The sequence below is a fragment of the Chelonia mydas genome, chromosome 1, assembly GCF_015237465.2.
Source record: "Chelonia mydas isolate rCheMyd1 chromosome 1, rCheMyd1.pri.v2, whole genome shotgun sequence".
NCBI classification, from domain to species: Eukaryota; Metazoa; Chordata; order Testudines; family Cheloniidae; genus Chelonia; species Chelonia mydas.
In genome coordinates, this window is record NC_057849.1 from 99786705 (window position 1) to 100925970 (window position 1139266).

General features: G+C 42.0%; 4 protein-coding genes and 2 long non-coding RNA genes across 11 annotated transcripts; 2 read left to right on the top strand and 4 right to left on the bottom strand.

Moving 5' to 3' along the window:
* The first annotated feature begins 10503 nt into the window (after positions 1-10503).
* On the top strand, positions 10504-265175 carry ITGBL1 (integrin subunit beta like 1). The gene is made up of 12 exons (XM_007066259.4): positions 10504-10703; positions 12512-12825; positions 14308-14519; positions 124515-124661; positions 131765-131887; positions 137378-137518; positions 139239-139379; positions 144294-144440; positions 237997-238113; positions 250794-250940; positions 256210-256323; positions 257799-265175. Exons 2-12 carry the CDS (start codon positions 12728-12730, stop codon positions 257888-257890), a joined length of 1479 nt encoding a protein of 492 aa, XP_007066321.2. The 5' UTR covers positions 10504-10703; positions 12512-12727; the 3' UTR covers positions 257891-265175.
* On the bottom strand, positions 58812-80634 carry LOC122463739. The gene is made up of 3 exons (XR_006287345.1): positions 80624-80634; positions 66843-66850; positions 58812-59046 (listed from the first exon to the last, which is right to left on the bottom strand). It is a non-coding gene; the product is annotated as an uncharacterized LOC122463739 (long non-coding RNA).
* FGF14 (fibroblast growth factor 14) lies at positions 261095-879194 on the bottom strand. 3 transcript variants are annotated; one of them, XM_043535197.1, is made up of 6 exons: positions 463488-464462; positions 417494-417604; positions 405396-405499; positions 268830-269028; positions 265706-265828; positions 262271-262730 (listed from the first exon to the last, which is right to left on the bottom strand). In XM_043535197.1, exons 1-6 carry the CDS (start codon positions 463678-463680, stop codon positions 262576-262578), a joined length of 885 nt encoding a protein of 294 aa, XP_043391132.1. In that variant the 5' UTR covers positions 463681-464462; the 3' UTR covers positions 262271-262575. The 3 variants fall into 3 exon arrangements, with proteins under 3 accessions (XP_037752372.1, XP_007066301.1, XP_043391132.1); XM_037896444.2 differs by lacking the exon at positions 463488-464462 and adding an exon at positions 878330-879194 and having other exon boundaries at positions 261095-265828; XM_007066239.4 differs by having other exon boundaries at positions 261095-265828; positions 463488-464458.
* LOC122463738 lies at positions 533507-625656 on the bottom strand. Its single transcript, XR_006287344.1, has 3 exons — positions 625382-625656; positions 534044-534083; positions 533507-533619 (listed from the first exon to the last, which is right to left on the bottom strand). It is a non-coding gene; the product is annotated as an uncharacterized LOC122463738 (long non-coding RNA).
* Positions 879195-989313: 110119 nt separating the features above from the next.
* On the top strand, positions 989314-1069993 carry TPP2 (tripeptidyl peptidase 2). Of its 4 annotated transcripts, XM_007066240.4 has the most exons (30): positions 989314-989729; positions 1000949-1001077; positions 1002190-1002285; positions 1002554-1002658; positions 1003978-1004102; positions 1004931-1005094; positions 1007214-1007368; positions 1009312-1009388; positions 1009963-1010090; positions 1013098-1013197; positions 1016629-1016777; positions 1016958-1017073; positions 1018234-1018402; positions 1023129-1023286; positions 1024922-1024998; positions 1025686-1025792; positions 1030810-1030964; positions 1031933-1032049; positions 1033609-1033709; positions 1036675-1036771; positions 1037075-1037212; positions 1039464-1039708; positions 1039966-1040044; positions 1042179-1042217; positions 1053117-1053268; positions 1053472-1053568; positions 1056336-1056466; positions 1057901-1058108; positions 1067575-1067694; positions 1069086-1069993. In XM_007066240.4, the coding sequence occupies exons 1-30, from the start codon at positions 989568-989570 to the stop codon at positions 1069173-1069175; spliced, it is 3786 nt and encodes a 1261-aa protein (XP_007066302.2). In that variant the 5' UTR covers positions 989314-989567; the 3' UTR covers positions 1069176-1069993. The 4 variants fall into 4 exon arrangements, with proteins under 4 accessions (XP_007066302.2, XP_037752390.1, XP_037752396.1 ...); XM_037896460.2 differs by lacking the exon at positions 1042179-1042217 and having other exon boundaries at positions 989403-989729; XM_037896462.2 differs by lacking the exons at positions 1067575-1067694; positions 1069086-1069993 and having other exon boundaries at positions 1056336-1056477; positions 1057901-1058071.
* A 57-nt stretch (positions 1069994-1070050) lies between these two features.
* Positions 1070051-1077911, bottom strand: METTL21C (methyltransferase 21C, AARS1 lysine). The gene is made up of 4 exons (XM_027828529.3): positions 1077758-1077911; positions 1074715-1074857; positions 1071325-1071442; positions 1070051-1070788 (listed from the first exon to the last, which is right to left on the bottom strand). Exons 1-4 carry the CDS (start codon positions 1077909-1077911, stop codon positions 1070394-1070396), a joined length of 810 nt encoding a protein of 269 aa, XP_027684330.3. The 3' UTR covers positions 1070051-1070393.
* Between the last annotated feature and the right edge of the window lie 61355 nt (positions 1077912-1139266).

The following is a 1139266-nucleotide window of genomic DNA, read 5'->3' on the forward strand; positions in this document are numbered from 1 at the left end:
TTTGTGGCTCAGGAAGCAGTTAAAACTTCAAGAAAGTCATATAGGCATGTGTTCAAGCAAAATTGTTAAATACAAATAACATAGCTAAGTCAATTTTGTAATTTGAAGAGACTATCAATCAATGAAAACTAGCTATATGACAATTTAGAATATTTAGGGCCAAAGTCTGGCCTCTGATTCATGCATACAACTCCCACTGACATGTGGTTAAGGGCAGAATTTGGGCCTTAAACTATTTTTCTTACTGGAATGCAGAAAAGGTTAGAAGGTTGCTTTATACTTGCCCAACTCTAGAACAGATAAATGAATTTGCTCAGTCTTTCCAAAAGAATTTCAGCACTGGGCTGAACCTAACCACGTTGAAGCTTCTGCTCTAAAGGAAAGTTTGTGAAAGCTATAAGAAACTGAAAATAAGAGCTTACAGTGGGCTTCTCTTCTCAACCTTAGCCATAGCTTTGGGGCCAGGGATGCTGTAACATGATCTGCAAGTCACACTGGGACCTTTCTGGGTGAAAGGTATTTAATAAATCAGTGTTTCCAAGGTTAAACCATGCCCTAGAGCTGTCTATCCACCTACACCGGGGAAAAGTAGTGGGCTCAAAGCACCCACTTGGGGCATGCCTAGTTGCAAGATCTGGATAGCCCTTAAAGGGGCTTAAAGAGGTGGAGGAGTTCTTAGTCTCCCTTATGCTGCTTTAAGGCATGTAGTGTAGTCCAAGGCACAGTTCTGCGCTAAATGATTACATTATCAAAGAGGAATATGATTCCTGGTGGTGAATGACACACTTAAAGTGTCAGGTTTGCCTCCAGGCTTAGCTACACCAGGGATCTTCAGGGGCAAGCACATGATGAACACCTGCTCTGTCCCTTCCCAACCAAAGATAACAATAGTTGTATAATGACAGGTTTCAGAGTAGCAGCCGTGTTAGTCTGTATTCGCAAAAAGAAAAGGAGTACTTGTGGCACCTGTCTCTGCGGTGCCACAAGTACTCCTTTTCTTTTTGCGAATAGTTGTATAGTCCAGTTTGGTCCACTCATATTTTGGACCAAAACCCATCCAGTTTCATAAAAATCCATTGTCACTGTTCCTTTCAATGACATCAGTATAAATATGCATGTTTCCAGAGCAGAATGTATATCTTAATTATCTCATTCTGGTTGAAAATAGGTAAAGCTGGGTCAATACTGCAAACACTGTGTGTGAATATTTGTTAGTGCCAAATCCTGAGCATAAAGTGGTTTGACGTTGTATGAAATGTCACAATCTCTCCAATATTTGACTTTCCTTCAGTCATTCATTATATTCAAAAGTAGCATGGCAAGATGGCTGAAGACCATGCAAGGATAGACAAAAATACCCCAGCACACTGTGCTCTCTCTGTCCATCGACACGCAAAGGAGTTCATCCCCTGACCCTACCTTGCACCGTCCCTAGGGCTGCCCCAGAGATTTGTGGATTTGCAGGAATGAATCAGATATGGGAACTTCATTACATGGTGCCTGGTTCGATAACATTATCTTAATAGACTGTGTGTGTTTCATTAGATTTATTTATTTAATTCAATTTACCTGTGTTTGTACCTCACTTGTTTTAATTTTTCATTAATATCTGTGTGATGCAGTTTTAATAATACAAATGTTCATTTTATAAAGTATTTGTTGTTAAATGCTTGCTCAGCTCTAAAAATAGATCTTATAAAATGTCATTAAGAAATTTAGAACTAAGTGGCCAGGATGATGCTATTGTAGAACAACAGTATAGGTCAGAGATCTGCTGCTGTTTAATAAATCACAAATAAGATCAATTCATCTTCACAAGTAATTTGGATTGATATACAATTGCCAAACTTGCGTGCCTAAAATCAGGCTCCTAAATCCGTATATAAGTACCTAAATAAAAGACCCAAGCTATGATTTTCCAAAATGGATACCTTAAATCAGGGTTCTAATTCTACATAAACCTACATATGTGGGCTGATTTTAAAAATGCTGAGTACCCAGAAGCAATGTAATAATGGATTCTGGTGGTGGTTGTTGTGTTTGTTCGTTTTTTTTAAATCACTAGGCAGGCCAGTAGGTGATGTCAAAGTACTGGAACTGTATGAATGGTGATTGCTCTAGCTTGGTGAATCCAGCATCCATATGTTCAATAGCAGTTTCAAGCATTAGATCTAATTTATTATTATTTTGTCTCTTGAAACCCAGGAATGTTTATTTCTTTAAATATACCATTCCTTCGGATGAATATTCAGAATTAAGGGCTGGAGCAATCTTCCATTGCCAGGAGCTCCAGCATGGCATTTGTAGTAAAAAAATTTAAATGAATTTTTCATGATTTTTCCTAGTTTTTGGCTAGCTTTTGCATGGCCCCAAGAAAAATTAGATTATCCCTTTAAAAAGCAAGAGACTTCAGTCACAATACTGATTAAGGCCATCCTGAAAAACATGTGCCCCAAAATTTACTTTACTTGTTGTCTTTAAGAATACACCTTACTTAGGGTACACCAGACCCTCACTCACTTTCTGAAATGAAGAGAGAGCACCCTCCGACTTGCCTCAACAGCATGATCAAGAGTGGTACATCATTACCATTGTATTAAATAGTAAAATATCTTTCCTCTGCCCACTCCCCCATCAAACTCTTAAACATAGGGGTAGTCTTTTCTTTGGCAATGACAATTTAATAGCTATGGTTGATGCAATACACTACAAAAGCACAACATTTTGACTAAATTTGGCCTGCAAACCATTTGAATATCCTATATTCACTCCTATATTATTGAAATTCAGGCCAACCAGTTTTGATTTGAGCTGTTCTGCCTTGATCTCCATAACTCCTAAAGGTATTTCTATTCCCTATATCAAACCATCAACTGTTCCAGTTTCCATGTCATGTCAGCAAAGAGAGTATAAGGTGTCCTATTCTGCACACATCTGACATACATCAACTCCTGCTAAACTACAGATCTGTCAGCAAGCACAATAATAACTCTAGCATTCTGTATACAGTTTTGAGCCACTTCATTAAGAAGCTTTTTAATTGTTTCTATAAAGTTTTCACTCCATGGGTATTAATATAGTTTATACTAGTTAAGATAATTCATGACCATGTAATTGGGAGACTATTTTGTAATCTCTAAAACCGAAATCATGTTTAGCAACTGCATTGGTGGAGATAAATATGTTGGCAAATTATTGAATCACCTCATTTTGCATTTTATGGAGCAATGTAGTAAGAAACGATATTTGAAGACTGACATGCTTTCTGCTTCCATGCATTTCAGGTTAACAGCAGAGCAGCCACGTACATGTAGGGAATGAGTTGTAAAGGTCTTACATCCACTTACAGTAGGTCTGGCCTTAATATAGAGCTTCTTAGATGCTTTTTGCCAATTACACAAGACATTTTACCTTTCTGACATGAAACCCATGGGTACTCAGCTTTCCATGAATTCTGGAAAGTGAGTTCATATCTCAGTTTGTAATATTTCTCAGTATACACTTCTTTACCATATGGTCTACCACGTGGTGCATTACCCTTACTTGGCTCAGGACATTCAGTATTATTATTCTGTAAACAAACTGTCTGGCAGCCCGCCAGCAGATTATCCTGACGGGCTGCATGCGGGCCACAGGTTGCCCACCATTGATTTAGGCTAACGGTGCTGGTAGGAGAGTTACCAAAAAGAACCCAAGAGGATTTTTGAAGAGTTCTGATATTTTTCAGCTATTTTTTAAGTTAACCACTTCTCTGTGTGTGTGACTTTTTTACAAATAGTTTGTGAGTCAGATATGAGTTTGCAAATTAAGCTACCTGGTCCTGGGGGCAGTAAAGTTAGCTGGCAATTGTAACGCCGTAAAAAAATATTAAAGAGGCCATCTGCCTCCTAAGTTCAAGTCAAGTTCTGTTTTGCTGCACAGAAAGTAATAACACTGTATGTTATTTTAGTACAAAACCTTTTCTGACTTGGATGGCAAGTTAAAACCTTGCTTGCCTTTTTGTCAAAAATAACAGCCTTTAAACTACCTAACCTTGCCCTATTGTTTGCAAATCTTATTCTCCCTCTTAAAATTAAATCAAACAGCCTTACAGCTATTGCTAAATTTGCTAAGCTCTAAAGGTTGCTATAGAGCTTTCACTAGTTTGGTTAGGAAGTTACTGCTTCCTTTGCTAGGAAAGATAAAAGCGTTTGAACTACCTGACTGTAGTTGCAAGGCCCAGACCCAGTATGTCTACACTGGCAAGTTTCTTCAATGTAAATTATGCCACTTTTATTAAAATGCTGGAATTAAACCGCTGTTGCGTGTCCATCCTGTGCTCCTTGTGACACTGGAGCACATCCACATTAGCAGCTCTTGCAATGGCAAAGACAGCAGTGCATTGTGGTAGTTATCCCACTGTGCAGCTGGCCACAGGGTGCTGTGGGAAGAGTTTGCAATGCCTCATGGGGCAGGCACAGAGTCACATGATGCAGGTTTTCCAGGCCCACTGTTCCATGGGCATCATACTACACTGTCAGCTGGTGGGGGAGGGAGGAGGGTGTGTGACAGGGTGTGAGTGACAGGGAGTGTGTGTGTGTATGGAGCAGGGGTGAGAGACAGTGTGTTATGGGGGACAGACAGTGTGTCAGCAAGCAGTCTTGTAAGTTCAGACAGCGGCAGGAAGCAACCAGTCCTGAGGCAGGGGGAGAGGGAAACCCTGGGTTCTCTGCACAACAATCTCTCTCTTTCTCACACACACACACACACACACACACACAGACACCTGCCTCTTTGTTAAACAGCATGAGCATGCCACATGAATGGTTTGCTTTGTGTCCCGGAGCAGATCAGCACAGCACGCAAGGGCTGTCAGAAACAGTGCTTTGAAAGAGGAGGGGCTCATGTCTCCAGGGCAGACGAGTTCAAAACAATGAGCAGAGCAGTCACTTGAGGCATTATGGGACAGCTCCGGAGGCCAATTACAGCGCAGAAAGCAATCAAGTGTCTACACTGGCAATAGAACGCAGGAGCCTCTGTGCAAATAGCCTTACGACTCTCGTTGAGGTGGTTTTTTTGCAGCGCTGCAACTGAGGAGTTTCTGTGCACTAAGTGGCTTGGCAGTGTGTACATGTCCGCAGTTTGAGCACAAAAAGCTGCTTTACTGCGCAGAAACTTGCCAGTGTAGACAAGCCCCCAATCTCCCACCATCTCCCACCACAGACCTCTAATCAGAGAACTAATAGACAATACTTTCAAGCTAAGGCTCATCCTCATGTTCAGCAGCATGCTTCTTTCTTGTCCCGTATCCTTATCCAAGACATTTCTTGTGTGGCTGACATTGATAGACCCGTTGACCTCCCTTTCAAATGGGTATCAGCTATAACAGTCTGTTCCACCTCCTTCCCTGTGACTGGCAACTGAGTTCTATTGCCTCTTTCTTTCTGTTCCCTCTGACAGCTCAGTCCAACTGCCCTGTTCACCCCTTCTCCTCAAACGGCTCAGTTATGAGTTCTCTGCTCCACTCAGTTCCTCTGGTAATCCTCCCCTGAGATATAAACAAAAAATTAGGGACAACTTTAGCCATCTGTAATAAACAATTTAGGGATTATCTACATGGGAACATCCAAGAAAGTTAATCCAAACTACCTAAAGGTGTGAATTTGAAGTGGATTAATTAAACCACATTAAACCCCTATGTGAACACACTAATTCAGAATCTAAGTAACATTTTTTTGGTTTATTTTAATACACTTCCAGAGTGAATTAAAATAAACTGAATTAAGGCCACTTTAATTCTAAATAACGGCAATCACACAGAGGTTTAATGTGGTTTAATTAAGCCACCTCAAATTCACACATTTAGTTAATTTGGATTAATTTTCCTGGCTGTTCCCATGTAGACAAGCCCTTAACCTCAGCAGTGACCACAAAAATTAAAATGCTTCACTCTTATTTATTCAGTAGCTGTAGCCATAAAGAATTTACAGAAAATACTGTGACAGGGTCAGGCCATATGGCTACAGGAGAGTAATAGAAGGCAGATATATTAGCTCCAGGCTAAGTAGGTCCCTTTTTCCTGGGTAAGGTAACAGGGAAGGTTCCGGAACAATCAGGAACCTTCTGGAGACAATTAAGACAGACAGGCTGATTAGAACACCTGCAGCCAATCAAGAAGCTGCTAGAATCAATTAAGGCAGGCTAATCAGGGCACCTGGGTTTTAAAAAGGAGCTCACTTCAGTTTGTGGTGTGCATGTGAGGAGCTGGGAGCAAGAGGCACTAGGAGCTGAGAGTGAGAACGCATACTGTTTGAGGACTGAGGTGTACAAGCATTATCAGACACCAGGAGGAAGGTCCTATGGTGAGGATAAAGAAGGTGTTGGGAGGTGGCCATGGGGAAGTAGCCCAGGGAGTTGTAGCTGTCACACAGCTGTTCCAGGAGGCACTCTAGACAGCTGCATTCCACAGGGCCCTGGGCTGGAACCCGGAGTAAATGGCGAGCCCGGATTTCCCCCAAATCCTCCCAACTCCTGGTCAGACACAGGAGGAGTCGGCCTGGACTGTGGGTTCAGAAAAACGGCCAAGCTGAGGGCTGCCGTGAAGCTCCAAGGCGAGCAAATCCGCCAATAAGCGCAAGACCCACCAAGGTAGAGGAGGAACTTTGTCACAATACATACTTTTGTTATTTAATCATGCAATTAAAAAAATTAATTGTGATTAATCACGCAATTATCACACTGTTAAACAATAATAGAATACCATTTATTTAAATATTTTTGGATATTTTCTACATTTTCAAATGTATGGATTTCAATTACAACACAGAATACAAAATGTACAGTGCTCACTTTATTTTTTTTTTTACAAATATTTGTACTGTAGTGCAATATCTTTATCATGAAAGTTGAACTTACAAATGTAGCATTATGTACAAAAAAACAGCATTCAAAAATAAAACAATGTAAAATTTTAGAGCCTACAAGTCCACTCAGTCCTACTTCTGGTTCAGCCAATCGCTCAAACAAGTTTGTTTACATTTGCAGGAGATAATGCTGCCTGCTTCTTCTTTACAATGTCACCTGAAAGTAAGAACAGGCATTCACATAGCACTGTTGTAGCCAGCGTCCCAAGATATTTACGTGCCACATGCATTAAAGATTCATATGTCTCTTTATGCTTCAGCCACCATTCCAGAGGGCATGCGTCCATGCTGATGATGGGTTCTGCTTGATAATAATCCAAAGCAGTGCGGACGGACGCACGTTCATTTTTATCATCTGTCAGATGCCACCAGCAGAAGGTTGATTTTCTTTTTTGATAGTTTGGGTTCTGTAGTTTCCACATCGAAGTGTTGCTCTTTTAACTCTTCTGAAAGTACATTCCACACCTCTTCCCTCTCAGGTTTTGGAAGGCACTTCAGATTCTTAAACGTTGGGTCGAGTGCTGTAGCTATCTCTAGAAATCTCACATTGTTACCTTCTTTGTGTTTTGTCAAATCTGCAGTGAAAGTGTTGTTAAAACGTACAACATGTGCTGGGTCATCATCCAAGACTGCTAAAACATGAAGTATAGTATATGGCAATATAGTAATGTGGGTAAAACAGCAGGAGATATGCAATTCTCCCCCAAGGAGTTCAGTCACAAATTTAATTAACACATTTTATTTTAATGAGCATCATCAGTACAAAAGCACATCCTCTGGAATGGTGGCCGAAGCATGAATGTTTAGCATATCTGGCATGTAAATACCTTGCAATGCCAGCAACAAAAGTGCAATGGAAGCCTGTTCTCACTTTCAAGTGACATTGTAAATAATAAGTGAGCAGCATTATCTCCCATAAATGTAAACAAACTAATTTTTCTGAGTGATTGGCTGAACGAGAAGTAGGACTGAGTGGACTAGTAGGTTCTAAAGTTTTACATTGTTTTGTTTTTGAGTGCAGTTATGTAACAAAAAAAATCTGTTTGTAAATTGCACTTTCATGATAAAGGGATTACACTACAGTACTTGTGTGAGGTGATTTGAAACATACTATTTCTTTTGTTTATCATTTTTACAGTGCAGATATTTGTAATCAAAAATAATTATATAAAGTGAGCACTGTACACTTTGTATTCTGTGTTGTAATTGAAATCAATATATTTGAAAATGTAGAAAAACATCCAAAACTATTTAATACATTTCAGTTGGTATTCTATTGTTTAACAGTGTGAGTAAAACGGCAATTAATCACAATTAATGTTTTAATTCGCGATTAATGTTTTTGAGCTAATTGCATGAGTTAACTGTGATTAATCAACAGCCCTAGTTATTAGTATTATTTTTTACATTACCCAGAGGTTCCAACCAGTTTTGGGGCGGTATTGTGGTTGTGCTATTTTGGGGGTTGTATTGTGCTATACGGACAAATAGTAACAGACACTCCTTGCCCCCAAAAAGTTTACAAGATTATGTCCTAATTCTCTTCTCCAAGGTATTTAGGCTCCTAACAGGGTCTTAAGTATCTAACTACCTTTTAAAATATTTCTGGGAGCAGGGACTTCAACCTTATTTTCCCACAGCCCAGGTGAGTGCTATAACCATTGGGCTATAGAATCAATCTCTCACTGCTTCTTGCTTGCTCGCTCGCTCTAGCACAATGACTACATTATTATTTATATTCAATGGAAGAGCTTCAACAGGGTGAGACAGAGATTTTCCCCAGTCCAGAATACCCAATAGCTTGGTGGTGAGATCATTCACCTGTGAGATAGGAGACCAGCATTAAAGTCCCCGCTCCAAATTAGATAGAGCAGGGATCTGAAAACAGGTCTCCCAGCTCTCAGGTGAATGCCCTGGTCCCTAAGTCCCTTTATGTTTGTGACCTATAAGCCCTGTCCTTTCCTCTGCATTTCACTCCTGAGTAGCTTAAGCAGCTACTTGCTGGCTTATGAGGATCCCTTTCTTAGTCACCTCTGACTATGCAGTACATGGGGTTCCTGGGAACCTAACTCCGGACTGAAAATTTCATAGGGAGGCAGGGCACGTAGGAGTTAGGTGTTAGTGAATCTAGTCCTTAGGCCCTGCTCCTGTGCTTAATTTGCATGTTACTCATGTGCTTAATTTTCCACACTGCAAGTAATACTGTTGACTTCAGTGGTATTACTCTCAGTGCATAAAATTAAGTATATGTGTAAGTATTCATAGGATTTGGGCCTAGGCCCTGAACCACAAAGGGACTTAGTCCGTTAGAAAATCTCTCACTGGTTTTTGAATGTTATAATTCTGGACGTCTGATTTGTGTCCATTTATTCTTTTACGTAGAGAGTGTCCAGTTTGGCCAATGTACAAGGCAGAGGGGCAAGAATTATAACATTCAAAAACCAGTCGGAGAACACTTCAATCTCTTTGGTCACTCGATTACAGACCTAAATGTGGCAGTTCTTCAAAAAAAAAACTTCAAAAACAGACTCCAACGAGAGACTGCTGAATTGGAATTAATTTTCAAACTGGATACAGTTAATTTAGGCTTGAATAAAGACTGGGAGTGGATGGGTCATTACACAAAGTAAAACTATTTCCCCATGTTTATTCCTTCCCCCCCCCCAACTGTTCCTCAGACTTTCTTGTCAACTGCTGGAAATGGCCCACCTTGATTATCACTACAAAAGGTTCCCCCCCACCGCTCTCCTGCTGTTAATACCTCACCTTAAGTGATTACTCTCGTTACAGTGTGTATAGTAACACCCATTGTTTCATTTTCTCTATGTATATAAACCTCCCCACTGTATTTTCCACTGAATGCATCTGATGAAGTGAGCTGTAGCTCACGAAAGCTTACGCTCAAATAAATTTGTTAGTCTCTAAGGGGCCACAAGTACTCCTTTTCTCTTTGCGAATACAGACTAACACGGCTGCTACTCTGAAACCTGTCTTCCCCTTCTTTGTGAATCACTCTGGGTCTTAGGTGGGAGACTGGCATATGTACTCAGAGTGAGGCAGCAGTGGGCGTGCCCAGAGACAGAAACTTAGATACTGAGGGAGGTTTTACCTTGAAAACTTGAGTTCAGGTGCTTACAGCATTCAGCTTTGTAGCTCACAGTGGAGCCTAAAAATGGATCTGAGGCACCTAAACCCAGGACTTAGGAGTTGTCTGCACTTGTAATGCAGAGCAGGCTTTAAGGTAAATGAGAATCTGGCCCAGTTGTTCTACATTCTTTAAGACACCATGTGCCATTTAACACAGATCTAGTGTATCTGTGTCCACAAACCTCTCAGGCTCAGATCATAGCATTTATATGAAAAGAGCAAAGGCTAAAGAGCAGCAATGAAGCATCACATTTGGAATCAGAGATACGTACATATGAAAACAATTATAAAGCCAGTGCTCTAGGGTGCATGCACATTCTTGATACTCCACCCTCAGGCTGTATAACTACAGTGTCTTCTCCAAATTTAAAATGTCCGGAGTCAAAGACTGCACACTAGTTTATGTGAGGAGAATGGGGGAAGGTTAAAAAAAAAAGTGGGAGTGGTATGGTCACTGTATCAGGACAGTATTTTTTCCCAGATATAAGCCATAGATTGCAGACTACATGAAGCTCTTGGACACACACATGCACACACACACTTGGACGCACACACCCACCACACACCCACCAAGCCAAAGGTTGCAGACTGCATGAAGCTATTGGACACACACACACACACACAAACACTCAAAATTTAATGGGAGAGCTCAAGGTAAGTTAAGTCCAAATGATGGAATTTCCATCATTTCAAATGTAATGTTTCCTATTCATTTTACCTGAACTCTGAATTTCCTGGGTTTCTAACAGTTGTATTTTGACAACTACAATGTTCTTGTAATTTTTTCTCCTTTCAAACTTGTTGCTTTTGTTTTTCTCCAAAACTACAAATTAACTTTTAAAAAGTATTGAAGAAATATAGCACTTAGTTCTGCATTAAGGATGGGATTTAAAGTAGAGGGCTCTGTCTATTTTTAAAGGCCCTGATCCTGCAATCAGTACTTAACTTTTTACCCATGAACAGGCTCATCAAGTGAGCAAGGTTAACACAAGCATAACTGCTTGCAGGATTTGGTCATAAAGATCATGTTCTCAGTCTTTCAGTGAGATCTGCACAAACCTGGGATCTCATTGCAGGATCAGGATCCATATTACCATCAGTGGACAGTCAATTTCAACATATAATGCTATAAAATGAAGTAATAATGTGTTAAAACTTATTCCTTAACATAAGCTAAACATGTACAATTATGTAACACATTTCTACAAGTGAGTGTCATGTCTATATTGTTTCATGTCGATATGTGTCCTTTCGTTTTATAATTATTTTTAAAAAAGGTAACATAAATTACAATAGCAAACGTACAAAATAAGTTTGAGCAGTCAGTCTGGGGTTCCCTGGTAGAAAAATTATTTTGAGGAAGTAGGGGAAACAAGTATTGTTCCCAATAGGTACTGATTCTTTATAATTTTTAGGGATATAAGGAGATCAGAGGGTGATTGTTGACTATTATGCAGGAGAGGTTTTCAACACATTGCATAGATTGGTAAAAGTATTCATCAGCATGAATGGCAAAAGTTTGGATTGTTTTTCTTTCATTTTTTAGGAATAATCACATTGTATACTGTCTGTACTGTACAGCTGCAGTTTTCTTAAAAAAAAAAATTCTTCAGTTAGAAAGAGTTGTTGAAAACCTTGGTCCACAAACTAGGAACTCGAATCAATAAAAGCTTTTAATGTCAATAGCATGACTTCTTGGTTCAAAAATTGGAATTGTATTATTGGGGGAAGAAAGAACATCTACTAGAACACCCATATTCTACTAATGAATTTTCTTCTGTGGTATAAGTTTTAAGTTTTTCTAATACCATTCAGGCTCAGGGATGTGTTGGGCAATTTGTGATTCTCCAGGACAATCAGAGGGATCAAAAACTGTTAAAACTTCTATGAAGTATAAAGAAATGTTATGGCCAGTCCTGCCAAGTCACACTCATTTGGAGGCAGACTCCCTCATTTTGGATTAATTTTATGGTATTTCCAAATATCTAACTCTTGGGGTGAAAGCCTGAGCTGAGTGTTTTAATGAGGCATTTTAAAAGCTAACTGATATTTTTGAAATTGCAGTCACTCAAACTGTCATAGCTTGACAGCCCTGAATGTCACACTGTAAAGTTTATAGGACGTAATGTTTGAGAACCACGGGGAAAATGTACCCACATAATTTTAGTTCACGCTAAAAGTATAAAGCATTTACCTGACTGCAGGCAATACACTCAAATACAGTTGGAAAGTATTGTTAATGTCGTCTGCCAAAACTGACAAATGTACATTTCCCCAATCACATTACTAAGATTATCTCAAACATCTATTAATCAAAGTTAACTCAAATACACTTTCCTCAAATATTTATAGTGCTTGTATTTCAAGACTGAGACAGTTTGTTCAATCTGTGAACAGGACACTTTTTATGTCAAAATAAAACATCTGGCTGTACAACTGTTTCTAATTAATTTCCTGCCTAGACTGTGAGCATTGGGGTTTGGCACCAATCTTCCTCCCAGAGTGCTGCCCAAATCCAGCTTCCAGGCAGCTAATCAAAGGCACTTGCAGCACCGGGGGAAGCAGTGTTGAAGCCGGTTTTGGCCAGCTTGGGGTTTTGCAAGCCCAGTGGGTCTGTCTGTCCATGGGACTCTCGTAGAGAACATCAAACTTCCTCAGTCACTGCCTGCAATCTAAACATGTGTGCACAGGGGTTCCTCAAGTTGGTGCTGCTGCTGGCTGCTTCGCTTCTAACTCTGCTGCCTGCAACTCTTCAAACTTTCTCCCTGGCCCTGCGGTAAGTTTGTCTTTTAAATTAATGGGTTTATTTAGCAATTGCTTTATAGGCTGGACTTTAACTGGTAACAAGTTGCAACAAGCAACAAAAATCTAAAATCTTATGTATACCATACAGGCAAGGATGGAGTATTTTCAACCTGTTGCTATTATCTGTTGAAAATTAGTCACATAATGTATAATACCCACACACATTGCGTATATATCTAATGCAAAGTTATGTGTGCACTATATTGTAGTTAGGATCACAAATGTGTATAGTATAAACTACATTGGATCACATAGTTTATGTAGAAATGTATCTTTCCTTATACATGCAAAACTTAAAACAGGTATCTAGGGGGAAAAGCTAAAAGATAGCTTCTGCTGGATCCTGATGATTTTTGTACCCAACTCTCCAAATTCAACAGGCTAAATAGACAGTAAATCCAGCCACTCCTAGTGCACCAAACATCCTGGATCTGGTTACATCCTGGAGCAATGGCACAACCCCCCCCCCAAAACTGACCCACCAACAGCACACAACCCACCCACCAGATCTAGAACCTAGCTCCTGCTGGATTCAGCAAAATTTTGGCCTCAATGCACATAAATTCTAATGCCTGAGGACAAGTGCAGATGCTATTACTGCACCAATAAATCTGGACCTCCAAATCATCCTGGTCTAATGGTGCTGCCCATGCCTATATCTCACACCTGGGTCTGGATAGGCTTTTATCCCAACCCTCTACCCCAAAATCCTAATGCCACCACAGGCAACATGTTTAGATACCCCGATGCATCTTAAAAATCCAGACCCTGCTGCACTCCAGTATGACAGAGCAGCAAAAATTCAGATTTGACATCTGGCTCCTGCTGGATCTTGCCAAATTTGAGCCATTAACCCATAAATTGTACCATTCAATTAAAGAACAACTTTTACTTCAGTTATTTAAATAAATAAATTAAACAAATCTGGACCCAACATATCCTGGTACAAGGAAGCGTCAAAAACCTTAATTTGGCATCTGTATCCTACTATTTTTTGGCTTCATGCCCTCCAGTTTTAATATCTCAAATCCACCAGAATAATCCAAATCCAAATGTAATCCATCATTTAAGCGGGTATATCTACCAAATCTATCACAAATGTGTGATCCCAATGTAAGTTTGCAAAGGGGTTCCCAGCCTTTTGCAAAATAATTAAAATTCAATGTAATATGTCCCAGTGGGTGGCACACTGGATTAATAATAACCCAGCTGTTGATCCCCAGGCTCTCAAAGGGCAAAAATCATGGTGCTTTGAATTATTAGCCTCTGTGCTGCTATTATATGCTAAATAAATGGATGTAAAACTGCAGGTAATACAAAAATAAAAGAGTTTTAAAGTAATGGGTAAATCCACTGCAACAGTAAGGATCTCTGTCCCAACTCTGATCTCATCCACTCTGTGTAGGAGCACCTGACTTTGTCTGCAGCTCGTTGTCTTTGTTGTCCTCTGCAGGAGTGGCTCCCGCAGCGTCTCCTCATGTAGACTGTCCCGTGCTGAATCGGAACGCAGGTGTCATGTCCCAGGGGGAAAGTTGTGCAGTGGCAGAGGCCAATGTGACTGCGGTGTCTGCATCTGCCAAGTGACTGAGCCAGGCAAATACTACGGTCCACTGTGCGAGTGCCACGAGTGGGTGTGTGAGACTTATGATGGCGAGACTTGTGCAGGTAAGGAAGCCACAGTATTCCGGGAGGCTTCCCCAGTGTGATGAGGCTGCTGCCCATTAGCTGGCATGCTCCTGGCATCTCTATGCACATCTTTGCCCGTTAGCAGGCTGATAGCTTCTCACACCAGTGGCAACTCTGTACACTACAACTACTGGTATGTTAGGGGACATAGCACAGTTCCATTTTTAGAGTGTAGACAGGACTGTAAATGTGTTCCTGGCCATGGCTTTTGTCTGTTCGCTGACACATCAAAGCTTTTAGTGGGGCTTGGGAACACAGTTAAGGGATCATGTCTCCCACAAAATTATGTATATTATAACTGGATCCCCTTGACTGGTTGTACCTGTAGCCTAGACAAGCCCATAGGAGGTTCCTCATGGTGGAGGCATTGCAAATCCATTTTGAGTCAGATAAATGAGCAGATCCTGCTTGTGTTACACATGTGAGTAGCTCTGTTACTTTCATTGGAACTACTTATGTGAGGAAGGAGAACTCAATTTGAGCCCCCATGGAAACTTTCCCAGGGCCGCACAGAGGTTTTTGGCAGCCCGAGGCAAAATCTGAAACTGTGCCCTCCCTTCACTGTACCAAAAAACCAAGTGTACAGAAACAGGAAGGGGCAGGGTGGTTGGAGAGTGAGCATACCCTGCACTTACTCTACAGCAGCGGGTCCTGTCCTAATGGGCTGAGCCTGGCTTGCCACTCTTGGTGTTTCCACCTGGTGCATAGGATCACAGCACCACTTAGGTTTGGCCCGGCTGCCCCTCCTGACCAAGAGGCAGCGAGGCCACACCTGAGTGGCTCTGTGATCCTGTCACAACCACATTCGGTTTGGGGACCCTCTCAAACAGGGGCCCTGGGCAAACTGCCCCTTTTGTTGCCTCCCTGGGCAGCCCTGCCTTTACCTAGGGCTGTAAATTAGTTATGAGCACTGCTTCACTTGTTAGTTCTGCTTGCTTTCACCCTCCAGTGGATACAGAACAGCAACTTTGTAGTTGGGGAAAGACCACTATAAGAGTTACACTATGGCTGTGTACCCTAAAAATGCACCTGCTTTTATTATTAACCATCTGTATGTCTCTCTAAGTATACATGTGACTTTACAAAATATGAACTAAGGCAGCATAGGCAAATTCTGCTTTTAGATACATGCACATTAATTCCATTGACTTCAATGGGAGACACATGCATATACATTTCTGACGCATAATGTGGGCTCGTGATCATAGGAACATGCTCAAATGGTTTGCATCTAACTTTGTCACTTTTGCATCTTTCCAGCTGTCTTAGTTTAAGTTTCTGAACTGTTTTCATCAGATCGGGGAATTTTTTAGCAGCTGCAGAATAGGATGTGAGAAAAGAAGAGAAGGAATGAATGTTATCTCCTCATATTCCTAAGGGGATGCACCCTGGTGATGCACCTTGATGAAAGAGGAGCCACAAGGGAAATTCATTTCAAGTGTCTCTGCCTAAACATCTTAAGCAGCTTTGCATAAACGTGTCATCTTTTCAGGCCAAAACCCACAATTAGGTCAGTGGGAATGTTACAGGAATTCTGTTAGTAACATGATAATACAAATGCATTCCAGCAGTGGGTTTGGCAAATTTTATAGGAAAAAAAACTTATTTTAGCAACAGCGTAGTTAAGAATAAGAAGTCCAATAATAACATGAAAAGATCAAGAGTGGTGTTATAAGAAAAATATTTGTACTTGGCACCTGAGACACAAGTTTCATGGAGAATGTGCTTAATATGCACCCTGCTCAGCAGTGCAAGATTAGTTATGCAAGTAATTTAGGGGAGCACAGGTACATTTATTACGTGGTTTGTTCTCTCCAATCTAGATCTTCTGATGCATCTTTATTTTTAAAAAGCTGCAGCTTGGTATTGCAACATCACTAAATGTAGAAGTGGGGTGGTCGTTTGGAATGAAAGTGAAAGCTACTCATATTTTAAGATTTCATTCCAAATCCAACTGCTCTAAAGTTTTATTACTGTTGGCTTCCCCTTTGCCCCCCACCTGCTAATGCCACCATCAGTAGCTGAGAGCTTCATTAGTGGTTTAGTTGGAAGGGGAGAACCGAGACTGAGATACTTCTAATAATAAAAATAATACTTAGCACTTATGTAGCACTTTACATGTTCAAACTTTAATTCATTAATCATCAGAAGACCTGACAGTGGCCTTTTCTACTCTGAGCTGTGAGAACTGAGATATGAAACTATTTAATCGCAGCCCTCTGCCTTAATTGCAGTATAGATAGGACAAGAAAGGTGAAGGGCCTCATCTTCAGAGCTGCTGAGCACCTACAGCTCCCGCTGACTTCATCTGGAGTTTAGGGTGCTCAGAACTTCTGAAAAGCATGCATGAAAGATTTGCTCAATGCCAAACAGCAAGTCAGTGGCAGAGCCTTGATTATAATTCTGGATCTCTGGGTTTCCAGTAATGTTCTCAGTCCACTCGGCTACACTGCATTTTTATCCAGTTAACTTTTTGTGTGGGTTTTAATAAAGATGTGATGCACACATGGTCTTTACTTCCAGTCCAAGTCACATGACATGGGGCAAGGTTGTATAAGTGTATAGCCCTGTCACTTGGCAGGTGTCAGTATATACTCACTCCAAAAGCTACTGTTACATCTTCTTTAAAAATAATCAAATGTAAATGAAACATAGTATGAATCAAAACCAATAACCAGAAACTAATGCATACTAATAGGGGTACTCTTTCCGGCTTAATTCAAATAGATCTATACCAACCTTGAACCAAAGATGATAAATACTCTCAAGTGTACTTCGTCTGTTCTGTCCTCTTCCTATAAAAGTTAAGGTCTCTCTGGATATGTCATAGTTTCTGCATTTGGGCCAAATGATGGAAACACAGTGTTGTGATTCTGACAGACACTCATTTGTTTCTCAGGATCTCATTCGGAGGATAATTTTGTTTTTAAAAATGATTGAAGATTGACTGCCACAGCTTTGAGGAAGCTCTCTTTGAGGAAGTGATGGATTTTTAAAAAGTACCATAATAGAAAGAGGAGGTGCACTGAACTCCTTGGTGCTTCAAAGGGATGGAATATGAATCTTGAAGTGATAGACCAGGGATCGGCAACCTTTGGCATGTGGCCCATCAGGGAAATCTGCTGGCAGGCCGGGATGGCTTGTTTACCTGCAGCGTCCGCAGGTTCGGCCGATCGCAGCTCCCACTGGCTGCGGTTCACCGTTCCAGGCCAATGGGGGCTGTGGGAAGTGGCGGCCACCACATCCCTTGGCCCACGCCGCTTCCTGCAGCCTCCATTGGCCTGGAACGGTGAACCGCAGCCAGTGGGAGCTGCAGACTCTGCAGGTAAACAAATCGTCCCAGCCTGCCAGCGGATTTCCCTAACAGGCCGCATGCCAAAGGTTGCCAATCCCTGTGATAGACTAAGGTTTCAAATTAGACACTTGAATACTTTTGGGAAGTTTGTTTTTTCTCAGCTACTTTGAGAAATCTGGCTATATGAGGGTGAACTGACAACAGTCCTCTCCTATCTGAGAGCAGATGATTGAATTACCACATGTGCCTCCAGGATGCCGTCAATAAAGGCCATAGACAGGCTGCCCTAAAGGAACTGCAGAATGGAAAAGGTGTAGATTGCCTTGTGGTTAGTGCTTCTGTTTGTGCCCAGCCTATGAAATGACTCCATGTAAATGAAATGTTTTGGATATGAGTTGTTTCCTAAATATGAGAAGACTGAAAAAATAGCCAGTTCTTCTCAACTGGCTTTGTTCAGCATCCATGCTGTGAAGTTTAGGTGTTCAATTTCCTCACTTGAGTGGACATTGTGTTAGCAGGTCCTTGAAGGGTAGTAGATGAAAGGACTGTCATGAATGATGTACAAGGAGGAGATGGAATTGGAATCAACTGTGTGCTTACTGCACCCCTGTTGGATTTTTTTCCCTTGAGTCCCCAGGAGGGCCGAATGTCCCTTTCAGAGGAATTCTCTGAGGTGAGATACAGAGGAAATAAACTATTTTAGTACCCCTTTTGCATGTCTTTTTCAGGGTTCCTTTGCTTCTTTCACAAAATTATTGCTGGAAGGAGCGTTAGGTGTGACCCTAACCAGATCCAAGCTGCTCTCCTAAGGGAAAGAGAGACTGAGGGGCAGAGGAGATTCCAATTTGCTTACCTAGGACTCTCCACATCTGTATGATCACCTTGGCATTGTAAACAGAAAAGGGAATTGCCTGAGGAACTGAGCATGGGATGTAGTGCAGACGAGAAGCAGCAAGGGGCTCTGTTCCATTATTCTCTCTTTTATGGCCTTTTTGTGCTTCTAAGAGAGAGTATTGTGATGCCATAGTTGCTCTTGTTCCCTGTACTTCTTGCTGCCAGTGAGGCCTGCCTCTTTTATTGGTCTTGTATTTGACTGTGTGGCAGACCAGCTGCAGTTTCAGAGATGCTGCTCTGTTCTGGGCTACTTGGAGAGCCTGGCCTCTTCAGTTGGCTCCTCTCACACCAGCTACACCAAGGTGGGGCAGAAGAGGTAGGAGTTGTGTTGCAGCATTGAAATTGCAACTGCACTTGCAACATTAGTGATGTTCCTGTGTCTTCTGTCTTGTGCACCTGACCTGAGAGGCTCCTTGGCTGAGGGAGTGCGCTTTGCGCTGTGGGAAGGGATGGGATAAGAGAATTAAATAGCAAAAGGCTGAATTAAAAAGCAAAGGGTTTGACTGCTAGAAAATAAGGATTTTTGGAGATGTAAGGTAGAGGCCTTCTTAGTTGCCTGCCTGTCTCCTCAGCAAAGGCAGAAACTTCTGTCATGGCAGTTGACAGCTACCAATGAGTGAGGGGACCTGACCTACAATATGTAGAAGAATTGTGCGTGTACCTTTCAAAGGAAAGCCACTGTTCAGTGTAAAGGGAAGGGATTTCATGGAAGTAGGAATTTTACACTGGAAACATAGATACTGAAAGGAGTCTCTGTTTCCTAGCAAGAATTTTACAAGTTTAAGATTATTTCCATGTGGTGCTAAAACACTAACTGTGTTTATGACTGTTACCCTAAGATTTAGGTGCCAATTACATTACCTATCAAATTGTCTAATTTAATAAAAAAGGGTAATCAAGGTTGTGGTCCGCCCTAAAGGAATGCCAGAGTATCGCCAGGGTGCTTGTCTCTGACCTGCAGAGGGCTCTGCAAAGCAAGCTAGTCTTGCTAACTCCTGAAAGGACACGGATACAGCCTTCCGATCAAGGATAGACACACACGCAGAAATTCTTCAAAAACAGAAATAATATTTATTTAAAAGAGATAAAAAGTTACAGGAGATTTAGTAAAGGAAGAAAGAATGCATGAAACATAAGAAAATACAATAGAACTACATGCAGCAAAACAGCACAGCAAAATAAAAGGCACAGACTACATAGAATAACTTATCACATATAAAAAATACAATAGTTTCAATGTAACATGCATATAGAGATCCCGCATATACAAAGGCTTTTAGTTCTAGTGATACAATTGATTACAATACGATGTAATAAGTGAGGCTTCTATATACACATATGAGCACATTCACAATTTAAAACAATTACTTAACATTAATACTTAACATTTAATACTTAATACGTTAATACCTAACATCAATTACCCACATTAATATTTACACTAACATCCTGTGAGGGCAGAGCTCGGGCAGTCACAAAATGGGTAGGGGAGATCTCATTCAAACCACTGGCATCTGGCTTTATTTACAAGCAAAACCCATACATTCCTCAATAGTAAATCAAAGACTACACTTACTTCTACCATTCTTAAATCCCTCTGTATCGTTGGTATGGTCCTTCTGTTCTGTCAAGGTTTACTGCTGCTTGTTTGGTGTTTGAGAGCAATGACTGCTGCTAAGGAGAAAGCTGCCCTCTGGTGACAGAGATGGAAGCCTGTGCTGTCCAAAGGCTGCCGTCTTCTCCATTGGCTGGGTTGCTATGATAGCCATTACCAGGGCAACCTCAGGGTTCTGCTGCTGCTGCTTGGTAGATGCTTCTTAGGCAGCTGTTTAAAGATGTTTGATTCTTCTTCTCAGGTGTCTTGCAGCTCTGTTCTTCTTAGGAACCCCAAACCCACTACAAGTTCAGCCTAATGGGGGCTGCCCTTATATGCTGTGTGCACTCTCGAGGTTTGATCCTTTCAGCCAATCAGCTTTCAACTTTCTAGCTCCTCCCCGAGCCCTTCCCTTGTGAGGTTAGCTTTAAGCCCCTCCTAGTCACATGTACCTACATGTGACCTATCATCCTTTTATGATATCATCTTTAAGCTCTGCCCCTGAGGCCATCTTGGATGGTAGGGTGTTTTGCTGAGTCATTCCCCACAGGAAGTGGAAGTTCCTACTATCTCACAGGAAATTGAATTTCCTACTAGGTCACACTGTGTCTCTCAGAAATGAAATCTCCCACTATCCTCTACCTATATCCACCATTTTGATTGGCCATGTTGGATTTTCTAAATTTAAACTATCATTAATTTCTACTTAATTAAAGCCTTTATCTTAAAACTAATTACTATTTTATGCAGCCCAAAGGGTCCTGATACTGTTACCACTCTAATTATTTCAATTTGGGGGAAGTGAATTTTATAGCATTTTTAACCCCCTTCCAAGGTTTTTCTGCAAGGTGCTGCAAGGCATTTCGAAACAGCTAAAGCAAAATCTCTTCCTACATATCTTGCATCCTGTATTGCAGTTAAACACAAAAGGATTCATGGAACTAGGAAGACACATATACAGATCTAAAGTGGCACTGACCTTCTTATTGCCGCTTCAGAGCCTCATCTAGATTCTTCCGCTACTATCCACTTGTAGTTAACTGTTCACATCATAGTCACCTCTCTCTTTGTGGTCAGTCTTTTTACTAATCTATGTAATAGAATCCAACTTTTCTATACTGAAAGGAAGTTTCTGGTTAGCACAAGCCACTGTCACATGTACAGTACCTGCTGTCGAGATATATTAGGCAAAACGTTTGTAGTTATGGTGATACATGCAAATAAATGGCAACAGTTTTGGCTTCATGTATCATATGAGCTCAGTGCTTTCTTACAAGAACACATTAAATCTGTGTTATATGAAAAGACCAAATGGCATAGCCTTAATTTCTGCAGAGGATCGATTAGATTCCTGTTTTTTCAGTAGTATTGTAGCACACAGGAATCTCAAATTGAATGAGATTTTGTTCATAATGAGTGAAGACATTTAGTTAATATGTATGTCTGTGATTAATGAAGATCACAAAGTTTAAATAAGCATGAATTCTTATGGCCAACTACAGTGGAAACACTGTAGATAATGCAATAAAATAGATCACAGAAGTTGTGTCCAGTGAATCATGAGGCAGCAAAATTTCTTATCACATGGAATATTACGCTACCATTACTTAAAATCTATTGTCTGAATTTACATCAGTATAAATAAGAACCAAATTTAGTCATGTGTAAACAGAAAAATGAATGTAATAACTTATTTTTTTCTATACTGGAGTGCTGTTCAGTAGGTGTAAATGAAATTATCATGAGTGCTGCAGGGGTGCCATTTAAGGAGGGCAGGGGGGCACCTGGCCCCCTGAGTTTCATACCACAGCAGAGCAGATTTTGGTAGGTGTAACACACACACCCCCACCCTCCTTAAATGACGCCCCTATGGGCTAGCTCCATGGCACAGCATGTCAGGCTCGTGCTGTCAGACCCTGTACCCATTCGCGAGGGAGTGGCACCAGCAGGGGCTGTGCTTTGCAGAGGGAGAGCTGATCACAGTGCTGCAGGTGCTGGAGGTTGGATGCCGGCTGCTCTGAGTGCCTGTGGGGAGGGGGCACAAGGAGGAGGTGCAGGGGGCTAGGGCCATGAGGGAATGCAGGGCTTCGGGGAGAAGGGGCACAGGACGGGTTGGGGGAGTGCAAGGATGCAGGAGGGGCGTGCAGCAGTTAGGGGAGAAGGGAAACATGAGCATCAGCACAGCTGCTAGGATGGTAAGGGGTGCACAAGTTGGGCCAAATGTGCTAGGTGCTATATGGATCTGGCACTCATTGTGCTCAGCTCCATGGAACTGGGGAGTCCCAGGCTGGAATTCCAGCTGAGGGGTCTGGTGAAATGATGGCCCTGTCACTCTCAAATGGATTTCTGATTTCAGATTACAGTGGCCAGCTTTTATTTGACCCTGTTCTATTCTCTAACAACCCTTTCACGGCATTGAACAGCTCATTGGGCCCTGGGATGGTGCAGGAGTAACGCAGGGAGGTACTGCTCTGTTGTGACAGCTCCACAGCCTGTGGGAACCGCCATGTGTCACTGTGCTGCACACAACAGCCTTGGAGAGCTTCACAGCTACGGTGGGTGCCTGTAGCCTGCACCAAAGCACAGGAACCTGATGCCTGAGCTAACAGAGAATCTCTGCTACCTGTTAGCAGTGTAGGGCCCATGACCGCCAGGGAAACCACAAGAGGTACATGGTGCAAATACACACCAGCCTGTTCATTACACACTTGCCTAGATAGACATAGCTTGCCCTCAGAACCAGCTGTTCAGATGTTACTTCTGACATCAGCGTAAAAAGTCTCTGTGCACCAAATGCTTTCACCCCGTACCTTCCACAGTCTTTGCTTGGGCTTGTCTGATATGGGATCTGGGGACCTGTCATTCCCAAATCCAGAATTCTCCCCCGAGAGCAACAGGCCCCTCAGTGACTGCAGCATCCCTGCCTCATATAGGATTTTATCTTGGCTATGGGGATTGAAATGGACTCCTTCCATTCCCAAAGCACAGGCTCCTCCCCTCCACCAACTGAGCTGAACAAGGGTCTTAATAGTTTAATGGCAGGACACAGCCAAACAGTTCTGACTCCACCTCAAGGCTCAGGATTGGGAATATCTTGCTGTATTATCTCCTGGCTTTAATTGGTGTCTGTATATATAGTTTTCTTTCTTTATATAGGAATTAGATACAGTGCTCCCGTCAGCTAATTTCTAAGTTACTATCTGCAAAAAACCTAGAGTTTTCAGGTACCTAAATAGCCCACGGAATCACAGTGAAAGTTGCGCTCCCCTACCAAAATCTGAAATGGTACCTCTGAAGTGTTAAGCCAAATTAGCCACTGGCATGAGCAGTTGCTGCTTCACTGAAAATCAATGGAGTTAAAATAGACAGGTGCAGATAACTTGCATTCAAGAGTTTTAAAAGATCTGGCTGAGGAGCTCACTCAACCATTAATGTTGCTTTTCAATAAGTCTTGGAGCACTGGGGAAGCTAATATTATGCTAATTTTTAAAAGGGTAAATGGGATGCCCTGGGTAATTATAGCCCTGTCAGCCTGACATTGATCTGGGGTAAAATAATGGAACAGCTGATATGGGACTTGATTAATAAAGAATTAAAGGAGGGTAAGGTGTTTAAAGAAAATCAACCTGGGTTAATGCAAAATAGATCATGTAAAATTAACTTGATTTTTTAATAAGATTACAAGTTTGGCTGATAAAGGTAATAGTGTTGATATGATATACTTAAACATCGCGAAGGAGTTTCACTAGGCACCACATGATATTTTTGTTAAAAAACTAGTATGATATAAAATTTAACACATTAAATGGATTAAAAACTGGCTAACTGATAGGTCTCAAAATGTAATTGTAAATGGGGAATCATTACTGAGAAGGTCTGTTTCCAACGGGATCCCACAGGGATTGGTTCTTGGCCCTGTTCTATTTAATGTTTTCATAAGCGACCTGGAAGAAAACATAAAATCATCACTGATAAAGTTTACACATGACACACAAAGTGGGGGAGTGGTAAGTAATGAAGAGGGCAAATCACTGATACAGAGTGATCTGGATTGCTTGGTAAACTGGTTCAAGCAAACAATATGTGTTTTTTAATACTGCTAAATATAAATGCATACATCTAGGAACAAAAAATATAGGCCATACATACAGGACAAGGATTCTCTCCTGGGTAGCACTGAGTCTGAAAAAGATTTGGTGATTGTAGTGGATAACAACTGGATCGGTGCTTCCAGTGTAATGCTGTGGCCAAAAGAGCTAATCTGATCCTGGGGTGCATAAACGGGGGCATCTCTAGTAGGACTGGACAGATTATTTTACCTCTGTATTTGGCACTGTTGTAACTGCTGCTGGAATACTGTGTTCAGTTCTGGAGTCCACAGTTCAAGAAGGATGTTGATAAATAGAGTGCATTCAGAGAAGAGCCACGAGAATGATTAAAGGATTAGAAAACATGTTTTAGAGTGATAGACTCAATGAGTTCAATCTATTTAGCTTAACAAAGAGGAAATTAAGGGGTGATTTGATTACAGTGTATAAGTACTTACATAGGGAACAAATATTTAATAATGGGCTCTTCAATCTAGCAGAGAAAGGTATAACATGATCAATGGCTGGAAGTTGAAGCTAGACAAATTCAGACTGGAAATAAGGTGTAAATGTTTAATGGGAGAGTAATTAAAATTTACCAAAGGTTGTAATGGAGTCACCATCACTGACAATATTTAAATCACAATTGGATTTTTTTTTTTTAAATATAAGCTTTAGGAATAATTTTGGGGACATTCTATGGCTTGTGTGATGTGGGAGTTCAGACTAGATCATCACAATGATACCTTCTGGCCTTGGAATCTATGAATCTAGTAGTTGCATTGTGCTCATTTATGCCAGCAGTAGATTTGTCTCTTTCTCTATAGTTGTAGTCATTGTGACTAGAGTGAGTAAATTCAATACCTTTTTTGAGGATGATTTAGCAACTTAAATTATGTTGCTTATAATAGACTTTAACATCTGCAAGTATTGGTATAGCCACATGCACGAATCAAAATGATAAACTTTATGAATATGACATGAGAACTCCTGATTGTGAGCAGTTTACAAGAAGAACAAAAATCCATGTACTTATATTCAGAACTTAAGGATTTAGAGGAGCACTTAGAGGAGAGGAAAGTGATCAGGAACAGTCAGCATGGATTCACCAAGGGCAAGTCATGCCTGACTAATCTAATTGCCTTCTATGACGAGATAACTGGCTCTGTGGATGAGGGGAAAGCAGTGGACGTGGTATTCCTTGACCTTTAGCAAAGCTTTTGACACGGTCTCCCACAGTATTCTTGCCAGCAAGTTAAAGAAGTATGGGCTGGATGAATGGACTATAAGGTGAATAGAAAGCTAGCTCAATCATCAGGCCCAATGGGTAGTGATCAACGGCTCCATGTCTAGTTGGCAGCCGGTATCAAGCGGAGTGCCCCAAGGGTTGGTCCTGGGGCTGGTTTTGTTCAATATCTTCATTAATGATCTGGAGGATGACGTGGATTGCACCGTCAGCAAGTTTGCAGAAGACACTAAACTGGGAGGAGAGGTATCATAGAATATCAGGTTTGGAAGGGACCTCAGGAGGTCATCTAGTCCAACCCCCTGCTCAAAGCAGGACCAATCCCCAATTTTTGCCCCAGATCCCTAAATGGCCCCCTCAAGGATTGAACTCACAACCTGAGTTTAGCAGGCCAATGCTCAAACCACTGAGTTATCCCTCCCCCAGGTAGATACACTGGAGGGTAGGGATAGGATACAGAAAGACCTAGACAAATTAGAGGATTGGGCCAAAAGAAATCTGATGAGGTTCAACAAGGACAAGTGCAGAGTCCTGCACTTAGGACAGAAGAATCCAATGCACCACTACAGACTAGGGACCGAATGGCTAGGCAGCAGTTCTGCAGATAAGGACCTAGGGGTTACAGTGGACGAGAAGCTGGATATGAGTCAACAGTGTGCCCTTGTTGCCAAGAAGGCCAATGGCATTTTGGGAAGTAGGGGCATTGCCAGCAGATCGAGGGACGTGATCGTTCCCCTCTATTCGACATTGGAGAGGCCTCATCTGGAGTATGTGTCCAGTTTTGGGCCCCACGCTACAAGAAGGATGTGAAAAAATTGGAAAGCGTCCAGCGGAGGGCAACAAAAATGATTAGGGGACTGGAGCACATGACTTATAAGGAGAGGCTGAGGGAACTGGGATTGTTTAGTCTGCAGAAGAGAAGAATGAGGGGGGATTTGATAGGTGCTTTCAACTACCTGAAAGGGGGTTCCAAAGAGGATGGCTCTAGACTGTTCTCAGTGGTAGCAGATGACAGAATGAGGAGTAATGGTCTCAAGTTGCAGTGGGGGAGGTTTAGGCTGGATATTAGGAAAAACTTTTTCACTAGGAGGGTGGTGAAGCACTGGAATGGGTTACCCAGAGAGGTGGTGGAATCTCCTTCCTTTGAAGTTTTTACAGTCAGGCTTGACAAAGCCCTGGCTGGGATGATTTAGTTGGGGATTGGTCCTGGTTTGAGCAGGGGGTTGGACTAGATGAGCTCTTGAGGTCCCTTCCAACCCTGATATTCTAAGGTTCTATGATTTAGGAATAGTGGAAATTAAACTAAACAAACTAATGAATGATAAGAGATAGACAATGGACTTGATTATAAATATAAAAATAAATCTAGTTTAATTTGTTACGATATGTGTAGTTATGTATCTATACAAATATATATTAAATGGCAAAAAACCCTTTTAATGCAGAGTTAAGTTTGCTGGGTGGTATGTTGTCCCCTTGCAAGAACAGTGAGTTGAGCAAAACTCAAAACGTCTGAAAACCAGGAAATGCAGAGTTAAGGTTGTCGATGCATAATTCATAGGTAAGGCTGTGAGTCTGTCACAGAAGTCACTGATTCTGTGGCTCCATGACTTCTGCAGCTGCAGTGGGCCCGGGGGGCCTCGGAGCAGCGGGCGGTAGTCAGTCCCTGCCACAAGAGCAGGGGCCAGCGGTTGGCCCTAGGGGTCCCCCAGAGAAGTGGCGCCCCAGGAGCTGCTAAGTTTTAGTCAGGGGTATTTATAGTAAAAGTTATGGAGAAGTCATGATCCATGGATTTTTGTCCATGACTTTTACTAAAAATACCCATGACTAAATCTTAGCCTTATTCATAGGTGCATTAAAAGACAGTGTGATATTCATAAATGTACTCCAAGCACAACACAATTCCTAATAGCCCCCAAAACTTCAGGCCCAGGTACAGCACAATCCAACACACCATGTTACCGTGGCTGATTATTAAAGTGGTCTTTCAAGACCTCCTTAAGCCACATAGCTCTGTCCTGAGCTCTTCTAAAGGCCCTTGTGTTTGGCTGCTTAAACTTGCTAGAGAGCTGCTCCACCTCCGCTCTCTGGCAGCAACTTCCCCCTCTTTGCCTCCTGATATTACGCAGAACACAACAGGCAGTTATAACCACTTGGATATTTTTCACACTGAGATCATCTTGTGAGTAAACATCCCTTCAGTCCAGCAGAAGCACAATCATCTATTATTCTGCACCTGCTGAGCTGGTAGTTGAATTTTTCCTTGGGGCTGTCAGGGTGGCCGTTCTATAGCTTCATAAGCCAGGGGATCAAGGATTAGGTTGGGTCCCCAGAATCACTACTGGAATTTCAACATTGCCAATGGTAATCCACTGGTCAGCAAAGAATGTCCCTGCTTGCAGCTTTGTGAACAATCTTGTGTTCTTAAAGATGTTCACATCATCCATCTTCCTTGATCAGCTCACACTGATAATGGTGAAGGGTCCCCAGTGATTCACCAACACTTGCATAAGCATAGAAAAATAGCCCTTTTTATTGATGTACTCTGTGGCAAAGTGGGATGGTGCCAAAATAAAGGTGTATATGCTGTCTATTGCCCCACCACAGTTCAGGAACTCCATTGCTGTACATCCATCAATGTCCTTCACATTGCTGAGAGTCACAGTCCTGTATAGATTAAATGATTAATGGCCCTAGACACTTGCATGACAATGTCCTCCACTGTGGATTTTCCAAGTGCAAAATGATTGCCCATTGACTAGTAGCAATCCAGCACTGCAAGTTTCCTCAGAGCAATTGCCACATGTTTCTCAATTGTTGGTGCAGCTTTCATTCTAGTACACATGCACTGGAAGGCTGAAGTGAGCTTGGCACAAAGAATCAGGAATGTGGCCTTTTGTGTCCAAAAGTTCTGCAGCCATTGCTTATTGCCCCAAACTGGCATTAAAATGTGATCCCACCGGTCAGTGCTCATTTCTCGGGCCCAGAAGCAGCACTCCATCATCTGCAGCTGCTCCATGAATGCCACCAACAACTCTTGAATTGTTTTTCTCTGTGTCCCTCAGAAAATTGTCCTTCAAGAAATCCCCGTTCCCCATTGTTGCAGTACTTCCTGTGACTCTGCAAATGCCTGTGTTTGCAACATTTATGACAATAGTGTAGAGCTCTGCAGGCTCCATACAAAAAAAGTGTGAAAATTATGGGATATGGATGGCATTATGGGATTGAGAAAGTTGCATGATGGGAAATTGAACCCTTGCTCCTTGTCACTCCTGAATGACATCTTTCTTCCCATCATGCACTGCAAATTTTCCCCAAAAGACAGTGTGCTGGCAGAGCCATCCCATCCATAGGATGGACCAGGGCAACTGCCCTGGGCCCCATGCTTTGAGGGGTCCTGCACTTCAGAACGTGGGATTCAGGGCAGCCTGGTGGGTTAGCGGGGGGCCTGGCTCCCTCTGCCCTGCTGGCTCCCAGAATTGCTCGGGGGAGGGGGCGGAAGCCGGAAAGAGGTAGAGTGGGGACTTGGGAGAAGGGGTGGAATGGTGGCAGGGAGGGGTGGACCGGGCAGGAAGAGGAGGGGCGGGGGTGGGAAGAGGCGGTGTGGGGGCTTGGGGGAAAGGGTGGAGTGGGAGTGGGGTCTGGGCCAGAGGTGGGGGGTTGTCCCAGGCCCCACACCCCCCTAGGGATGGCCCTGTGTGCTGGGCAGTAGCAAACGGCACATTGAGATACCTACCCATGGTTCAACACACTGCATTGATATAAGCAATCCTGGTGAGTACACATGGCACTGACAGAAGCAGCCAAGTATGCAAACATATGAGCAATATATTAACTGTGGCAGCTTTACACCAGTGTGACTTACATTGGCCAAAGTTTGTTATATAGATATGGCCTAAGCGAGTGAGTGTACACCAGCATCCGGAACCTCCTGAATTTTATAGTGCCAAGGGCCAGTGTGAGTATGTCCATATTGAGGCACTGCTCCAAAATGGGCAACTTTTTCCCCCGCTCACATTTTTGTCCTTTAATAGTGTTTGACGGAATCCAGTTGGTGAGAGAGGATGAGTTGTAAAAGGAGGCAAAGACCTTGTACATTTCAAAAATGGTGGGGTGGCAGAATAAAAGTATGTGTATTATTGGGGTATACTGGGGCATTGCTGAAGAGGTCAAGTTAAGGATGCATGGGGAACCTTAACTCTGCATTTCCTGGTTTTCAGAAGTTTGAGTTTTGCTTGACTCAGCATTCTGCAAGGGGACGATATAACACCAACAACCTTAACTCTGCATTAATGCAGTTTTTTGCCATAGAATTTCCTAGTTTTTTAAAACAGCAAAATATATGTTGTTGATAGGAGTTAGTAGTCATTTAGGTAGTTGTCTATCATGTCCCACAGCCACAGTTAGCATACCAAGCCAATCACCCCTCTCCTCCCCCACATACAGGGTGGTTAGGGTGCACTGGCAGAACTGGGGGGTGATATGGATCCCTCATCTGAGCCTCTAACCTCTCTCAGCTCCCCTACCATACATCCCTATAACCCCCCATTCCTCACTTCAGCCTCAACCCCCTCTCTATTCCCTGCACCTCCTAATACCTCTCCCCTCCCAAGAAGCATTCACATATCTTATTTTCACCCTTCAATAAAATTGCTGCCCATGATATGCAAATTGTAGCAACCTCCAGACACTCAATTCAAAACTCCTTTTGCCTTAGGTGGGGCTTGAAATTAATTTATCCTTAGTTACATTAATGGAAGGGTGAGTTCACAGCAGCCAAGAGGTCTGTGATTCAGCCAGTCGTCTGTACCCCTCTCAGCTTGTCAGCAGAAGGCAGCAGAAGGAAACCCTTTTTGGTGGGGCCTGCATCTCAAGAACCCCTTGGTTAAATGACCCCATCTTCTACAGCTACCCCACACCCGAATGAGGCACTCAAAGCAATCTGAGGCTTGATCTACACTAGTGACTTATGTCGATATAACTATGTTGCTGAGATGGTGTGGAAAATCCATAGCCCGGAGTGATGCAGTATACTGACCTAACCCCCAGTGTAGACAGGAGGGCTTCTCCCTTCGACCGAGCTATGGCCTCTCATTGAAGTGGATTTCCTACATTGATGGGAGAAGTCCTCTCATTGGCATAGGGAGCATCTCCAATGAAGCGCTACAGCAGTGCAGCTGCACTGATGCAGCATTTTAAGTGTAGACAAGCCTTAAGTAACTTCAGATTTTAAAGCACTTACAAAAGTCAAGTTTAAAGCATATAAAATGGCAGGAATGGAAACCTTCTAGCCATTTTCCTGTATCGGTGCAAGTTCATTATAAAAAATGTACATTTTCTTAAATACTGTTCTTGCTTTGGATCCCCCAAAGATTTAGTGGGTGTCATGCACTACCTTGGATAAAACTTGACAGCAATAGTTTGATTTCTAGCTCTGGACAAAAAAAGCCCCAAACACAGAATTATTTTAAAAATGGCAATTTTTAGGGGCTTATATCTCCAGAACCCCTGGCTCAAATCACTCCAACTATTAATGTTACCCCGCACCTTTCTGAGTTACACCAAATTTCAAAGAAATCCAACTAAGCATGTCGATTTTAGAGGGCTTAGAATGGACAATCTTTAAACAGATGTTGTGATGCAACATTAATTGGTGCTCCCATGCCACTATATTTGTCCTCCCAAACTGGTAGTTGCCCATATGCTGACAACAAAGTCCACAATATCAACTTGTCTAGATAGCATTGTTATAATCCACATTATTCCTGAATGCACACAAATATCCTCAAATGGAAGCCATGCACATGTATTGAAAGGAGAATATACTGTAAGATTAAACTCAATAAATTTATGGAGGAGAGGGTATGATGGGATAACATGGTTTTGGTAATTAATTGATCTTTAAATATTCATGGTAAATAGGCCCAATAGCCTGTGATGGGATGTTAGATGGGGTGGGATCTGAGTTATTACAGAGAATTCTTTCCTGGGTATCTGGCTGGTGAATCTTGCCCATATGCTCAGGGTTTAGCTGATTGCCATATTTGGGGTCGGGAAGGAATTTTCCTCCAGGACACATTGGAAGAGGCCCTGGGGGTTTTTCGCCTTCCTCTGTAACATGGGGCATGGGTCACTTGCTGGAGGATTCTCTGCTCCTTGAAGTCTTTAAACCATGATTTTAGGACTTCAGTAGCTCAGACATAGGTGAGAGGTTTTTTGCAGGAGTGGGTGGGTGAGATTCTGTGGCCTGCATTGTGCAGGAGGTCGGACTAGATGATCATAATGGTCCCTTCTGACCTTAGTATCTATGTACCACTGTATCACGGAAATGGATATGAGGGAGAAAAGCACAATATAGCATTGCATCACCTGTATATTCAATTAGAACACATTGTTGGCTTGTATACAAGCCAAGCAGCACCCATAAATGTTAGTGTGAGTTTCATGGGTCAGGCCCCATGCATAGGTTTAAGGATAGCATGCTCAAAGGAGGAGGCTTGGTGCTTTCATGAAAAAATGGGGACACCATTTTTTGCTGGTTGTTGATAAAATCACTGATCGAATGTGGACATCTGCTACTCAGGTGCAAATGGCTAACTAGGTATCTAAATGGGCATTAATGCATGCATAATCACAGTAATTGCAGACGGACCTCAAGACACCTCCTTTAAAAATGTGGTCCTGAGAAGTATATGTTACATATACAGCTGTCTCTGCTATAAAATTTTGGACCTGACACTGCAGCGTTTGCATATCCAAAACTCTCAGTGAATTCCGTGGGAGTTTGAGCTGTGCCATAGCTACAGGATTGGGCTCTCGATATGAGAAAACAATGTTGTGATACAAGTACTAACTCTCACCAAGCAACACTTAGTAAGTGAAGGATATATTATACTATCTCATCTCCCCTTTTGTTCTATGTGTATGCAATGCTGTGGGGAGGGTTAGTATGAGTTGCAATGTCTTCAGCATGCCCACGACACCCAATTTATATTCTATATCTTTAACTGCTGTGTCAGTGAAATGACTTACTTGGCATATAATAGAGACTGTGGGGTGTATGGGAATAACTAGCTGAGATTCAGTACAAAATGGGCTAAGGTATGTTTGTAAGGTGGGGAGGAATAAGGTGGAGGAAGCAAATAGACACAGCCTTTGCCACAGTTATGTATGTCGTTGTCACCCTGCCTTTGAATTGTTGCAGTGTCATTCTCCATGGGAACACATCTGGAAACTGCAGCTAGTGCCAAATACAACAGGCCGTATAGTGAGCACTATTTCCGACAAGGAGCACACTGTACCGTTGCTCTGGGAACTTACTGGCTGTCAGTTGATTAGGGACAAAATTCAAGGAATTGGTTTTGACCTAAAAGATTTGGGTTAGGGATGTAAATATTGGTTGAAAAAGCTAACCAGTTAAACGATTAAAATTATATCGTTTAACCGATTAACCGTTAACCGAGGTCACTCTAGGCAGCCGGCGCAGGACAGCCAGGGTTGGGGTCATGCTGACTCCTAGCATCATCAGCTCATGCACTATGTGGGAAAGAGGGGGGGGCACTTTCTGACTGAGGGAGACCGGGAGTCTCTGCCTGGGTGGCTAGGATGAGCAGGAAGTGGAACGGGGTCCCTGCCAGGGAGCAGGGACTGGAATTGTGCCCCCCCCCGAAATGTCTGAACTGGTGTAATTGCTGCAGACCTTTTAAAGCCAAGTGTTCAGAGCACTGTAATCGAGAAGGAGCACCTGCTTGGGCAGGAACAAGGCTTGCTGAGGGAAGCAGGTTATAAAAGCTCCCTGTTCTTAGTATGAGGGTGGAGCTGGTTGCCAGTGGACTCCCAAGCATGAGAGGAACTAGGGGAAAGGTCACAGCATTGAGACCAGAACAGATGAGTGTTCCTCTGCATCGGGCCTGCGCCTGGAGTCCAGTGCAGAAGCAGGGATTGGGTGCCACTGCACTACAGTTATTTTGCCTGATTGAACCTCTGCTGCATACTGGGGGATATGGCAGGATTATCAAACCTAGGGGAGGGATAAAGAAATTGTTTGTTTCATTTAGGACTTTTGTTTGTGCCCATAAGGAGAAGACTTTTTTTGACTTTTACTAGAGGGTCCAAAGTACCAGAGCAATCTAATCACTTGCAGTACATTGTTGTTGGAAGTTAAACTGAGGCACGGACAACTGAGGCACGGACACTACTGGACACCAGAGGCATATGGCTGCACCCTCACAGTCAGGTACTAACCTTTTGTATTATAGGAAGAAAGAATTGTATTTCTTATAAACAGTAGTTCCTTCCAGAATGACTTTGTTCAGAAGCCTCATTTGCAGCAGGGTGTATGTACTAGGCTGCAGGTGGGAGGTGAATTGGCCACAGCTCCTTCAGAATTTGAGTTCTCCTAAGAAGAACACAGCTTTAACAGACCTGCAGCTTAGCTGTATTTATTTCCCAGTGCCTCTCTCCCTTCTTGAATCACCACTAATGTCCAGAAAGCTCCTAAAACTGCTTATTTTCTGTCTGCTGCTTGGCCATCTGAAGTAGCAGTGAGGCGTATCAAAGGGCTTTGCTCCTGTCAGTGACATCAGCAGAGGCAATCAGAACTTTCTGAGGTGTATCTGGGCCAGTGTATGAGAGAAATAACCAGCACTAGAAACTCTGATTACACTATTACGGTATGTGGATTTGAAGGGAACTAAATAAATGACCGCAAACATTCTAAGGCTGGGCTCATACTGCTGCCAAAGCAGCAACAGCAGACTCAGTACTGGGAATGCCACAGAGCTAACAGAGTAGCTGTGGCGGGAGGAAGAGAGCTGATCTGGGGTCCCTCCAGTCCCTGACCCTGCATGTGGCCCAGGGCTTATGGGATTACCACAATTCTGATGATGTAGTGTAGAGAGAAAGGGAGATGGGTCAGGTTCTGCACAACCCACCCTATGGACCTAGCACATGGCTCCAGCAGCTCACCTAGGATTGCCAAGTTTCTACTCACACAAAACCGAACACCCTTGCCCTACCCCCACCCCACCTCTGGGGCCCCACCCACCTCAGAGGCCCTGCCCCCTCTGAGGCCCCACCCCTTGCTCCCTCCATTGCCCCCACTCACTCGCTCATTTTCACTGGGCTGGCTCATGAGGTTGGGGTACAGGAGGTGCTGAAGGCTCCAGCTGGGGGTACAGGCTCCGGGGTGGGGCTAGGGATGAAGGGTTTAGAGTGCAGGAGGGGCTTTGGGCTAGGGAAGGGGGTTTGGGTGGGGGGGTGAGGGCTCTGGCTGGGGGTGCAGGCTCTGGGGTGGGGCCAGGGATGAGGGCTGGGGAGAGGGTTGGGGTGCAGGGGGTGAGGGCTCCGGCTGGGGTGTGGGCTAGAGGGTGGGGCCAGGGATTAGGGACTCAGGGCTGGAGCAGAGGGTTGGGTGCAGGAGATATAAGGCTCCAGCTGGGGGTTTAAACTGCCTGCTTGTTTCATTTGCACAATGCAAACTGGATATTTGAGAAGACTAAGATGGGTACTAATAGCTCTGTAGTGGCTGAAGGCACTAGCTTGTAGAAATGGACAGTGAGTGACATTGGTCTGTTGCCAGAAGGGATATATATCCACTAAGTTTTAAAGCATTATGCCAGTGGTGATTATATGAACAAACAAAAAAATTTACTTGGTTTTAACCTTTTCCAGTTGTGCACCTATCAGCTGCTTGACTCATCATATAAGAGAATAGACATTGCTCTGTGATTTTTAAGTTAATACCAAAACCCAAACCAAACAAAATACTCTACATGTATAAATAGTTTCTACCACACAAAATCTATTACTGTTTTACGCCCAGTCAAAAAGGGACCTTGGCGGCTCCAGTCAGCACAGCTGACCGGGCCATTAAAAGTCCAGTTGGCTACCCACAGCAGGGCAGGCAAGCTCCCTACCCGGCTCTGTGTGGCTCCCGGGAAGCTGCCGGGATTTCCCTCTGACTCCTAGGCGCAGGGGCGGCCCCTGCCCCAATCGCTGGCTCTGCAGTTCCTATTGGCCAGAAATCGCGGTCAGTAGGAGCTGCAGGGGCGGCACCTGCAGACAGGGGCAGTGCGCTGAGCCACCTGGCCCCGCCTGTGCCTAGGAGCCAGAGGGAGATGCTGGCAGCTTCCTGGGAGCTGCCTGAGGTAAGCACCATCTGGAGCCCGCACTCCTCACCCCCTCCCACACCCCAACCCCCTGCCCCAGCTTGGTGAAAATGAGTGAGTGAGCGAGGGTGGGGGAGAGCAAGTGACGGAGGGAGGGGGGATGGAATGAGTTGGGGGCGGGGCCTCGGAGAAGGAATGGGGCAAGGGCGTGGCCTTAGGGAAGGGGTGGGCCAGGGAGCATGGCCTCAGGGAAGGAGTGGGCCAGTGGGCGGGGCAAGGTTGTTGGGTTTTCTGCAAATAGAAAGTTGACAAACCTAGCATAATGTGGGGCCAGGCCATGGCACTGTACAATAAGGCACAATAGCAATAAGTACATGTTAACAGTATAAGCTGTAAATTTTACCCATTCTTTTTTTGTTATATTTGTTAACTTAAAAATGGCCGAAGTCCATTCTAATACAATTTTTTAAATGTTCCTTCAGGCTGGTAGCTTATGTACCAAATTTCAGCCAGGAATGGAGTTTTTAGGACTGTTTTTAAACCTCATAAAAAGAAGAAGTCTAGCTGGTGCTATTATAATATCTTGTAAACAGTGATCCAGAAAACACTCCTGCAAATGGTTATGCCACATAATTTAGCTCAGGATTAATGGGGAAAGCCTGCCCCCTCCTGCAGGAGTATGCAAGGCTTGAAAGGCAAGGGCATAACTGTGGTTGTGAGTGTGCTTAGGGAGGGGGCGGGGAAGAGGCATGGCTAGTCAGTCCATGAACTACTGGGATTTTCTGGCCAAGCACTCTGGGTTGGGGGTGTGTAACAGTGTTCATCCATTACAGCAACCCAACACTTGAAATAACAGCCTGTGCCTTTCAACCCCTGTGCACATCACCTGTACAAAGCCCACCTACCCTGGCTTTCATGGCTCCTGAGGCTTTCACCCTAAGAATCCATATAGAAGATGTCTGTGTTCAGGTAATTTTTAAAGTGAAGAAAAGACTGGCCATCATGCAAGAGTACAATTGGAGCCTTTTCTTCAGTCATAAGCTTGAAGCTCTTGTGCAAACACATTATAGAAGGAAATCCCTTATGACAATGTTTTATTAGTCAAATAAAGTCAGTTGTAATGCTGGTGCATAAGGAGAATGAATAAAAACATAAAACTGACTTGAGACGTGAGATTAGGATACTACATTGTGCATTTAAAAACTGGGACCTCTGGCACTTCCTCTTGAGAGAATTGCATTTCATCCTCATTTCAGTTTCAAGTCACAGATAAGCCACATCACAAACACAGCAAGCATAATGAAGCACTGTTTCTAGTTTGTGCTCAGGGAGAGGTCCAGGTGAGAGCTATCATTGAACCAAAATTGATTGTCACCTCCAGAGAGGGCAGTTTCTCTAGGTAGGAATTGAGGATGTAGGAGCAATTCCATTTAAAGTTAACAATTCTCCAAATAGGCAGATTCATCCTGAAGTCAGCATTTGGAGAAATTCTCACATCATCCTAGTCAGTTGTTTTTCCATTGCTCATAACAACACAAAACTATCACATTTTCTGAGAGAGGTTGATGCTGCAAATACAATCTATAACTCAAGAGCATGACCTTTCAAACACAACCATCAATCACAGACTACATTGCTATTAATTACAAATGACATGTTGTCTTCTATGTTGTTGGAATCGTGGATTCAAATTCTGCCTGCAATGAAGTATATTAATCACAAAAGCATCCCTTTTTTCTGTTGTACATGTCTTCAGGGTATATGATATAAATAAGCAACTACAATTATTAGACAGACGTATATACATCTCAGTGAAGCTTTGCCTGTTTCCATAGGCTGCCAAGTTGCTACAGAGTCCAGTTTCCTTAAAAGGGATTTAAAAAAGAAATTAATCCAATATCAAACTGGATAGACTGTCATACAACTTCTTAACAACTAGAAAAAGAAAAGTCATAATGTGTGACAAAACCAGGCTTTCCGTTACAATGAAAATAAAATACACTTGGCTATAACACATAACTCCCGCTTAAAGTGAAGTAGGTAAAGTAGGTGTTTTTATGTGTGGGAATTGCAATTTGCACAATGCAGTGCATATAAATCATCTCAGAATTCACATTCTATTTCATTGTGAAACTAAATGGAATATTGCCATATCCAAGTTCTCTAGAAGCTCACTGGTAGTCTCTCACTAGCCTTCCTAAAAGATGCTGGCTACCAGCAGTCTGATGTTTAAAAAATGTTATTAGAATTTTATTTTACCAGTGACCCGCCAGTTTGTCCCTGAAGTTTTGCCCTTTGATATCGTCATTGAATGTATAGTCTTGATTTCATGCCTGCGCTGGTGCTGAAACCACTACTGAGACAGAGGGGAAAGAAATGCATCTCTTATCTCGGGCTGATTTAGCCCCCAGAATGCGTCGTTAGGGAAACCCTCAGAGATTCCCTAACAATTATTGTGCCTTGGGTATGATAGACTTTGTGGGCATTGTGATTGCAGGGGAATAGCCAAGGGCATAGGAATGTCCGAGCCATGACTATTTCCTGCCCTGCCCAACCACCCTGTAGGGTTCGGGGGGAACAAAACCACTTCTGCACATGCCAGAGAGCCTTTCCACTAGAGGTATTGTCAAGGGCAGGATGGCAGGCAGGAGAGCCTTGGGGCTGTTTTGTGCTGAATTTGTCAGTTCTACTAGTCAGAAGTGTCCATGGGGCTTCCCTGAATCCACCTCACAGCATTGCTAAATCCCTGACACTAACTTTAACCTGTTTTTCTTTCTTTTTTGGGGTGTGTGTGTCTGTCTTGTCCCTAATGTTCTCCATCAAAGAATCACATCCCTTTTGTGCATTGGGGTGAGAGTCTACCCCCTTCCCTGTTTATTTCTTGGGCATGGGGGAGGATGCTATGTGTGCCTGTCCTGGGGAAGGGAGGGCAAATGCTTCTCGGTATCTGGTACAGGGGAGGTAGACTACTTGCCTCCATTGTTATGCAGGGGTTGTGGGGGAATGATCCTGTCTCCCCATTCCCACCCCCCATCACTCTCAAACTCCCTATCTGCTGTAAAGGAACCTCAAGCTTTAATCTTTAGCTGCTGGGCGGCTGCCTCTTGCTGCTACTTTTGGTAGGGAACTCAGGGGAACTCCCTCTCATATGTCATAGTTGGGGTAGGACTTATTCTCTGAAACCCTAATTCTGTCCTTCTCTCAGAAATGCATTAAAAATTAAAACACATGTAGCATATCAGGCTAAAATGGACTTTAGTGAGGGTCAGGAAAAAGTGAGGGCAACAGTCTGTCTCTGAGGGATTGCCCCATTGATGTCATCAATGAACTTTTCAGTGAGCATGTTCTACTCCTGAAGGAATTCTGCATCACTGCGCGTGCACAGAATTCATGTCCCTTGCAGGTTTCTTTGCTTCCCTGCAGAACAATGTCTTCTGACGGAGAAGCAAAGGAAAAAGCACAAGAGCAGTCATGCGCTGATCCCTGGCTGCACAGGCAGGTTTGTTTGGGCATCCGGAGCAGCTGGTAGAGAAGTAAATCACCACCGGGAGAGAGTGGGCAGTCATGTGTGTGTGTATTTGTGTGTGTGTGTGTGTGTGTGTGTGTGTGTGTGTGTGAGTGAGAGAGAGAGAGGGAGAGAGACTGTCCCTCTCGCTCACTATTGCAGTACACTTTGCATGGAGGGGAAGGGCTTTGGGGTGTTTCTGAGGTGGTAAGCGTGTGGCAAGCTCTGTTCCCCTCAGAGCAGAATGTAGCAGGGCTTAGTGAATTGTTCCCATTGTCTTTGTGAATTCTCCAGGAGTATAAAACAGGTGTAAAAGTTTAAGGCTCCTTTACGTTGCCAGAGTGACATAAAGGACAGTATGGCCTTATAAATGCTTATGGTGCTTTAGTGATTAGAACTGGTCTAAATTTTTGGACTGAAAAAATTTCCTGTTAAAATGTGCTCCATGAACTGTTTGCTACTGACCTTTCTGGAGATGGTCAGTAGCCAATATAAATTGTGAGTTTGATTCCCCAGCCCTCACTTGCTCTTCAGTTGCCTGTGATGTAACACTGAGCATATGGCTGCATGTATCTGTTGACTAATAACTAGAAATAAAGGGTTAAACCTAGCTACATTACTATTAGACAAGAGGGTTTGGGGATTTCCTCCAATGCTCCCCACTCCTGTTCTCCATCGTACTGTAGTTTAAATAAATTGCCCAAAAAATTGAAACCAGAGTAATTATATTGCATTATTTTGACAAATAAAGTATGCAGAATTTTAAAATATTTTGCACATAATTTTTAATTTTTGGCGCAGAATTTCCCTACGAGTAATGTTCAGATTTGTCACAGTCAGATGTCTGCTGAGAGGGAGGATGTAGGCCCATGTATTCTGGCAGTCTGTGGAATTTGCTGCAGTGTTCAACTTGTGTTGCACAATTGTGTTCCAGAATCTAAGCTTTTGTTTATGACATCCTTGTTAATGTTAATTAAGGGCTTTCGTGATTGAAAAGAAAGCTTTTAAAATGTTAATGGTTGCAGTGTTGTCTTCCTGCTTCTAAATACCCCTCATGGCATGAACATCTCACTGGATTGTTGACTCTGAAACTTAAAGATGACAATTTAAATGCCAACATCCTTGGCTCTTTTACTGTTTTGAAGATATAAGCAGAAACAGTCAACTAATATACTTATCCTAAACCATCTCAGGTGCTCAAAGGCTCAAGCATCTCTACCCAGCCGCCAAAACCGGCAGCTTTCTTCCCTCTAACTCTTGTCAAGTTGTACAGTGCAGCTATGCATTGTCAATAGTAAATCTGTAAGATATTGAAAGCTGAAAGGGTGAAGACCAGTCAGAATTGAAATTTAAAATAAAAATATGTAACTCCTGGGGCTATTGTACTATGGATTGTATTATTCATGGGAAATAGTGTATTTTTGCATCTCTTCAACAGGGAGAAATCTGTTTCCCTGCTGTTCTACCATATATGAGGCACTGAGGCTTAGGAGTAGTTTCACTGCTGGCATAAACCATTCAATTTGTTAGCAGTGAATTTGTCTCTGTCTCTTTCCCATTCAGTGCCAAGTGCAGTTCTTATGTTCGTACTCGCTGTATAAAACCTTTTGACTGTTCGTGAAAGATGCTTGTTTGACAGCCCCAGTGAAGAAATTCCCTAGCACAAACCAGATTGTAGCACAGGAGGTGGCAAGGCAAAACTGGGTAGCCTCATGACAGCGTCTTACTTAGTCAACACACCATGGAGTCTCTTCTTTATAAAAACCTAACATAATTTTCAGAGAAAATTGCTGATTGATCTCTCATAATACACTGGATGTTGTGTGTGGGGGGGGGGGGAGGGGGTACTAATTTTATTAGCATTTCTTTACTCTGGCAGTAGGTGTAGCAAATGCAAAGATTGAAACATGCATTAGATGTAAAACATTACCCCTCAACCAAAAGAAATTAAACACTAAAATAGATGTGACTTGCATTGTACTCCAAAGATCCCTAATAATAGGAAGACATAACAGTCCATAAGGAATCATATTCATAAGGTCAAACTCTCAGGAGGAAAATGGTAGAACATGGTAGTGGCATGCTGAAACTACTATGTAAATGAGGGAGCACGAACAGAAACTACCATGGAGTACAGATGCTAACAAGAAAGGCGTATGCACGACCCCATGGAGCCTATGCATGCCCTTCTTTAGTTCTGTGCCACATTGGGTACATTTGACAGGTGAAATTCAGGAGGAGGGAAATGTGAAAGATACCAGAATCAGTTCAGAAAACACTTCAGTGTTGCACAAAATTATTCATGTTCTTTTCTGCTAAATACGGCACACATCAGAGACTAATAAATATTAAGGTAGAGTATTTGACCCTTTAGATGTCTGACAGTAATTGTAACTAAGCTTAAACATATACTTACTGGGCAAAGGCTGTCTTTATTTTTATGTACTGTAATAGTATTGAGATCATTGTTGGTATTTGTGATAGGGGATACTCACCTCTCATGAACACCTCCTGTCAGTCAGGTACGAACCTGCACTCTCTCTCTCTTTCTGCTTGTGATGCCCCCTGTCAGCTGTTGCCCTTGTCAGGTAGCTCTTCAGTGGCTCAGCCATCTGGCTAAGTCATACAAAATCTAAAATGGATGACTATCACTCTGTCCTTGTTGGTGTCTGTGGCCCTGTCTCTGGGCTCGATTCTCAGCCTCTTCTAGGCTAGCTTCAAGTCCACCCCTGCCCTGTTATATAGCAGTGTCCCCAGGGCTTCCTCCTGGGAGACTCTGTGTCCTCAGTGGTTCTCACTGACACAAGCTCTCCAATCAGGTCACTTCTCACATTCAGTCCCCTTCCAGGGTGGGCAACAAAGTTCAACAAATGCTTGGCCTTCCCTACGGTCTTCAGCCCCATCCTTGAGCCCTTTAAATTCTAGCCCTTTTCTTAGGCTTCTTAATAACACTTGTCCTCTTCTCAGGGCTTTGGCCCCTCAGCCAGTTTCGGGGTAGGGGGGACCCGGGCCCACCTACTACTCCAGGTCCCAACCCAGGGACCCTACAAATAGCAGCCACATGCCGCTTCCTTTAATAATTATTACTGCTATTCCCTGGGCCACTTCTCACATAGCCTCTTCCGCTCCACCCTTACCTCAGGGCTGAAGTTCTTCCTCACGGAATGCCAGTGTCACCAGAACCCAACCTCTGGTTCTCCCTTGAGCTCCAGCAAGAAGCACCATCCTTGCTCCTCTGGCCCCCACCAGCAATGGATCTGCTCAGCTCCGTTTAACGGGTACTGCTGCGCTCTGATTGGTTACTTCCTTGCAGCCTCTCTAGGCAGGCCTGGAGGACCCACCTTCACTGCTCCTTTTCTGGGCAGGGTGTGATTGACTGCGAGGCCTCCAGGAGAGGCCTCAAAGAGCCTGGTACACCTCATCACAGCATTCAATAAGTAATAACATTAATCTGAGATGTTGTTGTATTAGTCATTCAAATATGGAAAATGCTTCAGGATTTGTGTAGTTCCTTAAAGTATTCTTAACTGACATTAAAAGGCTGAGCAACCACCCCCTTCCGCACCCCAGACTCTTGGTGCCACCCAGGATCACTATAACCCTCCGGGCTCCGGGGTGGGGCTGGGGATGAAGGGTTTGGGGTGCAGGAGGGAGCTCTGGGCTGGGGCAGGGGGTTGGGGTGCAGGAGAAGTTTCGGAGTGCAGGAGTTTGGGAGTTTGGGTGCAGGAGGGGGGTCATGGGTGGGGCAAAGGGATGGGGTGTGGGCTTCGGCGGGGCAGTGCTTACCTCAGGCGGCTCCCGGTCGGCAGTGCAACGGGGCTAAGGCAGGCTCCCTGCCTACCCTGGCTCTGTGCTGCTCCCTGAAGTGGCCGCCATGTCCGGCCCCTAGGCGGAAGAGCCAGGGGGCTCTGCGTGGTGCATGCTGCCTGCACCCACAGGCACTGGATCGCAGTTATAATTGGCCATGGTTCCCATCTAATAGGAGCTGCGGAGTCAGCGCTGGAGGCAGGGGCAGTGCGCAGAGCTTCCCTGATCGCCCCTGCTCCTAGGGGCCACAAGGACATGCCGGTCACTTCCGGGAGCTGGAGCTAAGGCCAGCTTCCCCCCACAGCGGGGCTATCTGGCGCTCACGGCTTCAGCCCCACTGTGGGACGCTGAGGCTCAGGGCTTCTGACCCGCCCGCGGAGACTTGCCGCGGGCCAGATGAAATGAAGCAGCAGGCCGGATTCGGCCCGCAAGCCATAGGTTCCCCACCCCTGATCTATGTTAATAGGGTAGTTGGTGCAGCTACATAGTGATGGGGATCATACTGGATAGTTGTATTTCTTCTCAGTGTGGTGTACTGGAGCCTGATTTTCAAAAATGATCACTGCCGTTTTGCTCCTTTCTTTGCTGCACAATGGAAGAGAACATGGGCTGCTTTTGGAATGTGATACAAGAACCTTATAGAATAGGATAGTATTAATAAGTCCAAGATGTTATAGACCTCAGTTTTTGGCTTGTCTCCTTTCAAATGCTATACATGATGCTCATGCACTCTCAGAGAGGCTGCTAGGATACGGTAATCAACTCTTCTTGCCATATCTAGACCTTATAGGACCAAGATCCAAGGTCTCCTACATTGTTGTGCATTGAGCTAACATCCCTTGTTTTAAGTGGGCACAAATGTTCATTGGAAGCTTGACAACTTTAAACACTCTATTACTGTAATGTGTTGAAGGAACTCTTAGTAAAATGGAAATGTTTGGCTGTGTTTCTTTCCTAAACATAGGATTAAATTCTGTGCCGTTTTAACTCCAATGAAGCCAGTGGAGTTATGCCAGCAAAGCATTGGGCCCACAATCTTTCCTTCCATTATTTGAATTAAATCTACACCTTTACACCTGTCAAAATTAAGACACCAACATGCAGACCACATCGGTTGCTTGATTAAATGATAATCAAAGTTTCACAGTTTAGAAATGCTTTTACTCTTGACTAAATTCTACTTGATTGACTACTCTTTTTTCATTCTACTTTAAACCGTTAAGAATTACTCAGCAGTAGTTTGACAGGACACTTACCAAAATAATTTTTTTTCAAACAGAGTTGAAGTGAAAAAAAATTAGAGATTTGTGTGAAAGCATTCCAACAATTCAAAAATACAGTTCTTTCAAAGCAAGTCATAGGTGCAGTGTTAAGCCAATAAGGGAATTGAATGTGCTGACAGGTAAATCCAAAGTTTTATTAAGTGACCTGTTCTATGGGAAGTCGGGATGATATTGAGAGATCAGAATTGGATGCGCAAGAGATTGTTCACAGCATTTTTCCCCTTCCACTTGAGTTATCTGGAGAACTTCTCATAAATCAGAACCATCCATCTTACATATCCATTAAAGAATTTTGTAACAGCCATATATCTGCTACACTCATACAAGTGCCATAAGACATTTCATCTTCAGTAAATGCCCAGAGTAGAGTGCAATCAGTCTACAGTTAATTCTTTGATACTTTGTCATATTACAGGATTTTTTTAATGGAGGTATTGCAGGGTGCAGTCCCAGATCATGCCTCCCCATGGTGTGATACTGCGGTCACTCCACCTCAGTTCCCCTCTTGGTTCTCTATCAACTTCTACATTGCCAAGAATTTTAAAGTGACATGCTTCCTCCTGGCATCTGATTTATTAAGCCCTTACAAAATAAACACTCAGTTCATTTGGCCCTTCCAGACTCAAACCCTTCCTTCTTCCCTCAGGGCTTTCCATTTCCCCTTGTTTAAGAGCTTCCGTCTCCAGCTCTCTCTTGACTCACTGTCCACTCTAAGTAGGGGAACTGTCAGTCCCACTCTGGACCTCTGGCCACTCTGGCCTTTTCCTAGCTATGGTCTTGGGGCTCAAACTCCTCCTGCCCTTTGGGTAGGGTCTCTACATCCCTCCTTCTTGGGACTATTCTGGAATCCTGGCAGGCTTCCTCAGCCCACCTTCATCCTGATTCTACTACAGAAGACAGGTTTCAGAGTAACAGCCGTGTTAGTCTGTATTCACAAAAAGAAAAGGAGTACTTGTGGCACCTTAGAGACTAACCAATTTATTTGAGCATAAGCTTTCGTAAGCTACAGCTCAATTCATCGGATGCATTCATCCGATGAAGTGAGCTGTAGCTCACGAAAGCTTATGCTCAAATAAATTGGTTAGTCTCTAAGGTGCCACAAGTACTCCTTTTCTTTTTACTACAGAAGAGTTTCCTGGAGGTCTCTCTGAACTCTAGGCTCCAACTGTTGGAATTAAAAGCCCACTTACAGCCCTCAGCAAGCGTGACTTGTGTACCTGGACCCATTCCCAGCTTGGTCCAGTGAATCTTCCTGGAACTATTTGTTCTTAAAGATGCCTGTTTGTGTTAATTTTGGTGGAATAAATGGGCCCCTAAAGTCAAATGTGTTAACGTGACTGTCACTGTGCAATATTAACAGTTTTAAATGACGTTCAGGATTCCGAGTACAGACACTTGGTACTGCTCAGCCTGCTTAGTACCCTGGCAAACACATTAGGAAATTTATGCCAAAGGTTAGAAATTTATTGATTGAAACACACAAAAGGAGAAGAATCAAAACAAGGCAAAAAGCGTAGAAAGTGAAATTGAGTGATTATATACAACAAACTTAACCAAGTCCTATCAAAGTCTCTTTTTAAAGAGAGCGAATATTGGTTAGAGTGTCTTATTCTGTCAAGCAGCCCTTGTTAGTGGGGAAGAAAGGAGTTAGTTCTATAGTTCAGTTTTGAGTCTGGATTGATAATCACTTTCCTGCTTTTTGACAAAACACACAGGCACAGAAGGGAGAGAAGAGATAGGATAGTAAAATATGAGGGTAATACACCTTTTGTTGATGTTCTTAGGATATAGGCATAAGCTTTCGTGGGTAAAAAACTCACTTCTTCAGATGCACGCATGAAGAAGTGGGTTTTTTACCCACAAAAGCTTATCCCCAAGTAAATCTATTAGTCTTTAAGGTGCCACCGGACTCCTTGTTGTTTTTGTGGATACAGACTAACATGGCTACCCCCTGATACTCAGGATATAGGGTGGCTGGTCAGTCATGGACAGACACTTTGGGCTGGCAGGTCGGCCACAACTGCTGTTTCCCTGACACCCAGCTTTCCACTCCAGTCAGGGCCATTATCTGGTTGGTCTGATCAGGACCCTCTCCTTCACTGGTCCTTCTCAGGCCAAGCAGAGCTGGATGAGCCATCTCGTCTCACTGTGCTGGTGCCGTGCCACGCAGTTAATTTCAAGATCAGGTGAAAAGACAAGAAAGAGAGAGAGGACAGGAGAAAGATAGTGGAGGATGGAAAGGGACACATGAGGGAGGGAAAAAGAGAACTAGATCTCACGTGTATAAGGCTGGGGGTCCTCACTGGTGCAGCAAAGATGGTCAAACATCCCCACTGGTGTGTCAGTGTTTGGATGTCACAATAAAAATTCTTCTTCCATGGCAACAATAGTGGTGGTAACAGTTCATTTTCTTCTCCAAGTTCCTTTTTGCAGGCCCCCCAAAGCGGGGCAATGGGCAGAATAGCCCAGCCTCTCATTATCGTGTTCACCAATTAAGTCTAATTTCTGAAGCACCAATTTTGGTCCATTGATTACTGGTCTTGTACTCCTCTTGTTTACCAGTCATAATCTTAACCCAGGCCTTGGGTGGTATCAGTAGATCCTCTCTGTTTAAATTAGTTCAGTCTTTCTGTGTCCTCCTTACATATTTCTTAAACAATTTTATTTAACAGAGCATTGTGATAGTTCATGAATCTTTACCCATTTCCACCAGTTAGGCTCACAATTAAAGCAGGCCTGCTAGGCCACAATTATTACAAGAGGCCTTAGAATAGGGTTGGATGGCCCCACGTCCCACTACCCTTAAAGGGGACAGACTGCCTTGTTACAAGATGCAAACACAATATATCTGTTGTGTGTCAATGATATTAATTATGGAGGTCTTGGTAGTGATTCCATGGTTAGGGTTGCAACCTAAAAAGCACTTGAAATGGGGCATAAATTCCTGTTTTCTCCCCCCAAAATTATGTGGCTAATCAGTGAAATTTCATAGAGTTACTTTTATGCTCTTTGATTTTTCTGTGTAGCTCTTTTACTGTAGACTGGTATCCAGAGATGGACAGGAGTGGGAAATCCTGACAACTGTGCAACCAGCTCTCTGGACCGGTATTCTGATTTAGTAAAGAAGATCCATTGTAATTCCATGGATTAGAGTGCTACTAGGATTGCCCACAGGCACTGCTTGAAAGTCACTGGTTTTACACTATTAAAATAATGTACATTCAACTCTTGCACTTATTTATGAAACCTGAGAAGCATAGTTAGCCACTCAAGAATTCATTTTTACCGTGTGGACCATATTTTCCAAAGGGCCTCAACCCAGTCTTTTAAGCAAAAGATGAAAAATAAGTGAGAGGCTCTCGGGACTTAGTTATCTATTTAAATATATAAGTACATTTTCCTTATAGTTAGAAGCACACAGCTCATGCTCATAGATCTAGGTGATGGATTTACATGTGTAAAGAATTAAGAAACATTTTAAATTGCTCTGTGTGCAATGCTTTGCACTTCGTTTCCTACAACTCCAACTATTGGGGAGTATAGTTGATTGTGAACATATTTAGGCAACATTTTCACTATTATATTTTAAAATTTGCTTTGCACACTCAGTCAATCATTAACCTAACCGACATCTGTGGCTAAATGCATGAAACAGCAAAATACAAATCAAAAGTAAAAACTAATATAAGACAATGGAAATCATGACTGACGAACTCAAGAATGATAGAAAACCTTTATCCATGTTAGCTTCACTAGCACCGATTTATTCAAATAACAAATAACTTATTTCTGGAGTAAGACACGAATTTGTTCTGCCTTTCTCAGTCCAAATGAATATAAAATGAATTGCCAAACCCTGATAATCTTGTGTTTCATCATATATTTGATAAAGGGGGAAAAGATACAGAGAGAAAGTGGTGTTACTTAGCTTGTAAAACATATAGACAGAGGACTGAAAGTGTAAGTGTTATAAACTGTAACTTAAGATCTGTAAGCCATAAAAACAGTTGAGAGGAAAAAATGTTTCTTATTTTATTAAACAACAATTCTGCCATGGCATCATTAAAATAAAAGTTTCAATTAGTGCGACAGTAGACTCCCTTTTTGATAAAGAACATATTTCTGGAGTGCACTAACGAGCACAAATTGGAGTTTTGTACAAGCAGTTGGGGGAGATGTGTGCTCATCTAGCTGCACAAGATTATGCCCACTGGGGTGGAATTATTCTCAGCTGCGCTATGTGCTTCAGTGGCTCTTCTGAAAATAATTCTATTTCTTTGCATACGCAGTTTTGCAAAGCATTGCCTGTAAATGCACGTTTCTGAAGCGTACACTTTGAAAAAATGTACTACTTATTTATATTCGAGACTATCATTACAACTTTATAGCATACCTTTTATGTATATTCTATGGAGGAATAGCTTCACCATCCCTGTATCCTAGAGTCACCCGGTATAGGATTGCTTTGGTGCACAGAAGACAAGCTACTTAAGAGCCAACAATTCACCTGTTACCTACTCAAAGCCTTTATAATCAAAAGTGGGAACCCTCCTTCTAAAAGTTCTAGGTTTCTTTCTGTAGGCACTATTTTTTCTGGCATTGCAATATATAAAAAATACTCTGTTTAAAGGAAAAAAACCCCTAATCTTTTGTTAATGTTCTCAACTGTTTGAATTTTTAAGTCCTCTGTGTGACACATCAGAGCATTCATGGCCTCATGCCTCAGAACACACCCAAAGCATGCACTGATAGCCAAGAATTTCATACCCTGTTGTGACTTATTGCTTCATTAGAAACAGAATATAAATGTGTACAGGGAGCTTAATGTGGTTGTGGGAGTGAGATGAAGATGGGGGCCAGAGGGGCAGGAAACAAACCTGAGGAGTTAATATATGAAATTACAGGTGAAATGTATGAGAATGTATAGTGCTGCACAAAATGTTCTTGATCAAAGGAAAATGTAGAAATGTTATTATAGCTGCATATGAAAAAAATAAAATAAAAGATAATCCATTTCATGACACTTCTTGCCTGATGATTTGTGCAGTATTTAAGCCAAGGAGGTAAGACCCTTTCCAGTTCTCAAGATCGGGGGTTCCCATACTGTGGAATACATACCACTGATGGTGTTTGAACTTGATGTTCCATTGATAAACTTCATGACAATTTATGAAGAAGGTGGAACATGAAACAATAAAGTTTGGGAACTGCTGCTCTAGACTACACACAAGGCAAGCAGTTGCTCTATGGAAAGGGGATTGGGAAATTTAAAAGACAAATGCCAAGGCTTTGTGGGGAAATACTAATGTCTTTCTAGCAATGCAATGAGGTGGGAAAGTTCTGCTCTGGAAAACAGATGATCTAATAGACAACCCAGTATTAGCATTTCTAGATAGGCTTTAACATTTTATTGTAATGAGCAGGGGCATGCACAGTAGTTCAACAGCTTTGCTGCTTGTCTGTCAACACCTTCTTCCAGTAGTGTTACAGCGGAATAGCACTTTGATTCACTTTGTGATGACATAGAATGAACTAGAAATGTAACTTTTAATGAAAAGCTTATATTCTGCAAAAAAGAGAAGCAGAAACTAGGACACACAAAATGAACAAAAGTATTCTAGCCTAGGGAGCACTTAATCATTTTCACAGCCGGGGAGGATCTGATCTGTCTCCCAGCTTTTACTTCTGAGGGAATCAGGTTCCCCTTAGTTTCCAGATACCTGGTTACTTAGAGGACCTTCAAAGGCAAAGGGGTGGCTTAGTGGCCTGAGCAGAATGTTTGAAGCAGCTAACCTCATAGGAATCAAGTTATTACAGGGATGACTCAGTCCTTCTGAGATAGGCAAATTGGGTTCTCTGTGTTTCTGAGGGGTTTGTATGATTATAACTTTTAAAAACAATAGTTTCTTTGGCTCTGTGCGGACTTTAAAAATCCCACAATCTTTTTAGGTAGGATAGGGGTTTGTCCTGGTGTCCTTTGAATACAATTTCCCCTCCTTTACATCTTGTACAGTGTGCTGATTGCTAACTCCCACCCCAATAGTGTCTGCATTTTGCTAAGATCTACGAGAAATTTCTTTGGTGAAACAAGTACTAACAGAGTAAGTCCTGTTGATGATTTGTTTAAATGTGGTTTATACAAGTGCATACAGCATGAGATTACTTTTTTTCTTTGCTGGAGACTATTGTAGTAAACAGAAACATTTTCACCATGTTTTCTTATCCACCCTGCCTCTAGCGAAATGGGGGTTTAAAAATATTCTTTATTTGTTGTTGACACATTACAATGTCTTGTACAGATATTTAACTCCATAGAATGATCTCAGATTTTCAGCAGGTATTTTCTATTAGTTTCCAAACACCTTACAGTAAAGCATGCTGCAGAGGGCGCTCTGTGTATTACAGTGTAAGACAGTGTATTACAACTAATACGTTGATATCAGTCCAAACCCTCAATTCCTTTTTTCTCTCTTAAATATATACCCTCATGTAATTACTGTGCTGGGAAATCTAATAGCTTTTGCTGTTTTGTCATTAATGGTAAATAATATACTTGTTTAAGTTAATAAATATTGGTTTATGAAATGTGATTCAGAGCTTTGCAGTGTACTGAATAAATTTTGGTGTTCTATCCATAAATCTGTTGTGAATTTCTAAGAACATTTGTAAGCATTTGAGTAGTGACATATAGTTCTCAGGGTTCCATAAACAGTGATATAACTTTAGATGAATCTATGAAGAATAATTACTTGACAGTAACATTGGTTTTGGAACAAAGTAGATGTCAGTAATGAAATACTGTTGCAGAAAAAAAAAAGCAAATATCATTCTGGGATGTAATAGCAGTTCTGTCGTAAGCAAGATGCAAGATGTAATTCTTCCATTCTACTCAGCCCAGATGAGGGCTCAACTGGAGAAATGTGTCTGGTTCTGGGCACCACACTTTGGGAAAGATGTGGAGAAATTAGAGGAAGTCCAGAGAAGAGCAACAAGAATGACTAAAGGTCTAGAAAACATGACCTGTGAAGAATGATTGAAAACATTGGGTTTATGTAGTCTGGAGAAGAGAAGACTGAAGGGGACATGATAACAATCTTCATGTATGTAAAAGGTTATAAAGAGGAGGGTGATAAATTGTTCTCCTTATCCACTGAGGACAGGACAAGAAGCAATGGGCTTAAATTGCAGCAAAGGAAATTTAGGTTAGACATTAGTAAAAACTTCCTAAGTGTAAGGGTAGTTAAGCAGTGGAACAAATTACCTAGGGAGGTTGTGGAATCTCCATTACTGGAGGTTTTTAAGAGCAGGTTAGACAAACACTTGTCAGTGATGGTCTAGATAATACTTAGTCCTGCCTCAGTGCAGGCGACTGGACAAGATGACCTGTGAAGGTCACTTCCAGTCCTACATGTCTATGATTCTATGAAATAGAAAAAAGGTGTTTTAGGGCAGATTTTAGTATGAAGGGAAGGGGAGATGAGATGAAGAAATATAGTAAATAGGCATAGATGAAGCTAGTAATAGCCATTGGAATCAACATTTGTATTGCATCATTACTTTGATTTCCTGCAAAACAATCTATTTAAAAAGCATATAAGTGGAGAAAATGCATTGATTGTAGTGAAATTAACATATATGAAAAGGGCTTAGGAATGTCCATTGGTTCTAGCAACAGAGGATACAAAGCCATTTCAGGCAGCAGAAGTGGCAGCATTCGGAACATTAATATCAGGAATATTAGCACAGGCTGTGGTGGGCAGCTCTTTCAAGCCCCTCATATGCTGATGGCAGCTGTCCATCTGTGGCATAATATCATGTACACTGCACATTAAGGCTTGCACTCTTCCCTTACATGGTCAAAAAAGGGAATCCCCATGCTCATCTTTGAAATCCCCATTCACATACATAATCTGCCAAAATCCAGCAGAGATCAGTTCTTTTACTTTGTGTTTTGCCAGAGTACCATATTGCTAGGGCACCTCTCCTCTTGAGCAGAAGATCCACTAGAGACCAAAAGAATGTGTACACATACATTTTAAAAAAGGCTGAATCAGAGCCTGTTTGCTATATACCTTTTGCTATATACACAGTAATCTATTTTTCTATATGGGTATGCTCCATAAAAATAAAAATTAGCATTCACAATATTGTGCCTAGGCAAGCAAGTTCAATGTGAAAATTGAGATACCCAACTGAGATACCCAACAATAATTTAATCAACATTGGATGACTTGTGAAAACAAATAGAGAGCTGACAAGTGCAGATTCCACCCCCTCAATGTATCACAGGCAGTAAGCTAAATGCCGCCTATGTGATGAGGTCGATAGTTTCAAAGGATACTCAAATACAGAAGTAGGCCACTAAAACAGCATTTAGTTCATCTGACTCACTGGAAAAAAGATAGAAAGCTTTAAAAATTGTATTGGACAAGATTGAAATCTTGGTATGGTGATAGGTTATAAAATCAAAAATTTCTTCAGCTGTTTTGCAAGTTGACGTTATTAAGAAGTATAATAATTGTTATTACTTCACTATTTTAGTTCTTTTATAAAATGTGGTGTAGACACAAGAGCAGTAAAGAAAAATCTTATTTCAAGTTGTCTTTTAGGGAAGGGCTAGATATTAGGCTTCTTTTATCTAGTCTCCACCATGCAAAAGCAATAGCTTTTCCCCAGCCGCCTTTCTTTCCTCCCTCTGTGACTCTCACTCAGACTCTTAAGACTTCATTGCAGGTTCCAGCCCATCTCCCTCTTTCTTCTGGGTATGTGCCAGCTAGTCAATTCAACTCTTCCTGTGTTTCCCCAATGAGATGTGGAATGAACTGTGTGGCACATCTGATGGAAAAACCCTAGACAGGTGTGCAGTATGGAAAGATTGGTTGGCCCTAGAGCAGCAGGGAAATGGAGTTTTGCTTAGTCCTGCAATAACATTTTGTTGAAAATAGAATAGCCTGAAGGACATAGTTTGTGAGTCGAAGCTTACAAAAGGGATACAGAGGAAGGAATGAACAAGAAAATTTCTCTCACTCAGACTTCAAAAGAGATTTCCATCTTGCTTTTTTGTTTGGGTTCATAGATATATATTTTTTTACTACTATTGAACCCAATCGTACAAAGTGCTGAAAGAGGTAAAAAGGATACTTAGCACCTAACAAGATGTGATCAGCAAATGTAGGACTGTGCCAATAGTCCATAGTCCATGTTGTATCTTTTCATTATATCAGGTTGGGTTATCATTAGGCATTGAAGGCCTGTTCTTCAGAGAGGCTCAAAAACCTTGGGTCTCATTGACTTCAGCTGGAGGTGAGTTTTCAGCACTTCTGAAAGTAAGGCTTTGGTCAAACTGTGTGCTGACTTACACCCTGTGCAATCCCAACTGCTTCACTGGAGATTCATGGTGTTTCCTAGTGGTTAGAACATGGGACCAGGAGTTAGGAGATCTGGATTCTAGTCAACACTGCCACTGGCTCACTGTGTGACTTTGGACAAATCACTCGTCTTATCCTTTCTGTGCCTCAGCATCCCACCTGTAAAATGGAGATAATACTTATTAACCTTTTGTAAAGTTCTGTGAGATGTTTGATAGAAAAGAACTATAGAAGTGCTCAGTATCATAGGTACTTAATATGTCATTGCAGGATGTCAGAGTAAACTGAAAAGACAGACATCAATAATAATCTACTAGCAAGCAGTCAGAAAATCCCTCATAAATGACCTTTCACTCTGTTCATCCGGTACTGGGGGAGTAAACAGTTTGTCTGTGATTGCCTGTCTCACTTTTCTATTATAGTCTATTTGTTCTAGCTACCCTGTAATTACTACACTGGATCTGCTGAAATCATCCTCTGATTCACATTCTAACTATCTGCAAGAGCACAATTTAATTCTTCCTTGATACTTTATTGTATAGTTTATGTGAAGTGAGGCTCATGGCTCACTGTATAGTGTACTTTTCAACAGCATTGAGAGTTTTTTGTTTTAAAAAGTGTAAATCTGTGAGAGGTTTCAGTCTGACAGCCTGGGAGACTGACTTCCTGGAGAGACAGGACCCTACTGGCATAGGCAGCATCAGTAGAAGCCTCCTCATACTGTCCCACCAATTTGCTCCACTCCTGGCCCAAAGGCATCATCTTCAGGGGGTGACAGGGTAATTTGATATCCTTATCCATTGTGACAGTTTGGGAATCCATGTGAACTTATGAATTCCAGCCTGACTTTTTGAACTCTCTATATAATTATACCCTTATATCTTTTACTGTATCCTTACATCATACCTCTTGGTTTAAGGAAGGGGAACTGATAGCTAGATGTCTACCCTTGAATGGGATTTATACTAAGGACCATCAACAATTGAATAAACTTGCCTTAGCAGGACAATGGAAATTCCCTGGAACAAATATTGATTTGCTAATGAATTTTATTAGCTCCAACCCCCATCACCCAATTCTGTCAGATAAAAGGGGTTGTGCATGTGAATGCAGCATTCCTGAGGAATGTGGTACGATACTGGGACTCATGTCCAAACCCATGCTTATCAGCAGGAGAACTTGTGCGTGGGTTATGCTCGAGCAGAGAGACCAAAATCAGAAAATAAGAGTAGGTAGAAGGAAGGGGGGTGAAGAAGAATCCTGGGCTCCCTGAAAGATATGAAACATAAAGGCCTATCAGGAAGGGTGAGGAAACTGAGGCAGGGTATTGCATGCAGGTGTTTGTTGTTTTTCCATAGATCCGTATATCTCTTGTGCTTTCTCTAAGAGCAAAGCGTATGTGTTCAGAAATTCCTTTTCAAAGTCTGTGTTACTTGCACGGGCACATAGCTCCCAAAGAGGGGAAAAGTAAACCACAGCTCAGTGGAACTCTGGGAGACATGGCAAGCCAGCACTATTTTCAGGGCCTAGGCACTTGGACCATAGGGTCCCCACTGCCAAGAGGGGTGTCAGACACTGCCTGCACCTGGATTGTGTGCCTAGAGGCCCAGAGACAGTGCCGCCTAAATTCTGCCCAGGCCCAAGGAGCCAAGAGTACATGGAGTCCAAAGATTGTGTCTGGTACAGCAGCCTCATAAGTGTTCTCTAGTAGGAGCTTATGTAGGTTCTTTGTCTCTGTAAGGCACCTGACAAACAGTTGTGCTGTGGATATCTATCTGTACACCAGGAACTGGACTGAGTCCAGCAACTCCTGTTATCTAGGCCACTGAACAATAATTTGGGTCGCTATCTGCAACAGATTTAAACCAGTGATGTAAACATCAAAGGCTTTAGAGCCCATTTCCACTCTGAGCATTTCAATTCCTTTGGGAGCTGCTTATAGGTTTTTGCTGTATTTCCTCTTTTTTTTCCTCTTCCTAATATTTTGGTACATAGTACTAACCTCACTTTAGCATTTTTGAAATTATGCTGTAATTTACTGCTAGAACTGACAGGCTGCTCTTTGGGATTTATATGTACAGGAGTTTGGTCTAAAAATAACATACTAAAAGGTTAGCGGAAAAAATAGAGCAAAACCCTAACCAAAATCATTGCTTTTGCTTAGCTGTGGGGGGACGTAGAACTATCTTTTGTACCTACCGTATAATATTTTCCTAACTAGATAAGAATACTGTTTGAATACGACATTTTGAGTCAGTAGAGTGAGACAGACTGAATAATACATTTTCTGCACCATCCCTAGGGAAACGCACAATTCCCTAGTATTCCCAGAACCTGCTTCAGTCAAAATAAGAGAACATTTATTAGTGTATAAATAAAAATGAACCTCTTTATGTATTCCTGCATATCTGCTTTACAAATTCATTCTTTTGCAAATGTTGAATGAATGGTAGAGCTAATACAAGCTTTTTATAGTGTTTCTGGAAAATATGCATCATGGCTGGAAAGCATGAGTAAACAGCAATGAATTTTTACAGGGCTGAAACAGCATTTAGAGTTGCTAGGGAAACATTTCTCAGAGTAGCAGCCGTGTTAGTCTGTATTCGCAAAAAGAAAAGGAGGACTTGTGACACCTTTTTGTTAGTCTCTAAGGTGCCACAAGTACGCCTGTTCTTTTAGGGAAATATTGCTTTGCTTTCCTTTTAATTATATATTTTTCTTGGCTTTCTCCCTTAGAATAATAGGCATTGACACGATGTATACTCTCTTGTCCTCATCATTTTCAGTCTCTTCTCCTGAAGTACATATAAATTGAAATTCCCAGCACTGCTGACTTCTGCCTCGTTAGTTTCCTTTTAGAGACACTTTCTCCTTGCTTTCACAGAGCTGGGTGTCTTCATCAGACAATAGACTCCTTCATCGTGAATCTTGTCTGTGGTGCTAGGGTCTGGGCTACTGCAAGGAGTGGTACCTTATGCCTTCGTGCACAAACTTGTTCAAACAAAGACCATTTTATATATAAAAATGGAAAACGATGTACATTTTTTAGAAACCTGTTACTAAGTAACAAGTCTAATTCTTTTACAAGTTGATAATAAGAGATTAGAAACATTTAATATTTATTATAACCAGATAACTGGTATCCAACAGGATACAAGAAAGGAAATTTTATTAGTCATTTTATAATCTCACTTGAAGTGTAGTTGTGCTCTGAAAAGTAACTCTAAAGATTGCAGTGGGGGTTCTATGTTAATTACGTTTCAATTATTTCTAGATCAACAGATAACAAATAGATAAAAGAAGCAACAGAGAGCAATCAATATAAATGATAACTTATGGAGCATAGAGCATTGATAAGTTCACAGAAAAAATCCACAGGTGGCAGGGCTGAGGACAATAAGAGGTTTTATAGTATATAAGAAACAAAAGAAATCCTAATAATACTATAGGCCCAGTATTAGATGGAGATGGTAAAATTGTTAATAACAATGCAGAAAAGGGAGAAGTTTTCAATAAATATTTTTATTTAGTATTTGGAAAGAAGCGGGGTGTACTCATATCACATGAAGATGAGAAAGTACTTGCCACTCCATTGGTAACTAAGAAGGATGATAAATAGCATCTACTAGGGATAACCATTTTTAAATCAACAGGCTCAGGTAACCTGTGTCCAAAAGTCCTGAAAGAGTTAGCTAATGGGGTCTCTGACCTGCTGATGTTAAATCTGAATAAATCTTAGTATAATAGAATAATCCCAGAAGATTAGAAAAAAAGTGTTAATGTCATGCAATATTCAAAAAGGAAATGTGGGATGACTTGGATAACTACAGGCCAGTTAGCCGGACATCAATCCTGGGCCAAATAATGGAAAAGCTCTTACAGGACTCAATCTATAAAGAATTAAAGGATGAGAAGACAATTAAGGCCAGTCAACATGGTGTTATGGAAAAAAGGCCTTGTCAAACAAACCTGATTTCATGTTTTGATAAAGTTTGAGTGATAAAGGTAACTACATATATGTAATCTGCTTAGACTATTGTAATGTTGCTGTAGCCATGTTAGTTCCAGGATATTAGAGAGAGACAGTGAAAGAACTCTCTGTAGCTTGAAAGTTTGTCTCTTTCACCAACAGAACATGGTCCAGTAAAAGATATTACCTCACCCACCTTATGTCTCTAGACTATTGTAAGATGTTTAACTTAGTACTGCATGACATTCAGATTTTAAAATTTGCACGATACTATGTCAATAAAACACATGTTGAATGGATTAAGAATTGGAAAAGTGGCAGATCTCAAAGAATAGTTGTCAATGGGGAATCATTATTGAACGTGGGTATTTCTGGAAAGATTGGTACTAAGCCCACTGCTCGTCAATGTTTTAATCAATGATCTGGAATTAAATATAAAATCTCTGCTGACTAAAATTTGCAGATGACACAAAGATTGGCAGACTGGAAAATAATGATGAGGACAGGGCAGTCAAGCAAAGCAGTCTGGATAGCTTGGCAAGCTAGGCCTTGTTTTTTTTTTAAAAAAAAATTAATATAGCCAAATGCAAAGTTATACACGTAGGAACAGGGAATGCAGGCTAGACCTACAGAATGGTGTACTGTATCCTGGAAAGCAGTGACTCTGAAGAGGACTTAGGGTTATAGAGGACAAGCAAGTCACCATGAACTTCCAATGTGATGTGAGGCGAAAAGGGATAATGCAATTCTTGGACGTATAAACAGGGGAGTAATTAGTAGTAGGGAAGTGATTTTACCTCTGTGTATGGCATTGGTCAGACAGATACTGGAATACCGCATCCAGTTCTGGTGCCCACATTTTACAATGGATGTTGAAAAAAATGGTGAGTGTGCAGAGAACAGCCACAAAAATGATTCAAGGGCTGAAGAAAATGCCCTATAATGAGAGACTGAAGGAGCTCATTTTGTTTAGCTGATCTGAAAGATGATCAAGAAGTGACTTGATTACAGTATATAAGTACCATCATGGGGAGAACGCCAGGTACTAAAGGGCTCTTTATTCTAGCAGAGAAAGAACATTACAATGAACATAGTGGGTCAGCCAGTGGTCCATCTAGCCCAGTATCCTGTCTCTGACAGTGGCCAGTGCCAGATGCTTAAGAGGGAATGAACAGAATAAAGCAATTTTGAGTGATCCAACCCCTGTCATCCAGTCCCCGTTTCTGGCAGTTGGACATTTAGGGACACTAGGAGCATGGGGTTGCATCCCTGACCATCCTGGTTAATAGCCACTGATGGACCTATCCTTCAAGAACTTATCTAATTCTTTTTTTGAACCCAGTTATACTTTTGGCCTTCAAAACATTCTATGGCAACCAGTTCCACAGATTGATTTTGCATGTGTGAAGAAGTACTTCCTTGTGTTTGTTTTAAACTTGATGCCTATTAATTTAAATGGGTGATCCCTAGTTCTTGTTATGTGAAGGGCTAAATAGGACTTCACTAGTCACGTTCTCCACACCATTCATGATTTTAAAGACCTCTATCATATCCCACCTTAGTTGTCTGTTTTTTAAGATGAAGAGTCCCAGTCTTTTTAATCTCTCCTCATATGGAAGCTGTTCCATACCTCTAATCATTTTTGTTGCCTTTTTCTGTACCTTTTCCAATTCTAATATATCTTTTTTTGAAGTGGGACAATCAAAACTGCACACGGAATTCCAGGTGTGGGTGTATCATGGACTTATATAGCAGCATTGTGATATTTTCTGGCTTATTATCTATGCCTTTCCTAATGGCTCCTAATGTTCTGCTGGTTTTTTTTTTTTTACTGCCGTTGCAAACTGAGTGGATGTTTTCAGAGAACTGTCCATGATGACTCCAAGAGCTCTTTCTTGAATCATAACAGCTAATTTGACTCCATCAAAGGCATAATTTTCAATTTCTGAACGTTAAAAATAGACAAATTAGAATAAGACACATTTTTTACAGAGAGGGTGATTAACAATTGGTGCAAAATATCAAAGGACGTAATGGATTCTCCAACTCTTGATGTCTTTACATCGATTCTGGACGCCTTTCTGGAAGATGTAGTTTAGTCAAACACTTGTGATTGTACCCAATACGGGGGTAAATGGGTGAAATTCTATGGATTGTGTTATACAGGAGGTCAGATTAGATGGTCCCTTCTGCTCTTAATATCTGTGACTCTATTAAACATACTCAGTTTACAAGTAAAAAGTGTTTGTTTGTTTTTACTGTGCATCCTGCAAAGTCAACCTGGAAACTGAGGGTAAAACTGGGTTCTTTCATTTTCATGTGCCATCCTGGGAAATTTAAGTTATACTAGCCAAAATTAGGATCTCAGTGGCATTTGTACAACACCATTGTCTTCTAACTGTGACATCAGTGATATCTATAGAGCCCAATTGCCCTGACGGGTTTGCACAAGTGCATCTAATTTGAACCTTGTAAAGAATTCTGTTGATAGACAAGAGGAAATAGATTCAAGCTCAGTCTGAGCTGTGCTGTCTTTGAAGTATAAAAAGGAGTTAAAAAAAAAAGAAACCCAGAAAAAAAGTACTTTTGTTGCTAAATTTGGAGTATCTGATTCTTCATATCTCCAGAAGCCCAGTTGAGGAAGAAGGTGCTATTTTTACTGAACTTCCCTTTTCAAAGTAAGGCTGTGCTTTAAACCATGAGAGACATGGCGTCATAAATATAAAGGGAAGGGTAACCACCTTTAAATCCCTCCTGGCCAGAGGAAAAAACCCTTTCACCTGTAAAGGGTTAAGAAGCTAAAGATAACCTCGCTGGCACCTGACCAAAATGACCAATGAGGAGACAAGATACTTTCAAAGCTGAAGGGGGGGGAGGGGCGGGAAACAAAAGGTTCTCTCCGTCTGTCTGTGTGTGTTTTGCCGGGACCAGAGCAGGAATGCAGGTCAGAACTCCTGTAAAAAATCAGTGAGCAATCTAGTTAGATATGCATTAGATTCTGTTTTGTTTAAATGGCTGATAAAATAAGTTGTGATGAATGGAATCTATATTCCTGTTTTTGTGTCTTTTTGTAACTTAAGGCTTTGCCTAGAGGGATTCTCTAGGTTTTGAATCTGATTACCCTGTAAGGTATTTACCATCCTGATTTTACAGAGGTGATTCTTTTACTTTTTCTTCAATTAAAATTCTTCTTTTAAGAACCTGATTGCTTTTTCATTGTTCTTAAGATCCAAGGGTTTGGGTCTGTGTTTACCAATGCAAATTGGTGAGGATTTTTATCAAGCTTTCCCCAGGAAAGGGGGTGTGGGGCTTGGGAGGATTTGGGGGGAAAGACGTTTCCAAGCAGGCTCTTTCCCTGTTTTATATTTCTTAGACGCTTGGTGGTGGCAGCAATAAAGTCCAGGGACAAAAGGTAAAATAGTTTGTACCTTGGGGAAGTTTTAACCTAAGCTGGTAAAAATAAGCTTAGGGGGTTTTTCATGTAGGTCCCCTCATCTGTACCCTTGAGTTCAGAGTGAGGAAGGAACCTTGACACATGGCCAATGTGTCAAACATCATAGGTATGGCCCTACCAAATTCACAGTCCATTTTGGTCAATTTCATGGCCAGAGGGTTTTTTAATTGGTCAATTTCATGATTTCAGATGTTTACATCTGAAATTTCATGGTGTGTAACCATGGGGGGCCCAACCCAAAAGGGGATCATGGAGGGGTTGCAGGATTGTCACCCTCACTTCTATGCTGCCTTCAGAGCTGGCCACTGAACTTCTGCAGCGGGAGGAGTCTCCTGTAAATGGAGGTGAGTCTGATCTCCTCATGCTGCTGAGAGTGCCCCATCTATGGGTTCCTAGATGCTAGCCCTGGCTGGCAGGGGAGGGACAGGGCTTGCTCTTCCCCTGCATGGCCCCTCTGTGGGGGAGATCAGATCCACCATCCAGTATCTCCGCCAGCTGCAGGAAGCTCTGCAGCTGGAGGAGATTCCAGGAGGTGGAGGTGGTTCCGATCTTCCCTGTGCTGCTCCTAGCTGCTAGTCCTGGCCAGTGGTGATTAATGGGTGTCCTGAGCCTCGGGGGCAGAAGCCCCAAGCGCAATTCCAGGGATGATGCAGCAGTGAGGGTGTACCCTGCACTGCCTCTGGAGGTGGGTCTGATCTCCCCACTGAGTGTGGCCGTGCAGGGAAAGGACAACTCCTCTCCCTCCCCATCCTGTCCCGGACTAGCAGCTAGGAGGTGCTCCCAGCAGCAGGGGGAGATCAGATTTCACAGGGAATGGCTTATTTCATGATCCATGACTCGTTCTTCATGGTCGTGAAATTGATTGGGCCCCAGCCATAAGAAATCAACATTTCCAGGGAATGGCCTTCTGATATAGCAAAGTCTTAGGGACTATTGTGAGTACCTCAAAAAAGGAACTCTTAAAAAAAGTAACATTTGTAAATAATCAACATAGTAGCAAATGGGTTATTGTGCCTTATTGCTGTGCTTTCTCTGAATTCTTCAAAAATGTTATTGCCATTACAGGCTAAGAGGATGCAACTACATGGAATTTGCCTCTACTTTTAGCTGCAGATTGTCAATAGGTATTTGGTAAAATCTTTGTATTGGAAATCAGTTATGAAGATGCTGAACCACAGAATAGAAGAAAAAAAGAGTTGGGGGATTGAACATTTCTCTGAAACTGTAGAAAAGAAAAATTAGACTTAGACTGAAAGCTTCAAAATAGAAAATGAATATGTGGTAGAGTACCATAAATACCATTACTTATTCATTTGCTTTTTAGTTATATATTTTAAGTAGTTTGATAAGGACAGTCAGTAAACTTTCTGATTTGGAGATGTGTTTAAATTAGTAATGAAGAACAATGCCATCTGACAGATTATGGAAGGATTTAGATAAATTAAATGGATGGGTTAATAGATGGTAAATGCTACTGACTCCAGATAAATGTGAAATATGCATAGGAGTAAAGAACAAAACCAAGGAATATCTGTTAACTGGAAGTGTGCTTCAGAATACTGACCAAGATAGAAATAAAGTGATGTATTAGAGAAACAAAGCATTAAGCTATCTATTCAGCAACAGCAAAAACAGGAAACACAATCCTGAGATGCTTTTGCTCCTATAATTTAAAATAATCACTTTCTATGGCCCAGTTGCTCCCAAGTACAGGTCAGCCAGAGGGAGACAACTGCATTTTCAGCATTCTATACCAATTGCATCATCTCTTACCCAGGGTTTTTAGAACCCCCAACAGGGACAACTTAATTATTTCACTCCAGGTGGTGTAAAGAATAAATCATCAGGAACACAGCAATTCCATCTGATAAGATTCATGCAAATAAGCATGCTCTATCTAAAACTGCAGTTTTATTAGATTTAAGCACACACAAACATAAGCAATAGGTTTAGAACATCCCAGATATTTACCTAACGTCTGGAACGGTATTGAGTAATTAACAGAAGGTTTGCAGTGGCCAGTCGCTCACCCACCGGGGAGAAAAGGTGTCAGGAAAAACATCTCTCAAGATGGCTTCAGAGGACTAATACAAAATACACTCTATTAGCTAATCTTTTATAACAAATTTCTACAAAACACATAGGTGAGACTGACCCCTACTCTATCATCACTTTTCTAACTTTCAATAAACTTTTAATATCAGAGGTATCTAGACTCAAGGTTTTCCAACCGCCAAGGTTTTTAGTCTCAATTGTTTACATATTTGTCCCCTCCTCCCATTCTGATTCACAGAAACTGTACCTAGTTTTGACCTTGCTTCTGAAAATCTGTCTCCAAATTAACTCTTAACTATGTGGTGTTTTATTTAATTAATTCATGGTGGCTGAATGCACATAATATGGTTGCAATTAGCTTGATCACATGCTGGGGTGTACACACCTCTCAAATCCAGGGCAACACATCCACCCTTTCACTTTCTCATATTTAAGCTCTGCCTTAGTTGAGTTGTCATGGATATTCTCTTCAACAATGAGGAACTATATATATTTAGATATATCTATGGACATATCTATATATCCGCAAAAAGAAAAGGAGTACTTGTAGCACCTTAGAGACTAAATATATATGTCAATGATACCCAGACCTCAGTGGTCCAGGAGCCAAATTAGTGATTAACATTACCCAAAACAGCCAGAATAGTGTGAGTTCACTGTTTCATTTACGATAGTACTATATAGTCATATTTCAACAGTATGATAGGGGAAATATTTAGTTTTCATATATGTGTATGAAAACTAAATATTTAATATCAGTGATGAGCTGCCAAAATCTTAACAACGGGTTCCCTCCTCACCCCACTAGGGGGTCGTTGCCCACCCCCTGGGACTCCTGCCCCATCCAACCCCCCACCCCCGTGTTCCTTGACACCCCCCCCCAGGACCCCTGCCCCATCCACCCCCTCCCCTGTCCCCGACTGCCCCCAGAACCGGGCAGGAGGGTCTCGTGGGCCACCGTAGTGGGTGCCCACCCCACCCCACCCCTAAGAGCCAGAGGCACCTGCCGGGGGGCGAGGTGGGGAGTCCCGGCGGTGCTTATCTGGGGCAGCTCCCAGGAAGCGTCCGGCAGGTCCCTCTGGCTCCTAGAGGCGGGGGAGCATAGCTGGGGGGGAGCAGGGGGAGCGGCCGCTTCCCCACTGATCACATCAAAAGTGGCGCCTTAGGTGCTGACTCCCTGGGTGCTCCGGGGCTGGAGCACCCACAGGGAAAATTTGGTGGGTGCAGAGCACCCACCGGCAGCTCCCCGCCCCGCGCCCGGCCCCAGCTCAGCTCTGCCTCCGCCTCCTCCCCTGAACGTGCTGCCCCACTCTGCTTCTCTGCCCCCTCCCCTGGCTTCCCGAGAATCAGCTGTTCCGCAGGAAACAGGGGAGGACTGAGAAGCAGGCGGCGGCTTCACACTCAGGCCAAGGGTGGCGGAGGTGAGCTGGGGCAGGGAGCGGTTCCCCTGCACCCCCCCCCCCCTCCGGGTTACCTGCTGCGGTGTGGGCGGCCCTCCTCACTCTCCACCCCGCCCGAGCTCACCTCCCCTCTGCCTCCCTGGGCCTGAGCAGGAAGCTGCTGCCTGCTTCTCAGCCCGCCCTGGCTTCCCGTGTGAACAGCTGATTCGTGGGAAGCCTGGGGTGGGGGGGCGGAGAAGCAGAGCAGGGCGGCGCGTTCAGGGGAGGAGGCAGAGGCGGAGCAAAGGTGAGCTGGGGCCGGGGGTGGGGCGGAGAGGGCTTCTAAATTTAACAACCAGTTCTAGCGAACCGGTGCGAACCGGCTCTAGCTCACCACTGCTTAATGTACATAAAATAAACTATAATTGGTTAATAACATAGAAAAAGCATGTGGGTTGGTTAATAACTTAGATTGGTTAATAAATAAATCACACTGTGTATTAACACCATGTGCTGCAAAGAGCTGCAGGAGACACATTAAAGAGCCCCTTGTGGCTCATGAGCCTCAGTCTGAGTGTCACTTGTAATATATGATCATTTAAAAAAAGAAGCATCCATAAGGAGCAAGTGCTCTGCTTCTAGTTCCGTTCTTCAGTCTAGCAGCAATTTTTGGTGTAATTGACACAAAATGGTCTATGAGCTTCCCATTACTGGCCTTGCTTCTCAATCCATCCCTGACTTCCCCACAAAAACATACTAATCAAACTGAAATTTCACATGCAACATCTCATCCCAGGATAGAATCTTTCTGGTAAGGTAGTTGGCGGATAGGTGGGGGTGCGAGGAGGGGAGAAATCATTGAACAAGGCTTAAAGATATGAGGCTAGAATCTTAGCTATGTTCAATGTGGAGGAATCTTAGCTGGCCAGATCTGTTGGTTTTAATGCATTTGTCCCCTACGAGGAAGCTGTAGCGAGCCATTGAAGGGTTAACGGACCCAAAAGTTTGGTGTTATTTTTTAAAAAGTCTCTTCTCTAGAGTGCTATGATTTAGAAGCCTGTTTTAACACTAAACACTCCAAGTGCTATTTTGCAAAGTGTTATTACAACACTGATTTGCTTTGGAAAGCACTTCTCATAAGGCTTTCCGCAAGATGCCAACTGCTTGAATAAGATGTGTCAGGGCTCAGTGCCTGCACAGTAGTGCCTTTCCCACAACACTGACTACAGAATAAAACTGGCTCATTATAATTTAGCTTGGCAGATTTGATATTTTCTTATAACATCAATGTATATTTATTTTTAAGTATTTTTTATCTTTTAAACTTTCATCATGATAGGAAATTATGGGGTGTGTGTCAGACAATGGGGTTGGGGCGGTTAGACAATAATTATTTATTAACGGTAAATATTGAGATGCAAAAAAACTGTTAAAACACAAATTGTCAACATCACACATCAAAATATACAAAGTAAATTTCCTTAAATAAAACTCTAATACATTCTCAAGCAGCATTTTTCTTACTTTGCCTATCTGTATATTGTCATGATCATCCATGGAAATGCTTTTGTTCATCAGTTTGTGTATGTACAATGAAATCAATGTTTTCTGACCAATAAAAATCTAGTCCCTTGAAGCCTAATTATAACATTAAACAGAGTCCATTTCATTCTGCGGGTCAGCACTTGAGACCCCAAGCTACTATTGGTGTGATACTTTTCATTTGCAAAGGCCTTAGTTCTAGGTTTTTTTAATAATTTAGATGTTGCTGTCGATGAGATTTAGGCTCCTAAGTGCCTAAATCACTTTTGAAAATGAGTTTTAGTCTCCTAAATTAGTTAGGCATTGCAGCGCTGAGCATAGCAACACCTAAACACCTTTTAAAAATCTGGGCCTCAGAGATCATGATAAATGGTGGTTGGTGGGTAGGGAAGGACAGAGATTGATTCAGATGAATAAGGAAGCAAGAGACAGAAAAGCGGAGAGAGATGTGACAGTTCAGGAGTTTGGTAACTGATCACAACCCTTTCATTTCAGAGTTACATACAGGTTGGTAGTGACCAACAATTCCTTGGCCAAGGGTGAAACAGGTATGACCTCTCCCCTCTCCTGCCTCATGGGCCCTTATGTCAAGCTGAGGTACAATAGCAGGACAGGGTGTAGATGTGTGTACTCTGTTGTTTATTGGGCTGTTTGGTGGATGAACAGAGGATTTCAGCCTCCACAGTTGTTTGTACAGAATGTTTCATGAGAACTAAATTCACTTGATTGGTTTTAACAAAAAATATTCTATATAACTTTCATAACAAAGTTAGTAGTGGGCTACTCTCATTTAATAATTACAGTCGGCTACCAAACAGTAAACTCTAGTAAAGGATTTTCTAAAGGGTTCAATCTGATCCTTAGGGATCTGTTTTCTTTTCTTCCAGTGGGAATATGTTAGGCCCTGATCCTGTATTAAGCTCAACGGGACTACTCATGTGTAAAGTTAAGCCTATATATAAGTGTTTGTCGGATCAAAGGCCTAAGTATTTGCATTAACAGAATATTAAGGAAAGATCCATCTCAATCACTTATTTGTTTCTCATATGTATTGATTAAAAATGAATACATATGTATTCTGTATAAATTGGAAAAATCACATTAGGTGGTTGGAATGTACTCTTGGGGGAGATTTTGAAGATTGCCTCAAAAGCCAAAGCGCTCCTAAATCCCATAGGTGCTTTCGAATATCTTCCCTTTACATTTTCATTTTGTGAGTTTAAAAGTAAACTGCAAAGCTAAAATGAAAGTTGTTACTCGTTATTTATACAGCTCTATCGGTGTGCATGGAAGTAGAGAGACAAATAAAAATGACAGGTTCCTGTTCAGAAGATCTTAATTTATTTGAGCTTGTAACACAGCAAAGAATGAAAATAAAGTAAGTGTGGGAGGAGGGAGTGTAGAGGAATGAGCATTAGAACTGTGAAGGACTGAGGTGTTTGGTTTTACACACAGGTCTAGATAGTTCCTCTTTTAATCTGCATTTGTTAAAATTTGTAGACAGTGTTTAGACTGAGGGCTGCAGTGTTAGTCAGCAAAGGAAAGCTAAACCTCTGGAACTGAGTTTGAAGAAGGGAAATGAGGTTGAGTAGTGCATGGGATCTGGGAATACACGCCAGAGGCAGAGTGAGGAAAAAGTGCAGTCATTTGAAAATTAATTCCAGATTTATGTTCTTTATGCACCTATTTACCAGGCTGGGTTATCTATGAACTAGGGAATGTAAATGCTTTTCCAACAGCGGGAATAAGAATTTAAAATAACAAGAGTTAATACTTGTTGGTTTGCTGAATGCTTCCTACTGCTTGCCTAGTCAGGACATTCAGCACATAAATCTGGAACTCAGGGCCTGATCCCACAGCTTATACTGACACAAATAGTCTTTTCATATGGATAGTGCCGGGGCTTCAATGCAACATTTTGCAGGCTCAGACCTTTAGTTTAAATTTAATTTTGTTGTTTACCTTTTAATGCAGATCTTTCCTAAATTTTAAGAAATATATAGAAGCTAATCATATAATTCCCTTGAACAGCAGTTGAAGTTGAGTGAATTCATCTTCCCACAGTGCTTTCAAAATGAAAGAGTTTATATTTCTTTTAAAATGTCTTCCATTCTGAGTAAATGTCTCCATCTTGGGTCTAATCCAAAGCCAACTGAATGGGCTATGTTCCATTGACTTTAATGGCTTTGGATCAGGAAATGTGTATCCAGCTGGTAGAATCTAGGTATAAGCGAGGAAATGGTCCTGCTATCATGGGGAATTTTCCTGGTTTCCGTATTACCCTGGTAGAATTGGATGGTGAAAGGTGGAAGGATCTGAGTCCCTGCCCCAGTTCCCTTTACTTGGATGCCTGCCTGATCTTGAGCACTCGTCTTTCTCTCTCCCATGTGGTGGAGTCCTCATAACCTCAGTAAGGCTGGGTCCAAGATCACTGTGGAGCTTAACTCCCAGTCTTGTTGTGGATCACTCAGGATAGAGGTTAGGACATCCCCACTCTCCTCAGTGGCCATTTCCCTGACACAGTGATCACTACATTGAGTACAAACCACATGCAATTTATTAAACAGCCACTGTAAACAAATAAGGGAAAAACTGAGAGGGTTAAAGGATGAAGAAACCCCACACTATAGGCACGGGGAACACCGTAAACAATAATCTCGGGCACCGAAGGAATTTCACAGCCTATTCCTTACATGTCCTGGATGTTCTGCAATGATACCGCAGGTAAGACATCTGCTTTGGTGGTGGCTACACACCCTCAGGCTCCGGGTGGCAGGAGCCTACTCCCCAGTATTGACCTCCTGTCAGGTTCGTGCCTCCCTCCCCCAAGTCCAGTCTTTGTGATGTCTCTCTCCATTGGGCCCTCACTGCCCAGGATCCCCACCTCATTCTCTCTAGCTGCTCACCACGCTTGTCACCAGTTTACTTGTTGCATGGTAGCTTATCTGTTATCCTGGCTCTGGTCCTGTGGCTTCCCATTGTAGCTCAGTCCTGGCTTACCACTGGTGCAGCTGGTCTTCGCTGCGCCAGCTCCAGGCTGCTCCTCTGGCTTCTGCAATCTCCCTGGTTCTGCTCTGGGATCTAGTTCCTCAGCTCTGGGCAGCTGCTCGGGCTGCTGCACTCTCTCTGGCTCTGCCTTACTCTGCCCTCTTAGCCCCAGCTCAACTGGAGGACTGATCTTGGGCTCTCAACCCCCTTATTGGCCTGCCTATTGGCCTCTGTCAATCTAACTGACCTCTCCCTATTGACTCTGGGGACTTGTCAGTCACAGGATCCTGACTCCTCTTTGGCCCTTCCATTTTCTCCTGGTATTGGGGAAGGGCCAACCAAAAAAAAACAAAACAAAAAAAGGTTCAATAAGAAGCCAACAGGCCTCTTACTTTTAAAAATGGATTTGTGTTGTAAGTGTTTGGTACTGAAACAGTACAAATCCAAATTAATCATTAAAAGATGACTTGTCTGATTATTTCTTAGTGTTGGCAACACTCCCATCTCTTTATGTGTATACATGAACTATACTGCTGTATTATTGAAATATCAATAGAAAGAAAGGCTATGTTAGAACCGGGACTGACATTTTCAGATCTGTGAAAGATCAAAGTAATCCTACATAGCTGCTTTTGAACAAAAGCCCATTTATTCCTAATACATTAGAGCAATTATTCAAGAACATTTTAACTATGTGAAAATACGTCCCCTGTGGTGCTGTCAAAATCACTGAGACCTTAGCTTAACTGCTTCAAAAAGTGCCTGCCAAACAACTGAGTGCAGCTTTAATTTACTTCTCTCACTTTTCAAAAATTGTAGACAAATACATTCATATTGCCTTAGGCTAATTTGTCTTCTTTTCCTAACGTGTCTCCGCCATTTTGGGCACAGGCACTTCAATATGAATGAATACTCCTGATGAATTAACACAGTTTACGCCAAAGTTGAGTACACTGAAAAGGACAGAACTGTGTAGCTCCAGTTTTTTGCTCAAATCAAATGATAATTTGAGGCTAGTAGGTAAAAGCAGATTGTGTTCAGCATGTCTCCTTCACATGAAGAGCTTGACACTTTAAGTGCAGTTCAGTTCTGGAAAATGACTATAAAATGTGATTTTGGGCTTCTGTATTTGTCTGCTAATGATTTTTTTACCACCGTCTGTGAGGAAATAGGGCAATCTCCTGCAATCTCCTGAATAACCTTTATTTAATTAAGTTAAATCTTATTGAATTAAGTTTAATACCTTTGGGGTCCATTGTATTAAAAATACAATTGTTTATTCATTATTGTGGAACTGTATGTAACCCCTCTAGGAGATGTGACTAATGTAAACCTTGAGAAATGTTAAGAACTTCAAAGGACTTTTTGAAACAACACGAACTTCTAAATTTAAGTGAGTTTCCCAGGAAACCTCTAGGAAGAGGGGAATATGCTAATGTAACTCCTTCAGTTAGGCAAGAAATTAGCCGTTTGAAGCTTCGCCCCACAGATGGTATCCATTGTCTGGGTGATTATCCAGTTTGGGGTCTTTGAAGAGACCATGAATAGGTAAAGCACTCACTTACAAATTATATGGGTTCTTGCTCTGAGCAAAGGATGTTATGAACTTGAACCCACAAGAAAACCCTTGGATGGGGTATGAAAGACTGCTCACCTATCGAACCCATGTTGGAGTTGGAGAGATGTCTGGTAAGCTTATTAGCATATGTGCAGGTTGTTTTATTGTTTTTAATGTATTTTCTCTGTAATGCTTTTACCCTAAGAATAATATGTGCTTGCTTAGAAAGAGCTGTATGGTAGATTAACTGTGATAATTACCTGATAACCATTTCTGAAGAGAAGGCAAAAAAAGCCAGCTTAGGCAGCCTTTCTTTTGCTGGGAAAGCACAGTGTAGGCAGGGAGCTGTGCAGCTTGGAAATACCCTTGTCAGAAGGGAGAGAGATGCATATTTCTAGCCAGGAGAGGTAATGGCTGGGGACCCGGAAGCCTAAAGTGGGTGCCCTTGCTGGACCATAGAGGGGAATATAGATGCAGTTCCCCTAAACTGTGACACCATCTGCTCTACATAGTCTGTATAGTTTGCATAGTCACCTCATTCTATAACTGATATATATACTTACAGGTCTTGAGCCTGATTTGCCTTTTTTAAAAAAACTTCATTTGCATGAGAGGGGTCTCTCCTGTGCCTAGTTATTGGATGGAGACCATTGAGATTTTCTGCTTTGAAAATAATGGCAGAGCTCCTATTGCCCAAACTGTCCTCTTTCCCTACATGGACATAATTTTTTGGAGAAAGAAATTTTCAGCTTCTTGGGTCCTTTTGTCCTTCCAAGTAGAACTACATAATAAATCTATTAGCCAGACAGATGTGATAGCAAGACTATACAATACTATATTTTCTTCTATGACTGCCAAAGAGTCAACCAGAAAGAACCTCCTCTGGTGTCAAGCAATTCTGGAACACATTACTCCATGCATCCCCTGACCTCAGTTCCATGAGGTCAATTTGCTATGTGTTGCAATTATTTGGGTGGAGTCTCAGGGCATGGCTACACTGGAAACTTCAAAGCGCTGTCGCGGGAGTGCTCCCATGGCAGCGCTTTGAAGTGTGAGTGTGGTTGCACGCCAGCGCTGGGAGAGAGCTCTCCCAGCGCTCCTGGTAATCCACCTCCACGAGGGGATTAGCTCCGTGCCCTGGGAGCATGACTCCCAGTGCTGGGAGCCTGTTTACACTAGTGCTTTAAAGCGCTCTGATCTGCTGCGCTCAGGGGGTTGATTTTTCACACCCCGGAGCCAGCAAGTTAGAATGCTATAAAATGTAAGTGTAGCCAAGCCCTCAGACTACATAATCAGAAATGGAGCAGGTTTTGGTGGCTTTTTAAGAGGCATATGAGGGAATAAGAAATAGGGAGCAAGCACCACAACTGTGAAGCCCATGAAGCTTTCAGAACCAATAGAGGCATAGAACAGGGTGCTCGGAGGACTGGGTGACCTAATGAAAGTGTGCCTGACTTCCTGCCCTTGCTTCCCTGGCAGAGGTGCTTCAGCTCTTAAGGAGGTAGGGGGACCTAGACCCTCCCTTTCCACTGGGTTGCAGCCCAGAGCCCTGTGTGAAGCAATGCTGCCAGGGTCCCACCAGCACAGAGTATAAATCCACTGCCCTGGGATTTACTTCCTACCTTTGTCTTGCATTTTGGGGCATGGCCCCTATAGACCAAACAGTCTGGTGTGGTTTGACTCAAGTAGCGCCCACTTGTGGACCTTTTGTAGCGTACGGCCTCAGGTCTCTCTGTGTTGGGTGGTGGCTGTAAGACTGGCAGGGCCTAAACCCACAATGTCTCTATAGTTAACTCACACAGTTCAATCAATGTGGCGTGGTCCTTGGTCAGGGATGTAATAAATTTTCCCCAGTGGCTGTCTGGCTCCTAGTGATGCTCCACTCACGTAGGGAAGCAGCTGGCCCCTTTGCTAGACAGCCCAGAACTGAGCAATGTTCTCTCCTTTTCTTTTCCCTCCAGGCCTGGCATTGGCTGCAGGGATAGCGGGGCAGGGTTATCTGGGCCCATAGGCCTCTTTAAACCTTTTCATGCTTTTGTGAGGTTTCTCAGCTTCATCCCAAGACATTTTTTGGAGTTGAGAGAGTCCATTTAATGTATTTGTGTATAAGTAAGGGATCACTCTCTCAAGTCCAGTTTTTTTCTATGTGCTTCTGCAGTAAAATTATACTCATGTGCTTATTTATTTTGGGTACCTATCCTTCATCGTACACATCATATTCAAAATTATGTGTCACATCTAACCTTTTATGATGTGAGAAAACCACAGGTGTTGGCTCCACAATGGGGAAAGGTCAGCCCCACAGTAGAACAGCCAGGAAAAGAAATTCAACTGAACTCTGGAAAGTTGCAAAGCTGATCAAGAGAATTCATGTAAATGAACTTTTCAGTGCTGCAACTAACAATTCTCCCCTCCAAATGTATGCAGAAGTGCTGCGATTGGTAAGAAAGTTAAAAATGTACCAAGAGCGGAATCTCGAGGAAATAACTTCTTCTTTGGTGATCTGGTCTCTTGCCAGTCCAGACGTAAGGAGAAACTCCTAGAGGATTTCTTTCCTCTCTTGATCACTGGCCATTGTTTAAGGCTTCTGTCCTATCAATAGTAATAATAATTATTAGCATTTAAAAAATTAGCAATACCATTGTTTACTAACATAGGACCTGCTCCTGCTTTCGTTGACTTGAATGGGAGCAGGATTCAACCCATAAATAAAATACACCCGCAGCCACAAAGCTGTTTACAGTCTAAGTAAAACAAGGCAAACACAGGGCAAGATAGGTTTCAGAGTAGCAGCTGTGTTAGTCTGTATCTGCAAAAAGAAAAGGAGTACTTGTGGCATCTTAGAGACTAACCAATTTATTTGAGCATAAGCTTTGGTGAGTCTCTAAGGTGCCACAAGTACTCCTTTTCTTCTTACAGGGCAAGATACACATCCTTGTAAAAGTGTTACCTGTTTTCCACCTACTGAAAAGCCACAGAGGCACAAACCATTAAAGCAAGGAGCGCACACACATACACACTCTCACTCAGTCTCTGTTTCCCCACTAATATTTGTAAAATACAGTAGGTAGTGCAGGATTTGAGACCATTTGGTAAAATAAAGCAGCATTGCTCTTCATAAATAATTCCTAGAGTCTATTTTAACTTCTCATTTTCCCCATTAGTCAAGACGCAATTAACATTTTTGTCTACGTGCTAATTTCTAGTTTAATAACAGTCTAATATCGGGTGATATTTCTCTGAGATGGGAACATACTGCGATATGATATTATTGTATTAGCATGATTATAAAGATAGTTGGGGGGAAATGCTTTACTATATGTTTCAATTCAGTATAATGATGAAGTAATACAATCTGGATTTCTAGTAGGCATGGAAATTTGTTTTCTATCAGGAATGTAACTGAGAACATAGAGGCATATATAAAACTGAATATTGTATTTTATATCTTGGGAATCTATTTAGGAGAACTATTAAGTAGAGCTGGTTTAAAAATAAAAGTTCAAACATTCTACTGTTTTTGAAATTTCAAAAACTGATATTTTTTCAAAAATTAGAAAATGTTGGTTAGCTCTACTACATGGTTTTGGAACGCTTTTCTGGATGCTTACCATCTGCCCCCTCCAGCCATCTCACCTCATTGTCTTCTAATTATCACCTAAGTGACACTCCAGTGCTGTCAGTGGTTTTGCATAGTAAACTGCACACTAGTAAAAACTTTTGACAATGCACAAGAAGGAACAGAAACCTTCCAGTTCACTCTTTATTTTTGTTGACTCAAGTCAGACAATAGAACTCTGAATGCACACAGGGAGTATGGAGCTGCTGGGTAAGAAGGCACTAATTTTACAGTCAATTTTCAGAGCAGAACCACACTTTTTAAGCCTCCTGTGTGGGAATGGCTTAATGTAAATTGTTCTCATGTCATAGGCTGAGTATTTATTGCAAACATTTACAGGAGAACTTTTGTACAACAGCAAACTTTTAAATGAGAATACATGTAAAGTCAAAAAAGTACTTGGACATGATTTTTTGGCATTCACTTTGATATTGGGCTCTAGAGTAGCCATGTAAGGCCCCATAAGCTACCTGCACCGGTACCTAATCTACTCCAGAACATAGGTTAGCTAACTGTGCAAGGGGAGACTGTGTGTGTGTCTGAGGGTAGATTGAAGATGCCTACAATTTCTAGATTTGAAAAACCACTAAACTAAACATAACAAACATAACGATAGCATCCAATGACCTTCATACCTCTTACTCCTCTAGGGACAGCCTAATCTTGTAAGAGCCTGCCAGGGCTTCCACTCATGATCACAGTCTGGTTCCCTCATCCCCTCTGTGATCCTGTCTCCCCAGGAACCAGTCAAGGACCTTCAAAGTCAATACTCCAAAGTCCCAAATGAGCAGTCTGAGTGGAGTGTCCATCTGGAAGTCCAAGTCTCTGTGTCTCTGTGCACCTAGCATCATATAGATAGATAGATAGATAGATAGATAGATAGTTTTCATCCCCCAAGCTACCCCATCAGACAATTTCACTTATCCTATGACAGCATCTCATATCAGATCAACATAGTTCTTTGTCCACAGAGAGTTACTATTATTTATGATTGTGACAGTGGGTGACTGGCCAGTCTCTACAAGACCCTCCTGAAGAGACCCAAAGAGGCTGTGAAAATAAATGTAATTGTTCTCTGTTTTCCCTTTCTTTCTACACTGCCGCATCCTTTTTTACAGGAGCAAAATATTAGCTGTAGACCAGAAGCACGAGACAGATCTGGATTTTTTGACCCTTTATTAAATAGCATAGTTAGCAAGGTTATATTTCATTAACTACATGAACTAAAGCTCAAGATGGACAGAAGCCTGGATGCTGTCAGCTGGGACTTGTATTCTGGACTACCACAACCATTTTTGTTACCATTTGACTAATGTTCAAATAATACCAAATTGCTCATAAAAAAGTGACAGTATGAGAAACTGCCAGATTTGATGTTTGCAGGTGAAAATATTGCCTGCGAGCATTAAGTTCCATTCCTTGCTCGTGAGGAGAGCTTGAAATAACGAGATGGCAAGTGTCTTCTTTTTTAGTATAACTGCCCAATTCTCCACCACCACCTACAATATTCTTTTTTAGAAGAAAAATTATTTGAGAATAAATGACAATCTCAATTGCAAATGTGTGAATTTGACTGCATTACATATTCAAAAAGATGCATCTGTGTTGCAATCTGCAGGCAATTGTCCACCTAAATGGTTTGTAATTGCATGTGCATACACTTTAATATTTCTAGCAGGTTGCTCGTAAGAGCACAGTAGCAGGTTGCGTGGACCCAGACGCTTACCATCTGTTTAAGCATGGAAATACATTTTCAACATAATTGGGCCACCCACGTTTAATCAAAGTACTTACACGTGTAAGTGATGATGGCTTATTTAAAAAGCACCATGTAGTGCTTTGTTTTTCATTTCTTACAAATGAAATTATTAGAAAGTCTCCAAAGCAGGGGCTATGGGTGAAATCCTGGCCCCAGTGAAGCTAATGGGACTGTAGGCATTGACTCTAAAGGAGTGAGGATTACATGCTAGTTTTGGAGGTGTTTGTACAGTGCCTGTTTCATGGGGGACCTGTTTCCTGACTTGGGCCTTTGGCTGCTACTGCAATAAAAATAATTATTATAAGAATAAAGGCAGGCTAGATCTGAAAAACATTTTCAAAATTTTGTTAATTTCTTTTGAATTAAAGCTTTGTGTTAAAAAGCACTGGACAAAGAACAGGTGAGAAACTGGGACAAAATGCAACAGAATAATATAAAGCATTCAAAGATACTTTACTTCTCTACAGCAATTTCCCATCCATAAAATATGGATAATAATATATACCTGCTGTTTTCCACAGGGATGTTGTGGGAAATAACTTAATTATCTTATTAAACACTTTGAAGATTAAACATTCTTTAGAATTGCAAAGTGTTGTTATGATGCAAGAAAATCACTTAGAGTGGCCTAGACTCATGCATGCAACTCCCATATCAAGGGAATGAAATGATTTATAGCTACAACAAACAGACCATATCCATGTCTAATCAGTTTAATAAATATTTATATAAATAAATTTTTCTTAGAAAGAGAACCCCAAATTCAGCTTGTAGATTGAGCAAACGTAAACAGGCTTCTAACGTTTCCGAATGGTGTATAAATCCCAGTGACCTCATGTGTTTTCATTAGAGATAGAAATTCCCTGAAATTAGCAGGAGAAGAAGGCCACAGGGAGAGGCAAGTATGCAGAGGACGCTACTCAATCGCCGGTAAAAGCTTCTCCACATTAATGCGAACTAGATGGGATGCTGCAATTATAGCATGATACGTTGATGCAGAGCTAGGGAGACACTACTGTACAGCATGCTCTCCTCTAACACTGGTGGATTTGTGGGTGGAAGTCCATGCCATTATTACTGCTGTTCAAATTGGCATTAATTTCCCATTGCTGCTTCTTTCAGTCCATCCACTTCAGAGAGAACAGAGTAAGTTTTGCAGACACAGGAAAGAAAGTTAGTAACTCTTGACTGGAAGAGGATGGAGTCCAGAGAGCTGCAAGATGGATCAAGGCCCCCTCTTATGGATGAGCCAAGATCTATCTATAGGGCGAAATGCAATGATAGACACCAGAATATGACAGAATTGTATAAATATGCTGAAAATAGCCTCCCCCCAAAACTGGCAGAGTGCCCCCCATCCCCCACAAACACACACACCTCTTCAAAAGCATCCACCTGCAAAAACAAAATTCGGCGCCTATGCTCAGAGGTGTCACAATAAAGAAGGAAGCCTCTAGGGCCATATGACCAAATGATACTTCAGGAAAACAAACAAATGGTTAAATTCACATAAAAAAACCAAACCCAATAGATGCAGTTTTATATTAATTGATCTTAGTTTGTCAGCTGTACATTCTCTTTATGTATTACATATGAGACCAAAAACCATGAAAATGAAAAAAAAAAATATTGAAATATATTTCTAAAGTTATTTGACTTATTTTAATTTCACTGTGTATCCTGTGATTATCATCAGATACTGCAGCTGCACTGAAACATACTTTCATGGTAACTACAATTTTATTCCAGATTTTTAATGGCTAAGTATTTGTCAGTTTCTTTGGTTTGTTGTAACCTTGCAATGTTAAGTTCAAAGTAGAATTAAAGGGCAGTCTCGGGAGTTTTGCCATTGATTTAACTGGGATCAGGATTTCACCCAAGGCAAGCTACTCATGTAATATAAGTGGGTATGATGAAGATATATTATCAGTTGCATTGTACATTTTTCTAAATCTTTCTGGATTATAGGAGAAGATTGACATTGTGTATGAAACTGTAAGGGCAGTGACTCTTATGCTTCAGAGAAGGAAAACCTAGTTTTTTTAGGACTGCCTCAGTCAAGTCTTTTGATAACCTCAGTTTCTTGTTGTTTAGTGGCTAAATGCTGTACTTCAGTGATTATGTGGGAAGTCCATTATCTTCAGTTCACTTCAAGATCATGCAAACATTAACTTTGCTTGGATGTTTTGCCTCTAGAAAGGTTACTGTGTGTAGTTCTTGTTCAGAGCTCCCTAAGTGAGTTGTACAGTGTAGCGGAAATGTCCTGTCCTGACCCTCTTTGCCAGAAGTAGTGAGAGAGGAAGATTGAAGATTCTGGTTAAGAAAATAGATTGGGAGAGGGGGTGAGGCAGCCATTATATTCCTACTCATAGTACAGTGAGAAAAACAGCTCCTACATAACTGTGAATAATGTTTCATCAGAAAGTCAGAGGCTACCGCAAAGACAGATGGTACAGTTCAAATGATCGGTTTCAGGAAGTGATTCATTATTGGAGTTTGAATTTGATTCAAAATGGGTTCCAACACAAAATGTGGATCCAGATTTGTACATCTAGCACTCCATAGTTCGGGGGTGTTCAACTGTAGGGGTTTGACTTGGCCCATTATCAAGATATAGACTATAAGATTTTCTTACTGGAGCTCTAGATTTGAGTTCTGATTTCAGATAGATCAAAACATTTGGATCCAGGCTTTGATGTGGCCGCTATTTAAGAATTCTAGTGAAGAACAGTAGTGGCTTAAAGTTTTAAAAGTAATATTAGGGCTTTGAGTACAGAATTAATTTCTGTTAAATTGTGGGTCTGTATATGGAACTCACTATGAACCAATTTGAAAATAAGACCTTTTCTGCAATCATTAACAGTTAAAAATTACTAACTCTGTATGAGTGGTCTCCAACCTTTTTATGCCCAAGATCACTTTTTGAATTTAAGGGAAACCCAGGATCTACCTGTCCCTTCCCCAAGGTTCCGCCCCTTCCCCGAAGCCTGCCCCGCTGACTCCATCCCCCCTCTCTCCGTCACTCACTTTTCCCCACCCTCACTCACTTTCACTGGGCTGGGGCAGAGTGTTGGGGTTCAGGAGGGCGTGCGAGCTCTGGGCTGGGGCCGAGGGGTTTGTAGTGTGGGAGGGGGCTCCAGGCTGAGCCTGGAGCAGAGGGTTAGGGTTCAGGAGGGGGTGAAGGGTGCAAGCTGTGGGAGGGAGTTTGGGTGCAGGAGGGGGCTCTGGGCTGGGGCAAAGTATTGGGGTGCAAGAGGGGATGCGGGGTGCTGGCTCTGGGGTGGGAGTCAGGGCTGAGGCAGGGGCTTTGGATGCAGGAGAGGGTTCGGGGTGCTGGCTCTGGGAGGGGGCTCAGGGCTGGGGGGTTGGGTGCGGACTCCTGCCAGGCGGCGCTTACAATGGGTGGTGCAGAGAGGCTAAGGCAGGCTTCCTGCCTGACCCAGCCCCACACTGCTCCCGGAAGGGGCCAATATGCCAATGTGGCCCATGGGGGGAGGGCATGTGGCTCCATGCACTGTCCTTCTATGCCAGCACTGCCCCCTCAGCTCCCATTGGCCATAGTTCCCCATTCCTGGCTGCGGGGGTGGTGCAGTGTCCCGTCGCCCTTCCCCCCCCCCCCAATGGGGCCATACTGTCTGCTTCTGGAGCAGGCAGGCAGCAAGCCTGTCTTAGTAGTAGCCCCGCTGCGCCACTGGAAATCGCAATTGACTGGGAGAGTCTCCAGCATCGACCAGTCGATTGTAATTGACTGGTTGGTGACCACTGCTCTATGTTTCCCTTACTTATTAGCTTCCTTAATTTGCCTTACTACACAATTTAAAACAAAATTTATATTTCATTTTAAAAAATCAGCTTTCATTTTGATTTCAAATGCTCTTCAGATATATATAAAATATTAGAGAAGTTGATTATAAATTAATATAAGTAGTATATGTTCCCTTTCCCTCTTCTCCTTATACCTATTCCAACATGCATCTCACTTAAAGAATCCAGAGCTGCTGTGCTACAAAACTAAAATAGAGGCAGAGTAATTCCAAGTGGAGACAAAGTACATCCCAATCTAACAATCACTCAGGACTTGATTCAACTGGAAAAATCATGGAGCAGGTCCTCAAGGAATCAATTTTGAGGCATTTCAAGGAGAGGAAAGTGATCAGGAACAGTCAGCATGGATTCACCAAGGGCAAGTCATGCCTGACTAACCTAATTACCTTCTATGATGAAATAATTGGCTCTGTGGATGAGGGGAAAGAAGTGGACATGTTATTCCTTGACTTTAGCAAAGCTTTTGATACGGTCTCCCACAGTATTCTTGCCAGCAAGTTAAAGAAGTATGGGCTGGATGAATGGACTATAAGGTGGATAGAAAGCTGGTTAGATCGTCGGGCCCAATGGGTAGTGATCAATGGCTCCATGTCTAGTTGGCAGCTGGTATCAAGCGGAGTGCCCCAAGGGTTGGTCCTGGGGCTGGTGTTGTTCAATATCTTCATTAATGATCTGGAGAATGGAGTGGATTGCACCCTCAGCAAGTTTGCAGATGACACTAAACTGGGAGGAGTGGTAAATACACTGGAGGGTAGGGATAGGATACAGAGAGACCTAGATAAATTAGAGGATTGGGCCAAAAGAAATCTGATGAGGTTCAAGAAGGACAAGTGCAGAGTCATGCACTTAGGATGGAAGAATCCCATGCACTGCTACAGACTAGGGACCAAGTGGCTAGGCAGCAGTTCTGCAGAAAAGGACCTAAGAGTTACAGTGGACAAGAAGCTGGATATGAGTCAACAGTGTGCCCTTGTTGCCAAGAAGGCTAAAGGCATTTTGGGCTGTATAAGTAGGAGCATTGCCAGCAGATCGAGGTATGTGATCGTTCCCCTCTATTCGGCACTGGTGAGGCCTCATCTGGAGTACTGTGTCCAGTTTTGGGCCTCACACTACAAGAAGGATGGAAAAATTGGAACGAGTCCAGCGGAAGGCAACAAAAATGATTAGGGGACTGGAGCACATGACTTATGAGGAAAGGCTGAGGGAATGGGATTATTTAGTCTGCAGAAGAGAAGAGTGAGGGGGGATTTGATAGCCGCTTTCAACTACCTGAAAGGGGGTTCCAAAGAGGATGGAGCTAGACTGTTCTCAGTGGTAGAAGAGGACAGGACAAGGAGTAATGGTCTCAAGTTGCAGTGGGGGAGGTTTAGGTTGGATATTAGGAAAAACTTTTTCACTAGGTGGGTGACCTAGAATGGGTTACCTAGCACTGGAATAGATTACCCGGGGAGGTGGTAGACTCTCCTTCCTTAGAGGTTTTTAAGGTCAGGCTTGACAAAGCCCTTGCTGGGATGATTTAGTTAGGGATTGGTCCTGCTTTGAGCAGGGGGTTGGACTAGATGACCTCCCGAGGTCCCTTCCAACCCTGACATTCTATGATATTCTATATTCTAACTCCCAATGAAGTAGCTGGAAAGACATCTGGATTAAAATAATTGTGTCTCATTTGGGTATTTGGTAATCTCAATATAAATAAGGGCATTTTACACAAGGATGAAGTTTGTAATGTATTTTATATTATGCTCATAAATATAGCACTGCAGACCTGTCAAAAGTACATGTGCTTTTGACAACTTTCCTGTCTTGGTTGTGCTGCTATTTTAACTCTAATAAGGATATATTTTTCAGAATTTGCATCACATGTCATTACTTGGAATAGTATTGCATCATATAAATCTTTCAAAGTGTGTCAAAATTGTTCTAAAATTAGGTACACTTTGAGGATTTTTCCCCAATAAAGGCCTGTACCAGTAAAAAAAGATATTTCCAAGAACTGCTCTTAGACCATAACTATACCCAGGACTAGACACATTTTTATTTGTTGTTTTTTGCACTTCAGATATGGCTCATAAACTCGAATATCTGGCGTCCTCTTCTGAAGCACCGATTAAAAGCATAGCCATTGGTGTTGCTGCTTCCATACCAGAATTATCCATTTGAAATTTCTAGGGAGGGAGAAAGGGAGCAGTGGTCCAAAGGAAGTCACAAAGAGAACTCAGAGAAGTTGCTGCACAAGACAGTGCAGTTTCACAATAGAAAATAGAGGTTGTAACTTTGTATAGTATTGGAACCCTATATTTTATATTTTCCTGGAGACACCTGTATTTTCTAATGGAACTGTTGGGTAGCCTCTGATTTTTGAAATTGAGAGCGATTAACACGTAGTTGTCATTCAGTTTGTTAGCACCTGCACACCCGAGTGTGAAAGTGATTCATCTGATGAATGATGGGGGCATCCAAATTATGTTTGAGAGGCCGGATAAAACACCACAAGGGGAAGCTGCAAGAAATGAGAGGAAATTATGTGATTCATGAACAGCCATGGAAGACTGTGTGAAATGATTTGTTCAGTTCTGGTGTAAATCTGTTGTGTAATATTCCTGGGAATCTATATCAGGAGAATTTTTCTCCAGGGGCAAGAGCTTTATGATGAATGATTCTAAATACTTCACAGCAAAGGGGAATGTTAGAGGGCTATCTGGGGATGATTCCACATATATTTGCTTGAACTGTTCTTCGGGGTGTGCTGAACTTTTCTGATAGGATGAGAGTGTTTGTAACTCCAGTAAGACCAGCCAATATGCAGGTAACTTCTAGAAATCAGTACGCCTAATTGCAAGACCTAGAGCAAGTGAGATCCTGGTTGATTCCTGCTTTGGAGAGAATGTCGGCAGCAGGACAAGAGAAAGGAGAAAAGTGTCCAGCTTGCAGAACTCTTCTTCTATGCCTTGCTGTGCATGGACCTCACTGGCTAGCAATCATGGGTCCAGGTGAAAGAGGATAATAATAATAATAATGAGCACTTATATAGCACAAATTATAGAATACATGTCCAGCATGTTGAAATCATAACTTAATTCCTGATCCTACGTGGCTCTCACTGTAAGCACACCTCCCACTATTGAATTCAGATTCTGTGTGGATACAGGGGTCTGTCCATGAAGATCTCATTGCAAGATTGATGCCTTATTCAGGACTGATCAATGAACTGCTTCATATGCTGAGAAAAATCATAGTTACTCTGCATGTAAGACCATGGATGGACAGTACTGTGTAGATATATGTTAAACTTTATATTTTATTATTTACGTGTACAATGGTTGCACTTTCAAAGTATCTTCTAGGTTACATGATAACCATTATATTTCTTAGCATATGCGCAATGTGCCTTAGGTGGCATGTGACCATGATTCATCACCGAATTTGGTCCGCTGGTTGGATCATTAGCTTCCGCAGCATGGCCCGGATACTGATGGGGAGTGCTCCGTGAACGCTGATCCATGTTCCCCACTTCTTCACATGGAGAATACTGATGGAACCAGTAATATTTCAATGTTGCTAACTCTTGCAATTTTTTGAGAATCTCACAATATCTGATGTCTTTCTTAATGCCCCAGGTCCTGTAGTCATGTGATTATGTGAGAATAGCAGCTTTCATTTAAAAAAAAGGAAGTTTGTCAAGAAAAGCTGAAAAATGTGGACTCCACAGGCTCAAAAACCAGAAGGCAAATAAAAAGGACCCCAAATGTGGTAATGATTTTCCAGGCAATCTCATTATGTTTTTCGGGCCTGACTCATGAGTTTTGAATATATGGGGTGGGGAATACCAATTTCCCCAAATGCAAGACTTTTTCAAGTGATGACAACTATATTCATCTGTTTCATAAATTTATTATTCTATTGTATTATTGTTGCTGCTTTTTGCAATGCATCTATACTTAGGCAATGATTTTTTTTTTTGAAGTAACCTTCCCTTGAAAGTTGAAGCAATCAATAAAATCCCTTCTCCATACTCTAGCTTTAGTGATGGCCTTAAGTCTGCCCCTTCCGCAGCAACCTGCCCAACCTACATTTCTCTATATTCCTGCAAGTACACTTTGTGCTAAATTAAATATTTTAATTAAAAATGATATTTAAACAGTACAAAAGAGGAATTGTCTGAAAAGAAGCATCTGAAAAACAAAAAGGAAAAACGTGTAGCTTTCTTGAGTTGTTCAGAGTGAGGTGTAACAGTCAGCTTCTTTTTTTATTAAGTAAATATTATACACTCTTTTCCATCAGACACCCATGGAGAGGATGAGAAGCAGATAATTGTATTAATTAAAGTTCAGTGTGGGAGATTTTACAACTGTGTTCATCATGCTTTTGTTTATTTTAATGTAAATGTCCAGCTGCAGAAGTTCTATGGAAACTTATGTTTTGGACTTCATTGATTAAAATAGATATCTCATATAATAGATCTTACACATGATCCTCCAGCCCCCCAGCATTTAAATTAATGCAAACAGTGTTGGCAATTTCCAAATTTAGAAAATAAAGCACCTTTGCTGGCAAGATTGAATTCTAAATCCAATAGCTAAACTAGAAATCTCTGGGGGGTAAAATCCTGGCCCCACTGAAGTTAGTGGTATTTCACCTTAAGCATTTTACTGGATGTGTTAAATTTTAATACATTTATTTAAAATCTGTTGGGGTGTATTAATTTGTTAGAATCATGTTCATGAAGATATAGATGAAAAAATTGTATCTGGTTGTAAAGGGTAAAAATTTGACCATTCTTTACTCCAGTTTGGTTCATAACTCTTTGTGCCTGCATCTTTGGACTAGTCTTCTGTTGCATTCTCTCCCCCAACCCCATTCCCTTAAAGGAGCCATTGACTATTTTCTTCCTCCTGGCATGACAATGCCCCCCCACTCCTAGAACATTGTAAAGCTCCCTTTATTAAAGCCCTTTGGCTTGTGTTAACTCATTTTGCCTTTTCTGTTGGACTTATGTTTTATCTCTTAGTGGATTCTGAACATTAATATTTGGTTGCCTCCACCCTTAATTTCCATGACTGGTTTTCTTCTTCAGATTATTGAGCAGCATCTTGTGAAGCCACATTGGCCAATTCTTATTTTTCCATTCTTCATTTCTAGAAGGATTGCACCTTAATTATGGTGTCTCTTACAATTCCCCAGCTCGTTCCCACACTGATGAATTTTAATATTTTTCCCATTGCTTTTTATTTATTGCATTTCTTCATTCCCCAAAATCATAGAACAATAGAATCATAGGGCTGGAAGGGACCTAGAGAGATCATCTAGTCCAGTCCCCTGCACTCAAGGTAGGACTAAGCAGACAATCCCTGACTGTTTGTCTAACCTGCTCTTAAAAAATCTCCTATGATGGAGATTCCACAGCCTCTCTAGGCAATTTATTCAGTGTTTGACTACCCTGATAGGAAGTTTTTTCAAATGTCCAGCCTAAACCGCCCTTGCTTCAATTTAAGTCCATTGCTTCTTATCTTATCCTCAGAGGTTAATGAGAACAATTGTGACAACCTTTTATGTACTTGAAAACTGTTATCATGTCTCCTCTCAGTCTTCTTTTCTCCAGATGAAACAAACTCAGTTTTTTCAATCTTCCCTCAAAGGTCATGTTTTCCAGATCTTTAGTCCTTTCTTGTTGCTCTTTTCTGGACTTATTCCAATTTGTTCACATCGTTCCTGAAATACGGTGCCCAGAACTGGACACAATACTCCAGCTGAGGCCTCTAATCATCATGGAGTAGAGTGAAAGAATTACTTCTCATGTCTTGCTTACAACACTCCTGCTAATACCTCCAGAATGATGTTTGCTTTTTCTGCAACAGAGTTACACTGTTCACTCATATTTAGTTTGTGATCCACTATGACTCAGGCTAAGATTTTGTCATGGATATTTTTAGTAAAAGTCACGGATAGGTCACAGGCAATAAAGAAAAATTCACGGAAGCCTGTGACCTGTCCGTGACTTTTACTAAAAATATCCATGACAAAATGGAGAGCTCAGCTGCAGGGTCCCCATACCACCCCGAGCAGCTAAGCAGTTGCGGGGGCGGCTTGGAGCTCTGGGAATGGCAAACTGCGTCCACTGGGAGACTCGGGCAGCCATGCAAATGTAAACAAAGTGTCTTGCGGCCCGCCAGCAGATTCCCCAGATGGACGGTGTGTGGCCCACGGGCCGCAGGTTGCCCACCACTGATCTAGACAGTATCTCACTAGTTTGTTTATGAGAAGGTCTTGTGAGACAGTATCAAAAGCCTAATAATGTCAAGATATACCACACCTACTGCTTCTCCCCCTCCAGAAGGCTTGTTCCTCTGTCAGAAAAAGCTATTAGGTTGGTTTGCCACAATTTGTTCTTGACAAATCTGCTGATTGTTACTTATCTCCTTATTATCTTCTAGATGTTTGCAAATTGATTGCTTAATTATTTTCTCCATTATCTTTTTTGGGTACTGAAGTTAAGTGGACTGGTCTGTAATTCCCAGGGGTGTCCTTATTTTCCTTTTTATAAATGTGCACTATATTTGCCCTTTCCCAGTCCTCTGGAGTCTCTCCTGTCTTCCATGACTTTTCAAAGATAATCTCTAATGGCTTAGATATCTCCTCAGTCAACTCCTTGAGTATTGTAGGATGTATTTCATCAGGCCCTGGTGACCTGAAGACATCTAACTTGTCTAAGTAATTTTTAACTTGTTCTTTCTCTATTTTAGCCTCTGATGCTACCTCATTTTCACTGGCATTTACTATGTTAGACATCCAATCTCTACTAATCTTTTTGGTGAAAACTGAAACGAAAAAGTCATTTGGCACTTCTGCCATTTCCACATTTTTCTGTTATTGTTTTCTCCCCGACCCCCCATTGAGTAAAAGGCCTATCCTGTCCTGGGTCTTCCTCTTGCTTCTAATGTATTTGTAGAATGTTTTCTTATTACCCTTTCTGTCTCTAGCTAGTTTAATCATGTTTTGTGCCTTGGCCTTTCTAATTTTGTCCCTACATACTTGTGTTATTTGTTTATATTCATCCATTGTAATTTACCTAGTTTCCACTTTTTGTAGGACTCTTTTTTGAGATTCAGATCACTGGAGATTTCCTGGTTAAGCCAAGGTTGTCTCTTGCCATGCTTCCTATCTTTCCTGTACAGTGGGATAGTTTGCTCTTGCTCCATTAATAATGTCTCTTTGAAAAACTGCCAACTCTTTTGAACTGTTTTTTTCCCTGAGACTTGCTTCACCTGGGATCTTATCTACTAACTCCTTGAGTTTGCTAAAGTCTGCCTTCTTGAAATCCCTTGTCTTTATTGTGCTGTTTTTCCTCCTACCATTCCTTAGAATTGTGAACTCTATCATTTCGTTATCACCTTCACCCAAGCTGACTTCTACTTCCATATTATTAACCAGTTCCTCCCTATTTGTCAAAATCAAATCTAGAACAGCCTCTCCCGTAGTAGCTTTCTCCACCATCTGAAATAAAAAAAATGTCTCCAATACCTTCCAAGGACTTGTTAGATAATCTGTGCCCTGCTGTGTTATTTTCCCAACAGATGTCTGGGTAGTTGAAGTCCCCTATTACCGCAAAGTCCTGTGCTTTGGATGATTTTGTTAGTTATTTTAAAAAGCCTCATCCACCTCTTCTTCCTGGTTACGTGGTCTGTTGTAGACCCCTACCATGTTTTTTACCCCTTTTATCCTTACCCAGAGATTTTCAACAAGTTTGTCTCATATTCCCAACTCAATCTCAGTCCAAGTGTATATATTTTTAATATATAAGGCAACACCTCCTCCCTTTTTTCCCTGCCTGTCCTTCCTGAGCAAGCTGTACCCTTCTATACCAATATTCCAGTTATGTGCATTATCCCACCAAGTCTCTATGTTGCCAGCTGCGTCATAGTTGTGTTTAGTAATTAGCATTTCAAGTTTTTCCTGCTCACTAGGTTAGCCAGTCTGTATCCAAATATGCTCTTCCCCTTCCTTGATAGGTGAACCCCATCTCTGCTTAGCAATTCTTCTTCCAGGAACAGCATCCTGTGGTCAAGAAAGCCAAAGCCCTCCAAGCAAAACTATCCTCACAGCCATAAATTCTAATATTCTAGAATCTAATTTCCTTGTACTTCTTAATTCTCCAATCCCATTCCATATATTTAAAATTCAGATATCTTGTGGTTCCACATTTCCCTATTGTCCTAAGATTCTCAGTAATTTTCTTTCCCTATCAGAAGTAGATCCAGGATGAACTCTCCGGTTCGGGATGAAAAATGAAGTTGTCTTCAACACAACTGAGGAACCTCATCTGATGAAACCTATGTTGATGCGTACATTTTAAACAAAAAATACAAGGATAGATAAAAATCAACCATGTGTACAAAACCTACAGCTTTGAATACTATGAGAGCTGGTGGAGGAATTTTTTACTCCCCTTTTCTTGGGCCAGATAACCTGTATGATAACTTACTGTTTTGCACTTCATTCCTCATACCCTCATCCAAAGAATTTCTCTGCCACTCTCCCAAATTTTTAGATTTGTATCATTGTGAACACTTTTGATGGGCAGTGCCTATCCCCTCCAACTTTTCTCCCCTTTCTGTCTTGCCTATCAGACTAATCTCTTCTATGTTGACATTCCATATCTGAGGAGAGTCCTACTTTGTTTCCCCACCTCATCATCTGAATATGTTGATAACTATTTTATTTTTAACTTTTGAGGCTTAATTTTTCATGTCAGAAATGGTCTTTTTCCTAAAATGTGGTGATTTCCTGATATTTAATCTACCTGCTTTTTTCTTTGAGTGATGCACTCCTCCCAAATCCACAACCGTTAAAAAAATTAAGGCATCATTCCATCTATACAGATACAGAAAACAATAGATACTATGTATAATGTACACCTAACATTACTTTCATTTAGATTTTTTATGTTCTTGGAAATCTTATTGCAAAACACATTCTGTGCAGCTCTTTCTGCATGCTTGAAGGGATTTATGGATTGCTCCTGTGCAAAGTGTGCCAACCAACATAACACTTCAAGGTAATCTACAAATGTCTGGCAACCTAGCTAGTATTAATCCTGAAATGCTTTGAACACAGGTTGTCTCAAACATATTTCTATAATTAATGTAGGCTAATGCACTCCATCTACCTCCTCCCCACCACCTTCTTTTAGAGGTCTGCAAAGCCCCAAACCCCACTGCTTCCATGTGACTGCCAGCTCCGTAGTGCATAGAAAATAAAGTATTAGGGCTTTATCCTGGGAGACACTGAGCTCCCTCAATGCCCCTTCATTTAAGTGGGGGTTGAAGAAGCTCACAGGCATTGCTGAACAATCCATGCAATCTGACATGTCTAAAATAAAACCTTTATTACAAATGTACAACACTGGGGATGAGGTACATGGAAGTGGGACTTGGCTTTTCTCTAGAGAAAAGGTCCGGTGTTCACTTTTGTTCTACAGTATGTTGAGGCCTCAAAACTGAATGGGAGCTGGATCTAGATTTTGTGTGGACTGGAAAGAGTATTGGAGAAAATAATTTCCTTTAGAAATGCTCCTTAAAATGCTAGCCAACAGGTTAGCATTTAATAATGCTAATATAGTATTTTTTAAAAGAAAGATATTTAAAGTACTTCTCACTATTATTTGATAGATTGAAATATGTGAATTGACATGTATCGTGGAGAAATAATATATTGTGGTGATGGGAAATCTACAAATAGTTAGAGGCATGCATTACAATGTATATTGTCTCTGCATGTTGGCTTTTAAGTCTTCATAAGATATAGTATAAAATCAACTCTCTAATCTGGAATAAACCAGTGTCCCTATTAGCTCATTAAAATGAACATTTTTTTTATTAAACACACCTCACACAGACAATTTGAATAGTACCTATAACAGACAGCACATTCGATTAATCATATTCAATTAAAGAATAACGGTTGCTGTATTTCACCACGGGCTAAATCAGTTTTCCCTCTTGGATTTTTATGTGGTAGTTATTTTCCAAAGATTCAAGATATGTACATTTTGTAGCTTTGATTGGCAACTGTAATATAAATTAGACCATGCTTGCTCACTAATTGCTCATGCAGGCATCCACTTTGCAGGGAACATGTATTTGAAATAATGGCAAGAAAATTAAACAGTTCTTCTCCTGAGTTGTTAATTCTAATCATCATAAAGCCCTTTTCCTGCGGGAAATTATATTCTTTCACACTGCATTTGGGAATCTCCTCTGCAGAGCCTATCTCAGCTCTTCCTGTGGCAGGACCTCCTCTCCATGACTGACAGATGCAACTCCTTTTGGCCCAGTGGATTTTCTCCATTTCTTTCAGTTTTCTTCCACAGATTTTTTTTCTCATCTCCTTTCATGTTAGGGTGGAGACATTTTTTTAATACTATTGACTCTCTCCTCTCTCTTGCTTTGCCCCTTTGTTTCTCCTTTCATTTATGTGCTCTGAATCTCTTCCTGTGGCCCTGTTTCTGCTCTCTTTGCTGTTCACCTTGTACCTTCAATCCATCCACTCCTACCTTTCTTCTCTTCCTACTTTGCCCAGTTTTATCTCTTGGTCTGTATCCTTCAACTTCCTTTCCCCCTTGCTTCTAGGTTTCTCACAAATGCTATATCCTCTCCCTTCTTTTGCCTGGTTCAGTTGGTGTTTCCACTTTGCCCAAAAAAGCTACCTTGAATTATTTGAGTTATTTCCTCTCCTATCCTGTTCCCTGGTCCCAGCCAGAACAAACTGATCACAGATTGTAAATCCTTAAGGAAAAATTATGTTACTTTATTTTTATTTTATGTTTTATCTCAAAAGAACATTTGTACAATAATTAACATCTTGTACAGTCATTTACTTTTATTTTCAGGTCTAAGTCTTCAAAGGCAGACTTATCCATATTTATAAGTTTCACAATGTTGACAGAGATTTGTTGACCTTTTCTAATATATCTCTCAAATTGATCTACTTCCTAGAACAAGTAACATATCCATAATAAGCAGCCATTATTAATTTCTTTGATAATTGATTTTTCACAGAGTGGTAAAGCAGTGTGTGTTGTAGATTCAAAAGCTTTGTGAAACAGGTCTTTGCCACCAGCAAACAGAATTTTGAATTGCTTCTTGCATTTGACTCTAAATACAGTTTTAACAGTGAACAATTTTGTTCTTCTCATTCTTGACTAAATGTACAAAATTAACTTTTAGTTACATTTTTGTCTTTTCTTTAAAGCTTTATTAATAAACATTATTCTCTGACTTGCCATGGTCTCCTTAACTAGATGAGCTTGTTCTTATGGCATGCTTGAAAAGGTCTGAACAGCCAGTTGACCTGAAAAAACATGAGTACAAAACAGATTGTGTCAAAATTCCTGTTAAGTGTCTCACAGAAAGTGAATAGTAATACTGCCTTGCTCTTATTCTTGGTTCCAGAACTTTCCCTATCATTGTCTAGCTAGGGCTTCGACCTAAAGGAATGTTTCAAATGTTTGACAATTAAGAGACGGCTCAGAGGGGAAACTGAAAAAAGGGCTTCTGTTTGTGCCAAGGCCAGGTAACATAGTCTGATTAAATCTCTCTGCCTTTTTATGTCATACTTCTTATTCATCCATTCTCAACTATTTTGCATGGTGAGCTCTGAAATAGTCAACATCCTCAGCTCAAATTCAAGTGAGCAGGAGCAACCCCAAGCAACCAAAGAGGCTCAGATTTAAGTGGGACTCAGGGACACTACATAAATGATTAACCCTGGAGATGTCTCTTGCTCTTTCTTTCTCCTAACTGATTGTCTCTGATAGCTGAAGCTTTTGTGATACTGAGGTAGAGAATCTGTTCTGTTCTCTTCTCTTCTCTTGGCAAACCTGAGAAAGCACCTCCCCACTCTAAAAGAAATATTGTTGGTAATGGCTCTTCATCCCTACAAATCTAGGCTAAAGCAGTCTTCCCTCTTATTTTTCTGGTTGAGGTTTGCCTTCTATTCTCATTGACTTCTCCATTTGAAGAGTAGTGGAGAGACTTCAATTTCGTAGGCTTGGGCACTATCACATTTGGGGTGAAATCCTTCCTACTGAAGTCAACAGAAGTTTTGCCATTAACGTCAATGGGGCTGGGATCTCAGCCCTAAATTCTGTTTTCACAGCTCTGCCACATGTTTATTGTATAATCTTGGACAAAACTTCGGTGCCTCAGTTTCCCTCACTGAAGAAAAGGAAATTAGTACTTAGGAATGAAATGCAGGATGCCCCATGTATCCACAATCACTTGAGTTTCTTCTTTACTGTGACTAGACTTGATCTAAAGCTAGTCAAGATGGACTCCTAATGATATTTTCACAATACTCAAAAAGCCTCTGGCTATCACGAACATTATATACTCTTCTAGACAATGAATGTCAGAGAGAGGTGGATAAGTGGATAAGTTCTTCCACACACTGGCTAGCAGAGAGATTGTAGCTGCCTCACAATGCATACAGGGCTGACGTCAGGTCCTTGACACTCTTGAAGTCCATCACTTCATGAAGCAAGCTGAGAGGAAGGCTTGTCCAGTGGTTAGAGCATTAGCTTCAGACATGGGAGAGCTGCGTTCAAGTCCTTGTTCCTCCATAGATTTCCTATCTGACTGTGGGCAAGCCATTTAGCTTCTCTGTCTCTGAGTTTTCCATCCGTAAAATGGAGATAATCTTATTAACCTACTTCATGGGTTTTATGGCTAAATATACTGTGAGATGCTCAGAGACTGTGGTAATGGGGGCCATATAAATAGCTAAAATAGAAAGATCTAGAGACACAAGCCAGTTCAAAACTTTGTGATGTACTTTGTACACTGCCAGTCATTAAAAATGTTGTTCAGTTGCTCAACCTTTTGAATTAAATTTTTGCTATAGTTCATTACTTATTAGCTCTGCACTTAAACGTACATCAAGGAGAATAACAACATGAAGGGACTGATTAGCTCAATTACACTGCCCACACCTAGATAGCGTCTTTTTAGACTGCAATTCTGAAACATGATGTTTTAGGAGACAATAAAACAATCTGTCCCCTTTCATCTATTATGGTCTCCTCGTTTAAGAGGCTTTTGTGCTTTTTTTTTCAATCCAAGGAATAAAAATAGAGTTAATGTTGGTTTGCCATGCGCTGCAACCTCTGGTATCTTAAAACTGTATAATACATGTGCTGATTACTCTTTGTTTCAAAGCCTGGTAATCTTTGCATACCGTCACAGTTTGAGACTTGCTCCCACCTGCTAGCTATTTTCTCCCCATCTCTCTAGCGGAGTTGGGGTTTTTTTTCCTGCTCTTCTCTAAGCTGTATTATTTATTTTGTGTCTCTGACATCAGTACATACTCTGTAAAGATGACAGATTTGTCTATCTGTTTCTATCTATATGTCCTCTAATCTAATATTTTTATACCATGCTCCTCAGAGTGATGTGTGAATGCCTTCCATAAATTATCAATGTACAGTGTAAAGAATCTTCTGAGATCTAATGTGGTTTCTTTCTTCTTTCCCAGTAAACATCTGGAGAGTTTTTTCGCCTTGTTTGTGTCCCCGCGTCTCCTCTTTTCATCTAGTTTCTTTTCCTTCCTTTGTTCATATTTTTTATTTTTGTGGAAAATAAGTACTTTACGTTTTTTCTGAAAGCAGTCAGATTTAGTGGTCATTCTCACCTCCTCTGTAACAGTGACGTGGTTTTAATTGAACTGCCAGTAAAACTTTGTTTGCCACTCTCATTAGTTTGACAGTTTCATAGATCCTGGGAAAGTAGCTGTCCAGGGGAAAAAATGGTGTTTTCTTAGTGTCTGGTCTAATGACATTGAAAGGACTTAAAGATGAGAACTGAGACCTTGAATTTGACTCTGGATTCTGTGAGGTGCCAGGGTAGCGAGCAGAATATTGGGATTCTGTGAATTGATGAGTATTCCTTATGGGACTATGGGTTGCTGTGTTCTGGCCCAGTGGCAGCCTTTTTAAGGATGTTGTACTCATTTTTAAATATAGTGAGTTGCAGTTGTCCAGCCTACAGGTCACAAAGACATAGATTACACTGTAGGTAAACACATGCAATTAAATAGTCAGTATCAACAATTAAAATATGTCCCAATGTGCAAAGTGAATAATTTAATTAACGGAAAAATTGGACCTTCCTTAGAATAGGCTAAATTGGAGGTCTGTATCATGAAGTGGCAATGTTTGGATGTCTCTGAAACATGTTGTCATAAATATAAAGGGAAGGGTAACAACCTTCCTGTATACAGTACTATAAAATCCCTACTGGCCAGAGGCACAATATTCTTTTACATGTAAAGGGTTAAGAAGCTCAGGTAACCTAGCTGGCACCTGACCAAAAGGACCAATAAGGGGACAAGATACTTTCAAATCTGGGGGGTGGGGGGAAAGGCTTTTGTCTGTCTGTTCTGTGTGCTTGCCAGAGAGAAATCAAGTAAGCAAGCAATCCAACTCCATTAGAATTAGTAAGTACTAGCAAGGAAATGCGTTAGTTTACTTTTGTTTTGGCTTGTGGTGTTCTCTGAGAGGAAGGTGTATTCCTGGTTTTGTTTTTGTAACTTTAAAGTTTTTGCCAAGAAGGAAATCCTCTGTATTTTAAATCTGATTGCCCTATGAGATTAGCTTCCCTTCCAATTTTACAGAGGTGCTTCTTTTACCTTTTTTCTTCCTAATAAAGTTCTGTTTCTTTTAAGAGCCTGGCTGATTTCTCTATTGTCCTAAGACCCAGGGGTTTGGGTCTGTGATCACTTTGTAACCAATTGGTTAGGATATTATTCTCAAGCCTCCCTAGAAAAGGGGGTGTAAGGGCTTTAGGGGATATTTTGGAGGAATAGGAACTCCAAGTGGTTCTTTCCCTGATTCTTTGTTAAATCACTTGGTGGTGGCAGCGTACCCTCCAAGGGCAAAAAGTTTGTGCCTTGAGGAAATTTTACCCTAAGATGGTAAAAATAAGCTTAGGGGGTCTTTCATGCGGGTCCCCACATCTGTACCCTAGAGTTCAGAGTGGGAAGGGAACCCTGACACATGTCCTTCTGAAAAAGAATATGCCCTATTTCATATTGTCTCCATAAACCTTTCAGTTACACCATTTATTCTTTAAATAATACATCCTAAGTTATCCTGAGGTAGTGTCACATTGGTGATTTTCTACATATTCCAGGTACATCTCTTGCTTTTGAAATTAAAGAGAAGCTGATCCAAATCACTGGATTTTGAACATCCCCAGTCTTCAGTTATGTTCAAAATCTAGATCTGAATTTTGCAGCTTGAGACCATCTTTACTTGAAATATATTTTCATTTTCTATATTTGACATTTGTGGCTAAAACTATCCAGAAAATTTAAACAATAGACTTTTGGAGTTCACATCATTTTAGCCACATCTCAAAGGCACCACCCCATTCGAAAAAAACTGGCAGCCTCTTTTGAGAACATTTCCAGAATAAGAGGAGTGTTGCAGATGGCTTGGCAGCACTGTATGTATAAAGAAATGTACATCCTGTGCCATTCTTACACGCTGTTTGCTTCTAGACAGAAATACCAGTCTTCTGTTGCTGAACTCTAAAATTCTCCAGAAACTAAAACAAACAAACAAACAAATGTATGATGTCATTTAAAAGAATCTTAGAGAAGTTTAAAAGTACACAAAGATTTATCGTTTCTGAAAACACAGAGAAAATATTAGACTGAAAGCAAACAGGAGGGTAAATTTAAATGTTTGAAGTGGCTTATAAGGACAGACTAAACATAATATCTAGCCACACAGTTGGGTAAAAAGAATAGCGAAAGTAAATGTTGGGAAACGTATTTTTCTAAACTCTAGGCACTGCCAAACAGAGTGGGTAGTTTTGGACATGCTATTGCCTTACCCCTTTGGAATTATGTTTCTGGTTTCATCCAAGATCTCCCTTGGAATGTTTGGGTACACCACTATTGATGTGGCCTGGTCTGATTTTTCACACTAAGGCCTTATCTAACAACCTTTGTACCCATTTTTCAGCAGTAGGGCTATTGCTACTCTATACAGACCTCAAGTGTCTTTATATCGACCTAAAGTGTCACAAAAAACTACGGATACTAAAAACACCTGAGCACTTTGTAGGAAAGATAATGTATAAAACAAAACTTAATTGAGCAACTGCTTAGTTGATTACCCATACTACCTTTCTTGGGGTTCTTTTAATTTTGATTGCTTAACTAAAGACGAGGACTCAAGAGTTGAGCTTAGTTTTGTAAAGTTTTATTGACTACTGTATCTTTAACAACAGCACAAATAGTATAGGATGTAAGAAGGCAAAAATGGTATTGGACTATGATTTGGCTAACACAAACTAGAAATGTGGCCGATATAACCATTCAAATTTTCAAAATCAAATCACATAACCAGGGTGGGCAGGAATGGTGTCCCTAGCCTCTATTTGCCAGAAGCTGGGAAAGGGTAACAGAGGGATGGATCACTTTATGACTACCTGTTCTGTTCATTCCCTTTGGGGCACCTGGCATTGGTCACTGTCAGAAGACAGGATACTGGGCTAGAGGGACCTTTGGTCTGACCCAGTAGGGCCATTATTATATTCTTGTATTCTAATAGGAAATAACACTTATACTCAATTACTATCTCGTGGAGGTGACTTTGTTTAGTTTTGATTGAGTCCCTCAGAATAGGGCTTCACTTGTGCCAATTGGTTATCAACTCTGCTGTTGCTAATGCAACAGAGGAAAAACAATCCCAAACTGGATCACAGTAATTACATGCCGATTCATCAAGGTCTCCTTCCCAATGGAGCTACAGTAGTCAACCCTTGTAACCTATTTCCCAGTGAATGATACTAGCCCCAGGACCTAACAGTCCGAACTACCTAAAATAAACTCATACCTTTATGACAGACAGTATAGACTGAGTGAAGTTCAAAAAGCTTGCACACTTGGTCTCATTATTATATCTGTATATACCTAGAACTTAAAAGGCAGTATGAAATCATTAATGACAGCAGACACTTGTACCATTTTCTACAGTCTTGTTTAACAAGCGTGACTTGTTCAGTTTTAAAGCTACTTTAGAACCTGTTACAAAACAAGCACACACACAGTAACTCTGTGACAATCTTTAGAACACATACCTCAGCATGTACGTTTCCTTTATAATTTGGTTCCAGTTTCAGGAAATGGTCAATTGACTGATTTGGGTTGTCATCCAAGAGAAAGTCTGTGTATTACTTATCACCAGATCTTTGCTCAGGTGTCAGCTTTCAGCTCAGTTGTCATTCACAGCAGGCGTTGACATGGCACCACAGTTGGAGCAAAGAACGGACATGATGGTAGTCTTTTCTAAGTGTGCTAGCGGGTAACCCGAATTGCTGGAAAATAGAAAGAGACAGTTAAAGGTACCTATCTGAGACAGGTACTTGGTGTCACCAGAAGGACTCCCAGGTGGCTGACCCAGGACCTCCGTCTTCTCCCTTCCAGGAGTCTTTGGGTTTCAGGAAGTGATGTGCTGAAGGGAACAGGGTGTTTTACCTATTTCTTCTGGGTGGTCCAACTTGGTTCCTCTTCTTGGAAGTGCTGGGGCAGACCAATCAGATGGTGACCCATACTTCTGCTGAAGATCCAAAATGTCCAACAAAATGAGAGTTGTCCTTTCTCACCATGCAATGAGCGAATGAGACATCAAATTTTGAGATATTGCAACCGGGACTGGAATTTTCCAGTATCTTTGTGCAGTACATCTTCCGTAAGACAAATTAGGTCATAAGTCTTGATCTTTGATCTTCCTGGCACAGCAACTGGTTTGCTGCGGTCAGTAACTTACCTCTGCAAGTCACTGTCCCTGGGCCCCTTGGCAGTGCCTTCTTTCGCCAACTTTGCAGTTATGCTTGCTCAAGCAGCAGTTTTCCAATCAAGGCTGTGATAGCTGCTGCAATGACCAGTTTAAAGTTCATATAATTTACACAAAGTCTCTCCATATTTTTTGACACTCTTTAAACTTGCTTTAACAGTCTATTATACAGTGCAAAGTCACTGTACTTCTTCCTTTTATAACTTTAATATGAATACAACCCCTTTCTTTCCTAACAGGTTTGCCCACAAAGTAAACCCTGTCATTAAAGATTACAATATTTTGCCCAAAGCTGTATCTCTTATAATTGACTTCCCCTTTATACACATTTTAATTATAATACTAGATTCCATGAAGGTCCCTATTTTACTACTGTATCTGACATATCCTATAATATCAATGCTTGATATACGTGGAATATGATTTTAATTTGTTTACTTATTCACAGATGTAGCGGGGAGGGGAAGTCTCTGTAGATGCACTGGGGATATACTCTTGCACAAGGCTGCAGCAACTCTGAGTTTCCTCATGCTATTGAAGAAATCTAGTCATTAGGTCTTGGGTTTTTATTCTCTTAGTCCTCTGTTCTTTTTTTTCCAAAAGGCCTTCTTTCCTGGGCAATTCTTGAATAGTAATAACTAATAACTTTGGGGCTTTAGTTACCACAACCTGAGTATTACCTGCACTACACATATACCATTGGTTGCAAGAGTGCAGCAGTGCTCTTGCTGAAAATCGGGTACCAATTTTCCCACTGTGGACACATCCTAGTGTGGAAAATTCAGAATTTCAACACAGCTAAGATATATGGACCATAAGTAATGTTCTAACTTTGCTGTGAACTAGGAGGTTGAAAAATATTATCACAATTTAAATTTGAGGAAACTTGTAGCATCTTTATGCTTTTTTGTTGAAAAGCTGCTGTGTGAGGCACCCACAGAGTTTATCTTAAATTATGTTCATTAACAAGTAGGAAGGACAATATGCAAGAACATCCTTTAACTTGCTATTTAGATAGTGGAACCATTAAATAAAACTGTTACTCATTCTAATACAATTATTTCCTCCTATAAAATCACTAACTTTACTTGGCACTAAGATTAATAAAGAAATAGTATATAATGCTATAACATTTCTTCACATACTGCATAGCAAGTTTAATACTACATTGAATAGATGGTACATGTTGTAGTCTAAAATTATTTAACTAAAAGTAATCTCTACGATAGGTAGGTATGTATGCTTAATTGGATAGTATTTGTTTGAAAAAGTCCCTGGATGGTCTCTTCTTGACTCTTCAGATGTAATTCTTGACCCTGATGAACTGTGGAGTCTGTAGCCATTCTGGAATATCAGTAGTTTATTTTTTCTCCATTTCCCAATCCAAGGGAGAATTAGTATAAATCACTAGGTTTGTGTTGCATCCCAGTTGATGGTGGTGGTCTTGTAATAAAGGAGTCTGTGTGCAACAAGTTGGTTAGAATTAGGTATTGGCTCTGCCACATCCGGCTGATATAAATGTGTGTGCTAGATTTTGTCATCTTTGACCTTTGTTGCATGCAACTCTGGACAAAAGTGTGATATAAATGGTACCTAGGACTCAGTTTTGTTCTCCGTAGTACCGTCATCCCTAAATGTATGCAGCAGGAATGTGGTCTACTAGCTTGTTTAACTTGCTTCTTATAAACCGATCCTAGAAGGTTTGGTTTTGGAATACATGTCAAAAATGAAGGTTATATTGCCCCCTAAAAAATAAATTAAACAGATGCTGTGTGGAGCATTTCTGAATGAAAATAATAAGTAGGTCAATTTCTTTTCAAAGTGTCCTTTTCTGTTTTTTATAGATTGTAATCCTGTTTTTCACATTTGAACAAACTGTTCAGCCAAGTCATTGAAGACGGTTGTGGAAAACTGTGGTTACATGCATGATTCCATTTCACTTAATTAATTCCTGAAAATCTGATTCTGTAATATGTAGACTGTTACTGCTGATCTGCTCTGGGATACCAGTTCTTGCAAATATAATGCAGAGTAATTCAGGGTTATGCGCGGTTACTTGTATGACAGAAGACATACAAAATACCTCCTGCCATTTTGAATAGACATTGATTATAAGGTAATTTTGGACCTGGAAAGGGTCCATGAAATTCATTCTGTATTATGCACTGTCATGGTACATGTGGGCACTCCTATGGGTAGTATGGTACCTTGTCTGGTGTATTCTGCAAAACGTGATACACTACATTCTTTGGCTAACCTTCCAATTTGGCTATCAATGCTTGGCTTCCAAACTTGGATATTTTTTGTTGACAAATCTTTCATTTTAGCCACCTATAGATGTCCTAAGTGCTGTCTTTCTGCACTGTTGGTTGTCGCATCCCAGTCATGACTATTTAAATGTGCCACAACCAGGCAACCATCATTAATAGCAAACGTATTGCTCTGACTATTCCCATTCTCTATACTTGTGCTCCCCTTCCATCCCATGTGCCTGTGCTACAAGAAAACTATTCCTAGTTGCCCTTTTCCAACTCACACAGCTTACTGGTTACACCGGGAGTGAGAAAAAGTCCACTATATTTAGGCTGCCTACCACTTTCTCTGTTATAAAGGCCACTTGAGGACCTTCTGTCTGAGAAGTTCTTACACCTTCATTGTTTGCAGCAAGTCTTTAATATTCAGCAAGGGAAATGCCCTAAAGCTAACAGAAATATTTTTTCTTCGTTCCATGAAATTCTGTCCAGCGTTGCTTAGATATAAACAGTTAAAATTGTCATTTCCTTTCTCTCATATATATTTCCCAGGACATTTTCTTGGCAGCCTACCAAAATAATAACTAAGAACATGAACATACAAAGTGCTGGGTTCATGCTGCTGCCGAAGCAGCAGCAGGCACTGTACTGGGAACACCTGCTAACTACTAAACATGTGGAGGAGAGAGAGGGAGTCAAACTGCTCTCCCCTACTGAACCTTTCACATGGTCCCAGAGGTCTATTTACCCCCCACTCAGTGGGCACCACATGGATCAGGAGCTGCTCCTTCCATGGGGGAAGGAAAGACAGAGGGAGAATCAGATTGGGCTACCCCTATGCCAATCAATGCCATCACCTGATCCCAGTGATCCATCTCCCTTCCCCACCCCCCATGGGATAACATCCTGCTAATAGCTAATATTGCTAGCCCTATACCTGCATGTGCTCAGGTGCTGAAGGTTCAGGGTTAAAACATTCGCTGATGATGGATGAAGGGGGTGCTGTTATGGTTTTTCAACTTAAAAAAACTCTAGGAAATTACTTACGAAGACTTATGTTAAAACAAGGTCCTTTGGGTTGTAAAGGCAAAAACTCACAAGTTAGGAAATGACAGATTTATGGTTTCCTGTGCAACCTGAATTCAGCCACCTTGTACATACGCATTAGGATACAGCCTTAAACTGTATGATCACATAGTATTTTTCCAGGACCTTCCCTGCCTCATTCACTGCAAAGATTTGACGCAGAGTGGGGCAGCATTTAGGTTGTGTGGACAATTCTAAATCTGGCATTTGAAAACTTTTGAGTGCTTTGTTTTGCCATCTAAATAACATTTTTCTAACACAGGTTTTTTGTATGTAATATTAAATAAATCCACAAGTCTACACTGGAAGTTAATAGTCCACTATTTAGAGGTGCTCATAAAAGTCCATCAGTACTTGAATGCCTTGCTGTTTTCAAATCAATTTTATATTAGTAAAATGACAGCTAGGGACACAAGGAGAAATTCATGGCTGGCTGAGTTAAAGACAAGGAGAAGGGTTTTTTAAAGTATATTAGGACCAAAAAGAATCCTAACAATGGTACTGGTCAATTATTAGATGGAAATGGTGGAATTTTCAATGATAATGCAGAAAAGGCAGAAGTGTTAAATAAATATTTCTGTTCTGTATTTGGGAAACAACAGATGATGTAGTCATACCATATGATAACAGTTTTCCACTTCCCCTAGTATCTCATGAGGCTGTTAAAGAACAGCTACTAAAGTTGGACATTTTAAAATCAGCAGGTCCAGATAACTTGCATCCAAGAGTTTTAAGAGCTGGCTGAATGGCTGATATGGGACTCGATTAATAAAGAATTAAAGGAGGGTAATATAATTAATTCCAATTAGCATGGGGTTTTGAAAAATAGATCCTTTCAAACTAACTGGATATTTTTATGGGATTACTAGTTTGGTTGATAAAGTTGATAAACACTAGAAAGATATAAAATTTGGCACACTTTAAATAGATTAACAGCCGGCTAACTGATAAGACTTAAAATTTAATTGTAGATAGGGAATCATCATCAAACAAGTGTGTTTCTAGTGTGATCCTGCAGGGATTAGTTCTTGGCCCTACACTAATTAACATGTTTATCAATGATCTGGAAGAAAACATAAAACCACCACTAATAAAATTTGCAGATGACACAAAAATTGGGGGAGTGGTAAATAATAAAGAGAACAAGTCACTGAAACAGAAGGATCTGGGTTGCTCGGTAAACTGAGTGCAAGCAAACAATATGCATTTTAATATGGCTAAATGTAAATGAACACAACTAGGAACAAATGATGTAGGCAATACTTATAGGATGGGGGACTCTATCCTGGGAAGCAGTGACTCTGAAAAAGATTTGGTCAGGTGGATATTCAGCTAAACATGAACTCTCTGAGCCAAAAAATCGAATGCAATTCTTGGATGCATATACAGGGAATCTCGAGTAGGGGTAGAGAAGTTATTTTACCTCTGTTTTTGGCACTGGTTTAACCACTTCTGGAATAGTGTGTCCAGTTCTGGTGTCCACAATTCAAAAAAGATACTGATAAATTGGAGAGGGTTCAGAGAAGAGCCAGGAGAATGATTAATGATTAGAAAACATGCCCTATAGTGATAGACTGAAGGAGCTCAATCTGTTTAATTTAACAAAGAGAAGTTTAAGGAGTGACTTGCTTACAGTCTGTAAGTACCTACACGGGGAACAAATATTTAATAATGGGCTCTTCAATCTAGCAGAGAAAGGTATGACACAATCCAACGGCTGGAAGTTGAAGCTAGACAAATTCAGACTGGAAATAAGGTGTTCATTTTTAACAATGAGAATAATTAACCATTGGAACAACTTACTAAAGGTTGTGCTGGATTCTCTGTCACTGACAATTTTAAAATCAAGAGTGGATGTTTTTCTAAAAGATATGCTCTAAGAATTATTTTGGGGAAGTTTTGTGGCCTGTGTTATACAGATTAGATGAGATGGTGACAATGGTCATTTCTGGCCTTGGAATCTATGATAATGAGCAGCGTCAATTCAGGAATTTATTTTCTGGACAGCACATTGGGTGGTCTTTTTTCTCCCCCATGCACCTTACCCAACTGTTCTAAGGAATGGAGTGGGATAGGGGGAGAATAGAAGGCACACAGCAACTGCTTACTTCAGGATATCCACACTCAGGGTCTGAGTCGCCCATGAAGGGACACAAAGGGGATATTACACCTTTTAATCCCCTGAGTGAGTATATAATCCAAATCACTATGTATCCCCAAATATTCCCATGGTATAAATGAATCTATATGGCATTAATTAAGGAACATCTTATGATTTGGGAGTATAAATTACTGTTATGTATTTTGGGAAAAACAGATAATTTTAAAATTGATGCCTTTTTAATGCTTAGGGTCCTAATCTCCCCTTTAACCCATGGTATCAAGAGGATCAAAGTGCAGTAAGAATGTTGAAGGGGGTAAAAAAACCACAGAAGCAGGAAAGCAGAGCAGCCACAGAATTCTTCCCTAAGCCTTAAAAAGAAAAGGAGTACTTGTGGCACCTTAGAGACTCCTTTTCTTTTTGAGAATACAGACTAACACGGCTGTTACTCTGAAACCTTCCCTAAGCCTTGTAAGTCCTCAACAACACATCTTTATAAATAGGTACCTTAGAGCTCCAAGTGATATTGGGGTGTAGGGAATGTGTGTTGTGGCTGGCTAGATGGTGGGATGGAGTCAGGGAGTAGTTTAGGCAGCATGATCCAGTTACAGACATGCAGAATATTGAGCAACACCACCTGGAAATTAATGCCACGCTGAGTTGTATAAATTTTTGATCTGCAGCTTTTATCCTGCACTCATGAAGAAAGAGGTGATGCACAGCATCCAGACTGGAGAGCCAATCAGCTCCTTTCATTTGAGGCTCCACCCCCACACCCGCTGGAGCCCTGAGACACACCGGCCTCCACTCCGCAGCTGGAGGAGCCTCAGCCCGCCCGCCTGAGACACCCTGGCCTCCCCCCAGCAGTGCTGGTCTGCCCACTCCAGCCATGCTGGCTGGTACCCACAGTGCTGGCCCCAGAACCATGCCAAGTCACCAGCTGGCCCCAGCATCAGGCTGGCACCAGAGCTGCTCCAGGCCGCTACTGACCGTCGGTGGGCCCAGGCCAGCTGGAGTTGAGAGAGCCCCCACCAGCTTCAGGGTAGAGGGGGAGAAAGGGCTGGGCTTCGGGGCAGAACATGGACGAGTCTGGGTCAGGGGAAGCCTAGCCCTCTGAGGCCATTCTTCTCTTTGCCTCATAAGGCAGCAGTATTAGGTTCTCTACACAGTGACAGATGTAAAGTTGTCCCCTTCCTTTCCCCCTTCTACAGGTTGCTTGATGAAAAGGGATTATTTGGGCCTAAGGGTGTAATTTATTTTTACTGTGTGGGAATATGTGTACATAATTGTCTGTGCAGCAAGAAAAAGTATACTAAAAAGAGATCTCCCCTACCAAAAAAAAAAAACATTTTAAAAGTAGCCTTGTCTGCTAAAAGAATTTCCTACTTCAAGCTGTTCAAAAATAACCTTTAAAAATTAGAAATCATTCATTAATAAGGTAAAAGATCTTTTACAGAACCATTGAATTGTTAACTCAAGCTTTGACTCTAAACTGTTTTGATGGATAAAGCTAATTTATCTCTGTCTTCCTGAGATATTTATGTCATCTGTCTAAACAGCATGAATCACATTTAAAATTGTATCAACTTGTGCCACCTCCAGTGTAAGAAACTGGAATTGAATCAATTTAGTGTAGCTTTCTGGATTCCTAGTCATTCAGAATATCCAATTGATTTTTATTACAGTTTAGTAACTTCACTTTAGAGAAGATTTGTATTCAAGTCCAGAGACAAAAAACAGAAATGTAACTTATTGACAGTATTTTCCAACTTGATTACATTTTATATCTTTTGAAATACAGGTACTGGAGGAAAAAAATAAGTGCTTTTGAGAGGCAAGTATAAAAAGTGTGTGTGTGTGTGAGAGAGAGAGAGAGAGAGAGATATTTTTCCTTCTATTTCAGTTAGTTTTCAAATCCTATATTTGGTATTTCTTATTATGGGGATGCCAGAGTGGCTGCATAGTTATTGAGATTTGTAATTAAACCTCTATGGGTTGTTTTAATGAAGAATTCAATGTATCTTCCCCAAATTTACAGAACATAGTAATTGGTGAGTAAAGATTTTCTGAGGATTTACAAATAAATCTGCTTAAATAGTTTGTGGGATAAAATCTAAAAGTACTTTAATAAGATTTTTGGGATTACTATTTCCTTTGTAGACTGTCTATCTGAACAACCACAGTTCCCAGAAAACCAAAAATTCTCATTCTCTCTGTTGAATAGGCTACATTTGAAGAAACTAAGATGTAACTAAGAAAAATTATTAGCAATATTGTCTCTAATTATTTTGATTATACTTAGGGCCAGCGTATTCTGAAGTAATGTTATTGTGACATCAGAAGTAATTCAGCCAGTCATTGGCATTCTTCTCTAGTTCATTTGAATGCTGCAGTTGTATTGTTTATGCAGCTGCAGCAGGAGAAAGGGCAATACTGTGTGGAAATGGGCTCAAATTTCTAAAAGGCCAGTAGGCCTCAGATCATTTACAGTGCTATGTCTAATCCACATATATTTGTGTCTGCCATCTGTCATAACTAAAACTGGTCAAAATTTGGAATTTCTGTTCCATGGGAAATTCAGAAAATTTCAAAATTTGTTTTTATTCAGAATCTGAACAAAAAGGGGAAAAATTAAATTTCTTGTTAAATTAATTTTTTGATTCAGTATTTTATTTCTGATCAATCAAAACATTTGTTTAGATTCTGAATGCATTTTAATTTCTTTATTTTAAATTATATTCTATTCGAATTTGTATCAGTTTTATTTGTTTTTCATTTTTATATCATATTTTATAAAATACAAAATAAAGTAAATTAGAAAACAAAACATTGTTTCAAAATCAAAATGTTACATTCCAGTAAGGATGAAACAGAATGTTTCAACCTTAATGACATGCTTCATCTTGATTTCTTTCAAAAAGAAATTTCAACGAAATCAACACATTACCATGAATATTTCAGTTCTGACAGATTAGAATTTTGTGATGGTGGACAAATGTTGTGTCAGAAAACATTCAGCCAGCTCTAATCATAACATAATTTTCTACATAACTTTTCCCCCCCAAAAAACCTGGGAAATCCATAAACTAAAACTCCCTTGTGAGACAGTTAAGTTTGCTATCCTATATGTTAACATTACTACCAAAAACACTTCAAACTCCCCCTCCCCAGGAAGTGAACGATTAGATCATCATTTAATCTATATCCAAGCAGAGATGTCAAATGTAATGCATGTTCACCCACAGAACAAATTCACTATACAACAAACAAAGCCCCAAAATCCAAACAAAAACAGAAAGTACAACCATATCTCTAACCACAGTGGTGATAGGTATAAGACTCCAGTGGGGAATGTGTGTGTCTTTCTGTTGTATGTATGTGTCATGAATATTGACTGGAGTCAAGGCTGCAGGTTCTTTATGTAGTTACATTGTTAGGACAATAGGAGATGAACTGAGAATCACAGGACATTCTTCCAATAAAAGGAACTGTCAGGTGTCATGTGGTTTGTGTGGAATCTGTGACTGCATTCTAAGGAGAAGTTAGCTTTTGGCAGCTGTGGGATTCAGCATTACAAGATTAGTTCCAATGTGGAAATGTTGGGTAGCAAGAATACGTAGCAACCCCAAAGACTTCATAGCCTAGGAGGCCCATGGACCAGCTAACTGTGTAGGCAAATCTGAGCTGCACTGAGCCCAGAACTTTGTTTGTCACATATGTGTAGTCACAATACAGAAAATAAGGAAATTCTTGATACAATCACATTTGCAAAGTCAAAAAGGAACCATACCTTACCTATATCTAACATAATCCATTTTCCTTTTAACAAGAGACTTACTGCGGACAACTACAACTTAAATACTTTCTTGAAACTTAGGGGACAAATTCTGCCTTTACAGACCCCCACTACTTTTTCTTTGTAGTAGTTTTTCAATTTGAGGTCTTCTATATTAGTAATATCTCTACTACATAGAGTTGACAATGTTAGCAAAGCTTAATAAAATGTATTTCTGCTGTATACCCCAAAATAAAGAAACACAAGGCCATATTGTGTCCTGATGGGCATCTATTATGGTCAGTGGAGTTAAATAGGGGTCTAGTAGGACAGAATTTGTCCCATAGTTCTTAAGAAAGCATTTAAATTGCAGTGGTCTTCAATAAGTCTCTCGTTAAAAGGAAAATGGACAATGTCTGTTATAGGCAAGGTCTGGTGCCTTTTTGACTTTTCAGATGTGATTGTATCAAAAAATGGTGTAGTCTGTAACAATTTTATCTACATGTATTCCTTACTGAAGTCCAAAATGAATTATAACTATCAGTTTTCTCCCTTTGGATCATTCTCAATGTCCTCCTTCTAATTCAAATTCCACATGTTTTTTCTCACTTGAAAAATAGTCATGTATCAATACTCTCACACTTCAATCCTGGTTATTTATTTTTTCTAGATGTTTTTTAAAGTGACTCTGTTGATCATGTCAATCCAGATTGACAGCCCTGGATACTCAAGGTCTATATTTGTCTACTGAAAATGCTCGGCTTTGGCAGCCTCTGTGTATGCTTCAGCACTCTGTCCCACCAGAATATCTCAACCCCACTTTAAAATCTCCACTTCTAGGCGAGAGGGTAGTCCAGTCTCCATGCTCATCCAATCCTTGGTGCATCTGCTGTCGAAGTGCCAGCTGTGATGGGGGTTTTGAGTTGTGGACACCTGTCTGAAAAGGACTGGAATGCAACTACTAAATTTGGTATTTTGATATAGCCAAATGCAAGGTAATACACCTAGGAATAAGAATGCAGGCGATACCTACAGGATGGGAGACTGTGTCTTGGAAAGCAGTGACTCAGAGAAGGATTTGGGGATCTTCATTAGGACTACTTTTATGTCACGGAGGTCATGGAAGTCATGGAACCCGTGACTTCCAGAGACCTCCTTGACGTTCTCTGCTTCAGCCCCAGGGGCTGCGGGATTCTGGAGCAGGCAGCCAGTGGGGCCCTGGCAGGGTTCCTGTGACAGGTGACAGACTCCTGAGGGAGCCCTCCTCAGGGTTCCAGCAACGGGTGACAGCCTCGCGCAAGGCGGGGAGGGAGATGCCTTGGGAAAGCAGCTGGGGGTGTCCCATTTTCTCTTTGGGAAATATGGTCACCCTGCAGCTCTCAGGCACTGTGGGCAGGTGGGGGTGGGGGGGGAGGAGAGAAGGGGGACTGCAGCTTCCAGGGGAAACTATGGAGCGGCAGCAGCAACAGTCACAGACAGGTCCTGGCTTCCATGAATTTTTGTTTATTGCCCGTGACTGTCCATGACTTTTACTAAAAATAACCATGACAAAATCTTAGCCTTAATCATTGTAGATAACTTAACATGAGTTCTCCGTGAATATTGTGGCAAAAAGGGCTAACCTGATCCTTGGAGGTATAAAATGGAGATGTACAAAATGGGGATGATCAAGTAGAAGTACGGATGTGATCTTATTTCTGTACACAACATTGGTAAGACTGCTACAAGAATACTGTGTCCAGTTCTAGCGTCCACACTTCAAGAAGGATGTGGAAATACTGGTGGAAATTTAAAGCTTATCAAAAAGGTGTGAGAGGTGAATTGATCACATCAATCTTAGTTTTACTCAAGTTATTGGGCTCAGTGTAGGGGTAACTGGGTGAAATGTAATGGCCTTTGATATACAGGAGATCAAACTAGATCATATTATATCACATTGATAACCGTGAGCATAATTAACCATTGGAACAATTTGCCAAATGTTGTGGTGGAGTCTCCATTACTTGCAGTTTTTTAATCAAGGTAGGATGTTTTTCTAAAAGATGTGCCCTGGGAATTATTTTGGAAAAGTTCTATGGCCTGTGTTATACAGGAGATCAGACTAGATGATCACAATAGTCCCTCCTGGCCTTGGAATCTATGAATCTATGATCTACTGGTTGCTTCTGGCCTTAAACTCTATGAAACTATAAAATCCATCAGGAGGTGGTAGCAGATATCCATCAAGAGGTGGCAAGCGTCAGTTGTCAAAACTGGTTACTGGGAAATGAAAGTTTCATTACCAATTTCCATTCTGGAGCCTATGTAAAGTTCTGTGCATAAAGTTCTGCGTGCAAGGGTCTGCACATGCGTACACACATTGAGTTTCTCATGTTTTACACTTATGGCAGTAGTAAGCAAAGTTGGCAAAGTATAGTGCTTGGTGTTTGGAAGCCAGCTTTTGGATGCTCTTGCATAGTGTGCAGGTAAAAAGAGTGAGAAAGTGCAGGGAAACCTTTCTCTGCCTTTGGGCAACTGTATGGTGACAGCCAGAATCCTGGTGCTTGTGCTGCTTGAACCCCAGGTGCAGCGAGTTAGTGCACTCAGTGACATCACATGTCCCAGTAGGGCAAGACTGTATGGAGTGAAGGTGATGCCATGGACCAATTCCTCTATTCACAGATTGAAATTCGTGGCTGGCACTTGGCAGTGCATCTTGTTCCTCCAAATAGGCAGTGGAAGAGCTGTTCCTGAGCATGCTCGGCCAAAGCACTGCAGGCAGAATATGTTCGGCCACTGCTGCCAGTGTGGTGCACTTCTGCAACCCTCTGTCAGGGAAGTGGCCATGTAAAGCCATAGCAGAACTCAAGCTGTGTATGCTTAAGCATATGAAAACTCTGTTCTGATATCTCAAGGTACGTCTATTCTGAAGGGAAAAAATGTAGCAGAGAGTCTCAGAGCCCAGGTCAAACAAGAACTGATGAGAAAGTTGCTTCCCTTTCACTCCTGCCTCCAGCAAGCCATTGTTGTTGGTCCTGATTCCCCTCCAGCCCCCAGCAGAGCTGGAGCAGTCTGGTTAGCAGGCTACCAATCCCATACAGAGCCTTGGAGGTGCCAAAGAGAGGAAGGAAGGTACTTCAGTCAAAGCCAAAAGAAATGTGGAATGCATCCGATGAAGTGAGCTGTAGCTCACAAAAGCTTATCCTCAAATAAATTTGTTAGTCTCTAAGGTGCCACAAGTCCTCCTTTTCTTTATGCTGGGAACAGGAACTCTGCTCTGTACTCTCGACTTGTTCTCTGCTGCAATCTGACTCCACACTTTGCTTAGAGAAGAAACATATACCAACCAGACCGGAAATGTGACAATTAGATGGCCCCTCACAGACACACACCCTTCTTATGCCTGAGGGCATGAATGTAAAATGGGACAGCTCTATTAACTCACTCCCCACTTACCAATATGTAGACCCTGGTGGCCCTCCCTTCCGAGAGCCAAGTGTCTGAGTCCCTTGTCCGCCAAGGCCTGAGAGGAGGGGTGAAGATCCTTGTGGCTCTGCCCAGCTTCCTTTCCCCAACAGGCCTGCGAAGGGTGGGGAAGTACCTGCTCCCTTTCAGGTCTGAAGGAGAGGGGAAGTTGCTCATGGTCGTTCTCTCCACCACTCCTGCAAACCTGAGGGGAGAGTGACGGACCCCAAAGCCCTCCCACACTTACAGGCCTGAGAGGGGCTATGAGGATCCCAGTTGCCCTGCCTGTGCTGAAGGGGGAGTGGATATGTTCCCAGCAGCCCTGCCCCTGCAGCCTGGAGCAGAAGCTGAAGAGTAGCCCTGGAAAAACGTCCCTGATTTTTGGGAAGAACCTCTTAGAGCAAGGGTAACATGAATTGATTTGGGAGGACACGTAGGTTGATTGGAAATATGTTTCAATCTCAAACTTCCCAATTTATTTATGATGATGACAAATACCTTGGTTTTAAAAATATTTTAAAAATACATTTATTTATCTATGTGTTTTAAAAAAATATATAAATTTGCTGTAATTTAAAAAAAACAGTCTGTGCAGTTGAAATAAAACCGTCAGTTCATGGTAACTATATTTTTAATACTCCCAAGCTAAATGTAAAATTATGCATTATTTGCTATTCTATCTCTACATACAGATGTAGCTGAGTCTTTTGGGATAAAAAGAGGATAATTAAAATCTCAGTAGTGAAAACCATTCCTCCTTTATTTGCACTCATTTAAGGAAACTAAGTAAGACAATATATTATGCAAATTCTGATAGTTTTATCCTACAATGATGAAGTTTTGTTTCTACCAAATCTTGTACAATATTTTTAATGTCAGAAATATCCTCCAGAGGGCAACATTTTGACTTTTTTTATCAGTAATTTGACTTTTTAGTGTGTTACTGTTTCTAAAGCTACTGATTTAGAATATATTATGTGATCCAGATCTTCCCTCTGCTATTACTATAATAAAACAGCAAATACTGGATGTTTTCCCCTAAAACGAGCACTAAACGTTACATACAATGTACAGCATTGATGTTAGCCTTAAGCAGTTTCTTAAAATAATATTATTTGGTAACAGCTAATATGTAACAAGGGCTGGCTCTTCTAGAACAACGATCTTTTCAAGTGAAATAATTTTGTATAGCGGTATGTGATTAGGTGATTTTGAAATTGCTGCTATCAATCACACTGACCATAATTTATATAGAAACTAGCAAAGTACTTACTCCTTACAGCAATATGATGAATAAAAGGGATATCACTTGTAAGAAATATTTAGATGATATTGTGTGTATGCTTATATATGTGCATATGTATGTGCATATATGTGTGCGTATGTATGAATGTGTGTATAGAAGTATATTATATATAAAAACTATCATCATTTAACTTTTCTGTCATTTATCATAACAGTTTAAAATCTGATAACAAAATAACATTGGCAGTACTGATTTTTTAATTTATTTCCTGAGGGCATATCTTAATATTTTTAGATTTGTTCTGACTGATTCTCCATTTGGAGCTTTATTGAATGGTATAGCACAGGGATGGGGAACCTTTTTTCTATCAGGGGCCACTGACCCACAGACAAAGTCAGTCGCGGGCCACACACAGCCCCATGTGGGGACACGGAGGCTCAGGGCTTCCCCTAGGCTCCAGGGTGGGGCCAGAAATGAGGGGTTCAGGGTGCGGGAGGGGGCTCCACGCTGAGGCAGGAGCTTGGGGTGTGGGAGGAGATGAGGGCTCTGACTGGGGGTGCGGGCTCTCAGGTGGGGCTGGGGATGAGGGGTTTGGGGTTCAGGAGGGGGCTCTGGCCTGGGGCCAAGGGGTTTGGAGTACAGGGCAGGGGATTGGGGTGCAGAAGGAGGTTTGGGGTGTGGGCTCCGGGAGCGAGTTTGGGTGTGGGAGGGGGTTCCAACCTGGGGCTGGGAGTTTGGGGCATCACTTAACTCAGGCGGCTCCCAGTTGGCAAAGCAGCAGGGCTAAGGCAGGTTCTCTGCCTGCCCTGGCTCCCTGCTGTTCCCAGAAGTGGCTGCCATGTTTGGCCCCGAAGTGGAAGGGCCAGGAAGCTCTGCAAGGTGCGCATTGGCTGCACCTGCAGGCACTGCCCCTGCAGCTCCTATTGGCCATGGTTCCCAGCCAATGGGAGCTGTGGAGCCAGTGCTTGGAGCGGGGGCAGCGCTTGGAACTTCCCTGATCACCCCTGCTCCTAGGGGCCGCAGGGACATGCCGGTCACTTCCAGGAGCTGCATGGAGCTGACTGGAGTTTTAATGACCTGGCAACCCCAGCTTCCCCCTGCAGTGGGGCGAGATGGTGCTCGCGGCTCCAGCCCTGGGTGCAGCGCCGAGGTCCAGGGAGACTTGCCATGGGCCGGATGAAGTGAAACGGGTTGTAGGTTTCCCCACCCCTGGTATAGCGGAAAGAAGGTAATTCAGCTTCCATCCTGTTTAATCCTCAATGCCTCTGTTAATACTGCTAATAGAGTCAACAATTAATGCTATTTATAATGGTGGTTATTTATTGTTGTTGTTATTGCCCATCTGTTAGACGCTGGGACTACTGTGCCGCTTGATATACACCACTGAGCTGTTTGAAGATATGAATTTCTAGTCCCTATCACTCTGTGCTGGCTTCAAGTGTTTGAATTCCCCTAATTTTAGGTGTCTTAAAATTAAAGGACTCCATATTTCAGGAACAAACCATTGTGGATTAATAATAATAATTAATAATATTAATTATTTATTGTAATAAAAAGACAGCCTTTTTTAACCAATCCATTTAATAATGTCACTTTCTGTTAGTGTTTTAGCCTGTTAAAATACATTTTGTATAGCTTTAGTGGAGAAAATTAAGTCACTAAAACATGGCCGAAAAGAAAAGGCAAAAGCTGCATTTCACCTGGCACAGCATAGGCCCACCCTGGAACAGCAAGAGATTGTGAGTCTCAGGCCTGGACTACACTACAGAGTAAGGTCGATGGAAGCCACCTTGAGTTGACCTGTTAATGTATTCGTCTACACTACTGGTCCTTTACGCTGACCCAAGTCACCTCTAATGTTGACTTCTGTACTCCATCTCTGCGAGAGGTGTAGCACTTAATTCGATTTTCATGGGTCGACAGCGAGGTAGTGCAGATGCAGCGTTGTGTAATTTGACTTAATTGGCCTCCTGTTGGTGTCCCACAATGTTCATCTGTGATCACTCTGGAGATCGTTCTCAATTCAGCTGCACTGCAGCCAGGTATGTAGGAAACAGCACCTCCCCTGCTAAAGCCCCGGGAACTTTTGAATTCCCATTTCCTGTTTGATTAGCATTGGGAGCATGCCAGCACAGCTGATCATGGAGATTCCATGCCCCAAACGTGCTCCAGCCTGGTCTGCACAGGAGGTGGTGGATCTTATTGTTGTGTGGGAGAAGATTCTATACAGGCAGAGCTCTGATCCAGCAGAAGAAACGCTGACATCTATGCCAAGATTGCATTGGGTCATGGGGGAGAAGGGCTGCACGAGGGACACAGAGCAGTACCATGTGAAAATAGAAGAACTTTGCCAAGTGTACCAGAAGGCAAGAGAGGCAAACAGTCGTTCTGGTTCTGACCCCCACAAGTGCCAGTTCTACAAAGAGCTGCATGTGATTCTTGAGGGTGACCCTACCAGTACTACCAAAAGCAACGTGGACACCTCTCAGATATGTGAGTCTAGGGACAAGAAGGAGGACAATATGGTGGATGAGGAAAAGGAGGAGGAGAATGGGAGACAGGCAAGCGGTGGATCCATTCTCCCCGAGAGCCAGGAAATATTTTTAACCTTGGAGCCCTGTGGGTCGCAGGATATCATGGTAGCTGACTGTGATGCTGGGGAAGACACCTCTGGTGAGTATAAAGTTCCAATCAAATTCCAGTTAAACTTTAACGGGCGCACACATTCAGTTTTATTGCAAGTTTACTATGAAGAAAAAGCGAGGTGCAGTAGGTCTCTACTTCCAAGAGGCCACTCCAGCTACGCAGAGGGTGGCCTGTGGAAAAGACTGTTTATGTAGACTGGGATAGCCCGGGAATCCTCCAGGGAGATCTCTAGAAAACTTTCATGGAGGTACTCTGCAATCCTTTGCAGAAGGTTTCTGGGGCGGAGAGCCTTATTTCTTCCACCATGGTAGGACACTTTCCCATGCAACTCCTGGATTCATTCTGCTGGCATCATTGCAGTACACAGCATAGCAGCATAAGGACCAAGTCTATACACAGACCTTGCAGCATCTCCTTCCTTTCCGCATCTGTTATCCTCAGGAGATGATATCATATAGGGTTGCCTAGAGGAAACAGTGGAAGTTTTCATTAAAAGTGCTCGTACAACAAACAATAGAGCATGTAGACCCCCCGCTCCCTCACCACCAAATTCTGCCACTAATGTGTCTTTAATGTGCTTGGCATGTAGTTCAGGTGGCTGATACAGGACTGGGGTGGGCTTCCTTTGTTTTTCTCCCACCCTTTTGGAGGTACCCCATGTGAAATTCCAGAATTTGGGAGTGAAAAACGCTCCCCCCCAATTCTTAAACAACAGCACAGCATTATTGCCTCATATTTGGCTGCTCAAAGAGAGCTACCTACCCATCTACCTCCATGCCTCACCCCAGCAGAAACTATTCTCCCTTTGCCTCACAGACATTATGGAGCTCACAGCAGGCAGCTATAACCATGGGGATGTTTTCTTCACTAAGGTCCAACCTTGTTAGTAAACTTCTCCAGTGCCCGTTTAAATGGCCAAAGGCACATTCAACCATCATTCTGCACTTTTTCTGTCTGTAGTTGAACCGTTCCTTACTGCTGTCCAGATGGCCGGAGTACAGCTTCATGAGCCATGGGAGCAAGGGGTAGGCTGGGTCCCCCAGGATTACGATTGGCATCTCAACATCATCAGTGTTCATTTTGCAGTCTGGAAAGAAAGTTCCTGCTTGCAGCTTTCTGGAGTTCCTAAAGACTGGAGTTCCTAAAGATGCGTGGGCCATGCACCTTTTCCGACCATCCCATATTGATGTCGGTGAAAGGCCTCCTGTGACCCACCAGCGCTTGCAACACCATTGAAAAGTATCACTTTCAGTTTATGTACTCTTTGGCAGGGTGGTCTGGTGCCAAGATGTGGTTATCTGTTCCCCAGCGCAGTTAGGGAACCCCATCGTGGTAAAACCATCCAGTACGTCCTGCACATTTCCCAGACTCACTACCTTTCATAGCAGAAGTTGATTAATGGCCCTGAACACTTGGAGCACAGCAGCTCCCACTGTTGATCTACCTCAGTGATGGGCAACCTACGGTCTGGCAGGCCGCAAGACAGCGTTCTCCCAGTGGCCGCGGTTCGCTGTTCCACGCCAATGGGAGCTGTGGGAAGTGGCGGTCAGCACGTCCCTGCGGCCCACGCTGCTTCCCACAGCTCCCATTGCCTGGGAACGGTGAACCGTGGCCACTGGGAGCTGCAGGCGGCCATGCCTGTGGATGGTCAATTTAAACACTGTCTCACAGCCTGCCAGCAGATTACCCTGACGGGCTGAGTGTGGCCCGCAGGCTGCAGGTTGCCCACCACTGATTTACGTACTGCAAATTGATTCCCCACTGACCAGTAACTGTCATAATAATCAAAAAGTGACATCATAATCAAAAAGGCTGACAAAGGAGGTGCTGTCGTCATCATGAATAGGTCGGAATATGAACAAGAGGCTGCTAGGTAGCTCTCCAACACCACTTTCTACAAGCCATTACACTATGATCCCACTGAGGGTTACCAAAAGAAACTACACCATCTGCTCAAGAAACTCCCTGAAAAAGCATAGGAACAAATCCGCACAGACACACCCCTAGAACCCCGACCAGGGGTATTCTATCTGCTACCCAAGATCCATAAACCTGGAAATCCTGGACGCCCCATCATCTCAGGCATTGGCACCCTGACAGCAGGATTGTCTGGCTATGTAGACTCCCTCCTCAGGCCCTACTCTACCAGCACTCCCAGCTACCTTCGAGACACCACTGACTTCCTGAGGAAACTACAGTCCATCGGTGATTTTCCTGAAAACACCATCCTGGCCACTATGGATGTAGAAGCCCTCTACACCAACATTCCACACACAGATGGACTACAAGCCGTCAGGAACAGTATCCCCGATAATGTCACGGCAAACCTGGTGGCTGAACTTTGTGACTTTGTTCTCACCCATAACTATTTCACATTTGGGGACAATGTATACCTTCAAATCAGCGGCACTGCTATGGGTACCCGCATGGCCCCACAGTATGCCAACATTTTTATGGCTGACTTAGAACAATGCTTCCTCAGCTCTCATCCCTTAATGCCCCTACTCTACTTGTGCTATATTGATGACATCTTCATCATCTGGACCCATGGAAAAGAAGCCCTTGAGGAATTCCACCATGATTTCAACAATTTCCATCCCACCATCAACCTCAGCCTGGACCAGTCCACACAAGAGAGCCACTTCCTGGACACTACGGTGCTAATAAGTGATGGTCACATAAACACCACCCTATACCGGAAACCTACTGACCGCAATTCCTACCTACATGCCTCCGGCTTTCACCCAGACCACACCACACGATCCATCGTCCACAGCCAAGCTCTACAATACAACTGCATTTGCTCCAACCCGTCAGACAAAGACAAACACCTACAAGATCTCTATCAAGCATTCTTACAATTACAGTACCCACCTGCTGAAGTGAAGAAACAGATTGACAGAGCCAGAAGAGTACCCAGAAGTCACCTACTACAGGACAGGCCCAACAAAGAAAATAGCAGAATGCCACTAGCCATCACCTTCAGCCCCCAACTAAAACTTCTCCAACGCATCATCAAGGATCTACAACCTATCCTGAAGGATGACCCATCACTCTCACAAATCTTGGGAGACAGGCCAGTCCTTGCCTACAGACAGCCCCTCAACCTGAAGCAAATACTCACCAGCAACCACACACCAAACAACAGAACCACTAACCCAGGAACCTATCCTTGCAACAAAGCCCGTTGCCAACTGTGTCCACATATCTATTCAGAGGACACCATCATAGGGCCTAATCACATCGGCCACACTATCAGAGGCTCGTTCACCTGCACATCTACCAATGTGATATATTCCATCATGTGCCAGCAATGCCTCTCTGCCATGTACATTGGTCAAACTGGACAGTCTTGATGCAAAAGAATAAATGGACACAAATCAGACGTCAAGAATTATAACATTCATAAACCAGTCGGAGAACACTTCAATCTCTCTGGTCACTCGATTACAGACCTAAAAGTCGCAATATTACAACAAAAAGACTTCAAAAACAGACTCCAACGAGAGACTGCTGAACTGGAATTAATTTTCAAACTGGATACAATTAACTTAGGCTTGAATAGAGACTGGGAGTGGATGGGTCATTACACAAAGTAAAACTATTTCCCCATGTTTATTCCCCCCCCCCCCACACACTGTTCCTCAGATGTTCTTGTTAACTGCTGGAAGTGGCCCACCTTGATTATCACTACAAAAGGTTTCCCCCCCCCACTCTCCTGCCGGTAATAGCTCATCTTAAGTGATCACTCTCCTTACAGTGTGTATGATAACACCTATTTTTTCATGTTCTCTGTGTATATAAATCTCCTCACTGTATTTTCCACAGTATGCATCCGATGAAGTGAGCTGTAGCTCACGAAAGCTTATGCTCAAATAAATTGGTTAGTCTCTAAGGTGCCACAAGTCCTCCTTTTCTTTTTGCGAATACAGACGAACACGGCTGCTACTCTGACACCTGTCTGGTGTTACAAGCTTCCAGACAGCGATCGCCACTTGCTTCTCCACTGTCAGAGCAGCTCTCATTTTTGTGTTGCTGAACTGCAGGGCAGGGGAAAATTCTGCACAAAGTTCCTGGAAAGTGGTCTTAGGCATTCAAAAGTTCTGCAGCCACTGCTCGTCATCCCATACCTGCAAAATGATGCAGTCCCACCAGTCAGAGCTTTTGTTTCATGGGACCAGAAATGGCGCTCAACCATGTGCAGCTGCTCTGAGACTGCCAGCAGCAACTGTGAATAGTTTTTTTCAATGGTTTGCAGCAGGGCTGCTTGCAGGACATTGCGCAGCGGCCCCTATCTTGGCTCTGGAAATACTGCAGGAGAAGGTGCGAGGTGTTTGAGATGCTCCCAGCAAGAGTGCACAACTGAGCAGGCTCCATGCTTCTTCAGCTATGGCGTACACGTGGTGGTTTCAAAATAAGGCATGAAAACCACTGGGATGTTTGCCATTGATCTGAGGGAGGGAGGGCAGTGCATCATGGGAGGCCAATGCAATGTTCCCATTCTCCCCTGCGACAATGTTTTGGTCCCACGAAGCATTGGACCAACTTCCCAAAACACACTGCAGCAAGTTGCACTTTGGGATAGCTACCCATGATGCACTGCTTTGTGCATCAATGCCAGCACTGCTAGGGAGGACGCACTCCACTGACACAACGAGCATGGTGTAGTCACGCACAATCGACTTAATTAATTCGGAGGCTTGAGGTCAAATTACATAAAGTCGATTTTATTTTGTAGTGTAGACATGCCCTCAGTCTCCCTCTCTGGCTGCTGCCAGGTGCATCACGAAATGTCTTACCTCTCTTACTCTGGTCTAGTTCACAGACTGGCGAACTGACCCATAATAAACAGAAAAAGAGAGAGGCTAACTTAAGGACTTCACACTCAGATTTTTTTCAACTTTAAGAGCCATTATCAAAATATTTTCAAATGTTTGTTTTTCTAAAATTTCTGCATTCATTTCTGTTCTTTGGAAAGTTCTGGGTGAGCTATGTGGATAATGGATCTCCTGTTTGCTAACAATTCTGAAAAAGTAGGAAGAATAATTGCTTTAGGTCAAACAAAATGGTTTGTTTAGATTTTGACCGTTTTAAAATGCTCATGATTGTTTTTTAATAAAATTATAAGAAATTGGGAAAAGTTTTTTTTTTAATTGAAAAATTTAAATGTTTCATTTTGAACATGTGGCAGCAAAAAGGTTTGGTTTTTTTAATTGTCTTTGTTTTTTTAACTGCACCAATGTGGCAAAACCAACACAAATTAGTTACTGAATCTGAATTTTTTTGCTGGAAAAAAATTACAGACAATTTTGTTTTGCCCACCTCTTATCCTTATTGAACTCAATGGGAGTTTTGTCATTGACTTCAGTGCGGCCAGTATTTCACACCTGGTATGTAACAGCAAAAATTTCAGAACATCTCTGTGCTATATTTGTGGCATCAACATTTAGAGCAGATTCTTCCCCTTGTTTTTAATTTGGTTTGGTGGGGGGTTAGATTTTTCTTTTGTCCAAAAATGGTTTTTTTTATCAAAAAGAACCAAAACTATTTTGTGAAAAATTGAGTCTTTTAAAATATCTTTTAAAAGATATTTATGGACATGGTCATTGAATTCTTTCATTTACTGAAAACCCAGTAAACTTTAAAATTTGATAATATTTTCAATACATTTTTGAAAAAGATATAGAAAAAATTAGAAATTTCAAAAAAGAACCACAAAAAATGGGTGAGTTTCAAAGACTGAGAAACTAAAACAACTTCTGAACTGGTATGGATATTAGAACATCTCCTTTTGAAGTAACATGGAACAATGTTTTCTGAGGTACACTTGGGTCATTCTTGCATATTCTGGTTTGCAAATGGCTGAATGGAGGAACATAGTATGAAAAATATTAATGTTCATCTCTGATGTCAATAAACAAAACAAACTAGGTTCTTATCGTATTTACACTGGCATCAATCTGGAATAATTCCCATTGACATCAGTTAAATTACTCTGGATTTGTATGGAGTAAAAGATCAGAGTCTGGCCCAGGAGCTATATAAAAGAAGCAATATATCAAAGCCATCCAACTGAGAAGATTTAAAAACTCCATTTGTGCTGTGTCAGTATGGATCATAATTGGAGGACAATATTTTTTAAATTCTCCCATCCTCTAGATTTCTCCCTTTGCTTCCATATCATCCTTCTGTCTAGTGGCCCAATTTAAAGAGGGATCCATAACAACTAACTCATCCTATTTCTTCATGTGCTCCATGAAGTGTGTTTCAAATTTTGAAACGCACTTCATGGATCACTCAGTAGTTGATAAAAAATTAGTAATAATGAGCCCAATTCAGTTACCATGGCCGCTGCTGATTTTTCTGATGCCTGACTTTGTGTTGTAGGAAGGAATCCTGATGCTAAGTCCTTTCACCTGCCTGCTTGAAATTGATTTCATTTAAAAATTAAAGCATTGGGTACTGCCTCTAGACTGTGTTATCACAAATAATGGCTAAGTTTTTAGTTATCAAAAGTGAGTGAAATCCTAGAAGTAAAAAAATTGGAAAAAATTACCTCCGTCTGAAAGACTGGGAGATTTTTTGGGAATTGTTTTTTATTTGTTTGTTTTGAAGATGATTTGTCTTGGAATAAGCTGGATCTCAAATGTCCAGTAGTAGAATATGCCTATAACCTTTCCCCCCCCACCTTGTCATTGCAGGTTATTCCTCGAAATGTAGATTGAAATTCCACCAGAGGCAATATATCTAATGTAGTTGCTTAGTGAACCAAGAGATTTATTTAAGAACTTGGTGCACTGCAAGGTCAACTTCTCAGTACAGCTTTAAACTCAGGGCCTGATGGAGAGTGCCTCAGAAAAATATAAGAAAAATGATTTAAAAGACAGCACAATTCCTTATACAAGAATGGCCAAACTGGGTCAGACCAATTGTCCATCTAGCCCAGTATCCTGTCTTCTGACAGTGGCCAGTGCCTGAATCTTCCGAGAGAATGAACAGAACAGGGTAATTATCAAGTGATCCATCTGCTATTGTCCAGTCCCAGCTGTTGGCAGACAGAGGTTTAGGGCACTCAGAACCTCAGGTTGCCTCCCTGACCATCTTGGCTAATAGCCATTGATAGATCTATCGTCCCTGAACTTAATTCTTTTTTTAACCCAAGTATACTTTTACCCTTCACAACATCCCATGACAATGAGTTGCACAGGTTGACTGTGTATTGTGTAAAGAAGTACTTCCTTATGTTTGTTTTAAACCTGCTGCTTATTAATTTCATTGGGTGACCCCTAGTTCTTATGTTATGTGACGGGTAAATAGCACTTCCTTATTCACTTTCTCCACATCATTTATTATTTTATAGACCTCTATCATATCCTCCTAAGTCACCTCTTTTCTAAGACGAACTGTCTCTCCTCATTTGGAAGTTTTTTTAATCTCTCCTCATTTGGAAGCTGTACCATACCCCTAGTCATTTTTGTTGCCCTTCTATGTACTTTTTCGAGTTCTAATATATCTTTTTTTAGCTGGAGAGACCAGAACTGCATGCAGTATTCAAGGTGAATGCATACCAGGGATTAATATAGTGGCATTATCTGATATTTTTGTTTTTATTTTCGCTTTCCTAATGGTTCCTTATTGTTTTATTTTCTTTTCTAGATGGCTCTGATCATCTGTAGTATCTGAGAATCTCACAGACATTAATAAATTTGTCCTCCCAACACCTTTATGAGAAATGGGAGTATTATTAATCCCCACTTTTACAACTGCAGGATCTTAGTGACTTGACCAAAGTCATGTAGACAGTCTGTGGCAGAACCAGGAAATGAACCCAATCTACTGAATTCCAATTTGGTGCCTTATCCACAAGACCAGATCTGTTCTGTAGCTTTCTTTTAGACCAGGGATCGGCAACCTTTGGAACGTGGCCCAGCAGGAAAAGCTGCTGGCAGGCTGGGATGGTTTGTTTACCTGCAGTGTCCTCAGGTTCGGCCGATCGCAGCTCCCACTGGCTGCGGTTCGCCGTTCCAGGCCAATGGGGGCTGTGGGAAGCAGCATGGGCCGAGGGATGTGCTGGCTGCTGCTTCCCGCAGCCCCCATTGGCCTGGAACGGCGAACCACGGCCAGTGGGAGCTGCGATCGGCCGAACCTGAGGACACTGCAGGTAAACAAACTGTCCCGGCCCGCCAGCGGATTTCCTTGATGGGCCACGTGCCAAAGGTTGCTGATCCCTGTTTTAGACTGTAAACTCTTGGGAATGAGGACTATATTTTTGTGTCCTGTTAGTGCTCAACAAATACAATAAATACAATAAATGAGACATGCATATACAAATACACTCTTCCAGTCTTACCCCTCTTACTCTGGTCTAGATCACAGACTGGCGAACTGGCCCATAATAAACAGAAAAAGAGAGAGGCTAACTTAAGGATGTCACACTCAGATTTTTTCATGTTTAAGTGTGATTATCAAAATATTTTCAATTGTTTGTTTTTCTAAAAGAGACATGCATATACATGTACAGTCACACTCTTAGGTTTTCTCCTTTGTGCACTAATGTATGTTGATTAGTGCCTATCTGCGATGACTGAGAAAGATCAGTGCTGCCAGACCAAGTAAGGGAGAGTATGCAGCAGTTGCCACTGAGTTGCTGTATTTTTTAGTTAAAGGAACAACAGCGAAAAAAAGTATTTCTCCTTTTTATTGGAGCTTCTTTTCTTTACTAGCAGAGATTGAGCCAGTAAATCAGCAGGGAAGCTGGGATGGAAGAAACCTTAGCTGCTGTCCGGAGTATTCTTTAAAACAGAGAAGGAAATGGCTTTTAGTTGTTTGTTTTATTTTGTTTTGATTTAGCTGCACTAGGGCTTATCTTCCTTTACCAGTGTGGGTTATGCCATTAACCATCACTGAAGCAGGAAAATGTTATATAAATATTGCGTCCCCCACTCTCTTTCTTCTGGCATTCACCTTTTTCATGTGCAAACAGAGATCATATGAACAAGTCATGAGACAAGTCTTTAGCAAAGTTTTTTTATTTATTTGCTTGATTTATTTATTTAAAAAGAACTGAATAATGATGTTCTTTAACATGTCCTTTAATTACTGAACTGTGTCTCTGGACCACCGGAGACAGCAAATACAAAATGTATTTAATTAGCAAACAAACTGGTTTTACATCATGAAAGCAATTTATTTACAATAGCTTATTTAAATTCCACTATATCAGCAGAAGGTGTGTTGTACTTTAATGTTGTTGTTTCTGACCGCAGACAAATTGGCATATTTAAAATCAACTGTGGTAAGATTTTATTGATGAGAAATTAAGTGACACATTTAGAATGCTCACCTGCCAATTAGATAGATGCCCTTTGTGTGCAACTGTTTGAAGCCATATGTTGTTCTTGATAGAATGGTTTACGAAAGATCATACATAGTCTAAAAGTGTAAAGAGGAAACTGGAAATTAACTGACTGTAATTTATGCTTAATGATTAATTTGGAATACAATGATTCAACTGCATCATAAATGAACAGAGCAATCAGTGATCTGGTCAGAAATCATTTAAGACATTTAAAGGATTTGTAAAAACCTATTGGACCTTGTGTAAAGAGAAAGTAGTCGAAATGACACACTTTGCTCATGGTTCATATGCATATCTTTGCCGTGAGAGACATTGCAAAAGACATGTAGTGTACAGATCTCCACTGATATACACCATGCCATCTATTGATGGAAGAAGCAGTTGGATTGGTCCTTGAAGCTCTTGCAGTGCTAATCTACCAAGCAATGATATTCACGCTACTCATGAATATGCATCCCATTGTCTTTAAACATTATCACAAGCTCTCGCTATCATTTCATTGAGATAATAATGGTTAGCAATTAAAATACTAAAAAAAAAAAAAAGATTTTCAAGCTATAAATATTGTTTATGTACTAGTAGTCTAATTCTGTAATCCTTTTTAAAAATAGCCATTCAGGACTATCAAAATAATGTACTCTGAAACTAAAGTTACATACTTTTAAAATCTCTCTTCAAAATTAATTTAAACTTTTTCTAGCTTTTAGAATAGAAGTCATGTTTATAACTGTGCAAAAGTGACTTAAAGAGAATCTGTTAAGGATGTCAACTTTAAACTTTTTTGATGCAACTGTAGCTTTTTAAAAAAGTAGATTAGAAAAGATGAGTTTGAATGATAAGTGATTTTGATACTGTTTCCTTAAATTCCTAGGCCATGGAAAGTGTGACTGTGGGAAATGCAAATGTGATGAAGGCTGGTATGGTGATGCTTGTCAGTACCCAACTATTTGCAATCTTACACGGAAGAAGAGCAATGAAATGTGTAAGAATTCTCAAGATATTATCTGTTCTAATGCAGGTAAGAGATTTTCCTTAATGGTTAAAATTCTTTCTGTGTTACCTTGTATATCACGATGACATTTGACATGGTTTAATTAAAACTTCACAGAATATGGTTTTAAAGATTGATTAGTATACTTAAGGAGACATGCTAAACTTCTGTGAAATTCTATTCGTCAGCATATGTGTGTGTAATGGAAGTCAGATAACACAATGAAAATAAGTCAGCAGGCTGAGTCTTTCCTTTGAAATTGACATGGACTCCAGCTGTTCTGAATGACTTCTTCATCCAGAAAAATCAGTGGAAAAAAATGTAACCTAAACTGTAGTATGCAGATTGCTAGACACGATATGCAATGCTCGTTTAAACTTTTTAGAAGGATTTATGTGAAAATATTTTTATGACTTTTAAATTACCTGTAAAGTGTACTCAAAATGCTTTCTTTAGAATTCTGGCTCATCCATAACTATATTAAATTGATGAAGACTCCAGCTGTGCCAGATGTTTTACTCATCAAAAGGATGTGATAACAACATTAACACTGAGAGGGGGCTTAGATTTTTTTGTTTTGGTCAGATGCAAAGGGGGCATTTGCAAACATCCTTTCTGGAAATTTATACAGAAGCTTTGACATTGATTATTAAATATTACTGTCCCAAAACATTTGCCATGTCATTTTGGTTAGGGAACCTCCAGCCAAAACCCTTGTACGAGCTGTTGTAACTCTTTTTATCCTTTGTTTAAGTTTTATGATTCGTGCTAACCTCAGTGGGAATTACCAAGTAGATAAACAGGGGAAGATACAACTGTCTTGAAGGTCCAGCTGCACAGCCTTAAAATTTTGGTGGACATTTGCAGGCAATCTGAACTGAAATCAGATTCTGCTGATTAACATTCACAAATGTCTATGTGAATCTGGCAGTGGGAGGAGTTACCAAGTTCACACTTTTGCCCAACATTTCCAGTATTTTAATTTACATTGAAGCCCATACACGTATGTAGCTTTATACTTACAGGATAGTTCTCTTACTCATTGTGTCATCTTGGCACTAAACTAATGACTAAGCATTGTCATTCCTTTGCTGGAGATAGCATAGACTGCAAAAAGAACAGGAGTACTTGTGGCACCTTGGAGACTAACAAATTTATTAGAGCATAAACTTTCGTGGGCTACAGCTCACTTCATCGGATGCATAGAATGGAACATATAGTAAGAAGATATATATATATATATATATATATATATATATATATATATATATATATATATATATACAGATAAATTGGAAGTTGCCATACAAACTGTGAGAGGCTAATTAGTTTAGATGAGCTATTATCAGCAGGAGAAAAAAACTTTTGTAGTGATAATCAAGATGGCCCATTTAGACAGTTGACAAGAAGGTGTGAGGATACTTAACATGGGGAAATAGATTCAATGTGTAATGACCCAGCCACTCCCAGTCTCTATTCAAACCCAAGTTTATGGTATCGAGTTTGCATATTAATTCAAGCCCAGCATTTTCTCATTGGAGTCTGTTTTTGAAGATTTTCTGTTGCAAAATTGCCACCCTTAAATCTTTTACTGAGTGGCCAGAGAGGTTGAAGTGTTCTCCAACTGGTTTTTGAATGTTATGATTCCTGATGTCAGATTTGTGTCCATTTATTCTTTTGCATCAAGACTGTCCGGTTTGGCCAATGTACATGGCAGAGGGGCATTGCTGGCACATGATGGCATATATCACATTGGTAAATGTGCAGGTGAACGAGCCGCTGATGGCATGGCTGATGTGATTAAGTTCTATGATGGTGTCACTTGAATAAATATGTGGACAGAGTTGGCAACGGGCTTTGTTGCAAGGATATGTTCCTGGATTAGTGTTTTTGTTGTGTGGTTGCTGGAGACTGCAAAAAAAATAGATCGCAAAAGTACCAGGAATTATCTGAGTTGAATCTAATCCATTTTTGATATGATACTTGTTACTTGACTATAGGCAGGAGAGGAATTAAGGCAGGACTGGTTGGTGAAGACTCAATCAGCTGCTTTAGGGTAAGACTGAGAGCTCAATTATAAAAAGGGAGGCAGTTCATGTGGAGGCAAAGTTCTCATTAAAGACTAGGTTTTCTTGTAACCAGAGCTGGACTCTCTTTCCTTTTGCTTTTCCGTTTATACAAAAAACTTTAGTTTCCTCCACCTCCTTCAAGTGGTGCACCTTAAAACATGACAGTAAAACCCTGATTTGTGGAATTCTCTTTGGGAAAGGTATCTGGTTACTGGACCTAGGTTTGTTCTATAAAGTCAGTTTATATTTTGTCATGTTTTGGTATTCTCTTCAATGCAGTAGTGAAACACTCTCTGACAGCTTGTCAGATATTGAGATACTGATGGGCAAAGGGAAGTGTTGAACAATAGAGGATCATTATCAAGTCTTACACCAGAAATGAGCCATGATCTAATGTGTCACAGAGAGAGAGAGAGAGAGAGAGAAAGTACATAAACAAAGTAACTGAGTTACCACTTTGGACAAGAGAAGGACCACATCTTGGCATAAAGTTACATCCACACAGCTCCCTCTATGCTAAACATCATATAGACCCAGATTAGGGGACTGGAACACATGAGTTATGAGGAGAGGCTGAGGGAACTGGGGATGTTTAGTCTACGGAAGAGAACAATGAGGGGGGGATTTGATAGCTGCTTTCAACTACCTGAAAGGGGGTTCCAAAGAGGATGGCTCTAGACTGTTCTCAGTGGTAGCAGATGACAGAACAAGGAGTAATGGTCTCAAGTTGCAGTGGGAGAGATTTAGGTTGGATATTAGGAAAAACTTTTTCACTGGGAGGGTGGTGAAACACTGGAATGCGTTACCTAGGGAGGTGGTGGAATCTCCTTCCTTAGAAGTTTTTAAGGTCAGGCTTGACAAGGCCCTGGCTGGGATGATTTAATTGGGGATCGGTCCTGCTTTGAGCAGGGGGTTGGACTAGATGACCTCCTGAGGTCCCTTCCAACCCTGATATTCTATGATTCTACGATTATCAGAGGTGGCTCGAGCAATTGTGGAAACATAAAACATACACACGTGTTTAAATTAGACACACAAATAACTCACGTATATGTGTAAATGTTAAGCAGAGCGTTCTTCTGTGAGATGTTCCAAGATCTGCACTGCCTACCTGTTTCTTTCTGGGTGGAGTTTAACATACTGTTTTTGATAAAGATCTAAATGAGGATCTGGCTCTCAATATAAGACATTATCAGTTGTGATCAGCTGAAATGCATGCGCTGGAGCCCCTGCAGGTTAAAAGAGAGGATGCTGCTAGTAGCACTTTCTCCATGAGGGCCTCTTTCCTTTTGAATTCACTCTCCCGCATCTCTTGGCTGGAGATGGCCTGAGTCTGTTCATTTCTGGGATTCACTGAAAAGCCCAACTAGTTGAGCAGCCATTTGAGGTGGCTGAGATTGGAATGGTTTGGAATAGGTTGTGGGATTTGAAGCAGGAATGTTTTTGTTTTGTAATGTCTTTTGTTTACTGGCGATGATTAGTGTTGTGTGGGTTTGGCCACTGGGCTGCTACTATCATTTTGTTTAGTTAAGGACTATGTTTTTAAATTATTGTCAGATTGCCTAGCACCTGGAACAGGTATCTGATATATGTGTGACACTGAAGTAACAAGTAAATCATCATGTATTTATTGCAAGTACTTGCCCAGTTAGGCACCAGGTCTTTCAAACAGGGAGTTGGCCTTCATTGCTTTATTCTTAGACTCTAGGGTTCAGATCTGAAGCAGAAAGAAATATATATATATTTTTTCAAAAACACAAGCCTAGCATGATGATAGGAGCCCAACTGCCCAATGTATTTTCTATTAATGCATGCACACAATTGTACATAAAGCTGGTTGAATAACTTTTAATGAATACATTTTCTCTCCTTTTCTGTTTGTGAATCATCTACTGAGAAATTGGAGTTTTCTTGAAGTTTTTCGTTACCTAACAATGCTCGCAAAGTAACTTCAGCAAATAATTTTAGATCTGTAGTTTATTTGTAATCAAGTTCTTGTCATTGTTTTTAAATTTAAGTTGTTTAGCTTGGACATATAGGTTGCATGGCAGGTTTCTATTCCCGGTCTGAATGAGTATGACACTCAGTCTAATTTCCATTATAAATACAAATCTGAATTTAAAAATTGATATCTGCAATAGTATTATGTATTATTAGCTTACATGTGCTGCTTTGGATACCAGTTTTTTATTCCAGTAATCTCATCTACTGAATTTTTGTGGAAAGCAACTACACAAGAGGCATGAACACAGCTGAAGCGAACTCCTAGATGACTTAGGAATGCAAATTGCTGATTTTCTTATGTTCATTCTGGTAGTGCCAAGGGCAGTGGTTCCCAAACTTGTTCCGCTGCTTGTGCAGGGAAAGCCCCTGGCGGGCCGCGCTGGTTTGTTTACCTGCTGCGTCCGCAGGTTCGGCCGTTTGCGGCTCCCAGTGGCCGCGGTTCGCTGCTCCAGGCCAATGGGAGCTGCTGGAAGTGGCGCGGGCCGAGGGACGTACTGGCCGCCACTTCCAGCAGCCCCCATTGGCCTGGAGCAGCGAACCGCGGCCACTGGGAGCGGCGATCGGCCGAACCTGCGGACGCGGCCGGTAAACAAACCGGCCCGGCCCGCCAGGGGCTCTCCCTGCACAAGCGGCGGAACAAGTTTGGGAACCTCTGGCCTAGGGGCTAACCAAGAACAGGGTCCTACTGGGACAGGGAACGTACAAACATAGAATAAGATAAAGTCACTGTCCAAAAAAGCTTATAGTCTAAATACACGAATACGATTATTATTTTTATTATCATAGCACTTAGGAGCCTAGTCATAAACTAGGGTCCCATTATGCTAGGAATTGTACAAACACAGAACAAAAAGACAGTGTCTGCCCCAGCGAGCTTACAATTTAAGACAAGAGACAACAGATGGATGTATACAGACAGATGGGGGAGTACAAGGAGGCAATAAGACAGTATTGTCCAGCATGATGAGCTGTGGTCTCAATGCACCAGCAGGGAAAAGGCAAAGGATATAACATATGAGCAGAGTCCTCAGCGTGATGATCAGCAGATGTTATGCTAGTTCCACAGGTTTTTGTTTTGTTTTGTTATTTAAGCCCTTTCAGACAATTTTTGCACTATTTGTCAAGCTGTATTGCTGTGTCAGCTTACGAATAACATGCATGTTAATAAATCTGTTCACTTTCAATGGAACTATGTCCTGCTTTATGAGATCCATCACAAACAGGGGAAATGTGTCTCTAGAAGTCTATGCTGTATGGAGGAAGACATAGTCTGGGAACATGAAGATATTATCATGGATGTAACCAGCAGTCCTTCAAATGCATTAACTAATCCAGAGTTTGAAGGTCCCCAGTCAATATCTGAAGGGGAAAAATGAGCCCTTTGTATACAGGTGGCAATGAAATAGTGAAAAATAGTGTTGGGCATTTGACCAGTTCAGAAATAATTGGCCAGCTGACCAGTCAGATATAGGTCAAATGTTGCCAGAAAATGTAAAAAACAGTAAAATATTTTGAAGCACTAATTTATTAGAACAATAACATCAGTTAAAAAAAGACTTTATGGTCTCCACTAGGCTTAGGCTTAGATACTTATGCCTAATGACAAAAACTAAGTTGCTTAAGTAAGTTATTTTAACTCAGAAAAATGCAAAACAATGAAATTAAGATCTAAAAAAATGAAAGAATGGCACCATGATGCCATCAAAAGACAGATTGCCATCTACATCAGGGTATTCTTGCTGCAATATTTTACAATATTTGACCATGACCAAATAATAGGCAATCAATTGACTAGTCATTTGACATTATTTGAACTGTCAATTGACCGGTTTGCCAAGCCTAGTGAAAACTACATTAATGGGTCAAGGAACCTTCCCTCGTAACCAAGGAATGTCGCAGAAAAGTTTAAGATCAGTGAGTGAGGGATCAATCCTTCAGTCTTATATCAAATATCCCTGGAATGTACATCCTTGCAGAAAAAGCTCACAGTTTTATTAGACATTTCTAATTACATATTGGTAAAGTACTTACTGTTTGTTTCACATTTTCACTGCAATTAGCTAGTCAGTTGGCAAATTCAAGGTATTGCTGTGATAATTACTATCTAAAGTTGAGTCCTCTTCCCTGACATCTGCGCATGAGTTCTTACTGCAGGTGGTGCTCCCCCAAAATTAGTTCAGACTGATTTCTTGGGTTTTTCTCCATCTCACTACGCTGGCACCACATTCTCTAAATTATGATTATGTAGGAGATTCATAGATACTAAGGTCAGAAGGGACCATTATGATCATCTGGTCCGACCTCCTGCACAACGCAGGCCACAGAATCTCACCCACCCACTCCTGCGAAAAACCTCTCACCTATGTCTGAGCTATTGAAGTCCTCAAATCATGGTTTAAAGACTTGAAGGAGCAGAGAATCCTCCAGCAAGTGACCCATGCCCCATGCTACAGAGGAAGGTGAAAAACCTCCAGGGCCTCTTCCAATCTGCCCTGGAGGAAAATTCCTTCCTGACCCCAAATATGGCGATCGGCTAAACTCTGAGCGTATGGGCAATTAGGATGTTGTGGGACTCTCTAAATATACTGAGGGAATTCTTCCAATATTATTTCTAGGATCTCAATTATCATGTCATGTTTGTCTGTTGCCATATGGCCACTGAGCTGGACAAAGTCAGGTTCCATGAGAAACTGGCAGCGTAGAATTCAGCGTTCTTCCTTCATGAGAGAAAGAGAATGTCTTCCACTGTTGCATTCATGTTTGTGGATTTCATGATGTCTTTGGGGTAGCTGTTGACAGACAGCCCTGGAGGTGAATTTTACAGGGTTCTAGAGAAGTATGATACTTCTTGTTATGGTTCTTGATTCTTTGTAGAGTTAGACAGTTAAAAACATCTATTTACACTTCAGATGGACTCCCCTGACCCCCTGGGTTATCTTAAGTTTTGAGTGAGCTCAGCAATAAGGTATATAAAACCACTGTTGGATTAATTAAAACAGCAACAACTATTCTTTCTATGAACTATAATCACAAGAGTGTTTTTTTTAATGTTTACAGGCATATGTCAATGTGGCAGATGCAAGTGTGAGAATTCGGACGGGAATGGACTGATCTATGGTAAATTTTGTGAGTGTGATGACCGAGAATGCATAGATGATGAAACAGGAGAGATCTGTACAGGTAAGTGCATTAGTAAATAAGCACAATAAGAAGATCAGTCAAAGGTGGTTGAGACATGCAATGGAGTAATACAGTATTTCAGATTTTTACTTATTGGAATTATAAAATGACTTTATTGCATGCATGCATTGAGAGACAGAGATAAATAGCATGAATACCACTGTGAATGGTGAGTAGAAATTTCAAATGAGCAAGTGGCCTGAACAATAAGCTGTGGAACATAGCAGCCCTGAGCCACTGTCTCCTTTTGTGAAGAGAAGCAGGAGCCAGGGTGCATAGCACCACAAAGCTGCTAATTTTCTAACGAGTGAGGTACATGGAAGTGGATCTGTACGAGGATGGAAGAAAGAGGGAGAGACTGAGCTGATACATTAAAAATAGAGAAATACAGTATTGAGACAAGTGGGATTAGAAAGGAGTAACACACACCCACATACACAAGGGGACCCGATTCATCCCCATAATACTGCAATTTTACATTGGTGAGTGTGTGTAAAATATGTATTACTATCTGTATTTATCCATGTGTGTATAAAGACCAAAATAATTTCTATTTGTTTAACTCTCCATGCTGCTCTTGGGAGAGAAAAGAACTTTAGTTGTACAGAATAAGTTGGTTTTTAAAATGATGATAGTAATATGATCCTCTGAAGAAACCATATCCTGGGAATGCTGGCCAAATTTATCAAATAATTGATCCAAGTAAAAGCTGGGGAGGGATATATGTCAGTGATTCAATATATATTTTATTTTACCAAGTGTGAAGAGAAAATGCCACACTTTATTACATTTGATAACATTTGACGTTTTACAAAACCCCATTAAACTCTCCTGTTGCATTTTTCTGTGTATCCTTTCTCATCAGTGCGGTGTCTCATGATAAAGTTTTTTCCTATTCCCTACCCTTGTTTCATTCAGTGATGCCATAATCCAACTGGGGACTAGATTTATCTCTGTAAAACTCCAATTTTATGTTGATGTGCCTGTTGAATACTAGAAAAGATAGGATGCTACGCTTAGTAGCGAGATATCCCTGTAGTTGTTGCAGTCACCCTTTTCACCTTTATTTTTATACAAAGTGGTGATGTTTGCATCACAAATCTCTTGTGGTACCTGACTCTCTTTCCAGCATTTAAGTAGCAGCTGATGAAGATATAGTAATAGGCTGTCTTTCCTGCACTTGAGGATTTCCTCTGGGATGCCGTCTTTTCCAGGAGCCTTGTCACTTGATAGCAAATCAATGGCCTTGCTTAGCTCTTCTACAGTGGGCTCCACATCTAGCTCTGGCATGACCTGTAGAATTGGCATTTGGTCCAGTGATTCACTGGTGATGTTTCTTTTTTGTGTGTATAGCTCTGACCAGTGTTCAACCCAATGGGACAACTGCTTGCTTTTATCTGTAATGATTTCACCACTGTGCGATTTGAGAGTGGCAACTTTGTTGACAGTGGTATCTAGAGCTTTCTTCAGGCCATCATACATGACTTTGAGATTTCCTGTGTCTGAGGCTGTCTGTATCTCTTCACAGAGCTTGATCCAGTAATGATTTGCACAGCATCTGCTTGCTCACTGCATCTTGGTTTTTGTATGTTGAAGTCTCACTTTTTGGTGCTCTCTGTTGGCTTCTTGTTGTGTTCCAGATAGGCTGTGTTCTTAATATTGATGAGAGGTAATAGTTCCACTTCATTTTCTTCAAACCAGTCCTTTTTTGATGGTCTCTTTCACCAAATGTAGCCAAAGCTGTTTCATGGATTGTTGTTCTTAAATCCTCCCAAAATTCCTCTGCCTTCTCTGGTAATGATTTCCCATGCATGCTAAGTTCAAAAGCCTGCACAAACTCCTGGCATTTCCTCTGTTTTTTTGGTATTAACAGCATTGATTTTGGGCTTGCTCCTAGGTTTTGCTCTATGTAGTTTCTTGGCTGTAATCTTGACTTTGCTAATAATCAAGAAGTGTTCAGTGTCACAATCAGCGCTGTGAACGTGCAAGTGTTCTGTACTAAGTACTAGGTCTTTCCTCCTGACGATAACAAGGTCTAATTGGTGCCAGTGGCGTGATTGTGGATGTCGCCAGGACACTTTGTGGTGATCTTTTCCTGTAAAATATGAATTGGTAATGCACATTTGGTTTTGGGTGCAGAATTCAAGAAGTCATTGGCCGTTCTCACTCATCTTGCCAATGCCAAAATGTCCTAGACAATCTGGCCATGAGTTGTTGTCTGCACCAACTCTTGCATTAAAGTCACCAGGAAGGAAAAGTTGCTCAGTTGATGGTATTCTTCTGACAACTTGATGCAAAGAGTTGTAAAATGTATCCTTCTCCTCAGGGCTAGATTTGAGTGTTGGTGCATAGGCACTAATGATGCTCACAGAGCCGATGGTTGTCTGAAGTCTAAGTGAAATGATACGCTCTGACTTATCAATGGGAGTTTCTAGGAGCTTTACTCACTTGTTTCTCAAAGCCAAACTGACACCGTGCAGAGGATTTTCTTTGCTGGTTTTACCTTGACAAAAGAAGGTGTAATTGGCCTCTTGGACAGAACCAGCATCTGCAAGTCTTGTTTCCTGGAGTGCTGCAATGTCAACATTGAGTTTGTTCAGCTCACAGTCTACCAAAGCTGACTTCCTTATGCTGCTTGTGAATTGTAGGTTGTCATTGTCTGTCAATTTTGGACACATGGTACTGACATTCCAGCTGCCAAGCCAGAAAGTTCTTGGTTTCTTATTTTTGTCAGGTGCAAGGTTTCTATCTGCCATTCAACTTTTGGTCTAGCCTCACACACCCCATGAGGAAGGCAGACTGTCGCGGGTCAGCATGTAACTGTCCGCGGGCAGCCCGGCTTTGTGGTGGGTAGTGGCTGACTAATGGAATGGAGTGATTGCTCCCACCATTGTCACTTCTGCTCCAAGATGCATGTTGTCCCAAAGGATACAGCATCCTCTTCAGGACACAGCCCTCTGGCTATGTCACACTCTGTTCTCTCCCCTTTCCAGGGAAATGGCAGTCCACTGTTCAGCCACTTCCTCGATGGTGAGTGGCAGGGGGGGACCCAGGCCCTCCCACTACTCTGGGTCCCGGCCCAGGGACCATGTAGATGTCAGCCACATGCTGCACCCCCTACAACCCCACAGTCTACTTCCCTGGACCACTTCCCCGCAGCCCCAGCACCTTCTCCACCCTTGTCTCAGGGCCCTAGCATGTCAGCAGTCAGCCAGGAGCTCACTCTCACTCCCCTGATCCTGCCCAGCACTGCTCTGTCCAAGATGCTAGCTGCCCTCTGCCTGCAAGGCAGCCAGTCCTCCTCCCTCCCTGAGCTCCAGGGAGTGACTGGCCTGCTCTGCCCTGCAGCTCTTCTTACATGGGCCTGCCTGGCCCTGATTGGCTGCTCCTCATAGCCCTCTCCAATTGGCTTTCTCCCTAGGGTCCTCTCCCATTGGCTGTCTGTTGTGCAGCCTCCCTAGGGTTCTATTAACCCTTTATGGGCTAGTGTGGGGCAGAGGCCCCATCACAGGGGCATTAGCCATAGGGATTTCATATTCAGTTTCAGCAAAGATACGGCCTGATTTTTAACATGGACCATATGATAGCTAACTAAACTCTGATCCTGCAATTTGTTGTTGTGTCCTCATAGAACAGCATTGTCTTCAGTCAGGAACCATAGATCCACTCCAAGATAATTGTAGATTAAATTATGTAGTTCATACTAGTTCTGGGTATCTATGAGTATGAGGGAGACAAGAAGAGGTCAAAAGTGGTTGTTATCCTTCTTGACCAAAGATGATGCTGACAATGGTTTTACATCTTGTGAGCATAGTTGTGGCTAAAAAGACCACTGCACGAGTGGCAGTCCTTTCCAAATAAAGTGCTTAGGTAGTCTGATGCCAAGGAAGGGATTACAAATTATGCCTGCCAAGACTGCTGCTGTTTATGTCTCAGCCTCTGTGCCTCAACAGCCGTAAGACAGTTAATAAAACTTTACCCTGTCATCAGAACACATGCATGACTTGTTTTCAATGGTGATGGTTTGTGTTGCGCCATCCACACTCGCTCGCCTATTCATCTGTGCTCTAGTGGCACACAGTCACAAGATGATTGGCAGGGGGTGCAGTCTGTAGCCAATGATGTGGAATCGTTCCATGAGCCCTCTTTAGTCAAAGATAGAGATGGTCAAAAAATGTATAACAATTTAGTTCACAAATTTAGCTTCCTTTCTACCAGTGTGAAGTGTCTGCAAAAAATTGCCTAGTTCTCAAATGTATTTAGTTTTAGAAATTATTCACAAATTTGTTCGGAAATAATTCTTGATCTGCTTTCATGAACAATTCATTGTGAATATTTGAAATGCAAAATTTGCTCTGGCTTGGTTAGTTACATAAGTCACACAGAACTGTTTCTTTTCCCTTATTGGTTGACAGCTGTGGAAATGTCATGTTTGACTGTAAAATTTACATTTCACAATTCAAAATTTGCACTGTTGATAGTAAATGAACATGAGATATTTGAGGACAACAGGTGATCCAGTTCTTGCAGAGACTGCTGGGGCTGTTGAGTCTGACACTCAGGGTAAAGTGAGAAAGGACTTGACCCTGCAAGGTCCTGGCTCTGCTCACCAAAGCACTTAACTATGTACTTAACTATAAGCCCATGAAGAGTCCCACGTGCTTAATGTTAAACACTTGGGTAGTCCCACTGAAGTCACTGCACTAGTCACCTGCTGAAAGTTAGGTGCTTTGGTGGATTAGGTCAGAGGGCTTAAGTAGAGTTTGTAGGATTAAGCCCCAAATGACCAAAGGCAGGACCTGTTCAGGATTTTGAAGGTGGGGGAGGGATATTAGGTGAATTTGTTAAAGGTTTGTTTTGATTCATGGAAGGGATTGATCTTCCAGCTAGCTCTTAATTTTTAAGAGCTGATTTGTCTCTGTCCATAATTTCCCTGTTTAAAACAGATACAAACAAAAGCCATAGTCCTGCAAGCTGCTCAGCACAGGTGGAGCCCTCCACTGGCACAGAACCCCCTGGAGTGAATCTTGCAAGGGGCCGAGCTCCCTCAGCTCCTGTTGTTTAGAAGTTGCAAGTGCACAGTACTCTGCAGTTCATGAGAGAGATTGAGCCACAGTAGTGTATTTAAAGTTGCTCTTAACTTTTTCTGTTACATTCACGATCTACCAAATTTACCCATCCATACTCAAGAATTAAGTTTAATGACTGCTTAAAAAATAAGTTTAAATTTAATTTTATTATTATTTATTGATTTATGTATTGCAAATGAAGAACATTTGTAAAATAGGTTTATGGAGGTATATCAATATAACATAATTAATTGCTTTTGTAGAAATTTTATTTTATTCAGAAATCAAATCTGTCAGCTGCTTTAGTTGTGATCATAACACTGCAAGGATGAAGAGGAAAATTAGTAAAACTGGTTAGATTGTTAATGCTCTTTTAAAAACTTGTCTTTTTCTCACTGTATAAAATTTGCTTTGGGTTAAGGCCATGGAAAGTGTTACTGTGGAAACTGTTACTGTGAGGCTGGTTGGCATGGAGATAAATGTGAATTCCAGTGTGACATCACCCCATGGGAGATCAAGAAAAGATGCACATCTCCAGATGGCAAAATCTGCAGCAATAGAGGTGTGTCATTCACATATTTTATATGTGCATTTATTCTGCACTAGGACAAAGGTCATAATTTTTGGAAATAGTTTTTGGTTTTGCTCTCCTTTCACTTCTCGACATGAATCTTTAAAATTTGGCATCTGTGTGTATGTGTGTACACATAAACATACACTTATGTGTGCATGTATGAATATGTTTGTGTATATGCATACACATATTTCCTATTATATACATATATGTGTGAATATGCCTATGTAAAATATGTATTTATAAGATGAAATTGACCCAAGAATGGGAAGCCCTTTTCACCTCTTGCTCCTACAATGAGACTGCACTGGACGGGTAATGGGCAGATAACTCATCCTGAGTTCCCAAAACCCCTGAATATGGGCTATGAAAGAACAGTGGTCATTATTTCATCTCATAACCTGGAACAGCAGCCAAAGAGGGCCTGCTCATGGCCTTGGAAGATCAATTTTTTTAACTACATATAGTTCTTTGCACAAAGTCCAATCACGTGAATTTCATCCATAATTTCCATTTAATTTTGCCAATTTGGGAAGAAATAATGAAAAAAATGAGATTTGTATTCACCAGCTGCTATACTTGGCTTCAGTGAACAAATAGTTCAAAGTGAGAATGTTATTCCTTTGGCTGCAGTCCAGAACTATTACAGAAGAGCAAAAGTGCAAGTCTCAAAGATACCTTTCTTAAATATATCTCTACTGACAAAACCTGCTATAGTATGAGCACCTAATTAGCCTGAGAGCATTTAGAAAACTCTCTCATCTTAATTATGGGGAAATTGAAAGCTTGGCTCAAATACAGAAATAATGTAGGCTCATTTAATGTTTGGGCTTTAACTATAAAAAAAACTTGTGTAATACAGGAAAAAATAAATATAGAAACATTATGTGTCAAATTAGATGTTTTATTTGCACTGTAATAGTGATATCTTACCAAAGGGAATTTTAAGATGTCTTACCTAGCAAGCATTTCTTTATCCTTATACTGGAGCAGTGCAAATGAGTGTAACTGGTACCCTTAATAGCTGCAAACTTCTGCAGGATGCACAAGCGAACTACCTGCCCAATACTATTTCCAGAATTCTTTTTAACTTTCACGTATTTATGATTTTGTCCACATGAAACTTCAGGATGCCTTGACTTTATAAAGCTATTTCCACTCACTTTATTAATGGGTTTTTGATCAATGTTCCCAATTTACATATTTTGATATATACTAAATATCTAGGGCAGCTGATGAAAAGTTACTCTAAAAATTTACTGTTTGGGGATTACACCATCATTAAATAATTTATCCACTCTAAGAGTTTAACATTCTCTTCACTGAATGAACGGTAAAAGTGTCCATAATATTGATTCATCCAGCCCAGTTCTCTTCAAATACATCATATTATTGTAGTGGAGAGTGCTGGTGGCTGCCAGCAAACTTGACTTTGAACTGTGGGCAATCACAGACCTCGCTGAAACTGATGGATGTACTAGATGACCTTCATTCAGACTAAATGGAAGAAGCAATTAAGCTCCTTTATGAAGTAAGATAGCTGGAGACAATGGAAGCCACTGCATACATTTTTAACTAATGAACATTGGAAATGATGACCCTGTGCTCACAAAGCTTTTGTGAAGGCAAAATAGCAAGTTTCAGTTTCCACACTGATTCTTATTCATGCCCATTGGTAGGCCCATTTCTGCTCTGTTTTTTTTCTTAGGCACGTGTATATGTGGTGAATGCACATGCCATGATGTGGACCCAACTGGTGACTGGGGAGATATTCATGGAGATACCTGTGAGTGCGATGAAAGAAACTGCAAGGCAGTGTATGACAGATATTCTGATGACTTCTGTTCAGGTAAGGGGCATATGTAAATGTAAACAAGATGTCTGAATTTAATTTTGGAAGAAGGAATGTCCAGTTGGCTTGCTCTTACTCCTCATTCTGTTTCTTTAGTGTAATTTTTGCTCAGCTGACACTAGGGCTCAGACTCTAATTATTTTATCGGAAGTAAGTAAATTTTTTTTAAATAAAAAACCATGCTATTTTGTGAAACATTTAAATGAAATGAAAAATCTTTCATCTTTATTTTTTCCACAAAACATACTTTTTGACCAGTTTTTCTAAATATGAACTAAGGAGCCCAACTGTAAGCACTCATTTGTGTTATGCTAAGTACATTGTGTTCAACATAGCACAAACTGAACAATTTGAAGAATGACTGAAGCTGTTAATTGTGGATATACTCTACCACACAGATTGAAACTTGAAAATGAAGACAGTGTGGGGGAAATAAAGGAAAAACTAAAAGAATCCACATTTGTTATAAATGCAAGGTGGTTGGTAGAACATAAAAAAGTGGTATGGTAGTGACTATAGCATCAATACAGGAAATGTGTGTTCTTATTAAATGATGTTGATTCTACCCCTGAACTGTACCTTGCTGCCCCTCAGAATATTGGATCCAAGATACTCAAGATGCCATTCAAGAATGCAGGGTATAACAAGAAGGTCTTTGCTATTTGCTAAGATAAGAAAATAAAATGGGAAAAGATGAGAGCATTTCTGAGGAGCAGTCATCTAGAACTTCAGCTGTATGGGTGCTCAGCACATTATTTTAATTGTTGTTGAAAAAGATTAACATCTAACTCAATCCTAGCTCATTTCTGGAGGTTCAAAAATTCTTCCTCAGCTACCAACATCCTCATGGTATGTTGAGTGAAAAAGAACTGATGCCCCAGCTTCCCAGTGACACTTGGTGGAACTCTGGGGAAGATGATGTATCTTCATTTTTATCCGACTACCATAAATACGATGAAATTAGCACTAAGCATGAGAAGGACTTTGACTAAAACATTGCATGCGTTTTGTGCACCAAGGCACTCTACAGAAGCACACATCTTGCAAAAGCAACTGAATGCATCTTCAAAGGGACTTGACAGATTACAGTCTGACACTAATATTGCAGTGTTCTCTGGAAATCTGACTTGACCTAATTAAGAAAAAAATTTGGAACCACACAAGAACAAAATAATTTTTAAAAATAGCTTCTGAAAAGTTTATAGTCCCACCTCCCAGCATGATTGATCCCAAATCAAAAGATCATAGAAGGAGCCTAAAACAGTAAGAGGAGGCTGAAACTGAGATGGTGAAATTAACCCTCAGGTCCTTTCTTCTCTACTAATGATAAATATGAAGATCCAGGTTTTTTAACCACAACTATGTTTGAAAAAGAATGTTGGGACTAGAACTGGTCAGAAAAGGAGAAAAAAAGATCTGTATTTCTGAAAATGTTTTATGACTTTTTTTCTTCCCACTTTTTTGGTTGAAATTTTGATCAGCTCTAAGTGTTTAACACGTAAACAGAAAACAGGACAATTGAATTCAGGATATTGTCCATTTTTAAAACTTACTACTATCAGCATCAATTGACTTTTACCGCAGTGGGATTGATTTGATTGAACCTTTGTTATATTCCACTTGTAGAAAAAAGCAAATGATTTGTAAAAGCGTATCAGTAGCTAAGGTAAATACATAAAGAGGGTTATGCCTAACTAGATTACGGGTTTTGCATTTGTGTTCTTATATTCAAGGCCTTGTTTACACAAATTGTGCAAACCCCTAGCTTAGACACAGTGCACCAGTGTAAACTGACTTTCAGTAGTGTGACTTACCCCAGTTCAAACGAGGGTACTTTGCATCTGTGTAAGTCATTGCCAAAACCCATAATGTGGGAAAGCACTTAAAAAATTCAAGCTGTTAATTTTGGACAATATATTTACTGTTTTATGTCTGCAGAAAAACAGCGCTTACAAAGTGAATCACAAAGCATATGTGCTATGTTTCATTTCAAAATGTTACTCTTTTAGGTTTTAACAAGTTTTTTTTCAGTGTTTTAGTACAAAATCTACTGGGGTTTATTTAGATTGGGGAAAATTCAGGCAAAATGGCAAACCTGATAGACAATAAAGGGAACTGAGCTGGTTCAAAAGTTTCTCGTGTTGTTCTGCTGCCTAATTGATAAAGGCAGGAAACCTTTCCTGTCCAGATTAGTGGACTGGAATCATAGAAACCCTGTTGCAGATAAGAATTTTACTCTGACTGAATGAAATGCCAACAGTCATTTCAAAGACTTTATACCATTGGAATTGGGAGCCCCGCTGCTAAGGCTTAACATCACAGAAGGGTAGCTCCCTTCAGAGATTTCACATTGCCTGGGGGTGATTGGCAATTTACAGTACTTCAGGTTGCCAACTGGATGTCCTCTTTTAAAGAGTTTAATGCTGTTTGGTATCTAACTGCATGATCTTCACTTAGAGGTATTCACATTGTCAAGGGACTGTCCTCCTTTAAAGATAATCATGTTAACATCCTGATATAGAAAGCAAAAACCAACAACAAAATGAGCCTTCCCATAGGAAAACATCCATATTCACGTATAGACTATGTGCTGCTGTCTTGTTCGCGCATACACAGCTGTTTTATCAGGAGAGAGTCAATAAGTGAATTAGCCTTTCAGAGATGCACATCTGGGTCACAGGGGCATATGGCCAATGCCCAGCCTGCCAGCAGGTGCACAAAAACAACAAAGGACCGAAGAGCGGCCTTTGGCATTTTTAAATGAAAAACAATTAACAAACATAAAGAAAAATCACCTCCTGTGCACCTGCAGAACAGCAACTGGTCTGCTGGCCTTCCTGGAAGCTTAGGGAGCTCCGTGCCCCCCGCCTCCTCCAGTTTTCTGCATATGAACTAGTAAGTGCATAAATTTTAGACTTATAGTATTTGCAAGTGTGAATATTTCAATGTAGTCAGACAGGATCTATAAAACATATGTGCTTATAGTTTGCAAGAAGAAAACCAGGATGGGACCGTGGACAAAAGAAGAGTGGGTTGGACTTAAAGCAGTGGGTGGTGACTGGCTGAGGTTCTTGGGAGCAGAGCTGGCTAGGGAGCTAGTCTAATGAAAAAAGCATTTATGCCCTCTTTCAAACTTTACTCTGCTGCTGAAGAAAGATTTTGCTGATTGTCACGGGGCTGCAGTGTGTAACGAGGGGGTTGTCCCCTTTTCAAATCATGACATCATATCAGACACGGCCCACTGAGTCTCCTCTTCTTGCCAGGACATCAGGTCTCATGGCAAATAATCCTCTGTGCTGTACTACTTCTGGCTCCACTCCTGGGGGTGGGGGGGAAGCAGAACAGACAAACAGTCTGGAGCTCTTAGCCTCCTGGCTGGGGCTGACAATAAGAAATCTGAGGCCCTTGGGGTGGGGCAGAGCAAACCAACAGTCTGTATCAGTGATCCCCAGTGGTAACACCTAGTGGCAAGTGCAGGATGGGGGTAAGGGAACCTGGGCCTATCCTACTCCTCTGGATTCCGACCCAGGGCCCTATGAAGCCAGTGATATCCTTATTGAGAATTCAAGTGTCAGCTCCCAACACATTCCTGGGTCACTTCCTACCTTTGAGTCTCCTGAGGGCTTGTCCTCCACGGGCAGCAGCTTGGTGTCTCTGTTGGCCTCCGTAGCTGGGGGCAGAGGTCCCCTGTACTACTATCATCTGCAGTCTGAGGAGCTGATGGTTCTTCAGCAGGAGACGGCTGCTCCCGTCCATCCTCCTCTTCAGCCAGCCCCGACTGAACTGACCAGTTGCTATTTATCTGTTCCTTTTATCGGTAGCATGTGCAGCAGAGGCAAGAGGGCGTGGCCTCTGCTGCCAAAAGTGATTGGTTAACCCCCCGCCCGACCAGTGTGGGGTTTATACACCCTGTCACTCTGATGCTCAAGCTTTCTTCACCCAATGCTTAGAATATTTTGTTCTGTCAGGCGTCTGCCCCTTTAAGTGATTGGTGGAAGAAGCTAGAGATCAAGTTAGAACTTTCTCTGCTGGATGTGCAGAGGAGATTTAATTGGATCTTCAGTCTTGGTCCTTCCCTCCAGGCTTTCAGATAGCCCATGATGCTGATCACAAATGAGTGGTTGATATAGGCCAGGGCAAATTGTATTCAGCATTACATAATTTGCATGTCAGTTTTTTAAAGCAGAATATATCATAAAGTAGATCTACTTTTTGAAAATAATTATTTAAATATACTGTAGAAATGTGTGGTTTTGATAAGGGATGAAATGTTGAGTATGCCATGAACTTCATATTCTTTTTCTGTGTGACATGGTATATAATATTGCAATTGTCAGTAAATTGGAAGTTCAGAGTAAGGGTCTTGCACTGCAGTGTGATTTACAATGTGTTTGTATGTGCATTGTGGGTCACAGTAGTGTTGAACTGAAAGTGAGTGCAGAACAGAAGGTGTGTGCTGGTAAGACAGAGTATTCTGACGGTAGTGAGATAAAGCGTGGAGAGTGGTGTTGTGTTGAGTGTGAAAGTTGTCTTATGGTTGCCTTGTTGCTAAGGGTTTGCGTTGTTGTCAGAACATACATTTGAGTGTCTTTACCTCTTTGGTTAACAGTCTTGTGTATGAAGATTTATACTATAGATCAGAGCTACAGTATTTTCTAAGAAAGGAAAAATGATTCAATGGTCTAGAAACTATATAACACAAACAGCGTGGCATCCATTATTATTATCATACAGGAAATATTGATTTTTAGGTGCAATGACTTGATTACATTGAACCTTCTTCCATGGTAATTATTTAATAAAAATTGAGTTTTAGAAATTAGAGACTGTGCTTATTATCATTAGACTTTAATGTATCTATTGCCTTGATTGTGACTGACTTAGAAGACTTTAATTCTTTTCATTGTAAAGGTCATGGACAGTGTAATTGTGGAAGATGTGATTGTAAAAAAGGATGGACTGGAAAGAAGTGTGAACATCCACGTTCTTGTCCATTGTCAGCTGCGGACAGCTCTAAGAAATGCCAAGGAAGCTCTAATTTACCTTGCTCCGGAAGAGGTAGGTGAAGTTTGTTAGAATCTTTGTCGTGCCCTCATAATCTACTCCTGATTAAAATTTTTCTATTCATATATTTCTTGTTTTAAAGAGCTTGAACTTTCCTCGTTGTGCATGAGTCATGTCTGCATGATTTATATGGTAGGGTGAAGGGAGAATAGGAGAAAGAGTACCTGTTTTTTCTGGCATCTGCTGCATTATACTATATTTCATTTACTTCAGTGTGTTCAGTTTTTGTAGAGGAGATTTCAAGATCACTGCTATTAGTTCTTTGGTGAGGATATATTTGGAGTATGGGCCTATTCTTGCACCCTCTGCTTGGAGAAAACTCCCACTGAATGAAAGTGTCACGTCCTCAGCTTGTGTAAATTGGTATAACTCTATTGACTTTGATAGACATACTCAGATATGCACCGGCAGAGGATCTGTCCCAGGGACTGCAGGATTGAGCCCTATATAATAGTTGTTCTTGATAGCCATTTTCTAATTGCCTGCTCACTTTTCAGTTGCCTTTTCAAAAGCTTTGACTAAAACCATTATTTATTAACAGACTTTTATAAAATTAAGTATGGAGTTTCAGGTATGCAGTTGGGACAATATAAACATAAATAACATGCAAGAGGGAAAAATCATCTAAAACAGAATGGATTCCATTCATTTTGACTTATCAGAATATGAAATATGATTCTGCTCTCAAGAGACTAGAATGGCAAATATGATATAGACTTTTTTTAGAATTGGTAATTGAAGTTGTTATGAAGTCTGCCCTCTATAGCATTTGCTGGAAAAGGACTAATGCTGTTTTTGAATTATTACTCAAACCTTAAATGTCATTTAATTTATGATTGCTTCTTTCCCTAATACTGTCTGCAATAATCAGGGTCAAACAAAGGTCATAAGCTATTCACCCAAGTTAGCAGTGCCACATTGACATTTGCCTATGTTTTTCTTTCACAAATGTATCGCTGTTAATAACAGTCCTTGTGCACAACTAGTTATCTTCTACAAGAACTAGGAATTATCAGCTGCTTTTTATCAGGCTAGGCTGGCAGAATGTTGACCTTTTAGCAGAGAAATAGCTGTCACAAGAGGAAGTGCCTTTAGTCGTGCTGGGAAAAAATGTTTCCATTTGGCTGGGTTAGGAGCAGGGCCGGCTCCAGGCACCAGCGTTCCAAGCAGGTGCTTGGGGCGGCCGTCAGAAAGGGGCGGCAGAGTTTCTGCTGCGGCGGCAATTTGGCGGCAGCTTCTCTCTCCCCTGCCATCTGTGGCGGCAATTCGGCGGTGACAGGTTTTTTCACTGCTTGGTGGCAAAAACGGTAGAGCCAGCCCTGGTTAGGAGTTTTGAATATTACTAATATATTACACATGTGCAGTCAGTTAACAGAAGGAATGTCTATACTGCAATTAAAAACCCACAGCAGGCCCATGCCAGCTGACTTGAGGTCATAGGGCTGGGGCCAAGGGGCTGTTTAACTGTCGTGTAGACATTTGGGCTTGGGCTGAAGCTCAGGCTTTAGGACCCTATGTGATGGTAGGGTCCCAAAACTCGGGCCTATCGTGACCTCAGTTTCCAGTCTGTAAACTGGGGTAATAATACTTCCCTACCTCACAGGGGTGTTGTGAGCATAAAAATCCATTAATGATTGATTGTGAGGTGCTCAGATACTGCACTGAAGAGGGGCATGTAAGCATATAGATAGAATAGAATAGCAAGAAAGAACTAGATGCTAGAAGGTGCATGGGAATATGGAGCCTGTAAGGAGGTTTTATGGATGTAACCGTGGGATTGCCCATATCATGTGGTAAACTATTCCTGAAATTTAAACGTTATTTTGCTAGAGGACCTGCTCAAACATCTTTAATGTAGCGGGGCTGCTTTCCCAACCCCTTATTGGTATCAGTATGTGATTTAAAGGACACGGTTTTCCTGGAATGTGATACCTTACAAACAATTTAGTTTTTTGAGTAAATTTCTTCTTGAGACCGGGTTGAGTTTTAAGAATATTCAATTTTAATTTTTTGTTGGTTTCTCAATCTGTCCCTTTTCAAACTGGATTTTTTAATCTTGCTCCTGATATCATAGATATCCTGACTGGGATTTTCAGTGGAATCAAAAAGAGTTAGGCACCCATTTCCCATTGAATTTCAATTGGACTGGGGCACCTAAATCCCTTAGGCACCTTTAAAAATCCTTGTCTTTGTTCATGGTGTCTGTACATTACTATTTTGGTCCCTTTCTTGTAATGTTTCTCTCTTAGCTCGGATACAAGGAGAAAAAGAATAAATGTGCACTGCAGTATGTAGGAAATTATGCATACAATATTATAATTTAATGAGAATTTTGTTTAGTAAAACAGTTTATCTCTGGGTTAGAAGAGGGGGCTGGGATTCAGGAGATGTAGCTGCTGTTTGTTACAGTGCCACTCGCTGTGTGTCCTTGGAGAATCCACTCTCTGTGCCCCAGTTTCTCTGTTAGTCAGTGGGGATCATGATACTAAACCACTTGTTATAAAACACTTTAATATTTTTGGTAAGAGGTGCTAAATGAGGACAAAATATTATGGTTATTCTTAATACCACTTGTACCACACAGATAATTTACTCCTTAGCCATAACATGTAGAAAACAGGAAGCAGAAAATTGTAATTCATACCCCTTTCACCTTTTATATCAAATACTGATGTGTACTGAGAGTTTCAGGTGGAGAATGTTTAAACATGAGACATTTTGTCATGAGGTTGGATTCTTAAGATTGTTCAACTACTTTCTAAGTGGTATTCTCATGATAAATATGAAATGTAAGTTAGAAATGTTTTATAATTCTTCACTTCAGTAATTGCCAAAGTAAACTCAGTTACTGGCTGAGGAGGCATTGAAGAAACATTCCATAAAAGCTTTGGCTGGCCACCTTGAGGTTTTAGCTTATTTTGCAAAACTTTCTGATTTGAAAATAAAAATCATAAATCTTCCAGAAATTCAACTTTGAATTTTTAAAATCTTGTGTAAAGGGCACACACAGTATGGGCCAGTCCAAGAAAAAAAAGAAAGAAAGGGAAGGGAAGGAAAAAAGCCTCTCATAACCCCATATAAAGAGAAAGTACATTGGCTTGACATTACTTTGTCCGAGACTAATATTCTGCAGGTTTTTAAAAAAATATGTGTATTGTGTATCATCTGTATCATATCATTTTATTTATAGTAGCTGGAAAAAAATGGGCAAAAATCATCCCTTCCACAAGAATTACCTATGTAAGGGAATATAAATGTTCCTTAGTGGGAGTGAGGTCACAGTCTCTTTTCATTGAGGGAAGATGCTTGTTTTCTCTTATCGGTTTCCCCTCCTATAAAATTGGGATATTATATCTCACAGGGATTAAACCAATAATGTTTGCTGAAGTGTTTTGCAATTTTTGAATGAAAAGCAAATTCAAAGTCTTATGTTTTATTTATTATAGACAATTGTGATATGACTATGCCTATTATGACATGCTTTGGACCAGAGTGGTAGCCTAGGGGTGATTATCTGGGCTGCCATGTAGCTGCCCTGAATGTGATTCCTGTTGGTCGTCTCTCAGCTGTCAGTTTTTCAGTTAAGTGAGAAGGCTCCTCAACTAGGGAAGGATGATTATCTGTTTGTCTTAGGAACAGCCCACACTGCTACAGCTTATATTGCAACACTCATACATTTCAGGGAGATTTTTCCCTAGGAAGTGGTAACCTGCAATGAGGGGTGGTGATCTTGGGCTCATGTGGATTTATTTGTAATCAATTAAACATAGACCATAAAACTCATCCAAGATTACTTTTATAACTCATTGCTAGTTGGATGATTCAGTGGGCCTATATATTTAGTATGTATATTAAAAAAACATGTTTACATACAGTGTAGGCGGCTTTATCAAAGGAGCTTTGATTTTGTTTTTTTAATTCCAACAGGTCTAAGTTTTGGGCTAAGCGTGCACACACAAAAACACACACACACAAACACACACACACAACTTAGTTATAGCAAACTGCCATTTTTATTATTCAAACATAGTGCAAGTTATTTTCTTGAGTGAGCAGTAATAGAGAGGGCATCAGCTGTACAAGATAAGAGAATTCAGCAGCGCTGAGGCATCTCATATGCCTGACACATTCAGAATTTTCAGAATTTAAGCTTTTATTTAATTATAAGGATTCCTATCATCACAATAAGAGAATGAAAGAAAGAGAAAAAGAAGCACAATAAAAGAAAAACTTTTAAGCATCTGGAGTAAATAAATCAGGATCTCCCTCTTTTTCCCTAAAGACACCAAGGAAGGAAAAAGGAGTTAAGAAGGAAAATTAATAAACCACAGTTTGATAATTAGACTCAGTAACACTGATGTACAATTAGATTGTAACATTTCAATCTGCCCTGCTCTGTCCCAGGAGCAGACCAGGGAAAGAACTATGACTCTGAGTCACAGCTCCCTTCCTGGCTTCCCACTCACTCTAGGGGGAAGCAAACTGCTACTGGAGAACTGGCTGGCATGTTGGGAGAGCAGACCAAAGACCACAATTATTCCTCACCGGTGTCAGTCCACTTCTTGCCTACTTCTGTAGATATGTGGGGGAGCAGCAACTCCATGATTCTCTCCCATCTGTGCTCTGACCTGTGATACAGATAACTTGTGCTAAGGAGTAAAGGGGCATTTCACACCCTCTACATCCTTGCATGCTACTGTAAGGGCAGGTCAAAATTTTGCCCTGGTAATTAGATATCCTCTCAGTTACATCAGCCTGATTGTTTTCAACTCCAATAGATCCTCTCAGATATAAAAGAAGAAAAAAAGCAAATGATAGTATTGGAATTTAGACTTACTAGCACTAACTTCTAAAACTCAGGTTTCAGAGTAGCAGCCGTGTTAGTCTGTATTCGCAAAAAGAAAAGGAGGACTTGTGGCACCTTAGAGACTAACCAATTTATTTGAGCATAAGCTTTCGTGAGCTACAGCTCACTTCATCGGATGCATAATTAAAGTGGAAAATGCAGTGAGGATGTTTTTATACACACAGACCATGAAAAAATGGGTGTTTATCTCATCCTCACTGCATTTTCCACTTTAAGTATGCATCCGATGAAGTGAGCTGTAGCTCACGAAAGCTTATGCTCAAATAAATTGGTTAGTCTCTAAGGTGCCACAAGTACTCCTTTTCTTTTTTCTAAAACTCAGTCTCTCAAATACCTCCCTTGCAGAGTTATGTCACAGAGGATTTAGTCTCTAGCTGGCCTTATTCACACAGACTCAGTAACACCTCTAATGTTTTATTCACAGTAGCATTTTTTTATTTTTGGCAAAGTTTCTCAGTGCCAGGGTAATGCTTTTCATAATAAGAGGTTGCACTTTTAAAGAACATTATTGTACAAGGCAATCAGTGTCTGAGTTAAAGGAGAACACATTAAAAAATGAAACTCCATGTCGTAAGGAATGTCAGCACTAAAGGAGGCAGCTTATCCCTATCAGCTTTCTAGAACAAGACTAATGACTTTCATAACTTTATACTGGGGAGCACTCTGAGCTTCTCTCTAAGGTTAAAAACAAGTGTCAAAAATAATTTTAAAAACCTCACAGAAGAGAACTGAAAGCAATAAGGGAATTAGCTTATTTCTGAGGAAAGCAGAGGAGAGCTTCTTTATAATCTGTTTTCTCTAGTCAGTCATCGTGCATGAGGGCAACCATCCTGGTAGTCACCCAAAGACAAACACCTAAGCTTCCTCTTGATATTATCTTTTACCATTTTAATCCCTGTTCTGTAATTATGTTTATTTACTTTAAATGCGTGGTGAAAGAGGCTGTTTGTCTTTATAACTGCAAAAGTCTCCCTCTTGCCTTTATACTGAATTGGATGGCTGAAAAATTAGTTTTCTTATTCAGGAGTACAAAATAAAATAAAAAATAATTATATCAGTTACATTTTCAAAACCCATTTTCAAAAGTTGAAAATCAATGGAGATCAGGCCCTTTTTTTTAGCAGAATACAAACCCGCATATTCTGAAATAAAAGTTTAGGGTTAATGGTCAGTGAGTTGTATACTTTAAAGCTATGATGATATACTGTAGCAACTTTCCAGGGTAGGAACAACACCTACCACAATGAAGATCTGATCCTGATTGGGGCTTCTCAGTAGTAACATTGCATAAATATTAAATGCTAGTACCGCAAATAACAATAACAGCCTTTCACAACTCTGACACATGTATCACCAAAGGTTCAATTCATTTAAGATGTTCTGCAACTTCCAATGAGTTTTACAGGGCATAGCATTTTCTGAATCATCTCCATACACACAATGATATGAACAGATTTATACTACACTGGAAGCAGATGCAGTTATGGAATTGACTCTTTTGAACTTTGAATAGGTGATCTGCATTGATGCTTGCAAGTATTGTTGCAAATGAGGCAAAGTGATTGCCACATGAAAATATAGGCTAGATCCTCAGTTGGTGAAAGTCGAGAGTTGTAACGCCATTGCAATCAGTGGAATTATGCTGATTTACACCAGTTGAGGATCTGGCTCAATGTATTTACAATTTTTTCCACAATTTTATCCATGCCGACAGTGATACAGAAATAGAAACTTATCACAGTATCTTAACGTACTCAATTTAATACATTCAGCTTGATGGGATACAAATGTTTTTATAACATCATAACATGTTTAACATTAAAAAACAAATTTATACATTTGGTGAAATTGTGGAGCTCTGCATAATATAGTTAATTTATGGGCATTTCTATGGCACTCATTCTTGTAGTGTCTGAACATGAATTAAATCTGACCATGCCTCTATGAGGTAGGAAAGTACCATTATCCGGATTTTACAGACAGGAATAGAAAGAATAAATATCTTGCAAAAGTTCACAAAGAATAACTGTGGTAAGACCAGCGAGTTGAACCTGAACCACTTTGAACTCCCGTTCTGTGCCTGAACCATGGGATTTATTCTATTCTAAACCTACTTCTGCATTCAGATCCTTATTAAAGAATAAATAAAGGTAATGTTTGTACTTTTGCCCTCTTTGCTTGGGTATTACCAGATAAACAAAAATCCCAGACTAATAAAGTCTCAGGCTGTCAGTCCCGCAAGGTGGGGCTCGGGCTGTCAGCCCCAGGCAGAAGGGCTTGGGCGAAAAGCGACACCAAGCAGCTTGGGCCAGCCCTGCGTGCGGCTGGCCCAAGATGACTGGTGTTGCTGATTACCCGGTGTCCCATTTTCAGTTTAGGTGAAATATGGTCACCCTAATATTACTGTGACATTCTATACCTTTGGGGAGCATCCTGGAACCCCCATATTCCTCATTTTTATATAATCATGATCTTGCATATAAAGCATGCCTTGTAAGGTACTGGAGAAAGGTTATGATCTGCTGAAAGTCATTTCTCTATCCATATATGTGTATCATTAACGCATATGAAGTTATGAGAACTGTGTTGTATAGTGGTCACTAAAACATGCTGTAAGTTGGGGAATCAGGAGGATATTAGCTCCCCAGAGGCAACAGCAAGGAAAGTAGCCAACACCCGGATGGGGTGTTAAACAACCCATCAACAGCCATTGTCCAGCAAGGGAGCAACAATTCAATGACTCACGGGCATGAGGTCACACCAGCGGAATTGCTCAACCTTGCCTGGAGACTCAGCAATGCCCCCAGACATGCCTGGACTTGTGCTCCCCAAGCACATGGGACTGAGGCTATAAAACAGACACAGTGGCCACATGCAGGTGCCTTTCTCCTTCACCCACCTATGCTGCAAGAAACAAAGACATTGACAAGAAGACTGAAGACTCCAAAAGACGATACTGGCCCAGATTTAAGGGACAAATCTGTATATTAAGGACTGCTATATCCAGTGGGGGTGAGAAAAACTGCTTAATCTAGATGTTGCCCAGCCTAATAGGGTTGAGAGTTTAGACTGCGTGTTTATATTTTATTTCTTTTGGTAACTAACTCTGACTTTTTGCCTATAACTTAATATCCCTTAAAATCTATTTTTATAGTCAATAAATTTGTTTAACTGTTTATCTTTACCAGTGAGTTTGCATGAAGTGTCTGGCAAATCCGCTCAGGTTTTGCAAAGGCTGGTGTATTTCCACTTTCCACTGATGACGTGGTGAACCAATTAATAAATGTGCACTACTCATCTTGAGCAGTGCAAGACGGTATATTCCTGAGGTACAGTGCTAGGAGTTGGGGGGATTTGGCTCTGATGCCTTTCTCTGTGTGATTCATGAGTGGCTCTGGGAGCATTCATTCAATCTTGCTGGCTGTGGGGCTCCACACGTTGTTGTGCTGAGTGATAACAGCACCTGGAGGGGTTTGCTGCTGGGCACTAGCAAGGCATTGTGAAAGATAGCCCAGGCTGGAGAGAGTTAAGGGAGTACAGCGGACCCACAGACCCAGGCTGCATCCCAGGGATCCTGTCACAATTACCTCACCTAACTTGTCCCTCTAATATCTTGGGACTGACATGCCTACAGCTACACTCTTCTTTCAACAGCTGGCTTCTGAACACAGTTTATTCTGTAATCTAGCCCTGATAAACTATTCTTAACTCATATCAGGCAGTTAAAATCAGTAGGAGACTCCACAATTGTTGTTTCCTAAATGTTGATTGTTCCATGATTACCAGCAGGTCTTGTGCCATGATTGGCTCTCTCATTTGCGCACACTGCTCAACAGTTAGCTGAACCATGGCGTCCTGTCAAAACCAGGCAGAGAGCTGCAGAGCACAATACAAAACATATGACAAAAACCAATATGTATTGTATTTGACACAGCTTTGATGTAAAAGAAAGTGTCAACACTTATTTGACATATGGCACAGATGTACAGTCTAAGTTTGGCATGGTATTGTGCACTTGTACACTATGGGTAACATTTTCAAAAGTGCCTAAACACAATTTGACTTAGGGGCTTTTGAAAAATCAGTACTGTGTTAATACAGTATAATAGCCCACAGTCTTATGCTGGCATTATAGCCTCTGTAATCTGTGCTGTTTACATTTGAAAGAACATAGTTGGTACTCAAAAACTCAAGGCAAAGATTCACATAAGTGGATGCTGCAAGTGCTATACTTGGAAGCCAGACTTGCAGTTTTGGAACATTTCCCTGTAGTGACTTGCTATAAATATCATAATTGCCATTACCTAATCAAAGAGTGGACTGACACTAATTTCTGTTAGACTGCCTTCTGAATCCTTGACTAGTCTGTCTCTTCCATTTGATTTGATAGTGAGCTGAATATAGCTGTGGAATACTTCAACATCTTTGATGGATGGTGGGTGCTTGCAGTCTAGAAGAGGAGTATATTGTTGAGAATGTTTAATTAAAAACTGTATTTCATTGCAAGCCTCCCACAACCTAAAAACATTGTTACACCAATGTTTTTAGCTTGTGGGAGGCTTGCAATGGAGTTTCTTTCCTTTCGCACAGAATGTGCTATAATGATTTAGGAGTACTTATGGCACCTTAGAGACTAACAAATGTATTTGAGCATAAGCTTTCAGCTTTCAACATGGGCTGAAATTGTGGAAAAGCAGCACCACTTGCCCCATAACCTCAGCCATGCAGAACACAATGCCATCCACAGCCTCAGGAACAACTCTGACATCATAATCAAAAAGGCTGAGAAAGGAAGTGCTGTCGTCATCATGAATAGGTCAGAATATGAATGAGAGGCTGCTAGGCAGCTCTCTAACACCACATTCTACAGGCCATTACCCTCTGATCCCACTGAGGGTTACCAAAACAAACTACACCATCTGCTCAAGAAACTCCCTGAAAAAGCACAAGAACAAATCCGCACAGACACACCCCTAGAATCCCGAGAAGGGGTATTCTATCTGCTACCCAAGATCCATAAACCTGGAAGTCCTGGACACCTCATCATCTCAGGCATTGGCACCCTGACAGCAGGATTGTCTGGCTATGTAGACTCCCTCCTCAGGCCCTACGCTACCAGCACTTCCAGATATCTTAGAGACACCATTGACTTCCTGAGGACACTACAATCCATCGGTGATCTTCCTGAAAACACCATCCTAGCCACTATGGATGTAGACGCCCTCTACACCAACATTCCACACACAGATGGACTACAAGCTGTCAGGAACAGTATCCCCTATAATGTCACGGCAAACCCAGTGACTGAACTTTGTGACTTTGTCCTCACCCACAACTATTTCACATTTGGGGACAATGTATACCTTCAAGTCAGCGGCACTGCTATGGGTACCCGCATGGCCCCACAGTATGCCAACATTTTTATGGCGGACTTAGAACAACGTTTACTCAGCTCTTGTCCCCTAATGTCCCTACTCTAATTGCGCTACATTGATGACATCTTCATCATCTGGACCCATGGAAAAGAAGCTCTTGAGGAATTCCACCATGATTTCAGCAATTTCCATCCCACCATCAACTTGAGCCTGGACCAGTCCACACAAGAGAGCCACTTCCTGGACACTACGGTGCTAATAAGCGATGGTCACATAAACACCACCCTATACCAGAAACCTACTGACCGCTATACTTACCTACATGCCTCCAGCTTTCATCCAGACCATACCACACGATCCATTGTCTACAGCCAAGCTCTACAATACAACCCCTCAGACAGAGACAAACACCTACAAGAAGTCTATCAAGCATTCTTACAACTACAATACCCACCTGCTGAAGTGAAGAAACAGATTGACAGAGCCAGAAGAGTACCCAGAAGTCACCTACTACAGGACAGGCCCAACAAAGAAAGTAACAGAATGCCACTAGCCGTCACCTTCAGCCCCAACTAAAACCTCTCCAGCGCATCATCAAGGATCTACAACCTATCCTGAAGGACGATCCCTCACTCTCACAGATCTTGGGAGACAGGCCAGTCCTCGCTTACAGACAGCCCCCCAACCTGAAGCAAATACTCACCAGCAACCACACACCATACAACAAAAACACTAACCCAGGAACCTATCCTTGCAACAAAGCCTGTTGCCAACTCTGTCCACATATCTATTCAAGGGACATCATCATAGGACCTAATCACATCAGCCACACTATCAGAGGCTCATTCACCTGCACATCTACCAATATGATATATGCCATCATGTGCCAGCAATGCCCCTCTGTCATGTACATTGGCCAAACCAGACAGTCTCTATGCAAAAGAATAAATGGACACAAATCAGACATCAAGAATTATAACATTCAAAAACCAGTCAGAGAATACCTCAACCTCCCAGGACACTCAATTACAGACCTAAAAGTCGCAATTATTCAACAAAAAAAACTTCAAAAACAGACTCCAATGAGAAACTGCAGAACTGGAATTAATTTGCAAACTGGATACCATAAAATTAGGCTTGAATAAAGACTGGGAGTGGATGAGTCATTACACAAACTAAAAACTATTTCCCCATGCTAATTTCCTCCCTACTGTTACTCACATCTTCTTGTCAATTGTTTGAAATGGGCCATCCTGATTATCACTACAAAAGTTTTTTTTCTCCTGCTGATAATAGGCCACCTTAATCGATTAGTCTCATTAGAGTTGGTATGGCAACCCCCATTTTTTCCATGTTCTCTGTATATATATATCTTCCTACTGTATTTTCCATTGCATGCATCTGATGAAGGGGGCTTTAGCCCACAAAAGCTTATGCTCAAATACATTTGTTAGGCTCTAAGGTGCCACAAGTACTCCTCGTTCTTTTTGCTGATACAGACTAACACAGCTACCACTCTGAAAGCTATGATTTGTGAATGAGACTCTTACAAGTAGGACACTAACATGAGTGCTTCCTGTTGGAGAAGATCTCCCTAAGCTTAATTTAAAAAAATAATAGTGCATTAGGTTTGTATAAATGCTTGATCCTGCTTCGGCTCACTTAAGAAGCTCTACCTGGCTTGATGTCAGGATTTATAAACATCCTGAATAGTTTCAAAGATACAAGAGTGAAATAACCCTAAGACTGAAATATCCTTTAGGATAAGAGGAAGAATTGCTCAAAGGTAGGTTTATGTGTACCCCTTGTGCCATACCAGGTATTCAAATTAAAAGAGGCTTTACACTCGTTTTAAGTGCTGTCCATCTGGTGGGTGGCTCACCTGATGAAGAAATGCCTGAGGTATTTTTGGTTGGCTCACATAGTACAAGGCATTCCAAAAGGAATGAAAAGCAAAAAGCAAAAAAACAAACAAACAAAAAAAGAGCGAGTGAGTGTGTGCACAAACACATTAGCTAGATTCCAATTAATTACTGCAGCTCATGGAAAATAATAAATGTATTCAACATGGTATAAAACTGTTTGGTTCTATTTTACATCTAAACAAGGGAAATAAAGGATCATTTTTTCAAAATTTGTTTCCACATGCACTTGTCTATTTTGTGGAATCAATTTGGTTAACAATTATATGAGGAAACTTGCATGTGCAAAAGCAAAGTTGGCAATTGGATGTGCACAGCTTAGTATTTTTAAGTGCAAGTATGATTTTGTACATGAAATTACCAGCACTGGAAAAATGAAGTCAGATCAGTCTGTTAAATCTACGTGCAAGGCAGTGCATATCTATGCCATCGTCATCACAAGGGGATGTAATGGATATACTACATATTATAACATTTTACCGCATTATGAATAAAATGAATAGAGAATATTTGTGACCTGGAATGCCTGCTGGTGTTGTCCGAATATAAGTCCTTGTACTGAACATCTTCTTACTTTATAGAACTAACCATCAGGTTTTCTAGAGCTATATTGGCCATATCCGGCCCTGTAGTGTGTTGATATGGCATTAAGAAAAGAAGTTATAGGAAGAACCTCTTCACTCCTTCCTCTTGTACAGCAGCGAGCAGGATACCTAACTTGCTCTGAAGAGGAGAGGTGTGGCCACACCAATCTCCGTGTTCCCTAGCCAGTTAGCACATATGCTGTGGCCTTTTCCGTGGAGCAGCCACGGGTGAACCACACCATGCATCCCTCCAGCATTCTAGGCCAGCAAAATTCTAGATGCAGCAGACACGCAGGGTAGTGACTCTTCTCCCATTCATAGCACTACCCAGAGCAGGATTTTACTCTATATCTTCATCTTCCTCCTGCTTAATCATTGCTTTGAAAAGGCATATTAATTTTCCTGCTTTCACTACCCCCAAACCATTTCTTATAATAACTTAATAGTTTCTCCTTAAGAGAGTACAAGGTTTACCACTTCAACAAATTCTACGTCTAGCTAACAAGCCAGAGAATTCCATCATGTAAATGCAAAAAGAAAAGGAGTACTAGTGGCACCTTAGAGACTAACAAATTTATTTGAGCATAAGCTTTCATGAGCTACAGCTCCGATGAAGTGAGCTGTAGCTCACGAAAGTTTATGCTTAAATAAATTTGTTAGTCTCTAAGGTGCCACTAGCTAGTACTCCTTTTATTTTTGCGAATACAGACTAACATGGCTGCTACTCTGAAACCCATCATGTAAATGGTTCACCTTCCTTTATAACAATGGCAGCAAACATTCAGGAAAAGGTTCAGCTCCATCCCCGAATCTGATTTCGGTTAGCATGACTGAAGAACAATTAATAGATTCCTAAACTACAGCAATAACGGGAGTAGAGGTGTTAATCCTGAAGTCCTCACTAGAACAGGTGTGAAAATCAGGGCCGGATTAACCTTTTGTGAGCTTGGTGCCAAACTTATTTTTGGGGCCCCATTTAGTTGTTATGGGTTCCTTCTGAGTGTGAGGCTGGTGTGGTGGTGCCATTGACACCATAGTATACCTGGTACTAAATCTCAGAGACATTTTTCATTTTGATCACACACCTCTGCAAGACTATCTGTGCAACCCTTCTGCCAGGCCAAGTTGATAGCAGCAAGGGCCGGGTTCAGTACACAGGGGTTCCCTCTCATCAAAGCAAATGCAAAACTGGCTCGAGCCCCCACCCAGTGACCTGGGAAATCTTACACACTCCCTGGGCGCCTCAAAGAGGCAATACTTCCCCTCTCGCAAGCACAGACTCTCGGTGTAGCAGAGAATCTTTAATAACATGAGGTAAACGACATCAGCATTAAATTGGGGAAACACCACAACTAGTGTTCATTAACCAAACCATGAGCAAAGACCCACCCCAGCAAATTGGGCCACATCCTTTCCCTCAGGTTCTTGAGTCCCAGAACCCAAACGTCTCTTGAGTCCAGCAATCCACAAATCACCCAAAGTTCAAAAAGTCCAGTCCCAGAGTTCAAAAGTTCATCTGCAGAGCGTTACTCCCCAGTCTGGCTAAAATGTGCCTGTGTGTGGGGGAAAGAGGTAAGGGGCACCTTACGTGTCCTGAAGCTGACTGCCCCACAGGGTCTGCTCTGCTCCGCTCCGCTGTCTCACGACCGGCTCCGCTCTGCACAGCTCGCCATCTCACGAACAGCTCTGCTCAGCTCGCCGTCTCACAAACGGCTCCGCTCTGCACAGCTCACCTCGCCATCTCACGAACACTCCACCAGCCTGTCCACGAACAGCACCACTGCACTCTGGTTCTTCCAGCTCCCCACTACTTGACACAGTGCTCAGTGATTTCAGCTCATAGTAGTGGGAGCCTTAGTGCTGGTGCACCATAAGGCCAAAGTGAATTCAGCACAATACCTGTAGCAAGACTCTTAATAGACCCAAAATTAGCTCTGACGTTCCACAGTGGAGAGAGACACAGGTGCAATTGGTGTTTCAGGCCCTCACAAAGGGGCCCACACCACCAGGTACAAATACCTGTCTCAAGCCTCTCTCAATTCACAGAGTTTAGGAACCCATGTCCCTTGCCTAGCGAGTGCTACTTAGTTGAGGGTGAGTCCCTCCATCATAACAAAAGGCCAAGTACAGTTCCAAGCACAGTTCCCATAATCAGGGTAATAACAATTTATTCTTCCCGCCCCAATAACAGAGACACTGGGGATCCCACAACAGCCAAAGTGACCATTTGGGCAGCTATGGCCTCATTCTAGGCGGGGTGGGTGTGCCTATGCAAATGAGATCAGCCCCTGAAGTTCTTTTCCACAACTTGCCACACCTCACCACCAGATGTCAGGGTGAAGCTCATCCTCGCTCTGCTTACATCTGTATTGCCATACACAGCTTCCTCAGCCCCCAGGTTTTCTCAGTGAGCTGTACCTATGTGGGTTTACCAGTGTCCACAGTGAGCAGAACTTTCAAAATGATCAGGGGAAACTCCCCACAGATTTATCTTCTTCCTCATTCAGACATTCTACAGCCATGTCTCCAGTATCACCCTATGTCACCAGTCACTGTATGTGGTCCTGGCCTCAGCTCAATAAAGTTCCACAGCCAGCAGATATCTGATCAGTTCTGAGAAATCCCTCCCCAACCCCCATCCTGCCATTTGAGCAAACCACTTGCAAACACCATTTCCCCAACCCTGGCTCAGTGAGCACTTAGTCCCCTGGGAGCCTGAAGTTACCAGCCTTTCTCCCTGTGCTCCCATCTACATGCTATTCCACTACCTGGTTACCAACACCTCTCCCCATGCTTGTTTCCCTTCTACCTTGGATGTGCTCCCCAGCCAACTGGTCCTATTCTCCCCCTGCAAGCCTGACCTGCTTCCTCTTTCTCAGCTCCCCTTGACATTCATTTCCTATTGGTGACCTCTGTTCCTTGAGGTTAACTCCAGTTTCTTTATCTGTAACTTCTCTGGCTAGAGCCATGGCGCCAATTGCCAGAGGCCAGCCTTAGACAGCTGCAGCTACTAGCTGCGGGAGGGGTGGCAATTCCAAGACTGAGCATGCTTGAACCTTGCAACAGCACTAGGAACTCTCATTCCTCAGCACTGGCCCTAGGAAGCTGCAGACTCTGCAGTTATGTGCTTCCCTATTCCAGAACATGGCTTTAAGTACCTGAGATGTCCATCACCTGCAGCAAGGGCCCCCAATTCCCATGCACCTCTCATAGTCATGCAGAAGGTCCAGCCTGGATGATTTCGGAGTCTGGGGCACCAGGAGGTTCCCCATCCCTGAGCAGCAGCTCTGTAACAAGCTCACACCCCACCCCTCTGCTGTGGGACCAGGACCCTATGAAGACAGTGGAGTTACCCCGTGTATAACTAATTCCACCCAAAGCCTGTTGAAGTCAATGGGAGTCTTTTCATTGTCTTTAATGGGCTGTGTATAGAAGCAAAGGACCTCATTCTAGACTCTAGGAGCACAGTGCATCCTAAAACTATGCTGCACTGGTTTACTAGTGTAAACAGAAGGGTCTCACATTACCTAGTGAACAATCAACACCTCCTGCAGCACGTAACTGTTTCTGAGAGGCCTCCCACCCAATTACTAAATGTAAACCTGCTTAGCTTACAAGGTCTGAAAATATCCGGTGGTATGGTTACAAAAGCAAGGCACGTCTGAATTCAGTAGGAATTTTGGATGTGCACAGAATGCAGGACTGGTGCCTGAATGGTTATAGAACTGCAATAAAGTTCAGTTAGCGTGACTGGAGGATATCTGGATCCAGATTGTAAGACTGTCCCCCATAATGAGGAAAAGTTGAGGTGTCTTTGCTGTTCTTTTGTTCCACTCTTCGTTTCTGTGAGGAACTTGCCAGTGCAATATTACTGTCATTTTCTTTTTAAACAAACAAAACTAAAAAAAACAAAACAAAATGGTAATGATTGTTGAAAATAGCAATTCCAGTCCTACTGAGCACTGGGAAGATGCCAGCATTTGTCGCTCAATTTTATCCTACTTTTTCTACAGCAAATTACAGTGGATCAGTATTTGATCTGGGACAAATGAAGTAACAGATAGCAACCCAAATTGAACTTGAGCACTCCTGAACTTTGAGGGTGTTCAAATCTGGAAGGCAGGTGCTAGATTCCCTTTCTGAGTATTAGATAAATCTGGAAAGGAAAAGACAATTTCTGCTTCCATGGCTCAGAAGTGGAAATTGAGTCACATCCTCCCGTGTGCCTAATACGGTACCTAAAGCTGCCCAGATCCTCTAGTACAGCCTTCTCTCCCTTCCTTATCATTTTAACTTCTCCTGGTGGGGTCCACATGCGTCCCTTGCGAGGCTTCAGATAGAGGTGCATCGTCCGTTCATTCCACCCAATTCCTTCTTTGGGGCTGCCAGCCGTGGCCACCAGCATCCCTAATCCAGTCTGGGGTAGTCTTCTGAGTGTGATATCTGGGCCAAAGCCTTCTACTCCTTGTGCATAGATGTTCCCCATTCACAGCACCACCCCCTTCTAGCAGCCAGCTCCCCATTCACAGCAAGCCCGGTGCATCAGGTCTCATGAGCCCTGGCAGCTTCCCCACTCCCTCGCCGTCCCATTCCTGTTGATAGCTGCCAGGGGAATGCTGGGAAATGTTTTTCCTTCCCTGCTCCAGGGCTGGATCTCCAGGCAGAGAGCGGACCAAGGAACTAAAGCTCCCGGGGTCCCTTGGGCTCTTGGCTCCTGGGCTGGATTCCTGCAGATAGAGGATGAGAGCTGGAAAGTCGTTGCCTTTCTCTAGGCACAGCGTGGGGGATACAATGTATCAGGGCCCTGGTACAGTGTATTATACCCCAGGGAAGGGGGGTGACTGGCGGTCTGCCCACCCTGGGGCTGGCCGGGCCTGCAGCGGGGGACGGGGGTAAGTGTTCTCTGGGGCTGGAAGCGGGGGACTGTGGTAACCAGGATGCTGCTCCTCACTCTCAGGGCCTCTTGTAGCACTGCAGGTGGGGAGGAAATGGGTGTTATCGGCCCCTTCTGAGCGTGGGCCCGGTGCCACAGAGCCATTGGCGCTGTGGTAAACCCAGGATTGCTGAAAATATTTGTTTAGGTTTTTTCCCTGTGGAAAATTTTGAGTTTTCATCAAACACCTAAAACTTGAATTTCAAAAAACATTAAGGGTTCAGTCAGTATTTTTCAGGTTTTTTAGTTTTCTGACTACAAATCAGATTTTTTTTTCAAGGAAAGCAGATGCTTTCTTGAACATGTTAGTTTTAATCAAAAGCCCAGTTTTCCATCAAAAAAAGGTTTTTTTGATCAGCCCTAGTTGTAGCCAAATTTCAACCTGGTTAATTCTAATCTTTTCTAATTGCCTCAGAATTCCAGTTGGAGACATTAATTACTTTCTCTCCTAAAAATCCTGCTATGTAGTGTTTTTGGTGCAAAATGAGTTAGCCCATGTTCACTGCAAGGGTGGTTGCATTTCATTACAGAAAGCCCTAAATGCAAAGCATTTTGAGATCCTTTAGGATGAAAGGTGTTACCAAGTTAAGATAACTTTATTTTTAACTAATAGAAAAAATATTATTGGGTGTTAGTTTTAGTGATTTAGTTTAGTTTAATCCTAACATTGTAATTTGGTGTTACTTTTTACCAAGCGTGAAGGTAAAGAATTGTCAGAGATACTTATTTAAAAAGAAAAAATATGGAGAGGAGGGAGGAAAAGGAACAGACCAACATCAGAAAATAAATGGCAGCAAATCATCAAGACCAGTATTTATCTGAGAGTTCTGAAGAAATTAAAATGTAAAGGAGTTGAGTTGCTTCCAAAAAATAAGTAATTTGTCTTTAAAAATAGCCATTATGCAAGAGGATTGAAGTCTGACTAGAGTTTTCCCATCTTTTAAAGGCTTGTCTTTCCCACTTTTATGCTGAGTAACATAATTTAACATCAATGTACAAACATTCTCCATTTACAAAGCTGCTGCAAGCACAAATTCTGGCATATGATTCTGACAGCAGAAAGTGACTTCAATCTCCTCTATTCCAGGGAGCCCAGAGGGAGTCATCACAGCCCAAAAATTAGGTGACACTGGCTAGGAAGATGATGTGGTCAGGATAGTTATGGGTTGTACTGACTCAGTACATCCTTCAACAACCTCTACTGGTGAGGCTCATAGAGCTGTAGCCACAAACTAAAATTGTCCCTCCCCTTTTCCTTCATGGAAAGCTAAAATAACATCACATTCAGGCTTCTGCTTTGGAGGATTAGGGTTTACACACCACAAAACTTACTGTAACAGAGAGCTTGCCCATGGGCTGGAGAGCATAGAGCCAAGCCAGCCCTGATTACAGGATGAGCCACACCTGGGTTGAATCAGGTGATTCCTAAAAAGATCAGGAAATTGCAGTAAAAGGGGAAGTCCAGAAGACTGCAGTGAGCAGGGCCCAAAACCAGCAGGGTAAAAGCTAAAAAGCAGCACAGAGTGGGATAAAGCTCTCCAGGCAGGGAGTTCTGGGAGAGACCCCGTTGAATCAGGGGAGAGACTGTAAAGGCCAGCTGGGCTAAAGAAGATATGAGTTTGTGCTTTGTATTATTTGGACTAATTGAGAGAGATACTGAATGGGCTTTGGGCCTAGAGCACCTGTATGCACTGGTGGACTCAATAAATTGTTCCCCATGAGGGAACTGTTTGAATTATTGTGGAATTGAGTCAGTTCTTAAAAGGGCCCTGAAGAGGAGAGTGGAAAATGGAGGCAGGGTGCTGCCAGGGCATGCCGGATATGAGGAGGCAGCTGCCCATGTTGAACTACTAACTTTAAAACAGTTGGGTTTTGGGTGGGGATTTTTTTTAACTTGACTTTTGTTGGATACCGAATGGTTGGTTGTTTTATATATTTTTGTTTTGTGGTGTGGTTTTTTTTAATATATATAATGCAAAACTCAAATGATTGCTTTGGTTCCATATAGAGACCTTTGTGGAAGTGCGCCTTCTATTATAAGTGCATACAAGTACTTTTTTTTTATGGTAAGAATGAACTAACTAACACTACTATATATATATATATATATATATATATATATATATATATATATATACACACACACATACACACATACACATATAGTTTGTATAGTAAGGCAAAGTTAAGATAAGGTGGTTATCTGCAATTCATGTTTAGGGAAACCTGAAGGATTGCCTTTATCTATCCTTCATACATGCCAATAACATCTTGTCCTGCTCTCTTGCAGCTTCTTTCTCATACTGCAGGCCTTGGTCTCACTCCTGATGATATTATTTTGCAGGTGGTCCAATAAAGTTACCCCTCTCACTGCCCTCAAATATTTCATTTCAATGGCTTCAGGTCTTCTCAAGTGCTTCTCTTTGGTGACACATGTTTCTGATCCATAGAGATGAGCTGGTCTTATCATAGTTTTTTATAGTTGACCCTTAAGTAGTCTGGGCATCTGTTTTATTAGAAATCACTCCACTTACCTTGCGCCAGACTTTTCCCGCTCTGAGCAGCCTTGTTTGCAGTTCTCTGTTGATTTCTCCATTTGCTGCTAACCAGCCCCCAATGTACTTAAACACAAAAAGCTGGTTTACGTGCTGGCCCTTAATGTTGATATTCATCTGCCTGGGTTCTGGACTAGTCACCCACATGACTTCAGTCTTTTCTTTACTCAGTTTCAGCCATAGTATGTTAGTTTTCTGTTCCAGTCATCAATTGCCTGGACCAAATCTTCCTCACTAACAGCCATCAGTGCAATATCTTCTGCATAGATCAACTTTGCACCACCTTCCATTCGGATTTGGAACATCACAACATAAATAGTAATAGAAAAGGCACTGATTCCTGATGGAGCCCAACCTTCACCTCTAAAGCCTGTCTGCACTTTTGACATAGAACCATCATTCAAATCCATCGCCATCCGGACCAGGTCCTCCAGTTTCCAATAGTATCATAGCAGAGGCACCAACAATCACTAGGTACTTTGCTGAATGCTGTCTAATGATGAACAAACCGTCTGTCGTCCCTTTTAATTTTCTAAAACCAAACTTCTCCTTTCCTATAGAGGCCTCTACTATTTGATGAATGTCATTATCTATTATTCACCAGGCATCACTCTGGTGAGAGGAATGGATATCTGTTATAATCCCCAACCTGTCCCTCATCGCCGACCCCACAATTTGCTTGCCTGGTTTTGACCTGCCCTGTTGCCAGTAGTCCCTGTGGAACAGATTCCAGACCGGGCAAGGTCTCTGTGCAGCCAACCAGTATTGCTGGGGCCTTCGTGACAGCCCTTTGTGCAGCTGCGGCACAACGCAGGTGATGATGAACAGTGTCGATGAATACCTGCTGACTAGGTTCAGCGGTGGCCTAGAAGAACTGCATCATGCCACTGAAGATGCCATCGCTTGGCTAGACAACTATGCACATGCTAAATAAATAAATGCATCTGTTATTAACAGCTTTGTGCAGTGGGACAGCACTTAATTCCTTAGTACTTTGTTTCAGAGTAACAGCCGTGTTAGTCTGTATTCGCAAAAAGAAAAGGAGGACTTGTGGCACCTTAGAGACTAACCAATTTATTTGAGCAGAAGTGAGCTGTAGCTCACGAAAGCTCATGCTCAAATAAATTGGTTAGTCTCTAAGGTGCCACAAGTCCTCCTTTTCTTTTTAGTACTTTGTATGTCACCTTTTTGTTTGTATATCAGTACTAGCATGGGCTTTCTCCATTCTTTTGGGATTTTATTCTCTTTACAAATTGAGCTCAGGACTTGCATGAGCCAGGTGTACACCAACCTCCCTCAAGGTTTTGATAACTTCTTCTATCACTTTGTTCAGGCCTGCTGCGTTTCCAGGTATCATTTTCAGCACTGAACCCTTCATGTCTGCCTCTGACAGATCATCGACATCCATAATTATTGGTTCACACAATGGTAGTGTAGCATCTAAAGAGTTCTCATAGTTAAGTAGACCCTCATAGTATTCTCGCCATTGGTTATGTACTGCATTTCTATCACAAACAGTGGGCCCCCTGCATTCTTTATGATTGATGTGTTCATTCCATCTTCCTTCCTTTTGTTTATCATCTGTACAAACATATATCTTCTTGCCAAGCTGAGGGCAGTTGTTCAACTCCTTATACAGATCATCTAAAGCTAGGTTTCTCACCTTTCTGACTGCTTGCTTGGTGCCTCTGTAGGTGGCAACTGATTCTTCCAAAGGGTTATTTTCCATCCCCTTTCTGGGTTCTCTCAGATTTCATACTGCTTTCTGCATTTCCTTGTTCCCGCACTATTCTTCATGAGATAGTGGTCTACCCAGCTTAGTGCAGCCACAGCTTCTTGGATCAAGACGTTCTTAAACATACACAGATTGGAATAGCGAAAGAGGAGTGTTGTATCTCTTGGTGCAAACCTTGTGACTGTCTACAGTCATGCTATGCAGAGTCAATATCCTGATGTGGGTGTCACTGGTGAAAAGCTCATGCTCTGTCCATTTGCCAGTTGTGACCATTACCACCAAGAGCTTTTGTTGGGATGCAACCATTTCACTCATAGTAACCTTACAATCCTTAACCATTTTCCTTTGGTTCATCCTGGTTAGCTACGAATCTATTTGTGTGCTTATGCCATCGCTTTGGTATGTGTAAAGATTGCTTTCTCTTGTCTTAAATCAAGTGTTGTCAGTCACTCACTGATTGCCTCAACACATCAAGCAGTATGGCCTTCTCTGGATTCTGTGAGCTCAGTATCCACTCATAGTCTGATCGACTTGATCCTGTATCAGTGCTGAAATCTCCCCAAGTGAGCAGTAATTCCTCTGGTACAGCCATGTCTGCTAGTTTTTTTCAGGTTCTGCTTAATCTCTTCATTCTCTTCTATAGGCTACACCTGAGGATATAGGTATTTGATAGGTGAGGCACAGGTATAAGTAATGTAGTGAGTCTACAAGCCTCAATGCCTATAAGACAATAAGATCCAAACAAATGAAGGCAAAAGGCTCAAAAAGCCTTAACATAAGTAGCAAACCCAGAGTAACTCTAGAAGATCACAAGATAAAATGCTATAATGATTGAACTGCCAGCAGGTAATCACAAGATGCTAGTTTACACCAGCTTGGGATATTTTTAGTTTAGGACTTCAGCAGATATCTGACCACAAGGATGCCATGGAACCTAATTGACCTAAGGATGCCATGGTAACCAGGGCCAATCAGAGGGGGAGCCAAGAGGGCCATTTGGCCTGGACCTCAAGCTCAAAGAGGGCCTCAAATTTAGACACTCGTGAAACTTATCAAATGCCAAAAAAAAATAACAACTTGTTTTTATGCGCATCCCTATCAGACCAAAATGTGCAACACACTCTCTCAGCTTAGAGATGCAAATTTTAAGCAAATAAGAGATGTGATTTGGTAAAAGACATAATTTTTTTGTTAACTGGTGTAGATTTTGTCATATTAAAGAGTTAAAAATATTCTCTGGACCTCTGAGAGGGCCTGATGGTAATTAATTGACTTAAGACTGAGGTAAAAAGATTAATAACTTATGGGAGAAGTAAGGTGAGGAACTACAAATATGGAAAAAAGACAAAACCTGTGCTGAATATCCATTACGCATAGTGGCATCAGTGTAACACATTATAGAAGTTGTATCCCAGCCTGTGTGCTTTGAGAGGGAGAAAGGCATCTCTTGAGAGATGCCAGGGTGACAACCACCGGCGATTGGTGAGGGGGAAGATGATAACGCTTCAGATTGTTTTGCAAGGGATGGTGTAAATAGATGAGTGCTCAGCTCATTCTGTATTATCTCTACTTGCCTTGCTGGGTTAGAGAGTTTTGTGAATTTGCAAACTGTATTCATAAAACTAGTATAAATATTGTGTGATTTCCTAAGTGAGAATGTTACCGTACACACTGGGGCTCCCAACTAAACAGTAATTTTGATAATACAGGGCCTGATATTGGGACAAGACCGTACCAGATTTCAGAGTGCTAATTGAGGAAACTAAATCAGTAATATCAATAAATCAGGCAACACAGGATCACCTTGTTATGGGGTATATATTGATACCACCAATAATGCACCCTCCTTTGTTTGTATTTGGACAGTCATTCACCCTTCTGATTTCCTGAATAGTTTTACAAAGTTTGTTGCAAACAACCATTCTACACCATTTCTCCTTCCACTATTGCCTGCATGGTGTGTACACAGCCCAGATTCAGTTTTGTGGCTGAATTTCCTAACCATTTCCCTAAACATTTTAAAAGTATTTCTTTTAAAGAAACTGTCCTAATTTTTCTATCCTAATAGGGGTCTGAGTTCACCCATGCTGTGCTTGTTCTATAAGTCTCCATTTGTCCAACACCCAGAATATTATCAGCCAGACTGCTTTTGCCATTTCTATTCAGAATTATTTTTGCGTGTGTTTAAGTTTAAGCTCTTCTTTATTGTCTGTCTGCAGCCTCTTCTGTCTGTCATCTAAATCAAACCATAGAATACCAATAAAACAGGACATGATTAGCAAAGCTAATTACCTCTTATTAAATCATAAACCTTGTGAAATTTACCAGATTCCCACTTCTCTAGTTTTAATATTAAAAACTTAATGTGAAAAACCTCTCACAATCCAGAAGCAGTCTGAAAAAAGTAAATACTACATCAAAGAAGCTGCTGTATTAAAAATATGAAGAGGTGCTTAATCTAGCACAGGGATCAGCAACCTTTGGCATGCAGCCCATCAGGGAAATCTGCTGACTGGCCAGGACGGTTTGTTTACCTGCAGCGTCCACAGGTTCGGCTGATCGCAGCTCCCACTGGCTGTGGTTCACTGTTCCAAGCCAATGGGAGCTGCGGGAAGCAGTGAGGGCCGAGGGATGTGCTGACCGCCGCTTCCTGCAGCCCCCATTGGCCTGGAACGGCAAGCTGTGGCCAGTGGGAGCTGCGGTTGGCCGAACCTGCGGACGCTCCAAGTAAACAAACCATCCTGGTCCACCAGCGTATTTCCCTGGCGGGCCACATGCCAAAGGTTGCTTATCCGTGGTCTAGCAGCTGAGATGCAAGGGGCAAGAAGGACAAACAGACAGCAGCAGTTATCCTCATTTGTCTTAAATATTGTTATTGAATTTTTAAAGGTACAATATCAGACTATTTATTGTCCACATTAATAAAGACAGAAAACATCTAGCTTCAGATAAACTGCTTTGTATACAATCCTTCCCCTGTCATGTTGCATTAAGTTAAAGGAATTCCTTGTCACTTTAATCGCCCTTCATAAATCTGTCCCCGCTTGAGTTTCACAGATGGTTTCAGAATATCATTTTACACCAACTTTATACAGGAGAAAATGGCTATGCAAATAGCAAAGCAGTGGAGATTGAAGCCCTTAGATGTCAGCATCTACATTTAATTTGTTTTCTACAAATGCAGCTAATGTAATCGGTTTTCTTTCCTGGTCTACTTATACGTCCCACTGAACTGCATCTTTTGCCTCCTTTATGCACTCCAACTTTGTACCACCCGATCTGCATGGAACATCCTTTCAATTAATGTGTACTGCTGTTTGCTTGGTGCATATTACACAATTCAGAATGCTGTTAGGGTTATAATAATGCAAGAAGGACTGTATGAATATATATGGTCATGAGGTATATCCAGATACCAACCAGGTATGTTTTGCTATAAGCAGACCTGGACCAAGTTGTCTGAGTTCACAAATAATTAACAAATAGAAAAACTGGAGAGGGGCCCAAAATAAATCCCTTGATATAAACAGCATTGACTTTGCGGAAGTCTCTGACACAGCTAGACTTCAAAAGCCATTTGCAGTGCGTAAAGTGGTAACTTCACTGACCTACTCACTTATGAACATTGCTACATATTCTTATGTGCCAGTAGATTTTTTTTTTTTGCTTTTTATATTAACTAAATGTCTAAGAGGGCAGAAGTATTTCCATGGAAATATTCATATAATTTGATTTTAAGAAAAAATTTTGTTTCAGTTCATCATAAACACAATTATTTCAATTCCAAGCTAGTCAAATTGAAATGACATATATTTTGAGGGAAGGGGATTGACACCTTTCTCATGACATTTTCATAAGCAAACTAGGGAAATGCGATCTAAATGTAATTACCAAAAGGTGGATGCAAAACTGGTTGAAAGAAAATACTCAAGGAGTAATCAACAGTTTGCTGTCAGACTGGGATGGGGGGGGGGAACATTTCTAGTGGGGTCCTACAGAGGTCTGTCCTGGGTCTGGTATTAATCAATATTTTCATTAATGACCTGGATAATGGAGTGGAGCATATGTTTGCAAAATTTGCAGATGACATCAAGCTGGGAGGGGTTGCAAGCACTTTGGAGGACAGGATTATAATTCAAAACAACCTTAACAAGTTGGAGAATTGGTCTGAAATCAACAAGATGAAATTCAATAAAGACAAGTGTAAAATATGATACTTAAGATGGAAAAATCAAATGCACAACTACAAAATATGGAATAACTGGCAAGGCAGTCATACGACTGATAAGGATGTGGGAGTTATGATGGAACACAAGTTGAATGAGTCAACCATGTGATTAAACTGCAAAAAAAGCTAGTTCCATTCTTGAGTGGCTCAACAGGAGTGTTCAATATAAGCCACTCTACTTGGCACCGATGAGACCTCAGCTGGAGTACACTGTCCAGTTCCGGGTGCTATACATTCAGAAATATGCAGAGAAATTGTGGAGAGTCCAAAGAACAGCAACAAAAATGGTAAAAGCTTTAGAAAACCTGACCTGTGAGGAAAGGATTGGGGGGGAAAAAAATGGAGAACTCTTAGTTCCAAGAAAAGAGACCTGATAACAGTCTTCAAATATGTTAATAGCTCATAAAGAGGATGGTGATCGGTTGTTCTCCAGGCCCACTGAATAAAGGACAAGAAATAAACTAATACAAAATTTACCCTGCTGGGTCTTTCCTCTTGCAAGGCAAAATCCTTTGTCATCTAGGGGGTGTGATGGACTCGGACCAGAAGGCTATAAAAGAGTAGTGGAAGGCAAATATATCAGCCTCAGGATGAGCAGGTCCCTGTTCCCTGGAGGGCGTGAACGATAAGTCAAACAATCATTCACTGCCAAACAAAGGCTACTCCAGGCCAATCAAGTCACCTGACGCCAATTAAACCAGTTAAGGTCATTAGGCTAATGTAGGCACCTGACTCCAATTAACCAGCAAAGGGTCAGTTAAGGCTGTTAGGCTAATGGAGACAGCTGGAACTAATCATGGTCCTACTCATACTGTTTAAAAGCTCTCCCTCCAGTTCCCTCAAGAAAGCCTAGGTGAAAGGAGCTGGGGGAGAGGAAGCATTGCTGAAGCCTGAAGTAAGGGTGAAGCTGGGAAAAGGGGATCATGGGGAAGGGGCCCAGGGAATCAAAGCAGCGTCAGTGGTGAAGGGGAAGCTGCCAACAGCTGCTACCATTAGGGTTCCTGGGCTGGAACCCAGAGTAGAGGGTGGGTCCAGGTTGCCCCCTTGCCCCCATGCTCTACAGAGTTCCCCTTGAGAGGGAAAACAGACTTTGACTCAAGTTCCCCTTGAGAGGGAAAACAGGCAGGAGGCCGAACTGCACCTATTGAGCTCTAAGGATCAACAGAGACTGTGGGTATTCCACCTCCCATACTAGCCTGTGATGAAAGTAGCTCAATAAGCTGTGACCTTTGCTGCTGTACTGAGAAAGGAAGGTCACATTGAGGGCCTTCGTGAGCTTCTGAAACCACTGAATCCGCCTGGAAGCATGGGACCCACCAATATAGGCTCGGAGCTTTGTCAAAGGGGCATTAAAGGCCCTAAATGCAGCACAGGCCTAATGGTCTGTACCAGTGTGTGCTGTGGAAGTAATGCTCAGCGGTGATTTTCAGCATGGCACTGCAGAGAAATTCAGTGTAAGAGCCAGGGGAAACAGGTGTTTCCAGTATGTCCATGGCTGTGTGGTTCTACTGGCCAAAATGTCTAGGTGGGGGAGTATAGGCAATGGGCGGTACTCCACTAACTAGAGAAATAATTCCATTTGCTCCAGCTATCATGGAGATAGCATCTGTGCAGGGTATTTACTTAGGACAAGGTCTTGATGTCCTTTCTCATGCTGGGTAGTACCTTGCTCCACAAGCAGTTGCACTGATTTTAATGTGCTACTTGAGAAGTAAGATATTACTCAGTGTGAGTAGGGGTAGCAGAACATTGCCATAAGGCATTGCACAGAGGCCCAGGCTTTGCTTCATAACTTGCAATAGCTGGACCAAAACACTTTGACACTATCACCAGTTTTTCATTGCTTCTTATTAACTTTCATAGAATATCAGGTTTGGAAGGGACCTCAGGAGGTCATCTAGTCCAACCCCCTGCTCAAAACAGGACCGATCCCCGACTAAATCATCCCAGCCAGGGCTTTGTCAAGCCTGACCTTAAAAACTTTTAGGGAAGGAGATTCCACCACCTCCTAGGTAACGCATTCCAGTGTTTTACCACCCTCATAGTGAGAGAGTTTTTCCTAATATCCAACCTAAATCTCCCCCACTCCAACTTGAGACCATTATTCCTTGTTCTGTCATCTGCTACCACTGAGAACAGTCTAGAGCCAGCCTCTTTGGAACCCCCTTTCAGGTAGTTGAAAGCAGCTATCAAATCCCCCCTCATTCTTCTCTTCTGAAGACTAAACATCCCCAGTTCCCTCAGCTTCTCCTCATAAGTCATGTGTTCCAGTCCCCTAACCATTTTGTTGCCCTTTGCTGGACTCTTTCCAATTTTTCCACATCCTTCTTGTAGTGTGGGGCCCAAAACTGGACATAGTACTCCAGATGAGGCCTCACCAATGTCAAATAGAGGGGAACGATCCTGTCCCTCGATCTGCTGGCAATGCCCCTACTTATACATCCCAAAATGCCATTGGCCTTCTTGGCAACAAGGGCACACTGTTGACTCATATCCAACTTCTCATCCACTGTAACCCCTAGGTCCTTTTCTGCAGAACTGCTGACGAGCCATTAGGTCCGTAATCTGTAGCGGTGCATTTGATTCTTCCATCCTAAGTGCAGGACTCTGCACTTGTCCTTGTTGAACCTCATCAGATTTCTTTTGGCTCAATCCTCCAATTTGTCTAGGTCCCTCTGTATCTTATCCCTACCCTCCAGCGTATCTACCACTCCTCCCAGTTTAGTGTCATCTGCAAACTTGCTGAGGGTGCAATCCACGCAATCCTCCAGATCACTTATGAAGATATTGAACAAAACCGGCCCCAGGACCGACCCCTGGGGCGCTCCACTTGATACCGGCTGCCAACTAGACATGGAGCCATTGATCACTACCGGTTGAGCCCGACAATCTAGCCAGCATTCTATCCACCTTATAGTCCATTCATCCAGCCCATACTTCTTTAACTTGCTGGCAAGAATACTGTGGGAGACCGTGTCAAAAGCTTTGCTAAAGTCAAGGAACAACATGTCCACTGCTTTCCCTTCATCCACACAGCCAGTTATCTCGTCATAGAAGGCAATTAGATTAGTCAGGCATGACTTGCCCTTGGTGAATCCATGCTGACTGTTCCTGATCACTTTCCTCTCCTCTCCTCTAAGTGCTTCAGAATTGATTCCTTGAGGACCTGCTCCATGATTTTTCCAGGGACTGAGGTGAGGCTGACTGGCCTGTAGTTCCCAGGATCCTCCTTCTTCCCTTTTTTAAAGATGGGCACTACATTAGCCCTTTTCCAGTCATCTGGGACCTCCCCCGATTGCCATGAGTTTTCAAAGATAATGGCCAATAGCTCTGCAAATCACATCCTCCAACTCCTTTAGCACTCTCGGATGCAACGCATCTGGCCCCATGGACTTGTGCTCGTCCAGCTTTTCTAAATAGTCCCGAACCACTTCTTTCTCCACAGAGGGCTGGTCACCTCCTCCCCATGCTGTGCTGCCCAGTGCAGTAGTCTGGGAGCTGACCTTGTTCGTGAAGACAGAGGCAAAAAAAGCATTGAGTACATTAGCTTTTTCCACATCCTCTGTCACTAGGTTGCCTCCTTCATTCAGTAAGGGGCCCACACTTTCCTTGACTTTCTTCTTGTTGCTAACATACCCGAAGAAACCCTTCTTGTTACTCTTAACATCTCTTGCTAGCTGCAACTCCAGGTGTGATTTGGCCTTCCTGATTTCACTCCTGCAAGCCTGAGCAATATTTTTATACTCCTCCCTGGTCATTTGTCCAATCTTCCACTTCTTGTAAGCTTCTTTTTTGTATTTAAGAGCAGCAAGGATTTCACTGTTAAGCCAAGCTGGTCGCCTGCCATATTTACTATTCTTTCTACACATCGGGATGGTTTGTCCCTGTAACCTCAATAAGGATTCTTTAAAATACAGCCAGCTCTCCTGGACTCCTTTCCCCCTCATAATATTCTCCCAGGGGATCTTGCCCATCAGTTCCCTGAGGGAGTCAAAGTCTGCTTTTCTGAAGTCCAGGGTCTGTATTCTGCTGCTCTCCTTCTTCCTTGTGTTAGGATCCTGAATTCGACCATTTCATGGTCACTGCCTCCCAGGTTCCCATCCACTTTTGCTTCCCCTACTAATTCTTCCCAGTTTGTGAGCAGAGGGTCAAGAAGAGCTCTGCCCCTAGTTGGTTCCTCCAGCACTTGCACCAGGAAATTGTCCCCTAGATTTTCCAAAAACTTCCTGGATTGCCTGTGCACTGCTGTATGGCTCTCCTAGCAGATATCAGGGTGTTTGAAGTCTCCCATGAGAACCAGGACCTGCGATCTAGTAACTTCTGCGAGTTGCCAGAAGAAAGCCTCGTCCACCTCATCCCCCTGGTCTGAGTTTCAAATGAACTCTGACAGTAAAAGGAATTAATACAGGTTTGGGATGTTGCAAATATATGAAGAATATTAACACTTGGACATTTTGACGAAATATTAGTGCTTGCCTACATTATGTCTGGTTATGATTTAATTCCTCATAACATTCAAATCAAACTGGACTTCAGCTGAATTATTTATTGTGGTTAGCAAACAAGATTTGACTGGCTTGATTTTCCTCAGTTCATGTCTCCATCAAAAATATAGGAAAACTGTTTGTGGCTTATAATTAGTGAAATGAAACATAATGTGCTTCCTGTCTTTTTTTTTTTTTTTTAAATCATGGATCCTTCCATTCAAAATTTTATCTCTGACTGCATATTATTTCAGTTTATTGCTGAAGTATTATGATATATTTTTATTCAATTCAACTTGTTTTGGTCTGATACTTAAGGTTATTTCCTGTTTACTGTGAGAAGTTTTTTTTTTTTCTTGCATCAATACGTGTGATCCAAGTGAGGCTGTTACTCTGAAGGCAACATTCACCTCAGTGGACAATACACTTTAGTTGGAAAATATTTACTAAATTTAGCATTAGCTTCATTTATTATTTCATATTTTTAGATGTGGAGATATTTGTCCATACCTTTCTGTGACCTCTGCTGCTGACTCACTAGCAACTTTAACATTAGGTGCCATTGATTTCAAACGCTTGCATCATGATAATAAATATCAACTGTGGGTCATAATGTTCTCTCATATATGATTGATTGACTCCCATCATTGGCCTACACTCATCAGTGACATCTAACTACTTTTAGAGAGCTCCCATTCTGGATCACAATATCATGGTATCTGCTTACCTCTTTGTGAAGATACAGATGAACAGTGATTGGATTATGAACCTCTAGTGACAGTTCTATAACATTTCAAGTGATCTGCTAAACCAAAACAGAAAAAAGGAGGAGACGATGAAGAGATGAATAAAAAAAAGTGCAGATAAGGGGTTTTTTTGTATTGTAAGTTTTAATAACTCTTTGAAGAATGAGAGGTGGTGATGGCAACCAAACAAAAGAAAATAATGGAGCTGAAGAAAGACTACATTATATTACACATATAAATGGATTCATTAAAATTAATTTTTCTAAAATCTTAAAATAGATGCTTAACTATGAGCTGTTGCATCAAAGTAAATTTTCAAGAATTGGTGTCTTGTGGACCTACTTAGCATGGGGAAAGATTATTTAAATATTAATAATTCCTCACTTAGATTAGCTCAGTGACTCCATTGGTAGCAAATACCAGGTTTGAGAGCAAATTTGTGACTCTTGTTCTTTCAGGTAATGGTATTTGGGGCTGTCATGGAGATAATTTCCATTAGTCTTTGAGGTAGGGAGATTGTGTTGTACTAGCCTTCAGCCATACAACTATGAGTCGGGATACCATCAGATAAATGGGACAAGGCTTTTGTAAAGCCTGGGAGAGTTTAAATAGGCATGTGTTTGAGGGGGAAGGTGAGGGGGGAATGCACCGTGAGAGCCAATCTGCTAGCCTTGTCCCCCCAGCTAAAAGGAAAATGGGGAGGTACTAGCTGCTGTCGTGCCAACCATGTGCTCTCATATCTTCTCTCCCCCTCTCAGGCACTGTGTTACATCCCCTCCTGCCCTGTCAACATCCTCCTCCCCTGATCGGTCTGCAAGTGTGTGTGGGGGGCAGGGGAGATTCTTCAGCTCTTCTTTATTGCATATTTGTACAGCATCTGGTACAAGGGGTTCGGCTCTGGAATCAGAGGAGCATCTAGATGCTCATGCAATACAAGTAATAATAACCAGTCAAACTAAAGCCCAAATTGTTCCAAATGAGATCTCACAATAAGTGACTTCATGAAAACAGTGCTCACTAGTGTAGACCTGAATGGTGACTGCCATTTTCACTTGAATTCAAAACTGAATTTAGTTGGGTCTTGCTCTTGCTCTTTTGGAGTTCACTTTCTCTGAACCTCTGAGTGATTGAGTTTTACTTTCACAAAGACGGACAAAGTGAATTTTAAGCTTGCAAGCACAAGTATTTGCACCATAATTGGTATATTTGGTATAAGCTAGGACATGGCTTGATGTACTGTGGTGGCAGAGTTCCTCAAAATCCTCCCCAGAGTCCTAGCAATTAAATAAGCCAGACAAGGACCTGAATGCACCCTGTACATGAAATTACGCTGTCAATAACACATGCCACTAAATGCAATACACTTAATTTATTTAATAGGGACACTGCTTTGGGAATAGTGTTCCCAAAACCCAGAGGCAATTTAATGAGCCAGCCATGGATCTGAGCACATACTTCACAGCAAGAAGCATGCATGCACAGTTGCTCTGTGTGACTGCCATAAGTGAAAATTAAACCTATTAATGTTAAAATTTATGAATACAACTTTTTAACTCTGCACCTGTCTAATAAATCCTACAGCATTCTAATTTTTCTAGAAAAGTGTGAACCAGAACAGATACGTTTTGTAAAGTTCCTTAGTCCTGCTCCTCTCTCTCTCTCTAAACTGCTTCCAATTTTTAGGAGATTAAAAATCCCCTGTAGTTTCCGATGAGCTATGCTCATCTAGTCAGGAAACAGAGAACACAATTTCTGACAGAACACAACTGGTCACAACTAAGCAACAGTGTTTTAATTACAAGTATCAGAGTATAGCAAAGTGTTTCCACTCAGTCTATAGAGAAAAGAACTCCTCTGAAAAAGGGTCAGGTAAAATAACATAAATTGAAGGAAATCATGATCTACTCATGAACTTTTGGTGAGCTGTAAACATGGCTAAATTCATTGAGTAACCTATTTCTTGTGAAATATTTGCTCAGCCCTGCTAGAGATGAAATTCTCCATAACCTATTACTAATTCCCAGAGAGATTCATTCTCTTTTACCTGGTCAGTGTCTGTGAGTTATCTGCACATTTTCAAATATTTTTGGAAAATTTTCTCCCAAGATTAAATTATAATTGTTGGTATTCATGATCTAAACTAACATTTTTTCCTTCCCTATATCAAATCTGAATTTGTTATTTTTAAAATGGCTTGGATTTTCTTGGATTTACTCATTTTTGTCCAGTTCTATCCCACACAAACCCCAATGTAAGTGATTATTTTTTAAACAAATAATAAATTATAAATTGTTTTCCTTCAAATCTCTTAATATTCACCTCTGCCATAATGCCTGAAAAACACTTTGATAGTGGCTAGACTGTGGGCATGCTGTGACTCTTGATTACAGTTCAAAACAGAAGTGTTTCATTATGACTTTGTCCTTCCCTTCTGTCTGTCTTTCTCCCTCGTTGTCTCTATCATACGTTTTGATTATGAATTCTTTGAGGCAATGACTGTCTTCTTTAGTAAACTGCCTAGCACAGTGTCCATGCCCTGATCATGACCCCTAGATGCTACCACAAGATAAATAATTTTATAAACCTCAAATAATATGAAACCCAAGGTTTGACCCATCGTGAGGCTCAATCCAATAGACTTAAATTCAAAGCAGAAATTGAAAAGTATAGCCAATCAGCATATTATAACTATATATAACTAAAGATCTATCTATCTAAACTGTATAACCTTTTATTTCTTTGCTTCTGTGCATTTGAGTCTGTATGTAAATTTTCTATTTTTTTTATGCATAAGTATAGAAAAGGCATTGCGTAGAAGTGGGGGTAAATGCAGTTGCCAACGAAGAAGATTTTATGTATCAGCAGCAACTGAACATGAACCCTTGACTTAAATTTCAGGACAATATATTGCACATGAACCTTCATATGACAGGCTCCGTGCACAAGATTTATAGGCGACTCCCATTAACTTTCTCTGACAATCATTTTCTGATCAATTTTCTCCTATGATAAATAACTGCCAGATCCCACCTGAAATCCACTTTTTTTTTTTTCACCAAAAAAATTTACTCAGTATACGCTTCTTTTCCAGATTTTATAGAGATCTTGATCAACAATGAATGGCTGGATTGCCCAGGAAAAATTTCAGAAACAAATTATGAATTGAAGCCAAACCAAAACTGCATAAAATATTCCAAGGCCCTTGTCAAGGCTGATTCCACAACTCTGGCAGTTTGAGTGCAGAAGCTGGGGGCCCTGCAAGGATTCTAAAAATTAATACTGGCCACTCCAGGCCTATATTAAACTCCCCAGGTTACAGCTTTTCTCTGACCGTGGATGGGTAGATGCTGCCACCACCCAAGTGCAAAACCCCTTTGAGAACCCAGGAAGGAGCACTTGGGAATTCCTTCCTGTGGGGTACCCTCAAGGCCCTTCACCCCGCTCCAGGGAAGAGCTGAAAAAGAAAAACAAAGGAAATCAGCTGTTGCCACCAGCTAATTAAACAACATATGCACAAACCTCTTAGGACACACAAATCCAATTCTGTTCTAAATGGTAAGTTTTATTTAAAAAACAAAAGGGAGAAAATACATCTGGGAACTTAGGCTATTGCTAGATTTAAAAAGAGCAAATACGAGGACTAAGCATCAAGAATAACTTTCTTGAGGTCCACCTTAAAGGTTACAAGCAAAACAAAAGCATTTGGGATTAGCACAGGGGAGTCCACAAGCCATAAAGAAATAAAAGGAGATAAACCTGATCATGTCTTCCTAGACCTTTCCTGATCTTCTTACATTTCTGGGGTTTCAAATGAGTAGTTTCTAGGTATGATACTTAAGGTTTTTTTCATAGCAGGCCCCAAGCTTCTTACAGCATAGTTGCAGCCCTGTCTGCCTTTCTCTGGAGAGCAACAACAGACAGATAAAAGGGGAGTCTTGTTTCAATTTTCAAAAGTTCTAGCCTTCCCATTGTCTCTTTTGGCCAGGTGCCCACTTACTTCCTTTTAGCTATGCATTGCAGTGAGACTTTTAACCCTTTACAGGTAAAGCAAGTAGAGAACAGCTACAAAGAGGGATTTTATAGCTGGCTGGCTGGGTGCCCATAACAGGGAGCTACCTCCCCCATGACACCCTTCATTTATCACAGCCCTAGAAATGTTCTGAGAAATTTCACACCAAAAGACTTTCAGAGGAAAAACAGGGATTTTGTGCCCCATTTTTAAGCCCATTGTAGAATGCACCCCTAACTATGGAGGTACTATCTAGGCACTTGCATTATATTGTTTATCTGTTCTAGTCTTTTATGTTTGTAAATTGCTATGTAACTGTTAAAAGAAAAGGAGTACTTGTGGCACCTTAGAGACAAACACATTTATTTGAGCATAAGCTTTCGTGAGCTACAGCTCACTTCATCGGATGCATTCAGTGGAAAATACAGTGAGGAGATTTATATACACACAGAACATGAAAAAATGGGTGTTATCGTACACACTGTAAGGAGAGTGATCACTTAAGATGAGCTATTACCAGCAGGAGAGCGGGGGGTGGGGAAAGAAAACCTTTTGTAGTGATAATCAAGATGGGCCATTCCAGCAGTGAACAAGAACGTCTGGGGGGGGAGGGGGGAGGAGGAGTAAACATGGGGAAATAGTTTTACTTTGTGTAATGACACATCCACTCCCAGTCTCTATTCAAGCCTAAGTTAATTGTATCCAGTTTGAAAATTAATTCCAATTCAGCAGTCTCTTGTTGGAATCTGTTTTTGAAGTCTTTTTGTTGTAATATTGCGACTTTTAGGTCAGATCGAGTGACCAGAGAGATTGAAGTGTTCTCCAACTGGTTTATGAATGTTATAATTCTTGACATCTGATTTGTGTCCATTTATTCTTTTATGTAGAGGCTGTCCAGTTTGGCCAATGTACATGGCAGAGGGGCATTGCTGGCACATGACGGCATGTATCACATTGGTAGATGTGCAGGCGAACTAGCCTCTGATAGTGTGGCTGATGTGATTAGGCCCTATGATGGTGTCTTCTGAATAGATATGTGGACACAGTTGGCAACGGGCTTTGTTGCAAGGATAGGTTCCTGGTTAGCGGTTCTGTGGTGTGGTGTGTGTGGTTGCTGGTGAGTATTTGCTTCAGGTTGGGGGGCTGTAACTGTTGATGTACAACCCAGGAGAAGAATGACACAGACCTTTTGAGTTGAGCTGTATTAGAAACCAATATTTGTCAAACTGAAAGGGCAACATTGTTAGGAATTTATAATATATTGCTCAAGACAGTATTGCAAGCGACAGTCAGACAATCACAACTATGCCTAACCACTTGTTAATGTCCCTCTATATAAGGAACTGTGACTTGCCTCTCTTTAGTGGTGTTAAATCTAACCTTTGGTACTGTTTGAACACCACTACTTAGGATTTCTAATTTTTATGATGTTACCTATCACTTGAAGTCTTATGTCAAGACTGGATGTCAGTGTTAAATATATGCTTTGGTTCAACCAGGAGATGGGGCTTGATGCAGGAATTAATAGGTGAATTTTATGACCAATGTACTGCAGGAGGTTAGATTAAATGATCATAATAATGGTCCCTTCTGTCCTTAAAATCTATGAATCTGTACTCAGCTAGCAATTAAATTTTCATTGTCCTCAATATCCATATTAATCTTGGCCTTTAAGTTTCACCTCAGTTAGAATTATCCTCTTGCTGTATTAGTTACTTATCTCAACAAATATCTATTGTATTAGTGTTCAGTATGTATTATACTTCCAGCTGATTGACCCTGGAAGGACACTGTTTTAGTTCTGAAGTTTGACTAACCTTTATATAACTTTTTTCTGGGTCCTCCCCCAAAATCTCCCCAAAATAGTAGCCTTGAAAGGCTTTGTCATAGTTTCTATTTATTTCCCTGTTTAACAAATATATTACTGGGTTATAAAATCTCACTCTGGTCTTAAACTGAACTATTAAGCAATAAATAAATGCATTTACTTGTTTAGCTTATTTTCAAATAAATTCATTTCCTTAAAGTTGCTTTTTGTTTTTAGAAAATTCAAACACTTCCATTTTACAAACTAATTTGGCAAGTTGTTACCCATAACCATCAGATTAAGGGTTATTGGTACTTTGAATGCACTGCCAGGGTGTTTCCTTTTGACTAGTTAATACTATTCTTGCAGAGTAAATATATTTTAATATATAGTCAATATATTCACTAGGCATGCTCTAAATGAGTATTTATTCAAAGATATCTGATTACAATGGAGAAGTAGTGACTGGCTGTTCAGTTCCCATACACTTTCCTGTCAGGTTTTGTCCACTTATCCATCTGCATTTTTTTCTTTTTCCTTCATTAGCTGTTGTTAAAATGAGTATATCTACACTACCGAGACTATGCTGGCATATCCACACAGTATAGATGAAGTCAATACCTAAACAAGGGTTTTTTCTGTCAATGTAGGAACTCCACCTCCCCAAAAAAATTAGGGCTGGTCTACACTAGAAAGATAAGTAGACCCAGGTGTGTTACTCAGGGGGTGTGAAAAATTCACACCTCTGAGAGACATAGTTAAGCCGACCTAAGCCCCACTCTAGACAATGCTAGGTTGATGAATGCTTCCATCGACTTAGCTGCCACCTCTTGAGGAGGTGGATTTACAGCAGTGATGGAAGAGTCCCTTCCGTCACCATAGTAAGTCTCTATACTGAAGTGCTGCAGCTGCGCCACTATAACGGTTCTAGTGTAGACATATGCAGTGTCTACACCAACACTGTCACTCTGACTACATTGCCTTAAATGGTACACCTCTTGTCAACATGGTTTTATGAGGTCGGTGTCGCAGGTGACTTAAAGCGGTGGAAGGAGCATTGCACTGTGTACACCTCCATATTTTGGTTGACGTAAGCTGCCTTATGTCAACTTCGTAGTGTAGACAAACGTATAGCCTTAACTATGTTGAAAGAAGCCACCTTCTCTCAATATAGCTGTATCTACCCTGGGGTTTTTGTTTTCCTCCTGCTGCTGGGTCAAGGAAAACAAATGCATGGAAGAAAACCTTTGGGAGACAGGCAACTATATGACATGTATCTTCCTGTCTTGCTGCTGAAGTGCCACTTTCCCCTCTGTAGGAAGCTCACTTGCATAGAAGGAAAAATTGCCTGGCCAAGGAGGAGCCACAGAACAGCCTCTCTGAACAACATGTTTTCTTTCACTGTGGATGAAAATCCATGCTAAAGGGTTAGGTGAATGGATGGAACATTAACTAGCCCTCCCTAGCCTATGACTACCATCAGAAGAGTCACACAGAACGTCCCATGACCACATAGTCAGTAGTAGCATGGCCAGAATATTTAGTTGTGTGGTCATTGCTATGTGTTTTGAGTGAGTCTGGTTATGGAAAGTGTGTGGGACCAGCAGAGCTGGGGACAGGGTTCCTTGTAGCGTTCCAGCCTCTGTTGACCCATTATTGGAGATTTTTAAGAACAGGTTGGGCAAACACCTGTCAGGAATGGTCTAGGTATAACTGGTCCAGTCTCAGCGCAGGGGGTTGAACTACATGACCTCTCTAGGTCCTTCCAGCCCTACATGATTCTATGATTATTAAAATGTATAATGATAGTTATTAAATTTATTTTCTGTTGCTGAGTTTTATACTAAATGGGTCTTTATTTTCTTCGTAGTGATATCAGTCACTAAGGTTACTTCCATTGTATTGTTCTTAGTCTGTTCAGTAGCTTGCATAAATTTTCTGCTTAACTCTATCATGATAGTCATCTAATAACTGATGTAAAATGTAAGGAGAACTTCTAGAGCGCACACTTACCAGTTAAAATCAATATCTTAGTTTCCTTGAGTTACAATTCTGGTATCTGCTGGAATTTTGTGACTACTTCAAACTTATGTAGACTTGCACACTTACTTTGAACATTTTTCATAGACATTGCAAAGTGTCAGTGATGTATTCTTAGGGAGTCAAAGAAAAAAGCCAAACTCTACTGCAGCTACTATACAGAGTTTAAACAGAAGGTATCTAAAATGAAAGGGCAACAGTAATGATGATTTAGATGCATTTGATTCATCTCATTGAATAGACTGGTTTGTCCTGTGGAAGACTAAATTTCCTGTCTACCGAACACTTACCATTTATTCAAGACAAGTTTTACAGTATAAGCAAGGTATTTTGAAGGACAGGTCTTTTTTTATTTTACATGCTTATATTTTCTTTAAGTGAATTATGTATTTTCCTTTCTGCCTTTAAAATTAATATTGATCTTTCTGAACAATAAATCCTATTGCTGACCTCAGCAAGTAATCTAACAATAGCTTGAAGCATTCAGATATAGGCTGCATACACGCTTTGCTTCCAGCATCATATTTAGTAAGAAACCTTTCCTGAAGTTACATACTGAGGCTGCTAAGAAAACAGAAATTTATTGCAAACTGCATATAATATTCACTCTGTTTTAAATGAAACTGATGATCAGAAGTGGAAGATTAGCCCTGTGGAAATTGCCAGTTATGACTGAATAGGGATAACCCAAACATGAAGGGGAGGGAAAAGATATCAAACCCTGCAAAAATGTCTTGGTTTTGAAAAGATGGAGATTGTGCTGATCTCATGTACAGGCTGTAACAGATTTGGGAAGAGTTAAAAGATTTTACTGCTTAGACACAAATTTGAGTTCAAGGTGCCCAGCACCCCACATGATAGAATCCAGTATAAGGAGCCAGTCCATTGTTTTATTATGAAGATCTATACAAAATATAGGGCCTGAGTCTCTCTCTCTCTCTCTCTTTTTTTTTTTTTTTTTTTTTTTTTACTTACACTGGTTTAAACCCAGTGTAACTCTCCACTGATTGCGGATTGACAGCAGCGTAAAAGAGAAGAAAACAATATTAATAAACAATATCTAGTTCTTATAGCACTTTTCATCAGTGTTTCCCTTCTTCACCCCACATTTTTAAGAACATGATAGGGGAAAAATTCTTCAGTGCCAACAATACACGTGCACATTCATAAGTTCCTGGAGTTTAAGGCCAGAAAGGCTATTAGACCATCTAGTCTGAACTCCTGTGTATCACTGACCATCACACTTCACCCAGTTACTCCATATTGAACCAGTAACTTGTGTTTGATTAAAGCATATTTTGTTTTTTTGGCAAAAGCGTATCTTCTAGAAAGGCATCCAATCTTGACTTGAAGATATGAATAAATGGAGGATCCACCATTTCTCTTGGCAGTTTGTCCCAATAATGAATCACCCCCTGATTAACCAGTTACACGAGGACCCATGGAAATTCTTTCCTCTACTTTCTTCTAGATTTTTTTTAAAAATAAAGTATGCATACAGGTGCTATTGTCCTCAAATACTTAACTCCAAGAAGTATTGTGAGCATTAATGTGATCTATCGCACTGTTCATTATATGTGCTAATTATTTTTAATATTAGAGATAGTCTGGGCACCAGATGGATTAATGCTTCAGCTGTTGTGCAGCTTTGGCAGTCTGTATCAACTCAATACTCTTACGTACTGTGAATTTTGTTTTCTTACTAGAAAAAGTAGGGAAGTGTTTGTTTGCACAATTTCTCATGAGTGATAGATTTATTTTACCAGAAGGGAAAATATTTGAATTCAGTGCTACATAGGAGGAAAAAAAAGACAAATTCTGCTTGGATGGTGATAGTCTCCTTGTAGAGCATCACAGCTCTCAACATTGCATAAGTCAGGTTAAACTAGAGTTTCATTCTATAGTTACTACAGATGTAAAGCTTTATATAATGACTATCCAGGAAAAAAGAGCCCCTCTCAAATATCAGACTTTCTTGAGCCCCAACATTCAGAGAACCATTTCAGCATGATGACTGAATGCAGAAATACGTACCCAGGGAATCTAAACATTTAAACTTACCCAAGCCTGGTCTGTGCTACAAAGTTAGGTCAACATATATTGCCTTGCATCATCTTAGTTTTGCATATGTCAACAGTCAAATTTGTCTGCTGCTGTGCTGCATCAGATATGAACAGAGGGCCTGGAGGGTGAACATTGTAGACTGTATGGTGAAGGAAAGAGAAGACAGGAGAAGCCCCAGGGCATAAATGGGACTCATCTGGCAACAAAGATGCTGCAACCTCTTGTTGACTTACAGGCTCACCTCTCTTTGCAGTCAATGGAGAACTCCATTTTAGCACCTCCCAACATTTCACATGGCATTGGAAGCTGCATAGATACCACTCCAAACCAGGGGACAGTGAGGATAACCACAGCTTCACACACACTGACCTGTGAGAGCTTCAGTTCCTGTATGTGTAGGCAAAAAGGACTGAAGTGGACATGAATTGTCTTTCCCCTTAAGTTCTGTTCCACTAATTTATTTCAGAAGTTTTTATTGTATCTGTTTTTTAATTGCACATTTGTTTTTTGGCACCAGTTTTGGTACTCAATAAAATTCTATCTTTTTGGAAACTAATGCATCTGTATTACTTCACAGCATATGCTGCAGACTGCCAAGTGTTACTGAAAGCACCCATAACTTGTGATTGTACAGGGCAATGGAACTCATAGGAGCCATGGCAAATGGAACGTAATAATTATCAAGGTACAGCAAGAAATGCAAAATAGGTGCATTAACAGACAGGGTTATGTTCATAAATGGACACCCAGTGGCACACAGTTCCTCACAGCCTTCAAAACTTGAGGCATAGGGAGAGTGCAGTTCACTGCACCACATTACATTCCTGTGGCTGGCTGTTAAAGTACTCTTCCAATGCTTCCCTCGGCCACATAACTCTGTTTTGGAGCTCTTCAAATAGCCTGTATGCCTGGCTGTTTGAACTCAGCAGACAGCTGCTCCACTCCTCCTCATCCCAAATCTGCATTATGATACGATCCCACAAGTCAGGGCTCATTTCTCGGACCCAGAAGCGACTGTCCTGCAGCTGCTTCATGAACACGACCAAAAACCATCAATTGGTTTTTGCTATCTCCCACAGCCATCTTTCCTCCATTAAATAGTCATGTCCCCCTCTCCTGCAGTTCTTCTTGCAGTTCTGCAAATACCCGAGGATTGTTTTGTCCTCTGTTTGCAATGCTCATGACAGTACTGCAGGGCTGTGTAGGCTCCATGCTTCAGAGATGGCAGACCGTAAGAAGTGCCAGGCAGTTGTGTGGGATCTTTTAAAAAGGTACAAATATTATGGGTTATGGATGGCTGTAACGATGCTGGTTCTGGTGGGACCCAACTGAGAGTGCCAATTCAGGACAAATTGCTTAAAGCAGGGCAGCTACAGCCCAAGGCTAGGGTTTTTCTACCTCTAAGGCAAATCAAACCAGCCAGACAGAGAGGACTTTGGTTTTACCCCACTGGCTAACCACAAGTCACACAAGCAATTCCCTTAGACACTCCAATTTCCCAGTATCACCACCAATGCCACCCGTTATGGGGACAGATGGTTATGAAAACCAGTAAAAGAAAAAAGGTTCTCCTGATCCCCAAAGATCAAGCCCCAGACCCAGGTCAATATACAAATGAGATCTTACTCACAAATCACGCTGTTGTCAATCCTTTAGAATCTAAAACTAAAGGTTTATTCATAAAAGGAAAAAGATATAGATGAGAGCTAGAATTGGTTAAATTGAATCAATTACATACAGTAATGGCAAAGTTCTTGGTTCAGGCTTGTAGCAGTGATGAAATGTACTCCAGAGACGTGATTTGAACCTGCAGTCTATCCACAGCTGGGATAGGTTTTTCAGTCCTTGGTTCAAAGCTTCAGTGTAGCAAAGTCCCTCCAGAGGTATGAAGTAGGATTGAAGACAAGATGGAGGAGCTGCAGCAGCTTTTTAAATTCTCTTGCCATGTGGTCTCTGCTTTCTTTGTTCCAAAGACAAGCTGTCCCATCACATGGCATGGAAAAACCTCAGAGTTCTGTCCATAGGCATGTCCCTGCATACCTTGCTGAGTCACAAGGCTTGTCTGCCTTCTCTCAGTGGGTCAGTTGTATAGCTGATGGTCCTTAATGGGCCATCAAGCAGGCTAGGTAGAGCTGACACCAACTTGTCTGGGGTGTCACCCAGAAGCATGGCATAAGTTTGAAATACAGACAGTATGGAGCCAATATTCATAACTTCAGCTATCATGATAAACACATATAGACAGCATAATCATAACCAGCAAATCATAACCTTGTCTTAGACACCTCATTTGACCCCCTTTATATAAGATTTGCTGCCACTGCAGGACCTTGGTTGCAACAATGATCTATATGGTTCCAGATTATGTCAATAACATCACAATGGCATCATGTAATGAAGTTGAATGATGAGAACTTGACCTCTGGCGCCCAGTCACGCCGCGTGACTCATTTCTGCCTCACTGTGCTTTGCCACAATTTCTGAAAAGTGCCAAGTGGTGTAATGGGAAATTGCACACTGGTCTATCTACCCAGGGTTCACTCTCCGTGCATCAACACAGGCACTCCTGGTGAGCACTTGCAGCACTGATGCAAAGAGCCAACTATGCACATACACACACAAGTTGTATACTAACTGCAGGTTTCAGAGTAGCAGCCGTGTTAGTCTGTAAATAAATTTGTTAGTCTCTAAGGTGCCACAAGTCCTCCTCTTCTTTATACTAACTACAGTGGCTTCATGCAACCAGAGCTTACATTGGCCAAAGTATGTACTATAGATTGTGTAAGCTTTTATTTTTTTTTTTTTTATTTTTTTTTTTAAACCAATGCCTCTGTTCAAGCAAAGCTCAGATTTCAAGCAATTCTGAGGTGGCAGCTTTTTTTATACTCACCCCAGGTGTAAACGACTACATATGGTGCTTAGAGCTAATAAAATCTATAAAGATGTTACATTAAACTTATGTCTTGTCTTGACTAAAGGGAAAAGTTGATCTAAGCTATGCAATTTGAGTTACGTGAATAGCGTAACTCAAATTGATGTAGCTTAGATCTACTTACTGCGGGGTCCACACTGTGCGATGACTCCCTTACTTGTCTCGATCCAGTGGAGTACAGGAGTCGATGGGAGAGCGATCAGCAGTCGATTTAGCGGGTCTTCACTAGACCCGCTAAACCGACCACCGATGCATCGATCGCTGCAGCGTCAATCCTCCGGTAAGTGTAGACAAGCCCTAGGTATAAATGTGTTAACTTCTCTGGGCTTATATATTCTCTGAGGGAAGTAAATTTAATTTTATTTCCTTTTTTCTCCTTTTCTATTTCATAGCCCAGGGATCGGCAACCTGTGGCACGCAGGCCGCCAGGGTAAGCCACCTCACAGACCGGGCCAGTTTTGTTTACCTGCCGTGTCCGCAAGTTCAGCCGATCGCAGATCCCCCTGGCCACGGTTTGCCGTTCCAGGCCAATGGGGGCTGTGGGAAGCGGCGGCCAGCACATCCCTCAACCTGCACAGCTTCCCGCAGCCCCCATTGGCCTGGAGTGGTGAACTGCGGCCAGTAGGGGTTGCGATCAGCCAAACCTGCAGGCACAGCAGGTAAACAAACTGGCCCGGCCCGCCAGGGGGCTTACCCTGGTGGGCTGTGTGCCAAAAATTGCCGATCCCTGTCATAGCCCTTTAAAAATATTACTTTATTTTTAGAAAGCCTCCTGTGTTCCAGGTCTTCTTCTGTTCTGATAGATTTGCTCAGTGTTCTCTCAAACAATGTCTCCTGGGGTTGAGTCAGGCAGCATGAAAAAGAGATTGGAGGGGTCAGTTCTACTCCTGTTGAACATATTGGGAAAACTCTCATGACACAAGTAATGGTCAACAGCAGAGGTATAATGGAACAACTGAGACTTATAAAAACTATTCTTACTCTTTTTGGCAGCAATATCTTTGTAACTAAAAGCAAAATGGTGAGCAGATATTCAGACTGGTAGTGATTCAGGGAGTAGCACCTGTTCTCCTTTCCAAAAGGCTGAAGATTTTTAACTCAATATAAAACCAGGTATATCAGTCAAATGCTACATTTTGTTATTGGCAAGCAAGGCAGTGAATTTGGTGGAGAAATATATCACTGGATAATTTTGCAACTAATAGCTTTAAAATCGTATTTACCTCCACTTACCTCAGTCTGTAATAAATTATTATGTTTAGAGTTTAATCAAATCATTCTAGTGCTTGTTTTCAGAGACATCAGGTAGTAGGGGTAGGTTAGCTGAAAATTTATGACCATGATATGGTGAACCATTTTAAATTCTCTTAATGTGTGAGAAGGGAGGCGTGGAGTGGGATGATAATGTTTGTAACAGTCTAAATGTGTAATATACCAGGAAATAAGGATGTTTTTATGTAATATATTTAACAATTGATTATGGGCTTTTTTCCAATTACTAATATTATGCTATTGCAGGAGTGCCTAGAGGCCCAAATCAAGGATCAGGACTGTGTTTTGCTAGCCACTGTGCACATATATAACAAAAGATGGTTCTTGCCCCCCCCAAAAGACTTACATTCTAAGTAATGAGAGAGATGTCTATTGACAATGAATATTAGAAAAGGGGAGCAAATGTATTTCCTTGTTGCCCAGAATGTGTATTCTGCTGTTTTAATCAGTCTCATCTTTCATAATCTCTGTTGTTTTTTTCCCCTCTACATTGGATTTAACAAGCTGTACATTTTACAATTAAAGCCTGACATACCCCAGTCAGGGTAAATAATTAGGTAATAAGCATCTTCAAGGTGGGTGCTGGAAAAAACAATGAATGTACTTGAGGAATTATTCAAAGCAGTCAGAGCCTTATCCAGGAGATGCTGAACACCATCTGGGTTAGGGAAGGGTTTACTCCTCTCTAAAGTGCTTAGCACCTCACTGGATCAAAGATGAGTGTTGACAAAATTATTAAATGTTTTAAAACCACAAAGGTGCACTAGATTGCTTTATATATTTTTATTTGTATATTTGAGTTTTTAAAGCTGCTAATATGAGCTATCAAGGGAGCTAGGACAAAGGTTGATAAAGTTCTGACTGTATTGACATTTCTATCAGGATGTCTTTTTGACCGCTTTTAAGACAACATCATTTAATCCTTAATTAGTTTCGTGGAAATAACCAAGAAGGTCAGAGCTGGGCAACCAAGCGGCTGTGTTGACTTAAGATTCCATCAGGCTCATGTGGATGATTTTTATTCACAATTTGAAAGTTTCTGTTGGCTGCTTCAAAGAGGGGCATTGGGGATGGTGATGGGGGGTGAAAAAGAAGAGAATTCTCAAAAGATGTTATGTGTATTTCTTTAATCTAAAATATGTTTGTCAAATACTGATTATTTTAATCACAACTGAATTTCAGACCAGACCAGTTTTACTAGATCAAAATGGAGCACTGAGATTTAGTTAATAGATTTCAGTAAAGAAATTATACAGCATCAATTAATTCAAAACCTTTTAGAAGAGTGAACCTCTCATTCAAGTTCATAGCAATACCTGTCATTGTGGTTGCATGATCATTTGCATTCTAGGGAGTCACTTAAAGCTGCTTACAACTTTTTTTTCAACTTACCTTGGGTCTGAAAATTGGAAAACTCATTTTCAACTCAAGCTCTTTTTTCTTTGTTACAGTAAAAATGTTTCAACCACTTTTGGGAATGAAATGGGTGGACAAGGAAATATACTTCTTCCATTATAGAAAGATATGGTGTCTTCCCCCCACATCTGTAACCCTTTGGTAAAAATTTGAAATTTTGCAGAGATTCCCTATATCACAGAGGTGAATTTCTGTGGTCTGGTGAAAAGTGGTTGTAACCTAAAGCGATAAACATTTTCTAAAAGGATTGTATGCATGGGTAGTGAATTTTTAAATGTGGTCACTTACTTAAAATTCTGACATTTTACTGGGTTTGTGCATGTGTGTATAACTTAGGAAAACTAGTAGGGAGCTCTGCCCTTCCATGAGTGAAGGTACATATGGAGGAGGGCCTGGTTTTGTAAGAAAGTTTTGGACACTTTCCTTTGAAGCATCTGGTGCTGACCACTATCAGAGATGAGATATTGGACTAGATGTACTACTACTTTGACCAGTATGGCAATTCCTATATCATTCTGTTCTCTCTGTGTGTTGTGGAGAACGTAATGCTGTTTGTTAGAATCTGTGATGGATTTATTTTAAACTAAAATCTGTAATATGAATATTACATGACAGATTGCACATCTTGATTTTTTGATTTCCAATTCATATACAGTGTAGCAGCAAACTGTTTTCATTGTCATCTGTAGAAAAATGACACCTTGCACTGTTCTGTGTCATGAGAATGTACTCAAACTGTCTCATATGCTACTGTTCAAATAGCATCCAAATTCCTTCTCAGTATCTGTCTTCAATTTTTAAAATAACACGATAAACAGGAAGCAAAAGATGCACATACATTCACCAGTCAGGCTGCTGGGCAAAGCAAATACACTCAGTCACAACAGAAAAGCTGAAGTTATGTCTACACTTCAGTTAGACACCCGCAGCTGGCCCATGCCAGCTGACTTAGGCTCACAGGGCAAGGGCTAGAGCTTTTTAATTGTGGTGCAGGTGCTCGGTATCCAGCCCAAGCTCTGGGTCCCTCCAAACTTGCAGGGTCCTAAAGCCTAAGCTCCAGCCTGAGCCCAAATGTCTATACCACAATTAAACAGTCTGTTATCCCAGGCTCCACAAGCCCAAATCAGCTGGCGCAGGCCAGCCATGGGTTTTTAATTGCCGTGTAGACATACCCTTAGTGTTTACGAAAAAGCAAACTGTACTTCCAATGTGAAGTCCATGGTTACCCTCCCAGCTATTTCACATTCACCCTTCATATATTGTGACACTCGACACCTCGGGGGAGCACCCTGTAACCCACATAGTTCTCATCTATATATAATTGTGATATTGCATATAAAGCATGCCATGTGCAGTATCAGGGGAAAGGTTATGATCTGCTGAAACCTATTGTTCCATCTAAATATGTGTATCTTTAATGCATATAAAACTATAAGAATTGTGTTGTATGGCTTTCACTAAAATATGCTGGGGGTTTGGGAAGTGCCCAGGTACTAGATCTCCAGAGACAATGACAAGGGAGGTAACCAACGCCTGGGTGAGTGCTGAACAGACATCACCAGCCATTGTCCAGCAAGAGAGCTACAATGCAATGACGCATTTGCACAAGGCCACACCAGGGGAATTGCTCAACCTTGCCTGGTGACTCAGCAATGCCCATCAGACATGTCTGGATTTGTGTTCTTCAAGTACATGGACTAAGGTATAAAACAGAACACAGTGACCCCAAGCTTGGCCTTTTCTCCTCCCCGCACCTACACTGCAACTAGCAACAAGGACACTCAGAAGACTGTAGACTCCAAGAGAGGAGACTGGCCCAGGTTTCAAGGGTGAAACCTATGTACTATGAACTGCAATATCCAGTGGGGTAAGAAAAACTGCTTAGTCTAGATGCTGCCCAGTCTAATAGGGTTGAGAGTTTAGACTGCATGCTTTTATTTTATTTTGGTAACTATTCTGACTTTTTGCTTATTGTGACGGGTTGGGTCACAGAAACCCCCTTGGGACTGCCACCTGATGTGCTGAGACTATCTCTAAGGCCATTTTCCCTGGCAGCTTAGGACTTCAGTGCCCTGCCTGGTTGTGCCAGACACACTAGCCTGCTACAAACAGACCTAGGTCTGAACCATGTCCCCCAAAAGCTGCAGGTTTAACTGAAAACAGCTTAAGAAGTGCTACTGTCTCCAACACTCAGATACCCAGTTCCCAATGGGATCTAAACCCCAAATCAGTTTTACTCTCTCTAAAGTTTCTACAGGGTAAACTCATAAATTGTTCACCCTCTGTAACACTGATAGGGAAATATGCACAGCTGTTTGCTCCCCCAGGTATTAATACTTGCTATGGGTTAATTAATAAGTAAAAAGTGATTTTATTAAATATAAAAAGCAAGATTTAAGTGGTTCCAAGTAATAACAAACAGAACAAAGTAAATTACCAAGCAAAATAAAACAAAAACACATAAGTCTAAGCCTAATACAGTAAAAAACTAAATGCAGGTCAATCTCACCCTCAGAGATGTTCCAATAAGCTTCTTTTACAGATTGGACTTCCTCCTAGTCTGGGTCCAGCAATCACTCACACCCCTGTAGTTACTGTCCGTTGTTCCAGTTTCTTTCAGGCATTCTTTGGGGTGGAGGGGCTATCTCTTTAGCCAGTTGAAGACAAATTGGAGGGGTTTCCAGAGGCTTATATAGTCTTTCTCTTGTGGGTGGAAACCCCTCTCTCCCCCTGTATAAAATCCCTTCATAAGATGGAGGTTTGCAGTCACCTGGGCAAGTCACATGTGTATAAATGATTCAACTTTTTGCAGGCTGACGCCATTCTTTTAAAATACAAGCATAGAGCCAACGCTCATAACTTCAGATATAAAAATGATACATACATACAAATAGGACGAATACATTCGGTAGAACATAACCTTTGCAAAGATATGTTACATGTCATATCTATCATAAAACATATTTCAGTTATGTCATATTTACATTCATAAGCATATTTCTATAAAGCATTACAGGGTGCAATGTCACACCTATCACTTAAAATCTATCTTTTGTAGTCAATAAACTTGTTTTACTGTTTATCTTTACCAGTGAGTTGGTCTGAAGTGTTTGGTAAATCTACTCAGGTTACAAAGGCTGGTGTGTATCCACTTTCCATTGATGAAGTGGTGAACCAGTTAAAAGACTTGCACTGCTCCTCTTGAGCAGTGCAAGCAATATATTCCTGAGGTACAAGGCTGGGAGCTGGGGGGGGTGCGGTTGGCTGGTACCTTTTTCTGTGTGATTCATGAGTGGCTGTGGGAGTATTCATGCAATCTAGCTGGGTGTGGGGCTCCACATGCAGTTGTGATAACAGCACCTGGAGGGGTTTGCTGCTTGTCAGTAGCAAAGCATTATGAGAGACAGCCCAGGTTGGAGAGTTAAGGGGGCACAGTGGTCCCACAGTCCCAGGCTGCACCGCGGGGATCCCGTCACATAGATATTAGTAATTAGGAGCCCAACGTCAATTTAATTCCCTTATTTCTCTCCAGTAATTTTTTTTGTTTGTGAAGTATTTTGTTTTTCATTTCTATAATACATTAGTGCAGTTTTATTTAGTTGTTAGATCATCCAGTTTTTGGAAAGTCAGTGTACACAACATGAAAAGAAATGAGTCATTCACCCATTTCCAGTCCTTTGTTTCTTTTGCTGATTGAAGGGTTCAATAAATTACTGTGGTTCATAATGACTATAAAAGTTAAACACTATTTTTATCTATTCAGCTGTGTTTTAAATACAGCATTGGGATCTATCATTCTGTCATGGGCAGAGGCTTTGGAAATACTTGACAACTTATAATTTTTCCTCCTTCACATATTCATGAGAGGGAAAGATTATGCATGCATGCAAGCAATAACTTTACACATTAATTATTGAGTCAGATATCAGGAAGACTACAGCTCCATGAAAGACAGTTCATAGAAATACTTTGGAGAAGAAGAAAAGAGAGGGAGAGCTCCAGGGCAAAAACCAGAGGGTTTAAATAACAATGGATTATGTCATTGAGGGCTGTTTCCCCTTAATGCTAGATTAGGCATTGTGGAGTCTAGATTAGGCATTTTGCATAAACTCCTGACAACTGTCAGGGTTGGTGTATGGCTGCAGCTCCCCTGAGGGACTTCAGAGGAAGTAAGTGTCAAAGGCATAATTTCTTGTTGGGCTATCAGTGTACATGGGTGGTGTATGCTTTATATCCATTAGGGTGGCACACCTTGCTTCCCGCAGTGCATCAGCCTTGACCCAGCCATTTCTCTCCCCCTTCCTGGGCAGATGGGGCAAGGAGACAGCAGACTTCCATTTTGACTGGCTTTTGCACATGCCACACATGGTGGACAATGGGGTTCTTGCACTTTTTCCTCTCTCCTGTATGTCCGTCTTGCCTGCTTTACTTCTGCAATACTCTCATCCTTGTGTATGATAGGATGGGTTCAGGGCTGGCTAGGGGAACACATACTATATCAGTGGTTCTCAAACTTTTGTACTGGTGACCCCTTTCACATAGGAAGCCTCTGAATGCGACCTCCCACACATAACTTAAAACCACTTTTTAATATATTTAACACCATTATAAATGCTGGAGGCAAAGCAGGGTTTGGGGTGGAGGCTGACAGCTCGCAACCTCCAATGTAATAACCTCACGACCCCCTGAGGGGTCCTGACCCCCAGTTTGAGAACCTCTGTACTATACAATGTATGCCCTCTGCTGGCTCATGCTGTTGACTGCAGCAAGTATGATGGCTATCTTTGGCCCCTGGCCATATTCCCTGCTTGGAAAATCATACCTTCCTCCTCTCGCCTTACTACAGATCATGGTGCTCTGGTGGCCCCTTCCAAGTGTTGTACAGAAATCATGCCCTCCTGCTGAGTGGATATGCTTGGAGAAGGAGGGGGAAGAAGCCTTCTAATAGCCTTTCATCTACATACTAGTGCGCCAAAGCAATACAATGCAGGATTTAGCCCATGATCTTGAGTTATCTATCTTAAACATAAGAGAGTCATCTTAAACACAAAACTCTATATTAATATAAACTTAGGGTAGATGCATCCCCATTAACCCTGTGGCTGAAAATTTTGACTGACTTTGAAGTGAGTCCAGAATGATGGTGGCCATAACCCTTAGTCCAGAATGATGGTGGCCATAACTGGGAGTCTTAAACATGGGGAGTCTCAAAGTAAAATCTCCAAAATAAAAATGTAAAGGCTTAAACATAACCCCACAAAAGCATAAATATTCCATGCCGAGGCCTTTGAGATTTAACTCCTTTTACATTTGATGAATGAAAGTTATACTTCTTCATACACAGTATGATGATACTCATTCATACACATATACTGAAACACAATAGCAATGAAATATTTTTTCAATGGTGTGGAATGATGCCCAACAGTGTTGGGACCACAGTATGCCTTGGCACAAAGATGATTGGCCGGATAAAGGCCTATGCATAAGGGACTATATTGAGAGTGCTGTGGAAGCTTTAATTAAGAATTCTCTTGCTTTTGTAGATTTATTTCCCAATGGTATTATAATAAATATTTTGACAACATTTTTAGGTAAATTTATTTTTTCTAGTAATAGACTTTTTTGTTTTTAGTTTGTCAGTGCAGCTTAGTCGCAATAGCCTTCCGATATTGCTTCATTTCTTTTTGACATCTACTGTCTCTGCAGACTAGATATACATTGGCATCATTTTAACATTGTTTTGGTGTGATGACTCATCCCTGAAGAGTTGCATTGATGCTGGTTTGTTATATCATAACATAATCTAAAAACTTGAAATTACATCGCTGTATAACAAAGTTCTCAAGATGAAGTTCCTGTCAAGTAAGCACAGAAGAGTGTACTCTTTAAAAATGTATAGCGGGTTCTTAACATTTAATAAACTCCAAAAATATTAGTTGACTTGCATATCAATTGTATTCATCCATCTGTGCATCCATCCAGTCCATTCAGTTTGCCCTGCCAGCTGTTTGTGTACATGTAACACGTCTACTAGAGTTCTACCACTGGTTTCCTGTCTTTTAGCATTGATTTCTAGTTTTTAATGTGTGCTTTTCAAGCTCTCTGCTTTGTTGTGGTAGAGATCATAATCAGGCCACCTGTCGTCTTGTATTTTTTGTAAAATAGGACATACCTCCATGGCATTTTAGGAAGAGTATTTTAACGATGAGCCAAATCCTAAGTTACTTTCTCAGTCCAAAATTAAACAAAACTCCACTGCATTCCTTAACACTATTGTGGTGTTTAGATGCTGCTTGTAATTATTAGAACTGGGAGCACTGGCTGTTGGGAGTCTGAAAGGACAGGAAACAGGAAGGGGGGAGTTGAGGAGGTGGAGTGAGAGCTACTGAGGGTGCAGCAGCAGCTTGGTAAAGAGGTTTCCACTTTAAAAAAAAATAAAGTTGAAGTTTGTTACCTTGCCTGGTTGCTACAACATTTTGGCGATGAGGATGGATCTTCTGCCTCTGAACCCATCTGCACCTTTTCTGCAAAGCCCAGGTGAGTCTCCAGTTGCTTTTACTGCCTGGGTCCATATGTTTGAGACTTATCTGCTTGCAATCACTGCTACAGAGATTTCTGAAGTAAGAAAGCATGCTCTGCTAATCCACTGCCTTGGACCAGAAGGGCAGCATATATTTTACACTTTTCCACTTGTAGATGATAAATATGAGACTGAACTCACTACATTAAAGAACTTTTTTGTGCAAAAAGTGAATGTAGTAGCTAATCGCTACAGATTTCGCCAGCGTGAGCAGAAAACAGGGGAGACTATAATGCAGTATATTGCTTCCCTGAGGAGTCTGATTGTAACTTGTGACTTTGGGAATATGGAAGATGAGATGATTAGAGACCAGCTCATTGAGAAAATAACCATGCTTCGTGTAAGAGAACGCTTACTTCTAGAACCACAACGTACACTAGAAAAAGCAATAACCATTGCTACTCAGATTGAGTCAGCTACAGCTGAAGCCAAAATAATGAGCATGGATACAGGAGGCACAGTCCAGGCTGTGACTCCTTTGCAGAAAAGTTCACTATCGCTGCAGACAAACAATTACAATAGGAAAACTAATGGAAAACCACCAAATCAGCAAATTCAAAATACAGTAAAAGCATGCTTTTGCTGTGGATCTCCACAACACCTTGCAAGCTACACAGGATGTCCGGCAAAAGTAGCTCAGTGCAATCATTGCAAAAAGATTAGGCATTTTGCTAAAGTATGTTGCAACAGCCAGTTCAGTCAACAGGTGCATGTAGTTACAATACCAGATGTTACTGTGCTGAGCGTGGACAGAACAAATAAAGTGCACTGTAAACGTTTCTGCCATACCCTCAGGCAAATCACACTCTATTCAGCTAATGTTGGACACTGGCTCAGCAGTATCTATACTACCTGATTCCATCTATCTGCATTACTTTAAAGATGTGCCTCTTACTGAACCTAAACTTCACTTGGTGTGCTATTTGGAAAACCATATTCCAGTACACGGCTGCCTGCCAGCAATAGTTACTTTTGGTGATTGCTGTGAAACTGCAGAGTTCTACATTGTCCACAAAGGCACTCCTGTCCTTGGCAGAGATTTATTGGCTGCTTTAAATCTCCGGGTAGTTAATGGATGAATTGATCTTCCTCAGCAAAGCACTCTTGCGGCATACACACCAGTTTCAGCTGGGACCCAACCCCAGGTTGAGGAGAAACTTGGCTGTGCTTATGGGTTTCTGCATAAAGTTAAAATGCGGAATAATGTGATGCCTGTACGACAGAAGTTACGGTGCTTACCATTTTCAGTCAGGGAAGCTGTTTCAGAGGAACTTACAAAACTTGTTCAAAAGGACATTATTGAAGAGATCGACACCTCGGAATGGGTTTCACCTATAGTAGTGATGCAGAAGAAGGGTGGAGGCATTCGCCTTTGTCTGGACTTAAGGGAGCCAAATAAAGCTATTGTGATTGACAGCCATCCTCTTCCTCACATAGAAGAAGTATTTGCAGAACTCCGTGGAGCAAAGATGTTTTCTACTCTTGATTTGCAGGGCGCATACTACCAGGTTATGTTGCATGAAGATAGCAGAGACCTCACAGCATTTATTACACATGAGGGACTATTTCGTTTTAAACGTGTTCCATACCGTCTCACATCTGCCCCAAGTGCCTTCCAAAAAATGGTGTAATTGATTCTGAAGAATCAACATGAAGTTCAGTGCTATCTGGATGATATTATCATGTTTGGAAATACTTCTGAGGAGTATGACAATAACCTGCAGTCTGTACTAAACTGCATCAGCAAAGCAGGTCTCAAGCTCAATAGGTCCAAATGCAAATTTAGACAAACTGAACTCTCCTTTCCGGGGCATACAATTTCACAGACTGAACTAAAACCTGATCCAGATCATATCCTGGCAATTTCAAATGCTCCTCCTCCAACAGATTTGGAAACCTTATGTTCCTTCTTGGGTCTTACCTCCTGGTATGCAAAAGTCATTCTCAATTATGCTTCTGTCATTGAACCATTACGAGAATTATTATGGAGAAATTCAACTTTAGTGTGGACAATGGATGCACAAGCTAGTTTCGAAAAGGTGAAAGACTTGATTGTACATAGTCCTGTACTTGCACTATTCACTCCTGCATTGCCCACAATTGTAACCACTGATGCTTCTGATTATGGACTTGGGGCTGTCCTCACACAACTTCATGAGGACAACATAGAGAGGACTGTTGCATTTGCTTCAAGGACACTAAGTAATGCTGAGAGGAAATATTCTACAGTCAAAAAAGAAGCACTTGCTTGTGTCTGGGCTACTGAAAAATGGAGAATTTACCTGTGGGGCCTCACGTTCAAGTTGTGCACAGTCCACAGCCCTTTGATGATGTTGCTCACCACGAAAGGACTGGGAAGAGCAGGATATCTTATTGCTAGATGGTCTGCAAGACTACTCTCTTTCAATTATGAGCTGGAATATAAGCCTGGAAACCAAAATGTGGTCGCTGATTGCCTTTCTCGCCTGCCTTTGCCTTCACCAGATGGATGAGGATATAGTAGTTGCACTTATTACAAGCACTCTTACTGCAGTTACAAAAGAACAATTTCAAGCTGCTTGGTCAGCTTGTCTAATTCAACAAAAACTACGGGAATTTCTGACAAAGAGATGGCCCAGTAACCCTAAAAACCTTGACCCAGTTTTGCTGCCTTATTTTAGAGTTTGAGATGAACTTTCTTTGCTTGATGGTTGTGTGTTACAAGGTTCATACCAGCTACTTGTGCCAGAAGAATTACAGTCAAAACTCATACACCTGGCACACGATACTCATCAAGGAATTGTCAGAACCAAACAACGACTACAGGATCTATATTGGTGGCCAGGGATGGACTCTCAAACTGAAGCCTGTGTCACTTGCCAAATGCATGATAAGACAGCAGTGACATGTACCTCTCCATTACAGCCTGTTCCTCTTCCTGAATCTGCATGGGAAAAAGTGGTGATTGACATTGTAGGACCCTTTGATATTGCTCCAAGTGACTGCCATTATGCCATCACCTTAATAGACTATTTCAGTAAATGGCCTGAGGTAGCGTTTACATCGCAAATCTCTTCTGCTACAGTAATTAAGTTCCTCTCTTCAGGTTTTTAGAAGGGAAGGTGTAACCCCAAAGAACTAGTTTCAGATAATGGTAGTCAATTTACTTCCGTGGAGTTTGAAACTTTTCTAGCAGAGAGGAACATTTTACACAGAAGGTCATCCCTATATTACCCTCAAGCCAATGGGGAAATCAAACGGTTTAACAGAAGTTTGAAAGAGTTTGCAAATGGCTAAACTGGAAGGGTGATTGTGGATAACCTTCACTACTGATTTCTTGCAAGCATACAGGGCTACACGACATGCCACAACGCAAAGATCACCCGCAGAGTTACTGCATGGGAAACAGATGAATACTAAACTGAACATTGCTGGATTGTTAAAGGCATGACCTGATGCCCCAACCGAGGATGATGTGAGAAAAACAGTTGAACAGAACCAAGCAAAGTCTAAATCTTTCACAGACAAGTGGCGGGGTGCTAAGGAACCAAAGTTTCAGTGTGGTTCCTTTGTTAGAATACGAAAACCTGGAATTTTACGCAAAGGGGACCATAAATTCACAGCTCCTCTTAAAATCATAGAGAAGAAAGGCCCTTACACCTATCGACTTTCTGATGGGCGGGTATGGAACGCTTCTTATCTTGCACCTGCCTATGCACCAAGAGGAGATTATGCCAACACCCAGTCTGCATTGGATGACTTCACCGTAGTATCAACACAACAAGACATTGCACTGGAACCGGGGCTTGAGAGACGGCCTGTCAGACCCAGACGACCACTTGTCTGGACTAGAGACTGTTATGTAGTATCTACAGTGTTTTCAGTGTAATATTTCTGCCAACAGTATAGTGTCTTTTTTCATATTTGTTCCTGTGGTTAGAACAACAATGTTTGTTTTTAACTGGGAGAGTTTCTTAAGAGAGGAGGGAATGTGGTGTTTAGATGCTGCTTGTAATTATTAGAACTGAGAGCACTGGCTGTTGGGAGTCTGAAAGGACAGGAAACAAGAAGGTGGGGGGTAAGTTGAGGAGGTGGAGTGAGAGCTACTGAGGGTGCAGCAGCAGCTTGGTAAAGAGGGTTCCACTTTAAAAATAAAGTTGAAGTTTGTTAGTACCTTGCCTGGTTGCTACAACAACTATAATCATTAAAAGCAACAGAAAACCACTAGCTAAGCCACATTTTGCATCCACAACAACCTCAACTTGCAGGCCTGACTTCTTGCTGATTCCTGACACTTGCTGATTCCTGAGCTCCACAGCAAATCCTCCTCCACTTTCAACATGTAACAAGCCATAAAGCACACCTCCAATTCCTCACAAACTGACCTCTGACCTCAGATCAATGAAGCTAAATCACCACGACACATCTGTTTGTAGGTAAAGGCTATACACATAGTGGAAAAGTCCATCTTTTGGAGGTTAACTCTGAGCTCATACTTATTTTTAAGGTTAAGTGATTCTTAACCTTGTGGGTTTCAGTGTACTCACAGGGTGGGTACCCCAGCTCTTTTTTAATGTACATGCTGTTCTGTGTTTATATTAGAGAAGATGGATCAAAGAATGTGCCTTGCATGTGAAGCCAAAGGTGGGAAGGTTTCTGATGGCCCATAGTTCCCGTGGAGGTTCATTCCACAGTCTTGAACCACTAAGAAAGCTCTCTCTCTCCTGCACAGATCAGCTTTGTCCTTGTGGTAGAAAGTTCCATTGTTCCTGAGCTGCAGAGCTCTAGGCTCTCTTAGGTATCCTGGGCCCAACCCTTGCGTGCTATGAAGACAAAGACCGTGACTTTTATGTCATTGTTACTGTGAGCCTTTAGAAAAAGGAGCCAACAGAATTTGAGGCTCTCATGATTAAATAAACATTTTTTTAAAATGTTTTCTCTGAAAAGTTTAGTACATTTTTGAAGGAAAACTATTTTGAAAATTCAGTTGGTCTAGGAAGAGCTGTTATGTTAAATATGAATACTAATTTCAATTTAAGACTGAAAAAGAAGGAATTCAGTCCCACTTTAATGACTAAATCTCAATTCAAACTTAACTATAAAGTTTCTGACACCTTCACAAAAGAGCAACATTTAGTTAAAATTGTTAAGTATATTCTTTTAGATATTTGAAAGCCATTACTATGTTAATGGTGGTTGTCTGAATACACTTACCAGAATTAAACTTTAAAAAGTACTACTCAGAATCAATAAAACAAAATATATTTTGTCATATTATTTTATATATTGGTAAACTTCATATTCTGTTAGCTAAAGTTCTGTTGTATTTGCAGAATGGGCACATAGGATGCTCTGACTGCATATGTAAAAGAGTGCAGGAAGGAGAAGTTTTCAGTTCTATAAAACACTCAATTTCCCAAAGCAACTTCTGCCATAATTTCTTCAAGGGTCAGAAAGTAGAAGATATAATTCCACATTATCATACATTTCTCGATCAGAAATTTTCTGAAAAACAACCCCGCCCACACACGTTTTTTCTGGTAGAGTAAGGACTAGGATGCTCTAATCAGTCTCTTTAATTTCCAAATTTTATGATTTTCTGGGTAATGAAAATACAGTGATTAGTAAATGCCATAATTTATCTGAAGGGAAAATGAGGAAAGTAATCTATTATAGTTAAGAGGGGAGAAAAAACACAAGCAGTGATTTTCTTACATAAGCACAACTTTAAATTGTAGTTGCCACAAATTTCAGCACTTCTATTGCTTTTATTCTGCCAGTGGCAGGTACTGGGCTCTCCACAGCAGGCTCCATGAACTGCTGCTCCCTGCCAACAAGGAGAAAAGCCCAGCTTGAAATGGTACTGCTGTGTTGCAACCCCACAGTAATACCCAATGCATCTAGAACCCAGGCCTACAGAACTGCCAGGTAGTCACATGGCATTTTAGGAAGAGTAACGATGAGCCAAATCCTAAGTTACTTTAGTTTCTCAGTCCAAACTTAAACAAACTCCACTACAGTCCTCAACACCATAATCACTAACCAGCTTGCGCTTCACTTCCCTTAACCCACTGTGGACACAACCCACGGGAAGTCTCTCCTCAAGGATTGGACAGGCAGCAGCTTCTTGGCTCCTGATTGGCTCCCCACCCTATATAAACCCAAGGGGCGGTACAGGAAGTGTTCAGGCAACAGGGCTGATCTCCTGTAGCTGCCTACAGGATTCCTATGTTTGAATTCCTGGCTTTGGCCTTGGCTTGATTTGGATTTTGCCTCCTGCCTTGGACTCTGACCCTTGGTATGGACCCTGGCCTGGAACCTGACTTTGAATTCCTCTGCTACTCCCAGACTTAGGTTCGCCCCTGCTCTGAGCCTTGGCCCAGACTGCCCTTATTGGGATCCTGACACACCCGTGCACCAGGTCGCAACCCCACTCACTCAGTTGCCTGACTGCCCAACCGGCACACAGGGTCACAATGCAGGGGCACCATTTCAAGCCAGGCTGTTCTCATTGTTGGTTGGAAGCAGAGGCACATGGAGCCACCGGCAGAAAGGTCAGTCCCTGCCACCGACAGCAGCGTCCAATGGTGGGTGATGCTGAAATGAGCCCCCCAGCAGCCCAGCATGGCACGGAGCTGCAGTGCAAGGAAGGGGCGTGGAGAGGGGCAGCCTGTGACACTACTGGGGCAGGGGTGCCCAGTCTGTGTGCTCCAAGCTGTGATGGCAACTCCCTCCCAGGGTCAGGGGAGCAGGGCTGGATGTAGGGCAGAGGTGTGGTTTTCATGTGAGCATACCCAAACCACAACTTTTAATAAACTGTGCCTGTACCTTTTGAACAAAAATTATTGCAGCTTTCTTCCAGCCTTAACTATAGCAGTGATTGCAAAACAATACCCTGCTTTCACACCTCCATCTAAATAAAACATTACAATGATGTATATTACATTGAGAAAATTGAATCATTTCCAGTGTTTGATAGTTTAAATGATTTTCTTTGATTGTGGGTGTTCATAATGAATGGTACAGTCTCAAATCCAGATGATGTCCCTGGGTACGAGGCTTAATATTTGATTTATCCGAATGATATTTAAAAGTCAAGCAGTCACTCAGCTTCCCATTGGCTAGGTCTACACAAGCTCATGTAGACAGGTAATTCCAATTGTCAATAGTAACATACTTACTAATTTGCCTACCTTTTAAAATGTGTACTACATGAATAACTTTTTTCTTGATCTAAAACCACACGTTTGGTTGGGGACAATCTGCCATAACGAATGGCTACAGATTCACACATTTTGAAGTATGGTTAGCAGGTCGCAGGTGCTCAGTTGCTGCAGTGATGAGCATACTAAAAAAACACCTCTAGATTAGAATAGAATATTTGTCTGTCAACTTACTACTTTTTTTCCCATCCATATTCATGGAGTATATGGATCTGAGGCCAGAATTTGGGAGGAGTTGCATGAGTTAGTGGTGAACAGCATCTTCACGAAGTGCGGAACCCCTACCTGCAACCTGTCTACCTCCCAGTGCACCATTTACTGTTCCCGGGGAACTCAAGGCCAGTACTCTAGAGGTGATGCTCTTCTACTCCCTTGAATTTGAACTATGTCTTTTCTCCTATCCTGCTGCTACCCCCAGTTCTTTGAAAAATTTGATTGGACAGAGCACTCAAATGGCCTGGACAGTTCTCCTTCCCAGATCTCCTATGTGTGTCAACCTGTGTGACCGGCATTCAGATTTCTTGACTGAAGAGAATGGCAGAGTCAGCTGTATGTTTGATGCGTCACATGTCAATGAAGGTTGCTTTCCTCGTTGTCATCACCTCAGCCAGAAGGATAGGTGAAGTTGGGGCCCTAATGGCAGAGCCACCATTACCAGTAGTCTATAAAGACAAAGTCTTGCTACGACTACACCTGAAATTCATTGCTCAGGTAGTTTAATAGTTTCACACAAATTAGATTATCCACTTACCTGCATTCTTTCCAAAGCCCCATGCTCCCAGCCTAAAGAAGAGACTTCATTCCCTCGATGAAAGACAAACATTGGCATTTTGCCTGCAGAGAACAAAACAGATCAAAAAGTCACCTGGACTGTTCTTTGCCATGGCTGAATGACTGACAGGACAAGCCATTTCCCCCCAAGGGAATCTCCAAATGGATCTCTGGTTGTATCCTACCTTATCAGTGGGCACGACTTCCTCCCCAACATGGGGTAAGGGCTCGCTCTATGAAAATCACAAGCAGCCTCAGTAGCATCACTTCAGGAGGTATCCCTATTTGATACTTGCAAGGCTTCAGCATGGAGTTCCAACATTAGTTCACAAGACATTATGCCTTGATCTAAGCCTTGTCTGCTGATTCTACCTTTGGGACAGCAGTTCTGCAAGCAGCCATATTGTCTGCATCCTCAGTCTCCTCCTTTCTGAGTGTTGCTTGTCAGTCACCCACAGTGGAATACACTCAAAGAAAGAGAAGTTACTTACCCCTTTGTAACTGGAGTTCTTTGAGTTGTGTGGTCCCTACCTGTATTCCACTGTCTAGCCTCCTTCTCTGCTTTGAATCACACAGAGAAGGAACTGGAGAGGTGGTCAGTATGCACTGTTCCTTATGTCCTTGGCATGGAGCACGAAGAGAGCATGGGCTCAGGCATAGACTAACAGACACTACTTACAAGAACTCTCCAGTCTCAGGTACTTGGAGCACATGCATATCCACAATGGAATACAGAGAGAGAGACACATCTTGAAGAACTCCAGTTACAAAAGGGTAAGGAAATTCCCTTTTTTGTGTGTGTGTGTGGAGAGAGAGTGCATGTGTATGCGTGCGTCTGACCTTAGGAAAAATACATGTTTCTTTTTGTTAATTACAACTATAAATAAGGCATTGAGAATAGCAGTTAGAAATTGGTGATCTGGTTATTGTTGGGATCTTGTGAGGCAGGACAGATGAATGAATCCTTTATTTCAGTACCAGAGCTGCTAATAAAGGTTTCACTGTGATCTGTCTGCCCTCAGGCTTCTCATTCCTGAGGGGGAAGCCTCAATCTATCTCTTTTTGCTGTAAAGCGCTCTGCTCTGTCAGTCACCCGCAGCTGTTGCAGTTGCTGATCTCTTTCCTCTTCATAGCTTCTGAAATCCAAACTGTTCCTGTGCTAGGTGAATAGAACTGACCTCCCTGGTTTTCCCAGTGTGATGGATATACTGTAATTGCTAGAGCAGATGTGTCTTTTGCTGGGGAAGGAGCTACGGATTGATTTCTTTCTTAAATAAGTGTAAATACACTTTCTAATGTGTGCCCTTGTATGTATTTCGAGCCATGCATTTTCATGTTACTGATGAGATGATAAACACGTTTGCTGATTATTTCGTAGGTAATGCTCCACTACTCCTTTCTCCTAACATCTGAATACAATATCCTGCCTTTTGCTGAGTTCTACAATTACCTCCCCCATCACTTATGCCCACCCCCCACCATTTTACATATTAAAAAAAGGAATTCTTGGTCATTAGTTTGTTGAATTATCTTCATCCTTCCTACTCCCTCAGTCACACAATCCTTATGTGCCAGCCCAAGCACTCCTATAGCTGCAGTTCACAGGGCACAATAAAGTAGTGTGTGACTTTACACAGATTAGAGTAGAAGTAAAGAAACTTTACTTTGCATAGCCATAATTCAAATCTTTTAAAATTATTTGTTGCATGAAGATTCTGCTCCTAGCAGTGACCTGGCCATATTTTCTCCCACTTCATCTGCACAGAGTTATTTATGAACTACAGTGGCCTGTGACAGTGGTACTGAGAGATGGCACACTTGGGAGGCCACAGTATCAATAGCCAGGGAGAAAAGATCAACCTCTGGGAAAGCACAGCATTCTAGCTAGGTGACTCAATTATGCCAGAGTATTCTCAGCGTGGACACAGGTATTCCCACCTGCTCATTTTCTATCATCAGAAAGGACATCTTAGCAGGAGATGGAATTCATTTTGAAATGGAAAACCCAGGGTATGATAATGGGCAATTATTTATCCATCTCGAGTGCTCTCATGTGCTGGGCACCACAGGGTTCTGCTCTGTCCCTCTCCCCTTTGTTCAATGAGTATATGATGTTTCGAGGAGGGCTAATAGGGACAAAGTGTGTGCAGTAGATGGATGATATTCAGATGCAGATGTCCATTACCACCAACCTGGCTGCTGAAGTGGAATGGATGGCGTAGGGCCCAATTCTCATTTACACTGATGCCATTTTACATCGATCTGGCAGTGTAATGTGACATTAGTGTCAATGGTAATCAGCCCCTAGTGTTCAGAGATAATTCTGTTCTGGATGAGGGCTAGCTAGCTGAGGCTCAGTTTGAAAAAGACAGAGATGATGTAGTTTGCTTTGGGCAAGTAGCCAGTAAAATTGGTTAGAATAACAGCGCCACTCATTGGCAATGTGGAGGGATTATTTGTGAATGGGGTCAGCAATTTAGGAGGCTTATAAGAGCTATGAGTGCTAGCTGATGCTTGAGTAGCAGTCATGTCAGAGAGCATGCTTATCCATCTGTGCTTGGTAAACTTGAGGTTTTGAGGCAGACTTCATTGTGCTTATCTAGCCCTTTGTCATCTTGAGATTAGACTACTTTAATGCAGTCTATTTTGAGCTACAATTCAGTAGCTCATATATTAGGCTGAGCTTTACATCAGGAGCACAAAATATATTGCTTCAATAGCTGCATTCCTTTTTGTCAGTGGCTTCTGGTTGGAATTCAAGGTATTATTGACCTTTAAAGTGTTAAATGGTTTAGCCTGGGTTATCAAAGAGGCTGCCTCTCCCCTTGTTCCACATTGCCACATTTGTGGTCAGTGGTGATACTTGTGCTGTAGAGATGCTTTTCTAGAGAAGAGGATGGAGCTGCCTTCAGGACACATCCCAGTAGGGCACCTGGAATATGGACCATGCTTGGCTTTTTCTGGTTTACCAGAGTCTGGATTTGTTAAAATTCCAGACATATTTCAAAGCTAATCTCTCTGTCAGCCATTTGAGGAGGGGAGGGATGGGACAAAAGAGTTGGTCAAGGTTATTTGTCTGTAAGGGATAGCTCTGGTTCTGATTGTGGGCACTGACAGGATTTAAGATGTTTAGTTTTATTCCTTGAGTCCCAGCTCCGCTGGTGAAGAACAGATGGCTAGTTCTTCCTCATAAACAGATTAGACAAATTCACAGCAATGAGGGGGTTTCACTTTGGTGTGCTCCACCTGGCCAGTCTTTGTCCCCTTCCACAGCTCTCTGCAGTCTTTCTCTTACCTTACTGGTTAAAAGTGCTGTACTGTAGCCTACTGTCTTTGGGGCAGTAAAGTTTGCCTTTTACTTGCAGGGATGATTTTTTTTTTTTTGGCCTGCAGTTCCATTTTTTCATAATAACATGTAACTCAATATATAATTAGGAGTTTGTTCTATAGATGGTACTGTTTGTACTGTCTTTGTCCTTCATTGAGATCACTGAGATGGTGGCTATCCTCCAATGTATTGGGCAAGGTAATAACTTCAGATGTACTTGCTTCCAAAATCAGAGGGGCAGAGATATTTTTAAAACTTTTTATAAAATTCTCCACTATACCCATCAGGTATTTTTAACAATTCAACAGTATCCTCTATTGGATATTTTGCTGATTTTTTCATAAATTGTATAGTATCCTTTACTTCTGAAATTTCTATAGAGGATTGAAACTTTTCTGTTTCGGCTTCATTTGACTTTGGAATGCTTCTGATTTATTCACAGATTTTGAAATTGTCTTACTCTTACCTGACTCTTCCACTTCTTCTTTGAATAAGGTTTGGTAAAACATAGCCCTTGCTTCCAAAAATTTCTTTGTGACTGTGCATTTTAAAGTGTGCGTGTGTGTGTCTTTTAAACAGTGGTTCTCAACAGGGGTATGGGTACTGAATATTGTACACTGAAATGTAAATACAATATTTATATTACAATTGAATTATATGGTAAAAATGGGAAAGGAATGGTGTGCTGTGATATTTTTGTATTTTTTTCTGATTTTGTAAGCAAGCAGTTTATAAGTGACGTGAAACTTGGGGGTACACAAGACAAATCAGACTCCTGAAAGGGGTACAGTAGTCTGGAAAGGTTGAGAGCCACTGCCTTAAAACAACAGAACTGCAATTCAATTTGAATGGATTGGATTTATAATACATTTTATTTATACTTAATTTTGATCATTCCTTCTCAAAGGCACAATGTCCCAGGTGGGTTTTCAAGTGGCTGAAGACTTTTCGGTGCCTGAATCCTCCATCTGCTGGAGGACTTTGTGCACATACGGGTGAATTTAAGGGTATGTTCCTGGAAAGATTGAAAGAGAAAAGACATTATATATCCCTAGATCTTTCTAGAATGCTTACGCTGCACCTGCAGCATATGAGGTTTTAGCAGGACCCAGATGAATGAGGAAAAAATGTAATTCAGCTTTGTCAATCCTTTGCTTCTGGCCATCATTTCTAGGCATCTCTTTCTCTCCCCACCCATAGATTTCCCTTTGGCCCTTTCCCCTTCTCATGCCCCTTGGGTGGGACTGACTTCCTTTTGACCTACAAAGGGTGTAGCTTCCCCAGCCATAGTTACTGACTCTCCTCTGTTTTTGAATGGGACTCTCTCCCAGGGAACAGTCAGGTGTGACTGTCAGAGGCATGGGGCCCAAACTGCATTTTAGATGGAGGCAGCTGGGCGAGGTACTTGTGTGCTGCTGCTGCTTTTTGTGGACCTATTGCTGGGACACAGATAGAGAAGCAAGTTCCCCAGGGGACTGATTTGCAAAATGCAGGGCAGTCCCAACCGAGGCAGGACTTCTGGAAGCGATGTGTGATTTGTGTCTGGTGGAGTTCCTTCTCCCAGAGCAGTTGGGCCTCTGCAGGATGTCAGACTGCTGTTTTCAAAGCTGCTGTCAACTTTCATGCTGCCAGCAACCAGTTCAGAGCTAGTCTAAGGAGTTCAAGCTCCTTCTCATAACAATGGCTCTGCTTTTAAAAAAACAAAGCACAAAGCCCCACAGATACTGGTATTCCAGATGATGTTTGTCATATCTGTAACAAAGATTTCCATTTCCTTCTGGGTTACTAGATACCTTGTTCAGGTGTTTTTTGAGGAGAAGCTTGACCCTATAGAATGATCAGTAGAGTTCTTAGCAGGCTTTCTTTAACTCTCAACTGACAGTCTGATTAAAATTATTGCTCTCCAGTCCTCTTGTGTTCTGTACATCCAAGGAGACCTGCAACAAAGATTCGAGTAATGAGATTTGAAATCAAAAGAGGAAAAAACAAAACAAAGGAATGTAATTTTCAGATGATGTTTGCTTTCCAAAAGCAGGCTGATCGTGCCCTTTAATTCCTTCATTACACGTTCCGTTCTCTTGAGAACACTACCTTTCAGAGTCAACCTTCTCAGCTACCAAAAAGAAGTGTTATCTCAAGAATAATTGTAGTTGGTGTAAAGCAATTGGGAGCTGTGGCTGGCAGTCCCCTTGTATTAGACAGGTTTCAGAGTAGCAGCCGTGTTCGTCTGTATCCGCAAAAAGAAAAGGAGTACTTGTGGCACCTTAGAGACTAACCCATTTATTTGAGCATAAGCTTCTGTGAGCTACAGCTCGCTTCATCGGATGCATGCAGTGGAAAATACAGTGGGGAGATTTTATATACACAGAGAACATGAAACAATGTGTGTTACCATACACACTGTAATGAGAATGATCAGGTAAGGTGAGCTATTACCAGCAGGAGAGGGGGGAAAACCCCCCACCCTTTTTTTGTAGTGATAATCAAGCTGGACCATTTCCAGCAGTTGACAAGAACGTCTGAGGAACAGTGGGGGTGGGGGGAATAAACATGGGGAAATAGTTTTACTTTGTGTAATGATACATCCACTCCCAGTCTTTATTCAAGCCTAATGTAATGGTGTCCAGTTTGCAAATTAATTCCAATTCAGCAGTCTCTGATTGGAGTCTGTTTTTGAAGGTTTTTTTTGTTGAAGAATTGCCACTTTTAGGTCTGTAATCGAGTGACCAGAAAGATTGAAGTGTTCTCCGACTGGTTTTTGAATGTTATAATTCCTGACGTCTGATTTGTGTCCATTTATTCTTTTACGTAGAGACTGTCCGGTTTGACCAATGTACATGGCAGAGGGGCATTGCTGGCACATGATGGTATATATCACATTGGTAGATGTGCAGGTGAACGAGCCTCTGATGGTGTGGCTGATGTGATTAGGCCCTATGATGGTGTCCCCTGAATAGATATGTGGACAGAGTTGGCAACGGGCTTTGTTGCAAGGATAGGTTCCTGGGTTAGTGTTTTTGTTGTGTGCTGTGTGGTTGCTGGTGAGTATTTGCTTCAGGTTGGGGGGCGGTCTGTAAGCAAGGACTGGCCTGTCTCCCAAGGTCTGTGAGAGTGATGGGTCGTCCTTCAGGATAGGTTGTAGATCCTTGATGATGCGCTGGAGAGGTTCTAGTTGGGGGCTGAAGGTGATGGCTAGTGGCGTTCTGCTATTTTCTTTGTTGGGCCTGTCCTGTAGTAGGTGACTTCTGGGTACTCTTCTGGCTCTGTCAATCTGTTTCTTCACTTCAGCAGGTGGGTATTGTAGTTGTAAGAATGCTTGATAGAGATCTTATAGGTGTTTGTCTAAGGGGTTGGAGCAAATGCAGTTGTATCATAGAGCTTGGCTGTAGACAATGGATCGTGTGGTGTGGTCTGGATGAAAGCTGGAGGCATGTAGGTAAGTATAGCAGTCAGTAGGTTTCCGGGATAGGGTGGTGTTTATGTGACCATCGCTTATTAGCACTGTAGTGTCCAGGAAGTGGATCTCTTGTGTGGACTGGTCCAGGCTGAGGTTGATGGTGGGATGGAAATTGTTGAAATCGTGGTGGAATTCCTCAAGGGCTTCTTTTCCGTGGGTCCAGATGATGAAGATGTCATCAATGTAGCGCAAGTAGAGTTGGGGCATTAGGGGACGAAAGCTGAGGAAGTGTTGTTCTAAGTCCTCCATAAAAATGTTGGCATACTGTGGGGCCATGCGGGTACCCATAGCAGTGCCACTGATTTGAAGGTATACATTGTCCCCAAATGTGAAATAGTATGGGTGAGGACAAAGTCACAAAGTTCAGCCACCAGGTTTGCCGTGACATTATCAGGGATACTGTTCCTGACGGCTTGTAGTCCATCTTTGTGTGGAATGTTGGTGTAGAGGGCTTCTACATCCACAGTGGCCAGGATGGTGTTATCAGGAAGATCACTGATGGATTGTAGTTTCCTCAGGAAGTCAGTGGTGTCCGAAGATAGCTGGTAGCTGGAGTGCTGGTAGCATAGGGTCTGAGGAGGGAGTCTACATTGCCAGACAATCCTGCTGTCAGGGTGCCAATGCCTGAGATGATGGGGCATCCAGGATTTCCAGGTTTATGGATCTTGGGTAGCAGATAGAATACCCCTTCTCCGGGTTCTAGGGGTGTGTCTGTTCGGATTTGTTGTTGTGCTTTTTCAGAGAGTTTCTTGAGCAGATGGTGTAGTTTCTTTTGGTAACCCTCAGTGGGATCAGAGGGTAACGGCTTGTAGAAAGTGGTGTTGGAGAGCTGCCTAGCAGCCTCTTGTTCATATTCCGACCTATTCATGATGACAACAGCACCTCCTTTGTCAGCCTTTTTGATTATGATGTCAGAGTTGTTTCTGAGGCTGTGGATGGCATTGTGTTCTGCACGGCTGAGGTTATGGGACAAGTGATGCTGCTTTTCCACAATTTCAGCCCATGCATGTCGGCAGAAGCACTCTATGTAGAAGTCCAGTCTGTTTCGACCTTCAGGAGGAGTCCACCCAGAATCTTTCTTTTTGTAGTGTTGGTAGGAAGGTCTCTGTGGGTTAGTATGCTGTTCAGAGGTGTGTTGGAAATATTCCTTGAGTCGGAGATGTCAAAAATAGGATTCTAGGTCACCACAGAACTGTATCATGTTCATGGGGATGGAGGAGCAGAAGGAGAGGCCCCAAGATAGCCCAGCAGAAGAATCTGTCCTAAGAGTATAGCTGGATAGATTAACAATATTGCTGGGTGGGTTAAGGGAACCACTGTTGTGGCCCCTTGTGGCATGTAGTAGTTTAGATAGTTTAGTGTCCTTTTTCTTTTGTACAGAAGCAAAGTGTGTGTTGTAAATGACTTGTCTAGTTTTTGTAAAGTCCAGCCACAAGGAAGTTTGTGTGGAGGGTTGGTTTTTTATGAGAGTATCCAGTTTTGAGAGCTCATTCTTAATCTTTCCCTGTTTGCTGTATAGGATGTTGATCAGGTGGTTCTGCAATTTCTTTGAGAGCGTGTGGCACAATCTGTCAGCATAGTCTGTGTGGTATGTAGATTTTAATGGATTTTTTAACTTCAGTCCTTTTGGTATGATGTCCATCTGTTTGCATTTGGAAAGGAAGATGATGTCTGTCTGTATCTGTAAGAGATATTCATTAAATTGATGGATTTCCACTCCATACGGCTAAATTCAGTGCCTTGCATAATGACAAGTTTCAGAATAGCAGCTGTGTTAGTCTGTATCTGCAAAAAGAAAAGGAGTACTTGTGGCACCTTAGAGACTATGGGTATGTCTACACTACGGAATTAGGTCGAATTTATAAAGTCGGTTTTTTAGAAATCGGTTTTATATATTCGAGTGTGTGTGTCCCCACAGAAAATGCTCTAAGTGCATTAAGTACATTAACTCGGCGGAGTGCTTCCACAGTACCAAGGCTAGAGTCGACTTCCAGAGCGTTGCACTGTGGGTGGCTATCCCACAGTTCCCGCAGTCTCCGCTGCCCATTGGAATTCTGGGTTGAGATCCCAATGCCTGATGGGGCTAAAACATTGTCGCAGGTAGTTCTGGGTACATATCGTCAGGCCCCCGTTCCCTCCCTCCCTCCGTGAAAGCAAGGGCAGACAATCGTTTCGCGCCTTTTTTCCTGAGTTACCTGTGCAGACGCCATACCATGGCAAGCATGGAGCCCGCTCAGGTAACCATCACCGTATGTCTCCTGGGTGCTGGCAGACGCGGTACTGCATTGTTACACAGTAGCAGCAACCCATTGCCTTGTGGCAGCAGACGGTGCAATACGGCTGGTAGCCGTCATCGTCATGTCCGAGGTGCTCCTGGCCACGTCGGCCAGGAGCGCCTGGGCAGACATGGGTGCAGGGACTAAATTTGGAGTGACTTGACCAGGTCATTCTCTTTAGTCCTGCAGTCAGTCCTATTGAACCATCTTATGGTGAGCAGGCAGGCGATACAGATTGCTATCAGTCCTATTGCATCATCTTCTGCCGGGCAGCCATGAGATGTGGATGGCATGCAGTCCTTCTGCACCGTCTGCTGCCAGCCAAAGATGTAAAAGATAGATGGAGTGGATCAAAACAAGAAATAGACCAGATTTGTTTTGTACTCATTTGCTTCCCCCCCTCCCCTGTCTAGGGGACTCATTCCTCTAGGTCACACTGCAGTCACTCACAGAGAAGGTGCAGCGAGGTAAATCTAGCCATGTATCAATCAGAGGCCAGACTAACCTCCTTGTTCCAATAAGAACAATAACTTAGGTGCACCATTTCTTATTGGAACCCTCCGTGAAGTCCTGCCTGAAATACTCCTTGATGTAAAGCCACCCCTTTGTTGATTTTAGCTCCCTGAAGCCAACCCTGTAAGCCGTGTCGTCAGTCGCCCCTCCCTCCCTCAGAGCAACGGCAGACAATCATTCCGCGCCTTTTTTCTGTGCAGACGCCATACCAAGGCAAGCATGGAGGCCGCTCAGCTCACTTTGGCAATTAGGAGCACATTAAACACCACACGCATTATCCAGCAGTATATGCAGTACCAGAACCTGGCAAAGCGATACCGGGCGAGGAGGCGACGTCAGCGCGGTCACATGAGTGATCAGGACATGGACACAGATTTCTCTGAAAGCATGGGCCCTGCCAATGCATGCATCATGGTGCTAATGGGGCAGGTTCATGCTGTGGAACGCCAATACTGGGCTCGGGAAACAAGCACAGACTGGTGGGACCGCATAGTGTTGCAGGTCTGGGACGATTCCCAGTGACTGCAAAACTTTCGCATGCGTAAGGGCACTTTCACGGAACTTTGTGACTTGCTTTCCCCTGCCCTGAAGCACATGAATACCAAGATGAGAGCAGCCCTCACAGTTGAGAAGCGAGTGGCGATAGCCCTGTGGAAGCTTGCAACGCCAGACAGCTACCGGTCAGTTGGGAATCAATTTGGAGTGAGCAAATCTACTGTGGGGGCTGCTGTGATGCAAGTAGCCCATGCAATCAAAGATCTGCTGATATCAAGGGTAGCGACCCTGGGAAATGTGCAGGTCATAGTGGATGGCTTTGCTGCAATAGGATTCCCTAACTGTGGTGGGGCCATAGACGGAACCCATATCCCTATCTTGGCATCGGAGCACCAAGCCGGTGAGTACATAAACCGCAAGGGGTACTTTTCAATAGTGCTGCAAGCTCTGGTGGAGCACAAGGGATGTTTCACCAACATCAACGTGGGATGGCTGGGAAAGGTACATGACGCTCGCATCTTCAGGAACTCTGGTCTGTTTCAAAAGTTGCAGGAAGGGACTTTATTCCCAGACCAGAAAATAACTGTTGGGGACGTTGAAATGCCTATATGTATCCTTGGGGACCCAGCCTACCCCTTAATGCCATGGCTCATGAAGCCGTACACAGGCAGCCTGGACAGTAGTCAGGAGCTGTTCAACTACAGGCTGAGCAAGTGCAGAATGGTGGTAGAATGTGCATTTGGACATTTAAAGGCGCGCTGGCGCAGTTTACTGACTCGCTTAGACCTCAGTGAAACCAATATTCCCACTGTTATTACTGCTTGCTGTGTGCTCCACAATATCTGTGAGAGTAAGGGGGAGACGTTTATGGTGGGTGGGAGGTTGAGGCAAATCGCCTGGCTGCTGGTTACGCACAGCCAGACACCAGGGCGGTTAGAAGAGCACAGGAGGGCGCGGTAAGCATCAGAGAAGCTTTGAAAACCAGTTTCGTGACTGGCCAGGCTACGGTGTGAAAGTTCTGTTTGTTTCTACTTGATGGAAACCCCCCCGCCCCAGTTTCACTCTACTTTCCTGTAAGCTAACCACCCTCCCCTCCTCCCTTTGATCATTGCTTGCAGAGGCAATAAAGTCATTGTTGCTTCACATTCATGCATTCTTTATTCATTCATCACACAAATAGGGGGATGACTACCAAGGTAGCCCAGGAGGGGTGGTGGAGGAGGGAAGGAAAATGCCACACAGCACTTTAAAAGTTTACAACTTTAAAATTTATTGAATGCCAGCCTTCTTTTTTTTGGGCAATCCTCTGTGGCGGAGTGGCTGGTTGGCCGGTGGCCCCCCCACCGCGTTCTTGGGCGTCTGGGTGTGGAGGCTATGGAACTTGGGGAGGAGGGTGGTTGGTTACACAGGGGCTGTAGTGGCAGTCTGTGCTCCAGCTGCCTTTGCTGCAGCTCAACCATACACTGGAGCATACTGGTTTGGTCCTCCAGCAGCCTCAGCATTGAATCCTGCCTCCTCTCATCACGTTGCCGCCATATTTGAGCTTCAGCCCTGTCTTCAGCCCACCACTTACTCTCTTCAACCCGCCACCTCTCCTCCCGGTCATTTTGTGCTTTCCTGCACTCTGACATTATTTGCCTCCATGCATTCATCTGTGCTCTGTCAGTGTGGGAGGACAGCATGAGCTCAGAGAACATTTCATCACGAGTGCGTTTTTTTTTTCTTTCTAATCTTCACTAGCCTCTGGGAAGGAGAAGATCCTGTGATCATTGAAACACATGCAGCTTGTGGAGAAAAAAAAAGGGACAGCGGTATTTAAAAAGACACATTTTATAAAACAGTGGCTACAGTCTTTCAGGGTAAACCTTGCTGTTAACATTACATACATAGCACATGTGCTTTCGTTACAAGGTCGCATTTTGCCTCCCCCCACCGCGTGGCTACCCCCTCAACCCTCCCCTCTTCCCGTGGCTAACAGCGGGGAACATTTCTGTTCAGCCACAGGCAAACAGCCCAGCAGGAACGGGCTCCTCTGAGTGTCCCCTGAAGAAAAGCACCCTATTTCAACCAGGTGACCATGAATGATATCTCACTCTCCTGAGGATAACACAGAGAGATAAAGAACGGATGTTGTTTGAACGCCAGCAAACGTACACTGCAATGCTTTGTTGTACAATGATTCCCGAGTACGTGTTACTGGCCTGGAGTGGTAAAGTGTCCTACCATGAAGGACGCAATAAGGCTGCCCTCCCCAGAAACCTTTTGCAAAGGCTTTGGGAGTACATCCAGGAGAGCCGCGAATGCCAGGGCAAAGTAATCCTTTCACATGCTTGCTTTTAAACCATGTATAGTATTTTAAAAGGTACACTCACCGGAGGTCCCTTCTCCGCCTGCTGGGTCCAGGAGGCAGCCTTGGGTGGGTTCGGGGGGTACTGGCTCCAGGTCCAGGGTGAGAAACAGTTCCTGGCTGTCGGGAAAAGCGGTTTCTCCGCTTGCTTGCTGTGAGCTATCTACAACCTCCTCCTCATCATCATCTTCTTCGTCCCCAAAACCTGCTTCCGTGTTGCCTCCATCTCCATTGAAGGAGTCAAACAACACGGCTGGGGTAGTGGTGGCTGAACCCCCTAAAATGGCATGCAGCTCATCATAGAAGCAGCATGTTTGGGGCTCTGACCCGGAGCGGCCATTCGCCTCTCTGGTTTTCTGGTAGGCTTGCCTCAGCTCCTTAAGTTTCACGCGGCACTGGTTCGGGTCCCTGTTATGGCCTCTGTCCTTCATGCCCTGGGAGATTTTGACAAAGGTTTTGGCATTTCGAAAACTGGAACGGAGTTCTGATAGCATGGATTCCTCTCCCCATACAACGATCAGATCCCGTACCTCCCGTTCAGTCCATGCTGGAGCTCTTTTGCGATTCTGGGACTCCATCATGGTCACCTCTGCTGATGAGCTCTGTATGGTCACCTGCAGCTTGCCACGCTGGCCAAACAGGAAATGAGATTCAAACGTTCGCAGTTTTTTTCCTGTCTACCTGGCCAGTGCATCTGAGTTGAGAGTGCTGTCCAGAGCGGTCACAATGGAGCATTCTGGGATAGCTCCCGGAGGCCAATACCGTCGAATTGTGTCCACAGTACCCCAAATTCGACCCAGCAAGGCCGATTTAAGCGCTAATCCACTTGTCAGGGGTGTAGTAAGGAAATCGATTTTAAGAGCCCTTTAAGTCGAAATAAAGGGCTACATTGTGTGGACGGGTGCAGGTTTACATCGATTTAACGCTGCTAAATTCGACCTAAAGTTCTAGTGTAGACCAGGGCTAACAAATTTATTTGAGCATAAGCTTTCGTGAGCTATGGCTCACTTCATTGGATGCATGCATACACACTGTAACGAGAGTGATCAGGTAAGCTGGTAATAGCTCACCTTTCCTGATCATTCTCGTTACAGTGTGTATGGTAACACCCATTGTTTCATGTTCTTGGTGTGTATAAAATTTCCCCACTGTATTTTCCACTGCATGCATCCAATGAAGTGGGCTGTAGCTCATGAAAGCTTATGCTCAAATAAATTTGTTAGTCTCTAAGGTGCCACAAGTCCTCCTTGTATTAGACAGTGGTGTTACAGAAAGCCTGATAATGAGAGGTTAGTGCCTAATCTGGTGGGTTGGCTAAAAAAAAAAAATTGCTTAGAAATGGTGGTTAAAGGCATTTTAACTTGGAGCAAGTCAATAGAAATGATGTAGTTGCTAAGTAATGTCTTTCATTTCTGGAAAAAATCTTGTTGAGGTGAAAGTTAATCAATAAGGTAGATACACAGTGTGACATCATCTGTTGCCATGGTTTCTGAACTCAGCCATCTGTTATCTGCAACTAATATTGATGGTTGCTATGCAGTCAAATCATTGCATATTATTGTTTTGCCATTACACAGCTGTTTTAATCTTGGCTGTTACTTCAAAGATCAAACTGTCTAGTGGTTTAAACATTTTAATAGAAATCCTTGTATTACAACCCTAAAAAATCTTTAAAATCTACAGCCTAATGAACAACAAGCTTCAGCAGGAAATGAACAAGGTTAACATATTGGTGATTAAACTTCCACAAAGCAGTTGACATTTTCTAGTAAATTAATCTGCAAATTAAATATCTCTGTGGAATTAGTGCTGTGACTCATTACATGGCAGCGCGTGTAAGAAAAAATGGGTAAGCAGTCAGTCCTCTGGGTGATAAAGGTAATCAAATGAATTAAACTTTAGGATGACTCGAGCAATCACAGTTTCTCCAACAATGTCCTGGTGTGTCATATATCTTCTTCTTGTTTTAAACATCTAATCGCTTCCCCTGTGTTGTGCCGTTTTGTTATGTTTTCTCCTTTTCTTGAAAATATTTTTATGGAAGCTTATGTTAAATATCAGACATTTGGAATGACTGAAAAGGCAATGAGACGAATTTGTCTTGATAGTTGTCAGCGTGAAGCAACAGTGTTTCATATCATGTCCTTTAAATCAAATATAATGTTTCATTTTTCATATTTCTACTGAACAGACATTAATTTTAGTGGACGGCAGTGTGCTCTTTACTTGATTTATTGGCGTTACCTCATGGTGGCTTTTTCTTGTTACTTTCTGTTGTTGAAAGCGTCTCAGAGGAAATGGTTACAGAAAGGAGACGCTCAGCGAGAGACGGTGGAGGTACTCTAGGGCACTGGTTTTCAAACTTTTTTCCCCTTGACCCAGCTGAAGAAAATTGTTGATGTCTGTGACCCAACATAATTATATCTTTTGACTAGTGTTTTCATAAAATCATAATATTGCAATACATTCCAGCTTAATCCACTTTACATAACTAACACTAGACACTAGCCTTAGTAAGCCTATGGTAAGGCGTGTGGGAGGTGGCCCAGTGTAGGGCAGAAGGTGGAGTGTGGGGGTGAGGGCTCTGTCTTGGGGTGAGGGCTCTAGGGTGGACCTGGGGATGAGGGGTTCAGGGTGCAAGAGGGGGCTCAGGGCTGGGGCAGAGGGTTGGGATGCAGGGGTGAGGGCCTTGGGGTGGTGCTAGGGATGAGGGGTTCAGGATGCAGGAGGGGGCTCAGGGCTGGGGCAAAGGGTTGGGATGCGGGGGAGGGGGTGAGGGCTTTGGCTGGGGCTGCGGGCTCTGGAGTGGGGCCAGAGATGAGGAGTTTGGGGTGCAGACAGGCTGCCGCAGGGATGGGGCCAGAGGACTCCCCCCAGGCCTCTCCCCGCTGGCAGCAGCTAGCTCCTCTCTCCCCACCAGCAGGCTGCACAGGAGCTCCGGAGCTGAGGGAGAAGCCCACAGCAGCCCTGCAAGTCCCAACTTGCTCCCCTCCCCAGTTCCCGCCACCCCCTACCTCTCTCCTTTCCAGGTCCGCTGCCCTAGGGTGATGTCGGGGGGGGGGGGAGGGAGTGGGGAAACAGAAAGTACCCATATGAGGAGGCATTCCTGGATAAGAGAAAGACTTCCCTGATAGAGAAGGCAGCTTGGCGTGGGGGAGAGAGAAAGAGAAGGAAGGCTTAATGGAAGAAATTCTCTATTATACCCTGGGGATTTGGCTCGATACCTGTCCTCCCTTTTTCTGCTTCTCAACCCACTCTCCTAATACCTCCCTTCTTCGCTGTCTCCACAGCTGTTTTCCCTATAACAGTGCCTTCTGTCTTTTTCTTCACAAATGTTTCCTTTGTGGGGTGGCTTCTACTAACACCTTCTCTCCTTGTTAGAGAAAAGAAAATTGTCCCAGTGATGGTAACTGGCCGCAAATCTATAGTCATTGTATTTGAAAGGGTATGTCCCAGAGCAGAAACTATAGAAGGGTTTAACTAGGAAAAGTAAAATGCATGACTAAAGGTCTGTTTTTTCTAAGAACTATAGCTTGATTAATTCTTAAGTGTAGCTCAGTAGAAATTCGCTCTACTTGCTATATAACAACACAATTACAGCCTTCAAGAAGTCTTGCCTCAAAGCCCTGCTACTGAGAGCAGACAGATGGCGGAGGCGTGCAGTCTTGATGGTGATAGCAGATGTCAACAAGTTAACAATCTGAAAAGCAAAGTAACAGCACAGCAGTGGTTCTTCCACAAACTTTTTTTAAACATGGGAAAGATACAAATCAGCACCACTAATCAGCAAGAGCTGCAAAAGACTATCTGACGCTGAATCTGTTGAGTAGCACTGAGTGGATCTGTGGCGAGAAGAAAAAGTTGTACTTCACTATTAGTCTATCACAAAGGAAAAGAGTTTACCTCAGATGCCGTATGTCAACTGTGCAATTAAGCTTCCAGACACAGTCCCTGTATAAACTATTGCAGGGTGCTAGTCTCAAACCACTACTGTTAAGGTTGCATAACACTTTCTATCTAACTCCTAATTTTCACTAGCTTATAACTTTTTGAAAATCTCACCAGTTAGGCTCAAACATTCCTTTTGAGGTTCTTACCAACAGTAATTGTTTAGAATTCTGAGTAAAAGTGTAAGACGTTTTTTGAGAGAGGGAGATTTAAAAAAAAAAATCCATTCTTCTTGTTATGAAATAAAGCAGATAAAAAAAAGGACACAAAAATTCCATTCAGAAAAAAAGTCAGAGTCAAAGCCACCGAGGTTTAAAAGTTTAAGTTTAGCATGGAAAATAGTTCTTCCTGAACTGAGCAGTGCACGGCTGCTGGGCCAGATTAGCTTTCCTGTGATCCCAGGGCTATTAGATTTTGTGGGGCCCCTGTATACAAGTCTTTTTCTTGGGAGGGAGTTTGGTGCAGGAGGGGTTTGGGGCAGGGGATTGGGGTGCAGGAGGGGGTGCGAGGTCTGAGAGGGATTTTGGGTGCAGGAGGGGGATTCTGATCTGGGGCAGGGAGTTGGGGTGGAGGAGGGGTTGTGAGGTTCAGGCTCCAGCTGGGAGGCACTTACCACATGTGGCTCCTGGCCGGTGGCACAGCAGGGCTCAGGCACGCTGCCTGCATGCCATGACCCCACGTCGCTCCAGGAAGCGGCCGGTTGCTGGCATGTCTCTGCGCACCCCTGTGGGGGAGGGGGACAGTGTGTCTCTGTGTGCTGCCCGCAGCCACAAGTGCCACCCCTGCAGCTCCCAATGGGAGCTGCAGGGATGGTGCTGGGGGAGGGGGCAGCGTGCGGAGCCCCCTTCCCCACCTCCGCCAAGGTCTGCAGACACATGTCAACATCCAGCCGCTTCCGGAAGCAGCGTGAGGCCATGGCATCCAGGCAGCCTGCCTGAGCGCTCGGCTGCGACAAGGGACTTTTAGGAGCCCAGAGTTGGAGATCGCTACCTGTGATTTATTTTTGTGGAGGCCACCACTTGAGCCGGGGCCCTGGGCTGCAGCCCCTAAAGCCCCTGCCTTCATCCGGCCCTGTGAGCCTAAGTCATTTGACCCAGGGTCTGAGACTTAGTGCTGCAAGTTTTTCTTTGGAATGAAGACATACCTTAAGAGACACTCATATAAATGTGGCTACTTTCCTAAATATAGAAGCATCTACTCCACTATTTATCATTGTCATGATGGCAGATCTCTGAGTACTTCCCAGATCAATCTCTGTCTAGATCTTTAAGGTGGTCAACTTAAGGGCTGTCCATCATTGACTATCTTTGGCACTCATGTGATCACCAGCTGCGTAGCAGCATTCCTTGGTACACACGCTGCAGAATTTGTTGGTGTTCCATTCTAATAATGTGTCTATACCATGAAAGCTGCAAAAACTGAACCAGTGCTGGTGGGGGTGGTTGCTGGGTTTGACCTGGTACTATAGAAATAACATACTTTCTCTAGGCTTGTCATTGAATGCTCGACTCGGATGACAACAGAAAGTGCTTCCATTAGAGTGGGTAACAAAAACATTTTGTACTCTTGAAATGCAAAGCAGGAAGAATGAGTGCTGTATTAAAAATCTGCAGCCAAAAAGTTACTCAGAATGGTGTGGAGTCTGGAAAGAATGCTTTAGATTTATTAAAGCAATTTTCATTTCATCTGAGGCTGTGTGATCCAAACAAGGTCTTATCAGGAGCATTTATATTCCTAGCTGGGCACTTCAGCTTTGGTATTCTTGAGGTAGTCATGCTGCCAGTAACTTTTTATGAGTTGTTTTCAGGCATGTTTTCATTTTTCTGATTGATTTTAAAAAACAAGTGACTTCCTAATCAAAACTATAGTATGTAGTTATACCTCCTTCCCTACTACCCCAGGGGTCTTTGTTAGGGGATCTACATCCACTGAACTGTGCGAGAGGGTGTGTCTCTCTCTTCCATCCAAAGAGCATCTTGTTGAAATGTACTGACTCGATTTACTCACTCATTGGAACTCTACATCATCTGCTGCTTTGATACATCGGCCTTTGGGTCGTGCTTGGCTGAGGAGGGTTCTCAAATGACTTCCCTGGTTAGGGAGGGGAACGAATTCCAAAAGTGTTGGAGGAGAATAGGGAAAACTCACAAAAGGAGAGGGTGCACAGAGGGGTGAGTTAAAGGTCAGTAGAAAAGAGTAAATCCTTTACTTTTTTTAAGTCTTCTAAATATAATATTCATTTAACTAAGTAAAGAGGCACATTCCACAGTTGGACAAAAACTTAAAAATTAGACTCTTGTCAGTGAATTTTTTATTCATGGTCCCCAGACTCTGACTCATAGGGTAATTTGGCCCTCCCCACAGAATAAGTTTGATACCCTGAGTCTATTTCTTACGTTGCCCTTCGGTATTTCTTTTTCCGAACATAATTTTCACTTTCTGTTTATGATGATAAAACATCAATGCAGGATTTGACGCTCACATCTTTACTTTCTAATTTTGCACACTCATTTAAGAGGAGCTGGGCGTAGAGTTTGGTGTTTCCAAGTGTGCTACAGAAAAAAAAATGTGATCAGTGAATGAATTTTAAAAGGAGAGCAATCTTCTCTCCACCACCTCTTAAAAAATTAACCAACCTAATTTGCAGTGCTGTGCACATGAGAGAATCCTTCTTGACCCTTGTAGCTATTGATCTGAGCCCTGAAACATCTTATGTTTCCAGGTGAAAGGTGCTTGCTATAGGGGATAGGAAGGACCTTCTTCCCATGTGAAGCACTACATCGTTGATTAGGTGCATTATGGGGAGATTTCACTTTCCTTTGAGGCATGCTGTATGGGCCACTGCCAGAGTCAGGATACCAGGCCATTTATATGGTTTCATATAAGCATATGTGCCCATCATTGTAGCATCGAGCATAGCATAGATATCAGTGACAATCTGATATATTGTGATGAATACTATGTGCCTCATTCACACTGGAGGTGCAAGCAAGGACCTGCAAACCAGATTTGGAGATCTAATGTTCTTTACTGCAGGAGGGATTGTTCACACCCAAGAGCTGAATCACATTTTGCATGCAGCAGTTGAACTCCCCAGACTGAGCAGCTGGCACTGGTTGTGTGATCCGTTTTTCCTTACCGACATAACGCAACTCACTGAATCTCAAACTACAGGGTGAAAATCCCTTAGTGTCACAAATCTTCAGGCACAGCAAAGCATTTGAAACAAACTGAACTCTGCTGAAGCATGTTCATGAAATATTTGCAAAATGGGAAAACTATGCCTTGTTCCAACATGCCAGGAGAGAGTACAGATGACATTGTTTACAAGTTGCCGGCAGAAAGCTACCTCCCAGTTGTCCAGAATCTGCATAAAGAAATAAGTCCCAGTTTTTCATCTCTCAGATGAGATGAGCCAGACATTCAGCTGTTTAAAGAACCATTTTTGCTCACCATTTTGCTTTTGAAAATGTTGCTATGTTCTAAGCATCCTGAAGAGATAGAATTGAAAAGCAGGATTCAGTGAACACATTTAGCATGTTTTGCGCTTCTTTTCCCAGAAGTTCAGCAGCTGAACTTGTTATCTTTCACAAAGAAAAATAACAGTTCACGTCCATTTTGTGATTTATGCTGAATAAGTAAAAGCAGCAGGGCAAGATTTCTTCCTAGTACATGGAAGAATGGTAGGAGGGAGCCGTAATGTCTGCCTAGACCTAAGGGGTAGGAGGTTGTGACCTCCCAGGTAAAGGGATAATGACTTCAGTTTTTTTCTTTTGTTTGCAAGTGTAACCTACGCAGAGGAGAGGTAAACTGTGTTACTTTACTTACCAGTTCTGCACTACAGAACTCTTCTATCTGACTTAAAAGTATTTGCACAGACCACTAATTCATATCCTTCTTAGGAGACTATAGCTGGATTTTCTATAGGAATCCTCCAAATACTAAAGTGAAAATTATAATAGGATTCACTTTCTTTTCTTCTTAGGAATCCAGTACTAGGCTTTACCATAAGCCAGTTACATGCACCCACAATTACCAGTTTCCAGTTCCTCTTTACTGAATAACACTCCAAAGATAAACTGCTACAGCACAGCAGTTACAATGCTCCCTTGCTAGAGTAGCATCACTAACTAGAGATTTGTGTAATGCAGCCGATGAAGTGAGCTGTAGCTCATGAAAGCTTATGTTCAAATTAATTTGTTAGTCTCTAAGGTGCCACAAGTCCTCCTTTTCTTTTTAGAGATTTGTTGTCTTCCTTTAAAATGAAATGAAGAATATAACATTATAGCAGCTCATCTTACTGGTTCATGGAAATAGCAAATTTTAATGCATTTTAGAAAATATTCATGTAAAGCAAATAATGAAGATAGAAATATGAGAGCTTGCAACCAGAAATTTGATTCTAAGCGTTTTGGTCATCCAGCCAGGAAACATGAACAGTAACCATGCTTATATCAAAACTAACAATTAAAGCTTGAATATTGAATACTCATTATAATCTTTTTTGAACAATGTAGGGACCAAAACTTAATTTCTATGAATATCTATTAAATAATTGCAAAGAGTGAACAAACAGAGGCTTTTTTTCATACATTCATTTGGGATGTACTATTAACTTGGCTTTAAATATTAATATATACTACTTTCTATACTTAGAGCTTTGGTATTTCAAAGCAAACACACAATTTTTCTGTAAATAAGGAGAATGTAATCATGGTACTTTACAGTCCTCTGGGTTCTGTTTATATTTGCAGCCAGATTCTGAGCAATTTACTGAGAACTCTAGAGTTTTCCTTGCCGATGGGAGGAGATAGACTTCTAGGAGGTGAGGCTTCATTTCAGTGCAACGTTCCAAATGTATACACTGCATTTTTTCTCTTTTCTGCGGGCCAAATTCTGAAGTAGTTCTTCAGTGTTCTACCCTTCTGCAAACTAAACTCCCATTCGCGCAATAGAAGTACATCAACAGTATTGACGACTCTAAATGTTCAAAAATCATGTCAGAATCAGGCCCCTCCAAGATCATGAGCATTAATAAAGGTGCTTTTTTTCCTCCCCATTACTTTGCTTTCAAGATTTCAGGGTGGACTCACATCACTTTAAAACTTTTCTCTAAGGGCATGGCTATACTTGCAGCTGTAGATCGCTTTGAGTTAAACCTGCCTTCAGAGAGCGCAGTAGGGAAAGCGCCGCAGTCTGTCCACACACACGGCTGCAAGTGCACTGGCACTTGCACCGGCACTGGGAGCAGTGCATTATGGGCAGATATCCCACAGAGCACCTCTTCCCATTCTATGGCGCTGTGGCTTCTGGGAAGGGGGCAGGGCATCCTGGGCCCTGTCCCAATGCCCTGTGATGCATCGGTTCGCATCCCAGCAATCCTTGTGCTTCCATCCACATTTGGTGCCATCTTTCAACGTTTTTTGTATTGCGTGCTCAGTCTTCCCTTTCAGTCTGCGGGGATGGAGCCTGAACTGCTGAGGAGTATGCTGATAGGTTTCTCCAGCACATCACGTTTGGCAGTCGAGTTACTCCTCATGATCCAAAGTGACAGTAAGGGCTCCGACAATGATATCAACTCTAGTAACGCATATGACATGAGTTTGCTTGTGGCATTCACAGACATGCTCACCACCGTGGAACGCCGCTTTGGGGCTTGGGAAACAAGCACTGAGTCCTGGGATCACATCGTCATGGAAGTCTGGGATGAGGAGCAGTGGCTGCAGAACTTTCGGATGAGGAAAGCCACTTTCATGGGACTGTGTGCTGAGCTCACCCCCACCTTGCGGCGCAAGGACACGAGATTAATAGCTGCCCTGCCGGTGGAAAAGCGGGTGGCTATTGCAATCTGGAAGCTGGCAACTCCAGACAGCTACCGATTGGTCGCTAACCAGTTTGGAGTGGGAAAGTCGACTGTTGGAATCATGTTGATGCAAGTTTGCAGGGTCATTAATCGCATCCCGCTCAGAAGAACCATGACTCTGGGTAACGTGCATGACATTGTGGATAGCTTTGCACAAATGGGTTTCCCTAACTGCGGAGAGGTGATAGATGGCACACCTATTCCAATTCTGGCACCAGCCCACCTAGCCTCTGAGTACATTAATCGGAAGGGCTATTTCTCTATGGTTCTCCAGGCAATTTTGGATCACCATGGGCATTTCATTGACATTAATGCAGGCTGGCCTGGAAAGGTGCATCTTTCAGAACACTGGCCTGTTCAGGAAGCTGCAAGCTTGGACTTTTCCCCCAGACCAGAAGATCACTGTAGGGGAAGTTGAAATGCCCATTGTGATCCTTGGAGACCCCGCTTACCCTTTAATGCCGTGGCTCATGAAACCCTACACAGGGAGTGTCAAGGTTCCTTCCCGACTCTGAACTCTAGGGTACATATGTGGGGACCTGCATGAAAGACCCCCTAAGCTTATTCTTACCAGCTTAGGTTAAAAACTTCCCCAAGGTACAAGCTTTGCCTTGTCCTTGAACAGTATGTTGCCGCCACCACCAAGCATTTTAAACAAAGAACAGGGAAAGAGACTGCTTGGAGACGTCTTCCCCCAAAATATCCCCCCTCAAGCCCTACACCCCCTTTCCTGGGGAAGGCTTGATAATAAGCCTCACCAATTGGTACAGGTGAACACAGACCCAAACCCTTGGATCTTAAGAACAATGAGAAATCAATCAGCTTCTTAAAAGAAGAATTTTAATTAAAGAAAAGATAAAAGAAGCACCTTTGTAAAATCAGGATGGTAAATACCTTACAGGGTAATCAGATTCAAAACACAGAGAATCTCTCTAGGCAAAACCTTAAATTACAAAAAGACACAAAAACAGGAATATACATTCCCTCCAGCACAACTTATTTTACAAGCCATTAAACAAAAGAAAATATAACACATTTTCTAGCTAGATTACTTACTAACTTTACAGGAGTTGTAAGGCTGCATTCCTGATCTGTTCCCAGCAAAAGCATCGCACAGACAGCCCAAACCCTTTGTCCGTCCCGTTCCTCCCCCCCGCTCCAGATTTGAAAGAATCTTGTCCCCTCATTGGCCATTTTGGGTCAGGTGTCAGCGGGGTTACCTTAGCTTCTTAATCGTTTACAGGTGAAAGGATTTTGCCTCTGGCCAGGAGGGATTTTATAGCACTGTATACAGAAAGGGTAGTTACCCTTCCCTTTATTTTTATGACAGGGAGCCTTGAAAGCAGCAAGGAGTGGTTCAACAACAGGCTGAGCCGATGCAGAATAACTGTGGAGTGTACTTTTGGCCGTTTAAAGGGCTGCTGGTGCTCTCTGTATAGGAAGCTGGACCTGGCCAATGGCAACATCCCCGCGGCTATATCCGTGTGCTGTACCCTCCATAGCATTTGTGAAGGGAAGGGTGAACGATTCACTCAGGCATGGAACTCGGAGGTTCAACACCTGGAGGCTGAATTTGAACAGCCAGAGAGCAGGGCTATTAGAGGGGCCCAGCGTGGGGCTGCAAGGATTAGGGATGCCTTGAGGGAGCAATTTGAGGCTGAAAGCCACCATTACTGTCTGGTGCCCGGCACGGGAGTGAAGTGCAGTGATTCCAATGTTAGTAGGAATCTGTGTTTGCTATGCTGACTTGCAGTGCCTGTTTCTTTCCTGGGCTAAGGTATCTTTTACTTTATGCAATAATAAAGAATGTTTTCAAAGCCAAAAAATCCATTTTTTGAAAAGAAAATGCATTTATTGAAAAGAAACACAACTGCTTGGGAAACACAAAGGGCAAGGGGGGCAGTGGGAAACAGTACAATCACAGATTTGCGTATGTCCTGTTATCATACTCAGCCTTCCTGTCTGGAGTGCTGTGCAATGAGTGCTGGACTTCAGGATCGCTAAAATGCATGGTGATGAGGGTTGAGTGCAGTGGGTAAGGGTCATAGTTTTCAGGGCTGGGTGGTGAAGCTACAGGTGTTGGAGGCAGCTGCTGGCGGTAAGAACCCGGATGTTGGGGAAAGTGGGTTGGAGGTGACATGAGGGCACAAGGAAAAGAGTTTTGGGATAAGGGCTGCTGCGGGGGGGCGGTACTACTCTGCCTGCATGGCTACAAGCGCCTGGATAGAGTCCGCTTGGCGGTCCATAATGCTTATCAGCCGCTCTGTGCTTTGCTGCCAGAGCACTGTGCTTTTGTGCTGTCGCTCCTCAGTCTGCTAGTGGATCCTCCTTTCACTGTCCCGCCACTCCTGCACTTTTTGATTTTCATTACTTGAATGCTGCATTACTTCATGCAACATATCTTCCTTGCTTCTACATGGCCTCGTTCTGATTCTTTGGAGTCTTTCGGCCGGTGATCACACAGATGGCTGAGATCTCAAGGTTGCATCTGTAAAGGCAAAGTGCAACACTTAACAGAGGCAGCATTGTTCACACCAGACAGAGCAATGATTCCCCCATACTTGAGGGCAAGCACAGTCTACACAATAGCATAATTTGCCCATCCCAAAGCGAGCGCACATAACCCACAGGAGCCCCAAAATGGTGAGTAAGCACAGGGTCAAGCATGACTGATTCTTTCATGGCTGTACTGTCCTCTGGGTTTCTGTGCCTTGGGGAGAGCCAACAGTGGCAGGGGGCCCCTATACTGAACACTGTCCCCACATTTTCCACAGGAGTTCGTCCTGGAAGATATCTCACTGCTGAGGGTGATGATCTGGGAAGCAAGGCAGGGTCTTCTACTGCAATGCGGCTTCTGCCCTGGCCCATATGCAGCTTGCCTGTGTGCAGCAATGGTCCCCCCGCCCCTCATGGCACAGTGGCACGGACAAGTTAGCCTTACTGGGGCAAGGACCACAGTGGCTCTCCTGAGAAACCTGCGCAAGTGCATTGCCCAAGTTCTGGATGAGACCTTTGAAGAGATCACTGAGGCCAATTACTGCAATGTGAGAGAGCACATCAACGCCCTAGTCCGCATCTAGGCATGCATGCAGCCCTAACCCTTCTTGCCCCAAGAGCCTGCACCAAATAACTTCCTTCCCAAAATAAAAGCCACTTACCGGGAACCTCCTCTGGTGTTTGTCCTTCCCCAAGCACTGGCCACTGCGACTGTCTACCTTCCTCCTAGCTTGAGAACAGCTCCTGGCTGCATGCATCTAGGGATGCCGGGGTGTCTTCCTCCTCCTCAGCACCCTCACTCCCGCTTTGCTCCTCCTCCTCCTGCTGCCTTGTTGCACTGGGGTCTGAAGTGTCCATGGTGGTCCTCAGAATGGAGGTGGGGTAGCCCCCAAGTATCACATCCAGCTCTTTGTTAAAACAGCAGGTTGCAGGGGCAGCACTGGAGCAGTGGTTTGCCTCGCGGGCTTTGCGATAGGCATTCCGCAGCTCCTTCACTTTAACCCTGCACTACAGTGTATCCCGGTCATGGCCCCTTTCCAGTGTGGCCCTTGATATCTGCCCGAAGGTATCGTAATTCCTACGGCTGGAGAGCAGCTGGGACTGGACAGCTTCCTCCCCCCAAACACTGATGAGGTCCAGCACCTTGCCATTGCTCCATACTGGGGATCGCCTGCTGCGTGGAGGCATGGTCACCTGGAAAGATATGCTGAGAGCACTCCATGCCTTGCTGAGAAAACAGGAAGGGGATTTTCAAAACTCCCAGAGAATTTAAAGGGCGGATCTGATGGTTGGTCACCTGAGGGCAGGGCAGTAGAGTTCAAAATGATGACCAGAGTGGCTAGCACAGGCATTGTGGGACACTTCTAGAGGCCAATCGGAGCGTACTAACAGACCAGGGCATCCATACTGGCGCCGCGGTGCTCCAGCGGGGGTGCACCAAAAGTTATTCCACTCGCCGAGGTGGAGTACCAGGAGCACTCTAGCTGCGGAGTCAGAGCACTCTACATGCCTTGCCAGTGTGGACAGGTAGGGTAGTGGGCTAGTGCGCCCGGGGTCCTTTAATGCGTTCTAACGCGCAAGTGTAGCCAAGCCCTAAAACCATAAGAGCTAGAAATTTACTTGTTATCTGGGAGTTAGGACCACCTGCTAGCACTGCAATGGCTTTAAAATCATGAAAGTGGGCAAAACAGTGGAGTAAAAGCTGATAAGGAACCTCAGGACTTGTCTATGTGGAAGCAATCTTTAGCCCTGCTGAGAACAAATGCTAGGGGCTAAATTGAGACAGGCTTTATCTTGCAGATCTGTTCAGGGAAGGAGTATGGAAGGAGCCTAGCCACTGGCAATACCTTCACAGCGTCCTGTCACGATTGCCGTCCCAGCACTTGCAGGGTCTTCTCCTTTGGTAAACCCCTGGGGTGAACAGTGCTCCAGTGATGGCAAGGAGCTGGGGCCGTGGTCCTACTCACACACTAGCCAGTAGAGTGAGCTGGCCATACCAAGAGGCAGAATGCTGCTTTATCTTAAAGACATGACCCCTCTTCAAGGGACCATCTCCTATTTTACACCATCCTTAAGGTACTGTTCCTCCCCATAGCATGGTATGGTTCCACCAAAGCCGGGCTTGGGCCAGAAGCTAATTTTGCCGTTTGGCTTCAAATGCTTTACATAAAGCCAAATTAATCATTTCGTTTCTTGTTCTTGTATAAAATGCCTGAATTCACAATAAAATGCACAGAAAAAATGTGTGCTCCCTATGGAAAGGGAAAGGAGATATTTCTGAAGGAAGACAAATTTCTTTTATTTACTGTTCACTTTTACCTTGTTGCTCTATGTTCTGAACCTTTCTGGTGTTTTTGCAGGCAATAAAAGGGCAGAAATCTGTTTTTCTACAAATTACATAGTTCTAGCACACTGTTTTGAAATCAAAATTGCCTGTACGAAAAGAAGGTTCAATTACCTTCTGCAGGCAGCTAAAAATTGCTTCAAATTCATGATGCTAATGGTCACAGCGAATTGCGTGAGGGGGCAGATTTAATATCACACTGGGCACTACTCACTTTAGTTATTCTTTTTACAAGCACTGGCTGGACAATAGGAAATGAAAAGGTGTGTATAGTAAGTGGTGAGTAAAATTAAAAGGGCTAAATATTGGAAGTCCTTATTCAGTTTTCAGCCAGTACTTCCTCAGGTAAAACTCCTATTGATTACAGTGGGAGTTTTGTCTGAGTGAGGAAAGCAGGATTGTATAGAAATAACAAAAAGAATGACTGACTGTCAGTGCTTGGAAATATTAGGCTCCTAAACAGGTAAATATGTCTGTGTAATTATCCTGGTATTCTTGGGTTTGGACCCTTGTCCCTCACAAGTAAATATTGGATATGTTAGGCTTTTTAATAGCATCACAAAGCCTCCTGGATCTGCAGTCACTGTACAGCTCAGATTTCAGAGTAACAGCCGTGTTAGTCTGTATTCGCAAAAAGAAAAGGAGGACTTGTGGCACCTTAGAGACTAACCAATTTATTTGAGCATAAGCTTTCGTGAGCTGCAGCTCACTTCATCGGATGCATACTGTGGAAAGTGTAGAAGATCTTTTTATACACACAAAGCATGAAAAAATACCTCCTTCCACCTCACTCTCCTGCTGGTAATAGCTTATCTAAAGTGATCACTCTCCTTACAATGTGTATGATAATCAAGTTGGGCCATTTCCAGCACAAATCCAGGTTTTCTCCCCCCCCCTCCCCAAACCCACTCTCCTGTTGGTAATAGCTCATCTAAAGTGACCACTCTCCTTACAATGTGTCTGATAATCAAGGTGGGCCATTTCCATCACAAATCCAGGGTTTAACAAGAACGTCTGAGAGGGGGGGAGGTAGGAAAAAAGATGGGGAAATAGGTTACCTTGCATAATGACTTAGCCACTCCCAGTCTCTATTCAAGCCTAAGTTAATTGTATCCAATTTGCAAATGAATTCCAATTCAACAATCTCTCGCTGGAGTCTGGATTTGAAGTTTTTTTGTTGTAATATCGCAACTTTCATGTCTGTAATCGTGTGACCAGAGAGACTGAAGTGTTCTGCGACAGGTTTATGAATGTTATAATTCTTGAAATCTGATTTGTGTCCATTTATTCTTTTACGTAGAGACTGTCCAGTTTGACCAATGTACAATGTGTTGGGTCATCCTTCAGGATAGGCTGTAGATCCTTAATAATGCATTGGAGGGGTTTTAGTTGGGGGCTGAAGGTGACGGCTAGTGGTGTACTGTTATTTTCTTTGTTAGGCCTGTCCTGTAGTAGGTGACTTCTGGGAACTCTTCTGGCTCTATCAATCTGTTTCTTCACTTCCGCAGGTGGGTATTGTAGTTGTAAGAATGCTTGATAGAGATCTTGATGACCCAACACTCTCACAAATCTTGGGAGACAGGTCAGTCCTTGCCTACAGATAGCCCCCCAACCTGAAGCAAATACTCACCAGCAACCACATACCACACAACAGAACCAGTAACCCAGGAACCTATCCTTGCAACAAAGCCCATTGCCAACTGTGCCCACATATCTATTCAGGGGACACCATCACAGGGCCTAATAACATCAGCCACACTATCAGAGGCTCGTTCACCTGCACATCCACCAATGTGATATATGCCATCATGTGCCAGCAATGCCCCTCTGCCATGTACATTGGTCAAACTGGACAGTCTCTACATAAAAGAGTAAATGGACACAAATCAGATGTCAAGAATTATAACATTCATAAACCAGTCGGAGAACACTTCAATCTCTCTGGTCACGTGATTACAGACATGAAAGTTGCGATATTACAACAAAAAAACTTCAAATCCAGACTCCAGCGAGAGACTGTTGAATTAGAATTCATTTGCAAATTGGATACAATTAACTTAGGCTTGAATAGAGACTGGGAGAGGCTAAGTCATTATGCAAGGTAACCTATTTCCCCTTGTTTTTTCCTACCCCCCCCCCAACACGTTCTTGTTAAACCCTGGATTTGTGCTGGAAATGGCCCAACTTGATTATCATACACATTGTAAGGAGAGTGGTCACTTTAGATAAGCTATTACCAGCAGGAGAGTGAGGTGGGGGGAGGTATTTTTTCATGCTTTGTGTGTTTAAAAAGATCTTCTACACTTTTCACAGTATGCATCCGATGAAGTGAGCTGTAGCTCACGAAAGCTTATGCTCAAATAAATTGGTTAGTCTCTAAGGTGCCACAAGTACTCCTTTTCTTTGTACAGCTCAAAAAACATTGGCCACCCCTGTGTAACAAGAGGCAAGGGAAGCCACTTGATATTAAACGTCTGGAGTCAAGTTGTTTCTCTTCAGCCTCACAAGGTGTAGTGCGTGCTTTCCTGGGTGAAAAGGTGCAGACTATTATAGTCCTCAAGTGTTTAATTGTTTCTATATGCCCTGGAATTTTAAAGAGAGTTTAGGATGTATTTGGTAGTAGCTTTTCCTCCATAATCAGGTTGCTATGGTAAATCTAGTATTCGAGTCAAAGAAAGAGTATGTAAGTAAAGTGCTGATGTCTTTTTGGTTTCATGTGAGCCTCTAATTACTCTCAAACGATTGAATTTGTACTGCATGTATGGTTATCACAATAAGAAGTAAGAGAATAAGGTCATAGAGAGTGTGCCTGCTGTTATTTCTGTGCAGATGCATTTGATAAAATAGTATTCTGGCTTGGATTATCTCACTCTGGGTTCTGAAAATGCTCTCTGCTGATTTTTCTGGGGAGGCATCTTTTATGTGGTGACCTGAAATTTAGTCCTCCTCAGCATGCTAGTCATCTGTCTTTCCTTTGGTCTGTCTATCTGAGGAATTGGCTGTCTTGAGGATTATTTATGTATTTGTTTGTTTATAAATGTGAAAATTGCTGGAGGTCACTTGAGTACACCCCGGTTGAGCAGGGGAAGAAAACATTCAAAACCTCAGATCCAACGATCATTCCGGTTCTTTGAAATGTAAACTAAAAATTAAAATCAAGTCACTGCTCTAGCAACACAGCGCCATTTTTACTAATGTAGTCAAAAAGGTAGAAAGGAGTTACTAATGTAGTCAGAAAGGTAGAAAGGAGTTATATGACAAGATTCTGGAACTATTTGTAAAAGGAAAAAAATGCATGAGTTAATTTGTGTAAGATTCTTATTTGTCACCACAATAAAAACATTTTTTTTTTAAATGTACCTTTTAAAACATTTCAAAATCACAGCAATACATATTTGAATCAACTCTTAACCTTGAAGAGTTCAAAATAGCTTTTGGGGAAATTTCCCTAAGGTACTTTTAATATGTCTACACAGCATTTTGGAGACAGCAGGTGTGACCCTCCCAGCCCAAGCTGAGAGAGTGGGCTAGCAGAGCTCATGCTAGTATTCTAAAAACAGCTCTATAGACAGTGCTTGGAAGTTGTGGCTCAGGCTCTGAAGCCTAGGGGTAGGAGGTGGGCTTCAGAGCTTGAGCTTCAACTTCAAAGTGCTGTCTATACAGCTATTTGTAGAGCACTAGTGTGAGCCCTGCTAGCTCAAGTCTGCCAACTTGAGCTGGGTTACTCACTCCTCTGGACTCCATAATGCTATATAGACATTACCTGAGTGATTTAGGGGACTGTGTGTCCCAAATTCAACAATGATTTTTCAAGGAGACTTAGTCTAAGTGCCTAAGGCACTTTTGAAAATGGGATTAGCTTTGATTCAGACTAGTGCTTTCTCTGGTTAAATTCTAAATGTCTTGCACATCATAATAATTTTTGCCATTAGCACCCTTTTCCTGACATTTAATGTAAATTCTCAATTGCATTGCATTATTCCTAGATATATATATTTGTAGCACCCTACAGTGTTATTGCATACAAAATACTACATTAGACGAACATTAAGGTTGCAAAGTCAAGCACTGAAAAATTAGGAAATGCCAGGATTAAGGTTGCCTGGCAATTATGTTTTATGAGTTTGTTTTTTTAAGAGCGGAAAAACTGGTCAAGTTGAGATTTCCAAATCAAATCCATTAGGAGATCCCATCCATTATGATAGTCTTTTCTTACATGGTCACATACTATATTTCCAGAGGCCCCTGCCTCAGTCTGTGCTCATGAGGTTACTGGGGAAGAGCATCTGTTGGAGCATGGCTGGCTCCATTATCCCTTCTAACTTTATGGAGTCCCAGTATAGAGAGGACTAGTGAGGCTGGAAGAATATTGCAGAGGTTGCATTTCACCCTGCTGTGTCCTTCAAATCCAGATCCGCAGGTGCAGACTCACCTCCATTTAAGAAAGAGGATAGGTCATTGGAGCATTAATTCTTTACTTTCCTATTATTTGGAATTTGTACCAAAGTGTTCGAGTTATGCTACTAGTATCCCATACTAGAAAGCTTTCCTGGGCCACTCTGTAAATTACTTTTCTAGATGATTTCATTTTAATCGCATCCACATCTGGTGTTCATACCACACATACCAAATGTTTTGAATTAGTTTGGAGAGTTAATTACATAAGGAAACATATACCATAGTTCAGCTATGTAAAGGCAGGGGCTATCATGTGATAAAATTCCCATGAATACTGACAAGAATAAAACAATAAAGAAAATTAATGCCATTCCCACCAGCAACATGACATTATTTTGTTTTCAATAGTTTTTCTTTCTTACAAGTGTTTACACTTCAGCTAACATAGACTGACTTGTGCTTTATGTTTTTGTAGGAGCAGAACATTCCCCCCTCTCCCCCGGTTTTCATCTGTTAAATCTTGATGATGCTGTGACCCTAACAACTGTGTTTTCTTACAGGGAATTGTGAATGTGGCCAGTGCACTTGTTTCCCTCCAGGAGATAACAGAGTTCATGGTAAAACCTGTGAATGTGATGATCGACAGTGTGAAGATATGGATGGCAATGTCTGTGGGGGTATGTATTCATTTCAATAAGCAATAATTCTGTATGGAATTGTGGCTTTCCCTGTTTCCCCGGATTTTGTTACAAAAGAGCATTAATGGAAACTATCCGCAGCAGTAGATTGTAGTACATCTATATCTTAAAAAGAAGAAACAACAACAATCCCACAAGCCTCTGAACTGAATATTTTAATTAAATATATCAAAATGTCTGTCTTTAACAGTGAGGCAGATCACATGTGCCCAATAATATTTTACACGGTGCTGAAGTTCTTACATAGGTATCATCAAAATGTATCAGAAATCTGTGCAGATATTTAAAGGAAAACTATGGAGGAAATTATCTTATTTTCACTTTTTGACTTTGATTGAAGATTTACCAATGGTATCACGTTTTCCTTTTTTGTTTTTTTAAGTTAGCAATGCTCAGCAATGTGTGAAATGGCTTTAACAGCTGATATTCAATGACCATTGTGTTTTAGTATCATCTGGTACACCTACAGCAATCCCACCATATTCAATGGCCCCACGAGCTCTCACAAAGTAACCAGCATTAGATTGGGCTGATATTTAGACCAGGGACCTGATTCAAGAAGCAGTGCTCTTCTCCCAATCAATATTGACCCAATGGCCCAGCACAGCATTAAGAGCCATTTTCCCGAAGAAGGTATCTTTTAAATTAGACATGAAAAATAGTGTCTCTACTGATGACTTTTGGTCATTTCATAAATAAATTAAAGATCCAATAGCATTCTTCATAAGAGTGGAAGTGTTAAATGCAGCTGATGTCCAGTACATTCTACCACCTGCCTACTTCACTTTCCCTGCATAAGCTGAACTCGTCATGTTTGCCCCTAAATAGTTTTGTAATGTGTAGTGTTGTTGTGCATCATTAACAGTTCACACACATGCCCACCAAAGTTCCTTCAGTGGTGTATAAAGTGATCATTGGTGTATAGGAAGGGACTTCGGGATTTTTGGGGATGAAAGGTACTATAGATCATTATCATTAATAGAAAAGACTCAAATTATCAGCAAAAGCAAGGAATCGGAATTTATTTCCTAAATCTTACAGAATCTAAGCACACTGCAGATTTCGTACTATATCATAGCTACAAATAAATTATTTATTCTTATGTCAGCTATATGGAAACTCTGTCATTGATTTATTTTTCTGTCATGGAGAATAGTATTATGCAGTACTTCAAATTCTTTTGAGAGAGAGAGACAATATTTTAAAAGAAATTGTGATAATGTTGCTCTAAAGGTTGCTATTCTATTTGACTGATTTTTCTGAAATGACTCTGGTTTTAATAGTGATTAGTATGAACACAGACACATTTTAGGACATAGCTTTCTTATTTTCATGCATAAAAATTATATACAAAAATGTATGGGGGTTGGGGCTGATAGAAAATATTAGTGTGAAGGTGCTGATCTACAGAAAGTAGTTATTTGACAAAATTGTAGTGAAAGTCTGGTTGTCATAAAAATAAATAAATAAATCAATTAAATAAAATAGCCTAAACAGGAGTTATTTAAATTAAGTAGCCACTCAATACAATATGCATCAAAAAGAAGTAATTTGAATGTCACCTGTTTGTGAAAGAAACGAGAAAGCAGCAGTTAAGAGAACGGAAAAGGTCAGTCTTATTGAATTTGATACATATATATCAAAAACAAAACTAAGCATCTTCTGATGACTAGAATACCCTGTCTATTCTTCATAATCAGCCAGTGTCTTGGTGATAATACTAAGTAAATTGAATGCCCTCAGAATTCATAGACAAACATTATCAATACACCTCCTTACAGCTAACACAGCTACCATATTAACTTTTATCTTTGACTGGAGAACTCTCTCATTAATTAATGGAGAACTCTCTCATTAATACTCATATGATGAAAGAAGAATAGTAATTGGACAGAGTCACCTGACCATTCTCGTTGTGCAAGGGATTACATTAAATCTGTACTATTATCCAAACAAATCCGCATTTTCCCTTTGGTCTAAACAGTTCTATGTAATGGGAGTGCCAAAGATTAATCCATTCATTAAATAATCCACGTTTTGACTTATTTTGACTTAAAGAAAAACAGGTAAGCATACAAAAGCTTATGAAAGTACAAACCCAATGTAAAGTTGAATCCAAATCTTAGCTCAACTTTTCTGGTTTTATTTGAACTGGTAACTTAATCATTAACATTTTGTCCCCAAATGAATAAGATTTACTGTTATGGGTCACTGGGAGTGTACTGAGAAATGATACAACTACATTCGCACCCTCCAATACATTGTTTTGTAATTACAGAAATTTCTCTTCTCCTGACATGGGTGGCCAGACCAAGATCTAAAGAATAAGAAAATGTTATTTGCGGTCTAAAATAAGCTTTTTCTAGTTTCTGCTGCTCTTAATATAATTTTTATATCAGTGAAACAATCCAAGTGCCAAAAGCCTTCTCTGAATCTTTCTCTGAACTGCCCTTAGCTGGGATTCTGTAGCAGCATTCAGTGCGTAGAGGATTGTCCTATAAGTTTATCTGAAAGTACTTGGTTAGAACCTTACCAACAAAATCAAGTGTAATGCATTTGTACTCTCCTTGAGCCTGGTTTCCTAGTCTGCAGTAGTTCTGTTTTCCTTGTTAGCCACTATGTGAGTTCAAGTTTCCTTTTTTAGACTTCACCAGCCGCATTTAGCTCTTTCTGCTTATACTTCTTTATTTTTCTTTTATCTTATTCCTTCTCTGAGAATGAAGAGTCTGTGGGTCAAGTTTGATCGTTTCTGGAAGGAGAGACCTGACATGTCCTAGAAGGGGCAGGATAGCACTTAATTTCAGCAGATTTCAGAGTAACAGCCGTGTTAGTCTGTATTCGCAAAAAGAAAAGGAGTACTTGTGGCACCTTAGCGACTAACCAATTTATTTGAGCATGAGCTTTCGTGAGCTACCAGCAAGAGGATGAGTTTGTGTGTGTGGGGACAGAGGGTGAGAAAACCTGGATTTGTGCTGGAAATGGCCCAACTTGATGATCACTTTAGATAAGCTATTACCAGCAGCAGAGTGGGGTGGGAGGAGGTATTGTTTCATGGTCTCTGTGTATATAATGTCTTCTGCAGTTTCCACAGTATGCATCCGATGAAGTGAGCTGTAGCTCACGAAAGCTCATGCTCAAATAAATTGGTTAGTCTCTAAGGTGCCACAATTTCAGCAGAGGGATCAGTAGGATTCTGGGAACCAGCAATATACCAGTGAAAGGCTGGAAGGAGATGGCAAAGTGGGGGTCTGCCACAGCTGTCTTATTGGCCGTGACTTAATAGTAGGATTCAGAGTAGCAGCCATGTTAGTCTGTATCCGCAAAAAGAAAAGGAGGACTTGTGGCACCTTAGAGACTAACAAATTTATTAGAGGATAAGCTTTCATGTGGTAAGTTACTATTGAAATCAAGGCCGTCCCTACCCATACGCAAAGCACACAGCTCCGTAGGGCACCAGGAAATGTGGGGCACCACATTTCCTGGTGCCTTGCGCAGCTGCTCCAGCCCCTGCTCCGGCTCTTCCCCAGCCCCCACTCCTTCCCCGCCCCCACTCCCCTGAAGATTGCAGCCAGGCCCGACCCTGCACTCACCATGTGGTAAGTGGAGTGACCTAGCCCCAGCTTGCTCCACTCCCCTGGCTCCCAGCTGCGCAGCCGGCAAGTGCTGAGGGGCGCTTTCCCCCCAAGCCTGGGAGCCAGGGCAGCAGAGCAGCCTGGGGCCCCAGGCCCCGCCCCAGGCCACTGTGGGGGATGGGGGCTGGCCACTTCCTGCGGGAAGTGGAGTGACTCAGTCCCAGCCTGCTCCGCTCCCAGGCTTGCGGAGAGGGGGGAACCGCGCCCCAGCACGCGGCTGAGAGCCAGGGGGGCTTAGCAGGTTGGGGCCGCATCACTCCACTTCCCGCAGGAAGTGGCCATCCCCCCGCGGAGGCTTGGGGCCCCACACAGCCCCCCGCAGGAGGGCTGCGTAGGACACCAAAATAGCTAGGGATGGCCTTGATTGAAATTCAACATTTCCCTTGGTTTTGTTCTTCCCTCTTGCAGTGTGCTGGCTAATGGTTTACATGCAGTTCCTTCTGCTGGTTGGATTGTCAGACATGCTCAAGTGTCTGCTATGAGGAATTCAAATGGTCGGGGGCTGTATTTTTGGAGCAGATGGACACGAGCTCTGTCACTACTTCCTGCTTTAAGGGCTTGTCTAAACATAAAACACTTTAACTATACTGGAACAGTTAGAGCAGAACAACACCCCTAGGCCAGATGCAGTTATGCTGGTGTGAGTTTATATCAGTATAGCTTAGTCCTGTGTGGGAAGAGACTAAACTATCCTAGCATAAGGCACCAATATAACTCCATCCATACTAGGGGGCTGTACAGCTGTAACTATTGTGATTAAATAACAAACAAAATACCCTGTCTGAAATAATTATACCGGCACAACAACTGTGTGTAGACCAGACCTAAGTTTGTATGGTGACAACTGAATTCCTGGGTAGCCCTGGATTCATTAATCTTTTCCTTGTTCCCCTTGTATTTTCTTTACAGGCCCTCAGCCTGAGTGTTAATGAACCAGTAAAATATACCATTATTGCCATATTATTTATATCCTAATTATAATCTAACTTTGACTGAAGAATTTGTATTAATTTTAAATAATATAAATTGGATATTAATGTATATTAATATTAGAATAATACATATTCATGGCATATTTTTAATAAGACATACAAATGTGTGTTTACCAGAATGGGCACTGTTTGAGTTCACCTACTCTGGTTTGATTTTCTAGAAGAAATTCTCTGCAGAAACTCTATGCGCAGCCCCACGGCCCATTAGCTGATGAGCTCTATTATTGCCCTCCCCCTTCAAAAGTTCAACCTTGTCTAGCATTTTTTTGGCCACATCGTGACCTGGAGAGGCAAAAATAAAGTAGTGCAGACACAGCTTGAGCTAGTGGAAAATGACCCTTTCCGGGAAACCAAACGCTTGCCAGGAGGAGGTGGGTTCTGGTGCTAATGAAGCCATAGGATAATTTGTTTGGATAACTGTGAATGCGAGTGAACTCTTGGACAAGCTGGCTGTGTGGATTCAAAAAAATAAACAGTAGCCAAAATTAATTGATTTAATACTGTCTCCTTTATGAGATGTGGCAGAGAGGTGTCCATTACAGGTCCACCTATCTCTTTGTGAGCTGAGTTAATAGAATATTTAAAAGGGGGATTTAGAAGACCATGCTGTCTCTCTCCTCAGAGGCTGTAGTCACCCATTGCCTCAAAGGCAGAGATTCTTTAGCAATACAATAACTTATACGGGGAACTTTCTTGTGTTGCAAATGGTTTCCTTTTGTGCAAGTCACTTGTAAAGACACAGCAGCTGCAATCCAGGATTGTTTTTGGTTGACATCTAGATCAGGTGGCTGGAGTGGTGATTTTGAGTGACAACCATATGTCTTCACGGCAGAGTTAACTGGCATTATCTACACTTGAGTTACACCTCAACCAGACGGTGAAATAATAATATTCAAGCTGTTGTGTCCATACTGGCACTGTACTCACTTGTGTATGGGTATGTCTTTCCTGCAGAGTTAGCCTGGATGAGTGGTACCCTGGTCTGAATACCCAGTGAGCCTAACCTGGGTGTGAATAGCCACATTGAAATGCACTGTCCAAATTACTGCATCCTCACTGCTGCTGCACTCCCTCATTGGTGTCGCTATGGCGTCTGGGGGCATATCGCAGGGGGTTTTGTGCTGCAGTAAGCAGAGACACTCTGATTCCTTTCCAGTGAATTGTGGGAAAACTTGTCAGTCCTTCTTGGCATATGGGAGGAATTGTGGGAAGACACTGGAGGACTAGCAGTATTGTGGAGTGGGCATGTTACCAGTGAACACATTTTAGCCAACCTGAGTTTAAAGCATCAAAATGTTCTAGTTGAGGGACTGGACTGGAATCGAGTCAGAGTCAACACTTAAATTATGACTCAAGTTAACTTTGCAGGGAAGAAAAGCCCATAGTCATGGTAAATAATGCAGTGTGTTTGCAAAGGAGTTACAGATCAGCTGGGACAGTGTTTTGAGACAAAGCATTTGGCTAAGAGTTTGGGTCTGGCTGTTCTACTGGAGTCCTGGAAATTCTGTACTGCAGCTGTTCTGCTCTTGACCTCTAATATCCCTGTTCAGTAATTTACATCCTTGTAAATAAAAGAGTGGAACTTAGTCTATCTTGTGTCTGTGCCAACCCATATCTCTGCCAGTCAGAGTCTCACCCGTCCTGACCATCACGGCAATATTGGTGCATTCTGAAGGAGGTGTTTAGAGTTGTGTAGCCAATCTATGGAGAAGGCTACAGAGCTCTCTGAGGAAAATAGTTGGAGTCTCATACCAACTCCCAAACATAATTTCTAGGAGTGATAGTGTGCTGACATCCTGAATCCCAAAGGTGTTGCTGGACAGGACAACCTCAACTTCATACCATAATTTATCAGCGGCAGGTGTATGCTAATATTGTTATAATATGCTATGTTTGTTCCTTAGTCAACACATGTTGCAGATGTTTGTCTTCATTTAAAGCCATGGGTTCACTCCCGCTCCCTCCTCTCCACTCACTTCCAACATTGGCTTCCTCCATTTCTGGTCCCATGCCACTGATCACCTCTGGGGACTCCACAGATTTCTTTCACTACAAATGTTTCTTTACATTCACTGCTCCACTGCCTCCCATGTGAAGTACACTGAGACCAGGCTAACAAAGCAAATTGCTTATTTGTGATTTTAATTCCCTTCTTCAAACCTTTCCCCTTCCTGTGGTCTCTTCCCTCCCTTTTCAGGATCTCTCCAAATTCTTCAAGATCATCCCAGGCCACTGTGGTCTCCCTCCTCCCCATTCTCAGCACCTCTTTCTTTATTCACCTGTCACTTAGAGAGAGAAAATGAGAACTCAGAGTAATCTCTCCATCTGTGCCTTTGTCCCCATCTCCTCCTCCTCTGCCAACCTTTTTGGTCCCTTCATCACTCACTCCCCCTCCTCTTTAATCTCCCCTATTCTAAGTACAAGAATGCTTTCATTTTCCTCATCCTCAAAAAGCCAACCCTTGACCCCAGCTGTCTCTCCACTAGGTCCCTCTTCCCCTTCCCCTTTAAACTCATGTAATGAGCCATTTACAACTGATGCCCCTCCTCCTCCTTCATCCTCCAGACTGGCTTTCACCTCCTCCACTCCACTGAAACTGCTGCCCACAAAGTTTCAAGTAACTTCTTCCAGGTCACACCTCAGGGAACTTATTCCATTCATATCCTTCTTGCCCTCTCCACTGCCATTTATCACTTCACCCTCCTTGACATCATATCCTCCCTTGACACTTTGTTGGACTATTTTTTTGCTTGGTTCTCTTACTATTTTTCTGATCTCTTTTGATGAATTCTATTCCCCAACAGTCCCACTCTAGGGGATCATATAGGGCCGTACCTTCAATCTCATTCTCTTCACTTGCACCATGTCCCTAAGTGCCCTTATGCACTCACAAAATGTCAACCATTATCTTTGTGCTGGCAACTCACAAGCCAGTCTCTTTTCTCTTCGTTTGTTCCTCCTCTGTTTAATCTTGCATCTCCGTCAGTTTCACTGACAGTTGTTGCTGGGATGTCTTGCTGAGCTCCTTATCCTCTGGCTTTTCTTCTTCTCTCCATTGCTCTGTTGACCTAGGCAATACCATAACCTAGGCAATCACTCTCAGGGGACATGTGATAATGTGGAAAGAATAATCATAGCACTCCAGCTGCAGAGAATGGAAAGCTAAACCCTGTGACTGAACAGAATCTGTTAAAGTGAGAGCGGAGTGCTTCTGAGCATGAGGAAGGGAGGCTCAGATTGTCATTCACATTTCTCATTTCAGCAAGCATCTAATCCTGAAATATCAAAGTGATTTGAATAAACATTGTCACTAGCGTTCTCTGACCAGCACAGATTGATTAATAGCTTGCTTTCCAGACCAGCTGCCCATGTGTCGGTAGGTAGACATAAGGGGAAGGATGTGATAAATGAGGGTATACCCGACTGAGACCCTATTACCATGTTTCTGCATGATTAAAATGAGACACTTAAAATTCAGCTGTCCATCATCACAGTACCAGGAATAGAGCCATGATGCGTTCATTCAGACAGAAGTTGTAATAGGACCTGTCATGGATTCCGCAGCGCTCTTTTAATAGATACAGACTCCCATTCTAGGCTCTATGCCCTGGCACAAAGGCACAACATGCTGGTCCCAGAAGAGGATGGCTAATGACAACTTTCCTGATATATGTAAGCTGCATTCTAGGAGCAGTTCTCTAATGTTCAGGTCCTGTCTGAGGATGGAGGAATCCTGGATCATGACTGGCTCTCCAGTAGCAGCAGAACACTAGTGCTCTTCTGCCCCTATTACTTATTATATTTTTTTTCAGCTCACAGATGCAGCATGATCAGCATTGGCTGGCCCACCTGGGTAGATTGATGATTATCCTGTACTTTATGCTGTCTTTCAGGGTTGGAGGCAAGCAGTGTTTATTAATAATAACAACAGTAAAGCAGTATATGATGAGACAGTATTCCTAACTCCAGTATTGCCTCCTGTTCTTCATAAGGGACCATGACTGGCTCCACTCGGAGCTTTGCTTACAGATGTCTCAGCAAATCAACTTCTGGAGGAAGCATCTAAAAGCCCTCCTGGCTTCTCTTTGTACTACCAATTGGTACAACATGAGCTGTCTTGGACATCCTCACAAACTGGTCTAGGAAAAAACATGGTTGAGATCCCACTTCATTTGTGCCATTCCATGGTCAGATGGAATAGACAACTCAAAGCAGTGCCTCTGCACCTGAGAATTGAGCTGCACGCAATATATTGGCACTGTATTGCCCCCCCTCACCAAGGCTATGTACCCCCATAATGCTATTTGAGTGATGCTCAGCGGTCTGTACTTCAAATAGGGCATTGCCTATGGTAATGTGGTATTTAGCTTTGAGTCAAGTGAGACCATTGGCCTCCCATTTTGGAGTCAACCTTGCCCTCAACTCCTAGGAGCAACCTAGTTCTTTGGTTACCCCAGCACTGGTAGCATCAACAACAATGGACTAACTCTTGGACTATCTAAAACAGCAGAATACATTGATAGGCCTGATCTTTTCAACCAACCAAATTGCTTTGATGGAGTCTCAGCTGTTTGCAGTGATCATGGCACATCAAAGTAGTGTTTTGACATGGAAGTTGGTAAGCACCAGCAGTGAAACAGATGCCATGGGCATGTCAGATCCTTTATTCTTATCTCATACTTTAGCCGGTTTCTCTGATGCAGCTAGAATTGGTCTCAGGGCTTATGTTTGGGTGTAGCCGGCGCTGGAGGAGGCAGTGCAGTCAGTGTCAAGACATGGTCCAGCAATGCAGACTGTGCCTTGAAACTCTAGGGGGCTCCTGGGCACAAGGTTTACCACTCTGCAGTGCTAGTAAATCACCCCGGGAACTCCTTGTATTTCATGAATAAATATGAGTTTAAACTGTGGATCCTCTCCCCCAGATAGTAACAAGAGATTTAAAAAAACCCCAAAACTTAACAGTGGGTGTATGGAGACCTCCAGAACTCAAGTGTAACTATTCTGTGATGTCCAAGCTGCAGCATGAAGACAGCTCTCTCCTTCACTGATATTTGAAGGCTTGCATGGCTGCATGAATCTGAAGTTAATGTAGAAGTTTGAGGAGCTGCTGTATGCCAAAGGATACCTTTTGGGGAAAAAGACAGAGGCTAGTATCATGAAAGCCAATGTGATGAGTAGTATCCCTTGTGTTCTCACTGCTCCACCAAGATAGCATTGTCCTTTCTCCCACCGCTAATGATTAACATGTGGCAATCTGAAAGCAGCTATAAATGGTGAAGTAAACTTCTTAAGAAAGAGACCTTTCCACTTCAGGATCCTGTCTGGTATGTAGAAGGCAGAGAATGGCCACATCAGCAAAATTATTGCACAAGTCCCATTAAAAAACAACAAAAAATCTTTCTAACCCAAGCCAGAAGTTACGATACTTTTAATTGGATTTGTGCAGTAATTTTGCAGATGTGGTCATCCTCTGCCTTCTTTAAACCACAGAGAGGGCATTGGGATCAGTGTGAATCACACATTCACTCACTTGTGCTTGCAGGAGTACAAGTATTTGCACCTCTAAAAATAATTTTCCTGTATGTGAGTCCTATTCAATGTATTGCATAGTCAGTTCTTCAATATTTGAAATATTTTAAAAATTTAATCCATATTTTACAAAAGAAAACAAAGTGAAAGAGGCAAAATACCCTTGGAGAAACTTGGCCATGATGAGAAAATATAGAAAATCATATGTTTTTACCCATATCCTTATGCAATCTAAACTATAGCAGTATATGGGAAAGTACAGATGGCTGCCATCCTTAGCCTTTTATGGTATGTAACACAAATCTCATTGTTACCCAACTTAAAATGGAAGCTAAAATGTTACAGGACTGCTTATTATTTATGGTTTACCAATATGTAGTGCTTTATATACATGTTAAATGTATATAGACAAGCGATATTTGTGAAGGCGAGTGCAGAGATAGACATGCGTACCCACCATACCATGAAGCATGTAGGTATTGAGCATTTAATGTTTTACTCTTATTAGGATCCAAAATGAAGAAATAATCAATGAATGGTCTAGCAATTGTTACATCACTAGACTTCAAATATAGATCTGAGTATCTCCATGTCTGTGAATAAGAACAGCTCAAAAACATCAATTAATACAGTAGTTGGGTATCACTGAAGTGCTGAGGAATTCCATTTTACCTGGTTTGTATCTCCTTTGTGTCTGCCTCCCATGCTACTTCAAGATTTATTATGTTAAGCTGCATCGTTGCCTTGGGAGCTGTGCCCAAATTAGCGGCATAAACGTGTTGGTATGTCCCTCCTTTTCCCACAGCCCCACACTCTGCCAGAATGATCCTCATGCTAGTTCCCCTCTGCCCAGCCCACCAACGCAATCAGCCCTAACCCCCTTCCTTTTCATTGCCTCTGCCCTTATAATAGTTATGTTATAATAATTGCTTACAATGTACAGAGTCCATCTTCAAAACACTGAAAATGTATAAGCTAAGGAATTCCCTTTTCTGCTATGCAAAGGCAGGGAAGTCTCGAAATGTGAATATATTCAGTATAATGTACTAAGCTTTCAGCTTTGTGGCATTTCTTGCTTCTTTGCATATTTTCTATTTCTTTTGTCCTTTGTCATCATCTATCTGCTTTCAGGTTTTCCCATTTGTTGCTTCCTTTCCCTTTCTGGCTTGTGCTCTCAGTTTTCTATTCAACTGTCTGTCTCTCTCTGTTCCCCCTCCGCCCTGAACAAATCAAGCTTCCCAGTCTTGCGTCTCCCTTGCTTTCACACATATTCTGGTGTATTTCCCTCACTCGCCTGTCCTCTTTTATTGACCGGCCCTCATTTTCCATCCGTTCATTGTCCCCGTTTCCTCCCTATTTTGTTTCCCTGTTCCCTATTCTCCAGCCTTTTATCCTTTCTTCCATCCCTCTCTTTCTCTTCCCCAGTATCCTTTGTACTGCTGTTTAATCAGCCACCTCCGAGATATATATATCCCGAGGGATCGCTAGTGGATTCCTGTTCTCCCTCGCACCCTCTTCTGCATGCCATCTGCCCTTAGGACGCCTTGCCTTAACTCCTGCAGTCAGGCCCAGCCACGCCTGTGAAAGGAATCCATTGTGACACCTCGCCATTTGCTCCTCATCTTTGTTATAACAAGACAGCGTGAGGTGTCATGCAGTAGCACAAGCAGCAGCTGTCAGACTTCGCACTTGGATGCCTGTCACTGGTACTGATGGGGCTAGTGTGAGTTAACAGCTGGGGCTAGGACTGAGGACAAGACTGTGCCCATTGCTCTCCTCAGGGGAGGGATTTTCAAAAGTTTGGAAAGAGACAAAAAGTATTCCCAAGGCCTGTCCCCAAACTCCAGATTTCTGGCCTTCCTCACCTACCTCCTCTCCCTGACCAGCTACCATCCTACTCACTCGCTCCTAAGCAGGCAATCACGTAGTTATCTGCCTCACCACCTTCTCAGTTCCTACTCTTCCCTTTAAGAACTGTGGAACATAGGTGCAGCTGCCTGTGATGGGCCCTGCACGTTCCCTGCCGGCCTTATCCGTCGGTTCAGATGACTCTGCCAAATGTCCACCCCTTTCTGCCAGCCACTTATTTTGTTAATGCTGTACTGTGCTGTGGCATATGGATCATCCCATCCCAGAGAGGGAGAGAGCTCTGTGGTATGCCCAATGTGCTAGCTGGTACGGTGGGACAGGAGCCACAGGAAGCGGAGGAGGGCAAGGGCTCTTGCAAGGGAGAAGAGCTGGGGATAGGGAACTGAGAGGCCAGAGCCCAGCCATTCTTTACATCACCGGGCCACCTTGCTTAGCACAAGGCCAGGATAGCTGAAGACGATAATACTTCCTGTCTCGTAGGCATGCTGTACCAGTACATTCTGACCCAGAATGAGTAAATGCCTGGGGGTTCAATTAGGCAATTCCATGCCGAGCTGCCTCAGTGTTTTCCTCGGCTAGAAATGTAGGTAATTTCTCCTGTCTGTGTAACATGCTTGCTCCCCTGCTGTCATTACAGGCCATGGCCTCTGTTCTTGCGGTCGATGTGTTTGTGAGGATGGATGGTTTGGACAGTTGTGTCAACACCCAAGAAAGTGCAACATGACAGAAGATGAGAGCAAAAGCTTTTGTGAATCAGCCAATGGCATATTGTGCTCGGGAAAGGGTAAGCAATGCATTGGTAGCTGAGCTACCTTACATCACTCTTCTGGAAGATTAAAATGTATGGATGTGGGTTGTTGTTTAGTAACACTTTCTTCCAAAGTCACCCATTGTTAGAGGGCTGGTATAACTGGCTTCATAATGCATCTAACCTTGTTATCACACCCACTGTGTCAAACGCTCCCTACGTGCACACGCATTCAGCTGCTTTGCTCTCCAGTGCCATTTGCTAACAGCAGGGGATTTCACAGAGCTGTTTTTGTCTGCGTCTGTCTTGGGTAGTTGTATCCTATGAACTAAATTCTGCTATTTGATTGAGTAGTGCTGAGTGGCAGGGGCTGCCTGCAGCACGGCGGTGCTAATAAAGGAGAGCAGAGTGCCGCAAGTCGCACTGTGGTGTACATGTTGAGCAGCAGCACTTGCTATGCCTGTCCAAAAGCCATGCGAGGGGAAAGCAAGGCCTTGGCAATACCCACAATCTCCCTAAGACTTCTCTCCCCCCGCCTTTAAAAACATTTTAAAACATATTATCTGCACTGTTGTGTTTTTTCACATCTCCAGCTGGAAGTCCTGGCTGCCTTCATGTGAGTCCAGCTGTACAGGTTTGGCCTAGAGAGAGACATAATTATTAGATGCTTCTGAAATATAACTAAACTAAGCTCTTTCGGGGTGTTCTCTCCCAGGCTTGGAACAATTTATTTCACTGGAAAGAGGATTTCTGGCTCGCTATGGTGTAAACCACCTACATAAAAATATCTCACACTCACCCCCCCTTCGCCCCCCCCCAGCAGACCAATGTGGGAGACGAAACATGGTTCCAAGCCTACATCCTGCCGTCTTTGATGCTGGGGCTAGCAAAGTGGGGGAGGTAGGAGGCTGAACCAACCTCTGGCACAAGTTACAGCAGCCACCACCAATTTATGCCAACTGGAATGGTCTCCTGGGGACGATGCTGCTGGCTCTGGAGTGCAGTACTTTCTGACCCCACCTGCTCCAGTCATGCCACTACTTCTTCCATAGCCTCCCCAGTGTGGACAAGGAGCAGCAGCAGCTGGTGTAAAGCTGGCTGCAGGGTTCCTCTGCATCAGGCAACTCCCTCGTTGCCTCTTTTTGGGAGTTTTAACTTGGTGCAAAAGGAATGTAACCAGGGCTAAAGAGCTGGTCCTCTCTCTTTAGGTAACATAATGGGTCAGAATTCTGTTCTTGATTATTGTACCAGGCTCCCTTCACTGCTAGGGTGCCTCCTCCTGGCTGCTCTGAGGATTAGCTCCTCCCTTTTCTGTTGCTTGTTCGTGCACCCTGCTGCCCCATCTCTCTCTCTCTCTCTGCAACTCAGGGTGCTCTCTCTTTGTGGCTTGGCCCTCTGGCCAGCTCGCTGTGTGTTTTCCCCTTCCGGGAGTTATCAAAGTCTCTCCATCCAAAATGACAGTCTTCTCCCCCACTCTCCTGATGGTGCCACTTCCCCAGTGGCTGGTAGGGGAACCGGGGCCCACCTTCTACTCTGGGTTCCACCTCAGGGACTGTCCAATCATCAGCCAATGTCTGCAGCGTCTCAATTTGCTGCTGTTTCTTGGAGACCTTTCCTAGGCTTTCGCTCCACCACCTTCTGGGTAAACCCTGCCTTTAGGGCTAGATCCCTGGAGGTATCTACTCTCCCCTGGGTTTCCTTCCTTCCCACTCTAGCACCCAGAGAGTGGCTGCAGACTCCCTCATGGCAGTCCTGCTTTGTTACCGACTTCCTGGCTTTATACTAGCTGTGCCTGTTTCTTCTCAGAGGGGCTCCATCATCCCTCTGGGGTTACTTAGGCCACATAATTCCCTTCAGTTGAGACCTATTCATGTAATTGGCCCATTCCTAAGCTAGTGTGGGATGAACACCCCATCACAGTTATACTGTTTATTTTCCCATCAACAGTCCCAATACTACAGAAAATGAGGAAATTCTACCCACAGGCAAAATGTTGAAGAAGGAAATGACACAATTTCACCATTGTTTCGATCAAACATAGCTGTCATTACCTTGAAACGTGTACAGGAGAGCAATGATCTTTGGGATTTACTTCATTTTAACCAAAGACTAAAATTCTTCTCTGCACAGATGTGGTCTCAGGGTAATTGTTATTATAAATAGTTAGAGGTGAACTGAAATGATTAAAACAAGCCAGTGAGCAATTTATGATCTTAAGTATAAACAATTTTTTTGTAACTTTAAAGGCAAAATAATTGAACAGCTATTCCTCATTGTAAAGATGGCAGAAAGCTGTCATTCCCAAGCCCCATCTCCTGCTCTGAGAACTCCTTAGCCAGACCCCACAATCTGACCCTGCAGCTTGAACTTTTTAGTTTGAGGCCAGATCTTCACATCTGGCCACGCTGCATTTGGCACAGAACCAGGGGGTGGAAAGACAAGATGGTATAAAGCCACCTTTGACCACCCTGATGCTGGGGCTGGCCAGGTATCTGTCTGGTCTCCCATGTAAGTTGGAGCAGCCTGAAGGTAAGTTATACTCAGTGGTCTATGGCCAAAATTTTCAAATCCGATTGCCTAAACTAAGGCTTCTAAATTGCTATTTAGGAAACAAGGGTGAAATATCTTTTCAAAAGCGGTTTTGATTTAAGAGCACAACTCCCACTGACAGCTTGAAGTATGTCTACACATAAAATTTATACCACTTTAGCTATACTGGCATAGTTAAAACAGGACAATCCTGCTAATGTGGATGTAGTCATATCTGTATAAATATGCTTATACTGGTGCAGCTTATTCCTTTATGGGATGGGGAATAACTAAACTGGTATTGCCAGTAAAACTGTGTCCACATTAGGGCTTTTGCTGGTATAACTAGATCAGTAAAAATACAATCAAAATAAAGTCACCCCCCCCCCCCCATGGAAACAATTCTACTAGTAGGTAAAGCTTGTGAGTGTAGACCAGGCGGTAGGCACTTCTGAAAATCTCCCCCTGCATGCCTAAACATGAATTTGGGACCTTAACCTTATGCATGCAGGTTTGTAAATATTGTCTGTAGCTAGAGTGAATGGCAGGGTCCAGAAGTCCTAATGTAAGGCCAAATGTTGAGCCAGTTCTCTGCATACCAGTGCTGTTGTTTGTGAAATAACTGGCTTGTCAACAGTGAGTACCTAGCTTCACAGCTACTAAATCTTTGCAGGAATTCTGGCCAGCATTTTTGCAAAGTGACAACTGATTAGGGGAAGCCTCAGTGTTTGGATGTCAACTTGTGATACTAGTTTTCACAGGGTGACTGCTCAGTACTTTTTGAAAATGAGGCCACTTTAACATACATCAGGCGTTACTAGTCACTTTTCAAAATCTTGGCTCGCCGCCTATAGTAAATATTCTTAACAGTGAAAACAGAAACACCCACCATGCTGCTGCTGCTTCAGAAATAGCTGGAGGGCAGCAGATGGTTGCTGTGACTAGGCTGGACTCAGGTTAGTCAATGAGACAAAAAGGATCTGGCCAGAATTACAGGAAAACTACCCTAACTAATTAGACTATTTTTAATTAAAGTGAGGAGGCTCCCAAGGCAGGAAAGAGATTTTGTAACATACTGATGCATTATGGAACCTGATTTATTTAAGGTTTCAGAGTAGCAGCCGTGTTAGTCTGTATTCGCAGAAAGAAAAGGAGTACTAGTGGCACCTGAGAGACTAACCAATTTATTTGAGCATAAGCATGAGCATGAGCAGCCGATGAAGTGGGCTGTAGCTCACGAAAGCTTATGCTCAAATAAATTGGTTAGTCTCTAAGGTGCCACTAGTACTCCTTTTCTTTCTGATTTATTTAAGTTCCTTTTACATGTTACATGTATTGTATTGTCTACAAAATACCTTTAATAAGTCTTGGTTAGCTGTGAGTTACAATACTCTGCTTTCTTCTTAATGTTTCTTGCTAAAATTCACATCCTGTTTGGCTCTTCTTGGCATCAACAGGTGTAGCTGTTGGTGCTTTGTAGTTGATTTGGAAATAGAAACACCTGGCTTAAATCAATCTCAAATACATAATGAAATATAAGATTGGCCAGTACAGTAATCTTTAAATTATCTTACTGTATGTGCTTTCCTCCATTGCCTCTTTGTGCACTGAATATTTTACCCTCAGTTAAAAGTGAATATTTCCCTATTTGCATAGTTTAATAGGCAGCATGTTAATAAACCATAGAGAAATTCATGCTAAAGTCTCTGTTCCCAAGTATAAGTCCTTTATTTGTATATTACAGTATGTTATAGTTTAAGACAATTTATCCCTACACTAATGCTGTAAATTAACTCTGATCAACCTACAGTAATTCAGTGACTGTTACGTTTTTAAAGAGGGTCAGTACCTGTGCTACTTTGAAGTTTTTAATTAATAGAAATAGATTCAATTGATAAATAGTACAGGGTTTGTTGTGGAGATTTTTCTGGGGAATGTTCAATTGATTTACACAGCTCAAAATTTAAAGGAAAGTTTCCACTTTGAGTTTTGACTGTGAGCCTGAGCAAAAGCCCTCTGAACTTAATGGAAAGATGCAAATTTGACTGCAATGGGCTTTAGATCAGGCCCTGTATAGATTTCTGTGAATTAAATATCTTTGTCTAAGGTACATTGTACATTCTCTGGGGCTGGATCATCATGTGTTTCTCTGGTTTGTACAGCACTGAGCACCTTGATGGCTCCCTACTGTAATAAAGGAAAGCCTCCTGAAATGTGGGAAAGAGTGGGATTTTTAAAGTGTCCACGTGACTTAGGAGCATATCCTATTGAAAGTCAATGTACCCTGTACTCCTAAGGCACTTAGTGTTTTTGAAAATCCGACCCGTAGTGATCCAGAACAAATGGAAAGAAAAGGTCAGAGAGCAGCAAGGTGCTATTTGTGTGCCTTAAACAGTATGGGCCATTTTTCATCTCAATGCAATTTTATTGACTTCAATAAGGTTGGACCAGGCATGATTTTGATTCATCTAGCCACAAAGCAGAACAGCTCCTGGGAAGAGTAGCCTTGATTGTGATGCTCTGGAACAAAAGCAAAACTTCTAAATGTGAGTCCTGAATAAATAAAAGAAGCAAAATCAAGGCATTACATAGAACACCACTTCATACTCAGGCTGACCTGTAAAGGATCATTTTATTCAATAAGCTTTTAGCTTGATGATCTTCTTTTAGACAGTAGCTTGTTAGATGGCAATTTTGCATGGGTCTGAGATGTTATATCCCAGCCTGAAAAGTGCTGGTGCCCTATGATTGCAAGTAATAATCTTTGTGATTTCAGGTTCCTGTCACTGTGGAAAGTGCATCTGTTCATCCCAGGAATGGTACATTTCAGGGGAATTTTGTGAATGTGACGACAGAGACTGTGACAAACATGATGGTCTCATCTGCACAGGTGCAGTACTGACTAATCCTTAATTGCTCTGAGAAGCAGACTGTGCATAAAGGCAAATTGAAGTTAGACAAAACCCAGCAAGTTCTCTTTGTTCATTGATGGAAAGGAGAAGCACTTTCCTATTAATAAAATCACTTTAGCTGTTAAGAGAGTGTTGCTTTGTGTTGTGATGAATAATCAATTTCACACTTTGCAAGGAAAATTGAAATCCAAAGCATGAATACCAATAATTAAATCACTTGTGAAATTCATCCAAAAAGTAAAATGCTTTTGTCTATCACCTGTTCCTGTACGGAAATGAACATGTATGAGAAGGTTGCGATTCAGTGGTTTCTGTTGCTATCACCATCTTTACTTCACTTTTTATGATGAATGTATGTAATGCATTTAGAAACCATTTAGTTTGAGAATCCTTGGTAATGCAGCAGGAGCAGGTGCTTATATTATGATGAGGGGAATAGTCATGTTTTTTTCATAGACTTCCTTGGCATCAAGACAACTCTCACTGGGATGCTGAGATGCCTGACAGTCTTTTTTATGACATGTTGGATGCTGACTAAAGTCTTTTGCACCTATCTCAGGGTTTAGATGGCAGATGCAAAGGGAAATGGGTAGACTGCCAACACTTGCTTTTAACAGAGAAGGGAGAAAAATCTAGTGACAAGCAGGAACATGTGATCTGTTTGATTAACTTGCTATGTGTTCCATGATGAAAATCTTAGAGGACAATCTCTGCATCTTTCCATCTAGAAAAATCTTTGCTTAGCAATATTCTTCTATTAGCCGGTGGATACAGAGGTGGCAAAAGACAGAACTATGTGTCTGCTTAAACAAAGAATAGGAGGAAGGGTATCAGAGCATGATTCACAAATCTGCAACTAATTACTTGGCTGACTAAATTTCCAAAAGCATTCACTGTGTTTGAGTGGCCAACTTGAGATGCCTGGGGCCTGATTTTCCACCACTCCGCTTGAGTTTGTCACCCGCAAGTGATGGAGGGGTTTGAAAATATTGGTCTTAACCTCTCTGTGCCTCAGTTTTTCAATCTGAGACTATTTTTTGTCAAACACTCTGAGCTCCTCGGCTGAAAAAGGTGCTTTTCAATTTCAAAGGTTTATTCCTAATACTATTCTCTTTGCAACAGTTTAACTTCAGCTAAATAGTTCTAGTTTTTCCTTACATCTTGAAGTATAGTGGGAACACTAAGACAACATAGAAACAGCTTGGGTCCAAACCATGATGGCATAATTACAATAATTATTATTCTGCTGATGGCATTGCTGTAAAGATGCCATTAATTATTTGAAAATGTAGGGTTTTGGTGGCTGCTTAATCAAATGTAAAGTGCTCTCAACAAAAAAATATGTAAAGGGACAGTAAAAATGTTTTATTATGGCTCGTTTCTTCCTATAACAACACAGTTTAATGCAGTACATTTCAATTATAGTAATTATCTCCTGTTTGTTTTGTTCTAGGCAATGGTGTATGTAGCTGTGGAAACTGTGAATGCTGGGAAGGATGGAATGGGAATGCTTGTGAAATCTGGCTTGGCACAGAATACCCTTAATCATAACATGGAGCATCAAGGACTGAGGGGTTTGGTTTGGTTTTTTAGGCTGCTAGAACAATTAAATGCAAGGCAAACCACATAGAACCACCACCAGAAATATTCAAATAGACCAATGTAAGTTTCTGTGTTTCATAACAACCAACTGCAGGTCTACTCCTGCTCCTATTGAATTAATTTACCACACTCACATTGACTTCAGTGGGAGTGAGACTGGCCTTAGAAGTCTTAAGGGTTGAATTCCTGGCTCCACTGAAGTGATACAAGAAAGCTTTATTGCATAGTTTAGCTTGTTGTCAAATCTCGACACCATTACGTAACGAAATGGCATTCATATAAAAGAGTAGAGCTGGCTGGATATTTGTCAAAAAAGGTATCTGATGCTATTTCTGGTATCTGTCAAATACATTATTATTTGGCTGGGTTTTTTTCCTTCCAATTCTGATTATTTCCCTGCTCCAATAACAAGAGAAGCTGTAAATTGCTCCTCAAAACTAATTATTTTAACTTTTGTCAGAGATCTGCAGTTGTATAACTGAGATCCAAATACCTAAACAACCCCAGAGAGTAGGCCAATGACCCAAATTATAAAACCAGACCCCATTGCTAGAACAGAGCAATTAAAAAAATAAATAAATCTTGATTTCTGTGGTTACAATATCATTAAACTGGTTATTTAGTCTTCATACTACACTCTCAAATACATAACCTGTAGGATAAGATTTTTTTTTAAAAAAATCCTGATAAATGAGTTGCTATATTTAATAAATATCTTATAACTTGTATGTACTTTTACCATAGTGTTATGTATGTACACTTACCTAGTCATCTTAAAAAGAAAAGCACATGAAAATGTATTAGGTAACTTTTAGGATTCCAATTCTGTATGCTATTAGGACTCACTATTTCGGAACAGATTACACTGTCACACACGATATTCACTGTATCTTATTACTTTTATAGAGGCTGGGAGTCCGACCGTCAACTGAATTAGAAAATCAGGTACATTGTACTGCACACTGCTGTCAATGAAAGATGTTCCAATGGTGGAAACAAAATAATTGAATTGCAGTTTTCGAACAGTAAATACAAACAGTGCAGGGGTATGAACAAAATTTTTATTTCTTATCAATGGTGAAATGCTGCTCAGTGGGAAATTCACATTGAATTATGAAAGATGCACAACTATCTTGGGACTTCCCTAAGTTATTTACATTTGAATCTTTTTTCCCTCCTACGTGTAGGTTTGGCAGCCCTTTAATTCTTCAGAGCGAAAAAAGACGTACATTTTCTTTTCAAACGTGATTGACATTTTGATTAAATCACAAAACAAATCAAACTTTGATATTGTTATGTTGTGATGTAGGTGTCAAGTTTCAGGCTTTTAGTTTGATACAAGACTAAGAAATAAGGAACCTGTGTATCAACTGAAAAATGGTATTTCCATTATTACACTAGAAATTTGTTTTCTTATAGAAAGGACATTGATTATTTAAATTGGAAAATACACCAGTACAGAACATGTAACAGTTATAATGTGAAAACTTCAGGTGCGCGATGGAAAGGTTTTCAACAATCATTCCCCCCCCCCGCATTTAGCTTGCTCTTGCTCTGACCTCATTTTCTTTTTAAACATAAATGTGCAGCTTTTCAAAGCCCATGTTCTCAGGGAGGCGTAATCCAGTCACCTCTAAATGTCTGTGCATAACTTATTCATGGGAGTTCTGCACATTCACAGAGACAACTATACCCAAAAGCTGCTACTGCCTCTCCTTCGATAACCAAAATATCAGGCAGAGTTCTCAAATGTATTGATGCAGCATAAACAAACTTTGAAGTAAAACAAGTTTTGAAATCACATTTTATATTTTATGGTTGTAACCGTTAAACTGTACAGAGATTAGGTATTTCACTGTGTCATTTGAACATTTGCTGACGCTGGTCTTTGACTGGTGAACACAAGCTTGTTGGTTTTATTTCTATATAAATTAACACAGATCTGAAGTCTCTTATTGTAATAAATGTCTTACAGATGTGGGTACTTCTGAGTCAATGAAAGAGAAAAGGAAATCAAGCTTCATTATGTCTCCCATGTATGTACAGTACTTTGTACAGCTAACAAAGTAGAAAATCAATGTTGTTTAGATTGAATAGATACTTGGTATCATTTAAACAAACTAGCAAACAAAATACTGTATCTTAGCTATGATATTTCAGGCAGCCATATTCCTAGACTGGAAAATGATTCTAAGGCCATAAATTGCTGGATATCTGTGTGTCATGTAATATTTGATTGATGTATTTTATTTTACTGTGTGATTTTGTTTGTTTTCCTTTTAAGTTTGTAAACTAAAAACATAGAAGTGAGTCTAATTTCTAGTAAGACAAACTTTTAAACACTTCCATAATAGGTTTGTTTTTTAATTTTCAGCTACTGGGGTGGATTAATATCGCCTTATTTAAAAAAAATATTTTAAAATTCTCTTTGACAAAACTAGTGCCTGGGATTAAGTAAAATATAAAGTATCAAAGCAAAACTGTGCTATAAGCCATATAGTATTTACTAAGACTGCTCAAAATGTAATGGATATCTATTTTCTTTTCCATTTTTTGTTCTTTTTTTGTGTGTGTGGCTTGAACAGCTTTTTTTCCCACACTGAGGAAACTAGTGATATGAGTCCCAGTACATCTTCTACGCAACTTATTCCCTTGCTTTAAAAATAAGACTTGAAGATAAATATTATTGTTCCATGTATGTGAAAATACTGTCTGCCTAAATTGTAAAAGTAAAAAGAGGTGCAAGGGAGTGAAAAATATTTCCCATCTAATTAACATACACTAATTATGTCACTGCTTCCAGGTCTCGGGCAAACAGTAATTACAGAAAGAGAAAGCTGGTTAGATAAGTAGGGAGTTTGATACTGAACACATATACATTTCTCCATTCTTGTGATAAAAAGGGCACCATCTGAAAAGTGCTGAATACTACTTCTGAGCACTTTCAGCACTTTGCAGGATTGTGGCCACTCTATATAACTTCTTTTTGGGTTTCAGACATAAACTTGTTGTTCACTGTTTTGCTTGTATCCATGATTTAGCAAAGGGAAAGGATTTCTGGGAGGGTAAATGGTCAAGCTCTCTTTCAGAGGCGTGTAGCTGGAGATTTGATCATGTACCCCTGGCTTGGTGTTTTTGATGCACTGCCCTCCTTCTTCCTGGAATGGTGACTCACTTTACTTCTAAATTATATTTCGTACTGTAGTCCAGGGACAAATAAAACTAAGTTGAATATTTTTACAACTGGGCTCTAGAACAAAGATTTTGTTACATTAAAAAAAAAAAAAAATCATAGGACTTGCATTAGACATCCTGAAAAAATCTTGAAATGTATTGCACAGATCACAAATTTATCCAAAGGAGCATTTAAACAAAACTATACTATGTCTAATTTTCCTATGTTTTCTGACCTGAATGGAGTTGAATATTTCTACTTTGTACCACAGAACAGATGGATCAACAAGACACACCTTTAATACATGGGTCAATCTCTCTGTCTACTCGACTGACTGCTATAACACTACAGCAGCAGAGAATTTGTCCCTCTGTGTGTAAACAATTATGAGCTTTACAAGATTCTTTCAAGTAAATACACTGTGAAAGAAGGTCCTTTTATTCTTTTGTGGGTTAATTTTGTTATACAAATCATATGGATGAAAAAATGACAATACATAAACATGTTGATTTGAGCATTTCTTAAAGAATAGGAGAAGAAGCAAAAGAGGTGTTAAGTGAGCTACCAACCACTTGTGATATTTCTGGAGAAGCTACTGTAGTTTTTCATAAACATGACCAAGCTGGTAAGGGTTCATGTGAATCTATAAAACGCTTTTTAAGCCCAACTAAAATAGTGCTTTATTCAATTTGTACATAGCTACCAAGAACTGTGTTTCAGAGTAACAGCCGTGTTAGTCTGTATTCGCAAAAAGAAAAGGAGTACTTGTGGCACCTTAGAGACTAACCAATTTATTTGAGCATGAGCTTTCGTGAGCTACAGCTCACTTCATCGGATGCACAAGAACTGTGTGTGTATGCGTGACTGATAGTTTGCCAAAATTGTTGCTGAAATAAAAATGAACTTTTTGTTTCAGAGGGAAAATGAAGAGATAATGCCCATCTGCATTATTAACGTACCTGTGCATTAGTGAGATAGACAGTGAAGAGATTGGGATTTCTTTTTTGGACCACTGTGCAAACCACGCTCTCTGGGATTAAATAAAAAGAAAGGAAGGAACACTACAAAACACAGCATGCAAATGTCTGGCATACTGTAGAGTCACATACATTGCTGTACATGGAAATACAAAACACAAAATCTGTAAATATAAATTAATTCATCAGGTTTACTATACAGTACTTTAGTAGTAACAGACAGTTGAAAATAGTTTTCACTTAACAGCAAAATTAATTTTAGAGGGAACAAAATGGCGAAGTCTTATCCTGGAGCAAGAGAGGTAATATATCAAGGAGCTAAAATTTTCTTTGGCATGGTAAAGGGGGAGAATTGAGTTTGCCAACCTAGCTACATGGTTTCACTATATTGTGGCCAGTGCAATGTTATTTTGCACATTCTGCTTGTTAGATAAAGTTGTTTTGTTTTTCAATATGCCTTCATATAAACATTTTATTCAATATGTTGCCTCTGTGTATACAACAAATGATAATAAACACAAACTGTACAATGCAAACCAACTCTTTGCATATATGTATGTAAATTTAGTAATACATACCAACAGTTCTTGATACGCATAGCCTACTACATGCAGTTCATCATTGCCATCCTCTTCCCATGCAACAGATGAGACAAGAGACAAAATTAAAGGAGTGACCAAAGCACAAATAACAAAGACCCCTGTGCTCTATGTTTAAACAGACTTTAGAAGAAATTGTTTTAAGACATCCATTCACAGGATTAAACATCCTTACAGGCAACCCCTGTAAACAAAAATAAAACTGGTGATACATTTACAGTACATACTAGTCATGTACAAAAATAAATTCAGCCTTAATTGTAACTAGTCAACGGGTTGGCAGAGATAATAGCTGCCTGAGATGTCAGGTTTAAACGTGACAATGGTGATGTATATGGCCGTGGGACACCAGTTCCAGAGAGCTGAAATTCAGAGGACCAGCTTGTGCTCTCTACATCCTCAGGGCACACCTCAGGCATTTCTGTGGCACTTTCTCACACTCTGGACCCTGCAGAGCCACCTCTGTGCAGTCCAGGGTCCAAACTGGGCAGGCTGGAGACTGAGTGGGACAGGGCAAGAATGCACATAGGCTCCCTCACCAGCTCTGTGAACATTAGACACAAAAGATAATGCAGCTTTTCCGCATAACCCCCTTCCCCAATCCCAAGAGGCGCTACAGCAGAGGTGAGGGGGACGGGGAGGTCATTGAGGCTCCAATGCCAGGACGCCACCAGAGAGCCAGGGCAGAGCTCTACTCTGGTAGTCCTGGTCTCCTACTGATCCACCAGGGGAGGCTTCATAGCCTTTTTTTTGGCGGGGGGGGGGGGGGGCCCACAAGTCCCACCCCTCTTGGTGGGATGAGATGGGAGGCTCACCACAAGGGGTGTCTCATGGAAATTTTCTCCTTTAAAGCCACCAGAGGAGGGGATGATCTGGGCCAAAAGTTACTTTATGCACATTTTGTCACAGCATTAACGTAGCTTTGTCTTTGTTTAAATACTTACAAACAAACTTCACTTGATATGTTTCACTCGGCTCTTTAAAAAGCCCCAAACTTTGTCTGTTTTACACAGTATCTAAACAAGGAACCTAAAACTGTCAAAAGACTCATAGCAGCATTACAATAACCTACTTGAACAATATGCTGGGTTACTTATTAAAATGGAACCCCTCCCGTATGACAAAGCATGGAGAGTTAATGTAGACTGAATCAGTATGCAGCTAAACAGGCCAGCAATTTGAAACAACTGGTGGCCTGTCACAGAGCTCTGTGTAATGCCATGAGAAAATTATTTTTTTCAGTAAATACAATTGCTCAAAAGGGAAGGATGAAGTCTGTCTCCCTTAAACATGATAACAGCAAGAGGCCAATAGAAGGTTGTCACACACAGTTTGCCAAAACTCAGGTACTTGTTGCCCTTTCTGAGAAGCAAATGCCTATTAAGCACACACAGAATAGCCTTATTTCAGTCTTTTGAAAGTATGCGACTAAATATTTGAAACTCATTACCTACAGTATTTAACACTACAATGGCATCTTTGTTGTACTGTCTAAAGCTTATTACCCATTTTATTTTTTTCTCAATTGGTTTCATGACAGTTAACTGACACCAGTGAAATGTCACCAATATTTTTCATGAAGCAATTGAACATGATCCAAGGACTCAATCTCATAATGGGTTTGATTTCCGCTAGTTAGAATGTATAATATACAGAAAGCAAGGCAAGGCACCGTTTATCTAGCAACTGGGTGGGAACATCCTAAAAAGCTGGGTTAGAGGTATGGGTTACAGGGTGAAATACATAGGACTGGACTCTGCATGCTGAGCTAAACATTTTTTGTTAATGTTTTCTAATAGACCCAGTTTAAAAAAAAATTAAAAGTATAATTTTAAATATATTTAAAGTATAATTTGTAACCACCCTTTGCATTGGTGCTGCTAAAAAGAACACAACATCATCCTTGCCCGTGCTTTGCTGAGGAAGAGTGGGAAACAGCCAAAATAATGATGGCATTAAATTCAGTTAATTAAAAACAGGAAAGGATTAGATCTGAACTGGATTTAGGTAGCGCAATTCTTGTTAGTCTTAATTATTGTTTTTCAAACAATGATGATTAGTAGGTGAAAAATGAGCCTTAATTCAGGCCTACAAGGCCTACAGAGTTCTTTGGACCCACTTTCCCAAAAATGAGTGGGTCTTGCTCGCTGGGCAAGGCAAATGTTACCATTACCAGTAAGCCTGTGATATGTATAAAACACACACACAAAAAGAAACTATAGGGAGATGTCAAACACTAGTCTCAAAAATTTTTCTACTGGTCGTGTTTGACACTTTTCCCACCACAATAATGCCAACCTCAGGAGCATGGTACTGGTTACTAAAGTGTATTCACATTTATCAATATTCTACGTCGGAGACAATGATCCTAGTCTTCATAGATATAATTCATAATAATAGGTTTTTGAAGGCTTCCTGATTCCCTGATTGCTTTCAGAACTAAGCCACCTGCAACATTTAAGTTTAGAGAACCACAATCCCTGCAAAAGGTCACAGACAGTGGAGCAAGCAGCCTTGTAAAAAAAAGGGAAGAAGAGAAATCCATAACAGCACAGGTTTACAGCGTCTAACTAGAAATTACTTGATATTATCTGTGTGCTACAAAATAGAACTTAAACACATGGATTTCGCTGAAACTGGACTCAAAAAGGGATTATGGGTAACTGTCAGCAGGCAAGGTATCAAGTGTACTTGTGAAGTATGTCATTCACATGAAGTGTCACAGTCACAGAAAAGATATTAAAAAGGCATTCCATATCTGGTAGGGCATTCCATGGTCTGAGTTTAGCTGGTTATCCAGGTGTCTTCTTGTTGTGGGAGGAGCTACATGTTGAGATTTATCCACTTGCAACAATTTAGTTCAGAAACAGCAAAGAGCAAGTATTCACTTGCCTCAAGCTGATCCACAGACACTGAAGTCGGAGAGTCCGGCAAGGATAAATTGCTCAACTGTACTCAGGGCTCAATAAGTCACAACACCTGTGAGGATCTGGCTATGTCGTCTTACTCTTGTTCACTGGTTTGCCTCCATTCATTATTGCAGATGCACTTGTGCTTTTACTTGGAGTTACCCCAGCCTTTGGCACTGTTTCTCCAACATCATGCAAGGATGGTTCTCGATACATGGCAACTAAAGGAAGAAGGGAAAAAAAAAACTTCAGAAGGATTCATTTTCATAGATTCCAAGGCCAGAAGGGCCCTCTGTGACCTACTGTATAATACAGGCCATAGAACTTATAAAAATATGCTCTACAAATTATTTTGGGTATCATCCTTACGAGAACAAGTGTTTTAATCGTCTCTCTGTTCCTTTTTGTGTGAAGGAGATTAGCTACTTTGAAAGGGACTATTTTAAGCCACTAATATATTTTCCACACAATCCAAGTATCTTTATTCCTCCGTCACCCCTGACTTACATGCACAATAGGAAATTGTCCCTTTGTTTTTAAATGGATAATGTGACTTGTTTATAGAAGCTTCAGAAATGAAAAGCAATCGTTCTATCTCAATTTGTACAATATGGAAGAATGAGCTGTACAGCAAAACCCCTCGGGCTTTGCACAGTCTTATTAAAAAATAGGTCAGTAGTCAAAACTGAATTTTCCGATTACATTTTAAGGATTCTTGATATTTACTGGTGTACATCATTAAGTTATTTCTTTATCAAATGCCACGAGGATCTTATTTTCAGCGTCAAAAACTAGAACGACGATATTAGAATCAAGAACTTTTAACTTTCATGAAGGAAAATCATTTAGTTAATCATTATTTAATTTTTCAAATTCCTCTTACAGCCTGGTTAATAGGTGGCATTTATTTCCCTCCATAAATGGCTCACTGATGTATTCGCAAAAACTAAATCGCATAGAGCATTTATATAAAATTAAAACATGATGAGATTAGATAAGACTTGGTGTTTATTCATCTATACTGGTGAACTGTTTGGGATGGTTCCAGACAGCACACAGAACAGCCACTGTTCAGCTAGTATTCATTTCTTTCTTTTTTCCCTAGGATGTCTTGTAATACATGGGCAAGAAACATTCCATAGTCACTGATCTTTGCTGGAATTTTGAAATGCAGAAAACTCCAAAACTAAATTATTAACTGAATTTATGGAAGAATTAAGAAGAGCACACTGGGATTCACTAGGGTCGTAACCATTTTAAATCACTTGAGGAAAATACACTTGTTCAGTTACAAAGTACCTGCATTGAGCCGCCTTAATGATGAATACTGTTCGATAATTCAATTTCATTTTCCACATCACTGAATCAGGTAATATTTTACTTACACATAACTTGGGGGTAGCATTTATTTATATCACACGGGTGTTAAAAAAGAGAAGTCAAGCAGTCAAAAGAATGAATCATCACACACAAAATCTTGAAAAAACTATGTGAGAGAACAATCTCTTCTTCCCTGGACTAATTAAAATAGGAGGCAGTAGCATCAAAGCACTGACCTTGATCTTTAATGTACAGAAGTTTCATAATAGATATGAAAGGCCCATAACATCATTAACTAATCAAGTACTTAACTTGTTCTAACATTTGCAATGACATAATCTAAATCTTTTTATGGCTTTTGAAAGTTTGAAATTAAATTTCTTCTCGAGAGTACATAATGCTGGGGATGATCTATGTCTTTAGAGTGCACACCCATAATTGTTTTTAGGACACTTCTGTTTGCTGATTAATTACGAACAGGATGAAATACCAATGTGACCTACAAAAATATGAAGGTAAGCACCATGAGATAGCAATATAAAATGAAAGAATTACATAGTATAGCTGTAGTCTTTGACGACTCTTCTGGGCAACATAAAATAAGTTGTTTCTAAGCCTTACCTAAACCCTTTTGATAAAGAGTCTGACCACACAAATATTAATTACTCTAATGGAAAAATCACATCTTCCCTAAGCTGTGTGTACTGCGATTGCTTTTTAAAAATATTCTGGCATTTTTCCCAATAAAAGTCTTAAAATACATAACTTTTAAGTTCATATATAGGGGTTAACACATATAGTGCAAGTCTTGTTGAAACACTGGGTAAGTTTTAAAGACCAGTTGAACTGTGGAGCATAGGAAAAAAATAAATCAGTGTAAACTAAGATGTGATATTAAAGCCAGTCACCTAGGGCTGGTAAGACTCTCTTCCTTTATGTAATGAAAATCTAACACATTTAACACATGATTTAGAGTTGAAATTCCTCAAAACCTTCCACACCTTGTAATTCTCGGATAACTGTAATGTTAAAAAACATGACACTGCTGACAAAAACATTACTCAGAAAGGTGTGGGGTTTCTTTTAAGATGTTAACTAATGAGACACTTTTCAGCATTACTGAGGTGATGAGCAACAATCTGGATCAAAGTGAATGAGATTTGGAGTGTAAATAGGACAAAACAACAAAAAAGCCCGGGTGAAAAAGTCTTGTAGAATGAGTAGGAAAAATAGACAATTCCACATTCAAGACAAAAAATTTAACACATTTTGCCAGATTATGCAGGATCATTTTAGTATATAAGGTTAGCATGACTAAAGGTATTATTTGTTGTTCCCCTTTCCTAACCTAGCAGAATAGCTGACATATACAAAGGGGCACCATACATCAGCTGACTCAATAGTGCAGTTTGATTTAGTCTATAATAAGGGCTTTGAGTTTTGTGTTGGAATGCTCTTAAATTGGAATGCTGACATTTCATCTCTTCCATTCAGAACTCCAATTTCCTTAAGTGTACATTATTGTTCAGAGCCACTCATGCTGGTTCATGAAAGGAAGATTTTCTCACTGCAATACTGACACCAACTTTTTGCTTCTACCAGAAGAAAATTTTAAAAAGCAGCACAATGCATTTTAACAATAGGTTTTCTTCTAATAAAATGACCTCTTAATCCCATGAAAGAGCATTTTACATATGCCCTTTCTAGGACACACTGTGGTGAAGCACAAAACACTCATGAATCCTAGCAATTTTCATATGGAATGGCCAGTGAGTGTGTGCCAAGTGCATTCTGAAATGATATGATAGGACCCATTCCCCCCTCCTTTTGTGGTATTACCATCTCAAAGAAAGACATGTTTTAAAATTTCAGCATATCTGGCTGTGATGGCCCAAAGCTCACCTTCCAATGGCTTGGGTAGAAAATGAGCTGCTGGTTTTGTTTTCTTCACTCTGTTTCCTTTCATGACCTGCCCTTCCTTATTAAGCCCCAGGAACCAGGCCCTACCCGACTCTTGTTGTCTGTAGAGCATGGATGAGTAGATTACATAATAATTTTCATAAACCGACTCCTTAAACTTGCACTCCGGCGTAAAAAGTTCCTGTGGGAGAAAGAGTAAAAATTAGAGCATACCCCAAAGGAGCCATGGCTGGTGGTGAGAGTTTTTCCTTATTTTTCCCTCCAATAACGCACTGGGGTTAGTATGGGAGATGACTGTGCAACTGAGCCTTTTAATTCTAATAGTTGTGGTGTCCATAGTCAATAAATAATGGTTTACAGGCTGTGAAAAGTCTTATCTGTTAGGCATACAACTAACATCCTTCTATCGCTAACATTTCTTTCCCAGCCATTTACAGAGTAGTACATTTGTACCAGCATGCAGAAACTATAAATGCATTTTCTATAAGAATCATAAACAAGATATAGGAAATCCCTAGGCTGCTGCTTCTCTTTTGCCACAGGATTCCAGACTTCAATCAAGCCGTTCCAAGAATTTAAGAGGTAGCTGTTTGTGATGCCCTCCCTTCTTCTTTCAGCGATTCCAAGTCACAGACAAGGAGAAGCAAAGGCAAAACAAAAGACAGGTTGAAGTGCTCGAGGAAATGACTATTAAACACTTGTGCCATTCAACATACTATTTGTATCATACTAGTCATTTTTCTAGGCTGCTGGAACAACAAAGGAAGATAATCAGGAAAGCCAAATGGAAGTTAGGAGCCAAAATACTGTACCTTTGACGATCTGGGATGAAATGCCTACATAATACTGCCAATCACTTTCTTGAATATGCATGCCGTTTCCTTTGTTTAAATAAATAACACAACCCCACACACTGCCTCCCTCCCCAATATCCTGCTTCCCTATAAACCTAAACCACCAGAAAACACTACCATTTGTTTCTGTATTACAAACCAATATATTTAATCTTTGCCACCTGTTGCTCCCCTTCACCGAGGAAGAAAAAAGGATCTGAAACAGGCTTGGCTGAAAAATGCTGAAGAGAACTTTGGGTGAGGGGTTTTTTCTCCCCCCCCCCCCCTTTTTTTGTTCTTTTGTTTTTAGGCATGAGGTTAACCTTTTAAGCTTAGGCTTTAGAAAGCATTTTGTTCTACACGTAACCGTTTGTTTCCAGTATTATTACTCACTATTACTTGAATAGCTATTCCTTGATAATAAATGTAGTCTTGTTTTCACTATCAATATATCTCAGTATGTTAATGTTAAGCAAAGTCCTGGTCTCGAGTTGAATCTTGCACGCTGGTGTATACCCTTCCTTTGTGGATAGTAGCCTGGTACTTCTGTGAGTGGTCAGTGGATAAGGGGCTGAACACTGCACTGTACTGGATACCTGTACAGACAGAGAGAGGCCTGTGGGGGGCTGGAAGGCAGTGCTTGTGCCAGATGCTGGTGGTTTCAGGCATGCTAAGGACCAGTAGTATTGAGGTGCCTCACAAATCTGGGCACCCCTAGAGAGTGTCACACATTCCTAACTAGGCTTTCAGGTATTCAGGTGATTGACAACTTTGTAACTAAATAGAAACTGCAAACTGCTTGGATTCAGGAGACCTGCATTCTATTCTCGACACCGACGCTCACTTGCTGTGTGGCCTTAGGCAAATCAGTGCCTTTTAAAGTTCTTTGAGATCTTCAGAGGAATGCAAGTGCAAAGTACAAATTGTTATTAATTTGTATTATAGTGGCACATAGATGCCCTGGCCCCACGGTGCTAGGCACTGTACACTCACGCATAACAAAGATACAGGCCCTGCCTTGAAGAGCTTGCCTGCACTCTACATGTAAGGCTATAGCCAACGGACAGTTTAAAGAAATGATGGGGGTGGGGAAGGAGCACAAAAGAAACAATGAGAAGATGCTGGTCAGCATGAAAAGTAGCAGTCATGGAAAAATCACGCGCCCAACCATTGCTGAGTTTTTTGTAGGCACCATGGTAGAAACGAGTTTTAGGAGGGATGTGTAGGAGGGCAATGAGCCAGTGTTGCAGCCCTTCCTAAGCATAGGTCTGGCACAGGAGAAAATGTTAATGTCTTTATTGAATTTTTTTTAAAATGGGCAATCAAGCCAGGCATCTTTTGTGGAGTGAAGATGGGTTTGACATCTTGATACCGTATGAGAGATTAGAAGTATAATGGGGAATAGACTGAGAAGGCCCTTAAAAATGAAGACAAGTAGTTTGTATCTGATGCAGTGGAGAGACAGAAAGGGGGAGTGTGACATGGTCAAAATGGTGAGCCAGGAAAAGATCTTTCCACCAGCACATAAATGGACCAGGATAGGATTTAGCAAGGCCAGAGAAGAGGATGTTGCAATAGTCTTTATTATAAAGGATTGGTCAACCTCCTGAACAACCCCACCCTCACTAGGATCACCTACATCTGGTCTGGACAAAGCTTCAGTCTTTTTGCTCTCACCCAAGTTCAGACCTTGGTTATTCAGGGGGAAAGTAAAAACCACCTGGGCTGATATGAAAGAGAAATCTAGAGCTACATGCTAAGGGCATCATTGCTCAGATTGTCTCACTATCTCCCCTAGTGGCATCCTGCACATTAAACCAGAGGCAAGAGAATACATAGGACTCCACAGGAGAGAATGCTTGGTACAGTGAAGTAATGCGGTACATCTGTAGAAGAAAAGGGACGAATCATTCAATAGCATTCTTATCTATCTTAGTGAGGTTCACTGACACTTCAACTGCTGGAAGGGTCATAGGACTAATTCAGTAGTCCATCCCTAATCAGGAAAGCCTAAGTACTTTGCTGAGCTGGTGCCTAAAAGAATCAGCATGGAGACACAACTTCTGAACAAGAAATCATGAACAAGTGAGAGAGGCAGAACTTCCATTCTGTGTCCAAAGCTGTCTGCCGGACTGTAAGATATTGAGGCAACAGGAAGATTCCCATAGATTCAGAACTGCCTTGCTGCTTCTCAATGACTTAATGACTTCACCCAAAAAGAGAGGGGTAGAGACAAAGCACTAACTGGTGAAACTGCCAACATTCAAAGCTTACGTCTTCAAGCAAGAGCCTAACTAACACTCCCTTGAGAGAAGCTGGCATCCTGGACTCCCATAGGGAATTGACCAGTCATCAGCAATGGACCCAGTACTTCCCTACTGGATTTTATTAGTCAGAGAATATTACAGATAATCCAACGTTTTTTCTGCTGGTCAGGAGATCCTGGGTTAAATTACATAAGTAATCTGCCACATGGATATTGAAATTGCTTAGGATAACAAGCATTGGTGTCTATTTGGACAAATAATAATAAAACTTATTTCTTATATATTGTTTTTCATCAGTAGATTTCAAAAAGCTTCACAATCATTAACACATTTATCCTCACAACAGCCCTGTGAGGTAGGGAAGCATTATTGTCCTCATTGTACAGATGGGCAACTAAAGCACAGACTGGTTAAATGACCTGCCCAAAGTCACTCACAGGAAGTCCATGGCAGAGCAGGGAATTGAAACCAGGCCTCTGATATCCTAGACCAGTGTCTTAACCACTGGACAATCCTCCCCTTCCCTGGGACAAAAGCCCAGGAAACTAAGACAGGAAATGCCAGGTCTAGAAGGGGTGTCAGGATACATTTAAACCACTGTCTTTTGTTAATTTTTACTCTTTTAAAAAGACCTGATGACATAAATACTTAAAGTACATAAGAGCTGCGACACTGGGTTAGCCCATAGTCCATGTTGCCCAGTCTCCAACAGTGGCCCATACCAGAGCTTCAGGAGAAGTGTACATAACAAGGCAATTATGGACTCATCCACCCGTCTTCCACTCCCAGCTTCTGGTAGTCAGAGGTGTAGCGTTGCCCCAAGCATGGGGTTGCATTTCTGATCATCCTTGCTAATAGCCATTGATGGACCTGTCCTCCATTAACTTCTCCAGTTCCTTTTTGACCCAGTTGTACATTGGTCAAGGCAATGAGTTCCACTGGTTAGTTCTGTGTGGTGTGGAAAAAGTACGTCCTCTAGTTTGTATTAAACCTGCTGCCTATTAATTTCATTGGGTAACCCTTGGGGTTTTTTATATTGTATCCACTTTTTTCACACCATTCATGATTTTATAGAGCTCTGTGATAGCCCTCACTTAGTCACCTCTTTTCTAAAATGCACAGTCCTAATATTTTAGTCTCTCCTCATATAGAAGCCCTTCCAAAATCTTGGTAATCTTGGTTGCCCTTCTCTGAACCTTTCCCAGTGTCACTATATCCTTTCTGACATTGGGAGAACAGAAGTGCACATATAGTATTCAAGGTGTGGGCACAACACGGATTTACATAGAGGCATTATGAAAAATAGATTATTTTCTATCCCTTTCCTAATAGTTCCTAATGTACTGTTAGCCTTTTCGACTGTTGCTACGCACTGACTGGATGTTTTCAGAGAACTATCCACAGTGACTCCAAGATCTCTTTCTTCGGCGGGAACAGCTAATTTGGAACCCATTATTGTATATGTATAGTTGGGATTATTTTTTCCAAGCCTTTTGCAAAGTGAGCTGCTTCCTGGTAACATGCAGGGTGAGCAGTAAAGTTTCCCACAGTGCTAGGGCTAGAGTGGGACTCTGGGATGTGGTTACTTTGACTCGGATCTCTGCACTGCAGTGTGGATGCCAGAGCCCTAGGTTTGAGCAAGAGTCAGAAAATTTTTAACATAGGGTTAGAATGCAGTGTAGAGGTTCAAGCCTAGGATTCCCTAACATGGGTCAGCTGACTCAAGTCCCAGTAACCCTGGGCTTACATTGCAGTGCAGACATACCATAAGACAACAATAACAGGACTTATATGCATTATAGGCAATGTTTGCTTGTGCTACAGGGAAGAGATTTTTCACAGAAAACAGTAAGCAATCTGGACTGTCTCACTCAGTCACTTCTACTCAGGCAACCCTGCTTCATCAGCTTGTAGATAACACCATGTTCTATGCTTGCAAAGGTCAGTGCCAAGGAAAAATAGGTCAGCACTAAGTTCACAGGCCAAAAGGAAAGACAAAGGAAATATCTTCAGGAAAAAGCCACGAAGAGGAGGAGAAGGAAATCTCATTCAGGGTACATCTACCCTGCAAACCCAAAACAAAGAAAGACGCAGCAGGGAGTCCGAGTCCTGGTGTCAGACTCATAGACTTTACGGCGAGATGGCTCACACTACAAGGCTAAAAATATCAGCGCAGACATTCAGGCCTGGGCGGGAGCCCAGGCGCCGAGATCACCCTCCTCGCCAGATGTCAGAGTCCTGGTGGGAATGTCTACCCTACTAGTTTTTGCTCCGTAGCGTGAGCCTGCCAAGCCGAAGTCCATTGACGCAGGCTCTGAGACTTGCTCCTGCAGGTTTTGTTTTTCTGTAGACTTACCATTACCCATCCGTTTAATAGTTCTAACTACAGTTAAGCCAAGTTGTACAAATTTAGATTAAACTCAGTTGTGGAGTTAGACCTTCCAAGCGACAGCAGAATCTGTTACACAATCTTCTACAACCATTTGCAGCCATTATTGTATACCTACTCTTCTGACAATGCCTTAAATAACATTAATTGCTGTGAAATGGGGCAAAGCATTACAAAAATGACTATAGGAATTGCCAAACATTAAAGGGAGCCATTTCCCAGCTGTTCTTACTCTGCACCGTTAATGGGATTTCGGCGCGTGCTCATCTGTGTCACATTACAATTTCTGTGGGCTGAGGAAAATTGCACCTACATTTTGCAACTGAATTACCTTTACATTAATATTATTAGCCACTGCTGGGTGACATGACATAGTGTAGTGGATTACATGAAAGTATGCATATGGAGCCAAAGCAATGCAGAGACTATGGCACTGGGGGGTGAGGGGGAATTGAAAAATATGACCAAGCTGGGGCAACCCCCAACCCCCAGCACACTCCTAGAGTGACTATATTCCCCAAAGGGAAAATGGGACAACGTGTGGAGCTGGTCCGAGCCGCTCGCCCAAGCCCTCCACCCTCCCCCGTGCGTGGGGCTGGCCCATTCCCTGCCTCCCTTTTCCACCCCTTGCACATAGGGCTGGCCCATGCCCTGCCTCCCCTCCAACCTGTAGGAAGAGAAGCAGCAGCCAAAGCAGGGACTTTTGCACATTCAGAGCATGCTCTACAGTTCTGACTGGACTTTCTCTTCCCTGTGCTGATTGGCTGTTTGCTCCAGCCAGGCCTGCTGATGAGGGGGAGGCGCAAAGGGGCTAACTACCCAGGGGCCCAGGCGATTTAAAAGGGCCTGGGAGCCCCCAGCCACCACAGTAGCGGTGGCGGGGAGCCCCAGGCCCTTTTAAATCTCCCAGGTGGGCCACAGGGCTCCTAGGCGCGTGAGACTGCTCCGGGGCCCATGCTTTGGGGGCTCCCGCGGGCCAGCGTGATCGGCCAGCGCAGGCGGCCCTGGAAGTGACAGATTCGTCACTTCCGCCTCGGGCTCCGCCCCTCCAGGGACGGCCCTGGCCTGGAATTTCCGTTGGTGGGCCTGGCTCCAGCCCTCCCTCTTCCCCAAATTCCTCCATCTCAGCTTCAGTCTCCATCTTTCCCTACCCCACCTTCCTTCATGCTTAGCTGATTCCCTTCTAAGCAATACAATCCCTCCCTACACACACACACACACACACACACACACACTTTAAAAATATGGAACTAAGACTATGTCTATACTACAAATTACTTCGGGGTAACTTACGTCACTTGGGGGTGTGTGAATAATCGTAAATTATTCACACACCCCAAGTGTAATTACACTGACCTATGTGCCGGTGTGGACAGCGCTATGCCAGCGGGCAGCTTCTGCTGACATAGCTACCTCCTCTTGCAGAGGTGGGAGTTATTAAGCTGACTGGAGAGCTCTCTCCAGTCGGCTTAGAGCACCTTCATCAAAGGTGCTGCAGTGGCTCAACTGTGTCTGTGTCGCTGTAGCGTAGACACAGCCTGCCGTGCCATTTGCTGCCATCACATTGCTCACTCTGTTTGTGTTATATCCCTTTCTCCATTGTGTGTCTGTCTTGTCTGTTTAGACTGTAAACTCTTTGGCAGCAGAAATCATCTATTTCTCTGTGTTTCTCCAGTGCCTGGCACAGTGGGGCCCCCGTTCCTGGTTGGCCTGCAGACACAACTGCAATAAACATGATTAGCCTGCAAATAAATATTATTAGTTACAGTAAGGAGTTTTGCTAATCTAGCAAGCCTTAACCATAAAGAGTAGCCCAACTTCAGGGGCATTTTGCAAGATGGTGTAAATTAGACATTCATAGCCCTACTTATACCCACTAAGTGATGTGTGAATTTATGTAACAGTCTAAGTTCATATAATTTACAAGGTGAGGAGCTAGAAGAAGGTGTAAGAATGTGCAAGTTCAAATAAGGAGTGGCCTACTTTATCTTACATATTCTTACCTTTGTTAGTTGCTTTTCGTGCTACATCCCTCCTTCTGGTCCCTCAGTGCATAAATTACGCTAGTTTAAGAGTTAAACACTCACTCAGTAGATATGAATCAAGATGTGTCTAAGTCATTGGCAAAAGAATCCTTCTGCCAATATAGCTTATGTCATTCAGGGATCTGCTGGCAAAATAACTCCTTCTGTTGGTATAAGCTTCATCTCTACTAGAGGTTTGCTATCATACCTATACTGGCATAGCTATGCTGGCAAAGGATCTCTAGTGCAAGCCCAAAGATTGGTGTAATGTACCTATTTGATTGGCTGGGAAAAGGTGTACATTATATCAGTGTAGGATCCCTTGTGATTCATCTCAGTTTGACTACCTAATCAGACAAGCTGCTGATGGCGAATAGTCTTCAGTGGCGGGGGCCTTCACTCGCTCCGGGTCCTCGGCAGCATTTCGGCAGCAGGGGCCTTCAGTGCCGCCGAGGAACCGGAGCGCCCGGTGAGTACAAGCGGGTGGCACCTTTTTTTATGTCCGCTGTCCCTGTTCACTCCACCTAGCTATGCCACTGCCAGCAGTTAGTTACACATTTCAGAAGAAATTCAGGCATCCCTTGTGTCTGTTATTGTCTCTCTCTGCCTAACCTTTAGCTGCTGACAGTGAAGAGCTCTTATGGGTATTGGACACATCTCCCCCACTTCCTGTGACACACTGTCCATTTTCAGCTCCAGGGCATTCTTTGGGCTGGGGGCCAAGTCCCTACATTGTCCACCGTGCTTGGGGCCAGCTGAGCTCAGGAAAGCAAGTAATGCACCCTTTCCCCATGAGGCAGCTATATGCTGGATGACTGCTCCCTCCTCCTGAACTGGAGAAAACGTGTACCCTTGAGAAGACCAGCTTCTATCCTTTAAAACCTTTAGTACCATGTGAGGTGACTCTTCCTCTGCCAGCTTCCTCACATGAGCACAGACCCCTGTCAGGTGACTTCATTGTCAAGATGTCCCCGCAAAACCAGTTCTTCTGGGCAGGGACCAGTTCTGTCTAAAGTGACTAGATGTCCAACAATTGGGTACTTAAGAATCAACTGCCCTATATTGTTATTCTTTTGCCACCAGCTTTGGAATTCTCAATCCAGTATGGAGGTAAAAAGAGCACAGAGAAGGCAGAAGGTTACACATTCAAAATGGAGTTTTCAGCCTGACACAGACACATAGGGTTCATGATCTCACACAGAAATCAATAAATTGTACAGACATATTCCCCATTCATCAAAGATACTCATTAACTGTCCTAGATAGCAGCATATTGATCTTGGAGCAGTTTGATTCTATTTGCTAGCAGCCTAAACCGAATGATAAGAGATGCACAATCAGACTTTAATTTTTTTAATTTACATCTGAGGAATGGTGGCTATATAAGAAAAGATGGTGGTTTCTGGGTTTTTTTTTTTAATCTGTAACACTTTAATACCAGGAGTCTCTAAATAAATCCTATTTTTTTTCAGCACAATTCAATATACAATACTGCATGCAAATACATTTTTGCAAACAGGCTTAGCTGTGGTGAGTGCATTTCAAAGAAAGCAATGAAGTTTTGTACGAGATTAGTTCTAGTGTTGCCTGGCAATGAATTTACATCACCTATATTCCTGAGAAATTGACGAGAAAACAAGTTTAATGTATGTCAACCTGACATTAAAACAAAACATTAACTGTGGACTTGAGTGGTTGATTTCAAAGATTAATTGAGCCAGAAAATATATCACTATAGAACTGTATGTGTAAAATTCTTGTAGGTATAGAATGAGGGTTAAAAAGAAGCCACCGTTTCTAGTTCTGCACAGAGGGGTAAATCCAAACCCCTCTTCTTCAGTGGCAGAGAAAATACAGGTACAAATAGATATGTACCCCATATTGACATGTAGTCAAGGAAAGCTGTGCAAACACTTGGCTGCAAGGAGACAGTTTTTGCCTATGAAAAACTGCCTGATGTTATATAAAATATAAAAATGATGTGAAAATGGCAAACGTTTGGATTTCAAAATCCATTGAAAATACAAATCTTAACCAGATTAGCCAAAGTTGAGAACCATTTTGCACTGCCATGATAAATATATGCACCAAGCACGCTGCCCACAGACAAAGAAATGGAAGGAAGACTGGACGGTTCAGGAGGCAGGTAATAAGATTTAAAGTTTTTCACTCCTAGAACATTGGTATATATTTAACTCAAGTCAGTGACTGAAAGTTGGCACCTTCTGATATCTGCTTATGATCTGTGAAATTACTTTGATGGTCTCAGTCGCCTTTCCAAAGAACAGATACATCACAAAAGCCAGCCCCATAGTTGGGACTAAGTGACAATTCTTTTTTGCAGTGTCAGCCTAGAGACAAAGGACTGAATGGGTATTGAGTATGAAACACTGTGGAAAGCTTCTACTGCCTCTACCTGTAGAGTACTGGTTCTGTGAATAGCAGAATTCACTCCAAACTGGTCAAGACTGCATCTTTCACAAGGAGCAAATTCATGCATAACATTGTTTGCTTCTTTTAAATGACACCGTAATAATGTATAAGAAACTGCTCATGTATGACTGTAACATGTCTCTACAGGTTAATACATGGAATCTTTCCTTCACAAAAGATAAATCAGACACCCTTGAGGTGTGCAGGGCTTTTCCCATAAATGATACCTAACCATCTTTTACAAGAGGTATTAAAACCAATTGAATTAGTTTATCAATTTTCTTTATTTAAATAATTCATTACAAATAACTGTTTTTAAACAAAGTCTCAGTGAAAGGAAAATATTTCCCTGAAACAGTCAACAAAATAGGAGAGGGCACAGTCCTTGGTTATGCCTGATCAAAAATTTTCTTCCCAGAGATTTCAAGTTGTGTTTTGCAGAAGTGATTAAACCCCCGTGGACATGAGGGGTTGTACAGGTCATACAGACCCAGATCATAGATTTGTCAGGCCACTTATGCCCAGAACATTAGATACACCTGAGCTCCAGTCAGCAGACCTGACAGGGAGACAAATATGGCTTTTCATTGGGGCTCCCAGCCTTACTGGTGCTCAAATTTATGTCGATTTGTAATTACCCCAAACGGGATCGTGAGAGTTTAGCATACTCCAGCCATGCCCTCTCCCACACTGACGCATCTCCTACACTAGAGGGTGAACATGTAAAACTGGCTATTCCCATTATATATGTAATTTATACCTGTTATAAGGTCCCTTTATACTACCAGAGAAGAACTCATACTACCATGAGTGTGCTTTGCAGCCATTGGTTAATATGTTTCTAATAAAATACATTTAAAGAGCAATTATCAAACTTGTATGTATATCTAACTTAAGGATGCCAAGTGTGAAATCTGGACCATCAAATCTTTAAACAGAAAGATTCCTCCAAAAATAAACAGGAATAATAAAGCTATAGTAGTGCACATATACAAGATGAATAAAACAACAGATTCATGCCATAATGTTCAACTGACATGTCAACTTTCAGATTCAGTATTTTGCAAAGTATCAAGAGGACAGAGCAGATCATGATATTTGGAAGCTTTCACAGAGCTCTGGTAGACTGTCAATAACAAACTGTCATTCTAGGGGAATGTATGTAATAATCAACATGCTCAGAGATGGAGGAGAATCACAGGTTTTACATTTGCATGCTGTTTTGTCAGCGTTCAGAAAATAAATTTTGCTCTTTGGGAAATCGATCAATAAATCAGTCAAAACTCTGTTCTGGGAGAATGTAGCAATTAAAATGATTCCACCAACAAGGATCAAAATCAGAGGCATCAGAGTGATTTTTTTGCTTCAGCCAGTCACAAATCTCAGGGAACAGATTTTTAGTCTCTTAGATATTGTGTGTGATTCACATCAACACGGAAACTGATACTCAAAAAAAAAATCTTATTCACATTTTATATAGTGCTTTATGTCTTCAAAGCTCTGTACACAGATTAATTAATGACTCTCCCCGAAACCTCTCTGAAGCAGGTAAATAAATTTTATCTCAAATTTAGAGATGGGAAGACCTGGGACAAAGAGGTTAAGGCCAACATTTTCAAAAGTAGCCCCTAGTTTTTTTGTCACAATTTTATGAGATGACTGGGACCATATTGTTATGCTGAGGGTTACTGGTGACTTCATCAGATGAATGGAGTGAAAAATACAGTAAGCAGGTATAATATACAGCACATGAAAAGATGGGAGTTGCCTTACCAAGTGGGGAGTCAGTGCTAACGAGGCCAATTCAATCAGAGTGGATGTGGCCCATTCCCAACAGTTGACAAGAAGGTGCGAGTATGAACAGAGGGAAAATTACTTTTTGTAGTGACCCAGCCACTCCCAGTCTTTATTCAGGCCAAATTCGATGGTATCAAGTTTGCAAATTAATTCCAGTTCTGCAGTTTCTCACTGAAATCTGTTTTTGAAGTTTTTTTTGTTGAAGAATGGTCACTTTTAAGTCTGTTATTGAGTGTCCAGGGAGACTGAAGTGCTCGCCTACTGGTTTTTGAATGTTACAATTCCTGATGTCTGATTTATGTCCATTTATTCTTTTGCATAGAGAGGTCCGGTTTGGCCAATGTACATGGCTGAGGGGCATTGCTGGCACATGATGGGATATATCACATTGGTAGATGTACAGGTGAACGAGCCCCTGATAGTGTGGCTGATGTGGTTAGGTTCTATGATGGTGTCCCTTGAATAGCTATCGGACAGAGTTGGCAACAGGGTTTGTTGCAGGGATTGGTTCCTGAGTTAGTGTTTTTGTTGTGTGGTGAGCATTTGCTTCAGGTTTGGGAGCTATCTGTAAGGGAGAACTGGCCTGTCTCCCAAGGTCTGTGAGAGTGAGGGATCATCCTCCAAGATAGGTTGTAGATCTTTGATGATGCGCTGGAGAGATTTTAGTTGGGGGCCGAAGGTGATGGCTAGTGGCATTCTGTTACCTTCTTTGTTGAGCCTGTCCTATAGTAGGTGATTTCTGGGTATGCTTCTGGCTCTGATTGCTGGGTGGGTAAAAAGAGCAGAGAGTCTGCAGGCACAGTAACGGATTCAGGAGTGGAAAGGGGAAGACAGAATGGTGGTCAGGGAAGAGGCTGAAGAAGCAGGAAGAAACAAGAGCAGAGAGGTAGACGGGGTGGAGCAACAGTTGCAGGACGAAGTTTCAGTGTGATGCGCAGAGCCAAGAGAATTTAACGGCAAGGCAGTGAAAGGATACAAAAGGGAAAGGTAATGTGGTACCAGCAATGGGAAAGAAAGGCAATGATCCAGATCATGTCCCTATGTGGAAATACCTGTGTAGAGGCCAGCAAACTCTTGGATTCTCATTGCAGTTTCTTGTGAGTTTTTCTATCAGGGTGGGGTTTTCCCCCTTGAAGGGAACAGTGTGCTTGTGCCACAAACCCTGCAATCTCAGGGCTATACCAGCATACAGGGCTATCCATGAGGAGGCCCTGCTCCTCTTCATCAGCTTTGACCGCTCTGTGGCTCTACCCCATCTCCTGGGCAACATGGGTTTCTCTAGCTGCCGACTGGTCCTGCCCTTCCTTCCCCTTTAATATGATTCCCTGATGCAGAAGGGGACTCCACAGGGAAGTTAATACAGCCTCTGATTCCACTGGGTGGAAGAAATGTGGGGACAATGCAAGTCTTCTCATTTCCCAACCCTCCTCCCACCTTGCAGAACTCTGGGCCAAAGGACAATCCTGGGAAAAAAGTAGTCTGTATGCTTAGCCAATGGCTAAGCTAGCATGGGAGTTTTGCAACTTGTGACTTCATCTTTCAGGGAGAATTCTGTATAAATTACTTTCCATAATCTTTAAAGTGCATAGCACATTTGCTTATGATGATATTCAGTGAAACAGCATTCGCTCCTACCCTTCATCTGATCAACTCATACTATGACAGCTATTTTAAAATTAGAAATAAGTTTTAAAAAGCATTCATGCTTACTGAGAGGCCGGGGGGTGAGTGGGGGGGAGACCCAGAAACTTATTTGATTTTTCCACCAATCACTGCCTCCTGGTATTGTAAGGATGAATATAGTACCAAGAATCCGCTAGTAGGTATTTCATTTTCTGCTCTTATCAACAATAACAAAGAAGTGCAATATTTTAGAAAAAAAATATCCTTCCTCTACCCACATAGTGTCTATCTCTTGCCTGACACTTAAAAGGCTCATGACTTTTACAACACCCACAGTCTGCATACCTCTTACTGAAGAGTTCTCTACTGTCTCCGTTTATATCTCTGAGAAACATAAGCTTGACTCAAATTGAATTTACACAGCATTACAAAAAAGGATAGAGATATAATTCTGAACTATTATTCCACTTAGAATATCAAAATAAAAACAAAAAACACTTAGGGTGCTTACAGAGGGATTATAATTAACATTCTAATTACTCTATCCTGTATTTCAGTTTTACCAGAATTTTAAGGGAAATGGAGTCCTTAATTAGACTGCAAATGTTGCATTGATATGGACCAGTGCAATTCAGGTGAATAATTACTCAGGTATGTGGTTAAAATCTCACCATAAACCTATCAGTGAATACACAGTATGTTCCTCTTGGTATTCAAATCAGCGCAGTTACAAGGCACTAATTACCCAAAAGTGATTGCCTGGGTTTGGATCAAGTACTGCTTCATCAACTTTCAGCATCCTTTAGGGGGAATCGATAACACCAAAAGAGGGGGTAGAAAAGGGAAGCGCTAAGGAGGAAACAGGTTTCTTAATTTTATCTGATGGAAGAAAGAGGATTAAAAAAAACAAGCAGTGCCGCTACTTACACTTATTGGAAATATACATCCCTCCCAATTCATTTATATTTGTATCCATAAGAACATATGTCCATTGCATAGACTTCTGAGTGTCTGTGCCACAGATCAGTTAAAATAAATCAATTTAAAACCAATTACAAACTCCAACAACTGATCAAACATGCCCCCGAAAAGAACAAAGCTGCCATAATGCCACCACACTATAATAAGGACAACAACCCAACTGCCTAACTTAATTCTTCTCAGCCAGGCACTCCTTCACATCAGGGCTACCTCAGCCAAGAGTCTAAGTAAACGGATGGGCTTCAACCAAGCCCCGAAGAGCCACAAAGTCACTGGTGAAAAAACAAGGGAAGTAAGTTAAAGAGTCACAGACCTTCTACTAAGGGTCCATCTACAGTAGCGACTATACATGGTTACATGTGCGTTGTTGTCCCATAAACTGCCAATTGTTTGTACCTTAAAACCTGAAGCATGTTCCTAAAAGACGGAATAGTGCACAAAAGCTAGCATGCATGAGGGTGTGGATATGGACTCACCCCTGCTGTGGCATGGCCCCGTACCCATTCTACAATGCAGTGTGGACAGGGCTCAGGGCATATATCAGGGGAGGGATCTTAACAGTCCTCCAGAACCATTCCCAAAACACATTAATCACTTTGCTGCCTGATCCTTACCCAAAGATATAAAGGTCCCTGACCCACACATTGCCAGCGATATTAGCCACTTCTGCTGAGCACTGCAGAACAGTTCTGTGCCAAAATCTATTGTTCAGTACAGTACATGGTCCAAGAGCAGCCGTCTGGTCTCTGGAGCACTCACAGGTGCTGATCAGTGTGTGGTCAGAGTACACTGTCCTCCATGACTTTGCCCGTGTCAGCGGGAACATTTGCCCAAAGAGCAGGAGCAGAACCACATCATCATCACACACTTGTTTCATGTTTCCAATACAATTGGGCAGAAGGGAGAAATGACCGGAAGCTGCCATTGCCAAATGTGTGAAGGCGATGTGCAGTACCAGCGTCACGCAGCAGGTGATTCCCAGAGTGTCTCCTGTGATGCACAGGCCTCTGGAATACTGCCCCTGAAATGGTAGCGCTAGGTCATGTACTGAGAGAAGGTAGTGTGGATGCGGGTATAAGCCTGTGTACAGCATATCCCCATACCTACCTCAACATATCTGGGCACTTGGCATGGGTACGGGATACATGTGCTAGCAATACATAGGCAAGTACCCAGGGAAGCATGCAAGGGTAGATGTAGCCTAAGAGTGCCTGCCTATTCAAATCCCTGAATATTCAAATCTATGGACATCTTCACTTCTGTGCAAGCCTCCTGCTGATGTCAGTGGGAGATTCACAGTGCATTGTGGGGAGTCTATAGTCCTGAATTTATACCACTGCCCATGGATCATAGTTAAACATGGACTTTTGTCCTCTTCTCCACACAATTTTGACAGCCCTGGCCTAAAAAGAGGAAGAGGTGACTTATATATACTGATATCTAGGGCCTGATCCACAAAAGCACTTAGGCACCTAAACCCTAGATTTAGATGCCTAATTCCCAGGTTTAGGTTTTTACCAGAGTTGCCCATTACTTTGGGGTATGCTCATTTATTAGGGTTATTCTTCTGCAGGGGTAGTTCTGTAATTCTATCAATGTACTGCTTGTGTTTTCATACGGAGCTCTACTTCTCCCTTCTGCAAGTTCCCTCCCAATGGATCTATCCTGCAGGACCTAGGTTCCCCAGGGTTGGGTTCCTTCAGCCCCAGAATCAGATGAACACACACACACATATTAACAGAGGGCGTCTGAGAGGACCGGGTCAATCAGCACTCCCAAGCTGACCCCTTATACATCCCTGGACTTAGCTGGCTGGTTCGAGCAGCACTTCCAAGCTGCCACCCTCCTATGCCACAGGTTCAGTATGTCCCTATGCCCACTTTCACATTACAATTGTTCTGGTAGTAACCCATTTGAATAGCAAACCCCCACAGGATTTTTGGGCACTACAGGGATCTTTAGCTTAGGTAAGAGGAGTGTTGCTGCAGAGTAAATGGGGAAGCGAAAAACACTAGGGCTGGGGGGAGCAACCAGCTTAACCATAAAAGTTATTTATTGCCAGGTAATAACCATACAAGAAGAGCCAAACAAACAAAACAGTTACAGTATTAAATCTAGCTTAAATTTGATTACAAAAGTCAGGTTTAGAAAACTATAACTGATCACACAAGTCAGGGTTAGAAAACTATACCTACAGTAGAGAAAAAAAATCAGAGAGAGAGAAGTGGGTTCTCACCACTCCATGAACCTTAAACTGGTCAGGCTTCCCAGGTGATGGTAGCTGAGGGTTTGGAGTGCTGGAGACAGGCAGAGCCCCGAGCACAATCAGTCAGGAGAAGAAGACCCAATGGAACTGATGCAGATTTTGGATCCAGGCATCAGAACACTTACTTGAGCATGGGTAGTGGTTTTTGTAGGGAAACAACAATGGTTCAAGGGAGAACACTCGACTTGTTTATGGGTAAACTGATGGCTCAAGGGAGTATACCAAAGTTGTTCTGTTCATGCTACACAATAGGAACTGATCATTCCTGACTATGGGCGGTGTTCCTTCCAGGAGCTCAAAATGCAGTTAGGCAGCTTCAGCATTTTGTATACCAATAAAGGATTTATTACTAGAAGTGGTCTGATAACAACTGAACTGGGTGTGTGCAGGTGTGGGTTAATTAACATCTGGAGCAGAGATCCCCCATCAGGCAGTGCTACCCTGCTTTTCTGGTCCCAGAGTTCACTGCGGCTCTTGCCTTGGAATCTCTGTTCTCCATTCTGTACGCTAATGGGGATGCCCCCCTGTCCCATTTCCAATGCAAATGAGGCTAGAGGAGTTACCTTAATCCTGTCACCCTTGTCTGGAGGGGTTTAGGTGGGTCTTCCACTGCCTTTTCATTGCTTTTTGTATGTCTTTCTTCTGATCAGTTTTGGTTCAAGCAGAGGCTGGTGTGGTGGGTCCTTTGTGAGTCAGACAGGCTGGATACTGCACCCTGGTTCCCCAAGAACACAGCTGACAGGTAACAAGGTGCCACTGTGATCCACACAGCTCCCATTGGAACCTTGCAGGTACTTAAACTCACTCAGTGCCTAAGTTTTCAGAGTAAAAGTTCCTGCCTCTGGACATGCACATTGCTGCCTCACACTAGGGATCCAGACGCCAATCTCCCACCTAAGCCCTAGAGTGATTCGCAAACTGGTGGAAGAGAGGTTTCAGAGTAACAGCCGTGTTAGTCTGGCATTTCTCTGTCGAAACTGCATGTAGAGCCCAATCAGATTGGTGTGCTCAGACGCCACCTTTGGGAGTGGGCCCCATTCAGAATTTGGCTGCTGCTGCCCACCTTATAACTTGTAGCCTTGTGGCTAGAGCATTCACCTGGGATATGGCAGAGCCAGGTTCAATTCCCCTTCTGCATGGGACAGGAGGAGAGGTAGGATTTGAACAGGGGTCTCCCATCTCTCAGACGCATGCTCCGCCCACTGAGCTGTGGGATATTCTGATGGGGAACTCCCTCAGTCGCTCCTGTTGATGCTGTTCCACTGTAGATAAATAATTAGAGAGTGATTGGAGGAGGGGACTGGACCCTGGTTCTGCACCTCCCAAGTGGGTGCCCTAACCACTGGATTATGTATATACTCAGGCAGCTAGTTTGTCTCATTGTTCGTGCGCCCATGGCCACATTGCTATTTTTAGCACACTAGCTCAATCAGAGCTAACACAGGTATATCTATCAGAGCTGGAAATTGCACTTCCAACTCCAGTGTAGACAAACCCTAAGATGTTGAGATTGGAATCAACAGGACTGTAGACTACCTCAACTCTGCCATGCATGCTTAGGTTGCATAACTGCTCTCTGCCTCAGTTTCCCCATTTGTAAAATGCGGATCACCTCATAAACAGCACTGCAGTCCTTTGATGAAATTGCTAACAGATTGAAAACTGTTCATATACATGTAGTATTATTTCTTCAATAAATCTAAAATGTTAAATGGGAGCACAATGTTCAGTTGTAGTTAAATCCTTAGTTTAAATTTATTGTAGTACATTCTGACTTCCACATCGCCCTCCTTCAGATCCTCTCTTACAACTCGCTTATGCCATGATGCCTACAAAAGTCTTGTTAGTGGTTAGTTGGTGTGCTGTGACCACTGCTTATCAGGGTCATCAGAATTGTCTCACTGTTACCATGACCTGTCCGTTTGTTGTGTCCATCTGTCATCTCTTATCTTATACTTAGATTAATAGATTTTAGGGCCAGAACAGACCATAATAATAATCTATTCTGACCTCCTCCATAACACAGACCATAGAGTTTTACCCAGTAATTCCTGCATCAAACCCACAACTTCTGGTTGAGCTAGACTGGAGCATATCTTTTAGTAAGATAGCCAGCGTTAATTTAAAAACTTGAAATCAGAATCCACCACAAATGGTTAATTGCCCTTGCCATTCACAATGTGTACCTTATTTCTAGGATGAATTTAACCAGCTTCCCCTGCCAGACATTCAATCTTTATCTAACTTTATCTGTTAGATTAAAGAGCCCTCTACTGTCAGAAATCTTCTCGCCACACAAGTACCTATGGATAGTGATCAAGTCACTTTTGAAGTATTTCCTGGATACTCTAAACAGACGGAGTTTCTTTAATCTCTCACAGGAAGATTACTTTAGAATATAAGAACTTTGTGTGTTTATACAGTGCCTAGAGCATCATGGGGGATGAAGTTTCTAGGTGTTACCACAATACAAAATGCATAATAAATAATAATAATGAATATTTCATAAAACAGACTTAATTTTTCACATATTTTGCTGCTGGAACGAGACAGCAGAAATTGCTGGGGGTGAACAGAGGACAAAGAAACAGGGAAACAATATTCTATTTTACTATTTAGTTCTAATAAATGTTTTTGTATGTGGTGCTAAAAGCTGAGCAAGTATAATGAAAGAATTATATGCTAGTATTTAGAATAAAGTCTTCTATATTATAATAGTATTAATATTTTCTTACCTGCTTAGAACCTCTACCATGAGTCTATTCTCAGTTCCTATGAGCAGGATGGCAAATTGATGGTGTATATTTCAAAGCTGACTAAAAGCACACTTGCATAATTTATAATCATGAATGTTTTATTTGTCTAAATAGAATATTTATTACTTTCATTTACAAAAGTACTTAATGAAACGTAAAATGTTGTGAACAATTTATTTTATTAAAATGAAAGTCTAGAACATTCAATTACTGTTATGGATAGGCTAATTTGAATTCAATCACTGCTACTGGACATTATCTAATTCTTTCTGAAGCGAAGAAGCTACAAGTACTGAAATTACTTATAGAGCAGTATTGTTTTTAGTGAAGATCAGAGAGCACCTACAGTATATTTTCTCATCTTACAATTTTATTTCTCTTTGAAACACAAGTTTTATAAAAAATGTCTGAAATCCAAATACCAAAAGGAGACCAAAATAGACTTGGGGTACAATTTTTTTCCTGCTTGTAAAAGGAATCTGTCAAATGCTCCTTCACACTTGAAATGCTACACACAATGATAACCTCATTCGTATAAGCCTTGCTCTGCATGAATAAGTTACCTATACACAAACCAACCTAATTTCCTTCTTTGAAAGGATTACTGGCCTAGTAGATAAGGAAAACACTAGACATGATATATCTTGATTTTAGTAAGGCTTTTGACACAGTCCCACATGACATGCTTATAAGCAAACTAGGAAAATGTGGTCTAGATGAAATTACTAGAAGGTGGTTGCACAACTGGTTTGAGACCGTATTCTAAGAGTACTAATCAGTGGTACCCTGTCAAACTGGGAGGATGTATCTAGTGCAGCCCTGCAGGGATCAGTCCTGGGTCCAATACTATTCAATATTTTAATTAATGGAGTGGAGAGTATATTTTTAAAATTTGCCGATAACACTAAGATAGGAGGAATTGCACGCACTTTGGATAACAGGATTAGAATTCAGGATGACCTTGACAATTTCGAGAACTGGTCTGAAATCAACAAGATGAAATTCAATAGGGAAAAAAGCAAAGTACCACACTTAAGAAAAAAAAAAATCAAATGCACAACTACAAAATGGGGAATAACTGGTGAGGTGGTAGCGCTGCTGAAAACGACTTGGGGGTTATAGTGGATTGCAAATTAAATATGAGCCAAAATGTGATGCAGTTGTGGAAAAGACTAATATTATTCTGGGATATATTAATAGAAGTGTTCTACGTTAGACACCAGTCGTATCTGTCCCACTCTACTTAGCATTGGTGAGGTCTCAGCTGGAGTACCATGTTCAATTCTGGATGCCACACTTTAGGAAAGATTTGGATAAACTGGAAAGGGTCCAGAGGAGGACAACAAAAAGATATTTTTTTAAAAAAAAGTCAGACCTATGAGGAAAGGTTACACAAACTGGGTATGTTTAGTCTTAGAAAAGAAGACAAAGGGAGAACCTCATAACAGTCTTCAAATATGTTAAGGGCAGTTATAAAGACAACGGTGATCAATTGTTCTCCATATTCACTGCAGGTAGGACAAGCAGTAATTGGTTTATCTGCAGCAAGGAAAATTTGGTTAGATATTAGGAAAAACTTTTTTAACTATAAGGGTAGTTAAGCTCTGGCATAGACTTTGAAGGGAGGTTGTGGAATCCCCATCAAGGGAGGTTTTTAACAACGGATTGGAGAAAAGGGATGGTCTAGGTTTACTTAGTCCTGCCTCAACACAGAGGGATGCACTTGATCACTTCTTGAGGTCCATTCCAGCCCTACATTTCTTTGATTCTATACATAATGTGTGAGACAGAGAATGGAACCAACTCAGCTGTTCCTTAATAAATCAGAGCTATTAAAGTAGTTGCTCCAAGATTAGAATCAAAATAGCATAGTAAAATCCTAAAGCCTCAGGCTTTAAATCTTAAAAGTCCCATTCTATAAGCCCATTCTTATAGTATTCATATTTTTGCTCTGTTCTGGCTTTCTTTCTTTCATCAGGCAATGCAATTTTGTTCCTAAGTAAGAGATTTATCCCATTCCCACTGCAGTCAATGGCAAAAATTCAGCAGTCTTCAATGGTTCCAGAACTGGGCATTAGCTCATCCAGCAAGTGCATGAATTTAAGCATGTGAATAGCCCCACTGAAATAAATGGGTCTACTTTCATGCATAACTCTATGGACATGCTTAAGTGCTTTGCTTGATCAGGGACTGTGCAGGTAGAGTTAGGGGAAAAGAGGACAAGCAAAAATAGAGATTCTTAAAACTTTCAAGGAATCCTGATACACGTCAGCAGTTTAGTTCCTTTAAATCTTAGAGATAAATTGTTCACATACATATTTAGATTTGAAGCCTTCTCTGATTGATTAGTAGATATCATTAGACAAATGAATCACTGTGTCTAATCAGACGATACAAAATTAGTCGTAAAATGAGTTTATAATTTGAATAAACTCCGAGTGCCATCATAAAAAGTTAATTAAGTTCTAGACTTCCTTCTTGATTTGGCAACAAGGGGCTTTTCCATTCCTTCATTTAGCCGAGAAAAAAAAACCCACAGGCTTCTAATACACATAATTTTATTGTATGTAGACACAATTAATACACCTTCAATTTTTTTCTTTTATTCGTGTCTGAATGCTACATTGCTGATATAAAAACCTTAAAGGGATACTATTAAATTAACAATAATATCAATACAGTGTCTTATCTGTATTACTAACACAACCTAAAATTATTGAAACTGATTGTTATTTTCACATGTTTTTAACATGAACTTCTCTGTTTGAAGCCTATATTTATTTCTCACCACTTATACTGTTTATTTTTTGCACTTGGACAATGAAAATAGACTAGTAGTTTCCCTTTTGCTTATAATCTATTTCTGGCCAGTTCACTTTCAAGTTCTCATGCATAAACAAAATACTGTGATGTTTTGGGTTGCCAATCATGAAGGACAATGTCTTAGTCCATGCAAACATCTGTTTACTTTGGGGGGTGGGGAGGAAGGAAAGGATGGGAGATTTAAAACAAAACTAGGCTTGTGGATCTAAATTACCTAAAAATTAGGTCAGTTTCTGCCCTCAAATATACATATACTCTTTCTGCTGACTTCACCTCAAGTGGTGTGGGCAGAATTTGGCCCAGCAGTCTTAAAAACGTAAACATGGAAAGAAGTGAATTACTTTCCATTTTCTTTCTTTCTCTTTTAGTGTGCATAGTTGTTGGAAGGTTTTTTCCCCTAGCGGTACCAGTCAGGCTGGCTGTGGAGCCCCCTGGAGTCACGCCTTGATGGCGGTGTATATAGGTCCCAGCTGACCAGTGCCTCTTCAGTTCCTTCTTGCCAGGTCCTCCGACAGAGGAGAGGCTGGTGGGTATTGGCATGGACAGGAGCACCACGTCTTGAAGAACAACAGTTATGAGAGGTAGGTAACCGTTTTTCTTCTTCAAGTGCTTGCTCATGTTCATACCAAGTAGGTGACTCCCAAGCCTTACCTAAGAGGCAGGGTCTGAGTTCATGGAATCGCTGATTGTAGCAACGCTCTGCCAAATGCTGCATCATCTCTGGCCTGCTGTGTAATGGTGTAGTGTGACATAAAGGTGTGGATCGACAACCACGTCGCTGCCCTGCAAATGTCTTGAATAGGAATTTGTACCAGGAATGCCTGTGCCCTTGTGAAGTGTGCTATTAGCATCAGGGCAGGAATCTTTACCAAGTCATAACACATCTGAATACAGGACATGATCCAAGAAGAAATCTTTTGAGACGAGACTGGAAGCCCCTTCCTCCGCAATTGCAATGAAGAGTTGAGTTGATTTTCAAAATGTCTTAATTTTTTTAAAGTAGAAGGCTAATGCTCGTTGCTCTTCTGACATCCAGTGAGTGAAGCATTCATTCCCTGTTGCTAGTGTGCGGCTTATGAAAGAACACTGGGAAAAATGTCCTGGTTCGTGTGGAGAAAGGCAGGATGCAATCACAGCTGCACCTTGTCCTTATAGAAGACCGTGTATGGGGGCTCCAAAGTTAAGGCCTTAAGGTCAGACACCCTCCTGGCTGAAGTTATAGCCACCAGGAAAGTTACTTTCCAGGAAAGGTAGAGGAGGGAGCATTTTGCTAAAAGCTGGAAAGGAGGTCCCATCACTCTAGAGAGCACCAGGTTGAGATCCCATGGGTAATTGGCTGTCTTACTTGAGGGTACAGCCTCTCTAGGCCTTTGAGGAAGCGGCCCACCATTGGGTTCGCTTAAACAGAGCAACCAGCTGCACCAGGGTGGAAAACAGAGATAGCGGCCAGGTGCACCTTTACTTACGATATTGACAGATCTTGCTGTTTCAGACGCAGCTAATAGTCCAGGATAATGAGAATCGACGCCTGTAAGAATTGAGTGTCTTTTTGTAATGCCCAAATAGAGAATCTTTTCCACTTGACCAAATGGTGGATGGCTTTCTGCTACCAAGGAGGACCTCTCTAATAAGGTCTGAGCATATGAGCTCCAAAGGGTTTAGCCATGGAATTTCCATGCCATGAGATGGAGAGACTGCAGACTGGGATGCTGGAGGTGGCCGTGGTCCTGCGTGATCAAGTCTGGGACTAGGGGCAGGGTTATCGGCATATCCACTGACAGGTCTAGAAGTGTGGTGAACCAGTGCTGGTGTGGACATGCTGGTGCTATTAAGATCATCCTTCCCTTCTGACCTTGAGCAGGAACTTGTGTACAAGTGAGAAGGGTGGGAATGCGTTTAGTAGATGGTCCTTCTGAAGGAGGAGAAAAGTGTCTGGGATTGAGCCCAGACTGTGATTCAGGAAGGAGCAAAACTGGTGACACTTCCTGTTGTATTTTGTTGCAAACAAACCTATTTGGGAAAACCCCCACTATTGAAAGATGTTGATCACAGCATCCGGGAGGAGGGACTACTCATGATTGTGAAATGACCTGCTGAGATGATTGACCAGTTTGTTCTGGGAAACCTGGAAGGTATGATGCCTCTAGATGTATCGAATGGGCAATGCAGAAATCCCACAGCTTGGGGGCTTCCTGGCACAGGGGAGAGGAGCGAGCACCACCCTGTCTGTTTACATAGAACATTGCTGTTGTACTGTCGGTCAACACCTGCCCTCTACGTCTGCCCTCCAGGTGGGCCTGGAACATCTGGCAAGCAAAGCGGACTGCTCTTAGCTCGTGATGTTGATGTGCAACGAAAGTTCTGACTGGAACCAGAGGCCCTGAATCCTGAGTTCTCCTAAGTGTTCCCCCCCATCCCATTGCCAACCCATCTGTGATTAGAAACATTGAGGGTTGGGGCCTGGAGAAGGGCACTCCCACGCACATGGGGGACTTGGTAACCAGAGGAGGAAGTGTAATTAACTTGTCTAGGCAGTCTCGGCATGGCCTGTACACTGAGGTCATCCAGGCCTGAAGAGGCAGGAACTGAAGTCTCGCATGCAGTACTACATACGTACAAGCAGCCACGTGACCGAACAGCCTCAGGCAACTTCGGGCCATAGTCGTGGGGTATCACCTTAGGTCCTCCATGAGGGGGCCCATAGTTAGAAAACAGGACTCCGGAAGGAATGCTTTGACTTGACCTGAGTCTAGGAGAGCTCTGATGAACTCTATCCTCTGGGTAGGGGTTAGAATTGATTTCAGCACATTTAGTATTAGCCCGAGCTCTTTGAAAGTTGATCATATGAGGTTCACATGCTGTTCCACTTGGGCTTTGATATGTCCCATGACAAACCAATTGTCTAGGTACAGGAAAACTTGTACCTGTCACCTCTTCAGGAAGGCAGCTACAACTGACATACATTTAGTGAACAACCAAGGGGATGGCGATAGCCCAAAGTGGAGAACCATGAACTGATAATTAGCGTTGTTGACCATGAAGCGGAGGAATTGCCCGTGGGATGGCACGATTGACAGGTGGAAGTATGCGTCTTTCAAGTTGAGGGTGGCGTACCAGTCCCCCAGATCCAGGGAGGGAATAATGGAAGCCAGAGAGATTATGTGGAAGTTCATCTTTTTCATGAATTTGTTGAGGTTCTGCAGGTCCAAAATAGGTTTTAGCTGACCTTTGGTTTTCGGGATTAGGAAATATCAGGAATAGAAAACCTTGCCCCAGAACTCCTGAGGGACCTCTTCTACCGTTCCGGCTTCTAGGAGTGCTTGCACTTCCTGCATGAGAAGTTGCTCGTGAGAAGGGTTCCTGAAGAGGGACGGGGAAGGGGAGTGGGAGGGAGGAGGGGAACAGAATTGGAAAGAATATCCCAATTCTACCGTGCGCAAGACCAACTGGTCTGAGGTGATCTGGGCCCAGGCCTGGTAGAAATGGGATAGACGATTTACAAAATGGGGAGAAGATCCCCCTGCTGAATAAACAAGGTGAGAGTACTAACCTTGGGGTGAGTAAGTTTCTCTTTCAGGTTATTTTAGTTACTGTATCAGTTGGGATTGCGAGTCTGGGGACTGTTTGAGCCTCTGTTCCCTGGATCATCCTTGATCATGTTTGATCAGCTGATCAAACAGCCTTGTGATCACCCTCCCCCGTGTGATTAATGAGGGGGTAGGGCTGACTTAGGAGAGAAGGCCTTAAAAGCCAGAGGCTAAGTGACCAAGGGGAGCTAGCAACCAGGTGACCGCAAACAGGGGAGTTTGAGAGGGGGTTTGTGGGAGGAAGTTGTAATATAGTCACTATGGTTAGGAAGGGCCACATAGCCAGTGCCAACACTGCTCCTGTCTCCTCCACTTGCACCTGTATCCAGACAGACAACCTAACCATGGATGCCTCTACCCAGATCCTGGTGTGGATTTGCAGAGACTGTGGCCTGCATGTCCCACTCACAGAAAGCCAGGCTGGGGGGACTAACCAGTATGAAAAGGTGCCTGCTGGTGGAATCTCTCAGGAAGCAGGTAGGAGAGCTACAGGAGGAGGTGGCCAGGCTAAGCAGCATCCATGCCTGTTAGGATATAGTATTCAGGCCTGTCTGTAAAGGCCTAGACTCTAAGAATTTAGGTGTATTCTTATCATTTAGCTGGTTATAGAGGTATGAAAGAAGAATCAAAATCATCATCTGCCGGTGTAAGGGCCTTCTCTTACTGTGACAGTCTGAGGCCCTGTTCTTAGGCTAAGGCCTTTGGCTAAACAGCAGAGGCAGCCATAAGCTAGGAAGTGTATGGTCACATCCTCACATTTCAAACTAGTCACATTGAAATAAGGTGCTATTGGGCTGTTAGGCATTATCAGGACAGGCTTGTATTCCTATCACTTCCATTCCTATCACAGAGAAAGGGAAGAGCCTAGAAAATGTAAAAGGGAACTTAGTTTGATAGCATCCTGTCTGGCAAGAACACACTTATCAATAGCTGCGATGTGAAATCCTCATTTCTTTGTTGTTCTATAACTGTAGTCCCCATTTCCCTATTGTTTGTCTGTATAATCTCTGTCTGGTTCTGTTATTGTTTCTGTCTGCTGTATAATTAATTTTGTTGGATGTAAACTAATTAAGGTGGTGGGATATAATTGGTTAAATAATCATGTTAGAATATGTTAGGATTGGTTTGTTAAATTTCAGTAACATGATTGGTTAAGGTACAGCTAAGCAAAACTCAAGTTTTACTATATAGTCTGCAGTCAATCAGGAAGAAAGGGGGGAAATGGGAACAGGGAATGGGCGTGGGGAAATTGGAATCATGTTTGGCTAAGGGCAGGAATGGGAACAGGGACACAGGTAAGGCTCTGTGGTGTCAGAGCTGGGAAGGGGGACACTAAGGAAGGAAACTGGAATCATGCTGGCCGGAAGTTCACCCCAATAAACATTGAATTGTTTGCACCTTTGGACTTCGAGTATTGTTGCTCTCTGTTCATGCGAGAAGGACCAGGGAAGTAAGCGGGTGAAGGAATAAGCCCCTAACAGCGCCCATGAGGAATTCCTCGAGAGTATTCATATGGAGACATCCAAGGCTGAGGAAGCTATCCAGCCACAGAGGAGTGCTGTCACACCGTCGGGGGAGGGGGATATGGCTCTGTCACAAGGAGGACACTGGCTGCTGGTTACTTCTGGCAGCAGGCAGTGCTGCACCCCTACTCCCAACCCACCTACCATGGTGATGGAAAATCGATATACTGCCCTGGCAATGAGCGATGAGGAATCACCCCCAAGGCTCGGAGGATAGCAGCCACCACTCCCAGGAGGAAATGTAGGGTAGTGGTGGTTGGAGACTCTCTTCTGAGGGGGACAGAGGCAAACATCTGTCGCCTTGACATGCCATCACAGGAGGTATGCTGCTTGCCAGGAGCCCGTATCTGAGACATTACGGAGGGATTGTCAAGGATCATCTGGCCCTCTGACTACTACCGCATGCTACTCATCCATGTGGACACTAATGATACAGCGAGGTATGACCCTCCGCAGATCAGAAGTGACTACAGGGTTCTGGAAGTAAAGGTGAAGGAGTTGGGATCACAGGTGGTGTTCTCTTCGATCCTTCCAGTCAAGGGTAGGGCCCCAGACAGAGACAGATGCATCCTGGAGGTGAATGCCTGGCTGTGAGAATGGTGTTGTCAGGAGGACTTCAGCTTCCTTGACCATGGGATGCTGTTCCAGGAAGAAAGACTGCTAAGAAGAGATAGGGTCCACCTATCGTGGAAGGGGAAGAACATATCTGAATACAGACTGGCAAGCCTAGTGACGAGGGCTTTAAACTAGGTTCGAAGGGGGAAGGTGACCAAAGCCCACAGGTAAGTCAAAAACATGGAGACTTGGGAGAAGGCTTGGAATTTGGGGGGATCATGGGCTGTTATAGCAGGGATAAAGGAGAGAAGACAGAACTGGGGGCAGGGGGAATCAAATCAGTATCTTAGATGCCTGTATACTAATGTGAGAAGTATGGGGAATAAGCAGGAAGAACTCGAAATGCCAGTAAATAAACACAACTATGACATAGTTGGCATCACAGAGGCCTGGTGGGATAATACACATGACCGGAATATTGGTATGGAAGGGTACAGCTTGCTCAGGAAGGACAGGCAGGGAAAAAAGGGAGGAGGTGTTGCCTTATATATTAAAAATGTATACACGAGACTGAGGTTGAGATGGAAATAGGAGACTGACTTATTGAAAGTCTCTGGGTAAGGATAAAAGGGGTGAAAAACAAGGTTGATGTCATGGTAGGAGTCTACTACAGACCACCTAACCAGGAAGAAAAGGTGGAAGAGGCTTTTTTTAAACAATTAACAAAATCATCCAAAGCACAGGACTTGGTGGTGATGGGGGAATTCAACTAATCAGACCTCTGTTGCGAAAATAACACTGCAGGGCACAGATTATCCAGTAAGTTCTTGGAATGTACTGGAGACAATTTCTTTATTTCAGAAGGTGGAAAAAGCTACTAGGGGAGAGGCTGTTCTAGATTTGATTTTGACAAATAGGGAGGAACTAGTTGAGAATTTGAAAGTGGAAGGCAGCTTGGGTGAAAGTGATCATGTAATGGTAGATTTCATGATTCTAAGGAAAGGTAGGAGGGAGAACAGCAAAATAAAGACAATGGATTTCAAGAAGGCAGACTTTAGCAAACTCAGGTAGGTTGGTAGGTAAGATCCCATAGGAAGCAAGTCTAAGGGGAAAAACAACTGAAGGCAGTTGGCAGTTTTTCCAGAGAGACATTATTAAGGGCACAAGAGCAAACTATCCCACTGCATAGGAAAGACAGGAAGTATGGCAAGAGACAACCCAGGCTTAACCAGGAGATCTTCAATGATCTAAAAATCAAAAAAGAGTCCTACAAAAAGTGGAATCTAGGTCAAATTACAAAGAATAAAGATAAACAAATAACACATGCAGGGACAAAATTAGAAAGGCCAAGGCACAAAGCAAGATCAAACTACCTAGAGATATAAAGGGTAAAAAGAAAACATTCTACAAATACATTAGAAGCAAGAGGAAGACCAAGGACAGGGTAGCACTGTTACTCAATGAGGGGGGAAAAACAATAACAGAAAATGTGGAAATGGCAGAGGTGCTTAATGACTTCTTTGTTTCGATTTTCACCAAGAAGGTTGGTGGTGATTGGACATCTAACATAGTGAATGCCAGTAAAAATGAGGTAGGATCAGAGGCTAAAATAGGAAAAGAACAAGTTAAAAATTATTTCGACAAATTTTTGCCTTCAAGTCACCAGGGCCTGATGAAATGCATCCTAGAATACTCAAGGAGCTGACTGAGGAGATATTGAGCCATTAGTGATTATCTTTGAAAAGTCATGGAAGACCGGAGAGATTCAAGAAGACTGGAAAAGGGCAAATATAGTGCCAATCTATAAAAAGGGAAATAAGGACAACCTGGGGAATTACAGACCAGTCAGCTTAACTTCTGTATTCAGAAAGATAATGGAGCAAATAATTAAGCCATCAATTTGCAAACATCTAGAAGATAATAAGGTGATAAATAACAGTCAGCATGGATTTGTCAAGAACAAATTGTGTCAAACCAACCTGATACCCTGTCAAAGAAAGCTAACAAGTTTTGTGGATAGGGGGGAAGTGGTCGACGTGGTATATCTTGATTTTAGTAAAGCTTTTGATACTGTCTCGCATGACCTTCTCATAAACAAACTAGGGAAATGCAACCTAGATGGAGCTACTATAAGGTGGGTGCAAAACTGGTTGGAAAACTATTCTCAGAGAGTAGTTCACAGTGGTTCACAGTCATGCTGGAAGGGCATAATGAGTGGGGTCCTGCAGGGATCAATTCTGGGGCTGGTTCTGTTCAGTATCTTCATCAATGATTTAGATAATGGCATAAAGAGTACACTTATAAAGTTTGTGGACGATACCAAGCTGGGAGGAGTTGCAAGTGCTTTGGAGGATAGGATTAAAATTCAAAATGATCTGGACAAACTGGAGAAATAGTCTGAAGTAAATAGGATGAAATTCAGTAAGGACAAATGCAAAGAACTCCATTTAAGAAGGAACAATTAGTTGCACACAAATAAAATGGGAAATGACTGCCTAGGAAGGACTGCTGCAGAAAGGGATCTCGAGGTCGTAGTGGACCACAAGCTAAATATGAGTCAACAGTGTAACGCTGTTGCAAAAAAAAGTGAACATCATTCTGGGATGTATTAGCAGGAGTGTTGTAAGCAAGACACGAGAAGTAATTCTTCCGCTCTACTCCGTGTTGATTAGGTCTCAGCTCAGTATTGTGTCCAGTTCTGCGTGCCACATTTCAGGAAAGATGTGGACAAATTGGAGAAAGTCCAGAGAAGAGCAACAAAAATTATTAAAGGTCTAGAAAACATGACCCATGAGGGAAGACTGAAAAAACTGTGTTTGTTTAGTTTGGAACAGAGGAGACTTACAGTGGACATGATAACCGTTTTCAAGTACATAAAAGGTTGTTACAGGAGGAGGAAGAAGAATTGTTCTTCTTAACCTCTGAGGATAGGACAAGAAGCAATGGGCTTAAATTGCAGCAAGGGAGGTTTAGGCTGGACATTAGGAAAAACTTCTAAACTGTCAGGGTGGTTAAGCACTGGAATAAATTGCTTAGGGAGTTTGTTGAATCTCCATCATTGGAAATTTTTAAGAGCCGGTTAGACAAACACCTGTCAGGGGTGGTCTAGATAATACTTAGTTCTGCCATGAGTGCAGGGGACTGGACTAGTTGACCTTTCAAGGTCCCTTTCAGTCCTATGATTCTATGATTGTGACTGGGGCGTCACCCCCGGGCGCACCTTCAAAAGTTTTGCTTGGGAGCTGAAGACTGCCTCATCGAGCTCTGGCCCTGGAAGAGGGCTGTGGAGGCCTTTGCCTATTACTCCTACCCCACTTCCTACTGTAATCTTGTCTCGGCTGAGAGGGCTAGAAGCGTGGCAGGGGCTGAGGCTTAAAAATGCTTCCTTTGTGGGGATAGCATATGGAACCCCTGGGATTTGAATGTTGCTCTGAAGCAGAAGAGGTCGAGCCTTTTGCCTCCTTAGATTTGGCTGCAGGACCCTGATGCCCTGGTCTTTCTTTTGCTTTCATCACTGCCACAACCAGCGCTCCCGGCTGAGGGTGGGTGAAAAGGTATTCATACCCCTTGGAGGGTACAAAGTATTTTCTTTCCACCCCCTTGGCCATGGGGGGAATGGAGGCAGGAGTTTGCCATATGGTCTGGTGGTATTCTGGATGGTCCTGATCAAGGATAAGACCACCCTTGAAGGACACTCAGGCATCAGAATGGGATCCGTTTCTTCTGACACCTCCTATGCCTGGAGGCCTAGATTTTGTTCTACCCTTCTCAGTAGCTCTTGGTGGGCTCTGTTGTCCATGTCCGGCAAAGTGGCAGATAAGCCCACTACTGCCTCATCTGGGGAGGAAGTGGATGATGCCCTTAGTGGCACCAGGTCCTCCTGACCCTCCCGCGCTGATATCTCCTGTGCGGTGGAGGTATGGTACCAGTACTGGTCTCGGTGCCAGGCTCAATGTTGGCCTCAGTCACGGCCTCGGTGCCGGCTTGGATGCTGGGCTCTGATCATCATGGAGGTTCTCACACCATGGAGGATGATGGGGGGTCCCTGCCTGTCTGAGGCGATAGATAGGGATCTGGAGCTTGGCCCCTGGGCTTGATGATACCTCCACGGGGTCCAGAAAGGCCACTGCATGGGCACCTGCCATTGTGGTGGCCAGGGAATCATGGGAACTTGCTGCCTGTCCTCTCGCCTCAAATGGTGACGAGAGTGGTGCCGGCTCCGTCTGGAGATGTACAATTCTGGCTCTGACCCCGAAGATATGTCCGACCTCAGTGACTATGGCGGTGCCGAGCGGGATGGTGTTGGAGTGCGGTGCCGAAGGGAGGGCGACTGGTGCCGCATCATGGCCAGTTTTCCCTTAGAAACAAGGCTCCTCTTTGCAGTGCTGATGCTGCCGGTTCCGGGTACTGTGGAGGCGTCATTGCTATGAGGTCTCTGGCGGCCTCAAACATGTCCGTGTTGGATGGAAGATCCAACTCCCCCCATTTGGCTCTCCCGCACTGGGGAGACCAACGGGACCGGACTCAATGGACCTGCCTGCGAGGCCGGAGTCAACGGTGCTGATTTCACCAGAGCAGGGGCTGAGTGTCCCGGCATGGGATGCACTCCATGGGCACCTTCGCATTCCATTGCTCTCACTGTGGGCAAACGCCCTCTCTCAGCTTTCTTCTTATTTTTGTGAGGAACCAGCGAGTGTGAGGAAGCCGCAGAGCTCATTTTCAGAGAGTGGCGGTGCTGGGGGCCTCTAGACCCAGAGTCCTTTGTTGGCGCTGCAGCCTCCCTCACTGAGGCTGGTGCGCTCTGCACAGAAGTGCTGGGCTTTGGACCTGACATGGGCTGTGCTGGCTCGGGATGAAGAGCCGACTCCATAAGGAGAAGTTTCAACCTAAAGTCCTCTCCTTCTTGGTTCCTGGAAGGAAGCCTCTACAGATTTTACACTTTTCAGTCTGGTGGGCTTCCCCCAAGCACTTTAAGCAGGAGTCCTGAGGATCTCCCCTGGGCACAGGCTTCTGGCAGGACCCACACAGTTTGAAACCTTGAGACCGAGGCATGCCCCAGTCCCCGGGAAGGGAGGAAAAGGTGGGTGGGAAAATCCTCACAGAAACTTATCTAACTATCTTATACTAAGAACACTAACTAACTCTAATTAAACTACTTTTAGGTACAAATAGAAAAGTCCACTAGGGGATTGCTTGCTGTAGCAAGAGAGAGAAGAAGCTGTAAGACAACCATCACAAGCTGTAAGAAGGAACTGAAGAAGCAGCGAGTCGGCATGAAGGCGCAACTCCAGAGGGCTCTACAGTCGACCCGATAGGTACCACTAGGGGAAAAACCTTCCAATGACCGTTCACGTGGTGCGCACACACCTACATGGAATCGACATGAGAAAGCACTTGAAGAATAAATTGTGCACTAAATATTCCCCCTTTACCTTCAACAACTCGATTGATTTACTGTATTTTAATTCAATGACCATTTCACTGGGTAATTACTTTCCTAATTAATTTTTTTAAGTAAAAAATTTGTGAGGACTGCAAAAAGCCAACTAACATGGCTTTTGATTAATACAATTTTTAACAAAGGTCAAATCAATTTGCATTAGAACTCAATTGCTCAGAGCTAATTTTAAAAACTGAGTTTTAAAACCTGAAAGTAGGATCTGTTTTGTTCCCCTGGTCGCTGGAGAAAGGACCCTCCACAAAGGGATCCTTTGATTCCCAGCAAAGATTCTCCAGAGAAGATAATACAGCCCAGTGTTATATTATCTTTTCTGCTGCCGCCCCCATTTCCTTCCGGCATTTTAGGGTATATCTACACTGCAGCTGGGAGATGTGATTCTCAATGCAGGTAGACAGACTCACACGATCTCATCTTGCTTATGAGTAATCTACTTAACTCACCCAATTCTATTCCATAGTAGCATTTAAGTATTTCCTGTCCATAGTCATCCAGATTATATGCAGACTTTGAATGAATCAATGGAGTAAATAATGCAGTTTGAGATCTCATCATTAAGCTTCAAAATAGGGAGACAGTTCTTATTGCCAAGAGCTTTTAACATAGAACTCAGTCACGAAGGTCATTTTAATGAAATAGCATGATGTCAAATTGTTAGTGTATAGAGCCCCAGTACAGCCAACCATAAAAGTTCAAAAATCATCATGATTCAGGCCCCAGAAAATCCTGAGATTGACTTAAAACCATGAGATTTTTAAAAAATATATAGACTGGGGGTTCTTTTTATTTGCCCGTTGGTTTTTGAGCCTTCAGCGTGAACTCTAGTCACATTTTCAAGCTCTCCTCTACAGTCATATGGAGAAAACTAGGCACTTTCAAACTAAGTTTAAAAAGGTGAGATTCTCCCATTATCAGAGGATTCCAGGGCTTGAAAGAAAAAAAAAGAAGCAAATATTGCAAGACTCTCATGAGAAATCATGAGAGTTGGTAGCTCTGCAGATCTACTTTATTTATGTAAAAAAAAATATGTATGTTTAATTTCTCTAACAGACTGAAAGGTTCCGTGGACAAAGGGCACTCACTTAATTTTCTATAGGGTAACACCAGGGTGTATCACCAGGGTGTGGCTGGTGGAACACACAGCACGCATAACTCATCGGAGATCACGTGCAGCTACGCAGTACATCCATGCATTATTGACTCATAAAAAATGAAAATTACCAGCTCCACGAAAAAGAAAACAAAATCAAAATTTAGGGATTTAGTGTCCCTAAATGTTGTGAGATTGGGAGACCACAGCTGTAGTTCCCTATTTAACCACAGAAACGCAGCACAAACAGTGGCAGCACCAGCAGTGCTGGATTAAGGCCAAGGCACTATTTGGCACCTTACAAATGTAATTTCTAGCCATCATCGTTGCAAGGGAAAACTTTAAAATAAGCCCTGAGTGTAACTGATGCAGTGAATGATTCCCCTGACCCTGCACACAGCCTGAAACAAAATCTCTGGGAGGTATAATTATAAACTGAACCATGCATTTCAATGTGCTGTTAACTCCAGCAGCACCCCAGAAGAGGCATCTAGGTACACAGAGATTAAAATTGTGAAGGAGGCTCACCACTCCCACTCAATCATGCAAATACATCACAGCTATAAGGGTAAGAGTAAATACTGGGGGCTCCCTACTGCCACACCTGCTGCTCTGAGGGAAGAGAAGCCTCTACAGGCACTCTTGGTGGGCAGGGAAACAATCCCATACCACCATCACTTCAAGGGGACAGTAGGACCACAGCACAGGAGCACGGCCATGATGTAGGTATGGCACCATAGGGAGCTCTATGTCATGGTATATCTAGGGCCACAAAGTGCATCAGTCTGGCCTTGAGTGAAAGCTTCCACATGTTAGGCTATTAGCTTGCTTAAAACTTGAGCTGGTGGGATCATTTCAAGGGAGGGAAGGATATTTCAGTCTCCATGTTCATTCAGTCCTTGATCTGAGTGCATGGGTGGCAGATATAATAGGTCAGGGAAGGCTAAGCCTTCCCTAACCCAAGCCATGGCCCTCTCCACGCTTCTCTCCAAGGCCCCACCCTCACTCTTCCTCTCCCCTGAAGCTTGGGGCTTGGCCAGCTGGCAGCTGGGGATGATTCACGGGTTGGGCTGTGCTTGGGCCAGCCAGCAGCCCAGGGATCGGGGCAGCTGGGGAGGGTGAGCCGGTGCTCGGGGCAGTTTGCCCTGGGCTCCTCTGGCCATGGTGCGGGGAACAGCTCAGGGCTCCAGCAGGGGAGCGGGGAGGCAGAAGAGGTAGGGTAGGGGCGGGTCCTCAGGTGGAAGGGGCTGGGCCAGGGGCTAGCCTCCCTGAAGTGGGGTTCACACACCAGCGATGCCTGAGTGTCATGACTGACAGCAAGGGTGCCAATCAGTGCCTATTGTGACAGATTTTTTTCTTTCACAAACTAAATTTGCTTGTTTTACACATATGGGTAGAACTACTGAAGGCAATAGGAATATTTGCAAGAGCAAAGCAAGCTGAATTTGCCCCTTCATTTGCACACTGATTCATAAATTGTAAGGACAGAAAGGACCATTGTAATCATCTAGTCTGACCTCCTGTGTAGGTCATAGGCCTTTGCTGAATTAATTCCTATCTGAACAGAAGCATATCTTTTGGAAAAAACATCCAATCTTGATCTAAAGAGTGCCAGTGATAGAGAATCCACAGGTTTCAGAGTGGTTGCTGTGTTAATCTGTATCAGCAAAAAGAACCATAGAGATTAACAAATTTATCTGAGCATAAGCTTCCATGGGCTAAAGCCCACTTCACCAGATGCATGCAGTGGAAAATACAGTAGGAAGATACATATATATATATAAATATATATACAGAGAACATGAAAAAATGGGGGTTGCCATACCAACTCTAACTAGACTAATTGATTAAGGTGGGCTATTATCAGCAGGAGAAAAAAAACTTTTGTAGTGATAATCAGGATGGCCCATTTCAAACAGTTGACAAGGTGTGAGTAAGAGTAGGGGAAAATTTAGCATGGGGAAATAGTTTTTAGTTTGTGTAATGACTCATCCACTCCCAGTCTTTATTCAAGCCTAATATAATGGTGTCCAGTTTGCAAATTAATTCCAGTTCTGCAGTTTCTTGTTGGAGTCTGTTTTTGAAGTTTTTTAGTTGAATAATTGCGACTTTTAGGTCTGTAATTGAGTGTCCAGGGAGGTTGAAGTGTTCTCCGACTGGTTTTTGAATGTTATAATTCTTGACGTCTGATTTGGGTGCATTTATTCTTTTGCGTAGAGACTGTCCGGTTTGGCCAATGTACATGGCAGAAGGGCATTGCTGGCACATGATGGCATATATTGCATTGGTAGATGTGCAGGTGAATGAGCCTCTGATAGTGTGGCTGATGTGTTTAGATCCTATGATGGTGTCTCTTGAATAGATATGTGGACAGACCCTTAGTAAGATGTTCCAATGGTTAATTGCCCTCACTGTTAAAAATTTGCATCTTATTTCTAGTCTGAATTTGTCTAGCTTCAGATTTCAGCCATTGGATCTTGTTATATTTTTGCTGCTAGACTGAGGAGCACATTATCAAATTCTCGGTACCTACGAAGATATCTGTCCACTAGGAACTAGAGACAAGCAGCTTGTTTTTGCATACGCTGTATTGCCAACTCTAGGAATTTTCCTAGAAGTCTCATAATATTAGAAGTTGGTCTTCAAGCCCCAGCTCCTGGAGGCAAGTGGTTACTGGAAAATCTGAATTTTAATTAAATAATAAGCTTCTGGCCTTCATGGTTATGGAGAAAAGCCTGAAAATGCAACCAAAACACTCAGAAACCACAAGACAAATAAAAAGGACCCAATATTTATTACTTTTGAAAAATCTTATGATTTTTGTGTAATAACTCATGATTTTTAAATGCTTGATCTTGACAATACTGTATACATCACCAAATGGCCACAACCTTCAGCCACCTCCAATTTAGATCAGATTTGGATTAGTAATTTATAGCTGAAAGTCACTGGAGCCTATTACCAAACTCTAGAATGGAAACCCCTTCTTCAATCTATGTGAAATTCTCAAGAAAATGATTAGTAAATTTCATCTTGAAGGGTATGCTTGTGTTCATTTTAAACAAAATGTGATTTAGAAGGTACGTATGCATAAAGAAGCACGCTGTGGCTCACAACCCTAGGAACATTCTAGAGAAGGCCAAGAGAAGGGGGGGTGAGCTCAACATGTGGAGTGGAGAAGTATAAGCATGTGATGAACAAATCCATATATGGAAAGGTTAAATTTGGTTGGCTAGAGGTTTGTGTTATGTAACTTGTTATGTAACTGCCATGTGGTATAAAATAGCAAAGGGAGGGGCTCCTTGCTGGAGGGATTCTGGCTGATTTTTGTACCAGGGTCTTTCCCTTTGTGCACAGTGAATAAAGTCTTGTTGAATTGAACTGAATAAAGTATCAAAGACCCTTGATTCTGCCCGGCATCTGACTCATTTGGTTATTACTGGGAACCACAAAATCCCAACAATCTCTGATTGATGGGCTAGTGATTCATCAAGAAACAATGCTGCAGCCAGCAAGAAATTTAAGCAAGATCTAACAATAACTGAAATTCAATAAAAAAAAATTCTAGTTGATACTAACTGAACTCATTAATGCAAATCATAGCAAAAAAAATACAGAACGTTATAAGCATTTTTGTGGCAACACATATTATCAACATTTCTGCTAATGCTTCTTAGGAGAATCAGCATAAATCTAATTCTTCATCAACAAACAGCACATCACACCTTCTTTTTCATAAAACTTGTTGCCTGAATTCATTTTATAGCATGAGAGTGAAATTTTTAGTATTTAAATAAGTAGTGACAATAGTAAATAAGTCATTTTCTGCACATTGCGCTTGGCTTTTTTTGGTTTGCATCAGATTCGTATTCAAGTTTTATAACTCCTACTTGCCATATTGTTACTTCCCTTTACAGTATCATCAGAAATACAACTAAAGAGAAAATAATCTACTGTTCCATTTTCTAATCAGTTTCCAATTTTAAACAAACAACACATGGATAAAACAGGATAAACTCCAAGAATTATATCTGCTGAGCAAAATGTTACAACAATTTTGTTCTTTTTCTTTTAAATTCTGTATGGGTTACATAAACATTTATTACAATGTAGCACTCTGCTCCATTTCAATAATAAATAATACTTAGTACTAATGCTGTGTTTTTCATTCTTATATCACTAATTGGTAAGCATTATTATCCCCATTTTACTGCTGGGGGGGGGGAACAGAACACAGACAAGGGAAAATGTAATCCTAAGAACCCAGTGTAGAAGTGAAATGGTAGGGACCCCCCCTTTGGATTATGAAATATCTGCTAAGCAAATACTGCACAGGTTCACTCAACATGACGCAGCTAAACCTACTTTCCTTGCCCACTCTTCTGTTTACATCACATCTTCCTTTCTCAGGACCCTCCCCTACTTTCCTTCTCATTCTGGTCAAACTCTTTAAAATCACGTTTAATGCTCTGCACAGCGTTGGAGACTTGAAGGTATTGCAGCTCCCAAAGTCCTCCAGGTCTGGATGAAACAAGTAGCTAGGACTGCAGCTGCAGGGAACCCCATTGTGGGAGTTGAAGGGGATGTCTTACCCAAGTAGAGGATGACATGTTTCATCAGCCACAGACGTGCCCTGGGGCTGTAGACTTGGAAACCAGCCCTATCAACTCTATGGCAGAGATGCTTTCTAAAAACACTATTAAAGCTTTTAAGGGTTTTATTTTGCACTGTTATCTGTCTGGTTTACTTTCTAGAATGTAATAATATTTACCAACAGAAAACCCACACCCTGAATTAAAAGCTTACAGAGCTAATAATGGATACAGAAGAAAAATACCTCTCTTTATGTGTCAATCACTTCATTTCAGTCTCAGACATGGGGCTAGGTGGGAACAAACTGGAGGCCAATGGGTAGTGGAAAAGGCTCCACATACAGGATTACTGAGCACAAAGAATTCTTCAGTCTCCCCAATCCTTCCCACAGTCAAATAAGTCACTGCAGATATTGCTGATTTGCAGATATGGGATAGGGAGCATGATCAGGACTTACCACTATCAGTAACATTTTCACTATACAAAGGAGTAACCTCAATATTTACTCACAGTAGGAGATCTGGTCCATTGTGGACCTTTATAATAATTTTCCAAAGTGGCAAAATGGTCTTGTTCCTAGGGAATTTACTCCACAGAGAGGCGAGCAAACCAGCTTAGCTTTCCTCAAGAGAAAAGGATGTGTGTGTGTGTGTGTGTGGGGGGGGTACTAAGAGAAGCAGTTTTCTGAAGGGTTGGGAGGGAGGCAGAGGCTGACATGAACTTCACTGATGTGGGCACATGGATGAAGAGTTCTGAGGTCAATAGTCTGGGTGAAGGGATGTATAGAATGTATATCTGAATAAATAAAATAACTGTAGTTATTGTGCAAATTCGACATTCTCAGCCAAACAGAGTACAGGGATTTGTCTAAAAGAGAAAACGCACCATATGCAGTGCATCACTGAGCACTCTCATCCTTTTCCCGCAAAGCCCTTACCCACGTACTTAACTTCAAGCACATGGGATCACACATATGCTTAAGTGTTTTGCTGTATTGGGTCCAGATTGCTCAGCATCCTGTGGGATTGAGTTCCATAAGATTTACCACATGTATCAGTAACTGTAAAACCCTGTATTCTGGCTACCATTCCTTTTCAGTGTAAAACATATTAATTCTACATTACTAACATAGTGTGTCATGTAAATTTGATTCCTCACTGGAATGCTTTGTTATTAGACAGCTGCATTGTGTAAGTATAAAGATTCTACCTCTAGCTGATGCATTTAGAGATTGCTCAGATATCTAAATGTAGACAGACCAACTTAAAATGAGTATTAGTCAAAAAATGTTATCCAGTTTCTCAGACTTGCGATGAACCATTGCACTATTAGCAGGTTTCCACTGGTTGTAATAAAACTATTTCCCAAATTCAAAATGTGAAAATTAGCAGGATCAACACAGTGGTTAACACTGACTGTAATAAGCTCTTTCTATTATGTAACTTTGGAAATGAAATTTACCAAACACATAATCGGTTAAAATCATCTATTTTGAAAGCCTTTTGATATTTTCCCTCCTATGCAGACAGTTTTAGTTAGGATTAAAAATGATTAACTGATTGCTCAGTGACTCTCCATACTGAACAATACATTCACGGAATTATTGGAGCAAAACATTTATATGCTGACACATTTTATGAGATACTCGATACTCAAGTATGCTGAAAAAATAAAAACAAAATATGCCATTGTTGGACTTCTTTTCTTATGCTAATCTATGCCACTTAGATGACAAATGCAAAGCTGAAAGACTGACAGTTCTTATAAAAAAAATAAAATCTTGGGGTTCCCAGAAGTGTGGATTCACTCTTGCTGAGCTGCTGTCTGATGAATCATTCTCTAGCTGACTGAAGCTTTCAGCAGCAGAGGTGTAAAGAACATGCCACAAATAAAACGTTTTGGCTGTGCGACCTTGCTCTAAATGATATTCTGATAATCACAACACTTAGGGAATATGCATTAAATTTAATATTTTACTTATATGTTAATATCAGACACCTGTTGGGAGGCCCTGAACGGCGCCAGTTTCATTCAACAACATAATTGCAAATGTCACATTTCCTCAAACCAGATCTGCATCAGACAATTTTTCCTTCTTGTCATTTTTTCCTCACATGCCCCGAGGACTAATTTCCTCCTAGTCAGTGACCTATATTATGGCAGACTTGCTGCCACAGCTGCAGAGAATACCTTTTGATGTAGTGTCAACCCTCCTCATACTGAGCTCTAGTCTCTGGCTGTTATTTCTCAAGCAAAGTTTCTTGGAACCCGCCAGTCTCTCATGAAAGGATCCAAGTCTAAGATTCTTATTGCCAGGGAGAATTGCTCTTCTTCATTAAGAAAAGAAGTCAGTTAAATTTTATCAGTTTCATCCGAAAGATGGCTCACTCACACGTGTGTGTGCATATGCATGCGGAAAGAATTTTTCTTCCAATCCAGGGACTTACAGCAGAGAGGCACGCATTCTACTGCCACTATTGTAATGTAGTGAGTAGGCCAGCGGATCAATGTAGGGGTCACTGGGAACCCTGCTTCTCCCGGAGAATGCCCACAGACACCCTACTTCATGTTGCCATGGAGACATGCACCTCTGAACTACATCCAGAGTGGCAGGGCATCTCCCTTTATGACGTCTCTGCAGCTTTTCTCCCCTGCAGCAGAACAACGACTATTTCACTGTGCTCAGAACCTTCTACATATAAAGCATTTGGGCTGTGGGAAGGGCGGCCAGCACAACCCTCGGCCCGCGCCGCTTCCCGCAGCCCCCATTGGCGTGGAGCAGTGAACCGCGGCCAGTGGGAGCCGCGGTCGGCTGAACCTGCGGACGCGGCAGCTAAAAAAACCGGCCCGGCTCGCCAGGGGCTTTCCCTGAACAAGCGGCAGACCGGCTTTGAGAACCTCTGTGCTAGAATATTAAGATTAGGGCTCCACTCTCAAGATTATATTGGACCCATAAGTCCAAAAATAGAAAAGGCCGGATTCTCTACAATGTTACTCCAGTTTTACACTACTGTAAATCCACTGATTTTAGTGGATTCACACTGGTGTAAGATGGATTAATACAGCAGAGAATCAGGCCCAAAAAGTTTTACCATCCAGGCAAGGAATATTTCTGTATTTCTAAGGATACAGACCTCCACCTCATTATATATATATTAAAATGTTGCTGTCTGCTGTTTACAAAGTTTGACAAATTCTGTCTGAGAGAGTACTGCAAAATAAAGATTGTTAACACTGCTACATTGTAGATGAGGGTTCTCTGGACATCTTCTAAACTAATTAAAGATGCCAATCATTTTTTGAAAGGATATAAAAGCAGACTCCACAATGAACCACACAGTGATATTATCTTCAGTGTGTAAATTCTACAGTATATACACGTTTTCTGTACACAATGTGACTGCATATAAGCCAGCAGTAATTGCTGTGACAACTTGCATTTGCCTGCTGAGATGTGACCGTGGTTTTCCCAATAAGACAGGATACAATGCCTATCATCCCTGTCTCCATATAGCCTTTGGAAAATTGGATTTCCAGGGTAAGAGCAGAGAGTGCACTGATATTTAATTGAAAATAAGGAACATGTAAGAGACAGTATTTTTAAACTATTTTTGTCTATAAAAATATGGTTTAAGATGATCACTTTTTTGTGCTGTACATCTGAGTTTCTGCTTCAAATGGTATTACTATGAATGAAAAAGGACCTCAAGATTTGGCTCAATAACTATAAAGGTTCAAGCTGAAAAAGTGATGAGTCTTAAGGTGGCAAGAACAAAGTTCTTTCAGAATGTATTTACAGTAATTCACTTTTCTTAATTTATGTTTGGCACTCAAATATTACAGCAACTGGCATCCCACAAATACCTTACATAGATAGACAGGAAGGTATGACACAGCTGGTGTCAAAAGTCCTGTGAATTAGAAGCATTGCTGATGGTTAATATCCATCCCCACCACATAAGAGTTGTAATGATAGTATAGAAAAGAATACTGTGTCTGCGTCCACTCATTTCTCACCTAGAAAGAAATTACCCATTCCTAAAATCCAAATCTGTCCTGACCTCTCAGAAGCTGTGACAAAACTAACAATCATGTTTCAGGTTAATCGCTCAAATGTTAGTTAACCTGAGAGGAAAGGTAGTGATGCAGTCTTCAGTCAAACAGGGTGAGTTAACTAAATAAAATGTGCAAGTTCCTGCTTGTTCCAGTTTACCAGTTCCAGTTAATGTGTAAATAAATATATCAAACTATTATTCATTTAGCACAAGTCTAGATCGAAGACCTGTTTGGTATTGACTTGAGTTACCAAAACCGTGTCTCTGTGTGTGCATAACCTGGGGGTTCTCTTATAAATTTAAAGAAACTGATTATCAAGAAGATATATTTTAATGAAACATCATTGACCCTAATTCTGCACTAGATACTCATGGGCGGACCCCTTTGCTCAGGGGCACCCCATTAACTTCAATAGGACTCTGCATGGATGCACGGATCTGCCCATGCAGATCAAATTGCAGGATCAAGGCCAATATGCATTATAAAACCACAAAAAGAAAATAGTATCCTTTGGATTGTGACAGGTGAAGTCCAAAAGAGGACTGGCTGATGTTTTAGAAGACAGATGTAACAGTCTTCAGTTAGCTCAGACACTCTGCTGCTATCCTGTGCCCATTGCCATAGTAATGGGAGGTAGTTATGAGAGGCTAAGAGCAATTAGGTTTCAAGGAAACGTAACATAATACTACTGTTTTTAACATTTTCCCCTAGGTAACCAACTTCATAAAAGAACATACCAGATCTCCCCAGGATCCCAAACATGGCATGTAATTATTAACATAACTGATTTTGTTTAACTCACTTGATGTTAAAAGTTTTATTTAAGAAACCAAAAAGTGTCTGCAGTAGTTAATTTTTGGCAGGGGTGGGGAATATATTTGACATTTCAGAGAGAACAGAACTCATCAGACATTAGGCAGGTAAAAATGGAGTGAATGACAGTCTGGTTACTGGTTGTGGGTAAGGAGAGAGCCATACGGCATCTACTCCCAAGAGGCACCAGTAGAAACCTGACAGTACATTCAGTGAAATGACCTGAAGCTAACAGGTATCTTCTCATAATCCCATTGTTCCTGATCCTGCCATGTTAGATGCAGCAAGTCAATAACTCAAACAGCACATTAGCAGAAAGAATAAAAAAATTATTTACAGAATTTCAGGATGTTAGGATCATATTTCTCTGCATTTTACTAATGTTTTTACCTGATTTCTGACACTACTGGAAACCAAAGAGAATCTCTCTGGTTGAGATATGAAATGTTAGTATTCTTATTCTTGAAACTGAACAACATTCTAACCTTTCATCAGCATTAGAAACAATAATAACTAACATGATCACTGTAGAAAGCCTCATTAAAGAAACAACAACCCCTATGAATAATTAAACACTACATTATACAATATTGCAGGAAATTCACATTGACAAATGTCTACTTTTTCAGAGATCCATAAAATTCTGTGACTTTATCATAACCTAAGTTCCTTAAGGGCACAGAATTTGTCTTCTTGTCTATAAAGCACCTAACAATTGATAATGGATACATTATAATTTAAAATACAGTAAATGGCTTCCAGGGATTGAGAACTGTTGACAGATTTGTATTCCTCACCAAAACATTAGGTAAATATTTATGTTTGGTTTTTCTCATCTGGTCTCTGTTCCTCTATTAACCCTTTCTATGCCACTCATTACATGTTCAAGGAATGCACGTTAGAAATGTGGATGCTTTCACCCCATGTTAATCCAGGCTTATGGTAGTGTAACTCAGTGAACAATTATGCGTACAGAATCTTACATCTAGGCTTGTGTGCATAGTTACTGTGATTGGGCATCCAAATAAATATTTACACATACATTGTTTGCATATTTCTGAAAAACAATCTCACAATGCACAATATTCCACAGGTAGGGTAAAAGTGTCTATCTTCCTGCTTAATCAGAACTCCAAGGTATCTCCCCAGGTACTAAACGGCGTGCGCCTTTTCTTATCAATTAAGCTGTCTTCAATGTCCCACCACCATTGTTTCTCCTAAATTTCTTTTATGATGTTTAATTTAATTAATTTAATTAAATTAATTAATTAATTTAAATGCCTGACCTTCTGTAAGGATTGTTATTTCACTTGACCTCGGTTATCATTTGTAATCTCTTTTCAAGCCTTTCATCATGGGGTACTTTTCTTTCCCTCCTACCTTACAGTTATCACAGCCAGGAACTCAAGTTATCTCCACATTATTTCCCACTCCTTGCCTCCTGTTACCACCACTCTTAAACATCACACAGTTTTGCCACTGCTAATCCTTTACTTGGTCTTCATTTATCATTTTAATCTTTCCCAGCTTCAGTTACCACCACTAATTTGCTCATCTGTTGTTCTACTGTCTCCTGGCCTCGTGTTTCTGCCATTAGCGTTTTGACTGTTTTATTATTATCACCATTAAATCTTCCTTTGTAAAACATTGTTATTTATAAATCTGAGAACGTTACAATAATAATACAGAACAAACGTAAGTGTAAAGCTCAGTTGTAGCCAAGAAGCCTCGTTCAGATATTCAGTAGTAATTTAATAGCCTAACAAAAAAATCATCTCAGTCAGTCCGCCCTTCAGGAGGGGTGAGGGGTCAGATGTTCTGGAACAAGAGCCTAAAGAAAGTAATTGACTTCTGGGCTAACTTCACATATTATAGTCCAAAACAGTTCAAATGCTATTTAACTGCTGTCTACCTACATTATTACTAGTTTAAAATAAATCCACCAACTAAATTCCACATGGTTAATTTTAACTGGACTTAGCTGAAAAGCAGAAAAAAAAATATCCTCTAATCTGAAAGGAAGAGCAGTGGGGCCACAGTTCATCAATTCCCACTGATTAACATGGGAGCTAAGGGTGCTCAAAATCTCACAGGATCAGGTTCAAGCTATAGGAGAGTAATTAGATAGACACCATATAAATTACATATAACCTGGATATATATGCAGATATAGAATATTATGCATGCGTGCATGTATGTTTTCTCTTATATAATGTGCTATATACACTATGTAGGATCAAACAGTGCCTGTGCCCAGCTGATATCAAATCGGTATATGCAGTGATTTAAAGCAGCTATGGATTTGGCACATAACATCCCTACAATCAAAAACATTGTCGGTTTGCTTAAGAAGCACCTCTAACTAACGCAAACACAACACATAGACCACTCTGCCTTCTCACACTGTTTAAGTCCAAATGTTAACTTGGAGCTCCGGAATAGGCCAATGATAGACAGCTGCAGACTGAATAAACGTATGAACGATTACGTGCAGAGAGAGGTAGCCGGATATGGTACTGTCTGAGCGCATGTGGACATTTCTTTATATACTGTTGGTGAATAGCATGTATTTCTGGAGGCAGTCAGGTGAATTATGTTAATAAGATTGTTATTTGTGTGTATAAGACCCAGTTCTAGGTCCCATTACTGGAGGAACAAGTGGGAATTTTGAGGCCCCCTCAAAGTCACTATTTAAAAAAGAGAAAACAACTTTGCAGGAGTCCCAGGGTGTAGTAGGTCAGGCCCACCTCTGGGTCCCCACCAGACCATGAAAATTGAGCTGCTTACTGAGTCCTTCCTCTGTTTGTGGCACACAAGGGATTATCTGAATAAAAAAACACCCAAACAAGTAGAGAGGGAGAATCAGAATCTGATAGTTTTATCTCATAGTCCTACCTGCCTAGCAACTTCATATGGACCATGTTCCAAGGCCAGGAATTTTGACGTGGCTGAGGGAAGCAATAAAAGGACCCAGTCACCCAGGTAGAAATCCCATAGTCTCGCCCCTACATAATAATTTTGTTTCTGTGCATGTTGGGCCTTTCTTAATGTCTCACTGATGAACACAGGTAGGTCACTCCCGTCATTCCCTTAATTGTAAGACGTACTGGGTTGCACTCAAGGCACTTAGGTGCTCTTCCTTCCAGTCCTCTTGTAGCCAGTCCAGAATTCCCTGTTGGCAGCCACAAAGTAACTAGAAGGGAGAGAACCCCGTAGAGGCATGCAGGTCCTCCCTTATGGCAAGCAGAAGCAGCAGGAGTAGTGCTTGGGGTCATCTCTAACAAAAGTGTCTCAGCATTCCCTTCAGAGTCTTATTTAATTCCACCACGAAGGTCATCTGTCTCCAGGTGGTACACCAAGGTTTTCAGGGACTTGACCTTCAGAACGGTAATTTGCACATCAGCTGGTCCCTTGATCCGTTTGGGATTTCCCCATGAAATACTCTCACGAGAACAGCTTCAGGAGCTCTGGGGCTATCATCATAGCTTTTGCAGAGTGAAGGGGAACAGACTCCAGATACCTGGTCACATAATCAATGATCCCTGATATGTACTGGTGCCCAGATGCAGAAGAAATAGGGACCAAGGTGCCTTAGGAGTCCATTTGTTGCTGGACAGCTGGCACTTTGGGCAGAAGTAACAGTATTCTCTCATCTCCTGATGCATGAGTGGCCAGCAGAACTGGGTTAGTACCTCTGACATTGCCTTGTCTCTTCCCAAGTGTCCAGCACATTATTCCTGGGGTAATTCTGCACCTCTGTGCAATGCAGAATTTCCAGAAATTAACGTGCACACAGAATTTCCTTTCCCCCCACAGAAATGGGCTGCAGTGCTTCTACCTGCCACTAGGGGCTCCTGGATCTGGCAGAGCCCAGCTTGCACATAGAAGACAACTGCTGGAGGGAGGGAGAGGGAGCTAGAGGGTTCCTGGCAGCCAGAATTCCCAGCATGCCCTGAGGGAAGGAGAGGGCAGCATGCAGGACACTCTGTGCAAGCCTGGGACTGAGCATCAGGCTGTTTGTCCCTCTGGAGCCCTGGGCTCAGGAGGGGATGACGGGTGGGGTGTCTGGGCTGGGGGGCCAGAGAGGGTGTGCGGGTGTCTGGGCTTCGGAGGGGAACAGGTGTGGGTATCTGGGAAATGGGGGGCCCATGGCTGGGCTCTGGGAGGGAAGGGGTGTGGGTATCTTGCTGGAGGGGCCCCGCAGCTGGGCTCTGGGGAGGGGGAAGGGGGCAGAGAAACAGGAACTGGGTTGTCATAGGGGTTTCTTCAACTTTCTACTCCTGGAGGGAATTTTTGTTTGTGATTGTATTGTTGCAGACATATTGCTGACAGGCATTTTGAAATAAATTACCAAAATAATTGAAACTGGTATGATTATGTAGTGCTATTTTGACAAATAAAATTTGCAGAATTTTAAAATATTGTGTGCAGAATTTTTTTATTTTTTGGCGCAGAATGCCCCGAGGAGTAGCACAGGGGATATCATGCATCAGCTGCAACGCTTCCCAACAGCACTTGTGTGGCACCAGCAGCTGATTCTGTTTTGTTGATCCCTTTCAATTCGATACAGGTGCTCTCTTTTAAGCACAAAGTGTGGATACGGCTGAACTCATTCTGTTACTTCCTCATTTACAGATGCAGTTGGTCATATGCATGGTTAAGTGTAGAGTCATTTCTCTGTTTCTACACAAAATGCCTGTCCCATAGGAGAGCTTCTAGGTCCAGACCGATTGCCTCTTCTGTCTCTGTGGGGGTCAGTGTCCATGTTGCTCAAGACTTTCCATCCTCAAGATCTTCAGGTTCCCCAAAGTTTACCAAGCTCTGTGGAACCTGCAGCAATGATCAATCTGGGTTCCTGTTTACTGGATGGACCTGTTTGTTAATGACTTGCCCAAAAAATTGCCAGTCCTGGCCTATGATTATTGTAGGCCAATTTTGTCCAGTGCTACTATCATAACCCCACTGTCAGTTATAAATGTTGGCTGGGGTACATTTGCACATCACCGCTTATACATTGCAGGTGGACTGAATTTTTAGGGGTGTCATCATCTTCTATTAGGGAGGCCAGGACCACCATCCCACTACAGCCGGACTCAAGAGTCCTTGAACTCTTTCCTTGAACCATCACCAGCACCATCAACTTGGGGGAGTCCTTTCCTATGTGCGGGTTTCTGCAGTCCAGCCCTGGATATATTCAGATTCCATAGAAGGGCGTTCTCTCTTTATGTGCCCTGTCTGCCCACAGGACAGCAAATTATCGGGTTGGCGCTGCCTGTACCTTTCCTATGTGGGGGTGAACTTGGTCATGAAGCAGAGGCTAGACCTACGTCTACTTCAGTTGTTTGAGGTGCTTGGTGGTCCTACTGGCTGTGTTATGTCCCAGCCCATCCCTCTTTCTCCCCTAGACTACCCATGGTCTAAGGGGCAGTCTGATCATCTGGGAGGACATCTTTGGGGTTGGACCCCTCAGAGTGGATGTTACTCATTTGAGGTCACCCTCCTGGGTCTCTCTCCAGTCTGTCCCACGCACTGCCAAGACTTTGGTGGACTGCATCTCTAGTGACCCTTCGGCTTCTACAAAGTCCTCCATTAGCTGCACTGCATCTGACAATGTCCCAGGGCAGAGCTGTAATACCCATTCTTTGCCTTGTATTGGTAATATTTTTATAAATTGTTCTGTAACAATTGCCTCAGCCACTTAGACCTCTGACTGTTCTTCCAGGTGGAGCCACTTTCAACAGCAGCATCCCCTCTCATGCTGCACCACTGTCCAGGCTCTGGCCCCCTTGAGGTAGGTCTTGGATCTAAACCACTGGCAGTGGGTTTCCTCGGAAATGTCCAAATAGTCCAAAATGGCAAACTCTACTTGTTTATAGTCCTTAGCCTATAAGTCCATGTTATGGTAGGTTGCCTGTGCTGGACCTGTCAAATATGGGGCCAAAATCAAATCCCACTGTTCTGAGGGCCACTGAGATGCTAGTGCCACCCTCTCAAATGTCACTAAAAAGGCCTCAGGATCATCATCATCTGGCTCCATCTTGGTTATCTTCACAGGCACTTTGGTCCACCCTTCTGTGTAAATATGACCCACTTAGACTTCCTGGGGACATAGGGACAGCACTATCTGTTGTATCATTTCCTTGTGAAACTGCTGCTGCTGGGTCATCAGTTCCCTCAGCAGCTGTTGCATGGTTTGAACTTGGTGTTGGGTAGTCCAATGCTGCACCAGCTGCTGCTGGAACTGCTATTGCTGTTCCATCTCTGCTTGCCATTTACACCACCGCTCCGGTTCCAGCTCAGAGCTGCTGAGCTCTATCCCCTTCTGTGGTCTTAACAACAAAATAAAACAAAACAAAACAAAAAAAACCTACACACCCTTGTATCAGGCATAGTTATGCCCACAGACTCCATTACTTGTGGTGGGTGCCTCCACCCCCAAGTCCCAACTAGACCACGATTTGACAGTCATTCGCTATTTGTGGCACAGAAGGGATTCTCTAAACTAAACAAAGACACAAATGTCCTTTTCCCTCTCCTTCCTTTGAAATAGGGAAAATCCGAGTAAAAGAAAAAAGACAAGGCGGTCAGTCTCTTAGGCAGTCTTTTGGTAACCCCTTTGGAGTTTGGCTTGTCTGCTGATTATAGTGTCCCTGATCAGGGTTAGAGTCTGCCTGCAGCTCCTCCTTTTCGTCATCCCGGCTTTATACCGGTGCTATGCAGTCTCAAGTGTGGCAAGGTCTGTCATCGTTGTTGTGGTTGTCTTCTTCTTTGCTGGTATGTCCCTGTAACCAGGAGTCTCGGAGGTACAGCAGTCTTTCCCTAGTCACCATCCCTTCCTGTAGCAGGCTTTCACTTCCTCCCTCAGCGCAGAGGAAGCCTTACAGGTGAGTTTGCTTAGAACTGGCTGAGCCCAGAAGAGCTTGTTACCCTCCTCTCTACTGGAGTGAGGGTGTGCCCCTCACAAGGGACTGGTTAGATCCGTGGAAAATCTTAGATTTTAAGAGTTTTTTAAAAAGTAAAATGTGGCTATTGTGTCAATCTTTAGCTATTAGTTATATTTCATGTAAAGGATGAAGACTCTGCAATCTGCTGCTGTTCCACTGCTTAACACTGGAGAACTTGGTACATATTTTGGCTTTTTGGACAATAAGTTGAAGTGCCTTGAAGATCATTGGCAGGGGGCAAATTTACATTCTAGATCTTGCCCCTCTGAACACATTAATGTATATTTTTGCATTCATATTATACATATATAAACATACATATATTCATATTATACATATATAAACATATTATACATACGTATATATGTTATAAACATAAAAGTATCAATTTTTTATATATGGCAAATATTTCTAAGGCTTTAGTAAGTATAATTTAGAAACAGATTTGTGAGCTAGAGCACGTTTCAAACATCTTTTCAACAAACTGATCTATAGCTCTAAGGTTGTAATTAAAAGCCATGTTTGACATCTGAATTTAACTGACACCCATATATATATATATATGGCTTGATGCTAGTGTATACTGCCATTCTGGTTTGAATAAAGTTAATTGAAATGATTCCCTCAAAGGGAAATTTTTTGACAGAAGTGAGTAAACAGCTTGGATTCCAATCCCCTTCAGTCACTCTGATTATGTGGTATGGCAGATAGTGATTTTGAATCTAAACTGCCACTAAAGATCAAATCTCAAGGTTAAAAATAAGAGAGAAATGGATATTTGATGCTTCTCCCATGACAAAAAAAAGTGCATGCAGAATATTAATTTAGTTATATCTGAGCCAATCTGCAGAATGAGTAAGCAATGTTGGTGATAGTATTTATCCTCAGAGGTATAAAGGTGGCATGAAAACCTGACTGGTGACTAAACAGATTGCTTTCCTCAGGTGGCAAAACACAAAAAACCCACAAGACAACTAACCGAACATATCAAAAACCCAACACCACCAATGTTGATGGACTAAAGACCTGTGCTGAAGAGGGTTGGTTGAATCCTGATCATACTAGAGGAGGTTCAAACAAGAGTTCTTCATCCTGACATGGGCTGAACAGATTCCCTGCTCTTGCTGACAATGTCAGAACTGTATTGTTGCCCTGGAATCTTGACAGTCCTCATACCTACTAAGGGCTTCTCATTCACAAAAGGGCTTAACAGTGTGTTAACACAGCTTTTTTCATTTAATTACCTTCATTTTTTATTAAACCAAAGGTGAAATATTGGTTGTAATGTTTGGGTGTATGAGCTGGGAGGAAGTCTTTACCTCAGCTCCAACTGAACTGGTTCAATATACAATGTTTTCTTTCCACTGTAGACAGGAACTTACCTGCACTGAGCTTGTCCTCCTTGTTCTGCACCAAAATTGAGTGCCTTCTACTCAGAAACTACGCATAAGCCGCTATTGGCAGCAGGAACAATGAGTTCAGGGGCTTTGGGGTAATTTCCAAATAGAATTGTAGGACTGGAAGGGACCTCAAGAGATCATCTAGTCCAGTCCCCTGCCCTCATGCCATAGGAAGCACTGTATTTTGGGACAGAATTAGGAAGACATGCTGGATGCTTATGATTCCTATCTATTATGTCTCAGGTGCCTCAATCATCCCAGAAAGGACTGGTGTGACAAAATTAGAGATGCCCTGAAATAATTTATGAATATTGTATATCCATCTGGTCACTGGGATGTTTACTGTGTGAATATATTAATTTAATTTAATTTAATAGGAGGCTGTTAGAAAAAACAAGCAGGAAGAAAACAGAATAGCTCAAGATAAGCCACTTCCCCAGAAACATTTGAGAGGGTTAAGAGGAAAGACCAGAACTGTTAGCTTTGAAGTTTTTACCTCGTCCCTTGCCAATCTACAAAACCAGTTTTGTCCAGAAGGGCCAAAGGCCTGAAAGCCAGAAGATCAAAAAGACTATAACAGTTTAAAAAGGAACACTTTCTCAAGAGGGGGAAGTTGTTCGGGGGAGGACCAGACTAAGATGTCGGCACCTGTTGAAGTGGTTAGTCTCTAAGGTGCCACAAGTACTCCTTTTCTTGAGACCTACCTAAGTTACCATCAAGGGATGGGAAGAGAGATGTGCGTAGGATGGTTTTTTTTTTTAAATCCTTTTTCTTTAAATGTTTTGTTCCGACTGTTAAAATAAACAATACTTTTGTTTGAGGAGGCTGCCTGGTCTCTGTATTCACCAATGGTCACAGACTCCTGAAGGGCAAAACCACAGACTCCAAACCCAGTTGGACTTGCTGGGCAACTATGGTTGATTCACAGGGTAATGTAGCCAGAGGCTCAGTTCAGAATCAGGAGAAGCACATGATTCCACCCCAGGGAAGGTAAAATATGAGGCCTGGTGCACTCAGTGAAACCATAAAGGGGGGAGAGGTGCAGCTAGCCTGGTAACGATGACAGTCAGTTGGTACAACAGCAATAGATGATTCCAAAAGGTTTTGTCATATGCTGTACTCTTGCAAAGGCAAGCAACGCAATAAACTATTTCATGCAATCAGCACCCTTGTAATGGTTTTCTAAAGCCCTGATCCTGGAAGTCATCTTGCACAGATGCAGGAGTCTGCCTGCATTGAATAATCGGCCTGTGTTCACCTAGGCTACAGTCATACCACAAAAAGAAAAGGAGTACTTGCGGCACCTTAGAGACTAACAAATTTATTTAAGCATAAGCTTTCGTGAGCTACAGCTCACTTCACGAAAGCTTATGCTCAAATAAATGTGTAAGTCTCTAAGGTGCCACAAGTACTCCTTTTCTTTTTGCGAATACTGACTAACATGGCTACTACTCTGAAACCCGTCATACCACAGAGTCTTGGTTGTTCTAGTCTTTTTGGTTAACAGACATCTCTTAGGATAACCTTGGTTAAGCAGTTATTAAAATAGAACCATCAGAAATGAGAAGATATTAGACAAACTGTCAATTTTCACCCTTTACAAAAGATTTATTAAAATTAATTCAGAATTTGATTTTAAAGTTTGAACAAAGAAAAAAAAATCTATATTATCTCAATTATGATTGGTTCAAGAAACACAGTTATACTGGATTAATGCAGCTGATCTGAAGATCCAAGGAGACAACAAATTAAAAAAAATAAAATACAATAATAAGGCAGGAATATATCAACTGTGTTTAGCAAGCAGCAGTTATTCACAACACTTCAGCAACAGCAAATCTTGCAGTGGATTTAGCAGTTCTCCCCAGCATACATATCTTAAACACCATATGCTGTGGAGTATTTTTTAAGAAACCTTCATGCAGACTTTATGTGAGAACAATTTTCATTAGACAGATGTCTCCATCTACAGCTGAAGTACTGGAGCAAGTTAGCCAACCTGTATTTTCTACTTTTGTTCTGACAATAAATCAGAAATAAGCTTTAAACTGGGCCTCCACAGAAGTGTATCTACATCACTGACTTTTAATTATCTGTGTCCTGCTTTTGGAATACAGCTATGCACAATGTACACTTTTGTTTTTACTCATCGAACGGAGAGCAGGAGGTAGCTCCAAGATCGCACAGGGTTAAACAACTAGGCATCTGCGGTTTAAAATAATACATTTTTCTCCAAATGCACACTTGCATAATCTCACAAAGGCTATTCTAAGCATGGGATTTGCCCCCAAACTATTTTGACATGTCATCTCAGACACTTTTGATGTTATGCAGTAAATGCTTCACTGCCCGTGCAACTAAAACTGCTGTAACCACCATTTTCAGCCTGGGGGGGGAGGGGAGGGCAGGGGGTTCAGAGTAAATCTTAGAATTCTTAGCCTTTCACTGAAGTATATTGTTCACATCAACCCTCAGTCAGGGTGGTCACACAGCACTAATTTCTGAAAGGTCAATGGGAGTTACATGTGCTAAAGCTTCTCTCTAGGTCTGACCCGTAATGGGTACCCTTCCCTAGCCTACTAGCACTTGGGATAGAATGAGGAATGGCAGCAAATAAGTAGGCAGAAAGGTGAGGGAATAGGAACCTACTGTACTCTCACAGGGTAACTGTTAATGTTTCTTATTTCCTTAATGGAAAAATAATTTGGCATTCCTTGAGTCCCATTCGAAATATCTGTGAACTGCTGGGAACCACTCCACATTTTGGTTCAAAATATGTTTGTTTCACATGGTATGTGATGAAGATGAAATCATCCTAACACATAAAACAACATTTCTTTAGAACTCTACTAGGTATGGTAATCCACCTAGTTTTAAATGTTTTGAATGGTATTTTTTAAAATAACTGGTCCCCTAACTCAACAGTTATGTACCAAATGTACTGCACATTTGAAACATTACACCCCTTCCCCAAATGCGTCTCCATTCAGTGACTGCATGATCCCCATGATGGAATCTGCAGGTCAGGAGATATATCATTCTTCATCCTCCATCAGGGAGTCAGCAGAGGCCCCACACTTCAGGCTTTTTCCTCTGGACTCCCACTGGCCAAAAAAAAAAAGCATTGATATGGGAGGAATATACGGCAGCTATTCTAGAGTCATTAGATAACTCTTGGAGCTGAAAGGAAGTATCATCTTTTACCTGGCAGAACCAGGGCTTTATAACAGAAAACGCTGCCTGGAATACATTTCCTGAAATGTTATTTGATATAGTAACCTCGACCACTGAAATAACCGACCACTGGATGTCACTGTTACTCCACACCAATAAAGCAAATACAACTCTGAGATAACCACTAGCCATGTGATGACTAACTGCCCAGTTCTAACTGCCTTGGCAAACAAGTAAATCTTTAAACATATAATGAATTTAGGCCAGGATCCACAAACAGATGTGATGCTGAGGACTTCAATGCTTAAATTTTAGGGGCTTGAAAAATCACAGAAACAACGACAGGTTTCAGAGTAGCAGCCGTGTTAGTCTACCTAGGTTCCCTGTACAATGAATGGGGAGAGATAGGAATCTTACCAAGCGACCTACAAAAGCCAGCATGCTAGGCAGGCAGTCATTTCTGCCTGCAATCTACAGCCAGGAACCCCTCTCCTGGAGTCAGGAGGCTTAAGTGCCAAAGTCATTTCTTGCAAGAATGATTGATGCAAGCGCATAACTCCTCCTTTTGTGTTGAGGAGGTGGCACCCACTTTATAAAAGTTTTAGTTTGGTGGTTAGAGCACTTGCCAGGTTCATTCCTGATGATGGGGAGAAAGGATCTTAACAGGGGTCTCCTATGTCTCAGGAGAGTGCTCCAATCACTGAACTATGAGATACTCTGATTTGTGGCTCCCTCAGTCTTTCCTGCTGACGATGTTGCACTGTGGATAAATACTGAAAGAGTCATTGAGCCAGAAAGAGAGAATAACTTATGGTTAGGACACCCACCCGGGGGTTGGGAGACCCAGGATCCAGTCCCCCATTCCAATCACCCACCTCCTCCAGCCACATTTTGAATGAGACCCAACCTGCTACACTGCTGTAGCATTTAAAATGTAGACAAACCCTAAGTAACAAACTTGGTCCTGCTCTGGGCAGGGGGTTGGACTAGATGACCTCCAGAGGTCCCTTCCAACTCTGATATTCTATGATTCTATGAAACTAAAGAGGACTGTAGGGCAGATTTAGATCCAATCCCCTTATTTTAAAAACACTATGTTAAAACTCAATGGCTTTTTTGAGGTGGGGCGGGGGGCTGGCAATTTCTCAAAAGTAGAAGAAAATACTTCACACTGCATCACATTAAAAAAACACAACAGTGTTTTTATTGATTTTTATTCAATGGATATCTAGTTCAGAAAAAATGCCATACAACTGGAAAAAAAGCCCAGGTAAAGTGTGAAGGTACACTAGACTGAGAAGTTGTCAAAACACATTGAAAGCAGTGGACGTAAACAATAACTAGCTACAGTAAAAAGTAGCCTTTTCACCAAACAAAGCCTTTTAACTAAATTTGCTACCGTCAGATGAGAGGAGTCAGAAAAAGAACAGACATTTACTGACTAGTGTTGTAGCCATGTTGGGCCCAGGATATGACAGAGCAAAGATGGGTGAGGTAATAGCTTTAATTTATAGGACCAACTTCTGTTGAAGAGAGATAGAGACAAGCTTTCCAGCTTCACAGAGCTCTTCTTTAGGTTTGGAAAAGGTAGCTAGAGTGTCCCAGCTAAATACTAGATGGGACAGATTGTTAAGCATGAAGGGGTGTTCTAAGACTCCATTCCTTTTCTGTTCCTGGCCAAAAAACAACACACAGATCGAGAGAACCTTTGTTTCTCTCCCCCCCCCCCTCCAGCTTTGAAAGTATCTTGTCTCCTCATTGGTCATTTTGGTCAGGTGCCAGCGAGGTTATCCTAGCTTCTTAACCCTTTACAGGTGAAAGGGTTTTTCCTCTGGCCAGGAGGGATTTTAAAGGTGTTTACCCTTCCCTTTATATTTATGACACGCCCCCCAAATCACAGCTAGGGTGAAACGCTGGCTGTGATTTCTTCCTGGAGCTCTAGGAGAAAACAGAGTTAATAAGACACATGCACCTCTAAATACACTACCAAGTATATAAAGACTAACAATATTTTCCACATCTCAAGGACAATTTTAACCAGTTGATTCTGGGAAACTTTCACAGGAGAGTGCATCAACCACTTTGTTAGAAGCTCCTGAGATGTGTTGGATGTCGAAATCAAAATCTTGGAGAGCTAAACTCCACCGAATAAGTTTTTTGTTATTTCCCATGGCGGTATGAAGCCACTGTAGCGCAGCATGGTCAGTTTGCAGGTGGAAACACCATCCCCAAACATATGGGCGTAGCTTTTCCAGAGCATAGACAATGGCGTAACATTCTTTTTCACTGACGGACCAGTTGCTTTCCCTCTTCTTTCCAGCTTCTTGCTGAGAAACACTACAGGGTGGAATTCTTGATCCGGTCCTTCCTGCATTAAAACTGCTCCCACACCACGCTCGGATGCATCTGTAGTTACTAGGAACGGTTTGTCAAAGTCTGGGGCCCTTAGTACAGGGTCAGACATGAGTGTCGCTTTAAGCTGGTTAAAGGCCTTCTGACACTCTTCGGTCCACTGAACGGCATTTGACTGTTTCTTTTTGGTTAGGTCTGTCAGTGGGGCAGCGATTTGGCTGTATTGCGGTACAAATCGCCTGTAATATCTGGCCAAGCCTAAGAAGGATTGGACCTGTTTCTTTGACTTTGGGACAGGCCACTTTTGGATAGCATCCACTTTGGCCTGTAGGGGGTTGATAGTTCCTTGACCCACCTGGTGTCCAAGGTAAGTCACTCTGTTTAAGCCTATTTGACACTTCTTAGCCTTAACAGTTAGTCCTGTCACCCTTATGCGCTCAAAGACATTTTGTAGATGTTCCAGGTGTTCTGCCCAGGAATCCGAAAATATGGCCACATCGTCAAGGTAGGCGACTGCATATTCTCCTAATCCCGCTAGGAGACCATCTACAAGTCTTTGGAAGGTGGCGGGTGCATTCTGGAGCCCGAAAGGGAGTACATTAAATTCATACAGCCCGAGATGTGTGGTGAAGGCTGACCTTTCCTTGGCAGATTCATCTAGCGGTACCTGCCAGTACCCCTTGGTTAAGTCCAAGGTAGAGATGAACTGGGCCCGTCCCAGTTTCTCTAATAGTTCATCTGTGCGTGGCATTGGATAGTTGTCTGGGTGAGCTACAGCATTTAGCTTACAGTAGTCCACGCAAAAACGTATCTCCTCATCTGGTTTGGGAACTAGAACCACTGGAGATGCCCATGCACTGCCAGAGGGGCAGATTACCGGGTGTTTCCTCAAGCTAAAACTGCTATAGAACGGGAGATCCAGGATATGCTACAGATGGGGGTAAGGTTGGGCTTTAATTGGGTGAATATTACCTGTGTCAATGGAGTGGTATGCCCGTTCAGTCAGTCCTGGGGTGGCTGAGAACGTCGGCGCATAGCTAGTGCACAGCTCCTTGATCTGCTGTCGCTGCATACAACCAAGGGTCATGGAGAGGTTCACCTCTTCCACGTTACCAGCACTCAGCGTCATCTCCTCCCTGGGCTGTAAACTGACAAACCTTTAATCCTCTGGATCTATTAGAAGAGCTGAGAGGCGGTGGGTTGCTCCGGGCTGCCGTCCAAGCTCTCTGGAGGCTTTCATCTGCTTCCTGTTCAGTCTGGAACTGTTCCCTTGATGCTGGAGACATCAGTTCCTCATTGGATTGTGGACCTAGGCTTGGTCCCTCTGGAAGCGATGTAGGGGATGGGGCTGTTTCCGTTGACTGTGAACCGCTCTCTGCTGGTGCATGATGTTGGGGTTCAGGCTCCGGCTGAGCCTCTGGTGTAGGGTTATTGGCTGCTGCTGGTTCAAGTTTGGTGGGGCCCTCTGGTGTTGGGGTTGCAAGTACTGGATTCAGTGCTGGCAATGGGTCTGGTGCTGGTTGTTCTGCCGGTTCTGGTTCTGGGACTGGCTCTGTCTGGGTCTCTGGGACTGGATCCACTACGGCTGTTGCAGACATTGGCCTGGGGTCCGGGTCCATCACCTCTGACCAGGTCCTGGTAGAAGTTTCCGGAACACAGCTAGGCATGACGGCTTGTTTAGCCTGGCTGCAGGTGACCATTCCCACCCTCTTGGCTAGCTTCACATGATTGGCCAAGTCTTCCCCCAACAGCATGGGGATGGGATCATCATCATAGACTGCAAAAGTCCACGTTCCTGACCAGCCCTTGTACTGGACAGGCAACTTGGCTGTAGGCGAATTGAAAGAGTTGGACTTGAAGGGTTGAATTGTCACTTGGATCTCTAAGGTCCACTAAGGAAGCATGGATAGCCGACACTTGCGCTCCGGTGTCCCTCCACGCGGTGATCTTCTTCCCACCCATACTCACAGTTTCCCTCTGCTCCAAGGGTATCTGGGAGGTATCTGGGCCTGAGGACCTCTGGTGTGATTCTGGTGCAATGAACTGTAATCCGTTGGGGTTCTTGGGGCAGTTGGTCTTCACGTGCCCCGGCTCATTACATTTAAAACATCATCCAGCTGACAGATCACTGGGGCGAGGTGGATTGCTGGAGAATGGTGTGGCAGAACAATAAGGTCTCTGGAGTATTCCTTGGTGTGTAGTTGGGGCCTTGGGCTAACCCCGGTAGTAGGGTGTGGTCTGAGGGTGTCCCTTCTGGTATCCACTCCAACTGCGACCAGGGTTGTTCCTCTCTCCTCCCTTCACCCATTTTGTTCCAGCTTGCTCCACCCCTCCGGCGGTCTGGGACTGCTCGTATCGATCAGCGTAAGAAGCAAGACTTTCTGCTGAGACCATTTCCTTATCCCAAAGACACTGTTTTATTTCCTCCTTGGACATATTCAGGAATTGCTCCTGAGCTATCAAATCACACATTCCATTAAAGCTAGTGACACCCCTTCCTTGGACCCATTTATCTAACAGATCCTTCATCTGGTTTAGATAAGCCACATTACTTAGTCCAGGCCCTCTCTTAAGGGTTCGAAATTTTACTCTGTACGTTTCAGATGTAATTTGAAATTGCTTTAAAACCAAATCCTTGAACTTATTATAGTCAGAAGCCTCATCAATAGGCATCTTATTGAATATGTCCAGAGCTCTTCCAGTCAATTTTGCGACCAATGTGGTTATCTTGTGAGCTTCAGGAATTTTATGGAGAGTGCACAGTCTCTCAAAGGTGAGAAAATATTCAGCAATATCACTGGATTCATCATACTATGGACATAGTCGCTCCCATTTGTGGATTGTTGGGGAAGGATTGTTAGGGTTATCTAGTAGATTCCACTCAGCCCTTACTTTCTCCATCTCCAGTTCATGCTTCCTCTCTTTTTCCTTTTCCTCCATTTCTTTTTCCTTTGCCTCCATAGCTCTCCTGTGAGCAGCCTCTTGGTTCTTTTCTACCTCCATAGCTCTCCTGTGGGCAGCCTCTTGGTTCTTTTCTGCCTCTATAGCTCTCTTGTGGGCAGCCTCTTGGTTTTTTTCCTGCCTCTTTCACTGCCTCCATTTCTTTGTCCTTTGCCTACATTTCTTTGTCCTTTGCCTCCATAGCTCTCCTGTGGGCAGCCTCTAGGGCTTTTTCTGCATCTTTCGCTGCCTCCAGTCTGGTTAACTCCAATTTGTGTTATGCCTTGGTTTCTGTCGTCTTAGCCTCTCTGTTTTTAACTAATTTTACACCCGAGAGTTAAAAAAACCAAAAAACTTGGCTTGTAAAATTTTGCTGTGCTGTAACCGGATACCTATGTTCTCTGATAGTGATTGTCAGCCTACAGAAAAATCCTTTAAAAAAAAACTAACACCTTTGTCTCCAGGCAAATAGACAGAAAACCCCTCTAGTTGCTCTTAGGTAAAAAGCAACTTTAGGTCTGTGAAGACTTGTGAATTTCCCTGCAGGAGGTTAACTACCCTGCCTTTAGGTAGAGAAAACTCCAACTCTGGCCCCCCAAGCAGAGACAAAAAAAAACTCTAACTGCTTTCAGCTTAACACCTGCTTTCCAGCAGCCCAAAGGAAAACAAATATTTCCTTTTAAAAAAATCTGTGCTTCTGGTTCAAAAAATCTCAAATTGATCTCAAAATGATTTCAAGTTAATCCCACGACTAACACCATGTCAAGGTTCCTTCCCCACTCTGAACTCTGGGGTACAGATGTGGGGACCTGCATGAAAAACCCCCTAAGCTTATTCTTACCAGCTTAGGTTAAAACTTCCCCAAGGTACAAACTATTTTACCTTTTGCCCTTGGACTTCATTGCTGCCACCACCAAGCGTCTAAGAAATATATATCAGGGAAAGAGCCCACTTGGAAACGTCTTTCCCCCTAAAATCCTCCCCCAAACCCTACACCCCCTTTCCTGGGGAAGGCTTGATAAAATTCCTCACCAACTTGTATAGGTGAACACAGACCCAAACACTTGGATCTTAAGAACAATGAAAAAACAATTACTTTCTTAAAAGAAGAATTTTAATTGAAGAAAAAGTAAAAGAATCACCTCTGTAAAATCAGGATGGTAAATACCTTACAGGGTAATCAGATTAAAAACATAGAGAATCCCTCTAGGCAAAACCATAAGTTACAAAAAGACACAAAAACAGGAATATAGATTCCATCCAGCACAACTTATCTTATCAGCCATTTAAACAAAACAGAATCTAATGCATATCTAACTAGTTACTTACTAAGTTCTAAGACTCCATTCCTTTTCTGTTCCTGGCCAAAAAACAACAGACAGATCGAGAGAACCTTTGTTTCTCCCCCTCTCCATCTTTGAAAGTATCTTGTCTCCTCATTGGTCATTTTGGTCAGGTGCCAGCGAGGTTATCCTAGCTTCTTAACCCTTTACAGGTGAAAGGGTTTTTCCTCTGGCCAGGAGGGATTTTAAAGGTCTTTACCTTTCCCTTTATATTTATGACAAGGGGTAACACATGTTAATTGCCCACTTCATTTTAAGTGGTTTCTTGCAACATGTGTGAGCTCCCTTATGCTTAACAATCTGTCCCACTTTGTTTTTCGAAGAGACATTCTGGTTACTTTTTCCAGACCCAAAGAAGAGCTTTGTGAAGCTCAAAAGCTTGGATCTTTTCCACCAACAAAATCTGGTCCAATAAAAGATATTATCTCACCTACATTGTCTCTCTGATTTACTGAGTAGTCCATTGAACTTAACTTCTCTTTGAAGCCAGCAGACCCAGTACTTTGCAAAGCATTCACAGTGACTAACAATGGTATTCAGCATGGTCACAAACTACATAAGATTATAGCTGTGATTAATGATGTACTGCACTGCAGTTATTAGTGAATTTGTTAAAACATTTGGCTCAATTCAACTCATGTAGGTACAGTAATATATTTTAAAATATAGACAGTAATATGTGAAACCATATAGGTTTGGAATTCGAAGCTGGGCCTTGAATCTTTTATATTATGCCTCAGTGGCAACAATAACGTCTGTGAAGACAAGCTGTAGTTTTACTTGTTTGATTTTTTAACCCATCATGTGAAATAGTAGTCAGCAATAGTGATGCTGCCATAAATGCCATTTTTAACTTTGACTGAAAGAAGCAGACCAAATATTGGAAGTTTCAAAAAACAGAAACCTCTGAAATGTCTTTCTATTGTCTTTAGACTGGTTTCAGAGTAGCAGCCATGTTAGTCTGTATTCTCAAAAAGAAAAGGAGTACTTGTGGCACCTTAGAGACTAACACATTTATTTGAGCATAAGCTTTCGTGAGCTACAGCTCACTTCATCGGATGCATTCAGTGGAAAATACAGTGGGGAGATTTATATTGTATGGTATTTATATTGTATTTATATTGTATATAAATCTCCCCACTGTATTTTCCACTGAATGCATCCGATGAAGTGAGCTGTAGCTCACGAAAGCTTATGCTCAAATAAATTTGTTAGTCTCTAAGGTGCCACAAGTACTCCTATTCTTTTTGTCTTTAGACTGTTATGACAATCCAACTTATTCTTCAATGACAGGAACAGAAAAAAATAACTGGTTACTCGTAGACTTCATATTATAGATTACCAGGCAATGAAAGATATTGAAATTCTATGGATGGCAGCTCAAGGCAATTCCCTGTCCTTAGATAAGCTCTGGTCTGAAATTTCTTGCCTTTAATCTACTCTCTCTGGCTCTAAAGGATTCCTTCTTTGATGGACGGTTGTTAAGCAGCTCCTTGTGCTGCCTGCCACACAGAAATTCTGACATTGAAATGGTATTTTCTCTGATGAACAGTAACAAAACAAAACCTGATATCAGGTTGCACTGTCTTCAGCCTTTATAACGGGATAGTTCATTAAATGGAAAGTAAACATATCAACAGTAGAAAGAAAAAGAGGACTTGGGGCACCTTAGAGACTAACAAATTTATCTGAGCATAAGTTTTCGTGAGCTACAGCTCATTTCATCGGATGCATGCAGTGAAAAATACAGTGGGGAGATTTTATATACACAGAGAACATGAAACAATGGGTGTTACCATACACACTGTAATAAGAGTGATCAGGTAAGGTGAGCTATTACCAGCAGGAGAGGGGGAAAAAAACACCTTTTGAAGTGATAATCAAGGTGGGCCATTTCCAGCAGTTGACTAGAACGAGCCTCTGATAGTGACACTTTTCAATTTAATAGAGGACAGATGTTGCTCACCAATAAAATCAAATGACAAGACAAGGTTATCAGAATCAGGATTATTATTATTATTACTTTGCAGTACAGTGGTTACCTTTTGAAAGTCAACAGCTGTTAATAGGTAACAGAGAGTTACCAGTTATTTCTTATTCTCAATGAGGTGAAAATTTGCAGAGTCATATCATACCAGTCGGGTGGTACTTGTTGACAAATATTGACTTTTTAATATTGACCACTGTTTAGATGGTTTCAGAGTAGCAGCCGTGTTAGTCTGTATCTGCAAAAAGAAAAGGAGGACTTGTGGCACCTTAGAGACTAACAAATCAGAGGCTTGTTCACCTGCTCATCTACCAATGTGATATATGCCATCATGTGCCAGCAATGCCCCTCTGCCATATACATTGGCCAAACTGGACAGTCTCTACGTAAAAGAATAAATGGACGCAAATCAGACGTCAGGAATTATAACATTCAAAAACCAGTCGGAGAACACTTCAATCTCTCTGGTCACTCGATTACAGACCTAAAAGTGGCAATTCTTCAACAAAAAAACTTCAGAAACAGACTCCGACGAGAGACTGCTGAATTGGAATTAATTTGCAAACTGGACACCATTACATTAGGCTTGAATAAAGACTGGAAGTGGATGTGTCATTACACAAAGTAAAACCATTTCCCCATGTTTATTCCCCCCTCCCCCCCAACTGTTCCTCACATGGTCTTGTCAACTGCTGGAAATGGCCCACCTTGATTATAACTACAAAAGGTTTTTTGTTTTTTTTCCCCTCTCCTGAGGGTAACAGCTCACCTTACCTGATCACTCTCATTACAGTGTGTATGGTAACACCCATTGTTTCATGTTCTCTGTGTATATAAAATCTCCCCACTGTATTTTCCACTGAATGCATCTGATAAAGTGAGCTGTAGCTCACAAAAACTTATGGTCAAATAAATGTGTTAGTCTCTAAGGTGCCACAAGTCCTCCTTTTCTTTTTGTTTAGATGGTGTATTTGCAACTATATCACTCACACACACACACACACACACACACACACACACACACACACACAGGGAAACAGTTCCAATTATGAAAGTGGCAGGCTTACAAAACATTTAACTATTACATATAAGGCCTGATCCTGCAAACACTATTGAGCATAGATGCTTATTACAATGAAGTTACTGGAACTACTCAAGTGAATAAAGATCTTCATGTCTAATTGTTTCTAAGATTGAGGTCCACAGGCTTGCACAAGGAGACCATTACACCCACATGATGGAATAGGTGTTAGTGTCCACCCAGGAAGATCCTTTTGCTAGATCAAGGCCATTTTGTGTTACTCTACAAAATTATTATTATGATATTGACCATAGTACTGATTTGTTTGCTGTTTAAACAAATACAGCAAACCTGACAAAGAAATATAATACTAAAATAATAGAATAATAAAAAGAACTTCAGTGGATTAAGATTTAATACAATCCATTTTCAAAAAGATTTTTCTCTACAATAGAAATAACTTTTTATAGAATTATTATAAAAAAACCACACATCTCCCGTTTATAGACCACATTTCATTATTTGTTTTAACTGATTGCAGAGTGAATCTTTTGAAAAGGGTACTTCTGCCTTTTATTTGTCTGCGTATGGTTGCTCATTCAGAATTCTTGTTGTTCACTCTAATCTGTCTTTTAGACACTCAGATTCCAGTTTACACAGAGCCTGAAAGACTAAAGGACAGAAAATTCATATCACTGTCTCCATGTGACAATGATGTGATGTTTCCGAAGTCTGCTTTCTCCCCCTGCAGGATTTCCATGAAGCTCATTCAGCAGAGAATGGGGTGCCTTGCAGGAGTTTTAGAGAAGGCAAGTACATGCAACATGAGAGGCATACTTGAGTGCTAGATCTGATCTCACTGTTTTTATAGTTAATATCTGCAGAAGGAATGCAGGGAAAGATGATGCCAGACAAAATTTGCGCTAATCTGCTCCTCAGATGTAAGAATTAGACCAGCGGTTCTCAAACTTCATTGCACCACGACCTCCTTTTGTCAACAAAATTACTACATAACCCCAGGTCGGGGGGGGGGGGGAAGAAAAGGGGGAAGGGGAACTGGGGCTTCAGGTTCAGCCCTGGGTCCCAGCAAGTCTAATATTGGCCTGGCGACCCCATTAAAATACTGTTGCGACCCACAGTTTGAGAACTGCTGAACTAGACAATCAATCAATTCCACAGTTAAAAGTAGCTCTTAAACCTGAATCATGTTATATTCCTCTAGTTAGTACCAACAGGCATATGTTGTGACCAATATTTTTGACTAAAACTACCCGGTGCACATTTATTCTGAGAAATTTCCATTTTGCCAATGACGGAATTTAAAGAACATTATTTTAAAATACTATTCCAGACTAGATCTGGCATATTCCTCATCATTTGACAAACTAATTATCATGCTCCTTTAATATTCTGATGCTAAGTCATAAACCAGTTTCACTTTGAGGCTAATCTTGCGTTCACTGTGCATTCAAATCTGCCCTAAAGTCAACAGACAATTTGGGTGTGTGAGGAATGCCAGACAAGTTCCTGTTTGGAACAAATGCGGGGATCTCACTTTGGTACAGTGTAAATATAAAGCCCACCACAGACCCAACTTTCACAGAAGTCGAACCATACAAATGACTGCAATTTGTCACCAAATTAAACTCATAATAAATTCACAGAAAAATAAACCTGCTTTCAAATTCTAGACATATAAAATGTACAAACTCCTGTGGGGTCTTGTTGGCTGTTTGACAGCTAGGGAGACAATAAATGCTCAAGTGGGTCCCAGGCCCAAAGACACAGAAGCCAGATGACAGCTCTGAAACAAAGCTGCCAGGCAGGCATGACAGTAGCGCTCACTGAGCCAAAGACACCCCATTCTCAAGGGAATAAGGGTAGGGAATAGTGTAGGCTTCCTGAAATCATGCATAGTCACCCCCCACTTACGTTGTGGGGGAGGTTTCTGACTGAGCTCTCCAATTGATGGACCATTTATATCTGTCCGCAGGTTGCTCTGCAGGGGCTGCAGCAGCTCTATAGTCCTTGCTCAGGAGAGAGAGAGAGAAAAAACAGGATCCACCACCCATACATGGGTTCCTTCTCAATAAAAGCATCTTATAACTTGTAGATTTGACATGCAGTATACGTATGTGACTATGTGTGGACTGGTTGCCTGTATCTGATTTAGATTATAAAATAATTAAGTCAGGAACATTGTCATCCATGCTTTGGACAGTTGTGCAGAGCTCAATATCACTGTTCAACAAGTCATAAATAAGGCTGTGGGTTTGTCATGGAGCTCACAGATTACGTGGCTTTCTGTGACCTCAGTGATTTCTGCAGCAGCCAGAGCGCCTGGCTCAGGCAGCCCCTGCACCAGTCACACCGGCCAGTGTTGGGGCAGTCTCGGGCCACCAACTGCGGCCAATGGGAGCTGCAGGGGCGGTGCCTGCAGGCGGAGGCAGCGCGCAGAACTGCCTGGCCATGTCTCCGCCTAGCAGCTGAGCAAGGGGGATGTCGCTGCTTCCAGGGAGCCCCCCAGGTAAGCGCTGCCCAGAGCCCGCCTCACCCCATCCCATGTCCCAACCCCCTGCCCCCTCCCACACCCAAACTCTGCTGCTGGGGGGGAGGTAAAGAGCCAGGTAGGGAGCCTGCCAGGCCCGCCAACCCACCCCTCCCCCCCACAGCACCAACAAGGGTCCCGGGCTGCCGCTGCCCTTGCCCACCTCCCCCGCACCAAGTTTTAGTCACGGGTATTTTTAGTAAAAGTCATGGACAAGTCATGGGCAGTAAACAAAAATTCACGGCCTATGACCTGTCCATAATTTTTACTAAAAATACCCGTGACTAAAACGAAGCCTTAATCATAAATAATCATCACCATAATTTGGGGCCAAACTCGAGTTAACAGCCCACAAGTTTGTAGAACTGTTGAACATCATCCTCACACCAACATTCCAAATCCTATTTTAAACCTGAACTGGATCCAGATGGAAACAATGCCCCTCCTCTGATCCAATTACCCTTCATAAGCTTGTCATCCAGATATATGAGTGCCCGTTGAACTCTCTCTAGTTTGAAAATGAGAGGTCTTCCAGCTAATTAAGTTCTGCAGCCAAAGATCTTCACTGTCATCAGTAAACCTAAGAGGGCTTTTTTTCCGCACTATTGAAAAATGTAATTTTTTCAAAGTGCTCGATCTCTTTGTATTGATGGGATTTGCAGTTTTAAATTTGATAGCTCCTATTATAGCTTAAACTGAACTGAAAAGCAGTTATGCCATGTATTTGTTATTAACAGTGTCTTCTCTGGACACACTTGGGTCAGTCTCCTCTCATTTACGTGGGTGCAAATGCACTGAAGAATTGGAGGTTTTCTGGTGGAACCAGAGGTGAAAGTAAGCTGGTACGGTCACACAGCTGACCATACCGGCAGGGCCGCTGATGGGAGGGGAGGGGGGCAAAAAGGGCAGCTTCCCCAGACCCAGAAATTTAAAAGGGCCTGAGGCCCCTGGGCCCTTTTAAATTGCTGGGCCCAGGGGCTCCCGGCCACTGCTACCAGTACCATGGATTTAAAGGGCCCGGGGCTCCTGGCCACTGCTACTGCTACTGCGCCAGTGGCTGGAGCCCCGGGCTCTTTAAATTGCCACCAGAGCACCGGGACTCCCAGCTGCTGCTGCTACCCCAGGGCTCTGGCGGCCATTTAAAGGGCCTGGGGCTCCAGTTGCTGCCGCGGTAGTGACAGCGACGGCTGGGAGCCCCGGGGCTCCGACAGCGATTTAAAGGGCCCAGGGCTCTCGGCTGCCGCTACTGCACCAGCAGCCAGTGCCCCAGGCCCTTTAAATCGCTGCCGGAGCCCCGGGCAGCACAGGCTGGGCACCACTAAAGGGCTGGCTGGGGAAGTCTGGCCCCAGCCCCACCCCTTCCACCTAAGGCCCCACCCCTTCCAGGGGCCCAGAGCCACTCCCTACACCTTGCTCAGGACCTCGGCCACCCTGCATACTGGTAAGTTCCTTAAGGTACTTTCACAAATTCAAATTTTGTTAATGTGGATAACATACCAGTTCAATGTCTAGTTAAGACAATTATATGATAAGGTATTTTCTTTACATTATGAAAGCTGTAGACTTATATTCATCAATATACTATCTTGGTTTCAATTACTATCGTACCTGAGGTCTGGTCTACACTTTAAAAAGTCAGATTAACCTACTATGTTGCCCAAGGCTGTGAATAATTTCATGCCAAGCCCTGTAGTTAGATCGACCTAAGTCCCAGTGTAGATGCAGCTAGGTTGAGAAAAGGATTCTTCCATCAACCTAGCTACTGCTTCTCAGAGAGGTGTTGAGGGAATGTAGGAAGCGTCTACACTGTGGCACTACGGTCGCACAGCTGTAGCGTCATAGCTGTGTGGCTGTTATGTAGACATACCCTAAGTGTCTCAGAAACTACTGAATTCATCCTCATCACTCCTCCGAGAGACGGGGAGTATTATCATCCTCATTATAAAGATGGGAAACTGAGATTAAGTGATTTGCTCAATGTCATATATAATGCCTGTGGCAGAGCCAAGAATAGAGCTCAGCTCTTCTGAGTCTTACTCCAGGGCCTTAATGACAAGACTATTTAGGAGTTTGTGGTTATTCTAATCTTTTGATTAGCACATCTTAGAAATCTTATTATTCACTTTTCACAGAAGGAAGGTGTGTTAAGACAATTTTTGTGTGTGTGTGTCATTGGCCAACTGATGGACACGCTTATCCTAAGAAACAGCTTTCAGGAACAATTAGGAAGATGTATTAGTACCTGTATTTTTTACCCACAATAATGCAATGCCTAATTTCTATTATTGTTCTATTGCAAAAATTATAAATAAGAAAAATAAATACTTTCCATTGTAGTGTTGCTGCACAGATACAATATTCTGAATGCTACCCTTTGACTCCTACCATGAGAGACTAAAGCTTTTTGACATGCAGAAATCTGTTTCTGGAAGCTATTTCACAAAGCACATCAACAAGACTTATCATCACACATTGTACCATGGAATCAGGAAACCTTTCAACAATTGACACCATACACACTGACAAATGCACTCTGAATAAAACTCCGTTCGAGCAGGCATGCACTATCTGGCCATCCCGGAAACCAGAGCAGCTCAAAGCTTTGCCAGGAACATACTGATGTGATAGTGGATTGATGTTTAAAAAAGAAAAATTCAGCCAAACATACTGCGGCAGATTATGTGAATTATTTTCACTAAGAAGAGAGGAGGTACGACTACCTGAAACTTGTATTGTTTTTATCTTTTCCCGGTTCCCTGAGTTGATGAGTCTGCTCCCTATGCTTGGGTGGACCACAGAAGATGTTTAGTCGCAGAAGCTGCATGTAGTGCAATATGTTCCCCTCTGGCTCAACCAGGATAGAGGAGCCATTGGAACCTCTCCTGAGGGAAATAGTGCCACCCCACAGAACACTTCTCCCTTCCTGGAGAAGCTCCTCCAACAGAAATCAATGGATTTTGTGTTTTTTAAGGGGAGGAAGCTCTTGTGAGCAGCATACTCCTCTGCTGAGCTCACAGAGAGTTGGTCAGGTGTTAACACAAGTTTCAGTCAGCATGAATACCTGTGGACACTCACTTCCATGCCTGCTGCTGCATAGTGACTGGGGGTAGTAGCAGTGGAGTGAAGTCAATCAACAGGAGTGAAGCCAGCTGAGCAACAGTGGAAGCACTAATCATCTGTAGATTTCCTAAAATGTATTGAATGGAGAGCTCTTCAGCTTTTTTTCAAGATCGGTTCATGAACTCTCGCCTTAAATTGGGTCTATCAGCCCTTCAACTCCAGGAATTGGAGTCTCTTTCTTTCTCTTTGTTGCTTTCTCAGAGGCAGCCTGGTGCAGGGCAGTTGTCCCTCTGCTATCCCAGGCATTTCTGCCTCCCTCTCCCCTTTATAGCAGGGCTTTTTTTCCTCTATTGGTCACAGCTCTGGGTACCTGTCTCCATGATTGGCAGTTCGGGCAGTGGTGTGGGGGTGTGATCAAACTGATTGGCTATAAGCAAGGAAGACTCTCCTCTCCCTTCTGCCTATGCTCCCTTCTGCCTGGGCTCTGCAAACCCCATTACACAAGGGAATGGGGACAAACCAACGGGCTGAAAGGGGAAGGGGGACTGAAGGGAACTCAACTGCAATGGTGAAACAATAATACATATGGTTGCCAACTTTGGTTGGACATATTCCTCGAGGTTTCCTCAGATGACATAATCTTTAATTAAAGATTAGTCTTTAATTCCTGGAGATTCCAGGACAATCCTGGAGGGTTGGTAACAATCCCTTCCCCCACCTCCAGAGTTGCCCCAAACCTTTACCCTCCACCCAAGGTCTCTAATCCCAGCATTGATGCACACAGAGCTGAGATGCTAGCCTGGTGGCATGCTGATTGGTGCTGCTCTGTCTGGGCCTCCAACCTGGTAGGGTTGCTGCTCCCCAGCTATTTGGCCTTCATTTGGGTTACACACAAGCCTACGTCCAGAGTGCTTACCATCAGCCCCAGTCCAGCAGTGCACATCACAGTCCCACTCCCAGGTTCGCATACACATGCACCCAGGGCAACACAGTCCTTCCTCCTTCCACAGAGGCCCTCCCACACACACGCTATTCATGCCAAAATGGCACTCACCCTCCGCTTCTCCCAGTTGTCCTGGAATCCTCTGGCTTCTTGCCCCTCTAGGCCATTGATCCTCCAGGACTTGGCTGCTCACATTTAGGCTCCATCTGCTGGCTTATTCTAGTATTTAACAAGCAGCTATCCTTACCACTGTAACTTTGGGCTGTGCACAGCAAATGGAGATGCAATGTTTTGTCCCTTAATACTAAAAGGTTCACTTCTTAGAGGCTAAAATCAGCAAAAAGGTTTTATTTATGTATTAGCTGCTGTGTTTGAGACCAGATTCTGACCTTCTTGCTCATATGGAATATTATTTCATGCATGATCTCACTGAATACCACAGTATCTATACAACTAGCAGGCTGGTGCTACTCCAGAGTATCTGGACTAGGAAGCAGTGGGAAGAAGCAGATGAAGCATTCCCGTGCTTCTCCCTCACAGGGTGTTTTGGATGCTGTGGAAGACATACTGGCCACACACTTGGCCACTTGCACCACCAGGCAAAGAGCTGCAGGCATATGGTGCAGTCATAACCAGGAATGGTGGTGTTTTGAGCACCTTGTCCCTATAGTGTTTACACAGATTACTGCGTTGTCCTGGTTTCTTTAAGACTGGCCACCAAAAAGCTTCAGCAGAGCTGTTGGAAAAATGTCAATTTTGGGGTGGAAATTTATTATTATTAATTATTATTATTATTTCTGGTGATTTTTTTCATTTTTTGAAAAAAAATCATAAAAAAATTGAAAAGAGCACAATTTTTGAAAACTGTTCTCTCTCCCCCACTCTCTCCCCAAGAAAGGAAAATTTTGATCAACATGAATATTTTCATTTTGGTCAATATAACTTTGGTCAATAGAAATTATAATTTTCTATAAAAATATGTGAATGAAAAAAATTCAAGCAGCTCTCTCTACTAGCCAGCTGAACAGGTGAAAATGACAAGCTGGCTGCATGCATGTACACCTCAAGGATCACATCCACCAAGCAACCATACCAACATATCCACCACGCAACACATACCAACACATACCAACACTCTGCCCTCCCCGAGGGCTTCCCAGTGCCCCCCTTCCCTCCCATCTCCCGCTGTACATGTACTTGAGTCAATCTCCTGATGGCAAGGGGATGAGCTAAATGGGACAGAGTCAAATCCACAGAGTGGTGAAAGAGAGGGATATGTGATTACTTGCCTGGAGAGAGTGAGGTCCTTTTCTCTCTAACTCTCCTATGAACAGTGTTGTGATAATTGGGCACATAAATTTACTTCAGTTGTGAACTAAACTCTAAAAAGCACATGAAAATTCATAAAATGTCACAATAACCTCTATTTAAGGTCCTACTTAACTTGCAGTATTTTGGATTCCTCAATATTAGGCTTCTACCACAATTTTGACCACAGGAGCCCTGCCACGCACAGGGCTGACAGTGGGAGCCCTGGCTGCTGACATCAGGAGCCCCCGCTCTCAGACCTGGGTGGCCCACAGCAGGAGGCCCTGCTCTCAGCCCTGCGTTCCCGCTGTCAGCCCTGGACCCCTGCTCTCAGCCCCAGACTGGTGACAACAGGAGTCCCCACTCTCAGCCCCGGGAGGCTGATGGCAGAAAATCGCAGAAAAGTAGTAATGGACTTTACCACCACAAATAATAAGATCCATTACTACTTTTTTACAATTTTCCATGGCTTGTCCACAACTCAGTGGCCGTTTTTTGACAATCATCCCACAATTCAAGTAGGGCCTTACCTATAATTACAAATGTTGATGGACAAAGGTATGAAAAGGAGATAGAAAGACTGAATTAGCCTAAACAAAAGGGCCTACTGATATGGCTCAAGGACTGTGTTGAAATAATGCCTGGGAAAACCAGGAGACGTGGAACCAGAAATTAATGAACCAAAATTGGCCTGTTGGATATTAGGCCTAATTGGCAGACAAAATAATGAGGAGAACAGACAGAGCTACAGGTGTGAGCTTCACCATCATGGCTGCCCCTGGGCCTTTGTCACACTGATTATGAGAAATCCTGACCGGATTGGGTGAGAAGAGGATCCAGATGACGTGGCCACCCCAACCTGCTCCAGCTGAATCCTGACTACTCCTGAGATGAAAGGGGATCAGGCTTTAACAGCAGCAGCAGCAGCAGCAGCAAATCCACCTCATCTCAACCAAGGCTATGTCTACACTGCACTTTTGTCGTTAAAACTTTTCTCAGTAAGGGGTGTGAAAAAAACACAGGTGTGGACAGCGCTTTGCTGGCGGGAAATGCTCTCCCATTGACAAACCTACCGCCCCTCATGGGGGTGGTTTTAATTTGTCGGCAGAAGAGCTCTCTTCTGCCAACAAAGAGCAGCTACACTCTGTGCCTTACAACAGCAAGGCTTTAGCGGCACAGTGTAGACATAGCCTCTCTTATTCTCCTTTCCCCTAGAGGACAGTTATTACCATCTTTAATATCATCTAAGAGACTGTCAAACAAGGACGTTTTCCTTCTAGAACTCTCTCCAGCTAAAGGGAAAGGAAACAAGGGATGTGGGTAAAATGAAAGCCTTACTTAATATTTTACATTTCAAATGCTTTAATTGGTTTTTCTTCTTCTCTGTATCCTTGATAAAAGGTTAAATGGATTTTAAATGGTGTGCTTGCCATGGTGCTAAGTAGGCTCTGTATCTGGTCTCTGTATACCAAGCCCCTGACCTTGTTTAGCATTCTTTAATGTTGGACAGTGAGTGGGTTATGGTAATACCTTTGGCCCGTATACTCCATCTAAATTTATACAACACCTTCCTGCTAGCTACCTAAATTTCCCCTGGAGAACTCAGACCTGCTTTGACAAATGCCTCAGTTTTAAAAACTTTGTAAACATAGCCATCATCTGCACAGAACAACTACAGAGTGCAGGAAATCTGCATCAGGCCTCTATTGCTTTTGTATCACTGGCTGCAGATATACAGCAAAGTCATTTGGGCCTTAAACGACCTAGTAGATTCATGTTTTTTCCTATTTCCTATTCATTATTCCAGTTTCCATGTGGAATTAAATAAACTTTCGTTAATCTATGATTAGAAAATTACATAAAATATCAACCTTACAACACAACAAAGAAAGTGATTTTTACTTGCTGTAGCATGCGTGCGCACACATTTCAAAAGCCCTGGAGAAACTAGACACACCTGAACGCTGAAGGAATGAATTCCCTGATTTTATCTGCAGGATTGGCATGGACAGAAACTAGATGGTAGCCATTTTTAGGTAATTCAACAAAAAATTGTTTTTAGACTATTGGCATATATGAGCAATAACACAACAGGTGTTTTCTCACCAGTCCATAAGCACAGACTTTAGTGTGCTGAGTCACAAGAAATAGCTGAGGGCCTGAACATATCAGACTCTGAATACTGACTGACAAATGGACTCCCTGTTCTAGTCCTTTTCACATTAAGCATATTTATTTATTAGGGAAAATCATTTATTAAGATGCAATTCATGGACCTCCCCAACATCTCAAATTCTGTCTCTCTCTCTTTCTCCAGCTTTCAAAAACTTCCTTAGCTGTATACCAAGGGATCAGTGAAAGGTACTGCTTCCATCTGATACTGCTCTATTGGGGAGACAGGCCTACCAAAAAATGACAGGGAGAAAAGAGAGGACATTCTTTCATTCCTCAGGCTGCTCCCATCTGCTCTCTGCTGTTCTCTAGCACTTTCAGTGATGCATGAGCCGAGCCCAGTCCTCTAGAGTCTTCTCCTCTTCAAAGAACTCTTGTATTGCCAAGCTAAGTTGGATTAATTTGAAAGACGTCCCTCCCTTCACAGCTCTGCTGCAAGATGCGTCACAGTAGTAAGCAATGAAACAACAAAAGCATGACTTCTCAACTGTTTAAATTATGTAAATGCAAACAACATTTTAAATAAATGAAAGCTGTTTTTCAATGCTTATTACTGACTGTGCAGTAGAATCACATCAGTTTCAAAGGCTTCTGTTCCCCACACAGGACTAAACAGCCACCAGAATGCCCTTTGAAGAAGACCTACCACCAACGGGACAGGAAGATAGGCAGCTTGGGGGCCACGCTCAGACAATCCCAGAAGGACAATGGAGAAACAGAGGACATCTAAAAGGAGGAAAATCTAGGCTGACAACTACCTGACGAATTAAATTGTGAGCAGTTTCCCTCCCAGGAAGCTATCAGACTGAGTGACAGTGGTTGGAGTTCACATGGTATTGAGCTCAAACAGGGAACATCAGAGGAGAATTAAAGGAGAAGGCTTAGACTGACTGACAGCAGCACTAACATTTAGAAATTCTGTAAAAAAACCTTTTTAGCTCTGTGTTTGGCACTGGTGCAACCACTGCTAGAATACTGTGTCCAGTTCTGACAATTCAAGACGATGATGAAAATTGCAGAGGGTTCAGAGAAGAGCCATGACAATGATAAAAGGTTTGGAAAATATGCCTGATAGTGATAGACTCAAAGAGCTCAATGTATTTAGCTTAACAAAGAGAAAGATAAGGGGTGACATGATCAAATCTGTAAGCACCTACATAGGGAACAAATATTTGATAATGGGCTCTTCAATCTAGCAGACAAAAGTATGAGATCAAATGGCTGGAAGTTGAAGCTAGACAAATTCAAACTGGAAATAAGGTGCAAATTATTTCATAGTGAGAGAAATTAATCGTTGGAATAATTTATCAATTTCTGTGGCAGATTTTTCATCACTGACAATTTTAAAAGTCAAGATTAGAAAAACAACCAAAGGAGATGCTCTAGTTCAAACAGGAATTATTCTGGGGAAGTTCTATGGCCTGTGTTGTGCAGGAGGTCAATGTGTTCCTTTCTGGCCTTAAAATTTATGAAGGCCTCCCTGTGTTACATAAAGTGGTTAAAAAAAACCAGCGCAACAAACAAACATGGCATGAGGTAGCACAAAAGAAAATAGTTAATTGTAAAATACAGCACAGAACTCAGCATTTAGGCCCAATCCAACTCTCACTGACATCAAAGGCAAGACGCTATTGACTTCTATAGCTGGATTAAGCCTTTAGTACTCCATAGTAATTTTGACAAGTCATCTGCCATTTTAAATATATTAAGATACCATACAATACCTATACAGGTAAATGCTGAATTTGTAATAGTATCTCTTGTATATGTGTATTTACCCAGTGAAGAGGCTATATAGTCCCAATCTTTATGTTCACCGGGAGATAATTATCTGGGTCATAGCTCTCATTCCAGTCATTTTATAATGTGCTATACTGAACTCCCAGATGCTGAAAGTTTTCTGGTAAAACATGTACAAAATAAACAGCATCAGATTAAGCTACATTACAAATATTCAGCTCATCTCTGCATGATTCCTGGAGAGTTTAATAATGGGAAAATATGCAATTTTTATGTTTCATTAACCTTCTTATTCCCTCAGGCATAAGTGAACTTTACTCCATTGTATATTTAAGGGATAGAAAACTCATGGCTAAAGGGAAGTCTAATACAGATAGATACATTTTAAAAACATGAATATGTTTAGTATAGAGTGGTGTGGTACAAAGGGTTTAATATGCATGAGTTTGGGATGACTATGTTACTCACAACTGACCAACCCATGGATGAGTTATTTACATCACCTTAAAACAAATACTGCTAAAATGTTTGATATGTGGCACATGAGTTACAGAAAAACATTTTTAGAAATGTTTTAGAAAGTTTAAAAATTTATTTTATTGGGACTATGTTTTGTATTTCTCTGCAAAGCCAGGTACCTTAGTTGCCCTCTAACTACACAGTATTCTCTAAATTTGATTTAAAATAGCTTTTCCATATTTAAAAATGCCACAATATTAAAGTCCTTACAGGCTAACAGTGATTGTGGTGACTCAGTGATAATTTGGAACTCCCTTCTTTCCAGCAGTCAGTAGCCCTGCAGGGTTGCAACATACAGGGCTTCAAAGGCATGGCATTTTAATATTCAGAAAAGTTACTGGTCCAGAAGTCACTCCTGGCTGTCCTAGAGCTGAGGCATGTTTTGAGGACAGCAACCATTTATTTGACACACAGATTTAAAAAGAAAAATCAAAGAGTGGTTGGTCTGAAGCCTCTCAGGGAGTTTGAATGTTTGAATAAATCCCAGGGAGAGGACAATGACAGAATGAAGTGTGTGCTAGATGTTTCACTTCTCTGCCACCATTTTGTTCCAGGCAGATGGGAGGGAGGAAAGAGAAAGGAGACTCTACTGAGAAAAATTTGTATTCAGAAACTTTACATCATTTCCAATGGGTCAACATGGATTCCATCTGCTGGTATTCTATGGTACTCTCACTATCCCAGCAGCTTTACTGGTTACGTACAGTGCTCATGTTGAGATTCCTCACCAGGAAAAATCAAGCAAATTGCTAGATAGGAACAGTCATGTAAACAGCATTTATTTATGTTGGGTCTACCACACCCAAATCAAAATGATCTCTGGAGAAATCCAGCCATTTTTATAAAAAGAATCCCCAACACTCTCACAAATCTTGGGAGACAGACCAGTCCTTGCCTACAGACAACCCCCCAACCTGAAGCGAATACTCACCAACAACCACATACCACACAACAGAACCACTAACCCAGGAACCTATCCTTGCAACAAAGCCCGTTGCCAACTGTGCCCACATATCTATTCAGGGGACACCATCACAGGGCCTAATAACATCAGCCACACTATCAGAGGCTCGTTCACCTGCACATCCACCAATGTGATATATGCCATCATGTGCCAGCAATGCCCCTCTGCCATGTACATTGGTCAAACTGGACAGTCTCTACGTAAAAGAATAAATGGACACAAATCAGATGTCAAGAATTATAACATTCATAAACCAGTCAGAGAACACTTCAATCTCTCTGGTCACGCAATCAGAGACATGAAGGTCGCTATCTTACAACAAAAAAACTTCAAATCCAGAGTCCAGCGAGAAACTGCTGAATTGGAATTCATTTGCAAATTGGATACTATTAATTTAGGCTTAAATAGAGACTGGGAGTGGCTAAGTCATTATGCAAGGTAGCCTATTTCCCCTTGTTTTTTCCTCCCCCCCTCCCCCCCCCAGACGTTCTGGTTAAACTTGGATTTATGCTGGAAGTGGCCCACCTTGATTGCCATGCACAGTGTGGGGAGAGTGGTCAGTTTGGATGAGCAATTGCCAGCAGGAGAGTGAGTTTGTGTGTGTGGGGGGGGGGCGGGGGTGAGAAAACCTGGATTTGTGCTGGAAATGGCCCACCTTGATTATCATGCACATTGTAGGGGGAGTGGTCACTTCGGATGAGCTATTACCAGCAGGAGAGTGAGTTTGTGTGAGTATGGGGGTGGGGGAGTGAGAAAACCTGGATTTGTGCTGGAAATGGCCCATTTTGATTTTCATGCAGGTTGTAGGGAGAGTGGTCACTTTGGATAGGCTATTACCAGCAGGAGAGTGAGTTTGTGTGTGTGGTTTTTGGAGGGGGGTGAGAGAACCTGGATTTCTGCAGGAAATGGCCCACATTGATTATCATATGCATTGTGAAGACAGTGGTCACTTTGGATGGGCTATTACCAGCAAGAGAGTGAGTTTGTTTGTGGGAGGGCGGAGGGTGAGAAAACCTGGATTTGTACTGGAAATGGCCCAACTTGATGATCACTTTAGATAAGCTATTACCAGCAGGAGAGTGGGGTGGGAGGAGGCATTGTTTCATGGTGTCTGTGTATAAAATGTCTTGTGCGATTTCCACAGCATGCATCCGATGAAGTGAGCTGTAGCTCACGAAAGCTCATGCTCAAATAAATTGGTTAGTCTCTAAGGTGCCACAAGTCCTCCTTTTCTTTTTGCGAATACAGACGAACAAGGCTGTTACTCTGAAACCAGCCATTTTTATGTTTCTTAAAATGTGTCTTCCTAAAATCAGGTCTTAAAACTACAACCACTGTCTCATGAATCTGAGATGATTTCCTAAGAGATATGATTTGGTGTGTCCTGGTTCCAGGTAGTATGTGAGGAAGAAGAGAGGCTGTTTTACTGTGTGTGATAGCTTAACATGCTAAGAGGCAGACATCTGGGACTGTTAAATTGATTTGATTAAAACTACAACCACTATAAATGAGAACTTGGATATGCATTCGCAGGTTTCCTGGATGGCAGAGAAAGTCTGTGTGTAACTTAGAATAAAGTGATAGTGAGACTAGAATTAAGCAGAACCTCACTATTATCCCAACTTCTACAGAAGCAACAGTGTGTGCTGCCATCTCTATAGTAATAGAAATGGTAAAGGAATTCAGGCAGCAAGATAAGGCTAAAAAGTGAAAGTCAGTTTGCAGTATTTCAAGTACTGCACATGTCTTGAATCATAAAGTAATACTGCATTTTTGTGAGGGATCATGGGCCTAGTGCGCAGATCACAGATGCTACCCAGAAGCATATGTGAATGACTGGAGAAGAGGATCAGTGAAGCTCTAGTTTGCAAAGGGCCCTGCCCACAAAACCCCTAGCTGGGGGAGACATCCAGCCCCACCCAATTGGCTGGGAAGCTCTGCTTACACTAGACAAAGGCGCAGGAAATCGTCTGAGCAACTTTGGGAATCCTTGGTTGGCTGGTACTATGGACCTTGCCTACTTGCATGATCCCTGTCTTCCCACCTGTTCTTGCTCTCCTTATCCCAGACCCAACTGTTCTTGCTTTCTTGCCATGCTCCAGGTCCTTGCTTCTATCCCTGATGCCGACTCCAGCTACACCCTACCTCTTGGCTTGACTCCTTACTCTTTCTCCAGCTCTGACCTTTGGCTTAGCACCTGAATCTGACTCCAGCTCAGACCCTTGGCTTAACTCCTGAGATAGAATAGATAGAACTTAACCTGAGATAGAATACCCAAGTACTTTCCCAAAGAATCTCTTCTCTGACTCTTTGGAGCATTGCTGTGTCATTATTGTAGGATGATTACTTTGTCTTCACTGACATTAGGTCTTCTCTAGAGCTGACCTTCACAGAAGGGCAATGAGGACTTTCTCAGTTTGGTACAGAGATACACTGCTCTGTGGTTTAAGGTCTTCTCTGATTTATTTGACTGACTCTTTTACAGGGTACATCTGGTTCTGGATAGTGATGTTTATGGTTTATTACAATTATAAATAAAGATACTGCTTGTATTTTAACCTTTCCACTCATTATTTTGCCATCTAAGATCCACTTAAGACCTTTGGCATACCTGCTTTTTCTATACTGACAGTATGTGAAAGGATTTAAGATGAGAATTAATTGCACTGATATAAAGCTACTAAGAGACATGGCTGTGTGGGTTGCTCATTTGCCCCATGGGATAATATGCCAGAAAAACAGCAACAGCACCAGCGTATCAATGAACCTAATGTTTCTGAAGCTTGACACATTATACCAGTAAAAGATATGGAACCCTGTAGTTCAGTCACAACACAGCATTGTTTTTAAATCAGATTTACAAGTAAAACAGAGTTGTATTTAGGGATAACTGATAGGGTTGCCAGTTTTGGTTGGACCTATTCCTGGAGGTTTCATCACATGACAATCGTTAATTAAAGATTAAGCTTTAATTCCTGGAGACTCCAGGACAGTCTTGGAAGGTTGGCAATCCTAATAACTGACAATGAAGAGACTACTATTCTAGTTTTGCATTGCGTTCTGTTAAATAGTAGACAATTTAAAATCAATGCAGAAGAAAAAGAATATGCTTAAATGGCACTGCAAGTTGTGACAACCTATGCAAAGCAAGTAAATTGGAGGTAAAGGTGAACGCTGATCTTTAAATTGTTCCTTGGGTCCAGATACCGACATTTCAAATCAATTGACATGAAGCTCCTTCAGTACCTATGGAATATGTGAAAAAGAAATTATTTTAATTTTGAAATTTTGAAATTTCAGTCCTTCCTAGTTCAAGGACTCCTGAACTGAGAAGCTATAATATTTTGAATCATTACAGCCAACTGTCAGTGTGGCTTCCCTGTATATGCACATTTACATCTTTAAAAATCTTTGTGAATTGTTGAACAAAACTTTGTTCAGTAGCTACTTTTTCTGAATCAAGTAACTATCATTTTACATTGTTTCTAAAATATCCACTAACCCACATAATTAACTAAAGGTCTACAAAATTGTTGTTTAAAAAATATCATGTAGAAGAAATGTATGAAAGCATGAAATTAGACTTTGTTTTTGTATTTTATAAGATCTTATATTGGGGGTTTTGTTTGTTTTCATAAGTGAGTTAAAACTACAAATGGGCTTGAACCAAAATCCCACATCCAAACATCAATGGTGTTTGAAGTGATGATGTGGTGGGCGAGGAATGCAATGTTTAACATATCATAGAATCATAGAATATCAGGGTTGGAAGGGACCCCAGAAGGTCATCTAGTCCAACCCCCTGCTCGAAGCAGGACCAATTCCCAGTTAAATCATCCCAGCCAGGGCTTTGTCAAGCCTGACCTTAAAAACCTCTAAGGAAGGAGATTCTACCACCTCCCTAGGTAACGCATTCCAGTGTTTCACCACCCTCTTAGTGAAAAAGTTTTTCCTAATATCCAATCTAAACCTCCCACATTGCAACTTGAGACCATTACTCCTCGTTCTGTCACCTGCTACCATTGAGAACAGTCTAGAGCCATCCTCTTTGGAACCCCCTTTCAGGTAGTTGAAAGCAGCTATCAAATCCCCCCTCATTCTTCTCTTCTGCAGACTAAACAATCCCAGCTCCCTCAGCCTCTCCTCATAAGTCATGTGCTCTAGACCCCTAATCATTTTTGTTGCCCTTCGCTGGACTCTCTCCAATTTATCCACATCCTTCTTGTAGTGTGGGGCCCAAAACTGGACACAGTACTCCAGATGAGGCCTCACCAGTGTCGAATAGAGGGGAACGATCACGTCCCTCGATCTGCTCGCTATGCCCCTACTTATACATCCCAAAATGCCATTGGCCTTCTTGGCAACAAGGGCACACTGCTGACTCATATCCAGCTTCTCGTCCACTGTCACCCCTAGGTCCTTTTCCGCAGAACTGCTGCCTAGCCATTCGGTCCCTAGTCTGTAGCGGTGCATTGGATTCTTCCATCCTAAGTGTAGGACCCTGCACTTATCCTTATTGAACCTCATCAGATTTCTTTTGGCCCAAACCTCCAATTTGTCTAGGTCCTTCTGTATCCTATCCCTCCCCTCCAGCGTATCTACCACTCCTCCCAGTTTAGTATCATCCGCAAATTTGCTGAGAGTGCAATCCACACCATCCTCCAGATCATTTATGAAGATATTGAACAAAACCGGCCCCAGGACCGACCCCTGGGGCACTCCACTTGACACCGGCTGCCAACTAGACATGGAGCCATTGATCACTACTATATACACTACTATATGAACCATGATCTCTATCATAGTAACAACTATGGGGGCTACTCTGCTCTTAAAGTGCATCCAGATTACACATGTCTAGGGAATCTAAACCTAGTTCTAAATCAAGGCTTGCACCTCAGTGTAGACAAGTCTGCTATAGAGAGAGTCAATATCTCTGATATTTCTCAAATCTGAAATAGAAAATTTAGCTGGTGAGACAATGGAATAGCTAATAACAGAGAGCAATTCTCCTAATCTACAGTTGTAAACAGTTCAAACTGCACCTTGAAGTCTTTAAACCATGATTTGAGGACTTCAGTAGCTCAGACATAGGTGAGAGATTTATTGCAGGAGTGGGTGGGTGAGATTGGATGGCCTGCATTGTGCAGGAGGTCAGACTAGATGATCATAATGGTCCCTTCTGACCTTAATATCTATGAGTCTATAAGAGGGTGTTTCCAATGATGGTAAGATTTTTGTCTTGCACTGCAAGAGTGATGTCATCAGCATAAATGAACTTATGCAAAGCTTTGTCAGGTAAATCACTAATCTACATATTGAATGGTAAAGGCACCAACACGAATCCTTGAGGTAGACTTGAATATGTGATTTGCTGACCTGCCTGCTCAATATTATGGACATGAGTTATGCTAGTTAAGAAATCTCAGAATGTAAGAATTCATTGTGGAGTATGAGCCTTTAAAAATGAACACAGCAGTTTTCCTCCAATGTATTAGAAATGTCATAACAGAATAGTCTTTTATTTTCAGGTTGGAAGATTGCAACATTTGTACTTTTTGCATGGAATAATGAAAAAAGACAGTATTTACAATGTATATGTTGTATACTGTTACAGCTGAAAAATGTTGCCTTGTACACATTGAGGGATTTTGTAGCAAACCAAAGCTATCTTGAACACATTATGCTCTCATCTGTAGCTGAGGATCCCATGGGAAAATCTCCCTCTTATGGTTGGCACTATACAATATATAGACTAATAAGAGAGAATTCAAATTGGGTTTGACAGCTATACTTTACTCCTTGCTTCTTATAGGCAGTTGTCTGTACCTTACCAAAATATCTGATTATTTAAACTGAATTTTGGTCTGTCTTTCCTCTCCTGCTTTGTTGATTCAGTATTTGTACAGATTGGCTGGAACACAATGTTTCTGTCTGCTTTGACTTATTGCACTTTTGTTCCTTCAGATGTTTAGCTAGTAAAGTAACACATTATTCCAGTATATTATTAAAAATGTTGGATGAATGTACAGAAGGTCTGGGTGGCGGATGCCTCAAATTATTAAAATTTGTGAATATGTCAAGTCACATTATAGCAGAACACATGAAGAATCAGACCATGGCATCTCAAATAAAAAAAGGTAGCCTGCAGCCAGAGATATGAGCAAGTTATTATCTCTTATTCTTTTCGGCACAGCTGTAATGGGGACTATGAAATTCTACAGTTATAAATTTTAACATAAATTACTGTACATACAAATGCTACAAGCTATAGCATATATGCTTAATGAATATTCAAAACTGATGAACAGCCACCCATATAAGGGAAGAAATGGTTCAGTGTTCCATCAACCTGTACTAGTGGCAATTATCTCTCCGGTTTAGCTGAAATGTGATTGTCTCTATTTCTTGTGATTAAAGAACAGTTTGCACACACAACCCAATATTATTTGTGCCTGTTATCTTCTATCTTTCTGATGGCAGAACTCGCTAGTGGGTCAAACGCTGGCAGCGTCAACTCTGTGGTGCCTTAAGTGGGAGCAGAGAAATGACCAGGCTATAAACCCAGTATCCCACTCCAACCTTCTCATGATGCAACCCTGAAGGCACAAAGTGATATCGACTGTCCCAATTCATACCAAAGCAGATTATCTGAATATTTGTCAACATATTGATTTATAAACTATCTGAATGACAAGCTAATGAGAAAAAAGGAACTGGGACACAGACAGCTTTGAATGTTTACTTAAACAGAAAAATAAGTGCAAATTATCAAATGGAACCATTAAATATGTATACTAAAAGTAGAGATGGGCCCCAAATCTCAATATTTTACCCAGCCCTCTTCTCCTTGAACTTTGATGGTTTGTGTAAAATGGATCTAAAACCACACGCAGTTTCACTTTTGCCAGAATCAAAGCATGACTGACAATGTTCTGCAAAACCAAAACTAAACACATCAAAAGTTTGTCCCTTAGAAAAATGGAACAAAACCCAGTTTGTGATGTAGATAACATGAATCTGAACTATCCCAGCTTTTCCAAAATCAAAATCCAATAAATGAGGTTTTGCTAAACACAAATCCAAATACAGGCTCCAGGACCAACCTCAAGTGGAAAACAAAAATCAGAAGAAATATGGACTTATGAAAGAGGATGTCTGCCTAAGTTCCATGGGAAAGCAGCATATTTTGGACCAAATATGCGGTGACATATGTACCTCGTGAAATATCTGAAAGCATTATTCTCAGATGTAGTATATTACAAAATAACTCATTCCACTGCTTTTAGACCTAGATTTACCTTCATTACTCACATAGTTAGTGTTTCAATAACACTTTAATATATCACATTATATATTTAGATTTATTAGGAACTGGGGAAACTTTTGGGAAAGGGGGAGCAAATACAGGAAGGATGGGCTTCACCTAAATCAAAATGGAACCAGATTGCTGGCACTTAACATTAAAAAGGTCGTAGAGCAGTTTTTAAACTAAGGGCTGGGGGAAAGTCGACAGGTGCGGAGGAGCACCTGGTTCGGACAGATCCCTTAGGGAAGGATCTATTAATAGAGAATCTCTATATCCTAGTGAGGACGAGAGGATGGAAAATGATAAAATACAGGCAGGGTCTGATCAGAAACAGTCAAATAAAAAAGAGTCCCATTCAATTACAACATGTAATGGCAGACAGCTAAAAGGAGACAAGTTTTTAAAGTACTTATATACCAATGGTAGAAGTCTAAATAATAAAATGGGTGAACTAGAGTGCCTCGTATTAAATGAGGATATTGATATAATAGGCATCACAGAAACTTGGTGAAGTGAGGCTAATCAATGGGATACAGTAATACCAGGGTACAAAATATATCAGAAGGAGAGAACAGGTCGTGCTGGTGGGGGAGTGGCATTATGTGTGAAAGAAAGCGTAGAATCAAATGAAGTAAAAATCATAAATGAATCAAACTGTACCATAGTATCTCTATGGATAGAAATTCCATGCTCTAATAATAGGAATATAGCAGTAGGGATATATTACCAACCACCTGACCAAGATGGTGATAGTGACTGTGGAATGCTCAGGGAGATTAGAGAGACTATTAAAATAAAAAAACTCAATAATAATAATGGGGGATTTCAATTATCCCCATATTGACTGGGTACATGTCACCACCTCAGGACGGGATGCAGAGATAAAGTTTCTTGACGCCTTAAATGACTGCTTTTTGGAGCAGCTGGTCCTGGAATCTACCAGAGGAGCAGCAATTCTTGATCTAGTCCTAAGTGAAGCACAGAATCTGGTCCAAGAGGTGAATATAGCTGGACCGCTTGGTAATAGTGACCATAATATAATTACATTTAATATCCCTGTGGCAATAAAAACATCACAGTGGCCCAACACTGTAGCATTTAATTTCAGAAAGGGGAACTACACAAAAATGAGGAGGTTAGTGAAACAGAAATTCAACGGTACAGTGTTAAAAGTGAAATCTCTGCAAGCTGCGTGGAAACCTTTTAAAGACACCATAATAGAGGCTCAACTTAAATGTATACCCCAAATTAAAAAATATAGTAAGAGAACCAAAAAAGAGAGACCATGGCTAAATAACAAAGTAAACGAAGCAGTGAGAGGCAAAAAGGCATCCTTTAAAAAGTGGAAAATAGAAAGGAGCATAAACACTGGAAATTAAGTGTAAAAATACAATTAGGAAGGCCAAAAAAGAATTTGAGGAACAGTTAGCCAAAGACTCAAAAAGCAATAGCAAATTTTTTTTAAGTACATCAGAAGCAGGAAGCCTGCTAAACACCCAGTGGCGCGACTGGATGATCGAGGTGCTAAAGGAGTAGTCAAGGACAATAAAGCCATTGCGGAGAAACTAAATGAAATCTTTGTATCGGTCTTCACGGCTGAGGATGTGAGGGAGATTCCCAAACCCGAGCCATTGTTTTTAGGTGACAGATCTGAGGAACTGTCCTAGATTGAGGTGTCATTAGAGGAGGTTTTGGAACAAATTGATAAATTAAACAGCAATAAGTCACCAGGACCAGATGGTATTCACCCAAGAGTACTACTAACTGTAGTCTGTAACCTATCATTTAAATCAGCTTCTGTACCAGATGACTGGAGGATAGCTAATGTGATGCCAATTTTTAAAAAGGGCTCCAGAAGTGATCCCGGCATTTACAGGCCTGTAAGCCTGACTTCAGTACCGGTCAAACTGGTTGAAACTATAATAAAGAACAATATTGTCAGACATATAGATGAACATAATTTGTTGAGGAAGAGTCAATATGGTTTTAGTAAAGGGAAATCATGCCTCACCAATCTGCTAGAATTCTTTGAGTGGTTCCACAAGCATGCGTACCAAGGGGATCCAGTGGATATAGTGTACTTAGATTTTCAGAAAGCCTTTGACAAGGTCCCTCACCAAAGGCTCTTATGCAAAGTAAGCTGCCACGGGATAAGAGGGAAGGTGCTCTCATGGATTGGTAACTGGTTAAAAGATAGGAAACAAAGGGTAGGTATAAATGGTCAGTTTTCAGAATGGAGAGAGGTAAATAATGGGTGTCCCCCAGGGACCTGTTCTGGGACCAGTCCTATTCAACATATTCATAAATGATCTGGAAAAAGGGGTAAACAGTGAGGTGGCAAAATCTGCTGATGATACAAGATTACTAAAGATAGTTAAGACCCAGGCAGACTGCAAAGAGCTACAAAAGGATCTCTCAAAACCGGGTGACTGGGCAACAAAATGGCAGATGAAATTTAATGCTGATAAATGCAAAGAAATGCACATTGGAAAGCATAACCTCAACTATACATATAAAATTATGGGGTCTAAATTAGCTGTTACCACTCAAGAAAGATCTTGGAGTCATTGTGGATAATTCCATGGTACTCCCACATCTTGAATACTGTGTGCAGATGTGGTCGTCCCATCTCAAAAAAGATATATTGGAATTGGAAAAGGTTCAGAAAAGGGCAACAAAAATTATTAGGGGTATGGAACGGCTTCCGTATGAGGAGAGATTAATAAGACTGGGACTTTTCAGCTTGGAAAAGAGACGGCTGGAAAAGAGGGGAGATATGATTGAGGTCTATAAAATCATGACTGGTGTAGAGAAACTAGATAAAGAAGTGTCGTTTACTAATTCTCATAACACAGGAACTAGGGGTCACCAAATTAAATTAACAGGCAGGTTTAAAACAAATAAAAGGAAGTATTTCTTTACACAACGCACAGTCAACCTATGGAACTCCTTGCCAGAGGATGTAGTGATCAATGGCTCCATGTCTAGTTGGCAGCCGGTGTCAAGTGGAGTGCCCCAGGGGTCGGTCCTGGGGCCGGTTTTGTTCAATATCTTCATAAATGATCTGGAGGATGGTGTGGATTGCACTCTCAGCAAATTTGCAGATGATACTAAACTGGGAGGAGTGGTAGATACGCTGGAGGGGAGGGATAGGATACAGAGGGACCTAGACAAATTGGAGGATTGGGCCAAAAGAAACCTGATGCGGTTCAATAAGGATAAGTGCAGGGTCCTGCACTTAGGACGGAAGAACCCAATGCACAGCTGCAGACTAGGGACCGAATGGCTAGGCAGCAGTTCTGCGGAAAAGGACCTAGGGGTTACAGTGGACGAGAAGCTGGATATGAGTCAGCAGTGTGCCCTTGTTGCCAAGAAGGCCAATGGCATTTTGGGATGTATAAGTAGGGGCATAGCGAGCAGATCGAGGGACGTGATCGTTCCCCTCTATTCGACACTGGTGAGGCCTCATCTGGAGTACTGTGTCCAGTTTTGGGCCCCACACTACAAGAAGGACGTGGATAAATTGGAGTGAGTCCAGCAAAGGGCAACAAAAATGATTAGGGGTCTGGAACACATGACTTATGAGGAGAGGCTGAGGGAACTGGGATTGTTTAGTCTGCGGAAGAGAAGAATGAGGGGGGATTTGATAGCTGCTTTCAACTACCTGAGAGGTGGTTCCAGAGAGGATGGTTCTAGACTATTCTCAGTGTTAGAAGAGGACAGGACAAGGAGTAATGGTCTCAAGTTGCAGTGGGGGAGGTTTAGGTTGGATATTAGGAAAAACTTTTTCACTAAGAGGGTGGTGAAACACTGGAATGCGTTACCTAGGGAGGTGGTAGAATCTCCTTCCTTGGAAGTTTTTAAGGTCAGGCTTGACAAAGCCTTGGTTGGGATGATTTGATTGGGGATTGGTCCTGCTTTGAGCAGGGGGTTGGACTAGATGACCTCCTGAGGTCCCTTCCAACCCTGATATTCTATGATTCTATGATTCTATGTTGTGAAGGCCAAGACCATAACAGGGTTAAAAAAAGAACTAGATAAATTCATGGAGAACTGGTCCATCAGTGGCTATTAGCCAGGATGGGCAGGAATGATGTCCCTTGCCTCTGTTTGCCAGAAGCTCTGTGTACGACAGGGGATGGACCACTTGATAATTACCAGTTCTGTTCATTCCCTCTCGGGCACCTGGCACTGGCCAATGTTGGAAGACAGGATACTGGGATATATGGACCTTTGGTCTGACCCAGTAGGGCCATTCTTATGTTCTTATTAGACTAATACAAATCTGTCATGATTAAAATATTGAATCACTGAACTAAATATCTATGGGAGGGAAATGTCTTCATAATATAAATCCCAGACATATTTTTGCCAGGTGCCAAAGAGAAGAAGCAAACAGAAAATAACTGCTCTTATATGTCCATTTACTCATCTCACTGCATCGTGAGATCAGTGAGATCAGCTTTACAAACACTTCAGTGGTTCAAGTCAAACACAACAAATCATTTTTATTACACTGATTTGCAAATTTTGCTCACTGAATTGCATGCTGGATTCAGCCTTTAGCCATTTGAAATGAATGTGATCACTACTAGTAATAATGGTTTCTTTCCACAACACAACACTCTCACTAACCCCTGAGCAACTCCAAGAGCCATTTCAGATACTTTAAGATAAATCTGTCTCCTCCACTGGAAAAATGAGGAGAAAAAGAGTTCAACACAATCAATGTTTGCAAAGACTGCTTAGTAAGTCAACGTTATCATGAAGATCCCAAATTGAGAATCAAAAGGACTTTTCTCTACCCAAAGGGCTCCCTGCAGTACATTGATTTCCATATATACACAGAGCGAACATTGATTTTTAGATTAGTTTAAAAATAACTGTTCTACTTGTTCTGTAAGCTGGTGATTTTACTTTTGTGGATTAAGTCAATTCCTTACACATCCCATTTTTTATTTCAATTGTCAGCCAGTTTAAGATAAAACAATTCAGACTATATGGAGGGGGATACGTTTTTAGGATAGTTTAACTTATTTTATTTTGATGCATTTGCTTCTGTGTGTGTAAAGAAAGAAATAGATGACAGATATGCTAATCAAAGTTCCACCTCAGTTCTTTTATTCCTTCCATTTTATGTTTTCAGCAGAAACTCTTTATTGTGTCAGAATGAGTGATATGAACTACTCATTGAAAACTAAATCAAGGTCATCAAAACTCATTTTATTTGTGGCTCTCATCCTTCAGGGTCAAAGATTTGACTAACAGTTCACTGCACTCAAATATCACACAATAAAAACACTAGTGGCGTTACCAATTGGCAGTTTTTAGAAATATTAATACAGCATATGTTGAAACAGAGTCATAATTACTGAGCTGCAGTTGATATACGTGCCTGTAAGGACACATGTCTATATATATAAATCGTTCGCACTACACACACACACACACACACACACAGGTCACTCTTAAAAACTTGCCAACTACCTTAAATAACAAAGTAAGGTTACATCAAAATTAAAAGTATTTCCTATAGTAAATCAGTGAACAAAATCTATGTATCTAATATGCTTTATATATTTATTTAATGTAAAACAGTGACCACTGGCTGTGCATGTGTGGTTCCTCTGTGCTGAAGGAGGCATCATGAGCAAAAACACCTTTTCCATCCAGTTGTTATTGGTCAGAAAATTGTGTCTCATCTGTCTTGTCTACCTGCACTTCCAGGTGCAGATCTGGCCATCGAGACCCACACATTTGTGACTACTAGGTTTGACTCTGCAATTCACATCTAGGAATGAAGCAACATATCCTGAAAAATCCAGTACAAAATACAGCAGCCTGTCTACCTAGCATCACAGGGTTGCCATGAGTATATCACCATGCTGCTCTGTCTCTGTCCTGGCTCTCCTTTGATTAGAAAGTCCTGTTCAAGGTCTTTGTCTTGATAGTCAAAACCCTCCAGGATAGTGGCCTTAGCTACCTGAAAGACTACCTATTCCTACACAACTGTGACTTCACACAACAGCTTCATTCCACCAGACTATTGACACTCTTGATCAATAAAGAGCGATCTTTGAGTGTGGGAGGCACTGTACCTAACCTATGGTAGTCACTCTGCAAGAGAATTAGCCACTTTCAGAACTAAGTGCAAAGCACTCCAGCTTGGCTTGTCCCCAGTATCATCTTCACACAGACACTCACAATTTATAAATTAGTATAGCTCTAATTTCACTGTTGTAATATAAATAAACGATAGTAGCACTATTACAATCTGTGAGGGGATATGGGGAGATTTCTATTTGTTAAATATGTGCGGGAGAGAAGTATGTTTTAAAAGTCATTTAATAAATTGCTCTGTACAGCAATCCACATCTATGGAACACTCAACGTTTTTGTAAAGATCAAGGGAAGCTTTTACGAGAATCGGTACAGGTTAAGATCCAGTCTATTAGATATGATTATAGATTTAGCACCATGTCTCCAGTGAAGTGCTGCTCCTGCTGAGCTTAAAGGGCACAGAAAATTCTTGGCCATAGCAGAAGGAAATAAACGAGCTCTCTAATAAAGAGCACAGTTTAAGAGAACAGGTACAGGGACAGCTGAAGTTATGGCAGAATTGGGTAGCACCCACCATTAAACCAAACCCTCTTTCCATTATCTTTCCTCACTCTCCTCTCATATCGTTATCACACTTGTCTCTCATCCAAACATAGGCTCCAATCTCACAATACACAGCATAAATACAGAACCTCCTTGGAGCCCCACTGAATTTAGGGCTCTGCATGGGCTCACAGACTCCATCCTTGCAAAACAGATTGCAGAATCGGAGCCTTATATTGTAAGCTCTGGGGGCCAGAACCAATGTCTCCCTATGTGTTTGTATAGCATGCACATATGGGTCCCTTAACCTGATTGCAGCTTTCGGGCATGACGACAATACAAAAAATAACTAACAATGACACCAATGTTGGGAAACAACAGGATCAGAGCGCAGGAGCATATTTTGTTTTTCAAATGGCACATCCTGAAAAGTACCATTCTTCTACTAAATTTTGATTCGATAGAGTGTAACTTGGTTCAAAATTAATCAAAATGAGTTTTTCCTACACATACAATTTAATCGTAGGAGAATCTAGATCTAAATGACCATGTGTAAAGTTGGGGATTAGAGGGGTAGGAGAAAGGTGCTCACCACAAATAAATAAAATGAGAATCATAGGGCATGTAACCACACTATGTTTTCTGAATGTCAGAAAGTTGCTTTCTCTTAGCACTTTTTGTGTAAGGGTCATGACCACCGTTTTAACACAACATTAGCAAATACCATTGTAATATTTTTATTGACATTTACCTAATAGAGCCAAGTATTACTATGAAATTAAAACACTGCAAGTAAAGAAAAAAATTCTCTGTGAGAAAAATCATCTTCCTGTGACCTTGCAAACTTCCTCTGCTTACAGGTCTAGCCAGGACATTGTGGATATAGAAGAGGAAGTTACTCACCTTGTGCAGTAACGATAGTTCTTCATGATGCGTCTCCCTATGGGTGCTCCACTGCACTGCTGATGGGAGAACTTCGGTAGCAGCGTCCATTTGGCCTACACATACACTGTCCCCATCTCGTGCTCTGTCACAAGGCTAACCAGCACACACGGGCTAACCCCCCTCAGTTCTTTCTCTACCCCAGAGTCCTTGACAAGAACTCTGACATAGAGGGGAGAGGGTCACGAAGCCCCCATTGGGACACACATCTCGAAGAGCCATCATTACTGCACAAGCTAAATAACTTTCTCTTCTTTGAACAGTATCCCTATGGGTGCTCCACTGTAGGTGACTCCCGAGTTGTACCCCCAAAGGGAGGCGGGGGCTTTGGTGTTGAATCTGTTATGGATGACAATGCTGCAGAGCTAAAGATAGCATCACAAGCAAGGTCCCTAGTAATTGCATAGTATTCTGCCTGGATTCTATTGTTCTCCTATTCATCTTGCCGACACGATCGCCACCAGGAAGGTTGTCTTCATAGACAGGTATGTGAGTGAACAAGTAGCCATGGGTTCAAAGGGTGGCCCAGTCAGGCTCATTAGTACAGTACTAGGTTTAGGTCCCATGTTGAGGTAGAATGTCTGGGTTGGGGGAAAGGGTTTACTATACCCCTGGAGAATCATTTTGTGGTTGGGTGTGAGAACACTGAGTATCCATTTACTTGTTCTTGGAAGGCTGCTATGGCTGCCGTGTGAGCCTTGAGAGAACTGAGAGATGGTCCTAGATTATATACTGACTGACAAGAAATCAGGACTATTTGGAGAATAGCAGATGTCATGGAAATTTGTCTGGAATTACACAAGAGCAGAAACCTGGTTCACTTTTGCAGGTATGATGGGTAGCTGATTTTTTACTATGTAGTAACACTTCCTATACCTCTTCAGAGCAGGATCTTTCTATGCATTGGAACCATGAAGGAGATAGGCCTTGAGTCAGAGTATCCACAGATTGGGATGCAGAGTGCATCCTTCGTTCTATGACAGGAGGTATGGAATGGATTGGAAAGAGATTGACATCACATCGCCAGTTGTGACAGGTAAGGATACCAGATCTGTCTCGGCCAGGTAGGAGCAATCAGTATGACATTTGCTGTCTCTCTTTTTAGTTTTAACAGGACTTTCAGTAGGGGTGACAGGGGAAAGGCGTAGATAAGGTCCTTGTCCCACAGAAGAAGGAGAGCATCCCCCCAAGGAGTGTTGTCCTATTCCTGCCCTGGAGCAGTAGCGTGGACATTTCTTGTTCAGATAAGTGGCAAACAGGTCTATAGTTGGTGTCCCACACCACCTGAATAGGCCATGTAGTACTGCTGAGTTTGTCTCCCATTCGTGGTCATGTGGGAACTTGAGACAGACTGTCCGCTATCAAGTTTTGTTCTCGGGGAAGGTAGGCCGCTGACAGTGTGATGCGGTGGGAAATGTACCAGTTCCATAGCTTTAGTGCTTCCGCAGAAAGAGAGGGTGATCTGGCACCTCCCTTCCAATTTATGTAGTACATACATGCTATGATGTCTGCCAAGACTCTCGTGTGTGTACCTTGATTAATGGAAGGAAGTGGGCGCAGGCACTCTTGACCGCTCTAAGTTCGAGGAGGTTGATGTGAAGAGACATCTCCGTGGATGACCTCTCGCTCTGTGTCAAAAGATTGTTGAGAGGTACACCTCACCCTATGAGGGATGTATTGGTGGTGAGGAGTTTGGGGGAGTTTGTGAGAAAGGGATCCCTGTGCAGACATTTGCTGGATCTTTCCACCAGTCCAGGGAACATTTAACTTTGATGGGCAGTGATAAAGGTTTGTCTAGTCTGTCTTTATTGGGCCCGTAGAGCGAGCTGAATCACATCTGGAGGCACCTCGCATGAAGTCTGGCACGGGATATCACAGATGTGCCTGCCACCGTAAGTCCCAAATGTCTGGCTGATATTTGAGGGCTGATTTGTACCTGCCTCTCTGAGTGTGGCCAAGGTGTGGAACCTGTGCTGAGGCAGGAGAGTCCTCACCTGTAATGAGTCAAGATTGGCTCCTATGAACTCTGAGCACTGTACAGGGGTGAACGTTGATCTTTGGATGTTGATCTGTAGACCCAGTTCCATGAACAAGGCTATAGTAGTTTGGTAACCTAGCAGACCTCATTGAAGGAGTGTGCTCTGAAGAGACAATCATCCAGATACGGGTAGATCATAATTCCCTGGGAGCTTAGGTGAGCTGCCACTACGAAGAGGACCTTGGAGAATACTCTCAGAGCTCATGAGAAGCCAAAGGGGAGTACTCTGTATTGGTAATGGTCCTGGCCCAGGGTAAATCTGAGAAATCAACTGTGGGAAGGTAGGATCGATATGTGGGAATATGCATCCTGCAGGTCAAGGGCCAAAAAACCAATCTCCCTGTTCCAATGCTGGAATAATCGTTGCTAGAGTGACCATCTTGAATTTGTGAGCTTTAAAAAAACTTGTTGAGTGCTCTGAGGTCTAGTATGGGTCTCCAACCTCCCTTCCTCTCAGGTATTAGGAAATAATGAGAGTAAAAACTTTTGCCTCATAGATGTTGAGATACAGGCTCTATGGTTCCTAGATGGAGAAGGGGATGTATTTCTTGTCGTAATAAACTCTCATGAGAAGCGTCCCTGAAGAGGGACAGGGAAGAGCATTGGTGAGGGGAGGGAGGTGAAGAGGATAGAGTACCCATTGTTGATGATTTCCAGAACCCATCGGTCAAATGTTATTCATTCCCAGCTGTTGTGGAACAAAGCAAGGTGATACACAAATGGGTGCGATGGGTTGGTCAGCTGCAGTTGGTGTTGAGGGGAGTGGTCTGTCAGCACCCAGACCAAAATGTCAAAACTAATGTTTTGAAGTGGATGGTTGTGACAAGGAAGACTGGGGAACGATGGTTTATGTCTGGAAAATCTGTATTCTTTCCTTTGAGGCTCATAATAGCTTGGAGTTGGAAAACATGGAGTGTGGGATTTATACTGAGATTGCAGATTAAATTTTCTTTTTTATTCAGGTGCATAAATTCCTAATGATCAGAGAGTGGCCCCGGAGTCTTTAAGTGTATGAAGGGATACATCAGTCTTCTCGGCAAACAATTTGGTGCCTTCAAAGGGAAGGTCCTCTACTGTAGTTTGCACCTCCTTAGGGAACCCAGATAGGTGCAACCAGAATGCTCACCATATAACCACTGCTGTAGAGATGGACCGGGCCATTGTGTCGGCTGCATCATTCGCTGATCAGAGTGCTGTTTTGGCCACCAGTTGTCATTCATTAACAAAGGTCCAAAACTGTTCTTGGTGTGACTCTGGGAGCTGATCAATAAATGTGTTAAGTTTGGTGTAATTGACATAGTCATATTTTGCTCTCAGAGCTTGATAATTTGCAAATCTGAATTGCAGTGTGGCAGAGGAATAGGCCTTTCTCCCAAATAGGTTGAGGTGCTTTCAATCCCTATAATAGGGGCTGGACTTCATTTGATATTGGCAACCCCGGGAGCCTGCTGCGTCCACAGCAATGGAATTAGGGAGGTATGGGAAAAAGGAAATTCCATATCCGTAGCCATGATGTAATATTTCTTATCAGCCCATTTGCAGGTAAGCATGACAATGCTTGAGTTTGCCATATAAGTTGGCTGGGTTCAGAAGGGCCTTGCTGCTGGGGAGATCTATTCTGGAGGAAGAGAAGGAATGCAAGACGTCTAAGAGTTTATGATGGGTGTCTTTCTGCCACCCTTTTAGCTAGATCTTGAAATAGCCTGAAGTTGGCTAGGAATGGCAGGAGAGGGCATCACTGCTTTGTCTGGGGAGGAAGAAGAAATGTTGATCTGTGGTGTAACTTCCTCCTCAAATCCATCCTCCTGTTCCTCTGTGATCTCCTCTGAATGTTTGGAGGATCTGGATGCCGGGCTGAGGGACAGTGCCTCAAGGGCTCACAGTGGGTCACACTGGATGCTTGGGAGGCATCGAGTCTGTACGCCACTCAGGGATCCCAGTAGGGCCACTGGGGCAGTGGAAGAGGTCATAGAGGTGGTGCCCATGGTTGGCCATACCACGGTGTTTGAGGAACAGGCACAGGGTATGACTGAGGGGGCCCAGGTTGACAGCGGGCACTATAAAGAATGTGGGAGGAGTGGTCAGATGACCTCCTCCTGTTCGCTATCTGATTCACCACTGAAGAATGGAGGTGCATGACACGGTGATGGTGAAGATTCCCATGCCTGAAGTAAACTCGGTACCAGAGCCCCAGTACCGAGCAAGGGAGACTCTTGAAGTAGCAGATGATATGGTAAGTTCTCTAGAGTGTCTGAATTCCTGTGGTGCCAACCTAATTGATGCAGATGGGGCTTTCTCCAGGCAGCAGGTACAGTGGGAATGCTCATTTGCTACAGGGATGGCCTCCTTGTCTGAGAGGCACCTCTTAAAGCCCCGTGAACCAGGCATACCTGGGAAAGGGGAAAATAAAAAGTTTTTTAAGAAAGAGAAAATAAAGAAAGCTCTACAACTAAGAGAAAAAGGATTAACTATTGATGTGGTAAGGAAGAGATAATGGTCTAAAGAACGGACTGCTAATAGCTCCATCTTTAGCGTGGGCGGTTGAGAAGAAACTGAGGGGGGTTCACCCGTGCACACTGGTTAACCTTGTGGCAGAGCATGAGGGAAGGAGAGTGCATGTGCCGGCCAAATGGACACTGCTACCAAAGTTCTCCAATCAGCAGTGCTGGGATCAAGTGCACCTACCAGTGGAGCACCCATAGGGATACTACTCGAAGACGAATGAGCCATTCCCTTAGAAGAGGTTGCAAGCAGCCTACTGTGTGCAGAAATAAAATTTAACTGTTGCTTCACATTGTGCAGCATCATGGTACAGTAAGTACATTGTATCCTCATAAGACAACTGTAAAAAATAATTCCATGTATGTACATTTAACTGGCATGTTGATAGCCAATATTAACTGGAAGCTGTATGTGTGCGTGCGCACATCTTTAAATAACTTCTCCCATCTTGTGCTCCATAAAAGGCATAAAAATACACGGTGCATGTATTTCAGTTACTGCTGGGGTAAGCTTTCTCAACACATGAGTAGTTTTAACAGCACAGTACCTGTTCCTTGAAGATGCCTTGGATATTTATGGGGCATCATACTTCCATGGTAATTATCCAGCCTGAAAGATTCGTTTTGGATCAGCATTCTATTAACAATCTGATGAGCTAACTTATGTTTTGGACATGCAACTGTTGAGATACAAATGTTTTCAAATATAATTTGTCAAATATGAATGGAGAAAGGGATCAGTGTGCTGAACTGCTCGTAAACAGCTTAAATCTCTTTGTAATCTGACACTAATTACAATACAGACTTCTACCAAAAACCATCAAAACATTTGGCAGATTGTTGTGTTATACTGCTTAATAGTAGGCTTATGTTAATCAGTTAACATACTGAAGGTATGGCCATACACAGAGTGTATAACTATATCCTGCAAACAGTGCCCCATTCTGCTAAATGTATTGTGACAGGGTCGGGCCAGATGGCTACAGGAGAGTAATAGAAGGCAGATATGTTAGCCCCAGGTTAAGTAGGTCCCTTTTCCCTGGGTAAGGTAACAGGGAAGGTTCCAGAACAATCAGGAACCTTCTGGAGACAATTAAGACAGACAGGCTGATTAGAACACCTGCAGCCAATCAAGAAGCTGCTAGAATCAATTAAGGCAGGCTAATCAGGGCACCTGGGTTTAAAAAGGAGCTCACTTCAGTTTGTGGTGTGCGTGTAAGGAGCTGGGAGCAAGAGGCGCTCGCAGCTGAGAGTGAGAACGCATACTGTTGGAGGACTGAGGAGTACAAGCATTATCAGACACCAGGAGGAAGGTCTTATGGTGAGGCTAAAGAAGGTGTTGGGAAGAGGCCATGGGGAAGTAGCCCAGGGAGTTGTAGCTGTCGCACAGCTGTTCCAGGAGGCACTCTAGACAGCTGCATTCCACAGGGCCCTGGGCTGGAACCTGGAGTAGAGGGCCGGCCCGGGTTCCCCCCAAACCTCCCAACTCCTGGTCAGACACAGAAGGAGTTGACCTGGACTGTGGGTTCATGAAAATGGCCAAACTGAGGGCTGCTGTGAAGCTTCAAGGCGAACAAATCTGCCAATAAGCGCAAGACCCACCAAGGTAGAGGAGGAACTTTGTCACAGTACTTTACAGTAACTCCTCGCTTAACGTTGTAGGTATGTTCCTGAAAAATGCGACTTTAAGAGAAACGATGTTAAGCGAATCCAATTTCCCCATAAGAATTAATGTAAATGGGGGGGGGGGGGTTAGGTTCCAGGGAAATTTTTTTCACCAGACAAAAACTATATATATATATATATATATATATATATATATATACACACACATATATATACACACACAGAGTCTAAGTTTTAAACAAACAATTTAATACTGTACACAGCAATTATGATTGTGAAGGTTGGTTGAGGTGGTGAAGTTAGAGGGTGGAAGAGGGTGGGATATTTCCCAGGGAATGCCTTACTGCTAAATGATGAACTAGCATTCAGCTGAGCCCTCAAGGGTTAACACGTTGTTAATGTAGCCTCAGACTCTATAAGGCAGCATGAATGGAGGGAGGGGAGACAGCATGGCAGACAGATACAGAGAGACACACTCTGTGTGTGGGAGATAGAGAGAGATGCACATTGCCCCTTTAAGTATGCTGACACCACATTCAAAGTACATTGCCTTTAAAAAGATCAGGAAGTTGAGACAGCAGCTGTGGCCAGCTCGCTCCATCCTGAGCCCTGTTGTGTCTCCCCCCTGCTCTATATGGAGAAGGGGTAAGCGGGGGGCAGGAGTAGGGGGGAGGGGATACCCTGACATTAGTCCCCCTCTTCCCCCCCTCCCCTTCACAGCAAGCAGGAGGCTCCTGGGAGCAGCTCTAAGGCAGAGGGCAGGAGCAGCACGTGGCAGTGTGGGGCGGGACAGCTGAACTGCCGGCAATTGGTAGCCTGCTGGGCAGCTGCCGCACAGGGAACTCAGGGGAGCGGGGAGCTGATAGGGGGCGCTGCCGGTCCACCCTGGTTCCAAGCCCTCACCAGTTAGCTGCAACAGGCTGCTCTTCCTGGACAAAGCAGACGGCTGCCAAACAACGTTATAAGGGAGCATTGCGCAACTTTAAATGAGCATGTTCCCTAATTGATCAGCAACGTAACAATGAAACAATGTTAACCAGGACAACTTTAAGTGAGGAGTTACTGTATTTAGTATGTTCTGACAAAACTTCTACGCATTTAGTAGAATCAATACCCTAAATAGCAGTAAACACTATCACAAAGGCATCTAGCACTGGAATGTTAAATTATGGCATATTTAGACCTATATGCAAGAAGACCGAATTCATACCCACAGTTGTTCAGTGGGAGCAACCATTACAGCTTGATTTTCAGGACTGTGGGCCTGATTCACCTCTTGCTAATGCCATTTATATACTTTAATGGAGTGACTCCTGCTTCATACCTGTATAAGAGAAGAATTGGCTCCTGAATACTGCCCATTTTACACATCAGGCCAAGGTACAGTTTTTTGGGGGAGGAGAAGGATGTAAGAGGCAATAACACATTTGGGAGAAAAAAAATGAAACAGCTTTCCATTGGCAGCCCAGAATACTGGTCTGGTTAACTCTGGCCTTCCAGAAGAAATTTAAGATGTTGTATTGACCTTTAAAGCCCTAAATGGCTTGGATTCTAGTTACCTGAGAGATCCCTGCTCCCCGTGCCATAGTAAAACTTCGGTGGTAAGCACAGGTGTTTGAAGTTGAATTTCCTCAGTACGGAACAGGGGGATATGCCAGCAAGGTATTCTCCATGTGGGCGTTTTGCCTCTGGAGTATGCTCCCTTGCTCTCTTTGGTTCACCAGAAACAGAGTTAGTAACTTTCACTTGGAAACTGCAAAGTTCATCTTTTTTTCTTAAGCATATGGTAGGGGACATGACGAGTGGGCAGGGGTCCTTATTGGTATTAGTTAGCTATGGTGTGGGGACAGATCTAATTGTGACTGAAGTAGCAGTTCAAGAGGGTTTAAGCAGTGCAAGGTGATCTTTTTCTAATTATTATGAATTTTAAGTCTTGTAAGGGCTGCCCAACACCTCTTATTATCTGTGGTTTTTAAAAGAAATAAATAAAAATGTACATATGAATAGGTAAATATGTGTATTATATACACATGCACACACAAATCTTTGTTAAATAACAGTCAAGGCTAAAAGTGTTTCAGTGGAGTTCAGCTAACACCCCAAGCCCAATTCTCGTACAGATTATCTTGAAACTTCCTCATTTAGAGATATCCAAAAGAAACATTTAATGTATGGCACCGTCAACAAATTAGTCACTAAGTCATCTACTTCAGCGATTTCATTTACTTATGAACTGCTCATGTCTATGAGGTTGGACACTTGGAGAAAGGGACATAATGACCATGAAACTGAAGATGGGAATTTGTGTAGAAGAAAGGGTGGGGGGGGGCTGAATTATGGAGGGATGGGAGAGAATTATACTGTATTTAACATTTAAAAAAAACCCAAGCAAATACATTCGTCATTAGTAAGACATGTGCTTATCACCATCCTGAGCACTTCAATGGGGCTGATTTATTGAGTAACACCTTACTCCAAAGAGTGAAAACAGCACAACCTATCCCTTTGCTTGTGTATTACGTCCCCTTGCACCAAACTTCTTCTGTCTTTGTATGCTCATTGGGGTGATGACTGTGTCTTATCTGTGTTTAGAAAGCACACTGGATTACTGAATAAATGGAGCACACTCGTCAAAAATTAAGTTGCTAGGAAACTCCCACACTCATTTAAAAGATAAATGATATACTCTAGTTCAACCACAAATTACTGGGCTTAATCTGTGAAAGTCTGTGGCCTATATTTTGCAGAAAGTCAAGCTAGATTGTTCCTTTCTGTACTCAAAAATCTATTAATTTAAAGCAGATGAAAAGAGTGAGCAAGAAAGAGGGAAAAGAAATACTACCTCCCTCTAAATAATCAGAACGTGATGGGATGACAGGAAATTATCCTGAAGCAGGAGACCTACAGCTTCAGCTAAAAATGATGGCCCAGATCTTGAGTTGGTATAAATTTGCATAGTTCCATTGACTTCAGTGAAATTACACCAGCTGAAGAGCTGCCTTACCATGTTGTTTGAAGAACATGCATAAATACAAAATGGGGAATAACTGGCTAGGTGATAGTACTGTTGAAAAGCATCTGGGGTTTATAGTGGATCACAAATTCAATATGAGCCAACAATGTCATGCAGTTGCAAAAAAGACTAATATCATTCTGGGGTGTATTAACAGGAGTGTCGTACGTAAGACATGGGAGATAATTTTCCTGCCCTACTCAGAACTGGTGCAGCCTTAGCTGGAGTATTATGTCTAGCATGGCACCCAAAACTATACTTTGAGAAAGATGTGTACAAATAGAAAGAGTCCAGAGGAGAGCAACAAAAATTATATGAGGTTTAGAAAACCTGACCTATGAATAAATGTTATAAAAATTGGGCATGTTTAGTCTTAAGAAAAGAAGACTGAGGGGGGACCTGATAACAGTCTTCAAATATATTAAGGGCTCCTATAAAGAGGATGGTGCTCAATTGGTCTCCGTTTCCATTGAAAGTAGGACAAGAAGTAATCATCTTAACATTCAGCAAGGGAGATTTTGGTTGACTTGCTTTGGGGACATCTATATCCCCCTTAGAAGTCCACTAAGAGTAGAAACAGTGCACCAATCAGTGTAACAGCTGGTCACTGCACCTTCTTTCCAGAGGAGAAAGGCCCCGGCTCAGCAGGGTAAGCTGCTTATGTACACATTACGTTACTCAAGGGCTAGAACATGCAAAACAAAAACATAACAGAAACCAATTTTGCAGCAGCACTAAAGCGGTGTGTAATACGGTAGTGGATCTCAGTGTGCCAGCTGTTACAGTTCTTTGGCTCTTTAAAACAGAGCTGTAGTGGTGGGTCACATGCTTGCTTCTAGTCAGGTGGCCTAGGTGAAGTAGCCTATATGGTTTTGGTGGTCTTAGACAAAGGGGCAGACAGGAGAGACTCAGGGTTAGGGAGGATCTCATAGGCTACTCCCCACACCTGTCAGGCAGAAAGCCTGAGTGGGAGACACCTGCAGGGGGCAAGGGGGGAAAACCACTGCTGGGGAGGCTGTGAAGCCCTGAAGACAAGGGCTAAGACGTTATCCTGAGAGGTACTGAGAGTGCTTTGGGTTGTTGTTTTTGTTTTGAATTTTGGGAATAAAAACAGTCCTCAGAAGAAAACTAGAGCTGTTCCACCATTCAGAACATGAAGTTCACCTTCTCTGCCCAGTGGATCGGCCCACCAAAGCACATATTGCCAATGAAAAAATGTGTACAGTGCTCAAAATCTGCAGCACTATGGCAATATCTGGAACAAGCCAGCAGCATTTAATTAGAGTGCTAATGCCTTGCAAGTAGGGCACAAGTAAATTATTCTGACATGAGAGTCCAAGTTTTTCCTCATAAGTCAGAAGCACTGAATCCTGAATCCTCAGAAATTACCTCACTTCTTAAAGGCCCCTCCACTGTTAAACTTATTGGCATTCTCTGCACCTGATAGAATAAATGCAATATCCATGTGAAATCTTCAAAGAAGGAGGAAACAAGGCACCAGACACTGCACCATACTACTGACACTGGAGTCTTTTCTGTTTATGGAAGGGTATGCAAGCAATTTGAGTGAACAGAGAGAACCAAGTTCCTTGACCCTCTAAGTCTGACTTCAGTAAACCTCCTCATAGCCTTCAGGAAGTTATATAAACCAGGAAAGAAAGAAATAATTAAAACACTCTGTATAGATACTTATTCATTTATCCTTCTCAATAGGAAGTATTCAATAGATTCTAAATAGCAATTCAGAAATTATTCCAGCTTCAAGACATTTATCGAGCTAATAAGATCATTCACATTCGTTGAATAAATCACCATGGGAAAGCACACCTAGCAGTGACTCAGAACCCTTTATCTATTCTAAGTGAGATCAAGCCCAACCATCAGAGTATTATTGTCCTTAATAGAAACCATGGCAACCGTTTACTAATTTTTCCAAACCAGTTCTGGTAAATGTATTTGAAAGCACCACAGTTTTCAAATTTCTGATCAGCTGGCTATACAAGCAGGGACACACTGTCCAATCTCCTACTACCTTTTCCACTCCTCTGGGACTCACCTCATTTACTTTCTCTATAGTTCTCCATTGAGCCAGGAGGACTTACTCAGACAAGTACATTGTTTCTGATAGAGTCTAATGGATGCAAAAGTCACTGTTTCAGTCCTGATGGCTTGATTTTAAGTACAGCAGCCCGAATGTCAGTAAAAACCACCTATGATAATGAGATAAGGTGTTCCATTACTGTTAATCATTACTTATTGTTTGTATTGTCAAAAGAAAAGGAGTACTTGTGGCACCGTGAGCTACAGCTCACTTCATCTGATGAAGTGAGCTGTAGCTCACAAAAGCTTATGCTCAAATAAATTTGTTAGTCTCTAAGGTGCCACAAGTCCTCCTTTTCTTTTCGCGAATACAGACTAACACGGCTGCTATTCTGAAACCTGTTTGTATTGTGTTAGTGCCCAAAGGCCCTAATCCAAAACAGAACCTCGTTGTACAAATACATAATAAGAAGATATCCCTGCCTGAAAAAGTTTACAACTCAGCAGCTAGATCCTGCAAACGGATCTCCTGGGTATATGCCTGCGCCTACACAGAGCCGGATTCATGCCCACTTCCATGCAGAGCCCAATGGAAGTCAATGGGGCTCCGTGGGGACCCAGGGATGCAGCTGAGATGATCCATTTGCAGAACCTAGTCTTAAAATGACAGAAGACACAAGAGAGCATGACAAAGAAAGAGGGAAATGTGGAGGCAGGATGAAAGTAATAGTGACAGGAACATATGGTTATATGCATTAGCTATGTGATCAATTTGGGGGGCACATGGTATGTCCTGCCATATATATGATACAATGAGCAATGTATAAGAACAATTGCTGAGTTTACAAATATATATGAAAGATTGAAATGTGTGTTGCAAAGGAAACCTCCCCAGGCAATATTTACCTATAGTTTTAATCTAACAATATTCTTTCACAGAATTTTTAATTTGCATCTTGTATATTCAGTGAATTCATTTATCCAGAAACACACATTGTAATGAATGACTATATCTGTGGAAAAAATTGCTGTCAGATAACTGTCATTAAAAAAAATTAAACAAGGAAAATAAAATAACTGACCTTTCAATTTTTGTCTTGTTATAAAGCACAACACAAATGCTCAGATCCCTTAGTTATACTTATCCCTTTATTTGTATCATAATAAAATGAAAATAATATAGTCAAAGAAACAAAAACAGAACATTAATTGAAGAAATGTAATTTTCTCCAGTGACTTTTAAAACTAAAAATACTGTTGCATGTAGTTTTAATACTCTACAGCAGACCTTGAAATATAATAAATATACAAGAACATTTTCATTTTTCTAAGTTCTATCTAAGGAAATAATTTCTTCTGATTGATTCCACCTTTATATAAATAGATGCTCAAATTAGAAGAACCGAAAAGGAACAAAACATCATATTGAAAAAGAAAACATTCATACTGTCACTTTGAGTGACCAGTTCTCAAAAGTAATATGTCATTTTGTTCAAGCTGCAATCAGTATAGATGATGCATTTAATCAACTATTGAGTGGATTAAAAAAAAATAAAGGGAAGTTAAAGGATGCATAGAATCTTATGGATATATTCTTTCAGTGACATATAGTATGCAGGATTTACACACTTATCTTCAATTAAGACTTGCGGGAATTAAGGTAAATGTAACATAAGCTCAGAGAAGAATAGAATCATGTGAGAATCATGAAAATTGTAAAAAGAAAAGGAGGACTTGTGGCACCTTAGAGACTAACAAATTTATTTGAGCATAAGCTTTCGTGAGCTACAGCTCAAGTTTATGCTCAAATAAATGTGTTAGTCTCTAAGGTGCCACAAGTCCTCCTTTTCTTTTTGTTGATACAGACTAACACGGCTGCTACTCTGAAACATGAAAATTGTAAACATTCTTGCAATGTTTTATTTAAATGTTAGACAGAAAATAATAGGGATCAAGTCTGACATTTTCTGTTACACTCTCTGTATAAAGAACAAGAGATAGATTCACCATAGGGATTACAAAAAGTACAAATGCACCATTTCAAAAACTCTGCTTCCTGAGAAGAAAAAGCTCTTTAATTTTCTAAACAATCAAAAAGGAAAATTTCTATAAGGTACTGAATTTGCAAATGAGATTTCCTATTGATATTGTAAAATTATATTCTATAGTTCAAATACCAAAATATCCTTATATTTTCTGCAGTGAGAGTACAATATAATTATTAATAGCTTTTGCGTAACATTTATCTCCAACAATGGATTTCATTCAGTATGCTTTACTCGTGTACTTTGGGGCTGCTTCTAATTTCACAATAATCTTTCCAGCAATTTGAGTGTGTTGTTTATTTGGGGAGGTGAATAGGGATGTTTGCTTTTAACCACTCAGAGAAAATTATCTGAGAGACCATCAGTGAGGTGCATGCTAAACTTCTCCTTTGAAAACCAACTGGCAGATTTTATTATGCTCAAGGCTTAGGGTAACTCAGTGCATAGTCTCTTGGTCTTCTGCTGGCCAGCAGTAACAGATTGGAATTTGGTAACCTAGAATACAGGCTTTTCAAATAAAACCTGAATGAATAAATTAACTTTCCCATTTTCTGAACTCCAGTTTATTCAGAGGTTTCGGATGGAAGGAGAGAAGCTATAAATATAGTCATTATGTGTGTGGCCTTGTACAGTGAGAAATAATTGGGAGTGTGAATATTAGTAAAAATAAAATCAAAATCCAAAAGAAAAGTATTTCCTTCCAGAATAGATCATATCATTTGAAGTATAGGCAGTTTTTGGACCAGTTTCAGTCTGTCGTTCAATAGAACAATACTTATTGGATCGGATTCGTTTTGTTTTACCAGTGTATAACCTGTATAAGAGAAAAGTCAGGCCCAATAACTTTTTCTTCATTCCACTGATGTCTCTTAGACATAGTCTAAGAAACAGAATTTTCATGTTCTGGTTTTAGTTCCAAAACAGCTTTGATTGCAAGGGATACAGTGGAAGGTGAGAACAAAAGATAAGAGCACAGGAGGTAGATGATGTGAAAATAAGTTCTTGTTGCAAGTTCTAGTAGTCATGTCCTAGCCTGGAACAAGCCATTACAGCAAGTAAGCACTGGAAATAAAAGTATATTTGTATTTAATGTTGCTCTACAACTGCAGAGAGATGACATCAGTTCACCTGTAGGAATCCACACATCCACCCTCATGTATGAATGTCAACGTTCTCTCTGAACATGATCAGTTTAGTTGATATAATGTCATCAATATGAGCCACTTTCCCTACATGGACCTATAGCAGATGACTGTGCTTACTCCATTCTAGCCAGAGTGCCTTAGTAAAAGCCCACTTTAAAGATGAATTATGATTTGGCTTGCACTGACTGATTGACATTAAGCATCATGACTAAAACAGAAGATATTGACTTCTGCCTGTGTGGAGACCCTGCTTGATACTATCACCACAGTAAAGTGTGTCCTATTTAAAAATAGATACTATAAAGATACATGGTAATCCTTCAATGGTTCAACAGAAAGACAGTGTAGTCTAAATGAACTGAACTGAGAACTGGATGCTAGGACTTCTTAAATGTTAATCCCCGTTCTGCAGCTCATTTATAGTATGGACTTGGGCAAATGGCTTATATCAAGATTTTCAAAACTGTTTACTGATTTTGACTGCCCAATGTACAACACTTTGATCCTGATTCTTGGATGTGCTGAGCACCTGTAACTCCCAATGAAGTTACCCCAGGGATGGAATTGGTCCAACATGTTTTCAGCATAGTTAACAGTGCTGTAGTAAGGCATCAGTACAGCAGGATTGATGGCTGACTCAGTTATCTGATGCACTGAAGTGTGATTATATCTTCAGTTAATTCTATTTGCATAATTTATTAAGAAGGCCGGGGGCGGGGGGGGGGGGAAGAGGGAGCCCATATTCCTGTTGGAAGAAACCATGACCCTTCTATAAATCCTCTGGAGATTAAGGTGTCCTGTAGGTGAAACCACAGGAGCAAAGTCTGTATAATTCTTATCAGAGTCAGGCTAAGTTTGCTGCTAGTCATCTTTCTTCTTATGTTAATGCCAGGGAGTCAGGCTAAGTTTGCTGCTAGTCATCTTTCTTCTTATGTTAATGCCAGGGAATAATAAAATGGGTTTCATGAAAGCTCTAAGAGAAAGGTATTTTTACCTGTCAGATTGGAATTTCAGGATTTTCAAATGCAAAGCATTATGAAATCAGGGAAATTACGGAACCATGGTCTATAACTGTAAATAGAAAAAACACAAATTTCATTTAATTAATACAGTTGGTCTTTTTCCTTGGAAGGCCTACACAGCATTCTGTTGCAGAGATTATATGTTTTTTTCTACTTACAGACACAGAAGTCCTCTAAAACACTAATAGCTCTAACAGAAAAGTTCTCTGGGTTACTGAGCTATAAAATCAATCAAAGCAAGTGTGAAATATTGCCACTGTAAGCAGCTCTGTCCTCACATCATTTTGTCTGATGGACAATTTAAATGGGCCAAGGATACAAAGATTTTGGGACTACTTTTAAACATAAGATTCACAAATATGTTTAAAAGTAACATCTATGTTTTATGGAAGTCATCTTATATGCAGATTTTCAAACAGGAGAAAACGTGTAAGAATTATGTGGGGATGCTTCCAGATAATCAGAATGATTACTATGCTACAGTTTAATAACATTTCACTACTATTGATCACAATACTTTCAAAACAAATAAAAAGCACTATTTTCATGGTAATAAAACTCCCCCATGAATCAAACTTGCATCTTCCAGAAGTACAGACCCAGTGTGTATTAGCCAGCCAATGGCCTGACACAAGTGCCTCGTCTCACTGACAACAATATTCATCCACCAGTTTGGATGGGGATCAAACAATGTAGATCGTCACAAGTTCATTAGTATAACCCTATATTAAGATACAATAAGGACACCTGGAAGCAGGCCTATAATTCATATAGCTTCCTTACTGTACACAGAGCTTTAGAGGTTTAGGAAAACAAGGTCTCTATCCCAAGTAATTTAAATACAGTGGACTGATCCTGATACATGGCAAGCACCCACAACTTCCATAGAAATCAGTGGAGACTATGGGTGCTCATTACCTTTCAGGTCCTGACCCTGAATTAGACAAATTACACAATGAATAACAATACAAAGGAGAGAAAAGGCCAGTGAAGAGACAACAGTAAATAACACGAAGGAACTACAGCTTCTAGGGAATCACCACAATTATTTTCCAAGAGAAGCTTTGTTTTTTCTTGTCAATTTTTTTTTTTTTTTTTTGGTTTAGTTTTGTGCAAATAGCTGACAGTAATCTAGACATTCATTTTTTTCAGGGAATGCTAAACTGAAAATGAATCATAGCAAGATCACTAAAACTATGGGAGACAGGTACTGTGATGATGAGCAGCTACTGGTAGCATTCCAGTTTTCGCCAAATATGTTTTGTTTCACATTAATTAATCAAGTTAAATAGAGACTGCTGTTGTGTTATTTTGCTAAATGTTTGAGAGTTCCACCTGGAAAATCTCCAGAAACTGTGCATTTGATAGAACCTATGGATAGCACACAGTTGGCTTGGCTATTAGAGTCTCCTTTTTTCAAGAAATTGACTCTACAGATATTAGTGCAGTCAATGGCAAGAGAATTAAATGTGCAATTTAAAAGAAAACACCAGAACAACATTCTGAATTTCAAGCAAAGGGTCAGCATTAATTTATATTAGCAATCTGTGTGGAGTTCACATTGAGACAAGGCTGTAGACAGTAGCAGTACCCTGGCAACATGCCTGATGCAGGCCCTCCTGACTCGCATGTGTAGTATTTACACAGGATATGTCATGACTAGAATGTTAGGTGTGTTGTTAGAAGGTGTTAGCTAACTTGTTCCAAACAAACACGGGGAGACTAAGTTTCAAAGTAACCAGCTAGCATATGTTGAAGTCTACTCTGCTTTGCCACACTAGCATTTTAGAATGTGATGATTAGAACAAGATAGCTAACATGTTCTAACACCACACTTTTATGCAAGTCAAGACAAACCCAACAGGACTTCTGCATGGTGCAGAGGAAAGGATTAGCATGCTGTAAATTTTTTCGCTACTTTCTCTGGTCACATCCACTGCCTTTCAATCCCATCTAGTTACAAAGTGAAGGGCTTCAGAGTAGCAGCCGTGTTAGTCTGTATTCGGAAAAAGAAAAGGAGGACTTGTGGCACCTTAGAGACTAACAAATTTATTTGAGCACAAGCTTTCGTGAGCTACAGCATCCGATGAAGTGAGCTGTAGCTCACGAAAGCTTATGCTCAAATAAATTTGTTAGTCTCTAAGATGCCACAAGTCCTCCTTTTCTATTAAAGTGAAGGGCAGCACTTACCTCTGAGTCTCTCAATACTAGTATATTTTTTAAATTGCAGACTTTTATTTTAGGCCAAACATTCCTCCTGTCCTTTAAGCCAACCATGAGCAGAGCTCGTAAATGTGTTTGGCACAATAAATACATTCTTAACCAAAACTTTTTGGCATCATCGAAAGATCCACACTGAGTTCCTCAAGGGCAGAAGCCCTGACAAGCTAAAGGATTAATCATGCAGACTACTGTGTTAAGAGCTGCTGATAGAGAAATATACAACTAAGTGCCTCAAATAAGGTAATTGATCTAAAAACCAATTCATATTTTTGTTTCACCCTTTAAGAAGAAATTATTTTAATATAAAAAGATACAGGTCATTAATACACTAACTTTAGATTCAGCCTACAATGTGACATTATTATGTCATGCCTTGGGCAACACTTAAAAGTAGGATGACCTTTATTGGATGGAAATAAGGGAAAACCACATGAAAAATAAGGAATAGTGCTTACATTTCCCTTAGCATATCATGTATTTTGCTCTCAAGTGCACATTTCTACACTCTTTGACTATACAATGAATTTATCATAAACTGCAATTCAATGTTTAAAATGGTCAAGAGATATCCCTTAAAATAAGAATTGGGTGGTCACCCTACATAAAAGGAAATGGGACTATTAATTCTAATTCATCAAAATGAAAAATTTTTGTCCAATTTTATTAATATAATCCTTTCAACCATGAAAATTAAACTCTATGTGCCTTCAAAGACTGTTCTTCACTGTGAATTGAGAAGATTGTGGCACAGATTTTTAAGTCTAAAGAAGGAAGAGGATTTAAAAAAAAACCACCTTGTCTTTATGTTGCTTAGTAAACATGTGAGAAAATACAGGAAAACAGTGTTTAGTAAATTTGTAGCAACTTTTCAAACCATATATGATAACAATGAAGAGCTCAGGCCCAGATAATGGTGAAACCAATGGCATCATGATCAAAAGCCCTTAGCATCTTTTATTATTTCATTTTGTAGTTTCCCATAAAACCTTAGGTAATATGTTGCAATGTTCAGGGACCCTTAAATCTTTATGGCACCAGTTCAAGTACTCTTAATCTTGCCCATGAAATGATCATTATGATATCTCTAATCTGTTTTGTTACCCTTTTACTACTATTTCTTTGCTGTAAAAGTGGAACCCAAACCAGCAATATTTTATATAGTCTCAATATTTTATAGTGTCTTTTTGAGAAATATTGGGAGATATTAGGCCCAATGGCAGCCTTACGTGATAAATCAGCAATGCAGATGACATCCTATTCTAGCAAAATTGGGGAACTTTTACTACCAGAACTGAGACAGAGAGAGAGTGGGTCATGAAAGTCAGATTTTACACATAGCTTCCCTACATCACTATAAGCATAAAACTCCTCTAGGCCAAATCCTATCTCAGCCCAAGCATTCAGGGGAACGAATTAGTTAACTGAACCAGCTCAAGGTAAGAAACTGTCACTAGAAATAGACAGGAAAAAAAAAGAGGGATAGAAATGGTCCTTCTTAATTGTGAACCTGAGGTTCTAGCACACAGCAAGCAGTTGTAAGGTGCATTTGTTTTCTCGTTATTCTGTTACTGTTTATATTCTGGGGAAGAAGGGGAAGGAGTTGGGGGGGTTCAGAGAAGTTACACTTGAGACAAAAACAGAGGGAAGATAAGTATCATCTAATGCAGTTTTATAACTAGGTTGATGATGGATCATTGACAAAAGTTGGCATGTTTAGCTCTCTAAGTAATACAGTGTACAAACAGATCTTTTACAAAAAGTTTCACAGATTAGTTCTGTACCATATTAATCACAAGGCCTGAGTCTACGATGCCACAATTTTAGAAGAACAGGTTTGCTGAGCAACAAAAGACATAAAAAGAAAAGGAATGATAACCTCCTTCACTCTTGAATGGGGTTGAATTCAGGGATAAAATGGTGGGGGGGATGTTAATGAATTGTACATCTGGGAGCTTTCTAAAGAAGGCCTGTGGAGAAGCCTGGTTTGGGAAAGTCTGACTGAGGAAGCTACTGCATTAGAACAGAGTGACGGGGGTAGGCAAGGAGGGAAAGGGAGGAGCAATAAAGGGAGTGAGGAAGGCAAGCGGACACTGAGGGGCAGCATCTGCTGGTCACAGAAACAGCATGTGAACTGGAATTGGCTGGAAGAAAGTGAGCAAGCCCTGAAGAGGAGGGATAGGGACATGAACCAAAGGGCCAGCTAAGGAGATCTGGGTCTATGAAGAGAGGGCTTAGGAGCACTGGAGTGTTTCATTCTCGTGGGGTATGTATACACAGCCTACAGCAGTGAGCCTCCCAGCCCAGACTTGGGCTTGCGGGGCTCAGACTAGCACTCTAAAAATAGCAGCGTAGACAGTGTATTGAAGTTGTTGCTGGGGCTGGGGCTCAGGCTCTGAAGCCTAAGGAGTGGGGTAGGATTTAGAGCCAGGGTTGTAACTTCAAAGTGCTGGCTACACAGCTATTTTCAGAGTGCTAGCATGAGTCTCACTAGCTCAAGTCTGTCATTCTGGGCTGGGAGGCTCACTGTAGACGTACCCATATCTACTCCCAATGTATGGTATCATTACAGTGATACAAAGAGGGGGCCCCAAAACTTTTAGAGCCTACGGGTACTCAAGAATTGATCTGGCCCTGGGCACAATTATTCTTTTCAGACTAGATCTACACCAGAAAAGTATTTTTATGCTGATATAACTGCATCCACACTGGGGCTTTCACTGTTATGGAAATATCGCATAAAGATCACCCCCCTAACCAACATAACTACACTGGCCAAAGGTTCTTATGTAGATCTGGTCTTACTCCATTCATTAAAAAAAGATATTACTACCAACTTCTTGATGAATGGTAAGAAAAGCTTGTACCCATGTTGCAACAGATATGAACTTTCCCCCTGTAATTCAACCACCCTGCAAACAGGAATAAAAATGAAGGTAGTTGAACCATATCACACAGAACTGTCAAAGGGGAAAATGTAGAGGCTGCTGCACAGTTTAAAACAAATAAGTCATCCTTCCCACTCATTATACTTGGGTGACGTCAGTGGTGTTGCACTAGTGTAACAAAACCACAGCAAGCCCTCTGGGTTCTTGGAGCAGAGTGTAAGTGGTTTGGGTTGCATTAGTCATTTCTACTCTGTTTTTGCTGCCACCAAAGAGAGTGGAGTGACAGAAGAAGTCAATGTGTGCAGTTATCTGGTCCAGGAAACTAGAGGGCACTCACGTGATCCTACCGCACACAAACATGATGCCCCTGACACCATATGTGGAGATGGAAGGAAACCCCAAATTGCCAAGGCTATACCTCCTTTTGGTAAAAATGGTGGAATGAAAAGAAAGACCACTCTTAATGAGTATAAATATAAAAGTAAATTATAGGAGAATTAGAAATGTATTACAAGCTTTCACTGTTTTACAGAATCTATAGAAGAATTTCAGTGTTTCTTGGTCCCATATTCAAATAAAACACCAGCCATTTTACTCTGCCCAGCCAAAACTCTACGTAAAGAAAGAAACCCTTCCCGTCGCTGAGAATAGGAAATAGACAATTGGATTCCTACATTCTTTTTCCCACTCTGATAACTTCTCTCCCTGTAGCCGTGGGCAAGTTATTTTGCCTCTCTATACCTCAGTGTCACCCTCTGAAAAATCTAGATCAGATAAGGATGACTATTCGCCTTTGTACATTGCTTTAAGATGGTCAGGTGAAGAATACTGTTGTTAGGAAATATCTCTGAAAATAAATTTTAAATTGCAAATGGCATTTATGAATATATAGCACTGATTTATTTATTTATTTATTTATTTATTTAAAAAGGTGGTTATCTTGTCACAGAGGAACTCAGTGTAAGTTTGCAAACCAAATTCCATGCTGCTTCAATGCTGGTTTACCAAATATTGGAAAATAAAAATAGTAAAAGATTTAAACTGTTTAATTTTTAAATACAAGTTCTTTACTAATTGTAGTAAGAATTTTCGAAGAGGAAGGAACGGGATTTACAATATTTTGAGGTGGGGGGACTGAAGAGTGGGAATCAATGCCGTCTGTGTCACAAATTAGGGATTTTTTGTTTTGTTATTAAATAAATGAGAACCATAATTAGTAGGATCAGAAATGAGAAATTGAATTATTTTTTATTTTCAATCACATATAACTGATTGTCCATGGCAGTTTCCACTTTGTGTTTTTAATTTTATATGATAAAATGTGTGGCTGGGCAAAGCAGGACTTCAGTGGGCTAGAATTTCACCTTTGGGATCTACTTCTGATTCTGCCATAGACTGTGTGTGAGAGCTGGGGTCACTTAACCTCTCTGTTTAACAGGTTCCCCATCTGAAAAATGAAGGTGGCAATACTTGCTAACACCTTCAGGCACCTCACATGAGTTGTGAAGATAACTTAATTAGTTTTTGTAAAGCCCCTGGGGGTCCTCATATGGAAAGTGCTATGAAAGTGTAAATTAAGTCTGTGCCAGCATTTTAAATCTGAAGTTACTATTATGGCTCCTTAGTTGACATTACTTAGGCCCTGGTCCTCCAAACACCTATATGCATGAATAACCTCATTCATGTGAGTATTCCCAATGGGACTACCCATGACAGTACGGTTATGCACATGGTTGTGGGCTTGGCACCTTTGTTAGTAGAACACAAGGTAAGCATTTTACCTAGCTTTCCCTAGAAATTCTGTTCCTCCTCAATACTTTAAAGTTGATATTTAGAAATTACTTTTCAGAGAAAAATAAGTAAATAGATTCACTTATGTTTATCTAATCCTCCTTAAAATGAACAAGCCTTTATATTATATATTGATTTGTTATTTATATTTTGACTTGGTATACCGATTTACATTATAAAAACAAGAAAATATGTCACCTTCATAGGGGCCTCTCCAGTGGATTCTGTTTTCCAGGTCATTCCAATAACACAATGATATCAATTTGGCATTAACAGAAAGACAGTATTCACCATCTTTGGCATAAGATAGAGAAACCCCTGCTGTCTGCCAATGAAGGGAATTGAGTTAGAAACCTTTTTAAAAACCAAAAGCAAAACAACACAGCAGGCAATGAAATGCCAAATAAAATTCCTTTTCTACTGAGACAAAGGGAAAGAGTACTGGAGCACTTTAACAAATAGATTTTGACAAATAATAATAAAAAAAACCCAGAGTGGGCATTTTTCAATAGCTTGTTGATCTGCTGAATGGAAGAAAGGTTTTTAAACTCAAATAAAATAATCTTTTCTATCAGACACACCCCAAAAACAGTTTTAGCAAACATCTGAAGCCAATTCAAATGGAGAAAGTAGTATCCAGTTTGGTTGCATCAAATAACAGTAATATATAGTAGAAAATATAGGTTTCTAATGTTCTATTTACACATTTGAGGAAGACATCATCATACAACTATTTTTACTCCTGAGGGAATTCTGCACCACTGCACTTGCGCAGAATTCATATGCCATGCAGAACTTTTGCCCTCCACAGAAAATACATTCTGCCGGAAAGGTGCTTCAGTTACTCCTTTTGCCAAGCAGGGGCCACTGTGGCACCAGAACAGAGAGAAGCCACTCCCAGGTGGGAGCAGTCCCAGCTGCAGATAAAGAAGAGAAAGAGGCTGCCTTCCTCACAGCACCCTGCCTGTGTGGCCAGATGAGGAGGCACAGGATATGGGGAGATGGGCAGCGTTGAGCACATGGGCCTTCTGGGGATCACAGACTGGGGTTCAGAAGGGCTAGTGGGGAGACAGACTTGGGGGGGCTGAATGGGAGTGGGAGCATAGGCCACATGCGGGAGGGGATGCTGGGATGGATGGGGCGGTGCAGGGACACATGGGGACAGGGGCAGATGTGCCTGACTGAATGAGAGAGATTAGGGGTCAGCCAGGGTCTGCATGGTGGAAACTTCCTGACAATTCCTCCCCACCAAACCTCCCCCCCTCCACAAAAACCTGTTCCATATTTCTCCCACTCATACCGATAACCCTCCAAGTTTACACCCAGGCTCCTTCCCAGAATTTACTTCCTTCTCCCTCAGCTCTGCAGTTATCCCGGACTCCTCCAAACCTTTGCACTGCTTCTGAGGGGCGCTGGAAATACCTTGCTGTATTGTAGTTTCAATGAATTATTACTCAGAGTTCTGTATTTATATGCCTAGTAAGGAATCTAATTGTGAAAAAAACAGTTCCTAAATCTTTTTTGTTGTCTGTACTATTACAGACGTAGTTGCTGACAGGAATTTTGAAATAAATTACCAATATAATTGAAACTGGCGTGATTATATTGTGTTATTTTGACAAAAAATATGCACAATTTTAAAATATTGTGCGCAGAATTTTTAATTTTTTGGTGCCGAATTCCCCCAGAAGTATATTATGTAGCATGTTTGTATGCTCTTATGTTCAGAAACACCTCATCTTTGTCAAATAATACTATGGTAATTATTTTTAATGTAATCCAGATTCCTTTTCCAATTCAATTCTTACTGTAGTCTAAATAATTTGGATAGTTTGGGAAGTGTGGCAACATTAGTATCAGTTCATTCGCATAACAGGGAGGGTTTTAAATTTAAAATTGTGTTGTTTTTTTTAAAAAAGTATGAAATAACTTTGTACAAATGTATATTATTCTTGATATTTAAGGTAGTGATGTGTTTTTGTGATTTTTTTTTACTGCTGCTTTCTATAACTGCTACTAGAAAGCCAACATCCATTTAGGGTCGTTCCCCCCCCCCCCCCCCGCAAATTAGCACAAATAAGGTAAAACAATGACTAGCTTTGGTAATTTTAGCACCATACCTTCCATTTGTAAGCAGAGCTCCCCACTGGTGTGACTGCAGAGCTCTGCTTAAAAGATGTCATTTTATGGATTTCAAACTACATTTTTCCCAGACAAGGCTAGAGTCCCTGGAATTTGCAACCCTCTGCTCAAATGCTTATGAAAAAAAGTGAGAGAAATTCACCCCAATATTTATTAGTTATTATTTATTAATTTAGATAATACCTTTCAGTTTACCTAGTACAGAGTCCAGCTGGAAAGAAAGGGATTAAAAAGTATAGTTTTCTGCTAACAAATGAAGCTGCTGTTTCAAGCACAAAACCAACCAAACCAATCACTCGTTCCTTCTCCTATTAAGACTGATCAGAAACTGGAGTTGCTGTTGAGTAACTGTAATCTTGCACCATTTAGTCATCTTTTGCTTATTGGAAGAAGAAGAATTAAGGGCTCTGAGTTGAACTTTTTGATTAAACTGCATACATATATATTTTCTTTCTTTAGGTCTCCTACAGGACAGGTACTTTGGCTACGCAAAGTTCTGCAAAAGGGACATCTATTAATGTGGGCTCCTGTCCATACAAAATACTTAGTTTAAGTTAACGGGATTTATGAGGGTGCAGGGGTTTGTGCTAATGTATCTATTTACAGGATTAAGACTCCACACATTACTTTCTGGGTCATTTTGGCATGTCAATAGAGTCAAATATTCCCCTTCATAGTCCCCAAAACCTGTGATTTGCATGGAACGGCTTTAGGCAACTTTAACACTAACACTATCAATAATAAGTTGTGTTGGACTTCCTGCAAGATATCATATGACTCCACCCTGTCCCTCTCTCTAACTCCCCTGCCCTTCATCTATTCGTCATCTTCCTCCTCCTCCTCCACTCTTTGATTACTAATCTTGTGAGTGAGGCACAATATCTCAGATGCAACTATTCTGAACTTCCTAGGTGGGAATCTGCCCCCCCCCCATGTAGGTAACTGGGATGATTTGATCCATGGAAATTAGAAATAAATCAGATCTATTTTTAGTCCACTCTTGATAATGCACAGGAGAGCGGATTTTGAATACCGGGATGGAAATACCATACATTTTTAAAAGACAAAATGAAAAATTGAGAATGTTTATAAGCAAGATCAGCTTTATACAGTATTCTGTTTCAAAGATGCTGCTACCCTCAGTGCACAGTACTCAGAGAAACTGTTTCGATTAATGCAAAAGGGGTGGCAGAAATGCCTCATTTGATGCTTTTGCAGCTGTCACTTTTGATGCCTGAAAGCCTGATGCTTTCATCTCTTGTGCGACTGGTGCCAATATACACCCATGAAAGAAGAGACAAGGGCACACACTGGATCTTCAAATGTCAAGGAGAAAACAGTCAATCCCAGCCCCCGCCCAAGCAACCTAACTGTTGAGAAAGAGCATTAAAACACTTCCACTTGCTATGTCACTACAGCCTTGAAAAGAACTCACAAAAAAAGCAAAAGAAAAACAAACACAGTCTGTAAATTGGAACAAAATCTTACATGCTATTTATCTAGTAACAGGGAATATTGTAAGCCTGACATAGGAGAACTCTGGTGTGAAAGAGGTTAATGGATAGAGCAATTCTCCTCACAATGGTTTAAGAAAAAAAGGAATGGAAAGTGATGTTCACACTTGGTGATGAAAAAAAAGAATCCCCTTTGTGTCCAGTATATTACAGCCTAATCCAAATCCCAGTGGAAAGACTCCCACTGACTTCAGCAAAAGTTGCTTCATGCCCTTAGCGGCGAGAAGAGAATAATCCTTGTAAACATGTAGAATTACCCCTTGCACGTGAGACTGGGGCCTTCTACAACAAATTCTGCAGTTTATACCTTCCTGGAGGTAACTATAATTTATGCTGATAATTCTTCAAAAATTTCTAAGATAAATTAAATTTTACTTCTTTGGGCTGGCTTGTCTGTCCCCAATCTCCTTGAGTTATATATCCTCTCAGTTCCTCCCCCCCCCCGGCCCCACCTTTCCCCTTGGGACTGTACCTGGTATTGTACATTCCCTGAAGTGCACAAAAGAGATCTAGGAGATAAATTACACAAGGCTGGTATTTTATTCTGATTGCCATAGAAAGCCCCTCTTCTTTTTTTGTTCAAATTCCACAAAATTAGAACGATCCACAGCAGAAGTACAGCCATCATCAAACACTACTGTGCAATAGTAGTAGGGTGAACAGTTGCATAAATAGCAAATATTAAACTGATCACATTTTATGCTTCTACCATGTATTTAGCTTTTTTTAAAAATCCTTTAAGAATCAAGCCCTTCCCTTTTAGTACTCTCTTTCCTGGAGATCTGCAGTGTGCTCTGATTATAGCCTGTAAGCCTGAATGGAGAAGTGACAGTGTCTAACTAGCTAAGGGATATCAGTCACAACACAGAAGTCAGACGCCGGCCAAAAGGACACAACAAACAGAATGAATCACGTGTTGGAAGTGTTGACTATCTTTTTGTTTGGTACCAGTGGTATAAACCCCTTTCCCTATCTTTTTAAAATTCTGCAGCTGGTAGGCAACTCTGCAGTAAGTAAACAATTCCATGGCAAATTGGGCAATCACGGGGTTTTTTTGTAGAAAACTGAAGGCCTCGGATACTGTACAGCCAACAAAAATAAATAACAAAATCCTAATGTTTATTTTTATTTTGAAATCCTTTGTTTTCATTTTTGAGACTCAATTACACTAAAGATGTAGTGGCAAAGTAAGTAAAGTCAGTCCTAAAGACGCATTCACTACCATCCCATTAATAAGCCAAGAATATCCACTATGTGGCATGCTAATTAGAAAAAAACATGTATAAGTGAGATCTCAATCCTCAGCTTTCTGTTATTTGCTGCAACTGCAGGGTTTTAGCACAGACCCTGCATATTGCTTCAATGGTCTGTGCTTTGCCAGGTATTGATATCATGTCACTTTTCATTACAAAATTCATGGTGGTAAATGTATCACTAGGAAGGAATTTAGAATAGATTCTCCCATGCATTTACTACTGAATCCCAATATGACAGTGGAGTGAATCATCTTCACCCCACTTCCTTACCCCCTTACATCAGGTCGCTAGTATGACTACATGTGCTCTGCAGATTTCTGATCCCATTCAAAATGCCCTCAAGAAGAGTCATTATTTCCCCATGGCTGTATTTGTATTCAGCTAAAAAAATCAAGAACCCTTGTAAAGTCAAGGGAAATCAGTGAAGAGGGCTTCTGGTTCGACAGTGAATGGAATATACTGAATAAACATTACTCTGTAAGCCTCAGTAGTTTAACCCTATGGAATGAGATTTTCCAGTGTGTTCTGTGTTAGTCCAACTCTGCTCCCATTGAAGTTACCTCTTACTTCTATGGGAGCAGAAAATCCCCTCCTCAGAACACAATCTAATTTCCAGGGGCATAACACCTGAAAACCGAATCTTTTCTAAAGCAGTGGCTCTCAACCTTTCCAGACTACTGTACCCCTTTTAGGAGTCTGATTTATATGATTTGTGTACCCCCAAGTTTCACCTCTCTTAAAAACTATTTGCTTACAAAATCAGACATAAAAATACAAGTGTGTCACAGCCACACTATTACTGAAAAATTGTGTACTTTCATTTTTACCATATAATTCTAAAATAAATCCACTGGAATAGAAATATTGTACTCACATTTCAGTGGCTAGTATATAGAGCAGTATAAACAAGTCATGGTCCGTAGGAAAGTTTAGTACTGACTTCACTAGTGCTTATTATGGAGCCCGTTGTAAAACTAGGCAAATAGCTAGATGAGCCGACGTACCCCTTAGAAGACCTCTGCCTACCCCCAGTTGTACACATACCCTTGTTCTAAGGCACAGACATTGGGATTGGATGGGTTCTGCAGCTGAGGAAAAGATTCGGCCTAGGCACTTCTGAGAGGGACAATTCACCAGCTGGTGGTGATGGTGGTTAGGATAACTACTGACAGCGGATGGCTACATCACGGTGTGGAGAATAAATATTTCTGACGCGGGAGGTTGCCAGCAGGGTGGTTGGGGGTTGAGGACGGAATGCTTTTGACATGAGGAACTGAGAGGGAGATGCTTGGTGGGGATTAGTACAGAAGAGCTTGGCTGCAAGCAAGGTCATGGTCAGGATGCTTGTTGTCAGAGGGGATTCTTAGACATCCAAAGTACTCCTGGGGGGGGGGGGGGAGGAACTCTGCGCAAAAATAATTAAAAATTCTGCAACATTTATTTGTCAAAATAATGCCATATAATCACACCAGTTTCAATTGTTTTGGTAAGTTATTTAAACTACAATACAGAAAAAAGTCACAAGAACTATTCAGCGTAACATGAAAGTCAAGTTACAAAGACTTGGTAATTAATACCCTGCATTCCAGGGCTGCATTCCAGGGCAGGCCTGCGCTGCCGGGGAAGAGACGCTTGTACCCCCGCAGATTTCTTTTGAGTTTTTCTGCACAGGGAACACAGAAATATGCAGGCAATATGAATTCTGTACCCCCACATGGGCGCAGAATTCTGTCGGGAGTATATCCAAAGCAACAACTACATAAAAAAAATTACAGATCAGTTGCAACATAACTTATTAAATTTTAAAAAGCTACCAATATACATATTTTGCATCTTGCTGGCAAATTACACTGCTCAGGACCATTATTCCCCTTCACTCCCATCCCTACCATGCCCTGTTGTGCCTTATTTTACTGACATTGTAAATTCCTTGGTGCAGGCCCCTTTGTTTTCTCTTTCAGAGAGAACACACTCCCATGGAGCTATCTACATACAGCAATAATATTTGGAGATCTCATCTCTTAGGATGGACAGAGGCTGTGTTGTCAAAAGGCAGGGAGTTGGATTTTTCCCTCAGATTGTAGGTGTTACACACGGCTGGATAAAATGCTCTCTGTGGACCATTTCTTTCTTTCTTTCTTTCTTTTTAATTAATGAATGAGGTGCTAAAGTATTTCAGCAATGATGGATTTACAACTCTTACCCTTGTTTTTCTTTTTCCTCCTAGGGGCATGATTCTGCCACCTTTTACACACACACACACACACACACACACACACACACACACACACACACACACAGTATTCCTTTATAGTTTAGTCCGTGAATTGTTGCATTGGTTTTATTGGAACTCTTTGCAGAGAAAGAGGGTAGCAACAGGCTCTCTATTAGTAAAAACTTTTAGTTGGGAAAATAAATGGGGCAGTGGCCTAAATTTTGATGGGATCAAGGTAAAAGGAAGGAAAAATCAAACTTCCAGAGTTTCGAATTTAAAAAATGAATAGAGAAGCTTTAACTTATCCACCTTACTTTTGATCATGTAAGTTATGCTCTGGAAGAGAGAGGGAGCAGTAAACTGCTTGTTAAATTACATTACTCATATTTTTCCTCTAGCCCTTTACTGGAAGATACACATACGCAAAGTGTCAATGGATGTGAGCTGTGTATCTATTCTGAGATGATTTGACGATACGGGAGTGCAAAAAATCAAGTGAGACAATCACTTAATAGGCCCTCTCACCTAAATTAATGAGAACACTCATGTTCAGGAATATGTAGAGCACATTTGAAGACAGCAGCACAACTACTGAATTACATTATCCTTTCAATCAATTCTTTAATGCAACACTTCTGTATGCAAAAAAAATATATATATATTGATTTTTGCCTGACCATCAGGACCTATTCTGATGGTAGGAAAGGAAGTCAGGCAGCAGTGAAAATGCTGACTCAGAAATACTGGAATTGAACTAAATGGCTGTATAAGACTTACTTGGGATTTTTTTGCATGAGAGGTTGTAACAGGGAGCATTTTAGTTTTACTGCTGGGGAGGATGGTTAACTCAACTCCTCCTTGCCCCCCCTAAAACAAGCAATGGTCACATAGGGCACAATATAAGCAATTGCAGTGAGATTTAATTAAACAGACAGAACTGAATTAAATTTTTCAGCAGAAACTTTTGAGGGAGGGGCAAAAATGCAGATTCAGCAACACTGAAATGTTCTGCAAATTTGGGTGAGTTTCAAATTGTTCCTGTTGGAAAACTGCAAACAACAGTTTAAAAAGTCAAAATGTTCTGATTCTTCAGTACAAAACAAATTGTTGTTTCCAAATTTCCTTCAATTTATTAAAAATAAAGGAAAATGCTCAAAATCAAACCAAAATATTTTGTTTCAGGTCGAACAAAATGTTTCATTTGATTATTTTGTTTTTCAATAAGTTAAACAATATTTTTTTTCAAAACTGCCAGTGAACCAAAAATAATCAGTTATTCTTACAGCCTGTAATGGGCTGCACTCAGCTCTCACAAGCACCCCTTCTGGTTGGGTGTGCCTGCAGTCTTTAAACAGTCCCAGCCCTGGGACTGGGCCGTACCCCCAGGGCTTCCTCCCTGGAGGTAATGGTTTCTCTCTCTTCATCTGTTCTGGCCCCACTCTCCAGCTGGGCCTCTTAACAGTTCAGTGCCCCTTCTGGGGATTTCTCTCTGTCCAATTGTAGGCCACTTCACCAGTGGCCTATTGTGGGAGATCCAGGCCCACCCACTACTCTGGGTCCCAGACCTGGGACCCTAAGAATAGCAGCCATATCCCTTTAACTAGACTGCTTTCAGTTCCCTGGGCCATTTCCCCGTGGTCCCAGCCTTCACCGATGCTTCACACTTAGGTAACAGCTCTTCTGTGTTCAGGCCCAGCAGCCAGCCAGGAGTTCTTTCTTGCTGCCCTGTTCCTTCCAGCACTGAGCTGTCCATGGTGTTGAAGTTCCCTTTGGCCAGCCAGGAGCACCAGCTGTACTCTCTGGCTCCAGCAAGGAACTGCCTGTCTCTCTCTCTGCAGCTCCTTTTTATATGGCCTTTCTGGGCCCTAACTGGCTGCTCCCTGCAGCCTCTCTGATTTGGCTAGCCCTTTGCAGCCACCCTAGGCTGTTCAGAGGACTTAGCTCCTCTGCTCCTTTCCTGGGACAGGTGTGGCAGGCCTCCAGCAGGGGGCCTCCGGGCCTAGTCCATCCCATCACACCGCCCTAGAATATGCTGTTTTACAGCTGATCAAGGATGTTCTGTAGCCAGGAACCTGCACCAGGGTTTTCCACTGCACAGTTCTGATAAATCCAGGATGAATCTAGCCCTATAAGTATAGAGTAAATGACTTCTGCTTACTGAATGGATCTTCCCTACAGACTATCTAGCTCTGAGGAAATATGGCTCTCAGAACTGAAGGTTGAAGACATTTTTTTTCTTCTAACCTCAAGATACAGTTGCCTTTTTGCCAAGAAGAGTTCTGAATGAGGCTAGTTACAAAGCTTTCCTCATTTCAGAAAGCTTGTGGATTACTTTTCAGTAATTACAGTTGAAATTTGTTGATTAGAAAGATCATTTTTAGACATTTTATTTTAAAAACAGCATATAGAACTAGTCCTTAAATTTATCATGATCATTTGTTGTGCAGTGTTTACAAATTAATGCACATCATGGGGAAGAGAGGCCGCAGTCTGGGCACCAAGAATCTTGTCCTGTTCCCATTTGTTTTAGTGGAGCTGAATTGTGCTATTGAAACATGGGCCCTGTGCTGTAAGGTACCCTCTAAAGTATATATTAATTAATTATTAGTTGCTGGTTTTTCCCTCAAAAGGTTGTGTGGTAGAGAAAGAGAATCACTGCTTACATGAAGTGTGCTGAGTGATCTGTTGATAATTAATACTCAGTTTTTAGCCAGCCAGTCCCAGTATCCCACCCCAACTCCCAGTGCTAGTTCCCCTCTCCTGCCCCCCTCCTCCCAATCTCTAGACCAGAGATCAGCAACCTTTGGCATGCGGCCTGCCAGGGTAAGCCCCCTGGTGGGCCAGGCCAGTTTGTTTACCTGCCACATCCGCAGGTTCGACTGATCGCAGCTCCAGGCCAGGCCCACGCCGTTTCCTGCTGCCTCCATTGGCCTGGAGCGGCAAACCACGGCCAGTGGGAGCTGCGATCGGCAGAACCTGCGGACACGGCAGGTAAACAAACTGGCCCAGCCTGCCAGTTTACCCCTGATGGGCCGAGGGACAAAGGTTCCCAATCCCTTCTCTAGACACAGTTTCCCCCGCCCAAACTCCTTTTCCTTATCTATGCCCTTTGTCCCAGGTCCATCTCTTGTCCCCTCTCCATTTCTACTGTATGTTGCTTGGGCCCAGCAAGGGGAGCACAGACAGCACACAAACACACACAAACTCTCCATTTCCAGATCTTACGCCTGGATCCAGCCCCTGCCTGGCCCACAGCAGCCCGGAACTGCAATTGTAGGGAAAGTCCTGCTCCACCCCTCTAGCTCCAGCATGCTCTTTGTGGGCAGAATCTCTGGAAATTTTATCTGTGATGCTCTAAGAAGTCTCTGCTGAGCATGTGTGAACTATGATTTTTCAAAGGCTTATAACTTGGCCAAATTTTGGTGGATTTTCGCAGGGGCAGCAAAAGGCACATACCTGACAAAGATCATACTCTGGTGCAAAGTATGGGGGCACTAGAGCTGCTCAAACAAAAGGCTGCCAGAATTTTTGACAAGGGAGGAAAAACAACACTTTTCCTATCCTCATTCTTGAAAATGGCTGAACCATTTTGACTGAAATTTTCCAAATATATAGTACAGCCTCAGGATGACAAATGGGATAGAAAATTGTATTCCAGATGGTTACTTTGGCAACCTTAATAATAAATGGCACTACCAGTCCTGACTATAATACATAATAATAATGGCTTTTCTGTGATGGCTCACACAATGCATTAAGGTAATGCCTTATTTAGGGATAAAATTATTCCCTCCTATGCAACTGCAGAGAGCCCTCACCTACTTGAACCAGTTTAATTCTACACTGGGCAGGATTTTTGAATCCCAGATAGACTCCATCAACAGTGTAGTTGAGGGTAAACAGAGCTTACCCATCTCTCATTTGGGGAATATGGGTTTTAGCTCAGGCTAGTTTACCAACTTATTTTTTTACTACTACAAACTGGTCACCATGTCCACTGCACATCCCTCCCACTTCTAATTCAAATATTTGACCTTAAAAGAATAAAATTCTATATACCCGAAGGTTTATCCACTTCCTTCCTAGGAAACATGATGCATTTCCCTATGCCTGAATATTACAATTATCCACAATTATCTAATAATAAATTAACAGGTAGCTACTTTTTTTTTGTAGCAAACTTTCAAAATGTATAAAATCTTTCGTGAGATGCAATTATCATAGACTAAAGCCAAAATTTTCAAACTTCGGTGCTCAAAGTCAGACACATAGCCACATGGATTTAGCTCCTACAAATATGGTCACCTACACTCAAAATGTTTTGTGATGCTTCAAAAATTAATAGGAATTTTATTTTACTATTCATTTCTGCATGATAATGTTCAGTTTTTCTTAGGTAACAAAGAGATACCTTTGCCTAAAGCAGTTCTTCCGTATGCCAGCACGGTTACTTCTACATGGAAGCATTTCCACAAAACAGAATTTAAAATTAAATCAAGATTCATTGTTTATTATTCATTGTTTAGTCTACCCCTACAGCTTTTGTAGATCTACAAAATAGATGTCTGAAACTGAAACTACACTAGATAAACAACTAAACCACTTATGGGACGATGGTACAATTTCCTCTCTTTATTCTATTACCGTACCCCACCTTACAGTTAACATTTGCCTCCTCTCCAGGAAAACTTGAGAGCATTCTTGGCCTTCCCTGCATTTTTAAAGATAAAATTTGTTACATAATAAAAAGAACATATTGTAAATCTAGTTATCTATATACTGTAATGGCAGTTATCTTCAGTATGTTCCTTGCTAATTCACCAGTGTGGAATTGGGACATTTACAGCTTTTCCCAAAAGTTCATCCAGGAAGCCGTATATTTTTGGTAGCTACATTGTAGTATGTTAATATAGTATGAGAAAGCTTAAAGTCATACACTGAAAATTAGAAAGTCTCTAATAAATGGAACCTAATAGGCTTGTAAATAGACAGTTTTTTGTATTTCTGTTATTGCTGAAGTACAAAAACATGATAAGAAAGAGGCAGTAGAAGAGTACGTAATAAAAAGCAAGCTATCTAACATTTAGAAACATAAATAACCTAAACCCCCCAAAAGTAACCAGATGGAGAATAACTAAATGTCCAGAAAAGTGTAAGTGTTTTTATGTAATATGAGTAAAGGCCAAAAATACAGGAGTAACATGAGAGAGAGAAGTGCATAAAATTTGACAGACCAGATTAAACCATTGGTCCATCAAGTAAGTGCCCAGCCTTCGGCATTGGCCATTACTTAGTGCTACAGAGGAAGGCAAAACCCCCATAAGGCACCCACTCAAATAAGAAATGCTATACACTGAGAAAATCATTCCTTCAACCCCTGTGGCAATCAGTTTACTCCCTGAAGCATGAGATTAGATTACCCTTATTTTAGCATGCATAACTACAAGTGTTATTTCTTGTCATAAAGTTATCCTGTCCTTTTAAAAATCCCAGTAGCTGACTCTATGACCTTGTGTGGCAGTGACTTCCATGCTGTGTGTGAAGGACAGGAGACCAAAAGGCATAGAAGAGGAGCAATTTTTCCCCTTGCTCTATCTGCGTAAATCCCAATAATCTTAAATAGAGGTATGTGCATGCAAGAAAAAGTCTGCAGAGATAGTGTGTATGAATGTAAGAGAGAGAGGTAGTGAATGAAGGAATGGAACCTAGGGTTTTCAAACAAACATAGTTAATAATTTATATACATCTGAAAGGGTATGTTAAGAATCTGGTTTCAGTTAGGGATTCTGTGGACCTAAGTAAATCAGACAAGGTGTGTGTACATGATATGAGTGTCCAGAAACACCTCACTGGAATTTCAGGGTCAAATTCTGTTCTCTTGTACACTGATCAAGTGGAACCCCATAAATGGCAGTGAGGTTGAACAGCTGCAAATCGGGGCAGAATCTGATCCACTGTAGTCATGCATGATGTGAAATATATTATCCTTTACACTATAATCTATCCCTCTGCTGTACACAAAGATTATTTCTTTGTGATTTCTTTTTTAAATGAACTTTAGTCCAAGGAGGAGCTACCATTGGCTGCCAGAGAAACTCAAGCTGGCAGGAGCCAGCATCCTCAGCAGAAACTCTGTAAGCTCTAAACTCCTTTCACTCCTCTCTCACCTCACTCCCGCTCTACTTGCCCTCCATGTTCCCCTTCCGTCCTTCCTGCTTAGCCTCCACCCTAGCTCCCATCTGCATTTCCCTCCCTTCTTTGTTCGCTCTTCCTTCCTTTGTCTTTTCAGTTAGCCAATCCCATTCTAATAAAACTCCCAGAAAATATAATAAGCATAACCCCCTGTAAAAGAACTGTGGTGCTAACATGTCATTTGCAAAACAGCACTCTGTTCACTGTGCATATGTTATATTCCTTTCCTCTACATTGTGTCTGCCATGGCTTTGCGGTAGGGACTGTCTCTTACTCTGTGTTTGCATAGCACCTAGTACAATGGGGCTTTGTTCATTAAATAATAGTGAAAGATGCTAAGACTGACAGCTTTGGATAATGAAATCCTTTATACTCACAGAATAGGTACAGAACAGAGAGAAGCAGTGTAGTCTTCGCCCCATTCCCTACCAGTATGTTTCAACCATGAACAGGAGGGACCACCTCTGGTGTGAGCAGGTATTTTATCCTTCAAGCTGCTCAGTCCATAGACCCTACCATGGGATACCCAAGAAGAGTGCTAATTAGTATCCTGGGTAACATATTTTTGCTCTATTATATGTCCACTGAGATATTACTGAGAAGACAACCACTGAGTAGGCATATAAAGCTCATAAGAGCAGAACCACCACCATAATGGGTCAGACTAATGGTCCATCTAGCCCTGTCTTCCAACAGTCGCCAGCACCTGACGATTCAGAGGGAATTAACAGAACAAGGCAATTATTGAGTGATCCATCTTTTGTCATCCATTCCCAGCTTCTGAGACTTAGGGACACTCAGAGCATGGGGTTGCATGATGTGTAACACGGCATATACGAGTAACCTTTCAGTAGACACACAATAAAAGAAGACTGTGAAGAGGAGATCCACCGAAATAAAGGCCTTCAGCAGCTAACTCTTAAAAAAATTACTGGATGGAGAACATTGTTCAAAATGTACATATTTACACTCTTTCCAGAAATGTTACTACAAATTTAACTATTTTCCAGGAATTTGTAACAAGTGATTTTGTATATTATGAATTTGCTAAACATGTTTTTACCTGATGACATCCATCTAAAACACCTCCTAACTTTCATAAACAACAGTTTCTGAAATGAAAATTGAATTTTTAAAGACGTAATTGTATACATCAAAGAAATGTATAAAGAAATGTATATCTATGCTGTCCATCACCCTAGTATCCAACTGTTTCCCATTATAAGTCCTTTTCAGGTTTGCAAAAGAGCTGGAGGAAATCTGACATTGACTTAATGCATGTTTTATGTTTTACCTGGGTGCAGTTCCTGTATGTTACCAAGTACTGCCTTTTAAAATGTAATATAAACTTTTATAGAATTTGAAAATAAAGACTCATTGTTCCATAATTTGTGAAATGCCAATCATGAAGTTAATTAGATCAAGATTGGATTTGCTGCTTACCTACTTTCCCATTCTCTAAACTGTGCCAAACAAGTCCAAACATGTCAGTCTTATCTATATAGATAGTAAACTCACCAGGGCTGATTCTTTATACAATGACTAGCACAATGGGGCATGGATCTCAGTTGGGACCTTTGGGTAATACAATAATACAAATAATAACTGTGAAAAATATTATACTTGTAATATTTTGTCTCAGTGTCGTACTAATTTTTGAGGTTCTTCATCACTATTATTATTATTATTCCAAAGCACAAAGGATCTAAGGAACCAAAAGTATATTTTTTTTACTTTGATTTAGATACTACAGAAAATTATCTGTAGAATATTGATTACTCTCTGTCTCATTCTCTTCCACTGTGTGCTGTCTACAAACCTATGTCCTGGAGGCTGCAAATTGTTCTTTTCAGACAAGTCAATTATGGGCACTTAAAGAAACAGTGGCAATTTCAGCACTGGAAAGCAGCTGAAATGTCAGAAGAAACCCTCCATGCCAAAGATTCTTCCTACTGAGAGTTGCTAGGGACTACTGATATGATAAACTCACATGCTGATAACATGCACTGACATTTTCTCTAATTCCAGAAAGCTCCAGTATAGACTATTATCTTACAACCAGCAAAGTATTATACACACAGCTTTTGCGCAAATTAAAACTGTGTAATGTAACACAGATTAAATCAAATTCACACTTTACAGAAAGATCATTCTAGAGAGAAAAACATGGACCACCTTTGCTTTTGGAAATATGGTTGGTTTTATAAAAACTTTTGTATTTCTAGTAATGTGTCTCTTTTATTCATTTTAATTTTCCTACTAACATTCTCAGTTCCTGAAAAAGGGGTTGTCTATACAGGGCAGTTACTGTGCAGTAAGCCTGGGTGTGAATTTCAAGCGCACTAGCTACTTTGCACTAACTCCCTGCAGGAACACTTTTACTGTGCACTAAAGGTGCCCTCAGGCAGTTTAGCTTAGTACACCTCCAAACATAGTAAACTACTGTACACAAAGGCACTTTTAGTGTGCAGAAGAGTGTCCATATGGGGAGTTAGTGCAAAGTAGCTAGTGCCTACAAGCAAGTGCACACTAGCTACTAGAGGATTTTTTTCCCCGTGTAGACAAGCCCTCAGTGTCTAGTCTAATCACTATCTTGGGCTGACCTGCAGCCTGAGATTAGAACCAATTCCATCTTTAGGCAATGGCCAGTCCTTGGCAGCTCACGGACCCAGTGAAAGTCTAGTGTGCAGGTTACTGACCCCACTAAAAGTCCCTGGAATGAGTCATGATGACACTAACTACTGCCACTGATACTGGCCATGAAGCATCCTTTCCCATTTCATTCATAGACCTACCTTCTTCCCCAATCACCTGCAATAGAGGAAATGGGGGAAAAGACTCAAGGGCTTGTGCCAGAAAACAAACAGATACAGACAAGCTCCAGATCTATGAATTTTTGTTTTCCTACACTCTGGCCATGGAAGAACCAAAGAAATCCCACCTTTCTCCCACTATAGTAGCCACTAAATAATGTCCTGCTGAACTATTCTAAACAGTGAATAACCTAGAATAACCACTCAACTCCGGAACCCAGTACCCTGCAACGAACGTGCAGACTACTTCTTGGAGAAAGTCACCTGAGGACATCCAAGATGACTTGTCAGGACACCAAGAATCATAAAATGGACATAGGTGCAATAACACAATACAGTCCATTTCTGAATTGAGCCTATTCACATACCAGGAAATCCTAAAAGCACAACAGAAAAACTGAGCCACCTTCTTCAACTCTAACTTAACTTTTTTGAAAGAGAGTTGAGCAACACAGATTTTCACTAATAGCAACATTTTTCACTTGTTTATTCACTACCCAATGTAAAACTATTGTCCAAAATGCAACCCCAGATTTGAATGTGCAACATCCAATAAAGGCAGTGAGAATTGTGTGTGCATAACTATGAGCAGGATTTGGCCAAAATACAAAGGAAGTGTAATAAATGTCTCTGTCAGGCCCTGCATTACCATCTTCTTACTGCAGGCTTTGTGTATCCTTGCAGGTCTGGTGGGCTATCCAACAGCAGTATCCTTCTAACCAGTAATTTAGGGATCCGTTCGGCTCCTCTTGACTTTAATAATGTAAGATCTAGTCCCATTATAAAAATAATGTAAGTTTTAGATTTTTTAGCGTTTGAAGAAAGTGTACTCAGACTTAAAAGCAGCAATGTGAGCTGCTGGAAATTATAGTGCATTAGACTACAACCACCAGTCAGCAGAATGCTGCTGAATATCTCATTAGCCCATCACAGAGTCATGAGCCTTCAAAAAGAAAAGATAGAACAAAAAAGTATTTAGGGAAATTTAAACCACCGGGAAGTAGCAAGATTTTTGGGTTGGTAATACAGGATGTTCTTGTGTGGAAAAATCCTTTTTTTCCATGATAGTGAAGAATTCAGACTAAGATCCCAACATTCTGTGAATCTATGAAACATCTCTCTCTCTCTCTCTCTCTCTCGCTCTCTCTCTGGTTTTGTTATATATAACAAAGTATTTGTAAGTATAATTTTTCAAGGTCAGTAACCTGTGTCTACAATCAGGAGACTGCCACTAAGTCCAGACACAGTACATTCTAACAGCACTAGACTTGTGCCACAAATCAACAGAAACATAAGAAATGAAAAGTTCACTGGTTACTATGTTAAGGGATATATATAAGTTTCTAAATGCTTTTCCCAGTTTTTGAAGTAAGCCTCCCCCTGCTCTCCCCAAGCTGCAAACAATACTTTGTTCCAGTTGTTTATATCACACTCCTGGAGGGAATAAGGTGGTGGAGTCTCAAAGAAACATTTTCCCCTAAGGAATCCTCCAACGCTCTCTCAAAACTCTAAAGAATTTCCCCCCTTTTGACTTAGCAAATTTCAACTGGTGTGAAGTAGGAGTTTGATTTGTATAAGTATGCAAATGATAGACAGCATATCTGAACTGCTGGAGAGGGTTCCGATTCCAGGTCTATCATTTAGTTAAATAAATACTTACCCAAGCAGTAGTGAACCTCAAAAATACTGTTTTTTGTTCTGGTTTTTGTTTAAAAAAAAGGTCATTCTAAACCTACTTTAGCTTCCTCATCCTATGGCCTCATGGCAGGTCAATAATTCTTCTAGTTGAGAAGGACTTGACATAAGTCCCTTCCAGTCAATGCTGCTGCTTACCTGATGAGAGGTGATGTGAAATAGTCTCACCACATTTCCCAAGTTAATCAAACCAAGCCTTCCCTCATGGCAACGTAGAGCACTATCACATAATCAGCAATTTGGCCCAGTTCATTTTTGCTTGTTTTCTATTTGTTATATGTTATTTCAAATTAATATATTTCCATCAAAGAAATATAGTTTCTAGTCCAACACCTTAATAACATATTTAGCCAGGATTTTTGTTAAGCTGAAACAAGAACTGCAGACACAACCATAACTTCACCTGCATGAGTATTGCTGCTATAATATAAAATATAACTTCTGTATATTGAGATCAGTAGGTGAAAAATATTGCCAAAAGAATGCAAAACTCACCAAGAAGATTGTAATACATATTGTTTGCTTCACAATTATGACAACAATATTCTTCCCCAGAGAGTGATATTTCACAGCTTCTGGGCACAGTATATCTTCATCTGGATCCGAGGGCAGATACACATATAAATCCCCTATCCAATGAAATGAGGACAAACTCTTTTTTCTGAAGCAGGTGCTCTCTTCCACATTTTTATTTTTTATTTTCAAATTTATTAGTCTCTACTCTCAAAATATGTAATTCCTATTAATGAAAACACAATAATAATTCTTACCCCCAAAATATTAATATGAACTTTGGCATGGACATGAGTTTTTCCAATGATATATTTTTAAAATCACCATTCTTAAATCTTACTTTAGATTACCAAATATCACAAACTAACCTGTGGAACTCATTGCAATGGGATGTTGTGATGGTAAAAGTATATCCGGGTTCAGAAAAGAACTGGATAAATTCATGGAGGATAGGTCCATCAATGGCAATTAGCCAAGATGATCAGGGATGAAACCCCATGTTCAGGGAGGCCCTAAAACTCTGATTACCAGAAGCCAGGAGTGAAGAAGGGGTGGATTGGTCCATAATTGCACTGAAGTATATACTCCCCCTAAAGTTCTAGAACAGAGCACTGTTGGAAACAGGATACTGGGCAAGATGGACCATGGTCTGACCCAGTACGGCAGCTCTTATGTTCTCATCTCTATGAAATAAAGAACAGTCATTTTCAGATAGTTTTTGGCATGTGTTAAACCTAAAGACTCTTCTACTGCATGCTGTATTATTTTCGTTTATCTTTGCAAATGATGGTTTTCCATTTGATTTCATATTTACATGAAAAAAGAGTAAACAGTACTTTCCCAACACAATATGTATTGTTTCCCTTGCCTTACATAAGGAAGAGGGACAAACTGAGCCACTCTCCCTAAGGAATATCAATGGAATAGAAAATGGTAAAAAATAAAATAAATGCACACACAGTGGCATGCAAAAAGCAATTAATAAATGTTGTCAATAACAACAGAAATACCCATGTAAATCGTAAGTTCTGAAAATCCGATTAATATAGGGTATATAGTGGGCCAACCTACAAACCTTTACACATGCCCATGACTTTACTCATATGACTAGTCTTGTTTAAGTCAATGTGACTACTTATACAATGGGACGACTTATACACATACACAACTTTTATTAGCCAAGTGTTTTCAGGATTGGGTTCAAAGTTACTAAGATTTGGATTCTGCCATCTTTGCTCATGTTGATTAGTACCTTATGTAGCAATTAGTCACAGTGATTTCAGTGGGACTATTTTTGGAGTAATACATGAACAAAGGGTGACACAATCCGGCCACGTAGATTTCCCCACTCTCCATAATTACAGCCTAGCCATTAAACTGCTATATTTTCTGAAATGAACACATCGTCTGGAAACATTCTTTAGCGTTCACTAGGAAGCGATGAGAGCACTGTGGCGTTACTGGTGGGCAGAAGCATATTCATACTGCATTGTTACCACATGAAAAAATAATCTCCATGACATGAATTCCATATACATGAAACCTTAAGGAAATGGGAGGCCAACAGTGCTCTAGTCTTCACTGCAGGGAGATATTGCATGTTGTGTTATATTTTTCTGTGACACACTAAAGAAAATAAATCTTTCACATCACATTTGTTGGGGTATCCCAGAGACAAACTATGATTAGACATTTTTCTTGGTGTTGACATTCAACATTAGGAAACAGTGTTTTCCTTCTAATTAACTTTTCAACGACAGTCACATATTTAAAAGAAATAGAATACTTTCCTTCAGGGCATAGAAACAAAATTTGCCTAATTTCCTCTCAAGGCACAGTGGAAACAAAGCATTATATTTTAACTCAGTGTGGACTGGAAAATCATCTGACATAAGAAATGTAAAGAGCATGAGATACAGTGTGAAAACAGCATCCACTACAGTGGGGAAAAAAATTCTTAAACACCTGGTTAATACTGTCATTAAGTTAATCCTATATAACACTGAGGCTTTTCACAGCTGTACCACCACCACACTTTGACTGATTAGAATTAACTTATTTGAAATATCTTAAGATATTTTATTTAGCAGCATTATTTTGCCTGAAAGAACTTTTTTAGCTTTGGCCATTTTGCAGGGCTGTATTATTTCATGCAATTCTTACCGAGCAATTTTTCAAAATCCTTTAAAATCATATGATAATATTTTTATTAATGCAAGTGATGTTTCAATTCTAATATTCCTAGCCATTAGGAAAAAAAATAGTGATACACACAATGAAAATATATTGATATATAACAGGAATGTAAATTACATTACAGAAGTACCTTATTTTACTAAACATTAATCATTCAACTAACTTTTGTAGCAAGTTTTAGATCCTGAACAACATGCCAGTAATGAAGGCACTGAAGATTTACAGAAAAGTTCTAGAGTCTTTAACTGAAAATATAAACCCATCTGTAGTTTTACTAAACCATCCCACAGATTTCAGTAGCTAAATATATCCCTGTTATAGAATTCTACAGAATGTTTTTCAGAAAATTCTACAGCAAGGATATCATTTTCTGTTAAATTCTATAGGTTTTTAGAGCAATTTTTAGAGACTCTAAAAACATATTGATTTAATCTCTATTAATTTCTATAGGACTTATCGTAAGTGAGATATGTCTCATTACGGTACAGATTTCTGTTTTGGATACGTGTGTCAAAAGAATTCAAAATATCCACAGCATGCTACTTACTGATGTGTAGAGGAAACCTTCTCCATTTAGGGCTATATACAACCCTGTCTTTACACCCTGGATAGCGACAACTCGTAGTCCCACTGGTATAAGGTTGAATAGTGCTGTAAATATAAACATGATCTGTCACAGATGGGCACTGATAAATAGAGTATTTGAATAACCAAAATCAAGAACAAAGAACAACTGTTACCGCCTTCACAAAAAGCTCTGATTTCAATAAAATTTTAATTAAGAAAGCATTGCTACTGGTTAAGTTAGTATTTCAGCTTTATGTTGCAAATTTAATTGGCAATTATTCCTGTAGCATTTTAGTATTGGCACAATAGCTAGCAAATAAAAAGAATATCTCATAGGACTGCAAAGAGCACAATAGCATCACAATTTCAATGAATGGAAAATGCTGTAACCATATAGAGGGGGAGGGGATAGAAACAATCTCTAAGTATAACATTTTGTCATCTATTGGTTTCACGCAGAAAGTGAGAGTAACAATCAGATTATTTTGCAGAATGAAAATCTTTCCATTTTGCCCACAGTGATTTTTTTTTCCTTAAACACTTAAATGTTATTGTACTATGAAGCACCCCCAGTAAAACTGCTTTCAGCATGGCTATGGCTCCAGAACTGAAAGTGCAATGGCTATTTTTGTTGAGAGCATCTTTGATATAAGCAATGGTACACAGACTCAGTATATGGGAAAGCACTTAGGCTTCTATGCAGAAAAGTAATCAAGCACAGATTTGAATGGAACTTAAGCACGCACATGTACATGAGCTGTCCTGAAAAAGTATGCTTTCCTAAACTGAGGCTTTAAAGAGAAACAGCTAACAACAGCTGTAGTAACAAAAGTACATAGATTTAACATAAAAAGACAGCAATAATGTTGATAAAAGGCTGAAAAGAAAACAATATAAAGGCGCAAGTAGGGGAAAAAAGAGTTCAAAAACCTCAAAACAAAATCCACAAAAACCAAGAGAAAAACAGCATGGCATTAATTTTATTGCCAACATTTAAGAGCCATCAGGATGGAGATGTTGTTTAATGATGACATAAATGAACAAGAAGGTTTAGAAATCTGTTGGCTGCAGTTCAAATTGCAAGTCCAAAATGGCAAGTTGCACTTGTGCTAAACTACATGGGAAAGATGGTAAATGCCATTTTATGACTCATGCCCAGCAAAACACCTGGCAGAGAAGATATCCTTGAAAAAGACTTTAGTGTTCTGACTGACCACCCCTCTATTTAAAAATGAAATAAACAAGGTATATAGAATATTAGTTTTCAGGCAAGTGAGACATGGACCAACTTTTATGCCAAATTACACCAATAAGAATGCATACGTTTGCTGGCCTGGATTATGAGATAAGATGCAAACTGTGCATCACTCAGGGTCAGGGGAACAGCCCCTGAGCCAGAGCTCATGCTGGACAGCTTTTAAGCTCTGCATGATCTAGGTAGTGGGAGAGGTCCAGCCCCTTGGATGAAAAGCAAAGTACAACCTGTATGTACACTAAAGACACATAAGCCCATGGTACCAGCAAGTTAAGTCTCAGGAGGTAAAACTGCATTTCAAAACACCCACAAAAGGTGTGGTGGGTTATCCAGCATTTGAAAAGGAATGTCATATATATGACAAGAAAGTATGCTTCATGGTACAATCCCTAGCTAAGATCCCAGAATTCAAACCCACATCAGAAAAAGGGGAAATGCATTCACAGTCAACAAGGCAGACATGTAGCCTAGGTGCAAGAACTCCAGGTTGGTCAGGCAATGGCTACAGAGATATAAAGGAGACAATATTGACTCAGAGGAAGCTAACCACATCTACATAAACGGAGTAGAGTATATCACCTGCTAGAATGGTAATACCCTAAAATATTCTCTCAACATATACCAACAACATTATCAGGAATATGCTCCTGCAATAGAAGAATACATGAAATGTGATCCTGTTAAGAAGAAATATAGCGACAGTGAAAAAGTTGGAAGATGCTGTGATAAAGCAGCCTACTTCCTGCAGCTTCAGAATGAAAAGAAAGCGTATAAAAAAGAACTCCAGAAGGTACAGAAAACAAATTGATGGATTTATATAAGAGAGGTGCTACACAGAAAGTTATATCTAAGACAAAAATTAGCATCAATATGTATTATTTGTATTGCTGTAGCTCCCAAGGATCTCGGTCAGACTGGGGGAGGTCTTACTGGTCTCATTACCATACAAACATACAGTAAATACATGTATCTAATCTAATCTGAAACAAGATACCATGAATGTGACAAAGACAAGGAAGGAAGGGAGATGGGGAGTGCAACAGGTAATGAAAAAAAAGGGATCATAGAAGTATCTAAGTTAGCTATTGCACAGTTTGATGGCTTCTGAAGGTTCCAAATCATCTGAAAGTTTTAAAATAATAAGTAACGTCAGTTACCCCCAACTGTCACACAGCAAAGACACCATTATTTGGATGGCTTTTTGTTAGGTGTCACAGCAAAATTGGGTCTTGGGTAGGGTTCTGAAGGAGGAGAGACTTTGGAGGAGGATTAAGCCTTTCAAAAGAATGTAAGGATATTATTCCATGGCTAAAGGGGTGCATGAAAAGAGCAAGGATGTATTCATGGAAGAAGCAAGCAAATGAACGTTCAAGACTGAGATCGGAAACTGTAGGAGGAAATCTGGATGTGCATTAACAGCATAATGTTGGTACAGTGCCTAACACAATGAGGGGGTCCTGGTCCATGACTAGGGCTCCTAGGTGCTACAGTAATACAAATAATAAATAACAACAACAACAGAGAGAAGAGGGCATACATATCCTGTCTTCTATTTCTGGTCATTAACGGGCACCGGTAAAGAAATCAAACAACTTCATTAAAGAAAGATGCACAAAGACACAAAATATCCAGGAAAACTGTTAATAATAAATGACTCCAGATCACAGAAGTCTCTTCAAAACTTTTGGAAAGCAAACTTCTGTAACAACATTTGAGAAAAAAGAAACAGGACCAGAGTCAGACAATGACAACCTATGAAGAAGGTTTGCAGCCCTGAAATAATTAGTGTTTTTATGCAAATGATGAGAAAACAAATTAGAGAGGTTTATGTTTATTAACCTCTAGTGGTTTAAAAAGCATTGAGAGAGAGATTTAATTATGTGTCTTTTTAAGGCCACCAAATTATAACCTTAGATCCTCAGCACTGAAGGAATTAGACTAGTGCATGAGCTGTTAAAATGGAAAGGAGAATGCTGGAACTCTGCTAATAAAGAGCATTGAATCATACAATCACAGAATATAAGGGTTAGGAGGGAGCTCAGGAGGTCATCTAGTCCAACCCCTGCTCAAAACAGGATCAATCCCCAACTAAATCACCCCAGACAGGGCTTTGTCAAGCCTGACCTTGAAAACTGCAAAGGAAGGAAATTCCAGCCCCTCCCAGGTAACCCATTCCAGTGCTTCACCACACTCATAGTGAAAGTGTTTTTCCTAACATCCAACCTAACCCCCCCCACTGCAACTTGAGACCATTACTCCTTGTTCTGTCATCTGCTATCACTGAGAACAGTCTAGATCCATCCTCTTTGGAACCCCCCTTCAGGTTCAGCAGCTATCAAATCCCCCCTCATTCTTCTCTTCTGCAGACTAAACAATCCCAGTTTCCTCAGCCTCTCCTCATAAGTCATGTGCTCCAGCTCCCGAATCATTTTTGTTGCCCTCCGCTTGACTCTTTCCAATTTTTCCACATCCTTCTTGTAGTGTGGTGCCCAAAACCAGACACAGTACTCCAGATGAGGCCTCACCAATGTTGAATAGAGGGGAACAATCACGTCCCTCGATCTGCTGGTAATGCCCCTACTTATATAGCCCAAAATGCTGTTAGCCTTCTTGGCAACAAGGGCACACTGTTGACTCATATCCAGCTTCCTGTTCACTATAACCCTTAGGTCCTTTTCTGCAGAACTGCTGCCTAGCCATTCGGTCCTTAGTCTGTAGCAGTGCATGGGATTCTTCCGTCCTAAGTGCAGGACTCTGCATTTGTCCTTGTTGAACCTCATCAAATTTCTTTTGGCCCAATCCTCTAATTTTCTAGGTCCCTCTGCATCCTATCCCTACCCTCCAGTGTATCTACCACTCCTCCCAGTTTAGTGTCATCTGCAAACTTGCTGAGGGTGCAGTCCACGCCATCGTCCAGATCATTAATGAAGATACTGAACAAAACCGGCCCCAGGACCGACCCTTGGGGCATTCTGCTTGATACCGGCTGCCAGCTAGACATGGAGCCATTGATCACTACTCGTTGAGCCCGACAATCTAGCCAGCCTTCTATCTACCTTATAGTCCATTCATCCAGCCCATACTTCTTTAACTTGCCGGCAAGAATACTGTGGGAGACTGTATCAAAAGCTTTGCTAAAGTCAAGGAATAACACATCCACTGCTTTCCCCTCATCCTCAGGGCCAGTTATCTCATCATAGAAGGCAATTAGGTTAGTCAGGCATGACTTGCCCTTGGTGAATCCATGCTGACTGTTCCTAATCACTTTCCTCTCCTCTAAGTGCTTCAGAATTGATTCCTTGAGGACCTCCTCCATGATTTTTCCAGGGACTGAGGTGAGGCTGACTGGCCTGTAGTTCCCCGGATCCTCCTTCTTCCCTTTTTTAAAGATGGGCACATTAGCCTTTTTCCAGTCTTCCAGGGCCTCCCCCAATCACCATGAGTTTTCAAAGGGGGGGAGGGGCAGGAGGCTCCAGGCAGGCACCCCCACCCCCCATTGGCTGGGAGTGCGGAGCCGGTGCTCAGGGCAAGGGCAGCACGTGGAGCCCCGTGGCCCCCCTGCCTGGGCGCTGGACCTGCTAGCCGCTTCCGGGGCGCAGCACGGTACCAGCCAGAACAGGTAGGGACTAGCCTGCCTTAGTGCCACAGCACTGCCGACTGGGCTTTTAATGGTCCAGTCGGTGGTGCTGACCGGAGCCGCCTGGGTCCCTTTTCAACCGACTGTTCCAGTCAAAAACCAGATATCTGGTCACCCTAAGGGAGCTGTACAATCTGCCTTAGCGAAGCACAAAGCTTTCCAGTGTTTCTCAGCATAAACAGTTATCTGCATAGGGGGATGGAGGTGGAGCCACAGCTCTGCCTCCTCCCCACCCCTTCAAGGCACAACGAGTCTGTCTGAGCAGTAGCTGCTAGCGAGGGAGCAGTCCTGGATTGCTCAGAGTTCAGAGGCTGCAATTCTGCATGGGTCTTACTGAGAACATTGGAGCACCCTCCTCCCATACTGCACACTTACATAAAGGCCAGGAAGAATTGTGGCTCTACGTAAGACTTGAGAAGTGCAGACAATTAAACAGTCCAGTCACTGAAAGAGCCCTTCTGGCTCACAGACTGTGCATTTGCCCCTTAACTAGGTACTCTTAATCCTTTTCATATTTTGTACGGCATCTTAACAGAGAGAACACCTCTTGGATTATCCCCGTCTCTTCCTACTTATGATTGCACAGTCTACCTTCCCTCACATTTGCAATCACATAACCCCACAGTGGCAACTACAGCAACTGCTGACACATTTTTCTTAGAAAGTTTTGTAATATTCTCTAAGCGGTTTTAGAAACAGTGCATTGGCAACATTCAGATTTGGGTTTCGATGAGATCCAGGGTGATGTACACATAAACACACTCCACTATGTATGTGTGTGTGCATGAATATGTATATTATTTTACATTTATGTTTTATTTTATAAAGTACACACACACACACCCCTGCATGGTTTGCTGCAGTAACTTGAAATTTGAAATCCCTGGAATTAGAGAGGTGCTTTCTGAAGTCTCCATGAAGGTCTGTTCGGATATGTCTGATTTATAAGATGCCCCATCAGTATTTTCCTCAGTACAGCTTGCTAGAGACAGGTTGCTAAAACTTGCGAACATCTGTCTGTATTACACATGCACTGTCCCAGCACTATACATCATCATGCTACACAGTACAGAACCTCTGGTAGGACAGAGACAAAAGGACTCCACTTTTTCTTTGAGCTTATGGGAGGAGACAAAAATGGCTCCTCCATCAAAATACCTTTTGACTTCGGAAAAGGAACAGAGTAATGAGAAGGCAGGGAGAGTTTTTCAAAGGCACAAATGGCAGTCAGGAACCCAATTCCTGGCAATCAGAAATCCAATCCTTCCACTTATGGGTGTTAATAATTTTGTGCTCTTCACAACCCTTATTATTGAGCAAGCCCTTTTACCTGACCGAGATGTTACACAAGCAGGGATTAGAACCCAGCTCTCTAATGTGGCAGGCCTAAATCTCAGTCACTTAGCCCGGTCTCTCAGTCAAAGAATCTGCCACATCTACATATTCAGCAGTATCTAAGTTTATAGAACAGGCCTTTTCATGTGTATTAGAATTTGTTTTTTCTGTTAAAAAAAAACAAAAACAAAAAAAACCCTGGGAAATTATATATCATAAAACCTCCACCCATAACTAGGGCCCTACCAAATTCACAGTCCATTTTGGTCAATTTCATGGTCACAGGATTTTAAAAATAATAAATTTCATGGTTTCAGCTATTTAAATCTGAAATACCATGGTGTTGTAATTTTTGGGGTCCTGACCCAAAAAGGAGTTGAGGGAGGGGATAGCAAGGTTATTATAGAGGGGTTTGTGATACTGCTACCCTTACTTCTGCGCTGCTGCTGGAGGCGACACTGCCTTCAGAGCTGGGCGGCTGGAGAGTGGTGGCTGCTGGCCGGGAGCCCAGCTCTGAAAGCAGAACCGCCACCAGCAGCAGTACAGAAGTAAGGGTGGCATGGTAGGGTACTGTCACCCTTACTCTGCGCTGCTGTCTGCAAAGCTGGGCCCTCAGTTAGCAGCTGCCACTCTCTGGCCGCCCAGCTGTAAAGGCAGCAGCTCAGAAGTAAGGGTGGCATGATATGGTATTGCCACCCTTACTTCTGTGCTGCTGCTGGCGGGGTGCTGCCTTCAGAGCTGGGCACCTGGCTAACAGCCGCTGCTCTCCAGCCACCCAGCTCTGAAGGCAGTGCAGAAGTAAGGGTGGCAATACCACAATTCCCCTAAAATAACCTTGTGACCTCCCTGCAACTTGCTTTTGGGTCAGGACCCCCAGTTTGAGAACTCTGGTCTCCCTAGTGAAATCTGTATATTATCGAGTAAAAACACACGAAAGACCAGATTTCACAGTCCGTGACACATTTTTCATGGCTGTGAATTTGGTAGGGCCCTACCCATAACCCTCTCTTAAAAGTGTATAACTCAAGTTGCAAAGCCAAGCACTCAAAAATTAGGAGCTGCCTGAATTAAGGCTGACTGTGCAATGTAATTCGTTCCCCTGCTCTTTAATTACATGATCACATACTATTTTTAACATGGGACCTGTGTCTCATTCAGTACACAGTACAGAGCTGCTCTGGGAATGAATCAGGGTTGTGTAGTGAAGGAGCCTGTTGTTTGTAAGATCCTTTCCTTAGCTGCAGAAGTTGGGAGGTGTATAGTAATGAGGCAGGGGGGCTGCAGGAAAAGAGAAAAAGGATGGTCTCATCTTGAAGGTGACTGCATGCCACCCTGGATAATTGTGTTCTATCCTTGCCTTTGTCACAGAATCCCTATTTGATTCTGGGGCAGTCAGTGGTTTTTATTGTATTCTTGCATCATACTCTTTGTGGCAGAGACAGGGGGACTGGTACCTCGGTATCTGCCTCCAAGTGGAACAATCATTGAGGATTATCAGCAACTGAATAAGTCTCATCCTAGCAGATCAATGGGATGGCTGCAACCTAGGTAAAATCAGGTTTTCAAGTCTGGATTTCAGGTGGGTAGTAATCAAGCTACAGACCACTTGTGGGGGGACCTTCACCACCTGAGGGGTGGAGTTTGAAGCTGACCAGGAGGGTTACATGAGAGAGGGGACTGGAAATTATAAATGGACCAGGTTTGGAAAACATAACATTTTAAATGTCTCCAGGACCATAGTATAGAAATCTCCTCCATTACTTCTTCATGGTTTCTATATTAATCACATCATGTGTCAGATCCACTTTTCAAATTAACAGTGGTCTGCCCTGTGGAAAACAATTAAAACTCAAACTGTCCCAAAAGGAAGTTTACATCACACTAAATGATACTGGGAACATTTTTGGGGCCCACGTAGGTTAGAGGCTGGAGTTGGACAGCTAAACTAAATAGTACCACAGTGTTTGAATCTACAGTACTAGTCAGTGTTATTTCTGTACCAGCCTCAAGCCAGCTCAGAAACAGAGTGATACACCAACTGAGGGGAGAAGAGAAGGACAATATAATATAGGAGGAATATTAAAGAAACTAGCAGTATTGGAATAAAACCTATTTGGCATTCCCCGTGAAAGGTCAGCAAATAAAGGACTCAATGTACGAATGATGGTTTCAACAAATGGCCCCAATTTTATGATGAAAAATGGGAAAGCTCATTCTCCACCATTATCCAAAAGATGGACTAGTCCATACCTCTTCAGCCAATGTTATTAACAGGTCCCAGGATAGATGAGTACCCCAATGGAAAACAGCTCTGAACTGAAATCCACCAAATTCTGTTCAGTTCAGGCTCTTGTAGTATGCCCATCACCACAGTACTGAGCACCTTCCAGAAGTGCATTAAGTGACATAGCTAGTATCTATCACATGTGATCCCTTCTTTCTTACTTCCTCTCCCCAATCAGCCCTTCCTCGTGCAAAGAATTGGGTACAAAAAAGGGGTGCTTCTAATCTGTACTAAACGTAAAAAGGCCTCCTGTGTAATTTACTGGTTACTGCATCGCCAGGCCCACTCATTCTTGGCCCTATGCTCAGGTTTAAGATAAGCTGTGGCAGCAATATGTCCTATTATTGTTGAGGAATATTGCCCTTGTGAAACTGCAGGGTGGGATTTCAAAAGCACTCTGCATTAGTCTAACTCTGCTCCCATTGAAATCACTGGTAAAATTCTATTGACTCCAATGGGAGAATTAGACTAACATGAAGTATTTCTGAAAATCCCACCCATTATAAATAGCTCGAAGCTTTAATTAAAAGACAACTTTTGGTGGGACTGTAATGGAAGCATTAGTTATGCACATACCCAAACTGAGTAACTACAAGATCTTCTTACAGTTACCCTGTATTGTTTGTTACTCCTATGCCTTGAGACATATCTAAAATTAGACTGTCAGCTTTTGGGGGGCAGAGATCATACTTTTTTATTTATTCTCTAGCTGCCTGGCACAAGTTTGGACACTCTATAAATAATAAATAAGAAGCAGAAGAAAAGGCTGTGTGACTCAACCTCTCACAATGCTTCCCTGTCAGGAACTCAAAGCACTCCCCCTTTCATCCATCCCTCACTAGCCCTTCCCCGGATGCTCAACGGAAGCCAACTGCTGAGCCAAACCGTGGGTTGGGGAAAATTATTTTCTGTCATTCAGTGCCAATCAGCTGTAGTGCAGAGCATGATGAAAAGCATGGCAGAGGCACTATAGTCCATGCCACCCTCCAACATTAACCCAACAGTGCTTTCATCAACCTCAATCCAAAACTATTCTCAAAAAGGACAGGAAGCTCCATTCTCCCTGTTGGGGACAAAAGTGCTTTCCCTCCCCACCTGACGATCAATGTATCCCTACGCTCCTCACAAGTTGGGGACAGCTGTTAATCAAATAGACAAGGTGTAAACTCAACAGTCAGAAAAATTCTCATCCCCACTCCAAACCAATCAGCAGCAAGATAAGGTAAGGATGAGGGTGAGGTTGAATGCTGAATACTTCTTCCACTTCTCACCCTTAGGGCCAGCCAAACCACATCCATCAGTAAGACTGGGGCTTGAATTCTCAAAATAAGGAGATTGCAAAATGAAGGGCAAATCAAAAGAGTAAAAGCTAGTTCATCCACGAGAAACATTCATGTTTTTTTTTAAAAGGGGGAATAGCAAAAACAGGATTAGAGCATAGGAAAATGAAAGGAAACAAAACATACTCCAGACAAAGACTGGGGAAAAAAGACAAAGAACTAACAGGAAGGACTGGCAACAGCGAGGAGACAGAGACTGATAGCTGTTCCTATATTCCTGAAAGTGCCCAAGTGGTGACACACATTATCTTTCTGATTTGCAAGATAGTGTTGGCATTGATATATTATTTATATTAAAAGTTTAAAGTGGCAATATATGCATTTGGCTGGTAACATTTTTAATACTATATTGCATTTGCCACCGATCCAGACATTGGGCCCGGTTCACACTGTGTTACTCATGTTTTACAATGGTGTAAATCCATTGATTTCAAAATGGCTACAGGATTAATGCAGTGCTGAATGGTGAATCGTGCCCATTTTTTCCATAGCAAATAATGTTAATTTTGTGGGAAAACTCACAGCCTAATCTCTAACTCATGCAAATGTAAAATATAACAGGACCCACGATTATTTATCTTGAATATGAAATATCTTTATTTTGCACAGGCTGTTTTTGGACAAGAAAAATTATTCTGCATTTTGGAACTATGGGGGAGAATGAGAGAGCAGGCAGACAGATAGAGAAAGAGAAAAAAAAAACACTGAGGGAGAAAAGATGGGAGATTTTAAAAAGATGGCAACAGAGAAGAGAGGAAAGTAAGGGGTTGTGGCCTATATTTTCAAAGATTTCAAAGTCCACAATTAGGTTTCTAAGAAAGATTTATTTATTTAGATGTATTGTAACAATAAAAAGGACACCCCTGCACTACTGCCACTAGACCTCTCCCCAAATGAAGGCAGGGGAAGAGAAACAAAAAACCCCACACATCCTGCAGGCCTCATGCAAGCAAAATGCATTCCTATTGAAGGCAATGGGAATCTTGTTTCTGCACAGCTTGTGGTACTGGGCCAAAAGAGAAGGGGCATTAGAAATGGACGTACTTCAGTGGGAGAGAACAGAAAGACAGTTATGAAAAACAGGGAGATGAGAAAGGAACACAGAGAAATAGGAGAGAGAACAGTGATATACACAGTAATTAGTTTGCTACAATCTGAAAAGTATAACAGTCAATAAAACAGTAACAATATCTGTGGATGAAATACATTAAGGACACATATTGTGTTAACAGCTGTAGTCTCAATAACAGAAGATCTAACAAAACAAAAACAGAGCCTGCATCTCCTGCAGCCTAATTTTAACCAGACATATATTAATATATGAGTAATGAGTAAATAAATGTCTTATAAACAGAAAATAAAAATGAACCTCAGAAGTCTGCTGTGCTTTATGAACATTATTAAAATTGAACCATTCGAGAGTGAGGGTAAGTCTGCTTACCCACCACTTGCAGCTCAAGTGGTAGAATATATATGCATTATCTGTATCAAAATGTTCAGCAATATTATACAGAAAGAAATAACACTGAAAAATGATCCATAAGAGATTTGAAAAGTGACACCAGTTTTGTTTGGATAGCTTTTCAAATTGTTTCCAGTTTTGCAGTCCCCGCACTTGCAGAAATCCTATTGAAGTCATTGGGAATCTTGTAGAATCAGTCTCTTTAGCCCAATTCAGCCCAATTAGATACTTAAGCATATGCTTCAATGGGTCTAATAACATGCTTACAGTTATACATATGCTTAATTACACTGCCTTGGTTGTCAGCGTTCCAAAGATATTTTCCTTTATTCTTTTGTCTATATTTATTTTTCAAAGATAAAGGAAAATGTTGCTGATAAATGTTTTACGGTGGATTTTTGAAAGTGCTCAGTATTGGCCTAACTTTCCTCTCACTGATTTCAACTGGAATTTTATCATTGTCTTCAATGGGAGTCGAGTTAGACCAACGCTGATCACTTTTGAAAATCTGAAACTTAATGCCAGACACTAACAAAATGCATAATTGCTTCTCTCCTGGATACTTTTTCACACATGCAGTAGTGCTAAGGATTCTTTAAAAGGCATGCTAGTGTTTAATATATTTTAAGTTGACAGAATCTTTTTGCCAAAATACATTAAAATTCCTCAAAACCCATTAAAATAGTGTTTGCACGTATATATTTGAATGATTACGTCTGCAATCTGTGTTTGAGATTAATACATTCTCCTAGAGCAGTCACTTACTAGAATTACTGCTGTCATCCTTGGTTCCATCGAGAGTTCCATCGGGGTGCATTTGCAAGTAGTAGCCTTGCCTGCAATATAACCTGGTCACTATACCCTTGAGCTGGGGATCTGAAAGACAAACATATTTTGTCACTAGCCTCAAAACTTTTTCCAAGAGTTATCCCTATTTCTCTCATTGTAGAAGGAAGACTGTCTCAGTAGTACTAAACAGGACAATATCTGTTGGAGATGAAGAAAGAAAATTTCTTCCATCAGAATTTTACTACACCAGTTTTATGTCCTCTTTTCTCCTGTGAACATTCTTGATGGTAATTAACAGAGATAAAAAGAGCTGAACTACTGTATGAAAAACTCTAGTTTAAACTACATTAGCCCCTACAAAGACATTTCAGATTACAATTAAAAGTGATTTAAAGGGAAAAAAATCATTTCTAAAAATCCTGTTCATATTTCATATAATTTAGATTTAATTACTATACTTCACTAGTCACTCTTAGGGACACTCACTTGAAAAAACTGCCTTTGTTGCTTAGAGTTCATCTGGTTTGTTTTTTTTTCTTCATTTTATTCCCTACCTTAAGTGACACATTTTTTGTGTAATATTTAATAATAGTTGAACGTGGAAGGTACCAAAGTGCTTTATAGACTAATAAACAAGTATCACTAAAAACCGCAGCTCTCAAAAACAGCCATGCCTACAGCAGGACATAAGAGTTCTTCACTAGCAACAGCATTTAGGAGGAGAACTGAAAAATATCTTACCCAGTTAAATGTAAAAGGGGAATTTTAAAAGGATAAGTGCATTCTCCCTAAATTGGAATTTGGCTAGGACACCAGGCTTAACATCTCTACTTTCATGAGAATTGCCACTGGATTGATTAAGGACCACAGAGCTTCAGCGTTATGCTTTGTCTCAAAGATGGTGCCTCATCATCACCCATTAACATCTTGCTGGCAAATTAGTTCAATCCTCCAAGGGAAGAATGCCACCTGCCTGCAGAAGCTGAGTTTTACTTAAATGTCTATCATCAGAATACATACCAGGCCCAAATCTGCCTAACAAATTAGAAGTGACTGGCAAGCAACCTGTTGGGATACAGCAATAATTTTGTGTTTATGACATCATGTTCATCTCCATAACGATTAACTAATATCAGAAAGATTTTATTAGAACTTCAGATGAGTAATTAGTAGGATGAATAGATGAAATCTTGAGAAATACAGACCCTGTTTTCATGCAAATACTCTTATTTAGGGCCAGATGATGAACCCCTTACTCATACTGATGAACTGTTACTCTCATGAGTAATCCCATTGACGTCAATAGGATTACTTGTAATATGGGTAAGGAGTTCAACAGCTTGGTCCTTAATGAACAAGGAGATTGAATATGGAAAATAGTGGCATATAAACAGAATTATTCCTAAATAGAATGTTTACAAAGTTTCCCAAAAGGTGTCACCTAGTTCTGATGATCTACATAAATGATTAACTTGTCAGGTTTTTTGCAATGTATTTGCTATTCATAAAATGTGTAACAAGTCATTCTTTAAACAACCAGAACCATTTAAATTTACTTTTTCCATTTTACACTGTAAACTGTAAATATTTCAGAGGCTTTTATTATAAAGACTACAGTACAAAAATGTTCAAAGTATTATGAAATATAAGCAAATGTTCCTCATATATGCCGTATTAGTCAGTCTTGCAAACCTGGCTTTTCATGAGTGACTCATAACTGGACTACTTGTATAAAGATTATTTATGTCAGCAAGGCTTGCAGAACCCTTACACAGGAATAGTTTGACAAGTCTTCTAAAAGTACTGGAGTATACGGTCTTCCTTGAACTACTATCTTAATCGACATAATCTGGATACTGAAAACCATTTTAATCACTCAAAACAAACAAACAAACAAACAAAAAAAACCCTGATCAGACTGGCACTACGCATGTAACAATTTTATTTTTATATGTGTTTCTAAATTGATAAGCTTAAAATTAATAAATCATTCTTAATAAATATCAAAACTGCCAAAATTGCAAGGATCAGTAAGGAAATATTTAAAGCTAACTTGTTTGACAAATTCATGAAGCATTTTAAGAGAAGGAAAAAAGGAGAAAATACAATGTTAGTAAAGATGTAGGTGGTTATGTCTATGCTCAAAGCTGAAATGAATGCAAATAAGCTTTCAGCTAAATGGAAAAGGTACCATTTTTAATTTAAAACAATCACTGTCTCCTAAGAAGGCTCAATTAAAGTCAATCATTATCAGAAAACGTTTACATCTAATGTGCTGATTGACAAAGTTGAAATTTAGAGTAGACCATCAAAATTACACTTTAATCATCTTTTTAAAAGCAATTTTCTTAGCTACTTAAAAAAATAAACTCAACTTGCTTTTTTAAAAAAAGAAAACAATTGTATTGTTGCTCTTTTATTTTAAACTACCTCTGGTTTATTAGCTATACAAAATTACACGTGAGTGAAAATAGTCTTGTGAGTGAACACATGTTAAGCCAGAATTTTGGGGTGGGGGCTTGTGTGCTACGTGGCAGTTCTTTTCCATTTAGCATTTTCTTGCCAAGACTCAAATACTGCAAAGTAATGGCTATAAGGCAGGCCACATTCTGTATTAGTAGTCTAGACGTTGCATGTAGTGTGCATTAGTAGGCTAGAAATGCGTGAGTTGCATGAGTTGTGAATGCTTTCAGCTATCAAAGATGTATTCTAACCTGGCCAATTGTTACGTGAGCATGACTCCTTCATTTGAAGTTTCATTTTTAAAATTATTGGAATTGATTTACATAAAACATATGCTTCCATTATGAAAAGTAGTTCTTATAAGACAGAGAAAATAATGGAAGAAAAAGGATATAAAACCTTCCTGTTACAATTGTCTGTACTATCAAAAAAATCTTTATTTTTCATTTTCCTTTTATCTATAGATTCTTAGGACCTCCTTCTCCCATTCCCTTCATGCTCCACAAGCTGAGGTGTCCTACAGAAAGTTTAATTTCAATTTTCCTGTTGGAAAATTATGCCAAAAAGCTCTTTCCCCCTAGAAAACTTCAATCTCGGCAAACCTCTTTTCCAATAAGAAAATGTTTAGTTCAGAATATTTGTGATCAGCCCTAAATAGTAATACTCAGTTCTTGTTTATTGTAACACTCTAGACCTTCAAAGCACTGTAGAAACATGAATTAATTAGTTAAAGGAGTGCTCAAATGACTAAATTGCTCAATGAATTGGTAATGAGAAACAAAGCCTTTCATCTTTGTGTTATCAGCTCAGATAGTGACCAAGGTTATTGATATTTGAGGGTGTGTGAAATGATTTGTTAATCTCAGTCTAGTTCACAAGGAGCAAGTGTTCACCTCACAAAAACTATGAAAATTAGTCTCATGGTCAGCATCTTTAGGAAAGAGATGTAGGGATGACAGGGCAGGGATGCTGAATCTTATCCTTGCAAATATATAGGTGGCCTTCCAGAACACAACTGAGACACACTGACAGAGAAACCTACTACTGCCTGTATTATAGCTGTTCGGTGGCTAAACAGCAGACTTCATTCTCTAGGAGTTCCAATCTGGTACCTTCCACAAGCACTACAGACATTTAAAAGTATTAGAGAAAGTACAAGTCTGTTCAGCTTCAGAAAGTTTCAGAACCAGTCCCAAAGGGCCTTACAGCATACACAATTAATTGTTTTATGTTCTTTAAGAAGAAATAGTTGCCTAATAAGAATGGGATAAAGAGTACTGCTAAAGGACTGATGTTTATTACCTGTGCACGCTCACATGAGAAGTGTCAGGGTTAAAAAGGTTATACTATATCCCAGTAATATGATAGGCATCAGAATTCATGGACTAGTGGCTACAATTCATCATACTTCCTGTCCCCTCACTCCTCTGCCCTTTGCTCCCGCCTAAACTAAACACACACACAAAAAATATCCACCAAGACCAACCACAAAGAAATACAGTCAATGAAACACACAAACGAAGAGGGTGAGGGCAGATGACCTTACCTCAGTACCTCAACTACTGTAATTTTATCATGTCCTGTGTTATTTCTTTTTCTTAAAGCCCTACCCCCTAGTGTCAGATGAGTACGTGAGAATTTCAGCTTACATTTAAATAAAAAAGTTTCTAGTCTTCATGACTGTGCAGAAAAACTTGAAAAGATTAATTCCAACAGCTATAAAAAAAAAAGCCCCAGAGGACACATTTAAAATATCTATTTTTAAAAATATGATTTTGGTGTCCTGTCTTATGATTTTTCAACACTTGTGACTGGTAATATTGTGACTCCCCCAACAAATGAGGGAATTATTCTGACTCTTCTTGGACAGCTGTCAGTACTATCTTTGAAACTCAATGGCTTTTTAATTACTCAGCCACTTCATCTCAAAACTGTTACTTCTACCATGGCCCGTGTGACACCATAGGTGATTCTGCCACTTGGAGACTGGGTTTGATATTCTTCATTGTTAGTGATACTGATAGCAACACTCTTGGGGTCCTCAAGAAAGAAAAGGTGAGTATCCTCTTTGTTTTGGTTTGTTTTTTTCACATCTTCTCTTCTTACAGGAGGGCTGACCGTCAGGTGCCACAAGTGTCAAACCCAGGCCACCAAGACTATCGAGTGGGAGCGTTATTCTCTGTGCCACTGAGCTGCAAGGGCTAAAGAGAGAACTGCTGGTGAGAAGCTATACTTGCTGACTCAGCAGGGTCAGATGACTAACAGCAGACTGCTGATTGGACACTACCACGTAGAAGGCTTCTTATTCCTGTCCCATTCCTTGTCTGAGCAACTAGTTGCTAGGCCTGTTGCTGCTCAGACTTCTGAGACCAAGTCCCTGCTTCTTCACCTGGTTCTTGCTGCCACGCCTCATCCCTGCTCCTGCTTCCTCGCCCTGACCCACAGTTGCTGATTCTGGCTTGACCTTTGGTGTGACTTCTGCCTCTACCTCTGGTTTGACCCCTTAGCATAACTTCTGACTCCAACTCAGACTTAACTGTTGGCATGACTTCTGACTCTGACCCCAGATTGACTCCTGGCATGACCACAACCCTGACTCTACTCCTGGGTCCAACAACTAGGTCAGACAGCCCATGTTATGAGCCCTGACAGCTTGCTCAGACCACCCTGGTCTCCTCATATTTGAACCCCTGGACTGAATATGGACTCTGCCAGGGCTCTTGCCCCACCATTGTTCCAGGGCCCTGAGAGAGCTCAGGAGCAGATCACTGCCCTTGAGGCAGAAAACCAACAACTGAGGGACCCAAGTACAACAGCTTCAGACAGGAAATCATTCCTTGCAGGAGCAAACTACGGAACTCGTAGCGGTTGTGGATAACCATTCTGCTTCTCTTACAACACACGCTCGGTTGACCTGCCCCAGAGTTCCTTTGCTGGAGAGATATGATGATACCCTCAGTAAGTTTCGCGGGTTCATTATCAAGTGCAGGCTCCTGTTTATGCTCCAGCCTCAGAACTATGTCACAGATCAAGTTCAGGTGGGGCTGGTACTGAGCTTCCTTATCGGGAAGGCCTTGGTATGGGCCTTTCTCTTTTTAGAACAGAATCACTTGGTACTGACCAACTGGGACTCATTTATGCAATCCACACAGCACAGACTGCCATATGAAAGCTCCAGCAAACCCTGTGGTCAACCCCTTCCTATGTCAGTCATGTTACCTGTCATCTCTGTGTTCTTGGAGAACCAAGATACAGTATCCAGCCTGACTCACAAAAGACCTTCCCCTCCCCAGCCTCTGCTTGAACCAAAACCAATCAGAAGAAAGACTTACAAAAAGCAATGAAAAGGCAGTGGAAGACACACCTAAACTCCTTTGGACTAGGGTGACAGAATTAAGGAAACTCTCCCGGCCTCATTTTCATTGAAGATGGGACAGGGATGCATCCCCATTAGCATACAGAATGGAAAACAGAGATTCTAAGGCAAGAACCACACGGAACTCTGGGACCAGAAAAGCAGGAAAGCACTGCATGATGGGGGATCTATGCTCCAGATGTTAATGAACCCATGCCTGCACACACCCAGCTCAGTAGTTATCAGACCACTTCTAGTAATAAATCCTTTATTGGTATACAAAATACTGAAGCTACATAATTGCACTGTGAACTCCCTCGAATAATCAGGAATGATCAGTTCCTATTGTCTAGCCGGAACAAAACAACTTTGGTATACTCCCTTGAGCCATCAGTTTACTCATAAACAAATCTAGTGTTCTCCTTTGAACCATTGTTGTTTCCCTACAAAAACCCCTACCCATGCTCAAGTAAGTGTTCTGATGCCTGGATCCAAAATCTGAATCCGTTCTATTGGGACTTCATCTTCTCCTGACTGATCATGCTGGGGGCTCTGCCTGTCTCCAGCACTCCAGACCCTCAGCTACCACCACCACCTGGGAACCTTGATTGATTCAAGCTTCACGGTGTGGTGAGAATGCAGCTCACTCTCTCTCTCTGTAGGTATAGCCTTCTGACCCTGACTTGTACGATCAGTTATAATTTTCCAAACCTGACTTTTATAATCAAATTTAAGTAAGATTTAATATTATAACTGTTTTGTTTGTTTGGCTCCCTTGTATGGTTATTACCTGGCAATAAATAATTTTCATGCTTAAGCTGGTTGCTTCTCTCTCTCTCTCTTTCCCCCTTATGGGTGTTTTTTGTCTTCCCCATTCGGTCTGCAGCAATGCTCCTCATACCTAAGCTAAAGATCCCTGCAGCGCCCCAAAATCCTGTGGGGTTTGCTCATTAAGTGGGTTACTACCAGAACAGTTGCAACGTGAATGTGGGGATACGGACATGCTAACCTGGAACATATGAGGGTGGCAGCTTGGAAGTGCTGCACGACCCAGCCTGCTGAATCCAGGGACATATAAGGGGTCAGCTTGGGAGTGCTGATTAATCTGGTCCTCTCAGACGCGCTCTGTTAATGTGTGTGTGTTTTCGTCTGATTCTGGGGCTGCAGGAACCCAGCCCTGGGGAACCTAGGTCCTGCAGGATAGCTCCATTGGGAGGGAACTTGCAGAAGGGAGAAGTAGAGCTCTGTATGAGAACACAAGTGACACAAGAAGTACATTGATAGAATTACAGACCACCCCCCCACCCCCAGAAGAGTAACCCTAATAAATAAGCATACCCCAAAGTAACAGGCAAATCTGGTAACAGTCAGTTCAAACATTTGACTATAGATATTGCCTGGAATGATGCTCCACTCCTCCATCAGTTTCACCTTGGCCTTGGAGAAGAACTAAAAGATGAGCTGGCATGGGTGGATCCCACCACCAGTTTAGAAGCCTTCATGGACCTGTGCATCTGGATAGACACCAGGTTGCACAAACTGGAATGTAGGAGGAGTCTACCAATCTCCCTCACTTTACCTAAATCTCCATCCTCAGGCCCAAGCAAGCTCGACCTCAATCAAGTCGATACCAGCTGACACTGGATAGCCCCACCTATCTCCTGAAGAACAAGAGAGCAGAGGACAGGAGAACTCCTGCTTCTATTATACAGGAATATGGCATGCAGTATCGAGGTGTCCTCTCAAAACCCCTGCTTACCTGATGACAGGGAAGAGACTAACCCCACACCCAGTCAGGGACCCGAGCCTGGGTACCACCAGGGATAAACCTCAGGATTATGTTAACCCAGGAGTTCCCCATCCATCTCCACTTCTACAGATTCCTTTGCAATTGTGGATCCCGCAGGTAGAGTGAGCCTTTCCCATACAGTAGGCCTTGACTGATTCAGGAGTAGGGGAAAATTTTATGGATTTTTCCATGGCCTGGGTCCTCAGTCTCCCAATACCGAATCCAAGGTTACCGAAGACCTGGTAGAAACAGTAGATCGGTCTCCACTGGCATTGAATCCAGATACATAGGAGACCACATGGAAGTGGTGATTGGGGAGTACCAGGAAGTCCTACAATTCAACCTTATTTCCTCCCTGCATTTTGCCCTGATTTTAGGGGAACCCTGACTCATTTGTCATGAACCCCATATCCTATGGTCCCAACGTGCCATTACCTTTCCATTGAGCGTCTGTAGGGAGAATTGCCTTCTCATTCAAGAACTCAATATCCTAGAAGCCAAGCCAAAGGATTCCGCTCCAGTAACCCAGATGTTCCCCCCCATAGTGGCAACCATGTCAGACCTACAAATGCATCCCTGCATGATGGCTCACATCTTCCTGTGAAATACCAAGACTCCCACAAAATCTTCAAAAAAAGAGAAAGCAGACTCACTACCCCCGCATTGTGTTTACGATTGCCCCATTGACCTTCAGCCCAGAGCCAATGTTCCTTTCGGGCATATATATTCTATGTCTGAACTAGAGCTAGCAGCATTAAAGGAGTACCTCCAGGAGAACCAAAGGTTTTATCCACAGCTTTGCAGGAAACATGGCACTTTTTCTGAAGAAGAAAGATGGCTCTCAGATTCTGAGTAGACTACAGGGCACTGAACCAAATTATTATACATCAGTGATACTCAGACTGAGGCTTGTGAGCCGCAAGTGGCTCTTCGATGTGTCTCCTGTGGCTCTTTGCAGCACATGATATTAAAACATTGTGTGATCTAATTATTAACCAGCCTAAGTTAGTAACCAATTCACATGCTTTTACTATGTTGTTAATGAATTGTAGTTGATAAAATAATAATATTTAGTAAGTCATTTTGCAGAAGACACATTAAAGAGCCACTTTTTGGGGGGAGGGTGGGTTTCCATCCTGTAAGCAGAAAGTTTATTCATGGACCCTCAGAAATATCTGCAACTCAGGATTAAGCTGAACCCTAGAGCATGAAAGACATCCAGGGGTTCATGGGATTTGCCAACTATTACAGGAGATTTACTCCAAACTTTTCAAAGGTCACAGCTCCTATAACTGCCATCCTCTAAAAACCATCAAGGTTTCATGGCCCCTGGAGTCCCACCAGGCCTTTGGACACCTGAAGCTAGCTTTCCCGTCTGTCCAGTCCTGGTCCACCCTGATCCTGACTAACCCTTTTTCCTTCAGGCTGACACCTCTAATGTAGCCATCAGGGCAATACTATCCCAAGAAACAGGGCACCAGCACAAGATGCATCCATGTGCATATTTTTCACAAAAACTCAACCCAGTCAAATGCAATTATGAAATAGAAAAAGGAGTTACTCGCACTCAATTATGAAATAGAAAAAGGAGTTACTGGATTGTGGACTTGGCATCACTACCTTGAGGTGGCCAAACACCTCATCCTACTCTTAACTGACTATAAGAATCTAGAATACCAATAATCTGCCTAGGTGCTGAAACAGGAGCAGTTGCATTGGGCCTTATTCTTCTTGACATTCAATTTCACAATCATGTATTGTCCAGACAAGAAGAATGATAAAACTGGGGTCTTCATACAAAAAGGAGAATACTATACAAAACTCACTCATGCCAAAGAACCACCACCAAGCAAATTAAAATTACACCATGTCGTTTGTGGGTCCGTAGTCACAGACTTCCTTACCATGCTTCCAGTTGCTTTCTCTAACGATCCCTTCCTTAAACTCATAACTTCATCCAAGGAAGGTCTCCCCAGTACAACCATATGCCACTATTCTTAAGTCAATAACCTCCTTTACGTCAATGGCCGTCTGTAAGTCCTCAACAGTTCCACAAGGCTGGAAGTGCTGCCCATACACCATGATACCCCCGGGGAAGTCACTTTGGGCAATCCAAGACTGTGCATATTGTAGCCACCATCATTCTGGTGGCCACAAATGCGGGATGACATTTGGTCCTATGTCAAGCCCTGCGACACCTATGCTCGAACAAAACCTGCCTAGAGCAGACCTTTCAGTCTCCTCATGTCATCAAAGACCCCTTCCCAGTCCTGGTCACACATAACCCTTGATTTTATAGCAGAACTACCCAAATCTGAAGGCTACAATACCACACAAACTGTTGTGGACCAGCTTATCAAAATGACCCATTTTGTACCATCCTTATGTCTCCCTACTGCAGAAACTATTGCACACCTTCTGGTTACATAGATCTTCTGCCTCCATGGCCTCCCTGACCACCTTACCATGACCATGGCTCCCAGTTGAGGTGTTTCATGTCCTAGATGTGTGACCCCCATGCATCCACCGCACAGCACGCTCAGATGGACGGCCAATCACAATAGGTCAGCCAGGCACATGGACAATACCTGTGCTGCTTCCTGAACAGCTGCCAAAACAATAGGGTTGAATTACTTCCATTTGCTGAATTTGCAACATTGAACACACCTCTATCTGATCCAGTCCCTTCTACTCCGACTATGGTTTTCATCCTCATTTCCACCCTTCTGTCCCTTTATCCACAATGGTTCCTGCTACCTCTGATCTGGTACAGACCATTCAGGAAATGCAAGCCAACCTAAAGGAGCACCGGAAGTAGCCAAGGTGGGTATACAAATATTCGAACCCCTTGGCTGGGACAAAATACTTTTTCTTGGCCTTCTTGGAGGTGGGAGGGGTGGAAGGAGGAGTTTGCCAAAGGGTTTTTGCTATTTTTAGGACTCCATAGTGTACTGGTAGCGCAACATGGGCAGGGGTCGAGGCCGAGAGCACACTGAACGGGGTTTCCACCTGTTCGGCCATCTCCTCCACTTCCAAGCAGGTCCTGATGTTCTTTGAAATTGTCCAGTGGGCTGGCGCTGGAGGGGCCTGCCACGGCCTCATCCGGGGACGAGGACGATGACTGGGTCACCGGGAGAGGCCCCGAGGGATCATCCCCTGTGGGGGAAGAGGGTTTTGGGGTGGGCCCTTGCTCCTCTGCCCTGGCCTCTGAGTGCACCACGTGTACTAAGCTTGGTGCCACCGATGCCATTGGTTGCTGCTATGAGGCAGTGGCTGAGGAATGGATTGACTGGGACATCGGCATCACAGTCATGCCCCACGCACTCCAGTAGGACCACTACACCGGCCACTGGCCTTGCTGCCACGATGCCATCACGGAGGTCGACGCAGCCTCAGGTGCCCACCCACACCGGTGCTGTTGCGGTGAAGGGCTAAATTCCCTTTCCAAACTGGAAGAAGCACCTTCTGGTGACCATGGAGGGGCCGTCAAGCTTGCATCTCATGGCTAACTGTTGCCACAGGAGACTGGTGCCTCAAGTAGGAGGATCGGTGCCAGAGGCAGGGAGATCGTTACCGTGACGCAGACTGTTCCCATTGTGGGGATCTGCGCTGAGGAGACAGCCAGCAGAGGATGATCGGTGCCAGCGATACGGTAACTGGTGCCTTCCTCTAGGCAACCTGCATCGAGAGAGCAGAGACCATGAGCATGGTGCCGGCTACGTAGGACGTTCCGCAGAAGACAGAAACCTGGCGTGTGGAAACTGACAGCTCTGTCTCATCTCCAGAGATCGGCATCATTCGCCCACCCTCTGAGGGGTCTTTACAGCTGGCTTTCCCTCACCTGGAGCCTTGCCATGACCAGCAACGCATGGGGTGCCAGGGGCGCTGGAAGAGGCCTCTGCTCTCTGGGCACCAGGAAAGCCTAGGAAGGCATCGGCGTTGCCACCAGTCTGGGTCCTCTACCTCTCCCTGGAGTTGGTGGCAGATCCCTCAGGAGGTTAGGGGATCCTACTGGGGGGCATCCCCATGTGGCTCTGGTGTGGGCTGTCAGCCCAAACTGGGTCCTTTGCCCTTCTTGCTTAGTGCCGGGGAGTCACTCTTCTTCAACCTCTTCTTAGGCACTAGTGCCTGGGAGTGGTGCAGGGTGGAGACTGGTGCCACGGGTGTGCTGCACACCGAGGCTGAGGTGCTCAGGACAGAGTCCAGCCAGGAAGGTTCAGAAGCAGGAGGAGGGTAGCCTCCATGAGGAGGACCCTCAGACGGATGTCTCGCTCTTTCTGAGTTCTGGGATGAAAGTTCTTAAATATGCGACACTTCTCCTTCACATGTGATTCCCCCAAGCATTTGAGGCAGCTGCTTGGGGGTTACAGTCAGAGCAGGGCTTAAAACTGGGAGACCAGGGCATGCCCTGCCTGGGGTGAAGTCCCCACTGGGACTCTATCGCTAACTACTCTCCTTAACAACTACTTATTAACTAACTACTGTAAACAAATTATTTACAAAGCCTTAAGGCTCAAAGAGTGAAATAGAAGAACTGCTAGCCCTTGCGAGGCAAGGGAAAGGCATTCCGACTAACCACCATGGGCGGTAAGAAGGAACTGAGTGGGCGTAGGACCGGTGGCGCCTAATATACCGATGCATGGGCATGGCACTCAAGAGGGTGCTACAGCCGACCATATGGGTACCGCTAAGGCAAAAATCTCTGACAGCTGCGCACGTGGGTGCACGCACATCTAGAATGGAATCAACATGAGCAAGCACTTGAAGAACTGCTGTTAACATCCCACCACCAGAAGCTACACGTGCTGACTCATCAGGGACAGATGACTAACAACAGACTGCTGATTGGCTTCCTGTTCCTGGCCCATTTCTCATCTGAGCAACTAGTCACTAGGCGTGTTGCTGCCCAGATTTCTAAGATCAGGTCCCTGCTTCCTTGCCTGGTTCCTGCTCCTCGTTCCTGATAACATGCCTCATCCTTGTTCTTTTTACCATGCCCTGTTCCTTGTTCCTGCTGTCTGCTTTCTCACCCTGACACCAGTTGCTGATTCTGGCTTTGACCCTTGGCGTGACTTCTGACTCTTGCCCTGGCTTTGAACCCTGCTGTCACCATGACGCCAACTCTACTCCTGACACCAAACACTAGTTCAGATAGCCCACATTACAGGCCCTGACACTGTTAGAGTGCTTATGATATATCACATTGGTGGAGAGGATGTAGCTGTTACTTTAGCATGTGCTAGTCACTTTCTGTTTGAAAGTAACATTCTCTTCGATTTACAATAGGAAATGACTTCAGCATTCTTTTAATCTATTCTAGTTTCCTGGCATGTAGTTCTTAAGCAACTTTAGGATCTACTGCTATAGGGTTAGGAAGCACGCTAAATGTTGGCACCAAAATTTTTGTCTTTCTTTCTTGCCGTAGGTATCTGAATTGGTGAGCCTAATAAAGTAATGTAAAGTGTGCGAGATATTCTAACAATGCTAAACATGGATCCCTTTACTCCACTAGTTGTTCTTTTAATTGAGATCTTTGACATTTGTACTGATTTATCCACTAACCCATTAAACTATACATAGAAAGGGCATGTCTGAGTGCTTGAACTACTGAGGTGAGCTGCTGGTGAACTGCTCATCTTCTCATGATATGATATTACATTGCTTTACAAAGTGTTGTGCAACAACTCAAATTAAAGACAGAGTAGCAACTTACAAATTAGAGGTAACCTTTCCCATAAAATTCAAATTGATCTGCACCAAACTTGGACTAAGGATCTCATAGGTTTCAAGGTTCTTTTGCATTCTGTTGCTAGCATTTCTTGCAGGTTTTGCTCTTGGATACCTTATCTTTGATGGCAGCATTTATGCCTGTCCAGAATAGAACATCTCAGGATCTGTTCTTACACTTCTTAATACTCAGATGGACACTGTGGTAACATTTCTTATCTCATGCTCTGAAATATCATGACATAAGATTCTTTGTACAGAAACATATGCAACAATCATACCTCAAAAGTCCCCCCCCCTTTTTTTTTAAATGTTCAGATGTGCCTGCATTTTTTTTTCCTTCACCATCTATCTTGAATTATTCTTTCAAGCTGGGTCAGAAAGGGGCAGTACTTGACCTTTATTTCAAATGGTTTTTCCTGCATCTTATTGCTTTCACTCTTTATAGGCACTTTTGAAAGCATGTATAACATAAGAAGCTCTTTATTGGGCCTCTCTCACACACTTAGCACTTCTGCAATTTCATAATCATTTTCGGACATCTAGGCGGTACTATGCAACATGATTTCTGTAATATGGCTTCTAACTGTTTATGGTCTGCTTCTGCCTTGACTGATTTCTGCACATACACATAATCAAACCATTCACAGTTAAACACTCTTGAGAGTATTTGTTTTTTCCAATCTGAACATTTTTCTATTGTGTGTTAGTCAATGTTTTGGAAGCATTTACCACTGGGTGATCCTTTTGCAGACGGACATTTTGGAACCCATGTGAGCTTGCATTGACAAATTCTAGGATCTTTGCTAGTCTTTAAATATTTCAGTAGAAATGTTTCTGTGACAACTCTTTTTTTTAATTCCCAAAAGCTTTTATCTTGTCGAGTATGCTAGTGCCGTTCTGTGCTGTAGTGAATGGCACACTAACATTATGCTGTCTGTCATTATGAAGTTGGTCTTTTTTGGCCCAAATCAGCAGATTATCGGCAATTATTCTCATACCATCCAAACACTCAAAAATCCAGGATTTCATGCTTCAGTATGCATCAAGTGCTGAGACAATCCCAAACAAAATATGTATCTATGCAAAGGGAAGTTCAAGATGCCGAGTTTTGCACTTTTTGTAGACTTAGTGTGCATCTGTGACACAGAGACCCATTTGTAGTTTTCTACTCGTCATCAGCATCTCTTGTCAGGCCAGACATACTCACTTCACCTCACATATTGGTGTCATAATATTTATTTTAAAAGTGGCATGTAACACATTGTTTCAAGTGTAATAACACACTGGTCATTAATGTCACTGTGAAATGTTTGTAACACCTCTGTTGGTGAAATTATGGATACTCTCCGATATTATGCTCCGGAGACTATAAACAGACAAAGGTGACAAAATAGTTTTCTCCTACATAAAGAGGAAAGAAAATATGGTGGCAGACACCTTGCCCAGAAAAGTGGGCACTGACTTGCTACCTCTGGGCAGCCAGTTGCTAGCCATCCTGCAGCTTTGTAAGACGGGAGCAGTGTGACCCTAACAGTATCCCAATGCAAAAGGGCTCACTAGTATAAGGAAATGAGTTACAGCTGGCCTGACCACTTCAGTGTACCCCAACTCCTTATAGTTATAATCTGTATCTAAAACGTGTCATGCAATATGACACTGAAAAACTAATAACTCACTGATCATTACAAGGAGTATATCAAGCGTTATAGATATATATTGGGATGATGACTAAATTGTGTTTAAACCAGGCATATTGGGGGAGGTGGCTTGTGGTAAACGGGTCTGCCCTAAACAAAGGAATATGTATTTGTTTCTCTGATCAGCCTGGTTGTCAGGCAAACAGTGAAGGTCCATTTACATGTTAGGGAAACAAAGTTATCAAGATAAAAAGCAGGGAAGGACACAGCTTTTAAAAGAGAAGAGAAACTTTATTTGGACTGTGAAGACAGAGGTTTGAACCTCAAGTGATAGGCAACTGAATCAACTGATTGTATACAATATTACTGTATTATAAAAGTTTGTTGAGTGAGGTTTTTGATGAAAGCCTATGACACACTGGTGATTAATATAATCATAAAATGTAAGTTTTTAACACTAAATAAGGAATTGTGGGTATTCACTGATATTCGGTTTTACAGGCTGTGACCAAACAAAGGGAGAAAACAGGTCTCTCCCAGAAAGGAGGGAACATCACAGCTATCTACCTGTCTCCAATGAAATTAAGCAAGTTATGACTAGAAACAATGGAAACTCCATTTACACAAATATTAGCAGGGGGATGGGAGGCCCACAGGAAGGGAAGAACAGCATAAGGTTACCTTTCCTCTTTAAACAAGGTCACTGAACTTTTGAAGATATAAGTAAAGACAGAAGCCATCTTTGGCATCCATCACTAGACAGACAATGGGAACAGAGCTCTTGCAAGCTGACAAAGGTGGGTCCTTTAGCCAAGGGGGAGGGGTTTGAAGTCTGTGGAAACTGAATATAGGCAAGAAACCTGCTTAAGCAAAGATCTTTCATTTAGGAAGACAAGGGAAACCAGTCTCTTGTGCTTCTGTGGAAGGTCCTAACTGAGAAAAAGTCAGCCATGAATGGAAAAAAAGATAGACTGGTAAGAAATCTACCTTGAACAAAGACAGTAGCTTGTTAAGTTAAGACTTAGCCACTAGAAAGCATAATTTGTTTTGTTTTACTTGTAACTTTCTATCTTCATTCCTTATTCTTGAACTCACTTAATCCTATGCATATTATGTTAATAAATTTGTTTTTATTTTTACTATAAACCAACTCACTGCTACGTTTGAAGGGAAGGGTGTATCTATCCCAGAAAAATTAATAAGCTGTAATGTGCTTTTGTCTCTTGAAAGGAGTAAATAAACCTTATTATTTCTCTAAAATGGTCCAGGAGGCCACTAGAGATAGAATTACCCAAGCAAAGGGAAGCCACATCAAGGGAAACCAGAAGTTGCTGATGCAGCAGGGACACCATCAGCAACTATTAGAACAGCCCATGTGAAGAGCTGCCGAGATACTTGTTACTAGGTGTCTAGAGTCCTTGATGGCTTGAAAAAATACAGTTATTGGACTCAGGATATGAAAAACATCTGCTCCATGGAGAACACCCAATACTGAAAAGAGAAGAAAATTTGTACTGCAGGAGTTAAATTGGTGACTACTGATCATCAGCCATTGCAGACAACAGCAGTTTTCAATAGACAGTCTGTCCATTACAGATAGCCCTGACCTGGAGGACGTGAACTGTGCACCCTCTGATAATCCAGATCCAACTATGAGTGATGTCTCCATGACTGAATATAGGACTTGAGTGGGCAGACTCATACAGAAATCTGTGTTCATGGCAGATTTCCTAGAAGTTACTGTTCAAATTCGTATTCAGCTAGAAGGGATCGGTGCTGTATATTTATCTTAGTTTTAAATTGCCTTGTATGTTGCTATGTTGTTGTATCTGATCTGGGGGGTTTAGCAGGAAGTCTAGTTCTGCCCTTGTGTCCTGGAGTTAGTACTTGGAATGGTCCAATAAATCCTTTGATTTCTATAACACAACCATTGCATTTTGAAGTCTAGACATGATCTCGCCAACTGTTCTGATGGGGTAATACTCGGATTTGATGGCCTTAGTCAATTTTTTCAGTCTATACACATCTTTAACTTATTATTTTAACCATACTGTTAACCCAGTCAGCTGGTGTCTGAATTTGCTCAAGAACATCTAATTTTACCATCTGGTCATGTTCAGTTTTACTTTATGTGTCTCAGTGCTAACGGGACTTTATATAGTGTATGCATTTTTAGTGGGACACTGGTTTCTATACCAACGTGATATATTATCTACTTAATACACCCCAGGCCATTAAATATCTAATCAAATTGTCTATGAACATTTTTGTATCGTACTGAGAAGACAAGTTATACACCCTTTTGATGATTTGCATTTGCAAACTGTTCCTTCAACCCAAGCTCACAAAAGATTTCCCATTCCACTGTTTTATATTCTTATGAGTAGTATCTGCCTTTATACAGACATGACAGTATTGCTGTGTCACATGGGTTCTTTTTGTACCTATTATATGAGACAGTCACTTATTCGTATTTGATTACGTTGCACTCGGCTCCAGTATTTATTGTGAAATCCACTTTTTGCTCATTTATTTCCAATGTCACTGGCTAATCTCTTGTACACCCTTACTCTGTAAACATTAAGAGACCCAACAAAGAATTGTGTTTCTGCATCATCATTACCATCAGCGCTTCAAGCTCTGTATTGATGAGATTAATTTTGCTTTTGTATTCTTTTGCAATTTGCACTGAAAATGCCACACTTTTGCAAAATGGCTGGTTTTGTTGCATGCATGACATCAAACCCCTTGTACTAGCATCTTTGCATTTATGTGATGATTGCTTCCATATTTATTGCAAACAACTCTGGTCTCTGCCATTTATTTTGTATTGTGTCTTTGTGTCTTGTTATGCATTTCTAATTAGGTGCACTCCACTTCTTGTAAAACACTCATTTTGGCAAGCACAATTTTCATTAGCTAACTATTGTTTGAAAATCAAGGTTGTCCCCCTCCACCCACAATGTCCTTGCTTTCACCTGTCTCTCAATTATACCACAAATAGTTTTGCTTCTAATTAAATCTGTATGTTAACGGTTCAAATTCACATGATTTTACTTTATTAGACAGGTCTGTAAGCTAATGATCAGTGGTGTTATTTCACAGCTAGTTTTTTATTTAAACAAATGTGCCATTCTCAAATTAATTCTTGCATGGATCAGTGTTCTTTAATTTCTGTTATTTAGTTTGTCTACCAGATTGCATCCCTCTTCCTGTTCCTATTGATCTGTATTTTAGTTCTTCAGTGCTCTGAGCCTGCCACATGAAGCACTGTGGCAGATTGCATACTCGCTGATTTCTCTTCGATAATAGTAGCTTCCAGGATAATTTGCAACCTCTAGCAATCTATAGCTACCTCCTCCAGTTCTGTGTCATGTTCCCTTTCAGACTATGGTATTCAAGTACCTTTCTTTGTTCAATCTTCACTTGTTCAGTACCTAACTTATTATGACCCCATGTAATAAGAGTATGAGGCACAAGGATCCTGGGAAGAGTCTGGTCTTTATTTCCTGGCTACGGTCAGCTGACACTGATCAAGGTTATATAAAAGATACAACTATTATTTGGCAGAAGTCAGCATCCACTGATGCCAACAGCCCTGCTGCAAGTTGCATTCACTTTGTTGTTTCTCAAAATGCATGCACATGCACTGGTTTAACTTTTCCTACTACAGTATTATTGTTTAAATTGTACCCGCTTTACCATTCAGTTTTTAATTTGTGTTTGTTTTCTCTTTTATACACAGATAGAAAAAGTGTCCTGTTTATGATAACAAGATTCAATCCACACGTTCCAGTATGTTGGTTTGAAGTTCAGGATGAATACATTGCATCTGTTTTTATGACTGTCTGTCCACTGAAACAACTGTTGTATTTTCATTCATCTAAATGACTGTTAATATAAAGCGATATAAAAATTCTAATAATACTCATAAAATATTTTGTGTTTCTCTTTAAGACATAATGCAGTAGCATTTCTTGGGTCTTGGGTACATCTTCATTGTTTTGCAGTACTTGCCACCCAGCTTGCTTTTGGTGAAAGAGTAGACTCAAATTTATTTCACTCACATCCAAAAAGTACTGAGACATCACAAGGTGAAAGACTATTACCATCTACCTATATGTATCAAATTTGACTAATGTGTGATCTTTTGAATCAGTAAATGGCTTTTAAGAATAAGATTTTCTCTGGAGCTGTCACTGAAAATGGAAAGTACAATAGGATGGAAATAAATGACCTTTTCAAATTTTAACTGCATACATTTCACATAATAGCTAACCGACTAAAGAATGAATTGAGTTGACTCTCTTCTCTGGAAGACTTCATTTTGAGAATAAAATGGTGAAACCTTTTGTATGTACAACCTAGATTATTTGTCTCCTTGCATATTGCACCACAAAGTAGAGCTATATTTGAATTCAATCCATATTTCTTTCACAATTTCCCTTAGAATTTTAATTTGGAAAGCACCTGAAAAAAGCCATAGATAATAAAGCATTCCAGATTATCAAAGCATGGCTCAGTGGAAAAAGAACAGCAGCTTAATTTGCAATGCTAAGTATTAAGTTTTGAACCACAGTCAATTTTCTATTGTTGTATACAGGAAGCTTCTTCTATAATGCAGAGTGGCAGGGGTCCTTAACTTGTTATTAAGTTCATTTACTCCTTGCCAGAATACATAAAAGCATATGAAATGAAGTATATTCTTTCTGTTTAGATATGCAGCAGCATCATTCTGAAATGCTGCTGCAACATTCATAGAATGTAGTCCATTATATTTACTCCTATTTCTTGTTAACGTCAATTGCACAAAATATTGAAAGAAACCATTTTCATTACTTTTGAGAAATTTTACATTTACTTCTATCGACTAGCAAAAACAGGGCAGACAAACAGAAAAATTGCACTGTCAATGAACTGACACAAAGGAAATTTTATCTGTTTCCAAAGTGATTAACTAGGAACTGCAATATATGTCACACCCAGACATCATGCAGCAAACAGGCTCAAAATACATTTTTATTTGGTGACGGGTCAAAAGGCTTTACTGATCTCCCATGCAGCAAGTTCCAGAAATCCAACAATAATCTTCATTTCCTTTTGCCACCACCATATAAAAAGCAGTCACTCAAAAAGTATATTAGAATTTACAAAATACTCAAAAAAATATTATACCCCAAAGCTGTCATTTACACATTAGTTGGGGTGAGTGAATTGATTAATGCAGTTTAAAAACATAAAAAATCAAAGACATATTTGCCCACAGAATTACTGATCATATTGTCAGTCTATGGATTTGTTTAATGAAATAGCATTTTTACCATTTGTTCAATTTCACCTGAAGTTACAATTCACACAAAAATAAACTGATGGGTGTATACTTCTTTACACTTTTATTCTCTTGTAATAAAAACTGTTTGATAATTTGAAAAGAAAAACAGAACTCAAAGGAAACATTTGCAAGGAACAAGAAAATTTATAAAACAGATTTCTGAATGCTTTTCATTTACTATAAAACATTGCCCTCTATAACATGTTACAATATATATATTCATATGCTACAGTAGCATGTGGTGTCTACAAAGCTTTTCTTTATATCTGATAGAGAATGTATACTATGTAAAACATGGGTTGGAATAATAACTTCAGAACTTAATAAATGTCATGTGTGTGTACACACACCCCTCTCATCTGAGTATACAGTCATTTAGGTGACAACATTTAACCATTATGTTTCTGCATAAATCCTGACTGCCTTCACATACACAAATATATGGACACCCTCCAGATAGATAGATAGATCTGTTTACAAAGACATACAATGATGGGAACTCCACACACCAGTAAACACAAAGTGCATTTCAGCCCAAATCACGATGGAGTAGTATACCTGGAGATCATGAAGTGGGCTCCAGAATACACTCTAGGGACACCAGGTTAATGTGTAGTGATAATTCATTACCCCAAGGATTGTAAACACAGCTATTCTTTCCATTTTTATTATTATTATTATTGTTATTTATTAAGAACCAGTAATCTCCTTGGTGTGGAATAAATCATGAAGACATGGTCTGGTCCCAAAGGACTTAGCTAAGCATTGTTAATATAAATTTAATTATGTTAAAATATAAAATAAAAAATGAATTTAACATTTTTATTTAACAAACTATTTGAGTAGAAATAAAGGAGTACATTGGCATGAATTCATATGTAGGGAATGGCAATATTTGGGTTAGAAATAATTATATAGCATAGTCCTATAAGTAAGTGTATATGTGTTAACATCTGTAATTCTTTCATACTTTTTACTGCATTCCTTTGCTCTTTCTGAAAGGATTATAATTTTCATTTGGATTTCCTGTAAGAAGTGAAAGAAAAAAGAGATGGTATCAGGGCTACAAGACTGGCAAAGGGCCTCTTGAAGTCCTCCATTAACTTTTTTGGGGAATTAGAAAGCTAAGTTATGGCAGATCCTGAAGTCCTAAGAAATAGGTTACTTACTAATAATGGAACTAGGAGATCAAATCAGACTGACTATATTTTAGTACCTCTAGTTCTTTGACATTTGCAAATGGGATGGCGGAGTTATTCTGGGGGGACTAACAAGGATCTAACTGGAGAGGTAACAGACTTTGATTTGTAATATGCTTTCTTACTGGTGATTGGTATTGTGCATGTCCATTTGTGTAGCTGTACAACTTTGGGGGGTGGAGGTGGGGCGGATGGAGGAACGTGATCAGAAGAATGTGTTGCTGTTTTGCTTTTGTAAGGCAAAGTCCCCCTTGAGATCTCACTGTGAGAAGGAAACAGAGCCCATCCACTCTCACTAAGGACTACAAATGCCTCATAAACCATGGTATCAAAGACAGCTGACTGACCCAATTGCCATTGACCAAGGAGGCTGGAACATCCAGATACTTTGAGAGTTGCCAATACTTTTTCCACAACCTTAACCAAAAATGGAAGATTAGATACTAGTAAACACATGAGTGATTTTGAGTGTCAGTGTCAGGAAATGTATTTTGAACAATGGCTGAGCTCTTACCACTTTCAAATCAAATGTCACCCTATCTTCCTTAAAGGAGGCATCCTCTTGTCTACCATATGATAGCAGATGTTGGGGCCTTGCAGGACAGCTTCCAGTTAGAGGAGAAATCAGTGATGCAGAGTCTGGGTTTATTCTTAGTGCAACTTGTTCATTCTGAACTCAGTATTGTCAACCCCAACCGTTCAAAAGCCTTGAGTCTCATTCTCTGCACAACAAACTTTTTTTTATATAATAAAAGTTGGGTTCTTTTCCTTTGCTTTCTAGTTTCTGAGGTTTCTTAGGGATCACTTGGGACATATTTTCAAGTTGTTCTTTGCAACCACAATAGCTAGAAACTTACTTTGTATATAAGAGCAGAGATTTTCATGTGATCGCTTGACTCCAGGAGTTGAGGCTTTAAGAAAGCCAGAAAACATTGAGAGAGACTCATGATAAAATTCTGAACATTGGCAACACTGGCACACCTGTCGTTCAACAGAGATGACCACAAATCGCACACAGGTAGCCCCCTCTTTCAGGGATCTTAGTCTAAACATCAATGCAACTCTGTCTCAAGAACTGGCTCTAGTAAGGGAAATCAATGCAGAGAACTAAATCTCTTCCTACTATCTACTACTTCCCACACAAAAATTTAACAAAAAAAAAAACCAAAACACAACGCCAACACATTTATCCAAAAGACTAAAAACTTGCTCTTATGCTAAGAAAGAGATAATGTGTAACAGCACCATCTGGTAACCAGAATTTTCTTCATGACTGGAAGGACTCACATCAGGAACAAGTGGAAACAGTCCGGGCTGATTAGGCTGTAAACCACATGCAGCAAATTCTCTTGTTTGAATTTTATAGTGGAGGCACAGCCACATAAGGGCGGAAAAATCTCAAAATCTTTATAATGCAAATGAGCAGCCTCAGACCCTGGCTCCCATTACAAGTGCAATAACTGTCTTCCTTACTGAACGTTATCTGCAAACTATGGTGACTTGTGAAGATGAAGCTAGGAGATACAGTACGTGGGGGCCACTTTACACACACAGTGAAATACAAAAGATTATATAAGCTTATCAAACCATCAACAGAGCGAGCTGTCAGAAATAACATAGTCTACCTCAGAGACCTCTGGAAGCATTTAGGTTCTGTTAGTCTCTGAGAACAGACCACAACAGGTCTCATTGCCCTGACAGGAAAGATGGACATCAACTTCAAGAGGCAATGATTGGTCCAGAACAGAGGAATAACATCTAACCCTGCAATCTCTAGGTATAGTCACCAACAGTGCCTCCAATGCCACAGCAGTGAGGAACTTTATCAGCTCATTCACGAATTTCGCAGAGCAGTGGGTTGATCTGTACGTCAGTACCAGTTCCGACTTTACTTTGTCCCAGGATTCACATAACAAATTGACACATAATATCAGGTCTAGTTTTTGGCCAGATCTCTTAGACCAGTGGTTTTCAAAGCCGGTCCGCCGCTCGTTCAGGGAAAGCCCCTGGCGCGCCGGACCAGTTTGTTTATCTGCCGCGTCCACAGGTTCAGCTGATCGTGGCTCCCACTGGCCGCGGTTCGCCGCTCCAGGCCAATGGGGGACTGCAGGAAGGGCGGCCAGCATATCCCTCGGCCCACGCCGCTTCCCGCAGCCCCCACCCTGAGCCTTTCAGATCCTTGGGTCCTACACCAGCCACCTAACCCAGAGACACTCACTCTCAAGTAGACACAGAGCTACCAAGGTCAGGGGGAAAGTAAGAGTCTACAAAATGCCACAGCCACTTGTGGGTCTACCATATCAGTGCCTATCCTCTATCCCTGTACAAATTAGGGGTATTTAAGTTAGGCACCCAAACCTATATTTAAGCAATCTGTTCTCAGAGGTTCTAAGTGTCCAGAGGCTCAACACCTGTGAAAGGCAGGTCAGCTATTTAGATGCCTAACTGTGGATTTAGGCACCCACATTGGAACATTTTTTCACATATATTTAATATTTGTACTGTATTGCACTACCAACATCATCGATTTGCATTGCAGTAGTACCTAGAGGCCAGAGTCAGAAATCGGGGCTCCACTGTGGCAGACACTGTACTCGACATTCTGAATGAATGTGTTTCCTAAGAATAACTCATATCCTCCCATGAATACTGATATTAACACACATTAATTCCCACATTTTTCCTGCATATTTTTAAACAGACAAATTATCTATTATGCAAACCTAGAACATTAAAGATAGTTTCATACTTCCCAATTATCCCCTGGACTTTCACTAGCAATTTCTGTCAGCGCCCAGTGACATCCCAATGACAGTACTGGAATTAGTGGGTGTTAGTGAGCAGCTGTAGCAACTGCTGCAAATTTAACACACTACTGACTTCTTAATGACCAGTCTCAGACTGAATTTTCCCATCAGCTTTCTATAGCCTATCAACCTTCCCCTTCAACTTTCAAATGTAAAGTGAGGAGCAATATTACTCCTTTGGAGTTCAGTTCAGGATATATAGCTGCAAGCCCAAAGTACAGTACTGAACTCAGACTGACACCCTTTTGACTGCCTTCTGATCAGCACAGTAGCACACTGGCATACTTAAAACACTATGCTGACGCAACATAGTGTAAAAATCATTGTCTGGCCTATTTTCATTTTCATGGTTCATATTGTTCCTATTTGGATTGTTTCATGCACAATGCAAGAGTTATTCTACAAAACCTCAACTACAGATGTCGCTAATGCTCCAGCTATAATAGTGGAGATAAACCAACTATATAGTTTAACATTATATGTTTACTGAACCACATTTATGTTTACCTCATAAGTAATGCAATTCAATGTTTATAAGAATAATGCATTGTATGAGACAGTAAAAGTGCTAACCCTGAAACAAAATCTCTCAGGCTTAAAACTGGCCGAAAAATAAGGTTTTCTTAACCTACAAACTCAACCAAAACAAAAATATCCTGGGCAGTAAATCCTGTGTTGCATATAAAGCCCATGTTTCTGTTTCAGAGGTTTTTGATAGAACATTGAAGATAGAGTTTCCAAGCGCTTCGTGTGCATTATAATAAGATTAGTTAATCTTGCTGAACAATCTTGACATACTATCAGCCAAATTCTAGCTCGTGCTGGGAAAGAAGCATTAACCAACACACACACACACTCCCTCTGGCCCCCTACAGAAACAAAAGGGAGCACATATGATCTGCAAAGCAACAAAAGCATGGGCCTGTAATTTGACTGTGAACAACATGAAGAAAGCTCCCCTACACAATGCGTTCTCTCCCTGAACAGAAATAAATTGTAGGAGGGTTGTGCATAGAGGCCATGGCTAGGCTGGAGTGACTATGCAAACATGCATGTAGACAAAGGCCCTTCTCCGTGCCATTTTTGCTCCTCTTTGAATTTTTTTATCAAAGGCCCTGCAGGGTAGGCTGTTCTTTATTTTCCTAAGAGAATATTGTTGCCCTGCAAAGCTGTGTGTGCGTGCACACAAGCCAGAATCTGGCTCTTTATATTCAGGGATCACTTCACCCATCACTAAATTGCAGCCATTTTCTAGAGCATCCACAACCTTGACACAGTATTTCAGCAAAGGAAGTGCTCTTCCTGGGTTTTTCTGTAATTTTTAAACCTAAGAGCAACAAAACCTTTCCTGATAAGGTTGGTTTTAGGGTTTTCCCCTGCAAGACTTTGTCTCGCCCCTCTGACTCAGATGGGCCCACAAAGCGTTTTATACTACTGGGTTCACACTAATGGGACCTGCTTGATTTGGCTGCCAGTCTGGGCAGTAGAATAGACCTGGATCTGTGTGTGCAGAATCCTAGAACCTGACAACAAACACTATGCCTAATCTGAAATATAATTAAATGTTTAGGTGACCATAATGTTATCACCAATACCAAAATACCAGATGCCAGAGTTTATACCCCTACTTTCACTGAAGAGTTATGGACTCAGGGGGAAGACTGCCATCTACTGAGTTTCCAAACACAATTTCCTGCAACACCTAGGAGGGTCCAAATTCAAGAATAAACTAACTCTGATTAGCCTTTGAGATCTGACAAAATCACAGCACAAGGTAGTATTGGTATTTCTGGTTTGCACCTGTTTATGTTTAGAATATAATCAGCTGGAGAAATAGTCTATCATTTTACCAACTAATACTTAATACCTTAATTATTATGATCTTTTACTGCATTTTATGATTCAGATTTGAATTGGGTCTGAGAGTTAACAGCAAGCAGCACCATCTACGAGTATGGCAAAGACCAACCTTTTTAAAAAAATTTTGTGAGGAGGAGATGTTACTCAGAAGTGCTAAAGCAAGTGCAAGGATTTTATTTTGTCTTCAGTGCTTAAAAAAAAGGGTATGTTTTAACCACAGGATAACTAATGTGCATTACCTAATGTAAAAACACAGTGGAGACAAAGCACTGTAGTTTTACCACAAGGTAAACTAGGTGAGGTCAACCACAGGCAGGGGTATAGTTTTGACCTAGCCAACCACATCACAGTAAAAACTACTGGTGCCTTGTCTCCACCAGGATTTTACAGCAAATAACCACTGCAAGTTAATTATCTTACTGTAAAAAACCCACCTCTTGGCAATCAAGCTGTAACCACTGAAAGAACATAAATTCAGGGCTGTCACTGGACAAGTACCTAGTATTCAATGTGCACAACACAACTTCAGTGACATGTAATCTGCGTTTGAATTTGGCTCTTAATTGTGCAAAAGTTGCAGTCATTTACAACTCAAAAGCTTTGAGTATTTAATCAGGGAGGAAAAAAAGGGAAGGAGAGAAAGCCTGCTATTGTTAATATGGTAAATGGATGACAGCAAAAACCAGGCACTGCTTTTACAACAAAGAACAACCTTCTATCTGTGTAACTAAATGACATCTTATAAAATTAAAAACATTCACTGAAACCTATAGTACTTAGAGTAAGACCAACTTTACCTTATAATATTTAATTACAAACCATCTATGAGCAATTAAAAACCAAATAATTACCTATCCTAAGATGATATATTGGATAATACATGACAGGTAATGGATTTATATACAGTATGTAAAACGCTATGTGCAATTACAAGGATATAACTCTATTGAAAGAATTTATTCATCTTATATATTTTGATGCTATCATTTGTTATTTTATACCATAAATAGATCCAAGACCTTATTCATGACATTACTTCAGTTTTATGGTAGTGTAATTTTATTGAAGTTAATCAAGCTATAGCAACATGAAACTGAAGTAACACAGTGATGAATCAGAACTGTAATGTGAAAAACCTGTTTAAATACCTAAACACCTAAAACAACTGAAACATGTATTGATGAAGCTAACAGCTTCAACTATGTTAGAAAAGATTATAATGATTAACATACTGTGAGAATAAAAATGAACACATTAAGTCACTCTCAGCCTCCATTTTATGGTCAATTCTTAAAACTATACACTGATAATGGCATTTCCGATTATTCTACAAACAGAAAAATCATAACCCACAGGACTGACACCAGAATTATGAGTAAGTTGTACTACATGGTGACAGCTACATATTTTATACAGCAATTATTCTGTTAAAGGTTTCTGATGATCCAATACATGATCACAAGGAAGCTTGAGTTCATTGAGAAGTCAGCCATAAGCAGTCTTCAAACTCCTGTATCCCCAGAAAATATCCTAGATCCCTTACAATCTACTTTTAGGCTAGGATATGGACAAAACAAAGCACTGGTGGCCCTGACAGATCTTTTGCTATCAACAGATAATGAGCAGACGTATATTCTCAAGAATCCTGAATCTCTCCACCCCTTTCAATATGATCATCTGTGAGAGATGGCTGAGGTTCAAAGAATGCATGAAAATAGTTTGTCTTTCCTGAAAGACCCTTGGAACACATCTTGAAAACTAGTGATAGGAAACTGCACCTCTACCAATGGATCCTTCACCTGTGGAGTTCCACAAGGCTAATTTTCTCCCAGATCCTATTTCATATTTATAGGTAGACATTAAGAGAAACTATGAGAGGTCATGAGCTCTGTGACAGATACAGCAATTTCCTGAGATACCCATGAAAAGCCTTACTGAATTAAGCTGAAGTATCTTTGGAGTCCATTGTATTAAATGAAAAGGCTATGTAGTATTGTGGGCAAGGATTGTACGTAACCTATGGTTGCCAACTTCTAACTGCACAAAACTGAACACCTTTGCCCCGCTCCCTGCCCTGAGGCTCCGCCCCTGCCCTGCCCCTTCTTCGAGGCCCCACCCCGCTCATTCCATTGCATCTCCATTTCTGAAGAGAAAGCAAAGGGCAGACACTGGCAGTCTGGGTTGCTGGGAATATCACAGTGTAGGTGGGGAACTGTGCAGCCTGAAAAAACTTCAATCAAGAGGAAGAGCGAAGTGGGTCTTCACTCAAGAGAGGTGATAACTGACGAGCCAGGAGCCTAGAGGGGGAGCCATTGACAAAGCACAGAGGGGAAATACAGATGCAATTACCCTGAACTCTGACTGACTCCACTACCAACAATAAACTGACTCTATCCTTCTGAATCTACATCACCCCCACCGCCACAGGACTTCTAACTAGGCCAGTTTATGGCCAAAATTTCTAAGAGCTCGAAGCCACAGTGCAGTCCTGAGTAGTTGATTCATGTTGCCAAAACAATCCATGGAACAGATATTTTTCTGGATTCCTTGCTGATATCGAGCTTCCACATCAGCAAGTTATAATGTTCTACCATCTCCAACTGGCTAAGAAACAGCATCCCAACCTCATGGATGATATCCGGGCGTCAGCAATCCATACCTTAGTCACCTGGTGTCTGGATTACAGCGGTGTAGTTTAGCTGCACTTCATAACATTTGCTTTGAGAAAACTGTAATTGGTACAGAACACAGCAACTTGCTTCTTCAGCAACATGGGTTGCCATAAGCACACGATCATCCTTGTATTCTGCTCAATCTACTGACTCCCAATATAATATCTAACCGAGAACTGTCCTCACTTTCCAGGTGCCAAATGTTACCTCCATTTTTAACATAGTGCAAATACACCTATAACTTCAGATATTACAACCATAAAGAACAACAATTTACAACAAATTGCCACTGCATAACCGTTTTGTCTCTAAGGGCTATCTCACTCATTAGGATAGCACCAGACTGGTGCTACAGTACCAGCAACAGAAAATAAAATCTGAAAAGGAAGGGTATGCTCATCTCCACACACAGTGATTATTCCATCACAAATGTACGAAAAATAGTTACCCTAGTACAGGCCTTCATGCTATTCACTCACAATACAGGACCCTAAACTAATCCCAGATTAGGGTGAAACAGTCCAAGTAATCCTAGTGTACATTTCCTTCTCACACTTTGCAACCTTCCCTTAAAATATTAATCTATGCCTCCATACAAAATCATAACTGGATTTTCCAGTTCATCAGAATTATTGTCAAACTTAATAAGTTACTGTGCCTCAGCACCAAAAGCTTAGTGTATGGGGTGAAGACATTTGAAAGTGTAGCCTTGCCAGCGAAACAGCCCAAGCCTGGATGCTATCATACTATGACTCAGTTCCACAGAACATCCAATGGATCTTCCACAGGGGAACGATTTAAATTATATTTCAATCAAGCCTTGTGCCTCATGAGAAGAAGAGACATATAATTAGATCATTAATAGAAAACAACAAAGCTTTCAATCAGTTCCAGCATTTTTCTGCAGCATGCTTGAACAATTTAATGAATTAGCATATCCTCTCCCCCAGAAAATTCAAAGCCAATGTTAATTTAAAAAGAGTCACCTCTTCTTTTCAAAGTCTACTAGTCCACTTAATCAATACTTCTTAAAAAGGAGACAGACCACACAGGTCCTTGTTCAGCAATGGATTAAAATAAAAAAAATTGCTCTTCAAAGTGCTATTTTTAATATGGTGATTGACTATGTTTCATCATGGATTATGCCTATCAATGTCGGCATATATAATATAAACCAGTATGCTAATATATACGGTGGTATCCATGAAATAAAGCATTTGTCATGCCTCAGTTACACTTCTGATCACTTCTTATTCTCTGCCAGGTCTATGGCTAATGTTTTAAACCTCTGTGCAACTTTCAAACAAACAAGGGGCTTTTGTATTTATTTTCTTAAATACCTGTCTAGTATGTTTTTCCCCATATGTAGAAGTTTCCACAAAGCTTACACAAGTCTAACATGCAGGATGGACAATATTCAGTTCTGGACCAACGACAGATTGAAAGTCCAATATCTTGTGATTTTCAGGTCTAGAAACAGGTGCTCTATCCCTTTCGAGAGAATTATCCTCCACATTTCATAGTGCAATGTATTTGTTTTATCCTCAGCAGATTGCAAGATATGACATTAAATTTGTAACATCATAAAGAAAAATTGTTTTAGCTAATTTCTAATTTTTTTAAAAATATATTAGGTATACATTTTCCTATCAGTCTATACTGTTGGATATATGATACTGAAGGGAGCCTGGTTTTATAGGTAGAAAAATATAAAAATTACTACTGATACTTCCCCTCCCCCCATTCTCTAAAATCAACTTTCCTTTAACAATTTTGACATACGCAGAATACATAGTGGTGTAGAGGATAGAATATACCTTAAAATGGAAAGAGAGACAACCTCTCCATTCCATCAACAATATGTATGGGGGGGAGGGGGTAGAGAGGTGTGGGCGGGGAAAGGTGGTGGAAGGGGTCTGTAAAAGCCTGAGAATCAAACGATGTTGTGAAAAAATGAAGGGCATCCATTACAAGTGTTTAGGGGCTTGCCAGTGTTCCCAACTCTTACCTCATATAGGATTCCACTAAACCCTATTGACCATACATGGGAGATGCTAAAACCTTAGGATACATGATTAACTTCATAGCTGTAACTCCCGACGGGTGCAGTTCCACCAGTGGTAGCAACAATGGAAGCTGTAAAGTAGGCAAGGTTCAGGTATAGGTGTAGGTGTAGAGGACATGGTAGTAAAAAATTCCTGAGCCCTGACTATGCTAAAGTTTCCACTAGTGAAGCTACACAAGTGGTGTATTATAGTTATGAAGAGAGCTCGTGCAGCCAGGGCCAAAGAGACAGACTTCATCAATATTTAATGCATAGGAATATGTTGATTTCATAGTGTGAAGCGGAAATCTGTCTCATCACAGTCAATTAAAACTTATGCTCCTGACAGTGCCACTTCTAATGTCCCAAAACTTGCTGGTTTTTTAACCTCTGCTGTTCGTGCCAGTGATGCACTCAGAAGAACAAGGGGCACCTTCTGAAACTTCATATACCAAGATGAGACTATATCTCACTTCTGAAAGAAATAACTGCTGGTACGCAAAAGAAATGGGCTCTTGCTGCTGTCAAGGTTCCTTCCCCACTCTGAACTCTAGGGTACAGATGTGGGGACCTGCATGAAAACCTCCTAAGCTTATTTTTACCAGCTTAGGTTAAAACTTCCCCCAGGTACAAACTATTTTACCTTTTGCCCTTGGACTTTATCACTGCCACCACCAAACGTCTAACACCAGTTACTGGGAAAGAGTCCACTTGGAAACATCTTTCCCCACAAAATCCTCCCAAATCTTACACCCCTTTTCCTGGGGAAGGTTTGATAAAAATCCTCACCAATTTGCATAGGTGACCACAGACCCAAACCCTTGGACCTTAAGAACAATGAAAAAGCATTCAGTTTCTTAAAAGAAGAATTTTAATAGAAGAAAAAGTAAAAAGAATCACCTCTGTAAAATCAGGATGGTAAATACCTTACAGGGTAATCAGATTCAAAACATAGAGAATCCCTCTAGGCAAAACCTTAAATTACAAAAAGACACAAAAACAGGAATATCCATTCCATTCAGCACAGCTTATTTTCTCAGCCATTTAAAGGAATCAGAATCTAACGCATATTCTAGCTAGATTACTTACTAAGTTTTAAGACTCCATTCCTGTTCTGTCCCCGGCAAAAGCATCACACAGACAGAGAGAGAGAGGCTTTGTTTCTCCCTCCCCCCAGCTTTTGAAAGTATCTTGTCTCCTCATTGGTCATTTTGGTCAGGTGCCAGCGAGGTTATCCTAGCTTCTTAACCCTTTACAGGTGAAAGGGTTTTTCCTCTGGCCAGGAGGGATTTTAAAGGTGTTTACCCTTCCCTTTATATTTATGACAGCTGCAAAGTACAGGTCCATATTGGAACATTCCCAAAGTTCTTACAACTAATTTGCACAGAGCCACACAGAAATCTATGCACAAGCTGGCACTGGTAATCAGGGGTCCCTGCCTTCTAACCCCAAACTGTCTCTGTAGGAGAGTGAAATTAGTTCAAGTTATGTTTCTATCCTGAAGCTGTACAGTGGGATGCCATAATGCACATTGAGAAAAATAAACAAACAAAATAAACTTACTCATACTAGGGAGAAAGTGAAAGTTCAGAGTTGTTTTAGTTCGTTTTCAATAGACCTTTATTTTGTTTATAATGAAATTTCAATCTGCTTACAGTGAAGTATGACTGCTGTAAATTAGGTTCCACTGAGATAATCACCTAACTGATGTTAGGTACTGTATCATAAGGGAACTATCACTCCCCACAAACCTTCCTACTCAAGATATAGGGGAAAATGTAAATAGCTGACTCCTGGCCTTACTAGTTTTTCTTTTCTGGGAGTAATCCACACGCTACAAGTATCACAGCTGCTAGACTTCCCTGAAGTCCCATGGGGAAGAGGAGGAGATCTTTTGCAAAATAGTACCTCCTCCCATTAATGAAATTAGTCTTCAAAAATGATACTATGAAAACCAGTTCACTGATGTTTGTGCTTCATTGTGCTCTATGTCTGAGCATGTGTCTCAGTTAAGGAATATGATTAAAGTCACAGCTACACTACAAGTTTCAATAATTTTTATAAAGTAAACAGGGCCATGCTGAGCTCCACTGTATTTGAAGAAAGTAAACTGTTTCCTGCACTGGATTGAATAAATGTCTGCATAAGAAAAATGTGATATATCAAGATGACATGCATGTCTATGTTCAAAGGAAGTTTGCGCATAGGAGCAAGACGTCATTAGCCTTTCACATTTGAAGACATACTTTGAAATTCTGTTCAGAACACAACAATATGAAGTGGGGTGGCCTCAACTTAGTTCCTAATTAACATCTATCCATTCTAGTACACAATTTTAAAAATAGCTACATGTCAGTCTCTTCTCAAAAAATGACTATGTCTGAAAGTGCACAGGATAGTTTATGACTACATCAAATGGACAAAGATGTGGTAAGTTGCTTGCCTACACTATACTGGACTCTGTTTAGTGTTGGTTTCCCGTGTTCATGATCACCAGATTCTCCTCAAAATGTTTTAACCCTGATTTCCAACCAGAAATGGTATTGGCAGCCACTGAAAATCCCACAGCACTCTTATGTGCTTCTGACAAGAATTTCTCTTTAATAAGCAGGCCACAATATTCTGCACCAATTGCGGATTCTGAGTGCTTTCAAGGTATAGCTCTATATAACATGCCTTCCAGCAAGCTACTCTTGAGATGGCATGGGCATAGATAATTGTGGCCTGGTCTACATTACAGAGAGAACAGTGGCCTGGTCTACACTCTTCTTACCAGATGCCAATGAAAGACTGCATTCTTGGCCACAGCAGTTACCTGGATATCCAGAAACATCCTTAGAATCTAATGTCACACCTACATTGCACATGTGTACTACAAATTGATCACACCCACTCAGTGGGGAGGGGGGTTCCAATATAAATTCTTTCAATCCTTCCGGTTTCCTCCCTCAGCACTATCTGTCTTATCCGATTTAAGTTGAAGCCAAGTAGTCATCCAAGCCCAAACATCAGAGAGACATAGATTATTTATTTCACTGCTCTGGCTGGGGCAAATTGGATGGAGACTTATATTGGCTGATATCAACATACTGAATACATGGTAGTCCACGTCTTCTCACTAGCCTTCCCTTCAGCCTCATATATATTGAGAAGGAAGGAAGGGCAACAATATAAATCCCTGTGGTACCTACAGGAGAGTGTCCTTATGGTATAGGAACAAAAGCCCACAATTACATTTTGGGTTTTCTGAGAAAGTTAAGACTGGACTCATTCAAGGACAACTCTTTCCATCTCTGCTAGAGCTCCTAAGCAAGTCAACTAAATCTCATGATCAAAAAGTATCAAAAGGGGCTTTCAGATGTGAAAGAATCAACATGGACACATTTCTTTATCCACTGGTAGGAAGAAACCACCTAATGCAAACAGCACAGTTTCCATTTTATACCACGCCCACAACCTGAATGACCCCAGTCAAGAAAACCTTAGATCTCAACCTGAGAGTTCCTTACCATCACAATTCTCAATAGCCTTCCCCAAAACTGGGAGATAAGGTGCCAGTCAATAGTCACATTGTCAGTATCAGGAATTGGTTTATTGAGAAGTGGCCTCACAACTGTTCAAGAACCACTGGTACACTGCCCCCTGTAGGGAAACAATGAAAAACATAAAAAGCAATGGACCCAGTACTTCCCTGCTTTCTTTCATCAGCTAGAAAGGACAAGGGTCCAATTCACAAGTAGCATGAAGCTACTCCAGCACCTCTCAAAGTTCAGTAAGTGAAACAGGATAAAACTCAAACAACAAAGATTTAGAGTTTCTCCCCTAAAGCCACAGTTCTTGTTTCCATGCCAGTAGACAGTGCAGTCCAAATCTGAGCAATTTTGTCTGAAAAGATAACATGAAAATTCTTCACAGGGAGAAAAACCTCAAGTCGATACCAAATGGACACATACAGGATTCCCTGAGCTGTCAACGTATCAGACCCATTGTGCAAGACTTCGTAGATATTATGGTGGAAGTGAAAAAAAATATTTCTTCACTTCTCACACAGTCCTGCCATATAATATTTTTTTAAAAAGCCTGAATGTCACAATGAATTGGACTCAGCATAAGACTTCCACCAGCAGCACTTTAACTGTCCCCATTCTCGCTTCATCAGTTGCAGGCCATTTGTGAACTATTTGGGTATATAGACAAAGCACAAATACCTTGCACAACTGCATACATTTAAGTGGAAATCATATCAACTTAACTGCCTAAATAGTCTTTGGGCTAGAGAGCAAGAATGACTAGATAACCTGATGGTTGGGGGGACAACAGTTGGGTTCCAGTCCCTGCTTCAGTTAATAATTATTTATATAAATTGGAACAGCAAGATCAGACACCAAATATCTCTGATGCATTGCTGTATTATAGGGAAAGCTTGTAGCAAGCCCTATATTTAGGTTGCCTAACAACTTCCATTGTAAAAAAATCTGGTGACATTTTCTTGAGAAGCTCTTACATGTCTACTGTTTGCAGCAGGCATTTGGAATTCAGGAGTGGAAAAGCCCAACCAGGCTTGAGAAGTCCCTTTTCTCAGCCATGTTAAATTCTATTCAGGTTTAGCTGAGTTATAAACTGCTAAAAATCACCACTTTCCTTCTCCTGCGTGCATTCCTCAGGAAAATTATAGCACCATGTCTAAGTAATAATGGAACATGAATATTTTAAAGAGGTAGCCCCATGTCACTCCCAAAGCACCAACAACCACCACTGCCACACTCACAGCGATACACTTTACACTGGCAATCTCTGGCAACTGATAAAACAACTGTAGCAGTGGTAGACTTTGCAACATAATTAATTTTCTTTAAACTTAGGCTTTTGGTATGTGGTTATATATTATATACACAGTGAGAGAGACTGTATGTGTTTCAAAATACTGCATTACACTATTATTTCACAAAGGAAAACATTTTACATTTTAAATAAATGTCGGACTCTACCATTTATCTAATCTAATTATTGCAATTAAAGGGCCCAATCCTGATTTTTATGTAGACCAGTGTAATTCCAGTGATTTCAAAGGACCTACTCTTGACATACACCTGTAAATAGAGCCCTTGGAGGCCGAATGGGTAGCACATCCAATAGCACCTTTTAAGCTTCCTCTCCAGTTGGAGCATGCTCTGCAGGTCTGGAGGGGCAAGGCTACCTGGACCCAGTACTGTCCTTTATTTCCTGTGAGCCAAGTGTGGGGTTTATACACCCCATCACAACATTCAAGTGAGAGATTAAAATCACAGAGACTAAGGAAATTGTTAAAATACATCTGTTATAGAAAGGAGGGAGAAGTGTTCCCCACACACTAGCTGATTTGTTCCAACTGTGTTGGAGTGATTATGGAAAGCCTATTAAAAAGCTGAAACAATACATATCAGGATTATGTGGCTGCATGGTCACCATTTTACAAAACTAACCAAAACTTGATCCTATACGCAGAAAGCCTTGTTGGTTGGGTTTTTGTGTTTTTCCTTTTTATATACCACATCCATTAAAATCTTATATCATGCTTGCTGCATCTACTTATTTCAGCCTTATTTTTGTTAGCTCTTGCTTTAAATACTTAACCACATGCTGAACTGCATGTTATTTGGGGCGTCTTGATTTTCGGTAAAAATGGATGAATATGAAAACTTGCATTATAATTCAAGTAAATGCCAGAATTTTATTCAAGCCATGAAGAAGAGCATGGTCTAGTAGTTAGATCAGTGGATTGGAAGTCAAGACTAATGGACTCTATTCTTCTCTGCTACTGATTTGCTGAGTGGCTTTGGCCAAGCTTCTTATGGCTAACTATCAAGTGACTAAGCGCAGCTATGCTAATTCACGCCAGATGAGCATATGGCCTAGGGGAGGATCTCCAGCTCCATGGAAAAACCTGTGGGAGGGGGGAAATTCCAATAGAAAATCTAAGTTTTGACTCATTAGGTTTTCCTCTCATTTACCAAATAGGTGGGAAATCTAAACTCTCACATTCTGAAGAGAGAGTGGGTTGGAAACTATGCAGAGCCCTCAGGCGTTGCAGGAAAATCAGGTTACTGATTCACAGATTTTGGACTTACACTGCAGGGATCCAGACCCTTCTTGACTTTCCCATCTGCTTCCTCCATCGGAGCGTGGAACATTGTATAGATTTGTATTGAGAAATCCACCTGGTTAACAAGAGCACAACTTGGGAAGAGCAAATGTTCAATTCCACCTCACTCACTTTTGACATGCAGACACGTGCCACTTCTCTCCACCCATACCAGTTCCACCTTCTGTTAAGCCTGCAGAGAAGATCAGAAGGGCTTGTGGTAGGGGGAGGAAGTATGTTATGGAGATGCTGTTCCCTACCATGTGCCCTCTATTTCTGCTGGCTTTCGCTCCCCTCCACCTGTGCACGTGTAATGGAGGATCAAACAATAAATGCCTGTTTACTCATATGAAAAAATGGATGCTATACGTCACAGGGGTAGTGTGTGTCTTAATGAGTGTACAACCATTTTTGAAGTGATATTTCAATATTTAAGTTCGTGTACTGGTGTAATAGCTGCACACCCTGTCATCTATGGTAAGCTCAACTTCAGACAGAACTAAAAATCAGTAAGACGGGTACCCAGAAGTCACCTACTACAGAACAGGCCCAACATGGAAAATAACAGAGTATTACTGGCCATCACATACAGCCCCCAGCTAAAACCTCTCGACCGCATCATCAACGATCTACAACCTATCTTGGAAAACAATCGCCCGCTCTCATAGGCCTTGGGAGTCAGGCCGGTCCTCACTTACAGACAGCCCCCCAACCTGAAGGAAATACTCACCAGCAACTGCACACCACAGAAATACTAACCCAGGAACCAATCCTTGTAACAAATCCCGTTGCCTTCTCTGTCCCCATATCTACCCTAGCGACACCATCATAGGACCCAACCACACCAGCCACACCATCAGACGCTCATTCACCTGCACATCTACTAATGTGATATATGCCATCTTGTGCCAGCAATGCCCCTCTGCCATGTACACTGGCCAAACCGGACAGTCTCTACGTAAAAGGATAATTGGACACAAATCAGACATCAGGAATGGTAACATACAAAAGCCAGTAGGAGAACGCTTCGGTCTCCCTGGACACTCAATAACAGATTTAAAAGTAGCCATTCTTCAACAAAAAAACCTTCAAAAACAGACTTCAGAGAGAAACTGCTGAGTTACAATTCATTTGCAAACTTAACACCATCAATTTGGGCTTGAAAAGGGACTGGGCGTGGTTGAATCACTACAAAAGGGAGGAGGGATAGCTCAGTGGTTTGAGCATTGGCCTGCTAAACCCAGAGTTCTGAGTTCAAATCTGTAAGGGGGCCATTTAGGGATCTAGGGCAAAAATTGCGGATTGGTCCTGCTTTGAGCAGGGGGTTGGACTAGATGACCTCCTGAGGTTCCTTCCAACCCTGAGATTCTATGAAAAGCAATTTTTCCTCTCTGTATTGACACCTCCTCAACAATTATTGGGAGTGGACCACATCCACACTGACCTAATTGGCCTTTAACATTGGTTCTCCACTTGAAAGGTAACTCCCTTCTCGTCATGTGCCAATATATATTTATGCCTGTTTCTGTAATTTTCACCCCATGCATCTGAAGAAGTGGGTTTTTTACCCACAAAAGTTTACGCCCAAATAAATCTGTTAGTCTTTAAGGTGCCACTGGAGCCCTCATTGTTTTTGTGAATACAGACTAACACAGCTACCCCTCTGATACTTCAGACAGAACTGGCATTACTTGGGAATCTAAGGATATATCTACACCAGTGGTTTTCAACCTTTTTTCATTTTCAGACCCCTAACAATGTTGAATGATGGTGCAGACCTCTTTGAATCTTAACTATAGTCTGCGGACCACCAGGGATCCATGGACCACAGGTTGAAAACCATTGGTCTACACTATGGAGCCCATGTCGGCATAGCCCCTTAGTGTAGATGCAGTCTGTACCAACAGAAGGAGTTTTTCTGTTGATGTAGGAACACTGCCTCCCTGACTGGCATTAGCTACGTCAACAGAAGCCCTCTTCCATCAACACCATTGTATCCACACTGAAGGTCTTGTTGGCATAGATATGTCGGTCAGGGATGTGGGGGGTTTCATACCCGGGACCAACATAGCTATGCAGACATAGGCGTGGTCTACATTTAAAAGATCAGAAAAAAAGAGCAATAGCTCTTCTAGATTGTTCAGAAAGTCTTTTAGCTGATTTAGTGTGCCACCAAAGTAGACAATGTAAAACGTTTTATGTCAGTTACCCATTGCACAAAAGTTAAATGAAAAAATGCCAACCATTTTTTTGTCTTTTGGATTACTTAATTTTTAAATATTATCTGGTGAGAGAGAACCAATTAACTACAAATTCCAAACATTCTGCAGTCCATCGTTTTTAAAATATAAGGCCTGAAAAATCATGACTCAAAAATGTGAACTTTCTTTGAGGCCCCATTTTTAATTCATAATAACTCAAACTGCTTAGCAGGTTTACTTCAAAATATTCAGAAAATTCAATCTCTACTCATAGGTTATGTGCTGTAAGTTTGGGAAGATATACTTTATTCTTCATGCAAAACAAAGAGGTTGAATCCTTTGTTTAAATGCAAAACAGAACTCAAAATTAGCTGTCATTGCTACAGCTCTTCCATAATAAGTCAATAACAGTGTATAGTAAAATTTCCCTTAGCATCTCTATTAGCCAGATTCTTTTAAATTCTATAATAAACTTTAATAATTACCAGGCCTGGCATATTTTTAAAAAATTCCTTGAAATTTAGAGTCCTTAAAATGACTATTCATTTCATATTTCAGTATTTAGGCCAGTGAAGGAAGGCATAAGTTCACAATAAGAGAAGTAGATGTATGAAGGATTTTGTTTCCCAGGCAAGTGGACATTGCACAGACTTGAAGTGTCATCCAAGTCATGATCAAGCATAATGGTCACATGACAGTGTCTTTTTAACTAATGGGAAGCCTGAACTGGTACTCAACTGGATCCAGATTCTCTAAACTTCAGGAGAACTCAGAGAGAGTCAATCAACCACAATGTCGTATTTGTTACAAATGAAAAGTTAAATCAGCAGTTGTAGGGAAGAAGGAAGTGAAAGAGAATAAGAGTGTAAGGAAGAGGACGGTATTTCAGAATGAGGTAATTCTGAAATCTCCTTTACTCCAACTGGACACTCAAGATTGCTGGTATAAATAGACGTGTTCCAGCATACACGAAGTCAGAAGAAAGGAAAAGACAAGAAACATTACCACATACTGGCAATTTGCAGACAAAGGGAAAAAGGGATGCCAGCCAAATATAGATTTTTAAAACCTGAAGTAACCTTTGGGAAGGTCCAATGAAGTCTAAAATTTACTAATATTTATCAAACACACAATGCTAAAATGCTTCTATCTTATTTCTACTTTAACATAATATTTAAGACTGTATGATAATTATATTTGTCTTTTTGTTCCTGAGTTATATTAATAATATGAGATGTTTTGTAATCATATAAGATACTTGATCACTTGCACGTTAAATGGGCACAAAGAACACTGCTATCGTAAGTCAGGATTTAAAGCCCATTTTGATGTGAAACACTGCTGTAAATCCTTTATCATCTAAAATTACATTACAGTTTTAAAGGAGGAATTAACTTTTTTCATTTCCTTCTCCTTTTAAAATTACATCCTTGACTCAGCACCATTGTTAGATCCACCAGAAACAGTTCAATACAAGGGACGTTATAATCCCTCCATACTCTCAACCAAGTTGTTTGCATTAACTCACATTCAGCATAATCAGCTTTAATATAGTTTTGTTACATACCAAAACCCCTTTTCAATACCACCCTTCTATTTAAAGAAGAGCTTCCCACTCTGTGGGAAATGTTTTGCCTCGGAAAGGCCCTGATACTCAATCTAAAACTAATTGTAGCAAAATACATTTTAAAAAATGAAAATGAACATACCTACATTGGAGCAACATATTTGTATGTTTTGTGTTTGCAATAATCTTATAGATCTTCAATGGAATATTTAGCAGCATTTTAAAAGAAAAAAATGAAATTGATCTTATACATATTTTATTACAAAAACAGGCTTACAGTGCCTGTCACCTTGACAACTAGGCACTGCATTTAAAGAGATTTAAACACAGTTAAAAAAAAAAAATCAGTCAAACACTTGGCAAAATAAATGGGTCTTACAATGTATATGAAAGATTGCTAAATGTGGGTCTTAATGGGCGGACAAGAAGAATGAATTCCTAAGGTGAGACCCTCCGTTAGGAAAGGCAAGCCAGTTTGTACTAATTTAGGAACAGCTTCCAAACTGATCTTAATTTCTTAGGAATTCTAGATACAAATGGAGTGTTCTGATTTGCAGGGAATGAAATAAATTAATTTTCATGTGTACACATGAATGGGTCTTGCTTTCAGCTCTACAAAAGCAAAAAAGACACTTCGGGTATTCCATTTCCTGAGAATTATTTTCCTTCTTAGGTTGTGAAGTCACTCCCCATCCGCTTCATCAACCCCATCTGATGTACACATTAATTGTCCCAAAAGGCACTCTTTCAAGTGATATACTGCTGTAGTACATTCACAAAAAAATAAACCTAGAAGTCTAATAGTCATGTCTTAATAACTGAAATAAATATATTCTTTGAACATAGTGAGATAGAGACAATCTCACTGGTATTAGCATAAAAAATTAGAAGCCAAATCATTCCAAAATTGAGTAATATAAGTTGGTATTAATATACATATACACATTTATTTTTTATACATTTGAAATGATGAATACTACACAATGGAACAATCTGAAGAGAACCTATTAACCAGACTACAACTTTGGGGACCAATAGTTAAAATATAGGTTAACTAGAAGCTAAGAATGCAACAGGGACAAGTGGATGGTTTGAAATCACACACTTCATATGTAATGTAATTGCATAAACTAAGGCATAGGAATTTATTTTCTGCTTTTCATTGCATAGTCTCTGGTTATAGTCAGGTTTCACGCCCCATGAAGCCTTCAAAATTCGTATCTGTCAGTCCTCTGTGTAACTGTTGTATTGCATTAACTGAATCTGGAGAATAAACAGAATTAAACTATCTTGTTCTCTAATCCAAAATGAAAAAGTTAATATTGATACGTGTTTGGCATCAAAGCCAGGGCACAGATATTGGCTTCAAGAGTATGAGGAAATTAATGCCAGTGATTTCTTCATCAGGTGGCAGTTAGAATAAATTAAAGCTATTATAATATTAAAACTAAACATCAAAGTTGTCTGATACATAATTGTGGTTTGTCCACACACTAGCTTATTAGGTAATTCTCCCATAGAAATCAATATCAACTACAGAACAAAGACACATTAATCAAAACAGTTGGGAAAAAATATCTGAAACAAAACCACAGTTACATCTGTCATTACGGCTTTTATACCAGTAAATGTAAATAAGAATGTTCACCTTTTCTTCCTCTGTATCTTTATAATATATACTACTACAGTATGTCCATAAAGGGATAACCCTGGGCAGAAAATGAAACACAACTATAGAGAAGCACCAATACAGTAGAGGATATCTAGCTTTTAATATATGATGTCTTCAAAATCACATAATTTGTTCACAGATCAGCACCAGCCACCCAAGAAGCAGTATCAACAGGCATTTTAGGAAAAAAGCAGCATCCCTCTCAGCTGATTTTTATTACTGTTTGCTGTCTGTTAACTTCAAAGATTTATGGACTTTTGTTTTCCATATACAGTATAACCTCTTTGCAAGAGTCAGAGTTACGTTTTGTTTGGAATAAGTGATGTACTCTAGATTTCACTATCAATAAATATCGAACAATTGTTGCATACTTCTACTCTGATATTATCATACATGATCAATCCAAGGAGCCCACTTGTCACATCTCTGGCTCATTTTTCACTCTTTGTTCTCATCACACTTTGTACATCATTTAGATAAGATTTATTTGTAAACTTCCCATTGCACACATCTGACAACAGATGTTTGGAAATTCATCACATTTTGCTCTTATTTCATGGTCTCAACATTAAGTTTCAATGAACAATATGATGACCGATGGCCATATATTCTGACGAATCAGACAAACAGCAATGGAACTTCCTTGATTTTCTGCTTCGTATAATGATCATTTAATCAATGAACAGAATGAACTGCCTATTTGTTTCACAATTACATAATCTAATTTTTTCTATGCCACAAGATATGTAAGTGATTAAATTTACCCTCCACTTTCCACCCTTTATCTCTCCCCACTTTATCTACTTCTTGTATGTAACTTTGAATCCACAGGTACACCAGGCAACTTATGCATCATCACCACCACGGCCCTCACATACAGAAAACTGATTTTTTTCAGTATAAAGTTTTACGGATGAATAATGAATTTGTGCTGTTAACATGCAGGACTGGATAAATATGCCTTTAAAAAGCCCTTAACATCGACATAAACAAAGGGCCTGATCCTGCAACCTTCACTAACAAATATTCCCCTTGAAACCAATAGTGCTAACATGAGTTAGAGTTTAGGTTATACTCCAATTTAGTTTAATTATGATCAGTTTCAGGAGCATTACTAAATACACTATGAAAAATCCATGATGTTGAATACAGAACTTTGCTGGAGGCATCTCTTAACTGTGGAAATGCTTGGCATCTAATGCTGTGAAGTGGTTATCACCCTCAAGTCTCACTGAATTCAGTAAGAGTTTTGCCAGAATATGAAACTCAGAGCTGGCCAAAAATGATCTTTCAGTAAGTGAATGTATTAAAGGAAGCCCTAGTAAACTTGTTTCCATCAACCAACTATAAAAGATAAATTCCATAATCAATTATTATAAAACAGACAATCTATCTGGTAAAAGTCAATTATAGATCTATATTTAAGAAATTACTCAGTCTAAAAATTAGTCTTACAAAGATTTTGTTATTAATACACACACACTACATGCTCAAAAAAGAAGTGTACAGTAATTTTATGCAGCCTCCATGTTAACTTTTAAAGTATATTTCAGAAATTAGTTTTCAGAAATAAGAAGACAAGTTGTATACCACTTTGCAAATAATGGCAACATTTAGGTTGTATTCTACAATAAAACAAGAAATCTGAGGTTATTGTATCTTTATTGCTTCTTTTCACTGGATTTGAGACAACTGAAGAATAAGAAATAATTCTGCTACAAATAATAAAGCCAGAAAAAATAAAATGTGTTAGATCCTATCAAAATATGCTATTTTAAATATGATATACGGAAAGAAAAGGAAAGATGGATCAGACCAGGTAAATTCTTATGTCTTAGTTATTCATCAACTATAAAAATAGTTTATCAACAATTCTAACTCTCTAGAAAAAATTAAAATGCAAGTACACTTCTTTCCACACACTATATAGACTAAATTACAGCACAGGATGGAAGAATGATTCTCTAATCTATTCAGAAAGAATGTGGTTTTTACTACAGTAAGTAGTAGATACTGTAATATCTTTACTGATATTCTCCTTGCTTTTGAAGATGTTTATTTAAAATCTTCATCCTTTAAAAAATATCCCTGTGTTTTAAAGCTATTTGCCTTCTGGGCATAAGTATGAGATAAAGTAAACACCAGTTCTAAATTCTGGAAGTATTACTCTTTAATTGGGCGATAAAATTAAGAAAAATTATAAACGTTCTTGTCTTTTTATATAGTTTTATCCTTTTGTTTACACTCTTTAAATACAAAGCATTGAAAAAATGCAATCATGCTACTAATGTAAATTTGGAGACCTCTATTTATTGAGTATGCTGTAATCTATGGGAAGAAATTATAATAATCCACAGATTGTATCCTTTATATTAGGGACCCTAACTTAATAAGCAGTTAAAATATATATGTATATAATTGCAGTGTACACAGTATGTGATAGTACCCCTCGTGGTCCTTAAACATGCTAGTATGATACACTTCCTACTCTCAGAATACTGGAAATAAAATGATTCTCGCCTACTTAACTATTAAGAATGGGAGTCTAGAATAGAGTGCCTATACGGTGTGTAAAATGAAGCACATAGCATAATGAAACGAACCATTAACGATAGTTTGCTGAGGTTGCTTTGTCAGACACCGATCATTTAGAAGCTGTACAAATCGTTGTACTATTTGTCCTTTTAAAAAAAGGTTAATAGGATGTGGCTATTAGAGCCCTTATTATGTAGCCAGTAGTTATCAGCATCACGTAATGCACTTAACTCTATCACCACCTCAATTAAAAGATTGTTTTCACCCTTTATTGCCTTGTGAAAACTAAATCACGAAGTCGCTGTAGGCGTTGCTTTATTCTTCTGACTAGACTAGCGTTTGAGGAAACCTTTCTATACACATTACATCCTGAATAGTACAGGGCATTAACATACATCTGAACTACTGCTCATCTGTTTCAATGCTGCCTATAAGGCGCTTTGTGAATGGGAGCGAAATACAAAAGACTTTGCATTACCCAGGAAGGCAACTAGTACAGGGGAAGTAAAGAGGAAACCACAGCTAAAGCCTCTTTGAGGGATACTACTAGACTCTATTTACTACAGCTAACACCTAGGGAAAGTGTTATTAGGTGCCATAGTGCATTATATTACCGAGGAGGCGTATTCTTTGAGTAAGAAACTTCCCGGGCCAACAGCTGGATAGATCACACTGTGCCACCGGTTCTAGGAACTGTTGACTCTGCGGTCTCCTCTGGCTAACGTGTACATGTCTGTGTGTATTTCCCACCCAAGGCACTAGATCACGCAGCTAGCGAGGGAACAGAAACGCCCGGAGATCAGGACGGGGGCAGGCACTAGCTGGGAGATTGCATTAGCCGCCAGCCCAGCAGCGAGTTTTCCGCGTGTACCTCGCCCAGCTGCTGGCCCGGCAGGGGCCCCGCTACAGGTTGTCCCCACTCCCGGGGACGGACGGACGGACGGACGGACAGACAGAGACGGGGGCAGACACACACACACACACACCTTGGCGCCGCAACCTTCTCTTCTTCAGCCCGAAGATGCGGACCTTGGAGAAAATATCCACCAGGTTGCCATTGCAGAGCCCCCGGTTCTTACTGGGGCTGCTCCGCCTCCTGCTGGCCGAGGGCCGGTCCCAGTGCTGCTCCCTCGCTTGCCGCTTCTGGCGGATCAAGCCGCTGGCGATGGCCGCGGCCATGGCTGCTCCCGGCGGGCGGCTCCCGGCTCACCGGCCGGCCGGAGCGGAGACAGGGGCTGGGCGGGCGCTGGGGCTCAGCCGCGGCGGGGACCCATCCCCGGGCGCCACCGACAAGCGAGACCCTCCTCCGGCTCCTCCAGCCGCAACTGCAGCCTGGGGGCACCCGCGGCTCGGCGCGGTCACCGCATGGGCCCCCGCCGCGGGTGCCACCTGCCGGGGCTCCGGCGCCGGGCGCTCCCCTCGGCCGGGCGCCCCTCAGCAGCCGGCTCCCATTGCTGCCGCCGCGGCTACAGCCGCCGCCTCCAGGCTCCTGCCTGGTGCCTGCCAAGTGCTTCCGAAACCAGCATCTGGAGAGAGAGCGCGGCAATCGCAGCCGTGCCACCCCACCGCGAGTCCCTCCGCCCTTCCCCCAGCAGAGCCGGGGGCTGGTGCAATGGGGGTTTTTTTGGGTGGTGGGGGGATTGCTAGTTTCTAACGGATCCCCCAGCAGCCGCCGCCGCCGCCTCTGCTCCCAGCTGGGGTTCCCTGATTGCAATGCGCGGCTCGCTCGCCGCTCTCCACAAACTCGCCGCTCTGCTTGGAGGGCGAGGCGCTGCCCAGCCGGCCCAATCCCCGGCGCAACCAAAGCCCCGGGGTGGCTGGAGCTGTGTCTCTCTCGCGCGCGCCAGCCCCTTTGCCCCACGCCCAGTCCCAAGCCGGCCGGCGCGGGGAGCGGCGGCTCCTCCGCTTTGTCCAGCCAGCTCAAAGTTGCAGGGATCTCTCTTCCCTTCCGGAGGCAGGCGCGTCATTTTTCAATGGTGACACTAGGAGGGAGGGGGAGCCCGCGAAAGGGGAGGCGAAAGAACGTGGTATAAAAAGACCCCTTCGCCTCTCTGCCGGCTGCAGCGGCAGCACAGACACAGTGTGAACGCGATAATCCGGAGGGAAGCTAGCGAGCAGGGGGACAGCAAATAGCGGCTAGACACACACACACACACACACACACACAGAGTACCAAACCCAGCTTCCCCTTGTGCCTCCAGCAGCCTGGGCCAAAGCCGGGAAAGTTGGGGGTGTAGGAGGAAAGGGAAGGAAGGAGAAGTCAGCGAGCGTCCAATGTAAACGCCCACCCTCGCCCCCCTCTATACTGGACGCAGGGCTGCTTTAGGTGAACCGTGAATCCCCAGCCCCGTAGGGAGCGGTGGAAAGAGAGAGGAGCTTTCTGCTCCGGTGGGTGCACACAGATCGAGGGCTCCCAAGCCACACCCGAGTGGGACCCATCATGATTTCCTTTTTGTCTCGCTAGTTGGAGTTCGGAAGTGAAAGCCCAAATATTCCAGACTGCCCATCAGGCACGGCCTGGAAGAGGTTGCTAGGCAAGCCGATTCCCGTCGGAAAAAAACCACTGGGCGGGTGAATGATTTAGAGCTGGATAGAAGGAAACATGCCTACGTATCTTAGGGAACCTTCCAACTAAAACCAACACACGCTCTTTGTCTGAGAGAAATAATACAACCAACATACTTTTAACCGAGAAGATAAACCACCTAGTCTACAGGGCTTTATAACCACTGAATGCTTTTTGTGCTGCGCCTACAAACACTTGTATGTGGGCGGCCGGTGGATGTATTGATCGCCCTCCTAATGGGCAATTATTATTATTTGTATAAACTGGATGTGTTCTCTGTTGGGTACTGACAATATGTACCAGGTACAGAAGATCCAAGAAGTTTTCCCCAAGGAGTTTATAATCTGAAGTAACTAAACAAATAAGACGACACAATGGGTTTCACAGTCATTATTATCCTCTTTTCTGTAAGCATGGATTTTGGACATCCCTGTCGGGTCTATTAACTTGTTGTTGGTCCATCTAACTCCTGTAGTGGTCAAATCTCAGAGGTACTGTACCGTGTACATAGTTAAATATATTTTATGCTCAGGTCTCCTTGTGTGTATATCTCCACTGTACATACTTTAAAACTTGTTATTTTGCTAGTCCTCCTTTCAAATCGCTCTATTTCCCCTTCAGTTGCTATTCGACTCAAAAGACAGCTCTTTCCAATAGCACGTTTTGAAGCTTAAACACTCCCTTGCAAAATATACCACTTCGCAATACAAAGCCTAACATGCTTAGTTATTTGAGCAGATAGTTCAGTTGCTCCAGTTTCGACCATTATTTCCCTAAATCCTTTAATCTACAAAGGACTATTTTCACATCGAGGGCAAAAGCTTATGGAAGCATCTCCCTTACACACATTTTATGTTAAAGCTAGAGCAAGGCGGAGGAGTACACGCTCAATTAGATCTGGATAATACGTTTTAATTCTGTTTTATTTCACAGTGGCTCTAAACAGATTCAGCTAAAGCATTCAGATTGGATTCTCTGTCTGGCGGTTTCAACAGTGCAACAATTTCCATACAATAGCTACAATTACCCTAACTAATGCAATCAGAGGAGTTTTTAATTTGATTTTATTGTGGTAATTTTGCCTTCAACTTTCTGTTTTCACGCTGTATAACCGACGTTGCAAGACTACTTCCTTTCCTCAGATTCTTTAAAGTCTGGGGGAGGGGGGTTAGTCCACATTGTCTTCTTACAATGGAACCACGCCATCCTGCGACAGGACAATGAAATCAGACTTAGTGCTAAACTTCAGCATTTGAAAAGTGGGGCGTTTCCCTTGCTGTTGGAAGTGCCAGGACCAAAAAAAAAAAAAAAGCCTCCCTCAAGAAAAGGAGCGTGGTTGTTTATGTAAGTAGGGAAAACAGATGCTCTAGGCGACGGAAAAAAGCAAGGACCCCCGACCCCCCACTACCATCTGCCTTTAATTGCCACCGCGTTGCCTCCTGATTTAGCCAGCCCTATTGCCTTAACAACTGCAATTCTGAGTGCATAGGATCCATATTCCCTTCACTGGAAGGACCTTTCTAAAACACTACATAATCGACAATTACAGCTCATTTTATCGACTCTCTTTCTCTTCACCAAAACTTGTGAAGATAAATTAAATTTGTCACTCTAAATCTGAGATGTTTTGCTGTGGGGTGGGAAAAGGGAAAGTGTGTTTCCTACTCCAGAGATCAGACATAAAAAGCTCTTTGCTTGCATCTCAGAAATGCAGGGTAGTTGTTTACAGCTTTAGGTACACCAAAGAAAACTCAAGGGAGCCCTCTGCTGTCTTAACCTGTGATAAAATGTGTGCAATTCTAGTCAAGAGTGAAGGTTTTGCTAACAGATGGATTTTGGAAGTATAGACACATTGGTCGTCTTAAGGTCTACTAATTACACTGTGTTTAGGAGAAAACTTTAATTTTTGCTGTATTAAAAAAAACCTATTTTCTTTCTGATTAAGAAAAGTCTGGTTATCTAAACACACCAAGAAGGTGGGCAGTGCTAGATTTTCAATATTTCCTGTTTTCCCATCTATTCATTTCTAACTCCCAACCTACTGGTTTTCTAGGAACAGTTCTCAAATGTAAAAAAAAAAAAAAAAAATCAAAATCTGTAAATTATGTGTTTTGTTATGAGTGTTGTAAATTCCCACTCATTGTTTAAAATCTAGGTAAAAAGCTTCCTATATAATAGACTTAAAGTGCCTATAAATAGTGTCTCAAAACAAATTCATTTTGGGCTAGATGCATCTGGCTATGTAATAAAACAATGTCATACAGTTAACCATATGAATTATTTCGAAGATTAACCTAATTCTAAAGTGTCCCCTTTAACTTTAACAAAACACTTTTATATCATGGGTTTCTTGTTTGATGATGTAGATTCCATATTGCCTTTGTACTCTAGCTTGAGGTTACCTAAAGCCTAAAGCCATTTTTTTTTTAATTACAATGTACAAGCTTTAATAGCTACAATCTTTTCACCAGATGTTGGTATCCTTTCATATTGACATTAGACTAGAAGGGATTACAGGCAGCAGTCCAGGTCTTTGTAAAAGCGCACAGAGAATACACAGTTATTACTTTTATAGATCAATTCAATAAAGGCATCTGAGGAAAAGTTAGCTGTACAAAAGAGTGCTAGTAACCAGTGTTTCCAAAGGGAGAAACACCAGATTACAGATTGATAATAGCAGATGGTTTGGTTTCATGAGATCTAGTCATTTTTTTTTATTTGGTTTGCTTGCCAACAAAATGTACACTGAATGGTTTCTTGTCTTATTAAATAAACTAAACTATTTATAAATCCACAATAATAATTATTTCAGGATTCAGAATCTAGATATGAATAGAAATTCTCCTAGACTATTAGGAGTTGAAGGTCATTTTATATATCATTGCAAAGACAATTTCTTCTAGATTTGCAATATGGTCCTCAGATTTAGCTTAAGCCTCACTCACAATGTAAACAAATACATTATGCAATTAATATTGCTTTTTAAAAAAGAAATTAACATTTTAACTTTTATAGCCAGATTCTACCAATGTCACTTGCATTCAGTAATTCCATATCCCTCAAGTAGAAAGGAACTACTCCTGGAGTAAGGTGTTATTACTCAGTGTGAGTAAATGTGTCAGAATCTGGTCCATAGTAAGAACTTATTGCACATCTCGGAGAAGATAGCTTTGTAATGACATATGATCTCCCTGTCATCTCCTAATTCTGATGGATATGACCAAACTCAGTGGGTCAGATTTAACTCAGGGTTCCATTGTCATGTGCCAGTCTCACCCCAGAGGCAGACAATTTGCCCTCAAACAGTGCCTCTGCTATGGGCTTCAACCACCTCTTCCAATGGGTTTCTATATAGCTGCCCACTGCAATTATATCAGCCCTTTCCTGATAAAAACCCTGGGGGGGGGTGGGGAGGGGGAGTAAGCAGTAGTAATCCAACTGAATTTGGATCCCTAGGGCCTATCCCCTTTAGGAACCAAGCTGGAGCAGGTAGATATAATTTACACATGTCCAAAACACGCTTAAGAGAATCTGGCCCAATGCTTGTACTCTGCAGGGTTTTATACATACCCCCCAAAAGGTTTATCAACATTAAAAAAGTAATATTTCATATGAATATACCTGTACGAACATACGAAGCTGAAGATTAGAAATCCCTTTGCAGACAGCTTATGTGCACCCTGTGGTGAGAATAAAAATAAAAATCTGGTTGTGCAATAAGGTTTAAATACATTTGAAATTACTTGTGTTGCAGGCATTCATGACTGCTCACCTGGAAATCAGTCTCCTTATGAGTTACTGTTACTTATCAGAAGATGATGATTTATGCTGCTGAGCATTTTAATTCTATATTTTGTTTGTGTACTATGACAGAAGAATGAAAGTATCAGAGATAAGAAACAAATTATTTTCTTCATTCAGACATTTCCAGTGTAACACAGAAAGTGAAAATGACAATTTAAAAACCTAAATTCACCAACATAAAAATCAGTGGATTAGAATCAAATTTAATAAGTGCAGACACTTCAGCATGTATAACTACACATTATTCACATTCCATCTATGTTGAAGACACCCACAATACAATCAAGGAGCCAAATTCATACTTGTTGAACTGCACTGACTTTAATGGATTTACCTCATGGATGAGTTTGGTCCAAGATGTTCGGATGTGCAGTATGAACACCAAACCCTGCTACACATTACTGTTTACACAGTAAAGGAAATGTTGTTAAAAGAAATGTCTGACATTTTAATTAGTTTTATATATTTATATTTTTTCAAAATTAATATAATTCATAATTGCTATCAATGAGAGAAGGGGAGGAAGCACATGAAAACAATACACATTAGTCAAGAGGGCCTGATCCAAAGGCCATCCAAGTCACAACAGTCTTCAAGTCTTCAGTGGGCTTTGTATCAGGCCCTGTTGAGTGACAGGTAATGTTGATTTCACACTCTCTTTCTCCCTCCCCCCCGCTTCTCTCATTGATAGTTTGTAAATTCAGTTTACACATTAAAAAAACACCTAGCTTAAAATAAAGTCCAAAAAAGAATTTGACAAAATTTAAAAGAAGAGCATGTCTACACCACACATTAAGCCTGGGCTCTGACTCAGGTGTAAGACCAAGCTCCCCCACCCCCCGCCCTTCCATCCATACACAAATCAGCCTGACTCGGGTCAGAAAGCACTTGGGGCCCAGGTTCTAGGACTTTTGTAGGGGGTTGAGTCAGAACCCAAGTCCCACTGTGATGCAGATCCAAGCCCAGCCATTTTGCAGTGTGGGTGCAGCTCAAGTTGAAAACCTAAGTCACAAAGTCTGCGTTGTGCAGTATGTACGCATTAGCACAGCTCTGAGACCTGGGTCCAGCAACTGTAAATCCAGGTTTACAATTCACTGTGGATGCTCAAGGGAAGCCCACAAGCCCAGGTTCCACGGACCCAGGTTTACAACGCAGCATGAACATGCCCAAAGAAACAAACAATTCTACAACAGGTTCATCCGTCACACATTAGTGTACAAGATTGATAAACTTCATTAAAGATAAAATTCTCAAGGATGAAAAGGTCTTTAGGGTGGGCTGAAATTCTATAAGAGTTGGGTGCCCAGAGTCTTTATCACTCCTTTACTATTACTATAGCAAAGAACATGTAAAATAGCACAAACATTTTATTTTACATAGACCACTTACAGAATGTTGAGTGTGGCTTTTTTCATTTCCTCACAGCTTCATTTACATTTTCTATATTTGTTACTGTAATAGGGCCTGATCCAGAGTCCACTGACGTTAATAGACATTGACTGCAATGGGCTTTGAATGCAGCCCATGTACATCCCAGATATATTTCTGAAATTTAACGCAGACCTAAAGCCAGGGATATTAGAGTGGGTAGTTGTAAAGTACATTACTGAAAATAAAGTCAAGAAGTAGTTCATTTGTTCCTTATTTTGTAAAATGTTCTTCACTGTGAGACTGACCCTGCAGTCCTCATTCAGGAACTGAAGTTAGGTAATAGTTTTACCTAAGTGAAGTCAATGGGAATGGGTCTATTGTAAGCAATTACTTGAGAGTTTAGGTATACACATTTAAATTGACAAGTGAGTCTGTGAAATAAGACATAGAAGCTTTTGAACACATATTGAGGTGGCAAAGGTCTGCAACTAATCTGGTTATGCTACTTCTCCAAGCTGTTTTCTAAAGCCTACACAGTTTTGTCAACAAAAGTCAGGTTTGGTTGACAAAATAGTGGATGTGTCCACACAACAATACTCCTCCAGCCAATTTAACTCTCATGCTATGCTAACATCATAAAACAACCTTGATGAACGGCATAGAGCTTTTTGCAACAAAGCTAGAGACACGCAGTTTCAGCATAGACACTGCACTTGCTTGTGGCACCCTAACTGGCCTCCAGGAGGTGTCCCACAGTGCCCATCATGACCACTCTGTTAAGCAGTTTCTACTCCACTGCCTCGCAGCCAGGTACACAGGCATGCACCTCTCCCCCTTTAAAGCCCCGGGGATTTTTGAAATTCCACTTCCTGTTTGCTCAGCATGGACAGCTCACATCGCATCTTCCCAGCTGACCATGCTGACTTTCCACAACAAATGCGCTCCTGCCTAGAGTACACTGGAGTTGCTGGTCTGCTGGGTTTGTGGGGAGAGGAGGCTGTGCAGTCACAACTCTGATCCAGCCATAGGAACTTTGACACCTATGAGCAAATTGCTCATGGCATGAATGAGAAGGGGCACGAAAGGGACACACAGCAGTGCTGGGCTAAGATCGAGGAGCTGAGGCAGGCGTACCAGAAGGCAAGGGCGGCCAACCATTGCTCTGATGCGGTGCCAAAAACACGCCGCTTCTACTAGGAGCTGCATGCCATCCTCAGCGGTGACCCCACCTCCACTGCCAAGAGTCCTGTGGATACTTCGGAGGGACAGGAGGCAGCAGCCAGCAGAGTCAAGCCTAAGGATGAAGTGGTGGACAAGGAGGTCAAATTGAAGGAGGATGTGGGACAGGCGACAGGCTCGTCAGTGGTGTGGCAAGCCAGGACCTCTTTTTGGCTCCAGAGGGGTCTAGCAAATCCCAGCAGTCCAGCTCTGGCATGCCTGAAGCAGGAGAGGGGAACTCTGGTTAGCACTCATTTTGCTTTGATAGTGCAGTTACATGAGGTTGAGGTGTCCTTTATTTTGTTACATGGTGCACATGGGAGAAGGGATCGAAATTAACAACACTAGGTACTGTTTGCATCTGCTTCACATTCCCCTGTGTAGCTATGCAGTGGGGGCCCTGCAGAAAAGTTTGTTAATCACACTGAGATTTCCCAGGAATCCTCCAAAGAGATCTCTAGGAAATTTTCCTGCAGAAACTTTGCAATCCTCTGCTTAAAATTTCTTGGCAGAGCTGCTTTGTTTCTTCCCCCATTGTAGAAAACTTTGCCATGCCAATGAGCAATTACTTCTGAAGGAACCAAAGCAGCACACAGCGAGCAGCATACAGACCCGGTCGGAAGCCGCATGCATGCAGGAGATGCACCCTTGCATCTTCGGTTACCCTCAGTAGTGTGATTTCAGCTTTGATCACCTTCGCCTGTGGAAAATGGTGCCAGTGTTCAGAATAGTGTTCATAGGCACCTGTACGGATACCCCTCAGAAACCACGCAGACCCTTTGCCCCACCTTGCATCCTCAGGCTGAAAACTCCATGTTGAGTGTTCTCACTGTGCTTGCCAAGGGAAAGTGGGAAAGAGGTGTATGTAACTTTTATGATTCAAGGCTGTGAGTGCACACAAAATACTGACTCTGTGTATTGTTTCTTTTGTTTATGCAGATGTGCCCTTGAGGACCAGCTCCTACACACCGGCACAACACCTCCGTTAAATAAGGAGGTGAACGAGGAGGAGTAAGGACAACATGTTTTGCGAAGTACTGCAATCATCAGATGAGAGTGATAGCGAGCACAGAGTGTGGAGAGAGACAATAAACAAAAAACTAGAAATGGATAGCCAGGAGAAGAGACAGGGTCAGGAGCGGATAATAAAGCTCATGGAGGACCAAAGAGAGATGCTGAGGTCCCTGATTGCACTACAGGCAGAACACATGCATGCTTGACTCCCCCACCAGGCCATACAGAACTGTCTTCCTTGCCCTCTCCAAGCTCCTCCCACACATTCCTCTCACGTTCCTGGCCCACTGCAGTACCCCTTGCACTCCACCCCTTGAGACATTTTCCATAACAACAGCTAGATTTACACACATCTGTGAGATCCTCACTTCAGAGAGTGCTGCTCACTGTCATGCCCCTTGTAAGAAATGTTAATGTCTGTACTGCTGTTTAATAGAAATTTTGGCTTGCACAGACCGTGATTCTTTATTTGTGACCTACAAAGGATGGTTGCAACAGAAATTTATACATGGTGGCAATCGGCACATTTGCAGACTACAATTAATGCTCAGGCAGAAATCATTACAAGGGTCATTCAATGTGGTAAGTAAACAATGTCTGGCTCATTTCATTACAGACACATTACTGAGGCTCATTGTTGAAATGCTGCTTCAAAGTCTCCCTGATTCAAATAGCCCCCAATGAGCCCATCTAATAGTGCTGGTGTCTGGCTGCTCAAAATCAGCTGCCAGGTAATCCACTTCAGTGCTCCACCCCTGAGGAAATGTTTCCACCTTGGCTTCACAAATGTTATGCAGAGCACAGCAAGATGTTATGACCATGGGAATATTTTCCTCATTGAGGTCGAACCTCTGAAAAAGGCAGGACCAGTGACCCTTTAATCTGCCAAACACATTCTGTGGTCATACTGCACCTGCTGAGTCTGTTGTTGAAGTGCTCTTTGCTGCTGTCAAGGTTTCTAGTGTATGGCTTCATGAGCCATGGGAGTAAGCGGGAGGCTGGGTCTCCCATCATCACCATGTGCATTTCCACATCTCCTATTGGAATCTTTTGGTCTTGAAAGAAAGTCCCTGCATGCAGCTTTCTATACAGGCCAGCGTTCCTGAAGATGTGTGGTTTCAGAATAGCAGCCGTGAGTCGTGCACCTTCCTTGACCTCCCCACGCTGATGTAAATGAAATGACCCCAGTGATCCACTAGTGCCATAGAGAAGTAGCCCTTTCTATTGATGTACTCCATCATAAGATGGTCTGGGGCCAAAATTGGAATATGCGTGCTATCTATTGCCCCACTGCTGTTAGGGAATCCCATTGCTGCAAAGCCATCCACTATGTCCTGCACATTGCCCACAGTCACAGTCCTTCGTAGTAGTAGGTGATTAATGGCCCTGCACACTTGCATCACCACAACCCCCATGGTGACTTTCCAACTCCAAACTGATTCGCAACTGACCAGTAGCAATCTGGAGTTGCCAGCTTCCACACAGCGATCACCACACATCCACTGTTACGGCAGCTCTCATTTTGGTGTCATTGCGCTACAGGGTGGGGGCAAGCTCCACACAGAGTTCAAGAAACGTGGCTTTGCACATATGAAAGTTCTGCAGCCACTGCTCGTCATCCCAGACCTACATCACAATCAGATCCCACCACTCAGTGTTTGTTTCCCAAGCCCAGTAGCGACGGTCCACCATGTGTAGCTGCTCCGTGAATGCCAATATCAAGCTTGAATTGTTTCTTTCCATGCCACACAGCAGGACAGGCAGCACGGATTCCTGTTCAGGTTTACAGCTCATGAAATACTGCAGGATCAGCCGTGTTGTGTTCCTAACACTTATCACAGGACTAGTGAGCAGTGCAGGATCCATGCTTTCAGGCAGAGATGGGGGGCACAAAGTTTACAGGAGCAGTTGAAAAATGGCATGAAATGTACTTGGAAGCCCTTGGAATTATGGGGCAGAGAAAACTGCATTATGTGGGGGTGATTCCTCCCCCATGATGCACTACGATCCACTCCCAGAACTCCTAGCAGAGGAAGGTGATGATCTGCACAACGGGATAGCTACCCATGGTGCACTGCTCTATCTGTGAGTGCCAGAGCACCAACTGTGTACGCACTCTGCCAACACAAGAAACATGCACAAGTGATGTAATTACAGTGGTTTATGATCATCAACATAACTTAAATCAACTTGACTCTGGAGTGTAGACATGGCCTAATACACTTTTAAATGATTGCACGTACTTTAGCCCATTCCCGCATAGGCATACAGGCATGTTTAACATTACTTACTGTGAACAGTCCCACTGAAGTCAATAGAACTAATCAAAGGGCATATGTATTTGCAGGAGCCTGGCCTTTGCAGTTATATGTTAGTTCACCTTTAGAAGCAAGTCCTTCCCTTTGGTGTCTGTCCTTGAAACTATGGAAATCACAAGCTAAGATACAAAAACATAGAAATCTAAGAATTATCATACCAGAGGTCCATCTAGTCCAGTATCCTGTCTTCTGAAGTGGCCAGTACTATCTGCTTCAGGAGAAGGTGAAAGAAAGTCTACGAAACACAACTATCAAATAACCTGTACACAAGGAAAGTTTCTTCCAAACCTCTTTTAATTAGAGGTTGGCTTATGCCCTGGAGCATGAGAGTTTATATCACTTCTGAAACTCTTTGGTTACTTTTCATTTCTTACTATAATTTTGGATAATCATGTTACCCTTTTTAACATCTAACCCTTTTTAAAATGCCGCTAAACGATTTGCCTTAATTATATATTGTGGCAATTAGTTCCACAGACTAACTGTGTTTTGTCTGGAAAAGCATTTCCTTTTATTGGTTTTAAATTGCACTCTCAATTTCATTGAATGTCCCCTTGTTCTTATATTATGATAAAGGATTAAGAAGCTCCCAGAATAGATTCTCTATGCCATTCATTAATTCTGCATATCTTTATCATGTTACCTTTTATTCACTTCTCTCTAAAATAAACAGCTCCAACCTTTTCAATCTTTCTTCATATAGGAGTCTTCCCAGGCTTCTAATCACCCTCAACTTTTGTCACTTTACCCTCTCTATTTCTGCTATAACTTTTTGAGATGATGTGACCAGATTGGAACATTGGTACACTGTTACCTAAAATAATGATTTCCATGAAGGCTTTCTGACCCCAACCTTAATTCCCAATTCACAGAGAGATAATTGAAGAAAATGAAAAACCAGCACCAAACCACCTTAATTCTGCCCCCTAACAAAACACTCATAATAACTAAAGTATAACTGACATTTCTTTCACATAGTTTTTCCCCTCACAATTATACTTAAAACTTTAATCACAAATTAGCACTTTTAAAAATTTTGCTGAAGTGGTTTTTGTTTTTTCAGGACATGATACACTTTACATTCACAAATTGGCACATGTGTTGTTTGATCTGCTTGTTCAAACACAGGGAAGAAAACAGTGAGGGTTTTTAAAAAAAACAACAGAAAACAATAATAAAATCATAGGTTTTAAATAGATCCCTTTCGTGGGAGCCTTTATGCAAAGATACACACTCAAGTTAGCATTTTTGTAAGCTGTCTTGTGTAACATTACTCAGTGGTCCCTCAAACTCCCCAGAACTACTCCACCTATTTCTATTCCCTTTCCCCCCACCACAGTTCAAATTCTCCCTGACTCCTTTCATTCATTGCTCAGTACTCCCTTCTCCCTTCCATGGCCATCTATCCACAATATCTCACCTCTCCCCACCATAGTCTCTAGAAGCTCCTTGCTGGGATCTACTCCCTCAGGAAGTCTAAATGGTCTAGTTACTCCTCAAAGAGCCTAAATAGTTTTGCCAGGGACTAATAAGCCAACTAAGACTCATGGGGCTGTAGGAGAGGTCTCCAGAAAATGCCAGCTATCCAAGTTCCATCCCACTCACCTCCCACAATATTTCCCCAACCGAATGCCTTTTAACACCCCCGGGCTCTCTCCACATCCCCTGCAATACTCTTTCAACACCACTCTCACGCAACACTCAACCAATTTCTTGCCACCAACCAAAATGTTCCACCCACAATCACTCCATCAAAAGACTCTGATCCCCACTTGCCCATTCTGCAAAACCACAGCCACCCCCACCTCTGCTTTGTTACCTCTTCACCCCACCAAGGTCTATGGGAGACTTCAAGGGAGGCTCCACTCTGAAAAGGTTAAATAGGCTGGCAATAGCACTTTCTGACTTTCATGGGGGCAGAGGTGTAGACCCCTTGCAGGTACTCTGCTCCTGGACTCCAGCTATCAACAGTGACTTGCTGAAGTGTTAAGGACTTTTCTGAAACTACCAGGATTCTGGAGGGGACTGACAGAACTGGGTGAGTTGTGGGGCACTGAACCCAGGGAATCTGGAGGAGATAATGGAGGAGATAATGGAGGGGTAGGGAAAGGGAGTGAAAAGGGGAGTCACTGAGCTCAGGTATACATGCACTTTCAGCAAATGTATATCTGCTATGGTTGGATGGAGCAGGGCTCCCCCCATGGTAGACCTCACTTGAGGAAGTCCAGTGGACTGGAGAAACACAAAGACAGCCAGGGAGTAGGGCTGGCTGCAGAGTGGAGATGGGCGGTGCTAGAAAACATGGCTTGGCTGGAAAATGGAGACGGGCAGCGAAGAACATCTGAAGAACCCAGAGCTAGAGACTGCCTGAAACTCTGGGGAGCTGGCCTGGGCAGGAAGTAGGTTAAACAAACCATCAGAAGTGGTCCAGGAAAAATCTTTGCATGTCTGTTAAAGACAAATCTAACCCACTAGTTTTCATCCTGTTCCATACTTTTTACAACAGAAAAAAGTTTCAAGCCCCCGCTCCCATGTAGCCATAAAGAAAAGGAGAGTGGTCAAAAATCCCCTGAATCTCTTTTCTGAGGGGATTGTGCTTTCCAGGATAAGAATGCAGACCTTACCCATCACTCAGGCTTACACCAAACTATACACAGAGCTCTTCTTCCATGAGGCACAGTAGAAACCTGGTATTTTAATAAAAACAAAGAGTAATAAAATAATTTAACAGAACATTTGTTCAATTACAGTAAAGGCTGCTAATTCAAGAGAAGATTAAACAAACAGCACAGAACAAATTAGAGCTGGCTAATAAATGGAAAAATATGTAAAGTTTTTGGTTGTTTTTCATTAAGATTTCAAAAAGGTTGGTCGGCTTTAAAACAAATTCATTAAAAATAATTAAAAAGCTGTGAAAATGCCAGGTCAGTCCCAGATTCTGCAAAGACTTACACACAGGTTTAACTTTACACACTTTGAGTAGTCCTACTGGAGACAGGGCTGGACAATGGTGAGGCAGAGACAATATAGATCTCCTTCTGCTCCCAGTAAAGTTAATGGGAAAACTTCCTTTTGATTTTAATGGCACAGGATCAGAGCCTTCATGCCAGTGCTTTGGTCCATGCTCCTGAAGTCCCATGATGAAATCAGAATCTAAACTTTCATTTTAAAAATGTACCATTTCTAGTCCACACACATCCACAGGCACCAACTTTCCAAAGTGCCAGGGGGTGCTCAACCCCCAGCTCTGATTCAGGCCCTGCCCCCACTCCACCCTCACCCCACCTCTTCCCACCCCCATCCATCCCCGCCCTGCCTCGTCCTGCCTCCATCCACTCCTGCCCTGCCTCTTCCCACCCCTGCTCCACCCCCACTCCGCTTCTTCCTGCCCAGTTCCGCCCCCCTCTCCCAAGCACACTGCGGCCTTGCTCCTCCCCCCTTGCTCCCAGCCTCCTGCACACTGCGAAACAGCTGTTTGCAGTGGGCGGGAGGCAAGGCCTGCCGGAGGGTGGGAGGCACTGGGGGGAGCTGATAGAGGGGCTGCCAGTGGTGCTCAGCACCCACCATTTTTTCCCCGTGGGTGGTCCAGCCCCGGAGCACCTACGGAGTCGGCGCCTATGCACACACATCATGCAAAGAAAATCTTAAAGATTAGGCACCTGTAAAAGAAAGTGAACAGATTTTCAAAAGTGCTGCGAATTCAAAACTACAATGAAGTCAGTCTTTGTTTCCCCCCTTCCTAATCTAGCCAGGGCAGGATTTAGTCCACAATATTTATCTTCTTGGATTTCGCCTCAGTTTTACAAACTGTGACAGAATTTTTGTTATTTTTCCAAGTAATTGAAAATCACTCTAAAATGGATTATTGCTCAAGTGTCAAATTTATTTTTGCAAGCAACAATAAGGATGCCTTGCCTCAGAGCAGAAATCTGGTCTTAATCCTACAATGAGCTTCCTCTAGAGTCAGAACAATTGGCAAAGCATGAAAATATGTAAACTCTTGTACATAGATTGACTAGTATTCTCAAGGGAAGGTTTTTCTAGTCACCACGAAATCGACAAAAAGATAAGAGAAATTGTAATGAATGTATTTGCATTCTCTAGCTCAGATTCATCACAAATCTGAGAGAAGAGCTAATAAAAGGAAGTTTCTTTTGGAGTGATACATGTTGCTTCATAATTCATAAATGCTAGTAAAACAGCACTGTACTGAACGCTGGAATGGTGACAGGAAGATTCCCAAAACAATAGTTGATGTGAGAGAAAAGAGATAGCCTCCTCTCAGCAGTGGCAGCAAGCCTTGCTGAAGTATATATTTCTAAACTACATGAAGAGATACCCACAAAATGTCAGCCTCTCATATAAAGGAGATAAGGGAAATATTTGCCAGTATATCTGTAAGGAATTGTTCTTTTTGGGACAATAGGAGAGAATACTTACTATGTACTCAAAGTGTCCATTTTACATTCATAGGCATATTATTTTATCATATGTTTAGATACCTTTAATCCTTCATACCATTTAAAACAATGTGTAAATACATGAAATGTATGTGAGTTGCTAAGAAATGATAAAATCCAGGGAGATTCTAGGGATGTGGATATTTTTTTAAATGAAAACCAGACTATACCACTGAATAAAAACAAGTAGTCTGTCTGCATGTCACGATATTCATACATTTCCAACTGGAGTTTTACATTTACAGTTTCTGTAATGTTAGTTTAATTCACTGAGAACGGAAGATCAGCCTACTTTAGATGCTTAAGGAATCCAGGTCACACAAAGCCAGAGGTGTTACCTCTTCTACATTCTAACATATGCATACTAATTAATTGTGTCTGGGAGAGTCATAGCCACCCATTTTAGCTCAAAAGAAAATGGGAAAAATCCAATTTCCTAGCTAGGGTGAGAAAACAAGTCACTGAAGCTATGTCTACATTACAGCCTCTGTCGGCATAACTTATATCACTCAGGGGAGTGAATAAACCACCCTCCGAGCGACATAAGTTACACTGACCTAAGTGCTCATGTGCATAGTGCTATGTCAGTGGGAGAGCTTCTCTCGCCGATATAGTTTCTGCCATTCACGGAGATGGCTTTTTTATGCCAACCAGAGAGCTCTCTCCTTTCAGCCTAGAGCACCTTAACCAGATGTGCTGCAGCGGCACAGCTGCATCAGTACAGCTGGGCCGCAGCAGCGCTGTACGTATAGACATGGCCTTAGAATGTACACTCAATACACAGCGGACAAGATCAAAAGCCAGTGTTTGAAAAGGACATTTTTATAGGAGTTTTCCACGGAGGCTGCATTAAAGCAAATGTGTGTGTATATATATATATATATAATGCCAAGGAAATTGCACTCTTTGTAACTGTGTCAGCTGCAAACAAAAGATAAGATACCTTTACTAAATGTACCCAGTAATCTTAACCTCAGGTCTTGTCTACACACAAAGTTGCACCAGTTTAATTAAAAGCATATTTAAAAAACTGATTTAGAGCTTATCTACATGTGGAATTAATCAGGGCATTAATAAATTAAACACATTTTAATCAATACATCACAACACTGTGTGGAGACTTGGGGTTTGTCTACACTGAGCCCTGGTCTACACGGGGTGGTGGTGGGGGAATCAATCTAAGTTATGCAACTTCACGTACGTGAATAACGTCGTTGAAGTCAACGTACTTATATCGACTTACCGTGGTGTCTTCACCGCGGTGAGTCGACTGCTGCTGCTCCCCCGTCGACTCTGCCTGCTCCTCTCGTGGCACTGGAGTACAGGAGTTGACGGGAGAGCGCTCGAGGATCGATTTATCGTGACTAAATTCGACGTGATAAATCGATCCCCACTGGATCGATTGCTGCCCGCCGATCCGGCAGGTAGTGAAGACATACCCTGAGAAACTTCCTGGCATTAATATACCAGTATAATTATGCTGCTATACTGGTATAACTCCCCATGTGGACCCTCTCATTCCTAATAACAGTGGTCCTTTTGGGGTTGGCTTATGTTACTTCTAAATGGCCACTGTTATCACAATTCAGAGTGTTCACATGGGAAGTTACACCGGTATAGCTATAGCAGTATAATTATATCGGTGTAGTAATGCTGGTACATTTCCCCATATAGACAAGCCCTTGGTTTCAAATGTGAAGCAGCTGAAACTAGTGCATGCACAGCACAGTGTATAATCTTACCTTGTTTAGTTTTATCAGTTTATTTACATAGCTATAAATTATGCTGGTGTAACTTTTGCACATAGACAAGGCTTTGCTGACATATACTATATGGGTGTAAACCAATTTTAAACTGATATGTCCCCACAAAGATGTTCTCCGTGGTTACCTCAATTTTTAATTGATTTTTAAACTGATTTTACTTAAATCAGCGCAACTTCTCTGTGTAGACAAATTTCTGAAGTTAACAGTCCTACTTGGTTGAGAACACAGACATTCTGCTTAACATAGTCCTTGTTCTTGAGGGGAGAAGTGTGATCAAGCTAGAGAGCTGAATGTGTCAGCGGGCACTGTAAAAAGTAATATAAACATTTTATTATTTTTCTGAGCTTATTTGTAACTCAAGATTTCAGCCAGCAGGAAATACAATATATCAATATAACATAGTACTGGAGTTAAACATTTTCAATCTTTTTAGTTTTCTATATTGTATATTGTCACCTCCTTAATTGCTTTGATTTATCTCATTTTCCCCATATGAAAAATGAGAATGTAGGACGAGTGACAATTATCCATTATATTTTACAGAGGTGGTGGGATATTATCTGATGCTCTTAGTTTATCCATTATATTTAAGACTATAAGGAAAAGAGAAAGCAAGGCTTTTTGGTTATCACATAGTCCCAGAGTGGTAAATACCTTCTCCTGGAACACAGAATAGGGTCATTGAGGGCATTTACAACACAGTGGCTCATCATGCCTTTAAGAGCAAATAGGCACACAAAGTACCAGCCTGAGGGTCTCTGTAAGTATGTTAATTGATTCTCACCTGAACATCACAAGGTGAGCAGGAAGGATAATTTATTTAAAGGCACAGACACAGAAAAAACACTGTCTGGCAGGATACAAGGGCAGGATGCTGTGCAACTGACAAAAGGGTCAGAACACTGTTTTTTTCTGTGAATCATGCAATAAAATAATAGAAGAGAAAGCAATTGGGTAAGACTGCATTCTAACTTTGGAAGAGTGAATCTAGATATTTTTATTTAGACAATCATTTATATGTGTTTAAAATCCATCTCTTTCTATTTTCAAATAAACGTTGATTTACAAGTTATGTGGGTCTATGTTTCAAACATCCACAATATCCTTCCTTCTCTGAAGGAGAAAAGCACCTACACTCCTTGCTTGGAGGGGCCAGCAAGGTGAATAGTTCTGGAACCTAGGCCATCTGCTCTAGTCTTGGTTCAAGGGCAAGGAATGAGGGACCCTCTCCCAGCAGTGTTGCAAATGGCAATGGCAGGGTGACATTGAGAGATATGGGGGAAATGCTGAGAGATGACGGAGGAACAACAAAGAGATGTGGCCCTTCAGATTGGCACAGTTCAAGGCAACTGCACCTGTCTTTCCCCTACATGGTCCCCCAATGCTACCTACTCTAGGCTTCTGGCTTCTCAGCCATCACCTCTCTTGGATCTAGCATTTCTCTTTCTCTCCTGACTGGGATTTTTCCAGGCTGCATAGTTCCCTGCCTACATTGTGATATTCTCAGTAAGCCAGACTGCCTAAATGGACGAGTGTCTGTGCTTTGCTTTTCTCTCTCCAGGAACAGACAAGTTACCACACAGCTCTTTATAAGCCAGTACATTTATTCTAAAGTGAAAGCATTACAGAGAAAACATAAAAACTATAAAGGTTCATATAGGCATGCTAAAAAGCTTACCAGAGGTCACCCAGCAGTCTTGTGGGCCCTCAGTAGGCCAAAGTCCTTCCAAACCTTCCCAGAAAAGATCGGGCCCCCCTTGGACAGAAGGTCCTGTCTGGTTGCTGGATCAGAAAGCAAGCCCTGAGTCAGTTTAAACTTGGGCTATTTATCCCAAAGCCCTTTCTTTATCTGTTGGATTCTGAACCAGAGCCTCTGCAGGTGGTGCTACCTCTCTGAAGGTGTTATAACCTGAGTTAATTTTCCTAATCACCCCCATCCTCTTAATTTCTGGAAGAGCCATGGTTACCCTTCGCCATGAAATTACATACAATCCCTGGCCCACATGATACATAAACATAACAGCGTAAGATCTCCCAAAGATATTGCAGGAAAATGCCATCTCTGTCACATAGATGGTAACACAGAATATTTACCTACTTCACAGCTGTGCTCCCAGTAAGGCAATGTCTAAATTCTTAAAGCTGTAATGCAGGATCCAGCCTTTAATTAACAATAGTAAAGCGCTTTCCTCTAGCCCCATGTATAGTGTAGTGTATAGCTGCATCGTCCGAGGAACAGGTCAGAGGGCAGATTGTGTCTGGGGGTCAGATTTTTAAAGCTATGTAGGTGGCTAAATATGCAACTAGGCAATGAGCGGGGTTTACTAAAACACCTACGTGCCCAAATACTTTTGAAAATCCCACTAAGTGCCTATTATCTGCATCTTTAGGAACCCAAATACTTTTACAAATCTGGCTCAGTTACACAGTCATCCTCCCCTGCCCTCGCCCACTACAGGGACACAGCTCAATACCTGGGGCAATGTATGTGCCTTTTGCACACCAAGATCAGAAGAAGAGCTCTGTGTAAGCTCAAAAGCTTGTCTCTCTCGCCAACAGAAGTTGATCCAATAAAAGATATAACCTCACCCACCCTGTCTTTCTAATTCCTTCGGACCAATACAGCTACAACACTGCAAACAGTCTTGCACACCAGCACAGTTACACTGACATGCATTGGTGAAAGGGGGTGAAGCCAAGTCTCAACTCACTTGGATGGGAGGGGAAATAGCTGTTCTGCAAAGCTTGTTTCCTCCCCTCATGCTTCAATCCATAATGCAACAGGGCAGGGGAGTAAAGGGGTGCCTTATGGCCCCTTATAGTCCTGCATGGGTACACAGAATGGGCCCCAATCTGGCCCTTCAAAATCTTTTCATACAGCAGTGCAACTAATATTTAAATACTGTGGTGACTGTATATTTGGTTAAGTTTTCAAATATTCTGTCTTGTTCACTGATGGAACACTAGAGCTGGTCTTTAGTGATGGACTGATCCTGCAAGATTCTGAACGGTTGGAGAAGGAGTTGGAAATATGTGTGCTAACCTCAAGGTGATGAAGTAAAATTGTGGTTACAATCTGAGCACTGTGTAAGAGGAAAGATCAGAAAGTCAGAGAGTCCATCACAACATGTAATGGGCAGTTGTTTGATGGATGAAACAGACACATTTCATTTGCTGGTTTCAGAGTAGCAGCCGTGTTAGTCTGTATTTGCAAAAAGAAAAGGAGTACTTGTGGCACTTTAGAGACTAACAAATTTATTTGAGCATACGCTACAGCTCACTTCATCGGATGCATGCAGTGGAAAATACAGTGGGGAGATTTTATATACACAGAGAACTTGAAACAATGGGTGTTACCATACACACTGTAACGAGAGTGATCAGGTAAGGTAAGCTATTACCAGCAGCAGACTGGGGGGATTACCAGCAGCAGACTGGGGGGGAAGGGGTGTGAAACGGGGGAACCTTATGTAGTGATAATCAAGGTGGGCCAGTTCCAGCAGTTGACAAGAACGTGTGAGGAACAGTAGCGGGGGGGGGGGGGGGGGGGGAAATAGTTTTACTTTGTGTAATGACACAACCACTCCCAGTCTTTATTCAAGCCTAAGTTAATTGTATCCAGTTTGCAAATTAATTCAAATTCAGCAGTCTCTCACTGGAGTCTGTTTTTGAAGTTTTTTTGATGAAGAAGTGCCACTTTTAGGTCTGTAATCGAGTGACCAAAGAGATTGAAGTGTTCTCCGACTGGTTTTTGAATGTTATAATTCTTGACGTCTGATTTGTGTCCATTTATTCTTTTACGTAGAGACTGTCCAGTCTGGCCAATGTACATGGCAGAGAGGCATTGCTGGCACATGATGGCATATATCACATTGGTAGATGTGCAGGTGAACGAGCCTCTGATAGTGTGGCTGATATGATTAGGCCCTATGACGGTGTCCCCTGAATAGATATGTGGACTGCTGGAAGTGGCCCACCTTGATTATCGCTACATAAGGTTCCTCCCCGTCCCTTCCGGCTCTCCTGCTGGTAATAGATCACCTTACTTGATCACTCTTGTTACAGTGTGTATGGTAACACCCATTGTTTCACGTTCTCTGTGTATATAAAATCTCCCCACTGTATTTTCCACTGCATGCATCCAATGAAGTGAGCTGTAGCTCACGAAAGCTTATGCTCAAATGAATTTGTTGGTCTCTAAGGTGCCACAAGTACTCCTCTTCTTATTTCATTTGCTGACACTTTCAAAGCTTTGTTTATTTTTAAAACTTTTAGGAGCATTGGGGCAGATTCTAATCTATATATCTCCAAATTAGTAGATTTACACTGGTGGAACAGATTAGAATCTGTCCCATGGTCATTAATTGATGTGTTATTGTGGGTTACACTGGCATTAATTAGAATTGTGCATCCAAAGTGACAACACACTTGATTTGTAGCCCTTCTTCTGGCAGCTTTGCAATACTCTGGCAGTGCAAAAAGGCCAGGAAACTGTCTTAACAGGGTAAGTAGGGATTCCTCTAGAACCTAGAGCTACACTGTCTACTCCCAGCTCCATTCCTTCCCCACAGCATTGAGCTCATGGCTGGAAATTCTTGCACTCTGGTGATGGCCCCAGGTTGCATGATGGGGCAGTTGCCACACAACACAGGTTATAGCAATCCCAATGCTGCTCAAATTTACAAGGGCTGATCTTGCCTCCAGCTGTCTTCAGGATTGGGGGAGTTGAAAAGCAGTTTTTCATCACCTTTCTTCCCACCCTTGAGAACCAAAGATAACTGATATATTTCCTAGGATCTGCATTTTGTGCTTTTCTTTGCTTTAAAGCTGACTACTTACTCCTACTGGGTGGTATAAAATGATGAGACAGATCAATATTTTAAGTCCCTTTCTTGCTTTAGAAATAACAAAGCTCCTTCCTTCATTAAGTCAGTAGATATTCAAAGGCATGATAAGACACATACTTTTATGTATAGGAGCCTGTGAACAATTACATATTATTCCTTCAAATGTTTTTCCTTCACCTGCCCCCAATACTTTATTTGAATTTATATTATTTTCTGTGACGGAAAGCTCACATCTCTTTAGGTTTTCATTGCATCGTCATGCTAATATATTGTGTTTGCCTGTTATTGCTTAGTGAAATCTATTACAAAGCCCATAAGAAATACAATTATTAAAATCAGTTCTTTGATCCTCTGCTTAGTTTCCCTTCCTCTATAATCCCTTTACCAAGTCCTGAGCTGCATCAGAGCTAGCTGTAAATTTTAGCACCCCATTGCATTTTCCCATTTATATTTTTTGTCTGAATTGTAACACCAATTTCAATTATATTTCACACAGACTTTAGACTTTTTGGTAGAAATAACATTCACCACAAATAGCGTAGCTCATGCTGGAAGCTTTTGGAATTTTAACAATTAATACTATGTAGTGAATTTCTTGGTTGATATGTGAGATCTCCTGCTTGCCTTACTCACTACTCCTGTAAATAAGGAAGCAAAATGTAGTCCACAGTATCTGTCCTGTGTTCTCTCTCAGTCTTGAAGATGTATCAGTATAAAAGTCCTGACCAATACAAGCATATTTAAAGTGTTAAAAATCAGCCCTGTGTTTTCTAAAAGTAAAGAGTACTCAGAGCAGGGGCTGTGTTTTACACTGACATATTGGTTACTGGTTACTAACCTTTATAATATTTACTATTACCAGTGATAATAGCATGAATAATCTTAGCTCAGTGATCTGATTTCTTACCATCATCCTAGAAATCTAAATTAGAAAGTATTTGGTCATAAAGATCAACTGTTACTCATCACAATTGTTTGTGATGAGTAACACAGCTCCATAACTTATAGTGCAATTATCTGATTTGCCAGCAGTGGACACTGTTTCACTAGTTATCAACTAAGACATTGCGAGAAAGTCTGCCAGGCAAGTTGGCAAACTTCTGCTTTTACTTCTAAAATGGTGCAGGAGCCTGGATTACCTGTGCTGATCAAAACCTTGGAGAGATTCTGATTTTTTTTTGAATTTGTACGTTATCAGACAATGTGAATTTGGTTTTTTATTATATACTGTCTTGTTCTGATAGAAATATTTCTTCAGTATTTTCATTTTAAATCATAACACATAATGAGTTCAATACTGGCTGTGTGGCACAAAGCGAAAGGCCCCCTCAAAGAAGCATGGGTAGCTAGGGAAGCTGTAATTCTTACAAGTGTCCACTTTGTATTGCTTTTATAAAAATGTTTATTACATTTGACGAAGTGAACTAATGGGCTCTATCCTGCACATGTACACCAGCAGTCAGGACCAACACTGATCAGCCAATATGTTTCTTTCTTTCATAATGCCATTACTCAAAAGACAAACGGCACACTCTTCCCAGGTCACCCATCCTTTCAGGCCAGGCACCAGCAGGAAGAAGACAATCAGCTAGAAGAACATGTCTGTGAGGCATCTGGAGAGATCTGAGACAGGCAGGGAACTGATGACAGAGGCCCGGATTCAGGAAAGCATCCCTAGTCAAGCAAGCACTTCAGCATGTTTTGGTGCTTCCCTGAATCCGCCTAAGTGTACAAGTGGGTAAGGAGAGGAAGTGAATCAGCTATGACAAAGAGGGTGATTTTGGGGCACTCTACAATGTTTTGGAAGGATTAGCTAAGGATCAGCAATTGGTAGGGGGCTTTAATGCCTGCTGGGGGGAAAAATGTGGAAGAACTGAAGAAGAGCACTGTAAGGGTTTCATCGCAGATTATATGAATTATCTTCTTAGGAAGTATTACAACATTTAAGGAAATCATCTTCTAATCTCAACATTCAAATAACACTTTAAGCTCCCCACATACATTTCCATTCCTCTATCGAGACTATTATATACATACAATGATCATTACATAGCATGTAATATTTTACTAGTATAATAGTCTGGCAAAAGTGACTGAAGAGTTCTCTCTGTATATCTTAAAGGTCTGACAAAAATGTGTGCAAAGGAGATATCCAAAAAGTCTGCTGTAATAATGCTTTCTCTATTCCAATAGATTTTTTAAATATCTATTTCACACATACTGTACCCTCGAAGTCTGACAAAGAGGTACTTTTCCCAGTCATTTTGAACATTTTAAATTCCATTTCAACATTACATTGCATCATATTTTTGTTATCCTCTTCCATTTCACCCCATTTACACGCTTCAGTGTCTCCCTTTTCTCTTTGCATTCTTCCAACTTCCCCTCTGGTTTCTCTTCAGTCATGTTTTTTTTTTTTTTTAATTTCAAAACCCACCACTCTGTCTTCCTCTCACAAGTCCTCATCACTGTATTTTGAAACCAGCCTCTCCTTTATCTCCTTCTCTCAGCATTAAGGTGAGATCTACACTACAAAGCTATATCAGTGAGAGGTGTGAAAAAAACATATCCTGTTGCCAAAGTAGCTATGCTGGCGAACCCCACAGTGTAGATGCAACTATGCCAACAGAAGAGTACTTCTGTTAACAAAGCTAATGTTGTTCAGGAAGGTGGTGTTACCATGCCAGCAGAACTACTTCTGTCATCATACACTGCATCTACACTAGGGGGCTCTCCTGTTATTCTTGTACCAGTTCAGCTCTACTGGAAAGGCATCTGTAGCATAATAGACAAGCTCTCCAAACTACCTGGGTACACTTGTGTGTGTATATATATACATACACACACACACACACACACACACACTCACTCTCTCTCTCTTTTGGACAGAACTGCTGTGCACAGTTCTTCTTTTCATGAAAACACCTTCAGTAGAAGAGAGGTATTTCAAGAATGTGAGAGAAATCCTGGACCCATTGATGCCAATGGCAAAACTTACTGACTTCAGGAAGCCAGGATTTTATTCCAGATACACAAGAATTTCATGTGGCACACACAACATTTTTTAAAATAAAGCATCAATTGCTCTTTGCCACTGTCAAGGACTGTGGGCACAAAACAGAACCTGTGTCTTTGAAACTTTGCCTGTAAAGTCCACCTAATTATTTTTGTTTTATCTACCTGCCTTATAGAATTTTTCAATTTTTCAAAACAGCACATAATTCAAGAGCAACCTCACAGTAGTAAAACAGTTTTTTCTCTTCCAATTTTTCTCTTCTGCAGATAGCATGGCCTGCAGTGCGTGCACACACACATACTTCTCCTTGTCTTTCACTTCAAAAGTATTTTATTCACTATTTCCCTTTTGCTGTCATCCTTCCAGAATACCACCTCAGACTGGCCTATACACATCCCACCCTCCCAACTTTCTATCCAGAGACTCCTCTCCACCATATTGCTTCCAGTCCTATTCCATTCCTATACATCTACCAAAATATCCATCTAGCTCCTAGCATCCATCAAAACGCTGCCTACACTGTGACTCAGTTGTGTTATTTTATTGAATGACCTCAGCCCTGAACAGCAGGTAGGCAGGACACTGTTCCATCCTCTAGGAGCTTTTGCTCATTTATCTCAATTCCCACCTGGGAACCTAACCTGCAGCTACTCTTCCTGGGTTTTCTTTTTTTTCTACCTTCTGGGCATGTCCCTTTGAGATGTATTTGCTGCTACAGTTCTACAACAATGCCACAGCAGCAGTTCCACAGGGAGATTTTGAAAGGCACAGACTGAAGCTACTGAAAGTAACTGTGAGTTGGGTACCTAACTGCCCTTGTGCCTGTGAAAATAGCTCCCCAAATCTCAAGGCTTCCTGAGGTGTTTCCAGCTTTACTCTGTAGTGAAGCACAAACTATTGGACTGAGGCCTTGACTTCAGCTGCAGACCTGGAGTGGGTAGAGGAATTGAATGAACACTAGGAGTGGCATCTGATCAGCAGAGGCATTTGATGAGCCAAAAAAAAGAGCTCCAATCCAGAAAAGAGAACCAGGATGCGGCTCTGACCACTTTGGAATGAGTTACTATAAGGATAAAGGGAGCTCATTAGGAGAAAATATCTGACAACCATATAAGCATGAAATATAGCTACTCAGTTTTCAGTCCATGATGGAGTTAATGCTGCCCCCGCCTCGGCAGCCTTTAGGTGTCACCTTTTCCAGCATATTATGCAATTGACAAAAGGAGGTGTACGCAAAGGCCGTTCTTGGCATAGGCAAGTAGGGCAGCTGCCTCAAGTGGCAGATTTACAGCAAGTTAGAATGTGATCTACCCCATAACAGCCTGCCATGGTGTGGACAAACTGTCCATGTGCACCCTGACACGCATTAACAGTTCCTCAATGCGCTTTGATCTAGACATCTTTGAAGTGGGACTAGAGCAAACCACATTAGCACACTGTTAATACACATCAACAGGGTGCACATGGTATGTTCCCTGCATGCACACATTAACACACACTCAGTGGCCTTGGCATGGACCACATGGTTGGAGGGCCCAGCCTGCAAGGGAAGCCCACAGCCTGGCCTGACACCTGCAGACTGTCCCTGGACGATCCCGAGGACAAGGGGCCTCCCAGAATAGGCAGTGACCAGTAAGTTGCACCCCCTGCCTCCCATCTCTCCCTGCCCTAGTCCTCCTGCCCTTCTCCACCCCACCATTCTATCTACCCCATCCAACCTCCACTTTCTCCCGCGTCCTAACCCCCTGCCTTAGCCTTCCTGACCCCCATCTCCACCCTGTGTCCTAGCACTTCTTCCACCCTGTGTCCTGTCCCCCCATGTATCCCACCCCTTCCCCAGGGTCCTGCCCCAGCATGTCCTCCCCCCACATCTGCCCCTCAGATCCTGCCCCCCATGCCACTTTGCTCTAGAGTCCTGCCTAGGATGACCAGATAGCAACTGTGAAAAAAACGGAAAGGGGGTGGCTGGTAATAGGCGCCTATATAAGAAAAAATCCCCCAAAATGGGATTGTCCCTTTAAAAACAGGACATCTGGTCACCCTAGTCCTGCCTCATCTGCCCTGGTGTCCTACCTACCCATGATCTCTTTCCTGCCCCCTGCTTTCCTAAACCCACCATCTGCCCCCAGTGTTCTAGTCCCCCCATCCCATTTCTCCCCCACTGTATCCTGAATCCCACCCCATCTGGCCCCTGTGTCTTGGCCTCTCTCCAGGTCCTGGTCCCATCCCCACCCTGAGTCCAGACTCCAGTCCCTCTGTACTATCCCCCGCACTGTTCCACCCTTGTATTGCATATCCTCCCTCTCCTAGCCTCATGTCAGGCCTCTCCCCCACCCCCCCAGCCCGGTGCAGCTCCTCCTGCACCTTAGGATGCCATTTGGATTGATACCCAGAGGAGTTCACTCGGGATGGGGGCCAAAGCCCAACTGGGGTGGGGGGCAGGGAAAGATGGAGCCACCACTAGTGATCCATCTTCCCTAGTTGCAAAACTGGCTCTGCAACTGCTTTTAGTCCAAGAACAGCAGAATGACACTCATATGACCTGTGACATAGGTTCTACTATGTCTTACTGTCTATTGTCACTTATTGAAAAACAAACAAAAAACGCCTCCACACTAATGTGGCCTCAGGCATTGAATAAAGGGCCAGGCACATAAGGTGTTAGTAAGTAAAACACATTCTTAAAGCTTAGCCCACCTGTTGAATGTAATCCCATTTTATAATATTTTAACAAGTAACAGTACTTTGATGGCGTTCAAATTTTTAAACTGATTGCTACAGAACACTGTGCACTCAAAATATCCTCAGCATTATGAAGGTTGCATATCAAAATATTGCAGCAAATGGAGGCTGAGCAATTTGCCACCCAAATTAGTTCTTATTCATTTATCATTATTTTGAATTTCATAATAAAACTCAGCCATGGACCAGTATTTTATGGAAGGCAGGAAAAGGCAAATATTGTATGTAGCTATCCAGGGAAAATACTGATCCACTGATCTAAGAAGATCCACTTCACTATTTGAAAATCTGGCAGATGCTTTAATAAAGCATTTGCCTGTCATCAATGAAGAACCACAGAGAAACACAAGAAGGAGCTGAGCAATCTGAAATAATAATGTTACTTTGTGAAATTCAAGCCACTTTAGTGCTTTAAAGTCAGCTGGGTACGGGCCGGTACTGGCGGCCACTTTTTACCAGTATGCCATCCTGGCCCGTACCGGCTAACTTTCAACCCTGAGTATAACACTGTTGCAAAAAAAGCAAACATCACTCTGGCGTATATTAGTAGCTGTGTTGTAAGCAAGATACAAGAAGTAATTCTTCCACTCTACTCCGCGATGGTCAGGCCTCAGCTGGAGTATTGTGTCCAGTTCTGGGTGTCACATTTCAGGAAAGATGTGGACAAATTGGAGAAAGTCCAGAGGAGAGCAACAAAAATGATCAAAGGTCTAGAAAACATGACCTATGAGGGAAGATTGAAAAAACTGGGTTTGGTTAGTCTGGAGAAGAGAAGTCTGAGAGGGGACATGATAACAGTTTTCAAGTACATAAAAGGTTGTTATAAGGAGCAGGGTGAAAAATTGATCTCGTTAACCTCCGAGGATAGGAAAAGAAGCAATGGGCTTAAATTGCAGCAAGGGAGGTTTAGGAAGGACATTAGGAAAACTTCCTGTCAGAGTATTTAAGCACTGGAACAAATTGCCTAGGGAGGTTGTGGAATCTCCATCATTGGAGGTTTTTAAGGAGAGGTTAGACAAACACCTCTCAGGAATGGTGTAAGTATTACGTAGTCCTGCCTTGAGTGCAGAGGACTGGATTAGATGACCTACTGAGGTCCCTTCCAGTCCTACACTTCTATGATTCCCCAGATTTAGTAATTTCTCCAGCTCCTGTTTTTGATTCCTTAAAGAATACTGGATGCAATTCCCATATGAAGTTGCTTTCAATCCATATTTTAAAACATGTGGGTTAGAGTGTGGCATTTAACTACAGCTATGAAAATTCGACAGCCCTGAGAAGGGGATGGTGTGTAGCTGCTCTACCCCAAGAGGCACTCCACAGGGATTGTGTGCAATGTCTCCTAAAGCTTCCTGGCATGAAGAGGGAGTTTGCATACTGAACTATCCTTTGGGATGGTGCCACCTGTCCTCTTGTGACTGGCCAGCTCAGTGGGTCAGTTTGGGTGGGGAAGAAAAATGATCCCACCTCTTCCCTGCTTCCCTTAGGGCTGCACATTTGGGTTGCAAAAAGGGAACAATGCAGGATTGTCAAATCCCTGGCCATTTAGTTGGGAGGGTACAATGGGGCGGGAGGGGTAAAGGCTGCTTGTACACCCATGCTAGCGACCAGAGCAATCTGGTCCTGAAAGTTCAGAATACTCTATATAGCATACACCTGAGAGATATGTTATCAACATTAATACATGTGCAGGAAAGGCTACAAGATTAAAACAGGGTTCCCATTCAGAAGGTGGGCAAGGTAATCCAATAGCTCCATTCCACATCTACTGTCTATGATTGTCTGCCTGTATTTGTAGTTTCTTCTTCCCTCTTTGGCTGTTTTTCTTTTTTTTTTTTTTGAAGGAGGGCCTAAAGGAAGTATTGATCCTAAGTAACTGCATATATGAAAGTCAGCGAGGAAATTCTTTTCAAGCGTTGTCAGTGCCTCTCAAACTATTCAAAAGAAAGAGCTATTACTAGCTTTCAACAATTATTAAAGCAGTGCTTGAGTATTTTAAAACCAAGCAAGGAAATCCAAGATATTGCAGGTGATATAAAAATAGAAAAGCCTAGTTTACATTTCTTGGAGATTATTAAGCTGTTTGAATTTTGTCACATACCTTGCAGTAAATAACAAGAGCACTAATTAAAAGATTATGTAGAGTAGTTCTATTATGCAGGTCTTAAAATGTTATGAATTATCAAGCATTACTGACTTTGACATATGGCTTAGGTGTCAGTATATATAAAATGTAACTTCACATGTTGCAACTAGTAATTTTTCCTGAGCATTTGGTGATGTTATGGCCTTCAGAATATCTCTTTATATGGATTTCATCTTTCTTCCTGTTGCACTTAGTTCAGGATTCTGATATACTAGAAACTCAAGGTTCTGAGCAGGTACAGTATGTACCAGATATTTGTTAAACAAACAACAGGTAAAAGCTAAGAGCAAACACTAGACAGTAAGAAGCCCATATGAACCAATAGAAATCTACATTTAAGTGACAATGACAAAACTTACCGAATCACAGAGTAAAAGAGTTTGCTGTGTAATTCATCAGTCATTTCTCTATAATAGATAATTTAGGTCTAAGGTTAACTTAAATAGACAATACTCGTCAAATATTCACTTATCTCATCTTAGCCACCAATACGGTATAAATGGAATTTACTATTTCACAGATAAAAAGGACAAATTAGGGACAGTGGGGAACAGTTCAGCCATATTTAAAAAGAAAGTGTGATATCCTCAAATACAGGCATGTCTGAATTGGTTAAAGGACCCCATCCTTCAGTCCTAATTCAGGCAAAAGTCTTGTTGAAGATGGAAATTTTGCCTGTAGGATCGAGCTCTATAAACCCTGGGATACATGTCTAGAAATCCTAGTGTCAAACATGTGTAACTGCAGCATCACTGTAGATGCAGGTACGTGGGGTATGGAGTGTGTGCAGCTCTGCAGCATAGACTCTCAGAGGCTGGCTTGGCTAACATGTGCCCCTGGGCATGCAAAGTAAGACATGAGTGCACATTGCTCTATAGATGTCATCTAAGTGGTCAAGAGAACTAAAATGTTATTAGGCTGTTTCGACACTACACTACTTTTTCTTCCAATTTAGTGTAACCTAATCCTCTTCAGAAGAAGTCTAGATGAAAGAGTGGTTAAAATGGCCTCCACAGATCTGCTAATACTCCCACCATTGCTACCATTGGTGCAGCTGCACTAGTGAGAATTTTTTTTAAAACAAGGCCCGCTCTCCACAGGTTTATGAACCCACACATGGAAACTCTGAATTAAGGAATGGGGAAACATATTTAATATGGTCATTCAAATGACTAATATCTTTTCATATAGTTAAGCTATGTTTTTTTCCCTACGTTTCTTCTCCCAACCCCCATTCCCACCCCTAAACATATGCAATATTTTGGAGCAGATTTCTAAAGAAATAAGAGACACAAGAACTGATAGAAAAAAAGTGATCAGAAATGATGAGAGAAGCAGAGTATTAACAGTATTTCAACTCACTGTCTTTGAAATAAGAAATAAAGGCTTTATCTGCTATATTATATAGTTTTTGATTAACAGTAATGAAAAGTATTGTTTTGGCAACCACACATTCTTTACATACATAAAAGGCTAGGATCCTTTTTTCATAGAACTCCCATAGATCAATGTCAGGATATGGCTCTAATTTTTTTGTAATGTTTATATAGAGATCTGAGATGTTACAGGGTGAAAAGTACTGTTTAAGTGTACGACATTTTCTATTAATGCAATAGAGACAGGCTGTGAATATAAGGCATACAGATTTTCAAAGTGTGTTCCCTAGTTCATACCAAGATCTATATTAAAATGCTATATAATTAAAATGCACTTGTCCTTTTTTGCAAGTACAGTGCTTCAGTCCTTTGTACGTAGCTGCGATAACTGTGTTAATTGTAAAAGTATTTAATTATTAATTACAAAAAATATCCAGTAGAACTCAGAAATCTTCAGCAATAAAATGTGTGACACACAAAAGAGCACCAAACATTAGAACACAGAGTTAGGGATGTTACCTTCTTCCTCCTCCCACATCCAACAGGCAAGCGCGTTCATTTGCCAGTATGGCTTTGAATACTATCTTCATGTCCGTGGCTCACAAAGTTACCTCTCTGCTCAACCACATCCAGACTAAAATCTTGGCCTGTCTTTCTGATATGTTTTTGTGGATGTCTAGCCTCAAAATGAAACTTTATGTGGCCAAAACACAGCTGCTGATCTTTTCCCTGGAACTCTCTATTTTCCTCTGTTGCGGTGGACAATACCACTGTTCTCCCTGTCACTAGAATCCATAGTCCTAGCTTCAACTTTGAACTGACCCTCTCTTTCCCTCCTCTCCCACATCCAGTGAGTATAAATCTCGCCACTTCTTCCTGCATATCTCCACGATCAATGTTTCCTTTCTATCCACACTGCCAAAACTCTTGTCTAATCCCTCATCATCTCGCACCTTTACTACTCTGAGCTCCTCTTCTCTAGCCTTGACGCCTGCAACCTCACTGCCCCTAAGCCCATTCAAAATGACTGCTAAAGTCTTCTTCCTGACTCAGTCTGTCATTCCTCTTTTACGTCCCTCCACTAGTTCCCCCTCTTGTAACTCAGATTTCTTGTCCTTACTTTCCACACCCTTCACAGTTTAGCTCGGCCTGGCCTATCTGACCTTTTATCTTAGCGCAAGGTAAACTGCCACCTTCACTCTGTTAATGATGCCAGCCTCGAGTGCCCTGATTCTCTACTTCTCAACAACCATTTTCACACTCTATCTCATCCTGGTCCCTACAAGTGCGAAAAGCTCCCAATACAAATCCATAAGGCCCCCATCTTATCCTCCTTCGGGTCCTTTCTGAAAACTCACCCTTTTCTCCAATGCATGTAGTAAACTGCAACCTGACAATAAGTCAAGTGTCAAGTTGTGTTACTGCTCCTCAAAGGCCAAGAGTTGTGCACATCCTTTTTTATTCTTCACCTCACCTCAACCCATTTCTAATATCTTGTCTTTTATATTCTAGGCTCTTTAGAGCAAGGCCTGTCATTTTCAATATGTTTGTACAGCACAATGGGTCCCCGATCTCATTGGCCTCCAGGTACTTCCACAATACAAATGTTAATTAATAATTCTTTATAATTATAAGGTGGGGATAGGGAGAGACAGATCAGGAAAACAAAAAATAAATTTAAAGCTGTCTGAGAAGCACATTTTGAGTCTTTTGATTCTCCCTTACTATTTGCTGCAATCATTGGGACATTCTTCTGTATGTTAAATGAAAGAAATAGATACCTCCAGGTATGTATGTGAGAGTTAGAAAAGACAGAATAACCTGTTGCTACATTTCAAAATAATCTCTCTTCCGGGTACGCTAATGTAAATAAAAGGAAAGTAATGGTACATAGATTAAATAGAACCAAAATTAAGGGCCAACTTACTCAGAAATTTAGGAGTAAGGCATGTGAAATGTCAGCCTCCTCCCCCTCCACACACACTAAACACCTGGCCGCAGAAACAACAGTGACAGTCTTTACACTCCAAAAAATGGCATTAGTCTCTGGCACAGTTCTCTCAATAATTATATTAAAAATGTGTCCCTTCTCTTCTCTACAGCACGGATTCAATCCAAGACCCAAGACTGTTAACATTCCCCATGCTTTCAAAAGCCAGAGGTGCAAATAATCAAATATTTATTTCCCCTTGGATGAATGGAATGTATATTCCTGTTTTTGTGTCTTTTTGTAACTTAAGGTTTTGCCTAGAGGCAAATGTTGAATCTGATTACCCTGTAAGGTATTTACCATCCTGATTTTACAGAGGTGATTCTTTTACTTTTTCTTCAATTAAAATTCTTCTTTTAAGAACCTGATTGATTTTTCATTGTTCTTAAGATCCAAGGGTTTGGGTCTGTGTTCACCTATGCAAATTGGTGAGGATTTTTCTCAAGCCTTCCCCAGGAAAGGGGGTGTAGGGTTTGGGAGGATTTTGGGGGGAAAGACATTTCCAAGTGGGCTCTTTCCCGGTTATATATTTGTTAGACGCTTGGTGGTGGCAGCAGTAAAGTCCAAGGGCAAAAGGTAAAATAGTTTGTACCTGGGGGAAGTTTTAAGCTGGTGAGAATAAGCTTCGGGGGTCTTTCATGCAGGTCCCCAGATCTGTACCCTAGAGTTCAAAGTGGGGAAGGAACCTTGACATAGTGTGGGGCCCAAAACTGGACATAGTACTCCAGATGAGGCCTCACCAGTGTCGAATAGAGGGGAACGAACACGTCCCTCGATCTGCTGGCAATGCCCCTACTTATACAGCCCAAAATGCCATTGGCCTTCTTGGCAACAAGGGCACACTGTTGACTCATATCCAGCTTCTTGTCCACTGTAACCCCTAGGTCCTTTTCTGCAGAACTGCTGCCTAACCATTCGGTCCCTAGTCTGTAGCAGTGCATGGGATTCTTCCGTCCTAAGTGCAGGACTCTGCACTTGTCCTTGTTGAACATCATCAGATTTCTTTTGGCCCAATCCTCCCATTTGCCTAGGTCCCTCTGTATCCTATCCCTACCCTCCAGTGTATCTACCTCTCCTCCCAGTTTAGTGTCATCTGCAAACTTGCTGAGGGTGCAATCCACGCCATCCTCCAGATCATTAATGAAGATATTGAACAAAACCAGCCCGAGGACCGACCCTTGGGGCACTCCACTTGATATCGGATGCCAACTAGACATGGAGCTATTGATCACTACCTGTTGAGCCCGACAATCTAGCCTGGTTTCTATCCACCTTTAGTCCATTCATCCTTCCGTGGCCTTGCACCCCAAGCCTCCCCTGGGGCAATATCACACCATGCCATTCCTACTTCTGCGCTGCTGCTGGCAGTGGTGCTGCCGGCAGTGGTGCTGCCTTCAGAGCTGGGCACCCAGCCAGCAGCCACTGCTGTCCGGCCACCCAGCCAGTGCTTAATTTGTGCCAGGGCTGAGCTCCAGCATGTCTTTTATTACACATTAAGCACTAGGGCACCCCCCGACCACGGTCCCCTGGGCAGTTGCCCATGTTGCCCTCCTCTAAAGATGGACCTGAGGGTAGTGAAATAATATATTTTCACAATTGAAAGTGGTCAGTCCACCAGTTTCACTTTTCAGTGGAATACCAAAAAGTAAAACAAACAGAATTAAATGTATGGAAATCTTTAACAGCAAACATGTCATTCGTAAAAATAAGGTGCTGGTAAGGAAATGTTTAATTAACGTATGATTTTATACTGACAATATACTTTTAGCTTTCTTTGCCTCTGTGCTTCATAAAATGAAATATAGTTAGGCTTTTATGCATATCAGGGAATGGTACCAAAGTAGTGGTGTTTTGAAGCAAGATATTTAAAGTTTGGGAAATCATGTCATCTGTAAAGTCCCAAAATGTGATCCTGAGTATTGACAATCTTTCCTGGGAATTAGAATTTTTATTTACTTAGGACAAAATCGGACAAACATTACATTTAAAACAGAAGGAAACATACAGTTCAGTATATTAAGCAAATTACAAACTCTGGGTTCAATTTGTGGTTCTCCCATGCCAGCTTTGGTGTTTTAAAGGAATGTTGAAGCCACCTTAACTAGCCACAAGGAAATGCCTCCAGTATAGGGGGTGTCATGACATGGCTGTACCTAGCTCTACATCAACCGCCCACAACTGTCCTTGACAGAGAGGGCATTCCTGGGGAAATGAGCTCTGGGTGGAATGCACTCTGGCTGTCCACAGATGCCAGACAGTTCCTTGGCAGCTAGGGGCCAGAAAGGGCAGCTGTGACTGTTCTACACCAGGCCCAGAACAGGGGAGGGAAAGAGGTGGGATAAAGCCACCTTTGCCCCCCCCCAACCCTGGTTCTCCTACCAAGCTCTGGTCAGTTGAAACAATGACTTGTGCTCTCCATTCCCAAAGAAAACAGAGGGAATGTGGCTTTCATTAACATAGTACATTTTATATTTTTAAAAGGTCATAAATCTGTAACCATCCTCCGCTGTGACTGTTGATTAAATTTGAGAAGCTTCCTTAAAGAGGGATTCATAAAAGCACTTAAATTTCGCTCGTCACTTCTATTTTAGCTAAATAATTCTTTGTTGAAACTGTTACCTTTCAGTCTTTCAGGATGATTCAGTCTTTAGAACATTCAGAAATGTGAGATTTAATACAGGATAATAATCTCTTGAAGGGCAATGAATAATGATTTTACTGAGTATCCTGAGCAACTGGAATGATGTATAATTGCTTGAAGATTAAAAGTTCCCTTGTTTGATTAGGAAGTACTTCACCAATCTACTCAGTGAGCAATCTTGGTTTGTCAATGAACTGAAGAAGGTTATTCTTAATAGAGATGATGAAATCTACTCCCTTTCTCACTCTTCTTTGTATTCAATTCCTCTCTCTTTCTCTTTTTCTCTCTCTCTCTCATCCCCACACTACTTTCTCCTTACCTTTCCCTCTCCTTTACAGCTACATTTATATGATCCCCAATCCTCCCTCTCTCCTTCCTTCTTTGGAGTATAATCAGCTCTCTGGCTGGAGCTAGTGTATTCCATTGTTCATCCTGCCCCTATGCTCCCTACAATATTTCCCCACTCTTCTCACTGAACTTCCTCATATGATATTCCAAAATGCACTGGGTACCTCTGACCCTGCAACATACAATTTTAAGACACAGGGACTGACCCAACAGATATTGCTGACGAGTTGTGACCACAGTGGAGCTTGAAAGTTAAAACAGAGCTTGAATCAAATATGTATGCTACGGAGAAGGGAGATGAAGTTAATTAACTAAACCAGTGGTTCTCAACCATGGGTCGGCGCCCCCTTGGGGGGGCCGCGATCATGTTCCAGGAGGTCCACCAAGCATGGCCAGTGTTGGATTCACTGGGGCCCACGCAGAGGTGAAAGTAAGCTGGTACGGTCTGGTACAGCGTACCGGCAAGAGCCAGTATGCCATGCTGGACCAGCTTCCCCAGCGATGATTTAAAAGGCATGGGGCTCCAGCGGCTGCAGGGAGCCCCAGGCCCTTTAAATCACTGCCGGAGCCCGGCCGCTGCTACCCCAGAATAGCAGAGGCAGGGGTCCTGCAGAGATTTAAAGGGCCCAGAGCTCTACGGCGGCCGGAGCCCCAGGCCCTTCAATTCGCTCCTGAGCCCTGGGGCTCTCAGCCGCCTCTGCAGCTGGTAGCTCCGGGATGATTTAAAGGCCTTGGGGATCCCAACCACAGCCGGAGCTCCGCCATTTCTGGTTGAGGCCACACCTCTTCAGGTTGAGGCCACGCTCCCCTCAGGACTCCGGCGTTCTGGTAAATCCTTTAAGTTACTTTCACGCCTGGGCCCACGGCAGAAAGCCAAGCCCCACTGCATGGGGCTGAAGCCTGGGGCCCTGAGCCCTGCCACCCCGGGCTGAAGGCAAAGCCTGAGCAACTTAGCTTCGCAGGGGCCCTTGTGGCATGGGGCCCCAGGCAACTGCCTTGCTTGCTACCCCATAATGCTGGCCCTGTCTTTTATATACAGAAAACCAGTTGTTGTGGCATAGGTGGTGTCAAGGTTCCTTCCCCACTCTGAATTCTAGGGTACAGATGGGGGGGACCTGCATTAAAGACCCTCTAAGCTTATTCTTACCAGCTTAGGTTAAAACTTCCTCAAGGTACAAACTTTGCCTTGTCCTTGAACCCTATGCTGCCACCACCAAGCGTGTTATACAAAGAACAGGGAAAGAGCCCACTTGGAGATGTCTTCCCCCCAAAATATCCCCCCAAACCTTACACCCCCTTTCCTGGGGAAGGCTTGAGAAAAATCCTTACCAATTTGCATCGGTGAACACAGACCCAAACCCTTGGATCTTAAGAACAATGAAAAATCAATCAGGTTCTTAAAAGAAGAATTTTAATTAAAGAAAAAGTAAAAGAATCACCTCTGTAAAATCAGGATGGTAAACACCTTACAGGGTAATCAGATTCAAAACATAGAGAATCTCTCTAGGCAAAACTTTAAGTTACAAAAAGACACAAAAACAGAAATATACATTCCATCCAGCACAACCTATTTTACCAGCCATTTTACAAAAGGAAATCTAACACATTTCTAGCTAGATTACTTACTAACTTAACAGAAGTTCTGAGGAGTTCTGAAGAGCATTCCTGATCTGTTCCCAGCAAAAGCATCACACAGACAGACAGACCCTTTGTCCCTCCCCCTGCCCAGCTTTGAAAGTATCTTGTCTCCTCATTGGTCATTTTGGTCAGGTGCCAGCAAGGTTATCTTAGCTTCTTAACCCTTTATAGGTGAAGAGGTTTTGCCTCTGGCCAGGAGGGATTTTGTAGCACTGTATACAGAAAGGTGGTTACACTTCCCTTTATATTTATGACAGGTGGGCTGTGGAGTTTTTATAGCGTGTTCGCGGGGGGCCTCAGAAAGAAAAAGGTTGAGAACCCCTGAACTAAACCAAACCTTCTAAAACATTTAGTTCAGTTTTTGGGCTGAGGGGTTCAGTCTGGTTCTTATTTGGTAATCGCTAGTTTGCTCACCCCCTGTAGAGTTCCTGAGAACTGCATAGACAAGATCATCAAAGCCACACAGAGAATGAAAAATGGGCATGACTTCCCAGCAAATTAGTCATATATATATATATAATAAATCAATTGGAATATAAATATTGTACTTACATTTCAGTGTACAATAATAGAATATAAAGGAGTATAAACAAGTCATTGTCTGTATGAAATTTTAGTTTATACTGATTTTGCTAGTGCTTTTTATGGAGCCTGTTGTAAAACGAGGCAAATAGCAAGATGAGTCGATGTACCCCCTGGAAGACCTCTGCGAACCCCCAGCAGTACGTGTATTTGGGTAAATATTCATTATCCTGGGAGGTAATGTGTCCAATCCTTTGGGATTGGTAGAATATTCTTATATGATGAATAAGATTTTCAGTAATCCTCATCATATTTGACTTGGGTGTCTGGGTGGAGGCCTAAGGCTGGATTGCTTTAAAGGAACTGTGTTGTTGGTGCTGGGTAACCAGTAAGGTATTATAGAAGCTGTTTTGTGCTGGTTTGGTAAATCTAAGTATCAGAATATCCACCAGCTTTGGGCATTGTCTGCCCCCTTCTTTGCAGTTTACCCTAATTGAGTAACCTCAGTGTGGCTCCCCTGGGACTCTGGTCACACATACCAACAGTGACATGGGGGATTTAAGCCATATTTAACACTACCAATGAATTATAACAGCATTACAAATGACACCTTCCAGGCACATATACCCTCTACAGTGCCTAACTCACACAACTGTAACAACTTAAATATGGCCTGCTATACTAATCTTAATGGTGATTTAATAGTGGTATAAATTACACATCAGGTGTAAATGGGAAAGTAGTGTAGTGATGTAATTGGCTCCAATTTGTCATGAAAAACAACCTCTTTCAAAGGAGCTCTAGTGAGTCCACACCTGGAATACTTCATGCTGTGGTGGACACCTCAACACCAAAAATATACAGGCAAACATTTTCAGAAGTAGGAGTCTAAAGTCCATATTTAGGCACCTGACGGTGGGATTTTCAAAAAGCATCTAGGGGCTTGTCTTGATAGTTAGTGCACTGTAAATCTACAGCACGCTACACACTAGCTGTCCATGTGGACCCTGACACACACTGAAAGTTCTCTAGTGCACTTCGCTTTACTCCACTTTAAATGGTAGGAAACTTTTAATATGTGCTAGCTTGGGTCCACATGGATAGTTACTGCACAACACATTAGTGTGCTGTAAATATATCCTCCAGTGTGCCGCACTCTGTTTGTCTACACAAGTCCTAAGTGACTTAGGACTGGAGCTCAGTTTCCATTGGATCAACAGCTGTGCAGTGTTGCTGTATTTTGTTACAACACGTGCAATGTTTTGGCAGAGGTGATTGGGCAGCATTCATGTTGAAGCAATTCTTGTGTGTCTAAAGTTTACAAACAATTTTGGGATCCTTTACTATGAAAGAAATTACTGGTACAGAGGTATATGATGCTAGTATTCTATTACAAAGTTTAAACAAGTATTTAGAATGTTTAAGTAAAAAACCTAATTTAATGAATGAAAGATTTCCTTTTACCAAATATAAAGAGAAATATCTGTCACCGTGGCATATGCAGGATCTCTTTAAAAAAAGGCTTTGAAATATTCATTAAGGATGAATGAGTGCTTCACTGAACCTGTCCTCTTGGTCCATAGGAAGAGATTCACATTTTATTAACAAGTAAGAATGTTTGCACATAAACATGGGTTTGATTTGTTCACTGAACAGTTTGCTCAATTATTTTGAATATTGGAATTGGATAATCAAATTGTCTGGGAAACCATGGACGTGGTTTGCATGCAAAGGAAACATATTCATGAGTAAGAACAGCTTCCTAAATTTTGTGTTATTGTTTTTGAATGTTCTTTCATGACAGCTTATTATATAGCAATTATCATGACAGCACTTGCAGTTTATATATGCTGTAGTTTAAAAAGGGCCCAAATCTTGTCCTCATAGATATTAATGGCAAAACTTCCACTGATTTTGATGCAACCAGGATCAGGCCCAAAGTAACTAACCAGCCCAGTACTTTGAATTCATTACAGCCGCTTTTTAAAAAATACCTCTTTTGACCTGTGATACAGCATTTTCTTTACATAGCTTGTTTTGCTAGTCATTTCAGCATATTAGGAGCTCACCAATTTATCATGCCAACAAAGCATTTGAAGCAAATCTAGTGAAGTACACTGTGTTCCACAGTTTGTTTTTGTGATTTTCAATAAAGCATGTTCTGTAACTGAGTCCATAAAAATGGTGAGAAAACTGCATCCAAAGCTTTATATACTCTTCTAAGCATCTGTGAGACATACAAGATGGATTCAACAATAAGAAGATTCCCTAAACAAAATATCTTTGTTTCAAAAACTAGTTAGAGCTATTAATGACAATAATGTACTTAACTATTGGACATCATGGACAGAAACCCAGGAAAGAAAGAAAGGAAACATATAGCTAAGGACATCATACTACACAACTAAATACAGTAAGTGCAGTTCTTAGATATGGGAAAGGAACACACAACACTCCCCAGGAAGTGGTGTGCAAAGGTGACTGTAAGCCACCTTTGCCCACTGGAGCCTCACAAATTGAAGGATTGGAACAAAATTTGATTGGTTCTGTGGACTAAATTGCAGTTTGGCCACAAGTCCAAGATATGGGGCAGCGCATTACTGTGCTGCTCCAGGAGCAAACCATGAAGCAGATTCTGAACCAGAGAGTCTCCATCTGTATCTCAATTCCCCACCTTCTCTGAAGAGAAGGGGAAAGGAGTGGGAGGTGTTCCCAGGCCTATACCTGGCACAGTGTATATTCTCTAGCACAGTTATGCTGCTCAGTGCATTGGGGCTTTGAGCCAAGGCTCTGCCAGTCCCCATGCATACCTGCTTGCCCATGTGAGAAGGGGTATAGAGGCTTTGCAGAATCTTCTCCTTCCCTACTCACTGCTATCCATGATGTGGCTGGCTGGTGCAGGAGCATAAGGAGCACCTCACTCCTTTTACTTAGTGCTGCCAACTCTCCCAGTAACATTGCGAGTCCCACAATATTTGATGTTTTTCTTAAAGTGCCAGCTCTTGGAGTCACATGGTTACATACGATTCTCAACTTTTATTTAAAAAAAAAAGTTTCTAGCCCCTACGGATGCAGACAAAAGCCTGAAAACTCAAACCCTAAAGGCTCAAACATCAAAAAGCAAATAAACAGAACCCAACGCTTTTAAACCAATCTCATGATTTTTGAACACTTGGGGATAGCAATACTGGTTGGAAGTGCCAAGACTTTTGTTATTATGGGTACTACTTTATAAATATGGAGGGATAATGCCAGCTTTCTCTCCCTGGGGAGGGGGGGTTTGGAAATCCATGCAATATTTTATAAAGAGATAAATGTGCAATGAATTTCATTTAATTAGGCAAAATTGCAAAACGGCAAGATTGCTATTTCTGATTACTGTACTGGGATAAGTCATCTAAACAAACAACAAAAAAACTACCACTCTAGTTATTATTCCACTTAACTTTATTCACCTGTTTAATCTGTCATTACTTGGCATTTGGACACGAAGCCAAAATTTAAACATTTAAAAAGATGACAATGACCAGAACTCAGGATTTCATAGTCAAAACTGGCAAATATAGGAGTCATTCAAGAGAAGAGCTAGAAGCCAAACCCCTGATGTAAACAGCTCTGAAATTTGGGGAGGGGTGAAGGTATGGAACCCAAATAATTTCTTATGCTCTTTATGCTGAGCAAGCTGTTCCCCCTCCTATTTAGCTCTGACACTGAGTACCTTTCCCAGACCTGAAGAAGAGCTCTGTGTAGCTTGAAAGCTTGTCTCTCTCACTAGCAGAAGTTGGTCCAATAAAAGATATTACCTCCCCCACCTTGTCTCTCTAATATCCTGGAACTAACATGCTGAAACAACACTGCAAACAAGGATTAATAGTAACAATTTTGCATACTGCTGTTCTGTTTTGGCATATTTGAAGCTTATTAAAAACTTGGTAATTGATATTAAAATGGTGACTGAGTACACGGACAGCTGCAGTTTTGCCAAAAGTTAGCTTTTAAGTTTAGGAAGCTTCTGGTTGCAGCAGTTTTCATTTTCCACCTGGCATCAGTTGAACCTCCACCTTATTACGTGAAGCGGAGCTATTATAAATTACCAAATACTGTCTTCTAAAGCTGCTGAATTAGCAAGTTCTGTTACAAGTGCAAAGCATGAGGAGTTTGGGTCTCGCTGTATATTTTTAATGTTATGCCCAGTGATGAGCTGCCAAAATCTGAAGAACCGGTTCCTTCACTGGCTCCGGGTCTTCGGCGGCACAGAGGGACCCGCCACCGAAGTGCCGCCAAAGACCAGGAGCGAGTGAAGGACCTGCCGCCGAAGTGCCGCTGAAGACCCGGAGAGAGTGACAGAGCCGCCGCTGAAGTGCCGCCGAAGACCCGGAGCGCCGCTGATGAGGTAAAAGGGATTCTCAAGGGAAGCCTCCCCAGCCGGGAGCTCACGCAGGCCAGACAGGATGGTCCTGCGGGCCAGATGTGGCCCGCGGGCCGGAGTTTGCCCAACCCTTTAACAACCGGTTCTAAACCGGCTTCTAAATTTAACAGCCGGTTCGCGTGAACCGGTGCGAACCGGCTCCAGCTCACCACTGGTCATGCCTATCATAAGCACAGCTTTCAGACAGAAGTATTTTCAACTATTTCTCAAAAATTCTCACTGAAGCAAATTTTCTTTCCCCAGTATAAATCACTACAAAGGACAACATTGCCATATTAGTTATATGTCATTTGTGATTAATGCTGCTGTTTCTGTGAAAGAAGGCATGTAAAAGGTATTTACTGACCTAACTCTAAAAAAGAGGAAAGATTTGTTTGTATTTTGTTTATGGCAATAATTAGAGTATAGGCCTGTGACGGGTGTACCAACCCTGCACCAGGCCGCTGGGGGCGGACCGATCATTGTGGGCCCAGGCGACCACGTCCCCTTACCCCTGCTACGCATGCTCCAGGTGGAGAAGCCAGAGAAAAGGAGGCAGCCCAGCTCAGTTGGGGCGGGTGATGGAAGAGGAAGGATGTACACTGCTGGTTCCTGCAGGGGTGCCTGCGATGCCCCTGGCGGTAGAGCCTCAAGACCTGGACTACGCTCCAGGTCACTCGCTGACTGCGGAGACTGCCAGGGAAACCAAGCTGCCGCCTGCTGAGGAGGCTGCTGCCTGCTCTATGTCCCAGCCCAGAGGGAAGTTAGGCCTAGAGACTGTTTGTTTGGCCCCACCCAGGGGCTGCAGCCTGCTTGCTGCTTTGCCCTGCCCAGGGTGGCAATTCCCCAAGTGCCACTGCTGCCCTCGCCAGGAGGCTGCTGGGCTCTAGGCTGTTTGCTTGCTTTGCCCTGCTCAGGGGTTGCAGCCTGATTGCTGCTTTGCCCTGCCTTGGGGACTAATTCCCCCAGTGCTACTGCCTGCCCTAGACTGTTTGTTTGGCTTCCCAGGGGCTGCAGCCTGATTGCCGCTAAATACTATTGTCTGCCTCAGCCAGGAGGCTGCAGGGCTCCAAACTGGTTGTTTGTTTTGCTCCAGCCAGACTGTTTGTTTGTTTTGCCTGCTCAGAGACCACAGACTTATTATGTCGAGGGGGAGAGCTCTCTCCTGTCAGCTTGCAGAAGCTACACGAGTACTCTTACAGTGGCACAGCTGTATCGATACAGCTGTGTTGCTGTAAGCTTGCTAGCGTAGACATGGCTTAAGAAATTAGAGATAGGAATGGGTGCATAAGTGAGAGAGAGAGAGTAAAATGCCCTTCTGGTTTTTCTCCCAAATCAAAAATAGAATGGATGCTGAAATCCATCTGGATGTTACAAAAAACTGAAATGAGAAAAGGCAAACCAATCTCTGAGGTGATTTACCATTCCAACCAAAGAACTGCTTGCTAAATAACTCCAATGATTTCACCACAGTGACTTGTTTGGAACATCAGACAGAGCTATGAAGAATAATGTGTTAATATATCACTTCTGATATGTGTTTCATGTTGGAATCCTTTTCTAGTCCTTTAAATTTGTGAACCAAATTTTTTCAAGCATGAAAAAGGGGCTTGTTCTCCCTGAGGAATAAGTCCACGGCAAGTATGAAGCTCTAAAACTAACTCATCTTGAACCAGCAGAGTGTAAAAAAAGTGTTCTATTTTTTAAGGGGCACATATATATATATTTTTTAAATCATGCTCCCGTAACACAAAACAAGCTCCACCGATTTTCTTGAAACTTTCCAAATAAATTCAGCTTTGGGTTGAGGCCAAGCATAAGAAATGTCATACCCCAAAGATACGTTTTAAAGACAGTTATCCTTACAACCAGCCTAATGTTTCTCAGAGTACCCAAGCCATTATCGCTGCTCAGATACCTCCATAGCTGGAGGAGCTAATTGAATAAATGTCATGAAAACTACAGTGATAATTACAGTAGAAAATAATGGCTATGCATTTCTATTGTCTGGACTTTAAAAAAAGATGACTTCTTCAAAGATGACGAGTTCAACTTTAGGAACTTTCCCACGAAAAAGTCCTTTACATGCTAATAAATTATTATCCTTGCTGTAGAATAGTATAGGATATTTTTAAAAAGAATCTACAGAAAGGAAATCATTCTCTATTACATTTTATAGATTTTAAAAGAAATTTCCAACAATACTCTTTCTCACTGCAGTCTTACGACAAGAGGCAGTGGCTTACCCACCTAGTTATAAAGGTATTTATATGGCTCACAGCATCCAAGTGCCTCACAATCATGAATGGATTTATCCTGACAAAGCCCTACCAGGCGGGAAGGATGATCATAATTTACAGATGAGAAACAAAGTAGACAAAGAGACTTTTTCAAGGCCACATAGGAATTATGTGGCAGTGCCAGGAATTGTACCCAGGATTCCCAAGTCCCAGTCCAGTGCCACTACAGCATATTTCTACCCTATTGCTACAGGAACCACTTATCTCTCAGAGACTGTCACATTGACTCCCTATGAGGCTCTGAGAAGAGACAGGCTTCTACCACACTGGTTCAAGTTATCTTTCCAAATCAGGATAGGAGAGTTCCATCAATGGCTATTAGCCAAGATGGTCCAGGATGAAACATCACGTTCTGGATGTCCCTAAGCCTCTGACTTCCAGATGCTGGGAGTAGACAGCAGGGGATGGATCTCTTGATAATTGTCCTGTTCTGTTCATTCCGTTTAAAACACCTGGCACTGGCCATTGTTAGAAGACAGGATACTGGGCTAGATGGACGTTCTTATCACTCAACTTGGTGCCGGTTTAACATTGCCTTCCATAGCATTAATAGAGACATGTTTATTTTTGCTTTATATTATAAGATCTCTACTAATGTACAATTTCAAATAAAATATTTTATTACAACCTGAATGGAATATGTGAACTGTTTTATGGGGGCCATTATTGTCTTGATCAAGGATCGGCAACCTTTGGCACGCGGCCCATCAGGGTAAGCCCCATGGCAGGCTGGGCTAGTTTGTTTACCTGCCGCGTCCTCAGGTGCAGCCAATCGCAGCTCCCACGGGCTGCGGTTCGCCGCTCCAGGCCAATGGGAGCTGTGGGAAGCGGCGCAGGCCGAGGGATATGCTGGCCGCCACTTCCCACAGCCCCCATTGGCCTGGAACGGTGAACCGCGGCCAGTGGGAGCTACGATCGGCTGAACCTGTGGATGCGGCAGGTAAACAAACCAGCCCGGCCCGCCAGGGGGCTTACCTTGGCAGGCCATGTGCCAAAGGTTGCCGATCCCTGGTCTTGATGCTCTCTGTGAAGGAGCAAAGTACGCTGAACTCTCACAAAATAGACAATAGACTAGGCCTGGCTCAAATTGTGATCTCTTTCCCCATAAGATTGAATTAATAGATAGATTGAAGACATAATAGATTGAATTGGTTTAAACCACATAAAAAAGCCCAGAGGAAGATCTTCAGAACACTGTCATTTCTTCTTTTCTTGCAGCCACAATGGGTATTTACATATAAAGCAGACTAATATCCCTAACTAAGCTGCTACAGTATAGACTATTATGGATGAAGAGACAAGCACAAACATTTCTACATAATGTGTTTGATAAGGGTCAAGTAATGCAGATGCATTTTTCACCTTATACAGACAAATACTCCCCCCACCCCCCCCAAGAGATACAGTACATGACAGGAGTTGCTTTGGGAGTAAACATCAGTCATGCAATGTGAAGTTAAAAATTCAGTCTGCCTACAAGATAGCATTTGTGCTGTTGCCTAGGGCTATTCAAATTACCTTTCACTCTCTCTGTCACATAATATTTAAGTCCTGGCTGAAACTGTGACCTCAGCAGAAGCAAACAGCACAGAGAATTTGAATATATGGCTTTAGACATTGGTCATCAGCCTCATCGCCAAGAACAGGTAATCCATAAAAAGACAGCATGAAGAATGGAACTCAAGACCTCCTGCTCCAAACCCCCAAAAGACTAGATTCTTTAGCTAACAGAGCTTTGCAAGCTAATTAACCTTCAAATACTTTGTGAGCCAGCTACATTTTATTACCCTAGTTTTACAAACAGGGAACACCAGGTAGAGATTGACAATGCTTTCAAAAGAGGTGGATTCTTTGGTTAGTGGGTGCTCAACTTGACACACCTAGGGATCTCAAACTGGGCAACCAAAATTAGTCAACACTTCTAAAAATGACAGCCTAAGTGATTTGCCTAAGACTATCGTGGTAATAAGTGCTATAGCTGGGGTAAAGATTCAGAAATTCCTGGTTACCAGCCCCTACTTCCCGTGCTACCTTCCTTTGCTTTTCATGAAAAACAACTATCTACCAGCTGGCCATCAGCTGAGACAAAATGCATAAAATAAACTTGTTTATTGAAATGGGAAAGTTCAGCATATCACTTCGATCCTGCAGCAAATTTAGGGGGGAAAACACCCCATGCTTGACCTTTACAAGAAAAAAAACTGCAAGTTTAAATTTGGCCTAAAATTAAGATTTTGCAAAAATATGGTTTTAGAAAACCTCAGATCAATAGAAACATTTTAATTAAATAAATATCCACTGGTAATAGTTTTCTTTGTAAGAAATAGTCCTCTGCTGTATTTGCAACACAAACATTGCATCATTATGCTAGTACTTGAGATGTGAAAAATTAAATCGACTACAAACTGAATGAAAACAGAAGTCAAACTGGCCACCTTAATTTCATTGTGGAAGTAAAACAGTGTGTATGGGAACACCCATTGTTTCATGTTCTCTGTGTATATAAAATCTCCCCACTGTATTTTCCACTGCATACATCCGATGAAGTGAGCTGTAGCTCACGAAAGCTTATGCTCAAATAAATTTGTTAGTCTCTAAGGTGCCACAAGTACTCCAACTCTATCAGTGTTTCCTAAATGGTGGGTTGCACTCAGGAAGATTGTAGATGGGTCATGGGCCTGGTGCAGAGGGGAGACCCTGGGGAGAGTTGGGGGGTTGGAGAGGGAGCCCACCCCACACGCACCCCACAGTGGCAGCTCCAGTTCCACAGGGCTAGGCCAGGCTCCCTGCTCTAGGCATTGTAACCTACTCAAGTTTGGTCCAGCCATCTCTCTGTCATGAAGGAGGGGCAGCCAGGCCAAACCTGAGTAGTGCTGTGATCCCCTACATTGCCTGAAGCAGAGAGTCAGGCGCAGACCCATGGGACAGGAGAGCTGTTGGGCTCACTCTCCAAACCACTGGGGTTTCCCCTATGCATTGGGACACGATTAGGGTTGTGGTGCTGGGTCGGAGGGTGGTGCAGTTGCAGGTGGTCGGTGCCCCCTCAGTGGGGCAAGGAGGATGCAACAGCAAAGAAGAAGGATGGGGGCCTATGATTTGGGCACCCCACCATGAATTTAGACCTTGGGTAGGTCACAAAAGAAATAAAATGGCATTGGTGGCTTGCCTTTGTAAACAAAAATTTGGGAACCACTGCTCTATGTCATCCCTCCTCTGGTCAACAGCTCAGGCAGGCTCCCTCCTCAGGGTATGTCTGCATTACAGGCAGGGGTGTGATTTGTAGACATAATGAAGCTTGCTTTAATCTAGCTATCTCACTGAAAATAGTGGCAAGGATCCAACAGGCACAGGTTTCAGCGCAGGCTGTGCCAGCCCATCTCACCCTCTGGGTATGGCTGCTGCTTCCCACAGCTCCCATTGGCCGGGAACAGCAAACCGCAGCCACTGGGAGCTGCGGGCAGCCGTGCAAATGTAGACAAGCTGTTTGGTGGGCCGCCAACGGACTAGCCTGACAGGCCACATGCGGCCCGTGGGCCGCAGGTTGCCCACCACTGGCCTAGAGGCTTTTCTACTTTAATTCTGTAGCTATGGATTTAAAACATCTTGCTGAATGTTGTGAGTAGACTTAAGCTGAAAGACTGCACAGTATCTTAAACTAACACTTCTAGAACACATAATGAACTCTAGGCCTTTATAAATTTATCTCTCTTGCACCCTTACTAAAAGAAGAATGGCTGGCTATTACCAGATGTGAACAGCTGCATGGACTTGCAGGTTCTGTCAACATCTGTGAGAGTTTCTGCCTGGATGGATGCCTATGCCTAAAGTTAAAAATGAGGGATAGAGAAAAAGAAGTGGACTGTCAACCAGCACCAGAGTTAATCTAATTCTTTCTTTTCTTTCACTCATTTACTTTTATTTTGATCTGTCTGTTTCATTTCATAATTAATAGGTGTGATTTTGATAAATGGCTTTGATTAAGGAAGGTTATTCTAATTGAAGTGTGAGCAGATGACATCATTTGTGTTTTCAAACTCCATTACAGAATGAAAAACAAAATTGAGGTTCAACATCAAAATAAACGGTGTTTGGAGTACACTAAAAGCTGCTATATCAGCCAACTATCATTTGGCAAACTAGCACAGCGTGTCAGCTGGAGCACATTAGCCGTTCCCAGCGATCAGAACAGTACATAGAGAGAGCTGATTTCTTAGGCAGCTAAGATCCAAATACAGAACCAACATAGGTGCCAGTTATACTGCTAGAGTTCTGCAATTGTCCCTGAACAACAGATGAGGGCACTGTAAGCAAAAATAAATCCTTGAAATACAGTCAGTGCAAATGCATTTAGGATAAGAGATTTTTTTTTAAAGGCATAATAAAAATATGCAAACTGGTATTTATGATTACCGAGAAGACAGTTGCTCCCAGTGGTGAGCTGGAGCCGGCTCGCACCATTTGAACCGGTTGTTAAATTTTGAAGCCGGTTTAGAACCGGTTGTTAAAGGAGTAGGCAAACTCTGGCCTGCACCGGTTGTTAAAGGGGTGGGCAAACTCCGGCCCACATCTGGCCTGCGGGACCGCCTGAGCTCTTGGGTCTTCGGCGGCACTTCAGCAGCACGTCCTTCACTCGCTCCGGGTCTTCGGTGGCACTTTGGCGGCGGGTCCTTCAGTGCCGCCGAAGACCCGGAGCGAGTGAGGAACGTGCTGCCGAAATGCCGCCGAAGACCCAGAGCGACTGAAGGACCCGCCGCCAAAGTGCCGCCAAAGACCCGGAGCGACTGAAGGAACCGGTTCTTCAGCTTTTGGCAGCTCATCACTGGTTGCTCCCCTATTGAAAAACTGACTAAGCCAACAATAAGAAGCTAAGACATTTTCTTCAAACATTCTATCCCACTTCACTTTTTCACTCTACAAGTCGATATATTTCACCCTTATAGATTTATATGCTATACAGACACACTTTATATAAAGACTACAGAAAGAGAAAGTCAAGTTTGTACAATTAAGCACTCATACATCAGGAACTGCCACAGCCAAGATTGCTCGCACAACCTTAAATCTGCCCATATGTGCATATGCATCATAATACAGTTGTAAAGTATATGATCAGATACTATTTTTCAATCATCATGCACTGTTTTCCACAACATTGTCCCCCACACATTAATTCTTAAACGAATTTAACTGTCCCAGTATCTATATTATTACTGGAGGATCTCAAACCGTTTTGCAGAGGAGAACACAGTGTTGTCTAGAGAGTGTATATTTATGGTTTCTTCTTTAAATAGGCCTGTGATGTAGACGTACAACTATTTTGTGTTTTCATACCACCTGCCCTCAAAATGTCTCAAAGTCCAAATACTGGTTTCTTTCTTTCAAAATTGTCAAATCTATTTAAAATCTATTTAACTGTTTAGTGAGTGAGATTCTGGTACAGAATTTACAGTATTACTTTACTGTATTGAAATACAATTCTAATTGGGCAACTACATTGATTTTTCTATAAGTTAAAATTGTATGTTTCCAGGTTGAAAGTGTTATTACTAGATTAAATTAAATAATGGCCATATTAAGGCACTTAAATAAATGACCTGATTTCCAAAGGTGCTTAGCACCCAACTGCTCCCATTCAAGCCAATGTAAAGTGGCTGGGTACTTGAAAATCAAGTCACGGAGTACATGATCGAAAGCCTCCCATTAAGTGGGCTTTATATAGGGCCTTTATTTACGGGTTTAAATGTGGAGTTAAGCTAACTTTAGCCACCAGTTTTTGAAAATCTTGGCCAATATAATTTTCAGATAAATGACATTCATAGATCTTGACTGGTATACACACAGTAGAACACAATACTACAAGATGCTACGCACATATATAACATTTGAGAAAAATGGTTTATTATATTGTATTTGAGATCATTAAAGAATATATCACAAAGCACATGCACAAATAGTAGGATTGCACATACAACCTCATGTTTAGCGTTTTCTCACCTCTGGGTCATTAACAGAGAACCCACAAAGAAACCCTGAGAATATTAAGAAAACCAATAAATCAATGATGTTATGGAAAAGAGCATCCAGCTCACACCATGCAAATTCCATAAATTGAAACAATTTGGCTATGCTCCGTGGGAAAACTGCCATCCTTGACCAAAGCACTAGAACTCTGAGGCTACAGTCAGACCTCAGAATTTCAAGTGTTTAACACCTGATAACTCCCTATTAAACTACTTGGTACTAGCTTAGTTTATGCTCATCTTGGCAGGTAAGAAGGAGACTTAGGGCTTGTCTACACTGGCACTTTACACCGCTGCAACTTTCTCGCTCATGGGGTGTGAAAAAACACCCGCCTGAGCGCAGCAAGTTTCAGGGCTGTAAAGCACCTGTGTAGACAGTGCCCCAGCGCCGGGAGGTGGTTCGCTCTGCCGCAACTGCACAAGCGCAGTGGCAGCGCTTTAGACTAGCCCTAAGTTAGTTTCCTGTGTACACTGTGTTCCAATGAATGAGTACATACTGTAACATTGTAGCTGTATAAGCCTATTTACATTGCAGTTGAGAGGGTAAAATCCAGGCCCCATTCAATTCAATGGCAAAACACGCATTGACTTCAGTCGGGCCCAGATTTCACACCCGATGCATGCCTAAGTCAGTGATTTTGTGCTCATGCACGCACACCTGTTTGAGCACACACAGCCCTGACTTGTGTGCTCATCAGGGCTTATGTACCTACAACAGTAAAAATATGGAAAAGTACATGTGAACTTAAGAAAAATATGAGGGCCTTTAGATGCAGAGAACCTTGTAACACTGAATATGAGCAGCTTCTGAGAAGAAGTGCACCAGTAGGCTGCTGCCCAAGGCACTATACAACAGGTGTAGGAGACACATTTTGCACAATGGTAATGGGATAAACTTTAAACTTTTACTCCTGGGAAACACATCATGGATTGTAATGCCCACACACAGTGAACAGAGCTTCAGTTAAGGCCTAGTTTTTAAAGAACTTACAGCAAACTGCACGGAACTCACTGGAGGATGAAGATCTGAGTCAAACTTGCTGGGGAAACTAAATGTAAGTGGGGGAATAGTCCCGCTATTGTGGGGAACTTTCCTGGCTTCTGCACTACCCCGGTGAAGTGGGCTAGAGAAAGGATCTGAATCCTCGCTTCCACTTCCTTTACCCAGTGACCTCCCTGTCCTTGAGGACTCCCCTTCCACTCTCCTGTCTGGCAGAGTCCTCGTAACCCCAACAAGGCTGGGCCCAGGATTCCTGGGGGGCTCGACCCCCAACCCTGCTGTGGTCACCTAGGACAGGGGCTGGGGTGTCCCCACTCTGGGGTACTCTCTCTGCACTGGGCACTTCTCTGACCCACTGACCATTACATACAATTTAAAGCAAATGCAAGTTATTTAATCAACAATTAATTTTAAAAAGAATAAGGAAAAATGGGAAAGGTTAAAGGAAACACATCAACCCGCTCTGTGGCAGGGAACATCACAAACAGTGTCTCTGGAATGTCAGGGCAGTTCACAGTTTGTTCCTTGGAAGTCCCAGGCCTCCTTCTCAAGCCCTGGCCGTGCTGCAGGGATGCTGTGGGTTGGACACTTGCTCTGGTGGTGGCCACACGCTCTCAGGCTCTAAGTGGTAGGACCCTTCTTCCCAGTGTCGCCCCCGCCCTGTCGGGGTTACGATCCAAGCCTGGCCTGCAGAGCCTCTTGGCTGAGGCATCTCCCTGTGCTGGGCCTGCTGCCCAGGGTCCCCCTCGGTCTCCCCAGCTGCTCACCGCACCCAGCTCCAGACTGCTCCAGCCCCAGCTCCTCCACTCTGTCTCTGCTGCTCTGCCTCCAGCTCCCTGGGCTGCTTCTTTGGCTCCTCCGCCTCTGGTTGCTACAGCTCTGCTCCCAGGACAGGTCTGCTCTGCAGGCTGCTTCTGTGACTCTGCTCCCAGCACTGACCTGCTTCCTGGGCTGCTTTTCTGGCCCCTCTGGCTCTGGTTGCTGCAGCTCTGCTCCCAGGGCAAATCTGCTCTCTCTGGGCTGTGCCTCTGGCTTTGGGGCTGCAGCTCTGCTCCCAGGACAGGGTCTGCTCTCTCTGGGCTGCTTTTCTGATCCCTCTGGATCTGGCACAGCTCCGCTCCCCAGCTTAGCTTGGGCCCCCGCTTTCTCCTTAGCTCGGCCCCACTCTGTCTGACCCAGGCAAATCCAGCTCATACAGAGGATGGGACCTCCCTGGCCTCCTGACTCTCTGATTAGCCTGCCCACCCTGTCATTCAGGCTGACCTGGAGCATTGGCCTCTCCCCATTGTTCCTGGAGACTATCAGTCTCAGGGTCCTGGTTTCCCATAGACCCTTCCCCTTTTAGTACTGAGAGCTAGCAACTAAAACACCCCCACTGAATGTTAGTAAGGGGGCAACAGTCCCCTGACATAAACATTTCAGAGCTGATGTTTAGATCCACTGAGCCATCCCCAACAGCAGAGCCTTAAAGCATTGCTTCTTCATGTACCTTTTCTCTCTACAGAAAATTGTGCAAAACATTTCACCTCCCAACGTGTGCAATCCCTTCTCTAGTTGTAAATCCTGAGAACTGAACTTTCTAACCCAGTCATTTTGTGCAGAGACAAGGTCAAAGAATTTTTTTTCCCCATATAATGGGGAAAGGGAGTTTTAATCACTCTCTTCATTGTCGATAATGGCTAAACAGTTTTTGCCCAAACTTTAAGAAACCCCAAAATAAATAATAAATTCACATTTGGGCAGAGACAAAGGCTGGGAGATTCTAGTATCAAAGGTTAATGTTTCAGAAAATTAGGAGAAAGTGATAAGAGGGTCTTGTAACAAAAGCTGTTATGTAATCTTAACTACAATGGGTCAGAGCTGAAGCTCCACCTTTTTATTATGGATGAAATCCTGGCCCCACTGAAGCCAATGGGAGTTTTTTTCCTTTACCTCAGTGTGACCAGGATTTCACCCCATATGTATTACTTACATACACAAATATATATATACACATATCCATCTACTTTCTAACTGCAACGTTTTAAAATAAATCCCATACTCAACTATTAAATAAGGACAATTTAAAGAACACTTTGATGAGCAACATACACAACTTCAGTCATAGCAAAATTATCCAAGACTTCGAAGACGAAGTCATTTCATTTTATCTTAGTAAAGCTTGCATTTTAAACTAGAAAATTTTATAAAGCTTCATACAGGGAGTCTATATTTTCTTCCATCTCCACTCAGAACAGAAATATTAAGCAAGATGACTGGAAACATTTAATTCAGAAATATATTCCTAGCAGAAAATCAGTTCTAGAAAACGAAAAAAGGCTCTGAATCGTACATTAGATTAAGTTAAACAAGTTGCTACGCACAGAACACGAGACGAGAGAGAACAGAAATGATGCATTAAAGCAAGAGAAGAATTAGAAGAGCACTGGAAATCACCTAGTAAAGTAATATCTATTTCCAAAGGATTAACGTGGTAGCACCCAGTTTGTTGCTATAACTGACGTGTATATATTTGTATAAAAAACTTACCCAGCAAAAGGTTGATTCTGAGCGAGTACAACAAGCCCAAGCAGTGTACTGCAGAACATGTGACACCTACAGTTAAATTCTTCAGGGGCCCCAGTCGATATCCATGCACAATGGGGATTCTAGTCCATGATGACAAATAAATAATTAACAAAATCTAAGACTGATGGACAAACTTTTAGTTTAAACTCAACAAACACAAAGACATTCAGGCTTTTAGTGGTAATTTTATAGAGCCCTATTTTAGTGTTACACTAGCAACATTATTTTGTCAAGGATGCAATTACACTTTCATTCTAAACCATTTTCATACTGATATTTAATATGAAACAAGTCTCTTACTGTCAAAACAAGTTTTAAAGATTCATAAAGAAACTCCTCCTTATGAGTAAATGGCAAAATAAGAAATCTCATATACTTGATATTGCTCTTGGTGACATATAATTTATTTCACAAAGGGTGCAAAACTCACAGCAGAAGGGAAGTCGGCTCTCCAGTTAGAGTTCAAAGGCTAGAGCTGATTAAAATACTATCCAATTTTTGTTAAAGGATTATAGCAATCATGAAAAGGAATGACAGAATATTTCATTTTATAATGCTTTTAATTTATTCTTAGAACCGGCAGAAACTGTTCAGATTTACACGTCGCTGTGCCTAAACAGTGTCATGGATGAAGCTCCTAGAAATGAATGGGTACTTCCGCTTCATCACAGAAGCCAAAGATTTGTGGATATTGTCTGTGAGACTGGCAGACCAGGTGTCAGTTCATGTCAAGGTCCCTATGTCTCAACTGAACACTGACAAATACCTAGCTAGAATCAGTCTGGCTCAGCTGTGTGTTAGTAATGTTATAATTGGTATAAGAATTATAATAATGTGTTTAATGTTTACACTTTATTAAATACTTGTGAGTTGCTGCATGCATTAATCGCACTTATAACATCTATATCCCATATTGTAAGGTAATATTTGAACGGTTGTATTGTGAACATCTGTGGCTGTGTAAAGCACCAGACAGGAGAGAGACATTAATTAGCGTGAAGGGCTGATCTGCAACAGAAGGTGTTGTTCCCTTCCCAAAAGGAAAGGTCCATCAATACCAGATGGGCTATTGTGGGACATTGCAACTGGAATTTCCATCAACAAGAAGATAAAATACTTGTCCTGCTCTCCTCCCCATGAAGATGCGTCATGCAAGTAGACTTTTCCCATCAGCTGAGTTTGCAGGTCAGAGCACGTGGCAGGAAGGGGATAAAAACCCCAAACAAAAAGAATTTGGTATCTCGATGCTGCTTGGACTCTGGGGGCCAAACTGTTTCTAGGCATAAAGCGAGAGATCCCCAGCTGCTTAGCCTGGCTTGGTCCTGAAGGACCTATAGAGCTTGCTGATAATAGAAGCTTTTATTACCTTTTGAAATTTAAGATTATAACTCATTTGAGTATCTATGTTTATCTGCTTTAACCTTGTACATACCTCTGATTTCAATTTCCTATTTAATAAATCTGTATAAAATTTATTATAGGGTTGGCGAGAAGCATTTCTTTTGTGTGAGACCTAAGGTGCAATTGATCTGGGATAAGTGACTGGTCCTTTGGGACTGGGAGTAACCTGAACGCTGCTGTGATTCTTGGTGTAAGGGAACATCTATCAAAAAGGCATGCTCACCTGGGTGGCAAGATAGATTGGAGTCTGTGACTCCATGTTAGGCTATTATAGTGACTGAGGAGTTTACACTTGATAGTTGGTTGGTGAAATCTACATATAGAACTCACAACCAATTTGGGGTTTTTGCTCTGGTTCCTAAAAGTCAGCCCTGAGGTTGGTGCTCTTGCTTTTGAGTCACTTCAGGCAGAGTTACCTTGTTAACAATGTGCCAATTAATGCCAAATGAGGTGACATTGTTTGTGATATGGACACTTGATCACTGGGGAATAGTCTAAGGCAACCATCTCATTTCATGCACGCATCATGCAGCCATCAAGTGGGCCACTTTTATTAAGTACTGGATTAGATTCATTCCTCTGACTTAGAAGGAAAAATCTTCAGAATCCAATTCCAATTTCCTGATCACTGAAGTCCCACCTAATATACTATTTGATTCAGTCAGACATGCATTTTGTTCATTTTGCTTGTGTTTGCAGGCCTGCATGACAGATAGCACAGTATTGTATTGACTGTGCTGTATTATACAGTATGAATATATGTATTGTTCCATTGCAAGAAGCAGCGGCAATCATTTTACAACAATACATTTTACAAATTAAAATGAATGTAAGAAAAATGTGTTATTTTAATATGAGGCTACATTTTCAAAAATTTGTATATTATAATTAAGTGTGCATGCAAATGATTGTCCTCAAAAGTCACAAAATTTAAGACTAATGCAAATCTATGAGGAACAACAAGGTGGGTGAGTTAATATCTTTTATTAGACCAACCTCTGTTGGTGAGACAGACAAGCTTTTGAGCCACACAGAGCTCTTCTTCAGGTCTGGGAAAGGCCCTCCAAGTATCACAGCAAAATGCAAGGTGGAACAGATTATTTAGCATAGGTGGTTAATACATATTGTAAGAGACCATTCAAGGTAGAATGACCCATTAACACCGCTGCGGTCATAGGACAAAAAAGGTGCAGGGGGGTGGTTAGTGGGTTACAGATTGTTGTAATAAACCATAAATCCAGTATCTCTGTTCAGTCCATGATTTTTAGTGTCTAGAAGAGTAATGAATTTAAGCTCCCAGGCTCATCTTTTGAAGGTGTTGTGCAGGTTTCCTTTGAGAATGAAAACTGATAGGTCACTGATATAGAGTGATCACTTTGTGAAAAGTGTTCACCCAAAGGTGACTGGGTGTTTTGGTCTTTCATCGTTTTTCCTGTATAAGTTCATTCAAGATTGTCTGGTTTCACTCACATAGTTATTACTGGGCCATTTAGTGCACTGGATGAGGTACACCACACATTGTGATAGGCAAGTGTAGGATCCATGGATCTTGAAAGGTGTGTTGTGGGGGATGTTGAAAGCTTGTCTCTCTCCCCAAGAGAGGTTGGTCCAATAAAAGATATTACCTCACCCACCTTGTCGCTAATATCCCATGGCCAACACGACGACAACTACCCTGAAAATCTATGGGCAAGTTTATGCTCATGTGTTTCTACATCACACACACACACACACACACACACACAGAGACATCAGTAATGAATGGTTGGAGTAATAATACAGTTGTTAATTTATGATTATAGTCCCCTTAGAGTTGATTTGCCCAAGCACAGAGTCCCCTACCCCACAAGCATGGCCTACACATTCTCTGTTCCTGTGGAAAATAAGGAAGAAAAAAATGAAGATCAAGGAAGTATATTTGCACTCCATGTTGTGCAATGAATGGTTGGATACTTATTTCTTTATAATCTACTCAACCACACAGGTAATATCCACTTTGAGAAATGTGCACAGGAAAAGCTATACAAAAAGACTTTTTTTCTGACCAAGCTGCATGGAAAGAAAGGTTATGTGTTATTAGAGAACCTGCATAGGTGAATTTTCAAAGTGGCCTTTGAGGGGATATGATAAGTGGAAAGAGCTCAACAAAATCTTGTAGGAAAGTAGGCCATATGTATTTTTCAATTTTGTTCCAGTGGAAAGGGAGCCATTACATGTCTCATTAAAAGACCTTAAGCAATGGAAGCTGTTTACAACTTGAAAAGGAACCTATAACTGAGGGTACCCTGTGAAAGACACACTTCAAGTTCACAGAGGATCTGTGTAGCAGATACACAGCTGTCCATCTAGGGAGAGATGCACAAACTTAGACAACAACCTCCAGTGTGAAATCCTGGCCCACTGAAGTCAATGGGAGTTTTGCTGTTGACTTCAATGAGGCCAGGATCTCACCCCCAGAATGAAAGTTTTTATTCCCCAATTTATCCCTACTGAAACACTAAGTCTTTGGCATACTTAGGTGAGACAGTGTGTAGTCTTAGCTACAAATATGTTTGGTACTTCTTATTTTTAATTTTATAGAAAATTAAGAGAAAAATAAAACTTGTTATTTAAGACGCTCTTAGTCTTGAACTGTATTTGGGATCTTTACTCTGGTCCAGTCACAAAGTCACAGAAAAGAGACTACTCACTACTGGGAGAGATAGAAGAGGTAAAACATACCCAACCTGGAGCACTTGCTCAAAAAAATCAAACTAATTAAATTTTAGTATTATTAAATGCAGCAACCAAAACGTGACAGAAATAGAGAACAGAAGATTACAGAGCTACATTTGCTTTTCATTAGCAAGTGGAATATGTATTTAAATGTGTTGTGTGTGTGTATACACACAGACATATATATTTAAAGGTTAAGAGCAAAACATTTTGATCCAGGAGAAAAAGGCAGCAAAGTTGCTAGCTTCTCAGTTTCAATGACAAAGAGGACGATATAGGTTGTTCCTTTAAGGACCTTTATGCAGTATAATTACATAAAGCTAAAGTTCTCATATAACATTTATAAAACCACAAATACTCACACCCTCTCAATATTGTAAGCTGATGTTATACAGATGGATAAGTGATGTAGATGCTGCAATAAAATACTGGTTTTTATAGATGGCTGAGGTAGCTTCATAATAACACCTAATATACAGTGAATTAGAAAAACAATTTCAGATTTGATTCCTCATCGAAGGAATTTATTAAAGGAAGAGCAGAGATACATCTGAGAAGTATTTGAAAAGTCTCACATATAACACTGAATAGAAGAGGAACAGATACCCTGGGTTCTTTCAAACTTTCTTTATTTCACTACTTCTCTTTGATGCTTTTATTCTGAAACTTGAGCTTCCTTTTAATTTGAGCTTGCCTAGTATTGAGCCTAAGCACCGAATTTATGTAATCTTTAATATTGCTGAAATGCAGAACTAATCTTCAGTGGTAAAACACTTTATGATTGAGGCATAAGTAGTCTGCATGGTTTCCTTAGGAGATTTTGCAAAACACCAAAATCTAATTAAATATGCTATGCTATGTATATTCATGAGAGATATACATGTCTGAGTATTGCAGTTCTTTGAACTGCATATATTTGTTTGGTTCATGTAGCAATGTCTGTAAGATATTTTAATTTTCAATGAAAAATATAAGAAATTAGAACTACAACTTCTGCTTTGTAGGAAAACTCTTACTCTTTCTCTCTTCTTCTAGAGCAGTGGTGGGCAACCTGTGGCCTGCGGGCCGCACGCGGCCCGTCAGGGTAATCCGCTGGTGGGCTGCGAGACAGTGTTTACATTGACTGTCCGCAGGCATGGCTGCCCTCAGCTCCCAGTGGCTGCGGTTCACTGTTCCCGGCCAATGGCAACTGCAGGAAGCAGTGGCCAACATGTCCATGGAGCCCACGCCGCTTCCTGCAGCCCCCATTGGCCGGAAATGGCAAACTGCAGCCACTGGGAGCTGCGAGCAGCCATGCAAATGTAAACAAACTGGTGGCCTGACAGCGGATTGCCCTGACGGGTCACGTGTGACCCGCGGGCTGTAGGTTGCCCACCACTGCACCACATGGTCAGGCTGGTGAGGAATGAAGGGAAGAAGATTTGGTCCCAATGGTAGGGGAAGGGATGCTACATTGCAACAATACCTTTGTAAATTGGTGGCCAACCTCCCCAGACCAGGAAAGAGCCAGAGCCCATGCCTAAGTCAGTTTCAGGCCTTTGCCCCGGGGCACAAATTATAGTACAATGTGCAAACACAAAACAAAACAATTGTCCTGACCAACAGAGGCTGCAGTTCCCACAGGCTTTTCCCTTGCCTCTCTCAGCCCCCAGAAAGGGGACACTGCCTTACCTTATGGTCATTGCTAGGTCACATGACAGGTAACTTTAACCCTTTCCTGACTGTTTTACCATATCATAGCCTTCCTTTACAACAAGAAGTAATGGATGACTGCTTCTGAGAGAAATCTTGTTCCCACCCTCCAGCCCAGGGTACCCTTCTGGAAAAATTCTGTAGAATTCATTAGGGGTGAAACAAATTGGGTTCTGTAAGAAGTACTTTTAAAAACCTATACCATTTAAGAAGGGATGACATCCCTGTCCTGGCAGATAATGCACAGTGTCCAATGCTTACCAAACCAAAATATAGTCGCTTAACCATTACCCCATACTCCACCTCTCCCCTCTTCCAGTTTATTTCTTTTGTCAACCTGTTATGTCTCTTGTAACGATAAAGATATTCAGGGCAAAGTCTGTCTTTTTTCTTTTGTGTTTGTGTGGTATCTAGCACAATGGGATGCTGGATCCCTGACTAGGATCCTTAGAAACTACCATAATACAAACATCAATTATTATTAATCATAATTAATCCCTGTTATAGGATGTTTCAAAAATATTATAGAAAAAATGTCATGCTCTATTCAATTTTATAGGGAAAAAGGGCCAGGACAGGGTGAAAGAGAAAGGGAGAACAAGAGTGGGCAGAGAGCACATAGAAATAAGTATAGACAGACAGCCACTGTGCTCAGATTCCTGGGCAGCCAGCAAAAGGAAGTTGTGACAGGGTTCTGTCTATATTCTACTTAACCATAGCGCATTCATTTTGAGAAGAAAAATCTATCCAAAAATTACTATTTTTCATAGAGCTGTTCCTTTAATAATGTAGCATAAATTAATGATATGACATATTTTAAATGTATTTCATTTTGAAAAGCTTCACATCCTGTTACTATAGTAACACAACTCACATCCTGAATGCATCTTCGTTAGCATCTCTTAATGTAGTAAAGCATCCATCACCATCTGGCATTGGCAGCTTTGTTGCTTGAGTGAAAATGGTACTGAATAATAAACACAAATGGCCTGCTTTTCAGAGAGGCTAAGCCTCCCCAGCTCCCATTGATTTCAGTTTCAGGTGCACACACTGAGTCGGAATCTCTGCAAGTCAAGTCACAGGACTCCAATGACTTAACCATTTTTAGGTGGACATCCTTCTTGCACAAAACCAATCCTATTCTCTGAGTTTCCAATTTGTCAGTTCCCCAGCTGCCTTTAAGTATGCAGGGATTCTTTTTCAAACCCCTCAAAAGGGTGAAATTTCCCCCCCCCCACACACCTTTATTTGCATCAGACTTTGCATACACTAATTCAGTCATAGCAAACAAATGGCAAAAGGTTACATTGTTAAAAAGACAGAAAAGTTTTATTGCCAAAGATATCACATGTGGGGACTGGGAAATTTTTGGCTTTCATTTTAGTTTGGGAGACAATTGCCCTAATGATGCATGAGATCACAGCCTCAATACACCAGATGGAAATAATGAAATCATAATTACTGCTCTACTTTCAATAAGATAAGGGCACTCAGCAGAAGGAGACAGACTGAGTGTTGCCCAATTCAGACCTCATCCCTGACAGTCTCAGTCTGGAGACAAGGATGAACTGGGCATCCTCAGTGGCGGGTGGGAGAAGATTTGAAAAAGTGTGTATCGATCATACCATGATATGATATAATGAATACAATGAAGATGAGCCAGACTGGACTGGTGTGAAAATGAAAGAGTTACTCCGATCATATGGATCCGTTCTACATAAGCACCGAGTGATTGTTTTACTATCCCACAATCAATGGGTCAGATTATATAGCTGATGTATTTAGTTTACATAAAAAGTGCCCCCCATTTAAGAAGCCATTAACTTGGCGAAGTGTGTTTTGACCTTCCAGCAGTTTTACTTTAGTTCATTTTGAAGTTTCTGAAATGAAAATTTTTCTGAATGTTAATTTTACAGGAAAATTTCGACTTTTGTTCTGATTCAGGATAAGGAGATATTTTGAACTGACTCAGAATTTCCCCCAGAACAGCATTCTCAGTTTCAACCAGCGCTACTTTGACTGTCTGATCTTGAATTGAGAAGGTGTTCTGACATCACCACTAGAGAAGAAGTGGCTAGTAAGTTACTGACATCACAGATTCATCTTGTCATATTTCCCTATCTGCCACTAAGACTTCTGCCTCTACACATAACACCACAACCATCACAATCAACAGAGTTTCACTCAGGGGTAAATTAAATCTAGGATCTAATAATTAAAAACAGTAAATTTACTAGTAATTTTTGTAAAGCAATAGATTTGCAAATTTGTTCAAGTGTCACTGAGTCTATGTCGGTGTTTACCAAACTATCCATTCATGCCTTCCCTTAAATTCTCGGACAATTTCAAGAACGTGAATTCTGGTGTACCTATCCTGCCTGCCTGAGCTTCACTCATGATATGATTGATACACACTTTTTCAAATCCTCTCCCACCCACCACTGAGGATGCCCAGTTCATCCTTGGCTCCAGACTGAGATTGTCAGGGATGAGGACTGAATTGGGCAACACTCAGTACATAGATAGAGAATATACCCAACAGTACAGAGCTCTCTAATCTAGCAGACAAAGGCATAACAAGAGCCAATGGCTGAAAGTTCAAACAAATACAAACTAGAAATAAGACACGTTTTTTAAAAAACTGTGAGGATAATTAACCATTGGAAAGTTTCCAAGGAAGGTTCCCTACCTTCTGAAGTCTTCAAAACAAGACTGGATGTCTATTGTCTAGGGATAAAATTTTCAAACGTGACTATGTGATTTAGGAGCCTAAATCCCATTTTTAAAAGGCACTTGGGAGTTCAAGTTTCATTGAAAGTCAATGGGACTTAGGAGCTTTTGAAAACTGTACCCTTGTTGAACAAGGTGTTGGGCTTGATGTAGAATCACTGAGTGAAATTCTATGGTCTGTGTTATGCAGGAGGTCAGATTAGATTATCTTTAAGGCCCCTTCTGGCCTTATAAATATATGAATAATTCTAGATTGCATCATTGCGTCTGAGAACGTTGATAACTCCCAGCTTGAAGGGCAGCTTGAAGAGTAGGGTTGCCATTTTTGGTTGGTCCTGTATTTTTGGAGGTTTCATCACGTGAAAAAATCTTTAATTAAAGATTCATCTTTAATTCCTGGAGACTCAAGGAGAATCCTGGAGGACTGGCAACGCAACTGAAGTCTCCTTTTATGGACTTGCAGGATTGAGCCAAATCTGGGAACTTCACTTTACAATGCCTGATCCCATGCCGCCAACCATAGTCATTCTGGCCAGTGCAACGGTCCTCAGTATACTATGCCCATTTGACTGAAGTCTTCTTCCTGCTGTCAGCATGGTACAAAGAGGATTTAGCATGGGCCAAATCTGGCCCTGTATTAGGCGCACTTTATAAACAGGCATCTATTATTATTTTTGTATTTGCTAAGTGAAAAAAGGCAATGCCTGATGGAGGTTTTGGTTGTAATGTGTCTTTATAACCATTCAGGCCTGACACACTGTTAAGTGGTACATTAAGAGTAGTTTTTATAAACAAAACTCCAATTGCAGTTCTGGCTTTAGAGAATTGTCCTGTCTGGCTGCCAGACAAGCTGGTGCAAGACTCCTCCTCAGTGTCAGGCAACACACAGCTGCAGCTCCTTGCCTGTGAGGGCTAGACAAGCCACAGCTTCCAACCAGCTGTGTCATCTGTCACTGCCAACTCAACTGTCTTCATGCAGACTGCTCACCCGCCCACCGGTTGCTATTGATTTCCCCATCACCCTTGAATAGTCAGAAAGCTGAGCTGAGATTTAAACGGTGGTTGCACTCTAAAAACTGACTATGTAAAATGGGCCCCTTTTAATCTAAAAGTCACACCTCCTGGCCTTTGGTGGTTAGTGAATACATTTTAATAATGTCAGACTACATGAGCCAACAGTTCTCTGGGAGCGTGAACTGGATTCTTTTCTGACTCAAATTACCAAGAGAATTGTTAAAGTTTCAATTGCAGGACCACCTGTGAAACCCAACTGTCTTCACATTACACGCACAGACTGAAGTTGTAACAGGTAACTATGGCAGCATTTGGTGTGCAGAGTCTTTACTGATAGTGATAATAGTGAGCCAGAAAATACCCAGCTTGACTCAGATCCCAGACTGAGTTTGCAGGGTTGACAGCCACTAAAAACATCTTTTAAACTAAGCACATTTAATGTGGAAATCACTGAGACAATAAGGGTCTGATCCTGCAGGATTCCAAAATCCTTCAGTTCCTTCAAATTAGATTCCTTAAGGCTCACTGTCACCGGTAATAAAGATTTTATAGGTCCAATGCTGCCCTATGATGGATTTCAGTGAGAACCAAGAGTGCTCAGAATCCCTGAGGTCACCTTAAACAAGGACCCCCATAGTGTGATAATTGACTTACTTCTCAAAGTATAATTGTACTTTAAATTGCAAGTGCTTTTTTCTATAATGCACCATTTCATATTCTGAAAATATATTAGAAATTAATAAAATATGAGTTAAAATTTTGCTTAATAAGGCTTAAGGAAAACTTCCTGCATGAAAGGTTTCAAAAGTAATGTTATTGTAAAAGTATTTTGAAGGCCTTTGAAGAGGAGGCAGCGGCTTTGGAGTGGAAGCTGGGAAGAAGTTTTTTGCAAGGTTAGTAATGATCTTGCCCAAAGACTATCTAATTTGCTATCTGGGAAATGCAATAAGATACTTTAAGAACAGGAAAAGGTCAGCAAGATCAACACGCTTCCCTTTGCCTCTTTTTCAAGAGAAAGAAGTTTCTCTCTGTCTCTGGAGATCATTTATCTGCTCTTTGCTTTAGACACCATTGGTGGTCATTTTTCCAGATTTATTATCCTTGGTGTGTAATTAGCTCATTTTTAAGATCATATGGATTAGATTCATAGCTCTTTTCAGTGGACACATTGTGGTCTCTTCTATTTAAAACACTTCCTTCCACCCTCCCTCTCCCCCTTGACATATTTTATAAAGAAAAAGAAAATTAAACAGGAAAAGTCACAATTCAGAAAAAAAAAACGTTAAAATAACATGGACAAGACAGTCAATACACTAAAATCTACACATTTATTTGGATGTGAATAAAATAAATTAATGATGAGTTAAAAATAAGCTAAAACCTCAAACAAACAACCCCCCCACCATCTCTTATTCCCAAACCTCACACTCTGACCATATTTCCAGCTGTGAAAGGTTGAACAGAAGACCCTTCTGAGACCATCAACTCTGCTTATTATCTGGTATAGGTGTTGAGTGATGCAAGAGGCTCCCTACAAGGAATGATATTTACATACATTCCATATACAGTTTGGTCATGTTGGGTACTATTTTCACCTTGCTAATTATAAAACATTTCATCATCGCCCTAAAGCTACAACTAAGGTTATGGTACTTTCTGTCTGTCTTATTCCATGCTACACTGCAGTTTGAGGTACAAAGGATAACAAATTGTCTTCTGTATAAACAAGGAAACACAAAAATCAAATGCTGAGTGCCAGATAGGTCAGGCCACTGTAAGCATGCTGTTTCTGAGACATGGGTTGAGCCCATCACCTACGCACTGTTTCATTTCTATTGAAGAGAAATCTATGACACAGTTAAGATGCTATTTTCCTTCAAGACAGTCAAGAATAACTCAATTGAAATCAATGAAGTTCTACCTGTTTTTAAAATAATGGTCAGAGACAAGAATCAGGCTCTGTTAGTTTGGGATGCACTTCTCTGAGTATCTAGCACGGCTTTCTTCCTGCAGACACCCAAAGAGGTCCTAATATGTTGATGGTTTACCCTTTCTTGGACAGAAAGTTGTGAAGGTAATGCACTGCTCCCAAATTAACCTCTCTGCCATTTGACTATCAAGCCTAGAGCTAAGGGTTCTCTGTCTCTACAATTGCACAGTAGTGTTTTTAAAGGGCAGTGTGAAGGAATAAGGGATAGTATTACTTTGGGGTTAGGAGCCTGCAGCTTGCTGGCTAATTAGCTTCCCCCCTCCCTCTGCACCTGGGAAAAAGAAGGGCAACTTAATTGGCTGATCCTCATAAAAGGAGGAGCAGGAAATGGGAGAGGAGGCAGCAATACTGGCCAGAGGCTGGAGCAACTGCTGGGAAGAGCCGCTCCAAGACACAGAGGGACAGAAGGGAGATGGGGAAAGTCCTTTTTAGCACAAAGGGCTCTGAGGTAAGAGTCAGGAACATTGGAATGGTGAATTTGTGGGGTGAGAGACAGACTTGGGGGAAAGGACTAACTTGTACAGACTTTGTGGAAAAAGGCTGTGAAGCTTTGATCTTGTTTTCATTAAGAAGACTTGAAACGAAATCCACAGCAATTAATCAGATTGGAGACTACCCTGCCTAGATGGTGTGAGAGGGCCCTAGACAGTATTTCTCCAGGGAGGGAACTGGATCTACAAGCACCAGGCTGGGTCCAGCCCCTAAAGGGCACTACAAGGTAGGCCCAATCCTTCACAGACAGCCACCAGAGGAATCTTCCTCTCTCCCCGTTTATTAATTAGAATTATAAACAGCACAGAAAAGGAGAGGGGAAATGGAACTAATAAATCTATTAAGGCTAAAAGACGAAACAGAGTTAGAAGTGGTTGAAAGCCACTATGCACTATATTCCCAGTAAAACAAAGATGACACTTATACAGGACAATTAAAATTATCAGTAGGTAAAATTAGCTATAAGTACACCTCTGACAACCAAAAGTTGCATAAACACTATCTCTCATCCTGTCTTGTAACACTCTTAGATCAGCCTTCAGGTTTCTTTTCTAGATAATTTGGACTATTTCCCTCCTCTTGCTTATATGTTGAGAGGAGAATTTAGCAGTCAGGAGAGTCTAGTCCAAAAATTCTGGACACCTTAAAAAATGTCAAAACTTAAATATCCACCCTCAAACCCCACTCTTTCAAGTAGTGACTTTCACTAGGTGGAATAGAAAAGTTTATAAAAATAGCACATGGTGATTTGTGCATAACATATCTACATTTTCTCTTCTAATTCCCTGTTTATGTCCTGCAGAATTTTTTTTAAACAGTAGTTTTAGTCTCAGCAGACCATCACATCACCCCCTCTCCCGACGAAAATTCAAATACATCACAATTTAGCATGCTGTGTCAATTGCTCTCTAAAGAAGATTCAGAGACACAGCTAGTATACCACAAGTATTTTGCAACATCCTTCTGACACAATACTTTCATGTTCCAATTGGACTAAGACCCCTTTATAGTGAAGCCACCCACACTTAAAATACCATTTATCTATATTGCTTATATACAGAAATGTAGTGTAGCACTAAAAGTCAGAGATGGTCACCACTTCCCTATAAGGTAAGGATTACTTTTGACACATTAATGTTGGGAAATTGAGAGAGACAGATCTCTGTACCATTTGTGGAAAAGAGCACTGCCAAACCTTCATGTCCTGATTTTTAGTTAAATGTCCAACCTTCACATCAAAGAATAATAACTACAACGATATAACTCTTGCAGATTTACTCCAGAGTGAACATGTTTCCCCTAGGGACTGAGAAAATGTGATTTTTCTTGACTGCTTTGCAAACCCATGTGTTTCCTTTTTAGCAGACAATTCTGTTGAACATTACAGTGTCATGTCTGTGCAGAAAAATTATTACAAAAAATAATGATACTGTTAAGAGCAGTGGAATAAAAGTAATTAACTTTTCTCTAAATGCCAGCAGGAAGAGTCATAGATATAAAACTGCTCGATCTTAATTAGCTCTCTATTATATTATTTCATATTTTTCTACAACACCGAGTCATTATCTAATTAAAATAGTTTTAGGGACTGATTTTCTAGCATGATGCGACAGCTTTGCTCCACACTGCAGCGTGTACTTGGCCTTAAGCCACCACAGCTGGCCCAGAAAGGTCATTCCATTGAAAGGATGATCTTCCGATGGTATAAGCTGGTGCAGGAGCACTTCCCTCTCCATATTGATATGGTGGCAGGGAAAAAAGTGAGATTGTCCAGGACACATCTATACTATGTCAATCCATAAATTAGAGCAAACCTCAGGCTGGTCTATCCTGCTACAATGGGTCCAGCCTTGAAGAGCGGCAGCACCAGAATTGGATGAGTGAAAGGATGAGCTTTAAGCCAGATTTGCACACACATGCTCCGTATGGATCAGTTGGATGTCAGGATCTGGCCCTTAATATTCAGTTTTCAATAGGAGTACAAGCTGGTTACTGACTGACTTTTTGTTTTTTAATTGTACTAGAGGAAGATTCTGTGTGTCATGGAAGAAGTAATACGATTTTAGTTGGAAGTGTAATGTCAAACTTTGACATTACACTTTTGTAACTAAAATCTTATTACATTTGTTCCATAATTCATCAATGCAATATTGAATTTGAAAACATTATGACTTTCTGTAACTTATTCATGCAGCCGTACCACCTTGAGCCGTGATCTCATAAGCCAAGCCAGGTCAAGTCTGGTCAATATTTCGATGGGAGGTCACCACGGAATACCTACTGAGTGACAGAAAGGGGTGATGATTCACTGGATGGCAAGCTTACTTCTAAGTTAGTAGTGAATCAATAACCCAGAACAGTGCTGGAGGGGAAAACTGCTTCAGAAGACGGCATATTTCAGATCCAAGGTCTTGACCACATGTGGTCCCCATGGCACACTTTGCTAAGTGCCCAGGCTAAATTCCAGTTTTTAATTATATTTTTGCTTACTTCATTTCACGTTGAAGTTTAAACCTGATAAGGTATTTTCCACTTTTTCTCCCCAACTATGATGCTGCCAATTTGTACCATTTTAATTAGGCGGTGACAGAGTAGTGATCCTCATGGATGTAAATATAGATAAGAACATCTGCTGTGCGATGTGGGAAACTTCGGATAAACTGTCAGTTCACACACTACACAGCAGTGTGCTGCACAATGCTGTTCTATTCTGAAAATAAACCACTGAAAAAATTGCATTGTGAGGTTCTGTGTTTATTGTATCTCGGTGGCTCCTGTATCACAATTTTCTCAGTTTATCAGTTAAAAAAGGGGAGGAGTTCCCCTGAACTTCTAGCCTGCAAGCAAACTGTAGTTTGTAAAGCTGGACTCCTTCTGGCCTATGCATCATCACCACTAGTCAAGGGTTTGCAACCGGAGTTTAGGTCACAATTCTTCTTACATTACTTGAGCGGGAATAGAATCCAACTTGTTCTTTCATCGTTGTCTCAGCTATGCAGTGCCACCTGGTCATAAAAGTAACACTCTGATTGCATCCAGTAGTTTTGTTGAATAAAAAAGGTGATGATTTCCCCCCAGTTATTCTCTATCAAATCCAACTTTTTGTACATTGTATAAAAGCTAAAAGGGAGGACTGAATGGCTCTGATCACTGGTAATGGGATTCAGACCTCTCTCATTTAGTTCACCCTTCAACTTCAGCTCAGCTAAGCAGTGACCAAGAATCACTACCATCCGACATAACTTTGTTTGGTACATCATCTTTCATTCAAACTCTTCCCCAAAATACTTTACCAAATTAGACAATATGAGACCAGAAGGTAATGTTAGTATAAGTTACAGCAAACAGAAAGGTAAGACATTATATTATACCATCAATTATAAGGCTAATAAATAGGGAGAGACAAAGGAGAAAGGGAAAATTACATACCACTATTTGTGGTTGTTGTAGTCCTTCCTCTTCTTCCTTCCTACAAAACAAGATTCCATACAGCAAGCGTTATAGCTCTACCTACTGGGAAGCAGGAGGCAAAAAGACTCTCAGCACAGAATGTATTTTTATATGGTAATATTCCACTCATTCCACCCTTAGTCACTGAAAAAGTAAGGCACAAACTTTGCAGAATTAGGATGTATATCATTATGTATAAAGCCAGGATTATGTAAGAGGGGAAGCAGGGAAGAAGGTAAAATGGGAGAAGAGAGACTAAGACAAACACAATTACTAGTATGTAATTTTGCATTTTTGTATGCCCCCTCTTCTCCCATCCTACAAAACAAGAGTCCATACAGCAAGCAGATGTGGCAAAGAATGAAAATAAGGAGGTGCCTTCGTTTAAGTGGTACTCTTCAACCAAAATCATCTGTGTAAGAATGAAGCAGGCACCATATACCAGTCCTGCATATATCAGACGTTGCCGCCTAAATTCTGTTTGCCCAGGAGACTGAAGTGTCTCTAGTACACTGTCCAGAACAGAGACTGCTTACATTTTGGTTGGGATTATTGAGATAGTCTTCACTGCACCACACAACGCTTGTTATAAAAAGCTGCTAAAATCTTATTTTTTTCATAGCAGCAAACAAAATTTTCTTAGAATTTCAAAGAGGCTTTGTCTGGGATAAAGAAAATTTCATAGCCCTCTTAAATCTAAATAACAATCAATGCCCAGTCTGGGTCTTGGGAAAAGGGATTTACATGAGAGTCTTACAACTTAAGGGATGAAGTCCAGATGTAACTCAAACAACTTTGTCTGGAAATATCTGCAAATAAGTCACTTCAATAAACAGTGAACTCCATCTATGTATCTAGCAGAGAAAGTGGCAACTAAATTAAAGCCACTTAAGTAGAAAGCAAATGAAAGCGCTCAAAATGAGGCCTGGAAGATATTTTCAAAAGAAGGCAGATGTGTGAAATAAAGAATATGGGACACTGGAGAGTGGAAATGGAAGTGCTGAGTTCAAGAGCCTTCTTGAATCCGGAGACCTTTTCTCAGGGAGAGAGGGAGGAGAAAAAAAAAAAAGAAGAAATCAGGAGCTTATTGAAAAGAGTAATTAACAAGCAAGATCTTCTTCAGAGACTACCTGTTAACACAACTGCTCTAAACAAAGAAGCACAAAAACCAAAAATAGGCAAACTATAATGCCTGGCAATGGAAGATGACATGGCATTGGAGAAATATGATAGAATTACTATAAACCAACCAGTAAGGACAGATTAGGTTTTAGAGGTGGCCAAGTAGCACTATACCTAAAAGATTCCGCAAAATCTAATGAAACACATATTTGAATGGAGAGGACCACATACTTACATCTGTTTAGAAACAAATTCCAAATCATAAGAACACTGACGTACAAGCACAGTTCTACTATTAGTTTCCTTATCAGAAAAAGACCGAAGAGGTAAGTAAGCCTAATAAAACAGTTAAAAGGGGAACCTTCAACTCCTCATTTATAAACTGGTCAAATATCACAGCAAGACAAGGTCTAGAGAAGCAATTTCTTGACATTTAAAAAAATTGCCCCTTGGAACAGCTGGTTCTAGATCATATAACAGGAGAGGCTACTCTTAATAAAAATCCTAAATTACTCACGGGAATAGCTGTTTACCATTATTATAGTGTGTGTGTGTGTGTGTGTGTGTGTGTGTGTGTAATATATAAAAATATTAACTATAACAAATAGGACTATTTAGTAACTATGCCACTAACAAATAGTAATTAAGTTCAACAGCTTTGGGAGAGAGATTGTAGCAAGAGTTAGCAGTGAGACACTAAACTTTAGAAAGGGGAATTAACAACAAAAAAAGGCGGGGAAGGGAGGGCAGGGAATGAAAAAAATGACCCAACAGTCTAATGCGAGGAGTTAGACTCCTTGTGAAAGCTACTTAAGAATACTACAGCTAAGTCATACCTGTAAACAAAAAAACAAGCAGGAGGGCTAGGGAGAAAAGCAATACGGTTAAAAGGCAAGGTTCAAGACATTGTTTGAGGAAAAACAGATATCCCTTAGAAAATGGAAATTCAAGACCAGTAAAGATAATAGGAAGGAGAAAGCAAAACGTAATGGAAATGTGGCATGTTAAGAGGCAAGCTGAAGAGTACATAGCCCAATATATAGAGAAAAATCTCAGAAATGTATCAGAAGCAGGAAGGCAGCTGCAAGAGAATCAGTGTATCCTCTGGAGAAGGAGTATTTAAGTACATTGCAAACAAGCAAAATGATTTCTTTGCCTCAGTGTTCACTACAGGACATGCCGTGGAACAACTCTTTTCAGATAATAAAGAGCAGTGAGGGGCAACCTGCGGCCCGTGGGCCACATACAGCCCATCAGGGTAGTCTGATTGCAGGCCACCAGACTTTTTGCTGATGTTGACCATCCGCAGGCATGGCCCCCCGCAGCTCCCAGTGGCCACGGTTCGCTGTTCCCGGCCAATGGTAGCTGTGGGAAGCGGTGGCCAGCACGTCCCTGCGGCCCGCAGCTCCCATTGGCTGGGAATGGCGAACCACAGCCACTGGGAGCTGCGCAGGGGCTGTGCCTATGGATGGTCAATGCCAGGAAAATGTCTTGCGGCCCACAATCAGATTACCCTGATGGGCCACAGGTTGCCCAGCACTGATATACAGGAATTACTTCCAAGGATTGAGATGTCGAGAGAGACTTGTTGAAACAAAATAATAAACTATGAAGTGACCAGTCACTAATTTAACTGGAGCCATTAGGGAAAAAGACCTGGGCATCATTGTGACCAACTCAATGAAAATATTTGTGCAATGTTCAGGAGTGATTAGAAAAGCAAACAAAATGTAGGGTTCCTAAAGAAGAGGACAGAAAATATTGAAATTATTATACTATCATATACATCAGTGGTACGCCCTTCCCTGGAATACTGTGTTTCATTCTGGTCATGCTCTCTCAAAAGGAATATAACATAAAGAAAGGAGGTTCAAAGGTGAGGGATGAAAATTATCAAGGCATGGGAAGACTTCTGTAAGAGAAGAGACTGAAAATTTCAAAACTGGTTTAGTTTTTACGGAAAGGAAATGATTAAGATATACTTTATAATAAATAGTACAGAGAAGGTAAATTTACCTTTTCTCATAATCCTAACACAAGGGGACATTCAATGAAAAGGAAAGGCAACAGATGTAAAACTGATCATGATTTTTAACAGAATCCATAATTAACCTGGGAAACTCATTGCTGCAAGTTACTCTGGAGGCCATGAGCTTAATAGGCTTTTTAAAATAGACATTTATCTGAATCATCAGAACACCCACAGCTACATTAGGATACTTAATATGAGCATATAATCCCCCAGGGGATAAACCAACAGCTAAGTGATGGAAATCAGAAAGAAACTCTCCTATGAGCAGGTTATTCCATAATTGTGCCCAGAAGGAGGTGCAAGAAACCCCACAGAAGCCCCTGGGACTGAGCACAGGCAAAGAGGATACTTGACCAGATGAAACACTGGGTTAGCAATCCCAGTGCTCCAAGTGACCAATGTGTAACACTTCTTGCTCATGTCCAGATATTGTTACTGAAGGTAGAAAATCTTTGCTCAGAAACTAGCCTGTAGCACCCTCGAAGCCAAAACAAAATAGATGGGGCTGTTGAAGGGAATGGACTGTGGAGCAGCAGATCCAGATGAAATGTGATTCTTCATGGAGAGGCATAACTTCTCTGCTTCAGAGTGAAGATGGCTGTTCATTGTACCCTCTTGACTGGTAGCATAAGCTACAGCATCACAACTATCACATCCAACTGTACGACTACTATGTTCACTTGAAGATGAAATGCAGGACCTGTACAGGGTTCATTTTCTGTTCAAAATGCAAAATAGCATAATAGATGCAGGACACTGGAACAGGGTAGCCAGAGACAACTTGGGAAAGGGAATAACAGTTATCAACCTGGGCAGATGAAGGTCCCTGTTCACCTAATGCCCAGTCCTGCTCCCACTGAAGTCATTGCCAAAATTCCAGTTGTCTTCAACAAAGAGGATTGAGACAAAGAAGAGAGAAGGAAAATCTACCTCCCCTAAGAGGAAAGATCTCAAGGAAACTACAATGTAGCAGAGAATCTACATGTAAGAGATATCTCAAGTGCACTAAATGTGGAGAAAGCTTAATTTGGAGTTTAACTCTTATTAAGTATCAAATACTTAAGACAGAAACCGTAGCATCCTGACTGCATCCAGGATCACACAGAGACAGAACAACCATTGAGAAGGGATTATACACAAATTCTCCTTGTGACAGAAAAGAATTGATAGGAAAAATGAGAGAAAGAATATGCAAAGTCACAGGCAGACTAAGTCCTGATAAAAAAAGGAGCCCAAGTAAAGTAGAACAATAAAATTGGTGGTGTGTGTATGTGTGTATAAATATATAAATAAAATCCTCTTCTGGCAAAGGAGGGTTGTCAGTCTTGCTAGGACTTAGTAAAGACTTTGGAGGCTGATGGCTGGCCAAAAAGAAGGGTCAGAATTTGCATTTTTGTAAGAACTTGAAAGAGAAAGTTTGATACTTCAGTACTAAATGTGTCTGTGATAGGGTGAGGGAAGTTATCCCCTACCAGCATGGATGCTGGAGTCACTGCTCACACAGAGGGGAGTGGAGAAACAACAGGGACAGGTCCATGCCATATGGGGACAGGTTCTTGAAAACCAGCAGAGACTGTGGGAAATCCAAATGTATATACAGGTCTATTTGCTTTTGGTGTAGGGACAAGGGTCATATCAAGAGGCATTGCCCCCACATGGAAAAGGAGGAGAGCCAGGAAAAAAGGCAAGGGACTGAGGCAAGAGAGAAAAGGAGAACCAGAGGCCCATAAGGACCCCATAAGGAAGGTAGAGAAAGCCACGAGGCAGGTGAGACTGGGGGGGCGGGGGGGAGGAGAGGGGAGGAGAAAGTCCCTGGATTTCTCAACTTCTTCCCTGGAGTTCTAACAGTGAGATGAACCACAAAACAGGAGTGAGGGTGCTAGGGGATTCAGGGGAACAGGTGAACCAGCTGGCAGAAAAGATATTAGCTGCAGAGCATAAGAACGGCCATGCTGGGTCAGACCAAAGGTCCATCTAGCCTAGTATACTGTCTTTCAACAGTGGCCAATGCCAGGTGCTTCAGAGGGAATGAACAGAACAGGTAATCATCAAGTGATCGATCCCCTGTCACCCATTCCCAGCTTCTGGCAAACAGAGGCTAGGCCTTGCAAGGGGTCATGAGGGACCTAGAATCCCAGAGAGAAAAGTTTAGAAGTGGTATGGAGGAATGGGACAGGCTGAAGCTTATGGTCAGGGGCCTAAGACAAGAAAGGGATGACCTGAGAGTCCAGCTGCAGCACATGTGGGGTAGGTGATTTAGAGTAGAATACCTGCCCACCCCTGGGTTACAGTCTTGAGGGGAAGGGTGTGTGATGGGGTGACCACAAACAGGGGTGTCGGCCTTAAGAGTTAATCCCCAGAGTGACCAGGAGAAGGCACCAGCACAACAGTGAGTGGAGCAGCCTGTGACAGTGGCCTAGACAGTCACATATTCTCACTCCCCTCAGGAGAATGGACTGCAAACTTGCTGAAATTATAGACAGACCCACCTAGTAAAGCAAAGAAAGAGTTGAACAGGTTATTTAATTACTAAGAGGCAGGCAGAATTGATGAAATGTAGTCAGACAGAGGCACTATTTCCGCACAACTAACCTTTATGGAAGCAGATGATTCATTAGCATTCACTTCCTTCTGTTGGAAACCCAAACTAGAGCTGACATTTGTGGGGGGGGGAGAAGGAAGCAAGCTCTTAGATAAAAGTACACCTGGGATTGCAGCATGGGACTGTATTTCTTGTTTCCAGGGCAATGGTAATGTTGACTCTGATGTCCCTGACCTGCTTGTAAAGTCTTTCCTGAAGAGATTACAGCCATTGACAGTAGCTTCTGATTTCTCACTCAAATTCCCTTTATTTCTACATATCTGATTTACCTTGGATATCCCAGTAGACCTAGCAGTCAGGCTACATCACAGATAATAGCAGCTTTCTGTCAAATACTTGATACCTGCCCAGATTAATCATAGTCAGGGCTGAATGCTACAAATACACAATCTGAAAAGAAGGCCAGGTTTATCTGCATAATTTGGCTAACATGACTACCAATTCTAAGGGCCACAAATAAAATGTCACATTGCATCCACCTTACCTCCAACTGGACCCAATTCCTAAGGCATCCTGAGAAGATTTGCTGAAGGTGAGAGCCATATTGCTAAATTCAGGGGCTCCCATCTCAGATTTAGGCAATGGAAGCTCTATTTTAGGAGTTGCCAACATTCTGGATGTTCAAAATCACTAGAATTTTCACTAGGAAGTTCCTTCAGAACAAAGCTCCCTCGCACAGAAATTACCTCCAGACCTATGTGAAACTGTCATCCAGGAGATCAGATCCTCAGGATCACTATTCCCCCTAACATGGGTCCCACAGGGATGAACAAGGAAGGTAGTTAGGAGCCCTGAACCAAAAGCAAGAGAGCAGGAACAGGAAGTTTCAGAGGAACAGGGATGGATGGGTAGGGATGGTGTCCCTAGCCTCTGTTTGCCAGAAGCTGGGAATGGGTGACAGGGAATGGATCACTTGATGATTACCTGTTCTGTTCATTCCCTCTGGGGCACTTGGCACTGGCCACTGTCGGAAGACAGGATACTGGGCTAGATGGACGTTTGGTCTGACCCAGTATGTCCGTTCTTTTGTTCTTATGAACAGGAATTATTTGTCTGAAAGGGAACCAGAATTTCAGTCACTAGAAAGCCTGTTCTAAGGCTGGGGCACCATCCAGTTAGCAGGGAATTAAAGGGCACTGGGAGGTGCTACAATATAGGAGACCAAACAGTCATAAAAGCTAAAAGGAGAGAGAGCCCAGTAGGCACATGCAGGAACAACCTTTTGCTGTGGAGAGCATGGCATAAGTCAGAACATTAAAAAAATAGTCATGATCTTGTGGTGATGACAATGTTACAGATGAACCTTACACAGTGGCCTAAGTGAAAAAACCAGAAATTCCTCGTATAGAAACAGTGTGGGGGCTTCCTGAGCCTGGTATTTACAGTTGAATGGAGGGAAGAGGACAACCCAAGTTCCATGCCCTCAACTGAAGAGAAATGTACAAGGTAATAAAGGAAACTTGATTTCCCCAAGACCAATACTGTGAAGAAGGGAAAGAAAAGTGTGAGTGCAGACCTGCAGCTCCTGGAGGAGTTGGAGACAGCTACCAGATTTAGCTCTATGCACTAATTTACTGGGCTGTATCAGGGATTAAGCAACACCCACATTTTAACTACCCTACAGAGAAGAAATCTTCAACGGGCTGGAATGGCAGGAGGTTCCCAAAGAGACAGGTCACCCTGTGACATGGGAGCCAGTATCAGCAGTGGATGTTTCAAAATTAATGTCCCCCCCCCTCTAATTTAAGGGATTCTTTGCACTTTCTTACTCACCGACCCCCCAACATGTATGTCCTCCTTTACTTCTTTCTTCTTTTGAGAAACAAACAGGCAAAATAGGATTAGTCACAAAACTGCAGAGAACTGAGAGACAATAGGCAAGAACAGACTGAAGTAATATGGAGTCTGACTATTTATAGGTTTCAGAGTAGCAGCCATGTTAGTCTGTATTCGCAAAAAGAAAAGGAGTACTTGTGGCACCTTAGAGACTAACCAATTTATTTGAGCATTAGCTTTCGTGAGCTACAGCTCACTTCATTGGATGCATTCCACCTCCTTGAATGACATTTTTTTGTTACTGCTACAATGCTTGCTGTATGAAATAATATTTTGTAGGAGAGGAGAGGAAGACAGACACAAAGGTAAAGTTTTAAAATGAGATTGACAAACAGAGTAAATGAAGTGAATGGGAAGGCTGTTTGGTTCCCTATCTATCCACCAAAGATACATCATGGGCAGTGATATTCCAAACTTCCCCAATATCATCCAGATATATTTTCACTAGCTGGCGGGACTACACCTAAGACAGAAAATGAAGTTTTGCTCTTCAGTCATTGACCTCTGTGCTGATGCTACCAACAAAAATTCAATTGACTGTCTATTGTGGTGGTAGCTTTTATGATGTGAAATAAAATTGAAACCAACACATTTCGTAGAGGACACCTAAACAGCCTTCATGTGATCAGACCTATTTGTTCCCATTATCATGAGCCCGATTTTAACTGGTAACCAAGAGGTGAAGAAGACTCGGTATCCCATTATCAACCTCTTTTGCATCCTGACTTCTACAGCCTATTGCTTTTACATGCAGATCTCCAGAAATGATTTTGCATTATCAAATCAGTGTTCTGCTACGAATCCAGGATTATATCGACATGTGCAAATGAACGTTTTCTATAATGTTCAAAATGAGTATATCAAATAATGTAGACATAATAAGGGACCAAATTCATTGATGTTAGTGGAGTTACAGCCTGGATGAATTGGGCTCAAGGACTAAATTTACAGTGGCAAGGATTACAATATGTGTATTTTACCATATCATGGAATGTATGTACTATATAGACATTTCACAGTTGCATTAAAAAGTGTACTGAATTATTTTGGACCCAACAATTTTAGTAGCTATCCAATTACTAAAATACACTTTGACATAAACAATAGTAACATTACTAGGTATATGCATATATGGTGGCATAATTAATAAGTATTTCTTAGAGCAATTGAAATAATCATCCATTGTTCTGCAAACTGGCATGGCCCAACTAACTATATCGTCTGTAAAAGGAAGTAATTTAATCAATGTCATTTATTTTCTTTTTGCTATTCTGTACTGTTATAAAGCCAGTAAAGAATGGGGGCTAATTGCATCATAAACAGTCACATGTGGAAAAGATCACATTTCTTATTATCATGCTATCTTTGTGCTTGGTGCTTTAAAGAGAGGGAGCAAAACCCACCACGCCCTTTCTAAAGAGTATATCTAGGTTAACTATGACATGACACTGATATTCGGTGGTGAGATGTGTGGAGTTTTACAAAAATAAGATTGTGCATATTCATAAAGCAGGCTTAACCGGGAAACGTCAAGATAAAGCTCTCTCAATAGATTTGTTTTATATGGCTACTTTAATGAAAGAAACATGCTACAATGACCAATGGGAAAGAGATGAACTTTACTTGTCCGATTTTATGAGCATAATGATTGCCTTTTGTTGTAAGTTTGTACAGTGCCTAGCACTATGGGGTCCTTGTCTATGACTGGGGCTCCTAAGTGCTACCCCAACACACACAATTAATAAGAACTCACAGATTTCATTTTACAGTTTCTGCTATTGTGGACCTCCCTCTCATTTCTATGAAAAAGCACAAGTTGTTCTAAATTCTGCCTTAATGTAAAGGTATTTGGATTATTATTTTCTTTTGTTAATATGCCATAGCACCCTTAAGTTAAGCTAATGTTTTTGTTTGAAAATACACAAAGTGTGAAATTCTTCCTAGAGCAAAGGCTCAGCACAAAGCCCTCTGTAATGCTTAAGCCCCACGTAGGATAATGGCCAGTGAGAGAGACGAAAAAGGGAAAGCAGAGCCAAGGCCTTTGTGGGAGGGCTTTTCTGTAAGGAGATATTTTAGTATATTTTAGTAATGTGCCACTTTTTCATTCTTCCTTCTCATTTGGATTTTTCTCTCCTTTCACTCCACTTCTGTTTCTTAAACTGTCACACTACGTTATATAACACCCCCCACACCCTAATATATACTGACAATCTTTGTAAATGTCAGTTTTTCTTCATGTGGCTCCCTGATTTCCACTGCCCCTACCTTTTGTTAGGGCAGGCTATGCCAATTAGGGGATATAGCTAGTTTGGCTGGTGTGGTGTTTTGATGTTGCTTGTAATTATTAGAATTGGGAGCACTGGCTGTTGGGAGTCTGAAAGGACAGGAAACAGGAAGGAGGAGGGAGGAGTTGAAGAGGCTGAGGGAGAGCTACTGAGGGTGCAGCAGCAGCTTGGAAAAGAGGTTTCCACTTTAAAAAATTAAGTCCTGTTGAAGTTTGTTAGTACCTTGTTAGTACCTTGCTACTACAACAGCTGGTTCTGCTGGTAAACAGTCTCAGTTCTACAGGGAAGTAGAGCTGTAGGCTACTTACTTTTGGGGGTTGATTCAAGTTTCCTTTGATCATTCACTCAAACTATTTTTTTACTCCAAAAACTCTCAAACACATTATGTTGTACCACAACAATCTGGATTCAGGATTGTCATTTTCTACCCTCCCACTCTCTCTGCACACCAGACAATGTGTAACAGGCCTCTTTAACTTAAATATTTGTGGGTACATCCAGTTTACAAGCAGAAGTCTACACAATTACATTATTCCCAATCTTCTAAATAGTTGCTGCTCTTACCTAGAAGTCTCCAGAAGGGAACTATAGACAAAAAAGAAACTACTTTTAGGCGGTTTTCAATGGAAGTTGGGGACCTACCAGCCATTTCTGCCTTTTAAAATATCCCCTTACTGTTTTTAAACAATTAAACAAAAACTGCAACACTTGTAACAGCATGACTCACTTTTGTAAGAGATCAGAGGGGTAGCCGTGTTAGTCTGGATCTATAAAAGCGGCAAAGAGTCCTGTGGCACCGTATAGACTGACAGACATGCATCTGACGAAGTGGGTATCACCCACGAAAGCTTATGCTCCAATATGTCTGTTAGTCTATACGGTGCCACAGGATTCTTTGCCACTTTTGTAAGAGACTATTTAATACTCAATCTACTATAAAATTGTAGTGGCTTTGGGCCAGATTTTGAAATCCTTGTTCACACCATTCTATTAGAGTGGAAGGAAAATGGATTCTTATATAGGCTGTTTCTGATTTCTTTGAAATAATAGTCACATTCCTACAGAGCAGTGAGTAGGGATGCTAAAACATTTTAGATTTTAGATGCTGGACCAGATTGTGCTCACCAGGATAAATTCAGAATAATACAATTAAAGATCTACTAAAAGCAGAATGTGATCCACAGTAATTACCACGTGTGCAAACAGAACATACTTCTTCCTTTGTGCAGCAAGAGATTAACCCAGATCATCTCTAATCCATTCAGGAAAATCCTTTCACCTGCTTGTCATTACTGGTTATATTACTTAGGCTCAGCCTCATTGTTTGGAGGAGTAGTCTCATTTCAAACCCATTACCTCATTTTCACAGCCCTTGATCGTAAATGTATTATGTGAAAAAGCCTTTCGTATTAAATGATCCCCAGATGGAAAGGCTTAAAAAGCACAAAGTGGCTATAGGATCTCAGACCCCCCAATCCTGCCAATGCTGCAGATTCAAGTTGCCAGGCACACCAACGTGATAACCACACAGAGTCTAAACTAACTGCTGCAAAGTTGTTGGGAGAAGGAGAACCAGACAAATGAATACTCCATTTACATGATTCTTGATTCTCAGGAATATCACTCACACTCCTAGGACTATACATCTTGTGGAATTTCTACATTGTTAGAGAACCAGAAACAACTGTGGACACACAGTTGGAGGAAAAGTTCCAGGCAATATTTAAAAAAATATATAGACATATGTTTACTCCGGAGAGTTAAAAAGGAGGGAATAATATTACACCCACCTCACCCAGTCCCTAGTTTCTAAAGTGGTAGGACACTTGCCAGTCTGCTTCAGGGTCTGCACCCTCCCCTTCATAAACTTTCTGAGGGGGGAGAAGAGGAGAGAAGTATTTTTCCATCTCCATTGCTAACCTGTCAACTAGAAAAAGCCCAATCACTTCAGCCCGGAGCCTCATTCAAATTCTTCCAAGTGGTGAATGTTCAGTCAGGCAGGGAAGAATCCATTACTGAGTTCAGATGTCAAGGCCTCTGATACCATCCCGAGAACATGACTCAAATAGTCTGACCTTGAGAAGAACCTAGCTCTGGATTTAACACAGCATTCTATAGTCACTAGAGGGGAAAATCAACCCCTCTGAAAGTGAAGCAGTCTCTTGCTGCCAAGCTACCATGAACCAGTGTAATTTTGCTTGGAAAAGGATGCAAGTTACACTTACATGTTTCTAAAATCATTGAGCCAAATCCTCAGCAATTGAGAAGAAATGCTCAGAGTCTTGAAGATTCAGGCTATGGAGATAAAACCAAGGCAAAGCACCACCAGTTCTAGTCACAGAGTCTCAAAGGGCATAAAACTTTCCAAAGTAATTCAGCACATTGCCCAAAGGCAGAAAACCCCACCCTAAAATCATTGCATTCTCAACTGTAAAAACAACGAGGAGTCCTTGTGGCACTTTAGAGACTAACAAATTTATTTGGGCATAAGCTTTCATGGGCTAAAACACACTTCATCAGATGCATGGAGTGAAAAATACACTCCATGCATCTGATGAAGTGGGTTTTAGCCCACGAAAACTTATGCCCAGATAAATTTGTTAATCTCTAAGGTGCCAAAAGAACTCCTTGTTGTTTTTGCTGATACAGACTAACACGGCTACCACTCTGAAACTTCTCAACTGGGGAGCCATGAAGATGCAGCAAGGCTGAAGAATGTTTAAAAACCAAAGGTTTGCCAGTTTATAAGTAAAGCGATGAAATAAAGAAAAACATGAGTAAAAAATAAAACATTTATCAAACAATTGCAAGGAAACAAGAACCCAGACTGTAAGCCCTTCTTTCTATAAATAATCATTACACAAATAATCTCACTGATAACAGATGGATTACTCACAGGAGTTAGGATTTGCAGGATTAGAGACCTAGTTTATTATTTTCATAACACACATACGCCACCCTGCCATTTTCTCCTCTCTTTTAATTCAGAAAATTGAGGCACACGATTGGAGCATGTTTAGAACTAAAGTTCTTTTATTACACACTACATCCAATATAGTTTCTACCTCAAACACAGTATGTGTTTGGGTTTTTTACACTTGCGCAAAGATTTCATCAGGACTTTCATCAGAGGCACACACATTCCAGATCATCAGGAGTAACACTGAACTTGTAAGGACAATGAAAGCAAGTAGACTACAGACTGAAAGGTAGCACTAATTAATGCTAAATTGTAAGCAGTTCTTTAGAAATGCCATTACATATTGAACTATTTTTTTAATGGAGTTGACAGTGATATTCTGCTGAATAACAAAAGAAAAAGTAATAATTTGTCAACACCATCTATTATTGTCAACCGATATACAGTTTAATGAATAGCAACGGACATCAGGTCACAATTCTAGCACACACTGTCTTAATTCAACCCTGTTGACAATGCAGTATGTAATTTAGTTAAATTATTCATTCAAAATTTACCATCTTTCCCTCTAGAAAATATGAGACTTCCAAATTCCACCTTGTTAGCCATTTTTCACAACGTTCTTGATGAGATGAGATAAAACATTCCCAGTTTTTATGGTAGCATAGATTTAAATCCATTCATATTTGCTTACATTGCTTAGTAAATTCCTTGTTTACTAATGCTCATTCTTGAACTTGTGTCTCTGAAATGGCTACGATTCCAGTTAAGAGACAGTATTTGAGACTGTGGCATGACGAACATGTGCAAAGTTCTCAGTCCAAAGGCAAAACGATTAGCTTATACATAGCCATCTGCAATCCAAGCAAGTTATGTGTTTGCCTACCTCTGCTTTGGCTTGCTTTACAATTTCTTCCTAGGCAACTATCTATGGATGGTATATGATAGAAAAGTTGGCCATCTCAGCTGTTGTCAGATTGTGTAGCAGGACACCCTCCCACCTTGGGTGGCACCAAGGCACCTGCCAACTAATGGCAGCCTTTCCTTCTTAGGAGGGATGCTATTGATCAGTCCTTATGCTTTTAAGTGGGGTCAGGCAGGCAGGCCATCACCCATAGAAGGTGGTAACAGGCTGAAGCAGGCCTCTTCCTTCTCAACCTCAATCCTGTCACTAGCAGAAGCGTGTTGTACCCTTGGCAAGTCTCTCCTCACACTGTCATGCACATGGTCTTACTTTAAGTCCCCTCTTGTGCAAGGATGCTCATGCTTTGATGGCAAGGTTTATACTTCTTTGTATGTAACCTGCAAAGTGAAGGCCCTGGCTAGAACTTGGAATTATGTAGGCCAGTAAGGTCCTTTAGTGAAAATAAGCTTATTAGGCCTTGGACATTTAGGCTGCTCTGGAATTGAGCATGGGCAGGGGGAGGGGAAAGGAGGCTAGTGATAGGTCGTCATAGAGGTTCACCTCCCTCCTTCATAGGTTCCCAGCTGCCAGAACGAGCCGTCCGTCAGGGGTACCTATTTTGTTATCTTAAGTCATAAAGTTGCAGCCATTTGGCCAAATCTCATGGCCTTTGTTGTCTTCGTTGGCCTTTGCTGTTCACAATAAATAGTACAGGTAAAACTATTTATTGTTAACAATTAGTCAGAGAAGTGCTGATACTGCTACATTAAATATGAAATTTACTCATCCCAAAATTAATATTCAGGTGCACATTTATTGCAATTAGATTTGTTTCCAAAGCTGTAGTACTTAGATACATTTTGATAAATTGCAATTAAAAGTAGAACAAATGTAAATTGGCAAGTCTCTGTTTGGGTACCAGGAGTTTGCCAAACAACATTAAAAGTAATACAGTATGCTACCTCTCAAGGGGAATCATCTATAAGGAAGAGATTAATAAATCAAACAAAAATTCAAACTCAGTTTTTGTCATTATTTTTAACTGTGATGCCTCTCCTCTTTTCAGAGAAGATGGAGCTCTTATAGCAGCAAGAAGAATGACAATCAGATGCAGTTCTGGATCGAGATGAAAAGGGATCTATCATTAACTAAGAGGCAGTTGACCCAACTCCCCTAGAACTTGTATATCTAAGGCTATGTCTACACAAGAAGCAGTACAGCAGCACAACTGTTCAATGTGGTGATTCACTACAGCTAAGAGGTGAGAACAACTGCTGTAGTTAATCCACCTCCCTGAGGGGCAGTAGCTAGGTCAACAGAAGAATTCTGTCTACACAAGAGTTAAGTCAGTGTAGCTGTGTCACTCAGGCATATGGATTTTTCACATACCTGAGTGGCATAGCTGAGTCAAATTAACAGTGGCCTAACCTACTGTAAACCTTTAGTACACAGTATAACTCCATGGAACTAACGCAGCCCAAAAATAAAATTACAATACAGTAAATCAGCTGAAATAGTCCATGAAAGTAATTCACCATCCCTCCCTAAAGCATGGTTAAGGGAACCATTATGACTAAAACCTCTTTGGAAGATCTGAGCAGAATTTCCAAAGCCGATAGATGATTACAGCAGTTGGTCAGGTAACACAATATTTGTATTAATTACAAGAATATTGCAGATTTTAAATGGAAACCTGACTACTGGCCATGCATTGCTGAAGAAATCATTGAGTATTCACAAAAACTTGCTTTTCCCTAGATATGACTTAATAACAATTGTATGATCTGTAATGAATGCCTCTTTCTCAATTGGTGGGATGGAACCTATAGGTGTAAAATGTTCTGCATCGGCCAATCTACCTTAGTGTGAAAAGAAAAACAATGAATCTGTTTTTTTAGACTAGAGACTGGATTGCTCTCCCCCGTAGGATTATTCTAGGAATTAATCATTGAATTGATTTACCATGAACCACCATCTCTTGCCTTATTTATTAAGTGCAACCCGAAGAAACTGAAATCATCATAGAACACTTCACTACAGCTTCCTGTTTTCATACATATGAAGCTATTTTAACTACATGGACAAAGGTATTATAGTTTAATGCAAAATCCAAATGTAGATGTTTGAGTGCAGTTTAACTCAAAATACTCAAGCCATGATGTGCCTATATTTACCATTACTGAAATAAAGATACAGGTATTATTCACGCACTGGGACTGGTCATAAAACAGGTTGCAAATGAAGACATGTCTTCAGTGGAGTATCAGGATGTGGCTGCCCACCAGAAAAATGGTGGAATAAAGGAGAAGAGAAATGGAAGGATTTTTCTCGTTCTAATGCAAAGAGTTTATTACAACACAAAGACATTAAAATAATTAAATACACACACAAGCCCTACAAAATTCAAAGCAACATGTCACAAGAGTATCCTCAGCGTGGTAGTTGTTAGACACTAAATAGACAGAGAGATGAATTGCTCCTGTTTATCTGCATGCTAGTGCTTTGGTTTGGCTTCCAGGAGCTTATTTTAGCTAACCATCTCCTAGTTTTGTGTCATTGTCTCTTCAGCTACCCTTACCGGGAGAAGAGGCTTCATTTAAGTGCCCCAGATTCTTTTGTTTCATAAGCATTCCCCTCCCCTTCTCTGATGCCAGAGTGATTAAAAAGCCTATGTTGACTTACTCTTCTCCCTGCAGAGCTAGCCTGCTCTGCACCATGCCCCACGTCCTCCATTTAGGTTAGAGCAGTGAATTTCTCAAGACAAGCTTCCTGGTCTGCCTCCACCAACACTAAATAATCCCAATCTTTCAGTAATAGGGTAAAGAGGAGCTTTGAAACGCACACGTTAGAATCTAGTCTTGGGCCCCTAACACCTGGTTACTGCCTGGATTATTCTTTGACTGACTGGTAGCAAGGAATCATTTGTGTATGATTGGTTGACATGTACAGCATAAGTCAAATAAACATGAAAGGACTCGTAACTATTTTCCTACTTCTGCTGCTGTTTCTCTTTTTACCTTCTTCACCAGTTTTTAAGTTCTCCTCCCCACACTTGCTCTTCCCTGCCTCTTCTGCTCACTGCTGTGGCTTTTCTATATAGCTCTGTAAGTTCTCTCTGATGATCTCCCCTTCTTGCTTCTGCTGCTTCTTCATCTCCTCTTTTCGCTTCTCCAAAGCTCTTCTGCTGCAGTGACTCTTCGCAAAGTAAAGGTTCCTGTCAATCTTATTAGTGGAACTAGTAATATTGAAATTATGTTTTTGTTGGGAAAGAATAGTGAAAGCTGGCAGATAAGATTCTCCTTTGAATACAGAGGTTTATGGCATTCCTGCAATGGTAGTTTAGGCCTGCTTGTGCTGTGCACTCTTGCAATCTATCAGTTTTGTAAGTATTTGCATCACTTCTTGTGACTATTATTTATACAAGAATCTTCTTGTATAATTCTGTATTTAAAAAAAAATGCCCACAGAAGTTGACAGGTACCCACTTTCTATATATCTTTTCGATTATTAAGTGTTCAAAAGCAAAGTAGTTTTGAAAAAAAGAATGCACCTTTGACCCCACTTGCTTGTCCAACTACCACCCTATTTCCAGTCTCCCTTTAATTTCTAAGCTTACTGAACACTCTGCCTACAGTCACCGCCTGGAATTCCTCTCCTCCAATTCCATGCTAAACCTCTCCAGTCTGGCTTCCACCTCTAGTACTCTGCTGACACTGCTCTCGCCAAAGTCTCTATTGATTTCCTTCCCACAAATCTCAGAACCAGTGCTCCATACTCTCCTCCTTGATTTATCAATCACCTTCGACATGGTCAACCGTGTTCTTCATTACATCTTCTCCTCCTTTGGTTTCCATCACTGTCCTCTCCTGGTTCTGCTTTTCCAATTGCTCCTTTTCCCTTTACACCTTATCTCTGGGTCCTGGTCCATGATTGGGGCTCCTACACACTGTTGTAAAAATGTAAATATTAATTTTGGAAGATCCTCATTCCTGCCTTTCTGTGTTGGTTCCATAGGGCTCTGTCCTTGGTCCTCTTCTCTTCTCCCTCTGCACCTTGTCTGTGGGTAATCTCATCTGCAAACACAAATTCAACTAAGCTGAAGACTCACATCTCTACCTCTTTACTCAATACATATCTCCTTCCATCCAAACTACAATCTCCACTTGTCTCTCTGACAATCCCTGGTGGACATTAAGCATCAGCTCAAAATCAAAGAGGCTAAAACTGAGTTCTTAATTTTCCTCTCTGAGGCCCCCTCACCTCCTTTCTTGATCACTGTGGACACCACCACCATCCTGCCCGTCACTCAGGCCAACAACATGGGTGTCGTCTGCACCTTGAAATTCTTTAGCTTCTTACATCCAATCCCAGGGCGGATGTAGCCAATCAATTCAAAGGATGCGCTGTGAGGTCATTGCCCAGCCTTGGGCAGCTGGTGAGCGGATGAGGGGTGTTGGAGAGGGTCCAGGCCTGTGGGGTCACTGCCCTCTCTTTGAGGATGGGGGATGAGAAGGGGGTCAGAGAGGGCCCACATCTATGGGGGGCTCTGCCCTATGCATGGCCAAGGGGCTTCTCCCAGTCTTGCCTCTCCCTGAGTTCCAGCCCTGCTGCTGTTGAGGGTGGTATTCCCAATTCCTGAACCCACTCCTACTTCTGGGCTCTCAGCCCAATGAGTTGCCTCAGGCCTGGCACAATGATGCCAGCGGTGACAAGATCTGGGTCCCATTGGTGTGGGCAAGTAACTTCCTGCATTATTGATGGTGGGTGTCAAACCTGAGTGGCACTGCAATCCTGAGATCAATGCCACTCACTCAAATTTGGCCTGGCCACCTCTTTGTCATGACAGAGGGGTAGTGAGGCCAAACCTGAGATGGGAGCCTGTGCAAGTGCACCAAGTGCATGCTGGTTGATCCAGGCCTGATTCTGTGACTGCAATTATACCCATGGAGTCCAGCTAGACAAGAGCCACCCTTGTCCAAGCCACGTCTAAATCTTGCCGATTCTTTCTGCACAGCATGTCTAACACATGGGCTTTCCTATCCATCCACACAACTAAATATCTTGTCCAGGATCTCATCATCTCATGTCTCAATTGCTGCAACCATCCTTCTCTCTACCCTTGATAAACATAATTTTGCATCTTCCCAGCTTGTCACTTTAACCATGTCACCCCACTCTTTGTATCCCTCCACTGTCTCCCCTTTCTCTATTGAATCAAACATAAGCTGCTTGTCTTCACTTTCAAGGCCCTTCACAGCCTATTCCCACCCTTTCTACCGTGTCTCATTCACTTTCAATATACCAACAACCATCTCTAATTGGCCCATGATGCCAGCCTCCAATTGCCTTCTTGTTCAAACAAGCACTTTGTGCTGTCTCCCACACTTTCCTGATGCTTGGGAGGAGCTCCCCATACACATCCACAAATCTAACTCATGGTCCGCCTTCAAAACCCTACTTAAAACTCTCCGTTGCTGTGATGCCTGTAAAAAACTTGAGACCAGTTAGGCTGTTGGTGCACTGATACCACTGCCTATTACGATGACTGATATTATCTCGTTGTTTCCTTGTTATCCATGCCCTGCCCCCACTATCACTCTCTCTGCATCTACCTACTGTCTCTTGTGTTAGACTTAGATTATAAGCTCTTTGAGACAGGAGACTCTCTTTTTGTTCTGTATTTGTACAGGGCCCTAGCACAATGGGTTCCTGGTTCATGACTGGGCCTGCTAGGTACTATGGTACTAATAATATAGTTTTGTGTGCAAGATAAACAGTGACAGGACCCCACATCTCAAGGTAGAATCTAGATGAAGGTGACTTCAGTGGGGCTCTGTCCACATGGAACTCCTTGAAAAACTGGAATTTAAGATTGTAGATGCTCCAGTCTTGTGTTTTTGGACTGCTAACATACCACACTGATGACCCAGATAGTTTTCTTAAGTTAAACAGGGTTAGGCTTGATATGAGGTCCCAAAGGAACACTGAAGAACTTCAGGAAATGGTGCTGGTAGGTAGGTAGCATTCCTGTTGAGTCTGGAGAAATACCCTGGGGATGATATAGGGGACTATGCCCCTTAAAAATACAAATCACTCTTACAAATCCAAATGTTAAAAAGAAGATCTAGACCACTTGTAGTCATTAAGGTCCTACTGGCATTTTCACCAGTGCCCAATTTGCAATGGAAACTGATATCCTGACCAAATTTAAATGTGAATAGTTATTCTGTCCACTGAGATTTCCTTTCAATTGGATACAGTATTCACTTCTTACCATATGTTGCTGTGTGCTGATAAACACTCACTGCGTTTCACTCCAGAGGTGGTGCCCTGTAATGGTGGTCTCTTTGATGAATGAAGGAATCCCTGTGTATATTATTCTGGTAAAAAACTGCGTAACACTTTCATTCTGAAGAATAAGAGGCTGTAAATAAATAAGTCATTATACTGTGTCCACACACTATAACACAATTGCACTGATCTGTGAAATTTTTACTGTACATGGAATCTAATCCATAGCATTTGATTTGTGTTAATGGAAAAATGTGTGAAATGGAAGGGGAGATAGAATTCTAAACAAATAACAGAAAAAAAAACCCCATGAAGCTAATTATAACTGAGCAGTTTGTTCCAATTACTTAATGGAGCAGAGATCTGGAAAGAGTAGACAGAAGGCTATTATACTGTTATGGTTTGAGTTAAATCTTGGTATGGGTCAGACGTGATCACCCCCTTATATTCACCACTGTAATTAGGTGGCTAAAACAATAGCAGCACCACCCCAAAACACAGCAACATGGAAGAGAGATTTCAAATGGAGGAACTAGAGCTTTGACTGGAGCAGCGATTCTTAAATTGTGGGTCAGGAACCCAAAGTGGGTCATGACCCAGTTTCAATGGGGTCGTCAGGGCTGTCATTAGACTTGCTGGCACCCAGGACCTGAAGTCAAAGGCCAAGCTCCACCACCCAGGGCCGAAGCTCTCGGGCTTCGGCCCTGGGTGGTGGGGCTCAGGTTATAGGCCTGCCGCCTGGGGCTGAAGACCTTTGGCCTTGGCGCTTCTGCCCAGGGTGGTGGAGCTCAGTCTTTGGTCCCCGCTCCTGGGGTTGTGTAGTAATTTTTGTTGTCAGAAGGGCGTCACAGTACAATGAAGTTTGAGAACCCCTGGACTGGAGGAACTGTTTTTGGCCTGTGTGTGTGTGTGCCTGTCAAGGTTCCTTCCCCACTCTGAACTCTAGGGTACAGATGTGGGGACCTGCATGAAAAACCCCCTAAGCTTATTTTTACCAGCTTAGGTTAAAACTTCCCCAAGGTACAAACTATTTTACCTTTTGCCCTTGGACTTTATTGCTGCCACCACCAAGCGTCTAACAAATATATAACAGGGGAAAGAGCCCGATTGGAAACGTCTTTCCCCCCAAAATCCTCCCAAACCCTACACCCCCTTTCCTGAGGAAGGCTTGAGAAAAATCCTCACCAATTTGCATAGGTCAACACAGACCCAAACCCTTGGATCTTCAGAACAATGAAAAAGCAATCAGGTTCTTAAAAGAAGAATTTTAATTGAAGAAAAAGTAAAAGAATCACCTCTGTAAAATCAGGATGGTAAATACCTTACAGGGTAATCAGATCCAACACATAGAGAATCTCTCTAGGCAAAACCTTAAGTTACAAAAAGACACAAAAACAGGAATCTACATTCCATTCAGCACAACTTATTTTATCAGCCATTTAAACAAAACAGAATCTAACGCATATCTAGCTAGATTACTTACTAAGTTCTAAGACTCCATTCCTTTTCTGTTCCCGGCAAAAGCATCACACAGATAGAAAGAACTTTTGTTTCTCCCCCCTACAGCTTTGAAAGTATCTTATCTCCTCATTGGTCATTTTGGTCAGGTGCCAGCAAGGTTATCCTAGCTTCTTAACCCTTTACAGGTGAAAGGGTTTTTCCTCTGGCCAGGAGGGATTTTAAAGGTGTTTATCCTTCCCTTTATATTTATGACACGGAGGTGATTCTTTTACTTTTTCTTCAATTAAAATTCTTCTTTTAAGAACCTGATTGCTTTTTCATTGTTCTGAAGATCCAAGGGTTTGGGTCTGTTTTCACTTATGCAAATTGGTGAGGATTTTTCTTAAGCCTTCCTCAGGAAAGGGGGTGTAGGGCTTGGGAGGATTTTGGGGGGAAGGACATTTCCAAGCAAGCTCTTTCCCTGTTATATATTTGTTGGATGCTTGGTGGTGGCAGCAATAAAGTCCAAGGGCAAAAGGTATAATAGTTTGTACCTTGGGGAAGTTTTAACCTAAGCTGGTAAGAATAAGCTTAGGGGGTTTTTCATGTAGGTCCCCACATCTGTACCCTAGAGTTCAGAGTGGGGAAGGAACCTTGACAGTGCCAAAGAGAAACACAGGACAAGCTGAAGCACCAGAGAACAAGGAGAAGTGAGACAGAGAAGCAAAAGGAAAGGCAGACACTTAGCCTGAATGAGTTTGGTACTCTGAGCAAGGGAGTTGTCTCCCGTTTTAAGTTCTTCCAGTGTTAGAAGAAGCAGGAGTTTGTTCATTTCTTGTAAATAAACAAGAGTCCATCAAAAAAAACCTCCCACTCTATTGTTAATTTCTCCTCCCAACTGAAATAACCCAACCCACAGGGCCACAAACTCTGGCTAGGAGCTCGGCTCGAGAGGGGTAAGAACACCCTTTGAAAGATACCTTACAGAATGGAGAATTGGTGAACTTGAGAATTCACTGGAATTATTTACAAAAACAACAAGGAGTCCGGTGGTACATTAAAGACTATCAGATTTATTTTGATACAGACTAACACAGCTACTCCCTGATCCTTGAAATTATTTAGAAACTATTATTTAGTGAAAACAACTGCCCCAAAATATACCATGGATGTAATGCATTTTAAAAGTATTTCGTATTGTAGATTTTAAGTCAAATGTATATGTCATAATAATATGTTAATATTAAATCAAATGTACTTAAGCCATAATAATAAGAGAATAATCAATAATTCTTCTGAATAGCTGGTTCACATGCTCAGTATTACTGTAGGAGTTCCTGCAGCTGCTGTCCTCTTTATGACATGTGCTGATGTTATTCTTCATTTTACTATTATTTCAAATGCCAAATGTATTACAGTATCATAGTATTTCAGCAAACCAGTGAGATACACAGCTACTGCCATGAAAGCATTACCACCACACACGAGTAGATAACTGTTTGTTTCTAAAAGAAGCAATTGAACCATGCACTGGGATCTTTTAATCTCACTCAGAAAAGTAATATTGAGGTACAGGTGAGATTACAGCTCCAAAGCTGCCAATACTACATTTACATTTTTGTTTAACTGCTGTGCTTGTCTCAGAGAGATGCAGTTATGAATACAGATATTAGATTAACAGGAAGCTGCTGAAATTATTTCATTGTTGTATAAGTCATTTTTTCTAGTTAACAATACTATTCAATTATGTTAAAATCCTGCAACTACTAGTAATGGACCTGAACAATTCATAGCTACATTTTAACCTTGTAAAATTTGGTGGTTTCCAATTATTTTGTCCAGCGCATGGAAGAACCAGCTATGAAATTTTGGTCTGGTTTCAGATTATGAACAACCTTCTCTGACCAAAGTTTAGACATGTTCAGTTTTGGTTTGGAAACATATTAGATATGCAAGGCCAAATTTTTGAAGGCTCTCCCAAACTGATTACATATTTATTGTATGTATTTTGGTGGAATGACATAATGCATTTTTGTACATTTATTTATCAAAAATATGTATATCATCCTTGGATGTAAAATACATCATTTGTCTTCCAGATTTTCATATACTCTCTCTTTATAAAGAGGCATTATTTCCATGGGCCAGGCCTTTTTTCAACATGTTCTGACACACTTTACATCTAGGATATGATTATTTATATAGCACAATCTGCTACTCATTAATTCTATTCCAGGAAGATGAAGCATCTTCTATGGCCAACAGATCAGTAGTAAATTACAAGTAAATTGCGATTCTCTTACCAAAGGACAGAAATAAAACCTATATGCAGTCGAACTGTGAGATGCACAAAAGTCATGCATTTACATTACTGAAATTCATTATCATGTCAAGCTTGTGCCAGAAGCAAACTTAAAATGCTGAAAATACCCTGACCAGCACAAAATTCCATTTATGGACACGGTCCAGTGAACATGCTTTTTCTGTTTTCATTCATTAGATGAATTAAAATCAACTGGATTTCCTGCTCATTAGTTATGCAGTCAATCCGATGTTGAGGAATAAGAAATCATAACCTTTCTCTAGATATAAAACATTCTTTTCATGCATTTCCGAACCAGGAGGGAAAATCCAATAGTTTGAAACACAGTTTAGTTTATATCAATGGAAAAAGTCTGAGGCTTTATTTTACAGTGGATGGTTATCAGCATGCCATTACTCAGATGACACGTCTGTTCATTACATTGAAATGAAAGTGTTTTAAAACAATAATGGCCTCTGCGAGCAATCTGTAATACAGTTTGTCATTTAACTTTATTAAAAAAGCCATATAGTTAAAATGAAATGAAACAGTTTTATAAACTGGATTAAAATATCATCACCGTGCATGCTTTGTGTATATGATGCTACCCCTATTACTTGATCTTCCAAGTGAGACCCCAATTTGGAAGTTAAAGATCTGAGGTAGTATCTTCCAACGTGCCTGTGTAACTTAGGCACCCAACCTACCTCACTTTCAAAAAGGACACTCAGGCATGGAATCATAGAATCGTAGGACTGGAAGGGACCTTGACAAGTCATCTAGTCCAGTGCCCTGCACTCAAGGCAGGAGTAAGTATTATCTCCTCTCGGTCTTCTCGTCTCCAGACTAAACAAACTCAGTTTTTCCCTCTTCCCCAATAGGTCATATTTTCTAGACATTTAATCATTTTTGTTGCTCTTCTCTGGACTTTCTCCAATTTGTCCATATCTTCCCTGAAATATGACACCTAGAACTGGATACAATAGTCTAGTTGAGGCCTAATCAGTGCTGAGCCCAGCAAAGCATAAATATCTTTAAAAATCTGGATATTGATTTGTAACGTCAAACAATTAGGAAAAAAACCCTAAGTAGTAAGTGTGTCAGTGTTGGACTTGAGAAAATAAGAGTAATGAGTTAGCATAAGCACAAAGGTTTTCTGTTCACTCTCTATTCTCTTCTTTGATCAATGCAGTTAACATTCCACTATTCTTTTATCCATTTCCTCTGGTACACGATATCTTGGCTGGCTGGATCTGGACCAGTTTAGTACACATTCCTGCACCTCAAGAAGTCTTTTTGTATTGTCTTCCAGCTTTTCAAGCACAATTCACTGAGAGCAGATAGGCACTCTTCTGTTGTCATCGTAAGGAAACACCAGGGTATGGAAGTGTGTCTGACTGGCAACTGGAAATCACTCTTCTGCCTCGTGCTTGGCCAACTTTGAGGACTGGGAAAAAATGAATGGAAGAGGTAGAGGCAGCAGGAATAGTAAGAGTTGCAAATGGTGCTGATGGAAGCAATTATGCCATGCCAATAAAAAGATGTCTGCATGGCATAACTACACTAGCCCAAAAACTAGCCCTGATGTTGGTTAGACTGTACCCAGGCTTTTGCTAGTTTCTTGGAGACTGAGCTATTCTGATAGATACATGCAGTCACCATCAACCTATACCTAGCAAGTTCAGTCAGCCATCCTTGGAAGCAAGCACGGAATTCAACACTTGCTTATCTACCAATCTAGCAATGTTCTGAATCTTAGATTTTTGCCTTCGTGCAGAATGCATGGAATCAGATGGAAAAGTATTGCTCTATCTATTTTACAATAGGGCAAAAATTAATAGGCATATGTTGACAGCAGGATTTCACAAGATATTGTTTGGTGGAGATGTGTGTGTATGTCTGAGAGAAGCAGTAGAAATCATAAAGGAGCTGAGAGAGAAGCAACAGAAAGTCAAGGACACAGCCAGAATCAACACTGGGAATGTGGTTCTGAAAACAGCCTTCAGAGAGTGCTTTCGGGCTAAATGTTGGTTAGGAAAGTGCTTGGAACTGAGCAAAGAAATTGTTTCCTGTTGTTTGATTCCTGCTGTGTTCAGAGAAACAGGATTTAATTTACATATTCTTTAAATGAACAGGATTGCATCAAAGAACACCTGATTCTATCAACAATTTTTCCTCCTAACAAAAGAACCTGGGAGACACTGCATTTTGGCTAACCACTCAGGTTAAAAAGTAGTAATGTTATGTTTAAGGTACACAAGTTAAATACACTATATTTTATCTGCATAAGCCTTTCAGAAGGGAGAAAACTTTTATAGGAGTTTAAATTAGTGTTGACATACAAATCACTCTGTACAACTGTGTGTAACAAAATAAGACAAAGAACATAATCTACAGGAGATGATTCACATCTTTACAGCGTATTCCTGTCAGATTCACACAGAGCAAACAGCTACCATATACCAAAGAAATACCAATCTTATTTAATCTTTTTATTACTGACCTCGGCACAAAAAGTGGGAGTGTGCTAATAAAGTTTGTGGATGACACAAAGCTGGGAGGTATTGCCAATTTAGAGAAGGACCGGGAAATCATACAGGAAGATCTGGATGACCTTGTAAACTGGAGTAATAGTAATAGGATGAAATTTAATAGTGAGAAGTGCAAGGTCATGCATTTAGGGATTAATAACAAGAAATTTAGTCATAAGCTGAGGACGCATCAATTAGAAGTAACGGAGGAGGAGAAAGACCTTGGAGTATTGGTTTATCACAGGATGACTATGAGCCGCCAATGTGATATGGCCTTGAAAAAAGCTAATGCGGTCTTGGGATACATCAGGAGAGGTATTTCCAGTAGGGATAAGGAGGTATTAGTACCGTTATAAAAGGCACTAGTGAGACCTCACCTGGAATACTGTGTGCAGTTCTGGTCTCCCATGTTTAAGAAGGATGAATTCAAACTGGAACAGGTACAGAGAAGGGCTACTAGGATGATCCGAGGAATGAAAACTTGTCTTATGAAAGGAGACTCAAAGGAGCTTGGCTTGTTTATCCTAACCAAAAGAAGGCTAGGGGAGATAGGATTGCTCTCTATAAATATAGCAGAGGGATAAATACCGGAGAGGGAGAGGAATTATTTAAGCTCAGTACCAATGTGGACACAAGAACAAATGGATATAAACTGGTCATTGGGAAGTTTAGACTTGAAATTAGACGAAGGTTTCTAATCATCAGAGGAGTGAAGTTTTGGAATAGCCTTCCAGGGGAAGCAGTGGAGGCAAAAGACCTATCTGGCTTTAAGATTAAACTCGATAAGTTTATGGAGGAGATGGTATGATGGGATAACATGATTTTGGCAAATTAATTGATCTTTCAATATTCATGGTAAATAGGCCTAATGGCCTGTGATAGGATGTTAGATGGGGTGGGATCTGAGTTACTACAGAAAATTATTTCCTGGGTATCTGGCTGGTGAATCTTGCCCATATGCTCAGGGTTTAGCTGATCGCCATATTTAGGGTCAGGAAGGAATTTTCCTACAGGGCAGATTGGCAGAGGCCCTGGGGGTTTTTCACCTTCCTCTGTAGCATGGGGCACAGGTCATTTGCTGGAGGATTCTCTGCTCTTTGAAGTCTTTAAGCCACGATTTGAGGACTTCAATAGCTCAGACATAGGTGAGAGGTTTTTCGCAGGAGTGGGTGGGTGAGATTCTGTGGCCTGCGCTGTGCAGGAGGTCGGACTAGATGATCATAATGGTCCCTTCTGACCTTAATATCTATGAATTTATGAATCTATGAAATCACAATATTACCCACAAAAATCTATGGAGGAAGACAGATTACTCTGTAGGAAAAAAGGAATAAAACCAGAATATGACAGGAAACTATTGCATGCTACATCTATTTCTAATGAAATGTCTCTATCATTGATTCAGCATGTATAAGGTGAACTGAGAAAAAAAAAGAACTGTGGTAAAAATAGTTAATGGCAAAAATCTGAGTGTACCAAGTTAAACAAGTGCCAGCATGCCCTAAATTGTTTAATATTGGTATAATCAACAAAATGATGCCATAGTTAAGGTTACAACTACAGTTCCACCATAACCCCTGTTTCTAAACCCTTTCTCTCCACATCTGCTCTGTAACTTGGGCTAGAATGTTGTTTTGGCCAGGTGACTGCCAGATTTTCCCTGAAGGCAAAGATGTTTTTCCTACATAGCTTGAAGAGTTTTTGTTCAAATTGTTCTAAGTTAGAGTTCACCAAAAATACCAAATTAAAATTTTCTGATCAATGTCTAACATTACTTAGAGCTCCTCTCCTCAAAACTAGTTTGTTGTTACTCCTTCAAATGTTTCATATACTACCTAGAAAAGTAGACCACATGCTATATTTGAAGATTTTAATTTGTAAATACATACCGCTGTTAGCAATTGTTGTATCTTATTGTCATTGCGCATGCAGGCGCACACGCTGCCCTCTACCAGCTTGTTGTAGGTGAGAGCAGAGCTGAGCAGGAAATGGTTTTCCCATCCTGTGAAAGTTTGAGATTTCAAAAAAAATTTTCTAATCCCAAATTAAGACAGTCAAATCTTTAAAATTTTCACAAACTGATAATCTGATAACATTTTCAGATAGAAATTATCAAAATGTAACCTTTTGACAGATCCAAAGTGTTTGTTTCAATTTTGACCTTTTACATTTTTTAAAATATAAATTAAGTAAAATTTCAAAAAGTAATTTAAGATCAGAAAAGGAAACTTTTCATTTAGCAAAATACCAAAACAAGATATTTCAATAATTTTGGGGTTTTTTTCAATTTTCTTTGAACTGGGAGATTTGTTGGAACTGACCTTTTCCTGTGAACAGTTTCGGTTTCAAGAAATTTCAGGGGGGAAATGTTTTGTTGGAAAACTCTTGACCAGCTCCAGTTTAGAGAGCATCATGATTCTTTTACTGCTTATGGCTAAAAATCGGCTCCTACTGCTCGAGCTAAAGAAGCCTATCCTTCTTGGTTGGAAGAATTCTATTGTGAGATTGGGTGTAGTTTCTGTACAGAATGTGTTGGCTCATCATCGCAGGGCAGTTCCCAATAGTTTTTCTGCAAAGTATAGGGGAAAGTTGTCAAACTCCTTTTCACTGATAGTTCATCTCAAATCAAGGTTATTTTAAAGTGACATTTCACTGGGTTGCTTCGGCTCAGTATATGCCTTATAGCAGTGACACTCAGACTGAGGTTCGTGAGCTGCAAGGAGCCCTTTAATGTGTCTCCTGCTGCTCTTTGCAGCACATGTGGAACCAGTCTAAGTTATTAACCAGTGCTTTTACTGTTATTAACCGATTGTCATTGATAAAATAATAATATTTGGTCAGGTTTCAGAGTAGCAGCCATGTTAGTCTGTATTCGCAAAAAGAAAAGGAGTACTTGTGGCATCTTAGAGACTAACCAATTTATTAGAACATAAGCTTTCGTGAGCTACAGCTCACTTCATCACATGCATTCAGTGGAAAATACAGTGGGGAGATTTATATACATAGAGAACATGAAACAATGGGTGTTACCATACACGCTGTAACCAGAGTGATCACTTAAGGTGAGCTGTTACCAGCAGGAGAGCGGTGGGTGGGGGGGAACCTTTTGTAGTGATAATCAAGGTGGGCCATTTCCAGCAGTTGACAAGAACGTCTGAGGAACAGTGGGGGGTAAAGGGGGGGGGGAATAAACATGGGGAAATAGTTTACTTTGTGTAATGACCCATCCACTCCCAGTCTCTATTCAAGCCTAAGTTAATTGTATCCAGGCTGTAAATCCATGTTTATTCCCCCCCTCCACTCCCCACTGTTCCTCAGACGTTCTTATCAACTGCTGGAAATGGCCCACCTTGATTATCACTATAAAAGGTTCCCCCCCCCCGCTCTCCTCCTGGTAATAGCTCACCTTAAGTGATCACTCTCGTTACAGTGTGTATGGTAACACCCATTGGTTCACGTTCTCTATGTATATAAATCTCTCCACTGTATTTTCCACTGAATGCATCTGATGAAGTGAGCTGTAGCTCACGAAAGCTTATGCTCAAATAAATTTGTTAGTCTCTAAGGTGCCATAAGTACTCCTTTTCTTTTTGTGAATACTTGGTCAGTCGTTCTGCTGTGAGAATAGTGTGTGTGTGTGTGTGTGTGTGTGTAAACTAAATATTTCCCATCATACTATTTGTATAGTACTATTGTAAATGAAACAATTAATTCACACTACTGTGGCTCTTTTGGGTAATGCTGATCACTAATTTGGCTCCTGAATCACTGAGGTCTGAATATCACTGCTTTACAGCATCCCCACCAGGAAAGAGAGTGTGGAAAAGAGGGATCCCTGCTGAGTCACTAAGCTCTACGGGCAAATTCAAGAGAGATAGAGCCAAGACCAGAGAATTTGTAGCTCTCCAAAGCTCCACAGGGCACATCTTAATTTGTGTTGCTGGACCCACAATTCTAGAACTAATGACCTGTACAAGGTCTAACATCTCACATGACTTCAAAGCTACCACTCATAAGAGAGTTCTTCCAGGTCTCCAAAGCGATACACATCATTTGTCTCGCTGGTATTTAAGATATAAGACCTTATTCCATTACAAATGTTTACAGCCCTCTTCCAAGCATTGCCTTCTCACAGATCCATTCATTACCTTAAAGATTTTTAAAAAGAGCTTCAGTTGTTTCACCCTGCCTTTTCACCCTGTTACTTTCCATATGTTAGATAAATGATTTGAGCATTCTCTCACAGGGATGAATTCCTAGTCCCCTATAATCTCAGAGTCATTATTTTTAGAGATTTCGCAATGAAACAATAAAATGTGATTGCAGTAGCTTGACAGCTAAACAGGCTATTCTCATTTGCTACACTCGCTTGCAAATTGAGGAGACACATAAAGCTCTATATTCCTGACTTTGAAATGCCCAGGCACTTTTATGCAGCCTCATCAAATAATTCTCATAATGTTAAAATGCTGGTGGTAGTTCTGTAATCTCTTATATACTGGCTTTCTAAATCTATTACTGATGATAGCACAAAAGGAGGAATAACCCACTTCGGCTTTCACATCTCATGGAAAGTTTGCATGGCTAGAAGCTAGAAAACCCATCTTTTTACTGGTAAATGGACCGAGTTTAATATGGAGTCACAGAGATAAAATATGGATCCCCAACCTGCAGACACACAAGTAAAATTGATATACTTCACTGTCTGCGTACTTGAACAGAGGGCAGGGTATTTGAATAATACATAAAAAAGCATTGTTGAATCACATGAAAATATAAATCATGACTACCTGGCAAAATAGCCCAAGTAAACATAATAAAGACACTTAGAAAAAATACAATCACTAAAAGAAAGAACAGGAATAATTAATCTTGAACATACTTACGGTTAAATGGGATTTATTGTAATAAACAAAAAAGCAAGACATTTATTTACTTCGTGCAACTTCGTGACTCCTTCATTCTGTATGTACATACAGTTTAATCAATCAATAAAAAGTTGTTCTATCTAAACAGACCTGAAAAATCCAATTTCTTATTAACTTCCAAAGCTTTGGTCAAGGGGGTAAGATGGGCATTTGAGCTGGAGATTTGTAGTGAGCCATATTTCTAGAAAAAACATTCCCTTTATTTTGTTCTAAATTCTCTCTCAGTACAAGTTACAGAATTAAACAATTAGAAGTAATGCACAAAACCAAACTATCTATATGCAAAGGCAATGAGACCATCAGGCCTAACACACCTGAAACAGGTTTCAGAGGTTCAGCTGTGTTAGTCTGTATCAGCAAAAACAACGAGGAGTACTTATGGCACATTAGAGACTAACAAATTTATTTGGGCATAAGCATTCGTGGGCTAAAACCCACTTCATCAGATGCATGGAATGGAAAATACCGTACTTTTAAGTCTGTTATTGAGGGTCCAGGGACACTCCCTGGACCCTCAACAACAGACTTAAAAGTGGCAAATCTTCAACAAAAAACTTCCAGAACAGACTCCGTTGAGAAACTGCAGAACTGGACATCATCAAATTAAGCTTGAATAAAGACTGGGAGTGGATGGGTCACTACAAAAACGAATTTCCCCATGCTAATTTCCCCATGCTGTTACTCACACTTTCTTGTCCACTGTTTGAAATGGGCCACCCTGATTACGTTGACCTCATTACCACTACAAAAGTGATTTTTCCTCCTGTTGATAATAGCCCACTTCCACTTTAATTGAATTGTCTCATTAGCACTGACCCACAACTTGGTAAGGCTCCCATGTTTTCATGTACTGTGTATATATATCTGCCTACTGTATTTTCCACTCCATGCATCTGATGAAGTCGGTATTAGCCCACGAAAGCTTATGTTAGTCTCCAAGGTGCAAAAAGTACTCCTTGTTACATCTAAAACAAGAATTATTGGTTTAGATGGGAAGATCAACATATTCATCAGAAGAGCTTCTCCTGGAAGTAAGGCAAATCCAGATCATCAGAGCAACAATCTATACATTATCTGAGAAATATTATTTTTGGGCAAAAGAAACATGAAAGAGCACATGGATGATACTGAAAAGAACATACATACAATATTGAAGAAGCCAGAAATCCAAAGAGTTGTATTCTTTGTTTAATGGGGTGGAAAAGGTAACAATGCATTGCTACACTAATTCAAGTCAAATGTATAGTACATACAGAAGACTTTTAGTCCTCTCATAGGAATTGATTTGATTGGCTTTCTGGAAAAGCAAGATCTGGTGCTTGACATAGAAGATCCATTTGAAGCCAAGTATTTTCAGGTCCCAAAGAGGGGCAAAAGAATAAACATGGTACTAAAAAAGTGTTCATTTTTGGGGTTTAAAAATAGAAAATACTGTAGTTGCCAAATATAGAGATGGAAATGCTTTCGCCAGAAATAGAATGTGGGATGGTGAGACAAAATGGAAATTTTTTGTAATATTTTTATGAGGCCAAAGTGTGCACCAGTTTCCTCCTATCCTTTGCATGGCTACCCAGTTGTGTGGGGAGTGGGAGAGAGAAAGGATTAAGTTTGCTCTCAGGGCAGACTAAGACATAGGTGTGTGTGCCTGGATGGAATGAATAGAATCATTAAGGAACTGGCATAAATCGACCCAGATCAGCAAGAGGTCCACTGAGACAATGCAAGCTCCAGTGACTCATGGATCGACACTCTCAGCAGGGAAGCTGAGCAGAAATCCCAGCACAAAAACTAAGGACTGAGAGGTGTGAGGTAGGGGTATAAGTATGGGCTCTGGAAGAGGCTGGGAGCTCTCACTTGGGACAAAGGAAATCAGAAACCAAACCTGAAAATGGAGTTCACTACAACTTAGCTGGTGAACTGTGAAAAAGAGAATGGCTATATTAGATCAGACCAATGGTGCACCTAGCCCAGAATCTTGACTTCCGATAGTGGCCAGTGCCAGATGCTTCAGAAGGAATGAACAGAACAAGGCAATTATCAAGTGATTCATCCCCTGTCGTCCAGCCCCACCTTCTGGCAGTCAGAGATTTAGGGACACCCAGAACATGGCGTTGCAACCCTGACCATCTTGGCTAATAGCCATTGATGGACCTATCCTTGATGTAGTTATCTAATTCCTTTTTGAACTCAGTTATTATTTTGACCTTCATAACATCCTCTAGCAACGAGTTCCATGAGTTGACTGTGTGTTGTGTGAAGAAGTACTTCCTTATGTTTGTTTTAAACGCGTTGCCTATTAATTTCATTGGGTGACCTGTGATATGGGCAAACACTTCCCTGTTCACGATATTATAGACCTCTACCATATTCCCCCTTAGTTGTCTTTTCTCAGCTGAACAGCCCAAGTCCTTTTAATCTCTCCTCATTTGGAAGCTGCCCCATACTCCAATCATTTTTGTTGCCCTTCTCTGTACCTTTTCCAATTCTAACAGATTTTTTTGAGATGGGGGTGACCAGAATTCCATACCACAGTCAAGCTGTGGGAGTACTATGGATTTATAATCAGTGGCATTATAATATTTTCTGTCTTATTATCTATCCCTTTCCTAATGGTTCCTAATATTTTATTAACTTTTTTGCCTGCCACTGCACACTGAGCAGATGTTTTCTATCCACAATGACTCCAAGTTCTCTATCTTGAGTTGTAACAGCTGTTATTTTGTAAGTATCATTGGAATTATATTTTCCAAAGTGCATTACTTTGCACTTATCGACACTGAATTTAATCTGACATTTTGTTGCCCATTCACCCAGTTTTGGGAGATCCCTTTGTAACTTTTTGCTGTCAGCTTTGGACTTAACTATCATGAATAATTTTGTATTGTCTGCAAATTTTGCCACCTCACTGTTTACCCCCTTTCCCAGATTGTTTATGAATATATTGAACAGCACAGGATCCAATACAGATCCTTGGGGGACCTGCTATTTACTTCTTTCCATTGTGAAAACTAACCATTTTTTCCTACCCTTTGTTTCCTACTTTTTAACTCTATGAGAGTTCCCTTTTATCCCATCACTGGTTACCTTGCTTAAGACCCTTTCCTGAGGGACCTTGTCAAAGGCTTTCTGAAAGTCCAAGTACACTGTATCAGCTCAGTCATCCTTGTCCACATGCTTGCTGACACCCTCAAAGAATTCTAATAGAGAGATGAGGCATGATTTCCCTTTACAAAACCTGTGTTGACTCTTCTCCAACATATTGTGTTTACCCATGTGTCTGATAATTCTGTTATTTACTAGTTTCAACCATTTTGCCTGATAGCCTTAGCAGCCTGTAGTTGCCAAGATTGCCTTTGGAGCCTTTTTTAAAAAAAAATCAGTGTTACACTACCTATCCACCAGTCACCTGGTACAGAGCGTGATTTAAGTCATAGGTTGCATAGTGACTTATTGCTGTTTAATTTATCAGTTTGTTTCAAAATCTCCTCTACTGACACCTCAATCTGGGACTGTTCCTCAGATCTGTAACCTAAAAAGAATGGTTTAGATGTGGGAATCTCTCTCACATCTTCTGCAGTGAAGACTGATGCAAAGAATTCATTTAATTTAGCTTCACTTCAACAGCCCTGTCTTCCCTGAATGTTCCTTCAGTACCTTTATCATCTAGTGCAGGTATCGGCAATCTTTGGCACGCAGCCTGCCAAGGTAAGCCCCCTGGCGGGCCAGGCCAGTTTGTTTACCTGCTGCATCCACAGGTTTGGCTGACTGCAGCTCCCACTGGCCGCGGTTCACCGCTCCAGGCCAATGGGGGCTGTGGGAAGCGGCGCGGGCCGAGGGATGTGCTGGCCACCGGTTCCCACAGCTCCCATTGGCCTGGGATGCGGCCAGTGGGAGCCGTGATCGGCCGAACCTGCGAACGTGACAGGTAAACAAACCAGCCCGACCCGCCAGGGGCTTACCCTGGCAGGCTGCATGCCAAAGGTTGCCGATCCCTGATCTAGTGCTCCCACTGATTGCTTAGCAGGCTTCCTGCTTTTGATGTAGTTAAAAAAATGCTGTTTGTTTTTGTCTTTTGCTCTGGAAATTCTTTTTTGGCCTGCCTAATTATACTTTTACAATTATATTTGGAGTTTGACCAAGGACTTTAACCTTTATTTCTCTGTGCTAACCTAAGGATTTAGAATGCTGTGTTCCAGTTGACTAATAAGTCGTATTCCATTTTGAAAACACTTCTTGTGTGGTCACTGCAAATACTTGCTGGTGTGTATTTGTCTCTGAAGAATGTACAGCTCTCTACCAGGAGTCTCTCTCAGTTGGACTCACTAAGTAGAGATCATGGCATGAAGCATGAGTGTTGGAAGCCAGAAGCTCAGACTAGGAGGTGGTGAGGCCATGTGTCCTACCTTTAAAGAAGAGTGGGGCTCCTTTGGCATCTGGAAAGACTAAAGGGGTTCCTCCAAGAAACTGTTTAAAAGCTGGGGTGTAGCATTGCTCCTGTAACAGATGGAAACGGCCAGGCTCCGTTTCCATCTGAAGGAGTTTTCCTCGAAGAAAAAGAGGGTCATCATCCTGTTAAGTACAGGGTGAGACAACACATGAGACCTAAATACATTTTCTGAGTGCTGGATTCAACTCATCAACTGGACAAAATTAAATCACAGGTCTTCTGGAATTCAGGCTATGAATCAGATTAAGTCTCTTGAAAATGTAATAGCAGAAATCTTTGTCTCTCTCCTCACGTATTTTGTCATCTGTTAATACCGTAGTCCTTCCGTCTGTATGCATTTTGTAAATGTTATGACAATTTTAATATTCATGGTTGGATAACACTTTAAATTATATTTGCTTGCTGATTTTACCTTCAATAGCTCTGTAATTTCAAGAGCAATGGAACTCTTAAGAGTCGGTAGGTGTTCCTCCTTAAAAGCTATTACAATTGCACATGATCAAGGATTTTCCTATCTTTAATAATCTAATGTTATGTTTTCTTATCCTAACGTTTATGCATAGCAGAATTTGAGAGTAAATACTGACATTATGTCAAATCTCAATACAGAACTGTGCTTGGGGCTTTCTGGTTCTTCTAATCTCATGTGTGCACAAACACGATGTACGCACTTTTGCTACACAGATCAGAGCTAGCCTTTATTTTTTTTGTTTGTTGGTTTCCCCTATTACTAATATTACTATCATCCTTTTCTCCCCTGTCCACAACAGAAATGGACCTTAGACTTCAGTAGTTAGCTAAGTGACATGTCTAGGTTCATGTGGGCCCAGATTTTTAAAAAGAGCTGAGCATCCATAGCTGGGACCTGATTTTCAAGAAAGCTCAGCTCCCATTGAAGCATCTAAATAAAGCAACCAGGTTTTCAGAAGTGCTCAGCATCCAGAAATTTCCACTGAGAACACTCATTTTGTACACCTTCTGAATGCCAAAAAAGTGAAATGTTTATTATTTACACTGTTTTCTCTAACCAACTTACCCCAGCATTTAAGTCACTATTATTAATGCCCACCATGCAGTGTTTCAAAAAGCACCACTCCAAAATGAATCTGAATTTCTGTACACCATTTTGATTATCTACCTGTCCTATATACCGTTGGATTCTGAACATTTTCAGACAGTTAGTAAAAAATGCTTTGGTCAGTAGATTTTAAACATATATGAAAAAGAACAGTTTAATAAGCTTAAGTTTGTTTTCAGTTCCGTATTTTTATGTTTCAAAAAGTTAACAAAAATGAAATTTTTATTTTAATCAAAAAAAGTCTTTGAAATTTTGAGTTTTTATTCAAAAACTGAGCATTTTCAATTTGGGTATCTGATGAAAACCTGAAAGTTTGACAAACCTGACTTATTTGTAAAAATTGGTTTAACCAAAAAACAAACAATTTCCCATCAAATAAACATTTTGATAGAAAAATATTTGATCAGCTCGACTCTGAAAGTTATAGTTCCAAAATATTGTGAGCTGATTTCTCAGCATTTCATTCTAAACAAGAAAGATCTAACAATCATCTGCTTTCTCAAGATTTCTGCAATTTTGGCTGAAAATTTTGATAACAGTCAAAACGGAAGAGAGACTCCCTTCCAATTTTATATTGGATCAAAACATGAATCTGTTGGTAAACCATACGTCCTCTGGATTCAAATCTGAAACTCCCCCCCCCGCATTTCAAAATAGCCTAGATTTGGGGTTCAGTCTTTATTATTTACAATAGATTTAATTGGAAAATCTTACGCTGCTATGACAACCCTTTATTTCTTATTGCTGTTTCTACTTAACATACTTGTATTGCTGCTCCAGCAGAGAGAATTTGCATTTGGGAGTATTTCCTACTGGTTGCCCGGAAATATATTCAAATAGGTACAAAATGTGTCATTACTTTTGCTTTGAAATCACAGCATATGTCATATAAGATAATTTTAAAACACTTACAATTGTATTATCTGACCTTAGTACTGTTGTTTCTTTTCAACCCTGAAAAAGTAGTCCGACTTGGTGCCCTGGGGATGTTCCAGTGGGCAGCAGAAATGGGTCATTTCTTTTGATGCAATATTGCTTGCTTACAAAGAATGTACAAAGTCCTGTGTTTCTGAATGCAGAAGGAATCAAACAACAGGAAACAGTTTCTTTTGCTCCAATGCAAAGAACACTCTTCCACCTGCATCCCTGACCCAAAAATCTCTTCCCAGGTTTCTACCAGTCAGACACCATGCGTGCTTTCAGCTGCTCCTTCTGGTTTTTTCTGTTGTTTTAAGTCATTCCCAGTTGTCTGTTTTCTGCCTTCCTCCTCCCCTCCCCACCCAAAAAAGAAAAGATACTCAGCAAAAAGCCCCTCCACCCACACAATCCAAACTTCCTGGGCAGGCTCTATCAGGCCTTGTTTTAGGTGTGGCTCCTTAAGTGCCTCACATCATCAGTTTCAGTGAGGTTTTACCTCAACCATACCAAGGTTTAAGCCAGCTCATTACAGTAATATGCCATTAGTTTATAAAAGGCAGCTATGAAACTTTCATTTTAATGGTTCTCTTAACACGGGAAAAATGCATTAAAAGTGGTAGAATTAAACCCTATTGTTAATTGCTAAAAAGAAAAAAAAATAGAATGCACTTTATTGTGATGCAATGGTGCAAAGTCATTATGTTTTTGGTGAAAATGCATCATTGTTTTGATATACCGTGAACTATATCTACAATTCAACTAACCAGAATAAGACAACGTTCAATCTGTCCTCATTTGCTGGATTGTTTCATTGTTATAAAATGCAGAGAATTATAATGTTTGTGTACATTTTATGGTACTTTTGCTTAGAAATTAACAGGGATATTTAGAAATCAAAATAAATAAAAAGTGATGACAAAGAAGAGTCAAGTTAGTGACATTGTCAATATTTCTGTCCTGAAGTAATGTATGCACCAGTACAGTGTTAAAATTGAACACAGTTGAGAGTAAACCATAACTTTGAGAGTTCAATAAATCTTTAGTTAGATAAAATTAATTCATTTTAATTATTTTAGCCATAAAAAACTGTGTCAAAAGCAGGTTCAGGGCATACTGAAAGTTTGCCAATGATGAATTTTAAATGGAGGGGTATGAAATCAGAATTATCTTGTCACATTAGTAACTGTTAGCTCACACACTGAATGCCTATTACTGTGTCTATATAAAAAGATACATACATTTAACCGTCACTTAATGGTGTACTAAGTAAGTCTGAAAATGTGCTATTGTTGATTTTATAGCACTATACTCAATGCAAATATATATTGTAATGTGTTGTTATACTAATTTAAAATCTTATTGGATAGTGATCTTCTGTTTATTGCAGTATTAATGCCAAAACTACTGCAGCATAACCCTCCCATAGGAAGGCTGCGTTTTGTACTTATAATTACTATATGGAGCATGATGTTAATTTTAAAATGTGAGATGTAAATATAATTTGTAACTGAGCATACAATGAAAGCGGTACTTAAGAGCCTGTATTCAGCCACTTAGCAAAAGGCAAAATTTATTTAAATACATTACACAAGAGTTTTCTGTAGCAGTTGCTGAAAAACAGCCATTACTCCAAAAAAAGGAAAGTTGATCCTTTCTTGCTCTGTAATGATGAAGCTAAAAATCTACGCCACATGCAAATAATGGGGAAAAAAGTGAAAAGGAGGACTACTTTAATCGTATTTTAATAATATATAATTTAGACCAGATAATGTGGCTTCTCATTTCAATTAGACATACCAAGAACAAATACACTCAGATTCAGTAAACAGCTTATATTTCAAAAAGAGCTACCATTTATTGCCTCTCTCACCACAATCCAAGTACTACTGTTGATTAATGTTAATAAAGAATTCTCTAAAAAAAACCTGGAAGACTGTCCAATAAATTTATATTCAGTTTCTCTTAAAGTATAAAGGATAATACTCATAGTTAAGGCTGCAAGTCTGTCACAGAGGTGACAGAAGTCGTGGATTTTGTGACTTTCTGGGACTTCTGGGTCTTCCGCAGCTGCAGCGGCTGATCCCAGGGCTGCTCAAGCAGCTGGGGCAGCCCTGGGGCCAGCCACACGAGCTGCTGCTCTGGCGGCCCCAGGTAACTGATCCTGGGCCCTGCCCCGGAGCAGCAGTCTGGGAGCATCAGCGGCACCCCAGGCCACTCCCCGCCCGGAGCAGCAGTAGTGGGGCCACAGGCCGACCCCCGTCCAGAGCAGTGGGGCCCCAGGCGGCTCCTCGCAGGGAGCAGTGGCTTTGGGACCAGGGGCTGCCCCCCCTGGCCTGGAGGAGTGGCAGCGGGGCCAGAGTCTGCCCCCTGCCCGGAGGAGCAGCAGCGGCGGGGCCATGGGCCCCCCCCCCTCCCAGAGCAGCTCTGTCCTCTGGAGCACACCACCTCCCTCAAAACCTAAGATTTAGTTGGGGGTATTTTTAGTAAAAGTCACGGCAGGTCACTGGCCCTGACTTTTTGGTTATTGCCCGTGACTTTTACTAAAAATACCCATGACTAAATCATCGCCTTACTCATAATTGCATTATATATGTATTATCTAAACGACGCAAAGGGATAGATTCGGTTTATATCAGTGCAAATTTGAAGTAACTCATTTGGATCTAATTAACAGTGGGGTATTCATGAAGTTATAATCTAGCACGAGGTTCAAGTAGAAGAGAGGATTTAAGACCTCTGGTTAGCTGTCATATCGTTGAAGGTCTCAAAAACTCCAAATGAGGGGATAGCCATCTACAGAGTTTCAAGTAGATAAGTGCAATGACAACCAATATGAGATGTGCTGGAGAATCATATGAAAACACTCAGATCATTGATAAAAGATAGTAATGTCTCCACAGATCATTGGTCTGACAGGGGTCTCAGTAATCACCTTTGTCTCAATATATATATTTAAGGTTTCTTTAATCCATTGAGTACTAACGAACATGCGGCTGTTTGTTTAGCATGCCAAAATCCTTATGCCAGTGTTGTCTGGCAATGAAAACAGAGTAATTTGATTTTCAAAGCTTTATATTTTGAAAATGTTGGATATGCATTATATTAACACACAAAATACACGCATCAACAAACATGAATGATATGTAATCCTTTACAGCACGAATGACTTGATGATTACCTGTTCTGTTCATTCCCTCTGAAGCATCTGGCATTAGCCACTGTCGGAAAACACGATACTGGGCTAGATGGACCATTGGTCTGATCCAGTATGGCCGTTCTTATGAATATACGCTGGGGGAAGGGGGCAGAAGCCAGCTGTGCAGGGGAGTGGGGGACAGTCTCTGGGCACTGAGAATCTAGAGCCAGTTGAGTGCTGGGGGCTGAGGTCAGGAGCCAGCTGTCTGCAGGGGAGATGAGCAGGAGAGAGGTGCTGTGGATGCTGCTGACAACAGGTGCAAGCTCCCTGCAGCATGGTGAGGGAGTCCCGCACCCCACTGCCAAATGCCTTGCCCGCCCACTGAAAGCTCTGTGGCGGTTTTGCCAAGCCCAGGCCTGTGTGCGGAGGGGAGAAGTTGGCAACGAGTCTCAACAGCAGTCAGCCCCAGCCTCTGCCCTGCACCCTGGGGAGGAATCAGGTGTCTCCTGGCAGAAATCTGGGGGATACATGACCCCATGTGCCCTGCCCACACATCTCCTCTGCCCCAGCCTGCGCCCTGGAGATGAGTCAGGTATCTCCGAGCAGAAATCTGCCCATCCGCTGATTGGCAATTTCAGAAATGAAGAGTCATTTTGGAAAGAACTGCAGCAACAGCAGCAATTTTCATAAAACACCAGCCCTACTTACCCTACTTACGAACATTTTGATAAAAGGAACTTTGAAAAATATCACTTTTGTGTGAAATGCCTACAGTTGTTTCAAACAACACCTGAAACTATTGAAAGCGAAATGTTACTTTGTTCATTTGTCAGCATTTTAGGACTGATCCGAAGCCTGCAGATGTCAAAGAAAAGACTCAAGTGAACTTCAGTGGGCTTTGGATCAGGATCTTTTTCCATAGTAAACTTAACTGTTTTCCCTGAGTAGTCAGTTTCATCACACACACACACACACACACACACACACACACACACACACACACACACACACACACACACACACCCCCCAACAGGAAAAAGAAAAAAAACTCTTTATAAAATGGAAAATAAGACTTCAAAATCACTAAAGTTGGCAGGAGACCTTAGAAGCAGGTGTAGTGTCTGAAGCGACTTACTTTAATTTATTGGATTTTGAGTTGGTGTCCCTTTAAATTAATTTCTATATATTCACAGTCATCTGTTTGGGTAGTAAAGCAGTTTGACTAATTTTATGTATGTAATACCCAAGACATCAAGTCTGTGTCACAACACTTTTAGCTTAAAATTCTGTACTTGGCAGAGAAGATGCACAATTTCAAGAATTTAAGAGTACAACATGTGAGGAGCTCATCCTACAATTCAGAAATACAGGGAAAACATTTAATCCAATAAAAGAAACACACTCTAGAGACAGTTCCATTTTCAGTCCATTACATCTGTGTTTAAGTTGTTGATCATTCAGCAGGGAGGTGCGCCAGTCTTGTACAAATCCTCTACATGTCTTGGCTCAACTTCATTATGCATCTAGTTAAAAATGTCATGCATCCCCAGAATGCGCTCATTAAGCAATGCGTTAATGCTAAATTATCTTTGTCTTGAAATATACCCTGCCTTTAGGCAGGGGGTTATTACTGCATTATAAATATGTACTAATTAGCATTACCACCACCGGAAAGCCTAAAATGATAAAAAGGCTAACTCACAAAAAGAATATTTCTTCTCTCCTATCCAACTGTCAGTGTCTAATAGAGGCCATACAATAGAAGCCTGGGTATTTATCATAATTATTTATGCATATTCTCTCTCAAAGCTTTTCAGAGGCCATAGCTGCTCAGTATAATTTCTACTGAGCTCTTACATGTTATTGGGAAAATAGGCACATTCGAAAGTGGGAAAACATGGAAACTGTCTTTCCAGTCTCATAAGACTTTTGGGTACTTGATATCAGCACTTCTTGAATTTAAAATTAGAGGTGTTTATGCAACCTACTTCACATGGGAATACTAGCCCCTCATAACACATTCATGATTATCACAACACAATAAGATTCCGTAAGACAGCTTATTGGTTTGGATTCATGACTCATTCTCTAGTCACATACAAATATCTGTGTCTCCATTATTGACAATGTCACATCAAAAGTGCCAATCAGGACAATTGCATATGTTGCATATCCATTACTGTGATACCATTAAGACCCATGACTTAGAACCACACATGGAGGGGACCCACCTCATGCAACGTCCCATGCCTGCAGAGAAGTTGAGGTAGCTGCCTCCATGGCATCATCTCCCCAGATAGATAACATTTCACAGGCACAGTGAGGTTTCAGAGCTAGCTGAACCTCTGACACTTTCTCCGGTTTCCCAGAGTGCTCCCCCTCACATTTTCACTTCCTTTAGTGTGCAATACTGCAATTCGCTCACTTTCAGATCAGGCCCTGGGCTACAGGACCGCATGTATCAATCATTGCTTACCCAGCAGGTCTGACTGGATTCAGGTATCTGTGGTTCTTCCCTTTGGGAGTTTGTGAACAGCAGCGAATACAAAGTATTGTTTAATCTTAACAGTAAGCACAAAATATAAGGAAAAGGATTTTTAAAACACAGTCTCTACACACAGCTGTCTTACCTAGAGCCCTTACCCAATACCACTAACCTCAGGGGGATCTGGGTCTCAGTTTGATTCCCTCCCCACTACCTCGAGTCTTGAGAGCCTGTTTTTAAATCCTGCCAAAAGTTCTTTGTTCTCTCAGCACAGATACTTCAACTTGCTGCTCAAAACCAGCTTAGTGAGGTCCACAGGGGATCAGAACCAGAACATCGAAGTGAATACTCTCGGATTGTCTCTCAAGTATATACCTGGGTGAAATTCCTCACCACCTTGCTGTTGAATTAACTCAATAGATGCAAACAGCAGACATCACAATAACACAATCAAGATACTGTAAAACCCTGTTACAACTATGAGACAAACAAACAGAATATGTAGTACTCAAATTATTTCAGGCAGCTGCAAATAAGTCACAGGGTCCAGGGTCTGTTTGGAAGGACAAAGAAGACACAAGGGCCCTACATGAATGATGTTTTCCTTCTCCTGTAGATCCCTAGGGTTCTACAAGAGTTGTTCATCTCCTTGATGGAAATATCAGGGGAAGAAGTCAGCAAGAGGATTATGTGGACATTATCTCCCCACAGAGCCTTGTCCTACAGATTTTACTATCGGAGGAGATTATCTCAGTTTGTGTCAAATTCATATTATTAAAAATTCAGTAGGCTACCATCAATGCCATATGGAAAGCATCTATTAAACTGGCATCACTATCAATACCCATTAGTGACAACCACAGCACAATTGTCCCTTAGTAAATATAAAAATAGCTTTTCTGGGAAAAATATGTTACCAGTAATGAAATTACTTGGTGAGATTTAAATGAGAAAACGAGTCTTCCTAAATACAATCATTATTTTTATATATATATAAAAGTATAAAAGTTCCCTTATTCGCATCTGGGAGAAATAAGACTTCAATCTTCTATTTGACTGCTTCAACATTGGAGTCAAAACAGATAATAGCTACAATTTCAGCAACATCAGTCAGCCTTATTTGTTCTAAACCTTGTGTAAACAATAACGAAGAGAAGCAAAAAATCAAAAGCTAGAAATAATCTCCTGTTCTTTGAAATCCTTTAAGGGGGAAGCAGGAAGGACAGAGAACGAGCACATCAAAAAGGATACATGAATACTGTGTTCATGTATGTGTAGGTTCTATCTGAAAACTAATTTTTTTAAATATAGATTGCTGATGAGCAATGGTAAAGACCCCCCTTTTCCCATGCAAGATGATATTATCTGAACAGTAGCCTGCTATAATTATATTCAGAATGGTATTCAGATTTTGAGTTTACCTACTGTCTCAGACACACCTTGTCTTTTGGCCATTCTCACTGCCCATGATGTAGCACTTCAAAGAGCAAATATAACTAATGACTTTCTTTTAGCTTCCAATATTTTAGGTCACTTGAATAAAAAAAATTTCTTTCCAAGGTTGTGCCATTTTGGATACTCTTCAATCGGCAAATAGGCTGACACATTTCTGAACTTTTTACCTAGTGCTACCCACTCAACCATGTAATGCAACTGGCAGCAACGACCAAAGAGTATGCTTGGTTTTGGAAACGTGCACTGTGTATAGATTATTTATGGTTTTCCTTGTGTATGTTGTATGACACAGTCTGTCAACTAACACCAAAATATAGAAGCAACAGAATTAGCTCTGCCTGTAATTTGGAATCTATAGTATAAGGTTTCTGGTATGTGTTTTTAAAATGCATAGCCACAGAATAAAGAGGTGCAATAGCATCCTTCTCTCCAAACAGTTGTTTTCACCATAAAAATATGTATTTTTTCTGGTCTGTGTAAACATAGAACCCACATCTGGCTTCAATACTCAGCTGAGTTTTTCATGGTTGCTTCAGATGGATAGTCAATTAGGCACTTTTCCCTACTCCCATCCCTTAGCAGATTGCAGGGCAAGAGATGGGGGGTGGGGGCAGGAAGCTGGGCTGCAGTGCAGGCAGTTCCACAGTAACTGCCAGTCAGTGGCAACCCTCCTTAGAGAACCTGTGATTTTTTGATTCGCAACATTTTTGTAAAGCGTTGGCTGGTGAGGGCCAAGAGCAGTCCATAAAGGGGACACTGGGTGGAAGCAGGCCTCTTCCTGAGCTACCCACTATATCACTGGACTTTGAAGTGACCGCATGGTAAAATTAATTTGTCTTTGATGCCTAGAATCACAACTTTAGGTGGTTAGTCCTGGCAGAACACATTAGGGGGAACAAAGTTAGTGGGCAGTGGTGACTGGTGCTCCTAACACTGCCCATTTGGTACCAACTGGAAGAGAGCAAAAAGAGTGCATTGGGTTTACAGGGATCCCCTGGGTCTGATATCTATATAACAGTTTCCCAAATGCTGACAGGCAAGGACTCTACCGAGAGCCAGTAGCCTGCTGGTCATCATAATCACTGCAAAAATGTATGTACAGATAATATTTTAAAAGGTATGCATCCATACTGAAAATTATGTTTTTAAGTTAAGGCAGGTCAACAGGAGATGACATGCCAGGTTCCACCAGGCAGGAAGTAATAGACATTTTTCTTTGGTCATGTGTGTGTATAGTCTGCTTCAAAATGGGGGCATATTTACACTACTGAGCCTGATGCTAATGAAAAGATTGCAAAATCACTTGAGAGAAAGTGTGTAGAAAAAAACAAAACCAGCAGGGGTATCCTGTTAACAAGCAAAGACAACTGATGTGGGAGGGGAGATACACCCTGTATCCCTCACTGAGGAGATGAATGGTCAGCATCTTCTGGCTTCTGAAAGGAGTGTCACAGCCAAAACACTGTAAGGACTTTGGGGGGGCTAAATTTTATTGGACAGGAAAAGTGTATTGGTAATTAAGTCTAGGCTCTAGAATGCATGTTATTATTTTATTTTGCATGTAACCGTGTTTCCAATACTTTTACTTGCTACTTCTCAAATTGCTATTCTTTGTTGTATAAACTTACACTAGTTTTCCCTATAAACATATCTATGTGCTATGTGTTAAGTAGAGCAGAGACCTAAGGTGGATCTGGTAAGCTGAAGGACATTGTTCCTTTGGGAGCAACAAATCTGTAAATTTTGAGTGTCCAGTGGAACAGTGGCTGAAAACTCCAGAGGGAAAGTTGGAGGAACCGGGGGTTGGAGCGTGCTTATTGCTAACCTGCAGAGGGACAGCAGAACCTGCATAGGCTAAAAAAGGAGTGCTTGTGTTGCCTGTGACTGGTGAAGTCAGGGAGATGACACACAGCAGGCACAGATAAAACTTCCTCACACTAAGGGCAGGTGGTGGCAAGGTGCTTCAAAACCCTAGGTACTCTGAGGAAGCGTCACAACTCCAAATCCCAAAATAAACACCATCTTCAACAACAATCCCAAGTTAACAAAAGGTCTTTTGCCACTCTTGGGTTCAATTTGCAGTTCTTCTCACTCTTATCAGAGCACTGATTCCCCAAGCTATTCCCTGCTAGAAGTCCAAGTACAACATAAACCACAATGGTGTTGCCCCATCTGCTCTTCCCTTCAGTTCCCTGTTCTTCTTGCAGAACACTGGCCCCAGGACTGCCTCCCTGGAGCCTGGCTTCTTGTTCCAGAGTTTGGTTCACTTTTGTGGCTCAGCTCTCCAGCCACAGCCCAGATCGATTAGTGTCCTTCACAGCCAGACCTTCCTCTGCTCCTTAGGAGGCTCACGTGTCTAACAGAACATCACCTAGCTCTGCCCCCTCTGGTTGGGAGACAGTCAGTCAATCCCCTACAAGTGGAGCATGTCTCTAATTCAGGTTTTTTCCCCCTTCTCTAGCAGATGATGTGGGAAGACCTGTCACAAAGGCCTTGGAGACACCTGTAACACAGACAGGCCCAGGCACGTGTGTGTCCAACTATCTTCTCAATATTTCACGAAAGGAGGTTATGTGTGGTCTCTGTCATAAGCTAAGAACTAGCTGATGGTCATGGTTATTGTGAGATATGTATATAGGACACAATGTTAGAGTTATGTAAAATGTAGGGTATTATGTTCCAAACCTGTCACCTGACAAAGGGGCCACTGAGAGCTAACACAATCAATATGAGAACAACAGATATCCACAGAGAAAGCCTATGTTTACAGTCTGAATTAGATGTAGGCTGGAGATTTACAAAGACAAAGGAACCCCAGCAGAGTTCGTAGAAAAGCACCCCACCCTGAGCTAAGAAACAATAGCTTCTGACAGTTGAAAGAAGTTGAAACGGCCCAAATGGTTATCCATTACAGAGGAAGGACTTCCATATGAGGAGAGATGAATAAGACTGGGACTTTTCAGCTTGGAAAAGAGACGACTAAGGGGGAATATGATAGAAGTCTATAAAATCATGACTGGTGTAGAGAAAGGAAAATAAGGAATTGTTATTTACTCCTTCTCATAACACAAGAACTAGGGGTCACCAAATGAAATTAATAGGTAGCAGGCTTAAAACAAACAAAAGGAAATATTTCTTCACACGATGCACAGTCAACCTGTGGAACTTCTTGCCAGAGGATGTTGTGAAGGCGAAGACCATAACAGGGTTCAAAAAAGAACTAGATAAGTTCATGGAGAATAGGTCCATCGATGGCTATTAGCCAGGATGGGCAGGGATGGTGTCCCTATCCTCTGTTTGCCAGAAGCTGGGAATGAGCAACAGGGGAGGGATCACTTGATGATTACCTGTTCTCTTCATTCACTCTGGGGCACCTGGCATTGGCCACTGTTGGGAGATAGGATGTTGGGCTCGATGGACCTTTGGTCTAATCCAGTATGGCCATTCTTATGCCAGTGGGAGTTCTCTCATGAAAGGCGGATCCCAGGTTTCTGAAATGGACAAGTGTTGCAAGAACTAAACCATAGGTGAGAACTACCTCATTAGACAGGAAAGGAACTTGGTATAGATCATGTTTTACGTTTTACTTTTAACTGTAACCTTATGCTCCCAAATCCTTGAACTTGACTTTATTTTAAATATCTATCTTAAACTCTGTTAAATAAACTTAAATTTGGTTTTACTATAAACCTGTGTAGGTGCCTAGTGCTAAGGAGAGTGCTGAATTGAGGTGAAAGCAGTGAATTGGGGTGCACTATTTCCATAGAGGCAGCAGACTGGTGTCCAGGATAGGTGTCAAGAAGATAGGGGATTGGGCACTTGAATGGAACAAAGTAAGATGTGTAAATTGCTTGCCTGCGGAGGGAAAGAGTGGGGCACACAGAGCTCAGAGTGGAGTACCTGTGTTGCTGGTGGCTGGGGAGAGTTTTGCTCGTGGGGCACAGACAGGGCTCCCTGTAAGGAGGTGGTATTCATACACCCGGACATGTCAGATAAACTGAAAATGGTGTCATGGCATAGAGTAAATCTATGTATGCATCTTAGTCTTTGACTGGTCAGCTGAAAGGAAGGTGCACTTTGAGGGCATGATGATCAGTGAGCTGCCCACTGCAAGGCGAAGTGGGCTGACATTGGCAATAATTGTACAATGAACTCTATGTGCTGCAATGTAAACCATGCCAACGAGGCTGTCCATGCCCCAAGTAAACTGTCTTCTGGAGTAAAAACCACCCCACTATCTTCACATAATTTACATATCTTATACCCCAATAGTTCATGCCCTAAGTGACAGCCGACATCTGGAGAAGGATTCTGGTTCATCTCCCACAATATGGGGTGATTTCAAATCAGTGGTTTCTGTACCTGGCTGCTCTAGAAATATCTAAGAACTTGACCAGATAATCAAAAGGTCCACTTTACAAGCAGCTTTCCCTACCAGACAGAAAAAGAAAACCTTAAGTATGGGCAGAAGGTGGCAAAGAAAACGAATTATGAGCAAAACTGCTGAGCCTCATGTCAAACAAATATTTAGTACTAGATTTAAAAATAGGAAGGTAATTATCTTGGCTGAAAAACATGATTTAATATCCTTTAAATCACCTGTAAGTGTCTGGTAAATTCATACATTATTAGCTATTCATTGAAGTAGAAAGAGGAGAGAGGTTAAAAAAAAATCACACACATCTGGGTCACAATCAGGGAAAGACGGGAGGGAGCAAGACCCGAGCATATGCTAAATAGCATGACCTGGATTTTTAAAATAGTATTAGGTGCTCATGTACCATGGTAAATGAGCAGTGTAAATACTTAGACACAGCCAGACTTTGATCCATTTCACCTGTTATACAGCACGATGTACAAATATAGCACTACAGAAATGATTAGCTACAGAGTAGTTTTCCAAACATATTGATAAAGGTAATTTTCTATGGCTAGTGGGCACCAATGGAACCTAGAAGGCATCATGTCCAGCTGAGCCTGTATCATTGCAGTGGGTTGGCTCTTGCATATGGCCCTGAGGCACATTCTAAGGTGCAGTCTGGGGGAATGACCTTCTAATTTTTGAGATCAAAATCTATTACTGGAAAAGAGACAAATTTCTCTTCTCAATTAGTGTGAAGGTCTGTGGCAGCTGAGCCAGGAATGGCTGCGGTACTTCTAAAACTACTTGGAATTTTTATTATAGGATCTTCAAAGACAGTAAATTTTAATCAGAATTATAGTGCGAGATAGTAAGATGATAGTTTTCCAATCAATTATAAACTACATTAGCCGGAATACTTCTGGTATCAGTGGAAGGCTCTTTCTGAAGAGCTTCCTGATAATAAATTAATTGGCAATTTAATGAAGATTATATATTTAATTCCTTTATCATGCTCTTATCAATAACTTCTTTCAGTGCTTTTATAAATCCTCATAAAAGATGTTCCTATATAGAAAGTTACTTTGAAACTAACAATTATTGTGATCTTATTTGCCCCATTGAGCTGTCCTATGCTGGAAATACTTTTTTTAATTTAGAAAATAAGCCAGTTTTTAGCATGCAAGACTTATTGTTTGGAAATAATTATAATTCTTTTTTCCCCAGACTTTCCCCTCAGTATTTTAAACTTTTGTACTAGTTCTATTTCTGAAATAAACTGAACACTCTAATAATCAAAATGGTTATGCTCATAGAATTCTGCCTCTAAATTTGGGCATGAAAAAAAGTATAGAAAGATTGAAGATTTCCTATAGTGAGTGCAGGAATGGATCATCCTTAGCCATAGGTGTGGTCCCTAGACTGGGATGGAGGCCACAGAACCCACAGAATTGGATTGTATTTAAGAATCCGTGAGGCATCATCCATCAGAGAGTGCTGGGGTCTGCAAAAGATGCGGGGGAGCAGGAGGGAGCAGTGAAGGGAGCACCAAGTACGACAAGCATGTTTGCAGAGGTGGGGCCTTCTTTGATTTTCATGTCATTTATTTTTCTGGGGGCTCTATTGCTGGATTTAGGGCCCTGTGACAAGACTCAGAGCGGCCCCTCGCAGCGAGACCTGGCGTTGTGGCTCTTCCCCCTCAGTTTTTCTACAACCAGTGTCAGCCGGCTCCAGCCCTAGAGGTGACTTGGCCTTCCAGCCAAGCCACTTTAAAGCATTCAACACCTACCAGGGTCACCAAGTCCTTTATCTGAAGTCCAACAAAAACACAAAGGAATCTTCAGCAGAGCTAGGCTCAACATCCAGCCCCCAGCTGCAATGGCCTGTCTCAATGCTCACTCACAGGCAGCGAGGCTCTGATCAACCCACTAATCTAGTCCAGGCCCAGCCTCTTACAAAAGGGGCTGTCCAACTGCAGTCCTCAGACAATCCTAGCTCTCAGCCAGGCCTCTTGCCCCCAGCTCAGAGCTGTATGTCTGCTCTCCTTCCCAGCCAGCCCTGAAAAGTGACCCTCCTCAGCCTGGTGAAAATGAGCAAGTGAGTGAGGGTGGGGGAGAGCAAGTGACAGAGGGAGGGGGGTTGGAATGATCAGGGCGGAGCTTCAGAGAAGGGGCGGGGCAAGAGTTTTTGGTTTTCTTCAGTCAGAAAGTTGGCAACGCTTTCTGCTACACCTTAAAGTCAGGTGTAGCAGAACTGGGCTAAGTGAATGGAACAGACTGGCCCCAGGCCTTCTGGCTCTTAACGGCGTAGGCCAGCTTGTTACAGGCCCATTTTACTCTTAATCCATCCATGGTTGGAATGCCATGCAAGTTTCTTCTGGTTACATAGTTTTTACTGGTTCTGATATTGGCTACAGGTTCTGTTATTGCTATCATTATTTGACTCCCATTGGCCTAGGTTTTGTACAAACAGGGGGCAGTGAAGGGTGGGGAGATGGTCCCTCCCAAAGAGTTTAGCAATATTTCCCAATATATGTATAGGGAAATCTCTTTCGGACTGGTATGACTTTTTTAAGCGTACCCACCACATAGCAATGCTTCTTAAAATAAGAGTAAAAACATTGCATTTTCCTCCCTATTAACAGGAACAGCTTCTGCAGTAGGGGAAAAATAACCTATTGAGTAGGTACACATTAATCTAATGCAGCCTGCCAAAGAATAGTTGACCTTTTAATCACAACAGCCACTACCAGATTATAAATCACACAAGTGATAATATCTCAGATGTTGGAGGCCACTCTCAGGTCTGCGGGTAGAGTTACAAATGTTAGGGGGAGTTTAGGTACATAGAGACTCATGCATTACGGTGAGAACAAAGAACCTGAGTTCAGGTACATAGAGACTCATGCATTACGGTGAGAACAAAGAACCTAATGAATGTGTCGTCAGCTTGGTGAGCAATAGTTAAGTCTATTAATGTTTACATTAGATAGTGTAAGTGTACACTTTACAAGAAATCTGAGCAGACAGTGTTCCTGCCCCCCAAAAGTCTAAATTATTTAATCCTACATATAGACCCGAATTCATGGGAAAAGGAATGTCAGCCTTCCTGCTTAAAAACTGTGCACAATGGCTGCAGAGACCATAAAGAATTAACATATGTGCTTTTGCAAAACCCCAGAAGCCAAACAGGGTTTTTATCAATAAATGAGGCTATTTGGGTAAATTTTCAGCAAGACACAGAGGTGTTTAGGGCTTGATTTTACTGAAATGTATGCATGCACTGAACTTTACACTCAAGCAAATAGAACTCCCTGTGAAAACTTGTGTCAGAAATGAGGCTGGAGCCCAGACACTGAGGTGATGGATGCATTAGAAATGAGAGGGAAGTTGGCAGAGGAAATGGGAGAGAGTTGACTAACACACACACTTTTAAAAATGAGAATAGCAGCCCTGCTCCTAGAGGCATTCACCAGAATCTCTGAAAATTAGTCCGTTACCATGGTAACCTAGCTAGTGCTGGCTTCTATACTGAAGACATTAAATCCCTTACAACATACATGGAAGGGAATAATTCACAACCATGGAGCAGATGAGATGCCCCCCTCCTGATTTTTCAGAAGTGGGAGGAGGAGGAGACTATCATGAACGTTACTTAAAGCTGTAGTAAATCCCAGACAAGTATGGGGAGAAAAAAAAGGGGGAAAAAAAAACAACAACAGAAGAGAGAGTTGCAGGAACCGTAATAGGCCGTCTAAAAGAAGGCAAAGAGGAGACTGAAAGCTAGATCTTCATATTGCTGAAGTTTAATATTTGACAGAATATGAGAGTTACGCCTGTCCAACCCCACTGCTTTCAATGGGCTTTCAGAAGTGCAACTGAAAACTCCTAAAACATTCTTTTGATGATGCTCAATAGAATTCAGTTCAATATATTTCAACAGTAAGGATAACAGGGAGTGTAAAAAGAAAACAAGGACTTGTGGCACTTTAGGGACTAACCAATTTATTTGAGCTATAGCTCACGTATCTTATTTTTGCTAAAGTGAGCTTGGGACTCAATATAAACAGGCAAGCAGATCTGTTGAGAAAGAAGGTATCCTTTTAACAGTCACTCCTCAGAGAAGAAACCCAGACTTTTTAAAGGCTGGGGTCCTGGTAGACATCTGCATTTGTAAGGTATTCAGAAGCCACAGAGATGAGCAAAATGTAAATACCTACACAGGCAGAAATATGGGTACAAACACCTACTTTTTCCAATGTAAATGGTCTGTGCCTAATCTAAGTTTTGTTAATCAGATTCTCTGGTCCTTCTTAAGCAGGAGCCCTCAGCTCTCCTCTCTGGAGCTGAGTTGTGGATTAGCCAACTTCTCCCTCAGCTGAGGCCTTTTCCTTAACTAGTCTTCAGAATGCTCAATAGGCCAGCCTTTCCTTGCTGATGCATCCAGATGTATGTTCAACTATGAGGGAGGACATAGCATTTATGCCGGTCCCCTTCTGCCAACTTATGCCAATTGGTTGAGCGAGAGAGGAGCCTTGCCCTGCCTGCTCTGCAAGGCTTCTGGCCCCAGGACCTTATAGCAATGGGATTTCCACCCTATTTCCCAATATCTCCCAGGTCATTGTGTATATATATATATAATTAGCCCTTTCAAACTCTTAGAGCACCATGCCACATGATGGAGTGGGCTGACCATTAGGACCCGCTACTCTCAAAGGCAAACTACTGTCACAAGTACATTTCTAAATAAGTATCAACTAGGTTTTTCCATCATATTTTAATTGTAATTATACTATAGAGCTCCCCACTGAGTACTTATGTTATACCTGTGTAAAGGAACTTCAGTACTCCTACCAGGATGGATGCTTTCCTTCCAGCCACCTCTCCATTTCTGAAGGGATAAGTTTGAGGAGACATCCATCCTAAAATGATCACACACTCTTGGTTGGAAGTGTAGAGGGGAATTAAAAAGTCAAAAGACTAAAAAAATATGGTCTGATGACGTTTTTAAAATCTCATATTTTAGGCGCTCATTCATGATTTTCGATCGCTAGAAGTTGGTGATACTGATGTTCTTCTCCTGTTACAGAATTCCTTCTCTACCATAGTGTATATCAGAGAAAATTGAAACCATATTGGATTTAAAGTTCTGTTACTTTTTTCCTGTGTTTAAATTTGTTTCTGATTATTTCCATACAAACTAGATTGCCTGTGTGTCCACAATAATCAGGAATTTGTCTGTTTTTATAAAATTATGCAAATGTTGGCCACCACAAGGAAGTCACCGGATAGCTGAGCTGAGAAAACTGACATCAGGCTGGCAAGATGCATTTGCGTCTCCAGGACCACACCCTACAAGTCATGTCACCATGTCACCTAGCTTCCCTCCTTTCTGCATGAGAATTTGAATCTGTTATCACTTCTATGTAGTTTCGCCCAAGTGGAGTTAATGATTTCCAGATTCTAAGCAGTGCTGTAAGAGGTGAACTACAGGCAGTTCAGCTACACTGCCATGATCTACAAATGACTACTAATCTAGGGGACACAAGGTACATAGTAGATTTTAGCAGGTAACAGCTGGTCTAAAAGGGTGGGCTGAGAGATGAAAAACTGAAAGCAAATAATTCTGAAGAGAAAATTGAGCATAAGAAAGAAACAGAGATGGTGCATCAGAGGGCAAGAGCTAGGGAAAGAAGAGGAAAGAGGTTGTAGATTGTAGGATGAGGAAAAGGAAGAAAAAGAAAGACAAAAGCATTGAAAATATAAAACCAGAAAACCTGGGGGAGGTGTATGTGGACAGACCAAAGGAGAAGAACACTGTAGAGCTCACAGCAATCAAGTGTTTATTTTTAAAAAATAAACATGAGAGTCAGTGGTGCTTTTCCCACATTGGTATAATTTCAAGATCAGGGCCATACTTTGCACTTGTTTGGGGCCTTCCAGCCAAGGATCTCTGATCTTTACCAAAACATTTACATTAAATCCTACCACTGACAGAAAGAGCCAGACCAATTTTGAGCCAACCCAGAGCCCAAATAATAGTTCACAATTTAAATTGGAGATGTAAATTCCAAGCGTGTATGTTGGATATTTCTCAGTGTCCTACATAGTGGTAAAATTCTCAAAAAGTTAATTTTGTTTTCCACCACTGATGTGATACACTTTTAAAATCCTTAATTCCAGAATGATGGATAACATTGTTATTCAGCTGTAGTAATACAATGTCTGTTTTTAACTTTGTGTTAAATACAGCACTGTTCACACACACAAAGCTATAGAATGAAGTTATAAGTTGTTTCCCTTTTACATATTAGTCTCATATTAATCACTCACTGTCACACATCTGAAGATGAGCAGCTGAAGTATTTCTTTGGTGAATAATTCACAGGAGAGAATGTTTTCCTCTTGAATAATGTAAATAAGAATTAGAAAATGCAATGATCTGTAAACCAGGACGAGCAAACTTCAAATATAAGAGCCCTGAACCTGTAATTGCTCTTAGTTTGGGGAGTTCTTCAAACAAAGTGGGAGTTTCTCTACCCAGAGACAAAGCCCACTGGAGCTGATGGAGAACTCATTCAACTGCAATGGGCTTTGATCAGGGCCACAGACTACTTACAGGTTTGAACCTAGAGCTTGCACACCCTAAGACCTCTGACTTAGTGCACTGTTAGCTTTCCCAAAATCGACTTACTAATGTTTTGAAGTATTTCCCAATAACATACACAATGGTATTGTAACTTTTTAATGTTGATGGGAGCTGCTGTCATGCACTGGAGGGAATTAGGCGCGCTCTCTCTCTCTCACATACACTCAGGACACTATTAAAACCTTAACATTTACAATAATTAAAGTTAACATGGTATTTGCCGAATTCCCTATGTAAGTGTAGGCAACACCTCATGTACCATAGTAAAGGCAAAAACTATGGCATGGTAAAAAAAAAAAAAATCAAGCTTATAATGGTAGTCCACTATGTGTGTGTGCAGGTTGTGACCCAGGGCCTCTTGGTGCCAATGGGAAGAGGGCACAGGAAGAGGGCACAGCGTTTTACAGATATCTCCTGGGTCAGATTTATGCATAATAGCTCATCGAAGTGTGGCATGTGAGATCTCTACCGCGAGCCAGTAGCCCAGTGATCATCATTATCATGGGGAAATATATGTACAGATAATATTTAAGGAGTTATGTATCTATACTGAAAAGTATGCTCTTAAGGCCTTGAAGTCATCAGTAGGTGACATACCTCAGAAACATTCTTTAAAAGAAGGAGGTAATGGACACCTAGCTCTCTGTCTGGCAATTTGTATATTGTATGTCTCACCTGCATGCCTATATGCTAAATAAGGCAGTTGTGAAATTAGAGATCCTGAAATCTACAAGATGAAACAAACAGCTGAAAGTGTCCTGTTTATGAATAAAGGGTGGGGCTGGGATATCTTAAAGGGGCAAAGAAACACACGGAATCCTTCACCGAAAGCAGAAACTGACAGTGTGTCTGTCTCCTGGAAGGATGGTCAAAGCCAACCTGGCTTAAGGCACTGCAAGGATTTTGGGTGAGCATTATTCTACAAGACATGAGAGTATCTAGTTAATTAAATCTAGGCTCTAGAATGTGTTATGACTTTATTTTATATATAGCCATATGTTTCCAACTCTTCTACTTACTATTACTTCAGTCTCTACACCTAGTTAACTAAACTTATACTTGATTTCACTATAAACATACCCAAGTTATATGAGTTAAGCAGTGACCTAAGTGAAACTGGCAGCTAGGAAATGGTTTCTTTGGAAGAGCGAATCTGTCAAAACTGTGAGTGTCCAGTGGACCAGGGGCTGGCCACTCCAGGGAGATGCTCAGAGGGCTCAAGTGTTGGAGTGTGCCTATTGCTAACTTACAGAAAGACAGAGCGGGGCCTGTGAGGTGTAGAGGGGAGTGGTTGTATTGCCCATAGTCAGTGGAATTGGAGAGCTGACCCACCGTAGGTGGTAGTGAGGTGTCTCACAACCTTGGGTATCCCCAGGAAGCGTTGCACAGGTCTAAATAAGCATATCCAGACCACCCATAGATACACATAAGTATTTTAATGTTCTCCAGAGTCCTCACTAGCCAAATAAATGCCAGAGGAGGAATAGGATTTTGTCTCCAAAGGCAAAAACCACCTACAACTGCAGCCTGTATCTTCTGAAATAACAGTCTCCTTTAATTTAATCAACAGAGACAACAAACCCTGGAGCAGGTCTAACACAAACACCCAGTTGAGGGTAGTGGTACACACACACACACACACACACACACCAGCATACTACAAAGTAATGCACATTGGAAAACATAATCCCAACTACACATATAAAATGATGGGGTCTAAATTAGCTATTACCACTCAAGAAAGAGATCTTGGCATCGCTGTGGATAGTTCTCTGAAAACATCCACTCAATGTGCAGTGGCAGTCAAAAAAGCGAACAGAATATTGGGTATTGTTAAGAAAGGGATTGATAATAAGATATAGCCTCTATATAAATTCATGGTACGCCCACATCTTGAATACTGCGTGCAGATGTAGTCGCCCCATCCCAAAAAAGATATATTGGAATTGGAAAAGGTTCAGAAAAGGGCAACAAAAATTATTAGGGGTATGGAATGGCTCCCAATAAGATTGGGACTTTTCAGCTTAGAAAAGAGATGACTAACGGAGAATATGATAGAGGTCTATAAAGTCATGACTAGTGCAGAGAAAGTAAATAAGGAAGTGTTATTTAATCCTTCTCAAAACACAAGAACCAGGGGTCACCAAACGAAATTAATAGGCAGCAGGTTTACAACAAACCAAAGGAAGTATTTCTTCACACAACGCACAGTCAACCTGTGGAACTCTTTGCCAGAGGATGTTGTGAAGGCCAAGACTATAACAGAGTTCAAAAAAAAATGAGATAAATTCATGGAGGGTAGGTCCATTAATGGCTATTAGCCAGGATGGGCAGGGATGGTGTCCCTAGCCTCTGTTTGCCAGAAGCTGGGAATGGGCAACAGGGCATGGATCACTTGATGATTACCTGTTGTGTTCATTCCCTCTGGGGCACCTGGCATTGGCCACTGTCAGAAGACAGGATGCTGGGCTAGATGGACCTTTGGTCTGACCCAGTATAGTCATTCTTAAAGTCATATGCAAAGACATCAGAGCATATGTAGTATTAGGTAAAGATTACGGTCACTCATATTAAAGTGCTCTGTAAATAAAGTTAAAATTTAGCATGTTTGCTTCGAGGAATTACATGTAATTAGTTGTCAGTTGCTAAACGAATTGGGCCCTCTGTGACTTAAAAAAAATAGTATTAAGCCTCAATCCTGCAACTGGCCTTGCATATACACCTCTCTGTATTCACTGACTGGTTTTAATGAGGCTCTGTGAAGTACAGCTATGCATCTATGCACCATAAATGGCAGGATTGGTGCCTAGTGAGAGCATTAAAACAACAATAATTGCACTCCTTAGGGATGAAATTCAGTCTTTCGCTCCTATTTGAGGCTGCCAATATTGATGTTAACTAGCACCAAATGTGACAGTGGTACGTAATATGGACACCACTTGAGGCTGGACTGATCAACTCATTTAACATAAGTCACTGTACAGCCATCAGACAGATTCTGGGTGGATTTGAAACAGTTCTCTATACGTAAATTTGAGTTTATGTGCATATTATACAACTTAAATAAGGAAGATAATGACACTTATTGGACAGAAGTATACATATTGTGACAGGGTCGGGCCAGATGGCTATAGGAGAGTAATAGAAGGCAGATATATTAGCCCCAGGCTAAGTAGGTCCCTTTTCCCTGGGTAAGGTAACAGGGAAGGTTCCAGAACAATCAGGAACCTTCTGGAGACAATTAAGACAGGCTGATTAGAACACCTGCAGCCAATCAAGAAGCTGCTAGAATCAATTAAGGCAGGCTAATCAGGGCACCTGGGTTTTAAAAAGGAGCTCACTTCAGTTTGTGGAGTGCATGTGAGGAGCTGGGAGCAAGAGGCACTAGGAGCTAAGAGTGAGAACACGGACTGTTGGAGGACTGAGGTGTACAAGCATTATCAGACAGCAGGAGGAAGGTCCTATGGTGAGGATAAAGAAGGTGTTGGGAGGAGGCCATGGGGAAGTAGCCCGGGGAGTTGTAACTGTCGCACAGCTGTTCCAGGAGGCACTCTAGACAGCTGCATTCCACAGGGTCCTGGGCTGGAACCCGGAGTAGAAGGCTGGCCCAGGTTCCCCCCAAATCCTCCCAACTCCTGGTCAGACACAGGAGGAGTCGACCTGGACTGTGAATTCAGAAAAACGGACAAGCTGAGGGCTGCCGTGAAGCTCCAAGGCGAGCAAATCCGCCAATAAGCGCAAGACCCACCAAGGTAGAGCAGGAACTTTGTCACAATATTTTAATACACAGGCGTTCAGACAAATAAATTCTCTCTTTAGAAGCAGGATATCTAATATCTGAATTAACTATCCTGCTACCATTCTGCTGACATACAACAGGAAGAGTTATATGAAATAACAGAATAAGTCTATATAAAACATTTCATTTTTCCTCTTTTTGTTAAATTTGGAATTTGTAGCTATAAATCACACACCAGCTAAAGGTCATCTAACTTCCTCTAAGTTTTCTACAGAAAACAAAAATTAGAATGGCTGCTGTCAGCCCATAATTTAAGGGAGACAATTAAGGTGGAGCATAATAAGAAGTTTTGATCTTCAAACCAGACAAATGCCAAGACATAGTTAATATGACCTGGGCACCTTAAATTCACATTGTGACAGTCCAGCGGCTAGTACCTTGCCAATTCCTAACTAAACCAGTTCTGTTCACTTTGTGGATTTTTTCCCCCCTTCTAAAATGCAGCTGTCAAAAGAATTCTCCATGGAGTGGCAGAAACCCACGAAGTATGACTGAAACAGCAATAATCAGAGTAACCCATGACACAGGTGTAAGCTCTGCTGTTGGGTGGGACCTGTGGCAGTGCATGACATCTGATCCAAAATGTTGTGCAGAAAGCATGAAAAAGAAGCCTCTGCATACTGCGAACCTCGCCTGCCACGTGTGCAGTCAAGCAAGACATTCTCCTGGGAGGCATCAGCCCAAGGCTGGTCAATTATCCATTTACGGGGATGCGGTACAGGTTTTGGCACAGCATCTGTTTCATGTTCAGAAGCATTTTTCCCCCCAGAGAGCAACGAGTCCCATCTGTAGCAAAACGCATCATTACATACAGTTCTGCTTTCTTCCCTAAGAGGTACAGTACATGGCTGTTGCAATTCACATCAGCATACACAAGAGAAAACTGTTTTTCAAGTTGCAAGCTCGGAGTTGTATGGTGCAGACTGGCATACTGTCATCAACAGGATAATTTCCTTTTCACCTCCCAGCTAAGACATTTTCACACGTAAAACAGGAGTGGACGATGAATCATATCATTTGCATTTTATACCCATTTTCAGGAAATCGGGGTCCCTTGACATTTCAGTTCAGGGCAATAACTAGTTTCTACATGTGCTAAACCAAGACTGTCTCCTGTACTTTGTTTCCACTAACGTCTTCTATGAGGCTTATGCAAAACTATAATTTATTTGAGATGTTTGCAACATTAAACATGGATTTCATCAGGCAGCACACAGTACTGAATAGTACAGCCATCCGAGAATGAGATGATTTCCAAAGAAAGCTACATTAAGCTTACTTTTGCAGAATAAATAATTCAATCTTCACGGTTTATATTTAAATATTTATACAAATACACTGCTTGTCACAATTAGTCTGATTAAATTGTTAAGAAAAGGCACTGTGCATGAAATGAGACTTCATCCAGGAAGAGGGGTTATTTATATAGTTCAGCTAATTAGGCAAAATTACTGAAGCAATAGAGGTCAAGAAACAGAGCTCTATCAAAAATCTTACCCCTGTTCATCCAGAGCAGGTTTATTCTTCAATGCTTTTGCATTTAGCTGCCAGTAGACCTAAATCTCTCTATTTGCCTCACATTCCTGCTTCCCCATGATGAAATATTTAAAATATTCACAGACTGATTATGCCCTGTAGCTTAAGATTGTTTTCTCCGTTTACGATTTTCTTTCACAACATACTCACTAGACAAGCCCTCATTACAGAAAGTGAAATATTAAGGCCAGGTTTTTCCTTTATTCCAGGGACACTTTTCAAGAGATGACAAATCACAAGACTGCTTAGGAAACCCTGATCCTCACATTCTGTTCATAGGATAGACTCAGACTTTAAGGCCAGAAGGGACCATCATGATGATTTAGTCTAGGGATCGGCAACCTTTGGCATGCGGCCTGGTGGGGGCTTACCCACCAAAAACCCACGTCTCTGCTAATCTGACCTGGGGGGAAATACCTTCTCAACACCATATATGGTGTGATCAGTTAGAGCATGAGCATGTGGGTAAGACCCACCACCAGACACCTGGGAAAGAAACCTCTGGAGTAACTCACAGCCCTCTCCATCTAGTGTCCCATCTCTGGCCATTGCTAATAGCTGTCATGGATGGGTCATATACCATCGTAGGCAATCTCATCACACCATCCCTTGCATAATGTTATTAAGCTCAGACTTAAAACGAGCTAGGTTTTTTGCTTCCACTGCTCCCCTTGGAAGGCTGTGTAACGATGCTTGTGGGACCCAACTGAGAGTGCCAATTCAGGACAAATTGCTTAAAGCAGGGCAGTTACAGCCCAAGACTGGGGTTTTTCCACCTCTAAGGCAAACCAAACCAGCCAGACAGAGTGGACTTTGGTTTTACCCCACTGGCTAACCACAAGTCACACAAGCAATTCCCTTAGACACTCCAGTTTCCCAGTATCACCACCAGTGCCACTCGTTATGGGGACAATGGTTATGAAAACCAATACCCCAGTAAAAGAAAAAAGGTTCTCCTGATCCCCAAGGACCAACCCGCAGACCCAGGTCAATATACAAATCAGTTCTTACCCACAAATCATGCTGTTGCCAATCCTTTAGAATCTAAAATCTAAAGGTTTATTCATAAAAGGAAAAAGATAAAAATGAGAGCTAGAATTGGTTAAATGGCATTAATTACATACAGTGATGGCAAAGTTCTTGGTTCAGGCTTGTAGCAGTGATGGAATAAACTGCAGGTTCAAATCAAGTCTCTGGAGTACATCCACAGCTGGGATGGGTCTTTCAGTTCTTGTAGCAAAGTTCCTCCAGAGGTATGAAACAGGACTGAAGACCAGATGGAGATGGAGCATCAGCCTTTTATGGTCTTTTCCAGGTATAAGAACACCTCTTTGTTCTTACTGTGGAAAATTACAGCAAAATGGAGTTTGGAGTCACATGGGCAAGTCCCTGCATACTTTGCTGAGTCACAAGGCATATGGCCTTCTCTCAATGGGTCAGTTGTACAGTTGATGGTCCTTAATTGGCCATCAAGCAGGCTAGGCAGAGCTGACACCAACTTGTCTGGAGTGTTACCCAGAAGCATAGCGCAAGTTTGAAATACAGATAGTATAGAGCCAATATACATAACTGTAACTACAAAAATGATACATACATATAGACAGCATAATCATAACCAGCAAACCATAACCTCTCCACAGACCCCTTACCCGACAACCTTTATACCATATTTGCTGCAAATATATAACAGTGGTCGCAACAGTGATCTATACAGTTACAGATTATGTCAACATCACAGACTGTTCCAGAACTTCACTCCTCTGATGGCTAGAAATCTTTGTCTAATTTCAAGCCTAAACTTATTGATGGCTGGTTTATATCCATTTGTTCCTGTGCCAACATTGTCCCTTAAATAATTCCTCTCCTTCTCTGGTGCTTATCTCTCTGATGTATGTATAGACAGCAATCATATCATAGAATCATAGAATCATAGAATATCAGGGTTGGAAGGGACCCCAGAAGGTCATCTAGTCCAACCCCCTGCTCGAAGCAGGACCAAGTCCCAGTTAAATCATCCCAGCCAGGGCTGTGTCAAGCCTGACCTTAAAAACCTCTAAGGAAGGAGATTCTACCACCTCCCTAGGTAACGCATTCCAGTGTTTCACCACCCTCTTAGTGAAAAAGTTTTTCCTAATATCCAATCTAAACCTCCCCCATTGCAACTTGAGACCATTACTCCTCGTTCTGTCATCTGCTACCATTGAGAACAGTCTAGAGCCATCCTCTTTGGAACCCCCTTTCAGGTAGTTGAAAGCAGCTATCAAATCCCCCCTCATTCTTCTCTTCTGCAGACTAAACAATCCCAGCTCCCTCAGCCTCTCCTCATAAGTCATGTGCTCTAGACCCCTAATCATTTTTGTTGCCCTTCGCTGGACTCTCTCCAATTTATCCACATCCTTCTTGTAGTGTGGGCCCCAAAACTGGACACAGTACTCCAGATGAGGCCTCACCAGTGTCGAATAGAGGGGAACGATCACGTCCCTCGATCTGCTGGCAATGCCCCTACTTATACATCCCAAAATGCCATTGGCCTTCTTGGCAACAAGGGCACACTGCTGACTCATATCCAGCTTCTCGTCCACTGTCACCCCTAGGTCCTTTTCCGCAGAACTGCTGACTAGCCATTCGGTCCCTAGTCTGTAGCGGTGCATTGGATTCTTCCATCCTAAGTGCAGGACCCTGCACTTATCCTTATTAAACCTCATCAGATTTCTTTTGGCCCAATCCTCCAATTTGTCTAGGTCCTTCTGTATCCTATCCCTCCCCTCCAGCGTATCTACCACTCCTCCCAGTTTAGTATCATCCGCAAATTTGCTGAGAGTGCAATCCACACCATCCTCCAGATCATTTATAAAGATATTGAACAAAACCGGCCCCAGGACCGACCCCTGGGGCACTCCACTTGACACCGGCTGCCAACTAGACATGGAGCCATTGATCACTACCCGTTGAGCCCGACAATCTAGCCAGCTTTCTACCCACCTTATAGTGCATTCATCCAGCCCATACTTCCTTAACTTGCTGACAAGAATACTGTGGGAGACCGTGTCAAAAGCTTTGCTAAAGTCAAGAAACAATACATCCACTGCTTTCCCTTCATCCACAGAACCAGTAATCTCATCATAAAAGGCGATTAGATTAGTCAGGCATGACCTTCCCTTGGTGAATCCATGCTGACTGTTCCTGATCACTTTCCTCTCATGTAAGTGCTTCAGGATTGATTCTTTGAGGACCTGCTCCATGATTTTTCCAGGGACTGAGGTGAGGCTGACTGGCCTGTAGTTCCCAGGATCCTCCTTCTTCCCTTTTTTAAAGATTGGCACTACATTAGCCTTTTTCCAGTCATCCGGGACTTCCCCCGTTCGCCACGAGTTTTCAAAGATAATGGCCAAGGGCTCTGCAATCACAGCCGCCAATTCCTTCAGCACTCTCGGATGCAACTCGTCCGGCCCCATGGACTTGTGCACGTCCAGCTTTTCTAAATAGTCCCTAACCACCTCTATCTCCACAGAGGGCTGGCCATCTCTTCCCCATTCTGTGATGCCCAGCGCAGCAGTCTGGGAGCTGACCTTGTTAGTGACAACAGAGGCAAAAAACGCATTGAGCACATTAGCTTTTTCCACATCCTCTGTCACTAGGTTGCCTCCCTCATTCAGTAAGGGGCCCACACTTTCCTTGGCTTTCTTCTTGTTGCCAACATACCTGAAGAAACCCTTCTTGTTACTCTTGACATCTCTTGCTAGCTGCAGCTCCAGGTGCGATTTGGCCCTCCTGATATCTTTCCTACATGCCCGAGCAATATTTTTATACTCTTCCCTGGTCATATGTCCAACCTTCCACTTCTTGTAAGCTTCTTTTTTATGTTTAAGATCCGCTAGGATTTCACCATTAAGCCAAGCTGGTCGCCTGCCATATTTACTATTCTTTCGACTCATCGGGATGGTTTGTCCCTGTAACCTCAACAGGGATTCCTTGAAATACAGCCAGCTCTCCTGGACTCCCTTCCCCTTCATGTTAGTCCCCCAGCCTTTGGGGCCCATATCTCCCCTCAGCCTTTGTTTAGTTAGGCTCAACAAGCCAAACTCCTTTAAGTCTCCTCTCATAAGGTAGGTTTTTCATTCTTCGGATCATCCTAGTAGCCTGTCTCTGTACCTGTTCCAGTTTGAATTCATCTTTCTTAAACATGGGAGATCAGAATTTCACATAGTATTCCAGATGAGATCTCACCAAAACCTTGTATAGTGGTAATAACATTTCCTTCTCTCTACTGGAAACACTCTGCCTAGGACTAGGACTGCATTAGCTTTTTTCATGGCCACATCCCATTGGCAAACATCTTGTGATTGACCAGTACACCCAGGTCTTTCTCCTTCTCTGTCATTTCCAACAGATACATCCCCAGCTTCTAGCAAAAACTGTTGTTGTTACGCATGACCTTGCACTTTGCACTATTAAATGTCATCCCATTTCTATTACTCCAGTTTCCAAGATTGTCCAGATCTTCTTGTAAGACATTCTGGTCCTCTTCTGTGCTGGCAATACTTCCCAGCTTTGCATTGTCCACAAATTTTATGTGCACAGTCCCACTTTTGATGCCAAAGTAATTAACAAAAGTGATCACAAGACTGATCCTTGAGGGACTCCACTAGTAATCTCTCTCCAGCCTGATAGTTCACCTGTTGTAGTCTCCCCTTTAACCAGCTCCTTACACATTTTCAGGTTTTTTTTTAAATCTAATTTAACTTATAATTTCCCAAATGGACCTGTATGTCACAAGCCAGAAAGGTCAGTAGGATGAAACTCTGCTCACTCTGCAAGGGAAAAGCTAGTTCTAGCAAATGCTTATTTTTATAGATTATAACACTGCTTATCTTTAATTCTACATACTGCATTTTGTTGCTTTAATTGGAATTTGTTTATGTTCCACTTGTACAAATGATAATGGATTTTTAGGATAGCCATACTCATGAAAGGGCATACAAATTGTGAAAGATATACCCTGGAGTAGGTTGGTCACACTGAATTTACAGGCAGTGGATTCTGGTCTGGGAATGGAATTCAAGGTCAACAAGGACAGGGTACCGGGCATTGTCCTAGAGATCAGGAGCTCTATTCCTGGGAGCAGGGACTCTCTCCAAGGGTCCTGTTTTGCACTGAGTTCCCCACCTGGAGATTCTGAACCCTGCATACGGCAATTCTCTGGGAGCTGTGTCAGCAGTGGTGCAGAAATGACTTAAGAGAAAGGCTCAACCTCACCACCAGCAGCAAAGCAGAAGCAGATAGCTGCACATTAGAATGGGACCTGGTGGTGTAGACTTCTGTAGACTGGAACAGAGGGAGAAGAGCCACCCTCTGATGCTCTCCTGACTATCAGTGAGTCTTAGTAGAGCCAGCAGTGGCATTTCAGATGGGTGGGAATTGTTCTCTGCCTAAATTCTGGCTTGTTGAGGTCCAGACAATAAATACTTACAGCTGTAGTACTGACTATACTCCTGACACACTGACTGGGTTTTGCTCATTTCTTTGTATGTAAATATATATGGTTATGTTTCTTTTGTTCCCCTTTCCACCAGATAGAAGGTATTTATGGTTCCATGTTTCCAAGGGCAGCTGAGTGCTTGCAAGTGGGGAAAAACCGCCTAGAAAAAGGTGACCAGGGATGTTGTATTTTAAAGTAGCCAGAAGGAGGAGTGTGGCTCTAGGTGGGGGTTCAAGCCACAGTTTTATTTATTTTAGATAACGGCAACTACACAGAATGAAGCTGACCCTTGTCGCTGCAATTGACAAAGAAGGTTAGATGTTATTGCATTCACATCAGATGAGTTACACTAGTGATGGATCTGGCTCAATCTGCACAAGTTATTCTTAAGTAAAAATGGTACACAGGTAAACTGACTGGCAGGCATGATAGTTTCTCTAAAGTCTGACAAGGAAGAGAGTAAGATGAACAGTCAGGGGCAGCAAACTCCACCTTTCCCCTGCAGATAATGTGCTTGCAAAGATCATGAAGCTTGTTATACAGATCCTGGCTTTGGGTTGTGCCATAGCAGGTGTTGAAGTAGCCCCTTACAAATCCTACGGCGCTGCAGGTGGTAAGAGAAGGGCAGGCAGGTAAACCCATACACATCAACTCCCTGCTTATGCCCCGAACAGCCCCATGTGGACCTTAGGGGGGACAGTAGGAGCTGCTGCAGCTGTTGCTACTGCAAGGAGGTGAGGAGAGGATGGCAGCATCATGGACTCCACACCCAGGGAGGATGGAAGCGTTAGTGCGCATATGGAATGTTCAACCATTTGCATTTTTCAGGGGTTGGGGTGGGAGATGGCTGCTAAGGACCCTCGCTTTCTCCCCTGTTACTTCTCTACCACCACCCTTAGCTCTCACAGTGCAGAAAGTGGCATCAACCACTACTCCGTCAGAGCGGGATACTGCAGACAGCAATGGTACTATGTTTAGTTCCGGCTAGAGAGGCTGGCTCCCATCATTCAGCTGAAATGGTAGTTCCTGGATCAGCCTGGAAGAGGACAGAGCCTCAGCTTAGATCTATCCACTTCATAAAGGCACAAGGCATGGCAACCAGAACTTCGGTGCTTTAAGGTATTTAAGGAGAGTAAATCAGCTCCAGCAGTACAGCACTCAGGAGTAAACCCCTATAGAAACTGGAGGGCATGCCTGATGGAAGATGTGCATGGGATGGGGGGCAGGGACAGGGAATCCCAGAAGAAATCTCTAAAGAAATGTACTTTGTCTAAATTCTGAGGGCCAGCCCTATATAAGAAGAAATAATATCACTGTATTTCTAAAACTTTTAGCTGTGCATTCAGCACTTGTGAAAGGGGCTAGTTTGACAGTGATAGACATTGGAGTCCTTTGTTTATCCACTGTACTGGTACAACAACAGTCCTAACTTCCCCACCAATCTCTCTCAGCCCTGACCATTACTTCTAGGGAATAAGAAGGTAGTGCAGTCCCCATGCTTGTTCAGTCATTTTCTGAATTTGCTAATAAGAGAGCCAAGAGTAGTGCCAAGGTGTTAGGGGGACTTTTGTAAGGAACACAACTCTCCCCGAGGAAATGAACTGACTGATCACACAATCATCATCAGAGGGTAAGAAGTATCAATTCCTACTGACCCAAGCAAAATTTACATTGGAAATCTGAAAGGTCTTCACAAAAAGACCTTGGGAATTAGGGCTTGATGCCCTCTGTAGCCAATCTACATTAAGGTGCCTATTCAAAATCAAAAAGCTCTTAATATGTTGTAGTATAGTTTACAGTGAAGCAAGAGCCTGATGCTACAGACAGCCTCTTATTACACAGATCCCTGAAAAGACAAGTAGGTTATGGAAACAGAAAGGAAAGGATTATGAGATTTTTCTTCTTTACAAAGGATTATTGGCAAAAAATAGCCCATTAGGCATAAACACAAGCTAAACAGACTCACAGGAGCTAACATTTTAAAGTTCAACAGAGCATAAATGTTATTCTTTAAAGACACATACTCTGGTAGGACCTGAGGGTATGTCCGCATTACAATGTAAGCCCAGGGTTAGTAGAATTTGAGTTAGACCCTGGATTTGTTAACCTAGACCATGAGCATCTACACTCAGTTGTAATCCTAGGTTAAGAGCTGTTGAAACCTGGGTCCAGTATTTACACAGCATTATGCGGGCCTGAGTCCAACCATCTACATCCCAGACTTCCTAGCACCCTCCCAAAATGTGGCCACTCTAGCCCTTTGTTTGTGGAGCTGTGTGGGAAAACTTGACTGTCCAAAGGACAAAAAAAAGTCAGCCTGTGGGATTGTGGGATACTTTTGGCAGACTCCCAGAGCACGAGTCCAGTGGCGCTGCATCTACACTGCCAAGCAGCAGGGCTTGAACCCTGGATCCGAGCTGGACTTAGTCTCAGACCCTCCACCCCTGTGGGGTCTTGGAAGACTGGGTCTCAGCCCTGGGTTAGCGCCATGTGTGTGTAGACAGAAGAGGGGTTAGGCCTGAGCCTGAGTTTGAACCTTGGGCTTATATTGCAGTAGAGACATACTCAGAGACTCCACGTCTGATTCTCCACTGCCTCGTCTTTTGTATAATCATTTACACCAGTGCAAAGTAATCGTAAAATGCTCCTATTCTGATCTCATAGTATTGTGCATCCCCACTGCACAGTTAGAAACACCTACACTGCCCTGCGCTTCATGGAGAATCAGGCTCTGTGATTAGAATTTTTGGTCTAAATTTTGTTGGGTATTTATTAAAACAATTCTTTGCTGCTTAATTAAAAAGAAAAAAATAGTTTGAATCACAGCTTCATTCATTGCTTTTTTTTTTTAATGCCAAAAGGTGACTTTAGATGGGAAGTTCTGTGACTATGGCTAACCGTCAGGCAATCAAGGCGTGATTTGATCAGCCAGAACGTGAAAGGACATTCAAAATGATAATCTTATTCATTGTTAGCCGAGATGGAGGCAAAATAAAAAATGGACATTTTGAAAAGCTCTTTTTAAAATAATTATCTTCATTTCTTTGATTTGCATAACAAGTAGCTCTCCAGCCCTCACCCCTTAAACAGAAGGTCTCCTACATATTTAGGAGACCAAATTAAAAGCAGATCCATTATAAATCAGAGGGGCAGGTCATTGAGCTAAGTGCATGGAGCCATACGGTGCTAACCAACATTCTCTCCACCAAAGTATGGAGGCAAAGAGATTACATTCTTAACAGAAGATTTCTGAAAATATATGCTCATCTAGCTGATAGCATTTTCCCTGCTATAAAAGCACAGTATAATGTACAGAATTTAAAAATATTATGTTACATGGACGGTTAAGTACGAACAAGAGGTTCCAAAATTATGGGAGCCTCATTCTGGCCTCATACACATGGGCCTACGCAGACTGATCCCTCATTTTCACCAGTGTAAGCGAGAGCAAAAATTAGGCCCTATGGGTATATGGTCATGAGCACAATAGGACAAGAAACAAGCGTGTATCTGACATAAGTGATTCAAACCAGCAGCTTTTAATCATCTGTAACAAGTAAATAGGACTGTTATAAAAGGCAGAAGAATAGAAGTTACTAACTCATTACGAAGAGCTGAATACATGGAGGAATCCAAGTTCCTAGGGCTTTGCTCTGCCTTAAGCAGGACAGGTGCTTGGAGTAACGCAGAATTAACACGCTCAGTCACTGAGGTTGATATCGTAAGCAACTCCTCCAAGTAACTCAGAAGCTGTTTTGACAGACCCTGTCCAACTCGGCCAGAATGACCTCACCTCCCTAGAGAGGGCCTAGAGGAAGTAGAGAATATTCAAAGAGCACTGCAGATGCTCCTCTTAGTTCACAACTACTGCTGGCCACATAGCTCAAGAGGGGAATGCATAACACTATTGTATTTCACGAGGCGTTTCCTTGCTGTAATTCCCCAACTTCTTAGACAAACTGGAGGAAGTATGGAGAACAGCACAAAAAGCTTGAAGAAAGAATAAAAGAACAACAGACGTATCCCATTATGTAATTGGCTAAGGGAGGCATAACATTTTATCTATATAAAGAGTAACTTCTATGGAGGGAGAGGAATTAGGGCCAGACCAGAGGAAATAAGTAGTAGAAGAGCGTGTAACAATAATTTAGGATGAGTATCAAGAAAGATTTTCTGATAGTGGGTTGCTGAATTGTGAAATGCTCTGCCAAGGGAAGCAGTGGAAATCTCAGCAGGCATTTAGAGAGTCTGATCCTGCACCCACTGGAGTCAATGACAAAGCTCCTATTGACTTCAATAGTGCACAACAAACCTGTTAGAGCTCGCATGGACAAAGCACTAAAATCACTCAAGTGAACAATCCTGTACTAGGAAATCCAATAGGCCTTTTCCATTTCTAAATGTCTAAGTCCATGAAGTGATTTCAGAAACAATTGTTTGTGATAAAGCAGTCTAGTATATAATGCCGGCAGAAGTCATAATATGTCATGACTGAGCCTTGAACATGTTATACAGCATATCTAATGCACCCCAGAGAGCATACAAATTTACCAAGGGACACAAAGTCCTCTTGCACCCTTAGGATCTCTTTCTCACCAAAACAAAATGTGTTCTTAAAACTTGGAAAGTGATCTCACACTTGGGTTTATCGAGTTCATGGTATAGTAATGTTTTGTATGGATTACAGGTATCTATTTTACAGAGGATTTGTGTAGTCATTTTTCTTTTGAGAAGTTCCCAATAAGGCCTTGCTGAACAACCAGGAAAATGTATGCTCTCAGCATTTCAAGGAGAACTCAGCACTTTGATCATCATGTGCTAAAGCTGATGGTTGGGAAATACGAATTTTGTTTTGCGTTCTGGATAGTTTTTTCCATCCCTTCTTCCAGAAAAAAACTCCAATTTTTTCCCACTGCAATGAAAGCAATATTGCTCAATGATACAGTCAATTAGGCCTAGATGACTAATTAGGCATTTTCCCTTGATCATTTAATTGGCCCTATGTGACCTCTATTGGATTCAATTAAATTTTCTCAGGTGGAAATAATGACCTATTTCATGTTTCTGTTTCCTAGTATTTTAAAGGTATTGAAAGGGGGAAGAGGGTGGAGGGCAATGTTTTAGATATTTCATTTGTTACAAAATTACTTAGGTGCATATTAATGTTAGCATCTATGTGACTGGTTTGTGACCACTGACACCTGTTAGTATTAAGAAAAGCATGAGCTAATTTCTGATATTGTCAGTGCTGTAGCTGAGATATAATATGTATAATTATTGTGATACTAATTTTCTCAGAAATCCACTGAGAAGCTGGGGCATGACTAAGCATGCAAATTCTTTCATTTTCAGCAGTGGTTCGTGTCAGTGACACTCACACAATATACTGTGAAATGATACATCATGGCTAATGGTATGAGACATGGTGCTGTAACTAAAAAAATGCTTATAATAGAAATCCCTATGGATTCCACAAATTCCATTTTGTTGAGCTCAGTTTATTCTAATGATACTGAACCTCCATCATAAAAGGTCTGGTCAAACAAGCATATGACTTGTCAGCCTCTGGACAGTCTCTGGCTGAACATTTTCACTATAGCAGGGGTTACACAATGGTTGAGTGGTTCCTCTCCTTCAGCACTCTGATATTGATCAACAGGAAAAAGAATGTGTTAATAAATACCTAACTATTAGAGAAAATACTGTCCCCTCTGCTGGAGTCACTCTCACCTACTTCAGTAGATGGTCCATAAAAACCTTTTTACAACACAATCAACTTCATTTGTGATGAAATGGTAATTTCAAATGGACTATTTTCTTATTTCCCCCACATGCTAAATGTTTTCCTTATTTATTGGGAACACTAGTGAGAGAGGAGTTATTCTGACATGATATCACGTTGCACAATGTGGCAGGCACCAGATCATACACGGCAAAATTATCATGTTCAACTGAGACCATTACGAATATAAAATTTAATATCTTTTCTACTGTTTATTACTAAATAACTTGTATTTAATATTCAAATACTTTAAATTTAGGTAATTTTATTAACTTCAGTGGAGTAATAAGCAAAAGCATGAGGGTCCTGATTCTAATCACATGCAAGTTTTACAATGTATATTGGCCTTAATGGAGTTACGCCTGACTTACATCAGCATCTGACCAGAATCAGGCCTAGCTAGTACAGCACTTTATAGAGGCACAAACTCTTCATATAGAGCTGTTAATGGTAAATTCCAGCTGTGTATTTTCAAACTTTCAGGAGACTTTTGAATGCACTTAAGGGATTTAAGAGGACAAGTCTTATTGAAAGTCAAAGTGATCTAGAAACTCAAGTCCCGTTACGGGCTTTTGAAAATCTCCATCCTTAATGTTATAGAAGAAAGTAACATCTCAGTGTGTGGAGTTCATTTCTAAAATGATTGCCCTATCTGGGAAGTTGTGTTAGGGAATTTCAGACCTAACTGAAGAAAAAAGGTGACTAGAAAACACAGGGCATCTATTTCTCCAACCAGCAAATCCAGCATGTAGTGTTTTACAACATGAATGGCATCAATTTAGGTCTTTGGATCTTCCTCATCATCATTATCAGGAGTACCACAGCTTGGTCCATCTATGCCATACATTCACAGTTTTGGCTGATGGCTAGTAGCAAAACTGCACACAGCAGAACCGCAGTTCTGCCTTAGCATTCCAGAAAATAGCTACTGATGAGAGAAATATTTTTAAGCTATATCTGAAAAGTTATTTTTGTAAAAAAGAGTCTGAAGCAAGATGCTTTACTGCAGCTTGAGGGTATCTTCTATGACAGCAGATCGTTTGCTGTGGAAAGTAAACATAACATCTACAATGAAGATTGTTACTAAATACTTGATGGTGCAGTTTTGGGATTTGAGAAAGGACTGCTTGAAGTGACCAGTTACCGTCTCCTGCTAGCAGTAATAGTCCACGCTGCTTTGTCCAACAATTACAGAATCATGGATCATTTTTTCAGAGTTGACACTTTATTTGCTTCAAGTAAGTAGCTGGCTACAGATTTGTATAAATAACAAAAACTAATCTAAAACTAAATGGTTTATTCCTCGAGCAATGAAAATATTTGAGTAGCTGTTATACTGTTTATTTTTTTAAAGGCAGTCTGTCCCACTTTTGATCATCACAGCATCCTAAGAGCTTAGATAGGAAGAAGCAACAGTCCCTTACTTCCACGCTCAGAGACTTTAAAAATAAAAAGATGAAAATGTACTTTAAAGACATAGCAATATAAAACCTAATACACTGGCAGACAGCGGATTATATATTTCACTGCAAGTGCTAAAAAAATAAGCAACTATAATTCCAAATAAATACGAGACAACGAAGTGGGTTGTCACAATCATATGTGATAATTCTTGTCATTCATGTGAAATAAAACTTTGTCAAGAATTTGACAGTTGGCGAAGATCAGTCTAAGATACTGAGATTTCTCAGGTCTATTTATTTTAGTAAGCATTCAATTTTGAGCTTTTAAGCAAGCTCAGAGATGAAATGACAACAGGAATTACTACCTGTAAATTGTATTTCTCTGGATTGTTTCACATTAGTCCACACTTGATTGGATTTTGTGCACACCACAAATGGACAGGCTACATAGGCAATGAATTGGAGAGAATTGAAATGTATCAGAAATATTCTGCAGAAATCGCACACGCTAGTCCAGTAAATTTCACTGTGCAGCTAACAGCTTCCTTAGCGGTTCTCAACTGTTTATACAATGTGCATATATAAACTGATTGCTGGTGACAAGACAAAACCATTCCCAGAATATACCCTCAATGGATGTTTTTGGCTAGCTATTTTGGGAGAGATTTAATAAGGGCACAGTTCTTATTTTTTATTCCAATCCTAAACAATAAGTATGTGAGCATCTTCACACATTATTAGTTCCATTGATGTCAGTGGGACTAATGCCATGAATACCTGTTTGCCTACCTTGGTGCATATTTGGTTTGTATTCTTTTATGAATGTACATTCTGCACATTCATTTATCTAGCTAGCTATATGTGCCTATCTGCAGTTCTGGGCACTCAAACCAAAGTTACCAAAATGCAAACACAGGATATAAATCATGCTCTATTTATACAGTCCAAAATCCTCCACTGAGGGCTTACTTTACTCATTTCTAAAATCAGCAGCATTACTTGATCTACAACAAATTGCATAAACCACTGCTCTGCCCATGCTCCTTGACTATCAGTGTCATTGTGAATGTTTGCCCTCATCTTATGTATTGATTAGACCTTTCAGTTTTGTATCATTGGGCAATTTCATCCCCCAACTTCTCACTTCTCTTTCCTGGTCACTGATAAAGGTGCTGAACCAGAACCAGGTCAGACCTCATATTGATTCCTGTGTCACTCTGCTCGTTAAGTTATTTCATCCAGAATTGCTAACACTTACAAATATTTTCTATCCTCCACCGAAGCCAATGACTTTACCGAGTAGTTTGCTCCTTAAAATAAGCTGCCAACCATTTGTGATTAATCTTTTGGACAGTATTGTATTGGAAGCTTTCCTCAAATCACAGTAAATTGTGTGGCTCTTTTTGTTTCTGCCAATTTAATCAGATGGGGAAACAGTGATTTGCCAGGATAATAATAAGAGAACTGTGGATTAGGTGGGAGAATGAATTTGTAGACCTGGGTTCTAATCCCAATTCTGTCCCTAGTGTGCTGAATGACCTTGGGCAAGTTATTTACCTCAATTTCTCTATAGTTATCTATTGCAAAGTGCCCTTCATGAATGGCCTTTAGCATATTTTTTCTGAGTTCAAATGGAATCACAACATGCTTACCGATTAGAAGGACACCATCAGCCAGGGACTGCTTATGTCCGAAGGGAACATACTGTTTAGGCATGAATTGCTTTTCCATCCAGAGTATAGAGTGTGACTCATGGACTGCAGCATCTCATCCTTCACTGTAGGACTTTTTTGAGCTGTGGCCACATGTGAGGTGAAATGGGTCCTGAGTATTTTACCATGTTGATGTGAATATCAATGTCAGATTCAGTTTCTGGATCCTTGGTTCTCTGAATTTCACCCCAGAGCGAGCATCTGCCATGATTAAACAATTTCCTAGAGTGAATTCGATGGTATAGTCATTTTAGAAGCTTCATTAGAAGTCTTTGAATTCTAGGCAGTGCCTTCCACAGGTCTCTCAGTAGATACGATGGGTGCGATGATGCAAAGCTGCAGATCGCTAATCAAAGAATTTCTTAGGGTACGGCTACACTGCAATTAGATATCTGCCGCTGGCTCATGCCAGATGACTCGGGCTCATGGGGCTCGGGCTGCAGGGCTGTTTAATTGCAGTGCAGACATTTAGGCTTGGCTTGCAGCCCAAGTCTGGGACCCTCCCACCACGTAGGGTCCTAGAGCACAGGCTCCAGCTCAAGCCCAAACATCTACACCACAATTAAACAGCCCCTTCTCCTGAGCCCCGTGAGCCCAGGGCAGCCAGAATGGGTCAGCCGGGGTTTTTTAATTGCAGTGTAGACATACCCCTGGGGCCCAAAGTTTCCAGATTGGCTTTCATGCTTCAAGTCTGTGGTGTAATCCTCAATGCCTTCATGTTCCTTATGCACTCTTGTATGGGAAAGGAATCTTTCCTAAGTTTCATTCTTTCTAGCAGTGCAGTGAGTCTCAGATTGTGCCAAGACCTTATCAGAAAATTCACTGTCCTTGGGGCAGAGCTGGAAGCTGTTATAAAGAGTTAGAACTTCCCCACTAGCTATGGTTAGTAGTAAGGCTCCGTTCCAGGATCCATTCAAGGAGCCTTCACCTATTGCCATGATGTATAGCAAAAAACACTGTTTAAACCTCTTCTAGGATTCCCTGTGTTTCTCACTGACCTGAGTTCTGGTGGTTGCTCTATGCTATTATTTTTCTTTTTCTTTTCTTTTTTTTTGTCTGCATTGCAGAGGAGGTGGGTTTCTGAAGCAAGGAGGGGAGCTTCTCTGATCTGCTCTCTGGTATAATGGCTGATTGAAACAGTCCCTCTCTCCTTTACAGGCTGCCTTTAAATGTTTTCCAAACCGTGCTCTCCCCTCTGGCACCATGTGTTGCTTTGCTCCTTTATGAAGCACACGCTGTTTTCCACAAAAGATTTTTATTTAACACTTGAAATATAGCAGCTGAGAACTCCACTGTGTCCTGGCTCTGTGTTGCTTTCTGTTTCTGCAAGATGTCTGACTGCCAGTTCCTAGGTTTGAGACTCTTCTATGCATATGCATTAATTCATTGGCACACTCAGCATGGCTACTGTACTCTTTGTGTGAAATAGTCTTATTGGTTGTACGTAAGGAGACAAAACTTATCTTTTTTTTAAAACAACACAGAGGTAAGCAATAAAATATGAAATGGTAAGTACGCAGGGACATGACTAGTCTGGGCTTAACGAAGGAACGGGACAGGAATGAATGGTGATGCTGTACTGCTCCCCGTGTCTGCAAAGGTGCTCTGGGATGACACTATGAAGTTTAAGATCAACAAAAGGCATAAATGTACATTACAACCACAATGTCCTCAGTATCATTACAGGATCCTCAATATCATTATAGGGTCCACCAAAAAGTACTTATAGTTCTAAATTTTAGTGAGAAAACTGTAGAGGGGAACCCAAGGCTTAAAAAGAAAGAGCAAAAACTGATCCACCACCTCAGCTAGCTCCATTGTTAGCAGTGTCTGCAGAGCCCGACAACTTAATGGCCACAAAGATTGAGCTACCTTTTCAATCTTACAGATGGTTCCATCCAGAAAAACAAATGAGTGCAGAGAAGCTTACACAATGATTACCTATGCTCTTATGAGATTTCAGTCTCTGGCGTATTCATTCTGGCACCAACACTAAAAATTAAAAAAACTCTTTCGAAGAAGAATTGAGTTAAAAATTTAAGAGCACATATTTTATACCAGGGATCGGCAACCTTTGGCACATGGCTCGTCAGGGAAATCTGCTGGCGGGCCGGGACAGTTTGTTTACCAGCAGGTTCTGCAGGTTCGGCCAATGGTAGCTCCCACTGGCCGTTGTTCGCTGTTATAGGCCAATTGGGGCTGCGGGAAGTGGCGGCCAGCACATCCGACAGCCTGTGCCACGAAAACAAGCGGATTTCCCTGATGGGCTGGGTGCCAAAGTTGCCAATCCCTGTTTTGTACAAAGACATACTATATTCTGTAAAGGACAAAACATGCAGAGGCAGGAAATATAGTTTAAGTTGCACAGTACTTGAAAAACCTTTTTACATGTTGCTGATGACCAGTTGACTAAGACACTCAGCCCACAGAGCTGCATTTCCAGTACTTTCTATCTGCAGAAGTTGCAGATGGTAGAAGAGTAAGATGAATAAGAGCCAAAAGAAAGAGCACTTATCACTAAGGCTAAGATTTTGTCATGGATATTTTTAGTAAAAGTCACAGACAGGTCACAGGCAATAAGCAGAAATTCACCTAAGCCTGTGACCTGTCCCTGACTTTCACTAAACATATCCCTGACAAAATGGGGAGGGAGGAGAGTCCAGCACCAGCTACTGGGGCTCTTGAGTCCCTGCTGCTGCCTGCGAGGTCCCCTCCCTACTGGTGGCTCGGAGCTCTGGGGGACACCCCAGTACACATAGCAGCTTGGCACCTGCTGTGGGTCCCCCCCGCTGCGGCTGGGTGGCTGCGGAGCTTCTGGGGGTCCCCTGCCATCCCCAGCACCTGGGAAGCTGACAGCTCCAGCCTAGCTGCCCCAGGACTGAAGTGCAAAATGTCACGGAGGTCTCTGAAAGTCACGGATTCCGTGACATAATCATAGTCTTACTCATTACACAGCTATTTTGTTTCAAATGGTTTCAAACCTATGTCCTGATGTGATTAATCTTATAAAAAAAAGTTTTAATATGAAATGTGTTTTTAGATTCCTCTTTCTCCTCTGGAACTTTTGCTAACCATTTGTAATAGGGTAAGCTGGTGAAAGTAGACAATTTGAATTTGCAATATACACTATGTAGCTAGCTTGAATCTGAGAAATACGTTCAGTTTCTTTTTAGTAAACTATATCCTATACAGCATATCAGCATTAGCAATTTGCCTGACTCCTGTTTATGTTGTTACTCCAAAGGGTTTAAAATCTTCTCCTCAGCTAACATGTTAAAATCTCCTATTATAAATTTTATCTCAGAACTAAGTGGAAGTAGTAAAGGTGTTTTGATGTCCACTTATAGTCTGGAGAATATTAACTTTTCAAGTCCTGAGAAAGTTAGTGCCAAATTAGAGATACAGTATTTGTTTTCACTGTGTGATGTGTAAAAGTGTCATGTTAATATTGTAACAAACGCATCTTTCTGGTAGCCACCTTTTCCCCCCATTCACCAAACCACTCCTTAGCTAATTAAAACTGATATTGAATCATATAAGATGCCCTTAAGATTCTTTGACCAAATGAATGAATTTGATCCTTTTATAGGGTTGGCAACTGATGCTGATTCTTCAACAGCTACATAAAAATAATTAATGTGTACTGGTTCAACGTCACTTAATCTTTCTGTGACTTAATACATCTCTCCTCCAAAGCAAGATTATTCAGAATATTATAATGGTGACAGCTGCAGGAAACTGGGCTAGTCACCAGAAGTATCCAACGGATACTTTAATATTTCAGTAACAAATACACAGAAAAAAAAAGAACAAGAAGCAAGATGGTGCCACTAATAATACCACTCAGCACTACACGCCTAGTCAGCCGAGGTTTGCAATGTACTAAATAAGTTGTTACTTAGCTAACCTTTATTTAAAAAATATGTAATAGTGCAAGTACAATTTGCTTTAGATTGAATTTTCAAGACTTAAAATTTCTATTTTTTCATCTCATCATCCAGAAGGAATTAAAGACCTTCATGGAATCATAGAACTAGAAGGGACCTTGAGAGGTCATCTAGTCCAGTGGTTCTCAAACTGGGGCCGCCGCTTGTTCAGGAAAAGCCCCTGGCGGGCTGGGCCAGTTTGTTTACCTGCCGCGTCCGCAGGTTTGGCTGATTGCGGCTCCCACTGGCTGCGGTTCACCACTCCAGGCCAATGGGGGCTGCAGGAAGGGCGGCCAGCACATCCCTCAGCCTGCGTCACTTCCCGCAGCCCCCACTGGCCTAGAGCGGCAAACCACAGCCAGTGGGAGCCGCGATCAGCCGAACTTGCGGATGCGGCAGGTAAACAAACTGGCCCGGCCCACCAGGGGCTTTCCCTGAACAAGCGGCAGCCCTAGTTTGAGAACCACTGATCTAGTCCAGTCCCCTGCCCTTGTGGCAGGACTAATTATCTAGACCATTCTTGACAGGTGTTTGTCTAACCTGCTCTTAAAAATCTCCAATGATGGAGATTCCACAACCTCCCTAGGCAATTTATTCCAGTGCTTAACCACCCTGACAGTTAGGAAGTTTTTCCTAATGTCCAACCTAAATGCCCCTTGCTGCAATTTAAGCCCATTGCGTCTTGACCTATCCTCAGAGTTTAAGAACAAAAAATCTTCCTCCTCCTTGTAACAACCTTTTACATACTTGGAAACTGTTAGTGTGTCCCCCCTCAGTCTTCTCTTTTCCAGACTAAACAAACCCAATTTTTTCAATCTTCCTGCATAGGTCTTGTTTTCTAGACCTTTAACAATTTTTCTTGCTCTTCTCTGGACTCTCTCCAATTTGTCCACATCCTTCCTGAAATGTGGCACCCAGAACTGGACACAATACTCCAGTTGAGGCCTAATCAGAACAGAGTAGAGCAGAAGAATTACTTCTCATGTCTTGCTTACAACACTCCTGCTAATACATCCCAGAATGATGTTCGCTTTTTTTTGCAACAGCATTAGACTGTTGACTCATATTTAGCTTGTGGTCCCCTATGATCCCCAGAGCTCTTTGCACAGTATTTCTTCCTAGGCAGTCATTTCCCATTTTGTATGTGTGCAACTGAATGTTCCTTCCTAAATGGAGTACTTTGCATTTGTCCTTATTGAATTTCATCCTATTTACTTCAGACCATTTCTCCAGTTTGTCCAGATCATTTTGAATTTTAATCCTATCCTCCAAAGCACTTGCAACCCCTCCCAGCTTGGTATTGTCTGCAAACTTTATAAATATACTCTGTATGCCATTATCTAAATCATTGATGAAGATTATTGAAGAGAACTGGACCCAGAACTGATCCCTGCAGGACCCCAGTCTTTATGACCTTACAGCATGACTCTGAACCACTAATAACTACTCTCTGCGAATGGTTTTCCAACCAGTTTTGCACCCATCTTATAGTAGCTCCATCTAGTTTGCATTTCCCTAGTTTATTTATGAAAAGGTCATGCGGGACAGTATCAAAAGTTTTACTAAAATCAAGACACACCATGTCTACCGCTTCCTCCTATCCACAAGGCTTGGTTACCCTGTCAAAGAAACCTATCGGTTGGTATGACACGATTAGTTTTTGACAAATCCATGCTGACCATTACTTAACACCTTATTATCTTCTAGATGTTTGCAAAATTGATTGCTTAATTATTTGCTCCATTATCTTTCCGGATACAAAAGTTAAGCTGACTGGTCTGTAATTCCCTGGGTTGTCCTTATTTCCCTTTTTATAGATGGGCACTATATTTGCCCTTTTCCAGTCTTTTGTAATCTCTCCAGTCTTCCACGACTTCTCAAAGATAATCGCTAATGACTCCGGTATCTCCTCAGTCAGCTCCTTGAGTATTCTAGGATGCATTTCATCAGGCCCTGGTGACTTGAAGACATCTAATATGTCCAAGTAATTTTTAACTTGTTCTTTCCCTAATTTAGCCTCTTCTGACTTTCACTGGCATTCACTACATTAGACGTCAAATCACAATCAGCCTTCTTGGTGAAAACCGAAAAAAAGAAGTCATTAAGCGCTTCTGCCATTTCCACATTTTCTGTTATTATTTCCCCCTTCCCCTCTCTCCCATTAAGTAACGGACCTACCCTGTCCTTGGTCTTCCTCTTGCTTCTAATGTATTTGTAGAATATTTTCTTGTTACCCTTTATGTCTCTAGCTAGTTTGATCCTGTTTTGTGCCTTGGCCTTTCTAATTTTGTCCCTACATACTTGTGTTATTTGTTTATATTCATCCTTTGTAATTTGACCGAGTTTCTACTTTTTGTAGGACTCTTTTTTTAATTTTTAGATCATTGAAGATCTCCTGGTTAAGCCTGGGTGGTCTCTTGCCATACTTCCTATCTTTCCTATGCAGTGGGATAGTTTGCTCTTGTGCCCTTAATAATGTCTCTTTGAAAAACTGCCAACTGTCTTCTATTGTTTTTCCCCTTAGGGATCTTACCTACCAACTCCCTGAGTTTCCTAAACTCTGCCTTCTTGAAATCCATTGTCTTTATTTTGCTGTTTTCCCTCCTACCATTCTTTAGAATCATGAACTCTATCATTTCATGATCACTTTCACCCAAGCTGCCTTCCACTTTCAAATTCTCAACCAGTTCTTTCCTATTTGTCAAAATCAAATCTAGAACAGCCTCTCCCCTGCTAGCTGTCTCCACCTGCATATTCACTGCTGCGGTCATACTGCCATGAGATTTAATTTTTCCTGTGTTTCTCATCCATCACATTTCAAGATTCTTGAAAGAAAATAATGCTTTTTTACTCTGATCTGTCTCATTGTTTCCTTTTGCTTACAACCCCTGACTGTTTGTTGTATCCAGCTGTTGTCTTATTCTTAGACAGAAAGATCCTAAATGCAGGAACTCTCTTTTTGTTATGTGTTTGTAGAGTTCTTAGCCGGTGGAGTCCTGGTCTCTCACTGAGGTCCCTAGACATTATTGTAATTCCAATAATTAATGCAAATAATTAAAACCAAACATCTCTATAAGAACAAAAAACTAACTAAATGTGGGATAATAGTGCAACAGTTATGCTGAAAAGAATCTATCATAGTAAATATTAAACATAATCTTCATAACCTTGAGCTTACTCCTGTACTCCTATGGATATTTTTATTTCATCCCTATACTCAGGTAATTAGTGGAAACCCAAGGAATGATTATGTTAAAAATACCAAAATAATGACAAAGTTCACTTAAAAATCAACTGTTTAATTGCAAAACAAGGGGAGCTACTTTTTTCCAGCTACATATTACCACAACCATTTCCTCCTAATCTAGGGAGAATTCAGAGCTGACCTGACAGACAAGCGTTCAGAATACACACATCAATACTTGGAGGAGGGTAGGTAAATTCTCAAATGGAAAAGTTTCCCCAACAACACAGGGGGCCTTAAGGCATCCGTTTCTGCAGAACTGTAGCTTTCAGTTTTAAGAGTTTCTTGCCCTTAACATATGGGAGCTCCCCAACAGTAATTAATGTACTGGGGTTTAACCAAGTCTAGACAAACAGCTCTAGCCGCACTACTCATGATTTTCCCAAGAAGCAGCAGAGTAAAACTTATTTAGCTCTGCTCTCTTTCACTGATAGAATTTAGAACTATGACAGCAAGAATCATGTCTCTTCACTCTGCTGCTGCATTGGAAGTCCATGGAGCAGGGAGATAGGACCCTCCCACCTCTACACGCACCAGAAAAAAAAGGGAGACTGGCGGAAGGATAGAGTGCTTAGTAAATAGGGTACTAGCTGAGGACCTGGCTTCAATTCCATGCTCTGACACAGACTTCTCATGTGACCTTAATGTCATTTAGACTCTCTGTGCCTCAGTTCCCCAATCAGTAAAAGCAGAATAACAGTCCTTCCCAATCTTACAAGGGTGCTGTGAGCAAAAAAAGATTATGAGGCACTTCATAATGGGAACAATATAAGTACCTAAGAGAGGAGAATCCCACCAGCAAGGTCTAAAGCAAATTGTTCATATTGATTTCTGGCTAGTCGAGTTTAGCTTTTATCTGACTAGTAGATGTAAAGTTTAAGTCCTATCCCAAGAGCTTCACTTTTTGTATTACTTCATAAAGCGCACAAGCTGCTCACAGACTATATATTATTACTGAATCTCTGTTTTCCCCTACTCCATCCTATTCATCATTAGCTGCTGCAGTTGCCTTCTTTTAGGGGGTACCTCAGTGCCTGTTGCTTTTTATATGGCTATTTTATCCCCACAAGCTTAGCAACCATGAAAAACAAATTCCACAGCAAAGTAGTAACCAATATCCATCACACATGACCTCCAATGGACATGATTCCATCACCTTTAACCATGAAAAATACTGTTTGGATTTCCAAGACAAGGTAACACATCTGACAGCGCACACATGAAAGAAAACAGCACCAAGTATGGCTTTTCATGGTAGGTGCCGTTTTAAATGATTATACACAAATGTTTTTTTGCATTTACATTTCAGGAGTAGCTCTCGGGACCATACTCAGCAGATACTGTTCTCACTGACAAGAACATATTAATGTTTTCAAACCCTAGTAAATTAGTGTTGTGCAGAATACGGCTGGGGGTGGCTAACTCATTCTGCAGAGAGGTCTGCATTGTTGTTAAATACACTGCGTGGGATGGGTTACAATGGTAAGGCCATATATTACCTTTGGATCTCCCACTGATGACAATGATCTGAGCTGTGTGCCCAACTGCACGCCTACATTATTTCAAAGTATGGAACTCAGCACCTATACAGGTGCTGTGAAACTATATTAGTGTGGGACACGTATCAAAATACTACATCTTAAATAGCACATTAAGGTTTTTTAAAAATGAATTTTAAGGAGACCTTGTGGGAAGAAGGCAGAAGCCCAGAAAATCATCAAGTAGGTGAATCTGCACATTGGCTGCTCCAAGCTTTTGTCAAAGATCACAAACACAGCTTTGAAAATGAAGCCTTTGAAAGCAAAAAGGAAATTTTTGTAACTGATCCTGTTTTGTGACAATATGTGAATGCTTTAAAAAAAATATAGCTACAAAATACCTGCTCAGAATTGTACCGATTGTAGATTGCCTTAACACACTAGTAGCTTTGTTTCATGCTGCATCAATCTGCTCCTCCACCTCGTCACCATACTTTTCTGAATGCTGTAACTTCTGAGCAGGCGGTGACATTCATCCACAGTCTTCAGTAGGGGGAGGTGCAGAACTACACTTCCCCTGGGCACCTGGGGGATGTTTGTGCCTCAGATGAAGTGTGCAAGTTGCCTACTTGTTACAGTGCAGCCTGCTTTTTCTTCAGCCTAGCATGACCGCTCAGCTCTTCCGAGGAGGACAAGGACACAGCAAGCCTTTTCTTTTCCCCCTTTGGAACAAATAGCACCTCAGAGTGTCGGGGGAAAAAAGAGTCCCATTGTCTCTGCCAAGCATAGGGGCTGCTTATGAGCCCCAGGACTTTGTGTAGGGTCCACGGAGTGGGAAGGGATGCAAGGCTCAACCCTCCATTTTGAGCACCTCACTGCTGGCCCTGAGCCATGACAGCTCTACTACCTGGTGTACTTAGGTAAAGCATCTTTTTTAAAGGGACAGGACATTGAAGAGGGGCAGTAATAATCAGTATTAATCTAGAAAATTAATAAACCAAACACTGGAATAAAACACAACAATGTTTATAAGTTCTATGTATAAGGTACTCACAAACTATAAGTAAAAAGTATATGTTAAAAGCTCTACTATGCTTTTAAGTACCAGTCTGTTTAATCAAAAATAAAATTGTCCAATCTGTTCAAAGCAGTTCTCTGTCAAGGTGATTAGACAGATTAAAAGTAAAACCTGTGAGGTACCAGAAACCCGAAAAAGGTGTACTGAACTCAGCTCCATCTTTATTGCCGTGCAACCAAACACTGCTGCTCAGGCAAAATGACTAACTAGTTAAAGACCTTTTGGACAATGGCTCCACTGAAACAAAAAACTCCTGCGTATTATGCATGTTGTACTCTAGAGGGCACTATAACAACTTCAATACATTAAAAAACCAATCTTCAAGAAAGCATTTTTTGGGCACTGACTTTGACTCAATTAATGCTATTTTATGAAAAATGTTTCTAAAGCACCGTGACGTTGTGTGGATAGCTGAGTCAATCCAGTTGCAGAAGATTACTGATACATCTATTAGTTAAGACAGTAACAATTCCAGAGCTATTAGCAGCTGGATCATTAAATGAATAATCCCCCCGCCACCGCATAACTCATTACACAATGAAATAACCTCAGCATCAGAAGAATGACACATCATAACCCTTTCCCAAGGTTCTTAAATAGAAAATCAATCCAGTAACATGAAAATTCAGATTTTGTATTAAATGCTGCATACATTCATTATATGCAGAAAGTGGTGGTTTCTAGTGAGCTATTTTTATTGGCTATCTTATAAACCTTAGATCAATCCTACGTGCTGTCTCTACCTTTCTATATCGAAAATACAAAAACATTTTTTCCAAATTCAATTCTATATTACAAGTTTAAAGAGGCAGATCTTTTCCCTCCTCCCCTCCCACTCACAGAAGTTTTAGTAAATCTCGGTCTCTAGTATGCAAAATTCCTACGATTTCAATGAGTTAGATGCCCACAAACACTGATTGATTTAGACCTTCTAGATAAGTTAGAATGCTTTTGATCATAATTTATGGGATGCATATGACAGAGAGGTACAATGGTCATTTAAAATTATGACAGGTTTCAGAGTAGCAGCCATGTTAGTCTGTATCCGCAAAAAGAAAAGGAGGACTTGTGGCACTTTAGAGACTAACAAATTTATTTGAGCATAAGCTTTTGATGAAGTGAGCTGTAGCTTATGAAAGCTTATGCTCAAATAAATTTGTTAGTCTCTAAGGTGCCACAAGTCCTCCTTTTCCTTAAAATTATGGCTCCCCAGCCTACTCATCATCCTACATCATTTAAATCTTGGTTAGAAATTATCATTTGGGCAGTGGGAAGTGTTCAGTTAGAGGTTAAAGAACAGGTTAAAATACACTTGAGATGATGAAATAAACTCAAGAGACATTGCTTAAGCAATTTACCTTTCCAATGCCATTACCTAGGTCTTTTAGAAGTTGGCTTTACACCCTGATAGCGATGTATACTTTGACATTAAGAATCTCAAGTAAAGAAGAATTCATCTTCATAATATGATAAAATACCAGTTATTTCTGGCAGCAGCTATTCCTGGCATAGATACTGGCTCACTCGTTGACAAAAGTCAAGGTGTTTTCTTTAAGCAAATCGTTTCTTTACAAGTGTGAAAATAAAAGGATGAGAGAGGCACCTTCTTTCTCCATTCCCAGAGCAAAATAGATTTAGACAACAAGCCACTCTTCTTCTGCAGCCTATTCTTATCAGGGATGTATTTTAGCTAGGTACAAAAGAATCATCCACTTAAGAACATCAAACATGTACATAGTGGCCTTGGATCCTTTGGCACGAACACTTACAAACTATGGCCCATTGACGTAAATGAGAATCTCTACCAACAACAGTGGGTTGGGGATCAGGACCTACCGGCCTTATTCTGTCCTCAACACCATTTATTTCCCATGCATCTGAAGGGCATTACTACCTTCCCACTCATATACTGACAGGCATCACTTTGTTACTAAAATGCAGCCAGATTTGGGGTAGCTGGGGAAGTGGGGGTTGGAGGAGTTATGCTTAGAATACTGAATAATGAAAGGAGGAGAAATTTTGGCCAAGACCAGTGAGATTTTTAGCAACTATGCAGCGAATGTAGATCCAAAGTCACCTAATTGAACGTCTTTTTATGCAGTCAGCCACTAACTACGCATATCACTGGAGTGACCCACTGGACACACAAATCTTTTTTTTTAAAGCATCTGCAGAGAGCTTAGATTTTAAATGCTAACAGAATAAAGTGGGAGATGACTGAAAACATTCTAACATCTGCATAAAAAATGGATATGTTGTAACGTAATCATTTCTTTATTTTTTTTATGTGAACACTCCAAAGATGTCACTCCAGAATGAAAGTTCCTTGTAATTTATGTTTCCCAAACAGCAGAATTTAGACATTTACCTAGATATGTAATGATGGGGACCTCAACTTAATACAAAAGACAGAGTTGGAGATGTGTATGTCCTTAGATAATTATGACTACAAATGACAGCCTGTCACACTCACATTTGTTTTAACAGTACAACCCATACTCTGTTTGTATTGTAGCTATCATCTAAATATACATAAGATAAACATTAATAAAATGGATAGTATTGTTTTATAGAGAGAGATCTCAAGAGTTTAAGGGAAACAGTCTTCCCCGAAATATGCAACTCACTTGGGCCTTGATCCAAAGCTCATTAAATCAGTCTTTCCACTGACTTCAGTGAACTTTGGATCAGACCCTCCACATGAAATTATGTATAAATATTTACCAGAGATTATTTCACTTTAGCATTTTAGGGCCCAACTCTCCAAGAAATTACACTGGTGAAATCCCAGTGAATCATATCAATATAATTTAGAAAAGAATCAGGTATGCTGTTATCTAGTCAACGTGTCTCTACATGGAGAAAATGACATTAATAATAATGGGCTAACCCCTTGTGTGCGCCTAAAGTGTCGAAGAGCCCCCCTTCTCCCCAAGCTAGTAATGTCAGGAAAACTGTACTCCAAAAAGGCCTCTGGTTTCAAATTGCTTTTTTATTATTATTGGAAATGGAGTCTGGTTTTTTAAGTTCCTTGTTTTCGTTGTGATAGTCATCTTACGCAGGGGAAACGACAATATGACTTTGAAATGCAATAGTCAAACAAACAAATAGTGAAAGCAATCCGACTGTAAACTGACTCGTCTGTTTCACTTGTGATTCTAATGCAATCGCACAAAGGGAATAATGGTAGGGGTTTACTTAAATCCAAGAGTAGATTTTCACAGATATTTTTAAGAGAGTCTATTTAAAAATCCCTCTGACAGGAGAGCCAAAATTAGGAGTCTAAAACTAACAGCATCCCTCTAAAATAGAAAGTTATGTTTGGAAAAAATATCCTCTAGCAGTATGGATGCTGTATGCCTACCACATTCCCTCCAGAGAAAAACAGCGTTTCAAGTAAAGAACAATGAAATCTTAATAGGAGGTAGATTACACTTCATTGGGTATTGTAACTATAGGGTTTTGCTGCATCTGAAGATCTGGCACAATTTTCCTTTTATTTTTAGATTACCTTCATGCATGTTTATTGTCTATTGCAGGATATGCAAACACTGTGATATGAACAATGTTTATTCAAGATGATATTTCAGTTTGCTGATTTTAAAATATATGTCTAGACAAAAACTCATATGCACCTCTCACCAGCTACAATGCCTCTATAAGGAAAGTATAGGTGCATTCTTAATAAACAAAACTGGGATTAAACAATGTCTTATTTTACAGGTTTTTCATTTTTATAAAATCCATCATATTCTAATTAAACCAACCCTTTCAATCACATACTCTACAACTGTGATATCTTAAGTAATCTGTAATATAGTGACATAAGAAATGTTCATTTCAAATTCACCTACGCATATACACATTGTTTCTGTATATCCATTTCATCTCAGATTTTTCCTTTTCTTTTTGAATAAAAAGCACCTTGGGCATCTGTATTACACTGAGATACTTTACAGAATAAATTCTAGCTCAGCACAGAGGATAATTTATAATGTAGAGCCCACATTGTAGTCCTTATGTGCACCCGACAGAGACAGTAGGAGATGGGTGCCAAGACACTGTGGTTCAGAACTCTAATCAGAGGCGCTATTGCCTTAGCATAGTATGATTTTTTTTAATGTGAAAAATACTTGGAAGTGATGTAAAAAAACAATCTCGCAAGCAGAGTAAATTATGCATTGAGAAATCCACAAAACATGCATATGGAAATACAGTATTGTTCAGCCTCTTTATATTGTTTTAGTCAAGAGATTTAGCTGATTATAGACATGGATTTACTGCATAGATTTTATTTTCTTATATAGAAATTCACTGAGCTGTAACACATCATAGAGGATTCAGAGTAACAGCCGTGTTAGTCTGTATTCGCAAAAAGAAAAGGAGTACTTGTGGCACCTTAGAGCCTAACCAATTTATTTGAGCATAAGCTTTCGTGAGCTATAGCTCACTTCACTGATGAAGTGAGCTGTAGCTCACGAAAGCTTATGCTCAAATAAATTGGTTAGGCTCTAAGGTGCCACAAGTACTCCTTTTCTTTTTACATCATAGAGGAGAGTCCCTAGAAACTAGTTTGCTGGTGGTAGTCTTGTAGGATTAGTGAACTCCATTGAGAAGTTCGCTGAGAGATCAGGGTAGTGCCTCTGGTCGGAGTTCTTACAGTAGGTGCCAACTCACACAAACAACACAGATTTAACGTGTCAAGTTATTTATTTGAAACTATGCCTACTAGTTTCTGCACACCGGGAGAAATGAAAAGGGTGATACTCTACTAAAGCTGCTGGAAGTTGCAAGTATCAGTCAATACAAAATTCTCATTCTTTCAAAACTTTCACTAAGATTCTTACAGAAATATTAGGGAGCTGTGGGGTTTTTTTTAATTTGTTGCCTTGTACCAAAATGGGACAAGGAAACCAACTGGCTCAAATGAGATTTTACAACTATTTTTTAAAGTCAGCAGGAGCAATGTATATATAAAGCACTTCCAGATTGAGCATTAATTCAGCCCAGAATATAAATTACATAAAAATGGTTACTAAAAATAGGGTTGTTTAATAGTATTTCATTTATATTCTAATAGTGCACTCAAAGTTGCCTTGCCTTAAATAGTTTACATGAAGGGGCATGACCTCTTAAAAAAAATATATTGCAATGATAATTAGTATTCCTTTGATGCATGCCCCTCAATTTCAGAAATCAGTCTTCTATTCCAACTCAAGAGATTGCCCAACTTGATCTACAAAGTGGACTGGGATTGCAAATCGCATGCTAATATACATTGTCTACAATCGTGACATGTTGGCACAGCGCACTACCGTCAGCAATGGGTCCTACTAGGTAAATAATTAAAATATAGAACCCCCCAGCAACCTACTAGGCAGGAAGCCCAGTAACTGCAGCAGATAAAAACACATAGCTAATTATCAATTGAATGGAATTCTATCAAGGAAGAGAGCTGATGGGCCTAACATTTCTAAATGCTGCAGTATCAATGTGAGCACCAATGTCACCAGCTTTGCTGCAAACATACTCGTAACCAGGTGATGTGTGACGAAACTTTATCAAGAATACTTTTGTTTAAGGTAGATTCAATGTCTATTGTAAAGCTTTCCAGTCACCAATCTGAAATTGGTCTAGAATGATAGAGTTTCCCACCGATGCCTCAAGAACAGTTGTGAAAATAATTTAAAAAATAGTTAACTAGTTTGCACACAAGTTTTATCTGATAATAGTTATCAGGTTCTAAGTGATTGGAGTGGTGTTCCCACATGCCCTATGTTTCTAGTAATAAGCCATTAAAGGGACACATACTATAAGAGTTAAATATTACTTCAAGAGATTACATAGTCATAATGCTCTGTCCCATAACATGACACCTCACTCTAATCCCAAAAGAAACTGGGAGTAGGCGATACAATTATCTCTGTCGCTCTAGAAAGACCTCTTTGGTTGTCCTACAAATGATAGTGGGCTCAGAAGGATACTTAGCCAGCCTCCATTTTATATAACAAATGGCTTTGAGTGTGCGTGTGTGTATACAAAAACACACACACTTTATTATTTTATTAAAAAAAAAAACAGAAGGAGGAAAAAACAGAATCTGCATTAGAAGAAGAGGGAGTCTCTGTGCTTAATGTTCCAGTCTCTCTTTTTACCTTACCCAAGTAGCACCAGCGCCTGTGTAGAGAAGCTTAAGGGAAAACACGTCCTGGTTGAAAAAAGTTGACATCCTGGAACCCACAAAATTTCCAAAGAGCTGTAATAGCTTTATAAAACTCGCCAGCCTCGCAAATAAGACTTGAATGAAAAACAACTGAAACCATTCCAGATGAGGTCTATCTGGAAAAAAGCAGATAACAACTGCAATCATTACCAAAGCTAACTGGCCGAGCATTAGAGATTTAAAATAAGAAAAGTTGATTGTGGCTAAAAACACCTAAACTTTATTTCCAGACCTAATAAACCACAGCTGCATACCTGCCCCTCTGTGGCAAAAATATGATCTCACTGCCATGTTCATTATGCTTGTTTTGACAGATTATTGCAGAACTCTGATTCTTCAGTACCAGATCTATTCACAAGTATTTATAGATTTCCTCCAACCCCTTATCCCCTCTTTTTCTCTAGCGGGGCAGGATCTCCAAAAGATGATTAACTAGTATAGAGAACATAGGCATACTTACAATGAATTACAGCTGTTTGTAGGTTGCCAACCTTATGGGTTCACAGAGAGTTTCTCTAGTACTAACAGTTTTGCGAAGGAGCCATTGATCTTGTTGGGGGAGGGGGCTAGTGAAGAACAAGTGATATTGAAATACTTGGGAAAGCATCTTCATTGAGTGATTAGTGAGGCACTTTTTGCAGCCATACAAGCTGAAAACACAAAAGAGGTGCTAAGAGGGTTTTGGTGAGTTTGTAATTAGCAGATCCCACTCCCAGATTCAGCTGTGGCATACTAAACAAGGCGCCACGATCAGAATCCAAATGCAAAGTAAAAAAGCTCCTAATAGCTGGAGTTTCAAAACAGCAGGAGAAAAACAATAGGAATGTAGCTTCCCACTATCAGATAATTTTCTACAAAGAAGACAGCATGCTCTCTTTGCAGTCTTTTAGTCCAGAAGTTGATCTCACCTGGGCAGAGTTTCTAAACCAAAACTAAGGCTTTCCTGTCTCCATTGTCTGTCTTCCAGTAGCCAAAGTCATCTGCTGAAATGCAGTACAGTGAGTAGCTGCCTTCAACACAACCCAACTCCTTATCTTATGTAGAGTCAATCCCTATGTTTGGTCCATTTGATAGCAGAGAGACTGACTAAAAAAAACCTTCTTTTCCTCCTTTCTGTTGGGTAATCGTTGCCAGCTACCCCTATCTCCACTCACTCACAGCTAGCTCCCAATGCAATCAGGATGCCTGTGGATCCCTCCTTGCTTGGAAGAGAGGTGGTTTTTGCCCTCCCCATGCCAAACACTGCATGATATCAATACATCTAATAATAGGTGCAAATAAACATGAGCATTTTTATATTTCTTCTGTTGCATTCAAATTTCCTCAGTGATTTTTGTTAACCATAAATCAGGCAAATTGGCAAGATCATAAAATATAACACACACATGATCCCATCATTAAAGTCCACAGGCCCAATCTTTCTCCCCCCCTTCTCTCACCTAAAGAGATGGCAACTTTCAAAGGCAGAGGCAAACCTAAATAAACTTCCTGCCCTTTTCTCAAGATCCTAGACACTTGCACACAAGCATTTAAAATACAACCATAAAAAGAAAATTTCTTGGTTTTAAGCAAAATGCAAGAAAATTAAAGTATAGCACGTGGGTGCCAAAACTTCCCAAACCAACTGATGTTATAAACAACAACAACTGATATAAATAGTGACTGAAATTTTCAGTTTAAATGTAACAAAGAGAAAAGCAGTTCTACTCACCCAGAGCCACGGTGCATTCATGACAATATTGTCTGTGCAAATGGTTGTAACTTCATCGGTTGTGGGAAGAGCACATGGCCAACATATGCAGAGGAGGCTGGCGATTCAATCCCACAAAAACACATACTTTGGGTGATCTGCCAATGGCCAGGCTGCTCCAAAGAGAGGCTCCTTGCCTCCACTCTGCCACCCAAGGGTGTGCCTCCTTTGCCTTCCATGGACAGCACAACAGTTGCAAAACACACACTGCTAAGGGCTTCTCCAGTAACAGGTGATCTACAGCATGGAGAGGAAGCACAGGAAATCATTTCAACTGTCTGCAGTAATTTAAGATGCTTCTCTCTCCATCCTGTGGCGCCTTGCGCTGGCTTCCCACTGCTTTGTATGAAGTGTGTAGAGAGGATCCCGTGTTGATATGGCAGTCTTGCCCTGGCCCATCCAAATCAGTGGAGTCAAGGTTGTGGGGCTACCCTCAGGCTGGAGAAGGAATAACACTTCCAATACTGTAGAGGAAGCATTAACCATTTCTAGGCCCCCCAAAACCGGATTCAGTGAAAGCAGTTTTCTCTTAGTACCCATATGTGGAAGGAGTTTGAATGGACTCATCTTGTCAAATACTAAATCCAATCATCAATATGCTGGAACAAAATTTGTTTTTCCTTTCAGAAACATTCAAACCCTGTATCTAATGTTCCACAATTATATAGCTCTACCTGGCGTAAGTGATCAAAAGATGAGCATCTTAGAAGCTAATGGTGCACAGCTCAGAAATTAGAACTCAAAATAGTCAGATTGACATCTGCTCAGTCAGGCCACATATTATCAGACAGGGAGAACTGTGTATGTAGTGATCTGATCTGCACTGCGTCCGGCTCTGTTGTGGTTTTAAACTCCTGGATGCAATATTTATAAGGATTTAATGGCATTGCCTGTCTTTCCACAGCAATCAGCGTATCTTAATTGACATAGCTACGCTGCATAAAGTTCGTGACCCCTGTGATGCCATGAGAAAACTGAATCCACTGCCAAGTATGGTGGTTCTCAAACTAGGGCTGCCGCTTGTCCTGGGAAAGCCCCTGGCGAGCCGGGCCAGTTTGTTTACCTGACGCGTCTGCAGGTTCGGCCGATTGGGGGCTGCAGGAAGGGCGGCCAGCACATCCCTCAGTCCACGTCGCTTCCCGCAGCCCCCATTGGCCTGGAGTGGTGAACCGCGGCTAGTGGGAGCCGCAATCGGCCGAACCTGCGGACGCGGCAGGTAAACAAACCGGCCTGGCCCGCCAGGGGCTTTCCCTGAACAAGCGGCAGCCCTAGTTTGAGAACCACTGGCCTAGCACCAATATCTCTGAACATCAGCTAGCCGTGAAAGAGCTCACCACTTTAAAACAAAACAAAAAAAAAATCAAGACAAGACAATCACTTAAGAGTTGAGATTCAAGGACTATCCCATCTGACTAGAGAAGAATACCAGGCAAAATAACACCGTTGGTAAGAACTGAATAGATCTGACTGATGGAAAACAGGCAAACCATCAGCAAGTCATCAGCAGCTTTGAGGCGGAATTTTTAAGTTTGCCAAAATTGTGCTCTTATCCAATGTCTAAAACTGAATTGTGCTGTTATCCAATGTTATCCAATGTCTAAAACCAAAGAATATTTTACTGTTATGCTGCACATGTCTACGAGTGTGCTAAATAGTAACAGAAGTGGCATGGTATGGTCATTAACACAACCTTCTGGTTGGTTTTTATGGCACAGAGTTAAAGGCGAAATACCTCTAACTCACAAAGAAATGAATGCACAGCCAGCAACACATCTCCAGGAGCCTTTTAATGGTTTTTTTTTTAATTATAGAAAAACCTCAAAAGGTGAAAAGTAATTTTAACTGAATGTATATATATGGGGAAACAGTTCATCAAAAACAGTTGAAAGTAATGAAATGTAATAAATCTCATTGTCATAATAAAATTTCAAAGAAATGTAGCTGTGTTGCACACCTAAAATTTCCAGCTGTGTACATAATGGGACATTTTAGCAGTCACTACAGGTAGCACTTAACAGCTATAAAACTCCTGCAAGTCTAAACAGTCAAAATCATAATACTTTTCACTTCTAGAGTGCATTTTGTCCAAGAGACCCAGAGCACTTTTCCAACATAAATTTAGCCTCACGACAATCCTGTAAGAGCCCCAAACCACTGCTACCGAAACAGAAATAAAATTGAACTGCAAATGGGAGCACAAATAAAGGGAAGGGTTCCCATCTGTTTAAGCACAGAAAACACACATTCAATATACTTCACTGCTTAATTAAGCACCAAAGCTTGAAGTGATATATTTGGATGTGCAAGCAATTATGATTTACTTAAAAGCATTCCATGCTTTGTCCTCCAATTCCTAAAGATTGAATTACTGAAGGATCTGTTTGATACACCATTTGGAAATTTTTCTCATGTCCTTTTTATTAGAAAAGTGACAGAATATGTCAAAATAAAAACAAACCCCCCAAATTAAGCATCATAGAGTGAAAAAGCAGTAACATAATATCACATAGAACATTAAACATTACATACCTAACAAACCATCCTTTATCTTACTTCGATCCACTAATAACAAGGGAACAATCAATCACTGCTAAGGCCCTTACTGATGACTAAGGGAGGATATGATACAGGTCTATAAAATCATGAATGGCGTGGAAAAAGTGAATAAAGAAGTGTAATTTACCATTTCACACAATACAAAAACTAGGGGTCACCTGATGAAATTAACAGGCAGCAGGTTTAATACAAACAAGAGGAAGTACTTTTTCACAAAATGCACAATTAATCTGTGGAACTAATTGCCATGAGATGTTGCAATGGGCAAAAGTATAACTAGGTTCAAAAAAACTGGGTAAATCCCTGGAGGACAGGTCCATGAATGGCTATTAGCCAAGAGGGTCAGGGATGTAACCCCACGCTTGGGGCGACCTGCAATCTCTGACTGCCATACGCCAGGAGGGAAAGACAAGGCAAGACAAGGCTTGTACATGCCTCCTGAAGCTCTGGCACTGGTCACTGTTGGAAGTGAGAATAGTGGGCTAGATGGACAACTGGTGTGACCCAGTATGGCAGTTATGTTTTAATTAGAGGAGACATGAATATTTATGAGCAATCGGATTGAGCAGAAGTGGAGAGGAAAGACAGGCCTGGCTCACCCCCGTGGTGGACATCTGGAACTGATGGCAGGGATGTGCTTCTGGAGGAGTTGGGCCTTTTTATATTGTACCTCAGACACATACTTCAGTAAGTCATGCTGGGCTGTATTAAAGGCCGGGGGTGGGGCTAATGAAGGCCTGCTTTGGCTTCAAAGTGTCCAGTACCACTACTCTCAGCACATTCGCTGAATGAAATGTTTTAAGTACTTTTACGTTTTCCCTCACATGCACTACTTCCCTTCTTCTGGAACTCCTGCTCAGGCTCCAGAAAGCTCACCATCATCCACTTATTTATGCACTCCACCTCTCATCCTCACTGACAACTGAACATCTTCCCCGGACTCCATGACTGTGACTACCTTCTCTATTTACACCATCTTCTCCTAACCTTAAAGTCTTTGGTATTGGCACTGGACTCTTCTACTCCCCCTCTGATTGATCACGGCTGTTCTCCCTTCTCCTCTTTTCTCATCGAAAAGCCACATACAAGATCAGAATATTCTTCCCCAACTCCCTCTGCGTGGCAGTCAACTATCATCCTGTAGAACCTGCCTCCAACATTTTCTCTGGCTTGGCTCTTCCCCCCTCCTTCTCTTTTGTGGGACTGGTAATCTTGTGGGGATGACTAAATTAGCTTTTTTCTTATACAGAACACAAATCCTGAAAGGAATACCTCCATGTTATAAACCCGGATATTGCACATTGAGAAATCCAGACCTTAAAAAAATTAATTAATTTCCACAGAGGCCATTAATCTAGATTAACTCATCTCTGGAATTAAAAAAAAAAAATCCCTTTCAGCTGATACCCACATCTGAAGAGATACAAAGAGCTTCTGATCTATCTCTCTACAAATGAGTCCACCCACAGTTCCTTAGCAGGATCCATTAGACCATATTCTAAATGTAGCTCCTTGGCAAGTGTCCATTTGCAGGTGCTAAAGAAATTGCCATTGTATAATTCAAATAGAAGGAAATCTGAGCCTCATCCAACATGAGCCATCTGCCTAATCATGCTGTTTTTCTAATGTTGTATCACTCCCTCTGCATGGAGCATGTATGTGTTATATTCATAGTCCTCGGCCCATTTCTTGCACCTGCTGCTTAACTGTGATGACATTGGGAGTGGTCAATTTCATAGAAGCAGAAAAACAACCTATTTACCTTTCACTGGGAAGAATCTAAGGCCAGGTCTCCACTAACAAGTTTGGTCAACCCAGTGACGTTGCTCAGGGGTGTGAAAAATCCACACCCTTGGGCAACAGAGTTAAGCCAACCTAGCTGCCGGTGTAGGCAACTCTAGCTACCACCTCTTGGGAAGGTAGACTAAGTACAATGACTGAAGAAACCATCCCACCACTGTAGTGAGTGTCTACCCTGAAGTACTACAGTGGTGCTGCTGTAGTGGTTTAAGGGTAGACATAGACTTCCGTGCTTTTGCAAATTTAATCCGATCTATCATTTATATACATGGATGACTCAGCCACCAAGGAAATGCAGCATTCTCTCGAGTGGAACACAGACTTTATAACCGCACAAACCAGCGCACTCACAATTTAGGACAGGAAGCAAATATCCTAATCATTGGAACCATAGGGAGAATTTAAATAGCTAGGCAGAACATAATTATGCACCTTAGAATTTAGTCGGGATACTGGGGTTAATGCTTCTTGTGAGAAGTCCTATAGGATCTTTAATGTCCAAAATGGACAGAAATTAGGCTTTAAATATGAGGGGGAAAACAAACCCAGTACCCTAAGCACCATGATGAACCATTGATTTAATGCCCCACCTCCCAGCACAAGCAGGTAAAAGTAGATAGACACATATTTGCTCTGCTCGAGCTAGCATGCTAAAACTAGCAGTGTAGCCAGGGTAGCAAGGGGGGAGGCTCAGGCTAGCTACATAATGAGGGAGTCTGCGGGGTTTGTGCTTAGGTGGCAAGACCAAGCCGCCACCCATGCTACCCCCAGCCACACTGCTCGTTTTAGTGTGCTAGCTCCACCAGAGCTAGGGTGTCTGTCTACTCGTACAGGGCAGCGCACCCCCAGCTGCAGTTCGGATGTACTCTTGTCACCAGCCCTGCTGCCTCGCAACACTCTGCAATGTTCTTGAAAGTTGCCCATGTAAATATTGACTAACTCCAATCTTGCTTAGCTTGTGAAAACTGATGATCCCACAGACTGAGGTTGCAAGGCTGCAGGATGAATCAAGCTATGCCAAAGTATCAGATCGGTTGACTAGGAAGCTGGCCTTCCTCCTCAATATTTTATTTCAAATATGGAATCTATTATCCAGTTCATCTGTTCAGCAAAGTGAGAACCCACACCAGGCTTTGGGTTGTGCCTCTTAAGAAATGGAGCACAGAAGCCACAAACCATAACTGAGAGAGGGAATGCCTTTTTCGTATCTCCAGGATTCAGAACAGAGGCTGCTCTAACCTATGGTGGTTGCTCACAGCCTACAACAGCCAGAGTGCAAAATGCTCCAACCACTCCCCTTCTAATACCCACTTACCCCTCCATTAGGCCCAGGGGATGCATGGGGGCGGTGGGGCACTGGAGGATTAGCGGTGCCATCCTGTCACTACCACTGTCCTGAGACCATTTCTCAGGGGCCAACAAAGCCAGTTTTGCAGTCTTTTCCACATACTGAACCTGCATAAAACTGCTACTCTGAACCTGCATAAAACGACGATAGCTGAACCTTCAATCAACTCCTGCTCATCTCTAACATTCACCACTCCACCCCTTCCTGAAACAATAGGACTATGGGGTGGGTACATGTAATGCAGTACCACTGCATCAGATATCACTGTCATGATATTATGACTGTGATTCCTCCCCTCAGAGGGTAGCAGGCTTAGCTGGCCATGTAATTCCAGTTTAATCATGACACAGCCACTTCTGAAAGAAAAATTACTCTAGAAATAAGGAGCAGCATCTGCAACGGGCAGTTGTTGAGGCAGATTTGGACTGGCTGAAACTCTACGGCTGCTGGCAAGAATATAAACGGTGAGAACGGTACCTTGATGGGAACTGAAACTTTGGTAATGTTCAGGAATTTCAATAGAAAGATCTGTGAGTAAACTGGAAAGTTTTCTTTAACTTTTGATTACTAATCCATTTCAGGCTTATCACCTGTGATGTAAAAGTAAAGAACTAGGTGCACAATTAGTGAAGCGCCTCTACTGACATATAAAAAGCAAGTGATGAATTATATGTGAAATGTTGGCACTCTTGAAATCGATGGGAGTGTGTCATTGACTCCAGTAGGGCCAGGCTTTCCCCCTGTGTGTTTATAAGTTCCACCATTTGCCCTCACAAGTATCGACATTGCACATCCACAAACAGATCATATTTTAAAATTTTCTCTATTATTAGTTATTATTTGTATTACTATATGTTGGATCTGAAATACCTCAAATCCACTATACCTGTAGGTAGTGGGAACATACCTTCTATGTACAGTGCCTAGCAGTGGAAGAATCCACCATGGTAGTGGTTGTATGAACTGTAGAGATGTTTACTCTTTAAATCACTTATGCATGTTTGAATATCCCACCCTAGATAAGCTTCTGTTTAAAATTTAATTAATTAAATAAAAAAACGTGGCTAAATTTCAGCCAACCCCACAACATAAGCCTGGATCCTTTAGTCTTTTCTCATAGAAATTGCCTGTTGACTTCAACAGTGTATGTAGGTGTTGGAAGTTGAACGGACGCAATGGCTTCTCCTCTCCCATAACCATCTAACTTTTTACAAGACGCTTTTGTTTCTGTAAGTCAGAGAGAAGCATAGAAATTATTTTTTTCTTCTCATCTGACAAATGCAGTTTTCCCCATAACTGTCAGGAAAGCTAATAAAACATGACTGACATTGCCACACAACATACTCTCAGCAGGATCCATCAGCCTGGGGCTTTATAAACATGGATTTCTTAAAAAAAAAGAAAGAAAGAAAAAGAACAAGAAAAAAGGTAAGTAGACCCTTCTGGGAGTATGCTCTGTAAGCTTGTTGTGGTTTATAACCAGGTCAGGTGTAAAAAAGTCAAACCAAAAATTCCCATAAAATAATATACATAAAACACACCGTTTAGATTTTATTGGCCTATACGTATTTGAACTCAGCTACAACAGTTACTATACATGCCTAAATGAAACTAAAAAAGTATTAGCTGAATGCTTTTGCAATGTCCTGGAAAAGCCCCATCAGTGGGCCAAATTCTGATAATGTAAATGGACATAGCTCCATTGCATTCAATGAGTTTCACCCTTTCGCATCAGCAGAGAATATGTTCCAAATTCTGGCCATGATTTTGGAGCAGTCAAAGCAGAGAAAAACCGCAAATAATGAATTCCAAGTTTTACAGGTTTTATTCGAGACTTGGGATAAAATACATGGGAGTGGGTGTTAATTAATTTGAATTACAGTATATATCAGTCTAAGGTTGGATGTATTCAATAAAGTTGTTACCTCTTTAGATTTATAGTGAATTTGTGATTCTGATCCTTTAGGGCCTAATTTTTTAGTGCTGTGCTTACTATAAACATGAAGCAGTGGGGAGGAAGAGACAAGGGCCAAGTGGAGTAGCAGCTGCTGGTCTGTTTATTAACCAATTCAGAACCCCCTGATTCCATTGATTTCTGACCTCAATATTTCACAATTAGTGAATTTTCAGCTCCTCAGGCCACTCCCACTGAAGCAATTTGTCTTTTAGTTCCCCTGCCTATCAAAATGGTTTATCTGGTTTTCTCACCTAGCGCCACCATTTCACATCCTCCCACATCTCAGGATTTCATCCTCAACCCCCTTGTCTCATCCCAGTATTTAATTACCTGCTTTCCCCACACGTTTAGTTCTCTACCCTTGTATTTAACTAGCAATCCTCCTCCCACACTTGAAGGATTTAATTATCTATCCTGCCTATGCATTTCCTCCTGATTGGTGGGCCTTGCCCATGTAGCAAGGGAATGGGAAAGAGCCAATCAGGGTGGATCTCCTTAGAGATGAGGAGACCAGACCCATAGAACAGTCTGAAAACCCACAGTCTATGCAGAGAAACCATAAAATTGACAGGGCTGTAGCTAGTCCTGACAGAAAGAACTTGAAGGCCATTCTGTTTGTTGCTTTGAATAACATGCAGATGCTGTTAGAGAATTAGTAGCACTATGTAACTGTGTCCTTGTTAACGAGTAAGTGTTAAGAACGGAAAATTCGTATGTTATTGAAGAATTGCTTCAAAAGCCTTTCAAGTAGCAAGTCTTTCTCTGTGAAAGCAGAGATTTTTAAAAAATGAGATACCTTGACCTGCCTTGTTTGGATTAAAATGCAAACGAAGAAAAGAGAGAATCTTTAGACATTTTAATGTAGCTTAGTATGATAATATCATGTGGCTATCAGGAAATGAAAAGCTTGGCAAACTCTAATGTTGGCCTGGTTTGCTGTTTGGCAATGAATGCTGGATCTGGACAGCTGACGATCCACAGTATGTCCTTTTCCACACAACACCACATGCCCCTTGCTGCCACCCTCCTGAATTTGTCTTACCGAGACAAACGTTGACACTATTGTGACGTTTGTGTTCTCACTTCTCCATGCATCACCACCACAAAGCCCAAAATAAATTTGAGATGTTAATTGTCGTATCTGGGACGTGCAGAACGCAGCAACAAATATCAGGACTGCCAGACTGTCGTTCCAGTTTCAGGATACGTGGCACTGCTTTTAACTTCCTATTTTTCAGAGGAAAAGCTAAATCTGAGAATGACTGAGGGTACAGACCCCGTCTAAGGATTGGCATGTAAATGGCTAAAAATCTCTCATGAGTACACTAATGAACAAAGGGGTCTCAGTTTATTGCCAGGGCATGCACTGAGCCCAACCATGAAGGAAATGAGGGTAAGGTCAGATAGTGAAATTACCCCATCGTGGGGCACTGAAAGCAGTGCCCAAGGATGCTCATGACTGAGCTCTTAACATCCAGCAAAGTCACAGGAGTACTCTGGACCTCACAGGACTAGCTCTAAGAGAGATGGAGTCAGCAAGGAACCAGATACCCCTTCCCCAAAAAGAAGGGCAGAACCCTGGCTTCAAAGATCCCTTTATAAAACTATTTTTACAGGCATACATTGGCAGACGGGTCCACGGACCATGCCTTTCAAGTGAGCTTTGGCCACCGGTGTTTGCAAAGGAGTCACTTATACTAAATCATGGTTCAGGGATCCAGGGGGAGGAGCTGCCACCACACACTGGGGAAAAAAAGCTGATGGCCATTGACTTCCCAGGAATAGGATCCCAGTTTCAGGTAGTGAATCAGCGATCCCCATCCAGGTGATTTCAGAGGGATGGCGTGAAATGGGGTGTGCTGACGAACTGGATATAGCCAACCCTGAAAGGCTGAGGAAGGGTCAACTCCCCAGCAGTTCTGTCCCTTGGTCACAGTACCGAGACTCTTGGGACCCAGATTCAGGGGAGGAGTTCGAGGACAGTGACAGTCAAGGGATAGCCAGATATGAATCACCCTCCAGCAGTATGTGCAGAGGACTGGAACCCTTGAAATACAGGGTAACCCAAAGGGAGTGCCCAGAAAGGCAGTTCATATAATCATGCCAGATATAGCTCCAGCTATGTGCAGGCAAAGGGCACTGGACACAGACCCCCAGCACGGGTTGGCAGACTAGCTGACTCTCTCGGTCCTCTCATGGTCAGAATGCTAGGGACCACATCTGGAGCAGGTAATCCCACATCAGAGGAAACAGCAGTTTTAACACGTATGGGGCTGGGACGAGCTACCACAGCAGGCCCCCTAGAACACAGGGGCATGGGATAGGCCAGCTTCCAATGACACCACCAGCCCCAAGTAGCAGTGCCTGATCATGTATGGGACCCGACAAACCACCAGAAGCACACTTACCAAAAGCGGTTAAAGCAAAGCAAAGATTTTGAGAGGGAAATACACTAAAATCTTCACCCTGCTTTTAGAGATGATGAGGATGCGGATGACAAAAAGAATATGGAAAGAACAAAAAACAAAAGGTGGCTAAGATCATAGATAATTGGACCTTGGCTTTTTACATATTGACAAGTATGATGTGAGAATGAAGCCCAGAGCAATGTATTCCCCATCTCAAATCTATAGGTCTTATAGTGTGTGGTCAGCAAGGCACGGTTGAGATGTGACAGTAATTTAGAAAGAGAGGTGGATGATGGGATTGTGCTATGGGGAAGGAATGACTAGGATTTAGCCTGAATGCATGATCCTATACTGTTTTTTAAACAGATGGTAGGTTACCAGCAGTGAAAACTTGGGTAAGAAGAGGAGATGGCAAATCGAATGCATGTTTCGATCTGAGTGAAGGAAAGAAGTGTTTTTGCTCCTTTTCTAGATGTGAGCATGCATGTGGGACGTGTGGGGGTGGGGGAGGGCAGCCAGGAGTGCAAGTAGGGCAATACCCTCTGGTACCCCGTACCTGCAAGAGATTTCTAGCCTGTATGGGGTACCAGAAAGGTGTGGGACTAACCCGCCCCCACCACCAGAGCACACGGCTCGGGGAGCGGGGCTGCACTCTGGTCCTTAAAGGAGCAGAATGAGGCTAGGGAGGGCATTCGTTCTTTATGGTTTTAGCAGCACAATACATATGCTAACAAAATTAAACAAAGGCTTAGTTTAAGTTTGTTAGCATACGTATTGTGCTGTTTTACATTGGTCAGCAGTCCTTGAGGGGAGGGATGGGAGGGACAGAAGGTGTTTAAATAAAATAGTGTTTTTTATTCTGTTTTTCCCCATCGGTCTGAATTATCTATGACATTCATACTGCATTACATCAAGTCCAAATCACTAGAGGAATGCTTTTGCTTGCACTGACCAGAGGATGTTTGGATTCTGATGTCAGCCCAGTTCTACAGCCTGACAGGAATCAGTGGTGTCCGTTCCCAGTGTAAACACAGAATTCTTCTTTGCAGCCAAACTAGTCTAACATGCATTTTGTTACTGGAATTGGAGCAGCAAAACAAAGAAAACAAAAGCCTCGTTTTCCAGCTTTGTGGGTGAGAGAACTATAAGTGGAGATTATAATGCCGGACACTGATGGCCTTAAACCAGCTGCCTCAGGAATCTGCCAAGAACTTTGCTGAAAATATGTTCCTCATCTTAGCAACGGAGCTAATACATCTTACCACACATCTGCCCACCTTTATTCGAATGAAGCTCCTTCTGATCTGACAGCTCAGGCATTGTCAGTTTCCTCCAGAACAATTTACAAACTTGGAACCTAATCTGGTAAATGCTTAATCATTTGTGGACTGGTAAGACTTTCAGGAGTCTGTTCCTATAAAGGAAGTTGAGTCCTCCATTGAAATACAGTGTTTGGGTACAATACCATAAAGCAGTTTGGGTTACAGTTCTACTTAAAATTTGTCTTTTAATAAGTCATACATATGCTGAAATGGCTCCTCACCCAACTCCCATAGTCCATATAAACAGACTGAATTCTACATACTTAGGGAGAAAGTGAGTAGTAGTCAAGCATGTTGATGTTTTTATATACAAAGGGGAGTGTCAGAGGGGACGTGGAAACAGCTTAGCAAGTGCTCCTATCTCCAGCACCCAGATACCCAGTTCCCAATGGAGTCCAAACCCCAAATAAATGTGTTTTACTCTGTATAAAGTGTATACAGGGTAAACTCATAAATTGTCCACCCTCTATAACACTGATAGAGAGGTATGTACAGCTGTTTGCTCCCCCAGATATTAATTACTTACTCTGGGTTAATTAATAACAGTGATTTTATTAAGTATAACAAGTAGGATTTAAGTGGTTCCAAGTAATAACAGACACAACAAAGTAAGTTACCAAGCATAATAAAATAAAACACGCAAGTCTCAGCCTAATACATTAAGAAACTGATTACAGATGAATCTCACCCTTAGAGATGTTCCAATAAGCTTATTTCATAGACTAGACTCCTTCCTAGTCTGGGCCCAATCCTTTTCCCTGATACAGTTCTTGTTAGCTCCAGCTCAGGTGGTAACTAGGGGCTTTCTCATGACTGGAACCTCCTTTGTTCTGTTCCACCCCCTTATATAGCTTTGGCACAAGGTGGGAATCTTTTATCTCTCTGGGTCCCCACCCCTCCTTCTAAATGGAAAAGCATCAGCTTTAAGCACCATAGCCAGATTTAAGATGGATTCCAGTACCAGGTGACATGGTCACATGTCCTTTGAGACCCCAACCTTCATTCTGCCTGGTCTGACTCACAGGAAGGCTTGCAAGTAAACGGAGCCATTTACAACCAGTTATCCTAGTTGATGGGAGCCATCAAGATTCCAAACCACCATTAATGGCCCACACTTTGCATAATTACAATAGGACCTCAGAGTTATAGTTCATATTTCTAGTTTCAGATACAAGAATGATACACTTATACAAATAGGATGACCACACTCAGTAGATTATAAGCTTTGTAATGGTACCTTACAGAGACCTTCTGCATGAAGCATATTCCAGTTACATTATATTCACACTCATTAGCATATTTTCATAAAATCATATGGAGTGCAATATCACAGCCCTGTAACCTGCACTGGAACCAATTAAATGCCTGGTACCTGAGAGCTGGTGAGGGCAACGTAGTGTGCCTCCCCCAAGGTATAATTTATAAAGTTGCAGCCTGTTGTTTAAACCCATCCGATATGTCTGTCAGTCATTCACCTGCTTGTCTTGGGCAATGACTTAGGAGGATTTTGGGTCAGACCCTAATTCAGGAAGGATCTCCTTACTTAATTGTATTTTAACTTTGGGCAACTAAGTAACTGCAGCAACTCAGGTGTCCTTAGATCCCATTTCGTCTTAAACCCATTTGAATGTAGCAGTTATTTGAACAGCAGAAGCAGTCTATTCTTTTATGTAGTAAATTCTTTAAAACTTCTCTTGCTAAGATGGATACAGAACTAAAACAAATCCATTCACCACATTTCTTTCAGTATAATAGATAATTATTTTTATCTGCCTTACACTACTTTTTTTCACCCAGTGTTGAAAACAATAGATATCTTGAAATACTGGATTAGTGAAAATTTAACAGCTTCCTGGAAAGCAATCTCAGAGACACAGTAACTTTCATGAATACAAATTTCTGCCTGATGCAGCTACCAACTTTTATGGTCATTTGCTTTCCTGGAACTGTATTCTGTAAAGCAATACGGTACTTTATTTAAATTTCATACTTTATGCAAACTCAGATTTTAAATGAAAGTTTTTGGGTGTAACATGAATTTAAAGTATGAAAATGTGCAGTTTATAAAATAACAATGTCCATAAATATATTGATAAGCATTTTAAATACCAAAAGAGAGAAAAATAGAATAAATAAATTAGTGATAGTTTATTTAGTGCGGGGCGGGGGGAGCGCAACATCATAGTTCAGGTTGACACTAGTATACTGTTTAACAGATGATATTTCTGGGTCCTCTAAAATCCACAAGCTTACTTGGACTCTTGAAAATTGTCATGCTTTGTGAAGGTCTAGGGTAAGGTTAGTGTTTCAATTTAGTGGTAGTTTGAGCAAGGTGGCCTTGGCGGAAACACTGCAGAGAGGAGTCCAGAGCCGTAACTAGGGGATTTTAACGCCTGGGGTTAGCAAGCATATTTGCATCCCCTACCATTTTTTCCCTTTATTTCTTTGCCCCATTTTTTTGCCCCCTCAGCTTTGCACCCTGGACAGCTGCCCCACTCATCCCTACCCTCTGGAGGAGCCAGCCAAGGACTACAGTGGTTGGAACAGAAGCAGCCAAAGCAGGGACCTTTGCACATTCAGAGCACTTTCTACAGCTTTGACTGATCTTTCTCTGACCTCTGCTGATTGCTCCAACCCTCCCTCATACCTTAGTTTCACTCCACACCTACCCCTCTTCTCCCATTCACTGCCCTTCCTATGTAGCTTACTCCCTCTTAATTAAACCCACCAACCCTCTCCCCCCACCTCCCAAAAAATCATGGAACTATCATGCCATTTGCTGCCATCACATTGTTCACTCTGTTTGTGTGTTATACCCCTTCCTCCAGGCTGTGTCCGGAATATTTAGATTATAAGCTCTTTGGGGCAGGGACCATCTATTTCTCTGTGTATGTACTTTGCCTAGCACAATAGGTCCTCATTCTTGGTTGGCTCTTTGGCACTACCATAATAAACATGATTAATAATCCGAGACACAAGCCCCCTGAAAAAATCATGTCACAGCAACATGTAGCAATCCTTATAACTTTTTTTTTTGCACATAAATGAGGCTCAAACTATAGCTCCAATTCTCCCCAATCACCCACTCTGGATAGATCTCAGCTAGCATCTGCATAAAATGATAGATATATAGATAGATAGATAGATAGATAGATAGATAAAATAAGAAAAAATTACATCATATTACATGTACTATTTGAGCAAGTGGTCATATGATTAAAGACTATAATGCAGCACTTCTCAAATGCGGCCACAGACTCCTGGACTATGATTGAGGGGGTAAAGTAGCAGCCCTTCCCTCCCTGTTGCTCCTGGATGTACCGCCTTGGTGTTGGTTGCTGGGGCCACCAGCAGGGGTTGGGCCCTGCCCCCCTCTGGAGACACCTGGGGCACAACACTGGAGGAGCAGGCAGCCCGTGATTTCCCCATCTTTCCAGGGGTGGTGGGGCTCAGGCTTTAGCCCTGCGGTGGCAAGCTCTGGCCAGGGGGCTTCGAGCTCCATCCCCAGGCTCCGGCTGCACAGTGGCCGGTCCCAGGCTCCAGCCACATGGCTCCAGGCTCCATCCCCAGGCCTGGTCCCCTGGCCATGGGTCTTCAGGCTCTGGCTGTGGGGCTTCAGGCTCCAGCCCCCTGCTGCTTCCCTGCCCCCCCACATCCCCATTGGCCCCTGCTGCCTCCCACAACCCCCCATCCGGGGCTTAATTTGTCCCTAGGCTTGCCAGGACTGAGTAAGTCTGCTGTGAAAAGTGATACTTGTATGTTTGTTAATATCACTTTTCACAAAAAACTTACTAGTTAGCAATAAATAAATTACAATGATTTGGACGTGTTTATGTGGATATTTATTTGTTTTTCCTAAAGCTAATTAAGTATTTTAGGGAAAAAGTGTGAGAGCAGCCAACAGCAAGAGTTGGTGGCCTCACTTTGAGGGCACCAAAAAATATGTCTTGGGAATCCCTGCAAATGGCATGCATGAATGGGGCCCAGTTAAGGTTTCCTGGCTTTTGAGAGCTTCCTGGCTTTTTTGAGAGCTTGAGGATGAGCTCAGTCCCCCATTCCTGGGGTCATGTAGCAATTTTTGTTCTCAGAAGGGGGTCGTGGTGCAATGATGTTTGAGAACCCCTGTCCTAAGCATATGCCTACACTGCAACTGGAGCTGTGACTGCACCTTGGGTAGGCATTCCCGTGCTAGCTTTAATATAGCTAATGCAGCTACAAGTAAGTGAGGGTGCAGTGGCATGGACTTCAGCATAGGCTGTCCAAGCACACCAGGACCCTGGGTACATATTTGCATTGCTAGCCTGCACTGAAGCCCATGTTACCATGCCTTCACTATCATTTGTATCCATGCTAGTATAGGTAAAGCTAGTGTGGGTATGGCAGCCTGTGCTGCCATCACATCTCTTTTGCAGTGTAGACATCTCCTGAAAGGCTACTCGCTGGAGTAAGAGGCCCTTGTGCAGCTGTGGTCCATAAGACTGTGCCCTGTGTCTTCATTCACTGGAACCACACTAGTTCCACTATTTTCAGGACTCTGCTCACCCACGGAGTGGGAGAGCGTATCCTTAATGGTGGGAGATTCTCAAAAGTCCAAGTCACTCCGAAAGCCAATGGGACTTATGCTCTTCAGTTTCTTGGGGCTAGTCTACATGACCGTGCTACATCGGCGCAGCTGCACCACTGTAGTGCGTCTTGTCTGTAGTGCGTCTTCACTATGCCAATGGAAGAGTGCTCTCCTCTCAGCATAATTATTTGACCTCAATGAGAGGCAGAAGCTATGTCAGTGGGAGAGCATCTCCTGATGATATAGCATGGTGTAGACATCGCTCTAAGTCGAAGTCACTTACGTCACTCAGAGGGGTGGCTTTTTCGCATCCCTGAGCAAGGTAACTTACAACAATTTAAGCAATAGTTTAGGCAAGCCCTTACGTGCTTTTGAATATCTCACCCTAAAGGCTTGATTGTCAGTTACACTAAGGCTCCTTGCACTGCTCTGTCTTCATAAAGCAGCCTTAAAATGAGCATCAAGGTAATTCATGACCACTTCATAGTGCCAGTGTGGTGCAGAGTGGCCTCAGCATAAACAAAAATCTATCTCTCGATATTTAGAGGTAATAACAGCAAATTCTACAGGAGAAAATTTGTGCTAATAATGGTATCGCCATTACTCTGCACAGAAGGTAACTCCAATAATCCCATCTGCTTATCAAAGTCTTAACAATTCCCAATTTCACCTAGCATTTTGTTCTTCTTTTCACCTAGGCTGTTCCATATAACAATGAAGTGAAAAAAGCTGCTCTAGCCTATTGATTATAGCTATGTCACAGGGTATTCACTTGCTGTGGGTGCATCTCCTTCTAGCAGCTCTGGAGAATAGCTCTCCAGTTTCCCAGGGTCCTACTCTTTCTCTGGGTTCACTCCTTCGCTCTCTACTGCACAGAGAGTGGCTGTAGACTTCCTCACTGCCGCCATTTCTGTTATCGGCTTCCTGGCTTTATACTAGACCAGTCCCCACCTACTCAGCTGAGCTCTGTCTTCCAATCAGGGGTTTCTTCTCCAGCCTAAACCCCTCAAGTGTGACCTATTTCATTAATTGGTCCTTTCTCAGCTTCCTTAACCATTTCAGGTGTGAGGCAAACACCCCATCACATGCCACACAGATCAAACACAGGACCTTTCACACTAGAAGCACAGGCAAACTGAATGGGTCCCAGTACTGTGGGCACCATCCAAGCCATTGCAACCAGCAGAGGTGCGGACTACAACAAGGCAGTCAAAAAATTACAAGGGCAATGCAAATGAGAAGTCACAGGCCCAGTGATTTCCAAAACACACAAGGGAAAATATGTTACCATTGTGGATCTACACAACACACTATGGACGAGACAGGCTATCCTGCAAAGAGAGCTTGGTGCAACCACTGCAAAAAGATCAGACATTTTGCTAAGATATGCTGAAGTGACCACCATAATCAGCAACTACATGCAGTTGCTATTATGGTTTTGAGTGTGGGATGGAAGCAGCTCCACATGCATCGCAGATAAATAATGTGTACTGTTCATGTTTCTGCTACAGCAGGAGGCAAGCCCCAGGTGGTAGAACTAATGTTGGACACTGGCTCAGCAGTTTCTAGTTTACCTGAATTGATTTACCTGCAATAAGCTTCGTTCAATAAGTGGCACATGTCCAGTGTGCTACTTGATGAACCACATTCATGAGCTTGGTTGCTCACCTGTAGCTGTGACTTTTGAGACATGCATAGAATATGGAATTCTATATTCTGCATAAGGGTACTTCTATCCTAGGCAGAGATTTGTTTGCTGCACTAAACATGCAGGTAGTCAATGGACACATTGCTTCTACCTCACCCGGCACTTTTACAGCTCAAACTCTACTCTCTGCTCTTAATGAGGAAAGTACAGAGGAGGCCTCTGGCTGTGCATTTGGACTTGTTCACAAAATTAAACTTCAACTTAATGTGACACCCATACAACAGAAGTTGTGCCATCATACGTTCTCAGTCAGAATGCTATATAACAAGAGTTAAAAAAATTAATACAGAATGGTATTATTGAAGAGATTGCATCATTTGAATGGGTCTCACTGATAGTGGTGACAAAGAATAGCACCGGAGGTATTCGTCTTTGAGTATACGTAAGGGATCCTAATAAAGCCATCATAATTGACAGCCATCCACTCCCACACATAGAAGAAATATTTGAGGAACTCTGTGGCGCAAAGATGTTTTCTACTCTTGATGTACAGAGTGCAGATCATCAAGTTATGCTACAAGAGGACAGCAGAGATCTCACAGCATTTATTATGCACGATGATTATGCACAAAGATTATTCCACTTTAAACGTGTGCCATACGGATTTGAATCAGCACCTAGCACTTTTCAAAGAGTGATGTCAGTGATTCTAAAGAACAAGCCCAGAGTTCAATATTATTTGGATGATACTATGTTTGGGAAGACTACCAAGGAACATAAAAAACATCTTCACACAGTACTACACCACGTCCAAACAGTAGGATTGAAACTGAAGTTGGACAAATACCATTTCAGACAGAGTTATTTCTGGGACATATACTTTTGCAAACTTGACTCAATCTTGACCTGGACCATGTCATGGCAGTTACAAAAGTGGCACCTGTGAGATATTTACAAACCTTTATGTGCTTTCTTAGGTCTTACATCATGGTATGGCCAGGTTTATTACAAACTGTGCTTTCAGTCATGGAACTGTTATGAGCACTATTTGGGGGAAACTCGAGCTTGGCCTGGACGACTGTTGCACAAGTTAGTTTAAAAAAAAATGAAAAATTTTATTGTAAACAGTTCAGCATTTACATTGTCTAACCCTGCATTACCCACAATTGTGACTATGGATGCCTCCGACTGTGGACTGGGAGCAAGACTTACTCAAATCCATGATGACAACATGGAGAAGGCTGCTGCATTGGCTTCAATAACATTTACAGAAGCTGAGAGGAAGTATTCAACTGTTGAAAAGGAGACACTTGCATTTAGGCTTCAGAAAAATGGAGAACTTACCTTTGGGGCTGTATTTCCAAACTGTGTACAGATCACAACCCTTTGATAACACTGTTAACATCTAAAGGACTTGGACGAGTTGGAAGCCAAATTGCTAGGTGGTCAGCAAGACTACTGTCTTTCATGTATGGCAGAATACAGGCTGGGAATTAAAAATGTGATGGCCTATTGATTGTCCTACCTGCCCTCGTCTTACATACAGACAGATGATGAAGAAGTATTTGCACTTATAACAGGCACTCTCGCAGACATTATACAAGAACAATTCAAAGCTGCTTGCTTTGCATACCTGATTCAACAAAAATTGCAGGAGCCGACAATGATGAAATGCCACACAACCCCAAATGCCTTGATCCAACTTTGCTACCTTTTCATAGATTCATAGATACTAAGGTCAGAAGGGACCATTATGATCATCTAGTCCGACCTCCTGCACAACGTAGGCCACAGAATCTCACCCACCCACTCCTGCAAAAAACCTCTCACCTATGTCTGACCTATTGAAGTCCCCAAATCATGGTTTAAAGACTTCAAGGAGCAGAGAATCCTCCAGCAAGTGCCCATGCTACAGAGGAAGGCGAAAAACCTCCAGGGCCTCTTCCAATCTGCCCTGGAGGAAAATTCCTTCCCGAACCCAAATATGGCAATCAGCTGAACCCTGAGCATATGGGCAAGATTCACCAGCCAGATACCCAGGAAAGAATTTTCTGTAGTAACTCAGATCCCACCCCATCTAACATCCCATCACAGGCCATTGGGCCTATTTACCATGAATATTTAAAGATCAATTAATTACCAAAATCACCAAAGCAGAGATGTTTCAGACCATCCAACTGGTTCTGATGATTTTGCATTGCTACTGACAGTTCAGAATAACCGACAGGATATTGGGCCTGACAGACGTGCTATCAGAGTCTAATGGCTACCTGTATGGACTAGAGACTATGTTATGCAATTGTTTAAGAAAACGGGGATTAGTCCTCAGTTATAACTAGAATTCTAATTATACTTACATAAGCATTTCCTCTTAGTTATTTTTTATTTGCTAATTACTTAATTACTGTTCATTAATATAGTAGAAAATTATTGCACTGTAACTGTTTTAAGATTGAGTTTGTTCTTAAGACAGGGAGAAATATGATGTTGCTACATCCAATATTGCATGCTGGGAATTGTAATCTTTGAATTTAGAAAAATAACAGGAAGTGTAAGTGCATCTGTGTGTGTCATGCTGGGACCAGGGATGACTGCTGCTGCTGCTGCATCTGCTTCTGGAGCTATAGGATTGTTGTTTTAATAAACATTGGAGGATTTCACCTTTTTGGTCTCGGTCTCCGCTAGTCAATACCGACATACATAGCCTGAGCTGCCACGGCCCCACTGCTATTTTAGTGCACTAGCTCAAGCAGAGCTGGCGCATGTCTGTTTACCCATGCTGGGAAGCATTATTCCAGCTGCTGTGTAGACATACCCTTAAGGTGTGTCTTCACAGCACAGTCAGCTCAAGTTAGCCCACTTGAGTTAACTGCGCTCGAGCTAGCCGAGCTCAAGTGAGAGCAACCACATTTCAAAATGCTGGAGTCACAGAGTGCTTTTATTAACAGCACCAAGTGAAGGGATTAGCTGCTCAGGAGTTGCTGTAACTCAAGCTGTTGAATCCCCACGGCATTACTAGCTTGAGCATCAGCATCGCTGATGCTTCAAGCCACCCTCTGACAGGCCAGCTAGTGGTGAAGACATACCCTTAGCTGCAGAGCCACAGCCCCTATGTTCACTCAGCTCAGTCTAGCCTTAACTCCAAATTCATCTTCTGTGCTGGGGCTTAGTGGTGTGCATGTCATGCAGACCATCCTCTCTTTGCTCACTGCTGTGGAACCGCACCGGTTGCGATGCAGGGAGGACTCTCTGCACCCTCTGAGGGGTGATCCTGGAACTCAGGACCTGATCCAGTGCCCATTTAAGTCAATGAAAAGACTGCCATTGGCTTCAGTGGGCTTTGGATGAGGGCTGTAGTTCCAGAGCCGAACTGGGGTACTTCAGGCTTGGGAAGACTTCCAGGGAGCCCAACACAAAGAGAGCAACCATCCAGCATGGGAGCAGCATCCTCCACAGCACCACAGAAGCACAGTGGGCTGTCCTGGATGCCCTAGGCACAGTCGGTCTTGGCAAGTGAGCCACTCCACACCCGAATCTGTTAAATTGGCTCCAGAGTTGGGGTGGGAGCCCAAAGAAACGTAGCAGTTCATCCAGCCAAGTAATGATTGACAGTTCCTGGTAATGGCAGCATCTCTCTCCCATTCCGTCTACCACAGTGTGCTGGTGATGTTATCAGCTGAATGGAAAGCGTGCAGCACTATCCAGATAGGATTTGTACTATGTAGTCGGTGGCGGGCTACATCCCATATATCCCTGAACAGCGGCAAGTGTGGCATTTGCTGCGGCTTGGTGATCAGTTTATTGGCTGCATTCAGATGCCAGATGTTAGGTGACAGAATATCGCCTAGGCCTGGTAATCATGTAAGTTTTGTTGGCTCCAATGTGCCTGTGATAAGTCTCATGGTATGATTAAGCTGTGTGTCTATTAGTCAAGTGTGGGCAGAGTTTGACCAAACTGAGGTACAGCTGACCAGCAGAGAGCAAGCCCCGAACTATGTTTTATTTGCACATTAGCTCCCCAGGTGGACCCTGCTAGTTTGTTCAGGAGCCAGTTTCTTGATTTCTTGAGCTACTTTAGTGAGATGGTATATATAGGTGAGCATGAATCGCGTGCCAACTACTGACCATTCAGAAATATGTTAAACTCAAATTAGCTCTGGGCATGGCGGTAGTGGAAGCCTATTGACACGGTCTTTGGTGTACTTGGTTTCAGTCTCCATTTCTTTCACTAATCACCTACAGCAGACACATTACTGATTGGGTTCTCTTAAACCTTCAGGCCAAGCAAATATAATGGGTGTACATGAACCACCTGGAGGTGTTCAGTAGGTCATTGGTGAATACATTAAATAAAGTTGGTGCCAGCACCAAGCCTCACAGAAGTCCATTCTTTTGGAATCTCCTGGGTGCTGATTCTGTGACTCAGAGTCACCTGAAAATGTCTACACTGGAGCATCAGCTCAGTTGCCATGGCAAACCAGATAGGAAAAACTCTTGACATCTTGTACAGCAGATCAGTGTGGGAGATGGTGTCATAGGCTGCCGGAAGGTCAAAAAAAACAGCTCCAATTTGCTTCTTAGAGATTTGGAACTGGCAAAACTAGCAATCCTGTCTTGACAAACCCTCAGATCTTATGTCAACAATGTAAGTATGAAGTCCCAAATTTAGTGTACAAGTCTGTAATTTAACATTAGGATTTCATATGCGGTGCTGCTTGAACTCTTACAGTTTATGAACTAATAACAGTCCCTTCAGTAAAATCACAGGCTTGCAGAGTTCTGCAATACATACAACATTCTCGTCTATAATACAGAATATAAAAGGCAATATACAGCAACTCTATATTTTTAAGCCAGCCACTACAGATACCTAGAGTACATAAGTGTTTACGCTTCATAATAGCTAAAGCTCAGACGGATCACGAAGTAGAAGTGTCACAGGGAGTAGAATTCCTCCCTAGAGGTGTGAACATCTCACTCCCAAAACAAATTTGGAGTCCCTCTCCCTTTTTGCGGGGTTCAAGCAGCCATGTACTATTGCCTCCTTAACTCGAGCCTGGTCCCCTCCCTACCAGTGCTTCCGTTGTCCTTTTGTTCCTAGCAGACTAGTGAACCCAGTTGCAAATGTTTTATAACCCTTTCCTTCCCTGTCTGTCTGTACATTCCTGCAGAGCTGACAGAGAAAAGGAAGGTTGAGCTGAGGCCCATTTGCCTATGGGCCTCACAGACCCATTCAGTGGTGTCTCCATTTTCTTTTCTTATAGCTGCTTTGTTTTGTCACTGAGGTAACAAAGGCTGTTTCCTTTAGTCTTAGCTATATTCTCCATGCTACTAGCCACAAGCCACCTTTATATCAGCAATGAGCTGAAGCAATTTAAAAATGAAGAAGCAAGTGACTCATGTTCTCACTCATCCCCTGGGCAAACCCTTTATATTCCCTTAACTTAAAAGATCGTCATTTTGTCTTAGGAAATAAAGCCCTTGGAAATTAGCATTCCCTGTCTTCTGAGTTGCAGCATGAAGAACCAGGATTCTTGATAAAGTCTTAAAATACTTTGCCTTTGTGAATATGAATCTAGGAAACTGTAAAACTGTGAATGAACATTTACAACAAACTGTCAGCATCCTGCTGCGACACTCACACACAAACAGGAGGCAAGAAGATAAAGAAAGGAGATGAATTTTTTTTCTAGCAAACAGCTGCCTCTAACAGAAGAAACTAAAAAGAAAACAGTGTATGAAGAGGCCCAAAGCTGCATTCATTACCGTATTTTTAGATGCTTCCAGCACAATTTTGATAAACACTCTAAACTGTGTAAAAATGAGAGTGTCAATGCAATTAAGTCTTTTTCTTGGTGCATCACCATCAATACACGTGCCTGCTGAGACTGTATTTTGGTCTGTTCGGTGCAGTTACCCTTTGATTAATGATTCAAGGCAATCAGTAGGGACCATGAACACCTGGGGATGCCACAGCAAGCAATACAGTGTCATCATTTAATTTCTTCTCTTGACCTACATTAGAGACTGAAGATGCATTAAATATTAAGGGCCAAATTCTAGCCTTGGTTAAGCACAAGCAATTTGCATTGAAGTTGGTGTTATATATTAATAGCTAGGGACAAAATCTGGTGCTGAAATGCTCCCTGGATGTTATCTTAAAATAGCACAAACAGGAACATCATGTTGAGGCTTAAGCTTTCCTTTTAATGGGCGTAGCCCTCTGAGAGGTGCTACATCAGGTTATTCTATCCGTCTGGCTTTGGAGCATTAGATCTAGCAGTGTTGCTACTGGTTTAGCTAGTGTATGGCTAATATTAATGAGAGGCTCCATCACCCTCAGGGACTGATATGCTGTCTGCACTTTGCTCTCACACAAGGAAATGTAGAGGGGAAATCTAATCACTATCTTAGATGTCTATATACTAATACAAGAAGTATGGAGAATAAGCAGGAAGAATTAGAAATACTAGTGAATAATCACAAGTATGACATAATTGGCGTCACAGAGACTTGGTGGGATAATGGTTTAAGTGCTAGTGCAGACAGAGCTAAACAGTTTAAGAGAAGGTTAGATAAACACCCGTCAGGGGTGGTCTAGATAATACTTAGTTCTGCCTCAGTGCGGGGACTGGACTAGATCACCTATTGAGGTCCCTTCCAGTCCTACATTTCTATGATTCTTCTGACTGCAAGCAAGGGACTGAGTTCTGAACCAAACTCTGGTCCTTCCATGACAATGTCATATTGCTAGTCCATTGGGCCAGACATTAACTTTCATCTTGAACTTTTCTTACTGAGTAGAACAAACGCTCACAATTGGTCAATTCAGTCCATAGTTTTGGAGTGCTCCTGGATACCTCAGTGACACTAAGCTCTCCAATACAATCATCCTTGATGAGTAATGCTTTCTACCACATACGATTGACTCGGATGCTCCATCCCATCCTGGCCTGGCCTTATTTATTCACACCTGGTCTCAGTTATTCACACTTCATCACCTCTTGGTTGGATGACAGCAATGCAATATACCTGGGCATGAAGACCTTAGCTCTTAGAAAAGTCCAACTAGGCCAGAAGGTTGCAGCATGTCTCCTCAGCAACAACAGGTTATGATGAGCATACCAGATCTGTCCTCTGCTCTCTACACTGGCTTTCCATAGAATGTCTAATCAAGTTCAAGGTCTCGGTCCTTATCTTGGCATCCAATATCCCAAACCAAGGGATATCTACAAGAGCCTAAATCTCCAGGATAAAGACTCTGGTCAACAACGGTACTCCTCAGGTACAACAGAATTCTCTACAATAAGAGGAAAGCTTATCTGTGCAGTGGCTGGCCAAGACTGGAATGAACTTCCCCAGAAATAAGGGCCATTGCAAACCTCACTGCCTTCCACTCTTAGAGCTTGTACACACTAGCGCTTACTTGAAGATAACTTATGTCATTCAGGAGTAGAGAAAAGCCACTCCCCTTAATGATGTAAATTACACTGACCTAAGCGCCAGAGTGGACAGCGCTAAGTTGGTGGAGAATGTCTCCCACTGACATAGCTACCGCTACTTGGGGAGGTGGACTAATTATGCCGATGGGAGAGAGCTCTCCCATTGGCATAGAGCATCTGCACATAGCTGTGCTGTTCTAGCATTGCTAATTGATTCTAGTGTAGATTAGCCCTCAGTGTAAGGTTCATTCTTTGATCTGCCTTCTTTAACAAATATATAGCAACATGTGTGTGTGTAATTATTAACAAAAAAAAGTCCAAAACAAAACCCTTCACTGCACATACTTCTCCCTCTGGGGAGAATAAGAGAACATGTAGTTAGTCACAATGTTAGTCACCTTGCTTTATGTACTAAAGGAAAGTGCTCAGAAGCTATGGTGAGGAGTGTGTGGTATAAGAACCGACATAGAATGGAATAAGAATGCACAGATAGATTTGATCATCAATAGGACATGGTTTGAGTTTGTAACACTAGTTATCAGCTTAAGAATTCTAAGCTAATGCCCTGGGCCCAACACTGTCAGGAAAGGAATATATGTACATACTATTGAAGTTAATGAGTGCAACTCCTGTGGCATTATACCTTATTTAGCAAAAGATACTCTTCAAAGTGTAAAAAAATTCCAGTACTTTACAAAGTGCTTTTGGAAAGCCGGGGTGAGCACTTAACTATGTCTCCATATGTAAACTACAGCTTTAACATGTTTGCTAAATTACTTTACTCTAAAATTGCTTGGGTTAGGTTTGGCTTGCCTGCACTAGCGTATGATATACCCACTGTCAGCAGCACCACTGGGTGACAATGGTTTAAATCAGGGGTTCTCAATCCTTTTTCTTTCTGAGGCTCCCTCCTCCAACGTTCCATTAAAAAGCGCACGGCCCACCTGTGCCACAACAACTGTTCTTCTGCGCAGATTAAAAGCCAGGGCTGGCGTGAGGGTGTAGCAAGTAGGACAATTGTCTAGGACCCCATGCCACAGGGGGCCTGTGAAGCAAAGTTGCTCGGGCTTCTGCCAAGGAGTCATCTGACTGATATTACGAATAGGAATGCTGGGAACTGTAGCTTAGTTTCCTGTGGCTGAGTAACTAGGACATTGTTTCTACGCTGCCCACCAAAAGACCTTGTGGGATAACATTATTTAGCAGCACTCTCTAAAACCATCCCATTAAACAATAGAGAGAGAGGATAAAACACTCACCATTCAGCAACATGAGCCCCATTAGAAAACCTCTTTAGGGATCTGATTCTAAGTTCTGTGAAGTCAGTCGGAGTCTTTCCATTGACTTCACTGGGCTTTGGATCAGGCCCTAGTAGCTAAGATTGTTTAAGGATGCTGCCATAGCTACAAAAGATTAATTAAGCCACATTAAGCCACTCAATCCCCAGCTGAGAAGACAGAACACATACAAAAGACAAACCTAAACCTCAGCCAGACCATGCTTACTAAAAACAGGTAATCCCCATAAGTGTTAATTTACCACACTCCTTTCCCTTCTCCCACACAGGGTTGCTGGTTTCTGAATAGTAACTTTCAGCTTTTTGCTTTTCTCCTGCCTATGGTACTAAAGACCCCAAACTTCAGATAAACTGTTTAAGCATCTGAACTTTGGGTTGCTTAACTGAATGGATTCGTTACAGCAACATTAGCTTGTTTCATATGGCAGATAGAAATAGAAAAAAAAATGCATGCTGTTTCTTGTTAGGAGTCAGACCTTCAGTGAAACGCAATTCAGGCTGATTACGTCACTGGAGCTATGCCAGTTGACAATCTGGCCCATAATCTTTTCTTTAATTTTTTTTAAAAAGTTGATGCTTTCTCTTAGGAAAAAGTTTTCTACAGCATCCAAAGAGAAAAATTCATTCTATGCTCTGTGTGGCCATTTTTTGGATAATTTCCCTCCCTCAGCCAAACCTAGAGAAATACTGAATATTGTACAGGCATGGCCTTGGACATGAGCATCAGACACCAACAAAACAAGGGAACACACAACAAACTAGAAACTAGACTTTCTCTCTAATCTGTTGGCATGGAGTCTCTCCTCTCTGGCTGATTTACATGCCTAGCTCCCTTTGAAGGCAGTTAATCATGCTCTGTCTCACTAAAGCCCTGATTGGAGACAACATCCCTGTTAAGGAAAGCATTTAACTTTAAACACATACTTAATGGGACCTCCAGACATACTGAAAATGGAACACATGCTTAAGTTCTGAATTGGTATCTTAGTGTGGGGTATGTGCACCCAAATACAGGTACAACGTGAAAAACCGGGGTCATCCTAGCATCCAATTAATCTCCAGACTGTTTTAGAAGAGTTTTACAATTCTATGTGGGAAAATGGTGACATGTAAATGTATTACACGTGGTGCTGAATAAATCTCCTCTTTAAATCTCCTTTATTCATCTTATTAAATCAATAAAAAACATGAATTCCTACAAACCTGTGACACACTGTCCCGCAAAGTAGCACCTTGGAACCCCCATATTCATCATGGTGATATGATTATGACATGTTTTTTACAAAATATACCTTGTGAGGTATCATTTTAAAAGCCTTGATCTGTTGAACAATAATAACCTGTTGGACTGTATGTGCTAGCATTGTATGTGAAGTTATGAAGTATTACTGTGTGTGTTACTGAAATATGTTGTATGGTTGGGAACACCCACAATCCGCCTTTCAGTTGTAACAAAGGAATAGCCATCAATAACCAGACGGTATTAATGGCTCATCAACACACAATCCACTATCCTAGAGATTTTTTGGAAGAGGCATGTACGCCTTGGGGGCGGACTAACCCACGTCACAGCAAAGATCTTTCCAGCAAGCTGGAAGAAAGTATAAAAGAGAGGCAGGGACATCATTGCTTGGCCTCTCCCTTCCAAACTCAACATCTGGAAGAATATCTGGAGAACAAAGACTTTGAACTGAGGGAGTTTGTTACCTGGCTGAAAGGGTGTCCAGTCTGTGTATTGAGGAACTGTAACCTGCTTATAACATCTGAGAGGGTGAGTAAAGCTCTTTGAGTCAACACTTGCTTAAATTAAAAGTTTAGGATTTAGAATGTGTGTTTACTTTTTATTTTCTTAAGTTAACTATCTGACATTTATGCCTACCACTTATAATCACTTAAAATCTATCTTTCTCTAGTTAATAGATCTGTTTTATATTTTACTTAAAACAGTGTGTTTTGGTTGAAGTGCTTGGGAAATCTCAGCTCAGTTTACAAAGGCTAGTGTGTGTCCGCTCCGAATTGAGGGGGTGTTGAACTATTTAATGAACCTGCACTGCCCCAGGGAGCCTTGAGCAGTGCAAGACTGTACTGTCCTGGGGTGCAAGACTGGGGAGCTAAGGGGAATTGGTGGGAGCCTCTCTACTGTTGGTTCATGAGTGGCTGAGAGATCATTCATGTTACTCAGTTGGGTTTGACCTTGTATGTGGATGTCTATATAATTGCAGTGCCCGTCAGAGGTTTGTAGCTTGACATCAGCATCACAGTGTGAGAGGGTTGTTGCGTTTGGAAGGTTCAGCACTCCCACTGTTCAGGTTGCACCCCAGAGACCCCATCACAAAGCGATAACCATTTTACCTTGTTTATTTCTGTAATTTTATTTGTCAAATTTAAAATTAGAAATGGATGAACCAGTCCAGATAAAATAGGACCAGATTTGAATGTTTCACTTGTATCATGGATAGTTTACTGCAAAGGAAAGATTAATTTGTGATGAGTAACAAATGAAGGGAAATTAGATTTATGCATTTGAAATAGAAATCAGAAAAATAAACATCCCATCTGGGTAATAGATGAGAAGAGAGACTGTCATCCAGTGAGCTAATCCAAACATTATTGTGTACTGACCTTTGCCATACCAGTTTTTCAGACCCCAAATAAGAGAGAGAAAGAACGAATTGTCTAGAGAATAGGGTGTTTTGGGGAAGAAGTGTTGTTATACAAAGCTGACAAGCTCAACCAAAGGTCAGGTCCCTGGGACAATCTTTCCAGTAACTTTTGGTATCCTTCTTCCACGGCTTGCAATAGACGTTTTAGAGCCAGCCTTCAGATGCTTACACAAAACAAATGTTAAGTAATTTATTGTAGGTTCTCTCTAATCTGTAATGCCTGTCAATGCTACCATTGGTTTAAATTAAGCTGATTTGTCTCTCCATATATTTATGTATGCAGTGGTTACCACCGTGGTGCGATCTGAAATATTAATCTTTGATGCACCTAGAAAGAACTGAATTCTGATCCCAAAAGGAGGCAAAGAGATTAAAATGACCATCAATGTACTGAATCAAAGGCATGGAGAAGGTTGCAGTATTGTCATCCGGGGCAGTGGCACACAATGGCAAAGGATTTCTGTGGTACAAGGTGACCATTACATAATCTAGTCCAAAGAATTATTCGCTGCTACATTCATCCAGAAGTCACAAAGCACATAAAAAAAACCTATGTATGACCAGTGCTAAAAAACACAGGAGTAATTTCAGTTATTCAGACCTCCTTAGCAATAGGAAGGCATAGAACCTCTTTATCATTATTAATGGGACAACAGTCGTAGGGTGAATTCTCATGCAAGCTATTGAAAGTTTACTCTGTTGTGTTATTCTAGTGAAAAAACAACTTAGATTATATAGACTGTATTTGATCTAGAACCCATTCGTTTTGTTTATCGTGAACTGGACTGGAGTTACACAACTTTTCTTCAAGCACCATCTCTTCACTGTGGATGCTCACAGTTCCTTCTCTTGACAGGGTCAAATGCTGGCCATGCCATTCTGAACTGTGTCTTTTGCTGGAACTCCCCTGTTAACAATGCTTTCAGTTTTAGAGGTAGCTGCTTTCTAGTGTTTTTAGCCAGAGGGACAAAGATCTACAATGAAGTCAGAGTGATCACTAGGGGCAAAAGAAAACAAAAACAAAGCAACCCACTGTCCCCCCTCCCTCCCCCACTTTCAGCCAGCATCTCTTTCTCCTCTCTGCCCTGATCTTTTTCAACAAGATAAAGATTACTTTAAATGAGGCATATATAATGACAAGCGCCAGCTAGTTGTCCTAGAGACTTTCCCCAAAGGAAAGTAACTATTTGAAAAAAATGAGCCACTATTTTCTATGCTTTCCAAATGATTAAGTGTCTTGAAGACACGCAGTCCACCAATACACAGTATTTTGCCTTTATACTATAGAGCAGTGAAAGGAGGATAGCAACACTAACTTCGGTTTTGGCTATTCATGTTAGATTTTACTGCTATATGAGATCCCTTTATTTCTGAAAACAGTGATCAGTTTGAAAGAAGGACAAAATTTCCAAAAGTAGGTGGATTTATTATAAGAAAGCTGGTACATACTTCTGAAACTAGAGATTTTCCCACGACTTTTAGTTCTGGGTTCAGTATTAGATTTCTATATGGATCTGGATCCTCTATTAGATTTCTATACCCTCCCCCACCCCTAAAAATTAGATCAGTAGAGATGAGGTTTGGCAATACATTCAACCCACTGTAGCAATATATACTGTAATGGCCCACTGGATAGGGTACTGGGCCAGCAATCAAATGAGCAGGATTTTATTTCCCACTTTTCCACTGATTCACTCATTATTTGGGGCTGGACAGAGTCAGGTTGGGCTCAGTTTTTACCTAAAAGTCGAATTTTGTGAAGTTACATAAACTAGGTTATAATGAAAGGATAAGAGAGCAGCAGGGAGGGCATCAGACCAGAACATTTAGAAATGTGGCACTTCAGAGTTATTTTATGCATGAAAAAAGATATTTCTTATAAGAAATATGGTGCCTATAACCTTTTGTGATAATTATAATTTGAATCCATTCTTTGAAAACTAAAGCAATTCAAAATTTCATAACCATATGCTACTAATAATGAGCATATATTCTTTCTTTCAATCAAACACTGAACTCTGAATAATACTTACAGAAATTAAGTGCACATATCCCAAGGAATGCTATCACCCCCCTCCAGAAAAGTAGATGAAGGCAATGTTGATAATATGAAAATAACTTAGCAGTGTAATTAGAAAACACACACACACAATGAAACAGGCAGGAATTTCAGAATTAATATTAAACTTATAAGAAATCCTACAATTTGAAAGTATGGAAATTTGGAAAGTCATAGCTGAGGTACCTAACCTATCTTAACTCCCAGCTGCCAACTCCACTTCTTTTGCCTTATATAGCTAGTTATGATATTTTTTTGGCTAAGACGTTTTTGTAAGAACTGTAAGAAGTCCACAACCTACCACTTACATTTTGAACAGCTACTGTACTTGGTTGATAACTGTATTTATATCTTCATTGTAGGCACTTGCTCTATATCCAATCTGGATCCATTACTAAAATGATATATTGAATCATACGGGAATACTCCTTCATAGCACATTCCAGGATGGGGCCCTGTAACAAGGTGGCTTGACCCGTGGGCTGGAGAGCCTGGGGCTAAGCCAACCCTGATTACAGGAATTATCAGGTGATTCCAATATAAAAGGAGCAGGAAGCTGCAGTGAAGGAGAGAGAGCCCAGGAATGTGTGGCAGAGTCTGCAGAAAAGGAGGAAAGCTCTCTAGGCAGGGAGGATTAAGAGAAACCTTGGGTTCAGTGGAATTACGAATGGACTTTGTTTGGGTGGTTTGAGTTTTACAATTAATTTTATTTTAATGAACACAGTCCCCAAGGATGTGTATTTTTTGACCAAGAAAGAAGCCTGAAGTGAAGTTTATTTGAACAGTCCAAGATGAGAAACGAAAGCAGACTGCCTGTAGCATGACCCTAGGTCATGAGAGGTTGCATGGGCAGCAACTGGCCCCATTACAGAACCTTACTGGGGGGTGGGGGGTTGAAATGTCTTCACTATACTATCTGTCTAATCAACAATTTATAAAGTGAGTTTTTCTGTCTCTCCCAGGCTGCTCCTCAGGCAGTGCAATAAATGCAATGCCCCTTGCTCAAGGTTCATGGCAGGCAAAGCCATGACTGAGCTGTAAAATAAGGGAAAACAAGCTTTAGCCTAGACTTTCTCCATGATGGGCTCTTCCTAGGGCTTCCCTCCAGAACTGTTGTCACAGAACTTAATTTCCTTTCCCCTGAGAAGTGTGCTCCAAATTCTTCACTGTCCTGAATGGAGCTAATTTAAAATCAGCCTTCTAGCATGATTCAGCAATGATTCCTCTGCGCTTTCATTCAAGACCTTAGAACAAGATGTCTCAATAGAGGAGCCCTGCATCCCAGTTTAGGGGTATGGAGTCTGCCACAATATACATAGAGATTTTTTAAATAAGGATTACTGAACTCAGACAAGAGCTATTAAGCACATTTTTCTTAGTTTGCAAATCATTGGCTTCACTGATCATCAAGGATTTGCTTTCACTGTAGATGCACTGAAAGCAAGTCTGAGTACAATAAGGGACTTCCCAATGATTAACTGACTTATTTTTAATATTTTCCTCCAAAGCAGTCAGAGAAGGACACAGGCTCACATTATTGACTGAAATCTTGCAAAGTGTTCATTTTAAAAAAATAAAAGAAAAGCAATGCAAAAAAACTTTGGGCATAATTTATTTTGCTGAGGTTTTCGTATACCCGTTATTATAGAATATAGGCAAAACATTTTTATAGGAAAATTTTTGTGAAAATGTTGCAAATCTTTTAAATGATAATTTGCTAAATTTCATTAGAGATTAAAACCTGCTCCTGCTCCCACGAGGTCAATGGCAAAGCTCCTACTCACTTCAGTGGTGCAGAATCAGGCTCTGCAGTTTTACGACTGAGTCATAAACCCCTGGAAAATAAAGTGTAGTGAAAATGCTGATCTAATTTTAACAATGGTCTTGAGAATATACCACTAGAGCACTGTCATTTTTAAGACAAGAGAAGCAATAGTTACCAGCATGTGATTTGGGCAGTTGGCGAACTGCGGTATTTGCCAGTTTGCAAAAACACTGACCCTTGTTTGCTTTGCTTGGATTTACTGTGTGTTTGTTTCAACAAGGATGGAAAAATAAATTATAGTAAATATCACATGGCTCTAGAGCACTGATGGGCAACCTGTGGCCCATGGACCGTATGCGGCCCATCAGGGTAATCTGATTGAGGGCCATCAGACATTTTGCTGATGTTGGCTGTCTGCAGGCACGACCCCCTGCAGCTCCCAGTGGCCCTGGTTCGCCGTTCCTGGCCAATGGGAGCTGCGGGAAGCGACGCAGGCTGCAGGGACTTGCTGGCCGCCTCTTCCCGCAGCTCCCATTGGCTGGGAACGACAAACTGCAGCAACTGGGAGCAGTGCAGGGCCCTGCCTGCAGATGGTCAATGTCAGCAAAATGTCTCGCAGCCTGCAATCAGATTACCCTGATGGGCCACTTGCGGCATGTGGGCCACAGGTTGCCCACCACTGCTTTAGAGTCAACAAGAGGAGATTTTTATAACTAAAAAAACAGTTAATGCAGAAGATAACTTCAGTGATCAGTTGTGCCAGTTTGGGGTAATTTGTTGTCAAAATACACTAAAATAGGAATTGGAAAGACTTCACCTTACCCAACATCTTTACATAGCATATAACTCAATACAGCATATTTTTCAGTTCCTCATTCTGTCCACTAATAGGATCTTTATTGGTGTCTAAGATTTAAACTTTGGTAACTGAGCAGGCTTTGGCAAGAGTGGTTTTGTGTAGGCTCCATGAGCAATGTTTCCCTGAAACAGTTTTTTCTCTCTTATTGCTAAAGGTTTTGAAAGTTTGAATCAAACATACCTCTTTAAATCAAAGGTTATAAATACTCAGTGCATAGTGCAACTGAACTAAACTAAAAAGAAAAGGAGGACTTGTGGCACCTTAGAGACTAACAAATTTATCTGAGCATCAAATGTCTCTAAGGTGCCACAAGTCCTCCTTTTCTTTTTGCGGATACGGACTAACACGGCTGCTACTCTGAAACCTGAACTAAATTAAGCAAATTCAAACTAAATGAACAATAGTTATGGGAAGTCTAGCTACATTAGCAAAGGTGGTATGCAAACTTTGAGCTTGTATATCAGATCCAGTGCACAAAAACAACAATATATCTGACAATAGCTATGAAGCTAGAAAGAATTTTGATAACAATAGCCAGTACAAGGAATATTTAGACCAATTTGATCTTTAAAAATCCAGTTCTGCAAGGCAGCAAGCCTCAACTCCCATTGAGTTAATTAGGAGCTAAGGGCTCTCACAGGAGTTGGGTGTCATTCTGAGATGAGACTCGCTACATGATTATAGCCTGAAAAAAATTAGGTATCACTTTTTGGTGAAAGTCCAAAGTACTGAAGTCAAGGATATGGGCAAAGGTCCCAGGTGTGTGAAGTGCTCAGCACTTCCTGAGCGTTACTGAGAACCATCGCTGCCCACAGAACTACCATTATGACATGGGACTTACTTGGGTAATATTCCTGCATAGGTAAGTAAAGATGTCATTTTCTTCTTTCACATCTACTGTACCCACAAATGGGTTGGACATAAACAAATGCACAATCCCGTATGCTCGTATACTGGCTTCTCATTACCCCTTTATGATATAAGCCTTCAACCACCACTGCTTTAGGAGTGCCCAGAGTAAAGCTGCTGTGACAAATGTTTGCCTAGAGATGAATAATCGGTAGAATCATTTCTGTTTGATGATAAATTTTAAAGCGGAGAGTTTAATGTAAGTGGCACGTCTCATAGAAAAGATATCTATGGACACAGGTTAAGAATAGGTTGCCTATTCACAACACTTTATGTCAAGTCTGTTTAGAGTACTAATTTATATGCTAACATTAAATAAAACCACTCTGAATGACAAATCAATTCTCCTTGCTGAAATAAAGAAAAGCATGCTGCTATAACAGTGGCCACTGGAGGCAGCAGGTACTCATTGCTGCAGCATCATGTGATGGGGGCATTAACCTTATGTAAGCCAGACCCACTGAGCCCAAGAAATAAAGTTCAGTCTCTTACCAGCATCCTTGTGAGTCACTTCTGTTACAGGTAAAGCTGAGAGGCCAATGATCTAGCTATGCTGTAATTAAAGCCGCAATATTCCTGTCTATTTGAGACATCTCTTCATTCCTTGTGTGCCACTTTGGTATGAGCAAAATTATTATTTATGTGGAATAATACCCAAAATGTCCTAGGTACGTCACAAACCTATAGGACAGCACAGTCCCTGCTCCAAACAGTTAACCATCCAACAGATCATTGACTGAAATGAAGCTGCAGAGATGCAGTGGCCTTTGAGTGTGGAACATGATGAAAGATCATGGCCAAAAAAAAAAAAAGGCAATAGACAAGGGTTGGGGGATTGGGACAAAGGGATAAAACATTCAAGGGTTTAGCTTTGTTTTTTTTGTGTGTGTAAGTACTAACAATGATCCCGTACTCCCCATCTTTGCGCCATTCTACCCAGTCATCATTGGTTGGCTAATTTCAGCAGACACTCAAGGCAACACTTCCTAGGGTGTATTCTCAGGGTAGCAAGGTTTTTTCAGTGAAGGACCCTGAGCTCTGGAATTTGCTTCCCCAACTAGACTACCCCATCCAGAGTCTGTGGCCTTCAGGGCAATATGCAACACCCTTCTCTTTTCCCCAAGTCCTAAGAAGATTAATTATAGAGTGTTATTTAGTTTTAACAGCAGACCCTTCCAATGCAGACATTATTTAACAAGTTCTATGTCCTATTTTGAAATATTGTCTAACACCCACAGACAGTCTGATGGGCACTTTTACAAATTAAAATGGTTATTGTGAATGTGTGGCTCTAATGATGTTTGGGTAAATTGAATACATCTTGATAACTAATCTCCAAAGTAAAAACAGATGTTTACCAAATTAAAGTCTTCACCTTTATTACAATATTTGTTGTATTCCCTATGCTTATAAAGGGAATTACCTCAAATACCACTGCAAATGTATCATTGTGGGAATAGAGGCCAATTTTCAATGCCACCCACTGTACCTCGCTCCTTGTCTGAACTCCCCTGTTTGCTGCTCTCCTCCTGTCCACTGATCAGAGGGTTCACTGAGTCACAGCTTTTATGCCTGCCGGAGCTTCTGGACAACCATACATTATCAGCAATGAATCACAATACTCTGGCTGCTCTCTCAGCCCCCAGACAGAGCTCCCAGAACAAACGAAGACAGCCCACAAGACAGCTCTTCTTTTCAGCCACTCATCCTTCCAGGTACAGTATTAGTAGTTGCTTCTCCTTATCTCAGGTGAATCTGCCTGTTTGCTGTTTGTTTGTTTTTTACTGGATTCATCAGTTCTCATCATGCATTCTATTTTTCTACTTTAGGATTATTTGGGGGGTCTGTAGAAGTTTTTATTCTCTTCAGGAAGCTGGTGCTCAGCTCTGCAGCAATTATTTCTTTCAAATAAAGGTTAAAGAACAATAGAAACCAAACTTTGAGAATTCACTGCAGAAGACAGAGTATGAGGGCAAAGAAATAACTGCCAATAGGAAACACACCTTTAACTGGAGGGGGGAACCACAACAGTTTTTATAAGAAGTTCTCACCCTTTCCCCTCACCTATCGCCAAATATCCTTCACCAAAAGGAGGGTATGACCTACACATTTAGTATTAGAACTAAACCAGAATTGAGCATGGAACCTGTATCAAATAACATAAAAAAAGAAATTATCTGTCACAGAATTATTCTCAAGTTACACATACAGTCACACTAATCCAAAAATACATTGAGTGGAGAAAATATATATATATGTGATAAAGGTTAAAGAGAGTTATACCTGAAAGTATAATGTAAACCTCAAATACAAACATAGAAAAATATTATTCTTTGGCATTACAGGACCTGCAAGATAGATTTGACACTGATCCCAGGAAATATAAACAACCTTTCCCCTACTTTATGGTACCTCACCAGGCAGTCCAGAATAGAAGTCTACTGAAAACATCTAAGTAAAAATTGGCTGTTTGAATTCAACAATATTTGAGAGCTGTGAATTCACCATGTAAGACTCTAGTGAGCAGTATGGTCACAAACTTTATGACGAGATGATGTTTCAGCACTCGAATAGGAGATCCGGGAGGCACAACATCCCCAGAAACTGGTCAGCATATGGAGCCACTGTGCCAAACCTATCAGCACTACTTAATGTTTGAAAGCTATCCTAGCATTATCCATGGCAATTACATTAATTGCAATTCCTACCTAACCATGGTATTTATTCACTAACACGTTCAACATGACTGTGTTTGCTACAGAACGTAAAAAGAGATGTTCTTTGACTATAATTTTCCTTTACATTTCTACAGAAAATCCCAAATGGTAGTATCAGCAACTTCCTCCCTTATCACTGCAAATAACTTGACTGAGAGACCAAGTTCTGAGAACTCTCTGGAGACAGATATCTAATATTTTTGGCAGTCTCACAAACCATTCACTTTAACTCACTTTTTAAAGGGAGTTAGAGCTTCCACTCAGAGTTCAAAAAACCGATTCAGATTAGTGTGCTGATGAGCATGACCTTGAATTCCCAGACCTTGTCAGTCAAATCTCACTACTGATCATTTTTAAAAATAAATTTTAAAAAATCATTGTTGCATAGCTTCTCTACTTTTATGGATATTTTTACTGAATGTAAGCATAAAAGAATCTACATTTTCCTCATTTTTACTGTTTACCTTTCTGTTTTAAAAATTTAATGTAAAATCCAGCTTTTTTTACAAAAGCCTGAATACAATGGCAAGGAGGAGTATGAAGAGGAGGAGGAGGAGAAAAAAAGAAAAAACTCAAACCTAAGAAATAAAATCCTAGGATGGCATGTGCAGTGTCCAATTTAATGCTTACGGCCTAAATCCTGCCAACACTTAAGCACATGCTTAACTTTACCTTAAAATTAAGCATGTGAATAGTCCCAATGAGACTTCTCACATGCTTAACGTTAAATATATGTGTAAGCATTTGCAGGATTAAGTCCTAAAACTGAATCCTGTGCCTAGGTACCACAGCAATTTATGTTCTATAAATAGGAAAATAGATAGATTGCCATGTAACTTCTGTTTTTCCCTGTAAATACCTCAGTAATATTAATTACAGAAAAGGTAAAATTGGAAAGATTTCAGTATTGACCACTGAAATAAAATGAAAATAGTTTTTCCCCATGTTGAAAAAAAAAACAAAACAAAAACAAACAAACAAAACAGATTTGCCACATATAACGAGGCTTGGCAGATTTCAATTTTTTTGAAAATAATTTTGATGGATAATATCAATGTTTATGTAAGCATTCTTCTCTATTTTAATCAATTTAAATTTCCACAGTTGTGGGAAACTTTGGGGAGTGAGGTGATGGAGTGGTCCTTTTTGGCCTTCAACTATGAGTATAACAATAATTTAACAGTAGACACTGAAATTCAAAAATTTAAAACTAGAACTCTGTTAAAACACAGACTGTCAATATCACATGTAAAAATGTAAAAATTAAATACCCTTAAATAAAATGTTAATAAGTTCTCAAGCAGCATTTTTCTTGCTTTGCTTAAGGGTAATTTTTGATTATTATCAAAGGAAATATATGTGTTAGTTTGTGTGTGTATGGTGAAATCAATGTTTTCCAACATATTCCATTAAAAATCTAACCTTTCAAGCATACATGTAACACTTTCCTTCACAGAATTAATTCAGGGGCACACTCCTCCACAATTAAACCTTTCAAAGATCCTTGAGTAAAATACTCTTTCCTCTGGGTTACAAAATCTCACTTCAGCTTCCAAATTAACCTGTCATCCTTGAGTTTCTCCTATTCATGAATTCAACATCTACTTTCAGATTTGTTGGCTAACTGTCTCTTGGTTAAATTCCTGGACTGAACTGCAAACTACATTTTGTTTGCACTTACAGTTCCTATAATTGGTACATAAGAAAGGCCATACTGGGTCAAACCAACGGTCCATCTAGCCCAGCATCTTGTCTTCTGACAGTGGCCAATGCCAGGTGCTTCAGAGGGAATGAACAAAGTAGGCAATCACTGAGTGATACGTCCCCTGTCGTCCGTCTAGCAATCGGAGGCTATGGACAGCCACAGCACAGGGTTGCATCCCTGACCGTGTTGGCTAATAGTCATTGATGGACCTAACCTCCATGAAATTATATAGTTCTTTTTTTAACCCTGCTATAGTTTTGGCCTTGACAACATTCCCTGGCAATGAGTTCCACAGATTGACTGCGCCACCGTGTGAAGAAGTACTTCCTTATGTTTGTTTTAAACCTGCTACCTGTTAATCTCATTGGGTGATGCCTGGTTCTTGTGTTATGTGAAGGGGTAAATAACATTTCCTTATTCACTTTCTCCACACCAGTCACGATTTTATAGACCTCTATCATATCCCCTCCTAATCGTCTCTTGTCCAAGCTGAAAAGTCCCTGTCTTTTTAATCTCTCCTAATATGGAAGCTGTTCCATAGCCCTAATCATTTTTGTTGCCCATGGGTGGTGCATCACATAGGCTGGGGAAGGCTGTGCCTCCCCAAACTGCCCAGCATGGCCCTGCCCATGCTCTTCCCTGAAGCCCGGCTTGCCCTTTCCCCTTGGTCCCAGCCCAGGCAGGCTGCTTCTCTTCAGGGAAGCAGCATGCTGGCGCTGGGGCTAGGGCAGCCGGGACTTGGGGTGGCTAGGGCCTCCCAATGCTGGTGGGCCCCGTGCATTGGGGCCATGACGCCCGGCACTTGGAGCAGGCTGGAGCTGCCTGCCCTGTGCTCAGGAGCTGAGGGGGTGGCACACACTGCGCGCCCAGCGCTCTGGGGCTAGGGGGAGACTTGGCAGCCATGGGGAGGAGGGGCTCCAGCAAGGGAATGAGGACAGGTCCTCAGGTAGGGAGGCGGGGCCAGCAGGGGGCTAGCCTTCCCCAATCAGTGGGTCACCAGCCATCAATGTTGTTGCCCTTCTCTGTACCTTTTCCAGTTCCAACATATCTTTTTTGAGATGGGGTGCCCGGAACTGCACACAATAAATAAATCCATTTTAAGAAATGAAGCCATTTTGACACACAGCAAATGCCATGTTGAATGGCAGAAGATTGAAGTGAGATTCTTAAAAGAGGTTCTCAACCAATTGGCACTCAGGTCTGGCCTACACTTAAAATTTAGGTTAACATAGCTAGAGTGCTCAGAGGTCTGAAAAAAATCCACACCCCTGAGTGCTGTAGCGATGCCAACCAACTCCCCAGTGTAGACATAGCTACGTCGATGGAAGAATGCTTCTGGAGGTGGTGCTCCTGCAGTAATGGAGAAACCCCTTCTGTTGCAGTAAACTGTTTCTACACTGGAGTTATGCCAGCATAGCTACGGCACCGTATACTCCTTGTAGTGTAGATGTGGCCTTACTGAAAAGGAAAAGCTCAGCAAGGGCCAGCTATTGTAACCTTAATACTCTTTTAAACATGACTCTACACATACTGTAGCCATATGCTACCAAATTGACTAACATTCAAAAGAGAAGGTAAAGGGAAAAGAAATGTTCTTGCCTGTTAATTAAGATGGAACAGAGGTTCTGCTATAACTGTCCAAAAAAGTGGCACATTGGGTTAAAAACAATATTGGAAACTAATCATTACATGAATGGAATGCATGGAAATCTGAGATCAGCACAAAAGATGTCTTAAGAGATTGCAAATGTTGGTGAGGAATTGTTCTTGCAGAGCCAGATCAGCTCATCTCCGAGTCATTAATCTGTTGCTCATGGGCAGTGGGTGAACCACGGCTCCAGGAGGCTAGCCCCCTTCCCCTGCTGAAACCCAGAGCCCCCCCGCACATGGCCAGCAGCCTCCCGCCTCCAGCCCTAGGCTGTCCGAGCACCTCCAATCCCGGATCGCCGGCTGTGGTGGCCCCAGCACCCCCAGTCCTGGAGCACAGGGCAGGTAGCCCCAGCGCCTGCAGCCCTGGAGCGCCAGGTGGTACAGCCCCAGCACCTGGGGCCCCCCAGTGCTGGGTGGCCACAGCCACCCCAAGTCCCGGCCACAGGCCAGGCCCCCTAGCCACAGCCCCAGCATGCTTCCTGGAAGAAGAGCAGCCTACCTGGGTGGGGCCAAGGTGGGAAGAGGCAAGCAAGTGGAGGCCTCGGAATGGAGCATGGACGGGGCTACGCAGGGCTGTTTGGGGAGGCATAGCCTCCCCCAGTCTACGATATGCACTGCCCATGCTGTTGTTGCTTATTGTGAGCTTTTAAAAACAACAACAACAACAAAATAGCTGTTCTACATGAGGAACTGGTACGTGTCTTCTCTTTGTATGCATTAATTCTGCCATGCATACATTTATAACCAACTTTTTCCCATCCATTTTACAGAGGATCATGTTAATTTTGATTGGCCAAAACTGCTCATAAATACAATTACATTACAAAAAATGACATTAAAAGGTCATTATGGTTGCAAAGTCAAGTATTCAAAAGTTGAGAAATGCCAGAATACAGCCTACTTGAGCATATGCACTATGATACCATCTTTAATGACACGATCAGAGAACCCTTGCCTCATTCAATGCCAGACACCCCAATGGCCCCTAGCTGCCCAGACAACCAGCTGGATGGACAGTCATGTTCAGCCACTGTAGCCCTTAAATGCAACATGTTCAGAACAGATGGAATCTTCAGCAAGCGGAGTTGTCAAACTAACAAGTGTCTACTAAGCATGTCCTCTCCATGGATCACCACCTTGTAATAGTGGAGAGGCTTGCGAGTCTCAATGACCCCGAGAGCGATGCTGCCTGGAGTCATGTACTTCCTTAGGGCTAGCCATGGCAGAACGGTCAAGGGCGAGGTTCCAGACAAAGTGTGATCCAAGAAGTCCCTAACAGCAGAACAGACAGAGGATACCTGCACAACGGAAGTGAAACTGTTGTATAATGTTACGACTGTGAAGGTGGATGAAGGCTGCAGCAAATAGAGAATCTCCAATCGTCATGGAGCCCATGCCATCAGGTTCTCTATCTGTCAAGGATAGCGTGGTGACTGTTGTGCACCAGTCTCCCCACTTTAAAAGAAGTTCACACAGGCATCCTTCCAGTTTTTTGGAAAAATAATATTGCACAAATCAAAAGTCCGGTGGCGACTGGTGAGTGGCGACGGGAACAAGACAGTGAAATCCGGAAGTTCCTAGTTATAGACCGACACATAGGCAGTGGGTGTGTGATACAGTCGTCTTGCTTGAGGATTGAGGCGGGTCGAGCATCTCGGCAGCTGCACGCACGACTGAGCAGTCCTTTTTAGGATCCACTCTGCTCACTCCACATGGGGAGGGGGTTAGAAAAGGTACCCTAAAAATAGTCTTGCGTCTGTTTTTCCTGGCTGGATAGCCGCATCCAGCAGGATCACCACCTCAGCGGTCAAAAATGTAAGAAACTCTTCAACTTTGGAACTTGAAACGTACGTCCCCGATGGACAACTCAAACAGTGACCAACTAGAGTGACGTAAAGCCTTTATTGCTCGTGAATTAAGTCGGTTTAACATCGATATTGCTGCTTTGTCCGAAACTAGAAGAGCTGATGAAGGACAGGTGAGGGAGGAGAAAGGAGCATACACCTATTTCTGGAAGGGAAAAATCTATAGATGAACCCCGATTGCATGGAGTGGGCTTTGCTATAAAGAACAAGCTCGTAAGGTGCCTCTCTGAGGTACCAGTTGGCATCAATGAGCAGTTTATGACACTCTGATTGAGGCTCACCAAAAATCAACAGGCAACTATTGTGAGCGCCTATGCACCAACACTGGATGCCGATGAGAATGTAAAGGAAGAGTTTTATTCTCAGTTGGAAACCATCTTATTGGAGACCCCTACAGAAGACAAAATCATCCTTCTGGGGGATTTCAATGCACGTGTGGGACGGACTCAGACCTGTGGAAGGGAACAATCAGGAAAGAAGGAGTTGGCAAAAGCAATTCAAATGGAATTCTGTTCCTGACCAAGTGCGCTGAACATGAACTTATTATTACGAACATTCTCTTCTGACAAAAGGAAAAGTTCAAAACATCTTGGAGACATCCACGGTCAAAGCACTGGCATCTCCTCAACTACGTTATTGTTCGTGCCCGAGATCGTAGCAACATACTTCTCACAAGAGCAATGACAAGTGCTGATGACTGTTGGACTGATCATCGCCTTATTCGATCCACAATGAAAATTAAGATTGCTCCCAAATGGAGGCTGCAAAAGAAGCAGGTCAGGCACAAGTTGAGGATTCAAGATTTGAAGGACCCTATTAAGTGTGACCACTTCCAAGCAGTCTTAGAAGAAAAGCTCCCATCAGAGTTTCCAGAAGAAAATGAGGAACACTGGAGCCAGCTGAAAGCAGTAATCATCAATGCCTGTGAGGAAACCATAGGCTACCAAACCAGAAAACATAAGGACTGGTTTGTTGAGAATGATGCTCAAATTGAACAACTCATTAATGAGAAGAGAATGGCATTTCGTGCTTGGCAGAATGACATAAATTGGAATATAAAGAGAGAAGCCCATGCCAAGGCTAGGGCGGAAGTCCAACATAAAACCAGAGAACTCAAGAACTCAAATGGTGGACTGAGAAAACACAAGAACTCCAACATTTCGCGGATATCCACAATACATGTGGTTTCTTTAGTGCCACCAAGGCTTTTTTATGGTCCAATTTGCCATGGTATGAATCCTCTCTAAGGATGAAACCACACTTCTGAAACAACAAAGCCATCAATTCTTGCTGGAAAGAACATTTTGAAGATCTCCTTAACCGTAATTCTATGGTTGCAGATGAAGTCCTTGAGCAAATCCCTCAACGACCATTTAGGGATGAGCTTGGAGACCCTCCTAATTTGTCTGAGGTACACAATGCCACCAAGCAGATGAAGAACAACAAGGCAGCAGGTCTAGATGAAATAAACTCAGTGAAGAATCATATGGACTCTACATGAAGTCAAAGACCTGGAATAGTCTAACTCTAATGCAGAATACAATATTTTGATTTTGATATATACAAAGTCTGAATCAAAACCTTAAAAAGTTATTTAAAATGTATAAAATATCATTTATTCAGAAAACAAAATTTCATCCCTTTTTCTATCTCACCTCATCAGCACTACTGTTTATCAGTACAGCCATTCAAGGTTTGGACTCACTGGTTTTATCTGAGCAGGCTGGAAGATCTTACAACAATTTCAAAATCTCAGACAAGCTTGTATTTCAAAGCATATTCCTCCACATACACACACACGTCCCTGCCCCACAAAATCTTGCTGGAGTAGATGAGGAGGCAGGGCCAGTCCAGGGGACTTCTGGAGGTTTGGGGGTGAAGTGCCCATTTGAGAATACACTACAGATATTGTAATAATAAAATACAATTTTCTGTTTTCCTTATCATCTAATCTACCAGCCTAACAATTTTCCACTTCAAAATTTCTAAACTCTTCAAGTCAGTTCTTTTAAGTCTATCTTTTGCTTTGCTTTTCATTTCAATGTCACTGTTCCCCACCATCACCTACTCTGTTCTATGTATGGCTATCTATTATGCATAATGTATAAGCTGTTGGTTATTAGGAGATTACTATAGCCTCATGTTGAATCTATACAGCCATTTATGAAAGCAAGCAGTTGATCAATATGAATGTAATAATTATTGTATTATCTCAAATTGTTGTTTTTATGCATTTTTAATTATGTGTGGGTTTGCTGCTGTACCAAAGCCTTCCCAAACTCATCTATCCTTATGGCCTTCATTTGACACGTGCACTACTGGGGCTGTCACATTTCCTTGCCTTGTGGTTTATCCTACAACCCAAGATGTAACAGTGTAACCTATATGAATGCTGCTGATGGTTTTGAAGAGCCTGGTCTGCCCAGAGTTAACTGAACGAGTCCAAATCATTATGGCTTAGAATGATTGTCTCTTTAGAACAGAGTCGACAGTGAGGGGTTCTGCATACCTACTCCAGAGAAAGAATGGCAGCTCAGGGTTCCATAGTTAACACCATAATGTGTTAAATAATATTTTCTGTGCAATTTGTAGATAGGGTAGCAGAATAGCTTCACTTGCTTTCTGGATATGACACCAACACATTTTTATTTTGGGAGGAGGATGCTAGGCTAGGGGGCTTTATTTTGAAGCTGCTACCTCATTGCTTCAGTGTTGTAGCAGTGTTCTGAGCAATTCCAGGTGTCAGCATGTTTATGGTTTAATATTTTATTCAATATAGTTGTTTTTAATCCCTGGGTAGTCTTAGAGTGTTGAAAATAGGATTGGGGCGGGGGGGAATCAATATAAATAAAAAATGTTCTGGTTCTAGTTAAAACACTTCTTTCCCTACATGCTTTAATAAAAACACTTCCTTTTAGCTAATCTAAGTTGAATCTGACTGCTCTGTTTGAGGAAATACTGCCTGTTACTATTTTCGAAGAGTATTACAAACCTGTCTTCAGATCAAGAGGGGGGAGGTGAGGGGATTTCAATGCGGATGTGGAGAGCATCAACATAACAGAAATTGTCTGGCACGGCCTTGGGGTAGACTGGGGAAGAGGCCCAGAGCAGTAGAGCAAGAACAGCTAATCCTTGACATCTGTGTTTCAACTTTCAAACAACAGAGTGCACAGATTAAGAGTGAGGGTTCATTCCTCACGCTGACAGGCTTGAATTGTAGGTTAACTTATTTACCATTTTCCCCACTGTTGCTCACATGAGCAAGAGATTTTAGTTAGAAATAAGTAAAATGCTAAGTTCCTTACTAAAAATAGCTAAAACAAATCTTAACAATCCAGGCTCCGATTCACTATTGCACTAGTGCCACGCTGCAACTGCTAGACACAAAAAAGAGTCACAGGACAGGCATACTTCCCACCACCAGGGATACCTCCAGTGCTGAACTGTCTCCATTCGCTCTGAACTACCTCCACAGCAGCCCTGGGTGCAGGTGGCATTCTTGTGGGCACAGTAGAAGCATGTCTGGGTCGGGAGAGAGGAGGTGTTCTCAGGATGGTCCTGCACCCCAGCAATTCTGCATTCTTGGAATGACCTATACATGGCATTGAAGCAGGGGTGTAATTTAGGGCAGCCTCCTGGTTGCCTTAGCCTTCAATGGATGCCACACCAGCCCCCAGAATTCCTGGATATGGAAGGTGCTCTTACATATTCTCTCTACTCCTTACCTGAAGCAATGCCAGCGTTACCTTTGATTTTACACAAAGCACTATGGGAATTGTTTAAAGAAACTAAAAGACATATTGAATATCATTTCTTTTCAGAAGGTGTTTTAGTGCCTTGACATAACTTGACAGCCTGTAAAAACGTGATTGCTTCATATATTTCAAAAGTCTAAACAACAAATTAACTAGAACCCTGAGTTGGATGTGGCACAGAGTGTGTAATTCTATGCAGCACTAGCTCCATTTGAAAGCTGAAGTCATTGTTCACGTAACATTTTTACACACATGAGTAAATAAGCCAATTCAAGATATTCTGCACCTTTTGTCTCACAGCTGTGCAGGTAACTCTCACTAATGTTAGTGGAAGCTATAGACATTCACTAATGGAAGACTGGACCTCAAAACCTCTTCCTAGTACCTTCAAGCACACAGACTGTGCTTGACTATTCACCAAAGTAACACTATGTATACAGTACTAAACCTCTGGTACATCTACACATTTGTCACTACCGGCTACGTTAATCAATCTTTCCTATATTTATTCAAGTGCTAGGTAACTCAGAATGGAATCACCAACCCCTTATCTGAACCTTTTTGTTTCATGGACCAGACTTGCTTCAGTAACTGACCAGGAAATCACAGTCACAATATTTTTTCCTTCTGAGTTGCAGGCAATAACCCTGTCATTGAAATAAAAGTTATATAACCATTGCTACTTTCTAAGTCTGAGACTCCAGAGGAAAGGTTTACATGAAATAAACAGTTCTGATTAAATATTCTAGACTCTTATCCATCAGCAGGAATATGAACAGCTTTCCAATAATTGAGATATTTGGTTACTGCATGTTAACAAATAATTTGAGTGTATTTTAAAAGAATCTTTACGATTAACAAAAACAGATCTTGAGAAAAATCTCGTTCACATTTCAGCAGAGGTGACAAAGATAAGCAAAGACAGTTACATGCCCCCCAATTCCCTCCTGTTTAATATTTACTACAAAAGTAATTAAAGTAGCCCACATCATAGACAAACTCATTATTTTTAACAAGAACAAGACATGCATATTTCAGTACACAATACTTTCTCAGCTGTTTGGAGTAACTTTGTAATGATGTTGCCATGCCAATAAAACTTTTATGCTACAACATATTAAATATATTTCATATTGGTCTATATCAGTGGTTCCCAAACTTGTTCCACCGCTTGTGCAGGAAAAGCCCCTGGCGGGCCAGGCCGGTTTGTTTACCGGCCGCATCTGCAGGTTCAGCCGATCGCGGCTCCCAGTGGCCGCGGTTCGCTGCTCCAGGCCAATGGGAGCTGCTGGAAGCGGCGTGGGCCAAGGGACGTACTGGCCGCCACTTCCAGCAGCTCCCATTGGCCTGGAGCAGCGAACCGCGGCCAGTGGGAGCCACGTTCTCCAAACCTGTGGACACAGCAGGTAAACAAACCGGTGCGGCCCACCAAGGGCTTTCCTTGCACAAGCGGCGGAACAAATTTGGGAACCACTGGTCTATACACAGTTGTTACAATTTTTCCTATATACTTCTGTCTTGTTTACAAGCAAGCTGTGCTTTGGACTTCTGTTAGTCTACAGCCCTTATGTGACAGTCACAGGCCTAGCTTCTTTCACCTCTCTCACTGGTGGCTCAGCCACTCAGACTGGACCTCAGCATGGCAGCCCTATTTCTCAATCTCTTTAACATGACAGGCCCAATTGACTTTGGCACCTGAAACCCATCTTCCTCTGTGAGCCTGTGACAGCAGCTGATTCAAGTGACTCAAAAGCAGTTTCTTCAAAACAAAGGATTATTTATTCACCCAAAGGTACATAGCATGCAGAACAAAGGGATAAAACAAAAAAGGCCTATAGGCATATTTCGCCTTACATACAGCTTAATTTTTCCTTGAAAGCTTTTTAGTAAATTCCATTCAACCCACTCACGTCCATCTCTGGGCTGCTTACTCAGTGTGTCTGTCAGCTTTTCCCCATTGGGCAGCTGCTGACAACCTACTCAACTCTCCTTCTTCTGTAGGCCCAGCATCTTTAAGGTTTGAGAATCCCCTTTGATCCTAGGCTCAGGTTTGGAAGAATAAATCTTAGCAGCAGAGCTATAGCCTGGTAGGGGGTGTTTCCCAATCAATAGCTTCCCCTTTGTTCCCTCAAGGACTCTTGATATTCTTTGAACTGTACCTTATTTTTGCCATTGCTTCATTTCCTGTTTGTTGCTTCCCTAACAGACTCCTCTCATTTAACTCCTGTCAGCCAGGCAGGATAATATCAAACAGATAAACTGAGATGGATCTAATCTTCCTAAAAAAAAAAAAAATACTCAACACCCTCTTATTCTCCACAGTTCCCCATTAGTGTTACATTATTTAGTTATCTTAGTCAAAGACAAGTTTTTAAGTTGACCACATAGTCATGCTTAAAAACTTGTCTTTGACTAAGATAACTAAATAATGTTATATTTTAAAATATGTGAGCAGGTGCCTTTCCCAGCTTCTCAAAGAATCAACACATTGTTCAGAGTCCAAAATTCATTTCTTTGTTGGGGTTTGGCTTTATTAATAAAGAAATTAACAATAACACACATCAATTCAAGGCTCTCCTCAAGATTCTAGAATTCCAACCTCAAGAGTGCTCAGCCCACACCGTAGAAATCTGAGAGAAAACTCCCTTATATCTAGAAGCCTCAGTGAGTCAGAAGAATACTTAAGTCTTTTCCAGGGGAAACATCATCTGCTACAGAGTAAATTTTCCAGGCAAAAACTGCCAGTATGTTACAATGTGGCAGTAATGATCATGTGGTATATCACAGAATCATGTAGAAAACCCACATTTATGATGTACACCTGCACTCTGCATATTAATCCATCTCCACCAAGTGTATTTCAAAAATTCTCAACTTCTGACCTTCAAAAGCCACCCTTTCTTTTTACATCAAACTGCCAGATACATGTTTCTTTCTCCCTCCAAATATGACCTTTTCCTTTCAAAATCTCTCTGGCCCAATGCTCAGCACAGGCAATACCAGTCTTGAAAAAGGGTCAAGTTTAGAGTCCAATATCTTACAACCCTGCAAGGTGAAAAGGGAGAACAATGACATTTGAATGATCACAACATATTGGGCTTTAGGTTTGTTTGTTTTCTGAAGTATAGAAAATCCGTTTAGGTCATGTTTAGAAGTGTTTATGATTTCCTCTGTTGGATTCAAGGTAACTAAGGCAGTTCATTTTACAGATAAGGCTTACATCACTCCAGAAAGGCTGAACGAACAGGGTCATTCTTTTTCAATCTTTGGTGGCCATCTTTGGCCTCTCTTTCCTCTAATTTCTATAGAACTTGGCTTCCAGATTTAAAAGTATGTTTTCTCCAGTCTTTTAAAGAGACTCTTTTTGCCAAGATAAATTCTCTCAAGCAGATTACTCCCAGTTAATTTTCTCTGTGTGGTAGGTCCAGAAAATGCTATCCAAATACCCTGTTTGGTTCAGCAGTCTGAAATCAGGGGAGACATTTAAAGAGACAGGATCCTGTGCTGTTGACTAAAACCTCCAGGATCTGTAGAGATGCCACACTTCCTATACACCTTTTATGCTGTCATTAATGTCCTGTGACACACTGCCTGTTGGGGATAGAAATAAAGAAGTCCAGGACTGGGCAGTCACAGGCTGCAGCTACACAGTACCATTGGAAGTGTGTTACCTCATTTCTGTACCTAGTTCTGGTCATAACAATGGGTTTATATTAACACCAACCTGCTTCTCAGTAAGCTATTGCATGGTACCCGGAAGTGCAATACATTTCCAGGCACACTGAATGTATTCATTATGTAGTTTAACCTTGTGCTGGTTTTAGTAAGGTTACGTGCACACAGCCCATACTGTACTCCTCTACACTGTTGACTAGGATGGAAACTAATTTAGGTTAAGTTTTCAGAGGATAGTTTGGTAATTCATTCTTTTTCTATAAACTGCTCAGTGAATCACCGTACAATGTACATGATCAAAAAGGTTAAACATATGCAATGCACCATTGGCATTGAGGATAAAACAGAACTGAAGTTATATATGAAAATATCCAGGAGAAAAATCTATTAACTTTGTATCCTAATAATTTGTGACAGAAAGCATGTAAAAATTAACTAGGGCACAAATATCAACTTAATAGTCAATAAAGAAAAACGATGCTGGGGAGAAAAGAAAAAACTGTTAATGAAACAAGTGGAATGTACTCACAATTCTGTTTAACACAGTAAATTAGATACACAGTAAGTTAAACATCAGCTTGTAGCAGTACTGCAGAGAAGGGATATTCTGAGGTGCGATGGTTCTATCAAACTCTATGCCTCATCCTACCCAAAGGATATTGAATTGTATTTCTCCACATCTAGCAAACACCCATGGTGCTTGCAAGAAAACAAGGACAATATTTTCAGATTATTGCTGCCAGCTATCAGCTTTCCTAACATATTGTGGCAACTGCCACTTTTTAAATTATTAAACACCTTGGAAGAAATAGTGACAAAGTTTGAGATGTTATAAGAAAGAGCACTAAAGCAATCCTACTATGCAAGCAATTCATTACTACAGTCTGCATTCACCTACCCTGTGCTGTAATTTAAAGATCAGTATCCACTTAATGAAGTTAACTACCAGGGAAATTATGATATTACCCTTTACAAATAGCATAAATATTTAATGGGTCGAAAGTAAAATCCTTGTTAAGAGCAGTAGCTGCCAATAACTCCAATTAGGATAATGTTCACCTTTTAGCTTTTTTTTGCCAAATCCTTATTTTTGTAATCAACAATAATATTTCTCGGTATTTATATTGTGGTGTGGAGAAAGTGAATAAGGAAGTTTCAGAGTAGCAGCAGTGTTTGTCTGTATTCACAAAAGAAAAGGAGTACAAGTGGCACCTTAGAGACTAACCAATTTATTTGAGCATAAGCTTTCGTGAGCTACAGCTCACTTCATCGGATGTGTTATTTGTCCCTTCACATAACACAAGAACCAGGGGTCACCTAATGAAATTAATAGGCAACAGGTTTAAAACAAACATAAGGAAGTACTTCACACAACACACAGTCAATCCGTGGAACTCGTTATCAGGGGCTGTTGTGAAGGCCAAAAGTATAACTGGGTTCAAAAGAGAATTAGATAAATTGATGGAGGATAGGTCCATCAATGGCTATTATCCAAGATGGTCATGGATGCAACCCTACACTCTAGGTGTCACTAATCCTCTGACTGTCAGAAGCTGGGACTGGACAACAGGGGCTGGATCTCTCAAAAAATTGCCCTGTTCTGTTCATTTCCTCTGAAACATCTCACACTGGCCACTGTCAGAAGACAGGGTATTGGGCTAGAATGGATCACTGGCCTGATCCAGTGTGGCCATTCTTATCTTATACTTATGTTCCCCTACCTCTCAGCCTGTGGCAATGATAAATTAATTAATGTTTGTGAGGCACTCATGCTATTGTGATGAGTGCTCTAGCAAAGCCTACACAGAAATAACCCTGTAAGTTACCATTGCTGCTACTGGGGAAGCCATATTTATTTTAAAAATGTGTGACTCATGAGCAGTCAAGGGAAGTCACTCTATCCCTGATAAGTTTTCTTTTCTGATCTTAAGTGTCTTTCCCCACCAATCATTAATTTGCACTGCGAAACTTTGAGAGGAATACTCGTCTTAGACCTTTTGTCCCTAATTTTCCCACTACTCTTGCCACTGCTTCAGCTCTATTGGTAGCAAAAAGAGTGTGAGTGCTAGTGTAGACAAGGGGCTGGCAACCACCAGTATTTTTATTACCACATCATTTAGACCTACCTGAGCAGGGTTAGGCAACACTATGCTACAAACACTGGTGACCATGTGATACTTGTCTATACTAGCATTCACATCACTGGAATGAACCAGTCCTAAAAATAGCGGGTAATTTTCAGCAAAAAAAAAAAAAAAAAAAAAATCTTGTGCAGATATTATTTTAGGATTTACCTCGATTAGCATTTAGAGTTATGTTAGCTAACATGTTTAAAAGTCTAGAGTAGACATTTCTAACACATGCAATGCCGGTCACATTAAATCTGGGGGAGAAGGGGCTCAATAAATCTGGGGGAGCTCAGGCAAACTCAACAGGTTTAGCATGTGTTAAAGATTACACTGCTTTGTCTGCACTAGGCTACTAACACGTTAGCTAACACATTCTAACAACAGACTTTTAAATCCTAGTCTACACAAGGCGTTAGTCACCATAGTAAAATGATTTAGTACAGTGAAAGGTAGCAGATCTCTCCAGTGATAAGAAAGAAATGAGGAAGAAAGAGGCATTCCTTATAGCATTTGAGTAGAAGCATCCAGAACAGAATGGAGACATCCATCTCATCACTCCCACTGCACTGATCAGACAGTCTGAGCTTGATGGATCTTTTATGTCTTGAGCAACAAAGAATGGAGGCAGAAAAACAAATCTTTGATATGTTAACAGGCAACTCTCTTTTTCAGTGGCTTACTCAGGGACAGGACTGACTGATGTTCTTGTCCATGATGTTCAGAGACTTACTTCAGCCTAAAGAATGACTACACCAAGCTCATCATGTTAGCAATCTTACAGCCCATTATTCCTCCCAAATAAGATGAGAAATGTGGCATGCTGTATTATGCATGCAGACGTACTTAGGGTACAAGAGTGATATAGCAGCCTTATTTCTATGATGACAAACTTAGAAAGACTCTAGCCACCTTGTTTCACCACAAGCCCCATTACTAAGATGTAAGAGTAGGAGGGCAGAGCTTTGAAGATAGCTTGATCATCACAGATTCATAGATTCCAAGTCCTGAAGGGACCATTGTGATCATCCAGTCTAACCTCGTGTATAACACAGGCCATAGAACTTCCCCAAAATAATTCACAGAGCAGATCTTTTTAGAAAAACATCCAATCTTGACTTTAAAACTGCTAGTAATGGAGAATTCACCGTGACCCTTGGTAAACTGTACCAACGGTTAATTACTCTTACTGGTAAAAATTTATGCCTTATTTCCAGTTTAAATTTGTCTAGTTTCAACTTCCAGCCATTGGATTCTGTTATAACTTTCCTTACTAATTTGAAGAGCTTATTCTTAAACCTTTGTTTCTCATGTAGATACATACAGCCTGTAATCAAAACACCCCTTAAACTTCTCTTTGACAAGGTAAACAGATTGAGCTCCTTGAGTCTATACTATTAGGTAGGTTTCTAATTCATTAATCATTCTTGTGGCTCTTCTCTGAACATTCTCCAATTTTTCAAACACCCTTTCTGAATTTTGGACACCAGAACTGGCCAATCTGCCCATCATATATTTTTTTCTTAATGAACATTGTGCTTTATCATTACTTCAGAAGGACTGGTGAAAGAAATTTCATCTATTGTTAATGAGAATCTGCATTCAAACATTCACAAAAAGAAAAGGAGTACTTGTGGCACCTTAAAGACTAACCAATTTATTTGAGCATAAGCTTTCGTGAGCTACAGCTCACTTCATCGGATGCATACTGTGGAAATGATAATCATACTGTGTATGATACTGTGTATGATAATCAAGTTGGGCCATTTCCAGCACAGATCCAGGTTCTCTCCCCACCCCCCACCCCACAAACCCATGGGGAGAAAATCTGGATTTGTGCTGGAAATGGCCCAACTTGATTATCATACACATTGTAAGGAGAGTGATCACTTTAGATAAGCTATTACCAGCAGGAGAGTGGGGTGGGGGGAGAGAAAACCTTTTGTAGTGGTAAACACCCATTTTTTCATGGTTTGTGTGTATAAAAAGATCTTCTGTACTTTCCACAGTATGCATCCGATGAAGTGAGCTGTAGCTCACGAAAGCTTATGCTCAAATAAATTGGTTAGTCTCTAAGGTGCCACAAGTACTTCTTTTCTTTTTGTGAATACAGACTAACACGGCTGTTACTCTGAAACTTGTCATTCAAATATTGTATAATATAACTTTTATTAGACAGGTTTTTGAATCTTTTGAAAAAGAGCAAAGATTTTTTTTTAAATGGGTACCTAAAATTGGGCTGCTAAATCTTTATTTTAGCACCTAGATAAGTAGTCTTGCTTTCAAAAGTGACCTAATGCCTCTGACTGATTTAAATGGGAGCACTTTTGAGAGATATGTATGTCATAGATCAGAAGACCATTATGATCATCCAGTCTAACCTCCTGCATGACAGTCCACAGAATTTCTCCCAGTGATTCCTGCATTTACTCCAGCTACTTGTGGTTGAACTAAAGCACAGATAGATATATCTAAAATCTGGTCTTTTATCTGCATGCCGAGGAGCCTAGCTTTAGGCACCCTGTTTTGAAACTATTGCTAAAGATCTACGGAATGCAACACTGTTCATTCTTCATAAAAATATAAAGTGAACTATAACAGAGAAAAGGTATTTTAAAAGATTTTACAGAGTAAATCCTTAATATTATTCACTTAGGAGAATGACCATATTGCAATGTATTAATATGAATGTATGTAGAAGTGTAATACAGAAGGATTACTTATCACAAGGAAAAGTATGACAAAGTAAATATAGGGGAGTAAAACTTCCATGTATGTTCCATGAGAAATATATTATTCCATAAACACTAACATATGTTTAGTTGCTGAATCTTTGGCAACATAAATTTTCACCTTCCATTGAGAATGTCAAACATGCCTCATGCTAATCACTGGAATGAAAAATGAGGGGTTTTAACACTGTAGTGATTGTTTTGAATGACTATTATGTTGGAGATTTTCCTCCTCCACCTCCCCACTTCTTTCTGTTTGTGTAGGCTTAAGTGTTCATGAATTTGAGGGATTAATAGCACAAGCTAGAGGAAAGCAATGTGAAAACAGGTGCTGTACAAGCTCTTCAAAAACACCTCTCTCCAGATGTATATAATCACTGTATTCCAATCCTGGGCTTCTCTTGAGAAGAGATCATTAACTGTGGGTTGGTTTTGTCCAGATGAGACCAAGGTAACAACATTTTATCCCTCAAGAAGTGAGAGAAAGTGAACCTGGTGTGCTACAAATATCGCAGATGTCTGCAGGACTGGGGGAGAATCATTGACTTTCCTCTCCTTCAAAAATAATGAGTGATGTCCTCAAGAGGCAGCTGGTGAAAGCTCCTGGGCTGGAGCAAGCCCTAGTATTGTTGGGCAGGCTGAGGTGAGCCTACTTCTCTTTCCCTTCCTGTATATTCCCTGGTTGGAAGACTTGGCTTGTTCAGATAAGCTGTTAATGGGGCAGGAGATTTTGGATTACATTAGTTACTTGCAATAATTAACTGTTTCCTGAAGAGCATAGTCCAGTTTCTTCATTCGCCCCCCAACCCCCAATCATTGTATGGCTGGCATTCTTCACCATCAAGCTCATTTTCACAACTAGGATTTACACCTCAGTTTCTCAAGGCGGAAGGCTAGTGGATTATCCCACTTGTGTCATTTAGACCAATGTTTCTCAACGACCAGTCCGTGGACTGGCGCCAGTCCCTGAGATCTCCCTGACACAGTTTAGGGAGGTAGCAAGTTGGTTCCTGGTGTCAAAAAGGTTGAAAAACACTGATCTAGACATCATTAACAGACTCAGTTGAAATTGGAGATGGCCTGATCCAGAGTGCCAGATGCAAACACACTTGGATTTTTCAGGAATTTCAAATCCGGGTCTTGGGCCAGTCCGCTAGTTAAAACGTAAATATTTAGTTACTTGTATCTATAAGTTTTCAGAAGCACCTACCCTAAACTCTAGGCATTTTTGCTAAGAATTAAAAACACAATAGCATAACAAAGCCAAAAACCAAAAACCCCCAAACAGAAAGGGGAAGCGCTACCCAGACGAACTATAATTTATATACAGCCATTTTAAAATCTGCCCTTTCCCCACCCCCTTGCCTCGATGCATGCCCCTTCACTTCCTGAACACAGCTCCAGATGCCTAAAATTATAGGAATAGCACAAGACCAACTGCATACACTGTGTAGTACTTTTAAAGAGAGCATTACCACACTCCCATTTACCTGCTCCAAAAAGTCAAGATGTGCAGATTGCAAAGCAACATGAAAAGCCAGTCAATGTTAAGCTCAAATCCACCTCAAAATTAGCATTAGCCTCCCACCCCATACCTTCTTTTTTGTGTGACAGCATCGTGAAATAAAGGTGAAATGGCCTCTGAAATTAGCTTTCAAGAGTACTTACCTCTAATGGAACTCTGTTCTTCTGAAAGCAAGTTAATGACCCTCTTGATGCCTATATTGAATACTCCTTTTCTATTCTGAAATAGAAAAATGTGCTTTTGCATACTAATGATAGCTTTCTTTTGACCTCAGCGGTTGTTTTTGTTACCCTATTACCCTGTCTTGTGTTTTATAGCCTAGTATGGTGCCACTTTAATGCTGGCTAGAGAAAAGCTTCCATCATGTGCAACTCTGGTTAAGGCGTGTTAACTATATTTTGTTTCAGGAAAATACATTCTAAAAAGTAGTTCTATCAAAAAGGGTATCAATTCAAGGAAAATTAACAAGCTTGAGATTTCCAGGTTGGCATTTGGGTGAGGAAGTTAATTATAAATAAGGCAAGATATGTACAGTGTGTCATACATCGGTTCTAGGGTGACGAGACAGCAAATGTGAAAAATCGGGATAGGTGGTGGGGGTAATAGGAGCTTATATAAGAAAAAGACCCCAAAATCGGGACTATCCCTATAAAATTGGGACATCTGATCCCCCTAATTGGTTCCTATCATTACAGAATGCTACTCAGTGCACAAACACCATTTAACAATTAAGACAAACATAGCTTGGCATAACCTCATGTCTATATATTCTGCAAATATGACAACTAATAAAAATGAAAGTCATCCCTCATTACTGAATTTTCCCCCGTAAGTTCATGTATCACTTTGTCAGGTTATGAACAGATCTGGAGAGGGAAAAGAAAATGTGCTTAAAATTTCAAACACACACACAACAAAACAGACTATTGTTACATCATTATTTCTTTTAACATTTATTAAATCAGGGGCAATTCCTGTTTTCTGTGGTGGATCCTCCACCCAGGTGGCAAAAAAAAAAGTATTACAAGTACCAAAAGTATTAAAAATAGCTGACACTTCCATGTACTCCTGGCTACCATCCTCCAGTAAGAGTTATGTCTAGGAAAGATAACTACTGGAAAGATTTTTCTTTACACAGGCCTTTTCTCCTGAAAACTAAAGTGAAAATTTAGTCCTGAAATTCATTTAATGAGGAAAGTCTTCCCTCCATATGCCAAGTTCTCAGACTGCACCAAATTCTAGTTAATTCTAACTAGACAACAAAAGGTGAAATTTGCACTGACAAAATTCCTATTGTTTCCAATTTAAAAAAAAAATTCTGCCAGCTGTACAGTAGGTTGAAAAATTGGGGGTTGGAGCAGGGAGATTGATAAAAATGAATGTGTGACTGCTTTTAAAAATGTATTAAACATTAAGGCCTTGATCCTGCAAACATCTATAATGGGACTACTCATATGCATAGGTGATGGGAGGATAAGGACCTAACATGCCCCATAAGGGCCAGACACATGGGTTATTACTTGTTTCCAATACCCTCCCTCCCTCTCCCCTCCCCCCCATACCCATGTGCTAAATGATAAACAAACACAAAGAGAAGAATGGTTCCTGCCCTGAAGAGTTTACACTCTTAAACAAAAAGTTAAAATATTTTCTGTTGAGCAAAGTAGCTGTTTGAGAATCCGCATGATTGTGCCACAGTAGCTAATGGATGCTAGATTTGTTCTCCTGACACAGCTCTGATTTAATATAATGGAATGCCAGCTGTAGACAAACCTCACCATCCAGATCCTCTAAAATACCTGTGATCAGCAAGGAGTTAACTCTACCCATCTGTCAGGGTTCCATCCCCACTCTGAACGCTAGGGCACAGATGTGGGGACCTGCATGAAAAACCCCCTAAGCTTATTTTTACCCTTAGGTTAAAAACTTTTCCAAGGCACAAATTTCGCCTTGTCCTTCAACAGGATGCTGCCACCACCAAGTGATTTAGACAAAGAACAGGGAAAGGACCACTTGGAGTTCCTATTTCCCCAAAATATCCCCCCAAGCCCTTACACTCCCCTTTCCTGGGGAGGCATGAGAATAAACAAGATGAGCACAAACGAGCCTTGGATTTTTAAGACCCAAAAAACCCAATCAGATTCTTAAAAAACAGAACTTTATTAGAAGAACAAAAAAAGATAAGAGAACAACTCTGTAAGATTAGAATGGAAGACAATCTTACAGACAGTCAGATTCAAAACATAGAGAATCTCTCTAGGGAAAACCTTAAGTTACAAAAAGACACAAAAACAGAAACACACATTTCCTCCAGCACAGCGAATTTCACAAGCCAAAACAAAGCAAACCTAACGCATTTTCTAGCTAGATTAATTACTAACTTTACAGGAGTTGGAGGGCTTGCATCCTTGATCTGTTCCCGGCAAAGGTATCGCACAGACAGAAGCCTTTTCCCCCCCGCCAGATTTGAAAGTATCTTGTCCCCTCATTGGTCATTTTGGGTCAGATGCCAGCCAGGTTACCTGAGCTTCTTAACCCTTTACAGGTAAAAGGACTTTGCCTCTGGCCTGGAGGGATTTTATAGCACTGTATACAGAAAGATGGTTACCCTTCCCTTCATATTTATGACACCATCCTATGGTTAAACCCAGCATGTTAGTATCCATTCTGGCAACTTAGTACTAACCTAATTTTTAAAATAAGCAGGTGTTTTAAATGTTTTGCAAGTGACTCACAGACATGAAATTACATATCTTTGTTCCACAAAGATTAAATATTTTTTCATTAAAAAACATTTCTGGCACACTGATCTGCTTTTAGTCCATTGGCTTTTGCTAAGATTAATGTCATTTAAAATAAAAACCATACAAGTTTGTTCTTGTCACAAGGTGGCTGGCCCCTTATGGGGAGATGACAAGCTTAACTCTGACAAGCTTAACTCACTGGTGAGAATGAAGATCATATGATGCGGGGAGTCAGGTGACCCAATCAGGCCTCCAGGAAGGCAGAGGCCTGGGGGAGAGGCTGATGTGGGAGTTGTGAACATTCCCTTTAGGGAGAGAAAGCTGAGGGTGCCAGAAGCCTGGAGAGAGATAGCTGGGTTGTGGAAGCAGCTGCCGGGGAGTGCTCCTGGGAGCAAGACCAGCTCTTGTAGGGAACAAAAGGACAGTTTGAACGGAACCCACCTTTGGGAGGGAGGGAGGGAGGGATGAGGACTCCTGATTCCAGGAGAGAGAGAGAAAAATTGAACTAAACTGAACCCAGCTCCAGGATGGACAGCTGGGGGCTCCGGATTCCAGGAAAGGAGAGAAACTGAGTAGACCCTGGGAAGAGCTGAAAAAACTGTAATCAGTTCAGAAAATCAGGAAGGTGGGGCACTGCCCAGTGTGAGACTGGGATTGAAGAGACTTTACTTTGAGTTAGAGAGGTAGTGTGGCAATTCAGTCTTGTGTGGAACAAGCAAATTTTATTAATATAATTGCTCTATCTCTACCTGTTCAAAGTTAAAATACTATTGCAATTTTTCCATGCAGTTTTATTTCATGGACTAAGTTTTCGCTATACTTAATGGACATATTTCAGTTTACTTCGAAGAGTTTACTTGTTAAGAAGATTTTAGACTTACTTAAGATGCAGATGAGAAAACAGACCTCATGGATAGGCCCAAACCAAAATCTACTTAATTATAGATTTCAGAGTAGCAGCGGTGTTAGTCTGTATTGGCAAAAAGAAAAGAAGTACTAGTGGCATCTTAGAGACTAACCAATTTATTTGAGCATAAGCTTTCGTGAGTGTTAGCCTGGATCAACATATAAATAAACTGGTTAGTCGCTAAGGTGCCACTAGTACTCCTTTTCTTTTTACTTAATTATAGTGACTATAACTATCTTTGGAAGAAAATAAATCACACAGCTTGCCTTTGAACTTTTCCTCCTGTTTAGTCTGGATTCCAGCACAAGTTCTTTTTATTTTAGTTTCAGTGTACAAGTAAACAAAAATGGAAATGACAGATAGAAGAATCCTTTAGATTGGTGATGTCATGGATGGAGCAGTGCTTTTTAACCAACACACACAACAGCAGGATGGATCTTAGACTTAGCACCTGTCTGTTTTTTGGCAGGAAATCCGTTTTTTCATCTGCATTCCAGTGCTCATTTTACCACCAGTTTTCTGTTTCATCCAGTCAGCATGAGGTTTCCTCTCTCTTCTCTGCTTGAATCTTGTTGCCTGCTGCTTGGTCATTCTGGGCTAAATTCTTTGTGTAGCCTCACTGAATGTAATCTGATTGCATGGCTGTAAATCATGGCAGAACTTAACCCACTCAGAACGACATCTGCAGTTTCCTCCCGGTCTGTTCCTGCTGGACGGTGAGACTTGGGATTGTGTTAGCCTGGATCAACATGCAATGTCACGTGACATAATTAGATGGGGAGAAAACTGATATGGGCAGATGGAAAAGAAAATTGCTCCTTTTAGTCCAAATAAAAAATAGCGTCAGTTGGAGATACGTCCAAACCAGAATCCACACACTGTTGGTTTTCGGACGTGGTCAACTGGTAGAATTGAAGCCAGCATTGAATTTTGTGGCTCAGTCCTATTTACAATGCCAGACCAGTCTTTTGGTTAAAGTTGCACACAGATTAATATGATTTGTTGGGGAAAATGGATTTTATAAAGGGAAATCATGCATCACCAATTTACTAGAATTCTTTCAGGGGGGTCAACAAGCATGTAGACAAGGGTGATCCAGTGGATAGATCTTAAAATCCACTTAGATAAAATCCACTTAGATTTTCAGAAAGCCTTTGACCAAGTCCCTCACCAAAGGCTCTTAAGCAAAGTAAGGAGTCATGGGATAAGAGGGAAAGTTGTCTCATGGATCAATAACTAGTTAAAAGATAGGAAACAAAGAGTAGGAATAAATGGTCAGTTTTCAGAAAGGAGAGAGGTAAATAGGGGGGTCCCCCAGGGGTCTGTACTGGGACCAGTACTGTCCAACATATTCATAAATGATCTGGAAAAAGGGGTAAACAGTGAGGTGGCAACATTTGCAGATAATACAAAACTACTCAAGATAGTTAAGTCCAAAGTTGACTGGAAAGAGTTACAAAGGGATCTTTCAAAACTAGGTGACTGGGCCACAAAATGGCAGATGAAATTCAGTGTTAATAAATGCAATGCAATGAACACTGGAAAACGTAATCCCAACTATACATATAAAATGATGGGGTAAATTAGCTGTTACCACTCAAGAAAGAGATCTTGTAGTCATTGTCTATAGTTCTCTGAAAATATCCACTCAATGTGCAGCGACAGTCAAAAAAGCGAACAGAATATTTGGCATCATTAAGAAAAGGATAGCTAATACGACAGAAAATATCACATTGCCTCTATATAAATCCGTGGTACGCCCACATCCTGAATATTGCATGCAGATGTGGTCGCCCCATTTCAAAAAAAGATATATTTGGATTGTAAAGGTACAGAAAAGGGCAACAAAAGTGATTGGGGTATTGAACAGCTTCCATATGAGGAGAGATTAATAAGACTGGGACTTTGCAGCTTGAAAAAGAGACAACTAAGGGGGGATATGATAGACATCTATAAAATCATGACTGGTGTGGAGAAACTAAATAAGCAAGTGTAATTTACTCCTTCTCATAACACCAGAACTAGGGGTCACCAAATGAAATTAATAGGCAGCAGGCTTAAAACAAACAAAAGGAAGTATTTCTTCACACAACACACATTCAACCTGTGGAACTCCTTGCCAGAGGATGTTGTGAAGGCCAAAACTATAGCAGTGTTCAAAAAATAACTAGATAAATTCATGGAGGATAGGTCCATCAATGGCTATTAGCCAGGATGGGTGGGGACGGGGTCCCGAGCCTCTGTTTACCAGAAGCTGGGAATGGGCGACAGGGGATGGATCACTGATAATGACCTGTTCTGTTCATTCCCTCTCAAGCACCCAGCATCGGACATTGTGGAAGACAGAATACTGGGCTAGATGGATCTTTGGTCTGACCCAGTATGGCCATTCTTTTGTTCTTAAGCACTATTAATATGAACAAGGGCTTTTGACATTTTTCCCTGTTCAGCCATAATTATCCAAAATGCACCCATCTAAATAAACTAAAGTTAGATTTGTGTTTAAAATCACATATGGAAACAGCTTATGTTAGATTTCCAAACCTATCAGGGAGCCAGGGCCGGTGTTAGACTCATGGAGGCCCAGGGCAGAAACTAAGGAGTGCGTCCCCACCCCACCTCCCTTATCTGTTCACACATTGGATTTCTGTAACTTTTCTGAAGCCAAAGCCTGAGCCACACCATGTGGGGCCCTGTGTGGCCTGTGGCCCCGGGCAATAGCCCTGCTTCCTACCCCGTAATGCCAACCCTGCACGGAGCTGTCTTAATGCCAACTAAAAGATAATGTCAAGCCTACTTGGTGCCAAAAAAAAAAAAATGTAAATGAGTTTTCAGTTTTCAAGTTCATGTAATTACAGAATAATGGAAAATACAAAAGGGCTACCAATCTATCAGTGCCAACATGAACCAGTGATAGAAATCAGCATAATTGCTCCTCCTCAGTGAAATCAAACTGCTGCTGTAGGCCTACTGATTTTCTTATTACTTTTCCCTTTAAATTTAGTTATTTAGAGGGAGATTTCCAAAGGGCCAAAGGAGACTTTCAGAATGCCCAATTCTGACTGACTTTATTCCTTTTAAAATCTCCTCCTTATGATAGTAGTATTTTCATCCCATTCTAAATTTGGCAGATTGGTTATTAAGTCTTTTCAAAGCATGAAGCTCTCTGACTGTACTTACGTCTGCAGTAAAGTACCAGCACTCTATGTTTAAGTGACAATGAAGCTACTCAGAAATCAGTTATGACTAGATTTCTTCAGGCAAACACCCAGATGGTCGTTGACTGATTTAACCTTACTGCTTTGCTTATCCTTGAGATAAGAATTGTCACTCTAAAAAAGTGTCACTTATGGGAAGAGTTTATAGCTAGTTATGGCAGGGAGCCTATGCACTCCCCAGAATATAAATCGTTAGGAGTACACTGGACATTTTTTTAAAATTCCAAATAGCACTATGCCTGTTTTGTTCCTAAAGAGGTTCTACTACCTTCTTGATGCTGCTTCTCCTGTTACTGATAAGGACTACTCAGCCACAGCATTATTTAGAATTCCTTAAACTCTGTATCAAAGGTTAGAACTATGCCTCATTGGTCAACATGCATAAGATGAGCTATTGCCATTGTTTTAAAAGTTTCGGTGGTCCAATTAGGGAGCAGAAACAACACCATGTGACTTTGGTTAGCAATTGCACACTATGAAAGGTGACTAGTGAAAGGGTGTAGTTCATGAATAACCCATAGATTGAAATGCGTTCAAACACTGTTTAGGTAAAGTCTGTTTTCATGCAGAAAACAAAAACTAAACTTGTCATATAACTTACTCACAACGAGTAAGCTGATGTGTTACTGTTCAGAGTCCTACTTCTAATGTCCTTGATTCTGTGTTCAAAATATGGCTTTTTTTTTTTGCTTTTTTTTTTTAACGGTTTTGAGTGAATTGCATTATTGACCAAAATATCAGACTGTCTGACAATAGCCATAGATCAAAATGGATGAAAAGGAAAGAATACAGCAATTGCTAAATGAAATGCACACTGCAATCAACAGCCTATATGCAGACAGTTCTCACAGTTAACTTCAGCTTTGTCTGCAACACACTTGCTTTGCCTTTATCCATTTTATAAAAAAAACAAGCTACATTCTAGGCAGAGTGTCAGGTAGAGGTCTAGGCAGCCTTTATAAACTATTTTATGTATGGTTTTATATCAGTTTTCTTGAATTCTCTCTCTCTTCTCTAATGAATTTTTAAAAAATCTTATCAGTGTTATCCAGTGTTAGGTTTCCAGTATAGGGTGGTGTTTATGTGACAAGAGCTGAGGAAGCGTTGTTCTAAGTCAGCCATAAAAATGTTGGCATACTGTGGGGCCATGTGGGTACCCATAGCAATGCAGCTGATTTGAAGGTATACATTATCTCCAAATGTGAAATAGTTATGGGTGAGGACAAAGTCATAAAGTTCAGCCACCAGGTTTGCCATGACATTATCGGGGATACTGTTTCTGAGGCTGTGGATGGCTCTTAGAACAACGCTTCCTCAGCTCTCGTCCCCTAATGCCCCTACTCTACTTGCGCTACATTGATGACATCTTCATCATAGAAAAGAAGCCCTTGAGGAATTCCACCATGATTTCAACAATTTCCATCCCACCATCAACCTCAGCCTGGACCAGTCCACACAAGAGATCCACTTCCTGGACACTATGGTGCTAATAAGCAATGGTCACATAAACACCACCCTATACCAGAAACCTGCTAACCGCTATTCCTACCTACATGCCTCCAGCTTTCATCCAGACCACACCACACGATCCATTGTCTACAGCCAAGCTCTACGATACAATCGCATTTGCTCCAACCCCTCAGACAGAGACAAACACCTTCAAGATCTCTATCAAACATTCTTACAACTACAATACCCACCTGCTGAAGTGAAGAAACAGATTGACAGAGCCAGAAGAGTACCCAGAAGTCACCTACTACAGGACAGGCCCAACAAAGAAAAGAACACAACACCACTAGCCATCACCTTCAGCCCCCAACTAAAACCTCTCCAACGCATTATCAAGGATCTACAACCTATCCTGAAGGACGACCCATCACTCTCACAGATCTTGGGAGATAGGCCAGTCCTTGCTTACAGACAGCCCCCCAACCTGAAGCAAATACTCACCAGCAACCACACACCACGCAACAGAACCACTAACCCAGGAACCTATCCTTGCAACAAAGCCCATTGCCAACTGTGTCCACATATCTATTCAGGTGACACCATCATAGGGCCTAATCACATCAGCCACACTATCAAAGGTTCGTTCACCTGCACATCTACCAATGTGATATATGTCATCATGTGCCAGCAATGCCCCTCTGCCATGTACATTGGTCAAACCGGGCAGTCTCTACGTAAAAGAATAAATGGACACAAATCAGACGTCAAGAATTATAACATTCAAAAACCAGTTGGAGAACACTTCAGTCTCTCTGGTCACTCAATTACAGACCTAAAAGTGGCAATTCTTCAACAAAAAAACTTCAGAAACAGACTCCAACGAGAGACTGCTGAATTGGAATTAATTTGCAAACTGGATACAATTAACTTAGGCTTGAATAGAGACTGGGAGTGGATGGGTCATTACACAAAGTAAAACTATTTCCCCATGTTTATCCTCCTGCACCCCCCACTGTTCCTCAGATGTTCTTGTCAACTGCTGGAAATGGCCCACCTTGATTATCACTACCAAAGGCTTTTTTTTCCCCCTGCTCTCCTGCTGGTAATAGTTCACCTTAAGTGATCACTCTGGTTACCATATACCAGTGTATATGGTAACACCCATTGTTTCATGTTCTCTATGTATATAAATCTCCCCACTGTATTTTCCACTGAATGCATCCGATAAAGTGAGCTGTCGCTCACGAAAGCTTATGCTCAAATAAATTTGTTAGTCTCTAAGTGCCACAAGTCCTCCTTCTCTTTATATGTGATGTAACTTATCAGTAATTTTATCACTATATTTCATAATTTAAACTAATGCAATGATATTACTTAAATGTTATTTACATTTAAAATTTTAGTGTTAAAATATACTGAAGTAACTTAGGAATCTACACAATCTCATATGCATGGCTGAGTCTATAAATAGTGGCTACTATTTTGGATCAACCTGAAACTTTTGTCTACTCACTCTTAAAATTGACACATGCTGTTGCTGGGATAAGAGGCTGCAGCTTTCTCATTAGCTATAAAAATAGATAGGAAGCAGTGTGTATGTGTGTGTGTGTGTGTGTGTGCGCGTGAGAGAGAGAGAGAGAGAGAGAGAGGGGGGAAAATTGATTTGTGTCACTCTACTATTATCTTATTTCCATCATGTGGTTACTTAAATAAAGGTAAGCAAGACATTAGTCTTTCTTTAAAAAATCTGTAATTAAAGCAGATTTTCTTTTGGATTTCTTTAATACACTAACATTTTATTCTATGATCTAAGTTATCTTTCTTGATTTAGCTGATCGAATAGTAGATCCAAAAGTAGGCTAATCTCTATGGCCCCATCCTGCAAACACATAGTATGTGCTTAGGTTTCAGAGTAACAGCCGTGTTAGTCTGTATTTGCAAAAAGGAAAGGAGTACTTGTGGCCCCTCAGAGACTAACAAATTTATTTGAGCGTAAGCTTTCGTGAGCTACAGCTCACTTCATCGGATGCATCAGTATGCATCCGATGAAGTGAGCTGTAGCTCACGAAAGCTTATGCTCAAATAAATTGGTTAGTCTCTAAGGTGCCACAAGTATGTGCTTAGTTTTACTAACGCAAGTATTTTTCTTGACTTCAATAGCGCTACGTGTGTGATTAAGTATATGAATGTTTGCAGGACCAGGACATTAGGTTGGGGAAGCTACATTGTCATGTCTTACAACATGAGTCTTTTATGCTACATTGCTTTTTAAAAGTAAAAATTTGTGGTTTAGTACTTGAATAGCCTGAGAGTGAGGGCAATTGCTTACCATTTTTAAAAATGTTGTTGAAGAGTGAAAGTCAAAGGCTAATAATAAAAAACAAAAATAGAGTAAAGTAGATTTTTTCACATCAGAATATGAAAATGTACAAAAAATATGAATTTATGCAGATTTTTTCTGAATTCTGTTAATAACATAGTTCACTATCTTCATTCACTACTAACACTGGTGACACTTTCAAAAATTCCCTAATATCTACATACTGTAAATTTAAAAAACAAATATAGAATGGTATCCTGACCTAAATTCATTCACTTTCTCCAGCCAACTCCCTTGTATGGATATTTCTCCAAGCTCCTACAGTAGAAGAAGGATATATGCCAAATTTGGCTTCAGCTGAACTTAGAGAAATTGCAACAATTCCAAACTTGTTTTCAGGACTCTGAAAAGACATACAAGTTCTTTACACTTAAGTCTTAGAAGCAGAATGATAAAGTCACATTCATGTTTGTACAGATGTATACATAAGGAGTAGTTAAGATTATAGTGAATGGGAACCTGGGAGGCAGTGATTTTAGTGGATGGGAACCTGGGAGGCAGTGTCCATGAGATGGTCAAGTTCAGGATCCTGACACAGGGAAGAAAGGAGAGCAGCAGAACACAGACCCTGGACTTCAGAAAAGCAGACTTTGACTCCCTCAGGGAACTGATGGGCAGGATCCCTGGGAGAATAATATGAGGGGGAAAGGAGTCCCGGAGAGCTGGTTTGTATTTTAAAGAATCCTTATTGAGGTTGCAGGACCAAACCATCCCGATGTGTAAAACGCATAGAAAATATGGCAGGCAACCAGCTTGGCTTAACAGTAAAATCCTTGTTGATCTTAAAACTCAAAAAAGAAGCTTACAGGAAGTGGAAGATTGGACAAATGACCAGGGAGGAGTATAAAAATATTGCTCAGGCATGCAGGAGTGAAATCAGGAAGGCCAAATCACACTTGGAGTTGCAGCTAGCAAGAGATGTTAAGAGTAACAAGAAGGGTTTCTTCAAGTATGTTAGCAACAAGAAGCAGCCAAGGAAAGTGTGGGCCCCTTACTGAACGAGGGAGGCAACCTAGTGACAGAGAATGTGGAAAATGCTAATGTACTCAATGCTTTTTTTGCCTCTGTCTTCACGAACAAGGTCAGCTCCCAGACTGCTGCACTGGGCAGCACAGCATGGGGAGGAGGTGACCAGTCCTCTGTGGAGAAAGAAGTGGTTCAGGGCTGTTTAGAAAAGCTGGATGAGCACAAGTCCATGGGACCGGATGCACTGCATCCAAGGGTGCTAAAGGAGTTGTCGGATGTGATTGCAGAGCCATTGGCCATTATCTTTGAAAACTCATGGCGATCGGAGGAGGTCCCGGACGACCGGAAAAAGGCTAATATGCCCATCTTTAAAAAAGGGAAGAAGGAGGATCCTGGGAACTATAGGCCAGTCAGCCTCACCTCAGTCCCTGGAAAAATCATGGAGCAAGTCCTCAAGGAATCAATTCTGAAGCACTTAGAGGAGAGGAAAGTGATCAGGAACAGTCAGCATGGATTCACCAAGGGCAAGTCATGCCTGAATAACCTAATTGCCTTCTATGACGAAATAATTGGCCCTGTGGATGAGGGGAAAGCAGTGAATGTGTCATTCCTTGACTTTAGCAAAGCTTTTGATACAGTCTCCCACAATATTCTTGTCAGCAAGTTAAAGAAGTATGGATTGGATGAATGGTCTATGAGATGGATAGAAGGCTGGCTAGATTGTCGGGCTCAACGGGAAGTGGTCAATGGCTCCATGTCTAGTTGGCAGCTGGTATCAAGCGGAATGTCCCAAGGGTTGGTCCTGGGGCCGGTTTTGTTCAATATCTTCATTAATGATCTGGAGGATGGCGTGGACTGCACCCTCAGCAAATTTGCGGATGATACTAAACTGGGAGGAGTGGTAGATATGCTGGAGGTTAGGGATAGGATACAGAGGGACCTAGACAAATTAGAGGATTGGGCCAAAAGAAATCTGATGAGGTTCAACAAGGACAAGTGCAGAGTCCTGCACTTAGGACGGAAGAATCCCATGCACTGCTACAGACTAGGGTCTGAATGACTAGGCGACAGTTCTGCAGAAAAAGACCTAGGGGTTACAGTGGACGAGAAGCTGGATATGAGTCAACAGTGTGCCGTTGTTGCCAAGAAAGCTAACGACATTTTGGGCTCTATAAGTAGGGGCATTGCCAGCAGATCGAGGGACATGATCATTCCCCTCTATTCGGCATTGGTGAGGCCTCATCTGGAGTACTGTGTCTGGTTTTGGGCCCCACACTACAAGAAGGATATGGAAAAATTGGAAAGAGTCCAGTGGAGGATTAGGGGGCTGGAGCACATGACTTCTGAGGAGAGGCTGAGGGACCTGGGATTGTTTAGTCTGCAGAAGAGAAGAATGAGGAGGGATTTGATAGCCGCTTTCAACTACCTGAAGGGGGGGTTCCAAAGAGGATGGATCTAGACTGTTCTCAGTGGTACCAGATGATAGAACAAGGAGTAATGGTCTCAAGTTGCATTGGGGGAGGTTTAGGTTTGATGTTAGGAAAAACTTTTTCACAAGGAGGGTGGTGAAGCACTGGAATGCGTTACCTAAGGAGGTGGTCGAATCTCCTTCCTTTGCGGTTTTCAAGGTCAGGCTTGACAAAGCCCTGTCTGGGATGATTTAGTTGGGGATTGGTCCTACTTTGAGCAGGGCATTGGACTAGATGACCTCCTGAGGTCCCTTCCAACCCTGATATTCTATGAATCTTAAACACTGCATTCTAATAATATTAAAATAATACATACGAACGATAGTAAAAGAACATTTTTAAGATTACAGAGTCAAGTACTCCAGTGTTAAGAAATGCAGTGATGTAATAAATAAATAAATTCAGATTTTTAAAATTTTAATTAAATATAGGTTTATTTTTAAAAAATAAAGCTATGTAAAATTAAATTTGAGCTTGACAACATATGTTAAAGCCTAAGATTACTATAATCTGTTAAAATCATTTAAATTTAATACAAAAATAAGCATTACATGTTTGCTGACAAGTCTGAAAGAAAGACAAACCACTAAACTGGCAGAAGTCACTGGCTAAACACCTGGAACTAAAGTTTGCTGAAGTGCTAAACTAGCTTTTGACAGCAGTAGTCTCTTCTGCTGATGCAGAAAGAATATTTTCTTTATTTCAGTTTATTTAACTAGTTCAGTTCAGTGATTAGTTCATTCAAAGTTAAGAAACCAACTGGGAGCTGAAAGAGGAGGAAAACTTGTTTTCCTCTCCCAATTTATGAATAAAAACTACATGTTAGAGGATGAGACCTACTAGTTCTAAACTCTGGAAGGACATGGTAACCAGAAGCAATTGGTTCAGTTCACTAACTGCAGACAATAGCACATTTGTTTAATAAACTAGCTAATTTTAAATGGAAAACATGTTTTGATACAATTTTCTTATGTATCCAACATATTTAAGGTAGATTTATTTACTTACAAAAATGCAGTTTTTGTGCATTTTTAATTGATTTTGAATTCCCATCTGTCAAGGTTCCTTCCCCACTCTAGGGGAACTCTAGGGTACAGATGTGGGGACATGCATGAAAACCTCCTAAGCTTACTTTTACCAGCTTAGGTTAAAACTTCCCCAAGGTACAAACTAATTTTACCCTTTGCCCTTGGACTTCCACTGCCACCACCAAACTTTATCTGGGTTCCTGAAAAAACATAGTTTGGACACATCTTTCCCCCCAAAATCCTCCCAACCCTTGCACCCCATTTCCTGGGGAAGGTTTGGTAAAAATCCTCACCAATTTGCATAGGTGACCACAGACCCAAACCCTTGGATCTTAGAACAATGAAAAAGCATTCAGTTTTCTTACAAGAAGACTTTTAATAGAAGTAAAAAAGAATCACCTCTGTAAAATCAGGATGGTGAATACCTTACAGGGTAATTAGATTCAAAACATAGAGAATCCCTCTAGGCAAAACCTTAAGTTACAAAAAAGACACACAGACAGGAATATTCATTCTATTCAGCACAGCTATTTTCTCAGCCATTTAAAGAAATCATAATCTAACACATACCTAGCTAGATTACTTACTAAATTATAAGACTCCATTCCTGTTCTGTCTCCAGCAAAAGCATCACACAGATAGACACAGACCCTTTGTTTTTCTCCCTCCTCCCAGCTTTTGAAAGTATCTTGTCTCCTCATTGGTCATTTTGGTCAGGTGCCAGCGAGGTTACCTTTAGCTTCTTAACCCTTTACAGGTGAGAGGATTTTTCCTCTGGCCAGGAGGGATTTTAAAGGGGTTTACCCTTCCCTTTATATTTATGACACCATCCAAACAGAGCTTGACACAAACCCCAAGGGAAAAAAATCATTATCTACTAAATAGAAAATGGGGAATGATGCATTTCTTAACATAAATAAAAATGTAAAAATTACAAATCTGAATAAATGCAGCTAAAATGTGTGTATATTGTGCACTCCTGGTGAGCACAAAAAGCAGCACCAAATTTAGTATGAAGGCTACATTTAGTTACAAATCAACCTGTTTTAATGGTTACCAACCAAAGAGACTCAGCCTTTCTTAGGAAAATAACTAAAGTACAAATGCAAAACAAGATTTAAATCAAGGTTTCCTGTTTGCTGATTTCAATCATGATTAAATCAATTCAACACCAAACTCTCACAAGTCTCTACTGAGCATGGTTTGAACTTTGATTTTCAGAGGCTCATAATTTAGCCAAAACTGGGCATATTTTCATGCAGTTGACAAAAGAGTGACACCCAAGGAAGGCATTGCCCACTCACCCCCTAAATTTCAAGCTCCAAAGGATGGAGATGCTAGAGGTTAACGCAATGCTTTTAAGAATTTTTTTAAGTGGGCAAAACAACATTTTTTCTAACTTCATTCTTAGAAGCAGCTGAACAGTTTTTGCTGAAATTTGCCAAAATAGTCATTTTGAGGAAGACACCTGCCATGAAAAATTTCAGCACAAATGGTTAAAGTTTGGCTAAGTTATAAACAAGTTCTTGCAGTGGAAAGGTAGGGCAACTTTAAAGGAATCACTTCTTGTGTCTCTACAATTAGTACATACAAAAAATTAATTTGGTTGGACAGTTAAGGTTGCATCAAGACATACCTGAGACACCCAAATATTGAAAGTATGAAAATAAGAAGAGAAAATAGGGGAAAAGGCTCAAGCATTGCTTGCCATTTTCATACCTTCAGCATAGTCAATAACATTCCAGAAGGCATTTGCTTTCATCTCTAACAGATACTGAAAAGCAATGACAGGTTTCAGAGTAGCAGCAGTGTTAGTCTGTATTCGCAAAAAGAAAAGGAGTACTTGTGGCACCTTAGAGACTAACAAATTTATCTGAGCATAAGCTTTCGTGAGCTACAGCTCACTTCATCGAATGCATCCGATGAAGTGAGCTGTAGCTCACGAAAGCTTATGCTCAAATAAATTTGTTAGTTGCTGCGGGAAGTGGCGGCCAGTACGTCCCTCGGCCCACGCCACTTCCCGCAGCCCCCATTGGCTGGGCACAGTGAACCGCGGCCAGTGAGAGCCGTGATCGCCAAACCTGCGGACACGGCAGGTAAACAAACCGGCTGGACCCCCCAGGGGCTTTCCCTGCACAAGCGGCGTCCCAAGTTCGGGAAACACTAGCCTAATGCATTAACAAAGGGCATTTCAAAGGCTGGAACCCAAGCAAATCTTAGCTCTAACAACCTTTCTTTTTAAACTTAAATTATTTAGTTCTGTATTACAGATACCAAATGACAAGTAAAGCCCCAAGAACATACACAATGTTAGTCAGTACAAAAAATTAATCTATAATTATCAGTCTAAGGGAGCAGAAAGACGGTTTTAATTTTAACATCACCCCTAGAATCAGAAATTTATTTTATTTCTCTTTCTTGAAGATGGAGGCGGGGGAAAGCCAGATATACGATAGTGTTGAGACAATTCTAATGGAGCAAGATGATTCGGGGGAATTGCATGGAGAACTGCTTTTAGAATATATGTCTTCCACAGTAACAATCACCACAGTGAGTGGCTGCTGTCATTAATATTTTATGATTAATAGCCTTTATGTAAAAACAAACAAATCCATAACTATGACTTACACACCGTGGTTCTGATTTTTAAAGCTACACTGTGGGAGGGAGAGAGGGAAACCACATTCCTGCATGAAGTACCATCGAATTCAGGTCTGCCCATGTGAAGTAGCTTGCAGAATCAAAGCCTGGAAGCTTTTATGGTTATTATCAGAGTTTATATATCCATAAGTCTTATGAAAAAAAGAAATTCCCAAATTCCCATTCTAAGCTTTATGGTACCAAAAGATGTATCTGTAAGGATGGTAAACTAGTAGATCATATATATTTTTAAAATTAGATGTGGTCATGATTTCCAGCTTCTAATAGATTTGTTTCAAATTTTAATGGTTCACTTTTTCCTGAGATCAGGTGACAAAGTGTTTCAACTATAAATACATACATAAATCTCACTGACAAAACTGCTGAACTCTTGTAAATGGGCCATAGATTTAAAGGGAGGCCATAACCTTGACAATTGCATTTACACTGGAATTCTTTGTATCTTCTATTATAAAAGGGAACAAATATTATAATTGGAAAAAAAGAGAGAAAAACTTTTCTAAAGGAATATTTTTAAAAAATGTATAGATGTTCTTTAAGGGTTTCTCTGTCAGAATCTTGATTTTGTCACCTTACATTTTAAAAATAATAATAAAAAAAATAAGTTGACAGTCCCCAGCGCTCGTATTCCTTCTCTTCCCATTCTCTATGCTTTACTATGGTTCAAATCCCAGAGGACCAGTTGTCTACTAACTCATCAAGTAATCGATTTCAGAATTCAAGACAGGATAGAGCCATATTCAAGACTTTGAGTTTGGCCTACATAAACCAGTTCTATTTTATCTGTTCAGAAATGAGTCATGTACATGAAACAGAGCCCATAGATTGAATTACATAATGTCGTTTGCTTTATTTGCCAAGCCAGAGGGTTAGTAATGCTAACATCTCTGGGGTATACTACTTTCCCCCATATAGACACAGAGAAAGCTGTTACATATCGGTACTTTAAGAAATCCCTCAGCTGTATATCAGCCATCTAAAACTTCTTTTAATTTAGTTAGTTTGTATGCCAGTGTATTTGAAGTACAAGTAATACTTGAAGTGACAAACATTTATCAGTATATTTTTCATTTTCATCATATTTTGGCCCTGATCCTGCAACATGATCCATAGGGGTGAATCCTTATTGCCATACAATATTCTAGTGACTTCACTGGGACTCTGCGTTGGCATAAGGATCCCCCTGGTTAGATGCCTTTCCAGGATCTCGATTTAATTTCATCTGAGTTTTAGTTCCAAACTTATATTTGGGGAAAACTCCAACAAAATATGTTATATAAAAAAATCTGCCCATTACAGAGAAAGGAACAGCATGTTACCTTAATACATGAGACTGCAACCTAATACATTCCTAAGAAGTGGAAAGGTACAAATATATAGTCATTTGAAGAAGAAAACAAGGACACATCCTTTAATTTACTATCTGGACTCAAGAACATGTGGTGGGAAACAGTAGAAAATGGCAGACATACTTCTCAAATGTAAGGACAGTGTCTCTTCAGTAGTGACAGCTGGTACCTAGAAGTAGTAAAAGATTCCATTTTAAGATCATACAATCCAGATACTGAATTCCACATGGAAGCTAATTTGTTCTAGATTATTCAGGTAATTTCATTTAAATGCCTTCCAGTGAGTGACCACATTCAAGAAACACCTATCATAAACATTTGCATTCTACCATTGAAATCTGCATAAAATACAGTTATTGCTGTCCGGCGGTGATGTAACTTAAATACAATGTATTCCCCAAGATTCTTAAACATTTCAAGTAACAATGCATGAAATCAGTTAAGCTAGTTCTTAAACTTTTTCTATGTTATACCCTGTTCTGGCTTTGGACATACTCATGCACCCTCTCTTTCCGTCAGCTCTCCATCCTTTTCTTTCACTTTATTGAGTAACATCCCATATTGCACGGAGAGATTTCCAACTTAATGTATTTTAAATAGGAGATGCAGTGTGCTGTTTTTATCATTTGTTACACATACATCTAACATACGTGAAACGTAACATGATTTGATGTAGACTCACTAAGCCCAGATGTTTACACTTTTAAAATTTCAAAAGTAGCAAATGACAACTGATATGAAAGGAATTTATTCTGTTTTACTCAATTAATCTGAACCTCTTCTACATTTTAGGAAAACCTTCCAACTGCTGATCTATTGTGAATTGTTTCTCCACCGCACATCAATAGACCCTAACCACCTGTAACTAATGGCAAAATAGCATGACCTCTGAATCATGGTCACTATCTCTACTTCTTTGTAGCATAAGCTTTCCTTTCAGACAGAGACAATGAGGGAAGATGGAGACAGGTTGCTGAAGGGAGTTTCTAAGAGGCAATTGTTCACTTCTGCCTGATGTTCAGGTTACAAAGAGAATCCACTTTTCTACATAAGTGCGCATCCAAAACAAAGAAGCTGGTTTCATTTCTTGAAGAGTATTAATTTGAGAAGACAGCTTTAGACAAAGTAACCATTTGCTATGATTATTGGCATCTGTGCACCATACTCCACTTTCCTGTTGATGTTTCAGGCAACCACCATCATAAATACATCAGGTTTCAATTGATCAGGCTAATGTATTCTCAGGAAATGAAACTAATAGTGTCTCAATATCAAAGTACTGTCTAGTAAGTCTTTTAGCAATGTGATACTGTTAAGTACCCTCCAATGGCCATATGCTAACACCGTGTTCCAACCACTAAGTATGTATCTATTAATGTTATCTATCCAAAGGGAATATCAGTAATGCTATTATGAGTTTGTTTTGAGTGTCCTTTCAAGTGCTGTGTTGATACCACTAATATTCGGCCAAGAAAAATAAAGACATTTTCTTCAGCCTTTTTATCTTGTACTGTTGATTAACACTCCTTGCTTGTAGGATGGGAATAAAAGTATAGAATGAATAGGCACATTATCGTGTCTTTCCTTCTACTTCAAAATTCTTCATCACATCCATGTATGTGTTTGTGTGTGTGTGTGTGTGCAAGGCTTAATCTGATCCAATTACATATACAAATATAATTTAGTAATTTAAAATGTAACTATTTACAACTGCAAATACAGTATCCTGCTTAAATATCTCCAGGCTTTCTCCCACAGATTCTGAGAGGCTGTGTTGAAGTCATGCAACATCCAGTATCCCAATCATTTGATAAAGACACAACCACCAAGAGGACAGCAATGTAAACCTTGAACAAATGAGCTGTTTTCAATTCTATAAATGAATTGTGAATGGGTTTTTTCAACTATTTGCTATTCAAACCAACATCCACTTTTGCTCCTGCACCATGTGGCTGAACGTCTGTGAAGAAAGTCACATGAGCATGCAGACTTCCTCCACTACTGATCTGTTCCTTCCCCTTCATTTCTGCCATCCTCTGGACCACGTATTACTTCTGCTCCATCATTAACTGTCACATGCACAATTTCAGGCACCTGTTCACCATCTTTGACTCCCTGCTATGGCCTTCCTCCAACAACAGCATCTTCCACTTCCAAGTAGGATCTTGATACTTTTTTTTAAAAAAAGAAAGGATTGACAAGATGCACCATACTCTGCTCAGTATTTGTGACACTTTGTACCTCAAAGTAGCACCCTGGACCACCATAATCACTGGTGTGATATGGTTATGTTATGTTTTGCACAAAGCATGCCTTATGAGGTATCATTTAAAAAGTCTTGATCTGTTGAACATTAATATCAAGTTGAATTGTATGTACTATCATCGTATGTGAAGTTACAAAGTATTGCTAAGTGTTTGTTATTGAAATATCTGGTATGTGGGAAATGCCTACAGCTGACCTTTCAGTGGCAACAAAGAAGCAACTAACAAGATGGATTTACACCAGGACCAACCAGACATGTGTTGATGGCCCATTAAGGGGAATCCACTCTCCTAGTGGTCATCCCAGAGACTCTTTGGAGGACACGTACACAATGCAGGTAGCCTATCTCACGTAACAGCAAGGATCTTTGTAGCACCTGGACAGAAAGTATAAAGGAGAGTAGATGACATCACCATTTGGCCTCTCTCCTCCCCCAACTCAACACCTGAAAGGTCATTTGGAAGACAGACTTTGAACTAGGGAGATTGGGCCCAGGCAGAAAAGAGAATTCAGCCTGTGTATCAACAACTCTAAACTGCCTGGAACATCCGGTGGGGTGAGCAAAGCTGTTTGATTCAAACTTTGCTTAGTCTGTTAAAAGCTAGAGTTTACATTGCAATTTTAATTTTATTTGTGCACCAACTTTGATCTCTATGCCTACCACTTAAAATCGAGCTTTCTGTAGTTAGAAATTCTGTTTTATATTTTACCTAAAACAGTGTGGCTTTTGTTGAAGTGCTTAGAGAATCTCAGCTCAGGTTAACAAGGGCTGTTGCATGTCCACTACCCTTTGTTGGAGTGGCAAACTAATTAATGAGCTAGCACTGTCCAAGGGAGTCTTGAGCAATGTAACACGGTATATTTCGGGGCTACGAGGTTGGGAGCTGGGGAGATTTGCTGGTGTTTCTCTCTATATATAGTTCATGCTTAGAGAGCATTCATGCAACTCAGCTGGGTGTGTGTCTCCACATGTTGATGGCTGAATAATTGCCGCGGTAGAGGGGTTTATTGCTTGTCACTGGCAAGGCACTGGAAGAGACAGCCCAGGCTGGAGAGGTAAGGGGGCACAGCAGTCCCACAGTTCCAGGTTGTACCCCCGGGATCCCATTATAGTATTGCCAACCCCAAAAGTTCAAAAAGTATCAGTCAAGTCCCCAAAATCATGAGATTGGCTTAACAATCATAAGATTTTTTTTTAAATATACACTTTGGGTTCTTTGTATTTGCCTTCTGGTTAGGATGCATTTCAGGTCACATTTCTCAGCATTTCTCCACAACCATGAAGGCTTAGAAACATATTTTAAAAAAGAAAAAATTAATGCTGAGATTCTGACATTCATTTGATGCCAGCAGCTGCATATTTAAGAAAAATACCAATAGCAGGAGACTTGTGATAAAATTGCACCATTGTCACAACCTGATTTGGCTCGTCATAACCATAGGGGTAGCCTAAATTCCTCCTTACCTGTAAGAGGTTAAGGAGCTCAAGTAACCTGGTTGGCACCTGACCAAAGGAACCAATGGGGACAAAAGTCAAATAGGGGCGGGCGGGGAAGGAAGAGAGGTTTTGTTTGGGGTTCTTTGTTTTTATGTGACGTTTGCTCTTGGGACTAAGAGGGACCGGACATCAAACCATGTTCTCCAAATCTTTCTGAACAAGTCTCTCATATTTCAAACTTGTAAGTAACAGCCAGGCAAGGCGTTTATCTTTGCTTTCCCAACTTGTGAATTTTTCCTTTGCTAGAGGGAGCTTTATCCCTGTTTTGTTGTAACTTTGAAACTAAGGCTAGAGGGGGTTCCTCTGTACTCTTTGAATTTTCTGATACTCTGTAAGGCTAACTACCAGCCTAAGTTTACAGAGGTGATTCTTTTACCTTTTTCTCTTTAAATAAAATCCTTCTTTTTAAGAACCTGACTGATTTTTCCATTGTTCTAAGACCCAGGGGTTTGGGTCCCTTTGTAACCAATTGGTGAGGATATATGCTCAAGCCTTCCCCAGGAAAGGGGGTGTAGGCTTGGGGGAATATTTTGCAGGGAATAGGACTCCAAGTGGTCCTTTCCCTGATTATTAAATCACTTGGTGGTAGCAGCGATCCCAAGGCAAGAAAGAAATCTGTGCCTTGGGGAAGTTTTAACCTAAGCTGGTAAGAATAAACTTAGGGGGTCTTTCATGTGGGTCCCCACATGTGTACCCCAGAGTTCAGAGTGGGGAAGGAATCCTGACAACTCCCCTTTGTGGACTGACACCAGTCTGTTGTGTTTGGATCCAATTGCTGGATCCTACGTGTTTCTAATCCCACATGGGTCAGGGCAGTGACCGATCATTGTTCCTTGCCTTGAGTCTCTTGCTTTGCCTAGATTGTGCCTTTGGTAATGGGTCTCTGCAGTCTGGCTGCTCAGACTCTGGAACCAGTGCCTCAGTCCCCTTTACACCTACCCCAGTAGCTAATGCTGTGGAATCTCTTCTGTTTAATCTCTTCAGGGACACACCGCAGTGAAGCAAGAAACACATAAGATTTGTGCAGGAGTTCTAAAACTAACTTTTAGCCTCAAAGTATGCATCTGTTACTGATCTTTAGATAAAAAATAAAAACCTATACCCTCTGCCCTTTGGGGCTGGGTTCACCTCGGATCCTGTGTTTGAGGTGGGCAGGCCCCTTCTGTAGTCCTTCTGATTCTTGGCAACGTTCAACCAGTGGGACAACAGAGGAGAGCAGCTCTTGCTCTTAAATAGAGTTTTTGCGCCCTCTATCATGTGACCTACTGACTAGTTTCAAATCCCTAGTCAGGTGGCTAAAGTCCTAGCACCTTAGAGACAAACTGGGAAAACTAGTTCCCCTGGGCTGCAGCCAGTGGCATCAATTCAGAGGTGGGGAGCATGTCCCCCTCCCCAAGATTTTTGCACTTTCTCAAAGTTCCATAGGCCACGGAGCGGGTAGGGGGAGCCGGGGACAGCCTGACCACTTTTAAGCAGTGGTCCCATACTAAACCAGTATGGCTGTTGCTGGAGCACTCCAGAGTGTCACTTCAGCTGTGTGGTTGCATCGCCACTGTAATTTGACCTGGCTAGCCCGCCCTACAGACAGACCAAATTTCAGAGAGTGTTGCTGCAACCTAGAGCACAGTGTCCCAGCACTTCAAAAATTTGGCCCAGCCGCCCCTCTGTCCAGATGGAGGAGTGGCTGGACCAAATGTTGTTGAAACCAGCATGGGGAGTCTGTTCCTGTGATGGTGCACAGGGGAGTTCATCAAGAACTCAACTCCTGGCAGCACCGGCTCATGCACTGTGTGGGTAAGAGTGAGGGGAGACTCCGTGGCTGAGGGAGACGCGGGTTCCCAATGGGTAGGGTGGCAGAGTTTGTGGAGCAAGGACTGGAATTCCTCCCCCCACCAGAAATATTTGAATTGGTGCCACTAGCTGTAGCCAGCCTATTCTAGGCGAACACATTTGAATGGAGGATCACAAGGTTGATGACTTTCCAATTGTTAGCCTGTCTACTCTGTGTAAGAGTTTTTTCCAAAACCTCCTGGATGTCTCAGCCCAAGATGGAGGCTACGGCGCAAAAGTGAAGGGTCCAGTACAGATTACAATCAAAATGGCATTCAAATGCTGCCAACCTACATGATTTTTTCCCCATGAATCACTAGATTCCTGAGAGGGCTGTAGCCACCCTCACCATGAGAGGAGAAACTCCAGCTCGGTCATGAATTTCATCCCTGCCTGGGGGAAATCCCCCTCTGATTGGCTGCCTTCCCCATTTGCCCACCTCCTAGGAAAGAACAGCCAATCAGAGATGCTGCAGGAAGCAAGCATCTTTCCTCTCTCCCCTCTGGAGCTGACACCATTCTTACAGGAGGAGAGCAGAAAGAGCACAGCAGCTCACGGCAACCCTCCTCCCCTCCTGCTGCAGCCCTTTCAGGCCCGAGAAAGAGGCATGAAGAATCCCCTCTAGCTGCAAAAGGAATTGAGATGAGGCTGGGGTGCAGAATAGATGTGAGGGCAGAATTGATGGGGGCCTAAGGGAGTGGCAGATGTGGCAGCAGAACTGATGAGGGAGCTGGAGAATAGGTAGAACTCATATGAGGGCTGGGGAACAAAACTGATTTGGGTGTTTAGGAACAGGCAGATTCGGGGTGAGAGCTCCTTACTCATAAGAATATAAGAATAGCCATATAAAGTCAGAACAATGATTCATTTAGCCCAATATCTTGTATTTCAATAGTGCCTGGTGCCAGATGCTTCAGAGGGAGTGAACAGAACAGGACAATTTATTGAGTGATCCATCCCCTGTTGACCAGTCCCAACTATTGGCAGTGAGAGATTTAAGGACATCCAGAGCATGGGGTTGTATCCCTCACCATCTTGGATAATAGCCATTGATGGACCTATCCTCAATAAACTTATCTAATTCTTTTTTGATCCCAGTTATACTTTTGGCCTTCACAACATCCCCTGATGACAAGTTCCACAAGTTGGTTGTGCATTATGTGAAGAAGTACTTCTCTTTGTTTGTTTTAAATCTGTTGCCCATTGATTTAATTGGGTGACCCCTGGTTGGTGAGTTATGAAAAGGGATAAATAACACTTTCCTATTCACTTTCTCCACACAATTCATGATTTTATAGATCTCTATCATATTCCCCCCCCCCCCTTAGTCATCTCTTTTCCAAGCCGAACAGTCATAGTCTTTTAAATTTCTTCTCATATGGAAGCTGTTCCATACCTAATCATTTTTGTTGACCTTCTCTGTACTTTTTCCAATTCCAACATATCATTTTTGAGATGGTGCGACCAGAACCGCACACAGTATTCAAAGTCTGGGTATACTATGGATTTACAGAGTGGCATTAAAATATATTCTCTCTTATTATTTATCCCTTTCCTAATAGTTTCTAACATTGTTAGCTTTTTGGACTGCTACTGCACTTTGAGTGGATGTTTTCAGAGAACTAGCCACAATGACTCCAAGATCTCTTTCTTGAGTGGTAGCAGCTAATTTAGAGCCCAACATTTTGTATGCATAATCAGGATTATGTTTTCCACTGTGCATTACATTACATTTATCAAAATTGAATTTCACCTTCATGTACCACAACCACCGGTTCCTCTCCAGCACTGCACATAAGCCTCTCTTGATGTCTCGGGAGGTCCACAACCTTTGTTACTTGCAGGCAATAAACCATGCCATTCTCCCTGTCATCACAAACCCAACTATATCAGGGGTCAGCCCGCTGCCAGTCTAGGGTTCCGTCTGCCAGCTCCTGCCAGCCAGGGTCCCAGCTGCCGGCCCCGCTCAGCCTGTTGCCAGTCTGGGATCCCAGCCCTGCCCGCATAGAGTGGGTACCTATTTTCTCCCTGGTTCTAGCCCATTCTCTTCCTCTCTCTCTGCACTGAGCTGAGGGTGGGAGTGCACTGAGCACAGGGCTGGGGGTGAAGGAGCAGGCTGGGGGTTGGGGTGTAGGGTCTGGCCAGGAGCTACAGGAGGGGGCTCAGGGTTGGGGCAGGAGGTTTGGGTGTGGAGTACTTACCTGGGCAGCTCCCATGTGGTGCGAGGGGTGCAGGTAGGAATGGGGGAGGGGTGCAGGAGCTCCCGTTTGGTGCTCACAGTGGGGGTGAGAATGTGGGGGGTGCAAGAGTCAGAGCACGGGGTGTGGGGGGGCTGGGTATGTGAGGGGGTGCAGGAGTCAGGGCAGGGGGCTGGGTGTGTGTGAGAGGGGTTCAGGGGTCAGGGCAGAGGGCTGGGGATGTGGGCTAGGGTCGTGGGAGTGCTCCCAGCCCCCTGCCCAGAGCGCTTCACGGCAGGGGGCTGGAGGGGATATGCCCTGATTCCACCCCCCATCCCCACAGCCCCGTCCCCACCTCTTCTCCGCCTCCTCCCTGGAGCAGCAAGCGCGCTGCGGCTTCGCTTCTCCCCATCCCTCGCAAGGGCCATCACCTGATCAGCAGCAGGGAGGGAGAGGAGGGGCAGGAATCCAGCACGCTGGGGGAAGAGGCAGGGGAGGGGGGAGCTTGCCTGCCCTGCAGCAGCAGCTGGGAGGACCAAGCTTCTTCACCCTGCCCCCGCGTGGCGGGGGGACGGAGAAGAGTGGGCCGGGGCGGGCAGGATCTTTAATGGCGCGCTGCTGCCTGCCGGGGTCCCGGCCTGGGTTTGGAAGCGGGCTGAGCGGGGCCGGCGGCTGGGACCCGGCAGGCAGCAGCGCGCCATTAAAAATTGGCTCGCGTGCCGTCTTTGGTACGCGTGCCATAGGTTGCCGACCCCTGATCTATATTTTTAATAATTGAATCCCCCATTACTGGTACCTGTCTCTTCCTAATAACTGGGTTCCCTCAGTGTGAGAGGTCACCATGACATCATCTGGAAGGAGGGTCCCAACTATAGGACATTTCCCTCCACTCCAGCTTGATGGTCTCCTTCCCTGAGACTTTCATCCTCCTAAATAGCACGAGATTATCAGACTGGGTGTGGGCCACTCTGCTGTGTCCTGGAAAGTGTCATCTAGGTACTTCTGTCTCCCTTAGCTCCTCCAATTTAACCACACTGGTCTCAAGAGCCCATATTCGGTCTCTGTGGGCCATGAATTGCTTGCAACCAATGCACATATCTGCCACCTGCCCACATGCTGCATTCTGTGCAATAAACTGAATAGCCCCCGCTCTGCTGCTGGATTTCTGCCTGTATTATTTTTATTCTTGCAGGATATTTTGTTTTTTGGTCTCTATGGGTTTTTTTTCCCTTGGGGGTGTGGGATATTGGCCAAAGTTTAGAGAATGTTTATTAGGGTTAACTGGCTCTCATGCTGCCTCTCTAAACTCCCTTGCAAAAATCCCATTTGCTAGCTTCTCTGGTTGTTTATGAGCCAACTTTTTATACCCCTGTTCTCCCTGAGTTAGCCCCACCCCCTTGTCAAGGGATCCCAAAGGGATTAGGGATCAAAGGCTGGCAAACTAGAGCCTCATTAGGAAGCTCTCAGTCTTACCAAGCAGGGTGCTAGTCTCAGAACACAACCCCTCCCCCGCCCCCTCCGCCCCCCAAACAGACCACACTATAAACTTCAATTAAGCAGGCACACGCAAGTAAGCACACAGCAACAAAGAAACTGACAGATAACAAAGTCACCCAAGGGGCATATCGGTGCTCCCTCCTTCACCTGGAGAACTCCCTCACGAAACTCTCCCGTTTGCTGCTCCTGTTTGCTCGCTCCTCTATAAATTTGGGAGCACTGGCACCACTAATTGTCTCACAAACATTAGGGGTAGAAAAAAGGAGTCCAAAAGCCAGGCCCCAAAATACACAATTTATATATATATACACACACATACATACATTCTCTCTTTCACACACACACATATATGTACACATACAAACAGATATTGTGTGTGTGTGTGTGCGTGTGTGCATGTGTGTGTATGAGAGAGAGAGATTTGGGGAGGGTCTGACTCATGATTTTTGAACCTTTGGGGCGGGTAATACTATGTTCACAAAAAAGAATGGAGTTTGCAGATTGATACAGATATATACTATTCCATCATAACCATCTCCTTCCACTCTTCTGTATCGGCAGGAGTGTTGTAAGCAAGACACGAGAAGTAATTCTTCCGCTCTACTCCGTGCTGATTAGGCCTCCGCTGGAGTATTGTGTCCAGTTCTGGGCGCCACATTTCAGGAAGGATGTGAACAAATTGGAGAGAGTCCAGAGAAGAGCAACAAAAATGATTAAAGGTTTAGAAAACATGACCTATGAGGGAAGATTGAAAAAATTGGGTTTGTTTAGTCTGGAAAAGCGACGACTGAGAGGGGACATGATAACAGTTTTCAAGTATGTAAAAGGTTGTTACAAGGAGGAGGGAGAAAAATTGTTTTTCTTAATCTCTGAGGATAGGACAAGAAGCAATGGGCTTAAATTGCAGCAAGGGAGGTTTAGGTTGGATTTAGGAAAAACTTCCTATCTTTCAGGGTGGTTAAGCACTGGAATAAATTGCCTAGGAAGGCTGTGGAGTCTCCATCATTGGAGATTTTTAAGAGCAGGTTAGACAAACACCTGTCAGGGATCATCTACATAATACTTAGTCCGGCCACAAGTGCAGGGGCTGGACTAGATGACCTCTTGAGGTCCCTTCCAGTTCTATGATTTTCCCATAAACACCCTTTCCTCATCCCACTACTATTCCAAGCAGTACTTCTGCATTCCAGCCCTTTCCTGTAGCCACTATTTAAAAATAATTATTAAAAATCTGAAATGTGTTCAAACTCATCTTTACAGAAAAAGTCCTTTAAGGTGTGTGCAGCCCCAGTCAAGGCTCAATGGGTTTTGTTCTTTGACAGTAACTATTTGCATAGATAAATCCAATTTTTCATCTAAGCTAAAGGACCTCTATCCCGGCAGTCAATACACATCAGAAGAATGGAGGCGTTGGCCAGCAGAGGCCTGAACAGATTTTTGAAATGTCTTAAAAAATCCTGGCCATTTACTGCGAATGTGTGTGACAGAATGTGTGTATGTGCAAGTATGTTTTATGTATTTTTCCCCCAGCCACAGCTATTCCTAAAATAATGGATCAGTTTCAGAAAAGTGTTTATATTGTGTGTTTCTTGTTGGATATAAGACAGAAAGCATTTTAAGGCTAAGCTGAAAGTCCTCCTTAAAATTACCTTCCCAGTTTTCCATAAAGCAATATTATCCATTACACTGCTATTTTACAAAGGGTAAGCCTCAAACAACAGCTTTGCATTCCAAGATTCAGATACACACACACACAGAATTCCAACTGCTCTGTGGCTGAGGGATTTAATTCCTCCCCAGAGACACTGAATTATTTGCTAAGACTGCTTATTATCCTCTTAGGACTTTTGTCCCCAGCTGCGTGAGTCGAGTATAAATCAAGAACCACAGAAGAACCAATGCCTGTGGGTTTGTCCTGGAACTGGGCAGGTTTCTCAGCAACTCTGCAACATAACAGGATTTCTACAGGAAGGTAATGATGCTCTCTCCTAAATACAAAGTCTCACACGTCCAACAGCTGCCTGTGAAATATAAAGTAATCTATTATCCTAACCAATTAGCTAGACTTGATATTTAAGTGTATATGCAATGGTTGTTAACTCCTTTTGAAGTTCCAAATTCAGATATTTCAATTGCTACTAGTTTAATATTTTACCACTTTTGTGATACTAATGTACTACATGGCTATATACAAACTCAAAGAAGAATTAGAAGTAGCACTACATGGAGATACCGATCCCACGGATTTAACAAACTTGGTTGGAGGAGTCTCATACCTAACATGTCACTGAAGTTGGGTAAAAAGCAGTAGATGACAGATGGAAAGGGAAGAAGAGGTGTTTGGGTGGTGTTTTATGTTAAAAAAGGAGATAATTTTGATACTCTTTGAAGGGATTAAGGGATTTTATAAATATAAAAAATAAAAAGTACTAAAAAGAAAGCAGGCATAATTAATAAACGAGATGAGGGATTAATTTAACAATGTCTTAGTAACGGCTGAAATACCAAGCTCCTATTTTAAATCTTTCTTCATAAAGCTAAATAAAAGCTGTGTGGATAATTAGGAAGTAATGAACATCTTCTAAAATGAGCTATTGAGAAAGTAAAAGAATGCTTGGAATATTTGAGCACGTATAAATTAGCTAGTTTAAATGAAATGCATCCCAGAATACAGTAATAATGGAGCCAATAGCTAATCAATTCACTGAACCAATGACCATTGTTTTGGAAAAGGCATGGGCAACTAAATAGTGCTGGAAGATCAGAGAAAACTTCCTACCAATTCACAAACAGAAAAAGAGGCAAAATTCATCAAATCCATTATTCATTCAGAACCACTCATGCAGCTCTATTATTTATGAATTTGACAATTAAAATAAGAAACACAGAAAAATTACACGAATGGAAAGACACCACATACAAAAGGCAACACTGGTACTGTATCTCCAGGATAATTTGTGCGTGGGTGGAAGGATGCAGGTAATGTCCCATAAAGATCTTATTAAAATTTTTAAAATGTCAAAGCAGAAGAGACCTTGCAACTGAGCACTTCCACTACACATATTTCTGAGAAAATACAGAGAACAGTGATTATGCTCTGTGAGTTTTTCTTTTGTAAAAACAAAATCACTCTAGTTTTTAGGCAAATGTTTATTTGTATTTATTTGTTGTTCAGTGTCTGAGATATCTGAAGACATCCAAAGAAGAAGAAAATGACAACTGAAAATTACTGTTCCTGGTCACTTACAAAAAGCCCTCTCTCCTCCCTGAGGCAAAACCTGTTAGAAAAATGCACAGCAAGGGCAAGTCAGCCCATCCAGACAGTATTTGAGTACTATGTCTGCATAAAGTGTTCAAAAAATCCAAAAAGTCTTGTTTCATTTAACTATAATATGATAGTAACTTTAATGCCAGACAAAGGCTGGAAAGATCAGGGTGAAATGAGTTGAAAATAAAAAGGGAAAAATGAACATTTAGTTTTTCATCACTGCCCTGAGTACTATAAATATTTTTAAAGAAAGCTGAGATTCTGATATTATCACATGGCTTCAGAAGCCAGGGATATAGGCATGTATCTATTGTGTACATGTCTTAACCCAGCCCTGGTGCATACACAGAGTACGATATTCTGCTGCTTCTGTAGCTAACAGTAAAAAACTCCAATCAGCATCAACTGGAATAGGATTGGGCCCCGAACTATCCATATTGTACATAACTTTTTTTCAGTACAACTTATTTTCTTCCAATATAGTCATCACATGTGATTTCGTGGACATTTAACTTGGGACGTTTGGAGGAGCACCAAAAGGGGATAATCTATAACTCAAAAGCCATTTGTTTCAAAATCTGGGGAAACATTCTACTTTGCTGCTGAAGTAAATCCAGCAATATTTATGCCAAACCAATTTTCCAATCCAAAATTGTAGGCAGGCAAACCTAGGACTTGATCATAAAAGTTGATTCCAACTTTAGGCCTCTTCCTACATAATTTTGTGCCTGTAAGTAGTGCCATAGATTTTAAGGGTATGCCTACGTGGGGAGAAAAACCCAGGGCTGGCCTGGCTCCGCTGACTCAGGCGCCTGGGGTTCAAGCTCCGGGGCTGAAAAATTGTTCTGCAGATGTTTGGGCTCAGGCTGGAGGCTAAGCACTGGGACCCTAGGTGAGAGGACGGTCCCAGAGCTCAGGCTCCAGCCCGAGCCCAAACGTCTACACAGCAATGTTTAGCCCCACAGCCAGAGCCCTGTGAGTCTGAGTCAGATGACCCAGGTCAGCTGTGGCCGTGCCACAGAGCTTTTATCCCCGTGTGGTCATACCCCTGTGTAGTAAAAAACCCTGTGCCAATCCAGTGAAGGACCTGGGCTAGTTTCTCATTTACACTGGGGCCACATTACACAATTCTAAACAGTGCAAAGCAGGTGCAAATATAGTGTACTCCCACTTTAAGGCCCTTTTATACTGCCAGAGTGGTGTAAAGGGGCCTCAGGTTAAATGGAAACTGGCCAATTATTATATAAATGCCCTTTTTATTTTAATATGTGATGTTATAAGTCAGATCTTTCTTGTGAAAATCAGCCCACATATATAGGTGACTAAATCTAGACCTACGAGTCTATCTCTAAACATCCAGTTTTAAAAAACTTGGCCAGGATGAATTACACAAAGTAAAAACTGAACATAAGGGCTACTGTGATCAAACAAAGGCTGTTCCCTGTTTTGTATGCAGACCTACGTGCTTGCAAACTTTAATGCAAATAAGACTTCATCTACTATATTTTGCTTCTTCATTAAAAATGAAAGTAAAAAAATTATCTACATTTTAGCACACATTTTCCCATAAATAGGGCACCTGCTAGAGTGATATTTTTGGAACTCGATGGTAATTATGTCTGTGCCAACACAAAAAAAGAATAAAGCTCCAGTGCTCACTAGGAGAGGAAAATGATTTTTTGTGATAGTATTTTGGATGGAGTGGAGTGGATTGAGGGGGCGGAGGGGAGATATAGGGAGGGCAAAGAGGAGGAGGAGGAGGAAGCAGGTGTGAAAGTGAAAGATGACCAAAGTACAGACAGTAGTTTTTAATTGTAGAGATTGAGTGGAAGCGAGAGATTTTACAGATATGAGAGAGTAACTTTTTTGGCAGGTGGGGGTTGGGGAAGTGGAGGGGTGGATTAATATTGTTTACCTTTTTCTTTGTCTTCTTTTAAGCTTGTTGTAAGTCCCTACCATGGACTCTCAAAGAAAATGTGATGTTTAAAAAGTGAAGCCAACATTTTCAAACACGGATTTTTAAACTTACATATCAACATATGGCAGCTGTCAGTCTCGAAAAAGATGGCATAAGTGCCAAAGCAATTCAGTTACTGTGTCACGCAGCAGCATCGCGGGTAGCCAAGTCCAATTCTCATGTGACAGTCTGTGCCACAGACAGTCCAGGCATATGGTGCAGGGCCAGAGGATAATCCTCCACACTTGCCAGCTCTGGAGGCCTGCTGGGCTTTCCTCTTTGCTCTCCTCTTTCTCAACCACCTCTCTTCAGCCTCTAATGCCCCAGTGCAGCACAGTCCTCCATAGTAGTCTGTTGCTAGCTGCATCCTCCCACCTTGCTGGGTCAGTATTGAAAGTTTTTGAGTCCCTCTTCAAAATGTTCTTGAACCTGAGCATAAATTAGCCCAGTAGCCTTGGAGCATCCACAAGTTTTTCATACAGGAGATCCTTTGGAATGCTCCCATCATCCCTCCAGTGCAGATGACCAAGCCAACAGAGACATCTGTGTTTGAAAACAGTGATTAGATTTGACAATTTTGCTTTCTCACTGGAACTTGGGTGTTTAGAACATGGTAAAGACAGCGGGAGTGGAAGGTGTTTAGCCTTCTCTTGTGCCTGCCGTAGGTAGTCCAGGTCTCACCTCCACATAGCTGTGTGCTCTGAATGCATGTCTGGTAGAACCACATCTTGGTGTTCAATGTCAGTTTCCTTTTATACCATAGGCTTTTGTCAATTGGTCTCTGTCATCACCATAGTCTTAAAGTTAGGCCCTTGAATAAAAGTGGCCTGATTTTCAGGTCCTCAGGCCCCGCAACAACTCTGAAAAGGCACTTGCTGCTCAGCACATATGGAAAGTCAGGCCCCTTATTTAGGTCCCTAAATTTAAGAATCCATGTTTGATCATTTTGGCCTTCTTTTCACATTTACCTGTAAAAGTAAAAAGTTTTGCTACTCCTTTTTTTTCCTACATATAGGTTTATTGCAGACGTTTAACTATTGTTTACTACTTTAATGCCTGTGTATGCTACTTTTACCTCTTTTAGCTTTTTTATGCAGAGGTCACTTTAGTCATTTCCACATTTGGTGATACAATGAAGTACAGAATTGTGTGAAGGCCATCGAATCCACAGTTAAGGAGTGATTAGTGCTTGCTTTGCATTTCATTAATCCAAAGGGCTACTCCCCCTAATCTAAAATGTTTCTGCAAATGAAAATTAACTAGAACTTATTTCTTACATAGACTATTTGAAATTTCGCTCCCCACTGTCTGTCTCTGATAAAATTCATTTATTTAATTCTCTGAACCCTAAGAAGGAAAATTAATCAAAATACTTATTTGCAGTGTTGTTGTAGCCATGTTGGTCCCAGGATAGGAGACAAGGTAGGTGAGGTAATGTCTTTTATTGGATCAATTTAAGATGGTTTTAGATACTTCTGACATGTTATGGGGAATTTAATATAACCAACTTAAATGGGTCCAGTAAAAGATATTACCTAACCTACCTGGTATCTCTTAAAATACTTAGACAGAAACCCTTTCAATCCTATGATTTACTGACATGTTTATAAAATGAAGTGTGTTTTAGAGTATTAAATACCCCATAACAAAAATAAATTCTACAACTTCAAATAAACAGAATTTCTTTTAAGAAGAAAGGAAGAAAAGTCAGTTTTGTAAAAGACAGTAGATTTTAAAGAACCAAGTACAAACATAAACCATTGTAAATTCACATTTTTAATCGTGAAAAGAAGAAAAAATATTTTGACTGTGCTTATTTCTTCCTGGAAATTATCAGTTTAAACAAGGCCCTATAAAAACTACTACATGCAATGACTGATGCATTTCATTATTCAGATGACAGTCAGAAGATTTCAGCAAATGATGCAAAAAATGCCAGGTTGCAAGGCCTTAAGATTGCTATTAATAACAGAGACAGCAAGTAAACGAATTTTGGAATATAATATAATTGACAACCCTAAAATATATATATATTTTATTTATATTTTAATTGCGTGACTTAACTGTGATTGACAACCCTATATATATTTTAGGGTTGTCAATCACAGTTAAGTCACGCAATTAACTAAAAAAATTAATAGCGATTAAAAAAATTAATCATGATTAATTGCACGATTAATCATGCTGTTAAACAGTAGATACCAATTGAAATCCATTAAATATTTTTCGATATTTTCAAATAGATCTATTTCAATTACAGTACAAGAATACAAAGTGTATAGTGCTCACTTTATATTATTTTTATTACAAATATTTGCACTGTAAAAATGATAAAAGAAATTGTGTTTTTCAAGTCACCTCATACAAATACTGTAGTGCGATCTCTTTATCATGAAAGTGCAACTTACAAATGTAGATTTTTTTTTGTTACATAACTGAATTCGAAAACAAAAGAATATAAAATTTTAGAGCCTACAAGGTCACTCAGTCCTACTTCTTGTTCAGCCAATCACTAAGAGAAACAAGTTTGGTTACATTTACATGGGATAATGCTGGCCGCTTCTTATTTACAGTGTTACCCGAAAGTGAGAACAGGCATTCGCATGGTACTTTTGTACCTGGCATTGGAAGGTATTTACATGCCAGATATGCTAAACATTTGCATGCCCCTTCGTGCTTTGGCCACCATTCCAGAGGACTTGCTTCCATGCTGATGATGCTTGTTAAAAAAATAATGCATCAATTACTTTGTGACTGAACTCCTTGGGGGAGAATTGTATGTCTCCTGCTCTGGTTTACCCATATTCTGCCATATATTTGATGTTATAGCCATCTCAGACGATGACCCAGCACATGTTGTTCGTTTTAAGAACACTTTTGCTGCAGATTTGACAAAACACAAAGAAGGTACCAATGTGAGATTTCTAAAGATAGCTACAGCACTTGACCCAAGGTTTAAGAATCTGAAGTGCCTTCCAAAATCTGAGATGGACAAGGTGTGGGGCATGCTTTCAAAAGTCTTAAAAGAGCAACACTCTGATGCGGAAACTACAGAACTCGAACCAGAAAATCAACCTTCTGCTGGTGGCATCTGACTCAGATGATGAAAATGAACATGCGTCAGTCTTCACTGCTTTGGATTGTTATAAAGCAGAACCCGCCATCAGCATGGACGCATGTCCTCTGGAATGGTGATTGAAGCATGAAGGGACATATGAATCTTTAGCGCACCTGGCACATAAAAATCTTGCAATGCCAGCTACAACAGTGCCATGTGAATACTTGTTCTCACTTTCAGGTGATATTGTAAACAAGAAACGGGCAGCATTATCTCCTGCAAATGTAATCACACTTGTTTCTCTTAGTTATTGGCTGAACAAGAAGTAGGACTGAGTGGACTCGTAGGCTCTAAAGTTTTCCATTGTTTTATTTTTGAATGCAGTTATTTTTGTATATAATTCTACATTTGGAAGTTCAACTTTCATTATAAAGAGATTGCACTACAGTACTTACATTAGGTGAATTGAAAAATACAATTTATTTTGTTTTATACAGTGCAAATATTTGTAATAAAAATAAATATAAAGTGAGCACTGTACGCTTTGTATTCTGTGTTGTAATTGAAATCAATATATTTGAAAATGTAGAAAACATCCAAATATTTAAAGAAATGGTATTCTATTATTGTTTAACAGTGCAATTAATCGTGCGATTAATCGTGATTAATTTTTTTAATCATGCAATTAATCGCTTGACAGCCCTTTATGTATATACTGTATATACACATGCACACACACACAATCATAGATGCTTTATATATGATGGCCAAAATTGTTCGTCTGTAGTTAGGCACCTAGGCCAAGATTTTTGAGTTAACAAAAGCCTTACTTAAGTGCTTAAATGGGTGGCCTGGTTTTCAAAAGGAATGAGCACACAGCAGCTCCCCTTGAAGCCAATGCCTAAATATGAATTAATTGCAGTGGTGCTGGAACAGTTTGTATCATGGGGGTGCTAAAGGCGGAAACAATGTATTTGGGTTGTTATAACTACTTCAAGCCAGCACCCCCAGCACCCTAGAATGATAGAATCATAGAATCATAGAATATCAGGTTTGGAAGGGAGGTCATCTAGTGCAACCCCCTGCTCAAAGCAGGACCGATCCCCAATTAAATCATCCCAGCCAGGGCTTTGTCAAGCCTGACCTTAAAAACTTCTAAGGAAGGAGATTCCACCACCTCCCTAGGTAACGCATTCCTGTGTTTCACCACCTTCCTAGTGAAAAAGTTTTTCCTAATATCTAACCTAAATCTCCCCCACTGCAACTTAAGACCATTACTCCTTGTTCTGTCATCTGCTACCACTGAGAACAGTCTAGATCCATCCTCTTTGGAACCCCCTTTCAGGTAGTTGAAAGCAGCTATCAAATCCCCCCTCATTCTTCTCTTCCCTAGACTAAACATCCCCAGTTCCCTCAGCCTCTCCTCATAACTCATGTGTTCCAGTCCCCTAATCATTTTTGTTGCCCTCCGCTGACTCTTTCCAATTTTTCCACATCCTTCTTGTAGTGTGGGGCCCAAAACTGGACACAGTACTCCAGATGAGGCCTCACCTAGTTCCAGCACCTATGATTAATTGGCTAACTTTAAGAAAGCAAGTTTGAAAAGTTCTGGCCCACAGATATTACACATCAAAAATATCTATTCGATCATCTTGACTACATGAGGAAGGACCTGACTCTTACTACACTGCAAGCAACTTTAAGTGTGGTTCCTAGCTTGCATACCTATACTTGCGCTATGAGAGCTAGAGCAAGAATAAACAATCATTAAGCTGCTGGTAGCATGGGCAACGGCGGCGCCACATAGTAGTGCCAATTACAATCCTGCCTGAACCCTGTGGTTACATATTCAAGACGGCGCGGCTTCTGCTCTTGCCACTGGTGGCTATACTACTATATATATCTCACTAGCCTTCATGAAACTAGTGTGAGTATGTGTATGCAAGCTGTGAATCACACTCCTAGCTGGTAGCAGAGATGTAGCCGTAGGTTACTACAGCGTTGTGAGCAAACCCTCTGTCTGCAACTACTGATTTTGCTGGTGATAAAGGCCCCGAGCCCACAAAGACTCAGCACTTGCAAAAAAAGATTAGCAGGGTCAGAGCCTGAAACACTGGTTTTTGTAAGTGCTATTATATAGTACAGCCCAATATCCTCCAAAATGGATGAAACAAAATATTGCAAAGCCCATTATTATGATATATTCATCACCCTATACTAGGATGTAACCATGTCTTTCATATAATAATCTGTAATAAAGAAAATGGTACATGCTTGGATTTTTTTTCCTTTAAAAATCAATTAGAACACACTGACCTCCTAAAGTTTATACTATTTCTGCAAATCCTGCCCTCAGCTGCCACCAGTATGTTCACCAGCTAGTTTGCAAGCAAATAATTTGCAAGCAAAATAAAAATAAAGTGAAAGTGGGAAGAAATTAAATTCAACAATCCACAGAAAGCTTAGCACCATCTGCTCTGGGGTGCAGTCATGAAAAGCAGCAGAGGCCAGCCAAGAATTAATCATGAAACGTAAAACTCAGAACCCAATATATCCTATATCTGGTGTGAACAGGAGGGGGAGAAAGGGTGCTAATTCACAACCAGGTGAAAGGAAGATACTGCATAATGACAAAACAAGTCAGTATACATGGCTTGATGTAGCATGGTATTTATGCATACTCTTCATCTAGACCTATCACTACCGTAGGTATTACGTTATTACATATGCTTGTTGATCTTATATTTAATTTCAGAAACTATAACACTGAGCTGGTGAGAGTCCAAGCAGCTAGTTTTGAAAAGAAGAAATGCAGTGCTCTATTTCCACTTATACATGACAATAGACAAACAAATTGCAAGATTAATACACAAGTTGAACATATCTTGCCAATATGCATTATTAATCTGATTTGTGTAAGACTATGTGATGCATGAGACATCAGTAAAATGCTACCTCAGAGGGAGGAAAAAGTCCAGACATCTGATGTTTCCACATAGAGGCCCTTAGTCTACAAGTATCTATTGTATGATTTGGAAGAAATGTGTAAGTGGAGGGCTGCTACTAAATGATTAAGACAGAGGCTTCATTGAGAGTCATTTGACACCTTGACCAACTATAATTTCTTTAGGGGATGAAGAGAAGTTAATACAGTAAGATAATAAGTGGGGAATGAAAGGACCTAAGAAGACAAACAAAATGAAAAGCATACTTGAAGCACTGCTCAAACACACTTATTGAAAACTATTTTATAGTACTAAGAAATGGTTGATTCAAACAGAAAAAGTTTGCTCAGTGGCCCCTACTCTCTCTGAAAGAATTCTGCCTCTAGTTAGATTTATGTATTTTGCTTTTGAATAAAGCCACCTTGTATCATCATGGCTTTCAATGATAAAGTGGATTAATAAATAAATAAAATAATAAAGTATAGTAGATTTAATGTAATAAGGAAGTGTCTGCAGCCTGAGAAATGATCCTTGGGATGTTGTTTGCAGTCTGTTGTAGCCATGTTGGTCCCAGGATCTGAGAAAGACAAGGTAGGTGAGGCAATATCTTTTACTGGACCAACTTCCTTTGGTGAAAGGGACAAGCTTTCAAGCTACATGGAGTTCCTCTTCAGGTCTGAGGGAATAAGCAGAGTGTCTGAGCTAAATACAAGTTGGGCCAGATTGTTATGCAGAATCAAAAAGAGTTGGTGTAAACCCATGGCATTCTGCAGAAACATGTTCTATTGTACTTCAGGACAGACTGCATCTCTGCACACAACTGGGTCTCATGAGAAAGATCCCGGAAGAGGTATAGGGAGATGTGTTGGGAGGCAGCATGGAGAGAAACTGAATCACATAACCCAGTTAAATGAATTAGGAGCCTAAACTGCATTTTCAAAAGTGGTTTAGGCACATTTCATTTATGGGAGTATGTGATGGGGAGGCAGTCCCTCACTGGCAGAAAAGGGGTTAATAGAGCCCTAGGGAGGCTGCACAGGAGGCAACCAATCAGAGAAGGGCTGAAGGGACCAGCTAATCAGGGCCAAGCAGGCCTATATAAAAAGGGAGCTGCAGGGCAGAGAAAGGCTGTTCTTTGCTGGGAGCCCAGGGAGGAAGGACTGTGGTTCTGGAAGGCTGAGAGAAGGGTCAGCACCCTGGACAAAGCAGTGCTGCTAGCAGGGACCTAGGGAGTGAGAAACAGCTTCTGGCTGGCTGCTGGGGTTTGTGGGCTGAGGCCCTGAGGCAAGGGCAAAGAGGATGCTGGGGCCATGATGAAATGGCCAGACAAGTCCCTGCAGTAGCCACTAAGGGAAGTGGCTGAACAGTGGACTGCAGGTCCTCCTGAAGGGGGGAGCGCAGTGTGTGGCATGGCCAGAGGGCTGTGTCGCTGAAGAGGTCCTTGGAGAGACGTGGGTCCGAGAGCAGAAGTGATTGTGGCGAGGCACCACCCGAAGAGGGTGCACGAACATGCAGAGCTAATTCCCAAGACAGCCAGAAGGAGGCACCAGAGTGGTGAGCAAACCCCATTACACATTGTGGAAAATGTGGGCACACGGTCACCCCTGAGATAAGGGGAGGAGAGAGGACGGTGGGGATGATTGCCCGGGTACAAGGGGGTTTGAGAGACTAAAGGAGAGATATTGAAGGTGGGGATTATGGATCTGGAGTATAGAGAGGTCTTCTTTGTAGAGGGTTCTTGTGCCATCCCAGGCTGGACCCCGCGGTCAGTACCCCAGCAGAAAGGGACTGACAGACAGCAGGGAAAGCTCAAGACCCTGCTGCAGGAAATCCTGGAGAACCAAGAGAAGCAATGGGTGGCACAGTGGTACCTCCAGACTTATTTGGGACAGCTGATTAAGCAAAGCAGACCCTGGACTATAAGGTGGATAGAAAGCTGGCTAGACTGTCAGGCTCAATAGGTAGTGATCAACGGCTCGATGTCTAGTTGGCAGCCAGTATCAAGCAGAGTGCCCCAGGGATCTGTCCTGGGGCCGGTTTTGTTCAACAACTTTATTAATGATGTGGATGATGGGATGAATTGCACCCTCAGCAAGTTTGCAGATGACACTAAGATGGGGGGGGCGAGGTAGATATGCAGGAGGGTGGGGATAGGGTCCAGAGTGACCTAGACAAATTGGAGGATTGGGCCAAAAGAAATCTGATGAGGTTCAACAAGGACAAGTGCAGAGTCCTGCACTTAGGAAGGAAGAATCCTATGTACTGCTACAGGCTGAGGACCGACTGGCTAAGCAGCAGTTCTGCAGAAAAGGACTACAGTGGATCAGAAACTGGATATCGGTCACCAGTGTGCCCTTGTTGCCAAGAAGGCCAAGGGCATACTGGGGTGCATTAGTAGGAGCATTGCCAGCAGATCAAGGGAAGTGATTATTCCCCTCTATTCGGCACTGGTGAGGCCACACCTGGAGTATTGCGTCCAGTTTTGGTCTCCCCACTACAGAAGGGATGTGCACAAATTTTGAGACAGTCCAGCGGAGGGCAATGAAAATGATTAGGGGGCTGGGGCACATGACTTATGAGGAGAGCTGAGGGAACTGGGGTTATTTAGTCTGCAGAAGAGAAGAGGGAGGGGGGATTTGATAGCAGCCTTCAACTACCTGAAGGGGGATTTCAAAGAGGATGGCGCTAGGCTGTTCTCAGTGGTGGCAGATGACAGAACAAGAAGCAATGGTCTCAAGTTGCAGTGGGTGAGGTCTAGGTTGGATATTAGGAAACACTATTTCACTAGGAGGGTGGTGAAGCACTGGAATGGGTTACCTAGGGAGGTGGTGGAATCTCCATCCTTAGAGGTTTTTAAGGCCTGGCTTGACAAAGCCCTGGCTGGGATGATTTAGTTGGTGTTGGTCCTGCTTTGAGCAGGGGATTGGACTAGATGACCTCCTGAGGTCTCTTCTGACCCTAATCTTCTATGATTCCATGGTAAAGCTCCTGTGGAGAGAGTTTAATAGAAGCTGCAGAGAGCATGAGGAGAAGCCAGGCTCCAGAACCAGGATGCCGGTGGCTGGGCTGATTGATTTTTATGCCTGCGAGCAGCAAGGACTGGAAAAGAGATTGCCCCTACTGGGATTGGGGACTGAAGCCTCAACCAATGAGCGGGTATGTTGGGCCTGTGGGAAACAGGGGCACCTACAGAGGGAATGCCCTTACATGAGTTGCAGAGTCAAGGCTAGCCCAGGGGGAGGGGCTGAACCAGGGAAGGACAATGGGAGTCCCATGGCCAAGGAGGGGGAAAGGGTTTGCTTCCAGTGCCATATCAAAAGGCACTGCCCTCTTAGGAGAAGGTAGAAAAGGGTAGGAACCAGGAACCAGGGTAGGCTAGAGACTGTTAAGGTAGATGTGGCAGTGAGGACTAGAGACTGGGCAGAAAGCCATCTCCTATGCCCAGCAGGGAACATTAAGGAGGTGGTGGATAAGATGATGGGGATGGGGAGAGGACCCAGGCAGACAAGGGAACCCACACCGAAGTAGAACAGGCTGCAGTAGGGACTCAGATCCTGGAGGAGAGGATGCTGGGGGATCCAGTGGGCCAGGTAAATGAGCTGCAGGAGAAGCTGGCAGCTGCTGAGGAGGCCCCGCAAGTAGCTGAGGGGAACTTAAGAGTTTCAGAGGAACCAGGCCCAGAAAGAAAAAGAGAAGAGAAATGTGTGTTTCCTGCTGGAAGGGGCAAAACAAGACAGGGATGACCTGCGAATGCAGCTTAGACAGGTACAGGGCAGGAGACATCCCTACCCCAAAGAGCTGCACTCTAAAGGAGGAGGGTGTGTGATAGGGCAGCTGCCCCTCACTGGCAGAAAAGAGGTTAATAGAACCCTGAAGACGCTCACTAACATGCAGAGCTAATTCCCAAGAAAGCCAACAGCAGGCACTTCAGTGGTGCGCGAACCCCATTACAGAGTATCACAGATTATAAACATAAATAAGTCTTCAGTGTAACAAAACTGACAAATCCCCACTCCTATCTTGTTCTAAGTAATAAACAGACTTGACAAAAACTTCTTTCTATGGTATAAGGAGATGTCAGCACTGAACAGAACAGTTAATTGTCCATGGATTTTTCTCAAATTCATCTGAAATGGAAAGAACCTCTTTTTTCATACTCCCATTGATTAGGTACTAATTCCTTTACGATATGGCCTGGCATCAAATGGGGGGAGAAGGGAAGAGGTGGTACCTTACCGAAGCTCTAGACATCACTACAGAGCAATGGTTCTGCTAAAGCTATCAACGATGAAATAGTTAATGTAGCCTGGCATTACTGAGCACAAAACAACTTGCAGCAGTGAATCCAGCCCCTAAATTATCATCCATCTCTTATTAATCCTCTGCAAGATCAAGAAAATGGGACTGTATGCAGATGTATTAGGTTCCAGGGACAGTGAAAGGTATACTTCCCTCTAATCTACCATCTGCAAAGCTACTTTACGGCCTCTGTTACAGCCTTTAGATTCAATAACCAATGAGACAGGAGCCACTGAGAATCTCAGTCACTGAGAGCGGGTGCTACTTAGGACCATGGAAAATGAGGCTGTCACTTTCTTTCCAGTTCTAAAAATCTATCTGTAAATGGAACAGTCAAAACATGCAGAAAAGAAAATCAGCTGTGGGAGATTTAGATGGGAAAAGTGAATTGAAAGAGTGAATATTGTTGCAAAGCAGACCGTTTTCCGCGGAAAGTGTTCCCTTATATTTAGATTTCATTGGCAGGACAATAAATGTTTTTAAAAATTCCCAGCACTCTAATCCTCCAGAGCCCTTCACTCAAGCAATACTCCCACTGAAATCGATGGAAGTTTTGCCTCAGGATTGGGCCCTATTAAATGGCACAAATATTGCTAGCCATAGCAAATGATGTAAAAGAGAACGAACTCTATTGTGAAAATTCATCTAATAATGAAAAGCACCATGACACAGTTCCTTTGAGACTTTATTCCGTATTGTATTTTGTGAATGATTCCCCTCCACTGACTTCTAACAACATAGCACTGCATTTACTGGTTAAAAGAAATCTCATCAGCAGTAACAGTGTATTTGAGAGTCAGCACAATGACTGACTTTACTGAAGCATTTCAAAACAATAGCCAAGCATCACATGGCAACACTAAAAGGCATCAACAGGTCATCAAAAAGATTAAGATTTTTGCTTTTAGTCATCTTGATATATTTTTTCTTGAATCCACCTGACCCTAGAAATAACCCCTACTGCATTTAAACATTTTCAAACAAATCTTAGTATAGCTGTACAATGTACGTTTATTTGAATTTCGTGTTATGATTGCCCTAGTCTTTACTGAGTTTATACATGCCATTCATACAAGCCAATGTGATCCATTCCAGCGCCACACCTCAGCCAAAAGAGACAGAGGAAAGTAAAACATGGTTTTCTTTAAGTCTCTATGAGAAGATCCTGTTTGCATCCCAAGTGTTTACTGGAACATTGGACTTGTACATCAGGAGATTGTCTCAGATTTATGTTGTAGTGCTTATGAAAGGTGTCAGCATGACATGTAGCCACAGAAAAGGCGATTCCTCACACTGCCCCCTAATGGGTCTCAAACTGGACCCCTTCTAGGCATGAGGGGATGGTTCATTCTCCACTATCCATTCAGACTTTGGCCTCTGTGAATATGCAGACAAATTTGTCAGTGTTGGATGTAGACACTTTTCCACTGAAAACTGGACTGAGAACACCACATTTCACATAAGACAATGAACAGCTATCAGATGGTATCAACTTTTGGTCACTATTAAGTTGTCTGAATCTGAACTGGTAAGCTACAGGGGAAAAGCTCTATAACTTGCTATCACTCCTCCTCAGCCAGCCAGCCTCCTCTTCTCCCCCCCCCCCCCCGCATAAAAAACCCTTACAATTTAAAACCTTTGACTGAAGACTAATGTGTTTTTCATGAAGTGGTGTTAGTGCAACGCTGACAGATCCCGGATGTCATCGGGTGGGAATGAACCTTGGACCTCTGGAGCTAAATGCGTGAGCCTCTACTGCATGAGCTAAAAGCCACGTGCCTATTAGCGAAGGCTGTAGCAGACTCATCAGTTACTAGGTGCCACTCAGGAGGGACAGAACACCACGCTCAGCAGGCATGGGTTACATTATGACAGTTTATGCCCTGTGATACTACTATCTCTACAAAATATTCAGAACCCCAGCAGGGCCACCTGATTCTTCTCTATCTCAATGGTTTTCCTCTATTAACCTAAATGTAGAGGGGCATTTCAGCAAACAGCCAGGTGTCCTTGCCACTGCCAATTATTGGGATGGACTATCAATTTTATTTCTTGTTGCATTTAGCCATTTAGTAGGCCTTTACAGGAACTTAGCATAACTCAGGCAAACTGAGGAGGGAGGGGAAGGGGATAGCTATCCCATGAAGTGAGCTTGATGCTACACCCTCTCTGACATGCTGGAGCAAATGTCTGTGAAAAACAGGAAGTCTGGATATATTTTAGGATTGTAGTTATGGGGAAATATAACTGCCAGACTAACAGCTCAAAACTGCTTGCTTAATTTTTTTTTTTTTAAGTGACATGTTTTTGTAACTCCTGCTTTTGCCTAATGGTTAACGTTGTTTGGTCAGCTATGTAATAGTTTTGATTGACATGTCTTTGTAACTTTTTGGGTATAAGAGGAGAATTGTGGGTTTGGGTCAAGCGGATCGCTTCGTGGACACATCGAGAAGATCTCCAGCCACAGACAGAAGGCTGGCCACCGGAAATCTGTGGCTGAATCACCTGCATACTGCTCCAAACTCCTGAGGGGTAATTATCCATTTGGGGTGCTTTATAACCTATTGGATTTGTGTGTTCTTGAGACCAAACAAAGCAGTGACTGCGTAAAGGCATTCTAGTGGGAGGATTGGAGACTAATAAAGTACTGGCTTTAAGTACTTTTGATTTGTTTGTGTCAGACACATAGCAGACACAAGTGCTGCATCTCCCTGGGTCTGTCCTGATACCACCTCATGGACAGTGAGGTTACCGAGAGCTTTGGTTTCGGGGGAACCCTGGGTAACACTAAACACTGATATCTGGGAGATATGGGCATTTGGGAAATGCCTACATACAGAAGCAAATAAGGGACATTTCTATTCCCCTAATAAATAAATACATACATGCATAATTACAAATATCTCCATCAAAACAATAACTTAGCATGCTCTTCTTACTTTCCATAACTCAAGTGGTGGTGCACTGTATATATTATGCAACAGAAGAAGCAAAACTATATGCCCTGTGACCATTAGTAAACCCACAATACTTGCTGGGGGTGGAGGGGAGGGGAAGCAGCTTAGTGTTAACTGATAACATCTCTCAAAGTTTTCCCAAGAAACTTTATTTATACACATACACAGCTGCGAAAAGGCTTGGGTAAATGAATACATCTTTCTACAGGCCCAGTCCAGTTTTAAACAGAGCGCCTGCAAACATTCTCCAGTCTTCAGGGGGAAAATACAAGCAGAGGGAAACAATGCAGCATCTGCAGGTTGCATCCACAGCAGCAAACCATTTGGAATGATTTAATAAACATTCAAACACATATCTGCAGGTGTGAAAGTGGATATCTATTTTATTGTCCTCAGCTCCATGTCTCCACATTTACAGAATAAAAGACCTCTGCACCGTTAGCAGGCATTTTTTTAACCAGAGAGACATTACAGCAGAGGCAACTCTTGCAGAGCAACTACGCTGCACCATCCTGTTACTATTATTTGTTCTCTCAATATGCTTCCTAAGACAGCCTACTGCACAGTGAACAAACAAAATCACGCCATTATCTTCAAAGCATGAAAATGATACTAAAGAGAAATACAATTCAAAGGATGACCTTTAGGTGCTGTTATCTGCAATGCAGTAATTAACTTTATCTGCCATACACAAATGAGATGAATAGCAGCGTTTTGAAAAAAAAAATACCAGAAATCATTTTACAATACAGCCTCTTTTGTTTCCCTTTATGGATCTGTACACTAGGGGTAAAAACAAAAGAACGATAGCTAGCAACCCCTTGTCTGCGCAGTAAAGTGCTCGCTTGCGTGTTGTGAAGTGTTAGAATGAATATTTTTGGCATTCGCTGCTGATAGAAGCTTGATACCAGCAGTGCTTCATTTAACATGTCATACGATATAATGAAACCAAACTTGAGGGGGAAAAAGAGAGCTGTCACCGCAGTTTACATTTTTAGATACAAATAAAACAGATTAGAAACTTCAGATACCAAAAAATAAAATGTGAAACAAATTCTGCAAGCTTTCGGCCCAGTTCTGTTACTCAGAGCAGCACTTTACTTCAGGAATAGCCACACTGATTTAGGGAGGGAACTGCTCACGGAGTAGGGATTAGTGGATGTTAGGGTGACAAGATTTGAGCTCTTAACCAATACACTGGGGCGGGCACCAGGCTGACCGGCAGCTGTCCCTGGTCAGGCTCTTGTGTTCAAGTGGCGCGCATGCCCCCAGACAGCTGCGTGGGAGGGATGCGGGCCAGGCTGGGGGCAGTACAGCCACGCCGGAGGAGCTGCCAGTGCGCGGCACTGGCTCCTGGGAGCGGCAGCCCCTCATTCTGCTCCTTTCCCCACTGCGCTTCTTGGGAGAGCCCTGCAATTCCGCAGGTACCGATTTATATCTGCAGATATCCGCATCTGCGGATATAAATTTTTACCCCTGCAGAGCTCTACTTGTCAGTTTTAGTGATTAATCTCTTAACCTGTATAGTAGGTTGGTAACAAACACCCCTTAAAACTATACACAGAGGTTAATTTGTTACATTACACATTTTAATTTGCCAGCATCACATGCATTAGACAAATTTCAGCTACTCCAGCACACTCCCAAGGTAACAGGTGAATCAAATAGTGCACTGCACATTCCCAAGTAAATCAGCTGTTCTCTGCACTTTCACAATGTCATGATGTTAGATTTGCAATAACATAGCAATGATAAACCAGGTCAGTTCTCAGTTCTCTCTCATGCCCCCTTTTGAAGGGAAGTTGTGGCTAGCTCTTTGAGATGCTCTGGGTAAATTAAGGCTCTTTACACATATTTGTAAAGCAGTGGAATTATTTTTAATTAAATGCCCCCAATCCTGTAGTGTGCTCTGTGCTGGCAGACTCCTAAATTCCCATGCAGCTCATTGCACGACTGGCATCGAAGTGATTATCTGTACATTAGGTCAATGATCCTTGTCAACACTTAATGGGCACTGATCACTCCAATATGTGTATCAGTATGTTAACTAAGCCAATCACTGAAACATATTATAGCAAGATTCAAGGTTCACAAACCTGTAAAAAGATTACTGAGGTGTCAAACAAGAACAAAAAATGGAAGAAATATATTTGCTCCACCTTAAATAGACGATGCACGTTTCAAAGTGAACAGGTACCCACAGGACAGGAGCTAAAATTTTATCAACTTTACAGTTTTGGTTTTTTAATGTCCAGAATTGGATTTTTCATTCATGACTACATTTCTACAGCTGGGAAATCATCCAGAAACAAGAACACGCAAAACTTTCTAACACCGTGATTAAAAGTTGTGACCCCCAGAGTTAAAAGTAAAGTAGCAAAGTCCAGAATTTAGTGTTGCCAGCTCTTGACATTTTATTGCGAGTTTCATGATATTTGGTCTTTCTCAAAGCCCTAGACTCAAGAGTCACGTGAATACACCAAAACCTCTGTGTCAAGCTATCTGGATTGGCTCACGAGTGTGAGTACCAGAGTATGAAGAAGCAGGGAACAAACATCAAACTGGTTGCGAGTTTACACTTAGTTCTCACCAAACAAGTATCAAGTGTGAACTCCTCAGTCACTATAACAGCCTTAACATGGAGTTGCAGACAGTCCTCTTGGGTATTCTGACCTATCTTGCTACCCAGGCAAGCTTGCCTTTGTGACAGATGGTGCCTTACAACAAAAATCACAACCATTTCGGGGCACTGCCAATCCCAAAGGAGTAGTCACATACCTCAGGTCAATTGCACCTCAGATCCCAAACCAAAGAAAACACTTGTAGCCAATCCGACAATAAGCTAACTAAAGATTTATTAACTAAGAAAATGAAATGAGTTAAAGGATAAAGCAGGTAAACATGCACACACAAATGAGTTAGAGCATTAGGTTCCAAAAGGTAACAGAAGCTGCTGTAATATGCAAACTCTCTAAATCCTCTAGGGCTAACCAGGCTAAACAGCTGGGGATCCCTTGATTATGCTTCACCCCTCTGAGTTCAAGAAATAGAGAGAGATCAATTTTCTTCTGCTCAGGGATTTTTATTCCCTTCCCCCAGAGTTCAAGCTCTCGGGATGAGTCCTCATGCACGTCTCCTCTTCATGAGAGTGGGAGGCAGCGATCAACAAATTCTTTGTTCTTTGATGTTTCAGAATGGCTCTTTTGGTTTCAATGGATTTTCTTGTGTGCAGGACCTAGCACCTTCTGTACGAAGCCAGCATTTTACATTATTGAATCCTTCTTTCCTGCTTGATGAGTTAAACAGCTACAGGGGCTTACAGTGCAAACACTCAATATAACCTTATAACATGGGGTACAGATGTTACATGAGATTAATACATGCAGCATCCTACAAACATTTCATAAAGTCCAAACACATTTTTATAAATCTAATACCTATTTTAATAATACTAACAAACAGGTATGCATTCATCAGTGTTCAGTTTGGGCCCAGGGGCCTTGGAATGAGTGGGCACCTTATCTGCCAGCATCACACACAGCTTTAATTTTGTTTAAAGTAAATTTCTAGCCCCATGGTTATGGCAAAAAGTTTGAAAACATGAGCCATAAAGACTGAAAAGAAGGCAAATAAAAATAATTGCAAACATTTTTAAAGCCCAGAACTCTTAAACTAATCTCATGATTTTGCGGGGGGCTGACTCAGGATTTCAGAAAGCTTTGGGTTGCCAATACTGGTGCATACACACAAACAATAAATAAAAATAAAAATAGTGAGCACTTTTATATCACTTAGCATCTACAGATCTTTAAGGACTTTACAAGGCAGGGTAATTAATCATTACTGCCCCCATTTTACAGATGGGGAGGCTCAGGCATAGACTGGATAAGGATCACAGTTTCAAAAATGCTCATTCATTGTGAGTACTCAATTTGAGATACCCAGGACTGGATTTTCAGAGGTTTTGGACACCTGCAACTCCCATTGAACTCCCTGGAGCCCCTTTAGTACAAGAGACAGAAAGCTGCCAGCAAGACACGCTTCACTGTAGGCTTTTAACATTGGGTATGTCTACACTGCAATCATGAGATGGGATTGCAGCACACATAGACATCAAGCTAGATCAAAGCTAGTTTAAGTAACAATAGCAGTGAAACAGAGGCAGTAGAGGTGGCTGTCATTCGAGTAGGTACCCAGGATCCTAGACAGTTGGGGCTGGCCACTGCAGCTGCCCGTGTTGCAGCAGCTTCACGGTTTTTGTTACTTGAGCCAGCTTTGATGTAGTTCAGCTACATCAAACCTACTTCAGGTACATCTATACGTGCTGGTATCATACTTCCCGACTGCAGTGTAGACACACTTTTTGGAATTTCCTCCCCATATTGATCCAAAATACTCTAATTTGTTGAAAGAAAAGGAGTACTTGTGGCACCTTAGAGACTAACCAATTTATTTGAGCATGAGCTTTCGTGAGCTACAGCTCACTTCATCGGATGCATACTGTGGAAATTGCAGAAGACATTATTATATACACAGACACCAGCAGGAGAGTGAGTTTGTGTGTGTGTGTTTGGGGGGGGGGTGAGAAAACCTGGATTTGTGCTGGAAATGGCCCACCTTGATTTTCATGCACGTTGTAAGGAGAGTGGTCACTTTGGATAGGCTATTACCAGCAGGAGAGTGAGTTTGTGTGTGTATGGGGGTGGGGGGGTGAGAAAACCTGTATTTGTGCTGGAAATGGCCCACCTTGATTTTCATGCACGTTGTAAGGAGAGTGGTCACTTCGGATAGGCTATTACCAGCAGGAGAGTGAATTTGTGTGTGTGGTTTTTGGAGGGGGGTGAGGGGGTGAGAGAACCTGGATTCCTGCAGGAAATGGCCCACCTTGATTATCATACACATTGTGAAGAGAGTGGTCACTTTGGATGGGCTATTACCAGCAAGAGAGTGAGTTTGTCTGTGGGGGGGCGGAGGGTGAGAAAACCTGGATTTGTGCTGGAAATGGCCCATCTTGATGGTCACTTTAGATAAGCTATTACCAGCAGGAGAGTGGGGTGGGAGGAGGTATTGTTTCATGGTGTCTGTGTATATAATAATGTCTTCTGCAATTTCCACAGTATGCATCCGATCAAGTGAGCTGTAGCTCACGAAAGCTCATGCTCAAATAAATTGGTTAGTCTCTAAGGTGCCACAAGTACTCCTTTTCTTTTTGCGAATACAGACTATCACGGCTGTTACTCTGAAACCTGTCTAATTTGTTGGCCTTTCAGTGCATGCTTCAAGCCGCATCTTTTCCCACAGACGCTTGGCTATTGAGGGATGCATACAATAAGTGCTTATGTTTGTGTTTTACAGGGTATTGGTTGATTAGTTATCACTGGCTGGTTATTTATTCTAGGGGAAGCTGTTGGTTTTATGTTGCTGCACCTTTAAAATTAAGTTATGTGCATGTGCAGCCCTAGATAGCGCTTCTATTTTTCTTTGTGTTATAAAGCTAAGGAGCAGATTTTGTCATCCTCGTGCCTTTGAGTAGTACCTTTCTCCGCAAGTAGTGCCATTGGTTTGAAAGGGAATTTTCATGGAGTGAGATATTACTCTACTAAGGAAGACAGAATATGGCCCTAAATAAACCAAATAAATACAGGGCATTCAAGGATTTAACGGGTATTAGTATGACAATCTGGTAGGGTGACCAGATGTCCCGATTTTATAGGGACAGTGCCGATTTTTAGGTCTTTTTCTTATATAGGCTCCTCTTACCCCCCACCCCCGTCCCGATTTTTCACACTTGCACTCTGGTCACCCTAGGATCTTGTTAAATGATGCACTTTCTGAGAAACACATTTGACGCTGTACATTAGAAACAGTCGTTTTTTTCCTAGTTAATAGGGATGTGCTAATTACAATATATTTCCCCTGTCACTGCTGTGTCCTTATTAATGGGCCTCAGCTGTATTTTCTTTACTTCCCATTTAATTTGTTAGTTCAAGTTTATATTTTGCACTGTTTTAAATGAATCCATTGTGTAATTCTGTCACTTTTCCCCCCATCAGCATGTAGACACAAGGGTGATTGCCTAATTAAACAGCACTGCTACAGGAAGCAAATTAGCACCAAACCTCTTTAGATGAAAATTGCATAAAGAAATAATTAATCTGTTAACAAAGTAATAGAAGAAGTCAAAGGAAACAGCCTACAAACAAAGATGCATTACTGTGTGAATATGTCATCTTGTAGGGATATTGCTTTTAAAGGAAGTCTCATTTGAGACAAAACATTTTCTGCTTTCATAAGATAAACTTTACTCTGTTTTCAAATTGCTGTGAAGCAAGTCATGAGGAATTACCATTAAAAGCAAAGAGATTCTCTCTCTTTCTTGCTATTACCAAGACATGTATTATATACCAGTTGGATATTATTAATTTAGACTATAGTTTTAGTTGCCTCTATAAAGCCTGATATTACTTTGGTATTTTTGTCAGCGGAAGTCTCCCACACCTAATCAGAATGGAAAGGGATAGTCATGTTGGCCCTTGGACTTTTCTGAGCTCAACCAATTATGACTACTATGTATTTTGTTATTATGGTAGCACCCAAAAGTCCCAATCAGGATTGCAGGCACACTGTGATAAGCATTACTGTATACTATCACAAAGGTAGACTATGCCCCAAAGTGCTAAAACCTTACTTTTAACGCGATGCAATTAGTAAGTATGACAAAGAATAGGAGGGAAGAGGAGGATGATAATAAAGATAGTGAAATTATCTAGTTTAGCAATTAAACATCTTGATGGCTTAGGTTATCAGAAAGCTTTTCTTATGAAATAAATAAAACCAGTTTTCTCTGACTGTCACACAACCTACCCATCATTGGCTGGATGGTTTCTTGTAGGCGTCACAGATTAATTTAGAGGAAGCAACCCATGCTTAAGGGACAATGTCATTAAAAGCATTCCAAAGGTATAGACAGAAGACAAATACAGATGTATAGCTAGAAGAAAGATGTAGACAGAATGAGGACAGAAGGAAACATAGCTGATATCTACAGTACAGAGGCTTGGTTAAAGTTCATTTTTAATATAAATAACATACAGTTTTGTCAAAGGCAGATAGACGCCTATTAGCTAAAAACAGTTATAGGAGAGAAAAATAGGAAAGAATCCCAGACATCCATTGAGAAAATAATACAGCAGGGCATAGATCATCCAGGACATTCTTAGAATGCATTGGAAAACAACTTCTTATTACAGAAGGTGGAGAAAGCGACTAGGGGAGAGGCTGTTCTCAATTTGATTCTGCCAAATAGGGAGGAACTGGTTGAGAATTTGAAGGTGGAAGGCAACTGGGGTGAAAGTGATCATGAATTGATAGAATTCATGAATCTAAGGAATTGTAGGAGGGAAAACAGCAGAATAAATACAATGGGCATCAAGAAGGCAGATTTTAACAAACAAAGAATTTGTGTGTAAGATCCCATGGGAAGCAAGTCTAAACGAAAAAAGAGGTTGGCAAATTGTTAAGGGCACAAGAGCAAACTAACCCAATGCATAGGAAAGATAGGAAATATGGTAAGAGGCCACCCCGGCTTAACCAGGAGATCTTCAATGACCTGAAACTCAAAAAAGAGTCATACACAAAATAGAAACTAGATCAAATTAACAAGGATGAAGATAAAAAAAAGAAACACCACAAACTTGTAAGGAAACATTAGAGAGGCCAAGACACAAAACGATATTAAACTAGCTAGGGATATAAAGAACAAGAAAACATTTTACAAATACATTAGAAACAAAAGGAAAACCAAGGACACAGTAGGCCCATTATTCAATGAGGAAGGAAAGAAAATAACAGAAAATGCAGAGTATTTTGTCCAGTTCCATGCACCACAATTCAGAAAAGATGTGGACAAACTGGATAAAGTCCAGAGAAGAGCAATAAAAATAATTAGAGGTCTAGAAAACATAACCTGTGAGGAAATTTTGGGTTTGTTTAGTCTGGAGAAGAGAAGACTGAGGGGGGACATAACAGTCTTCATGTGAGTAAAAAGATTGTTATGAAGAGGAGGGTGATAAATTGTTCTCCTTATCCACTAAGGACAGGCCAAGAAACAATGGGCTTAAACTGCAGCATGGGAGGTTTAGGTTCGACATTAGGAAAAACTTCCTAACTGTAAAGTAGTTAAGCACTGGAGCAAAATTATCTGAGGAGGTTGTGGAATCTTTGGCACTGGAGATTTATAAGAACAGCTTTGACAAAAACCTGTCATGGATGGTCTAGACAATACTTAGTCCTGCTTTGGTTCAGGGGACTGGACTAGATACATTCCAATCCTAAGTGCCCATGATTCTAGATGGATAATGAAATATACTTTGATCTTGTTTTTTTTAATTTTTAATACCAATAAATGTCACAGGACCATAGCTAAAATTTTCAAAAGTGCTTAAGTTACTTAGGAGCCGAAGTCCATTTTCAAAAGTCACTTAGGCACATAAGGCCAGATATTAAAAGGTATTTAGGTACCTAAGTATGCAAATAGGCACTTAGAGAGATTTTCACAAGCACTAGGCACCTAACTCCCATAGGGATTTAAAACCTGACACTTAAGCCTCATTGAAAGGCAATGGGACTCAGGAAGTTTTCAACATTTTCCCCCAGGGCTGGAAATGGCAACTTTTGGTGAAGATAGTCTGCAAAAACTTTCTAGGCACATTATTTCTGATAAACCTAGAAGTTTACAAAGACATGCAAACTGATAAAATCAAATGCATCTAAATGTTACATCATCATCAGGTCTGATCCTTGATGCTGACAAATCTTAGTGGAGATCTAAAACCAGTAACTAAGTTCAGCCTCTATATTAAAGCAAGTGCAGAAAGAAATATTTTGTGCTCATTAGTATGACATCAAGCCAGTTAAGGAGTATTGCTGTTGGGTTACTAATGAGCACACAAGAGAGTTCATCATTTGTTCTTCAGCAGGAAGTCCCATGCAATTTTCCTCTTAAGATGGTGGTGAGCCCTGAGGTTTACGATTAAAAAAATTATACTTGTATAGTATCATCAAATTTTGGTGCACTTTTAAACACCCTCGTAAGGTAGGTAGGTGTTGTTATACCCATTGTAAGAAAGTGTAAACTAAAGCACAGAGAGATTACGTAACTACTCCAAGGTCACATAATAAGTCAGTGACAGAGCTTGGAATAAAATGGAAGAGTGCTGACTCCCAGCCACTAAACTATACTATATTATACATACATGAATTGTTTGGGCTCTCACAGGAATAGAGAGGACATCAGTACCCTTTCTAGGAAAAAGAGTTACATTTTACTCAGGACAGTTATATTCATGGAGAGGGAGAAATGGGGTGTTTTCAAGCAATGTCTTGCAGGATAGTGGCTCCTATGACTTATACAGTTGTCTCACTGAACCATCCAATAACATATCAGACTTCTCTTACTTTATCTTGGAGCTCCTGTTTCCAGTGCTTTGCACAGAACAGCACTCAAAACACACAAGGCTAATAATAATATCAGTGTAAGCAGAGTCAGGATGAGCTCCACCCTGACATCTGGTGGTGAGGTGTGGCAAGTTGTGGAAAAAAACTTTAGGGGCTGATCTCATTTGCATAGGCACACCTACCCCGCCTAGCATGAGCCCATAGCTGCCCAAATGGTCACTTTGGCTGCTGTGGGATCCCCAGTGTCTCTGTTATTGGGGCAGGAAGAATAAATTGTTATTATCCTGATTATGTGAATCAAGGACAGTGGAACTGTACTTGGCCTTTTGTTATGATGGAGGGACTCGCAATCAACTAAGTACCACTCGCTAGGCAAGGGACATCGGTTCCAAAACTCTGTGAATTGGGAGAGGCTAGGGATAGGTATTAATGCTTGGTGGTATGGGTCCCCTGGTGAGGGTCTTACATGCTAATTGTGCTTCCTCCTCTCTCCACTGTAGAATATCAGAGCTAATTTTGATTCCATTAGGAGTCTAATTACAGGCTGCTGAGCTGAATTCACTTTGGGCTAATGGTGCACCAGCACTGAGGCTTCCCTACTACAAGCTGAAATCACAAAGGAGCTAAACTTATTAAGAGCTGAAATCACTGAGTGTTGTGTTAAGTAGTGGGGGAGCCTGAAGATATATGGTAGAGCAGTTTGCGGGATGGCGAGCAGAGTGGCTTGCGGGACGGCTGGCAGAGCAGAGCAGAGCATTGCAGTTTGCGGGACGGCGAGCAGAGCAGCTGGTGGAGCAGAGCAGTTTGTTGGCTGCCTAGAGCAGCTCATGGGGCGGTTGGCAGAGCAGAGCCCCATGGAGAGGTGGGGCCAGCAGCTTTGGATCATGTAAGGTGCCCCTTAAATCCCCCCCCATCTCCACCCAGGTTGGGAGATAAAACTCTGCAGATAAACTTTTGAACTCTGGGGCTGCCCTGACCAGGGACAGAGACTTTTGGGTCGTTGGGCTTTTGGGACTTTGGGTGATTTGGGGTTGCTGGACTCAAGAACCAAAGGGAAAGGACATGCCCCAATTTGCTTGGGGTGGGTTTTTTGCTCATGGGTTGTGTTATGAATCCTGTTGGTGGTGTTTCCCCAACATAATGCCACATTGTTTCTCTTTTATTAAAAGGCTTTTTGCTACACTCAGACTCTGTGCTTGCGAGAGGGGAAGTATTGCCTCTTGGAGGCACCCAGCGGGGGTGGTATATATTTGTCCAGGTCACTGGGTGGGGGCTCGAGATGGTTTTGCATTGTGTTTTTGGAATGGAACCCCTAGATACTGAACCAGGCCCTTGTTGCTGCCAACTCTGACAGGCAGAAGGGTTACACTAGTACTCAAATGTGGAGAAACAAAGAGCACAAATGCAGGAGATTAAATTAAATTGCAGGAGATTTGATAGTATCTTTTCACCATACACAGCTCTTCTGGGGATTGAATGCCAGACACTAATCTAATGAAATCCAAGATTCCCAGAAAAGCAAGTGTTCTGAGCAACTTCTATTAGTCATTTTCAGGTAGAAATTTCATCCATTTCCTAAATTAATATTATTATAAACGTAACCCTAGTGCTTAAATATGGTTCTAAAATATTCTACACTTGTTATTGCAAATACCTGTAAAAGGAGAGGAAATGTGAAATTAATTGCCAAAAGCTGTTCCGATGGCAACTGAAAAAGAAGATAGTAGATAGCCAGAAAGCAAAAACCTAGTGATCCATTTCTCAGTGAACTGAGTTGTTTTCCAAAATAGAAATGTTATCTGGTAATTATTTTTCTCCATATCTTAACACAAATAAAGAATAGTGGAGCTACAGCCTTTTGTATCACATAAAGGCAGGAGCAACTTATTACCTGTAATGAATGTAGGTGCCCCCTAATGTTCTGTTCTTCTAGGAGGCTATTGTATCCTGTGGTCAACTGATGCTTCCAGAGCCGCATGTTAACTCCTACCTACATAGATTCCCAACCTGAATAACTTCAACTAGTTTTAACCTTAACTAGTGAATGCTTGTCAATGCCTTGGAAATGAAAAGGCACTATACAAGCGCTGAGGGTTATTAGCTTTAAGGAATATGTACTTGAGCATAAGATAGGAAAGTTTCAGTACAAACTGTAGTCCAGATTAAAACGTTTCCCACCAATTCTAGGGTGGCTTGTTCCAAATGGATGTGATTAAATGCATAAAAACAATTGCCACGGTATAAAAAATACAGTATTTCTGCACCCTCACTTCAATCTAAAAACAAGTAAGCAATGACATGGTGTGATGGGGTGTTCACCCCACACAGGCCTGGAAGGGGTTAAGGTGGCCCGGCAGCCAATTAACTCCACAGGCTGCACCTGGAGGAGGTGCTCGGCAATAGGGATTGATTAATCAGACATGAGGCACAGCTGGATAGGAACTGGAGGGGCCTGTGTAAAGCCAGGTAGCTGGCAACAGGAGGAGGCTGCAGGGAAGTAGGCTGCAGTCACTTCCTGGGAGGAAGGTGTATTCAGGGCTATCAATGGCAGTCCACAGTTACTTCCTGAGAGGAGGGAGTTGGAAGGCTGGCCATAGAGGCAGGAAGGTAGGATAAGAGCAGAAAGGAATGGGAGTGCAGACCTATGCTGCTGATAAGAGGGCCCTGAGCTGGAACCCAGGGTAGAGGTTGGGCCTGGGTTCCCCTACCAGCCACTGGAGACGTAGCACAGACCAAGCAGATGTCAGTGGGCTGCCTGGGACAATTTGTTCTGGAAAGACCACTCCCTGGAAGGAAAACCATGTAGTAACCTGGCCAGACGGCTGACTCACAAAGAAGAGAGTGCGGTTCTTGGAGCGAGAGGGGTCCGCAGGATGAGAGGACGATGAGGAGACACTGCCAGAGGAGGGTGCAGTACCTGGCCAGAGCTAATCCCCAGGATGGCCAGGAGGAGGCAACACTAGCAGTGAGTGAACCCCATGGCACATGGAAATATCTAAGAGAAATCAAGGAAAGGAGTGAGCCCTATATGGGCATGACTTCCCTAAGAATCCAGTGAGCAGGGGCTATACCTGCAGAAACAAGAAGTGTGTCAAACTTATAATGCTGGGAGAAAGAACATAAAGGAGGACTTCAAAGCAAATTTACGTAACTCCTCAGCTGCTATATCATCTGTTCAACCCAAGAGGTTACAGCATGATAACTGTGCAATGTGACAATTTTCCATATGTACGGGATTCCTGTCTACAGATCTGTATATAAAAATCTAGCTATCATGTTCTTCTCTCTGTTAACATGACTGACCACCCTTCCACAACAGAAAAATGTCATTCAGAGTAGCAGAAATCCTTACTGAGAACAATGTGATCCAATAGTTCCCTAGCATACATAAATTCAATTATTCTGTCTATGCAGGGTCAGGGGGGAAATTGCTGGTACTTTTCAAAGTTCTGCCTACAAAATATGTCCCGCCCATGTGAGTTGCCGGAATGAGATGCTGCTCACAATAGATTATACAGATATTCAAAATATGGTTGTGTGTACTCTGATCTCCACTGGGCTTCTTGAGCTTACTTCCTTTTTGATTGGAGAAAATAAAGTGGTGGTTTCTCTCACATGTCACCCACTTGTGGCACAAAAGTTATATGTCACTCATAGTAAATTTTACAGATCTGTGATCCTCCTTCTACTTTATTATGAGGATGAAATACACTTAAATCATCATCAATCATCTGAGTTAACACCTTACTGAGATGAAGGGGGAAGTTTGCTATTATTCCAGGCTCTCTGCAGATTCTTTTCTGCTTCAGAGACACTTGGCTCACATTTTTGAGGTTTTCTTTACAACTGAAGCACTTGAGACACTTCCTTTAAAAAAATATGAAAACATATTCTGGAGAACGAGATAATAGCTTCAGAGGTACTGGTGCAGTGTACGGATATGTACCAGCTATTTCCAAGCCCAGTATCTATGGTCAATAGTATTTCAGACCTCTGAGATCATCAGGCAGATACCACTTCTTTTCTAAGGTCTTGTCTTCACTAGGAAGAGAGATGTTGTCTTACCTCAGGTAAGCCAACAGGTAGTAACCAACACAAAGTAAAATTCTAATAAAGATACGGCAGTTTTAGTTTAAATATGTGTTAGGAAGTCGAGGTAAACCCTAGGACCCACACAATTCTTTACCTTGACCCGATACCGTGTGAATGCTACAAACTGCCTTGTCTTCACTAGCATTTCATTTCATGTTAGTTACTACATGTTCGCAAACGTGAGGTAAGAACACACTTATTTTCTCAGTGTGGACACACACTTGGTAAAAATTTGGGAAAGGTTAGACAACTGACCTGGTTAGTAAGGATATGAAGATCACTGGGACAAAGGCAGGGATCATTAATTTCACCTTAATTTAGTGATGGAAAAGATTAGGAGAATAAGGCTACATGGTATGTGACCTTTCAGACTGCAGATATGACTATCCAAAAAGAACTTCCAGGATACAAAACAACAATGAAGAGGGGGTTGAAAGGAAACAATGAAGAGGGGGTTGAAAGGAGGTTCACAGAACTAAATTTAGACTCCAGTGGGTGCTGTATTTTGATACTGCTCAGAGGATTTCTACCCAACCACTCCTAGAGCGCAGCAGGACTGGGTAGGGAAACCAGAGCTTCCCTTTACGGCATGTCTGCTCTACAAAGTGAAGGTGAGATGACAGCATGGTTAGGTATGCCCACACTAACTTTAATCTCTAGTGCAGGTAACAAGAGTGAAGATGTGGTGGCACTTCAGCATGGGTTAACACAGCCAGGAATACACACCCAGGACCTCAGCAGGCTTGTACTCGGATTGCTAGCCCGCTCTTAAGTCTGTGCCACCACATCTTCACAATTATTGTTACCTGTGCTAGCTAGATGAAAGCTGGTGCAAATATGCCTACCCACAGTATAAGCACACCTTCATTTGCTGTGTAGACATACCCTTAGAGTCACACTGCATGAGACCTGACAGACCTGAACTAGTTTAAGGCTCCCAATTCCATTTCTTAGAAATTTATTGGGGAGGGGAAAGGCTGGGGAAGGGATGGAGATAAGGTGAGTGTAGGGTAGAGAGAGAGATGGCTTAAAGGGGGGAAAAGATAGTTTTAAGCTGTACACTCTGTTCCTGCTCGGCCCAAATGCCTTTTCATCAGCAGTTATTGGTCTAACAACTACTATCAAGTCTTGCTTTCTACTGAAAAGCTAAATTAGGCACCCAAATTTAATTCCCAGTCAAAACAGTGTTCAGAGTTGTTGCTGGAACACAAACTGCTGCTGAATGGGGCATTCAGGCTCATGGGAAACATGGGGTGGGATATGTGAGATTTCTAAGTCCAGAGAACCTAAAAGTGCATAGGGAATTAAATTAGTGTGACAATATATTCAAAATATTAAAGAGAATCTTGTTTAGAACTTGTCCTCACTTTTCTCTTATCCTTTTACTACTAGGAATGACTAATGGAAGGATGTGTTGCATACAGTCCACAAAATTGCTTTTTTGAAAGACTGAAAAATGTAAATGAATAATCCAGACTCTAGGAAAAATATAGCACTCCAAGGTGTGTATTAGTGCACTACTGGTGCATTTCTCAATTGGTGGAACACACCCAAAGTGTGTCCCAAATACACACCCTGGATGGCATATTGCAATAATAATACATAGCACTGAGTATTTTTGTACATTCAAAGCACTTTAAAGACATCCTCTAATTAATGATCACAACACACCAAAATGGGTAGGTAAGAGATAGGTAAATGTTCATTTCAGTTTAGGGGCCTCACTTCTGAAATCAGTCTGATTAAAAAAGTATATAGTATTCTGTCCTGATACCCAAGTGAAGTTATTCATTATTTTTACCCCTAACTTCTGAAATAAATGCCTTTCTTCCAAAAATGAGGTTCAAAATTGGCAGATAAAAGAAATCTTCAGGAAGAAGCAGACTTGTAAATTCAATTGCTTCTATGACGGTAAACAGAAAGGATTATGAGACTCCAGTTCTACTAGAGTTGAGGAGCTGTTTTTGAAATCCGAGTGCATTGAAGGGAACGAGGATGAGAAAGCAGGAGACAGGATAGTGACAGGAGAAGTGATCGGAGAATTTCTTGCATGTGTTTTCTGCATACTTCCAAAGATGAGGTGGGGGGGATTCCATTGTTATACTACAAACTCTGGTGGTCTGAATAAAATTTAACGCAGACCAGACCCAGCCCTGGTATTGGTTTGCAAGACCAATATCAAATTGATGAAGATTTGCAGATCCAAAACCAATCTCTAATAGAGTATCTACCATGAGGAAATTACATAATCCTAAACCTATAGGTCAGGACTTCTCAGGGTCAGCAGAATGTTTCCTCAATATTCTGTAAGTACCTAGATAAAAATGGAGCACCAGGAAAAGTAGGCTTGCTAGCAATAATGATGTACCTGAAACTCAGTAGTTGATTCAATGTAAAAAAAAAAAAAAGTGGGGGAGGGGGCAGGGGGCAAAATACTGGATGCTTTCCACCTCTCCAAGTGGTGCTAAGATCCAAACCTAACATCAAGACAGTGCTAATATTATACAAGCTTGCTGCACTGCACCAAACTCACAGAACATACTGCACTACTTAAAACACTACCACACTCCCTTCACAAGCAGACTGACACAAAAGGGACTCCTAAGTGATTTCTAACATTAAGCTACTCATCCATTGGAGAAATGCACTTGTTTAATCAGCTTAAAAAGGTAGAACATATTGCTGTGTTAGCCAATAATTGATCTGTGCAGTGTAATACAATGGCATGTAAAACAAACAACCAAAATCATTGGGGGCAGGGGTTTCACCCGTAGAAGCTGCTATGGCTAAGTTTTATGAGAAAAAACGTTTCCTTCCCTGCCTCATTCACTCTGGGCCCACAAATACTTTCTATTGTATAAGTAGGCTCATGGAGTTAAACACACGATCAGTGGGGGCAATAAATAGGATAAATGCCATGTTAACTTCAGGAACAGAATAAGCACTGAAATATTTATTATGCATCTATCAACTGCTGTACAATAATGAGAATTTAAATCTGCTTAATCCTAGATTAGAGCATTAGTTCTAGAACTAAGAGCAAAAACTTTTCCCAGTGTATTCATAATTTTTTTCCTTCTCCCATAAAACTAACAGTTATCAGTCAGTCCTATAGTGGGTCTAACTTTCAAGTCTTACTCAAGTATCTCATGCCCACTGGGCCTACATATTGGCTGAGAATACAGAAAAATCAAACAAGTGTAAACATGTGTCGCACATATACCTTTCACAGTTTTCCAGCTACAGTGTCTTTGGATTATTCCCATCTAGCTCTTGAGGTGCCAATTTACCTGTATATTTGGACTTCATTAGCATCATCCTTAACCTGAAGGCAGTACAACTTCAGCCCAACGTTTGAATCTGATAGTGGCCTACAGCCCAAGATGCAGATTTAGCTAACTTACTTTGAGCATGTCTGCTCTGTCTATCCAATATAAGGAAGGTCACTCACAAACCTTTAATACAATTTTTTTCTAAATGCCAGTTCCCTGTTTTCCTTAATAATTACTGTAGATCTGTCCGGAACCTGCAGATTGTCTCAGGAAGGGCACTGCGGACCATGCAGATCTGCTGGAAGCAATGCTACTTCCACAGACTACCATGTCCTTCATTTTAAGATTTAAAACCAATGCCAGATGCCAGGCCAGATCGTTCCCCCTTAGGTGCACTGAGGTAAGTGCCAGGGTCAGATAATTTTGTGCTATAAACTGGATAAGGGGCATGACCTAATTATAGCATATGTACATTTCCTGTGCCAGAAGTATCTCCAGTCATATTCCTCGCTGTGTCCCATATGGCCTACTTCTGTTCTCATTGCAACATGAAAACATTGCTTGGAATCCATACATCATCTCCAGAGAATGGTCCGATATTTTAAGCTGTTCTGTGACTTCCACCAAATTGTCATCTTCTCAATCACCTGCATGAAAGCTGACATGTTTATATCTGAATGGGACATAAAATGAAGTTACCTAAATAGGTGATTTTTTTTTAAAGCCAAATAATATTTTGTCAATGATTTCCCATGGCCATAAAAATAATGAGCACAATAAAACATTGGTTTCTTTTCTAATTTTAATGTCACACAACCATTTTCCTTCAGCTTATAAATACCTTCAGATATAGTAAACAATACTGGCAGTACTCCATAGACTCTTCCATAGCAATGAACTTGCACTGCCAAAAGCCCTTTTTCAGCTATTAGGGAATGGGAAGAATGTTTTTGTAGAGCTGAACACTGAGGACAACAATAGAATAGAACAGCGCGGATGACAAGACTAAATGAAAAGGGAGGGTACTGAGCTGAAAGGGAAGATAAAAGCAGGAGAAGGGGAGAAGAGAGGTGAGATAGAATGAGAAAGAGGGCCATGATAGTGTCACACTACAGCTGTAGCATGGAATTTGTAGGCCATAAAGTCATTGTTCATTTAGGAGAAGGGCAGAAAAATCAAAAATCCATTATGTATCCTAAAACAGGGTATTTTTGGATTGAAAAGCGCATGGCTTACACAAGTTCCAGTCACATCATTCAGTTAGATAATTATAACCCCTTCCAAAGACCCGGTTTTACTAGAAAATGCTCGCTTGAGATGAGCTTTTGGCCTGAAATAGCTGTGGGCTTAAGTGGCTACACTGATACGGCCAGAATCCTGCTGTGCTCCAGAGATCCCTGCATAACAGCCCCCTTGGGGAATGCTATAGCTCGGGGGTGGGCAAACCTTTTGGCCTAAGGGCCACATCTGGGTATGGAAATTGTATGACGAGCCATGAATGCCCGGTGAGGGAGGGGGACTCTGTGGGGTGTAGCATGGGGGGGCTCTATAAGGGATGTTACCGAGGTGGGGGGAGGAGGGATTCATGGGGTGTGGCACAGCGGGGGCCTCTACAGGGGCGGTACCGGGGATTCCTAGGAGCCCTGCCAGCAGTGACACCAAGGTGGCCGTACCAGGCACCATCACGGGCGGAGGCACCCTAGCTGGGAGGGGTGCAGCCCCTGGGCGGTTTCGAGACTCCAGAGGGTGGGGCCGTAGGAGACTGGGAGGGGACTGGGCATGCTGGCACGTAGTTGGGTGCTGCCGCGTAGAGGCAGGGTTCCGATCCAGGAAACAACACTGTGAAGTCATGCCTGCACAGTGTGGCTCTGTGTGCCGGAAGATGGTGCTCATCAAGGGCGTTGAGAGTCGGCGCCTGGGGAACACCGGGTGGGCGGAGCAGGGCAAGCCCCGACCCCGCTACCCAGTGGGAGTTTGAGGACTGAATAAAAACGTCTGACAGGCCAGAAGCAGCCCGCAGGCTGTAGTTTGCCCACTCCTGCTATAGCGGAACAATATGCAGCAGCCTTGAAGCTATTCTACGTTAGTCCCTGAGTCTAAACCAGTCCCCTGCAACCTGAGGATCAAGAAATCACAGCCACCTTTATGGTCCCATGAGCAGCACCAGGCACTAAACAGCTGCTGCGAACCTCTCTCATATGTGGTAACGGAAATGAAACAAATTATACTTTTTTAAAATACAAAAAATTGCAAGAAAGGGAGAAGTACTTCCCCATCCACTATCGTCACCACTATTTTTTATCATTTGGCTCCCAGTCTCCTTCCACTGCCAGTTTATAGCCTTGGTCCAAATCGTCAAAGTAATAAATGGCTCAGGTCCCAGCTACTTGAGAATGCGTCTCCATCTGTTAACCCCTAGACAGTTGCACACCTCTGCAGACCACAAAGACAAGAACGAAGCACAGCAGAGACAGAGGCAATGCATTCTGAGTTGTGGGGATCTGGCTGTAGAATGAATTTCCAGTGGAAATTCACTGAATCCAGACTCTAACCACCTTTAGGAAACACTGCAAAACCTTTCTGTTTGATAGATTTTCCACATAACAAGAACAACATTTACACCATCCACTTCTTTCCTGCTCGCCCCAAAAAACCAAAACACTTCTATAGAGCTTTATATAACTTGAAAAGGCAAAAGTGACAGATATTCTGATGTCCTCTAGGCAATCTAGTGTATATGGAAGGCACTCATTCTACAGTGAAGGGCAGCAGTATTACATACTAGATAGCATATAGTAGCACCCAGGTATCCCAATCAGGGATAAAGGCCCTACAATGGGAGATGCTGTACAAACATGTAGTAAAAAAGACAACCCCTACCCTAAAGGGCTTTCATTCTAGGTTAACGACAAGATACAACCAGTAGATAAAATAAATGCACCAGAAATTTCCAGGATTTCCATTATTAGTTATGGGTAAAACTTAAAAGAAAATAGCAGAAACATACTAGCCTTGAACACTGGGTCAGTGGTTAGGGAACCAAAAGAGTATTGCCTAAAAGGTGCTGTGACAAAGCTGGCTACCGTCAGTGCGAGTATGGGTTGAGTCTAAATACAGAAGGTGTCTGAAGCCTAGTTACCAGGAAAAGGAAACCGTGAACGTGCTAGGTGCTGACCAGTTTCCAGCATCAGTGAAGCCTTCAATTTCTTCTACTGTACATATGCAGTCAAGGGACTTACTGTCCCAGTCAGGCTCATGTAATGTCCTTGACATTATCACCAAAAATCTCTGTTTGCTATGGGACCAGAAATTGATGTGATACCACAAAGCATCCAAATGACTGGCCACTTTTAACACTGTTATGGCCTCATCGCTTCAATACAGATGCCAAAACAAGCCTGGCTTTTTAGTTTTCCATAGCCTGGGACAGACAGCCTGTGGGCGCTGCATATAAAGGTACAGTAACACAAAGCACATCTAGAAAAAAAGATGGCTGGTTATCCAAGAAGAGAGATCTGAAACTGGAAAAGAAAAGACTTTTTGTAGTTTTCCATCATTTTTTAAATGAAGATAAAAATCTTTTAAACTGTGGTAAACTTTTTTGCATTTTTAAAAACAATGCTGAGTCACCAAAATGATATTGTAACCTCTTCTACAACCCCCCCAGTCCCCCAAGAAGAGTAACGAGAATGCGGACTACACGAAAGAGTTACGCCCTCTGCTGTTACCGTTATTACTAAGTTAACAAGAAACACTCACTAGTTATTACACTCAATTACTGTATTCAATAGTCAAATATTAAAGGGAAAATAACTTCAAAATATCCAAATGGTCTCTCAAAGTTCTTTTAATGGTAAATTGCTTTAAAAACAAAACAAAACATTGCTTATGGCCCTCACTCCCCCCTGTTTTTCTCCCTACCCCTTTCTCCTACCCTTCCTTTTTATAGCCTTCATCATCCTGCCCTCTTGCTTCTCCTACAGGTCAGAAAAGCTCTTGAGCATAAAATAGCTACAACAGATTTTGGTGTACACTGGACTGAAGCCACAGCTGTGGCAGGCTCACATGCAGCTGAGGAGAGAGAAATGTGTATCTAACCTTCTGACAATCATTTCAGCTTCAAGCAACCTAAGGTTCATAGGAACCGCGGGGCTGGCTGATGGTCAGATGGAGTGCCATGTACACTGGCCCTGCCGCGCCCCTCCCTGCCCTGACATGCTCTCTCTGCAGAGGCGATAAGGGAGAAAAGAGTGGACATGGCAGCTTTATCCCTCCCCCACCCCCACCCCGAGGAATCTCCTACATTCTGGGAATCTTTGGTACTCTTTAGGGATTCTCTCGGCATAACCAATATAGCTATACATTCCTGAGTGTTTCAGGAGACAAGAGTGTTGCTGGACTGTAGAATGGGTATGGGAAGGAGAGAGGAAGGAGGGAAATGAATTAAATATTACAATTATTTTGTTTTAAAGAAAGCTCTTCCAGAAGTTCCACAGCTCTGGTGCCCTCAGTCCTTCTCTTATGTATATTTTGGAGATTTTTTTTTCTTCGTCTAAAGGGAAGGAGAAACCAAGGCAGCACCTCTGCTGGAAAACAGCTTGAAAATTCTGGGCACAGGAGCCAATCAGAGCAGAGTGATTTATAGAGCCAGAACAGAGAGATTTGCATGTTCCCCCATTATGATTAATGAAAATTAATGACATAAATCCTTATAATTCACTAGACTAATCATGGCTTTTAGCGAATCAGAGTTCAAGGATTTGCATTCTGTACTGTTACTGAAAAATAACTAGAGCTGGTTGAATAATAAAAATGTTAAGGAATCACTTTTTGTATGAATGAAAGTGGGAGGTTTGTGCCAATATTACTGGCTCTAGAATAACTGGATGGCTGCCAGATATTCCAGATGATGTTTCACGAAGCCGCAAAATGTCCTGCGTTTTAGTATTAAAATGATTTAACACAAAATCTGTATTGAGTGTGTTCGTTATTATTATTATTATTATCATTCTCCTTTTTAAAAGAGTTTCAGTCATCCTATCAAGGAACATAAAAAACAACAAGATTTAGGTGTCCAGTCTCACACACTACAACCTCCATTCAACATGGCTCTGCAGGGGCAGCGGGTTCCCCCTGCCAGGCGCACTCTGCAAGATTAGAACCTAAAAAAACCACATTTGCATAAACTCTTTGGCAAATACACAGACAGTGAAGATACTTACAAAAATCAGGATCTGCATGTAAACAATTAACAAACAGGAAAAAAGAGAGATTTGCATTCAGTATTATTCATGATTAATTCAATCAACTCTATAATAACCATACAGTAACTATGTAAATCAGCAATGCAAACCAATGAGAGTGCAGGAAATTACACAACTGGGAAAAAATTTTATAGCTATACAATCAATAATGGTACAGCATTGCTACACTCTAATTGACTGTGTCTATTCCATTTCAGGTTTCAGAGTAGCAGCCGTGTTAGTCTGTATTCACAAAAGAAAAGGAGTACAAGTGGCACCTTAGAGACTAACCAATTTATTTGAGCATAAGCTTTCGTGAGCTACAGCTCACTTCATCGATGAAGTGAGCTGTAGCTCACGAAAGCTTGTGCTCAAATAAATCTGTTAGTCTCTAAGGTGCCACAAGTCCTCCTTTTCTTTATTCCATTTCAGTAGAATATGCTATAATTTATACCACAGACAGTTAAAAGATGTTTTTAAATATTTACCTCCCACTATGTAGCAAGCAGGTAAAGGCAACAGGGAAACTAACAATAGAGACAATACATACTGAATTTATTTCCTATTTTTCTGCATTTCATTTGTTCTCTTTTCTCTCTTCTTATGGGAGAAACAGAATAATCATAATTTTTACCAGTTCAGCTTGGTTTTTTTTAAATGTCCCTTGAAATGGAACCTTTAGATAAATTGCAACAAGTCCAAACTGCAAATGTTTATCTTTCCCTCTGCACCGGAACACTGGAGCTCAGAGTGCAATCACTATGCCCTCTTCAAACACAACAGAATGAAAAACAGACAACCTTAGTGTGTGTGGTGTGCACAGAAGGTGAGAGGGTTTGTTTCATCTGTTTCAGCTATTATTCTGAGGCCTTGTCTGCAGCACTGAAAATTTGTTCCAATTACAGCCAAAGAGCGATCAGCAACCAGGTTAGCTACAGCAGTACAACCCTTAGTGCAGACAAGCAAAACCACCATTTGAGCTGGTGGAGCTTAATCCCGTTTCAAACAAAGTAAATCCTACTGGAGCACATACTGGCTTTGCCTGTGTATGCTAGGGATTGTATTGCTGTAGCTAAAGGCTAATCACCAGTGGCTGTAATTGGAGCAAAACTGCAGTGTAGACATGGCCTAAGGATTATTATTACTACATCTGAAACAAGACCCATATAAGAAAGAGGTAAAATTTTCAAAGGTGTCTAAGTGAGTTAGGCTCCTAAGTCTCATTTTCAATTGTTACTTAGATGGTCAGAGACATATCTGAAAGGTATGTAAGTGTCTATTGATGCAGATAGGTGCTTTTGAAAATCCCAAAGGTGCACTTAGGTGTCTAACTCCCATGGATTTCAAAGGAATCATTGACAAGGCCCAGTATCTACACTAACCACTCATTCTATGGCAACTGCCCAAGAGGAACATGTCAACATTGAGAACAGACGATTCGCCACACTATTTTGCTGGAGTTTTTGTATGTTTCTGATAGGAGTGGAAAGATCTGCATCCCACAGTCTCTCTCCCCTCACCATGACCTGAATTTCTGTGCTGCTAAATTCTTAGGTTCTCTTCTTTGATAAGCGGCAGGTGGTAATGTACTTTATCTCAACAACACTTGAAACTTAAGATATGTTTACATTTTGGTATGGATTTCATACAAGAAATACCAAGCATATCAGCAAAATATCCAGTCAGAGCTCTGTCTCCCTTCTGGTAGCTGAATTAAGTAGGGCTGTGTTATGATAGGATGGAAATTTGACCTTTATCTTGTTGCATTATTTATGGTCACACATTTGAAGTACATCAAAAGAGTTCTTTGGTTGTTGCTAGTTCTTCATTTATAGATGCAATTTAATGCACAGTGGAAACTAGGAAGCATGGAAACTGTCATTTGTGTCTTCTCTTGAAATGAACTATATTTTATTATTCAAAAAATCTGTTAGTTTCCTCCGCTCTATTAGTTCTAGGAACTCCTACCATAAGTTCCTATTGTAAATCAGGATAAGATAAATCCTGATTTTTCTAAACAGTTTATAGTACATATTTTACATGTGTGTCCATGCATCATATGTTGTTTTTGTGTACAAATCCTGCAACAGCGAACCAAACTGCAGTAGAGGAAAAGGGAACCTCTTGCCTTCCTCTGAGTCTTTGAAATGATAGAAAAGCTTAGCACTTCCAAGAATGATGCAAAAGCAGATTGCTATTATAGGGAATAATTTATGTATTGTTACATGAATTCTAAAGTATATTCTAATTCCACTCATTGGGCAAGTTGGACAAGATTCCTCAAGCTTCATTCCCCCCCCCAGTTTGCCCTATGGGTGAGAGTTTGCATAATTGTCATTATGCACCATAAGCAAGTGTGCTCCACTAGGTTTATATTGGCGGCGGGGGGGTGGGGAGGGGATCGCAAAGGACAGTGAAACTGTCTGCAATGCAGGGGCAGATTTACCATTGAACACACCGTGTGGTGGCATGGGGCCCCCAACAACAGGGGGGGCCCAAAATGCAGCAGCGTAGCAGAGCTAAGGCAGGCAGGCTGCCTGCATGCCGTGGCCAGGGGCCCAGTGCCAGCCCCAGAAGCGCCCTGCTGCTGACACATCCCCACCCCAGATAGTGCACGGAGACCCACTGCCCCTCTCCCCCCAAGGGGCACGCAGAGACATGCCAGCAGCAGGGCTAAGACGGCTCCCTGCCCGTTCTACCTCCCTCCCTCCGGTCCTCTGCTGGGAGTGGCCAGTGTGTCCCTGCGGCCCCTGGGGGATGGGGGCGAGGATGCCTCCGTGTGTTGCCCCTGCCCTGAGTGCCAACTCCGCAGCTCCAAATTGGTCGGGAACTGCAGCCAATGAGAGCTGTGGGGGCGGCACCTGTGGGCAGTGGCACACGGAGACCCCCTGCCCCTCCCCCCGCACCTAGCAGCTGCTGCTGGAGGGGTGTATGTGCCGGTCGCTTCGGGAGCTGCGCCGCCTGAGGAAAGCACCACCTCCCTGCTCCTCTCCTGCACCCCAACCCCCTGCCCCACCCAGAGACTGCACCCAAACTTCCTCCCAGAGCCCACACCCCTCACTCCCTCCCACACCCCAACCACCTGCCCCAGCCCAGAGCCCATATCCCTCCCACACCCCAACCCCCTGCCCCAGCCCAGAGCCCGCACTCTGAACCCAAACTTCCTCCCAGAGCCTTCATCCCTCACAACCTCTTGCACCCTAATCCCCTGCCCCAATCAAGGTACCTCACTTTATTTTCATTCACTTCCTATTACTTATAGTATAGGAGGAGGATGAAGAAAAAAAGAATGAAAAACGGGGGGAAATAAGAGAGAATGTTCTTTTTTCTTGGCCGGGTCCCGGGGCGGGGCAGGCGAAAATGAAGCTGTCCACAGGGCCCCACTAACTCTAAATCTGCCACTGCTACAATGGCCTCTTTGGCACACTGTTTTCCCCTCTTTCTAGTTGATAATGAAGCATTTCCCAACACTTCTTAAACTGGTAACAATCTCAGTAGAGCAGCAAAACTGTATGCCTGAAGACTTTCCATTTTATAATATACATTTTATTAGCATTGAAAAATGTGGTCTCTTTTCCTTTGCCAAAGTGATCTCTCTTAGACAAAATGAGAAGATGTTCCAGTGTCATTTTAAAAATTATTGCTGATATTACATCAGCACTCAACACATTCTCAAGGGACAAAGAAATACTGTGGAAAGTTGTCATATATCAGCTGGAGACTTTTTACAACGCATTAGTCACTAGTCCCAAGACTACCTGAAATTCTGAGCCTTCATTGGAACACATCCCCAGCAATCCATTCCATGTCACCAGAAGCCACAGAGTGGATGACAAACTTGGACATCAATCTTTAATGTTGCCTTTTAAAGAACCGTAAGAGGGAAGAAGATAACATTGACATAACTGTAGGGACCTGTTACCATGCCCTTCACTCCCAGTTGGGTACCATGATTTGTTTGGAAGGCTTGTAGCCACAGTTTTAAAAAAAGTTTTATATAACATTTTAAAAGGTACATTGTTCAATACACAATTAAATTAAGGGTCACATTTCACATAAGAGTCAATATCATTAGGGGAGGAGGAAAAGAAAAGCATTTAGAACCATGAAAAACCTCAAGAAAACCTTACCTTAGGACAATAAAAGACAAGATATAGAAATATTTTCTTTAAATATATGGCTAACTGGATATATAATTCCAGAATTTACCACTGATAACACTTCAAAAATTAAGAGGTTGTCTAACAGTATCTAATTCTGAGATCTTTAAAAGTTTATTCAAACTCACATTGCTAATTTCTAGCCAGAAGTGGTGTTTGTTACAAATATTCATAGATTCCATGGCCAGAAGGGACCATTGTGGTCATCCAGTCTGAATAACACAGGCCATAGAACTTCCCCTGTTTACACATCCATATTTGCCGAGTCCTGCCTTGTGATGCACGTGCTTGGACCCCTGTGCCTTCATGGGGCTCCGTGTGTGCACAGTGGCCCTCTGCATGGAGACCCCATTGCACAACTGGGGTCACTGTTAGTATTTTCAATAGTTTCATACTAGGTAAAATTGAAGTACTGGTGAGCTGAACAACAGCTTCTGTACCTGACTCACTATTTTCTTCAAAAATCAGTTTACTAGACAGAAAAGACTTAGCTCTGTCAAAATTTAAGAAAAAAATTGTTCTTCTCATCCTTACTACGGTGAGGTTTGGAAGAGAACAAAAAGTGAGGACTTAAAACCTAAGGATAGAAATTCTGCTCGTGAAAGTGTAAATGCCAGCTCGTGTGGGCTTGTTGATCTATCAGCAAATAAACTAACCTTTTTGTTTACCAAAATATTTTAAAAGTTTTTTTTTTTGCTTTTGCAACAAATAGATTGCCCACACAAAAAGAGAATTCATGCATGTGCTGGGCCTTGCTGAATGCAGTTGCAATACGCTCATTAGGAGTATAAAACAGGTTAGCTATTTGAAGGGTGGATTCAAGTCCCAGAAGGAGTACAATCGTCTTAGTGAGTCATGGATGGAAGTGCAGCTGCTAGTGTAGATGGGTCATGGACCCACTGATGGCAATAGCCCTTTAAGGACAGAAGGGGAAGTCTCTGAGGCCAGGTTACCTCATTCCAGGGATTCTGGGGCAGACAGAAACCCAGGGAATGACAAAGGCAGAAAGAAAGTAGTCCCAGGGTAACAGATGGTGTCTGAAAACCACAAGCTATTGTTCCTTTTAGAATACGAGAGCATTGTAATTTAGGACAAAGCAGGAGGCAGATTATATGCTGCCTTCCTCCTCTCTCAACCAACCAGGAAAAATTCTGGAGAGGAGGAAGGCAGCATATAATCTGCCTCTTGCTTCTTAACACCAGGAGATACTGGTAAGAAGAGGAGAGCTGGTTATCATCTCCCAAGCTAGGGAGAATGAGACTGAATTGTTTTGACTCTGTTGCCAGACTGCAGAGGATGAGCATTGGGAAAATTGCACTGAAATAGAGATGCTTGGGGAGACAGTGATGTTCTGTTGTGAAGGGTTTTGTTTCAAGCTTTGTTTATTTGAGATGCTTTGCAGTCAGTCTGGACAGAGCTGGGTGGAAGCAACTTCAAGGGCCAGCTGAAAGCAGCTGCCTCCAGGTCTCAGCATGATTCAATGGCTTTGATGATGAGAATTGATGTCTTCTGTAAAGCTCTCAGGAGCTGATGGCTGTTGTCCACTGAGGACAGTGAGAGTACTATAGCCTCTCACTCTCCCTCGGACCGGAGCAGGGGTCCTCTGAAGCTGGTGTATGGTGGCTATAAATCCTACACAGACACTCCCTGACGTCTCTCTTCTTTTTTTTATATAAAATGGGTTATATTTATAGTATATAATTTTCAAAATATTCAGCTAATTAAAATGAAGTAGCTTTCACTAGGGAGAGACTACTGATCTGGCTTCTGTGATGATAAAATTACCCTTCCTCCAAATGAATGAAATCAAATTAAATACAGACCAGAACAGATTAGTTGATGGAGCTCTGTTTCTTAAAGTACTTTACTTCTTTTTTGCAATGTAAACAATGTAGTCAGTGAAAGTAGCTGGCTCCATCAAATGCTACCTTGATAACTGTGATCCACACAGCTTATTGTATTTACAGCCATAGGCTTCAAATGTAGAATTGTGTTTCCAATCTAAGATTAACTCACTACAACAATACTTTCTGTAATCCTCACTTCTGAACTATGCAGAGCTGGGAGGGGGGTAGGAGTGGGGACGAAGGGTGCCAGTAATCTGTCAAACGGAAATGGATATTTAAGTGCTATAAATGAAATAAGTCTTGACCTATTTGGTTATCATAATTGCAATTATCTGACTTGCAATAGGCAAAAGGCAACATGCAGCAGCTCATCTAGAACTCTTTTATGGCAGAGAAACTTGTTCTACTCTTAAATGCTAGGGTAGCCAACACGGGGTTACCATATGTCCAGGTTTTCCCTGACATTGCCTCTTTTTTGATCCTCTGCTCTCTATCTGGGCCATTTTTTCAAACAAGAGACAATGTCCGGGCTTTTTGCGGAACAGACATGCAACTCAGAAACAGCCCTGACTGGTCCGCTTCCCGATTGGTCCCTCCCCACATTTGATTGATCTGTTGCAGCTGCCAGATCCCACCCACCCAGGCCCCAGCCCTGCCGAGGGGGAGAGCCCCACAGGGAGGCGCTGAATGATGGGCTGTCACTGCGTCCCAGGTCTCTGCCAGCCACCCTATCACCATGACAGGAAGAGACACTGCTCCCCCACCTCAAGAGTGAGGCTCCAGATTACCCCCCCCAATACCTCCCCCCAGGGAAAGAACCATATGCCACTGGAAAGAACAAGAGCAATTTTTAAAGCAAAGAGAAGGAGATCTGCTCTGTCTTATTTTTTCTTTTTCCCCTGGGACCTTCTATAAAATAAATCAAATAAAAAAAATACCACCTACCAGGTCACTGTAACATTACCTCTTTATTATCCACTTACCACTTTTCTACCCTCTTTCTATGTTTCCTGTGCTCCTCCATTTTTCCAGCCTCATTTATATCTACTAACATTGCTAATTAAACATTTCAGACACCCAGTTAAGTAACCCACCAAAGAGCAATCATGAACATAAAGTCAATAACGTGACAATTAACCTATTGTATTAATGTTGGTTACCTACATGACATTTCTATCCTTCTGGTATGCTAAGAATTCTTGTTTGTAGTCATTGTTATGGCACCTGAATTCATTCATTTCTTAAAACAAAGTATATTGGAAATGTTTTAGAGATGACTTTTTAAAAATGTTAGACATTATGTTTAGTACCCCTCTCTCTGTAAAGTCAGTGCCTTATTTATTCTGAGTTCAGCTGTACACGGCTAAGAGGCAGCCACAAAAGCTTTTTAAAGTGGCCTAAAATAGCTAATCTGTACATTAAAATATCACAGTATTAAAGTTCAATGTCATGGGACTTTCCAGAGATACATGCAAGTGCTGCATGTCCCACTGGAATGCTTCCATTCTATCCCTGGAGAGATTTAATCTCGGACCTTAACTCTGTCACTGATCTTGTTTTGAATATTGTTTGTAAACACAGCAGGTCAAGTTATTTCGGGAGGGGGTGTGCAGAGGGAAAATTCCACATTTTGACAAAGGGTAAATAATTTCTGGCAGGCTGACAGTTAAGTGCCAACTAAGTGAATCTGCTCAAAGGTTTGGTGAGTCAGTACTTCTAGCAGACATGGATTAGTGGGCAGATGAGATGGTCAAAAGTGCATAAATACAATTCATCACATGCTTCTGACAACTATCACATGGTATCACATCCACACATGTGGTACATCTACAGATGTTTACTTATGCACTCTCACACAATTACATATAACTCTTATCATCAGGGCTGCTATTCAGTGGGTTACTTAAATGAGCATCTGATGGTTAGTTACAAGTGGTGGTAGAAAGAAATGAGACAGAGAGAAAATGGAGGAACACAGGAAGAAATTCAGCACATGAAAGATAGAAAGAAAAAGGGTAGAAATGAGATAAGTATACTGAAGAGGAGAAAGATATTGGCATACTGGTTAATCACTCAGGATAACTCTGAGCCACCAATGTGATGCAGCTGTGAAAAAGGCTAATGCAGTCCTAGGATATATCAGGCTAGGTATTTCCAGTAGAAATAGGGAAGTTTCATTACCATTATATGAGGCTTGGTGAGACCTCATCTGGAATACCGTGTGCAGTTCTGGTCTCCTGTGCTTAAGAAAGAAGAACTGAAACTGGATCAGGTGTAGAGAAGGGCTACTAGAATGATCTGAGGAATGGAAAATCTATTTTAACCCAAGAGGGGATTTAAGGAGCTTGGTTTGTTGAGCATAACCAAAGGCTGAGGGGAGATATGACTGCCCTCTATAAATACACCAGAGGGATAAACAACAGGGAGGGAGAGGAGTTATTTAAGTTAAGGGCCAATGTTATCACAAGAACAAATGGATATAAGCTACCCATCAACAAATTTAGACTTGAAATTACACAAAGGTTTGTAACTATTAGAGGAGGGAAGGTCTGGAACAGCCTTCCAAAGGCAGCAGTGGAGGCAAAAAAAAACTAACTGGTTTCAAGACTGAGCTTGATAAGTTTATAGAGGGGATCATATGATGAGACTACCTACAATGGCATGTAGCCAATATGTAACTGCTAGCAACAAATATCACCAATGGCCAGAGATAGGACACTAGCTGGGGAGGCCTCTGACTTATTACACAGAATTTCTCAGGTGTCTGGCTGGTGAGTCTCACCCACATGCTCAGGGTCTAATTGATCACCGTATTTGGGGTTGAAATGGAATTTTCCCCCAGGTCAAATTGGCAGAGACCCTGAGGGTTTTTTGCCTTCTTTTGCAGCATGGGGCCAGGTCACTTGCAAGTTTAAAGGGGAGTAAATGGTGGATTCTTTGTAACTTGAAGTCTTTAAAAGAGAGGTGGGCAACCTCCGGGCCATCAGGGTAATCCAGTGGCAGGCCGCGAGACAGTTTGTTTACATTGACCGTCTGCAGGCACAGCTGCTCGCAGCTCCCAGTGGCCGTGGTTTGCCGTTCCCGGCCAGTGGGACCTGCCGCCGCATGTGCAGGAGGTCTAAGCAGATGATCATGATGGTCCCTTCTGGCCTTAGGAGTCTATTTATGTAGTATATATTGCATTCAGAAAAGCCACCAGACCTCTGATGCAAGAATAGAATTGAACTATGCTGTCTCAAAGACTGTCCCATTTCTCAATAATACTGTCATGAGTTGGATGAAACCTTGTTATTGATGGAGTTAAAACCTCGTTTCAACTAATATGTGAATGCACAATTACAACTATCTTAAGTGAAGAAACACTTATGGGGCCACACCTAAAACACGGCCTACAAGAGTTTGCTCAAAAACTAGTAGCACAAAGACAGAGGGACTTTTTTTTGCTGAGTATTGTCAAAGGTGAAGTGTGGGGAAAGAGAGAGAGAGAGAGAGAGAGAAAACAAAACACACAGAAACTGATAACAGACAAGAAAAGAGAGAAAGGCAGAGGAAAAAAGCAAGAAACCCAAGCGGAATCTGGTGAGCACAGTCTGAACCTGGAAAAAGCTAGAGAGAGAACTTTTAGGTGTAATGTTGACTAAAGAGACTTGGGGCTGCAAACTAAGAAACTGCTCATTTGTTTTGGTTTCTCCTGTGTTTGGAGAAGCAGGACTTTGAATATTCTTTGTAAACAAACAAGATTGCATCAAAAGAGAATACCAGACTACCACCAATTTCTCCTAACTGGAACATTCCCATGACCCCGAACTTTGACTAGTCACTCGGGTCAAAAAGGTGCAACAATATACTATACCTTAATGTGCTGAACTAACAGGAAACCTCATACAGGCCCTGCTCAAACCCAGAGGAAGCTAGATAACCACAAGGATAGGGACAGTGGGGTTAAAAAAGAAAAGAGAAGGGGATTATAACTACTTGAATTGCCATTTTGTTAGTTTGGGTTTTTAAAATGCTTAACAACAATTAATACAGTAGTACCTCAGAGTTACAAACACCAGAGTAACGAACTGACCAATCAACCACACATCTCATTTGGAACCAGAAGGGAAAGACCAAAAAAACCCAATTATAGTACAGTACTGTGTTAAATGTAAACTACTAAAAAACTAAAGGGAAAATTTAAAAATAAGATTTGTCAAGGTAAGGAAACTGTTTCTGTGCTTGTTTCATTTAAATTAAGATGGTTAAAAGCAGCATTTTTCTTCTGCATAGTAAAGTTTCAAAGTTGTAAAGTCAATGTTTGGTTGTAAACTTTTGAAACAACCAACTTAATGTTTTGTTCAGAGTTACAAATGACCTCCATTCCCGAGGTGTTCATAACTCTGAGGTTCTACTGTAATAATAATAAATAAATAATAATAACATTAGGCTTATGAAGTGATATACTACTAATTGACAACACAGATAGGCTAGACCAAATCTGCAGCTTACGCCCATCTCCAAATAATTATACAATGCTTATTTGAATTTCTAATAATGGAAACAGAAATCTGTGTAATTATACACAGAATTTCACACACTGGAAAAACAAAACAAAACAATTCAATTTATCTAATTAGATCAAATAAATCATTCAAAATGCAACCTCTCCCAGTGAGAAATGAAGTCACAATAAGTAATACTGACCTTTATGATGATATGGAATAGCCTCGTCAACTATGAAGGCTAAAGAAATACCATGTGATTTTGACCACAGTAACAATCCACTCTCGCCCAGTGCAAACCTTGACATGCACTACACAAAGCAGCATGAGCATTTTTGCAGACAAACTGGGCACAGCTTGGACAATATTTTTCACTGACACAAAAATTTCAAACAAATAACTATGTTCACCAAAACAGCTCACTCTTTAAAGTTTTTTCTTTTAAAGGAAATACTGCACACAGCACTCGATGCAATCCTATTTTGGCTCAAGCCCCCGGGGTTGAGGACAACTGTGCTAAATTATGTCATGTCCTGAGGCATTACATCAGATAATAGTTTTGTGTAACAGAGCTATGCAATAACAAATTGAGAAGCCCTTTAAAAAAAAAGCAGCAGATCCAATGAGTAGGAAGCAGAATTATTCTTCCTGACTCCTAGGTACATAAAAGATGGTCCCTGTCTCATTTACTGAGCTAACTGCACCTTTAACTTCTCTAAGTCTCTTTGAGTGCAGGCTTCAGATCATCTCCTTTGTCAGGGCAGGATCATGTAACCTTCTCACTCCCACATCAGACCTTGGGCAGAAGTCCCCTGCAATCAACCGTGACTCCCTCAGCAGGTCTGACTTAGCTTCAGTACCTACACTTTTCTTCCTTCCAGGAGCAATAGTCACCAGGGCCGACTCTAGACCAAATGGCCCACTGGGCGAGGAGCATCTTCGGCGCCCCTCCCCTCCATTTGTTAAATCTTAGAATACCTCATTTTTTATTGCATTTGTAGCCCATTTCACGACTTTGATGCATGATTTGCATGCATGATTTATCTAGGGTTGCCAGGCGTCTGGTTTTCAACCGGAGCACCCAGTTGAAAAGGGACCCTGGCGACTCCTATCAGCACCACTGACCGGGCCGTTAAAAGTTTGATCGGCAGAGCAGCAGGGCTAACACAGGCTCCCTACCTGCCCTGGCTCTGCGCAGCTCCCCGGAAGCAGCCAGCATGTCTGGTCCCTAGGCACAGGGGCGATCAGGGAAGCTCCACGTGCTGCCCCTGCCTTCAATGCTGGCTCTGCAGCTCCCATTGGCCCTGGTTCCTGGCCAATGGGAGCTGTGGGGGTGGCACCTGCGGGCACAGGCAGCGTGCACCATGCAGAGCCACCTGACCATACCTTCACCTAGGGCCCAAACATGAGGTAAGCACTGCCGAGCCAAAGTCCACACCCCAAAGCCCCTGCCCCAGGTCGGAACCCCCTCCCACACCTTAACTCCCTCCCAAACCCAGCACCCTGAACCTCCTGCCCCAGGTTAGAACCCCATCCCGCACCCAAACTCCCTCCCAGGTCCTGCACCTCCTCCTGCACCCCAACCCCATACCACAGCCCTGAGCCCCCTCCCGGTGCCCACACCCCACACCCCCTCTTGCTCCCCAACCTCCTATCCCAGCCCTGAGCCCCCTCCCACACTCCAATCCCCTCATCTCCAGCCCCACCACAGAGCCCACACACCCAGCTGGAGCCTGCACCCTCTCCCACACCTCAATCCCCTGCCCAAGCCCTGAGCCCGCTCCCACACCCCAAACCCTGCACCCCCAGCCCCACCCCAGAGCCCGCACCCACCGCCGGAGCCCTCACCCGCTCCTGCACCCCAACTCCCTGCCCCAGCGCAGTGAAAGTGAGTGAGGGTGGGGGAGAGCGATGGAGGGAGGGGGCTGGAGTAAGTGGGGTGGGACCACGGAGAAGAGGCGGGGTGGGCCCTCAGGAAAGGGGTGGGGTGAGGGTGTTCGGTTTTGTGGAATTAGAAAGTTGGCAACCTTAGATTTATCCCGGTCATATAAGATGATAAATTTGCATGCTAGGATCTGTACATTTGTATTTATTCATGCCCTATATAAGCAAATAATTTCATTTCCTCTCAGTTTATAGAAACTTTTTATTTTTAAGAATAACTGAAATGTACTAACATCAAGAAATTGAACCGTGCACCAACCTTGGGTGGACCAATATTAAACATTGTTACAGTAGGTTACAGCCTTAGAATGTTAACCTTAATCCTTTAATTCAAAAGGTCACTTTTCACGCCTTTGCCCTCATGAAGTGAAACACAGTGCCAGGGAGATCCAAAGACTGGCCAATGGCATTTGCAAGCAAAATAAAATAGCAAGTGATGTCAGTCTCTCATCAGCCATCATCCATCAAAGATATGTTTTAATGAGCCTGAGCTTCAAAAAGATGCATTCACCACTTGCGACTGTGACTGGCAGAATCCTCAAAGCTATCCATACATTAGGAAAAGTGTCCTTCAGATCTGCATTATGAATGAATTGGCGAACTGGGAGTGGAGAGTGCTTCTCGTGTTGCAAGATGCGGCCGTTATTGTCCAATTTGACATAGAGGTCTTTATCACTGACATTCAAACATTCCCTATGTGTCAGCATCTGGCAAAGGTCTGTATAATTGTTCAAGAATGTTTCCCTGTCTGCTAGCAGTTTACTAACATACAAAAAACCCAGGTCTTTTCGTGGTGCTTCATTCGTCCAAATCTTTCTTCAGTGGACACTTTAGCAGTGTCAATGAGCAACCAAAAAAACTCCCTCTTGAATTTTTCTTCCAAGCTTCCCATCTCTGCCCTCATAACAAAACTGTCTCTTCTTCTGATGATTACTAGTTTCCTAAGTTTTCCACCATGTCTTTGGCAGCAGTGATGGCATCTTCAAATCCATTGTGTCTGTAAGCCACAACAAAAGCAATGCAGCTTCTCAAAGTAGCAGTGGTCATGATGTCCATCAACTGAGTTTGTAATGTCTTGTTTACAACATTTACTTGGAACAGGATATTGTGCCAAATCACAGTTGAGACCAGAAATTTGAAGTCGGTTTGCCAGGCTTTGTGCGTCGTGGCAGATTCTGGCCTTGGCTTTACTTGACTCCTCCCGTTCCATCAGGGCATTGTGACACTCTGTACTTGAAAGCAGCACCCTGGAACCCCCATATTCATGCTGTCATATAATTATGATATATTTCATACAAAGCATTCCATGTAAGATATCATATAAAAGGTCATGATCTGCTGAAACCTGTTGTTCTGTCCAAATATATATCTATAAAATTACTGTGCATGAAGTTATGAGATTTTTCTGTATGGTTATTACTGAAATATGTTGTAAGTTTGCTAGTGACATACAAAGAAGACAAACCACTCCCAGGAGGGTACTCAGCAATCATTAAGCACCACACAATGGGGACTGCTCAACTCTGTGACGCAGCAAAGCACACCAGGACATGTTTAGGCAAATGTCATCTAGGCACATGCACATAAAATAGAGAAAAGTAGCAGCATGCCTTTGTCTTTGTCCTCCCCCACCTACGCTGAAAGCAACAAGAATGCTGAGAAGATGAAAACTTCAACTGAGGAGACTGGTCCAGATTTAAGAGGAAAACCTGTGTATTATGAATTGTAACATCTAGTAGAGTGAGAAAATTGCTGATCTAAATACTGCCTAGTGTAAATAGGTTTAAGATTTAGATTGTGCATTTATCTTTTATTTTCTTTGGTAACTATCTTGGACCTTTTATGCCTACCACTTATAATCACTTAAAATCTATCTTTCTGTAATTAATAAATTTGTTTTATACTTTACCTAAAACAGTGTGGTTTGGCTGAAGTGCTTGTGAAATCTCAGCTCAGGTTGCAAAGGCTGGTGCATGATCTCTCCACACTGAAGAGAGGTGAACTGGGAAATAATCTTACACTGGTCAGGCTTCTGACCAGGGCAAAACGGTACAGCTCTGGGGTGCAAGGCTGGGGAGCTGCAGGGAACTGGCTGCTGCTTTTCTCTGTGTGATTCGGGGAGGAGGGATAGCTCAGTGGTTTGAGCATTGGCCTGCTAAACCCAGGGTTGTGAGTTCAATCCTTGAAGGGGCCATTTAGGGATCAGGGGCAATAATTGGGGATTGGTCCTGCTTTGAGCAGGGGGTTGGACTAGATGACCTCCTGAGGTCCCTTCCAACCCTGATATTCTATGATTCTATGATTCATGAGTGGCTTTGGGAGCATTCATACAATCTACCTGGGTCTAGGGCTCCACATGCTGTTGTGCTGAGTGGTAACAGCGCCTAGAGAGTTTTGCTACATGTCACTAGCAAAGCACTGTGAGAGAGCCCAGGCTGAAGAGTTAACGGGGCACAGCGATACCCTATTTCCAGACTGCACCTTGGGGATCCCGTCAGTCACTTGGTACCTCACTGGCCTTACGCTGTCAATGTGGCTCTCCCAATGTCACTTAGAAGCTTCACAGTCAGATTTGTAACATTGTCTATGAGGATCTTCCACCTGATAGTTGATGCTGAAAACAGGAGGTAGATCCTTTGCAGTACTCCGAAGAGAGATACTGAATCTAAAGTAGATGACGCTGCATCAGACACACCCAGGCTGAGGGAATGGCAGCCACCAGGCACAAAGAAAGCTCTTGGATTTTCAGCACAAAGATCCTTGTCTGGATGCCACTGTTTCTCCCCTATGTTTGCGCTGTTGTTGTAGCCTTGGCTGTGGAAGTCCTGAAGCTTTATTATAGTCTCATTCAAAACATTCATAAACAGTTCTGCTAGGCCTTTTCCAGTAGAGTCATCCACAGATTGGAACCAGATAAAGTGTTCCTTTACTTGGATACAGTCATCCTCCTCGACAACAAAACTTACTATAAATGACATCTTTTCACTGTGACTAATATCAGGAGTGCAGTTGATTATTATGGCACAGTACTTCATTTTGCTGAGCTGCATCAATATGTTATCAAGCACCTTACTTACCATAAGGTCAATCAATTTGTTTTGAATTGTTTTGCTGCAGTAATGGTCCATAGTTTCTTTATGAACTACTTGACATAGGTGCTTAGGCATGACATCATTGTATTTCCTAAGGAGCTCTAACAGACTGAGGAAATTACCATCATGTTCAGTGAACAATTTATCCAAAGAGCCCCGGAAAGAAAATTATTCTTTGCAATGAAGAGGGTAATTGAGATCAGACACTCAGGCATGTTACTTGAATGCTGGGTTTCTACATTAATAATGCGCTGGTTTTTTGCATCTATGCATTTATTCAGCTTTAGCCTAGACTCTACTTCCATCCATTTGGAGTAGGCCGCAAAATGGCCATGTGACTTTTCATGTTGCTTCAGAGCATCAGCTAAGACATTCCAGTAATCGTACCCGGAAAGCACAAGCAATGATTTGGCATTCTTGTCAAATATTTTGCAACAAAACCAGAACGCTTTGTCAGCTGATTTTGAGTAAACTAGCCAACGCCGATTCAGTTTCTCACAATTCTCGAGCACTGTTTCACAGTTTGACTTTGAGAAGTGTCACTTCTGCTCATTTACTGGAAACATCATATCCTCAATTTTGCCTTGCCCATTCAAAATTGTACTATATATATAGTCCTTTTAACTATTTAGTCTCCCTTTCATCTCTAGGCATATATATATATATATATATATATATATAAATATAAAAAGCAGAGTTTAGGATTGCCAGCCATCAAGCAGGATCTTGATGCTTATCGATTTGTGGTTGCAATTTTTCTCACTGCTGTTCCTGTCATCATGCGAGGCTGATTCTTCTTTATTGTTTCTCTCCTTTTCATGTGAGCCACATTCTTCTTTATCATCACTCTCCTTTACACCACCAGAAAAACTGGACAATTCTTCATCACTTTTCTCACATTTCCATTCCTTATCTTTAGGTAAATCTGCTAATTCCTTAGTAATTTCTTCTGAACTGGGACGATCACTACTGCCTAAAGTCCGGTCTGTGTTGTTCTGTTTCAGATATTTTCCCATCAAATTTGCTCCTTGCTGCAAACTAGATTGTAATTGAGCTTTTCACTTCCTATACTGAGCTCCTGAAGACTTACTCGGGGGCATCTTTTATTTTCTCCAGGGGAAAACAGACAATATTAGGGAGAGCAAAAGTCTATATTCCGCAGTCTTAGAAAGTCATCAAACATTACGTGTTATGCATGGGAAAAGAAGTAACAGTATTTCTTTTATATTGTTGCATAGATAGAGGTTCAATAGATATCGCTGGCATCCTGTTAAATTATTAGTCACTACTTACACTCTTCAAGTCTTAAAACACAAGAACACCTTCAGAATTACACAATAAAGTTCACAATATCACAGCTGGGCTCTCATTTTGTTCTTATATTTCACTGACTGACTGGCAACACCCGCCCATTAAATACCTGCGAGGGAATGGCTGACAACATTCTAGGAGGTTCAAAGAAAGTCTGGAAGGTTCCACAAGATTCTACAAACATCCAGAACATTCTAAGAGGCTAGTGGAAAATGAATCCACATACAGAATACCTGAAACATTTTATTTCAAACACTGTATTTTCCCTTTTGTCATTAACAACAAAAACAGCAACCTGAGCCTGGCACACACACACAGCAAGCCTGGAACCCCAGGCAATCACCTGCCCCTAAATCCAGTCCTGATGGTCAATGTATTAACCACAGGTCAAACAGCCTTCTTAAAGCAGAGCATCATTTTATTTACAACCCATGCATTTCAGAGAAAACAGATATGAAGACAACAGACCTATATGCTTGCCTGACTTTCCCTGAGTTTTACCATTCCCTGGAAGCCGGGAAAGCCCCAGCTGCCTTCAGGACACTCCCACAAGACCCTGTGCCTCTCTTCCATCTCAGTCTGTTCTCACCAGGAACACTCACAACTCACTTCTTCTTTCCCTCCAGAGAGTCCTTTTAACTATTTAGTCTCCCTTTCATCTCTAGGCATCCAGCCTTGGCAAGACAGCTATAACCTGTTTGGAGTACAGAAGTAGGCCATAGGCTTGGAATTGCCCCCCAGCTGTTTGTTGGGAAGCTGCTAATCTACAGCTATTGTGTTGCTTTCCTGCTTGTTTTTCCAACAGCCTCCTAATAAGCTACATCAATTCATTCATTTAGAACAGTCTGATAACCTTCCATAGTGATACATTAACTTCACTTCACTGATGAGGTCACATACAGTATTTACAGAATTATTACATAGAAGTATTCTTAGATTATTACATAGCAGCTCCACATCCACCAAGTCCCCCTCTTCAGCATGATTCATGCAGGAAAGTGACTTTAGGCCTTAGGTTTGTAGGAACTCTCATGAACTGCAGGGCCACAGCAAGCTGGATAAAGGGGACTGGACTTGGTACAGGGAGTTATGCTGCGCAGGAGGTAAAGGGTTAATTTAGCTAAACTCTCATTTCCTTGAGCTGCTCCACAATTCCCTGTAGAGCTGTTCCTTTCTCCTCTGGGTCTTGCAAAGCTGGTCAGTCTTTCCCTGGTACAGGGTCTATCTTCTGCATAGCCAGCATCGCTAGACTGCAGAGATTTGGGCACCTTGGAAAGTCATGGGTACATTGGCACAAAAAGAGGTTTCACAACTGAACTGAGTCCATGGAGTAGACCAGGGAAGCTCTACCCCAAGTTATTGCATGGTAAAAGCCCTGTAACCCACACTCTAAGCAATTAAAAGTCTGGTACATGAGAGCTGGTGAGGACAATGTAGTGCCCCTCCCCAAAGTATTATTAATAAAGTTGCAGTCTGCTGTCTAAACCCATCCCACATGTCTTTCGATCATTTGCCTGCTTGTCTTGGTCAATGCACAACAGAAAATTACATTCTGGGTGCCCTCCAAGAGCACACAGCTTGGATTTGTCCTTCATCCACCTGCAGTACATGCTTCTTCCAGTAAGGAAACGCTGCATATCATCTTCAAAAATGAAGTCTATGATATTAATTTGTAGTAACCGGAACAATTTGGTGACCCATTACTTGAACAAATGTTTTGATGGTGGTGTTATTTACCAACTCTTATGATACTACACAAACCAGATTCTTTTAATTCAAGTTCACCATGATGGATCAGATTCTGTGCTGAGATACAGCACAGAAGCCAAGGCCCAGGGAGCACAAGGGCAGTGCTGGCTTTAGTTACCTTTGCACCCTCTAGACTTTGAGCGCCTGAAAGGGGCTGACATGGCCCTCAGCATAACTGAGGCTGGTTTAAAGTTATGGCAGCCTCCATGGTGCTGCCTATGGCTTCCACCATAAGCCATAATGGCTTTAGTGGCATATGCCATAGCTTTGCATCTCCACTCCTCAGATCTTCCTCTGGAATACCCTTATGTTAGGGACCAGTGGGGGCAGTGTAAGGCTATAGAGGCCCAATGCACTGCACTGGTGTAATTTTCCCACAGCCGCTTATGGACTATTTATGGCTGTTAATACCACTGCCCCAAAGGGCAGAATCTGATCAATGTGGAGATGTACATTTCACTCACTTACCATACAAGGAACAAAAACTTTTAACTATACACATCCATACATAATATCAGAAAACAGTAAATCCTATAAACCTGTATTAGGTTTCGTGGCCTTTTTTAGACCAATAAAATTAAAATACTCATATGATCTTAATGCAAGAGAGCTAGTGAATTGATGAGAAAAACAAGAAAGTTGCATTCGCTTCAAAGGAGAAGGATGAGAGAGAAAATAAAAATAAAGTAACTAATTTGGATATGTGCAATATTTTGTCTTCAGCATGGTTTCCTTTGTAGAAATGATATATAATAAAATAAAATAAAATCCCAGAATCCACACACACAAAAATGGACATTTGCACTTTCTTGTACTGGAGTTTGTATAGAGGGAAGTGAGGTGCTAACAATCTAGCACATGCACCTTCAAAAATGTTCCCTCATGTTTTGACTCATTAACAATGGCCACATTAACAATCTGGAATATCAAATTTAATTAGAAGCATCACATGACCAAAGAGATAATGACAAACGGGAGAGAATACAGAGAACAGCAAAAATGGTCATAGTGTTAGATAGATTGATTCAGGAATAAAGATTAAATAGACCTAAATATGTATAGCCAGATTATACAGTGTGAAAGGGAATGTGACAACAGTCTACAGGTATTTGATCAGGTGGATACAAATTGATAACTTTAAAAATAAATAAAATACATTAAAAATTAGATTTTTAAATTTAAATTAATATAGGTTTATTTTTTAAAAATATACATATTTAAAATTAAATTTGAAATTCTTAATTTATGTTAAGGCCTGAATTTATTATAATCTACTATAATCGTTTAAATTAAACACAAAAATAATATTAAGTAGTAATTGTGCCAATTTTTTCTTCAATCTTTTAAAACACTGTACAGTACTCAATAGCATATGCTGTAGAGAACAATCTTTCATTGTCATGGAAATGTGCTGATAATCCAATGGGTCTTTCCATCCTTACATTCTATATTTCTGTGATAGTTGTGTGTGATGGGACTGCCTTCTTTTGATAGATGGCTGTTCACAGTTTGGGCAAGACAGAATTGCTGATCTTGTTCAGTAGCACATTTGCTCTTACTTTTACTGTTTCCCAATGACCCTTTGATATCAGAAATTACATTGTTTACTGCATATACTGACAAACAAACGTATAGCTTTCTTTTAACAAGCAGGCTTAGGCCAAAGAACTGTATATGCTGTTCTATATCTAACAAATCCCCAGATGAGTTTTCTGTTAATTCATGCTGACTGAGTCCATACAAAACCATGGCCTAACTGAACAACTACCAATTTAATCACTTAGGGAAAATGAGCTTCATTATGTATGCTACTGAGGGCCAAATCCTGTGCTACTAAACTGAGCAAGGATATGCAGAAATAATGTTTGGTATGTTCTTATCACAGGGCAGCCTCAACTGGAGCACCCCCTTGAAACAGGCTAAGTCATGACAGGCATGCCTGACTCAGTTTCCCCTTTCAGAGTCCTCAGAAACTTCAGTCAAGCCTATCCTCTAGTCCAGGTTTGCTACCACAACATAGTTCAAATAGTCCCCCACAAAAGTCCCAGATATAGTCCATTTCTCACCCCCGGGATAGGCAATCATTAAAACTCAAGAAATCTCATCCCTTGATGCTCCAATTACCACACACTGGTGCCTTTGGCCAGAACCAGATTCTCTATCAGTCCTCTTCTGTCCCTCTGCCAGGACAACAACTCCAGCCCTTCCAAATGGAGTGCAACCCCATCCTTCACAGCAGGAACTCCCACAGCCTCTCTGCTGGGAGATCAACTCTACTAGGGGAGCATTCCTCACTCCCCCTGTCCTCTGACTGTTCCTTCGGGTCCAGCTCTCCAGCCCTGGAGATGTCAGTAGGAAGCTCCTCCGCTGCTCCCCTCCTTCAGCTCTCTGGCTTAAAGCCAGCAGGCAATTCCATCTGCAGCTTCCTGGCCTTTAACCCAACCCTGGCTCTCTGACTTGGGGATGCAACCTAGCAAACCCCTCTCTTGCTGCTCACCTGCCTTCAGCCATCCCCCGGGAACTGTGCAGTGTCCAGGCTCCAGCAACTCTCATTTCCTGACCTTCTCCTGACTGACCAGCCACCTTTGACTCACAGGGTCTCTCCTTGACCTTTGATAGCCCTCACGTGCTACCCCATCCCTTTTATTATCCAAAGAGGTAGCACCAATTCTGGCACAGGGGAGCCGGACCTGCATTTGCAGGGGCCAACCACCTGTGCCAGTCCTCTGCTGCAGAAATCTTACATGCCGGTAACCGGTTCCCCTGGTTCGCCATGGTGACACATGCTGCTTTTCTGACAGAAGCACCATATTTCCATGACTACTCTTGTCACTGGATACTGAATATACTCCCAAAATGTCACCCCTTATGGGAAAAAAAGGGCATGGGCTGGCAAGGATGCATGAGCCATCCTTCTCTCCGATACTATATGGAGAGATCCTGACATACTGCTTTTGTGTAGAAAGACAGAAAAGGTTCTTGTCACAGGATGCGCTGCTCACTGCCGGTCTGGCACCTCTTCCGGGTCATTCTGGGGATTAGCTCTCAAGGCCAATGCCCCCGTCCACAGTTTGCACACCATCACTCCGATCTCTCCCTCTCTGGTCTGCAGCTCCTCTTGCTCCAGGACTCTCAAATGTCTCCTTCGTGACTTAGGCTAGGTCATTCATCATTCCCGTTTCTGGGGTAGAGTCCATCAGCAGTCCTAGGCAGTCTTACCATCATTGCCTCAATTCTAGGCAGTGACCCTCAGCTCAGCTGTTCTGGGCTTCGTCTCTCAGCCCTCACTGCTCCTTCCCTGGACGGCTTCCGACCACTCTGGTTCCCTTTCTCTCTCTGGGTGTACCAGCTCCAAGAGCCCTCCTCCTAGGGAGTAACTGTAAACCATCTCCGTGCAGCCCCCAAACACTCCTTCCTCTTTCCAGGGAGTGACTGCCCTTTCTCAACAGCAGCCCAGTCTGTAGCCCTACCTAGCTTTATAAGTCCCGTCTGTTCCTGCACAGGTGAGCCTCTCTCTAAATAGCTGCCTCCATCCTAAAGCTCCCCAGTCTGCAGCCTCATTAGCTGATTGAGTTAGTGTGGGGAGCTCACACATCACAGTTCTCTATGTCCTTTTCCCAGCTTCCATACCAACACGGCACTGAACAAAGCAGGATATAGCAATCATGGTGGATTAACTTACCTATATTAGCAGCTCAAAGGACACCATTTTTTAAAATCGTTTTACTGAACTGCTCAAGTAACTAGTCCTGAACAGATGGCCTAGATACAGACTCCTGTAACTGTATTGACTGCCTCACATATCAATGAGTGATCAGGCCTGTACCTCATCTTTTGATCTCCTGTCAGCCAGAGCAAAGAAGCAAAAATTAATCAGCAATTCTCTTCTAAATGCTGTGTGTATGCCCCAGTTATTTCATAAAATACAAAATAACATGGTGACTGTTTGGTAATCCACCAGATAAAAAGGTCCCTTCACACAACTGATGTTAATATAAGAAAGAGTAAGTTAATGTTTCTGAAAGGCCATTTTGTCAGTGATTATAATCTTGGTGTTGTTGTAATGCCAAAGCAGCAGCAAAGTCCAACAAAACAGTATTTACTTGCTTCTGGACACTTTATGTCTTTTTTGTGAACGTATCACAATACTCGTTGGAATGATGACAAGTACTATTTACTTATTCAGTGATTACAGTACAGAAAATCAGTGATCATGCTAGATACTTTTGCAGCAAATATGTTGATTTACTACCTTCTGGTAGCTAAAGAGGATTATATTTGTTGTCTCATGCTTCTTACTTTTTGAAGACATGCACAATATTGGAAAAGCGTGTACACTTACCACCTTACAAAACTGAAGTGAAGGCCCAGCTATTCCATTCATTATGTGTGGCAAATGTCAGCAAATATGTAGAGTGATAATACAAACCTAGCGTTGTCAGCAATCCAGCAGGATTTCCTTTGTGTTCAGGGCCCAACTCCAAGAAGAAATGTATTAAATACATGGATGTTCAGACATAGGACTGCTGGTGCTGTTAACTGAAACAACTGACTTTCCTGATCCTGATCCTGATCCTGACATGCGGTCACTCATATGTTCAACATTCAGTTTGGGTTATAACCTGCAGTACCATATTTTTTCCAAGCCTTTCTCTAGGAGAATCTGTAACCTTCTGCTGTGACACAATTACTTTTTTGCTCACCATCAGCGTCAATTAGCAGTAGCTTTTTAAAAAGAAATCAGTTTCATTTGAATTTGAGTTTTCCCTTAACGGGACTAAATGTGGTAAAAGTTTTATAGCAATCACATTATTAATATATAGGAAGATGTTTCTCCAATATCACCTAATGGATAGCCACTTCCAAACTAAGCTTCCAAAACTGCTGCTACAGCTCTAGCATTGCTCGAATTACTGATTTTTACCTCCAATATCCTGTAAGAGGAAAAGTAACTAACTTGGGTGGTTTGGAATTGGTTAGAACTCAGCCTCAGATTAAGGGTGGCTTTTCTTACCTTCATATTAATGTTTTCTCTGAAGCCTTCATGAGTATTGATTTTAAATTCCTTTACCCAGACCTATCCTCCTAAACCCATACACATCCAGCCACATCCTCAGCTGTTGAAAATCAGCATAATTCTATTGACAGCAATGGAGCTATGCTAATTTATGTACACTTGTACTTAAGATTTGGTTTCTTTGATGTAAAACTTGGACATAAAAGATTTTCTGCACAGTTGTTCTTGTACAGACGTAAGGTTGTTGAGGTATTATGGCACATATAAAGGGTCCTTGAGGGATGAGTTGTTGGTGCAGAAAGAAAAACAAAATTCAATTTGGAAAGGTGTAAGAATATTCTGTATGTCTGGTGGAAGATAATCTAACAGAACCATTTAATAATAATACTTTGCCCTTCATCAGAGGGTCTACTATGCTTTACAGAGATGGGAAAGTAGATCTGTTTTACAGATGAGGAAACAGATACAAAAGTATTTAATGATTTGCTTAAAGTCACACAATGAACCAAAGCAGAAAAATGAAGGTAGCACAGGGTGGATAAAAATTAATGATTTAAAAAATTGTTTTAATTTAAATTAAAGTGTATTTTCCTTTTTAAAAATTAACTGATCTAAAAGTAAATTTAAAATTGTGATATCCTGTATTAAGGTCTAAACTTAATATAATCTATTCAAATAATTTACATTAAAAATGATGATATTCAAGCAGTCTGTGTTTGCTGACAAGATTTTAAAGAAAGTCAAACAAATGAGGTGATGAAAGTCATTGGCTAAGCATCTGGAACCAGAGTTTGTTAAAGTACTAAACCAGCTTTTGACAGCAGTATCCTCTTCTGCAGGTGCCGAGAGAATAATTTCTTCATTTCAGCTTATTCATCTACTTCACTTCAGTGCCTAGCTCCTTCAAAGTTAAGAAATCGATTGGGAGTTAAAAAAGCAGGAAAGCTTGTTTTCTTCTTCCAGGCTATTAATGAAAAATGAAGTATGAGGATGAGATCTTCTAGTTCTAAAATCTTGAACGACATGGTGACCAGAACCAATCACTTCAATTCTCTAACTACAGATAATGCATCTGTTAAATAAATCAGTTTTAAATGCAAAACAGTTTTAATAAACTTATTTTCCCCTCTCCTGAACACATTTAAGGTAGTTTTAAACTCATAAAAATAAAATGTTTTTGTGCATTTAATTGAATTTTGATTTCCATCTAAATATACCTTGACACAAATCACAAGTAAAAAATTAATCATCTAGTAAATAAGAAATGAGTCACTCACCATTTTCTAATACAAATAACATTGTAAAAAATAAGAATCTGAATAAATGTGTTTTAACCTATACAATTGCCTCAATAAAGTCACATAGATATAGTGTTTCTTCCTGGTTAGCAAAAAGCAGTAGCAAATTTAGCATAAAGACTATATTTAGTTGCAAATCAACCTGTTTTAATGGTTACCAAGCACTGAGAATCAACCTTTCTCTAGGAAAAGAACTAAAAAGTACAAATGCAAACCAAGATTAAAAGCAATTATTTAAATCAAGGTTTTCTGCTTGATGATTTAAATCCTGATTAAAACTGATGATTTAAATCACGTTGATTTAAATCAATCCACCCTGAGATAGAATGAGAAATAGAGCCCGTTGAATAGTGGTGCAGGCAGGAGCATTGCCTGGAGGTTAGGGTAGACTAGGTGAACCTCCAAGCCTGCTGAGAGGATTATTTGACATCCTATTAAGCTAGCTGTTAACCTTCTGTGCTTCCTTCTTCCCTTTGGGCTAGTCTGTGACTCAGACTATGTCCCCATACAAGAGAGTGTGAGTATGTCTACTGCAATTACAGAGTACGATTGTAGCTCTGTAGACATAACTGAGTTTGCTTTAATCTAGTTTGCCAACGTACCGGAGCAGTGAACCCCCAGCAAATTGGGCTCTACAAGCCTGCTCAGAACCCTAGGTAATTTCTTGGGTGGCTAGCCCAGGCTGAAGCCCATGCTGCTGTGCTTTCACTGCTCACTGCTAGCTAGATTGTAGCACAAACTGGGTAGTACACCTGGTGATTGCAGTCTAGACATACCCTTGTTGAAAGGAGGAATCCCCCTGCATCCCAATGAGGGCCCTACATCTACATGAATCTGGGCATACAGGAGTAAGCAGGTGATGTGTGCCCATGTAGTCTCTCCCTCGATAAAGTGAGAAGGGAGGGGCAAGGAAAAGACATCTGCCAGGGTACAATGTGGATCACACGGCAGCTGTGCCCCCTTAATTCTCCAGTCTGGTGTGCAGTGTGCCGTGCTTTGCTGTGTGAGCTGCCACTCTGCCCATTCACCCCAGCCTCTAGAATGCAAGCCACCCCCGGACATATACCTCAGTGCTATGCCCAGCCACTCTTAAATTATATATAGGGTGACACCCGCACATCTCTAGTCCCAGTTTTGAACTCCAGAAATGTGCCATCTTGTTCCATTCAGTTACTTACTGAGAGGTACAAGCTAATAAAGTCTGTCATTTTAACAAAGAGAATGATCACGCACCAGCCACTGTAACCTGAGTAGATTCCCCGAACCATTCAGTCAAAAACACACTGGTTTAGCTAAAACATTAACTACAGAAAAAAAAAGATTTTAAGTGATTATAAGTGGTATCGGTACAGAAGATCAGAATTGGTTACAAAAAGAAATAAAAGATAAAAGCAGCAAGCTGTTTCCTAAACTTTACCAAGGCTAATAATTCTAAGAACAAAACAAGTTGTCTCACCAGAAGATGCAATACATTTCACAAACTGACTTCTTACAGCCTGGGACCTTCCCTTCCCCCACACCCCACAGTTCAAAGATGTCTCCTTTTGTCTTCCAGACTATCTTATTTCCTTGTGTAGAGATGGGGAAGGAGAGGAGGTCCAGTGATAATGTCATTGTCTCTTATTTATACTCTCCTCATTGCTTTCAGGAATTCTCCCCCATTGGGATGCAGACAATGAGTGTGTGGTATACCTCAGATTCCCAGTATGTCTCAGGTGAACTGCAAATTTCTTGTTCACATCCTTTGTATATGTGAGGCTTGACATGTAAGGTTTGTTTACTGTCCTTTTGTTACTCTGAGGGGCTGGGCTCTGGGCGTCCCCCAGACTCACAACACATGTCAGTAACAAACATACTGCAAAATCTCATAACTCCATATATGACGATACACACATTTTAATAGGTTATGACTTTTCAAATGATACTTCACAAGGAATATTTTGTACAAAACATAACATAATCATATAAAAGTGGTGAATGTGAGGGTTCAGGGTGTTATTTTGAGGTGCAGAATGTCACGCTTGGCTCCACCCCCTATTTGACAAGCCAGCACTGTTGTAATTTGCTGTTAATCGAATGTAATCTAGGCTAAAGAAGGAAGCAAGGCTGGAATTGTGAATCAGAGGGATGTCCGAGGCATAATACTTCCTGTGGCAACTCCTGCTCACGGCTGTGCCTAAAGTCAAAATGTTACTCTTCACACCTTCAACTTGAGGTTTGTTGTTCTTCTTTAAGGTTTTCCACTTTTCTTTTCCCTTATCTTTCTCATTGATTTTGGACTGGCCCCTTTTCTTTTTCTCTTCATTTACACAAAGGCTCCTAACCAGCACTCTGGCAGTGTATAAGGGCCTTAAAGTGGGTATAAATATAATTCATGTAAGTACTTCAATAGGATTAATAGTGTGGTTAAAGTTAAGCATCTGCTTTAGAGTATTTTGCTGCATCAAGGCCAGAATTCTCAGCATCTTGCAGAATCAAGACAAGAAAGAGCAACTGGGAAACCCTCTAGATTCATGTTTAATGAGGCCAGCATTTTTAAATATTAGTGGTAAGCATTAATTCTGTGCACGTTGAGAAAATGCACCCATGTGGTATTTTTCCCAGCTGTTCATAAATTCCCAATTAGTTTGATCTAATGTGGCCCCTGAGCTCCTTTCCTCCTGCCTCCTAAATGGGGATATCTGAGCCTGAAAATATCATATTTGGTTTGGTTTAGAGGAACATCATTGCTAAAGAGATTCAATGCTGATTTAAAGAATATTCCTAGAGTTACTGTTGTGATAATTCACGCCTAATCTTTCTGTGGCTGTGACATTCATCATAAAATAGTTAAGTGTTTAAAAAAAACATTCTCTGCCTTGTATTTTTTCTAAGCTGTCAGAAACAGAATATGGAGAGCTTTTAAACCGATTATATAACTTGCAGAAAGATCCATTCCATTCTTAGTCATCAGTAAAATTATTAAGATAGCAGTTGCAATCCACACACCCTTTTTTACTTTTAGTATAAAAGCGGGAATGAAATGTATCAGTGATCAAATACAATGTCTTCTCTGTATGAATAAATTATCCCATGGTTATAACTTACAAAATGTTCCCATCTCTATTAATTCCAAAAGCATCAAGTCATTTGGATGACAGTCTGCTACAAAATGATCGGAACTGTCAGGACACTTCAATGACTTATTGAACAAAGATTCTTCCAATCTTTCAGTAGCTCGGAATAGCAGCACATGAGGGGGGAGAAAAAACTCTCAGCACCCTGGTCAAATATATTTCAGCATTAATTGTCACTGTGTAATGAATTAGTGTTTGTTCTTAGTAGGAAAACAACGTTAATATGGAGTGAGCTAAACAATGACAATTGAAGGGACAATCATGATCATTTGACATCTTCTTTCAAAAACTGTCCAAACACTGGACAAAATAATTTCTTAATTTCCAATTAACTATCAGTAGTTTTTCCTTAGTAGAGCTGAATTTAGGTAATGTGTTAATTAACAAAGCTCGCCTAGTCTTTCTTCCTGTGTTTATATATCAAAGAATGTGGACTTAGGGTATATTTACCATCAACCCAGACTAAATATGGATTGCTCACAATTTCACCTGATCCTTAAATATTTTTCTGTTTGTATCCCAATCTTCTCCTTCCCCCCCTCCCCCAACCTCACTAAATGTCTCCCACTCCAGCTGGTGGGAGCCCTACACACTGTAAAGATTTACAGAAGTTTATACAAAGGATTGACAAGGGAAGGAGTAACCTAACTGCTTCTCAGCCTCCTATACAGTTGGATTGTGATTAATAGGTATATAAATAATTCTAAAAGATTTTTTCCATCTAGTTTTATGTAGAATGGTTTTTAGTTCTACTTTAGTAATTATAAAGGCTGTTTAAAGCTTTTAAATTGTCGCTTAAAAGGGGCAGCACTACTTTTTTCAGAAAGATTATTTATTAAAGTAAAATTACATTTTCTTAAACAATGAGGAAAGTTAAAAATGTTAAAAAAAATAAACACTGGCTTTTCTAGAACAGCAACTTCTTCCTCAACTTCAGGCAATAGTAACTTCAAGCAATTTTGCTTTAAGCTGAGTTAACACAGCTCCAGCTGAAGCATCTGGCCCCCAGAAAGATATGAAGCTTTAGAGTTTGTAGCATTCCCAGTCCTGTTTCAGGAACATTCTGCTGGCATTGTGGTTATTGCATTGCACTAACCCAGGTTCCATTTCCAACTTATATAGCTACATGGCAACGCAGGACACTGAAGTCAAGAGAACGATGCTGATTTTTACCAGTTAAGGACATAGGATGATGACTGGTTTGTTTTTTTAAAACCTTTCTCTAACTATATCATTAACCATATAAATGTCCAACCCTTTTTTGAATCCTACTAAGCTCTAGGCTTCAATGATATTCTGGTGGTAATGCATTCTATAGGCTAACGTTACACTGTCTGAAGAAGTGTTTTAATATGTTTTAAATGACCTGATCTTCAATTTAATTGAACGTCCATTAGTTCGTGTATTATGAGAAAGGGTAGATAAAAGTGCCCAATCTACCTTCTCAATACATTCATTTTGTGTCACTTTGTGTTATCCTGTTCATCTGCTCTCCAAAGTGAACAGTCACAATCTTTTTAATCTTTCTTCATACGGAAGATTTTCCATGCCTCTAATATTCTTGTCACTCAGTCTATTTTCTAGTTTTTAAAATGCACATATTATTAACCTCCAGGCATGTGGAACAAAAGAACAAGACGCCTCAAGCAACTAGTATTAGATCCGACAAAGCATGGAACGCCACCAATTGGACCAACACCCCAATTCCAGAGCTAAGAGCTCTCAGCTGAGGATTCATTGCCCCTTTCCCCCAGATAAACAAGTCTGGGAATCATCTTGACCATCCTGGCTGACATCAATGGATGGGGTAACACACAGAGAGAGTGTTGGCCTCCAATACACAAGATGTAAACTATAAAAGATCCTTGACTGCTCTCTACTCATCTCTGTAGGCAATGTACAAGCACTGGTGATGCACTGAAGAGAGAATCTCATCCAGCCTCTCTCTTCTGGAAGTAAGACTGATGCAATGGATAGCTGGAGGAAATATTTTGTACAGGATTGGGGAGCAAATCACACACACACTCTGCACAGACACAGTTCCCTTCATTTTAACATTAAATGTTAACAAATTGAACAATAAGAAACAAAGCAGAAGATGGGTTAAGGCACAGTCAAATTAACTCTATCGTCTTTGACCTTATGCTCCACAACACACCTGACCACATGTGCTTATCAAATTATAACCTGCACGAACTCTGACAAGTGTTCGCTGTGCAATTCTTGGAAGCAGATGACATGAACTTTTCGATCTAGCACCGCACAGGTGCAGGTATCTGCCCACATGGATCTCATTGCAGCCATGAACATTTTGACTTGTTTTCTACCATTAGTAATCACAACCAGTATATTTTTGTCAGTTTCTTCGTTATAACATAGTAGGAAAAAATGAGCATGTATATAGTCTTGTTTCTGCTAAAGGGTTCCTTACCAAAGCCAGGTTTTCCTTGTCTCAGTAAATTGACTGGTAGTGCTGCAATAATGTCTTCGTTTACTCATCAGCATGAAAAGATGACCAAAATTAGTGTTAGAAGTTATCTGAGACTATTTGACAATTGCACAAGTTATTATATTTAATTTTCCAAGCTTCCACATTTGTGCTCTAAATTCTTCCCATTTTTTCTTCTGCTTTGTCATTTTCCTTAAGTGGTGCTCTAGCTCTGAACCATCACATAATTAACTCTCAGCCACTTTTCTCTGAATCAACCCCAACCTTTTCTCCTCCTAATCAAACATTGTCCAAACTAAACATAAAAAGATGAGCTGTCCATCTCAACACTCACTACATGTGCAAAATCCTACTTTTAGAACTAAGAGACATGAACATAGGGGACAGAGGGTCCCAGCCTCACAGATGGTCCAGGAGAAACTCTGTGCATGGTATGAGGACTCAGAGTAGGCTAGCCGGCGGCACACTCTGGAGCTCCACCCACCCTCCAGCATGTGCACAAGATTCCGATTGCAGAAGCCAGCAGGCCAAAACCTCTTGGTGTATGGTGTACCCACGCACATGTTGGTGAAGATCACTTATAACAGTGAATTAGGAGAATACCCTACCCTGCTTCTGCATTCATATGCTAGGAGAAGGGGGACAGATTGTTTCCTAGATTCCCCATACAACAAAGCATTCGCTTATAGGTTTCTTGAAAAGAAAAAAGAAAAGGTTCAAGCAAGCACAGAAGTACGTCCTTATATCTGAAGAGTGACCTGCTGATGATTATCGGTGAATTCATTTTTGAAAAATAATCTTTTGGCAAGAGAATTAAGACAGGGAATTTGGTGTGATATTTAACTAATTTGATGGGCCAAGGCCTGCATGAATGCTGGCCATTTATTTTTATAAAGGATATTATGTAAGTTCACAAAATCATCCTGTGACGAAAAGCACACAAAACAAATGACGACAGCTCTTCTGTGTTCAGTGTTAACAGCAAACCTGATAAAGTAGAGACAGCAATGTATTTGGATTTCATTTTTTGTGACTATTCCAGGGATAATATCACAGAAGAAATCATAATTCCTCAAAAATCTCTTTATATTAAGCTATTGGGAGCATTAATTGAATTCTGGTAGCTCCCACAAATGCTAGGCACTGTCCACACATGCAGGGAAAACAAATTCAACAAAATACAAACTCTCTGAATATTATTTAAAAATAACTGGTTCTTTTTTTTCTAATTTAGTGATAGATGAAAAGTACGATTTTCACAAATCCCCAGTGTTGTACTAAGTCTGTTCCCATTGGAGTCAATAGGAGATTTACTTTTGAAATTTCTGCCCTAAACATTCATTCCCAAAATATCCCAGCTCAGCCAAGACTAATCCGCATTGTTAAACTCCGGTCTAAAAAAAGCCTCCTTTATGCATGTGTCTGTCCCCAGTTTAAAAATCAAATTTGCGTCTCAAAGCAAAAAGGACACTTGTGACTGAACCCTACAAATTTTATGTACATGCTTAAGTGTCTGCAGGATCGAAGCCTGGCAATAGAATACTCCTTGTGCTGTTCTGTAGATGGACTGGATGACCTATTAGGGGTCTTTCGTATCCTTAGCTTTTTTGATTCTCTGAGTTAGGCTGTTTCCATATAATACAAGAGTACAAAATCTCTCGTTTCTGACATAAATACTAAGTCTAATCAGTTGTCTCTACAGCAAACATCCTAGGACCAAGTTAGTACAAAAAAAGTCAGTCGCAGATTCCATTTTTGCTTCCGGCCGACACTTCCTTCACAAATCATAGTCAAGGTGCTAGAAAGCCATACGAGTGGAATGGTATGCATTATTCCCATTCTTCAGAGAAGTTCTCATTTTCCCACATTATTGGACCTTGCTGACCTATGCCACACATTACTACAGGTAGATTCATCCAAAAAGGGTGAGGGAAGAGACAAAGAACTAATGGTCTGGTATTTCAAAGTATGGAGCACACAAATTTAGTACTGAAGTCAATGGAAGTCATGGGTTCTCAGCTTTGGATGTCAACTAGAGTGTACAACAAGATAGGGTTCCCCAGCAGTCAGGTTCTGTGTAGAAGACACGTTTTCAGGCTCTCTATGATTAAAGTAGGCCACAGCTTTGTTTATTGTTTGAATTGTGGCAATAGTATGTAACCCACACACCTCCTGGGTGTGGGGTTCTGTCCCATCTAGTGGAACTGAGACCACTTAGAGAGAGAGTTAAAAGGGGTCTGCTCTACAGCCTTAGCTAAGGAGTCCAGGAGAGCTGGCTGTATTTCAAGGAATCCCTGTTGAGGTTACAGGGACAAACCATCCCGATGAGTCGAAAGAATAGTAAATATGGCAGGCGACCGGCTTGGCTTAACGGTGAAATCCTAGCGGATCTTAAACATAAAAAAGAAGCTTACAAGAAGTGGAAGGTTGGACACATGACCAGGGAAGAGTATAAAAATATTGCTCGGGCATGTAGGAATGAAATCAGGAGGGCCAAATCGCACCTGGAGCTGCAGCTAGCAAGAGATGTCAAGAGTAACAAGAAGGGTTTCTTCAGGTATGTTGGCAACAAGAAGAAAGCCAAGGAAAGTGTGGGCCCCTTACTGAATGAGGGAGGCAACCTAGTGACAGAGGATGTGGAAAAAGCTAATGTGCTCAATGCTTTTTTTGCCTCTGTCTTCACTAACAAGGACAGCTCCCAGACTGCTGCGCTGGGCATCACAACATGGGGAGTAGATGGCCAGCCCTCTGTGGAGAAAGAGGTGGTTAGGGACTATTTAGAAAAGCTGGACGTGCACAAGTCTATGGGGCCGGACGAGTTGCATCCGAGAGTGCTAAAGGAATTGGCGGATGTGATTGCAGAGCCATTGGCCATTATCTTTGAAAACTCGTGGTGAACGGGGGAAGTCCCAGATGACTGGAAAAAGGCTAATGTAGTGCCAATCTTTAAAAAAGGGAAGAAGGAGGATCCTGGGAACTACAGGCCAGTCAGCCTCACCTCAGTCCCCGGAAAAATCATGGAGCAGGTCCAAAGGAATCAATCCTGAAGCACTTACACGAGAGGAAAGTGATCAGGAACAGTCAGCATGGATTCACCAAGGGTAGGTCATGCCTGACTAATCTAATAGCCTTCTATGATGAGATTACTGATTCTGTGGATGAAGGGAAAGCAGTGGATGTATTGTTTCTTGACTTTAGCAAAGCTTTTGACACGGTCTCCCACAGTATTCTTGTCAGCAAGTTAAAGAAGTATGGGCTGGATGAATGCACTATAAGGTGGGTAGAAAGTTGGCTAGATTGTCGGGCTCAACGGGTAGTGATCAATGGCTCCATGTCTAGTTGGCAGCCGGTGTCAAGTGGAGTGCCCCAGGGGTCGGTCCTGGGGCCGGTTTTGTTTAATATCTTCATAAATGATCTGGAGGATGGTGTGTATTGCACTCTCAGCAAATTTGCGGATGATACTAAACTGGGAGGAGTGGTAGATACACTGGAGGGCAGGGATAGGATACAGAGGGACCTAGACAAATTGGAGGATTGGGCCAAAAGAAACCTGATGCGGTTCAATAAGGATAAGTGCAGGGTCCTGCACTTAGGACGGAAGAACCCAATGCACAGCTACAGACTAGGGACCAAATGGCTAGGCAGCAGTTCTGCGGAAAAGGACCTAGGGGTTACAGTGGACGAGAAGCTGGATATGAGTCAGCAGTGTGCCCTTGTTGCCAAGAAGGCCAATGGCATTTTGGGATGTATAAGTAGGGGCATAGCCAGCAGATTGAGGGACGTGATCGTTCCCCTCTATTGGACATTGGTGAGGCCTCATCTGGAGTACTGGGTCCAGTTTTGGGCCCCACACTACAAGAAGGACGTGGATAAATTGGAGAGTGTCCAGCGAAGGGCAACAAAAATGATTAGGGGTCTGGAACACATGACTTATGAGGAGAGGCTGAGGGAACTGGGATTGTTTAGTCTGCGGAAGAGAAGAATGAGGGGGGATTTGATAGCTGCTTTCAACTACCTGAGAGGTGGTTCCAGAGAGGATGGTTCTAGACTATTCTCAGTGGTAGAAGAGGACAGGACAAGGAGTAATGGTCTCAAGTTGCAGTGGGGGAGGTTTAGGTTGGATATTAGGAAAAACTTTTTCACTAGGAGGGTGGTGAAACACTGGAATGCGTTACCTAGGGAGGTGGTAGAATCTCCTTCCTTGGAAGTTTTTAAGGTCAGGCTTGACAAAGCCCTGGCTGGGATGATTTAGTTGGGGATTGGTCCTGCTTTGAGCAGGGGGTTGGACTAGATGACCTCCTGAGGTCCCTTCCAACCCTGATATTCTATGAGTCTATGATTCTATGAACAGCTAGTTGGCTTTTAGCTCATGCAATAGCGGTTCATATACTAAGCTCCAGAGGCCCCAGGTTCAATCCTGCCCACCAACGACCGGGGTCTGTCAGTGTTACAAGTACAAAAGACCAGTTAGGATCAGGACCATGTTGTGCTAAGTGTCCTAGGAAGGCAAGGTCCTTGACCAAAGGCTTAAAATATAATTTAAGACAAAACATGACAAGTGACTGTGGCAAACTATGGGGGGAGAGATAAAAGGAGGATGATTAAACCAATAATAAGCTCATGCAGTTGCATGTATAACTTGATGAATGGGTTATTGGAAATGAAATTCTAAGCATTGACATCACCTACAAAACCAAGAGCCAGGATGAGCAAATGACCAGTCCTGGTTTTCCATCAAAGATATACATGTTAAAATGTTAAAATTCCTTCCAGAACACAACTAGCTTTTGGCAGCAAGAGGTAAAGTGTAATTATGATGCTCATGAGCAAACTGTTGAATAGGTTATCCTTAAAGGGGAAATGCAGGGTGTGTGAAGGTGAAAAACAAAGGAATAGAATCCCATCAGTTAAAATTAGGGCTGTCAAGCGATTAAAACAATTAATTGTGATTAATCACACAATTAAAAAAATTAATCATGATTAATCGCGCTGTTAAACAATAATAGAATAACCATTTATTTAAATATTTTTCAATGTTTTCTACATTTTTAAATATATTGATTTCAATTACAATACAGAATACAAAGTATACAGTGCTCACTTTATTTTTATTACAAATATTTGAACTGTAAAAAATGAGAGTATTTTTCAATTCACCTAATACAAGTACTGTAATGCAATCTCTTTCTCATGAAAGTTACAATTACAAATGTAGAATTATGTAAAAAAAATCTGCATTCAAAAATAAAACAATGTAAAACTTAACAGCCTACAAGTTCACTCAGTCCTACTTCTTGTTCAGCCAATAACGAAGAGAAACAAGTTTGTTTACATTTGCGAAAGATAATGCTGCCCACTTGTTAATTACAATGTCACCTGAAAGTGAGAACAGGCATTACATGGCACTGTTGTAGCCAGCGTCACAAGATAATTACATGCCAGATGTGCTAAAGATTCATATGTCTCTTGATGCTTCAACCACCATTCCAGAGGACATGCGTCCATGTTGATGATGGGTTCTGCTCGATAATGATCCAAAGCAGTGCAGACCGACGCATATTCATTTTCATTATCTGAGTCAGATGCCACCAGCAGAAGGTTGATTTGCTTTTTTGGTGGTTTGGGTTCTGTAGTTTCTGCATCAGTGTTGCTCTTTTAAGACTTCTGAAAGCATGCTCCACACCTCGTCCCTCTCAGATTTTGGAAGGCACTTCAGATTCTTAAATCTTTGGTCGAGTGCTGTAGCTATCTTTAGAAATTTCACATTGGTATCTTCTTTGCATTTTGTCAAATTTGCAGTGAAAGTGTTCTTAAAACGAACAATACGTGCTGGGTCATCATCCGAGACTGCTATAACATGAAATATATGGCAAAATGAAGGTAACACAAAGCAGGAGACAGACAATTCTCCCCCAAGAAGTTCAGTCACAAATTTAATTAATGCTTTTTTTTTTTAATGTGCATTATCAGCATGGAAGCATGTCCTCTGGAATGATGGCCAAAGCATGAAGAAGCATATGAATCTTTAGCACAACTGGCACTTAAATATCTTGTGACGCCAGCAATAACAGTGCCATGCGAATGCTTATTCTCACGTTCAGGTGACATTGTAATTAAGAAGTGAGCAGCATTATCTCCTGTAAATGTAAACTAACTTGTTTCTCTTAGCAGTTGGTGGAACAAGAAGTAGGACTGAGTGAACTTATAGGCTTCTAAGTTTTACATTGTTTTGTTTTTGTGTGCAGTTATGTAACCAAAAAAACCCCCTACATTTCTAAGTTGCACTTTCATGACAAAGATATAGCACTACAGTACTTGTATGAGGCGAACTGAGAAATACTATTTCTTTTATTTATCATTTTTACAGTGCAAATATTTGTAATCAAAAATAATATAAAGTGAGCACTGTACACTTTGTATTCTGTACTGTAATTGAAATAGATATATTTGAAAATGTAGAAAAACATCCAAAAATATTTAATAAATTTCAATTGGTATTCTATTGTTTAACAGTGCAATTAATTGTGATTAATTTTTTTCGAGTTTATCACATGAGTTAACTGTGATTAATCAACAGCCCTAGTTAAAATTGCAAGACACATGCACTTAGAAAAGGGGGGGGGAATATAAACCCAGAAAGTATCTATTTGTTGTGAAAGGTCCTAATAACAATCTTAATCACATCATTTTGAATGTATTAACAAAGACGTACAGACTCTTATGTCCCCTTCAAACCTCCTTCATAAAAGTAAATAGAAATCAACATCTGCTCTCCTGTCAATGCTAACAGAAAAGATGGGCTCAAACCCAAAGCCCAAATACATGTACCCTCAAATTTTAATGGGGGCTTTGAAATCCAGATATGAATTTTGCTGCTTGGACCCACCTCTGGATCGAAGTTGGCAAAACATCAAATAAACTCAGCAAAATGATGTGACAACATGTCTCTTGAAAACTACATTTTGTTTTCAGATGTTGCCTTTGCCAATGTTCAGGCAAGTTTCTAATTAACACCTTTTTCTTGGCTATCCAAAACCAGCTTATTTTGTATTTCCCAGTGGAAAAGTCTAAATAACTGGCCATCTTTCGTCTTACAGCAGCTTAATATTGTATGAATTCATAAGGGCCTCTTGTTAAACTAGGACATGTACTGAGAATTTTGAGGAGAAAAGGAGTTGCAAGCAATGCGTCTTTGAAGGAATGAAAGGAAAATATTACTTGAAAGAAGGAAAAACGTACTGTACTTTCGCAAATCGGCAGGCAGAGGAAGGAAACTGCTGCGGGGTTGGGGTTTTTTTAAGTGAGATCTATACAAGGCCAGCAAAACCATACTGAATTGGGAACCTCATATTCAATGACAAACTTGAGAAAAGAAGTGGCAATTCAAATATGGGATAAAGGGCCCTAATAAACGTGATTGGATTTTAATGCAGCTATACCTGTCTAAACATTCATTAGTGATGAAGCAATACAATACTTACAAAAGCTGATGCTGCATGCATCTGTGTGCCTAAAAACCATGCAAGTAATTCAACTTGGCAGCAATCACTTTTCATGCGAGTGGTGAGGCTATCCAGAAAGGCTGTTAAAATACTACTGGGAACATCTACGAAAATCAGTATCAGCATAGGGCTAAAACAAAGAAGTTTCTAGCAAAGCAAATATAATTCACCAAATCCATCCATAGTGATAACTGCTTTGCTTCTCTATGCTGTCAGTCAGGTTGAAAATACAAGTTTATCATTAATGGAGAGAATTTTCAGAAGTCATGGAGCATTACTGTAGTAAATCACTGAGTTGTTTCTTTCCACCAAAAATGCAAGTGATTAGCAGACCCTTCTGCATGTAGGAAAAACACAGAGCAGCCTGCTAAGGTATTCATTTCCTTGTATCAGTATGTTTGGGGACAAAAAAAGGGCGGGGAGGAAGTTACATAAGAGATATGTGGTCACCCAAAGAAAGATTCAACAAGCATACATATTTCAATATTAAAGAGAATCAGACCATTAAAAAAATCCACAACCACCTCCAGTTATTAAAGTTTGGTTTTAAGTCAAAATGTGATGGGATAGTTAAAACCAGTGGTTCTCAAACTTTTGTGCTGGTGTCCCCTTTCATATAGCAAGCCTCTGAGTGCAACCCCCCTTATAAATTAAAAACACCTTTTTATATATTTAACACCATTATAAATACTGGAGGCAACGTGGGGTTTGGGGTGGAGGCTGACAGCTCGTGACCCCCATGTAATAACCTTGCGACCCCCTGAGGGGTCCTGACCCCCAGTTTGAGAACCCCTGGTCAAAACTGATCTGCAGTTAAGAATTCAGTTACTGGGCAGCTGTGCTAATGACCACAAGCATTCCTATCCCCATGCAATAAGAAAAAAATATAGGATAAAAGGACCCAGATCCATCTCCTCCAATGTCTGGACTTGAATTCATGTCTTCATCACTCTTCTTTCTGCATCCTACGGAGGGCCAGGGGTTACATAGTGCCCTATAGCAGCAATTCAGGAAACAAAGCTCTTGCTTAATAATTGAGAGGATAAACTTCCTGACTATGAGAGACTTGGGATAATATTTTCAAAAGTGACTAGCGATTTTAAATGCTCAGTTTCAGAAAAAACTTAAAGGAGTCTGGATTTCAGGCTGTGGGTCCTCAGTCACCTAAAATTTGGGGCACTTAAGATGACTAGTCACTTCGGAAAATCATGGCCTTGTTTCTTTTGTGTTTTCAGTGGAAGTCTAAATATCTGGCCACCTTTCTGCTTACATCAGCGTAATATAGCATGAACCCATAAGGACCTCTTGTTAAACTGGGACATGTTCTGAGTATTCTGAGAGGGGGAAAGAATTGCAATGAATGTTAAAAGAAATGAAAGGAAAAATTTCCTTGAAAGAAGGAAAAAAGTACCATGTGTTCACAAATCAGCAGGCAGAGGAAGCTGATAAATAGGTTTAGTTTGGTTTTAGTGAGTTCTGTTCAGGGCCAGCAAAAACTATTCTGAATTCTGGACTGCATTTTCAATTACAAAACCTGAGAAAAGACATCACCCAGGAATGCTGGAGATACAAAGGTTCACAGATGTATCGAGTTTAAGGCCAGAAGAGACCATTAGATCATATAGTCTGACCTCATGTATAACACGGGCCATTACATTTCATTCGGTTACCCCTGTACTGAGCCCTACAATTTGTGTTTAACTAAAGCATCTCTTCCAGAAAGGCAGCTAGTCTTGACTTGGAGACATCAGGAGATGGAGTATCCATCACTTCCTTGGGAGTTTTTGTTCCAGTAGTTAATCATCCTCTCTGCGACAAACTTATGCTTTATTTCCAATTTGTATTTATCTGGATTCAGCTTTCAGACACTGTTTCTTATGCATTTCTCCACCAGAGTAAAGAGCCCTTTAGTACCCAGTATTTTTCCCTCATGAAGGTACTTAGACACTGGAGGCAAGTCACCTCGCAATTTTTTTATAACCTGAACAGATTGAGCTCCTTAAGTCTCTTCACTGTAGGGCATTTTCTTCAACCTTAAAATCCTTTTCGTGGCTCTTTTCTGTACCCTTTAATTGGTCAACATCTTTCTGAAAATATGGACATCAGAACTGTCCACAGCATTGGTCTCACCAATGCCAGCTGCAGACATAAAATCTCCTCCCTTTTCGCTACTTCCCTTGATATTTACTTCCAGATGATTGACGAAAATGTTGAATCGCATCAGCACTAGCACCTACTGTGCGGAACCCCACGGGAAACACCCCAATGCAATTTTGGTTTCCCCACTGACAACTACTTTTTTAGACAGTTCTTAATCCACTTAATGTGTGATTTAATTATATTGCATAATGGTATTTTGTAGTCAGAATGCAGTGCTAAGTCAAATGCCTTACAAAAGCTTAAGTACATTAGAGTTACGGCAGTTATCTTTATCAACCAAACTTGTAATCACCTCTAAGAATGAAATCAGGTTTGTTTGACAAGTTCTGTTTGCTATAAAACCATGTTGACTGGTATTAATTATGTTCCCACCCATGAATTCTTTATCAACTGAATCCCATATTAACTTTTTCATTATTTCACCTGGGACTGATGCCAGGTTATCTAGGCTATTGTTACCCAGGTCATCTCACTTGCTCTTTCTGAATATTAGCACAACATTAGCATTCTTCCAATCTTTTGGAATTTCCTAAGTATTTCAAGATCTTCTCAGCCAGCTGTTTTATGGATCTTGGATTTAAGTTATTCAGGCCTCTTGATTTAAAATGGTTTATGCCTAGCAGATGTTGATTATCATTCTCCTTGGTTACTAATTGACTAGAAAGTACTTCATCATCTCCATGTTATATGTTTACACTATCCTGCTTCTATCCAAATACAGGACAGACATATTCATTGAACACATCTGTCTATTCTGCATCATTAAAAAATTTACCATCTCACTGCTAGGATTTCTTTTGTTACTAACAGGTTTTATTCTTATTGTCCTTAGCACTGCCAACTCTAATGACGTTAGCTTCCCTTACTTTCTACACTTAATAATTTCTAATTTATATTGATTTCTATCTATTTCCCCTTTTTTCCATTTGTTATACATTGCTTTTTTTTTTCTAATTTTTGCCTTTACTTCACCAATGAACCAGGATGTGCTTTTAGCTGAAGTTGTTCTCTTTCTTGATTGTGGAATCATGGTTATTGACCATTAATTAACTTTTCTTTAAGAACTCCCAACTTTCATTCATATTTTTCCACGTAGTCAACTTCTGCTCATAATTTTCCACAGCTTTAGGAAATTAGCTCTTTTGAAACACTAAATTATATATGTTACTGTTTGGCACTGTCCTCTGTTTGCCCATATTGAATTTAATCAGGTCATGATCATTAGTCCCTAGGCAACCATTACGTTCCAGTCCACTGAAAAAGGAGCTACCTTATGTTGGGTGCAATGCTGTATGTGTTTCAAGATTCTCAGCTATAATTGCTAGAAACTCCAGTGATGTTTTATTGCTGGCTGCATGAGACCTCCAGGAAGTCTCCCAAATTGAAGTTCCCCATATACACCACAATTTTTCCTTCCACATGTTACAGGTATATTTGTATCCAGTAAAGGATAGGATGGAAGTTATAACATGAACTGAAGGAGGACCAGGTTGAGATCAAAGATAAATTCTGGAAAGCTACAGGGTGCCAGACAGGGTGCTTATTTAAATTAAAATAGGCACATGGTCAACCATAAAAATTGTAGATGTCTATGTGCCAGTGTAAGAAGTTTAAAAGCATATATAGCTGAACTAGACTGCCTGGCTATGCAAGGACCTTGACATAATAGATATTACCGAAACATGGTAGGATGACAAAAAAACACAATGGGATACTGTAATACCTAGCTATAAACTATACAGATTAGATCACTGAGGTGGGCGAGTAGCACTGTACCTTAAAAAATGCAATAGAAACCAATGAGGTAATAACATTTTTGAGTGGAGCGGCCCATAGAGTAAGATCTGTATGTACACAATTCCCAAGTCATAAATAAACAAATGCCCTAGTAGGGTTATTCCAGAAGCCAACTGACCAAGAAAAGGAGACTGAGTGAATAGTGTTGAGGAGATCAAAGAAGCAGCAATTTCTCAAACAATTTCTCAACACCTTAAATGATGGCTTCTTGGAACTAGCTGTAAAACATGCCACCGGAGAAGCTGTTCTCAGCTTCAACCTTTGGAGCTGGTAGAAGTAGTGACTACAGTTGAGCCACTAATTAAACAGAGAACACAAACACAATTACATCCAGCATCCTCCTGGAAGTAATCAGACCAAAAAGTAACACTGTGACAATAATCTGTACAAATGGGGATTTCAACTAAAGCGAGGAAGCTAATCAAAAAGATACAAATGTCTAAAAAGGTGAGAAAAATTAAAATCCTGAGATTCAGGGTGGAGTCTATTTAAGTATACCAGTATAGAGTCACAGAAGATATGCACGCCACACTGCTGCCAACTCTCTCAACTTTATCATCACTCTCACAATATTTGGTTTTTGTTTTGTTTTTTTAAGACCTGCTTCTGGAAGCATGTGATCATCAGAGAATCTCAGTTTGCATTAAAAAAGAAAAAAAAAGATTAAGTTTCTAGCCCTCGTGGTTACTGAAGGAAGCCTGAAAACATGACCCAAGTAAAGGTTTAAAAAGCAGAAAGCAAATAACAAAACCACCCACTTTTTAAATAAAAATCTCATTTTTTGAGTAGGTCTGGGTCTTTTGTTGGGGGAGAGGGAGATAGGGCCTGACTCATGATTTTTGATCACTTGGTGTTGGTAATACTGAGAACCTTAAATAAAAAAGTATGCAGGAAGAAAAAAAAAACATAAAAAAACATAGTATGGATAAAGGGCAATGGCTGACCTGCCATTCAAGCAAAAGATGTTCTTCAGAAAATGGGAACTCCATCTTAGTTAAACCAATGGAAAGGAACTATGGCAGATAAAATGTGTGATGGAAAAAGATCTAGACATCCTTCTGAACAGTTCAATGAAAACTTCTGCACAGTAAACAGTGAGTCCAAAAAAAAAGCTAACGAAATGTTGCAGTGTATAAGACACTGATTAGGAAATATAGGGAGTGTTATGCCATTATAGAACTCAATGGTACATACACCCTTATCTGGAATATTATTTTTAATTCTCAGAAAGGATATAGTATAGAGACAATATAGATATAAAAGATTAAAAAACAGAGGTATAGAAAGATTATCACATGAACTAAGTGAAAACGTTAAAACTGTTTAATTTAGAGAGGAGACTAACAAAGGCAGACACAATGGAAGTATATAAAATTATAAATGGTACAAAGCTGGTAAAGCTCACACTCCTACTCAGTCTTTCATAATTACAGGAACAAAGGAATATTCCATCAAACTGAGTGGTCACAAATTTAAAAGTAATAAAAGAAAATAGTTTTGACACAATATATAATTAACCCAGAGAACTCACTGTTACTGGATACATGGCGGCCAAACGCTTGGTATTATTCAAAACAGGAGTGTTCACTTGTACAGTTAATGATAATATCCATAGTTATATTAGACAGAATTAAAAAAATTAAATGGAATATAAACCGTCATACAATCGGGGCATAAGCCAAACACAAACTGACATTGTAAGAAGAAACGTTCCCTATGGGCAAGTTCTTTGATAACTGTCTACGATGGAATATGTCTTCTATTGTCTTCTGAAGCTTCTCAGACTGGCCACTCTCAGAGACAGGGCTATTAATATTATTTATTATTTGTATTATTGTAACAACTTAGCAACCCTAGTCATGGACCGAGCCTCTTATCTTAGGTGCTGTACAAAAATGTAATACAAAAAGACATACCCTGCCTCCCAAAAGTTTACAGTCTAAATATAACACAAGAGACAGATGGATACAGAAAGACAGGAGAGTACAAAGAAACAATGAGACAGTGTTGGTCATATGATAGGCTAAGGTCTCAGCACACTAGCAGCCTCGCAGTTCTCACATTTATTTTTAGGCATCACAGCAAAGGAGCATTTTGAGGAGGCTTTTAAGGGAGGACAATGAGTTCATTTTGTGGATGTTTATGGGAAGCTCCTCCCAAGCATGGGGGCGGCCTGGGAGAAAGCTGGAAGGTGCTTGTTTGAAAATGTAATAAAGTGGGTGATAGAGGCTGGAACCATGGCTTGATTGGAAGCAGGAGTTAACTTTTTGATACTGAGAGATGATAGGTAGTGTGGAATATAGGCTGTGAAGGGCCTTGAAAGTGATGACAAGTAGCTTACATAGCATGTGACAAAGAAGGAAAGCCAGTGAAAGGATGCAAATAGAGGGGTGACATGGTCAAAGCGACAGATTCGGAAAAGGATATTTACAGCAGCATTCTGAATGGCTTTGAGCAGAGCAAGATTGCATTTGTCAAGGCCAGAGAAAATGATGTTGTAGCAATCAAGATGTGAGATGACAAGAGCCTGGACAGGAGTTTTAGCTATGTGGATGGATAAGAAATGCCGTATCTTAGAGATGTTATGCAGAAAAAAAAATCTGTAAGATGTAGACATACCCTGAATGTAAGGACTTAGAGGGAGGTCTGAATCAAAGACGACATCCAAGTTACGGGCCTGAGTGATAGTTAGAATGGTGATCAAGAAAGGAAGTAGTGGGGAGGACTTGAAGGGGGTGAGGGGAGATTAGGAACTCTGTTTCATGTTGAGTTTGAGCTGATAGCTAGACAGCCTTGTGGAGATGTCAGAGAAATAGGGTGAGATTTTTGTTTGGACAGGAAGAGACAGGTCTGGAGCAGAGAGGTAGATCTATGAATTGCCAGCAGAAAGATAGCAGTTGAATTTGTGCTTTCGGATTAGATTATTCAGATGGACCACAGCTCTGATCTGGTATGGCAATTTCTATGTTCTCATAGAGAAACAGAAAACATCTTAGATCTGAGGTTTCCAGTTTACATGAATGTTGTGGTGGGCCATAACTAAACAGAACATCTGGAGCGTTTATCCAAACTTATACTGCATGGGAAAAAAGTTATTCAGATATGGAAACTGGAAAATAGCCAAAAAATACCAAAAAGGGGTCTGGAAACCAGAATTTGCCCCTCAAATTACAAAGCCAGTGATATCAAACACAGTAACTGCATTCACACCAGATGCAAAAAGCTCACTATTTAACTGAAAATACCCATTTAGATGGTAATAAAGTGTCCACAGAGACTCTTTTCCAGAAAATATGACCCTTAAGTGTATAGTAGCATTTCAGTGATTCATTTTCTAAGGGCCATTCCAAATTGTAGCCCACGATTTTTTTTGTTCCACATGTTGTGAAAACAACGGTCCAACTTCTTTGTCATAGCCATTTTCTCTTGTTTAATTAAACAGCACTTAATATAGATCACTTATATATTTTCATTTATTTAAAATGCTCCCCTCCAACATTCTGGGCTCCTGTACAAAATGATGGTAATAATAATCATTTTAAAAACCCCAACACCCTAGTTGGACTAATATCCAAATCTAAAAATCTTCCCAAACCACAGCAAACTCATATCTGCCCATAATGAAATCCACTCAAATTCCTGAAATTATAATTCATACACAGGGACGTGAGGCTAGAATAGCAACATGATACCTGCTAGAACATCACATCCCAAAAATTGAGAGTTTATATACAAGAAGACCTCTGTAGTCTTGCTCAGCAGGGCAATGTCATTTAAAATTTCACCTGGGATCTACCGAACACTTGCTGGTCTCAAAGCTGAAAATTTAATTACTGCTCCAAGAAACCAACCCATGGCACCACATATATTGCACTGGTGCAATAGTCTTTAGGAAATAGCAAAATTTGAGAATATGACATTTTCAAGATCTGCTAAGCTTTTGTGATATAACTCAGTGTGGCAGCCTTTCACAGCACTGCACATTGACCAAAATAGTTCAAAAAGTTAGTACCATTTGTCCTCAATTCCTTGAAAAGTCTCTCTCGAGAAACAGTCACTTTAGATAATGAGGTCTGATGAAATGGCCTACTTAATAATTATAGACCATCTTGCTCTGAAGGCCCTCTTAGAGACTGCATGGAAGAACATATGATCCAGATCCAAACCTCTTGGCTCCAGCCCATAGCTAATCCATATTTTTCCTAAGGAAATATGTACTGTTTTTATGTACTGTATATATGTTCTTTTCTTTTAGGATTGTCTAATAATATACTATGAGATTTCATGAACACCTACATATGTATTTTGATTTTTTTTCTTGTCACATTTTAGGTCACAAATGTATATTTTAGCCCATTCTACAATGTTGTGGATGACATTTTAATACATCTGCACTACTTCATTCCACATTCTAGTGCAGCATTTCTCAAACTGGGGTCCATGGATCCCTAGGAGTCTGCAAGGGTACTCCAGGGGGTCTGCGGGCCCTGCTGATCAACTCAACTTCTCCCCCTCCCTCCCAGCACCTCCTCCATGTTGGGCAACAGCTGGGAGGGAAGGGGAGGATTGGGGACATGGCACGCTCAGGGGAGGAAAGAGGAGGGGCAAGGGTGGAGCAGGGGCGGGAAGAGGTGGTGTGGGGCCTGGGGGGGGTAGGGGTGGAGTGGGAGCGGGGCCTTGGCCTGAGCAGGGAGCTTGGGGGTCCACGATTTTAAATCAAAATGAGGGTCCTCGGGTTGCTAAAGTTTGAGAACTGCTGTTCTGGTGGTATGCATCCCACCATGAGTCAGCAAGCTGAGCCCAAAGTGTATTGGGTGTTGTAACTGAAGGCTCCACCAGGTGGTGTTTCTAGGAAGTAAAGCTTATAGTGTTGCCTTGAAATTTTGAGCCTCAGTGCAGTAAAGTCAGTATTTCATTTTTAAGACTCACCTGCAACCAATTTACAAGGCGACAAAAAGGTAATGCAGCCCTGAAACTTCAGTTCCACCTCAAAGAACAACCTGTGCTGTTGACTTATCACCTCGTTTCACACAGATACACAGGAGTACAGTTCAGTTAGCACAATGTCCCTTCACTTAGCCAATACGAATTACATTTCCACTTACACAGCAGTTACTCGGGATTATTTTTAGAACTTTCGGCAAAATGATTTTACTACCAGCCATTAAGTCAGAACAGAAAGAGAGAAAGAAATTGGAGTGATGATGAACTCTCTGACAAAGGGTGGAAGGAGAACAGGTTGCATCTCCATGAGCACAATCCAAAATGTTTTGCTGACAAGGCTCAAATGTAATTTGATTTAGGAAGAGCAGCTTTTCTCACATTTTACAGACATAGCTTACTCACATTTTACAGACCTAGCAAGGAATTTTAAATGTACTGAGAGGCAAATCCTGCCTCCTTGTCCACATTTGCAGAGGTACCCCGGCCCCCGTAGGGAGAACCAATACTGGGACAGGGTTTGGGCAGGCTATGCAGTTGGTACTCAACTCTGCAATGGTTCCCTGTGAATCAGTCTACAGGGGCCAAAGGATGGAGGAGCAGAGATCCTATTGTAGATCCTCCCATCTTCCCCTTACCACCCAGCCATGCCACAGCTTGGATGGAGGATTCTTTTCCACATGCATACCTCCCCTACCCCTGCCACTCCGAACTACCTATCTTCCAGCCCAGCTGTTGTGGCTGGGTGCTGGTGTGAGGATGGGGGCATGGATGTGTTGCTGAAATGCCACAGCAACTTCCATGAGGTAATCTCAACTACTTTCAGTTATTCTGTTTAAAGCGGAATTTCTTCCAACAGCCCTGGGTCCCAGACTCAACCTTTCCTTATGGAAAAGTTGTAGAAAATTTAAGAAGGGATATGGACATTTTTTTCCAGAACAAGCCTCTGACTTCTACTGAAGTTATGGGGGCTGAGCACTTTTGAAAATCAGGCCCTAAACCTATGGGATTATGTACATATTAAATAGCAATAATAATGAATAGATACCTTTTCTTCCGAAACAGGTGGTGAGATAATATTTTTATTGTACCAACTTCTGTTGGTGAGAGAGATACGGCTACAACTACACTGCATACAACATCCTTTCTACAAGCTTTTTGAACTACAGAGAGAATTCTAGCAGAGTCCTTAGTTTTATATTAAATTCCAGGGAAATGTCAAAAAACCTGTAGAAACATTATCAGTTTCTCAGAAGTTACATAGGACTTTGCCATAAGGGTTATCTAAGTCTTTAAAAAGGGTTATCTAAGCCTTTACTTTCCCTTCCTGTAATTACAAAATTTCCTAGCCAAATTCCTCTAAACAGAAATATCCATAACCCTGCTCCACTTGCTAAAAGCAACTGCCTCCAGCCTGATCCACTTTCTCCCTCCCTCCCGATAGCTCTCACTTAAATTGTAAAATGGGGATAACAATCTTAACTTCCTATATAAAGCACTTGGAGATCAACAGATGAAAAAGCCCTATATAAGGGCTAGGTATTATTATATCATTGGCTTTGATCCCTTTCTTTAATATGACTAATGATATTTATAGTTTATAAAACATGCAAAGTGTGCTCGGTACTTTAGACCGCAAATGAGAAAAATACCCTGCCCTAAGGATCTTACCATTTAATTATAAATGTGGCACACAATGAGTGAGTGTAACAAACATGGGGAATCTAGAAGGAGGGGAGGAAACGGGAGAAACAAGAGGACAAAGATAACAAGAAGATTATATTGTTAGGTTCGTGTGCATTTCTTGATGGCTCTACTCTGTCAATTATTTTAATGCGAATTTCCTTCTTCCTCTTCACTCTCACGGAGTATCGTGGGCCTTTAGGAGTGAGCTGAATGAGGAGAGGCAGAGTTTGATGGACTGCAGAGAGTCTTCCATGGATAAGAAGCAGCATGGAAGTAGGTGTAAACATGGAAGTGGGAGGGGGGACACAAAGGGGACATTAAGACTGACATCGCTGGCAGCGCAAAGGGGACCATGCTCAGAAATTAGATTGAGATGTAGGCTGGGATGGCGCTGGGACTGGAATCTGCTAATAGAAAGACTGAAGAGAGCACTGATATTGTCAGAATGATGGGTAAGGAAGATGACTTGAGCAAATGTATTTTCAATAAACTACAGGGGAGTGATATGGGTGTCAAGGAGGCCAGAGAGGAAGAGGTTGCACTAGGTGCAGGGACTGTCGTTATAATGCATAGTACAATAGAGTCCTGACCTGGCTGAGGCCTTAGGGGTATAACTTACTATAATTAGTCAAGAGGGAGATGACCAGGGCAGAAATCAGGGATTGAGAGGAAGGATTAGATTTCCAAAGATTTATACAGGAAGTACTAGATCCCGCAGAAATCTCTCCTTTCTTGCTGCACCCCTCCAGATAATTTCCCACTACATTTAATCATTGTTCCTAGTCATACTCAAGTGGTCACACATATATGCTTATTATTTTGCCTCTTTGTTTGAGAGACAGGAAGTTTGCATTCCTACCCACCACTTTGTCACATCACATAATTGTTTTACCTCTTGGCCAAAATATCACTGTTCAGACTTTTTAGAGCCAAGCTGCAGGCTGTCCTCACATTCTAATTTTAACTCTTCAATATGCTTTTGTACAGGCTCTCTGAATGGAGGGAGAATTTTTAAAATAGGCTATTCAGAGAGAGTCTGCAATAGATTTGCTTGGCAGTGTTTGCCTCAAATACCCCACCACATTTGCAGCTGTTAATTCCGTATGGTGATTGATAAATGGGTTCTGCTAACTCAGGATGTAAAGGCGGTGGGAGTAGTTCTCTGGAGAAAGATGATCATGTGCTGAGTAATCCTGAGGAAGAATCCTAGAAGTGCCAAGCCTGGGGAAATGGTCTGAGCTGAACTTTTTTGTATTATTATTATTTTCTGTGTTAATAAAATTAGATCCTAAGACTTATGTATGAACGGCACCTCCTCATGCAGACTTTTATATATTTAATCAAAGCTTAAAAACCTCTCTTTCCCCCTCTTTCAGGTAACTGTATAGAGATTTCACTAAGACTGTGGTAGGTAATTTTCTTTCCCCTGTAAATTAAATTTAGCCTTCAGTTATGAGCCAGCCTTACTGACAGATACTTTGTATCACTTTCAGGTCCAGATTGCTCACCACGTTTACCTTCCAACTGATTCCAGTAAATGTTATAAGAGCTATCGAATAAACAGACCTGCAAAAACACAAAACATTAGCTTGCTAGAATGCATCTTATCCATCTGTATCCATTTCCTCTATGCAAGAAAACACACAACTGAAACTTAAGTTTATTTCTATGTCTTCAGGACTGAATAATAAAATAAATAATAAATAATAATAATAAAATAATAAGAGGAGCAGGAAAAGACTATATCATTCAAATGAAAGTCCAATAATTTGCTATTATTTAGCTATGAAGATGTGTGGCCAAATTCTGCTTTCAGATGTACCTATTTAAACCAACTGAAGACAAAAGCATAGGATGAGAATTCATGACCCCAAGAAGAAATGGAAATGTTACTATTATATCAAATAGGATGGATCTGTCCTGGAGATAATGTGAGTCTTTGTACAAATAACTAATAATAATTTCCTGAGATTGATTATACTGGAAATATGAGCCAGCCTTTGCATAAATAGGCTGAAATAAACTTTTAGTACTTTTGAGGAAAATGCTGCAACTGTCTGATATGTTTATATAAACTGAGAAATGAATTCTCATTGTGCTGCGTCAGTTCCTTTACTGATCATGAAGTCTCTGGCAAGGACAGATTGAAAGTTATTTTGCAAAACCAATAATGTTTATAAGTTAAAGGGAATTTATGTTTTTGTCCTGTGCAAGCTTTTCTCTTCATACGTGCAATGTGCTCGCTTAAGCAAGATAGAACTTCACTGTCCATCTTGGGAAACCTCTTGACTAATAAGCAATACCCTGGGTCTTCAGGCTCAAAGATGCTATTCTTCAGGCAGCTCCTTTATCTCTCTGTTGTCATCTTTTCCATCTCTCAATTCACTCTGGCTATCCACACCAAAAATATCCCCTTCCCAAAGACAGTTGAATCCATTCCCTGCATTTTTACCATGATTTATTTTCCCTTCAAACCTGTAAAATACATATTTTCTTCAATGATATGCACAAGAAAAGATAATCTATTGAAAAACTGCTTGACTACCTATTTGGAACTTAACCAATCTGTGCTTGCAAGAGACTAGAAGACATATGCCTTCTCCACACCACAGGAAGAGTAATTCCCAATGACTTGAGGATAGGGCTTTAGTTTATTGTCAGTTTGTCTATCAAGTGTGATAATTAAGGAGGACTATTACACACACTCTCTCTCTCTCTCTCTCTCTCTCACACACACACACACACACACAAATTGTTGTCATACATTGTAAAATGTTCTCAGAGAATGCTTCCCCTTTAAACATTATGGACAGCTGGTAGCCACTCCAGGTTAAAGCTTAGAGACCAGTTTCCATATCAAAGCCTTATTTTGGTGCCCTACCTCCCACCTAACTTTGGCTTGAAAAAATTCATTTGACCTGAAAATTACCAGATCTAATTTAAAGACTAAAGCAGAATGTTTCTTGCAAGTCTGAAGAAAGTTAAATTTGTTTTGTAATTCTAAAAGGTTACCCAGATTTAAAAGTTAGACTTATATGTAATGTTTATCTCTTGTAGTTCCAAAATGGCTTACTGCTATGCCTTCAAACTTTCCAGAGTTTATTCTCTCTGAGAACTCATGTATTGACTGTAATTAAGACAAGTTAACAATATTTATTGTGAGTAGTTTGGGGTCCAATCCTGCAGTCATTGATTTCAATGAGTTCTTATCCCAGTTGTCCACTGATGTCTATAGGAGATGTTTAGACAAGGGGTTTTCAACCTTTTTCCATGTGTGGACCCTTAAAATTTTGAATGGAGGTGCAGACCCCTTTGGAAATCTCAGACATAGTCTGTGGACCCTCAGGGCTACATGGACCACATTAACGTCAGTAAGAGTTGGACTGGGCACTATATTTTTAATGTGATTGTGTTGACTAGTTGCATTTTATTAAAAGCTTGAGGATCTTTCTATATGTAACAGCTAATGGAGTTATTCTAAGAATTAGCGAATACCCAATGTATTTAATTATTAATTTACCAATAAGAAATAAAAATGAAAGGTAATAAAAAAACCCTTGGGAAAGACCATAAAACATTGTTCCAGAAATCAGACAATGTTGCTAAGTATAACAACGTACCATTATTTACATAACCCAACCACTTAAAAGTACAGAAGTGAATAGTTAAGGGCATCATATATCTTACACTGTCACATAATAAAACAAATATATGTATTGCTTTATATTATAGCAATAATGTACCATCACAACTCAACCACCCTTTTCCTCAAAATAAATACCATTCTTATATCAATAACCTCAGAATATGAACACAAAACAAAGCCCTAATGAAAAAGAACAGTAAACGTGTATATGCATCAATGGTTTGTGTTGATCAGCTCCAAGTGCAAGTTTATACACAAACATAATTTTAAATAGTTAACATTCTCAAGAAACAATTATTAATACTTTGCCAAAAGATTCTACTTCCAATTAATAAGTATATTAACTGATCCTACTTCACAGTATCCCTCAAAAGAAAATATTGAATTAAATGCATAAAACAATCCATGGCACAAAATAAAGGTTATTACGTAGTGATGCAATATGCACACATTTGTACTGGTATGTGGCCATGCTAACCATCATATAAACTGTGACACTGATTCATACAACATTCCTCCCTACCCTACATGCCAGCAAAATATGAAAAGGGCAACATCATCATACCTTCCTCCTAAGCCCAAGTTCATGGTAGAAATAGCTTCCTGACTTTTTGGTTACAGACTTGCTCAGCAGAGTAGGCTATGTTCACACTACTGTGTTTTCTAAGGCACTTTTTGTTTCTTGAACCAAAGAAGAACATAAAAGCGTTTTCAGAGATCAGAAGGAAAATATTTTAAAATATATAAATAACAGGTCCATCAGTTTTGACAGTATTCTTTCAAACTATATGGAATTAAATTGCCATCTGGATTGAACAAGAAAGAAAGAAAGAAAGAAAGAAAGAAAGAAAGAAAGACAGACTTTTGGAAACAGGAAGAAAATCAAAAGTACAAGATTCCACATTCTGAGTTCTACCAGAAGAGTCTACTTTCTTTCTAGCATATCATGGTTATCATCAAGATAATAAGAACACAGCACAGAGCAGCACAAAACATCTTTTAAATAAGGATTAAATACTTTATTATTATAAAAAAATCTGGGCTTCATTGTTTCCTCTGCCAGCTGCCAAGAGATCTGCACTTGTCTTTTTGCCATTTTGAATTATCTGACTGATCTTCTCTCCATGCCATCCCCACATATTTATTGCCAAGTGTTTTTCCTTGGCTATTTAATGTTAAACATCAAGCTATTTCTGTGCATCAGGAGATGGTAGCCAGTGCCATGCAGCATCATGTAGACCACATTTCATGCGAGCATTTAAATCATTGCTGAGGCAGCCACTCAGTTATTTGAATGCATGCCCCCCATTTCCCAAACACACACAGCTTTCACACTTCAAACTGAGGAAGATGCACGGCTGACTTGAGGTGATCATGTAAATGCTCCTATCAAAGAAAAACACTGCTGCTCGGCATGATGGAAATTAGGTGAATTATGGCCAGCTGATGTTATCACTACATTTTTATTCATTCCCAGGAAGGATGACTTAAGGGCCACTGACTTGCACTATGAGCTTTTCAAATTGACTGTCAACAATATTTCCATTAACGTTACTAACAAACAATACATATTATAGAAAAACAGCAACAACAATGCTAACCAACCTTCCTCACAGCAAGGAGGGGTTCAAAACTTGATCAGAAAAGCCAGGTGGAGCTTACACAGAGGGAAACATGGCACCACAGACTGAGTGCACCCCTTCCTAATCACTATACTCCCTCCTCCAGTATACAGTCTAGTCTACATAAACATGGAGTGACAGGGGCTTGGGTGGCCTAGTGGTTAGATTGCTGGGCTCAGCCCCTCCTGGGCTGAATAGTCTCAGTCTTTAAGGCCAGGGTCCTGTCTATACCAACCCTTGAACAGGGGGGTTGGTGTCCCTCCCGGAGGGGAGTCGGAACCTGCTGCCCTGGGTTACTTCCTATGAATCTGTTCAGTTTGGGGCATGGCCCCTCTAGTCCAATCTATCGGTGGATTGCTGCCCAGAGGGTTCCTTCTTGAGTCTGGAGTAGTGCTTTGCTACAGTCCCAGGTCCTTTGGGGCGAGGCAGCTGCAAGCTTGGTCCCACAATGTCTCTGGGGCCGCTCAGTCAGTTACCTCTGGTACTGGGGTTTGTAGGCAGTCTCCCCTTGTCTGAGGAGCCAGTGCTTGCTTCCAGGTGGCTGCCCTAGTTGGCAGGCTGCTGCCCCGTCTGTTCAGGCAGGAACACAGGGAGTTGCTGCTTCTTCGCCAGTCAGCTCTGTGGCTGAGACAGCTCCTTTCTTTTCTCCCCCATCCAAGCCTGGCATTAGCCACAGGTATAGCAGGGCAGCGCTAACTGAACCCAAAAGTTTTCTTTAACTCTTGCTGTGCCAGCTGGTAGTTTCTCTGCTTCATCACACACAGGTATCATTTCATTCTTATTGGTTTAATAGTCAAAGTATTATCAAGCCCTTTGTGCTCTGGGGCATGCCAACCACAACTCCACTCCCTGAGCAGTTTACAGACAGCTGTTGGTAGCTGGAAGCTGATGGCAGCCTGGACACTAATCCTGCCGTACTGCTTACTTTGTGCCCTTATGCACATGTTTTACCTTGAAGAGGACCACTGAACCCAATATTACCAGCGCCATCAAGAACAAAGGCCTATATCCTATTTGTCACATGTAGGAAAGTCACAGCAGCCGACAAATTCCTTCAGGAGATTTGGAGCTCCACAGCTACTCCTGTACCAGAGGCAAAGCACAAGTCCTAGAGCCACAATTCACACTCTGTACCATGAATGCAGGGCCCTATGAATAAGCCTTCCCAACAATGCCAGCACCGATATCTATCCTGCTGCACGTGCCATTGGCAGGTCCACTGCGAGCCAGTTCCAGTAGCTCCCCACTAGCATTTAAAGCATTTAAAGAAGGATTTGTTGCTGGTCCAAGCAGCAGTAATTTACCATGCACTAGAAATTGCCATGTCAGGAAAGGAAAAATGCTCTGAAGAGTAGCTATTTCATTCCACCTACCTCAGGACAGAGACACGTGCTGGTTGGGTGTAGCTCAGCTCATATATTGCAGCCGCAAAGGGGCTGGAGGCAGCTACCTAACGGAAAGGATACTGATGTGAAACTGCTCTTCCTGCTCTGTGCAGTCCCCAGGCCCCTTTCCTCTGTTTTCTTATTATTTCATTGCCTTGCGCACCTCCAGAGGGAGCACATAGCCCAAGGGGTGGAACTGATTAGTAACTGTTGTGTTGTTTTGCTGACTGTTTAATTACATTTGTGTTGGCAATGTCAGGGGTGCTTGAGTCAGGCAGAGTTGCCCCTTTTTACTTTTGTACAAACCTAAAGAAAATAAATGAATAAGTCAATAGCTTTTTCTGTTTGCTTTCTTTAATTATTTCCTAAAATCACTCTACTTAATGAGCTTCTAGTTGTTACTTCTTTGAGAAGGTAAGTGTGAGAAATCAAGGGCTTCAAAGTTACAGATTTACCTTTACAATCTATGCCTTATATCCTGACCTCTCTTCTAAGAGCAGACACATAACCAGCCAAGATGCTGGACAGGCAACATTCAGCAATCAGAAAAAAAAGCAAATGGAGACATTTTTCACATTACTTCTTTTTTTTTTATTCTGATCTGACTTGTCTTCAACACTTAGACACTGCCCTAGGGTTTCAAAAGTTCTTTATTCAACACTTTCCTGCATATACTTAAAGGGTATCTTTTTGCTGAATTCAGAACCAATACCTTATACTCCCAACAGATAGTGGGAATGAGAGTTTTACTTTCTGTCCTTAGCTGGAAAAGGCTTTGGGGCAACACTTTTAATACTGGCCAAAGCAATGCAGATTAATCGGCTATTAAGTGAACAAGTACATTGTCGCATTCTTCTGTGAACCCAGCTCAATATTTTCATATCATTTAAAATTTCTCTCTCTCTTCTACATCTTTTGGTTTCTGAAGCACACTGCTCACATTCCAGTCTATGTCCACATGTTGAGGTTTGCCACTTAAAAAAAAGTGTGCCAGCACACTGACGATGTTGTGACAGTGGAGACTAACTTTTAAGTCTTGACATGTCCTAGAATGAGATCAGAAAGCATAGTGCTGAGAATGAGGGTGCAGCCAGTTCAAACGTATCACCAAGAACTCCGTGGTACAACATTAGCCATAGACTTAGAGCTAAGAGAGTAGGTTACTATAGCTACATGACAGCGTCCCCTTTTTACAAAAGCTCTTCAGTAAATAGTATTATACAGGGAGGCTGAATTTTTTTAAAAAATTGGTGCCTAAACTCAGGTTCCTAAGTCAACAGGAAAAAGCCTTGTAAGGGCACACATTCACCAGCAGTATCGCCTAGGGGTCAGGCTGGGGTGTGGCAGGTTGTCTTCCTCCTGGGCATTTATTTTTCTTACTGTACATTCGCCGTATGGGGGTCCGTTCTTTTAGAAACTCAGCCCTCCAGCTGGGTCACATATTCAAGGCCACCCTTTTGGGGAATACATAATGAGTCCAATGACATGGAAATCTTCAGAAGTCAGCAAGATGCTTGAGGGCTTCTCCCCCTGGGGTTGGGTTCTGAGGATCTTCCCGTCCTTTGCAGGCATGGTCAGGTCAGTACCTCCAAGCCTCAGGCAGGAAGAGTACTCCTTCCCAAAAGCTCGGAGCACAAGTCTGCTCCCTTCCACTGTCTACATACCTGTGAGCTTTTCTCTTCCCCTTTTAAGCTCCACTTCTGGCATGTGCAAGCTTTGCAGGTGTAGTAGGGCAAGGCCACCTAAGCCCAGAGCTGCTCCTTAACCGCTTCTTCTCCAGTGTGAGATTTGTATACCTTATCACAGGACTCAATAAGTGGGCTGATTTTTAAGAGTGCTGAGCACCCACGGCTCCTACTGACTTCAAAGTTTTCTATTTCCATTGTTGACAACTCTTGGGTCATCAACACTTAGGCCTTGTCTATACTGGCAAGTTTCTGCTCAGTAAAGCAGCTTTCTGCGCTGTAACTCCCGAGGTGTACACACTGCCAAGCCACTTAGTGCACAGAAACTGCGCAGTTGTAGCACTCTAAAAAAACCACCCTGACGAGAGGCGTCGAGCTTTCTGCGCCGGAGCTGCAGCACTGCGGTGCCAAGGTAGACACCATGGCGATTACAGCGCTGCAAATGGCCTCCGGGAAGTGTCCCACAATGCTTGTTCTCACCTCTCTGGTCATTGGTTTGAACTGTACTGCCCTGCCCTCAGGTGACCAACCGTCATCCCCACCCCGTACATTCCTTTGCAAATTTGCAAGTCCCATTCCTGTTTGCAATGGTCTCAGCGCATCCTTCCAAGTGGCCAGGCCTGCTCCATGCACCAGGCAATCCCCTGCTCAGCATTTGGGGAGAGGAGGCTATGCAGTCCCAGCTGTGCTCCAGCCATAGGAATTATGACACCTACGGACAGATTTCACGATGCATGATAGAAAGGGGCCATGACCGGGACACATTGCAGTGCAGGGTCAAAGTGAAGGAGCTGCGGAACGCCTACCACAAGGCGTGGGAGGCAAACTGCCGCTCCGGTGCTGCACCCACGAGCTGCCGGTTCTACAAAGAGCTGGACGCGATACTCGGTGGTGACCAATGTTCCCTCTAATTTTTGACAGGCCGTGTGCACGAAAAATTTCTTCTGTGCAAATTGTTGTGCTTCTGTGCAAATTTCTGTGCGTGCAGTGTTTCACCGTGTGCGCGGGGTTTAGGACCTGTGTGCGCACGCACATGCGCACAGCTTAGAGGGAACAGTGGTGGTGACCCCCACCTCCACTGCAAAAGTCCCTTGGATACTTCGTTGGCCAGTCGAGAGTGGACTGAGCCAGGAGGAGGAAATCTTGGACGAAGAGCAGGAGGGGGACCCAGAGGCAGAGGATGACTCGAGGGCCAGAGATGCATGCAGCCAGGAGCTCTTCTCTGCCCCAGAGGAGCCTAGCCAGTCACAGCAGTCGGATCTTGGCCAAGTGCAAACAGGAGAGGAGGCCCCTGGTAAGTGGATCTGATTCTGGGAATTGCTGAAGCTAGTTGTTGGGGGCAGGAGGGTTGCAGAAAGCAGGCTTGTCTCCCACCGCATGCCTAGTCTGAACAGTGGAACAGGCTGTTGATAGACTCCCTCACTACACGGGAATCTCCCTCAGAGATTTCCAGGAAACTCTCGTGGAGATACTGGGCAATCTGCTGCCACAGGTTCCTCGGCAGAGCTGCTTTGTTTCTTGCCCCGTTAACGGTAACTTTCCCACGCCACTATGCCATCACGGCGGGCGAGGGGGAGGGAACGGGAACCGGACCATTGCTGCATACAGACAAGCTGCATAGGGGCGAGGGTGGAAGCCGCAGGCTTGGAGAAGACCCTCCCTTGATTCCCCGGTCACCCTCAGTAGCGAGATATCTTCCATAATGATCACATCCTGTGGAAAGAGTGGAGACAGGAATGATTATCAGGCCCCTCCTACAGCGCTGGCTCTCCCCAAGAGCCACGTGCCCAGTGTACAGCAGGGTCCGGGAAGAGTGATTTACCCTGCCCCTGAGGCTACTCACCATTTTGGGGGTCTTGTGGCTCATGTGCGCTTGCCTGGGGTCAGCCAGTTAGTGACAAGTGTGTGAGTACTGGCTGTGTTTTAAAGCACTGAATCAGTGTTGTGTGTGTTGAAAATAATACTGCTTCTGTCAAATGTTGCATTTAAACTTCACAGAGATGACCTTGGGAGCCCAGCCTCCCTTTTTGTTATTGGTGGCAGAACAGCTGTACAGAATTAGAAAGCAGCCATGAAGAACAAAGGAGGACTTTCTCCATGAGGTTGTGATGCACTCTGCCACCGAGAAACAGGAATTGAAGGAGTGGTGGGACAGCGAGAAGGGGGACCGAAAGGAGAACATGGCACACCAGAAAGAAGCCACGGAGCATCTCTTAAACGTTATGGAGCACCAAGTGGACACACTCCACGCGATACTATCTGTTCAAACCGAGCAGCTCCGCGGCCGCCCTCCCCTGCAGCCGCTGTCGCAGAACTCTTTCCCATGCACGCCCCACACACCGCCAACATACTGTTATCAACCTCCTGGCTCCAGTCGATACCCGCAGCATTCCACTCCTCCCTCCTCACAGTCCAGCACTGTGGACTCCCACTACCCACTGCACTCAACACCCATCCCTCCGCAGTTTGGTCCTTCTGAAGTACAGCACCTACTGCATTGTACTCCAAAGGAGAAGGTTGGGTATGATCCCTGGACATACACAAATCTGTAGCTGTTGCAGGACAAAGTGGATGGATCTAGACTGTTCTCAGTGGTAGCAGATGACAGAACAAGGAGTAATGGTCTTAAGTTGCAGTGGGAGAGGTTTAGGTTGGATATTAGGAAAAACTTTTTCACTAGGAGGGTGGTGAAACACTAGAATGCGTTACCTAGGGAGGTGGTTCTCTGTGTTACCTAGGGAGGTGGTGAATCTCCTTCCTTAGAAGTTTTTAAGGTCAGGCTTGAGAAAGCCCTGGCTGGGATGATTTAGTTAGGGATTGGTCCTGCTTTGAGCAGGGGGTTGGACTAGATGACCTCCTGAGGTCCCTTCCAACCCTGATATTCTATGATTCTATGACCCCTCCCCCTCTTGAGACCTTCCCTTCCCCCATCCCTCATCCTCCTCCCTGCTGATGAATTTTTTCGTTTGACTCTTTCCTCTGGTTGTTGTCGTTTAATAAAAGAATTATGTTGGTTTGAAAGCAATCTTTATTCTGTTAAATGAAAGCAAAAAGAGCACTGCAAAGCAACATACAATTATGTTAAGCCCCCTTCTTGCATCATGTTCACCAATCACCTCCTAGCATTACAAGCACTGCAATCCCAAGTATAGCAACAAATATTAGTGGCTTTCAGCTTCAAATTGCTGCCTCAAGGCATCCCTGATCCTTATGGTTCCACGCTATGCCCCTCTAATAGCCCTGGTCTCTGGCTGTTCAAACTCAGCCTCCAGGCGCTGAGCCTCTGCAGTCCAGCCCTGAGTGAAGCTTTCACCCTTCCCTTCACAAATATTATGGAGTGTACAGCACGCAGCTATAAGCCTAGGAATATTGTCATCGGCCATATACAGTTTCCCACACAGGCATTGCCGGTGGGTTTTAAAGAGCCAATGCACACTCAACAGTCATTCTGCACTTGCTTAGCCTGTTGTTGAACCGCTCCTTGCTGCTGTCAAGTTGCCCCGCGTATGGCTTCATAAGCCACTGCATTGAGGGGTAGGCGGGGTCTCCCAGGATCACAGTGGGCATTTCAACTTCCCCTATGGTGATCTTCTGGTCCGGGAAGAAAGCCCCAGCTTCTTGAACAGGCCAGTGTTCCGAAAGATGCGTGCGTCATGCAACTTTCCAGACCAGCCTGCGTTAATGTCTGTGAAATGCCCACAGTGATCCACAAGCACCTGGAGAGCCATTGAGAAATACCCCTTGTGATACTTGGTGGCTAGGCGGGCTGGTGCCAGAACTGGAATATGTGTGCCTATTGCCCCTCCGCGGTTAGGGAAGCCCATTTGTGCAAAGCCATCCACAATGTCACGCACGTTGCCCAGAGTCACGGTCTTTTGGAGCAGTATGCGATTAATACCCCTGCACACTTCCATTAACACGACTCCAACGGTCGACTTTCCCACTCCGAACTGGTTAGCGACCGATCGGTAGCAGTCTGGAGTAGCCAGCTTCCACAGTGCAATCGCCACGTGCTTCTCCAACAACAAGGCAGCTCTCGTTCTCGTGTCCTTGCGCTGCAGGGCTGGGGCGAGTTCATCACACAGCCCCATGAATGCGGCTTTCCTCATGCGAAAGTTCTGCAGCTACTGCTCGTCATCCCAGACGTGCATCACGCTGTGATCCCCCCACTCAGTGCTTGTTTCCCTGAGCCCAAAAGCGGCGTTCCACTGTGGTCAGCACCTCCAGGAATGCCACAAGCAATCTCGTGTCGTAGCTACTATGCGTGGCGAGATCAATGTTGAATTCTCTTGCCTCTGTAGTTTAAGGAATAACTCCACTGCCACTCATGACGCGTTGGTCAGAGTGAGCAGCATACTGGTCAACAGTGCAGGATCCATTCCTGCAGTTCGAAAGAGGCAGGGCGCGCAGCACACAAACTGTTGAAAGATGGGGCCAAATGCGGACAGAAGCACAGGGATTGCTGGGATGTGAAGCAATGTATCATGGGGCATTGGGACTGGACCCAGGATGCCCAGTGACCCCCTCCGCCATCCCACAAGTCTTAGTGGCAAAAGAGAAAGAGGTGCTCTATGAATAGCGCTGCAAGTGCCGGAAGTGTGAACACGCAATTGAGCAGGCAGCTGTCAGTGTGAACACACCCCAGCGGTTTTCCTTCTGCGCTCTCTGAGCGGCGCTGTAACTGCCGGCGCTGTAACTTTGCCAGGGTAGATGTACCCTTAGGAAAAAATCAGCCCACTGATTTAGGTGTCCAAATATGAACTCAACTTGCATGCCAAATTTCATGCCAATGGAAATTATTGCCCACCAAGGCCGTCCTTAGGCATACACAGCATACACGGCTACATAGGGCACCCGAAAATTTGGGGCACCCCTTGGTCTCAGTGTCCTCCCTCCCACCTCTTCCTCTCCCTGTTCTGACCCTTCCTGTAGGCTCCCACCACAATTGGCTGCTGCAGCCTGGTGAGTCTTCCTCTGGAGGGAGGAAGTACTAGTACTTAAAAGTGAAAAAGCCTTACAGCCTGCCAGACCTATTAGCACAACACTGAAACAGTTGAAGAGCCATTCAAGTGGTAATGAAGCCATTTAACAGGCATTTGCCAACCCCCAGGTATATACCATCAGTTTCTGAATTTACTGACAAAAACAGTTGTGCATTACTGTAATATTTACTCTGAACATGCTAGTCTACAGGATCTTAGTTTAAAATTTGCTTTAAAAATATTTCATTAGTGTGTTGCTGAAGATTATAAAAATCACATCTCTAAAAAATCCTTGCACAGATTTTTAGATGCACAATCTGAGTATTCATCTTGTTAGGGAAAATTTTAACATGAAGCAGTTATGCCAACCGAACCAAAGTTAGACCAATGAAGGTTGCTGCAAGGTTCCTGAACGAGATAGGTAGGATGAAAGAATGCTTGTTTATGGTGCAGGGCGTGAATTAAGGGGGAGACCTGCAATCCTGCATTATCGGACCAGATGTTCTGAGAAAGAGAAGGAGACACACTGTCTCCACTCCCTGTTTCTGTTTCATGTATGTTCCTAACTCCTCGTCTCCTGTGTGACAACTGGATTGATAAGAAAGTTAGGGAGGCATAACGACTTGCTAGAAGCTATATACAATAGGGGATAGGTATGCATACATGATAAAGGACCTTTAACTGACAAAGGGGAGGGGGTTGGGCTATTTCATGAATAATCTGTGACGCGACGGACCTATCTATAGAAACCTATTAGCTTTGCCTAAAAGGTAGTGGTTCTCTTTGGAGACGGGCTGCTCTCTATTGTTGTGTGCACTCTTCAACAAAGAGCTTATGCTTGGACTTTGCTGGTGTTGCCTGTCTCTCTGCGGTCAGACAACGAACCGTGCCGTCTGGGGTTCAAGTCCCCAACAAATTTGGCGACCCAGATGGGACTCATCTGACTCTCCGGCTCAGGATCAGACTCTAAAAGCAACGCAGCGCGCATCCTCCGGCTTCAAGGAGCCTTGCCGATGATCTGATTCCTGCGTCGGCGATAAGGCATGTTCTGCGAACCAGCTGAAGCTCGTAGAAATCCAGCAACGTCCACCTACCCATTGAGTAGGCTCCAGATCCAGGTCTTCGGGGTTCGAGTCCCTGGAGAGGGTCTTCGGGGTTCGAGTCCCTGGAGAGGTAAGCGATCACTTGATAATAAGGGTTGGGGATTGTGGGTTTGAGTCCCCTTTCCACCTAGGATGGGACAATTTGGCAGTAAATGCCCGGGGGACACCCTGTTGTCTCTAATACTCAGAGATTGGAAGGGAATCTCTGGAACCACTGGTTTAACTAAATCCAAAATGAAAAATCTGTGTCAAGTTCAATGGCCAGCCTTCACCACTCATTTGTCCCCGACTAAAGATTGGCCAGCCTGCGGAACCTTTTCCGCAGACAGGATGGATTAGACCAGGACAAATGGATTATCTGTTTGTATGGTATAATTATAAGCCAAAAGAAGGACATATGGCCTTTGAAGCTGTTTGTATGGAAGAATCTAAATCTCCCCGGCCCTACGCCCCAGAAACTTGGACAGAAGAAGATGAGCATATCCCGATGGGGGTACCACAGAGGCGGAGCCAATGAACAAAGGGGGAGGATGGGAAGACAGAGGAGAAGAGGGGCTATGTCCAAAGAGCGGGCCCTTCTGATTCATTGGGAGAAATCATTGGAACTTTCAGGGGACCCTTTGGTTCTGGGTCCCCTGCAACTGCAAAACTCTTCCAAGCGCCTTTGCGGGCTTACCCTGTTCCACAAGTTACGGGCAGACTCAAATGGTGCTTACCCACACTCGATTTACAACTGCAGATTTATTAAATTGGCAGCGTTCTATGCTGCGCCTTCGGGATAACCCCGAATAGGTAGAGAGAATGTTCCGAACTATTTTCTCTATCCACCTAACAACATGGGCAGACGTAAATCAACTGATGGACACCCTCCTAACCGAGGATGAACGTCAGAAAGTCAAAGAAAAAGCTGCAGCATTTCACCAAACTCAGCAAGCTTGGGGAGCTATGCCCATCGCTGAGCCTAACTGGGATCCAAACACAGCTGGGGGAAGAGAAGGATTGAGTCAATACTGACAAGCTATAGTGCATGGGCTAAGGGCAGCGGGGCAGGCTACCCCAAATTGGAGTAAGGTTACAGCATGTGTACAACTCCCTAATGAACACCCCTCCAATTTTTGTACCCGATTAACCAACGAGGTGAGGAAACATAGCAACCTAGACTTAGAATCAGACTCTGGAAAGGAAATGATCAAGATGGCACAGTGTGCAGAGGACATTCCCAAGAGGTTTAGGGAACACCTGAATGGAATGCAAGGAAAAAGCCTTCCTGAAGTAGTTAGTATCGCAACCCGAGTCTATAATGGGAGGGAAGAAAAGAGGGAAAAGGAGAAAAGGAAGGAAAAACTAAAAGATATGAAGGATCAAGTGTCGCTGTTGGCAGTGGCCATGTCGGGAGGCAGAAGGAAGGGGCCGCGGGTGGAATCGTGGTTCCCGGGGAGGACTCCCTGGAAGGGGAAGGGGCGGATTCGTTAGAGGATGAGGGGGGCACAGAAGTGGAGGTGGTATGGATGCGGGATGCAATGGGTGCCATTACTGTGGTGAGGAAGGACACTGGAAGCGAGAATGTCTCCATAGGCAAAAGTCTGACTATAGGCCTGAGATAGTAGGTTAATTCTCGGTAGACCATGAATGAAGGGAGGCGCCGCTCTCCTGGGGCCCTGAGGTTTATGAGGCCGGAATGACACAATTTAAATGTGATGCTCGATTTCCAGTGGTCCTCTTAAAAATAGGACAAGAAACTTATGAATTATTAGTGGGCACGGGGGCCACACATTCAGCTATACTAAGGGGGCGGCACCAAAGAGTGAAGTGGAAAAATATGTAATGGGAGTCACTGGAAAACCTGAACGACATTATATGTCTAACAATTGTATGGCCACTCTCGGTCCTCTTTCTGTTCAGCACTCCTTCTTATTAATGAATGGTCCGGTGAACCTACTGGGAAGGGACTTGTTATGTAAATTGCATGCCCAAATATCCTGTACTCCTGAAAGCATTTCCCTTCGCTTCCCAATGGAAAAAGTTTATCTGCTAACACAATTGGCCGGCAGCTATGGTGAAATACTTCCCCTCCGAGTCCAGAATGAGGTTAATCCTATTGTGTGGGGAGGAAAACATGATGTGGGGCTGGTGAAATCTGCCTTGCCTCTAAATCCAGTGGTAAAGAGCAACAGGTCTCCACCTGCCCAGAGACAATATCCTCTTAAAATTGAGGCCATACAGGGACTTGAGCCCATTGTGCAGGATTTTAAGAACAAAGCAATTTTAGTGCCATGTGTCTCTCCTTGTAATACTCCCATTCTGGCTGTAAAAAAAACACAGCTCGGCTCTGATGGAAAACCTGTATATATAATGGTGCAGGATTTAAGACTCATCAATCAGTATGTAATCCCAGAACATCCTGTGGTGCCAAACCCGAGTACTATTTTGTCAATGGTGCTGCCTGAAGCAGAATGGTTTACATGTATGGACTTAACAAATGCTTTTTTCTCGGTACCAGTGGCCCCAGAAAAACAATACCTTTTTGCATTTACTTGGGGGGTCCCGGATACAGCGGGAAAAAGAGATAAAGGGGTTGGATCCCCGGGACAACTCACTTGGACTAGAATGCCTCAGGGTTATGTGGAAGCATCGGGGGTGTTTGCCAGGGTTTTAGCCGAAGATTTAAAGGATGTCCAGTTGCCGGCTTGTTCTACTTTGGTGACTTATGTTGATGACATTCTGGTAGCTTCAAGGACTCGAGAGGATAATGAGCTGGACTCTGTTTATTTGCTCAATCAATTGGCACTCAAAGGACATAAGGTCAGTCCCACTAAGCTGCAGTGGGCTCAACAGGAGGTAAAATACCTTGGGTATACGCTGGGTCCCGGAATATATAGTTTGGATTCCAAATGGATAGAAACCATCGTAAATATTCCATTTCCCACTACTAAGTGGGGTATGTGGGGCTTTATAGGTATGATTGGGTTTTGTCGCCCTTGGATTATGTCAGCCGGGGAATGGCTGAAACCCTTGCATGACCTGATTAAAGAGGAGGCTGAGGAGCCCCTGCGTCCTAACCCTGAGCAGAGAGAAGCCTTTAAAGTATTGAAAGAATCCCTTGTTCGAGCTCCTGCATTGGGACTGCCGAACTATAGTAAGCCGTTTGACTTGTATGTATATGAGGTAAAAGGAGTAGCCTCTGGAGTACTAACGCAGTCATTTGGAAGTGCCCCTAGACCTGTGGCATATCTTTCAGGACAATTGGATCCAGTAGCTAAGGGTCACCCAGGCAGCCTCACAAATGTGGCAGCGGCTGCATTATTGGTAGAAAAGGCTCAAGAAATTGTTCTGGGACACCCTTTAACGGTGCATACCTCTCACGCTGTTGCAAGTTTGTTAAATTCTCGGCAGCACAAACACTTAACGAATCAAAGACTGTCCAGATATGAGGTGACTCTGTTAATGACCCATGGAATTACCTTGAAGAGATGAGCAAATTTAAATCCTGCTTCTTTGTTACCCCATATTGATGGTCAGGAGACTGTGCATGACTGCTTGCAAGTCCTGGATCAGGTATCCACTCCACGACCTGATCTTACTGACGTTCCCCTATCAAACCCGGAATTAGAGTTGTTTGTAGATGGATCTGCCTTTGTACGAAATGGAGTCCCACATTCTGGGTATGCAGTCACTGATGGACATATGGTATTAATAGGGAAACCATTGTCACCGGGAACAAGCGCTCAGTCAGCTGAGTTACAGGCTTTAACAGCTGCCTGTTGGTATGCTAGAGGGAAAAGAGTCAATATTTATTCGGACTCTAAGTATGCTTTCGGTGTGTGTCATGCCACCAGAGCCATCTGGAGGGAAAGAGGTTTCATTACTTCTTCAGGGGCACAAATTGCTCATGGTAAAGAGATAGCTGAACTATTGCAAGCTATTCAAGCCCCTAAAGAAATTGCAGTTATTCACTGCAGGGCTCATACCAAAAACACTGATCCTGTAACAGTAGGTAACAGCTTGGCTGATGAGGCTGCTAGAACCGCTGCTTTACAAAGTACCCAACTAGATTTACGATCACCCCTTTTAACCTGGCAACAGCAAGCCCCAGATGATGAGAAAAAGATCTGGGAGAAATAGGGAGCTAAGCCCAATTCGACAGGAATTTGGGAATGTGATGGTTGATTTGTTTTACCTAAAAGTCAACAGGGGGAAGTGATGGAACAGATCCATAAAAACACGCACTTGGAAGCAAATAAAATGGCCCAGATTATTTTAAGGCAGTTTGTTTCCCCAGGACTTCATGAAGTAGCCAGAAGGATAGTAGAAAAGTGTGCTCTGTGCCAGCAATGTAATCCAAGGAGTGTAAGTAAGCAAGCACCACCTGGGGGTCGCAGGTGGGCTCATAGGCCTATGCAACATGTACACATTGATTTTACTGATTTACCTCCCTCTGAAGGAAAACGACATTTATTAGTCATAATAGACCAGCTCACCGGATGGGTGGAAGCCTATCCCACCGCTCGAGCGACTGCAACTACTGTATGTAAGGTATTACTTAACGAAATAATACCAAGGTTTGGCCCCTCTGAAGTAATTGACTCAGACCAAGGTACTCACTTTACCGCAAAGATCTGTAACGAACTTACCAAGGCGGTAGGAACAAAATGGACCTTTCACGCTCCTTGCATCCCCAGAGTTCAGGCCAGGTGGAGCGGATGAATGGAACTCTAAAAAATCTTTTGACAAAATTATGCCGGGAACTCAATATGAGATGGACTAAAGTCCTTCCTCTAGCTCTTTATACCATTCGAACAACTCCGAGTGCCAGAACTAAACTGGCACCTTACGAAATCCTGTTTGGACATGTACCCCCGACCTCTGCTCTTTTGATATCAGTTCCCACTGATACTGATATGACCAGAGCGACAGAGACTTATGTGAAAGAATTGCAGAGACATCTAGGGACATTGCAGCAATACTCTGCACACTCCCAGTCTTTACCTTTGTGGGAAGCTGTTCATTCTTTTTTTACCAGGTGATCCTGTGTGGGTAAAAGCATATAAGAAGAGTCCGCTTCAACCGCAGTGGCTAGGACCCTTTGAAACTCTTCTGGTGAGCCCTACCACTATCCGAGTGAAGGAGCTATCCACTTGGATCCATCATACCAGAGTCAAGAGGAGCACTGCTAGGGAATCTGACCTGGAAAAAGGTTCCCCAGAAGCAGACGGCGTCGGACTTGGAGGGAACCGAGCACGTTCACCCCACCGCGAACCAGGTGAATCAGAAGCAGACGACATTTGTGTTCAAGACCAATGGAGAGCCACCCCTTTGGGCGACCTGAAGCTCCGACTGCAGCTGAACAAACTTGAGTGGTGTCCTATCTGGCAAGGATGGCCCCGGGTTTTAGCATGGGTTCTTGTGTTTGTAATCTGCTTGTTATTTGTTATTTTTCTTTTTTGGTGGTACGAGGAGTAGAAACTATAGAATCACATAGTCCTAACACATTTATACGCCTTGCCCATGAAATGAAAGCTCGTATGCCAGCCCTACAAAATACTTCATGCTGGGTGTGCTCATTAATGCCAGCCGATAGCCAAAAGGGTCTTCCGATGGTCCCTATTCCCCTTAGTGCAATGAATATGACCTGGACCCCATTCTGGAAGGATTCCTCACGCAATTTAAATATTACCTGGGCTGATACCGGCATCTCTGAAAGCAGGTATCTAATAGTTTGGAAACGAGTTGGTCATTGGTGCCTCTTAAAAGAAGGGAAAATAGCTTTAGGTAATAGTGAATGCAAAGCTTACTTTAACGGCACTCATTCTGGGAGTAAGAGAGGTCCTAATATCACTCTCCTGCATGGGGCAACTTCTTGTACCTCTGCGTGGCACAGTTTCACAGTGCAGCTTACATGGGGAAGAACGTTTCCTGTATCAAGGTCAGAAATTGGTGGAACATTACGTTATAAATTGCACGCTTGAGTATAACTTGACAACTCATACTATGTGCTTATGTTCCTCTAATGCCTCTACAACTAAATTCTCCCTCCTCCCATCTTGGACCGGATGGTACAGACGTATTAATAATACCTGGTCCAAAGTCACTCTGACCCTCTTTGGAGTATACTGGGTGTGTGGTAATAAGGCAAACCTAGCCCTCCCTCCTTCATGGAGTGGCTCCTGCTATTTGGCTTGGTTAGAACCACCTGTAGTATATCGCACACAACTTCCTAAAGGGAAAATCAGAAATGTAAGAGGGGCTGAGGAAGACGTTAAGGACTCTCGTCCCCTTACTTGGCGTGCCCTAAACGATTGGACAGGTGCTTGTGCGGGATTCGTCTTCGCCTGTGGAGCCACTTGGCGCATTGGAGAAGGAGTCATGAGACTTCAAGAAGTGTTGGAGGTAATGGCAAATACTACTGCCGAGGCCTCGATAGATTTAGCAACTGAGCAAAAGAAACTAAGGCAGATGGTTCTCCTGAACCGCTTGGTGTTAGATATTTTGCTGGCCTCTCAGGGAGGAACATGTGCGTTAATCGGGCAGGAATGCTGTGTAGATGTTTCAGATGTTTATAACGCCACCTGGGAAAGAGCACCTTATACAAGTTGCAAAAGACCATGGAGAAGAGCGGGTTGACTCATGGTGGAGCAATTTGTTCAATTGGATTCCAGATATAGGTGGCTGGCTACATAACCTGCTTCGCAGTGCTGTTGTAATTATTTGTGGTTTAATAGGTTTATATGTTATGTTAAGATGTGGCTGTTGGATGGGTACTAAGTTGTGTCCTACCAACTAGTGGATATTTCCAACTCGCCACTTACAGTGGCCAGTGTGTCCCAAGAGTTCCCCACGGACAAAGGGTGGACTGTTAGGGAAAATTTTAACATGAAGCAGTTATGCCAACCGAACCAAAGTTAGACCAGTGAAGGTTGCTGGGAAAGTTCCTGCATGAGATAGGTAGGATGAAAGAATGCTTGTTTATGGTGCAGGGAGTGAATTAAGGGGGAGACCTGCATTCCTGCATTATCAGACCAGATGTTCTGAGAAAGAGAAGGAGACACACTGTCTCCACTCCTTGTTTCTGTTTCATGTATGTTCTTAACTCCTCGTCTCCTGTGTGACAACTGGATTGATAAGAAAGTTAGGGAGGCATAACGACTTGCTAGAAGCTATATACAATAGGGGATAGGTATGCATGCATGATAAAGGACCTTTAACTGACAAAGGGGAGGGGGTTGGGCTATTTCATGAATAATCTGTGACGTGACGGACCTGTCTATAAAAACCTATTAGTTTTGCCTAAGAGGTAGCTTGTTTTCTTTGGAGACGGGCTGCTCTCTATTGTTGTGTGCACTCTTCAATAAAGAGCTTATGCTTGGACTTTGCTGGTGTTGCCTGTCTCTCTGCGGTCAGACAACGGACTGTGCCGTCTGGGGTTCGAGTCCCCGACAATCTTTAGCCTTAAATGCTTGGATCTTCAGACATACAGTTTTTTAAATAAATCCTTCAAAAGACCCCCCCCCCCTTATCTAAAATACACTGCGAGCCCAGGCTGCTGTCGGGCATAGGGGCACCAGTTTAATAATACTGCATAGAGCCCCATAAAGCCCAAGGATGGCCCTCTTGCCCACCAAAATATTAAAAAGCTTTACAATAAAAATGCTGATAAATTCCTAACAATTAAAAAAAAAGCATGTTGCTAGATCACATTGTATTCTCATACTCAGTTAATTTCAGTACATTCCAAAATGATTCATTGGTTTCTGTTTGCAGATATACAAGAAGATGTTAGGAGACAACAGAATACCAAACAGGAGTTGTTTTTGAAAGTGCTAATACAGTTTCTGTGCAAGTTATTTCCTACAGGCAAAACTACGTCCTCTCCTCCATGGCCACAGAAAGCCCCAGAGGCTGAGATAACAATGTGGCCCTGCTGTAGCTGGGAATAAGGGACAGAATTTCTGGAGCTTGTACAAACCATTCATACCCGCTGCACATGACCATTCAATGGGATTTAAGAGGCAAGTGAAGGGTGGGACTGAGGACTCCCACACACACACTGAGTTCCTTGTTAGCAGATCCAGTTACAGGATCAGGGACTAGGTTTTGGATGCCCCAATCAAAGACACACTGAGTTTGGTCAGTCTTGGTCAAGGGTTGCCTACATTCCAGAAGTCTTAGTTAAGGATTACCTGGGTTTACAACCACCTTGAATAACAGATAAACTGGTTTGGGTCAGTTAGGTTAAGGAAGGCTGCATTTAGCAGGCATCTGGTCAAGGAATTTACAAGCTCCACTGGCAATTGTTATTCTTGTTTTTCTTTAGGAAACAAAAAGACACAATGAAAAAATTAGCATTAATTCAACAGTAAGGTGTGAAATCTAATACTCAAAGTCAGAAAATGCAGTGAAGGTTGAACACACGTTTTAAACTATAAGCACAAGAAGGATGATTTCAAAATGCTCTCTCAACTTTCACTGTACCTTTCCGAACTTCTGAGCACTTGATTTCTTATCCTTAATGATACATTAATTCTGGCTGTTTCGACTGAATGTAGCCACAGGATTTTTAATGACAGGTTTCAGAGTAGCAGCCATGTTAGTCTGTATTCGCAAAAAGAAAAGGAGGACTTGTGGCACCTTAGAGACTAACAAATTTATTTGAGCATAAGCTTTCATGAGCTACAGCTCACTTCATCGGATGCATTCAGTGGAAAATACAATGGGGAGATTTATACACATAGAGAACATGAAACCATGGGTGTTACCATACACACTGTCTCTAAGGTGCCACAAGTACTCCTTTTCTTTTAGGATTTTTAATAAAGTTTGTATTTTAATAAAGCAACTGGATTGTAAAGTTGCCCAGTGTAAAAAAGTTCCAAAGCAAACAACATAAGATTTCTGTTTCAAATACTAGTTTCCCATGCCACTTGCCACATTTTAAAAATTACTTGTTATTTTCTCATGAATTAAGTGTTCCAGAGTTTCAGTGACTCAGTGACTTATTGCAGCCATGTACTCACTTGGCCAATGACACAGATGTAGTGACAGTGAAGCTGTATGGCATGTAATTTTTTCTCAGAAAATATGACATTAAAATTGTAGTAGCTGCAGCGATTTACTGGAGAAGAACAGGGACCTCAAGGCCAGAGGATGGATCTGCCATAGGACCGTCCAAATTCAGAATTCTTAATTCCATCCATTTTGCCATTCTAGCAAATCAATTTCATATTTTCTCAGTAGTTTTTATTCTATGGCTTCTTCCATTCTTTTTGTGCTGTTGCAGTGGCACACAGTAGGAGAACCTGGTTACATACCATGGGGAGTTCTCAACTGACATAGCCAGTTTCTACAGTACTCTCTCCTGCAGCCCAGACTATAGAGAGCATAACATAAATCTGTCACCTCAGGGAGGTGGCCTGAGCAGAATGGAATACATTTCAGCTCCCACCAGCTGGTTGACAGCCATTGCTAGCTGATGAAGCTTAAAGTAGCCCCTAAGAACTGGGGTGGTCAAAACACAGGCCTGAGAATCAAGGAACTGCAACCAGCTCCCTAAGGGACTGTCCTCCCTCAATGAACTCACCAGAGACTGGATGCAACAGAGAATCTGGGCCCTGAAGTCCACAAAGTCTCTAACACTCCTTCCCTGTTTTGCAAATTGTTACTCTATTTGGAAAAAAAAAAAAAAGTGACTGTTGTAGTTGTAGTGTAGTTGTAGGTAAAGTAATGCCAGAGCTGGCTTTCCTCCCTCTTGCCCTCATAGATCTCAATGGTAAGAGTCAGAAGTGGCAAACACAGATGTAGACAGTCTCCAGAACATGGAATTTTTGCATGTCTGCATCCTGATGGTTGAAGAAACAAAGTTATCTCAGCCAGGGCCGGTTTCAGCGTTTTTGCCTTCCCAAGCGGCAAAACAAAACAAAACAAAAAACCTTGCCGCCGAACACGGAGGCGGAGTGTTGGTGCGACCGCCAAACTGCCACCGGTCACCAAAGAAGAGTCATGTCCCCGCCGCCGAATTGCCATCAAGTGCGAAACACGTTGTGACAGAGCGGCCGCCGAATTCCCGCCACTGCCGAGGGCGGATTGCCGTCCAGAGCCGGACCTCCTGCCTCCCCTTTACATTTGCTGCCCCAGGCACCTGCTTGGTTAACTGGTGCCTATAGCCGGCCCTGATCTCAGCTCTCTTCTTGCATAGGAGCTACTAAAACCAGACCCCACTAAACTACTCTGGACCACGAATCAGCTTCTGCTCAACCCCAAAACCAAGCATCTCCCACTGTGCACACCTATCAGACTACTTCTCAGAGACAATCATGCCAAGATGGCCTCTCAGGAAATCAAGAACCATGTAATGAACTAGAACCCATGACACAACATGTCTCCTTTCACTTATCCACACAGCAGGCAGTCCAAGAAACAAACACAATACAGAAAACCAAGCCAACATCTGTGACTCGGACTCAAGCCCTTCCTAACTTAAAAGGGTCAAGAGCATCTGCAATGCTTATTAGCTGAGGGCAAATCTCTTTTGAAGAGGGAAATTTAATGCCCCACCCCACCCCAATGCACACAAACATACAGAACATGGCATAACCCAACCAGATTTTAAATAACTACTTGTCACACCTTGTCACAACTGACATCTCTAATTGCTGGAATATCCTATTCCTAATCCTCCAGCACTATCTCTTCCCCATCCTCCACAGCATTAGTGAAGGAGAGGCAAAATGCCAGCAAAATGCAGATGACACCCAGTTCTGCCTTCACATTAGACACAACAGCATAATCTCCCATCTTGGCTCAGATCAACTGGATGAAGAGCAGTTGACGGAAGTTGAATCCTGGACAGACAAAGGTGATGCTGATAGGGAGAAGGAAGCACTTTGACTCCTCTATACCCTCCACAGAGAGTATTTGCCCTGAGATCATCAAAACAGTTTGCAGCCCTTATGTTCACCTGTACTCTTCACTGCTTCCGGACATCCAAATAAACAGTCACAGCTATATAAAAAGCATCTCTTCATCATAGGCCTGTTAGAAGACTGGATCCACTGGTGTCAGATTCAGATTTAGCCAGGGCTGGATTAAGGCATGCGGAGTCTAGGCACATGACTAGGGCCTGTTTTTACATGGGACCCAACATGAGCTCAGGCTGGTCTGGCTCAGGTACAGGTGCAGGACCCAGCCCCACATCAGCGGTGAGGAGCAGCAGCACTGGATGCCATAGTGCCCACTCAGGTTTGGCCTCACCTGCCCTCCGTCATGATGGGGGCAGGAGTGCTAGGGTTTCCAGGTCTCCAGTTTTCGACTGGAACGTCCGGGTGAAAAGGGACCCTGGCGGCTCCAGTCAGCACCCCCAACAAGGCCGTTAAAAGTCTGGCTGGCAGTAATGCAAGGATAAGGCAGGCTAGTCCCTATCTGTCCTGGCACCATGCCGCGCTGCAGGAGTGGCCTGGGGGGCGACGGGACTCCGCACACTGCCCCTGCCCTGAGCATCGGCTCCGCACTCCCACTGGCTGGGAACCATGGCCAATGGGAGTTGGGGGGCGGTGCCTCTGGTAGAGAAAAGTGCACGGAGCCTGCTGGCCCCTCCACCTGCCACTTCCGGGGCGCAGTGTGGTGCCAGGACAAGTAGGGACTAGCCTGCCTTAGCCCCGCAGTGCCGCTGACCAGGAGCTGCCCAACCCCACCCCCTGTCCTCCCCCAACCTGGAGTCCCCTCCTGCACCCCAAACCCCTCAGCCCTAGCCCCACCCCAGAGCCTATACCCCCAGCCCAGAGCCCATACCCCCTTCTGCACTCCATCTCCCTGCCCCAGCCCAGAGCCCTCTCCCACACCCTGGCTCCACACATTTCTGGCTCCATCTGGAGCCCACAGCCCCAGTTAGAGCCCTCACCTCCTCCCAAACCCCAACCCCCTGCCCCAGCCCACTGAAAATGAGTGAGGGTGGGGGAGAGCTAGACACCAAGGGAGGGAGAATGTAGTGAGCGGGGGAGGGGGGAGCCTCAGGGAAGGAGTGGGAGGGGGCGGGGCTTTGGGGAAGGGGCAGGGCTAGGGTGTTCGATTTTGTGTGATTAGAAAGGTGGCAATCCTAGGGGGGGCTGACATGGCCAAACTTGAGTGAGTGGCATTACGACCTGGTGCCTCGGGGTTGCAACAACACTCTCTCAATTTTGGCCCTACCGGTCCTGCATCATAACAGTGGGGCTAAACCTAAGCAAGCAGTAGGGTGGCTTGCGCGGCTCCTCCTCACTGCTGCCATGCCTGCCCCAGTACCTGAACCAGACCAGTTGGAGCTTCGCCACCGTCATCCCGGTGTTGGATGCAGAGCTGCAGGGAGCCAGCTGGGAAAGTGGCAGGAGCGTTTGCCTACGACCCAGTGATGGGTTAATCTGGCCCTGGACTCAGTTATAGTGAGGCACATATTTATGACAAGTTTAATTTTCTGTACCTACATGTGACACCATCAACCCTAAAAAAGCTTCAGTTCCTTCAGAACTCAGAAGCTGAGAGTTCCTGATGCAATACTCTGCTCTCTTTGCTGGATCCCTAAAGCAAACTCAAGGTATCAGTCCTCATCTTCAAAGTCCTCTATGAGTCTGGTCATTCTTCATCATCATGTGACCTACCAAAACAGCTGTAGCAATGGAACGGTCTGTGAAATTTCAGTGTCAGTGAAATTCATGCGGGCAGGAGACAGAGCTTTCCTAGAAGAGACCAAATGACAACACATCTTGCAGCCTTCACAGCAAAATGCAAAACCCTTTTCTTTGGCTTTCCTTCTCTTAGTAACTGCACATTTAAAGAAAAAAACCCACCAGGTCTACTTCCTGCTGAATGGAAATAAGAAGAGTGTGGGGGGAAAATATCTTGAGGCATACATTTGATGATTTGGGACACATGTACATAATGCTGAGATGAGAATCATGCCGGACACAAGATAGATGGAATGTGTAAATGTACAGCAGAGCAAGGACAGAGCCGAGCCAAACCAAGGGAGTGGATTTGCTCCACAAACTGAACCACGAAGGTGAGTCATTTAAGCTGATTACATACAAATTCAAAAGAAATACGCAATGTGATAAATAGATTTTTAAGACTGGTAGAAAATAATGCCAGAAAAAAATTATTTTTGGCTTTGCTGATCTTCATTCATGGACACAGCAAAGTCAAGGCCAGGCACTCAGCTCAAGCCAGCCTAGCCTTCTTTGGCTTGCTTTCCCTAGGTTCCAGTAAATGTACACATCACACTTATCACATCTAGAGTCAGAACTTCAAGCAGGAAAGCAAATTATATTCTTATAGGTGTTCTACTTTTTCATAAAGTGTAGTATTAGGAATGAAGCTACAGCCACAAAAATAACATTTTCTCAAAATCAAAGGCTGTTGATTAGCTTCATTTTAAACTAAAGCAATCACCACAAGCAGGCCAGCATTCCAAGTACAATCTTCAGACTGTCCTTCTCAGTTATGTCAAAGAAAAGAAAAAAAACTGCTGCTGTACAGAAAATATCTAGTTTTGTCTTGTGATCACCAAAGCTCAGTGTATGGATGGAAAATCCCTTCATTCTTCGAAAGCCAATGACAGATTAAAGAATACACACACATATACAAAACTACATTCCTGGTTTACTTGACACATTATCTCATTACTGTGTAAAATATGAAGGAGGAAAAATACATTTTAAACAACACATGTAGGTGGTTTAGAGGCTCTTATATAAATTGTCTATTTTGCTATCATATTTGTCCAAACAGTGGTTGGCATTACCACTTTGGCATTCTACCAAACTAGCCAGTCAGCCAACGGTGGGTTTTATAGTAAAAATGTCACAAGTTGGCCTTTCAGCACACCCTGTGTATTCAGATACTTGGAGGGATTCCCATAGATAAGAGGTATTTAGAATGCAGCCCAAGATCTATTTGTTAAGAACACTTAGGACCAAATTCTGTTCTCAGTTACATCCTGTGCAACCTCACAGGAAATTAATGCTTCTGCACCTGGCTAATTGCTGGTCATTTTCTTAACAGCAAGCATTGACTCATCAACAATTTGGTGGCTGATCTTTCTTTCCAATCACTGGGGAAGAGGAAGACACATGAAGTACACCAGTCTTTAGCTTCTTTCAGAAGTAAAGGAATAAATGATAGACACAAAAGCTTGCAAGTGGGTAAAGGAAAGGGGGTTGGAATTTGCATGAATAATAAATATTGATGAGAAATGCTATTTATAGTATACAGGTGTGAATAGAAATCAAAGTTGCCAGTGGCAAAGCTCAGATTTAAACAGATGGTACCAATTTCTGAAAAGCAGCAGCAGCTGCAAAGAGAAGCACAATAAAGGGAAGAGATGGGGTCCACCTTACCAAGAAGGAGAAGAGCATCTTTGCACACCTACTGACCAAGCTAGTGAGGAGGGCTTTAAACTTGGTTCAAAGGGGGCAGATGACATAAGCCAATAGGTATGCCAAAAAGGCTACCTTAACAGAGGACTAGATATTTGGGGGACAGGGGAGGAGGGACATGGGAAATTACAATAGGGTCACAGGAGCAACAACTGGGGGGAAATCTACTCAACATCTTGGATGTCTAGATACAAATGCAAGGAGTGTGGGGAATAAACATGAAGAACTGGAAGCATTAGTTCTTAAGATAAATTATGACTTAATTGGCATCACCTAGATTTGTTTGGATAAATCTCGTTAGTGGAATAGTGGTATAGAGGAGTATAGCTTGTTCAGGATGGATAGGCAGGGTAAAATGGAGGCGGTATTGCCTTATGCATCAAAAATATATACATTTGCTCTGAGGTCCAGAAGGAGGTGAGAGGAAGATCATTTGAAAGTCCCTTGGTAAAGCGAGAAAGGGTAAACGTAGGGGTGATGTCATGGTAGAGGTCTACTACAAGAAAATATGCCATTCCTATGATACAGTGGTTCTTGTTTGTACCTTATTGACCTGCGGCAATTTCACTACTGTAAATGGCATAGTGAAGAGTATTTAAAAGCAGAGGAGTGATATGCACACAACAAAATTAATCTGTGACTTTTGCAGCATTGCATGACCTTAAAGCAATGCAGTCAAAGTAACTGCAATGCACCCTATAGCTGCTGTACCTGTCAATGAGCTATTAGAATGCCTCGACTTTGAAAAGAGAGATATCAAGAGTGTAAGCTGTGTCTCCGCCAAAGACAACAGGATAGACATGGGACACTTAATATCCGTGCAAATTTACACATCAGTTTTCAATTCTGCCTTCTGATTCTTGTTAAGACTGCTTACATCTTGCAAATGTTAGCATTTGTGTGTCCTAAATTAGACATGATAGACAAAACATTAATCAATTACAATATATATGACAGGTTTCAGAGTAGCAGCTGTGTTAGTCTGTATTCGCAAAAAGAAAAGGAGGACTTGTGGCACCTTAGAGACTAACAAATTTATTTGAGCATAAGCTTTCGTGAGCTACAGCTCACTTCATCGGATGCATTCAGTGGAAAATACAGTGGGGAGATTTATACACATAGAGAACATGAAACCATGGGTGTTACCATACGCACTGTAACAACAGTGATCACTTAAGGTGAGCTATTACCAGCAGGAGAGCGGGGGGGGGGGGGGACCTTTTGTAGTGATAATCAAGGTGGGCCATTTCCAGCAGTTGACAAGAAGTCTGAGGAACAGTGGGGGGTGGGGGGGATAAACATGGGGAAATAGTTTTACTTTGTGTAATGACCCATCCACTCCCAGTCTCTATTCAAGCCTAAGGTAATTGTATCCAGTTTGCAAATTAATTCCAATTCAGCAATCTCTCCTTGGAGTCTGTTTCTGAAGTTTTTTTGTTGAAGAATTGCCACTTTTAGGTTTGTAATCGAGTGACCAAAGAGACTGAAGTGTTCTCCAACTGGGTTTTGAATGTTATAATTCTTGACGTCTGATTTGTGTCCATTTATTCTTATATAACGCTCTAGCTGTGAGTTTACCTTGTATAAACAAAGCATATACAAAGCAATTTCATTCTTTCAGAGATCATGACATTTATAAATTACTCTAATAAAAAATGAGACGAGGCTAGCTAAAAGGTCCACATGGGCACATTTGATTCCAAAACGAGATCCATAACTCATAAGCTGGTATTGGGCATGTGGATACCAACATAATACAATTATTTCTTAAACGACTATGGCTTTCTAATATCAACACTGACTTCTGTCATGCTTCCTCTTGTATCTTTAGTCATTGAAATTTCTCATATCAGTATCTGTAGAAGCTTTTTCCACTGAATGCATCCGATGAAGTGAGCTGTAGCTCACGAAAGCTCATGCTCAAATAAATTTGTTAGTCTCTAAGGTGCCACAAGTACTCCTTTTCTTTTTGTAGAAGCTGAGTTCACCAACAAAAAAATGACGATCAGAAATCCCTAAGGCATTGTTCCTCCTTCTCAACCTATGAACATGGCTTCGAGCCACAACTTATTTCACAGCTGTTGTAAAATTTTATGTTCACTGTAGTGTAGCGTGAAGTCAAGAAGCTAAAGTCTTCAGAACAAAGAGAAAAATTGTCTCCTCAAACAGTCGTATTAATAAATTATTATTGTTTATTTATATTAGAGTAGCACTCAGAGACCCAAATCAAGATCAGAGTCTCATGGCTAGAGGCATTGTACAAACATGTATGAAGACATAGTCTCTGCCCCAAGCTTACAGTTTAATTGAAGTCAAAAAACAACAAACAGAGGTGAAGAGGAGAGAAGATGAGGGTACAGCAATGGGAATATGTGGTTACATAGACTAAGTGCACATTTAAGATCAATCAACTTTTTGAACTCTGTTACAATCAATCAATAATCCCTACTTGCCTATCCGTGGTCACATAGTTATTTACAATATGCATCATAGCAAAAGTGGGTGTTAAGGAAGGACTTGAAAGAGGACAGGGTAGTTTCCCATGTAGAAAGGCAGAAAGAGTGAGTGGGAGGGCAGACAAATAAGGGATTGAGGCTGACACAACTGGCAGTGCAGAGGAGACAGAGGATGAGGCAACAAGATACAAGAAAGGATAAAGCTAGAACATAAAGCTAGGCACCTTCAATGCCTTTTTACAGAAGCACGTATTGATGCCTCTAATTGTCTCTCTCCTCCTAGACTTCGTATTTACAGTACAAAGAACCTTGCTTTTAAGGATCTCAAAGCATTTGCCAAATTTGTTACATCTCATGATATCACTGTGGAATAGGTATTATTATCCCCGTTTTACAGGAAGGTTAAGAGCCCAGTCCTACAAGATGCTGAGCACCTCCTGTGAGCAAGCAGGAGCTGAGTGACTCAACACCGTGCAAGATACCCAAGATCAGGCAATGAGTGAGTGACAGAGCTGGAAAGAACTCAAGCATCCTCATACCCAATCCCCTGCTCTAACCACTAGACAAACTCCATCCCTACAAAAGGCCACACTATGACTGGCCTTTAGGGGGTTCATGGAAGGAGGGTGCAAAAAGCCCCCCATTTTGCCTAACCCCACTTAGTGTGGGAACTGCTCCCTCTGTGCACCTCTGTCCCTGGGACACACTTCACCTCAAAGGAGGAAAAGAGGAGGCTGGGCTACAACCCTATCCCTTCCCATGCAACAAGGGAGCAACTTGTACACCAGGAAGATTGGGAAAGATCACCCTCTGTGTTCCCTTTGGAATAACACAGCTCCAGTGGGCCTTAGCAGCTTGATTCTGAATGCCACACAAATGCTTCTGAACTAAGAGACTACATCGCCTCATTCACTGGCAGGCCCAGTTTCAGGGCAGAGGCGGGGTCACTGGCCGAACTAACAGAAGCTCCTGAGGCCACACCTTTGCCCTTCCACTTTAGCCAGCAACATGTTTTCAGCTGTTGCTTTGTCAAAAATCCTTGTCTACAATGAAATGCCAGTGGCTCCTCCTGCTGAGGAGAATAAAACACATGGAGCCTGGGGGCAGAGAAGGGAGACTGCTAATCTCTCCAGCCTTACGGTACAGGGAACTGTGACAGCAGAAACCTTGGGACAGGCAGAGCAAGGAAGCCAGCACCCTTCCCCCTCCCCTGTCTTTCAAAATATTCCTGTTTCAACAAAGAAAACCCCTATCTCCAGTAAACCTGAGAACACATGACAGACCCAGGGGCCACTAGACTTAGCTAAATCTAAACTGGTTTATTTCCATCATATATAGTCCAAAAAAACCTTGGAGGATTTTATTCTGATTCATCCAACACACTTAGCATGTTAGTAGCACCTCTTAAACATCCTTTTCAGCTACTGACACAAAAGGGAATATAAAAAACGTTAAGATATAATAAAATTAAGGTTTTGATTGTAACCCACCAAAGCAGGTAAATTTAATAGCAAAATTCTACCTACCTATTCCTTATATGCTTCCCACTCCCATAGTATCCGAGTGCCTCACAAATATACATTTATGCTTATAACACCCCCGTGAGGATGGGAAGTACCTTTATCCTCATGTTACAGATGGGGAATAGAGAAACTAAGTGTCTTTCCGAAAGTCACACAGGAAGTCTGTGGAGAAGCAGGAAATTACAGTCAGGTCTCCAGAGTGGCCCTGACTACTGGACCATCCCGCCTCTCAACAATGCAAGTTTTAAAGATGAAAATTGAAAACAAGTTGTATCATTTTCCACATTTGACGTTAATAGCACATCAGGTTGGTGGCATTAATTCACTTGTTTCACCTGCATATTCCAGGGGCCTCCTAACAGTTGGATTTACTGCAATACTTAGGCCTTGCCTACACTAAAGGGGAAAATCAATCTAAGCTATGTAATTTGAGGTACGTGAATAGTGTAACTCAAATCTACGTAGCTTAGATCTACTTACCGCAGGGTCCACACTATGCAACATCGACGGGACACACTCTCCTGTCAACTCCCCTTACTCTTCTCAACAGGGCCGTCCTTAGGCATACGCAGCATACGCAGCTGTGTAGGGCACCCGAAAATTTGGGGCACCCCTGTGTTTTAGTGTCCATCCTCCCGCCTCTTCCTATCCCTGTTCTGACCGTTCCTGAAGGCTCCCACAGCTGGCTGCTGCAGCCTGGTGACTCTTACTCTGGAGGGGATCTAGTAACTTAAAAGTGAAAAAGCCTGCCAGACCTATCAGCACAACACTGAAACTGTTAAAGAGCAATTCAAGTGGTAATGAAACCACTTAACAGGCACTTGCCGACCCCCAGGTATATACTGTCAGTTTCTGAATTTACTGACAAAAACAGTTGTGCATTACTGTAATATTTACTCAGAACATGTTAGTCTATAGGACCTTAGTTTAAAATTTTTCATTAGTGTATTGCTGAAGATGATAAAAATCACATCTCTAAAAAATCCTTGAAGAGAGCCTTTAAAGGGACAGGTTTCAGAGTAGCAGCCGTGTTAGTCTGTATTCGCAAAAAGAAAAGGAGTACTTGTGGCACCTTAGAGACTAACCAATTTATTTGAGCATAAGCTTTCGTGCTTTTCATCTGATGAAGTGAGCTGTAGCTCACGAAAGCTTATGCTCAAATAAATTGGTTAGTCTCTAAGGTGCCACAAGTACTCCTTTTCTTTTTTAAAAAGGACAACACCCCTTTCCTGCCAGATAGCTGGACAAACAAGTTTCCCTTTCTTTACTTCTGACTATTTGATTAACTAGGTTTAAGAGAACCATCTAGCAAAATGACACGTTTCAGAGTAACAGCCGTGTTAGTCTGTATTTGCAAAAAGAAAAGGAGGACTTGTGGCACCTTAGAGACTAACCAATTTATTTGAGCATGAGCTTTCGTGAGCTACAGCTCACTTCATCGGATGCATACTGTGGAAACTGCAGAAGACATTATATACACAGAGACCATGAAACAATACCTCCTCCCACCCCACTCTCCTGCTGGTAATAGCTTATCTAAAGTGATCATCAAGTTGGGCCATTTCCAGCACAAATCCAGGTTTTCTCACCCTCCGCCCCCTCTCCCCACACACACACAAACTCACTCTCCTGCTGGTAATAGCCCATCCAAAGTGACCACTCTCTTCACAATCTGTATGATAATCAAGGTGGGCCATTTCCTGCACAAATCCAGGTTCTCTCACCCCCTCACCCCCCTCCAAAAACCACACACACAAACACATACACAGGGTGGGGGGATGAGAAAACCTGGATTTGTGCTGGAAATGGCCCACCTTGATTATCATGCACATTGTAGGGAGAGTGGTCACTTTGGATAAGCTATTACCAGCAGGAGAGTGAGTTTGTGTGTGTGTGTTTTTTGGGAAAAGGGGGGGGGGTGAGAAAACCTGTATTTGTGCTGGAAATGGCCCACCTTGATTTTCATGCACGTTGTAAGGAGAGTGGTCACTTTGGATAGGCTATTACCAGCAGGAGAGTGAGTTTGTGTGTGTGGTTTTTGGAGGGGGGTGAGGGGGTGAGAGAACCTGGATTTGTGCAGGAAATGGCCCACCTTGATTATCATACAGATTGTGAAGAGAGTGGTCACTTTGGATGGGCTATTACCAGCAGGAGAGTGAGTTTGTGTGTGTGTGGGGAGGGGGGGCGGAGGGTGAGAAAACCTGGATTTGTGCTGGAAATGGCCCAACTTGATGATCACTTTAGATAAGCTATTACCAGCAGGAGAGTGGGGTGGGAGGAGGTATTGTTTCATGGTCTCTGTGTATATAATGTCTTCTGCAGTTTCCACAGTATGCATCCGATGAAGTGAGCTGTAGCTCACAAAAGCTCATGCTCAAATAAATTGGTTAGTCTCTAAGGTGCCACAAGTACTCCTTTTCATCTAGCAAAATCAGTCCCTTAGTAAGATATCAAATCCTTTGTTATGCCCAAAATCTTTGGAAACATATTTTTTAAAGTTGGTGAAATTTCATAAACGTGTTTATAGTTATGGAGATCACACAAAGTAAATTAGTGTTCCCTTTTTCTAAAAGCAATGAACATTGTTATGAACACACTAACCTCTGTGACTGATTAACTTAAAATAATGTCTTTGTTTCAGTGAGTTAAATATGTAGTAATCTGGAATGATTACTTTATGAAGGCTTAAGAGTACATTTAAAATATAAAATCAGCTTAGAAATATGGAAATTAGATTAAGAAAATGTAAAACAGAGTAGAGCTGCATCATGTATTCCATAATATTTAATGTTGTAGTCAGCACGACAGCTGACTTTCCCTTACTACAAAGTTTTTGCAAATAAATCTCTGACAAACTTGAGGGTATATCAAAAAACCCATGACTGACATTTTTCATTCCCAAATTTAGTGCCAAATTTAGTTTAATTAGGTACCTTCTGCATATCCAGTCTTCACATTCTGGCATCCAATGGAAAACATGTTCCATTGTCTTTTGAAAATACCACTCTTCTGTAATTTTTTTCTAATGTCATTTGCTTCCTTCGGGTTCAGGGATTTGGCTGGAAGGGGGTGAGCAGGGAGGGGGAAGGAAGAGAGGACGGAGACAGTGGGGAGAGGGTGGGGCCTGGGCAGAGTGGGGGTGGGTCCTGGGGCAGAGTAGGGGTAGAGTATGGGCTGGGCCACAGGTGGGCTGCGGAGCTAGCACCCCCAAGGAGCAGCTTCACCCACCGCCCATGATAGAAGATAAGAGTGGGTCAGCTCCTGCACACCCAGCGTGTGCTGCAGTCTCCTTAGGCAGGGGATGTATTCACAGAGCCGAATACATCAGCGCCAGGCATTTTGCATGAGGGAGAGGGTACAGGGCTCTTTACGAGGAACTGTGATTCTCCGCCACTGTGAGGTGGGCTGGGCGGCGGTGATTTTTGTGGTTTATATTTAGGACACTTGGATTAAAGAAACACAATGATATAATCAGGCTCCCTGAAAGCAGAACTGTTCTCAAATGTTAAGCACCAAAGTGTTAGAGTCAGATCAGAGGTACAGAAGATAATTGTTTTGGTGTTTGAGTTGGGACAAAGATACAGTAGCTGCTATATTTCAGAAATAGCTATATACAAAAATAAGCCCTAAGATACTCAAAATTTCCCCCCTTTAGTATATGAAACAAATTCCAAGGATTAGAAATGCCAAGGAAACTTTTTGCTATTAGATCATACTTAAATTGGCAATAGCAGTAAGCTTCAAGAACTTAGTGAACAGGCATCACGAAAGGACACTCTAAATACTGTCAACATGTCAGGTATCAATTGTAGCGTGTAATATGTCACACTGCAATTACACCTAATTATATATTTAAACATCCTCTACATTTCCTAGTGCCAAGTCTGACTTCCTCTTCTTGGTTATCTTCTGTGAATGAATCAATCATTCTACAACACTCAGCCTGAAGGGTTGACTCTGTAAAGGAAACCAACAGACTATATTTAACCAACTATAATGCAGAAAACATCAAGTTAAGTTCTCAAGCTGTTTTACTAACAAGACTGATAGATAACCAACCCCTTCTAGCAGTATGCCAATAATGAGGATTTTCTGATTTGACTTACAGTATATTAGATGGTTTTATTATTAAAACTATGAACAGCTAATCTTCAAACCAAGCGGTGGTGATCAAATTGATTGCATTAGACTTTGTACTCCATCTCCCTTTTCCAAACACAAGAAATACTAGTGGCACACTTTTTTTTTAAATCCCCTTCAATTTATCTTGCCATTCCTCATTCCCAAGACATAAAGCACACGATTGCAAGGTTCCGAGTGCTGGGAGTTGCTGAGCACCCTGGTTTCACTGAAGTCAGTGGAAATTCAGGGCATTCAGCCCTTGCAAGATGAGGCCCACGTTCCCTGCCCTCCATGAACAAATCATTCAGGCAGAAAGTCCTGATACCTTGAGTTCATTTCCACAGGGAATTCACACAACCTCCTCATCGTAGCTAGTGCACTGAAAATATTTGTGTCAATAACAAAGTGATAGCAATTTGGGAAATATTATGAATCTACAACTCATTATGGAAATCATTTGTGCTAACCTTTTCCTTGTGTAAGCAGGGGAATAGTCCTGCTATTGTGGGGAACTTTCCTGGCTTCTGCATTACCCCGGTGAAGTGGGCTAGAGAAAGGATCTGAGTCCTCGCTCCCACTTCCTTTACCCAGTGGCCTCCCTGCCCTTGAGGACTCCCCTTCCACTTTCCTGTCTGGCAGAGTCCTCGTAACCCCAACAAGGCTGGGCCCAGGATTCCTGGGGGGCTTGACCCCCAACCCTGCTGTGGTCACCTAGAACAGGGGCTAGGGTGTCCCCACTCTGGGGTACTCTCTCTGCACTGGGCACTTCTCTGACCCACTGACCATTACATACAAGTTACAAGTTATTTAATCAACAATTCATTTTAAAAAGAATAAGGAAAAATGGGAAAGGTTAAAGGAAACATATCAACCCGCTCTGTGGCAGGGAACATCACGAACAGTGTCTCTGGAACGTCAGGGCAGTTCACAGTCTGTTCCTTGTAAGTCCCAGGCCTTCTTCTCAGGCCCTGGCTGTGCTGCAGCGATGCTGTGGGTTGGACACTTGCTCTGGTGGTGGCCACACGCTCTCAGGCTCTAAGTGGTAGGACCCTTCTTCCCAATGTCGCTCCCGCCCTGTCGGGGTTACGATCCAAGCCTGGCCTGCAGAGCCTCTTGGCTGAGGCGTCTCCCTGTGCTGGGCCCACTGCCCAGGGTCCCCCTCGCTTTCCCCAGCTGCTCACCGCACCCAGCTCCGGACTGCTCCAGCCCCAGCTCCACCACTCTGTCTCTGCACTGCTGATGCTGCTCTGCCTCCAGCTCCCTGGGCTGCTTCTTTGGCCCCTCTGCCTCTGGTTGCTACAGCTCTGCTCCCAGGACAGGTCTGCTCTGCAGGCTGCTTCTGTGACTCTGCTCCCAGCAGTGACTTGCTTCGTGGGCTGCTTTTCTGGACCCTCTGGCTCTGGTTTCTGCAGCTTTCTTCCCAGGGCAAGTCTGCTCTCTCTGGGCTGTGCCTCTGGCTTTGGGGCTGCAGCTCTGCTCCCAGGACAGGGTCTGCTCTCTCTGGATCTGGCACAGCTCTGCTCCCCAGCTCAGCTTGGGCCCCTGCTTTCTCCTTAGCTTGGCCCCACTCTGTCTGACCCAGGCAAATCCAGCTCACATGGAGGATGGGACCTCCCTGGCCTCCTGACTCCCTGATTAGCCTGCCCGCCCTGTCATTCAGGCTGACCTGGAGCATTGGCCTCTCCCCATTGTTCCTGGGGCCTGGCAGTCTCAGGGTCCTGATTCCCCATCGACCCTTCCCCCTCTTTAGTACTGGCAGCTAGCAACTAAAACACCCCCACTGAATGTTAGTAATGGGGCAACAGTCCCCTTGCACTTGCAACCTCTGAGTCTGATTCAAAGCACACTAAAATCTCTGAGAATTTCTCCATTAGCATACTGAGCTATGACTCAAACCCTCTCTATACTTAACTCTGTTCAAATCACTGTTTGGATATATTACTTACCAGATGTTATATTGATTGAAATTAACTTTAACCTTTATGCTCTCTTCTATCATTTCTATTTGCCATAGAGTAAGTAATAAATGCACCACTAATAGCCTTTCTATATATATCTATCTATCCCAGTACTGTAATCATATTTTGTTTTCTTGTTAAACTTATAAAGTAATCATGACTACTGAGCATCATTTATATTAGAGCCAGAGAGGCTGCTGAAATTTGCAGCACTGTTCTGGTAAATTTGAAGGGGTCTTGCTATCAGGATTCCCTCCTCACAGTCAGCCTAGATTTTGAAATGATTCAATCTGTGTATCATCAAATTTAATTAGAGCCTCATGTGAGCACATCATCATGTACTAACAGTTACTAAGCTATAGCTCTATCTGCATCAGTTAGCATCAATATTATCTGAACATAGGCCTTGCAGATGCCAATTGCGAGACAAAGAGTAGAGATACATTCACCTATATGTGAAATATATAGGTGAATGTATATGTGAAACCTTGCAAAAGGTTTATATATGTGAAACCTTGCAAAAGTTAAGGCTAGGAAATATGCTGAATCTTGCTGAATGCTAATTATGCTGAATCTTATATCTGAGTAACAAAAATAAAACAAGATGTACACATATTTAAGCTGACACTTACGTTTATCGTGTGCTACTATGTGACATAAGAGAAACGCACTAATACAAAATATTTGACACTCTGGTAAATGCATAAGACAATCCACTGAAAGATATGGCTGAGTCATATAATGAAGACTGAGATGTGTCATATAATTTGGCATATTTATGGTACATTTAGGGGAACTGAACCAGAGTGTGTACTTCTACACTCTAACTGAGCATACAAGCACATCTGTGAAGAACAGGCAACCACGGAAATTCCCCTGAGCTACATAAAAAATAACCAAATAAAAATCCAGCTGATAATTAAATGCAGCACACAAAAAAAGTTCCTGAGTTTAGAAGTGTCATATTAATTTCAAGAAAAGTTATTCTGTTTTCTTTTCTTTGTCCCTAATAAACAAGTTTATTGTCAGCTTTGGTTCTTATTTACTTATTCAATGCTTTATACAGTACCTATAATATCGCACAACCAGGGCACGAATCATGGAGTGCTTGAGAGTATGACCATATACATATGCACAACAGAACTCTGAAAGCAGAGTGGGGACCTGCCTCCTTATCTTTATTTGAAACAAATGTGCAGGTTGAAATCTGTTCAATGAGTAAATAATCCCCAAAAAGGCCCAATAACTATTACATAAGAAAAAGTTTCTCATAAAAGTATGGTCTTAAAGTCTTAATCTAAGCGGCCAGATCCAGTGGCACAAAGGGACTGGAAAGCTGCCCTAATATAGCAACTGAGGATTCCTCCAGCATAGGGGAATCCTTTGCTGGCACATAGAGTTGATGTAACCAATTCAACTCCACCCCATTGCACCCTCAAAGTGTAGAGGGTGTGCCGGGAGAAGGGCAGTACACAGCCAGAGAGTGCTGCTGCATTCCTGCAATACCTGTCTGGCAAAATGGCCCTCACAGTCCGTTGCCAGCCGGCAGAATTTAGAGCAGACCTGAGGTTGGTCTAAATCAGCGGTTCTCAAACTGTGGTTCGGGACCCCAAAGTGGGTCGTGACTCCGTTTTAATGGGGTTGCCAGGGCTGGCGTTAGACTTGCTGGGGTCTGGGGCCAAAGCCCGAGCCCCACCACCAAGGGCCGAATTCCAAGCCACATTGCCTGGGGTGAAAGCCGAAGACTGAGGGCTCCATCCCTGCGTGGCGAGGCTTAGGTGATGGGCACCCCTACTCGCTTGGGACTGAAGCTCTTGGGCTTTGACTTTGCCCCCCCCTCCACCCCCCCACACAAAATGGAGGGACTAAGGCTTGGGATTTGCCCCCCCCCACCCCCCGCCCCGGGGCGGCAGGGCTCCGGCAAGCTCAGGCTTCGGTCCCTCCTCCGGGGGCTGTGTAGTCATTTTTGTTGCCAGAAGGGGGCCATGGTGTAATGAAGTTTGAGAACCCCTGGGTCTAAGTCATGCTGGGGGCCAAACCAGCCTCTCACAGCATGATAGCCACACGGTGTCTCTAATATGAATTACACTTATTGTCCTCACTCCCTCAGCTGTGGCAACTGAAGTTTTGTTGCAGCTGAGGATCTGCCCAAATCTGAAGTACCGAGCTGACTGTAATGTAAGGAGAAGAGGAATGCTTTAACTCACCAAAGTTACATGTTTATTTCATAAAATTCTGCTGCAAAGTTTATAGATTCAGGTTAGTAAAATCAATATTAGTCGTGTCTTTGAACCTGGTCCTCTCGGCATCACTTCACAACAACAACTGCCCCTCCTCACATAATAATGTCTGCAGGATTGGTCCCTTAATTATCATTTTTAAGGCCCAATTGTTCCCTCAGTTACATGGTAAACGAAGTCAACGGAAGGTAAACCTCAGTTACTGAGGGTAGAATATGTCTCTTACTTACCAAATAAAAATATAATACCCTACAATGGACAAAACAGAAAATGTTCAACTAACGTAAGAACAAGTAATACTTTTATATAAACTGTATGATCTAAGAATCTATAGTAAACTTAATCTGGCTATGTAACATTAATTATGTCCAATAAATTAGGCAAAAGGAGTCTAGAGTAGTACTTTAGGTCAATTCACATCCCAGCTAAAATGCAAGTGAGGATAGGAAGTATGCTGCTAACAGTTTTTATAAGGGGACTGCAGAGCCCACAAGCTAAGGCATTATCAGTTAACCTGCTTCTTCAGTGCCAGAAAAACCAAGAGCTTGATTCTTATTTCATTTATGCCAGTTTTCCACTATTGTAACTCCATTGACTTACCTCTGATTTTCCTGGCATGCAACATGACAATAGCCCGGGACGTTGAGAGGAACAGATGCTTTCCAAACCCCCACTGGGGCACATCTGTTTTGATGATTGTTTATTTTCATGTTATTATTATTTGTGTAATGTGGTAGTGCCCCAGTGAGGGACTGAGGCTCCATTGTGCTAGGAACTATATGCCTATAAAACAAAAAAACAGTCACTGCCCCAAAGAGCTTACAGTCAAAGTTACCTTTAACAAAAACACAGCACTGTTGCACAGGGCATGTGCAACAATAATTCAAGTAAAAACAGGGATTTCAGTCTCTACTTAAGGGAGCTTTTACTTAAGAAAGCCTTATGCAACGGTAACCCCTCTCGTCAGTGTTCAGCTCTAATTGCGTGAACAAGAAAATGTTATAGAAAGAGCAGTTGAATTATAACTGCATTCATTTCTATCCAAACAGCAGGTGCACATAATGTAAATTCAATAAAGCTCACACTTCTTTTTCAATTCTTACCAGATATGAATAGCTAATCTGAAAACTCACCTTTTAATTGCACCACTTGACACGTCAAACAGAATAAAGTATAGTGTGCAAAGGCACCAGTACGTAATCACACTGTATATAATTATAAAGAATTTTCCGTCAGCATACATATTCATGTACATGTGTAAAACGCATCTTCTGTTATCCCCCAAGAGGATTTTCTTGTTGTGATCAGGAAAAGTGATATATTTTGGCAGCACAAAAACACCAGATGACATTTATTTGTTTAGGGAAGAAAAAACGCTCTGGTGATACTATAGAGATAGGGGCATGGTAAAAAAAACATGAGCAGAATAGAATTAAGCTGGGTGATTCACTCATACCAATCACAAACAGTGGTCACTTCAGCATGTATTTCTTGCTGCCCAGTCGGCTACTTCATCTCCCTTCCCTGACACTGTATTTGGTTGCAACTCTGTGAAATGTTTGATTTCGTTTTCCTTCTCTGTTTTTTACATGGAGTACTCTATTGTCACTGCTAATTCTATAGAATGGTGATCAGTGGTGGTCATCAAGCATAGAAAAGTATGACTGGATTGTCCACACCACTAAATTCACTTTGTGTAAGCAGTGCAAAGTGAACTTAAGCCAGCCAGTGAAACCCCCTTGGAGAATTTCCTGTGTGTTAGGGGAATCTCCAGCCAGTATAGCAGCTATATCACTCCCTGCACCAGCTCTGCCAATCACCTCTGCTGGCGCTGCACGGTATACGGAGATGCTAGGGGTTTGTCCAGGGTGGGATGGAGAGGCAGGGGGTATGGCAGAGCAAGTCTATGCTGTGCCTGATTCTCTGTTGGTGGAAGTACTGCCAACAGCATAACCTAGAGCTGTTCAGTCCACAGCTTACGAGGACTACTGGATTCCTTACTGATGGTAAATTCTTACACAGAACCATCCAAAAGAGTAACAATTTCTGTCATCTCCAGTTGGCTAGGGGACGCCAGCCCATCCTTGTGAACGATACCTTTTTATTCACACCTTCATCACCTCTTGGGTGGACTATGGCAATACACTATACAGAGACACGAAGCTTCAGTACTTCAAAAATTCCAACTAGTACAGAAACCTACAGCATGTCTCCTCAGCCACACAGGCTACCACAAATTAAATATGAGTCAACAGTGTAACACTGTTGCAAAAAAAGCGAATATCATTCTGGGCTGTATTAGCAGGAGTGTTGTAAGCAAGACACGAGAAGTAATTCTTCCGCTCTACTCCACGCTGATTAGGCCTCAACTGGAGAATTGTGTCCAGTTCTGGGCGCCACATTTCAGGAAAGATGTGGACAAATTGGAGAAAGTCCAGAGAAGACCAACAAAAATGATTAAAGGTCTAGAAAACCTTCTATGAGAGAAAATTGAAAAAATTGGGTTTGTTTAGTCTGGAGAAGAGAAGACTGAGAGGGGACATGAGAACAGTTTTCAAGTACATAAAAGATTGTTACAAGGAGGAGGGAGAAAAATTGTTCTTCTTAACTGCTGAGAATAGGACAAGCAGCAATGGGCTTAAATTACAGCAAGGGAGGCTTAGGTTGGACATTAGGAAAAACTTCCTGTCCAGGTCGTTAAGCGCTGGAATAAATTGCCAAGGGAGGTTGTGGAATCTCCATCATTGGAGATTTTTAAGAGCAGGTTAGACAAACACCTGTCAAAGGTGGTCTAGATCAGGGATCAGCAACCTTTGGCACGCAGCCCACCAGGGTAAGCCCCCTGGCAGGCCAAGCCTGTTTGTTTACCTGCTGAGTCCACAGGTTCAGTTGATCGCAGCTCCCACTGCCCGCAGTTTGCCGCTCCAGGCCAATTGCGACAGCGGGAAGCGGCGTGGGATGTGCTGGCTGCCGCTTCCCGCAGCCCCCATTGGCCTGAAGCGGCGAACTGCGGCCAGTGGGAGCCGCAATCGGCCAAACCTGTGGATGCGGCAGGTAAACAAACTGGTCCGGCCCGCTAGGGGGCTTACCCTGGTGGGCTGCGTGCCAAAAGGTTGTGATCCTTGGTCTAGATAATAGTTAGACCTGCCATGAGTGCACGGGACAGGACTAGATAACCTCTCGAAGTCCCTTCCAGTCCTATGATTCTATGAAATATATCACACTCGTCATCAGCCTGTCCTCCACTCTCTATACTGACTTATCAAATCAAGTTCAAGTTCTTCGTTCTTATCTTTAAAGCGCTCCATGACCTAGGATGAGGGTATCTAAAAAAACACCTAAAGCTCTGGGATGAAGACCTTGCTCAACAACTTTGCTCCTTCGGCACATTGGTAAAGTCTGTCTCCGTGAGCCCTACTTCTCCACTGCACCAGAGCTTTGTTTTGCACAGGCACAGTGGAGAACAGAGCCCGAGTGTCATCACCCCATGGTGAAGCCATAGTATAGGTTAAGGGGATGTTGTATACACCATAACTGCTTCTTACATAGCATATTCATGCCATTACATATGGGAAGGCTAGACTTCTCATGGTCAAATAAGGGAGACAGAGGCACAGTATTCACTTAATTACAGTAGAAGTTAAATTTTTACCATACCCCGTAAGACACTAAAAAACTAGTAGCATCTCCCCATCTCTTAGTAAAGATTTACCAGTGAATGTTGCAGTAACATTATGTTTTTGAAGTACATTAGAATGCATTTACTAGTATACAATGAAGAATTACAAACATTTAAAATTAAACATTTGACAAAATAAACTACTTTTTGTAATGCACTATCTTTGCTATTTAATGTATGATCACTTAATCACTAATTGACAAAATAAAGTAATTTGCAATGGGCTTCCCACACAGATTTGAGGGATTGGTACAGATTGCTCACAATATATTCCCTGTGAGAACTACTTTGTGTATTTACCGTTCAAAATTTGAGCTATTTTGATAGGACATAGAGTCAAATGTTTCTGTTGCTGCTTGGATGAGCATTTCTCATCTACTGTTGGGAGTGGACTACATCCACCCTGATGGAATTGGCCCTGTCAGCACTGGTTCTCCACTTGTGAGGTAACTCCCTTCTCTTCATGTGTCAGTATATTTATGTCTGCATCTGTAATTTTCACTCCATGCATCTGAAGAAGTGGGGTTTTTTACCCACGAAAGCTTATGCTCAAATAAATCTGTTAGCCTTTAAGTTGCCACCAGACTCCTTGTCATTTCTCATCCAGTTTGTGATGTACATAGTCATGACTATGAATTCGAATCTTGCTTTCTATTAATATTCTGCAATAGTTGTTGAAATCATATTGTTTTGGTGAACATTCCTGCCAGTGACCTTATTCCTAGACAAAAGTGAATATGAAAGTGGTATAAACATAGTCAAACTGACTTTGTTTTAAAAAAAAACCCATAGATTTGTTCACAATTTTCAACAGTTTTACCCAGTTTTGTTCCTAGTAACTAGTGCAAATCAATGAGCTTATATACTTTACTTGAAATATGAACACATTCTAAAGAACAAAACACTGTGCATTTACCATGAAATTGAGATCTTTCTGCTTCTCTGCTCTTTGCATAAAAGAAACACATGGGCCATAGCCTCTTAAGTTTCAAATCCTGAAAGTCCATTCAACTTTGATAATTTCATAATACATAAATAATCCACTTGGTATCAATCAGCTTTTAAATTCTGCTCTTGAAGAGCTTTATAAAGCCTCTAGAAAATCTCCAGAGCCAGTTCTCTAGATCAGTGCTACTCAAAGTGGTGGTCCGTGGACCGAGCCATCGCCTGCCAGTCTGCACGCACATTGGAAAAAAAATTGCCGGTCCCTCATATCAGATAGCTTGAGAAGCACTGCTCTAGATCACTGTAATTTTTAATGCCTATGATCTCTTACCCATGCGATCTAGTAAAAGGTCACAAATTACCACCTCTCTTTTTTGTTTCAATTTCTAATTCAAAATAAAAGTCAGCATCTTATTATAGTATTAAGATTTAGAGTTTAACCTTTTTTAGAAAAGGTTGAAATAAATGATCAACTGTTAGGCTATGCACATTATATTTATCATACTTCATGATTATATTCCACTCTTGGTTTCCTGACACAAAGAATCAAGTGATATTCTTTACTTAAAATTAGTACTTAAATGCTTTCATGCCCAGGGAATTACATACCAAGAACAAATCTCACCATTTCAGTTATAGCATGTGATAACAATCTCCTGCAAAGCTAAATGAGCTAAAATAAAAGGCTGTTCTCTCCTGGGTTGAAATTCTGTGCTGCACCTCCTGAAGACACAGCACAGAGGGGGCAGCCCCAGGGCGCGGACAAAGGTAGCTGTAAGTCAAGGGTCAGAAGCTCAGAATCTCCTGTACTACATCCCCTCCAGGGCTTACAAGGGGGCAGCATAAAGTTGCTTATAATGACCCACTGCAGTGCATTCATGAAGGGAATTCTCCCTCCGTCCCTTGCAGCACAGGTCCAGCCCCCCCACTCCCTACACACTGTTACAATGGCATATACAATCAGGCCTTGGCTTTTATTAGTCTCCTGATAGCCTAGAACTCAATATGAATTTTACCTTGAGACTTGATAACAGTGACATATCTGTGATTTCCAAAAGGCTAGTTTTTAAGAAGATATATCATTAAAAGTACGCAAAAAGTAAAATAATAAACAGAAATTAATCAATGGGCCTGATTCTCCAGTAACTATGGCCTTGTGCAATTCACATCTCTGCAAAGAGGATGTAAAACACTGCCGATGGGATAAGTACACAGAGAAATCTGATTTGTGCAATATTGCACAGGTGTAAATGACCCCACAAAGTGCCAGCCCAACACATCTCAAATTTGTTTGCCAACTAGTTCTCGCTCCTGTCTATTTATAGGCTATTGAAGTCAAACGCTTTCTTCACTTCAATCACTTTTGCTTAATCTCCACAACTTGTTGGTTCCCCACTGCTGGTCTAGGGTTTCAAATCTGCCAGCAAACCAAATGGGAAAAAGCAATGAAATAAATGAGTCAATTAAGCTTTGTTTCCAAGTTAACATTTTGCACTAACCAAAGTGTCAGTTCTGTCCAAACTCCTGAACAGACTGATTTCCACTGGGAGACACTGACCTCCATTCATCAAAACTTACTACCTTAAAACTATTGCTAAATAATATTAACTAATTAAAATCTATTACCTTCAGCAGAGCTATTTAAATACAAAAATTGTCTCTTAGTGAAAATCAAGGAGCATGAACTACAACGTATCCGCCTTTTAAGTATAATAAAGTTCTGCACTGGGTGGTTGATATCAATTGACTAATATCTGCTGGGAGTAATTAAGTATTCTGTCAAAAAGCTGATTAAACAAGGCATTATATAAATAAAAGAGTTATGTCTAAAGAACTTGAACAGCGTAGAAGTGGTGAAAACCACTCTAACACCCTTTGCATATCTTCATTCTCACTGTTCGTTTTCTTCCTCATCACAAACCTTGAAGTCCTTCTAAACATTTTTGACCGTCTTGCATTATTGCCAACCTTGAAAGTTCAAAAATTATGAGAGAAACCAAAATAATCATGAGACTGGCTTAAAAATCTTTTTGGTCTGTTTTCTGAGGTTTCTGCTCTTAGGGGGAATTGTCTCTTTTTGCGTTTGAGCATGAAATCCTGACAGGCACCAAAAAAATACACACACACAAAACTGGGAGAGCTCCTACTTTTTGCTTCTGTTAATAGGTCCTTCCCTAACACCAACATCCCTTCCCCAGCCACTGATCTCACCTCCATCCTTCTGCCATTCTTTCTGCAGGCCCACCCTCTAGCAGACAACACCTCATAAGAACAGAAGAACAGCCATAATGGGTCAGACCAATGGTCCATCTAGCCCAATATCCTGTCTTCTGACATTGACCAGTGCCAGGTGCTTAAGAGTGAATGAACAGAACAGGATAATCATCAAGTGATCCATTCCCCGTTGTCCACTCCCAGTATTCAGAGGCTTAGGGACATCCAGAGCATGGGGATGCATCCCAGACCATATCCGCTAATAGCCATTGATGGATCTATCCTCCTTTAACTTATCTCATTCTTTTCTAAACCCATACTTTTGGCCCTCACAACATCCCCTGGCAACTAACTCCACAGTTGATTGTGCACTGTGGGAAGAAGTACTTCCTTATGTTTGTTTTAAATATGATGCTTTTTAATTTCATTGGATAACCACGGATCAGTGTGTTATGTGAAGGGATAAATAACACATCCCTATTCACTTTCTCCATACCAGTCACAATTTTATAGACCTCTATCATATCCCTGAGTCATGTTTTCTGAGCAGAAGAGGCCCAGTCTTTTCAATCTCTCCTCATATGGAAGCTGTTCCACCCCTACTCATTTTTGTTGCCCTTCTCTGTACCTTTTTTTATTTTAATATATCTTTTTTGAGATTGGGCAAGCAGAACTACATGCAGTATTCAAGGTGTGGGCGTACCATGGATTTATATAGTAGCATTATGATATATATTGTCTTATTTTCTTTTTTGACTGCCACTGCACATTGAGCAGATATTTGCAAAGACCTGTCCACAAAGACTCCAAGATCTCTGTCTTGAGTGGTAACAGCTAATTTAGACCCCCGTCTTTTTACTAATGCTGGGCACTGCCCCTGTTCAGCTCCCAATCCTGGATACAGTTCCCTGGTCAGCTACTTCCCTCAACCTTGGATACTGGCCTGCCCAGCTCTAGCCTTCACTCATACCCAGTTCTTCCACCTCTCAGAACACTGCCCCAGGCTCCTGATCAGCCCTTTCCTCTCTATCCCCTAGTGAGTGTCCCTACTAGCTCCTTCCTCTTTTGTCCCACCCCAGATACTGACCCTGCCCAATTCTGGGAGCTTGCAGCCAGGTTAGGACTGATCCCATGCAAGCTAGGGGGCAGGGAGAGACATCCACACTCCTAGGGTCTCTTCACACTCACCTTTGTTTCTCTCACCCCAACTTTGTGCTAGATAGAAGGAGGGGATGGGTAGGAGCTGCACCCTAGCAGGCTGTGATTCCCATACGGGGCTCAGGACAGGGGTTCTCACAAAAAAATTTTTGTTGGCCTCAGAGAGCGGCCACCAACTCTTACTGACAATTTTTCAAAAAAACTTAATTAACTTTAAGAAAAACAAATAAATATGCACGTATACCTGTCCAAATCGTTGTAATTTATTTGTATAGGGGTGTTGTTGTTATTATTGAGTCTGCAAAAAACAACAATGTACAGTTGTCCCTATACTTTACTGGACCTAAATAGAACAGAAACATAAATAAGGTGTTTTGCATTTTCTTGTCTTTTTTATTGTTGTTGTTTGTTTTGCTTTTTTTGGTTTCTGTTTGTTTTTTGTTTTTTTGTTTTTTGATAGAATTGATAGCTAGTAAGTCTGTGAAAAGTGGTATTTGTATGTGTGTTAATATCACTTTTCACAGCAGCAAACTTGTTACCTAGCTGGGAGGCAATGAAAAGTGATATTAACACACATACAAATATCACTTTTCACAGCAGAAAGAAAAGGAGTACTTGTGGCACCTTAGAGACTAACCAATTTATTTGAGCATAAGCTTTCGTGAGCTACAGCTCACTTAATCGGATGAAGTGAGCTGTAGCTCACGAAAGCTTATGCTCAAATAAATTGGTTAGTCTCTAAGGTGCCACAAGTACTTCTTTTCTTTTTGCGAATACAGACTAACACGGCTGCTACTCTGAAACTTTTCACAGCAGACTTACTCAGCCCCAGCAAACCGGGGGACAAATTAAGCCTTGGATGAAGAGGTGGGTAGGGAGGCACTGGGAGATGGGGTGGATGGGTCAGGGGTCAGGGAAGGCAGTGGGGGCCAGAGGCGATGAGGAGGCTGGTGAACCTGAAGCCCAATGGCCACAGCCTTCCGCCATGTGGCTGAAGCTTGCCATCTGGCACCCCAGGGCTGAAGCCAGAAGCCTGAGCCCCACTGCCCGCAGGAAGGTGGAAACTCACACCGGCTGTCTGCTCCTCCAGAGGTTGTGGCTCCAGACGGGTGCAGGACCCAACCCCTACTAGACCCAGTCACCATCCAGGCGGCTGTGGCCACAAGAAAAGCCTCCGGTGGCTGCAAGAAAAGCCTCTGGTGGCCGCATTTGAGAAAAGCTGGCTCAGGCAGCACAAACAAGGGAGCAGAGCTTCATACTGCAGGACAGAGCAAGCAGAGCAGCTCCCCTGCTGGTAGCAACTGGACCTGTAATCCAAAGCAATCTCTGTGCAGCGGCAGCAACCTCTGGTTGCTGCAGCCAGAGCTGAAGCATTAGTTAGAGCTGAGGCAGTAATGCCAAGCTGTCAGAAATGCCTCCGATAAGCCAATCTTCATGCCGCCTAATTGCGGCACTCACAAAAATATCATGAGAGTTGGCAACCTTGTTTAATTTGCATGCATATCTTATCAGCTATATCTTCAGAATAAGGAGATAATATTGTAAAGCTATTCAGTTCCATAAGTATGGGCTGAATTCTGGCACAGGCTAAAATGCCCCCCCACAAAAAATAGATGTCACCCACGTGGTTTTATACTGTAGCACTTTTTTAAAAAGTCTAAAGAGAAGGAAAGCAGTAGTGGGGAGAAGAAAGTGGTTTGCTGAACTCATCTTTGTTTCTGCACAAGGGCAGAGAGTAGAGCAAGAAACATAGCTACAAGCCTGTTGTCCCCCTTCCCTCCAAAAAAAACACCGTTGCTATCATAGTTCAGTGTGGAAGCCACCATTAATGGCAATTCTACATACCTCAAAATGTCCTCAGCCCAACAATTGAGCCAATGGATCCTTATGTGTGGGAAGGCAGCAGGCATTTGCTTGCAATTGCAAACTCCGATTATATGTGGCTGCTGTAGCCAGGGAACCTCTTGTCTCTATGATTGGATCACAACCCTCAACTAGCTGCACTAGACACTCCCCATCAATCCTCCGAGTGCGAGTGGGATCCACTGGCTCCTTGGACTTCTCTGAGCAGTGGGCACTGTCCAGGGCTCTCTACTTGGCAACCCCATCCAGAACTCTGATTTTCAACCTGTGACTCACCCTCCCATCTCTTTTTTTGACATCCACTAGACACAATCTTACACCCACCCACCTATCCCAACACCCATAGATGCACTCCTACGTCCCTAGCACCTGCCTACTCCAATCACAGCTGCCACATTTTGTGCAGATCCATGTTCCAGCCGAGACCATTGTTTAGGTCAATATGTGTTGACCTCAAGCTGAAATTTATGGTGATATGCAAATATTTTTTTAAAATATAAATTAGCTCAATTCGCATAAAATATCACACATGAAAATCAGTATGAAAAACTGTATATACATTCTAAAACAAAGGTAAGTGAACATTCTGCTGAAACTTTTATAACTGTGATGCAGAAATTATAAATTTTATTTTCCATAGATATGCGTTGTGTAAGCAGAATGAAATATATATGGGAAGGACTGCACTGACAATTTTACTACTGAACTGACTGGTTAATTTTTTTAAAAGTGTTTCCAATATTGTTTAAAATTCTTTGTTTTTGTTAAGTGTGAATGTTTGAATACTAACAGTGTTAGGCAGCTATTAGTAAGATCTCATATTGTTTTCTCACCAGTTTAAATGCAGTGCCCTGAGCCTGATTCTGTGTAATGCTTTCCAAAGAGTCCCAAAAAGACAGAACTCAGGTTTGTACTCCAGAAGAGTTAAACTGAAATGCATGAAGAGGAGTGTAATAGTAGAAGACATGATTTGCCTCAATATCCTGATACATGGGGGCACACACAAAAACCAACTGTCGCTAAAAAACCATGTTCTACAAGACAATCCTGCATTAGATGCACAGAAAGTAGTGAATAAAAGCCATTCCACAGAAGTGTCAGAAATAAAACACAGCAGTTCCTGTCATGAAACACCAGGATTTTTTCACTCATTGGGGTGACCCAATGGACTTGTGGTTTCATTTTCCTTTTCTAGCTGTAAGTAATGTGGCCACGCCAGCTCAAAAAATATAGTGTATAGTTCACCCCAAAGAGTGTATATATTTTGTCCCTATTAATATCTGTATGTAAAGAGAGAAAACAAGAAATAGAATGATAGAAAAAACGAGCAGGGAACAAATACTTTTGCAAAGTGGTGACATGTTGTTTTCTTGGGCAGTGCAACAGGACATCGGATTCTGCTTCCTTTTGTCATGCTAGCATATGGTAACTACTCAGACGTGAGTGGCAATACCAATCATTCCTCTTATTAAACTGATCAGTTTACTTTAACAACTAGGAGGAGAAGATAGAAAGCTGAGGAAGTTATTCCCCTATCCATCCTCGTTCATCTGTTGTTAAATACTTATCATTCAAATCTTGAAACAGCTGCCATTATTATCTGTAGAAAAACTATGTCTACTGGTGACCAGGCATTATAGAAGACTTAACACATTAATGGAGTCCCTTACCTGATGGCTAGATCCACTGCAATCTGTACCTTCTATGCATTACTGAAATGAAATTAAAACCAGTAGGTACCCTCTGTGGCCATAAACAGCTCTACCAATTAGCCTCAATTGGAGGCTTCCTCTAGCAGAGACGGTGACAATTGCGCTAAAACTCTTCTTAGTTAGAAGTCATTCTTTGCAAATTTTACAAATACCTACGTTGAATGTCTTCTAAAGAACTGGAAACTTTGCGTTAAAGATAGCATCTGTCTCTCTCTCTCTCAGAGTGAGAAGTGTGCAAAATTACTGTGCTGTCATACTCTCAGTGAAGCTGGTGGGGCTTCATATATTTAAGGTTGCTTGACACATCCTATTATTTTTAGATGCTTTTAACTTTGCCAAATTTTAACCTTTTAAAAGCTGAAATTTTTCATGCTGGATGTCTGCCTCAGGCTGGATTTTTCTGGAAAAATTTCAACTAAATAGGTCCAGCCATTTCTGAGAACAAGTTCAGGGACAAACATGTTGTTTTGCACATATTAAAAAAAAATGTAAAAGGTTTTATTGAAGAACTCTAGAACATCTATGCTTAGGAGTTGGGACTTGCTATTTGGCAGAGTCTGGTCCTGGTGTCAGGGTTGTGGCTCTTGCCATTCCCAGGAAAATTCACTCAAATTTAGCCAAGTTATGATAGTTAATGACGGAAAGGATAGTTTTGTGACTAATGCACAGGGAAGAGAGTCAGGACACTGTGATTCTGCTTCCAGCAAGCTCGTATATGACTTCAGGCAAGTCACTTAGCCCCTCTGTGCCATCTGTAAAATAAATACTCCCTTGTGTGCCACACTTCAAAAAATTTTTGTAGGCTGAACAATGTTGCAAACTGGAGCTTCCAGATATGTAGCATGCAGTGATGTACCGTATTCTTGTACAGTGCCAAAGAGAAGCCCTTTTTTCTGATTATGCCCCGCTCTTTCAGAGCATTCAAAAGATTACTGTATAATCAAACTACATTATGCCTGAATTTGAAGGAAAGAGAAGAACAACAATGAGAATAAGATGCATTTGACAACTTTATAACAATTGTGCTTTCAGTCCCATAGTACTTTCCATTCAAGAATTTCCAAGTACATTGCACATATCAATGAATTATGCCAACAACATTTTTTTTATTTAAATTCCTACAGTAATAAAATATTCTGGAGTACTTTTCTACTTTTAAGAAAAATCTAAGTAATGTACTTGTTTCTAATATTGTTACGCTGCAGTTCTTCAAAGGCCCCGGTCACCAGCAAATCTCCCTAGCATCACTGATTTTAAATAAACTGCAGCAATTTACACAAGCTGAGAGTCTGGCCCAGCGTGTTTGGAACTCATGGCCATAATATAGATGTAGTTTGGCTGCTTTGGCCCATGTGGCTGGTGGAATCTTGCCACAGAGCCAGCTAGCCCTAGGAGAAAGTATATAGGGGATCCTCCAATGGGTGTAGGAGTCACAATGATAGCTCTGTGCTACCTCCCCTCCTGCTGCTTATGTGAGGGAATTGGGGCCAGAGGAAATGGGGCCTGGGAGCGATGCTCCTACTTTGCTCTTATCCCTCATTGCTATTTCAACCCATTGGGGTCACTGGCAAGCAGCATCTCGAAACTGAGCCAGGAGACTTGACGGCAGGTGCAGTATCAAGGAAAAGTAAAGGTGAACTTTATGTTATCTTTATGTCCACTCACGACCTGCACTTCACAGCCACAGACCAGGAGCTGGTGCCATATTTCTAGAAAGAACAATTTACCAGCTCAGTTTCAGTTTCCACGCTTTTAGGAAGTGTAACAACCTAAATTCTGTGACTGACAAGAAGTAGTTCTCAGTTTCCCCAACCTTTCTGCTGACTGATTCAGTTTCATTAAAATATAAACAGAGGAGCTCCTTCTGAATCTTAGTGCCTAAGCTACAAATGTTATCATTCAAGCCTCTGAATAACAATATGCTGCTAATAGTACATTTTCTCAATGCTGTGGAAATCTGCTTCTGCTCTTGAAAATCACTTATGTTAACAAACTGCATATCATTCAGAGCTTGAGATCTAATTTGGAAGATTAAAACCCCAACATCATTAGTTATCTTCTTGCACTGAAGTAGTAGCCATTAGAAAGTCAACATTTGCCAGAGAGATTATAAATAATTTACCTGCAAATGGTTAATCTTGCTGCACCCTATTACACAGTATACTATATGGCCTCCAACATGCCCCACCCAACTCTGCTGGCTAATGCAGAAGGTGAATAGAGACACGACCATGACTCTATCCTAATCCTAGCACCACTGGTCTTAATCCTCATATGCCCAGAGCACAAGAAACAGGTCTGTGCCTAGCCTTAAGAACATGGGGACTGGTGGGGGTGGAAAGAGCTAGGCACCATCTCATCCTTGATATACCAAGTGCAGAGCTAGGCATAATCTAGCCCTTGACATGCCAAGTGAACAATATAATTTCATGTTAGATTATTGTGATTTCATTTTGTTTTGTTTTTTTAAATGGCCTCTGGGACATTCAGCCCACATTTGTAGTGCTACATTTTAATGAAAAAAGAAAAGGTCCAGATAATTCAGAGGAATGACATGAGAACTAGATAACACAATAATATCCCTTACTATTGCCTCATATGTGGCAGACTTTAGATATAAAGCAGCAGGTTTCTTGGTTTTCTGAGATAGAAAACCATGACCACCTGGAATTCTAATTTCATTTTGTGGTGACATTATTTCTACATAATTTTTGTGTATAAAAAGATTTTCTGAGAGACCACGTTCCACATTTGGTTACAAAAGAGAAGATGCATTTGACAAAGAATTTAGTGCCCCTCCTCTTGTAGTTTCTATGAACTCTTTATTTAATGAAGGAAAACAATTAGTACATATGAAACACACAAAAAAGTCCACCTCCTTTGTATCTCTGGAGCATTATGTTAAAAAAACAGCAAAAGTAACAATACAAAGAAAAAATGTTATTCATGACTAAGGTTAGCTCCAGTGAACAATAAATCAGTACTAATTTAAAAGGACATTGGCAAGGTAAAAACATTTTTCCTACCAGAGTTAATCTGACCACTTTAAATTACTGAAATTAGAAAAGTTTTTAAAACCCTACTTCACTTTTCATTATTTATGCTGCTCATTAACCTTTTGCTTTTCACTCAGTTTGGACAACGACTCTAGACTAGCCACTTTCCCTTTTGTTTCTAGTTAATTACCTTTACTGAATCTCATGCAAATACAAACTTCCAGTTCTGAGAGAGGTGCCTAACTGCAGATAGGCTCCTGCACATTTTGCACTAGAGTTAGCCCTTTGGGCAGTCCTGAGCTGGAAATTTTAGACTGCTAGCATAAGAGGTCACAACTCCACCGAAGACAACAGAATTGCACCTGCTTGCACAAGTGGTGAATTTGGCCCAAAATACAGTGGCTCTGCACATTTTGGATGCAAACTTGCATGTAGGCAATATTTTCTTAGTAGTTATAATATATTTCCCTCACATATTGTATCAGTTCACACAGGAGCTTGAATTTCACTATGTGCTAAATTTCATCTTTGCATCCACAATCCCTTCAAAGCTACTGCGCGAGATTTGATTAGGTGGCACAGAATTTACAATATGCAGTTCTGTATGCACATGCTGTATTGTGAGTCAGTTAATGTAGTAAAAACAGCCCTTATCTAAGCTTTGAGGTACAGTAATAGCTAGGAACAGTCCAAACCTGTATAAATAGAGGAAAAACAATCTGAACAGCTCTCCTTCCAATTTCTGAGAAACTGCGGGGAGAGAGGGGGAGTGAAGGAATGTGCAAAAATATTATTTTCCATTTACTAAAGAAAAAATAAACTAATTCTATCTCTTGTAAAAATTATTAATTTGAAGTACAGTAGCTGCCTAAACTGAACTTGCTTTTTTACTGTTTAAAAACATACCTTTTAAAGATAGCAAAAGGTTACAAACATCAGATGGATTAATATAGAGAGACAGATAGATATATGGTCTGATCCTACTCCCCATTGACTCAATGGAAGTTTTGCAAGATTGAACGCATTGTTAAAGCTATTGAGATTCTAAAGTAGATCTAAAAAATAATAATAGTGTAAGCAGTGTCAGGATGAGCTCCACCCTGACATCTGGTGGTGAGGTGTGGCAAGTTGTGGAAAAGAACTTCAGGGGCCGATCTCATTTGCATAGGCACACCCACCCAACCTAGAATGAGGCCATAGCTGCCAAATGGTCACTTTGGCTGCTCTGGGATCCCCAGTGTCTCTGTTATTGGGGCAGGAAGAATAAATTGTTATTACCCTGATTATGGGAACTGTGCTTGGAACTGTACTTGGCCTTTTGTTATGATGGAGGGACTCACCATCAACTAAGTAGCACTCGCTAGGCAAGGGTCATGGGTTCCAAAACTCTGTGAATGGAGAGAGGCTGGGGACAAGTATTAATACTTGGTGGTATGGGCCCCCTTTACATGCTAATTGCACTTCCTCTTCTCTCCACTGTGGAATATCAGAGCTAATTTTGATTCCATTAGGAGTCTAGTTACAGGCTGCTGAGCTCACTTTGTGCTCATGGTGCACCAGCACTGAGGCTCCCCTACTACAAGCTGAATTCGCCAAAGAGCTGAAATGACTAAGAGCTGAAATCACTGAGCATTGTGTTAAGTAGTGGGGGAGCCCGAAGATATATTGTGGAGCAGTTTGCGGGACGGCTGGAGTGCCTTGTGGACCGGCTGGTGGAGCAGTTCATGGGACGGCGGGAGCTGCTTGTGGGCTACAGAGCGGAGCCGAGCAAAGAAGTTCGTGGGGCGGCTGGCGGAGCGGAGCGAAGCCTATGGGCGTGAAGCTGTGGGGCGGTCAGCTTCAGATCATGTAATGTGCCCCTTACCTCTCTCTCCCCCCTCCCATCTCCACCCAGGTTGGGAGGTAAAGCTCTGAAGATAAACTTTCGAACTCTGGGGCTGCCCTGACCAGGGACAGTGACTTTTGGGACTTTGGGTGATTTGGGGTTGCTGGACTCAAGAACCAAAGGGAAAGGGCATGCCCCAATTTGCTTGGGGTGGGTTTTTGCTCATGGGTTGTGTTATGAATCCTGTTGGTGGTGTTTCCCCAACATAATGCCACATTGTTTCTCTCTGTCATTAAAAGGCTTTTTGCTACACTCAGACTATGTGCTTGCGAGAGGGGAAGTATTGCCTCTTGGAGGCGCCCGGGGGGGTGGTATATATTTGTCCCAGGTCACTGGGTGGGGGCTCGAGCCGGTTTGCATTGTGTTATTGGAATGGATCCCCTAGATATTGAACCCGGCCCTTGCTGCTGCCAACTATGACGGGCAGAAGGGTTACAATAGTATTCAAGAAAGTGGGTGGTTGTATTACACACGGAGACCAAATAGTCAAATTTCACATTATTTACATACTTTTGTTTATTGGATGAATACCATCTATTCAAACCAACACAGGAGACCTTATTTCAGAGCCTGATCCTTAGCCGATTGAAGTCAATGGGTGTCGTTCCATTCACTTCAATGCACTTGGGATCGGAATTTGTGTTTTTATTTAAACCTGGTACCTTAAAGATTGTGATATGACCTACTAACAGTAGAATGAGAACCTGAAAATGTCAACACCAGCATCAAGGCTGTAATACAGTTAGGATGTAAATTATCACAAAAAGGTTTTGAAATTAAAGGTGACCTGCAAAGGTAAAGAACCAGATTCTAGTGCAGATATGTGACGCAAGTTCACCCTCCCCCTGATATTCAGCCGTAAAAGCAGTCCTGTAGGTCTTCTTTCAGCTTCTCTACTATCCACTGCACCCAGGACCAACTGGCTGGCAGTCCTAGATGACCCCCTTGCATACACTGTGGTGATATCACCAGAAACAGAGCAGAAGCCAACTGGCCAACATGGGAGTGGGTGCTGCAGGACTTAAGAGAATCAAAATAGAGATCAGTATAGAAGTAATAATGTACTAGCTGTCTCTAAGAACCTGGGGACATACAGTGAATATTGAAAGCTCCTGGAATACTGTATTTTACTTTAGTAGGTCACCTTTAATGTTCCACTGATAAGTACATAACTTAAGGCTACAGTTCCAACCTTTCTAGCTGCAGAGTCAGTACTACAGTTGGGCACTGATTTACACAGTGAAGGCGACCTCTGCTGCAAGTCTAAGCACATCATATTTTGTTCTTTGAATGAAAACCTAGAAAGCGTCTCTATAATACAGCTAAACCTATGGAAATACTTCTCATTTTTGGTCACCTATGGATTTGGGTTACTCTTAATATTATCTAAAAACTTCAAAAACTCTGAAGCAGGATCCTGAGTATACTTACAGGGGAATCAATTGGTGGATCTATGTAATGATAGACATACTAGCTCCATTCTCTCCCCCATCTATCCTCTTCACCCCTCCTCCCAACATAAATCCCCACTGCACAGTGGGGCACAGGAGCAGAGCTCTGCAAAATGTTGTGCTCAACCTAAGCAAGTTTCAGAAATCCTGCCCTTCCCTCCTATTACTAGTATTCACCCTTTTTTTGTTCTGAGACGTGCCCTCTGCACCCCCCAGGAAGAAGGACAGGATTTACCCCCCACCCCAAGTAAACTCAAGTGACAGTTCCAGCCTGCTTCACCTGCTTCCAACCTGCTTCACATTACAAAATAGTGTCACCATGCTTAACCTTGGATCAGAAGAGTGTCAAGTGCTGCATTCCACATTATGAATATATAGCATCGTAGGTGTGAATGGCACTTCCTCTCCCCCCCCCCCCCCCCCCCCCCCCCCCCCCCCCCCCCCCACTTCTTCTGTTCTGGTTGAGGTGGGAAGCAAAAGAAAGGCTGCCACTACTCTCTGGGTTTGAGACTACAGAGAAGTCCTTCCTAAAGCTGTTGGGAAGGAAAGAGAAGCTTGAAATGCTACAGATGCCCACCATTTGGACAGCAGATCTGGGCTTCCAGCAGCCTTGTGTAGTACACACAACTGCAGGGGGTGATGAGAAGGCCATGCCTCCAATCGCAGGTTGGAGAGGGAGGGATATTTTAGAAGGTAGGCTAACTCCTGTCATAGTGAAACTCTGCTTCTAGTGAATTTTAGTTGTGTGGGAGAGTGGACAGAAGTATAAAACACCACCTCAATACAAGTGGATTCTACCGTGTGCTGTTCTTTATGTTCAGGTGGCAAGGTAGGGATGTATACAAGTTACAATTCCATTTCACAGTAAACGTGGGGAGATCTTTTTTAATTAGAATAATAAATAATCTCTAATTAGATAGCTATGTATCGAGGGGCAGCAAAAATTTGACTCGTTACCCATATTAAACTGTTATGAATAGAACGGTCTCCTTTAACAGAACTCTGGCAGAAAATGTAGATACTATAGCTTATTTCTTCAAAATAGTGTAATAACAGCTTCTCCAACTCTAAAACTATGGTCTTTCTTTTTCTGTTACTCAAGAGTAGAAGCTGAATACTGATACAAAATGAACTTGTAAAAACTTTAACTATATCCTTTCACTGTAAAAGAATTTCCTCTTGATGTACAGATGTGCTCCAGGAGCTGCCAGGGCAAATATCAAGTTTTAGTCACAGCTGATTTCTAGCCCAAAGGCAATTGTTAATGTAGGGTTCACCACTAGTCTAAATAGACTGTCTATAATGGGATCCCACAAGCTCTTCTGAAAACATTGTATTGGCACCTGACCCACTATATCTCAATGAGCTGTATGAGAGTTTTCAGAAACACTCTGGCTTCTTGAAAGAGAACAGAAAGAACTGTCTGTTAAGTACAACAGAGCCCCTGCTTCTAACTGCTCCTTTAACTCAAAGACAGAGAATTCAAAGCCAGATTTTTATGTTCTATTCCCGCAGTCTCTCACTTCGTAGTTAATTCAAAAGTGTGTTTTGGTGTAAGTACGATATATAGGCCCTTAATATGATGCAGCACACACAGAAACAGCCAATTCACTAGCTTCTGTGGCCTTTCAAAAGAATTAAATCTCTAAACTTACGTAACTAAAAAAATTTTTTACTAAAAATTAATATTCTGGGGGCTGCTTTTTGGAACAGTACTTTTAACATGAGCACGCCACAGATTTCTACAACAACAATCAGATCTTTCTGTGCTAGGTAAGAAAAATATTTGTCACAGGACACTTGTAAGAGATTTAGGATACCATTACTGCAGACCCTTTAAGCAAGAAATTGTTGATGCCGCTTACAGCAGAAAAGAAGGGAGTAGATGGATTGCTTACTAATTTGCATAAGCAAGGCACTGAAACGGTTGCAATTTCTTTTCTTTTAACATTTCTTTATTAAAGTGATTATGCAAGAAATGTCCTAGAGATTCCTGCTACATCTAGCAAGACTTTGATTTTACTTAATCCTACACTTGAGTCCACTAGCACATACTCCTGTGCTCACATGGAGTCCCACTGACGAATGGATACCAATATAGGATCAGGGCCACAGACAGTACACTGAAAGGGAGAGTCTATTTTATACCATTCTATCTAGCCAAGGATTACAAATACTTTGAAAAGTCTTATTGTGCTTTCCCAGTTCCTCACTGATGGCACTGAGACTTCTGAAATCTATTCGCATACCATCCAGACCTTTTCTGATTTCCATTGAGGTGTAATACACAATATAGCAGAAGAAAATAAATGTGCAGAAATTTCTGTTTAAGAGAAGAAACCTAATCCTCTTTGAGAGGGAAAACCAAGAGAAACACACTTGTGCCCCATGGAGAAATGCCATAGTTCATTCACTACTTGTTCTATATTGTTCCAGGATTTCTGTAGTTTTATATTAGTGCATTATACATTAATGCCCTGGAGTGAGAGTGCTGGAAGAACTGTTTGTTTTGTAAACTAATCACTATTGAAGGGACCAAATTGAAAGGAGAATGGAGTTGGCTCAGACTGCCCCAAAACCTGCCCCAGCAGTTGTGGATTAGCACAGATCCAATTTATCTATAGATCCTTGCTCTTCTAAGGACAAGGCCCTCTGATCCATCCGGGTATTCACTGCTGGAGAAAAATGGAGCCAGGAGGCAGAGGGGCTGGGGATTTGGGTTACGAGTAAGGCCTCAGTCTGTCTGCCTCTTGTCTTTCATTTTACCACACTACTGTTTTGTCGCATAGGGCATGATCTGATATACTCCGTACCCTTGTGATAAATTCAGACCTAAGAGGCAGTAAACATACAGGATGGCAAAGCACTGCAGGCTAACCCTTAAGTAACTAGACCAACCAGAAAAAGTAAATCCGAAGCAACATTTATGCATTTCTGAAAGGAGAAAAGACAAATCCCCATCCTTCCTAGGATCTAGAGATGGCAGGTAGACTCAGCATGATCCCCGATGCTCTTGAGAGGCCCCTTTTCTCTGGTGCCTTTGCCTCCTCAATCTAAAACTGAGGTCTTCCAATGTAAGGCTGCTAGCAAGGACCTTTCCAAAAGATGAATTAAAGCTGGCTCTCTTGGCTAGCAAGCCAGAAAGGCAGCTACTGTAAGTACTAGCCAAACTATAAACTCTCTCTCTCTCTGTGTGAAGCCAAACCTGAGAGGGATTGCCTAAAAAGGAAAAACCAAACCGAGATTTTTTGAGGTCTTTGGGAGAACCCCAGAGTAGTCTGTCTGGACCCCCTTGGAGTTACTGACACCCATTTGAGCCCACACTTTGGGGCAGTTACTAGGGTCACTGTGTTAGTGTGATACGGACTTGAATAACAGCTGCCAAGTGACCTAGTAAATTGAGAAGTGTTTATATTGAAAGTCTTACTTGTATATTACTAAAAGTAGTTTACTGGACTAGATGGTTTGATTTGTTTTTAAACCTACATAGTGGTTAGTCATGTTATTAGTGGTTTCAGTAGCCCTAGATCTGTGTAATATACTCACATGCCAAATCCAATACCCCTACTGTGCTCTATTTTAAGACAGCACAAATCTATGTGCCATGACCATAGTTTATCACAACTCCTCTTACTGCAATTATTCAAAGATACAAAACAAGAAATATCTTTTCTGGTTAATTGCAGCCTCCTTCTTTGCCCCAGATTAAATATTGATACTTTGTTCTTTCAAATATATAATTTGAAAATGAATGGTTGTGCTAAGGGTTTGTCCAGGCATTTGTGAAAGAAAATAAACAAACAATGTTTAAATTCAACCATTCAGAGTGGTTCGTATTGAGTTCACTGATAAATGTAGCCTCTCCACCCTAGGAGAAAAATATTAAGAGATTTCCATCCACATGCTGAATTTTTCCAAAATTAAAACAAACAAGACAATCAGGACTACTTCGTTATTTCTGATTTTCATTAAAAATGGGTGAAATTCATTTTAGTATAGTAGGCCACTCTATGTAAGCTCTTTGATGCGAGCACAGTAATTTATTACATGTTTGTACAGCATCTAGTGCAGTGAGGTCCAACTTGGTTGTGGCCTTTAGATACTACTACAATATAAATGTTAAATAATAAGAATGAATCTTTCCAAACCACTTGGGGCTTTAAAAATTTGTAGAAGTATCCGTGTGGGAAATTTATCCTGTATAAACTAAAATATTATCTAAATTCCTCTAGTGTCAAACCTTTCTATATCTTTTAGCATCAGGTCTCACGCATCAGGTCAACTTTCACCTGAAATGTCATATTTTGTAAAAATAAGGTATACAAAGCCTAAAACCAATAGAAATATATATTTACAGTACATTTAAGAGTTCCAGTGTAAACTATATTTCCAAAGAAACAAAACATTTCCCTGCAGCATTTGCAACCAAATCCTGTAGCATTGTGATAGTGTATGAGCACCTTAGTTTCTTTAAAAAAAAAAAAAGTGCAACTTACTAGTATATTTTCATTTTCCAACATGGGAGTAATGCATGTGTGATGCTGGGTAGTCCAGGTGCCAGTTCTTGCCAAGGCTGCAAGCATGAGCTAAGAACTGACAAACTCATAGCTGGAGACCAGACTGGTTCACTTACATGTTAGTGCTGTTCCATGTTGTAGTACTTTTAAGACTGTATTTAGTGTTTAGACTCTATAAAATGTTTGTAAATTGCTGCATCCATTAATCTTATTTGTAATGTCTGTGTTTTGATTTATAACTTTGAAAATGTTTGCTCTAAACTTGTGAACAAAGATGGGAATGGTGTTTCCTCACACCTGTCCAGAAGAACTATCAAAATTAGATGGGCCATCAAGGAACACCACAATTCAAAGGATTGGTTAATGGCCCTACCGCATCTTAGAAATGCTACGTGCAAGGAAGCTCGTCCTATGGACTTGGAGGCTGAATGAAGGAAATAAAACAAAGACACAGGAAAATTTTCCATCTCTTTGCTGTCTGAACTTTTACAGGGCCAGAAAACACCACTGAAGCCAGAGATCACCAGGGGTCTGCCCTGAAAGACACTTTGAATTAACAGACTACTACTACACTCTTAGGATTTAGATTGCAACTCATGTGTGTCTACTGCTGCTTGCTATAACCTGTAAATAACTCTTATTTGTTTTTCCTAGATAATAAGCCTTTTGATAGTTTAGTACAGAATTGGTTACAGGCATTGACTTTGATGTAAGATCTAGGATACCACTTGATCTGAGACTTGAAGCAACCTGAATATTTTATGATTTTTGGTATAGGTGGCCATTTATCATGAAGTCCAGCTCACCCGGGTGGCAAGATAGACTGGAGAAGGTAAGGGGACTGTCTGTGAGTCTATGGTGAAACTGTTAGTGATCCAGGAGTTCACATTTGTTACTGATTTGGTAAAATCTAAATTATAGAACAGAACACCAGTTTGGGGGGTCTGCCGTGAGGCAGGTACTCATTGTCTGGAGTGGCTCACGACCGTGAGACAGCATGTATGCAGTACACAGCATAAATAGTTTTTAAAAATCCTTCACAATTAGTTATCTTTGTTGTTAACAGTAACACTGGTAAGGAAACCAGTTCTAAAAATATATATTTACCATAAAAGGTCAGGCCTATTTGCTCTTCTGTTGGACAGTAGCTTGAAGAGCTTCTAAACTCAGCTCCCTTCAGAACAGTATGTTCTTCTCTAACCTTCCTAAGCTACTGTACATCCCTTGGATCCCTTTATTATTTAGTTTACCATTCCTTTTGTCTCCTCGCTTTCATTTCCCTCAGAGAATAAGAAGGAGAGAACATGCCACACTAGAATCATAGAATATCAGGGTTGGAAGGGACCTCAGGAGGTCATCTAGTCCAACCCCCTGCTCAAAGCAGGACCAACTAAATCATCCCAGCCAGGGATTTGTCAAGCCTAATCTTAAAAACCTCAAAGGAAGGAGATTCCACCACCTCCCTAGGTAACACATTCCAGTGCTTCACCACCCTCCTAGTGAGAAAGATTTTCCTAATATCCAACCTAAACCTCTCCCACTGCAACTTGAGACCATTAGTCCTTGTTCTGTCATCTGCTACCACTGAGAACAGTCTAGAGCCAGCCTCTTTGGAACCCCCTTTCAGGTAGTTGAAAGCAGCTATCAAATCCCCCCTCATTCTTCTCTTCTGCAGACTAAACAATCCCAGTTCCCTCAGCCTCTCCCCATAAGTCATGTGTTCCAGTCCCCTAATCATTTTTGTTGCTCTCCGCTGGACGCTTTCCAATTTTTCCACATCCTTCTTGTAGTGTGGGGCCCAAAACTGGACACAGTACTCCAGATGAGGCCTCACCAATGTTGAATAGAGGGGAACAATTACGTCCCTCGATCTGCAGGCAATGCCCTTACTTATACAGCCCAAAATGCCATTGGCCTTCTTGGCGAAAGGGCACACTGTTCACTCACATCCAGCTTCTTGTCCACTGTAACCCCTAGGTCCTTTTCCGCAGAACTGCTGCCTAGCTATTTGGTCCCGAGTCTCTGGCAGTGCATGGGATTCTTCTGTCCAAAGTGCATTATTCCAATTTGAGCCATACAGGACTTGAAAAAATCCCTCTACTCTTTTAGCAGAGCATTTTGCAGCTTTATCCATTATTTACAAAAAATTGTGTTAGCCGTTTCAACTTCATCCAGCTCTACCCCAAAATTCTTCTCCTATATATGATTTGTCATGGGGCGCACCACTCACTGTCAGACTGGCGCCGCCTCCTGGTATTCTGGGGATTAGCTTGAGGCTGACACACACACTCACCCCATCCACAGTTTGCACACCATCACTCTGTCTCTGCTGTCCGCCTGCGGCTCCTCCTGCAGTCTCAGGAACCAGTGTCCTCTTCGCAGCTCAGTCCTCTGGCCGTGTCACTGTGCATGTTCCCCCCCTTCCAGGGAAGGTTTAACTCAATAGTCCTAGGCACTCTTTCCGCTCACTGCCTCAGTGCCACTTACCCAGTGGCTGGTAGGGGAACCCGGGCCCACCCTCTTCTCCAGGTTCTAACCCAGGGACCCTCTGCTCAGCAGCCTCGGCCTTCTCTCTCTCTCTCTCTCTCGCCTCACTGCTCTATCTGTGGGCTACTTCCGACCACTGATTCTCCTTTTCTTTCTGGGCCTACCACTTCCCCAAAACCTCCTTCCTCTTCCCAGGAAGTGACTACAGTCCGAAGTCTCCACTGACTCCTCCCTTTCTCTGGGAGTGTCTGCCTTTTCCACCTATTCCTGTCCAGCTAACCCCCATTAATTAGCTGCCTAATTGGTCGATTGGCCCATCTGACCTGCATTAAAACCTGCAGAGTGAAAGTGGGGTAGTCACCCCATCACATGACTACAGAGGAGCATTATGTTCTTTCCTTGATTTTCGTACTCATCTTCTATCCCAGTGGTTCCCAAACTTGTTCTGCCGCTTGTGCAGGGAAAGCCCCTGACGGGACGGTATGATGACCTGCCGCATCCACAGGTTTGGCCGATCGCGGCTCCCAGTGGCCGCGGTTCGCTGCTCCAGGCCAATGGAAGCTGCTGGAAGCGGTGGCCAGTATGTCCCATGACCCACGCCGCTTCCAGCAGCCCCCATTGGCCTGGAGCAGCGAACCGCGGCCACTGGGAGCCACGATCGGCCGACCCTGTGGACGTGGCAGGTAAACAAACCAGCCCGGCCCGCCAGGAGCTTTCCCTGCACAAGCGGCGGAGCAAGTTTGGGAACCACTGTTCTATCCCAATCTTCTTGTGTCACCATCCTCTATCCCAAATTGCTTCCACTAACAGGCACAGTGTTCAGCAGCCAAGCCAGTTCTCCATCCAGTTAGCTAGCCACTGAAGTAAATGGCAAAACACCCACTGACTGCAGTGAGTGTGCCCTTTCTCAGCATATTTACTCATCTTGCACATTAATGTTTTTCCCTACAATACGTCAAAACATTCCTAACCTGGTTTGTAGAACCTACATTCTACTTCCATCTGCATCATTGGTAAAAAGGAACAAAACTGCTGGCTCCTCCTTAGTGCCTTCTGGGAGCTGGTCTATCTGGGATGTAATGTCCCCAACCCAGCATTCAGGAGGCAATGAAATTCAAATCACGATTGTTCAGAGAAGCCCCAGACACGCATCTGCATGTCCTCGGGACTGGTTTGATTTCCCTCATTGTCCTTAGAAGTGTGCAGCATAGTACACATTTTTTACCACGCTACACTATATTTATTTGGACATCCTCAGGAATGCCACCAAAGTGTATTTTCTTCACTGTCATATGGCATTTTGATTCTTGAGATTGACATTTTTGCTGTCAGTGTGCTAAATAAGCCAACATTTTCTAATGTACGTTCACGCCAACTGAATGTCTTCATCCAGGAAACACCACATCCTCTATTGCCCACAAATCATAGGATTCATCCCCCTTTCAGGCCAATAATCCTCCACCTGTACCATGCCATATAAACTATGAAGAAAGCCAAAATTAAAAAGAATTGGGAAGATAATATCAGATGCAGCTAGTCAGTTCTCACTATCACACACATACCCTCTGACTTCTTGCCCAGTTAAACTCAGTAGCACACATGTACGCACTGCAGAATTTTACTGCAGACAGACACAGTGGTCCAAGTTATGGTCTGTTACACTTGTTTAACTCCACTGATGCCACTGGGATTGAATATCCAGAATTAAGCCCTCCTTAAAAATGTGGGACTTTAATATATAAAGCATACATCTCTATAAGACTTTGGTTTTTTCCCCTCTTATTTACGAATCACACAAACAGTTCCCACTCACCACCTAGCAATCCAGTCCAAACTACAGAGAAAAATCTAAATGGTTATAGGTGCAAAAGAAGAGCCAAAAGAACTGTTTGATTTGTAAAGCTATTCTCGCAGGCATTTCTTTGTGGGGAGCCTGGGAGAGAGCTTACCAAAAAAAATCTCAGAGATAAGAGAGACAACCCTTAGCCCAACAGGTTTCAGACTTTCCAGTCAGTGCTTAGTACTACAGAGTACAGAAAGGAGAAATGGATTCAGCCAGCTGTTTTCCAAATAGTTGCCCCACTGGAAATGTTCCAGAGGTCAGCTGATCATCCCACAGTGTGTTACAGTGGAGGGAAGAGCTGCAGAGGCCGGTTCCACAGGTAAGTGGAGGTGCAGGGTCCTGCTGTACAAGAGTCTCTGAAGCCTGGTCCCCAAACACAACAGTAGCCCATCATTTTTCTTGCACTGGAGCCCTTCCACAGATCCATGGAAGAGCCAGAATTTGCCCTTTCATCTCTTGAACTCTCCTAAAGGTTTGCTTTTCTTTTGTGGAGTCAGCGCCAGGAGCTTTAGCACATCCACATTTACTCAGTTTCAGCACTTTGGCATAAAGTGGGAAATTCGCCATTTAGATAGCTCATGCCCAAACCCTTAGAAAATTAGGAAAATCCACCAACTTTCCTTTCAATAATAATCAAGTCACCAGCAATCACTGTTATGTGTGCTCACTATCATTGGTTGGGTCTTAAAAAGCAGTGAAAGACCTTAAAAACATATTAAAAGAAATTAGAGGCAATGGCTATTTTTTCCCACAGTTTTAAAAAGAAAGGACAGAATTGTGAAATGTCTGAAATAGCACCCAGTAGAAGTACTAAATCTGGAGGAAACAAGCAGGGTTAGCCTTCAGTAAAGCTATAGAATTGGGATGGACCAAGGCCAGATCCACAGATCAGGGACAGGACTGAGAGGCAACCAAGACACCAGCAAACTTTGGAACTGCCCACTCATGCAACCCTGTGCTTGCAGTTGAAGAGAAGGAAGAAGGCTGCTTGGTTTGGGTGAAAAGATCCTGTCTTTAGAGCAGCTGGAGAAAAGTGTCAAAGGGGCATGAAGCTTTGGGGTGCCTCCCCCCAATTTTAATGGATCTGAGCTGCAGATAGCGACAATTTGCTCTTGCTCAGAATGAATAGATTTCAACAGAAGCTGAAAAACAGATCATAGCCTAATCAAAAAGTCTTTCATAAGAGATTAGCGTATAAACATTTTAAAAAGCTACTACAAACATGCTGTAAGTAGATAGGGATTCAAACCACAAAATCCAGATCCTTATTCTAAACACTTTAAAGTTCAGGGACATTCAGCTGGGAGATCATTTGGTTTGACCAATGATAAAGACAGAGAATCTGCCAAGTTCAGATTTCTTACACGCCAATACTAAGGGCCATTAGGATCGCAGGTTTTGGTTCAGGCCCATCTCAAGTTGTCAGAAGGAACATGAGTTAATTATAACAATACTGTTAATGTAACCCTTATTAAGATCCTCTTTGGTATAGCTCTGTACTTTCTTTAATACCGCTTATCATAACGAATGCATTGAATTCCTAGAAGTTTCCCTATTCCTTAGATAAGCCCTATACCCTAGTCTTTCCTCGTGTCTTCTACTGTAACTTGCACTAAGTTTTCTACTGTTAGTTAACATTTGCTTTAGTCAAGGTCAATGAATTTATTAACTCAGAAAAAAAGGAATGAATTTGTGAAAGTTACCAACAACCAATAATATTGTGTGATATTTCCCTAATGCCAGATAGAAATGGAAACATTCATTTGCGCATTCCGTCATATAATGTTGAAATGCAGTGGGCATAAATGGGACATGCTTAAGAAAATACATTTACTCAAGAACCACAACCATGCACTGGCAAGCTTAAAAATTTAACATTTTCAATTCAAAAGCTCATTAAAGTACAATGGAATTCTTCAGTATTTCCTTTTCCAGCATGGCTTCTACCAAGAAATCTGTATGTAAACAGAAGCCTTTGCCCTTATAAGCAGCCTCTTCCTTCTGCTTGATCCATCCCCTAATCCAGGGTGTTTTATGTGACTTTGGGTCGCAATTTTACAAACCTTTGCACACACAAGTAGTCCCCCCTACAGTATGCCCCAAAGGCAAAGGAACTAGGGGTCAGGGGAACAGTCTGCAGGAGATGATGCCTTCTATTCATATGGATCTTGAGGATCCTCTAGATTCCTCTAGATCTGTGGAAGTAGTAATAGTCTGCATACATGGATGGTCTCCCTTCCTCAGGGTCCCATGGCTGCAGTAGCAGCCATTCTGCTGCTGGCTAGGTCCCTCTGGATTACCCTCAATAGACCCTCAGTGAGTTAATCATTCAGCTTCAGGCTGTATTTACTCCCAGTCGGGATGAAATCCAGGTCCCACTGCGGGTTTTCCATTGATCTCAGTGGGACCAGCATTTCACCTCAGATCTCCATACAGGGGGACTGTACATCTGGTATGGGTTCATCCCTTCCTCCTCCCTGTCACCCAAACCCTGAGAAGCCCCAAGTCCTCAATGGGAAGGTGAAGAGAATGGGGTTTGCAAAAAGTCAGGTGTCCTAATGTCTTGGTATCTGCAGCAGCCCAAGGATGCAGAAGGCTCCCTGGAGGAAACATCCTTTGCCTCTGAATGGACATGGAGATATCTGTCCCTGGAGGGCCCTCTGCACATGTACCTTATCTGTGCAGTCCTTTGTACCACACAGCATTTTACGGGATGGGTATTCTTTCAAACTGTAAAACTTCACAAAGGCAAGTTGATATTTGATTTCATTATGATTTTTCTCAAAACAGACAAGTCTAACATTGTACCAACTCACATAAATATAGGCCTTCCTGAACTCTACTTAGAACAAAATTTTCTTACAGGATTACAGCTAACCTGTATCGCTATCTCATAGCAAACCAAAAACAATTCCAACAAGGTTAAAATGTTTAACCTTGGAACTATTTTAGTGTCAGGTGGGACCTATTTAATTTTAACACCACAAATTGATTAAGCCAAATAATTTCCAAGAGATTACTTTTCATATGCAAATATTAAAATAGCTCAATAAAATTCCTCATACATTTTCCAATTAAAATTAAAGTAATTAGGGAAAAAGTCAAAATAATAATGTATGGTTGTTAAAATCATGCCGTCAATTTCCATCACCAGTTGTCTGTCATTTACTGCTATTCCACAGCACTATTCCATTCTATCTTAAGAGTCCGTTAATTAAAATTATGATACATGTCCAACTCAGTGTGTTGACTAAACAAGTCTGCTGAATTTTATTACAGAAAACCTTTTTATTCTGAGTTCTCAAGAAATTTTTCACATCTGCAACTGCTTGCATTAAATATCAGCTATCTAGGCAATCGATACTTTTAATGTGATATGTTAAAAGGAATATAAAAACAAGATTCTGTTTGTTTATGTATATACTAAAAGGCTTTCACTTAATGACTCTTGGAAGGTTTCACTCCAAAGTGAAGGTTCTCTTCTGAGGGGGGTGTTTCTGTGCTGGATAATGGCACTGACTTCTTTTACTATGAATACTGTATTTACCTTTGGTGCAGAGTAGTTTAAAGAAAATAGGCTACGTACTCACATTTTGTTCACTGTGGACTCAGACCTACAAGATGCCCAGCACCCTCAACTCCCATTGGGTTTAGGATGCTCAGCAACTCCAGGAACGGCTCAGTACTGTGCTGAATCCAGTTCTACAGCACAATAAATTAGTTTTTAAAATCCAGCACCTCAGCACATGATCGGAGATAAAAATATGGGCCACCCACTCATTTTGTCATTTCTCACTCCTTCACTTGTTCTAACACTCAAATCACACTCCTCATGAGAAGCAGACACGCTCTGAACTAAATCTAAAGGGCCCAATCCTGCAAACCTTATTTCCAAGCATACTACCTTACTACTACACACAGTCCCTTCTTGAGGTAAGTGGCACTGCAGTTATAAGAACTATACTCTGGTTTGTAGGTTTCAATCCATTAGTGGTTGAATCCCTATGCTAGATGGTAACCCCCCCGCCCCCCATTTTTCCCCATAGATGAGAAAAAAGGAAACAAAACATTAAAGTGAACGTAAATTTTGCTATCAGATAATACTATTGGTCCATCAAGCCTGGTAACTTGCCTCTGGAGATCTAATAATTCAGAAGAAGCTGTAAAAAATAGGGGAATTGCACAATGTTCAGCCACTGTTTGGTATCTTTAAAGAGGGGGAAACTGAGACATAGGGAAGTTAAATGACTTGTCCAAAAGTCACAGTGGAAGTCACTGACAGAACCAAGTATGGAACCAGGTCTCTAGTTTCCTAGATGACAAGACAGTCCTCGTCTAAACCCTCTTCTAGTAGGCTTCATACCCACAACCTCTGAATTTGCTAACGGTTCTAGAGAGCCAACGTAGTCTATTTCAGCACAGTCATCTCTTTAATCCAGCCACATTATTTGACCTGACAGCTTGCTGCAACACTTCATTCTCCAAGTTGAGTAAGTACATGAAAACTACAGAACATATTACTTGGGGGGGGGGGGGAGGACAGAAAATGTTATTACTTTTTTTTAAAAGGTAAATGAAGTCTTTCTGAAAATCTCTCCACTTCAAATAACTTCTCTTTTTTTCAGGTTATATTTTTAACAGACATTTACTGGATCTTTGTCAATGGTCAGATCCTGAATTTCATACTCAACCCTTACTCAGATCTGAAGTCAATAGCAGTTTTGCTCCCAAACTGATAAGTAAATGAAATATCATCCTCAAATGAAAACTGCATAATTACAAAATTAAACCCAATAATGTCTGTACATACATTTTGCATATTTTCCCTAGGTCCAAATGATCCTTTTAAACATTAATTCATTTACAAATGGCATATCATTAACTGACATTGAACTAAGTGTAAGCATATGTATCATGGAGGAAGATTCATGAGCAGGAATACATTTCACCCTTTAACAAGTGCAATATGCAAGTTACTTTGATCAGAGAAGAATTAAATTTGTATAAATTCAGAAAACATATTCCATGGAGAGCAAAAGCTTCAGTGGGTGAGATACATGTAAACAGGCCATTTTACATTTGAGTGCTCTTGGAGAAAAAACGTGCTGTGCACCTAAAATCAATATTGAATCTGTATTCTATAGTATTAACACTGAAAAGCAGCATTGACTGTAATGTGAAAGAAACACCATGGGCCCAATCCTGCAGTCCTTAACAGGCAAAACACCCTTTGGTTTCTAGTGGGTGGTTTGTTTTTTATGAGTAAGGGGGCTGCAGCATCTGACCCTAACTTAATTATAACTCAAACAATGACACACAATGGGCCCGTAAAATGCAGAGCCTAAGTCTGTGTTTTAAACAGTTCCATTTTTGCATGGTTACATTTATAAACTTCTTCAGAACAATATTCAATCATTTCTTTTGTGTGTGTGTGGAGGGGGGGGGAATGAAGAAAGAGGTTATCAAGGGATTGTCTGGAGATCCCATTTTTTAAATATTGGGATAGGATTCCACATTTGCAGTTGGCATTTTCTTCCTTTTACATGGATATTGGCTTGAGAATGGTCCTGGATTGACACTAATGGAAACTAAATTTCTGTATCCACAAAATATTTACAGTCTATATAAAACAGAAATGCCAGCTCCCCCACAGCAATATCTCTTGAATTTAACTTGGAAAGAAGCCTCTCCGTAGGAAGGAACAGAGAAGAACATTTAATACATTCTCTCTCTGCTGAGACAGAGAACAAGGGTGGCAAACATGATAGTGGTTTCTGTGATGGAAGCCCCTGTCCGTTAGGAAATGGACTGAAACAATCAACTCATCTTCCATAGGCAACCAAACAGATGTCATATGGTACAAATTTCAGGCACTGACAGTCTCAATTAAATTTGAACCAAAAGCCTAGAGGTTAGAAAAATGTCCCATTACCAATCCTTCAAACCTTAAAATAATTACATAATCAATACATTCCCTAACCAAACATATGCACAGTTAGGGCCTGATCCATAGCCCACTGAAGTCAACAGAAGTCTTTCCATTGACTTCACTGGGCTTTGGATCAGGCCTTTATGGCCTAGATCACTATAAAATGTTCTCTAAGAAGGCCCTGATTCTCCATTACCCTACACCTTGTGTAGTCATTTCCACCATATTAGAATGGTAGCATTTTACACCCAGTTTGCCTAGGGGGAACTGACTACACAAGCTGCAGGATAGTAGAGAATGGGGCCTTGTGAATCTAAAAAGATTGTAATGTTTACATTATTGACAGACCACAGAAATTTCAGTTAACTTGTATTACTAAAATTCAAAAAGCTAAAAAGGAAAATTCTTTCCAATTGTAAGTAAAAACAAGTCAAATGAGTTCTACAATTTTCTCTCCTTACAAGAAATGTGAAGTAGATAACAGTCATGCAATTTTAGGAAACAGAGACAGTTCTTCTTCCCAGGATCCATAATTTGAAACACAAATGTTCTTTAGCCTTCCATGTCCCATTAGAGATAAACTAAAACTTCCTGACCTGATATGAACATGACTTGTACAACTCTCTAGACCAGCAGCCCTTTGCTTTATTACTGTTGGCTTTCTCTGAAGTAATGCCTTGTGTCAATAACTATGGAAGGGCTGGCTTCAGAATTCACTAGGAAATAACAGAAACTAGGACAGAGCATGAGGGTCCTGATCAGGAGAAGGCTGGGAGATGGATTTCACAAGGGAGAATTTACAATAAGAGTGGGAAAAGAAAGGAGTATTTGAAAATGTACAGTCCCGGCTGCATTTTCTGAAACAGAGCTTCTCTTTAATAGTCTAAAGAGTGACAAACATGCTTCATAACAATCAGTGGATCTTAATTGCTCAAACACCCACCAGTGCATTTTATTCAGCACTAAGCACTCCATACAGAACTGTTATCATTCACCCTTCAAACCCAACCCTTTATTAAAAGTTTACGTCTGAGTCAGTGCGATGACAGGCAGAGAAGTCCACGCTTTGCAATGTGGCGGATTCTCATACAACGTGCAACTAGGGATGGGCTCAGAATGAGTACATCATTTGTGAGTAAGGAAGAGAGTGGAGCATGTGCCACATACGGAGATCAGAGTAAAGGCAAAGAAGAGCACGGGAACAAACATGGGACATCTGGTCTGTTGCAAAGACAGAGGAAAAAATAGTTTACACCCAGAACAATGCAGTTATCAGTTTCCAGTAAGCAGTATTAATTACCAAAATATCAACTAATCTAATCAAGAAGATTAGTGTTTATTAGTCTCTCCAAATAGCCAATGATTGTTTAATTTTACTCTGGAAAGGGATTTTAGAGTGGAGGCATATGCTTTGGTTTTAGTTTAAGTCTCTGTTGCTGTATTTATGTCATAAAAGAATGAAAAGTACTTAGATCTTGTTCGATCAATAATTAGAGTCAGAGACCACAACATCAGAAGACATGACTGAATGGATAATACATATTTTGGTGCTCAGTTTGATGCTTGTTTTATTTAATCACAACACAAATAACTGCCAGAACGTAACATAAATACCTTGTAAATTTCCGATATTAGCCTCAAGAGCTTACAAAATAAAACACACCTATCACATCTAACATTCTTACAAAGGTTGCAAATTCAGCTACAGACTAGTAGGCCACAGAATGTGACTTTAAAACTTGGTAGAAGAAGTGATCTAATATCTGAACTGCTGTGGTACATCAGACACTGATAAAGAAATTCACGTAGTAATGCCACTCCCTGCACACTGCCAAGTAGTTCTGTTAGAATCATAACCTATTTATCTTCTCTGAGTCATAATAACAAACAGTGGTGAATGATCAGTCTTTTTCTCTTGGGCTTATTACAATTAGGAGAGGAGGGGAGTTTGGCAACATTTCACCTCAATCATTAGGAACAGTGAACCATGGTATCACAATCTCGCAACACATTTTAAAGACTTTATCTGGAGCAAGAAAAGAAGTAAAAAAGCTTACCATGTCCCTGTAACAAAATGATTATAGAAACAAGGAAAAGGGACAGCAAGGTTTGGAAAGCAAAATGGCTTGAAATACAGTAGTAAAGTACACATTAGCAAGGTTTGAAACCCCTAGTTTGGATTGTATCATTAACAGAGTAAGGTTCAAGCAACTGACACCTGTTGATGTTGCTCTTGGCCACACTTTGAATTATTCCATCACCTCCCTGTCCACTGTTTCAGCATTCCCAAACTAGAATGTGAATTGCTATATAATGTTGTGTCATTTGGGACGTTCCTAAACAAACCAAAAACCAAAAGCCTCTGCTATATTTTCCCCAATACAGGGAAAGAGGGGCCACGTGTAATAGACGGCTTTTAAACGGGGAGTGAGGGGAAGCAAGTGCTTCAGATGAGCGCTTCTCAAGTCACTAAGCTCCCCAAAGAGACTATTATTAACCCATCTTCTCCCCACTAAAGAGAAGATGCAACACATTGGCACCTAGGAGGTCTAGGCAATCCCACTAGCTCTATGCAAACTGAAGCGTCTAGAAACAAGCCCAGGCACACTTCCGTCTTTGAAAGGGTCAGGAAGCCGTTGGGGGACAACTGGCCTGAAAGGCGCATTTCTTGTACTTGCGGGGTTAGCCCAAAACGTTCATTCCCCGCTGTCTTAGGGCGAGCAGGTCTCTTGCTCTGCCCTGCCACCTTAACCGTAGTGCCACGTTTGAAGATTAGAGGCCAAGGGGTCGGGGGGAGGTTAGATCAATTTCTCCGTGGCCACGGAAGGCATCTGCTTGGGGGCTGCACGGGCAGGGAGGGGAATGGGGCGAGCCGGCTGCTTTGCTTTCGCCGCCCGGGAAATTCATGGGGGGCTGGTGCTGCTGCACGGTTTGGAAGTTCCCCGCGCCAGGGGGGGAGGCGCGCGCACTGCAGTGCGCGGAAGCGGGGGGCCGGGGGGGGGGGAGCTGGCACTTTCCGGAAGGCTCAGCGCTCCCCTCACTAGCAATGCTCCGGCGGGCTGGGGCACTTGGGCCTCTTTGGTATGCTGAGAGGGAACTGCTCCTTGCTGCAGCAGCAGCAGCAAAGCGGGGGGGGGGGAGCAAGGGGGGGTCGGGGGCACCAGCCCAAGCTGGCAACCCGCCTGGGCGCCGATCTGGGTCTCTTTGCCCTGTTTCGAGCTGGGCCCCCGCTGCCTGCGCCGAGGCTGCTGCTTGTTGATGTTGGGGTGTCAGGGAGGCAGCGGGAGCTTATGATCTACTATACTGCAGTGCCAGCGTCTGGAGCTGCCGCGGCAGGGCAGCCAGCCCCGCTCACACCCACCCGCCCGCCTCCCCAGCAGCGCGCACACACACACACACACCCCCACACCCCCCTCCGGGCTCCGCGCCGCTCGCGCTCTCCAGGGATTGCAGGCACAGCCCGCCACCCCAGGAAAGCAAGCGCAATCACGGCCCCGCTCGTGCAAACACAAGCCCCGGGCTCTCGCTCCCTTCCCGCGGCTGGTATTTCCCCGCAAGGCTGCCTCTCCCGGAGACGGGGAGTTAGCCTCCCCCACCCTGCTGGCCGACGGAAAGCACTGAGAAGGCGGAGCGGGGAAGTGACCCCTTTGGTATGAGACCGGGCTGCCCAAAGCACCTGCATTTGCCTTCCTTATGTAATGTACTGCAAGTTTCCCCGTTGGCGCCTGTTTGAATGGAAGCCCGTGGTCATCACACTGGAGCGGAGGGAACAGACCCAGGGAAGGGGGGCTCACCAAGGAGACGCGAAGCAAAGAAATACACAGCCAATAAAAGCACCCCAGCCTATGCTGCTGCTGGTGGGCCGGTCTACTTTGGCTTAGTTTCCCTCGAGGCACAAGAAAGTGCCCCCTGGTCTGTGCCACACAAGCGGGGGGAGGGAGCGCTAGGGCAGAATGTGCGCTTTGGGGGTTGTATTTCACTCGGGAAAGGCGATCCTGGGTGGGAATATTGTACAAGCTAATCAGAAAGTCTTGAGCAGGACCCGAGTGGCATAGCCCCTGCACAGGAACTAACCGCAGGCAGGGGACCTCGCACCAGCCAAGTGCCCCTGAGCCCTCTTCTTCAAACTAGCTGCACCTGAGGGGGAGGGTTGGTCGACCATGGCAATCTTTCCTCTTCGGTGAAATGGGCAACAATATAAAACTTTCCTTCTCTCTGGACATACCCTCCCCCCCCCCAAAAAAAAAAACAACCAAGAGAAGCAGACTGGGTTTGCATCGTCGCCGGAGCTAATCTAAAACTGATCCTTCATACACATATTCACATGCATGTCCGTACTGGCCTCGTTATATTTCCCTTTCTCCCCTCCGCAGGGTTGCAGAGCTACCTCAATGAGCCAACAGACAGGATAGCATCAAAGGAAAACAATGCGATGCAATGTATTGCTTACCAGTTGAGTTCTTGTTTTTCTTAAGACTCTTGCCACAAAGACACTGCAGCATATGCGATCCTTTGCTGAAAATGTTCCAAAGAAACCACATTGATTTGGGCGAAAAGCAATCCAGCAGCTTATACACCCTGAGAAAGAAGAGATCCTTGCGGTTGCATAATAATAAGCTGGGATCAGTTCTCCTGAAGAGGGGCACCAGTTTTACCATAGAAAAAATAATTATATTCCGATCTTCTCCCAGTTTTTTTTTCCTCACGTGGTTTATTTCTTTGAGACTTCTCAATCGATGCTTTTTGCAGCCAGCTTATCCCCCTAGATCAACACTGGATTATTACCAAAAGCGTGAAAAAGAAATCCTTTTTCAGCATAAAGCCAAACGAAAAGTAAGGTAAAGAAATCCCAGCTGAGGCCAATAACTAAACAGAGACAAAAGATACCCAAAGAGAAAACCATAGCCTGTTACTTGATTGCTATGAGGATGGGTGGATCTGCAGAACAAAAGCCAAGACAGGATTCATCCTACTGAAAGACTGCCATTGTGCTGCCCCTAGGAGAGAAAAAAACACACAACCAGTACGACCACCCAGATCAAGTCTGATTGATGAAGATGTATACTCCCCTCTTAGAGTGTTGATTTTACCATCAAATCCCAGTGATCTGTGTAATCTTATTGCACCTGCGGGTCTCAATCACCCTGCAGAACAGATGCAAATCTAGCCCTTAGCAAGATCACAGTACGTGGAGAGAGAGACAGATCTCTTTTCTTCCTCTCACTCTCCCTGCTTCCAACACCCGTGTGCATTTGGAACAGATCCCTCCCTGGATTTCGCTCCTGAGCCTTGGATGTGAGTTACAGGCATTAGATAGAGTAGGAGGAGTTGAAATTTGCATTGAAAGACTGGCTTTCCATGACGTAGCCACGTGCTTCCAGGCCTGTCACCAGTGAGATGCTTCAGCCAGCCCAGGGAAGGCAGTGTCACTGCAGTCTCTGCCTGCCCTCCTCCTTTCCTCGTCCCCCGTTCCCCCCCTTCCCCCCCCCCCCCCATCTGTCTGGGCTTCCTTGCCCTTGCTGCAGCTTAAAATAATGGTCACACTCTGCCACTTTTACACCTGGGTGAAGTGAAACCCATCCCTGAGCCAGGGAGGAAAAGAAACTGGCTTCCCTTCTGAGTAGAGAGAGGCAGGCTCCTTGTCACTTAAGGGGATGGCAGACGAAAGACCTCAGTCCAGAAGCTCAACTCAGGGAAAGGGGGCCCTTTCCATAGTCAACTTCTCTTGGTCAGGCTCAGCCTCAGATTTCTTTTTGCCAGGCCTGTAAAAATTTTACCACAAACTCCCCTCTGCCCATACCTTCCTCAAAATTAATGACTCCTCTCCCCACCCTGTCTTCCTATCTCCCCCAAACACAACCCTGCACCCCCACCAACCCTGACTTTTGTCCACCACTGCATTAACGTGCATTAATAGCAGGGCAACTCTGTGCTCCTGAAAACCAGGAATGTCTCTGTTTTCAGAGTCTGTCTCTCTGGGTTGTGTGTCAAACGGTGTTTTGTAAACCCCAGCAGACTGTAACCCTTTGGGGGCAGTCCTTTAGCTGTATGTTTGTACAGCACCTCAATGCTACAAATAAATACAATACAAACTATGACCTCAATACACTGGCGACCTGAACTAACAGAGGTCTAGGTGAACGCATATGCTCCTCAGCTATCACACCTAGGTTTGTCAACAGTAATTTTGCAACCAGCCCCTCATGAAGCTCTGCTGAGGGAAGTGTGCCTGTGAGCACTGCAACTGGACCTGCGTATGGCAACCGTGGCTACTGACTCAGACTGGAAGTTGATGTCCATGCTTCTCAACCTCACCTTTGCTGCAGCACTATATGGGTATTGGAGGAGTCAAAGGTTAGAGGAGATGTGATACAGGGAATGAGTAAGTGTGGAAGCCTGAGAATGAGGCCGAGATATGAGGTCAGAATGAAAGTGAAGGGAAAAATGTATAGGCAATATGAGAAGGGAATGGAGAGCTTTTCTCTCCTCTCCTCCACCCAGCTCCAACCCTCTACCAAAGTCCTCCTTTTCCAGGACAAGAGCCCAGGTTTTCATATTGAATATCACTCTATAAATGAACCATTTAATTTTCTTTTTAACCACAAGCACTGTCTTCATCTAGTAAATCACTCTAAATATTTTTATCAATTCAAACCCAGGCAGTTCAGTGTTTCTGCTGAATTTGTGGGTGTTACCACTGGTCAAATAGGCACAATAGTAACTTCTGTAAAATGTGTGTGTTGGGACTTTGAGTCCTGTTCCTCCCCCCTTTCCCCTCCCCCCTCCCCCCCCCGACTCTTGCTGCTTGTGTTGGGGTCTGCTTGTGGTTGTCAATGTTTAGGAAAGTTTTGCAATAGATATTTGGCCAAATAAGCTAGGGTTCTGGGGGCTAACTGTTCCACAGACCCAGATCATCAAAAGGTATCTGGGCACCTAAATACCTTTGAGGTTCTGGGCCATAGTCACTAGAATGCTTTAGGTTCATTCTGGTGAGATTTTGGATCTATATAGAATTGTACAAATATTAATTATTTAGTTGTTGCTGTCACATCTCTTCTGAGAGGTATTTAAATATTATTATCCCTATTTTACAGATGCGGAAAGTGAGACATAGAGTTAACGGCCAGCATTTTCAGAAGTGATTGTATAAAATTAGGCACCTAAATCCACATCTCTAGATACTTGTGCCTAAGAACATAAGAACAGCCATACTGGGTCAGACCAAAGGTCCATCTAGCCCGGTATCCTGTCTTCCGACAGTGGCCAATGCCAGGTGCCCCAGAGGGAATGAACAGATGAGGTAATCATCAAGTGATCCAAGTGCCTAACTCTAGGCACCAAAGTTTGAAGAAGTTGACTGGTGCAATTCAACAAAGTTCACTGAGGGAGTCGGTGTGAGGAGCTGGGTTTATTCCTTTGTTCAGTCCCCTAGACTAATAAGTGATCCTTCCTTGTGTCCAGAGGTCACACTATTGTTCAGCAGAGGAGCTGGCTCAACGACAGGCTAGTAGGGAGTTCGTGACAACCCTAGTGCCATCAGTGGTAGCCCAGGCAGCACTGCCCCCTATACATGTGAAACTGATCTGGAGTCTTCTGACTTGGACCACAAAGGCCAGCACTACATGGCTGTGAGTGGACTTTGAATAACCTATGATCTATACAAAAGAGCACTGACAAGCTTTCAATCCAAATGACTGGTTTGCATTAGTTACATTTTCAAAGCTACCTTCCCAAGGAAAAGAGCTAGTACTTACCTCCTTTTCTTTTAATGAACTCTGACATTCTCCTTTACTTTTCTTGATTCCACAAATTACAGGAGACTGTGGCTGTAAAACCGCAAAGACTGACTTTGACAGGGGCATCTGCGATCGGATGTGTCGATTGGCATGGGGGTGGGGCCGAAGACAGAGACACCATCTCTGGTAGGAAGAGAAATACATGGTCAGTCACCCTTTGCCTCAGGTGACTTCATGTCTAGGCTGAGCAGTGAAGCAAGAGAAACCTATCTGAGGAAATCATCCTCCTCTGGGAGGGAATGAGAGAGAACTTGCCCAGAGTCTCCTTACTCAGACTTGAGGTCAATGAAAGGTTTGCCTGAGTCAGGACTTGAGGATTTGAGCCACAGTGTGTAAGTAAAAGAGATCTCCCTTTCTCAAATGAAAAGTATATAATTTAAAAAAAAGAAAATCAAGCATATATGTACATGTGACATATGTTTTCCTAATTCTAAATGATCTTTTAAACAATTCATTTATAAATGGCCCTATCATTAACTGACATTGACCTAGGTGTAAGTATTTTAGCACAGTAGGGAGATTCACGAGCAAGAATACATTCTGCCCTTTAACAAGTGTGATATGCAATTTAATTTAATCAAACCAGGATTAGGCAAAGACAAGAGGGAAAGTGAGAGAGAGAGAGAGAGAGAGGGAGAGAGAGACTCATCCCAGTCTCTGAGGAGAGTGGGAAAAGCAACAGCCGTTTGTAGCCCCAATCTCTTAGATAGGGAGAAACAATCCTCCACCCATAGGGTTCTCCCAGGTGAGAAACCAACAGGCAATAGAGTCCCAGGGTGAGATATTGGTGGGCAGATCCCTTCCCCATATGTTCTAGTTCCACCTACCACTTGGGGGAAAAAGACAAGCCATCAATGAGGGACTCCAATTTCCCAGGCAGGGACAAAAAACTTCCTCTTATCCCCATGGATCCCATGTCTTGGATTGGGGAGTAGAAAAGAGAAAGCTTTGCCGAGGGAACCCTTTTTCATGACAGAGTGCAAAAGACAAAGCTCCACCCAGGGTCTCCATCTTCTAGACAAGAGTGAGAAAGAGAGATTCCCCTCCTAGAGATTTTATCTTGCAGGCAGAGGAGGGAAAAGAATCATCTGAGGACCCATCTTCCTGGGTGCGGAGGGCAAGGATAATTCCATAAATCAGGCAGATAAAGACAAAATTATGTCCTGGAATCCCATCAAGAAAAAGAGAGCCCCCTTTCCACCAAGACTCAGAACAGCTATACAGAACAAGCATGGCTTGTTTCTTCATAGAGCAGCAGGACTGAGGTGATGGGCAAAACAACATCTCTACCCTTCCATTCCTGTCTACGCTGCAGCAATGAGACAGACAAGACTGATTGTGAGTATTTAGATTGTGGAGTCCTTGGGACAGGGACTATGTTTCCCTCTATAATCTGTACAATGTCAAGCATGTGGGAAGTATTAAATTATTAACTAAATGCATGCTGAAAGCAGCTGCCCTCTGCCATACTAACGGGCACTGATCAGAAGCTGCTTGGCTCTAAGACTCTCTCTTCTTCATCTTAGCCTCTTCCAGTCTGAAAAATTCAGATATGCCATAGAAGGGTGGTTGTAAGGCTAACTTCATTGGACCCAATTCTCCACCACATTTCAGGGGAGATTGTCTATGCCATATTCATGGACAGAACATGAGAAACAAGAGCAGTGCAGATAAAAATGTCCAGCAGCTTTGGAAATGGTTGTCAGCCCATCCCAAACAGGAAGAGGGAATAACCCGTCATCCCTCTGCAGAGTTTGTGGGAAAAACCTAGCGACCCCTCTTATCTATCTTATCTGCAGAGTTTGTGTCCAGGCACTCCCACTGAGGGGATGAGGTGGATGGGTTTGAACACAGGAACAGTGTTCAGTGTACAGGTTGAGAACACATTGGTCTATCTAAGCAGCCAAGTTTTGGGGGACTGTGTGAAATTTCTCTCACAAGAAAGGGAGGGAAATGAGCCCCCCTACATCTCTGGGAGTAAATGTGAACAGGAGAGAACCTTTCCCCAAATGCACTCCCAGGAAGCAGGTACTGGGTGAGTCCCTGACCATACACACTTCTGTTGGGAGTTTCCAGGGAGTCACGTGAGGAATCTATCATCCATAACATCCTTGACGCCAGAATGAAGTGGGGTACCCTTTGGTACCTGTAAACCTCTTCGAAGTTTGGTCTACTAAATTCTTCTCCACACTAAGAAAAAAAAGGGGGAATTAGCAGTTCTCAATGTGCCCTGGCCCTCAAGCAAGACAGGGCTGTGAACAGTCTGGACTCTGGCCCGCAACAAGGCAGAGCGATAGTAGTTTATTCGTCTGGCCATTAAGGAGGGCAGAGCAGCAAACAGTGAAGGCTTTGGCCTGCAGTCAGGCAGAGCTGTAGCACCAGTCCAGTCTATGAGGCCCAGGTAAGGGAGAGCGTCACGCAGTCTATGGGGCCCACGTAGGGAGTCCCAAGGAGCACAGGTCACCTGGCCTGAGGAGGGGGAGTACTGCCACCCCAGGGGTGGGGTGGCTGGGGCGACATGGGCCCACCCAACTCCACTGCATCCCAACCCAGGGCCCTAACAGTGACGGAGTGGTCCACCACTGGGTCAGTGGGGATCTGCCCACAACATGCTGACCCTGTACCAGGCCAGCTGTCAACCAGACTGCTGCCTGGGCTGCTTCCTACTCTCCCCCTCGGGTGTATCCATGTCCAGAAGGCATCCTCAGTCTCCCCAGGATACACTGCCAAGGGTAGCGGCAGCAGGTCCTCAGCATCGGCAGTGGCAGGGCTCTCTGGAAACTCAGGCTGGTCTCCGAGGCAGTAATGGTTTTCCTTGGTGTCCCACTCCAGCAGCAGGGAAAGAGCATCTGTCTCCTTCAGTGGCTCCCTCACTGAGCTGCCATGCCGGCCTTTTATACTTCCCCTTCCTGTTCCGCTCCTCTGCTTCCGGCATATGAGGCGTGGCCCTCCTGGCTCCACCAGGCAGCTTGCGGTGTTCCCTCTGCATCTGAGGGAGGCCATGCTTCCTTGCTACAGTATCCCATCAGTTGGGAGGGAGATAGCCCCAAGAAACATTCCTGTGAACCTGCTGACAACGTCCATGCTCCAGAACCCAGGAAGGCCTCCATAGAGTCCAGCCTGGGAAGCCTAGTCCTGCGAGGTCCTGGGAGCACCCTAAGTGTGTGGAGGGGGTATTATGCAATGATCCATGAGTCCTCAGCCAGGTCCATGAGCTCTCGGGCCACTGCTGCATCCACAACACCACCACCACCTGACAGGCCTGCTAATGTCTGGAGAATAGAGAACTCTACAGCCTTACATGCCACTAAAGGTAACATCCCCAGGGACCTGACTGGAGGAGCTCTGGAGCCCCTGATCGCTCTGAGTACACTATTTAAACCAGAAAGACACAGGAAGTTGTCTATACAACAAGGTGGATCCTGGTTTGTTGCTGCTACAGATCCTGCCATCTACTACCTGACTCCTAGACTCATCCCCGATCCTTGACTTCAGTCCCACCTTGTTCCCAGCTCCTGCCCTCAGCCTCGCTCAGTCCCTGAACCCTGTCGCCTCGGTTCCCGACTGCTTCAGCTCCAATGCTAGGCTCCGACTCCTTGGATTTTGACTCTGTGCTGGCTCTTGGCTACGGCTCCTGTTTCCTGTCTGACCCCAGGCTTGACTCCAACTCTGACCACAGGGACTGACTGCCCCAGCCCCAGTCAAGACATCAAGCAGCTTCAGGGAGTGACTGGGGCAGTTCTGTGGCGGTGCTGGGGGGCAGTTGAGTAGGGGTAGTTGAGTGTGTGGGGAGGTGCTGGGACAATTTTGGGGCACAGAGGCAGCTGGGTGTGTGTGTATGTGAGTAGGTGGAGTCCTTCCCTCTCCACACTGCTTCTGGGCTGCTGCTGCATGATTGACAACCCCCAGGAGAGAGAGCCAGTGAGAGGGGATGCAGAAAGGCCACGTGGCTCCCTGCAGCCCCCGGTGCCTGGGAGGAGCAATGGCAAGAGGAATCTCAGCTGCAGCCTCTCCAGAGCCCAGTGGGGTTACACGAGAATTCAGCGGGGCTGTAGGAAAGTGCTGCAGGCATGAGTGTTACATGAAGAGGTGTGATACTTGGCAGCCCTGCTCTTCCATTCTGTGTTTGACTGGGACCAGTAATAGATGCTTTAGAGGAGGTGCCAGAGTCCTTGTACTGGACAATACTATGACTTGTGTTGCTGTAGCACCTATGAACCCCGTTGTGCTAGGTGCGATAAAAACACACAACAATGACTATTCCTAGAATACTTCTGCCCTTAGGAGAAGTTATTTTCTTAACCTCCAAAATGCTGCCATGCTGGGACAACCCACAACCAATTGTGGGTGCAGAGGTAGATATTCAAAGGCACAAAGGGCATTTAGGTGCCTGGCTCCCATTGACTGTCAAGGGGAATCAAGTGCCCGTTGTGTCTTTGAACATCTCCCCTGAAATGTGGTGGAGAATCAGGTCCAACAAATTTAACCTTACAAAGCACTTTCAGGTAGGTATTATCCCCACTTTTAAGATGGGGCATGTGTGTATGGAAACTGAAGCACAGATAAATGAATGGGTTTGCCCAAGGTCACAGCTCTTTTAGTTCTATCCCAGTGCTTTAGTCACAAACTCATTCCCTCCCTAGGAAACTGGAAAATGCCTTGCTTCTAGTTCTCAAAAGTTCAAAGCTTGGGCCAGTTAACAACAGCACTACAGCTGATCAGTCAGTGTGATGATAGATAAAGGGAGATGCGGTCCTAGAGGTAGCTGGGTCCCACACTACGTAGGGCTTTGCAGTTATACCCCTGTGACGGGTTGGATCACAGAAACCCCCTGGGAGCTGCCACCTGATGTGCCAAGAGTACTTCTGCTCCTGCTTTCCTGCCCTGCCAGCTTAGGACTTCAGTGTCCTGCCTGGTTTGAGCCAGACCCGCTAGCCTGCTGCAAACCCAGACCCAAGTCTGAACCACGTCCCCTAACAGCTATAGGCTTAACTGAAAGCAGCTTACAGAAGTGTTCCTGTCTTTAACACTCAGATGCCCAACTCCCAGTGGGGCCCAAACCCTGAATAAATCCGTTTTACCCTGTATAATGCTAATACAGGCTAAACTCATACATTGTTTGCCCTCTATAACACTGATAGAGAGGTATGCACAGCTGTTTGCCCCCCCCCAGGCATTAATACATACTCTGGGTTAATTAATAAGTAAAAAATGATTTTATTAAATACAGAAAGTAGGATTTAAGTGGTTCTAAGTAGTAGAAGATAGAACAAAGTGAATTACCAAGCAAAATAAAATAAAACACGCAAGTCTAAGTCTAGTACACTAATAAAAATTGAATACAGGTAAAATCTCACCCTTAGAGATGTTTCAATAAGTTTCTTTCACAGACCGGACACCTTTCTAGACTGGGCACAATCCTTTCCCCTGGTACAGCCCTTGTTCCAGCACAGGTGGTAGCTAGGGGATTTCTCATGATGGCTGACTCCCTTGTTCTGTTCCACCCCCTTATATGGCTTTGGCACAAGGCGGGAATCTTTTGTCTCTCTGGGTCCCTGTCCCGCCCCAAATGGAAAAGCACCAGGTTTAAGATGGATTTCAGTACCAGGTGACATGGTCACATTTCCTGTGAGACCCCAAGCCTTCAGGACTCACAGGAAGTCCTGCCTACCAGGAGAGCCATCCACATTCAATTGTCCTGGTTGATGGGAGCCATCAAGATTCCAAACCATCATTAATGGCCCACACTTTGCATAACTACAATAGGCCCTCAGAGTTATATTTCATATTTCTAGTTTCAGATACAAGAGTGATACATTTATACAAATAGGATGACCACACTCAGTAGATTATAAGATTTGTAATGATATCTTACAAAAGACCTTTTGCATGAAGCATATTTTAGTTACATTATATTCACACTCATCAGCATACTTTTATAAAATCATATAGAGTACGTCACAACCCCAAACCTTGAAATCTGTACTGAGGCAGGTGGGAAGCCCGTTGGTCTGATTGTCCCCTGCCTTTCCTTCTGTGTTGACATTTATGCCTTTAGAAAGTGGGTGAAAATGCTACCATTATGATTTGATAGCATTTTACACCCACTTGGTAGCAGTGTAAATAATGACACAAGATGTAAGATAGAAGAGAATCAGGGTCAGGATGTACAAACAGAGGTGCAATAGGTTCACACTGTTACCTTTGAGATTTAATAATCCATCCTGCCACCAAAGACAAGAGTTTACTCTAAAGTGAAGGGGTCACTATTTGAGGGAAATGCTAAGCTTCCAAAGGCATGTTGCCAGTCCAATACAAAATGAAAACTGACCGCAGTATAAATAATTCAGAACTATTTAAATACTATGTCCCAGACTTAGGGCTGTGTCTGAGCTGCACTTGGTGTAATCAGGAGAGGTGGACAAAGATAGCTTTACAGTACCCATACATTCTCCTCTTCCCCCACATACTTTGATCTTGGGACTAGCTGGGGCTGCTCGGGTTTCTGGCATAAAACCAAGGAGTCTCAAGATTGATTTAATTTATGCCAAACTGCCCATGGGGCCATGGGGCCATTAAGGCAGTTGGATAGTGCTAGTACAGGGGTGGGCAAACTTTTTGGCCCGAGGGCCACATCGGGGTTGCGAAACGGTATGGAGGGCTGGGTAGGGAAGGCTGTGCCTCATCAAACAGCCTGGCTCCTACCCCCTATCCATCCCTTCCCACTTTCCACCCCCTGACTGCCCCCCTCAGAATCCCCGACCCATCCAACCCCCCCTGCACCTTTTCCCCTGACCGCCCCATCGTGGGACCCCCCCGCCCCTAATCAACCCCCTGGACCCCACCCCCATCCAACCCCCGCTGCTCCCTGTCCCCTGACTGCCCCATCCCCTATCCAAGCCCCCTCCCCTGACAGGCCCCCCAGGACCCCTGACCCATCCAACCCCCCCCCACTCCTTGTCCCCTGATGCCCCCTCCCTGGACCCCCATCCCTAACTGCCCCCCCAGGACCCCACCCCCTATCCAACCCCCCCTGCTCCCTGTTCTGCCCCCTCCTGGGACTCCCCAACCCCCCAGGATGCCATCCCCTATTCAACCCCCCTCCGCTCCCTGTCTCCTGACGCCCCCCCCAACCTCCACCCCATCCAACAGCCGCTGGTCCCCTGACTGCCCCCCCGGGATCTCCTGCCCCTTATCCAACCTCCCTGCTCGCCCCGCCCCCTTACCAGGCCGCTCAGAGCGGCAGGAGAGGCTTATTGGAAAGCCTGGGAGGTGGGCGGGCACAAGCCATGCTGCCCGCACGGCGACGTAACTGCAGAGGAGGGGGGACAGCAGGGGAGGGGCCAGGGCTAGCCTCCCCGGCTGGGAGCTCAGGGGCCGGGCAGGACAGTCCCGCGGGCCGGGTGTGGCCCGCGAGCGTAATTTGCCCTCCTCTGTGCTAGTACATAAGCATAGAGGTCTATAGTGGTTCTTATGCCACCCCTCCTCCTGGCTCCTGGTGTAGGGTTATGCATACTAGAAAAGATCTCATACTGGAATAATCCTCCATCAACTGTCTGAGATAGCATTGCAACTGTTTTGCACCATCAGAACACTACGAAGAAGCCATAGCAAGGCCTATCACCTGGACCAAATTTGAGATAATCTTGATCACTTTTACACTCATACAAGATAGAACTATAGGCATTAGGGCAAAAGACATTTATGTTTAAACAGAACTGGTCCTGGCAGTGAATTTTCAAAAATAGATTGCATCCCTTTCCTCTGACCTCAAAAAATAGAAGTTTCATAAAGTGCAAGAACATCTGTGAAAAAGCAGAGGGTACTATTTGAGGAATATAAAAAAAAATCAAAGAAGCAAGATCATTACAATTAAGATAAAACAAATACTGTAGAAGAAACATCAAGGACTTAAGGGCTCTGCCACTGAAGGAGCAATTAACTGTGAGTCTAAGCAAATATTGCAGATTTTAGGACAGTGTAGAAAAATAACTTAGCTTAAGTTGTCTAGGTGATGCAATGATTTGGCATCAGTAGTTGCTTGATTTAATTTCAGATATGTGTAACTGCAATGAAGATTGACTAGTGAAACTAGTCTAGGTCTTAAAGGGCAAAACATTTCTGTGAGATCTCTTGTGGCTAAATTAAAGTGTCAGTGAAGGACAGTGAAACGTTTCAAGTGGTTTAAGTAAAGCAAAATCATTCTGCCTCAATGGAGTTTCTGAGATGCTATGGTCTTTTATGTTTGTACAAAACTTACATAAGTTGTCTCAGCTTATATTTATTTTTACTATGAAAGATGAAAAGAAATTAAATTATTATGGCAATAGGATACAATTGTTTTTTGCAATATGACCTGGACAACAGGAACAATAAGTCTGGAATAGCCTAGGAATTGAAGAGTTACCCTACATCAATGAAGATATAGATAAAGCACAGTATTGCACACTTCAGGTTATAATGCAGTAATGAAAGATAAGAAATATTTTGCACTGAGTCAGAATACAATTGATAAAGATGACAATGATTCTGATTCTGAAAAAATTAGTAGAAGTACAATAGTGACAAGCTTGAACACATGTTTGCAGCCCGTTTATGTCTGCCTGGGTGCCACTTAGCATAGCAGACTGCCATAGAGCAGCAGCTGCCTCCGATAAAGTGGCAGGTGCAAAAGGTGGTGGAGTGGGATGCCAGGCTACTTAAATCAACAACAGTGGAAAGTGTACAGTGCGTAGAACAGGGGGTAGTGGTGAAATACCAAAAAACATAGGTGAGACCTTCATGCTAAATGGATGTGGGGGGTGGGGGGAGAACCCAAAGAAACTATTACGTGACTTTTGATGAGAAATGAAAGGGGAAAAAACTGATCCACTCCAACAGCAGGAACGGACAGGCAGGAGAGAACCAGTTCAGCTAGTTCTCTTTCTTCTGCTCATGCTTCCTGGCTCCTACCAGGCAGTTGCTCCTGACCCCAGGCCTTAGCCCAACAGGTAGCTGATATCACTTGAACCAAACAAGTTTCTCTGATTGATTTTTTTTACTCTGCTAACATCACCTATGATCTTTCTATTCAATACCTCACTCTCCCCAGTTGAATATGCATCACACTCTTCTCCATACCCTCTCTTTCCTTTTCCCAGTCCCTTCTCCCTTTCCCCTCTTTTGTGCTCATTAATCCATCCTTTCCCTCCTCTATGGCCAGAAACTTTGGGTATGTCTACACTACGAAATTAGGTTGATTTTATAGAAGTCGATTTTTAGAAATCGATTTTATACAGTAGTTTGTGTATGTCCCCACTAAGCGCATTAAGTCAGCGGAGTGTGTCCTCAATACCGTGGCTGGCACCGACTTACGGAGTGGTGCACTGTGGGTAGCTATCCCACAATTCCCGCAGTCTCTGCTGCCTATTGGAATTCTGGGTTAAGCTCCCAATGCCTGATGGGGCAAAAACATTGTCAAGGGTGGCTTTGGGTACATGTCGTAAGTTGCCCCTCCCTCCCTCTGTGAAAGCAATGGCAGACAATCATTTTGCGCCTTTTTTCCTGGTTACCCATGCAGATGCCATACCACGGCAAGCATGGAGCCCACTCAGCTCACCGCTGCTGTTGTGAGCATTGTAAACACCTCACGCATTATCCTGGAGTATGTGCAGAATTGGGCTGAGACGCCAGCACAAGGACAATTGTGATGAGGACATGGACACAGACGTTCCTGAAAGCATGGGCTGTGGCAATTGGGACATCATGGCAGCAGTGGGGCTGGCTGATACAGTGGAACGCCAATTCTGGGCCCGGCAAACAAGCACAGACTGGTGGGACTGCATAGCATTGCAGATATGGGATGATTCACAGTGGCTGCGAAACTTTCACATGCGTAAGGCCACTTTCCTTGAACTTTGTGAGTTGCTTTCCCCTGAAGCGCAGGAATACCAAGATGAGAGCTGCCCTGAAAGTTGAGAAGCGAGTGGCGATAGCCCTGTGGAAGCTTGCAACACCTGACTGCTACCAGTCAGTTGGGAATCAATTTGGAGTGGGCAAGTCTACTGTGGGGTCTGCTGTGATCCAAGTAGCCAATGCAATCACTGACGTTCTGCTATCAAGGGTAGTGACTCTGGGAAACATGCAGGTCATACTGGATGGCTTTGCTGCAATGGGGTTCCCTAACTGTGGCGGGGCGATAGATGGAACACATATCTCTATCTTGACACCAGACCAATTCACAGCAGACAGCACATGTGCTTTAGGTACAAGGTCGCGTTTTGCCTTTTATATTGAGTGCCTGCCGGTATGGTGACACATCTCACATGGCTGGGCAACAGAATTCGATTTCCAGGCAGCCATGGTAAGCCTTTTGGTACACGGGGTTGGCTTCTTCCGCCTTCTAACATGTGGGAGTGATTTCAAACTGTAGCGCCATCCTTTCCCATAGCAAGCAATGCCGGCTGGGTTTCACATTTAAAAGGAGGGGCTGCAGTTTTCGGGTGGTTGTGCAGCACACACCTCCCCCTACCCCACTGCATGGCTATTCTCTGGGATGATCCCTTTTAGCCAAGCGCAAACAACCCTGCATGAATGGGGTCCTTTTACTGTTCCCTTACAAAAAATTCCCCTGTTTCAATCAGGTGACGATGAATGATATCACTCTCCTGAGGCTAACACAGAAAGATAAAGACCGAATGTTGCTTGAATGCGACCAAAACCCAGGACCATTCGCTGCCATGCTTTGTGCTGCAATGATTCCAGACTACTTGCTACTGGCTGGGCATGGTAAAGTGTCCTACCGTGGAGGACAAAATAAGGCAGCCCTCCCCAGAAACCTTCTGCAAAGGCTTTCAGAGTACCTCCAGGAGAGCTTCATGTCCCTGGAGGAGTCCCGCTCCATCCCCAGACACGTTAACAGACTTTTCCAGTAGCTGTACCGGCCGTGAATGCATCCCAATTCTTCAGGGCAAATCAAACATTAAACACTATTGCTTTTAAACCCTGTACTGTAGTTACAAATGTGCACTCACCAGAGCTGCCTCCTCCAGCTTCAGGGTCGGGGATCCCGCCTTGGGAGGGTATTGGCTCCAGGGTGATGAAAAGGTCCTGGCTGCTGGAGAGAACGGATTCACCGCTTGCCTGCTGCACATTCTCCTCCTCCTCTTCCTCATCCACAAAATCCTCCTCCCTGTTGCATGAGACTCCCCCCTTGCAGGTGTCCACAGACAGTGGTGGGGTAGTGGTAGGGTCCCTCCCTAAAATGCCATGCAGCTGATCATAGAAGCGGCATGTTTGGGGCTCTGACCCGGAGCGACCATTTGCCTCTTTTGTCTTTTGGTAGGCTTGCCTCAGCTCCTTAACTTTCATGCGATACTGCTGTGTTTCCCTGTTGTAGCCTCTCTCCACCATGCCCGGTGCGATTTTGGCATATATATTAGCATTTCTTCTTTTTGATCGGAGTGCAGCCTGCACAGATTCTTCTCCCCATACAGCAATCAGATCCAGTGTCTCCCTTTCGGTCCATGCTGGAGGTCGTTTGCGATTCTGGGGGTCTGCATGATCACCTGTGCTGCTGAGCTCGCCACGCTGACCAAACAGGAAATGAAATTCAAAATTTCCTGGGGCTTTTACTGTGTACCTGCCTAGTGCATCGGAGTTCAAAGTGCTGTCCAGAGCGGTCATATTGGAGCACTCTGGGATAGCACCTAGAGGCCAATACCATTGAATTGTGTCTGCACTACCGCAAATTCGACCTAGCAAGGTCAATTTTAGCGCTACTGCCCTAGCCAGGGATGAGTACAGAAGTTGGTTTTAAGAGCCCTTTCGGTTGACGGAATGGGGTTGGTTGTGTAGACGCATTCATTTTAAAATCGACCTAACGTGGCTAAATTCGACCTAACCCCGTAGTGTAGACCAGGGCTTTGTGTCTCCTCCCCAAATTACAATATCCAGAAGGCCCTGTTCTCTCTTCCTCATGGAGGTTCATTTTCTCCATACAACTGCTCATGCTCCAGGAGACATGTTGCCAGATGCAGAGTGTCCCTGGAAGGGCCCATTCCAGGAAAGTTCCCCACTGTGGGGGGCAGGGGGAAACCATACCAGCTACTGAAAATTCTCTGCAGTAATTTCCACAGCTTTGTCCTGCAAGTTGGGAAGGGAAAATCCAGTGGAGCTTATCTGGCCCCACATCAGCTTTTCTGGCCCCAGGCCTCACTGAGCTCTGAGGTGCTTCCATAGGGTTTAGGAGAAGAGAAAGAAACATATAAGGCCCAGACCCTGAAAGGAATTTAGACACCTAACTACTTTTGGAAACAATGTGAGTTTAGTGCCTAAATACCTTCGAGGACCTGGGCCTAAGCTCCTAATACTAAGCTTTTTGGGACAGGGGCCGTGTCTCTTTGTCTATCAAACATCATGTATATTTCTGGTGGTATAGAATAATCATAATTATGACAGAATAGTCAAGAAACTAACAATTTTATTGTGGTAGAAGTGGTAAATGTAACTCAAGACCATAGTGAGAAAACTGAATACCCAAAGCACTGTTCTGTTGAGAGCTATTTTCATGCCAAATTTCATCTATCATTCATTTTGGTGATAGTGCTGATAAAAAATATTACAAATATCCTTTGTAAGGTGAAACCTTTATTTATTTTTATTTTCATCTTACTCAAAAAGGGCTAAACTCCTTTTTTTCCCCTCTCTCTCTCTCAATTCCCAGCAATCCAAAAAAACCCCAACAACAAAAAACATCTTTGGGCATCTCTCACAGGCACAGAGGCAGTGGCATACCCTGACACAAATCTTTACAACATACATTCCCTACAACAAAGGAAGAGCTTGTCTTTAGGCTCAGTTACGTTCATATTAATAGAGGAGTGCCAGTGACAACAATTATACTTAGCACTTAAATTTATCATCATAATTAATCTAGAAAGGATGCATATAAATAAAAAAACATATGAGCTGAAATTGTCAAACTTGGGAGCATGAAGTTAAACACCTACATCCACACATGTGGTGTAGGAGTAAGAGGACTGCTTACACCTACTGAGTTAAATTGGAAGTGGGATACGGTGATGGGAGGTTCACCCCATGCTTGCCCTCCGGGGGTTAATGTAGGCTAAGTAGGGGGCCAGTTAACCAGAGAAGCTACAGTTGAGGGGAACCTGATGACTTAAATAATCCCCTAACTGAATAATAAGGAAGCTCAGCTGAGGAGGAAGGAACTGTGCTGGGTTTATAAAGACAGGAAGTTGGAAGTAGAGAAGGGGCTGCAGGGAAGTAGTCTGTAGTTACTCCCTCGAGAAGGGAGGTATGTTTGGTAGCTAGAGTGACAAAGCAACCTACAATTACTCTATGGAAGAAGAGAGTTTTAAGGCTGGCAAACCTGGGGGGAGCAGAACATAAGGAAAGGTTCAGGGAAAAGGCAGTAAGGTCTAGAATGGAACAGACCTTGGATGCTGATTAGAGGGTCCCTGAGCTGGAACCTGGAGCAGAGATCAGGGCTTGGTTCCCCTGCCAGGTAGCGGGGAAGAGTACAAGCTGGGCAGTGAATGGGAAGACTGCCTGCGCCTGTTGGTAAGAAAAGATGTTGATAACCCGAGAAAAGGAGGATTCATGTGACTTGTCAGGAGGACTGAGCCACAAATAGAGCATTTTACTCTCTGAGTCCCAGGAAGAGGAGGCAGGGCATGTGGTGAGAGCTGGAAAGGAAGCATTGACTGTGGAATCAGCTCATCCACAGCAGGAGCAGTAGCAGTGAGCAGACCCTATGACAGATGTGCCCACATTGCCCATAAATCATATTAACTCCTACCAATATAGAGTTTTGTGGGTAACAAACCAGCCTATATTGGTTTTAAAATCCAGAGCGCTCTTGATGGGAGACAACTTGAGTGTGGATGCATGGCAGTTTCCACAGATATAAAGCGAGTTATAGTGGTCCTACTTCCAAAATATAGTAGGGCTGTTGATTAATTGGAGTTGACTCATGCAATTAACTCAAAAATTAATTGCATTGTTAAACAACAGAATGCAAATTGAAATTTATTAAATATTTTGATGATTTCTACATTTTCAAATATATCAATTTCAATTACAACACAAATACAAAGTGTACGGTGCTCACTTTATATTTTTATTGCAAATATTTGCACTGTAAAAATGATAAACAAAAGAAATAGCATTTTTCAGTTCACCTCATACAAGTACAGTAGTGCAATCTCTTTGTCATGAAAGTGCAATTTACAAATGTATTTTTGTTACATAACTGCACTCAAAAACAAAACAATGTAAAACTTTAGAGCCCACGAGTCCACTCAGTCCTAATTCTTGTTCAGCCAGTCATGAAGAGAAAGAAGTTTGTTTACATTTATGGGAGATAATGCTGCCCATTTCTTAATTACAATGTCACCTGAAAGAGAGAACAGCACTTGTTGTAACTGGTGTCGCAAGATATTTATGTGCCAGATGCGCTAAAGATTCATATGCCTCTTCATGCTTCGGCCATCGTTCCAGAGGACATGCGTCCATGCTGATGTCGCTCATTTTAAAAAAATGCACTAATTAAATTTGTGACTGAACTCCTTGGGGGAGAATTGTATGTCTCCTGCTCTGTTTTACCCATATTCTGCCATATATTTCATGTTATAGCAGTCTCGGATGATGATCCAACACATGTTGTTCATTTTAAGAACACTTTCACTGCAAATTTGACAAAATGCAAAGAAGATACCAATGTGAGATTTCTAAAGATAGCTACAGCACTCGAACCAAGGTTTAAGAATCTGAAGTGCTTTCCAAAATCTGAGAGGGAATGAGGTGTGGAGCATGCTTTCAGAAGTCTTAAAAGAGCATCACTCAGAACCCGAACTATAAAAAAAGAAAATCAACCTTCTGCTGGTGGCATCTGACTCAGATGATGGAAATGAACATGCATTGGTCCCCACTGCTTCGGATCATTATTGAGCAGAATCCGTCATCAGCATGGATGCATGTCCTCTGGAATGGTGGTTGAAGAATTAAGGGACATATGAATCTTTAGAGCATCTGCCATGTAAATATCTTGTGACGCCAGCTACAACAGTGCCATACATAACGCTGGCTCTCACTTCCTGGTGACATTGTAAACAAGAAACAGGCAGCATTATCTTCTGCAAATGTAAACAAACCTGTTTGTCTCAGTGATTGGCTGAACAAGAATAGGACTGATTGGACTTGTAGGCTCGAACATTTTATATTGTTTTATTTTTGAATGCAGGGTTATTTTGTACATAATTCTACATTTGTAAGTTCAACTTTCATGAGAAAGAGATTGCACTACAGTACTTGTATTAGGTGAATTGAAAAATACTATTTCTTTTTTTTTTACAGTGCAAGTATTTGTAATCAAAAATAAATGTAAAGTGAGCACTGTACATTTTGTATTCTGTATTGCAATTGAAATCAATATATTTGAAAATGTATAAAACATCCAAAAATATTTAAATAAATGGTATTCTATTGTTTAACAGCGTGATTAACCGCGCAATTAATTTTTTTAATGGCACGATTAATCACAATTAATTTTTTTAATTGCTTGACAGTCCTAAAATATAGATAAGACCTCCATAAATGAATGATTTTCAGAGGTGCTAGCACTCATAACTCTCATTGATGCTCACGGAAACTGCAGGGAGTCAGGACCTTTGAAAATCAGGCCATTTGTTTAGATTTCCACGTCACTGTAGTTATCTGTTGCAAGTCCCCAACTCTGAACTCTTTGACCAAGGCCTCAATCTGGTGAGCTAAAGAACCAGCAACATCATCTCAAGCAGCATAAAGGCATCTGTATGCAGATGTTCACAATGGTGTTTGGCAATTCTCCACTTAATACCTTTCCTTTTGGGAATTGTTTTTTTTCCCCAGGAATGTGATCTCATGCAGGGGTGCTGGAACAATTTTTATAGAGAGGATGCTGAGAGCCACTGAAACAAACTGTAAACTTTAAACCACTTCAAGCCAGGAGCTGCTGTAGCATCACCACCCCCAAACCCCTTGTTCCAGGACCTAAGATCTCATGTAGTGTTTTGCTTTCTGATATTGGCAGCTTACTCTCTGGATGTTTTTGGTTTTTCAAAGCTCTTTTCTCCCTGTTGTTATCATCATCATTTCTTAATGATTGGCTTGGCACTGTACAAACATACAGGGAGACATGGGGCTTGATTTTTCTACTTGCCTTACCCTTTGCATAGTCGTATGATTTAGGTATACTCAATATTGCCTCAGTGCAGCGGCCTGGACCAGATGACCTCTAGAGGTCCCTCTGAGCTTCACATTTCTCTGATTTACACATCTACAAAGAGCCAAAAGTGAGTGTGTAAGTGGAGAATCTGGATTTAGTAGTGTATTACATCCAATTTGCACGGGTGTAAGTGACTATACAAGCTGCAGCCCAATGGAGAACCAGGATCTTTAGGAAGAGTATTCTTTTTCTATTCTGTTTCCAGGTTTCAAAGTAGTACACAAAGGGAGTGCTTCTCATTTACACCACTCTAATTGTGTAAAATGGACCTTAAACTGGGATTACACTTACACCAACTCGAAGGGTATGTCTATATAGCAGACACTGTGCATGGGCTAGCCTACCTAAGCCAGCTTGAATCCAGCTAGCATGGGTAACAGTAGCAGTGAAGATGGTGCAATGCGGGCTTCAGCACAGGCTAGCAGTTGAATATGTACCATGGGTCCCTACCGGGTGTGTACTACCTGTGCAGAAGCTCACGGTGTGCTGTCTTCACTATTATTACCTGCTCTACCTGGATTCAGGCAAGCACGGGTAAGCTATCCCATGCACAGCATCTGCTATTTAGACATACCCTCAAGTCCCTTTAGACTACCAGAGCAGTGCAAAGAGGGAAGAGCTAAAGGAGAATCAGACCCCAACTCTCTAGTCTTCATTAGCATGATCTTTTGCAAGCCAAGCATAGAATAATGTATGTGGAACAGCAACGGATTCTGCTTTTTTACACCAATGTAAATTATCAACTCCTCTGAGGTCACTGGAATTAGCGGAACGTAAAACCAATGTGAGAGCAGACACAGGACCTTAGCTTGGAATCAAAGGGATTGAATTATAAAGTTGTAAGGGATCTATATTGTAATGATTCTTCTGTCTGCAGGTTTCTTTCTTTTCTTCAGGTCTAATTCTAAAGGATGTTCAGGCAGGACAGAAATGTCTCCTAGAATGTACTCTCTTAGCAGGCTACAAATTCTGTAGAACAGAGCTTTCTATCTGAAGGGACATTTAAGAAGATTCATTACAACTTGCTGACTTTTTTCACATTCTCCCCTAGTCCTATTGATTCAGTTCAGCTCTGACCTGGACAATTCACAAAGCCTTTCATAGGCAGGAACTGAATGGTGTCAATTTATGAGTAAAAAGAAAAGGAGTACTTGTGGCACCTTAGAGACTAACCCATTTATTTGAGGATAAGCTTTCGTGAGCTACAGCTCACTTTATCAGATGCATTCAGTGGAAAATACAGTGGGGAGATTTATATACATAGAGAACATGAAACAATGGGTGTTACCATACACACTGTAATGAGAGTGATCACTTAAGGTGAGCTATTACCAGCAGGAGAGCGGGGGGGGCAGGGGGAACCTTTTGTAGTGATAATCAAGGTGGGCCATTTCCAGCAGTTGACAAGAACGTCTGAGGAACGGTGGGGGGGGGGGGGGGGGGGAGGAATAAACATGGGGAAATAGTTTTACTTTCTGTAATGACCCATCCACTAAGTGATGGGTCATTTGCTCCAACCCCTCAGACAGAGACAAACACCTACAAGATCTCTATCAAGCATTCTTACAACTACAATACCCACCTGCTGAAGTGAAGAAACAGATTGACAGAGCCAGAAGAGTACCCAGAAGTCACCTACTAGAGGACAGGCCCAACAAAGAAAAGAACGGAACGCCACTAGCCATCACCTTCAGCCCCCAACTAAAACCTCTCCAACACATTATCAAGGATCTACAACTTATCCTGAAGGACAACCCATCACTCTCACAGATCTTGGGAGACAGGCCAGTCCTTGCTTACAGACAGCCCCCCAACCTGAAGCAAATACTCACCAGCAACCACACACCACACCACAGAACCACTAACCCAGGAACCTATCCTTGCAACAAAGCCCGTTGCCAACTGTGTCCACATATCTATTCAGGGGACACCATCATAGGGCCTAATCACATCAGCCACACTATCAGAGGCTCGTTCACCTGCACATCTACCAATGTGATATATGCCATCATGTGCCAGCAATGCTCATCTGCCATGTACATTGGTCAAACTGGACAGTCTCTACGTAAAAGAATAAATGGACACAAATCAGACGTCAAGAATTATGACATTCAAAAACCAGTCGGAGAACACTTCAATCTCTCTGGTCACTCGATTACAGACCTAAAAGTGGAAGTACTTCAACAAAAAAACTTCAAAAACAGACTCCAACGAGAGACTGCTGAATTGGAATTAATTTGCAAACTGGATACAATTACCTTAGGCTTGAATAGAGACTGGGAGTGGATGGGTCATTACACAAAGTAAAACTATTTCCCCATGTTTATCCTCCCCCCCACCCATCTCCCACTGTTCCTCAGACGTTCTTGTCAACTGCTGGAAATGGCCCACCTTGATTATCACGACAAAAGGTTCTTCCCCCCCCCACCCCCATTAGGGGTCTTATTCCTTCACCTACTTACTTCCCTGGTCCTTCTCGCAGGAACAGAGAGCAACAATACCCGAAGTCCAAAGGTGCGAACAATTCGATGTTTATTGGGGTGAACTTCCAGCAAGCATGATTCCAGTTTCCTTCCTTAGTATCCTCCTTCCCAGCTCTGACACCACAGAGCCTTACACCTGTGTCCCTGTTCCCATTCCTGCCCTTAGCCAAACATGATTCCAATTTCCTTACTCCCATTCCCTGTTCCCATTTCCCCCTTTAGCAAAACATGATTCCAATTTCCTTACTCCCATTCCCTGTTCCCATTTTCCCCTTTAGCAAAACATGATTCCAATTTCCCCATTCCCTGTTCCCATCTCCCCCACCCACACACACCCGCCTTCCTGATTGACTGCAGACTATATAGTAAAACTTGAGTTCTGCTTTGCTATACCTTAACCAATCATTTTCCTGAAATTTAACTAACCAATCCTAACGTATTGTAACATGATTATGTAACCAATTAGATCCCACCACCTTAATTAGTTTACACCCAGCAAAATTAATTATACAGCAGACAGGAACAATCACAGAACCAGACAGAGATTATACAGACAAACAATAGCAAAGTGGGAACTATAATGACAAGACAATACAGAAGTGAGGATTTCACATCCCAGCTATTGATAAGTGAGTTCTTGCCAGACAGGATGCTATCAAACTAAGTTTCCTTTTATATTTTCTAGGCACTGCCCTTTCTTTGGAGGTGACAGGCATTATCAGGACAGGATTGTATTCCTAACAGCCCAATAGCACCTTCTTTCAATGTGACTAGTTTGGAATGTGAGGATGTGACTGTTCACTTCCCAGTTTATGGCTGCCTCTGCTGCTTAGCCAAAGGCCTTAGCCTAAGCACAGGGCCTGAAACTGTCACAGTAAGAGAAGGCCTTTACACCGGCAGACAGTGATTTTGATTCTTTCTTTTGTACCTCTATAACTAGCCAAGTGATAAGAATACACCTAAATTCTTAGAGTATAGGCCTTTACAGACAGGCCTGAATATCTATATCTTAACACCCCCCCCCACTCCCCCCACTCTCCTGCTGGTAATAGCTCACCTTAAGTGATCACTCTCATTACAGTGTGTATGGTAACACCCATTGTTTCATGCTCTCTATGTATATAAATCTCCCCACTGTATTTTCCACTGAATGCATCCGATGAAGTGAGCTGTAGCTCATGAAAGCTTATGCTCAAATAAATGTGTTAGTCTCCAAGGTGCCACAAGTCCTCCTTTTCTTTTTGCGAATACAGACTAACACAGCTGCTACTCTGAAATTTATGAGTAGCTACTCTTGTTATGCTGGAATTCATTTCAATTAAAAACTTTAGTTTGGGCTTGGAACTTGGGTCCCAGGGACAGCAAGCTAGTGTTTTTTAAATTAGAACACACAGTCATCTGCATTGACACTACACAGGAAAGAATGCATGCTGTCACTTATTCATTCATTAAATGAAAAAATATGTACATCTTCATTTGAACTTGCAGCTTCTATTACATGTAATGACTGGCCTTGCATAAGGGAAGTGCAGTCATTAAATGAGGATGGGGTTACTAAATGAGAATGGCTTCCAGACAAAGATATACAGGGCCAAATTCTGTTCTCATTTACATGGTGTTAATCTGGAGTAACTGTAAAGTCAGTGGAGTTACTCTGACTCAGAGAGGTAAATGAGAGCACAGTGTGTCCCACACTGATGGTCTATTTTCTCTCTAGACAAACAAAAGCCATAACCTTTTTATATTTACTTTTAAAATCTATGCTCAGGTTTAGTGTTTGGTGTATTGCCAAGAGTTAGCTTTCTTTTAACTCTGTGGTAAAAGAGGGGACACTGAAGGATTAGAAAAAAGAATTAAAACATTTTGTTTAACTCTTAACAATATGAAGTCAGATCTGCAGCAGTGAAATCAGGTTTTTTAATAAGTTTAATCAAAATGACTATTTTTTAGCCTACTGGAAGTTGCAGTAGAATGTATAATACTTCAGTTAGGGCTTTTCTACACAGAGTGCTATTCAGGAACAGCTCTTCCTGAATAACTCCATGTGTGGACATTCGTATTTTGGAATAAGGGTGCCTTGTTCATGTTTAGCTTAATGTACTGTTGGTTTCCACTGGCTTCAACCAGGGGATGAGGAACCCAACCATATGGTGGTCAATTGGAACCACTTGAAAATTGTTAATTTAAATTTCCACTAGGGGTATAACTTATTAACTCCCTTTGTGTCACTAAATCCCATTTTGTTTTGGGATTGTTATTTGTTATGCTCTGTCTATTGTTAGGGCACGATCCATCAGCCTTCCTTGGAAGGCTGTAGGTGCTGCCTCCACAGCAAGCCAACCTATTCAGGAGGAAAATCAGATGCCAGGTAGGGCCAAAACCAAGATGGTGGGCCTGAGGCAGCATTTCCTTCTTTCCCATGCCCCACGAAAGGCTAAATATACTCCTTTTTGTCATTGTCCCTTTACAGAAGCAGAGGACATCACCACTCCTCATTTTTAAAAGGTCACTGTCAATCTAGATATGGTAAATTTAATCAAAGTCTAATAAAGCTGCTTTCTGGAAAGGGCACCTGCCACTGAGATCTCTCCTTTTTAGAACTGAGTTTACCTAATTTACTTTGTTGCTTTTCTGTCCCCTGCTGCTGTGTGACTCTCACACACAGACGGTAGGCAGAGAAGTGCAGGGATCCCTCAGAGTGTGTTAGGAAACATGCATGTGAAACTCAGGACATTTTGTTGTGCATGCATAACACAAGAACTAGGGGTCACCAAATGAAATTAATACACAGCAGGTTTAAAACAAACCAGTGGAAATATTTCTTTACACAATGCACTGTCAACCTGTGGAACTCTTTGCCAGAAGATGTTGTGAAGGCCAAGACTATAACAGGGTTCAAAAAAGAACGAGATAAATTCATGGGGGACAGCTCCATCAATGGCTATTAGCCAGGATGGGCAGAGATGGGGTCCCTAGCCTCTGTTTGACAGAAGCTGGGATTGGGCAACAGGGCATGGATCACTTGAGGATTCCCTGTTCTGTTCATTCCCTCTGAGGCATCTGGCATGGGTGCCCCAGAGGGAATGAACAGAATAATAACGGATAGACAGGATAATAATGGATAGATTGACCTTTGGTCTGACCCAGTATCACCATTCTTATGCATATCACTGTCAGGCAATCCCTACCCTCCCATTCTCTGCTTCCTCTCCTGCCTGGCTTCATGAAGAAGGTAGATCTCACTGTCTCCTTCCTTATCCCTAAGGTCCTTCGTTCCTCCTGAGCGTCTTCAGGCCTTGTGTAGGTGTCCCAGGAAGTGAAGAACTCCAGTTTTCCGCCAGACCCTGGAGCAACCAGAGAAGTAAGGAACCAAGGCTCATTGACCCTTCCACCACCTTGGCCAGCTTCTCCTGCTTCCACAGGCCCTTGTGCCAGGGAGTGAAGGTCCCCCCAGTGCTGCTTTGGCTTTGCTAGTGCTCCTCATTCCAGTGTAGGAATCTGGAGAATGAAAACTGCTGCTTACGTTCACCTAAGGTAGAGCTGTCATCCACTGCTGCTTTCCCTAGTTCCATGAAGGGGGTCTAGGGTAGAAGACACTTTCCTGGATGCTCCCCTCCCTGGCTCCTACAGAGGTTGTGAAGAGGGGTAAAACATCCTCCACTCTGTTCCTCCAGTCTATTTCTGGGCTACTGTGGGGGCCTTAACATTTTTAGGACACTTTTAAAGGAAACACTGACAAATTAATCATTTTAGTAACTGATATTTACCTACCAGCAACATGTAGCTAAGCTCCAAAACACTGGCAGCAGCCCTGGTGCTCTCAGTGTTAAACCCTTTCAGTGCTTGGACAAGCCTTACAGAGGAGAGCAGGAAAGTGATGTCATCATTATACCCTAGGGGACCAGGAGTGAAACTGCCCACACTCTACTGTCAAATGCCAACTGAATGAGAAAATAATTTCTCTCACATCTTTCACTTTTGGTAGCCTAAGCCAAAGGTTCTGCAACTCCTACTCCATAGAGCACTTGGTAGTGCTCTGCAGAAAGCTAGCTCGTCTGTGGTGATGTCTCCACTTCTTATTTTCAGCTGCTAAATTGCATCCAAAGAAGCCAAATATGCACTACATACTTTCCTAATGATATTTTTTTCATATAATTGCTGTTGTTGCCAGAGGGATGTTATATAATTGCAAAGAGGCAGCAAGCTGGCTGATGTGATCATGTCCAGGAGACAGTCTCTCTCAAAATATGCAGGCTCTGACAGGCTTCCCAGAGTGCAACCTGGACTGTGGGACCACTGAGCCCTCTGTCCCACCATCACTCTCACATAGTGATGCTGTTGCCAAACCTCTGACAGGCGCTGCACTTGCACAGAATCCACAGTCAGGGACACCAAGCTGAGTTACATGAATGCTTCTCCCAGCCATTCATGAACCAACAGCAGAGAGGCTCCAGCCAGTTCCCCAGCCTTGCACCCCAAAACTGTACTGTCTTGCCCTGGTCAGAAACCTGAGCAGTGTAAATTCATTACCCAGTCTGCCCCTCCCTCAATGTGGTGAGGACAAACAGTGGCCTTTGTAAATGGAGTTGAGATTTCCCAAGCACTTCAACCAAAACACACTGTTTTAGGTAAAAAATAAAACATTAACTACAGAAATATTTTAAGTGATTATAAGTAGTAAGTGTAGAGATCAGAGTTGGTTACCTAAGAAATAAAAAGTAAATTCACAGTCTAAGTTCTATAAACTAAACAGGATTTGAATCAAGCAGTTTCTTACCTTGATAGGTGGTACAAACTGGTCACAGATCTTCAATACACAGGCTGGAACTGCCTTCCAGCCTGGGACCACCCTCCCCCAGTTCAAAGTCTTTGTCCTCCAGACATGATTCCAGGTGTTGAGTTTTGGGGGGAATGAGACTAAGTCATGATGTCACTTCCCCTCTTCTATAGTTTCTTCCAGCTTTCTGGAAAGATCTTTTGCTTGTGGTGTGGGGGTCCAACCCCATTGGTCAAGCAGTCTCCATTGTCTACATGCTCTCTCCGAGAAGTCTTCTGGGATGGCTTCTGGGAAAGTGGATTCCCTTTAATGATCCATCAGAACCTCTGGCTACTCCATTGTTGTACCTGAAAGGCTGGTTGTAGGTCTTCCCAACCTCACAATAGATTTGAGTAACACACACATAACAAAACTTCATAACTGTACATACAATGATAGCACATACAATCCAACAGGATATTAATGTTCAACAGATCAAGACTTTTAAAATGAAACTTCACAAGGCATACTTTGTACAACACATATCATAATTATATGACAGTGGTGAATATGGGGGTTCCAGGGTGCTTCTTTGAGGTACAGAGTGTCACACAGGGCTTGAAAAATTTCCCAACACCCAGTAGCCCAATGACTGAATCTTCTTGACAGTCTGAAATACATCCAAATGGCAAGTTGTGGTTTGGGAAGGCTCACACCTCCTAGTGCCAGTCTCCTGCTCTTTGGGTATTCCCACTTTACATCCCTTGCTGCTTAGATCTGAAGTCCCCAGTCCGTAGGTAGCTTAAATCTGCACCCCACTTTAATGCTGTCTCTCCACTATACACATACAACTAAAACTGGGCCTACCACACAATAAACTTAGTGTTGTCCCTCTGCACACAATAAATGAATGCTGAACAGTCCCACAGTAAATCAGTTTGTGCTTGCTCACACAACAAACAAACATTCAGCCTCCCCTTGCACCATATAAATCAATTCAGATCTTGCCTCTTTGCAGGCATTGTTTTTTGTTATTTCTGGCTACCCACCTGGTGCTCCTAGCTGCTTCTCCTTTTCGACCTGGGCCCTTTGCTCTTTTCCCATTATTAAAAGAACTGACATTTCTGCTCCTCTCTCCATCTCAGCTTTAGTCTCCTATCTGGTCTCTCTCAATTGTTTGAGAAGTGTAGTGGTTCCAGAGACTTCATTCCCTCTCCACCTGAAAAATAACTAGTGGCGCTTGGGTGGCTCAGCTCCTTCTCCTCCCACCTCAAACACGACCAGCAGGCCTGGGCTTCTTCCCTCCCTCCACCCATTTGATTAAGAGAGCAGTGATGCTCAAGCCATGGTGCTCTTTGTTTTCTCCTCCCATCTTGAGAAGGAGCAAGTGGTACCATGAGTCCTCTTCAACTGAATAAAAATTTGTACTGTGCTTGAAGTCCTGAAAATGTGGCTCACCCTATGAAAAAGTCTGGAAACCCCTGCTCTATAGTGTTCCTTATAGTAATGTGTAAAATACAAGGAGGAATGTTATCTGAGTCAACAATGTTGTCTGGGAAAGTGACCAACGTCTCAATCCTGCAATGTGCTCTGTGTGGGCTGACCCCTGCCTCTGTTTGGAGTCTCATGGACTTCCGTGGGGCTTAGCACAAGGGTCCACTAGCATGGAATTCATTGTGCAACTAGGACCTAAATGTGTGTGAGGAGAAAGTGACACCTCCTTACTCAATAGATCTGCCCCCAGTATGTATTCAGAGTCCTGAAAGGACATCTGTGACAAATGTAGCTTTTTACTCCTGTTAGCAATGGAGGTTCAGCGCAGCGATAAGTGAACTGGATTCTATCCTGACTCTTCTATTAGCAGCAGAATTCTTAACACAATTCCAATATAAGGTCAAAATCACCATTATTCAAGCCAGAAATATAGCTTGACTTCCAGAGCTCAGGTGGAGTTTGCATGGCTGGCAGTTAGAAGAAGGGTATTTTTACTTGTAAACTGATCACATGTGATATAAAATCTGTGAGAAACATGACATCAGTTTTACAGGATCACTGATCAGAGCATAGCCCTATTATACCAAATGGCCCATAAAATAAGATTACTCAATACATTTTAAAAGCTAAAAAAGCAATTTAGTGCCAAGAAGCATGTGCATTTACCCTGAAACTGTGACCTGTATTCCCCCTCCATGGTCCCTTGTGGGCATTAACTTAAGGTTTCTGGCTCCCAGCTGTCATCTTTTAGGCAGGGACCTACATCCCTGTCCCTCCCTCCTGACAGAAGTTTTAAGGATGCACAGCTCCCTGTGATATCCCCAGCAAGCCAGGCTATCTAAAGGCCAGTTCCTGTGCTCTGCTTTCTTTCTGAGGGCTATGAACAGTGTATTGCCCACAGTGATAAGTTTCCACACAGCTCTTTCTCGATAAGCACACTTATTCTTAAGGTAAAAGCCCAACAGAAAATATGTTATAAAAAAAAATCGCTAAAAGTTCCTATATGCATACTAAAAGCTCACCAGAGGTCACCCATCAGTTTAATAGGGCCTAGTGGGCCAAAGTCTTTCCAATCCTTCTGCAAGAGTTGGGGCCCTGTGACAGAAGGTCCCGTTCACTTGCTGGATCAGAAAGAAAGCGTTAAGTCAGTTTCAACACAGCCTTTTTATGCCAAAAGACCTTTCTTTGTTGGTTTCTGGAAAAATCCCAGTTTACACCAGCATATGTAACCTTTCTGGCTGTGGTACCACCTCTCGGGAGGTATTGCAACCTGAGTGATTCAACTATAATCATCCCCCCACTATTGTTGGTTCCTAGAAGAGCTCTGGTAACTCATGCGGAGTTATATGCAATCCCTGACCCACAGTCATACATAAACTTAATACAATATGGTCCCCCAGAGATATTATGGTTGTAATATCTGTCACAGAAGATATCCCAGGAAATCAAATTTTAAGAAAGTTATAAAAAAAAATTAATTTTGTGACCAAACAGAATAATAGACTCATACCCCTAAGAAGCACGACAGACTGAAGAAGAAACAGGAGAATGCCTTAAAAATCTTATGATTACGAAACAATTACCATAAAACAACTTGATCGGAGGAGAATTAAGTCAAAATTAGCATAGATTGCCAGTTACAAATTTAAACTCAATAGGCTGACAAATATTATATAGATCACGTATTAAAGTTTATCTGTACAATTTAATTGATTGGTCCTAATGGATTAATACTTGGAAGGATTTGTTTTTATTAATTACACAAGTCATCCAGTGACAAACACTCACTCCAAAATTCGCAAAGATCTTGAAGCCCGCTCCTGAAGCCCCTTCTCACATGCAAGTTACAAGATTGGACCCAGTGAAGTATTTTAGGATGCCCAAGTTTGATTGGTATGAATCTTTTCTGCAGCGATATTACACTATCTGGACTGATTTCTTCAAACTATTATAACCATTCTACCTTCAGAATAAATTAAATTATTTTCATACTATGATACAGTTGCTTTTAACATTTTATTTAAGTTAAATTCCATAGAAGCATTTTCTGGTCAAGTTGTAGCTCCCCTTAAATATTTCTTAACAGCATATAGTGAGTGATGTCACCACTTGGGAATTGGGCTGGGACTGACTCATGAGATATATATATAAAGGACTATTTTATCTTTGAATTAGATTCCTATTTTCAGATGTACTCGGTAGCCATAGGAGGAGCTGGGTAGGGTTGGTCCCAAGCAATGCAGGTTTATATATAGGCTTTCTGAAATAAGACTTGATATTTACAGAAAGAATCAACTTCCAATATGATCACATTATTCACTGGTCTCATAAAAGATAAAACACTCAGCTCATTCCCAGGTGACAAGCACCTGGGAACAAGTCAGCCCAGAGGGAGGCTGCTGTCAGTACAAGTCAATTGCAACCCCCTCTTCCACCAAGTACTTACTTAAAATAGCCACACTGGTCTGACCAATCATATCATGTTCAATTCTCTATCTTATAAGCACTCTTTCTTTAACAGAGCTGGTTAAAAATCACTATGCTTTTTCCACAGCATTTTTTTAATTTCCTGATGATTTTTTTTTGTATTTTGTATTTTGATGAAAGACAGGGCCCAAAGTGTTTTTTATTCTCAAAATCCACATTTTTTGCTTTCCCTCCCCCGCCTCAGCGCTATCCCATCCTTTTCCAGTAGAAAAAAAGGTGACAAGGGGGAGAGGGGGCAGGAAGGATGAAAGACTAAAACTCAAACCTTTCAGTTAAGGGTTTTTCCATTGAAACCTGAAAACTTGAGAGAAATAGTTTCTCCAAAAATTATAATTTTGGGGGGGAAGGCCATTTTTCCTTGAAAAATGTATTATGGGAAAATTTGGTTAAAATAATTCAAGACTAGAGCTGGCCAATCTCTTGGTAGTAAAGTAACACTCACTGGTGAGAAGTTCCCTGAGTCACCCCTAACAACATTTTTATGTTGTTGTTTTTTTAAAGTACATCTGTTTCTAGCTGCTGAAGTGTATTAAAAGACATTTATTACTTTTTACCTCTATACTCTCTGACACACACACTCTTTACACTGGGTGGTAAAGGACCAGGGCTTACATGGCCTGTTTTAATTAGCCCAAGGAAAGTGCTAGCTTTGTTTTGCAGATTGAGTTAACAACCAGTATAATACCACAACCATATTCTTCACTGTTCCGAATCATTACTATAATTCTTCTTTCTAAGGGAGAATGACATCTGGCTCAAGTTGCAGCAGGATGTCTCCTCAGCAACAAAGGCGACTCAAACACATCACACCTCTGCTTTGCAAATGTTGGCTCCTCGTGCTGTGTTACACAGTGTACTCACCCCCCAGAGTACCCCCCTCACATCAAGGTGTGATGTTACAAAGATTCTTCCTCTTTAGCAACCCCTGTGTACTGGTTCCACAATGGTCTGCCACCTCCACGGCCCAGCCCTCTGGCCAGCTCAGCTCTCAGTCTAATCTCCTTTTGGGGCTAAAACAAATTAAACCTTAACTCAAACAAGCCACCTAGGCATTAAAGTCCATAATATACACACTAGTCCTTTAGAGACCTAAGGCCAATGTCATGAAGGCTAGACCCGGACTGGCCCAGCTTACTTTCCTCCTCTATCCTAGTTTCACCCAGAAATGGCCCCTACTAGAAGCAGCCAGCCCTTTTATTCTGGACTGCCAGGCTCTGATTGGCCTCTGCCTGCTCCCAACCCTTCTAGGTGCCACAGAACCAACTCTCATTGGTTCTGCTCAGAGTCAGATTTACAGTAAAACACAGGAGGCCCTGCCACGGGGCCCTCCAAGGACAGGGGGCCCCAGGGCCGGGTAGCTGCCAGGGCAGAAGCTTGGTCCTGCCGGCTCCTGGGGCTCCTGCTGCAGGGATGTGTGAGGGGGATGCAGGAGTCAGGAAGGGCAGAGGGTTGGGTGTGTGTGGGGGGGTGCAGGAGTCAGGGCTGGGGGTGTGTGAGGGGGGTGCCGCACCCACCAGCAGCCAAGCTCCCCCCTTCCCCCGCCTCTTTCCCACCCCTCCCCTGAGTGTGCCGTGTTCTTGCCCCTCCCCCACCCCTCCCTCTCCCTCTCCCTCTCCCTCTCCCTCTGCCTCCCAGCGCTTCCCCCGCCATCAAACAGCTGTTTGCCAGCACTCAGGTCGCTCCGGGAGGGAGGGGGAGGAGCAGGGCCACAGCACTCTCAGGGGCGGGGCCTTGGAGAAGGGGGTAGAATCGGGGCAGTGCGGAGCAAAGGCAGGGCCCCTGCACTCCCCCTACTCATACACCTTCTCCCTATCCCCCTGCTGTGAGCCGCTCAGGGCAGGGGGCTGGGAGCACCCCTACAACCCCAGCCCACACCGCCAGCCCTGACTCCTGCACCCCCCCACAACATCTCCAGCCCCCTGCCCTCCCTGACTCCTGCACCTCCCGGCCTACATCACCACCTGCACCCCTTGCACCAAACGGGACCTGCCCTAGGTAAGCACTGCACACCCCAACCCCCTGCCCCAGCCCTGAGCCCCCTCCTGCACCCTAATTCTTGTCCACACCCTGCACCCCAACCTCCAGCCTGCCCCTGCACCCTGACTCCCTCCCAGACCCTGCACCCCCAGCCCTGAGCCCTCTCAAGCACCCTAAGTCCTGGCCAGACCCTGCACCCCAACACTTTTTTACATTTTTTTTTATAAAGCGCTCTTATCCCAAGTGCTTTACAATTGTTAGCTAACAGTACAAACAATATTTGGAAAGAGCATTATGTGGTCCGTCGAGACCCTCAGCCATTTTCAAGTGGTCTGTGGAAAAATAAGTTAGACTACAAAAACAGTCAAGGTACCTCACTTTATTTTCATTTACTTCCTACTACTTATAGGAGGAGGACGAAGAAAAAAAGAATGAAAAATGCGGAGTGGGGGGGAGAAATAAGAGAGAATGTTCTTTTTCTTGGCTGGGTCCCAAGGAGGGGCCCCAAAAATGAAGCTGAGCACAGGGCCTCACTAACTTTAAATCTGCCACTGGTTCTACTGCAGACCTTTGTAGGCATCCCCTGGAGGTCTGAACTCACTGCTCTTCCTTTCCAGCAGGGCACCTTCTTAGAAATAGGCTGTGTCAAGGTGGTGGGGCCTCCACCAGGGGCAGCAAACACCTGCTATACCCCATCACATCCTGATTCACTTCAGAACAGACTTCAAAGTACTGGTGCTATTCTATACGGCACCGAACATTTACCCTATATGTTCTTCCAAGATAACTAAGCTGCACTTGGATTGGTCGAGGGTTTGTCTAGCAGGCACTGGAAATAGAGCATACCTAGGCAGCAAGACCCTGACTATGAAATGCCACCCTAGAAAATATCAGAGTGTTTATACCAAGTGTTTATATCAAGGTGCAAAACCATATTTAAAATTCAGCTTTACCCCCCCCCCCACTCCCCCCCCCCGCCCCAGAAACAAGCTTCTTAAAAATAAAATCTTACAGTCAGTCACAAGTCTCTGCTCTGGAATAACAGAGTGTAAAACAGCTTTCTGTTTCGGGTTAATGTGTGCTTCAATTTTGTTTGGTATTTAAATATTGAGGTGATAGGTGCTATATAAAAATCTAATCACAGTATAGATAGATATGCAATTATACTCTAAATTGATAGTAAAATTTCAAGAAGGCAATCTGATAAACTAGTAGATAACTAATCAATACTAAGATAAGTCCCTAGCTAACTTGGAGGTTGCATTTAAACTCTCATGAAACTGTACAGCACTGCACTTCCCTGTGCAAGATTAAAGTTTCCAGAGAACCATCTGAGTTTTATTTAATGAGAGATTGAACCTATAGTTTAGTCAGCGGAGAACCTTATCAGAAAAACAACAAAAACAAAATTAGGGTTGTAAAGAATATAGAAAACCAAACAAGATTCTATGGAGTTTTCTGAAAAATGGATCTCTGTGGTCCTCAGGGAAGATCTGGAAAATAATCAGATACTTACTGCAAGGGAAGAAAAAAATATTGAGACAGGGAACCAAGGAAGAACATTCATTTCTAAAGTTTGTGATATCTGTATCTGTCTGTGTAGATATTTATATTATACTCACCAATTCATCACCACTGCATGGGCAATAAGCTATGTGACGTTTAAAGAACATGCAGTTCTTCTTTTGGTGTTGTCAAATCACTAGTGCAAGCGAAGTGAAGGGAATATTTCCTGATTAAGAACAAAATGTCTAGCCACTGACTGTAAAATAGCTGTCTAGATCTTATGGGACAGAATTTTAGGTCAGAATTCACCAAGAGGACCCAAATAGCCTGTGGGAAAAAATGAGCAGTTGTGCTTGCAAAGTTGGTGACTGTATTAAATGGACAACTAGGCATGGACACAGAGATTTTCCAAAGGCAAAAATGTCAGTTAAGTGTTTAATTCCCCCTGGATTCCCATGAAAGTTAGGCCCCTAACTTGTGCCATTGAAAGGCTCCCATACAATTAATTAAATTTAGGAGCACAAATAATTATTTTTTTCTCTTTCAAGGGTGAGTTCTCTTTATGAAGCACTTTCATGGTGATGGTGGGTGCAGCTCACCTACACCATCTGTGCCTGCTAACAAATCCATGTCTGACAACTGGCTCATAAGAGTTGCCCCTCACAACAAGGTAGTTTCCTTTTCAAACCTCTTGGTCTGAGACTAAATGAAGAAAAATCTTTGGTTCCAAACAAGGTTCTAATCTTCATAGAGGTTAATCAGTTTTAAATTAAGTTTGAAGTTAATAGGTTTGGGTTCAGTTGAATATGGGCCTACAAATAACTTGAATGCAGCTCTCTTTGAAAGTTTCTGAACCATTTAGAAAATCAATTCTTGGCTCTTCTTGGTCTGTTCTGCACAAGGATGGCTGTTGCACAGATTCCTTGGACCTCTCAGTAGTACAGCAGTTCACATATCTAGTTTTAATTTCTTTATAGAGCACTTTAACTCGATGGAGATTTAGGCCACATAATCTGAAAGAAACTCACTGTAGAGATAAGAACAGACATCACATCATTTAGGCCTAAATCTTTCCCTCAGTTTTCACTGGATTATGCTTCAGAGATACTAAATTATTTTTACTTCATGATCACCCAGATGAGCAGTGAGCAGTGATACCGTGGCATTCTTTGCTCCAACTACCAAAGGAGCACCGTCTGCTGTGATACCTGCACATTTGACAAATCCAAACTCAGAGATTACTCATATTCCAAAAAACTCTGGAGAAGGTCAAAGCCCTTTGTTTGGCCTTGAGTTAGCACCAGCATGACAAGCTATTCTTCCTTTATTATTTTAATATTCCACAAAGAAAAACACAGATCTGAATCCCTCCAGCTGTACTCCACCTTGATACACACAAAAGTCCACTCCCTTCTTCTGTACTGTGCCTCGCTGCCACCCAGAGGCCTCTGCTCCCGCAGCAGCTTCCAGGAGAGCAGAGGCCTTTCCTGGTAGCTGCAAACAAAAAATTCCAGTGTTCTGCTACCTGCATACACACCCTGCTTCCCTCCTCTAGTTCACTTTGATGGCAGCCGGGAAAAAAAAATTACAATTTTAATATTGTAAAATTTAATATTTCTGTATCCCAATTCTATTGATGCAGACCATATGGGATCAGCTCCCGGTGCATGCAAATTTAGAAAAGAGGCCATCAACGACATTAAAGGAAGGCTTTTCACTTTTTCAGCCACTGACTCAGTCCCCCTTCACTCTGGCTCTGACCTACCTTAGTCAGCTTCCTGCCTCTGAAGAAGCATGTCCATGTTGGAAGCTGCTCTGACAGGATCTGGCTTGCTTATTCCCTTTATATGGCGGCCTGACCACCTTCTTCACCGCATACTTATGCGCACACTTCTTCCTTGAGCAGCTTTGCTAATTCTTCCTAAATTTGGAGCTTGTTTTTCTGATTTTTGTTTTGCCACATGGACACAAGGAAGTGTTCAGAGTGTAAAGCCTCCTGGGGCCCAAACTGCTCTGGCCTGCCTCATGCTGCAAGGAGTTCACCTCTCTGGGCAACACCTGTGATGTGGTGCAGTCTGTGATGGTTACTATGCCTATTGACTCCATCGGGAATCCAATCACCATGGACACCAATGAGGAGCAGTAGCCCATTATCTTACAGTTGCTGGAGGGACCACGTTGAGTTGTGCCCCAATGACATGAGCCAAATCAAAGGCAAGGAAGAGCACTTTAACTCCAAGAATTGCAGCCTGGATAGATGGGGCTTTCATTGTCTCCATTCAGAGCTTAAATACAGATGCATCACCTTCCCCATCCCTAAAAACAAAATAAGCCAGAACCAAAGAAAAACGGGTAGCATTCCCAAATCTCTTCCCTCTCTTATCTTTTCATCTGGGTTCCTTCACACAGCACCAGGTTATAATCGATACCATACCATATTTCCTCTCCTCCCAGACAGCTGGACCCAGAAAAGAGGGTAGTTCCATGGACTTCCCCAAGGAGTGTTCCTAATAAAGATAGGGACTGGGATTATAAATTGCACCACAGGACTTCCTCATTAAAAATTCTATCCAGGGTGGAAACAGAAGAGAGGGAGAGCTTCCACACTTTCCAGTGTGACAGAAATGCAGAGAAATCACTGTTGCTATAACTGTCATTAAGAAAGGGGTGAATTGGTTTTCCAAGTCTCCAAAAACCAATCTGGCCAATAGGCAGTATAAGATATCCAGTAATGTGCAAGAAGCCTGGATGGCTGCTCACAGGGGGAGTCTGGCAGCGCTGTCCGGCAAAATATATTCCACTCTTCCCCTGGAGTCAACCTCTCCTGCAAGGGAGGAGTAGACCAAAAAAACCCAACCAAACCAAAAAAAAAACCCAGAAGCCATCCTCCAGAGAGCCTATGACCCGTTGGCTACTCAACCGAGATTGCTATATATGCCTCTCATATTTCTACACCTTAGAGGACAAAATGGGTACCAAGTGCAACCCCAAATTCTCCCCACTTCTCTTCTTCTAAGACTACTTACTTCAGCTTTGCTACAGTCCTTTTGTTCCCCTTTCAAAGTAGTCTGTCTGGGTTTCAGGCCAAACAACATCCCTGCCTGGAGTATTCTACCCAGGCTTTCTCTAACACTTCTTTCAAAGCCCTTCCCAAGTTCGTTCCCAGGCCTTTTGCATGGAGAAAACGGTATTGCCTATCCCAAACGTTCAAAAATCATGAGTCAGACCCCCCAGAATCATGCGACTGGTCAAAAAATGAGATTGTTTTTATTTAAAAAAAGTCAGAGTATTTCTATCATTTGATTTTTTTACTCCCCTTGGCTCTGTTTGTCAGTGTGTGACAACACTCCCAAATTAATAGAGTCAAGTTATTTTGCTCCCCACTGCAGGAGCTCATGCTGACTGCCTGATGGTGTAGCTTCTCCCCAAAATCCCAAATTCGAATATCTGCCCTGTGTTCCCCACCCCCGCATCTTCCCACCCCCTAGCCCAGCCGTTAATTATTACGCCACAGTCCCTGTGTGATAGAATAAGTCCTCTAGGAAGTATAGTGATGCCACATTTCCTCTGCACCCTTCATGCACGCTTCAGTTTTTGGTAACACACGGCCTGCTGGGGCAGAAACAAGGAAGCCCAGGACAGGGCAGTCACAGGCTATACAGTGTAGCAGGGATAACAAACCTCCATTTTTGTATATAGTGATGTTCATAATAAAGGGTTTATCATGACACCCTTCTGCTCATCAGTAAGATATTACTTGGTAGTGTGCTGGAATACCCAGTGAGTGGTAACATTGAAATGGCTACTACTGCAAGTAACTCCCACCCCCACCAGCCCTGAGAACCAGGGGGAAATGCTAAATATGCCTGGAAAATGTTCAAACAGCAATTTGAGCTGTATATGAAAGGCACAGGAGCAATTAAACTGGAGAATGAGCAAAAAGATTGCTTTTCACTTAACAATGGCAGGCACAGAGGCCTGCATAGAGGTCTACAATGCATTCCATACATTGGAAAGAGGAAAGTTTTGCAAAAATAATTAAAATGTTTGAGGATCATTGTGTCCCTAAGAAGAAATGTTGGTTTTGAAAGTTCTGTTCCGGATGACAACACAGAATGCAGTAGGCACAATAGAGGAGTTTGTCACAGACATAAAACTAAAGTTTGCTGTCCTGTTAACATGGAATATTAAAAGACTCACTCATTAAAGACAAGCTTGTCTTGGGGTGTAACAATATAAGAAAGGTCTGAACGGTTACTAAGGGAGATGGGTCTGACATTAGAAAGGGCAGTATGTATATGCCAAGCAGCAGAGCAAACAGAAACACAAACAAAAAGACTAGAAAAAGACATAGAGCTCATGACAGTGACTACACGGAAAGCAGGAAAACAATGCTAGTGATGTGGCTACCAGTATGAGTATAGGAAATGCCCGGCACTCAAGTAAATATGTAGAAACTGTAATAATCCCAACGCTAAAATGTGCAGAGAATGCAGGAAAGTGTACGTGTTAAGTGCAGAAAGGGATTCCGCAAGTGAAGAGAAAGAGCTGTTCTTAAGCACAATAATGGAAGAGGCAGAAAACTCAAGAGATGGTCTAATCAAAATGCGCACAAATGGCATTTATGTGACACACAAAATAGACACTGGGACACAAGTAAATGTAATAACAGAAACTGAAATAGAGAGAGGTAGGAAGCACACAAAAGTAGATGAATCAGAAGTATCTGTGAATGACTGTAATGGAGGACCAATTCCAGTATTGGGAGAGTGCACATTGACACTTAAATATAATGGGTCACACAAGAGTTTGTGGTGGTACACATCAGTCTTGGGCCTACACATGTGTGAGGTGCTTGCTCTTGTTCAGAGAATGTATGCCATAGAAAGACAAGATGGAACCAGATAGGAAAGTGTTAGTAGCATTGTAGGAAGATGTATTCACAGGAAATGGGAGCCTCTCAGTAACATACAACAGGGTTCTCAAACTTTTTCTCTCTAAGCTCCCCTCCCCCTCCCACCCTCAACATGCTAGAAAAACTCCATGGCCCATCTCTGCCACATCAACTGTGTTTCTGCATATAAAAGCTAGGGCCAGTGTTAGGGGGTAGTAAGCAGGGCAATTACCCCATGTCCCACACCACTTAGCTGAAAAGCTAAGTTGCTCAGGATTTAGCCTCAGGCCTGGGCTTCAGCCCCATGTAGGGGGGTTTCAGCTTTCTGCCCTGGGCCCAAGCAAATCTAATGCTGGCCCTGCTTGGCCGCCCCCCTGACACCTGCTTGTGGCCCCCCCGACACCTGCTCGGGCCCCTGGTTGAGAACTACTGACATACAAGATATACTTAAGAGAAGATACACAACCTGTGGTACATGATTCTCAGAAAGTTCCATAAGCCTTAAGAAAGGAGCCAGAAAAAGAGCTGCAAAACATGATAGCAAATGCTATCATTCAGAGAACAGAAGAACCAACAGATTGGGGTCGCTCCTTAGTAATTGGAGAGGGAAAAAAGGAGGGAGGGACTATGGCTGTGTATAGACCTTAAGGAGTTGAACAAAAACATAATAGGACAACACTTCCACTTGTCCACAGGAAGCAAACTATTGTCTGAGATGGCAGGAGCCAGATTCTTCAGCAAATTAGATGCATCAATGGAATTTTGGCAGATCCCCTTGGACAGTGTGAGCTCCAAGATCTGCATATTCAATACACTATTTGGCAGACACTGTTTCCTTAGACTGCTGTTTGGAATATGTTCAGCTCCAGAAGAATTTCATCATACATGGGGCAGCACCATCATTGAACATCAGGAATGACTGAGGAGAGTACTGGAAATTGTGAGAGATAATAACCTTAAACTGAATGAAACCAAATGTCAATTTCAAACAAACAATGCAAACAACATATTTAGGTGAGAGACTAATCTCAAAGGGAATCTTGCCTGATGAATCAAAGATTTAGGCAATGCTGAACATGCTGAGACCTGATGATTAAAAGGGAATTCAAGGGCTGTTGATTTATGTCAGCAAGTTCATGCCTAACTATACAGCTTGCATAACTCACCTAAGGCATCTCCTCCACAAGGTCACTGAATGGGCATAGATGCCAGAGCATGAAATATTTCAATGATTTAAAGCACATTCTGACATCAGCTCCAATGCTGCAATTTTTTGACCCATTGAAAGACATAAGATTCTCCACAGATGCCTCAAAAGGTGGACTTGGAGCAGTCCTATTACAGCACCACGGAACTGATTGGTTGCCAGTTCCAGATGCATCTCTGTGGCTGTCATAGCCCTAGAAGATGTACGTTCATACTGAAAAAGAGACCCTAGATCTGGCGTATGGACAAACAAGATTTCATGACTTTCTCTGTGGTCATAGCTTCAAAGCAGAAACTGATCACACACAGCTGATTGCAATACACAAAAAGGAACTTAAACAAGAACCAACAAGGATACAGCAACTATTTTTGAAAATACATAAGTAGGATGGTGTGATGCACAGCCAGAAAGGATTAAGCAGCTTGCAGGCTAGTTGACCCAGAGTCAACTTTGGAGACATGTTAGATAGGCTAGAACTTTGAAATGCAAACCTATATTGGTAGAAATTAAAGGTGATACTAATTGTATGTCTTTTCTTATATTTTGTGAATACCAATGTAATCAAACAGTCCCTGTCTATGCTGTATTCTGTTAATTCAGAGATCAAAAGGACATCTTAACATTTAAAGGAAATGCATCCGATGAAGTGAGCTGTAGCTCACAAAAGCTTATGCTCAAATAAATTTGTTAGTCTCTAAGGTGCCACAAGTACTCCTTTTCTTTTTGCGAATACAGACTAACACGGCTGCTACTCTGAAACCTGTAAACATAGGATATCGCTGTATTCATCTCTCTTTGAAATGTATAGCAAATAATCTGTGAATGGTGGAAAACCAGGAATTGCCTTATGTTAATCTGTGGAGATAATTACCCGTGGTGCTTAGGAAATGGGTCCACTTCAAAGTCTCCATGAGTGCCTATTGTTTGCCCAAGGACTCCGAGCTGTCAAAAGTAAGCCTGAAACTGTATAAAAGACCTTTGGGTCCCAATCCTTTTTTATTTCAGATCTGCTTGAGGTTTCATGCAGGGGAAGCCTAAGCCATAAGGACTCAGATCCCAGTTCTGACTGGACCACCCTGAATATAAACATTGGACTATAACCTCTGAACTGATTCTGAAGGAACTCTTTGCAACTACAAAGCTCACCATCTCTACTATGAATCTGAATTTCAAGAATTGTACTCATGCCTGTATGTATATTGATCTTTTAACCAATGCTGTCTATCTTTTCTTTTTTTAATAAATTTTAATATAGTTAATAAGAATTGTCTGTAAGCATGTATTTGGGTAAGTTCTGGAATATTCATTAACCTGGGAGATAATGTGTCCGATCCTTTGGGATTGGTAGAACTTTTGTATATGATGAATAAGATTTTCAGTAATCCTCATCATATTTGACTTGGGTGTTTGGGTGGAGGCCTGAGGCTGGGTTACTTTAAGGTGATTGTGTTGTTGGCTTCTGAGTAACAAGTGAGGTATTATAGAAGCTGTTTTATGCTGGCTTGGTAAATCTAAGTATCAGAATATCCACCAGCTTTGGGGATTGTCTGCCCCATTCTTTGCAGTTCACCCTAATTGAATGCCCTCAGTTGGCTCCCCTGGGACTCCGTTTACAGATGGGATCCTGGAGTTCCAACCTGGAAGCTACTTAATAATGGCAGACACACTCACAATGCACAGCCTGATGATCTGGAACAAGCACTAAATATACATGTGAACATGAAAGAAGTGTCATGTGCTATATCTCTAGGCATGTGGGATGAACTGGAGACAAACAGCTAAAGATGAAATGCTGCAAGCAGTGATACAAGTGAGAAGTAAGGGGGGGTGGGGGAGAAACCCAACTCTTCCCACCTGCCAGTTACACTATAAAAAGAAGCTTTCAGTGATCTCAGGAGTGCTTTTGTGAAGGGAACCCTTCCTGTACTCTCTAGATGCAGTCTGTGGTTTCTGGTGACACACTTCCTGCTGGGCCAGAAACAAAGCAGCCCAGGAGCACAGGGCAGTTGCATAATGCAGCTACAAAGAGTAGCAGAACATTGGATACCTCATTTCTATAAATAGTTCCTTTCATAATAAAGGGTTTATCTTGACATCTGCTCATAAGTAAGATACTGCAATCCCCACATAAATTAATGATGCATCCTGCAGCCCTGGCTCTTCCACATACCATACCCTCTCCCTGCCTCCTCTTGCAGCTTAAAAGGCTCTTCATCCCCCTCTCCCAAGCCTGAGGACAGTTGCAGCAAGGTACTTTCTCACCCTTCCCAAGCCTACTGTTCCATGGACAGAGGAGGAAGGAGCAAAGAGAGAGAGATCCATTGTTCACAGAAAGAAAGGTGGGATGAGGGAGCTGCTGGGTTATTCCTGTTCCCTCCTCCCCCATATCCTACTCAAAGATAGCTCTCAGATTGTGAGGGGATCGGGGAGAGAACGATTGAGGAAGTGGGGCAGGCAGCCAATCAGAGGGGGTTTTCTCCCAGGCAGGACTGAAATTCACAAGAGGTCTGGAGTTTCTTGCATCACCACCATCACAAGACTGGCTCAGTTCCAGCTCAAATCATGCTACATGTGATGAAATTGTGAGAGCTGGCAACAGGGAGAGAACAGTTGCTCCTGTCTCCTTCCAAATCTCATTTTCTGTCAGGAAAGATGCAGAGCAGGTCTTGCTCCTTTCCCAGTCTTCCTTGCTGTGAAGAAATGGATCTGTGTATATACAGCCACACTTTCCAGCATTCCTGTCTGTGAGGCCCACAATGACACCAATGATATTCTATATGAAGAGCCACCTTTGATAACAAAAGCAGGAAATATTTTTGATTGCTGTACAATTTTTACTTTCTTTTAAAATAATTTATTATAAGTTCTTCAGGAAAGGGACCATCTTTTTCTTATATAGTTATTTAGGGCCTAGCATAATGGGGATGAGCCCTCTAGGTGCTAACGCACTACAAATAATAATTTTCTCAGATTTCCTTAGATTGACTATTCATTCTCCCCACCTTTGTTTATTTTTTGGAAAACAAACAGAGCCTGTGGACGTTTGCGTCAATTTGATATTGATGTTAGGTCAGGCTGCAGGTTTTGATATTTATCATTTGTTCAGTGAAATGGAACTTTTTAAAGACAGTTAATAAATCACTCTGTCACTTGAAAAGAGAACCAAAGTAAACAGAATGTAAGTGGTATAAAGACTTTTAGAAATATACTATACATATGCTATGACTCATGAAAACAGAGTAGACAGTATTTTCAATCAGTCTCCTGCAATCCACTTCAGCCCTGCCCTGTGATATTTACTGTTTGTGGATTCAACATCAAGCATGAAATGTATATGCATAGGGTCACTTACCAGGATTATCTGGGTAAATCTCACTTACTCATTTTCCCTGCCATTGCAGGAGGGATTGAGCACTGGTGCACCTCAGTCCCCTCATATTCTGTGCCTGTGGCACATAATAACCTAGTCTTCTGTGGACTGCAATACTTTGGTCTCATTTTGGTTGATGGGTTTAGTGTGCCGGTACTTGGTGCTGCTGGTGGCCCAGGCTATGCAACAGATCAGACTAGGTGATCTAGTGGTCCCTTCTGGCCTTCAGTGGTATGACACCAAGCTAAAAGTGGCTCCTAGTTCTTGCAGGTCTCTCAGGGTAAAGCCCATGAATTGTAATGGAATTTTCTGCAGGATCTGCAGGCCCTCTCTGCAGGATTATGCTGTGAAAGGTATGTCTATGTTACAGTCACTGCTGGAGCCAAAATTACTTTCTCAACAGTGGACTTACACCAGCAATTAATATGGCCTGCATTGTCCATCCGTTCATTTTTGCCAAACTGAAACTTCCAGTCATTTTGTTAATTGACCGTTTGACTTGGGCATTTGACCAGGGTGAGTAAAACTACAAATCATTAAGTTACTGGACTGATAATATGTGAAAAGACAGAAAGCTTCTGCCTGAAAATACTTTTTTATAAAATAAATAGTCATATTAGTGCATAATGAATCATATAACAGAGCTGTTAGTTAGAAGTAAGTCAAAACCAGGACATTGAATCCAAAACCTTTCAACTTTAGGGTAGTTAGAATAGAATCCCTGGATCTGAGCCCTATTTTTTCGGATCCAAACACAAATGGTGCCTATTTTTTTGGTTCCAATTAGGATGAAGCCAAAATGTCATGAGAAGAAGAGACCCTGTGAGATTTTCTGCAGTCAAAATGGGTATTTTGGGCCAATATCTTGCATGGACTACTCACAAGATTTCTGCACCATTAAATCTGAACCTGAACCATATCGCTAACTAGAGCTCAAACCCAAACACCAACCTCTAGCCTAAACCATATCCAATCCAGACCTGGATGTGATCACTATGTAGCTGTCTTATCTCTGCTATTAATATAACTATATGACATAGCCGTGTTATTGTGAAGGCTTTGGAAAGTTGGTTTAACATCTCTAATTGGTTGATTCTACTTAGTTCTAATACATGCAAAGATTGTTTCATGAGAGAAGCTATTCAGTGTGACTCTACCATCAATGGCCAAGATTCTTTTAATCACACCCCTCATGAGCCAGAAGAGATACAAAGTCAACATATGTAAATATTTCAGAATGAACCTGGAATGTCACTCTCATCTCAATTATTAATTAAGCAATCACATAGCATTTACTGCTATTGGACATTATGTCTTTTGTATTTGACAGCATGCAATAAGGACTAACACGTTTTATTCCTTTGATTGTTTAATTCAGTGAGTGTCATAGAATCATAGATATGTAGGACTAGAAGGCATCTCAAGAAGTCATCTAGTTCAGCCCTCTGTGCTGAGCAAGAGTAAGTAAACCTACACCATCCCTAACAGGTGTTTGTCTAACCTGTTCTTCAAAACCTCCAATGATGGGGATTCTAAATCTTCCATAAGAAGTCTGTTCCAGAGCTTAACTATTCTTATAGTTAGAAAGATTTTTCTAATATTTAAGTCTCCCTTGCTGCAGATTAAGCCAATTACTTCTTGTCCTACTTTCAGTGGTCATGGAGACCAACTGATCATCCTCCTCCTATAACATCCCTTAATACATGTGAAGACTGTTATCAAGTCCCCCACCAAACACATACACTCAATCTTCTTTTCTCAAGACTAAATGCCTTTTAACCTTTCTTCAGAAGTCAAGTTTTCTAAACCTTTTATCATTTTTATTAGTCTCTCTCCTTGGACGCACTCCAGTTTGTCCACATCCTTCTTAGAGTGGTTCACAAAACTAGACAATGCTCTAGCTGAAGCCTCACCAGTGCCAAGTAGAACAGAGCAATTACTACCCACTTCTTACTTAAAACACTCCTGTTGCTATATCTGTGACACAGCATGCCCCTTCCACCAACACAGACCACACTAAGACCTTCTTGCTTGTAAACACCCCTGTATAATTTATTTACAGTGTTTTAATCCTTCCACCAATGCACAAAAGCATCTCCGCACTTCTACAAGCTATTTTTCAATCTTCTATCCCCTTCTCCAAAAGGGGAGAGGCGGACAAGGTGTCTCCACTCAGTGGTCCTCCTTTGTCAGGCTCTTCTAGTTTCTGGAACTACCCCGCTCCTCTGGCTTCCATGTTATATTGGGCTAATTGGGTCATTGACTCACCAGCCCCAATCTGGCCTGGTAACTACGTACACCTCTGTCCAATTAGGCCTTCTCCAAGGGAACCTAATTGGTACTAACAGCGACTAGAGTGCTGGCTCAAGTGCTAGCCCTCAGCACTCTGTCACAACAACACCTCAGAATTACATTAACCGTTTTTGCAGTTGCATGATGTTGACTCATATTCAACTTATAATCCACTATAACCCCCAATTTTGCATTTGATTTTTCCTTCCTAAGTGTAAGCAGAGTCTGAATGAGCTCTCCTCTGACTTTTAGTGATGAGCTGTGGAAAAGGATTTCAGGAGCTGATCTCGTTTGCATAGGCACACCCATCCTGTCTAGGTGCTCAGCAAGATAGGATTGGTTGCCCAAATGATCACTTTTGGCTGGTGTTGGATCCCCAGTCTCCCTGTTTGGGGCAGGAGTAATAAAGGATTGTTATCCTTGTGTGAATCGAGGGCAGCAGAACTGTACTTGGCATATCCTGATGGATGGACTCAACCTCAACTAAATGGTACTTGCTAGGCAGGGGACATGGTTTCCAAAGCCCAGTGAGTTGAGGGAAAGTGGGGATAGGTATCTGTGGTGGTCTTGCTCTGCTTAAAAGTTGTAGAGGTCATTTGATCCTTCCTCTCTCCACTGTGTAATAAAAGAGCTAATTTAGGCTCAATTGATAGTCTTGTTACATGCTATAGAGCTGAAATCAATAATACCTAGGTCTAAGTATTAGATGTGTTTTGGGATAGTGTCTCTGATGCAAGAGATTGCCCAGTGTGCACTGTCAGTGAGGTTCCCCCTCTAACAGCTGAAATCACTGAGAGCTGTGTTAAGTGGTGGACCATGAAGACATCTTGACAGTTGGCCAGCTGGTGGAGAGGTGGGGGAATCGGGCAGCTGGCAGATAGAGGTGGTGAGTGAGTGCCGGAGCAGCAGAGTAAGTACGGTGTCTCCTTATCACCGCTCTCCACCCAGGATGGGAGGTGAACTCTACAGATGCACCTCTGAACTCTGGGTTTGCATGGACTATGGACAGCAACTGTGAGTGGGGTGCACAGAAGGGACGGGCACATTAAAGGGACTTTTGGGTTGCTGGACTTAAGAACCTGGGGGGGGGAAAGATACTGAACCCGGCCCTTGTTGTTGCCAACTCTGACTGACAGATGTGTTTCATAAGTACTCTGCATTTGTCTTTATTGAATATCATCTTGATCAATTCAGACCAATTCTCCAATTCTGTCAAGATCATTTCTGAATTCTATTCCTGCCATCCAAAGTGCTTGCAACCTGCTCCAGCTTGGTGTCATCCACAAATTTTATAAGCATAGTTTCCACTCCATTATCCAAGTCATTAATGAAAATGTTGAGTTGTACTGGACCCAGGACAGACCCACCGTGGGACCCTGCTAGATACATTCTCCCAGTTTGACAGGAAATGTGCATCTGGTCAAAGTATTTTATCCAGAGCCTAATTTTCATGTCTTCATTTTCAGTCATTTTACAAAAAAACTGTTATTTTGTAAAGTGCCCAATTGAAATGGGAATTTCACAACACGATTAGAAGTTTTGCGTTTGACGGAATGACTATTTTGACAATTATACAGTCTCTTACACAAGCAGTCTACAGGGTAATGGGGTGATATAAAAGATCAGAGCACTATTTTGGATATAGCATTGTTATTTCTACTGCTCTGGCATCAGTACTCGATACTTCCAGCAATGAGACATTACGGCATTTTTAAAAGCCTGAGTAAAAACAAAAATACATATATAAAATGCAAAAAGTGATTAATTGTGAATAGCTTTCCCTGTTCCTGAAAAATAAGCACCTTAGCCAGGAGCAAAACAAGTGGGAGAAACAAGCTGAGGTTTTATGAATAGAACATTTATTGATCTGTTGGGGGGTATGTGTGTTCCATATCGTAGAAGATAGTACTGGAGAAGAATGTAAACTATTAGGCCCTGATTCTCATTGGCATGATGGCCCTTTTACACTGCTCTGGCAGTGTAAAAAGGCTTTAAAGTGAGACATTTATGTCTCCCTTATGGTCATTTTACATTGCCAGAGTGATATAAAGAGGCCTTAGTATAAGTAAGAATCAGACCCTTATATATATGCACTGCCATAGTTATGTATGGTGCTTTATAGGCAAATAGATCCACAAGGCAAATAGGTCCTTGCCCTGGTGAGTTTACAAGCGATGGGCCAAATCCTGTCCACTTTACTCACATAAGTAGTCCCACTGCTTTTGCAGATCCTAGTCCTGTGAGTAAATTAACAAGAATTTGCTCCAAATCACATTGAACTTCATTCAGAGGACTCTGTCAGTGATGAAACACTGAGATCCTGATCCTACAAACACTTAAACGTGTACTTAAGAACACACAAATGCAGTAACAGTGACATCAATAGGACTACTCATGTCACATGTGTAAAGCTAAGCATGGGTATAAGTGATTGCAGGATTTCAGCCCAAGATTAGGATCCCAGCTAAAAGTGTGGTTTTTTAAATGCTCTCCCTTCTCCCCATTTTTGTGTGGGAACTATTAGATTTAAAAATCAGGGTTGCAGCCTAATTTAAATCTCAGCCCCTCAGCTAGGTAACCCAACAAGCAAAAGCACTGGGTATGTTACCTACATGTGTACATCTCACCACTCCTTTTACATCTGCATCTGTTCCATTCTTTTAGTGGAAGGGATAGAAAACCTCATGCTTCAGGTCTTAAACCAGGCTCTAACTATGGGAGATTAGAATGAGACCTAATGTGGGATGCAGATTATCCCAATTCTATCTGCTGCCAGGTTCTTTCACTTTCTTCTGCAGCCCCTGATGCTGACCAATGTCAGAGACAGGATACTACACGAGAGAGGCCTTGGGTCTGATCCGGTCTGGCATGTCCTATGTTCCTGCTGGCTGGGGATTGAAGCTGACATCAATCCTGCTTTCTGAATATTTTGGAGAGCAGGATTCTTGTCAATATTAATATTCTGCTGGATCAAAAGGAAGGTAGAGGTCAGAAGAACAGAGAGACGATGTAACAAGGAAATGCATCCATGATCTCAACAAAGTCAGGCATTTATTGCTGGAGGGAAGGAGAGGAAAGCCACAGCTAACTCCTTAAAGTGTGGGATCTGCTATAATGGAGTCACAGGTTCAGATTTATCTAAATCTAAGATCAGGTGTTGTATCAGTTAGGCATAAGAAGCTCTAAGCTATGTAACCATGTGATCTTATTTTCATTACCCTCATCCTTTCTCTCCCCTTTCTCTCCTTTTGTGTATCACACTCATTTGATGAGTCTCATCTAGGGTGATCACATGTCCTAATTTCAGGGACAATCCCGATAATTGGGGCTTTGTCTTATACAGGTGCCTATTATGCCCCAGCCCATCCCGATTTTTCACACTTGCTATCAGGTCTCCCTAGTCTCATCTCAAATTAGAAGATAGGTTTTTCTGGGCAGGGACTGTCTTTTTCTATGTGCTTGTATAACGTCCATCTGTACAATGGAGCCAAAATCCTAAATGGATTGCAATATACATAACTCAATGCTAATAATAATAATACATTAATTATGTAAACACAAAGCTTTAACTGAGCTTTCAAAAACATTCTGTAACTACGAATTAAAGTTGTGTGTTCATTCTACTTTTCTTCTTGTTTCAAACCTGTGCATCCCATTGGATGTGTTCTCCACCCCAACAAATTTTGACTAGAAGTTATGTCATTTGTTTTGAGGGTAAGAGTGATGGAGTTAGTACTAGTTGCTAATATTAATATTAGTGCTAGCTGCTAGTATTATCTTTTTCAAAGATGAGAAGCCTTTTTTGCCCTTAAAAACCAGAGCTTCTTTAATCCCAGCCTATTAACCACCCCAGACAAACTTCTCAGGACTCTGCCAGCCCTTGTTTTGCCTTGCAGCGTAACATTTGTTGAACCCCACTTCCCAAACTTCCCAGAAGCATCCTCCTATGGTGTCCAGCCCTTGTCACTGGACACACTCACAGTAATTACCAATTTTGCTGCCTCCAAAGACATACTTGGTTCAACTGAGAAGGCATACTCTACTTCAGGGATCTGCAACCTTTGACACGCGGCCCGTCAGGGAAATCCGCTGGCGGGCCGGGATGGTTTGTTTACCTGCAGCATCCGCAGGTTTGGCCGATTGCAGTTCCCACTGACCGCGGTTCGCCATTCCAGGCCAATGGGGGCTGCGGGAAGCGGCAGCCAGCACATCCCTCGGTTTGCGTCGCTTCCTGGAGCCCTGATTGGCCTGGAACGGCGAACCACGGCCAGTGTTTTTAACTTGAAATGCACTGAAGTACACAAATGGAAGCAAAATTTAAAACACTTTCCCTTTTCTGTATTTTTATAGCTATTACATGAATTATTTAAATCTGTTAGATAAAATGGAAGAACAAGGGGAATGTAATGGGTTCACTTGCTGTTTAGTGCTAGTGCTAGTCATTGAAAGGGCATGAAGACCTCTCTTGAAAGGAAATCGTACTCTGTGCATTCTCTTTGGAGGCCGGTGTATCATAAAAATATGAGGCTTAGTAAATGTGGCTGTAATCTGCACATTTGCTCAACATGTTGTCCTGAAGCAAAAGTGTTTGGGGGGAGCAGTTCTCCCCTGCAGTAAGGCTGCTTTGTGCTGCATGGCTGAATCAAACCATCCCCCCAGCCCATATGATCAGCCACAGTATGATTCTTGTGTAGCAATATCCTTGGATGGTGCACAGCGCCATGGTGATGCCTACACCAACCCTACCCAGCCACCAGTGCAAGAAGTGTGAGTCAGTGTGGTGAGGTGGGCTCCTCACACTAGCCTTGAAAGAGCTAAACTAGGTCAAGTAGGCCCAATCGACCAATTAAGCTGCAAACAGGACATTTAGGCTGTGTGCAGGGTGCTAATTAGAAGGAAGTTCACCTGTGGGGGAACAGGCAGGGCTTCTATAAAGCCAGGAGACTGGTAATAGTGTGGCAAGCAGCAGAGTGGAAGCCTGCTGTCTCTGTCCCTGAAGTAAGGGAGAAGGAAGGGGAGATAGAAACCCATGATGAAGGGTTTACCTAGCAGGGCTATGATAGAGGGCTCTGACTAGGAAAGCTGATGAAGGAGATGCTTAAAGAAGCATTGTAGAATGTAGTCCACGGAAGAAGCAGCAGGGTTAGTTAAGGTCTGGGCTTTCCCTGCTCTGGACCCTGGAGTGGAACCTAGACAGGCCTGGGTTCCTTTACCATCCATTGCAGAGTGGTGTTGCCTGGGACAGTGATTAGGAAGACTGCCTGGGTCGCTGTGGGAGTGACCTAGTCAGAGCAGTAGGCATGGGGACTGCCTGCTGCTGCTTGTGCAGAGGCATTTTGAAAGACTCCCCCAGAAGATGAAATCACATGAGGGTCCGCTTTGCTGGGGAGACTTGTTAACAGCAGGAATTACAATTATTATGGGATAGTTGTGATGATTCACAATGGCTGTCCTTTAGGAAATAAAAAAGGGTTAATGTAACAGGAATCAAGAACATGAACCAACTGGCTACTTTAAGGCTGAAGCTGTGTCTCTCTACTGAATTTAAAGGACCAGTCCCAAAAAGACATGCTTAGAAGAGTTTCTATAAGAGAGAGGCAGTAGGCAGCCTGATAGTCACTAAGTAAGGTGCTCCTGTACTGTATCATTTTATCAAGGGAATTACATTTGAAATTAAAACTACAGAGAATGTCAGATTGAAGTAGGAGAACACATCTAATCAAAACATGGGTTGGGATTTTCATCCAGAACTGATGGATCATCTAGAACTTCAAAAGCAAAACAAGAGTTTGTTTGGAATGAAACCACCACAGTGAGACCTAGAACCACAACAGACTAGGCAGTCTTTTCTAGTCAGCCTCTGACAGAGTATTCCCTAAGTATTACAGTTTAGGATTTTGTCCGTTCTCTTTCTAGCATGAATTTAATTATTTACCAGACAGAAAACTCCCTGACTATAACTGTGTCAGCAGTTGAACACTGATGACATATAGGAAAAACCTCAGTACATGTACCCCCACTTATTGCCAGCTCCAGACACAAGGCTAGGAAGCATCAAATCTTGGCATGCCTGATGCAGAAGAATATACTAGTACAGAGCGTGAGCATCTTTCCCGGACTGAAATGCCCTCCCAAGGCCTTTGCTAAATTCTTCCACAACCAGACTCTCTAACGTGTACCTAGGGTTTTTTTGTTGTTTAGCTATGGGATGGAGAATCAGATTGGGACTCTGTACAGTGAGTAACACTTACTCTCCAGACAAGAGTACGCCCACAGTGAGTAACACTTACTCTCCAGACAAGAGTAAGCCCAGCCACTTGCTCACAGTGAAAGTTCCAAACCTGTGTCAGCACATTGGGCCTCATCCTGCACCACGCAAGTCTGTGGGAGTTTTGACAAAGACTTCAGTGGGTGCAGGACCAACCCCCAATGACAAGATGTGACAGCTTTCTTTTTTTTAAAAATAGCAACACAATTTTATTTTAAATATTAGTGGCTTAAAATATTTTACAAGTAGGTGAGGTGATTAGAACACTACAAATTGCCATTTCCCTTTAAAAGGTTCTTGGAGTTAACCGGGCTGATGAATATTCTAATTAAAGTCAGAGGAGGGTGGTGGGGAGAAAAAAAGAAACACCAAAGCATATAAGAGGACTATTTGGGGAGTCACAAAATACAAATGTCAAAATCCTTTTTCATGAAGCAGTGTGTGATGAACACATCTTTGCTGAATCTCTGCTGCTCCCTTTTAATCTCTACCAAAGATTTTTTTCAATGAAGGAAAGTGTATAGTAGCACTATTATTCAGAGGCTGAGTCTCTGCTTCATCCTTCTCTCTCGCTGGTGTAAATCAGGAGTGCTAAAGAAAGTGGTTGTTATAGTGTATTTTTGTATTGTGGTGGTGCCTTAGTCATTGACCAAGGTACTGCACACACAACAAAAAGATGGTTGAATTGCATTAGTTGACATTTGGTATGAAAAATAAATCAGGCTTTTTTTCCCCCTCTTCCACCTTGAAATGTAGGATTTAAAGGATAGCACGGTGCTGCAGTGTTTGGGTTACAAACACAGCAGAAGAATGTTTACTTGTATTTAAAAATATTTTGTAATGTGAAAAAGAAATTATTCATAAAAACAATTCGGTTGGTCCTACATTTCTGAAAAACTGAAATATAGAAACAAATTTCTCCTGACATTGTTACTTTTAAATAGCTCTTGTAGAACCAAGTTCATGATTCCTCTTTTCTGTTGATATATCAGTAGTTTACCTGCTGTACAGGGAGGGACCAGTCCAGCTCCCACAGGCTGGGCCAATAGATATATAAAGTGATATTACTTATTAAATAAATAATACATAATCAATAAATTATAATATACCATGGAATCAATGGACGTGAAGGAGGAGAGAATGGAAAGGACAGGGCAACATGGACATGTCATATCAAACAGGGCAGAGGGTGGAGGACAAAGTGCAGCTTCAGATGTAGTATTAGAAGGGGCGTTCCAGGTTTCAAAGACTGCAAGGAGATGAGTGGAGTGACATCTGAAGATAGGGTGACCACATATCCCGTTTTGGCCAGGACAGTCACCTTTTTAAGCCCCATCCTGGACGTCCTGATTTTTTTTTTTTTGCAAAAATGGCATTTGTCCCATTTGCTTTTGCCAACTGCTGATCAGTTGGCAAAAGCAAATGGAACAAATGCCCAGTTTTGCCAAAAGTGGGATGCGCCCAGCTGGAGTGTGTGGAGGAACTTTTGCGGGGGGCTGCAAGGTGCCGGGTGGCGCGGGGCTCAGGCGGTCAGCCACGGGTGGTATCTAGTTTTTACTTTGGGAAAATATGGTCACCCTAGCTCTGGGATTGGCATGCAGCCCGTCAGGGAAATCCGCTGGCAGGCCGGGATGGTTTGTTTACCTGCAGTGTCCGCAGGTTCAGCTGATCGCAGCTCCCGCTGGCTGCGGTTCGCCACTCCAGGCCAATGGGGGCTGCGGGAACCTGCGTGGGCCGAGGGATGTGCCGGCTGCCGCTTCCCGCAGCCCCCATTGGCCTGGAACAGAGCACCGCGGCCAATGGGAGCTGTGATCTACTGAACCTGTGGATGCTGCAGGTAAACAAACCGTCCTGGCCCGCCAGTGGATTTCCCTGATGGGCCATGTGCCAAAGGTTGCTGATCCCTGCCCTAGCTGACGAAAGTATGAACTGTGATGAGGTGTGTGTGTGCGGGGAGTAGGGGGGAGGCTTTTTTGAGGGATCTACATATGTTGTCATGTATAATCTTTTTATTTACATTTTTACATGATTTTTCATGTGTAATTCTCTGGCTTCTACTAAAATATAAAATATTTTTTTTAAAAGTACTGTGGTCAGTGGTGGTTTTTTTAAATGCAGATTTTGAGATGTCATCAATATGTACCATATCGTAATGAATTTACAAGAACTTCGTTTGAAGATTACCATCCATCTCCCAGGCTGCCTGCAATCACTGTGGTTAGTTTGCAGTTAATTGAAATAAAAATCAAAGTTAATTAAGATGAGAGTATAAATGATGAATTTATTCTCCATTAATGAAGCAGGGCTTTAGGAAAACAAGTAAGTAATAGAATTTCTGGGGGGAAATAAAACAGTCAATCTCCTATGATTTTTATGCTGACACATACAGGTATGTGACAACTATTCTCCCAATACATCCAGATACATTAATGCATAATTTTCTGCTAGAAAGGTGTCACTGGCACATTTGGATTGACTACTGCTACTAACTAACTCAGAAAGCCAAATCTTCTGGGTAAGATAAGCTTATAAATAGATGCATAAAATTCCAGCTTGTCGCTCCCTTTAAATTATACACAGGCTTTCAGGCAGAAAAGGCTTCTGTCACGTTCACATACAGTTTGCAGCTCAGGAAGATACTGGGGCATCTGGAAGTTGTTGAAAGAGATGAAACCCATTTTTGTCTCTTCATTCCCAGCCAGTGTTTGTAAAGGTCTGAGACTGACCAAAATATCAGGATGATTATCACTGATATCACCATATGCTGGTACCACAAACTATATTGTCATTGGTAGGTGCAAAGATGATGTGTTGCTTTTTGGTGTTCAATTTAAAAAGCATATGTTAGTTGGGTGTGATTGCTTCTATATTCCTATGCTTTGCTTTACTTTACTGAACAGATAGGCTTAAAATATGATCATCAGTTTCAGACACACAATGAAATTATATTTCTTCACAGCCCTCTCACTGCTTAGGTTTCTGAGTAGGAACAGCCTTACATTTCCTGCCCTCTCAGAATGACACACTGCGGGGAGCAACATCAGAGAAGTTACAACATGAAGCAATTACATTCTCCCACTTTCCCCGTGGTGGTTGCTGGGTATTTGGCATGTCTAGGTTCCCATGTGTTAATTGCTATAGTTTTTTAATGTAATATTAAAGACAACAAAGTTTAAAAGAACATTCAGGTTAAGAAGTTAGGCATGCAAAAGTTAGGAAATGCCAGAATTCAAATTGCCTGTAATACCTTAATTTGGCCTCTTTGCATTTGGCTATACATATGATAGTCTCTAATTACATGGTCACATGCTATTTTTCCCCCACAGGATACCTGCCTCATTCAGTGAATGGGTTGCTATTCAATATTTCTTTTTATCTTCCTCATCCAATGTGTGGGCCTAGGCCTAAGCCTTAATGCGTACCAGCCAAGCCCTGCACCGAATACAGAATTATTAAATTTCTTCCTGGGTGTTTCTATGGTGGTTTCATCATAATATCTTAGTGCTTTACGAACATTAATACACTTATCTTCACAACAACCCTCTGAGACTAGGTGGTATTGCTATCCCCCTTTTACAGATGGAAAGCTGAGGCATAGAGAGGTTAAGGCCAAAATTGTTAGAATTGTGACAAAGAGGGAGTGATTAAGTCTCACAGCCCAGCTGGTGTCTGGGCTTCAGGCAGAGCCAGTGGAGTGGGCAATATCTATGCTATTACTTTTAATGTTGAATCTGAATTAAAAAATAGGTATAGTGGTTATTGGTGGCCACTCCAGCTACACAGAGGGTGCTCTTCGAAAAAGACTGATTATGTGCATGGGGATGGCCCTGAAGTCCTCCAGGGAGATCTCTAGGAAGCTTTCATGGAAGTACTCTGCAATCGTTTGCAGAAGGTTTCTGGGGAGGGCTGCCTTATTTCGTCCTCCATGGTAGGACACTTTCCCACGCTCCTCCAGTATTAACTCTTCTGGCATCAGTGCGGCACACAGCACTGCAGCATAAGGACCAGGTCTGTCCCCAGACACTTGCAGCATCTGCTCCCTTTCTGCCTCTGTTACCCCTCAGGAGAGTGATCGCGCATATGATCTCCTAGGGGAAACGGAGGAAGTTTCAAATGCTAGTACTTAAACCACAAGCAATTTGACAATTAATCCGTCCTGGTTTGGTGAATTCTGGGTCACACAGCCACGCCTTCCCAAGTGTGCCCTGGTTGTGGCTGGAAGGGGTCACCGCATATTGCAACCAGCATTTAAAAAATGAGAGGGTGCTTCCTGTTTGTCTCCCTTCTTCCTCAACCTGGCGCCACTTCTGTAACAATCAAACCGTTTGTGGGGCTTCACACTGGTGCCTGTCCTCAAGCACTATCCAGGTTGCAAGAGGAAAGGGGGGCTTTTCTAAGCTTGGAACCACTGATCCCAAGGATGTCTTCACAAAAGCTGCAGCACATGATCTCTCGCCCATGCCTCATGGCCTTACTCACCATGGCTGGAGCAGCAGACCAACTCTTGCAGTAGCCAGCAGTTGTGATTATGTTGTGGCTTGCAGGGAAGTGCATTGAGGGGTGTTTCTTTAATAAAAATAATTAACCTTGCACCAGAAACAACGTGTGCACTGTCAGTGCTACCCTTGTGCTTTGTATTTTTTGCAGCTGAAAGCTTGTCCATCGGCACATCCTCCACACTGGGACAGAGCCTTTCCCAGATTAGAAGGTGAAAAAAGAAAACTCTGGAGGACATGTTCAGTGAGTTAAAGTTCGCCTCCGAGATTGACAGGACAGAGCTCAGCACATGGAGGATTGCACTGTCTGACAGCCTGCACAAGGACCGCAAGGACAGGAGAGCAGGGAACATAAGCATGACACGCAGGATGAGATGGTGCGGAGTATGAGGGAGCAAACAGACATGTTGAGGTATCTGGTTGAGGTTCAAGAAAGGCAGCTGGATGCTACAGTCCTGCTGCAACCTATGCTGAACCTACTGCCATTGTCGCCAAGTTCCACATCCTCCTCTCCCAGACGTCCTAGAATGCGGGGTGGGGGGTGTCAAGTATCTCTTGCACTCAACTCCAGGGGAGGCTACAAGGACCAGAAGGTGCCCATTCCCACACCTTTGATTGTTATTGCAGTGCAGTTGTAAGAAAGCTGTCCTTGTTTCTCCCCGCCCCCAGTGTTATCAGCCCTTTTGCCCCAGGTTATCTTACTTTTCTTTGCTGTCTGTGTGTTTGCGAGCATAATAAAACTTAATGGATTGAGGAGAAAAGGCTCCTTATTCATTCAGCACACTGGTTAGTGGGGGGTGGAGTTTACAGGAAAGTACATGCAATGAAGGGGACAGCTTGGTAAGGAACAACACACATAAGTGTAACATTACTGTCGGTCATTGCTGAAACTAGTCTTCAAAGCCTCATGGAGACGCAGAGCCTCTCAATGTACTCTTCTTATTGCCCTGTTGTCTCTGGCTGCTCAAAACTGGCTGCCAGGTGATCTGCCTCAATCCTCCCACCCCACTGGAAACTTTTCTCCCTTTGTTTCACAGATATTATTGAGCACACAGCACGCAGCAACAACAATGGGGATATTGCTTTCACTGAGGTCTATCCTAGTAAGTAAACAACACCAGCGGCCTTTTAAATGTCCAAAGCCGCATTCCACCACCATTCTGCACTTACTCAGCCTATGGTTGAACCAGTCCTTACTGCTGTCCAGGCTGCCTGTGTATGACTTCATGAGTCATGGGAACAAGGGGTAGACTGGGTCTCCCAGGATCACGACTGGCATTTCAACATCACCAATGGTTATTTTTCAGTCTGGAAAGAAAGTCCCGGCTTGGAGCTTTCTGAACAGACTGGCATTCCTAAAGATATGCGCGTCATGCACCTTTCCCAACCATCCCACACTGATGCTGGTGAAACAGCCCCTGTGATCCACCAGATCTTGCAACGCCATTGAGAAGTACCCCTTTTGGTTTATTTACTCTTTGGCAAGGTGGTCTGGTGCCAAGACAGGGATATATGTTCTGTCTATCGTCCCACGGCAATTAGGGAATCCCATCGTGGCAAAAGCTATCCACTATGTCCTGCACGTTTCCCAGAGTCACTACCCTTCTTAGCAGAACTCTATTGATTGCCCAGGCAATTTGGATCACAACAGACTCCACGGTAGATTTACCCACTCCAAATTGATTCCCCACTGACCAATAGCAGTTTGGCATTGCAAGCTTCCACAGAGCTATCACCACTCGCTTCTCAACTGTCAGAGCAGCTCTCATTTTACTATTGCTGTGCTTCAGGGCTGGGGAAAGCTCTTCACACAGTTCCATGAAAGTGACCTTATGCATTCGAAAGTTCTGCAGCCACTTCTCATCATCCCATAGCTGCACAATGATGTGGTCCCACCAGTCAGTGCTTGTTTCCCGGGCCCAGAAGCAGTGCTCTGCCATGTCAAGGTGATGCGCAACTGTCGCCAGTATCTGCATATTGCTCCGCTCCATGGCTTCCAGCAGGGCTGCTTGTGTGGTATCTGTTCTGCGCAGCAGCTCCTGCTTCGGCTGAAAGAAAAGGAGGACTTGTGGCACCTTAGAGACTAACAAATTTATTTGAGCATAAGCTTTCGTGAGCTACAGCTCACTTATAAGGCGCAAGGTGTTTGTAATGCTCACAACAGTGTACAGCTGAGCAGGGTCCATGTTTGCTGTGCTATGGCGTCTGCGCAGGTAACCCAGGCTTGGGAAAAAAGGCTTGATTTCTTTGCTGTTGATTTCAGGGAGGGAGGGAGGGAGGTAAGTGATCATGGGAGGCTAATGCCATGTTCCCATAACCACCCGCGCAAATGTTTTGGTCCCAGGAGGCATTGCAAGCCCAACCCAGCTTTCCACGCAGCTCCATGCACTGTGGAATAGCTACCCATGGTGCAGCATTCTGTGTGCTGATGCAAGCCCTTGCTATGCAAGCCGATGCAGTCCACCAACCCAAGGAGCATAGCGTGGTCACAGAAGATCCACTTGCTTAAATCAAAGGCTCAATGTCGACTTACATAAAATCGACCTAACTTTGTAGTGTAGACATGCCCTCAATCTCAGAAATGGCTGAATCCTTTTAGTTGAAACTTGTATATCAGCCAGAGAAACACATCCATTAAATTTTGACAAAGTTATAAACTAAATAGTGTCTTTTAATAGGAAATATCAGGCAAAGTTAACTATACAGAGTGTTTCCAGCTCTACCTTGATATTTTGACGCAAGTCTATAAGAAAATGTTGGTATGAAAATATTTGGAGAGATTACAGGATAAATATTTTTCCCTATTTGGCCCTGCATGTTAATGGTCTGCTACCCTACTGGAAATTAAACCCCTCATATCTTAGCTATTATCTCTTACAGCTAGGTTTTTATCCCAAATAAAAGCTCCTTTTTAGTGGACTCATCTGACTGTGTACCAGTTGCAGGGCACTTGTTCACTGGTCTGTCAGGAGTACAGCTGATACCATGTAGTTGCAGCTCACTGAGCCCTGAGAGGACTGGGGGAGCAGTGCTTTCCTACTTCATCCTTGATAGATCCCTTCTGTTCAACACTAAGAGTGACACTTACAGAATTTAAAGGGAGTTGTGATCATCTCCCCTTACCCAATTCAAGGGTAATTGCAAAGTGAAGCACAATGGAGGAAAGAAAACTGGAGAAAAATTAGGGAAATCCCATCTGTTCCACCCAAACTCCTCTTTTAGCTTTAGTTGCTTTAAGCAAAGTGATACCTGATGTCTAATTTTTATCTTTTGAGAGCAGCCAAACAATTATCCATGTCCTAAAACAAATTCTAACTAGATATCACCAACCTATAGACCCATATTAACAGGGGCCAAAAAATTCACCCAACACCTGCTGGCCTGAGGATTAATCCTGGGCTAACACGGGTGAAAAATACCCGTGCTGCCATTCCCCTCCCTGACCACTGCTGTGTAAAGGGGAAGAAGAGATTTGTGTGTTGTCTATAACTGTAACATTGTCAAATTTCTATTTAAAATGCTTTTTAAAATGTAACCCTCTGTGTGTATGTGTGTGTGTGTGTGTGCTCATATAACTTCTCTAACTTAATCCATCAGTCTCTCTCTTCCACCCATCTCTAAACCCTAACATAAGATGAAGGACCCCAATAGCCAAGGACCATACCAAGTGAGAGGCAAAGTATCCTCAATTCTACCAGGCTGCGGTGCTGTCCCTGGGCCCTTTTAGAGGACTCCATTTTTTGCAATCTCTGACATGTAAGAAGCTGAAAAAATGTGACTCCTCTGACTGTTGGAAGGGAGAAGGAATACTCTGTTTCCACTTACCCCACCTTCCATGCTGGAGCCTTCAATCTCTTGCAAAGGGTGAAGTCTCTGACAATCTAGCTCTCCCCCATCCTAGTTCTGGGTCTTCTTCTGGCATAGATAGCTCCAAGGTCTGCCGCTGCTGCGCAGAGCTTTCCCAAGCTTAAACAGAGTGACACTGGCCTGATTCTTGTCAGCTTCATAGCTGCCCAAAGGGATCCCAATATTTGTAATGAAAAATGTCAAGAATCTAATCAGTTTTCACATTGCTGGAGCTTGGGAAAGCTCTCAACAGCAGCGAAAGCAATGGGAGCTGTTTGCCCTAGGCTCAAGGAAGACACCACTGCATCAGTGACTCTTGGCTTCCATTTGGTAGTATTTTCTTTTAAATTATAAGGGCTAATCTATTTTAATAAAGCTTAGATTCTGCAGAATTTAATGGCACTTGCCTGGAAATGTCTCTTACATATCATAGGGGAATTCATTTTTCTAAGCCTCACATATTTAATATGTGCCATCTTCCACATAGCAGGTGGCTGATTCAGCAATAAATTGAGCTTTCTCTGGCCTTTTTGTGACCCGCAAAGCATTCAGTAGCTCTGATTACACCTGTAACCAATGTAATCAAGTGTAGTAATAATGATTATTAATAATGCAGCATTAAAATAGCACTTTTCTTATGATCATCTCAATCTATTTCATGAATGAATGAGATCTCTCAACATTCCTGTGAAGCAAGTAAGAATTGTCATGCCTATTTTATGGGTGGGGAAAATGAGACACAAAGAGGTTAAATGACTTGCCTAGGGTCATGTGGCAGAACCTGCAATTCTGCTCCCAGTTGCCTGTAAATACATGAAAAGTGGTATTCATGTTTGAAATATCTCAACTAGATTGATATGAACTTTAAAAAATTCCATCTAGCCTATTTCTGCGATTTAGTCCTTCCTCTGTTGGTTCATTCCTGCTTGCCCAATTTCTGTGGGCATAGCCAAGGGTGGCTTTCCAATGTTCATTCATTTACTGCAAAGAATTGAAATTAATGAATGAATATCTATAGCAGCCTGTGCTGAAGTGTGTGTCCCTGGAAAATGGATGCATTTTCTCTCCTGCATTCTGTGTGTGAGTGTGTCTGTGTTTGTGTGTGTGTGTGTGGTTAAAAAAATTTTAAAAATTAGCACATGCTGGACACAGCGAAGCAAGGCTGCTTCATCTGAAGTAGATTGTATATACCTGAGACAGCAGCATCTCTGTACTTAACCTAAAAAACCCCATTTTACTGCAACCCCATTAATTGATTCATTTTATTGCATTGCTGTTAAAGGTACAAGCTGATATTCTTATCTTCTCTGCTTTACTGATATTGCACTATATTTATTAATGAATTGTCACATGTTCCTGCCTTGTCTTTTTGCTAAACCAAGTGCCACTAAAATGTCTTTGCATTTGGGCTTAGTAGTCACATACAGTAACTGCATGTTTAGTAGAATTCCGGCTGTTTCTGCTTCAATCTCCATGTTAAACCCCTTTATTGAAAACCATTGCTTCCAGGGAAAACAGCTCATAGTAGAACTAAGAGTGATTAAAAAAGAGTTGTCCTACTTTCTTATCATCCCATCCTATCTTTGCCAGATATAACGAGCTCTCAGAGTCTGAAGAATCAAGCGGGGTAAGAGAGAAAAGAAGCAAAGCAGAGAAGGAGCAATGGAAGCAATCTTCGCATTCCAACATGTGAGAACAGACTGATGATCACTTCCAACATCCTCCAAAATATCCCATGTGTACCTCATGGACATGCTTCTGCTGACAGTGAGCCATATGATCTTTATGTACAAGTCACAGTGCCAACATTAAAGACAACTAAATCACTGTTAGCAATAAAATCCTCTTGCAACTGTCCATTCAAATCAAAAGATTCTGTTCCGCAAACTTCACTGTTGGCACTGAAATTTCCACAGATCATTGTGGGAATATAGTTACCAGAGCCCTGTTAGCCAGCGATTTCCTTTGGGGATTACCCATTACCACAACAAGGTGGAGATCATCTTTGCTTCTCGCAGGAACCTTGCTAAGTTCGACCTTGTGCAGTCATCTGCAGTACACTTCACTGACCCTGTAAGATCTACTCCAACAACAATTTGTGAACAAGAGTCTGATGTTCAACCTCTTGAAGCATAGAAAATAGATAATTTAGTATGGAAATAATCTTTGTCCCCTACCTGAATGTCCTCACTGTTCAGAAATTGGAAAACCAAATCAGGGCTGAAATGATCACTTTGTTTTAAAAGGTATGCAAAAAAATTACTGAAGAAACTGAAAGCTTTGATAATCTTAGGAGGGTAGAGTGAGCGAAGAAGCTTGTGTAAGCAGAGTCAGGATGGGCTCCACCCTGACATCTGGTGGTGAGGTGTGGCAAGTAGTGGAAAAGAACTTCAGGGGCTGATCTCAATTTGCATAGGCACACCCACCCCGCCTAGAATGAGGCCATAACTGCCCAAATGGTCACTTTGGCTGTTGTGGGATCCCCAGTGTCTTTGTTATTGGGGCGGGAAGAGTAAATTGTTATTACCCTGATTATGGGAACTGTGCTTGGAACTGTACTTGGCCTTTTGTTATGATGGAGGGACTCACCATCAACTGAGTAGCACTCGCTAGGCAAGGGACATGGGTTCCAAAACTCTGTGAATTGAGAGAGACTTGAGACAGGTATTAGTACCTGGTGGTGTGGGCCCCTTTGTGAGGGCCTGAAGCACCAATTGCACCTCTGTCTCTCTCCACTGTGGAATGTCAGAGCTAATTTTGGGTCTATTAAGAGTCTTGCTGCAGGTACTGTGCTGCATTCACTTTGGCCTTATGGTGCACCAGCACTAAGGCCCCCACTACTATGAGCTGAAATCACTGAGAGCTGAAATCACTAAGAGCACTGTGTCAAGTAGTGGGGAGCCAGAAGATCTAGAGTGCAGTGGTGCTGTTCGTGAGACGGCGAGCTGTGGAGTGGAGCCGTTCGTGAGACAGCGGCGTGTTCGTGAGACGGCGAGCTGTGCAGAGTGGAGCCGGTCGTGAGACAGCGGCGTGTTCGTGAGACGGCGAGCTGAGCAGAGCTGTTCGTGAGACAGCGAGCTGAGCAGAGCGGAGCCGGTCGTGGTGGAGCGGAGCCGTTCGTGAGACAGCGAGCTGAGCAGAGCTGTTCGTGAGATGGCGAGCTGTGCAGAGCGGAGCTGTTCGTGAGACGGCGAGCTGAGCAGAGCTGTTCGTGAGACGGCGAGCTGAGCAGAGCGGAGCCGGTCGTGGTGGAGCGGAGCCGGTCGTGAGACAGTGGTGTGTTCGTGAGACGGCGAGCTGAGCAGAGCTGTTCGTGAGACGGCGAGCTGTGCAGAGCGGAGCTGTTCGTGAGACGGCGAGCTGAGCAGAGCTGTTCGTGAGACGGCGAGCTGTGCAGAGCGGAGCCGGTCGTGGTGGAGCAGAGCCGTTCGTGAGACAGCGTAGCAGAGCAGAGCCCTGTGGGGCAGTCAGCTTCAGGACACGTAAGGTACCCCTTACCTCTTTCCCCCACACACAGGCATATTTTAGCCAGACTGGGGAGTAACACTCTGCAGATGAACTTTTGAACTCTGGGGCTGGACTTTTTGGATTTTGGGTGATTTGAGGATTGCTGGACTCAAGAGACGTTTGGGTTCTGGGACTCAAGAACCTGAGGGAAAGTATGTGGCCCAATTTTCTGGGGTGGGTCTTTGCTCATGGTTTGGTTAATGAACACTAGTTGTGGTGTTTCCCCAATTTAACGCTGATGTCGTTTACCTCATGTTATTAAAGATTCTCTACTACACCGAGACTCTGTGCTTGCGAGAGGGGAAGTATTGCCTCTTTGAGGCGCCCAGGGGGTGTGTAAGATTTTCCCAGGTCACTGGGTGGGGGCTCGAGCCAGTTTTGTATTTACTTTGATGAGAGGGAACCCCTGTGTACTGAACCCGGCCCTTGCTGCTATCAACTTGGCCTGGCAGAAGGGTTACATTTTTGGGGGCTCGTCCGGGATAAGACTGGGTCAGTACCCCTCGCAAGCACATCTTAGGTGAGTCATTAAATTGGGAAAACCCAGCATCTGGTTGTTGTTGTTTTGATCTGTTATATTTGGGAAAGAAATTACAGTTTGTATAATGGCTCTACATTTGCTAGAGGATTGGTGCAGGGGGATGAATATTAACCCTAGGAACTGTGTCCTGGTGACCGGGGTGCCGGAGGCGTTCGATGAAGGCTCGATAGAGCCTACCTTAAGGGCATCCACTGAGTACCTGAGCAAGTGTAAAATGCGTGGGCGCATATTTGTGAGGGAGGATGGAGATTTTGCGGTACTGTGTGAGCTGCCGTCGGCTGTGGACCCTCTACAGGTTCCAGGCACGATAGCAGTGGAAGATGGTGAGTGGAAGGTAATAACTACTGGGAGCCAGCCCTCACCAGCCCCTGCCTCTGAAGTGGAGTTTTTAAAGAAAATGTCAGCCTTTTTGGGGAAAGAGGGGAAGACCTTGGCTGATATGCCGGGTCTGTTGGGCCTTGACCCAGGAGTCCCACCCCGGGAGGCTGCTCCATCACCTGATGAGTGGGTGAAGGCTTTGGGGCAAGCATTAGAGAAGGTTGTGCCACCCCACCCTGAGTCAAGCCCCTATCGTAAACTAAGGTTGTTTTCTGGGGGTCCCACCCCAATACCTGGGGAGGAAGCATTTGAACCCTGGCTGGAACACACCACTGAAATGCTGCAGGAGTGGGCAGTACCTGATGCTGAAAAGAGAAGGCGACTAGTAGAGTGCCTCAGGGGGCCAGCCCTAGATGTGATTCGCACCCTGAAGCTCAGTAACCCTGGGGTCAAGGTAAAGGATTGCCTAGAGGCCCTTGATCATGCCTTTGGGAGAACCGAGGGCTCAGAGGATGTTTATTGCAAGTTCCTCAATGCCAGGCAACAAAAGGGAGAGAAAGTTTCTGCCTACATGCAGAGGTTGGAGAAATTATTACAGAGAGCCATCATGAGGGGAGCAGTAGCGGTTGAGCAAATGGACCGGACTAGATTGGCTCAGATTGTGAGGGGAATTCAATATCAGAACCCAATCCTTCTCCACCTTCGATTAAGGGAGCACCAAGACAATCCACCGGGTTACTCTCGACTGATAAAAGAGGTCCGAGAGGAGGAAGAGAGGCAGGCAGCTGGTGAGGTTTGGGAGGTTCAGCCACCCCAGGCAACTGCCACAACATCCATACGAATGCCCAAGACGCTGATGGTGAATCCTCAAGAGGAACTTACCCAACGAGTGCAGGTCCTGACACAGAAAGTGGCTGAACTAGAGAATACTATCGATTCAGCAAAGACTTCAGGGTACAAGGAACCCCGCGTTACCGCGGTCCAGAAGACTACATTTAGAACCTCTGCCCCACCCCGGCAACACAGGAAAGGGCAATCCTCCTTCTGCTACAGGTGTGGCCAGGATGGGCACATTGCTGCCAGGTGTCAGAATGCAGAGAATCCCCCGCTAGTATACCAAAAGCTGAGGACCACCTGGGGAAAGTCGGGAAACGGCCCCAGGGCCTGGGAAGGGAGCCGCCTAGGCCTGCAGGGTTTGGAGGCTCCCCTGCGAAGAACCATGCCACCCGAATCCCACCAGGATTGATAGGACCTCGAGCAGAGGTCACTGTAAAGGTTGAAGGGACAGAATGTAGAGCAGTGCTTGACACGGGATCCCAAGTGACTATCATATTCCAGTCTTTCTACCAGCAGATGCTTATGCATCTGCCTATACAGCCCTTGACAGGGCTTGGCCTGTGTGGTCTCAGCATGGATGAATACCCGTATCAGGGGTATGTCATTGTACACCTGGAATTCCCAGAAGAGATCGCTGGGGTAAGACAGGAGGTGGACACTGCAGCTTTAATATGCTCCGACCCTAAAGGTGTCTCTGATGTGTCCGTGCTAATAGGGACCAACTCCAGCCTCTTTAAGGTACTTGCAGATTACTGCAGACAACGAGTAGGGGACCAATACCTGAATACTTTGGTGATACACACACATTGTGCCGCAGCCTACAGAAAAATTGAGGACGCAAAAAGAGTGATGCCTGATTTGCCGGTGGGAGCATTGAGGTACGCAGGCCCGATCCCCTTAGTGGTGCCTGCAATGACAGAAAAGGAGGTGATTGTCATGAGTACCTGCCTGAAAGGCAGTAAGAGAACATTAGCAGTGGTAGAGCAGCCGACCGAGGGAGGGCTCCCTGAAGGAGTGCTGGTTCTTGGTGGAGTCATAACCCTACCTGCTGAAGCCCAGGAAGAGGTGACTATACTGATTGCTAATGAAACAAGTCGTGATATTTTTGTGAAGCAAGGACAAAAATAGCAGACCTGTTTGAGCCCGAGTCAATTGTAACCCCCCAGTGGGAAACTCAAGTTCCAACGATAGACCCAGCAAAGTTTGACTTTGGAGATTCACCAGTGTCCGAGGAGTGGAAAGATCGCCTGAGGAAGAAACTTTGTGAAAGATCCAAGGTGTTCTCACTGAATGAGTGGGATGTGGGATGTGCAAAAGGAGTAGAACACAATATCAGACTACATGACTCTCGACCTTTCAGGGGGAGATCTAGGAAGATTGCTCTCTCTGAGATGGAAGATGTGCGACATCATCTTCAGGAGCTGGCTGCGAATGGCATCATTACAGAGTCCCGCAGCCCATACGCCTCACCCATTGTGGTAGTACGTAAAAAGAATGGGAAAATCCGGATGTGTATTGACTACCGCACCCTAAACAGCCGTACTGTGGTCGACCAGTACACTATGCCTCGAGTGCAAGATGCCTTAGACTGTTTGCTGGGAAGCCAGTGGTTCTCTGTGTTGGATCTTCGAAGTGGGTACTACCAGATCCCTCTGGGAGAAGAAGATAAGGAGAAGACAGCCTTCATCTGCCCATTAGGGTTTTATCAGTTTGAACGCATGCCCCAAGGGATTTCTGGAGCACCTGCCACCTTTCAACGTCTCATGGAGAGAGTTGTGGGAGACATGAATTTACTGCAAGTGTTAGTTTATTTGGATGACCTGATTGTGTTTGGAAGAACCTTAGAGGAGCATGAAGAAAGACTTCTTAAAGTGCTTGATAGGTTGGAGGATTATGGTCTGAAGCTTTCAATTGACAAATGCCAGTTCTGCAGAACCTCAGTGAAGTATGTGGGTCACATCGTGTCCCAAGAGGGTGTGAGTACTGATCCTGATAAAATAGAAGCACTCACTACATGGCCACGTCCAAGTAACTACAGAGAACTCAAGACCTTTCTCGGATTTAGTGGCTACTACCGCAGATTTGTGAAAAACTATGCTACAATTGTAAAGCCTCTGAATGATCTTACCAGGGGACATCAGTCCAGCAAGAACAAATCTAAGTCCAAGAATAAGGGGAGGTCCCCAAAGCCCCCCGTGCAGAGACACTATGGCCCATTTGAACCATTTGGGCCACGGTGGGATGAGAGATGTGAAAGGGCTTTTCGAGAAATCATTATTTGCCTAACTCATGCTCCAGTCCTAGTTTTTGCTGACCCAAGCAAACCATTTATCCTGCATACTGATGCCAGTTTGGAGGGTCTGGGAGCAGTCCTGTACCAGGAAGTGGAAGGCAAACGTAAACCTGTAGCCTTTGCCAGCCGAGGATTGTCTGATAGTGAAACTTGCTATCCCACCCACAAGCTGGAATTTTTGGCCCTGAAATGGGCCATCACTGAGAAATTTCGAGACTACTTGTATGGTGCTCAGTTCCAGGTGTGGACAGACAACAATCCACTGACTTATGTGTTAACAAGTGCTAAGCTGGATGCTACAGGGCAGAGATGGGTGGCCGCCTTGGCTAGCTATGAGTTCAGCATTCAGTACCGATCAGGGAGAAGCAATGTAGATGCAGATGCATTGTCCAGGCGTCCGCAGGCTCCAGAAGTTGCTGTGATACCCACAGATGGAGTGAGAGCTATTTGCAGTGTGAGTCGCCGAGAGCCAGAGGCCCGTGAGAGCCTTCAGGGATGTGTTGCAGAAGCTTTGGGCCTGCCCCCTGAATGCATGCCTTCTGCTTCAGTGAACTATATTGCCTTGGACCAATCTCCTTTGCCCATGCTCAATGCGGCTGACTGGCAAGAAGCCCAGCGGCAAGATATTGACATTCGTGATACACTACTTGCCAAAAGGGAGGGGCGAAGCCCAGCTGCGGTTGTCCCACCTAACCCGGAGGGTAAACTACTATTGAGAGAATGGACCAAACTAAAACTGATTCAGGGAGTGCTACACCGAATGACCACTGACCCTTTACAAAAACAACGAGCACAACTAGTGCTGCCAAAAAAGTACAGAGCCCTGGCCATGAGGGCTCTGCATGATGACTTTGGGCATTTAGGGATGGAGAGGACCCTGGAACTTATTCGTAGTAGGTTCTATTGGCCCCGAATGGCTGAAGATGTTCTCAGGAAATGTGAGACTTGCGCTCGATGTGTTCAAAGGAAAACTCTGCCCACGAGGGCTGCATATCTCAAGAACATCACCAGCAACAAACCTTTGGAACTGGTATGCATTGATTTCTTGTCTGTAGAGGTAGACAAGAGGAATGTTGGGAACATTCTAGTAGTGACTGACCATTTTACACGGTATGCACAGGCATATCCCACACGTGATCAGAGGGCCACCACCGTCGCTCGAGTATTGTGGGACAAATATTTCTCAGTCTATGGATTCCCGGCTCGGATACACTCTGATCAGGGGCGGGATTTTGAGAGTCACCTTCTGAAGGAGGTGCTGAATATAGCAGGAATTAAAAAGTCTAGGACAACGCCTTATCACCCCCAAGGTGATCCTCAGCCAGAGAGGTTCAACCGAACCCTATTAGATATGTTGGGAACTTTGCGACCAGAGCAGAAGGCAACCTGGAGCCAGCATGTCGCATTTCTGGTGCATGCCTACAATGCCACAAAGAACGATGCTACGGGAGTCACCCCATATCTGTTGATGTTTGGGCGAGAACCAAGATTACCCATAGACTTGTGCTTTGGTGTATCAGAGGATGGAGATAGCTATGAAACTCACCAGCAATATGTATCCCAACTAAGAGAAAAGCTGCGGGATGCTTATCGCTTAGCTACCGCTGCAGCTCGGAAGAACGCAGACCGCAACAAACATCGATATGATGCTAGGGTGCGTTCGCAGGAGCTCCAGCCGGGGGACAGAGTCCTGCTGCGAAATTTGGGTATTGCTGGCAAACACAAGATAGCTGACAGATGGAAGGCAATACCTTACCTGGTGATGGAAAAGCTGGGAGATCTGCCAGTCTACAAGATCAAACCTGAAGACGGTCCAGGGCAAATAAAGACGGTGCATAGGAACCTTTTGCTCCCTGTGGGGGAATTGGTAAGCATCCCTTATGAGACGGGCCACGACAGGGCAGCCGGGCAGAACAGAGGTGCTAGACCAAAGCCGCCATCCAACACAGACAGCGGGCCCCCTGCAGCTAACTTACCCCTATTCTGCACATCTGAGAGTGAGTCTGAGGAGGAAGACACAACCCTGGTGTATCCTGCGATGGAGACAAGATTTCAGTCTCGATCAGCTGAACCAAACGAGAGTTTTCCCTCTTCCACCCTAAACCCCATGGCGGAATTATTTAGGCCCATTTCTCACACCCCTGTGCCGCTGATGAGACCCTCGTGTGATGACACACACAGGTTATTGGACAGTGGAGACACACAGGTAGAGGATGTCCTGGGCACCTTGGACCCTCCAGCGTTAGAACTAGGAGTGCAGGGGCCTACGCCAGTAGTCGAGGGACCCTCAAAGGAAGCCTCTCCATCCGTCAATCAAGAGGATGTTCCCCCTACCTCGGCAACAGAGATTCTCAAGAGACGAGACAGGGTGATAAGACCAGTAAAACGGTTGACTTATGATGCACCTGGGGTGACTAGTGAGGAGCCAATACATTTAGCACACAGGATTGTGGAAGCCAAAGTGGGCTTTCTGAGGCCCTTTGGAGGAAACCAATGAGTTGGTATAAAGGGAGTATGATTTGTCGGGACGCCAAATTCTCGGCTGGGGGGAGGATGTAAGCAGAGTCAGGATGGGTTCCATCCTGACATCTGGTGGTGAGGTGTGGCAAGTAGTGGAAAAGAACTTCAGGGGCTGATCTCAATTTGCATAGGCACACCCACCCCGCCTAGAATGAGGCCATAACTGCCCAAATGGTCACTTTGGCTGTTGTGGGATCCCCAGTGTCTTTGTTATTGGGGCGGGAAGAGTAAATTGTTATTACCCTGATTATGGGAACTGTGCTTGGAACTGTACTTGGCCTTTTGTTATGATGGAGGGACTCACCATCAACTGAGTAGCACTCGCTAGGCAAGGGACATGGGTTCCAAAACTCTGTGAATTGAGAGAGACTTGAGACAGGTATTAGTACCTGGTGGTGTGGGCCCCTTTGTGAGGGCCTGAAGCACCAATTGCACCTCTGTCTCTCTCCACTGTGGAATGTCAGAGCTAATTTTGGGTCTATTAAGAGTCTTGCTGCAGGTACTGTGCTGCATTCACTTTGGCCTTATGGTGCACCAGCACTAAGGCCCCCACTACTATGAGCTGAAATCACTGAGAGCTGAAATCACTAAGAGCACTGTGTCAAGTAGTGGGGAGCCAGAAGATCTAGAGTGCAGTGGTGCTGTTCGTGAGACGGCGAGCTGTGGAGTGGAGCCGTTCGTGAGACAGCGGCGTGTTCGTGAGACGGCGAGCTGTGCAGAGTGGAGCCGGTCGTGGTGGAGTGGAGCCGTTCGTGAGACAGCGGCGTGTTCGTGAGACGGCGAGCTGAGCAGAGCTGTTCGTGAGATGGCGAGCTGTGCAGAGCGGAGCTGTTCGTGAGACGGCGAGCTGTGCAGAGCGGAGCTGTTCGTGAGACGGCGAGCTGTGCAGAGCGGAGCCGGTCGTGGTGGAGCAGAGCCGTTCGTGAGACAGCGTAGCAGAGCAGAGCCCTGTGGGGCAGTCAGCTTCAGGACACGTAAGGTACCCCTTACCTCTTTCCCCCCCACACAGGCATATTTTAGCCAGACTGGGGAGTAACACTCTGCAGATGAACTTTTGAACTCTGGGGCTGGACTTTTTGGATTTTGGGTGATTTGAGGATTGCTGGACTCAAGAGACGTTTGGGTTCTGGGACTCAAGAACCTGAGGGAAAGGATGTGGCCCAATTTTCTGGGGTGGGTCTTTGCTCATGGTTTGGTTAATGAACACTAGTTGTGGTGTTTCCCCAATTTAACGCTGATGTCGTTTACCTCATGTTATTAAAGATTCTCTACTACACCGAGACTCTGTGCTTGCGAGAGGGGAAGTATTGCCTCTTTGAGGCGCCCAGGGGGTGTGTAAGATTTTCCCAGGTCACTGGGTGGGGGCTCGAGCCAGTTTTGTATTTACTTTGATGAGAGGGAACCCCTGTGTACTGAACCCGGCCCTTGCTGCTATCAACTTGGCCTGGCAGAAGGGTTACACTTGTATACCCAGTAATGCCTCCACATTAACCTATTTACTTCAGTGAATCTCTCTCCCTTTGGGAACCTTGCTCGAAGGAGCATACAGACTGGGCCATACTAAGGAAAATTACAGAAAAGACCATGCAACAGTGTCAATCACAAAGCAAACACATAAATGCGTACACTGATGGTTTGACAGACAAATCCTTCAAGAATGGTAGTTGTGGTGTGTTGTGATGATGAGACCTACAACATAACCTGGTTGTACCCCTAACCTGAGCTCAATTGTAAAAAGTATGTGAAAGTTCAGAAGATGTTTCAATAACCATGAAAATATGTCAAGTTGACAGTGAAAGAGTTTATAAACACCTTTAATTCTTTAGGTCTTTAAGATCAATATCCACTTAGTCAGCTGAATGGACAGCCTGGGCTCAGCCATAGTCTTTTTGAGCCTAGGTCTCCTACAGGAGACCCCACTCCTGGGTAATCTCGCTGTTCCTGGAAGGAGTTCAGCGCACTCCCAGGGTCCTTTCCGAGTCCAACTACATCTAGCCCCTGGCGGTGCTCCTCAGAGCACATGGCCTCCAGATCCCCTCACCCATATCAGGCTTGTAGTGTCACTATGTGCCCCCACAAGGGAGTGGGGAAAGGAAAGGCTGGGCTCCCCTTCCTACTGTGTGTTATACTTCCGGTTTATTTGTAACTATTGTTGTTTCCATTATTGTTACTCACTTGAATCTGAATCTCTGTTCTTTATTCTCTCTTTACTATCAAGTCGTCTCAGTGCTGTGATATTAAGTAGCGCAGGGATCGGCAACCTTTGGCACGCGGCCCATCAGGGAAATCTGCTGGTGGGCTGGGATGATTTGTTTACCTGCACTGTCTACAGGTTCTGCCGATCGCAGCTCCCACTGGCCGCAGTTCGCTGTTCCAGGCCAATGAGGGCTGCGGGAAGCGGCGTGGGCCGAGGGATGTGCTGGCTGCTGCTTCCCGCAGCCCCCATTGGCCTGGAACGGCGAACCGTGGCCAGTGGGAGCTGCGATCGGCCAAACCTTCAGACGCTGCAGGTAAACAAACCATCCTGGCTGAAGTGGGGTTCAACAAATGTTACACTGCAAGGCAAAACAAGTCCTGGCAGAGTCCTGAGAAGTTTGTCTGGGGTGGCTAATAGGCTGGGATGAAGGGGAGCTGTTATCCAGTTTAGCACCAGCAAGTCTCTACCTAAGGTAGGAGGAGTAACATGATGACCTAGAGTTCTGAACGCCCTAAGCAAGTATCACACATTGAAGAAACCAGATCAAACCCTTATAAAGGACCCTGTAAGAGTTTAATTCATTCTCAAACCTCCTGGCCTGACTATTGTGAACAAGACAACAACAATCAAGTGCTGGACCAAACAAGGAAGGACTGAATGGGAAGAGGCAGTATTGAATAAAGATAACAGAAAAAAACTAATTTGCTAGCACAGAGGTGGGCAAACTATGGCCCACTGGCCACATCCGGCTTGAAGGACCGTCCTGCCCGGCCCCTGAATTCCCAGCCGGGGATGCTAGCCACTGGCCCCGTCCCCTGCTTCCTCCCCTCCCCCGCAGCCATTCCACCATGCAGACAGTGGTCTGGGCAGCGGGGCTGCACGCTCATGCAGGGCAGCGCGTCTGGCTCCGGCCGGGCAGTGTGGCTCCAGACATACTGCTCTTGAGAGGCATGGTAAGAGGGCTGGGGGGTTGGATATGGGGCAGGGAGTTCCAGGGGGAAGTCAGGGGACAGGGAGAAGGGGGCGGTTGGATAGGGCAGAGGTTTGGTGGAGCAGAGGATGGGAACTGGGGGGATTGGATAGAGGGTGGGGTCCCGGGGGGCGTGTCAGGGGGTGTGGGGTTGGATAGGGGACTGGGAAGCGGGAGGTTGGATAGGAGGTGGGGTCCCAGGGGGCCTGTCAGGGGACAGGGGTGTGGATAGGGGCCGGGGAAGTCAGGGGACAGGGAGCGGGGGGGTTGGATAGGGTGTGGGGTCCTGGGGGGTGGTTAGGGGTGGGGGGTCCCAGGAGGGGGACTCAGGGGACAAGGAGCAGGGGATTTGGATGGGTCGGGGATTCTGAGGGGGGCATTCAGGGGGTGGGAAGTGGGAGGATACAACTAGTCCTTCTAATATAGCTGACCTGTCCAGATTTTCTTCAGGAATTTGTGTGAAACCCATGTACTTTAAGGCTTACATGATTCTACTTGATGATATGTTACCACTGTTATTCAGATTTAAAAATTTTATTAAAGTTAATGTTTAAAATCAAATTTACACTAGTTAAGGGGGAAGGTACTGTACATCTGGGGTTGGGCTTGGGTTATGGGGGGTTACAAGATTCATGAGGTACATACATATCACATAACCAGCATAGGTCCAAATTGGGGTGTGGGAGTTTTGAAAGTGTCAGTGTATAAGTGGGTTCGGGTACGCCACCCATGGAATGTATTAAGAGTCCAAGTCAGTATTGGTGTAGAGAATAAGTACATGGGTCAGGTGTGTCCCTTGCTTCATCAGGGAAGGAAATGGGTTATTTCCCTGGTTGGTGTTCTCGGTTACTCGACCTGGTACTGTCGGTGTCCTGTGATGTGTTCCATGTAGATGTCTCTGGACCACCTGATGGTGTTGGACACCATGAGCTGTCTCATGAGCCGGGCATAGCATCGACCAACTCTGCACGCTCTCATTACTGGCTCGTTGTGGGGGTCCCATGCACCCAGGGCTCCTTAAATCCTTTATTTATCCTATTTGTAAGCAGAGTCAGAATGAGCTCTACCCTGACATCTGATGGTGAGCTGTGGAAAAGGACTTCAGGGGCTGATCTCATTTGCATGGGCACACCCACACTACTTAGTGTGATGGACTGCTTGCCCAAATGGTCACTTTGGCTGCTGTGGGATCCCCAGTCTCTTTGTTATTGGGTCAGGAGTAATAAAGCGTTGTTATCCTGGTTATGTGAATCAAGGACAGTAGAACTGTACTTGCATTTTATGACGGAGGGACTCACCCTCAACTAAACAGCACTCACTAGGCAAGGGACATGGATTCCAAAACCCAGTGAATTGAGATGCATGCATTTTCTGAGGGCCTAAAACACTACTTTAGTCTCTCCACTGTGTAATAACAGCTAATTTTGGCTCCATTAGGAGTTTTGTTACAGGCTGTAGAGCTGAAATCACTAATACCTAGGTCTAAGCGTTAGACCTACTTTGGGCTAGTGGTACACCAGCATTGAGGTTCCCCTCCTACCAGCTAAAAATCACTGAGAGCTGTGTTAAGGAGCGGGGCAGGGGGCTGAAGACAAGTTGGTGAGTGGATGGCAGGAGCAGGTGGCTGGCAGAGAGGTGCAGCTGGTGATGAAGACTGCAGCAGAACCCCGTGGAGAGGCGTGGTACTTGGCCATTGACTTGGGCAGCAGAGCATGTAAGATGAACCCCATACCTCCTTCCACTTCCACTCAGGCTGGGAAGTAAACTCTGCAGATGAACTTCTGAACTCTGGGGGGCTGCACTGACCAAGGGCAGAAACTGTGTGTGTGGGGGTGACTATTGGGTTACTGGACTTAGGACCCTGAGGGGAAAAGGACACTGGCAATCTTACTTGGGGGCGGGTCTTTTGCTCATGGTTGGTGTTATGAATCCTGTTGGTGGTGTTTCCCCAACATAATGCCGCATTGTTTCCCTCCTTTATTAACAGGCTTTTGCTACACTCAGACTCTGTGCTTGCGAGAGGGGAAGTATTGCCTCTTAGAGGCACCTAGGGGGGTGGTATGTAATTGTCCCAGGTCACTGGGTTGGGGCTCGAGCCGGTTTTGCATTGTGATATTGAAACGGAACCCCTAGGTACTGAACCCGGCCCTTGTTGCTGCCCACTCTGACGGGCAGAAGGGTTACATGTTGATATGCCTTTTGGTCTCTTTTTGTCAATGTCCTGTGTGATGGTGCATGCATGCCCCACACTGGTCCTGCAGGGGTTAACTCCTCTCTTTGGGCTGAGGAGGCCACACCCCCTCAACCCTGCTTGGCATGCTCCAGCTGGAGACCGAGTATAAAAGGGAGCAACCAAGCAGCTCAGGGCTGACCACTGGAGAGGAAGGTGTGCTGTAGGCTCCTGCGGAAGGACCATTGGCACTTCAGGATGCAGAGGCCAGCCAGATGGTGATGATCCATGAACCCCAGAGTCTGGGTGCCCCAGAAATAGGAGTGACCGTGGGAATCCTGAGATGGCACACCATGGAGAAACAAGTAGGAAGTGACCCAGGGAAACTTTGCTTGGAATCGGTTATAGAACCAGAGACTAGCTCAGTGTGTTTCAGAAGGATCCTCACTGAGCTGGTGGTGGGCAACCCCACCACTGACAGGGCGATGGGTTGGGACCTGGTAGGGAGGGCCCGGGTCCCCCCACCCTGGCTGCTGCCCACCGGGAGAGGGGAGGCAGCTCATCTCACCAATCCTATTGACTCAGGCTGCTAGGCCACACAGCTCTGAAAAGAAGGGCAGCTCCATTGACTCCGTCCCCTAGGCCACCAAGTCCTGAATGCAAGGGCAGCCATTGACTTTGGCTGTTAGGCCACCTTATAGACTCTGGCCATTAGGCCACGCAGTCCCACACCTGAGGGCAGCCATATTGACTTTGGGCCACACTACGATGAGACCCAGAGCAGTCGCGCAGACTTGCCAGTGGACTATAACAACCCTTACCCCATCCCTAAAGGGGATGGAGCGCACACGCCCTGCGACAGCCTGCCATGGTGGATTTCCAGCTAATTAGAGTAGGTGACATTCCATTGCCTCTATTCAGTTTGTGTGGTATCTCATGTGCTAGATATGGTCAGAAGCATTCAAGTGATTACTCAAAGACCTAGCTTTTGATCATTGGCTTTTGGGAATGATGCCCTCTCTGGGAAACATGTCTGATGACAATTATGTTGCTCCTGTGGTACTGATCAGGAACACATTTTATTTATATGGTACGTAACTGCTCAAGCAAACTACAAGCAAACCATAAAATTCTCCTAATATCATTTAAATCAGGATGAAATATCCTTTTTTATACAATTTCAGACACTTGGCAAGATTGTGGCTTAGCCTTTGCTGACCCAGTCTGATGTGTAGACAGCAATCAACACTCTAAACTACATTATTGTAATGCATTACATTCTCTTAGAAAGATCTCTGTACACGTGCCAATGCAGAATGCCACAGGTTAGTATTTTCTCACTCATGTTAGTTTTTCAGTCCATTAGTCCTGTTTTAGAGACACTGGGAATTTCACCCACTCATGACAGAGGTTGTTTATTGAATCTTGTGTCATTTATAAATGTGCTGTGCTGATTTTTAAAACCGTGTTCTATATTAGCCTAGTGTAACCTGCTAACTTTTTGCCCAAATACTTGCCTAAAAGTTACCTTGGAACTAGCTGTGTTGTTTATTTTTTAAACTCGTTTGAATTATATGGTAAAATTTGTTGGAATCTATAGGTTTTGCTGTGGTATTGTGTTCCTCTCATCTGGAACTGGTGCCCACTGAGATTTGTATTGTTAATTCCATTTGTGCTTATAAATTTAGACCTCAATTTTATTTGTTGTCCTTGGCTTTTGCTGAATGAACTAAATTTGTGGTTTTGTATTCTTTATGTGTAATTTTCCTTGAGACACTCTGTGAAAATCACTATGTAAGCACAACTTCTCAGATGGTATTATTAAGTATTCTCTTTTAAGATGTAAGAGTTCAAGAACTGTATAATTCATTTAGTTATAAATATTTTTGGTTAAAAATTGATGTGTCATGAAAGAAAGAGCTTATGTAGCTCACCAGTTCCCAAGGAATTTAAGGCAAACACAAACAGAATGAGACTGGTTTGTTTTTTTCAAGAGATGCATATTCAAATTAATTTTTTTTACTGAATCAAAAATTGTTCCTACTTATAACAATATTATTTCAGAGCTACTACATTTCATTTCCTATCCCTGGATTCCTAACAAGGACAACTTTTCATAGCCTGATCACCAAATTAAAGAACAGGTAATCATTCCATCCAGAGTGGTGCTATTATGCACTCTCTCTCTGCAGCTCACCTCAAAGTTAAAGAGTGAGTGACTCTCCTAATCAACCATTAGAAAATGTTGTGGTTGACTATCTAATATGTATTTTAGCTAATTTTGAACATCTACAACTGCATTTTGCATTTAATAGGTTTTTATTGCAACGGTTGTATTTTATGGAGAGAAATATACATTTTTGTCCACACTATAGTCTTATGTAAGTTACCTTTATGAACTGTACTGAGAGCTTATTTTCACATGGCCAAGGCCAAATTTTGCCCTTAGATGCACACTTCCATTGACTTTGTTAGTAGAGACAGATGCATATAGAATTTGACCTAATTTCAGCGTGCTTTAGGCTACGCTCACTCAAAAGATGCACTTTAACAAAACCTTTTACATTGTCTTCCTTAATAAATATTAGATAGGAGTCCAAACACTACTGAAATTTAGGGAAGTCTGAAATCTAAACCTGGATCCGAACTTCACAAAATGGAAACTATCTATGAAAAGTCTCTCAATTTGGGGACATTTTGAGATTGGGATCCAGATGAATACATACAAAGGAAACAAATATATAGGTTTAAAATTACTGCAAGTGTTATAATCAATTATATTTATTATTACTTTAGTGTCAACTATAACCAAATATTATGCAACTAAATCTCTTGATTAAATTGATATCACTCTCCTGAAGTGTCTGAGACTACTCACATACTTAAAATTAAGCATGTGTTTCCTGTTTTACTGGATTAAGGACTTTGGCATAAATACCGAGCAAATATGCTAATCCCACACTCCCAAATCACCTCTCAGGTGCCAAAAGCCCCAGCTGTCCCAGCTGCCAAAACAATCAGCTTCCCCTTACAACTTCCACAATGTTGTCTATAGAAAACTCTGAAGCCTATTTGAGAACTGAAAATGTTGGACAGCATAAGATAACCTGAATGGAATATCAAAATATATAACACAGGTGCTATGATACTGCTTGTGTTTATTTTCTTGTTTAATTCATTATAATCTGCTATTTATTAATGTATGTAAAGCTGCCTCAGAATTTCTAGTCGCACAAGAGTGCAGCAGGATCATTTCACAGAATTTTGGTCCAGCCTTCCTCAGCACACACTTGCTCTTAGTGAATGCCGTGCTCTGTAAACATTTCCCAGTAACACTATTCTGACACACCCTCACTTTTGAGTCTGTGTCCTGGCACTCGGAACTTCCCTAGCTCAAAGATCTAAAACTTTGGTTCCCGCAGAGGGTGTTCCATGCACAGGAACATATGTGGCCCAATTTGTGCTCCAACCACCAGTTTGTTTCTTATCAAATTCAGTGAAGTCCTCCTGGTTCTGTCTGACCAGCTCTTCTGAAACACTGATATGAGAGCATTCCCCCCGCCCCTTTTTTTTTCTGCCCTGGTCACTCTCATTCCATCAGGCTCTCTTCTAACTTCCCTGCTGCTCTAACCTTCCTTCTCTGTCTGTTCTCCACTCTGTCATTTCCACAGTCAGCACTTTGCTGGCATTTCCCGGGGAGCTAGCCTCAGTTCCTTTATTTATTTTCTTTACATTCCTGCTCCCTGTGTGACTTCACTTACTCCCATAGTCTCTGTTAACAGTTAGATACTGATGGCTCTTAAAAACCTACATTTGTCAGGGACCACCAGGCTTAAACCCTGGTGTACAGCACCCTTAGGTGCTAGTAAGTGCCAACCTGCCACCCACTGAGGGGCTAATGGTTACTAGGGCAGAAGTTGAACCCTGACAGAGGACTCCAGTCCTGAAACTTGATTGGCAGAATGCTGGAGGTCCTGATTGGTCCACAACTTCTATATAAACACAGCATAGGAAGAGGAATTTGTCCATCTAACTGGGATCTACCGTGCTCTGGATTGTATGCCTTGTGCTTCCCACTCCCATGGCTTGACTCCTGGGTGTCCAACTTGTGGTTCTGATCTCTGGTTTGTCTCTTGCCTCTGACTTCTTGGTACCTTGACCTGGCCTGACTGTTTACCCATTCATGATTCTGTTCTCAAGTTTGTCTCCTGCTACTAATCTCCTGGTATCCTGTCCCGGTTGATTCTGGGCTCCCATCCTGTGACTGTGGACCTTGGCTCTGAGCACTAGGTCTGGCTGCCCATGACCTAGCTGTGACATCTCCTCCTCTGTCCAGGCACCCATTTTTGTGTGTTTTCCAACAATTTTCTCTGGTTTAGTACACCTCAGATTCAACATGTCATATGGAGCTTTCCTTCTTTCTTCCTATAAATTCTGTCCTTTCCCTTTTTGTCATCACAGCTGACAATTCAACTGTCCTCTTGGCCAAACAATCTTCCATCCTTGTTGTCCCTTCCTTCCTTTCCTGGGAAAATGTTCTACTTCTTCCTTTATAACATTTCTAAATCCATCCCCACGATGGATGGTGATCGTAGGGATTCCTTGTAACAACAATAAGTACAAAACTTGGATGGCAGTGGTTTGTGGTGCCCTTCTTAAAAAGGGTTGAATATTGAAGAGCTGACTCATTCCTGACCCCTGTGGGGTTTGTATATCCCACCACACCATTCCAATATCTCAAACTTCTCCACTCCACAATAATCCAAAAAGGGGAGGGAAAGGGAGGCAGAGAGTAATATGCAGTGTGATGGAACCTTTGGAATCTTCTTGTTGGATTGCTATGGGGTAGGGACGTTGGGGACAGAAGAGGCTATACTTTTATATTTGAGTATGATATAGTTTAATGAAAACTGTAGCACCTGCACAAGATGCTACCTTCATCTGGTATGTTGTACATCTATATCCCTGAAAATAAGAAGGGTTTTGTTTAGTTTTTTGTAAAGGTCAAAAACATTCAGCTCTGGACATGGCTTTAATCTCTCTCTCTCTCTCAGGTCTTGTATTTGAGACTTTATTGAGGCTATTTAGAAATATTTGTTTTAGCTATAAATGACAGTGCAAATATCTGTGAAAGCACTCACATCACAAAACAGCTGAGAACTACAGAGAGATTGTATAGCCTAGTGGATTGGGCACTGGGCTGGGACTCGAAAGACCTCTCTATTCCTGGATCTGCCACTGGCCTGCTGGGTGACCTTGGACAAGTCACTTCCCACCATGTGCCTCCATTTCCCCACCTGTAAAACAGGAATAATGATGCTCACCTCCTTTGTAAAGAGCTTTTGAGATCCATTGATGAAAAGTGTGATATGATAGCTAGGTATTTATTATTATGGGATACTTTAAACAAAGTATCTGTTTTGTTCTACTCACTTAACAATGATAGTCTTATTATGCTACTTGTCTGTGAACTGCACTTTTTATCCTAATTGTCTTTTGAGATCCTGCATGGGTTACAGAGGACAGAACGGACCTATTAATTGTTGCATATGTCAATTTTAATGGAGTTACATTTTTATATGAAACAGGTTGAACAATTAAGTTTCACATAGAAATCCTTTGCACTTCCATTGACTTCCAAGTCTCACTGCAAATAATGGCATTGGTCTCATGGAATCTATATTCTTTCTGGCATGGGCATGCCTAGAACCTTTTCTAAGAGAGCAATAGAAAGCATTAGTTACTTATTACTTTCCATTGACAGGGGTTGCTATTCTGAATTTGCTAGTCTCTGACTTTGAAGGATTCCTAGCACAATATGGATAGGCTGGCCATTTGACTGTTTATCTTTAGATTCACAGAATGACAAATTTTTGAGTGTGGAAAGATTTGTTAGATCATCTGTCAGCTCATCCTGCTTCCAATGTCAGTTTCTTCCCTACAGAACACTTTGTAGTGTTTGTCTTGTCTAGTTTCAGATTGAATAATTTTTTGCTTTAAATTGTGGAAAAGCAGCATCACTTGCCCCATAACCTCAGCCGTGCAGAACACAATGCCATCCACAGCCTCAGAAACAACTCTGGCATCATAATCAAAAAGGCTGACAAAGGAGGTGCTGTTGTCATCATGAATAGGTCGGAATATGAACAAGAGGCTGCTCGGCAGCTCTCCAACACCACTTTCTACAAGCCATTATCCTCTGATCCCACTGAGGGTTACCAAAAGAAACTACAGCATTTGCTCAAGAAACTCCCTGAAAAAGCACAAGAACAAATCCGCACAGACACACTCCTGGAACCCCGACCTGGGGTATTCTATCTGCTACCCAAGATCCATAAACCTGGAAATCCTGGGCACCCCATCATCTCAGGCATTGGCACCCTGACAGCAGGATTGTCTGGCTATGTAGACTCCCTCCTCAGGCCCTACGCTACCAGCACTCCCAGCTATCTTTGAGACACCACTGACATCCTGAGGAAACTACAGTCCATCAGTGATCTTCCTGAAAACACCATCCTGGCCACTATGGATGTAGAAGCCCTCTACACCAACATTACACACACAGACGGACTACAAGCCGTCAGGAACACTATCCCCGATAATGTCACGGCAAATCTGGTCGCTGAACTTTGTGACTTTGTCCTCACACATAACTATTTTGCATTTGGAGACAATGTATACCTTCAAATCAGCGGCACTGCTATGGGTACCCGCATGGCCCCACAGTATGCCAACATTTTTATGGCTGACTTAGAACAACACTTCCTCAGCTCTCATCCCCTAATGCCCCTACTCTACTTGCGCTATATTGATGACATCTTCATCATCTGGACCCATGGAAAAGAAGCCCTTGAGGAATTCCACCATGATTTCAACAATTTCCATCCCACCATCAACCTCAGCCTGGACTAGTCCACACAAGAGATCCACTTCCTGGACACTACAGTGCTAATAAGCGATGGTCACATAAACACCACCCTATACCGGAAACCTACTGACCGGTATGCCTACCTACATGCCTCCAGCTTTCACCCAGACACACCACACGATCCATTGTCTATAGCCAAGCTCTACAATACAACCGCATTTGCGCCAACCCCTCAGACAGAGACAAACACCTACAAGATCTCTATCAAGCATTCTTACAACTACAATACCCACCTGCTGAAGTGAAGAAACGGATTGACAGAGCCAGAAGAGTACCCAGAAGTCACCTACTACAGGACAGGCCCAACAAAGAAAATAACAGAACGCCACTAGCCATCACCATCAGCCCCCAACTAAAACCTCTCCAACGCATTATCAAGGATCTACAACCTATCCTGAAGGACGACCCATCACTCTCACAAATCTTGGGAGACAGGCCAGTCCTTGCCTACAGACAGCCCCCAACCTGAAGCAAATACTCACCAGCAACCACACACCACACAACAGAACCACTAACCCAGGAACCTATCCTTGCAACAAAGCCCGTTGCCAACTGTGTCCACATATCTATTCAGGGGACACCATCATAGGGCCTAATCACATCAGCCACACTATCAAAGGCTCGTTCACCTGCACATCTACCAATGTGATATATGCCATCATGTGCCAGCAATGCCCATCTGCCATGTACATTGGTCAAACTGGACAGTCTCTACGTAAAAGAATAAATGGACACAAATCAGATGTGAAGAATTATAACATTCATAAACCAGTTGGAGAACACTTCAATCTCTCTGGTCACTCTATTTCTGATCTAAAAGTGGCAATTCTTCAACAAAAAAAACTTTGAAAACAGACTCCAATGAGAGACTGCTGAACTGGAATTAATTTGCAAATTTTATACAATTAACTTAGGCTTGAATAGAGACTGGGAGTGGTTGAGTCATTATACTAAGTAAAACTATTTCCCCTTGTTTATTCCTCCTCTTCTCCCCTCCCCCCCCCCCCCCCGCCCACTGTTCCTCAGACGTTCTTGTTAACTCCAGGAAATGTGCTGGAAATGGCCCACCTTGATTATCACTTCAAAAGGTTTTCTCTCCCCCCACCCCACTCTCCTGCTGGTAATAGCTCATCTTAAGTGATCACTCTCCTTACAATGTATATTTTTTCATGGTCTGTGTGTATATAAATCTCCTCACTGTATTTTCCACTTTATGCATCCGATGAAGTGAGCTGGAGCTCATGAAAGCTTATGCTCAAATAAATTGGTTAGTCTCTAAGGTGCCACAAGTACTCCTTTTCTTTTTGCGAATACAGACTAACACGGCTGCTACTCTGAAACCTAAGAAAATAACACCTCACATGTGTCTGGTGCAATTTGACAGGGAAATATTTGAAGTTCTCTGTGTTCAGACTCATTGAAGTTATATTGTGAAGGAGTCCAGCAAAAATGAGAACTGAAAGAGGAGAACTAAGTAGTGAAATTAGAGTTTACAGCATTCTGGTCGAGAGGCCAGATTTTTGGTTTACTGAGCTGTGCGTGGTGCAGCTTAGGAAGGGAAAAGGGGGAAATTTGGCTTTAGGCCAACTTTATCACCCTCAAACCTAAGTCTGTTTAGCCACCAGCCTAGGCTCTGGTTTAAAGTAAAGCTATGGCGTACACAAAAACCTGGCCACATTCCTTGCAGACAGGAATGGTGGCAAGGGGTAGCAGCCCCCCTCCAAAAACATTTCCCGCTACGCTACCCCTTCCACTGCCCCTCCTGACCGGAAAAGTAGAAGTAGCAGAGGCAGATTTTCCTTACTATAGTGTGTGAGCTATGACAGTGGAAGTGATTAATGAAATACAAGCAAGTAGTTCCTTACCACAGAGAGCCGGGAAATTGCTCTGAAATCAACAGTGTACATAAAGGACACACAGAGCAGAAGTGAGATTCAAACCAATGACTATCCTGTGTCCCTGCTTGGTTTGAGAATATCCCCAAAGTTTATGTGGCTGCAATGAACAGTCAGTCTCTCTCTTACTTAATCTGTCTCCTGCTCCCTCCCATCCTGCCTGCACTCCAGCAAGCAGGAGCCAGCAAAGGTAGCTGGGAAGAAGGCTGCTCCCAGCCAGGCCAGACTCCCTAGCTGCCTGGACAGGGACAGGCCTGGATGAGTCTTTGTTCAGGGTGGTTCAGTCCTTTCCCACATGATCTCATCCCCCTGCAGGGTTGGGCTATGGGCTGGTTCCCCCCCACCCACCCCTTTCCTGCTGCATGGATTTAACCAGAAATGGGAAGCTAGATTGGGATGTCTGCCCTAGACTAGTCCAAAAAAGTAGCCTGCCAGAGGGGCATGACCTGGGCCCCCACCTATGAGTCCCATCTGTTTCTGAATACAAGTAGCTTAAAATAAAATGTTTAAAAATGTCAAGCAAATGATCATTGACCATTTCAGAAGTTTTCAGCAAACAAAATGCATTAAAGAAAAGCAAGTATTCTGAAATTTGACAGCTCTTGCCCTCAATTTCAGAAATAGGCTAAATTTTGGAAAAATTCATAGGAGAATGCTCTACCAGTATTACCTCCTGACTCTGATCTTATATAATGACAAAGAAGAGTGTAGCATAGAAGAATTGGAAGCGGAACATTCAGCATCAGATTTTTCATCAGATGAGGAGGTGGAAGGAAAGCACTGGGCAATACGGTATCGTGAATGGAAAGTGAAAGAGAATGCACCTATTAATAAAGTAAGCCCAGCAAGTAACATTCCACCAGGGCCAAGTGATATTGCACAAATTGTATCTGATGGCCCAAAACAACCACAGCTAAGGTCTTGTCCTCAAACAAAATACAAGAATGAGTGGAGAAGTTTCAGAAGAGTGGCTCGGTTTATATCCATGGCTCAAATATATCAAAATAATGAATGCAGTTTACTTCTTTCCGTGTAGATTTTTTTCAGCATCCACTGCTGTAGAAAAATCTGTGTTTATTGGTAGTGTCTTTAGCAACTGGAAAAACTATGGAAAAGGATCCAGAAGTTCCAACAGCTTGAAAATAGAATCCCTGGCACTGTCAAGTGGTATGGGCTTCATTCAAAGATATTTAGTCTTTCTGTTTGGTCCCAAATCACTGGTGCATATTTTGCTTTAGTGTAAGAGAACCGCATGTATATCGAAGCTATAGTGGCAAATGTCACTGCAGTCCAGGGGACTGCTGAAAGAGGAAAAGATGAGAAAAAACAGCGACAACGAGGGCAAATTCCTGGAGCTCCTGACTCTAATAGCCAAATACAATGGCATGGTAAGAAAAAAAATTGAAAGTGGACCATGCAATGCAAAATACACCCATTCCTCAATACAAAATGAAATCACTCACATTATCAGAAATGGTGGTTGAATGCATAAGCCAAGAAGTGAAAAGCTAATGATTTCTCTATAATGGCTGACGAAACTAAAGACATTAGCAAAGTAGAAAAAGTGTCAGTAGTGCTGAGATTATTCGCATGGCACCATCTATGAAGCATTTCTTGGTTTCCATCTTGCTGAGTCACTTGATGTAAAGTCATCTTCATGCTAAGGAGGATAATAAATTACCTTCAGAACGTGAAGAACACATTGTCACAGTGTGGTACTGATATACAAAACTGTATTGCCAGACCTATGGTGGTGCCAAAGTTATGAGTGGAAAACTTAATGATGTGCAAGCTCTCTTAAGGGAAGAATTACCTCATGCATTGTGTGTTCACTGTTTCGGTCCCAGGCTCAGTTTGGTTATTGTGGATGTATGCAAATGAAACGAACATACACAGAATTTTTTTCACTATCCTGGAGAAATTTCTCTCCGGATCAGCAACACATGCTAAGTTCATAGCCATTCAAAAGAAAGGACAACCCAAAAATAAAGTCTCAGAATTTGACGAAGCTTTCGGACAAGTTTCTGCTTGTAATGCTGTGAAAAAGATGTCATCCATTCTTGTGACACTCGCTTTACTATCTTGAGACATCAAGAGCTAACAGGGCAGCAGATGCATGAGGTGTTAGTTCAGTATTAGACTTTGAATTTATTGTCCTCTTTTGCATGTTCACAAATTCTTCAACTGCTTAAAGTTATATTTGACTCTTGCAAACTGTTGAGCATGACTTGTCTCAGATGTGCTTATCTTTGGACATCCTAATCCGTGAAATTCTGAACATGAGCGATTCAGAAGAGGAATTTGATTAAAACATGGAATTAAGCCATTACCATAGCTTCAGAAAATGACTTGAAGCTGCCTGAAGTTCAGGGAATACAGTCATTGCCTAAAAAACTCCAGGAATACATTTTTGACTTAAGCATCAAGTGCAGAACAGCCCTCTTAGATAAAGGAGACTTCAGGAAATGTGCCTTTTTTCCAGTGCTTGATCAAATAACTGCAGAACTTCAAAGAATTCTGAAAATAAATCTGTTCTTCTTGTTGTCAATTGCTGTAAACCAAAGTATGAAAATACTTTCTTTACTTTCTAAAATTAAAAACCTCTCACAGAACACTATGGCTGTGATGTAGACAGTGTGGAGACTGAGGTAAAACTCTTGCCCAAAGTAACTGAATGCTATGAAGAAGAGAGAACAGAAGTCCAAGATTGACAGTTTGCTGCGCCTGATTAATTTTTTTTGTTAAATACAAACTTGCCTTCCATAAACTACACAAAGTGTGTGTGTGTGTGTGTGTGTGTGATTGGTGTGAAGTGCTGCATGCACAAGAACATTCTCATGCCTTTGACAGGTGAAATTACCTGAGGAACAGAATTGCAAATGACCAGTTAAGGAACTTGGCTATTGAAAAATCTTTATCTTCTACTCGGAATAATATTGGGGCACGATACCTTACTGGAGTGAAGTGACAACTGCCAACCTGTGCTCAGCACTCTTGCAGTGATTGACTAGTGATGGTATATTTCTTTTTAGAAATCAACAAATTACCTACAATCTGGAACCAAATGGCAGGTTTAACTTTAAATTTTAAAAAGGCAAATCAAGGGACAAGGTAGACTAATGGAATAATAGTCTGAACTTCAATCTCAGGCCTAAATCACAAATTAAATTACTTTGGCAGGCTCAGCCAGGCCTAGTTTGTCCTTGTCCAGCACAAAACTTACTCTGAATGTCAGTCTCTGCTCAAGGTGAGTACAACACAGATATCAGGTCAGGTGTGCAATTCCTATGGAAGCTTACAAAGTGTGTCACATATGTATATTAGAGGTAGGAACTTATTTACTTACTGTCTGTCCTTTCTAATTCGCTCTTCCCCAATTATAGACTTTAGAAACACATCTAGCAAGTGTCTAACTTGTAGATATATATACATTTCTGAGATGATAGATAACATTTAATTCTGAACAATGCAGAGTTCAATCATGTGTAGTCTGCAACAAGTCTCTATATGAGATGGTCCTTTGGCATTTGACCTTTTAAAAACAGAGTCTTTCTGCCTTGGAGGAAAACCTGTTGCTCATTTTATCCGGTGAGAATTTTGTCACTATGCAAAGGTACCTGAATGCTTTATTTCATATTTGCAGAGCAGTCCCTAGGAGAGGATGTGCTCTGATCTCCTGAGACAGCAATGTCTGTCATAGATCAGGTTGGAAAGAACAAAAGGAAAGCAACATGCTGCTATAGTACTTTACCATGTAGGGCTGTTTCAAGTTTCTTTAAAACACAACTGGTACCAAACACTGAATTCCAGATGTCCGGTTATAGAATTTACAGATGAAAGAGGTTCTGATTTAGCTTTTCATAATTAAAAATATTAATAGCTGCCCAAAATTTGTTTTAAGACATGCAATTTTGTAACATCTAAACTATCAAAGACTTGATGCCTTAGGGAACTGATGTCTGATCTAAGTACTCAAATTTGATCCATAGAAAATTTATTATAGATGGAGCTGATGGCATATCTATTGTAAAGAGGATTTTTACTGACAGCTTTTCTGAGACAATGTTACCATCCCTGTATGATAAGGATATTAAAAGATGCACATCAAATGGTATAACCTTTGTAGCATATTAGAAGCCTTATGATCCAAACTTATATCTCCAAGTTTTTCCAGGAACAGTCAAGAAACATTCCTTTCCCATACATCCCTCTATTCTTTTCTTTGCCTCTACACAAAAACTCTCTCTCTCTCTCTTTCTGGTTTCTTTTCCCCAGCAAGATGCCCCCCAGCATCATTTCCCTCCCCCCCCAACAAATCTCTGCTTCCTCCCTAAACCTCCTCACTTTTCTCAACCATTTTTTCCTCTATGCCACACTCCACATTTCTTCATTCCTCTCACTGTGTCTCCAACCTCCCTCAAACACCTTCTCAGTTCTCCCTCTTGAATGCACCCCACAGGTGACAGGTTTTGCTTCCCTCACCTCTATCAAGGGTGGAACCACTCTCAGACTGTATGTCTGGGTTGCAGCCTTCCTTGTTTCCCAATTATGTAAACATGACAAGCCCAGTTATTTGTGGCATCTGCAAGAAATTTCTGTCTGGGAGCCTGTGACCAGCCATCAATTAAAGTGACTCAAAACAGTTTTGTCAGAAATACACATTTATTCCCCCAAAATTACACAGCAATCAGTGAAAAGAGTTAAAACAAGAGCCTATTTGCATCTGGTCTTAACTAAATGTTATTCTGTCCTTGCAAACTTAGATAGGTTCTGCTTAATCCAGACACCCCATCTCTGAGCTGGGAGAGAAATTGTATTGCTGAATTTTTTCCCCTCTGCCAATGGCTCACCTTGAGCAGCTTCTGGCAACTCCCCCTTCCCAGGGTGGATAAAAAACAAATGATTTTTAAAAATATATATATTAAAAAAATCAAATTTGATTAATTTCATTTGGATTAGTTATTAAATTACTCATTTTTAAAAATAAACCTATTTAAAATTAAATTTGTAATTGACAGCCTTTTTCGGGCTGAAACTTACTATAATCTATTAACATCATTAGTTTAAATAAAAAATATTAAGCGGTACATGTTTGCTGCTGAACTTTTAAAGAGAGTGAGACTACTGAACTGGCTAACCACCTGGAACCAGAGTCTGAAGTGCTATCGCAGTTCTTTTCTAGAAGCTTCTTCCGCAGGTGCAGAGAGAACTCTATCTTCAGTTGAACTAGTTCAGTTCAATAACCAGCTCATTCAAAGATAAGAAACAACGGGAACAAGAAAGCTTGTTTTCCTCTTTCAATCTATGAATAAAATTAAGGTGTGAGAGGATGAGACCTGCTAGTTCTAAAATTTTGAAGGACAGGCTGACCAGAAACAGTCAGTTAGAATCACTAACTACAGACAAGACTTCCTTTACTTAATAAATGAGTTAGTTTTAAATGCAAAACATGTTTTGATAAACTTTTCAATAAATATTTTTTCTTATGTACTGATCACATTTAAGATAGTTTTATTTAACTAAAACTTTAAAATACTCTATACCTTTAACTGAATTTTAATTTCCATCCAAATAGAGCTTGACATAAATCACAAGTAAAATATCATTCACCATTTTCTAACACACAAAATAAAAAATAAGTGGAGGAAAAATCTAAGAAATCCTTCGTCTGGGGCTCTGAGCATCTCTTGTCTTCTCTGGTTCTATTTTTAAGACTGTAAAGTCCTCAGGGCAGAGCCTGTCTTTATAACTGTTTTGTGCAGTGCCAAACAGTGTAAATGGGAGATGTGACTAGTCAGCACTTCAAAAAACCAACCAACTGGATTTAGGTAGCTAACTTTAAGCACTCAGATTTGAAAATGTTGATCTTCATGCAGACTACGGTACCTTTTCCCTCCTCCATCATTGCCCTACATTAATTGCTACAACATTTAAGGAACAAGAAATGTGAAACAAATTTGGTTAAAATAAGATACAGAAGAGATTAAAGGATTAGATTGAAATGATTAAGAATATATACAAATGATGGGGGGGAAATCATTGCTTGGCTGAGACACTCAAAACCTATAAAGGGCAAGTAGATTCTTATATTACTATTAACTTTCGTCCTATCAGATACTGAGCATCCTCAACCTCCACAGTCAGGAATGAGCACTTTGTATGCTATAGTAGGTCATAAAATCAAATTCAGTATCATTCTCTTTGTAAAGATAACACCTGGCGTTTCAAGACTGAGAAATCTGTTCACTATAGAATGCATCTTTTTCTCAGTGTCCAATAATTAAAAGGCTTTAAATGTCCCATGTACTTGAATAATGAGGGATATTGGTTTTACCACTCTTCAGAGATGGGGACTTATCCTGCAAAGAACCATTTATGTAATATAGTTAAAAATCATTTTGGTGTACTAATTAAATGTAAATCCCCAGGGGGTCTAGTTCACTGGGCTGAAAGATGCAATAAAAATATCTGGGATTATTGTTGTTTACCATACAGAACCACCTTGGGGAGAGGATAAGGAAAAAAGCCTTGTCTCATTGATAAACCAGAGAGAGTTATCTGTACACAGATCGGGAAGTTCCCTCATTCTCCTAACTAAGCTGATGGCCAGTTGAAAGATTGTTTTAAGAGTCAATCCATAAGATTGTATCCACCTGATGGAGACAAGAAAATAACTGACCAATAGCAGTTAGCCTTAAGGAGGGGGTGATGTAACAGAAATTTTTCGTATAATCCCACCTCCACTTGCTGATATAACTTATGCCCAGTTTGTGAATGGCGTTATGGGACATTGGAGAATGGAGATATAAGAAGGAATGGCTCTCTGACCTTCTCAGTATAGTTGTTACTCACTGCAGTTAAGAAACCAGAGCCTGAAATTCAGGTGTCTGAGGGTTACAGGCAGGGAATGAATATTGCAAAGTGTATTATAATGATAGTTGCAATGAGAATGCTCAGCCAGTAATCTCCACAATAAAAGTGAGACCTCTCTCTGTGTGCATTGTCTGGCTTATTCAGGAGTCCACTAACCTATCAGTCTGATTCCAACAAATGTTTCTTGAAGTAATATTCACTGTTTTGTTTTAAATACAGCAAGGCTATAAGATTAATATTTACATTACTATTAAACAATTTGATCTGCTGGTGGAAACTGGGTTTTTTAATGGATTCTTGGCCGGCAATACAATAAGACAGCAAATCAGCTTTCCTACTGATATCTGGATCAGACTAGATCAGAGGTTCCCCAACTTGGTTTGCAGCTTGTTCAGGGTAAGCCCCTGGCGGGCCGTGAGATGCTTTGTTTACCTGAGGGTCCGCAGGTACGGCCGCCCTCAGCTCCCAGTGGCCATGGTTTGCTGTTCCTGACCAACTGCAGTAAGCAGCGCAGGCCGGGCCACCGCTTCCCGCAGTTCCCGTTGGGCGGCAACAGTGAACTGCGACCACTGGGAGCTGCGAGCGGCCATACCTGCGGACCCTCAGGTAAAGAAAGCATCTCACGGCCGGCCAGGGGTTTACCCTGAACAAGCCGCAAACCAAGTTTGGGAACCCCTGGACTAGATCAGGCATATTGTGACAAATATAGTGATTGAGAGGAGAGAATTAGACACAGAACGTGGAAAAAAAAAAACAGACTAAAAAGAAGGGAGTCATTGGATCATAATACTGGTTCCTATAAATGAGATAACATCCTGAAGTAAGAAGCAATAACTTCTATAGACAGTTGCTACCAAAGGAACAAAGGCAGACTGATGTGGAACATGTATAAAGTTTCTATTTAAGGACAAATTAAATGCGCTGAGGAAACTGTGTGAAGAGGCTTGCACAGTAGTTTAAAACACTGAAAAAGAGAGGAAGGAAGAACAACTGGATCATGCACTTACTTCCTTTTTGGGGGGTGGGGTGAGGTGAAGAGCACTATTCTCTACTGATTTTTTTATTTCTTAATCTAGTATTCTTCTTACAGACACCCTCACCTTGGCAGCTATCAGAGTCTTGTAGCATGTTGTCCGCGCTCTCCCTAATATTCTACAGCACTTACAGCAAACATCTCGGTTTCAGAGTAGCAGCTGTGTTAGTCTGTATTCGCAAAAAGAAAAGGAGGACTTGTGGCACCTTAGAGACGAACACATTTATTTGAGCATAAGCTTTCGTGAGCTACAGCTCACTTCATCGGGTGCATACTGTGGAAAACATCATCTCCTGGCTAGGCACATTTCAGTTCTAACAGCTAGTAGATACACATTTACTCTTTAGAAACTTAGGTAATATGGGGTTTTAAAATAAATTGAAGTAATTACCTCTTCTTGTACTGGTATTTTATATCCTGATTTTTAGGCAAGTTACCTAAATGTTTATATGATTTTTCTTAGCACCAGAAAAAAGGGTTTATTTCTTTTCTACTGAAACAATTCCACAAATTTGACATGAATTCACAAAGTGTTTCAGTCAACCTGCAGCTGCGTGTTTCAGTGGGAAAAAAGTTTAGTCTAAACTTTTTGCCCAGCTCTGGCACTAGCATAACATAAATCTAAACTACCCACATTTTTCACTGTTACACTGCTCTTGTAAGAAGCTACACTTCAGATGAATGACCCTCCAGCTCTATTTATGACCGTAGAGCAACAGTCACACCTAGTGGCCAGATAAGTTAATCATTAATGGGCCTGCCTGCGGCCAATCTGCAGGATATTTTGTACCCTGCACGTCAGAGTCTATTCTTTCCTGTTTGAACTGCATAGTCAGAATTTTAATAAGTTTTTAAATCACCATCCAAGCACACTGAATCTGTAAATGTGCCTGAATGTCAGTTTGTAATGCTGAATATTAGGCCAAAAAATGGGACACCATAGAAAAAATGCAAAGGGCATTTAAAGTATTGCATGCTTGATGAGAAAGCAAAGGGTTTGCACAATGTGATGATGACTTTTGCAGATATATTAGAAGAGGATGAGAGGTAAGAATGTGGAATATTTCAGACAGCTGTTTAAAAGAATACAAAAGACTATCTGGAGAAGAGGATATTGCAAATAAGACTGCTAAGAAGACACTGAAAGTGGAGAGAAAGGAAAGAGTTGCTGAAAAATATAGCAGTGTTTTTGAGACACTGCGATAGGTGATACAAATATTGTAGGTGGTTGTGAACCAAGCTAAATGGGATGTATAGAAGATATTCAAGAGGATAAAGTGTTGGGAGCTTTTATGTAACTATAAGTGAAAGTGGTATATTATTTGGTATACCATATATTTGGTAATGCCATACAGTTGGACTCTTTAAAAATTACTTTTGAGCATACTGTAGTATTTAGGCCAAATTCCTTTTCCAGGCAACTAGCCAGAATAACTTGGCCTGGTGCTGGGGAACTCTGCAAGGAACAAGGAGGAAGAATCCTTCCCCTGGATCAGAGTTGCACCACAGAAGTTACTCCAGACTAATAGCTGATGTAACATCTGCAGTCCAAGCAACCCACCCCCCACTCTGCAAGTAGAGTGGGAGTGGGGAGAAAGGGCTATAACAGGGGTGGGCAAACTTTTTGGCCTGAGGGCCGCATCGGGTTTCAGAAATTGTATGGAGGGCTGGTTAGGGGAGGCTGTGCAACCCCAAACAGCCAGGCGTGGCCTGCCCCCCTCCCACTTCTTGCCCCCTGACGCCCCCCCTCCCAGGACCTCTGCCGCATCCAACCACCCCTTCTCCCTGTCCCCTGACTTCCCCCAGAACCCCTGCCCCTGACTGCCCCCCGCCGCCCCCATCCAACCCCCCCTCTCCTTCCTGACTGCCCCCCCGGGACTCCTGCCCCCATTCAACCCCCTATTCCCTGCCCTCTGACCGCCCTGACCCCTATCCACAATCCTGCCCCGACCACCACCCCTAACTCCCCTGCCCTCTATCCAACCCCGCCCCCCTGGCTCCCTGCCTGGAGCACTGGTGGCTGGCGGCGCTACAACCGTGCTGCCGCACAGCACAGAGCTGGGTCAGGCCGGGCTCTGCAGCTGCTCTGCCCCAGGAGGTCACAGCCCCGCCGCCCAGAGCATTGCAACAGTGGTGCAGTGAGCTGAGGCTGTGGGGAGGGGGGGAGGGAGAGCAGGGGATGGGCCGGGGGCTAGCCTCCAGAGCCAGGAGCTCAGGGGCTGAGCAGGAGGGTCCCACAGGCCGGATGTGGCCCATGGGCCGTAGTTTGCCCACCTCTGGGCTGGAAGGTCTGAGCAGCAGACACTCTGGCCCCTTACATGGAGTGCTGGGGCTACTGGATTACCATAAATGTGGATCTCACGGTCCCTCTGTTGACCTGAACCCAGCTTGCCACCATTGCTGCCCTCCACACAGCACTACTCAGCCTGGCACACAGAACCACTCTGCAGTGCATGGAGGTGTTGAGTTCCCTCTCTTAATACCCTGTACAAGAGACTGAAGAGATGTGAAGGCTTTGCACGGCCCTCCACATCAGCATGATTTTCATTCCTCTTGTGCACCTTTGTGCTATATTCCAGGGGGTGCTTCCTTCCCCACATTTGCTCTGCCCTGGACAAGCTAGCCAGAAGTGCTGCGGATGGAGGATCCATGGCTAAGCAGATCCATGGGCTGTCTCTCCCCTAGAAGGGGAAATGCATCAGTCATGCAGGGGCTGAGAGTAGATTTGTTTCCCACAAACACTCTGGGCAGAGGATTTGGCCCAAGTACATGTGCTTTGCTTGTTCACTTTTGCAAGTACGGTATTGGGTACCATGAACCGCAGTGACTGTAGCTGGTGGGTGTGAAATGAACTCTTCATTTAACATAACTGTAAGGATAAGTTATCACATGCTCCCATCTAAATCCATTATGTACATCCACACAGGAGTTTTGGACTGAATGGGTAAAGGGCTTTGCTGAGCACTGTTTGGGCAACGGTGTGTGTATCTGTGAATGGAGAATACAGATAACTACAGAGTGACACAGACAGCCTGAAGGAGCAACTGAAAACATGATGTAATGACCCTGGAAGAAACCTGCGGGGAGGTTTTTGGCACAGGGCTGCAAGCTGAAAAGTGTACTTTTTAGGTGCAGTGAACAAAAGATGCTGTTTCCTGCTATTTCATTCCTTCTGTGTTCAGAGAAACAACTTGGTACATAAACAAAACCACATCAACGAAATACCTGACTATCTCCAATTTTGCCTTCTACCTAGAACAACCTACTAGATCCCAAATTTTTGGCTAGCCACTCAGTTTACAAGGACTACTCTCTTTTGGGCTGTGAAGTGCTTCTATATTAGTGTGTAGCTTAGTATACAGCGATCGCATTGTCTAGCTATGTCAAAAAGAAATATATCTAGATCCTATGGGAGCACTAAAATGATCCACAATAGGAATACGAGGCTCAATCCAAAGCCCATTTAAATCAGCATCTTTCCACTGGTTTCTATGAGCTTTAGATCAGGCCCAAAGTTTGTGGATATTAATGTGCTGAATGAGGTTTTAGAACAAGTTAAATGAAAAACATTACTAGGGAACAGACTGCTTTGGGGTTAGGGGTTTCTTTTCCAGGCAAAGAACAAGGAGAGCTGTTCTGAATCACAGTGTTTCTAATAACAAAATCAGTGTAACAATGGATTGTGACAAGCAAATTTAGCTTTGCAGCTCTGCAACAATGGGAGCCTAAAAGGTTTGTTTGTTTATTTATTTATTTATTTATGTACTCTCGAGGATTACATGGGGCTCCTTATCTGTTCCCTTAAATAGAGCAGCAGTGAAAAAATGTCCTTGCTAGCTCTTTTAAAGAGCCTTGATTTAGACAAACAGTATTTTTTTAAGGCTTGCATTGAATTTTATTTACATAACAATGAGATGTAAGTGAATTTGCCCCGCAGTGACACAGTGCCTGATATTCTGTTTGGTTTGGTGCTAGAAGTAGCAGCAGAAGACACTTTCAAAGATTTAGGCACATGGCACTTTCTGCAATGTATTGCAAGCTCTCAACTCCCACTTAAGTCAATTATTTGTCCAGTGCCACGACTGAACATGATGCTTTACAAACTAAAGATACAGGGCCTGATTCCCCATTGCCCTGCACTTTCTACAGACATTTACACTGGAGGAAAGTGAGTGATTTGGTAGCATGTTGCTCCTTCTTTACAGTGATGTAAATGACTACACTAGGTGTAGGGCAATGGAGAATCAGCCCAGTGTCCCCAACTTAAAGAGTCTATGAACTGTGAGCTTGCACCATTTTATGCAAGGGGGCAGGTTTGCCTTGACTTCAACAAGTACAGGTTTGGCCTTGAACTGAGACATATTATACAGGGAGAGACCACAACAAAGGGCAGTAGGTAATGTAAAAGGGGACAAGCAAATAACAGATCAGTGGTAGGTGAAGGCACTCAGCCGCACCCCAACAGGTATTTAGCAGTTTTAATACCTTGCTATTAGCAGTATTTGTTTCTAGTATATTATACTGCATTCATAAAAATTAAAGATAGTAAAATAGCAGGGATGCCTTATCGTGAGTGGGCATGTCTGAAAATTCTTACAGAATCATCAGCACTATCAGAGGTCAGCACTAGAGCTGCTGTCATAACACTTTTCTTGAGTTCCACTATTACACATGCCTGTTTACAAACCATAGTTTAGCTTTATCTTTCAAAGAATGACATCAGGTGGAATGCTGCATAGAATAGCTGAAAGAACAAATTGCTTCACTTTCAGTAGACAAGCACATTTTTTCACCTGACTTGACAAAATGACAGACAGTTAGTTGATAGGTGGTGAAGATCGAGAGAGCGTTGTTTCTGCTTCTCAATTATTCTGCATTCAGTCAGCATATAGGTGATGCCTTGCTATTCCCTCTTCAAATCAGACAGATTTATCTTTGACTTAAACTTTCAGGCTGTGTCCTTTAGTGAATGAATAGAGCCGTAAGATCAAAGTGGTGAGATCAAAGCAAACTCTAAAATACGGAAGCCAGGGAACGATAATCCTATTCTATCTCAAATTCATCTCTTCACACCATTAAGGGAAAAATCACTTCAGGATTGAATGTTTGCTGCCCTCAAGAGGGGAATTTTAACATATGTTGTCTCATGAGCCCAACTATTGAGAGTAAGAGGTTGTTTTGCACTAAAGATTTTAATCTTAGATCATAATGAGATTCTGTAAATGCTGAATTATCATATATAAATGAAGTTAAAAACAATTTAATTCAGCTTTAAAATATATTATTCTGACCATGATCAAATGTGCTGATTGTGGTTTCAAAACAAAGTATTTCCCCAAATGATCAGATGAGTGAACAGAATGGTCTGCAAGGAACAGCATGACTTGGATGGATGTTCAAAAAGAAGGTGAAATCCCAGTGCATAGGAGACGGTGTTTTCTCATCTTAGTAATCAACCTCTTGGAGGTTAAAATGCGGACTGTTATTTTAAATTAATTGTTAAACTCTTACAACATAAAACAAAAAAATTGAAAGGTTGACAAGCTGGATGGCTTGTCAAAAAGTCACTTTCAGTCTTGGCTTTCAGCATTTTCAAGAATGGCAGAGATATCATAGGACACACACAGTAAGCCAAAAGATTTATTAAGAGATGGTATGCACTTTAAATACAAATTATAGTGTAGCAAAGAATGTATTTTAAAACAAATAGATATTCAGAGTGAACACATCACAAGCATTTTTAGAAGAGGAGTGTGTGCAAGCATGTCACATGTCATTCTCATAGGAATTTCCTAAGCAGATAGAGCACTATTCACAAAGTACAGGTGGCAAAATCAGGAATTTTGGATAGCTATTCCCCTACTTCCCCAATAATAGCTTTCTATGATACCCCACTTAAAACGATTTGTTGGGGGATCCACTACTCCAAACAGGAAATGATTTTCTGGCAATGCAAACCTATAGAAATCTTATTCATCAAAGGCCTGATGTATAAACCTGTGTGGTGTTACGAAGTGTACAGTGTTCTCAGCACTTTGTGGGAGATGCTCAGCAGCATGCTGTAAAATCTTATCCCAACTGGTAGAAGTGGTAATGTTTCTGAAACATCCTTTTGCTGGAGCTCCTTCAGTGGCTTTAGAAGTCATTCTGAAATTCCTATTTAACCAGCTATTTGTCTTCCCTGTGAGGCATGACTACAGTTAGGTCCACTATAGCTTAGCTATAAATTTGGTATTAGAAGAGCAGCCCAAAAGTCATTTTTCAGGAACTAATTCAGGAAACAGGTTTCAGGTTAAATTCCAGAGGTCACTCAAACCATACCTGCCTCCCTTAGTTGTTAGAGGTTCTTGCAGTCTTAGAATGTTCATAATTGTAAGTTCAAGGCTCACATATTACACATTTATGAAGGACAACCCCTCTTTGCCTCCTGCTACCTCTCTTTACATTATATTTAGTTTGAGTAGGTAGTGCACTCCTTGGGAAAACCTCAGGTGAGGGAGAATTTCTATGCTTCCCTTCTTCCCCCAAAGAAGAAACAGGTGTTTTGGCCCCTAATCCAGCAAATCCCTAAAGTTTAAATCTTGGAACCCTGAAGCTCTCCTCTGTTGGCTGTCAGCATGACATTCAGGGTTTGGATTTGCCCCATTACAAGAACTGGTTTGAGCTAGGAATTTGAAACTGTCTCCAAAACTGAATTTGGATTTTTGGTTTGGATCCATCTCTAATAAAAGCAATTTTCAGAAGTTACTGTAACAATGGTTATAGCCAACTATGCAGATTCTTTCGAAGCTTCACTACCTTCTTTCCTGATTGCATATGTAGTTCCATGAGCCTCAAATTTTTAAGTGCATGAAACATTTCTAAAGCTAAGGTTCAAGATCTCACAGGCAACGTTAGAATTAGAAAGGAGGAATATTTATACTTTTCTGTTCCCAACCTAAAAGAAACAGATGCTTTAGAGTTTGAGTGGGATGTTGTTAGAAGTTGTCTCGAACAATTTATATGGATGTATGATCAACAGAGTTTAGCACAAATAAAATAGAATTACTATACTGACAACTGATTCAAAAAAAATCAGAATACAGAAGTTATAAAAAGATTGTGCTCTTATAGAAAATAGTTACTAGCAAGTATCAAAATGCAATCACACTATAAAACAGAATATAAACTCTAGGTAGAGTTGACTGGATTGGCAATCTTTTAATAGACCAATGTTCTACCAAGCAATGATCCAAGTGCGGGACATAGGCTTGACTATTGTTCTAAAGTCAGCAGAAAATGGAAAACCTGGAGAAGCTGCCCACTCAGCACTAGAAATAGGGAGTACATCAGATTTTTCTGCAGTGACCTCTATGCCCATTTAGGAACAGTATTATAGAGGTCCCAATAGATCTGCTCACTGTCGTCCTCCTCATTTCATCTATGTTCTTAAGTGGCACCTATCGCTGTGGTTTCTGAACATCCTCCAGTTAGAAAACTGAGCCAGGAGACTAACATCTTCATCTATCAACTGGGGTTTCTCTCTGTTCTGACTGAGATTTTCAAAGGAGCCGAAGGGAGTTAACAGCCCTAAATCCTTTATGCTCCTTTGAAAAATCTGTCTTATTTCCCACCTCCAAGGGAAAAATTACAGCTAGTTGGGAAAGTATTGACTAAGATTTATTTCATTAAAATCAAGACTGCTCTCAGAAAGGGGTCAGTTTTAACAACTCTCCCAATTCAAACATTGTTAAAAAAAAGTTTCAAAATTGTCAATGACATTTTTTTTAAATTAAAAGTTGTTTTTGTTTGAAATTTAATTTACAATAAATAAAGAGTTGCTTCATTTCAATTTCAGACAGTTTTAAAAAACTATTTTTATTATTGGTTCTCAACATTTGAAATTGACTTTTCATTCCTATTTGGGATGGGAAAAAAATGTGAAATCTCAAACTCTCATGGGACGAGAAGACTGAAGAAATGCAATTTGCCGTTGGAACACAATGGGTGAGGTATGTGGACATTCTTAGTTCCTGAGTGAGATTGTTCCAGTTGGGCATTAGTCTATGAGAAAGCCCTGTATGCTGCACAAGTTATCTCAAATTTGTGGTAAACATGGGAAGTCCCCAGTCCTGCCCCTTCCTCCCAAGGCCCCATCCCTTCCTCACCCTCCCCCTGCTGGAGCCCAGAGCCCCCCAGTGTGGCTGCCAGTCCCCGCCTTAGGCTAGCGCCCCCAGCCCTGCAGTGCCAGGAGGGAGGGCGGTGTGGCTGCAGCTCGAGAGCACCAGGAGGGTGGATGGTGCAGCCCTAGCCTCCCCAGCCCCAGAGCGCTGGGAAGGCGGGTGTCATGGCCCCAGCCTGAACCGGGGCCACCGCACAAGGGGAGCCGCAGAGTGGGATGCAGGAGGGGACCTGAGGGTGGAGCGTGAGCAGGGCCACGCCTGGCTGTTTGGAGAGGCACAGCCTCCCCCAGTCTATGATACCTGCCACCCATGGGTTTAGATAATTTTAAAGTGTTAAAAGACCATCTCTCTTCACACCATACACATGTACCACCCACCTTGGCTGCCACTAACAGCTTTGATCCTCCGGAAAAATAGAATTGGAGGCTGACACCTGACATTTAATGTGATAATGTAGATAGAGTCAGCAGAGCATCCGTCAGGTGGTCTAAATATACTTATGCGCCCTGCATCAGCACAGCAGGGGATGGACTAGATGAATTCTTGAGGTCACCTTCAGCCTGTGGCTGAAGAGACAAACTACTGAATTCTGTAGCAGTTGCAGTTATCTAAGGTGTAATGCTTTCAAGCCCAAACAAATTGCATTGCCACGGTCCAAACAGGAGATGGCAGAAGCATGTAGCATGGCCAGGTCATCACCCACAAAGATGAGACCGTCTCCTCCAGAGCAGTGATTATAAAAGGAGTTTCTTACAGATAATGCTAAATGACAGAACAGTAACGAGGAGTCCAGAAGAACTCCTATGCTGTGAACATGCAAACTCAACTGGAGGGAGCTATACTGTGGCATCAAGGTCTTCAAAGTGTTTATCACTTCCTACAAACATAATCTCTCTCATAGAACATAACTTCTGCCACCTCCCCTTCATTCACATGTTGATCTCAGCTAGACACTAGGATAATTTGGGGACCATGGTGTTAATATAGCTCGTAAACTACACATCAAGTTGTGTGTCATCTATTTATCTTGGCATTTGAAGCCCACACATTCTCACCATTTCTCCTAGCAGCTAAATGCATACACTATAGAGGTAGGTGACAATATAAAGTGTATACATCATAGAACCAGGCAAGAGAGTTTGATCTTTGCCCTTCTCCACAAGGGAAGGGCTTGGTGACAGAGGTTCAATTTCTCATGGCTACCCTCTGGGTGCAGTCCTGTAGGAGAGAGTCAAATCTTTTTAGAGCATTTCCTTGGACCCCCTACCACCGAAGGCAGGGTAGCAAAAGCCTGTAATTAGTAGAGTAGATCTGGCCAACATTTTTTTTAATCAACAAGTTAATAACATTAAAAGTGGCTTTTCATGAAAAGCTAACATTTTAGCTTAAAATTTTGTTCCAGTGAACTGTCTGGTTTTTCACTCAAAAATGGAAACAGGTTTTCGTTATGTTCGGGGTTATTTCAGTTAAAAATAGATTGATTTAAAAAGTTTTCAAAAGAGGTGAGGTTTTTTCCTGGTTTTGGTCTCAGTATTTTGTTGAAGAAAACCAAAACATTTGAGCTCGAAATTTGGACAAAAATTAAAAAGTTATTTTTTAATATCACACGATTTTTTTTTACAAGCCAGGAAAACAAGAATGGACATTAAGGGCCAGATCTTTAAAGATATTTAGATGTCTAGTAAGATTTACAAAAGCAGCTAAGGGCCTAAAACTCACTGATTTCAACAGGAGCGAGGCACCTTGATACTTCTGAAATCCCATTAGGCACTTAAATACTCTTAAAAATCTGGCCCTAACCCCTTATCCACTGGTAGCAAGAAATCATTTATCTGCGGCCCCAAGGATGTGTCTGTTCAGTATTCTGGCCTGAAACCAGACTGCAAAGGCTCTGGGATATTAGCTGTGTGTAGATATGTTGTACATTTTGTTAGTTTCTTGATTAAACTGGCTCAGGAACAGGAGATTAGATACTGGACAGTAGCTAACTACATTTGTACATTTCATTTCAGGGAAGGTTTCTACAGAGTATGTCAAAACTCCTTAAAATGTGAAGATAGGTTCCTTTTCCAATGAAGTGTAACCAGTCTGAACCAGAAGAGGTCCCAATTACTCATAGCTTATCTTTACCAATCACAAAGGGCAGAAGTCTGATTTTCAGGTGGTGAGTCATATCTTCCTAGGTGTGTCCAATAATTTCTGTAACATGAACTGGTTGCATCTGAGGAATTCAGGTGGCCTGGTTTTGGGTCTCTTCATGGAACTCAATACCATGCATCTGAATGCAAATTATCTTCTTAATGAGGAACACATGGTGCTAGGTTCGGCTGTGGACTGCAGGCTCTCCAGGCTGGTGATGCAATTCACCACACAGAATTCCTCTTCTGAGTGTCTTAGGAATAAAGTGATAAACAAGGAGATGGGAAAAAGATTGTTAGGCCTTAGTCAGCCCGAAGAGACCCTGTAAGTATTTTAGTTTGTGTGTCTTTGAACTTAGAGAAAGAAAATGTAAAACAACCAACATTAATAAAAAAATATTTGTCACAAATGTTACTTTGGAGGAAATTACATATACTGCCCTAGAAGGAGACCTGGGACTGAGTCTCACTTCCAATCTCTTGCTCAGGCTATCAATTCAAAAGTACCCAATGACCTTCCTTATCTTTCAGCAACAATGATTTTTTTAAGCATCATTGTTGAGAAAGTCTTTAAATTGAGATATGAATAGTTCTGGATATAGCAAACAAGAATGTAGTCTAACACCAATCGCTGGGCCTCAAGTGTCTGTGAATAGAGAATGACATGCACTCATGAACCTTGGCTTCAGATACGCTTGTGGGAGTTATGTAGGAGAGTAACAAAAGCCAGCTGACTATTAATCCTGCTATTCTGTATTTCATGAGGGATGAATCTGAAAAAAAACCCCAATCCCAGATAAATAACTTAATTAAGACAAAGAAGGCAAAGAATATATTGTCCTTAAAAGAATACCAATAGCAGAATTTTGTTCTCAAAAAGCAAATATTGCCTTATATTAAGAAATATTGCCAGAGGAGCCACTCACTTTGGGTCAAATTCTGATACCTTTACTCCCAAATGATTCCATTAAAATCAGTAGGACTAGATGGTCTCATACTTCATAGCTCTGAGCTTACTGCACACAACAAGATGGTCTTCTTGCATTCCTCCATTCCCCCCACAATATTCATGTGTGTCACCCTACCATCTTCCTCTATTTCAGGGTCCCTGCAACTCCCCAAATCAACCCCTGCCAGAGGTTCTGTATGTACCCCCATTCCCTCTTCTTCCTAACCAGGGTCCCCCATTCTCCCTCCCACATGGCAGGGGATCTGTGTGCAGTCCCTTTGCCCCCACACCCCTATTCCCCATGCCAGGATCCCCCCAATCTCTTCCTCTACCAGGATTCTGTGTGCCCCATTCCCCCATACCTATACCTGAGTCCCCTATACCCACCTATTGCCCTATTCCCTCCCTTCTTACTCCCTCCCCTCCCCCGCATTATTATTTGTCTGGGAGATATGTCATTCAGGGTGTCAACATACTAAACTCTATAGGGAAGATGAGCTGGGATATTATTATGCTGAAAGGCTTTAATGGAGTGGAAACTGAACTTCACTGCACAGTAAAATTAGATATTACTGAAAGAAACACAGACACCAAGGGAATGGGTTAACTATGGCCATTGTAATAAAATCAACCAAGTTGATTTGTACAATTTTTAAAAAGCGGGTTGATAGGGTTGCCAGGCATCCAGTTAAAAGGGACCCTGGTGGCTCCAGTCAGCACCGCTGACTGGACTGCTAAAAGTATGGTCGGTGGTGCAGTGGGGCTGGCAGGTTCCTTGCCTGCCCTAGTTCCGCGCAGCTCCCGGAAGCGGCAGCATGTCTGGCTCCTAGGGGCCGAGGTACAAGGGCGGCCACAGGGGCTCCGCAGTTCCCATTGGCCAGGAACCATGGCCAATGGGAGCTGCGGGGGCGGCGCCTGCGGGCAGCGCACAGAGTCCCCTAGCTGCCTCTCTGCCTAGGAACCGGAGGCAGGACATGTTGCCACTTCCAGGAGTCACACAGAGTCAGAGCAGGCCTTATCCCCGCTGCGCCGCAGACTGGGAGCCACCAGGTAAGTGCTGCCCTCCCGGAGCCTGCACCCTGAACTATCTCCCGCACCCCAAACCCCTACCCCAGCCCAGAGCCCCCTTCTGCACCCTAAACCCCTCATCGCCCACCATGGAGCCTTCACCCCCTTCTGCACCCCACCCCCTGCCCCAGTGTGGTGAGAGTGAGTGAGGTTGGGAGAGAGCGCAGCAATGGAGGAAGTGGGGATAGAGTTACTGGGAGCGTGGCCTCGGAGAAAGGGTGGGCCAGGGTGGGGCCTTGGGGAAGGGGTGGGGCAGGGCAAGAGTGTTCGGTTTTGTGCGATTAGAAAGTTGGCAACCCTGCTGGTTGAGGTCATCAAACGACAACTCTACTCCTCAAGAATAGCTGAGGGGATCATATCTAAACTTCAAAATTAAAAACTATTTTCACTTTTGAATGCAAGCCAAGGAGGGGTCTGACTCAAAAGAGGAAGTGCAATACTGCACCTTCTATTCTTTTGGATAGATATAAGTTTTAAGTACTTCCTTTTGGGTTTGCTTCATTGCCTGTGTCATAAATATAAAGGGAAGGGTAACCACCTTTCTGTGTACAGTGCTATAAAATCCGTGCTGGCCAGAGGCAAAATCCTTTCACCTGTAAAGGGTTAAGAAGCTAAGGTAACCCACTGGCACCTGACCCAAAATGGCCAATGAGGGGACAAGATTCTTTCAAATCTGGAGTGGGGGGGGGGCAAAGGGTTTGGGCTGTCTGTGTGATGCTTTTGCCGGGAACAGATCAGGAATGCAGCCTTACAACTCCTGTAAAGTTAGTAAGTAATCTAGCTAGAAAATGAGTTAGATTTTCTTTTGTTTAATGGCTTGTAAAAGAAGCTATGCTGGAGGGAATGTATATTCCTGTTTTTGTGTCTTTTTGTAACTTAATTTCCATAGCTCTGAGCATTGTGGCTAGGTTGACTTAAGTGTTAGATGTAGACCAGGCTTAAGTATGCCAAGTAGTTAAATCCACAGCAAGTTGGGAAGAACGTTAGATTACAAACAAAGCGACTAGCAAACTGCTGAGGTCTTAGATATACCGTCTGCACCAAGTCCATATGTCAGTCTATTCTGAGAGTCCATCCCAAAGGAGGAACTGAAGGCTTTTAAACAAAACCAGTACATTGGTTTTTGGTTTCTTAAGGACATTCACAGTGTTACTGAAAATGTTCAGAGGCACTAACAGAAGAAACACTTATCCACCCAGTTACTTATAATGAAAAACATAATGATCAACAAGATACAGGATCCAGGTAGAGGATCCTCAACCAGTGGCGGATTCGTCACTGGGCCACAGGACCCGTGCCCAGGGTCCCTGGCCAACTGGGGCACCCCTGTGCCCCAACCTGCTCTGCCTGCCTAGTGCTCCTGTTGGGGAGTGGGGTCAGGGCTAGGGTTGAGAACTTTCTAATTGCATGAACCCAAACACCCTTGCCCTCCTGCCTGCCCTGCCCTGTCCTTCCCAGAGACTCTGCCCCTTCTCCGACCCCGCCCCTCCACCACTGCTCATGCCGTCCCTGCTCCCTCTATCACTCACTCTCCTCCACCCTCACTCACTTTCACTGGGCTGGTGCAAGGGGCTGGGGTGTGGGAGGGGGTGAGGGCTCTGTCTGGGGGTGTGGGCTCTGGGTGGGGTCAGAAATGAAGGGTTCAGGATGTGGAAGGGAGCTCTGGGCTGGGGCAGGGGGCTGAGGTGCGGGAAGGGGGGAGGGCTCTGGCTGGGGTTGCAAGGTCCACGGTGGGGCCGGGGATGAGTGGTTTGCCGTGCAGGAGGGGGCTCTGGACTGGGGCTGAGGGGGTTCAGAGTGTAGGAGGGGGTTCAAGGCTGGGGCAGGGGGTTGAGTTGCTGGTGGGGGTGCAGGAGGTAATGTGAGCTCGGGGGTGGGGCTGAGGGGTTTGCAGCGTGGGAGGGGGATCCGGGCTGGGATGGGGGGTTGGGGTGTGGGAGGGGGTGAGGGCTCTGCCTGGGCAGTGCTTACCTCGGGTGGCTCCTGGAAGCAACCAGCATGTCCGGCTCCCAGGTGGAGGGGCCAGGTGGCTCCACACACTGCCCCCACCTGCAGGCACTGCCCCCGCAGCTCCCACTGGCCACATTCCTGGCCAATGGGAGCTGCTGAGTTGGCGCTCAGGCCGGGGGCAGCATACGTAGACTCCCTGGCCGCCCTTGCGCCTAGGACCCAGACATGCCGGCCGCTTCCGGGACCCACGCAGAGCCAGGGCAGGTAGGGAGCCTGCCTTAGCCCTGCTGCAGTGCTGAGCAGACTTTTAGAGGCCTATTAAAATCCCCCGGATTGCTTTCAATAGCCACCAGGAGATTGAGGCCAATAAGTAACTGATTTCTTACCTCGGGTGGCTCCTGGAAGCAACCAGCATGTCCGGCTCCTACGTGGAGGGGCCAGGTGGCTCCATGCACTGCCCCCAGGAGATCGAGGCCGATTCCGGTAGACTCCCAGCCAATCCGGGAGGGTTGTCAACCCCTCCCACCCCTTGGTGCTGTTTCCTGGGCTTCCTCCTACACAGCCATTCTCAGGCTTTCTTCCCCACAACTTCGCTAGGTGGACCCTTCTTTCAGGGCTAGCACCTCAGAGTTTACTCTCACCTCAGGCTTCCTCCTCACCCCCACACTGTTCCCGAAGAGTAACTACACACTCTCTCCTTCCAGTACCCTTCTGCTACAAACATTCTCTCTTTCTGATAACCAGACAGATCCTGCTCCTGCCCAGCTGGGTGGCTTCCTGATCACTTAGGCTCGGTTCTCCATCTAGGTGCAGCCAGCTAACATAATTGGCTGCTAAGATCCACATTAACTCACTCAGAGCCTGTGTGGGTTACAATCCCCCCCCCCCCCCCATCACAGTGTTTTATTAATTGGCTGTATTTGTGTGTGCGTTGTTTCTTATTGGAATCATGTTTTATTTGCATTTAATGTTTTCCTTTATATAAAGGAGATCTAAACCTGACCCTTGCCATGAGACAGGGTATAATTTTTTGTGATCCTGATGTGTATCATGTCATTTGGCAAATGAAATAATAAGAAATCTCTTACTGGCATTCCTATGTATCATACCTTTATTAAGTTCCTATCCCATGAAAGAATCTGAGAAAGGCACGTAGCAAGTGATAGGCCAGAAGCACAGCGTATTCATATAAGAGCTGGTAAAATTATTAGACAAAATTGCATTGAGCATATTTTATCTTGGGGAAAATTAGGTAAAATATGATATAGGTTCACCCACTATAGAACGTTCTGACTTCACTGAGCAAAAAAAAGTTAGTAATGATGAACAGTATAGTAACCAGTCCTCACACTTTAGAGAAATCTTTCAAATAATGGAGACAACCAAACAGATGACGGAACAAGGCAGATGACGGAAGAGAGTTTCATATTTACCTAATTCTTTTTTGAACCCTGTTATAGCTTTGACCTTCACAACATCCCCTGGAAAAAGTTTCACAGCTTTACTGTGCGTTGTGTAAAGTACTTCCTTATGTTGGTTTCAAATGTGCTGCCTATTAATTTCATTGGGTGACCCCCAGTGGTGAGGTGGAGCTGGTTCGCACCAGTTCGCTAGAACCAGTTGTTAAATTTAGAAGCCCTGTTCTGCGAGGGACAACCGGTTCTAAAAAGGCTTCTAAATTTAACCAACCAAAAGTGGCGCCTTAGGCGCCGATTCCACGGGTGCTCCAGCCCTGGAGCACCCAAGGGAAAAATTTGGTGGGTGCAGAGCACCCACCGGCAGCTCCCCGCCCTACCCCCAGCCCCAGCTCATCTCACCTCCGCTCCGTCTCCTCCCCTGAACGCGTCGCCCTGCTCTGCTTCTCTGCCCCCCCAGGCTTCCCGTGAATTAGCTGTTTGCGCAGGAAGCCGGGGCAGGCTGAGAAGCAAGCCGCGGCTTCCCGCTTAGGCCCAGGGAGGCAGAGTGGAGGTGAGCTCGGGCGGGCGGGGGGTGGAGGGGGTGCGAGGAGGGCCGCCCGCGCTGCAGCAGGTAACCCGGGGGGGGGGGGGTTTGCAGGGGAACCACTCCCCACCCCAGCTCACCTCCGCCACCCTCGGCCTGAGCGGGAAGCCGCGGCCTGCTTCTCAGCCCTCCCCGGCTTCCCGCCGAACAGCTGATTTGCGGGAAGCCGGCAAGGGGGGGCGTGGAGAAGCAGAGCAGGGCGGTGGGTTCAGGGGAGGAGGCGGAGTGGAGGTGAGCTGGAGCCGGGTGTGGAGCTGCCAGTGGGTGCTCTGAGCCCACCAAATTTTCCCCTTGGGTGCTTCAGCCCTGGAGCACCCATGGAGTCGGCGCCTAAGGCGCCACTTTTGGCCGGTTAAATTTAGAAGCATTTTTAGAACCGGTTGTCTGCGCCTAAAGCACCACTTTTGATGTGATCAGTGTGGGGAGCGGCAGCTCCCTCTGCTCCCCCCCTAGCTACGCTCCCCCGCCCCTAGGAGCCAGAGGGACCTGCCGGATGCTTCCTGGGAGCTGCCCCAGGTAAGCACCATCGGGACTCCCCACCTTGCCCCCCGGCAGGTGCCTCTGGCTCTTATGGATGGGGTGGGCACCCACTACGGTGGCCCAGGAGACCCTCCTGCCCAGTTCTGGGGGCAGTCAGGGGACGGGGAGGGGGTGGATGGGGCAGGGGTCCTGGGGGGGCATCAAGGAATGCGGGGGGTTGGATGGGGCAGGAGTCCCAAGGGGCGGGGGTGCGCAACGACCCCCTCATGGGGTGAGACAGGAACCCGTTGTTAAGATTTTGGCAGCTCATCACTGGTGACCCCTTGTTCTTGTGTTATGTGAAAGAGTAAATAACACTTCCTTATTCACTTTCTCCACACCATTCGGGATTTTATAGATCTCTATCATATCCCCCCTTAGTCATCTCTTTTCCAAAGTGAAAAATTCTAGTCTTTTTAATCTCTCCTCACGTGGAAGCTGTTCCAAACGCTTAATCATATTTGTTGCCCTTCTCTGTACCTTTTCGAATCCTAAGATATATATATTTTTGAGATGCATGCAGTTTTCAAGGTCTGAGCGTACCGTGGATTTATACAGTGGCATTATGATATTTTCTCTTATTATCTATCCCTTTCTTAATAGTTCCTAACAAGCTGCTAGGGTTTTTGCTGCCACTGCACACCGTGCAGATGTTTTCAGCGAACTATCCACAATTACCCCAAGATCTCTTTCTTGAGCGGTCACAGCGACTATAGACCCCCACTGTCATGTTTATATTCTTGGGATTCAGAGTAACAGTCGTGTTAGTCTGTATTCGCAAAAGGAAAAGGAGGACTTGTGGCACCTCAGAGACTAACCAATTTATTTGAGCATGAGCTTTCGTGAGGGATTGTGTTTTCCAGCCTGGCTTACTTTTGCATTTATCAACACTGAATTTCATCTGCCACTTTGTTGCTTTGGACTTAACTATCTGCGTGCAGGGGTTGTGTGCTGTGCATGAAGAGCGGCACCGAGGCCCCCTGCCGCTGGGCACACGGCGAGGGGCCCGGCACCAGCTGCGCTCTGCACGCAGCCCTTCGGAACGCGTCGCGGGCGCTGGCTCCAGCGGGCGCTGTTCTGTCAGGACTGTGCAGGCTGCAGCGGGCGCGTCCTCGCTCAGCCCAGCCCCTGCGCTTCTCGGGGCTGGGGCCGGGCCCTCCCCAGCTCTGCGACTGCAGCGGGCTCGCCGTGGCCGCCCCGGCCTGAGCAGGGGCCCGGCTGTAAGGCTGGCATCGCAGCCTGAGGGGCCCGGAACCAGGCCCGTGGAGCCTTCTCCCCTGAGGGCCATTAAAGGGGCCGCACAGCAGGAAAGGCTGGGATAATGACCAGCGGGGCGGGAGACAGAAGGAAATAGGTGCCTGTTTCTTTAAGCCTGGCCGATTCGGCGCAAGTTTCCTTACGGAACCAAACGGAACTCGAGTTCCGGCGCGTCAAGTCGCGTGTCCTGTTGCCTTATTGGCTAGTTAGACGCATTCACCCCCCCACCCCAACTCCGGCGCGCGCGTAATTGCGTTTCGCCGTCCTATTGGCTGGTATAGCCCATGCGCCGTGGAGCTCTAGAAGGCGCGGGCATGCGGGCCGGCGATTGGCTGGGTGGACGCGTGCGCCTTCCCGCCCCTCAGCCGCTGTCCGCCCGTCGCTTGGTGGGTCCCAGGCGGCGCTCTGTCCCCTGCCGCTATCATGGCGGCCGCCGCGGACGAGCCGTTCCCCTTCCACGGGCTCTTGCCCAAGAAAGAGACGGGCGCCGCCTCCTTCCTCGGCCGCTACCCGGAGTACGACGGGCGCGGGGTGCTGCTGGCCGTGCTGGACACCGGCGTGGATCCCGGCGCGCCCGGCATGCAGGTACCCGGCGGGGCCGCGGCGCTGGGTCACCGCCCGCGCGGGGAGCTCCTGGGCCTTGTCCCGGTCGCCTCTCCGCGGGGGAGGGACGGTCGGGCTGAGCGGTTCCTGGGCGGGGCGTTGTAAAGGAGCGGGGCAGAGGAGCCCGGGGCGGGCCGGGGACGGCGCCGGGCGGAGGAGATTGGGGCAGCGAGGCGCCGCAGGGACTTGCTGGACTCCGGGCTTGGCGGCTCGTGTAGGCTGGAGGGGTCGGGGTGAGAAGCAGCTGCAGGCTACCGGCGCCTCACTGGCCCCAGAGCTGGGGGAAGGATGTTCTTGAACTTACGCGGCAAACGTGGATAACATGGAAAGAAACGTGACCCGAAATAGGAAGATGAAGAGCTCTGAAGGGCCTTGAAGGTGAGAACGAGGAGCTTGAACTTTGCCTCCCCATCCCACCTCCATAGCGGTGGAATTCAGAGGGATTAAATGGCGAGAGTGATGGTCAAGGAAGATGCCCTTAGCCTCAGTTCATTCAAAACATGAGCCTCTCTGTGGCTTTAGGTAGGACGAGGTTGGAGTAGCCCAGGCAAATCTCATAACATGGAGATTGGTGCTTTTGGTGATGACAAAGGGTTTAGGAGAAAGGATAAGATCTTTTTGCCCATGTGTTAATTTGATGGTGTGCTATCAAGAAGGAGATGCCATGGAGACAGGCTGAGATGTAGGATTGGACTGAGAGCTGGGTCAGGATTGGAAAGAAAGATTTGAGTTATCCACGTAAACATGGTAGCTGAAGCCATGTGAGCAGATCTGATCACTGAAGAGGTATAAAGTAAGAAGAGGAGGGGGCCAAAGATGCAAGACTTTGGAAACTCCATGGAAAGGTGGGCAGAGAAGAGGACCCCACAACAAGACACTGAAAGAATGACCAGAGCGGGTGGAGCACTAGAAAGCCCAGTGATGACAAGATAAGTGTTAAAAGCAGTGAGAAGTCACGGTTGAGCAGAGAGTCCGAGATTTGGCATCAAGTCATTAAAGTCGCTTGTGAGAGGTGGTGGACAGCATCATGCCAGCTAGCTCAAATCTGCACAGCTGTTTGAATAAAGACGAGCCCTCTGATATCCACATTCTCCTCTTTCCTTCCACTCCTATCCACCCAAAATGAGACTACTAATTTTTTCACTACTTGATCTGACAATATCCTTCTCTCTCCAACCTTTAATTCTCCATTGGCTCCCCTTCTTCACTGCACTGAGTGCAAACTTCTTGTCTTTTCCTTGAGGGTGCTATATAGCACTGCCTACCACCCTCACCTTGTCTCATCATGATGCCTTCCACTCCTGCTGTTGATGCTAGTTTTGGTGCCCTGTTAGTCTGATGCTCCCATGACAATGTTGGGGTTTTTTTTCCCTCCATTGCACCCCTATGTATGGAATATATTACCAATTCCACTGATATCCACCAAGTCACTACCCTCATTCAAATTCCTCATTAGTACACACTTCTGTCATGATTTTTCATGTGCTCAATAATAAAAAACAAAACAGTTAATTGAGTGAGACCTCAAGATGTACAGATGCTTAAATTGGGTAACTCCATAAACTTGTTCCCCACCCCATTCTCTGCGTATTGTTTGTTACCTTTACTTGTCTTGTCATGTTTCAAGTTCGATTAAAAAAGACAGTCTCTGCTCCAAAGAGCTTATAATTTTGTAAAGTGACCTGAACACTTTCAGGTGCTGTAAAATAACCCAGGGTTTAATTGTCACAACATAAATATACTGCTTTTTCCAAAGTAATTATATTTGGCAAGAGCAATCAGTTTGTATTGACTTACTGTGTAACAAAATGCCTGATGGATTGACAAGAACCTAGCCAGCCCAGGTTTTTTTTTTTTTTTTTTAAACCTATAACCACCTACATAACACCACCACCCCCATTCATAGACTCATTTAAACCAGTTATATTGGTCGAGTTAAAAATAATAGATTTAAAACAGTTTTATCAAGCTTCAACTTAACTTGAAGATTTGTGCTGTTGCAATTTTAGATTAAAATATAAAATGAACAACACTATAAATGTTTTTATAAACTCTTCAGTGCCATTGCTGATTGATAAAATTCAAATAAAATAACCTGACTGCTGTAGGCAAAGAACAAAATATTAAATAATAAAATTGTATTTTTGTTTTCTCTTACAAATTCAAAATGGCATAGAAATCTTTGTCATCATGCAGCAAAATTATTTCTCTTATGCTGAAAAGTTATAAATAACTTCATTAAAATAAATAGACCAAATTTGGGAAACTTTGTTTTACACACATGAATTCCCAAACATTATCACCTCAATATAAATTTTATAATGCAGTATTTAAAATATAATTGCAATCCATTTAAAAAAAAGCCAGTTACCACTGAGTCTTATAATTCAGACTCACTGAAATTGCTTTCAGAATTCAAATCCTTCATTTAAAAGCTAGTTCTGAAGGCCCAGCTGTTGCCTTGTAGTTTCTAACCTTTCTTTTTCCTAGTGCATTCAAAGAAAATGCTCAGTTGATTCCAGCAGAAGAATGCATAGGTAGTTAATACTTGAGACATTACTTGAGCATGAAAGTAGCATGAATCCCCTAGCTGGGTCATGGGCAGTGGGGCTTGAACTCAGAGCCTCTGGATTTGAAACTCTGAGCCTTTGCTGCCTGAGCTGAAAAACCCAGATCTATTAGTGTAAAAATCCTACTTTCTCATAAATACTGTCATTCCTCAACTAGAGGTCAGAGAGCCACACTGTAAGTGTGGGTTACACATTTCTTCTGGCAGGTGAAGCTTTCCCCAAGTGCCACAAGACCATTGCTACTCAAATTCCTGTACTGGCTATCAGTTGCAACATAACTCCCTGTTCTGGAGGGAATAAGCATGGCTTATATTGTAGGAGCAGGATTTTATAATTATACTATAAGAATAGAGGTACTAATGTATGTCTTGATTTCATTTTAAGAATGACCCTCTGGGACATTGGTAGAAATGCATCTGACAGACTGCCAGGGTCTGTACTGACGTTAAGGCAGGGACAGACCAGAACAATCCTTATGACTGATTATGGGCACCCTTTTGTTTTAGGATAAGCTATAATGTCTACTATGGTTTCCTGTATGTATTACAAATTAGGCACTCTAATTAAATATACATCTCTTTGTTTTAAGGTTTAGTGAGTAAAAGACAGGATCTTGTATTGTGTCTATGTTAATTAGGTTTCAGAGTAGCAGCCGTGTTAGTCTGTATTCGCAAAAAGAAAAGGAGTACTTGTGGCACCTTAGAGACTAACCGATTTATTTGAGCATAAGCTTTCCTGAGCTACAGCTCACTTCATCGGATAAAGTGATGAAGGTGCCACAAGTACTCCTTTTCTTTTTATGTTAATTAGGTTAAAGGAATGTTAAAGGCCTGAGCCACAATGTAAACTGTTTTGACCACAAGATTTAGTGAAGTTTAATTTAGAATGTATTCTGCTGAATATAAAATACTGCTGTCTTCTCTGTGAGAGATTGTTTGTGTGAATGAGGAATGCATGCATCAGGAAAAGATAAGGTGTGAAAGCCATCAGAAATGTCCAGATGGTCAAGAAAAAGTGAGAGACTTGGAAACACCAGGAGACAATCAGAAAACATCCATTGTATCCGATGCTAAACATGTTAGCAGCATTGAGGACCTCAGAGGTGAGGCAGGCACCACCGAAGGCGAGACAACAAATAGGAGATAATGATGGGAAGCCGGACAATAACCATCAAATGATAACAGCAGAAAACCCCAAGATTAACACCACTTAAGGACTAATGATTCAAAAGGGAATTTACAACTATAAAGATGGGGTGTTTTGCCGTGGAACTCTGGGTTCAGTCATGCAAAACCTCACACTGGATCACGACCGACAGAACCCAGCTCCTCACTCGTGTTCAGTCTAACTGGCTATTAGATTGACTCAAGCTACAACAGACTGGTAACTATAAAAACATTAAGTGGCAGGACTGTGTGCATGATATGACTGAAAAGCATATGCTAACTGTTGAATTTTCAATAAATACGGCGTGTTTGCATTCACTCCTATAAAAGATCCGGTGTGCTTTGTTTTGCATAACAATATTCTTATCCTTGTTTTTTTCCAGAACGCTCTTTTACGATTCCATCAGTGGATAACCTTTACGTTTTTAGTATTCACTGGAAAACTTGACTTGGTTTCCAGTTGATTTGCTGTAGGTGGAAATCTGTTTCCAGCATAAAACTCTTCTACCTATTCAAGAGTAACTGTTGGTTCTTCTGTTGTAAGTGGGAACTTGTACCTATAGGGATCATTCACAAATGCTAGAAAATGGTGCTGCTAAAGCCTACTCATAACTCTTTTGGAACACATTTTTGCTATTACGTAATTGCAGTTCAGTAAACTTTTTTATAATCTTCCGGACTTCAGCAATTGAACATGAATTCCTATGTACAGAGTCAATGTCATTGCTGTTAGCTTCAGTATTTCGAGCAATTCCTCATTACACCTCTTCAAAACAGTCCTGCTTATCTGTCAGACAAGAGTCAATATCCTGCCTATTCTCTTCATGGATTTTCATTAACCTGAGTCACTCTGAAATATGCATTTCTATGCAAGCAGCATAAATATTGGATCTTACTCTTTTGAGGCATGATAAATGCATGGCCAACTTCATGTTTGTTTGGCAGCTACAAAGGGATTGTGAATTAATTTAAGTACCCAGACTCAGTTACTTCAACTGGATTCATAGTGGGGAACCCTGTGCCCATTCGGAGTGCTATTGAAGTGAAAGGGTATCCATCAGGAGCTTCACATTGCAGGATTGTGGGCGTAGATATTATATTATTGCCTTTAAATTTTTAGGGAACAACTTTCCTTACGTTTTCCTTAACAACAGGCAATGCAAGAACTCTCCTTATTGAGGAGGGCTGATAGTGGTGACCTTCTAAACCCAATAATACTGTTTCTTCATTTAGCTTGAGATGAATTCTAAGTAAGTTAAGATACGCTCTTCCCAACCAGTCAATCTTCCCACCCACCTGGAAAAAAATACACTCCTTCCATAGTATTTGTATAGCAATACAGGTGTTAGTACTTTATGAAAGAGTCTTTGTTCGAAATAACTTGGTTTAAGATAACAGAAGACAGCATGGTGGTACTCCCAATTTCTTCTGGAACCAGTGGAAAAAACCAAGCTTGGTATTGAACTGTGTGCTGTCACTAAGCAACCAGTATAACCCACTTCCTCACTGCTTTGTTTCTACTCCCTCTTTCTCCTTCCTGTCCTTTCTCTGTATATGTTCTCAAGGATCATGCCTATGGTACTGTAGGACATGGCAGGAGCAGTAGTATGCAAATAACATATCCTAGTCTGTTTCATTCTTCTGTATGATTTGGGGGAGCTGTGAGTTTGTCATTTTTTTGTAAGTGGTGTGGAGGGGGTTGTTAATGAGGGACAGACTGATATTTCCTCCTTAGAAAATGCAAGTGGTGGTGTTTGAGTAATTGGGAAATAAGTATATGTGATTCTGCACTGAATTTGGGACTCTGAGCATTACTAGTGTAACTAATTTTTTTTTTTTAAGGCTTTTGCACCATAAGTCCTTTTCCAAAAATCGGGTAATTGTTTTATACAGGGCTGACAAAATAAACACATGTTGCTGTCATTTCAGCATAAATCCATAGTTAGTCAATGTCAATAACCTGTATTAATGCAGAGTTAAGGTTATATGGTGATATGCTGGCCCCTTGCAGAACTGAACTGAGCAAAACTCAAACTTCTAAAAACCAGGAAATGCAGAGTTTACCTTGCCCATGCAATCTTTTAACTCTATCCTCTTTCAGCAGTGCCCCAGTATGCTATGTTAACATGCCTTTACACTGCCAGTCCCACAGCTGCTGAAATGTACAAGCTTTTTTTTCCTTTTTGTCCTTTAATAGAGTTAGATGGGATTTTGTGGGTGGATGGGTTGTAAAAGGAGGTGAAGAGCTTGTACATTTCAGCAACTGTAGGATTCCTGGGTGGAGTGCACTGGCAGAGCTGGTGAAGTGCCATACTTCCATCCACCCTTCCCATAACCCTCCCCTCACTGCAATCCCAAACCCCTCTTCCCCTGTCACCCCTCCCACCTCACTTCTAATACCACTCCTCTCCCAGGAAGTGTTTACATGTCTGATTCCACCCTCGTCCCCAATACTTTGATTGAATTCTCCCAAAAATGAAATTGTTACCCATGACTCTCAAATTGCAGCAACTTCCAGCCACTCCGTTCAGAAGTCCGTTTGCCTTAGGTGGCACTTGTGATTAACTTATCCTTAGTTATGTTGATTGAATGGAGAGGTCTGTAATTGATCCAGTCATTAGTACTGCTCAGTTTAACAATACTAGGCAGCAGAAGTAAACTGTTTTTGGTGGGGATGGCGGGAAATATAGTTCTGGAACCTCTTAGTCAAATGACCCATTTGGACCACTAATGCCACCTTGTGCCCAATGAGGCTCACCAAATTTCAAAACTATCCGACTAACCATTTAGGTTTTTAGAGCACTTATAAGATTTGAGCTTTAAAGCACATAAAATGGCAGGAATAGAAACTCTGTAGCCATTTTTTCTATATTGGCATACCAACACTATAAAACAGTACATTTTCCTACATACTGTTCTCCATTTGGGCCCCACTAAGATTTAGTGGTGCCATGCACTACTTTGAATAAAACTTGACAGATGCTGAGACTATTTTAACCACATCTTCAACCCCACCTAGAAATGTTTTTGTTTTTTTAATTGCTGTTTTTTGGGGGCTTATATCTCTGGAACCCCTGGTTCAGATTACTCAAAATTTGGGTCACTGGAGCTATCCTGCACCTTCCTAGGGCAGACTAAATTTCAAAGAAATCTGATGAAGGCCTAGTGTACACTACAGAGTTAGGTTGATGCAAGGCAGCTTATGTCGACCTAACTCTATAAGCATCTACATTAAAATGTCACTCCTGTCGGTATAACGTGCCTGCTATGCCGACTTAACTCCCCCTCCGTGAGAGGCAGAGTGCTTAGGTCGACGCAGTGTCAGTGTAGACACTGCATTACTTACGTTGTCTTTCATAGCCTGCAGGAGGTGTCTCGCAATGCCTCACCTTGACCGCTCTGGTCACCGTTTTGAGCTCTGCTGCCCAGTGACCAGGTACACAGGTATACTCCCCTCTCCTCTAAATCCTGTGAATTTTTCGATTCCATTTCCTCTATGCTTGGCATGGAGAGCTCACCTATTGACTGCCCAGCTGATTGTGCCAGCTACATGCTGAAGACAAGCTCCTTCCTGGAGTATGCAAGAGGTCATGGGTCTCCGAGGTCTGTGGAGAGAAGAGGGTGTGCAGGGACAGCTCCAATTGAGCCGTATAAATGTCGATATCTACAAGCAGATCGCTTGGGGCATGGAAGAGAAGATCCCTGAGAGAGTGCTGCGTGAAAGCCAAGGACCTGCAGCAGGCGTATCAGAAGGCAAGGGGGGCTAACAGTTGCTCTAGTTCAGAGCTGCAGCTGTTTTTACAAAGAGCTGCATGCCCTCCTCGCCAAAGACCCCACCACTACCCCCAAAAGTCCTGTGGATGCTTTGGGAGAGCGGGAGTCACAGGCCTCCACTATGAACAGTGACAAAGAGAAGGAGGAATATGGGGAACAGGCGACTAGGGGATCCAGTGACACAGCAAGCCAGGACCTGTTTTTGATTTCTGGACAGTCGAGCCAGTCCCTACAGTCCAGCATGGGTGAGCCTAATGCATGGAGAAGGAATCTCTGGTAAATATGGAGTTTTTGTTGATATTGCAAGGACACATCTGTTCTTTTACTCTTTTTACTTATGCTAGAAGAGATAGTGACTCAACCAGTAGAGGTAGAGTTGCTATCTACTTCTCATTCCCCTATACAGTTAGGCAGGGGGGGCACTGCAGAACAGAGATGCACCAGGATGTCCCATGAATCCTTCATAGAGCTATCGAGGAGACTTTCCTGAAGGTAGTTTGCAATCCTCTGCCAAAAGTTTCTGGGGAGAGATGCCTTACTACTTCTGCCGCAGTAGGACACTTTCCCATGCCACTCAGCAATTACTTCAGCAAGTACCATTGCAGCACAAAGGCTAGAAGCATACGGACCAGTGTGCAGCTGGACACCTGCAGGAGCTATTCCCTTTCAGGAATGAAATATCAGCTAAAATCATCACCACCTCTGGAAAACGGTGCCTGCATTCAATTCAGTTGTCCTGTATTCGTATACTCATGCCCTTGAGCTATCCCCTTCTTATTGTCCCAACTCTCCCCCAGGCCCTATTCACCTTGGCTGACTCTGCTGCCGTGCTCTATGAATCTCAAGAAGTGAGAATGTAGCGCTTGCAACTTGTGTGGATTAAGGGGAGTGAGTTCAGTATACCAAGTTTCCATTTACCTTGTGAATACACTCACAATGCATATAGGTACTATTATATCTTTTGCAGATGGAAATGTGGCCTTGAGGGTCTCTCTGTCCACACCAGTGGAGCGGCTCAGCCATTTAAGGAGGATAAGGAAGAGGATGTCGGATGACCTGTTCCAAGAGATCTGGCAAGCCTCTGGTGCTTCAGATACTAACCACTAGTCTTGGAGAATCACCCTGGTGGACAGAATGGACAAAGATAAAGTGGAGAGAAGAAAAGCACAGGAAAAGGAGAGCTTATGTCGACCTAACTCTATAAGCATCTACATTAAAATGTCATTCTTGCCGGGACGTGCTGCAGGAGATGCTAACATTTCTCAAGTGGCAGACATGCTGGAGACTCCTGTTGATCTTCATGTTCAGCAGACTCATGCTTGTCTCCGTCTGCAGCCCATAGAGAACTGCATTCTGGGACCTCCGTACGGGGACACACACCCCCCCATTCCTCTTGGCATCCAGGGCCGCTGCACTATCCCCTACCACTCCACCCAGGGGGAGAGAACAGGCAGCCACACATACGCTGACCCGAGAGACACGGTTGGTGTATGTGTTGAGAAATGGAAATGACTGTTCTTTCCCCTTCAAAGGTTCTTTCCCCATATTTATAAAGTTTCATTCAGTTATAAATATGCATTAACATGGGTTTGGAATAAAAGCCTATTTATGGAAACTTAATTCATCTTTATTCTCAATATACGCTGGCTGGGGCTGACGTCATTCACAGATAATAGCAATCGGTGCATTTGCAATGTTCTATTAATACACACAGCTTCATACTAGGATGCAAAAAAACAATGCCAAGCAGAGCACACTACAGCAACACTCGTTACCGTGACTCGCTATTAAAATGGTCTTTCAAAGCTTCCCGGAGCCAAATAGCTCCCATTGAGCTCTTATGTCCTCGTATGTGGCAGCTCAAAATCAGCAGAAAGCCATTCTGCCTCCACTGAGGTGGAAAACTTTTCCCCCCCCTTTGCTTCACAGATATTATAAAGCACACAGCAGGCAGCTGTAATCATTGGGATTTTTTTTTTTTTAACTGAGGTCTAATCTCATGAATAGGCAGCACCAGTGTCCTTTCAAATGGCCAAAGGCATGTTCAGTTGTCATTCTGCACCTGTTGAACTTGTAGCTGAAACACTTTTATTGCAGCTGTCGAGGTGGCTGGTGTACGGATTCATGAGTCCCGGGAGTAAGGGGCAGACTGGGTCTCCCAGGATCACTGTTGACATTTCAACATCCCCAATGGCAATCCTCTGCTCTGGAAAGAGAGTTGCTGCTTGCAGCTTTCTGAACAGGCCTATGTTCTTAAAGATGCGTGCGTCATGCACGGTCCCTGACCAACCCCCGTTGATGTTGGCAAAATGTCCCTGGTGATTCATCAGCACTTGCAATACCATAGAAAAGTAGCCCTTTCTGTTGATGCACACTGTGGCATGGTGGTCCGGTGGCCAAAATAGAGAGAGAAATGGCATACATCACCCCGCTTCAGTTCAGGACCTCTATTGTTGCAAAACTATGCACTATGTCCTGCACATTGCCGAGAGTCACAGTAGCAGGATGTGCTTTAATGGCCTGCACGTTTGCATTACAGCAACCCCACGGTGGATTTCCCAACTCCAAACTAATTTTCAACTGATTAATAGCAATCTGGTATTACAAGCTTCCACATAGCGATTGCCGCTCGTTTCACCACTGTCTGTGCAGATCTTATTTTGGTGTTGCTGTGCTTAATGGCTGTGGCAAGCTTCACGCACGCATCCAGGAATATGGCTTTGTGCATCCAAAAGTTCTGCAGCCACTGCTTGTCATCCCATACCTGCATAATGATGTGATCCCACCAATCAATGCTTATTTCTTGGGCTCAGAATCAGCACTGTGAGGTCTGCAGCTACTCCATGAATGCCACCAACAACTTTGAATTGTTTCTTTCTATGCCTCTCAGCAATCTAGCTTCCAAGGAATCTTCATGTTCCCCGTGCCTCCTCTTGGGGCTCTGCAAATACTGCAGGATCAGGCATCGTGTGCTCACAATGCTCATTGCAGTAGGGGAGAGCTGTACAGTATCCATGCCTCTCACACAGACGGAAGACGCATGGGTTTGCAGGGCTTTTGAAAAGAGGCACAAAATGTTATGGGATGCAGATAAAATTATGGGACGGAGAAAACTACATCACGAGACATTGAAATCATGTTCCCAGTCACCCCTGCGTGACTCGTTTACCCAGATGAGGCGGTGGAAGCCCTTCCCAAAACACCCTGTGCCAGATGGTGGCAAGTTGGACAGGAGGATAGCTACCCATGGTGCACTGCTCTTTGCATCGGTGCAAGTGCTAGTAGTGATGACACGCACCGCCAGTACATGGAACGTAGTGGGGACATGCAAAAGCAATTTAATTACTGCAGTGGCTGTACATCAAAGTAACTTAGGTCCACTTAATTTTGTAGTGTAAACTTCCCCTAAACCTGTTGATTTTAGAGGACTTAGATGTTGTGATGCAACCTTAACTATAGTGGCAATCCCATGCCATTATAATAACATTAAAAATAATATGAAACTGTTTTGGGTGGGGGTGGGGAGGTGGGCAATGAAATGGCAGGGGCTCCTAGATGTTGGGGTAGAATTTTTTTTTTAATTATATAAATTTATAAGTTCATGGTTTTGTATAGTTTTTTGGGTGTTTATTTTAAAAATGCAGCTCTGACAGCCACATATTTATCTCAAATCATTTTCTTATGTTTTCAGACTACAACTGATGGGAAACCTAAAATAATTGATATAATTGATACAACAGGTAGTGGTGATGTAAACACGTCTACCATAGTAGAACCCAAAGATGGAGAAATTATAGGTCTTTCGGGAAGAACTCTGAAGGTAAGCATTTCTGTATTGTTGCTGTCGGTTTTGTTTTTTTTTCTGGTGTCAAATTTAATGGCACCTCTCCTTTTCCTTTTCTGTCTGCGTAAATTATCCCCTTCTAGTGAAATCCTACAGACTGTCACGTTGTATACTCTTCTTGTATGTTATATCCCTTCCCCCATCCTTTGTCTGATTTATCTATTTAGATTGTAAGTTCTTTGGGGTAAAACTGTGTAAAATGCAGGAAGAACCATCATATTAAAAATTGATATGATTAAGACAGAATATGATCTGCTCCAGCAGGTGACTGAGGAGTCTTGGAGTGGCGGGGGTGGAACAGAGGGAGAAGCTGTTTACAGCCATCCCGTTGCCTCAATGTTAACAGCATCTGGGAGGTCTGAAAATGGTTTTGTGGAAGGCAGCTGGTTGAGATGGTAAATCTTAACAATGATCTTAGATGTCTGGGACTGTTGCTGTTGTTGCCACATTGATAGCCTTGTAGAGGGACAGTCAGTAGGAGGGGTTGAAACTATCTGATTCTGTCAACCCCTTGGAGCTTCCTGTGCTTTGTCTTTTCGTGATTGTACATGGAATCCTTGTCCCGTTAGCTTTCCCCTACTGTGTGAGGCTGTTGGCCTCTGACCTCATGATCTTCTAGCTATAGGGCCAGTGAGCTTGATTCACCTTTAAGAGTCAAACAGCAACAGAAGATTAAGTTGAATTTTTTCCTTGTGCTGTTTACTACCACTTGCCATGGTAAGCAGACCTGTTTTATTTAAAAACAAACAAACAAAAATCTGCTTAGGCAGTGTTTCTTAGAGCTAGAGAGATCAACTCATTCTCCATACCTTTATCATATCTGGCCCTTTGATACTCCCAACTATATAGTGCCGGGTGTTGTAATGTCATTTCACTAGGAACTGGATTGAGACGGTTACCTCATCCCGCAGAAGTTGGTATTTACTGTTCTCCAAGTCTGGACTTGAACCAATGACCTTTACAAACTGAAACCGTTACAAATCTGCTTAGCCATGTATTTGTTTTATATAGAACACTTTAACATTTAGTGTGCAATGCCTGTCGAGAGCAAGAAACGTTTCTATTTCTGAATTTTATCTGCTTTCTAGATTCCAACAAATTGGGTAAATCCTTCAGGCAAGTATCACATTGGCATAAAAAATGGCTATGATTTCTATCCAAAAGCTCTTAAGGAGAGGATTCAGGTAATTTATTTTTTACTTCCATTTTGTATTCATATTATGATATTTTAACTCTGCTTTTTTGGTTTTGTTAGAAAACTATGGCTTGTAAATTCCTATAGTGCAGATTTTTCTTTTAATGCTTTGCTGATATAACAAGGTTTTTGTTTGTGCTATAGTTATCATGTCCCAAATCAGGATTGCCAAATGATTTAAAAGATGTAGTGTCATAAAAGGTACAAGTGCCTCTTACGCAAACTAATGTATTGAGGAATTTCTTTTTGTATTACAGAAAGAACGCAAGGAAAAACAATGGGATCCTGTTCACAGGCTTCTACTAGCAGAAGCTTGTAGGAAACTAGATGAGTTTGATGCAGTTCACAGCTCTCCCTCACAAGTTTGTATTAGTTTTTTAAACAACTTTTTATATAGAAATCACTTGCTCAAGAGACTTTAAAAAAGCTCTATTTGATGATTAGAGAGACAAGGTTATTTTAACAGACAAATTGAGTGAATGTCAATGCATCTTGTTCTGAAGTCAGGATATAGAATGGGTACGTGAACGCTTATTTGATCTTGAATATTATCTTCATTTTATCAAATTCCTTTCACTTTTTAGTGAAAAGGTTCCATTCTCTTTAAATAATATTGTCTCTCCTCTGTCAGTGATCTGTTACAGTTTCAACTTAAAATAAATTCTAAATGTTAATGTAGCTTTCATTTAAATTCTCTATCATCTCAGTTGAAGGAAAGGGCAATAAAGCTAAGTGCTATCAGCCCTTTAAGGCACTCGAGTTGTCTGCATATTAATTCCGATGTATTCTGATTCCATCAGTCTTCAGGCCACTGTGTCTTAAGAATACAGGAATCAGAAATATTATGAATAAAGGACCTAGGATAAAATACTTACATTGTATTCATTTGCAGAAGCATTGGTAGCCATTGTTGAGGACCACACATCTTAAATTTTCAAATGTTACTTGTTTGTACCTTCCATGAAGGGCATTTATTACTTCTTAAGGAGTGTATCAAGTCATGTAGCATCTTCCATGTTTCATATTTTTTCTAAATCTGTAAGATACTGCTAAGGCTGGTAGGTCTTGAAGGAGGCTTACCAGTTGTTCGCTGGGTTTGTGGGTTGTGCCCACACATCTTGGATTTCTGTAAAATATAGGAAATAGTTCTTGCTAATCATTCCTACCTCCTCTTTTCATTTCTGTTCTATTCTGGCACCCAGCCAAGACATTATATATACAGACAGAACTCTAGTTTTTAAATGTATATGTTAGAATATATATATATTCTATCTTAACATTGCTTACATAAAAAGTAGCTTAAACAGAGAAGGGTATCCTTGTTAAAAGGTCATAAATATCTATTTGGTTAGAGATTATTTTGTTTAATCTATAAATTGATACCAGCATTTTTCTATAAACTCTACAGTACTTAACCACTTCTGCATAGGAAACTAAAAAGAATCTCCACAACAATATCTGAAAATCATGACACATGCGTAACTTGATGTTTCTTATGTTTTTTTTAATGCTTAGGTAGCACATTATACATAAACACGTTAGGAACTTTTCTAGACAGATCAGGTCATATGGATTTTTTTAATAGGAAAGCAGTTTGTTGCACAACTTGCCTCTGTGTGTGTTGCTAAAAGTATGAAAATAACGATGTATTGTGAGTCTTTTTTTTTTTTTTTTTTTTAAGGCAACTAAATTAATGAAGGAAGAATTTCAGAGTCAAGTAGAACTGTTGAATTCTTTGGAGAAAAAATACAATGATCCTGGTCCTGTATATGATTGCTTAGTATGGCATGATGGTGAGACCTGGAGGTAAACTCTTTTGCTTTTGCTTCTAACTAAAATGCTTGAATTTTTGCATGCTTTAAAGCACTGGTTCAAACTGTATTCTGCTTTGCTGTAAAATAGTAGTAGTTATTGATGATCACCTTGTAAAAGCATTTATGTAATGAAGTTTTTACTGAAAAGATGTTGTAAAAAGCATTTCTACATTTAGCAGGATTTCAGTTTTAGGAATGTAGGTCCTGATCCTGAATCAGGACTTTTCGTGCATACTCCTGAGCCCATGCAGCGTCCTGTTGAAAGCTGAGGGGGGATCTAGCAGAGCGTCTTGTGTTTTAGTATTTTTGTCATGATTTAGCCAAGTATTCAAACATTTTGCCAGTAGTTATTAGCTAGTGTTGTAACTTGAAATTTCTGAAGTCACGTTTTTCTTTGTGGATAGTAAATTTTACATGAAGTCATTAAATACATAAAGCTGTGTACAGTGGCCAGAGTTCTAAAATGTGTGCCTAAAGTTTGACTTTTAAATCAATGTTAAGGCATTTGAATGAAAGTGGCGTCTTTTTTTTTTTAAACATTTTTCTTCCCCTTGAGTTGCTAAGTAACCACAAATCTCATTGCAGTTAATAGGTTGTAGCACCTTCCCACAATCAAGCTACTCTTATAGCCTGTGTGTATTGATTTAGGAGCCCTACTTTTGGTATTTGGGTTTGAAAATTTTGACCATTATCACTTACAAAAAACTAGACAATTTAGAGCAATCTATAAACTCTGTGGTCATTTTATATGGGAAAGAACAAGTTAGGGGTTCTTACTATAGATTGATCTGGGTTATTTTATACTCTTCTATATCAACAGAACCTGTATTGATACAAGTGAATGTGGCGACTTCACTAAGTGCACTGTGTTGGGAACCTACAAAGAGAAACAAGAATATGGATCTTTTGGCATGACAGAAATGTTGAATTACTCTGTGAACATTTATGATGAGGGGAACCTGCTTTCTATTGTGACCAGTGGAGGTAATTTGTTTTAATCAATTGCAAATTAAATCTAATTTAGGTATCTCAACAAGAAAGCCAGAAGTGATGCCACTCTTTCATAAAATAAAGTAGGCTTCATTTTCACAGTGCATTTGAGTCAAAATGTAAGTGATTAAATTTCCACATTGGATTGCACTGTGTGGAGGGGAAGCAATTTTAAATTAAGGCGATTAAAATGTTGGTTAAAAATAATTGCTTAAATCAGGTTGAAGCTTTGTAAAATTAATTTCAAAATGTATGCTGTCAAGGTTCCTTCCCCACTCTGAACTCTAGGGTACAGATGTGGGGACCTGCATGAAAAACCCCCTAAGCTTATTTTTACCAGCTTAGGTTAAAACTTGCCCAAGGTACAAACTATTTTACCTTTTGCCCCTGGACTTTATTGCTGCCACCACCAAGCGTCTAACAAATATGTAACAGGGAAAGAGCCCGCTTGGAAACGTCTTTCCCCCCCCAAATCCTCCCAAACCCTACACCCCCTTTCCTGGGGAAGGCTTGATAAAAATCCTCACCAATTTGCATAGGTGAACACAGACCCAAACCCTTGGATCTTCAGAACAATGAAAAAGCAATCAGGTTCTTAAAAGAAGAATTTTAATAGAAGAAAAAGTAAAAGAATCACCTCTGTAAAATCAGGATGGTTAAATACCTTACAGGGTAATCAGATTCAAAACCTAGAGGATCCCTCTAGGCAAAACCTTAAGTTACAAAAAGACACAAAAACAGGAATCTACATTCCATTCAGCACAACTTATTTTATCAGCCATTTAAACAAAACAGAATCTAACGCATATCTAACTAGATTGTTTATTAGCCCTTTACAGGAGTTCTGACCTGTATTCCTGCTCTGGTCCCGGCAAAAAAAAAACACACAGACAGAGAACCCTTTGGTCCCCCCAGCTTTGAAAGTATCTTGTCTCCTCATTGGTCATTTTGGTCAGGTGCCAGCGAGGTTATCTTGAGCTTCTTAACCCTTTACAGGTGAAAGGGTTTTTTCCTCTGGCCAGGAGGGATTTAAAGATGGTTACCCTTCCCTTTATATTTATGACATATGCTCTTGTCATTTTTGATAATTTTTAATGAATTATAAATGCTTTTTTAAATTACTGCTGGTGAGGTATCTTACTTTGAATTTTATAAAATGGCTAATCAAAATACTGAAAGCTGCAGTTAATGCACAAGCAGCTACATATCTTTTCTTAAATGCATAGTTCTACCTTTGTGAGGTACAGCTTTCTGATCAGGCAGATAAATGCCACATTTGTGAGTATGGTATAAATGCATAGATCATTATCAAAGGTGCCCCACAATAATCCCCTTGAAATAGCTAAAATAAACGAGTAGATGGTTTCCTGCTGGTGTTCTATGCACTGCAGTCCTGATACTCTTCTTGCTAATGCTGGCTTCTTACAAGTAAACATGATTGACTTCAGTGGAATTATTCCTGAGTCTCACTGGTATGAGGGAGAAGAGAATCAGGCTATTAAACTTAATTGCTTCCGCATGACTTTAAATAGAGAGTGACTAAATTTAATTGCTTTCCCCTGCAGCTTGCATGATTAAAGAATGGTTACCAATGGAGGGCAGCTTCTAAATGAAAATATCTGTGTGTGTGTGTGTGTGTGTATATATATATATATCTTAGACAAATTTAGCCATTGCTTTGATTTGCCAAGGCATAATGAAGGCTGTCTATACAAATTTCCTTTGAAATGATAATTGCACCACTATAATTACAGCTCCACGCACTCTTATCCCAGTTTTGTGCAGTTTATATAAATATCATGTATATTTAATTTTATAATAGCTTGCTTTCTAAAATCAACAGTGAAAGGTGCAAACAAAATTGACGGTGACAATTGATGATCAGAAGATTTAAAGAATATATGGATGTCAAAATTAATTAGTAAGGACACTTCTGAAGAATCTGAATTCCATGTGGTGTTAGCTTTCGGCATAAGCTTTTTTTAATGGTATAAATTGCTCAGTAAATGAAAATGAATTGGATTATAGCATATTAAATTGGCATAACTGAGGTTTCTACTAGGGTGTTACATTCCGTACATGCAATAATATGCTTTTTGTTTAATTTGTTCAGGAGCACATGGGACACATGTAGCTAGTATTGCTGCTGGATATTTTCCAGAAGAGCCAGAACGAAATGGTGTGGCTCCTGGAGCTCAGATTCTTGCAATCAAGATTGGTGATACAAGACTAAGCACAATGGAAACTGGCACTGGCCTAATAAGAGCTGTAAGTGTTTTGCTGAATAAATAGCTAATTAAATTAAGCTGCTTGACATCAGGACCGTGAGTGTAACTATATCTTCTCAATAGCTAGGAGAGAAAGTAAAATATAATTTGAGAGATTTGTGGAAATCTGTATTGCTAAATTTATTATCAACGTTGCCTCCAAAAAAGCTTAACTCTTAAATCAGATGATACTAGTTGTTCAGTGTGTAACTTTGACAGATTTTTTTTATGTCGTTCTGAAGTGGAGACAATATTTTTATAAATCATAGCTTAAAAAATACCCATAAAAACATAAGCATAAAAATAACTTGCCTGTCAGGAAAGGGCATTACTCAGTTTGATCAGTTGTTGCTTCCTACACTTGGAAAAAATCAAAGGAGAAGTTTAGCAAGAAAAAAGTGAAATTGGACATTTTTACTAGCTAGAAAATGAGAGGATATGAAGTTTCAGGCATTGGGGTATAAGATTATACTTATCTCATGAAAAAAATATCGCATGGCACAGTTGATGTAGGAATTATCCTATGAAAACAGTCCAATGATCTGTCTAGCCCAACATTCTGTATCCCACTTCACAAATACCTCAGGGATAGGTCCACTGAATTGGGTATTTTTGGTGATGTGGCTTTGTTTTAGGCATCCTGTGTAGGCTATCGCTTTTAGCAGACTGTTAATGGCATTGAAGTATTTTGCAGGTCTTGAGGTGCCAGACTCTTTTTAGTGAAAGGAGAGGATACTTTACAAGCTTCTCATAAGACAAATTCTTTTTTTAATACACAATATATATTTTGTGTTGTATGAAGTGCATACTATTTTTTTCAGTCTGGTACCGTGAAAAACTGGAGAAGAAGATTCTAACATATGGGACAAGTGTGTATTATTTTAACATTCTTTGCTTCATATAGCATTGATATATGGACTTATTGATACGCTAGACAACAAAACAAACCCAGGAGAGAAATGAGATGCATCCAACAATCTCATTAAGAATTAGAGGACTTACTTTCACAATTACTGTTCAGAGAGAATTGGACATTATTCCATTTCAGCAACAAAGGCACAGGCCCTCTCACGGAACTCTAATTAGATATTAGATAGCTGTAGAAAAAAAGGTGGATGTAAACTTTTTCCATCCAAAAAGGAATTAAAAAAATACACAATTACATGAGTGATCTGTAGAACTACCTCCATATGCCCAACATGAAGATACACTGGAATGAAGGGCCACTGCATTGGCTTTTGATTGGATTGCACAGCAAAAGAAGACTGGGCAGTACTAATTACCGACATACAGTGGCCTAGCACTAATGATTCCTAGTGTCTTATATACCCACATTTTCTTAACTATATAACTTATGAGAGTTCAACTATGCGAAGCTTGGACTTTGTGCAACATTTATTGGCTACAGGGGAAAAATATTTGTAGTTGAGAGAAGCTGGAAATGAAACAAATCTGCCTTTTAACAAAAACATGAATATTCATCAGAATCTTAACATTCATTCATCAGTGTTATAAATAGGCTTATAATGGTTTCATTTATATTAGGGGTTGGCAACCTTTGGCACGTGGCCCGCCATGGTAAGCTCCTGGCAGGACAGGCCAGTTTGTTTACCTGCCGCGTCCGCAACTTCTGCCGATCGCAGGCTCCCACTGGCTGCGGTTCGCTGCTCAAGGCCAGTGGGGGCTGCGGGAAGCGGCGTGGGCCAAAGTATGTGCTGGCTGCCACTTCTCGCAGCCCCCATTGGCCTGGAGCGGCGAACTGCGGCCAGTGAGAGCCTGCGATCGGCAGAAGCTGTGGACGCGGCAGGTAAACAAACTGGCCCATCCTGCCAGGGGCTTACCATGGTGGGCCGCATGCCAAAGGTTGCCGATCCCTGATTTATATAAATGGTGTTGTTTGCCATCTGTAAGATTTTTAGTGGTAAACTTTTTTAACTTTAACAGATGATAGAAGCTATGAAATACAAGTGTGATCTTGTCAACTACAGCTATGGAGAAGCAACACACTGGCCAAATTCTGGGTGAGTACACGAGGTTTACCATAACCAGGTTTAATACTGAAGAATACTGGTGTTAAAAATTTTTGCATTTGTGTAGTGGCACTGTCAACAGGAGTAAATAATTTAGACACTAATAATTCATTGATATTAAACTGCTGCACTACATCTCAAATTGCTGAACTTGGTCTGTGGATTTAAGTGAGCCTACTGAAATTGTCAATATTTTGTAGTATATTGCAATACTCTTTCTGGGAAAAAAAATTATAGTAATAATCCCTTTACAATGTGTGGATTGCTACAGAATCTTTCCTCAAGAATAGAATTTAATCTTTCTAAATAATTAATTTCCTTTTAAAATTGTTCAGGGGTCACTCCCGTACTCTACTCAGTGACCACCCTTTCAGGTCTGGCAAGTAGGCTGAACGTTACTCAACTATGGTCAAAAACAAAGGTGTGTAGGGTATGAAATCCTGGCCCCATCAGTTAGTGGGAGCTTTGCAGTTGATTTCAACATTGCCTGAATTGCATCCTGGATACTGAAAAGGAGAGAAAATATTTTGTTGCTTAAATGATATGTTTTCTGTATTTATTTTAGGAGAATTTGTGAAGTAATTAATGAAGCCGTATGGAAACACAACGTAATCTATGTTTCAAGTGCAGGGAATAATGGTCCTTGCCTTTCTACCGTGGGATGCCCAGGTGGAACTACATCTAGTGTAATAGGTAAGTAGCTCTCTTTTAAAAAAAAAAAAGGAGAGAGAAATCCATACAGTTTAGAAAATATCAAAATAGTTGATCTTTTAAGCTATATACTTACATTAAGTGATTGAGATAAGAACTTGTAAAATATGTTGTATTTATCAAAGCAAACAAATCAAGATTTTTCAGGATTGTAAAATCTTTATGTCCTTAGCGGCAACTGTCTTAAGTGGAGTCACATTCTTGGTGTATTTCTTTATGTACATGTGCGGCAACTGAGATTTGTTTTTTGTTAATGTTCAGAAGCCTGCTGTCTAGTCTGAATGTGTAGTAAATTTGTACTGTAAACAAAAAACAGCCTCTTCCTCCTCCTTTGGGTGGAATTGGACAATATTTGCTACTAATAATACCTGGCTGCTGACTATGCAGAAGAATACATGAGGCTGCCAGGCAATTTGTCTTGATTTTTTATTTTTAATAAACTTGTAGAGGGCAGGCCTTACAAATAGTCAAACTAGTCCTTAAAATGCTTCATAAGTGTAATTGTCTGTATTTTAAAGAAGACTGATTCACTCATGTCATTGATCATCTGGCTATTAGTAAAATGTAGTTTGTAGAAACAGCTAAGTTTGATCCCAATTTATCTCTTTCAAAGTATCTTAGACTCAGAAGATACATTTTGACTGGGGAAAAACACACTGTTTCTAATGTTAGGTCAGATACCCTTATATGCTGCCTCTTTCCTTTCCTAATGAATCCCAGCTTTGTAACTTGGATCTAAAATTTGGCATTTGTCCAGAGATATTCCTGAAAAAAAAAAAATCCATCCAACTACAATGTAACATCTGTCAAAAGCTATTCTTGGAATCAAAACTTATTCTTCCTGTTGGCTGTGATACCTCTGATAAACTAATAGTCAATGAAAATACTGAAAACATCATTCTAAAAAGAATAACACATTTTAAGATCATTAATGGAATTATCACTAAACATGTTTTGTTTTTTTTAAAAAGACAAGTTAGTATGTCGAATAATTAGAGCAGGAGTCTGGAGTTGAACTTGTGGGTTCTGTTCAGAGCTCTGCACGTGACTCACTCTCACCTTGAGAGAACATAGAGAGGTTTAGTTGGCCCTTCGGCATAATGGGAATAACTTTTTTTGGCTTGTCTTTGCTGAAGAGTTAGCTTGAGGTATAACTCAGGTGTTGCTGCAACTCAACTTCCATTCATCTACACAAATCTCTAGCTCAGGTTTAATGGTCCTTTAAAATCAAGCTGGTTGGCTCATCATTGATATGGGTTGAAGCTTGAATGCTGCTTCCATAAGCTAAGGCTTCTCTGTGTACACTACACAGCATATGCCAGCAGAACCCCCTTGTGGCAATGCAGCATAAGCTGATACATGGAGTTGTGCTGGCTTAGCTACACCATCTGTCTGAATGACATTAGCTAATCTGACAAAAGCACTCTTCTGTCAGCATAGTTATGTCTGCACTGGGGATATAACTGATATATCTGTGCCGGCAAAACTTTGTAATGTAGAGTAAGGCCGGATATATTCCTAAACATTAGGTTGCTTTAGCTACGTTGTTCAGAGCCATGAAAAATTTCATATCCTGGGTGCCGTAATTAGTTCAGTCTAACCCTTGGTGTAGACACAGGTAGGTCAATGGCAGAATTATGCATTCAACCTGTCTACTGCTTTTCAGAGAGATGGCTGTACAACATTGATGGAAAAGTCCCTTCCACCGATGTGGGAACTATTACACCAATGTGGCACTACAGCTCTGTTGCTCAAGTGTTTCGCAGTGTGCCTGCTCGTAGTCAAGATAGGCTAACTTAAGACTAGGTCAAATGGAGTAGCTCAAGTGTAGTAATTCATGCTGTTCCAGTGAAGACAAGTCCTTACCTCAGGGATTTTTTTTGAGTATTTTGAAATCTTCAGGTGAAAATAACTTTGTTTATCCCATTAATAGTAACGGAAATTGTGTAAATCAGTGTGACTAAATCCTGACGTAAATCTTGGTATTCCGGGGAAATCTTTTTTTCTAAAGAGTTGGCTATAGGACAGACATGGGCAGGAGAGCAAATTCCAACTAGATGAATTTAGGGTTGCTTGCTTAAAGTGAGGAAAACTACTAGCTAGGCCCCGACAATTATACTTTGGCTGGAAGGTCGTCAATGCAATATACTTAACCTAAAATAATTCTTTTGGGGAAACCTGTTCTCACAACGTATATAGCTATGCTGTGACGGATATTGTAAATTGTTTCCGTACCACTTGTTCTCATGTCTCATTTTACTACAGCATGTGACTTCTGAAACCTTACAGACTTTACTTTGCCCGTGTTTGTCTTGTCAAGATTCTGTTTTCCAAGATCATTGGAATTTGTCATCTGAGACAATTAAGAACTTGGAACATGAATGTGTACTATTGCACTTGAATAAATGTGTTTTTTAATATATATAATACACGGTAGAACCCTGTTTATCCGATCTAATTGGGACAGGGGCCAGATCAGATAATAAAAACTCCAGATAAACCAGTGAATGTGAAAAGGTGATGCTGCAGTGCCATCTATTGGCCGCAGGAGAGGTCTCCCACTTTTGGCCCTGGAGTCCTGGTTGTTTTGGTAAATGCAGAGAGCTGGTTAAGGGTGGGTCAGATAAATGGGATTCTGCTTTGTGTGTGTGTATTTATAATGACAAAGGGTAGAGACTGAAATAGGCATATCATAGAACATATCATAGTTGCTACTATATACAATGCCTGCTTGGCCTTCAAATTTACTCTCTAAAGTACAAAACTTTATTGAAGAAAAACTTAACTGTTTCTCAATATCTGTCAAACTTTATGCTAGCTGAAGCTTACAATGTTTCTAAAAAATGTAATTGTTTTCCACATTAAAATAGTTAAAATATACATACTGCTTATTTAAAGTTATTTTTGTGTATGCTGTAGGTTACAGACAAGGTTGTTTTTAAGATCTTGCATCGTTCTAAAGTTGAGAATACTAATATTTTTTTAATAGGTGTTGGTGCATATGTATCACCTGATATGATGGTTGCTGAATATTCTTTGAGAGAGAAACTACCAGCGAACCAGTATACATGGTCTTCCAGAGGCCCTAGGTAGGTCATGTATAATCCACAAGTTCACAGGCTGCATGGCTGATTTTAACTGCAGAATCCAAGCTTGTCAGAAGACAGTAGCAGATAAGTGTAATTTTTCAGTGAGAAGCTTTTAGTATGGACACCCTTTCTTAGAAATCAAACCTCCTGTAGCTCTTAATGCTTAGGATGTTGCAGCACTTCAAATTGCTTTTCCACAAAGCATTCGCAGTATACCTCAGGGAAATGTTAGAATACCATTGCTCTCCTTTATTGATTCCTTTGTTCCTGTGGTTAGTGAAAGTTTGCTCTGTAGCTATCTGTAGTTGTCATCTATTGCTCCCTCAAAGAAAAATGTTAGTACTGCTAAAAGCTGTTGAAGCTAACAAACGCTACTGTGAGGAAGATTCTGTCTGGCCTTTTCTGGAGTTTATCTCAGGCTTCTGTTTGTTAGTTTGTGTGTAGTTGCAGCTTTCCAGTAACTGTGAGTGCTGTTTGGAGAGTGAGCAAAAGGGATCTACAATTCAAATTGACGCTTAGTTCGTCTTGGCACAGATCACGTTGGTCAACATGCAGACCCTGTTTGAGGATTTTGCATGGCCATTAAAGGTGAATTGGAAAGCAAAAATAGTTTGCCTTTTATGATATATAAATATGGCCTCAAAGATCTAAAGAAATTGTGTATTCTTGCAAAGAGCAAAAATATCAGGCCTCCACTTTTCCTCCTTTTGCTTGGCTAAATGATTAGACATATTGAATCTCATGCAATTCAGATTTCTGCAGCAAGCTTACAATTGAAGAGGGAAAATGTGGAGGTTTAGATTAAGAATTGGTAATCCTTTTCCTCTCATTTGGGGGCAATGAGAACTGCAACTCAGATTTCAGCTTCATGTGCCATTGCTATTTAAGTGCGTCAGAGACATCTTTGCCAAATGAGGGCAAAAAAGAAAAAAAATCCAGAAATAACGTTTTACATACATTGTTTTAAAAAAGGTCAGGAAAACTTTTTTTAGGTAGCACTTTTGTCATAAAGGAGCAGTACGGGCATATTTTTTTTACAATTGAACCTCAAGGTCCAGGAGGATTCCCAAAAAATGTAAACCTGATTCGTTTGTCTGGAAGACCTCCAAGAAGACTTAAGTTGAACAATGGTCCATTTTATGTCCGGATTCTCTGCTTCTAAGTGGCCATGGGGGTGGGAGGAGTTGGTAAAAATCTTTCCAATTGCTGGCCTGGGGAATACAAAGTGTCCCCTTCATTGTACTCTAGGTTTGAGGAAGCCAGAGTGCAAAGAAGACCGCAGGGACCTAAAGTTCAGTTAGCTTGGTCTTCACTTATATAGTTTCTTACGTATAAAATCGATGGGGTCTAAATTAGCTGTTACCACTCAAGAAAGAGATCTTGGAGTCATTGTGGAGAGTTCTCTGACAACATCCACTCAAAGTGCAGCGGCAGTCAAAAAAGCAAACAATGTTGGGAATCATTAAGAAAGAGATAGATAATAAGAAAATATCATATTGCCTCTATATAAAAACATGGTATGCCCACATCTTGAATACTGCATGCAGATGTGGTCGCCCCATCTCAAAAAAGATATATTGGAATTCGAAAAGGTTCAGAAAAGGGCAACAAAAATGATTAGGGGTATGGAACGGTTTCTGTATGAGGAGAGATTAATGTGACTGGGACTTTTTAGCTTGGAAAGAGACAACTAAGGGGGGAAATGATTGAGGTCTATAAAATCATGACTGGTGTGGAGAAAGTAAATAAGGAAGTGTTATTTACCCCGTCTCATAACACAAGAACCAGGGGTCACCAAATGAAAGTAATAGGCAGCAGGTTTAAAACAAACAAAAGGAAATATTTCTTCACACAATGCACAGTCAACCTGTGGAACTCTTTACAGAGGATGCTGTGAAGGCCAAGACTACAATAGGGTTCAAAAAAGAACAGCTCAAAGGGGACCTAAAAACCCCAGGCTGGAGATTGCACAGGCATTGTGGGCAGAAGACTGCTCTAAGGCTGTCTCCCAAGGATCCTATGGCAAGGCCCACAGGATGGGCATTCCAGGATGGTGTTGCAGCATGAAGTGTTGTAGAGATTCCAGGCAGAGCTGCCGCCGATCCATAGAGCAGCATAGGGGTGAGGCAGCAATTACTTAGGCATGGTATACGCTGTAGTTACGTCAACATAAGACGGCTTGCGTCGACCTAACTCTGTAAGTGTCTACACTACAACATTGCTCCTGCTGATGTAAGTTGCTCACTATATCAACCTAATAATTCCACTTCTGCGAGAGATGTAGTGCTTAAGTTGATGTAGTTAGGGTGACACAGTGTCTGTGTAGACACTGTGATTTACGTTGCCTGTTGGCTGTCACACCCCACCCTACGATATCTCTCGCATTTAAGTTGGTGGAAGAGTTCCTGGTCAGGACACGCACCACTGACAGAAGTGGTAATTACTTGGCCCTGGTCTACGCTGGGGGGATCGATCTAAGTTATGCAACTTTAACTACGTGAATAATGTAGCTGAAGTTGACATACTTAGATCGACTTACTGTGGTGTCTCCACCGCGGTGAGTCAACTGCTGCCACTCCCCCGTAGACTCTGCCTGCTCCTCTCGTGGCACTGGAGTACAGGAGTCAACAGTAGAGAGCTCAGGGGTAGATTTATCGTGTCTAGATTAGACGTGATAAATTGATCCCCACTGGATCAATCGCTGCCCGCCGATGCGGCGGGTAGTGAAGACATACCCTTGGTGGCTGTGCTTAGGTCGACTTAATTTTGTAGCGTAGACAAGGCCTTAAGAAAGGCCCCAGAGTCTGTCTGGATTGTGCCAGGGGCCTTTCCAGTCCCTGAAACATCCCAGAACCATCTTAAAGCCGCGATAGGCCTCTGTGCTGTACCTCAGTTCAGGGCATTGCCTTTAAACTTTAAAGTGTGGAAGTGACCACAAACCAGAAATTAAAGATCTTACTTTTGCATCCCCTTTTGCTCTCCCTTGCTATTATCATTTTTGTAGGAAAAAATTAGGGGATGTACATTTGTCATGTGCTTGACGTTTATACTTGAGTACCTAACAGATTAGGCATCTAAAATAACTTGAAATACAATATTGGATGCCTAACTTTTGGTTAGGAAATTTGTTCCTTTGACAAACTGGAGCCTGTGATAAGTAAAAATAATCTGTTGTACCAGTTCTAAAAATATTCAGTGTTATAGGAGTTTAATATTTATTTTTTCCTAAGTGAAGTTTTTATAGTCAAGTCATGACTGAATAGTATGAAAATGCTTTTAAAAAACATTTTCAAATTTGGTAGTCCCTGTACAGTAGCGTTAGACGAACACTGAAATACTTATTAAATATAATAGTATGATAGCTTTAATGTGAAATGGTTGTTTGTATAAACAGAGATTTGGATTTCAATAATTGTATCAAAACTTTTTAGTACCGATGGAGCCCTTGGAGTGAGTATCAGTGCGCCAGGAGGAGCTATTGCTTCTGTTCCTAACTGGACTTTACGAGGAACACAGCTCATGAATGGCACATCTATGTCTTCACCTAATGCATGTGGAGGCATTGCTTTAGTACTATCAGGTAATGAATATTGTCTCTCTTTGTTAGAGATAAATTTTTGTCTTTTCGTTCTTGCACAATTTTATAAATTGAAATCCAGTAATATTACTGAAGCAACCTATGTTTCTTACATTTAATAAGAGTTAATAGTGTTGAATCTTCATGTTCTTTAATATTTTACCAATAACACTTTAATTTCAGGACTCAAAGCTAATGATGTTCATTATACTGTTCATTCTGTCAGAAGAGCTTTAGAAAATACTGCAGCGAAGGCTGAAAATATAGAAGTGTTTGCACAAGGACATGGTATTATTCAGGTACTTAACAGCATAGATGCAAAAATTATACAAATCATCAACTTTAAAGGGATATTGTCAACTTGAAATCTGGTCACTTGGGGAGGAAAAAAGTTAAGTAGTTGCAAGTGCTACACAAGTCCATTATAATCACACTTTTCTTTCTGAATCGCTTTTCTCTTTGCTGTGCAATAATCCACACAAATAGGAAACTGGCTCTAAAAAAGTTCTTACAGTGAACAGATTATATACTTAGATAGCTGTTCAGATTACTTTGTGTATTTAAGTAGAATGACTTCATTAGATATGATAACAAAAGCATTGAATGAAAATACCGCTTGTTTCATCTTAACAATTAGCTTGTGGGTTTATGCTGAATCTGCTGCTTCCTAGTTCTTCGCTTTCGTGTTGTTTATTTCTTTTGTTTGTTTTTCCTAGCAAGGAGTTTCGCTGGAGCCCAATTCACCAATATTTTTTTTAAATGGCAAATTAAAACACACACAAAAAAAATTTGAAATATACTAAGACAATTGTGAACACAGTGTCTATAACACCGTCTATATTTACTATACTGCCTATCTGAAAACTAATTACAGGTAAAATTTTCAATAATCCATGCGTCATTGGCTTTCAGTAAGACTTGGGCTTCTAAGCATAGTATATGGTGTTTCACAAAGCATAGGGACTAATGGTAGTGCAACACAGGGGATCAGCATGTGAATCCTAATGGTTATATTTAGGCTCCTAAATCTTACTGGAAGTCACTGAAACTTAAGCTCATAAGTCCATTTTGAAAATGGTACTTTTTTGATATTTTGCCCCACGTCTTTAGACCATTTTTTCCTCATTGGAGAAAGTGAATTCTTTCTCCTCTGTTCTATGTAATATGCCCAAAGATGCCCTTCCTCCAGCAAGGACACCTTGTCAAGGCATATTGAATGCAGCTCCCTCTTGCAATGTTGTGCATAGCCACTGTAGGCTGTTTTAGAGCACTGCAGTACTCGCAATGTCTGCTGGCATAGGAGGTAAGGTATGACCATTGTGATTCAAATGCTAGACCCTTTTGTTGCCCTACGTTAGTGGCTATGCTTTCTAAAAACTTCATCTAGAAGTTGGGTATTTTCTATTGTGACTACTGTAGGGTTAAATGGGTATATTGGAACACTGTCTTTTCTCAATAGGTTGATAAAGCTTATGACTACCTCATTCAAAATTCATCATTCACAAGTAAAATAGGTTTTACTGTTACTGTTGGAAACAACCGTGGAATCTACCTCAGAGATCCTGTCCAGATAGCTGCACCTTCTGACCGTGGGGTTGGCATAGAACCTGTTTTTCCTGAGAATACAGGTAGGGAAGAAGCTGGTTATATAAACATGTTTAGGAATGTCATTGTGTAAATTCGATGAGGACTTGGGTCTAAAGATCACACAATTAGCTAACACTTGATAATGATATTATACGTTTAAATGGAAAAAAAAGATGTAGTGAGTTATGTCATGTACCTGTATTATAAAAAAGCTGCTACTCTTAATTATAGTTTCAGTAGTTGAACCAAGGTGGTTTTTCCCATGATAACACAGCTGAATCAAGATAGCTTTTCCATTCTAAACCCTTGGTTTTAGTCTCTGCTTTTTCAGTTTCATTTGGAGGGTGAAGTCCTTCATGTTTTTAACTCAAGCGTGTCTATCTTTCTTTTGGAGAAATTTGAATTGAAAAATGTCAAGTGTGTTAAGTGAACGCGGGGAAAATATTCAAAACATTTTAAAATTTCCTCTAACTTGAATAATCTGTGTGAATTTAAAACTTCAATTTTTGCATCTTATGTAGCCCTATATGGGAATGTATACTTTTTCAAATGTGAAAGCACTTAGTTGAGAAATAACTAATTCCTGGACATGACCTCTTGTGGCCCCAAACTTTCAGGGTCGAAGTTCTATATAAAGCACTTGCACTTCCATCAGTTCTTTTTCTGTGATCAGTAGTTGCAGAAGTCCTTCTTTTTAAAATTTTTAAATCAGATTTCTAGCTTTTTCTCTAACACTTTTGTGTATAGTTAAGTTAAGTCTTGAGATTTTAGTATTGTTGTGTGCTGTAGTGCTCTTAAGTCATGATTCAATACTTGGATCTTTCGAAGTCTGGATTCAGGAGGTATATATCTTGCCCTTCATCATCTCTCAATTGTGTCCAACCAAGTGTCTTCTCTGTTTTAGGGGGAGTCGTCCATATCAGTGCATAGTTTTTTGTTTTACAGAGTGTAGTTTTACACCCTGAGACATGGCTTTTGTAAGAGTAAATATATTCAGTCTGCTAATTTGCCTCCGTTAATCTCTAAAGAAGCTTTGTGTTGCTCTTTTTTACTTTGTAATTTACCTTTGAAACTAGAAGGAAAACAGTTAGTAAATCACCTTGATTGGCTCATTTGGGTGCCTTTTAAAATTGGTTTCCCAGAATAAAGCGCACGATTCTGAATTTGGTTCTGTGTGGGCATTTATACCTGGAACAGTTGCCTCCCTTAATTTGGTACAGGTTGTCTGGTTTGTACGCTCAAGGGTCCTGTATGTTACTCCCACACTTTGAACTGCTTTCAAATTCCTTACTATTTATCTGTATATTTTGTTGCCTCAGTCTCCCAAGAGGAGGCTCTCCTCTAGAAGACTTCATTCAAGGGATTGAGTGCAGATGAGGTAATCCCTGATTATCTTGGCAATATTAATGGAGATTCCATTATTTTAGATGGAAATTTAGGTTTGGTCTACGTTACAAAAGTTGCACACTTTTTTAACTTAAGAGATATAAAATTGATCTAGTTAAACCAGTGTAAACGCCAAATGCACTTCTAATGGGCAAAATAATGTAATGGGTGATGCAGGACTCTTTTTTTTAATAAATAATTAAAAGAGGGTAACGTAATACCAGTAAACATGGATTCATGGAAAATAGGTGTCTAACTAGATATTATTTTTTTGTGTTTACAAACTTGGATGATAAAGATAAGTGTTGAAGTATTTAGACTTCTGTAAACATTTCATTTGGTACCCCACTACATTTTAAGAAACTAGAATGATACAAAATTAACCTGGCAAATTAAATTGATTTAAGAAACGGTTAACTGACAGGTCTCAAAATGTTGTAAATGGGGAGTCATTGAGCAGTCGTGTTTCTAGTGCAGCACTGGAAGAAAACAAAATCATTGCTGATATAGTTTGTAGATGATCTGAAGACTGGGGGATGGTAAATAACGAAGAGGATGGGTCACTAATACAGAGCAATCTGGATTGCTTGGTAAACTGGGCAGTCGATATACATTTTAATATGGACAAATGTAAGGTTATATATTTAGGAGCAAAGAATATAGACTATATTTACAGGGTGAGGGACTCTGTCCTGTGAAGCAGTGACTGAAAAAGGCTTGGTTTTCACAGTAGATAATAAGCTGAGTAGGAGCTCACAGTGCGATGCTTTGATGAAAAGAGCTAAGGCAACCCTTGGATCTATAAATGGGAATAATGACTGGGAGTAAGGAAGTGATATTTACCTTGCTATTTGGCAGTGGTGTCACTGCTGCTGGAACACTGTGTCCCGTGCTGTCGTGTATACACTTCAAGAAGGATGCTGAAAAATTGGAGAGGGTTCAGAGAAAAGCCAGGAGAATGATTAGCAGAGATTCTCAAACTTCATTGCACTGCGACCCCCTTCTGACAACAAAAGTTACTACACCACCTCAGGAGGGCAGGTCAAAGCCCGAGCCCCACCGCCCTGGGTGGGGGGAAGCCAAAGCTGAAGCCCAAGGGCTTCAGCCCCACACGGGAGGCCTGTAACCCTGAGCCTTGCCACCAAGGTCTGAAGCCCTCGGGCTTCGGCTTAGGCCCTGGGAGGTGGGGCTCGGACTTCGGCTTTGACCCTGGGCAATGGGGCTCGGGCTTTCGCCCCAGGCAGTGGGGCTCGGGCTTTGGCTTCAGCCCTGGGCCCCAGCAAGGCTAACGCCAGCCCTGGTGACCCCAGTTAAAACAGGGTCGTGACCCACTTTGGGGTACTGACCCACAGTTTAAGAGCTGCTGGACTAAAGGATTGGAAAGCATGCCTGTATAGGGAGAGATCAAGGAGTACTCAATCAGTTTTTCAAGGAGAAGGTTAAGGGATGACTTGATCAATTTATAAGTACCTAGATGAGGAACAGAAATCTCATAATAGGGTGCTCTTCAATCTAGTAAATAAAGAGATAAGATCCAGTGGCTGAAAGTTGAAATTCATCTGGAAATAAGGCCAAAAAAAATTTTTTTGACAGCGAGGCTAATTAATCATTGGAACAACTTAACAAAGGTTGGGTCAAGTCCATCACTGACCACTTTTAATCAGGTTTAGATGTTTTTCTACTTCAAACTGAAATTAATTCATGGAAGTCCTAAGGTCTGCAGGAGGTGGGACTAGATGATTACAGTGGTTCTTAAATCTATGAAAACCAGTTTAACCCTTGCTTAAATTGGTTTAGTTTAATTCGGTAATTCACCAATACAAGCTTTAACATTAATTTAGTTAAACCTCATGTAACTTTTCTATAATAGACAAGCCTCTAGATTCTGGAGCATAGATAACTGCATCCAAAAGAGGACTGGCTTGCTGAGCCACGGCGAGATTGTTTTCCATTGGGACTTTCTTATTTTATCCTTCTCAGTGTCATAGAGGACTGTTTCCAAGATATAGGTATAAACCACAGATTAACAAAATAAAGGCCAATGTTTTTCATTTGGCAGATTTCTAAGATAAATGCTCAACATGTTGCATCTAGTAGTGATTATAAGTAAGCATTCTTCTTCTCACATTGTTCTGTTAATCTCTGAAGGTCCTGTTTGAAACCTGTCATTGGGAAGTATTCCTTTCAGAAGTTTGAGTATCAATGCCTTTTCAAAAGTTATTTCATACAAATTTGGATATAATACAATTCTTAAATATCGAATAGTTCTGTTACCTTGATCTTTTAGTTCTGATACAGTTATGTTTAGGGCTGTGATTTTTGTCACGGAATCTGTGACTTCCAGAGACCTCCTTGACTTGAGCCGCAGCGCCTGGGAGCTGCAGGATCCCCACACCGCCCGTGGTGGCTGGGGACTCTGAGCTCCCAGCCACAGCGGGTGGAAGGGGGTGCCCCGGGAGCTCCCCATTTTACATATTTTAGTAAAAGTCATGAATAGGTCATGGACTTCCATGAATTTTTCCTTATTGCTTGTGACCTGTCTGTGACTTTTACTAAAAATATGCATGACAAAATCTTAGCCTTAGTTACATTAGAGCTGATGTCACAGCATGGTGAATGCATTGATTTTTATACTGCAGTGGAGGACCTGAAAAAGGTGAATGGGGAAGGAAGACTATTTCTGTATTTAGGCTATGTCTGCCCTGGGAGCTAGGGGTGTCATTCCCAGCTTGAGTAGACATATTTGCACTAGCTCTCATTGAGGTAGCGTGCTAAAAATAGTGAAGTAGCCTGGGCAGTAGTGGCATGGGTTAGCTGAGCCAAGTGCAAACCTGCCTGGACCCCATGGGTATGTGATTGGGGCGACTAGCCTGTGCTGCCGTTGCTACTGTGGCTACACTATTACTGTTCGCATGCTAGCTCAGTGAGAGCTGGGTATCACAGCCTCAGCTCCAAGAATAGACATAACCTCAGATGATCACAGGTGGAGTCCTTTTAAAAAAAAAAAAAAAAAAATTGCGTTTTACTGAAATGGTTCTGAGAATTTCATTGAGCGTTGGTAGGAAGAAGGGTTTCCAGCTGAGAGCACCAGAATTCACTCATGGTGATGGTGCTGCCTATCCAAGAGAAATGGTAACCATTTTTGTCTAAGGGAGTGCATCCCATTATCAAGTAAAACATCTTTTTTGTTTCTGAAAGGTAATTTTCAGTGGCACTTTTTTAACAATAAAAGCAGCTTCTTTAAAGGTTTCAAGGCGTGGGTTCCCCCTGTTAATAGTGAGACATGCACACATTGGTGGAAATATTTTTTTTGTTACTGTGGCGCCTAAACATTTGTTTGGATTATTGTATTAAAAGTTTAAAAATTGCATCTTGTTTCAGAAAACACCGAAAGAATCTCTCTCCAACTTCATTTAGCTTTAACTTCAAATGCAGCATGGGTTCAGTGTCCCAGTCATTTAGAGCTCATGAACCAATGTAGGCATATTAATGTACGTGTGGACCCACGTGGTCTGAGAGAAGGACTACACTACACAGAGGTATGAAAGTACTTATATTTATAAACAAAAGTATTTGCTGTCTCCCTTTGCCGTGGTCATTTTCATTTAACTTTTAGAAAAATCATTTTTCTAGTAGATTATAGCATCCAAAGCTTTTAATTTATTTTACTTTCTCCTGTACTGGGTAGCAAATGCTGTTGCACAATTAGTTTATTTAAAACAGGAAAAACTTGTGGTTTCGTGTAAGAAAAAAGTAAACCATGTTCTTCACCTTGCCTCCTATTTCTGCAAAATTTTGTAATATTGACAAAAAGCAATTACATTTTTTGCAGACTAGTAGTATAGATTTTTTTTTTAACATTTCAGATAATTTTTCCAGTTAGCTCTTGTAATTTATTGCTACAAGAGACTTACCATAGCTGTTCAGTGTGTCTTAACTCTAAATATTTATAACTTAATGTTTTTATTAGATTTTTAAAATAAAATTAAGCATTTTTATCTCTTTTTGAAATATCTGAACCTCTGTGGGTATATCTACACAGCAGTTAAACACCTGAAGCTGGTCTGGGTCAGCTGACTGAGGCTCATGGGCTCAGGCTGCAGGGCTGTGAACTTGCTGTGTAGATGTTCCAGGGGCAGGCGGGGTCCCACAGTATGCCCAGCACAAATGTCTGCACAGCAATATTTAGACCCGCAGCTAGAGCCCGAATCAGCTGACCTGGGCCAACCGTGGCCATGCCCCAGGTTTTTTTATTCCAGTGTAGACATGCCCTGTGTGGCTAATACTTCCCTGTATGTGGAGAAGGATAGTGGAGTTAAAGTGTGTCTTACTGAATTAAATGGAGAGGCTGCTTTCAGATCAGATGTTCTGCTATTCTCTTGCCTTTTCTGTTCTCTCCCTCATTTTTGCCCCATTGATCCTTTTTAAAATAGTTGACTATCCCCCCAAAGAGTCCAAAACTTAGAATGGCACTAAAACGTTTCCATTGCATTGCAGCTGGAATTTTCAAATGTTAGTGGAACAACAAAAATAACTTTCCTTGTTAGAAAAAAAGCGCTTCAGATTTTTTAGAACAATTATAAAAAACTAAGGTCTCTGATTGCGCTGCAGTAGCAGTGAAGAAATTTGTCAAAGGGTCTGGAGGTAGTATGGTTTCAGCCATGCTGATATTTAAGGCTGGGACTTAAGCAATGTTTGGTTTTTTGTGCACACAATCCATCAAGGTGTGGAGAGCAATAATGGAAGTGTAAGGGGGTGGCGGCGGGGGGGGAATTGAGAGGGGACACAAGACAGCGGTGTAGGAAGAGGTCTGAGCTGAAATTAGTCCTTACCTAACCAAGTAACTAAACTTGTCATAAGTGATTGTGCAGTGCAGAAACCAATGAAAAACTACGGGATTCTGAATGTACTACTTAAAAATATTTTTAAAAGTTGAATTTTAAAAAAAAAAACTATTAATTCTTAAACTGGTGGTACTTAAATGTTTTTCTGGTGTGGCAGTGATTAAAGCCTCTTCAGCCTGTAGCCCCTTTAAGTTCATTGAGCAATAATGATACAGATGCAAAATACTCCACAGCCAATCTATAGAAGCTCACTCTGGTCATATTACATCATTTTAAATTGCTTTAGGATATGTTGCTGTGTAACTACTTTTATTTTGATTAATTCGTCAGGTGTGTGGTTATGATATAGCAACGCCTAATGCAGGCCCTTTGTTCAGAGTTCCAATAACTCTTATTATACCAGCAAGGTCAGTGAACATTTACTTTTTTCTTTTTTACTCCCGTGCATGGCTACATAATCTGACTATGATATATTGTCCTAGCTGCTTTCTTGGGTCTTTCAGTCAGTTCTGGTTTCAGTTGCCTCAATATCCAAGCTAATATAAGTCCTCTGCCACAAGGAATAGTGCAAATTGCCCCATCCTGAATACAGAGGGGGCAATAGAGAGAGAGAAGCTGAGTTAATGTAAATGTAATGCCATTGTCCTCACTCAATGGTGCTGCATGAAGACTGGGTAGTGAAGAGTCACAAGCTGATTTATAGTGTATTGGTGGAACACCAGGAGGCACCAAAATCCTAAAGCCAATGTTGTCTGTTAACATGGTGTGTCTAGCTCCTGTTGGAAATGCGATGAGCTCATGTCCGACAAAAACTAGTTGTCATGAATTACTATGACCAGTGCTGATGGGCTCTGAAGAGACTCTGGACATAAAGATGTACTTTGCATGCAATAACAGTGAAGCTCATTCTGTTATGGAACACAGGTTCCCTTTGAAATAAGCACTTGTGCAAGCAAGGGGCATCATGATCCAAAGTGACATGGTCTCATCTGTATATGAGCCATGGGGATTTTAACCCCACTAGCTGCATTTTTAAGATTTCGAAAAAGATTATTCAGTTTTAAAGTTATTAAACTTTAAAATTATATTCACAGAATAGATGAATCTTCACACTATGACCTTTCATATACTGATGTGCATTTTAAGCCTGGTCAAATCCGAAGACACTTCATTGAGGTTCCTCAAGGAGCTACATGGGCTGGTAAGGAAAATAAAAATACAAATTTAACAAAAAATTATGTCTTTTAAACAGGCAGTACTCCCAGTGATTTCAATGGAAGTGTTATGAGTAAGACTTCAGGATTAGATCAATGAATTATTTGTGAAATGCTTTATTTTTTTTTATTTTAAGCTCTTTTGGGGGAGAGTGTCTTTTTTTTTTTTTTTTTTTAAATATAGTGTCTAGCACAATGGGACTCTAATTCTGATTGGGTTTGTGGCACTACAAGAAAAAATTACTAAATAATAATTGTGTATATTTGCATCACTGAGGGAAATTTGTGTGTGTAATACTACAATTGACCCTCTTTTGTCTGGCTTAAAAACATGTAGGAACATGATGTTAAAGGGGACATGCCAGTATTCCACTTTAGAATGCTAATTGCAGAGTTATATGCTGATTGCCTATTGTGACAGACCCCCCTGGGTACAACTTGGACTGTGGGACCGCAGCGTCCCCTTTTTCTCTCTGGGTCAGGGTACCTCTCTCACTGCTCTACTAGTGGCTAGCAGCCCCTTCAGGCTTCACTCTGACACAGCCATTAGCATGTGAAGGCACACCCAAAGTTGCATGCAGGCTCTCAGAGCCACTTATGAATTATACGCAGGGAAATAGCAGCAAATCCCCCCTCTCCCCCAGCCTTGTACCCCAGATATGTACCATCTTACATAACTCAAGGCCTTCTTTATCAATGCAGGCTCATTAATTAGTTTGCCACTTCATCAAAGGATAATGGACATGTCCCAGGCTTCGTAATCTGAGCAGATCCCCCAAGCACTTATGACAAACTCACAGGTTAAGATTAAATATTAAAATAAGTTTATTAACTACAGAAAGATTTTAAGTGATTATAAATGTTGAGCATAAAGGTCAGTATTGGTTACATAAGAAATAAAAGGTAAAATTGCAGTCTAAATCCTCAACTTTGTCAGACTAAGCACAATTCGAATTAGGCAGTTTTTCTTACCCCACTAGGAGTTATAAGCAGTTCACAGTTCTTAATACACAGGCTGACTTCCCTGCTCAGCCTGGTACCAATCGCCTCAGTTCAAAGTCTTTTTTCTTCCAAACATTCTCATTGCCTTCAGAATAGGTGGGGGAAGAGAGGTGGACTCATGATTCCATTGTCCCTTACTTTATACTCCCAGTTCTTGTGCATGGAAGAAAACTGGCTCCACCATGGAGTCAAACATCACATGTCCTGAGACCTTGCTGAGTCAGAGTTAAGCAATCCCCATTATGTAAATCTCTTGTTTACAGTACTCCTGTTGATCAATTGATGGTCACTTAACACCGTGGGGATGTGGCTCACCTCCTTTGTTGCCAGTTGAGAGCTAGCTGTGGGCATCTCCCAGACTCGCAACATGTTCAATAATGACCATATAGCAAAATTTCATAACTCCATGTACAGTGATGATATACATATTTTGATAGAACAATGAGTTTCAGTAAATACGAAGTCTCATACCTTACAAGGCATTCTTTGTACAAATGTCATAACCATGTACAAATGGTGAATGTGGCGGTTACAGGGTTCTATTTTGAGGTACAATGTGTCCCACCCATATATAGCAAGAGCAAGAGGAGCATTCAGCACTTCTTTGTTTCTTTAAAACGTATTATGGAGATTCTTACAAGCATTTCTTTTTAGAAAACAATACAAATGTATTTAGAACTTAACATGGCTGTTTAATATTCTCTAATAAAGTGCAAAACATTAATGTGTGTTGGATGGAGTTGTGAATGTATTAATCTAATGTGAACAAGAAGTAGATACTGGCTTATTCCATGTGAAAGTGTAATTTAATGTGTGTGGGGACAGTTTTGATTGTAGAGTTCTTGGATGGTACAAGGTTATAGAATTCATATTTGGTTTTGTATTCAATTTTTACTCTTGACCAGTATTACAGATTGGATTGTTTGAGTTTGGTATGGTCTGGGAAAGCCAACAAGATAACTTGTGGGTGTGTGTATTGATGTAATATCCAGGAGTAATTAGGTTAATGTTGAGTGGTGTGTAGTTGCTAAATAGTTAAAACAGAGAGGTAGATTCATCTTTAAACCTCGTCTTTCAGTGTTACTATTGTTATGGCATTCTAAAAATTTGGCTGTGCGGTACTTGAAAATAAAAAAAAAATTGAGGCTTTTGATGTTTATGGTATTATAAAGTGTCTAGATATAGGAAATTGGATTTTTTTTTGTTCTGTTGACCTTGATGTGGCGATGTGCCTTAAGATTAGTGGATATTTTAAACAAACATACATTTGTTTTGATGTGAATAAAATGGATCAGTTAGACCATCAGCATGCAAAACATTCCATATCGTTTCATATGATGAAAAAAATGCCATTGAAAACTAACTTTCTTTTGTGAATTTCTTGCCCCGTTTCTAACCAGCTACAAAATAATTTGAGTAAGGGGATAGGCAGCATACAGGGGAATATGACACATGAATAAAATGGCTGTGACACATCTCTTCATTGTTTGTTTCTAGACTTCAACACCAAGGGTTTTTTGAGATAGAATAAATATTCTTTGGAAGTTGTATGATTAGTACGTAAACGCCATTGAGAAAAATTTTCAATCTTAATTTTCTTACAGTTATTTCTTAAATAGATATCTTTTTATAATGACTGATTGCTTTCTATTATCTTAATTTTGTTTTAGCTAAGCCATTTATGCAGTCTTTACATACATACATATATATAATATATAAAAAAAATAAACAGAATAGTGTTTTAGAATAATTCTATTACAACATCAGATTAGTAGTTCTGTAGCTTGGGGCAAATCAAGAGCATATGGCCTGTGTGTGTGTGTGGTTTTTTAAATACAAACCTGAAGTGGCCACTTTAGGTCAAAAAGTCTGTATCAAAAGTCCTCTCTAGCAGGTATTAGCAAGCAGGCTGGTAGCACCACCTGTTAAGCTTGCCCCACACTTCCCATTATAAACCTCCTAAAAATACCTGACTAAAACTTAGCCTTAGTTATAAGCAACTGAAAACAGAGAAGTCATGGACAGGTTGCAGGCAGTAGACAAAAATTCGTGGCCTGTGACTTGTCCGTGACTTTTACTAAAAATACCCCTGACTAAAACTGGGAGGGGATGGACTTGGGGGGCACGGCGTGGGTGCTGGGGAGGGGGGTACAGCCTGGGGGGGACGGCGTGGGTGCTGGGGAGCGGCAACCCTAGCTCCAAGTGCTGCCTCCGCTCTGCCTCAAGCCCCAGTTCTGTAGCTCTCATTGGCTGGGAACCGCATCCAGTGGGAGCTGTGGGGGCGGTGCCTGGCTGCCAGCAAAGACAGCATGTGGTGCTAGGGGAGCCCCCCTCCAGGTAAGCTCTGTCCTTCATCCCAACCCCAAGCCCTGATCCTCCCCCCCCAATCCCTCCTCATCCAAACTCCTGCTGCCACAGTGAGGCAAGACTGCCCCAGCAGCAGCCGGTGCACTTGAGCCAGCTGCACGGGGCTGCTGCAGAATTCACGGAGGTCATGGAAAGTCACAGCATCCATGACCTCCATGACAAACACTGAGCCTTACTTATCACTTTGCAAAACTTCAATCACTTGGGCTGAAATTTCCCCAGGCTGCATTTTTTTTGGAAAACTTCAACCAAAATGGTTCGGCCATTTTTGAGAATGAGGCTAGAGAAAAACATATTGTTGCCCATGTTAGAAGAAGAAAAGAATAGAAAAGATGTTCTTTGAGAAGCACTAGCACCCCATGCTTTGGAGTGGAAGCTTGAAATTTGGTAGCGGATGTGCCTTTTCTATCCCTGTGAAAATTTGGCCAAGTTATGTGCCTCTGAAAAATTGCACTTCTCACATGTTCATTAGAGATTTTGCAGCTAAATTTCCCAAAGATTCTGTTTATCTTGTACATGTTCCAGGGCAGGGCTCAGCAGGGCTTACTCCAATTGCAGTTTCCGTCTGCTCTGGCCACGCTGGGTCTGGGCAGCAGAAGTGACAACAAGGAGCTTGTGTCTCAGAGCTTCCCCTGCTGGGACCAGGCAGTTTGTGGAGGAGGAGTGAAATGCAGAATTGTCCTGGGAAGGGATTGGGGAAGACCCACAACTTGGGATCGGGACAGGTTAGAGGGGAAGGAGAAGAAGGAGTAAAGCTTGGGGAAAATTCACACACAAGTCTGTGCCTGCTAGAGCACATTCCCATCCAGAGTTTCAAATGGAACCCAAGATTCCTGAGTGTCGCTATGCCTCTTTCAGCAAATGTCTTTGAAACCTTCTGGCAAAGTGTCTCTCCCCTTCAAGTGCTGTGATCCACACAGAGGATGAGAACTTAACTGAATCCTTTGCCACGGTGGCACCTGATGTTAATGGTAAAACTCTCATTATCTTCAGCGGGAGCAGGTTGGAATCCAATATCAGGGTGTTTGTGTTTAAAAAATAACGATCAAAAAACCTATACTGGTTAGTCAACAATTTTCACTGGTCTATCAAGTATCACTTATTTTCTGTACAAAGTCTTTTGCTTTACTGGTTTTCCACCTTGAGAAACTCTTGTTTGTATACGTATTATTTGACATTACTTTAATCATGGATTTCGGGTATGTCAGTACAGCAGTTAAACACCCGCAGCTGAACTGGGAAGCTGACTCAGGCTGCGAGACTGTAAAATTGCTGTGTAAATATTCAGGCTTGGTCTGGAGATCAGGCTCTGGGGGACCCTCCCACCTCGTGGGGTCCCATGGCCCAGTCTGGAACCCCAGCCTGAAGGTCTACACAGCAATTTTTAGCCTCCCAACGCGAGCCTGAGTCTGCTGACCTGGGCTGACCATGCTGCGCGTCTTTTATCCCAGTGTAGACGTACCCATAGGCACTTGTGTGCTGAATAATAACTTTTTTTTTTTACAAATTACAAATACGTTGGAGTCTCTTTTTCTTGTCAGGGTAAAATATTTTTCTCTAAACATTTTCCATTCTTATTAGCTATTTTGGCTACTGAAATTAAACTCTGTTTTGAACGTTTTTTCTTTAATCTAGAAGTTACAGTATGTTCCTGCTCAACTGATGTGGCTGCCAAGTTTGTTCTTCATGCAGTTCAACTAATGAAACAAAAAGCATATAGAAGCCATGAGTTCTATAAATTCTCATCCTTACCAGAAAAAGGATCAGTGACTGAAGCGTTTCCTGTCTTAGTAAGTTAATTTGAATTTAAATATCAATGTGTACAAAAATTAACAGTACAGCATGAAAGAAAATTGGTTTTGTTGAGGTGTTATGCAGAGAAGTTAAAGAAGCACAATATAGCAGGGCCTGGATTCAATTGGAATTATGATGTTGAATTAGTTTAAAGTTAATGCACTATATTTCCACTCTTTTGCGAGTCGTCTTTATTATCCATATTTTATCATTTTGGTGTTAAAACTGAACATAAGTGAATTTGGTGTCTTCAGTTGCTGGATTAACTTAATGCTTATTAAAGAAGACAGATTGGTAATCCAAAATCTGTTTGTTTGAAGAACAGACGCAGTAAAGGTAGTGATAATGCAAGATTTCTCATGTTACCACATTAACATGCCTCAGCCATGACCTGGAAGTCGTATCGGAGTTCATGCTCTGTGTCCATTCAGTCCTGAGCCTCTTTGAAAATGCCATAGAACTGTACCTAAATTATGGTACTCTTGCAAGAGAGAGTGAAGTCCGTGGACCTCACTGCTTTCAAAACTAAATATTCATTTCTTCATCTTGGCTTTCCCTCAGTGAATTTTACATACGGATAGGCAACAATCTCTCCCTCTTCTGTAAACTAATCAAGCTGTTTTTCCTGCAAACTGGGAAAGAAGGAAGAAGTGTTATTTGAATGTATGTTTGTTTCAAACCTGCTTATATAGAAAAATGCTGCACGTGTCTCTGGATTGTTGTGTTCATTTTTGGTCATTGCTAGGATATCAGACATGATTTATTGGAATTGTCTTGCATTTGCAGGGCAATCCTAGTTTCCTGGTCAATTCTGTGTAAACTTGGATTACTGGTATAATTGGAGTACTTTTGAACTGCATGCAAATTCCTTTGTTCTTATGAATTTATTTTTAGGGTGGGTGGGGAATGAGAATGGAAGGTGAGGATGTGAATATGTCTAACTTTTGTCTTTTCTATTATCCAGGGTGGAAAAACTATTGAATTTTGTATTGCTCGTTGGTGGGCCAGTCTTAGTGATGTCAGCATTGATTACACAATTTCCTTCCATGGCATAGTTTGTGCTGCTACTCAGTTAAACATAGTGAGTTTTTTCATATTTTAGTTTCTGTTGATCAGTTCAAGAAATTCTTTGGTGATGAAAAGATCGTTAGTTGCAACTTGAAGAAAACTCAGACTATACATGTAGCTGAGATATAGGTCAGTGATTAATAACTCTTAAATGCACAGTAATAGGAACAGGAACCCACAGAAATGTATTGAGCACGATTAGTACAAAAAAGCTTGGATTACAAAGAGTATATAGAAAATTTAAAACATTTCATAGAATCATAGAATATCAGGGTTGGAAGGGACCTCAGGAGGTCATCTAGTCCAACCCCCTGCTCAAAGCAGGACCAATCCCCAATCAAATCATCCCAGCCAGGGCTTTGTCAAGCCTGACCTTAAAAATATCTAAGGAAGGAGATTCCACCACCTCCCTAGGTAACCCATTCCAGTGTGTCACCACCCTCCTAGTGAAAAAGTTTTTCCTAATATCCAACCTAAACCTCCCCCACTGCAACTTGAGACCATTACTCCTTGTCCTGTCCTCTTCTACCACTGAGAATGGTCTAGAACCATCCTCTCTGGAACCACCTCTCAGGTAGTTGAAAGCAGCTATCAAATCCCCCCTCATTCTTCTCTTCTGCAGACTAAACAATCCCAGTTCCCTCAGCCTCTCCTCATAAGTCATGTGTTCCAGACCCCTAATCATTTTTGTTGCCCTTTGCTGGACTCTCTCCAATTTATCCACATCCTTCTTGTAGTGTGGGACCCAAAACTGGACCCAGTACTCCAGATGAGGCCTCACCAATGTCGAATAGAGGGGAACGATCACGTCCCTCGATCTGCTCGCTATGCCCCTACTTATACATCCCAAAATGCCATTGGCCTTCTTGGCAACAAGGGCACACTGCTGACTCATATCCAGCTTCTCGTCCACTGTAACCCCTAGGTCCTTTTCCGCAGAACTGCTGCCTAGCCATTCGGTCCCTAGTCTGTAGCTGTGCATTGGGTTCTTCCGTCCTAAGTGCAGAACCCTGCACTTATCCTTATTGAACCTCATCAGATTTCTTTTGGCCCAATCCTCCAATTTGTCTAGGTCCCTCTGTATCCTATTTCTGTATCCTATTTCTGAGAAACATACTTATGATCTGATCTTTTTTGCTTTGTTCATCCACTAAACTTCCAAGTATTTACAGGAAATAATGGTCTAGGACACAGGTTTTTCAAACTTAAATACCTAAAGTAGCAATGGGCTTAAACTACAGCAAGGAAGGTTTAGGTTGGACATTAGGACAAACTTCCTAACTATCAGGATAGTTAAGCACCGGAATAAATTGCCTAAGGAAGTTGTGGAATCTCCGTCATTCTGAGTTTTTAAGAGCAGCTTAGATAAACACCTGTCATGAATAGTATGGATAATACTCAGTCCTACCTTGAGTGTTGGGGACTGGACTAGAAGTCCTGTCGAGGTCCCTTCTACTCCTACACTTCTATGATTCTATTCTGAAGAAAGGCCAGTAATGGGTTAGAAATTTTTTGTATGTATTTATAAATAAAGCTGGGAACCAAGTTAACCGTTAAACACTTTTTTTAAAGCATGCTTCAGAAGGCATTGTCCGTTTTGATGTTCAGTCCACACTGAAATATGAAGATATTGCTCCTTGCATAAATCTGAAAAGCTGGATCCAGACGCTCAGGTACAGTTGCTGTTTTGGGGGCTGTGGTGAAAATTGTCTGATCTTTCAAAGTTACTTAGCATATAATTAAAATAGTAATTCTGAAAATAAACATGAATTAACAGTAAAATGAATATTAATATTTGGAATGGGACTCTGTGGTTATTTTCAGGTAACTGTAATAGGCGAATAGAACTCCTTTTATTAACATTGCCTACCCACCACTTTTCTTAAGATCCTTTTTCAGTTTCTTATAACTTTGCCAAACCTTAACCATTTGGGCTGAAATTTTCCGTGCAGTTTTCTGCTTCAGGCTGACTTAAAAAGAAATCAGTCTGAACAGTGCAGCTGTTTCAGAGAACAAGGCAAGGTGGAAAAAACATGTTCTGCAATGTTTTTGTTTTAAACACTCTGGCAACTTTTTGTTTGAGAAGCCGTAGTGCCTTCGTGCTTTGGAGCAAGAACTTGAATTTTGGCTGGAGATAGTCTTTACCATTCCTGTAAAAATCTACCCAAATATGGCAAAGTTACAAGCCTTTGAAAAAATGTATTTGCACATGCTCAGCCTTCATAGGGTTTAGTAGCTAAAATGTCTAAAGATTCCATTCTCACTGAGCATATTCCAGCACCTCAGAGTTTCTAGTGCTGACCAGACTGTCTGTGTGTCACACAGCGACTGAGCATGTTCCATTCCAGGGTTAGAGGGACTTGCTAGGACTTTCTTTATAATGGTAGCTCCAGGTTGCTTTAGGCCAGAGTAGGGTGGGAGTCTGGAACTGAGCAGGGATACTGGCTCTCCTCTGTTCAGTGACCCTGCCTGCTGGTGTCCAGAAAGACTTCTCATCCTAATCGCATTTGCCATATCCAGTCAGTCCTAGTCTCCCCTTCTGGGCTCCTTGTTCGAGTCCCAATGAGGATGAAGAGGAAGCCACCTGACTTAAATGCAAAAGGGACTAGAACCGAATGGGGGCGGGGGGGGGAGGAGTAGATAGGGACAGGGTGAGACTGGGGCTGGCGGGAGGAGGAACAGAAACTGTTACTAGGATCCTGAAGGGGTCAGGGACTCGGACTAGTTGAGCAAGAAGATTAGAACTGAAAGCTGAAGAGGTTGGGTGCGGGGAGGGAATCTGGAACTGGGAAACAGTTGGTGGGACAGAGGAGAAACACTGAGATTGGATGAGGAGCTAGGTGGGAGGCAGGGAGATTGGGACTGGCTGGACAATAAAACTGAGAACTGGCGGGAGAAGGGGGGAAATGGCAGAGGAGGAGAGGGGAAATCTGATGAGGAGCTGTGAAGTGGGTGAGGGGGAATCTGCGACTGGTTAGGAACCGGGGGGAAATAGCGAGGGCTGGGCTGACTAGGGCTGTGGGGAGGGAAGAGGGACTAGGGCAAGGAATCAGGAGGGAATAACTGGGACTGGCTGGGCTAGGAGACTGCGGGGGGGACGACACTTGGTGTGAAGGGAAGGCCAGGACTTAGCTGGGGATCCCCAGTGGGGAGACTAGAATTGGTTGAGCAAGGAAAAGGTGGTAAGAATGAGAAGCCTGAGGAGTGGAGACGGCATGGGTAGGCAAGGAGAATTGGACTGGGACCAGGAGCCAGGGTAAGGAAGAACAAGACAGGGACAGGTTGTTGGAGGGGATGAGAAAGAGGAAGAAGGGCCTGTGCCTCTTGGAGCAGACTTCCCTTCTTAGCCAGGAATATAACCCAAGATTCTTGAGGGCTCACCCTTCATCTGCTAGGGGACTTCACAATATTTACTGACAGGAAAGTGTCCTTTCCCCCCTAGCGCTGGTGTCTATGGAAAATGACAACCTGCTACTGCTGTCAGTTACTCAATTAATTCAAGTGGCAGAGGACTGTGTTCTGGCTCAAACAGTTCCAACCTGTTGATGACCCATATGGGTCTCAGTGTGATGCCACATGCTGGAATTTCTAGGTTTTGTTTGCTTTTTTTTTAAATCTATGAAATTGCGCACGCGCACACACACACACACACACACACACACGAAAACTAAAGTTGCAAGATCAAGCACTCTAAAGTTAGGAAATGCCCTTTTGTGCTTATGCATTAAGATGGTCTTTGATTATATCATCACATGTTATTTTTTCTACAGGACCCCAACCTCATTCAGTATGCAGCATGGGGGATGCTAACTTAATGAGCAGCCATTTAATTTTTTTCTCATTAGTCAGTGTGTGTCCCCTGTGCCTTATTTACTGCACACTCTCTTTAAACTCTGATCTAAAGACAGAATTATTAATTTCCTCATGTTTTATGGCACTCATCACTAGTATTTGAGTGCTTCATAAACATTCTGAATTATCTTTAGTGCCCCTGTGAGAGATGCATATTATCCCCCTCTTTTGTAGATAGTTGAGGGACCGAGACGTTAAGGTCAGAAGTATCCACTCACCTTGGGTGCCCAAATTGAGACCCCTAGAACCTGATTTTTCAAAGTACTGCAATTTGTATGTTCCAAGCTCCACTCCTTCTGAGTTCACTTGCATTTGTGAGTGCTCAGCCTTTCTGCAAATCAAAGCCGAAGGTCTCAAGTTGGATGCCCAGAAAATGAGGAACATGTAGTTAATGGTTGTATGTGGGTAAAGATGGGTTTAAGTGACTTGCACATAGGAACTCTGTGGCAGAGGCAAGGATATAGTCCAATTTCGAGGGTAATATTGAGCTGTCTTGACCATGAGATCATCCTTACTCTTCCTGCAATACCGTGCCTCATTTGCTACATACCTTCCAACTTCTGCAGTAGTGGAGCCGGGACCTGTAGACAAGTCTCTTTCACTTCATAACCCTGGTTCATCCACAAAGCAGGTCCATCTTTTGCGGTGTAAGAGGCGAGGGTCCTGTGGAAAAAACAGCATGTGATCATGTAATTGAAGACTGTATCATAATGCATGCGAGTTTCTGTTTAGACAAACTGTTTTAGGAAAACTGTTCCTAAAACTTGCTGTTGTGTTTAACTGCAGACCAGTGAGCGCTAAAATAAAACCTTTAGGATCCAGAGATGTTTTGCCAAATAATCGTCAACTATATGAGATGATTTTGACGTACAACTTTCATCAAGTAAGTTTAATTGGTTCTTTAATGCTGTTCTAAATTTCATATCTCTAGAACTTTTTAGTGAATTTTCTAACAAAAGGTGTAAGGAGAGCTCTAGGATATGCAGGATCACAGAATCTTGGGGTGCCTCTGTAGCTGATGCCAGTTATAATGCAAACTGCAAGAACAGGGATTCTAATTAATCATAAATTGGAAGGATTGTTTAAGTTTTACTATGATTAATCTAGATTAATCTGAATCATTACTTCAGAAGTGTACCTTTACTACGCAATATTCAATTGTGTTTTGACTTTTTTTTTTTTATAGCCTAAGAGTGGGGAAGTGACTCCAAGCTGTCCACTGCTTTGTGAATTGTTGTATGAATCTGAATTTGACAGCCAGCTGTGGATTATATTTGACCAGAACAAAAGACAAATGGGGTCAGGTGACGCTTATCCACATCAGGTACAGAGAGATATACTTACCCTGATCAGACATTCTACATAAATATGAAAATTATATTCCTTCTCTTCCCCCTCCCTACCTGTCTACAGTCCAGACCCCTGGGTGTAGATAGACCCTGCCATCAGATAATCACAGCATGTAGTAATTGCACTTTTGAGTGGTGTATTTTGTAAAAGGAACTTGCTGACTGGAAATTGCCAGTTTTCTCCATGGGGTGGAACATGTCATTCTTTCTTTGTAGATAAAGGAAGAAGATTTGAAAAATTTGACTCTTCTTTCTTTTTTTAACTACAAAAAGCTTTTACCATGTGACTGCTTGCCTTAGTGTGACCAATGCTACCAGAGAAGTGAACTGCAGTCCCTGTCTTTTTACTAAGATGTTGCACCGTTTCAGTTTTTCTAAGTAAGGCAGAAAGGCTCCCTCAGGCTCTTCCTAGTGCTGGTATATTTGTCTAGCAGAGTGGTTATCTTTGTCCTATCAGAGGCACCTGTATTAGATTTCTAATCAATGTCTTCCAACAGCCTTTTGAAGTGTGAGAGGCTGGTTGTGGAAGACTTCTTTGGTGCTGCCTTTGATAGGAGGGTGGATTTTCACAAGACTTGTAGGTATTCTACCCTCTGTATAGGTTCCTGTACCGCTTTGGGAAAGACTATATATCTGACTTGGTATAGAAGAATAAAAAGAAAAGGGGAAGTCGTCTTTCCTGATTTTCTTTCTTGGAATTATTTTCTAATAATCCATATTCCCAGTTGGCCTTTATTAATGTAGCTTTTGATCATTCTAACTGTTCTGGAAAGATCAATTTAAGATTGTCGCTCATCAGAGTACTGGAGCTTCTGGCAGACTGCCCTTTATGACCTTGATTCAACAAAACACATATGCCTAAACTTAAGAATGTGCATATGACTAATCCCATCCCTGTTTGGTAAAGCACCTCTACGCATTCTTCACTTCAGGAATGTGCTTAAATTTCATTAATTTAAATGGGATTGCTCACATTCGTAGGTGCTCTGCTGAATCAGGACTTTTATTACCTTTTCTTGAAGATTATTTGCTGCTGCTGTTATACGAAAGACAGAGTCTGTGATGTGAAGGCCATGATAATTGGACCTTACTTATTTGATATTCCATAATGACATTGTGGCTCTTTGCCCATAACCAGAATTTTTGTTTGTCCGATTTCCATATAAACAAATCTAGTAATGTACTGGTGGTAGCAGACACAATTTGACTGGATTAGCTCAAGAAAGTCTTCCCTAACCACTTACAAAGCTCGGCTACATAACTTTGACACAGAGCAAATTCGTAGTTACTATCATGACAAGACAAAGCTCATTAGGAAATTCCCTAGATTGTACTTCATGGGAATGAGGCTTGGTCTGAATAATTGAGTGTACTTCAAGAGGACTTCAACTGCAATACCACTCTTCTTGATTCAAAATTGTACAACCTGCCAGAGATTGTGTCACTGGTGCCTAAAGTTCTTACAGCTTTCACTAGAAATAAGGCAACTTCTGTAGCTTCTTAGAAACATCCTTATCAAAGGTATCTGAAAACTTGTTTCCATCACCTTTATCCATACCTTCAAGCAATATTGCTTCCTGGACTTAGTTTCAAGGTCTGATGTCTAGTTTGGAAGAGTGGTATTGCAGTTGAAGTCCTCTTGAGACACAGCTGCTCATCAGTCTTCCAAAAGTGTGGCTCTGTACAGCCAATGTTCAGTAGGCTACATGGCTGCAGGCTGTAATTCTTAGAGATCATTGAGTGCACGTAGGTACACAATATTTTCCATCCCCACTTCTTTGGAGTCTAGAATATAGTCTTTGAAGTGGCAAAAGGAACTAAGGAGCAAGGTTGTAGCAGCATGTGTATGTTCAGGCTTGAATGTTCAATACTGTGAGAAAGAGAACACATCTGCAACCCACGGTAATCAAAGCATTCTAGGGGCTTCCAGCAAAGATGTGTATTAGTTACAGATCCCCCAAATAATACGAAGTGAGCCATTAATACTCAGTGAATAGTACAGTATACTCTTTTAGTCAGTGAGGTAATAATTCCATTGAAAGCAAAAGGACGGGACATTACTGCCTTTTATTTCTCATTAATATAAATGTAGACAAAAGATTCTCTGTGAAGCTGCCAAAGCTGTATTGGTTAAGGAAAAACATGATTCTGCTTTTATCTGTAGGATTATGTGTGCATGGTAAAACTTCTTAATCTTGGCATTTTATGAGAACCTCTTTCTTTCAGTATTCCCTGAAACTGGAGAAAGGAGATTACACTATTCGGTTACAAATCCGTCATGAACAGAACAGTGAACTGGATCGCATCAAAGACCTTCCATTTGTTGTTTCTCACAGGTTGTCTAATACTTTGAGCTTAGATATTTATGAAAACCATAGCCTTGCTCTCTTAGGAAAGAAGAAATCAAACAGTTTGACATTGCCACCAAAACACAGTCATCCATTCTTTGTTACATCTCTGCCTGATGACAAGTAAGTTGATGTTGCCTATTTTCCGGTGTAGATTTAACCAGCTGCCTCTATAAATCCAACTAAAATGATACCCATCAATATGATACATATCTTTCTAGCATTTGTAGTTTCACATTGTAAACTGATTAACAAAATGTGACTTAAGTGTTGCTGTTTGACCGTTTCGAGTTCTTTATATGTTTAGTATTAGTGGAACTAAGTCATTTTAGCATATCCTTGTTTGATTATATTTCTGTTTTCCTTTATTTTTTTATTAGAATACCTAAAGGAGCAGGACCAGGATGTTATCTTGTAGGAGCTCTGACATTGTCTAAGACGGAACTTGGAAAGAAAGCTGTGAGTACTCGAAACTAATAAAGGCTCTGTTCTCAAAAGTTCCTATTTCTCTAAATGGGAAATTCTGTGTCTTGATGATGATCATTGTGCCTTATTTTCTTAATCTTCCTGTTAAGAGAGTGTTCAGTGTAGTAAGTCAGACACATGGGTTTTTGTAAAATCAGTTGTCTTAGTGTAAACTTAATTCTGAATATTTAAAATGTAATCTTGCAATTTAATTTGAAATTATACCATGTAAATCGTAAGTGTCCAAAAATTATTTTAAACTGTGCGGGGGCATTTTGAAGTGCTGTAGAGGCAACTGCTTTTTTTTTCACTTACGGCAGACTTGGAAGAATGGGGTTCTTTGTGTAATTGTCTACCTGAATGTCATTGTTTAATGTACAATACTACTTCATGTGTTTTTTTGCTTTTGCATGTTGCTTCTCTAGTCACTTACGTGGTACACTTCCTTACTCGCGTGCATGCAGTTTCCAGCAAAAAAACCACAAAATAAATGTGCCTTTTGACACTTACTTACATTTTACTTTTAAAACTTAGGAGACATCTATTTAGTAGACTGTAATGCTGGGGCAGGATTTCTTACCTGCTGCAGACTTCTGATGTTGTCAACCACTAATACAGCTGTGTGCGCCAATGTAATGACATAAGATTTCTTTTCTACCTCCTTATGTCATAATGGAAAAGCTGTACCTCCTTGGTCAGTATGTAGAGACCTAGAAACTTGATTTCCTGACTTGAATGAATTTTCAGTCTGATTCTAGCTATAAAAGCCAAATCAGTCTTCCAGTTTATTCACTTAGTGCTAAGTTTAGGAAGGATTCCCTCAGATACTCCAGTATTTTTTAAGTTGGTTATTGCTAAGATTAAATCAGCATTGGGTAGTGTTTATAAATGTCAATATTTACAGAGTTAGAGTCCATATAAAAGATTCTCTTGCCTTAAAAACTACTGATTTCCCCCCCCCCCCCCAATAGAGAGCTCTCTATTCCCATGGAAAATGTCTAATGTTTTCTATGCAGTCATATATTGAGACATAGGAAATCTTGTTTAGCAGGCCAAGAAATAATTTCAAGCAGGTTAGATTAAATGTATTTGATTTGTGACATATTATGGAGACAACATAATGTATTAAACATAGGTACATATAATACTACAGGCTAGGTAACAATTTACAAGAAAATGGAACGTTTGTATTTAGGAAGCCGTACTTTTTTTTGGGCCAGAAAAACTTGAGAAACCCACTAATCCAGCATGTTAAACTTTTAGTTTGGCTTATATTTACTTGTATGTACAGTAAATTCACAGCAAGATCGGAAGTTTATTGCTGTTTTGATGAACATATAACTGTAATGATAGTATAAGATATTTTCCGTTTCATCTGAAATTCAGCAGAACAATTTGTTGTAATTCTTGGCTAGGCTATTTTACATCAAATTAAATAACCATTAGGTACAGTCATTTCTAGAGTGGAAACCACTGGAGATGCAGTAGTTATTGCTTATCAAGTCAGTTTCCCTGAAGATGGTTCAAGAGAAACATAGAGCTCATTGAGCAAACTTTTCACCTCAGATTCTTTACACAATCACGCACTTGTGTATCATGTTATGGGAACAGTTTGTTGGATAAGTGCCATCAATAGTGTCACATTCTTGCTGCTGCCATCAGTGAACATCACTATGCACCAAGTGACAGAAGGGAGGAATAGGCAACAGTGTTATTCTAGTCCACTAAGTGTGAACTGAAAAAAAAAAAAAAAATGCAGTAGTATTTTTGTACATTAATTCTATTTAAGTATTATAAAATGGAACAGTACCACTCAATTTCAGTTTTAATCTAAAACTCAATTGTGTTGTATTCTAAAATTCATTTTGCCATTGTTCATTGCGCTAGTGGTTAACAACACTTCTGTCTTACTAGGAACAACAAACTGTATACACAAAAATGCATTGTTTTTTAATTTAAAAGACATTAAAATATTTGTATGCTTTAAGAGCATGTTTTGATCGCAGACCTGGCACTTCAGTAGTTTGAGCTGTCTAGGTTGAAAATAAACCATAATCATACAGAGAAGGTGTCTCCATCCTGTGTAGTGTGTGCATGTTTTCTTACGGTATGTTGTTCTAACTCCCAGGGGCAGTCTGCAGCAAAACGACAAGGAAAATTTAAAAAGGTACTGAATGTCAGTTTTTGGAAAAGATATGCTTAAGTCTTTTTTTGCATATGACTTAGAGAATTTTTCTATTAGTATTATACTTAATTTTTCATTGTCTCCCTCAGCTGCCTTCTCTTATGTCATCTTGAGTTATCCACTTCATGCCTTAAGCAACACCTGCTGTTAGACCAACAAAACATTACTGTAATACCAAGTAATTGAGTGGCACTTGAGCACCCAGATACTTCTGTGATAGTGCCTTAAAAATGCATGTGTTGTAATGAGTCATTCTGTAGCTCCTTTTCTTTATTATATTCTCCCCCAGTTTCTCTCTCTCTCTGAAGTGCTTGGAGTCGAGATTTTCCATGGCAAATATTTTGCCTTTCATCTGGTCTCTTAGTGAATGCACTGAAAATTGAACTTAAGGTTTATGATATAAAGCATGGTATCCAATCCCTCCTCACCACCAACTGGACGTATTTCTTTGAGGCTTAGTTGTACTGAAACATAGACTGGATGTAGCACTAGAAAACATACTTTAGCAAACAACACTGCTTTTGCAGGGGGATGGACTAAATGACCTAATAGACTTTTCCATCTCTAGCTTCTGTGATCCTCTTAAACAAAGCATAGCCATAGCTCAATGTAGAATAATTTAATTTTGGCATAAAGTCAGCCTGTTCATGGAATGGTAGAAATCATAATTGGAGCAGGTGGTATAATCTACAGAAAACTGTCATTTTCCTATCTAGTATCCTTCATGTAAATAAATTAATTGATAAAGTAACATTGGAATGTACAAGTGTTTTCAATAAAATGAGCATTTTATCATTCTGTAGTACGTATTGTAACATTCTGCCAGCAGATGGGCAGTTGAAAACAAAGGAAAATGATAAGCCTTTTTAAAAAGGGCTGTGTCATTCACTTCAGTTCTTTCCTGTCTCCCAGCAGATGTAGGTTACTTATGTTTGGCTAGCTTGTTTTCCCACCCTTTCTGCTGCCTCTTCTAAAGTGACATGATTACTTTGCCTCCTATTTTCTTTCCTCTCTGTGAAGTCTGTTTCCAGGCTCTGGAAGGAAATCACACCTACTTGCATATCTCTACCTTTCACTAATCTGATGGGTCGGAGTTTTGACTGGGGAGGAGAAGGAGGATGTGGGTCATGGAAGTTACCAGCTCCATGCAGTATATTCTACACCTTTGCTGTATAAGCTGAGAGCCTATAAGGTTGAGAGGCTGCTATCTTTGTTGGTCTTGGTATGGATATATCAATACAAGGAGAAGGTCAGACTGTCAAAGAAGAACTTTGATGCAGACTGCTGCCATTTTCCTGTGTTCACTTTTGTATCATCTCTAGAATTAACTATAACTCATTTAGAAAGACTATAAAAATGCCCACGTAAATGCATTCTTTTCCTGAAGGGTAGGATGTGTTGATCCCACTAATTGTGAATCCACAATAAAGGAGCTTATATAGTACCTATTCATAAAACCATTCAGGGTGTATTGGATATTAATGTCAGGTTTCAGAGTAACAGCCGTGTTAGTCTGTATTTGCAAAAAGAAAAGGAGTACTTGTGGCACCTTAGAGACTAACCAATTTATTTGAGCATAAGCTTTCGTGAGCTACAGCTCACTTCATCGGATGCATACTGTGGAAAGTGTAGAAGATCTTTTTATATACACACAAAGCATGAAAAAATACCTCCTCCCACCCCACTCTCCTGCTGATAATAGCTTATCTAAAGGGATCACTCTCCGAGAGTGGGTTTGTGTGTGTGTGGGGGGGGGGGGGTGAGAAAACCTGGATTTGTGCTGGAAATGGCCCAACTTTGATTATCATACACATTGTAAGGAGAGTGATCACTTTAGATAAGCTATTACCAGCAGGAGAGTAGGGTGGGAGGAGGTATTTTTTCATGCTTTGTGTGTATATAAAAAGATCTTCTACACTTTCCACAGTATGCATCCGATGAAGTGAGCTGTAGCTCACGAAAGCTTATGCTCAGATACATTGGTTAGTCTGTAAGGTGCCACAAGTACTCCTTTTCTTTTTGTGGATATTAATGTGACGCTCTGCTCAGGGCTGCCAGAACAGTAAGCCCCTGTCACCTCACTGCCTTAGCACGAGTGCGTGTTCCTGGAGATTAGACAGTCAGTTCCCTGCCACACCAGCCTGTCCACCTCACCAACATACTCTTTGAGAGTTTCCCAGTCTTAACGTTGTCTTGCAGGTAAAAATCAGTGAAGCAGAGTTCCCCAGAGGTGTGCCTCTGTGGTGTCCAGTCCCTCTCACTGGACACTCACAGAAGTTAAGTTTGCTGTCTCCAACAAAATGGTGTACACTCCAGCCTCTTAAATTAGCTGAGGACTCACTCTGTACTTAAATGTAACAGCACTGAGATGGTTTATAGTAAAACTAAGAATGAATTTATTAGCACAGAACAGAGATTTAAGTGATAATAATTAGAGATAACAAACAGAAAATGGTTACAAACAAAATGAAACATGCTTTCTAGTACCTACAACTTAAGTCTAACAAGTTATGTCTTTGGCTAAAGAACTTACTTACAGCATCTTCAGCCCTTCCTGGTAGGAGGATCCAACATTCTCAGAATCAGAAAGTGCTGTCCCCTAAGTAATGGGCACCTACGGGGTACCTCCTTTTTATAGTCCAGTAAACCTTTGAAATGTATTCTTTGGAAAATAAACCCTGACAAAGTTTCTCTCCTCTCTTGGTGTGTAGATGCCATACTCTCTTCCTCATCCTCTGGTAAATTTGCTTTTTCAATTAGCGTAATCATTTTGTTTACATTAAATGTAAATGTACTTCCATTGTCTCTGGCGTCACCTTGATCAGTTTACATTGGAGACAGACAAAAAAACATTCCTTTGTCAACGACAAACTTGTTTATCTGTTCTACTTAGGTTGCTTGGTCGGAACATATTTTAGTAACATATTTCTAGCACATGTGTAAAGAATTATGTACGCTAACCATACAAACATCACCCAATAATAACGTGTCACCGGTTTGTATGTGATACAAGACACTGTTTGGCTAAACATTCTAAGTAGAGTGTGTTGGGTGTGCCCTTTGCTAGTTGGCATAAAGGGGCTCTTAAGCTCACAACTAGTCCTTAGTCAGTCCTTTTGATACTTACCATGCCTCCTAAAGTATAAGTTTAATGCTACACTTCTGGCTTCCAGGAAACACTTTCCTATCTTGTGGTAGTGGGCAGAGGCAGGGTGGGGGGAAGGGGATGGCATGCGGGGTCACACGCCACCCCAGCCCCATTTGCCTTTTCCTTGTATTGAGCATGCTCACATGGACTGAGCATATTCAGTAACACTGCTGAAGCCAGCTGCCCTCACTCTGTGCCCCCGCCCCCCATCAGCAAGGATGGGTCATGTCTGGTAGTGGAACTACACTCTGTACAGATGGAATAGTGAGTTCCCATAAGAAGACACAATAGAATGGAAACTGCCCATATAAAAGGTAATATATGCCTTGGGATGTTTGGTTAGGGCTATAGAAGGAGAAGGAGTGCACTTCTGAACAGATAGACCACCTCCTCCTGGAGGTGGCTACTAGTTTACCCTCCAGTGTCACTCAGAACTATATAGCTATAGGCCTGGTCCAGAGACTTTGCTGCCAAGATTCCCTTACATGTTAATCCTCTTCAGAGGTAGCCTGTGTGACACTTTTGGGGGTATCCGGGGTGAATCACTACCTCCTACATACAGTGAGAGACTCATGTCTGTGCCCTCTAGGGGAAACTCTCCCCAACTACTGGTTGCAGGCAATGTGTGAGCACTCTGTTCTGCACTCCATAAGCCCTGTTTGTTCCCAGTGCAGGCTTGCAATTTACGTACCACCGAGTACCCAGTCCCTTATCTTCTGGACATGCACATTATATACTGATCTGCTGCCTCCACAGAAGCAATGCATCCCAGTTCACCGGTTTCATCTTAATTCAGCACTCTTCTTCGTACAAGGCACTTACCTGTGACTATAGTAAAACCAAATTGAAGTTTATTTAACAGAGCTTGAGACAGATTCAAATAAAAGCAAGTATAAGGGTTTGGAAACATAAGGTTATAAGTAAACGAAAAACATGAAAAACACACTATAGGCTATGCTTATTAACAAGATATGGTATTTCTCATCCAATGGTCAGTTGTTACAGCACTTGTCCAGTTCAGAAAGATGGGATCTATCTTTCATGAGACATTCCTGCTGGCAGGGTCTCTTCTTTGTAATGGATAAAGTCGTGTACCCTTTCTGCTTCTGTTATACAGGTAAATTGATGTCTCTTACCTCAGGGATTCCCTATTCAGACACTTTTCTTGGGGTTCTTGTCATTGTAAATCCTCAAGCCTGCACGTGGTCCAGACAGTAAACGTAAGGCTGGCTTCGCGTATGTCCATTGTTCTCAGTGTTGATGGAATTAGCCCTGAGACCCTTCTCACCTCAGGTGATAAGTTTCACTTCAGTCATTTTGAAACCCAATATCCTACATGTTAGTAACTCTAAAATGATTTCTCATACCGACATCGCACAATTGGCTAGTTCTTAGCTTTTGACAGAGACCACCCATGACCCTCTTTGGTGAAATATTGAGATGATGTTTGTATGCAGGGGTAACATACCTGCCTTTGTGTGTCTGTGTCTCAGCCTATGAATAATCCCACATGACATTTTGCTGCAATAGGGAACCACTTACAAAGTCCCAGTGTTTTTAGGCAGAAATGCTTGGGATTCCCATTTTCCAAGCCATGATAACAAACACTCATTTTCTGGCTGCTTCAGGACATGCTGTAGTAAGAGAGATCAGTCTGCTGTGCTTCAGAAGCATTTTTGCCGGAAGTGTCAAGGGTCTACAAGAACCCATCAGAAGGTGGCTGTAGGTTCACTTATATGTAGACCTGCTACATTTCTAGTCTGTGTGCCTTAAACACTGTTTCTCTAAGCTGCTCTATCAAGTTTCCATCAAGGCATTGCAAAACCCCTCTACTCCAGGAGACTTGCTTAAATGATCCATTCTGGAGCAGTCTCCCAAGTCTTACTCCAAAAGGCAGATTCAAGAGACTTATTATCTCTACTCTGTTTTCCTCGGACAGCTTGTGTTTCATATGTTTTTTAAGACTAGGAATTTCTTCCTCTCAGTCCAGTTAAGCTTTATGGAGGCCCTTTGCTTTGTGATCCAAGTGGCCAGTCTGAGGGCATTCCTGTGGTTCTGGATGTGTAAAACACCTGTTTGCATAGTCCCATTTGTGTGGACCACCAGAGATTACTTAGACTTTGTTCAGAGTTGCTACTGGCAGTTTAAATGCTTGTATTTCTCCTGTCGACAGCTTCTAAGTGTTTCCCAGTGTCATTGTGGCTATAGCAGCCAGCCTTCCTGAAGGAGGTATTCTTTGTCTACTTATACCTTCACTACAGAAATTACTCAGGGTATGTCTACACTGAAAACGTGATAGCGGAACAGCTGTAGTTCACTGTCTATGCTGATGGCTGGGGTTTTCTCATCGGTGTAAGTAATCCACCTCCCTGACAGGTGGTAGCTAGGTTAACAGAAGAATTCTTCCATCCACCTAGCACTGTCTACATTGGGATAGGTTGGCTTAGCTACGTCTCTCAGGCATATCGATTTTTCACACCCCGAGAGATGTAGCTGTGCTGATGTAAGTTCCCAGTGAAGACAAGCTTTGAAACTCATGCTTTGAGCAGGGTTCTAATCCTTAGTGGAGAAGTGAAGAAGGGCAGTATGCTCACTATTTCACCCTCTCCCTGAAAGCCTGAGGGATGAGATTGGATGCAAAGTAGAAAAGGATGTCCTCAGTATGGGTTCCACTCTAACTGTAGCTTCACAGCCACTATTTTTCTCCATTCAGGGCTTTTTCTGTCTTGCTTTTCAGCAAACCCAGACTTACCGGCCTCCTTTCTCTGGTGGCTGCAGGACCTAAAGATCCACCAAAGCTTGCTCTTAGAGGTGGCCTCAGGTTGACCGTGGTCACAACAGATGAGTGTCTGGGGTTGAGCCCACCATAAAGGGGTTCAGGGCTGCTGGTCCCCAGCAGAGAGATTCCTGCCAGTCAGCTGTGAGAGGAGTAAACTGGTTTTACACCATATAAGTTCTTCCACATGTCCTGACCCAAAGGACAAAGTATTCAGTATCCTAACAGAACCCAAATTGCAATTGTTTATATCAGCAGCTTTGGGTACATGGAGTTGGAATGAAAATGGAAGCCCACTGATTTTTCCTTTTGGCAGTGAGAGAGCTGTTCTAGTAAGCCACTCACGTTATGGGCTTTTTAGCGATAGGGCATAATGTCTGAGCTGTACTTGGAATAATCAGGAGAAATGGAATCTATATGTCTCTCATATGTGTTCTCATCTAAAAGCAAGGGATGCACAAACTGGTTTTAAATGGCCATCTGAGTAAACAGAAGTCTCGACCAGAGATTCCTAAACTTGTATTTGCCGCATCCCCCTTCAAAGTTTCATGTCCCACGCATGACCCTTCTTTGTTTCCCTTCTCTCTCCTCCCCGGTCCTTCCCAGCCCTCTTGCTCTCACTCTCCCAGCCAGCCCTTCTCTCTGCAGCAGGCTGCATCTGCTGGCTCCAGGCGCTTCCTCTGCTGGCCAGACCCCACTCCCTTGTTGCCTGCTGCCATCATCCCAGCATCCAGGGCATACGTGGGGTGAGGTGGAGGGCCAGGGCTGGGCTCTCAAACCCTTCATCCATTGCTTTCCTTTGTGCACTAGCTGCCTTCGCCACTGCTTCTGCTGCTCGGAAATAGCAAGACACTATTGTTCTGCTTCGCATGAGGTCCTCACTCTCTCCCTAATAACCTCAGCACACCCCATGCTGTGAAAACCTATGCTCGGAAACAAACTTTTCAAACTTTTTGAGCTGAGGCCCCTCATTTTGAGTTACAATTTTAGGTTGTGCCCCCTCCCCTCTCAGGTTTTCAGGGTGGGGGAAGACAGATGCAATGGTATCTGGAGGGCGGAGCCGGCAGTGGGCACGGAGGCATTGACATTGATCCAGGGGCTGGGTGGTCCACTGAGGTGAGTCGGGGTGGAGGTGGTGCTCCCTCAGTGAGCTGCCCCAAATGTTCCTTCATGCCCTGCCTAGGGGGGCACACCCCACAGTTTGAAAACCTCTGCTTTAGGGAAATGTAGGCAAGGATGTCTTAATGTGTTGGAAGTTTGGCATAGCCTATACCTTTTCCCATCTTCCTGTTTTTGGAGAACTTAGGATAAGAATGGGAAGGAGTGTTTGTGTTTAAATATTTATATTTTCTTTTTCTGAGCCTCTTTTTTACTATTTGCAAATTCAGCTGGTGCCTTTATGAGAAATTGCATACATTCAAATGGCCCAGCGAGAGATCCTGTGCAATGGAAAAATGCAATGTTACATATGTTGCTTGAATTTTAAAGCTGATAATGGCCTTTTTAGTAAGCCAGCTGTATGTGTATGCATGTGCTCATGGAGTATTTCATGTGAAAATTGTAATGGTGAATTAGAATAACCTCATTATATGTAATTATGTGCCTGGCACGTCAGTTATTTTTTATATATATATATATATATATATATATATATAATATGACATGTTGTGAGCACCTCAGTAGAAGTTGTTACAGATGATTATTAGTGAAGATGGTTAAAAAAAATTCCATTGCAAAGATTTTTCCATCAGAATATGTAATTTATTGAAATCAAAATTTCTTCACAAATGTGTCAGTTCTGATTAACTTTTTCTTTGGAAAAAATATCAAATCAAATCTGAAAAGCTTTTGGGCAGGTCTACACTACAGCCGGGATCTGCGCCCTGCGATCGTTCCACTGGCGGTCAATTTAGTGGGTCTAGTGAAGACCCGCCAAATCGACAGCAGATCGCTCTGCAGTTAACCCCTGTATTCTGCCCCGACGAGAAGAGTAAGATAAGTCGATGGGAGAGTTTCTCCCGTCAACCCCCGCGGTGTAGACCCCGCGGTAACTCGACCTAAAGTACGTCAACTCCAGCTACGTTATTTATGTAGCTGGAGTTTGCGTAGCGTAGGTCGACTTACCGCGGTAGTGTAGACATAGCCTTAGTCTAACTAAACAGATATGAGAGGGAAAGTAGACAGATATAAATGAGAAAAGAGAATGAGACTAAAAAAACATATGTGACATGAAGCTGACATCTGACCTCCACTTTAATTTTTGTTGCGTGTTGGGGAAAAAAAGTGGTGGAATAAGTGGTTAAATCTTAATACTATTTTAATGTTATCTGTGTGCTGTCATAATTAAATTTGGTGACACTTCTATTATAATCCTTGTTTAAGGGTAATGTAATACAGGTATAAATATTTTTCATCAGCATCAAATTTGGCACAGAGGGCATCAGGTCAGGAGTACATTTTTCTTCAAGCATTTAGCTGCCATGGTTATGTTACAGAAAATCTTAAGATGAGGCAGATCTGAAAAAGTGTGAATGTCTGCTATGACTCAAAAATAAGATGTTTGGTTTGTATCTGATACAACTCAATTTCTTCCACTTGTACCAAATTTAGCAAACAATTGTGGTTAAGTTCCACTCCACAGTTGTCCATATTTTGATGGCAAGTGAAGTAATTCTTGTATGTATACAGTTTGTAGTTCTGTAAAAACACTTTGAGGCTTACCGACTCTAGTTGCACATCATATACATAATTTCATAAATTGTAATATTGCTTAATTTGCCATGAGAGATGAGAATAGCTGTGACATTTAACTCTGAGAGTAAGTGCTACACACTGAGAGATTTCCTTTATGAAGGTCATTTTTCTGTAGATAGCAATATATTAAATGTCTAAATTCAGTTATGCACTATACCATAGTAACTCAGTTGCTATGGTATAACATAATTAAAAAACAAAACAAAAACCTTTTTATATAAACATTTGTTTTTTGGTGGCCCACAAATTGGCTGGGGACCCCACCTTAATCTGCCACTGGCCTTGACTAGCAGCTAGGAACCCCCAGCACCTACCCACCTCACCTTTGGGAACCTCCTCTAGCCCAGCCTGAAGGCAGCACAGAAGTGAGGGTGGCAATCTTGGGACCCCCTCCCCACAACAACTTTGCAAACCTCCCCTCTCCTCCCATGATCCCATTTTGGGTCAGGACCCCTACGGTTAGAACACTATGAAATTTCAGATGTAAACATCTGAAATCGTGAAATTGACCAATTTTAAATCCCTCTGGCCATGAAATTGACCAAAATGGACGATGATTTGGTAGGGCCCTAATTATCTATCTATATAGCAATCAGATATGAAGCTTTTGAGCTACATGATGTGTTTAGCACAAGCTTAGTATGATAATGTAGTGAGTCTGTACACTCAGATTTAATGTTCTTTTTAGGGGGAGCTGGTTTAGATACTGTAACATTGTTAAATGCAAAAAATTGATAGCGTGTACTGTAATGTACATTAGATGGTCTGTGGCAAAACCTGACACTGATTTACTCAGGAGTGATGGGATTTAAATTATAGGAGAAAAATGTGTGTATCAAAACAGCTGTTTGTTGATGTCAACATTGATCCTTTCAGTTGAGATTTTTTTCCACACCTTGATGACTGTATGTAGCAGGTTGGGTCTGGAGATTGATATATCTCCATAAACCACATTATAGTAGTCTTCCTTTATTTGAACACAGAAAATAATTCAAAAATGTTACTGTTCAGCTTTTTATCTGAATATGAGTACACCATAGGCTAAGCTGCAAAGTCCTCTAGTAGCAGCTTGGAAGAAATTGCAGTGGTTCAAGAGGGATGTACTTATGTATTTTATGGCATGTTGATGACTTTACTAATATAACATTTTGTTAAGAATTACCAAAAAAAATCTGATTCACTCACACGTTTTGTCCCCAAACTTTAAAAGACAGGAGCTTTACCTAACTTTATCTTTACCTTTTTACCCAATTTACCTGCTTTCCTGAAGACCATCTCCTTAACTCCCTTTAACAGTATGTGAATACAAAAATGTTAAGCTTTGTCACCTTGGTAAAGAAAATAGAGCTACTTTAAGGCACACTGAGGCCATGTGATGGCTAAAGCCATGTTAAAAGGGTGTACCTGCCCTGTAGCCTTCCTTGTTGGCCAGCATGGCTTGGCTGCACCCTACCTCAATTTCCCCTTTCACTGAAGGCCCTTTAAGTTCACACAGTCCAGATATTCAAATATTCCCCCTCTGGGGTCTAGTTTATTAAGTCCTGCACAAAGTCTTTCAAAATAGAGGTCAAACCTACGAAGTCTTCACCTCAGTTTCAGCTAAGCCCAGCTCCTCCCCCCAAGGGAGACTGTCCTCTCTCTTTAAAATTCATTCCTTTTGCCCAATCTCAAGCTGGTGCAGCCCATCCTCCCTGAGAGTATGCCTTCCTGCTCTCCCAGCACCTCTTGTCTGGAGCTTGGCCCTTCTCCATGGGCCTTCCTTGCAGATGTCTCCCACCCTGCTGACTCAGGGCCCTGCAGGAGCCTTCTTCCTCCTTGCAATGTCTGCAGGCACCTTCCAAACCATCTCCAGCTGTCTCCACCTTTATAAGATCCAGGTGCCCTCCCTTAAGCCCAGGTGGGCAGCCTGTAATCCGTCCAGGGGCACTGGACCCTGCTTCCTTTCTTGCAGGGGCCAGTCACCTTGTGACAAGCCCATTTCTGAAAACTTGGAAGAAACCCTGGGGAGGTGGGAAATTGGGTGCGTCTCCAGAGAAACTTGAACCATTCTGAGGTTCTGAAGACTAATCCTTTGCTCTCAGGATCTAGTGTCCAAGCATGTAACTGCTAGCTATCATTTAGCTCTTTTTGCATTTTAAGATAAAGGAATAGCAACATATTCCATTCCATCAAGTAGCTGATGAGGTTTTTTTTCTACCACTAGGATGTAATTACTGTTCATTACCATCTGATACCATCACCAACAAAGACTAAGAATGGCAGCAAGGAGAAAGAAAGGGAACCAGAAAAAGAAAAAGACATAAAGGAGGAATTTGCTGAAGCTTTAAGAGACCTGAAGATACAATGGATGACTAAGTATGTCTTTTTAGTTTCCATAACAGGTCACAGCATAACTTTTTTATATTTTATTAATACTATACTTTATAGAAGAAATGGAAGTTTGAGTACCAGGATAATTTAAACTTGTGATATCAGAAGAGCAGTCTCTCACTGTTGCACTGCCTCCTGATTAGAATATGTAGATGCAGCATATTCATTTAATCTATCTTTTTGTCTAGGCTGGATACCAGTGACATGTATAATGAATTGAAAGAAGCCTTTCCTAATCATCTTCCCTTGTATGTTGCAAGACTCCATCAGCTGGATTCTGAAAAGGTGAGTTCTGTTTTTTTAATTTAATATTTGTTTCACTACATCTTGCCTTGAGATAGGAGATTAAATCTGAAGATTTCTTCTTTACTGTTCTTCACAGATGCCTCGACTTGAAGTGACTGCTCTGGCTATACTGAGTGCAGTGAGCTAGAAACTTTTAACTTACTCAGAATCAAAAGCATTTACCATTGCACAAACCAGTGCATTTTTACAAGGCTATAAATGTGAATGCTTAGCATCTCTTTCATTGTTCCCAGCATATCAGAGAAACAGCTTGATTGGTTTATTGGTTGTTTGTGGGAAAAATTACTGAGGTAAAGAAAAAGTAAAGAAAAATGGGTTTTCTATCTAGCTCTGAAAGGAGTGAGAAGTCCATGGTTGCCTCTTCGTTGCAGGAGTGAATTTCATAGTTTAGTTTTTTCTACTGTTAAAACTCTGTCTTCTCCATTCATGAACTTCTCATGATGACTGACACTTTCATGTTTCCAGTGCAATGTGGCTGATGTGTGGGAGATAAGGATCATGGAGAAAAGCAATCTCTTGGGTAGCTAGGATCAATCCCAGTGACCTTTACTTGGGGAAGCATTTCAGAAACCAGAGCACTGGGGTCAGATCAGTGTGACCAGTGTAGCTAACTACACAGGTTGGTGCATTTTGTGCCAGATGTAGGTTTTTCAGTCTCCATGGCTTTATTTCTACATATGAGTTGCTATAATCAAGCTTGGAGTTTGTGAATGCAAGGATCAGTATGGACAGGTTAGTGTCTAACGTTGAACTCTTTAAAAAGAGAAAGTGTTTCAGTCCTGCTGCCTTGTTGCAGATATTTGAAGTATATCAAAGCACTTCTGTATTTGTATACTTTTCAAAGTAAATGCTCAATCTATAGCCTTTTATATGAAAGGGTTTTGTTTTTGTTTTACTCTAGGGAGGCTTACAAAGTACTGAACTCAGTATTTGTAGCTCTAGCTTCTTGGAGAGCTCCTCAGATGGCACCTTCTCCCCTTGAATAGCCATTCAGATGGATACAGTTGGAACCTGTTACATCATTTGATACTGATTGAAAGATGGAGAGGGATTCCCTCCTTCTGGTTGCCAGCACAGCCGAGCAAAGTTTTTTTTCCCAGTCTCTCACTGATTATATCTTAGTCCCAAGATTTAGTACGATGTAAGGGTAGGGTGACTTCTTGTTAATTCCATCTTCTGGGAATGGACCATCTAGCAATGGGTTGGCTTAATGGTGACTTGCATTGCTTTCGGAGATCTAATCCAAAGGTCAATGACCTTAGCCATAAACTATAAAGCCCTTACAGATGGTTTCTTCATGAGATAGACTAACTGTTCTTGAGGTGGAGGGTCTGCTCACATGTCTTTCAGGTGAATAAGCACTTACCCTCCATTTTCAAAGGTAGACTGCTCAGGTCCTTAGCAGATGGTGGTCTTGTCCTCTTTCTGTAGCAGACAGCTGTTGCACAAATTCTCTCTGTTCATCTATCTCCTGTTCATCACCATGATAATGTGAGCTCCTAACATTCCACCTTCTTCCTCTTCTTTTGGTTTTAATTCTTTCTTTTGCAGGATGCACTGCCCCAGACTTTATACAAAACTTCAGAAGCCCAATCTCCTTTATGCATAGGAAGCCTGGATTCTGTATCCCTAGCTAGCTTGTCTCAAATCATGATCACCTCTTTGGCTGCTGTCTGTAACCCCATTCTTCTTCATTCTTGTGTCACTAAGATTGTACGGTTGGTCTTGTGGTTTGGCCTTCTGGTTAAGGCACTGTACTGTGACTTGGGATATCTGGGATCAGGCCCCAGATCCCTCACATATCTTGTGTGACGTACTGGGTCTTTGCCATCTATAAAATAAGTACTGACACTTTCATTGTCTGTCTTGCTTTTTTAAATTACAAGCTCCTTGAAGCTGGGATCTCCATCTTACTATCTTAAAATCTTAGAGTTTAAGGTCAGGCGAGACCTAGATCATCATCTGATCTCCTGCACATCAGAGGCCATTAAACCCCTCCAGTTCCCCCTCTATTGAGCCCAATAACCTGGATCAGAGTAAAGTATTACAGCCCTCAGGAGACTAAACTGTTGTTTGCCACAGGCAAAGCATAAGAGGGACTGAGGTCCACCAATGCCCAAGGCCTTGCAATGAACGTCAGGGAAATGATTTGGCAAGATACCCTAATAATCCTAGCAAGTGACCCACACTCCAGGCTGCAGAGGAGGGTGAAAAATCCAAGTTCCCTGCCAATTTGGACTGGGGGAAAAATTGCTTCCCAAACCTGAAAATAGCAATTTGACTCTGAGCATGTGAGCGAGATCCACCAGCCAGATATGAGAGAATTTTCACTACCACTTCAGAGCACCAACCTGCCTGTCCAGTATCCCATCTCCAGCCATGGCAATCTGTGCTTCAGAGGCACAAAACAAACCCAGAGCACCTTGGAGGTGAGGAAAAAATATTTTCCTTCCTGAGCCATGCAGACCACATGAAGCTTGTTGGGGCCTATAGGCATGACTGGAATATAAAAAAAATAGTAAGTTTTTTGTGTCAAGGACTTCTAAAATATGGGGTTTTATGGCACTAAGCACAATATGACCTCAGTCATGTCTAGACTATAGAAATGTAAATAAGTAAATACATTTCAGAAACTATTTGTATTGCCATGTACTTGTGACTTCAGTAACGTTAATAATATAAAGTGTTAAATGGGGTGACTTCGTTTTGCCAGTCTCACATTTTTCTTTTATTCCTTTTCATTCAGGAACGAATGAAAAGGCTCGATGAAATTATTGAAGCTGCAAATACTGTTATCTCGCATATTGATCAAACAGCGTTAGCAGTTTATTTTGCCATGAAGACTGATCCCAGGCCCGATGCAGCTACTATAAAAAAGTACCTAACCAGTAAATACTCCTTCTTGTATCCTATTTCTGAAGTCTATAGATATAATTACCTTTTCTACATACAAGTATTCTAAAGGATTCTGAAAGCTGATCTAGATTTGTTAATATGATGATGAAGTAAAAGTTAATTTTTTGAGGTTCAAGTGGAAACGGTTATTCAAGTCAAGTATTTTTAGAGTTTTGTGTATTTTCTGAAAGCAGAAAGACACTGAAAAACTTAAAATTTTGCTCAGAAGAGGTCAGATAAGATTACAAAAGATGGCTTTCAGATCAGAATTGAGATACATGGGCAAAGCTGTGTGGGAAAGTTTGCACTGTGCTTAGTCTCATCAAGTTAATAAACATTCAGAATAATCAGTGGACTGGTAGTATTTGGCTAGCAAGGCACTCCTTTAGGAATAAGTGTAGGGTTTTGCATGATATGGTGGGACCCTCAAAATTCTTTAAGGATAGTTCCAAGATGCTAGTGAACAGTACCTGTTGTTTGATAAAGCCACTTTGAAGTGCTCACAAGTTTTTATAGAGTGAGTCAGGAAAGAAAGACTGGTAACCATGGCTATATCTGTATTCAAATGTGGTCTTTCTCTGTGGAGTTAGTACACCATAACATTCTTTTGGAGTGTCGGTATTTTTAGTGGAAGGTCCGCACTTCAAAGATGATGATGTATTACATTTTTTTAATTAATCATTTCAAAAGCCCCTTTTATGCTGATCCATTTTGACGGGGGAATAGCAAAGAGCACCTAATTTGAAATATAGGGACTGTGAAAGGAGGTATACATTTGTAGGTTACTTACATATTGACCCTGGTTAATTATATCATTAACCTAGTTGCTTGGAGTGGCTTGTACATAACTCTGTATTGGCTGGATTTAAAAATAATTAATCATTTCCATTCTAAGCATTTCTTGGTAGAGTCAACCAAGAAATGATCTGGTGGTCTTCTAACAACTGAAACTGAGAACCAAATTCAGTGCTGGCTTAAGTGGGTGCAATTCCTTTGAAGTCAATGTCGGCTTACATTAACAGTGGATTGGCCCTCTTTTCATACTACCAAGAACTAATAAAATATATTTCTAGATCCTGACTTCTTGTTAAATTCTTAAAATTTGGTTTGCACTTCTGTTCAAATACCAGAGACAGTTCATTTGCTCCTGAAGCTCTAGGTTTGATTAGAATCTGTATGTTGCATAAATGTATACTATATCCATATATTTTGAGCCAGTTTAGAATTACAGGAAATGGTTTATTTTCAAAAATGCTGTATTTTAATAGGATAGCTGAAAATTGCTTATACTTCTATTGTAAATACAAATCAACAAGTATGTTTAGTTTACTGTGATTTTTAAGGTAAAGTTAAATTATTGGCTCTTGATTGAAAACTAATAGCTGTAAGCTTGTATTTGTGTTCAACTTAATGTAGTGATATGGAAAAACAGAAGTCTACCTTAGTGGATGCCCTTTGTCGGAAAGGAAGCGCACTAGCAGACCAACTTCTCCATCTGCAGGCCCAAGATGGGGCTGTTTCAAGTGATGCTGAAGGTAAAGATGACGATCAAGAGAGCTGCATAGGTGTTCTGTCAGAGACTTTCTGGGAGACAACAAAATGGACTGATCTTTTTGACACCAAGGTAAGAGGACAAGAAGAAATTCTGTATTTTGCACTCTTGTTTTTTCCTAGTCTCTTGTGATGGAATTTAACGCCATCTTTGTGTGTGGCCTCCAGGCATCTCTCCCTTCCACTCCCTAGTTCTGTCCCCATATGTTGTGCCAGCCTCTCTCAAACATTTTTCCTCAGGTGGGATCTCTCCTAGGCTATCAAGTGCAAGGCAAATAAATCTGTCTGCTCTGTATACATATGGGGAAGGTATGGAGCAGTAACTGCAGGCTTTTATTAACAAACTGCTTCATTTATCAAGTTACTAGTTTACTATTCCTTTCAAGGAATAGTTCAGTTGCTGTCCAGTACAGCACTTCTAGCCTTTCAGCAGAACTGTGTACAGCCCCTGTTCTATGCTGGTCATGAGTCCGTAGCATTTTCTAGATTAGGAATGAAAGAAAAGCCTGTGTTCCTTAGCTGTGGCTAAGGGCTGCAATGGGAAAAACCCTCTCTGGAAGTTAAATTACCATTTGGAACCTGCTAGCATTACAGTCCTATTAAGATTCAAGTTCTTATCAGGGTAAGGTCCCTGTGTCCTTCAGCACAGCTGTTTCAAAGGAAACCATCAAATTCCAATAATATATATGATTATGTAACTGATTAGGTTATTACTGATTTCCTTCTTTAACTGGTGTGTTGCTATGCACTGTTAGAATAATTGCTGTGTTTCACATCACACATGGCTATATTTCAGTGGTGAATGAATTTTTCCATGTATTTGTATGAATTTCAGTTAGTACAGCGCTTTGGAATCATTTGAAATGAAAACTGTTGAATAAATCAGAAGAAATGTTATTCCTTTATTACTTCCTGACCCCCGCTGATGATTCAAGCTATAGCCTGATGATTGATTATTTATTCAAGCTAGCTTCTTTGTAGATGTTTTTATTTGTATACGTCTTTCATCTTCCTCGGTTGATTCTTAAGCCACAGTGATGTCCTGTGCTATGCATTAACAACAACATGCTACACAGTTTAACTTTCTTGCCTTTTAATTTCAACCATGCTCTCATATTATGAGAAAGGACACATAACATATTCAGGAGTGTCCAACTGACCTTCTCTATACCATTTATTATTAGAGCTCAGTGGACCATTTTCAGCAAATGAAATTTTGCCAAAACATACTGTTTCATCAAAGCCAAAAATGTTGTGGAGATGTTACTGGTGTTGAGCAAGACGTTGTCGGGAGAAACTGACTGACTTTCTGTGATCGCAAGGGACTAGAGAACTGGGATGGGATGTGGGTGCAACTCCCTGCTCTGTCTGATTCAGAGTGATACCTGGAATGAAAAAGTGAATCAGGCGGAGCAGGGACTTTGAATCTGGGTCTCCATCCCAGGCCAGTGTCCTAACCACTAGTTCTCTCCACACGCAGACATTTAGGTTTCATGTTGACACAATTAAGTTTTCGCAAAAATGTTTGGAGGATTTTTTTTGTTAATTTCAAAGCGCTGAAAGTTTCTGCAAAACAGAATTGTTCTCCTGTCAGCTCTCCACTGTTCCATATAACTCATATTTTCCTCCTTTACAAACTGAATAGTAGTCCTACCCTTTAATACTTCCTCTTATGGAAGAACCTTCCCCCATTTGTAGATATTCTACCTCTTATCAAGTTTTTGCATTTCCTTGGCCCTTTCCTAGTACTTTCTGGTGACCAGAACTGACATACTATTAAAGAGGCACCACCAAATTAAAATCTAAGCTAAATCAAGAGTAGCCTTAACTCTATGCTTTAGAAAAAGTTGTTTGGAAGAAATTTTATGTGAACCACATAGGTGGCATTTATCCACTTAATATTTAGGGATCTGAAGTTATCTGTTTTTAATTTTGTTTCAGGGTCTCCATATTCTCAATTTTAATTATTACTATTCTGATCCATGGGTCACTAATACCATTGTATCGGTATATTTTTATGACATGGAATTTTTATCTCCATTCTACCTGATGGTCTACTCTCTAGGCAGACATTTTTATAATAGTTTAATCTTTAAGTACTACTGTTCCATACATACGACGTAAACGGTCTTTTTCTATATAGTTTGTGGGAAGGAAAATAATTTCTTACTGATTTTTCTTATCTGACCGTATTTCAGAAATCCAAGTTACATTTGGGCCTTTTAGTGACAGGTATGGTAGCTTATTTGTTGTCATGCATTCCTCTTCTCCTGTCTAGCTAATAAGGATGGTCAAGGGCATAGTGTTTACTGCTCCACCTACTGGGAAGCAAAGGGGTGGGTGGGAGGATGAGTGGGGGTAGATGATGTAAGTATTTAAAAAAAATTGCCTTCCTATCAGTTTTCAGAGTAACAGCCGTGTTAGTCTGTATTCGCAAAAAGAAAAGGAGTAATTGTGGCACCTTAGAGACTAACCAATTTATTTGAGCATAAGCTTTCGTGAGCTACAGCTCACTTCATCGGATGCATACTGTGGAAAGTGTAGAAGATCTTTTTATATACACACAAAGCATGAAAAAATACCTCCTCCCACCCCACTCTCCTGCTGGTAATAGCTTATCTAAAGTGATCACTCTCCTTACAATGTATATGATAATCAAGGTGGGCCATTTCCAGCACAAATCCAGGGTTTAACAAGAACGTCTGGGGGGGGGGGGGGGGGTAGGAAAAAACAAGGGGAAATAGGTTACCTTGCATAATGACTTAGCCACTCCCAGTCTCTATTCAAGCCTAAGTTAATTGTATCCAATTTGCAAATGAATTCCAATTCAATAGTTTCTCGCTGGAGTCTGGATTTGAAGTTTTTTTGTTTTAATGTAGCAACTTTCATGTCTGTAATCGCGTGACCAGAGAGATTGAAGTGTTCTCCGACTCGTTTATGAATGTTATAATTCTTGACATCTGATTTGTGTCCTTTGTGTGTATATAAAAAGATCTTCTACACTTTCCACAGTATACATCCGATGAAGTGAGCTGTAGCTCACGAAAGCTTATGCTCAAATAAATTGGTTAGTCTCTAAGGTGCCACAAGTACTCCTTTTCTTCTTCCTATCAGTGTTCCCTCTAATTCTCCCTCCCTCTCCCCCCCCCCCCCCCATGTGCGGAATTAATTTGGTGGTCTGTGACACATCACCTCCATATTGGTGCACATAACAAAATTCATGTGGTGGGGGTGGGGCTGAGGGGTTTGCAGTGTGGGAGGGGACTTGGGGCTGGGGCAGAGGGTTTTGGGGTGGGGCAGAAGGTTTTGGGGTGGGGGTGGGCACTCTGGGGTGGGCTGGGGATGAGGGGTTTAGGTGCAGGCTGCCCTGGGGCTGTGACGGGGAGAGAGGACTCCCCGCAGCTCTCTCTCCCCACAGCAGCACCTGGGCTGGGCGGGAAGAGACGCCTCTCCCATGGCCCCACTCTGGCCTGGACCTGCCGCGGCCGTGTGAGAGGTGCTCGTCCCTGAACCGCAACACGCTGCGGCCCAGCGCGTTAAGTGACTCCCTGGCTATTGCCTGGGTGAGCCGGGGAGCATGCTGAGGGATCCCAAGAGATGCAGACCACAATATAGGACCTGCCATTGGAGGGTTCGGGGCTCTTTTCAGAGCTAACTGAGTCTAGGCTCCATGGGCTCATGGAGCCACCCTCTGCTGAGCCAGCCTCTGCTCCTGTTAATTTCATTGTGGGCACGATTTGGTTGGCAAGTTGTGCCCTCATTGGAAAGGATGTGCTTTTGAATATCTGGCCCAGTGTGTGTACAGTTTCTGTTACCCTGAACAAAGGTAACCAAAGCCACAGCCAAACTTTGAAGTGGCAATCCACTGCCAACTAGATATAGTTTGCAGCCACTTCAAATAAGCAGAGGGACTACCCCTCAGTAGTCCAGGAAGCTGTTCCGCACTTCTCCTCTTCTGGTGCAGTCTAGGTCCTGGGGGGCTCCCAAGTCTGGCTCCTACAGGAGGAAGGACAAGGATAAAGGGCCTGAGAGATGCTACCTGTCCTCTTCCCGCCCAGCTACCCAACCTGACCCTCCCAGAAGTCAGTCATTTTGAGGGTGCGCTCGAGGACGGCGCCCCAGCCAAGGTACTGGATCTAACCCTCCCTTTCTTCAACCGCCTCTGTCCTTTTTCAGTTGGCTTGGTCCTGCGTCACCTTAGACCACAGGGTGCTAGATACTGTTTCTTCGGATTACACGCTGCAGTTTGCAGCCGAACATCCCTCCCATTCCCCTTCCCCGTCCCTCTTCAGGGACCCTTCTCATGAGCAACTCCTCATTCAGGAGGTCGAAAACCTCCTTCGCCTGGGGGCAGTGGAAAAGATTCCTCAGATCATGGAAGGCAGAGGATTCTACTCCCGCTGTTTCCTAATTCCAAAGGCAAAAGGGGGCCTCAGACCCATCCTAGACCTACTTTGCCTCAACAAGTACCTCCAGAAGTTGAAGTTTTGCATGGTTCTTTCTTTCTTTCTTCACTCAGCGCACGGTTAACCTGTGGAACTCCTTGCCTGAGGAGGTTGTGAAGCCTAGGACTATAACAGGGTTTAAAAGAGAACTGGATAAATTCATGGAGGTTAAGTCCATTAATGGCTGTTAGCCAGGATGGGTAAGGAATGGTGTTCCTAGCCTCTGTTTGTCAGAGGGTGGAGATGGATGGCAGGAGAGAGATCACTAGATCATTATCTGTTAGGTTCACTCCCTCTGGGGCACCTGGCATGGGCCACTGTCGGTAGACAGGATACTGGGCTGGATGGACCTTTGGTCTGACCCAGTATGGCCATTCTTATGGTTTTTGTTTCTTATGTCTCCCTGGTCTCCATCATCCCCTCCCTGGATCCAGGAGACTGGTACGCCGCTCTCAATTTAGAGGATGCTTACTTCCATATTTCTATCTTCCTGGGGCACTGGCGCTTCCTCCGCTTCGTGTTGAGCTGGCGCCATTTCCAGTTTACGGCAATACCCTTTGGTCTTTCATCGGCCTCAAGGGTATTCACAAAATGTATAGTGCCACTGGCTGCTTACCTGAGACATGGGAGAGTCCAAATATACCCGTGCCTAGATGACTGGTTGATAAGGGGCCGGTCTCCAGGTCTGGTGCAGAGGTATCTGAACCTGGTTTGTTCCACCTGTTGCAACCTGGGGTTGATAATAAACAAGACAAAGTCAACCTTAACCCCGGTGCAGCACATAGAGTTCATCGGAGTGGTCCTTGACTCTACTCGGGCCAGGGCCCTCCTCCCCAAGGCTCGGTTCCAGGCCATGGCAGACCTCATTGTGGGCCTGCGGGCCCACCCGCTCACCACGGCCCGTACGTGCCTGAGGCTAGTAGGCCACATGGCAGCATGTACTTATGTGGTCTGACACACATGACTCCACCGCAGACTTCTTCTGGCGTGGTTAGTGTCAGTCTGTGTCCCCAACTGGCACAGCCTGGGCTGGGTGGTCAGAATTCTGGACAGCGTACTTGTGTCCCTCATCTAGTGGCAGGATCCCGCGTAGGTGTTGGAAGGGATTATCTTCGTGGCCCCGTCCTCGTCAGTGACTCTTGTCTCCAGCGTCTTGTACCTGGGCTGGGGAGCCCACTGTGGCGATCTCAACACTCAAGACTGTTGGTCCAGTCACAATCGTTCCCTTCATATCAGTGTCAGGGAACTCAGGGTGATTCGACTGGCCTGCCAGGCCTTTTTACCTCATATGCAAGATGCTGTGGTCCAGATCCTGACAACAACATGGCTACGGTTTTCTATATCAACAGGCAGGGCAGAGCCAGGTAGTTGGCACTTTGCCAGGAAGCCCTCTGGCTCTGGGATTTCTGCCTACAGTATAATATCCATCTTGTAGGCACTCCCCTTCTGGCGTCCAAGAACACATTGTCATATCGCCTCAGCAGGACATTCTCATCTCACCACGAGTGGTCCCTTCATCTGGAGGTGGTCTGCTCCATCTTCCACAGTGGTGAACTCCTTGGACTTGTTTGCGTCCAGGAAGAACAGGAAGTGCCACATCTTCTGCTCGATTGGGGGCATGGACAGAGGAGCCCTGTCCAACGCCTTTCTGCTCCCGTGGTCAGGGGCTCTGGTGTACGCGTTCCCTCTGGTACTGTTGCTGAGGGTCCTCATGAAGATCAAATAGGACAGCAAGAATCAGCCTCATAGCACCAGTGTGGCTGTGCCAACACAAGTTCAGCACCATACTGGACCTCTTGGTAGCAACCCCATTCCAGCTACCGCTCAGGTTGGACCTGTTGCCCAGAATCACGCAGTCTTTTGCACCCCAACCTGGCGACTACATCCGAAGGCTTGGCTGCTGCGTGGTTAAATGTGCAGGAGCAGCAGTGCTTGGCTGAGGTTCAGCACATTCTGTTGGGGCTTAGCAAGGCATCCACCAGAGTGAGCTACATGACCAAGTGGAAACAGTACACCTGTTGGATTGTAGACAAAGGTGTTTGTCCCGAGAGGGCTTCGCTGCAGCTTATTCTGCACTACCTCCTGCATCTCAGGCTCCAGGACTTGTCCCTCTCATCAGTCAAGGTCCATCTAGTGGCCGTCTCGGCCTTCCACCCGCCATTGCCAGGTAGGCCTGTTTTTGCTCAGGATATCACTGCCAGATTCCTTAAGGGCCTGGAGCTCCTTTACCCGCATGTCAGGGACCCCGTCCCTCCTTGAGACTTGAATCTGGTGCTCTCTCAGCTTATAGGTCCTCCGTTCGAGCCCCTCATTTCCTGTTCTGTCCTCCTCTCCTGGAAGGTCGCGTTTCTGGTTGCAGTGACGTTGACCCACCAGATATCCGAGATTCAGGCACTCAGCTCGGAGCCACCGTACATGGTCTTCTACAAGGACAAGATCCAGCTAAGGCTGCACCTGGCTTTTTTTCCTAACATAGTCTCTATTTCATTTGAGCCAGGATGCTTACTTACCAGTCTTCTTTCCGAAGCCACATAAATCAGAAGAGGTGCGCAGGCTACATGCCCTGGACGACAGGAGGGCTCTGGCCTCCTATGTGGATGGGACCAAATCATTCCGTTAAGTCATTGCAGTTCATAGTGGTGGCCAACAGCATGAAAGGTTGCCTGGTATCCCCTCAAAGAATTCTTTCTTGTGCTACAACCAAGCGAAGGTGCTGCCCCCAGCAGTCGTCACCACCCACTCTACCAGGGCGCAGGCTTCTTCGGCAGCCCTTCTGGCCCATGTGCCTATTCAGGACATCTGTAAAGCGGCCACCTGGTCTTCTGCCAACACTTCTATGTCCCACTATGCACTGACCCAGCAGGCCTGGGACGATGCTGGCTTCAGTAGAGCAGTACTGCAAGCTGCTAAGCTGTGAACTCCAAGCCCACCTCCGTGGATACTGCTTGTGAGTCACCTACAATGGAATGGACGTGAGCAAGCCCTCAAAGAAGAAAAAACTGTTGTTCTTCGAGATGAGTTGCTCAAGTCCATTCCATTTCCCACCCTTCTGCCCCTCTGTCAGAGTTGCCATCAAGAAGGAACTGAGGGGGTGCAGGGCCGGCAGCACCTCATATACCGCCACATGGGAGTGCCACTCCAGGGGGCGCAACAGCTGGCCCTACGGATACTGCTAAGGCAGAAATCTCTGACAACTGTGCACGTGGGCGTGCGCACACCTACAATGGAATGGACACGAGCAACACATCTCGAAGAACAACAGTTACTAAAGGTAGGCAACCATTTTTTTTTTTTTTTCATGTTGCTCCAGGTACATGGTGCTGTGCATAATATGCTTTTGACCCAGATAGCTGGTACATTCAGTAGTACTCCCACGTATTCTAGTTAGAGCTCTTATTTCAAAAGAAACACATGAAAGAGAAAAATGTGTGGTCACTGGATACACGTAAGAACATAAGTGTAGAATATAAGATCTCACTCTAATCCCTGCAGTGCCTCACTAGACATCTGCTCCAGTTGATTACACTGTTTACTACTACTTTGTTGTCCTTCAGCTAATTTTCAATCCATGTTACTTACTCCTATCGAAAACAGGTTTTGATTAAAATTTTGAGACAATATCAGATGCCTAATAAAAATGCAGATATCACACCTATTACATTCCCATCATCCAAAAGTTTTGTAATGATATCGAAAAAAGCAATTGAGTCTGTCTGCTTACTTTGTCATGCATTTACATGGGAAAATAAATTACTATCAAAATGCTGCTTACAATTTTTATTTTGTATTTCATATTGAAGAAAAACTTAGTGTGTTTACTCTTCTGTGTTATCTGCTCTTTTACGTTAACCAATGTAGTGACTACAGTCTTTCTATTACATTGCAATTTTTACAGTATGACTTAATTTGGTGCATGCATAGATACTGCAGCTGGAGGTTTCTTTTTATGCCATGGAAAACTTCTGTGCTTATGAACTTGTAGTATCTTACCGTACTTCACATATTACTACTAATAAATTTATACAGTGGTCTCCAAAGATATTGCATGAGCTTGCAATATCTATCACTCTGGTGACATGTCAGCTGGGAAAACTAGATTTTTATTGGTTGCAAATAGGGATGGGGAAAAAATTGCATCCCAGATTGAAGTAACTAGTTTTTTTTTAAAGTCTTTTTGCCATATCCCTGTAGTTGTACTGGTGTATCACTTCTATAAGAAATTAAAATAGGATATTTACTATGGATATATATATAGTGGATTGTATCCAAGGTGAAAGACTTAGGTTAGCACGAGCTCTAATTTCTGTAACAGTAAAGTAGTATGGAGAATCTACCAAAATCTTCATAGTTGATTGTTAGGCTGTTAAGGAATTAGTTTTATTTGACATCTCTGTGGTGGACAGGTGTGTTCACCTGGACGTTTTATGTGTAATGTTGATAAGGTACTAAAAGCTCGGTGTTATAAATAAATTATTGACCCTCTTAATCAACAAAGCCTCTGGTTTTCATATCTTAGCAATCAAATTCTCATGATGAATATACTAAGCAAAAACCGAAGCCTGTTTCTTCATGCTTATCTGTTTTCATTGCTTGTTTATAATTATGTACATGTGTGTCTACACCATCCACTGTTTTTGTTTGTGCTTGTTATGCAATCAGTTTAACACTTGCTGGGATTAATATCCCACAATCTGACATTACATTTTGTTCCATGGGCTTAAAAAAAACTTGACTGTTTGTTTATCATTTATTTACAGTACTGTGTATTTAGGCAGTTGTTGAAAAATCTGAAATAGCTTATAAATGTGATCCAGTGTACAGCTGTTTGAGTAATGAGATTTCTGAATCCTCATAAAGTGTTCTGAAGTTTTGTGATAGTGAGAAACACTTGCTCTTATTTTACAATTAAAACACGAGGACAGTAACTGCTGTGACTCATCTGTGTTCATCAACATAAGAATAAATTTGAAACAGTCTGTTTGGTAAAATGTTTAACTTTGACTTGTCTGCTTTAAATTGTTTTTATCTGAACAATGCTAGTTTTAATATGGTGGTAGATTTCTAACTTTTTTTTAATTTGTTTACATACTGTAGGTTTTAACATTTGCCTATAAGCATGCATTGGCAAATAAAATGTATGGAAGAGGTCTCAAATTTGCCACAAAACTTGCAGAAGAGAAGCCAACCAAGGAAAACTTGAAAAATTGTATACAGGTAAGGGGTAGTCAATAAATCCATTTAATTACAGAGAGGCATTGTTATGTATGCTGAAGAATCTCTTAATATTAGGAGATGTAAATGTATGTTCATTTTATATACTGCTTAAGAGATTGAGTTTCAGAAAACTTTCACTGCGGTTCTGGAACAGAACGTACTGGATAGGCTTTTGATCCAGGAATATTCAAATCTGAAACACTTTTACCTCCCCCCAAATTCACCAGGGGTTCTGATTGGACTTAATGAATTTATCTGGCACCAGTTAGTCAGGGGATTAAGCTCACTAGCTCAAAGGTATGCAAAAAAGATAGGGGGGAGGGGCACTTGTGAGGTCCAAAGGCAATATCCAGAATCTCAGAGGCTGGAGGACTGGGCAGCAGGAGGGTGCTGGGATTCCTATTTGGGCGTGCTCCCTGGACGTCTCATGGGAATTCCATCTTTTATATCTGCCTCTTAGCTTCCCCCCATCCAGGTGCTGAAAGGAAGAAAGGGCTTGTCTCTTCTTCTCTCATTCCAGAGCCCTCCCTTCAATAACCCCTTCCCAGGCCGTTGCAAAATTGGGGTGGGGGGGAGGGAGGGAGGGAAGGGAGACCTCTTTCTTTCCCCTGAGCTATTCTTACTTGGTGGATACTCAGTTAATAACTCCACCACTGCCTCTGCTCAAAGCTTTCCCAAGCAGCAGTATAAAACTAAGGGTTCTCCTTAACAGTTTCAAGGAGCACTTTGAAAAGGTATTTATTAATTCCTTCAGTCGCTTAGCAAAGCTCATAGCAATGGCAAGTTGTCTGAGCTGTGGGTCCTCCTCACCTTTGGAAATCAGGCCACTTTTATTTAAGATCCTAGATATAGATTTATGAGCCTAACTTTACTTTCTCAGGTTTTAAAGTTAAAGCCAGTTTTTAAATTGAGGCCAAAATGTTTTAAGTGGCTTGTTCATTTTACCACTGTATCTAGATTAAGAAATTGTTATTGAAAAACATACTAGTGCCATGACTACTCTCTAGACTTGCACATGAATTTCACTGTTTTATTCTGAAGTACTTAAAGTTGAACAGCACAGAGAAAATGTGGGCATTTTGCTTACCTAAAGTTAAATTATCTATACAGTTATTCAAAACGGGTATAAGGGAAAAAAAATCTCCAAGTTTACTGGGATTCTTGTGCTGCTTAAGACAACATTTTGTTCACTAAAGCTAAAATACCAGTTTTCAAAAACTAAAACCATTCTATATGAAAGTTTAGAGCTCCAAAAAGTAATATATTGACATTATGCTTCTGACAATGAACCTCTTTAACATGGCACTTTTAGATTAAGAAAGAATGAGAGAAGATATCAAAGTGTCAAAAGTATCATCTAATTTTTCTGCTTATCAATTATTGTTTTCTAGTTAATGAAGTTACTTGGATGGACGCATTGTGCATCTTTCTCTGAAAACTGGCTTCCTGTCATGTATCCACCTGATTATTGCGTGTTTTGAAATACCAACAGTTGTAAACATACAGAGATGGTTTTATACTGACAGGATAGGAAAGATAAGTTTTACCTTTTAATTAGAACGCATGTCTTCATCAGATACTGAATGCTGATTATTAAATTGTGTATATTTATCAGAAAGGCACCGTGGTGTGGCTTAATACCTGTTAACCTGACTCCTGACATCAGGGAGTTTACTTAGTGTGCATCTCATTGCTGGCAATGGATGTGCCAGAATTGCCAGCACCAAGGATTTGGAATTGGGTTGGAAAAGATTTCTTGCATGCATGTTAGGTTCTTAACTGTTCATTTTAACTGCAAACCGGTAAAAGCTCTGTATTTTTTACAATGAACAGGGTTTTAACATGTTTAATCTTAATTTCTTTTTCAATTGTATGAAGGCCTTAAAGCTACACCAGAGTAGCTAAAATTTTATTTATTAGACTATAAAGTAATGGAACTCCATTACCTGTACTGTTTGCAAGGGTTTACATTATGATTTTTTTTAAACAACAACAACCTTTCAAATGGTCTCTGTGTGTATCTCAGAACTGCTGATACATAGGTGCTCTTGTAAATCTTCGTCTTTGAGATATTTCAGGCAAAATTTCAAAAATCCATGTGAAGTTGAGTATTGATACATGTATAAAAGTGCCAGACAGTTAATCAGGTATTGTAAAGCTATACATACAAATGTTTAATAATGTTTAAAAAATGTAAAACACAGAGTAAATGTGCAAAATTGAAGATAAAAAACCACCCTGTGCACTCTGATACTTTAAAGGATTTTTTAATTAATAAAACAAATAATGAAGCTGAAAACTGTCTCTTTTTTTTTAAGAGTACATAAACATAACGTGTTAAAGCAGACAGCTTTAGGAATAATATAGAAATGCAATGTAAACAGGATATAAAGGTATAGCTAGATCTAATAGTTTATTTGAAATTTTGAAACTTTACCTTCTGGTTGTGTTTTGTTACTGCTGACCCTCTGGCAGCAGTAAATTGGTTTCTTTGAGTAAATCATGTGTATATAAGCTTGCGACAAATCAGACAGTTAAGTAGTGTCCTGATATTATTATTATCCATGTATTGAAGTGCAAAATTCAAAGACTCAGGGACAGGTGTATGGCCATTAATGCACTCCGTGTGCATTATGTACTAAAAACTAGAAGCTCATAAACTTTGAGGGGCATCAAAACTGTGACTGTATTGTTTTCGCTTAATTCTCTTTTACTGTGGCTTTAAACAGCTTGATATTTGATTCTGGAAATTCTGCTAGAAGTGTAACGATTAATATATTGCCAAGTTTCTCTAAAAATTCAAAATCTGTGCTGAATCTGAATTTATTTGCCCACAATAATACTGTCCCTGGCTGACATAAATATGCCATTGTTGTTAGCAATGGATCCAGAGATGTATGGTGGTAGACAACATCACTTGCCAAAATAAAATCATAATGGTGAGTTGATTTAGGGAAGTCTTCATTGAGGTCTTCTCCCCACACCAGCTTCCTCACTTCAGGTCGGTGTATATTCATGTTTTGTGTATTTCTTGAAATATTCCATTTGAGATTTTCAAGTACTTCAGGCAGATCAGTAGCTGTAACATAAGCTCCTAAAGAGAATGTGCAAATGATTAGTGTATATATTTTTTTTCTATAAATCTTCCTGTTTTCCCCCCAAATATCAATTTTGAATATGTTGTTGGCTCTCTGGTCATCATTCAGTCAATAAACAGACCGCCGCCCACCCATTTCCTGGATTGGGGTAACTCTTAAGTCTTATTTTGGGGCATGTCTCCACGGCCCCAAGTGTTCCGTGTGGATGCTACAGGTGCAAATTAAAAGGCTCCCAGGTCACTGTAATCCTCTTCAAACTGGGGACCTTTTAGTCTGTACCCACAGCATCCACTCGGGGGCGCTAAGGTGCAGCGCTTTGTTGCGCACTTCTGTTTGCGCTCCTGTAGTGCAAACTGCAGAGCAGTGTAGATAAGCCCTACAGAATTTTGAGAGCCAAAGTCATAACTGCTCGTTAAGTTTTAATTTTCGTTATAATTTCACTGACTACAGTGTCAAAGAATTTGTTTAGCTGACACCTCACAATTGATATATTTGAAGATGAGGAGGTGGAATTTAATCAGAATTTACCAACCTAGTATGCTAGCCACAATGGACACCAGTCCTGTTCCAGCACCAATTTCAAGTACCTTTTTGTCTTTTAGGTTGATCTCTTGTTGATTTGATTCCAGGTACTGAGATAAAGCCAATGCCTAAGAACAGTTAAAATATAGCCATAAAAAGCATTAATTTGCTAATGGCCATGCAGCAGTTCATTAAATCATTGAAAACATTTTTCTAGTAAGTTTTTTACTTGTAGACTGAACGTATTCAAGTATATAGCACAAAAGCAAATTAGGAAAAAGGAACAAGATTAGTCAACAAGATTATAAACAAATTATTAGGCAAGTAAAAACAACCAAACAGCTTCTTTTTATATGGGTTTCCCTAGAAATATAGAAATCTATACACCACACGTTTTTGTTGACCTCTAAGTTACTGTAGGCACTGAGCATAGTCAGTCTGGAGAAGGAGAGATTTTACTGTACGAGTACAAAAGTGATATTATAAAGACAGCTAATTGTTCTCACTTTGTGAAGATAAAGTAAGGGCTCAAGTTACAGCAGCGGGTTTCACGAAAAACTCAGAATAATTTGGCAATAGAACATGTTGCAAAGAAGTCTACGAAGTCACTGTCACTCTAGATATTCAGATCTAGACTTGACTCCCACCTAGTGATATTGCAGGCATCATGAAATAATTCCAGTCACTTTATAGAGAGGGAAAAGACAAATGGTACCTTTCAGTTCAAGTGACAGAGTTCTGTCCTGGAACCATATCAGTAAAACAGTCAACAGTTGGCTGCTTTCTTAGCAATCACAGCTAAGGTCAAAGAGCAGATAGGGTTGGTGACTGAACTACCTCTTTGTTTCCTCCATCACAACCCCGTATTACATCTCACCTAATCACAGAGTTTTGTAACACGATGCTGAGGTATTGGTTACCAGCTCATCATGGGTGAGTGCCGCTAATGAATCACCAGCACTGTTTGTGCAGTATCTACCTTTTCTTTGGAGTTCTCCCATCCATGTACTGACACCTGACTAATTTGAGATCTGATGAAATTGCAGTTCATAATAAGACTTAAGACAGACATTTTCCCCCTTCTCCCTTGTGCTATCTTGAGATGGAATCTGTCATTTTCTGTGAGGTTTTATATGATAGCTAGACTGACAAGCTTTTTAGAGTTGAAATCCAGTCCTTGTCCGTCTTCATAATAAATAGTGTAAATAAGTTTGAAATATTTTCCTCATGTCTCTGTCACTATAATACTTTTTATCTTGAGAAGGCCACTTTACACATAAGACAAAATTATCCAAATCTCATTACACATGAAGTACGGTTTGTTTTTTAATTCAATAATGGGATAAGCAGGGACCAGTAGAATGTTTCCTCATCACTAAAAATATTAATTTAATCTACATGACTTTTTGAGAGTCTCAATTTAAATCTTGCAGAGATCAATATCTTGCTTAGAAAAACAACAAGGAGGCTGGTGGCACCTTAAAGACTAACAGATTTATTTGGGCATAAGCTTTTCGATGCATCTGAAGAAGTGGTGTTTTACCCACAAAAGCTTATGCCCAAATAAATCTGTTAGTCTTTAAGGTGCCACCAGCCTCCTTGTTGTTTTTGTGGATACAGACTAACACAGCTACCCCCTGATATCTTGCTTGGAGTTCCTTTGGTCTTCTGAGGAATTACTTTCCTTCTTTCTAATTAAAGTATCCATCTCTGCAGGACTTAGTTTCCCAGAACCAGATGATCAGCAAGGTCAAGTCACTACAAAATTGACAAATATAATCTGTATTCATCAACTGGAAGCGAGGAGTACCACCCTTCGTATAGACACAATGCAAATAAAGGCCTAAAAAAGAATCTCACCATAGCCTTCAACATTTGATGTATATTTAAGGTGTACACAACCAAATGGGCTTAGCGGACAATGCCTTTCAACTAAGCAGAGTGACCTTTCAGCAGCAAACTTTCATACAATCAGATGTGTGGTCCCAGTGCGCAATCTCCTAATTATTCACTAGTGTACTCTCTCTGCCAAACTCTCTCTGCATCTCTGCCATCATCTCTGAAGTAAAAAAAAAATCCTAAAAATAAACTGAGAAGAAGGTAAGTGTCATTCTCACAATACCAAAGAGAACTTTATTTTCAAACTTGAGAGATTACTCTTACATGCAGATCGTCAACAGATTGAATCCCCTTGCCTGTGAGTCTCTACCCCCAAAACCCAAACTCTCTAAACCTGACAGACTGTGTGGTGAAAGGTATTTCCTCATCAAAACAGGTCCTGGGGAGTCAAGATGCTCTTATCCCTCCAGACTGTTTCTGAAAGTATAGTCTTATGATCTGGGGAAAGAATTCTATAGTGTATTAGGAGCATTGAGCCTATCGTGCTAGAATCCCATCCGTATTGCTGTTTCATCAAGATGCCTTCTGAAGAATCTTGACATCTCAGTCCTGGAAAGTGTACTAATAAGTCCTTCCTAGCATTTTGCTTTTATGTTGCCAGATTCCTAAAGGCACTCTAGATAGCTAGACCACTTATGACGCAATATTCTCACTGGTCTTCAGACTCATCTTAAGTTCATCAAGTCCCTGCTTTGTCTCCATTGAAACTTGCTTTTCCAGAAGCTAGCTGTGAAAGAAATTAAATGAGTAGCCAAAATAGCTATTTTTTCCCTGCAAGAATTTTTCTGCCTTTCCTATGATAAAGTATAAACACCACCTTTCTCTGTATTTTAAAACGCTTTCACAAGTTCTAAGAGAGTCTTACACTCTTTTCCCAAACCACAAAAGAAAGGAAAAAATCCTGTGGCATAAAATAAATCTTGACTTCCCTGTAGTTCTCTATCTCAAATGAACTGAGCAAGTTAGAAAGGTCTCAGCAGCTGATTGCCTTCCAATAAAATTGTGAAGGAGCCAAATTCTCTAAATCTTCCATAGCATGGTGGATCAAATGCTGCATGAGGGGAACACAGGTGGTGCTGATTGGACAGTACCTGTGAGCAATGAGGCACACTTCCTGGTTCCTAGGTAATATCCTGGGTAGAAAGGGCTTAGTCTACATACAGTCAATTAAATAGACCTTCAAGCCTCTACACTGACTCATTTTGGGATGAGATTGCTCTACTCTGCTCTAAATAAATTTCCATTCCCTGTAAAATGCTGCATGCTGGGTCTTTTCAATGTTGTTTTCTTCTCTGTTCTCCCCTGTCTGTATTGCTAGATGCTTACTTCCCTACAGTGATTGATCTGTCTGGAGACATTGAGAGAACACAACGCTTTTTCCCAATTTTCCTTTCTTTGACTTAATGTCTGTACCCATGCTCATTTATATGCTCATTTGTTCACATTTATTTTATAATGAGTTTAACTTGCTACTTGATTACAATACATAGGTAAAACTTACACCGGGCCATACTATAGCTCCGAAGTGGTCTAATGATTCTTGAATAGTAATCTGGTGGTCTGCATAACAATAATGCTCCTTGTCAAAATAGGGAGAAACTGTAGGAATCCACTTCTGCAATATTTTAAGAATTCTTGGTGATTCTGTGGGAGAAAAGATCAGTATTATTTGGTCAATATGAATATATACGTGCATTTTGTTGCGTAGCTGGGAAAAGAAAATTTACAAGACTTAGTTTGTGGTCAAGACAATGAGTTTGCAGCCTTTTCTGAAAAAGTTGCTTTTGTTCTTGGTCTCTAGTGAGCTGATCATGTGCACCATGGTTCACTGGGTTGCCAGACCTGGATCCCAAATGTGAGTGGGCCTGCTGTCAATCAAAGTGAAGGAGAAAAACCTTCCTTTCCCATAAGTCATGGAGCAACATAGGTTGATTGGTGAGGAATTTTAGGACTCTATTTTGGCATACATTTTTCTGTCATCATGTTGAGACTTAGGTATCTCAGGTCAGAGGTTGCAAGTCATGCTAATACCATATCTAAATGAGGCTATTCGGAGATTGTTAGGTTGCAGGTGTAACTGTACAATTGTGAACAGGATAGCAGACTAACATTGATTCTGGCAGAAATACTCTGGGTTCTTTAACCACAGATAGTTGGGACCTCTATTTTTGTATCTTCCAAAAGTCAGCATCGCCAGTAGTACGGCGTTCCCTGTTACCAGGTGTTTCATTGTTTCAAGTAGGGATAAAGAGGACAGTGTCATCTTCTGAAACTCTGCATTTTCCTATCTTAACCCAGCGGTTCCATCATGTCTCATTCGATCTGTCAAGCGCACAGCCCAGCATAGAGTAGCTGCAGATTATTGCCCTGTTAAAGTGCCTTTCCTCCTAATTTCATCCTTAATGACACTGAAAAATGAACTCTACCTCTACTCTACCAGATCACCTCTGATGATACTGGAATATGACAAGAACAAACCTCTTGTAGTCGTAAGACAAAAACCAGAAAACTATAGTACAGGATTCCAAGGCCAAAAGGGACTGTTGTGATCATCTAGTCTAACTTCCTGTATCACACAGGCCATAGAACTTCCCCAAAATAGTTCCTAGAGCATATCTTTGGGAAAACATCCATCTTATAAATTGCCAGTGATGGAGACTCCACCACAACCGTTGGTAAATTGTTCCAGTGATTAATTACTCTCACTGTTAAAAATGTATGCCTCATTTCCAGTCTGAATTTGTCTAGCTTCAGCTTTCAGCCGTTGGGTCGTGTTATACCGGGGGGGGGCAAACTGTGGCCTTGGGCCAGATCCAGCCTGCCAGCTGTTTTAATCCAGCCCTCGAGCTCCTGCTGGGAAGTGGGGTCTGGGTCTGGTCCAGCTCCCACACGCCAGCCGGGGAGCAGGGTCGGGGGCCTCTCCACATGGCTGCCGGAAGCAGCAGCATGGCCCCTCTCCGGCTCCTACGCGTAGGGGCAGACAGGGGACTGCGCTACGCACACTGCCCCCACCCCAAGCGCTGCCCCTGCAGCTCCCATTAGAGGTAAGCACCACCCGGAGCCTGCACCCCAGAGCCTCTCCCTGCATCCCAACCCCCTGCTGCATCCCTGATCCCCCTCCCGGTCTCCGAACCCCTTGGTCCCAGCCCAGAGCGCCCTGCTGCACCCCCAAACTCCTCATCCCCAGACCCACCCCAGAGCCTGCACCCCTAGCTGGAGCCCTCACCCCCGTCCCAGCGTGGAGCCCCCTCCTGCACTCTGAACTCATTTCTAGCCCCACCCTGGAGCCCATACCCCCAACCAGAGCCCACACCCCAACCCCAATTTTGTGAGCATTCATGGCTGCCATAAAATTTCTATTCCCAGATGTGGCCCTCGAGCCAAAAAGTTTGCTCACCCCTGTGTTATAGCTGTCTCTGCTAGATGGAAGAGTCCATTATTAAATATTTGTTCCCTGTGTAAGTACTTAGTGACTAATCAAGTCAGCCCTTAACCTTCTCTTCGTCAAGCTAAATAGATGGAACTCTTTGAGCTTCTTACTAGATGTCATGTTTTCTAATCCTTTTAATCATTCCCATGGCTATTCTCTGAACTGCGTCCAATTTGTCCATATCCTCTTGGATTGTGGGCACCAGAAACTGGACATACTATTCCAGCAACGGTCGCACCAGTGCCAAATAAAGGGATCAAATAACCTCTCTCCTCCTCATGATTCCCTTGTTTATGCATCCAAGAATCACACTAGGAGCTCATGTTCAGCTGATTATCCACCACTCCTCCCAAATCTTTTTCGGAATCTCAGCTTCCCAGGATGAAGCCCCCCATCCTGTATGTATGGCTGATATTCTTTGTTCCTAGATGTATGCATTTAGTTGTATTAAAATCCATATGGTTTTAATACGGCTTGTTCCCAGCTTACCAAGCAACCCAGATGGCTCTGTATCAGGGACCTGACCTCTTCATTATTTACCATGCCCCCTACTTTTGTGTCACATGCAAACTTTGAGTGATGATTTTTCATTTTCTTCCAGGTCATTGATGATGATAGTAAATAGTGTAACGCCAAGAACTGTCTGGAACAGAAGTAGAGTGTCATGGTTTCTTCCGCAAAACAGAGCAAAATATTCCTATTTTCCAGTGGTCAGTTTTAAATGTTGCTTTGTGTTTTAGCTAGTCGCAGTTTTGGGAGTGATTAAAAAAAGGTTTGAGGGCAATCTGCTAATAGGCTGTGGGCCAGGTTTTTAAAAGAGCTCAGCCTGCAACAACTCCCATTGTTCTCAATGATAATCCAGCCATTTCAATTAGATGCCTAAATAAGAGCAGAGCTCTTTTCAAAATCTGCCTCAGTGGTGGGAGTTGAGCGCTTCTATAAATCTGGCCCTGTAAGAAAAAAAATTACATTTAAGAAACAAACAAAAAACTGAAGTGAGAGTAGTCCTATCAAGAATGAAAATAGGATATTTGGGTGACCTTTTGGGTACCTAGGAAAATCCAGTATTCTACAACTTGCTGGCATGCCATAGCTTTTATTATTAAGTAGCAACCTGAACTGGATTCTGCTGTTGCTGTAGAATAGTCAGGGCAATCAGACCCATCCTGACATTCAGACTGTTGTTCATTGAGGTCCTTCTCTTCACTTGGGCAGTCCATTGCTCTTTGAATTTCGTTGGGGAGTGGCAAGTGCTGGGTGGAGATCATAGCAGGAATGCTGAAGAGGGAGGAGAAACAAAAAACTGTAAAGGAACGAGGTACTCTGTTTACTATATAACAACTTAGTTATGTAGCTCCTTTCAATTGATGGATCGCAAAGTGCTTTACCAATCCTATATCTAGCATACACACACACACTGAAGAATCTTTGATAGTACAGTGGGAATTTAAGCAGGTAGAGTGCAATAACCAGAGGTCAGATCTGGCCAGATACAAGGGCTAACATTCCTATTCCTGTGAAAAATGCCATGAGAACTCTCACTGACCATGCAGACGGGGCTTCTATTTTAACCCCTCTGTGGTAGCAGTTTGTGTCTTGTAGCATAGAGGGGAAGTGGTTTTGTACTGATTCGGAAGGAGGAGTGCTATCAAGTGAATCACTTCCTGAAGAACCTCAGTTTTCCTTTGAGGTCTCCCATCCATCCAGCTACCAATTAGGTCTGAGCCTGCACCACTTACAAGTTCTTCTGTAATATGATCACAATCCGAGGTGGTATGGTGCAAACTTTGCCATGATTACATTGCTGCAGGTTAGAAGCTTTCCTTTCCTGATGCATGCGTGTGTGTGTGTGTATAGCCACATTCTTAGCATCCTCAGTCCACTCTGAAAGTATCCTGATCTCTCCACTACAATGAGTCCACTGTAATTTCTCTCGCTTTGGAAAACTATCCTTTCATTGAACAGAAGCTACAAGTTCAAAAATGTTCTTGTTGCATGTCCATAGCCAGAGTAAAACCAATATTTTCTATAGTTACATTTGCTGAAATAGAAATAATCGCATCTCAGCTGATTGCTACAGAGGCCATGAAAGAGTATTAGCCTTCATGTTGCACAACTGACTAGGTGTGTAATTGGGAGAGAGGAGGGATAGAACTTGCCTTCCCCCGGAAGCATAAGTTAAGTGGCCCCTACTGCTGGAAGCAACAAATTTGCAGGACGAGTGTTCTGATTAGTATGGCAAATCCAGTGTTCCTACCAATTGCATGTTGAATTTGACAAGCAACGACATTTGGATATACTTTATTATTTGGTGGTGCTTTGGAACATAAAATCTCCTGCACCTAAATGAAAGCCTGATATTATTGAAGCCAATGGAAATTTTACCAGTGACTTCAGTGGGAGAAGGTGCGAGCTATGAGAGCACAAAACCCAAGCGGACCTGGTGGAATAGTGATCTAAACATAGGTAAGTGTATAGTTAATTATGTGCTTAAATTCCATCAGTGTACCTAAAACTTGGCAACGTTGCTACACGTATATCTTTTCTGTATTCATTCATTGCCTAAATGTTACTGCAACAGGCAAAAATTCCAGTTTGACCATGTATCACCAGTGAAAAATCATACAATAACCAACAAATACAGTCCTACTAAACATCTGTCTGATCAAATCTTTAGATACGGTAGCTAGTAACTCATTGTAAGCTAGACTTAAACTGCAATTCTCAGTCTGTGTAACAAGCTTTTATATCCTTTTGTCTGCAAAGTTTAAAAAGAAAAAAGCAGCCAAATGTACTTCCATAAATTATGGTGGTGATGTTTTATGTACTGAAAAGAGTGTTTAATTATTTTTACCTTGGTACAGACTACACAAAGGATTCGGTTTTATAATTTTCAGAGATGCAAGTATTTTAGTAGCATAGGCTTAATAATGCCACAATAACTATATTTAAAAAACTACACTATTCCAAAATTGTGTCTGAGCCTTTAAACACAAGGCAGACAGACTGCACATCCTAGTTGTAAAAAGTGTAAGTCTCAGTTCATTTACAAATACATAGTATTGTGTTCCTGTTAAATACCTTGTGTGCCATGTGGCTGCATTGGGAGATTTTCAGAATTTTTTGAATGTTAAATCCCAACCTTAGTGTTGCATTAATGTGGACTGTGCATTTATGTTCCTTGCCTTGTATGTGCTGCCTTTTTTTATTATTCTTTTTAGCACAAAAGGAAAAAGTCAAGAATAGAAGAGGCACCAGTGTTTTTTCCTAATTTGGAAATCATTAGCACATCTATTTGACACTGTGTATTTGAACTGAAAGACTGAAAAGATGACTTGCATTAGTGACATGCATAATACATGTATTTGAATGTGCAGTTTAATGTTCACATTTAAATACATGCATCTTCTTGGTGCAAATTCCCCAACACCCAGTAGTAGAGCTGGTCAAAAAAAAGTTCAGTGGGAAATTCTGAAAGTTTGAAATTTTGTTTCTTCCTGAAACAAAATGAAAAGTTGAAACCTGAGAATTTTTCACTAAATAAAATATCCTGAAATACTTCATTTCAGCTGTGTGCTTTTGATTTTCATCATGCTATAAACTGTAATGTAACATGTAAATAAAGTTGAAATGAAACAGGTGGATAATTTCATGTCAAAAATGTTGATGAAATGGAGATGTTCCTGTAAAAGTTCTGATTTCATTGAATCAGCACTTCCAAGTGGAAAACAGGTGCATCCACAAATTTTTGACCAGCCCTACACATTGCTATCTGTATCTGGATTTCTTTGCAAAGTGATAAGATAGGCAAATGCTAAATTCAAGTCTTGTAGATCTGAAGTGTTTAAAAGTCTTTTAAATGATCATTGAATCAATTTATAGCAATGACAGTTGGAACTGTGAGATTTCAGGCTAGAGTATAATTATTCTGGTGGGAAGAAGTCTTTTATGAAGTTATAATGGAAGTCCATGTCTAGCATCACTACCATGACACTAAAATATTGAAGAAGCTACTAGGGGGATATTTGTGAGGTGGATACATCTTGAGGTAACAGTTTGACAGGCAAAAGCTTATTTCTACTGGGAACAATCTTCCATTTAAAAGTCCTGTTGTTAACTCTTTTCCCCCTTCATTTGAGTAGTTCAAATCTAGTTATGCAACAAAATGAAAATACAAATAAGATGATTATGTAGATGAATGAGCAAAATGGCATTGACCAGCGTTCAACTGTGAACACAACCCTTCCCAGATTCTTTTTTTTTTAATCTGAAACTTTTGTGCATGAATCTGTACGCTAGTGTGTCTTAGGACTGCATTTGATCAGTCAAAGCCACTTCTGCAAGTTGCACTTGCAGAAGTGCAGTTGGATTATTATATATTATTCCTTGAAAATGTAGCTCCTTCTGTTAGGATTTCACATACCAAACACGGGTAAGATCATTTGTTGTTAAATGCCCATGCAATTAAATCGAGCTTTCTTGCATTAAATAATAAATAATGTTCTTAGAGAGAGAAATCTAGTCCTAAATAAATCCTGGGAGACTTTACTTTTTAAGATAGACCTTCTGGTTGATATTTGAGTATATTGGGGGGGAAAAACATAGCTGGAAAATAACTTGCCATCATTACTGATGCAATGATCTCATTGAAATGCTACATTTGTCAGTAATTCAGTAAACTTAATTCCTCTGACCAATGATAACGTCAGACGATTCCAAGTTTAAAAAGGCATTAGATAAATAAATGTAACACATTCCTTGTTAGTTGCTATCATAGGAGTATTTAGGTACATTCCAAACAATGTTAGTTGAAGAATAGTTGTATCGTTACCTTCTTTAGCAGAGTGAGTTTGAAGTTTCCTGTGCATCTTTCCAGACCACCCTAAAGGTTTTTATACAGACATGCACCTGGGAGGATTAATTCTCTGTTCACAAAGTCCAGCCAGTAGGAGTGCAGTCTATTTAGGGTAGCATTACCAAACAGCACTCAAAGAACTTACTGTGTTACACTAAATTTTTTCACATACGCAGAACAAAATAAAAACCACTATCAACGTTGGGAGTTCCTCAAATGTACACAAGTCAAAAACTGAATCAGTCTCATCAAATTCTGCTGATGCCTTTCTTGTGGTTTTTAATTTTTAGAAGTTTGAAACTATTCCAAGTCTTAACAACATTGTCTACTGGCCGTCCTGACCCAAACAGCCTATCTAGTACACAAATAACATGTGCAGCCATTTGGCAGCAGACCAAACAGAGAGAGAGAGAGAGAGAGACGGTCACATGGCACAGAAGATCCTGCTTCCAGGAAAAGGTTAAGTCTTAGGGCCCTTCTGAGAAGATATTACAGCTGGGGGAGTTGTAGGGCTTACCCCCACTGTTTCTGGGAGCCAGGAGGTGAAGGGTTGAGGGAACCTGGCCGCCCTATTGATAGAATGATAGCCTTCTGGCAGATTCCTTTAACTAGTCTATAGATGCTGTAGGAGTGTAAGATGTGTATAAGTCTCTATTAAAGGGACAGTGCAAACTTGAAAACCACATTAATCTGATCTAGCACCTGCTCTAGTTACACGCTACCCTTAAGATGACTATATGTGAAGGAAATTAGCAAAAATAGATACTGCCTTTGTTTACTTTGAGAATGTGAGTACTCCACATATATGGTCAGTTTCACTGTTGAAAAGACCCTTTTAAAAATTGAACAGGGACCAGACAACACTTTATAAAAGGAACTTTAGAGGATTTTTTGTTTTTTAAATTCCGGACAGTATTAAAAGGTGCATAACTGGATGCTTTTGAAATTAGAGGGATAACAAAGATAGGAAACGTAGACTTAAAAACTTAAACTCCAATGTATAAACATTCACATCTCTGAATTTGTAGCAACATTTTGACCGTATTAGGTACTGCTCCTTTAAAGAATTTGGAAAGAAAAGAGTATATCTCTCTTCTTCCTTTATCTCCATCCCTTTTTTACTTTTAACTTATAGCATGGATTTCACACATTAACCAGTAGGTGTCCTCAGTATTCACACCAAATATTAAGTAGATGAATGGAGAGACAAGGCGGGTGAGGTAATACCTTTTATTGGACCAACTTCTGTTAATTGGTTAGTCTCTAAGGTGCCACAAGTACTCCTTTTCTTTTTGTTGATGAGAGAGACGCCTTCGAGCTGCACAGAGCTCCTATTCAGGCCCAGGAAAGGTGCTCCGAGTGTTATAGCAAAATGCAAGCTGGAACAGACTGTTTAGCACAAGTAATTAGCACATATTGTAAGGGACCATTCAAGGTAGAGTGGCCAGATCAGAAGAACAGCTCTGTGTGGCTCAAAAGCTTGTCTCTCTCACCCACAAAAGTTGGCCTAATAAAAGAGATTACCTCCCCCATCTACACTGCATACAAGTATATCAGCTGTGACATTAAAAGATTTCTCTCCCTCAGAAAAGAGGCAGCAGTATCCATTTAAGAGGAGGATACATGGACTATTTCTAAGACACTTGGGAGCAGATACTAAAACATCTGTATATTGATCGTGTTTCCACCGTCTGTCTTAAAAGCTGTTGCATTTTTTTCCAAACTGTTTACAGACCACCTGACTTTAGGTAAGTTTGGTCATGTCACAAATAAGCTGTTCCAGAGCCACTTCAGTAGTCATAACTAGAGAGCAGACTCTGGCAAGCTCACTGCTGGACTAGTCGTTCTCAGACTTAAATGCTGTTTCTTTTTTAAATGATTTTTAACATATGAAACGGAGAGATCTGTTTGACTGGAATTTTGTTCAGATTTGTAGGCTCTGTCCATTGATGTGGTGTCTGGAATTGTCTCCAAAGGGAAGGGGTACAAGCTCATTAATTCGGGGTTATATAAAAGTATGTGAAATCACAAGGTAACGTTTTTGGGAACATTCCTGCATTGGCAAAAGGACAGACCATCTATCGTAGGGGTTACTACTGTAACTTCCAAAGTGAAGGGGTTTTCTGTCACGAGCTCCCTATTATTTATAAAGGTGGCACTCCAGCCGATCTCAGCTGGGGCGGGGGGGGGGGTTATGCATCAGGAAAGTAGGCAGACTCGAGGCTGCTTAGGGCTTTGTAGCTTGAAAGAAAGGCATTAATTGGAGTTGAGGGAGGAGATTACTGTAACTCCTAGTACTGTTAATACTATTCACCATTTAAATTCCGACAATGTGCTTGGTGCTGTACGTGACTTACCTAGCCTATGATTAAGAAAATAAAATAAGCTGAGCTGAATCAATCCACGTGTGTGAGCGGCACAACCAATGTAAAGACTGAGTGAAAAATGAATTACAAGTTTACTCAAATTTCGCTTCTTTTTTGGTGAAGTGGTTGTGATCGTCCCCTATTTAGTCATTGTTCAAATGCATTTGCCTCATACTTCCTGCAAGTCATTCTTGTTCGGTAGCTCCTTCACAAGCACTTATCTGCAAATAGCTCAGTATCCGAGTTCTTCTGACTGGACATGATGTTCCCCTGGGATGAAATTCACCCTTAGGCAGAGGGCCAGCCCAAGTCCCACTTAAGCAGGGCTTAAATAATGCCATATCCCTTGTTCACACACCCTCTGGAGAGCTTTGGAGTTCACCCATTAACTGAATTTCAGTTCCCTGAGCGTAATTCTTAAAATCAGGTTGCCTGGGCAAGTATTGGCAATTACGATCTCAACATTCCATTCTGCAAATATTCAATTTTTTTTTAAGAACTGCTATTTCTGTGGACATTCCTGTGCGTAAACTCATTTGCTAGACTGTGGAAAGCAAAACAACAGCTTGGAAACACGGTTGAGGCAAATTTGGATTCTAAATATTCCAGCAAATTTCCCAGCCCTTGCTACATACAGACCCAAATAATGGTGGGTGCTCTAGAGCAGTGCGTCTCAAGCTATCTGATGTGGGGGACTGGCAATTTTTTTTTCCAGTGTGTGTGCAGACCGGTAGCTGATGGCTTGTGGACTGGCACCGGTCCGCGGACCACCACTTTGAGTAGCACTGCTCTAGAGTACTATTCCATTTGTACAGAGGTCAAATGGGGGGTGGGGGAGAATAGGCGGCAAGATTCTCCTAAACTCTGTGCCTGCCAGTATGCCCAAGGGCAGATATCACTTGATGGGCCACATCTCAAAATGTAGCCCCAGAGTAGAATAGGGGCACATTTCACTCATTATAGATCAGACAGCAAGTTAGGGTTGACCCCAGTTGAAACCTGCCAGGGATGGCAATGATGGAAGTCCATGCCTGCCCTCTACCCAGGGGTGAATGCCTGCACTGGGGGTCTTCTTCCCTGCATGGAAGTCTAGGGTACAAACACTGGGTGTGGCAAGGGATCTCTCTTTCCCTGCTGGTTTGCTGGAGGTCTTGGTCCCCTCTTGGATGAATGAGGAGAGGAAGTGTCGGGTCTCCTGCTCTGGAGTAGACTGTCCTCTCCTTGGCTGCTGCGGGGCTGTGTTGGTCTTCTCCTTTCCTGTGCTACTCCTTCTCCTCCCTGACTGCAGAAGGTCCTGTGGTGCCCCAGAGCAGCAGGCACTCCTCTTCTACAACAGTAGATGGCTGGCCACACTCTTATTCACACCTGCACCAGTGACTCTGTCACATGCTCCCTCTGCTGGTGAAGCAGTTGCCTGAGCCAAGGCTGTCATGCCCCATTGACAGTCAGCAACACTGAATATCTGTAGGGTTGGAGGATTTGATTTTTATCAGTAAAATGCTGATTTCACTGTGTACACACTAATTGAAATTTGCCGGTGGGCAAAGTAGGACAAATGCCGCTTGTGAACTTGTTACCATTTGATTTAAGGATATTTGCTTTGTATATTTTGACATCCAATGCTGACAATTTGTGTTTTAACAGTTATAAAGCTTTCACTTTTTGAAACTCAACATTTACTGCCATTATATAATTGTCTCAACCCTCCCATAATTTCCCACAATTGGGAAAATTTAAATTGATAAAAATTGGGGGTGGGGGGGAGAACATGCTTAAAAATAAAGGTGGTTCTCTGTTGAAATTTATTTAAAAAAATAAAAATTGAATTCTGCCAAGCCTAAATATATGATTGCTGGTTCTGATTGGCCAGTGGCAGCACTGAAGGTGGAGCAGGATTGTGAGTGGCTCTGAGAGGTGCCAGCATGGTAGATAGACACGTGCTATACAGCCCAAACCTAACATTTATATTGCCTTTAAAATGGAAAATTCATTGTCCTTCCTGGAGGCCTTTTTCCCTCTCCACCTCAATCTCTTCCTCATAACAGGTGACCTCACATAACAGGTGAGAGGTACGGATGTGGTTTCTTTGGCACCCTGTGAGGGCTGTTAATTTGACTTCAGGGCAGGTCCATGTGGGTACAGTTTCAGTATGGGTGTCTTAGGCTCAACTCTGGACCTAGAGCTGAAAGGGTCTATATCCGATACTAGCATCCTGAGTCATCCAATCTGCAAGTATTTTCGTACGTTAAGTAATAAAATATATGTCACAGGAATAAAGTGCTTTGGGAACTTGGCTTATGCCATATTTTACATAAATAACCACCTCATCAGTCTTGTCTGCATAGAACAACATTGGCTCTTCCATGCGAATCTAAGCAGCCAGGCAGAGATTTGAGACACTACACCAGGATACCCCTAAAAGAAACCTTCGTACTGTTGTTGGGGGGTAATCTCTAACAGTGCTCTTCTAAATGACAATTGATACGTATTGTACTTTCTTGATGTCATAAAATAGCCAGGAACTACCTTCAGGCTGGGCCACGGGAAATGAATAGAGTTCACAGATTAATTGCTTGCTTAGATTTGTATCCAAAGAGGTTTTTCCTGCCATCTGAGAGTGTGCGGAGTAAAAACCATTGCCAAGACAGCCATCAATCTTTAGAAATTGATTCCATTTTAGTCTTGTTTAATTATGTTTAATGTTGCCGCGTTAATGTAGTCAGGTTTGCTCCCATCAGTGCATGAAATGCAGCGATGTGCTATCCAAAGAGGGAGTACAGTGGAGTGTGAACAAATAAGCAATTGCTCTAAATGTTTCTTTATCATTTTTTTCAATTACTGTAGTGCACAGGGCCCCAGGATGTTGAGCAAATGAAGAGAGCAGGCTGCTAAAAGTTTCAGCCTTTGTGCTTCTAGTAGGAGCTCTTTAGCATGCCTCATCAGCTGCTGTTTTTCATTAACCATTTGTTGTGTATTTAATGGCTGTACAGTGTTCGATGATGGAGATTCCACAACCTCCCTAGGCAATTTATTCCAGTGCTTAACCACCCTGACAGTTAGGAAGTTTTTCCTAATGTCCAACCTAAACCTCCCTTGTTGCAATTTAAGCCCATTGCTTCTTGTCCTGTCCTCAGAGGTTAAGGGTATGTCTACACTACGAAATTAGGTCGAATTTATAGATGTCTGGGCTCGGGAAACAAGCACAGACTGGTGGGACTGCATAGTGTTGCAGGTCTGGGATGATTCCCAGTGGCTGCGAAACTTTCACATGCGTAAAGGCATTTTCATGGAACTTTGTGATATGCTTTCCCCTGCCCGGAGGTGCAAGAATACCAAGATGAGAGCAGCCCTCACAGTTGAGAAGCGAGTGGCAATAGCCCTGTGGAAGCTTGAAACGCCAGACAGCTACCGGTCAGTCGGGAATCAATTTGGAGTGGGCAAATCCTCTGTGGGGGTTGCTGTGATGCAAGTAGCCCACGCAATCAAAGATCTGCTGATATCAAGGGTAGTGACCCTGGGAAATGTGCAGGTCGTAGTGGATGGCTTTGCTGCAATGGGATTCCCTAACTATGGTGGTGCCATAGACGGAACCCATATCCCTATCTTGGCACCAGAGCACCAAACCAGCAAGTACATAAACTGCAAGGGACACTCTTCAATAGTGCTGCAAGCACTGGTGGATCACAAGGGACGTTTCACCAACATCAACGTGGGATGGCCGGGAAAGCTACATGACGCTCGCATCTTCAGGAACTCTGGTCTGTTTCAAAAGCTGCAGGAAGGGACTTTATTCCCAGACCAGAAAATAACCGTTGGGGATGTTGAAATGCCTATAGTTATCCTTGGGGACCCAGCCTACCCCTTAATGCCATGGCTCCTGAAGCCATACACAGGCAGCCTGGACAGTAGTCAGGAGCTGTTCAACTACAGGCTGAGCAAGTGCAGAATGGTGGTAGAATGTGCATTTCGATGTTTAAAAGCACGCTGGCGCAGTTTACTGACTCGCTTAGACCTCAGCGAAACCAATATTCCCACTGTTATTACTGCTTGCTGTGCGCTCCACAATATCTGTGAGAGTAAGGGGGAGACGTTTATGGCGGGGTGGGAGGTTGAGGCAAATTGCCTGGCTGCTGGTTACGCACAGCCAGACACCAGGGCGGTTAGAAGAGCACGGGAGGGCACAGTGCGCATCAGAGAAGCTTTGAAAACCAGTTTCATGACTGGCATGACTGGTGTGAAAGTTCTGTTTGTTTCTCCTTGATGAAACCCCCCACCCCTTGGTTCACTCTACTTCCCTGTAAGCTAACCACCCTCTCCTCCTCCCTTCAATCACCGCTTGCAGAGGCAATAAAGTCATTGTTGCTTCACATTCGTGCATTCTTTATTAATTCATCACACAAATAGGGGGATAACTACCAAGGTAGCCCAGGAGGGGTGGTGGAGGAGAGAAGCGCTGGGAGGGGTGGTGGAGGAGGGAAGGACAAGGCCACACAGCACTTTAAAAGTTTAAAATTTTAAAACTTATTGAATGCCAGCCTTCTGTTGCTTGGGCAATGCTCTGGGGTGGAGTGGCTGGAGGCTCCCCCACTACGTTCTTTGGCATCTGGGTGAGGAGGCTATGGAACTTTAGGAGGAGGGCGGTTGCTTACGCAGGGGCTGTAGCGGCGGTCTGTGCTCCTGCTGCCTTTCCTGCAGCTCAACCATATGCTGGAGCAAATTAGTTTGATCCTCCAGCAACCTCAGCATTGAATCCTGCCTCCTCTGATCACGCTGCCGTCACCTTTCAGCTTCAGCCCTCTCTTCTGCCCACCACTTACTCTCTTCAGCCCGCCACCTCTCCTCCCAGTCATTTTGTGCTTTCCTGCACTCTGACGTTGTCTGCCTCCATGCATTCGTCTGTGCTCTGTCAGTGCGGGAGGACAGCATGAGCTCAGAGAACATTTCATCGTGAGTGCGTTTTTTTTGCCTTCTGATCTTTGCTAGCCTCTGGGAAGGAGAAGATCCTGTGATCCTTGAAACACATGCAGCTGGTGGAGAAAAAAAAAGGGACAGTGGTATTTAAAAAGACACATTTTATAGAACAATGGGTACACTCTTTCACGGTAAACATTGCTGTTAACATTACATACGTAGCACATGTGCTTTCGTTCCAAGTTCCATTTTGCTCCCCCCAGCACATGGCTAGCCCCTCCCCCCTCCTTGTGGCTAACAGCGGGGAACACTTCTGTTCAGCCACAGGCAAACAGCCCAGCAGGAACGGGCACCTCTGAATGTCCCCTTAAGAAAAGCACCCTATTTGAACCAGAAAAGGAGTACTTGTGGCACCTTAGAGACTAACCAATTTATTTGAGCATAAGCTTTCATGAGCTACAGCTCACTTCATCGGGTTCATACTGTGGAAAATACAGAAGATGTTTTTATACACACAGACCATGAAAAAATGGGTGTTTATCACTACAAAAGGTTTTCTCTCCCCCCACCCCACTCTCCTGCTGGTAATAGCTTATCTAAAGTGATCACTCTCCTTACAATGTGTATGATAATCAAGGTGGGCCATTTCCAGCACAAATCCAGGGTTTAACACTCGATTTCTGATCTCAAAGTGACTATCCTTCAACAAAAAAAACTTCGAAAACAGACTCCAACGAGAGACTGCTGAATTGGAATTAATTTGCAAATTGGATACAATTAACTTAGGCTTGAATAGAGACTGGGAATGGTTGATTCATTATAAAAAGCAACCTATTTCCCCTTGTTTATTCCTTTCCCCCCACACTACTCCTCAGACATTCTTGTTAAACCCTGGATTTGTGCTGGAAATGACCCACCTTGATTATCATACACATTGTAAGGAGAGTGATCACTTTAGATGAGCTATTACCAACAGGAGAGTGGGGTCGGGGGGGGGGGGGAGAGAAAACCTGGATTTGTGCTGGAAATGGCCCACCTTGATTATCATACACATTGTAAGGAGAGTGATCACTTTAGATAAGCTATTACCAGCAGGAGAGTGGGGTGGGGGGAGAGAAAACCTTTTGTAGTGATAAACACCCAGTTTTTCATGGTCTGTGTGTATAAAAACATCTTCTGTATTTTCCACAGTATGCATCCAATGAAGTGAGCTGTAGCTCATGAAAGCTTATGCTCAAATAAATTGGTTAGTCTCTAAGGTGCCACGAGTACTCCTTTTCTTTTTGAGAATACAGACTAACACTGCTGCTACTCTGAAACCTATTTCAACCAGGTGACCATGAATGATATCACTCTCCTGAGGATAACACAGAGATAAAGAACGGATGTTGTTTGAACGCCAGCAAACATACACTGCAATGCTTTGTTCTACAATGATTTCTGAGTACCTGCTACTGGCCTGGAGTGGTAAAGTGAATGGAATAAGGCTGGTGGATGGAATAAGGCTGCCCTCCCCAGAAACCTTTTGCAAAGGCTTTGGGAGTACATCCAGGAGAGCCACAAATGCCAGGGCAAATTAATCATTAAACATGCTTGCTTTTAAACCATGTACAGTATTTTAAAAGGTACACTCACCGGAGCTCCCTTCTCCGCCTGGCGGGTCCGGGAGGCAGCCTTGGGTGGGTTCGGGGGGTACTGGCTCCAAGTCCAGGGTGAGAAACAATTCCTGGCTGTCGGGAAAACCGGTTTCTCCACTTGCTTGCTGTGAGCTATCTACAACCTCATCATCATCATCATCTTCCTCGTCCTCAAAACCTGCTTCCATGTTGCCTCAGTCTCCATTGAAGGAGTCAGACAACACAGCTGGGGTAGTGGTGGCTGAACCCCCTAAAATGGCAAGCAGCTCATCACAGAAGTGGCATGTTTGGGGCTCTGACCCGGAGCGGCCGTTCGCCTCTCTGGTTTTCTGGTAGGCTTGCCTCAGCTCCTTAAGTTTCATGCAGCACTGCTTCGGGTCCCTGTTATGGCCTCTGTCCTTCGTGCCCTGGGAGATTTTGACAAATATTTTGGCATTTCGAAAACTGGAACGTAGTTCTGGTAGCACGGATTCCTCTCCCCATACAGTGATCAGAGCCCGTACCTCCCGTTTGGTCCATGCTGGAGCTCTTTTGCGATTCTGGGACTCCATCATGGTCACCTCTGCTGATGAGTTCTGCATTGTCACCTGCAGCTTGCCACGCTGGCCAAACAGGAAATTGAAATTCAAAAGTTTGCTGGCCTTTTCCAGTCTACCTGGCCAGTGCATCTGAGTTGAGAGTGCTGTCCAGAGCGGTCACAATGGAGCACTCTGGGATAATTCCCGGAGGCCAATACCATCTAATTGTGTCCACAGTACTCCAAATTTGACTCAGCAAGGCCGATTTCAGCGCTAATCCCCTTGTCGGGGGTGGAGTAAGGAAATTGATTTTAAGAGCCCTTTAAGTTGAAAAAAAGGGCTTCGTCGTGTGGATGGGTGCAGGGTTAAATCGATGTAACGCTGCTAAATTCAACCTCAACTCCTAGTGTAGACCAGGGCTTAGAAAAACATTTTTTCTCCCTCCTCCTTGTAACAACCTTTTACATACTTGAAAACTATTATCATGTTCCCCCTCAGTCTTCTCTTTTCCAAACTATACAAACTCAGTTTTTTCAACCTTCCCTCATAGGTCATGTTTTCTAAACCTTTAATCATTTTTGTCGCTCTTCTGTGGACTCCCTCCAATTTGTCCACATCTTTACTGAAATGTGGCGCCCAGAACTGGACACAATACTCCAGTTGAGGCCTAATCAGCGTGGAGTAGAGCGGAAGAATTACTACTTTGTGTCTTGCTTACAACACTCCTGCTAATACATCCCAGAATTATGTTCACTTTTTTTGCAACAGCGTTACACTGACTCATATTTAGCTTGTGATCCACTATGACCCCCAGATTCCTTTCCGTAGTACTCCTTCCTCGGCAGTCATTCCCATTTTGTATGTGTGCAACTGAATGTTCCTTCCTAAATGGAGTACTTTGCATTTGTCCTTATTGAATTTCATCCTATTTACTTCAGACTATTTCTCCAGTTTGTCCAGATCATTTTGAATTTTAATCTTATCCTCCAAAGCACATGGAACCCCTCCCAGCTTGGTATCATCTGCAAACTTTATAAGTGTACTCTGTATGCCATTATCTAAATCACTGATGAAAATACTGAACAGAACCAGACCCAGAACTGATCCCTGCGGGACCCCACTCATTATGCCCTTCCAGCATGACTGTGAATCACTGATAACTACTCTCTGGGAATGGTTTTCCAACCAGTTTTGCACCAACCTTATAGTAGCTCTATCTAGGTTGCATTTCCCTAATTTGTTTACGAGAAGGTCATGTGAGACAGTATCCAAAGCTTTACTAAAATCGAGATATACCACGTCTACCACTTCCCCCCATCCACAAGGCTTGTTAGCTTTCTTTGACAGGGTATCAGGTTGGTTTGACACAATTTGTTCTTGATAAATCCGTGCTGACTGTTATTTATCACCTTATTTTCTTCTAGATGTTTACAAATTGATTGCTTAATTATTTGTCCATTATCTTTCAGGGTACAGAAGTTAAGCTGACTGGTCTGTAATTCCCTGGGTTGTCCTTATTTCCCTTTTTATAGTTTGGAACTATATTTGCCCTCTTTCCAGTCTTCTGGAATCTCTCTAGTCTTCCATGACTTTTCAAAGATAGGTTTCAGAGTAGCAGCCGTGTTAGTCTGTATTCGCAAAAAGAAAAGGAGTACTTGTGGCACCTTAGAGACTAACCAATTTATTTGAGCATAAGCTTTCGTGAGCTACAGCTCGCTTCATCGGATGCATTCAATCGCCTCACTGTATTTTCCACTGAATGCATCCGATGAAGTGAGCTGTAACTCACGAAAGCTTATGCTCAAATAAATTGGTTAGTCTCTAAGGTGCCATTAGTACTCCTTTTCTTTTTTCAAAGATAATCACTAATGGCTCAGATATCTCCTCAGTCAGCTCCTTGAATATTCTAGGATGCATTTCATCAGGCCCTGGTGACTTGAAAACATCTAATTTGTCCAAATAATTTTTAACTTGTTCTTTCCCTATTTTAGCCTCTTCTGATCCTACCTCATTTTCACTGGCATTCACTAGGTTAGACTTCGAATCACCATCAACCTTCTTGGTGAAAACCAAAAAAAAGAAATCATTAAGCACCTCTGCCATTTCCACATTTTCTGTTATTGCTTTTCCTGGCTCATTTAGTAATGGGCCTATGCTGTCTTTGGTCTTCCTCTTGCTTCTAATGTATTTGTAGAATGTTTTCTTGTTACCCTTTATGTCTCTAGCTAGTTTGATCTCGTTTTGTGCTTTGTCTTTTCTAATTTTGTCCCTACGTACTTGTTTGTTTATATTCGTCCTTTGTAATTTGACCTAATTTCCACTTTTTGTAGGACTCTTTTTTTGATTTTTTGATCATTGAAGATCTCCTGGTTAAGGCAACGTGGTCTCTTGCCATACTTCCTATCTTTCCTACGCAGTGGGATGGTTTGCTCTTGTGCCCTTAATAATGTCTCTTTGAAAAATTGCCAACTGCCTTCAGTTGTTTTTCCCCTTAGACTTGCTTCCCATGGGATCTTACCTACCAACTCCCTGAGTTTGCTAAAGTCTGCCTTCTTGAAATCCATTGTCTTTATTTTGCTGTTCTCCCTCCTACCATTCTTTAGAATCATGAATTCTATCATTTCATGATCACTTTCACCTAAGCTGCCTTCCACTTTCAAATTCTCAACCAGTTCCTCCCTATTTGTCAAAATCAAATCTAGAATAGCCTCTCCCCGAGTAGATTTCCACACCTACTGAAATAAAAAATTGTCTCCAATACATTCCAAGAACTTATTGGATAATCTGTGCCCTGCAGTGTTATTTTCCCAACAGATGTCTGATTAGTTGAAGTCCCCCATCACGATCAAGTCCTGTGCTTTGGATGATTTTGTTAGTTGTTTTAAAAAAAGCCTCATTCACCTCTTCTTCCTGATTAGGTGGTCTGTAGTAGACCCCTACCATGACATCACCCTTGTTTTTTACCCCTTTTATCCTTACCCAGAGACTTTCAACAAGTCTGTCTCCTATTTCCATCTCAACCTCAGTCCAAGTGTATATGTTTTTAATATATAAGGCAACACCTCCTCCCTTTTTTCCCTGCCAGTCCTTCCTGAGCAAGCCGTACCCTTCTATGTCAATATTCCAGTCACGCATATTATCCCACCAGGACTCTGTGATGCCAACTATGTCATAGTTGTGTTTCTTTACTAGCATTTCAATTTTTCCTGCTTATTCCCCATACTTCTCACGTTAGTATACAGGCATCTAAGATACTGATTTGATTTCCCCCTCCCCAGTTCTGTCTTGTCTCTCCTCTATCCCTGCTATTACAGCCCATATTCTGACCCTTCTCCCAGCTCTCCATGTTTTTGACTTACCTATGGGTTTTGGTCACCTGCCCCTTTCAAACCTAGTTTAAAGCCAGAGGTTAGCCAGTCTGTATCCAAATATGCTCTTCCCCTTCCTTGATAGGTGGACCCCATCTCTGCTTAGCAGTCCTTCTTCCTGGAACAGCATCCCGTGATCAAGAAAGCTGAAGTCCTCCTCGCGACACCATCCTCGCAGCCAGGCATTCACCTCCAGGATGCATCTGTCTCTGTCTGGGGCCCTACCCTTGACTGGAAGGATCGAAGAGAACACCACCTGTGATCCCAACTCCTTCACTGGTACTCCCAGAGCTCTATAGTCACTTCTGATCTGCTGAGGGTCATACCTTCCCGTATCATTAGTGCCCACATGGATGGGTAGCATGGGGTAGTAGTTAGAGGGCCGGATGATCCTTGAAAATCCCTCGGATATGGGCCCCTGGCAAGCAGCATACTTCCTGGGATGCCATGTCAGGGCGACAGATGTGTGCCTCCATCCCCTCTCTGAAGAGAGTCACCAACCACCACTACCCTATATTTCCTCCTGGGAGTGGTGGCTGTGATCCTCTCAGACTTGGGAGTACATGACTTCTCCTCCTACACCTTCAGGAGTGATTCCTCATCGCTCGTTGCCAGGGCAGTATATCAGTTTTACATCACCATGGTGGGTAGGTTGGGAGTAGGGGTGGAGCACTGCCTGCTGCCAGAAGTAACCAGCTGCCAATATCCTCCCTGTGACGGAGCCATATCCTCCTCCCCCAGTGGTGTGACAGCAGTCCTCTGTAGCTGGATACCATCCTCAGCCTTGGATGTCTCCATACAAATACTCTCAAGGAATTCCTCATGGGCATAGATGCTCCTCAGCCTAGCCACCTCCTCCTGTAGCTCTCCTACCTGGTTCCTGAGAGATTCCACCAGAAGGTACCTTTCACACTGGCTTTCTGGGGGTGGGAAATGCAGGCCACAGTCTCTGCAAATCCTCACTAGGATCTGGGTAGAGGCATCCATGGTTAGGTTCTCTGTCTGGATACAAAAAGAAAAGGAGGACTTGTGGCACCTTAGAGACTAACCAATTTATTTGAGCATAAGCTTTCGTGAGCTACAGCTCACTTCATCGGATGCATAAAGATGAATAAAGATGTAGCTCACGAAAGCTTATGCTCAAATAAATTGGTTAGTCTCTAAGGTGCCACAAGTCCTCCTTTTCTTTTGCGGATACAGACTAACACGGCTACTACTCTGAAACCTGTCTGGATACAGGCGCAAGTGGAGGAGACAGGAGCAGTGTTGGCACTGGCGACGCAGCCCTTCCTAACCACAGCGATATTACGTCGTCTTCCCACAAACTCCCCTGTTCGCTAGCTCACCTTGGTCGCTTAGACTCTGCCTTTTAAGGCCTTCTCTCCTAGGTCAGCCCTACCCCCTTGTTAATCACAGGGGGAGGGTGATCGCAAGGCTGATTGAGGCTGATCAAAGATGATCACGGACGATCCAGGGAACAAAGGCTCAAACAGTCCCCAGACACACAATCCCAACTGACCCAGTAACTAACTGAAATAACCTGAAAGAGAAAGAAACACACAAACAGCCAAACAAACTCACTCACCCCAAGATTAGTACTCGCACCTTGTTCGTTCAGCAGGGGGATCTCCTTCTCTCCTTCTCAAACTCCCCTGTTCGCTATGAGAGACGAACAATAGCTTGAGGCCTTAGCTTTCATCTTGACTTCTTCAGTTTATAACAAATATAAGCAGAAAGTGAATTTTATGTTGTACAGGAAGTATTATTCACGGCCTGCTTGGAACTTAAATCCCAGTGTACTGCTTTAAATATGGGGCTTGATTAATATCATTAGCACAATATAGCTGGGATTGTCTGGACCGTTATCTGGAAAATTAAAAATACATCCTGCTCTAAAATTTGTATTATTGTATTTTTGGTGTTGTGAGAAGCGTTCTCTAAATCATGTCTCAAAATCTACAGTATAATACATTTGGTTGCAAGAAACCAGATTTTTGGTTTATAAATTCCAAGGCCAGAAGGGACCATTGTGACCTCCTGTATAACACAGACCAAAAATAATTCCTGTTTGAACCAGAGCATATCTTTTAGGGGGGAAAAAATCAAATTAGATTTAAAAGTGGTGCTATTGATGGACAATTCATCACAACCCTTGGTAAGTTGTTCCAATGATTAATTACCCTCACTGATTAAAAATTATCTTATTTCCACTTTGAATTTGTCTGAATTTGCCCCTAGCTATTTGCCAGTAGTAGCAATGCCCTTGATGGGTTTTTTCCATCTGTGTCTGCCTAGGACCATTCTTTTCAGATGCAGAATTTGCTACCATGACCCATGCTTTAAATAGGGCTACACCTTATATCTACCCACAAACAAGCTGATGCATAACTTGGCAGTTCCTATGGTAAGTGTCCTATTTTGCCATATACAGACTACTCTGATGCTCCCAGATCTGCACTTGTTGCCAGTTGGGTAGAGTTGAAGAGTTGGCTTCTATAAAAACCCTAAACGTTTTAGTTCCTGCGTGTGAGAGAGACCACCTCTCTCCCCTTTGCAATCAGCAGAGGTGCTTGAGCTCTCTTGGTTTATTAGCGAGGGAGCTGCCGGCAAGTGCCCTCCAGGAGGTGCCTTTGACTTCAGAATTTGCTCCCCCTTTGGCATGAAATACACAAATTGGACTTTTCGGGCACACAGCAAAGCTCAACTGTTTTGGAGGGGAGGGAGAATTGATTCTTAGTATTTGTGTCATTTAAATCTAAACATGTTTACCTAGTTGCATATCAGCATATCAGAATGTTTGTTTTCTGTGTGACACATTCTGTAGAAGTGATGAGAGAGAAGTCTCAGGAGAGCAGCCCTAGGAGTTTCAATGGCATCTTGGCAAACCTTGGTTATGTGGTTTGTGCACAATCCCGGTTACGCAGCTTGTGTGTAATGTGCTGAGAATGGTCCAGACAAAACAGAATTACGTTATCTGGAAAATACCAGTAATACATAAAGCTGTGTAAGATTTGCCTGGCAGCTTGTGTGAGGTGAATCAGAACAAATATTTTTGGATGACTCTTTTTAACCCTGGTATTTAAAGACACTCCCCTCCCCCCAAAATGATTGCTTCATTACCTTTCAGCCAATTCTGGGTTCAGTGAACGTTTTACTCCTATGCTTCCATCTGCAAATCAAACAGCCCCAACCTAAATAGGGCAATGGCAGCGGTTCAGTTCAAATCATCCAGAGTTCAGAGATGGCTCCGACTCAGTGCTCTGTCAACAATAGGATCTTCAGTCAGACTTCTCTAGCCATACCATGTGCAGAGCTTCAGTGATGTGGTGAGGTGCACTTCGGTGTCAGATAGAGGGTGGGGGAAAGGAGAGAATTCTAACAATTCCATTAAAACTGTCATGGGTGTTAGCAAAAAATCTCCAATACTCAAGTAGAGAGAGGCCAGCAAAAGAGATTTTAAAGCAACAAGAGTAAAACATTTGGAATCCGACCAATAGACTAAACACTGGAGGCTGCACAGTGGGGAGGCAAAACAAACACACCAAAATGGAGGGGGTTGAGGCAGCTCACTTTAAAAGTTGATTTCCATAGCTGTGAGAACTGTTCTACCCCATCTCACAGCAGCCGAGTCTAGCCCAAAATATGTGGCTTTTCAAGCCACGCTTGCTCTGTAAAGCCAAAGATCCTGCTTTAGCAGCAAACTGCCCAATTCCAGGGGAAGGATCAGCCTGGCACAGAATACCAAAGCCTCTGGGAGTTACGTTATGCCCCAAAAGGAAGTCAGGTTATATGCATGAGCTCCCTACCTCCTTTGTGCCACAACTTAAACTTGGGACTGTGTGCTGCCACCCCCAGCAGGGCTGAACTCCTGGAAGTGTTTTCTTTACAGCTCGTGAGTAGTGGGGAGACTAGGGACTAGTACCTCCCATGAGCATCAGTCTAGGGATGAGTAGGGACCCTTCAGAGTGTTTGAATCATTTTCAGACAGAAATGGGACTGTCTGTCAGGGAGAGCCTGCCAAATTCTCTATTGGGCCCCCTTTAAAATTCTTTCCTGTCTGGTTTGCTGACATTCAGCAGGTGCTGGAAGAACCTTCCCTATGGGGTTAGAACAGGGGTGGGCAAGCTTTTTGGGCCGAGGGCCACTTCTGGGTGGGGAAATTGTATGCAGGGCCAGGGCAGGAGGCTGGGGTGCGGGAGGGAGTGCAGGCTGTGGGAGGGGGTGCAGTGTGCAGGAACGGGCTCAAGGCAAGGGATTGGGGCAGAAGAGGGGTGCGGGGTGTATGAGGGGGCTCAGGGAAGGGGGTTGGGGTGCTGGAGGGGTGCAGAGTGCAGGAGGAGGCTCAGGGCAGGTGTGCAGGTGGGATGCGGACTGCGGGAGGGGGTTGGGGTGCACGGGGGTGCAGCAGGAGGCTCAGGACAGGGGGTTGGGGTGCACAGGGGTGCAGCAGGGGGCTCAGGGCAGGGGGTTGGGGTGCAAGAGGGATGTGAGGTGTGACGGGGGCTCAGGGCAGGGGGTTGGGGTGCAGGAGGGGTTCAGGCTCCAGCCCGGCGCTGCTTACCTAAAGCAGCTCCAGGGTGGCAGTCGCGTGCTCCAGGGTGGCAGCTCCCTGCCTGTCCAGGCTCCATGCCGCGCCAGGAAGCAGCCAGCACCACATCCCCGTGTGGCCCCTGGTGGAGCGGGGGGGGGGGGCACAGGACTCCGCGTGCTGCCCTTGCCACGCTTCCAGGTACCTCCCCCGAAGCTCCCATTGGCCGCGGTTCCCCGTTCCCGACCAATGGGGGGAGGTGCCTGGAGGCCTGGGCAACGCACAGAGTCCTCTTGCCCCCCCCCTCCACAGCGGCAGGGACGTGGTGCTGGCCGCTTCTGAGAGCAGCACAGGGCCTGAGGCACCAAGGGGGGCAATCCCATGGGCTGGATCCAAAACATAACAGGGATCAAAAAAGAACTAGATAAATTCATGGACCATAGGTAAGGCTATGATTTTGTCATGGATATTTTTAGTAAAAGTCAGGGACAAGTCACGGGCAATAAAAAAAAATTCACAGAAGCTGTGACCTCTCCCTGACTTTTACTAAAAATATCCATGACAAAATTGGAAGGGAGGAAGGTCCAGCACCCTGCTCTGATGTGGCTGGGAGCTGCGGCCTCTGCCCCTACCCAGTGGCTGGGAGGGACCCCACCCGTGGCAGCTGGGGAGCTGTGGGGGTTCCCCTGCCACGTGCTCTGGGGGTCCCCCACACCCCGGGAACTGGGGAGCTCCAGGGAATTCCCCTGAACCTGCTCATGGTGGCTGGGGAGCTGCGGGGGATCCCTTCATCCATGGAGACTGTGGAGCTCCGGGGCCCCACAATTCCACGCTCCTGACCACCATGGGTGGTGGGGATACCCTGCAGCTCCCAGTCGCTGTGGGCTGAAGTCACAGAGGTCTGCAGAATTCACAGATTCCATGACTTCCAGGAGCAAATCATAGCCTTAGCGATAGGTCCATCAATGGGCTATTAGGCAGCATGGGCAGGGATGGTGTCCCTAGCCTCTGTTTGCCAGAAGCTGGGAATGGGTGATAGGACGGATCACTTGATGATAACCTGCTCTGTTCATTCCCTCTGGGGCACTTGGCATTGGCCACTGTCGGAAGACAGGATACTGGGCTAGTTGGACCTTTGGTCTGACCCAGTATGGCCGTTCTTATTTTCTTATGTTTCTGACTTCCTGCCTCCTCACCGCCACACATCCAGCCCAGATGCTGTGCATGTCCCCTGGGATGGGCAATCACAGATAAGATATGTTACCTAAAGCAACATTCTACAGCCAGGAAAGAGGAGTTATTTCAAACAGAGAGCAGCTTCTGCTGCTGCGAGCTGTGCGGGAGGTAACAGTTGTGCAAGTTCCATTCAGGACTTTTGGATAACCTATTGGGAGTAAAAACCAAAGTCCCTCACACTTAGGATATATTACTAGTAGCTATTTTACATCTTTAATGAATGGCATTCCCATTTACTTATTGCAGAATAACCCATTTACATTTGCAGTAAAAGTGTTTATAAAGAATTGTGCTGTTATCTGCAGATGGGCTCATTCTCTAGGACTGTCGGCTAAAATTAGGATAAGTATCTAAATTCAGAAGTACTGCCTACCCCTTAAACTCTGAAAGTCAAATATCTACCTGTTCTCTTTAATGATTCTCACCCTATTTGTTAAAAGAGAAAAGCAAACTTTTAAAAAAAAAGTTTTTTCATTGAACAACTAGGTAACATTACAGTACAGATTTCTCAGAGGAGTATTTTATCACTCAGTGTAACAAGCTGTCAAGTAATAGCACCTGGTATAAATGTTGGGTAACCCAGCATTACAACAATAGCAATATCTAAATTATATCTGGTGTTCTTAGTCATCTGTTGCTTCTTTCTCTTGTCTTTCTCTGTGCTATAACTCGTGTGTGGATGGTTTGCGAACTCTGATATACAGTAGCACTGAGTTCTGATACCTGGCAAACCAGCTGTCTGTCTTCATCTGCACAGCTAGGCTGGGACAAAAAGCATCCAATGTATTGACTTGTTCAGGCATCTGAACATATTTAAAGAAGTGATCAGATCTGGTAGTACTGCATTAGGGAACTGCTTGATTGGAGAATTATTTGTACACGTTCCCAAGGACACTGTGTACTGTTATGCTGGCTAGTTTGTGGTATATTGTTATTTCTCTTTCTGTTCTTGGACCCACATTGAAATGTTCTACAAAGGTTGCTATGAGCCACATCCTTGCTGTTTTGTGCAGGAAGGGCTATTGGAACTCATTTGGTGATCACAATACAATGTGTTTCATGCCATAATTCACTCACCAGTATGGTATGAGTGAAGTATGGTAGAAAGGGTAATATCTTATTTTGAGATTTATCTGATCTAGAGACATGATTTACCCTTTATTAAGAATGACTAGTATCAGTATTGCCAGCCACAATCATTCAAAAGCCATGAGTCAGGCCTCAAAAAATCTTTAAAATCCCATGATTTTTAAGCTAAAAACCAGTACAGTTTGAATCCTTTTTATTTGCCTGTGCATTTCTGAGCCATTAGGGTTCACTTGGATCATGTTTTCAAGGTCCTCCCTGAAATCACGAGGGCTAGAAACTTTTTGTTTTTTTTAATAAAAATGAAATCCTGTTGTCTCCTGTTATCACCTGCCCCCAGGGGGCTTTAAGAATCGAACCAAATATTGCAAGATTCATGATAAAGTTGCAAAGGTTGACAGTACTGTAACAGTCTGTCTGAGCTAACTGAGAGGTATCCAGTATCTTACTACCCATGGGGAGAAAAGGAGTTTCAGAGGGCTTGGAAATAACAAAGATGAGGATAGGAGAAAATTAATTTCCCTGTTGTTGCACCCAGGAGTTTCTTTGACACTACTTGTTGAATACTCAGTGTGGAAAAAACAGTAAGGGCCCATTTCTGTCCACTGCCATTAACATAATAATCAGAGTGTCATAGCAGTCATTTCCTCAAACTAATGGGAAGAATTGCTCTACTTTGCATAAATTCTGAACAATTATCTTCAGTTCAGCTAACATAGATGAGTCATTTACTTTGCATATTCAGTGCATCAGCAAAGGCCGTCTAGAGCTGATGTAGCAACCCAGGAAATTGTGTTCTGGATCAAGCTGGATTATGTTTAAATGGCGGAAATAGCTAAAGTTCTCACTGATGCCACGCCAGACTTTTTTACAAAAGTTATATTCATGTTGTGCCTTTTTTTGTTTAAACACATAAGTGGTTTGTGTGCACTATTCAGATCAAGAGCTGTATCTCTTCACTCCAGGTATTTCTGAGGTATCTCAGCACCAGGCTGCAATTAAAATAGCACTGGCCATGTCCAAAAGGCAATAATCGGTCTCCTTTTGGTCACTGTATGCATGTCAGATTGGCGAGGGATGCCACTAATCATGGGAAGGCCTTATTTTAGATCTGAACGTGGACAGTGTTAGGCCAAGTTTACACTATAGACTTACATTGGTAGAACTATGTTGCTCCGAGTGTGAAAAATCCACACCCCTGAGTGACACAGTTATAATAACCCTTGGTGTAGACAGCACTCTGCCGGTGGGAGGGCTTCTCCCATCAACATAGTGACCAGCTCTCGTGGAGGCGGATTAACTATGTCTACGGGAGAAGCTCTCCTATCAGTGTAGTAGTGTCTTCACTGAAAAGCTGGTGCAGCTGTGCTATTGCAGTGTTTTAAGTGTAGGCTTGCCCTTAACTCTGCCCATCACCAGTAAGATCTCCTATAGGTGGAATCTTGCTCCTTTGCTCCCTACCCCAGAGAGTTTTTTCTCCTTGAATCATACCCAGGAAAGAGGACAATATCCCTCAGTTGCCTGATGAAGGAAAAGGAAGACAGTGAACAGTAAGGAGCACATGCTAACGAATAATGTAAGTCTAGTTGGAGGTTAGCTATGTAAAGACAAGACTGCATAGCACTCTTACAGCGGACTCCTGAAAGTAATTGTAAAGTTACTTGCAATGTTTTTTTTTTTGACCCTTAGTCAGCCAGATGTTGCAATATCAAATTTACACCCTGGATGAACAAACAAACAAGGCATACTACTTGGGCTTAAGTTAAAATCCTGTGAGCAATACCTAAAAGTTTCCTGATTGTATGCCAGTTTTGTAGGATGGAGACTTCGAATGGATCACACTCCTGCTCCTGCCCATCAAAGGCAATCCCTTTTTCAGGCACATAGTTAGTAACTCAGTCTGACAGGGAAAATCCTATGTTCATCTGTGAAATACCCCATAAGGCTGGAGTGTCATGTCATAGGGCTGCCATTTCATAATCCCATATCTAAGAAACAGTAAGGCTGTGACATATACTGACAAAAAAAATTAATATAGCACTCTGACCATAGTCATCCTGTTGAGCTAACCGTGCACTAAAGGTTGATAGCTCCATACTTATACAGAAAGTGAAGAGAACATGGGGGATGAGAATGGAGTGAAATTTGAGTCTGGGACCTACAGTGTCATCTCCTCTATGCAATCCTTATACAAACTCTCTACCCCACTCACCTTTTCCACAAGTTGGAGCAAAAAAAATATTTAAAAAATAAACTAAGAGCAAATGGCATTCTTACAGTAAAGGGTATACTTGTTTACCAAAAGCTCAGTATGCAAGGGATTTTCTGCAACTAACGCTGGTGCTTCTGTGAATCTCAGCAGAATTAAAACCTTTGCTCTTCCCTAAATTGTAATAACTATTGAGATTTGGATTAATTAAAACTAGGAGAATGCAAAGGCAATTTTCTGTTCTTGATATTCCAGACTCGTGAAAGGTGATTTGATGAGTCCCCATGTTGTTATACTAGTTATTCCTAACTGGTTTGCAGCAGTCTGCTTTTTTATTTTCTTCTAGCTCTTCTTTGGAGTCATTTCAGTCATGGAGCCACATCTTGCTCTGAGTAACGCTTGGTCAGTGAGATTGCATGGGTGTTAAAAGAGCCGAATTTGGCCAGTTTTGTGAAATTATTGGTGACACACAGGTTTTGGTCAAACTGATCTGAGAGGACAAAAATACATCAGAAGTTCACTGTCTTTGATAGCGTGTGCTGTTCATTTAAAACTTCCATCACAGAAACAGTTTTGAGATAGGATTTTGTGCTGTCAAATAACAGGTTTACTCAAGCCAGACTGGGTTCAGTTGTCCTTTTTACTTTCCCTGTCCTCCTCACATGAGCATCAGGTGAACTAACAATGGAAAGCATTCATCATTTCAGTGGAGATATTTCTTTTTATCCAGGTTATTTTTAATCTGATGCGGAATGGCGACATGGTGTTAAAAGCTTATGGAAAGAGGGCTTGTTATCCTTACAGCTGCTTAGATGGATAAAAGTAGAGATCAGAAGTAATTAAATTACAGCCTTAAAATGGAAATATGTTCAGAGAAGCAAAACTGTCCTAAGGACTTCACTGTCTCTTCTCCAAGTGAATGTCTTTGAAATGGAATGTGTGAACTATGGAGAAATTACTGTAAGCAACAGTTTATTATGCAGACATTTCAGTCTTTTTTCCTCCTTTTGGGAATGCTTTGCAGCTCTGATGGAGTCCTCTAGGTCCCCATTATTTTCCCCAGTTTTCTCTCTCTCCTTTCGAGGCTCCAGGTCAGTCACCATCCTTACCATGAAAGAGGAGAGGTTGAGATTCCCCACTCTGCGTGATGGTGCTGATGCTGCTCCTTTAATAGACAGTAAGGCCGTGCATAGATACTGATGCTCATGTTCACCTCAGATTGCCATCCGAACAAGCTTAGGTACGTCCAAGCATAAAAGTTGATTATGAACCTTGAGCCTATTGGTGCATATTATGTAATTCTGTATAAAGCCCAAGGTGTCATGTCACAGCATGAGGTCGGAAATGCTAAGTACAATCCACAGTGCTCATCTGGGTATGGAGTAGTGTATTGAAAGAGCACAAAATATATTAATGCTGCCATCAAAGACAAGGTATCCAAATGTGAAATCTTCTGTTAATACAGGGAAAAGAATGCAAAAGAACCACTGAAGCCACCCAAAATTCTCAATTTCCTTTGAAGCCATGTTGGCATACATCTATTTGAATTAAACGGGAAAGGTTGTTGGATCATATTAAAGAAGTTCTGTATTAAAATCACAAATGAGTTTGATTCCCCAGAGTTTAAATGCCAGGGTATTACTAATTAAGAGGTCTCTTGGTTTTTGGTACTGTTTCTCTCCCTCTATGTGTGAAACTTGCAAGCTGCTAATTGCATTAGTACATTCTAAGACAGAATCTGTTCTCAAAGCAATTCGAACAGAGAGAGACTCAAAGCAATACTCTGTAACAACAGAAACAGCACCCAGAGACTCCCCGCCCTTTTGTTGTATTAACAATTGTGATTAAAATAGAGATAGAGGATGTATGTGGATGGATGCTTGGTGTGGATAATAACTGAATGATCAGGGAGGTGCCAGCCTAAGAATCCAGTGTCCATCGGCTGAAGAAGGCGTCAAGTGGAAATAACCAGAGGACCCCCGGAGGGCAGACTGGAATCCACCCAACAGCCTCAAGAATGGGAGAACCAAAGAACAAGATAACATCTGACAGCACGGAGCCGTCAGGAATGTGCTATCTGCTGATTGATTCAGCAACAGCGTGATGAAGCAATTCCCATAGACTGGCATAGGAAGAAATTCCGATAAAAATGGACTCTAGAAAGTGAGAACTTTGGGGGTCTGATTCTGAAAACCAACTTCCAGGAGCATCAGATGAGCATCTGACAAGGCCCTGCTCCCTCCTCATGTCCAGGCCACCTGGCCAGTGGCTTGGCATGAGCAACTCTAAGGCTGGTAACTATGATAACAACCTTGCAGAACCTGTGTGTGTGCGTGTGTGTGTGTGTGTATGAATGAATGTGTGAATAAATATGAGATTGAATGGAATGTTATAACTATAACTAACTGCTTACTATGATTCTTTCTGTATTCACAATAAATGTGGTATTTTGCCTTTTCCCCTTTAATAAGATCCTGCTGGTTTTTAATTTATTGGTATAACAAGATTACCTCTTATTAGTGGGCTACTACTCAAATTTTTTTAAAATAAGCTATTGCACAACACCCCGAGTACTGATGTAATAACACTGTAAACTATTGTTTGTTTACCATGGGATTCCACAAGAGGTAACAATAGATACTGTTTCATAATTCATGGGTAATTCATTTTGGCCTCTCCTTGGAACTGTTGTCCGGAGTCTTGTACTCCTGGTAGGGCCACCCTTTGTGAACCGTTCACAGGTGAGGTTCTAGACAAAGCAGAGTCCAAACTTCTCAAGACCCCAATGGAAGAATAGGCATATTTCGAGGACTTGTCATTTCTCTGAAGCTGTGAAGGCAGATGAGGGCTGCAGCAATTTTGGCAATTGCCTTTGATATGCCACTTCAAACATATCACCTCAAACCATTACTATGCGTAGCCAAGTGGATTAGTGGAAAAGTCACCACAAAATAGCAAAGAACTGAAGAACAACAACAAAGCTCTGGGCAACACAATGGATCTACATTTAGCATTGTTAGACTAGTGCTAAGGGTAGGCATACATCAAAGATCAGCCAAAAGCCCCTTCCTATTTATGAATGTAATAGACACCTGGACAGGGGGGATTAGCTGAGAGGCTCCATGGAGCATGCTTTTCACCAGTGACGACATGTTGAGCTACAAAGATAAATATGAACTTCAAAGGGATCTAGAACAATGGAGAGCTGCACTGGAAAAAAATTGTTTACAAATTAGTCAATAAAAATGAACACATTTGATGCTTTATTGAGAGGGACAATGAAAGCCAGTAAAACTAGACTGGTATAGAATTAAAGTCTCTGCAACAATATAAATATCTGGGTTCAGCTATGATGGGAATGCAGGCGTTAGAATTTGCACGAAGAGCGCTTAGTGCAAATGGAGAAGTTAATGGGAATTCTCTAGGATAAGAATATGCCAAGTAAACTAAAGTGCAAACTGTATAAGACCAGGTTTTAGCCAGCTATGATGTATGTGTTGAAATGCTGGCCAATGAGGAAGAGAGAAGAACAGCTACTTCATAAAATCCAAATGAATATGCTCAGGTGGATGCTAGGTAAGACAAGAGCTGATAGGCTATTCAATGAAATGGTGTGAGCCATGATACAGGTAGCCCTCACCACAGAAAAGCAGAGGGAGTATTGACTGAAATGGTTGGGTCATGTGAGATGACAAGAGATGGGATTTGTTGACCAGAGAATACAAGATCTAGTAGTCATACAACAAAGCCCACAAGGAAGACTCAGAAAAGGATGGTTCAAGATGCTGATGGAAGACATGAAGAAGGCTGGTGTCAGTTTGGATGACGCACTAGACAGGAACACTTGGAGATGAAGAACAAGAGCCACTGACTCTGATTAACAGGAGAAGGTGAAGAAGAACATAACACTGATCATATTGCTACATTAGGATCACCAGTTCAGAGAATTATAGTCAAGAGGAAATAAACTTTAGTGTCAACATCTAATATGCTTCTTGAGCCAGTAAACTATATACCAGGAAATTAGCATAGAAAGAAGACTGATTCCCCCTCCACTCCCAACATAAGTGGGAGAAAATGTTGATGTCAAACTGAAAGTGGCAGGTAACCTGCTATGGTAACAACTGTACTGACCACACTGAAATCATAAGTCGGCATAATGACTGCAACGACTAGTCCTACAGAAGGGACAGAAGACATCTAAACAGAATCAATGAGGACATTTCTTTCTTGAGGACATCCAGAATGCTACCAATGCTGTTCATGCACGGACAGAAGTGTCATTCACTGACAAAACACACTAATAGCAGCAAATGCAGGCTGCAGGAAGTGGATGAGCCTCAGCAGCAGAGTAGGCCACAAGTCAGAGGGCATGACACTGACAATGGTACATGAAAAGTTCTTTGTCTTTAGTTAGTTAGCTTATGCTCACAGGATATGGCTACTTATCATTGTCCAACATTTCTTTCCCAGCTTTGGTCAAATTTTTTTGCAGGTGTAAATCACTGTAATGCAATTCACTTCAATAGAACTGAACTGGTATATTCCAGCTGGTCCCCGATCTCCATCAGTCCTCAGCAGAAAGTATAGAAATTTCAGAAATCATATCAGGCACAATAGGATGGGGAAAAATATTCCCAGCACTATACTACTCTATTACCCAGCTAGAAAGTGAAAGTTCAGAATGGAGAAAGGATCTTGGTACAATTAGAAAGGATTTAGAACAGGAAATCTGTGTATTAACTATATATGTCAGTACTATTTATTACTAATGGTTACAGCTAAAAGAAGCTCTGCTACATGTCAGTCACCGAATATTATAACCAGGAATCCTAGTTTTCTATGATATTAAAAAATAATTCTCTGATAAAATACATAAAAATCCGTGTTTTTCTGCAAGTAAAATGAAATGCCTCACTTTAGTTTCCTTAGCCACAATACATATAAGTGTCAATTGAACACAATGTTTTATTGAGATACAGTAGAACCCCCGCTCTCCGTATTAACTGAACCACCAACTGCCTGGGGGCTGACAGCCGGAGGCCTCCCGCACCTTAAATTAGGGGATAGAAAGCTCTTTGCCCATTCTCCTGATTATCCAATCTGGCACCGGTTCCAATTAGATCAGATAATCGGGGTTCCACTGTATAGTTTTTATTTTTTCACAACACGTTAAAACTCAAGATTCTCTGTAAAAATGCAAATTCCACATTTTTCCATGGCAAACAGACTTCTAGGATCCCTGATCATAACCTATATAATATTGAACTTTCTGTGCAAACACACTTCATTCTTTGAACTACTTGAGAATCCTGCGATGTGTGGTGCACTTTAGGAGCTTGATCCTGTGAGATTCTGAGATGGTTTGTGAGGTGCTGAGCCTCCTCAACTCCCAGTTGAGGCCCTGAATCAAAAGACCATCTATATTCACCACAGCACATGCTTAAATTCTTTGCTATATGGCAATGAACTTAAGTATGAATTTAAGAGCGTTCTCAGCACCAGAGAACATTTACTATCTTGCAGGATCAAGCCACCCCCAAAATACTTACAAACCCTTGCAGGCCATGGAGTCATAAACAAAAGCTGTGACAAGCACCCTTAATTCAGTTACGTTGTTCCAAAGCACTGAGAGACACACGGTCCTCTCAGTTGAGCGATTTTACATTACACTGTGAAAATGTTCATTTAAACCATATGGACAAAGTCTGCAGACAGGTGCAGTACTCTATTTTTTGAACCAGTTGTATTCTAGTACTGTATTACAATCTGTTTCAAAACTAGAAAGGATACATATGATAGGAATCTGATCTGACTGAGCACTGCATATCCTACAGCGAAATTTCTTAAGATACTTCCTTGCTTTTTGTGGGTTTTATTTGGACCTCAGTGTTATGACTATTATATTTTATGAAGACTGGACAAGAATGTACTTGGTCCTCCAACCTAAAACGGCATATAGCAAACAGTGCTATATCCAACCAAGTTTTTATAGTGTAATCACTATTTCCAGCATACGAACAGAAAATGTAAGAAGGGACATTCTCTCTGTGGTTTAAAATGTAAGCTTAAATTCCTCATCATAATAAGGGTTAGACTGGCCTCCTCTCTGTCCTGTCCACTCCTCTACTCAAATTCAGGCTATACTACATCTCAACCTAGGGAACTGCCAGAAACCTTCTTAAAAAGACACTACGTAACATGTTGCACATGCTGTCATATTTTTAGTAAAGGCAAAGTGCAAAACACTTGCCAAGATATGCTTCTCAGGAAGCTCTGGCTATGTCTACACTGCAAGCTAGGGGTGTGACTCCCCTGCTCGTGTACATAGACACGTATAAATAGCAGTGTAGGCATGGTAGCACTGGTAGCAGCAGTGGAGGCATGGCTGAGCCATGTGGAATACATACTCACTGGTTTCAAGTGGGTTTGTACTCGGCACTGGGTGGAGTTTATTTAAGGAGCCCCTTGAGAGGAGAAACTGAGGTGAGGGGTCATTTTCAGGGCTGCCCTAAGGCCATCAGCAGGCACCTGGAAGAAGTCCATTTATACACAGTAGTTTAGTGAGCAGAACCTGCTAATTTTAAAATGTCTAACTTTAGTAGCTGCTGCTTACCATCCTCCTGAGATACTAGTAAAATGGAAAGAGTGTTGTGACCATATGATGGGACTACCTCATCTGCTTTTCTCCCCAAAAGAAAACAGAAATATTTATTAAATAAGTCTGCCTTTTCTGCATTATTATTGATAATTCTACCATTTTCCTCTTGTAATGAATCAATTCCATTATCAGGATTCTTTTTGTTTCTAAGATAATTTAACTCCTTTTTATTGTCCTTAACTCTGTTGGAAATAGATTTCTCTTTGTGTTCCTTTGCTTCCCTTATCAATTTACTATAATCCCTGGCTTCTGATTTATATTTATTACTATCAACTTTCCCTTTCTTCCATTTGTTCTATTTTATTTTTGTACAGATAGTTTCACTTTCCCTTTAAACCAGGTTGGCTATTTAACCAACAGGGACTTATTTCTCAATTGTGGCTTTTGGGGCATCTAATAAAGCATTCTTAAACAATTTCCAATTATCATTTACAATTTCCAATTAAATGATTTGCCTCATAGTTTCCACCCTGTCCTGTGCTCTGCTTCCACTTCCCCTGTTGGTGGAAGCGACGTTTGAAATCTTCCTGACTACACCACTGTGAACAAGTGGGCTCTTCCTAGGCATCACTGGTGGCCTCAGTGCACCCTTGCAAGTAGTCTCTCACCTCGGTTTCCTCTTTCAAGGGATTCTTTAAATAAACTTCACAGAGGGTCTTTTTTTGGGCGGGAGGGGTGTAATCCCGCTTCTCTGATTTGTCATAAAACAAAACTCAGCCCTGGGACTTCTTTTCTCCCACAACGTTGCTCTCTTCAGCTCCTCCCTGCTTTGGCAGGCTACTCTCAGCACTTCTTCGATGAAATCTTTTCTTAACTCCTGCAGAGTCTGCTCTCTTGTCATCCAAAAAAGTTCAAAATAAAATCTACAAGTTTATGTGTAAGCAGTGTCAGGGTGAGCTCCACCCTGACATCTGGTGGTGAGGTGTGGCAAGTTGTGGAAAAGAACTTCAGGGGCCAATCTCATTTGCATAGGCACACCCACCCAGCCTAGAATGAGGCCATAGCTGCCCAAATGGTCACTTTGGCTGCTGTGGGATCCCCAGTGTCTCTGTTATTGGGGCAGGAAGAATAAATTGTTATTACCCCGATTATGGGAACTGTGCTTGGAACTGTACTTGGCCTTTTGTTATGATGGAGGGACTCACCATCAACTAAGTAGCACTCGCTAGGCAAGGGTCATGGGTTCCAAAACTCTGTGAATGGAGAGAGGTTGGGGACAAGTATTAATACTTGGTGGCATGGGCCCCTTGGTGAGGGCCTTACATGCTAATTGCACTGCCTCTTCTCTCCACTGTAGAATATCAGAGCTAATTTTGATTTCATTAGGAGTCTAGTTACATGCTGCTGAGCTCACTTTGGGCTAATGGTACACCAGCAGTGAGGCTCCTCTACTACAAGCTGAATTCACCAAATCGCTGAACTGACTAAGAGCTGAAATCACTGAGTGTTGTGTTAAGTAGTGGGGGAGCCTGAAGATATATTGTGGAGAAGTTTGCGGGACGGCTGGAGTGCCTTGTGGACAGGCTGGTGGAGCAGTTCATGGGACGGCAGGAGCTGCTGGTGGGACATGGAGCGGAGCAGTTCGTGGGACGGCGGGAGCTGCTTGTGGGCCGCGGAGCGGAGCGGAGCAAAGCAGTTTGTGGGGCGGCTGGTGGAGCGGAGCAGAGCGAAGGCCTATGGAGCTGTGGGGCGGTCAGCTTCAGATCATGTAAGGTGCCTTTTACCCCCGCCCCCGTCTCCACCCAGGTTGGGAGGTAAAGCTCTGCAGATAAACTTTTGAACTCTGGGGCTGCCCTGACCAGGGACAGAGACTTTTGGGTCATTGGACGGACTTTGGGTGATTTGGGGTTGCTGGACTCAAGAACCAAAGGCCATGCGCCAGTTTGCTTGGGGTGGGTTTTTTTGCTCATGGGTTGTGTTATGAATCCTGTTGGTGGTGTTTCCCCAACATAATGCCACATTGTTTCTCTCTGTTATTAAAAGGCTTTTTGCTACACTCAGACTAGGTGCTTGCGAGAGGGGAAGTATTGCCTCTGGGAGGCGCCCAGCGGGGGTGGTATATATTTGTCCCGGTCACTGGGTGGGGGCTCGAGCCTGTTTGCATTGTGTTATTGGAATGGATCCCCTAGATATTGAACCCAGCCCTTGTTGCTGCCAACTCTGACGGGCAGAAGGGTTACATATGTATTTACCTTCTGACCAGGGCTCCTCCCAGGCTTTCCTGCCTGTAGTTTCAGGCCCAAGTCCCAGGAGACTCTGCTGGAGCCTACTCACACTCTGGCAATTTCTGATCTCCCTGAGCACTTCCCCTCTGCCCCCTCTCCTCTCAGCTTCCTGCTGCTTTTATAGGGGAAAATCACCTAATCCCTGCTCAAATGTGCCTCTCCGGTAATCAGGGTTGGCTGGGCAAAGGGTAAGTCACCTTGTTACGGTATGTTTGAAGTATTAGAGACTACTGTGACGGGTTGGACCACAGAAACCCCCTGGGGGCTGCCAACTGAAGTGCCCAGACAACTTCTGCTCCTGATTTCCTATCCTGGCAGTTTGGGACTTCAGTACCCTGCCTGGTTTGAGCCAGACCTGCTAGCCTGCTGCAAACCCAGACCCAGGTCTGAACCATGTCCCCTAACAGCTGTAGGCTTAATTGAAAGCAGCTTAAAAAGTGTTCCTGTCTTTAACACTCAGATGCTCAACTCCCAATGGGGTCCAAACCCCAAATAAATCCATTTTACCCTGTATAAAGCTTATACAGGGTAAACTCATAAATTGTTCGCCCTCTATAACACTGACAGAGAGGTATAAACACCTGTTTGCCCCCAGGTATTAATACATACCCTGGGTTAATTAAAAAGTGATTTTATTAAATACAGAAAGTAGGATTTAAGTGGTTCCAAGCAGTAACAGACAGAACAAAGTGAATTACCAAATAAAATAAAATAAAATAAAACCTGCAAGTCTATGCCTAATACAGTAAGAAAACTGAATACAGAAAAATCCTCACCCTCAGAGGAGTTCCAGTAAGCTTCCTTTTACAGACTAGTTTCCTTCTAGTCTGGGTCCAGCAATCACTCACACCCCCTGTAGTTACTGTCCTTTGTTCTAGTTTCAGGTGTCCTTGGGGTAGAGAGGCTATCTCATGAGCCAGCTGAAGACAAAATGGAGGAGTCTCCCAGGGGTTTAAATAGACTTTCACTTGTGGGTGGGTAACCCTGTGTAGAATTCCAGCTACAAGATGGAGTTTTGGAGTCACATGGGCAAGTCACATGTCCATGCATGACTCAGAACTTACAGGTAGCAGCCATGGTTCACATGCCACCTTGAATGTCCTCATGTAGACTTCTTATGTGGATTGGAGCCTTCCAAGATCCATTGTCCATTAAGTGCTTCTCGATTGGGCACTTAACTTGCAAATTCCTTTCTAAAGAAGCTGACCAAATGCCTTACTAAGGTTATTTAAAATCAAACTAGTACACAGCCAATATTCATAACTTTAAATACAACAATGACACATGCATACAAATAGGATGAATATATTCAGTAGATCATAACCTTTACATAGATATGTTACATGGCACATGTAACACAAAACATATTCCAGTTATGTCATATACATTCATAAGCATATTTCCATAATGCCTTATGGGATGCACCGTCACAACTACAACAGTTCTTCACTATTTTAACCTTTATAAAGATATCACCTAAAAGATAGCTGTTTAATTCCACAAGAGGTTACTTGAAAGTCACATTAGTTCGATATTCCCTCCATTCTAAGAATTAAGCATGTGACTCCAATGTTCCCAATCCTATAAGACCAGGAGTTTAGGACTAGGACTCTGATTTTTGCCACAGTGTGCTACTTCAGTTCAGGAACTTGGTCTGAAAAGCTCTCCATGGACTTGTCTCAAACTATCTCATGCACCTTGTCTCTGCTCCCATCCCTGCTCTCTCCTCTTGTGTAGGCCCTGATTCAGCAAAGCACCTAAGCATCTGCTTAACTTTAAGCATCCAAGTAGTTCCACTGAAGTCCAAATGACTACTCACATTCCTAAGTTTATGCATGTTCTTAAATGTGTTCCTCAATCTCTGCCTTAACATTGGCCTCTTCTCTCTTTCTGCACACTGTTTCACCAATGTTTCTGCAAGTCATGTCCTCTCTTCATATAGTTCTTCTCTTATATAGGTTCATCGTCAGGTTATATCTCATTCCAGCTCTCCATAGAAAATATTTTGCCCATTGCTTGCCTCATTTAATTTCTCTGTCACTTAAGACAAAAACAAATTAAAACAAAAACAAAACAAACAAAAAATAACCCTCTCCAATCCATTTTGAAATAGAGTTTGTGTGAGGGGCACTGTACAAAAAGGCTGTACTATATATTTTTTCAGCGCTATTCGTAAATCTTCAAAAGTTCTCTTGAAAAAAGATTATAGAATATCTTTGGTAGGAATGCTAGTTTTCAGGGTTTATTTTCCTGATTTTAGATGTTTATTTGTTATTAGAACAGTGCCACAAAGACTCCTCATTGTTTTTGCTTAAAAATAATAATTTGTCAGTTTATTTCAGTTGATTGCAGGATTCTGAGCTGAACCAGTTGTTGCATTAGCCCATGATAAAATTCACCTCAAAACAGTGACACTGACAGCATTCACACGATTTCTGGAGACTCAGTATTTCTGGAACTCAGAAAACTTCCTTACTCTTCTCATATTGGTGCTATGTACAACCAGGAAGTGGATGACCACTTCATGTCCATGCTTTTTCCATCCAGTTCACCCAGCAGAAGCAACAGGAAGTCAATGACAATTTAAAATCCTGAGGACCACTTACCATTTTCCACTTTCAGCCGTGTGTAGATTTAAAAAGTTATTATTATGAAAAAATGAAGGGCCCAATTCAAGAGAGCTTCACTATTCAGCAGAGCACTTAAGAACATTCTTGACGTTATCTCTGTTAGTTTCCACTGAAGTCAATGAGACTGAACTATGTGCTTCGATTTATGCATATGCCAGTGTTCTCCAGAATGTGGATGGCCTTAATCATGGGATTCAGTGCTTTTTTGAATGATCAGTTACTTCCGGTTTAAAGTGAAAATCGAAATCCCTGTTTTTTAGTAACCAAAAGTAATCATTAGTACTTTACAAAACCACAGCACTTAATTGCAGAGAAAAATAAATACTAAAAACCAATAAACTTGCTATTTGTAGATGTCTACCTTTTTATTTAAGCATCTGAGAATGACTTTTTTATCCACTAGGGAGAGACCGTATCACTTTCTTTAAAAGAGAGATTTGTCAAAATTTACTAATCACTCTTCCTAACAGTAATAGATATCCCAGACCTCCTAACAGATTGTAAGTCAATCTTCAGGTTCAGTGCAAGTCAATTCCCTGAAAGAAAAATGGCTTAAACAGTTTACAACCAGCAAATTGAATTTCAGCTTTGGTACTCTATAACCAACAGTACACTGTTGGGTAGAGTATATACATATAAAAAGTATGATTACATATTTACAATGTGAGGACTGGTTTTTCATTTCATTGCAGAAGCCAAGTTAGAAATTGCAAAAATAGAACGATGGCATCAAACAGGAGAAAGGAAACTAACCTTCAGACATATGTGGGAAATAATGATCTAATCCATATTATAACACGGGATAGGGGATTGTTTAACAAGAAAAGTTCATGCAAATGTCATGCTGCTCCAGTCTCAGAAGATGAATGTGATAAGAGGCGTGTTTCAAAAAGAGTATTTACATCAGTCATCTAGAAATTTGTTTACTCTAGTCTGAAATCTATGCCAAGTTATTGCAAACATTTTTAGGATTTGTGTTATGCCATTCCAGAAAGGCTGCTTATGTTATGGGCATGTATTCTGTTCTTTGATCTGTGCTATAGAAATTACAGCAGTTACACGGATGCCATAGGAACAGAGAGACATACGGAGAGTTTCCAAATATTCTTAGATTTCTGAGAGTGATATAAACAAAAATGGAGGCTCCTTTCAGTCTGTCATTCATCTACACTAATTCTAGGACTGAATTCTGTTTGGAATATTAAATAAATTGGCATATGGTTAAAATTAGTGGGTGAGGGTTCGTGGGAAATGGTTTAGTACTAAAATTAGAGAAAGGTGAGTATCAGCAGAGGGAATATAGAAATATTATAGAAAATAGAAAATTTTCCCTTTGCTGATACTCACACCTTCTTGTCAACTGTTGGAAATGGGCGATGCCCACTTTGACTCCATTGGCCTCGTTAGCACTACAAAAGTAATCAACTGTTGAGAATAGGCCACTTCCACCTTAACTGAATTGGCCTCGTTAGCACTGATCTCCCACTTGGTAAGGCAACTCCCATCTTTTCATATATATACCGCTTACTGTATTTTTCACTCCATGCAGCTGATGATGTGGGTTTTAGCCCACGAAAGCTTATGTCTAAATAAATTTGTTTGTCTCTAAGGCAGGAATCAGCAACCTTTGGCACGTGGCCTAGGGTAAGCCCCCTGGCGGGCCGGGCTGGTTTGTTTACCTGTTGTGGCTGCAGGTTTGGCCGATTGCAGTTCCCACTGGCCGCGGTTCGCTGCTCCAGGCCAATGGGGGCTGCGGGAAGCGGTGCGGAGCGAGGGATGTGCTGGCTGCCGCTTCCTGCAGCCCCCATTGGCCTGGAGCGGCGAACTGCGGCCAGTGGGAGCCACGATTGGCCGAACCTGCGGACACGGCAGGTAAACAAACCGGCCTGGCCCTCCAGGGGGCTCACCCTGGTGAGCCGCATGCCAAAGGTTGCCAATCCCTGCTCTAAGGTGCCACAAGGTCTCCTTGTTGTTTTAACTTTACTACTGTAACCTTCGTTTTCCTCAGTGGGCTGTTGCTTTCAGTCATTGCCTCACATCTACAATTGAGATGTAAGATCTTCAAGGCAGGGACCGTGTCTATTTAGTCTATAAAGCACCTAGCACCGTCTGGATGCTGTATAAATAATGATAGTACAGATGACTCACTCCTACAAAACACAACTTAAAACAATTGAGTATGCCTTATCTATGAATGAAAGCCAGTACAGTCAACAAATCAGTATTTTTTTGCACACGAGCACTGGCTTTGCAACTAAGGCTCTTCAGTCATGTTACAATAAATCACTAATGAAAATAGGCCCAACCTCACAGAAATTCACCTCTGCAGCTGTTAGCCTCTGGAAGCTTTCTAGACCTCCTGGGCTCCAATGCTCCCTACTGTGACCATGAAATCCGCCTGCCCCCTACCCTTTGCAGCTGTTTAATAATGAATTAGGCATTCCACACAGCCCCATTTTTCAAGGGTGAAGTCTCCAATAACACCCGCATTCCCTGGAGTCTAGAGAATGTATGGAAACTCCATTGAGCATGCTCATGGAATTCTATATGTGTCTATAGGTGCTATATAAGCTATTGAATGACAAAGTTACAAAAAAATTCCCATAAATCTTCACAGAGGCTTTTTATTCCCTTTAAGGACTGCTCTCTTTAAGAATGCAGCAAGGCATAAATGTGCTTACAAATAAATAGATTTGAATATGAACCATTTGTGTCATTGGCAATAATGGATTTTTTCTCACACAAACATGTATAATTAAACATGCAACTGTAAGTGTCTATTTTGAGAAGTTTTTCTGCTTGGAGTCACCTGCCAATCATGTATAATATAGACTCCATGCTATTTCACTTCTGCTACTCTGTAACTACTTCTAACAGCTTTCCCCCTCCATTTAATCAACGGTCCCTTTAACCCAGAAATGAAATAGTAGCAGGAGTCAGTAAGCGGAGACCAAAAGGTTAATTACTGCCAAAATATCATTCACTATCCCCTATGTATCCTCATTCGCACTTCACAGAGGATGGTAGTTTCTCAAACCCATATGCTTTTGAAATACAGTGGAACCCTCTCACAATAAAGTTTTGTTCCCCACCCCCAAGAAAACTTTACTACAAGCAGAGTTTCATTATAACAGGAGGGAGCCCTACCTGGCAAACTACCTTCTCCTCTTCACTCCAGCGGCCCTGGCTTTTTCACCCCTTACAACTGCAGGGGGCAATGGGGGCTGTGGCTGGAAACAGCTTCAGCAAACCCAACCTGGCTGCTCTCTGATCTCCTGAGAGCAGCTGCAGCAAGACTACGATCCTTACCCCTCCCCCAACAGATATGAGCAACTTCTTCTCCCAGCTAGAGCAGAAGAGACAAGGGAGGTGATAAAGGGCAGAAAAGGTGGTGGAGTGGCACTGTATGTAAGGGAGCAGTATGACTGCTCAGAGCTCCAGTATGAAACTGCGGAAAAACCTGAGTGTCTGTGGATTAAGTTTAGAAATGTGAGCAACAAGAGTGATGTAGTGGTGGGAGTCTGCTATAGACCACCGGACCAGGGGGATGAGGTGGATGAGACTTTCTTCCGGCAACTCGCAGAAGCTACTAGATCGCACGCCCTGGTTCTCATGGGTGACTTTAATTTTCCTAATATTTGCTGGGAGAGCAATACAGCGGTGCATAGACAATCCAGGAAGTTTTTGGAAAGCGTAGGGGACAATTTCCTGGTGCAAGTGCTACACGAGCCAACTAGGGGGGGAGCTTTTCTTGACCTGCTGCTCACAAACCGGGAAGAATTAGTGGGGGAAGCAAAAGTGGACGGGAATCTGGGAGGCAGTGACCATGAGTTGGTTGAGTTCAGGATCCTGATGCAGGGAAGAAAGGTAAGCAGCAGGATACGGACCCTGGACTTCAGGAAAGCAGACTTCGACTCCCTCAGGGAGCGGATGGGTAGGATCCCCTGGGGGACTAACATGAAGGGGAAAGGAGTCCAGGAGAGCTGGCTGTATTTCAAGGAATCCCTGTTGAGGTTACAGGGACAAACCATCCCGATGAGTCGAAAGAATAGTAAATATGGCAGGCGACCAGCTTGGCTTAACGGTGAAATCCTAGCGGATCTTAAACATAAAAAAGAAGCTTACAAGAAGTGGAAGGTTGGACATATGACCAGGGAAGAGTATAAAAATATTGCTCGGGCATGTAGGAATGAAATCAGGAGGGCCAAATCGCACCTGGAGCTGCAGCTAGCAAGAGATGTCAAGAGTAATAAGAAGGGTTTCTTCAGGTATGTTGGCAACAAGAAGAAAGCCAAGGAAAGTGTGGGCCCCTTACTGAATGAGGGAGGCAACCTAGTGACAGAGGATGTGGAAAAAGCTAATGTGCTCAATGCTTTTTTCGCCTCTGTCTTCACTAACAAGGACAGCTCCCAGACTGCTGCGCTGGGCATCACAACATGGGGAGTAGATGGCCAGCCCTCTGTGGAGAAAGAGGTGGTTAGGGACTATTTAGAAAAGCTGGACGTGCACAAGTCTATGGGGCCGGACGAGTTGCATCCGAGAGTGCTAAAGGAATTGGCGGATGTGATTGCAGAGCCATTGGCCATTATCTTTGAAAACTCGTGGCGAATGGGGGAAGTCCCGGATGACTGGAAAAAGGCTAATGTAGTGCCAATCTTTAAAAAAGGGAAGAAGGAGGATCCTGGGAACTACAGGCCAGTCAGCCTCACCTCAGTCCCCGGAAAAATCATGGAGCAGGTCCTCAAGGAATCAATCCTGAAGCACTTACACGAGAGGAAAGTGATCAGGAACATTCAGCATGGATTCACCAAGGGTAGGTCATGCCTGACTAATCTAATAGCCTTCTATGATGAGATTACTGATTCTGTGGATGAAGGGAAAGCAGTGGATGTATTGTTTCTTGACTTTAGCAAAGCTTTTGAAACGGTCTCCCACAGTATTCTTGTCAGCAAGTTAAAGAAGTATGGGCTGGATGAATGCACTATAAGGTGGGTAGAAAGTTGGCTAGATTGTCGGGCTCAACGGGTAGTGATCAATGGCTCCATGTCTAGTTGGCAGCCGGTGTCAAGTGGAGTGCCCCAGGGGTCGGTCCTGGGGCCGGTTTTGTTTAATATCTTCATAAATGATCTGGAGGATGGTGTGGATTGCACTCTGAGCAAATTTGCGGATGATACTAAACTGGGAGGAGTGGTAGATACGCTGGAGGGCAGGGATAGGATACAGAGGGACCTAGACAAATTGGAGGATTGGGCCAAAAGAAACCTGATGCGGTTCAATAAGGATAAGTGCAGGGTCCTGCACTTAGGACGGAAGAACCCAATGCACAGCTACAGACTAGGGACCGAATGGCTAGGCAGCAGTTCTGCGGAAAAGGACCTAGAGGTTACAGTGGACGAGAAGCTGGATATGAGTCAGCAGTGTGCCCTTGTTGCCAAGAAGGCCAATGGCATTTTGGGATGTATAAGTAGGGGCATAGCGAGCAGATCGAGGGACGTGATCGTTCCCCTCTATTCGACATTGGTGAGGCCTCATCTGGAGTACTGTGTCTGGTTTTGGGCCCCACACTACAAGAAGGATGTGGATAAATTGGAGAGAGTCCAGCGAAGGGCAACAAAAATGATTAGGGGTCTGGAACACATGACTTATGAGGAGAGGCTGAGGGAACTGGGATTGTTTAGTCTGCAGAAGAGAAGAATGAGGGGGGATTTGATAGCTGCTTTCAACTACCTGAGAGGTGGTTCCAGAGAGGATGGTTCTAGACTATTCTCAGTGGTAGAAGAGGACAGGACAAGGAGTAATGGTCTCAAGTTGCAGTGGGGGAGGTTTAGGTTGGATATTAGGAAAAACTTTTTCACTAAGAGGGTGGCGAAACACTGGAATGCGTTACCTAGGGAGGTGGTAGAATCTCCTTCCTTGGAAGTTTTTAAGGTCAGGCTTGACAAAGCCTTGGCTGGGATGATTTGATTGGGGATTGGTCCTGCTTTGAGCAGGGGGTTGGACTAGATGACCTCCTGAGGTCCCTTCCAACCCTGATATTCTATGATTCTATGATTCTATGAAATCTTTGAATTGTTTTGAATTGATTAGCAGCATGGGATCCATTTATGCTGGAGTGAAAGCTTCCCCCAGTTTACGGTGTAGCGTACTAATAGAGAAAGGAGTATTGAAGCAATTCAAAAATTTCACTCCGTTTCACTAAAAAACAGAGTTTTATCACAATGCGGTTCGTTATGGCCTTGATCCAGCAAAGCACTTAAGCACATGTTCAACTTTAAGCATGTGAGTAATACGGGGACTTAAAGTTAAGCACATGCTTGAGTGCTTTGCTAAATCAGGGCCCAAAGAAGTGGGCTTCTCTGGAGCTGATGCTACTTCACTTGGATGGTAAGCAATCCCTAATCCGTAAATGGGGCGAGGTAGGCAATGACTTACTTGGGGTGGAGACTAATTTAGAGCATTCTTCATATTTGTGATTATTAATCCTTTAAAAAGACCCTGATAGTATTTATCTCTATTATAAAGTGCATCTTCTTAAAAGGCTACACCCAGTAATTTTGCTTATATTCTGGAGTGTCCCCTGTGCCTTCTCCTGGCTGCAAAGGCCTTATGGTTTTATTATCTGGAAGGGATGTTGCGGGAGTGGGAGACCGCTCTGTTCTCCTAGCACAGCGGTTCTCAAACTTCATTGCACCACAACCCCCTTCTGACAACAAAAGTTATTACAGGACCCCGGGATGGAGGACCGAAGCCTGAGCCTCCCCAAGCCCTGCCAACCGGCTGGGGGGCCAAAGCCCAAGTGCTTCAGCCCCAGACAGAGGGCCTGTCACCTGAGCCCCCACAACCAGGGCTGAAGCCCTTGGGCTTTGGCCCTGGGTCCCAGCAAGTCTAAGCCAGCCCTGGTTGCGACCCACTTTGGGGTCCTGACCCGCAGTTTGAGAACTGCTGCCATAGTACGATGTATTTGTGTAGGAGGGGCACATATCATGACCCTATTATTCCATATACTGTGTATGCATATGTCTAATAGAGACATATTTTAGCTGTGTGTGGATCCAAGTAATGTGCATGGGTATGTTGTACATATCATTTTTAAACTTAAAATACCGCAGCAATATACATATTTAAAAATTCACTGAGGGCTTTAGGAATATTGGTGAGTGTTGCTAATCTGAACACATTTAGGCCAGAAAAAAACTGTCATTGTTCTTGAAATCTGTGCCTAGACTCTGGTAGCACTTGGAAATACTCTGTTAGATTCCTGACACTGCCAGGGATCAGAACCATAAAGTATTGAACAATAAATTTCAGAACACCTCCAAGAAAAGGGAAGTTGTCTGGCTTGTTTCCTCTTATAGAACGTGAAACCAGGAGTAATGGGAGCAAATTGCAGTGCTGCTATAGCACACCCTTCAATAGAGGAGGTGCCAGAATTTGGTTGTAGGATGTCTGTCACAGGTGACAGTGAGAGTGTTAACATGACTGTTTATGCTGCAATGAAAGAAGCAAATGAGCTTTGCAACTAGAGGAGAGTTTGGTGCTGACTCTCCTGTTCCCTGTGTGACCTTACTTGGATTCCTATGTCAATACTAGAGCATAGAACAGAAATTATCCAGGTTTAAACCTTTAATAAATTTAAATTGTCACATTGTTTAAACCCCCAAACTGAAGTTATTTTCTGTGAGGTGGTAGGGGTGGAAAAGCTTTACAAACCTAACAGCATGCAATTCATTAAATTACCCAATTTGCCCTCCCTCCCCACCCAATTTAAGTGTCATTATTCTCAAATAAATTTGTTAGTCTCTAAGGTGCCACAAGTACTCCTTTTCTTTTTGCGGATACAGACTAACATGGCTGCTACTCTGAAACCTGTCATTATTCCCGTAGGGGTCCAGTGGCACCAAACACAGAAGGATTGTGCTAATGCACAAGAACAGGAAAGTGAAACTGACTAGCACCAGAAAATGAAGTTATCCAGACCAATTTCATTGTCTGTGATTTATTAAGTGCTAAAAATAAACAGCACAAATAGTGAAAAGTACATTATACTTTTACAATTCTTGCAGTTTTTGTTATCCCTAGTGAGGTTAGTAACTCTGGTGAGGACATTGTTTCCTAATCATATTTTTTCTTTTAAATTAAATTGAATTAGCAGTAAAACTGATAGAATGCAACAGATATTTCACCCTCTGCAGATCAGTATTTGGGATGACTTCCATCCCTAATGAGGACAACATTCCCAGACAGTGGAATATTTCAGAGAACCTCCCAGGTCAGAAACATCTTTTTAGAGAAAGGGATGCTTCTTTTCCTGGCTTTCTATAACAGGCAACACTAGAAGAAAAGAGTATCAGGTGATCCTCATGTGCTGATGTAAGAGCAGCTTCCAGCTGAATCCTGTTTAACACATCTCCCTCTACCCACTTCTTAGATTTCCTCTAGCTTACCTGGTTAAACGAGTTCCTACAGACCATGAATGCTCAGTTTGACTCTTACCTTTGTTGGTTCACAAGTTACATTGAAGCACAAAGTGTGGGCATAGATAGTTATGTGCATGAATGCTAGAAAGAAGGCAAAAATTCATCCTAATACACAAGGTCAGCACAAGGCCTTTGCACCATTTAAGCCCTATTTTGTGTGGTACGTAGGCTGTTGCACAGAGGGTATAAAGTGTGATTATTATCAGAAAACAGGACTAAAAATGGCTCCTTTTAACGCAACAGATCTGTCCTGTGTGAGTGCATGTGTAGCTGCTGACTTGACTGACTTTTTACTGCTTTTAGCACTGCAGAGCCAACAGAGCTATTGGAGAATGAGTTGGGTTCTTTCCTAGTGCTCGCACCACCTAGCAGAATTGTTAACTATCAGTGGCAGATATTTTATCTCAAGGTGCACAGAAGTGTACTACGCAAGGGAATCTAAGATACCTTTCTAACACACCTCACCTGAGTCAGGGTTATTGGTGATGGTGCATCAGCCAGAAAGAACCCAGCTTGACTTTCAGATCCCACACTGAGTTTGCAGATAGAATAAACAAAATAAACGTGGAGCCCAAGAACGCTGAGGAGCTCATTTGATCATTGATGATGATTTTTCAATTAGTCTTGGAACACTGGGGAAGTTCCAGAAGATTGGAAGAAAGCTAATTTGTGCCAATATTTTAGAAGAGTAAATAGGATGACACAGGGAATTATAGGTCTGTCAGTCTGACACCTATCCCAGGCAAAATAATATAGCAGCTAATATGGGATTCAATTAAGAAAGAATTAAAAGAGGGTATTATAATTAATGCCAATCAACATGGGTTTATGGAAAATAGATCCTGCCAAACAAACCTGATAACTTTTTTTTTATGACATTACAAGTCTGGTTGATAAAGGTAACAGTGTTAATGTAATATACTTCAACTTCGGTAAAGCATTTGACTTGGTACCATGATATCTTGATTAAAAAATTAGCAAGATATAAAATGGCTCACATTAAGTGGATTAAAAGATGGCTAACTGATAATCTCACAATGCAGTTGTAAATAGGGAATCATCATCAAACAGGTGTGTTTCTAGTGGGGTCGTGCAGGAATCAGTTCTTGGCCCTATGCTATTCAACATTTTATGAATGACCTTGAAGAAAACTCAAAATCATCACTGAAAAAGTTTGCAGGTGGTACAAAAATTGGGTGAGTGGTAAATAATGAAGAGAACAGGTCACTGATACAGAGCAAGCTGGATTGCTTGGTAAACTGAGTGTAAGCAAACAATATGTGTTTTAATACAGGTAAATGTATACGTCGGGGAACAAAGAATGTAGGCCCTATTTACATGATGGTGGACTCTACTCTGGCAAACAGTAACTCTGAAAAATATTTGGGAGTCATGATAGATAAACAGCTGAACAAGAGCTCCCAGTGCAACACTGTGCCCAAAAGCGGTAATGCAATCCTTCAGTGCAAACCCAGAGGGATTTCGAATCAGTAGTGCTGGAAATATAGGTGAGTGGGTTGCTGCCACACCCCTGGCTTGAAGTAGTAATAAGAAACACCAAATACATGCTTTCCATTATCAACACCTCCACTATAAAAATTGTTCTAGCACCCCTGTCTTGAGTAGGAGTAAAGAGGTTATTTTACCTCTGAATGTGGCACTGCTGTGGAATACTGTGTCTAGTTTTTATGTCAACAATTAGAGAACAATGTTGATAAATTGGAAAGGGTTCAGAGAAGAGCCATGAGAGTGATTAAAGGATTAGAAAACATGCCTTATAGTGAGAGACTCCAAGAGCTCACTCTATTTAGCTTAACAGAGAAGGTTAAGGGGTGACTTTATTACAGTCTATAAATACCTACATGGGTAACAAATATTTAAATAATAAATTCTTCAGTCTAGCAGAGAAAGTTATAAGTTGAAGTCGAAGTTAGACAAATTCAAACAGGCGATAAAGCATACATTTTTACCAAGGAGAGTAATTAATCATTGAAACAACTAACCAAGGGTCATGATGGATTCTCTGTCACTGGCAATTTTTAAACCAAGATTGGATGTTTTTCCAAAAGATATGTTCCAGGAATTATTTGGGGAAGTTCTATGGCCTGTGTTATGTGGAAGATCAGACTGGATGATCCTGGTGGCCCCTTTTGGCCATGGAAGGGAAGAAACTATGAAGCCTTTCTCCAGAGACACTTTTCAGAGGAGTAACCTCCTTTAAGAGAAACATCAAGAAATAGGAGAAGGTCCAAGGGAAAACTGTTAGGAGGGAACTGGGAGAATTCCTACTCTTACTGGAAGAACTAAATTTGAATAGCTACTGAATAAAAATCTAAAAGTGAACATATTGTCATCATGAATGGGTGTGAATCCAGTTCTTAGAGGGAAGTTATCTGCATCACAAAAGCCATGACTTCAATTAGCACTAAATGGCACGTGTGTAGTACAAAGGCCAAGGAATGACTAAAGACCGAGTGGGGTTCTTCCAGAACAAGGGTAAGTCACTGTGGGGCATCTTATATAGCTGCTGCCTGTGCTGTCTCTGTTCTGTGGCTATCAAGCCAGATCACTAATCCTTGGTATTATTATTATTTTCTTGGCTTTCTGTAGTGCCCAGAAGCCCAGTCATGAACCAGGATCCCATTGTGCAAGGTGCTGTACACAGGAAAAAAAAGATGGTTTCTGCCCCAAAATGCATGTCTACATAACAGCTGGGAGGACAAGCACGTGCTGGCTCTACTTGAGCTAGCATGCTAAAAAACAAGAGTGTGGCTGCTGTAGCATAGGTGGCAGCTCAGGTTAGCTGCCCAAGTACATCCTCGGGGATGGGAGGTCAGACGGGACTGTACTTGAGCTAACTTCCATCATTTGTAGGTGTAGTGGGACTCTACCACTGCAGTAGAATGCTTACAAATGTTCCCAGATGTACCCTCGTTCACACTGAGTAGCCTCAACTAAGTTAAAAAAATGTTTCAGTGGGACTACTTGATGGAGTAAGTGCTGCTTAACAGGAGCATGAGTTGCAAAACAAGGCCCTTAATTTTTTTTTAAATTAGTCCCCCATAACTCAAAGCTCCTTCTCAGTTCTAGTTCATTTCCATTCTTTACAAGATATTTCTTGCAATCCCGACGTATAGTTTAATTTTGCCAACAAATTGCATTTACTATACATTTGATAGAGGCTGGCAAGCTATCCAGATGCTGCTGTGTGCTTGTTCTGCATTCAGTATAGCTAAGTAAGTATCGCAAAACTTTCCCCATAAATAGGCACTTGAATCAAAGAATTGAATGTGCTTTGGCTATGTATGAACTCCTTTTGTGATCCCTTTCCATGAATATTGTTGCAAATGAGTTTTAATTACAGACTCAAAAGAAGAGCCCTAGGTTGATGCCTTTTTAAAAATGTGTCCTCAGAAGACCAAGAGTTCCTTTTAGCCTTTTGCCTGACCAGATATACTCTAGTTTAATTTTCAATACTTTGTTTTTCTTTCTAATTTGTGTTTTGATTGATATATCCACAAGAGTTCAGTCATCTATGGAATATCCACGTGAGATTTTGGTAGTCCTGCTTGAATTTTTAAGAGAGAACAGCTGTCTGGTGAGTAATCCAGCAAGATTTACACCAGTCATGTGAGACTTCTCACAAAAGTTCACAGAGGGCAGTGAAATCAAAAAGATCTCGTAGATTTTCCAGGGCATGGATTTCCAGTCACACTACCTGTAACTATTAACATAAACATGACTTCACACAGGATTAAATTCACCCGCATGCAGAGGGATAAAACAAGGTTTATGCAGCACTTAAATTCTCAAAATAGGGCTTAAATGCGATTTAAGTGCTGCACAGACCTTGTGGCAGTTAATTTCATCCTGTGTGCATGAGATATGTAGGGTTGCATTTAACTGATGTGCAACAAGCATGTACATTTTTGCAGGTGCACATATTATTGTGGCCCATGAAGTTCCCAGCATAAAGATTTCTATGAAAATATAGGTTGAATTGAATAAATGTGGCTATAATAAAATCAATTTTTTCTGCTATGTTTTATTGCTCATAGTAACTAGCTTATAAGAACTGTGCATTTTCAGAATAATATGTTCTGAATGTAAACTGTACAGTAAAATATGGCAAAAATATGTGTGTGTCTTATTTTTAGGGATGCTTTGGTATTGAGATGAGCTGGTTGGAAAATGGACTATATTGAGAGTTTAGAGGATTCTGGAGGGAAGTGTGTTATCAGAGCCTAGTGGCAGTATGCAGGCAGCCTAGAATAGGGGTAGTCAAATATTTTTTGGCAAGATTCCAATTTCTTGGTCAAGGTATATTCAAGGTCCAGACTCCAGAGAAAATAAATATAAAAAAAATAACAATAATGATAAGTAAATAAAAAGATTTCTGGGTCTGTTCAAAAGCATCTGGTGGTCTGGATTTGGCCCATTGTCCGCCTCTTGGCTACCCCAGCCTAGAATTAGGTGGGGTGAATTGTACCTCTCTTTGTATTCGGAAATAGCCTGCTTTGTGTGTCTGTGTTTTGTGGGTTCTTGTGTGTTATCCTTCTAGATTCTAAGAAATAGAGTACTGTTACTCTGCCAACTTCCAGCAAGAGCATTTTATGTTTTTCATCTAACTTCTGTGTGTATGGCCATCAACATAGCACAAAACATTTTCTATAAACACTTTTGTGAATATTTTTGTTTGGTTTTAGTCAGAATTCTTCTCCCAGCTCTAATACTGAGCTGGGAAAGCCTACATTGACTGTGCTGTAGCAGATACTACAGTGATGAGCGCAGTACAAGAACCTAAATCAACTCGAATAGAATACAAAAGGATACACTATGGGTCTTTGCTTATATGAAATGGTATTTATAACAAAACTGCCCTTTTGCTATTACCTTATGTGGATTATGTGGCATGTGGATTATGTTATCATTACATTGACCATGATCTGGCTATGTGTGTCTGCTAGCAATGGGCCTGAAGCAAAGCTGATTTCCCAGAGCTGTTAGTAGTGCATGCACCTACAAACTACACCTCTCAGGTCATATTCTGGAGCCCCATGGACATGGTGGATTGGGAAGGCAATCTGGGGTTGTGGGAGGTAAGGAAATTTCTACATTTGCTTGATAACTAGTTTGGGGTTATTTTGTTTTCAGAGGAGATGGAGGCACCTCAAGGAAACATTTGCCAGTTAGCTGATGATGCTCTAAACCAGGTCAGTTCCATCCTGGTCAAAGTATGGAGGCCCCTCATATACAAAAGGCAAGGGCTTGTGGAACAGGAATCAGTGTTTATCTTAATTATTTGCAGTTGGGTTGGAAGAGACGGTGAGGATGTTTAGTAATCATATGATTTTAAAACCATATGATTAACTATAACATAATGGTTGACTGATGATTGGCTGAGGCGTCATGAATTTAAGGAGAGACACAATTGTTTGGCAGTTCTATGGCGGGAAAACATTTTTTAAGACTGCTCATTTAATTAAAGAAAAGACTTACAGCACAAATGTATATAATCTTCAATAGTATCACGAGATAATGAGGCAATGTGGTAATCTGGAAAATATCCACGTTAGCCACTATCTGCTGTGGAAAATAATAGTTTTTGATTTCTGCACGATGGCCTCGCATGGCATGGGGTTCACACTATCCTGAGTCGAACCAGAAAGAAAAAAATCTGTCTCATTTTAAGATATGTAATTTGACACCAATAGATCCCACACTCAGTGCAGAAGGGGTTGCGGGTTGCACTCTGACAAGGCATAGTATTTATTAAAAGAAGTGTGCTTCTGCCACAGGACAAAGAAGAAAATTGACTCTAAGGTCTCGTTGATACTGGAGAATTGAACCATGTATAATTTAAATGTTAGCCCTGGTCTGTGTGTGAGTGGCACATTACAGAACATTCACACTATCAACTCTATTTCACTCGTACTTATCCCTGCACCCACACAAATCGGTAAAAGCATTTTTTCTTCCTGAGAACCTATCCCACAGTTCCCAGCACAACTGATAAAAACAGCGTCTTGTGAAAACTAGAATGGGGGCCTGCTCCCACTTCCTGTTTAGATGGGGCCAAATTCTCTTTAAAGAAGAGATGGAAAACTCATACACACAGCTTGCAAGATTTGATCACTTATACTCTAAAACCGCTTTCGCCTTGAGCCTGAAAACTGAACACTAGCCTAAAATTAGTGCTTGAAACAAATCCAAATGCTTCTGGATTCACTTCTACCTATAAAAAGTTGTCAGTGGTGATCATTTCAATTACAGGTGGAATGTTCTGAATTTTCAATCCAGAATCCTTTATGTCAGCAGTTTAAAAATGAAGATTCACAGTGAGATAATTCCCTTGGAAATTCATATAAACTAAAGGAACAACTGCAGCAATTAAACAGGAAAACAGATTTGCCATGTAACCTTCCATTTATATAAATCAGCTTTTATCAGCTTGCCGGAGGGCTCCACTCTCCTCTTCAGCACTGCTCCTGTCCATCATTCTTAAAATACAGGGCCAAAACCTCACTGCAGGAAGCCAGTGTAGGTTGGCATATACATGACATGGTTTGCCAAATCTCTCTCCCGCTGATTTTATTATCGAACTTGACTTTCCAGAGACTCTGTGTGCCTGATATCATTGCTCAGAAATTCTTGGGCTGATTAGTTGTTGCCAGCAATGAGGGAGTCTCTCTCTAACTTCTGGGTCTCAGTGTAATGTTACTATGCATAGCATTTGCCCAGAATAGAGAAGTGTAATATTTTCGCCCCTTTTCAGCTAACTGAAGTACTCCAGTGGCCTATGGACATGTGAGCTCAGTTCTGAAATCCATATTATGTCCTTGAGTTGGCTCATAACCTTAACCAGGTGATCTAGAAGTGACCATAGATATTCCGGAAAAGTCGGAGGTTAAACACTGCCTTGTTTTGTTCCTTATAAATAAAAACTGTTTGATGCGTCAACAGTTTTGAAGTGCTTACTACTACAAAGTCCTGGGTTGCATCTCTCTTAAGAACTTGTGCTTGTCAGAAGCCAAAGATTTATAAGCACTGAGAAAAAGGGTGCCAGACACGTCTGGAGCTACAGTCTGTCATGTGGATTCCAATAATTTGCACCCCATGCAGCATTTCATGGCACCATAAAAGCTCTTGTAAATGAAGGCAGATTTTGTGACACACACCCCATAATTTAAAATGGAGGTCAAAGTAACTGACACAATTTACCTTACAGGGCAATTCAGCTCAGAAAAGAACAAAGGAGGGAGAAGGTGTTTAATGGGGTATCAGAGGGGTTGGTGTGAAGCCCAGTCTTATTTAACATCATCATTAACCTCAGAGGGGGAGTAAATAGCACACTAATTAAATGTGTAGCAGGTACTAAATTGGGAAACTTTGTGAAAAACAAGGAGGAGAGGGAAATAAAAAGGGGTTAAGTGTAGCCTATAAAATATGCCAAGTAGAAATTAGGCTTTGGCCTAAATTTAGCCTAAGTGTAGAGGAGTTTGGGACATTGCACTTTCTAATGTGAGCAGAAATTAGAGATAAATTGGAGACAGTAAGGTGGGGAAATTGAAGTTAGCAAGGACATGACCGAGGGCTATGTTGTTGATTTGTTTTGGTTACAACTGTTTTGAACAAGGTTTTAATGAGTGTTTTTGAGAATTGTGGATGTTTAATTAAAATGCTATTTATATTGATAGTATGGGAAGGACATTGGTGCAGATGTTAATTTAAAATAATGTGTAATGTAAAAAGCCAATAAGGAGCTGGCAGAAATATAATTATGGTAAGGAGCAGTTTAATGTTAATTAGTATTATAATGGATTACAAAAGGAGTAGTTTTGTTAATTTGGGGAGCATGCTAATTAACATCAAAAGGGTACCATTAGGTGCCAACATTCTAAGGTTTTATTTCTATTGTCAGTGGACTGATCACACACTGATATACCATTTTATCTTTGAGTGTAAGTATAAATGTATTGTGTACATGGTAATTGCATGCCTGTTTACTTAACTAATCATTTTTCTTTTGAATAGTTTGGTTTTATCATTCTAAGGGTCGCATAGTGGTCCCCTACTAATAAATTTTCTGTAACTGAGCTAGTGGCACAAACCTGCGAACTAAGTTGGGTTTTATTGCACCCTTTAACAAATTAATATTAATTGGGAATATTTCAACATAAAGGTTACAAAAGGTTACATAAGAGAGATTAGAATGGTAGGTGAAAACAACAAAATTAAATTCAAGATGGAAAAATGCACACTAGTGCATCGGAGGAAAGAAACTGAGAGAGATTCAGTGGAAGAAGGTACTTGGAAAGCTATAATGCCAAGAGGAACGAAGGAATGGTAGAGGAGATGAGCTTGTACTTTTATAGCAGCAAAAAAATCTGTGCCTGTAAGACAGTTGCGGTCCCCACCCCGTCCATCAGGGAGGGAGGCCAAGCCCTCTCACCGCAGTGCTCCTAGAGAGACTCTGTTCGGGCGGGGGTGGGGGGAGGAAGGAAGGAAACTTGCTGACCGTTAATGATTAATGGGTCCAAGCCTGCACTCTAGGCCGGGCAACAATTGGGTCTGTGAGCCCTGGCCAGAGCAGGGCAGCACACAGTTAAGGCTCCTGGCCCACAGTCAGGCGGGGTAGCAATAAATCTATAGGCGCCATGCCCTCAATCTGGGCGGGCAACACACAGTTAAGGCTCTGGCCTGCAGTGAGCCAGAGCAGTAGGGACTCTGTCTGCCTGGAGCCCTCAGTCAGGGTGGAGCAGCAATCAGTTCAGGTAATGGCTCTGGCCTATAGTCAGGCAGAGCAACAGTGCAGTCTAGGGGGGGATTAGCTCTCTGGGGAGGGAGCCAGCCAAACCATCTGGTGTCCTAGCTCGGGCAGGTGCCAGACCAATGCAGGCCTCCTGACCAAAAGGTGGGGAGTCTGCCACCCCCAGGGGTGGGGTGGCAGGAGGTAGGGGGACGCAGGGCTACCCACTCCAGTGCGTGCCAGCCCAAGGCCCTAACAATGGCGGAGTGGTCAGCGGGGAAATCCAGCCACAAAACGCTGGCCAGCTTGCAGTCACACAGCCGAACCCTATTCGGTTTCCCTGGGCTCCTTCCTACACTCACAGTCCGGGAGTACCTGGGTTCTGGGGTTGTCGTCGGTCTTGTTGGAGTAAATGGCAAGTGGCAGCCCCAACAGCTCCTTGGTGTCCCCAGCGTCTGGCAGCTCCGGCAGTCCTTCTGGGTCTCTGGCACTGTACTAGCCTCCATCAGATCTGGGCTCCAGCAGCGGCGGGGAGACATCCTGCTCCCTAGAAGCTCTGCTCTCACTGAGCTAGAGGGCTGGCCTTTTATATTTCCAGTTCCTGTACCACTTCTCTGCTTCCGACGGGGTGGCCGCAGATATCCCAATTCTGCCGACCAGGAGGCAGTCACGGTCCCCTTCCTGTCCATCAGGGAGGGAGGCCATGCCCCCTTGCTACAGTGCCATTTTGAACTTCATAAATAGAGCCATTGCATCAGTAATGATAGTCAATCTGTAGATGAAACTGCAACTAGAATATGGCACCTAGTTATGGGCACCTTAATAACAGAAAGATGATGAATTGGAAGAAATTCAGAGAAAGCAATAAAAATTATTAAGATAGTAGCAATAGTAAATATTCATATCATGGTAGCTCCTACAGATCCTAATATGTGGTGGCAGGGGAAGGGGGAGAGATGTACAAATACAGTAAAGAGACAATCCTCGCCTTCCAATCTAAAGACGGGATGGAGAGCTAATTTACGAGGAATACCCTAAATATGTATATCTTGGTCAAATGATAAAGCCAAGATATGACTGCAGTGTACAAGTATTTGAAGGATGTAAACACCAAAAAGAGAGAAATGATTTAATGTGGTACAAGGATGTATATATAGTAACAATGGTGTAAAATAACAAAGGAAAATGTAGATTGAATATCAGGAAAAACTTCCTGATGGTCAATATATTAGTCTTTTGAATAGCTTCCCAAGGAAAATGGCAGAAGCCCCATAATTTGGGGTAATTGAAAGCTGGACTGAACAAAGTATTGTGAAACCAGCTAATAGTGAAACCAATCTTTCATTGGTAGGTGGCTATATTAAATGACCTAATAAGTTTTTGCCATCTCTAAGTTTTATCATTCTAAAAATTAATTTGATCTGCAAAAAGTGCTTGTTTTATGGCATACAGTATAAATTCAGCATTTACTAGGAACTCACTACATGTCACTCCTTCCCCTCCTCATTGCCTAGCCACGTTCTGTGCAAACAGCTGGATGATTAGGCACATTCCTGCCTCTGGTATTCTGCCAGCGTAGGAATCTGTCAGCCCACCACTCCTGGTAGTAATGGTAGTTGTTGCTCACTGCTGTGGTCCACCTGGCCTATTGCTTTTCACGGTTGCTGCTTTTTGAAAAAAAAAATCCTCTTGCTCAGCTGCAACAACAATGCTCTTTTGCCTTCCAAACTTCCAACCCATCAAGTTTTAAAATGGTTGCAGGAGCAGTTTCAATACAAGTTTACACCAGTTGATCTCTTTGATTTCAGTGGAGTACTCTTGGTGTATCTGTAGAGATATGTTTATGAAAAATAGTGATTTGGAGATGCTTCCTCATAAGGGACAGTGTTGTGAGTGTGGGAATTTGGAGATGTGTCCTGGAGGCAGGGATTGAAAACACCGCATGGCTGTGTGCAGCAGCTCACCAGAGACGCTCTCTTGTTTGTTTTATTCCTTTCTCATTCACTAGTTTGTTATTTAATGAACCCCAATATTGTTACATGGTGTCAGAAGTGCTGAATGAGAAGGAAGCTGCAATCATTTTGAAGTTAACTCCTGTCAAGTGTTTGCAACTGAAAACAGAGACAAAAGGAGGCACCAGAGAAGCACGTGGGCAACCAGGCACAGAGCCTTTTGCATGTATTTGGTGAGCACAACAGTAGCTTGACTAGTTTAAGGAGGGGAAAAAGCCAAAAATGGATGTTTTGCAACCTTCCAGTCTGCAATTGTCACACAATGTTGCAGAGAACTGGAAAAAATTCAGACAGAGATTTGAATTGTGTTTAGCAGCCACAGCGGCAGATGAGAAAAAATGATAAAGTGAAATCATCAATCTTTTTCCACGTTGATGGGGAGGAAGCATTGGATATTTATAACAACTTTAAGTTTGAAGAAGGTGAAAGCATGAAGTTAATTAAAATGCTGACTAAATTTGAGGAATATTATGTGATGTTGCACTCTATATGATTTTATGAAAATATGCTAATGAGTGTGAATATAATATAACTGGAATATGCTTAAGCAAAAGGTCCCTTGTAAGGTATCATTACAAAGCTTATAATCTACTGAGTGTGGTCATCCTATTTGTATGTATGTATCATTCTTGTATCTGAAACTAGAAATATGAAATATAACTCTGAAGTCCTATTGTAATTATGCAAAGTGTGGGCCATTAATGGTGGCTTGGAATCTTGATGGCTCCCATTAACCAGGACAATTGGTTGTAAATGGTTCTGTTTACTTGTAAGTCTTCCCGAATACCTGTGTGCTGGCAAGTGGGTAATGCATTCCAGTTCAGATGACATGATCACATGTCACTGTAGGACTTCATCTTTTACCTGGTTCTTTTCCATTTAGAAGGAGGGGTGGGAACCCAGAGGGGGACAAAGGATTCCCGCCTTATGCAAAAGATATATAAGGGGGTGGAACAGAACAAAGGGGGCTGCAGTCATGAGAAATCCCCTAGCTACCACCTGAGCTGGAACAAGGATTGTACCAGGGGAAAGGATTGGGCTCAGACTAGAAGGAGGCTAGTCTGTCAAAGAAGCTTATTGGAACATCTCTGAGGGTGAGATTTACCTGCATTTAGTTTTTACTGTATTAGGCTTAGACTTGCGTGTTTTATTTTATTTTGCTTGGTAATTCAGTTTGTTCTGTCGGTTATTACTTGGAACCACTTAAATCCTACTTTTTGTATTTAATAAAATCACTTTTTATTTATTAATTGACCCAGAGTAAGTATTAATACCTGGGGGCTAGGGGGAGGGGGAAACAGCTGTGCATATCTCTCTATCAGTGTTATAGAGGGTGAACAATTTATGAGTTTACCCTGTATAAGCTTTATATAGGGTAAAACAGATTTATTTGTGGTTTGGACCCCACTGGGAGCTGGGTATCTAGGTGTTGGAGACAGGAGCACTTCTTAAGCTGTTTTCAGTTAAGCCTGCAGCTTTTGGGGGACATGGTTCAGACCTGGGTCTGTGTTTGTAGCAGGCTAGCGTGTCTGCCACAACCAGGCAGGGCACTGAAGTCCATAGGCACCCACTCCGTGGGTGCTCTGGGGCTGGAACACCCATGGGGAAAAATTGGTGGATGCTGTGCACCCACCGGCAGCCAAGCTCCCCAGCTCACCTCACCTCACCTCCGCCTCCACCTCCTCCCCGAGCATGCCGCATCCCTGCTTCTCCTCCCAGCGCTTGCCACCGTGAGCTGTTTTGTGATGTAACAAGCTGTGGGAGGGAGGAGAGAGGAAAAGGAATGTGGTGCGCTCAGGGAAGGAGGCGGGAAAGAGGCGGAGCCGGGGCGGGGATTTGGGGAAGGAACCAATAGGGGCACGGAGAGGGCAGAGTTGGGGTGGGGACTTTGGGGAAGGAGTTGGAATGGGGATGGGAAGGGTGGGGCAGGGGTGGAGTCAGGGCAGGGCGGGGGGGAGGGTCGAGCACCCACCGGCGCCAGGAGAAGTTGGTGCCTATGCTGAAGTCCCAAGCTGGCAGGGAAAACAGGCTCAGGGGTAGTCTCAGCACATCAGATGACAGTCCCAAAGGGGTCTGTGATCCAACCCACCACATATTGCATGCCAAAGAGGACTGAAACCTTTGAGAGAGATAAAATGTCCAATGGTTCCTGGGAATGGTTATGCTGGAAAATTCATATCTAATCTATTTACCAAAGCAGCATCTTAGAGAAAACTCCTAGAGAATACAAATGAATGGTACTGGAGAGCAGAACAGTAGGAATCATGGGAAGGTTTAAAACAACTGATACAAAAACCAGTGTTGAAGTTTTATACACCAGGAAAGCCTATTAAAACCTCAGCAGATGCTTCACAGTCTGGGTTAGGTGCAGTGATTTTACAGAAGCATGAGGATTGTTGGCAACCAGTAGCCTATGCATCGAAATCACTGACTGAGGCAGAAATGAGATACGCACAGACCAAGAAGGAGCTTTTAGGAATATTGTTTGCCTGTGAGAGATTCAATCACATATAATGGACAGACAGTGAAAGTTGAAACAGACCACAAGCCCCTGATAGCTTTATTTAGGGGGTAGGGGTTGGGACTCGGGGGAGCAGGGCAGGGGCAGGGCCTTGGGGGGAAGAGGCGGGGTAGGGGGAGGATTCCGGCATCCTTGCTGGAATATATGGTTTTTAAATATTACAAAGTTGGCAACCCTACTCGGTTCACTTTTGTTTCAGTGAATGTTGAAGGTGAATAGCACCTCCCAGGATCAGGCCTTAGATAAATATTAAGAATTTTTTAATATATGTCTATAAAATATAGTGCACTTATTACATTAGGTGGCCAACTTGCAGCAGTTTATAGATCTATTTCCTTGTTTGCCTAGAACTCATATAATGTGTGTATATATATGTATGCAAGCCTACGTACGAATATTCCAAACAACAATAAGTTTGGTGATGAGCCTTGTGAAACTAATTGTCCTGAATAAATACTGGATGAATGCACTAATGAATAGATAAATAATGAACAAACTACATGAAAATCAAAATGATTTATATAGAGAAACATAACTTCAAACATGCCATAAATTCTTAAAAGGATATATTTTTTCCCTCCTCAGTTGAGGATTCCTTTTACAAAGGATTGTAGGTCATATAAACGTGTTGACTTTTTTATAATCTAGGGGCATTATAATATGAAAGCACTATTAGATAAAGAAAGCAGCATTGCCAGCACTCAAAGATTATTCCTGAGTGACCCAATCTGAGGTGCATTTTATGCTGCTCACAATTCACAAGAGCAGTATGAGACACAAATGATTTTGTCATAGCTACTTTCTTGCCCTACCTGGAGGCAGGCTCACCTACAGTAACAGATCTGTAGGGAATTATGTTGAGAGTGCTCTGCTCCCTGTCAGGTCTCATGAAAAGCAAGTAGTATGGATTATAGAATCATTCCCTTCAATGAACAAATGGTGATGTAGGAACTGAAGTGTTCCTTAATACGTTGGAGAGAGATGAAAATGCTTGCTCCACTGGGACGGGAGGAAGGGGAAAGGGTGGAGTCCTACCTAAGATGCCAGTTTGAGAGGAGACCCTTGTATGTATTTGAGCTTGGAAGTTGAGTTGTGCAAACACACCAGGCAAGGGTGGGACTCTTCCTCCTAGTTGCTGCAATGAGGGATTTACCTTTAAGAGTTCAAGAAACATACAACTTTAAATTATAGCTATTCGCCAACTGAAATTATTGAGGAAAGCTCCTTAGAGGTTCTAATTTGGTTATCAATATATGGGCAAAATGATTCACTTTAAGTTTATTACATATAGTGTTGGTAAATATTAATCTTTTATTATTTTATTTTTATATTAACTCATGATTCTTTGATCAAAAAATATCCCAGAAACTTTTCTCTGTCAGCCAAAGTGCTGTTTAAACCCTAATGCTAAAAAGTGTTTTGCTTTAGACTAATGAATGTCTGTAAAATCATAGTAGGACTTAATTATCCAATCTGCTTTGTAACCTGAACTTTAACTGACCCTTATATGTTATCAATAAGATGAATTATAGTGGGACCTTAGTGTGTTGTTAATAATGGATTGTGTGTCCTCTTACTTTAACCTTTGACCCTTAGGAAAATATGTCCAGATGTCCAGAAAGGAACTATTGTAATTGATATGATGCAGGTGTTTTCTGTGATTAAGATAATGATCTATCGAAAGACCCTTTTAGCTTATCAGGAACTACTCTAACAGATTATTTCTGCCATAATGACTTAGTTACAGTTATCTTTTGTGATTGATAAAATAATGGATTGATAAACAGGTGTCTTTAGCTTACCAATTAGGTAAACCAAATACCATGAAAAGAGTTCCACAGATCAATAGGTCTTTTTCTTTGTCTCTTTTCTGTAAATACGCATAGTATATAAAGGGATGAATTTTGGGGAGTTAGTTAGAAGTGAAGTAACCTGCCAACAATCCTCCAGTCTCAGATTGGTATGTATGTTTCCTTTCTGTATTCTGTATAGTGCTGTATTAAGTACTAATTGATTGTCTTATTTAAATAAAATTTCAACTAAGTTGGTTATTTTACATCATGTCTTATTAAATCCAAACAAGTAATAGTAGTCACACATAAGTCTCTGAGTAACAGCCGTGTTAGTCTGTATTCGTAAAAAGAAAAGGAGTACTTGTGGCACCTTAGAGTCTAACCAGTTTATTTGAGCATGAGCTTTCGTGAGCTACAGCTCACTTCATCGGATGCATAGCATATCGTGGAAACTGCAGAAGACATAGCCACTCCCAGTCTCTATTCAAGCCCAAATTAATAGTATCCAATTTGCAAATGAATTCCAATTCAGCAGTTTCTCGCTGGAGTCTGGATTTGAAGTTTTTTTGCTTTAAGATAGCGACCCTCATGTCTGTGATTGCGTGACCAGAGAGATTGAAGTGTTCTCCGACTGGTTTATGAATGTTATAATTCTTAACATCTGATTTGTGTCCATTTATTCTTTTACGTAGAGACTGTCCAGTTTGACCAATGTACATGGCAGAGGGGCATTGCTGGCACATGATGGCATATATCACATTGGTGGATGTGCAGGTGAACGAGCCTCTGATAGTGTGGCTGATGTTGTTAGGCCCTGTGATGGTGTCCCCTGAATAGATAT

Excerpts from the sequence above, each read along its gene's own strand:
- ITGBL1 (XM_007066259.4), top strand. The coding sequence starts at position 12,728 with ATGTGTGCACAGGGGTTCCTCAAGTTGGTGCTGCTGCTGGCTGCTTCG. Across the intron at positions 14,520-124,514 it reads TGATGGCGAGACTTGTGCAG|GCCATGGAAAGTGTGACTGT; the intron begins GTAAGGAAGCCA and ends TTAAATTCCTAG. Across the intron at positions 124,662-131,764 it reads TATTATCTGTTCTAATGCAG|GCATATGTCAATGTGGCAGA; the intron begins GTAAGAGATTTT and ends TAATGTTTACAG.
- FGF14 (XM_043535197.1), bottom strand. The coding sequence starts at position 463,680 with ATGGCCGCGGCCATCGCCAGCGGCTTGATCCGCCAGAAGCGGCAAGCG. Across the intron at positions 405,500-417,493 it reads GGATGACAGCAGTAATTCTA|CACTATTCAACCTTATACCA; the intron begins GTAAGTGACTGC and ends TTATATTTACAG. Across the intron at positions 269,029-405,395 it reads AAGGTTTCCTCTACACATCA|GAACTTTTTACGCCGGAGTG; the intron begins GTAAGTAGCATG and ends TTTCTCCCACAG.
- TPP2 (XM_007066240.4), top strand. The coding sequence starts at position 989,568 with ATGGCGGCCGCCGCGGACGAGCCGTTCCCCTTCCACGGGCTCTTGCCC. Across the intron at positions 1,009,389-1,009,962 it reads ACACACTGGCCAAATTCTGG|GAGAATTTGTGAAGTAATTA; the intron begins GTGAGTACACGA and ends TATTTATTTTAG. Across the intron at positions 1,039,709-1,039,965 it reads ACATCTCTGCCTGATGACAA|AATACCTAAAGGAGCAGGAC; the intron begins GTAAGTTGATGT and ends TTTTTTTATTAG.
- METTL21C (XM_027828529.3), bottom strand. The coding sequence starts at position 1,077,911 with ATGATCTCCACCCAGCACTTGCCACTCCCCAACGAAATTCAAAGAGCA. Across the intron at positions 1,071,443-1,074,714 it reads GAGCTATAGTATGGCCCGGT|GCATTGGCTTTATCTCAGTA; the intron begins GTAAGTTTTACC and ends AACTGTTCTTAG. Across the intron at positions 1,070,789-1,071,324 it reads CATTGTGGCTAGCATACTAG|GAGCTTATGTTACAGCTACT; the intron begins GTTGGTAAATTC and ends CATTCTCTTTAG.